Genomic DNA, 1153433 nt, shown 5'->3' with positions numbered 1-1153433 from the left:
GCAAGACGGCCATGCTCATGAAGTGCAGCAAAACAAAGAAAAAAAGAACAAAGACCCCAGTGCTCTTACAGGGTTTCCATGAAATACAAATAACTCATATACACAACCTACTGCACCCTTCCCCCACCGATAGCAATCTTGCCTGGACCATAACACTTAGGGTGGCGAGTTTTGAAAGCTGAGAAACATATAGGGCCTGATTACGACCTTGGCGGATGGGATACTCCACCACAAACATGACAGATATCCTGCCCGCTGTACTACAAGTTCCATTATATCCTATGGAACTTGTAAAACGGTGGGTGGGATATCCATCACGCTTGTGGCGGAGTTTCGCATCCGCTGTATTACACGTTCCATTATATTCGTCACGCTTGCGGCAGAGTATCCCATCTGCTGTATTTCGCGTTCCATTATATCCGTTGTGCTTGTGACGGAGTATCCCATCCGCTGTATTACTGTTCCATTATATCCGTCATGCTTGCGGCGGAGTATCCCATCTGCTGTATTACACATTCCATTATATCCGTCGTGCTTGCGGCGGAGTATCCCATCCACCGTATTACACGTTCCATTATATCCGTTGTGCTTGTGGCAGGGTATCCCATCCGCCATATTACGTGTTCCATTATATCCGTTGTGCTTGTGGCGGAGTATCCCATCCGCCGTATTACGCATTCCATTATATCCGTCGTGCTTGTGGCGGAGTTTCGCATCCGCTGTATTACACATTCCATTATATTCGTCACGCTTGTGGCAGAGTATCCCATCTGCCGTATTACGCATTCCATTATATCCGTTGTGCTTGTGGGGGAGTCTCCCATCCGCCGTATTACGTGTTCCATTATACCCGTCGTGCTTGTGGCAGAGTATCGCATCCGCCGTATAACATGTTCCATTATATCCGTCGTGCTTGTGGTGGAGTCTCCCATCCGCCGTATTACGCGTTCCATTATATCCGTCGTGCTGCCGTATTACGTGTTCCATTATATCCGTTGTGCTTGTGGCGGAGTATCCCATCCGCCGTATTATGCGTTCCATTATATCCGTCGTGCTTGTGGCGGAGTATCCCATCCGCCGTATTACGCGTTCCATTATATCCGTCGTGCTTGTGGCGGAGTTTCGCATCCGCTGTATTACACGTTCCATTATATCCGTTGTGCTTGTGGCAGAGTATCCCTTCCATTATATCCGTCGTGCTTGTGGCGGAGTATCGCATCCGCCGTATTACGCGTTCCATTATATCCGTCGTGCTTGTGGCGGAGTATCCCATCCGCCGTATTACGCGTTCCATTATATCCGTCGTGCTTGTGGCGAAGTATCCCATCCGCCGTATTACGCGTTCCATTATATCCGTCGTGCTTGTGGCGGAGTATCCCATCCGCCGTATTACGCGTTCCATTATATCCGTCGTGCTTGCGGGGGAGTCTCCCATCCGCCGTATTACGCGTTCCATTATATCCGTCGTGCTTGCGTCGGAGTCTCCCATCTGCCGTATTACGCGTTCCATTATATCCGTCGTGCTTGTGGCGGAGTATCCCATCCGCCGTATTACGCGTTCCATTATATCCGTCGTGCTTGTGGCGGAGTTTTGCATCCGCTGTATTACACGTTTCATTATATCCGTCGTGCTTGTGGCAGAGTATCCCATCCGCCGTATTACGCATTCCATTATATCCGTCGTACTTGTGGCGGAGTATCCCATCCGCCGTATTACGCGTTCCATTATATCCGTCGTGCTTGCGTCGGAGTTTCGCATCCGCTGTATTACACGTTCCATTATATCCGTCGTGCTTGTGGCAGAGTATCCCATTCGCCGTATTACGTGTTCCATTATATTCGTTGTGCTTGTGGCGGAGTATCCCATCCGCCGTATTACGTGTTCCATTATATCCGTCGTGCTTGTGGCGGTGTCTCCCATCCGCCGTATTACGCGTTCCATTATATCCGTCGTGCTTGTGGCGGAGTATCCCATCCGCCGTATTACGCGTTCCATTATATCCGTCGTGCTTGCGGGGGAGTCTCCCATCCGCCGTATTACGCGTTCCATTATATCCGTCGTGCTTGCGGGGGAGTCTCCCATCTGCCGTATAACGTGTTCCATTATATCCGTTGTGCTTGTGACAGAGTATCCCATCCGCCGTATTACGCATTCCATTATATCCTTGTGCTTGTGACAGAGTATCCCATCCGCCGTATTACGCATTCCATTATATCCTTGTGCTTGTGACAGAGTATCCCATCCGCCGTATTACGCATTCCATTATATCCTTGTGCTTGTGACAGAGTATCCCATCCGCCGTATTACGCATTCCATTATATCCTTGTGCTTGTGACAGAGTATCCCATCCGCCGTATTACGCATTCCATTATATCCTTGTGCTTGTGACAGAGTATCCCATCCGCCGTATTACGCGTTCCATTATATCCGTCGTGCTTGCGTCGGAGTCTCCCATCCGTTGAGGTCCTACTAGGGCCCATAGTGACACACGCATCTAAAAAATGGGCTCCAGGTGACATCACTGTAAATTTCCGAGGTGAGAGGAGGAGCTGCAGGGCTGCACCACTGCTCCTCTAGTCCTTGGGTCCCTAAAGTAGCAACGAACCAAACATCAACCTGGGGCTCAGGAAACAAATTCAGCATGGGCATTCGGTGGTCCATTTTTGTGCCCGAGGGTCACACAATTAGTGTTCTGCAACCACCTAGTTGTGCCTGGCTGGAGCCGCTCCTCCTCGCCCCGCTTCTTACGTCCTCTGAGGCTGTATTGCGCACTCCAGTATTATAGCCATAAAACTTGCCCTCCAAATTTCAGATCTTTTCAACCAGTCCGACGTGATGCAGAGCCGAGCTGTTGCCATAGCAATAAATATAAGATACCTTTCTCTCCTCATAGGTCCATTCTCCTCCGTTGGATCCTCCGCCCCCAGTAACACTGATGCAGGTGTAAGACACACCTGACCCTTGGTGATGCAGCTAAGAAACTGCTGCATCGCACGGAGCAGGGGCTCACCACGGGGCAGCTAAAAACACGTGTATAATCTCTGCCCCCCCCGCAGTGATTACATTTCCCATCAGAGCTTCGTTGAGTTTTCAGAGTAGCTGCCGGAAAAGCCTCCTCTGCCATCTCAGGCGACTCCTCCAGCCATGAGCCGTCTTTACCGAAACTAGTGCCCCTTCCTCATTCTGATGGACCAGGTCATCATTCTGGATATCTAGTGATGAGTTACACAAACCCCTACCCTACCCCTGCGCCTGATTGCTTCTATTACAGGTATCTCCCCCATAAGGGGCAATTCCCCTTTCCGAGGGTAAAGAAAATCTCGCACTTGCAAAAACCTAAGGAAGTGTTTCCGCGGCAGGTCCTGGTGTCCCTGCGATCCCGAGGATGCAAGTTGGGTGTGAACATGTGAGCTGCAGTCATGGCTGTCCCTCGCCGCCTCCGAGCATCCGTGAGAGAGCCTTGAGAGACGGGAGTGAGACCCTCCTATGGGCAACCCCCTTTCAGCTGCGCCCGAATCACAGACGCCGCCCAAAGAACCTTGAATCCTGTCTTTTTAAGATCGCGAGGTTCTATGTATCTCAACAAACATCCTTTGACCTCAGAACCGAGCATTATTCTGTACATTGAGGGAGACTCTGCGTAGTTACTCCCCTCCGTCTCTCCAGTACTTTATATTCTCATGTGCTGAAGAAAACATGCGTAATAATATAAAGTAAAATTGTACACGACCTTCCACCCCACGTTCTTGGGAGGGTCATATATTTGAGAGCCCTTCTGGGTTTGGTGTAGCCCCACAAGACGTTTCTACTGATTGGCTCTAACTTAGTCAACCAGCATTAAGTGAACTCTAATAGAGACGCGCCAGGGTCGCTGTGGCGGTCGGACAGCTGCCAATGCGGCGGTCCGAGCGCCATATTACAGCTGCTGCAGTAGTGTCGCGGTCAGACCACCAGCACTGCCAGGTCACAACTTCATGTCGGCCTGGCGGTGATGATGGTCCTAATCTGCCAGGGCAGGACTGCCCGCAGTGCTGCCCTAGAGATTACGAACCCCTTCTCTGCCAGTAATTTCAAGGTGGTAACATTGCCATGAAAAGGCTGGTGGAGATGGGCTGCTAGGGGGCACCAGGTGGGCCCCTGCATTGCCCATGCACTTTGCATGAGCAGTGCAGGGGCACACCTGGCCAGCCCCGTGCTCCGCCGACAGTGAACATTGCGACCGGTGCTGGTGCACTCTACACACGACATCATTGCCACAGGCTCTATTATGAGCTGGAGAAAATGCTGTATCGGCCATTCCCTGCTGGTCCAGCGGGCGAAAACTGAGTTTCCTCCCGCTGACCCAGCGGGAAACTCGTAATGGGCCAGGTGTGGAGGCTGCCACACTGGCGGAAACCTACCCGTCGGGACTTCGGCAGACGGGTATTTCTGTCCACCAAAGTCATAATAAGGCCCATAGTACTTAAGGCAAGATATTCATTTTTAATATGTTACAATGGCCAAGAAGAGAGAAATGTAAGTGATGAAATCCCTTTTCATTTTAGCCAACAACAGGCCATGGTTAGCTCCACTACTTGATCTAGCGCAGCAGTGATTCTAATCCCCAAGTATACCGCAGTGGATACTGCCTGCTTGTCCCTAAATGTGGTTTGGCCCGAGCAGATGACCTGAGTCTTATCCTCGTTTAGTTTATACCCAGAGTATGTCCCGAACAGCTTGGCCAGCCTTTCAATTTCATAGACAGCTACCCCTGGATCCGTTGTGACCATTGCCACATCATCGGCGGAGGCAAGTACCTTATAACCCTCACATTGTGATAAATTGGCTTGATAGCTGCACACTCCTCTCCTTCTCGGCATCTACCAGAATCAAGCCAAGTGGTATCTGGTGTACTTCTGCAAGATCGAACAGAGATAACTCTTCTAACATGGTGAACTGACCTTGTGCCGCAAATAAACCTGTGCTGCCTTTTGAATGCTAAGGGAGAAATAATGTTTGCCAACGAGTTTGCTAGAACCTTGGCATATATTTTCTGTCACAGTTCAGCAAAGATATTGGTCTATATGCCCTTTTTCTTAAAAAATACTATAGTGCCCGCTTCCCAGGAGGGTGGGGTCTGACCTTGTTGTGCCGCTAAGAGGGTTAATAACATGTTGTACCCCAATTCTGGGAAGAAAGCTCTAAAAAATCCCAGTGGAAGGGCATCAGGACCAGACACCTTTCCTGAGCCAAGGAGGTCATGGCTTCATATATTTCTTCCAATGAAATTTGGGATTCCAAGAGATCCCGCTCCTCCTGGCTCAGCCTACATGAGCCCTTCTAAGAACTTCTGCCTTCTCTGCGCCCTCCAGCTACTTGTTCTGAGTTATTAGAATATAGGTCCTCAGAAAAATCTCTAAAGACCTTCAATATCTCCATTGGATTTTCCAGTATACGCCCTCGGGAATCCTTCATAGCTTTTATATCCCTATCAAGACCTCTTTGCCTTGTTCGCTTTGCTAGCACTTTCCCAGTCGTCTCCCAAGATTCGTAACATTCAGGCCTGAACATCTGATATTTAACGGCTGCTGCTTTGCTAAGGTACTGATTAGCCTTAGCCTTTAGGACAGGTAACTCAGCCTGAATTGTACTGACCGCTCCCCCCTCACTATGATTTGCATTGGTTTCCCCTCGGCCACCGTGGGATCTCGATATACACCCCTGACCTCTGCTTCTGCAGATGCAAACTAAACTCAAGGTCCCCCCTCTGACCGCAGCTTCTAGTGCATCTCATTCCATCCCCGGCGCAGCTGTATTGCTGTTAATAACCAATAACAGTTTCAGCCAAGCCAGCCTGTGCTCTACATAAAGTGGCTCTGCTAGTACTTTTTGGTCAAATGTCCAGGCCTGGCGGGGCCTATCGGTACAACTAAGGATAGTGGATTGCGGTCAGATAAAATTCTGGGGAGAGTTCTATCTTGGCTTCAGCTGCTAACGCGGCAGAAGTAAAACAATAGTCAAGGCATGCCAGATTATTGTGTGGGGAGGAATAATATATAGCCGGGGCCCGGGGCTTTAAGCCTTTCCCAGACATCAATAAGAGCATGCTCCTTTGTTAACCTTCCTACGGCCCGGAAAACCTTCAGTTTACGTCCCTGATAGCTGTCAGCCCCCATTCACCTGTTGTTTGCCTCAAGGTGAATGTCGAAATCCGCAGACAGTACTAAGGGGAGTGGCCATGAGGCTAATTCCGGATTTAGAGCATCTAGTGATCGGCTAATCAAGGTTATAATTAGTGCAGGGAGTGACCCCGGCCGCGCCCAGGTTACCCTCCAGGATGACCCAGCGACCACCTTTGTCCACCAAGGAGGGCCTGGCCTGCAAATAGTACTCTGAGCCAGAACCGCTACACCCCGGGTTCTCACCGTCTGCTGCGTGCAAGATAAGAGTGTTAGCCGTGGCCCTTAAGAACTTCCCGTCTTCCCCAAGAGATGTGATCCTCTTGTATACAGGTCACGTCAGGCTGCATTGATTTTAAGCCCATCGCCACCTCCCTTCTCTTTCGGAAGTCATTCAGACCACAGATATTAATAGAGCATATTCGTACCTTATGCCTCATGAGTTGTTTTTGTGTGTTATGACCAAATGCTTTATGCTGAACACCTCACAGAATATCAGGACTGTACTGACTTACCCACACCCAATAAATTGACTGTTGTCCTTGCCCTGCAGTTGGCCTTTCTTGCCCCTTACCCCCCATCCCACACCCTCTCCCTTTCACTGTCCTCCAGCACCTCGACCCTGCCTCCAACACAGTCCAGTTTGTAGACGTCACAGGACCCATCTGGTCCCTTTCTCAATGGATTTGTGCTCCCCATTGGTCCCAGGGCCCCTTATTCTGAACATTTATTATGAACCAGTGAGCCTTAAGCCAAATGATACCCCATCCTCGTAAAGTACCACGTTCTGAAACAGTAGGCCAATATACCCTCCTAGGAAACCCAAAGACCTCACGGTTCAGCTAAGCGTATCTAAAGTCACTGCACATCCAAAAACTCCTTGGCCTCCACTTGAAAGGAAAGGTAGTGAGTCTGCCACTAATGACCACGTTCAGCTCAGCTGGGTTCATCAGGGAGACCTGGGCCCCTTTCTTCTGCAGTGGTGAAATTAATTGACAAAGTCAGTAGCTTGACAAAAATCTGGTCTGACAAAAATAATCACACCCTTTAGCAGAGCGTTTACGGTCCGGGCGAGCAAGATCATACAATCCCTTCCTTTAGAGAAAGTTTTTCCGGCAAATCTCTTTGCCCTGGGCTTTCTCTGTCTGCCTCCGGTGCAGGCTCAGTTTTGAAGGGGAATCTATGGGCCCTCTGGACTTCTCTTCCCCAGTCCCACTGAACGAGATCTGGGAAGGCTTCCTTCAAGAGATCTACCATGAATCTGCGAGGGTCTCCTCCTTCCACCCCTCGGGGAACCCTAGAACCCTAAGATTATTCCGCCGGCTTCCAGTGAGTGTCATCCACACGGGCTTTCCATAAATGCGGGTCTCCCTTTGTGCAGCGTCGTCGTGCTCCAGCGTTGAGATCCGCTCCGGGCCAGGGGTGGAGGGATAGTCCCAGGGAAGTCCTCAGGTGCCACACATGATTGTTCATCACTGGGTGAGCACAAGCGCAGGCTTTTTCTTTGACTCCTAATAGTGGCAGCCTTGCTACATTCTAACTGATTTTCTAAAGTAAGTTATATTGATGTTAAAAATATATACGTTGTTAATATTGTTTGCAAAAATGTTGTTGTAAAGAATATTGTTTTTTAGTTATGTTTCTGTAGTTTAGTATATGCTTTAATTGTATATGTTATAAATTGTTTGTATAATTATTGTTAATGTTTTTAATATAGTTTGTACATTTCTAGTTGTTTTTAAATTTCATTTAATTATTAATTGTCATTTTTAGTGTTGTAGCGGGTTCTGGGGTTCTTAGAGGTACAGGGTGGGAAGTACATTTATTAAAATTAATTAATAATTAATTAAAAAAAGAATTGATAATTAAATATTTAAATGTAAATAATTTATTTTTTAAGTTATGTTTTAGGTGCAGGTTGTGGGCTTTGTAGGGGGTAAAGGGTGGGAAGCTATATAATTATAATGAATGAATCATTTTTAATTAATATTAACTATATAATTGATAATTAATTATGTAAATTGTGTAAATAAAATATTTCCTAAATTGTATTTCAAGTGTGGGTTGTTTGGTTTGTAGGGGTAAAGGATGGGAAGTTGATTAAGATATAATTTATTGATAATTATTAATTTATTAATTATGTAATTTATAATTATGTTAATTGTGAAATTATCATACTTGTTAAGTAATATCTTAGTTGTGTTTATATAATTATTTTGAATTCATTTATTAGAAATTGTTTTTATTACTTAATATGTTAATTGCCATACCGCCGGCCCCTCCACTGTACCGCCAGGCTTTCGCCTGGCAAGCACCGCTGCCCTGGGGAGTATGAGTCCCCGACCGCCAGCCTGGCTACGGCGGTAAACACCACCATGGAAAGGCTGGCGGTAAGGAGGATATTATTGGCGGTAAATGCCGCCTACTGCCGTGCTGAAGACCGCCAACATACCGTGACCGCGGCGGTATACCGCTATGGGTATTATGACCCACACAGAGAAACCTGCCACTATACAGACACCCACACAATTCCGGCAGCCCAAAGGTCAGTGATAAACTGGCGGCACCAAAACCCATACCTTTACGCCAACAGAAGTACGCCCACAGTATCAGGACTCATTATTCACTGCAGCGGTCTTTCAACCGCGGTAAACCATTTGTGGTACACACCGCCGCTCTCAAAATACACACACACTAACAAAACTGCACCACATTGGACAATTCAAACTACACACACCTGACACACCCACAACACTATAAAACACACACCCACATTACCCACAACTCTTTCAATGAAAAAAGAAATTGCCACCTGAGAGAGAGAGAGACAAGCCAGGAGCACCCACTCAATCTGAGCCACAGAACACCATCACCCATACACCATCCACGCACCTCACAGCACACACCCCAACACAGCACCCCACACACGCTCACACATACCACTCACACCACATCCATGGCACCACAAAGACACTGCAGGTTTTCAGAGGAGGAGCTAAGGTTCATGGTGGAGGAAATCATCCGTGTAGAGCTACAGCTATTCAGATCACAGGTGCAGCAGACGTCCATTGCAAGGAAGATAGAGCTATGGCGGAGAGTCGTGGACAGGGTCAACGCCGTGGGACACCACCCAAGAACAAGGGATGAAATCAGGAAGAGGTGGAACGACCTACGGAGGAAGGTGCGTTCCATGGTAGCAAGACACCAGGGAGCTGTACAGAGGACTAGCTGTGCACCCCCACCTTCTCCTCCCACATCTAACAACATGGTAGGAGCAAGTCTTGATGATCATGCATCCTGAGGGCCTCACAGGAGTAGCAGGAGGACTGGACTCTGGTAAGTCAAATCTTTACTATTATATCCCCCACCCTACCTGCATGCCATCACAAACTCCTACCCCTACCCTCACCCCATCACTCCACCACCTCACATATATCCCACCTGCACAACCCACTCATCACAAAAAAACAAGCCCTGCAAGCCACACCAATGCCTGGACACCCATCACAGACCTGCATGGACACCCATCACTAAATCATGAACATTAGAGAGAATCACCCAGCCCACAAAATCACCACTCACACAAGGTAAAGCTGACAGGGCAATCACAACCATACAGGGAAACACATCCATGCACAAGATGGCACATGCAGATACAATAACACTGCATTTGCATCCCCACAGGACCCCCAATCAACGTCACCGGGGGGAGGTGCCACCAACATCCAGCCCCCCCCCAGAAGAGGCCCACAGTGATGACAGCAGCTCTGCACGCATGGATCACGATGACCAACCTGGCCCATCAGGGACCTCTGGACAGTTGGTTGCCCTGCCACAGTCCCATACCACCACAGAGCCTCCCCCTCAGGAAACACCACAGCACCCACCTAGCAGGCCCATCCCTCTGTCCCCAGGACATGTCAATCAGCAGTGTGTCCACCACTACAGGGACCCCAGGCAAACCCACAAACCCAAGACAATCAGGGACCTGGGGTCACTGGCAGTGGGCACACGGTTTAGGGGACAGAGGCACAGGACAACAGGGAAGCTGGGAGGACTGCTGTGTGACGGGGGAGGACAGGCCCAGGGAACCCACTCTCCACAAGGCACTTGCAGGGATCCTGGGAACATACCACCATTCCCAGGAGACATTGGGCCAGATACTGGCCAAGTTGCAGGAGACCCAGTGGCTGCAGGAGAGGCAGTACTTGGGGATCAGAAAGGACCTCAAACACATCCACACCACTCTGGTCACCATTGCAGGGGTGCTGGCTGACATGGCCAACACCATGAGGGAGGCAGTGGCACACCAAGGGGCCCCTGACACTAGCCGCACCGAAGAACAGCCCTCTACCTCCGCCGGCGCTAGTGGACAGGTGGGCCCCGCCAAAGGGACCAAAGGCCACCAGGACCCCACACCCTGTAGAAGGAGAACCACCCCGCAAACGGTCCCTGCGGTCCAGACAGAAGCCAGAGAAGATTGCCAAGACCCCCACTATGAAATAAGACTCTCCTGATTGTCACCCTTCTGTCCCACTATGTCACCCTGTCCACCTTGAACTGCCATTACTCCCCTTCCTATGCCCCATTGGACAATGCACCTGTGATACAAAGAGACTGGACTCTAACTGGACATTCCTCCACCATCACCCCAGCCCATTGCACATCCCCATTTACTTCTCAGCACTGAAATAAACACCCTTGGAACAAATACAAGTATGGAGTCTGTCAAATGATTGAAATACGTATTAGTTTAACAAGCTGTAAACATTTCAGATCATATGTACAGTGATATATACATTTGTATGACCAGTAGTGGGCAGCACTAAACACATCAAGAGCCAGAGTGGGCCACATAGATCTGAAAACAGAGATGCCAAAGGGTACAGTAAGTAGCCATAGACATAGGGAAATCAGGCTGCCAAGTCCAATGTCTAACACAAAACTGCAATGGAAAGTGAAGTTACAGTGTCTTACCTGTGTGTCACTGGAAGTACTGCTGTATGATATTACTTCTGCTGTCCACATCTTCTTCCTCTGCCTCCTCTTCCTCACTGTCCACAGGCTCCACCGCTGCCACAAGACCATCTCCAGGCTCATCTTCCTGCAGAAAAGGCACCTGGCATCTCAAGGCCAGGTTGTGCAACATGCAACATGCAACGATGATCTGGCACACCTTCTTGGGTGAGTAGTACAGGGCTCCACCTGTCAGATGGAGGCACCGGAACCTGGCCTTCGGGAGGCCAAAGATTCTTTCAGTGATCCTCCTTGTTCGCCCATGTGCCTCATTGTAACGTTCCTCTGCCCTTGTCCTGGCATTCCTCACTGGGGTCAGTAGCCATGAGAGGCTGGGGTAACCAGAGTCACCTGCAAAGATCGAGGGACAACTGTTAGACACACACTAACCCTTAGGGACAACACCATACCCAGACACCTACTTATACTGGGTGGGGACCTTGGGCTCACCTATTAGCCACAACCGGTGCCTCTGGAGTTGGCCCATCACATATGGGATGCTGCTATTCATCAAGATAAAGACATCATGCACAGAGCCAGGATACTTTGCATTGACATGGGAGATGTGCTGGTCCGCTAGACACACTATCTGCACATTCATAGAGTGAAAGCTCTTTCTATTCCTGAACACTTGTTCATTCCTCTGGGGGGGGGGGCACAAATGCTTCATGTGTACCATCAATGGAACCAATGATGTTGGGGATATGTCCCAGGGCATAGAAGTCAGCTTTCACTGTGGCCAAATCCTCCACCTGGGGGAATACAATGTAGCTGCGCATGTGTTTCAGCAGGACAGACAACACTATGGTCAGCACGTCTGAGAACATTGGCTGAGACATCCCTGATGCCATGGCCACTGTCGTTTGGAAGGAACCACTTGCCAGGAAATGTAGCACTGCCAGGACCTGCACTACAGGGGGGATACCTGTGGGCTGGCGGATAGGTGACATCAGGTCTGGCTCCAATTGGGCACAAAGTTCATAGATTGTGGCCCGATCAAGTCTGTAGGATAGGATAATGTGAATGTCCTCCATTGTTGCCAGGTCCACCAGGGGTCTGCACACGGGAGGATGTCTCCATCTCATATTCATCCTCAGGGTTGAAGTCTAGGGAGAAAAACGGTAAGCAGAGGGATATATTCACACATCTATTGAAATAATGATGCATTTCTTCCTTTACAGAAACAGTATGTGAATTCGAGAGCCAGTTGATGTGCCAATCACTGCTGTGACGCAGTTAGATGCCATGGCCTGTGCCCTCCTGAAATGGCGGCTGCTTGACCTGTGAGGAGAGACAAGTGGAAATGAGGTAATCCCGCTGGCGTTGTGCGCTGTTGTGGTCGGCGGTCGATGACCGCCGCGCAACTTCGTTTTGGTTAACATTGGGCCCTATGGGTTCCAGGAGCCAATGGTGATGTACATCGGCGGTGACGGTACGCACCACCGCGGCGTGACCGCCATTTTCTATCTGTTCACTCACTTGCTGCCTGACCTTCCACAGGAGAGGATCTATACTGCAAGTGCTGCTGTGACCTGTGTCTGGAAGCGACAATGGCTCAAGTGTCTGGGGAAAGGGCCCCTGACTTCGCTGCAGAGGAGTTGGAGAGACTGGTGGATGGGGTCCTACCCCAGCACACTTTACTCTATGGTCCTCCAGACAAACAGGTGAGTACACTGTGACCATGATGCGTGGGCCATGAATGTATGGAGTGCTGTGTGTGTCAGCCTCATGTAGGGGGTTCTGAGGGGTCCTGGGCAGAGTGTTGCATGTATAGTGGTCAATGTATGTGTGTAAGGGGATGGGAGGAATATGGTGGGCCATGAGTATGACGGTCCAGACGTGTAAATAATTTCCTTTTCTGCTGTCTTTTCCCTGCAGGTCAGCGCCCATCTGAATAAGGGTATTTGGCGTGCCATCACCAAGGAGGTGTGGACCCTGGGAGTCTTTGACAGGCGGAGCACCCACTACCGCAAAAGGTGGGAGGACCTGATCTTCTGGGCAAGGAAGACGGCGGAGGTCCAGCTGGGGCTGGCCCCACAATGAGGAAGGGGTGCCCGTCGTACCCTGACCCCCCTGATGTTCTGCATCCTGGCGGTGGCCTATCCGGAGTTGGATGGGCGCTTGAGGGCATCACAGCAGCCACAAGTGGGTGAGTACTGATTCTGATTCCTGAGTTTCCACGTGTTAAGGCTTTACCTGGGTGGGGGATGTGTGCTGTGGGTGCCCCTAGGCCAGGTGCGAACATGGCAGGGTAGGTCCCTTGTTGGGCAGGCTCTGAAGCACTCTACCCCAATAGTGTTAGTGGCCATCTACTACTGGGCAGGGTCCTGTGGGTTTCAGGTGTGCAGCTAATGGCGTTAGGCATTGTACCCCATGGGCTGCTGACTATCTTAGTAACTGGTAGTTTATATCCTAGTGCATAGGGCTGCTCCCTGTGTGTTGTGTACGCCAACTGTAGTGGTGTTGCTGGCATTGACCAAGTGTATCCTCTGTCTCCCCCCCCTTTTGTTTTGTCACCCTGTCCTTGTGTACATTAGCATCATCTGGCGGAGGAGTAGAAGCACCGGCGACGGAGGGAGCTGCATCCCACATGGGCCTGGAGGCCAAATCTACCGACGGTGAGAGGACACTGCAGACAGTGGCTCCTCCTCCGATGGAAGCTCCCTGGCGGTGGCGGACATCTCTGTGCCCACCGCAACAACAGGTACCGCTGCCACCCCTCGTACCAGCACCTCCCTCCCAGCAGCCCCTCAGCGTGTTTTCTGTGCCCGTTCACACAGGAGGGTGGGCATCTCCTTCACCCCAGGCACCTCAGGCCCTGCCCCAGTCAGCCCTGCTGCCCTCAGTGAGGAAGCTATTGACCTCCTGAGATCCCTCACTGTTGGGCAGTCAACCATTCTGAATGCCATCCAGGGTGTCGAGAGGCATTTGCAACAAACAAATGCATACCTGGAGGGCATTCACTCTGGCGTGGCGGCCCAACAGAGAGCATTTCAGGCTCTAGCCTCCGCACTGATGGCAGCCATTGTCCCTGTCTCCAGCCTCCCCCCTCCAACTTCCTCTACCCAGTCCCAATCCCCTCAACCCCAGCCTATCCCTAGCACACCTTCAGACCAGCAATCAGCCAAATCAACACACAGAAGTGGCTCAGGCAAACACAAGCACCACACTTCATCTCTCAGGCACTCACACAAGCACCATCCCCATGCAAACACACCAACATCCACTGCCTCCACCGTGTCTCCCTCCTCCTTCTCGTCCACCTCCCTCCCGCTAGCGTCTCAACTCACACCTTCATGCACTATATCCTCATCCACTACCTCCATCACCAGCACGCCTATCACTACACACTACACTGGCAGTCACTACCCCCACATCCATGCACACATCCCCTGTGTCTTCTCCCACTATGTCTGTGACCCCTCCTCCCAAAGTACACAAACGCAAGCACACACACACCCAACAGCCATCCACCTCACAACAGCATCCAGCTCATGCACCTGCACCCAAACACAGCAGACTGGCACCTCCTACAAGCACTCCCTCTTCCTCCACTCCCAAACCTTCACCCTCTTCCCGCCCCCAATGTCCCTAAGAAGCTTTTCCTAGCCAACATTGACCTGTTCCCTACCCCTCCCCCCGTCCTTCACCTCAGGCCAGGGTGGCCAGAACCCAGCCCAGCACCTCAGCCACCAAGTCCACGTCCGCTGTGGTTTCTGCAGCAGTCAGAGGCTCTAAGGAGGCACCCGTCATGCCAACCAGTGTGCCACCAACCCCTGCCAAGGATAAGAAGATTCCATTACCTGGAGAGGTCAAGAAGGGGACAGCATCCAGCAAGGAGAAGGAGCCACAACCACCCAGCAAGGCCACATCAAAGATTCCAGCTGGCAGACCCACCATCTGCCAGGGGCAGGAAGGGGCACAGAACACCAGCCAAGGCACTTCAGTCATCCAAGCCTGCAGGTGAAGGCCTGGTGGCTACCAGCACAACCGCCAGCACCGCCACCTGCACTGCAGCCAGCGCGGCCAACTGCACCGCCGCAAGCACCGACGCAAGCCCCACTGCAAGCACCACCACCTGCACCGCTGACAGTAGCACCACTGCCAGCAGCAGCAACCCTAGTGGGCAGCCGTGGGAGACTGCAGGAGAGGGGCTGGAGCCTCCCTCCACCACTGGCAGCACCTCCACCGGCACCAGCACTACCACCACTGTGCAGACATAGCCACCACCGGATGGACTTTACTCCTGCCTCTATGGACTATCATGCATCCAGGTCACTGCAGATCTCATGGCTCAGACACCCAGGTGAGGAACCGTAAACTGCCACACCCCAAGAGCTGCATCACTGGGAACACAGCCCCCTACAGAACCAGTGGAGAAATGCATGCACTCACCCTATCCTTGGCAGGATGAAACACACTGGGCACAAAGCCCCCTCCAGAACCAGTGGAGAAATGCATCCACTCACCCTATCCTTGGCAGGATGAAGCACACTGGGTACAAATCCCCCTCCAGAACTAGTGGAGATGCTATCTACTTGAGAGACTGTGGCCTTGCACTCCCCAGGAGATCGCACAGGGCATGGAGCCCCTTCCAGGAGCAGTGGTGTAGTACCATCTTCCGGCTGAGGTGCCCCCCCTTCCCCGTCCCCCTGAGGTGCCTGTGTGTTTTCGACCTGATGCCCCTGCGGTGTTCTCTCTATGTTGAGGCAGGAGTCAAGTGTGGGTTTGGCCTATGTGTTTTGGCCCAGTGGCCCACGGACATTTTGAGTGGACATTGTCCCCCCTTTTGTAAATATTGTATATTTTGTAAATACTGTTTTTGAACTCTAAACGTATTTATAACTATTTCTCATTTAACGCTAATTTGACTCCATTCCTTTTGTCTTCACGTTATTCCTGAGGGCTAGGGGTGTATATGTAATGTTGTTGCATGTGTTCGTGTATATGGTGTTAGGGGTGAGGGTGTTGCATGTGTGTGCCACTCTCTTTTTCCTCCCCCTCCCCTGTGTGCTAGGTGCAGTACTCACTGTGGTCGTCGTTGTGGGCGTTGGTACTCCTGGTATATGAGCAGGTACACCAGCATGAGAAAGACGTGCAGCTTGGGCTCCATGGCGTCCTGGTTCTTCCTTGAGTGTCGAGAGGTGAGTAGTTTCTCTTCAGAACACTGTTTCCCCTGTGCTTTTGATGGCGTTGGTACTGGCCCGAAAAAGGTGGCGGATAGGCCTCTTGTAATACAGTGGGTGGAACCTTGTCTTCCACCTGACTGTTGGCGGTTACCGCCGCGGTGTTTGTTGCTACTGGTTTCCGCCGTGGTCATGATTCCATTTTTTTTTACCGCCGGCCTGTTGGCAGTGTTACCGCCGCTTTACCACCGACCGCCAGGGTTGTAATGAGGGCCATAATTTTAAAATCTAGGACTTTATATTTTTGGGTATTTATTAGAGTTTTTAAAATTACTTATTTGTTTGAAGTGAATAACTCTCTCTCTACTGTTGCACACGCTGGTTCGGGAATAGTTACATTTCCCCCCTCCTGAGTCCAACGCTTTCCCTGCTGTTGCACCGACTGGAGTGGGAATAGTATATTTATTATTTTTAGAGTTTAATAGTTTTTTTAGTAATGTTTAAATATTTACTGTTATGTGTCTGTGTATTTAATTTTATATTTCTAATAATATGTATAACTTCATGTAATTTTTAACATATTTTAGTAAAACTTGTTTTTATTTCCTGTCCACTCTTTGCACATGACTGTAATAACTGAATTTTATTCTTTTTTTCCACACTCTGCCAGATGCAACAAAACCATCTCTAGAAGAAGCATCATATCGAGCAGACTTCTGGCAGTCCTCTTTCCCGACCCGGAAGTGACACATCCCTCTCTTTCACCTATAGATTGATACAACTTTTTGCGCCTGCTCACTTCAACTAGAGGACAAGTGCAGAACACAGCGCACATAGAAAGAGGAAAAAACAAGGAGAATAAATATATTTCTCGTCCTTGCACCACCCCTAGGAACGTGTCTGATTTTGACACACTCCCAAGTTTACATATTCATGTAAATCTGGGAATGCCTCAAAACCCATGGGTGCTGCATGGGAAAACTGACCGCAACGCCCATGGAATGCCCCCTGATGCAATGGAAGGCAACGTAGCGACTTGCGCTGCATTGCCTTACACCATATCGACAAGGCCATGAAAAGCCACGCAAAGTGGCTATGCGTCACCTTGTAGATATGGGTCTGCACAGCGTGCTACTGATGCATCACAAAATGTGACACACCGGCGGCGCAGGGGGCCTGTAAATGTGCCTCTTGGTGTAAATCATTTAACAGACATAAAACAACAAAATAGGAAAGTCACACAGCACAAAAGAAACACAACACCAATTTATATAAACAGAGTGTTTTTTTATGAGTTTTTAGATTGTAAGATGAGCAAAAAAAACGCCAGAGGGTTCTGGAGATATGACTTTGCAAAGATTTTATAACTTTTGATAATCACAAACGAGCACTGGTCAACAAAAAGTTTGGAACATTTTTGAAAGTTTTTAAATGTTAGTTTGGCTACTCCAGCTCAGCTTGGGTGACCAAATCCCAGAGGATAGAGGTCTGGGGGGCTAATGAGGTAGATTTGGACAGTTACCTAGCCATCAGAGCATCTTCCAGTGTAGTTCCAAGCTTTACAACATGACTGCCATAGACTATTATGGAGTGGTACTGATGTTGAGGATTCAGGATGAAAAGATGCGCAATGATACTCTGGTTGCTATGTGGTTGGTGGAAGTGCCTTTGTGGTGATTCCTTGGTCCATGGGATATGGAGGCAGACTTTGGCCACAGAGGTCCGGGTCACACAAACTCCTCTGAGACAGTAGATGGCTAGCTGATGCTAGACTACTGCCTCTGTACACAGCGCTTGGGGAATAGCCCTTTAGAGGAGGCTAGTGTACTTCTTGGGTGATCAATCCGGACTCTGACAGCACTCCCGGCTCTGGCTGACTCAGGTGCAATGTTTGGCCACTGAGGATCAATCTCTTGGGGCATGCAGTGGCAGTCATCAGTGATTCCTTTGATTCCTTCGATGTGGCTACCAGCTTGCCAGTGGACCTTTCCTCATGCCAGTAGCCACAGGCACAGTCCCAACTTTGCTAGCCCAAGATGCAGCAGCTGAAGTCCAGCAGACAGTGCAGCCTATCTTTGTGTGGCCAAGGGAGCAGCAGGGCAGTCCTTCTTAGGTCCTTGTTCCAGTTCTGGTGTGATCCATGGGTCAGGGTTCCAAGGGTGCCAAATCTATCCCAGGGAAGTGCCCGGAGGGGAGCATGTGGTCACTAGCCAAAGGGCTACCAGATCCCCTCCCTTGTGGTGACAGATTTACGTCAATGTGTGGCATCTGGCAATCCCAGAGTGCACTATTATAGCCACTCTCAAAATGTCTGAACCTTTTCTCGACTGTGAGGAGTTTGGTAGCCCACCCCAGAGGTGTGGCCACCTGGGGGCTACACACCTCCAGGAAAATTAGTTTGGGCACTGGTCTTCCTTCTCTGGCCCTCTTTCCAACCTGTCTACCTGAACAAAGAGCAGACCCTCAGGATTTTTATTGCCATTTGCTCACCAAAGTTTCTTCTTTGTAGCTTGCCTGTTGGGCCAACATCCTGAACGACTTCCTACAAGGGGGAAGTAATACCGCCCTCTGTAGCCAGCTACCATTGTTTCTTAGCCTGGGAGTTGTTCACACTTCTCCCCAGGAAGGCAGAAAGCTGTGACCAGGGACCATGTGAAGCCACTGGACAAACCGGGCTACAGAGTGGCATAAAGTTGGGTTTAATGCCATGATTAACTTGATACCTTGAAGTACCCCTTTTAATAGTCCTGTTAGCTGGGCTGAGGGTTAAGCCAGTAACTCTGTGTTAGCCAATGGGGCTACTAACTTATCCACAGCAAAACAAGAATTACATATACTGTTAAGGGAAGTGGGGCTTTGTCATTAGTTAAAGGGCAAAGTTGAACTGACAGTGAAAGCACTGCTCTTCCCGTCTGCAGTGGCGGCTGGGAGCCATTTTGTACGTTTTCCCTCATAGGGTGGCACAACCAGTGCTGCAGCCCTGGAGGGACACTCTGCCATGGACGCCCGGATACCCTGAGTACCAGATACATGGGACTTATAAGTAAGTCAGCTCTGCCAATTGGTTACAAATCAACATACACTTTGCAAGGAGTTAGAGCACTGGACTAAAGTCCAGATCTGTGTCTGGTGGTGGCAGACTGGTAAAAACTAGTCAGCACCCATGCCAGGGCTGGTAGTTTTTTCAAGGGGCACCTCTAAGCTGCCCTCAGGGTACAGGGTATAATAAATCCAACACTGGCATCAGGGTTTATTATTTTGAGTTGTTTGATACCAAACAATTCAGTATTCAGAGAGGCCATCATGTGGCGGTAAGCCCTGCCAGGAGGTGACTTACCTACAGTGCATGCTGTGTTAGGGGACAGGGCACCCTTGGTGAGAGCCATGTCCAGTTTGCAACTTTGGATTCACCTTGTCATGCACTTGCAATGGCAGTCTGCATGAGGCTGGTGTGGGGCATCTTAGAGTGGCACAATTGTTGCTGCAGCTCTGAGGGGCTCTCTCCAGTACCCATGCCCTAGGTACCATTTACAAGGGTGGCTGAAGGGCCATTACAGAGTACAGTTCTGGGGAAGAAGAGCTGGCCCTGCGAACCTGTTTAGCAGGGGTCCAGGGCACTTACAGTTTGAAACCACATAGCTTCCAGTCAAAAGGTGGGGGGCTACCATGCAAAACGAGTCCATTCCTCATGAGGATAGGCAGTGTTGGAGTATCTCGGGGGGAGGAGGTAAAGAGTTCTGGAGTGACTGTGGGGGTGGGGATTGAAGGAGTAACTGTGGGGGTGGAGATTGCAGGAGTAACTGTGAGAATGGAGAGTGCTGGAGTAACTATGAAAATGGAGATAACTGGAGTATCTGTGGGGTTGGAGAGTTCTAGAGTGTGACAATGGAGAGTGCTGGAGTAACTCTGGGAGTGGAGAGTTCTAGAGTAACTGTGAGAATGGAGAGTGCTTGAGTAGCTGTGAGAATGGAGATTACTGGAGTATCTGTGGGGGTGGAGAGTTTTAGAGTTACTCTGGGAATGGTGAGTGCTGGAGTAACTGGGGGTGGAGAGTTCTGGGGTAGGTGTGGGGGTGGAGCTTGCTGGAGTAACTGTGTGGGTAGAGATTTCTAGAGTAACTGTGAGAATGGAGTGTGCTGGAGTAACTGTGAGAATGGAGAGTGCTGGCGTAACTGTGAGAATGGAGTGTGCTAGAGTAACTGTGAGAATGCAGAGTGCTGGAGTAACTGTGAGAATGGAGAGTAACTGTGTAGATGAGAGTAACTGTGTGGGTGAAATGTGCTGGAATAACCATGAGAATGGAGAATGCTGGAGTAACTGTGGGGGTGGAGAGTGGTGGAGTAACTGTGGAGATGGAGAGTGCTAGAATAACTGTGAGAATGGAGAGTAACTGTGTAGATGAGAGTAACTGTGTGGGTGAAATGTGCTGGAATAACTGTGAGAATGGATAGTACTGGAGTGACTGTCAGGTGGACCATACTCAAGTAACAGTGAGAATGGAGAGTGCTGCAGTGCCTGCGAATGGAAAGTGCTGAAGTAACTGGTAGGAGAGGTTTCTAGAGTAACTGTGAGAATGGAGAGTGCTGGATTAATTGTGGTGGGAGAGATTTCTAGAGTAACTGGGGGTGGAGAGTTCTGGAATAAGTGTGGGGATGGAGCTTGCTGGATTAACTGTGGGGGTAGAGATTTCTAGAGTAACTGTGAGAACGGAGAGTGCTGGAGTAACTGGGGGTGGAGAGTTCTGGGGTAAATGTGGGGTTGGAGCTTGCTGGAGTAACTGTGGTGGGAGAGATTTCTAGAGTAACTGGGGGTGGAGAGTTCTGGAGTAAATGTGGGGGTGGAGCTTGCTGGATTAACTGTGGGGGTAGAGATTTCTAGAGTAACTGTGAGAACGGGGAGTGCTGGTGTACCGGTGGGGATGGAGGGTCCTGGAGTAACTGTGAGAATGGAGTATGCTTGAATAGCTGTGAGAATGGAGATTACTGGAGTAACTGTGGAGGTGGAGAGTTCTGGAATAACTGTGGGGGTGGAGTGTGCAAGTCCTGGGGTAACTGGCAGAATGGAGAATGGTGGATTAGCTATGAGAATTAAGAGTGCTGGAGTAACTGTGTGGGTGGAAAGTGCTGCAGTAACTGTAAGAATGGAGAGTACTGGAAAAACTTTGGAGGTGGAGAATACTGGAGTAGCTATGAGAAGGGAGAGAGCTGGAGTACCTGTGAGGACAAGCAGTGCTTGAGCAATTGTGGGGATGGACAGTGCTGGTGTAACTGTGGGGATGGAGAGTGCTTGAGTATCTCTAAGAATGGAGAGTGGTTGAGTATCTATGAGAATGGATAGTGCAGGAGCAACTGTGAGGGTGTAAAGTGCTGGAGTAACTGTGAGAATGGAGAATGCTTGTGTAGCTGTGAGGTTGGAGAGTGCCAGAGTAACTGTGAGAATGGAGTGTGCTGGAGTAACTGTGAGAATGGAGAGTAACTGTATAGATTAGAGTAAGTGTGGGTGAAATGTGCTGGAATAACTGTGAGAATGGATAGTACTGGAGTGAATGTCAGGTGGACCATATTCGAATAACAGGGAGAATAGAGAGTGCTGGATAAACTGAGAATGGCGAGTGCTGGAGTAACTGAGAATGGAGAGTGGTTGAGTATCTATGAGAATGGTAAATGATGCAGCTCAGTATGTAATGCAGCTCAGTGAATGATGCAGCTCAGAAAAGGTGCAGCTCAGTAAATGATGCAGCTCAGTGAAACATGCAGGTCAGTAATTGACGTAGGTCAGTAATTGATATAGCTCAGTAAATGATGCAGCTCAGTGAATGATGCAGCTCAGTAATTGATGGAGCTCAGTTATAGCTGCAGCTCTGTAAATGTTGCAGTTCTGTAAATGATGCAGTGCGCTTAATGATGCAGCTCAGTGAATGATGCAGCTCAGTAAATGATGCAGCTCTAGTGAATGATGCAGCTCAGTGAATGATGCAACTCTGTGAATGATGCAGCTCAGTGAATGATGCAGCTCAGTGAATATTGCAGCTCTAGTGAATGATGCAGTCCAGTAAATGATGCAGCTCAGTGAATGATGCGGCTCAGTGAATGATGCAGCTCAGTGAATGATGCAGCTCTAGTGAATGACGCAGTGCAGTAATGAGCTCAGTGAATGGTGCAGCTCAGTGAATGATGCAGCTCTAGTGAATGATGCAGTGCAGTAAACGTTGCAGCTCAGCGAATGATGCAGCTCTGTAAATGATGCAGCTCTGTGAATGATGCAGCTCATTAATTAATGGAGTTCAGTGAATGATGCAGCTCAGTGAATGATGCAGCTCTAGTGAATGATGCCGCTCAGTGAATGATGCAGCTCAGTGGAATGATGCAGCTCTAGTGAATGATGCAGTGCAGTAAATGATGCAGATCTGTGAATGATGCAGCTCTGTGAGTGATGCAGCTCTGTGAATGATGCAGATCAGTGAATGATGCAGCTCTAGTGAATGATGCAGTGCAGTAAATGATGCAGCTCAGTTAATGATGCAGCTCAGTGAATGATGCAGCTCAGTGAATGATGCAGCTCTAGTGAATGATGCAACTCTGTGAATGATGCAGCTCAGTGAATGATGCTGCTCAGTGAATATTGCAGCTCTAGTGAATGATGCAGTCCAGTAAATGATGCAGCTCAGTGAATGATGCGGCTCAGTGAATGATGCAGCTCAGTGAATGATGCAGCTCTAGTGAATGATGCAGTGCAGTAATGAGCTCAGTGAATGGTGCAGCTCAGTGAATGATGCAGCTCTAGTGAATGATGCAATGCAGTAAACGTTGCAGCTCAGCGAATGATGCAGCTCTGTAAATGATGCAGCTCTGTGAATGATGCAGCTCATTAATTAATGGAGTTCAGTGCAGTAATGAGCTCAGTGAATGATGCAGATCAGTGAATGATGCAGCTCTAGTGAATGATGCAGTGCAGTAAATGATGCAGCTCAGTTAATGATGCAGCTCAGTGAATGATGCAGTTCAGTGAATGATGCAGCTCTGTAAATGATGCAGCTCATTAATTAATGGAGCTCAGTAAATGATTCAGTTCAGTAAAATATACAGCTCAGTAAATGATTCAGTTCAGTAACATATACAGCTCAGTAAATGATTAAAATTGTTTTAATGTCCAAAATGTATTTCTTATGTTGGAGTTAAGAGTTCATGAGAAGTTGTTAGTTTATTTTCCCCCCAGAACCAGGGTTGAATCACTCCAGTGGGGAATGCTTCCAGAGACGTCCATTCACTGGAAAATTAATTTGTGTGGTCATATTCTGGGGTCATGTTTCCATGTGTAGTTCAGTGAGAAGTACTCCAGGTGCAGGCACGTCAGCACAAACTACAGTGAGAAATACTCCAGGTGCAGTCACATCTGCACAAACTCCTCCAGTGAGAAATACTCCAGGTGCAGTCACGTCAGCACAAACTCCTCCAGTGAGAAGTACTCCAGGTGCAGTCACTTCTGCATGAACTACTCAAGTGAGAAATACTTCACGTACAGTTACATCAGCACAAACTACAGTGAGAAATACTCCAGGTGCAGTCACATCAGCACAAACTCCTCCAGTGAGAAGTACTCCAGGTGCAGTCACTTCTGCATGAACTACTCAAGTGAGAAATACTTCACGTACAGTTACATCAGCACAAACTACAGTGAGAAATACCCCAGGTGCAGTCACATCTGCACAAACTCCTCCAGTGAGAAATACTCCAGGTGCAGTCACTTCTGCATGAACTACTCATGTGAGATGCACTCTAGCTGCAGTCACTTCTGCTTAAACTACTCAAGTGAGAAATACTTCAGGTGCAGTCACGTCAGTCCAAACTACTCCAGTGAGAAATACTTTAGTTGCAGTAAAGTCAGCATAAACTACTCCAGTGAGAAGTACTCCACAGGCAGTCACTTCTGCATAAACTACCTAAGTGAGAAATACTTCAGGTGCACTCACGTCAGCATAAACTACTTTAGTGAGAAATACTTCAAGTGCAGTCATGTCAGCATAAACTATTCTAGTGAGAAATACTTCAGGTGCAGTCACTTCATCATAAACTACTCCAGCTAGAACTACTTCAGGTACAGTCACTTCACCATAAACTACTCCAGTGAGAAATAAATCAGGTGCAGTCACGTCAGCATAAACTACTCCAGTGAGAAATACTTCAAGTGCAGTCACATCAGCATAAACTACTCCAGTGAGAAATACATCAAGTGCAGTCATGTCAGCATAAACTACTAAAGTGAGGAATACTTCAGGTGCAGTCACATCAGCATAACCTGTCCCAGTGAAAAATATTGCAGGTGTAGTCACTTCCGCATAAACTACTAGGTAAGAAGTGTTCTAGCTGCGGTCACTTCTGCATAAACTATCCCATTGAGAAATACTCCAGGTACAGTCACTTCTACATAAACTACTCCTGTGAGAAGTACCCCAGGTGCAGTCACATCAGTCTAATCTACTCTACTCCAGTGAGAAATACTGCAGGTTCAGTCACATCAGTCCAAACTTATCTAGAGAGAAATACTTCAGTTGCAGTAAAGTCGCATAAACTACTCCAGTGAGAAGTACTCCACAGGCAGTCACTTCAACATAAACTACCTAAGTGAGAAATACTTCAGGTGCACTCATGTCAGCATAAACTACTCCAGTGAGAAATACTTCAAGTGCAGTCATGTCAGCATAAACTACTCTAGTGAGAAATACTTCAGGTGCAGTCACTTCACCATAAACTACTCCATTGAGAAATACTTCAGGTACACTCACTTCACCATAAACTACCCCAGTGAGAAATAACTCAGGTGCAGTCACGTCAGCATAAACTACTCCAGTGAGAAATACATCAAGTGCAATCATGTCAGCATAAACTACTCTAGTGAGAAATACTTCGGGTGCAGTCACTTCACCATAAACTACTCCAGTGAGAAATAAATCAGGTGCAGTTACGTCAGCATAAACTACTACAGTGAGAAATACTTCAGGTGCAGTCACATCAGCATAACCTGTCCCAGTGAAAAATATTGCAGGTGTAGTCACTTCTGCATAAACTACTAGGTAAGAAGCGTTCTAGCTGCTGTCACTTCTGCATAAACTATCCCATTGAGAAATACTCCAGGTACAGTCACTTCTACATAAACTACTCCTGTGAGAAGTACCCCAGGTGCAGTCACATCAGTCTAATCTACTCTACTCCAGTGAGAAATACTGCAGGTTCAGTCACATCAGTCCAAACTTATCTAGAGAGAAATACTTCAGTTGCAGTAAAGTCAGCATAAACTACTCCAGTGAGAAGTACTCCACAGGCAGTCACTTCTCCATAAACTACCTAAGTGAGAAATACTTCAGGTGCACTCACGTCAGCATAAACTACTCCAGTGAGAAATACATCAAGTGCAGTCATGTCAGCATAAACTACTACAGTGAGAAATACTTCAGGTGCAGTCACATCAGCATAACCTGTCCCAGTGAAAAATATTGCAGGTGTAGTCACTTCCGCATAAACTACTAGGTAAGAAGTGTTCTAGCTGCGGTCACTTCTGCATAAACTACCCCACTGAGAAATACTCCAGGTGCAGTCACTTCTACATAAACTACTCCTGTGAGAAGTACCCCAGGTGCAGTCACATCAGTCTAATCTAATCTACTCCAGTGAGAAATACTGCAGGTTGTCACATCAGTCCAAACCTATCTGGAGAGAAATACTTCAGTTGCAGTAAAGTCAGCATAAACTACTCCAGTGAGAAGTACTCCACAGGCAGTCACTTCTCCATAAACTACCTAAGTGAGAAATACTTCAGGTGCACTCACGTCAGCATAAACTACTCCAGTGAGAAATACATCAAGTGCAGTCATGTCAGCATAAACTACTCTAGTGAGAAATACCTCAGGTGCAGTCACTTCATCATAAACTACTCCAGTGAGAAATACTTCAGGTACAGTCACTTAACCATAAACTACTCCAGTGAGAAATTAATCAGGCGCAGTCACGTCAGCATAAACTACTCCAGTGAGAAATACATCAAGTGCAATCATGTCAGCATAAACTACTCTAGTGAGAAATACTACAGGTGCAGTCACTTCATCATAAACTACTCCAGTGAGAAATAAATCAGGTGCAATTACGTCAGCATAAACTACTACAGTGAGAAATACTTCAGGTGCAGTCATATCAGCATAACCTGTCCCAGTGAAAAATATTGCAGGTGTAGTCACTTCTGCATAAACTACTAGGTAAGAAGTGTTCTATCTGCAGTCCCTGCTGCATAAACGACCCCAGTGAGAAATACTTCAGGTGCAGTCAGTTCTGCAAAAACTACCCAAGTGAGATGTACTCCAGGTGCAGTCACCTCTATATAAACTACTCCTGTGAGAAGCACCCCAGGTGCAGTCACATCAGTCTAACCTACTCCAGTGAGAAATACTTTAGGTTCAGTCACATCAACATAAAATACTCCAGTGAAAAATACTTCAGGTGCAGTCATGTCAGCATAAACTACTCCTGTGAGAAGTACTCCAGGTGCAGTCACGTCAGCATAAACCACTCCAGTGAGGAATACTACAAGGACAGTCATGTCAGCATAAACTATTTCAATGAGAAATACTGCAGGTGCAGTGATGTCAGCATAAACTACTCCAGTGAGAAATACTTCAGGTGCAGTCAAGTCAGCATAAACTACTCCAGTAAGAAATACTACCAATGCAGTCACGTCAGTATAAGCTACTCCAGTGAGAAGTACTCCAGGTGCAGTCACTTCCACATAAAATAAGCCAGTGAGAAATACTCCAGGTGCAGTCGCATCAGTCCACCTAACCCCAGTGAGAAATACTTCTGGTGCAGTCAGTTCTGCATAAACTACCCAAGTGAGAAGTACTCCAGGTCCAGTCACTTCTACATAAACTACTCCTGTGAGAAGTACCACAGGTGCAGTCACATCAGTCTAACCTACTCCAGTGAGAAATCCTTCAGGTACAGTCACGTCAGCATAAACTACTCCAGTGATAAATACTCCAGGTGCACTCACATCAGCATAAACTAGTCAGGTGAGAAATCCTTCAGGTGCAGTCACGTCAGCATAAACTACTCAGGTGCAAAGTGCTCTAGCTGCAGTCACTTCTGCATAAGCTACTCCAGTTAGAAATACTTCAGGTGCAGTCACATCAGTTCAAACTACTCTAGGGAGAAATACTTCAGTTGCAGTAAATTCAGCATAAACTATTCCAATGAGAAGTACTCCACATGCAGTCACTTCTCCATAAACTACCCCAGTGAGAAATACTTCAGGTGCACCCACATCAGCATAAACTACTCCAGTGAGAAATACTTTAGGTGCAGTCAAGTCAGCATAAACTACTCCAGTGAGAAATACTTCAAGTGCAGTCATGTCAGCATAAGCTACTCCAGTGAGAAATACTTTAGGTGCAGTCATGTCAGTATAAACTACTCCAGTGAGAAATACTTTAGGTGCAGTCAGTTCTGCATAAACTACTCCATTGAGAAATACTTCAAGTGCAGTCATGTCAGCATAAACTACTCCATTGAGGATTACTCCAAGTGCAGTCACAACAGAATAAACTGCTCCTTTACAAAGTACTCTGGGTGCAATCACATCAGCATAAACTACTCCAGTGAGAAACACTTCAGGTGCAGTCATGTCCGCATAACCTACTCCAACGAGGAGTACTCCTGGTGCAGTCCATTCCCTTGGTCCCACCCAACTCTAGTTCCTTCTCTTGGTCCCACTCTTGCTGTAGTTCATTCTCTTGGTCTCACTCCTTCTGTAGCTCATTCCCTTCGTCTCACTCCTGCTGTAGTTCATTCCCTTGGTCTCACTCCTAAAGTAGTTAATTTCCTTAATCTCAGTCCTGCTGTAGTTCATTCTCCTGGTCTCACTCCTAATGTAGTTCATTTCCTTGGTCTCAGTCCTGCTGTGGTTCATTGTTTTGGTCTCTGTCCTTCTGTAGTTCATTCACTTGGTCTCAACCCTGCTGTAGTTCATTCCCTTGGTTTCACTCCTTCTGTAGTTTATTTTCTTTGTCTCACTCCTTGTATAGTTCATTCACCTGGGCTCACTCCTGCTGTAGTTCATTGTGTTTGTCTCATCCCTGGTGTAGTCCATTCCCTCGGTTTTACTCCTGCAGTAGTTAATTCCCCTAGTCTCACTCCTCCTGTAGTTCATTCCCTGTCTCACTCCTGCTGTAGTTCATTCTCTCGGTCTCACGCGTGCTGTAGATCATTCTATTGGTTTCACCCCTGCTGTAGTTCATTCTCTTGGTCTCACTGCTGCTGTAGTTCATTCCCTTAATCTCAGTCCTTCAGTAGTTCATTTCCTTGGTCTCACTCCTGCTGTAGTTCATTCTCTTAGTTTCAGACCTGCTGTAGTTCATTCTCTTGGTCTCAGTCTTCATGTTGTTCATTGTTTTGGTCTCACTCCTGCTGTAGTTCATTCCTTTGGTCTCACTCCTGCTGTAGTTAATTCCCTGTCTCACTCCTGCTGTAGTTCATTCTCTTGGTCTCACTCCTTCTGTAGTTCATTCCTTTGGTCTCATTTCTGCTGCATGCTGCACTCCTGGTGTTTCTATATTAAGGACCTGAAAGAGCAGGACATCCTTCAGTTAACCCCAGGGGTGCACTCTAAGAGCAACACTGACACACAATAACACTGGACAGGTTGTGTCTACGTGTCTACCCCTAGGGGTGTCATGAGGCACTGGTGATCCCCCCCCAGCCCAGTGCAGGTGACCAGCTGACAGTGTAAGGGCCTGGCTGGGAGTCTGCACAACAATCACCTGGGTGTGACATGGGACACTTGTGACCCCTCCCTTCACCTCCACAGATCTCCCCTCCCCCACCACCCCACAGTGCAGGTGACCAGCTGATGATAGTGTCAGGGCTTGGCTGGTAGTGTGCAGAGCACTCACCTGAGGTGTGACCCCCAGACACAGGGGTGGGGTGCTGTGATAACAGCCTCTCACTACAGTTCACCATCACACACACCGGCCCTATCAGGCTCTACGATTAACCTCTCTTGCACAAGCGGAAGCAGTTGTAAGTAAGGTGTGAGCATCTGTGCAGGACTCCCATAGATGTGAGCACAGCTGGCAGCAGTGAGCATCTGAGGGGTCCTCACAGATGTGAGCACAGCTGGCAGCAGTGAGCATCTGAGAGAGTGAACATCTGAGAAGAGACCCACAGATGTGAGCACAGCTGGCAGCAGTGAGCATCTGTGCAGGACTCCCACAGATGTGAGCACAGCTGGCAGCAGTGAGCATCTGAGAAGAGACCCACAGTTGTGAGCACAGCTGGCAGCAGTGAGCATCTGAGAAGAGACCCTCAGATGTGAGCACAGCTGGCAGCAGTGCGCATCTGAGAGGACACCCACAGATGTGAGCACAGCTGGCAGCAGTGAGCATCTGTGCAGGACTCCCACAGATGTGAGCACAGCTGGCAGCAGTGAGCATCTGTGCAGGACTCCAACAGATGTGAGCACAGCTGGAAGCAGTGAGCATCCGAAAAGAGACCCACAGATGTGAGCACAGCTGGCAGCAGTGAGCATCTGAAAGGACACCGACTGATCCGGGGGGACGGCATACTATACTGCACTAGACTGAGAAGCTGATCCGTGAGGACGGTATACTATACTGCACTAGATTGAGAAACTGATCCGGGAGGACGGTATATTATACTGCACTAGATTGAGAAGCTGATCCGGGAGGACGGTATATTATACTGCACTAGATTGAGAAGCTGATCCAGGAGGATGGTATACTATACTGCACTAGATTGAGAAGCTAATCCGGGAGGACGGTATACTATACTGCACTAGATTGAGAAGCTGATCTGGGATTGAGAAGCTGATCCGGGAGGATGGTATACTATACTGCACTTGATTGAGGAGCTGATCCAGGAGGGTGGTATACTATACTGCACTAGATTGAGAAGCTGATCCGGGAGGACGGTATACTATACTGCACTAGATTGAGAAGCTGATCCGGGATTGAGAAGCTGATCGGGAGGACGGTAAACTATACTGCACTAGATTGAAAAGCTGATCTGGGAGGACGGTATACTATACTGCACTAGATTGAGAAGCTGATCCGGGAGGACGGTATACTATACTGCGAAGCTGATCCGGGAGGACGGTATACTATACTGCACTAGATTGAGGAGCTGATCCGGGAGGACGGTATACTATACTGCACGAGATTGAGAAAATGATCCGGGATTGAGAAGCTGATCCGGGAGGACAGTATACTATACTGCACTAGATTGAAAAACTGATCCAGGAGGATGGTATACTATACTGCACTAGATTGAGAAGCAGATGCAGGAGGACGGTCTACTATACTGCACGAGATTGAGAAGATGATCCGGGATTGAGAAGCTGATCCGGGAGGACGGTATATTATACTGCACTAGATTGAAAAGCTGATCCAGGAGGATGGTATAATATACTGCACTAGATTGAGAAGCAGATCCAGGAGGATGGTATACTATATTGAACTAGATTGAGAAGCTGATCCAGGGGGACGGTATACTATACTGCACTAGATTGAGAAACTGATCCGTGAGGATGGTACACTATACTGCACTAGATTGAGAAGCTGATCCGGGAGGACGGCATACTATACTGCACTAGATTGAGGAGCTGATCCAGGAGGACGGTACACTATACTGCACTAGATTGAGAAGCTGATCCGGGAGGACGGTATACTATACTGCACTAGATTGAGAAGCAGATGCAGGAGGACGGTATACTATACTGCACTAGATTGAAAAACTGATCCAGGAGGATGATATACTATATTGCACTAGATTGAGAAGCTGATCCAGGGGGACGGTATACTATACTGCACTAGATTGAGAAGCTGATCCAGGGGGACGGTATACTATACTGCACTAGATTGAGAAGCTGATCCGTGAGGATGGTACACTATACTGCACTAGATTGAGGAGCTGATCCAGGAGGACGGTACACTACACTGCACTAGATTGAAAAGCTGATCCGGGAGGACGGTATACTATAGTGCACGAGATTGAGAAGCTGATCTGGGAGGACAGTATACTATACTGCACGAGAGATTGAGAAGCTGATCCGGGAGCATGGTATACTATACTGCACTAGATTGAGAAACTGATCCAGGAGGACGGTATACTATACTGCACTAGATTGAGAAGCTGATCCAGGGGGACGGTATACTATACTGCACTAGATTGAGAAGCTGACCCGGGAGGATGGTACACTATACTGCACTAGATTGAGAAGCTGATCCGGGAGGACGGTATACTATGGTGCACTAGATTGAGAAGCTGATCCAGGAGGACGGTATACTATACTGCACTAGATTGAGAAGCTGATCCAGGAGGACGGTATACTATACTGCACTATATTGAGGAGCTGATCCAGGAAGATGGTATACTATACTGCACTAGATTGAGAAGTTGATCCAGGAGGACGGTATACTATACTGCACTAGATTGAGAAGCTGATCTGGGAGGACGGTATACTATACTGCACTAGATTGAGAAGCTGATCCGGGAGGACGGTATACTATACTGCACTAGATTGAGAAGCTGATCCGGGAGGATGATATACTATACTGCACTAGATTGAGAAGCTGATCCAGGAGGACGATATACTATACTGCACTAGATTGAGAAGCTGATCCGGGATTAAGAAGCTGATCCGGGAGGACGGTATACTATACTGCACTAGATTGAAAAGCTGGTCTGGGAGGACGGTACACTATACTGCACTAGATTGAGAAGCTGATCCAGGAGGACGGTATACTTTACTGCACTAGATTTAGAAGCTGATCCGGGAAGACGGTATACTATACTGCACGAGATTGAGAAGATGATCCGGGATTGAGAAGCTGAGCCGGGAGGACGGTATACTATACTGCACTTGATTGAAAAACTGATCCAGGAGGATGGTATACTATACTGCACTAGATTGAGAAGCAGATGCAGGAGGACGGTATACTATACTGCACTAGATTGAGAAGCTGATCCAGGGGGACGGTATACTATACTGCACTAGATTGAGAATCTGATCCGTGAGGATGGTACACTATACTGCACTAGATTGAGAAGCTGATCCGGGAGGATGGCATACTATACTGCACTAGATTGAGGAGCTGATCCAGGAGGACGGTATACTATACTGCACTAGATTGAAAAACTGATCCAGGAGGATGGTATACTATATTGCACTAGATTGAGAAGCTGATCCAGGGGGACGGTATACTATACTGCACTAGATTGAGAAGCTGATCCAGGGGGACGGTATACTATACTGCACTAGATTGAGAAGCTGATCCGTGAGGATGGTACACTATACTGCACTAGATTGAGGAGCTGATCCAGGAGGACGGTACACTATACTGCACTAGATTGAGAAGCTGATCCGGGAGGACGGTATACTATAGTGCACGAGATTGAGATGCTGATCTGGGAGGACAGTATACTATACTGCACGAGAGATTGAGAAGCTGATCCGGGAGCATGGTATACTATACTGCACTAGATTGAGAAACTGATCCAGGAGGACGGTATACTATACTGCACTAGATTGAGAAGCTGATCCAGGGGGACGGTATACTATACTGCACTAGATTGAGAAGCTGACCCGGGAGGATGGTACACTATAACGCACTAGATTGAGAAGCTGATCAGGGAGGACGGTATACTATGGTGCACTAGATTGAGAAGCTGATCCAGGAGGACGGTATACTATACTGCACTAGATTGAGAAGCTGATCTAGGAGGACGGTATACTATACTGCACTATATTGAGGAGCTGATCCAGGAAGATGGTATACTATACTGCACTAGATTGAGAAGTTGATCCAGGAGGACGGTATACTATACTGCACTAGATTGAGAAGCTGATCCGGGAGGACGGTATACTATACTGCACTAGATTGAGAAGCTGATCCGGGATTGAGAAGATGATCCGGGAGGATGGTATACTAAACTGCAATAGATTGAAAAACTGATCTGGGAGGACGGTATACTATACTGCACTAGATTGAGAAGCTGATCCGGGAGGACGGTATACTATACTGCACTAGATTGAGAAGCTGATCCGGGAGGATGGTATACTATACTGCACTAGATTGAGGAGCTGATCCGGGAGGATGATATACTATACTGCACTAGATTGAGAAGCTGATCCGGGATTGAGAAGCTGATCCGGGAGGACGGTATACTATACTACACTAGATTGAAAAGCTGGTCTGGGAGGACGGTACACTATACTGCACTAGATTGAGAAGCTGATCCAGGAGGACGGTATACTTTACTGCACTAGATTGAGAAGCTGATCCAGGGGGACGGTATACTATGCTGCACTAGATTGAGAAGCTGATCCGTGAGGATGGTACACTATACTGCACTAGATTGAGAAGCTGATCCGGGAGGATGGCATACTATACTGCACTAGATTGAGGAGCTGATCCAGGAGGACGGTACACTATACTGCACTAGATTGAGAAGCTGATCCGGGAGGACGGTATACTGTACAGCCCGAGATTGAGAAGCTGATCCGGGAGGACAGTATACTATACTGCACGAGAGATTGAGAAGCTGATCCGGGAGGATGGTATACTATACTGCACTAGATTGAGAAACTGATCCAGGAGGACGGTATACTATACTGCACTAGATTGAGAAGCTGATCCAAGGGGACGGTATACTATACTGCACTAGATTTAAAAGCTGATCCAGGAGGATGGTATACTATACTGCACTAGATTGAGAAGCTGATCCGGGAGGACAGTATACTATACTGCACTAGATTGAGAAGCTGATCCAGTGGGACGGTATACTATACTGCACTAGATTGAGGAGCTGATCCAGGAGGACGGTATACAATACTGCACCAGATTAAGAAGCTGATCCAGGGGGATGGTACACTATACTGCACTAGATTGAGAAGCTGATCCGGGAGGACGGTATACTATACTGCACTACATTGAGAAGCTGATCCAGGATTGAGAAGCTGATCCGGGAGGACGGTATACTATACTGCACTAGATTGAGGAGCTGATCCGGGAGGATGATATACTATACTGCACTAGATTGAGAAGCTGATCCAGGAGGACAATATACTATACTGCACTAGATTGAGAAACTGATCCGGGATTGAGAAGCTGATCCGGGAGGACGGTATACTATACTGCACTAGATTGAAAAGCTGGTCTGGGAGGACGGTACACTATACTGCACTAGATTGAGAAGCTGATCCAGGAGGACGGTATACTTTACTGCACTAGATTGAGAAGCTGATCCGGGAAGACGGTATACTATACTGCACGAGATTGAGAAGATGATCCGGGATTGAGAAGCTGAGCCGGGAGGACGGTATACTATACTGCACTAGATTGAAAAACGGATCCAGGAGGATGGTATACTATACTGCACTAGATTGAGAAGCAGATGCAGGAGGACGGTATACTATACTGCAATAGATTGAGAAGCTGATCCAGGGGCACGGTATACTATACTGCACTAGATTGAGAAGCTGATCCGTGAGGACGGTATACTATACTGCACTACATTGAGAAGCTGATCCAGGATTGAGAAACTGATCCGGGAGGACGGTATACTATACTGCACTAGATTGAAAAGCTGATCTGGGAGGACGGTATACTATACTGCACTAGATTGAGAAGCTGATCCAGGAGGACGGTATACTATACTGCACTAGATTGAGAAGCTGATCCGGGAGGACGGTATACTATACTGCACGAGATTGAGAAGATGATCCGGGATTGAGAAGCTGATACGGAGAGGACGGTATACTATACTGCACTAGATTGAAAAACTGATCCAGGAGGATGGTATACTATACTGCACTAGATTGAGAAGCAGATGCAGGAGGACGGTATACTATATTGAACTAGATTGAGAAGATGATCCAGGGGGACGGTATACTATACTGCACTAGATTGAGAAGCTGATCCATGAGGATGGTACACTATACTGCACTAGATTGAGAAGCTGATACGGGAGGACGGCATACTATACTGCACTAGATTGAGGAGCTGATCCAGGAGGACGGTACACTATACTGCACTAGATTGAGAAGCTGATCCGGGAGGACGGTATACTATAGTGCACAAGATTGAGAAGCTGATCTGGGAGGACAGTATACTATACTGCACAAGAGATTGAGAAGCTGATCCGGGAGGATGGTATACTATACTGCACTAGATTGAGAAACTGATCCAGGAGGACGGTATACTATACTGCACTAGATTGAGAAGCTGATCCAGGGGGACGGTATACTATACTGCACTAGATTGAGAAGCTGACCCGGGAGGATGGTACACTATCCTGCACTAGATTGAGAAGCTGATCCGGGAGGACGGTATACTATGCTGCACCAGATTGAAAAGCTGATCCAGGAGGAAGGTATACTATACTGCACTAGATTGAGAAGCTGATCCAGGAGGACGGTATACTATACTGCACTAGATTGAGGAGCTGATCCAGGAGGATGGTATACTATACTGCACTAGATTGAGAAGTTGATCTAGGAGGATGGTATACTATACTGCACAAGATTGAGAAGCTGATCCGGGAGGACGGTATACTATACTGCACTAGATTGAGAAGATGATCCAGGGGGACGGTATACTATACTGCACTAGATTGAGAAGCTGATCCGTGAGGATGGTACACTATACTGCAGTAGATTGAGAAGCTAATCCGGGAGGATGGCATACTATAATGCACTAGATTGAGGAGCTGATCCAGGAGGACGGTACACTATAGTGCACTAGATTGAGAAGCTGATCCGGGAGGACTGTATACTGTACAGTACGAGATTGAGAAGCTGATCCGGGAGGACAGTATACTATACTGCACGAGAGATTGAGAAGCTGATCCGGGAGGATGGTATACTATACTGCACTAGATTGAGAAACTGATCCAGGAGGACGGTATACTATACTGCACTAGATTGAGAAGCTGATCCATGGGGACGGTATACTATACTGCACTAGATTGAAAAGCTGATCCAGGAGGATGGTATACTGTACTGCACTAGATTGAGAAGCTGATCCGGGAGGACGGTATAGTATACTGCACTAGATTGAGAAGCTGATCCAGCGGGACGGTATACTATACTGCACTAGATTGAGGAGCTGATCCAGGAGGACGATATACAATACTGCACCAGATTAAGAAGCTGATTCAGGGGGATGGTACACTATACTGCACTAGATTGAGAAGCTGATCCGGGAGGACGGTATACTATACTGCACTACATTGAGAAGTTGATCCGGGATTGAGAAGCTGATCCGGGAGGACGGATACATATACTGCACTAGATTGAAAAGCTGATCTGGGAGGACTGTATACTATACTGCACTAGATTGAGAAGCTGACCCGGGAGGATGGTACACTATACTGCACTAGATTGAGAATCTGATCCGGGAGGACGGTATACTATGCTGCACTAGATTGAAAAGCTGATCCAGGAGGAAGGTATACTATACTGCACTAGATTGAGAAGCTGATCCAGGAGGACGGTATACTATACTGCACTAGATTGAGGAGCTGATCCAGGAGGATGGTATACTATACTGCACTAGATTGAGAAGTTGATCCAGGAGGACGGTATACTATACTGCACTAGATTGAAAAGCTGATCCGGGAGGACGGTATACTATACTGCACTAGATTGAGAAGATGATCCAGGGGGACGGTATACTATACTGCACTAGATTGAGAAGCTGATCCGTGAGGATGGTACACTATACTGCACTAGATTGAGAAGCTGATCCGGGAGGATGGCATACTATACTGCACTAGATTGAGGAGCTGATCCAGGAGGACGGTACACTATACTGCACTAGATTGAGAAGCTGATCCGGGAGGACGGTATACTGTACAGCACGAGATTGAGAAGCTGATCCGGGAGGACAGTATACTATACTGCACAAGAGATTGAGAAGCTGATCCGGGAGGATGGTATACTATACTGCACTAGATTGAGAAACTGATCCAGGAGGACGGTATACTATACTGCACTAGATTGAGAAGCTGATCCAAGGGGACGGTATACTATACTGCACTAGATTGAAAAGCTGATCCAGGAGGATGGTATACTGTACTGCACTAGATTGAGAAGCTGATCCGGGATTGAGAAGCTGATCCGGGAGGACGGTATGCTATACTGCACTAGATTGAAAAGCTGATTTGGGAGGACTGTATACTATACTGCACTAGATTGAGAAGCTGATCCAGCGGGACGGTATACTATACTGCACTAGATTGAGGAGCTGATCCAGGAGGACGGTATACAATACTGCACCAGATTAAGAAGCTGATCCAGGGGGATGGTACACTATACTGCACTAGATTGAGAAGCTGATCCGGGAGGACGGTATACTATACTGCACTACATTGAGAAGCTGATCCGGGATTGAGAAGCTGATCCGGGAGGACGGTATACTATACTGCACTAGATTGAAAAGCTGATTTGGGAGGACTGTATACTATACTGCACTAGATTGAGAAGCTGATCCAGGAGGACGGTATACTATACTGCACTAGATTGAGAAGCTGATCCGGGAGGACGGTATACTATACTGCACGAGATTGAGAAGATGATCCGGGATTGAGAAGCTGATCCGGGAGGACGGTATACTATACTGCACTAGATTGAAAAACTGATCCAGGAGGATGGTATACTATACTGCACTAGATTGAGAAGCAGATGCAGGAGGACGGTATACTATATTGAACTAGATTGAGAAGCTGATCCAGGGGGACGGTATACTATACTGCACTAGATTGAGAAGCTGATCCGTGAGGATGGTACACTAGACTGCACTAGATTGAGAAGCTGATCCGGGAGGACGGCATACTATACTGCACTAGATTGAGGAGCTGATCCAGGAGGACGGTACACTATACTGCACTAGATTGAGAAGCTGATCCGGGAGGACGGTATACTATAGTGCACGAGATTGAGAAGCTGATCTGGGAGGACAGTATACTATACTGCACGAGAGATTGAGAAGCTGATCCGGGAGGATGGTATACTATACTGCACTAGATTGAGAAACTGATCCAGGAGGACGGTATACTATACTGCACTAGATTGAGAAGCTGATCCAGGGGGACGGTATACTATACTGCACTAGATTGAGAAGCTGATCCGGGAGGACGGTATACTATACTGCACTACATTGAGAAGCTGATCCGGGATTGAGAAGCTGATCCGGGAGGACGGTATACTATACTGCACTACATTGAGAAGCTGATCCGGGATTGAGAAGCTGATCCGGGAGGACGGTATACTATACTGCACTAGATTGAGAAGCTGATCCAGGAGGACGGTATACTATACTGCACTAGATTGAGAAGCTGATCCGGGAGGACGGTATACTATACTGCACGAGATTGAGAAGATGATCCGGGATTGAGAAGCTGATCCGGGAGGACGGTATACTATACTGCACTAGATTGAAAAACTGATCCAGGAGGATGGTATACTATACTGCACTAGATTGAGAAGCAGATGCAGGAGGACGGTATACTATATTTAAATAGATTGAGAAGCTGATCCAGGGGGACGGTATACTATACTGCACTAGATTGAGAAGCTGATCCGGGAGGACGGCATACTATACTGCACTAGATTGAGGAGCTGATCCAGGAGGACGGTACACTATACTGCACTAGATTGAGAAGCTGATCCGGGAGGACGGTATACTATAGTGCACGAGATTGAGAAGCTGATCTGGGAGGACAGTATACTATACTGCACGAGAGATTGAGAAGCTGATCCGGGAGGATGGTATACTATACTGCACTAGATTGAGAAACTGATCCAGGAGGACGGTATACTATACTGCACTAGATTGAGAAGCTGATCCAGGGGGACGGTATACGATACTGCACTAGATTGAGAAACTGATCCAGGAAGACGGTATACTATACTGCACTAGATTGAGAAGCTGATCCAGGGGGACGGTATACTATACTGCACTAGATTGAGAAGCTGACCCGGGAGGATGGTACACTATACTGCACTAGATTGAGAAGCTGATCCGGGAGGACGGTATACTATGCTGCACTAGATTAAAATGCTGATCCAGGAGGAAGGTATACTATACTGCACTAGATTGAGAAGCTGATCCAGGAGGACGGTATACTATACTGCTCTAGATTGAGGAGCTGATCCAGGAGGATGGTATACTATACTGCACTAGATTGAGAAGTTGATCCAGGAGGACGGTATATTATACTGCACTAGATTGAGAAGCTGATCCGGGAGGACGGTATAGTATACTGCACTAGATTGAGAAGCTGATCCGGGATTGAGAAGATGATCCGGGAGGATGGTATACTAAACTGCACTAGATTGAAAAGCTGATCTGGGAGGACGGTATACTATCTGCACTAGATTGAGAAGCTGATCCGGGAGGACGGTATACTATACTGCACTAGATTTAGAAGCTGATCTGGGAGGATGGTATACTATACTGCACTAGATTGAGGAGCTGATCCGGGAGGATGATATACTATACTGCACTAGATTGAGAAGCTGATCCAGGAGGACGATATACTATACTGCACTAGATTGAAAAACTGATCCAGGAGGATGGTATACTATACTGCACTAGATTGAGAAGCAGATGCAGGAGGACGGTATACTATATTGAACTAGATTGAGAAGCTGATCCAGGGGGACGGTATACTATACTGCACTAGATTGAGAAGCTGATCCGTGAGGATGGTACACTATACTGCACTAGATTGAGAAGCTGATTCGGGAGGACGGCATACTATACTGCACTAGATTGAGGAGCTGATCCAGGAGGACGGTACACTATACTGCACTAGATTGAGAAGCTGATCCGGGAGGACGGTATACTATAGTGCACGAGATTGAGAAGCTGATCTGGGAGGACAGTATACTATACTGCACGAGAGATTGAGAAGCTGATCCGGGAGGATGGTATACTATACTGCACTAGATTGAGAAACTGATCCAGGAGGACGGTATACTATACTGCACTAGATTGAGAAGCTGATCCAGGGGGACGGTATACTATACTGCACTAGATTGAGAAGCTGACCCGGGAGGACGGTACACTATACTGCACTAGATTGAGAAGCTGATCCGGGAGGACGGTATACTATGCTGCACTAGATTAAAATGCTGATCCAGGAGGAAGGTATACTATACTGCACTAGATTGAGAAGCTGATCCAGGAGGACGGTATACTATACTGCTCTAGATTGAGGAGCTGATCCAGGAGGATGGTATACTATACTGCACTAGATTGAGAAATTGATTCAGGAGGACGGTATATTATACTGCACTAGATTGAGAAGCTGATCCGGGAGGACGTTATAGTATACTGCACTAGATTGAGAAGCTGATCCGGGATTGAGAAGATGATCCTGGAGGATGGTATACTAAAAAGCACTAGATTGAAAAGCTGATCTGGGAGGACGGTATACTATCTGCACTAGATTGAGAAGCTGATCCGGGAGGACGGTATACTATACTGCACTAGATTGAGGAGCTGATCCGGGAGGATGATATACTATACTGCACTAGATTGAGAAGCTGATCCAGGAGGACGATATACTATACTGCACTAGATTGAGAAGCTGATCCGGGATTGAGAAGCTGATCCGGGAGGACGGTATACTATACTGCACTAGATTGAAAAGCTGGTCTGGGAGGACGGTACACTATACTGCACTAGATTGAGAAGCTGATCCAGGAGGACGGTATACTTTACTGCACTAGATTGAGAAGCTGATCCGGGAAGACAGTATACTATACTGCACGAGATTGAGAAGATGATCCGGAATTGAGAAGTTGAGCTCGGAGGACGCTATACTATACTGCACTAGATTGAAAAACTGATCCAGGAGGATGGTATACTATACTGCACTAGATTGAGAAGCAGATGCAGGAAGACGGTGTACTATATTGCACTAGATTGAGAAGCTGATCCAGGGGGACGGTATACTATACTGCACTAGATTGAGAAGCTGATCCGTGAGGATTGTACACTATACTGCACTAGATTGAGAAGCTGATCCGGGAGGACGGCATACTATACTGCACTAGATTGAGGAGCTGATCCAGGAGGACGGTACACTATACTGCACTAGATTGAGAAGCTGATCCGGGAGGACGGTATACTGTACAGCACTAGATTGAGAAGCTGATCCGGGAGGACAGTGTACTATACTGCACGAGAGATTGAGAAGCTGATCCAAGGGGACGGTATACTATACTGCACTAGATTGAGAAACTGATCCAGGAGGACGGTATACTATACTGCACTAGATTGAGAAGCTGATCCAAGGGGACGGTATACTATACTGCACTAGATTGAGAAGCTGATCCGGGAGGACAGTATACTATACTACACTAGATTGAAAAGCTGATCCAGGAGGATGGTATACTATACTGCACTAGATTGAGAAGCTGATCCGGGAGGACGGTATATTATACTGCACTAGATTGAGAAGCTGATCCAGGAGGACGGTATACAATACTGCACCAGATTAAGAAGCTGATCCAGGGGGATGGTACACTATACTGCACTAGATTGAGAAGCTGATCCGGGAGGACGGTATACTATACTGCACGAGATTGAGAAGATGATCCGGGATTGAGAAGCTGATCCGGGAGGACGGTATACTATACTGCACTAGATTGAAAAACTGATCCAGGAGGATGGTATACTATACTGCACTAGATTGAGAAGCAGATGCAGGAGGACGGTGTACTATATTGCACTAGATTGAGAAGCTGATCCAGGGGGACGGTATACTATACTGCACTAGATTGAGAAGCTGATCCGTGAGGATGGTACACTATACTGCACTAGATTGAGAAGCTGATCCGGGAGGACGGCATACTATACTGCTTTAGATTGAGGAGCTGATCCAGGAGGACGGTACACTATACTGCACTAGACTGAGAAGCTGATCCGGGAGGACGGTATACTGTACAGCACGAGATTGAGAAGCTGATCGGGGAGGACAGTATACTATACTGCACGAGAGATTGAGAAGCTGATCCGGGAGGATGGTATACTGTACTGCACTAGATTGAGAAACTGATCCAGGAGGACGGTATACTATACTGCACTAGATTGAGAAGGTGATCCAGGGGGACGGTATACTATACTGCACTAGATTGAGAAGCTGATCCGGGAGGACGGTATACTATACTACACTAGATTGAAAAGCTGATCCAGGAGGATGATATACTATACTGCACTAGATTGAGAAGCTGATCCGGGAGGACGGTATACTATACTGCACTAGATTGAGAAGCTGATCCAGCGGGACGGTATACTATACTGCACTAGATTGAGGAGCTGATCCAGGAGGACGGTATACAATACTGCACCAGATTAAGAAACTGATCCAGGGGGATGGTACACTATACTGCACTAGATTGAGAAACTGATCCGGGAGGACGGTATACTATACTGCACTAGACTGAGCAGCTGATCCGTGAGGATGGTACACTATACTGCACTAGATTGAGAAGCTGATCCGGGAGGACGGTATACTATACTGCACTAGATTGAGAAGCTGATCCGTGAGGAAGGTACACTATACTGCACTAGATTGAGACGCTGATCCGGGGGACGGTATACTATACTGCACTAGATTGAGAAGCTAATCCGGGTGCACTGTATATTATACTGCACTAGATTGAGAAGCTGATCCGTGAGGATGGTACACTATACTGCACTAGATTGAGAAGCTGATCCAGGTGGATGGTATACTATACTGCACTACCTTGAGAAGCTGATCCAGGAGGATGGTATACTATACTGCACTAGATTGAGAAGGTGATCCAGGGGGACGGTATACTATACTGCACTAGATTGAGAAGCTGATCCATGAGGATGGTACACTATATTGCAGTAGATTGAGAAGCTGATCCGGGAGGACGGTATACTATACTGCACTAGATTGAGAAGCTGATCCGGGAGGACAGTATACTATACTGCACTAGATTGAGAAGCTGATCCGGGGGACAGTATACTATACTGCACTTGATTGAGAAGCTGAACTGTGAGGATGGTATGCTTTACTGCACTAGATTGAGAAGGTGATCCAGGAGGACGGTATACTATAGTGCACTAGATTGAGAAACTGATCCGGGAGGACGGTATACTATACTGCACCAGATTAAGAAGCTGATCCAGGGGAACGTGTACTATACTGCACTCGATTGCGAACCTGATCCATGAGGATGGTACACTATACTGCACTAGATTGAGAAGCTGATCCAGGAGACGGTATACTATACTGCACTAGATTGAGAAGCTGATCCGGGGGACGGTATACCATACTGCACTAGATTGAGAAGCTGATCCGGGGGCATTGTATATTATACTGCACTAGATTGAGAAGGAGATCCAGGAGGATGGTATACTATACTGTACTAGATTTCCAAGCTGTTCTGGGAGCACAGTATACTATACTGCACTAGATTGAGAAGCTGATCCAGGAGGACGGTATACTATACAGCACTAGATTGAGAAGGTGATCCAGGAGGACGGTATACTATACTGCACTAGATTGAGAAGGTGATCTGTGAGGATGGTACACTATACTGCACTAGATTGGGAAGCTGATCCGGGAGGACGGTATACTATACTTCACTAGATTGAGAATCTGATCCGTGAGGACGGTATACTATACTGCACTAGATTGAGAAGTTGATCCGGAGGCATTGTATACTATACTGCGCTCGATTGAGAAGCTGATCCGTGAGGATGATACACTACACTGCACTAGATTGAGAAGCTGATCCGGGGACGGTATATAGTACTGCACTAGATTGTGAAGCTGATCCGGGAGGAGGGTACACTATACTGCACTAGATTGTGAAGCTGATCCAGGAGGATGGTATACTATACAGCACTAGATTGAGAAGCTGATCCAGGAGGACAGTATGCTATACTGCACTAGATTAAGAAGCTGATCCGGGAGGACGGTATACTATACTGCACTAGATTGAGAAGCTGATCCAGGAGGATGGTATACTGTACTGCACTAGATTGAGAATCTGATCCGTGAGGACGGTATACTATACTGCACTAGATTGAGAAGCTGATCTGGGAGGATGGTATACTATACTGCACTAGATTGAGAAACTGATCCCGGAGGACGGTATACTATACTGCACTAGATTGAGGAGCTGATCCAGGAGGATGGTATACTATACTGCACTAGATTGAGAAGCTGATCCAGGAGGACGGTCTACTATACTGCACTAGATTGAGAAGCTGATCTGGGAGGACGGTATACTATACTGCACTAGATTGAGAAGCTGATCCGGGATTGAAAAGCTGATCCGGGAGGACGGTATACTATACTGCACTAAATTGAAAAGCTGATCCGGAAGGACGGTATACTATACTGCACTAGATTGAGAAGCTGATCCGGGAGGACGGTATACTATACTGCACTAGATTGAGAAGCTGATCCGGGAGGACGGTATACTATACTGCACTAGATTGAGGAGCTGATCCGGGGCGACGGTACCCTATATTGCACTAGATTGAGAAACTGATCTGGGAGGACAGTATACTATACTGCACTAGATTGAGGAACTGATCCAGGAGGACGGCATACCATACTGCACCAGATTAAGAAGCTGATCCAGGGGGACGTATACTATACTGCATTAGATTGAGAAGCTGATTCGTGAGGATGGTACACTACACTGCACTAGATTGAGAAGCTGATCGGGGGACGGTATACTATACTGCACTAGATTGTGAAGCTGATCCGGGAGGAGGGTACACTATACTGCACTAGATTGAGAAGCTGATCCAGGAGGACGGTATACTATACAGCACTAGATTGAGAAGCTGATCCAGGAGGACAGTATGCTATACTGCACTAGATTGTGAAGCTGGTCCAGGAGGATGGTATACTATACTGCACTAGATTGAGAAGCTGATCCGTGAGGACGGTATACTATACTGCACTAGATTGAGAAGCTGATCCGGGAGGATGGTATACTATACTGCACTAGATTGAGAAACTGATGCGGGAGGACAGTATACTATACTGCACTAGATTGAGGAGCTGATCCAGGAGGATGGTATACTATACTGCACTAGATTGAGAAACTGATCCAGGAGGACGGTATACTATACTGCACTAGATTGAGAAGCTGATCTGGGAGGACGGTATACTATACTGCACTAGATTGAGAAGCTGATCCGGGATTGAGAAGCTGATCCAGGAGGACGGTATACTATACTGCACTAAATTGAAAAGCTGATCCGGAAGGACAGTATACTATACTGCACTAGATTGAGAAGCTGATCCGGGAGGACGGTATACTAAACTGCACTAGATTGAGAAGCTGATCCGGGAGGACGGTATACTAAACTAAACTAGATTGAGAAGCTGATCCGGGAGGACGGTATACTATACTGCACTAGATTGAGGAGCTGATACAGGAGGATGGTATACTATACTGCACTAGATTGAGAAGTTGATTGAGGAGGACGGTATACTATACTGCACTAGATTGAGAAACTGATGCGGGAGGACGGTATACCATACTGCACTAGATTGAGAAGCTGATCCGGTATTGAGAAGCTGATCCGGGAGGACGTATACTATACTGCACTAGATTGAAAAGCTGATCTGGGAGGACGGTATACTATACTGCACTATATTGAGAAGCTGATCCGTGAGGACAGTATACTATACTGCACTAGATTGAGAAGCTGTTCCGGGAGGATGGTTTACTATACTGCACTAGATTGAGGAGCTGATCCAGGAGGATGGTATACTATACTGCACTAGATTGAGAAGCTGATCCAGAGGACGGTATACTATACTGCACTAGATTGAGAAGCTGATCCGGGAGGACGGTATACTATACTGCACTAGATTGAGAAGCTGATCCGGGATTGAGAAGCTGATCCGGGGGACGGTATACTATAATGCACTAGATTGAAAAGCTGATCTGGGAGGACGGTATACTATAGTGCACTAGATTGAGAAGCTGATCCAGGAGGACGGTATACTATACTGCACTAGATTGAGACGCTGATCCAGGAGGAGCGTATGCTATACTGCACGAGATTGAGAAGATGATCCGGGATTGAGAACTGATCCGTGAGGACGGTATACTATACTGCTCTAGACTGAAAAGCTGATCCAGGAGGACGGTATACTATACTGCACTAGATTGAGAAGCTGATCCAGGGGGACAGTATACTATACTGCACTAGATTGAGAAGCTGATCCGTGTGGATGGTACACTATACTGCACTAGATTGAGAAGCTGATCCGGTAGGACGGCATACTATACTGCAGTAGATTGAGGAGCTGATCCAAGACGATGGTACACTATACTGCACTAGATTGAGAAGCTGAACCGGGAGGACAGTATACTATACTGCACGTGATTGAGAAGCTGATCCGGGAGGACGGTATACTATACTGCACGAGAGATTGAGAAGCTGATCCGAGAGGATGATATACTATACTGCACTAGATTGAGAAACTGATCCAGGAGGACGGTATACTATACTGCACTAGATTGAGAAGCTGATCCGGGAGGACGGTATACTATAGTGCACGAGATTGAGATGCTGATCTGGGAGGACAGTATACTATACTGCACGAGAGATTGAGAAGCTGATCCGAGAGGATGATATACTATACTGCACTAGATTGAGAAACTGATCCAGGAGGACGGTATACTATACTGCACTAGATTGAGGAGCTGATCCAGGAGGATGGTATACTATACTGCACTAGATTGAGAAGTTGATCCAGGAGGACGGTATACTATACTGCACAAGATTGAGAAGCTGATCCGGGGGACGTTATACTATACTGCACTAGATTGAGAAGTTGATCCGGGGGCATTGTATACTATACTGCACTCGATTGAGAAGCTGATCCGTGAGGATGGTACACTACACTGCACTAGATTGAGAATCTGATTCGGGGACGGTATATAGTACTGCACTAGATTGTGAAGCTGATCCGGGAGGACGGTATACTATACTGCACTAAATTGAAAAGCTGATCCGGAAGGACGGTATACTATACTGCACTAGATTGAGAAGCTGATCCGGGAGGACGGTATACTATACTGCACTAGATTGAGAAGGTGATCCGGGATTGAAAAGCTGATCCGGGAGGACGGTATACTATACTGCACTAGATTGAGGAGCTGATCCAGGAGGATGGTATACTATACTGCACTAGATTGAGAAGCTGATCCAGGAGGACGGTCTACTATACTGCACTAGATTGAGAAGCTGATCTGGGAGGACGGTATACTATACTGCACTAGATTGAGAAGCTGATCCGGGATTGAAAAGCTGATCCGGGAGGACGGTATACTATACTGCACTAAATTGAAAAGCTGATCCGGAAGGACGGTATACTATACTGCACTAGATTGAGAAGCTGATCCGGGAGGACGGTATACTATACTGCACTAGATTGAGAAGCTGATCCGGAAGGACGGTATACTATATTGCACTAGATTGAGGAGCTGATCCGGGGCGACGGTACCCTATATTGCACTAGATTGAGAAACTGATCTGGGAGGACAGTATACTATACTGCACTAGATTGAGGAGCTGATCCAGGAGGACGGCATACCATACTGCACCAGATTAAGAAGCTGATCCAGGGGGACGTATACTATACTGCATTAGATTGAGAAGCTGATTCGTGAGGATGGTACACTACACTGCACTAGATTGAGAAGCTGATCGGGGACGGTATACTATACTGCACTAGATTGTGAAGCTGATCCGGGAGGAGGGTACACTATACTGCACTAGATTGAGAAGCTGATTCGTGAGGATGGTACACTACACTGCACTAGATTGAGAAGCTGATCGGGGGACGGTATACTATACTGCACTAGATTGTGAAGCTGATCCGGGAGGAGGGTACACTATACTGCACTAGATTGAGAAGCTGATCCAGGAGGACGGTATACTATACAGCACTAGATTGAGAAGCTGATCCAGGAGGACTGTATGGTATACTGCACTAGATTGTGAAGCTGGTCCTGGAGGATGGTATACTATACTGCACTAGATTGAGAAGCTGATCCGTGAGGACGGTATACTATACTGCACTAGATTGAGGAGCTGATCCAGGAGGATGGTATACTATACTGCACTAGATTGAGAAACTGATCCAGGAGGACGGTATACTATACTGCACTAGATTGAGAAGCTGATCCAGGAGGATGGTATACTATACAGCAGTAGATTGAGAAGCTGATCCAGGAGGACAGTATGCTATACTGCACTAGATTGTGAAGCTGGTCCAGGAGGACGGTATACTATACTGCACTAGATTGAGAAGCTGATCCGTGAGGACGGTACACTATACTGCACTAGATTGAGAAGCTGATCCGGGAGGATGGTATACTATACTGCACTAGATTGAGAATCTGATCCGTGAGGACGGTATACTATACTGCACTAGATTGAGGAGCTGATCCAGGAGGATGGTATACTATACTGCACTAGATTGAGAAACTGATCCAGGAGGACGGTATACTATACTGCACTAGATTGAGAAGCTGATCTGGGAGGACGGTATACTATACTGCACTAGATTGAGAAGCTGATCCGGGATTGAGAAGCTGATCCAGGAGGACGGTATACTATACTGCACTAAATTGAAAAGCTGATCCGGAAGGACGGTATACTATACTGCACTAGATTGAGAAACTGATCCGGGAGGACGGTATACTAAACTGCACTAGATTGAGAAGCTGATCCGGGAGGACGGTATACTATACTGCACTAGATTGAGGAGCTGATCCAGGAGGATGGTATACTATACTGCACTAGATTGAGAAGTTGATTGAGGAGGACGGTATACTATACTGCACTAGATTGAGAAGCTGATGCGGGAGGACGGTATACCATACTGCACTAGATTGAGAAGCTGATCCGGTATTGAGAAGCTGATCCGGGAGGACGTATACTATACTGCACTAGATTGAAAAGCTGATCTGGGAGGACGGTATACTATACTGCACTATATTGAGAAGCTGATCCGTGAGGACAGTATACTATACTGCACTAGATTGAGAAGCTGTTCCGGGAGGATGGTTTACTATACTGCACTAGATTGAGGAGCTGATCCAGGAGGATGGTATACTATACTGCACTAGATTGAGAAGCTGATCCAGAGGACGGTATACTATACTGCACTAGATTGAGAAGCTGATCCGGGAGGACGGTATACTATACTGCACTAGATTGAGAAGCTGATCCGGGATTGAGAAGCTGATCCGGGGGACGGTATTCTATAATGCACTAGATTGAAAAGCTGATCTGGGAGGACGGTATACTATAGTGCACTAGATTGAGAAGCTGATCCAGGAGGACGGTATACTATACTGCACTAGATTGAGACGCTGATCCAGGAGGAGCGTATGCTATACTGCACGAGATTGAGAAGATGATCCGGGATTGAGAACTGATCCGTGAGGACGGTATACTATACTGCTCTAGACTGAAAAGCTGATCCAGGAGGACGGTATACTATACTGCACTAGATTGAGAAGCTGATCCAGGGGGACAGTATACTATACTGCACTAGATTGAGAAGCTGATCCGTGTGGATGGTACACTATACTGCACTAGATTGAGAAGCTGATCCGGTAGGACGGCATACTATACTGCAGTAGATTGAGGAGCTGATCCAAGACGATGGTACACTATACTGCACTAGATTGAGAAGCTGAACCGGGAGGACAGTATACTATACTGCACGTGATTGAGAAGCTGATCCGGGAGGACGGTATACTATACTGCACGAGAGATTGAGAAGCTGATCCGAGAGGATGATATACTATACTGCACTAGATTGAGAAACTGATCCAGGAGGACGGTATACTATACTGCACTAGATTGAGAAGCTGATCCGGGAGGACGGTATACTATAGTGCACGAGATTGAGATGCTGATCTGGGAGGACAGTATACTATACTGCACGAGAGATTGAGAAGCTGATCCGAGAGGATGATATACTATACTGCACTAGATTGAGAAACTGATCCAGGAGGACGGTATACTATACTGCACTAGATTGAGGAGCTGATCCAGGAGGATGGTATACTATACTGCACTAGATTGAGAAGTTGATCCAGGAGGACGGTATACTATACTGCACAAGATTGAGAAGCTGATCCGGGGGACGTTATACTATACTGCACTAGATTGAGAAGTTGATCCGGGGGCATTGTATACTATACTGCACTCGATTGAGAAGCTGATCCGTGAGGATGGTACACTACACTGCACTAGATTGAGAATCTGATTCGGGGACGGTATATAGTACTGCACTAGATTGTGAAGCTGATCCGGGAGGACGGTATACTATACTGCACTAAATTGAAAACCTGATCCGGAAGGACGGTATACTATACTGCACTAGATTGAGAAGCTGATCCGGGAGGACGGTATACTATACTGCACTAGATTGAGAAGGTGATCCGGGATTGAAAAGCTGATCCGGGAGGACGGTATACTATACTGCACTAGATTGAGGAGCTGATCCAGGAGGATGGTATACTATACTGCACTAGATTGAGAAGCTGATCCAGGAGGACGGTCTACTATACTGCACTAGATTGAGAAGCTGATCTGGGAGGACGGTATACTATACTGCACTAGATTGAGAAGCTGATCCGGGATTGAAAAGCTGATCCGGGAGGACGGTATACTATACTGCACTAAATTGAAAAGCTGATCCGGAAGGACGGTATACTATACTGCACTAGATTGAGAAGCTGATCCGGGAGGACGGTATACTATACTGCACTAGATTGAGAAGCTGATCCGGAAGGACGGTATACTATATTGCACTAGATTGAGGAGCTGATCCGGGGCGACGGTACCCTATATTGCACTAGATTGAGAAACTGATCTGGGAGGACAGTATACTATACTGCACTAGATTGAGGAGCTGATCCAGGAGGACGGCATACCATACTGCACCAGATTAAGAAGCTGATCCAGGGGGACGTATACTATACTGCATTAGATTGAGAAGCTGATTCGTGAGGATGGTACACTACACTGCACTAGATTGAGAAGCTGATCGGGGACGGTATACTATACTGCACTAGATTGTGAAGCTGATCCGGGAGGAGGGTACACTATACTGCACTAGATTGAGAAGCTGATTCGTGAGGATGGTACACTACACTGCACTAGATTGAGAAGCTGATCGGGGGACGGTATACTATACTGCACTAGATTGTGAAGCTGATCCGGGAGGAGGGTACACTATACTGCACTAGATTGAGAAGCTGATCCAGGAGGACGGTATACTATACAGCACTAGATTGAGAAGCTGATCCAGGAGGACTGTATGGTATACTGCACTAGATTGTGAAGCTGGTCCTGGAGGATGGTATACTATACTGCACTAGATTGAGAAGCTGATCCGTGAGGACGGTATACTATACTGCACTAGATTGAGGAGCTGATCCAGGAGGATGGTATACTATACTGCACTAGATTGAGAAACTGATCCAGGAGGACGGTATACTATACTGCACTAGATTGAGAAGCTGATCCAGGAGGATGGTATACTATACAGCAGTAGATTGAGAAGCTGATCCAGGAGGACAGTATGCTATACTGCACTAGATTGTGAAGCTGGTCCAGGAGGACGGTATACTATACTGCACTAGATTGAGAAGCTGATCCGTGAGGACGGTACACTATACTGCACTAGATTGAGAAGCTGATCCGGGAGGATGGTATACTATACTGCACTAGATTGAGAATCTGATCCGTGAGGACGGTATACTATACTGCACTAGATTGAGGAGCTGATCCAGGAGGATGGTATACTATACTGCACTAGATTGAGAAACTGATCCAGGAGGACGGTATACTATACTGCACTAGATTGAGAAGCTGATCTGGGAGGACGGTATACTATACTGCACTAGATTGAGAAGCTGATCCGGGATTGAGAAGCTGATCCAGGAGGACGGTATACTATACTGCACTAAATTGAAAAGCTGATCCGGAAGGACGGTATACTATACTGCACTAGATTGAGAAACTGATCCGGGAGGACGGTATACTAAACTGCACTAGATTGAGAAGCTGATCCGGGAGGACGGTATACTATACTGCACTAGATTGAGGAGCTGATCCAGGAGGATGGTATACTATACTGCACTAGATTGAGAAGTTGATTGAGGAGGACGGTATACTATACTGCACTAGATTGAGAAGCTGATGCGGGAGGACGGTATACCATACTGCACTAGATTGAGAAGCTGATCCGGTATTGAGAAGCTGATCCGGGAGGACGTATACTATACTGCACTAGATTGAAAAGCTGATCTGGGAGGACGGTATACTATACTGCACTATATTGAGAAGCTGATCCGTGAGGACAGTATACTATACTGCACTAGATTGAGAAGCTGTTCCGGGAGGATGGTTTACTATACTGCACTAGATTGAGGAGCTGATCCAGGAGGATGGTATACTATACTGCACTAGATTGAGAAGCTGATCCAGAGGACGGTATACTATACTGCACTAGATTGAGAAGCTGATCCGGGAGGACGGTATACTATACTGCACTAGATTGAGAAGCTGATCCGGGATTGAGAAGCTGATCCGGGGGACGGTATACTATAATGCACTAGATTGAAATGCTGATCTGGGAGGACGGTATACTATAGTGCACTAGGTTGAGAAGCTGATCCAGGAGGATGGTATACTATACTGCACTAGATTGAGACGCTGATCCGGGAGGAGCGTATGCTATACTGCATGAGATTGAGAAGATGATCCGTGATTGAGAACTGATCCGGGAGGACGGTATACTATACTGCTCTAGACTGAAAAGCTGATCCATTAGGATGGTATACTATACTGCACTAGATTGAGAAGCAGATCCAGGAGGACGGTATACTATACTGCACTAGATTGAGAAGCTGATCCAGGGGGACAGTATACTATACTGCACTAGATTGAGAAGCTGATCCGTGTGGATGGTACACTATACTGCACTAGATTGAGAAGCTGATCCGGGAGAACGGCATACTATACTGCAGCAGATTGAGGAGCTGATCCAAGAGGATGGTACACTATACTGCACTAGATTGAGAAGCTGAACCGGGAGGACGGTATACTATACTGCACGTGATTGAGAAGCTGATCCGGGAGGACGGTATACTATACTGCACGAGAGATTGAGAAGCTGATCCGAGAGGATGATATACTATACTGCACTAGATTGAGAAACTGATCCAGGAGGACGGTATACTATACTGCACTAGATTGAGAAGCTGATCCAGGGGGACGGTATACCATACTGCACTAAATTGAGAAGCTGATCCGGGATTGAGAAGCTGATCCGGGAGGACGTATACTATACTGCACTAGATTGAAAAGCTGATCTGGGAGGACGGTATACTATACTGCACTAGATTGAGAAGCTGATCCGTGAGGACAGTATACTATACTGCACTAGATTGAGAAGCTGTTCCGGGAGGATGGTTTACTATACTGCACTAGATTGAGGAGCTGATCCGGGAGGATGGTATACTATACTGCACTAGATTGAGAAGCTGATCCAGGAGGACAGTATACTATACTGCACTAGATTGAGAAGCTGATCCGGGAGGACGGTATACTATACTGCACTAGATTTCGAAGCTGATCTGGGAGGACGGTATACTATACTGCACTAGATTGAGAAGCTGATCCATGAGGACGGTATACTATACAGCACTAGATTGAGAAGGTGATAATGGAGGACGGTATACTATACTGCACTAGATTGAGAAGGTGATCCGTGAGGATGGTACACTATACTGCACTAGATTGAGAAGCTGATCCGGGAGGACGGTATACTATACTTCACTAGATTGAGAAGCTGATCCGTGAGGACGGTATACTATACTGCACTAGATTGAGAAGCTGATCCGTGAGGATGGTACACTATACTGCACTAGATTGAGAAGCTGATCCGGGAGGACGGTATACTATACTGCACTAGATTGAGAAGCTGATCCGTGAGGATGGTACACTATACTGCACTAGATTGAGAAGCTGATCCGGGGGACGTTATACTATACTGCACTAGATTGAGAAGTTGATCCGGGGGCATTGCATACTATACTGCACTCGATTGAGAAGCTGATCCGTGAGGATGGTACAGTACACTGCACTAGATTGAGAAGCTGATTCGGGGACGGTATATAGTACTGCACTAGATTGTGAAGCTGATCCGGGAAGAGGGTACACTATACTGCACTAGATTGTGAAGCTGTTCCTGGTGGATGGTATACTATACAGCACTAGAATGAGAAGCTGATCCAGGAGGACAGTATGCTATACTGCACTAGATTAAGAAGCTGATCCGGGAGGACGGTATACTATACTGCACTAGATTGAGAAGCTGATCCAGGAGGATGGTATACTGTACTGCACTAGATTGAGAAGCTGATCCGTGAGGAGGGTATACTATACAGCACTAGATTGAGAAGCTGATCCGGGAGGATGGTATACTATACTGCACAAGATTGAGAAACTGATCCGGGAGGACGGTATACTATACTGCACTAGATTGAGGAGCTGATAAAGGAGGATGGTATACTATACTGCACTAGATTGAGAAGCTGATCCAGGAGGACGGTCTACTATACTGCACTAGATTGAGAAGCTGATCTGGGAGGACGGTATACTATACTGCACTAGATTGAGAAGCTGATCCGGGATTGAAAAGCTGATCCGGGAGGACGGTATACTATACTGCACTAAATTGAAAAGCTGATCCGGAAGGACGGTATACTATACTGCACTAGATTGAGAAGCTGATCCGGGAGGACGGTATACTATACTGCACTAGATTGAGAAGCAGATCGGGGGACGGTATACTATACTGCACTAGATTGTGAAGCTGATCCGGGAGGAGGGTACACTATACTGCACTAGATTAGGAAGCTGATCCAGGAGGACGTTATACTATACAGCACTAGATTGAGAAGCTGATCCAGGAGGACAGTATGCTATACTGCACTAGTTTGTGAAGCTGGTCCAGGAGGATGGTATACTATACTGCACTAGATTGAGGAGCTGATCCAGGAGGACGGTATACTATACTGCACTAGATTGAGAAGTTGATTGAGGAGGACGGAATACTATACTGCACTAGATTGAGAAGCTGATGCGGGAGGACGGTATACCATACTGCACTAGATTGAGAAACTGATCCGGGATTGAGAAGCTGATCCGGGAGGACGTATACTATACTGCACTAGATTGAAAAACTGATCTGGGAGGACGGTATACTATACTGCACTAGATTGAGAAGCTGATCCGTGAGGACAGTATACTATACTGCACTAGATTGAGAAGATGTTCCGGGAGGATGGTTTACTATACTGCACTAGATTGAGGAGCTGATCCGGGAGGATGGTATACTATACTGCACTAGATTGAGAAGCTGATCCGGGAGGACGGTATACTATACTGCACTAGATTGAGAAGCTGATCCGGGACTGAGAAGCTGATCCGGGGGACGGTATACTATACTGCACTAGATTGAGAAGCTGATCCAGGGGGGCGGTATACTATACTGCACTAGATTGAGAAGCTGATCCATGGGGATGGTACACTATAGTGCACTAGATTGAGAAGGTGATCCAGCGGGACGGTATACTATACTGCACTAGATTGAGAAGCTGATCCCTGAGGACGGTATACTATACTGTACTAGATTGAGAAGCTGATCCGGGAGGACGGTATACTATACTGCACTAGATTGAGAAGCTGATCCAGGAGGACAGTATACTATACTGCACTAGATTGAGAAGCTTATCCAGGAGGACGGTATACTATACTGCACTAGATTGAGAAGCTGAACCGGGAGGATGGTATGCTTTACTGCACTAGATTTCGAAGCTGATCTGGGAGGACGGTATACTATACTGCACTAGATTGAGAAGCTGATCCATGAGGACGGTATACTATACAGCACTAGATTGAGAAGGTGATCCAGGAGGACGGCATACTATACTGCACTAGATTGAGAAGGTGATCCGTGAGGATGGTACACTATACTGCACTAGATTGAGAAGCTGATCCTGGAGGACGGTATACTATACTTCACTAGATTGAGAAGCTGATCCGTGAGGACGGTATACAATACTGCACTAGATTGAGAAGCTGATCCGTGAGGATGGTACACTATACTGCACTAGATTGAGAAGCTGATCCGGGAGGATGGTACACTATACTGCACTAGATTGAGAAGCTGATCCGGGGGACGTTATACTATACTGCACTAGATTGAGAAGTTGATCCGGGGGCATTGTATACTATACTGCACTCGATTGAGAAGCTGATCCGTGAGGATGGTACACTACACTGCACTAGATTGAGAAGCTGATCCGGGGACAGTATATAGTACTGCACTAGATTGTGAAGCTGATCCAGGAGGAGGGTACACTATACTGCACTAGATTGTGAAGCTGATCCAGGAGGATGGTATACTATACAGCACTAGATTGAGAAGCTGATCCAGGAGGACAGTATGCTATACTGCTCTAGATTAAGAAGCTGATCCGGGAGGACGGTATACTATACTGCACTAGTTTGAGAAGCTGATCCAGGAGGATGGTATACTGTACTGCAGTAGATTGAGAAGCTGATCCGTGAGGACGGTATACTATACTACACTAAATTGAGAAGCTGATCCGGGAGGATGGTATACTATACTGCACTAGATTGAGAAACTGATCTGGGAGGACGGTATACTATACTGCACTAGATTGAGGAGCTGATCCAGGAGGACGGTCTACTATACTGCACTAGATTGAGAAGCTGATCTGAGAGGACGGTATACTATACTGCACTAGATTGAGAAGCTGATCCGGGATTGAAAAGCTGATCCGGGAGGACGGTATACTATACTGCACTAAATTGAAAAGCTGATCCGGAAGGACGGTATACTATACTGCACTAGATTGAGAAGCTGATCCGGGATGACGGTATACTATACTGCACTAGATTGAGAAGCTGATCCGGGAGGACGGTATACTATACTGCACTAGATTGAGGAGCTGATCCGGGGCGACGGTACCCTATATTGTACTAAATTGAGAAACTGATCTGGGAGGACAGTATACTATACTGCACTAGATTGAGGAGCTGATCCAGGAGGACGGCATACCATACTGCACCAGATTAAGAAGCTGATCCAGGGGGACGTATACTATACTGCATTAGATTGAGAAGCTGATTCGTGAGGATGGTACACTACACTGCACTAGATTGAGAAGCTGATCGGGGGACGGTATACTATACTGCACTAGATTGTGAAACTGATCCGGGAGGAGGGTACACTATACTGCACTAGATTGAGAAGCTGATCCAGGAGGACGGTATACTATACAGCACTAGATTGAGAAGCTGATCCAGGAGGACAGTATGCTATACTGCACTAGATTGTGAAGCTGGTCCAGGAGGATAGCATACTATACTGCACTAGATTGAGGAGCTGATCCAGGAGGATGGTATACTATACTGCACTAGATTGAGAAGTTGATTGAGGAGGACGGTATACTATACTGCACTAGATTAAGAAGCTGATGCGGGAGGACGGTATACCATACTGCACTAGATTGAGAAGCTGATCCGGGAGGACGTATACTATACTGCACTAGATTGAAAAGCTTATCCGGGAGGATGGTATACTATACTGCACTAGATTGAGAAGCTGATCCGGGATTGAGAAGCTGATCTGGGAGGACGGTATACTATACTGCACTAGATTGAGAAGCTGATCCGGGATTGAGAAGCTGATCCAGGAGGACGGTATACTATACTGCACTAAATTGAAAAGCTGATCCGGAAGGACGGTATACTATACTGCACTAGATTGAGAAGCTGATCCGGGAGGACGGTATACTAAACTGCACTAGATTGAGAAGCTGATCCGGAAGGACGGTATACTATACTGCACTAGATTGAGAAGCTGATCCGGGAGGACGGTATACTAAACTGCACTAGATTGAGAAGCTGATCCGGGAGGACGGTATACTATACTGCACTAGATTGAGGAGCTGATCCAGGAGGATGGTATACTAAACTGCACTAGATTGAGAAGTTGATTGAGGAGGACGGTATACCATACTGCACTAGATTGAGAAGCTGATCCGGTATTGAGAAGCTGATGCGGGAGGACGTATACTATACTGCACTAGATTGAAAAGCTGATCTGGGAGGAAGGTATACTATACTGCACTATATTGAGAAGCTGATCCGTGAGGACAGTATACTATACTGCACTAGATTGAGAAGCTGATCCGTGAGGACGGTATACAATACTGCACTAGATTGAGAAGCTGATCCGTGAGGATGGTACACTATACTGCACTAGATTGAGAAGCTGATCCGGGAGGGTGGTACACTATACTGCACTAGATTGAGAAGCTGATCCGGGGGACGTTATACTATACTGCACTAGATTGAGAAGTTGATCCGGGGGCATTGTATACTATACTGCACTCGATTGAGAAGCTGATCCGTGAGGATGGTACACTACACTGCACTAGATTGAGAAGCTGATCCGGGGACAGTATATAGTACTGCACTAGATTGTGAAGCTGATCCAGGAGGAGGGTACACTATACTGCACTAGATTGTGAAGCTGATCCAGGAGGATGGTATACTATACAGCACTAGATTGAGAAGCTGATCCAGGAGGACAGTATGCTATACTGCTCTAGATTAAGAAGCTGATCCGGGAGGACGGTATACTATACTGCACTAGTTTGAGAAGCTGATCCAGGAGGATGGTATACTGTACTGCAGTAGATTGAGAAGCTGATCCGTGAGGACGGTATACTATACTACACTAAATTGAGAAGCTGATCCGCGAGGATGGTATACTATACTGCACTAGATTGAGAAACTGATCTGGGAGGACGGTATACTATACTGCACTAGATTGAGGAGCTGATCCAGGAGGACGGTCTACTATACTGCACTAGATTGAGAAGCTGATCTGGGAGGACGGTATACTATACTGCACTAGATTGAGAAGCTGATCCGGGATTGAAAAGCTGATCCGGGAGGACGGTATACTATACTGCACTAAATTGAAAAGCTGATCCGGAAGGACGGTATACTATACTGCACTAGATTGAGAAGCTGATCCGGGATGACGGTATACTATACTGCACTAGATTGAGAAGCTGATCCGGGAGGACGGTATACTATACTGCACTAGATTGAGGAGCTGATCCGGGGCGACGGTACCCTATATTGTACTAAATTGAGAAACTGATCTGGGAGGACAGTATACTATACTGCACTAGATTGAGGAGCTGATCCAGGAGGACGGCATACCATACTGCACCAGATTAAGAAGCTGATCCAGGGGGACGTATACTATACTGCATTAGATTGAGAAGCTGATTCGTGAGGATGGTACACTACACTGCACTAGATTGAGAAGCTGATCGGGGGACGGTATACTATACTGCACTAGATTGTGAAACTGATCCGGGAGGAGGGTACACTATACTGCACTAGATTGAGAAGCTGATCCAGGAGGACGGTATACTATACAGCACTAGATTGAGAAGCTGATCCAGGAGGACAGTATGCTATACTGCACTAGATTGTGAAGCTGGTCCAGGAGGATAGCATACTATACTGCACTAGATTGAGGAGCTGATCCAGGAGGATGGTATACTATACTGCACTAGATTGAGAAGTTGATTGAGGAGGACGGTATACTATACTGCACTAGATTAAGAAGCTGATGCGGGAGGACGGTATACCATACTGCACTAGATTGAGAAGCTGATCCGGGAGGACGTATACTATACTGCACTAGATTGAAAAGCTTATCCGGGAGGATGGTATACTATACTGCACTAGATTGAGAAGCTGATCCGGGATTGAGAAGCTGATCTGGGAGGACGGTATACTATACTGCACTAGATTGAGAAGCTGATCCGGGATTGAGAAGCTGATCCAGGAGGACGGTATACTATACTGCACTAAATTGAAAAGCTGATCCGGAAGGACGGTATACTATACTGCACTAGATTGAGAAGCTGATCCGGGAGGACGGTATACTAAACTGCACTAGATTGAGAAGCTGATCCGGAAGGACGGTATACTATACTGCACTAGATTGAGAAGCTGATCCGGGAGGACGGTATACTAAACTGCACTAGATTGAGAAGCTGATCCGGGAGGACGGTATACTATACTGCACTAGATTGAGGAGCTGATCCAGGAGGATGGTATACTAAACTGCACTAGATTGAGAAGTTGATTGAGGAGGACGGTATACCATACTGCACTAGATTGAGAAGCTGATCCGGTATTGAGAAGCTGATGCGGGAGGACGTATACTATACTGCACTAGATTGAAAAGCTGATCTGGGAGGAAGGTATACTATACTGCACTAGATTGAGAAACTGATCCAGGAGGACGGTATACTATACTGCACTAGATTGAGAAGCTGATCCAGGGGGACGGTATACCATACTGCACTAGATTGAGAAGCTGATCCGGGATTGAGAAGCTGATCCGGGAGGACGTATACTATACTGCACTAGATTGAAAAGCTGATATGGGAGGACGGTATACTATACTGCACTAGATTGAGAAGCTGATCCGTGAGGACAGTATACTATACTGCACTAGATTGAGAAGCTGTTCCGGGAGGATGGTTTACTATACTGCACTAGATTGAGGAGCTGATCCGGGAGGATGGTATACTATACTGCACTAGATTGAGAAGCTGATCCAGGAGGATAGTATACTATACTGCACTAGATTGAGAAGCTGATCCGGGAGGACGGTATACTATACTGCACTAGATTGAGAAGCTGATCCGGGATTGAGAAGCTGATCCGGGGGACGGTATACTATACTGCACTAGATTGAGAAGCTGAACCGGGAGGATGGTATGCTTTACTGCACTAGATTTCGAAGCTGATCTGGGAGGACGGTATACTATACTGCACTAGATTGAGAAGCTGATCCATGACGACGGTATACTATACAGCAATAGATTGAGAAGCTGATCCATGAGGACGGTATACTATACAGCACTAGATTGAGAAGCTGATCCGTGAGGACGGTATACTATACTGCACTAGATTGAGAAGCTGATCCGTGAGGATGGTACACTATACTGCACTAGATTGAGAAGCTGATCCGGGAGGACGGTATACTATACTGCACTAGATTGAGAAGATGATCAGTGAGGATGGTACACTATACTGCACTAGATTGAGAAGCTGATCCAGGAGGACGGTATACTATACTGCACTAGATTGAGGAGCTGATCCAGGAGGATGGTATACTATACTGCACTAGATTGAGAAGTTGATCCAGGAGGACGGTATACTATACTGCACAAGATTGAGAAGCTGATCCGGGGGACGTTATACTATACTGCACTAGATTGAGAAGTTGATCCGGGGGCATTGTATACTATACTGCACTCGATTGAGAAGCTGATCCGTGAGGATGGTACACTACACTGCACTAGATTGAGAATCTGATTCGGGGACGGTATATAGTACTGCACTAGATTGTGAAGCTGATCCGGGAGGACGGTATACTATACTGCACTAAATTCAAAAGCTGATCCGGAAGGACGGTATACTATACTGCACTAGATTGAGAAGCTGATCCGGGAGGACGGTATACTATACTGCACTAGATTGAGAAGGTGATCCGGGATTGAAAAGCTGATCCGGGAGGACGGTATACTATACTGCACTAGATTGAGGAGCTGATCCAGGAGGATGGTATACTATACTGCACTAGATTGAGAAGCCGATCCAGGAGGACGGTCTACTATACTGCACTAGATTGAGAAGCTGATCTGGGAGGACGGTATACTATACTGCACTAGATTGAGAAGCTGATCCGGGATTGAAAAGCTGATCCGGGAGGACGGTATACTATACTGCACTAAATTGAAAAGCTGATCCGGAAGGACGGTATACTATACTGCACTAGATTGAGAAGCTGATCCGGGAGGACGGTATACTATACTGCACTAGATTGAGAAGCTGATCCGGAAGGACGGTATACTATATTGCACTAGATTGAGGAGCTGATCCGGGGCGACGGTACCCTATATTGCACTAGATTGAGAAACTGATCTGGGAGGACAGTATACTATACTGCACTAGATTGAGGAGCTGATCCAGGAGGACGGCATACCATACTGCACCAGATTAAGAAGCTGATCCAGGGGGACGTATACTATACTGCATTAGATTGAGAAGCTGATTCGTGAGGATGGTACACTACACTGCACTAGATTGAGAAGCTGATCGGGGACGGTATACTATACTGCACTAGATTGTGAAGCTGATCCGGGAGGAGGGTACACTATACTGCACTAGATTGAGAAGCTGATTCGTGAGGATGGTACACTACACTGCACTAGATTGAGAAGCTGATCGGGGGACGGTATACTATACTGCACTAGATTTTGAAGCTGATCCGGGAGGAGGGTACACTATACTGCACTAGATTGAGAAGCTGATCCAGGAGGACGGTATACTATACAGCACTAGATTGAGAAGCTGATCCAGGAGGACAGTATGGTATACTGCACTAGATTGTGAAGCTGGTCCTGGAGGATGGTATACTATACTGCACTAGATTGAGAAGCTGATCCGTGAGGACGGTATACTATACTGCACTAGATTGAGGAGCTGATCCAGGAGGATGGTATACTATACTGCACTAGATTGAGAAACTGATCCAGGAGGACGGTATACTATACTGCACTAGATTGAGAAGCTGATCCAGGAGGATGGTATACTATACAGCAGTAGATTGAGAAGCTGATCCAGGAGGACAGTATGCTATACTGCACTAGATTGTGAAGCTGGTCCAGGAGGACGGTATACTATACTGCACTAGATTGAGAAGCTGATCCGTGAGGACGGTACACTATACTGCACTAGATTGAGAAGCTGATCCGGGAGGATGGTATACTATACTGCACTAGATTGAGAATCTGATCCGTGAGGACGGTATACTATACTGCACTAGATTGAGGAGCTGATCCAGGAGGATGGTATACTATACTGCACTAGATTGAGAAACTGATCCAGGAGGACGGTATACTATACTGCACTAGATTGAGAAGCTGATCTGGGAGGACGGTATACTATACTGCACTAGATTGAGAAGCTGATCCGGGATTGAGAAGCTGATCCAGGAGGACGGTATACTATACTGCACTAAATTGAAAAGCTGATCCGGAAGGACGGTATACTATACTGCACTAGATTGAGAAACTGATCCGGGAGGACGGTATACTAAACTGCACTAGATTGAGAAGCTGATCCGGGAGGACGGTATACTATACTGCACTAGATTGAGGAGCTGATCCAGGAGGATGGTATACTATACTGCACTAGATTGAGAAGTTGATTGAGGAGGACGGTATACTATACTGCACTAGATTGAGAAGCTGATGCGGGAGGACGGTATACCATACTGCACTAGATTGAGAAGCTGATCCGGTATTGAGAAGCTGATCCGGGAGGACGTATACTATACTGCACTAGATTGAAAAGCTGATCTGGGAGGACGGTATACTATACTGCACTATATTGAGAAGCTGATCCGTGAGGACAGTATACTATACTGCACTAGATTGAGAAGCTGTTCCGGGAGGATGGTTTACTATACTGCACTAGATTGAGGAGCTGATCCAGGAGGATGGTATACTATACTGCACTAGATTGAGAAGCTGATCCAGAGGACGGTATACTATACTGCACTAGATTGAGAAGCTGATCCGGGAGGACGGTATACTATACTGCACTAGATTGAGAAGCTGATCCGGGATTGAGAAGCTGATCCGGGGGACGGTATACTATAATGCACTAGATTGAAATGCTGATCTGGGAGGACGGTATACTATAGTGCACTAGGTTGAGAAGCTGATCCAGGAGGATGGTATACTATACTGCACTAGATTGAGACGCTGATCCGGGAGGAGCGTATGCTATACTGCATGAGATTGAGAAGATGATCCGTGATTGAGAACTGATCCGGGAGGACGGTATACTATACTGCTCTAGACTGAAAAGCTGATCCATTAGGATGGTATACTATACTGCACTAGATTGAGAAGCAGATCCAGGAGGACGGTATACTATACTGCACTAGATTGAGAAGCTGATCCAGGGGGACAGTATACTATACTGCACTAGATTGAGAAGCTGATCCGTGTGGATGGTACACTATACTGCACTAGATTGAGAAGCTGATCCGGGAGAACAGCATACTATACTGCAGCAGATTGAGGAGCTGATCCAAGAGGATGGTACACTATACTGCACTAGATTGAGAAGCTGAACCGGGAGGACGGTATACTATACTGCACGTGATTGAGAAGCTGATCCGGGAGGACGGTATACTATACTGCACGAGAGATTGAGAAGCTGATCCGAGAGGATGATATACTATACTGCACTAGATTGAGAAACTGATCCAGGAGGACGGTATACTATACTGCACTAGATTGAGAAGCTGATCCAGGGGGACGGTATACCATACTGCACTAGATTGAGAAGCTGATCCGGGATTGAGAAGCTGATCCGGGAGGACGTATACTATACTGCACTAGATTGAAAAGCTGATCTGGGAGGACGGTATACTATACTGCACTAGATTGAGAAGCTGATCCGTGAGGACAGTATACTATACTGCACTAGATTGAGAAGCTGTTCCGGGAGGATGGTTTACTATACTGCACTAGATTGAGGAGCTGATCCGGGAGGATGGTATACTATACTGCACTAGATTGAGAAGCTGATCCAGGAGGACAGTATACTATACTGCACTAGATTGAGAAGCTGATCCGGGAGGACGGTATACTATACTGCACTAGATTTCGAAGCTGATCTGGGAGGACGGTATACTATACTGCACTAGATTGAGAAGCTGATCCATGAGGACGGTATACTATACAGCACTAGATTGAGAAGGTGATAATGGAGGACGGTATACTATACTGCACTAGATTGAGAAGGTGATCCGTGAGGATGGTACACTATACTGCACTAGATTGAGAAGCTGATCCGGGAGGACGGTATACTATACTTCACTAGATTGAGAAGCTGATCCGTGAGGACGGTATACTATACTGCACTAGATTGAGAAGCTGATCCGTGAGGATGGTACACTATACTGCACTAGATTGAGAAGCTGATCCGGGAGGACGGTATACTATACTGCACTAGATTGAGAAGCTGATCCGTGAGGATGGTACACTATACTGCACTAGATTGAGAAGCTGATCCGGGGGACGTTATACTATACTGCACTAGATTGAGAAGTTGATCCGGGGGCATTGCATACTATACTGCACTCGATTGAGAAGCTGATCCGTGAGGATGGTACAGTACACTGCACTAGATTGAGAAGCTGATTCGGGGACGGTATATAGTACTCCACTAGATTGTGAAGCTGATCCGGGAAGAGGGTACACTATACTGCACTAGATTGTGAAGCTGTTCCTGGTGGATGGTATACTATACAGCACTAGAATGAGAAGCTGATCCAGGAGGACAGTATGCTATACTGCACTAGATTAAGAAGCTGATCCGGGAGGACGGTATACTATACTGCACTAGATTGAGAAGCTGATCCAGGAGGATGGTATACTGTACTGCACTAGATTGAGAAGCTGATCCGTGAGGAGGGTATACTATACAGCACTAGATTGAGAAGCTGATCCGGGAGGATGGTATACTATACTGCACAAGATTGAGAAACTGATCCGGGAGGACGGTATACTATACTGCACTAGATTGAGGAGCTGATAAAGGAGGATGGTATACTATACTGCACTAGATTGAGAAGCTGATCCAGGAGGACGGTCTACTATACTGCACTAGATTGAGAAGCTGATCTGGGAGGACGGTATACTATACTGCACTAGATTGAGAAGCTGATCCGGGATTGAAAAGCTGATCCGGGAGGACGGTATACTATACTGCACTAAATTGAAAAGCTGATCCGGAAGGACGGTATACTATACTGCACTAGATTGAGAAGCTGATCCGGGAGGACGGTATACTATACTGCACTAGATTGAGAAGCAGATCGGGGGACGGTATACTATACTGCACTAGATTGTGAAGCTGATCCGGGAGGAGGGTACACTATACTGCACTAGATTAGGAAGCTGATCCAGGAGGACGTTATACTATACAGCACTAGATTGAGAAGCTGATCCAGGAGGACAGTATGCTATACTGCACTAGTTTGTGAAGCTGGTCCAGGAGGATGGTATACTATACTGCACTAGATTGAGGAGCTGATCCAGGAGGACGGTATACTATACTGCACTAGATTGAGAAGTTGATTGAGGAGGACGGAATACTATACTGCACTAGATTGAGAAGCTGATGCGGGAGGACGGTATACCATACTGCACTAGATTGAGAAACTAATCCGGGATTGAGAAGCTGATCCGGGAGGACGTATACTATACTGCACTAGATTGAAAAACTGATCTGGCAGGACGGTATACTATACTGCACTAGATTGAGAAGCTGATCCGTGAGGACAGTATACTATACTGCACTAGATTGAGAAGATGTTCCGGGAGGATGGTTTACTATACTGCACTAGATTGAGGAGCTGATCCGGGAGGATGGTATACTATACTGCACTAGATTGAGAAGCTGATCCGGGAGGACGGTATACTATACTGCACTAGATTGAGAAGCTGATCCGGGACTGAGAAGCTGATCCGGGGGACGGTATACTATACTGCACTAGATTGAAAAGCTGATCCAGGGGGACGGTATACTATACTGCACTAGATTGAGAAGCTGATCCGTGAGGATGGTACACCATACTGCACTAGATTGAGAAGCTGATCCGGGAGGACGGTATACTATACTGCACTAGATTGAAAAGCTGATCCAGGAGGACGGTATAATATACTGCACTAGATGGAGAAGCTGATCCAGGAGGACGGTATACTATACTGCACTAGATTGAGAAGCTGATCCAGGGGGGCGGTATACTATACTGCACTAGATTGAGAAGCTGATCCATGGGGATGGTACACTATAGTGCACTAGATTGAGAAGGTGATCCAGGGGGACGGTATACTATACTGCACTAGATTGAGAAGCTGATCCCTGAGGACGGTATACTATACTGTACTAGATTGAGAAGCTGATCCGGGAGGACGGTATACTATACTGCACTAGATTGAGAAGCTGATCCAGGAGGACAGTATACTATACTGCACTAGATTGAGAAGCTTATCCAGGAGGACGGTATACTATACTGCACTAGATTGAGAAGCTGAACCGGGAGGATGGTATGCTTTACTGCACTAGATTTCGAAGCTGATCTGGGAGGACGGTATACTATACTGCACTAGATTGAGAAGCTGATCCATGAGGACGGTATACTATACAGCACTAGATTGAGAAGGTGATCCAGGAGGACGGCATACTATACTGCACTAGATTGAGAAGGTGATCCGTGAGGATGGTACACTATACTGCACTAGATTGAGAAGCTGATCCTGGAGGACGGTATACTATACTTCACTAGATTGAGAAGCTGATCCGTGAGGACGGTATACAATACTGCACTAGATTGAGAAGCTGATCCGTGAGGATGGTACACTATACTGCACTAGATTGAGAAGCTGATCCGGGAGGATGGTACACTATACTGCACTAGATTGAGAAGCTGATCCGGGGGACGTTATACTATACTGCACTAGATTGAGAAGTTGATCCGGGGGCATTGTATACTATACTGCACTCGATTGAGAAGCTGATCCGTGAGGATGGTACACTACACTTCACTAGATTGAGTAGCTGATCCGGGGACAGTATATAGTACTGCACTAGATTGTGAAGCTGATCCAGGAGGAGGGTACACTATACTGCACTAGATTGTGAAGCTGATCCAGGAGGATGGTATACTATACAGCACTAGATTGAGAAGCTGATCCAGGAGGACAGTATGCTATACTGCTCTAGATTAAGAAGCTGATCCGGGAGGACGGTATACTATACTGCACTAGTTTGAGAAGCTGATCCAGGAGGATGGTATACTGTACTGCAGTAGATTGAGAAGCTGATCCGTGAGGACGGTATACTATACTACACTAAATTGAGAAGCTGATCCGGGAGGATGGTATACTATACTGCACTAGATTGAGAAACTGATCTGGGAGGACGGTATACTATACTGCACTAGATTGAGGAGCTGATCCAGGAGGACGGTCTACTATACTGCACTAGATTGAGAAGCTGATCTGGGAGGACGGTATACTATACTGCACTAGATTGAGAAGCTGATCCGGGATTGAAAAGCTGATCCGGGAGGACGGTATACTATACTGCACTAAATTGAAAAGCTGATCCGGAAGGACGGTATACTATACTGCACTAGATTGAGAAGCTGATCCGGGATGACGGTATACTATACTGCACTAGATTGAGAAGCTGATCCGGGAGGACGGTATACTATACTGCACTAGATTGAGGAGCTGATCCGGGGCGACGGTACCCTATATTGTACTAAATTGAGAAACTGATCTGGGAGGACAGTATACTATACTGCACTAGATTGAGGAGCTGATCCAGGAGGACGGCATACCATACTGCACCAGATTAAGAAGCTGATCCAGGGGGACGTATACTATACTGCATTAGATTGAGAAGCTGATTCGTGAGGATGGTACACTACACTGCACTAGATTGAGAAGCTGATCGGGGGACGGTATACTATACTGCACTAGATTGTGAAACTGATCCGGGAGGAGGGTACACTATACTGCACTAGATTGAGAAGCTGATCCAGGAGGACGGTATACTATACAGCACTAGATTGAGAAGCTGATCCAGGAGGACAGTATGCTATACTGCACTAGATTGTGAAGCTGGTCCAGGAGGATAGCATACTATACTGCACTAGATTGAGGAGCTGATCCAGGAGGATGGTATACTATACTGCACTAGATTGAGAAGTTGATTGAGGAGGACGGTATACTATACTGCACTAGATTAAGAAGCTGATGCGGGAGGACGGTATACCATACTGCACTAGATTGAGAAGCTGATCCGGGAGGACGTATACTATACTGCACTAGATTGAAAAGCTTATCCGGGAGGATGGTATACTATACTGCACTAGATTGAGAAGCTGATCCGGGATTGAGAAGCTGATCTGGGAGGACGGTATACTATACTGCACTAGATTGAGAAGCTGATCCGGGATTGAGAAGCTGATCCAGGAGGACGGTATACTATACTGCACTAAATTGAAAAGCTGATCCGGAAGGACGGTATACTATACTGCACTAGATTGAGAAGCTGATCAGGGAGGACGGTATACTAAACTGCACTAGATTGAGAAGCTGATCCGGAAGGACGGTATACTATACTGCACTAGATTGAGAAGCTGATCCGGGAGGACGGTATACTAAACTGCACTAGATTGAGAAGCTGATCCGGGAGGACGGTATACTATACTGCACTAGATTGAGGAGCTGATCCAGGAGGATGGTATACTAAACTGCACTAGATTGAGAAGTTGATTGAGGAGGACGGTATACCATACTGCACTAGATTGAGAAGCTGATCCGGTATTGAGAAGCTGATGCGGGAGGACGTATACTATACTGCACTAGATTGAAAAGCTGATCTGGGAGGAAGGTATACTATACTGCACTATATTGAGAAGCTGATCCGTGAGGACAGTATACTATACTGCACTAGATTGAGAAGCTGATCCGTGAGGACGGTATACAATACTGCACTAGATTGAGAAGCTGATCCGTGAGGATGGTACACTATACTGCACTAGATTGAGAAGCTGATCCGGGAGGGTGGTACACTATACTGCACTAGATTGAGAAGCTGATCCGGGGGACGTTATACTATACTGCACTAGATTGAGAAGTTGATCCGGGGGCATTGTATACTATACTGCACTCGATTGAGAAGCTGATCCGTGAGGATGGTACACTACACTGCACTAGATTGAGAAGCTGATCCGGGGACAGTATATAGTACTGCACTAGATTGTGAAGCTGATCCAGGAGGAGGGTACACTATACTGCACTAGATTGTGAAGCTGATCCAGGAGGATGGTATACTATACAGCACTAGATTGAGAAGCTGATCCAGGAGGACAGTATGCTATACTGCTCTAGATTAAGAAGCTGATCCGGGAGGACGGTATACTATACTGCACTAGTTTGAGAAGCTGATCCAGGAGGATGGTATACTGTACTGCAGTAGATTGAGAAGCTGATCCGTGAGGACGGTATACTATACTACACTAAATTGAGAAGCTGATCCGGGAGGATGGTATACTATACTGCACTAGATTGAGAAACTGATCTGGGAGGACGGTATACTATACTGCACTAGATTGAGGAGCTGATCCAGGAGGACGGTCTACTATACTGCACTAGATTGAGAAGCTGATCTGGGAGGACGGTATACTATACTGCACTAGATTGAGAAGCTGATCCGGGATTGAAAAGCTGATCCGGGAGGACGGTATACTATACTGCACTAAATTGAAAAGCTGATCCGGAAGGACGGTATACTATACTGCACTAGATTGAGAAGCTGATCCGGGATGACGGTATACTATACTGCACTAGATTGAGAAGCTGATCCGGGAGGACGGTATACTATACTGCACTAGATTGAGGAGCTGATCCGGGGCGACGGTACCCTATATTGTACTAAATTGAGAAACTGATCTGGGAGGACAGTATACTATACTGCACTAGATTGAGGAGCTGATCCAGGAGGACGGCATACCATACTGCACCAGATTAAGAAGCTGATCCAGGGGGACGTATACTATACTGCATTAGATTGAGAAGCTGATTCGTGAGGATGGTACACTACACTGCACTAGATTGAGAAGCTGATCGGGGGACGGTATACTATACTGCACTAGATTGTGAAACTGATCCGGGAGGAGGGTACACTATACTGCACTAGATTGAGAAGCTGATCCAGGAGGACGGTATACTATACAGCACTAGATTGAGAAGCTGATCCAGGAGGACAGTATGCTATACTGCACTAGATTGTGAAGCTGGTCCAGGAGGATAGCATACTATACTGCACTAGATTGAGGAGCTGATCCAGGAGGATGGTATACTATACTGCACTAGATTGAGAAGTTGATTGAGGAGGACGGTATACTATACTGCACTAGATTAAGAAGCTGATGCGGGAGGACGGTATACCATACTGCACTAGATTGAGAAGCTGATCCGGGAGGACGTATACTATACTGCACTAGATTGAAAAGCTTATCCGGGAGGATGGTATACTATACTGCACTAGATTGAGAAGCTGATCCGGGATTGAGAAGCTGATCTGGGAGGACGGTATACTATACTGCACTAGATTGAGAAACTGATCCGGGATTGAGAAGCTGATCCAGGAGGACGGTATACTATACTGCACTAAATTGAAAAGCTGATCCGGAAGGACGGTATACTATACTGCACTAGATTGAGAAGCTGATCCGGGAGGACGGTATACTAAACTGCACTAGATTGAGAAGCTGATCCGGAAGGACGGTATACTATACTGCACTAGATTGAGAAGCTGATCCGGGAGGACGGTATACTAAACTGCACTAGATTGAGAAGCTGATCCGGGAGGACGGTATACTATACTGCACTAGATTGAGGAGCTGATCCAGGAGGATGGTATACTAAACTGCACTAGATTGAGAAGTTGATTGAGGAGGACGGTATACCATACTGCACTAGATTGAGAAGCTGATCCGGTATTGAGAAGCTGATGCGGGAGGACGTATACTATACTGCACTAGATTGAAAAGCTGATCTGGGAGGAAGGTATACTATACTGCACTATATTGAGAAGCTGATCCGTGAGGACAGTATACTATACTGCACTAGATTGAGAAGCTGTTCCGGGAGGATGGTTTACTATACTGCACTAGATTGAGGAGCTGATCCAGGAGGATGGTATTCTATACTGCACTAGATTGAGAAGCTGATCCAGAGGACGGTATACTATACTGCACTAGATTGAGAAGCTGATGCGGGAGGACGGTATACCATACTGCACTAGATTGAGAAACTGATCCGGGATTGAGAAGCTGATCCGGGAGGACGTATACTATACTGCACTAGATTGAAAAGCTGATCTGGGAGGACGGTATACTATACTGAACTAGATTGAGAACTTGATCCGTGAGGACAGTATACTATACTGCACTAGATTGAGAAGATGTTCCGGGAGGATGGTTTACTATACTGCACTAGATTGAGGAGCTGATCCGGGAGGATGGTATACTATACTGCACTAGATTGAGAAGCTGATCCAGGAGGACGGTATACTATACTGCACTAGATTGAGAAGCTGATCCGGGAGGACGGTATACTATACTGCACTAGATTGAGAAGCTGATCCGGGATTGAGAAGCTGATCCGGGGGACGGTATACTATACTGCACTAGATTGAAAAGCTGATCCAGGGGGACGGTATACTATACTGCACTAGATTGAGAAGCTGATCCGTGAGGATGGTACACCATACTGCACTAGATTGAGAAGCTGATCCGGGAGGACGGTATACTATACTGCACTAGATTGAAAAGCTGATCCAGGAGGACGGTATACTATACTGCACTAGATGGAGAAGCTGATCCAGGAGGACGGTATACTATACTGCACTATTTTGAGAAGCTGATCCAGGGGGGCGGTATACTATACTGCACTAGATTGAGAAGCTGATCCATGGGGATGGTACACTATAGTGCACTAGATTGAGAAGGTGATCCAGGGGGACGGTATACTATACTGCACTAGATTGAGAAGCTGATCCGTGAGGATGGTATACTATACTGTACTAGATTGAGAAGCTGATCCGGGAGGACGGTATACTATACTGCACTAGATTGAGAAGCTGATCCAGGAGGACGGTATACTATACTGCACTAGATTGAGAAGCTTATCCAGGAGGACGGTATACTATACTGCACTAGATTGAGAAGCTGAACCGGGAGGATGGTATGCTTTACTGCACTAGATTTCGAAGCTGATCTGGGAGGACGGTATACTATACTGCACTAGATTGAGAAGCTGATCCATGAGGACGGTATACTATACAGCACTAAATTGAGAAGGTGATCCAGGAGGACGGTACACTATAACACACTAGATTGAGAAGGTGATCTGTGAGGATGGTACACTATACTGCACTAGATTGAAAAACTGATCTGGGAGGACGGTATACTATACTGCACTAGATTGAGAAGCTGATTCGTGAGGATGGTACACTACACTGCACTAGATTGAGAAGCTGATCGGGGGACGGTATACTATACTGCACTAGATTGTGAAACTGATCCGGGAGGAGGGTACACTATACTGCACTAGATTGAGAAGCTGATCCAGGAGGACGGTATACTATACAGCACTAGATTGAGAAGCTGATCCAGGAGGACAGTATGCTATACTGCACTAGATTGTGAAGCTGGTCCAGGAGGATAGCATACTATACTGCACTAGATTGAGGAGCTGATCCAGGAGGATGGTATACTATACTGCACTAGATTGAGAAGTTGATTGAGGAGGACGGTATACTATACTGCACTAGATTAAGAAGCTGATGCGGGAGGACGGTATACCATACTGCACTAGATTGAGAAGCTGATCCGGGAGGACGTATACTATACTGCACTAGATTGAAAAGCTTATCCGGGAGGATGGTATACTATACTGCACTAGATTGAGAAGCTGATCCGGGATTGAGAAGCTGATCTGGGAGGACGGTATACTATACTGCACTAGATTGAGAAACTGATCCGGGATTGAGAAGCTGATCCAGGAGGACGGTATACTATACTGCACTAAATTGAAAAGCTGATCCGGAAGGACGGTATACTATACTGCACTAGATTGAGAAGCTGATCCGGGAGGATGGTATACTAAACTGCACTAGATTGAGAAGCTGATCCGGAAGGACGGTATACTATACTGCACTAGATTGAGAAGCTGATCCGGGAGGACGGTATACTAAACTGCACTAGATTGAGAAGCTGATCCGGGAGGACGGTATACTATACTGCACTAGATTGAGGAGCTGATCCAGGAGGATGGTATACTAAACTGCACTAGATTGAGAAGTTGATTGAGGAGGACGGTATACCATACTGCACTAGATTGAGAAGCTGATCCGGTATTGAGAAGCTGATGCGGGAGGACGTATACTATACTGCACTAGATTGAAAAGCTGATCTGGGAGGAAGGTATACTATACTGCACTATATTGAGAAGCTGATCCGTGAGGACAGTATACTATACTGCACTAGATTGAGAAGCTGTTCCGGGAGGATGGTTTACTATACTGCACTAGATTGAGGAGCTGATCCAGGAGGATGGTATTCTATACTGCACTAGATTGAGAAGCTGATCCAGAGGACGGTATACTATACTGCACTAGATTGAGAAGCTGATGCGGGAGGACGGTATACCATACTGCACTAGATTGAGAAACTGATCCGGGATTGAGAAGCTGATCCAGGAGGACAGTATACTATACTGCACTAGATTGAGAAGCTGATCCGGGAGGACGGTATACTATACTGCACTAGATTGAGAAGCTGATCCGGGATTGAGAAGCTGATCCGGGGGACGGTATACTATACTGCACTAGATTGAAAAGCTGATCCAGGGGGACGGTATACTATACTGCACTAGATTGAGAAGCTGATCCATGAGGATGGTACACCATACTGCACTAGATTGAGAAGCTGATCCGGGAGGACGGTATACTATACTGCACTAGATTGAAAAGCTGATCCAGGAGGACGGTATACTATACTGCACTAGATGGAGAAGCTGATCCAGGAGGACGGTATACTATACTGCACTATTTTGAGAAGCTGATCCAGAGGGGCGGTATACTATACTGCACTAGATTGAGAAGCTGATCCATGGGGATGGTACACTATAGTGCACTAGATTGAGAAGGTGATCCAGGGGGACGGTATACTATACTGCACTAGATTGAGAAGCTGATCCGTGAGGATGGTATACTATACTGTACTAGATTGAGAAGCTGATACGGGAGGACGGTATACTATACTGCACTAGATTGAGAAGCTGATCCAGGAGGACGGTATACTATACTGCACTAGATTGAGAAGCTTATCCAGGAGGACGGTATACTATACTGCACTAGATTGAGAAGCTGAACCGGGAGGATGGTATGCTTTACAGCACTAGATTTCGAAGCTGATCTGGGAGGACGGTATACTATACTGCACTAGATTGAGAAGCTGATCCATGAGGACGGTATACTATACAGCACTAAATTGAGAAGGTGATCCAGGAGGACGGTACACTATAACACACTAGATTGAGAAGGTGATCCGTGAGGATGGTACACTATACTGCACTAGATTGAAAAACTGATCTGGGAGGACGGTATACTATACTGCACTAGATTGAGAAGCTGATCCGTGAGGACAGTATACTATACTGCACTAGATTGAGAAGATGTTCCGGGAGGATGGTTTACTATACTGCACTAGATTGAGGAGCTGATCCGGGAGGATGGTATACTATACTGCACTAGATTGAGAAGCTGATCCGGGAGGACGGTATACTATACTGCACTAGATTGAGAAGCTGATCCGGGACTGAGAAGCTGATCCGGGGGACGGTATACTATACTGCACTAGATTGAAAAGCTGATCCAGGGGGACGGTATACTATACTGCACTAGATTGAGAAGCTGATCCGTGAGGATGGTACACCATACTGCACTAGATTGAGAAGCTGATCCGGGAGGACGGTATACTATACTGCACTAGATTGAAAAGCTGATCCAGGAGGACGGTATAATATACTGCACTAGATGGAGAAGCTGATCCAGGAGGACGGTATACTATACTGCACTAGATTGAGAAGCTGATCCAGGGGGGCGGTATACTATACTGCACTAGATTGAGAAGCTGATCCATGGGGATGGTACACTATAGTGCACTAGATTGAGAAGGTGATCCAGGGGGACGGTATACTATACTGCACTAGATTGAGAAGCTGATCCCTGAGGACGGTATACTATACTGTACTAGATTGAGAAGCTGATCCGGGAGGACGGTATACTATACTGCACTAGATTGAGAAGCTGATCCAGGAGGACAGTATACTATACTGCACTAGATTGAGAAGCTTATCCAGGAGGACGGTATACTATACTGCACTAGATTGAGAAGCTGAACCGGGAGGATGGTATGCTTTACTGCACTAGATTTCGAAGCTGATCTGGGAGGACGGTATACTATACTGCACTAGATTGAGAAGCTGATCCATGAGGACGGTATACTATACAGCACTAGATTGAGAAGGTGATCCAGGAGGACGGCATACTATACTGCACTAGATTGAGAAGGTGATCCGTGAGGATGGTACACTATACTGCACTAGATTGAGAAGCTGATCCTGGAGGACGGTATACTATACTTCACTAGATTGAGAAGCTGATCCGTGAGGACGGTATACAATACTGCACTAGATTGAGAAGCTGATCCGTGAGGATGGTACACTATACTGCACTAGATTGAGAAGCTGATCCGGGAGGATGGTACACTATACTGCACTAGATTGAGAAGCTGATCCGGGGGACGTTATACTATACTGCACTAGATTGAGAAGTTGATCCGGGGGCATTGTATACTATACTGCACTCGATTGAGAAGCTGATCCGTGAGGATGGTACACTACACTGCACTAGATTGAGAAACTGATCCGGGGACAGTATATAGTACTGCACTAGATTGTGAAGCTGATCCAGGAGGAGGGTACACTATACTGCACTAGATTGTGAAGCTGATCCAGGAGGATGGTATACTATACAGCACTAGATTGAGAAGCTGATCCAGGAGGACAGTATGCTATACTGCTCTAGATTAAGAAGCTGATCCGGGAGGACGGTATACTATACTGCACTAGTTTGAGAAGCTGATCCAGGAGGATGGTATACTGTACTGCAGTAGATTGAGAAGCTGATCCGTGAGGACGGTATACTATACTACACTAAATTGAGAAGCTGATCCGGGAGGATGGTATACTATACTGCACTAGATTGAGAAACTGATCTGGGAGGACGGTATACTATACTGCACTAGATTGAGGAGCTGATCCAGGAGGACGGTCTACTATACTGCACTAGATTGAGAAGCTGATCTGGGAGGACGGTATACTATACTGCACTAGATTGAGAAGCTGATCCGGGATTGAAAAGCTGATCCGGGAGGACGGTATACTATACTGCACTAAATTGAAAAGCTGATCCGGAAGGACGGTATACTATACTGCACTAGATTGAGAAGCTGATCCGGGATGACGGTATACTATACTGCACTAGATTGAGAAGCTGATCCGGGAGGACGGTATACTATACTGCACTAGATTGAGGAGCTGATCCGGGGCGACGGTACCCTATATTGTACTAAATTGAGAAACTGATCTGGGAGGACAGTATACTATACTGCACTAGATTGAGGAGCTGATCCAGGAGGACGGCATACCATACTGCACCAGATTAAGAAGCTGATCCAGGGGGACGTATACTATACTGCATTAGATTGAGAAGCTGATTCGTGAGGATGGTACACTACACTGCACTAGATTGAGAAGCTGATCGGGGGACGGTATACTATACTGCACTAGATTGTGAAACTGATCCGGGAGGAGGGTACACTATACTGCACTAGATTGAGAAGCTGATCCAGGAGGACGGTATACTATACAGCACTAGATTGAGAAGCTGATCCAGGAGGACAGTATGCTATACTGCACTAGATTGTGAAGCTGGTCCAGGAGGATAGCATACTATACTGCACTAGATTGAGGAGCTGATCCAGGAGGATGGTATACTATACTGCACTAGATTGAGAAGTTGATTGAGGAGGACGGTATACTATACTGCACTAGATTAAGAAGCTGATGCGGGAGGACGGTATACCATACTGCACTAGATTGAGAAGCTGATCCGGGAGGACGGTATACTATACTGCACTAGATTGAGAAGCTGAACCGGGAGGATGGTATGCTTTACTGCACTAGATTTCGAAGCTGATCTGGGAGGACGGTATACTATACTGCACTAGATTGAGAAGCTGATCCATGAGGACGGTATACTATACAGCACTAGATTGAGAAGGTGATCCAGGAGGACGGCATACTATACTGCACTAGATTGAGAAGGTGATCCGTGAGGATGGTACACTATACTGCACTAGATTGAGAAGCTGATCCTGGAGGACGGTATACTATACTTCACTAGATTGAGAAGCTGATCCGTGAGGACGGTATACAATACTGCACTAGATTGAGAAGCTGATCCGTGAGGATGGTACACTATACTGCACTAGATTGAGAAGCTGATCCGGGAGGATGGTACACTATACTGCACTAGATTGAGAAGCTGATCCGGGGGACGTTATACTATACTGCACTAGATTGAGAAGTTGATCCGGGGGCATTGTATACTATACTGCACTCGATTGAGAAGCTGATCCGTGAGGATGGTACACTACACTGCACTAGATTGAGAAACTGATCCGGGGACAGTATATAGTACTGCACTAGATTGTGAAGCTGATCCAGGAGGAGGGTACACTATACTGCACTAGATTGTGAAGCTGATCCAGGAGGATGGTATACTATACAGCACTAGATTGAGAAGCTGATCCAGGAGGACAGTATGCTATACTGCTCTAGATTAAGAAGCTGATCCGGGAGGACGGTATACTATACTGCACTAGTTTGAGAAGCTGATCCAGGAGGATGGTATACTGTACTGCAGTAGATTGAGAAGCTGATCCGTGAGGACGGTATACTATACTACACTAAATTGAGAAGCTGATCCGGGAGGATGGTATACTATACTGCACTAGATTGAGAAACTGATCTGGGAGGACGGTATACTATACTGCACTAGATTGAGGAGCTGATCCAGGAGGACGGTCTACTATACTGCACTAGATTGAGAAGCTGATCTGGGAGGACGGTATACTATACTGCACTAGATTGAGAAGCTGATCCGGGATTGAAAAGCTGATCCGGGAGGACGGTATACTATACTGCACTAAATTGAAAAGCTGATCCGGAAGGACGGTATACTATACTGCACTAGATTGAGAAGCTGATCCGGGATGACGGTATACTATACTGCACTAGATTGAGAAGCTGATCCGGGAGGACGGTATACTATACTGCACTAGATTGAGGAGCTGATCCGGGGCGACGGTACCCTATATTGTACTAAATTGAGAAACTGATCTGGGAGGACAGTATACTATACTGCACTAGATTGAGGAGCTGATCCAGGAGGACGGCATACCATACTGCACCAGATTAAGAAGCTGATCCAGGGGGACGTATACTATACTGCATTAGATTGAGAAGCTGATTCGTGAGGATGGTACACTACACTGCACTAGATTGAGAAGCTGATCGGGGGACGGTATACTATACTGCACTAGATTGTGAAACTGATCCGGGAGGAGGGTACACTATACTGCACTAGATTGAGAAGCTGATCCAGGAGGACGGTATACTATACAGCACTAGATTGAGAAGCTGATCCAGGAGGACAGTATGCTATACTGCACTAGATTGTGAAGCTGGTCCAGGAGGATAGCATACTATACTGCACTAGATTGAGGAGCTGATCCAGGAGGATGGTATACTATACTGCACTAGATTGAGAAGTTGATTGAGGAGGACGGTATACTATACTGCACTAGATTAAGAAGCTGATGCGGGAGGACGGTATACCATACTGCACTAGATTGAGAAGCTGATCCGGGAGGACGTATACTATACTGCACTAGATTGAAAAGCTTATCCGGGAGGATGGTATACTATACTGCACTAGATTGAGAAGCTGATCTGGGATTGAGAAGCTGATCTGGGAGGACGGTATACTATACTGCACTAGATTGAGAAGCTGATCCGGGATTGAGAAGCTGATCCAGGAGGACGGTATACTATACTGCACTAAATTGAAAAGCTGATCCGGAAGGACGGTATACTATACTGCACTAGATTGAGAAGCTGATCCGGGAGGACGGTATACTAAACTGCACTAGATTGAGAAGCTGATCCGGAAGGACGGTATACTATACTGCACTAGATTGAGAAGCTGATCCGGGAGGACGGTATACTAAACTGCACTAGATTGAGAAGCTGATCCGGGAGGACGGTATACTATACTGCACTAGATTGAGGAGCTGATCCAGGAGGATGGTATACTAAACTGCACTAGATTGAGAAGTTGATTGAGGAGGACGGTATACCATACTGCACTAGATTGAGAAGCTGATCCGGTATTGAGAAGCTGATGCGGGAGGACGTATACTATACTGCACTAGATTGAAAAGCTGATCTGGGAGGAAGGTATACTATACTGCACTATATTGAGAAGCTGATCCGTGAGGACAGTATACTATACTGCACTAGATTGAGAAGCTGTTCCGGGAGGATGGTTTACTATACTGCACTAGATTGAGGAGCTGATCCAGGAGGATGGTATTCTATACTGCACTAGATTGAGAAGCTGATCCAGAGGACGGTATACTATACTGCACTAGATTGAGAAGCTGATGCGGGAGGACGGTATACCATACTGCACTAGATTGAGAAACTGATCCGGGATTGAGAAGCTGATCCGGGAGGACGTATACTATACTGCACTAGATTGAAAAGCTGATCTGGGAGGACGGTATACTGTACTGAACTAGATTGAGAACTTGATCCGTGAGGACAGTATACTATACTGCACTAGATTGAGAAGATGTTCCGGGAGGATGGTTTACTATACTGCACTAGATTGAGGAGCTGATCCGGGAGGATGGTATACTATACTGCACTAGATTGAGAAGCTGATCCAGGAGGACGGTATACTATACTGCACTAGATTGAGAAGCTGATCCGGGAGGACGGTATACTATACTGCACTAGATTGAGAAGCTGATCCGGGATTGAGAAGCTGATCCGGGGGACGGTATACTATACTGCACTAGATTGAAAAGCTGATCCAGGGGGACGGTATACTATACTGCACTAGATTGAGAAGCTGATCCGTGAGGATGGTACACCATACTGCACTAGATTGAGAAGCTGATCCGGGAGGACGGTATACTATACTGCACTAGATTGAAAAGCTGATCCAGGAGGACGGTATACTATACTGCACTAGATGGAGAAGCTGATCCAGGAGGACGGTATACTATACTGCACTATTTTGAGAAGCTGATCCAGGGGGGCGGTATACTATACTGCACTAGATTGAGAAGCTGATCCATGGGGATGGTACACTATAGTGCACTAGATTGAGAAGGTGATCCAGGGGGACGGTATACTATACTGCACTAGATTGAGAAGCTGATCCGTGAGGATGGTATACTATACTGTACTAGATTGAGAAGCTGATCCGGGAGGACGGTATACTATACTGCACTAGATTGAGAAGCTGATCCAGGAGGACGGTATACTATACTGCACTAGATTGAGAAGCTTATCCAGGAGGACGGTATACTATACTGCACTAGATTGAGAAGCTGAACCGGGAGGATGGTATGCTTTACTGCACTAGATTTCGAAGCTGATCTGGGAGGACGGTATACTATACTGCACTAGATTGAGAAGCTGATCCATGAGGACGGTATACTATACAGCACTAAATTGAGAAGGTGATCCAGGAGGACGGTACACTATAACACACTAGATTGAGAAGGTGATCCGTGAGGATGGTACACTATACTGCACTAGATTGAGAAGCTGATCCTGGAGGACGGTATACTATACTTCACTAGATTGAGAAGCTGATCCGTGAGGACGGTATACTATACTGCACTAGATTGAGAAGCTGATCCGTGAGGATGGTAAACTATACTGCACTAGATTGAGAAGCTGATCCGGGAGGACGGTATACTATACTGCACTAGATTGAGAAGCTGATCCGTGAGGATGGTACACTATACTGCACTAGATTGAGAAGCTGATCCGGGGGACGTTATACTATACTGCACTAGATTGAGAAGTTGATCCGGGGGCATTGTGTACTATACTGCACTCGATTGAGAAGCTGATCCGTGAGGATGGTACACTACACTGCACTAGATTGAGAAGCTGATCCGGGGACAGTATATAGTACTGCACTAGATTGTGAAGCTGATCCGGGAGGAGGGTACACTATTCTGCACTAGATTGTGAAGCTGATCCAGGAGGATGGTATACTATACAGCACTAGATTGAGAAGCTGATCCAGGAGGACAGTATGCTATACTGCACTAGATTAAGAAGCTGATCCGGGAGGACGGTATACTATACTGCACTAGATTGAGAAGCTGATCCAGGAGGATGGTATACTGTACTGCAGTAGATTGAGAAGCTGATCCATGAGGACGGTATACTATACTACACTAAATTGAGAAGCTGATCCGGGAGGATGGTATACTATACTGCACTAGATTGAGAAACTGATCCGGGAGGACGGTATACTATACTGCACTAGATTGAGGAGCTGATCCAGGAGGACGGTCTACTATCCTGCACTAGATTGAGAAGCTGATCTGGGAGGACGGTATACTATACTGCACTAGATTGAGAAGCTGATCCGGGATTGAAAAGCTGATCCGGGAGGACGGTATACTATACTGCACTAAATTGAAAAGCTGATCCGGAAGGACGGTATACTATACTGCACTAGATTGAGAAGCTGATCCGGGATGACGGTATACTATACTGCACTAGATTGAGAAGCTGATCCGGGAGGACGGTATACTATACTGCACTAGATTGAGGAGCTGATCCGGGGCGACGGTACCCTATATTGTACTAGATTGAGAAACTGATCTGGGAGGACAGTATACTATACTGTACTAGATTGAGGAGCTGATCCAGGAGGACGGCATACCATACTGCACCAGATTAAGAAGCTGATCCAGGGGGACGTACACTATACTGCATTAGATTGAGAAGCTGATTCGTGAGGATGGTACACTACACTGCACTAGATTGAGAAGCTGATCGGGGGACGGTATACTATACTGCACTAGATTGTGAAACTGATCCGGGAGGAGGGTACACTATACTGCACTAGATTGAGAAGCTGATCCAGGAGGACGGTATACTATACAGCACTAGATTGAGAAGCTGATCCAGGAGGACAGTATGCTATACTGCACTAGATTGTGAAGCTGGTCCAAGAGGATGGTATACTGTACTGCACTAGATTGAGAAGTTGATTGAGGAGGACGGTATACTATACTGCACTAGATTGAGAAGCTGATGCGGGAGGACGGTATACCATACTGCACTAGATTGAGAAGCTGATCCGGGAGGACGTATACTATACTGCACTAGATTGAAAAGCTGATCCGGGAGGATGGTATACTATACTGCACTAGATTGAGAAACTGATCCGGGAGGACGGTATACTATACTGCACTAGATTGAGGAGCTGATCCAGGAGGATGGTATACTATACTGCACTAGATTGAGAAACTGATCCAGATGGACGGTATACTATACTGCACTAGATTGAGAAGCTGATCTGGGAGGACGGTATACTATACTGCACTAGATTGAGAAGCTGATCCGGGATTGAGAAGCTGATCCAGGAGGACGGTATACTATACTGCACTAAATTGAAAAGCTGATCCGGAAGGACGGTATACTATACTGCACTAGATTGAGAAGCTGATCCGGGAGGACGGTATACTAAACTGCACTAGATTGAGAAGCTGATCCGGAAGAACGGTATACTATACTGCACTAGATTGAGAAGCTGATCCGGGAGGACGGTATACTAAACTGCACTAGATTGAGAAGCTGATCCGGGAGGACGGTATACTATACTGCACTAGATTGAGGAGCTGATCCAGGAGGATGGTATACTATACTGCACTAGATTGAGAAGTTGATTGAGGAGGACGGTATACCATACTGCACTAGATTGAGAAGCTGATCCGGTATTGAGAAGCTGATCCGGGAGGACGTATACTATACTGCACTAGATTGAAAAGCTGATCTGGGAGGACGGTATACTATACTGCACTATATTGAGAAGCTGATCCGTGAGGACAGTATACTATACTGCACTAGATTGAGAAGCTGTTCCGGGAGGATGGTTTACTATACTGCACTAGATTGAGGAGCTGATCCAGGAGGATGGTATTCTATACTGCACTAGATTGAGAAGCTGATCCAGAGGACGGTATACTATACTGCACTAGATTGAGAAGCTGATCCGGGAGGACGGTATACTATACTGCACTAGATTGAGAAACTGATCCGGGATTGAGAAGTTGATCCGGGGGACGGTATACCATAATGCACTAGATTGAAAAGCTGATCTGGGAGGACGGTATACTATACTGCACTAGATTGAGAAGCTGATCCAGGAGGACGGTATACTATACTGCACTAGATTGAGAAGCTGATCCGGGAGGAGCGTATGCTATACTGCACGAGATTGAGAAGATGATCCGGGATAGAGAACTGATCCGGGAGGACGGTATACAATACTGCTCTAGACTGAAAAGCTGATCCATTAGGATGGTATACTATACTGCACTAGATTGAGAAGCAGATCCAGGAGGACGGTATACTATACTGCACTAGATTGAGAAGCTGATCCAGGGGGACAGTATACTATACTGCACTAGATTGAGAAGCTGATCCGTGAGGATGGTACACTATACTGCACTAGATTGAGAAGCTGATCCGGGAGGACGGCATAGTATACTGCAGTAGATTGAGGAGCTGATCCAGGAGGATGGTACACTATACTGCACTAGATTGAGAAGCTGAACCGGGAGGACGGTATACTATACTGCACGTGATTGAGAAGCTGATCCGGGAGGACGGTATACTATACTGCAGGAGAGATTGAGAAACTGATCCGAGAGGATGATATACTATACTGCACTAGATTGAGAAACTGATCCAGGAGGACGGTATACTATACTGCACTAGATTGAGAAGCTGATCCAGGGGGACGGTATACTATACTGCACTAGATTGAGAAGCTGATCCGTGAGGATGGTACACCATACTGCACTAGATTGAGAAGCTGATCCGGGAGGACGGTATACTATACTGCACTGGATTGAAAAGCTGATCCAGGAGGATGGTATAGTATACTGCACTAGATTGAGAAGCTTATCCAGGAGGACGGTATACTATACTGCACGAGATTGAGAAGCTGATCCGTGAGGATGGTACACTATACTGCACTAGATTGAGAAGCTGAACCGGGAGGATGGTATGCTTTACTGCACTAGATTGAGAAGCTGATCCAGGAGGACGGTATACTATACTGCACTAGATTGAGAAGCTGATCCAGGGGGGCGGTATACTATACTGCACTAGATTGAGAAGCTGATCCATGGGGATGGTACACTATAGTGCACTAGATTGAGAAACTGATCCGGGAGGACGGTATACTATACTGCACTAGATTGAGGAGCTGATCCAGGAGGACGGTATACTATACTGCACTAGATTAAGAAGCTGATCCAGGGGGACGGCATACTATACTGCACCAGATTAAGAAGCTGATCCAGGGGGACGTATACTATACAGCACTCGATTGCGAAGCTGATCCATGAGGATGGTACACTATACTGCACTATATTGAGAAGCTGATCCGGCGGACGGTATACTATATGCACTAGATTGAGAAGCTGATCCGGGGGACGGTATACCATACTGCCCTAGATTGAGAAGCTGATCCGGGGGCATTGTATACTATACTGCACTAGATTGAGAAGGTGATCCAGGAGGATGGTATACTATACTGCACTAGATTGAGAAGATGATCCAGGAGGATGGTATACTATACTGTACTAGATTTCGAAGCTGATCTGGGAGCACGGTATACTATACTGCACTAGATTGCGAAGCTGATCCTGGAGGACGGTATACTATACTGCACTAGATTGAGAAGGTGATCAAGGGGGACGGTATACTATACTGCACTAGATTGAGAAGCTGATACGGGAGGACGGTATACTATACTGCACTAGATTGAGAAGCTGATCCGTGAGGATGGTACACTATACTGCACTAGAATGAGAAGCTGATCCGTGAGGACGGTATACTATACTGCACTAGATTGAGAAGCTGATCCGGGAGGACGGTATACTATACTGCACTAGATTGAGAAGCTGATCCGTGAGGATGGTACACTATACTGCACTAGATTGAGAAGCTGATCCGGGGGACGTTATACTATACTGCACTAGATTGAGAAGTTGATCCGGGGGCATTGTATACTATACTGCACTAGACTGAGAAGCTGATCCGGCAGGACGGTATACTATACTGCACTAGATTGAAAAGCTGATCCAGGAGGATGGTATACTATACTGCACTAGATTGAGAAGCTGATCCAGGAGGATGGTATACTATACTGCACTAGATTGAGAAGGTGATCCAGGGGGACGGTATACTATACTGCACTAGATTGAGAAGCTGATCCGGGAGGACGGTATACTATACTGCATTAGATTGAGAAGCTGATTCGTGAGGATGGTACACTACACTGCACTAGATTGAGAAGCTGATCGGGGACGGTATACTATACTGCACTAGATTGTGAAGCTGATCCGGGAGGAGGGTACACTATACTGCACTAGATTGAGAAGCTGATTCGTGAGGATGGTACACTACACTGCACTAGATTGAGAAGCTGATCGGGGGACGGTATACTATACTGCACTAGATTTTGAAGCTGATCCGGGAGGAGGGTACACTATACTGCACTAGATTGAGAAGCTGATCCAGGAGGACGGTATACTATACAGCACTAGATTGAGAAGCTGATCCAGGAGGACAGTATGGTATACTGCACTAGATTGTGAAGCTGGTCCTGGAGGATGGTATACTATACTGCACTAGATTGAGAAGCTGATCCGTGAGGACGGTATACTATACTGCACTAGATTGAGGAGCTGATCCAGGAGGATGGTATACTATACTGCACTAGATTGAGAAACTGATCCAGGAGGACGGTATACTATACTGCACTAGATTGAGAAGCTGATCCAGGAGGATGGTATACTATACAGCAGTAGATTGAGAAGCTGATCCAGGAGGACAGTATGCTATACTGCACTAGATTGTGAAGCTGGTCCAGGAGGACGGTATACTATACTGCACTAGATTGAGAAGCTGATCCGTGAGGACGGTACACTATACTGCACTAGATTGAGAAGCTGATCCGGGAGGATGGTATACTATACTGCACTAGATTGAGAATCTGATCCGTGAGGACGGTATACTATACTGCACTAGATTGAGGAGCTGATCCAGGAGGATGGTATACTATACTGCACTAGATTGAGAAACTGATCCAGGAGGACGGTATACTATACTGCACTAGATTGAGAAGCTGATCTGGGAGGACGGTATACTATACTGCACTAGATTGAGAAGCTGATCCGGGATTGAGAAGCTGATCCAGGAGGACGGTATACTATACTGCACTAAATTGAAAAGCTGATCCGGAAGGACGGTATACTATACTGCACTAGATTGAGAAACTGATCCGGGAGGACGGTATACTAAACTGCACTAGATTGAGAAGCTGATCCGGGAGGACGGTATACTATACTGCACTAGATTGAGGAGCTGATCCAGGAGGATGGTATACTATACTGCACTAGATTGAGAAGTTGATTGAGGAGGACGGTATACTATACTGCACTAGATTGAGAAGCTGATGCGGGAGGACGGTATACCATACTGCACTAGATTGAGAAGCTGATCCGGTATTGAGAAGCTGATCCGGGAGGACGTATACTATACTGCACTAGATTGAAAAGCTGATCTGGGAGGACGGTATACTATACTGCACTATATTGAGAAGCTGATCCGTGAGGACAGTATACTATACTGCACTAGATTGAGAAGCTGTTCCGGGAGGATGGTTTACTATACTGCACTAGATTGAGGAGCTGATCCAGGAGGATGGTATACTATACTGCACTAGATTGAGAAGCTGATCCAGAGGACGGTATACTATACTGCACTAGATTGAGAAGCTGATCCGGGAGGACGGTATACTATACTGCACTAGATTGAGAAGCTGATCCGGGATTGAGAAGCTGATCCGGGGGACGGTATACTATAATGCACTAGATTGAAATGCTGATCTGGGAGGACGGTATACTATAGTGCACTAGGTTGAGAAGCTGATCCAGGAGGATGGTATACTATACTGCACTAGATTGAGACGCTGATCCGGGAGGAGCGTATGCTATACTGCATGAGATTGAGAAGATGATCCGTGATTGAGAACTGATCCGGGAGGACGGTATACTATACTGCTCTAGACTGAAAAGCTGATCCATTAGGATGGTATACTATACTGCACTAGATTGAGAAGCAGATCCAGGAGGACGGTATACTATACTGCACTAGATTGAGAAGCTGATCCAGGGGGACAGTATACTATACTGCACTAGATTGAGAAGCTGATCCGTGTGGATGGTACACTATACTGCACTAGATTGAGAAGCTGATCCGGGAGAACGGCATACTATACTGCAGCAGATTGAGGAGCTGATCCAAGAGGATGGTACACTATACTGCACTAGATTGAGAAGCTGAACCGGGAGGACGGTATACTATACTGCACGTGATTGAGAAGCTGATCCGGGAGGACGGTATACTATACTGCACGAGAGATTGAGAAGCTGATCCGAGAGGATGATATACTATACTGCACTAGATTGAGAAACTGATCCAGGAGGACGGTATACTATACTGCACTAGATTGAGAAGCTGATCCAGGGGGACGGTATACCATACTGCACTAGATTGAGAAGCTGATCCGGGATTGAGAAGCTGATCCGGGAGGACGTATACTATACTGCACTAGATTGAAAAGCTGATCTGGGAGGACGGTATACTATACTGCACTAGATTGAGAAGCTGATCCGTGAGGACAGTATACTATACTGCACTAGATTGAGAAGCTGTTCCGGGAGGATGGTTTACTATACTGCACTAGATTGAGGAGCTGATCCGGGAGGATGGTATACTATACTGCACTAGATTGAGAAGCTGATCCAGGAGGACAGTATACTATACTGCACTAGATTGAGAAGCTGATCCGGGAGGACGGTATACTATACTGCACTAGATTTCGAAGCTGATCTGGGAGGACGGTATACTATACTGCACTAGATTGAGAAGCTGATCCATGAGGACGGTATACTATACAGCACTAGATTGAGAAGGTGATAATGGAGGACGGTATACTATACTGCACTAGATTGAGAAGGTGATCCGTGAGGATGGTACACTATACTGCACTAGATTGAGAAGCTGATCCGGGAGGACGGTATACTATACTTCACTAGATTGAGAAGCTGATCCGTGAGGACGGTATACTATACTGCACTAGATTGAGAAGCTGATCCGTGAGGATGGTACACTATACTGCACTAGATTGAGAAGCTGATCCGGGAGGACGGTATACTATACTGCACTAGATTGAGAAGCTGATCCGTGAGGATGGTACACTATACTGCACTAGATTGAGAAGCTGATCCGGGGGACGTTATACTATACTGCACTAGATTGAGAAGTTGATCCGGGGGCATTGCATACTATACTGCACTCGATTGAGAAGCTGATCCGTGAGGATGGTACAGTACACTGCACTAGATTGAGAAGCTGATTCGGGGACGGTATATAGTACTCCACTAGATTGTGAAGCTGATCCGGGAAGAGGGTACACTATACTGCACTAGATTGTGAAGCTGTTCCTGGTGGATGGTATACTATACAGCACTAGAATGAGAAGCTGATCCAGGAGGACAGTATGCTATACTGCACTAGATTAAGAAGCTGATCCGGGAGGACGGTATACTATACTGCACTAGATTGAGAAGCTGATCCAGGAGGATGGTATACTGTACTGCACTAGATTGAGAAGCTGATCCGTGAGGAGGGTATACTATACAGCACTAGATTGAGAAGCTGATCCGGGAGGATGGTATACTATACTGCACAAGATTGAGAAACTGATCCGGGAGGACGGTATACTATACTGCACTAGATTGAGGAGCTGATAAAGGAGGATGGTATACTATACTGCACTAGATTGAGAAGCTGATCCAGGAGGACGGTCTACTATACTGCACTAGATTGAGAAGCTGATCTGGGAGGACGGTATACTATACTGCACTAGATTGAGAAGCTGATCCGGGATTGAAAAGCTGATCCGGGAGGACGGTATACTATACTGCACTAAATTGAAAAGCTGATCCGGAAGGACGGTATACTATACTGCACTAGATTGAGAAGCTGATCCGGGAGGACGGTATACTATACTGCACTAGATTGAGAAGCAGATCGGGGGACGGTATACTATACTGCACTAGATTGTGAAGCTGATCCGGGAGGAGGGTACACTATACTGCACTAGATTAGGAAGCTGATCCAGGAGGACGTTATACTATACAGCACTAGATTGAGAAGCTGATCCAGGAGGACAGTATGCTATACTGCACTAGTTTGTGAAGCTGGTCCAGGAGGATGGTATACTATACTGCACTAGATTGAGGAGCTGATCCAGGAGGACGGTATACTATACTGCACTAGATTGAGAAGTTGATTGAGGAGGACGGAATACTATACTGCACTAGATTGAGAAGCTGATGCGGGAGGACGGTATACCATACTGCACTAGATTGAGAAACTAATCCGGGATTGAGAAGCTGATCCGGGAGGACGTATACTATACTGCACTAGATTGAAAAACTGATCTGGGAGGACGGTATACTATACTGCACTAGATTGAGAAGCTGATCCGTGAGGACAGTATACTATACTGCACTAGATTGAGAAGATGTTCCGGGAGGATGGTTTACTATACTGCACTAGATTGAGGAGCTGATCCGGGAGGATGGTATACTATACTGCACTAGATTGAGAAGCTGATCCGGGAGGACGGTATACTATACTGCACTAGATTGAGAAGCTGATCCGGGACTGAGAAGCTGATCCGGGGGACGGTATACTATACTGCACTAGATTGAAAAGCTGATCCAGGGGGACGGTATACTATACTGCACTAGATTGAGAAGCTGATCCGTGAGGATGGTACACCATACTGCACTAGATTGAGAAGCTGATCCGGGAGGACGGTATACTATACTGCACTAGATTGAAAAGCTGATCCAGGAGGACGGTATAATATACTGCACTAGATGGAGAAGCTGATCCAGGAGGACGGTATACTATACTGCACTAGATTGAGAAGCTGATCCAGGGGGGCGGTATACTATACTGCACTAGATTGAGAAGCTAATCCATGGGGATGGTACACTATAGTGCACTAGATTGAGAAGGTGATCCAGGGGGACGGTATACTATACTGCACTAGATTGAGAAGCTGATCCCTGAGGACGGTATACTATACTGTACTAGATTGAGAAGCTGATCCGGGAGGACGGTATACTATACTGCACTAGATTGAGAAGCTGATCCAGGAGGACAGTATACTATACTGCACTAGATTGAGAAGCTTATCCAGGAGGACGGTATACTATACTGCACTAGATTGAGAAGCTGAACCGGGAGGATGGTATGCTTTACTGCACTAGATTTCGAAGCTGATCTGGGAGGACGGTATACTATACTGCACTAGATTGAGAAGCTGATCCATGAGGACGGTATACTATACAGCACTAGATTGAGAAGGTGATCCAGGAGGACGGCATACTATACTGCACTAGATTGAGAAGGTGATCCGTGAGGATGGTACACTATACTGCACTAGATTGAGAAGCTGATCCTGGAGGACGGTATACTATACTTCACTAGATTGAGAAGCTGATCCGTGAGGACGGTATACAATACTGCACTAGATTGAGAAGCTGATCCGTGAGGATGGTACACTATACTGCACTAGATTGAGAAGCTGATCCGGGAGGATGGTACACTATACTGCACTAGATTGAGAAGCTGATCCGGGGGACGTTATACTATACTGCACTAGATTGAGAAGTTGATCCGGGGGCATTGTATACTATACTGCACTCGATTGAGAAGCTGATCCGTGAGGATGGTACACTACACTTCACTAGATTGAGTAGCTGATCCGGGGACAGTATATAGTACTGCACTAGATTGTGAAGCTGATCCAGGAGGAGGGTACACTATACTGCACTAGATTGTGAAGCTGATCCAGGAGGATGGTATACTATACAGCACTAGATTGAGAAGCTGATCCAGGAGGACAGTATGCTATACTGCTCTAGATTAAGAAGCTGATCCGGGAGGACGGTATACTATACTGCACTAGTTTGAGAAGCTGATCCAGGAGGATGGTATACTGTACTGCAGTAGATTGAGAAGCTGATCCGTGAGGACGGTATACTATACTACACTAAATTGAGAAGCTGATCCGGGAGGATGGTATACTATACTGCACTAGATTGAGAAACTGATCTGGGAGGACGGTATACTATACTGCACTAGATTGAGGAGCTGATCCAGGAGGACGGTCTACTATACTGCACTAGATTGAGAAGCTGATCTGGGAGGACGGTATACTATACTGCACTAGATTGAGAAGCTGATCCGGGATTGAAAAGCTGATCCGGGAGGACGGTATACTATACTGCACTAAATTGAAAAGCTGATCCGGAAGGACGGTATACTATACTGCACTAGATTGAGAAGCTGATCCGGGATGACGGTATACTATACTGCACTAGATTGAGAAGCTGATCCGGGAGGACGGTATACTATACTGCACTAGATTGAGGAGCTGATCCGGGGCGACGGTACCCTATATTGTACTAAATTGAGAAACTGATCTGGGAGGACAGTATACTATACTGCACTAGATTGAGGAGCTGATCCAGGAGGACGGCATACCATACTGCACCAGATTAAGAAGCTGATCCAGGGGGACGTATACTATACTGCATTAGATTGAGAAGCTGATTCGTGAGGATGGTACACTACACTGCACTAGATTGAGAAGCTGATCGGGGGACGGTATACTATACTGCACTAGATTGTGAAACTGATCCGGGAGGAGGGTACACTATACTGCACTAGATTGAGAAGCTGATCCAGGAGGACGGTATACTATACAGCACTAGATTGAGAAGCTGATCCAGGAGGACAGTATGCTATACTGCACTAGATTGTGAAGCTGGTCCAGGAGGATAGCATACTATACTGCACTAGATTGAGGAGCTGATCCAGGAGGATGGTATACTATACTGCACTAGATTGAGAAGTTGATTGAGGAGGACGGTATACTATACTGCACTAGATTAAGAAGCTGATGCGGGAGGACGGTATACCATACTGCACTAGATTGAGAAGCTGATCCGGGAGGACGTATACTATACTGCACTAGATTGAAAAGCTTATCCGGGAGGATGGTATACTATACTGCACTAGATTGAGAAGCTGATCCGGGATTGAGAAGCTGATCTGGGAGGACGGTATACTATACTGCACTAGATTGAGAAGCTGATCCGGGATTGAGAAGCTGATCCAGGAGGACGGTATACTATACTGCAGTAGATTGAGAAGCTGATCCAGGAGGATGGTATACTGTACTGCAGTAGATTGAGAAGCTGATCCGTGAGGACGGTATACTATACTACACTAAATTGAGAAGCTGATCCGGGAGGATGGTATACTATACTGCACTAGATTGAGAAACTGATCTGGGAGGACGGTATACTATACTGCACTAGATTGAGGAGCTGATCCAGGAGGACGGTCTACTATACTGCACTAGATTGAGAAGCTGATCTGGGAGGACGGTATACTATACTGCACTAGATTGAGAAGCTGATCCGGGATTGAAAAGCTGATCCGGGAGGACGGTATACTATACTGCACTAAATTGAAAAGCTGATCCGGAAGGACGGTATACTATACTGCACTAGATTGAGAAGCTGATCCGGGATGACGGTATACTATACTGCACTAGATTGAGAAGCTGATCCGGGAGGACGGTATACTATACTGCACTAGATTGAGGAGCTGATCCGGGGCGACGGTACCCTATATTGTACTAAATTGAGAAACTGATCTGGGAGGACAGTATACTATACTGCACTAGATTGAGGAGCTGATCCAGGAGGACGGCATACCATACTGCACCAGATTAAGAAGCTGATCCAGGGGGACGTATACTATACTGCATTAGATTGAGAAGCTGATTCGTGAGGATGGTACACTACACTGCACTAGATTGAGAAGCTGATCGGGGGACGGTATACTATACTGCACTAGATTGTGAAACTGATCCGGGAGGAGGGTACACTATACTGCACTAGATTGAGAAGCTGATCCAGGAGGACGGTATACTATACAGCACTAGATTGAGAAGCTGATCCAGGAGGACAGTATGCTATACTGCACTAGATTGTGAAGCTGGTCCAGGAGGATAGCATACTATACTGCACTAGATTGAGGAGCTGATCCAGGAGGATGGTATACTATACTGCACTAGATTGAGAAGTTGATTGAGGAGGACGGTATACTATACTGCACTAGATTAAGAAGCTGATGCGGGAGGACGGTATACCATACTGCACTAGATTGAGAAGCTGATCCGGGAGGACGTATACTATACTGCACTAGATTGAAAAGCTTATCCGGGAGGATGGTATACTATACTGCACTAGATTGAGAAGCTGATCCGGGATTGAGAAGCTGATCTGGGAGGACGGTATACTATACTGCACTAGATTGAGAAGCTGATCCGGGATTGAGAAGCTGATCCAGGAGGACGGTATACTATACTGCACTAAATTGAAAAGCTGATCCGGAAGGACGGTATACTATACTGCACTAGATTGAGAAGCTGATCAGGGAGGACGGTATACTAAACTGCACTAGATTGAGAAGCTGATCCGGAAGGACGGTATACTATACTGCACTAGATTGAGAAGCTGATCCGGGAGGACGGTATACTAAACTGCACTAGATTGAGAAGCTGATCCGGGAGGACGGTATACTATACTGCACTAGATTGAGGAGCTGATCCAGGAGGATGGTATACTAAACTGCACTAGATTGAGAAGTTGATTGAGGAGGACGGTATACCATACTGCACTAGATTGAGAAGCTGATCCGGTATTGAGAAGCTGATGCGGGAGGACGTATACTATACTGCACTAGATTGAAAAGCTGATCTGGGAGGAAGGTATACTATACTGCACTATATTGAGAAGCTGATCCGTGAGGACAGTATACTATACTGCACTAGATTGAGAAGCTGATCCGTGAGGACGGTATACAATACTGCACTAGATTGAGAAGCTGATCCGTGAGGATGGTACACTATACTGCACTAGATTGAGAAGCTGATCCGGGAGGGTGGTACACTATACTGCACTAGATTGAGAAGCTGATCCGGGGGACGTTATACTATACTGCACTAGATTGAGAAGTTGATCCGGGGGCATTGTATACTATACTGCACTCGATTGAGAAGCTGATCCGTGAGGATGGTACACTACACTGCACTAGATTGAGAAGCTGATCCGGGGACAGTATATAGTACTGCACTAGATTGTGAAGCTGATCCAGGAGGAGGGTACACTATACTGCACTAGATTGTGAAGCTGATCCAGGAGGATGGTATACTATACAGCACTAGATTGAGAAACTGATCCAGGAGGACAGTATGCTATACTGCTCTAGATTAAGAAGCTGATCCGGGAGGACGGTATACTATACTGCACTAGTTTGAGAAGCTGATCCAGGAGGATGGTATACTGTACTGCAGTAGATTGAGAAGCTGATCCGTGAGGACGGTATACTATACTACACTAAATTGAGAAGCTGATCCGGGAGGATGGTATACTATACTGCACTAGATTGAGAAACTGATCTGGGAGGACGGTATACTATACTGCACTAGATTGAGGAGCTGATCCAGGAGGACGGTCTACTATACTGCACTAGATTGAGAAGCTGATCTGGGAGGACGGTATACTATACTGCACTAGATTGAGAAGCTGATCCGGGATTGAAAAGCTGATCCGGGAGGACGGTATACTATACTGCACTAAATTGAAAAGCTGATCCGGAAGGACGGTATACTATACTGCACTAGATTGAGAAGCTGATCCGGGATGACGGTATACTATACTGCACTAGATTGAGAAGCTGATCCGGGAGGACGGTATACTATACTGCACTAGATTGAGGAGCTGATCCGGGGCGACGGTACCCTATATTGTACTAAATTGAGAAACTGATCTGGGAGGACAGTATACTATACTGCACTAGATTGAGGAGCTGATCCAGGAGGACGGCATACCATACTGCACCAGATTAAGAAGCTGATCCAGGGGGACGTATACTATACTGCATTAGATTGAGAAGCTGATTCGTGAGGATGGTACACTACACTGCACTAGATTGAGAAGCTGATCGAGGGACGGTATACTATACTGCACTAGATTGTGAAACTGATCCGGGAGGAGGGTACACTATACTGCACTAGATTGAGAAGCTGATCCAGGAGGACGGTATACTATACAGCACTAGATTGAGAAGCTGATCCAGGAGGACAGTATGCTATACTGCACTAGATTGTGAAGCTGGTCCAGGAGGATAGCATACTATACTGCACTAGATTGAGGAGCTGATCCAGGAGGATGGTATACTATACTGCACTAGATTGAGAAGTTGATTGAGGAGGACGGTATACTATACTGCACTAGATTAAGAAGCTGATGCGGGAGGACGGTATACCATACTGCACTAGATTGAGAAGCTGATCCGGGAGGACGTATACTATACTGCACTAGATTGAAAAGCTTATCCGGGAGGATGGTATACTATACTGCACTAGATTGAGAAGCTGATCCGGGATTGAGAAGCTGATCTGGGAGGACGGTATACTATACTGCACTAGATTGAGAAACTGATCCGGGATTGAGAAGCTGATCCAGGAGGACGGTATACTATACTGCACTAAATTGAAAAGCTGATCCGGAAGGACGGTATACTATACTGCACTAGATTGAGAAGCTGATCCGGGAGGACGGTATACTAAACTGCACTAGATTGAGAAGCTGATCCGGAAGGACGGTATACTATACTGCACTAGATTGAGAAGCTGATCCGGGAGGACGGTATACTAAACTGCACTAGATTGAGAAGCTGATCCGGGAGGACGGTATACTATACTGCACTAGATTGAGGAGCTGATCCAGGAGGATGGTATACTAAACTGCACTAGATTGAGAAGTTGATTGAGGAGGACGGTATACCATACTGCACTAGATTGAGAAGCTGATCCGGTATTGAGAAGCTGATGCGGGAGGACGTATACTATACTGCACTAGATTGAAAAGCTGATCTGGGAGGAAGGTATACTATACTGCACTATATTGAGAAGCTGATCCGTGAGGACAGTATACTATACTGCACTAGATTGAGAAGCTGTTCCGGGAGGATGGTTTACTATACTGCACTAGATTGAGGAGCTGATCCAGGAGGATGGTATTCTATACTGCACTAGATTGAGAAGCTGATCCAGAGGACGGTATACTATACTGCACTAGATTGAGAAGCTGATGCGGGAGGACGGTATACCATACTGCACTAGATTGAGAAACTGATCCGGGATTGAGAAGCTGATCCGGGAGGACGTATACTATACTGCACTAGATTGAAAAGCTGATCTGGGAGGACGGTATACTATACTGAACTAGATTGAGAACTTGATCCGTGAGGACAGTATACTATACTGCACTAGATTGAGAAGATGTTCCGGGAGGATGGTTTACTATACTGCACTAGATTGAGGAGCTGATCCGGGAGGATGGTATACTATACTGCACTAGATTGAGAAGCTGATCCAGGAGGACGGTATACTATACTGCACTAGATTGAGAAGCTGATCCGGGAGGACGGTATACTATACTGCACTAGATTGAGAAGCTGATCCGGGATTGAGAAGCTGATCCGGGGGACGGTATACTATACTGCACTAGATTGAAAAGCTGATCCAGGGGGACGGTATACTATACTGCACTAGATTGAGAAGCTGATCCGTGAGGATGGTACACCATACTGCACTAGATTGAGAAGCTGATCCGGGAGGACGGTATACTATACTGCACTAGATTGAAAAGCTGATCCAGGAGGACGGTATACTATACTGCACTAGATGGAGAAGCTGATCCAGGAGGACGGTATACTATACTGCACTATTTTGAGAAGCTGATCCAGGGGGGCGGTATACTATACTGCACTAGATTGAGAAGCTGATCCATGGGGATGGTACACTATAGTGCACTAGATTGAGAAGGTGATCCAGGGGGACGGTATACTATACTGCACTAGATTGAGAAGCTGATCCGTGAGGATGGTATACTATACTGTACTAGATTGAGAAGCTGATCCGGGAGGACGGTATACTATACTGCACTAGATTGAGAAGCTGATCCAGGAGGACGGTATACTATACTGCACTAGATTGAGAAGCTTATCCAGGAGGACGGTATACTATACTGCACTAGATTGAGAAGCTGAACCGGGAGGATGGTATGCTTTACTGCACTAGATTTCGAAGCTGATCTGGGAGGACGGTATACTATACTGCACTAGATTGAGAAGCTGATCCATGAGGACGGTATACTATACAGCACTAAATTGAGAAGGTGATCCAGGAGGACGGTACACTATAACACACTAGATTGAGAAGGTGATCTGTGAGGATGGTACACTATACTGCACTAGATTGAAAAACTGATCTGGGAGGACGGTATACTATACTGCACTAGATTGAGAAGCTGATTCGTGAGGATGGTACACTACACTGCACTAGATTGAGAAGCTGATCGGGGGACGGTATACTATACTGCACTAGATTGTGAAACTGATCCGGGAGGAGGGTACACTATACTGCACTAGATTGAGAAGCTGATCCAGGAGGACGGTATACTATACAGCACTAGATTGAGAAGCTGATCCAGGAGGACAGTATGCTATACTGCACTAGATTGTGAAGCTGGTCCAGGAGGATAGCATACTATACTGCACTAGATTGAGGAGCTGATCCAGGAGGATGGTATACTATACTGCACTAGATTGAGAAGTTGATTGAGGAGGACGGTATACTATACTGCACTAGATTAAGAAGCTGATGCGGGAGGACGGTATACCATACTGCACTAGATTGAGAAGCTGATCCGGGAGGACGTATACTATACTGCACTAGATTGAAAAGCTTATCCGGGAGGATGGTATACTATACTGCACTAGATTGAGAAGCTGATCCGGGATTGAGAAGCTGATCTGGGAGGACGGTATACTATACTGCACTAGATTGAGAAACTGATCCGGGATTGAGAAGCTGATCCAGGAGGACGGTATACTATACTGCACTAAATTGAAAAGCTGATCCGGAAGGACGGTATACTATACTGCACTAGATTGAGAAGCTGATCCGGGAGGATGGTATACTAAACTGCACTAGATTGAGAAGCTGATCCGGAAGGACGGTATACTATACTGCACTAGATTGAGAAGCTGATCCGGGAGGACGGTATACTAAACTGCACTAGATTGAGAAGCTGATCCGGGAGGACGGTATACTATACTGCACTAGATTGAGGAGCTGATCCAGGAGGATGGTATACTAAACTGCACTAGATTGAGAAGTTGATTGAGGAGGACGGTATACCATACTGCACTAGATTGAGAAGCTGATCCGGTATTGAGAAGCTGATGCGGGAGGACGTATACTATACTGCACTAGATTGAAAAGCTGATCTGGGAGGAAGGTATACTATACTGCACTATATTGAGAAGCTGATCCGTGAGGACAGTATACTATACTGCACTAGATTGAGAAGCTGTTCCGGGAGGATGGTTTACTATACTGCACTAGATTGAGGAGCTGATCCAGGAGGATGGTATTCTATACTGCACTAGATTGAGAAGCTGATCCAGAGGACGGTATACTATACTGCACTAGATTGAGAAGCTGATGCGGGAGGACGGTATACCATACTGCACTAGATTGAGAAACTGATCCGGGATTGAGAAGCTGATCCAGGAGGACGGTATACTATACTGCACTAGATTGAGAAGCTGATCCGGGAGGACGGTATACTATACTGCACTAGATTGAGAAGCTGATCCGGGATTGAGAAGCTGATCCGGGGGACGGTATACTATACTGCACTAGATTGAAAAGCTGATCCAGGGGGACGGTATACTATACTGCACTAGATTGAGAAGCTGATCCGTGAGGATGGTACACCATACTGCACTAGATTGAGAAGCTGATCCGGGAGGACGGTATACTATACTGCACTAGATTGAAAAGCTGATCCAGGAGGACGGTATACTATACTGCACTAGATGGAGAAGCTGATCCAGGAGGACGGTATACTATACTGCACTATTTTGAGAAGCTGATCCAGAGGGGCGGTATACTATACTGCACTAGATTGAGAAGCTGATCCATGGGGATGGTACACTATAGTGCACTAGATTGAGAAGGTGATCCAGGGGGACGGTATACTATACTGCACTAGATTGAGAAGCTGATCCGTGAGGATGGTATACTATACTGTACTAGATTGAGAAGCTGATACGGGAGGACGGTATACTATACTGCACTAGATTGAGAAGCTGATCCAGGAGGACGGTATACTATACTGCACTAGATTGAGAAGCTTATCCAGGAGGACGGTATACTATACTGCACTAGATTGAGAAGCTGAACCGGGAGGATGGTATGCTTTACAGCACTAGATTTCGAAGCTGATCTGGGAGGACGGTATACTATACTGCACTAGATTGAGAAGCTGATCCATGAGGACGGTATACTATACAGCACTAAATTGAGAAGGTGATCCAGGAGGACGGTACACTATAACACACTAGATTGAGAAGGTGATCCGTGAGGATGGTACACTATACTGCACTAGATTGAAAAACTGATCTGGGAGGACGGTATACTATACTGCACTAGATTGAGAAGCTGATCCGTGAGGACAGTATACTATACTGCACTAGATTGAGAAGATGTTCCGGGAGGATGGTTTACTATACTGCACTAGATTGAGGAGCTGATCCGGGAGGATGGTATACTATACTGCACTAGATTGAGAAGCTGATCCGGGAGGACGGTATACTATACTGCACTAGATTGAGAAGCTGATCCGGGACTGAGAAGCTGATCCGGGGGACGGTATACTATACTGCACTAGATTGAAAAGCTGATCCAGGGGGACGGTATACTATACTGCACTAGATTGAGAAGCTGATCCGTGAGGATGGTACACCATACTGCACTAGATTGAGAAGCTGATCCGGGAGGACGGTATACTATACTGCACTAGATTGAAAAGCTGATCCAGGAGGACGGTATAATATACTGCACTAGATGGAGAAGCTGATCCAGGAGGACGGTATACTATACTGCACTAGATTGAGAAGCTGATCCAGGGGGGCGGTATACTATACTGCACTAGATTGAGAAGCTGATCCATGGGGATGGTACACTATAGTGCACTAGATTGAGAAGGTGATCCAGGGGGACGGTATACTATACTGCACTAGATTGAGAAGCTGATCCCTGAGGACGGTATACTATACTGTACTAGATTGAGAAGCTGATCCGGGAGGACGGTATACTATACTGCACTAGATTGAGAAGCTGATCCAGGAGGACAGTATACTATACTGCACTAGATTGAGAAGCTTATCCAGGAGGACGGTATACTATACTGCACTAGATTGAGAAGCTGAACCGGGAGGATGGTATGCTTTACTGCACTAGATTTCGAAGCTGATCTGGGAGGACGGTATACTATACTGCACTAGATTGAGAAGCTGATCCATGAGGACGGTATACTATACAGCACTAGATTGAGAAGGTGATCCAGGAGGACGGCATACTATACTGCACTAGATTGAGAAGGTGATCCGTGAGGATGGTACACTATACTGCACTAGATTGAGAAGCTGATCCTGGAGGACGGTATACTATACTTCACTAGATTGAGAAGCTGATCCGTGAGGACGGTATACAATACTGCACTAGATTGAGAAGCTGATCCGTGAGGATGGTACACTATACTGCACTAGATTGAGAAGCTGATCCGGGAGGATGGTACACTATACTGCACTAGATTGAGAAGCTGATCCGGGGGACGTTATACTATACTGCACTAGATTGAGAAGTTGATCCGGGGGCATTGTATACTATACTGCACTCGATTGAGAAGCTGATCCGTGAGGATGGTACACTACACTGCACTAGATTGAGAAACTGATCCGGGGACAGTATATAGTACTGCACTAGATTGTGAAGCTGATCCAGGAGGAGGGTACACTATACTGCACTAGATTGTGAAGCTGATCCAGGAGGATGGTATACTATACAGCACTAGATTGAGAAGCTGATCCAGGAGGACAGTATGCTATACTGCTCTAGATTAAGAAGCTGATCCGGGAGGACGGTATACTATACTGCACTAGTTTGAGAAGCTGATCCAGGAGGATGGTATACTGTACTGCAGTAGATTGAGAAGCTGATCCGTGAGGACGGTATACTATACTACACTAAATTGAGAAGCTGATCCGGGAGGATGGTATACTATACTGCACTAGATTGAGAAACTGATCTGGGAGGACGGTATACTATACTGCACTAGATTGAGGAGCTGATCCAGGAGGACGGTCTACTATACTGCACTAGATTGAGAAGCTGATCTGGGAGGACGGTATACTATACTGCACTAGATTGAGAAGCTGATCCGGGATTGAAAAGCTGATCCGGGAGGACGGTATACTATACTGCACTAAATTGAAAAGCTGATCCGGAAGGACGGTATACTATACTGCACTAGATTGAGAAGCTGATCCGGGATGACGGTATACTATACTGCACTAGATTGAGAAGCTGATCCGGGAGGACGGTATACTATACTGCACTAGATTGAGGAGCTGATCCGGGGCGACGGTACCCTATATTGTACTAAATTGAGAAACTGATCTGGGAGGACAGTATACTATACTGCACTAGATTGAGGAGCTGATCCAGGAGGACGGCATACCATACTGCACCAGATTAAGAAGCTGATCCAGGGGGACGTATACTATACTGCATTAGATTGAGAAGCTGATTCGTGAGGATGGTACACTACACTGCACTAGATTGAGAAGCTGATCGGGGGACGGTATACTATACTGCACTAGATTGTGAAACTGATCCGGGAGGAGGGTACACTATACTGCACTAGATTGAGAAGCTGATCCAGGAGGACGGTATACTATACAGCACTAGATTGAGAAGCTGATCCAGGAGGACAGTATGCTATACTGCACTAGATTGTGAAGCTGGTCCAGGAGGATAGCATACTATACTGCACTAGATTGAGGAGCTGATCCAGGAGGATGGTATACTATACTGCACTAGATTGAGAAGTTGATTGAGGAGGACGGTATACTATACTGCACTAGATTAAGAAGCTGATGCGGGAGGACGGTATACCATACTGCACTAGATTGAGAAGCTGATCTGGGAGGACGTATACTATACTGCACTAGATTGAAAAGCTTATCCGGGAGGATGGTATACTATACTGCACTAGATTGAGAAGCTGATCTGGGATTGAGAAGCTGATCTGGGAGGACGGTATACTATACTGCACTAGATTGAGAAGCTGATCCGGGATTGAGAAGCTGATCCAGGAGGACGGTATACTATACTGCACTAAATTGAAAAGCTGATCCGGAAGGACGGTATACTATACTGCACTAGATTGAGAAGCTGATCCGGGAGGACGGTATACTAAACTGCACTAGATTGAGAAGCTGATCCGGAAGGACGGTATACTATACTGCACTAGATTGAGAAGCTGATCCGGGAGGACGGTATACTAAACTGCACTAGATTGAGAAGCTGATCCGGGAGGAAGGTATACTATACTGCACTAGATTGAGGAGCTGATCCAGGAGGATGGTATACTAAACTGCACTAGATTGAGAAGTTGATTGAGGAGGACGGTATACCATACTGCACTAGATTGAGAAGCTGATCCGGTATTGAGAAGCTGATGCGGGAGGACGTATACTATACTGCACTAGATTGAAAAGCTGATCTGGGAGGAAGGTATACTATACTGCACTATATTGAGAAGCTGATCCGTGAGGACAGTATACTATACTGCACTAGATTGAGAAGCTGTTCCGGGAGGATGGTTTACTATACTGCACTAGATTGAGGAGCTGATCCAGGAGGATGGTATTCTATACTGCACTAGATTGAGAAGCTGATCCAGAGGACGGTATACTATACTGCACTAGATTGAGAAGCTGATGCGGGAGGACGGTATACCATACTGCACTAGATTGAGAAACTGATCCGGGATTGAGAAGCTGATCCGGGAGGACGTATACTATACTGCACTAGATTGAAAAGCTGATCTGGGAGGACGGTATACTGTACTGAACTAGATTGAGAACTTGATCCGTGAGGACAGTATACTATACTGCACTAGATTGAGAAGATGTTCCGGGAGGATGGTTTACTATACTGCACTAGATTGAGGAGCTGATCCGGGAGGATGGTATACTATACTGCACTAGATTGAGAAGCTGATCCAGGAGGACGGTATACTATACTGCACTAGATTGAGAAGCTGATCCGGGAGGACGGTATACTATACTGCACTAGATTGAGAAGCTGATCCGGGATTGAGAAGCTGATCCGGGGGACGGTATACTATACTGCACTAGATTGAAAAGCTGATCCAGGGGGACGGTATACTATACTGCACTAGATTGAGAAGCTGATCCGTGAGGATGGTACACCATACTGCACTAGATTGAGAAGCTGATCCGGGAGGACGGTATACTATACTGCACTAGATTGAAAAGCTGATCCAGGAGGACGGTATACTATACTGCACTAGATGGAGAAGCTGATCCAGGAGGACGGTATACTATACTGCACTATTTTGAGAAGCTGATCCAGGGGGGCGGTATACTATACTGCACTAGATTGAGAAGCTGATCCATGGGGATGGTACACTATAGTGCACTAGATTGAGAAGGTGATCCAGGGGGACGGTATACTATACTGCACTAGATTGAGAAGCTGATCCGTGAGGATGGTATACTATACTGTACTAGATTGAGAAGCTGATCCGGGAGGACGGTATACTATACTGCACTAGATTGAGAAGCTGATCCAGGAGGACGGTATACTATACTGCACTAGATTGAGAAGCTTATCCAGGAGGACGGTATACTATACTGCACTAGATTGAGAAGCTGAACCGGGAGGATGGTATGCTTTACTGCACTAGATTTCGAAGCTGATCTGGGAGGACGGTATACTATACTGCACTAGATTGAGAAGCTGATCCATGAGGACGGTATACTATACAGCACTAAATTGAGAAGGTGATCCAGGAGGACGGTACACTATAACACACTAGATTGAGAAGGTGATCCGTGAGGATGGTACACTATACTGCACTAGATTGAGAAGCTGATCCTGGAGGACGGTATACTATACTTCACTAGATTGAGAAGCTGATCCGTGAGGACGGTATACTATACTGCACTAGATTGAGAAGCTGATCCGTGAGGATGGTAAACTATACTGCACTAGATTGAGAAGCTGATCCGGGAGGACGGTATACTATACTGCACTAGATTGAGAAGCTGATCCGTGAGGATGGTACACTATACTGCACTAGATTGAGAAGCTGATCCGGGGGACGTTATACTATACTGCACTAGATTGAGAAGTTGATCCGGGGGCATTGTGTACTATACTGCACTCGATTGAGAAGCTGATCCGTGAGGATGGTACACTACACTGCACTAGATTGAGAAGCTGATCCGGGGACAGTATATAGTACTGCACTAGATTGTGAAGCTGATCCGGGAGGAGGGTACACTATTCTGCACTAGATTGTGAAGCTGATCCAGGAGGATGGTATACTATACAGCACTAGATTGAGAAGCTGATCCAGGAGGACAGTATGCTATACTGCACTAGATTAAGAAGCTGATCCGGGAGGACGGTATACTATACTGCACTAGATTGAGAAGCTGATCCAGGAGGATGGTATACTGTACTGCAGTAGATTGAGAAGCTGATCCATGAGGACGGTATACTATACTACACTAAATTGAGAAGCTGATCCGGGAGGATGGTATACTATACTGCACTAGATTGAGAAACTGATCCGGGAGGACGGTATACTATACTGCACTAGATTGAGGAGCTGATCCAGGAGGACGGTCTACTATCCTGCACTAGATTGAGAAGCTGATCTGGGAGGACGGTATACTATACTGCACTAGATTGAGAAGCTGATCCGGGATTGAAAAGCTGATCCGGGAGGACGGTATACTATACTGCACTAAATTGAAAAGCTGATCCGGAAGGACGGTATACTATACTGCACTAGATTGAGAAGCTGATCCGGGATGACGGTATACTATACTGCACTAGATTGAGAAGCTGATCCGGGAGGACGGTATACTATACTGCACTAGATTGAGGAGCTGATCCGGGGCGACGGTACCCTATATTGTACTAGATTGAGAAACTGATCTGGGAGGACAGTATACTATACTGTACTAGATTGAGGAGCTGATCCAGGAGGACGGCATACCATACTGCACCAGATTAAGAAGCTGATCCAGGGGGACGTACACTATACTGCATTAGATTGAGAAGCTGATTCGTGAGGATGGTACACTACACTGCACTAGATTGAGAAGCTGATCGGGGGACGGTATACTATACTGCACTAGATTGTGAAACTGATCCGGGAGGAGGGTACACTATACTGCACTAGATTGAGAAGCTGATCCAGGAGGACGGTATACTATACAGCACTAGATTGAGAAGCTGATCCAGGAGGACAGTATGCTATACTGCACTAGATTGTGAAGCTGGTCCAAGAGGATGGTATACTGTACTGCACTAGATTGAGAAGTTGATTGAGGAGGACGGTATACTATACTGCACTAGATTGAGAAGCTGATGCGGGAGGACGGTATACCATACTGCACTAGATTGAGAAGCTGATCCGGGAGGACGTATACTATACTGCACTAGATTGAAAAGCTGATCCGGGAGGATGGTATACTATACTGCACTAGATTGAGAAACTGATCCGGGAGGACGGTATACTATACTGCACTAGATTGAGGAGCTGATCCAGGAGGATGGTATACTATACTGCACTAGATTGAGAAACTGATCCAGATGGACGGTATACTATACTGCACTAGATTGAGAAGCTGATCTGGGAGGACGGTATACTATACTGCACTAGATTGAGAAGCTGATCCGGGATTGAGAAGCTGATCCAGGAGGACGGTATACTATACTGCACTAAATTGAAAAGCTGATCCGGAAGGACGGTATACTATACTGCACTAAATTGAAAAGCTGATCCGGAAGGACGGTATACTATACTGCACTAGATTGAGAAGCTGATCCGGGAGGACGGTATACTAAACTGCACTAGATTGAGAAGCTGATCCGGGAGGACGGTATACTATACTGCACTAGATTGAGGAGCTGATCCAGGAGGATGGTATACTATACTGCACTAGATTGAGAAGTTGATTGAGGAGGACGGTATACCATACTGCACTAGATTGAGAAGCTGATCCGGTATTGAGAAGCTGATCCGGGAGGACGTATACTATACTGCACTAGATTGAAAAGCTGATCTGGGAGGACGGTATACTATACTGCACTATATTGAGAAGCTGATCCGTGAGGACAGTATACTATACTGCACTAGATTGAGAAGCTGTTCCGGGAGGATGGTTTACTATACTGCACTAGATTGAGGAGCTGATCCAGGAGGATGGTATTCTATACTGCACTAGATTGAGAAGCTGATCCAGAGGACGGTATACTATACTGCACTAGATTGAGAAGCTGATCCGGGAGGACGGTATACTATACTGCACTAGATTGAGAAACTGATCCGGGATTGAGAAGTTGATCCGGGGGACGGTATACCATAATGCACTAGATTGAAAAGCTGATCTGGGAGGACGGTATACTATACTGCACTAGATTGAGAAGCTGATCCAGGAGGACGGTATACTATACTGCACTAGATTGAGAAGCTGATCCGGGAGGAGCGTATGCTATACTGCACGAGATTGAGAAGATGATCCGGGATAGAGAACTGATCCGGGAGGACGGTATACTATACTGCTCTAGACTGAAAAGCTGATCCATTAGGATGGTATACTATACTGCACTAGATTGAGAAGCAGATCCAGGAGGACGGTATACTATACTGCACTAGATTGAGAAGCTGATCCAGGGGGACAGTATACTATACTGCACTAGATTGAGAAGCTGATCCGTGAGGATGGTACACTATACTGCACTAGATTGAGAAGCTGATCCGGGAGGACGGCATAGTATACTGCAGTAGATTGAGGAGCTGATCCAGGAGGATGGTACACTATACTGCACTAGATTGAGAAGCTGAACCGGGAGGACGGTATACTATACTGCACGTGATTGAGAAGCTGATCCGGGAGGACGGTATACTATACTGCACGAGAGATTGAGAAACTGATCCGAGAGGATGATATACTATACTGCACTAGATTGAGAAACTGATCCAGGAGGACGGTATACTATACTGCACTAGATTGAGAAGCTGATCCAGGGGGACGGTATACTATACTGCACTAGATTGAGAAGCTGATCCGTGAGGATGGTACACCATACTGCACTAGATTGAGAAGCTGATCCGGGAGGACGGTATACTATACTGCACTGGATTGAAAAGCTGATCCAGGAGGATGGTATAGTATACTGCACTAGATTGAGAAGCTTATCCAGGAGGACGGTATACTATACTGCACGAGATTGAGAAGCTGATCCGTGAGGATGGTACACTATACTGCACTAGATTGAGAAGCTGAACCGGGAGGATGGTATGCTTTACTGCACTAGATTGAGAAGCTGATCCAGGAGGACGGTATACTATACTGCACTAGATTGAGAAGCTGATCCAGGGGGGCGGTATACTATACTGCACTAGATTGAGAAGCTGATCCATGGGGATGGTACACTATAGTGCACTAGATTGAGAAACTGATCCGGGAGGACGGTATACTATACTGCACTAGATTGAGGAGCTGATCCAGGAGGACGGTATACTATACTGCACTAGATTAAGAAGCTGATCCAGGGGGACGGCATACTATACTGCACCAGATTAAGAAGCTGATCCAGGGGGACGTATACTATACAGCACTCGATTGCGAAGCTGATCCATGAGGATGGTACACTATACTGCACTATATTGAGAAGCTGATCCGGCGGACGGTATACTATATGCACTAGATTGAGAAGCTGATCCGGGGGACGGTATACCATACTGCCCTAGATTGAGAAGCTGATCCGGGGGCATTGTATACTATACTGCACTAGATTGAGAAGGTGATCCAGGAGGATGGTATACTATACTGCACTAGATTGAGAAGATGATCCAGGAGGATGGTATACTATACTGTACTAGATTTCGAAGCTGATCTGGGAGCACGGTATACTATACTGCACTAGATTGCGAAGCTGATCCTGGAGGACGGTATACTATACTGCACTAGATTGAGAAGGTGATCAAGGGGGACGGTATACTATACTGCACTAGATTGAGAAGCTGATACGGGAGGACGGTATACTATACTGCACTAGATTGAGAAGCTGATCCGTGAGGATGGTACACTATACTGCACTAGAATGAGAAGCTGATCCGTGAGGACGGTATACTATACTGCACTAGATTGAGAAGCTGATCCGGGAGGACGGTATACTATACTGCACTAGATTGAGAAGCTGATCCGTGAGGATGGTACACTATACTGCACTAGATTGAGAAGCTGATCCGGGGGACGTTATACTATACTGCACTAGATTGAGAAGTTGATCCGGGGGCATTGTATACTATACTGCACTAGACTGAGAAGCTGATCCGGCAGGACGGTATACTATACTGCACTAGATTGAAAAGCTGATCCAGGAGGATGGTATACTATACTGCACTAGATTGAGAAGCTGATCCAGGAGGATGGTATACTATACTGCACTAGATTGAGAAGGTGATCCAGGGGGACGGTATACTATACTGCACTAGATTGAGAAGCTGATCCGGGAGGACGGTATACTATACAGCACTAGATTGAGAAGCTGAACCGGGAGGATGGTATACTATACTGCACTAGATTGAGAAGCTGATCCGGGGGGACAGTATACTATATTGCACTAGATTGAGAAACTGATCTGGGAGGACGGTATACTATACTGCACTAGATTGAGGAGCAGATCCAGAAGGACGGTATACTACACTGCACTAGATTGAGGAGCTCATCCAGGAGGACGGCATACCATACTGCACCAGATTAAGAAGCTGACCCAGGGGGACGTATACTATACTGCACCAGATTGAGAAGCTGATTCGTGAGCATGGTACACTACACTGCACTAGATTGAGAAGCTGATCCGGGGAACGGTATACTATACTGCACTAGATTTTGAAGCTGATCAGGGAGGAGGGTACACTATACTGCACAAGATTGAGAAGCTGATCCAGGAGGACGGTATACTATACTGCACTAAATTGAGAAGCTGATCCAGGAGGACAGTATACTATACTGCACTAGATTAAGAAGCTGATCCGGGAGGACGGTATACTATACTGCACTAGATTGAGAAGCTGATCCAGGAGGACAGTATACTATACTGCACTAGATTAAGAAGCTGATCCGGGAGGACGGTATACTATACTGCACTAGATTGAGAAGCTGATCCAGGAGGACAGTATACTATACTGCACTAGATTAAGAAGCTGATCCGGGAGGACGGTATACTATACTGCACTAGATTGAGAAGCTGATCCAGGAGGATGGTATACTATACTGCACTAGATTGAGAAGCTGATCCGTGAGGACGGTATACTATACTGCACTAGATTGAGAAGCTGATCCGGGAGGATGGTATACTATACTGCACTAGATTGAGAAACTGATCAGGGAGGACGGTATACTATACTGCACTAGATTGAGGAGGTGATCCAGGAGGATGGTATACTATACTGCACTAGATGGAGAAGCTGATCCAGGAGGATGGTATACTATACTGCACTAGATTGAGAAGCTGGTCTGGGAAGACTGTATACTATACTGCACTAGATTGAGAAGCTGATCCGGGATTGAAAAGCTGATCCGGGAGGACGGTATACTATACTGCACTAAATTGAAAAGCTGATCCGGAAGGACGGTATACTATACTGCACTAGATTGAGAAGCTGATCTGGGATGACGGTATACTATACTGCACTAGATTGAGAAGCTGATCCGGGAGGACGGTATACTATACTGCACTAGATTGAGGAGCTGATCCGGGGCGACGGTACCCTATATTGTACTAGATTGAGAAACTGATCTGGGAGGACGGTATACTATACTGCACTAGATTGAAAAGCTGATCCGGAAGGACGGTATACTATATTGCACTAGACTGAGAAGCTGATCTGGGAGGATGGTATACTATACTGCACTAGATTGAGAAGCTGATCCGGGAGGACGGTATACTATACTGCACTAGATTGAGGAGCTGATCCAGGAGGATGGTATACTATACTGCACTAGATTGAGAAGTTGATCCAGGAGGACGGTATACTATACTGCACTAGATTGAGAAGCTGATCCGGGAGGACAGTATACTATACTGCACTAGATTGAGAAACTGATCCGGGATTGAGAAGCTGATCCGGGGCACGGTATACTATACTGCACTAGATTGAAAAACTGATCTGGGAGGATGGTATACTATACTGCACTAGATTGAGAAGCTGATCCAGGAGGACAGTATACTATACTGCACTAGACTGAGAAGCTGATCCGGGAGGACGGTATACTATACTGCACGAGATTGAGAAGATGATCCGGGACTGAGAACTGATCCGGGAGGACGGTATATTATACTGCACTAGATTGAAAAGCTGATCCAGGAGGATGGTGTACTATACTGCACTAGATTGAGAAGCAGATCCAGGAGGATGGTATACTATACTGCACTAGATTGAGAAGCTGATCCAGGGGGACAGTATACTATACTGCACTAGATTGAGAAGCTGATCTGTGAGGATGGTACACTATACTGCACTAGATTGAGAAGCTGATCCGTGAGGACGGCATACTATACTGCACTAGATTGAGGAGCTGATCCAGGAGGACGGTACACTATACTGCACTAGATTGAGAAGCTGATCTGGGAGGACAGTATACTATACTGTACTAGATTGGGGAGCTGATCCAGGAGGACGGTATACTATACTGCACTAGATTGAGGAGCTGATCCAGGAGGACGGCATACTATACTGCTCCAGATTAAGAATCTGATCCAGGGGGACGTATACTATACTGCACTAGATTGAGAATGTGATTCGTGAGGATGGTACACTATACTGCACTAGATTGAGAAGCTGATCCGGGAGGACGGTATACTATACTTCACTAGATTGAGGAGCTGATCCAGGAGGATGGTATACTATACTGCACTAGATTGAGAAGTTGATCCAGGAGGACGGTATACTATACTGCACTAGATTGAGAAGCTGATCCGGGAGGACAGTATACTATACTGCACTAGATTGAGAAACTGATCCGGGATTGAGAAGCTGATCCGGGGCACGGTATACTATACTGCACTAGATTGAAAAACTGATCTGGGAGGATGGTATACTATACTGCACTAGATTGAGAAGCTGATCCAGGAGGACAGTATACTATACTGCACTAGACTGAGAAGCTGATCCGGGAGGACGGTATACTATACTGCACGAGATTGAGAAGATGATCCGGGACTGAGAACTGATCCGGGAGGACGGTATATTATACTGCACTAGATTGAAAAGCTGATCCAGGAGGATGGTGTACTATACTGCACTAGATTGAGAAGCAGATCCAGGAGGATGGTATACTATACTGCACTAGATTGAGAAGCTGATCCAGGGGGACAGTATACTATACTGCACTAGATTGAGAAGCTGATCTGTGAGGATGGTACACTATACTGCACTAGATTGAGAAGCTGATCCGTGAGGACGGCATACTATACTGCACTAGATTGAGGAGCTGATCCAGGAGGACGGTACACTATACTGCACTAGATTGAGAAGCTGATCTGGGAGGACAGTATACTATACTGTACTAGATTGGGGAGCTGATCCAGGAGGACGGTATACTATACTGCACTAGATTGAGGAGCTGATCCAGGAGGACGGCATACTATACTGCTCCAGATTAAGAATCTGATCCAGGGGGACGTATACTATACTGCACTAGATTGAGAATGTGATTCGTGAGGATGGTACACTATACTGCACTAGATTGAGAAGCTGATCCGGGAGGACGGTATACTATACTTCACTAGATTGAGAAGCTGATCCGTGAGGACGGTATACTATACTGCACTAGATTGAGAAGCTGATCCATGAGGATGGTACACTATACTGTACTAGATTGAGAAGCTGATCCGGGAGGACGGTATACCATACTGCACTAGATTGAGAAGCTGATCCGGGGGACAGTATACTATACTGTACTATATTGAGAAGCTGATCCGGGGGCATTCTATTCTATAGTGCACTAGATTGAGGATCTGATCCAGGAGAACGGTATAACATACTGCACTAGATTGAGAAGGTGATCCAGGAGGATGGTGTACTATACTGCACTAGATTTCGAAGCTGATCTGGGAGGACAGTATACTTTACTGCACTAGATTGAGAAGCTGATCCGGGGGGATGGTATATTATACTGCACTAGATTGAGAAGCTGATCCGGGTGGACAGTATACTATACTGCACTAGACTGAGAAGCGGATCCTTGAGGATGGTATACTATACTGCACTAGATTGAGAAGCTGATCCGGGAGGGTGGTATACTATACTGCACTGGACTGAGGAGCTAATCCGGGAGGATGGTATACTATACTGCACTAGACTGAGAAGCGGATCCTTGAGGATGGTATACTATACTGCACTAGATTGAGAAGCTGATCCGGGAGGGTGGTATACTATACTGCACTGGACTGAGGAGCTAATCCGGGAGGATGGTATACTATACTGCACTAGACTGAGAAGCGGATCCGGGAGGATGGTATACTATACTGCACTGGACTGAGGAGCTGATCCGGGAGGATGGTACACTATACTGCACTAGATTGAGAAGCTGATCCGTGAGGATGGTATACTATACTGTACGAGATTGCGAAGCTGATCCGGGAGGATGGTATACTACACTGCACAAGATTGAGGAGCTGATCCGGGGGGATGGTACACTATACTGCACTAGATTGAGAAGCTGATCCGGGAGTATGGTATACTATACTGCACTAGATTGAGATGCTGACCGGGGGGACGGTATACTATACTGCACTAGAGTGAGAAGCTGATCCGGGAGTATGGTATACTATACTGCACTAGATTGAGAAGCTGACCGGGGGGACGGTATACTATACTGCACTAGATTGAGGAGCTGCTCTGGGGGGATGGTATACCATACTGCACTAGATTGAGAATCTGATCCAGGGGGACAGTATATTATACTGCACTAGATTGAGAAACTGATCCGTGAGGATGGTATACTATACTGCACTAGATTGTGAAGCTGAACCGGGGGGGATGGTATACTATACTGCACTAGATTGAGAAGCTGATCCGTGAGCATGGTACACTACACTGCACTAGATTGAGAAGCTGATCCGGGGAACGGTATACTATACTGCACTAGATTTTGAAGCTGATCAGGGAGGAGGGTACACTATACTGCACTAGATTGAGAAGCTGATCCGGGAGGACAGTATACTATACTGCACTAGATTGAGGAGCTGATCCAGGAGGACGGTATACTATACTGCACTAGATTGAGAAGCTGATCCGATGGGACGGTATACTATACTGCACTAGATTGAGAAGCTGATCCGGGAGGATGGTATACTATACTGCACTAGATTGAGGAGCTGATCCGGGAGGACTGTATACTATACTGCACTAGATTGAGAAGCTGATCTGGGAAGATGCTATACTATAGTGCACTAGATTGTGAAGCTGATCCGTGAGGATGGTACACTATACTGCACTAGATTGAGAAGCTGATCCGGGGGACGTTATACTATACTGCACTAGATTGAGAAGTTGATCCGGGGGCATTGTATACTATACTGCACTCGATTGAGAAGCTGATCCGTGAGGATGGTACACTACACTGCACTAGATTGAGAAGCTGATCCGGGGACAGTATATAGTACTGCACTAGATTGTGAAGCTGATCCGGGAGGAGGGTACACTATACTGCACTAGATTGTGAAGCTGATCCAGGAGGATGGTATACTATACAGCACTAGATTGAGAAGCTGATCCAGGAGGACAGTATGCTATACTGCACTAGATTAAGAAGCTGATCCGGGAGGACGGTATACTATACTGCAGTAGATTGAGAAGCTGATCCGTGAGGACGGTATACTATACTACACTAAATTGAGAAGCTGATCCGGGAGGATGGTATACTATACTGCACTAGATTGAGAAACTGATCCGGGAGGACGGTATACTATACTGCACTAGATTGAGGAGCTGATCCAGGAGGACGGTCTACTATCCTGCACTAGATTGAGAATCTGATCTGGGAGGACGGTATACTATACTGCACTAGATTGAGAAGCTGATCCGGGATTGAAAAACTGATCCGGGAGGACGGTATACTATACTGCACTAGATTGAGAAGCTGATCCGGGATGACGGTATACTATACTGCACTAGATTGAGAAGCTGATCCGGGAGGACGGTATACTATACTGCACTAGATTGAGAAGCTGATCCGGGAGGACGGTATACTATACTGCACTAGATTGAGGAGCTGATCCGGGGCGACGGTACCCTATATTGTACTAGATTGAGAAACTGATCTGGGAGGACAGTATACTATACTGCACTAGATTGAGGAGCTGATCCAGGAGGACGGCATACCATACTGCACCAGATTAAGAAGCTGATCCAGGGGGACGTATACTATGCTGCATTAGATTGAGAAGCTGATTCGTGAGGATGGTACACTACACTGCACTAGATTGAGAAGCTGATCGGGGGACGGTATACTATACTGCACTAGATTGTGAAACTGATCCGGGAGGAGGGTACACTATACTGCACTAGATTGAGAAGCTGATCCAGGAGGACGGTATACTATACAGCACTAGATTGAGAAGCTGATCCAGGAGGACAGTATGCTATACTGCACTAGATTGTGAAGCTGGTCCAAGAGGATGGTATACTGTACTGCACTAGATTGAGAAGTTGATTGAGGAGGACGGTATACTATACTGCATTAGATTGAGAAGCTGATGCGGGAGGACGGTATACCATACTGCACTAGATTGAGAAGCTGATCCGGGAGGACGTATACTATACTGCACTAGATTGAAAAGCTGATCCGGGAGGATGGTATACTATACTGCACTAGATTGAGAAACTGATCCGGGAGGACGGTATACTATACTGCACTAGATTGAGGAGCTGATCCAGGAGGATGGCATACTATACTGCACTAGATTGAGAAACTGATCCAGAAGGACGGTATACTATACTGCACTAGATTGAGAAGCTGATCTGGGAGGACGGTATACTATACTGCACTAGATTGAGAAGCTGATCCGGGATTGAGAAGCTGATCCAGGAGGACGGTATACTATACTGCACTAAATTGAAAAGCTGATCCGGAAGGACGGTATACTATACTGCACTAGATTGAGAAGCTGATCCAGGAGGACGGTATACTATACTGCACTAGATTGAGAAGCTTATCCAGGAGGACGGTATACTATACTGCACTAGATTGAGAAGCTGAACCGGGAGGATGGTATGCTTTACTGCACTAGATTTCGAAGCTGATCTGGGAGGACGGTATACTATACTGCACTAGATTGAGAAGCTGATCCATGAGGACGGTATACTATACAGCACTAAATTGAGAAGGTGATCCAGGAGGACGGTATACTATAACGCACTAGATTGAGAAGGTGATCCGTGAGGATGGTACACTATACTGCACTAGATTGAGAAGCTGATCCTGGAGGACGGTATACTATACTTCACTAGATTGAGAAGCTGATCCGTGAGGACGGTATACTATACTGCACTAGATTGAGAAGCTGATCCGTGAGGATGGTACACTATACTGCACTAGATTGAGAAGCTGATCCGGGAGGACGGTATACTATACTGCACTAGATTGAGAAGCTGATCCGTGAGGATGGTACACTATACTGCACTAGATTGAGAAGCTGATCCGGGGGACGTTATACTATACTGCACTAGATTGAGAAGTTGATCCGGGGGCATTGTATACTATACTGCACTCGATTGAGAAGCTGATCCGTGAGGATGGTACACTACACTGCACTAGATTGAGAAGCTGATCCGGGGACAGTATATAGTAATGCACTAGATTGTGAAGCTGATCCGGGAGGAGGGTACACTATACTGCACTAGATTGTGAAGCTGATCCAGGAGGATGGTATACTATACAGCACTAGATTGAGAAGCTGATCCAGGAGGACAGTATGCTATACTGCACTAGATTAAGAAGCTGATCCGGGAGGACGGTATACTATACTGCACTAGATTGAGAAGCTGATGCAGGAGGATGGTATACTGTACTGCAGTAGATTGAGAAGCTGATCCGTGAGGACGGTATACTATACTACACTAAATTGAGAAGCTGATCCGGGAGGATGGTATACTATACTGCACTAGATTGAGAAACTGATCCGGGAGGACGGTATACTATACTGCACTAGATTGAGGAGCTGATCCAGGAGGACGGTCTACTATCCTGCACTAGATTGAGAATCTGATCTGGGAGGACGGTATACTATACTGCACTAGATTGAGAAGCTGCTCCGGGATTGAAAAACTGATCCGGGAGGACGGTATACTATACTGCACTAGATTGAGAAGCTGATCCGGGATGACGGTATACTATACTGCACTAGATTGAGAAGCTGATCCGGGAGGACGGTATACTATACTGCACTAGATTGAGAAGCTGATCCGGGAGGACGGTATACTATACTGCACTAGATTGAGGAGCTGATCCGGGGCGACGGTACCCTATATTGTACTAGATTGAGAAACTGATCTGGGAGGACAGTATACTATACTGCACTAGATTGAGGAGCTGATCCAGGAGGACGGCATACCATACTGCACCAGATTAAGAAGCTGATCCAGGGGGACGTATACTATGCTGCATTAGATTGAGAAGCTGATTCGTGAGGATGGTACACTACACTGCACTAGATTGAGAAGCTGATCGGGGGACGGTATACTATACTGCACTAGATTGTGAAACTGATCCGGGAGGAGGGTACACTATACTGCACTAGATTGAGAAGCTGATCCAGGAGGACGGTATACTATACAGCACTAGATTGAGAAGCTGATCCAGGAGGACAGTATGCTATACTGCACTAGATTGTGAAGCTGGTCCAAGAGGATGGTATACTGTACTGCACTAGATTGAGAAGTTGATTGAGGAGGACGGTATACTATACTGCACTAGATTGAGAAGCTGATGCGGGAGGACGGTATACCATACTGCACTAGAATGAGAAGCTGATCCGGGAGGACGTATACTATACTGCACTAGATTGAAAAGCTGATCCGGGAGGATGGTATACTATACTGCACTAGATTGAGAAACTGATCCGGGAGGACGGTATACTATACTGCACTAGATTGAGGAGCTGATCCAGGAGGATGGCATACTATACTGCACTAGATTGAGAAACTGATCCAGAAGGACGGTATACTATACTGCACTAGATTGAGAAGCTGATCTGGGAGGACGGTATACTATACTGCACTAGATTGAGAAGCTGATCCGGGATTGAGAAGCTGATCCAGGAGGACGGTATACTATACTGCACTAAATTGAAAAGCTGATCCGGAAGGACGGTATACTATACTGCACTAGATTGAGAAGCTGATCCGGGAGGACGGTATACTAAACTGCACTAGATTGAGAAGCTGATCCGGGAGGACGGTATACTATACTGCACTAGATTGAGGAGCTGATCCAGGAGGACGGTATACTAAACTGCACTAGATTGAGAAGCTGATCCGGGAGGACGGTATACTATACTGCACTAGATTGAGGAGCTGATCCAGGAGGATGGTATACTATACTGCACTAGATTGAGAAGTTGATTGAGGAGGACGGTATACCATACTGCACTAGATTGAGAAGCTGATCCGGTATTGAGAAGCTGATCCGGGAGGACGTATACTATACTGCACTAGATTGAAAAGCTGATCTGGGAGGACGGTATACTATACTGCACTATATTGAGAAGCTGATCCGTGAGGACAGTATACTATACTGCACTAGATTGAGAAGCTGTTCCGGGAGGATGGTTTACTATACTGCACTAGATTGAGGAGCTGATCCAGGAGGATGGTATTCTATACTGCACTAGATTGAGAAGCTGATCCAGAGGACGGTATACTATACTGCACTAGATTGAGAAGCTGATCCGGGAGGTCGGTATACTATACTGCACTAGATTGAGAAGCTGATCCGGGATTGAGAAGTTGATCCGGGGGACGGTATACCATAATGCACTAGATTGAAAAGCTGATCTGGGAGGACGGTATACTATACTGCACTAGATTGAGAAGCTGATCCAGGAGGACGGTATACTATACTGCACTAGATTGAGAAGCTGATCCGGGAGGAGCGTATGCTATACTGCACGAGATTGAGAAGATGATCCGTGATAGAGAACTGATCCGGGAGGACGGTATACTATACTGCTCTAGACTGAAAAGCTGATCCATTAGGATGGTATACTATACTGCACTAGATTGAGAAGCAGATCCAGGAGGACGGTATACTATACTGCACTAGATTGAGAAGCTGATCCAGGGGGACAGTATACTATACTGCACTAGATTGAGAAGCTGATCCGTGAGGATGGTACACTATACTGCACTAGATTGAGAAGCTGATCCGGGAGGACGGCATAGTATACTGCAGTAGATTGAGGAGCTGATCCAGGAGGATGGTACACTATACTGCACTAGATTGAGAAGCTGAACCGGGAGGACGGTATACTATACTGCACGTGATTGAGAAGCTGATCCGGGAGGACGGTATACTATACTGCACGAGAGATTGAGAAACTGATCCGAGAGGATGATATACTATACTGCACTAGATTGAGAAACTGATCCAGGAGGACGGTATACTATACTGCACTAGATTGAGAAGCTGATCCAGGGGGACGGTATACTATACTGCACTAGATTGAGAAGCTGATCCGTGAGGATGGTACACCATACTGCACTAGATTGAGAAGCTGATCCGGGAGGACGGTATACTATACTGCACTGGATTGAAAAGCTGATCCAGGAGGATGGTATAGTATACTGCACTAGATTGAGAAGCTTATCCAGGAGGACGGTATACTATACTGCACGAGATTGAGAAGCTGATCCGTGAGGATGGTACACTATACTGCACTAGATTGAGAAGCTGAACCGGGAGGATGGTATGCTTTACTGCACTAGATTGAGAAGCTGATCCAGGAGGACGGTATACTATACTGCACTAGATTGAGAAGGTGATCCAGGGGGGCGGTATACTATACTGCACTAGATTGAGAAGCTGATCCATGGGGATGGTACACTATAGTGCAGTAGATTGAGAAACTGATCCGGGAGGACGGTATACTATACTGCACTAGATTGAGGAGCTGATCCAGGAGGACGGTATACTATACTGCACTAGATTAAGAAACTGATCCAGGGGGACGGCATACTATACTGCACCAGATTAAGAAGCTGATCCAGGGGGACGTATACTATACTGCACTCGATTGCGAAGCTGATCCATGAGGATGGTACACTATACTGCACTATATTGAGAAGCTGATCCGGCGGACGGTATACTATATGCACTAGATTGAGAAGCTGATCCGGGGGACGGTATACCATACTGCCCTAGATTGAGAAGCTGATCCGGGGGCATTGTATACTATACTGCACTAGATTGAGAAGGTGATCCAGGAGGATGGTATACTATACTGCACTAGATTGAGAAGATGATCCAGGAGGATGGTATACTATACTGTACTAGATTTCGAAGCTGATCTGGGAGCACGGTATACTATACTGCACTAGATTGCGAAGCTGATCCTGGAGGACGGTATACTATACTGCACTAGATTGAGAAGGTGATCAAGGGGGACGGTATACTATACTGCACTAGATTGAGAAGCTGATCCGTGAGGATGGTACACTATACTGCACTAGATTGAGAAGCTGATACGGGAGGACGGTATACTATACTGCACTAGATTGAGAAGCTGATCCGTGAGGATGGTACACTATACTGCACTAGAATGAGAAGCTGATCCATGAGGACGGTATACTATACTGCACTAGATTGAGAAGCTGATCCGGGAGGACGGTATACTATACTGCACTAGATTGAGAAGCTGATCCGTGAGGATGGTACACTATACTGCACTAGATTGAGAAGCTGATCCGGGGGACGTTATACTATACTGCACTAGATTGAGAAGTTGATCCGGGGGCATTGTATACTATACTGCACTAGACTGAGAAGCTGATCCGGCAGGACGGTATACTATACTGCACTAGATTGAAAAGCTGATCCAGGAGGATGGTATACTATACTGCACTAGATTGAGAAGCTGATCCAGGAGGATGGTATACTATACTGCACTAGATTGAGAAGGTGATCCAGGGGGACGGTATACTATACTGCACTAGATTGAGAAGCTGATCCGGGAGGACGGTATACTATACAGCACTAGATTGAGAAGCTGAACCGGGAGGATGGTATACTATACTGCACTAGATTGAGAAGCTGATCCGGGGGGACAGTATACTATATTGCACTAGATTGAGAAACTGATCTGGGAGGACGGTATACTATACTGCACTAGATTGAGGAGCAGATCCAGAAGGACGGTATACTACACTGCACTAGATTGAGGAGCTCATCCAGGAGGACGGCATACCATACTGCACCAGATTAAGAAGCTGACCCAGGGGGACGTATACTATACTGCACAAGATTGAGAAGCTGATTCGTGAGCATGGTACACTACACTGCACTAGATTGAGAAGCTGATCCGGGGAACGGTATACTATACTGCACTAGATTTTGAAGCTGATCAGGGAGGAGGGTACACTATACTGCACAAGATTGAGAAGCTGATCCGGGAGGACGGTATACTATACTGCACTAAATTGAGAAGCTGATCCAGGAGGACAGTATACTATACTGCACTAGATTAAGAAGCTGATCCGGGAGGACGGTATACTATACTGCACTAGATTGAGAAGCTGATCCAGGAGGACAGTATACTATACTGCACTAGATTAAGAAGATGATCCGGGAGGACGGTATACTATACTGCACTAGATTGAGAAGCTGATCCAGGAGGATGGTATACTATACTTGCACTAGATTGAGAAGCTGATCCGTGAGGACGGTATACTATACTGCACTAGATTGAGAAGCTGATCCGGGAGGATGGTATACTATACTGCACTAGATTGAGAAACTGATCAGGGAGGACGGTATACTATACTGCACTAGATTGAGGAGGTGATCCAGGAGGATGGTATACTATACTGCACTAGATGGAGAAGCTGATCCAGGAGGATGGTATACTATACTGCACTAGATTGAGAAGCAGGTCTGGGAAGACTGTATACTATACTGCACTAGATTTAGAAACTGATCCGGGATTGAGAAGCTGATCCGGGAGGACGGTATACTATACTGCACTAGATTGAAAAGCTGATCCGGAAGGACGGTATACTATATTGCACTAGACTGAGAAGCTGATCTGGGAGGATGGTATACTATACTGCACTAGATTGAGAAGCTGATCCGGGAGGACGGTATACTATACTGCACTAGATTGAGGAGCTGATCCAGGAGGATGGTATACTATACTGCACTAGATTGAGAAGTTGATCCAGGAGGACGGTATACTATACTGCACTAGATTGAGAAGCTGATCCGGGAGGACAGTATACTATACTGCACTAGATTGAGAAACTGATCCGGGATTGAGAAGCTGATCCGGGGCACGGTATACTATACTGCACTAGATTGAAAAACTGATCTGGGAGGATGGTATACTATACTGCACTAGATTGAGAAGCTGATCCAGGAGGACAGTATACTATACTGCACTAGACTGAGAAGCTGATCCGGGAGGACGGTATACTATACTGCACGAGATTGAGAAGATGATCCGGGACTGAGAACTGATCCGGGAGGACGGTATATTATACTGCACTAGATTGAAAAGCTGATCCAGGAGGATGGTATACTATACTGCACTAGATTGAGAAGCAGATCCAGGAGGATGGTATACTATACTGCACTAGATTGAGAAGCTGATCCAGGGGGACAGTATACTATACTGCACTAGATTGAGAAGCTGATCTGTGAGGATGGTACACTATACTGCACTAGATTGAGAAGCTGATCCGTGAGGACGGCATACTATACTGCACTAGATTGAGGAGCTGATCCAGGAGGACGGTACACTATACTGCACTAGATTGAGAAGCTGATCTGGGAGGACAGTATACTATACTGTACTAGATTGGGGAGCTGATCCAGGAGGACGGTATACTATACTGCACTAGATTGAGGAGCTGATCCAGGAGGACGGCATACTATACTGCTCCAGATTAAGAATCTGATCCAGGGGGACGTATACTATACTGCACTAGATTGAGAAGGTGATCCGTGAGGATGGTACACTATACTGCACTAGATTGAGAAGCTGATCCGGGAGGACGGTATACTATACTTCACTAGATTGAGAAGCTGATCCGTGAGGACGGTATACTATACTGCACTAGATTGAGAAGCTGATCCATGAGGATGGTACACTATACTGCACTAGATTGAGAAGCTGATCCGGGAGGACGGTATACCATACTGCACTAGATTGAGAAGCTGATCCGGGGGACAGTATACTATACTGTACTATATTGAGAAGCTGATCCGGGGGCATTCTATTCTATAGTGCACTAGATTGAGGATCTGATCCAGGAGAACGGTATAACATACTGCACTAGATTGAGAAGGTGATCCAGGAGGATGGTGTACTATACTGCACTAGATTTCGAAGCTGATCTGGGAGGACAGTATACTTTACTGCACTAGATTGAGAAGCTGATCCGGGGGGATGGTATATTATACTGCACTAGATTGAGAAGCTGATCCGGGTGGACAGTATACTATACTGCACTAGACTGAGAAGCGGATCCTTGAGGATGGTATACTATACTGCACTAGATTGAGAAGCTGATCCGGGAGGGTGGTATACTATACTGCACTGGACTGAGGAGCTAATCCGGGAGGATGGTATACTATACTGCACTAGACTGAGAAGCGGATCCTTGAGGATGGTATACTATACTGCACTAGATTGAGAAGCTGATCCGGGAGGGTGGTATACTATACTGCACTGGACTGAGGAGCTAATCCGGGAGGATGGTATACTATACTGCACTAGACTGAGAAGCGGATCCGGGAGGATGGTATACTATACTGCACTGGACTGAGGAGCTGATCCGGGAGGATGGTACACTATACTGCACTAGATTGAGAAGCTGATCCGTGAGGATGGTATACTATACTGTACGAGATTGCGAAGCTGATCCGGGAGGATGGTATACTACACTGCACAAGATTGAGGAGCTGATCCGGGGGGATGGTACACTATACTGCACTAGATTGAGAAGCTGATCCGGGAGTATGGTATACTATACTGCACTAGATTGAGATGCTGACCGGGGGGACGGTATACTATACTGCACTAGAGTGAGAAGCTGATCCGGGAGTATGGTATACTATACTGCACTAGATTGAGAAGCTGACCGGGGGGACGGTATACTATACTGCACTAGATTGAGGAGCTGCTCTGGGGGGATGGTATACCATACTGCACTAGATTGAGAATCTGATCCAGGGGGACAGTATATTATACTGCACTAGATTGAGAAACTGATCCGTGAGGATGGTATACTATACTGCACTAGATTGTGAAGCTGAACCGGGGGGGATGGTATACTATACTGCACTAGATTGAGAAGCTGATCCGTGAGCATGGTACACTACACTGCACTAGATTGAGAAGCTGATCCGGGGAACGGTATACTATACTGCACTAGATTTTGAAGCTGATCAGGGAGGAGGGTACACTATACTGCACTAGATTGAGAAGCTGATCCGGGAGGACAGTATACTATACTGCACTAGATTGAGGAGCTGATCCAGGAGGACGGTATACTATACTGCACTAGATTGAGAAGCTGATCCGATGGGACGGTATACTATACTGCACTAGATTGAGAAGCTGATCCGGGAGGATGGTATACTATACTGCACTAGATTGAGGAGCTGATCCGGGAGGACTGTATACTATACTGCACTAGATTGAGAAGCTGATCTGGGAAGATGCTATACTATAGTGCACTAGATTGTGAAGCTGAACCGGGGGGGATGGTATACTATTCTGCACTAGATTGAGAAGCTGATCCGGGAAGATCGTATACTATACTGCACTAGATTGAGAAGCTGACCGGGGGGACGGTATACTATACTGCACTAGATTGAGGAGCTGCTCTGGGGGGATGGTATACCATACTGCACTAGATTGAGAATCTGATCCAGGGGGACAGTATATTATACTGCACTAGATTGAGAAACTGATCCGTGAGGATGGTATACTATACTGCACTAGATTGTGAAGCTGAACCGGGGGGGATGGTATACTATACTGCACTAGATTGAGAAGCTGATCCGTGAGCATGGTACACTACACTGCACTAGATTGAGAAACTGATCCGGGGAGACGGTATACTATACTGCACTAGATTGAGGAGATGATCTGGGGGATGGTATACTATACAGCACTAGATTGAGAAGCTGATCCGGGAGGACAGTATACTATACTGCACTAGATTGAGGAGCTGATCCAGGAGGACGGTATACTATACTGCACTAGATTGAGAAGCTGATCCGGGAGGATGGTATACTATACTGCACTAGATTGAGGAGCTGATCCGGGAGGACTGTATACTATACTGCACTAGATTGAGAAGCTGATCTGGGAAGATGCTATACTATAGTGCACTAGATTGTGAAGCTGAACCGGGGGGGATGGTATACTATTCTGCACTAGATTGAGAAGCTGATCCGGGAAGATCGTATACTATACTGCACTAGATTGAGAAGCTGATCTGAGAGGATGGTATACTATACTGCACTAGTTTGAGAAGCTGATCCGGGGGTCGGTATACTATACTGCACTAGATTGAGAAGCTGATCTGGGAGGATGCTATACTATACTGCACTAGATTGTGAAGCTGAACCGGGGGGGATGGTATACTATACTGCACTAGATTGAGAAGCTGATCCGTGAGCATGGTACACTACACTGCACTAGATTGAGAAGCTGATCCGGGGAACGGTATACTATACTGCACTAGATTTTGAAGCTGATCAGGGAGGAGGGTACACTATACTGCACAAGATTGAGAAGCTGATCCAGGAGGACGGTATACTATACTGCACTAAATTGAGAAGCTGATCCAGGAGGACAGTATACTATACTGCACTAGATTAAGAAGCTGATCCGGGAGGACGGTATACTATACTGCACTAGATTGAGAAGCTGATCCAGGAGGACAGTATACTATACTGCACTAGATTAAGAAGCTGATCCGGGAGGACGGTATACTATACTGCACTAGATTGAGAAGCTGATCCAGGAGGATGGTATACTATACTGCACTAGATTGAGAAGCTGATCCGTGAGGACGGTATACTATACTGCACTAGATTGAGAAGCTGATCCGGGAGGATGGTATACTATACTGCACTAGATTGAGAAACTGATCAGGGAGGACGGTATACTATACTGCACTAGATTGAGGAGGTGATCCAGGAGGATGGTATACTATACTGCACTAGATGGAGAAGCTGATCCAGGAGGATGGTATACTATACTGCACTAGATTGAGAAGCTGGTCTGGGAAGACTGTATACTATACTGCACTAGATTTAGAAACTGATCCGGGATTGAGAAGCTGATCCGGGAGGACGGTATACTATACTGCACTAGATTGAAAAGCTGATCCGGAAGGACGGTATACTATATTGCACTAGACTGAGAAGCTGATCTGGGAGGATGGTATACTATACTGCACTAGATTGAGAAGCTGATCCGGGAGGACGGTATACTATACTGCACTAGATTGAGGAGCTGATCCAGGAGGATGGTATACTATACTGCACTAGATTGAGAAGTTGATCCAGGAGGACGGTATACTATACTGCACTAGATTGAGAAGCTGATCCGGGAGGACAGTATACTATACTGCACTAGATTGAGAAACTGATCCGGGATTGAGAAGCTGATCCGGGGCACGGTATACTATACTGCACTAGATTGAAAAACTGATCTGGGAGGATGGTATACTATACTGCACTAGATTGAGAAGCTGATCCAGGAGGACAGTATACTATACTGCACTAGACTGAGAAGCTGATCCGGGAGGACGGTATACTATACTGCACGAGATTGAGAAGATGATCCGGGACTGAGAACTGATCCGGGAGGACGGTATATTATACTGCACTAGATTGAAAAGCTGATCCAGGAGGATGGTATACTATACTGCACTAGATTGAGAAGCAGATCCAGGAGGATGGTATACTATACTGCACTAGATTGAGAAGCTGATCCAGGGGGACAGTATACTATACTGCACTAGATTGAGAAGCTGATCTGTGAGGATGGTACACTATACTGCACTAGATTGAGAAGCTGATCCGTGAGGACGGCATACTATACTGCACTAGATTGAGGAGCTGATCCAGGAGGACGGTACACTATACTGCACTAGATTGAGAAGCTGATCTGGGAGGACAGTATACTATACTGTACTAGATTGGGGAGCTGATCCAGGAGGACGGTATACTATACTGCACTAGATTGAGGAGCTGATCCAGGAGGACGGCATACTATACTGCTCCAGATTAAGAATCTGATCCAGGGGGACGTATACTATACTGCACTAGATTGAGAAGGTGATCCGTGAGGATGGTACACTATACTGCACTAGATTGAGAAGCTGATCCGGGAGGACGGTATACTATACTTCACTAGATTGAGAAGCTGATCCGTGAGGACGGTATACTATACTGCACTAGATTGAGAAGCTGATCCATGAGGATGGTACACTATACTGCACTAGATTGAGAAGCTGATCCGGGAGGACGGTATACCATACTGCACTAGATTGAGAAGCTGATCCGGGGGACAGTATACTATACTGTACTATATTGAGAAGCTGATCCGGGGGCATTCTATTCTATAGTGCACTAGATTGAGGATCTGATCCAGGAGAACGGTATAACATACTGCACTAGATTGAGAAGGTGATCCAGGAGGATGGTGTACTATACTGCACTAGATTTCGAAGCTGATCTGGGAGGACAGTATACTTTACTGCACTAGATTGAGAAGCTGATCCGGGGGGATGGTATATTATACTGCACTAGATTGAGAAGCTGATCCGGGTGGACAGTATACTATACTGCACTAGACTGAGAAGCGGATCCTTGAGGATGGTATACTATACTGCACTAGATTGAGAAGCTGATCCGGGAGGGTGGTATACTATACTGCACTGGACTGAGGAGCTAATCCGGGAGGATGGTATACTATACTGCACTAGACTGAGAAGCGGATCCTTGAGGATGGTATACTATACTGCACTAGATTGAGAAGCTGATCCGGGAGGGTGGTATACTATACTGCACTGGACTGAGGAGCTAATCCGGGAGGATGGTATACTATACTGCACTAGACTGAGAAGCGGATCCGGGAGGATGGTATACTATACTGCACTGGACTGAGGAGCTGATCCGGGAGGATGGTACACTATACTGCACTAGATTGAGAAGCTGATCCGTGAGGATGGTATACTATACTGTACGAGATTGCGAAGCTGATCCGGGAGGATGGTATACTACACTGCACAAGATTGAGGAGCTGATCCGGGGGGATGGTACACTATACTGCACTAGATTGAGAAGCTGATCCGGGAGTATGGTATACTATACTGCACTAGATTGAGATGCTGACCGGGGGGACGGTATACTATACTGCACTAGAGTGAGAAGCTGATCCGGGAGTATGGTATACTATACTGCACTAGATTGAGAAGCTGACCGGGGGGACGGTATACTATACTGCACTAGATTGAGGAGCTGCTCTGGGGGGATGGTATACCATACTGCACTAGATTGAGAATCTGATCCAGGGGGACAGTATATTATACTGCACTAGATTGAGAAACTGATCCGTGAGGATGGTATACTATACTGCACTAGATTGAGAAACTGATCCGGGGAGACGGTATACTATACTGCACTAGATTGAGGAGATGATCTGGGGGATGGTATACTATACAGCACTAGATTGAGAAGCTGATCCGGGAGGACAGTATACTATACTGCACTAGATTGAGGAGCTGATCCAGGAGGACGGTATACTATACTGCACTAGATTGAGAAGCTGATCCGGGAGGATGGTATACTATACTGCACTAGATTGAGGAGCTGATCCGGGAGGACTGTATACTATACTGCACTAGATTGAGAAGCTGATCTGGGAAGATGCTATACTATAGTGCACTAGATTGTGAAGCTGAACCGGGGGGGATGGTATACTATTCTGCACTAGATTGAGAAGCTGATCCGGGAAGATCGTATACTATACTGCACTAGATTGAGAAGCTGATCTGAGAGGATGGTATACTATACTGCACTAGTTTGAGAAGCTGATCCGGGGGTCGGTATACTATACTGCACTAGATTGAGAAGCTGATCTGGGAGGATGCTATACTATACTGCACTAGATTGTGAAGCTGAACCGGGGGGGATGGTATACTATACTGCACTAGATTGAGAAGCTGATCCGTGAGGATGGTATACTATACTGCATGAGATTGAGAAGCTGATCCAGGAGGACGGTATACTATACTGCACAAGATTGAGGAGCTGATCCGGGGGGATGGTATACTATACTGCACTAGATTGAGAAGCTGATCCGGGAGGATGGTATACTATACTGCACTAGATTGAGAAGCTGACCGGGGGGACGGTGTACTATACTGCACTAGATTGAGGAGCTGATCTGGGGGGATGGTATACTATACTGCACTAGATTGAGAAGTTGATCCAAGGGGACAGTATATTATACTGCACTAGATTGAGAAACTGATCCGTGAGGATGGTATACTATACTGCACTAGATTGAGAAACTGATCCGGGGAGACGGTATACTATACTGCACTAGATTGAGGAGATGATCTGGGGGATGGTATACTATACTGCACTAGATTGAGGAGCTGATCTGGGGGATGGTATACTATACTGCACTAGAATGAGTAGCTGATCCGGCAGGACGGTATACTATACTGCACTAGATTGAAAAGCTGATCCAGGAGGATGGTATACTATACTGCACTAGATTGAGAAGCTGATCCAGGAGGATGGTATACTATACTGCACTAGATTGAGAAGGTGATCCAGGGGGACAGTATACTATACTGCACTAGATTGAGAAGCTGATCCGGGAGGACGGTATACTATACAGCACTAGATTGAGAAGCTGAACCGGGAGGATGGTATACTATACTGCACTAGATTGAGAAGCTGATCCGGGGGGACAATATACTATATTGCACTAGATTGAGAAACTGATCTGGGAGGACGGTATACTATACTGCACTAGATTGAGGAGCAGATCCAGAAGGACGGTATACTACACTGCACTAGATTGAGGAGCTCATCCAGGAGGACGGCATACCATACTGCACCAGATTAAGAAGCTGACCCAGGGGGACGTATACTATACTGCACCAGATTGAGAAGCTGATTCGTGAGCATGGTACACTACACTGCACTAGATTGAGAAGCTGATCCGGGGAACGGTATACTATACTGCACTAGATTTTGAAGCTGATCAGGGAGGAGGGTACACTATACTGCACAAGATTGAGAAGCTGATCCAGGAGGACGGTATACTATACTGCACTAAATTGAGAAGCTGATCCAGGAGGACAGTATACTATACTGCACTAGATTAAGAAACTGATCCGGGAGGACGGTATACTATACTGCACTAGATTGAGAAGCTGATCCAGGAGGACGGTATACTATACTGCACTAGATTAAGAAGCTGATCCGGGAGGACGGTATACTATACTGCACTAGATTGAGAAGCTGATCCAGGAGGATGGTATACTATACTGCACTAGATTGAGAAGCTGATCCGTGAGGACGGTATACTATACTGCACTAGATTGAGAAGCTGATCCGGGAGGATGGTATACTATACTGCACTAGATTGAGAAACTGATCAGGGAGGACGGTATACTATACTGCACTAGATTGAGGAGGTGATCCAGGAGGATGGTATACTATACTGCACTAGATGGAGAAGCTGATCCAGGAGGATGGTATACTATACTGCACTAGATTGAGAAGCTGGTCTGGGAAGACTGTATAATATACTGCACTAGATTTAGAAACTGATCCGGGATTGAGAAGCTGATCCGGGAGGACGGTATACTATACTGCACTAGATTGAAAAGCTGATCCGGAAGGACGGTATACTATATTGCACTAGACTGAGAAGCTGATCTGGGAGGATGGTATACTATACTGCACTAGATTGAGAAGCTGATCCGGGAGGACGGTATACTATACTGCACTAGATTGAGGAGCTGATCCAGGAGGATGGTATACTATACTGCACTAGATTGAGAAGTTGATCCAGGAGGACGGTATACTATACTGCACTAGATTGAGAAGCTGATCCGGGAGGACAGTATACTATACTGCACTAGATTGAGAAACTGATCCGGGATTGAGAAGCTGATCCGGGGCACGGTATACTATACTGCACTAGATTGAAAAACTGATCTGGGAGGATGGTATACTATACTGCACTAGATTGAGAAGCTGATCCAGGAGGACAGTATACTATACTGCACTAGACTGAGAAGCTGATCCGGGAGGACGGTATACTATACTGCACGAGATTGAGAAGATGATCCGGGACTGAGAACTGATCCGGGAGGACGGTATATTATACTGCACTAGATTGAAAAGCTGATCCAGGAGGATGGTATACTATACTGCACTAGATTGAGAAGCAGATCCAGGAGGATGGTATACTATACTGCACTAGATTGAGAAGCTGATCCAGGGGGACAGTATACTATACTGCACTAGATTGAGAAACTGATCTGTGAGGATGGTACACTATACTGCACTAGATTGAGAAGCTGATCCGTGAGGACGGCATACTATACTGCACTAGATTGAGGAGCTGATCCAGGAGGACGGTACACTATACTGCACTAGATTGAGAAGCTGATCTGGGAGGACAGTATACTATACTGTACTAGATTGGGGAGCTGATCCAGGAGGACGGTATACTATACTGCACTAGATTGAGGAACTGATCCAGGAGGACGGCATACTATACTGCTCCAGATTAAGAATCTGATCCAGGGGGACGTATACTATACTGCACTAGATTGAGAAGGTGATCCGTGAGGATGGTACACTATACTGCACTAGATTGAGAAGCTGATCCGGGAGGACGGTATACTATACTTCACTAGATTGAGAAGCTGATCCGTGAGGACGGTATACTATACTGCACTAGATTGAGAAGCTGATCCATGAGGATGGTACACTATACTGCACTAGATTGAGAAGCTGATCCGGGAGGACGGTATACCATACTGCACTAGATTGAGAAGCTGATCCGGGGGACAGTATACTATACTGTACTATATTGAGAAGCTGATCCGGGGGCATTCTATTCTATAGTGCACTAGATTGAGGATCTGATCCAGGAGAACGGTATAACATACTGCACTAGATTGAGAAGGTGATCCAGGAGGATGGTGTACTATACTGCACTAGATTTCGAAGCTGATCTGGGAGGACAGTATACTTTACTGCACTAGATTGAGAAGCTGATCCGGGGGGATGGTATATTATACTGCACTAGATTGAGAAGCTGATCCGGGTGGACAGTATACTATACTGCACTAGACTGAGAAGCGGATCCTTGAGGATGGTATACTATACTGCACTAGATTGAGAAGCTGATCCGGGAGGGTGGTATACTATACTGCACTGGACTGAGGAGCTAATCCGGGAGGATGGTATACTATACTGCACTAGACTGAGAAGCGGATCCTTGAGGATGGTATACTATACTGCACTAGATTGAGAAGCTGATCCGGGAGGGTGGTATACTATACTGCACTGGACTGAGGAGCTAATCCGGGAGGATGGTATACTATACTGCACTAGACTGAGAAGCGGATCCGGGAGGATGGTATACTATACTGCACTGGACTGAGGAGCTGATCCGGGAGGATGGTACACTATACTGCACTAGATTGAGAAGCTGATCCGTGAGGATGGTATACTATACTGTACGAGATTGCGAAGCTGATCCAGGAGGATGGTATACTACACTGCACAAGATTGAGGAGCTGATCCGGGGGGATGGTACACTATACTGCACTAGATTGAGAAGCTGATCCGGGAGTATGGTATACTATACTGCACTAGATTGAGAAGCTGACCGGGGGGACGGTATACTATACTGCACTAGAGTGAGAAGCTGATCCGGGAGTATGGTATACTATACTGCACTAGATTGAGAAGCTGACCGGGGGGACGGTATACTATACTGCACTATATTGAGGAGCTGCTCTGGGGGGATGGTATACCATACTGCACTAGATTGAGAATCTGATCCAGGGGGACAGTATATTATACTGCACTAGATTGAGAAACTGATCCGTGAGGATGGTATACTATACTGCACTAGATTGAGAAACTGATCCGGGGAGACGGTATACTATACTGCACTAGATTGAGGAGATGATCTGGGGGATGGTATACTATACAGCACTAGATTGAGAAGCTGATCCGGGAGGACAGTATACTATACTGCACTAGATTGAGGAGCTGATCCAGGAGGACGGTACACTATACTGCACTAGATTGAGAAGCTGATCCGATGGGACGGTATACTATACTGCACTAGATTGAGAAGCTGATCCGGGAGGATGGTATACTATACTGCACTAGATTGAGGAGCTGATCCGGGAGGACTGTATACTATACTGCACTAGATTGAGAAGCTGATCTGGGAAGATGCTATACTATAGTGCACTAGATTGTGAAGCTGAACCGGGGGGGATGGTATACTATTCTGCACTAGATTGAGAAGCTGATCCGGGAAGATCGTATACTATACTGCACTAGATTGAGAAGCTGATCTGAGAGGATGGTATACTATACTGCACTAGTTTGAGAAGCTGATCCGGGGGTCGGTATACTATACTGCACTAGATTGAGAAGCTGATCTGGGAGGATGCTATACTATACTGCACTAGATTGTGAAGCTGAACCGGGGGGATGGTATACCATACTGCACTAGATTGAGAAGCTGATCCGTGAGGATGGTATACTATACTGCATGAGATTGAGAAGCTGATCCGGGAGGACGGTATACTATACTGCACAAGATTGAGGAGCTGATCCGGGGGGATGGTATACTATACTGCACTAGATTGAGAAGCTGATCCGGGAGGATGGTATACTATACTGCACTAGATTGAGAAGCTGACCGGGGGGACGGTGTACTATACTGCACTAGACTGAGGAGCTGATCTGGGGGGATGGTATACTATACTGCACTAGATTGAGAAGTTGATCCAAGGGGACAGTATATTATACTGCACTAGATTGAGAAACTGATCCGTGAGGATGGTATACTATACTGCACTAGATTGAGAAACTGATCCGGGGAGACGGTATACTATACTGCACTAGATTGAGGAGATGATCTGGGGGATGGTATACTATACTGCACTAGATTGAGGAGCTGATCTGGGGGATGGTATACTATACTGCACTAGAATGAGTAGCTGATCTGGGGGATGGTATACTATTCTGCACTAGATTGAGAAGCTGATCTGGGAAGATCGTATACTATACTGCACTAGTTTGATAAGCTGATCCGGGGGTCGGTTACTATACTGCACTAGATTGAGAAGCTGATCTGGGAGGATGCTATACTATACTGCACTAGATTGTGAAGCTGATCCGGGGGGGATTGTATACTATACTGCACTAGATTGAGAAGCTGATCCAGGGGGACGGTATACTATACTGCACGAAATTGAGGAGCTGATCCTGGGGGACGGTATACTACAAAGCCCGAAAGTATAAAGTAGGATTACTTTTAGCTCCATTGGGAGGCTCCCACATCCCAGTAAGTTAATTGAAGTGAAAGTGGCTCAAACTCTTCTTGTATATTATTGCCTCCCCTCCCCCTTCTTTTACCTTCTTGATTCCTATTTGCCATTAAATAGCCGGGTGGGCGGGTCAAGACAATATCTGGGGTGGAGCCGGGTAGCTCCCCCTGGGATAGGCATTACATGGGTGGAGTGTAGGCGTTCCCACACATCCACCCTTGTATTTTGACTAAAACCCAATTTTGAAAGAGTTGTCAACCGAGTTCAGCCACAATGGTGCACCTACCCAACTGAGGCACAAGAAGAAGAAATATATTTATTTCTATTTCCCCTCATTCCCTCTCCGTCCATATGTGTTGCATTCTGCAGCAGATATAGAAAGGTGATGCACCTCTAAGGAGTGTTTCACAACAATCATGCAGTAATGCAGGCATCCTTCTACCATGGTGCAAGGGGGCCTGCATTGGCCCTAGGCTGCACACAGTGCAGAAATGCTCCCTATGCTTGTAAATATGGAGCATTTATGCTCTAGCCTTTTCTCACAATGTTGCATAGAAAATTATTTTGCTGCTTTGAGTGAAATAATAGTAAATGGGCCCAATTCTGCCAGTTTGTGTCAGTTTTGTTGTACTTTGTACTGGCATAAAGAGTTTATTAATCTCACCCTGAATTTACAACAGCACCAGCCTGGGCGCTGCCAACACAGTATACCACCCCACAAATCAACACCCTCCTCCTGCACCACACCACAACTCAACACCCTATTCCTGCACCATCCCACAACTCAACAGCACTGCTCATGCACCTCAACCCAACACCCTCCTCCTGCACCACACCACAACTCAACACCCTTCTCCTGCATCACACCACAACTCAACAGCACTCCTCCTGCACCACCCCACAATTCAACAGCCCTTCACCTGCACCACACCACAACTCAACACCCTCCTCCTGCACCACCCCACAACTCAACAGCCCTCCTCCTGCACCACACCACAACTCAACAGCCCTCCTCCAGCACTCTTCCTGCACCACACCACAACTCAACACCCTCCTCCTGCACCACACCACAACTCAACACCCTCCTCCTGCACCACATCGCAACTCAACAGCACACCTCCTGCACTACACCACAACTCAACACCCTTCTCCTGCACACCTCACAACTCAACAGCCTTCCTCCTGCACCACCCCACAAGTCAACGCCCTCCCCCTGTACCACACCACAATTCAACACCCTCCTCCTGCACCACACCATAACTCAACAGCACTTCTCCTGCACCACACCTCAATGCCCTCCTCCGGCACCACACCACAACTCAACACCCTCTTCCTGCACCACACCACAACTCAACAGCACTCCCCCTCCACCACCCCACAATTCAACAGCCCTCCCCCGGTACCACACCACAACTCAACACCCTCCTCCTGGACCACCCTACAACTCAACAGCCCTCCTCCTGCACCATACCACAACTCAACAGCCCTCCTCCTGCACCACCCCACAACTCAACACCCTTCTTCTGCACCATACCACAACTCAACACCCTCCTCCTGCACCACCCCAAAAACTCAACATCCCTCCCCCTGCACCACACCACAACAGCCCTCCTCCTGCACAACCCCACAACTCAACACCGTCCCCCTGCACCACACCACAACTCAACACCCTCCTCCTGCACCACACCACAACTCAACAGCACTCCTCCTGCACCACACCTCAATGTCCTCCTCTTGCACAAGACCCACAACTCAACACCCTCCTCTTGCACAACCCCACAACTCAACAGCCCTCCTCCTGCACCACACCACAACTCAACAGCCCTCCTCCTGCACCGCACCACAACTCCACACCCTCCTCCTGCACCACACCACAACTCAACAGCCCTCCTCCTCCACCACACCACAAATCAACATTCTCCTCCTGCACCACACCAAAACTTAACACCCTCCTCCTGCACCAAACCACAAACCAAACTTCCTCCTCCTCCACCAAACCACAACTCAACACCCTCCTAGTGCACCACCCCACAACTCAACAGCACTCCCCCTGAAACACACCACGACTCAACAGCCCTCCTCCTGCAAAACCACACAACTCAACAGCCCTCCTCCTGCACCACCCCACAACTCAACACACTCCTCTTGCACCACCCCACAGCTCAACAGCCCTCCTCCTGCACCACCCCAAAAACTCAACATCCCTCCCCCTGCACCACACCACAACAGCCCTCCTCCTGCACAACCCCACAACTCAACACCGTCCCCCTGCACCACACCACAACTCAACACCCTCCTCCTGCACCACACCACAACTCAACAGCACTCCTCATGCACCACACCACAACTCAACACCCTCCTCCTGCACCACACCACAACTCAATAGCACTCCTCCTGCACCACAACTCAACAGCACTCATCCTGCACCACACCACAACTCAACAGCACTCCTCCTGCACCACCCCACAACTCAATAGCCCTCCTCTGCACCACACTACAACTCAATACCCTCCTCCTGCACCACAACACAACTCAACACCCTCCTCTTGCACTGAACCACAGCTCAATAGCCCTCCTCCTGCACCACACCACAACTCAACACTCTCCTCCTGCACCAAACCACCACCCAATACCCTAATCCTGCACCACCTTACAACTCAACAGCACTCCTCCTGCACCACACCACAACTCAACTGCACTCCTCCTGCACCACAGCTCAACAGCACTCCTCTTGCACCACCCCACAACTCAACACCCTCCTCCTGCACTACACCACAACTCAAAACCCTCCTCCTGCTCCAAGCCATAACTCAACACCCTCCTCCTGCACCACCCCCACAACTCAACAACACTCCTCCTGCACCACAACTCAACAGCACTCCTCCTGCACCACCCCATAACTCAACAGTCCTCCTCCTGCATCACACCACAACTCAACACCCTCCCCCTGCACCACACCACAACTCAACAGCCCTCCTCCTGCACCACAGCACAACTCAACATCCCTCCTGCACCACAACTCAACAGCCATCCTCCTGCACCACACCACAACCCAACATCCTTCCTGCACCACAACTCAATAGCCCTCCTTCTGCACCACCCCACAACTCAACACCCTCCTCCTGCACCAAACCACAACACAACACCCTCCTACTGCACCGCGCCACAACTCAACACCCTCCTCCTGCACCACACCACAACTCAATAGCACTCCTCCTGTACCACACCACAACTCAACAGCCCTCCTCCTCCACCACACCACAAATCAACATTCTCCTCCTGCACCACACCAAAACTTAACACCCTCCTCCTGCACCAAACCACAAACCAAACTTCCTCCTCCTCCACCAAACCACAACTCAACACCCTCCTAGTGCACCACCCCACAACTCAACAGCACTCCCCCTGAAACACACCACGACTCAACAGCCCTCCTCCTGCAAAACCACACAACTCAACAGCCCTCCTCCTGCACCACCCCACAACTCAACACACTCCTCTTGCACCACCCCACAGCTCAACAGCCCTCCTCCTGCACCACCCCAAAAACTCAACATCCCTCCCCCTGCACCACACCACAACAGCCCTCCTCCTGCACAACCCCACAACTCAACACCGTCCCCCTGCACCACACCACAACTCAACACCCTCCTCCTGCACCACACCACAACTCAACAGCACTCCTCATGCACCACACCACAACTCAACACCCTCCTCCTGCACCACACCACAACTCAATAGCACTCCTCCTGCACCACAACTCAACAGCACTCATCCTGCACCACACCACAACTCAACAGCACTCCTCCTGCACCACCCCACAACTCAATAGCCCTCCTCTGCACCACACTACAACTCAATACCCTCCTCCTGCACCACAACACAACTCAACACCCTCCTCTTGCACTGAACCACAGCTCAATAGCCCTCCTCCTGCACCACACCACAACTCAACACTCTCCTCCTGCACCAAACCACCACCCAATACCCTAATCCTGCACCACCTTACAACTCAACAGCACTCCTCCTGCACCACACCACAACTCAACTGCACTCCTCCTGCACCACAGCTCAACAGCACTCCTCTTGCACCACCCCACAACTCAACACCCTCCTCCTGCACTACACCAGAACTCAAAACCCTCCTCCTGCTCCAAGCCATAACTCAACACCCTCCTCCTGCACCACCCCCACAACTCAACAACACTCCTCCTGCACCACAACTCAACAGCACTCCTCCTGCACCACCCCATAACTCAACAGTCCTCCTCCTGCATCACACCACAACTCAACACCCTCCCCCTGCACCACACCACAACTCAACAGCCCTCCTCCTGCACCACAGCACAACTCAACATCCCTCCTGCACCACAACTCAACAGCCATCCTCCTGCACCACACCACAACCCAACATCCTTCCTGCACCACAACTCAATAGCCCTCCTTCTGCACCACCCCACAACTCAACACCCTCCTCCTGCACCAAACCACAACACAACACCCTCCTACTGCACCGCGCCACAACTCAACACCCTCCTCCTGCACCACACCACAACTCAATAGCACTCCTCCTGTACCACACCACAACTCAACACCCTCCTCCTGCACCACAACTCAACACCCTCCTCCTGAACCACCCCACAACTCAACATCCCTCCTGCACCACAACTCAACAGCCCTCCTCCTGTACCACACCACAACCCAACATCCCTCGTGCACCACAACTCAATAACCCTCCTCCTGCACCACCCCACAACTCAAAACCCTCCTCCTGCACCACACCACAACTCAACAGCCCTCTTCCTGCACCACACCACAACTCAATAGCCCTCCACTGCACCACCCCACAACTCAACACCCTCCCCCTGCATCAAACCCCAACTCAACACCCTCCTCCTGTAGCATCCTAAAACTCATCATCACTCCTCCTGCACCACACCACAACTCAACATTCTCCTCCAGCACCACACACAACTCAACAGCACTCCTCCTGCACCACACCAAAACTCAACACCCTCCTCCTGCACCAAACCACAAACCCAACACCCTCCTCCTGCACCAAACCATAACTCAACAACCTCCTCCTGCACCATCCCACAACTCAGCAGCACTCCTCCTGCACCACAATTCAACAGCATTCCTCCTGCGCCACCCCACAACTCAACACCCTCCTCCTGCAACACACCACAACTCAAAACCCTCCTCCTGCTCCAAACCACAACTCAACACCCTCCTCCTTCACCACCCCAAAAACTCAACAGCCCTCCCCCTGCACCACACCACAACAGCCCTCCTCCTGCACAACCCCACAACTCAACACCGTCCCCCTGCACCACACCACAACTCAACACCCTCCTCCTGCACCACACCACAACTCAACAGCACTCCTCCTGCACCACACCTCAATGCCCTCCTCTTGCACAACCCCACAACTCAACACCCTCCTCCTGCACCACCCCACAACTCAACAGCCCTCCTCCTGCACCACGCCACAACTGAACAGCAAACCTCCTGCACCACACCACAACTCAACACCCTCCTCCTGCACCACACCACAACTCAACAGCCCTCCTCCTCCACCACACCACAAATCAACATTCTCCTCCTGCACCACACCAAAACTCAACACCCTCCTCCTGCACCAAACCACAAACCAAACATCTTCCTCCTGCACCAAACCACAACTCAACACCCTCCTAGTGCACCACCCCACAACTCAACAGCACTCCCCCTGAAACACACCACGACTCAACAGCCCTCCTCCTGCACCACACCACAACTCAACACACTCCTCCTGCACCACCCCACAACTCAACAGCCCTCCTCCTGCACCACCCCACAACCCAACACCCTCCTCCTGCACCATCCCACAACCCAACACCCTCCTCCTGCACCACACCACAACACAACAGCACTCCTCCTGCACCACACCACAACTCAACACCCTCCTCCTGCACCACACCACAACTCAATAGCACTCCTCTTGCACCACAACTCAACAGCACTCCTCCTGCACCACACCACAACTCAACATTCTCCTCCAACACCACACCACAACTCAACAGCACTCCTCCTGCACCACACCAAAACTCAACACCCTCCTCCTGCACCATCCCACAACTCAGCAGCACTCCTCCTGCACCACAACTCAGCAGCATTCCTCCTGCACCACCCCACAACTCAACACCCTCCTCCTGCACCACACCACACCTCAACAGCCCTCCTCCTGCACCACACCACAACTCAACACCCTCCTCCTGCACCACACCACAACTCAACACTCTCCTCCTGCACCACACCACAACTCAACATCCCTCCTGCACCACAACTCAACACCCTTCTTCCTCCACCACACCACAACTCAATAGCCCTCCTCCTGCTCCACCCTACAACTCAACACCCTCCTCCTGCACCATACCACAACTCAACACCTTCCTCCTGCAGCATCCCAAACCTCAACAGCACTCCTCCTGCACCACACCACAACTCAACAGCACTCCTCCTGTACCACAGTTCAACAGCACTCCTCCTGTACCACCCCACAACTCAACACCCTCCTCCTGCACCACACCACACCTCAACACCCTCCTCCTGCACCACACCACAACTCAATAGCACTCCTCCTGTACCACACCACAACTCAACACCCTCCTCCTGCACCACAACTCATCACCCTCCTCCTGCACCACCCCACAACTCAACATCCCTCCTGCACCACAACTCAACAGCCCTCCTCCTGTACCACACCACAACCCAACATCCGTACTGCACCACAACTCAAAACCCTACTCCTGCACCACACGACAACTCAAAAGCCCTCTTCCTGCACCACACCACAACTCAATAGCCCTCCTCCTGCACCACCCCACAACTCAACACCCTCCTCCTGCACCAAACCCCAACTCAACACCCTCCTCCTGCAGCATCCTAAAACTCAACAGCACTCCTCCTGCACCACACCACAACTCGACATTCTCCTCCAGCACCACACCACAACTCAACAGCACTCCTCCTGCACCACACCAAAACTCAACACCCTCCTCCTGCACCAAACCACAAACCCAACACCCTCCTCCTGCACCAAACCACAACTCAACACCCTCCTCCTGCACCACCCCACAACTCAGCAGCACTCCTCCTGCACCACAACTCAACAGCATTCTTCCTGCACCAGCCCACAACTCAACACCCTCCTCCTGCACCACACCACACCTCAACAGCCCTCCTACTGCACCACACCACAACTCAACACCCTCCTCCTGCACCACACCACAACTCAACACTCTCCTCCTGCACCACACCACAACTCAACATCCCTCCTGCACCACAACTCAACAGCCTTCTTCCTGCACCACACCACAACTCAATAGCCTTCCCCCTGCACCACCCCACAACTCAACACCCTCCTCCTGCACCAAACCACAACTCAACACCCTCCTCCTGCAGCATCCCAAACCTCAACATCACTCCTCCTGCACCACACCACAACTCAACAGCACTCCTCCTGCACCACAGCTCAACAGCACTCCTCCTGCACCACCCCACAACTCAACACCCTCCTCCTGCACCAAACCAAAAACCCAACACCCTCCTCCTGCACCAAACCACAACTCAACACCCTCCTCCTGCACCACCCCACAACTCAACACCCTCCTCCTGCACCACACCACACCTCAACAGCCCTCCTCCTGCACCACACCACAACTCAACAGTCCTCCTCCTGCACCACACCACAACTCAACACCCTGCCCCTGCACCACACCACAACTCAACAGCCCTCCTCCTGCACCACAGCACAACTCAGTAGCCAACCTGCACCACAACTCAACAACACTCCTCCTGCACCACCCCACAACTCAACACCCACCTCCTGCACCACACCACACCTCAACAGCCCTCCTCCTGCACCACACCACAACTCAACACCCTCCTCCTGCACCACAACTCAACACTCTCCTCCTGCACCACACCACAACTCAACATCCCTCCTGCACCACAACTCAACACCCTTCTTCCTCCACCACACCACAACTCAATAGCCCTCCTCCTGCACCACCCCACAACTCAACACCCTCCTCCTGCACCAAACCACAACTCAACACCCTCCTCCTGCAGTATCCCAAACCTCAACATCACTCCTCCTGCACCACACCACAACTCAACAGCACTCCTCCTGCACCACAGCTCAACAGCACTCCTCCTGCACCACCCCACAACTCAACACCCTCCTCCTGCACCAAACCAAAAACCCAACACCCTCCTCCTGCACCAAACCACAACTCAACACCCTCCTCCTGCACCACCCCACAACTCAACACCCTCCTCCTGCACCACACCTCAACAGCCCTCCTCCTGCACCACACCACAACTCAACAGTCCTCCTCCTGCACCACACCACAACTCAACACCCTGCCCCTGCACCACACCACAACTCAACAGCCCTCCTCCTGCACCACAGCACAACTCAATAGCCAACCTGCACCACAACTCAACAACACTCCTCCTGCACCACCCCACAACTCAACACCCGCCTCCTGCACCACACCACACCTCAACAGCCCTCCTCCTGCACCACACCACACCTCAACAGCCCTCCTCCTGCACCACACCACAACTCAACAGTCCTCCTCCTGCACCACACCACAATTCAACACCCTGCCCCTGCACCACACCACAACTCAACAGCCCTCCTCCTGCACCACAGCACAACTCAATAGCCAACCTGCACCACAACTCAACAACACTCCTCCTTCACCACCCCACAACTCAACACCCGCCTCCTGCACCACACCACACCTCAACAGCCCTCCTCCTGCAACACACCACAACTCAACACCCTCCTCCTGCACCACACCACAACTCAACACCCTCCTCCTGCACCACACCACAGCTCAATAGCCCTCCTCCTGCGCCACAACACAACTCAACACTCTCCTCGTGCACCAAACCACAACTCAATAACCTCCTCCTGCACCACCCTAGAACTCAACAGCACTCCTCCTGCACCACATCACAACTCAACAGCACTCCTCCTGCACCACAGCTCAACCGCACTCCTCTTGCACCACCCCACAACTCAACACACTCCTCCTGCACCACACCACAACTCAACACCCTCCCCCTGCGCCACACCACAACTCAACAGCCCTCCTCCTGCACCACAGCACAACTCAATAGCCCTCCTGCACCACAACTCAACAACACTCCTCCTGCACCACCCCACAACTCAACACCCGCCTCCTGCACCACACCACACCTCAACAGCCCTCCTCCTGCAACACACCACAACTCAACACCCTCCTCCTGCACCAGACCACAACTCAACACCCTCCTCCTGCACCACACCACAGCTCAATAGCCCTCCTCCTGCGCCAAACCACAACTCAACACTCTCCTCGTGCACCAAACCACAACTCAATACCCTCCTCCTGCACCACCCTACAACTCAACAGCACTCCTCCTGCACCACACCACAACTCAACAGCACTCCTCCTGCACCACAGCTCAACAGCACTCCTCTTGCACCACCCCACAACTCAACACACTCCTCCTGCACCACACTACAACTCAACACCCTCCCCCTGCACCAAACCACAACTCAACACCCTCCTCCTGCACCACCCCCACAACTCAACAGCACTCCTCCTACACCACAACTCAACAGCACTCCTCCTGCACCACCCCACAACTCAACACCCTCCTCCTGCACCACACCACACCTCATCAGCCCTCCTCCTGCACCACACCACAACTCAACAGTCCTCCTCCTGCACCACACCACAACTCAACACCCTCCCCCTGCACCACACCACAACTCAACAGCCCTCCTCCTGCACCACAGCACAACTCAATAGCCCTCCTGCACCACAACTCAACAACACTCCTCCTGCACCACCCCACCACTCAACACCCGCCTCCTGCACCACACTACACCTCAACAGCCCTCCTCCTGCAACACACCACAACTCAACACCCTCCTCGTGCACCACACCACAACTCAACACCCTCCTCCTGCACCACACCACAGCTCAATAGCCCTCCTCCTGCGCCACACCACAACTCAACACTCTCCTCGTGCACCAAACCACAACTCAACACCCTCCTCCTGCACCACACCACAACTCAATAGCACTCCTCCTGCACCACACCACAACTCAACACCCTCCTCCTGCACCACAACTCAACAGCCCTCTTCCTGCACCACACCACAACTCAAAACCCTCCTCCTGCACCACACCAAAACTCAACAGCCCTCTTCCTGCACCACACCACAACTCAATAGCCCTCCTCCTGCACCACCCCACAACTCAACACCCTCCTCCTGCACCACAACACAACTCAACACCCTCCTCTTGCACTGAACCACAGCTCAATAGCCCTCCTCCTGCACCACATCACAACTCAACACTCTCCTCCTGCACCAAACCACCACCCAATACCCTCATCCTGCACCACCTTACAACTCAACAGCACTCCTCCTGCACCACACCACAACTCAACTGCACTCCTCCTGCACCACAGCTCAACAGCACTCCTCTTGCACCACCCCACAACTCAACACCCTCCTCCTGCACTACACCACAACTCAAAACCCTCCTCCTGCTCCAAGCCATAACTCAACACCCTCCTCCTGCACCACCCCCACAACTCAACAACACTCCTCCTGCACCACAACTCAACAGCACTCCTCCTGCACCACCCCATAACTCAACAGTCCTCCTCCTGCATCACACCACAACTCAACACCCTCCCCCTGCACCACACCACAACTCAACAGCCTTCCTCCTGCACCACAGCACAACTCAACATCCCTCCTGCACCACAACTCAACAGCCCTCCTCCTGCACCACACCACAACCCAACATCCTTCCTGCACCACAACTCAATAGCCCTCCTTCTGCACCACCCCACAACTCAACACCCTCCTCCTGCACCAAACCACAACACAACACCCTCCTACTGCACCGCGCCACAACTCAACACCCTCCTCCTGCACCACACCACAACTCAATAGCACTCCTCCTGTACCACACCACAACTCAACACCCTCCTCCTGCACCACAACTCAACACCCTCCTCCTGAACCACCCCACAACTCAACATCCCTCCTGCACCACAACTCAACAGCCCTCCTCCTGTACCACACCACAACCCAACATCCCTCGTGCACCACAACTCAATAACCCTCCTCCTGCACCACCCAACTCAAAACCCTCCTCCTGCACCACACCACAACTCAACAGCCCTCTTCCTGCACCACACCACAACTCAATAGCCCTCCTCTGCACCACCCCACAACTCAACATCCTCCTCCTGCATCAAACCCCAACTCAACACCCTCCTCCTGTAGCATCCTAAAACTCAACATCACTCCTCCTGCACCACACCACAACTCAACATTCTCCTCCAGCACCACACCACAACTCAACAGCACTCCTCCTGCACCACACCAAAACTCAACACCCTCCTCCTGCACCAAACCACAAACCCAACACCCTCCTCCTGCACCAAACCATAACTCAACACCCTCCTCCTGCACCATCCCACAACTCAGCAGCACATCTCCTGCACCACAATTCAACAGCATTCCTGCTAAGCCACCCCACAACTCAACACCCTCCTCCTGCAACACACCACAACTCAAAACCCTCCTCCTGCTCCAAACCACAACTCAACACCCTCCTCCTTCACCACCCCAAAAACTCAACAGCCCTCCCCCTGCACCACACCACAACAGCCCTCATCCTGCACAACCCCACAACTCAACACCGTCCCCCTGCACCACACCACAACTCAACACCCTCCTCCTGCACCACACCACAACTCAACAGCACTCCTCCTGCACCACACCTCAATGCCCTCCTCTTGCACAACCCCACAACTCAACACCCTCCTCCTGCACCACCCCACAACTCAACAGCCCTCCTCCTGCACCACACCACAACTGAACAGCAAACCTCCTGCACCACACCACAACTCAACACCCTCCTCCTGCACCACACCACAACTCAACAGCCCTCCTCCTCCACCACACCACAAATCAACATTCTCCTCCTGCACCACACCAAAACTCAACACCCTCCTCCTGCACCAAACCACAAACCAAACATCTTCCTCCTGCACCAAACCACAACTCAACACCCTCCTAGTGCACCACCCCACAACTCAACAGCACTCCCCCTGAAACACACCACGACTCAACAGCCCTCCTCCTGCAACACCACACAACTCAACAGCCCTCCTCCTGCACCACACCACAACTCAACACACTCCTCCTGCACCACCCCACAACTCAACAGCCCTCCTCCTGCACCACCCCACAACCCAACACCCTCCTCCTGCACCATCCCACAACCCAACACCCTCCTCCTGCACCACACCACAACTCAACAGCACTCCTCCTGCACCACACCACAACTCAACACCCTCCTCCTGCACCACACCACAACTCAATAGCACTCCTCTTGCACCACAACTCAACAGCACTCCTCCTGCACCACACCACAACTCAACATTCTACTCCAGCACCACACCACAACTCAACAGCACTCCTCCTGCACCACACCAAAACTCAACATCCTCCTCCTGCACCAAACCACAAACCCAACAACCTCCTCCTGCACCAAACCATAACTCAACACCCTCCTCCTGCACCATCCCACAACTCAGCAGCACTCCTCCTGCACCACAACTCAGCAGCATTCCTCCTGCACCACCCCACAACTCAACACCCTCCTCCTGCACCACACCACACCTCAACAGCCCTCCTCCTGCACCACACCACAACTCAACACCCTCCTCCTGCACCACACCACAACTCAACACTCTCCTCCTGCACCACACCACAACTCAACATCCCCCCTGCACCACAACTCAACACCCTTCTTCCTCCACCACACCACAACTCAATAGCCCTCCTCCTGCACCACCCCACAACTCAACACCCTCCTCCTGCACCAAACCACAACTCAACACCCTCCTCCTGCAGCATCCCAAACCTCAACAGCACTCCTCCTGCACCACACCACAACTCAACAGCACTCCTCCTGCACCACAGTTCAACAGCACTCCTCCTGCACCACCCCACAACTCAACACCCTCCTCCTGCACCACACCACACCTCAACACCCTCCTCCTGCACCACACCACAACTCAATAGCACTCCTCCTGTACCACACCACAACTCAACACCCTCCTCCTGCACCACAACTCAACACCCTCCTCCTGCACCACCCCACAACTCAACATCCCTCCTGCACCACAACTCAACAGCCCTCCTCCTGTACCACACCACAACCCAACATCCCTCCTGCACCACAACTCAAAACCCTCCTCCTGCACCACACGACAACTCAAAAGCCCTCTTCCTGCACCACACCACAACTCAATAGCCCTCCTCCTGCACCACCCCACAACTCAACACCCTCCTCCTGCACCAAACCCCAACTCAACACCCTCCTCCTGCAGCATCCTAAAACTCAACAGCACTCCTCCTGCACCACACCACAACTCGACATTCTCCTCCAGCACCACACCACAACTCAACAACACTCCTCCTGCACCACACCAAAACTCAACACCCTCCTCCTGCACCAAACCACAAACCCAACACCCTCCTCCTGCACCAAACCACAACTCAACACCATCCTCCTGCACCACCCCACAACTCAGCAGCACTCCTCCTGCACCACAACTCAACAGCATTCTTCCTGCACCACCCCACAACTCAACACCCTCCTCCTGCACCACACCACACCTCAACAGCCCTCCTCCTGCACCACACCACAACTCAACACCCTCCTCCTGCACCACATAACAACTCAACACTCTCCTCCTGCACCACACCACAACTCAACATCCCTCCTGCACCACAACTCAACAGCCTTCTTCCTCCACCACACCACAACTCAATAGCCTTCCCCCTGCACCACCCCACAACTCAACACCCTCCTCCTGCACCAAACCACAACTCAACACCCTCCTCCTGCAGCATCCCAAACCTCAACATCACTCCTCCTGCACCACACCACAACTCAACAGCACTCCTCCTGCACCACCCCACAACTAAACACCCTCCTCCTGCACCAAACCAAAAACCCAACACCCTCCTCCTGCACCAAACCACAACTCAACACCCTCCTCCTGCACCACCCCACAACTCAACACCCTCGTCCTGCACCACACCACACCTCAACAGCCCTCCTCCTGCACCACACCACAACTCAACAGTCCTCCTCCTGCACCACACCACAACTCAACACCCTGCCCCTGCACCACACCACAACTCAACAGCCCTCCTCCTGCACCACAGCACAACTCAATAGCCAACCTGCACCACAACTCAACAACACTCCTCCTGCACCACCCCACAACTCAACACCCACCTCCTGCACCACACCACACCTCAACAGCCCTCCTCCTGCACCACACCACAACTCAACACCCTCCTCCTGCACCACACCACAACTCAACACTCTCCTCCTGCACCACACCACAACTCAACATACCTCCTGCACCACAACTCAACACCCTTCTTCCTCCACCACACCACAACTCAATAGCCCTCCTCCTGCACCACCCCACAACTCAACACCCTCCTCCTGCACCAAACCACAACTCAACACCCTCCTCCTGCAGCATCCCAAACCTCAACATCACTCCTCCTGCACCACACCACAACTCAACAGCACTCCTCCTGCACCACAGCTCAACAGCACTCCTCCTGCACCACCCCACAACTCAACACCCTCCTCCTGCACCAAACCAAAAACCCAACACCCTCCTCCTGCACCAAACCACAACTCAACACCCTCCTCCTGCACCACCCCACAACTCAAAACCCTCCTCCTGCACCACACCACACCTCAACAGCCCTCCTCCTGCACCACACCACAACTCAACAGTCCTCCTCCTGCACCACACCACAACTCAACACCCTGCCCCTGCACCACACCACAACTCAACAGCCCTCCTCCTGCACCACAGCACAACTCAATAGCCAACCTGCACCACAACTCAACAACACTCCTCCTGCACCGCCCCACAACTCAACACCCGCCTCCTGCACCACACCACACCTCAACAGCCCTCCTCCTGCACCACACCACACCTCAACAGCCCTCCTCCTGCACCACACCACAACTCAACAGTCCTCCTCCTGCACCACACCACAACTCAACACCCTGCCCCTGCACCACACCACAACTCAACAGCCCTCCTCCTGCACCACAGCACAACTCAATAGCCAACCTGCACCACAACTCAACAACACTCCTCCTGCACCACCCCACAACTCAACACCCGCCTCCTGCACCACACCACACCTCAACAGCCCTCCTCCTGCAACACACCACAACTCAACACCCTCCTCCTGCACTACACCACAACTCAACACCCACCTCCTGCACCACACCACAGCTCAATAGCCCTCCTCCTGCGCCACACCACAACTCAACACTCTCCTCGTGCACCAAACCACAACTGAATAACCTCCTCCTGCACCACCCTACAACTCAACAGCACTCCTCCTGCACCACATCACAACTCAACAGCACTCCTCCTGCACCACAGCTCAACCGCACTCCTCTTGCACCACCCCACAACTCAACACACTCCTCCTGCACCACACCACAACTCAACACCCTACCCCCGCGCCACACCACAACTCAACAGCCCTCCTCCTGCACCACAGCACAACTCAATAGCCCTCCTGCACCACAACTCAACAACACTCCTCCTGCACCACCCCACAACTCAACACCCGCCTCCTGCACCACACCACACCTCAACAGCCCTCCTCCTGCAACACACCACAACTCAACACCCTCCTCCTGCACCACACCACAACTCAACACCCTCCTCCTGCACCACACCACAGCTCAATAGCCCTCCTCCTGCGCCAAACCACAACTCAACACTCTCCTCGTGCACCAAACCACAACTCAATACCCTCCTCCTGCACCACCCTACAACTCAACAGCACTCCTCCTGCACCACACCACAACTCAACAGCACTCCTCCTGCACCACAGCTCAACAGCACTCCTCTTGCACCACCCCACAACTCAACACACTCCTCCTGCACCACACTACAACTCAACACACTCCTCCTGCACCAAACCACAACTCAACACCCTCCTCCTGCACCACCCCCACAACTCAACAGCACTCCTCCTGCACCACAACTCAACAGCACTCCTCCTGCACCACCCCACAACTCAACACCCTCCTCCTGCACCACACCACACCTCATCAGCCCTCCTCCTGCACCACACCACAACTCAACAGTCCTCCTCCTGCACCACACCACAACTCAACACCCTCCCACTGCACCACACAACAACTCAACAGCCCTCCTCCTGCACCACAGCACAACTCAATAGCCCTCCTGCACCACAACTCAACAACACTCCTCCTGCACCACCCCACCACTCAACACCCGCCTCCTGCACCACACTACACCTCAACAGCCCTCCTCCTGCAACACACCACAACTCAACACCCTCCTCCTGCACAACACCACAACTCAACACCCTCCTCCTGCACCACACCACAGCTCAATAGCCCTCCTCCTGCGCCACACCACAACTCAACACTCTCCTCGTGCACCAAACCACAACTCAACACCCTCCTCCTGCACCACACCACAACTCAATAGCACTCCTCCTGTACCACACCACAACTCAACACCCTCCTCCTGCACCACAACTCAACACCCTCCTCCTGTACCACACCACAACTCAAAACCCTCCTCCTGCACCACACCAAAACTCAACAGCCCTCTTCCTGCACCACACCACAACTCAATAGCCCTCCTCCTGCACCACCCCACGACTCAACACCCTCCTCCTGCACCAAACCCCAACTCAACACACTCCTCCTGCAGCATCCTAAAACTCAACATCACTCCTCTTGCACCACACCACAACTCAACATTCTCCTCCAGCACCACACCACAACTCAACAGCACTCCTCCTGCACCACACCAAAACTCAACACCCTTTTCCTGCACCATCCCACAACTCAGCAGCACTCCTCCTGCACCACAACTCAACAGCATTCCTCCTGCACCACCCCACAACTCAACACCCTCCTCCTGCACCACACCACAACTCAACATTCTCCTCCAGCACCACACCACAACTCAACAGCCCTCCTCCTGTACCACACCACAACCCAACATCCCTCGTGCACCACAACTCAATAACCCTCCTCCTGCACCACCCCACAACTCAAAACCCTCCTCCTGCACCACACCAAAACTCAACAGCCCTCTTCCTGCACCACACCACAACTCAATAGCCCTCCTCCTGCACCACCCCACAACTCAACAACCTCCTCCTGCACCAAACCCCAACTCAACACACTCCTCCTGCAGCATCCTAAAACTCAACATCACTCCTCCTGCACCACACCACAACTCAACATTCTCCTCCTGCACCACACCAAAACTCAACACCCTCCTCCTGCACCATCCCACAACTCAGCAGCACTCCTCCTGCACCACAACTCAACAGCATTCCTCCTGCACCACCCCACAACTCAACACCCTCCTCCTGCACCACACCACACCTCAACAGCCCTCCTCCTGCACCACACCACAACTCAACACCCTCCTCCTGCACCACACAACAACTCAACACTCTCCTCCTGAACCACACCACAACTCAACATCCCTATTGCACCACAATTCAACACCCTTCTTCCTCCACCACACCACAACTAAATAGCCCTCCTGCTGCACCACCCCACAACTCAACACCCTCCTCCTGCACAAACCACAACTCAACACCCTCCTCCTGCAGCATCCCAAACCTCAACAGCACTCCTCCTGCACCAAACCACAACTCAACAGCACTCCTCCTGCACCACAGCTCAACAGCACTCCTCTTGCACCACCCCACAACTCAACACACTCCTCCTGCACCACACTACAACTCAACACCCTCCTCCTGCACCAAACCACAACTCAACACCCTCCTCCTGCACCACCCCCACAACTCAACAGCACTCCTCCTACACCACAACTCAACAGCACTCCTCCTGCACCACCCCACAACTCAACACCCTCCTCCTGCACCACACCACACCTCATCAGCCCTCCTCCTGCACCACACCACAACTCAACAGTCCTCCTCCTGCACCACACCACAACTCAACACCCTCCCCCTGCACCACACCACAAGTCAACAGCCCTCCTCCTGCACCACAGCACAACTCAATAGCCCTCCTGCACCACAACTCAACAACACTCCTCCTGCACCACCCCACCACTCAACACCCGCCTCCTGCACCACACTACATCTCAACAGCCCTCCTCCTGCAACACACCACAACTCAACACCCTCCTCGTGCACCACACCACAACTCAACACCCTCCTCCTGCACCACACCACAGCTCAATAGCCCTCCTCCTGCGCCACACCACAACTCAACACTCTCCTCGTGCACCAAACCACAACTCAACACCCTCCTCCTGCACCACACCACAACTCAATAGCATTCCTCCTGTACCACACCACAACTTAACACCCTCCTCCTGCACCACAACTCAACACCCTCCTCCTGTACCACACCACAACTCAAAACCCTCCTCCTGCACCACACCAAAATTCAACAGCCCTCTTCCTGCACCACACCACAACTCAATAGCCCTCCTCCTGCACCACCCCACAACTCAACACCCTCCTCCTGCACCACAACACAACTCAACACCCTCCTCTTGCACTGAACCACAGCTCAATAGCCCTCCTCCTGCACCACATCACAACTCAACACTCTCCTCCTGCACCAAACCACCACCCAATACCCTCATCCTGCACCACCTTACAACTCAACAGCACTCCTCCTGCACCACACCACAACTCAACTGCACTCCTCCTGCACCACAGCTCAACAGCACTCCTCTTGCACCACCCCACAACTCAACACCCTCCTCCTGCACTACACCACAACTCAAAACCCTCCTCCTGCTCCAAGCCATAACTCAACACCCTCCTCCTGCACCACCCCCACAACTCAACAACACTCCTCCTGCACCACAACTCAACAGCACTCCTCCTGCACCACCCCATAACTCAACAGTCCTCCTCCTGCATCACACCACAACTCAACACCCTCCCCCTGCACCACACCACAACTCAACAGCCTTCCTCCTGCACCACAGCACAACTCAACATCCCTCCTGCACCACAACTCAACAGCCCTCCTCCTGCACCACACCACAACCCAACATCCTTCCTGCACCACAACTCAATAGCCCTCCTTCTGCACCACCCCACAACTCAACACCCTCCTCCTGCACCAAACCACAACACAACACCCTCCTACTACACCGCGCCACAACTCAACACCCTCCTCCTGCACCACACCACAACTCAATAGCACTCCTCCTGTACCACACCACAACTCAACACCCTCCTCCTGCACCACAACTCAACACCCTCCTCCTGAACCACCCCACAACTCAACATCCCTCCTGCACCACAACTCAACAGCCCTCCTCCTGTACCACACCACAACCCAACATCCCTCGTGCACCACAACTCAATAACCCTCCTCCTGCAGCATCCTAAAACTCAACATCACTCCTCTTGCACCACACCACAACTCAACATTCTCCTCCAGCACCACACCACAACTCAACAGCACTCCTCCTGCACCACACCAAAACTCAACACCCTTTTCCTGCACCATCCCACAACTCAGCAGCACTCCTCCTGCACCACAACTCAACAGCATTCCTCCTGCACCACCCCACAACTCAACACCCTCCTCCTGCACCACACCACAACTCAACATTCTCCTCCAGCACCACACCACAACTCAACAGCCCTCCTCCTGTACCACACCACAACCCAACATCCCTCGTGCACCACAACTCAATAACCCTCCTCCTGCACCACCCCACAACTCAAAACCCTCCTCCTGCACCACACCAAAACTCAACAGCCCTCTTCCTGCACCACACCACAACTCAATAGCCCTCCTCCTGCACCACCCCACAACTCAACAACCTCCTCCTGCACCAAACCCCAACTCAACACACTCCTCCTGCAGCATCCTAAAACTCAACATCACTCCTCCTGCACCACACCACAACTCAACATTCTCCTCCTGCACCACACCAAAACTCAACACCCTCCTCCTGCACCATCCCACAACTCAGCAGCACTCCTCCTGCACCACAACTCAACAGCATTCCTCCTGCACCACCCCACAACTCAACACCCTCCTCCTGCACCACACCACACCTCAACAGCCCTCCTCCTGCACCACACCACAACTCAACACCCTCCTCCTGCACCACACAACAACTCAACACTCTCCTCCTGAACCACACCACAACTCAACATCCCTATTGCACCACAATTCAACACCCTTCTTCCTCCACCACACCACAACTAAATAGCCCTCCTGCTGCACCACCCCACAACTCAACACCCTCCTCCTGCACAAACCACAACTCAACACCCTCCTCCTGCAGCATCCCAAACCTCAACAGCACTCCTCCTGCACCAAACCACAACTCAACAGCACTCCTCCTGCACCACAGCTCAACAGCACTCCTCTTGCACCACCCCACAACTCAACACACTCCTCCTGCACCACACTACAACTCAACACCCTCCTCCTGCACCAAACCACAACTCAACACCCTCCTCCTGCACCACCCCCACAACTCAACAGCACTCCTCCTACACCACAACTCAACAGCACTCCTCCTGCACCACCCCACAACTCAACACCCTCCTCCTGCACCACACCACACCTCATCAGCCCTCCTCCTGCACCACAGCACAACTCAATAGCCCTCCTGCACCACAACTCAACAACACTCCTCCTGCACCACCCCACCACTCAACACCCGCCTCCTGCACCACACTACATCTCAACAGCCCTCCTCCTGCAACACACCACAACTCAACACCCTCCTCGTGCACCACACCACAACTCAACACCCTCCTCCTGCACCACACCACAGCTCAATAGCCCTCCTCCTGCGCCACACCACAACTCAACACTCTCCTCGTGCACCAAACCACAACTCAACACCCTCCTCCTGCACCACACCACAACTCAATAGCATTCCTCCTGTACCACACCACAACTTAACACCCTCCTCCTGCACCACAACTCAACACCCTCCTCCTGTACCACACCACAACTCAAAACCCTCCTCCTGCACCACACCAAAATTCAACAGCCCTCTTCCTGCACCACACCACAACTCAATAGCCCTCCTCCTGCACCACCCCACAACTCAACACCCTCCTCCTGCACCACAACACAACTCAACACCCTCCTCTTGCACTGAACCACAGCTCAATAGCCCTCCTCCTGCACCACATCACAACTCAACACTCTCCTCCTGCACCAAACCACCACCCAATACCCTCATCCTGCACCACCTTACAACTCAACAGCACTCCTCCTGCACCACACCACAACTCAACTGCACTCCTCCTGCACCACAGCTCAACAGCACTCCTCTTGCACCACCCCACAACTCAACACCCTCCTCCTGCACTACACCACAACTCAAAACCCTCCTCCTGCTCCAAGCCATAACTCAACACCCTCCTCCTGCACCACCCCCACAACTCAACAACACTCCTCCTGCACCACAACTCAACAGCACTCCTCCTGCACCACCCCATAACTCAACAGTCCTCCTCCTGCATCACACCACAACTCAACACCCTCCCCCTGCACCACACCACAACTCAACAGCCTTCCTCCTGCACCACAGCACAACTCAACATCCCTCCTGCACCACAACTCAACAGCCCTCCTCCTGCACCACACCACAACCCAACATCCTTCCTGCACCACAACTCAATAGCCCTCCTTCTGCACCACCCCACAACTCAACACCCTCCTCCTGCACCAAACCACAACACAACACCCTCCTACTACACCGCGCCACAACTCAACACCCTCCTCCTGCACCACACCACAACTCAATAGCACTCCTCCTGTACCACACCACAACTCAACACCCTCCTCCTGCACCACAACTCAACACCCTCCTCCTGAACCACCCCACAACTCAACATCCCTCCTGCACCACAACTCAACAGCCCTCCTCCTGTACCACACCACAACCCAACATCCCTCGTGCACCACAACTCAATAACCCTCCTCCTGCACCACCCAACTCAAAACCCTCCTCCTGCACCACACCACAACTCAACAGCCCTCTTCCTGCACCACACCACAACTCAATAGCCCTCCTCTGCACCACCCCACAACTCAACACCCTCCTCCTGCATCAAACCCCAACTCAACACCCTCCTCCTGTAGCATCCTAAAACTCAACATCACTCCTCCTGCACCACACCACAACTCAACATTCTCCTCCAGCACCACACCACAACTCAACAGCACTCCTCCTGCACCACACCAAAACTCAACACCCTCCTCCTGCACCAAACCACAAACCCAACACCCTCCTCCTGCACCAAACCATAACTCAACACCCTCCTCCTGCACCATCCCACAACTCAGCAGCACATCTCCTGCACCACAATTCAACAGCATTCCTCCTAAGCCACCCCACAACTCAACACCCTCCTCCTGCAACACACCACAACTCAAAACCCTCCTCCTGCTCCAAACCACAACTCAACACCCTCCTCCTTCACCACCCCAAAAACTCAACAGCCCTCCCCCTGCACCACACCACAACAGCCCTCCTCCTGCACAACCCCACAACTCAACACCGTCCCCCTGCACCACACCACAACTCAACACCCTCCTCCTGCACCACACCACAACTCAACAGCACTCCTCCTGCACCACACCTCAATGCCCTCCTCTTGCACAACCCCACAACTCAACACCCTCCTCCTGCACCACCCCACAACTCAACAGCCCTCCTCCTGCACCACACCACAACTGAACAGCAAACCTCCTGCACCACACCACAACTCAACACCCTCCTCCTGCACCACACCACAACTCAACAGCCCTCCTCCTCCACCACACCACAAATCAACATTCTCCTCCTGCACCACACCAAAACTCAACACCCTCCTCCTGCACCAAACCACAAACCAAACATCTTCCTCCTGCACCAAACCACAACTCAACACCCTCCTAGTGCACCACCCCACAACTCAACAGCACTCCCCCTGAAACACACCACGACTCAACAGCCCTCCTCCTGCAACACCACACAACTCAACAGCCCTCCTCCTGCACCACACCACAACTCAACACACTCCTCCTGCACCACCCCACAACTCAACAGCCCTCCTCCTGCACCACCCCACAACCCAACACCCTCCTCCTGCACCATCCCACAACCCAACACCCTCCTCCTGCACCACACCACAACTCAACAGCACTCCTCCTGCACCACACCACAACTCAACACCCTCCTCCTGCACCACACCACAACTCAATAGCACTCCTCTTGCACCACAACTCAACAGCACTCCTCCTGCACCACACCACAACTCAACATTCTACTCCAGCACCACACCACAACTCAACAGCACTCCTCCTGCACCACACCAAAACTCAACATCCTCCTCCTGCACCAAACCACAAACCCAACAACCTCCTCCTGCACCAAACCATAACTCAACACCCTCCTCCTGCACCATCCCACAACTCAGCAGCACTCCTCCTGCACCACAACTCAGCAGCATTCCTCCAGCACCACCCCACAACTCAACACCCTCCTCCTGCACCACACCACACCTCAACAGCCCTCCTCCTGCACCACACCACAACTCAACACCCTCCTCCTGCACCACACCACAACTCAACACTCTCCTCCTGCACCACACCACAACTCAACATCCCTCCTGCACCACAACTCAACACCCTTCTTCCTCCACCACACCACAACTCAATAGCCCTCCTCCTGCACCACCCCACAACTCAACACCCTCCTCCTGCACCAAACCACAACTCAACACCCTCCTCCTGCAGCATCCCAAACCTCAACAGCACTCCTCCTGCACCACACCACAACTCAACAGCACTCCTCCTGCACCACAGTTCAAGAGCACTCCTCCTGCACCACCCCACAACTCAACACCCTCCTCCTGCACCACACCACACCTCAACACCCTCCTCCTGCACCACACCACAACTCAATAGCACTCCTCCTGTACCACACCACAACTCAACACCCTCCTCCTGCACCACAACTCAACACCCTCCTCCTGCACCACCCCACAACTCAACATCCCTCCTGCACCACAACTCAACAGCCCTCCTCCTGTACCACACCACAACCCAACATCCCTCCTGCACCACAACTCAAAACCCTCCTCCTGCACCACACGACAACTCAAAAGCCCTCTTCCTGCAACACACCACAACTCAATAGCCCTCCTCCTGCACCACCCCACAACTCAACACCCTCCTCCTGCACCAAACCCCAACTCAACACCCTCCTCCTGCAGCATCCTAAAACTCAACAGCACTCCTCCTGCACCACACCACAACTTGACATTCTCCTCCAGCACCACACCACAACTCAACAGCACTCCTCCTGCACCACACCAAAACTCAACACCCTCCTCCTGCACCACAACTCAACACCCTCCTCCTGAACCACCCCACAACTCAACATCCCTCCTGCACCACAACTCAACAGCCCTCCTCCTGTACCACACCACAACCCAACATCCCTCGTGCACCACAACTCAATAACCCTCCTCCTGCACCACCCAACTCAAAACCCTCCTCCTGCACCACAACTCAACAGCCCTCTTCCTGCACCACACCACAACTCAATAGCCCTCCTCTGCACCACCCCACAACTCAACACCCTCCTCCTGCATCAAACCCCAACTCAACACCCTCCTCCTGTAGCATCCTAAAACTCAACATCACTCCTCCTGCACCACACCACAACTCAACATTCTCCTCCAGCACCACACCACAACTCAACAGCACTCCTCCTGCACCACACCAAAACTCAACACCCTCCTCCTGCACCAAACCACAAACCCAACACCCTCCTCCTGCACCAAACCATAACTCAACACCCTCCTCCTGCACCATCCCACAACTCAGCAGCACATCTCCTGCACCACAATTCAACAGCATTCCTCCTGCGCCACCCCACAACTCAACACCCTCCAACTGCAACACACCACAACTCAAAACCCTCCTCCTGCTCCAAACCACAACTCAACACCCTCCTCCTTCACCACCCCAAAAACTCAACAGCCCTCCCCCTGCACCACACCACAACAGCCCTCCTCCTGCACAACCCCACAACTCAACACCGTCCCCCTGCACCACACCACAACTCAACACCCTCCTCCTGCACCACACCACAACTCAACACCCTCCTCCTGCACCACCCCCACAACTCAACAGCACTCCTCCTACACCACAACTCAACAGCACTCCTCCTGCACCACCCCACAACTCAACACCCTCCTCCTGCACCACACCACACCTCATCAGCCCTCCTCCTGCACCACAGCACAACTCAATAGCCCTCCTGCACCACAACTCAACAACACTCCTCCTGCACCACCCCACCACTCAACACCCGCCTCCTGCACCACACTACATCTCAACAGCCCTCCTCCTGCAACACACCACAACTCAACACCCTCCTCGTGCACCACACCACAACTCAACACCCTCCTCCTGCACCACACCACAGCTCAATAGCCCTCCTCCTGCGCCACACCACAACTCAACACTCTCCTCGTGCACCAAACCACAACTCAACACCCTCCTCCTGCACCACACCACAACTCAATAGCATTCCTCCTGTACCACACCACAACTTAACACCCTCCTCCTGCACCACAACTCAACACCCTCCTCCTGTACCACACCACAACTCAAAACCCTCCTCCTGCACCACACCAAAATTCAACAGCCCTCTTCCTGCACCACACCACAACTCAATAGCCCTCCTCCTGCACCACCCCACAACTCAACACCCTCCTCCTGCACCACAACACAACTCAACACCCTCCTCTTGCACTGAACCACAGCTCAATAGCCCTCCTCCTGCACCACATCACAACTCAACACTCTCCTCCTGCACCAAACCACCACCCAATACCCTCATCCTGCACCACCTTACAACTCAACAGCACTCCTCCTGCACCACACCACAACTCAACTGCACTCCTCCTGCACCACAGCTCAACAGCACTCCTCTTGCACCACCCCACAACTCAACACCCTCCTCCTGCACTACACCACAACTCAAAACCCTCCTCCTGCTCCAAGCCATAACTCAACACCCTCCTCCTGCACCACCCCCACAACTCAACAACACTCCTCCTGCACCACAACTCAACAGCACTCCTCCTGCACCACCCCATAACTCAACAGTCCTCCTCCTGCATCACACCACAACTCAACACCCTCCCCCTGCACCACACCACAACTCAACAGCCTTCCTCCTGCACCACAGCACAACTCAACATCCCTCCTGCACCACAACTCAACAGCCCTCCTCCTGCACCACACCACAACCCAACATCCTTCCTGCACCACAACTCAATAGCCCTCCTTCTGCACCACCCCACAACTCAACACCCTCCTCCTGCACCAAACCACAACACAACACCCTCCTACTACACCGCGCCACAACTCAACACCCTCCTCCTGCACCACACCACAACTCAATAGCACTCCTCCTGTACCACACCACAACTCAACACCCTCCTCCTGCACCACAACTCAACACCCTCCTCCTGAACCACCCCACAACTCAACATCCCTCCTGCACCACAACTCAACAGCCCTCCTCCTGTACCACACCACAACCCAACATCCCTCGTGCACCACAACTCAATAACCCTCCTCCTGCAGCATCCTAAAACTCAACATCACTCCTCTTGCACCACACCACAACTCAACATTCTCCTCCAGCACCACACCACAACTCAACAGCACTCCTCCTGCACCACACCAAAACTCAACACCCTTTTCCTGCACCATCCCACAACTCAGCAGCACTCCTCCTGCACCACAACTCAACAGCATTCCTCCTGCACCACCCCACAACTCAACACCCTCCTCCTGCACCACACCACAACTCAACATTCTCCTCCAGCACCACACCACAACTCAACAGCCCTCCTCCTGTACCACACCACAACCGAACATCCCTCGTGCACCACAACTCAATAACCCTCCTCCTGCACCACCCCACAACTCAAAACCCTCCTCCTGCACCACACCAAAACTCAACAGCCCTCTTCCTGCACCACACCACAACTCAATAGCCCTCCTCCTGCACCACCCCACAACTCAACAACCTCCTCCTGCACCAAACCCCAACTCAACACACTCCTCCTGCAGCATCCTAAAACTCAACATCACTCCTCCTGCACCACACCACAACTCAACATTCTCCTCCTGCACCACACCAAAACTCAACACCCTCCTCCTGCACCATCCCACAACTCAGCAGCACTCCTCCTGCACCACAACTCAACAGCATTCCTCCTGCACCACCCCACAACTCAACACCCTCCTCCTGCACCACACCACACCTCAACAGCCCTCCTCCTGCACCACACCACAACTCAACACCCTCCTCCTGCACCACACAACAACTCAACACTCTCCTCCTGAACCACACCACAACTCAACATCCCTATTGCACCACAATTCAACACCCTTCTTCCTCCACCACACCACAACTAAATAGCCCTCCTGCTGCACCACCCCACAACTCAACACCCTCCTCCTGCACAAACCACAACTCAACACCCTCCTCCTGCAGCATCCCAAACCTCAACAGCACTCCTCCTGCACCAAACCACAACTCAACAGCACTCCTCCTGCACCACAGCTCAACAGCACTCCTCTTGCACCACCCCACAACTCAACACACTCCTCCTGCACCACACTACAACTCAACACCCTCCTCCTGCACCAAACCACAACTCAACACCCTCCTCCTGCACCACCCCCACAACTCAACAGCACTCCTCCTACACCACAACTCAACAGCACTCCTCCTGCACCACCCCACAACTCAACACCCTCCTCCTGCACCACACCACACCTCATCAGCCCTCCTCCTGCACCACAGCACAACTCAATAGCCCTCCTGCACCACAACTCAACAACACTCCTCCTGCACCACCCCACCACTCAACACCCGCCTCCTGCACCACACTACATCTCAACAGCCCTCCTCCTGCAACACACCACAACTCAACACCCTCCTCGTGCACCACACCACAACTCAACACCCTCCTCCTGCACCACACCACAGCTCAATAGCCCTCCTCCTGCGCCACACCACAACTCAACACTCTCCTCGTGCACCAAACCACAACTCAACACCCTCCTCCTGCACCACACCACAACTCAATAGCATTCCTCCTGTACCACACCACAACTTAACACCCTCCTCCTGCACCACAACTCAACACCCTCCTCCTGTACCACACCACAACTCAAAACCCTCCTCCTGCACCACACCAAAATTCAACAGCCCTCTTCCTGCACCACACCACAACTCAATAGCCCTCCTCCTGCACCACCCCACAACTCAACACCCTCCTCCTGCACCACAACACAACTCAACACCCTCCTCTTGCACTGAACCACAGCTCAATAGCCCTCCTCCTGCACCACATCACAACTCAACACTCTCCTCCTGCACCAAACCACCACCCAATACCCTCATCCTGCACCACCTTACAACTCAACAGCACTCCTCCTGCACCACACCACAACTCAACTGCACTCCTCCTGCACCACAGCTCAACAGCACTCCTCTTGCACCACCCCACAACTCAACACCCTCCTCCTGCACTACACCACAACTCAAAACCCTCCTCCTGCTCCAAGCCATAACTCAACACCCTCCTCCTGCACCACCCCCACAACTCAACAACACTCCTCCTGCACCACAACTCAACAGCACTCCTCCTGCACCACCCCATAACTCAACAGTCCTCCTCCTGCATCACACCACAACTCAACACCCTCCCCCTGCACCACACCACAACTCAACAGCCTTCCTCCTGCACCACAGCACAACTCAACATCCCTCCTGCACCACAACTCAACAGCCCTCCTCCTGCACCACACCACAACCCAACATCCTTCCTGCACCACAACTCAATAGCCCTCCTTCTGCACCACCCCACAACTCAACACCCTCCTCCTGCACCAAACCACAACACAACACCCTCCTACTACACCGCGCCACAACTCAACACCCTCCTCCTGCACCACACCACAACTCAATAGCACTCCTCCTGTACCACACCACAACTCAACACCCTCCTCCTGCACCACAACTCAACACCCTCCTCCTGAACCACCCCACAACTCAACATCCCTCCTGCACCACAACTCAACAGCCCTCCTCCTGTACCACACCACAACCCAACATCCCTCGTGCACCACAACTCAATAACCCTCCTCCTGCACCACCCAACTCAAAACCCTCCTCCTGCACCACACCACAACTCAACAGCCCTCTTCCTGCACCACACCACAACTCAATAGCCCTCCTCTGCACCACCCCACAACTCAACACCCTCCTCCTGCATCAAACCCCAACTCAACACCCTCCTCCTGTAGCATCCTAAAACTCAACATCACTCCTCCTGCACCACACCACAACTCAACATTCTCCTCCAGCACCACACCACAACTCAACAGCACTCCTCCTGCACCACACCAAAACTCAACACCCTCCTCCTGCACCAAACCACAAACCCAACACCCTCCTCCTGCACCAAACCATAACTCAACACCCTCCTCCTGCACCATCCCACAACTCAGCAGCACATCTCCTGCACCACAATTCAACAGCATTCCTCCTAAGCCACCCCACAACTCAACACCCTCCTCCTGCAACACACCACAACTCAAAACCCTCCTCCTGCTCCAAACCACAACTCAACACCCTCCTCCTTCACCACCCCAAAAACTCAACAGCCCTCCCCCTGCACCACACCACAACAGCCCTCCTCCTGCACAACCCCACAACTCAACACCGTCCCCCTGCACCACACCACAACTCAACACCCTCCTCCTGCACCACACCACAACTCAACAGCACTCCTCCTGCACCACACCTCAATGCCCTCCTCTTGCACAACCCCACAACTCAACACCCTCCTCCTGCACCACCCCACAACTCAACAGCCCTCCTCCTGCACCACACCACAACTGAACAGCAAACCTCCTGCACCACACCACAACTCAACACCCTCCTCCTGCACCACACCACAACTCAACAGCCCTCCTCCTCCACCACACCACAAATCAACATTCTCCTCCTGCACCACACCAAAACTCAACACCCTCCTCCTGCACCAAACCACAAACCAAACATCTTCCTCCTGCACCAAACCACAACTCAACACCCTCCTAGTGCACCACCCCACAACTCAACAGCACTCCCCCTGAAACACACCACGACTCAACAGCCCTCCTCCTGCAACACCACACAACTCAACAGCCCTCCTCCTGCACCACACCACAACTCAACACACTCCTCCTGCACCACCCCACAACTCAACAGCCCTCCTCCTGCACCACCCCACAACCCAACACCCTCCTCCTGCACCATCCCACAACCCAACACCCTCCTCCTGCACCACACCACAACTCAACAGCACTCCTCCTGCACCACACCACAACTCAACACCCTCCTCCTGCACCACACCACAACTCAATAGCACTCCTCTTGCACCACAACTCAACAGCACTCCTCCTGCACCACACCACAACTCAACATTCTACTCCAGCACCACACCACAACTCAACAGCACTCCTCCTGCACCACACCAAAACTCAACATCCTCCTCCTGCACCAAACCACAAACCCAACAACCTCCTCCTGCACCAAACCATAACTCAACACCCTCCTCCTGCACCATCCCACAACTCAGCAGCACTCCTCCTGCACCACAACTCAGCAGCATTCCTCCAGCACCACCCCACAACTCAACACCCTCCTCCTGCACCACACCACACCTCAACAGCCCTCCTCCTGCACCACACCACAACTCAACACCCTCCTCCTGCACCACACCACAACTCAACACTCTCCTCCTGCACCACACCACAACTCAACATCCCTCCTGCACCACAACTCAACACCCTTCTTCCTCCACCACACCACAACTCAATAGCCCTCCTCCTGCACCACCCCACAACTCAACACCCTCCTCCTGCACCAAACCACAACTCAACACCCTCCTCCTGCAGCATCCCAAACCTCAACAGCACTCCTCCTGCACCACACCACAACTCAACAGCACTCCTCCTGCACCACAGTTCAAGAGCACTCCTCCTGCACCACCCCACAACTCAACACCCTCCTCCTGCACCACACCACACCTCAACACCCTCCTCCTGCACCACACCACAACTCAATAGCACTCCTCCTGTACCACACCACAACTCAACACCCTCCTCCTGCACCACAACTCAACACCCTCCTCCTGCACCACCCCACAACTCAACATCCCTCCTGCACCACAACTCAACAGCCCTCCTCCTGTACCACACCACAACCCAACATCCCTCCTGCACCACAACTCAAAACCCTCCTCCTGCACCACACGACAACTCAAAAGCCCTCTTCCTGCAACACACCACAACTCAATAGCCCTCCTCCTGCACCACCCCACAACTCAACACCCTCCTCCTGCACCAAACCCCAACTCAACACCCTCCTCCTGCAGCATCCTAAAACTCAACAGCACTCCTCCTGCACCACACCACAACTTGACATTCTCCTCCAGCACCACACCACAACTCAACAGCACTCCTCCTGCACCACACCAAAACTCAACACCCTCCTCCTGCACCACAACTCAACACCCTCCTCCTGAACCACCCCACAACTCAACATCCCTCCTGCACCACAACTCAACAGCCCTCCTCCTGTACCACACCACAACCCAACATCCCTCGTGCACCACAACTCAATAACCCTCCTCCTGCACCACCCAACTCAAAACCCTCCTCCTGCACCACAACTCAACAGCCCTCTTCCTGCACCACACCACAACTCAATAGCCCTCCTCTGCACCACCCCACAACTCAACACCCTCCTCCTGCATCAAACCCCAACTCAACACCCTCCTCCTGTAGCATCCTAAAACTCAACATCACTCCTCCTGCACCACACCACAACTCAACATTCTCCTCCAGCACCACACCACAACTCAACAGCACTCCTCCTGCACCACACCAAAACTCAACACCCTCCTCCTGCACCAAACCACAAACCCAACACCCTCCTCCTGCACCAAACCATAACTCAACACCCTCCTCCTGCACCATCCCACAACTCAGCAGCACATCTCCTGCACCACAATTCAACAGCATTCCTCCTGCGCCACCCCACAACTCAACACCCTCCAACTGCAACACACCACAACTCAAAACCCTCCTCCTGCTCCAAACCACAACTCAACACCCTCCTCCTTCACCACCCCAAAAACTCAACAGCCCTCCCCCTGCACCACACCACAACAGCCCTCCTCCTGCACAACCCCACAACTCAACACCGTCCCCCTGCACCACACCACAACTCAACACCCTCCTCCTGCACCACACCACAACTCAACACCCTCCTCCTGCACCACCCCCACAACTCAACAGCACTCCTCCTACACCACAACTCAACAGCACTCCTCCTGCACCACCCCACAACTCAACACCCTCCTCCTGCACCACACCACACCTCATCAGCCCTCCTCCTGCACCACAGCACAACTCAATAGCCCTCCTGCACCACAACTCAACAACACTCCTCCTGCACCACCCCACCACTCAACACCCGCCTCCTGCACCACACTACATCTCAACAGCCCTCCTCCTGCAACACACCACAACTCAACACCCTCCTCGTGCACCACACCACAACTCAACACCCTCCTCCTGCACCACACCACAGCTCAATAGCCCTCCTCCTGCGCCACACCACAACTCAACACTCTCCTCGTGCACCAAACCACAACTCAACACCCTCCTCCTGCACCACACCACAACTCAATAGCATTCCTCCTGTACCACACCACAACTTAACACCCTCCTCCTGCACCACAACTCAACACCCTCCTCCTGTACCACACCACAACTCAAAACCCTCCTCCTGCACCACACCAAAATTCAACAGCCCTCTTCCTGCACCACACCACAACTCAATAGCCCTCCTCCTGCACCACCCCACAACTCAACACCCTCCTCCTGCACCACAACACAACTCAACACCCTCCTCTTGCACTGAACCACAGCTCAATAGCCCTCCTCCTGCACCACATCACAACTCAACACTCTCCTCCTGCACCAAACCACCACCCAATACCCTCATCCTGCACCACCTTACAACTCAACAGCACTCCTCCTGCACCACACCACAACTCAACTGCACTCCTCCTGCACCACAGCTCAACAGCACTCCTCTTGCACCACCCCACAACTCAACACCCTCCTCCTGCACTACACCACAACTCAAAACCCTCCTCCTGCTCCAAGCCATAACTCAACACCCTCCTCCTGCACCACCCCCACAACTCAACAACACTCCTCCTGCACCACAACTCAACAGCACTCCTCCTGCACCACCCCATAACTCAACAGTCCTCCTCCTGCATCACACCACAACTCAACACCCTCCCCCTGCACCACACCACAACTCAACAGCCTTCCTCCTGCACCACAGCACAACTCAACATCCCTCCTGCACCACAACTCAACAGCCCTCCTCCTGCACCACACCACAACCCAACATCCTTCCTGCACCACAACTCAATAGCCCTCCTTCTGCACCACCCCACAACTCAACACCCTCCTCCTGCACCAAACCACAACACAACACCCTCCTACTACACCGCGCCACAACTCAACACCCTCCTCCTGCACCACACCACAACTCAATAGCACTCCTCCTGTACCACACCACAACTCAACACCCTCCTCCTGCACCACAACTCAACACCCTCCTCCTGAACCACCCCACAACTCAACATCCCTCCTGCACCACAACTCAACAGCCCTCCTCCTGTACCACACCACAACCCAACATCCCTCGTGCACCACAACTCAATAACCCTCCTCCTGCACCACCCAACTCAAAACCCTCCTCCTGCACCACACCACAACTCAACCGCCCTCTTCCTGCACCACACCACAACTCAATAGCCCTCCTCTGCACCACCCCACAACTCAACACCCTCCTCCTGCATCAAACCCCAACTCAACACCCTCCTCCTGTAGCATCCTAAAACTCAACATCACTCCTCCTGCACCACACCACAACTCAACATTCTCCTCCAGCACCACACCACAACTCAACAGCACTCCTCCTGCACCACACCAAAACTCAACACCCTCCTCCTGCACCAAACCACAAACCCAACACCCTCCTCCTGCACCAAACCATAACTCAACACCCTCCTCCTGCACCATCCCACAACTCAGCAGCACATCTCCTGCACCACAATTCAACAGCATTCCTCCTAAGCCACCCCACAACTCAACACCCTCCTCCTGCAACACACCACAACTCAAAACCCTCCTCCTGCTCCAAACCACAACTCAACACCCTCCTCCTTCACCACCCCAAAAACTCAACAGCCCTCCCCCTGCACCACACCACAACAGCCCTCCTCCTGCACAACCCCACAACTCAACACCGTCCCCCTGCACCACACCACAACTCAACCCCCTCCTCCTGCACCACACCACAACTCAACAGCACTCCTCCTGCACCACACCTCAATGCCCTCCTCTTGCACAACCCCACAACTCAACACCCTCCTCCTGCACCACCCCACAACTCAACAGCCCTCCTCCTGCACCACACCACAACTGAACAGCAAACCTCCTGCACCACACCACAACTCAACACCCTCCTCCTGCACCACACCACAACTCAACAGCCCTCCTCCTCCACCACACCACAAATCAACATTCTCCTCCTGCACCACACCAAAACTCAACACCCTCCTCCTGCACCAAACCACAAACCAAACATCTTCCTCCTGCACCAAACCACAACTCAACACCCTCCTAGTGCACCACCCCACAACTCAACAGCACTCCCCCTGAAACACACCACGACTCAACAGCCCTCCTCCTGCAACACCACACAACTCAACAGCCCTCCTCCTGCACCACACCACAACTCAACACACTCCTCCTGCACCACCCCACAACTCAACAGCCCTCCTCCTGCACCACCCCACAACCCAACACCCTCCTCCTGCACCATCCCACAACCCAACACCCTCCTCCTGCACCACACCACAACTCAACAGCACTCCTCCTGCACCACACCACAACTCAACACCCTCCTCCTGCACCACACCACAACTCAATAGCACTCCTCTTGCACCACAACTCAACAGCACTCCTCCTGCACCACACCACAACTCAACATTCTACTCCAGCACCACACCACAACTCAACAGCACTCCTCCTGCACCACACCAAAACTCAACATCCTCCTCCTGCACCAAACCACAAACCCAACAACCTCCTCCTGCACCAAACCATAACTCAACACCCTCCTCCTGCACCATCCCACAACTCAGCAGCACTCCTCCTGCACCACAACTCAGCAGCATTCCTCCAGCACCACCCCACAACTCAACACCCTCCTCCTGCACCACACCACACCTCAACAGCCCTCCTCCTGCACCACACCACAACTCAACACCCTCCTCCTGCACCACACCACAACTCAACACTCTCCTCCTGCACCACAACTCAACAGCCCTCCTCCTGCACCACACCACAACTCAACACCCTCCTCCTGCACCACACCACAACTCAACATCCCTCCTGCACCACAACTCAACAGCCCTCCTCCTGCACCACACCACAACCCAACATCCTTCCTGCACCACAACTCAATAGCCCTCCTTCTGCACCACCCCACAACTCAACACCCTCCTCCTGCACCAAACCACAACACAACACCCTCCTACTACACCGCGCCACAACTCAACACCCTCCTCCTGCACCACACCACAACTCAATAGCACTCCTCCTGTACCACACCACAACTCAACACCCTCCTCCTGCACCACAACTCAACACCCTCCTCCTGAACCACCCCACAACTCAACATCCCTCCTGCACCACAACTCAACAGCCCTCCTCCTGTACCACACCACAACCCAACATCCCTCGTGCACCACAACTCAATAACCCTCCTCCTGCACCACCCAACTCAAAACCCTCCTCCTGCACCACACCACAACTCAACCGCCCTCTTCCTGCACCACACCACAACTCAATAGCCCTCCTCTGCACCACCCCACAACTCAACACCCTCCTCCTGCATCAAACCCCAACTCAACACCCTCCTCCTGTAGCATCCTAAAACTCAACATCACTCCTCCTGCACCACACCACAACTCAACATTCTCCTCCAGCACCACACCACAACTCAACAGCACTCCTCCTGCACCACACCAAAACTCAACACCCTCCTCCTGCACCAAACCACAAACCCAACACCCTCCTCCTGCACCAAACCATAACTCAACACCCTCCTCCTGCACCATCCCACAACTCAGCAGCACATCTCCTGCACCACAATTCAACAGCATTCCTCCTAAGCCACCCCACAACTCAACACCCTCCTCCTGCAACACACCACAACTCAAAACCCTCCTCCTGCTCCAAACCACAACTCAACACCCTCCTCCTTCACCACCCCAAAAACTCAACAGCCCTCCCCCTGCACCACACCACAACAGCCCTCCTCCTGCACAACCCCACAACTCAACACCGTCCCCCTGCACCACACCACAACTCAACCCCCTCCTCCTGCACCACACCACAACTCAACAGCACTCCTCCTGCACCACACCTCAATGCCCTCCTCTTGCACAACCCCACAACTCAACACCCTCCTCCTGCACCACCCCACAACTCAACAGCCCTCCTCCTGCACCACACCACAACTGAACAGCAAACCTCCTGCACCACACCACAACTCAACACCCTCCTCCTGCACCACACCACAACTCAACAGCCCTCCTCCTCCACCACACCACAAATCAACATTCTCCTCCTGCACCACACCAAAACTCAACACCCTCCTCCTGCACCAAACCACAAACCAAACATCTTCCTCCTGCACCAAACCACAACTCAACACCCTCCTAGTGCACCACCCCACAACTCAACAGCACTCCCCCTGAAACACACCACGACTCAACAGCCCTCCTCCTGCAACACCACACAACTCAACAGCCCTCCTCCTGCACCACACCACAACTCAACACACTCCTCCTGCACCACCCCACAACTCAACAGCCCTCCTCCTGCACCACCCCACAACCCAACACCCTCCTCCTGCACCATCCCACAACCCAACACCCTCCTCCTGCACCACACCACAACTCAACAGCACTCCTCCTGCACCACACCACAACTCAACACCCTCCTCCTGCACCACACCACAACTCAATAGCACTCCTCTTGCACCACAACTCAACAGCACTCCTCCTGCACCACACCACAACTCAACATTCTACTCCAGCACCACACCACAACTCAACAGCACTCCTCCTGCACCACACCAAAACTCAACATCCTCCTCCTGCACCAAACCACAAACCCAACAACCTCCTCCTGCACCAAACCATAACTCAACACCCTCCTCCTGCACCATCCCACAACTCAGCAGCACTCCTCCTGCACCACAACTCAGCAGCATTCCTCCAGCACCACCCCACAACTCAACACCCTCCTCCTGCACCACACCACACCTCAACAGCCCTCCTCCTGCACCACACCACAACTCAACACCCTCCTCCTGCACCACACCACAACTCAACACTCTCCTCCTGCACCACACCACAACTCAACATCCCTCCTGCACCACAACTCAACACCCTTCTTCCTCCACCACACCACAACTCAATAGCCCTCCTCCTGCACCACCCCACAACTCAACACCCTCCTCCTGCACCAAACCACAACTCAACACCCTCCTCCTGCAGCATCCCAAACCTCAACAGCACTCCTCCTGCACCACACCACAACTCAACAGCACTCCTCCTGCACCACAGTTCAAGAGCACTCCTCCTGCACCACCCCACAACTCAACACCCTCCTCCTGCACCACACCACACCTCAACACCCTCCTCCTGCACCACACCACAACTCAATAGCACTCCTCCTGTACCACACCACAACTCAACACCCTCCTCCTGCACCACAACTCAACACCCTCCTCCTGCACCACCCCACAACTCAACATCCCTCCTGCACCACAACTCAACAGCCCTCCTCCTGTACCACACCACAACCCAACATCCCTCCTGCACCACAACTCAAAACCCTCCTCCTGCACCACACGACAACTCAAAAGCCCTCTTCCTGCAACACACCACAACTCAATAGCCCTCCTCCTGCACCACCCCACAACTCAACACCCTCCTCCTGCACCAAACCCCAACTCAACACCCTCCTCCTGCAGCATCCTAAAACTCAACAGCACTCCTCCTGCACCACACCACAACTTGACATTCTCCTCCAGCACCACACCACAACTCAACAGCACTCCTCCTGCACCACACCAAAACTCAACACCCTCCTCCTGCACCACAACTCAACACCCTCCTCCTGAACCACCCCACAACTCAACATCCCTCCTGCACCACAACTCAACAGCCCTCCTCCTGTACCACACCACAACCCAACATCCCTCGTGCACCACAACTCAATAACCCTCCTCCTGCACCACCCAACTCAAAACCCTCCTCCTGCACCACAACTCAACAGCCCTCTTCCTGCACCACTCCACAACTCAATAGCCCTCCTCTGCACCACCCCACAACTCAACACCCTCCTCCTGCATCAAACCCCAACTCAACACCCTCCTCCTGTAGCATCCTAAAACTCAACATCACTCCTCCTGCACCACACCACAACTCAACATTCTCCTCCAGCACCACACCACAACTCAACAGCACTCCTCCTGCACCACACCAAAACTCAACACCCTCCTCCTGCACCAAACCACAAACCCAACACCCTCCTCCTGCACCAAACCATAACTCAACACCCTCCTCCTGCACCATCCCACAACTCAGCAGCACATCTCCTGCACCACAATTCAACAGCATTCCTCCTGCGCCACCCCACAACTCAACACCCTCCAACTGCAACACACCACAACTCAAAACCCTCCTCCTGCTCCAAACCACAACTCAACACCCTCCTCCTTCACCACCCCAAAAACTCAACAGCCCTCCCCCTGCACCACACCACAACAGCCCTCCTCCTGCACAACCCCACAACTCAACACCGTCCCCCTGCACCACACCACAACTCAACACCCTCCTCCTGCACCACACCACAACTCAACAGCACTCCTCCTGCACCACACCTCAATGCCCTCCTCTTGCACAACCCCACAACTCAACACCCTCCTCCTGCACCACCCCACAACTCAACAGCCCTCCTCCTGCACCACACCACAACTGAACAGCAAACCTCCTGCACCACACCACAACTCAACACCCTCCTCCTGCACCACACCACAACTCAACAGCCCTCATCCTCCACCACACCACAAATCAACATTCTCCTCCTGCACCACACCAAAACTCAACACCCTCCTCCTGCACCAAACCACAAACCAAACATCTTCCTCCTGCACCAAACCACAACTCAACACCCTCCTAGTGCACCACCCCACAACTCAACAGCACTCCCCCTGAAACACACCACGACTCAACAGCCCTCCTCCTGCAACACCACACAATTCAACAGCCCTCCTCCTGCACCACACCACAACTCAACACACTCCTCCTGCACCACCCCACAACTCAACAGCCCTCCTCCTGCATCACCCCACAACCCAACACCCTCCTCCTGCACCATCCCACAACTCAACACCCTCCTCCTGCACCACACCACAACTCAACAGCACTCCTCCTGCACCACACCACAACTCAACACCCTCCTCCTGCACCACACCACAACTCAATAGCACTCCTCTTGCACCACAACTCAACAGCACTCCTCCTGCACCACACCAAAACTCAACATTCTACTCCAGCACCACACCACAACTCAACAGCACTCCTCCTGCACCACACCAAAACTCAACATCCTCCTCCTGCACCAAACCACAAACCCAACAACCTCCTCCTGCACCAAACCAAAACTCAACACCCACCTCCTGCACCATCCCACAACTCAGCAGCATTCCTCCTGCACCACAACTCAGCAGCATTCCTCCTGCACCACCCCACAACTCAACACCCTCCTCCTGCACCACACCACACCTCAACAGCCCTCCTCCTGCACCACACCACAACTCAACACCCTCCTCCTGCACCACACCACAACTCAACACTCTCCTCCTGCACCACACCACAACTCAACATCCCTCCTGCACCACAACTCAACACCCTTCTTCCTCCACCACACCACAACTCAATAGCCCTCCTCCTGGACCACCCCACAACTCAACACCCTCCCCCTGCACCAAACCACAACTCAACACCCTCCTCCTGCAGCATCCCAAACCTCAACAGCACTCCTCCTGCACCACACCACAACTCAACAGCACTCCTCCTGCACCACAGTTCAACAGCACTTCTCCTGCACCACCCCACAACTCAACACCCTCCTCCTGCACCACACCACACCTCAACACCCTGCTCCTGCACCACACCACAACTCAATAGCACTCCTCCTGTACCACACCACAACTCAACACCCTCCTCCTGCACCACAACTCAACACCCTCCTCCTGCACCACCCCACAACTCAACATCCCTCCTGCACCACAACTCAACAGCCTTCCTCCTGTACCACACCACAACCCAACATCCCTCCTGCACCACAACTCAAAACCCTCCTCCTGCACCACACGACAACTCAAAAGCCCTCTTCCTGCACCACACCACAACTCAATAGCCCTCCTCCTGCACCACCCCACAACTCAACACCCTCCTCCTGCACCAAACCCCAACTCAACACCCTCCTCCTGCAGCATCCTAAAACTCAACAGCACTCCTCCTGCACCACACCACAACTCGACATTCTCCTCCAGCACCACACCACAACTCAACAGCACTCCTCCTGCACCACACCAAAACTCAACACCCTCCTCCTGCACCAAACCACAAACCCAACACCCTCCTCCTGCACCAAACCACAACTCAACACCCTCCTCCTGCACCACCCCACAACTCAGCAGCACTCCTCCTGCACCACAACTCAACAGCATTCTTCCTGCACCACCCCACAACTCAACACCCTCCTCCTGCACCACACCACACCTCAACAGCCCTCCTCCTGCACCACACCACAACTCAACACCCTCCTCCTGCACCACACCACAACTCAACACTCTCCTCCTGCACCACACCACAACTCAACATCCCTCCTGCACCACAACTCAACAGCCTTCTTCCTCCACCACACCACAACTCAATAGCCTTCCCCCTGCACCACCCCACAACTCAACACCCTCCTCCTGCACCAAACCACAACTCAACACCCTCCTCCTGCAGCATCCCAAACCTCAACATCACTCCTCCTGCACCACACCACAACTCAACAGCACTCCTCCTGCACCACCCCACAACTCAACACCCTCCTCCTGCACCAAACCAAAAACCAACACCCTCCTCCTGCACCAAACCACAACTCAACACCCTCCTCCTGCACCACCCCACAACTCAACACCCTCCTCCTGCACCACACCACACCTCAACAGCCCTCCTCCTGCACCACACCACAACTCAACAGTCCTCCTCCTGCACCACACCACAACTCAACACCCTGCCCCTGCACCACACCACAACTCAACAGCCCTCCTCCTGCACCACAGCACAACTCAATAGCCAACCTGCACCACAACTCAACAACACTCCTCCTGCACCACCCCACAACTCAACACCCACCTCCTGCACGACACCACACCTCAACAGCCCTCCTCCTGCACCACACCACAACTCAACACCCTCCTCCTGCACCACACCACAACTCAACACTCTCCTCCTGCACCACACCACAACTCAACATCCCTCCTGCACCACAACTCAACACCCTTCTTCCTCCACCACACCACAACTCAATAGCCCTCCTCCTGCACCACCCCACAACTCAACACCCTCCTCCTGCACCAAACCACAACTCAACACCCTCCTCCTGCAGCATCCCAAACCTCAACATCACTCCTCCTGCACCACACCACAACTCAACAGCACTCCTCCTGCACCACAGCTCAACAGCACTCCTCCTGCACCACCCCACAACTCAACACCCTCCTCCTGCACCAAACCAAAAACCCAACACCCTCCTCCTGCACCAAACCACAACTCAACACCCTCCTCCTGCACCACCCCACAACTCAAAACCCTCCTCCTGCACCACACCACACCTCAACAGCCCTCCTCCTGCACCACACCACAACTCAACAGTCCTCCTCCTGCACCACACCACAACTCAACACCCTGCCCCTGCACCACACCACAACTCAACAGCCCTCCTCCTGCACCACAGCACAACTCAATAGCCAACCTGCACCACAACTCAACAACACTCCTCCTGCACCACCCCACAACTCAACACCCGCCTCCTGCACCACACCACACCTCAACAGCCCTCCTCCTGCACCACACCACACCTCAACAGCCCTCCTCCAGCACCACACCACAACTCAACAGTCCTCCTCCTGCACCACACCACAACTCAACACCCTGCCCCTGCACCACACCACAACTCAACAGCCCTCCTCCTGCACCACAGCACAACTCAATAGCCAACCTGCACCACAACTCAACAACACTCCTCCTGCACCACCCCACAACTCAACACCCGCCTCCTGCACCACACCACACCTCAACAGCCCTCCTCCTGCAACACACCACAACTCAACACCCTCCTCCTGCACCACACCACAACTCAACACCCACCTCCTGCACCACACCACAGCTCAATAGCCCTCCTCCTGCGCCACACCACAACTCAACACTCTCCTCGTGCACCAAACCACAACTGAATAACCTCCTCCTGCACCACCCTACAACTCAACAGCACTCCTCCTGCACCACATCACAACTCAACAGCACTCCTCCTGCACCACAGCTCAACCGCACTCCTCTTGCACCACCCCACAACTCAACACACTCCTCCTGCACCACACCACAACTCAACACCCTCCCCCTGCGCCACACCACAACTCAACAGCCCTCCTCCTGCACCACAGCACAACTCAATAGCCCTCCTGCACCACAACTCAACAACACTCCTCCTGCACCACCCCACAACTCAACACCCGCCTCCTGCACCACACCACACCTCAACAGCCCTCCTCCTGCAACACACCACAACTCAACACCCTCCTCCTGCACCACACCACAACTCAACACCCTCCTCCTGCACCACACCACAGCTCAATAGCCCTCCTCCTGCGCCAAACCACAACTCAACACTCTCCTCGTGCACCAAACCACAACTCAATACCCTCCTCCTGCACCACCCTACAACTCAACAGCACTCCTCCTGCACCACACCACAACTCAACAGCACTCCTCCTGCACCACAGCTCAACAGCACTCCTCTTGCACCACCCCACAACTCAACACACTCCTCCTGCACCACACTACAACTCAACACACTCCTCCTGCACCAAACCACAACTCAACACCCTCCTCCTGCACCACCCCCACAACTCAACAGCACTCCTCCTGCACCACAACTCAACAGCACTCCTCCTGCACCACCCCACAACTCAACACCCTCCTCCTGCACCACACCACACCTCATCAGCCCTCCTCCTGCACCACACCACAACTCAACAGTCCTCCTCCTGCACCACACCACAACTCAACACCCTCCCACTGCACCACACAACAACTCAACAGCCCTCCTCCTGCACCACAGCACAACTCAATAGCCCTCCTGCACCACAACTCAACAACACTCCTCCTGCACCACCCCACCACTCAACACCCGCCTCCTGCACCACACTACACCTCAACAGCCCTCCTCCTGCAACACACCACAACTCAACACCCTCCTCCTGCACCACACCACAACTCAACACCCTCCTCCTGCACCACACCACAGCTCAATAGCCCTCCTCCTGCGCCACACCACAACTCAACACTCTCCTCGTGCACCAAACCACAACTCAACACCCTCCTCCTGCACCACACCACAACTCAATAGCACTCCTCCTGTACCACACCACAACTCAACACCCTCCTCCTGCACCACAACTCAACACCCTCCTCCTGTACCACACCACAACTCAAAACCCTCCTCCTGCACCACACCAAAACTCAACAGCCCTCTTCCTGCACCACACCACAACTCAATAGCCCTCCTCCTGCACCACCCCACGACTCAACACCCTCCTCCTGCACCAAACCCCAACTCAACACACTCCTCCTGCAGCATCCTAAAACTCAACAACACTCCTCTTGCACCACACCACAACTCAACATTCTCCTCCAGCACCACACCACAACTCAACAGCACTCCTCCTGCACCACACCAAAACTCAACACCCTTTTCCTGCACCATCCCACAACTCAGCAGCACTCCTCCTGCACCACAACTCAACAGCATTCCTCCTGCACCACCCCACAACTCAACACCCTCCTCCTGCACCACACCACAACTCAACATTCTCCTCCAGCACCACACCACAACTCAACAGCCCTCCTCCTGTACCACACCACAACCCAACATCCCTCGTGCACCACAACTCAATAACCCTCCTCCTGCACCACCCCACAACTCAAAACCCTCATCCTGCACCACACCAAAACTCAACAGCCCTCTTCCTGCACCACACCACAACTCAATAGCCCTCCTCCTGCACCACCCCACAACTCAACAACCTCCTCCTGCACCAAACCCCAACTCAACACACTCCTCCTGCAGCATCCTAAAACTCAACATCACTCCTCCTGCACCACACCACAACTCAACATTCTCCTCCAGCACCACACCACAACTCAACAGCACTCCTCCTGCACCACACCAAAACTCAACACCCTCCTCCTGCACCATCCCACAACTCAGCAGCACTCCTCCTGCAACACAACTCAACAGCATTACTCCTGCACCACCCCACAACTCAACACCCTCCTCCTGCACCACACCACACCTCAACAGCCCTCCTCCTGCACCACACCACAACTCAACACCCTCCTCCTGCACCACACAACAACTCAACACTCTCCTCCTGAACCACACCACAACTCAACATCCCTATTGCACCACAATTCAACACCCTTCTTCCTCCACCACACCACAACTAAATAGCCCTCCTCCTGCACCACCCCACAACTCAACACCCTCCTCCTGCACAAACCACAACTCAACACCCTCCTCCTGCAGCATCCCAAACCTCAACAGCACTCCTCCTGCACCACACCACAACTCAACAGCACTCCTCCTGCACCACAGTTCAACAGCACTCCTCCTGCACCACCCCACAACTCAACACCCTCCTCCTGCACCACACCACACCTCAACACCCTCCTCCTGCACCACACCACAACTCAATAGCACTCCTCCTGTACCACACCACAACTCAACACCCTCCTCCTGCACCACAACTCAACACCCTCCTCCTGCACCACCCCACAACTCAACATCCCTCCTGCACCACAACTCAACAGCCCTCCTCCTGTACCACACCACAACCCAACATCCCTCCTGCACCACAACTCAAAACCCTCCTCCTGCACCACACAACAACTCAAAAGCCCTCTTCCTGCACCACACCACAACTCAATAGCCCTCCTCCTGCACCACCCCACAACTCAACACCCTCCTCCTGCACCAAACCCCAACTCAACACCCTCCTCCTGCAGCATCCTAAAACTCAACAGCACTCCTCCTGCACCACACCACAACTCAACATTCTCCTCCAGCACCACACCACAACTCAACAGCACTCCTCCTGCACCACACCAAAACTCAACACCCTCCTCCTGCACCAAACCACAAACCCAACACCCTCCTCCTGCACCAAACCACAACTCAACACCCTCCTCCTGCACCACCCCACAACTCAGCAGCACTCCTCCTGCACCACAACTCAACAGCATTCTTCCTGCACCACCCCACAACTCAACACCCTCCTCCTGCACCACACCACACCTCAACAGCCCTCCTCCTGCACCACACCACAACTCAACACCCTCCTCCTGCACCACACCACAACTCAACACTCTCCTCCTGCACCACACCACAACTCAACATCCCTCCTGCACCACAACTCAACAGCCTTCTTCCTGCACCACACCACAACTCAATAGCCTTCCCCCTGCACCACCCCACAACTCAACACCCTCCTCCTGCACCAAACCACAACTCAACACCCTCCTCCTGCAGCATCCCAAACCTCAACATCACTCCTCCTGCACCACACCACAACTCAACAGCACTCCTCCTGCACCACAGCTCAACAGCACTCCTCCTGCACCACCCCACAACTCAACACCCTCCTCCTGCACCAAACCAAAAACCCAACACCCTCCTCCTGCACCAAACCACAACTCAACACCCTCCTCCTGCACCACCCCACAACTCAACACCCTCCTCCTGCACCACACCACACCTCAACAGCCCTCCTCCTGCACCACACCACAACTCAACAGTCCTCCTCCTGCACCACACCACAACTCAAAACCCTCCTCCTGCTCCAAACCATAACTCAACATCCTCCTCCTGCACCACCCCCACAACTCAACAGCACTCCTCCTGCACCACAACTCAACAGCACTCCTCCTGCACCACCCCATAACTCAACAGTCCTCCTCCTGCACCACACCACAACTCAACACCCTCCCCCTGCACCACACCACAACTCAACAGCCCTCCTCCTGCACCACAGCACAACTCAACATCCCTCCTGCACCACAACTCAACAGCCCTCCTCCTGCACCACACCACAACCCAACATCCTTCCTGCACCACAAGTCAATAGCCTTCCTTCTGCACCACCCCACAACTCAACACCCTCCTCCTGCACCAAACCACAACCCAACATCCTCCCACTGCACCGCACCACAACTCAACACCCTCCTCCTGCACCACACCACAACTCAATAGCACTCCTCCTGTACCACACCACAACTCAACAGCCCTCCTCCTGTACCACACCACAACCCAACATCCCTCGTGCACCACAACTCAATAACCCTCCTCCTGCACCACCCCACAACTCAAAACCCTCCTCCTGCACCACACCACAACTCAACAGCCCTCTTCCTGCACCACACCACAACTCAATAGCCCTCCTCTTGCACCACCCCACAACTCAACACCCTCCTCCTGCATCAAACCCCTACTCAACACCCTCCTCCTGTAGCATCCTAAAACTCAACATCACTCCTCCTGCACCACAGCACAACTCAACATTCTCCTCCAGCACCACACCACAACTCAACAGCACTCCTCCTGCACCACACCAAAACTCAACACCCTCTTCCTGCACCAAACCACAAACCCAACACCCTCCTCCTGCACCAAACCATAACTCAACACCCTCCTCCTGCACCATCCCACAAATCAGCAGCACTCCTCCTGCACCACAATTGAACAGCATTCCTCCTGCGCCACCCCACAAATCAACACCCTCCTCCTGCACCACACCACAACTCAAAACCCTCCTCCTGCTCCAAACCACAACTCAACACCCTCCTCCTTCACCACCCCAAAAACTCAACAGCCCTCCCCCTGCACCACACCACAACAGCCCTCCTCCTGCACAACCCCACAACTCAACACCGTCCCCCTGCACCACACCACAACTCAACACCCTCCTCCTGCACCACACCACAACTCAACAGCACTCCTCCTGCACCACACCTCAATGCCCTCCTCTTGCACAACCCCACAACTCAACACCCTCCTCCTGCACCACCCCACAATTCAACAGCCCTCCTCCTGCACCACACCACAACTGAACAGCAAACCTCCTGCACCACACCACAACTCAACACCCTCCTCCTGCACCACACCACAACTCAACAGCCCTCCTCCTCCACCACACCACAAATCAACATTCTCCTCCTGCACCACACCAAAACTCAACACCCTCCTCCTGCACCAAACCACAAACCAAACATCTTCCTCCTGCACCAAACCACAACTCAACACCCTCCTAGTGCACCACCCCACAACTCACCAGCACTCCCCCTGAAACACACCACGACTCAACAACCCTCCTCCTGCAACACCACACAACTCAACAGCCCTCCTCCTGCACCACACCACAACTCAACACCCTCCTCCTGCACCACACCACAACTCAACAGCACTCCTCCTGCACCACACCACAACTCAACACCCTCCTCCTGCACCACACCACAACTCAATAGCACTCCTCTTCCACCACAACTCAACAGCACTCCTCCTGCACCACACCACAACTCAACAGCACTCGTCCTCACCACCCCACAACTCAATAGCCCTCCTCCTGCACCACACTACAACTCAATACCCTCCTCCTGCACCACAACACAACTCAACACCCTCCTCTTGCACTGAACCACAGCTCAATAGCCCTCCTCCTGCACCACACCACAACTCAACACTCTCCTCCTGCACCAAACCACCATCCAATACCCTCCTCCTGCACCACCTTACAACTCAACAGCACTCCTCCTGCACCACACCACAACTCAACTGCACTCCTCCTGCACCACAGCTCAACAGCACTCCTCTTGCACCACCCCACAACTCAACACCCTCCTCCTGCACCACACCACAACTCAAAACCCTCCTCCTGCTCTAAACCATAACTCAACACCCTCCTCCTGCACCACCCCCACAACTCAACAGCACTCCTCCTGCACCACAACTCAACAGCACTCCTCCTGCACCACCCCATAACTCAACAGTCCTCCTCCTGCACCACACCACAACTCAACACCCTCCCCCTGCACCACACCACAACTCAACAGCCATCCTCCTGCACCACAGCACAACTCAACATCCCTCCTGCACCACAACTCAACAGCCCTCCTCCTGCACCACACCACAACCCAACATCCTTCCTGCACCACAACTCAATAGCCCTTCTTCTGCACCACCCCACAACTCAACACCCTCCTCCTGCACCAAACCACAACCCAACACCCTCCTACTGCACCGCACCACAACTCAACACCCTCCTCCTGCACCACACCACAACTCAATAGCACTTCTCCTGCAACACACCACAACTCAACACCCTCCTCCTGCACCACACCACAACTCAACACCCTCCTCCTGCACCACACCACAGCTCAATAGCCCTCCTCCTGCGCCACACCACAACTCAACACTCTCCTCGTGCACCAAACCACAACTCAACACCCTCCTCCTGCACCACACCACAACTCAATAGCACTCCTCCTGTACCACACCACAACTCAACACCCTCCTCCTGCACCACAACTCAACACCCTCCTCCTGTACCACACCACAACTCAAAACCCTCCTCCTGCACCACACCAAAACTCAACAGCCCTCTTCCTGCACCACACCACAACTCAATAGCCCTCCTCCTGCACCACAACTCAACAGCATTACTCCTGCACCACCCCACAACTCAACACCCTCCTCCTGCACCACACCACAACTCAACATTCTCCTCCAGCACCACACCACAACTCAACAGCCCTCCTCCTGTACCACACCACAACCCAACATCCCTCGTGCACCACAACTCAATAACCCTCCTCCTGCACCACCCCACAACTCAAAACCCTCATCCTGCACCACACCAAAACTCAACAGCCCTCTTCCTGCACCACACCACAACTAAATAGCCCTCCTCCTGCACCACCCCACAACTCAACACCCTCCTCCTGCACAAACCACAACTCAACACCCTCCTCCTGCAGCATCCCAAACCTCAACAGCACTCCTCCTGCACCACACCACAACTCAACAGCACTCCTCCTGCACCACAGTTCAACAGCACTCCTTCTGCACCACCCCACAACTCAACACCCTCCTCCTGCACCACACCACACCTCAACACCCTCCTCCTGCACCACACCACAACTCAATAGCACTCCTCCTGTACCACACCACAACTCAACACCCTCCTCCTGCACCACAACTCAACACCCTCCTCCTGCACCACCCCACAACTCAACATCCCTCCTGCACCACAACTCAACAGCCCTCCTCCTGTACCACACCACAACCCAACATCCCTCCTGCACCACAACTCAAAACCCTCCTCCTGCACCACACAACAACTCAAAAGCCCTCTTCCTGCACCACACCAAAACTCAACACCCTCCTCCTGCACCAAACCACAAACCCAACACCCTCCTCCTGCACCAAACCACAACTCAACACCCTCCTCCTGCACCACCCCACAACTCAGCAGCACTCCTCCTGCACCACAACTCAACAGCATTCTTCCTGCACCACCCCACAACTCAACACCCTCCTCCTGCACCACACCACACCTCAACAGCCCTCCTCCTGCACCACACCACAACTCAACACCCTCCTCCTGCACCACACCACAACTCAACACTCTCCTCCTGCACCACACCACAACTCAACATCCCTCCTGCACCACAACTCAACAGCCTTCTTCCTGCACCACACCACAACTCAATAGCCTTCCCCCTGCACCACCCCACAACTCAACACCCTCCTCCTGCACCAAACCACAACTCAACACCCTCCTCCTGCAGCATCCCAAACCTCAACATCACTCCTCCTGCACCACACCACAACTCAACAGCACTCCTCCTGCACCACAGCTCAACAGCACTCCTCCTGCACCACCCCACAACTCAACACCCTCCTCCTGCACCAAACCAAAAACCCAACACCCTCCTCCTGCACCAAACCACAACTCAACACCCTCCTCCTGCACCACCCCACAACTCAACACCCTCCTCCTGCACCACACCACACCTCAACAGCCCTCCTCCTGCACCACACCACAACTCAACAGTCCTCCTCCTGCACCACACCACAACTCAAAACCCTCCTCCTGCTCCAAACCATAACTCAACATCCTCCTCCTGCACCACCCCCACAACTCAACAGCACTCCTCCTGCACCACAACTCAACAGCACTCCTCCTGCACCACCCCATAACTCAACAGTCCTCCTCCTGCACCACACCACAACTCAACACCCTCCCCCTGCACCACACCACAACTCAACAGCCCTCCTCCTGCACCACAGCACAACTCAACATCCCTCCTGCACCACAACTCAACAGCCCTCCTCCTGCACCACACCACAACCCAACATCCTTCCTGCACCACAAGTCAATAGCCTTCCTTCTGCACCACCCCACAACTCAACACCCTCCTCCTGCACCAAACCACAACCCAACATCCTCCCACTGCACCGCACCACAACTCAACACCCTCCTCCTGCACCACACCACAACTCAATAGCACTCCTCCTGTACCACACCACAACTCAACAGCCCTCCTCCTGTACCACACCACAACCCAACATCCCTCGTGCACCACAACTCAATAACCCTCCTCCTGCACCACCCCACAACTCAAAACCCTCCTCCTGCACCACACCACAACTCAACAGCCCTCTTCCTGCACCACACCACAACTCAATAGCCCTCCTCTTGCACCACCCCACAACTCAACACCCTCCTCCTGCATCAAACCCCTACTCAACACCCTCCTCCTGTAGCATCCTAAAACTCAACATCACTCCTCCTGCACCACAGCACAACTCAACATTCTCCTCCAGCACCACACCACAACTCAACAGCACTCCTCCTGCACCACACCAAAACTCAACACCCTCTTCCTGCACCAAACCACAAACCCAACACCCTCCTCCTGCACCAAACCATAACTCAACACCCTCCTCCTGCACCATCCCACAAATCAGCAGCACTCCTCCTGCACCACAATTGAACAGCATTCCTCCTGCGCCACCCCACAAATCAACACCCTCCTCCTGCACCACACCACAACTCAAAACCCTCCTCCTGCTCCAAACCACAACTCAACACCCTCCTCCTTCACCACCCCAAAAACTCAACAGCCCTCCCCCTGCACCACACCACAACAGCCCTCCTCCTGCACAACCCCACAACTCAACACCGTCCCCCTGCACCACACCACAACTCAACACCCTCCTCCTGCACCACACCACAACTCAACAGCACTCCTCCTGCACCACACCTCAATGCCCTCCTCTTGCACAACCCCACAACTCAACACCCTCCTCCTGCACCACCCCACAATTCAACAGCCCTCCTCCTGCACCACACCACAACTGAACAGCAAACCTCCTGCACCACACCACAACTCAACACCCTCCTCCTGCACCACACCACAACTCAACAGCCCTCCTCCTCCACCACACCACAAATCAACATTCTCCTCCTGCACCACACCAAAACTCAACACCCTCCTCCTGCACCAAACCACAAACCAAACATCTTCCTCCTGCACCAAACCACAACTCAACACCCTCCTAGTGCACCACCCCACAACTCACCAGCACTCCCCCTGAAACACACCACGACTCAACAACCCTCCTCCTGCAACACCACACAACTCAACAGCCCTCCTCCTGCACCACACCACAACTCAACACCCTCCTCCTGCACCACACCACAACTCAACAGCACTCCTCCTGCACCACACCACAACTCAACACCCTCCTCCTGCACCACACCACAACTCAATAGCACTCCTCTTCCACCACAACTCAACAGCACTCCTCCTGCACCACACCACAACTCAACAGCACTCGTCCTCACCACCCCACAACTCAATAGCCCTCCTCCTGCACCACACTACAACTCAATACCCTCCTCCTGCACCACAACACAACTCAACACCCTCCTCTTGCACTGAACCACAGCTCAATAGCCCTCCTCCTGCACCACACCACAACTCAACACTCTCCTCCTGCACCAAACCACCATCCAATACCCTCCTCCTGCACCACCTTACAACTCAACAGCACTCCTCCTGCACCACACCACAACTCAACTGCACTCCTCCTGCACCACAGCTCAACAGCACTCCTCTTGCACCACCCCACAACTCAACACCCTCCTCCTGCACCACACCACAACTCAAAACCCTCCTCCTGCTCTAAACCATAACTCAACACCCTCCTCCTGCACCACCCCCACAACTCAACAGCACTCCTCCTGCACCACAACTCAACAGCACTCCTCCTGCACCACCCCATAACTCAACAGTCCTCCTCCTGCACCACACCACAACTCAACACCCTCCCCCTGCACCACACCACAACTCAACAGCCATCCTCCTGCACCACAGCACAACTCAACATCCCTCCTGCACCACAACTCAACAGCCCTCCTCCTGCACCACACCACAACCCAACATCCTTCCTGCACCACAACTCAATAGCCCTTCTTCTGCACCACCCCACAACTCAACACCCTCCTCCTGCACCAAACCACAACCCAACACCCTCCTACTGCACCGCACCACAACTCAACACCCTCCTCCTGCACCACACCACAACTCAATAGCACTTCTCCTGCAACACACCACAACTCAACACCCTCCTCCTGCACCACACCACAACTCAACACCCTCCTCCTGCACCACACCACAGCTCAATAGCCCTCCTCCTGCGCCACACCACAACTCAACACTCTCCTCGTGCACCAAACCACAACTCAACACCCTCCTCCTGCACCACACCACAACTCAATAGCACTCCTCCTGTACCACACCACAACTCAACACCCTCCTCCTGCACCACAACTCAACACCCTCCTCCTGTACCACACCACAACTCAAAACCCTCCTCCTGCACCACACCAAAACTCAACAGCCCTCTTCCTGCACCACACCACAACTCAATAGCCCTCCTCCTGCACCACAACTCAACAGCATTACTCCTGCACCACCCCACAACTCAACACCCTCCTCCTGCACCACACCACAACTCAACATTCTCCTCCAGCACCACACCACAACTCAACAGCCCTCCTCCTGTACCACACCACAACCCAACATCCCTCGTGCACCACAACTCAATAACCCTCCTCCTGCACCACCCCACAACTCAAAACCCTCATCCTGCACCACACCAAAACTCAACAGCCCTCTTCCTGCACCACACCACAACTAAATAGCCCTCCTCCTGCACCACCCCACAACTCAACACCCTCCTCCTGCACAAACCACAACTCAACACCCTCCTCCTGCAGCATCCCAAACCTCAACAGCACTCCTCCTGCACCACACCACAACTCAACAGCACTCCTCCTGCACCACAGTTCAACAGCACTCCTTCTGCACCACCCCACAACTCAACACCCTCCTCCTGCACCACACCACACCTCAACACCCTCCTCCTGCACCACACCACAACTCAATAGCACTCCTCCTGTACCACACCACAACTCAACACCCTCCTCCTGCACCACAACTCAACACCCTCCTCCTGCACCACCCCACAACTCAACATCCCTCCTGCACCACAACTCAACAGCCCTCCTCCTGTACCACACCACAACCCAACATCCCTCCTGCACCACAACTCAAAACCCTCCTCCTGCACCACACAACAACTCAAAAGCCCTCTTCCTGCACCACACCACAACTCAATAGCCCTCCTCCTGCACCACCCCACAACTCAACACCCTCCTCCTGCACCAAACCCCAACTCAACACCCTCCTCCTGCAGCATCCTAAAACTCAACAGCACTCCTCCTGCACCACACCACAACTCAACATTCTCCTCCAGCACCACACCACAACTCAACAGCACTCCTCCTGCACCACACCAAAACTCAACACCCTCCTCCTGCACCAAACCACAAACCCAACACCCTCCTCCTGCACCAAACCACAACTCAACACCCTCCTCCTGCACCACCCCACAACTCAGCAGCACTCCTCCTGCACCACAACTCAACAGCATTCTTCCTGCACCACCCCACAACTCAACACCCTCCTCCTGCACCACACCACACCTCAACAGCCCTCCTCCTGCACCACACCACAACTCAACACCCTCCTCCTGCACCACACCACAACTCAACACTCTCCTCCTGCACCACACCACAACTCAACATCCCTCCTGCACCACAACTCAACAGCCTTCTTCCTGCACCACACCACAACTCAATAGCCTTCCCCCTGCACCACCCCACAACTCAACACCCTCCTCCTGCACCAAACCACAACTCAACACCCTCCTCCTGCAGCATCCCAAACCTCAACATCACTCCTCCTGCACCACACCACAACTCAACAGCACTCCTCCTGCACCACAGCTCAACAGCACTCCTCCTGCACCACCCCACAACTCAACACCCTCCTCCTGCACCAAACCAAAAACCCAACACCCTCCTCCTGCACCAAACCACAACTCAACACCCTCCTCCTGCACCACCCCACAACTCAACACCCTCCTCCTGCACCACACCACACCTCAACAGCCCTCCTCCTGCACCACACCACAACTCAACAGTCCTCCTCCTGCACCACACCACAACTCAAAACCCTCCTCCTGCTCCAAACCATAACTCAACATCCTCCTCCTGCACCACCCCCACAACTCAACAGCACTCCTCCTGCACCACAACTCAACAGCACTCCTCCTGCACCACCCCATAACTCAACAGTCCTCCTCCTGCACCACACCACAACTCAACACCCTCCCCCTGCACCACACCACAACTCAACAGCCCTCCTCCTGCACCACAGCACAACTCAACATCCCTCCTGCACCACAACTCAACAGCCCTCCTCCTGCACCACACCACAACCCAACATCCTTCCTGCACCACAAGTCAATAGCCTTCCTTCTGCACCACCCCACAACTCAACACCCTCCTCCTGCACCAAACCACAACCCAACATCCTCCTACTGCACCGCACCACAACTCAACACCCTCCTCCTGCACCACACCACAACTCAATAGCACTCCTCCTGTACCACACCACAACTCAATAGCCCTCCTCCTGTACCACACCACAACCCAACATCCCTCGTGCACCACAACTCAATAACCCTCCTCCTGCACCACCCCACAACTCAAAACCCTCCTCCTGCACCACACCACAACTCAACAGCCCTCTTCCTGCACCACACCACAACTCAATAGCCCTCCTCCTGCACCACCCCACAACTCAACACCCTCCTCCTGCATCAAACCCCTACTCAACACCCTCCTCCTGTAGCATCCTAAAACTCAACATCACTCCTCCTGCACCACAGCACAACTCAACAGCACTCCTCCTGCACCACACCAAAACTCAACACCCTCCTCCTGCACCAAACCACAAACCCAACACCCTCCTCCTGCACCAAACCACAACTCAACATCCTCCTCCTGCACCACCCCACAACTCAGCAGCACTCCTCCTGCACCACAACTCAACAGCATTCTTCCTGCACCACCCCACAACTCAACACCCTCCTCCTGCACCACACCACACCTCAACAGCCCTCCTCCTGCACCACACCACAACTCAACACCCTCCTCCTGCACCACACCACAACTCAACACTCTCCTCCTGCACCACACCACAACTCAACATCCCTCCTGCACCACAACTCAACAGCCTTCTTCCTGCACCACACCACAACTCAATAGCCTTCCCCCTGCACCACCCCACAACTCAACACCCTCCTCCTGCACCAAACCACAACTCAACACCCTCCTCCTGCAGCATCCCAAACCTCAACATCACTCCTCCTGCACCACACCACAACTCAACAGCACTCCTCCTGCACCACAGCTCAACAGCACTCCTCCTGCACCACCCCACAACTCAACACCCTCCTCCTGCACCAAACCAAAAACCCAACACCCTCCTCCTGCACCAAACCACAACTCAACACCCTCCTCCTGCACCACCCCACAACTCAACACCCTCCTCCTGCACCACACCACACCTCAACAGCCCTCCTCCTGCACCACACCACAACTCAACAGTCCTCCTCCTGCACCACACCACAACTCAAAACCCTCCTCCTGCTCCAAACCATAACTCAACATCCTCCTCCTGCACCACCCCCACAACTCAACAGCACTCCTCCTGCACCACAACTCAACAGCACTCCTCCTGCACCACCCCATAACTCAACAGCCCTCCTCCTGCACCACACCACAACTCAACACCCTCCCCCTGCACCACACCACAACTCAACAGCCCTCCTCCTGCACCACAGCACAACTCAACATCCCTCCTGCACCACAACTCAACAGCCCTTCTCCTGCACCACACCACAACCCAACATCCTTCCTGCACCACAAGTCAATAGCCTTCCTTCTGCACCACCCCACAACTCAACACCCTCCTCCTGCACCAAACCACAACCCAACATCCTCCTACTGCACCGCACCACAACTCAACACCCTCCTCCTGCACCACACCACAACTCAATAGCACTCCTCCTGTACCACACCACAACTCAACAGCCCTCCTCCTGTACCACACCACAACCCAACATCCCTCGTGCACCACAACTCAATAACCCTCCTCCTGCACCACCCCACAACTCAAAACCCTCCTCCTGCACCACACCACAACTCAACAGCCCTCTTCCTGCACCACACCACAACTCAATAGCCCTCCTCCTGCACCACCCCACAACTCAACACCCTCCTCCTGCATCAAACCCCTACTCAACACCCTCCTCCTGTAGCATCCTAAAACTCAACATCACTCCTCCTGCACCACAGCACAACTCAACATTCTCCTCCAGCACCACACCACAACTCAACAGCACTCCTCCTGCAACACACCAAAACTCAACACCCTCTTCCTGCACCAAACCACAAACCCAACACCCTCCTCCTGCACCAAACCATAACTCAACACCCTCCTCCTGCACCATCCCACAAATCAGCAGCACTCCTCCTGCACCACAATTGAACAGCATTCCTCCTGCGCCACCCCACAAATCAACACCCTCCTCCTGCACCACACCACAACTCAAAACCCTCCTCCTGCTCCAAACCACAACTCAACACCCTCCTCCTTCACCACCCCAAAAACTCAACAGCCCTCCCCCTGCACCACACCACAACAGCCCTCCTCCTGCACAACCCCACAACTCAACACCGTCCCCCTGCACCACACCACAACTCAACACCCTCCTCCTGCACCACACCACAACTCAACAGCACTCCTCCTGCACCACACCTCAATGCCCTCCTCTTGCACAACCCCACAACTCAACACCCTCCTCCTGCACCACCCCACAATTCAACAGCCCTCCTCCTGCACCACACCACAACTGAACAGCAAACCTCCTGCACCACACCACAACTCAACACCCTCCTCCTGCACCACACCACAACTCAACAGCCCTCCTCCTCCACCACACCACAAATCAACATTCTCCTCCTGCACCACACCAAAACTCAACACCCTCCTCCTGCACCAAACCACAAACCAAACATCTTCCTCCTGCACCAAACCACAACTCAACACCCTCCTAGTGCACCACCCCACAACTCACCAGCACTCCCCCTGAAACACACCACGACTCAACAACCCTCCTCCTGCAACACCACACAACTCAACAGCCCTCCTCCTGCACCACACCACAACTCAACACCCTCCTCCTGCACCACACCACAACTCAACAGCACTCCTCCTGCACCACACCACAACTCAACACCCTCCTCCTGCACCACACCACAACTCAATAGCACTCCTCTTCCACCACAACTCAACAGCACTCCTCCTGCACCACACCACAACTCAACAGCACTCGTCCTCACCACCCCACAACTCAATAGCCCTCCTCCTGCACCACACTACAACTCAATACCCTCCTCCTGCACCACAACACAACTCAACACCCTCCTCTTGCACTGAACCACAGCTCAATAGCCCTCCTCCTGCACCACACCACAACTCAACACTCTCCTCCTGCACCAAACCACCATCCAATACCCTCCTCCTGCACCACCTTACAACTCAACAGCACTCCTCCTGCACCACACCACAACTCAACTGCACTCCTCCTGCACCACAGCTCAACAGCACTCCTCTTGCACCACCCCACAACTCCACACCCTCCTCCTGCACCACACCACAACTCAAAACCCTCCTCCTGCTCCAAACCATAACTCAACACCCTCCTCCTGCACCACCCCCACAACTCAACAGCACTCCTCCTGCACCACAACTCAACAGCACTCCTCCTGCACCACCCCATAACTCAACAGTCCTCCTCCTGCACCACACCACAACTCAACACCCTCCCCCTGCACCACACCACAACTCAACAGCCATCCTCCTGCACCACAGCACAACTCAACATCCCTCCTGCACCACAACTCAACAGCCCTCCTCCTGCACCACACCACAACCCAACATCCTTCCTGCACCACAACTCAATAGCCCTTCTTCTGCACCACCCCACAACTCAACACCCTCCTCCTGCACCAAACCACAACCCAACACCCTCCTACTGCACCGCACCACAACTCAACACCCTCCTCCTGCACCACACCACAACTCAATAGCACTTCTCCTGCAACACACCACAACTCAACACCCTCCTCCTGCACCACACCACAACTCAACACCCTCCTCCTGCACCACACCACAGCTCAATAGCCCTCCTCCTGCGCCACACCACAACTCAACACTCTCCTCGTGCACCAAACCACAACTCAACACCCTCCTCCTGCACCACACCACAACTCAATAGCACTCCTCCTGTACCACACCACAACTCAATACCCTCCTCCTGCACCACAACTCAACACCCTCCTCCTGTACCACACCACAACTCAAAACCCTCCTCCTGCACCACACCAAAACTCAACAGCCCTCTTCCTGCACCACACCACAACTCAATAGCCCTCCTCCTGCACCACCCCACGACTCAACACCCTCCTCCTCCACCAAACCCCAACTCAACACACTCCTCCTGCAGCATCCTAAAACTCAACATCACTCCTCTTGCACCACACCACAACTCAACATTCTCCTCCAGCACCACACCACAACTCAACAGCACTCCTCCTGCACCACACCAAAACTCAACACCCTTTTCCTGCACCATCCCACAACTCAGCAGCACTCCTCCTGCACCACAACTCAACAGCATTCCTCCTGCACCACCCCACAACTCAACACCCTCCTCCTGCACCACACCACAACTCAACATTCTCCTCCAGCACCACACCACAACTCAACAGCCCTCCTCCTGTACCACACCACAACCCAACATCCCTCGTGCACCACAACTCAATAACCCTCCTCCTGCACCACCCCACAACTCAAAACCCTCATCCTGCACCACACCAAAACTCAACAGCCCTCTTCCTGCACCACACCACAACTCAATAGCCCTCCTCCTGCACCACCCCACAACTCAACAACCTCCTCCTGCACCAAACCCCAACTCAACACACTCCTCCTGCAGCATCCTAAAACTCAACATCACTCCTCCTGCACCACACCACAACTCAACATTCTCCTCCAGCACCACACCACAACTCAACAGCACTCCTCCTGCACCACACCAAAACTCAACACCCTCCTCCTGCACCATCCCACAACTCAGCAGCACTCCTCCTGCAACACAACTCAACAGCATTACTCCTGCACCACCCCACAACTCAACACCCTCCTCCTGCACCACACCACACCTCAACAGCCCTCCTCCTGCACCACACCACAACTCAACACCCTCCTCCTGCACCACACAACAACTCAACACTCTCCTCCTGAACCACACCACAACTCAACATCCCTATTGCACCACAATTCAACACCCTTCTTCCTCCACCACACCACAACTAAATAGCCCTCCTCCTGCACCACCCCACAACTCAACACCCTCCTCCTGCACAAACCACAACTCAACACCCTCCTCCTGCAGCATCCCAAACCTCAACAGCACTCCTCCTGCACCACACCACAACTCAACAGCACTCCTCCTGCACCACAGTTCAACAGCACTCCTCCTGCACCACCCCACAACTCAACACCCTCCTCCTGCACCACACCACACCTCAACACCCTCCTCCTGCACCACACCACAACTCAATAGCACTCCTCCTGTACCACACCACAACTCAACACCCTCCTCCTGCACCACAACTCAACACCCTCCTCCTGCACCACCCCACAACTCAACATCCCTCCTGCACCACAACTCAACAGCCCTCCTCCTGTACCACACCACAACCCAACATCCCTCCTGCACCACAACTCAAAACCCTCCTCCTGCACCACACAACAACTCAAAAGCCCTCTTCCTGCACCACACCACAACTCAATAGCCCTCCTCCTGCACCACCCCACAACTCAACACCCTCCTCCTGCACCAAACCCCAACTCAACACCCTCCTCCTGCAGCATCCTAAAACTCAACAGCACTCCTCCTGCACCACACCACAACTCAACATTCTCCTCCAGCACCACACCACAACTCAACAGCACTCCTCCTGCACCACACCAAAACTCAACACCCTCCTCCTGCACCAAACCACAAACCCAACACCCTCCTCCTGCACCAAACCACAACTCAACACCCTCCTCCTGCACCACCCCACAACTCAGCAGCACTCCTCCTGCACCACAACTCAACAGCATTCTTCCTGCACCACCCCACAACTCAACACCCTCCTCCTGCACCACACCACACCTCAACAGCCCTCCTCCTGCACCACACCACAACTCAACACCCTCCTCCTGCACCACACCACAACTCAACACTCTCCTCCTGCACCACACCACAACTCAACATCCCTCCTCACCACAACTCAACAGCCTTCTTCCTGCACCACACCACAACTCAATAGCCTTCCCCCTGCACCACCCCACAACTCAACACCCTCCTCCTGCACCAAACCACAACTCAACACCCTCCTCCTGCAGCATCCCAAACCTCAACATCACTCCTCCTGCACCACACCACAACTCAACAGCACTCCTCCTGCACCACAGCTCAACAGCACTCCTCCTGCACCACCCCACAACTCAACACCCTCCTCCTGCACCAAACCAAAAACCCAACACCCTCCTCCTGCACCAAACCACAACTCAACACCCTCCTCCTGCACCACCCCACAACTCAACACCCTCCTCCTGCACCACACCACACCTCAACAGCCCTCCTCCTGCACCACACCACAACTCAACAGTCCTCCTCCTGCACCACACCACAACTCAAAACCCTCCTCCTGCTCCAAACCATAACTCAACATCCTCCTCCTGCACCACCCCCACAACTCAACAGCACTCCTCCTGCACCACAACTCAACAGCACTCCTCCTGCACCACCCCATAACTCAACAGTCCTCCTCCTGCACCACACCACAACTCAACACCCTCCCCCTGCACCACACCACAACTCAACAGCCCTCCTCCTGCACCACAGCACAACTCAACATCCCTCCTGCACCACAACTCAACAGCCCTCCTCCTGCACCACACCACAACCCAACATCCTTCCTGCACCACAAGTCAATAGCCTTCCTTCTGCACCACCCCACAACTCAACACCCTCCTCCTGCACCAAACCACAACCCAACATCCTCCTACTGCACCGCACCACAACTCAACACCCTCCTCCTGCACCACACCACAACTCAATAGCACTCCTCCTGTACCACACCACAACTCAACAGCCCTCCTCCTGTACCACACCACAACCCAACATCCCTCGTGCACCACAACTCAATAACCCTCCTCCTGCACCACACCACAACTCAAAACCCTCCTCCTGCACCACACCACAACTCAACAGCCCTCTTCCTGCACCACACCACAACTCAATAGCCCTCCTCCTGCACCACCCCACAACTCAACACCCTCCTCCTGCATCAAACCCCTACTCAACACCCTCCTCCTGTAGCATCCTAAAACTCAACATCACTCCTCCTGCACCACAGCACAACTCAACATTCTCCTCCAGCACCACACCACAACTCAACAGCACTCCTCCTGCACCACACCAAAACTCAACACCCTCTTCCTGCACCAAACCACAAACCCAACACCCTCCTCCTGCACCAAACCATAACTCAACACCCTCCTCCTGCACCATCCCACAAATCAGCAGCACTCCTCCTGCACCACAATTGAACAGCATTCCTCCTGCGCCACCCCACAAATCAACACCCTCCTCCTGCACCACACCACAACTCAAAACCCTCCTCCTGCTCCAAACCACAACTCAACACCCTCCTCCTTCACCACCCCAAAAACTCAACAGCCCTCCCCCTGCACCACACCACAACAGCCCTCCTGCACAACCCCACAACTCAACACCGTCCCCCTGCACCACACCACAACTCAACACCCTCCTCCTGCACCACACCACAACTCAACAGCACTCCTCCTGCACCACACCTCAATGCCCTCCTCTTGCACAACCCCACAACTCAACACCCTCCTCCTGCACCACCCCACAATTCAACAGCCCTCCTCCTGCACCACACCACAACTGAACAGCAAACCTCCTGCACCACACCACAACTCAACACCCTCCTCCTGCACCACACCACAACTCAACAGCCCTCCTCCTCCACCACACCACAAATCAACATTCTCCTCCTGCACCACACCAAAACTCAACACCCTCCTCCTGCACCAAACCACAAACCAAACATCTTCCTCCTGCACCAAACCACAACTCAACACCCTCCTAGTGCACCACCCCACAACTCACCAGCACTCCCCCTGAAACACACCACGACTCAACAACCCTCCTCCTGCAACACCACACAACTCAACAGCCCTCCTCCTGCACCACACCACAACTCAACACCCTCCTCCTGCACCACACCACAACTCAACAGCACTCCTCCTGCACCACACCACAACTCAACACCCTCCTCCTGCACCACACCACAACTCAATAGCACTCCTCTTCCACCACAACTCAACAGCACTCCTCCTGCACCACACCACAACTCAACAGCACTCGTCCTCACCACCCCACAACTCAATAGCCCTCCTCCTGCACCACACTACAACTCAATACCCTCCTCCTGCACCACAACACAACTCAACACCCTCCTCTTGCACTGAACCACAGCTCAATAGCCCTCCTCCTGCACCACACCACAACTCAACACTCTCCTCCTGCACCAAACCACCATCCAATACCCTCCTCCTGCACCACCTTACAACTCAACAGCACTCCTCCTGCACCACACCACAACTCAACTGCACTCCTCCTGCACCACAGCTCAACAGCACTCCTCTTGCACCACCCCACAACTCAACACCCTCCTCCTGCACCACACCACAACTCAAAACCCTCCTCCTGCTCCAAACCATAACTCAACACCCTCCTCCTGCACCACCCCCACAACTCAACAGCACTCCTCCTGCACCACAACTCAACAGCACTCCTCCTGCACCACCCCATAACTCAACAGTCCTCCTCCTGCACCACACCACAACTCAACACCCTCCCCCTGCACCACACCACAACTCAACAGCCATCCTCCTGCACCACAGCACAACTCAACATCCCTCCTGCACCACAACTCAACAGCCCTCCTCCTGCACCACACCACAACCCAACATCCTTCCTGCACCACAACTCAATATCCCTTCTTCTGCACCACCCCACAACTCAACACCCTCCTCCTGCACCAAACCACAACCCAACACCCTCCTACTGCACCGCACCACAACTCAACACCCTCCTCCTGCACCACACCACAACTCAATAGCACTTCTCCTGTACCACACCACAACTCAACACCCTCCTCCTGCACCACAACTCAACACCCTCCTCCTGAACCACCCCACAACTCAACATCCCTCCTGCACCACAACTCAACAGCCCTCCTCCTGTACCACACCACAACCCAACATCCCTCGTGCACCACAACTCAATAACCCTCCTCCTGCACCACCCCACAACTCAAAACCCTCCTCCTGCACCACACCACAACTCAACAGCCCTCTTCCTGCACCACACCACAACTCAATAGCCCTCCTCCTCCACCACCCCACAACTCAACACCCTCCTCCTGCATCAAACCCCAACTCAACACCCTCCTCCTGCAGCATCCTAAAACTCAACATCACTCCTCCTGCACCACACCACAACTCAACATTCTCCTCCAGCACCACACCACAACTCAACAGCACTCCTCCTGCACCACACCAAAACTCAACACCCTCCTCCTGCACCAAACCACAAACCCAACACCCTCCTCCTGCACCAAACCATAACTCAACACCCTCCTCCTGCACCATCCCACAACTCAGCAGCACTCCTCCTGCACCACAATTCAACAGCATTCCTCCTGCACCACTCCACAACTCAACACCCTCCTCCTGCACCACACCACATCTCAAAACCCTCCTCCTGCTCCAAACCACAACTCAACACCCTCCTCTTTCACCACCCCAAAAACTCAACAGCCCTCCCCCTGCACCACACCACAACAGCCCTCCTCCTGCACAACCCCACAACTCAACACCGTCCCCCTGCACCACACCACAACTCAACACCCTCCTCCTGCAACACACCACTCCTCCTGCACCACACCTCAATGCCCTCCTCTTGCACAACCCCACAACTCAACACCCTCCTCCTGCACCACCCCACAACTCAACAGCCCTCCTCCTCCACCACACCACAACTGAAGACCCTCCTAATGCACCACACCACAACTCAACACCCTCCTCCTGCACCACCCCACAACTCAACAGCCCTCCTCCTCCACCACACCACAAATCAACATTCTCCTCCTGCACGACACCAAAACTCAACACCCTCCTCCTGCACCAAACCACAAACCAAACATCTTCCCCCTGCACCAATCCACAACTCAACACCCTCCTAGTGCACCACCCCACAACTCAACAGCACTCCCCCTGAAACACACCACGACTCAACAGCCCTCCTCCTGCAACACCACACAACTCAACAGCCCTCCTCCTGCACCACACCACAACTCAACACATTCCTCCTGCACCACCGCACAACTCAACAGCCCTCCTCCTGCACCACCCCACAACCCAACACCCTCCTCCTGCACCACCCCACAACCCAACACCCTCCTCCTGCACCACACCACAACTCAACAGCACTCCTCCTGCACCACACCACAACTCAACACCCTCCTCCTGCACCACACCACAACTCAATAGCACTCCTGCACCACACCACAACTCAACAGCACTTCTCCTGCACCACCCCACAACTCAATAGCCCTCCTCCTGCACCAGACTACAACTCAATACCCTCCTCCTGCACCACAACACAACTCAACACCCTCCTCTTGCACTGAACCACAGCTCAATAGCCCTCCTCCTGCACCACACCACAACTCAACACTCTCCTCCTTCACCAAACCACCACCCAATACCCTCCTCCTGCACCACCTTACAACTCAACAGCACTCCTCCTGCACCACACCACAACTTAACTGCACTCCTCCTGCACCACAGCTCAACAGCACTCCTCTTGCACCACCCCACAACTCAACACCCTCCTCCTGCACCACACCACAACTCAAAACCCTCCTCCTGCTCCAAACCATAACTCAACACCCTCCTCCTGCACCACCCCCACAACTCAACAGCACTCCTCCTGCACCACAACTCAACAGCACTCCTCCTGCACCACCCCATAACTCAACAGTCTTCTTCCTGCACCACACCACAACTCAACACCCTCCCCCTGCACCACACCACAACTCAACAGCCCTCCTCCTGCACCACAGCACAACTCATCATCCCTCCTGCACCACAACTCAACAGCCATCCTCCTGCACCACACTACAAGCCAACATCCTTCCTGCACCACAACTCAATAGCCCTCCTTCTGCACCACCCCACAACTCAACACCCTCCTCCTGCACCAAACCACAACCCAACACCCTCCTACTGCACCGCACCACAACTCAACACCCTCCTCCTGCACCACACCACAACTCAATAGCACTCCTCCTGTCCCACACCACAACTCAACACCCTCCTCCTGCACCATCCCACAACTCAGCAGCACTCCTCCTGCAACACAACTCAACAGCATTACTCCTGCACCACCCCACAACTCAACACCCTCCTCCTGCACCACACCACACCTCAACAGCCCTCCTCCTGCACCACACCACAACTCAACACCCTCCTCCTGCACCACACAACAACTCAACACTCTCCTCCTGAACCACACCACAACTCAACATCCCTATTGCACCACAATTCAACACCCTTCTTCCTCCACCACACCACAACTAAATAGCCCTCCTCCTGCACCACCCCACAACTCAACACCCTCCTCCTGCACAAACCACAACTCAACACCCTCCTCCTGCAGCATCCCAAACCTCAACAGCACTCCTCCTGCACCACACCACAACTCAACAGCACTCCTCCTGCACCACAGTTCAACAGCACTCCTCCTGCACCACCCCACAACTCAACACCCTCCTCCTGCACCACACCACACCTCAACACCCTCCTCCTGCACCACACCACAACTCAATAGCACTCCTCCTGTACCACACCACAACTCAACACCCTCCTCCTGCACCACAACTCAACACCCTCCTCCTGCACCACCCCACAACTCAACATCCCTCCTGCACCACAACTCAACAGCCCTCCTCCTGTACCACACCACAACCCAACATCCCTCCTGCACCACAACTCAAAACCCTCCTCCTGCACCACACAACAACTCAAAAGCCCTCTTCCTGCACCACACCACAACTCAATAGCCCTCCTCCTGCACCACCCCACAACTCAACACCCTCCTCCTGCACCAAACCCCAACTCAACACCCTCCTCCTGCAGCATCCTAAAACTCAACAGCACTCCTCCTGCACCACACCACAACTCAACATTCTCCTCCAGCACCACACCACAACTCAACAGCACTCCTCCTGCACCACACCAAAACTCAACACCCTCCTCCTGCACCAAACCACAAACCCAACACCCTCCTCCTGCACCAAACCACAACTCAACACCCTCCTCCTGCACCACCCCACAACTCAGCAGCACTCCTCCTGCACCACAACTCAACAGCATTCTTCCTGCACCACCCCACAACTCAACACCCTCCTCCTGCACCACACCACACCTCAACAGCCCTCCTCCTGCACCACACCACAACTCAACACCCTCCTCCTGCACCACACCACAACTCAACACTCTCCTCCTGCACCACACCACAACTCAACATCCCTCCTGCACCACAACTCAACAGCCTTCTTCCTGCACCACACCACAACTCAATAGCCTTCCCCCTGCACCACCCCACAACTCAACACCCTCCTCCTGCACCAAACCACAACTCAACACCCTCCTCCTGCAGCATCCCAAACCTCAACATCACTCCTCCTGCACCACACCACAACTCAACAGCACTCCTCCTGCACCACAGCTCAACAGCACTCCTCCTGCACCACCCCACAACTCAACACCCTCCTCCTGCACCAAACCAAAAACCCAACACCCTCCTCCTGCACCAAACCACAACTCAACACCCTCCTCCTGCACCACCCCACAACTCAACACCCTCCTCCTGCACCACACCACACCTCAACAGCCCTCCTCCTGCACCACACCACAACTCAACAGTCCTCCTCCTGCACCACACCACAACTCAAAACCCTCCTCCTGCTCCAAACCATAACTCAACATCCTCCTCCTGCACCACCCCCACAACTCAACAGCACTCCTCCTGCACCACAACTCAACAGCACTCCTCCTGCACCACCCCATAACTCAACAGTCCTCCTCCTGCACCACACCACAACTCAACACCCTCCCCCTGCACCACACCACAACTCAACAGCCCTCCTCCTGCACCACAGCACAACTCAACATCCCTCCTGCACCACAACTCAACAGCCCTCCTCCTGCACCACACCACAACCCAACATCCTTCCTGCACCACAAGTCAATAGCCTTCCTTCTGCACCACCCCACAACTCAACACCCTCCTCCTGCACCAAACCACAACCCAACATCCTCCTACTGCACCGCACCACAACTCAACACCCTCCTCCTGCACCACACCACAACTCAATAGCACTCCTCCTGTACCACACCACAACTCAACAGCCCTCCTCCTGTACCACACCACAACCCAACATCCCTCGTGCACCACAACTCAATAACCCTCCTCCTGCACCACCCCACAACTCAAAACCCTCCTCCTGCACCACACCACAACTCAACAGCCCTCTTCCTGCACCACACCACAACTCAATAGCCCTCCTCCTGCACCACCCCACAACTCAACACCCTCCTCCTGCATCAAACCCCTACTCAACACCCTCCTCCTGTAGCATCCTAAAACTCAACATCACTCCTCCTGCACCACAGCACAACTCAACATTCTCCTCCAGCACCACACCACAACTCAACAGCACTCCTCCTGCACCACACCAAAACTCAACACCCTCTTCCTGCACCAAACCACAAACCCAACACCCTCCTCCTGCACCAAACCATAACTCAACACCCTCCTCCTGCACCATCCCACAAATCAGCAGCACTCCTCCTGCACCACAATTGAACAGCATTCCTTCTGCGCCACCCCACAAATCAACACCCTCCTCCTGCACCACACCACAACTCAAAACCCTCCTCCTGCTCCAAACCACAACTCAACACCCTCCTCCTTCACCACCCCAAAAACTCAACAGCCCTCCCCCTGCACCACACCACAACAGCCCTCCTCCTGCACAACCCCACAACTCAACACCGTCCCCCTGCACCACACCACAACTCAACACCCTCCTCCTGCACCACACCACAACTCAACAGCACTCCTCCTGCACCACACATCAATGCCCTCCTCTTGCACAACCCCACAACTCAACACTCTCCTCCTGCACCACCCCACAATTCAACAGCCCTCCTCCTGCACCACACCACAACTGAACAGCAAACCTCCTGCACCACACCACAACTCAACACCCTCCTCCTGCACCACACCACAACTCAACAGCCCTCCTCCTCCACCACACCACAAATCAACATTCTCCTCCTGCACCACACCAAAACTCAACACCCTCCTCCTGCACCAAACCACAAACCAAACATCTTCCTCCTGCACCAAACCACAACTCAACACCCTCCTAGTGCACCACCCCACAACTCACCAGCACTCCTCCTGAAACACACCACGACTCAACAACCCTCCTCCTGCAACACCACACAACTCAACAGCCCTCCTCCTGCACCACACCACAACTCAACACCCTCCTCCTGCACCACACCACAACTCAACAGCACTCCTCCTGCACCACACCACAACTCAACACCCTCCTCCTGCACCACACCACAACTCAATAGCACTCCTCTTCCACCACAACTCAACAGCACTCCTCCTGCACCACACCACAACTCAACAGCACTCGTCCTCACCACCCCACAACTCAATAGCCCTCCTCCTGCACCACACTACAACTCAATACCCTCCTCCTGCACCACAACACAACTCAACACCCTCCTCTTGCACTGAACCACAGCTCAATAGCCCTCCTCCTGCACCACACCACAACTCAACACTCTCCTCCTGCACCAAACCACCATCCAATACCCTCCTCCTGCACCACCTTACAACTCAACAGCACTCCTCCTGCACCACACCACAACTCAACTGCACTCCTCCTGCACCACAGCTCAACAGCACTCCTCTTGCACCACCCCACAACTCAACACCCTCCTCCTGCACCACACCACAACTCAAAACCCTCCTCCTGCTCCAAACCATAACTCAACACCCTCCTCCTGCACCACCCCCACAACTCAACAGCACTCCTCCTGCACCACAACTCAACAGCACTCCTCCTGCACCACCCCATAACTCAACAGTCCTCCTCCTGCACCACACCACAACTCAACACCCTCCCCCTGCACCACACCACAACTCAACAGCCATCCTCCTGCACCACAGCACAACTCAACATCCCTCCTGCACCACAACTCAACAGCCCTCCTCCTGCACCACACCACAACCCAACATCCTTCCTGCACCACAACTCAATAGCCCTTCTTCTGCACCACCCCACAACTCAACACCCTCCTCCTGCACCAAACCACAACCCAACACCCTCCTACTGCACCGCACCACAACTCAACACCCTCCTCCTGCACCACACCACAACTCAATAGCACTTCTCCTGTACCACACCACAACTCAACACCCTCCTCCTGCACCACAACTCAACACCCTCCTCCTGAACCACCCCACAACTCAACATCCCTCCTGCACCACAACTCAACAGCCCTCCTCCTGTACCACACCACAACCCAACATCCCTCGTGCACCACAACTCAATAACCCTCCTCCTGCACCACCCCACAACTCAAAACCCTCCTCCTGCACCACACCACAACTCAACAGCCCTCTTCCTGCACCACACCACAACTCAATAGCCCTCCTCCTCCACCACCCCACAACTCAACACCCTCCTCCTGCATCAAACCCCAACTCAACACCCTCCTCCTGCAGCATCCTAAAACTCAACATCACTCCTCCTGCACCACACCACAACTCAACATTCTCCTCCAGCACCACACCACAACTCAACAGCACTCCTCCTGCACCACACCAAAACTCAACACCCTCCTCCTGCACCAAACCACAAACCCAACACCCTCCTCCTGCACCAAACCATAACTCAACACCCTCCTCCTGCACCATCCCACAACTCAGCAGCACTCCTCCTGCACCACAATTCAACAGCATTCCTCCTGCACCACTCCACAACTCAACACCCTCCTCCTGCACCACACCACATCTCAAAACCCTCCTCCTGCTCCAAACCACAACTCAACACCCTCCTCTTTCACCACCCCAAAAACTCAACAGCCCTCCCCCTGCACCACACCACAACAGCCCTCCTCCTGCACAACCCCACAACTCAACACCGTCCCCCTGCACCACACCACAACTCAACACCCTCCTCCTGCAACACACCACTCCTCCTGCACCACACCTCAATGCCCTCCTCTTGCACAACCCCACAACTCAACACCCTCCTCCTGCACCACCCCACAACTCAACAGCCCTCCTCCTCCACCACACCACAACTGAAGACCCTCCTAATGCACCACACCACAACTCAACACCCTCCTCCTGCACCACCCCACAACTCAACAGCCCTCCTCCTCCACCACACCACAAATCAACATTCTCCTCCTGCACGACACCAAAACTCAACACCCTCCTCCTGCACCAAACCACAAACCAAACATCTTCCCCCTGCACCAATCCACAACTCAACACCCTCCTAGTGCACCACCCCACAACTCAACAGCACTCCCCCTGAAACACACCACGACTCAACAGCCCTCCTCCTGCAACACCACACAACTCAACAGCCCTCCTCCTGCACCACACCACAACTCAACACATTCCTCCTGCACCACCGCACAACTCAACAGCCCTCCTCCTGCACCACCCCACAACCCAACACCCTCCTCCTGCACCACCCCACAACCCAACACCCTCCTCCTGCACCACACCACAACTCAACAGCACTCCTCCTGCACCACACCACAACTCAACACCCTCCTCCTGCACCACACCACAACTCAATAGCACTCCTGCACCACACCACAACTCAACAGCACTTCTCCTGCACCACCCCACAACTCAATAGCCCTCCTCCTGCACCAGACTACAACTCAATACCCTCCTCCTGCACCACAACACAACTCAACACCCTCCTCTTGCACTGAACCACAGCTCAATAGCCCTCCTCCTGCACCACACCACAACTCAACACTCTCCTCCTTCACCAAACCACCACCCAATACCCTCCTCCTGCACCACCTTACAACTCAACAGCACTCCTCCTGCACCACACCACAACTTAACTGCACTCCTCCTGCACCACAGCTCAACAGCACTCCTCTTGCACCACCCCACAACTCAACACCCTCCTCCTGCACCACACCACAACTCAAAACCCTCCTCCTGCTCCAAACCATAACTCAACACCCTCCTCCTGCACCACCCCCACAACTCAACAGCACTCCTCCTGCACCACAACTCAACAGCACTCCTCCTGCACCACCCCATAACTCAACAGTCTTCTTCCTGCACCACACCACAACTCAACACCCTCCCCCTGCACCACACCACAACTCAACAGCCCTCCTCCTGCACCACAGCACAACTCATCATCCCTCCTGCACCACAACTCAACAGCCATCCTCCTGCACCACACTACAAGCCAACATCCTTCCTGCACCACAACTCAATAGCCCTCCTTCTGCACCACCCCACAACTCAACACCCTCCTCCTGCACCAAACCACAACCCAACACCCTCCTACTGCACCGCACCACAACTCAACACCCTCCTCCTGCACCACACCACAACTCAATAGCACTCCTCCTGTCCCACACCACAACTCAACACCCTCCTCCTGCACCATCCCACAACTCAGCAGCACTCCTCCTGCAACACAACTCAACAGCATTACTCCTGCACCACCCCACAACTCAACACCCTCCTCCTGCACCACACCACACCTCAACAGCCCTCCTCCTGCACCACACCACAACTCAACACCCTCCTCCTGCACCACACAACAACTCAACACTCTCCTCCTGAACCACACCACAACTCAACATCCCTATTGCACCACAATTCAACACCCTTCTTCCTCCACCACACCACAACTAAATAGCCCTCCTCCTGCACCACCCCACAACTCAACACCCTCCTCCTGCACAAACCACAACTCAACACCCTCCTCCTGCAGCATCCCAAACCTCAACAGCACTCCTCCTGCACCACACCACAACTCAACAGCACTCCTCCTGCACCACAGTTCAACAGCACTCCTCCTGCACCACCCCACAACTCAACACCCTCCTCCTGCACCACACCACACCTCAACACCCTCCTCCTGCACCACACCACAACTCAATAGCACTCCTCCTGTACCACACCACAACTCAACACCCTCCTCCTGCACCACAACTCAACACCCTCCTCCTGCACCACCCCACAACTCAACATCCCTCCTGCACCACAACTCAACAGCCCTCCTCCTGTACCACACCACAACCCAACATCCCTCCTGCACCACAACTCAAAACCCTCCTCCTGCACCACACAACAACTCAAAAGCCCTCTTCCTGCACCACACCACAACTCAATAGCCCTCCTCCTGCACCACCCCACAACTCAACACCCTCCTCCTGCACCAAACCCCAACTCAACACCCTCCTCCTGCAGCATCCTAAAACTCAACAGCACTCCTCCTGCACCACACCACAACTCAACATTCTCCTCCAGCACCACACCACAACTCAACAGCACTCCTCCTGCACCACACCAAAACTCAACACCCTCCTCCTGCACCAAACCACAAACCCAACACCCTCCTCCTGCACCAAACCACAACTCAACACCCTCCTCCTGCACCACCCCACAACTCAGCAGCACTCCTCCTGCACCACAACTCAACAGCATTCTTCCTGCACCACCCCACAACTCAACACCCTCCTCCTGCACCACACCACACCTCAACAGCCCTCCTCCTGCACCACACCACAACTCAACACCCTCCTCCTGCACCACACCACAACTCAACACTCTCCTCCTGCACCACACCACAACTCAACATCCCTCCTGCACCACAACTCAACAGCCTTCTTCCTGCACCACACCACAACTCAATAGCCTTCCCCCTGCACCACCCCACAACTCAACACCCTCCTCCTGCACCAAACCACAACTCAACACCCTCCTCCTGCAGCATCCCAAACCTCAACATCACTCCTCCTGCACCACACCACAACTCAACAGCACTCCTCCTGCACCACAGCTCAACAGCACTCCTCCTGCACCACCCCACAACTCAACACCCTCCTCCTGCACCAAACCAAAAACCCAACACCCTCCTCCTGCACCAAACCACAACTCAACACCCTCCTCCTGCACCACCCCACAACTCAACACCCTCCTCCTGCACCACACCACACCTCAACAGCCCTCCTCCTGCACCACACCACAACTCAACAGTCCTCCTCCTGCACCACACCACAACTCAAAACCCTCCTCCTGCTCCAAACCATAACTCAACATCCTCCTCCTGCACCACCCCCACAACTCAACAGCACTCCTCCTGCACCACAACTCAACAGCACTCCTCCTGCACCACCCCATAACTCAACAGTCCTCCTCCTGCACCACACCACAACTCAACACCCTCCCCCTGCACCACACCACAACTCAACAGCCCTCCTCCTGCACCACAGCACAACTCAACATCCCTCCTGCACCACAACTCAACAGCCCTCCTCCTGCACCACACCACAACCCAACATCCTTCCTGCACCACAAGTCAATAGCCTTCCTTCTGCACCACCCCACAACTCAACACCCTCCTCCTGCACCAAACCACAACCCAACATCCTCCTACTGCACCGCACCACAACTCAACACCCTCCTCCTGCACCACACCACAACTCAATAGCACTCCTCCTGTACCACACCACAACTCAACAGCCCTCCTCCTGTACCACACCACAACCCAACATCCCTCGTGCACCACAACTCAATAACCCTCCTCCTGCACCACCCCACAACTCAAAACCCTCCTCCTGCACCACACCACAACTCAACAGCCCTCTTCCTGCACCACACCACAACTCAATAGCCCTCCTCCTGCACCACCCCACAACTCAACACCCTCCTCCTGCATCAAACCCCTACTCAACACCCTCCTCCTGTAGCATCCTAAAACTCAACATCACTCCTCCTGCACCACAGCACAACTCAACATTCTCCTCCAGCACCACACCACAACTCAACAGCACTCCTCCTGCACCACACCAAAACTCAACACCCTCTTCCTGCACCAAACCACAAACCCAACACCCTCCTCCTGCACCAAACCATAACTCAACACCCTCCTCCTGCACCATCCCACAAATCAGCAGCACTCCTCCTGCACCACAATTGAACAGCATTCCTTCTGCGCCACCCCACAAATCAACACCCTCCTCCTGCACCACACCACAACTCAAAACCCTCCTCCTGCTCCAAACCACAACTCAACACCCTCCTCCTTCACCACCCCAAAAACTCAACAGCCCTCCCCCTGCACCACACCACAACAGCCCTCCTCCTGCACAACCCCACAACTCAACACCGTCCCCCTGCACCACACCACAACTCAACACCCTCCTCCTGCACCACACCACAACTCAACAGCACTCCTCCTGCACCACACCTCAATGCCCTCCTCTTGCACAACCCCACAACTCAACACTCTCCTCCTGCACCACCCCACAATTCAACAGCCCTCCTCCTGCACCACACCACAACTGAACAGCAAACCTCCTGCACCACACCACAACTCAACACCCTCCTCCTGCACCACACCACAACTCAACAGCCCTCCTCCTCCACCACACCACAAATCAACATTCTCCTCCTGCACCACACCAAAACTCAACACCCTCCTCCTGCACCAAACCACAAACCAAACATCTTCCTCCTGCACCAAACCACAACTCAACACCCTCCTAGTGCACCACCCCACAACTCACCAGCACTCCCCCTGAAACACACCACGACTCAACAACCCTCCTCCTGCAACACCACACAACTCAACAGCCCTCCTCCTGCACCACACCACAACTCAACACCCTCCTCCTGCACCACACCACAACTCAACAGCACTCCTCCTGCACCACACCACAACTCAACACCCTCCTCCTGCACCACACCACAACTCAATAGCACTCCTCTTCCACCACAACTCAACAGCACTCCTCCTGCACCACACCACAACTCAACAGCACTCGTCCTCACCACCCCACAACTCAATAGCCCTCCTCCTGCACCACACTACAACTCAATACCCTCCTCCTGCACCACAACACAACTCAACACCCTCCTCTTGCACTGAACCACAGCTCAATAGCCCTCCTCCTGCACCACACCACAACTCAACACTCTCCTCCTGCACCAAACCACCATCCAATACCCTCCTCCTGCACCACCTTACAACTCAACAGCACTCCTCCTGCACCACACCACAACTCAACTGCACTCCTCCTGCACCACAGCTCAACAGCACTCCTCTTGCACCACCCCACAACTCAACACCCTCCTCCTGCACCACACCACAACTCAAAACCCTCCTCCTGCTCCAAACCATAACTCAACACCCTCCTCCTGCACCACCCCCACAACTCAACAGCACTCCTCCTGCACCACAACTCAACAGCACTCCTCCTGCACCACCCCATAACTCAACAGTCCTCCTCCTGCACCACACCACAACTCAACACCCTCCCCCTGCACCACACCACAACTCAACAGCCATCCTCCTGCACCACAGCACAACTCAACATCCCTCCTGCACCACAACTCAACAGCCCTCCTCCTGCACCACACCACAACCCAACATCCTTCCTGCACCACAACTCAATAGCCCTTCTTCTGCACCACCCCACAACTCAACACCCTCCTCCTGCACCAAACCACAACCCAACACCCTCCTACTGCACCGCACCACAACTCAACACCCTCCTCCTGCACCACACCACAACTCAATAGCACTTCTCCTGTACCACACCACAACTCAACACCCTCCTCCTGCACCACAACTCAACACCCTCCTCCTGAACCACCCCACAACTCAACATCCCTCCTGCACCACAACTCAACAGCCCTCCTCCTGTACCACACCACAACCCAACATCCCTCGTGCACCACAACTCAATAACCCTCCTCCTGCACCACCCCACAACTCAAAACCCTCCTCCTGCACCACACCACAACTCAACAGCCCTCTTCCTGCACCACACCACAACTCAATAGCCCTCCTCCTCCACCACCCCACAACTCAACACCCTCCTCCTGCATCAAACCCCAACTCAACACCCTCCTCCTGCAGCATCCTAAAACTCAACATCACTCCTCCTGCACCACACCACAACTCAACATTCTCCTCCAGCACCACACCACAACTCAACAGCACTCCTCCTGCACCACACCAAAACTCAACACCCTCCTCCTGCACCAAACCACAAACCCAACACCCTCCTCCTGCACCAAACCATAACTCAACACCCTCCTCCTGCACCATCCCACAACTCAGCAGCACTCCTCCTGCACCACAATTCAACAGCATTCCTCCTGCACCACTCCACAACTCAACACCCTCCTCCTGCACCACACCACATCTCAAAACCCTCCTCCTGCTCCAAACCACAACTCAACACCCTCCTCTTTCACCACCCCAAAAACTCAACAGCCCTCCCCCTGCACCACACCACAACAGCCCTCCTCCTGCACAACCCCACAACTCAACACCGTCCCCCTGCACCACACCACAACTCAACACCCTCCTCCTGCAACACACCACTCCTCCTGCACCACACCTCAATGCCCTCCTCTTGCACAACCCCACAACTCAACACCCTCCTCCTGCACCACCCCACAACTCAACAGCCCTCCTCCTCCACCACACCACAACTGAAGACCCTCCTAATGCACCACACCACAACTCAACACCCTCCTCCTGCACCACCCCACAACTCAACAGCCCTCCTCCTCCACCACACCACAAATCAACATTCTCCTCCTGCACGACACCAAAACTCAACACCCTCCTCCTGCACCAAACCACAAACCAAACATCTTCCCCCTGCACCAATCCACAACTCAACACCCTCCTAGTGCACCACCCCACAACTCAACAGCACTCCCCCTGAAACACACCACGACTCAACAGCCCTCCTCCTGCAACACCACACAACTCAAAAGCCCTCCTCCTGCACCACACCACAACTCAACACATTCCTCCTGCACCACCGCACAACTCAACAGCCCTCCTCCTGCACCACCCCACAACCCAACACCCTCCTCCTGCACCACCCCACAACCCAACACCCTCCTCCTGCACCACACCACAACTCAACAGCACTCCTCCTGCACCACACCACAACTCAACACCCTCCTCCTGCACCACACCACAACTCAATAGCACTCCTGCACCACACCACAACTCAACAGCACTTCTCCTGCACCACCCCACAACTCAATAGCCCTCCTCCTGCACCAGACTACAACTCAATACCCTCCTCCTGCACCACAACACAACTCAACACCCTCCTCTTGCACTGAACCACAGCTCAATAGCCCTCCTCCTGCACCACACCACAACTCAACACTCTCCTCCTTCACCAAACCACCACCCAATACCCTCCTCCTGCACCACCTTACAACTCAACAGCACTCCTCCTGCACCACACCACAACTTAACTGCACTCCTCCTGCACCACAGCTCAACAGCACTCCTCTTGCACCACCCCACAACTCAACACCCTCCTCCTGCACCACACCACAACTCAAAACCCTCCTCCTGCTCCAAACCATAACTCAACACCCTCCTCCTGCACCACCCCCACAACTCAACAGCACTCCTCCTGCACCACAACTCAACAGCACTCCTCCTGCACCACCCCATAACTCAACAGTCTTCTTCCTGCACCACACCACAACTCAACACCCTCCCCCTGCACCACACCACAACTCAACAGCCCTCCTCCTGCACCACAGCACAACTCATCATCCCTCCTGCACCACAACTCAACAGCCATCCTCCTGCACCACACTACAAGCCAACATCCTTCCTGCACCACAACTCAATAGCCCTCCTTCTGCACCACCCCACAACTCAACACCCTCCTCCTGCACCAAACCACAACCCAACACCCTCCTACTGCACCGCACCACAACTCAACACCCTCCTCCTGCACCACACCACAACTCAATAGCACTCCTCCTGTCCCACACCACAACTCAACACCCTCCTCCTGCACCACAACTCAACACCCTCCTCCTGAACCACCCCACAACTCAACATCCCTCTTGCACCACAACTCAACAGCCCTCCTCCTGTACCACACCACAACCCAACATCCCTTGTGCACCACAACTCAATAACCCTCCTCCTGCACCACCCCACAACTCAACAGCCCTCTTCCTGCACCACACCACAACTCAATAGCTCTCCTCCTGCACCACCCCACAACTCAACACCCTCCTCCTGCACCAAACCCCAACTCAACATCCTCCTCCTGCAGCATCCTAAAACTCAACATCACTCCTCCTGCACCACACCACAACTCAACATTCTCCTCCAGCACCACACCACAACTCAACAGCACTCCTCCTGCACCACACCAAAACTCAACACCCTCCTCCTGCACCAAACCACAAACCCAACAACCTCCTCCTGCACCAAACCATAACTCAACACCCTCCTCCTGCACCATCCCACACCTCAGCAGCACTCCTCCTGCACCACAACTCAACAGCATTCCTCCTGCACCCCCCCACAACTCAACACCCTCCTCCTGCACCCCACCACACCTCAACAGCCCTCCTCCTGCACCACACCACAACTCAACACCCTCCTCCTGCACCCCACCACAACTCAACACTCTCCTCCTGCACCACACCACAACTCAACATCCCTCCTGCACCACAACTCAACAACCTTCTTCCTCCACCACACCACAACTCAATAGCCCTCCTCCTGCACCACCCCACAACTCAACACCCTCCTCCTGCACCAAACCACAACTCAACACCCTCCTCCTGCAGCATCCCAAACCTCAACAGCACTCCTCCTGCACCACACCACAACTCAACAGCACTCCTCCTGCACCACAGCTCAACAGCACTCCTCCTGCACCACCCCACAACTCAACACCCTCCTCCTGCACCACACCACACCTCAACACCCTCCTCCTGCACCACACCACAACTCAATAGCACTCCTCCTGTACCACACCACAACTCAACACCCTCCTCCTGCACCACAACTCAACACCCTCCTCCTGCACCACCCCACAACTCAACATCCCTCCTGCACCACAACTTAACAGCCCTCCTCCTGTACCACACCACAACCCAACATCCCTCCTGCACCACAACTCAAAACCTTCCTCCTGCACCACACGACAACTCAAAAGCCCTCTTCCTGCACCACACCACAACTCAATAGCCCTCCTCCTGCACCACCCCACAACTCAACACCCTCCTCCTGCACCAAACCCCAACTCAACACCCTCCTCCTGCAGCATCCTAAAACTCAACAGCACTCCTCCTGCACCACACCACAACTCGACATTCTCCTCCAGAACCACACCACATCTCAACAGCACTCCTCCTGCACCACACCAAAACTCAACACCCTCCTCCTGCACCAAACCACAAACCCAACACCCTCCTCCTGTACCAAACCACAACTCAACACCCTCCTCCTGCACCACCCCACAACTCAGCAGCACTCCTCCTGCACCACAACTCAACAGCATTCCTCCTGCACAACCCCACAACTCAACACCCTCCTCCTGCACCACACCACACCTCAACAGCCCTCCTCCTGCACCACACCACAACTCAACACCCTCCTCCTGCACCACACCACAACTCAACACTCTCCTCCTGCACCACACCACAACTCAACATCCCTCCTGCACCACAACTCAACAGCCTTCTTCCTGCACCACACCACAACTCAATAGCCTTCTCCCTGCACCACCCCACAACTCAACACCCTCCTCCTGCACCAAACCACAACTCAACACCCTCCTCCTGCACCATCCCAAACCTCAACATCACTCCTCCTGCACCACACCACAACTCAACAGCACTCCTCCTGCACCACAGCTCAACAGCACTCCTCCTGCACCACCCCACAACTCAACACCCTCCTGCATCAAACCAAAAACCCAACACCCTCCTCCTGCACCAAACCACATCTCAACACCCTCCTCCTGCACCACACCACAACTCAACACCCTCCTCCTGCACCACACCACACCTAAACAGCCCTCCTCCTGCACAACACCACAACTCAACACCCTCCTCCTGCACCACACCACACCTCAACAGCCCTCCTCCTGCACCACACCACAACTCAACAGTCCTCCTCCTGCACCAAACCACAACTCAACACCCTCCTCCTGCACCATCCCAAACCTCAACATCACTCCTCCTGCACCACACCACAACTCAACAGCACTCCTCCTGCACCACAGCTCAACAGCACTCCTCCTGCACCACCCCACAACTCAACACCCTCCTGCATCAAACCAAAAACCCAACACCCTCCTCCTGCACCAAACCACATCTCAACACCCTCCTCCTGCACCACACCACAACTCAACACCCTCCTCCTGCACCACACCACACCTAAACAGCCCTCCTCCTGCACAACACCACAACTCAACACCCTCCTCCTGCACCACACCACACCTCAACAGCCCTCCTCCTGCACCACACCACAACTCAACAGTCCTCCTCCTGCACCACACCACAACTCAACACCCTGCCCCTGCACCACACCACAACTCAACAGCCCTCCTCCTGCACCACAGCACAACTCAATAGCCAACCTGCACCACAACTCAACAACACTCCTCCTGCACCACCCCACAACTCAACACCCGCCTCCTGCACCACACCACACCTCAACAGCCCTCCTCCTGCAACACACCACAACTCAACACCCTCCTCCTGCACCACAACACAACTCAACACCCTCCTCCTGCACCACACCACAGCTCAATAGCCCTCCTCCTGCGCCACACCACAACTCAACACTCTCCTCGTGCACCAAACCACAACTCAATAACCTCCTCCTGCACCACCCTACAACTCAACAGCACTCCTCCTGCACCACATCACAACTCAACAGCACTCCTCCTGCACCACGCCACACCACAACTCAACACTCTCCTCCTGCACCAAACCACCACCCAATACCCTCCTCCTGCACCACCTTACAACTCAACTGCACTCCTCCTGCACCACACCACAACTCAACTGCACTCCTCCTGCACCACAGCTCAACAGCACTCCTCTTGCACCACCCCACAACTTTACACCCTCCTCCTGCACCACCCCCACAACTCAACAGCACTCCTCCTGCACCACAACTCAACAGCACTCCTCCTGCACCACCCCATAACTCAAAAGTCCTCCTCCTGCACCACACCACAACTCAACACCCTCCCCCTGCACCACACCACAACTCAACAGCCCTCCTCCTGCACCACAGCACAACTCAACATCCCTCCTGCACCACAACTCAACAGCCCTCCTCCTGCACCACACCACAACCCAACATCCTTCCTGCACCACAACTCAATAGCCCTCCTTCTGCACAACCCCACAACTCAACACCCTCCTCCTGCATCAAACCACAACCCAACACCCTCCTACTGCACCGCACCACAACTCAACACCCTCCTCCTGCACCACACCACAACTCAATAGCACTCCTCCTGTACCACGCCACAACTCAACACCCTACTCCTGCACCACAACTCAACACCCTCCTCCTGAACCACCCCACAACTCAACATCCCTCCTGCACCACAACTCAACAGCCCTCCTCCTGTACCACACCACAACCCAACATCCCTCGTGGACCACAACTCAATAACCCTCCTCCTGCACCACCCCACAACTCAACAGCCCTCTTCCTGCACCACACCACAACTCAATAGCCCTCCTCCTGCACCACCCCACAACTCAACACCCTCCTCCTGCACCAAACCCCAACTCAACATCCTCCTCCTGCAGCATCCTAAAACTCAACATCACTCCTCCTGCACCACACCACAACTCAACATTCTCCTCCAGCATCACACCGCAACTCAACAGCACTCCTCCTGCACCACACCAAAACTGAACATCCTCCTCCTGCACCAAACCACAAACCCAACAACCTCCTCCTGCACCAAACCATAACTCAACACCCTCCTCCTGCACCATCCCACAACTCAGCAGCCCTCCTCCTGCACCACAACTCAACAGCATTCCTCCTGCACCACCCCACAACTCAACACCCTCCTCCTGCACCACACCACACCTCAACAGCCCTCCTCCTGCACCACACCACAACTCAACACCCTCCTCCTGCACCACACCACAACTCAACACTCTCCTCCTGCACCACACCACAACTCAACATCCCTCCTGCACCACAACTGAACACCCTTCTTCGTCCACCACACCACAACTCAATAGCCCTCCTCCTGCACCACCCCACAACTCAACACCCTCCTCCTGCACCAAACCACAACTCAACACCCTCCTCCTGCAGAATCCCAAACCTCAACAGCACTCTTCCTGCACCACACCACAACTCAACAGCACTCCTCCTGCACCACAGCTCAACAGCACTCCTCCTGCACCACCCCACAACTCAACACCCTCCTCCTGCACCACACCACACCTCAACACCCTCCTCCTGCACCACACCACAACTCAATAGCACTCCTCCTGTACCACACCACAACTCAACACCCTCCTCCTGCACCACAACTCAACACCCTCCTCCTGCACCACCCCACAATTCAACATCCCTCCTGCACCACAACTCAACAGCCCTCCTCCTGTACCACACCACAACCCAACTTCCCTCCTGCACCACAACTCAAAACCCTCCTCCTGCACCACACGACAACTCAAAAGCCCTCTTCCTGCACCACACCACAACTCAATAGCCCTCATCCTGCACCACCCCACAACTCAACACCCTCCTCCTGCACCAAACCCCAACTCAACACCCTCCTCCTGCAACATCCTAAAACTCAACAGCACTCCTCCTGCACCACACCACAACTCGACATTCTCCTCCAGAACCACACCACAACTCAACAGCACTCCTCCTGCACCACACCAAAACTCAACACCCTCCTCCTGCACCAAACCACAAACCCAACACCCTCCTCCTGCATCAAACCACAACTCAACACCCTCCTCCTGCACCACCCCACAACTCAGCAGCACTCCTCCTGCACCACAACTCAACAGCATTCTTCCTGCACCACCCCACAACTCAACACCCTCCTCCTGCACCACACCACACCTCAACAGCCCTCCTCCTGCACCACACCACAACTCAACACCCTCCTCCTGCACCACACCAAAACTCAACACTCTCCTCCTGTATCACACCACAACTCAACATCCCTCCTGCACCACAACTCAACAGCCTTCTTCCTGCACCACACCACAACTCAATAGCCTTCCCCCTGCACCACCCCACAACTCAACACCCTCCTCCTGCACCAAACCACAACTCAACACCCTCCTCCTGCAGCATCCCAAACCTCAACATCACTCCTCCTGCACCACACCACAACTCAACAGCACTCCTCCTGCCCCACAGCTCAACAGCACTCCTCCTGCACCACCCCACAACTCAACACCCTCCTCCTGCACCAAACCAAAAACCCAACACCCTCCTCCTGCACCAAACCACAACTCAACACCCTCCTCCTGCACCACCCCACAACTCAACACCCTCCTCCTGCACCACACCACACCTCAACAGCCCTCCTCCTGCACCACACCACAACTCAACAGTCCTCCTCCTGCACCACACCACAACTCAACACCCTGCACCACACCACAACTCAACAGCCCTCCTCCTGCACCACAGCACAACTCAATAGCCAACCCGCACCACAACTCAACAACACTCCTCCTGCACCACCCCACAACTCAACACCCGCCTCCTGCACCACACCACACCTCAACAGCCCTCCTCCTGCAACACACCACAACTCAACACCCTCCTCCTGCACCACAACACAACTCAACACCCTCCTCCTGCACCATACTACAGCTCAATAGCCCGCCTCCTGCGCCACACCACAACTCAACACTCTCCTCGTGCACCAAACCACAACTCAATAACCTAATCCTGCACCACCCTACAACTCAACAGCACTCCTCCTGCACCACATCACAACTCAACAGCACTCCTCCTGCATCACAGCTCAACCGCACTCCTCTTGCACCACCCCACAACTCAACACACTCCTCCTGCACCACACCACAACTCAACACCCTCCCCCTGCGCCACACCACAACTCAACAGCCCTCCTCCTCCACCACACCACAAATCAACATTCTCCTCCTGCACCACACCAAAACTCAACACCCTCCTCCTGCACCAAACCACAAACCAAACATCTTCCTCCTGCACCAAACCACAACTCAACACCCTCCTAGTGCACCACCCCACAACTCAACAGCACTCCCCCTGAAACACACCACGACTCAACAGCCCTCCTCCTGCAACACCACACAACTCAACAGCCCTCCTCCTGCACCACACCACAACTCAACACCCTCCTCCTGCACCACACCACAACTCAACAGCACTCCTCCTGCACCACACCACAACTCAACACCCTCCTCCTGCACCACACCACAACTCAATAGCACTCCTCTTGCACCACAACTCAACAGCACTCCTCCTGCACCACACCACAACTCAACAGCACTCCTCCTGCACCACCCCACAACTCAATAGCCCTCCTCCTGCACCACACTACAACTCAATACCCTCCTCCTGCACCACAACACAACTCAACACCCTCCTCTTGCACTGAACCACAGCTCAATAGCCCTCCTCCTGCACCACACCACAACTCAACACTCTCCTCCTGCACCAAACCACCACCCAATACCCTCCTCCTGCACCACCTTACAACTCAACAGCACTCCTCCTGCACCACACCACAACTCAACTGCACTCCTCCTGCACCACAGCTCAACAGCACTCCTCTTGCACCACCCCACAACTCAACACCCTCCTCCTGCACCACACCACAACTCAAAACCCTCCTCCTGCTCCAAACCATAACTCAACACCCTCCCCCTGCGCCACACCACAACTCAACAGCCCTTCTCCTCCACCACACCACAAATCAACATTCTCCTCCTGCACCACACCAAAACTCAACACCCTCCTCCTGCACCAAACCACAAACCAAACATCTTCCTCCTGCACCAAACCACAACTCAACACCCTCCTAGTGCACCACCCCACAACTCAACAGCACTCCCCCTGAAACACACCACGACTCAACAGCCCTCCTCGTGCAACACCACACAACTCAACATCCCTCCTCCTGCACCACACCACAACTCAACACCCTCCTCCTGCACCACACCACAACTCAACAGCACTCCTCCTGCACCACACCACAACTCAACACCCTCCTCCTGCACCACACCACAACTCAATAGCACTCCTCTTGCACCACAACTCAACAGCACTCCTCCTGCACCACACTACAACTCAACAGCACTCCTCCTGCACCACCCCACAACTCAATAGCCCTCCTCCTGCACCACACTACAACTCAATACCCTCCTGCTGCACCACAACACAACTCAACACCTTCCTCTTGCACTGAACCACAGCTCAATAGCCCTCCTCCTGCACCACACCACAACTCAACACTCTCCTCCTGCACCAAACCACCACCCAATACCCTCCTCCTGCACCACCTTACAACTCAACAGCACTCCTCCTGCACCACACCACAACTCAACTGCACTCCTCCTGCACCACAGCTCAACAGCACTCCTCTTGCACCACCCCACAACTCAACACCCTCCTCCTGCACCACACCACAACTCAAAACCCTCCTCCTGCTCCAAACCATAACTCAACACCCTCCTCCTGCACCACCCCCACAACTCAACAGCACTCCTCCTGCACCACAACTCAACAGCACTCCTCCTGCACCACCCCATAACTCAACAGTCCTCCACCTGCACCACACCACAACTCAACACCCTCCCCCTGCACCACACCACAACTCAACAGCCCTCCTCCTGCACCACAGCACAACTCAACATCCCTCCTGCACCACAACTCAACAGCCCTCCTCCTGCACCACACCACAACCCAACATCCTTCCTGCACCACAACTCAATAGCCCTTCTTCTGCACCACCCCACAACTCAACACCCTCCTCCTGCACCAAACCACAACCCAACAGCACTCCTCCTGCACCAAACCACAACCCAACAGCACTCCTCCTGCACCACACCACAACTCAACAGCACTCCTCCTGCACCACACCAAAACTCAACACCCTCCTCCTGCACCAAACCACAAACCCAACACCCTCCTCCTGCACCAAACCATAACTCAACACCCTCCTCCTGCACCATCCCACAACTCAGCAGCACTCCTCCTGCACCACAATTCAACAGCATTCCTCCTGCACCACTCCACAACTCAACACCCTCCTCCTGCACCACACCACATCTCAAAACCCTCCTCCTGCTCCAAACCACAACTCAACACCCTCCTCCTTCACCACCCCAAAAACTCAACAGCCCTCCCCCTGCACCACACCACAACAGCCCTCCTCCTGCACAACCCCACAACTCAACACCGTCCCCCTGCACCACACCACAACTCAACACCCTCCTCCTGCAACACACCACAACTCAACAGCACTCCTCCTGCACCACACCTCAATGCCCTCCTCTTGCACAACCCCACAACTCAACACCCTCCTCCTGCACCACCCCACAACTCAACAGCCCTCCTCCTCCACCACACCACAACTGAACAGCCCTCCTAATGCACCACACCACAACTCAACACCCTCCTCCTGCACCACCCCACAACTCAACAGCCCTCCTCCTCCACCACACCACAAATCAACATTCTCCTCCTGCACGACACCAAAACTCAACACCCTCCTCCTGCACCAAACCACAAACCAAACATCTTCCTCCTGCACCAAACCACAACTCAACACCCTCCTCCTGCAGAATCCCAAACCTCAACAGCACTCTTCCTGCACCACACCACAACTCAACAGCACTCCTCCTGCACCACAGCTCAACAGCACTCCTCCTGCACCACCCCACAACTCAACACCCTCCTCCTGCACCACACCACACCTCAACACCCTCCTCCTGCACCACACCACAACTCAATAGCACTCCTCCTGTACCACACCACAACTCAACACCCTCCTCCTGCACCACAACTCAACACCCTCCTCCTGCACCACCCCACAACTCAACATCCCTCCTGCACCACAACTCAACAGCCCTCCTCCTGTACCACACCACAACCCAACTTCCCTCCTGCACCACAACTCAAAACCCTCCTCCTGCACCACACGACAACTCAAAAGCCCTCTTCCTGCACCACACCACAACTCAATAGCCCTCATCCTGCACCACCCCACAACTCAACACCCTCCTTCTGCACCAAACCCCAACTCAACACCCTCCTCCTGCAACATCCTAAAACTCAACAGCACTCCTCCTGCACCACACCACAACTCGACATTCTCCTCCAGAACCACACCACAACTCAACAGCACTCCTCCTGCACCACACCAAAACTCAACACCCTCCTCCTGCACCAAACCACAAACCCAACACCCTCCTCCTGCATCAAACCACAACTCAACACCCTCCTCCTGCACCACCCCACAACTCAGCAGCACTCCTCCTGCACCACAACTCAACAGCATTCTTCCTGCACCACCCCACAACTCAACACCGTACTCCTGCACCACACCACACCTCAACAGCCCTCCTCCTGCACCACACCACAACTCAACACCCTCCTCCTGCACCACACCAAAACTCAACACTCTCCTCCTGTACCACACCACAACTCAACATCCCTCCTGCACCACAACTCAACAGCCTTCTTCCTGCACCACACCACAACTCAATAGCCTTCCCCCTGCACCACCCCACAACTCAACACCCTCCTCCTGCACCAAACCACAACTCAACACCCTCCTCCTGCAGCATCCCAAACCTCAACATCACTCCTCCTGCACCACACCAAAACTCAACAGCACTCCTCCTGCACCACAGCTCAACAGCACTCCTCCTGCACCACCCCACAACTCAACACCCTCCTCCTGCACCAAACCAAAAACCCAACACCCTCCTCCTGCACCAAACCACAACTCAACACCCTCCTCCTGCACCACCCCACAACTCAACACCCTCCTCCTGCACCACACCACACCTCAACAGCCCTCCTCCTGCACCACACCACAACTCAACAGTCCTCCTCCTGCACCACACCACAACTCAACACCCTGCCCCTGCACCACACCACAACTCAACAGCCCTCCTCCTGCACCACAGCACAACTCAATAGCCAACCTGCACCACAACTCAACAACACTCCTCCTGCACCACCCCACAACTCAACACCCGCCTCCTGCACCACACCACACCTCAACAGCCCTCCTCCTGCAACACACAACAACTCAACACCCTCCTCCTGCACCACAACACAACTCAACACCCTCCTCCTGCACCATACTACAGCTCAATAGCCCTCCTCCTGCGCCACACCACAACTCAACACTCTCCTCGTGCACCAAACCACAACTCAATAACCTCCTCCTGCACCACCCTACAACTCAACAGCACTCCTCCTGCACCACATCACAACTCAACAGCACTCCTCCTGCACCACAGCTCAACCGCACTCCTCTTGCACCACCCCACAACTCAACACACTCCTCCTGCACCACACCACAACTCAACACCCTCCCCCTGCGCCACACCACAACTCAACAGCCCTCCTCCTCCACCACACCACAAATCAACATTCTCCTCCTGCACCACACCAAAACTCAACACCCTCCTCCTGCACCAAACCACAAACCAAACATCTTCCTCCTGCACCAAACCACAACTCAACACCCTCCTAGTGCACCACCCCACAACTCAACAGCACTCCCCCTGAAAAACACCACGACTCAACAGCCCTCCTCCTGCAACACCACACAACTCAACAGCCCTCCTCCTGCACCACACCACAACTCAACACCCTCCTCCTGCACCACACCACAACTCAACAGCACTCCTCCTGCGCCACACCACAACTCAACACCCTCCTCCTGCACCACACCACAACTCAATAGCACTCCTCTTGCACCACAACTCAACAGCACTCCTCCTGCACCACACCACAATTCAACAGCACTCCTCCTGCACCACCCCACAACTCAATAGCCCTCCTCCTGCACCACACTACAACTCAATACCCTCCTGCTGCACCACAACACAACTCAACACCCTCCTCTTGCACTGAACCACAGCTCAATAGCCCTCCTCCTGCACCACACCACAACTCAACACTCTCCTCCTGCACCAAACCACCACCCAATACACTCCTCCTGCACCACCTTACAACTCAACAGCACTCCTCCTGCACCACACCACAACTCAACTGCACTCCTCCTGCACCACAGCTCAACAGCACTCCTCTTGCACCACCCCACAACTCAACACCCTCCTCCTGCACCACACCACAACTCAAAACCCTCCTCCTGCTCCAAACCATAACTCAACACCCTCCTCCTGCACCACCCCCACAACTCAACAGCACTCCTCCTGCACCACAACTCAACAGCACTCCTCCTGCACCACCCCATAACTCAACAGTCCTCCTCCTGCACCACACCACAACTCAACACCCTCCCCCTGCACCACACCACAACTCAACAGCCCTCCTCCTGCACCACAGCACAACTCAACATCCCTCCTGCACCACAACTCAACAGCCCTCCTCCTGCACCACACCACAAACCAACATCCTTCCTGCACCACAACTCAATAGCCCTTCTTCTGCACCACCCCATAACTCAACACCCTCCTCCTGCACCAAACCACAACCCAACACCCTCCTACTGCACCGCACCACAACTCAACACCCTCCTCCTGCACCACACCACAACTCAATAGCACTTCTCCTGTACCACACCACAACTCAACACCCTCCTCCTGCACCACAACTCAACACCCTCCTCCTGAACCACCGCACAACTCAACATCCCTCCTGCACCACAACTCAACAGCCCTCCTCCTGTACCACACCACAACCCAACATCCCTCGTGCACCACAACTCAATAACCCTCCTCCTGCACCACCCCACAACTCAAAACCCTCCTCCTACACCACACCACAACTCAACAGCCCTCTTCCTGCACCACAGCACAACTCAATAGCCCTCCTCCTCCACCACCCCACAACTCAACACTCTCCTCCTGCATCAAACCCCAACTCAACACCCTCCTCCTGCAGCATCCTAAAACTCAACATCACTCCTCCTGCACCACACCACAACTCAACATTCTCCTCCAGCACCACACCACAACTCAACAGCACTCCTCCTGCACCACACCAAAACTCAACACCCTCCTCCTGCACCAAACCACAAACCCAACACCCTCCTCCTGCACCAAACCATAACTCAACACCCTCCTCCTGCACCATCCCACAACTCAGCAGCACTCCTCCTGCACCACAATTCAACAGCATTCCTCCTGCACCACTCCACAACTCAACACCCTCCTCCTGCACCACACCACATCTCAAAACCCTCCTCCTGCTCCAAACCACAACTCAACACCCTCCTCCTTCACCACCCCAAAAACTCAACAGCCCTCCCCCTGCACCACACCACAACAGCCCTCCTCCTGCACAACCCCACAACTCAACACCGTCCCCCTGCACCACACCACAACTCAACACCCTCTTCCTGCACCACACCACAACTCAACAGCACTCCTCCTGCACCACACCTCAATGCCCTCCTCTTGCACAACCCCACAACTCAACACCCTCCTCCTGCACCACCCCACAACTCAACAGCCCTCCTCCTCCACCACACCACAACTGAACAGCCCTCCTAATGCTCCACACCACAACTCAACACCCTCCTCCTGCACCACCCCACAACTCAACAGCCCTCCTCCTCCACCACACCACAAATCAACATTCTCCTCCTGCACGACACCAAAACTCAACACCCTCCTCCTGCACCAAACCACAAACCAAACATCTTCCTCCTGCACCAAACCACAACTCAACACCCTCCTAGTGCACCACCCCACAACTCAACAGCACTACCCCTGAAACACACCACGACTCAACAGCCCTCCTCCTGCAACAACACACAACTCAACAGCCCTCCTCCTGCACCACACCACAACTCAACACACTCCTCCTGCACCACCGCACAACTCAACAGCCCTCCTCCTGCACCACCCCACAACCCAACACCCTCCTCCTGCACCACCCCACAACCCAACACCCTCCTCCTGCACCACACCACAACTCAACAGCACTCCTCCTGCACCACACCACAACTCAACACCCTCCTCCTGCACCACACCACAACTCAATAGCACTCCTGCACCACACCACAACTCAACAGCACTCCTCCTGCACCACCCCACAACTCAACACCCTCCTCCTGCACCACACCACAACTCAATAGCACTTCTCCTGTACCACACCACAACTCAACACCCTCCTCCTGCACCACAACTCAACACCCTCCTCCTGAACCACCGCACAACTCAACATCCCTCCTGCACCACAACTCAACAGCCCTCCTCCTGTACCACACCACAACCCAACATCCCTCGTGCACCACAACTCAATAACCCTCCTCCTGCACCACCCCACAACTCAAAACCCTCCTCCTACACCACACCACAACTCAACAGCCCTCTTCCTGCACCACACCACAACTCAATAGCCCTCCTCCTCCACCACCCCACAACTCAACACTCTCCTCCTGCATCAAACCCCAACTCAACACCCTCCTCCTGCAGCATCCTAAAACTCAACATCACTCCTCCTGCACCACACCACAACTCAACATTCTCCTCCAGCACCACACCACAACTCAACAGCACTCCTCCTGCACCACACCAAAACTCAACACCCTCCTCCTGCACCAAACCACAAACCCAACACCCTCCTCCTGCACCAAACCATAACTCAACACCCTCCTCCTGCACCATCCCACAACTCAGCAGCACTCCTCCTGCACCACAATTCAACAGCATTCCTCCTGCACCACTCCACAACTCAACACCCTCCTCCTGCACCACACCACATCTCAAAACCCTCCTCCTGCTCCAAACCACAACTCAACACCCTCCTCCTTCACCACCCCAAAAACTCAACAGCCCTCCCCCTGCACCACACCACAACAGCCCTCCTCCTGCACAACCCCACAACTCAACACCGTCCCCCTGCACCACACCACAACTCAACACCCTCCTCCTGCACCACACCACAACTCAACAGCACTCCTCCTGCACCACACCTCAATGCCCTCCTCTTGCACAACCCCACAACTCAACACCCTCCTCCTGCACCACCCCACAACTCAACAGCCCTCCTCCTCCACCACACCACAACTGAACAGCCCTCCTAATGCTCCACACCACAACTCAACACCCTCCTCCTGCACCACCCCACAACTCAACAGCCCTCCTCCTCCACCACACCACAAATCAACATTCTCCTCCTGCACGACACCAAAACTCAACACCCTCCTCCTGCACCAAACCACAAACCAAACATCTTCCTCCTGCACCAAACCACAACTCAACACCCTCCTAGTGCACCACCCCACAACTCAACAGCACTACCCCTGAAACACACCACGACTCAACAGCCCTCCTCCTGCAACACCACACAACTCAACAGCCCTCCTCCTGCACCACACCACAACTCAACACACTCCTCCTGCACCACCGCACAACTCAACAGCCCTCCTCCTGCACCACCCCACAACCCAACACCCTCCTCCTGCACCACCCCACAACCCAACACCCTCCTCCTGCACCACACCACAACTCAACAGCACTCCTCCTGCACCACACCACAACTCAACACCCTCCTCCTGCACCACACCACAACTCAATAGCACTCCTGCACCACACCACAACTCAACAGCACTCCTCCTGCACCACCCCACAACTCAACACCCTCCTCCTGCACCACACCACAACTCAATAGCACTTCTCCTGTACCACACCACAACTCAACACCCTCCTCCTGCACCACAACTCAACACCCTCCTCCTGAACCACCGCACAACTCAACATCCCTCCTGCACCACAACTCAACAGCCCTCCTCCTGTACCACACCACAACCCAACATCCCTCGTGCACCACAACTCAATAACCCTCCTCCTGCACCACCCCACAACTCAAAACCCTCCTCCTACACCACACCACAACTCAACAGCCCTCTTCCTGCACCACACCACAACTCAATAGCCCTCCTCCTCCACCACCCCACAACTCAACACTCTCCTCCTGCATCAAACCCCAACTCAACACCCTCCTCCTGCAGCATCCTAAAACTCAACATCACTCCTCCTGCACCACACCACAACTCAACATTCTCCTCCAGCACCACACCACAACTCAACAGCACTCCTCCTGCACCACACCAAAACTCAACACCCTCCTCCTGCACCAAACCACAAACCCAACACCCTCCTCCTGCACCAAACCATAACTCAACACCCTCCTCCTGCACCATCCCACAACTCAGCAGCACTCCTCCTGCACCACAATTCAACAGCATTCCTCCTGCACCACTCCACAACTCAACACCCTCCTCCTGCACCACACCACATCTCAAAACCCTCCTCCTGCTCCAAACCACAACTCAACACCCTCCTCCTTCACCACCCCAAAAACTCAACAGCCCTCCCCCTGCACCACACCACAACAGCCCTCCTCCTGCACAACCCCACAACTCAACACCGTCCCCCTGCACCACACCACAACTCAACACCCTCCTCCTGCACCACACCACAACTCAACAGCACTCCTCCTGCACCACACCTCAATGCCCTCCTCTTGCACAACCCCACAACTCAACACCCTCCTCCTGCACCACCCCACAACTCAACAGCCCTCCTCCTCCACCACACCACAACTGAACAGCCCTCCTAATGCTCCACACCACAACTCAACACCCTCCTCCTGCACCACCCCACAACTCAACAGCCCTCCTCCTCCACCACACCACAAATCAACATTCTCCTCCTGCACGACACCAAAACTCAACACCCTCCTCCTGCACCAAACCACAAACCAAACATCTTCCTCCTGCACCAAACCACAACTCAACACCCTCCTAGTGCACCACCCCACAACTCAACAGCACTACCCCTGAAACACACCACGACTCAACAGCCCTCCTCCTGCAACACCACACAACTCAACAGCCCTCCTCCTGCACCACACCACAACTCAACACACTCCTCCTGCACCACCGCACAACTCAACAGCCCTCCTCCTGCACCACCCCACAACCCAACACCCTCCTCCTGCACCACACCACAACTCAACAGCACTCCTCCTGCACCACACCACAACTCAACACCCTCCTCCTGCACCACACCACAACTCAATAGCACTCCTGCACCACACCACAACTCAACAGCACTCCTCCTGCACCACCCCACAACTCAATAGCCCTCCTCCTGCACCACACTACAACTCAATACCCTCCTCCTGCACCACAACACAACTCAACACCCTCCTCTTGCACTGAACCACAGCTCAATAGCCCTCCTCCTGCACCACACCACAACTCAACACTCTCCTCCTTCACCAAACCACCACCCAATACCCTCCTCCTGCACCATCCCACAACTCAGCAGCACTCCTCCTGCACCACAATTCAACAGCATTCCTCCTGCACCACTCCACAACTCAACACCCTCCTCCTGCACCACACCACATCTCAAAACCCTCCTCCTGCTCCAAACCACAACTCAACACCCTCCTCCTTCACCACCCCAAAAACTCAACAGCCCTCCCCCTGCACCACACCACAACAGCCCTCCTCCTGCACAACCCCACAACTCAACACCGTCCCCCTGCACCACACCACAACTCAACACCCTCCTCCTGCACCACACCACAACTCAACAGCACTCCTCCTGCACCACACCTCAATGCCCTCCTCTTGCAAAACCCCACAACTCAACACCCTCCTCCTGCACCACCCCACAACTCAACAGCCCTCCTCCTCCACCACACCACAACTGAACAGCCCTCCTAATGCACCACACCACAACTCAACACCCTCCTCCTGCACCACCCCACAACTCAACAGCCCTCCTCCTCCACCACACCACAAATCAACATTCTCCTCCTGCACGACACCAAAACTCAACACCCTCCTCCTGCACCAAACCACAAACCAAACATCTTCCTCCTGCACCAAACCACAACTCAACACCCTCCTAGTGCACCACCCCACAACTCAACAGCACTACCCCTGAAACACACCACGACTCAACAGCCCTCCTCCTGCAACACCACACAACTCAACAGCCCTCCTCCTGCACCACACCACAACTCAACACACTCCTCCTGCACCACCGCACAACTCAACAGCCCTCCTCCTGCACCACCCCACAACCCAACACCCTCCTCCTGCACCACCCCACAACCCAACACCCTCCTCCTGCACCACACCACAACTCAACAGCACTCCTCCTGCACCACACCACAACTCAACACCCTCCTCCTGCACCACACCACAACTCAATAGCACTCCTGCACCACACCACAACTCAACAGCACTCCTCCTGCACCACCCCACAACTCAATAGCCCTCCTCCTGCACCACACTACAACTCAATACCCTCCTCCTGCACCACAACACAACTCAACACCCTCCTCTTGCACTGAACCACAGCTCAATAGCCCTCCTCCTGCACCACACCACAACTCAACACTCTCCTCCTTCACCAAACCACCACCCAATACCCTCCTCCTGCACCACCTTACAACTCAACAGCACTCCTCCTGCACCACACCACAACTTAACTGCACTCCTACTGCACCACAGCTCAACAGCACTCCTCTTGCACCACCCCACAACTCAACACCCTCCTCCTGCACCACACCACAACTCAAAACCCTCCTCCTGCTCCAAACCATAACTCAACACCCTCCTCCTGCACCACCCCCAAAACTCAACAGCACTCCTCCTGCACCACAACTCAACAGCACTCCTCCTGCACCACCCCATAACTCAACAGTCTTCTTCCTGCACCACACCACAACTCAACACCCTCCCCCTGCACCACACCACAACTCAACAGCCCTCCTCCTGCACCACAGCACAACTCATCATCCCTCCTGCACCACAACTCAACAGCCCTCCTCCTGCACCACACTACAAGCCAACATCCTTCCTGCACCACAACTCAATAGCCCTCCTTCTGCACCACCCCACAACTCAACACCCTCCTCCTGCACCAAACCACAACCCAACACCCTCCTACTGCACCGCACCACAACTCAACACCCTCCTCCTGCACCACACCACAACTCAATAGCACTCCTCCTGTACCACACCACAACTCAACACCCTCCTCCTGCACCACAACTCAACACCCTCCTCCTGAACCACCCCACATCTCAACATCCCTCCTGCACCACAACTCAACAGCCCTCCTCCTGTACCACACCACAACCCAACATCCCTCGTGCACCACAACTCAATAACCCTCCTCCTGCACCACCCCACAACTCAACAGCCCTCTTCCTGCACCACACCACAACTCAATAGCCCTCCTCCTGCACCACCCCACAACCCAACACCCTCCTCCTGCACCACACCACAACTCAACAGTACTCCTCCTGCACCACACCACAACTCAACACCCTCCTCCTGCACCACACCACAACTCAATAGCACTCCTGCACCACACCACAACTCAACAGCACTCCTCCTGCACCACCCCACAACTCAATAGCCCTCCTCCTGCACCACACTACAACTCAATACCCTCCTCCTGCACCACAACACAACTCAACACCCTCCTCTTGCACTGAACCACAGCTCAATAGCCCTCCTCCTGCACCACACCACAACTCAACACTCTCCTCCTTCACCAAACCACCACCCAATACCCTCCTCCTGCACCATCCCACAACTCAGCAGCACTCCTCCTGCACCACAATTCAACAGCATTCCTCCTGCACCACTCCACAACTCAACACCCTCTTCCTGCACCACACCACATCTCAAAACCCTCCTCCTGCTCCAAACCACAACTCAACACCCTCCTCCTTCACCACCCCAAAAACTCAACAGCCCTCCCCCTGCACCACACCACAACAGCCCTCCTCCTGCACAACCCCACAACTCAACACCGTCCCCCTGCACCACACCACAACTCAACACCCTCCTCCTGCACCACACCACAACTCAACAGCACTCCTCCTGCACCACACCTCAATGCCCTCCTCTTGCACAACCCCACAACTCAACACCCTCCTCCTGCACCACCCCACAACTCAACAGCCCTCCTCCTCCACCACACCACAACTGAACAGCCCTCCTAATGCACCACACCACAACTCAACACCCTCCTCCTGCACCACCCCACAACTCAACAGCCCTCCTCCTCCACCACACCACAAATCAACATTCTCCTCCTGCACGACACCAAAACTCAACACCCTCCTCCTGCACCAAACCACAAACCAAACATCTTCCTCCTGCACCAAACCACAACTCAACACCCTCCTAGTGCACCACCCCACAACTCAACAGCACTACCCCTGAAACACACCACGACTCAACAGCCCTCCTCCTGCAACACCACACAACTCAACAGCCCTCCTCCTGCACCACACCACAACTCAACACACTCCTCCTGCACCACTGCACAACTCAACAGCCCTCCTCCTGCACCACCCCACAACCCAACACCCTCCTCCTGCACCACCCCACAACCCAACACCCTCCTCCTGCACCACACCACAACTCAACAGCACTCCTCCTGCACCACACCACAACTCAACACCCTCCTCCTGCACCACACCACAACTCAATAGCACTCCTGCACCACACCACAACTCAACAGCACTCCTCCTGCACCACCCCACAACTCAATAGCCCTCCTCCTGCACCACACTACAACTCAATACCCTCCTCCTGCACCACAACACAACTCAACACCCTCCTCTTGCACTGAACCACAGCTCAATAGCCCTCCTCCTGCACCACACCACAACTCAACACTCTCCTCCTTCACCAAACCACCACCCAATACCCTCCTCCTGCACCACCTTACAACTCAACAGCACTCCTCCTGCACCACACCACAACTTAACTGCACTCCTCCTGCACCACAGCTCAACAGCACTCCTCTTGCACCACCCCACAGCTCAACACCCTCCTCCTGCACCACACCACAACTCAAAACCCTCCTCCTGCTCCAAACCATAACTTAACACCCTCCTCCCGCACCACCCCCACAACTCAACAGCACTCCTCCTGCACCACAACTCAACAGCACTCCTCCTGCACCACCCCATAACTCAACAGTCTTCTTCCTGCACCACACCACAACTCAACACCCTCCCCCTGCACCACACCACAACTCAACAGCCCTCCTCCTGCACCACAGCACAACTCATCATCCCTCCTGCACCACAACTCAACAGCCCTCCTCCTGCACCACACTACAAGCCAACATCCTTCCTGCACCACAACTCAATAGCCCTCCTTCTGCACCACCCCACAACTCAACACCCTCCTCCTGCACCAAACCACAACCCAACACCCTCCTACTGCACCGCACCACAACTCAACACCCTCCTCCTGCACCACACCACAACTCAATAGCACTCCTCCTGTACCACACCACAACTCAACACCCTCCTCCTGCACCACAACTCAACACCCTCCTCCTGAACCACCCCACATCTCAACATCCCTCCTGCACCACAACTCAACAGCTCTCCTCCTGTACCACACCACAACCCAACATCCCTCGTGCACCACAACTCAATAACCCTCCTCCTGCACCACCCCACAACTCAACAGCCCTCTTCCTGCACCACACCACAACTCAATAGCCCTCCTCCTGCACCACCCCACAACCCAACACCCTCCTCCTGCACCACACCACAACTCAACAGCTCTCCTCCTGCACCACACCACAACTCAACACCCTCCTCCTGCACCACACCACAACTCAATAGCACTCCTGCACCACACCACAACTCAACAGCACTCCTCCTGCACCACCCCACAACTCAATAGCCCTCCTCCTGCACCACACTACAACTCAATACCCTCCTCCTGCACCACAACACAACTCAACACCCTCCTCTTGCACTGAACCACAGCTCAATAGCCCTCCTCCTGCACCACACCACAACTCAACACTCTCCTCCTTCACCAAACCACCACCCAATACCCTCCTCCTGCACCATCCCACAACTCAGCAGCACTCCTCCTGCACCACAATTCAACAGCATTCCTCCTGCACCACTCCACAACTCAACACCCTCCTCCTGCACCACACCACATCTCAAAACCCTCCTCCTGCTCCAAACCACAACTCAACACCCTCCTCCTTCACCACCCCAAAAACTCAACAGCCCTCCCCCTGCACCACACCACAACAGCCCTCCTCCTGCACAACCCCACAACTCAACACCGTCCCCCTGCACCACACCACAACTCAACACCCTCCTCCTGCACCACAACTCAACAGCACTCCTCCTGCACCACACCTCAATGCCCTCCTCTTGCACAACCCCACAACTCAACACCCTCCTCCTGCACCACCCCACAACTCAACAGCCCTCCTCCTCCACCACACCACAACTGAACAGCCCTCCTAATGCACCACACCACAACTCAACACCCTCCTCCTGCACCACCCCACAACTCAACAGCCCTCCTCCTCCACCACACCACAAATCAACATTCTCCTCCTGCACGACACCAAAACTCAACACCCTCCTCCTGCACCAAACCACAAACCAAACATCTTCCTCCTGCACCAAACCACAACTCAACACCCTCCTAGTGCACCACCCCACAACTCAACAGCACTACCCCTGAAACACCCCACAACCCAACACCCTCCTCCTGCACCACACCACAACTCAACAGCACTCCTCCTGCACCACACCACAACTCAACACCCTCCTCCTGCACCACACCACAACTCAATAGCACTCCTGCACCACACCACAACTCAACAGCACTCCTCCTGCACCACCCCACAACTCAATAGCCCTCCTCCTGCACCACACTACAACTCAATACCCTCCTCCTGCACCACAACACAACTCAACACCCTCCTCTTGCACTGAACCACAGCTCAATAGCCCTCCTCCTGCACCACACCACAACTCAACACTCTCCTCCTTCTCCAAACCACCACCCAATACCCTCCTCCTGCACCACCTTACAACTCAACAGCACTCCTCCTGCACCACACCACAACTTAACTGCACTCCTCCTGCACCACAGCTCAACAGCAATCCTCTTGCACCACCCCACAACTCAACACCATCCTCCTGCACCACACCACAACTCAAAACCCTCCTCCTGCTCCAAACCATAACTCAACACCCTCCTCCTGCACCACCCCCACAACTCAACAGCACTCCTCCTGCACAACAACTCAACAGCACTCCTCCTGCACCACCCCATAACTCAACAGTCTTCTTCCTGCACCACACCACAACTCAACACCCTCCCCCTGCACCACACCACAACTCAACAGCCCTCCTCCTGCACCACAGCACAACTCATCATCCCTCCTGCACCACAACTCAACAGCCCTCCTCCTGCACCACACTACAAGCCAACATCCTTCCTGCACCACAACTCAATAGCCCTCCTTCTGCACCACCCCACAACTCAACACCCTCCTCCTGCACCAAACCACAACCCAACACCCTCCTACTGCACCGCACCACAACTCAACACCCTCCTCCTGCACAACACCACAACTGAATAGCACTCCTCCTGTACCACACCACAACTCAACACCCTCCTCCTGCACCACAACTCAACACCCTCCTCCTGAACCACCCCACAACTCAACATCCCTCCTGCACCACAACTCAACAGCCCTCCTCCTGTACCACACCACAACCCAACATCCCTCGTGCACAACAACTCAATAACCCTCCTCCTGCACCACCCCACAACTCAGCAGCACTCCTCCTGCACCACAACTCAACAGCATTCCTCCTGCACCCCCCCACAAATCAACACCCTCCTCCTGCACCACACCACACCTCAACAGCCCTCCTCCTGCACCACACCACAACTCAACACCCTCCTCCTGCACCCCACCCCACCACAACTCAACACTCTCCTCCTGCACCACACCACAACTCAACATCCCTCCTGCACCACAACTCAACAACCTTCTTCCTCCACCACACCACAACTCAATAGCCCTCCTCCTGCACCACCCCACAACTCAACACCCTCCTCCTGCACCAAACCACAACTCAACACCCTCCTCCTGCAGCATCCCAAACCTCAACAGCACTCCTCCTGCACCACACTACAACTCAACAGCACTCCTCCTGCACCACAGCTCAACAGCACTCCTACTGCACCACCCCACAACTCAACACCCTCCTCCTGCACCACACCACACCTCAACACCCTCCTCCTGCACCACACCACAACTCAATAGCACTCCTCCTGTACCACACCACAACTCAACACCCTCCTCCTGCACCACAACTCAACACCCTCCTCCTGCACCACCCCACAACTCAACATCCCTCCTGCACCACAACTTAACAGCCCTCCTCCTGTACCACACCACAACCCAACATCCCTCCTGCACCACAACTCAAAACCTTCCTCCTGCACCACACGACAACTAAAAAGCCCTCTTCCTGCACCACACCACAACTCAATAGCCCTCCTCCTGCACCACCCCACAACTCAACACCCTCCTCCTGCACCAAACCCCAACTCAACACCCTCCTCCTGCAGCATCCTAAAACTCAACAGCACTCCTCCTGCACCACACCACAACTTGACATTCTCCTCCAGAACCACACCACAACTCAACAGCACTCCTCCTGCACCACACCAAAACTCAACACCCTCCTCCTGCACCAAACCACAAACCCAACACCCTCCTCCTGTACCAAACCACAACTCAACACCCTCCTCCTGCACCACCCCACAACTCAGCAGCACTCCTCCTGCACCACAAACCAACAGCATTCCTCCTGCACAACTCCACAACTCAACATCCTCCTCCTGCACCACACCACACCTCAACAGCCCTCCTCCTGCACCACACCACAACTCAACACCCTCCTCCTGCACCACACCACAACTCAACACTCTCCTCCTGCACCACACCACAACTCAACATCCCTCCTGCACCACAACTCAACAGCCTTCCTCCTGCACCACACCACAACTCAATGGCCTTCTCCCTGCACCACCCCACAACTCAACACCCTCCTCCTGCACCAAACCACAACTCAACACCCTCCTCCTGCAGCATCCCAAACCTCAACATCACTCCTCCTGCACCACACCACAACTCAACAGCACTCCTCCTGCACCACAGCTCAACAGCACTCCTCCTGCACCACCCCACAACTCAACACCCTCCTCCTGCATCAAACCAAAAACCCAACACCCTCCTCCTGCACCAAACCACATCTCAACACCCTCCTCCTGCACCACACCACAACTCAACACCCTCCTCCTGCACCACACCACACCTAAACAGCCCTCCTCCTGCACCACACCACAACTCAACACCCTCCTCCTGCACCACACCACACCTCAAAAGCCCTCCTCCTGCACCACACCACAACTCAACAGTCCTCCTCCTGCACCACACCACAACTCAACACCCTGCCCCTGCACGACACCACAACTCAACAGCCCTCCTCCTGCACCACAGCACAACTCAATAGCCAACCTGCACCACAACTCAACAACACTCCTCCTGCACCACCCCACAACTCAACACCCGCCTCCTGCACCACACCACACCTCAACAGCCCTCCTCCTGCAACACACCACAACTCAACACCCTCCTCCTGCACCACACCACAACTCAACACCCTCCTCCTGCACCACACCACAGCTCAATAGCCCTCCTCCTGCGCCACACCACAACTCAACACTCTCCTCGTGCACCAAACCACAACTCAATAACCTCCTCCTGCACCACCCTACAACTCAACAGCACTCCTCCTGCACCACATCACAACTCAACAGCACTCCTCCTGCACCACACCACACCACAACTCAACACTCTCCTCCTGCACCAAACCACCACCCAATACCCTCCTCCTGCACCACCTTACAACTCAACGGCACTCCTCCTGCACCACACCACAACTCAACTGCACTCCTCCTGCACCACAGCTCAACAGCACTCCTCTTGCACCACCCCACAACTTTACACCCTCCTCCTGCACCACCCCCACAACTCAACAGCACTCCTCCTGCACCACAACTCAACAGCACTCCTCCTGCACCACCCCATAACTCAACAGTCCTCCTCCTGCACCACACCACAACTCAACACCCTCCCCCTGCACCACACCACAACTCAACAGCCCTCCTCCTGCACCACAGCACAACTCAACATCCCTCCTGCACCACAACTCAACAGCCCTCCTCCTGCACCACACCACAACCCAACATCCTTCCTGCACCACAACTCAATAGCCCTCCTTCTGCACCACCCCACAACTCAACACCCTCCTCCTGCACCAAACCACAACCCAACACCCTCCTACTGCACCGCACCACAACTCAACACCCTCCTCCTGCACCACACCACAACTCAATAGCACTCCTCCTGTACCACGCCACAACTCAACACCCTCCTCCTGCACCACAACGCAACACCCTCCTCCTGAACCACCCCACAACTCAACATCCCTCCTGCACCACAACTCAACAGCCCTCCTCCTGTACCACACCACAACCCAACATCCCTCGTGGACCACAACTCAATAACCCTCCTCCTGCACCACCCCACAACTCAACAGCCCTCTTCCTGCACCACACCACAACTCAATAGCCCTCCTCCTGCACCACCCCACAACTCAACACCCTCCTCCTGCACCAAACCCCAACTCAACATCCTCCTCCTGCAGCATCCTAAAACTCAACATCACTCCTCCTGCACCACACCACAACTCAACATTCTCCTCCAGCATCACACCACAACTCAACAGCACTCCTCCTGCACCACACCAAACCTCAACACCCTCCTCCTGCACCAAACCACAAACCCAACACCCTCCTCCTGCACCAAACCACAACTCAACACCCTCCTCCTTGCACCACCCCACAACTCAGCAGCACTCCTTCTGCACCACAACTCAACAGCATTCCTCCTGCACAACCCCACAACTCAACACCCTCCTCCTGCACCACACCACACCTCAACAGCCCTCCTCCTGCACCACACCACAACTCAACACCCTCCTCCTGCACCACACCACAACTCAACACTCTCCTCCTGCACCACACCACTACTCAACATCCCTCCTGCACCACAACTCAACAGCCTTCTTCCTGCACCACACCACAACTCAATAGCCTTCCCCCTGCACTACCCCACAACTCAACACCCTCCTCCTGCACCAAACCACAACTCAACACCCTCCTCCTGCAGCATCCCAAACATCAACATCACTCCTCCTGCACCACACCACAACTCAACAGCACTCCTCTTGCACCACAGCTCAACACCACTCCTCCTGCACCACCCCACAACTCAACACCCTCCTCCTGCAGCAAACCAAAAACCCAACACCCTCCTCCTGCACAAAACCACAACTCAACACCCTCCTCCTGCACCACCCCACAACTCAACACCCTCCTCCTGCACCACACCACACCACACCTCAACAGCCCTCCTCCTGCACCACACCACAACTCAACAGTCCTCATCCTGCACCACACCACAACTCAACACCCTCCCCCTGCACCACACCACAACTCAACAGCCCTCCTCCTGCACCACAGCACAACTCAATAGCCAACCTGCACCACAACTCAACAACACTCCTCCTGCACCACCCCACAACTCAACACCCGCCCCCTGCACCACACCACAACTCAACAGCCCTCCTCCTGCACCACAGCACAACTCAATAGCCAACCTGCACCACAACTCAACAACACTCCTCCTGCACCACCCCACAACTCAACACCCGCCTCCTGCACCACACCACACCTCAACAGCCCTCCTCCTGCAACACACCACAACTCAACACCCTCCTCCTGCACCACACCACAACTCAACACCCTCCTCCTGCACCACACCACAGCTCAATAGCCCTCCTCCTGCGCCACACCACAACTCAACACTCTCCTCGTGCACCAAACCACAACTCAATAACCTCCTCCTGCACCACCCACAACTCAACAGCACTCCTCCTGCACCACACCACAACTCAACAGCACTCCTCCTGTACCACAGCTCAACAGCACTCCTCTTCCACCACCCCACAACTGAACACACTCCTCCTGCACCACACTACAACTCAACACCCTCCTCCTGCACCAAACCACAACTCAACACCCTCCTCCTGCAACACCCCCACAACTCAACAGCACTACTCCTGCACGACAACTCAATAGCACTCCTCCTGCACCACCCCACAACTCAACACCCTCCTCCTGCACCACGCCACACCTCAACAGCCCTCCTCCTGCACCACACCACAACTCAACAGTCCTCCTCCTGCACCACACCACAACTCAACACCCTCCCACTGCACCACACCACAACTCAACAGCCCTCCTCCTGCACCACAGCACAACTCAATAGCCCTCCTGCACCACAACTCAACAACACTCCTCCTGCAGCACCCCACAACTCAACACCCGCCTCCTGCACCACACTACACCTCAACAGCCCTCCTCCTGCAACACACCACAACTCAACACCCTCCTCCTGCACCACACGACAACTCAACAGCCCTCTTCCTGTACCACACCACAACTCAATAGCCCTCCTCCTGCACCACCCCACAACTCAACACCCTCCTCCTGCACCAAACCCCAACTCGACACCCTCCTCCTGCAGCATCCTAAAACTCAACAGCACTCCTCCTGCACCACACCACAACTCGACATTCTCCTCCAGCACCACACCACAACTCAACACCACTCCTCCTGCACCACACCAAAACTCAACACCCTCCTCCTGCACCAAACCACAATCCCAACACCCTCCTCCTGCACCAAACCACAACTCAACACCCTCCTCCTGCACCACCCCACAACTCAGCAGCACTCCTCCTGCACCACAACTCAACAGCATTCCTCCTGCACAACCCCACAACTCAACAACCTCCTCCTGCACCACACCACACCTCAACAGCCCTCCTCCTGCACCACACCACAACTCAACACCCTCCTCCTGCACCACACCACAACTCAACACTCTCCTCCTGCACCACACCACTACTCAACATCCCTCCTGCACCACAACTCAACAGCCTTCTTCCTGCACCACACCACAACTCAATAGCCTTCCCCCTGCACCACCCCACAACTCAACACCCTCCTCCTGCAGCAAACCACAACTCAACACCCTCCTCCTGCAGCATCCCAAACATCAACATCACTCCTCCTGCACCACACCACAACTCAACAGCACTCCTCTTGCACCAGAGCTCAACAGCACTCCTCCTGCACCACCCCACAACTCAACACCCTCCTCCTGCACCAAACCAAAAACCCAACACCCTCCTCCTGCACAAAACCACAACTCAACACCCTCCTCCTGCACCACCCCACAACTCAACACCCTCCTCCTGCACCACACCACAACTCAACAGCCCTCCTCCTGCACCACACCACAACTCAACAGTCCTCCTCCTGCACCACACCACAACTCAACACCCTCCCCCTGCACCACACCACAACTCAACAGCCCTCCTCCTGCACCACAGCACAACTCAATAGCCAACCTGCACCACAACTCAACAACACTCCTCCTGCACCACCCCACAACTCAACACCCGCCCCCTGCACCACACCACAACTCAACAGCCCTCCTGCACCACAGCACAACTCAATAGCCAACCTGCACCACAACTCAACAACACTCCTCCTGCACCACCCCACAACTCAACACCCGCCTCCTGCACCACACCACACCTCAACAGCCCTCCTCCTGCAACACACCACAACTCAACACCCTCCTCCTGCACCACACCACAACTCAACACCCTCGTCCTGCACCACACCACAGCTCAATAGCCCTCCTCCTGCGCCACACCACAACTCAACACTCTCCTTGTGCACCAAACCACAACTCAATAACCTCCTCCTGCACCACCCACAACTCAACAGCACTCCTCCTGCACCACACCACAACTCAACAGCACTCCTCCTGCACCACAGCTCAACAGCACTCCTCTTCCACCACCCCACAACTCAACACACTCCTCCTGCACCACACTACAACTCAACACCCTCCTCTTGCACCAAACCACAACTCAACACCCTCCTCCTGCAACACCCCAACAACTCAACAGCACTACTCCTGCACCACAACTCAATAGCACTCCTCCTGCACCACCCCACAACTCAACACCCTCCTACTGCACCACGCCACACCTCAACAGCCCTCCTCCTGCACCACACCACAACTCAACAGTCCTCCTCCTGCACCACACCACAACTCAACACCCTCCCCCTGCACCACACCACAACTCAACAGCCCTCCTCCTGCACCACAGCACAACTCAATAGCCCTCCTGCACCACAACTCAACAACACTCCTCCTGCAGCACCCCACAACTCAACACCCGCCTCCTGCACCACACTACACCTCAACAGCCCTCCTCCTGCAACACACCACAACTCAACACCCTCCTCCTGCACCACACCACAACTCAACACCCTCCTGCACCACACCACAGCTCAATAGCCCTCCTCCTGTGCCACACCACAACTCAACACCCTCCTCCTGCACCACACCACAACTCAACACCCTCCTCCTGCACCACACCACAGCTCAATAGCCCTCCTCCTGCGCCACACCACAACTCAACACTCTCCTCATGCACAAAACCACAACTCAATAACCTCCTCCTGCATCACCCTATAACTCAACAGCACTCCTCCTGCACCACACCACAACTCAACAGCACTCCTCCTGCACCACAGCTCAACAGCACTCCTCTTCCACCACCCCACAACTCAACACACTCCTCCTGCACCACACTACAACTCAACACCCTCCTCCTGCACCAAACCACAACTCAACACCCTCCTCCTGCACCACCCCACAACTCAACACCCTCCTCCTGCACCACGCCACACCTCAACAGCCCTCCTCCTGCACCACACCACAACTCAACAGTCCTCCTCCTGCACCACACCACAACTCAACACCCTCCCGCTGCACCACACCACAACTCAACAGCCCTCCTCCTGCACCACCTCACAACTCAATAGCCCTCCTGCACCACAACTCAACAACACTGCTCCTGCACTACCCCACAACTCAACACCCGCCTCCTGCACCACACTACACCTCAACAGCCCTCCTCCTGCAACACACCACAACTCAACACCCTCCTCCTGCACCACACCACAACTCAACACCCTCCTCCTGCACCACACCACAGCTCAATAGCCCTCCTCCTGCGCCACACCACAACTCAACACTCTCCTCGTGCACCAAACCACAACTCAATATCCTCCTCCTGCACCACCCTACAACTCAACAGCACTCCTCCTGCACCACACCACAACTCAACAGCACTCCTCCTGCACCACAGCTCAACAGCACTCCTCTTGCACCACCCCACAACTCAACACACTCCTCCTGCACCACACTACAACTCAACACCCTCCTCCTGCACCAAACCACAACTCAACAGCACTCCTCCTGCACCACCCCACAACTCAACAGCCCTCCTCCTGCACCACACCACAGATCAACACCATCCTCACCCTCCTCCTGCACCATACCACAACTCAACACCCTCCTCCTGCACCACAACTCAATAGCCCTCCTTCTGAACCACCCCACAACTCAACACCCTCCTTCTGCACCACCCACAACTAAAAATCCTCCTCCTGCATCAAACCACAACCCAACACCCTCCTACTGCACGGCACTACAACTCAACAACACTCCTCCTGTACCACACCACAACTCAACAGCACTCCTCCTGCACCACACCAAAACTCAACACCCTCCTCCTGCACCAAACCACAAACCCAACAACCTCCTCCTGCCCCAAACCATAACTCAACACCCTCCTCCTGCACCATCCCACAACTCAGCAGCACTCCTCCTGCACCACAACTCAACAGCATTCCTCCTGCACCACCCCACAACTCAACACCCTCCTCCTGCACCACACCACACCTCAACAGCCCTCCTCCGGCACCACACCACAACTCAACACCCTCCTCCTGCAGCATCCCAAACATCAACATCACTCCTCCTGCACCACACCACAACTCAACAGCACTCCTCTTGCACCACAGCTCAACAGCACTCCTCCTGCACCACCCCACAACTCAATACCCTCCTCCTGCACCAAACCAAAAACCCAACACCCTCCTCCTGCACAAAACCACAACTCAACACCCTCCTCCTGCACCACCCCACAACTCAACACCCTCCTCCTGCACCACACCACACCTCAACAGCCCTCCTCCTGCACCACACCACAACTCAACAGTCCTCCTCCTGCACCACACCACAACTCAACACCCTCCCCCTGCACCACACCACAACTCAACAGCCCTCCTCCTGCACCACAGCACAACTCAATAGCCAACCTGCACCACAACTCAACAACACTCCTCCTGCACCACTCCACAACTCAACACCCGCCCCCTGCACCACACCACAACTCAACAGCCCTCCTGCACCACAGCACAACTCAATAGCCAACCTGCACCACAACTCAACAACACTCCTCCTGCACCACCCCACAACTCAACACCCGCCTCCTGCACCACACCACACCTCAACAGCCCTCCTCCTGCAACACACCACAACTCAACACCCTCCTCCTGCACCACACCACAACTCAACACCCTCCTCCTGCACCACACCACAGCTCAATAGCCCTCCTCCTGCGCCACACCACAACTCAATAACCTCCTCCTGCACCACCCACAACTCAATAACCTCCTCCTGCACCACCCACAACTCAACAGCACTCCTCCTGCACCACACCACAACTCAACAGCACTCCTCCTGCACCACAGCTCAACAGCACTCCTCTTCCACCACCCCACAACTCAACACACTCCTCCTGCACCACACTACAACTCAACACCCTCCTCCTGCACCAAACCACAACTCAACACCCTCCTCCTGCAACACCCCAACAACTCAACAGCACTACTCCTGCACCACAACTCAATAGCACTCCTCCTGCACCACCCCACAACTCAACACCCTCCTCCTGCACCACGCCACACCTCAACAGCCCTCCTCCTGCACCACACCACAACTCAACAGTCCTCCTCCTGCACCACACCACAACTCAACACCCTCCCCCTGCACCACACCACAACTCAACAGCCCTCCTCCTGCACCACAGCACAACTCAATAGCCCTCCTGCACCACAACTCAACAACACTCCTCCTGCAGCACCCCACAACTCAACACCCGCCTCCTGCCCCACACTACACCTCAACAGCCCTCCTCCTGCAACACACCACAACTCAACACCCTCCTCCTGCACCACACCACAACTCAACACCCTCCTCCTGCACCACACCACAGCTCAATAGCCCTCCTCCTGCGCCACACCAAAACTCAACACCCTCCTCCTGCACCACACCGCAACTCAACACCCTCCTCCTGCACCACACCACAGCTCAATAGCCCTCCTCCTGCGCCACACCACAACTCAACACTCTCCTCATGCACAAAACCACAACTCAATAACCTCCTCCTGCACCACCCTATAACTCAACAGCACTCCTCCTGCACCACACCACAACTCAACAGCACTCCTCCTGCACCACAGCTCAACAGCACTCCTCTTCCACCACCCCACAACTCAACACACTCCTCCTGCACCACACTACAACTCAACACCCTCCTCCTGCACCAAACCACAACTCAACACCCTCCTCCTGCACCACCCCACAACTCAACACCCTCCTCCTGCACCACGCCACACCTCAACAGCCCTCCTCCTGCACCACACCACAACTCAACAGTCCTCCTCCTGCACCACACCACAACTCAACACCCTCCCGCTGCACCACACCACAACTCAACAGCCCTCCTCCTGCACCACCTCACAACTCAATAGCCCTCCTGCACCACAACTCAACAACACTGCTCCTGCACCACCCCACAACTCAACACCCGCCTCCTGCACCAAACTACACCTCAACAGCCCTCCTCCTGCAACACACCACAACTCAACACCCTCCTCCTGCACCACACCACAACTCAACACCCTCCTCCTGCACCACACCACAGCTCAATAGCCCTCCTCCTGCGCCACACCACAACTCAACACTCTCCTCGTGCACCAAACCACAACTCAATATCCTCCTCCTCCACCACCCTACAACTCAACAGCACTCCTCCTGCACCACACCACAACTCAACAGTACTCCTCCTGCACCACAGCTCAACAGCACTCCTCTTGCACCACCCCACAACTCAACACACTCCTCCTGCACCACACTACAACTCAACACCCTCCTCCTGCACCAAACCACAACTCAACAGCACTCCTCCTGCACCACCCCACAACTCAACAGCCCTCCTCCTGCACCACACCACAGATCAACACCATCCTCACCCTCCTCCTGCACCATACCACAACTCAACACCCTCCTCCTGCACCACAACTCAATAGCCCTCCTTCTGCACCACCCCACAACTCAACACCCTCCTTCTGCACCACCCACAACTCAAAATCCTCCTCCTGCATCAAACCACAACCCAACACCCTCCTACTGCACGACACTACAACTCAACAACACTCCTCCTGTACCACACCACAACTCAACAGCACTCCTCCTGCACCACACCAAAACTCAACACCCTCCTCCTGCACCAAACCACAAACCCAACAACCTCCTCCTGCCCCAAACCATAACTCAACACCCTCCTCCTGCACCATCCCACAACTCAGCAGCACTCCTCCTGCACCACAACTCAACAGCATTCCTCCTGCACCACCCCACAACTCAACACCCTCCTCCTGCACCACACCACACCTCAACAGCCCTCCTCCGGCACCACACCACAACTCAACACCCTCCTCCTGCACCACACCACAACTCAACACTCTCCTCCTGCACCAAACCACAACTCAACATCCCTCCTGCACCACAACTCAACACCCTTCTTCCTCCACCACACCACAACTCAATAGCCCTCCTCCTGCCCCACCCCACAACTCAACACCCTCCTCCTGCACCAAACCACAACTCAACACCCTCCTCCTGCAGCATCCCAAACCTCAACAGCACTCCTCCTGCACCACACCACAACTCAACAGCACTCCTCCTGCACCACAGCTCAACAGCACTCCTCCTGCACCACCCCCCAACTCAACACCCTCCTCCTGCACCACACCACACCTCAACACCCTCCTCCTGCACCACACCACAACTCAATAGCACTCCTCCTGTACCACACCACAACTCAACACCCTCCTCCTGCACCACCCCACAACTCAACATCCCTCCTGCACCACAACTCAACAGCCCTCCTCCTGTACCCCACCACAACCCAACATCCCTCATGCACCACAACTCAAAACCCTCCTCCTGCACCACACGACAACTCAAAAGCCCTCTTCCTGCACCACACCACAACTCAATAGCCCTCCTCCAGCACCACCCCACAACTCAACACCCTCCTCCTGCACCAAACCCCAACTCAACACCCTCCTCCTGCAGCATCCTAAAACTCAACAGCACTCCTCCTGCACCACACCACAACTCGACATTCTCCTCCAGCACCACACCACAACTCAACAGCACTCCTCCTGCACCACACCAAAACTCAATACCCTCCTTCTGCACCAAACCACAAACCCAACACCCTCCTCCTGCACCAAACCACAACTCAACACCCTCCTCCTGCACCACCCCACAACTCAGCAGCACTCCTCCTGCACCACAACTCAACAGCATTCTTCCTGCACCACCCCACAACGCAACACCCTCCTCCTGCACCACACCACACCTCAACAGCCCTCCTCCTGCACCACACCACAACTCAACACCCTCCTCCTGCACCACACCACAACTCAAGACTCTCCTCCTGCACCACACCACAACTCAACATCCCTCCTGCACCACAACTCAACAGCCTTCTTCCTGCACCACACCACAACTCAATAGCCTTCCCCCTGCACCACCCCACAATTCAACACCCTCCTCATGCACCAAACCGCAACTCAACACCCTCCTCCAGCAGCATCCCAAACCTCAACATCACTCATCCTGCACCACACCACAACTCAACAGCACCCCTCCTGCACCACAGCTCAACAGCACTCCTCCTGCACCACCCCACAACTCAACACCCTCCTCCTGCACCAAACCAAAAACCCAACACCCTCCTCCTGCACCAAACCACAACTCAACACCCCCCTCCTGCACCACCCCACAACTCAACACCCTCCTCCTGCGCCACACCACACGTCAACAGCCCTCCTCCTGCACAACACCACAACTCAACAGTCCTCCTCCTGCACCACACCACAACTCAACACCCTGCCCCTGCACCACTCCACAACTCAACAGCCCTCCTCCTGCACCACACCACAACTCAATAGCCAACCTGCACCACAACTCAACAACACTCCTCCTGCACCACCCCACAACTCAACACCCGCCTCCTGCACCACACCACACCTCAACAGCCCTCCTCCTGCAATACACCACAACTCAACACCCTCCTCCTGCACCACACCACAACTCAACACCCTCCTCCTGCACCACACCACAGCTCAATAGCCCTCCTCCTGCGCCACACCACAACTCAACACTCTCCTCGTGCACCAAACCACAACTCAATAACCTCCTCCTGCACCACCCTACAACTCAACAGCACTCCTCCTGCACCACATCACAACTCAACAGCACTCCTCCTGCACCACAGCTCAAAAGCACTCCTCTTGCACCACCCCACAACTCAACACACTCCTCCTTCACCACACCACAACTCAACACCCTCCCCCTGCGCCACACCACAACTCAACAGCCCTCCTCCTGCACCACAGCACAACTCAATAGCCCTCCTGCACCACAACTCAACAAAACTCCTCCTGCACCACCCCACAACTCAACACCTGCCTCCTGCACCACACCACACCTCAACAGCCCTCCTCCTGCAACACACCACAACTCAACACCCTCCTCCTGCACCACACCACAACTCAACACCCTCCTCCTGCACCACACCACAGCTCAATAGCCCTCCTCCTGCGCCAAACCACAACTCAACACTCTCCTCGTGCACCAAACCACAACTCAATACCCTCTCCTGCACCACCCTACAACTCAACAGCACTCCTCCTGCACCACACCACAACTCAACAGCACTCCTCCTGCACCACAGCTCAACAGCACTCCTCTTGCACCACCCCACAACTCAACACACTCCTCCTGCACCACACTACAACTCAACACCCTCCTCCTGCACCAAACCACAACTCCACACCCTCCTCCTGCACCACCCCCACAACTCAACAGCACTCCTCCTGCACCACAACTCAACAGCACTCCTCCTGCACCACCCCACAACTCAACACCCTCCTCCTGCACCACACCACACCTCATCAGCCCTCCTCCTGCACCACACCACAACTCAACAGTCCTCCCCCTGCACCACACCACAACTCAACAGCACTCCTCCTGCACCACACCACAACTCAACAGCACTCCTCCTGCACCACAGCTCAACAGCACTCCTCCTGCACCACCCCCCAACTCAACACCTTCCTCCTGCACCACACCACACCTCAACACCCTCCTCCTGCACCACACCACAACTCAATAGCACTCCTCCTGTACCACACCACAACTCAACACCCTCCTCCTGCACCACAACTCAACACCCTCCTCCTGCACCACCCCACAACTCAACATCCCTCCTGCACCACAACTCAACAGCCCTCCTCCTGTACCCCACCACAACCCAACATCCCTCATGCACCACAACTCAAAACCCTCCTCCTGCACCACACGACAACTCAAAAGCCCTCTTCCTGCACCACACCACAACTCAATAGCCCTCCTCCTGCACCACCCCACAACTCAACACCCTCCTCCTGCACCAAACCCCAACTCAAGACGCTCCTCCTGCAGCATCCTAAAACTCAACAGCACTCCTCCTGCACCACACCACAACTCGACATTCTCCTCCAGCACCACACCACAACTCAACAGCACTCCTCCTGCACCACAACTCAACAGCATTCTTCCTGCACCACCCCACAACTCAACACCCTCCTCCTGCACCACACCACACCTCAACAGCCCTCCTCCTGCACCACACCACAACTCAACACCCTCCTCCTGCACCACACCACAACTCAACACTCTCCTCCTGCACCACACCACAACTCAACATCCCTCCTGCACCACAACTCAACAGCCTTCTTCCTGCACCACACCACAACTCAATAGCCTTCCCCCTGCACCACCCCACAACTCAACACCCTCCTCCTGCACCAAACCGCAACTCAATACCCTCCTCCTGCACCAAACCACAAACCCAACACCCTCCTCCTGCACCAAACCACAACTCAACACCCTCCTCCTGCACCACCCCACAACTCAGCAGCACTCCTCGTGCACCACAACTCAACAGCATTCTTCCTGCACCACCCCACAACTCAACACCCTCCTCCTGCACCACACCACACCTCAACAGCCCTCCTCCTGCACCACACCACAACTCAACACCCTCCTCCTGCACCACACCACAACTCAACACTCTCCTCCTGCACCACACCACAACTCAACATCCCTCCTGCACCACAACTCAACAGCCTTCTTCCTGCACCACACCACAACTCAATAGCCTTCCCCCTGCACCACCCCACAACTCAACACCCTCCTCCTGCACCAAACCGCAACTCAACACCCTCCTCCTGCAGCATCCCAAACCTCAACATCACTCATCCTGCACCACACCACAACTCAACAGCACCCCTCCTGCACCACAGCTCAACAGCACTCCTCCTGCACCACCCCACAACTCAACACCCTCCTCCTGCACCAAACCAAAAACCCAACACCCTCCTCCTGCACCAAACCACAACTCAACACCCTCCTCCTGCACCACCCCACAACTCAACACCCTCCTCCTGCGCCACACCACACGTCAACAGCCCTCCTCCTGCACAACACCACAACTCAACAGTCCTCCTCCTGCACCACACCAAAACTCAACACCCTGCCCCTGCACCACACCACAACTCAACAGCCCTCCTCCTGCACCACAGCACAACTCAATAGCCAACCTGCACCACAACTCAACAACACTCCTCCTGCACCACCCCACAACTCAACACCCGCCTCCTGCACCACACCACACCTCAACAGCCCTCCTCCTGCAACACACCACAACTCAACACCCTCCTCCTGCACCACACCACAACTCAACACCCTCCTCCTGCACCACACCACAGCTCAATAGCCCTCCTCCTGCGCCACACCACAACTCAACACTCTCCTCGTGCACCAAACCACAACTCAATAACCTCCTCCTGCACCACCCTACAACTCAACAGCACTCCTCCTGCACCACATCACAACTCAACAGCACTCCTCCTGCACCACAGCTCAACAGCACTCCTCTTGCACCACCCCACTACTCAACACACTCCTCCTGCACCACACCACAACTCAACACCCTCCCCCTGCGCCACACCACAACTCAACAGCCCTCCTCCTGCACCACAGCACAACTCAATAGCCCTCCTGCACCACAACTCAACAAAACTCCTCCTGCACCACCCCACAACTCAACACTGCCTCCTGCACCACACCACACCTCAACAGCCCGCCTCCTGCAACACACCACAACTCAACACCCTCCTCCTGCACCACACCACAACTCAACACCCTCCTCCTGCACCACACCACAGCTCAATAGCCCTCCTCCTGCGCCAAACCACAACTCAACACTCTCCTCGTGCACCAAACCACAATTCAATACCCTCTCCTGCACCACCCTACAACTCAACAGCACTCCTCCTGCACCACACCACAACTCAACAGCACTCCTTCTGCACCACAGCTCAACAGCACTCCTCTTGCACCACCCCACAACTCAACACACTCCTCCTGCACCACACTACAACTCAACACCCTCCTCCTGCACCAAACCACAACTCAACACCCTCCTCCTGCACCACCCCCACAACTCAACAGCACTCCTCCTGCACCACAACTCAACAGCACTCCTCCTGCACCACCCCACAACTCAACACCCTCCTCCTGCACCACACCACACCTCATCAGCCCTCCTCCTGCACCACACCACAACTCAACAGTCCTCCTCCTACACCACACCACAACTCAACACCCTCCCCCTGCACCACACCACAACTCAATAGCCCTCCTCCTGCACCACAGCACAACTTAATAGCCCTCCTGCACCACAACTCAACAATACTCCTCCTGCACCACCCCACAATTCAACACCCGCCTCCTGCACCACACTACACCTCAACAGCCCTCCTCCTGCAACACACCACAACTCAACACCCTCCTCCTGCACCACACCACAACTCAACACCCTCCTCCTGCACCACACCACAGCTCAATAGCCCTCCTCCTGTGCCACACCACAACTCAACACTCTCCTCGTGCACCAAACCACAACTCAACACCCTCCTCCTGCACCACACCAAAACTCAATAGCACTCCTCCTGTACCACACCACAACTCAACACCCTCCTCCTGCACCACAACTCAACACCCTCCTCCTGAACCACCCTCCAACTCAACATCCCTCCTGCACCACAACTCAACAGCCCTCCTCCTGTACCACACCACAACCCAACATCCCACGTGCACCACAACTCAATAACCCTCCTCCTGCACCACCCCACAACTCAAAACCCTCCTCCTGCACCACACCACAACTCAACAGCCCTCTTCCTGCACCACACCACAACTCAATAGCCCTCCTCCTGCACCACCGCACAACTCAACACCTTCCTCCAGCACCAAACCCCAACTCAACACACTCCTCCTGCAGCATCCTAAAACTCAACATCACTCCTCCTGCACCACACCACAACTCAACATTCTCTTCCAGCACCACACCAAAACTCAACACCCTCCTCCTGCACCAAACCACAAACCCAACACCCTCCTCCTGCACCAAACCATAACTCAACACCCTCCTCCTGCACCATCCCACAACTCAGCAGCACTCCTCCTGCACCACAACTCAACAGCATTCCTCCTGCACCACCCCACAACTCAACACCCTCCTCCTGCACCACACCACACCTCAACAGCCCTCCTCCTGCACCACACCACAACTCAACACCCTCCTCCTGCACCACACCACAACTCAACACTCTCCTCCTGAACCACACCACAACTCAACATCCCTCCTGCTCCACAACTCAACACCCTTCTTCCTCCACCACACCACAACTAACTAGCCCTCCTCCTGCATCACCCCACAACTCAACACCCTCCTCCTGCACCAAACCACAACTCAACACCCTCCTCCTGCAGCATCCCAAACCTCAACAGCACTCCTCCTGCACCACACCACAACTCAACAGCACTCCTCCTGCACCACAGCTCAACAGCACTCCTCCTGCACCACCCCACAACTCAACACCCTCCTTCTGCACCACACCACACCTCAACACCCTCCTCCTGCACCACACCACAGCTCAACAGCACTCCTCCTGCACCACCCCACAACTCAACACCCTCCTTCTGCACCACACCACACCTCAACACCCTCCTCCTGCACCACACCACAACTCAACACCCTCCTCCTGCACCACAACTCAACACCCTCCTCCTGCACCACCCCACAACTCAACATCCCTCCTGCACCACAACTCAACAGCCCTCCTCCTGTACCACACCACAACCCAACATCCCTCCTGCACCACAACTCAAAACCCTCCTCCTGCACCACACGACAACTCAACAGCCCTCTTCCTGCACCACACCACAACTCAATAGCCCTCCTCGTGCACCACCCCACAACTCAACACCCTCCTCCTGCACCAAACCCCAACTCAACACCCTCCTCCTGCAGCATCCTAAAACTCAACAGCACTCCTCCTGCACCACACCACAACTCGACATTCTCCTCCAGCACCAAACCACAACTCAACAGCACTCCTCCTGCACCACACCAAAACTCAACACCCTCCTCCTGCACCAAACCACAAACCCAACACCCTCCTCCTGCACCAAACCATAACTCAACACCCTCCTCCTGCACCATCCCACAACTCAGCAGCACTCCTCCTGCACCACAACTCAACAGCATTCCTCCTGCACCACCCCACAACTCAACACCCTCCTCCTGCACCACACCACACCTCAACAGCCCTCCTCCTGCACCACACCACAACTCAACACCCTCCTCCTGCACCACACCACAACTCAACACTCTCCTCCTGAACCACACCACAACTCAACATCCCTCCTGCACCACAACTCAACACCCTTCTTCCTCCACCACACCACAACTAACTAGCCCTCCTCCTGCATCACCCCACAACTCAACACCCTCCTCCTACACCAAACCACAACTCAACACCCTCCTCCTGCAGCATCCCAAACCTCAACAGCACTCCTCCTGCACCACACCACAACTCAACAGCACTCCTCCTGCACCACAGCTCAACAGCACTCCTCCTGCACCCCCCCACAACTCAACACCCTCCTTCTGCACCACACCACACCTCAACACCCTCCTCCTGCACCACACCACAACTCAATAGCACTCCTCCTGTACAACACCACAACTCAACACCCTCCTCCTGCACCACAACTCAACACCCTCCTCCTGCACCACCCCACAACTCAACATCCCTCCTGCACCACAACTCAACAGCCCTCCTCCTGTACCACACCACAACCCAACATCCCTCCTGCACCACAACTCAAAACCCTCCTCTTGCACCACACGACAACTCAACAGCCCTCTTCCTGCACCACACCACAACTCAATAGCCCTTCTCCTGCACCACCCCACAACTCAACACCCTCCTCCTGCACCAAACCCCAACTCAACACCCTCCTCCTGCAGCATCCTAAAACTCAACAGCACTCCTCCTGCACCACACCACAACTCGACATTCTCCTCCAGCACCAAACCACAACTCAACAGCACTCCTCCTGCACCACACCAAAACTCAACACCCTCCTCCTGCACCAAACCACAAACCCAACACTCTCCTCCTGCACCAAACCACAACTCAACACCCTCCTCCTGCACCACCCCACAACTCAGCAGCACTCCTCCTGCACCACAACTCAACAGCATTCCTCCTGCACAACCCCACAACTCAACACCCTCCTCCTGCACCACACCACACCTCAACAGCCCTCCTCCTGCACCACACCACAACTCAACACCCTCCTCCTGCACCACACCACAACTCAACACTCTCCTCCTGCACCACACCACAACTCAACATCCCTCCTGCACCACGCCACACCTCAACAGCCCTCCTCCTGCACCACACCACAACTCAACAGTCCTCCTCCTGCACCACACCACAACTCAACACCCTCCCCCTGCACCACACCACAACTCAACAGCCCTCCTCCTGCACCATAGCACAACTCAATAGCCCTCCTGAACCACAACTCAACAACACTCCTCCTGCAACACCCCACAACTCAACACCCGCCTCCTGCACCACACTACACCTCAACAGCCCTCCTCCTGCAACACACCACAACTCAACACCCTCCTCCTGCACCACACCACAACTCAACACCCTCCTCCTGCACCACACCACAGCTCAATAGCCCTCCTCCTGCGCCACACCACAACTCAACACTCTCCTCATGCACCAAACCACAACTCAATACCCTCCTCCTGCACCACCCTACAACTCAACAGCACTCCTCCTGCACCACACCACAACTCAACAGCACTCCTCCTGCACCACAGCTCAACAGCACTCCTCTTGCACCACCCCACAACTCAACACACTCCTCCTGCACCACACTACAACTCAACACCCTCCTCCTGCACCAAACCACAACTCAACAGCACTCCTCCTGCACCACCCCACAACTCAACAGCCCTCCTCCTGCACCACACCACAGATCAACACCATCCTCACCCTCCTCCTGCACCATACCACAACTCAACACCCTCCTCCTGCACCACAACTAGCCCTCCTTCTGCACCACCCCACAACTCAACACCCTCCTTCTGCACCACCCACAACTCAACATCCTCCTCCTGCATCAAACCACAACCCAACACCCTCCTACTGCACCACACTACAACTCAACAACACTCCTCCTGTACCACACCACAACTCAACAGCACTCCTCCTGCACCACACCATAACTCAACACCCTCCTCCTGCACCAAACCACAAACCCAACAACCTCCTCCTGCACCAAACCATAACTCAACACCCTCCTCCTGCACCATCCCACAACTCAGCAGCACTCCTCCTGCACCACAACTCAACAGCATTCCTCCTGCACCACCCCACAACTCAACACCCTCCTCCTGCACCACACCACACCTCAAGAGCCCTCCTGCTGCACCACACCACAACTCAACACCCTCCTCCTGCACCACACCACAACTCAAAATCCCTCCTGCACCACAACTCAACACCCTTCTTCCTCCACCACACCACAACTCAATAGCCCTCCTCCTGCACCACCCCACAACTCAACACCCTCCTCCTGCACCAAACCACAACTCAACACCCTCCTCCTGCAGCATCCCAAACCTCAACAGCACTCCTCCTGCACCACACCACAACTCAACAGCACTCCTCCTGCACCACAGCTCAACAGCACTCCTCCTGCACCACCCCACAACTCAACACCCTCCTCCTGCACCACACCACACTTCAACACCCTCCTCCTGCACCACACCACAACTCAATAGCACTCCTCCTGTACCACACCACAACTCAACACCCTCCTCCTGCACCACAACTCAACACCCTCCTCCTGCACCACCCCACAACTCAACATCCCTCCTGCACCACAACTCAACAGCCCTCCTCCTGTACCACACCACAACCCAACATCCCTCATGCACCACAACTCAAAACCCTCCTCCTGCACCACACGACAACTCAAAAGCCCTCTTCCTGCACCACACCACAACTCAATAGCCCTCCTCCTGCACCACCCCACAACTCAACACCCTCCTCCTGCACCAAACCCCAACTCAACACCCTCCTCCTGCAGCATCCTAAAACTCAACAGCACTCCTCCTGCACCACACCACAACTCGACATTCTCCTCCAGCACCACACCACAACTCAACAGCACTCCTCCTGCACCACACCAAAACTCAACACCCTCCTCCTGCACCAAACCACAAACCCAACACCCTCCTCCTGCACCAAACCACAACTCAACACCCTCCTCCTGCACCACCCCACAACTCAGCAGCACTCCTCCTGCACCACAACTCAACAGCATTCTTCCTGCACCACGCCACAACTCAACACCCTCCTCCTGCACCACACCACACCTCAACAGCCCTCCTCCTGCACCACAACACAACTCAACACCCTCCTCCTGCACCACACCACAACTCAACACTCTCCTCCTGCACCACACCACAACTCAACATCCCTCCTGCACCACATTTCAACAGCCTTCTTCCTGCACCACACCACAACTCAATAGCCTTCCCCCTGCACCACCCCACAACTCAACACACCCTCCTCCTGCACCAAACCACAACTCAACACCCTCCTCCTGCAGCATCCCAAACCTCAACATCACTCCTCCTGCACCACACCCCAACTCAACAGCACTCCTCCTGCACCACAGCTCAACAGCACTCCTCCTGCACCACCCCACAACTCAACACCCTCCTCCTGCACCAAACCAAAAACCCAACACCCTCCTCCTGCACCAAACCACAACTCAACACCGTCCTCCTGCACCACCCCACAACTCAACACCCTCCTCCTGCACCACACCACACCTCAACAGCCCTCCTCCTGCACCACACCACAACTCAACAGTCCTCCTCCTGCACCACACCACAACTCAACACCCTGCCCCTGCACCACACCACAACTCAACAGCCCTCCTCCTGCACCACAGCACAACTCAATAGCCAACCTGCACCACAACTCAACAACACTCCTCCTGCACCACCCCACAACTCAACACCCGCCTCCTGCACCACACCACACCTCAACAGCCCTCCTCCTGCAAAACACCACAACTCAACACCCTCCTCCTGCACCACACCACAACTCAACACCCTCCTCCTGCACCAAACCACAACTCAACAGTCCTCCTACCGCACCACACCACAACTCAACACCCTGCCCCTGCACCACACCACAACTCAACAGCCCTCCTCCTGCACCACAGCACAACTCAATAGCCAACCTGCACCACAACTCAACAACACTCCTCCTGCACCACCCCACAACTCAACACCCGCCTCATGCACCACACCACACCTCAACAGCCCTCGTCCTGCAACACACCACAACTCAACACCCTCCTCCTGCACCACACCACAACTCAACACCCTCCTCCTGCACCACACCACAGCTCAATAGCCCTCCTCCTGCGCCACACCACAACTCAACACTCTCCTCGTGCACCAAACCACAACTCAATAACCTCCTCCTGCACCACCCTACAACTCAACAGCACTCCTCCTGCACCACATCACAACTCAACAGCACTCCTCCTGCACCACAGCTCAACAGCACTCCTCTTGCACCACCCCACAACTCAACACACTCCTCCTGCACCACACCACAACTCAACACCCTCCCCCTGCGCCACACCAAAACTCAACAGCCCTCCTCCTGCACCACAGCACAACTCAATAGCCCTCCTGCACCACAACTCAACAACACTTCTCCTGCACCACCCCACAACTCAACACCCGCCTCCTGCACCACACCACACCTCAAAAGCCCTCCTCCTGCAACACACCACAACTCAACACCCTCCTCCTGCACCACACCACAACTCAACACCCTCCGCCTGCACCACACCACAGCTCAATAGCCCTCCTCCTGCGCCAAACCACAACTCAACACTCTCCTCGTGCACCAAACCACAACTCAATACCCTCTCCTGCACCACCCTACAACTCAACAGCACTCCTCCTGCACCACACCACAACTCAACAGCACTCCTCCTGCACCACAGCTCAACAGCACTCCTCTTGCACCACCCCACAACTCAACACACTCCGCCTGCACCACACTACAACTCAACACCCTCCTCCTGCACCAAACCACAACTCAACACCCTCCTCCTGCACCACCCCCACAACTCAACAGCACTCCTCCTGCACCACCCCTCAACTCAACACCCTCCTCCTGCACCACACCACAACTCAACAGCCCTCCTCCTGCACCACAGCACAACTCAATAGCCCTCCTGCACCACAACTCAACAACACTCCTCCTGCACCACCCCACAACTCAACACCCACCTCCTGCACAACACTACACCTCAACAGCCCTCCTCCTGCAACACACCACAACTCAACACCCTCCTCCTGCACCACACCACAACTCAACACCCTCCTCCTGCACCACACCATAGCTCAATAGCCCTCCTCCTGCGCCACACCACAACTCAACACTCTCCTCGTGCACCAAACCACAACTCAACACCCTCCTCCTGCACCACAACTCAACACCCTCCTCCTGAAGCACCCCACAACTCAACATCCCTCCTGCACCACAACTCAACAGCCCTCCTCCTGTACCACACCACAACCCAACATCTCTCGTGCACCACAACTCAATAACCCTCCTCCTGCACCACCCCACAACTCAAAACCCTCCTCATGCACCACACCACAACTCAACAGCCCTCTTCCTGCACCACACCACAACTCAATAGCCCTCCTCCTGCACCACCCCACAACTCAACACCCTCCTCCTGCACCAAACCCCAACTCAACACACTCCTCCTGCAGCATCCTAAAACTCAACATCACTCCTCCTGCACCACACCACAACTCAACATTCTCCTCCAGCACCACACCAAAACTCAACACCCTCCTCCTGCACCAAACCACAAACCCAACACCCTCCTCCTGCACCAAACCATAACTCAACACCCTCCTCCTGCACCACAGCACAACTCAATAGCCCTCCTGCACCACAACTCAACAACACTTCTCCTGCACCACCCCACAACTCAACACTCGCCTCCTGCACCACACAACACCTCAAAAGCCCTCCTCCTGCAACACACCACAACTCAACACCCTCCTCCTGCACCACACCACAACTCAACACTCTCCTCGTGCACCAAACCACAACTCAATACCCTCTCCTGCACCACCCTACAACTCAACAGCACTCCTCCTGCACCACACCACAACTCAACAGCACTCCTCCTGCACCACAGCTCAACAGCACTCCTCTTGCACCACCCCACAACTCAACACACTCCTCCTGCACCACACTACAACTCAACACCCTCCTCCTGCACCAAACCACAACTCAACACCCTCCTCCTGCACCACCCCCACAACTCAACAGCACTCCTCCTGCACCACCCCTCAACTCAACACCCTCCTCCTGCACCACACCACAACTCAACAGCCCTCCTCCTGCACCACAGCACAACTCAATAGCCCTCCTGCACCACAACTCAACAACACTCCTCCTGCACCACCCCACAACTCAACACCCGCCTCCTGCACAACACTACACCTCAACAGCCCTCCTCCTGCAACACACCACAACTCAACACCCTCCTCCTGCACCACACCACAACTCAACACCCTCCTCCTGCACCACACCATAGCTCAATAGCCCTCCTCCTGCGCCACACCACAACTCAACACTCTCCTCGTGCACCAAACCACAACTCAACACCCTCCTCCTGCACCACACCAAAACTCAATAGCACTCCTCCTGTACCACACCACAACTCAACACCCTCCTCCTGCACCACAACTCAACACCCTCCTCCTGAAGCACCCCACAACTCAACATCCCTCCTGCACCACAACTCAACAGCCCTCCTCCTGTACCAAACCACAACCCAACATCTCTCGTGCACCACAACTCAATAACCCTCCTCCTGCACCACCCCACAACTCAAAACCCTCCTCCTGCACCACACCACAACTCAACAGCCCTCTTCCTGCACCACACCACAACTCAATAGCCCTCCTCCTGCACCACCCCACAACTCAACACCCTCCTCCTGCACCAAACCCCAACTCAACACACTCCTCCTGCAGCATCCTAAAACTCAACATCACTCCTCCTGCACCACACCACAACTCAACATTCTCCTCCAGCACCACACCAAAACTCAACACCCTCCTCCTGCACCAAACCACAAACCCAACACCCTCCTCCTGCACCAAACCATAACTCAACACCCTCCTCCTGCACCATCCCACAACTCAGCAGCACTCCTCCTACACCACAACTCAACAGCATTCCTCCTGCACCACCCCACAACTCAACACCCTCCTCCTGCACCACACCACACCTCAACAGCCCTCCTCCTGCACCACACCACAACTCAACACCCTCCTCCTGCACCACACCACAACTCAACACTCTCCTCCTGAACCACACCACAACTCAACATCCCTCCTGCACCACAACTCAACACCCTTCTTCCTCCACCACACCACAACTAAATAGCCCTCCTCCTGCACCACCCCACAACTCAACACCCTCCTCCTGCACCAAACCACAACTCAACACCCTCCTCCTGCAGCATCCCAAACCTCAACAGCACTCCTCCTGCACCACACCACAACTCAACAGCACTCCTCCTGCACCACAGCTCAACAGCACTCCTCCTGCACCACCCCACAACTCAACACCCTCCTCCTGCACCACACCACACCTCAAGACCCTCCTCCTGCACCACACCACAACTCAATATCACTCCTCCTGTACCACACCACAACTCAACACCCTCCTCCTGCACCACAACTCAACACCCTCCTCCTGCACCACCCCACAACTCAACATCCCTCCTGCACCACAACTCAACAGCCCTCCTCCTCTACCCCACCACAACCCAACATCCCTCCTGCACAACTCAAAACCCTCCTCCTGCACCACACGACAACTCAACAGCCCTCTTCCTGCACCACACACAACTCAATAGCCCTCCTCCTGCACCACCCCACAACTCAACACCCTCCTCCTGCACCAAACCCCAACTCAACACCCTCCTCCTGCAGCATCCTAAAACTCAACAGCACTCCTCCTGCACCACACCACAACTCGACATTCTCCTCCAGCACCAAACCACAACTCAACAGCACTCCTCCTGCACCACACCAAAACTCAACACCCTCCTCCTGCACCAAACCACAAACCCAACACCCTCCTCCTGCACCAAACCACAACTCAACACCCTCCTCCTGCACCACCCCACAACTCAGCAGCACTCCTCCTGCACCACAACTCAACAGCATTCCTCCTGCACAACCCCACAACTCAACACCCTCCTCCTGCACCACACCACACCTCAACAGCCCTCCTCCTGCACCACACCACAACTCAACACCCTCCTCCTGCACCACACCACAACTCAACACTCTCCTCCTGCACCACACCACAACTCAACATCCCTCCTGCACCACAACTCAACAGCCTTCTTCCTGCACCACACCACAACTCAATAGCCTTCCCCCTGCACCACCCCACAACTCAACACAATCCTCCTGCACCAAACCACAACTCAACACCCTCCTCCTGCAGCATCCCAAACATCAACATAACTCCTCCTGTACCACACCACAACTCAACAGCACTCCTCCTACACCACAGCTCAACAGCACTCCTCCTGCACCACCCCACAACTCAACACCCTCCTCCTGCACCAAACCAAAAACCCAAAACTCTCCTCCTGCACCAAACCACAACTCAACACCCTCCTCCTGCACCACCCCACAACTCAACACCCTCCTCCTGCACCACACCACACCTCAACAGCCCTCCTCCTGCACCACACCACAACTCACCAGTCCTCCTCCTGCACCACACCACAACTCACCAGTCCTCCTCCTGCACCACACCACAACTCAACACCCTCCCCCTGCACCACACCACAACTCAACAGCCCTCCTCCTGCACCACAGCACAACTCAATAGCCAACCTGCACCACAACTCAACAACACTCCTCCTGCTCCACCCCACAACTCAACACCCTCCCCCTGCACCATACCACAACTCAACAGCCCTCCTCCTGCCCACAGCACAACTCAATAGCCAACCTGCACCACAACTCAACAACACTCCTCCTGCACCACCCCACAACTCAACACCCGCCTCCTGCACTACACCACACCTCAACAGCCCTCCTCCTGCAACACACCACAACTCAACACCCTCCTCCTGCACCACACCACAACTCAACACCCTCCTCCTGCACCACACCACAGCTCAATAGCCCTCCTCCTGCGCCACACCACAACTCAACACTCTCCTTGTGCACCAAACCACAACTCAATAACCTCCTCCTGCACCACCCTACAACTCAACAGCACTCCTCCTGCACCACACCACAACTCAACAGCACTCCTCCTGCACCACAGCTCAACAGCACTCCTCTTCCACCACCCCACAACTCAACACACTCCTCCTGCACCACACTACAACTCAACACCCTCCTCCTGCACCAAACCACAACTCAACACCCTCCTCCTCCACCACCCCCACAACTCAACAGCACTACTCCTGCACCACAACTCAACAGCACTCCTCCTGCACCACCCCACAACTCAACACCCTTCTCTTGCACCACGCTACACCGCAACAGCCCTCCTCCTGCACCACACCACAACTCAACAGTCCTCCTCCTGCACCACACCGCAACTCAACACCCTCCCCCTGCACCACACCTCAACTCAACAGCCCTCCTCCTGCACCACAGCACAACTCAATAGCCCTACTGCACCACAACTCAACAACACTCCTCCTGCACCACCCCACAACTCAACACCCTCCTCCTGCAACACACCACAACTCAACACCCTCCTCCTGCACCACACCACAACTCAACACCCTCCTCCTGCACCACAACACAGCTCAATAGCCCTCCTCCTGCGCCACACCACAACTCAACACTCTCCTCGTGCACCAAACCACAACTCAATACCCTCCTCCTGCACCACCCTACAACTCAAAAGCACTCCTCCTGCACCACACCACAACTCAACAGCACTCCTCCTGCACCACAGCTCAACAGCACTCCTCTTGCACCACCCCACAATTCAACACACTCCTCCTGCACCACACTACAACTCAACACCCTCCTCCTGCACCAAACCACAACTCAACAGCACTCCTCCAGCACCACCCCAGAACTCAACAGCCCTCCTCCTGCACCACACCACAGCTCAACACCATTCTCACCCTCCTCCTGCACCATACCACAACTCAACACCCTCCTCCTGCACCACAACTCAATAGCCCTCCTTCTGCACCACCCCACAACTCAACACCCTCCTTCTGCACCACCCCACAACTCAACATCCTCCTCCTGCATCAAACCACAGCCCAACACCCTCCTACTGCACCACACTACAACTCAACAACACTCCTCCTGTACCACACCACAACTCAACAGCACTCCTCCTGCACCAACCCATAACTCAACATCCCTCCTGCACCACAACTCAACAGCCCTCCTTCTGCACTACACCACAACCCAACATCCCTCTTGCACCACAACTCAATAGCCCTCCTCCTGCACCACACCACAACCCAACATCCCTCCTTCACCACAACTCAATAACCCTCCTCCTGCACCACCCCACAACTCAAAACAGTCCTCGTGCACCACACCACAACTCAACAGCCCTCTTCCTGCACCACACCACAACTCAATAGCCCTCCTCCTGCACCACCCCACAACTCAACACCCTCCTCCTGCACCAAACCACAACTCAACACCCTCCTCCTGCAGCATCCCAAAACACTACAGCAATCCTCCTGCACCACACCACAACTCAATAGCCCTCCTCCTGCACCACCCCACAACTCAACACCCTCCTCCTGCACCAAACCACAACTGAACACCCTCCTCCTGCAGCATCCCAAAACTCAACAGCACTCCTCCTGCACCACACCACAACTCAACAGCACTCCTCCTGCACCACAGCTCAACAGCAGTCCTCCTGCACCACCCCACAACTCAACACCCTCCTCCTGCACCACATAACAACTCAACGCCCTCCTCCTGCACCAAACCACAACTCAACACCCTCCTCCTGCACCACCCCACAACTCAGCAGCACTCCTCCTGCAACACAACTCAACAGCACTCCTCCTGCACCACCCAACAAATCAACACCCTCCTCCTGCACAGCATCACACCTCAAAAGCCCTCCTCCTGCACCACACAACTAAACACCCTCCTCCTGCACCACACCACAACTCAACACTCTCCTCCTGCACCACACCACAACTCAACATCCCTACTGCACCACAACTCAATAGCCCTCCTTCTGCACCACACCACAGCTCAACAGCACTCCTCTTGCACCACCCCACAATTCAACACACTCCTCCTGCACCACACTACAACTCAACACCCTCCTCCTGCACCAAACCACAACTCAACAGCACTCCTCCAGCACCACCCCAGAACTCAACAGCCCTCCTCCTGCACCACACCACAGCTCAACACCATTCTCGTCCTCCTCCTGCACCATACCACAACTCAACACCCTCCTCCTGCACCACAACTCAATAGCCCTCCTTCTGCACCACCCCACAACTCAACACCCTCCTTCTGCACCACCCCACAACTCAACATCCTCCTCCTGCATCAAACCACAGCCCAACACCCTCCTACTGCACCACACTACAACTCAACAACACTCCTCCTGTACCACACCACAACTCAACAGCACTCCTCCTGCACCAACCCATAACTCAACATCCCTCCTGCACCACAACTCAACAGCCCTCCTTCTGCACTACACCACAACCCAACATCCCTCTTGCACCACAACTCAATAGCCCTCCTCCTGCACCACACCACAACCCAACATCCCTCCTTCACCACAACTCAATAACCCTCCTCCTGCACCACCCCACAACTCAAAACAGTCCTCGTGCACCACACCACAACTCAACAGCCCTCTTCCTGCACCACACCACAACTCAATAGCCCTCCTCCTGCACCACCCCACAACTCAACACCCTCCTCCTGCACCAAACCACAACTCAACACCCTCCTCCTGCAGCATCCCAAAACACTACAGCAATCCTCCTGCACCACACCACAACTCAATAGCCCTCCTCCTGCACCACCCCACAACTCAACACCCTCCTCCTGCACCAAACCACAACTGAACACCCTCCTCCTGCAGCATCCCAAAACTCAACAGCACTCCTCCTGCACCACACCACAACTCAACAGCACTCCTCCTGCACCACAGCTCAACAGCACTCCTCCTGCACCACCCCACAACTCAACACCCTCCTCCTGCACCACATAACAACTCAACGCCCTCCTCCTGCACCAAACCACAACTCAACACCCTCCTCCTGCACCACCCCACAACTCAGCAGCACTCCTCCTGCAACACAACTCAACAGCACTCCTCCTGCACCACCCAACAAATCAACACCCTCCTCCTGCACAGCATCACACCTCAAAAGCCCTCCTCCTGCACCACACAACTAAACACCCTCCTCCTGCACCACACCACAACTCAACACTCTCCTCCTGCACCACACCACAACTCAACATCCCTACTGCACCACAACTCAATAGCCCTCCTTCTGCACCACACCACAGCTCAACAGCACTCCTCTTGCACCACCCCACAATTCAACACACTCCTCCTGCACCACACTACAACTCAACACCCTCCTCCTGCACCAAACCACAACTCAACAGCACTCCTCCAGCACCACCCCAGAACTCAACAGCCCTCCTCCTGCACCACACCACAGCTCAACACCATTCTCACCCTCCTCCTGCACCATACCACAACTCAACACCCTCCTCCTGCACCACAACTCAATAGCCCTCCTTCTGCACCACCCCACAACTCAACACCCTCCTTCTGCACCACCCCACAACTCAACATCCTCCTCCTGCATCAAACCACAGCCTAACACCCTCCTACTGTACCACACTACAACTCAACAACACTCCTCCTGTACCACACCACAACTCAACAGCACTCCTCCTGCACCAACCCATAACTCAACATCCCTCCTGCACCACAACTCAACAGCCCTCCTTCTGCACTACACCACAACCCAACATCCCTCTTGCACCACAACTCAATAGCCCTCCTCCTGCACCACACCACAACCCAACATCCCTCCTGCACCACAACTCAATAACCCTCCTCCTGCACCACCCCACAACTCAAAACAGTCCTCGTGCACCACACCACAACTCAACAGCCCTCTTCCTGCACCACACCACAACTCAATAGCCCTCCTCCTGCACCACCCCACAACTCAACACCCTCCTCCTGCACCAAACCACAACTCAACACCCTCCTCCTGCAGCATCCCAAAACACTACAGCAATCCTCCTGCACCACACCACAACTCAATAGCCCTCCTCCTGCACCACCCCACAACTCAACACCCTCCTCCTGCACCAAACCACAACTGAAACCCTCCTCCTGCAGCATCCCAAAACTCAACAGCACTCCTCCTGCACCACACCACAACTCAACAGCACTCCTCCTGCACCACAGCTCAACAGCACTCCTCCTGCACCACCCCACAACTCAACACCCTTCTCCTGCACCACATAACAACTCAACGCCCTCCTCCTGCACCAAACCACAACTCAACACCCTCCTCCTGCACTACCCCACAACTCAGCAGCACTCCTCCTGCAACACAACTCAACAGCACTCCTCCTGCACCACCCAACAAATCAACACCCTCCTCCTGCACAGCATCACACCTCAAAAGCCCTCCTCCTGCACCACACCACAACTCAACAGTCCTCCTCCTGCACCACACCACAACTCAACACCCTCCCCCTGCACCACACCACAACTCAACAGCCCTCCTCCTGCACCACAGCACAACTCAATAGCCCTCCTGCACCACAACTCAACAACACTCCTCCTACACCACCCCACAACTCAACACCCGCCTCCTGCACCACACCACACCTGAACAGCCCTCCTCCTGCAACACACCACAACTCAACACCCTCCTCCTGCACCACACCACAACTCAACACCCTCCTCCTGCACCACACCACATCTCAATAGCCCTCCTCCTGTGCCACATCACAACTCAACACTCTCCTTGTGCACCAAACCACAACTCAATACCCTCCTCCTGCACCACCCTACAACTCAACAGCACTCCTCCTGCACCACACCACAACTCAACAGCACTCCTCCTGCACCACAGCTCAACAGCACTCCTCTTGCACCACCCCACAACTCAACACACTCCTCCTGTACCACACTACAACTCAACACCCTCCTCCTGCACCAAACCACAACTCAACAGCACTCCTCCTGCACCACCCCACAACTCAACAGCCCTCCTCCTGCACCACACCACAGCTCAACACCATTCTCACCCTCCTCCTGCACCATACCACAACTCAACACCCTCCTCCTGCACCACAACTCAATAGCCCTCCTTCTGCACCACCCCACAACTCAACACCCTCCTTCTGCACCACCCCACAACTCAACATCCTCCTCCTGCATCAAACCACAGCCTAACACCCTCCTACTGTACCACACTACAACTCAACAACACTCCTCCTGTACCACACCACAACTCAACAGCACTCCTCCTGCACCAACCCATAACTCAACATCCCTCCTGCACCACAACTCAACAGCCCTCCTTCTGCACTACACCACAACCCAACATCCCTCTTGCACCACAACTCAATAGCCCTCCTCCTGCACCACACCACAACCCAACATCCCTCCTGCACCACAACTCAATAACCCTCCTCCTGCACCACCCCACAACTCAAAACAGTCCTCGTGCACCACACCACAACTCAACAGCCCTCTTCCTGCACCACACCACAACTCAATAGCCCTCCTCCTGCACCACCCCACAACTCAACACCCTCCTCCTGCACCAAACCACAACTCAACACCCTCCTCCTGCAGCATCCCAAAACACTACAGCAATCCTCCTGCACCACACCACAACTCAATAGCCCTCCTCCTGCACCACCCCACAACTCAACACCCTCCTCCTGCACCAAACCACAACTGAACACCCTCCTCCTGCAGCATCCCAAAACTCAACAGCACTCCTCCTGCACCACACCACAACTCAACAGCACTCCTCTTGCACCACAGCTCAACAGCACTCCTCCTGCACCACCCCACAACTCAACACCCTCCTCCTGCACCACATAACAACTCAACGCCCTCCTCCTGCACCAAACCACAACTCAACACCCTCCTCCTGCACTACCCCACAACTCAGCAGCACTCCTCCTGCAACACAACTCAACAGCACTCCTCCTGCACCACCCAACAAATCAACACCCTCCTCCTGCACAGCATCACACCTCAAAAGCCCTCCTCCTGCACCACACCACAACTCAACAGTCCTCCTCCTGCACCACACCACAACTCAACACCCTCCCCCTGCACCACACCACAACTCAACAGCCCTCCTCCTGCACCACAGCACAACTCAATAGCCCTCCTGCACCACAACTCAACAACACTCCTCCTACACCACCCCACAACTCAACACCCGCCTCCTGCACCACACCACACCTGAACAGCCCTCCTCCTGCAACACACCACAACTCAACACCCTCCTCCTGCACCACACCACAACTCAACACCCTCCTCCTGCACCACACCACATCTCAATAGCCCTCCTCCTGTGCCACATCACAACTCAACACTCTCCTTGTGCACCAAACCACAACTCAATACCCTCCTCCTGCACCACCCTACAACTCAACAGCACTCCTCCTGCACCACACCACAACTCAACAGCACTCCTCCTGCACCACAGCTCAACAGCACTCCTCTTGCACCACCCCACAACTCAACACACTCCTCCTGTACCACACTACAACTCAACACCCTCCTCCTGCACCAAACCACAACTCAACAGCACTCCTCCTGCACCACCCCACAACTCAACAGCCCTCCTCCTGCACCACACCACAACTCAACACCATCATCACCCTCCTCCTGCACCACACCACAACTCAACACCCTCTTCCTGCACCACAACTCAATAGCCCTCCTTCTGCACCACCCCACAACTCAACACCCTCCTTCTGCACCACCCCACAACTCAACATCCTCCTCCTGCACCACACTACAACTCAACAACACTCCTCCTGTACCACACCACAACTCAACAGCACTCCTCCTGCACCACAGCTCAACAGCACTCCTCCTACACCACCCCATAAGTCAACATCCCTCCTGCACCACAACTCAACAGCCGTCCTTCTGCACTACACCACAACCCAACATCCCTCTTGCACCACAACTCAATAGCCCTCCTCCTGCACCACACCACAACCCAACATCCCTCCTGCACCACAACTCAATAACCCTCCTCCTGCACCACCCCACAACTCAACACCCTCCTCCTGCACCACACCACAACTCAACACCCTCCTCCTGCACCACACCACAACTCAACAGCCCTCCGCCTGCACCACACCATAACTCAATAGCCCTCCTCCTGCACCAAACCACAACTCATCACCCTCCTCCTCCACCACCCCACAACTCAACAGCACTCCTCCTGTATCACAACTCAACAGCACTCCTCCTGCACCACCCCACAACTAAACACCCTCCTCCTGTACCACACCACAACTCAACAGCCCACCTCCTGCACCACACAACAACTCAACACCCTCCTCCTGCCCCTCACCACAATTCAACACCCTCCTCCTGCACCACACCACAACTCAACATCCCTCCAGCACCACAACTCAATAGCCCTCCTTCTGCACCACACCACAACTCAACACCCTCCTTCTGCACCACCCCACAACTCAACACCCTCCTCCTGCACCACCCCACAACTCAACATCCCTACTGCACCACAACTCAACAGCCCTCCTCCTGTACCACACCACAACCCAACATCCCTCCTGCACCACAACTCAAAACCCTCCTCCTGCACCACACGACAACTCAACAGCCCTCTTCCTGCACCACACCACAACTCAATAGCCCTCCTCCTGCACCACCCCACAACTCAACACCCTCCTCCTGCACCAAACCCCAACTCAACACCCTCCTCCTGCAGCATCCTAAAACTCAACAGCACTCCTCCTGCACCACACCACAACTCGACATTCTCCTCCAGCACCACACCACAACTCAACAGCACTCCTCCTGCACCACACCAAAACTCAACACCCTCCTCCTGCACCAAACCACAAACCCAACACCCTCCTCCTGCACCAAACCACAACTCAACACCCTCCTCCTGCACCACCCCACAACTCAGCAGCACTCCTCCTGCACCACAACTCAACAGCATTCCTCCTGCACCACCCCACAACTCAACACCCTCCTCCTGCACCACACCACACCTCAACAGCCCTCTTCCTGCACCACACCACAACTCAACACTCCTCCTGCACCAAACCACAACTCAACACCCTCCTCCTGCACCACCCCACAACTCAACACCCTCCTCCTGCACCACACCACACCTCAACAGCCCTCCTCCTGCACCACACCACAACTCAACAGTCCTCCTCCTGCACCACAACTCAACACCCTCCCCCTGCACCACACCACAACTCAACAGCCCTCCTCCTGCACCACAGCACAACTCAATAGCCCTCCTGCACCACCCCACAACTCAACACCCGCCTCCTGCACCACACCACACCTCAACAACCCTCCTCCTGCAACACATCACAACTCAACACCCTCCTCCTGCCCCACACCACAACTCAACACCCTCCTCCTGCACCACATCACAGCTCAATAACCCTCCTCCTGCGCCACACCACAACTCAACACTCTCCTCGTGCACCAAACCACAACTCAATACCCTCCTTCTGCACCACCCTACAACTCAACAGCACTCCTCCTGCACCACACCACAACTCAACAGCACTCCTCCTGCACCACAGCTCAACAGCACTCCTCTTGCACCATCCCACAACTCAACACACTCCTCCTGCACCACACTACAACTCAACACCCTCCTCCTGCACCAAACCACACCTCAACACCCTCCTCCTCCACCACCCCCACAACTCAACAGCATTACTCCTGCACCACAACTCAACAGCACTCCTCCTGCACCTCCCCACAACTCAACACCCTCCTCCTGCACCACACCACACCTCAACAGCCCTCCTCCTGCACCACACCACAACTCAACAGTCCTCCTCCTGCACCACACCACAACTCAACACCCTCCCCCTGCACCACACAACAACTCAAAAGCCCTCCTCCTGCACCACAGCACAACTCAATAGCCCTCCTGCACCACAACTCAACAACACTCCTCCTACACCACCCCACAACTCAACACCCGCCTCCTGCACCACACCACACCTGAACAGCCCTCCTCCTGCAACACACCACAGCTCAACACCCTCCTCCTGCACCACACCACAACTCAACACCCTCCTCCTGCACCACACCACAGCTCAATAGCCCTCCTCCTGCGCCACATCACAAATCAACGCTCTCCTCGTGCACCAAACCACAACTCAATACCCTCCTCCTGCACCACCCTACAACTCAACAGCACTCCTCCTGCACCACACCACAACTCAACAGCACTCCTCCTGCACCACAGCTCAACAGCACTCCTCTTGCACCACCCCACAACTCAACACACTCCTCCTGCACCACATACAACTCAACACCCTCCTCCTGCACCAAACCACAACTCAACAGCACTCCTCCTGCACCAGCCCACAACTCAACAGCCCTCCTCCTGCACCACACCACAACTCAACACCCTCCTCCTGCACCACAACTCAATAGCCCTCCTTCTGCACCACCCCACAACTCAACACCCTCCTTCTGCACCACCCCACAACTCAACATCCTCCTCCTGCATCAAACCACAACCCAACAACCTCCTACTGCACCACACTACAACTCAACAGCACTCCTCCTGCACCACCCCCACAACTCAACAGCACTACTCCTGCACCACAACTCAACAGCACTCCTCCTGCACCACCCCACAACTCAACACCCTCCTCCTGCACCACACCACACCTCAACAGCCCTCCTCCTGCACCACACCACAACTCAACAGTCCTCCTCCTGCACCACATCACAACTCAACACCCTCCCCCTGCACCACACCACAACTCAACAGCCCTCCTCCTGCACCACAGCACAACTCAATAGCCCTCCTGCACCACAACTCAACAACACTCCTCCTGCACCACCCCACAACTCAACACCCGCCTCCTGCACCACACCACACCTCAACAGGACCTCCTCCTGCAACACACCACAACTCAACACCCTCCTCCTGCACCACACCACAACTCAACACCCTCCTCCTGCACCACACCACAGCTCAATAGCCCTCCTCCTGCGCCACACCACAACTCAACACTCTCCTCGTGCACCAAACCACAACTCAATACCATCCTCCTGCACCACCCTACAACTCAACAGAACTCCTCCTGCACCACACCACAACTCAACAGCACTCCTCCTGCACCACAGCTCAACAGCACTCCTCTTGCACCACCCCACAATTCAACACACTCCTCCTGCACCACACTACAACTCAACACCCTCCTCCTGCGCCAAACCACAACTCAACAGCACTCCTCCTGCACCACCACACAACTCAACAGCCCTCCTCCTGCACCACACCACAACTCAACACCATCCTCACCCTCCTCCTGTACCACACCACAACTCAACACCCTCCTCCTGCACCACAACTCAATAGCCCTCCTTCTGCACCACCCCACAACTCAACACCCTCCTTCTGCACCACCCCACAACTCAACATCCTCCTCCTGCATCAAACCACAACCCAACACCCTCCTCCTGAACCACACTACAACTCAACAACACTCCTCCTGTACCACACCACAACTCAACAGCACTCCTCCTGCACCACAGCTCAACAGCACTCCTCCTACACCACCCCATAAGTCAACATCCCTCCTGCACCACAACTCAACAGCCCTCCTTCTGCACTACACCACAACCCAACATCCCTCTTACCCCACAACTCAATAGCCCTCCTCCTGCACCACACCACAACCCAACATCCCTCCTGCACCACAACTCAATAACCCTCCTCCTGCACCACCCCACAACTCAAAACCCTCCCCGTGCACCACACCACAACTCAACAGCCCTCTTCCTGACCCACACCACAACTCAAAAGACCTCCTCCTGCACCACCCCACACCTCAACACCCTCCTCCTGCACCAAACCACAACTCAACACCCTCCTCCTGCAGCATCCCAAAACTCAACAGCACTCCTCCTGCACCACACCACAACTCAATAGCCCTCCTCCTGCAGCACCCCACAACTCAACACCCTCCTCCTGCAGCAAACCACAACTCAACACCCTCCTCCTGCAGCATCCCAAAACTCAACAGCACTCCTCCTGCACCACACCACAACTCAACAGCACTCCTCCTGCACCACAGCTCAACAGCACTCCTCCCGCACCACCCCACAACTCAACACCCTCCTCCTGCACCACACAACAACTCAACGCCCTCCTCCTGCACCGAACCACAACTCAACACCCTCCTCCTGCACCACCCCACAACTCAGCAGCACTCCTCCTGCAACACAACTCAACAGCACTCCTCCTGCACCACCCAACAAATCAACACCCTCCTCCTGCACCACACCACACCTCAACAGCCCTCCTCCTGCACCACACAACTCAACACCCTCCTCCTGCACCACACCACAACTCAACACTCTCCTCCTGCACCACACCACAACTCAACATCCCTCCTGCACCATAACTCAATTGCCCTCCTCTGCACCTCACCACAACTCAACATCCCTCCTGCACCACAACTCAACAGCCCTCCTCCTGCACCACACCACAACCAAACATCCCTCCTGCACCACAACTCAATAGCCCTCCTTCTGCACCACACCACAACTCAACACCCTCCTTCTGCACCACCCCACAACTCAACACCCTCCTCCTGCACCAAAACACAACTCAATAGCACCCCTCCTGCACCACACCACAACTCAACACCCTCCTCCTGCACCATAACTGAACACCATCCTCCTGCACCACACCACAACTCAACGCCCTCCTCCTGCACCACCCCACAAGTCAACATCCCTCCTGCACCACAACTCAACAGCCCTCCTTCTGCACTACAACACAACCCAACATCCCGCCTGCACAACAACTAAATAGCCCTCCTCCTGCACCACACCAAAACCCAACATCCCTCCTGCACCACAACTCAATAGCCCTCCTGCTGCACCACCTCACAACTCAGCACTCTCCACCTGCACTACACCACAACTCAACACCCTCCTCCTGCACCACACCACAACTCAATAGCACTCCTAATGCACCACACCACAACTTAACGCCCTCCTCCTGCACCACACCACAACTCAACACCCTCCTCCTGTACCACCCCACAACTCAACAGCCCTCCTCCTGCACCACACCACAGCTCAACACACTCCTCCTGCACCACACCACAACTCACACCCCCTCCTGCACCACACCACAACTCAACAGCCCTCCTCCTGCACCACAACTCAGCACCCTCCTCCACCACACCACAACTCAACACCCTCCTCCTGCACCACACCACAACTCAACACCCTCCTCCTGCACCACACCACAACTCAACAGCCCCCCGCCTGCACCACACCATAACTCAATAGCCCTCCTCCTGCACCAAACCACAACTCAACAGCCTCCTCCTCCACCACCCCACAACTCAACAGCACTCCTCCTGTATCACAACTCAACAGCACTCCTCCTGCACCACCCCACAACTAAACACCCTCCTCCTGTACCACACCACAACTCAACAGCCCACCTCCTGCACCACACAACAACTCAACACCCTCCTCCTGCCCCTCACCACAATTCAACACCCTCCTCCTGCACCAAACCACAACTCAACATCCCTCCAGCACCACAACTCAATAGCCCTCCTTCTGCACCACACCACAACTCAACACCCTCCTTCTGCACCACCCCACAACTCAACACCCTCCTCCTACACCAAACCACAACTCAACACCCTCCTCCTGCACCACACCACAACCCAACACCCTCCTACTGAACCACACCACAACTCAATAGCACTCCTCCTGCACCACACCACAACTCAACACCCTCCTGCTGCACAGCACCACAACCAAACACCCGCCTACTGCACCACACCATAACTCAACAGTCCTCCTTCTGCACCAAACCACAACCCCACATCCCTCCTGCAGCACAACTCAATAGCCCTCCTCCTGCACCACACCACAACCCAACATCCCTCCTGTACCACAACTCAATAGCCCTCCTCCTGCACCACCCCACAACTCAACACCCTCCTCCTGCACTAATCACAACTCAACACCCTCCCCCTGCACTACATCACAACTCAGCACCCTCCTCCTGCACCACACCGCAACTCAACAGCCCTCCTCCTGCACCACACCACAACTCAACACCCTCCTCCTGCACCTAACCACAACTCAACACCGTCCTCCCGCACCACCCCACAACTCAACAGCACTCCTCGTGCACCACACCACAACTCAACAGCACTCCTCCTGCAGCACAGCTCAACAGCACTCCTCCTGCACCACCCCACAACTCATCACCATCCTCCTGCACCACACCACAACTCAACACCCTCCTCCTGCACCAAACCACAACTCAACACCCTCCTCCTGCACCACCCCACAAATCAGCAGCACTCCTCTTGCACCACAACTCAACAGCACTCCTCCTGCACCACCCCACCCCACAACTCAACATCCTCATCTTGCACCACACCACAACGCAACAGCCCTTCTCCTGCACCACACCACAACTCAACACCATCCTCCTGCACCACCCCACAACTCATCACCATCCTCCTGCACCACACCACAACTCAACACCCTCCTCCTGCACCAAACCACAACTCAACACCCTCCTCCTGCACCACCCCACAAATCAGCAGCACTCCTCTTGCACCACAACTCAACAGCACTCCTCCTGCACCACCCCACCCCACCCCACAACTCAACATCCTCATCTTGCACCACACCACAAAGCAACAGCCCTTCTCCTGCACCACACCACAACTCAACATCCCTCCTGCACCACAACTCAACAGCCCTCTTTTGCACCACACCACAACCCAACATCCCTCCTGCACCACAACTCTATAGCCCTTTTCCTGCACCACAACACAACCCAACATCCCTCCTGCACCACAACTCAATAGCCCTCCTGCTGCCCCACCCCACAACTCAATAGCCCTCCTGCACCACGACTCAACAACACTCCTCCTGCACTACCCCACAAATCAACACCCACCTCCTGCACCACACCACACCTCAACAGCCCTCCTCCTGCAACACACCACAACTCAACACCCTCCTCCTGCACCACACCACAACTCAACATGCTCCTCCTGCACCACACCACAGCTCAATAGCCCTCCTCCTGCGCCACACCACAACTCAACACTCTCCTCTTGCACCAAACCACAACTCAATACCCTCCTCCTGCACCACCCTACAACTCAACAGCACTCCTCCTGCACCACACCACAACTCAACAGCACTCCTCCTGCACCACAGCTCAACAGCACTCCTCTTGCACCACCCCACAACTCAACACACTCCTCCTGCACCACACTACAACGCAACACCCTCCTCCTGCACCAAACCACAACTTAACACCCTCCTCCTGCACCGCCCCCACAACTCAACAGCACTCCTCCTGCACCACAACTCAACAGCACTCCTCCTGCACCACCCCACAACTCAACAGCCCTCCTCCTGCACCACACCACAACTCAACACCATCCTCACCCTCCTCCTGCACCACACCACAACTCAACACCCTCCTCCAGCACCACAACTCAATAGCCCTCCTTCTGCACCACCCCACAACTCAACACCCTTCTTCTGCACCACCCCACAACTCAACATCCTCCTCCTGCACCACACCACAACTCAACACCCTCCTCCTGCACCATAACTGAACACCATCCTCCTGCACCACACCACAACTCAACGCCCTCCTCCTGCACCACCCCACAAGTCAACATCCCTCCTGCACCACAACTCAACAGCCCTCCTTCTGCACTACAACACAACCCAACATCCCGCCTGCACAACAACTAAATAGCCCTCCTCCTGCACCACACCAAAACCCAACATCCCTCCTGCACCACAACTCAATAGCCCTCCTGCTGCACCACCTCACAACTCAGCACTCTCCACCTGCACTACACCACAACTCAACACCCTCCTCCTGCACCACACCACAACTCAATAGCACTCCTAATGCACCACACCACAACTTAACACCCTCCTCCTGCACCACACCACAACTCAACACCCTCCTCCTGTACCACCCCACAACTCAACAGCCCTCCTCCTGCACCACACCACAGCTCAACACACTCCTCCTGCACCACACCACAACTCACACCCCCTCCTGCACCACACCACAACTCAACAGCCCTCCTCCTGCACCACAACTCAGCACCCTCCTCCACCACACCACAACTCAACACCCTCCTCCTGCACCACACCACAACTCAACAGCCCCCCGCCTGCACCACACCATAACTCAATAGCCCTCCTCCTGCACCAAACCACAACTCAACAGCCTCCTCCTCCACCACCCCACAACTCAACAGCACTCCTCCTGTATCACAACTCAACAGCACTCCTCCTGCACCACCCCACAACTAAACACCCTCCTCCTGTACCACACCACAACTCAACAGCCCACCTCCTGCACCACACAACAACTCAACACCCTCCTCCTGCCCCTCACCACAATTCAACACCCTCCTCCTGCACCAAACCACAACTCAACATCCCTCCAGCACCACAACTCAATAGCCCTCCTTCTGCACCACACCACAACTCAACACCCTCCTTCTGCACCACCCCACAACTCAACACCCTCCTCCTACACCAAACCACAACTCAACACCCTCCTCCTGCACCACACCACAACCCAACACCCTCCTACTGAACCACACCACAACTCAATAGCACTCCTCCTGCACCACACCACAACTCAACACCCTCCTGCTGCACAGCACCACAACCAAACACCCGCCTACTGCACCACACCATAACTCAACAGTCCTCCTTCTGCACCAAACCACAACCCCACATCCCTCCTGCAGCACAACTCAATAGCCCTCCTCCTGCACCACACCACAACCCAACATCCCTCCTGTACCACAACTCAATAGCCCTCCTCCTGCACCACCCCACAACTCAACACCCTCCTCCTGCACTAATCACAACTCAACACCCTCCCCCTGCACTACATCACAACTCAGCACCCTCCTCCTGCACCACACCGCAACTCAACAGCCCTCCTCCTGCACCACACCACAACTCAACACCCTCCTCCTGCACCTAACCACAACTCAACACCGTCCTCCCGCACCACCCCACAACTCAACAGCACTCCTCGTGCACCACACCACAACTCAACAGCACTCCTCCTGCAGCACAGCTCAACAGCACTCCTCCTGCACCACCCCACAACTCATCACCATCCTCCTGCACCACACCACAACTCAACACCCTCCTCCTGCACCAAACCACAACTCAACACCCTCCTCCTGCACCACCCCACAAATCAGCAGCACTCCTCTTGCACCACAACTCAACAGCACTCCTCCTGCACCACCCCACCCCACAACTCAACATCCTCATCTTGCACCACACCACAACGCAACAGCCCTTCTCCTGCACCACACCACAACTCAACACCATCCTCCTGCACCACCCCACAACTCATCACCATCCTCCTGCACCACACCACAACTCAACACCCTCCTCCTGCACCAAACCACAACTCAACACCCTCCTCCTGCACCACCCCACAAATCAGCAGCACTCCTCTTGCACCACAACTCAACAGCACTCCTCCTGCACCACCCCACCCCACCCCACAACTCAACATCCTCATCTTGCACCACACCACAAAGCAACAGCCCTTCTCCTGCACCACACCACAACTCAACATCCCTCCTGCACCACAACTCAACAGCCCTCTTTTGCACCACACCACAACCCAACATCCCTCCTGCACCACAACTCTATAGCCCTTTTCCTGCACCACAACACAACCCAACATCCCTCCTGCACCACAACTCAATAGCCCTCCTGCTGCCCCACCCCACAACTCAATAGCCCTCCTGCACCACGACTCAACAACACTCCTCCTGCACTACCCCACAAATCAACACCCACCTCCTGCACCACACCACACCTCAACAGCCCTCCTCCTGCAACACACCACAACTCAACACCCTCCTCCTGCACCACACCACAACTCAACATGCTCCTCCTGCACCACACCACAGCTCAATAGCCCTCCTCCTGCGCCACACCACAACTCAACACTCTCCTCTTGCACCAAACCACAACTCAATACCCTCCTCCTGCACCACCCTACAACTCAACAGCACTCCTCCTGCACCACACCACAACTCAACAGCACTCCTCCTGCACCACAGCTCAACAGCACTCCTCTTGCACCACCCCACAACTCAACACACTCCTCATGCACCACACTACAACGCAACACCCTCCTCCTGCACCAAACCACAACTTAACACCCTCCTCCTGCACCGCCCCCACAACTCAACAGCACTCCTCCTGCACCACAACTCAACAGCACTCCTCCTGCACCACCCCACAACTCAACAGCCCTCCTCCTGCACCACACCACAACTCAACACCATCCTCACCCTCCTCCTGCACCACACCACAACTCAACACCCTCCTCCAGCACCACAACTCAATAGCCCTCCTTCTGCACCACCCCACAACTCAACACCCTCCTTCTGCACCACCCCACAACTCAACATCCTCCTCCTGCACCAAACCACAACCCAACACCCTCCTACTGCACCACACTACAACTCAACAACACTCCTCCTGTACCACACCACAACTCAACAGCACTCCTCCTGCACCACAGCTCAACAGCACTCCTCCTGCACCACCCCATAACTCAACATCCCTCCTGCACCACAACTCAACAGCCCTCCTTCTGCACTACACCACAACCCAACATCCCTCTTGCACCACAACCCAATAGCCCTCCTCCTGCACCACACCACAACCCAACATCCCTCCTGCACCACAACTCAAAAACCCTCCTCCTGCACCACCCCACAACTCAAATCCCACCTCGTGCACCACACCACAACTCAACAAACCTCTTCCTGCACCACACCACAACTCAATAGCCCTTCTCCTGCACGACCCCACAACTCAACACCCTCCTCCTGCACCAAACCACAACTCAACACCCTCCTCCTGCAGCATCCCAAAACTCAACAGCACTCCTCCTGCACCACACCACAACTCAACAGCACTCCTCCTGCACCACAGCTCAACAGCACTCCTCCTGCACCACCCATCAAATCAACACCCTCCTCCTGCACCACACTACACCTCAACAGCCCTCCTCCTGCACCACACCACAACTCAACACCCTCCTGCTGCACCACACCACAACTCAACACTCTCCTCCTGCATCACACCACAACTCAACATCCCTCCTGCACCATAACTCAATAGCCCTCCTTCTGCACCTCACCACAACTCAACATCCCTCCTGCACCACAACTCAACAGCCTTCCTCCTGCACCACACCACAACCCAACATCCCCCCTGCACCACAACTCAATAGCCCTCCTTCTGCACCACACCACAACTTAACACCCTCCTTCTGCACCACCCCACAACTCAACACCCTCCTCCTGCACCAAAACACAACTCAATAGCACCCCTCCTGCACTACACCACAACTCAACACCCTCCTCCTGCACCATAACTGAACACCCTCCTCCTGCACCACACCACAACTCAACACCCTCCTCCTGCACCACCCCACAACTCAACATCCCACCTGCACCACAACTCAACAGCCCTCCTTCTACACCACACCAAAACCCAACATCCCTCCTGCACAACAACTCAATAGCCCTCCTCCTGCACCACACCACAACCCAACATCCCTCCTGCACCACAACTCAATAGCCCTCCTGCTGCACCACCCCACAACTCAGCACCCTCCTCCTGCACTACACCACAACTCAACACCCTCCTCTTGCACCACACCACAACTCAATAGCACTCCTAATGCACCACACCACATCTTAACGCCCTCCTCCTGCACCACACCACAACTCAACACCCTCCTCCTGCACCACCCCACAACTCAACAGCCCTCCTCCTGCACCACACCAAAACTCAACACACTCCTCCTGCACCACACCACAACTCAACACCCCCCTCCTGCACCACACCACATCTCAACAGCCGTCCTCCTGCACCACAACTCAGCACCCTCCTCCACCACACCACAACTCAACACCCTCCTCCTGCACCACACCACAACTCAACACCCTCCTCCTGCACCACACCACAACTCAACAGCCCTCTGCCTGCACCACACCATAACTCAATAGCCCTCCTCCTGCACCAAACCACAACTCAACACCCTCCTCCTGCACCACCCCAGAACTGAAAAGCACTCCTCCTGTATCACAACTCAAAAGCACTCCTCCTGCACTACCCCACAACTAAACACCCTCCTCCTGCACCACACCACAACTCAACAGCCCAACTCCTGCACCACACAACAACTCAACACCCTCCTCCTGCCCCTCACCACAATTCAACACCCTCCTCCTGCACCACACCACAACTCAACATCCCTCCAGCACCACAACTCAACAGCCCTCCTTCTGCACCACACCACAACTCAACACCCTCCTTTTGCACCACCCCACAACTTAACACCCTCCTCCTGCACCAAACCACAACTCAACACCCTCCTCCTGCACCACATCACAACCCAACACCCTCCTACTGCACCACAGCACAACTCAATAGCACTCCTTCTGCACCACACCACAACTAAACACCCTCCTCCTGCACAGCACCACAACTCAATAGCACTCCTCCTGCACAACACCACAACTCAACACCCTCCTCCTGCAAAGCACCACAACCCAACACCCTGCTACTGCACCACGCCACAACTCAACAGCCCTCCTTCTGCACCACAACACAACCCCACATCCCTCCTGCAGCACAACTCAATAGCCCTCCTCCTACACCACACCACAACCCAACATCCCTCCTGTACCACAACTCAATAGCCCTCCTCCTGCACCACCCCACAACTCAACACCCTCCTCCTGCACTAATCACAACTCAACACCCTCCCCTGCACTACATCACAACTCAGCACCCTCCTCCTGCACCACACCGCAACTCAACCGCCCTCCTCCTGCACCACACCACAACTAAACACCCTCCTCCTGACCCAAACCACAACTCAACACTTCCTCCCGCACCACCCCACAACTCAACAGCACTCCTCGTGCACCACACCACAAGTCAGCAGCACCCCTCTTGCACCACCACTCAACAGCACTCCTCCTGCACCACCCCACAACTCAACATCCTCATCTTGCACCACACCACAACTCAACAGCCCTCCTCCTGCACCACACCACAACTCTACACCATCCTCCTGCACCACACCACAACTCAACACCCTCCTCCTGCACCACTCCACACTCAACATCCCTCCTGCACACAACTCAACAGCCCTCTTCTGCACCACACCACAACCCAACATCCCTCCTGCACCACAACTCTATAACCCTTCACCTGCACCACACCACAACCTAACATCCCTCCTGCACCACAACTCAATAGCCCTCCTGCTGCACCACCCCACAACTCAGCACCCTCCTCCTTCACTACACCACAACCCAACACCCTCCTCCTGCACCACATCACAACTCAATAGCACTCCTGCTGCACCACAACTCAACACCCTCCTCCTGCACCACACAACTCAACTTCCCCCTCCTGCACCACACCACAACTCAACATCCTTCTCCTGCACCACATCACAACTTAACAGCCCTCCTCCTGCACCACCCCACCACTCAACACCCTCCTCCTGCACTACATCACAACTCAACACCCTCCTCCTGCACCACACCACAACTCAACAGCCCTCTTCCTGCACCACACCACAACTCAATAACCCTCCTCCTGCACCACCCCACAACTCAACACCCACCTCCTGCAGCAAACCACAACTCAACACCCTCCTCCCGCACCACCCCAAAATTCAACAGCACTCCTCCTGCACCACACCACAACTCAACAGCACTCCTCCTGCAGCATAGCTCAACAGCACTCCTCCTGCACCACCCCACAACTCAACACCCTCCTCCTGCACCACACCACAATTCACCACCCTCCTCCAGCACCAAACCACAACTCAACACCCTCATCCTGCCCCACCCCAAAAATCAGCAGCACTCCTCCTGCACCACAACTCAACAGCACTCCTCCTGCACCACCCCACAACTGAACACCCTCATCTTCCACCACACCACAACTCAACAGCCCTCCTCCTGCACCACACTACAGCTCAACACCCTCCTCCTGCACCACACCACAACTCAACATCACTCCTGCACCACAACTCAATAGACCTCCTTCTGCACCACACCACAAATCAACATACCTACTGCACCACAACTCAACAGCCCTCCTCCTGCACTACACCACAACCCAACATCCCTCCTGCACCACAACTCAATGGCCCTCCTTCTGCACCACCCCACAACTCAACACCCTCATTCTGCACCACCCCACAACTCAACACCCTCCTCCTGCACCAAACCACAACTCACCACCCTCCTCCTGCACCACACCACAACTCAACACCCTTCTCCTGTACCACACCACAACTCAATAGCACTCCTCCTGCACCACACCACAACTCAACACCCCCCTCCTGCACCACACCACAACTCAACAACCTCCTCCTGCACCACCCCACAATTCAGCATCCCTCCTGCACCACAACTCAACAGCCCTCGTTCTGCACCACACCACAACCAAACATCCCCCCTGCACCACAACTGAATGGCCCTCCTCCTGCACCACACCACAACCCAATATCCCTCCTGCACCACAACTCAATAGCCCTCCTGCTGCACCACCCCACAACTCAACACCCTCCTCCTGCACTACACCACAACTCAACACCCTCCTACTGCACAACACCGCAACTCTATAGCACTCCTCCTGCACCACACCACAACTCAACACCCTCCTCCTGCACCACCACACAGCTCAACAACACTTCTCCTTTACCACACCACAACTCAACACCCTCCTCCTGCACCACACCACAACGCAATAGCACTCCTCCTCACCACACCACAACTCAACACCCTCCTCCTGCACAACACAACTCAACACCCTCCTCCTGCAACACCCCACAACTCAACAGCCCTCCTCCTGCACCATGCCACAACTCAACACCCTCCACCTGCACCACACCACAACTCAACAGCCCTCCTCCTGCACCACACCACAACTCAACAGCACTCCCCCTGCACCACACCACAACTCAACAGCCCTCCTCCTGCACCACACCACAACTCAACAGCCCTCCCCCTGCACCACACCACAACTCAACAGCCCTCCTCCTGCACCACACCACAACTCAACACCCTCCTCCTGCACCAACCCACAGCTCAACAGCCCTCCTCCTGCACCGCACCACAACTCAACACCCTCCTCCTTCACAACACCAAAACTCAACAGCCCTCTTCCTGCACCGCCCCACAACTCAACAGCCCTCCCCTGCACCACACCAGAACTCAACACCCTCCTACTGCACCACACCTCTTCTCAACACCCTCCTCCTGCACCACCCTACAGCTCAACAGCCCTCCTCCTGCACCACACCACAACTCAACACTCTCCTCCTGCACAACACCCCAACTCAACACCCTCCTCCTGCACCACACCACAACTCAACACCCTCCTCCTGCACCACACCACAACTCAACATCCCTCCTGCACGACAATTCAACAGCCCTCCTCCTGCACCACACCACAACCCAACATCCCTCCTGCACCACAACTCAACAGCCCACCTTCTGTACCGCAACTCAACAGCCCTTCTTCTGCACCACACCACAACTCAAAGGCCCTCCTCCTGCACCACACTACAACTCAACAGCACTCCTCCTGCACCGCCCCACAACTCAACAGCCGTCCCCTGCACCACACCACAACTCAACACCCTCCTCCTGCACCACACCACAACTCAACAGCACTCCTCCGGCACCACCAGCACAACTCAACAGCACTCCTCCTGCACCACACCACATCTCAACATCCCTTCTGCACTACAACTAAATACCCCTTGTCCTCCACCACACAACACTTTAATCACACTCCTGCACAACACAGCAACTCAACATCACTTCACCTGCACGCAACTCAACAGCTATTCTCCTTGCACATATTACATCTCAACAGCACTCCTCCTGCACCACACCACAACTCAACACCCCTCTTCCTGCACCACAACTCAGCAGCACTCCTCCTTCACCACACCACAACTCAACAGCCCTCTTCCTACACCACACAACTCAACAGCACTCCTCCTGCACCACCCCACAACTCAACACCCTCCTCCTGCACTGCATCACAACTCAACACCCTCCTCCTCCACCACACCACAACTCAACAGCCCTCCTCCTGCACCACACCACAACTCAATAACCCTCCTCCTGCACCACCCCACAACTCAACAACCACCTCCTGCACCAAACCACAACTCAACACCCTCCTCCCGCACCACCCCAAAACTCAACAGTACTCCTCCTGCACCACACCACAACTCAACAGCACTCCTCCTGCAGCACAGCTCAACAGCACTCCTCCTGCACCACCCCACAACTCAACACCCTCCTCCTGCACCACACCACAATTCACCACCCTCCTCCAGCACCAAACCACAACTCAACACCCTCATCCTGCCCCACCCCACAAATCAGCATCACTCCTCCTGCACCACAACTCAACAGCACTCCTCCTGCACCACCCCACAACTCAACACCCTCATCTTGCACCACACCACAACTCAACAGCCCTCCTCCTGCACCACACCACAACTCAACACCCTCCTCCTGCACCACACCACAACTCAACACCCTCCTCCTGCACCACACCACAACTCAACATCACTCCTGCACCACAACTCAATAGACCTCCTTCTGCACCACACCACAAATCAACATTCCTCCTGCACCACAACTCAACAGCCCTCCTCCTGCACTACACCACAACCCAACATCCCTCCTGCACCACAACTTAATAGCCCTCCTTCTGCACCACCCAACTCAATACCCTCATTCTGTACCACCCCACAACTCAACACCCTCCTCCTGCACCAAACCACAACTCACCACCCTCCTCCTGCACCACACCACAACTCAACACCCTTCTCCTGCACCACACTACAACTCAATAGCACTCCTCCTGCACCACACCACAACTCAACACCCCCCTCCTGCACCACACCACAACTCAACAACCTCCTCCTGCACCACCCCACAATTCAGCATCCCTCCTGCACCACAACTCAACAGCCCTCGTTCTGCACCACACCACAACCAAATATCCCTCCTGCACCACAACTGAATGGCCCTCCTCCTGCACCACACCACAACCCAACATCCCTCCTGCACCACAACTCAATAGCCCTCCTGCTGCACCACCCCACAACTCAACACTCTCCTCCTGCACTACACCACAACTCAACACCCTCCTCCTGCACCACACCACAACTCAATAGCACTCCTCCTGCACCACACCACAACTCAACACCCTCCTCCTGCTCCACCACACAGCTCAACAACACTCCTCCTGCACCACCCCACAACTCAACACCCACCTCCTGCACCAAACCACAACTCAACACCCTCCTCCCGCACCACCCCAAAACTCAACAGCACTCCTCCTGCACCACACCACAACTCAACAGCACTCCTCCTGCAGCACAGCTCAACAGCACTACTCCTGCACCACCCCACAACTCAACACCCTCCTCCTGCACCCCACCACAATTCACCACCCTCCTCCAGCACCAAACCACAACTCAACACCCTCATCCTGCCCCACCCCACAAATCAGCATCACTCCTCCTGCACCACAACTCAACAGCACTCCTCCTGCACCAACCCACAACTCAACACCCTCATCTTGCACCACACCACAACTCAACAGCCCTCTTCCTGCACCACACCACAACTCAACACCCTCCTCCTGCACCACACCACAACTCAACACCCTCCTCCTGCACCACACCACAACTCAACATCACTCCTGCACCACAACTCAATAGACCTCCTTCTGCACCACACCACAAATCAACATTCCTCCTGCACCACAACTCAACAGCCCTCCTCCTGCACTACACCACAACCCAACATCCCTCCTGCACCACAACTTAATAGCCCTCCTTCTGCACCACCCCACAACTCAACACCCTCATTCTGCACCACCCCACAACTCAACACCCTCCTCCTGCACCAAACCACAACTCACCACCCTCCTCCTGCACCACACCACAACTCAACACCCTTCTCCTGCACCACACTACAACTCAATAGCACTCCTCCTGCACCACACCACAACTCAACACCCCCCTCCTGCACCACACCACAACTCAACAACCTCCTCCTGCACCACCCCACAATTCAGCATCCCTCTTGCACCACAACTCAACAGCCCTCGTTCTGCACCACACCACAACCAAACATCCCTCCTGCACCACAACTGAATGGCCCTCCTCCTGCACCACACCACAACCCAACATCCCTCCTGCACCACAACTCAATAGCCCTCCTGCTGCACCACCCCACAACTCAACACTCTCCTCCTGCACCACACCACAACTCAACACCCTCCTCCTGCACCACACCACAACTCAATAGCACTCCTCCTGCACCACACCACAACTCAACACCCTCCTCCTGCACCACCACACAGCTCAACAACACTCCTCCTGCACCACCCCACAACTCAACACCCACCTCCTGCACCAAACCACAACTCAACACCCTCCTCCCGCACCACCCCAAAACTCAACAGCACTCCTCCTGCACCACACCACAACTCAACAGCACTCCTCCTGCTGCACAGCTCAACAGCACTCCTCCTGCACCACCCCACAACTCAACACCCTCCTCCTGCACCACACCACAATTCACCACCCTCCTCCAGCACCAAACCACAACTCAACACCCTCATCCTGCCCCACCCCACAAATCAGCATCACTCCTCCTGCACCACAACTCAACAGCACTCCTCCTGCACCACCTCACAACTCAACACCCTCATCTTGCACCACACCACAACTCAACAGCCCTCCTCCTGCACCACACCACAACTCAACACCCTCCTCCTGCACCACACACCAACTCAACATCACTCCTGCACCACAACTCAATAGACCTCCTTCTGCACCACACCACAAATCAACATTCCTCCTGCACCACAACTCAACAGCCCTCCTCCTGCACTACACCACAACCCAACATCCCTCCTGCACCACAACTTTATAGCCCTCCTTCTGCACCACCCCACAACTCAACACCCTCATTCTGCACCACCCCACAACTCAACACCCTCCTCCTGCACCAAACCACAACTCACCACCCTCCTCCTGCACCACACCACAACTCAACACCCTTCTCCTGCACCACACTACAACTCAATAGCACTCCTCCTGCACCACACCACAACTCAACACCCCCCTCCTGCACCACACCACAACTCGACAACCTCCTCCTGCACCACCCCACAATTCAGCATCCCTCCTGCACCACAACTCAACAGCCCTCGTTCTGCACCATACCACAACCAAACATCCCTCCTGCACCACAACTGAATGGCCCTCCTCCTGCACCACACCACAACCCAACATCCCTCCTGCACCACAACTCAATAGCTCTCCTGCTGCACCACCCCACAACTCAACACTCTCCTCCTGCACTACACTACAACTCAACACCCTCCTACTGCACCACACCACAACTCAACACCCTCCTCCTGCACCACCACACAGCTCAACAACACTCCTCCTGTACCACACCACAACTCAACACCCTCCTCCTGCACCACAGCACAACACAATAGCACTCCTCCTGCACCACACCACAACTCAACACCCTCCTCCTGCACAACACAACTCAACACCCTCCTCCTGCACCACCCCACAACTCAACAGCCCTCCTCCTGCACCATGCCACAACTCAACACCCTCCTCCTGCACCACACCACAACTCAACAGCCCTCCTCCTGCACCACACCACAACTCAACAGCCCTCCCCCTGCACCATGACACAACTCAACACCCTCCTCCTGCACCACACCACAACTCAACAGCCCTCCTCCTGCACCACACCACAACTCAACACCCTCCTCCTGCACCACACCACAACTCAATAGCACTCCTCCTGCACCACACCACAACTCAACACCCTCCTCCTGCACCACCACACAGCTCAACAACACTCCTCCTGCACCACCCCACAACTCAACACCCACCTCCTGCACCAAACCACAACTCAACACCCTCCTCCCGCACCACCCCAAAACTCAACAGCACTCCTCCTGCACCACACCACAACTCAACAGCACTCCTCCTGCTGCACAGCTCAACAGCACTCCTCCTGCACCACCCCACAACTCAACACCCTCCTCCTGCACCACACCACAATTCACCACCCTCCTCCAGCACCAAACCACAACTCAACACCCTCATCCTGCCCCACCCCACAAATCAGCATTACTCCTCCTGCACCACAACTCAACAGCACTCCTCCTGCACCACCTCACAACTCAACACCCTCATCTTGCACCACACCACAACTCACAGCCCTCCTCCTGCACCACACCACAACTCAACACCCTCCTCCTGCACCACACCACAACTCAACACCCTCCTCCTGCACCACACACCAACTCAACATCACTCCTGCACCACAACTCAATAGACCTCCTTCTGCACCACACCACAAATCAACATTCCTCCTGCACCACAACTCAACAGCCCTCCTCCTGCACTACACCACAACCCAACATCCCTCCTGCACCACAACTTTATAGCCCTCCTTCTGCACCACCCCACAACTCAACACCCTCATTCTGCACCACCCCACAACTCAACACCCTCCTCCTGCACCAAACCACAACTCACCACCCTCCTCCTGCACCACACCACAACTCAACACCCTTCTCCTGCACCACACTACAACTCAATAGCACTCCTCCTGCACCACACCACAACTCAACACCCCCCTCCTGCACCACACCACAACTCGACAACCTCCTCCTGCACCACCCCACAATTCAGCATCCCTCCTGCACCACAACTCAACAGCCCTCGTTCTGCACCATACCACAACCAAACATCCCTCCTGCACCACAACTGAATGGCCCTCCTCCTGCACCACACCACAACCCAACATCCCTCCTGCACCACAACTCAATAGCCCTCCTGCTGCACCACCCCACAACTCAACACTCTCCTCCTGCACTACACTACAACTCAACACCCTCCTACTGCACCACACCACAAATCAACACCCTCCTCCTGCACCACCACACAGCTCAACAACACTCCTCCTGTACCACACCACAACTCAACACCCTCCTCCTGCACCACAGCACAACGCAATAGCACTCCTCCTGCACCACACCACAACTCAACACCCTCCTCCTGCACAACACAACTCAACACCCTCCTCCTGCACCACCCCACAACTCAACAGCCCTCCTCCTGCACCATGCCACAACTCAACACCCTCCTCCTGCACCACACCACAACTCAACAGCCCTCCTCCTGCACCACACCACAACTCAACAGCCCTCCCCCTGCACCATGACACAACTCAACACCCTCCTCCTGCACCACACCACAACTCAACAGCCCTCCTCCTGCACCACACCACAACTCAACACCCTCCTACTCCACCACACCTCTTCTCAACACCCTCCTCCTGCACCACCCCACAGCTCAACAGCCCTCCCCCTGCACCACACCACAACTCAACAGCCCTCCTCCTGCACCACACCACAACTCAACAGCCCTCCCCCTGCACCACACCACAACTCAACAGCCCTCCTCCTGCACCACACCACAACTCAACACCCTCCTCCTGCACCAACCCACAGCTCAACAGCCCTCCTCCTGCACCGCACCACAACTCAACACCCTCCTCCTTCACAACACCACAACTCAACAGCCCTCCTCCTGCACCGCCCCACAACTCAACAGCCCTCCCCTGCACCACACCAGATCTCAACACCCTCCCACTCCACCACACCTCTTCTCAACACCCTCCTCCTGCACCACCCCACAGCTCAACAGCTCTCCTCCTGCACCACACCACAACTCAACACTCTCCTCCTGCACAACACCCCAACTCAACACCCTCCTCCTGCACCACACCACAACTCAACACCCTCCTCCTGCACCACACCACAACTCAACATCCCTCCTGCATGACAATTCAACAGCCCTCCTCCTGCACCACACCACAACCCAACATCCCTCCTGCACCACAACTCAACAGCCCACCTTCTGCACCACAACTCAACAGCCCTTCTTCTGCACCACACCACAACTCAAAGGCCCTCCTCCTGCACCACACTACAACTCAACAGCACTCCTCCTGCACCGCCCCACAACTCAACAGCCCTCCCCTGCACCACACCACAACTCAACACCCTCCTCCTGCACCACAACTCAACAGCACTCCTCCGGCACCACCAGCACAACTCAATAGCACTCCTCCTGCACCACACTACAACTCAAAATCCCTTCTGCACTACAACTAAATACCCCTTGTCCTCCACCACACAACACCTTAATCACACTCCTGCACAACACAGCAACTCAACATCACTTCACCTGCACGCAACTCACCAGCTATTCTCCTTGCACATATTACAACTCAACACCCTCCTCCTCCACCACACCACAACTCAACAGCCCTCCTCCTGCACCACACCACAACTCAATAACCCTCCTCCTGCACCACCCCACAACTCAACACCCACCTCCTGCACCAAACCACAACACCCTCCTCCCGCACCACCCCAAAACTCAACAGCACTCCTCCTGCACCACACCACAACTCAACAGCACTCCTCCTGCTACACAGCTCAACACCACTCCTCCTGCACCAACCCACAACTCAACACCATCCTCCTGCACCACACCACAATTCACCACCATCCTCCAGCACCAAACCACAACTCAACACCCTCATCCTGACCCACCCCACAAATCAGCAAGCATCACTCCTCCTGCACCACAACTCAACAGCACTCCTCCTGCACCACCCCACAACTCAACACCCTCATCTTGCACCACACCACAACTCAACAGCCCTCCTCCTGCACCACACCACAACTCAACACCCTCCTCCTGCACCACACCACAACTCAACACCCTCCTCCTGCACCCCACCACAACTCAACATCACTCCTGCACCACAACTCAATAGACCTCCTTCTGCACCACACCACAAATCAACATTCCTCCTGCACCACAACTCAACAGCCCTCCTCCTGCACTACACCACAACCCAACATCCCTCCTGCACCACAACTCAATAGCCCTCCTTCTGCACCACCCCACAACTCAACACCCTCCTCCTGCACCAAACCACAACTCACCACCCTCCTCCTGCACCACACCACAACTCAACACCCTTCTCCTGCACCACACCACAACTCAATAGCACTCCTCCTGCACCACACCACAACTCAACACCCCCCTCCTGCACCACACCACAACTCAACAACCTCCTCCTGCACCACCCCACAATTCAGCATCCCTCCTGCACCACAACTCAACAGCCCTCGTTCTGCACCACACCACAACCAAACATCCCTCCTGCACCACAACTGAATGGCCCTCCTCCTGCACCACACCACAATGCAACATCCCTCCTGCACCACAACTCAATAGCCCTCCTGCTGCACCACCCCACAACTCAACACCCTCCTCCTGCACTACACCACAACTCAACACCCTCCTCCTGCACCACACCACAACTCAATAGCACTCCTCCTGCACCACACCACAACTCAACACCCTCCTCCTGCACCACCACACAGCTCAACAACACTCCTCCTGTACCACACCACAACTCAACACCCTCCTCCTGCACCACAGCACAACGCAATAGTACTCCTCCTGCACCACACCACAACTCAACACCCTCCTCCTGCACAACACAACTCAACACCCTCCTCCTGCACCACCCCACAACTCAACAGCCCTCCTCCTGCACCATGCCACAACTCAACACCCTCCTCCTGCACCACACCACAACTCAACAGCCCTCCTCCTGCACCACACCACAACTCAACAGCCCTCCCCCTGCACCACACCACAACTCAACAGCCCTCCTCCTGCACCATACCACAACTCAACAGCCCTCCCCCTGCACCACCCCACAACTCAACAGCCCTCCTCCTGCACCACACCACAACTCAACACCCTACTCCTGCACCAACCCACAGCTCAACAGCCCTCCTTCTGCACCGCACCACAACTCAACACCCTCCTCCTGCACAACACCACAACTCAACAGCCCTCCTCCTGCACCGCCCCACAACTCAACAGCCCTCCCCTGCACCACACCACAACTCAACACCCTCCTACTGCACCACACCTCTTCTCAACACCCTCCTCCTGCACCACCCCACAGCTCAACAGCCCTCCTCCTGCACCACACCACAACTCAACACTCTCCTCCTGCACAATACCCCAACTCAACACCCTCCTCCTGCACCACACCACAACTCAACATCCCTCCTGCACGACAATTCAACAGCCCTCCTCCTGCACCACACCACAACCCAACATCCCTCCTGCACCACAACTCAACAGCCCACCTTCTGCACCACAACTCAACAGCCCTTCTTCTGCACCACACCACAACTCAAAGGCCCTCCAACTGCACCACACTACAACTCAACAGCACTCGTCCTGCACCGCCCCACAACTCAACGGCACTCCCCTGCACCACACCACAGCTCAACACCCTCCTCCTGCACCACACCACAACTCAACAGCACTCCTCCGGCACCACCAGCACAATTCAACAGCACTCCTCCTGCACCACACCACAACTCAACATCCCTTCTGCACTACAACTAAATACCCCTTGTCCTCCACCACACAACACCTTTATCACACTCCTGCACAACACAGCAACTCAACATCACTTCACCTGCACGCAACTCAACAGCTATTCTCCTTGCACATATTACATCTCAACAGCACTCCTCCTGCACCACACCACAACTCAACACCACTCTTCCTGCACCACAACTCAACAGCACTCCTCCTTCACCACACCACAACTCAACAGCCCTCTTCCTGCACCACACCACAACTCAACAGCACTCCTCCAGCACCAAACCACAACCCAACATGCTCCTGCACCACAACTCATTAGCCCTCCTTCTGCACCACACCACAACTCAATAGCACTCTTCCTTCACCACACCACAACTCAACAGCCCTCCTTCTGCACCACCCTAACAACTCAACAGCTCTCCTCCTGCACCACACTACAACTCAACAGCACTCCTCCTGCACCACACCACAACTCAACACCCTCCTCCTGCAGCACAGTACACCACAAGTCAGCAGCCCTCCTTCTGCACCACACCACAACTCAACAGCCCTCTTTCCGCACCACACAACTCAAAAGCCCTCCTCCTTACCTATGCCACAGCTCAACAGCAGTCCTCCTGCACTGCACCACACCACAGATCAACTGCACTCCTGCACCCCAACTCACTAGCCCTCGTCCTCCTCCACACAACATCTTAACCACACAACACAGCAAATCAACAGCACTTCACGTGCACAACAAATCAACAGCCATTCTATTGCACCACACCAAATCTTAACAGCACTCCTTCTGCACCACACCACAACTGACCAGCACTCCTCCTGCGCCACACCACAACTCAACACCCCTTTTTCTGCACCACAACTCAACAGCACTCCTCCTTCACCACACCACAACTCAACACCCCACTTCCTGCACCACGACTCAACAGCACTCCTACTGCACTACACCACAACCCAAGAGCACTCCTCCTGCCCTGCACCACAACTCAACAGCACTCTTTATTCACCACACCACAACTCAACAGAACTCCTCCTTCACCACACCACAACTCAACACCCCTCTTCCTGCAACACAACTCAATAGCACTCCTCCTTCACCACACCACAACTCAACACCCCTCTTCCTGCACCACAACTCAATAACACTCCTCCTTCACAACACCACAACTCAGCACCCCTCTTCCTGCACCACAACTCAACAGCACTCCTACTGCACTACATCAGAACTCAAGAGCACTCCTCCTGCACCACACCACAACTCAACACCACTCCTCCTGCACCACACCACAACTCAAAAGCCCTCTTCCTGCACCACAACTCAACACCACTCCTCCTTCACCACACCACAACTCAACACCCCTCTTCCTGCACCACAACTCAACAGCACTCCTCCTTTACCACACCACACCCGAACAGCATTGCTCCTGCGCCTCTCCACAACTCAACACCCCTCTTCCTGCATCACCCCACAACTCAACACCCTCCTCCTGCAACACACCACAACTCAACACCCTCCTCATGCATCACCCCACAACTCAACAGCCCTCCTCCTGCACCACCCCACAACTCAACCACACTCCTCCTGCACCACCCCACAAGTCAACAGAACTCCTCCTGCACCACACCAGAACTCTACAGCCCTCCTTCTCCACCACACCACAACTCACCAGCACTCCTCCTGCACCACACCACAACTCAACAACACTCCTACTGCACCACCCCACAACTCAACAGCCCTCTTCCTGCACCACAACTCAACAGCTCTCCTCCTTCATAACACCACAACTCAACACCCCTCTTCCTGCACCACAATTCATCAGCACTCCTACTGCACTACACCACAACCCAAGAGCACTCCTCCTGCCCTGCCCCACAACTCAACAGCACTCTTTCTTCACCACACCACAACTCAACAGCACTCCTCCTGCACCACACCACAACTCAACAGCCCTCTTCCTGCACCACAACTCAACAGCACTCCTGCTGCACTACACCACAAACCAAGAGCACTCCTCCTGCCCTGCACCACAACTCAACGGCACTCTTTCTTCACCACACCACAACTCAACACCACTCCTCCTACACCACACCACAAGTCACCAGCACTCCTCCTGCACCACACCAGAACTCAACAGCCCTCCTTCTCCACCACACCACAACTCAACAGCACTCCTCCTGCACCAGACCACAACTCAACAACACTCCTACTGCACCACCCCACAACTCAACAGCCCTCTTCCTGCACCACAACTCAACAGCACTCCTCCTTCACAACACCACAACTCAACACCCCTCTTCCTGCACCACAACTCAGCAGCACTCCTACTGTACTAAACCACAACCCAAGAGCACTCCTCCTGCCCTGCACCACAACTCAACAGCACTCTTTCTTCACCACACCACAACTCAACAACACTCCTCCTGCACCACCCGACAACTCAACAGCCCTCTTCCTGCACCACGACTCAACAGCACACCTACTGCACCACACAACTCAAAAGGACTCCTCCTTACCCATACCACAGCTCAACAGCAGTCCTCCTGCCCCACAGTACACCACAAGTCAACAGCCTGCCTTCTGCACCACACCACAACTCAACCACACTCCGCCTGCACCACCCCACAAGTCAATAGCCCTCTTCCTGCACCACAACTCAACAGCACTCCTCCTTCACCACACCACAACTCAACACCCCTCTTCCTGCACTACAACTCAACAGCACTCCTACTGCACTACACCACAACCCAAGAGCACTCCTCCTGCCCTGCACCACAACTCAACAGCACTCATTCTTCACCACACCACAACTCAACAGCACACCTCCTGCACCACACCACAACTCAACAGCCCTCTTCCTGCACCACAACTCAACAGCACTCCTGCTGCACTACACCACAACCCAAGAGCACTCCTCATGCCCTGCACCACAACTCAACAGCACTCTTTTTTCACCACAACTCAACACCACTCCTCCTGCACCACACCACAAGTCAACAGCACTCCTCCTGCACCACACCATAACTCAACAGCCCTCCTTCTGCACCACACCACAACTCAACACCACTCCTCCTGCACCACACCACAACTCAACAACCCTCTTCCTGCACCACAACTCAACAGCACTCCTACTGAACCACACAACTCAAAAGCCCTCCTCCTTACCCATACCGCAGTTCAACAGCCCTCCTCCTGCACCACACCACACCACAAATCAACAGCACTCCTGCACCCCAACTCACTATCCCTCGTCCTCCTCCACACAACATCTTAACCACACAACACAGCAACTCAACAGCACTTCACCTGCACCACAACTCAACACCCCTCTTTCTGCACCACAACTCAACAGCACTCCTCCTTCACCACACCACAACTCAACACCCCTCTTCCTGCACCACGACTCAACAGCACTCCTACTGCACTACAGCACAACCCAAGAGCACTCCTCCTGCCCTGCACTACAACTCAACAGCACTCTTTATTCACCACACCACAACTCAACAGAACTCCTCCTTCACCACACCACAACTCAACACCCCTCTTCCTGCACCACAACTCAATAGCACTCCTCCTTCACCACACCACAACTCAACACCCCTCTTCCTGCACCACACCTCAATAACACTCCTCCTTCACAACACCACAACTCAGCACCCCTCTTCCTGCAGCACAACTCAACAGCACTCCTACTGCACTACATCAGAACTCAAGAGCACTCCTCCTGCACCACACCACAACTCAACACCACTCTTTCTTCACCACACCACAACTCAACACCACTCCTCCTGCACCACACCACAACTCAAAAGCCCTCTTCCTGCACCACAACTCAACACCACTCCTCCTTCACCACACCACAACTCAACACCCCTCTTCCTGCACCACAACTCAACAGCACTCCTCCTTTACCACACCACACCCGAACAGCATTGCTCCTGCGCCTCTCCACAACTCAACACCCCTCTTCCTGCACCACACCACAACTCAACACCCTCCTCCTGCACCACCCCACAACTCAACAGCCCTCCTCCTGCACCACACCACAACTCAACACCCTCCTCCTGCATCACCCCACAACTCAACACCCTCCTCCTGCAACACACCACAACTCAACACCCTCCTCATGCATCACCCCACAACTCAACAGCCCTCCTCCTGCACCACCCCACAACTCAACCACACTCCTCCTGCACCACCCCACAAGTCAACAGAACTCCTCCTGCACCACACCAGAACTCAACAGCCCTCCTTCTCCACCACACCACAACTCACCAGCACTCCTCCTGCACCACACCACAACTCAACAACACTCCTACTGCACCACCCCACAACTCAACAGCCCTCTTCCTGCACCACAACTCAACAGCTCTCCTCCTTCATAACACCACAACTCAACACCCCTCTTCCTGCACCACAATTCAGCAGCACTCCTACTGCACTACACCACAACCCAAGAGCACTCCTCCTGCCCTGCCCCACAACTCAACAGCACTCTTTCTTCACCACACCACAACTCAACAGCACTCCTCCTGCACCACACCACAACTCAACAGCCCTCTTCCTGCACCACAACTCAACAGCACTCCTGCTGCACTACACCACAAACCAAGAGAACTCCTCCTGCCCTGCACCACAACTCAACGGCACTCTTTCTTCACCACACCACAACTCAACACCACTCCTCCTACACCACACCACAAGTCACCAGCACTCCTCCTGCACCACACCAGAACTCAACAGCCCTCCTTCTCCACCACACCACAACTCAACAGCACTCCTCCTGCACCAGACCACAACTCAACAACACTCCTACTGCACCACCCCACAACTCAACAGCCCTCTTCCTGCACCACAACTCAACAGCACTCCTCCTTCACAACACCACAACTCAACACCCCTCTTCCTGCACCACAACTCAGCAGCACTCCTACTGTACTACACCACAACCCAAGAGCACTCCTCCTGCCCTGCACCACAACTCAACAGCACTCTTTCTTCACCACACCACAACTCAACAACACTCCTCCTGCACCACCCGACAACTCAACAGCCCTCTTCCTGCACCACGACTCAACAGCACACCTACTGCACCACACAACTCAAAAGCCCTCCTCCTTACCCATACCACAGCTCAACAGCAGTCCTCCTGCCCCACAGTACACCACAAGTCAACAGCCTGCCTTCTGCACCACACCACAACTCAACCACACTCCGCCTGCACCACCCCACAAGTCAATAGCCCTCTTCCTGCACCACAACTCAACAGCACTCCTCCTTCACCACACCACAACTCAACACCCCTCTTCCTGCACTACAACTCAACAGCACTCCTACTGCACTACACCACAACCCAAGAGCACTCCTCCTGCCCTGCACCACAACTCAACAGCACTCATTCTTCACCACACCACAACTCAACAGCACTCCTCCTGCACCACACCACAACTCAACAGCCCTCTTCCTGCACCACAACTCAACAGCACTCCTGCTGCACTACACCACAACCCAAGAGCACTCCTCATGCCCTGCACCACAACTCAACAGCACTCTTTTTTCACCACAACTCAACACCACTCCTCCTGCACCACACCACAAGTCAACAGCACTCCTCCTGCACCACACCATAACTCAACAGCCCTCCTTCTGCACCACACCACAACTCAACAGCACTCCTCCTGCACCACACCACAACTCAACAACACTCCTCCTGCACCACCCCACAACTCAACAGCCCTCTTCCTGCACCACAACTCAACAGCACTCCTACTGAACCACACAACTCAAAAGCCCTCCTCCTTACCCATACCACAGCTCAACAGCCCTCCTCCTGCACCACACCACACCACAAATCAACAGCACTCCTGCACCCCAACTCACTATCCCTCGTCCTCCTCCACACAACATCTTAACCACACAACACAGCAACTCAACAGCACTTCATCTGCACCACAAATCAACAGCCATTCTCTTGCACCACACTCCAACTCAACAGCACACCTTCTGCACCACACCACACCTCAACACCCTCCTCCTGCACCACACCACAACTCAACAGCCCTCCTCTTGCACCACCCCACAACTCAACAGCCCTCCTCCTGTACCACCCACAACTCAACAAAACTCCTCCTGCACCACACCACAAGTCAACAGCCCTCTTCCTGCGCCACACCACAACTCAACAGCACTCCTCCTGCACCACACAACTCAACACCCTCCTCCTTACCCATACCAAAGTTCAACAGCCCTCCTCCTGCACCACACTACACCACAAATCAACAACACTCCTGCACCCCAACTCACTATCCCTCGTCCTCCTCCACACATCTTAACCACACAACACAGCAACTCAACAGCACTTCGCCAGCACCACAAATCAACAGCCAATTCTTGCACCACACTCCAACTCAACAGCACTCCTTCTGCACCACACCACAACTCAACACCCTCCTCCTGCACCACACCACAACTCAACAGCCCTCCTCCTGCACCAAACCACAAACTAACATCCCTCCTGCACCACAACTCAACAGCCCTCCTCCTGCACCACACTACACCACAAAGCAACTGCACTCCTGCACTCCAACTCACTTTCCCTCGTCCTCCTCCACACATCTTAATCACACAACACAGCAACTAAACAGCACTCCTCCTGCACCACACAACTCAAAAGCCATCCTCCTTACCCATACCACAGCTCAACAGCACTTCACCTGCACCACAAATCAACAGCCATTCTCTTGCACCACACTCCAACTCAACACCACAACACAACAGCACTCCTCTTTGCCCTTGCCAGAGCTCAATAGCCATCTTCTGGCAGGAGCATAGATTCAGGGGGAGGGTGTTTGGGGTGTGACACACCCAATATTAGTGCTCTCTTGACTTGGTACTTGGGTCTGGGGGCCCTGAGTCGGGTTTGGTATCTCTGTGTCGTTTTTTCTCATCATGCCTCAAAAATAAAACACAAAGCAGTGACCTGTGATTTAAATGGGAGAGGGAGAGAAACAGAGAGATCCATCTTGTGGCAGAATTTCAAAATGTGAAACCAGATCAATATCAGATTCCCGGCTTCTCCATATTGTGTGGTCCTAGACACATATTTTATTCCAGTGACCCTCTTTTTTCTTTACTATCACATATTCTGAGAAAAGGCCTCTTTTTGACATGGTTAGCCCCCACTTTTTGCCTGATGTTTGATGTAGCCTAGAAGTTGCTCGTGCCCAGGGTCCCCACTAGCCTGGTTCCCCTTGCCAGAGCTCTTTGCCTAAAACTGTTGTGATGCATTGGCACAATTGGATACACCCTTAGCTACCACTATAAGTCCTGGGTAAATGGGTGCTTAGGTACCCAGGGCATGGGGTACTTTGGGAAGGCGCGTGAGGGAAGCATCACTGATTGTGCCACCCTCCAGGGCCATGCATCCAGATGCACCCAGCACTGCCATTGAAGGCTGAGTCTTCTGATGCACACCTAAAACAAAACCTCGACATGGCACACTGTCTATGTGCCCTGTTCACCATACACTACATTTACTATGGGTAAGTCACTCCTCTGGCAGGCCTTACAGCTCTAGGGGAGGGTGTTCTATATTACATGTGAGGGCATAGCTGCATGAGCAGTATGCCCCCACTGTGTCCTTGCCAAACCTGGGACACAGTGAGTGAACAGAGCAGCCATTTTGATACATGTGCTGGACGCTGGTCAGCACGAGTTTCCCAGTCACATGATGGCTACTCTGAACCCTGGGTTGTTTGGTATCAAACAACTCAGAATGATAAATCCAAAATGGTGGCAGTATTGGATTTATCCCTAAATGTACCCAGGGGTCACTTTCGTGGTGCCCCCTGCAAAAGCTAACTACCCTTGCATGGTTGCTGACTGGTTCTATCCAGCCTGCCACCTCCAGACACCTAATCTACAAACCTTGGGGGAGAGCCCTGTCTATCTGGTTTTGTAGAACAAAGCCCTTCCTGGGTGGAGGTGCTATCACCCCCTCCCTCAGGAATGTGCACTGCCCTGACAGTGAGCTTAAAAGTGCTTACCGCCTTTGAAACTCAACCCCAGGCCTGCTGCTAGCAGCAGATGGTCAGCCTCTTTGCAAAGCCCCACTTTTGGCAGAAGCAAAGGCGTGAAACCACACAAAGAGTAGAGGGAGTGGCCTCATCCGGCATGCACTACCCCTAAGGTGTTGCCTGAGAGGTGGACACTCCATTTCATTTTCCTCCATCTTAGATGGAAGGAAAATAGCCAATCAGGGATAGGGAAGTGGCCCTCCCCACAGAAAGTGGTCACTATAGTCGGTGTAGCCACCTAAAGGTAACTGTCCCAATGGACACTATTCAGTATTTAGTGGGAATCCCTAGACCGAGAAATCAGATTTAAAGGACACAAAGAAGAACTACGGCACAATAACTGTAGACCTGCTGCACAAAGAAAAGAAGCCAAACCCTGCTGCTGCACCCAGGACCAGACAATCACAGCTGAGGAGCTGCTCGACAACTGGACTGACCTCAAGAAACCCAGAGGACCTCCAGGCTTTACCAATCGCCCGAGAACACCCTCCAGAGTGTAGGTACCACTCTGCAACAAAGAGAAACCAGCAACCCATGAGGGTCACTTCACTGACTTGCCGCTAACTCCCAAAGCAACAACACACCAAGGCCCACAAGGAAAAACCCTGCAAAGTTGCCAAGTTTGGTGGCACTGCGCCCTCCAGTGGCTGAACCGTATCACTACCCTAGGTACTGGTCAGCTGACGTCAGACACCAGGAAAGCAGCCTGCTCAGAGCTGAAAAAGGACCAGAAGGAAGCAAGAGTCAAGGGACTTCAGGAATACCCAGGGCCTCTCACCAGAGTGCCCCCGTTGTCCCGCAAGTGACCCTTGAAGTGACTTACCTCCAGATCCCAAGGGCATCTTTGCGCACAACTCCTGGCTCACCAATCCGCTCTGTACCCGGCCACCCTGTGCCCTGCAGCGAAGAACTTGCTGTACCTTAGCGGTCACTTACCCCATGCGACCTCGATACTCGAAGGGGACCCCAAGGAACCACCTCTAAACTTAACTCCACAGACCTTTTCCAAGTGGTCCACCACAGTGGCCTGCACTAGCTCCAGAGACTTTACCCCGCTGCTCCCGCCGGAACTGGGAGCTGCCCAAACTTCTCTAGCTGGCCCACTGTGTCCACGAATGACCTCAACAAACCTGCAAAAGAAGGACTTGGTAAAGCAACTGTGTGACTTTATATAAATCTTTAAAGGTGACTTTCTATTGATTCCTATGGTGCGTAATTACACACAGAAAGACTATTTTCTTTAAACTTCAAAAATCCATATCTCCAAAAGTACTTCACCAATTTTGATAATCTTGGTCTTAAATATTTTATTTAGAAATCTGAAGTATTTTTGTAAATTGGTCCTGAGTTATTACTTTGAGTGTGTGTCTTGCTTTATTGATACTGTGAGTACAACAAATGCTTTGCAGTTCTCCAAGATTGGCCTAACTGCTCGACCAAGCTACCACTAAAATGGGGCATTAGGTGATCTAGTTTTTGCCTCTGGAAACCAATGTGTGGTTGCCCGGACTCCCTGCACAGTGTGCCTGGCATTGCACACTACATAGAGGGCCAGCCTCCTACAGTGGTGATAGCACCTCCACTCGGGGAGGGCTTCATTCTACGTCCCAGAGAACAAGATCTCTCACTCCAGGGGCTCAGAATGTTGTCTGACAGTGGGAGCCCGGTTGGGACCGGCCAGCAATCATGCCAGGGTAGATAGCGTTTGCAGGGGGCACCTCTAAGGTGATCCCTGGGTACATTTAGGAATAAATCCAACACCGGTACTAGTTTGGATTTATCATTCTAATTTGCTGGATACCAAATAACCCAGGTTTCAGAGTGGCCATCATGTATCTGTGAAACTTGTACTGACCAGTGCCCATTACCTGCATTTAAAATGGCTGCTCTGTTCACTCACTATGTCCCAGGTGTAGCAACAGTGGGGGCATATTTCTCATGCAGCTATGCCCTCACATATAATACGGTGCACCCTGCCTTAGGGCTAGAAGGCTTGCCGAGGGGTGACTTTTCGATATTAAATGCAGTGGACAGGGCACACAGGCTGTGTGCCACATTGAGTTTGCATTTTAGGATTGCACCAGGACACTTTGCCTGCAATGCAGTGCTGGGTGCATCTGGATGAATGGCCCTATACGGTGGCACAATCAGTGCTGCTGCCCTCAGGGGCCTGCCCTCATTACCCCATGCTCTGGGTACCTAGAGATATGGCTCTCTCTCCAGGGGTCCAGAATCCCGTCTGGTGGTGGCAGGCTGGTTGGGACCGGCCAGCAACCATGCTAGGCTAGTTAACTTTTGCAGGGGGCACCTCTAAGGTGACCGCTGGGTACATTTAGGAATAAATCCAATACTGGCAGCAGTTTGGATTTATCATTCTGAGTTGTTTGATACCAAACAACCCAGGGTTCCGAGTCTCCATCATGTAGCTGTGTAACTCATGTTTGACCAGTGTCCAGCACATACATTAAAATGGCTGCTCTGTTCACTCACTATGTCCCACGTTTGGCAATTACACAGTAGGGGCATATTGCTCATGCACCCTGCCTTAGGGCTTAAAGGTCTGTCAGAGGGGTGACTTAACTATATTGCATGCACTGTATAGTGGACAGGAAACACATACTGTGTGCCATGTCGAATTTGCATTTTGGGATTGCACCAGGACTCCCAGTCTGTGATGGCAGTGCGGGGTGCATCTGGATGCATGTCCCTTGAAGGTGGCACAATATATGTGCTGCTGCCCTCAGGGGCTTACTCATAGTACTACATGCCCTGCGTACATAGGTACCCACTTACTAGGGACTTATAGTGTCAGCTAAAGATGTTGCCAATTGTATCAATACATTTGCACTTCTTAGGGAAAGAACACTGGCACTGGTAACCTGGTTAGCAGGATCCCAGTGCACTCCAGTCCAAGCTGCATCCAGAAATCAGGCAACAAGTGTGTGTTTATGTGTGGTGGGTGGGGGGGGGTTACTGCAAAAAAGTGCCTGTTTCCCACACAACTCTCCCCCAGCCCACAGGCCAGGAGACTCAGCCAATATCTGGGAGAGGTTTCCTAGCCTGTCAGGCAAGGAAGAGAAGGGAAACAGGCTGGTTAGTTGCAGGGCCTACTCTGCCTCCCATCCTACTGTCCAGATCATTCCTTCTGGGGAACTGGCCCACCTCAACAGCTATAGGACCTAATCTGAAAAGTTTTATACCTGTACTTCCAGTGTCTGCACTTTTTCCTTCTGTCTTGGGCCCAGAGGTGTCCACCTCTGCTATCCCTATCTTAGCCATGGCAATCCCCAGCTTACCCAAAGAGGCTAGCCATAACTGGAGTAACCCCATCATGACCAACAGGGTCAGGGGGCCCAACTTACTAATTGTTATGGGGTCAGACCACCATGCCAAGGACATTGAAGCCATAAAGGCCAACACCCACCAGAGGCCACTGACAGCTGTCAGTGCCCAGAACCACACCTTTAGCTCTTCACCAACAGGGAAAGAGGCTAAGTTACAGGCTTTGTTGGGTTCATGGTGCCTGTCTGCTGTAAGGGAGTGGGGGGTCTCTACATCCTGCAGAGTACACTCTCCTTCCACTCTCTTTTCTGCCAGCTGAGGAGCTACCACCTCAGGCTGAGCAGGTAACTGACTAGGCAGGCTTTCTTAGGGGTCAAGCTGGGCTTCACCAGTTCCAACAGTTGAGTTCTTCCCTGATGGAATAGAAACCCCTTAGCTCTCTGGCGCCCTAGTTAAAGGCTGCCCACATTTCCTTTTCTTTTGCTTTTTCTTTTTCTTCTGGGGCCTACTTGCACTCGCTGCAGGGGCAGCACCTCCAGAATCCTTGAGAGAGGCTTGGCACTGGACCAGTTCCTCTTTTGGCCTCTGACCAATCTCTGGGTGGTCATTTCCAAGGAGACAGTCAAGGGGGAGGTCTGTACTGACTACCACCCTTCTCCAGCTAAGGGACCCGTCATTCTCTATAGGCACTACAGCTACTGGCCTATCAGTGACTTTCACTGGGATAACCCTTACCCTGGCAGTCTCTCCTGGGATGTACTGGTTTGAGAGCACCAGCCTGCCATGCACAATTGTGTGACTGGCACAGGTGTCTCTCAGGGCAGTATATGGGATTCCATTCACCAGTAGGTGGTGGACGTGTCTACTTCCCTCTGGAATCTTCAACTCACCTGTGGTGCCCACTTTCCAGTTAAAGGCTATGAGGACCTCCTCATCTGAGGAGTCATCCCCAATGGCTACACTGGCTACCCATGGGGGTTTACTAGTGGGTGTGTATTGGGACAGGAAGTGTCCTTGGTGTGGTGCCCTGTCTTCTGACAGCTGTGGCACCATGCCTTAGTGACGTCCCAGTTTTTACCCTGGTATTCACCTTTGTCTTGTGAGGTGTCTTTGGGCTCACCCTCCTGGTCAGATTTTTGGGGGCCTAAGGACTCCTTTTCTTTATTTCTAGGGTGCTCCATCTTTTTCTCTTGGGGGCTTCCCTGACTCTTTCTTTTGGTCACTCTCTCTAGTTCTAGTTTTGGACACCCTAGTTCTCACCTACTGATCAGCCTTCCTCCTAAACTCTTGGGGACAGACTGGCCCCAAATCTGCTAGGTACTGGTGCAACTTGTCCTGGACACAATTACTCAAAAGGTGTTCTTTCATCATTAAATTGTACAGCCCTTGATAATCATGCACCTTATTGCCTGCTAACGAACCACCTAGCATCTGTACTAGGAAGTCCACAAATTCTACCAAGGACTGACTGTGGGATTTTTGAGCCCCTCTGAATTTTATGCGGTATTCCTCAGTGGTAAATCCAAAGCCCTCAATCAGGGTACCCTTCATGAGGTCACAGGATTTAGCATCTGGTTCACTCAGTGTCAGGAGCATATTGCCGCACTTTCCTGAGAATAATTCCCATAATAGAGTGATCCAGTGATTCTTTTGGACAACCTCCCATTGCAGGCTCTCTCAAAGGAAATGAGCCATTTCTGGATATCAGCTCCTTCTTGGTGGGGGTGGGAGGGCACTCCTTTTGGGAGTCTTAGGTTGAAATATTTCTCTTCCACGCTATTTATTAGTATGCTGCCACCAGAGATGAGTCCTGGGCCCAACTCTAATCTCTGTTGCTCTGTTTCCAAAAGCTGCTTCTGTAAGGCCAGTCTCCTGGTCAGCCTGGCAATGTCCAGGTCTGTTTCTGTGGGTGCTCTACTGCTGGAGTGAGGGGAGCTACCCTCATCTCTTCTGTCCACAGCTTCTTCATCCACTACAGAAGCATCATCATCTATTTCATCTGGGGGGATTATCTCTTTCATGCTGAGCCACCAGAAATCTGTCTGTTTTGGGGCTTTTTCCAGTATGAATTTTGTACAGTCTGCAGTCTCTCCTGAATTGGTCATAGCTATAGGCCTTATAAGGTTCCAGGTCGAGCTCCTGGTTCTGGATCTCTGCATCTGACATTTTTACTTTACTAAAGTTGAGACCTTTTTAAGAATTTGGAATCCCCTTTTTGGGTAGGCCAACTAAAGTGAGGACTTTTAAACCGTTTGCTATTGCTATAGGGACCTAACCAGGGCCCTAACAATTATTTGAAAAATGTGTAATTTTTTTTAGCTAATTAAAAAACAAAAACAATTAAGCTAAAGGCAATTTGGAGAGTTATCTGTGTGCTCACAAATTTGACAAAGTGGTATCAGCAAATGCAAAGTCTTTGTCCCATCGCTGATCCACCAAATGTAGGAGGCTGGCCCTCCATGTAGTGTGCAAAGCTAGACACACTACGCAGGGGGTCCGGGCAACCACACGTTGGTTCACAGGGGTAAAAACTAGACCACCCAATGTTCTAAGTTTTATGGTAGCTTGGTTGAGCAGTTAGGCCAATCTTGGAGAAGTGCAAAGCATTTGTTGTACTCACAGTATCAATCATGCAACACACACACACTCAAAGGTATAACTCACGACCAATTTATAAAAATACTTCAGATTGTTATGTAATTTTTAAGACCAAGATAATCAAAATTGGTTGAGTACTTTTCGAGATATGAATTTTTGAAGTTTATTAAAAATAGTATTTTTGTGCGGAATTGCACACCATAGGAATCAATGGTGGATAATCTTTAAAAATACACATAAAATCATACAGTTAGTTTACCAAGTTCTTCTTTTGTAGGTTGGTCGAGGTCATCAGTGGGCACACTGTGTGAGCTGGAGAAGTTCAGGTGGCTCCCAGTTCTGGCGGGAGCAGCAAGGAAAGGCCTCTGGAGCTGGTGTAGAGACGCTGTGAGGGACCACTTGCAAAAACACTGAACAGGTAACTTTAAAGGTGAATCCTGGGGGTCCCCTTGGAGTGTTGAGATCGCAAGGGGTGGGGGACCCTTAGAGCACAGTTGGTTCTTTGGTGCAGGGCACGGGGCAGCCGGGTGCAGAGCGAATCGGTGAGCCAGGGGCTGTGCACAAGGATGCCCTCAGAAGCAGGAGGTAGGTCAGTTTGAACAGGACAATGGGGGCACTCTGATGAGAGGTCTAGGTTGTTTCTGAAATACCTTGACTGAGGCTTCCTCATGATCCTTTTTCAGTCCTGGGTGGACTGTTTTTCTTGGTGTCCAAAGTCAGGTGACCACTGCCCAGGGTATTGGTACAATTCAGCCGCTAGAGGGTGCACTGCCACCAAACCTAGCACCCTGGCAGGGGTTGTCCTCCTGGTCATCAGTGTGAAGTTTAGTCTGGTTGCAGTGTCTGGCTCTGGAGTTAGCATCCAGTCAGTGAAGTGGACCTCTATGGCTTGTTGATTCTTTGAGGTTTTAGAGTGGTAAGTCCACTCTGCAGGGAGTTCTCTGGTGATTGGCAAAACCTGGAGGTCCTCTGAGGTTCTTTTGAGTTTTTCAGTTGTCCAGCAGCTCCTCAGTGCAGATTGTCGGTCATGGGTGCAGCAGGCAAGGTTTTGTGCCTTTTCTTGGTGCAGCACGTCCATAGTTCTTGTGCCTTTGGATCTGCTTGTTGCTGGTCTTCTTCTGTCCGTCTAATCTGATTTCTTGGTCTAGGGATTTCCACTAAATCCTGTATTTAGTGGGTGTTTTAGGGAGAACCTGCTAGTGACCAATGGGTCATCTGCCTTAGGGTGGCTATGCCCACTAAGTGACACTTCCTGTGGGAAGAGGTCACTTCCCTACACCTGATTGGCTATTTTCCTTCAATCCAAGATGGAGGAAAATGAAATGGAGAGGTCACTTCACATGCAACACCTTAGGGGTGGTTCAGACTTGGTGGGGCCACTCCTCCTGTCCTTTATTTGGTTTTCCCGCCATTGCTCCTACCAAAAGTGGGGGCTTGCAACAGGGGTGGCCATCTGCTGCTAACAGCAGGACCGAAGGTCGAGCTTCAAGATCGGTAGTCCTTTGAAGCTCACAAGCAGGGCAGTGCACATTCCTGGGGGAGGGGGTGTTAGCACCTACACCCAGGGAGGGCTTTGTTCTGAATCCCGTACGGCAGGAGCTCTCACCCCAGGGGTTCAGACTTGTGTCTGAAAGTGGCAGGCTGGTTGGAAGAGGCCAGCAACCATGCCAGGATAGTTAGCTTTTGCAGAGGGCACTTCTAGGTGACCCCTGGGTACATTTTATAATTAATCCAACAATGGTACCACTTTGGATTTATCATTCTGAGTTGTTTGATACCAAACAATGCAGGGTTCAGCGTGGCAATCATGTAGCTGTGAAACATGTACTAACCAGTGTCCAGCACATGTATTAAGATGCCTGCTCCGTTTACTCACTATGATCCAGGTTTGACAAGGACACAGTGGGGCACATTGCACATGCAGTTATGCCGTCACATACAGTATAGTGCACCCTGCCTTAGGGCTAGAACGCCTGCCAGAGGGGTGGCTTACCTATACTGCATACAATGTATAGTGGACAGGGCACACAGGCTGTGTGCCATGTCGTGTTTGTATTTTAGGTTTGCACCAGGATACTCAGCCTCCAATGGCAGTGCTGGGTGCATCTGGGAGCAGGGCCCTAGAAGGTGGCACAATCAGTGCTGCTGCCCTCAGGGTCGTAGCCATAGTACCCATGCCCTGGGTACCTAAGTACCTTTTACTAGGGACCTATAGTAGCAGCTAAAGGTGTTTCCAATTTCCTTTGCAATTTGTAGGGAAAGAACACTGGCACTGGGAACCTCGTTAGCAGGATACCAGTGCACTCCAGTCCGAGTTGCATTCAGAAACCAGGTTAAAAAGTGTATGGGGTACTACAAGGTGCCAGTTTCCAACATGACCACGGTACGCGTATATACACCCGAGTATTTCCTAACAGGAACAGAGCCTGTAGGCTCAGGATAACCACGGTGAACGAGCACCGTCGGTGGCTGTAGCCAAATTGTCATCTGCATTAGCAGGCCAGTGCATGTGCCAGGGCATGCTGCCCAGGAACTGTTGAGCACCCATGTGTGTTCGTACTACCCATTAGTAATACGGGAAGCTGAGGCTTGCGGAGTCCGGTTGCACTGCTGGGTTGCAGGGAGCAGCCTCATACTGTTTGTTATCATTAAACTCAGGATGACAAACCAGCCCCATTGTTAATGGTTGTTTTGTCATCACTGGCCAAGAAGTGTCACTTCGGGGAAGTAGGCATTCCTAGGTTGTGGCTGGTTCTGGTGCCCCATAAATTAAGGTTCATTCCATCAATCCCGGGGGAACAGCACATCTGCACATTCCCCAGGTGACCACTATAAAACTCAAGCATCCAGAATGACAGATCCCTGCCATTTGGGACCTGGTCAGATAAATGGAGGCAGAGGTTGTGACACTTGTCCTCCCAGAGCCAGAGCCTGGCACCATAAAGATACAGATCTGCATTCAAAGAACCAACAGCAGACAGGGATGAAATTTAGGGGAGACATCCGTGGTTCAAAGGAAAACCCTTTGATCCACCTCTGACTTCAAAGCATTTACCAAGTAGAGTAGGGGTACTCAATGTGTGCAACTGAGAGTACTACCTGCGGGTACAGAGGACCAGTGTGGCTGGACCATGTCAGCGCACTGTCAGAGGAGTCTCGGTTCCCAGGAGGATAACTGTCCATGGAGGAGATCTGTGCACCCTTCCAGAATAGAGACTGGCCTGAGGCTGATTGCCTGCTGCTGTGTGGCATCCTGAGAGTGACTCTCCAAGGGCAGGTTGGTTTGCCCCTGTTTTTGGAGGAGGTCTCAGGACCATCAAAGAACTCCGGTGGGGGATTCCATCATAATCGGTAATATCTATAGAGTGGTGACTTTTGTTGCGCGTACACTGTGCCGGATTCCACCTGGCAGGAGAAGTGTGCGTGCGGCCTAAGGAATAAGTCTGGAGACCGGGTGCATCATGTGCAGGGTACCAGAGTCCTACATACACGACTAGTGTGTAGCCCTTCAAAGTGAGGCCCACGAGACAGCTTGTGAAGTGAACGGATCGCTATTGTGGGACCCTGCTGAGTCTTTGCGGACGTTGAGTGGGAAGCATTAAACTCGTGTGAACCCTTGGCTTCACGCTCATTGTGTGCTGTGCCGTTCATAGGGTGCGACCCTCAGAGGTGTGGGTACAACCAGAGGAGTACTGTACTTGACTTAGTGCTGCACGACAGAACTTGCGTCTAGTGTGTTTGTCCAGAGCGAGAGTCCAGTACTGCTAAGGTCATAGCGTACTGGATGGAGTACCTCGATCCAGAGGGGTACGGAAACAAGGAGTTGTTTGGAGAAACCTTGTGCCATCAGGGAACCCCAAGTCATTGTGTTCTCTTTTTGCAGGGCACGGCACTGAGTACTTTCTACATTGGATGGAATCTGTTTAGGGGGCCATTGGAAGTTCCCAATCACCAGTGTGTCACCAGTCCAGAGGTATGGTCCTGGTAACTTGTGTACAATCTGAGCTGTCTAGGGCCTATTGAGACAACACGCCCTAACAGCACCCCTCCATTCCCGAGGTGCTGAACTTGGTTACTATTCTGTAGCTTTGGACTGTACGGCGGGGCTGGGGCTCTCCGAGCCTGTCGGCTGCTCCCCGCGACCCTCACCATGTGTTTTGCAGACCTCTGAGTGAAACTCCTATTCGGAGCCCGAATGTCCTCGCCTTGTTGGTCTGCTGCCCCTTGTTTTTCTTGCCCCCCCACCTTAACCCTGACACCTGGGGACTGGTGGCCTGGTCGGGAGTGACTAGGTGCCCGGGAGAAAAGCTCCATACTCAGGGGGTGAGGTGGAGTAGATTGCTGGGTTGCAGGTGGAGGGCAGATTGGGACGCACAGTGATGAAGACAGATGGGCATCCACTTGCTAGTTATCAGGGCACCGCACAGGGTGCCGGAAGCGAGTGCGTATGAGAGTGTGTGCGTGCGCACCAGTGCCAACTGATACCCGGCCTGGGCAAAGGGTGGATGTGAGGGAGTGAGTCCGAGTGAGAATGAGTGAGTGCTGGGGCAGCACCGTGGTGTTGCTGGGTACTCGGGTTCTGCCGGGGAGGTCTTGCGGTTGATACAGCATTTTCCTAGCGAGGCCGGGGCCGGGGTCTGGGTGGGCAGCGTGCGTACTGTGGTAGACATCTTTGCTGCTACTGCCAGCCCCTGGCCACACCCTGAATTACGCGTGTTAAGATGATTGTGGGAGATGCGAGGGTGGGTCTAATGCTGACAGCGGGTGGGCACCTTACGTGGAGACGGGGAGGGAATGGGCATTTTCTCCAATGTAAATACAGTGATTGATGTTTAACGCACATTGCAATCAAACTGCACTGATCATGTGTGTGTGTTGAATACAAGTTTTCCATATAACTACAACTTGTGTGAAGTCTCTTTTTGGGGTCCTTCAGTCGGGGTGTTGTGGGAACGTGCTGTGCTGGTGCTTTACACATTCCCCTCCCCCACCGCACCCACGGACAGGAGTAGCGCCCTCCGCCTGGATGAGCCCACAGGACCGACCTGCCGCCAACATGACCCTTTTACCCTGTCCACTGCCCATGTTCTGCCTCCCTGCCCTGCACACGGCCTCTCCTGTCCTTTGTTGTGGCACTTTAACCCTGTGCTCTGCCTCTCCTGCCCTGCACACTGCCCCTCCTGTCCTGCGCACTGCCCCTCCTGCCCTGCACACTGCCCCTCCTGCCCTGCACACTGCCCCGCCTGTCCTGAGCACTGCCCGCCTGTCCTGCGCACTGCCCCTCCTGCCCTGCACACTGCCCCTCCTGCCCTGCACACTGCTCCTCCTGCCCTGCACACTGCCCCTCCTGCCCTGCACACTGCCCCTCCTGCCCTGCACACTGCCCCTCCTGTCCTGCGCACTGCCCCTCCTGTCCTGCGCACTGTCCCTCCTGCCCTGCACACTGCCCCTCCTGCCCTGCACACTGCCCCTCCTGTCCTGCGCACTGCCCCTCCTGCCCTGCACACTGCCCCTCCTGCCCTGCACACTGCCCCGCCTGTCCTGAGCACTGCCCGCCTGTCCTGCGCACTGCCCCTCCTGCCCTGCGCACTGCCCCTCCTGCCCTGCACACTGCTCCTCCTGCCCTGCACACTGCCCCTCCTGCCCTGCACACTGCCCCGCCTGTCCTGAGCACTGCCCCTCCTGCCCTGCACACTGCCCCTCCTGCCCTGCACACTGCCCCTCCTGTCCCCTCCTGCCCTGCACACTGCCCCTCCTGCCCTGCACACTGCCCCTCCTGTCCTGTACACTGTCCCTCCTGCCCTGCACACTGCCCCTCCTGCCCTGAACACTGCCCCTCCTGTCCTGTACACTGCCCCTCCTGTCCCCTCCTGCCCTGCACACTGCCCCTCCTGTCCTGCACACTGCCCCTCCTGCCCTGCACACTGCCCCTCCTGTCCTGTACACTGCCCCTCCTGCGCACTGCCCCTCCTGCCCTGCGCACTGCCCCTCCTGTCCTGCACACTGCCCCTCCTGCCCTGCACACTGCCCCTCCTGCCCTGCGCACTGCCCCTCCTGTCCTGCACACTGCCCCACCTGTCATGTGCACTGCCCCTCCTGCCCTGCACACTGCCCCTCCTGCCCTGCACACTGCCCCTCCTGTCCTGTGCACTGCCCCTCCTGCCCTGCACACTGCCCCTCCTGTGCATTGCCCCTCCTGTCATGTGCACTGCCCCTCCTGTCCTGTGCACTGCCCCTCCTGCCCTGCACACGCCCCCTCCTGTCCTGCGCACTGCCCCTCCTGCACTGCATACTGCCCCACCTGTCCTGTGCACTGCCCCTCCTGCCCTGCACACTGCCCCTCCTGTCCTGCGCACTGCCCCTCCTGCCCTGCACATTACCCCACCTGTCCTGTGCACTGCCCCTCCTGTCCTGTGCACTGCCCCTCCTGCCCTGCACACTGCCTCGCCTGTCCTGTGCACTGCCCCTCCTGCCCTGCGCACTGCCCCTCCTGTCCTGTGCACTGCCCCTCCTGCCCTGCACACTGCCCCTCCTGTCCTGTGCACTGCCCCTCCTGCCCTGCACACTGCCCCTCCGGTCCTGTGCACTGCCCCTCCTGCCCTGCGCACTGCCTCTCCTGCCCTGCGCACTGCCCCTCCTGTCCTGCACACTGCCCCACCTGTCATGTGCACTGCCCCTCCTGCCCTGGACACTACCCCTCCTGTCCTGTGCACTGCCCCGCCTGTCCTGTGCACTGCCCCTCCTGCCCTGCACACTGCCCCTCCTGTCCTATGCACTGCCCCACCTGCCCTGCACACTGCCCCACCTGTCATGTGCACTGCCCCTCCTGTCCTGCGCACTGCCCCTCCTGTCCTGCGCATTGCCCCTCCTGCCCTGCACACTGCCCCACCTGTCCTGTGCACTGCCCCTCCTGCCCTGCACACTGCCCCTCCTGTCCTGTGCACTGCCCCTCCTGCCCTGCACACTGCCCCTCCTGTCCTGCGCACTGCCCCTCCTGCCCTGCACACTGCCCCTCCTTTCCTGTGCACTGCCCCGCCTGCCCTGCACACTGCCCCTCCTGTCCTGTGCACTGCCCCCCTGGATGCCCCTCGCCCTCCACTCACCATTCGCCTTTGCGGAGTCAACAGACGGCATCCTGTGCCCCTCTGGGTCGGTGCCCCCTGCGCCTGGCACCCTTCCACTCTTCCCTCCTCGCCCTGCACACTGCCCCTCTTGCCCTCTGCTCCGCCCCTCCTGCCCTGCACACTGCCCCTCCTGCCCTGTGCTCTGCCCTCCTGCCCTGTGCTCTGGCTCTCTTACCCTGTCCTCTGCCCTCCTGCCCCGGGCACTGCCCCCCTGAACGCCCCTCACACTCCACTCACCGTTCACAATCTAACGGTGACCCCGACCAGGAGCGCCAGGATGCCCATGGTGACGGCGGCGAGGATGGCTGGCACCAGGATATAGGAGAATGCAGAGGCGGCCGACGTGGGCACCGGGGCCCCACCTGCTGCGGGTCCGGTGCCAGGGGGCAGGGGAGACCCCGGGGCGGTGGGTCCTGGCTCTGCGCTGGGGCTGGAGGTGGCTCTCTCCTCGCCCTGCCCTGGCACCATCCCTCCATCCTTGCCTGTAGGTGCCAGTGTCGTGCCAGGGGGCAGGGGAGACCCCGGGGCGGTGCCAGGCACTGACTCTGGTTCGTCCCCGGGGGAGAGGCCGCCTGTGGTGTCCACAGGCGCCTCATCAAAGCAGGTGAAGGCACCCTCGAGTTCGCAACAGACCCGGCCTTTACAGGGTGTCCCTTGGCATTCATCCGTGTGGACGCAGTCCAGTCTGTCCGTCGGCTCGTAGCCAGCAGGGTAGGGACAGATGGGGTGCACCCCTAGGGGGGACACCCACTGGTAGCCCCCCGCCTGCCCTCGACAGGCCACGGTCACATTTTGGTGGCCGCTGTGGCACAGGGCCATGGCCTCGGTGCCCGGAGGGCTGAAGACTGCAGACCTGGTCGGCAGAAAGGGCTGAGGGTAGACCAGTTGGGCATGAGACAGGTCCAGTGACGAGCAGACCCCCTGGTGCTGGTGCCTACAGATGTAGGGGTGACGTTTGCTGCAGGAGTACTCCTTCCAGTGCCAGTCCGTGCCCCCCTTGGGCCTCTGCAGGGCCACGCACCTGGCACTGGTGCAGGTGGGCTCGGGGCTGCCACCCCAGAGGTCCACCTCCGAGGCCTCGTCCCCAGGTGCCCACTGGAAGCCCCTGAGGGGCTTGTCCTGTACCACACACTGCGCAGGGGGCTTGGACAGTCCGATCCAGACCATGTCCAGGCCCGGGGGGGCCTCCTCCAGCAGGGTGAGGATGTCCCGTCGCTCCCCCTCGTCCCTCATGGGGGTCAGGCGCCCCTGGGGGGCACAGGTGGCATCTCGGTGCCCACGGGCCTCGGAGTGCAGGCTGTAGCAGAGGCCTCGTCCCGAGCACAGGGTGGCCACCGGGTCCTGGCCGGAGACCACCAGGGAGGCCACATGCAGCAGCAGGCAGGAGAGCCCCCGGCCGCCCATGGTGCTGGCTGTACACTGCCCTCTCTACTGCCCCCTCACAGAGGCCCCCAGACCGGAGACTCCCGGGGCCACTCCCTGCCCCTTCCTCAGGAAGCCTGCCCAAGAGGTGCCGTCATCCTGGGCAGGAAGTGACCGGTCCGGCCTGATTGTGCGCGGGGCTCTGGGTGTACACAGCAGGCATCCTCCCTTCCAGTGCCAGCTACTCACACTGCCTATAAGTGCCAGCTACTCACACTGTACTATAAGTGTCAGCTACTCACACTGCCTATAAGTGCCAGCTACTCAAACTGCCCTATAAGTGCCGGCTACTCACACTGCCCTATAAGTGCCAGCTACTCAAACTGCCTATAAGTGCCAGCTACTCATACTGACTATAAGTGCCAGCTACTCACACTGCCTATAAGTGCCAGCTACTCACACTGCCTATAAGTGTCAGCTACTCACACTGCCTATAAGTGCCAGCTACTCAAACTGCCTATAAGTGCCAGCTACTCACACTGCCCTATAAGTGCGAGCTACTCACACTGTACTATAAGTGTCAGCTACTCACACTGCCCTATGAGTGCCAGCTACTCAAACTGCACTATAAGTACCAGCTACTCAAACTGCCTATAAGTGCCAGCTACTCACACTGCCCTATAAGTGCCGGCTACTCACACTGCCCTATAAGTGCCGGCTACTCACACTGCCCTATAAGTGTCGGCTACTCACACTGCACTATAAATGTCAGCTACTCACACTGCCCTATAAGTACCAGCTTCTCAAACTGCCTATAAGTGCCAGCTACTCACACTGCCCTATAAGTGCCGGCTACTCACACCGCCTATAAGTGCTAGCTACTCACACCGCCTATAAGTGCCAGCTACTCACACTGCCCTATAAGTGTCAGCTACTCACACTGCACTATAAATGTCAGCTACTCACACTGCCCTATAAGTACCAGCTACTCAAACTGCCTATAAGTGCCAGCTACTCACACTGCCCTATAAGTGCCAGCTACTCACACTGCCTATAAGTGCCGGCTACTCAAACTGCCTATAAGTGCCAGCTACTCACACTGCCCTATAAGTGCCAGCTACTCACATCGCCTATAAGTGCCGGCTACTTACACCGCCTATGAGTGCCGGCTTCTCACACTGCCCTATAAATGCCGGCTACTCACACTGCACTATAAATGTCAGCTACTCACACTGCCCTATAAGTACCAGCTACTCAAACTGCCTATAAGTGCCAGCTACTCACACTGCCCTACAAGTACCAGCTACTCACACTGCCCTATAAGTGCCAGCTACTCACACTGCCTATAAGTGTCAGCTACTCACACTGCCCACCAAAGCCAGCTACTCACACTGTCTATAAGCGCCAGCTACTCACGCTGCCCACTAATGCCAGCTACTCACACTGCCTATAAGCGCCAGCTACTCACGCTGCCCACCAATGCCAGCTACTCACACTGCGTATAAGCGCAAGCTACTCACGCTGCCCACTAATGCCAGCTACTCACACTGCCTATAAGCGCCAGCTACTCACACTGCCCACCAATGCCAGCTACTCACACTGCCTATAAGTACCAGCTACTCACACTGCCCTTTAAGTACCAGCTACTCACACACTGCCCACCAATGCCAGCTACTCGCACTGCCTATAAGTACCAGCTATTCGCACTGCCCTTTAAGTACCAGCTACTCACACTGTCCTATAAGTACCAGCTACTCACACTGCCCTGTAAGTGCCAGCTACTCACACTGCCTATCAGTGCCGGCTGTTCACACTGCCTATAAGTGCCAGCTACTCACACTCCCTTCCAATGTCAGATACTCACACTGCCCACCAATGCCAGCTACTCACACTGCCCTATAAGTGCCAGCTACTCACACTGCCTATAAGTGCCAGCTACTCACACTGCCCTATAAGTGCCAGCTACTCACAGTGCCTATAAGAGCCAGCTACTCACACTTCCTATAAGTGCCAGCTACTCACACTACCTATCAGTTCCAGCTACTCACACTGCCTATCAGTGCCATCTGCCCACACTGCTTATAAGTGCCGGCTACTCACACTGCCTATCAGGCCAGCTACTCACACTGCCTATAAGTGCCAGCTACTCACACTGCCCTATAAGTGTCAGCTACTCACACTGCTTATCAGTACAAGCTACTCACACTGCCCACCCATGCCAGCTACTCACACTGCCTATAAGTGCCGACTTCTCATACTGCCTATCAGTGCCATCTACTCACACTGCCCACCAATGCCATCTACTCACACTGCCCTATCAGTACCAGCTGCTCACACTGCCCACCAATGCCAGCTACTCACACTGCCTATAACCGCCAGCTACTCACACTGCCTATAAGTGCCAGCTACTCACAGTGCCCTATAAGTACCAGCTACTCACACTACCCTATAAGTGCCGGCTACTCACACTGCCCTATAAGTGCCAGCTACTCACACTGCCCTATGAGTGCCAGCTACTCACACTGCCCTATAAGTACCAGCTACTCACACTACCCTATAAGTGCCGGCTACTCACACTGCCCTATAAGTGGCAGCTACTCACACTGCCCTATAAGTGCCAGCTACTCACACTGCCCTATAAGTACCAGCTACTCACACTACCCTATAATTACCAGCTACTCGCACTGCCCTTTAAGTACCAGCTACTCACACTGCCTATAAGTGCCAGCTACTCACACTGCCCTATAGGTACCAGGTACTCACACTACCCTATAAGTGCTGGCTACTCACACTTCCTATAAGCGCCAGCTACTCACACCGCCTATAAGTGCCAGCTACTCACACTGCCCTATAAGTACCAGCTACTCACACTACCCTATAAGTGCCGGCTACTCACACTTCCTATATGGGCCAGCTACTAACACTGCCTATAAGTTCCAGCTACTCACACTGCCCACCAATGCCAGCTACTCACACTGCCCTATAAGTGCCAGCTACTCACACTCCCTATAAGTGCCAGCTACTCACAGTGCCAATAAGTGCCGCCTACTCACACTGCCTAAAAATGCCGGCTACTCACACTGCCCACCAATGCCAGCTACTCACACTGGCTATAAGTGCCGGCTACTCACAGTGCCCTATAAGTACCAGCTACTCACACTGCCCTATAAGTGCCAGCTACTCACACTCCCTTCCAATGTCAGATACTCACACTGCCCACCAATGCCAGCTACTCACACTGCCCTATAAGTTCCAGCTACTCACACTGCCCTATAAGTGCCAGCTACTCACACTCCCTATAAGTTCCAGCTACTCACACTGCCCTATAAGTGCCAGCTACTCACACTGCCCTATAAGTGCCAGCTACTCAGACTCCCTATAAGTGCCAGCTACTCAAAGTGCCTATAAGTGCCGCCTACTCACACTGCCTAAAAGTGCCAGCTACTCACCCTGCCCACCAATGCCAGCTACTCACACTTCCTATCAGTGCCAGCTACTCGCACTGCCTATAAGTGCCGGCTACTCACACCACCTATAAGTGCCAGCTACTCATACTGACTATAAGTGCTGGCTACTCACATTGCCTATAAGTACCAGCTACTCACACTACCTATAAGTGCTAGCTACTCATACTGACTATAAGTGCCGGCTACTCCCAATGCCTATAAGTACCAGCTACTCACACTGCCTATCAGTGCCGGCTACTCACACTGCCTATAAGTGCTGACTGCTCACAGTGCCCTCAGTATCAGAATCTTGCATTATACATCAGAGCAGCTGTAGGAGGGTGGCCTGGCTTGTAGTGGGTACCAGAGGTACTTACACCTTGTGCCAGGTCCAGTTATCCTTATTAGTGTAGAAGAGGTGTTTCTAGCAGCTTAGGCTGATAAAAGGTAGCTATGGCAAAGCAGCTTAGGCTGAACTAGGAGACATGCAAAGCTCGTAAGATACCACTTGTATCATATGTACAATATCATAAGAAAACACAATACACAGAGATACTAAAAATAAAGGTACTTTTTTTATGACAATATGCCAAAAGTATCTCAGTGAGTACCCTCAGTAAGGGGATAAAATATATATCCACAAGTTATATGTACACAAACCAAAATTAGGTAAGTAATAGCAAGAAAAGTAATGCAAACAGTGTAGAATCACAATAGGTTGCAATAGAAGCACATAGGTATAGGGGCAACACAAACCATATACTCCAAAAGTGGAATGCGAATCACAAATGGACCCCGAACCTATGTGAGCTTGTAGAGGGTCGGTGGGACTGTAAGAAAACAGTGAGGGTTAGAGAAATACCCCACCCCAAGACCCTGAAAGGTAGGTGTAAAGTGCACCTACTACCCTCAGAGAGCACAGAAGTCATGATAGGGGGATTCTGCAGGAAGAACAAACACCAGCAATGCAACAACAGTGGATTTCTGGACCTGAGTACCTGTAAGACAAGGGGACCAAGTCCAAGAGTCGTGACAGTGTCGAGAGTGGGCAGGAGCCCAGGAAATGCCAGCTGAAGGTGCAAGGATGCTGCCACTGTTTGGAAGAAGCTTGGAGTTCTGCAAGAAGGAAACAGACTAGGAACTTCTCCTTTGGAAGACGGATGTCCCACGTCGCGATGAAGCTTACAGAGGTGTTCCTACGCAGAAAGACCGCCAACAAGCCTTGCTAGCTGCAAGGGTCACGGTAGAGGTTTTTGGGTGCTGCTGTGGCCCAGGAGGGACCAGGATGTCGCCACTTGGAGGAGGAGACAGAGGGGGTACCCAGCAACTCACAAGCACTCACAGAAGCAGGCAGCACCCGCAGAAGTACCCTAACAGGCACATAGAAGAAGAGTGAACCGGAGTCCACACAAAGTCACAAAAGGGACTCCCACGACGCCGGAAGCCAACTCAGAAGGTTGTGCACTGCAGGAAGGAGTGCCGGGGACTCAGGCTTGGCTGTGCATGAAGGAAATCCTGGAAGAGTGCACAGGAGCCAGAGCAGCTGCAAATCACGCAGTACACAGCTTTGCAGTCTAGCGTGGGGAGGCAAGGACTTATCTCCACCAAACTTGGACTGAGGAGTCACTGGACTGTGGGAGTCACTTGGGCAGAGTTGCTGTGTTCCAGGGACCACTCTCGTCAGGATGAGACGGGACCCAGAGGACCAGTGTTACAGTCTTTAGGTGCCTGCGTTACCAGGGGGAAGATTCCATCGACCCACAGGAGATTTCTTCGGAGCTTCTGGAGCAGGGTGAAGGCAGGCTACCCCCAGAGCATGTACCACCTGGAAACAGTCGAGAAAGCCGGCAGGATTAGGCGCTACAATGTTGCTGGTAGTCGTCTGGCTACTTTGTTGCAGTTTTGCAGGCGTCCTGAGCAGTCAGCGGTCGATCCGTTGGTAGAAGGTGAAGAGGGAGATGCAGAGGAACTCTCATGGGCTCTTGCATTCGTTATCTAAAGAATTCCCCAAAGCAGAGGCCCTAAATAGCCAGAAAAGGAGGTTTGGCTACTACGGAAGGAGGATTGGCTACCAAGAGAGGTAAGAGCCTATCAGAAGGAGCCTCTGACGTCACCTGCTGGCACTGGCCACTCCGAGCAGTCCAGTGTGCCCCCAACACCTCTGTTTCCAAGATGGCAGAGGTCTGGGACACACTGGAGGAGCTCTGGGCACCTCCCCTGGGAGGTGCAGGTCAGGGGAGTGGTCACTCCCCTTTCCTTTGTCCAGTTTCGACCAGAGCAGGGCTGGGGGATCCCTCCCTGAACCGGTGTAGACTGGCTTATGCAGAGATGGGCTCCATCTGTGCCCATCAAAGCATTTCCAGGGGCTGGAGGAGGCTACTCCACCCCAGCCCTTCACACCTATTTCCAAAGGGAGAGGGTGTAACACCCTCTCTCAGAGGAAATCCTTTGTTCTTCCTTCCTGGGTCAGGGCTGCCTGGACCCCAGGAGGGCAGAAACCTGTCTGAAGGGTTGGCAGCAGCAGCAGTTGCAGTGGAGACCCCGGAAAGGCAGTTTGGCAGTACCCGGGTTCTGTGCTAGAGACCCGGGGATCATGGAATTGTCCCCCCAATACCAGAATGGTATTGGGGGGACAATTCCATGATCTTAGACATGTTACATGGCCACATTTGGAGTTACCATTGTGGCGCTACACATAGGTAGTGACCTATGTATAGTGCACGCGTGTAATGGTGTCCCGCACTCACAAAGTCTGGGGAATTTGCCCTGAACGATGTGGGGGCACCTTGGCTAGTGCCAGGGTGCCCACACACTAAGTAACTTTGCACCCAACCTTCACTAGGTGAAGGTTAGACATATAGGTGACTTATAAGTTACCTAAGTGCAGTGGTAAATGGCTGTGAAATAACGTGGACGTTATTTCACGCAGGCTGCACTGGGAGGCCTGTGTAAGAATTGTCAGAGCTCCCTATGGGTGGCAAAAGAAATGCTGCAGCCCATAGGGATCTCCTGGAACCCCAATACCCTGGGTACCTCAGTACCATATACTAGGGAATTATATGGGTGTACCAGTATGCCAATGTAAATTGGTAAATTTAGTCACTAGCCTGTTAGTGACAAATTTGGAAAGCAGAGAGAGCATAACCACTGAGGTTCTGGTTAGCAGAGCCTCAGTGAGACAGTTAGGCATCACACTAGAAACACAAACAGGGCACATACTTATGAGCACTGGTGCCCTGCCTGGCAGGGTCCCAGTGACACATAGACTAAAACAACATATATACAGTGAAATATGGGGGTAACATGCCAGGCAAGATGGTACTTTCCTACAGCAGCCTTAGACTTTTCCTTGTTTCTGTGGGCAGTTGGCCTTGTGTTTCAGGGTCTTGCTGAGTTTGCAGAGGTGCCACCCTTGGTGTCCATCTTCTGTCCCACGTGGCAGCTTCCCAGGGTATTGGGTCCTTCCCAGGCGTTGTCCTGCAGGGGCCACAAGTGCAGGTCACCTCACAGGGGGCGGAGCCTGTGTCACTGGCGTGACAGTAGAGGCTGGTGAGAATTCTAAGGCTGTCACTTAAACTGTGAAATGGGGAGGGGCTTTCTCTGGGTGGGGGGAGAGGACAGGATGCTCCTGGGGGCGCAGAGTGGGGGATTGTCAGCAATTTCATAAATGTCTCTGAGAATCAAGTGTTCTACTAAAGTACTTTGAAAATGTGCTTGTAAATGGTCTCATTGCCAGACTTATTGTGTAAGTTTTCAGACAACTATGCTTGTAGGTCACATGACTACGGAAACATCGAGGACCAAAATATCGAGGAGGTTAATGTTTGAACTGTAACATTAAGGAAGGATTGGCAAAAAACAGCAACAAAGGAGACTCAGGCCTGATGTAGCGCCCGGCAGACGGGTTACTCCAGCACAACGGTGACTGATATTCCGCCCCCCAGGATTGAATCCCATTACATTCTACGGGGTTTATATTTCGGCCGACGGGATATTCTTCACCATTGTGGCCGAGTAACCCTCTCCGCCAAGATCTAAATCTTGTCGCTTCCTATGAAATGTGCAACTCTTTCCCAATATTTTACAGTTCATGGTATTTGAGAAATTAAAATGTGCAACTGAAAACCAGCGTTACCCAGTGCTTAATTTGTAAAAAAAGAAGAGTGGGGCTCAAGGATTTCCTCAGAGGCTCGCAGCTGGCGCTATCGAAGGTTGGGTTTCCAATGCCGAGGGTACCTAGTCTTGAACCCTCCTCAGGTCTCTTTCATCCACCACCAGACACTTCCTGCCCTTTGATCTCACTCTGCAGCTTGTTTTGATCCCGGCTTCATTTCTTTGTCACTGTTTTTCCATCTTTCTCTTCCTCTTTATTTCCTATTTTAGTTATTTGTAATCTCTCTTGCTCTGGGTGAAAGTTTGACGGGTAAAAATAAGCGCTGGTGGCCCCACCTGCAACCACCGGCTCAAATTAAGCACAGGTTTGTGATGAACAGCGTCTGTGCCTTTTCAGAACCAGTGTTAGGCAGGGGTCCTGGCAGGTTAGTGAAAGGGGATAAATGTACAACTATCTTGAAATGTACAAACATTTTACCAGGGGCCGCAAAGCATGGTCTGTGGTGTGACCAGGGGCCACACTGATGCCAGCAGGGTGGCGGTCATGGGGCCGGGATGTGAGGGGGTCTGTAAGGTGGGCGTAGGTGAAGCAAAACCTGTACATCTAGTGGCTCAAGTGCACAACGTGAAACAGAAAACCTGAGCTCAAGCCCGGCTTCCCCACTTCTCCAAAGTCTATGAGTAGGAAAGTGCCCCTGCTGGCATGGTCACCCCTACTATCTGCCTAGTGTTGATGACAACTTTGATTGGAAGTGTGCTGCAACCCTGCTAACCAGGCCCCAGCACCAGTGTTCTTTCCTTAAACTGTACCTTTGCTTCCACAATCGGCACAGCCCTGGCACTCAGATACGTCCCTTGTAACTGGTACCCCTGGTACCAAGGGCCCTGATGCCAGGGAAGGTCTCTATGGGCTGCAGCATGACTTATGCCACCCAGGAGACCCCTCACCCAGTACATGCACACTGCCTCACAGCTTGTGTGTGTTGGTGGGGCGAAAAAGACTAAGTTGACATAACACTCCCCTCAGAGTGCCATGCCAACCTCACACTGCCTGTGGCATAGGTAAGTCACCCCTCTAGCAGGCCTTACAGCCCTAAGGCAGGGTGCATTATACCACAGGTGAGGGCATAGCTGCATGAGCACTATGCCCCTACAGTGTCAAAGTAAATTTTTAGACATTTTAAGGGTAGCCATACTAAGTAAATGGTCTGTGAGTTGGTCACTACGAACTCCACAGCACCATAATGGCCTCACTGAAGTCTGAGAAGTTTGGTATCAAACTTCTCAGCACAATAAACCCACACTGACGCCAGTGTGGGATTTATTGAAAAATGCACCCAGAGTGCATCTTAGAGATGCCCCCTGTATGTTAGCCCAACTGCTAGTGCGAGGCTGACTGATCTGTGCCAGCCTGTCACTTCCAGACGAGTTTGTGGCCACATGGGGAGAGTGCCTGTATCCCTCTGTGGTCAGAAACAAAGCCTGCTGTGGGTGGAGGTGCTTCACACCTCTCCCTGCAGGAACTGTAACACCTGGCGGTGAGCCTCAAAGGCTCAGTCCTGGTGTTACAATGCCCCAGAGCACTCCAGCCCCCCAGACGAGCCCCCACTTTTGGCGGCAAGTCCAGAGGGATAATGAGAAAAACAAGGAGGAGTCACCCCCTCAGCTAGGACCACCCCTAAGGTGCCCAGAGCTGAAGTGACCCCCTCCTTGAGAAATCCTCCATCTTGCTTTGGAGGATTAAAACCAATAGGGATAGGGATGTGCTCCCCTCCCCAGAAGGAGTGGGCACAAGGAGGGTGTAACCACCCTCAGGGACAGTAGCCATTGGCTACTGTCCTCTGACCCTAACACACCCCTAAAGTTAGTATTTAGGGGTGACCCTGAACCCAACTCATCAGATTCCTGACAACCTCAAGAAAGAAGAAGGACTGCTGAGCTGAAAAACCTGCAGAGTAGAAAAGAGACAACAACTGACTCGGCCAGAGCCCTACCAGCCCGTCTCCTACTTCGAAAAGCTGCAAGAAAAGAAGTAACGCGTCCTGCAGGACCACCGACCCCCGAAAATCCTCCAGGAGACTGCCTGCATCACTGAGGACCAAGAAACTCCCATGAACAGCAGACCTATCCAAAAATAAGACCATAAAACCAACTTTAAAGGGACTCCCACCACACTCCAGAAGCGTGAGTCCAACTACTCTGCACCCGACGCCCCTGGCCCCTGTCCAGAGAAACCAACTATCCAGAGAGGACCCGCAGGCGACTCTGACGACGTGTCCACCCTGGGCTGACCTCTCTGCACCCCCATGGCGATGCCTGCAGAGGAAATCCCGAGGACCCCCTGACGCGACTGCCCAGGACGAAGATGTCCGTCGCCTGGAAAAGCACTGCACCAGCAGCCCCAGGCCCGAGAGAAATCGACCACTGGTGCAGCAATGACCTGCAGACAGCCCTCGCCTTTGCCCAGTCAGTGGCTTGCCTGAGAGGCCCGCCTGTGCCCGGCCTGCAGTGCCTAAGTGACCCCCAGGTCCATCCATAGAGTTCTTTTGAGTACTCGGTGCTCTGTTTGCACACTGCACCCGGCCGCCCCGTGCCGCTGAGGGTGTGGTTTTTGTGCCTATTTGGGGCCCCTCCAGTACTCCTCTAAACCCCTCTGGTCTGCCCTCCGACAATACGGGTATTTACCTGCAAGAAGACCGGAACCGGAGTACCCCCTGTCTCCAGGGGCCTACGTTATTTTGGCTCCTGTTTTGACCTCTGCACCTAACCGGCCTTAATGACTGGGACAGGACAAGTACCAGAGAGAGTAACAAAGATTACAGATAAGTAATGGGGCCGTTACCTCTAGGTCCTGGTCCTTGTCCCAGCCGCTACCTGTGAAGGAGGAGCTATCCGGGCCTATAAAGCGCCTCGACTACTTACTGGTAATGAGTGGGACAGGACAAGTAGCAGTGAGAGAAACAAAGATTACAGGTAAGTAATGGGGCCGTTACCTCTAGGCCCTGGTCCTCGTCCCAGCTGCTGTCTGTGAAGGAGGAGCTATCCGGGGCTATAAAGCTCCTCGACTACTTACAGGTAATGAGTGGGACAGGACAAGTACCAGTGAGAGTAACAAAGATTACAGATAAGTAATGGGGCCGGCACCTCTAGGTCCTGGTCCTCGTCCCAGCCGCTACCTGTGAAAGAGGAGCTATCCAAGGCCATAAAGCGCCTCGAGTACTTACAGGTAATGAGTGGGACAGGACAAGTAGGAGGGAGAGTAACAAAGATTACAGATAAGTAATGGGGCCGTTACCTCTAGGCCCTGGTCCTCGTACCAGCCGCTACCTGTGAAGAAGGAGCTATCTGAGGCCATAAAGCGCCTCGAGTACTTACAGGTAATGAGTGGGACAGGACAAGTAGCAGTGAGAGTAACAAAGATTACAGATAAGTAATGGGGCCGTTACCTCTAGGCCCTGGTCCTCGTCCCAGCCGCTACCTGTGAAGGAGGAGCTATCCGGGGGCATAAAGCTCCTCGACTACTTACTGGTAATGAGTGGGACAGGACAACTACCAGGGAGAGTAACAAAGATTACAGATAAGTAATGGGGACGTTACCTCTAGGCCCTGGTCCTCGTCCCAGCCGCTACCTGTGAAGGAGGAGCTATCCGGGGCTATAAAGCTCCTCGACTACTTACTGGTAATGAGTGGGACAAGACACGTAGCAGTGAGAGTAACAAAGATTACAGATAAGTAATGGGGACGTTACCTCTAGGTCCTGGTCCTCGTCCCAGCTGCTACCTGTGAAGGAGGAGCTATCTGAGGCTATAAAACTCCTCGAGTACTTACTGGTAATGAGTGGGACAGGACAAGTACCAGAGAGAGTAACAAAGATTACAGATAAGTAATGGGGCCGTTGCCTCTAGGTCCTGGTCCGCGTCCCAGCCGCTACCTGTGAAGGAGGAGCTATCCGGGGGCATAAAGCTCCTCGACTACTTACTGGTAATGAGTGGGACAGGACAACTACCAGTGAGAGTAACAAAGATTACAGATAAGTAATGGGGACGTTACCTCTAGGCCCTGGTCCTCGTCCCAGCCGCTACCTGTGAAGGAGGAGCTATCCGGGGCTATAAAGCTCCTCGACTACTTACTGGTAATGAGTGGGACAGGACACGTAGCAGTGAGAGTAACAAAGATTACAGATAAGTAATGGGGACGTTACCTCTAAGTCCTGGTCCTCGTCCCAGCTGCTACCTGTGAAGGAGGAGCTATCTGAGGCTATAAAACTCCTCGAGTACTTACTGGTAATGAGTGGGACAGGACAAGTACCAGAGAGAGTAACAAAGATTACAGATAAGTAATGGGGACGTTGCCTCTAGGTCCTGGTCCTCGTCCCAGCCGCTACCTGTGAAGGAGGAGCTATCCGGGGCTATAAAGCACCTTGACTACTTACTGGTAAAGAGTGGGACATGACAAGTAGCAGTGAGAGTAACAAAGATTACAGATAAGTAATGGGGCCGTTACCTCTAGGTCGTGGTCCTCGTCCCAGCCGCTACCTGTGAAGGAGGAGCTATCCGAGGCCATAAAGCGCCTCGAGTACTTACTGGTAATGAGTGGGACAGGACAAGTAGCAGTGAGAGTAACAAAGATTACAGATAAGTAATGGGGCCGTTGCCTCTAGGTCCTGGTCCTCGTCCCAGCCGCTACCTGTGAAGGAGGAGCTATCCGGGGCTATAAAGTGCCTCGACTACTTACTGGTAATGAGTGGGACATGACAAGTAGCAGTGAGAGTAACAAAGATTACAGATAAGTAATGGGGCCGTTACCTCTAGGTCCTGGTCCTCGTCCCAGCCGCTACCTGTGAAGGAGGAGCTATCCGGGGCTATAAAGCTCCTCGACTACTTACTGGTAATGAGTGGGACATGACAAGTAACAGAGAGAGTAACAAAGATTACAGATAAGTAATGGGGCCGTTACCTCTAGGGCCTGGTCCTCGTCCTAGCCGCTACCTGTGAAGGAGGAGCTATCCGAGGCCATAAAGCGCCTTGAGTACTTACTGGTAATGAGTGGGACAGGACAAGTAGCAGTGAGAGTAACAAAGATTACAGGTAAGTAATGGGGCCGTTACCTCTAGGTCCTGTCCTCGTCCCAGCCGCTACCTGTGAAGGAGGAGCTATCTGGGGCTATAAAGCGCCTCGACTACTTACTGGTAATGAGTGGGACATGACAAGTAGCAGTGAGAGTAACAAAGATTACAGATAAGTAATGGGGCCGTTACCTCTAGGTCCTGGTCCTCGTCCCAGCCGCTACCTGTGAAGGAGGAGCTATCCGGGGCTATAAAGCTCCTCGACTACTTACTGGTAATGAGTGGGACATGACAAGTAACAGAGAGAGTAACAAAGATTACAGATAAGTAATGGGGCCGTTACCTCTAGGGCCTGGTCCTCGTCCTAGCCGCTACCTGTGAAGGAGGAGCTATCCGAGGCCATAAAGCGCCTTGAGTACTTACTGGTAATGAGTGGGACATGACAAGTACCAGAGAGAGTAACAAAGATTACAGATAAGTAATGGGGCCGGCACCTCTAGGTCCTGGTCCTCGTCCCAGCCGCTACCTGTGAAAGAGGAGCTATCCAAGGCCATAAAGCGCCTTGACTTATTACTGGTAATGAGTGGGACAGGACAAGTACGAGTCAGAGTAACAAAGATTACAGATAAGTAATGGGGCTGTTACCTCTAGGTCCTGGTCCTCATCCTAGCCGCTACCTGTGAAGGAGGAGCTATCCGGGGCTATAAAGCGCCTCGACTACTTACAGGTATTGAGTGGGACAGGACACGTAGCAGTGAGAGTAACAAAGATTACAGATAAGTAATGGGGACGTTACCTCTAGGTCCTGGTCCTCGTCCTAGCCACTACCTGTGAAGGAGGAGCTATTCGGGGCCATAAAGCTCCTCGACTACTTACAGGTATTGAGTGGGCCAGGACAAGTACCAGTGAGAGTAACAAAGATTACAGATAAGTACTGGGGCCGTTACCTCTAGGCCCTGGTCCTCGTCCCAGCCGCTACCTGTGAAGGAGGAGCTATCGGGGGCATAAAGCTCCTCGAGTACTTACAGGTATTGAGTGGGGCAGGACAAGTACCAGTGAGAGTAACAAAGATTACAGATAAGTACTGGGGCCGTTACCTCTAGGTCCTGGTCCCCGTCCCAGCCGCTACCTGTGAGACGCACCCAAGTCGTCAGTGACACTAAACGAGACGCAGCCCGTCCCGTGATCCTGCGCACAAGGTCAGCACAACTCAAAGAGTAAAGGAAAGTGACTCAAAGAATCTACACATGGAACCAACAACAACCAACCTACACTCTACAGAGAGACAAAGCTACCAAGAACCGAGGGTAGGGCAGTGAGTAACTGAACCAGCAGAACATACAACAGGGCACAATACAAAGCGTCCACTAAGGAGTCCACCACTTAGAGTCCCTCACAGTCCTGCTATAAAACACCTCCTGCCCACTTCTCTTGCGAATAAACTCTTGGAAGTCCAGACAAGAGTCCGCTACACCTCTTGCAGTCAGTGTAGGAGGCCGGCCCTCTATCTAGTGTGAAAAACCAGGCACACTGCAGGGGTCCGGGCAACCACACGTTGGTTTACAGAGGTAAAAACCAGATCACCTAATGCTTTAATTTCTGGGGTATCTTGGTCGAGCAGTTAGGCCAATCAAGGAGCTGTGCTAAGTATTTGTTGTACTCACAATCAAGCGACTCACACACTCAAAGGACTAACTCAAGACCAAATTACAAACATACTTCAGATTTTTTAATACCAACATCATCAAAATCATGTAAGTACTTTTTAAGTTATGAAATTTCAAACATCTCAGTTCTGTGCGTAATTACGCACCATAGGAGTCAATAGAGAAATACTTTAAAAATTCAGAAAAAATCAGGCAAAGCATTTACCTATGTCTGCTTTTGCAGGTATGTCGAGGCTGTCGGTGGGCGCACTGTGCCAGCTGGAGAAGTTCAGGAGGCCCCCAGTTCCGGCGGAGCAGCTGCAGAATATTGTTGGAGCTCGTGCCAGGCCACTGCGGGGGACCACTTGGAAAAGCATTGCACAGGTGGACTTAAAGGTAAGCCCATGTGTCCCCTTGGAGTGTCGAAGGTCGCAAGGGGTGGGGGACCCTTAGTGCACAGCAGGTTCTTTGGTGCAGTGCACAGGTCGGCCAGGTGCAAAACAAATCAGTGAGCCAGGAGCTGTGCGCAAAGGTGCCTTTGGAAGCAGGAGGTTGGTCACATTGAGGGTCACTTGCATCTCAGCAGGGGCACTCTGGTGGAAGGCCTTTGTGTTTTCTGAAGTCCCTTGATTGGGCTTCCTCCCAGTCATTTCTCAGTCTGGACTGGATTGTCTTTCTGGGTGTCTGATGTGAGGTGACCAGTACCTGGGACTATTGCATGGTTTGGCCACTTGAGATTGCAGGGCCACCAAACTTTGCATACTTGCAGGGTTTGTCTTCACAGTCCGTTGGGTGGAGATTAGTCTGGCTGCGGCGTCCGGTTCCTTGGTCAGCAGCCGGTCAGTGAAGTAGAATTCACTGGTCTTCTTGTCTTTGTTGCAGGAGAGTGATGCTTTCAGTATGGATGGAGATCTTCGGTGATTTTCAAAAGTGTGGAGGTCCTCTGGGGGTTTGTAGAATCAGTCCAATGTCCAAGCAGCCCCTCAGTGGCAATTGTCGAGTCCTTGGTGGAGAAGTCAGGGTTTGGCACCTTTAATTTGTGCAGCAGGAGTTCCGTTCTCGAGCCTTTGGTCTCCTTAGTTGTTGGTCTTCTTTTGTCCTTGGAATCTGAATCTCTGGTCTAGGTATGCCCACTAAATACTGTATTTAGTGGGCGTTTAGGGGAGTACCTAGTAGTGACCAATGGGTCATCTACCTTAGTGGGGCTACACCCACTAAGTGACCACTTCCTGTGGGCATAGGTCACTTCCTTACACCTGATTGGCTATTATCCTTCCATGCAGGTTGGAGGAAAATGAAATGAAGGGGTCACCTCGCATGCAACACCTTAGGGTAACTTTGCACACTACATAGAGAGCCAGCCTCCTACATAGCCTCTCTGTCTTTAATGAAATGAAGATTCTTTTGGTATAACATTTGGAGAATTGCTATTTCATTACAAGACCGGAGGCTACCATTTTTCATATTGGTCGCCCTCCAGCACAACATTAGACATATGTTCAATCGGTTTACAGTAATGATTGCAAAGGTATAGCAATGAGACCATTCAGTGGCTCTTAGGATAGCCTCCAGTTTGAGGCCTTCCCAAAAGCACTGACTAGCCATAGCTCCCCTCATAGAGTGAGCTTGAAACTTCTGTAAGTCAGTGCCAGCAGTTGCGTAGTCCATTTTACCCACCTTACAATAGTCACACAGGTACCCGCTTTAAAGTGCTACACAAACGAAATCGGAAGTTAGTCAGTGCTGTCAGGACAGATCTCGCTCACTCTGGAATCATATTCCTTCATGCAACTCATAACACACAGTTTTTTTTCAAGAATCAAACTTGGGGTAAAATATAGTATGGGACATTGTTTTTGTTGTCCTTGTGATCTCCAAAGTTACCCCAAAGGTATCATATACTCTGTTACTTACCTCCAAAGCTTTGACGTCTGAGACTCGACGGCAAGATATTAAACAAAGCAAGGAGGCTAATTTCATTGAGAGCTTTTTGAGGCCTAAGTATCTATTACTAGGCGAATGTGAAAACATACTGAGAACTAAGTTTACATACCATAGAGTTTGTACCTAGGTCTAGATGGTCTCCTCAGTCTGATGCTCTTTAGTACGCTACAGGTCATAACATGTTTTCCTACGCTCCTGCCATTGACTAGATTGTGTCCGGCAGAAATCGCAGATCTGTAACAGTTTAACGTTCTATAGCTTAGACCTCTATCAAACCTTTCTACTAAAGGAGCCTCCACAGGATCCAAGTGCCTTTGCAAGCACCTACGAATCCACTTTCTCCATATCCCTTTGTACCTTTAATGGGTTCCTGGAGCCCAAGACTCCTTGAGGAGTTCCTCAGCTCTTCCCGAAAGGCCTGAAAATGTCTAGCTCTCCTGACATTCTCCAAGCAAGAAGGTTCAAAGTCCCTGTTAGAATCAGAGGATATTCCTCTCCATCTGCGTCCTTTAACGGACCTTCCACAGCGGGAAGAAAAAAGGGAACTTTGCAAGCTAACTCCAAGGTCATTGGAAACCATGCCTGAGATGCCCAAAAGGGAGTAATTAGGACAAGTGAGCATTTCTCCTGCCTCGCCTTCTGAAGAACCCTCTGAATCCATGCGAAAGGTAGGAATGTGTAGGTGTTGGTCCCATTCCAGGTTTGTGGGAATGAGTTCACTAGTAGAGCACCCGGGTCTGGCATCCAACTGAAGTACTTCTTCAGATGAGAGGTGAGCTGGCTCGCAAAGAGGTCCAAATCCAAAGGATCCAAAATCTGCTGCCACTTCCTGAAATAGGTTTAGTTCAATTTCCAGTCCCTGAAGTCCGTCAAGAACAGTGAATTCCAATCCACAAAGACATGTGCCTTGCCAGTCAAATACTCTGCTTCCACGCTGATCTTGTGCTCCAAGCAAAACATTCAGAACTTCTTGGCCAAGTTTGATAGGTCTTGGGATCTTGTTCCCCGTAATTGACTTATGTAAGGTACAGCAGAAACATTGTCCGTCTTCAACGAAACCTCTCTGCCTTGCAAACAGTCTTTGAAACTCATAAGGGCATGTAGAGCTGCAGTCAACTCCAAATAATTTATGTAATGTAATACCTCTGCTATGACCACAATACCCCAGTATCTAGTGCACCCAGGTGTGCACCCAACCGTCTAGGCTCGCACCCGACTCCAGAATGTATTCTGCAATGCACCCAAAGATCGTTCTGCCATTCCAAGCATCAAGTTCTCCAACTAGCAATTCAATTCCAACTTCGCTTCCTGATCTAGAGCTACCTTGTCTCCACAGCACAATCCTTCCGGAAGCGCTTTCAATGTTACCCTCTGTGAAGAGATATAGGGGGTTATTCCAACTTTGGAGGAAGTGGTAATCCGTCCCAAAAGTGACGGTAAAGTGACGGATATACCACCAGCCGTATTACAAGTCCATTATATCCTATGGAACTCGTAATACGGCTGGTGGTAAATCCGTCACATTTGGGACAGATTACCACCTCCTCCAAAGTTGGAATAACCCCCATAGTGTTCGGGCCTGAATGGAAGAGGATAGAAGGCCTCAAAGTCTGGGTAGTTCTCTAAGAGTTAAAGATTCCGATTACAGGGCAAACCATAACTCCTTCTGAATTTTGGTAATTTTCATTATGAGCAAGAGCAGAAGAGTTCACTGTAAAACCTAAAACCTCGAGGGATCTGGAGGGGGGGAGAATGCATTTCTCCTTGTTTATTACGAAGCCCAAAGCTTCCAGAAGGGACATCAGCATATGTAAATCCTTCACAACCTGTGACTGACATTGGGACATGATAAGGTTATCGTCCAAGTAGAAAATCCTAAGCACGACTCTCTCTGAAGAAGGAAGCTACAGCTCTCATCACCTTAGTAAAACACCATGGTGCCGATGAAAGGCCAAAGGGGAGGGCCCGGAGTTGGTAAAGTCGACCCCGGCAGGTGAATTGAAGAAAGCACTCATGTTCTTTGGCCATCGGAATGGTACAGTAGGCATCCATCAGGTCCAAGTTTACCGACCAGTGCTTTTCTAGCAACATATCCCTTAAGAGATGGATTCCTTCCATCTCGAAATGTCTGTATAAAAGGACTCTGTTTATCTCTGTTAGATGTATCAGGGGCCTTCACCCTTTGTCCTTCTTCTCCAGCAGGAACAGTGCACTTACAATACTCTGTGCTGAGAGGGAATTTCTAGAATAGCACTCTATGCAACATGCATTTTACCTCTTCTTCTACCACCTTTTGCTGATCTATTGTCAAACTTAGCTCTCTTGGGGGAACCTTTTGGAATGGTTTCCTTATGAAATCTATCTTGAAACCTTTGAGGGTCTCTAATAACCAAAGATCTTGAGTAATTGCTTCTCAGATCTGGAAAAGAATCTGAGGTGACCTCCCACTCTTCCCAGGGAAGAAGAACTTAAAGTTATTGTTGGACTCACCCTGGTAACTAGTTGAGCTTTGTCCTCGAGACCTTCTCCCCCTTGTACTATGGGAACGTCCTCTTTGGAGGTAGAAGGCTGTGGTTCCGACTTGTCCTTTTCCAAAGCCTCTATTTTTTAAATGAGACTTCTGGAAGCCTCGGACGGCAGAAAGTGCCCATCTGTCGGCCTGCTCAGAAACACCCGGACTGAAAACTTTGCACATGTTAGATTGCACCTTATCAAGGGCAGTAAATGTAGCTACATACACGCCCAGGGTTTTAATCATGTCTTCCCAAAGAGGAGACCTTTGGGATTCTCAGATGGTTCCTTCTCTGCAAGGTCTTCAAGTTTAGGGTTACTCTTCATAAGAACCACTCTACGCCTCTCTGCACTGAGCGGATAGATTAATGGTCAATGCAAGGGGTAAGTAGCCTAGAATTCACCGGAAATCAAATAGCTAAAGTAATTCTATGTGTACAAACAATGTAACATCAATAGTAATGTATTGCATTATATATTCCTTTAAACATGTTATTCCAGATATGAGGCGTATATTTCGTAAAACATGTTATTCTGAACATAAAGTTTGTATTTGTCTAAGTAGGTGCTCCTAGTGAAAGGTGATAAAAAGTGCAGGTAAGTGAAGGTGATATATACAGTATGTACAAAGAGTGGTTTTAAGAAAATTATGGACTTCTAGTGGCTCCATCAGTCCGGGAAGCCCTGAAGTTCCATAAGATTTATTTATATTTATATATTCCACACTCAAAGATATGTCGACGTTTCGACCCAGTTGTAGAGACAAATCAAGAGGGTCATCATCAGGACAGTGAAATTCAAGTCGGTAGCACCTATGGGTAGTGTAAATATCTAGGTTACTAAAGGTCTGATTATTCTGAGTAAAAACTTAATTAAGGCAGGGATTAAACACTCACCTAAACTCCAGTGTAAAAAAACACTCTGGTGGTCAGGGACATCTTCCTGGTAGGAAAATGGCAATAATTGTGGTTATCCGTTTATATGGTAGTTGTATAGAATGTAATTGTATATTAGTCAGTAAACACTTACAAGTAATGGAAAGTGTCCCAAGGTCTAATAATTGTCCAGAGGCTGGTTTTGCAACTTCCAGGTCTAGGAACCAGAGAGCGCCGATCACAAATGAAATCCAGGGCTCAAGTTAACTAAAAAACAATGGTGGTGCGCACAAATCAGTATATTGTGGGTATTTATCAAAAGGCGAAGATAAAACTAAAAATGAAACACTTACTAGACAGATTTATCTGATGGTATATAATCAGCAAGCCAGGGACGGCCATCAGGGGACCCACGGCTGCGGCACGATGGATCACAAATGAAATCCAGGGCTCTAGTTATCTAAAAAACAATGTGGTGTGCACTAATCAATATTGTGGGTGTTTATCAAAAGGAGAAGATAAAACTAAATTTAATGATAAAGGGGGTGTGAAACACTTACTAGTCAGATTTATCTGATGTTATATAGTCAGCAAGCCAGGGCAGGGCGTCAGGGGACTCCTGGCTGCGTGCACGATGGATCGTGTATCGTTAGAAATGGAGCCGCACGTAATACGAACGGGCCGGCTTAAGAGTGCTTCGCTCCCATTTTGGTGCGAGCATTCCAGTCAGGGGTTGGGCTAGGAAACAACCAATCACCTTACAGAGTATTTTGTTGTGGAGCGGCGATGTAGCGGCTGCCAGCCGGAGGACTGGGAAGGGAAGGTTCCCCTTCTGGTCCGCGGTCTCTGTGTGCGTAAGCATAGACAACGGGGTCTGAATGGCTCCTGTGTTGTCGATGCATGATAAGAAAAATATCGCACGGGACACTGTAAAGTGTCTGTCTGTACGATTGAAGGAATTGTTTGCTGTTTCATGGATGATCGTAATGATGAAAAGCAATCACATCCATTCTAGCGTGGATGCATTTATGATATAAAATGTCAAATCACGTAGTGGTCATTGATAAGACAGGCACAGATCAATTACTGGGGTGATGTTTGAGCCCAATACAATTATGAGTTTAGGACGCGCAGGGGCCCAGATCCCGATGCACAGTGTGGGGTGATAGACTCAGATCTTTAGCACTATATGATTGGTCCTTCAAAGTTTGGCAAGACAAACTTTATGGCAAGTGGATTACCTATTGTGTATCGGCCTTTTCAAGGGCGCCCACACGGGTCAGGGGCGGGAGCAACTGGAAAAGGACTGGGTGGGCAGAGAGGCGCCTGCTGGGATTTTAACAAGGAGTATGCACCAGGGGTATTGCAAGTCCTGGCATGAATGTTTCAAACATCCTCTTGTCAATGGCTACGGGCGGGGGGACAATCCAGTAATTCCTCAAGGCATTGGCAGCAGCAAAAGAGGCCCACCGGCAGACAGCAGTATAGTCAAACCTTCGGATTTAGGGATGGCGGGGGGCACAAGGGTCTTGGGGCAAAAGCTTGTATGACCATTAAGCTAGATAGTTTGAATTTTTGGCTGGCACGCTATGATCACAAAGAGGATGCCAGGTTGTTGGGGGAGGGGTTCATGTAGGATTTCCGCCTGGGGTGTCAGGGCCAAAGGAGGCACGGTTGGACAAGTAATCTTAAATCAGTCTGTGCCTTCAAACACATAGTGAAAGAAAAACGCCTGAAAGAGATATAGAAGGGAGAGTGGACGGACCATTTGAAGATTGGCCCAGAGTAGAGTTAATTGTGTCACCCATAGGAGTGGTTCTGAAGAAAGAAAAAGGTCAGTTCAGGCAGATTCAACACCTGTCATGGCCAGAGGACGGACAGAGCCAGGACCAGGATGCCACTGTAGGAGGCTGTCCCCCTATGTAGTGTGCAAAGCTAGGCACGCAGTGCAGGGGGTCCGGGCAACCACAAATTGGTTTACAGGAGTAAAATCATCTAGGGGCACATGTACGTACCATTTTTCCTGTTGCAAACGGCACGATTCGCAGAATCAGACCATTTGCGACAGGAAAAAAACATTTTTGTATGTATAGAGCCTAGTTTGTGATTCTGTAATCTATTTACCGAATCGCAAAATAGGTTTGCGAGTCACAATTAGGAAGGGGCATTCCGTGAATGCGGTCGCAAAACAATTGCAGTTAGCACCAGTTTCAAACTGGTGCTAACCCATTCGCAAATGGGAAGGTTCCCCTTTGTGAATGTCAGCAAAAAATTGAAAAGAAAACTTTTCATTTTTGTTTATGAAATGCATCTTGTTTTCCTTTAAGGAAAACGGGTTGCATTAAAAAAAAAAAAAGCTTTATTTAAAAGCAGTCACAGACATGGTGGTCTGCTGTCTCCAGCAGGCCACCATCCCAGTGAGGGTGGCCATTCCCACTGGGGTCGCAAATTGCGACCTACCTCATGAATATTCATGAGGTAGGTCATTTGCGCCCCATTACGAATCGCAAACAGTGTAAAGCACACTGATGTACATCCGGTTTTGCGACTCGCAAATTGCAAGTCACAAAACCGGATCTTTGTACATGTGGCCCCCAGTGCTCTAATTTGTAAGGTATCTTGGTCGAGCAGTCAGGCCAATCTTGGAGAAGTGCAAAGCATGTGTTGTACTCACAGTATCAATAAAGCAAGACACACACTCAAAGGAATAACTCAAGACCAATTTATGGAAATACTCCAGATTTTTATGTAAATTTTAAGACAAAGATCATCAGAATTGGGTAAGTACTTTTCGATATATGAGTTTTTGAAAACGAATAAAAATATCTACGCACCATAAGAATCAATGGAGGTTCACCGTAAAAACACATATAAAATCATACAGCTGGTTTACCAAGTTGTTCTTTTTCAGGTTGGTCGAGGTTGCTGGTGGGACTCATGGGGGCTGCTGGAGAAGTTCAGGCGGCTCCCGGTTCCTGCAGGAGCAGCGTGAGAAAGTCTCTGGAGCTGACGCAGGGCCAATGTGAGTGACCACTTGCAAACAGCACTGCAGGGTAAATTCAAAGATGAATCCTTGGGGTCCCCTTGGAGTGTGGAGGTCACAAGAGGTGGGGGACTCTTAGGGCAGAGCAGGTTCTTCAGTGCAGAACACAGGGCGGCCGGGTGCAGAGAGAATTGGTGAGCCAGGAACTGTGTGCCAGTATGCCCTCAGGAGCAAGAGGTAAGTTGGTTCAAGGGTCGTTTGCAGGACAACGGGGGCATTCTGGTGGGAGGTCCAGGTTGTTCCTCAAGTCACTCGACTGGGTCTTCCTCCTTGTCCTATTGCAGCCTGTTTTCCTTAGTATCCAGTGATAGCTGATCAATGTTATGTTATGTTATGTTACAATGGTTTATATAGCGCCTAACTGCCCAGCGGCCTCGTAGCGCTTGTACTGCCATGGCGGTGACATACTGTTTATGTTTATACAGGAGATCTAAAAAAAATTAAATAGCCAAGTCTTCAGATCCTTCCTAAACGACATCTCTTGAGGGTTTGCTCTCATTTTGAGAGGGAGATTATTCCAAAGCAAAGCACCTTGGTATGCTAGTGATCTTCCTCCCCATCTGGCTTTCCTCGCTATTGGGACTATGGCCAGATTAGCTGAGGAGGATCTAAGTGGCCTGGCTGGAATATAGACCTGTGCCAATGTTTTCAGCATTTCAGGCCCATTATCAAATATGGATCTATGAATGTGACAAAGGGTCTTGAACTGGATCCTTTCTGCTACAGGGAGCCAGTGTAGAGAAGCGATTCCTGTCCGTATCGAGTGCTGTCTAGGAATGTTTAGCAGCAGACGAGCCGCTGCATTTTGTACCCTTTGTAATCTTTGAATCACATATCTCGGTGAACCTATAAACAAGGCATTGCCATAGTCAATCCGAGAGCCTATCAGTACCTGAATAACCATTCTTCTGGCTGAAAACGGTAAAATAGTTAAAACCTTCCTCAAGTTCCTTAGCAGAGCAAATGCAGTTCCTGCTATTCTATTCGCATGTTGGGCCATTAGGAGGAGAGGGTCCAACCATACCCCTAAGCTTTTAATAAGACATTTAGGGGGCGGGAGGGTAGGCACCCCTCTCAGTAGGCTGGAATTGATTAAGGGCATTTTATTTCCAAAAAACATAACTTCAGTTTTGTCGTCGTTGAGCTTTAATTTACTTTCAGACATCCAGGACGCAACTGCTTTCAGACAAAGACCTAGTGCTGTGCCCATGTCTGGGTGGGCATTGGAAAAGGAGACTATCAGTTGCGTATCGTCTGCATATGATACCAGGTTCAATCCGAATGGTTCAACTATTCCTGCTAGTGGCCGCATATAGACGTTAAAAAGTAATGGACTTAGAGCCGAACCCTGAGGAACACCACAACTACTGAAGGTGCTCTTGGAGATATACTCTCTCTCGAGTACCTGAAAGGACCTCCCATGTAAAAATGAGTAAATCCATTCTAGTGCGACTCCGGCAATTCCACATCCTCGCAGTCTGTTTATGAGGATGTTTAGGTCAACTGTATCGAATGCCGCACTCAGGTCAAGGAGGATAATAGCGGTTTCAATACCTTTATCCATCCTCTTCCTTGCTTCTTCTGTGATGGCAATCAGTGCGGTTTCTGTGCCATGTTTAGGTCTAAAACCCATCTGGGTAGGATGTATAAGTTTATTTTCTTCCAGAAGCGTAGATAACTGAGAAAGTACGTGCTTCTCTGCAAGTTTGGCAATTAGAGGCAGTAATGAGATTGGTCTATAGTTGCTCAGTGTCTTAGGATTTAGATTAGTTTTTTTAAAGAGTGGCTTGACAACGGCCTGTTTCCAGTGATCAGGTACAGTGCCGGCACTTAGTGAGGTGTTAATACGTTTCGTGATTATTGGACCTAAAACTGATATTCCCAAGGATAAGATCTGGGGAGGGGCAGGATCTAGTGGGGAGCCCGATTTCGTTGAGCTCAGTAAATTAATAACTCTGTCCAAACTAATGGGTGTAAAGTTTGTGAGGAGAGTTGCCTCCCCGACCTCTTGGTTCATCATCCCCTGATCTTTACTAGGGAAGTTAGGGAAGGCTAGATAAATGTTCTGGATTTTACTTAGAAAGAAACTAGCCAGATCTTCTACATGTTGTTGTGGAGAGTCTCTAGTTTCTGCTTCCTCCCTTGGATGAATAAGATCTTTTAGGGCATTAAATATCTCCTTGGGTGAATTAGCTGCTGCTTCAATTTTTCCTGAGTAATAAGTCGCCTGAGTTTTTTTAATTTCTAAATGATATTCTCGAATCATATTCTTGTAGTCCCTTTTCATGGATTCATCTTGGGTGCATCTCCATATCCTCTCTTGCTTCCTACACTCTCTTTTCTTCTCGAGTAGGCGTGCATTATACCATGGAGCCGACTTCTTTCGATGGATGTTTTTAGACGAGGAGAGAGGTATAGTCTCCTCTAGGCTATCCTCTATCCATTTATTAACAGAGTGCGAAAATTCTGTTATATTGTTTATATTTATACTTCCTGGTCTATTTTTCTCCAGTGCGTTAATGAACTCTGTAGTTTTTAATTTATGCCATTTCCTTCTGCGAGGGAGTGCCCCGGGTATTGGCACGGTTTGACCACTGGGAGGTGCAGTGCCACCAAGCTTGGCACACTGGCAGGGTTTGTCCTTGCAGTGGTCTGGATGAAGTTTGGTCCAGCTGTGATGTCCGGTTCCGGAGTTAGTGGCTGGTCAGTGAAGTGACCCTTACCGGCTTGTTGGTTCTCCTTTGGTTTGGGAGTGGTACCTACACTCTGGAGGGAGTTCTCGGATGATTGGTGAAGCCTGGAGATCCAATGGGGTTTTTGTAGAGTTGTCCAGTTGTCCAGCAGCTCCTTAGCATGATTGTTGGGTCCTGGGTGCAGCAGGCAGGGTTTGGCACCTTTTCTTTTGTGTAGCAGATCCACAGTCCTCATGCTTTAGTTATTCTTGTGATGTTTTTCTTTTTGTCCATTGAATCTAATTTCCTGGTCTAGGGATGCCCACTAAATAATATATTTAGCAGGCGTTTTAGGAGGAACCTGATTGTGACCAATGTGTCATCTACCTTAAGGTTGCTACACCCAATAAATGACCACTTCCTGTGGGCAGAGGTCACATCCCTACACCTGATTGGCTATTTTCCTTCCATCGAAGATGGAGGAAAATGAACTGGAGTGACCACCTCGCAGGCAACACCTTTAGGGGCCACTCCTTCTACCCTTTGCGTGGTTTCCCACTGTTGCTCCTGCCAAAAGTGGGGGTTTGCAATGGGGGTGGCCATCTGCTGCTAGCAGCAGGCCTGGGGGTCGGGTTTGAAAGGAGGTAAGCCCTTTGAAGCTCACCACCAGGGCTGTGCACATTCCTGAGGGAGGGGGTGTTAGGCATCTCCACCCAGGAAGGGCATTGTTCTACAATCCAGAGAGACAGATCTCTACCCCAAGGTTGTAGATTGGATGTCTGGAGGCAGCAGGCTAGATAGAACCAGTCAGTAACCATGCCAGGATAGTTAGCTTTTGCAGGGGGCACCTCCCTGAGTACATTTTATAATGAATCCACCACTGGCACCAGTGGGGATGTTTGATACCAAACACCTGAGGGTTCAGAGTGGCCATCATGTTGCTGTGAAACTCATACTGACCTGTGTCCAGCACATGGATATTACAATGGCTGCTCTGTTCACTCACCATACCCCAGGTTTGGCAAAGACACAGTGGGGGCATATGGCTCATGCAGCTATGCCCTCACATATACAGTAGTGCACCCTGCCTTAGGATCTGAAACGCCTGCTAGAGGGGTGACGTACCTATATGATATGCACTGTGGAGTGAACAGGGCACACAGGCATTGTGCCATGTCGAGTTATTACTTTAGGTTTGCATCAGGACACCCATTTACTAGGGACTTCTAGTGGTAGCTAAGGGTGTATCCAATTGTGCCAATGCATTACAATAGTTTTAGGGAAAGAGCTCTGGCCCAGGGAACCTGGTTAGCAGGGGCCCTGGGCACTACCAACTTCTAGGCTACATAATATACCAGGCAAAAAGTGGGGGCTAACCACGTCACAAAGAGGCCTTTTCTCACAGCCACAGGAGCTATAATTAGTAAGCTAAGGAGTATGTACCAGGTGGAAAGCTACGGAGTAGTTTAGTTAGTTTAGTTTTAAGGATTTATAAAGCGCGTAGTTACCCTAAGGCATCCCAGCGCTAACCAGACATGACCAGTGTTGGCAACAGGAGGAATTCAGAGAGTTATCTACAGAAAAGAATGGTTTTGAGTTTTTTTCTAAAAAGCTGCTCTGAGGGTTCAAAACGAAGTTCAGAGGGGAGATCGTTCCAGAGACCAGCGGCCTTGGTGGAAAAGGAATTGGCCCCCCAGGCTCTCTTAGACCGCAAGATGGTCACATGTCGGGAGGAAGAGGACCTCAGACTTCGCGAGGGGGCATAAAGATATAGCCGCTTTCTAAAGAACATCCGACCCTTATCTTGAAGGGCTCTGTGAACAATGCATAAGGCTTTGAAATGGGTACGCTGCTTAATGAGGAGCCAGTGAAGTGTTGCAAGAGCAGGCTTAGCGGATAAATGTCTGGGAAGATTGATGAGAAGCCTGGCAGCTGCATTCTGGACTATCTGCAGCTTTTTTATGACATGACAGGCCGGGGCGCTAAGAAACAGTGAGTTCCCATAGTCCAGACGGGAAAGGATCAGAGTTTGAACGAGGATTCTTCTAGCCGTAGGGGGAAGAAGATTAAAGATTTTCCTAAGGACTCTTAAAATACCAAAGCATGTAGAGGAGACTTTTTTTGCTTGATAATCCATGGTCAGGCGAGAATCCAGCCAAAAACCAAGGCTTTTTACCTGGTCCTTGGGCGGAGGAAGATTATTGAAAGCCTCTGAGTGCAATGAGAGGGGGGAGGCTGGGGGGGGGCATTGCCCAGTACAATGACTTCTGACTTTCCATTATTTAATTTAAGCTTAGACTGGATCATCCAGCTTCCAATGTCTTTCATACAGCACGAAAGGGTTGGCCGCCGACGAGTCCCCAAAACTAGATAGTGATACCACCAGTTGAGTATCGTCGGCATAGGTGACCAAAGATAGATTGTAGGGAGCGATCACATTAGCCAGCGGGGATAGATAAACATTAAAAAGGGTTGGGCTCAGGGAGGAGCCCTGAGGAACTCCACAGGTCAATGGAAAGATATCAGAAAAGTAGGCTCGATCCAGAACTTGAAAAGATCTACCTTTGACAAAAGCGGACAGCCAGGATAATGCTAAGCCTCCTATCCCTAATTGAGAGAGCCTACAGCAAAGAAGGTTATGATCCACCGTATCAAAAGCTGCGCTAAGATCAAGTAAAATCACGGCTACATGAGCCCCTTGGTCCAGAAGTTGCCGGGCTGACTCCGTCACTGTGAGGAGGGCTTACTCCGTGCTATGATGGGCTCTGAAGCCCATTTGAGTGGGGTGGAGAAGTTCGTGGCTCTCTAGGTAGCTGGTTAATTGGTAGTTAACATGTTTCTCCAAGATTTTTGTTGAAATGGGGAGGAGAGCAATGGGTCTGTAATTTTCCAGCAGAGATGGGTCCAATTTCGGCTTTTTTAAAAGAGGCTTAATAATGGCATGCTTAAAAAGTGGAGGAAGAGAACCTGAGGATAGGGAATGATTCAGTATTTTTGTAAGGGGAGGGGCAATAATATCTGAAACCCGCGAGAGAATGGAAGGAGGGGCGGGTTCTAGGGGGAGCCTGATTTAATTTGAAGAAGAAGATTGGTAGTAGCAGTATCCGTGAGAGGTGCAAAGGCAGTTAATATACTTCCGGAGAGGGAGGGATCCATCGTTTGATCCTCTGATGTCTCTGGGGAAGGAGAAGAGAACCCAGAGAATATCTTAATGACTTTGTCATTGAAGTGGGATGCCAAGAGGATACTGTGTTCAATGGAGGGCTCTGTGGGAGGGGTGGGCATAGGGGTTAAGGTTAATTCTTTAGAAATCTGAAAAATTTCCTTTTGTGAGCAGGAGGAGTTTTCTATTTTTTGTCCCGTAGTTTGAGGACTGGGCGGCTTTAATATTTTGGTGGTAGAGTCTGATAGATTGCCTATATATTTCACTATCAGTGGGACTGTAGTTCTTTCTCCAAGATCTTTCTAACTTTTTGCACTTTTTTCTTAGTTCTAATAGAAGAGGGGAAAACCAAGGTTTAGCCTTATGGGAGGGCTTGTTAGATCTTGTTTTGATGGGCAGAATAGCATCCAAAGAGGAGGAGATCCACTCATTAAATAAGTCTGCTGAGGTGGAGGGGCTGCTGACCCCAAAGGAGGTCTGGAGAGCAGCGCACCACTCCCTAAGAGCCAATTTTGACCAAGTACGGCCAGAGGTTAAGGAGGTGGACTGCACGTCTAGCGTGACCTTATAAGGGAAAGAGAAAGATAAAAGGCAATGATCTGTCCAGGTTAGAGGCAAGGACAGCAGAGTAGTAAGAACAGGGAGATTACTGAATAAGAGGTCCAGAGTATGGCCTTTGGTGTGAGTAGGTCCTATTGCGTGTTGAGTTAAATCAAGCGCAGAGAGAGACGCAAGTAGGCACCTGGCGTGCGGACAATTTTCGTTATCAAGGTGGATGTTGAAATCCCCAAGAATAGTAAAATTAGGGGATTTACAGATAAGACTAGCTGCGGCTTCCGGCAAGGAATCTAAAAAGCGAGTGCAGGGCCCTGGGGATCGGTAAAGAAGCATACCAGAAAAGGTAAAAGTGGGGGAAAGATAGAGAGAGAAAATTAAGCTTTCACAGTCCAAGATATCAGAGGGATAAGTGATACACCGAAAGGTATTTTTGTAGATAATGGCTATACCACCACCTCTTCCATGGGGTCGATCTACATGCACCATAGAGTAAGTGGGGGGTAGAGAGTTGCAGACATCTACTGCTGAGTCATTGCCTAACCAGGTTTCAGTGAGAAACAGGGCATCGGGGAGAGATCTTCTATGAGGGTATAGATGTGAAGGGAATGCGCAGGTAAAGAGCGACAATTGAGGAGTAATATTTTGCTCAATTGTGGAGGGGGGGAAACGGAGGGTAGGACAGCCTTGGAGGAACTAGGCCAGGCTGGGCAAAAAGGAGAAGCATAGAACCCAGGGGGTACTGAGAGGGATAGGCCAGATCCTACCCCTTTAAGTGCGTAAAGCTGTAAGGGAGAGTAGACTAACCTGTCTGCAGTAGAAAGGGCAGCATTTCTGGGCTCTGGGTGCTTCAGGGTGCGGACGGGCGCAGACGGGCTTGCCTTTGGCGCGCCTTCGGCGCGCCAGCGGCGTGCCCGCTGTGCGCGTCCGCTGCGCGGCCGGCGTCCTTCTGCCATTAAATGAGCCGGGGGAGCCGAACGAGGCTCAAGGGCCTAGAAACAACTAGACCGCTAACAAAAATGGTGGTCTAGTTGGTCACAACCAGGAAGTAGGGAAGTAAGAAGAAATGAGCAACCGGAGACCACTGAACACGGGCCCCTGAGGTTGCTATGAACAGAAAAACCAAATTATGCCCCCAAGACACAAACGAAGACAGGAATGTGCCCCCAATGCAGGTAAATCAAAAAATACAAATGTTTGTTTTTTCCTTTCCCTTATAGTTAATTTTTAACGAAGGAATTGCCCCAGAAAAGAGTAAAAGCCGAAACTATGGCCTTCAAAAGTTAAAAATGCCTAAAACAGTTAAAAATGCCTAATAACAGTTAAAAAAAACATTTGTTTCATAAAATTAAATAAAAAGCTTACACGATCATATCTGGTGCCCAGCCGGCGTCCTTCTGGCATTAAATGAGCCGGGGGAGCCGAACGAGGCTCAAGGGCCTAGAAACAACTAGACCGCTAACAAAAATGGCGGTCTAGTTGGTCACAACCAGGAAGTAGGGAAGTAAGAAAAAATGAGCAACCGGAGACCACTGAACACGGGCCCCCAAGGTTGCTATGAACAGAAAAACCAAATTATGCCCCCAAGACACAAACGAAGACAGGAATGTGCCCCCAATGCAGGTAAATCAAAAAATACAAATGTTTGTTTTTTCCTTTCCCTTATAGTTAATTTTTAACGAAGGAATTGCCCCAGAAAAGAGTGAAAACCGAAACTATGGCCTTCAAAAGTTAAAAACGCCTAAAACAGTTAAAAATGCCTAATAACAGTTAAAAAAAACATTTGTTTCATAAAATTAAATAAAAAGCTTACACGATCATATCTGGTGCCCAGCCGGCGTCCTTCTGGCATTAAATGAGCCGGGGGAGCCGAACGAGGCTCAAGGGCCTAGAAACAACTAGACCGCTAACAAAAATGGCGGTCTGGTTGGTCACAACCAGGAAGTAGGGAAGTAAGAAGAAATGAGCAACCGGAGACCACTGAACACGGGCCCCGAGGTTGCTATGAACAGAAAAACCAAATTATGCCCCCAAGACACAAACGAAGACAGGAATGTGCCCCCAATGCAGGTAAATCAAAAAATACAAATGTTTGTTTTTTCCTTTCCCTTATAGTTAATTTTTAACGAAGGAATTGCCCCAGAAAAGAGTGAAAGCCGAAACTATGGCCTTCAAAAGTAAAAAATGCCTAAAACAGTTAAAAATGCCTAATAACAGTTAAAAAAAACCATTTGTTTCATAAAATTAAATAAAAAGCTTACACGATCATATCTGGTGCCCAGCCGGCGTCCTTCTGGCATTAAATGAGCCGGGGGAGCCGAACGAGGCTCAAGGGCCTAGAAACAACTAGACCGCTAACAAAAATGGCGGTCTAGTTGGTCACAACCAGGAAGTAGGGAAGTAAGAAGAAATGAGCAACCGGAGACTACTGAACACGGGCCCCCGAGGTTGCTATGAACAGAAAAACCAAATTATGCCCCCAAGACACAAACGAAGACAGGAATGTGCCCCCAATGCAGATAAATCAAAAAATACAAATGTTTGTTTTTTCCTTTCCCTTATAGTTAATTTTTAACGAAGGAATTGCCCCAGAAAAGAGTGAAAGCCAAAACTATGGCCTTCAAAAGTTAAAAATGCCTAAAACAGTTAAAAATGCCTAATAACAGTTAAAAAAAACATTTGTTTCATAAAATTTAATAAAAAGCTTACACGATCATATCTGGTGCCCAGCCGGCGTCCTTCTGGCATTAAATGAGCCGGGGGAGCCGAACGAGGCTCAAGGGCCTAGAAACAACTAGACCGCTAACAAAAATGGCGGTCTAGTTGGTCACAACCAGGAAGTAGGGAAGTAAGAAGAAATGAGCAACCGGAGACCACTGAACACGGGCCCCCGAGGTTGCTATGAACAGAAAAACCAAATTATGCCCCCAAGACACAGGTTAGGTGCAAAGTTACTTAGTGTGAGGGCACCCTGGCACTAGCCAAGGTGCCCCCACATTGTTCAGGGCAATTTCCCCAGACTTTGTGAGTGCGGGGGCACCATTACACGCGTACACTACACATAGGTCAATACCTATATGTAGCGTCACCATGGTAACTCCGAACATGGCCATGTAACATGTCTAGGATCATGGAATTGTCACCTCAATACCATTCTGGTATTTGGGGGGACAATTCCATTCATCCCTGGGGCTCCAGCATGGACCCTGGGTACTGCCAAACTAGCTTTCTGGGGTTTTCTCTGCAGCTACCACTGCTGCCAACCCTCAGACAGGTTTCTGCCCCCCTGGGGCCTGGGCAGCCCTGGCCCAGGAAGGCAGAACAAAGGATTTCCTCTGAGAGAGGGTCTTACACCCTCTCCCTTTGGAAATAGGTGTGAATGGCCTGAGAGGAGTAGCCTCTCCTGGCCTCTGGAAATGCTTTGAAGGGCACAGATGGTGCCCTCCTTGCATAAGCCAGTCTACACAGGTTCAGGGATCCCCCCAGCCCTGCTCTGGTGCGAAACTGGACAAAGGAAAGGGGAGTGACCACTCCCCTGACCAGCACCTCCCAGGGGAGGTGCCCAGAGCTCCTCCAGTGTGTCCCTGACCTCTGCCATCTTGGATTCAGAGGTTTGAGGGCACAATGGACTGCTCTGAGTGGCCAGTGCCAGCAGGTGATGTCAGAGGCCCCTCCTGGTAGGTGCTTACCTTTCTCTGTAGCCAATCCTCCTCTGAGGGCTATTCAGAGTCACTCCTGTGGGTATCTCACCAGATAACGAATGTAAGAGCTCACCAGAGTTCCTCTGCACTTCCCTCTTCGACTTCTGCCAAGGATCGACCGCTGACTGCTCCAGGACGCCTGCAAAACCGCAAAAAGTAGCAAGAAGACTACCAGCAACATTCTAGCACCTCATCCTGCCGGCTTTCTCGACTGTTTCCTGGTGGTGCATGCTCTGAGGGCTATCTGTCTTCACCCTGCACTGGAAGCCAAGAAGAAATCTCCTGTGGGTCGACGGAATGTTCCCCCTGCTAACACAGGCACCAAACTTCTGCATCACCGGTCCTCTGGGTCCCCTCTCATCCTGACGAGCGTGGTCCCTAGAACCCAGGAGCTGGATCCAAGTGTCCCCAACAGTCCAGTGGCCCTTCTGTCCAAATTTGGTGGAGGTAAGTCCTTGCCTCCCCACGCCAGACAGTAATCCTGTGTACTGCGTGAACTGCAGCTGCTAGTGGTTCTGTGTACTTTTGCAAGACTTCCTTCATGCAGAACCTTGCCCAGGTCCCCAGCACTCCGTCCTGCATTACCCAACTCGCTGAGTTGGACTCTGACTTCGTGGGACTCCCTTTTGTTGTGCTGAGTTGACCGTCATGCTCAGATCTTCTGAACGCCTGTTCAGGTGCTTCTGCGGGTGCTGCCTGCTTCTGCATGGGCTCTCCGTGTTGCTGAGCGCGCCCTCTGTCTCCTCCTCCAAGGGGCGACAGCCTGGTCATTCCTGGGCCCTGGCAGCGCCCAAAAACCTCTACCGCGACCCTTGCAGCTAGCAAGGCTTGTTTGCGATATTTCTGCGTGGGAACACTTCTGCAACCTTCATCGCAACGTGGGACATCTTCCATCCAAAGGAGAAGTTCCTAGTCCTCTTCATTGTTGCAGAATTCCAAGCTTCTTCCATCCGGAGGCAGCTTCCTTGCACCTTCATCCGGGGTTTTCTGGGCTCCTGCTCCCCCCTGGACACTATCGCGACTCTTGGACTTGGTTCCCTTGCCTTGCAGGTCCTCAGGTCCAGGAACCCGTCTTCAGTGCTTTGCTGGTGTTTGTGGTTCTTGCAGAATCCCCTATCACGACTATTGTGCTCTTTTGGGGTAGTAGGTGTACTTTACTCCTACTTTTCAGGGTCTTGTGGTGGGGTATCTTGGACACCCTGACTGTTTTCTTACAGTCCCAGCGACCCTCTACAAGTTCCCATAGGTCTGGGGTCTATTCGTGATTCGCATTCCACTTTTGGAGTATATGGTTTGTGTTGCCCCTAGACCTATGTTTGCCTTTTGCAACCTATTGTAATTCTACACTGTTTGCATTACTTTTCTGACTCTTACTTACCTGTTTTGGGTTTGTGTACATATAACTGGTGTATATTACTTACCTTCTAACTGAGGGTACTCACTGAGATACTTGTGGCATATTGTCATAAAAATAAAGTACCTTTATTTTTAGTAACTCTGAGTATTGTGTTTTCTTATGATATTGTGCATATGATATAACCCCTTCGCTGCCAGGCCTTTTCCCCCTACTGAGCCGAGCCTTTGTTTGGCTATTTGGGGCAGTTCGCGCTTAGGCCCTCATAACCTTTTGTTCACATAAGCTACCCATGCCAAATTTGCATCCTTTTTTTTCCAACATCCTAGGGATTCTAGAGGTACCCAGACTTTGTGGGTTCCCCTGTAGGAGACCAAGAAATTAGCCAAAATACAGTGACATTTTTTTTTTTTTTTAAATGGGAAAAAAAGGCTGGAGAAGGTTTTTTCCCTGAAAATGGCATCAACATAAGGGTTTGCGGTGGCAAGATCACCATCTTCCCAGCTTTCAGGAACAGGCAGACTTGAATTGGAAAACCCAATTTTTCAATACAATTTTGACATTTTACTGGGACATACCCCATTTTTACAATTTTTTGTGCTTTCAGCCTCCTTCCAGTTAGTGACCGAAATGGGTGAGAAATCAATGCTGGATCCCAGAAAGCTAAACATTTCTGAAAAGTAGACAAAATTCTGAATTCAGCAAGGGGTCATTTGTGTACATCCTACAAGAGTTTCCTACAGAAAATAACAGCTGAAATAAAAAAAGTTTGAAATTGAGGTGAAAAAAACAGCCATTTTTCTCCACGTTTTACTCTGTAACTTTTTCCTGCAATGTCAGGTTTTTTAAAGCAATATACCGTTACGTCAGCTGGACTCTTCTGGTTGCAGGGATATATAGGGCTTGTAGGTTCATCAAGAACTGTAGGTACCCAGAGCCAATAAATGAGCTGCACCTTGCAATGGGTTTTTATTCAATACCGGGCATACAGCAATTCATTTGCTGAAATATAAAAAGTGAAAAATAGGTATCAAGAAAACCTTTGTATTTCCAAAATGGCCACAAGATAAGGTGTTGAGAAGCAGTGGTTATTTGCACATCTCTGAATTCCGGGGTGCCCATACTAGCATGTGAATTACAGGGCATTTCTCAAATAGACGTCTTTTTTACATACTGCCTTACATTTGGAAGGAAAAAATGTAGAGAAAGACAAGGGGCAATAACACTTGTTTTGCTATTCTGTGTTCCCCCAAGTCTCCTGATAAAAATGGTACCTCACTTGTATGGGTAGGCCTAGCGCCCACGAAAGGAAATGGCTCAAAACACCACCTGGACACATCACATTTTTTCACAGAGGTGTTTTTTGCAAAGTGCCTACCCGTGGATTTTGGCCTCTAGCTCAGCCGGCACCTGGGGAAACCTAGCAAACCAGCGCATTTATGAAAACTAGACACCTAGGGGAATCCAAGATGGGGTGACTTGTGGGGCTCTGACCAGGTTCTGTTACCCAGAATCCTTTGCAAACCTCAAAATTTGGCCAAAAAAACACTTTTTCCTCTAGTTTCAGTGACAGAAAGCTCTGGAATGTGAGAGGAGCCACAAATGTCCTTCCACCCAGCGTTCCCCCAAGTCTCCCGATAAAAATGATACCTCACTTGTGTGGGTAGGCCTAGCAAAGTGCCTACCTGTGGATTTTTCCCCCGAACCCCCCTGGGGAGCGACCCTTGCCTACGGGGTCGCTCCCCCTGCGTGACATTGGTGCAAAAAAAAAGATCCCCGGTGCCTAGTTGTTTCTGCCCCCCTTGGGGACAGATTGACCTAAAATCGGACGATTTGCCCCCAAGGGGGGCAGAAATGGTCTAAATACAATTTGCCCCCCCAGGGGAGCGACCCTTGCCTAATGGGTCGCTCACCATCTCTAAAAAAACAAACAAACAAAAAAAAAACACAATTTTTTTTTGCCCTGGCACCTAGATGTTTCTGCCCCCCCTGGGGGCATATCGGCCTAATGGCAGAAAAGGCCTAAAATAAATTTGCCCCCCCCCGGGGAGCGACCCTTGCCTACGGGGTCGCGACCCTTGCGTGACGTTGGCGCAAAAAAAATGATCCCTGGTGCCTAGTGGTTTCTACCTCCCTTGGGGGCAGATTGACCCAAAATCCGCCGATCTGCCCCCAAGGGGGGCAGAAATGGTCTAAATACAATTTGCCCCCGAGGGGAGCGACCCTTGCCTAATGGGTCGCTCCCCATCTCTAAAAAAGCGAACAAACAAAACAAAAAAACACACAAAAAAAATTGCCCTGGCGCCTAGAGGTTTCTGCCCCCCCTGGGGGCAGAAATGGCCTAAAATAAATTTACCCCCACCCCCCCACCTCCCCCGGGAGCGACCCTTGCCTATGGGGTCGCTCCCCTTGCGTGACGTTGGCGCAAAAAAAAAGATCCCCGGTGCCTAGTGGTTTCTGCCCCCCTTGGAGGCAGATTGACCTAAAATCGGCCGATCTGCCCCCAAAGGGGGCAGAAAGGGCCTAAATACAATTTGCCCCTCCAGGGGAGCGACCCTTGCCTAAGGGGTTGCTCCCCATCTGTAAAACAACAACAACAACAAAAATCCCCGGTGCCTAGTGGTTTCTGCCCCCCTTGGTGGCAGATCAGCCTAATTAAAATAGGCTGATCTGCCGCCCGGGGGGGGGGGGCAGAAATGGGCTAAAATAAATTTGCCCCCCAGGGGAACGACCCTTGCCTAAGGGGTCGCTCCCCTTGAGTGAAATTCGCAAAAAAAAAAAACTCCCTGGTGTCTAGTGGTTTCTGTCCCCCTTGGGGGCAGATTGGCCTCATAAAAATAGACCAATCTGCCCCCAAGGGGGGCAGAAATGGCCTAAATATAATTTTCCCCCTATGGGAGCGACCCTTGCCTAAGGGGTCGCTCCCCACCTCAAAAATACAAAACAAAACAAAAAGATTAAAAAAATGCTCCCTGGTGCCTAGAGGTTTCTGCTCCCCCTGGGGGCAGATCGGCCTAATTATAGGTTGCTTGCAATCCAGCTGCTAAAACGCTGAGAGAGACTTCAAAGGGAAGGAAATAACTTTCCTTCCCTTTGAAGTCTCTCGGCCTCCTCCATGTGATCGGAAGAGAAATGCTTTTGCAGGCCTTGTGACAATCAGCGCGCGATCGCGCGCTGACTTCATGGGGGGGATGAGGGGGTCGTGGTGGAAGGGGAAGGGCTTCCCCTTCCATCTCTGCCTTGGGGGGGTGGGAGGGAACCCCACAGAGGGAGCGCTAGCGCTCCCTCTGGGCTCTGTGCCCAGGACGTAACCATGACGTCCTGGGCACAGAAGGGGATGAGTGGTATAGTAGGAGCTTTGCATGTCTCCTAGTTCAGCCTAAGCTGCTTTGCCATAGCTACCTTCTATCAGCCTAAGCTGCTAGAAACACCTCTATTCTACTAATAAGGGATAACTGGACCTGGCACAGGGTGTAAGTACCACAGGGTACCCACTATAAGCCAGGCCAACCTCCTACAGGAACCATGCTGAAATATTGCATGCAAAGACACATTTGGCAAGTCTCAAGGCATATCTGACTGCACATAACTTATATAGATTTCAAACACAATGATTTGCATGGTGTGCTCCCTGACACATTCCATTGCTCACCACAAGCACATCTGCTGATCATCAAAGTTAAACCATCTCATCTTGTTTGTACTGAGAGTGTCAGTTATTCACGCCTGGGCTAAACACTAACTTCCCTCTGGGCCATATATGCTCAGTTGAGTACAAAGGTCAGCAAGTTATTTCTTGGACTAGTTTGTGTTCTTTGTACCAAAAGTCATGGCCCTCACACTGTGACTATCACATATACAGAAACTCCGGTTTCAGCACATTTTACTGGTGAGTCTATTTCTGCCTCATGCATATTTTTTCTACAAGATGGGCTCTGTTTGCAAGATGGATATACTGTACACATTTCTATTTCCACATTGCCCCCTCTTGTCAATTGATTGACATCTATTTGATGCTGGTGATCTTGTGGCTGTCCCCAACTGTCCTTAAGCCTAATTTTTGTTCTAACCAAAATAATTTGTACTCTGCCCATGTTTGCCATCTGTCTCCGGCAGCACTGTAGTATTAGTTGGAAGCTATAGCAACATAGCAGTAGTACTATTATGATGGGCAGGAGGGCTTTAAATAACCCTGACATCCAGGATGGTAACCAAAAGGACCAGCCTGAAAACCATTCCGTAGGCTTGGTTTGTTCCGTTGCCATGTTTTCTCTCAGAGTGTGCAAAGCTAGCACTGCTTTGGATAGGGTACCGTTGTCTTCATAATTTCCTGGAATGAACATACAGCAGGAGGAGCCAATCTTGGCACACACTCCTCCTTCCATGGCCGTTAGAAAGTCCAGTACAACACGATGCTGCATCACCATTATTCTCATGGACCTTGATTCTTCTCTGAGAGCATTAAAACCATCATCTGTGCCATTCACTATTGACACAAGTTCATATCTCGTTTGCTGCAGCCATCTGGCATTAGCAACTGCTTGGAACACTGCAATCGGTCCTTCTGGGGACATACTCGCTCCTCAAACCTCACCTTCAGAGAATAGTAGAAACTCTTCTGTGGTATTAATGAGCTAACAAAACATGTCTTATTTGAGTGTTCCCTGATAGTAGTGTGTAAACTTCTATACCAATTGTTCCTCATCCATAATGGGTGTAGTGAGTGGTCAGTAAGTTCTCTCTTTTGCTTCGGTGAGCGGGCAGATATATGCCTATAATCCCTAGGTGCTTGTGGTGTTACAATTGCATTGTTACCTAGCAGATCCTTATCTCGTAAGGAGGGGATCAGCAACTCTTTGTTCCTATCTGGTAGATCCTCATCTTGTAAGGAGGGGATCAGCAACTCTTTGTTACTACCTGGCAGACACTTATCGCGTAAAGAGGGGGTCAGCAATATCTGAAAATGACTACCTAGCGGGCTCTCACCCTTTATGAGTGTGAGAGACAGTATCAGAAACAGAAACAATAAGCAACAAAGAATAACTGCAGTCCAACATCTGCTCAGTCTCTTAGTCCCCCCTCTCCTTACTCCTGAGGAGAAAGGCTGTGGTATTGGGACAGTCGTACATCTGATTAGTGAATCCAGTGCTTCAGTTTCTCGATCTTTACTGCTGTTTGTGTTACTTGAATCACTTTGTAGGGTCTAAGAAAATGTGAATCCTTCCAGTGGCGCACAAAGTTCTTCACGAAGACCTGGCATCCGGGATAGATGGTCTTCTGTGGTATCACTGGTGAGGCGGTGGAGCTCGCTTGTTGCAGCTGAACCTGCTTTGAGAAAACTTGCACAGCACCTGTTAACGCACTTATAAATGTTGACATCTCTTGCAATACTAAATCAATTGTTTTTTGTGCATCAGTATTTTTTCTATGGGGCACCTAGCCCATAGGCATTAACCTGCCTGTGACTATTTGATGGAGTGTCAAATGATGGTCTAAAGAGGGAGCATTCTTTAGGGCAAATAGAACTAAGGGCAAACAATAAATCCAATTTGCATTCAAGATGGTGGATAATTTACGTATTTTACCCTTCAGAGCACCATCAAGGCGCTCAACAATTCCATTACTTTGTGGGTGATAGGCTGATACTAAAGAGTGTTGTATGCCTAATAATTTAGTCATGTGCTCAAATATTTTGTTGGTGAAACGTTTCCCATTATCAGAGTGAATCCCTTTTGGAATTCCCCGTCTTGGGGTAACTTCTTTAACTAAACATTTGGCTGCACTTTTTGCATCTTGGCTGTGGCAAGGTCCTGCCTCAATCCATCTAGGGAATGGACAGACGACTACAATCAAATATCTCATGTTTTGGCATCAGTGAATCATGTCCACATAATTTATGTGTAACTATTGAAAAGGGCCTTTGGGATTTGGAATGGAGGATGATGGTGTAATTGGTGGTCTTGTAGTACCATACTGTTTGCAAATGAGACATTGTTGTAAAAATATATCTATTAACTTAGGAAGATCTGGAACAAACCAGTCTGCTGAAAGTATATCCAATAATTCTTTCTTCGGTAGATGTGATGGCAAATGTATTTGAGTCAGTGCTAAGTGCAACAACCTCTGTGGCATCACTAGCTTTCCTTTGTCTGTATATCGATACAGAAAATCACTTGAAACCATACATCCTCTATTTTCCCAAACTTCTTTCTCTTCCATAAGAGCTGTTTCCTGTATGTCCTGTAAATGATGTGCTGCTAATGCGAGATAACATACGTCAGTATTTTCAAAGTGCCCGTCTGTCACAGTACATATTCTAGAGGACATCTGTCCTGCTTTTGTAGCTGCATTGTCTGCTATGTCATTACTTTGGGAAATGGTATCTAACCCATTAGTATGTGCTTGACATTTCACTATTGCTTTTGTCCCCCCACCCTCCACCCCCTCTTTCTTTACTTCTGAAATCATTTCCTGTATGAGGAGATCATGTATTTCTGGCGTACCGTCGCTTTTCTTGAAACCCTGTCTCTTCCATTTGCTGAGACCTGAGTGTACAGTGGAAGTGACATGTGCCGAATCCGAATAAACAGTAACATTATGTGGAGGCACTATCTGTAAGGCCTGTATCAGAGCTTTCAGTTTTGTAGCTTGTGCTGAACAATGGGATGGCAGCGGTATATACTGTAATACTGAATACATAACATTCGGTGGAACTCCTGTTTCTTCTACTGCTGCGCCTGTGTGCCTTTTCCCTGTTTGCTGATCTATTAGGGACGAGCCATCAATATATGACATTCTGCTGTGTGGTAAAGGTAATTCTAAAGCGTATATTTCTGTTTCTTCTTGATGTGTTGCACAGTCGTGTTCAACTTCTGTCAATGGTTCCACTAGAAATTTAGCTGGGTTTACTGTGTGAACATGGACAATTTTAATAACGGCATTAGAAAGTATTACTTCATATCCAGATGGTCTCTGTAGTTAACGTACTTTTTGCTTTTTGCAGAACCGCAAAAGGGGCATGCTCTACGTATAGTGTTGTGGGACTCCCTGCTGTCATCATAGATGCATTTTCTACCCCAAACGCCGCAGCAGCAAGTCCTTGTTCACTTGGAAACTGTCCTTTCATCATCTAATTGTCCACTGAAATAGGCTATGGGTTTATGGCCCATAGGATACTTTTGTGTTAGTTGTTATTACTGCTGTCATGGTTTCTCCATTAGTATGGGAGAACAGAAAAAACTCTTTGTTATAATCCGGTGTTGCTAACACTGGGGCGGTGGCTATGCAGTTCTTTAATTCTTGGAATAGTTGCTGCAATGGTGTTGTCCAGTGCAGTGTCATGGTCCATGAAGGTGTGCCCTTGATCATACGGTACAAGGGTGCAGTCTTAGAGCTGTAATCAAAATTCCACTGTCTCACAAAGTTGCATAATCCTAAAAATGTTTGTAATGCCTTCACTGTCTGGTGTAGTGGTTGATTTCTTACAGCTTCACTCTGTCTTGAGTAATGCAATGACCCTCAGCAGACACTACCTGTCCTAGGTATTGTACTTGCTGTTGAGCAATCTGCAATTTCTGCTTTTCAACTTTGTAACCTTTGTATGCTAACAGTATAAGTAATTCCACAGTGTCCTCTTCACACTGTGCCTTAGTGTCACTGCAAATCAGCAAATCATCCACATATTGTAACACTGCACTTTCACTGTGAAAATTAATCAGATCATTCCTCAAAGCTCTGTTAAAAACTGAGGGTGATTCACAATACCCTTTAGGCAAACGAGAATACAAATATTGAATTCCAGGGAATGTAAATGCTGTCAAATAATGACTCTTGCTGTAAAGGTACACCAAAAAATGCATTCTTTAAATCAATCACTGTAAAACAATTTGCTGTGTTTGGGATGTTGGTTAATATTACTGAGGTATCTGGTACTACAGGAAACTCTTGCACTACAATAGCATTCAAGGGGTGAAAATCCTGTACCATCCTCCAATTATTTCCCTGCGATTTGCACACTGGAAAAATCGGGGTGTTGCATGATGAGAACAAGGGGAATAAAACTCCCTGCTTCAATAAGGCTTGTATGGTAATTGCTATTCCTTCATTTGCTTCACGTGAAATAGGGTGCTGTTTAACTCTAGGCAATTGTGCATTTTCCTTTAGTGTCATCTTAAAAGGTTCAGCGCTCGGTATTAATCCAATATCATTTGATCATTTGAATCTTGTGACCATAGCTGTGGAGGTACCCGCGCAAGTAACTGACCAGGTTCCCCTGTTGTTTTCCTGGATATCCATGGTGGGCACAATTCTACTCTTATGTCAGTCCCTGCTGCTCTTGAGTCATAATCCTAGTACCCGCTACTTTTTCTTCTAGTAGGTCTTTATCTGAAATATCAGAAACCTTAACTCCTGGAATTGTGAATATCACTGTTGCCCACATATTTCGCTTGTGGTCTTCTGCTTCTAGAATCCAAAATCTTTTTGTTAACCTGATACTGTTGAGGGATAGCACTGATATTTCTTCTGTCTCATGGTCTGGAAATTCTGGTCTAAACTGCAATTTAGGTGGTGTCTCTATCCACTTGCCCTGCCAGGCTGGTTCAGTCATTATGAATGTCATTATGCCTTTCTGCAGCAGGGTTATATTTAGGGGTACACCTCTCATTTGTACTTTTGTATTGACTGGGGTGGTTTGTAAGACCATACACATTGATGGTATCCCTGGTGTGGAGCAAATCATTGTCTCATCATCATTGAATGTAATGGACATGTTCAGTTTGTGTAACAAATCTCTTCCCAATAAATGTGTAGGAGCTTGGGGTGCGCATAGCAAAGACTCTGAAACTACAGACTCTCCTACCTGGACTGGAATCTCACAGGTGCATGGTGCTGCCGTTACTTCACCTGAGAACCCTTGTGCTGCCATTGTTTTATTGACAGTGGTAAACATCCATGTCTAATGCACGATTTAGTTGCCGCTGTATCAATCAAGAATATATATTTTCTTCCCAATATAGTAATGGATGCTATAGGCTCTTGTTTGTAATTCAGTGTTTCTGCTGTCACAGGGCACATCAGGGTCTGAGGTACAGACCGTCATGATGTGAAGAATGGATTAGTCCCTGCTTGAAAAATTGTGCCCCTCTCATCATTGGCTGCGGTACAGGTTGTGTTTGCTGTGGTGTCTGGTGAATATACTGTGGTGCTGAGCCATTTGTGGTGCACTGTACACAAAACCTTGTGGCTGTTGCTGGTACTGTTACACAGGAGAAAAATTCCCTGCAGGGGAAAAATGTCTTCCTTGTCCCAGTTGTGCCTTTCTAAAGTGACATCTGTTATTAAGTGCCCTTTCCTGCTGCAATGTTAACATGTCATATTTGTTTTGTTTCCTCTACGTCTGCCTCTGCCTCCCCACTGTTGCTGCTGTTGCTGGAATCCTTGCATCTCTTGCTGGGGAGGTGACCCGTGGGACCTTGATCCCACTGCTGTTGTGACTCTATCTGTGGTGATTGCGCTGTAGGTTGAACTGGAGGTGCTTGAGTGACTACATTTGCTCCTATTGTGCTCTCTTTCTTTGCGTTTTTCTAACATTTTTGACTAGCCAATTTGGCTGTGACAAAAGTTCCTTTTTATAGGATGGTGCAGTGTTATGCCCTTTATTTCGGCCCGAGGTTTACTATCCGTTGCCACTACTGTAGCTACACAACAGGTGCTTCTAAATGCTTTACACTAGTTCCTTTGCTTGAGCCCTGCTGCTCGAAGCCGCAGAGACCCGGGGCTGAGCTGGAGGTTTCACAAATGAGCTGACTGGATCCAGGGTGATTATGTGAGTGAGGTACATGGTAAGGTCGCACAGCAATGGCATATAAACACCACATTCCTCACAAACAGCAACGGCACAGAGATAATGACACTGAGGCACTGAGGCAAGAGCACCGCCATGGATGCATTGAAACAGGAACACGAGGCTATTGATGCAGAAGCTGCAATACTAGCACGGGCACCGGAAAGTGCAGCGCTGCCACTGGGGCACAGCCTTAGACACAGAGACACTGGGACTGGGGCACAGCCTCAGATACAGAGACACTGGGACTGGGGCACAGACGCAGAGGCACTGGGACTGGGGCACAGCCTCAGATACAGAGGCACTGGCACTGGGGCACAGCCTCAGACGCAGAGGCACTGGCACTGGGGCACAGCCTCAGATACAGAGGCACTGGCACTGGGGCACAGCCTCAGACACAGAGGCACTGGCACTGGGGCACAGCCTCAGACACAGAGGCACTGGCACTGGGGCACAGCCTCAGACACAGAGACACTGGGACTGGGGCACAGCCTCAGACACAGAGGCACTGGGACTGGGGCACAGCCTCAGACACAGAGACACTGGGACTGGGGCACAGCCTCAGACACAGAGGCACTGGGACTGGGGCACAGCCTCAGACACAGAGGCACTGCCACTGGGGCACAGCCTCAGATACAGAGGCACTGGCACTGGGGCACAGCCTCAGACACAGAGACACTGCCACTGGGGCACAGCCTCAGATACAGAGACACTGGCACTGGGGCACAGCCTCAGATACAGAGACACTGGCACTGGGGCACAGCCTTAGACACAAAGGCACTGGCACTGGGGCACAGCCTCAGATACAGAGGCACTGGCACTGGGGCACAGCCTCAGATACAGAGACACTGGCACTGGGGCACAGACTTTTATGCAGAGACACTGGCACTGGGGCAAGTCAACCTATTGGGACATTAAACTGGGACATTGACACAGACTTTGAGAGGGGCATGCTGCCAGGCACTGAGGTGGGGATGCTGCCAGGCACTGAGATGGGCATTCTGCGGGGCACTGAGGGGGGGATGCTGCTACTGGAACACAGACACTGAGGTGAGCACGGGGCTGCTGGGACACTAGCACTGAGGTGGGCATGCTCCTCGACATTGAGGTGGCTGTGCTGCTACTCAGACAATGGCACAGGCACTAATGTGGGCATGCTGCCAGACAATGAGATGGGCATTCTGCCAGGCACTGAGATGGGCATGCTGCCAGACACTGAGATGGGCATGCTGCCAGGCACTGAGATGGTAATGCTGCCAGACACTGAGATGGGCATGGTGCCAGGCACTGAGATGGTAATGCTGCCAGACACTGAGATGGGCATGCTGCCAGGCACTGAGATGGGCATGCTGCCAGACACTGAGATGGGCATGCTGCCAGGCACTGAGATGGCAATGCTGCCAGGCACTGAGATTGGCATGCTGCCAGACAATGAGATGAGCATGCTGCCAGACACTGAGATGAGCATGCTGCCAGACACTCAGATGGGCATGCTGCCAGGCACTGAGATGGTAATGCTGCCAGAAACTGAGATGGGCATTGTAAAGAAATGGCTCCCTGTTGCAGTTACCCCCCACTTTTTGCCTGATACTGATGCTGACTTGACTGAGAAGTGTGCTGGGACCCTGCTAATCAGGCCCCAGCACCAGTGTTCTTTCACCTAAAATGTACCATTGTCTCCACAATTGGCACAACCCTGGCATCCAGGTAAGTCCCTTGTAACTGGTACCCCTGGTACCAAGGGCCCTGATGCCAGGGAAGGTCTCTAAGGGCTGAAGCATATCTTATGCCACCCTGGGGACCCCTCACTCAGCACAGACACACTGCTTGCCAGCTTGTGTGTGCTGATGAGAACAAAACGAGTAAGTCGACATGGCACTCCCCTCAGGGTGCCATGCCAACCTCACACTGCCTATGCAGTATAGATAAGTCACCCCTCTAGTAGGCCTTACAGCCCTAAGGCAGGGTGCACTATACCATAGGTGAGGGCATATGTGCATGAGCACTATGCCCCTACAGTGTCTAAGCAAAACCTTAGACATTGTAAGTGCAGGGTAGCCATAAGAGTATATGGGCTGGGAGTCTGTCAAAAACGAACTCCACAGCTCCATAATGGCTACACTGAATACTGGGAAGTTTAGTATCAAACTTCTCAGAATAATAAACCCACACTGATGCCAGTGTTGGATTTATAATAAAATGCACACAGAGGGCATCTTAGAGATACCCCCTGTATTTTACCCAATTGTTCAGTGCAGGACTGACTGGTCTGTGCCAGCCTGCTGCTGAGAGACGAGTGTCTGACCTCATGCGGTGAGAGCCTTTGTGCTCTCTGAGGACAGAAACAAAGCCTGCTCTGGGTGGAGGTGCTTCACACCTCCCCCCTGCAGGAACTGTAACACCTAGCAGTGAGCTTCAAAGGCTCAAGCTTCGTGTTACAATGCCCCAGGGCACTCCAGCTAGTGGAGATGCCCGCCCCCTGGACACAGCCCCCACTTTTGGCGGCAAGTCCAGGAGAAATAATGAGAATAACAAGGAGGAGTCACTGGCCAGTCAGGACAGCCCCTAAGGTGTCCTGAGCTGAGGTGACTCTGACTTTTAGAAATCCTCCATCTTGTAGAAGGAGGATTCCCCCAATAGGATTAGGGATGTGACCCCCTCCCCTTGGGAGGAGGCACAAAGAGGGTGTACCCACCCTCAGGGCTAGTAGCCATTGGCTACTAACCCCCCAGACCTAAACACGCCCTTAAATTTAGTATTTAAGGGCTCCCCTGAACCTAAGAATTTAGATTCCTGAAACTACAAGAAGAAGAAGACTGCCGAGCTGAAAAACCCCTGCAGAGGAAGAACAGAAGACACCAACTGCTTTGGCCCCAGTCCTACCGGCCTGTCTCCTGACTTCCAAAGAACCCTGCTCCAGCGACGCTTTCCAAGGGACCAGCGACCTCTGAATCCTCTGAGGACTGCCCTGCTTCAAGAAAGACAAGAAACTCCCGAGGACAGCGGCACTGCTCCAAAAGAACTGCAACTTTGTTTCAAGGAGCAGACTTAAAGACCCCTGCAACTCCCCGCAAGAAGCGTGAGACTTGCAACACTGCACCCGGCGACCCCGACTCGACTGGTGGAGAACCAACACCTCAGAGAGGACCCTCCGGCGACTCCGAGACCGTGAGTAACCAAAGTTGTCCCCCCTGAGCCCCCACAGCGACGCCTGCAGAGGGAATCCCGAGGCTCCCCCTGACCGCGACTGCCTGAACTCCATTTCCCGACGGCTGGAAAAGACCCTGCACCCGCAGCCCCCAGCACCTAAAGGAACGGAACTCCTGTGCAGGAGTGACCCCCAGGAGGCCCTCTCCCTTGCCCAGGTGGTGGCTACCCCGAGGAGCCCCCCCCTGGCCTGCCTGCACCGCTGAAGAGATCCCTTGATCTCTCATTGATTTACATTGAAAACCCGACGCTTGTTTCTACACCGCACCCGGCCGCCCCAGTGCCGCTGAGGGTGTACTTTTTTGTGTGAACTTGTGTCCCCCCCGGTGCCCTACAAAACCCCCCTGGTCTGCCCTCCGAAGACGCGGGTACTTACCTGCTGGCAGACCGGAACCGGGACACCCCCTTCTCTCCATTGAAGCCTATGCGTTTTGGGCACCTCTTTGACCTCTGCACCTGACCGGCCCTGAGCTGCTGGTGTGGTAACTTTGGGGTTGCTCTGAACCCCCAACGGTGGGCTACCTTGGACCCAAACCTGAGACTTGTAAGTGATTTACTTACCTGGCAAAACTAACAAAAACTTACCTCCCCCAGGAACTGTGAAAATTGCAGTGTCCACTTTTAAAACAGCTTATTGTGTTTTATGTAAAAAGTATACATGCTAATGTAATGATTTAAAGTTCCTGAAGTACTTACCTGCAATACCTTTCAAATGAGATATTACATGTAGAATTTGAACCTGTGGTTCTTAAAATAAACTAAGAAAAGATATTTTTCTATAACAAAACCTATTGGCTGGATTTGTCTCTGAGTGTGTGTTACTCATTTATTGCCTGTGTGTATGTACAACAAATGCTTAACACTACTCCTTTGATAAGCCTACTGCTCGACCACACTACCACAAAATAGAGCATTAGTATTATCTCTTTTTGCCACTATCTTACCTCTAAGGGGAACCCTTGGACTCTGTGCATGCTATTCCTTACTTTGAAATAGCACATACAGAGCCAACTTCCTACATTGGTGGATCAGCGGTGGGGTACAAGACTTTGCATTTGCTGGACTACTCAGCCAATACCTGATCACACGACAAATTCCAAAAATTGTCATTAGAAATTGTTTTTGCAATTTGAACTATTTTTCTAAATTCTTAAAAGTCCTGCTAGGGCCTTGTGTTAGTCCCTGTTTAGCATTTCCTTTTAGAGTTTAAAAGTTTCGTAAAAGTTTGAATTAGAACCTAGAACTAGTTTTAGATTCTTAAAAAGTATTCCAACTTTTCGAAGCATAATGTCTAGTGCAGAGATGAATGTGGTGGAACTCGACAGCACACCTTACCTCCATCTTAAGATGAGGGAGCTAAGGTCACTCTGTACACTAAAGAAAATAGTAATGGGCCCCAGACCTTCCAAACTACAGCTCCAGGAGCTTTTGGCAGAGTTTGAAAGAGCCAACCCCTCTGAGGATGGCAACACAGAGGATGATTATAGTGACTTGGAGGGTGATTCCCCCCTACCAGTCCTATCTAGGGAAGACAGGGCCTCTCAAGCCCTGACTCCACAAATCATAGTCAGAGATGCTGGTTCCCTCACAGGAGGGACCAACCTCTCTGAAATCACTGAGGATAACTCCAGTGAAGAGGACATCCAGTTAGCCAGGATGGCCAAAAGATTGGCTTTGGAAAAACAGATCCTAGCCATAGAAAGGGAAAGACAAGAGATGGGCCTAGGACCCATCAATGGTGGCAGCAACATAAATAGGGTCAGAGATTCTCCTGACATGTTGAAAATCCCTAAAGGGATTGTAACTAAATATGAAGATGGTGATGACATCACCAAATGGTTCACAGCTTTTGAGAGGGCTTGTGTAACCAGAAAAGTGAACAAATCTCACTGGGGTGCTCTCCTTTGGGAAATGTTCACTGGAAAGTGTAGGGATAGACTCCTCACACTCTCTGGAAAAGATGCAGAATCCTATGACCTCATGAAGGGTACCCTGATTGAGGGCTTTGGATTCTCCACTGAGGAGTACAGGATTAGGTTCAGGGGGGCTCAAAAATTCTCGAGCCAGACCTGGGTTGATTTTGTAGACTACTCAGTGAAAACGCTGGATGGTTGGGTAACTGGAAATGAAGTGCATGACTATGTTGGGCTTTATAATTTGTTTATGAAAGAACACATTTTAAGTAACTGCTTCAATGAAAAGTTGCATCAGTATCTGGTAGACCTAGGTCCAATTTCTCCCCAAGAATTAGGAAAGAAGGCAGACCATTGGGTCAAGACTAGGGTAACCAAAACTTCCACTGGGGGTGACCAAAAGAAAGGGGTTACAAAACCTCCTCAGGAGAAAGTGGGTGACACTAGAAATAAAGAAAAAGAGTCCTCTGTAGGCCCCCAAAAACCAGACCAGGTGGGGGGGTCCCAAGACATAACCCAAAACAAAGGTGGGTACCAGGGTAAGAACTGGGATGCCACTAAGGCATGGTGCCATAACTGTAAACAGACAGGGCACCACACCAAGGACACTTCTTGTCCCAAAAACAAACCCCCTAGCAAAATCCCAGGGGTGACCAGTGTAGCCATTGGGGATGACTCCTCAGATGAGGAGGTTTTCATAGCCTTCAACTGGAAAAAGGGCCCAACAGGTGAGTTGGAGATTCCAGAGGGAAGTAGACACTTCCACCACCTACTGGTGAATGGAATCCCAGCCACTGCCCTGAGAGACACTTGTGCCAGTCACACTATTGTGCATGACAGGCTGGTGTTCTCAAACCAGTACATCCCAGGTGAGATAGCCAGAGTAAGAGTTAGTCCAGACAGGGTCACTGATAGGCCTGTGGCTTTTGTGCCCATAGAAGTGGGTGGGACTTTTAGCTGGAGAAGGGTGGTAGTCAGTACAGACCTCCCCCTTGATTGTCTCCTTGGAAATGACTACCCAGAGGTTAGTCAGAGCCCAAGAGAGGCACTGGTCCAGTGCCAGTCCTCTCCCAAGGATTCTGGAGTTCCTGCCTCTGCAGTAAATGCAAGTAGGCCCCAGAAGAAAAAGAAAAGAAAACAGTGTAGGAAGGGTGGACAACCTTTAGCCAAGGTTCCAGCAAGCCAAGGAGATTCTGCTCCAGTAGGGGAGAACTCCAAAAGTGGCACTGGTAAAGTCCAACCTGACCCACAAGAAGTCCTGGCTAGTCAGGCAACTGTTCAGCCTGAGTGGGTGGCTCCTCAGCTAACAGAAGAAAGAGTGGAAGAAGGGTGTTTACTACAAGATGTGGTAACCCCCCACTCTAATACAGCAGACAGGCACCCTGAACCCAAAGAAGCCTGTAACTTAGCCCCTTCCCTTGTAGGTGAAGAGCTAAAGGTGTGGTTCTGGGCACTGACAGCTGTCAGTGGCCTCTGCTGGGTGTTAGCCTTTATGGCTGCACTATCCTTGGCATGGTGGTCAGACCCCATGCCAAATAGCAAGTTAGGCCCCCTGACCCTCTTGGTCATGGTGGGGTTACTCCAGCTCTGGGTAACCTCTTTGGGTAAGCTAGGGGTGACCCTGGCTAAGATAAGATTAGCAGAGGTGGATACCTCTAACCCCAAAATAGAGAGAATGGGTGAAGACATTAAAAGCACAGACAACAGGCAGTTCAGATTAGGTCCTATCATTGTGGAAGTGGGTCAGTTCCCCAGAGGGAATGACCTGGACAGGAGGATGTAAGGCAGAGTAGGCCCTGCAACAAACCAGCCTATTTCCTCTACTCTTCCTCGCCTGACAGACTAGGAAGACTCTCCCAGCTTTGGCTGAGTCTCCTGGCCTGTGGGCTGGGGGGGGCTTGTGTAAAGAAATGGCTCCCTGTTGCAGTTACCCCCCACTTTTTGCCTGATACTGATGCTGACTTGACTGAGAAGTGTGCTGGGACCCTGCTAACCAGGCCCCAGCACCAGTGTTCTTTCACCTAAAATGTGCTTTTGATTCCACAATTTGCACACCCTGGCATCCAGGTAAGTCCCTTGTAACTGGTACCCCTGGTACCAAGGGCCCTGATGCCAGGGAAGGTCTCTAAGGGCTGCAGCATATCTTATGCCACCCTGGGGACCCCTCACTCAGCACAGACACACTGCTTGCCAGCTTGTGTGTGCTGATGAGAACAAAACGAGTAAGTCGACATGGCACTCCCCTCAGGGTGCCATGCCAACCTCACACTGCCTATGCAGTATAGATAAGTCACCCCTCTAGTAGGCCTTACAGCCCTAAGGCAGGGTGCACTATACCATAGGTGAGGGCATATGTGCATGAGCACTATGCCCCTACAGTGTCTAAGCAAAACCTTAGACATTGTAAGTGCAGGGTAGCCATAAGAGTATATGGGCTGGGAGTCTGTCAAAAACGAACTCCACTGCTCCATAATGGCTACACTGAATACTGGGAAGTTTAGTATCAAACTTCTCAGAATAATAAACCCACACTGATGCCAGTGTTGGATTTATTAAAAAATGCACACAGAGGGCATCTTAGAGATACCCCCTGTATTTTACCCAATTGTTCAGTGCAGGACTGACTGGTCTGTGCCAGCCTGCTGCTGAGAGACGAGTGTCTGACCTCATGCGGTGAGAGCCTTTGTGCTCTCTGAGGACAGAAACAAAGCCTGCTCTGGGTGGAGGTGCTTCACACCTCCCCCCTGCAGGAACTGTAACACCTAGCAGTGAGCTTCAAAGGCTCAAGCTTCGTGTTACAATGCCCCAGGGCACTCCAGCTAGTGGAGATGCCCGCCCCCTGGACACAGCCCCCACTTTTGGCGGCAAGTCCAGGAGAAATAATGAGACTAACAAGGAGGAGTCACTGGCCAGTCAGGACAGCCCCTAAGGTGTCCTGAGCTGAGGTGACTCTGACTTTTAGAAATCCTCCATCTTGTAGAAGGAGGATTCCCCCAATAGGATTAGGGATGTGACCCCGTCCCCTTGGGAGGAGGCACAAAGAGGGTGTACCCACCCTCAGGGCTAGTAGCCATTGGCTACTAACCCCCCAGACCTAAACACGCCCTTAAATTTAGTATTTAAGTGCTCCCCTGAACCTAAGAATTTAGGTTCCTGAAACTACAAGAAGAAGAAGACTGCCGAGCTGAAAAACCCCTGCAGAGGAAGAACAGAAGACACCAACTGCTTTGGCCCCAGTCCTACCGGCCTGTCTCCTGCCTTCCAAAGAACCCTGCTCCAGCGACGCTTTCCAAGGGACCAGCGACCTCTGAATCCTCTGAGGACTGCCCTGCTTCAAGAAAGACAAGAAACTCCCGAGGACAGCGGCACTGCTCCAAAAGAACTGCAACTTTGTTTCAAGGAGCAGACTTAAAGACCCCTGCAACTCCCCGCAAGAAGCTTGAGACTTGCAACACTGCACCCGGCGACCCCGACTCTACTGGTGGAGAACCAACCCCTCAGGGAGGACCCTCCGGCGACTCCGAGACCGTGAGTAACCAAAGTTGTCCCCCCTGAGCCCCCACAGCGACGCCTGCAGAGGGAATCCCGAGGCTCCACCTGACCGCGACTGCCTGAACTCCATTTCCCGACGGCTGTAAAAGACCCTGCACCCGCAGCCCCCAGCACTTAAAGGAACGGAACTCCTGTGCAGGAGTGACCCCCAGGAGGCCCTCTCCCTTGCCCAGGTGGTGGCTACCCCGAGGAGCCCCCCCCCTGGCCTGCTTGCACCGCTGAAGAGATCCCTTGATCTCTCATTGATTTACATTGAAAACCCGACGCTTGTTTCTACACTGCACCCGGCCGCCCCAGTGCCGCTGAGGGTGTACTTTTTTGTGTGAACTTGTGTCCCCCCTGGTGCCCTACAAAACCCCCCTGGTCTGCCCTCCGAAGACGCGGGTACTTACCTGCTGGCAGACCGGAACCGGGGCACCCCCTTCTCTCCATTGAAGCCTATGCGTTTTGGGCACCTCTTTGACCTCTGCACCTGACCGGCCCTGAGCTGCTGGTGTGGTAACTTTGGGGTTGCTCTGAACCCCCAACGGTGGGCTACCTTGGACCCAAACCTGAGACTTGTAAGTGATTTACTTACCTGGCAAAACTAACAAAAACTTACCTCCCCCAGGAACTGTGAAAATTGCACTGTGTCCACTTTTAAAACAGCTTATTGTGTTTTATGTAAAAAGTATACATGCTAATGTAATGATTTAAAGTTCCTGAAGTACTTACCTGCAATACCTTTCAAATGAGATATTACATGTAGAATTTGAACCTGTGGTTCTTAAAATAAACTAAGAAAATATATTTTTCTATAACAAAACCTATTGGCTGGATTTGTCTCTGAGTGTGTGTTACTCATTTATTGCCTGTGTGTACGTACAACAAATGCTTAACACTACTCCTTTGATAAGCCTACTGCTCGACCACACTACCACAAAATAGAGCATTAGTATTATCTCTTTTTGCCACTATCTTACCTCTAAGGGGAACCCTTGGACTCTGTGCATGCTATTCCTTACTTTGAAATAGCACATACAGAGCCAACTTCCTACAGGCATGCTGCCAGACACTGAGATGGTAATGGTGCCAGACACTGAGCTAGGCATGCTGCCAGACACTGAGATGGTAATGCTGCCAGGCACTGAGATGGGCATGCTACCAGGCACTGAGGTGGTAATGGTGCCAGACACTGAGCTAGGCATGCTGCCAGACACTGAGATGGTAATGCTGCCAGGCACTGAGATGGGCATGCTACCAGGCACTGAGGTGGTAATGCTGCCAGGCACTGAGATGGTAATGCTGCCAGACACTGAGATGGGCATGCTGCCGGAAACTGAGATGGGCATGCTACCAGGCACTGAGATGGGCATGCTGACAGACACTGAGATGGAAATGGTGTCAGACACTGAGCTGGGTATGGTGCCAGGCACTGAGATGGGCATGCTACCAGGCACTGAGATGGTAATGGTGCCAGACACTGAGCTGGGCATGCTGCCAGGCACTGAGATGAGCATGCTGCCAGAAACTGAGATGGGCATGCTGCCAGGCACTGAGATGGGCATGCTACCAGGCACTGAGATGGTAATGGTGCCAGACACTGAGCTGGGCATGCTGCCAGGCACTGAGATGAGCATGCTGCCAGAAACTGAGTTGAGCATGCTGCAAGGCACAGAGATGGGCATGCTGCCAGGCACTGAGAAGGGCATGCTGCCAGACACTGAGATGGGCATGCTGCCAGAAACTGAGATGGGCATGCTGCCAGACACTGAGATGGGCATGCTGCCAGAAACTGAGATGGGCATGCTGCCAGGCACTGAGATGGGCATGATGCCAGGCACTGAGATGGTAATGCTGCCAGACACTGAGATGGGCATGCTGCCAGGCACTGAGATGAGCATGCTGCCAAAAACTGAGATGGGCATGCTGCCAGACACTGAGATGGTAATGCTGCCAGAAACTGAGATGGGCATGCTGCCAGGCACTGAGATGGGCATGCTGCCAGGCACTGAGATGGGCATGCTGCCAGACACTGAGATGGTAATGCTGCCAGGCACTGCGATGGGCATGCTGCCAGGCACTGAGATGGGCATGCTGCCAGACACTGAGATGGGCATGCTGCCAGAAACTGAGATGGGCATGCTGCCAGGCACTGAGATGGGCATGCTGCCAGGCACTGAGATGGGCATGCTGCCAGAAACTGAGATGGGCATGCTGCCAGGCACTGAGATGGGCATGCTGCTAGAAACTGAGATGGGCATGCTGCCAGACAATTAAGGAGGAGACGTTTGAACTTCCCCCACAGAAGGTCAGCAAAACACAGGTAGAGAGTCACTAGGGCCGCAGTTAGACACTAGACATCCAGCACAACCAGACAGTTCAATGTTACCAAATAGACCTGATTTCAGCACCTTCGGAACAGAGAGGGACCGTCAGGGCTGGGTGACGTGAGTAGCCCTCAACACTTCCAATTGCACATGACAAGTTACAAGGCCAGCACCTCCTGTACCAAGAGATGCCACGTCTGGGGTACGTAGACTCCAGTGACCACAGACAGTCACGATTGCATGTGAAAATTGCTCAGTGTTGTACCGCCACAAAAAGAAGGCACAACATCAGGGATCTGCTGAGCTGAGTCTCCCTGACCGTGCAATCATTCACAACCCAATTCCCAAGATGGTACCTCCTCGGACAGAGGCACGCGCCTGGTGTGTGATGACTTGAACCGCTCCAGACCCTCCCGAGCTCTCCTGCAAAAGGATATAAATTCCACACCCCTCTGGGAGGCACAACGTCTAGCACACGATGACTTGGGTCACATTAGACCATCGGTCACTCAGAACTTGGTTTCCATACCTGTCTGGAATGAGACGCACTGCCTGGTACTCAATGACTGTAGTAGCACCAGACTCCCCGATCACACACTTCGATGCAAGTTCAGTTGTGCCATACAAGGTCAAGCACAGCACACCTCAGGTTGCACCCCCACCACCGAGGGATCTAACCAATGAACAGGGCACCTCATGCAATGACCGTGAAGCAGAGGCTCACACAAGAGAAATGTGACACACTCGACAATAGCGGGCCCCACAGGGTCCTGTACTGGATGATCCTGTTCACACCAACAAGAAGTTTTGTGCACAGTGGTCCCCACGATGAAGGACCACTCAACTGAAGTGGAAGCAGTCCTTGGCGAGCTCCACACCATGCAATTCTGATCTCCAGACACAATACTTAACCACTCTAACGCCTCTGCTGCTGGGTAAAGACCAGTGTACGATGTAGACACAGCAGAGGGTACAGCTCTCCAGATATTACCGGTTGTCAATGTGAGTCCCTCTCAGGAGGTCTTTGATGTCCCTGAGACCTCTTCAGAGAACAGGGGGAAGCCAACCTGCCCTTGGGGAGTTGCCCTTCAGGATGCTACAGAGCACCAGACTATCAGCCCCAGGCCAGTGGTCCCATGTTGCTGTAAAGGTTACTCTGCCTTGCAGACACTGAGGACCCCTAGTTATACTAGATGGCTCCATTGATGTTGAAATGGTACTTGTCTCCCCTAACATTCCTCCGTGTGGGCTCTGTGGAGCTGGAATGCAGATCTTTATCTTTAGTGGGGCCGTGCCCTGGCCCTGAGAGGCCAAGTGTCAAAAACCACTCCCCCCCAATCCAACTATCCAGGACCCAGATGGCAGAGATCTGTTGTTCTGGAAGCCCATGTTTTATGGCAGTCACCTGGGGAATGCATAGATGTGCTCCCCCACCACAACCTTTAGAATGAAGCCTAATTTACAAGGCACCAGAACCAATTCAGCATCTAGAAATGCCCACTTCCTTGAGGTGGCATTTCTAGAGCACCAATAACAAAACCACCTTCACCATCTTGAGTCCAACAATACTAAACATAATGGGACTACTCCACCGCAATCCACTATTGCAGCCAGACTTAATAAGACTCATTCTCCCATGTTATCTTATGGGTAGAGCAGCTCTCACAGTTAGTGCGAATACACATGGGTGTTCAGCACTCCCTGGGCCACATATGCCCTGGTGCGCTCCCATGCCCACTGGGGGATATGGGCCACTTTCGTTAAGGAAAAGGAACACAAATGGGGAGAAAGTTCTTTTAAGAGTTCAAGCTTGAACAACCTACAGCCTTGTTAGGTGCTCCTGTTCAGCTGAGGAGGATCTACCCCAAGACCACGGACGTCTCAGTATGATGGCACTTAGGGTACCTGCTGTGTGTGAGACCGAGATACTCAGGATATTCGCAAATTAGTTCCAAAACACCATCGTTGGTGGCGCCATGTCGTATTTGTACTCTCGCTCTTAGGTGAGACTGCTGTTTAGGGATGACAGCACTTTTCTTTGTGGGCGACTAGGCTAATCCTACAACAAGTCGCAACTGTCGGCCCAACCCTCCCGGCTCACAAGCAGTACCTCACCAAAACCCAAACAGTAAAAGGTGATTTCTGGCAGCCTTTATGCATGGACTCTGGAGTGCGACATCTCAGGGGAGTCGTGGTGGAGCGGGGATTACCCCTTCCTCACGTTAATAATAAGTCAGTCACACACAGGCAATAAAGGAGATGCAGTAAAGTTTCAATAGGTTTTATTAACAAGACTGCAATGTACTGTAAAATGCATGAGCTGCAATGATTAGAATAATGAACAATGCAAGAAACACATGAGAGTTGTGAATACAAAGACCCCCCACCATCTTGCAATAAGCATGGAATTTAAAATACCCTAAAACCCTAGCATGGAAAACCTAATCTCCAAGCTGGCAAGAGCTAGGTGTATTAAACCTAATCTGCCAGTACCATGTCCATGAGAAGAGCCCCCCACCCTCGTTACCTTGGAATGAGGTCTCTAGATCAGACTCTGGGGGACATGAAGGCTGGGTCTGCATCAAGGCGACGTGTAGCATAGATAGCGTTGATGGAATCTGGTAGGAATCCCTCTGATAACCTTGTCTGTGTGAGATGTAGTTATACAGATCTTGTAGGACCCCTGATGTAGGTTTGTTCCTAAACAATAGATAAGGGACAGGCTTGGGGCGGCAATTATACAAACAATTCCCTCCAAAAGTACATTATTTTCATGTCACACATAAGTGGGAAAGGGATATGATGTGAATACCTACGTATCTCAGTTAACTTTGACGCTGATAGTGAAGCATTTCACTATCAACTAAGCAGCCATTTTGAAAGACATAATTAAATAAACAAGCTAAGACAGACCCATCTAAGTAGGGTAAAAGTCAGTAGGTGACGGGGCACAGGCCTGCAAGCCAGAGGGCTAAGCTAAACCCATGATTCCCTCTAAAACTAAATAGGATCCACTACACTGCCTTAAAAATTAGAAGATTAGGTGGTCTAGTTTTTACCCCTGTAAACCAACGTGTGGTTGCCTGGACCCCCTACACAGTGTGCCTAGCTCTACACACCACATAGAGGGCCAGCCTCCTACACCTGGCAGGTGGGGCAGGACTGACAAAAGTCCTTCACTTTTTGGAACATTCCTGGCCAATAAAAGTGGTTAACTAACATACTCCAAGTTTTATTTTGGCCCCGATGCCCAGCTAGGGAAATGTCATGGGCCAGAGTGAGGATAAATTCTCTGAACTGCTGGGGCACTACCATCCTCGTGTTTACATCAGGTTTGAGGTCTCTGGCCTCAGTGTACAGGAGCCCCTCCTCCCAATAGACCCTGTGGGTACCACTGACATTCCCAAACTCTCCCTGTGCAGCTTGCTGCCACAGGACTTCAAGAGTGGGGCAGGTCCTGTGCCCCTGGCACAGATCTTTCTGGGAGGGTCCCCTGGGCCCAAGGGTTCAGGGTGTTAAAGCCCAAGCTCGTCAGACTCAGTTCCCTCCAAGAAGGTTGATTCCTCTTCGTGGGAAGAGGTATCCTGGTCTGAGATCTGTTTTGAAGCTGGTCCCAGAGTCTTCTTGTCTTTTCTTTTGGGATGCTGGTCCACTATTTCAGGATTTAGCTCTCCTTCATAAAATCACACAGGTGAGTTGCCAGTCTCTTGTTTTGCAGGATGGTCGATGAGGTTGGTGGGCACACCGTGCCAGCTGCAGAGTCTCAAGCGGCTCCTGGTTCTGGCGGGAGCAGTGATGGGAAGTCCCTTGGCACAGGGCCATTTGGAGGGGCCACCTGGGAAAGGAGCTGGTTGGCAGATTTCAAGGTGGTGCCTTTGGGTCCCCTTGGAATGTTGAGATCGCAAAGGGTTAGGGACCCGGGGCACACAGCAGGTTCCAGGGCTCAGGGCAGCCGGATGCAGGGCAAGTTGGAGGGCTTGGATGCTGTGCGCAATGGGACCCTTTGGAGCTGGAGTAAGTCCTCTTCCAGGGGCCTTGCAGGTTGACTCGGGCACTCTAGTGGGAGATTCAGGGTGTCTCTGAAGTCTCTTGACTGGGGCTTCCTCCTGGTCCAGTTGCAGCTATGGGTGAGCTGTTTTTGGTTGTGTTCGATGTGCATTGTCCAGTACCTGGGGTATTGGCACAACTCGGCCACAGGAGAGTGCAGTACCACCAACATTGGCACACTTGTAGGTCTTATTTGGGCTGTCGTTGGTGTGTGGCCGTGTCTAGCTGTCACCTCCGGTTGCAGACATATTGTCCAGTCGGTGAAGTGACCCTCACCCATTTGCTTGTTCCGTGCAAGTTTCTTTGGTTTCTTGAGTGGTGCCTCCACTCAGAAGGGAGATTTAGGCTATTTGCAAAGCCTGGAGGTCCTCTGGGTCTTTTGAGGTCGGTCCAGTGGTCAGTTCCTCTGCAGCGGCGATTGTTGGGCTCTGGTGCAGCAAGCAGGGGACTTGGAGTCTCTTCTTGTGCAGCAGGTCCTCTGTTCTTGTCCTGTCGGGTTCTTTGGTGCTGTCTTCTTTTCTTCCTGATGAATCTGGTTTCTTGGTCTAGGGGAGCCCACTAAATACTGAATTTAGTGAGCATTTTAGAGTGAACCAGTTGGTGTCCAATGGGACACTTATCCTTGGGCGGCTACACCCAATACAGTGACCACTTCTTGGGGGAAGGGTCACTACCCTAAACCTCATTGGCTATTTTCCTGCCATCCAATATGAAGGAAAACTAAATAGAGGATCCCCTTCGCCTGCAAAGCCCCAGGGGTGGTGCATGCTCAGTGAGACCCCTCCTCCTACCCTTTATGTGGTTTCCCGCCTTTCCTCTTGCCAAAAATGGGGGTAGACAAGGGGGCAAGCTATCTCCTGCTAGCCCATTAGAAACACAGAGGGTAACCCATCAGTAGCCAAGATGACCTGGGTAAATTATGCAATATACACTACGGCGGTCCAAATGGAAATTTTCTTTACAAAAAAGATTTTTCAGTATGTCATTTAATTTTGTTTATAGTGTAATGAGATTGTATTGGCCGCATCTTGTCACATCTCCTCTCCCAACCTCCCTCCTCCCCTTTCTTTTATACCACTTCCTAACAAGCCTACCCTTCACCCCCTCCTCTCGCTGCCCAAATCATTAATGTGCCTATTGAGGGGATTGTGTTGGATGAAAGCAATGATTCAGGTTGGTGGAGAGAGGGTTCATAAAACAGAGCTCCCCTCCCGCCGACACTGGGTTAGGTTTGGGTAATGATTCAGGTTGGTGGAGAGAGGGCTCATAAAACAGAGCTCCCCTTCCGCCAACACTGGGTTAGGTTCGGGCTATGATTCAGGTTGGCGGAGAGAGGGTTCATAAAACAGAGCTCCCCTCCCGCCGACACTGGGTTAGGTTCGGGCAGTGATTCAGGTTGGTGGAGAGATGGTTCATAAAACAGAGCTCCCCTCCCGCCGACACTGGGTTAGGTTCAGCCTATGATTCAGGTTGGCGGAGAGAGGGTTCATAAAACAGAGCTCCCCCCGAGGACACTGGGTTAGGTTCGGGCTATGATTCAGGTTGGTGGTTAAAGGGTTCATAAAACAGAGCTCCCCTCCCGCCGACACTGGGTTAGGTTCGGGCAATGATGCAGGTTGGTGGAGAGAGGGTTCATAAAACAGAGCTCCCCTCCCGCCGACACTGGGTTAGGTTCGGGCAATGATTCAGGTTGGTGGAGAGAGGGTTCATAAAACAGAGCTCCCCTCCCGCCGACACTGGGTTTGGTTCGGGCCATGATTCAGGTTGGCGGAGAGAGGGTTCATAAAACAGAGCTCCCCTCCCGCCGACACTGGGTTTGGTTCGGGCCATGATTCAGGTTGGTGGAGAGAGGGTTCATAAAACAGAGCTCCCCTCCTGAGGACCCTGGGTTAGGTTTGGGCTATGATTCAGGTTGGTGGAGAGAGGGTTCATAAAACAGAGCTCCCCTCCCGAGGACACTGGGTTAGGTTCGGGCTATGATTCAGGTTGGTGGAGAGAGGGCTCATAAAACAGAGCTCCCCTCCCGAGGACACTGGGTTAGGTTCGGGCAATGATTCAGGTTGGTGGAGAGAGGGTTCATAAAACAGAGCTCCCCTCCCGGCGACACTGAGTTAGGTTCGGGCTATGATTCAGGTTGGTGGAGAGAGGGTTCATAAAACAGAGCTCCCCTCCCGAGGACACTGGGTTAGGTTCGGGCTATGATTCAGGTTGGTGGAGAGAGGGCTCATAAAACAGAGCTCCCCTCCCGAGGACACTGGGTTAGGTTCGGGCAATGATTCAGGTTGGTGGAGAGAGGGTTCATAAAACAGAGCTCCCCTCCCGAGGACACTGGGTTAGGTCGGCCTATGATTCAGGTTAGTGGAGAGAGGGCTCATAAAGAGAGACCTTTCCTAATAGGAAAGCGTGATTATGTCATGTTCCTGTTTAGGTAACGTCTTTGGCGTTATCTGAATGCGCCCAGGTGGGTGTTTTCAACTCTGAGCTGGAAGGGTCAGAAATGGCGTGAATTCTACAGCATGACGAGAGTTAGCGGATTCTTGTTTGTTGAGGTTCTTTCGAGTGTTTTAGGCATTTTGAAGGTCGCTGTTGTATAGGTTGAGTAGACCTTTGATTTAAACGATGAATTGCTTTACACATCAAAGTCTTGGGAAGCTTATGCAAACCCTTTGTGAGAAGATGTTCTGGGAGAAGGTTTTTCTTAATTTTCTCTCTCCACATATTGAGTCGAGCGATTTGTGAGAAGGTGGATTTACCACATGGCAATTCAGTGAAACAGAGATGTTTGCTTCGTATATGTAGACTAATAGCTTTTGTAATTTTAAAACAAGTGAATGGATTAGTATTTTATTTTAGTTTTCTGGGTTGAAGTATGATGATTATTTGGTGATTTGTTTCTTTTGATATTTGAATGTCCCTAAGGATCGGCTTATGGATGGATATGAGACCAAAAAACCTTTTGTAATTGATGATGATCTTTCCCTGAGAGGAAATAACGGGGACGTTGTATGAGGATTCTTCTTTTTGTAAGATGCCAATGGTGAGAGCTTTTTGATAAGGTGTTTACTTTATTGAGTGTTTGATCCGAATTGGGAATGGTGGCATTGCTTGCCGTTTGTTTTTCCAGGTATGAGATCACTTGATTTTCTAAGTGAAATAAACCGTTTGGTGAGCATTAATGATGATAACTTTATGTGAGTATGACGTCATTTCTATTATTATCATGCAGCATACGATATTGTGAAGAATAGGAGGTTAAGATCGGTACTCTCTCCCCTTTTTTTTTTATATTTTGATAGGTTGCCGCATAATGTGGTTTATGTCCTGATGAAGACCCGCAGTTCAGGCAGACAGTGGGCACTAGATATTTTGCCAGGTCGAAACGTCGACGACTTAGATTGAGCTTGGACTGTATTTTTGGGATCGACAAAGGGGCAATCGTGATATGGACACTTTACCCTATAAAATGTGTGATACATATTGTTGTAAAATGGTCAACTGACAGGCTCCTCTGAATATAATTTGTATAATAAATAAGAGGTGTCTTCTGAATTTTCTTTTCTTTTCTTTCTTTCACAAGCACTTTTTTCATACACCATATATTCTTGGGTGTTATGGGGCAGCAACATTTTTTATACATTTTCTTTTTATGAATAAATCGCATATATTTTCTTATGATTGGTTTAGGGATATTATTTGGAATTCTTCACATTGATGTATGCTGCATGGATATATTTTTATACTGAAATATCTTTTTTGTAAAGAAAATTTCCATTTGGACCACCGTAGTGTATATTGCATCTGCTGCTAGCAGCAGGCCTGCGGGCTCGAGTTTCAGGGGCTGTAGCCCTTTTAAGCTCACCGCCAGGAGAGTGCACATTCCTGAGGGAGGGGGTGTTAGCTCCTCCACCCAGGAAGGACATTGTTTTAGAAACCGGAGATGCAGGGCTTTCCCCCAAGGTTTGTAGATTGGGTGTCTGGACGTGGCAGGCTGGATGGAACCAGTCAGCAAACATGCCAGGATAGTTAGCTTTTGCAGGGGACACGTCTGAGGTGACCCCTGGGTACATTTTATAATAAATCCAGAACTGGTACCAGTTTGGATTTATCATTCTGAGTTGTTTGATACCAAACATTCCAGGGTTCAGAGTAGCCATCATGTAGCTGGGAAATTCGTATTGACCAGTGTCCAACACATGTATTAAAGTGGCCGCTCTGTTCACTCACTATGTCCCAGGTTTGGCAGGTACACAGTGGGGACATATTGCTCATGCAGCTATGCCCTCACATATAATATGGTGCACCCTGCCTTAGGGCTGAAAGGCCTACCAGAGGGGTGATTTACCCATAGCGTATGCAGTGTATGGTGGACAGGACACACAGGTAGTGTGCCATATCTAGTTTCTGATATAGGTTTCCACCAGGACTCTACACCTGCAATGGCAGTTCTGGATGCATCTGGATGCATGGCCCTAGAGGGTGGCACAATCAGTGCTGCTGCCCTCAGGGGCCTGCACTTAGTACCCGTTGCCCTAGGCACCTAAGTACCTTTTACTAGGTGTAGGAAGCTGCCTCTGTATATACAATCTCAAAGTGAGAGATAGTGTGCACAGAGTCCAGGGGTTCCCCAAGAGGCTTGGTAGAGGCAATTATAGATACTACTAATGTTCTATTTGTGGTAGTGTGGTCGAGCAGTAGGCTTATTAGTGTGTAGTGTTAAGCATTTGTTGTACACACACAGGCAATAAATGAGAACACACACTCAATGACTTAACTCCAGGCTCTAGGATTTTATATAGAAGAATATTATTTTCTTAATTTATTTTAGAACCACAAGATTCAAATTGCAGGTAAGTACATTAAATGTAAGGTACTTTGCATAGGAATAGATAGGACTTTGAATCAAAACAGTAATGTACACAGTTTGGCATAAAATGGCAATAAGCTATTTTAAAAGTGGACACTGCAAAATTCAACAGTTCCTGGGGGAGGTAAGTACAGTTAGGTCAATGTGGTAACTAAACCACTTACAAGTTCAGTCTCCGGGGCATAGCCAGCCCACTGTTGTGGGTTCAAGTCAACCCCAAACACCCAGCACCAGCAGCTCAGGGCCGGTCTGGTGCAGAGGTCAAAGAGGGACCCAAATAACATAGGTGCCTATGGAGACAGAGGGTGCTCCGGTTCGAGTCTGCTGGCAGGTAGGGGCCTGCGTCCTTGGGGAGCAGACCAGGGGAGTTTAGTAGAGCACTGGGGGGTCCAAAGTAGGCACACTAAGCACACCCTCAGCGGCATAGGGGTGGCCGGGTGCAGTGGGCAAACAAGGCGTTGGGTTTGTAATTGAAATCAATGGGGGGGGCCAGGGGTCACTCAGATGTTGCAGGCAGGGCACAGGGGGGGCTTCTCGGGCCAGCCATCGACTGGGCAAGGGTGAGGGCTGCTTGCTGGTCATTGCTGCACCAGTGGTTGGTTCTTCACAAGCCTGGGGGCTGTGGATGCAGTACTTTTTCCAGGCGTCAGGTTTCTTGATTCCTCGTGATTCCCTCTGCAGGTGTCGTCGTGGGGGTGCAGAGAGGTTAGCCCAGGGGGGACACGTCCTCAGAGTCGCCTGAGGATACTCTCTGGGTCGTTGGTTTCTCTAGAGACGGGCCAGGGGCGACGGGTGAAGAGTGGTGGGGACTCACGCTTCTGGAGTGAGAGTCCCTTTAAAGATGGTTTCTTTGTAGTTGCAGGGCAGTCCTCTGAGTCAGCAAAGGTCGCGGGCCCGCAGGATGCGTCGCAGGTGCAGGTTCTTTGAATCAGGAGACAGGCGATAGGGCTGGAGCCAAAGCAGTTGTCGTCTTCATTCTTCTCTGCAGGGTTTTCAGGCCAGCAGTCCTTCTTCTTTGTAGGTCATCAGGAATCTGATTTCCTGGGTTAAGGGTTGCCCCTAAATACTAAATTTAGTGGTGTGTTAGGGCTGGAGGGCAGTAGCCAATGGCTACACCCTCCTTGTGCTTCCTACCTTTGGGGAGGGGGCACATCCCTATTTCTATTGGGCTAAATCCTCCAAAAGAAGATGGAGGATTTTCTAAGGAGGGGGTCACTTCAGCTCTGGTCACCGTAGGGGTGGACCTGGTTGATGGGGTGACTACTCCTCCTTGTTTTTCTCAGTATCTCCCCGGACTTGCTGCCAAAAGTGTGGGCTGCGTCCGGGGGGCGGGCATCTCCACTAGCTGGATTGCCCTGGGGCATTGTAACACCAGGTTTGAGCCTTTGAGGCTCACCACCAGGTGTTACAGTTCCTGCAGGGGGAGGTGTGAAGCACCTCCACCCAGGACAGGCTTTGTTTCTGGCCACAGAGTGCACAAAGGCACTCACCCACTGTGGCCAGAAACTTGTCTGGAAGTGGCAGGCTGGCAGAGACCAGTCAGCCTAGCACTAGCAGTTGGGCTGGCATGCAGAGGGCATCTCTAAAATGCCCTCTGTGTGCCTTTCTCAATAAATCCCACACTGGCATCAGTGTGGATTTATTGTGCTGAGAAGTTTGATGCCAAACTTCCCAGTATAAAGTGTAGCCATTATGGAACTGTGGAGTTCATGTTTGACAAACTCCCAGACCATATACTCTATCTGGCTACCCTGCACTTACAATGTCTAAGAATTGGCTTGGACACTGTAGGGGCATAGTACTCGTGCAGCTATACCTCACCTGTGGTATAGTGCACCCTACCTTAGGGCTGTAAGGCCTGCTAGAGGGGTGACTTACCTATGCCACAGGCAGTGGGTTGTGGGCATGGCACTCCGAGGGGAGCGCCATGTCGACTCAGGCACTTTCTCACCACCAGCACACACAAGCTGTGAGGCAGTGTGCATGTGCTGAGTGAGGGGTCCCCTGGGTGGCATAATACATGCTGCAGCCCTTAGAGACCTTCCCTGGCCACAGGGCCCTTGGTACCAAGGGTACCTTTTACAAGGGACTTAACTGTGTGTGAGGGCTGTGCCAATTGTGGAGACAAAGGTACAGTTTTAGAGAAAGAACACTGGTGCTGGGGCCTGGTTAGCAGGGTCCCAGCACACTTTCAATCAAAGCTGGCATCAACAAAAGGCAAAACGTTAGGGGGTAATCATGCCAACAGTGGCAGTTTCCTACACTAGAGGCTTATAGTGGTAGCTAAAGGTGCTTCCAATTACCTTTGCAATTTTTAGGGAAAGAAAATTGGCACTGGGAACCTGTTTAGCAGGATCCCAGTGCACTCCAGTCCAAGTTGCATTCAGAAACCAGGCAAAATGTGTGTGTAGGGGGGTACTGCAACAAGGTGCCAGTTTTCCACACCAGGCCAGTGGCAAAGCAAGTGGGCATTTAAAGGCCCCCTTAATGCTACTACCTGTAGTTGGCGTTCCCTTTGAGAGTGTAGGGGTCGCCATTGTTGGCCCCATTGACCCTCAAACAGCATCAGGACACAGATACATACTAGTGGTAGTGGATCATACCACTAGGTATCCTGAAGCTATACCCCTTAGGACCATTACTGCACCTGCAGTTGCCAAAGCTCTCCTGGGTATCTTCAACAGGTTAGGGTTCCCTAAGGAGGTAGTATCAGACAGGGATTCAAACTTCATGTCTCCATAGTTAAAACACATGTGGAAGGGATATGGGGTGACCTATAAGTTCACAACCCCATACCATCCTCAAATAAATGGGCTGATTGAAAGATTTAATAAGACCCTCAAAGGCATGATTGGAAGACTCCCTGAAAAATTCAGAAGTAGGTGGAATGTCCTGCTTCCTTGCCTGATGTTTGCCTACAGGGAAGTGCCACAAAAGGCAGTAGGTTTCTCCTCATTTGAACTTTTGTTTGGGCACCCTGTTAGGGGACCACTACGTCGTGTTAGGGAAGGCTGGGAGAAGCTTCTGAAAGCCCAATTAAGATATTGTAGACTATGTGCTTGGCCTACGTTCAGAATGGCAGAGTACATGCAGAAAGCCAGCAAAAATCTTCAGGGCGGCTATGAGCTACAAAAGCTCTGGTATGACCAGAAAGCTGCTATGATGGAGTTCCAGCCAGGGCAGAAAGTTTGGGTGTTGGAGCCTGTTGACCCAAGAGCCCTCCAGGACTAATGGTCTGGGCTCTATCCCATACTTGAAAGAAAAGGGAAGGTCACTTATCTAGTTGACCTAGTTAGTTGCTGTAGGAGGCTGGCCTGGTTTGTAGTGGGTACTAAAGGTACTTACACTTTATACCAGGTCCAGTTATCCCTTATCAGTGAAATGTAGTCAGTGTCTAGAAGCCAGGCTGTCTAGAGGTAGCTGTAGGCAGAACAGCCAAGGCTGAACTAGGAGACATGCAAAGCTCTTGCAATACCACTGTAGTCACACAGTACTTACACACAAGAAAGACAATACTCAGTGTTACCAAAAATAAAGGTACTTTATTTTAGTGACACAATGCCAAATATATCTTAGAGGCTAGACTCCCTTGAGAGGTAAGTTTTATACACAAAATATACACTAGTAACCAAAATCAGGTAAGTAAACAGTCATAAAATAATGCAAATAGTGAAAATCACCATAGGTTACATTGAGCCTAGGGGGAACACAAGCCATATACTAAAATAGTGGAATGCGAATGTCGGTTTCCCATCTAGGCAAGAGTAGTGTTTAGAGGGGCGCTGGGAGTGTAAGAAAACACCAAAGGTAAGTAAAGTACCCCACCCCAGAGCCCACGAAAGCGGACGTTAAGTACAGCAAGTTTCCTCAGAATACACTAGAAGTCGTGATAAAGAATAATGTGAAAACCAAGGAAGACTGCAAGACACCAATGATGGATTCCTGGACCTGAAGACCTGCGGAGAGAGGAGACCAAGAACAGCTGAAGAGTCCAGGAAGAACAGGAGCCCCTGCTAACCCGGATGAAGGTGCAAGAGTGAAACCTCCGGTTGGAAGGAAAAGTCAGCGATACACCAAAGAAGACAGCTGCAGGGTCCTGCTTGGTGCAAGAGATGTCCCACGTCAAGTAGATGAATGCAGGCTGGTTTTTGTTGTTGGATTCCGCCAATAAGCTTTGGCTCACGCAGGAGACGCGTTTGACAGGAAAAGGCGCTGCCCAGGCCAAGGAGGGACCTGGAGGTCTCAACTTGGACTGAGGAGACAGAGGGGACTCACAGCACTTCAGAGAGCCCTTAGAAGACCAGACAGCACCCACAGGAGTCCCAGGACATGGGGACAAAGGAGTTGCAAATCTCGGTAGTCGCAGCACTACACAAAGGGATCCCACGCCGCCGGAGAACAACCCAGGGAGCTGAGCGTCACAGGATAGATTGCTGGGGACCTGGGCTAGGCTGTGCACGAAGGATTCCTTAGAGAGGTGCACAGAAGCCCTAGGAGCTGCAAAATGTGGTGCACAGGAGTACTGTCTGGCACGTGGAGACAAGCCTTTACCTCTACCAAATTTGGACAGCTGGACCTTTGGACAGTCAGGGTCACTTCGGTCCACCACCTGTGTTCCAGGATCCATGCTCATCATCAGGAGGGGGGACCCAGGGTACCGGTCGTCGCTGCAGAGAGCTGCCTGCTGAAGCAGGGAAGTGACTCCGTCACTCCACAGGAGATTCCTTCAATTCTTCTGGTGCAGGATGAAGACAGGCAGACCTCAGAGCATGCACAACCTGGAAACTGTTGCAGTTTCTGGCAGGAGCTGGAGTTACCGAGTTGCAGTAGTCTTCTTGGATACTTTGTTGCAAGTTGTAGAATTCCTGAAGCAGTTCTGTGGTCAATCCGACGGTAGAAGTTGAAGCAAAGGATGCAGAGGAGTCCTGTTGGAGTCTTGCAATCCGATTCTGAGGAAACACCCAGAGGAGAGACCCTAAATAGCCCTGGGAGGGGGATTGGTCACCTAACCATGTAAGCACCTATCAGGAGGGAACTCTGACGTCACCTGCTGGCACTGGCCATTCAGATGCTCCCAGAGTTCCCTGACCATTCTGAAAACAAGATGGCAGAACCCAGGGACACTCTGGAGGAGCTCTGAGCACCACCCCTGGGGTGGTGATGGACAGGGGAGGGGTCACGTCCCTTTTCTTTGTCCAGCTTTGCGCTAGAACAGGGACTGGGGGTCCCTGAACCGGTGTAGACTGGATTATGCAAGGAGGGCATCATCTGTGCTCTTCAAAGCATTTCCAGAAGCTCTGGGAAGATACCCCTCCCAAACCTGTAACTCCTTTTTCCAAAGGGAGAGGGTGTAACACCCCTCTCCTAAAGGACATGCATTGTTCTGCCTTCCTGGGATTGAGCTGCTCAAGCCCCAAGAGGGCAGAAGCCTGACTGTGAGGTGGTAGCAGCTGGGGCTGCAGTGAAAACCTCAGAAGGCTGGTATGGCAGTACTGGGGATTCATGGTGGAGCCCCCAGGGAGCATGGAATTGGACCACCAGTACCAGAATCAATATTGGGGTACAATTCCCAGTTCTTAGACACCTTACATGGCCATATTCGGGGTTATCCTTGTGAAGCTACATATATGTTTTGACCAATATGTAGTGCACGCTTATAATGGAGACCCCGCAGTCACGAAGTCTGGGAAAATGGGCCTGGACAACGTGGGGGCACCTCTGCCAGTGCAGGGATGCCCTCACACACAGGTACTATGCACCTAACCTTCAGGGTCTGAAGGTTAGACATATAGGTGACTTATAAGTGACCTGGTGCAGTGAAAACGGCTGTGGAATAGTGCTTACACTATTTCACACAGGCTGCACTGGCAGTCCTGAAGAAGAGTTTGGATGAGCTCCTTATGGGTGCCAAAGAAATGCTGCAGCCCATAAGGATCTCCTAGAACCCCAATGCCCTGGGTACCTAGGAATCATATACTAGGGACTTATAGGGGAGATCCAGTATGCCAATTTGGAGTGGAATACTGGGTTACCAGTATGCAGGTACAAATTTGGAACCAGGGAGAGCATAAGCACTGGAGTTCTGGTTAGCAGGACTCCAGTGACACAGTCCAGCATACTGACAAAACAGTAAAACATACAGACATGTAGGCCACAAACTATGAGCACTGGGTCCTGGCTAGCAGGATCCCAGTGTCACAGTAAAAACACACTGACAAACACTGACAAACAGGCAAAAATGGGGGTAACCATGCTAGAAAGAGGCTACTTTCTCACAGTTGCAAAAACCCAAAAGGAATTATACATGTCAACCGCCTAAAACCCTTCTATGACAGAGGTGATGTGACCATGTCCATGGTTACAGATGAGCGACAGGAAGATGAGAGTGAGCCTCTCCCTCATCTCCTGTCCAGAAACCCACAAGATGGTTCGGTGGATGGAGTGGTCTTATCAGACATCCTCACAGCACAACAGCCGACTGCTTGCAGGCAAGTCATCAACCAGTTTGCTGGATTATTCTCTCTGACCCCAGGAAAAACAATCTGGTGTACCCATGATGTGGACACTGCTGACAGCCTGCCTGCAAAAAACCAAGATATATAGACTGTCAGATAATGTCAGAGAGATTATTCAAACAGAAGTTAAAAAGATGCTGGATTTGGGTGTCATTGAACCATCAGAGAGCCCCTGGGACAGCCCAGTAGTTTTAGTCACCAGACCTCACTCCAAAGGAGAGGCAAGGGAAATTAGGTTGTGTGTGGATTACAGGGGCCTCAACTCTGTGACAAAAACTGATGCACACCCAATTCCATGAGTTGATGAGCATGGACAGACTAGGGACAGCCAAATATCTGAGTACCTTTGATTTGACACCTGGGTACTAGGAGATTGGTCTGACCCCAAGAGCAAAAGTGAGGTCTGCATTTTGTGCTCCTAGTGGACATTATCAGTTCATTGCTATGTCCTTTGGACTAAAGAATGCACCTGTCATATTCCAGTCCTTGCTGGACTGGTAACTTTTAGCACAGCTTACTTAGATGACGTAGCCGTCTACAGTTCGACCTGGCAGGATCACCTTATCCAACTGAGGAAGGTCCTTGAGGCCCTGAAGAAGGCAGGCCTCACTATCAAGGCCAGTAAGTGCTAGATAGGGCAGGGAAACATTGTGTCCCTGGGCCACCTGGTTGGTGGAGGCCAAGTACAACCTCTGCAGCCCAAGATTCAGACCATTCTGGCTTGGGAAGCCCCCACAACTCAGAGCATTCCTTAGCTTGATTGTGTAGAATTGGAGATTTGTGAAGGATTTTGGCACTATAGTTGCCCCCCTCACAGAACTAACATCCAAGAAAATGCAGAAAAAGGTTAACTGGACAGCGAGTTGTCAAAGGGCCTTTGACACTCTGAAGAATGCAATGTCCTCTGCTCCAGTTCTACATGCACCAGACTACTCAAGGGAATTCATAGTCCAGACAGATGCTTCTGCAACGGGGATAGGAGCGGTCCTTTCCCAGAAAAATGATGATGGACATGACCAGACAGTTGCTGTTATAAGATAGAAAGTACTCCATAGGGAACAAAATCGGAGTGCCATACAGGGCGAAACCTTTGCTGTGGGTTGGGCCTTGAAGAAGTTGAGGCCATACCTGTTTGGCTCTCACTTCATAGTTCAGACTGACCACAGGCCTCTCAGATGGATACAACAAGTGCAGGGTGAAAACCCCAAACTACTTAGGTGGTCCATCTCCCTACGGGGAATGAACTTTCAAGTGGAACGCAGACCTGGGAGTGCCCATGCCAATGTAGCTGGCCTCTCCAGGTTCTTCCTTTTGGATGATGAAGACTCACCAGGGAGAGGGTAGTCTCATCCTCTTTCATTGGGGGAGGGGGTAGTGTGAAGAAGGTTCTTTTTTTGCATGATTAGCCCCCACTTTTTGCCTGATGTTGATGTAACCTAGAAATTGTAGTGCCCAGGACCCCTGCTAACCTGGTTCCCTGGGTCAGAGCTCTTTCCCTAAAAGTGTTGCGATGCATTGGCACAATTGGATACACCTTAAGGTATCACTATAAGTACGTAGTAAAAGGTGCTTAGGTACCCAGGGCATGGGATAGTATGAGTAGGCTCCTGAGGGCAGCAGCACTGATCGTGCCTCCCTCTAGGGCCATGCACCCAGATGTCCCCAGCACTGCCATTGCAGGCTGTGTGTCCTGGTGCATGCCTAAAACACAAACCTGACATGTCACACTGTCTGTGTGCCCTGTCCACCATACACTGCATTTACTACGGGTAAGACACCCCCCTGGCAGGCCATCCAGCCCTAAGGCAGGGTGCGCCATATTATATGTGAGGGCATAGCCTGGGATATAGCGAGTGAACAGAGCAGGCAATTTAATACATGTGCTGGACACTGGTCAGTACGAGTTTCCCAGCTACATGATGGCCACTATGAGCCCTGGGTTGTTTGGTATAAAACAACTCAGAATGATAAATCCAAACTGGTACCAGTACCGGATTTATTACTAGATGTACCCAGAGGTCACCTTAGAGGTGCCCCCTGAAAAAGTGAACTCCACTGGCATGGTTGTTGACTGGTCCTATCCAGCCTGCCACTGCCAGACATCCAATCTACAACCTTGGGAAGGAAGATTCTCTCCCTGGGTTGCAGAACAAAGCCCTTCCTGGGTGGAGGTGCCAACACCGCTTCCCTCGGGAATGTGCACAACCCTGACGTGAAATTCAAAGGGCTTACCGCCTTTGAAACTGGACCCCCAGGACTGCTGCTAGCAGCAAATGGCTTCCCCCTTTGCAAACCCCCACTTTTGGCTGGAGCAACATTTTCAGTTTTGTGAAACACACCTTCACACTGATTGGTTGGTAACAGCCAATCAGAGTTATGAGAGAGAGCTGCATTCTATTTCACTGAAAAGCATCCTTCTCATTGCACATGCTGGGTGAAGTGAAGACAGAGGAGAGGAAATGCAACTGTGGGTTTGTTTCCAGGGAATTCAAGGCTGCACAACATTCCATTTTATTCAACTTAGTGTTTTCTGTTTACACAGGCCATGTGCCAGCAGCACAGCTGTCTCCAGGCCAGATCTCAGCAGCGCAGCTGTCTCCAGCCCAGATCTCAGCAGCGCAGCTGTCTCCAGCCCAGATCTCAGCAGCGCAGCTGTCTCCAGGCCAGATCTCAGCAGCGCAGCTGTCTCCAGCCCAGATCTCAGCAGCACAGCTGTCTCCAGCCCAGATCTCAGCAGCGCAGTGGTCTCCAGCCCGGGTCACAGCAGCAAAAGGGTCTCCCTCCTCAGCAACACAGGGCTCTCGCCCTCACCTCCACCCCCCTGCTCCTACACACCCCTCCTCAGATATCCTGACGCAGACAATCAGGTGTGTTCAGATACTTTAATTTCACTTTAGTTTGCATTTTTTAGTTTATTTTACATTGAACTGCGTCTTCTTCCCTGGGGCGGTGGTGGCGGAGGGGGGATAAGGAGTGAGATGGGGGTGGGGGTGGGGGTGAGGAGTGAGGTGGGGCGGTGGGGGGTGAGGAGCGGGTGGAGAAATGAGGTGGGCAGTGGCGGGTGAGGGGTGAGGTGGGGTGGACGGGGGTGAGGTGGGGCAGTGGGGGGTGAGGAGTGAGGTGGGGCTGTGGGGGTGAGGAGTGAGGTGGGGCTGGGTTAGGAGAGAGGTGGGGCAGTGGGGGTGAGGAGTGAGGTATGGGCGGTGGGGAGTGAGGTGAGGTGGGGCAGTGGGGGGTGAGGAGTGAGGTGGGGCTGTGGGGGTGAGGAGTGAGGTGGGGCTGGGTGAGGACAGAGGTGGGGCAGTGGGGGTGAGGAGTGAGGTATGAGCGGTGGGGAGTGAGGTGAGGTGGGGCAGTGGGGGGAGGAGTGAGGCGGGGCAGTAGGGGGTGAGGTGGGGTGGTGGGGGAAGATAGGGGCGGTGGGGGGTGGGGAGTGAGGTGGGGATGTGGGGAGTGAGGGGTGAGGTGGGGCGGAGGGGGTGAGGAGTGAGGTGGGCAGTGGCGGGTGAGGGGTGAGGTGGGGCGGTGGCGAGTGAGGAGTGAGGTGGGGTGGAGGGGGGTGAGGTGGGGGGTGAGGAGTAAGGTGGGGCAGTGGGGGGTGAGGAGTGAGGTGGGGCTGTGGGGGTGAGAAGTGAGGTGGGGCTGGGTGAGGAGAGAGGTGGGGCAGTGGGGGTGAGGAGTGAGGTATGGGCGGTGGGGAGTGAGGTGAGGTGGGGCAGTGGGGGGTGAGGAGTGAGGTGGGGCTGTGGGGGTGAGGAATGAGGGGGGCTGGGTGAGGAGAGAGGTGGGGCAGTGGGGGTGAGGAGTGAGGTATGAGCGGTGGGGAGTGAAGTGAGGTGGGGCACTAGGGGGGAGGAGTGAGGCAGGGCAGTAGGGGGTGAGGTGGGGTGGTGGGGGAGATAGGGGTGGTGGGGGCAGTGGGGAGTGAGGTGGGGATGTGGGGAGTGAGGGGTGAGGTCGGGCGGAGGGGGTGAGGAGTGAGGTGGGCAGTGGCGGGTGAGGGGTGAGGTGGGGCGGTGGCGAGTGAGGAGTGAGGTGGGGCGGAGGGGGGTGAGGTGGGGCAGTGGGGTTGAGGAGTAAGGTGGGGCTGTGGGGGTGAGGAGTGAGGTGCGGCTGGGTAAGGAGAGAGGTGGGGCAGTGGGGGTGAGGAGTGAGATATGGGCGGTGGGGAGTGAGGTGAGGTGGGGCAGTGGGGTGTGAGGAGTGAGGCGGGGCAGTAGGGGGGTGAGGACTGAGATGCGGGCGGGGTGAGGAGTGAGATGGGGTGGTGGGGGTGAGATAGGGGCGGTGGAGGGTGAGGAGTGAGGTGGAGGCTGTAGAGGAGAGGATGAGCGCAGGATCAGAGGAGGGAGAGGGTAGAGGGTAGAGGGGCAGGTGGGGAGGGGAGGGAAGGGGCTGGGGTGCGGTGGGGGTGAGGAGTGAGGTGGGGCAGTGGGGGGGCTGAGGAGTGAGATGGGAAGGTGGGGAGTGAGGGGTGAAGTGGGGGTGAGGTGTGAGGTAGGGTGGTAGGGAGTGAGGGGTGAGGTGGGGCGGAAGGGGGTGAGGAGTGAGATGGGAAGGTGGGGAGTGAGGGGTGAGGTGGGGGCGGTGGGGAGTGAGGGGTGAGGTAGGGATGGTGGGGAGTGAGGGGTGAGGTGTGAGGTAGGGGGGTGGGGAGTGAGGGGTGAGGTAGGGGTAAGGGGGTGAGGAGTGAGGTGGGGCGGTGGCGAGTGAGGGGTGAGGTGGGGCTGTGGGGGGGTGAGGAGTGAGGTGGGGCAGTGGGGGGTTGAGGAGTGAGATGGGAAGGTGGGGAGTGAGGGGTGAGGTGGGGTGAGGTAAGAGGTAGGGGCGGTGGCGAGTGAGGTGGGGTTGTGGGGGGTGAGATGGGGCAGTGGGGGGGTGAGGTAGGGGCTGTAGAGGAGAGGGTCAGGGTAGGTTCAGAGGAGGGAGAGGGTAGAGGGGCAGGTGGGGCAGGTGGGGAGGGGAGGGAATGGTCTGGGGTGCGGTGGGGGGTGAGGAGTGAGGTGGGACTGTGGGGGGGTAAGGAGTGAGATGGGAAGGTGGGGAGTGAGCGGTGAGGTGGGGGTGAGGTGTGAGGTGGGGCGATGGCGAGTGAGTGGTGAGATGGGGCGGTGGGGGGTGAGGTGGGGGCGTAGAGGAGAGGGTCAGGGTAGGTTCAGAGGAGGGAGAGGGTAGAGGGGCAGGTGGGGAGGGGAGGGAAGGGGCTGGGGTGCGGTGGGGGGGTGAGGAGTGAGGTGGGGCTGTGGGGGTGAGGAGTGAGGTGGGGCAGTGGGGGGGTGAGGAGTGAGATGGGAAGGTGGGGAGTGAGGGGTGTGGTGGGGTGAGGTGTGAGGTGGGGCGGTGGCGAGTGAGGGGTGAGGTGGGGCTGTGGGGGGTGAGGACTGAGGTGGGGCTGTGGTGGGGTTAGGAGTGAGGTGGGGCAGTGGGGGGTTCAGGAGTGAGATGGGACGGTGGGGAGTGAGGGGTGAGGTGGGGTGAGGTAAGAGGTAGGGGCGGTGGCGAGTGAGGGGTGAGGTGGGGCGGTGGGGGGTGAGATCGGGCGGTGGGGGTGAGGTGGGGGCTGTAGAGGAGAGGGTCAGGGTAGGTTCAGAGGAGGGAGAGGGTAGAGGGGCAGGTGGGGAGGGGAGGGAAGGGGCTTGGGTTCAGTGGGGTGTGAGGAGTGAGGTGGGGCTGTGGGGTGAGGAGTGAGGTGGGGCAGTGGGGGGGTGAGGAGTGAGATGGGAAGGTGGGGGGTGAGGGGTGTGGTGGGGGTGAGGTGTGAGGTGGGGCGGTGGCGAGTGAGGGGCTGTAGAGGAGAGGGTCAGGGTAGGTTCAGAGGAGGGAGAGGGTAGAGGGGCAGGTGGGGAGGGGAGGGGCTGAGGTGGGGGGTAGTGGACTGTAGGAGGGAGGGGGAGGGGAGGTGGGGCTGGGGAAGAGACAGGAGGGGGAGGGGGACCGGGGTGGGCGAGGTAGGAGTAAAGGAGGCTGAGGAGAGGCAGGAGGGGGGGGCAGCAGGTGGGGCAGGAGCCGACGAGGGGGAGGGGCGGGGGCACAAGGACGCCTGAGGGGAGGATGGATAGGAGGGAGACGGGGGCTGAGTACAGGAGGGACTGAGAGAAGGGCAGGTGGAGGAGGGAGGGTGAGAGGTGGAGAGCCTAGGGGAGGGGAGAAGAGGGCCTGGGCCTGGGAGGGGAAAGTGGAGTGCGTGGGAGAGGAGAAGGGGGGGTGACGGGTGGGAGAGGGGGGCGGGGTGAAGGGCGGCAGAGGGAGAGGGGGAGAAGGGTGGCAGAGGGAGAGGGGAAGGGGGTGAAGGGTGGGAGAGGGGTGAAGGGCGGCAGAGGGAGAGTGGATGACGGTGGGAGAGGGAGAAGGGAAGGGGGTTGAAGGGTGGGTGAGGGAGAGGGGGTGAAGGGTGGCAGAGGGAGAGGGGAAAGGGTGAAGGGTGGCAGAGGGAGAGGGGAAGGGGGGTGAAGGGTGGCAGAGGGAGAGGGGAAGGGGGGTGAAGGGTGGGAGAGGGGGTGAAGGGCGGCAGAGGGAGAGTGGGTGACGGTGGGAGAGGGAGAAGGGAAGGGGGTTGAAGGGTGGGTGAGGGAGAGGGGGTGAAGGGTGGCAGAGGGAGAGGGGAAGGGGGTGAAGGGTGGCAGAGGGAGAGGGGAAGGGGGGTGAAGAGGGGTGAAGGGGGGCAGAGGGAGAGGGGTAGGGGGGTGAAGGGTGGGAGAGGGGGTGAACGGCTCTGCTCAAGATGCGACAGAGGCGGCGGTGGGGTACAGAGCCTGGCAAAGGGGCATCTCAGCAACAGCAAAGCGGAGCGCAGGGACACCTTCAGCCTGGCACTGGGACACCCTCTGCCTGGCACCCCCTCAGCCTGTCAGTGGGACACCCTGGCACTGGGACACCCTCTGCCTGGCACTGGGACACCCTCAGTCTGGCACTCCCTGAGCCTTGCACTGGGACAACCTTGGCACTTGGACACACTCTGCTTAGCACTGGGAAACCCTCAGCATGGCACACCCTTAGCCCTGCACAGGGACACCTTGGGCACAGGACACCCTCCTCCTGGCACTGGGACACACTCACCCTAGCACTCCCTCAGCCTGGCACTGGGACACCCTCACCCTAGCACACCCTCAGCCTGGCACTGGGACACCCTCACCCTGGCACACCCTCAGCCTTGCGCAGGGACTGTCTGGCACTGGGACACCCTCTGCCTGGCACTGGGACACCCTCAGTATGGCACTCCCTGAGCCTTGCACTGGGACAACCTTGGCACTTGGACACACTCTGCCTATCACTGGGAAACCCTCAGCATGGCACACCCTTAGCTCTGCACAGGGACACATTGGGCACAGGACACCCTCATCCTGGCACTGGGACACCCTCACCCTGGCACTGGAACACACTCACCCTAGCACTCCCTCAGCCTGGCACTGGGACACCCTCATCCTAGCACACCCTCAGCCTGGCACTGGGACACCCTCACCCTGGCACCTCTCAGTGTGACACAGGACACCCTCAGCCTGGCACTAGGACACCCTCACCCTGGCACACCCTCAGCCTTGCGCAGGGACTGTCTGGCACTGGGACACCCTCTGTCTGACACTGGGACACTCTCAGCCTGGCACACCCTCACCCTGGGACACCCTGGCTCTGGGACACCCTCTGCCTGGCATTGGGACACCCTCACCCTGGCACTCCCTCAGCCTGACCTGGCACACCCTCACCCTGGCACTCCCTCAGCCTGGCCCTGGGACACACTGTGCCTGGCACTGGGACACCCTCACCCTGGCACTCCCTCAGCCTGACCATGGCACACCCTCAGCTTGGCACTGGGACACACTCACCCTAGCACACCCTCAGCCTTGCGCAGGGACACCCTCACTCTGACACTCCCTCAACATGACACTGGGACACCCTCACCCTGGCACTCCCTCAGCCTGGCACTGGGACACCCTCACCCTGGCACACCCTCAGCCCTGCACAGGGACACCCTGGGCACGGGACAGCCTCAGTCTGGCCCACGTTCAGCCTGGCACTGGGATACTCTGGCACTGGGATACCCTCAGCTTTGCACAGGGACACTTTAGCAATGAGACACCCTCAGCCTGGCACTGGGACACCCTCACCCTGGCACACCCTCAGCCCTGCACAGGGACACCCTGGGCACGGGACAGCCTCAGTCTGGCCCACGTTCAGCCTGGCACTGGGATACCCTCAGCTTTGCACAGGGACACTTTAGCAATGAGACACCCTCAGCCTGGCACTGGGACACCATCAGCCTGGCATAACCTAAGCCTTGCACAGGGACACTCTGGCACTGGCACAACCTCAACCTGGCAGTAGCACACCATATTGCAGTGACACCCTCAGTCTTGCACAGGGTCACCTTGGCACAGATCCACCTAGGCAATGGGTAACTATAGCACAGAGACACCCTCACACTGGGACATCCTCGGCCTGGCACAGAGACAACCTGGTGCAAGGATACCCTGGCATCGGGGCACCCTCGGCTTGGCACTGAAACAACCTGGCGCAGGGACACTCCCACCCCTGCACAGGGATAATCTAGCAATGGGACACCCTTAGCCTGGCACAGGAACACTTTGGCACTGGGACATCTTCAGCCTGGCACTGACACAACATGTATACGGGAGGCCCTCACCCTGACACCCTCAGAACTGGGAAACCATAGCGCATGGACACCGGGGCAATGGGGCACCCTCAGCCTGGCACTGAGACAACCTGGCACACCCTTGGATATGGACACTCTTAGCCTGGCACTAAGACACCCTGGTGCATTCACAGGGATGGTCGGGCGCTTTCCCATTAACCCTGGGGCAGTGGCAATCGGACACGAGGACACCGAGGCCCAGCAACAGCCCGTGGCAGGGGCACCGGAGGGGCAGCTCTCCCAAAACACTGCACGGTGGCAGTATGACACATGTTCAGCCTGCTCTAGACTCATATACACCTGCAGCATGGCACAGGGGCAGCTGAGAGTGACCTGTCCTGCAGCCTGACAAAGGGGAGGTTTGCATGTGCCCTCTGTTACTGCACCCTGACAAACCTATAGTCGGGCATAAGGGCAGCTTTTCCCTCTCCTTTTGCAGCCTGGCCCATGGAGAACCAGGGGGTGTGTTCTCTCCTCTTTCAGCCTGGCACAGGGATAGCCGGGGGGTGCCCCCTCCTCTTGCAGCCTGGCACAGGGACAGCCAGGGGTGTGCTCTCTCTCCTCTTGCAGCCTGGCACAGGGATAGCCGGGAGGGTGCCCTCTCCTCTTGCAGCCTGGCATAGTGACAGCTAGGGATGTGCCCTCTCATCTTGCAGCCTGGCACATGGAAAGCTCGGAGCACAGACCCCAGCAGCCTGGTGCGTGAGTAGCTTGGGCGCGCCCGCTCTTTCTGCAGCATGGCACACGGGTACTTTGGCACATAAAGGCATGGCACAAACTCTCCTCCTTCTGTAGGCTTGACTAGAGACCATCTACTTCTGCAGCCTGGCACCAGACGAGCTGGGAGATATTCTGGACAGGAGGGGCAGGATAGCTGGGCAGGGTGCAGCTCCCCTCACCCTCCATTGCTGGCACCAGACCAGCTCTGCTTGACGCACACGAGTATCTAGGCGGGATCTCTCTGTGGAGGGCAAAGGGGCAGCTGGGATGGGGCCCGTTCGCTTGCAGCTTGGCATGGGGACCAGGGGATGGGGTCCTTTCTGGGGAAGGCACTGGTGCAGCTCCCTTGGGTGCTTCTTGGAGTGGGCACTGCTGTCACAGAGGAGGACTTCTTATGTAGGTGGCATAGATTGGTGTTGGTGTCTGGAGAAGGCACTCGGAGAGTCTGAGGTCCTCTTTGGAAGGCACAGAGGGTGAGCTGGGGAGAGGACCTCTCTGGGGAAGGGGAGGGCTGGGCACACAGTGAGCGGCTGGAGAGCTTCTAAGATAAACCACAGTGCAGTGGGGGCCCAGTGATGCCTGGGGAGTCCCTGGGGGTGCACAGGGATAGCTTGGTTCACACCACTCTGGAGGGTGCGCAGGGATAGCTGGGTGGGGACCTCCCTCAGGGGCTCACAGCAATTGCTGAAGGGGGGGTCTCTTTAGAGGGGAGCAGGTGCCCTTAGCACGTCTACAATAACTCTTTGGTGAGCATAGTAATACTGTGCCTCCAGGTATAGCCACCCCCACTCCGAATGGGAAACAAGTACAACTGAGGCAAGATGAACAACAAGAAACAGGGAAGAAGAACGCGCAGATACCTGATGTCAGATGTCGGTGAAGGCCACCTGTATGAAAGAGGAAGGCCCTCATCGAAGAGGCCCAACCTCAATGAGGAGATCCAACCTCATCGAAGAGGCCCAACCTCATTCAGGAGGTCCAACCTTATCGAAGAGGCCCAACCTCATTCAGGAGTTCCAACCTCATCGAAGAGGTCCAACCTCATTGAGGAGCCCCAATCTCATCGAAGAAGCCCATTCTCATTGAGGAGTTCCAAACTCATGGAAGAGGTCCATGCTCATAGAAGAGGTCCAGCCTCATCTTTGAGGCTTATCCTCATCAAAGAAGTTCCTCATTGAGGAGATCAGTCTGCATCTTGGAGTTCCATCCTCATCAAAGAAGATCCTCATTGAGGAGATCAGTCTGCATCCTAGAGGTCCATCCTCATCAATGACGTTTGTCATCATTTAGAAGATCGCTCTGCCTTCTACATGGTTCGTTCTCATCAAAGTGCACAGTCCTTGTCCAGGAGGTCGATCCTTTGCAAAGAGAACCATAGAGTTCAAAGAGGACCATTCTCATCGAAGAAGATCATCCTTATTGAGGAGGTCCAGCCTCATCGAAGAGGCCAAGCCTCATATTTAGTGCTTATCCTCATCAAAGAAGATCCTCGTTGAGGAGACCAATCTTCTCCCATTAGGCATCTTTTCAACCAGGAGTTGCAGCCTCATTAAAAGGTACATTGTTCATCAAGAAAGTGAATCCTCATTGAAGAGCTCTATCTCCTTTAGCATGCCCAAGACACCGGCTGAGGAGGGGGTCCTTGCAGCTCTTCCTTTGTCCTCTGGCATCAGAGGGTGGTGACTCTTGAGGTGCAGGTGCCATTGCGGTACGCACTCTCTGACTCCAGCGTGTCCGGCTGGAAGTCCTCCACGCTGTAGGCCCTGCTCTTCAGGGCAGTGGCATAGTAGTCAATGGGCTCCTCCATGGCATTCTCCATCCAGCCGAGGCACAAGATCCGCTGGAAGGATCGCTTGAAGTTGTCCGACAGGAACCCATAGAGGATGGGGTTGGCGCAGCTGTTGGCGTAGCCTAAAATGACTGATAGTTGGCTTAGGGTAGCATCCTCCAGCTCCACAAAGATGTTCACCAACTGGACCACGTAGAACGGCATCCAGCAGACCACGAAGACCATGACCACAGTCATGACCATGAGCGTAATCTTGCGCTCCGACCTCTTCCGCTGCTCCCACCCTGCCTTGAGCGCCACCACCCTGATCTTGAAGATTATGAGGACGTAGCACATGCAGATGGCTATGACTGGGAAGAGGAAGCCCATCAAGAAGGTGTAGACCACAAAGACCACCAGCCACCTATGCGATGGCTCAGGCATCAGCATGTTGCAGGCCACCGTGCCATCACTGTTGACTGCCGTGCTGGAGAAGACAACAATGGGCATGATGATGATGAGGGACAGCAGCCAGACACCGGTGTTGATGACCTTGGCTACAGTGGGCCTGCGGTATCGTGCGGCCTTGATGGGGTGAACCACGGCGATATAGCGGTCAACGCTGAGCACCGTCAGGCAGTAGACGCTGGTGAACATGTTGATAGCGTCCACGCTCAGCACCAGCCGGCACAGCAGTGCTCCGAAGGGCCAGTGGTGCAGTAAGGTGGAGGTGACCAGGAACGGAACGCTGAGCATGAGCAGCTCATCGGCTATGGCTAAGTTGAGGATGTAGATGTTGGTGGCCGTCTTCATCTTGGCATATCGCAGAATCACATAGATAACCATGGAGTTGCCGCAGAGGCCAACCAGACACACCACAGAGTAGATGAAGGAGATGAGTATGGCACCCCCTGGGGAGTCACTCAGCGTGCCATTCTGTGAGGCATTGCCCCATGCCGGGTCCATCAGCCGGGGCGGGGTGGTGGTCTTGTTGGGGAGCATCTCTAGATGGCTTGTTCTAAGTGTGAGAAGTTCAGGAAATCACTGGGAATGCATTACATCAACCAAATCCAGAGTGGGTGAGCACTCATGAGTGATTCACTCTCACCAAGAGTCACAGGCAGGTGGCCACAGCCGGCAACCACAGACAAGTATCCAAAGGTGGATAGAGGCAAGTGGCTGTGGGAAGCAGCTTTATGTGGAAACTGGGTGGACAGCTTCAGGTGGATAACAGCAGGTGCATACCGGCAGGTATCTGAGAGAAATACAGAGATACACAGCTTCTAGCCTCTACATATAGGTGGTTACAGACGGAGCTCCGAATGGACAACACTCGGCAACTACATACTGCTGGTTACAGGCTGGTGGCTGTGGACAGACAGCTTCAGGTGGTTACAGGTGGCTGCGGAAAGAGAGCTTCAGGTGGTTACAGGTGGCTCCGGACAGACAGCTTCAGGTGGTTACAGGTGGCTCCGGACAGACAGCTTCAGGTGGTTACAGGTGGCTGCGGACAGAGAGCTTCAGGTGGTTACAGGTGGCTCCGGACAGACAGCTTCGGGTGGTTACAGGTGGCTGCGGACAGAGAGCTTCAGGTGGTTACAGGCTGGTGGCTGCGGACAGACAACTTCGGGTGGTTACAGGTGGCTGCGGACAGAGAGCTTCAGGTGGTTACAGGCAGGTGGCTGCGGACAGAGAGCTTCAGGTGGTTACAGGTGGCTGCGGACAGAGAGCTTCAGGTGGTTACAGGTGGCTGCGAGCAGACAGCTTCAGGTGGTTACAGGCTGGTGGCTGCGGACAGACAGCTTCAGGTGGTTACAGGTGGCTGCGAGCAGACAGCTTCAGGTGGTTACAGGTGGCTGCGGACAGACAGCTTCGGGTGGTTACAGGTGGCTGCGGACAGACAGCTTCAGGTGGTTACAGGTGGCTGCGAGCAGACAGCTTCAGGTGGTTACAGGTGGCTCCGGACAGACAGCTTCAGGTGGTTACAGGTGGCTGCGGACAGACAGTTTCAGGTGGTTACAGGTGGCTGCGAGCAGACAGCTTCAGGTGGTTACAGGTGGCTGCGGACAGACAGCTTCAGGTGGTTACAGGTGGCTGCGGACAGACAGCTTCAGGTGGTTACAGGTGGCTGCGAGCAGACAGCTTCAGGTGGTTACAGGTGGCTCCGGACAGACAGCTTCAGGTGGTTACAGGTGGCTGCGGACAGACAGTTTCAGGTGGTTACAGGTGGCTGCGGACAGACAGCTTCAGGTGGTTACAGGTGGCTGCGGACAGACAGCTTCGGGTGGTTACAGGTGGCTGCGGACAGACAGCTTCGGGTGGTTACAGGTGGCTGCGGACAGAGAGCTTCAGGTGGTTACAGGCTGGTGGCTGCGGACAGACAGCTTCGGGTGGTTACAGGTGGCTGCGGACAGAGAGCTTCAGGTGGGTCCAGGCAGCTCCAGGCAGGTGGGTCCAGGCAGCTCCGGGCAGGTGGGTCCAGGCAGCTCCGGGCAGGTGGGTCCAGGCAGCTCCAGGCACCTCTGGGCAGGTGGGTCCAGGCAGCTCCAGGCACCTCTGGGCAGGTGGGTCCAGGCACCTCTGGGCAGGTGGGTCCAGGCAGCTCTGGGCAGCTCCGGGCAGGTGGGTCCAGGCAGCTCCGGGCAGGTGGGTCCAGGCAGCTCCGGGCAGCTCCGGGCAGGTGGTTACAAGCAAGTGAACTTCTCTCTTGGGCTCTGGCGGGTGTTGAGAGCTGCAGGAATGTCTCCAGCGTCCTCCCTTTGGTGTCCGGGATCAGATGCTGCGGTCTCGCCCAGGGGAGTCAGTCATCCTCCTCTCTCTCTTGTCCCGCCCCTGGTCTCGGGGATGCGGCGAGGAGCGGTCTCTCTCCCCTGTCTCTCACCTGCTCCCCTGATGAGGGGCCTCTCCCCTTCCTCTCGCCTGCGGTCCCAGGCTCCAGGGGTCTCTCCACCTCTCTCCCAGGCTAGGGGTCTCTCCGGCTCTCTCCCAGGCTCCAGGGGTCTCTCCACCTCTCTCCCAGGCTCCGGGGTCTCTCCGCCTCTCTCCCAGGCTCCAGGGGTCTCTCCGCCTCTCTCCCAGGCTCCAGGGGTCTCTCCACCTCTCTCCCAGGCTCCGGGGTCTCTCCGCCTCTCTCCCAGGCTCCAGGGGTCTCTCCACCTCCTCGCTCAGGTCCAGGGGTCTCGCCACCTTTCTCCCAGGCTCCGGGGTCTCTCTCTCCCAGGCTCCAGGGGTCTCTCCACCTCTCTCCCAGGCTCCGGGGTCTCTCCGCCTCTCTCCCAGGCTCCAGGGGTCTCTCCTCCTCCTCGCTCAGGCTCCAGGGGTCTCGCCACCTCTCTCCCAGGCTTCGGGGTCTCTCCGCCTCTCTTCCAGGCTCCAGGGGTCTCTCCACCTCTCTCCCAGGCTCCGGGGTCTCTCCACCTCTCTCCTCCCAGGCTCCCGGGGTCTCTCCCCTTTCTCCCAGGCTCCGGGGTCTCTCCACCTCTCTCCTCCCAGGCTCCCGGGGTCTCTCCCCTTTCTCCCAGGCTCCGGGGTCTCTCCACCTCTCTCCCAGGCTCCGGGGTCTATCCGCCTCTCTCCCAGGCTCCAGGGGTCTCTCCACCTCCTCGCTCAGGCTACAGGGGTCTCTCCACCTCTCTCCCAGGCTCCGGGGTCTCTCCGCCTCTCTCCCAGGCTCCAGGGGTCTCTCCACCTCCTCGCTCAGGCTCCAGGGGTCTCGCCACCTCTCTCCCAGGCTTCGGGGTCTCCCCGCCTCTCTTCCAGGCTCCAGGGGTCTCTCCACCTCTCTCCCAGGCTCCGGGGTCTCTCCACCTCTCCTCTCTCCTCCCAGGCTCCAGGGGTCTCTCCACCTCTCTCCTCCCAGGCTCCAGGGGTCTCTCCGCCTCCTCTCTCAGGCTCCCGGGGTCTCTCCACCTCTCTTCTCCCAGGCTCATCAGGTCTCTCCACGTCTCTTCTCCCAGGCTCTCCGGCTCATCAATGGTCCAGCGGCGGCAACATCAATGCGGACTCGGCTGGGGGGTGGGGAGGGCTGAGGCGGCCGCTCCTCACCTCTGGAGGAGGAGGAGGATGAAGGGCACGGTGAGGGGGAGGAGGAGGCGAGGCTGCAGGGTGCATGGCTTCTCTGCTCTGTTTGTTGAATGATTCACAGCTCGCAGCTGTCAACAGAGGCGGAGCTGGAACATCAGTCGGAGGGGGGGGGGGGGGGCATCACTGACCGCGTCGCTCCCCAGTGGTCACTGCATCACTTACCCTGGTCCTCGCCGCATCACACACTGCATCACTCACCCTTGGCCTCGTTACGTCACTCACTGCATCACTCGACCTGGTCCTCGCTCCAACCCTCACTAGATCACTCCCCCTGGTCCTCGCTGCATCACTCACCCTTGGCCTCGCTTCATCACTCACTGCATCACTCACCCTTGGCCTCGTTGCATCACTCACTGCATCACTCGACCTGGTCCTCGCTGCATCACTCAATGCATCACTCACCATTGGCCTCGCTTCATCACTCACTGCATCACTCACCCTTGGCCTCGTTGCATTACTCACTGCATCACTCACCCTTGGCCTCGCTTCATCACTCACTGCATCACTCACCCTTGGCCTCGTTGCATCACTCACTGCATCATTCGACCTGGTCCTCGCTGCATCACCCACTGCATCACTCACCCTTGGCCTCGCTTCATCACTCACTGCATCACTCACCCTTGGCCTCGTTGCATTACTCACTGCATCACTCGCCTTGGTCCTCGCTTCAGCACTCACTGCATCACTCGCCCTGGCCCTCACTGCATCACACACTGCATCACTCACCCTGGCACACTGCATCTCTCACCCTGGTCCTAGCTGCATCACACACTGCATCACTCACCCTGGCACTCGCTACAACCCTCACTAGATCACTCCCCCTGGTCCTCGCTGCATCACTCACTGCATCACTCACCCTTGGCCTCGCTTCATCACTCACTGCATCACTCACCCTTGGCCTCGTTGCATCACTCACTGCATCACTCGCCATGGTCCTCACTGCATCACACACTGCATCACTCACCCTTGGCCTCGCTTCATCACTCACTGCATCACTCACCCTTGGCCTCATTGCATCACTCACTGCATCACTCGCCCTGGTCCTCGCTTCAGCACTCACTGCATCACTCACCCTTGGCCTCGTTGCATCACTCACTGCATCACTCACCCTGGTCCTCACTGCATCACACACTGCATCACTCACCCTGGCACACTGCATTTCTCACCCTGGTCCTAGCTGCATCACACACTGCATCACTCACCCTGGCACACTGCATAACTCACCCTGGTCCTCGCTGCATCACACACTGCATCACTCACCCTTGGCCTCGCTTCATCACTCACCCTGGTCCTCGCTGCATCACTCACTGCATCACTCGCCCTGGTCCTCGCTGCATCAAAACACTGCATCACTCGCCTTGGTTCTTGCTGCATCACACACTGCATCACTCACACTGGTCCTCGCTCCATCACTCACTGCATCACTCACCCTGGTTCTCGCTGCATCACACACTGCATCACTCGCCCTGGTCCTTGCTGCATCACTCACTGCATCACTCGCCCTGGTCCTCACTGCATCATACACTGCATCACTCACACTGGTCCTCGCTGTATCACTCACTGCATCACTTGCCCTGGTCCTCGCTGCATTACTCACTGCATCACTCGCCCAGGTCCTCGCTGCATCACACACTGATCACTCACTGCATCACTCGCCCTGGTCCTCACTGCATCACTCACGCATCACTCGCCCTAGTCCTTGCTGCATCACTCACTGCGTCACTCACCCTGGTCCTCGCTGCATCACTCACTGCATCACTCGTCCTGGTCCTCGTTCCATCACTAACTGCATCACTCACCCTGGCACACTGCATCACACACTACAGTCCTCGTTGCATCACACACAGCATCACCCAACCTGGTCCTCACTGTATCACTCACTACATCACTCACCCTGTCCTTGCTACATCACACACTGCATCACTCACCATGGTCCTCGCTCCACCACACACTGCATCACTCACCCTGGTCCTCGCTTCATCACTCACTACATCACTCGCCCTGGTCCTCACTGCATGACTCACTGCATGACTCACCCTGGTCCTCGCTCCATCAAACACTGCATCACTCCCCCTGACACACTGCATCACTCACCCTGGACCTCGCTCCATCACTCACTACATCACTCACCCTGGTCATGCTGCATCACTCACTGCATCACTCACCCTGGTCCTCCCTGCATCACACACTGCATCACTCGCCCTGGCCCTCGTTGCATCACACACTGCATCACTCACCCTGGTCCTCGCTGCATCATACACTGCATCACTCACACTGGTCACCCTGGTCCTCGCTGCATCACACACCGCATCACTCACCCTGGTCCTCGATCATCACACACTGCATCACTCACCCTGGTCCTCGCTCCATAACGCACTGCATCACTCACCCTGGCACACTGCATCACTCACCCTGGTCCTCGCTCCATAACACACTGCATCGCTCACCCTGGCACACTGCATCACTCACCCTGGTCCTAGCTGCATCACACACTGCATCACTCACCCTGGCACTCGCTACAACCCTCACTAGATCACTTCCCCTGGTCCTCGCTGCATCACTCACTGCATCACTCACCCTTGGCCTCGCTTCATCACTCACTGCATCACTCACCCTTGGCCTCGTTGCATCACTCACTGCATCACTCGCCCTGGTCCTCACTGCATCACACACTGCATCACTCACCCTTGGCCTTGCTTCATCACTCACTGCATCACTCACCCTTGGCCTCGTTGCATCACTCACTGCATCACTCGCCCTGGTCCTCGCTTCAGCACTCACTGCATCACTCACCCTTGGCCTCGTTGCATCACTCACTGCATCACTCGCCCTGGTCCTCACTGCATCACACACTGCATCACTCACCCTGGCACACTGCATTTCTCACCCTGGTCCTAGCTGCATCACACACTGCATCACTCACCCTGGCACACTGCATAACTCACCCTGGTCCTCGCTGCATCACACACTGCATCACTCACCCTTGGCCTTGCTTCATCACTCACCCTGGTGTGAGAAGGTAGCCTCTTTCTAGCCTTGTTACCCCCACTTTTGGCCTGTTTGTGAGTGTATGTCAGGGTGTTTGTCACTGTTTTCACTGTCTCACTGGGATCCTGATAGCCAGGCCTCAGTGCTCATAGTGAAAACACTATGTTTTCAGTATGGTTGTTATGTGTCACTGGGATCCTGCTGGTCAGGACCCCAGTGCTCATAGGTTTGTGGCCTATATGTATGTGTCACTGGGTCCCTGTCACACAGGGCCCCAGTGCTCATAGGTGTGCATGTATATGTTCCCTGTGTGGTGCCTAACTGTCTCACTGAGGCTCTGCTAACCAGAACCTCAGTGGTTATGCTCTCTCATTACTTTCAAATTGTCACTAACAGGCTAGTGACCAATTTTACCAATTTACATTGGCTTACTGGAACACCCTTATAATTCCCTAGTATATGGTACTGAGGTACCCAGGGTATTGGGGTTCCAGGAGATCCCTATGGGCTGCAGCATTTCTTTTGCCACCCATAGGGAGCTCTGACAATTCTTACACAGGCCTGCCACTGCAGCCTGAGTGAAATAACGTCCACGTTATTTCACAGCCATTTTACACTGCACTTAAGTAACTTATAAGTCACCTATATGTCTAACCTTTACCTGGTAAAGGTTAGGTGCAAAGTTACTTAGTGTGAGGGCACCCTGGCACTAGCCAAGGTGCCCCCACATTGTTCAGAGCCAATTCACTGAACTTTGTGAGTGCGGGGACACCATTACACGCGTGCACTACATATAGGTCACTACCTATATGTAGCTTCACCATGGTAACTCCGAATATGGCCATGTAACATGTCTATGATCATGGAATTGCCCCCTCTATGCCATCCTGGCATTGTTGGTACAATTCCATGATCCCAGTGGTCTGTAGCACAGACCCTGGTACTGCCAGACTGCCCTTCCTGGGGTTTCTCTGCAGCTGCTGCTGCTGCCAACCCCTCAGACAGGCAGCTGCCCTCCTGGGGTCCAGCCAGGCCTGGCCCAGGATGGCAGAACAAAGAACTTCCTCTGAGAGAGGGTGTGACACCCTCTCCCTTTGGAAAATGGTGTGAAGGCAGGGGAGGAGTAGCCTCCCCCAGCCTCTGGAAATGCTTTGTTGGGCACAGATGTGCCCAATTCTGCATAAGCCAGTCTACACCGGTTCAGGGACCCCTTAGCCCCTGCTCTGGCGCGAAACTGGACAAAGGAAAGGGGAGTGACCACTCCCCTGACCTGCACCTCCCCTGGGAGGTGTCCAGAGCTCCTCCAGTGTGCTCCAGACCTCTGCCATCTTGGAAACAGAGGTGCTGCTGGCACACTGGACTGCTCTGAGTGGCCAGTGCCACCAGGTGACGTCAGAGACTCCTGCTGATAGGCTCCTTCAGGTGTTAGTAGCCTTTCCTCTCTCCTAGGTAGCCAAACCCTCTTTTCTGGCTATTTAGGGTCTCTGTCTCTGGGGAAACTTTAGATAACGAATGCATGAGCTCAGCCGAGTTCCTCTGCATCTCCCTCTTCACCTTCTGATAAGGAATCGACCGCTGACCGCGCTGGAAGCCTGCAAACCTGCAACATAGTAGCAAAGACGACTACTGCAACTCTGTAACGCTGATCCTGCCGCCTTCTCGACTGTTTTCCTGCTTGTGCATGCTGTGGGGGTAGTCTGCCTCCTCTCTGCACCAGAAGCTCCGAAGAAATCTCCCGTGGGTCGACGGAATCTTCCCCCTGCAACCGCAGGCACCAAAAAGCTGCATTACGGTCCCTTGGGTCTCCTCTCAGCACGACGAGCGAGGTCCCTCGAATCCAGCGACACCGTCCAAGTGACCCCCACAGTCCAGTGACTCTTCAGCCCAAGTTTGGTGGAGGTAAGTCCTTGCCTCACCTCGCTGGGCTGCATTGCTGGGAACCGCGACTTTGCAAGCTACTCCAGCCCCTGTGCACTTCCGGCGGAAATCCTTCGTGCACAGCCAAGCCTGGGTCCACGGCACTCTAACCTGCATTGCACGACTTTCTAAGTTGGTCTCCGGCGACGTGGGACTCCTTTGTGCAACTTCGGCGAGCACCGTTTCACGCATCCTCGTAGTGCCTGTTTCTGGCACTTCTCCGGGTGCTACCTGCTTCAGTGAGGGCTCTTTGTCTTGCTCGACGTCCCCTCTCTCTGCAGGTCCAATTTGCGACCTCCTGGTCCCTCCTGGGCCCCAGCAGCGTCCAAAAACGCCAAACGCACGATTTGCGTGTAGCAAGGCTTGTTGGCGTCCATACGGCGGGAAAACACTTCTGCACAACTCTCCAAGGCGTGGGGGATCCATCCTCCAAAGGGGAAGTCTCTAGCCCTTGTCGTTCCTGCAGTATTCACAGTTCTTCAGTCTAGTAAGAGCTTCTTTGCACCAACCGCTGGCATTTCTTGGGCATCTGCCCATCTCCGAGTTGCTTGTGACTTTTGGACTTGGTCCCCTTGTTCCACAGGTACCCTCAGTCAGGAATCCATCGTTGTTGCATTGCTGATTTGTGTTTTCCTTGCATTTTCCCTCTAACACGACTATTTTGTCCTTAGGGGAACTTTAGTGCACTTTGCACTCACTTTTCAGGGTCTGGGGGAGGGTTATTTTTCTAACTCTAACTATTTTCTAATAGTCCCAGCGACCCTCTACAAGGTCACATAGGTTTGGGGTCCATTCGTGGTTCGCATTCCACTTTTGGAGTATATGGTTTGTGTTGCCCCTATCCCTATGTTTCCCCATTGCATCCTATTGTAACTATACATTGTTTGCACTGTTTTCTAAGACTATACTGCATATTTTTGCTATTGTGTATATATATCTTGTGTATATTTCCTATCCTCTCACTGAGGGTACACTCTAAGATACTTTGGCATATTGTCATAAAAATAAAGTACCTTTATTTTTAGTATAACTGTGTATTGTGTTTTCTTATGATATTGTGCATATGACACTAGGTGGTACTGTAGTAGCTTCACACGTCTCCTAGTTCAGCCTAAGCTGCTCTGCTAAGCTACCATTATCTATCAGCCTAAGCTGCTAGACACCCTATACACTAATAAGGGATAACTGGGCCTGGTGCAAGGTGCAAGTACCCCTTGGTACTCACTACAAGCCAGTCCAGCCTCCTACACCTGGTCCTCGCTGCATCACTCACTGCATCACTCGCCCTGGTCCTCACTGCATCAAAACACTGCATCACTCGCCTTGGTTCTTGCTGCATCACACACTGCATCACTCACACTGGTCCTCACTCCATCACTCACTGCATCACTCACCCTGGTCCTCGCTGCATCACACACTGCATCACTCACCCTGGTCCTTGCTGCATCCCTCACTGCATCACTCACACTGGTTCTCGCTGCATCACACACTGCATCACTCGCCCTGGTCCTTGCTGCATCACTCACTGCATCACTCGCCCTGGTCCTCACTGCATCATACACTGCATCACTCACACTGGTCCTCGCTGTATCACTCACTGCATCACTTGCCCTGGTCCTCGCTGCATTACTCACTGCATCACTCGCCCAGGTCCTCGCTGCATCACACACTGATCACTCACTGCATCACTCGCCCTGGTCCTCACTGCATCACTCACGCATCACTCGCCCTAGTCCTTGCTGCATCACTCACTGCGTCACTCACCCTGGTCCTCGCTGCATCACTCACTGCATCACTCGTCCTGGTCCTCATTCCATCACTAACTGCATCACTCACCCTGGCACACTGCATCATTCACCCTGGTCCTCGCTCCATCACACACTGCGTCACTCACCCTGGCACACTGCATCACACACTACAGTCCTCGTTGCATCACACACAGCATCACCCAACCTGGTCCTCACTGTATCACTCACTACATCACTCACCCTGTCCTTGCTACATCACACACTGCATCACTCACCGTGGTCCTCGCTCCACCACACACTGCATCACTCACCCTGGTCCTCGCTTCATCACTCACTACATCACTCGCCCTGGTCCTCACTGCATGACTCACTGCATGACTCACCCTGGTCCTCGCTCCATCACACACTGCATCACTCCCCCTGGCACACTGCATCACTCACCCTGGACCTCGCTCCATCACTCACTACATCACACACCCTGGTCATGCTGCATCACTCACTGCATCACTCACCCTGGTCCTCCCTGCATCACACACTGCATCACTCGCCCTGGCCCTCGTTGCATCACACACTGCATCACTCACCCTGGTCCTCGCTGCATCATACACTGCATCACTCACACTGGTCACCCTGGTCCTCGCTGCATCACACACTGCATCACTCACCCTGGTCCTCGATCATCACACACTGCATCACTCACCCTGGTCCTCGCTCCATAACACACTGCATCACTCACCCTGGCACACTGCATCACTCACCCTGGTCCTCGCTCCATCACTCACTGCATCACTCACCCTGGTCATGCTGCATCACTCACTGCATCACTCACCCTGGTCCTCGCTGCATCACACACTGCATCACTCGCCCTGGCCCTCGTTGCATCACACACTGCATCACTCACCCTGATCCTCGCTGCATCATACACTGCATCACTAACCCTGGTCACCCTGGTCCTCGCTGCATCACACACTGCATCACTCACCCTGGCCCTCGCTCCATCACACACTGCATCACTCACCCTGGTCCTCGCTCCATAACTCACTGCATCACTCACCCTTGGCCTCGTTGCATCACTCACTCCATCACTCTCCCTGGTCCTCGCTCCATCACACACTGTATCACTCACACTGGTCCTCACTGCATCACACACTACACTACCCATCCTAGTACTCACTGCATCACACACTGCATCACTCACCCCAGTCCTCACTGCATCACTCACTGCATCACTCACCCTAGTCCTAGCTGCAGCACTCACTGCAGCACTCACTGCATCACTCACCCCTGTCCTTGCTGCATTAATCACTGCAACACTCCTAGTACTCACTGCATCACATACTGCATCACTCACTGCATCACTTTCTGCGGTCCTTCCTGCACCAGACACTGCACCACTCACTGCATCACTCACTGCAACACTCCTAGTACTCACTGTATCACATACTGCATCTCTCACACCGTCCTCGCTGCACTACACACTGCACCACCCACCTTGGTCCTCGCTGCATCACTCATTGCAACACTCCTAATACTCACTGCATCACACTGTATCTCTCACCCCATCCTCAGTGCACCACACACAATAAATTGTATCTGAGTACCAAAAAGTCTTAGGTTACCAAGAGACAGACTATGGCCCTCATTACAACCTTGGTTGGACCGCCGGGCGGCCGCCAATGCAGCGGCACTCCTGCCGCGGCCATTATGAGATCCCCGCTGGGCCGGCGGGTGGAAACCTGGTTTCTGGCCGCCGGCCCAGCAGGGACCTCGGCCGCAACACAGGAGCCGGCTCCAAATGGAGCCGGCGGTGTTGTGGCTGTGTGACGGGTGCACTCACCCCGGCACACTGCATCACTCACCCTGGTCCTCGCTGCATCACACACTACAGTCCTCGTTGCATCACACACAGCATCACCCAACCTGGTCCTCACTGTATCACTCAGTACATCACTCACCCTGTCCTTGCTACATCACACACTGCATCACTCACCCTGGTCCTCGCTCCACCACACACTGCATCACTCACCCTGGTCCTCACTTCATCACTCACTACATCACTCACCCTGGTCCTCACTGCATGACTCACTGCATCACTCACCCTGGTCCTCGCTCCATCACACACTGCATCACTCACCCTGGCACACTGCATCACTCACCCTGGTCCTCGCTCCATCACTCACTGCATCACTCACCCTGGTCATGCTGCATCACTCACTGCATCACTCACCCTGGTCCTTGCTGCATCACACACTTCATCACTCGCCCTGGCCCTCGTTGCATCACACACTGCATCACTCGCCCTGGCCCTCGTTGCATCACACACTGCATCACTCACCCTGGTCACCCTGGTCCTCGCTGCATCACACACTGCATCACTCACCCTGGTCCTCGCTCCATCACACACTGCATCACTCACCCTGGTCCTCGCTCCATAACTCACTGCATCACTCACCCTTGGCCTCATTGCATCACTCACTGGATCACTCTCCCTGGTCCTCGCTCCATCACACACTGTATCACTCACACTGGTCCTCACTGCATCACACACTACACTACCCATCCTAGTACTCACTGGATCACACACTGCAGCACTCACCCCAGTCCTCACTGCATCACTCACCCTAGTCCTAGCTGCAACACTCACTGCAGCACTCACTGCATCACTCACCCTCTCCTTGCTGCATTAATCACTGCAACACTCCTAGTACTCACTGCATCACATACTGCATCACTCACTGCATCATTTTCTGCGGTCCTTGCTGCACCACACACTGCACCACTCACTGCATCATTCACTGCAACACTCCTAGTACTCACTGTATCACATACTGCATCTCTCACACCATCCTCGCTGCACTACACACTGCACCACCCACCTTGGTCCTCACTGCATCACTCATTGCAACACTCCTAATACTCACTGCATCACACTGTATCTCTCACCCCATCCTCAGTGCACCACACACAATAAATTGTATCTGAGTACCAAAAAGTCTTAGGTTACCAAGAGACAGACTAAGGCCCTCATTACAACCTGGGTTGGACCACCGGGCGGCCACCAATGCGGCGGCATTCCCGCCGCGGCCATTATGAGATCCCCGCTGGGCCGGCGGGTGGAAACCTGGTTTCCACCCGCCAGCTCAGCGGGGATCTCGGCCGCAACACAGGAGCTGTCTCCAAATGGAGCTGGCGGTGTTGCGGCTGTGCGACGGGTGCAGTTGCACCTGTCGCGCTTTTCACTGTCTGCTGTGCTGACAGTGAAAAGCTGCACGGGGCCATGGCAGGGGGCCCCTGCACTGCCCATGCCAGTGGCCCGCGGCCCCACAACTCCCCTTTCCGCCAGCCTTTTCATGGTGGTTCTTACCGTCATGAAAAGGCTGTCGGGAGGGGGACTCTTAATCCCTGGAGGATTACTTCCGCCGGGACAAAAGTGGCGGAAAACCGCCGGTCCCGGTGGTGCGACCGCGGCGCTTCCGCCGCGGTCGTAATCCCCCATGGAAGCACCGCCAGCCTGTTGGCGGTGCTTCCTGCAAAACAGCCCTGGCAGTCCAAGACCGCCAGTGTTGTAATGACCCTCTAAGACGTTTTGGTACTAAGATACAATTTATTCTTTATGGTAAGATGGTCCGATGCAGTATCCCGTCAGACAGTGCAGCACCAGTCTGACGTGGAGCATGGCCGATGATGATGCCTGAGGGCCATTGCTTCTGTAGAAGTGTATGCCGGCGTTGAGAGGTTACAATACCCTCCACCTTCTTAGAACTGTGCACTCATAGAACATATAGCACTTTTTATGATATATTGGGAGCGTGTGCACTGGGCCAGTTAATCTCCCAGTCCGCCTCTTTTATTGTACATACACTTCTAGGAAGTGGACATTTCCATGTTCTTAAAACTCTCTTTTGGTGCCTTTTAATTCAAACTACATTTCATTGGCGTCTGGGGAAAGCGCATCTGTGCATTCCCCAGTGACAGCCGTAAACGTTGGGCGCCCGGATCGACAGGCCCCTGCCAGGTGTGGGCCTGGCTGGATAGAATGGAGGGAGGGGTGTTGACACTTGGCCTCTCAGAGCCAGATCATGGCCCCTCTAAAGATACCACTCTGCATTCCATGGCCACATGGCAGACAGGACTGAAATTTAGGGGAGACATCTGTGGTTCAAAGGAGAACCTCATGAACCCTCACCCCTCCACTTCAAAGGCACACTTCAGTATATTTACAGGTACTACACTTCAGCAACTCAGAGCTACACTTGCAGGAACGTGAGATGGAGACAAAGGCCACGTGATGCATCCTGCCAGAGGAATCAGTTGTGCAGAAGGAGTATTTACTGCCCCCACTAAGGGACCACACAGCCTTCCAGCATTGTGGTGGCCTGGGCCATTCTGAAGTGTGCTCTCCAAGGGTACAACTGTGTGCCCCCTGTTAGCTTTTGGAGGTTTCAGAGACATCAAAGACCTTCCCTGAGGGACCTACACCTTCTACCGCTGTGATCTGAAGAGTGCCGAACTCGTAAATACTCGCATCACCGGCAGGACTTCATCAGGCAGCAGCAGTACAAGGGCTGAAGCAAGTATACCACCTGGAGACCGATTTCTGCCTCCTGCGGTGGCTTTAAAGTATTGCCCGCATTTCAAGGAATGTGTCCCTCCATTGTGGGATCATGACATGCGCAAGCGGCTGGTTTGTTGTGAGCGGATTCACTGGTGTCAAGTGCATTGCATTTCTCTATTTCTCTCATGCAACCCCTGACTGCATGCTCGTTGTGTGCGGTGTCCGTGTCATAGGTGATGACCCTCGGGTGTGCGTGTCTCAGGAGCAGTGCCATACCCTACCTTGTGCGGTCCTGCCAAACTTGCGTCTTTTGTGTGTGTAGACGGATCGTCTGGTGCGACTTAAGTCATCGCGCACCAGATGTTGTGCCTCATTCCAGAGAGCCACAAAATTGGAATCCCTTGTGTCCATGCTGAAGTATTGTCTGGTGCAAGCGGGAGTGTCTGGTGTGGCTCAAGTCATCACACATCGGACGTTGTGTCTCATTTGAGTCTACAGCATTGAGCACTTTGTATTTGTGATTGGAATCATCGGGGGTGACTCAAGTCGTCACAGATGTAGCGCTTCCATCCAGGGAGGCGCAGATTGGTATCTCCTAGTGTGCAACCAGTACCATCTGGGGCTTCGCAGGTCATTGCGCCCCAGACGTTGCACCTCCTCCCAGGGAGGTGCAGGATTTGATAACTAATGTGTTTTAGAGTGCCTGGCTCGGCTGGGCATCACTGTGACCAACCAGTGTCCCCCAAATACCTTCCCACTGTGCTTTGCAGACCTGTGCCCCCATGGGAAGGCATGGTGCGGAGACCTTTCAGTGAACTTCCAAAGTGGTGGCCAAACCTCCATTTATTGACTATTATCTGCTCCACTGGTATCTCTTTCTTTCCCCCCATACTGTCCCTGAGTGCCTGAACACATATGACTCTGACCGTGTGTGGCCTAGCACCTGGGGAAGGGCCTTTCGCACCCTCAGCTAGTGGGAGGTGGGATAAAAGAGCCAGCTGTAGGGTGGAGGAAGGGTTTGAGCACCAAGGGGAGGGTCTGTGAGCGAAGTGACAGCTAACCTGCCGGACATCAGTGCACTGCATTAGGGTGCTCAGAACGAGTGAATGCGAGTGCGCTATCTACAATCCTCCTAATATCCGTGGCACTGCTTGGCGGTGCGGAGGGAGTGTGTGGGAGGAATTGTGGGTTACACTGCACAACGGTGTTGCCAGACACATAAATTCTTACCAGAGACATTAGATTTTACTTGTGCGGCCCGGGCTGCTGAGCTAATTTAAAGTGCTGCATTGCTCTGTATGTACATATTGCTGCTACTGTGAACTGCGTGCACCCTAGGACTATGTATCATTGAGTTGGGTTAATCGCTAGGATGGGTCTTGTGCTGACAATGTTTGGCACCTCATGCGTGTGGTGGGAGGAAATGTATTATATTTCTCTCGTGTTCCTACTGTTAATGTCGTTTTACCACAGTTGGACCCAGTCATGATAGTGTTGTTTCAAATGGTGATTCCTGCCCAGAGTGACATGTTATTCATGCTGTGTTAATTATTACAAAACGTATTTACATACACCTCAAAAGACATCAGTGTGCTGGGTAATGACATTTCCACACATCATTGTTTGTGCGCTCTGTGGTTTTACCAGTAAAACATTATCTCTGTCTGAATGAAATGGTCGTTTCTATTGAAGGTGTGTTGTCTGCAACAGCAGTGCGCTACACGCCATGCGTACTCCACTTTACCCAACTCCACACTGAGCCACTGCGCTCTACTCTGCACCACGCCAATCGACGCCACTTCACTCAGCAGATCTCCACTCTACGACACTCTACTCTATGCCAGTAAACTCTACTACACACAGTTCTGTTATGCACCACTGTACTCTGCGCCACTGCACTCTACACCAATCCACTATTGGTACCACTCCACTCTACACCAGAGCACTCTATGCCAATCCACACTATGCTACTTGAATCTACTCTGCACTCTACGCAACTCTACTCCAGCACCACTCCACTCTACTCTGAAACAATCTACTCTACTCCACTACTTTCAGCATCAATGCCCTCGCTGATGCTGCACTCAGTGTCACTCCATTCTACTCTGCACTACTGCACTCTTCTCTGCACAATTGTACTTTATGCCAATGGACTCTCAACCACTTTACTAAAAACTAATGTGCTCTACGCCAATGTAGTCTAAGTCAATCTACTCTGCACCACTGTATTTTATACCACTTCACTCTCGGCCACTCTACTCCACTCTATGACACTCCACTCAGTGACACTCTGTGCTACTCCACTTTACTCTGTCACTCCACTCTACAGCAGTTTACACCACTCCATGCCACTTTACTTCACTCTATTGCATGACACACTACTCCAGTCTCTCCAGTCTCTCCACTCCACTGCTCCACTCTTTGCCACTCTATTCCATTCTGTGCTACTGCACTCTACTCTGTGTCATTCCACTCTACAACAGATTACTCCACTCTATGCCTCTACTCTGTCCTACACTAATCCACTCAATGCCACTCCACTCTACAATAATCTACTACACTCTGTGTCACTCTACTCTTCAGCAGTCTTCACTCTACACAACACCCTCTTCGACATCCACTCTGCTCTACACCACTCTGTGATACTCCATTCCACTCTCTGACACTGTACTCCACTCTGACACTCTACTCCACTCTATGCCCTTCCACTCTACAACATTATACTCCCTCCACAGCACTCCATGACACTCCACACCACTCCATGACACTCCACACCACTCCATGACACTCCACGCCACGCCACTCAACTTTACTCTATACCATTCTACGTCACTCCACACCACTCCACAACACTCTACACCACTCCATGCCACGCCATGACACTCCACGCCACGCCACTCAACTTTACTCTACACCATTCTACATCACTCCACACCACTCCACAATACTCTACGCCACTCCATGACACTCCACACCACTCCATGACACTCCACACCACTCCACTCCACGCCACTCAACTCTACTCTACACCAGTCCACGCCACCCGACACTCCACACCACTCTACGCCACTCCACTCCACTCCACTCAACTTCACTCTACACCATTCTACGTCACTCCACACCACTCCACAACACTCTACACCACTCCACGCCAATCCATGACACTCCACACCACTCCATGCCACTCCACGCCACGCAACTTTACTCTACACCACTCCACACCACTCCATGACACTCCACGCCACTCAACTTTACTCTACACCATTCTACGTCACTCCACACCACTCCACACCACTCCACACCACTCCATGACACTCCATGCCACGCCATGCCACTCAACTTTACTCTACACCATTCTATGTCACTCCACACCACTCCACAACACTCTACACCACTCCACTCCATGCCACTCCCCTCCACGCCACTCAACTTTACTCTACACCACTCTATGTCACTCCACACCACTCCACAACACTCTAAACAACTCCACGCCACTCCATGACACTCCACGCCACTCCATGACACTCCACACCACTCCATGCCACTCCACACCACTCAACTTTACTCTACACCACTCTACGTCACTCCACACCACTTCACAACACACTACACCACTCCACGCCAATCCATGACACTCCACAGCACTCCATGCCACGCAACTTTACTCTACACCATTCTACGTCACTCCACACCACCCCACAACACTCTACACCACTCCACGCCACACCATGACACTCCACACCACTCAATGCCACTGCACTCCACGCCACTCAACTTTACTCCACACCACTCTACGTCACTCCACACCACTCCACAACACTCTACACCACTCCACACCACTCCATGACACTCCACACAATTCCATGCCACTCTACGCCACTCAACTTTACTCTACACCATTCCACATCACTCCACACCACTCCACAACACTCTACACCACTCCAAGCCACTCCATGACACTCCACACCACTCAATGCCACTCCACGCCACTCAACTTTACTCTACACCACTCTACGTCACTCCACACCACGCCACTCCATGACACTCCACACCACTCCATGCCACTCCACGCCATGCCACTCATCTTTACTCTACACGATGCTACATCACTCTACACCACTCCACAACACTCTACACCACTCCACGCCACTCCATGACACTCCACACCACTCCACTCCATGCCACTCAAATTTACTCTACACCACTCCACGCCACTCCATGACACTCCACACCATTCCATGCCACTCCACTCCATGCCACTCAAATTTATTCTACACCACTCTACGTCGTTCTACACCACTCCACAACACTCTACACCACTCCATGCCACGCCATGACACTCCACACCACTCCATGCCACTCCACTCAACTTTACTCTACACCATTCTACGTCACTCCACACCAATCCACAACACTCTACACCACTCCATGCCATGACACTCCACACTACTCCATGCCACTTCACTTCACTCCACTCCACTCAACTTTACTCTACACCACTCCACGCCACTCCATGACACTCCACACCACTCCATGCCACTCCACTCAACTTTACTCTATACCACTCCATGCCACTCCATGACACTCCACACCACTCCATGCCACTCCACTCCACGCAACTTTACTCTACACCACTCTACGTCACTCCACACCAATCCACAACACTCTACACCACTCCATGCCACGCCATGATACTCCACACTACTCCATGGCACTCCACTCCACTCAACTTTACTCTACACCACTCCACGCCACTCCATGGCACTCCACACCACGCCACTCCACTCCATGCCACTCAACTTTATTCTACACCACTTTACGTCACTCCACACCACTCCACGCCACTCCATGACACTCCACACCACTCCACGCCACTCAACTTTACTCTACACCACTCTATGCCACTCCACACCACACCACTCCACAACACTCCACTGCATTCCACTTTGCGACACTCCACTCCATGCCGCTCTCCCTTACCCCACTAACTTTTAGCCATGCCGAACAGTAGCCAGGCTGGTGTGCAACATGGCTAAGACACATTGGCAAAGCCAATAGCTCTTGCATAGGCAAAACTAATTGGCTTTGCCAAAGCTTGTAACATCTTGCCTGACAGACAATGCACGTGATCTAGTTGGGAAAGGTCTGAGGTGAACTAACATTCGGGTTATATCTAGCCCAAAGTTTATTATTAGTTACCTTTATTGTCAGTCTAATCTGCTTGCTTCTTATTACATGGATTGCCTTACTTCTCCTTGTTTGCCCCACCCCATTCCCTTGGAGCATAGAATCTTTACCATCATTTTTATTGGCGGAAATATAAGCTTCTACTGCTTACTTCTGGAAATCATTTTTTTATAAGCATGCCATGGCGGTGCATGTGTTTTCCAACTCTCTCCCTTGTGTGTTTCTTACCAAGTCAAATACCAGGCTCTGCACCCGGTATTGCTCTCTTCCTTGTGTTCTGCTCTGTCTTATGTGCTTCTCGCCCAGTCCCCTTGTGCTCCATGATGTTCTCTGTCTCATGCACTTCTCCCCTGTCCCAGTGCTGCTCTCTCCCTTGTTTGCTTCTTACCAAGTCAAATACCAGCCCTCTGTACCCATGTTGTGTAGGAGGCTGGACTGGCTTGTAGTGAGTACCAAGGGGTACTTGCACCTTGCACCAGGCCCAGTTATCCCTTATTAGTGTATAGGGTGTCTAGCAGCTTAGGCTGATAGATAATGGTAGCTTAGCAGAGCAGCTTAGGCTGAACTAGGAGACGTGTGAAGCTACTACAGTACCACTTAGTGTCATATGCACAATATCATAAGAAAACACAATACACAGTTATACTAAAAATAAAGGTACTTTATTTTTATGACAATATGCCAAAGTATCTTAGAGTGTACCCTCAGTGAGACGATAGGAAATATACACAAGATATATATACACAATAGCAAAAATATGCAGTATAGTCTTAGAAAACAGTGCAAACAATGTATAGTTACAATAGGATGCAATGGGGAAACATAGGGATAGGGGCAACACAAACCATATACTCCAAAAGTGGAATGCGAACCACGAATGGACCCCAAACCTATGTGACCTTGTAGAGGGTCGCTGGGACTATTAGAAAATAGTGAGAGTTAGAAAAATAACCCTCCCCAAGACCCTGAAAAGTGAGTGCAAAGTGCACTAAAGTTCCCCTAAGGACAATGAAGTTGTGTTAGAGGAATAATGCAGGAAAGACACAAACCAGCAATGCAACAACTGTGGATTTCCAATCTAGGGTACCTGTGGAACAAGGGGACCAAGTCCAAAAGTCACAAGCAAGTCGGAGATGGGCAGATGCCCAGGAAATGCCAGCTGCGGGTGCAAAGAAGCTTCTACTGGACAGAAGAAGCTGAGGTTTCTGCAAGAACAAAAAGGGCTAGACACTTCCCCTTTGGTGGACGGATCCCTCTCGCCGTGGAGAGTCGTGCAGAAGTGTTTTCCCACCAAAAGAATGCCAACAAACCTTGCTAGCTGCAAATCGTGCGGTTAGCATTTTTGGACGCTGCTGAGGCCCAGGAGGGACCAGGAGGTCGCAAATTGGGCCAGCAGAGAGAGGCGACGTCGAGCAAGACAAGGAGCCTTCTCTGAAGCCAGTAGCACCCGGAGAAGTGCCAGAAACAGGCACTACGAGGATGCGTGAAACGGTGCTCGCTGAAGTTGCACAAAGGAGTCCCACGTCGCCGGAGACCAACTTAGAAAGTCGTGCAATGCAGGTTAGAGTGCCGTGGACCCAGGCTTGGCTGTGCACAAAGGATTTCCGCCGGAAGTGCACAGGGGCCGGAGTAGCTGCAAAGTCGCGGTTCCCAGCAATGCAGCCCAGCGAGGTGAGGCAAGGACTTACCTCCACCAAACTTGGACTGAAGAGTCACTGGACTGTGGGGGTCACTTGGACAGAGTTGCTGGATTCGAGGGACCTCGCTCGTCGTGCTGAGAGGAGACCCAAGGGACCGGTAATGCAGCTTTTTGGTGCCTGCAGTTGCAGGGGGAAGATTCCGTCGACCCACGGGAGATTTCTTCGGAGCTTCTGGTGCAGAGAGGAGGCAGACTACCCCCACAGCATGCACAAGCAGGAAAACAGTCGAGAAGGCGGCAGGATCAGCGTTACAGAGTTGCAGTAGTCGTCTTTGCTACTATGTTGCAGGTTTGCAGGCTTCCAGCGCGGTCCGCAGTCGATTCCTTGGCAGAAGGTGAAGAGAGAGATGCAGAGGAACTCGGATGAGCTCTTGCATTCGTTATCTAAAGTTTCCCCAGAGACAGAGACCCTAAATAGCCAGAAAAGAGGGTTTGGCTACCTAGGAGAGAGGATAGGCTAGCAACACCTGAAGGAGCCTATCACAAGGAGTCTCTGACGTCACCTGGTGGCACTGGCCACTCAGAGCAGTCCAGTGTGCCAGCAGCACCTCTGTTTCCAAGATGGCAGAGGTCTGGAGCACACTGGAGGAGCTCTGGACACCTCCCAGAGGAGGTGCAGGTCAGGGGAGTGGTCACTCCCCTTTCCTTTGTCCAGTTTCGCGCCAGAGCAGGGCTAAGGGGTCCCCTGAACCGGTGTAGACTGGCTTATGCAGAATTGGGCACATCTGTGCCCAAGAAAGCATTTCCAGAGGCTGGGGGAGGCTACTCCTCCCCTGCCTTCACACCATTTTCCAAAGGGAGAGGGTGTAACACCCTCTCTCAGAGGAAGTTCTTTGTTCTGCCATCCTGGGCCAGGCCTGGCTGGACCCCAGGAGGGCAGATGCCTGTCTGAGGGGTTGGCAGCAGCAGCAGCTGCAGTGAAACCCCAGGAAGGGCAGTTTGGCAGTACCAGGGTCTGTGCTACAGACCACTGGGATCATGGGATTGTGCCAACTATGCCAGGATGGCATAGAGGGGGCAATTCCATGATCATAGACATGTTACATGGCCATATTCGGAGTTACCATTGTGAAGCTACATATAGGTAGTGACCTATATGTAGTGCACGCGTGTAATGGTGTCCCCGCACTCACAAAGTTCAGGGAATTGTCTCTGAACAATGTGGGGGCACCTTGGCTAGTGCCAGGGTGCCCTCACACTAAGTAACTTTGCACCTAACCTTTACCAGGTAAAGGTTAGACATATAGGTGACTTATAAGTTACTTAAGTGCAGTGTAAAATGGCTGTGAAATAACGTGGACGTTATTTCACTCAGGCTGCAGTGGCAGGCCTGTGTAAGAATTGTCAGAGCTCCCCATGGGTGGCAAAAGAAATGCTGCAGCCCATAGGGATCTCCTGGAACCCCAATACCCTGGGTACCTCAGTACCAAATACTAGGGAATTATAAGGGTGTTCCAGTAAGCCAATGTAAATTGGTAAAATTGGTCACTAGCCTGTTAGTGACAATTTGAAATAAATGAGAGAGCATAACCACTGAGGTTCTGGTTAGCAGAGCCTCAGTGAGACAGTTAGGCACCACACAGGGAACACATACATATAGGCCACAAACCTATGAGCACTGGGGTCCTGACTAGCAGGGTCCCAGTGACACATAACAAACATACTGAAAACATATGGTTTTCACTATGAGCACTGGGCCCTGGCTGGCAGGATCCCAGTGAGACAGTGAAAACACCCTGACATACACTCACAAACAGGCCAAAAGTGGGGGTAACAAGGCTAGAAAGAGGCTACTTTCTCACATGTTGCTATCTTCCTTGTGTTCTTCTCTCTCTCATATGCTTCTCCCCAATCTCTCTGTGCTCTGTGTTGCTGTCTGTCTCATGCATGTCTCACCTGCCCCAGTGTTGCTCTATCCCTTATGTGCTTCTTACCAAGTCAAATACCAGCCCTCTGCACCCAGTATTGCTCTGTCCATTGTGTTCTGCTCTCCCTCTTTCTCATGTGTTTCTCCCCCCAATCTCAGTCTCATGCACTTCTTCCCTGTCCCAGTGTTGCTGTCTTCCTAGTGTTATGCTCTCTCTCTCTCATGTGCTTCTCCCCAATACCCCTGTGCTCCATGTTGCTCTCTATCTCATGCACTTCTCCTCCACCCAGTGTTGCTCTCTCCCTTGTGTGTTTCTTGCCTAGTCAAATACCAACCCTCTGCCCCCGTGTTGCTCTCTTCCTTGTGTTTTGCTTTCTCTCATGTGATTCTCCCCAGTCTCCATGTGCTACATGTTGCTCTCTGTCTCATGCACTTCTTCCCTGCCCCAGTGTTGCTCTCTTCCTTGTGTGCTTCTTACCAAGTCAATTACCAGCCCTCTGTATCTGTTTTCCTTCTTCCTTGTGTTCTGCTCTCTCTCTCATGTGCTTCTCCCCCAATTCCCCTGTGCTCCACGTTGCCCTCTGTCGTATGCACGTTGCTCTCTCCCTTGTGTGCTTCTTGCCAAGTCAAATACCAGCCCTCTGTATCTGTGTCCCTTCTTCTTTATGTTATGCTCTCTCATGTGCTTCTCCCACCGGTCTACCCTGTGCTCTATGTTGCTCTCTGTCTCATGCACTTCTCCCCTGCCCCAGTGTTGCTATCTCCATTGTATGCTTCTTACCAAGTCAAATACCAGCCCTCTGTATCCGTGTTCCTTCTTCTTTGTGTTCTGCTCTCTCATGTACTTCTCCCACCGACCCCCCCTGTGCTCCATGTTGCTCTCTGCCTCATGCACTTCTCCCCTGCCCCAGTGTTGCTCTCTCTCTCTCTTGTGTGCTCTGTTCCACCCCACACTCCATGTTGTTCTCACTATTGTGTGCTCCTCCATTGCCACAACCATGGTCCTTTTGTTTTGCACTTTAGCACTGGCAAACTGCGATGGCAATGCCAATAGGTCCAAAGTGTGATACCTGCAGGTTTTGCCAATGCTTGTTGAGAACTGTTGTTATTTCCAGTGCTGTGGTGAGTTTTTATGTTCAGGTGCTGAAGACGACCATGCCAGGTGTTGCTGTGGGATGAGGTTAAAGGTCAGATAGGCATGGACACATTAGTGCCTTGATGTCTTTGGGCATTTGTTGCGCTATATAAATCTACATAATTTCATTTTATTGTAAGAGTCATGACTGATGATGAGTCAGAGACTGTCTTAAGACTCCTGGCCCAGGATGGGGGTGCACAGGGGTCAGACAGGGTAAGATGGGGGCCTTCTGTGTGCAGCTGATCCTGCGTCTTCTCACTAGGTGTCAGACCAGGCTCACAAGGTGCACCGGACCAGCAGCTTCACAGAGGTACCAGGAAATGCAGTGTGAACATCAGGTGGCATTGCAAGGGAGGTTTGCACATCAAGAATTTGAGGACCGTGGTAGAGGAATGGTATGAGGGGGTCTTCTGCCCTGGTGATATTTCCTTTGTGAGGCAACAACCTAGTTGAGGAAGGGCCCAGGGATTTGGTTGATTTGCTGGTGACCAAAGTGTTATAGCTGGCTAAGCGCTTCATGGATGCAGTCATCATGCAGTCAAAGGACTCAGATACCCCCAGTCTGTCCCAGGCCCACGTCCCTCGGCAACGCAAATGAGGCACCAACAGAACTCACAGAGACTGGTGGGAATGTTTTTATTACAAGCAAGTAAATCACACTTAGATTAGGTACCAGTGACATTTCAAGAAGAAGAAGGCACCTGTGAGAGAAAAAGATTACCCAATAAACAATGCATTTCAATTGATGAATCATGACTGATGACCAACACCAGGGCCTTCAGCAATCCCAAAACGCCACTGAACCACATAAGTGTAACACCTGTATTGGTGAGGGGTGGCCCCGCCTCACTGTATCCATGTCCTCATCCCAGGGCACCACCCCCCAAACACCAAGCGGCCTGAGGGGCTGCGATTAGGTGGTCAGGAGGTGCAGCCTCATGCCCACCCCAGGTGAGCCATGAGCCCTAACCCCAAAACTGGTGTGTACATCCTCAGGTTGGCTCAGGACTGCTGGACTCTACCCTTGGTATTGTTCTGGGAAATCCGTATCGGACGACCCACCTGCTGACTGGAGTGAAATTAGGTTTAGAGATCTCGTGCCCCAAGAAGTAAAGATTGAAGGCTGGCACGTCGCCGGAAGGGGCCCAACAAACTGTGGCTCCAGGACCTAAACGCTGCACCAGCCTTTGGGGGAGGCCCCCTGTTTGCATATGGTGCCAAGTCAGACGTGGTGTGTAGGGGGAGGATTCCATGGTTGGGGGGGTGCTGATGGTAGGTGGCTCATGCTGATCCATAGGGTGGTGGGGGATGCTGGTGGTAGATGGATCATGGTGGTCCTTGGGGGAGGATGCTGGTGGTAGGTGGATCATTCTGCTCCATGGGTTTGGGGGGGATGCTGATGGCAGGTAGATCATGGTGGTCCATGGGGGGGGGGTGCTGATGGCAGGTAGATCATGGTGGTCCATGAGGGGTGGGGGGGATGCTGATGGTAGGTGGATCATGGTGGTCCATGTTTGGGGGTGGTGCTGGTGGTAGGTGGATCATGCTGGTCCATGGTTGGGGGGGTGCTGATGGTAGGTTGATCATGGGGGCCCATGGTTGGAGGTGGTGCTGATGGTAGGTTGATCATGCTGGTCCATGGTTGGGGGGATGCTGATGGTAGGTGGATCATGGTGGTCCATGGTTAGGGGTGGTACTGGTGGTAGGTGGATCATGCTGGTCCATGGGGGGTGCTGGTGGTAGGTAGATCATGCTGGTCCACTGGAACCAGTAGCCCCCCCCCAGCTCCTTGAGACCCTAACGGGTCAGTAGTGCGCTTTATAAATCTCTTGATTGATTGATGGGGGGGTGCTGGTGGTAGGTGGATCATGGTGGTCCATGGTTGGGGGGGGTGCTGATGGTAGGTTGATCATGGTGGTCCATGGTTGGTGGTGGTGCTGATGGTAGGTTGATCATGGTGGTCCATGGTTGGGGGTGGTGCTGATGGTAGATGGATCATGCTGGTCCATGGTTGGGGGGGTGCTGATGGTAGGTTGATCATGGTGGTCCATGGTTGGGGGCGGGGCTGGTGGTAGGTGGATCATGGTGGTCCATGGTTAGGGGTTGTGCTCATGGTAGATGGATCATGCTGGTCCATAGTTGGGGGGGGGGTGCTGATGGTAGGTGGATCATGGTGGTCCATGAGGGTGCGATGCCGATGGCAGGTAGATCATGCTGGCCCGTGGCCAGGTGACATCACGGTTTGCAGGGACACTTCAGTCCCCTCTTTGCATCTCATAGTGATTAAGGTACAGACAACAACAGTCTCATGTGGACCTCAATGGGGGTGCGTGAAACACTTTCTCAGTCCTGTGGCCACCAATCGTGCATGTTGGGGTGCCCTGGGTAGGGTTGCTCTGAGGTGAACTGGCCTCCTGCACAATTCAGGGGAGCAAGTATTCACCTAGAAGTGGTAATCCTTTCTCTGCTCTGGGGGTTGCTTAGAGCGCCCAGGGGGGGCAGTGGTGCCAGGTGTATCATGGCGAAGGGCAAGCCATGAGTTCACAGAATGTTCTTTGATAGACAGGGCGGTATAGGGGTTGGAGGTGCAGACTGTGCTTGCAAGAAGAGAATTCAGTTAATAACCTTACAAATAGGAGTGTTACCATTCCATTATATCCTATGGAGAGCGGTAGTACCACAGGTGGGATATCCCTCAGGTTTTGAGTGGAGTATTCCCTCCACGAGGCTCTAGATTGGGCCCTCTGTTTCTGTAATAAATAGGGCCTCAGGTTTGATATCCAAACAGCAAGACTCCTTGGAAGGGTTGGTTGGTTTTTGGGTAAAAGGGTCTGTCTGAGGAAGAGACAGCCAAGTGCCAGGGAGGAGGTACATCTCACCAAAGATACAGCTGCTTGGAGGGGAGAAGGGACATCTCACCCAGACACAGCTGCATAGAGCGGAGAAGGGATATATCACTCAGACACAGCTGCATGGAGGGCAGAAGGGAAATCTCACCCACACACAGCTGTTTGGAGAGGAGAAGGGACATCCCACCCAGACACAGATGCATGGAGAGGAGAAGGGACATCTCATCCAGATACAACTGCGTGAGGGGAGAAGGGACACCTCACCCAGACACAGCTGCATGGGGGGGAGAAGGGACATCTCACCCAGACAGCTGCATGGAGGAGAGACGGCACGTCTCACCCAGACACAGCTGCATGGAGGGGAGAAGGGACATCTCACCCAGACACAGGTGCATGGAGGGGAGAAGGGACACCTCACCCAGACACAGGTGCATGGAGAGGAGAAGGGACACCTCACCCAGAAACAGAACCCAGGGTATTGGCGTAACTCAGCAACTAGAGGGTGCAGGGCCACCAAACTTGGAACACTTGTAGGTCACATCTGGGCAGTTGCCGGTGTGTTGCCAGGTCTGGCTACAACGTCCGGTTGCGGAGGTATCTGCCGTTTGGTGAAGTGACCCTCCCCAGTTTGTTGGTTCATGCTTCTCCACTCAGAAGAGAGATCTGGGATGATTCTTGAAGTCTGGAGGTCCCCTGTGTTTCTTAGAGTCTGTCCAGTGTCCAGCTCCTCCGCAGAGGCGATTTTCAGGTCCTGGGTGCAGCAGGCAGGGTTTGGCGCCTTTTCTTGTGCAGCAGGTTCTCAGTTCTCTTGCTGTGGTCTTCTTTTGGTGCTGGTCTTCTTTGTCTTTTCCAGTCTGCTTTCTTGGTCTAGGGGAGACCACTAAATACTGAATTTAGTGGGCGTTTAAGGGACAACCTGGTAGTGTCTAATGGGACACCTACCCTTGGGTAGCTACACCCACTACAGTGACCACTTCCTGTGGGCAGGGTCACTTCCCTAAACCCTATTGGCTATTTTCCTGCCTTCCAACATGGAAGGGTCCAGTTCGCTTGCAAGCCCTTAGGGAGCGGTGCATGTCAAGTGAAGCCACTCCTCTTACCCTTTGTGTGTTTTCCCGCCTTTGCTCCCTCAAAGAGTGGGGGTTTCCAAAGGGGGAGGCTATATGCTGCTAGCAGCAGGCCTAAAGGTTGATTTTCGAGGGCGGTAGCCCTTTGAAGCTCACTGTCATGGCAGTGCACTTTCCTGAGCGAGGGGGTGTTAGCTCCTCCACCCAGGAAGGGCTTTGTTTCACAAACCACAGAGACAGGGCTCATGCAATTATGCCCTCACATATAGTATGGTGCACCCTGCCTTAGTGCTGTAAGGCCTGCTAGAGGGTTGACTTACCCATAACATGTGCTGTGTAGGGTGGACAGGGCACACAGGCTGTGTGCCATGTCGAGTGTGTATTTTAGGTTTGCACCAGGACACTCAGCCTGCTATCGCGGGCTGGGTGCATCTGGATGCATGGTTCTAGAGGGTGGCACAGTCAGTGCTGCTTCCGTCAGGGGCTTACCCATAGTACCCGATGCCATACTAGGGACTTATAGTGTTAGCTAAAGGGGTATCCAATTACTTTTACCATGTTTTAGGGAAAGAACACTGACACCGGGAACCTGGTTAGCAGGATCCCTGTGCACTCCAGTCCAAGTTGCATCCAGAAACCAGGCAAAAAGTGGGGGGTGGGGGGTACTGCAACAAGGAGCCAGTTTCTCACACACCCATGGTGGAACACTAGAGACGGGCACCCCTGGAGGGACACTGGAGACGGGTAACCCTGGGGGGATGCTGGAGATGGGCACCTGGAGGGACACTGGAGACGGGCAACCCTGGGGGGACGCTGGAGAAGCGCACCCATGTAGGGACATTGGAGACGGGCACCCCTGGGAGGACTATGGAGACAGGCACCCCTGGGGGGACACTACAGACGGGCACCCCTGGAGGGACACTGGAGATGGGCAACCCTGGGGGGACGCTGGAGAAGCGCACCCATGGAGGGACACTGGAGACGGGCACACCTGGGAGGAGTATGGAGACGTGCACCCCTGGGGGGCAATGGAGACGTGCACTCCTGGGGGGCACTGGAGAGGGGCACCCCTGGGGGGACACTTGAGACAGACATTCCTGGGGGAACGGTCACCGTGGAGGGAAACTGGAGATGGGCACCCCTGGAGGGACACTGGAGACGGGCACCCCTGGAGGGACACTGGAGACGGGCAACTCTGGGGGGACACTGGAGATGGGCACACCTGGGGGGACACTGGAGAAGGGCACCCATGGAGGGACACTGGAGACGGGCACCCCAGGGGGGACTATGGAGAAATGCACGCCTGGGGGGACACTGGAGACGTGCACCCCTGGGGGGGCACTGGAGATGGGTACCCCTGGGGAGACATTTGAGATGGGTACCCATGGAGGGACACTGGAGATGGGCACCCCTGGAGGCACACCAGAGATGGACACCCATGGGGGGACACTGAAGACGGGCACCCCTGGAGGAACACTTGAGACGGACATTCCTGGGGGGACGATCACCCCAGGAGGGACACTGGAGATGGGCAAACCTGGAGGGACACTGGAGATGGGCACCCCTGGAGGGACACTGGAGACGGGCATCCCTGGAGGAACACTGGAGACGGGCACCCCTGGAGGGACACTGGAGACGGGCACCCCTGGAGGGACACTGGAGATGGGCACCCCTGGAAGGACACTGGAGACGGGCACCCTTGGAGGAACACTGGAGACGGGCACCCCTGGAGGGACACTGGAGATGGGACCCCCTGGAGGGACACTGGCGATGGGCCCCCCTGGAGGGACACTGGAGACGGGCATTCCTGGGGGGGGACGGTGACCCCTGGAAGGACACTGGCACCCCTGGAAGGACACTGGAGACGGGCACCCCTGGAGGGACACTGAAGATGGGCACCCCTGGAGAGACCCTGGAGACGGACATTCCTGGGGGAACAGTCACCCCTGGAAGGACACTGGAGACAGGAACCCCTGGAAGGACACTGGAGACGGGCACCCCTGGAGGGACACTGGAGACAGGCACCCCTGGAAGGACACTGGAGAGGGGCACCCCTGGAGGGACACTGGAGATGGGCACCCCTGGAGGGACACTGGAGACGGACAGTCCTGGGGGACGGTCACCCCTGGAAGGACACTGGAGATGGGGTTGCAGAACAAGGAGGCCTGACAGCTCTTCAAAGTCACTTTCTCTTAAATAAAGCGCCAAGAAGCCTGGAATCCTCTTGCCACAAAAGCTCGGCAAGAAGCGCCAAGAGCTGCCCGTCTCTTCCCACCTCACTTCATGCCAAGGAGCCAACAGGGCACATGGGTGAGACTCTGCTGGCTTTGCACCCCTCGCTGCTAGAGAGCGTCCCAGACCCAGGCCATGACTGTACCCACCAAAGGGCTCTGAACGCAACCGAAAACAGAACCAGTCATCACAAAAACCTGCTCTTGCAATTCCTTATTCCCAAACATAAGGTACCTGTTACAACCCAACAACCCGCACCTTTCTCATCATTTTATGTTCTCAGTCGGCAAAGCCAGCCAAGCTGCCTGAGTAGCTGCCCCAATCCTGAAAGAATGTGTCCCTGCAGCCCTCTCAGGGAGTAAGGACAATGCCTTTCCTGAAACATCCAACAAACTACAGGTGGTCAGCCTGGAACCAGCAGCAAGGCCAGAAACCTCCTCGAGGATAGACCAGCCAACTCCAGATCCTCCTCCCAATCTGCCGCGGGGCAAACATCACTGCTCTTCAGCTGGTGTAGAAGCAACCACCACGCTCTGCCTCTCAACAGCCATGCCAGGCATGTCGCGCCGCGTGGTGCGGCGCGAGCCGAATGTTCGGCACAAGCCGGGCGTTCGGCTGGGGCCGCACAGCGCGTTTCTTAAACGCGGCGCGCCCCCAGCCTTTCATGCACTTTTCGAGGCCCACGCATTGCATGGGGCCTCGCTCTGTCGTTTTCCACCGCCTTGCTGGGGTCTCCTGACCCTTCTTACCTGTTCTTCTTTCTTCTTTCTTGTCCTCTTTCTTTTCTTCTTTCTGGGGTCTTTTTGTTGTACTTTTTTTATGTCTTCTTCCCTTCCCAGGTTACCTTTCTCTTCCCAGCATTCATTGTTCCCTATTCTCTATGGTTTCTATTCTGTTTTGTTCTATGTACCTCTCCCTGTCTAATATGGTGTCCTTTTACTTCCTGTGGGTCACTTCCTGTCTTTTGGTATATAAGGGCTGTGTTTTCTTCATTTCCTTGCGCTGCAACACTTTCTGCTCAGATAGTGTCTTCGCTCCTGATTTCCTCGCCTTTTTGGTTCTGGATTTCATCGCTCTGTGTTTCCTGAATTTTGTTCTTTTTGATTCCTGCTTTTTGTTCTTGTTTTTCAGGAGTCCTCCTGTTTAGAGGTTTTTTTCCCCTTTTGTTCTAAGGGTTTTTTTCCCTCTGGCGCTATTTTCTGAAGGCCACGGTCTGTTCTTGGCGTCTCCATCACCTACAGCACCGTGGCTACCAGAAAGAGTCGCCCCTTTTTGGGCCAAAGCCGAACATCGAAGATCCACGCCACTAGATCTGCAAATTCCAGGCGCAAGCAGCACGTGAGTCGTGACAGATTGCAGCGCCAAACCATTCCGACGTCCTCAAACACCATGGATAATACAGTGGCGGCTGCTGCAGATTCTGAGCAATCTCTTTTGACCACGATTCAGCAACAAGTTCAGGAATTGCAACAACTACGCAATGAAAATGCTGCGTTACGACAGGCTTTGGCTCTCCGCACTAGTGATGTTCCGACTATCTCCGCTTCTACCCCTCGTTTCTCCGGCGAACCAACCAAGCTTCGTGAGTTCCTGGATGCATTAACGGTGTACTTCGCCTTCCGACCAACCCAATTCTCCCACGACAGGACCAAGGTGGGTTATCTCATCAGTGCCTTATCCGGTCCAGCCTTGGCCTGGGCAACCCCGATGGTGTCATCCAATGACCCAGTTTTGTCGGACTATTCCACCTTTGTGAGTCGCTTCAAACAAATGTTCAGTCGACCTGGATTGGAAGCCTCTGCAGAAGAAGCCTTATGCGACATTCACCAAGGCTCACAAGATGTTCTGCAATATATAACCCGTTTTCGTCAGCTAGCAGCAGAGACCACTTGGGTGGAACGTACTCTGGTAACGTTATTTCGCAGAGGACTCAAAGAAGAAATAAAGGATGAACTAGTACATTCTACCAGAGTGGAAGATCTTCGTGGCCTGATGGATCAAGCACTGTCCATCGAATATCGTCTTCAGGAACGGAGATCGGAGAAGAGAAGGAGTAGAGGGTTCTCCCAGCCAAGTACCTCACGAGCTGGTCTGCAGCGTTCTGAGGAACCTCGCCCTCCTGCTAGAGACGTCGAAGGGGAACCCATGCAGGTAGATACTACCCGAGGTCCGCTCTCCGCCAGCGAGCGAGAAGACAGACGCAAGAAAGGGTTGTGCCTGTACTGTGGTTCTGCTGGTCACATAATTCGAAACTGTCCTGTACGTCCGCCCAGGCCATCGGGAAACGCCACTTCCCGTCCTCTGTAAGAAGGGAGGGGACGGGATCAACAGCTATACCTTCCATCAGCTCCTTTAATGACAATACAACCTCCTTGTTCATTTTTCCTGTCTTGTTGCAACTTCCTGACGGTCGTCAAGAAGAGACTATGGCATTACTAGATTGTGGTGCTAGTGGAATATACATGGACCAGACGTGGGCTGCTACTCACCAAGTTCCTACACAATCTAAAGAAGTTCCCGAACAGGTGCACACCGTGGATGGATCCTTATTATCCTCTGGTCCAGTGGACACCACTACCCTGATGTTAAGTTTACAGATCGGAAACCATCAAGAACACATCTCTTTTGATCTTATCACGTCCCCCAACCATACCATTATTCTTGGAATTCCGTGGTTCATCAGACATAATCCATATGTGAACTGGGTAACCCGGACAGTTTCCTTGTCTTCACAATTTTGTCATGAAAACTGTTTTGCTTCCGACAAGTATTGGTCACCGAAAAGATCTATAGTCACTGAAAGTATTACTGGTTCTTCCATTAATACAGTCCAAGGAGTCCCTGAACACTATTTGGAGTTTCAAGATGTGTTCCAAAAACCATCCAAACCTGTGTTACCTCCACATCGAGACTACGATTGTGCTATTCCCTTAGAACCTGGCACAATCGTTCCTTTTGGGAGGATGTATTCCCTCACGGAACCTGAAAAAGAAGTTCTAAAAGAATATCTGGATGACAATGTCCAGAGTGGTCTTATAGTTCCCTCATCTTCTCCGGCCGGGGCTCCTCTCTTTTTTGTACCCAAGAAGACAAAGGATCTTCGTCCTTGCCTGGACTTTCGAGGTCTGAATAAGATAACCATTAAAGACCGTTATCCTTTGCCTCTCATCAGGGACATTCTAGAAGCAGTTAGAGGGGCTCAACGTTTTACTAAACTTGATCTGCGAGGAGCCTATCACCTTTTACGCATAAAAGAAGGAGATGAGTGGAAGACAGCTTTCAGGACCCCATTTGGTCACTTTGAATACAGAGTTATGCCGTTTGGTCTCACTAATGCCCCCGCAATCTTCCAGAGATTTATGGATTCTGTGTTTTCTGACCTTCTGAACCAGACAGTGGTCATTTACCTAGATGATATTCTGATTTATTCCAGAGATCCTGAACTCCATTCGTCCCATGTGAAACAAGTCCTTCAAAGACTCCGGGCACATCAACTATTTTGCAAACCAGAAAAATGTGAGTTCGACAAGACGGAGGTTAAATACCTGGGTTATCATTTAAGTTCCACCGGCATAGCTATGGACCAAGAAAAAGTACAAGCGATTCTAGACTGGCCTTCTCCTTCTTCTATTAAAGAAACACAATGTTTTTTAGGATTAGCAAACTTTTATCGGCAGTTTATATTGGACTTTGCAAAACAAACTAGCCACATAACACATACCTTAAAGAAGGAGAATTTAACGAAAGGGTTTATCTGGACTGAGGCGGCTGAAACAGCCTTTCAAGGTTTAAAGAAAGCTTTCACAAAAGCTCCCATCTTACGGCATCCAGATACCAACAAACAATTTATTGTTGTCACCGACGCTTCTGAAAGAGCCATCGGAGCTGTCTTACTCCAACAACAAGAGGATGATGGTCTTGAACATCCTGTTTTCTATTTGTCTCATATCCTCTCTACAGCAGAACAACATTACTCTGTACTTGAAAGGGAATTATTGGCTTTGAAAACAGCCTGCCTAGAGTGGAGACAGTTTCTGATGGGTTCCAAAGAGCCTTTTGAGGTTAGAACAGACCACCGTAACCTACAATGTTTACGAAATTTTGTGTGCCAGAATAGTCGCCAGGCTCGTTGGGCCTTTTTCTTCAGTCAGTATGATTTTTACGTCACCTATATTCCTGGATCTCAAAACATTCTGGCTGATGCTCTGTCTCGTCGTTATCCAGATTGTACTCCTGTGAGAAGGTAGCCTCTTTCTAGCCTTGTTACCCCCACTTTTGGCCTGTTTGTGAGTGTATGTCAGGGTGTTTGTCACTGTTTTCACTGTCTCACTGGGATCCTGATAGCCAGGCCTCAGTGCTCATAGTGAAAACACCATGTTTTCAGTATGGTTGTTATGTGTCACTGGGATCCTGCTAGTCAGGACCCCAGTGCTCATAGGTTTGTGGCCTATATGTATGTGTCACTGGGACCCTGTCACACAGGGCCCCAGTGCCCATAGGGGTGCATGTATATGTTCCCTGTGTGGTGCCTAACTGTCTCACTGAGGCTCTGCTAACCAGAACCTCAGTGGTTATGCTCTCTCATTACTTTCAAATTGTCACTAACAGGCTAGTGACCAATTTTACCAATTTACATTGGCTTACTGGAACACCCTTATAATCCCCTAGTATATGGTACTGAGGTACCCAGGGTATTGGGGTTCCAGGAGATCCCTATGGGCTGCAGCATTTCTTTTGCCACCCATAGGGAGCTCTGACAATTCTTACACAGGCCTGCCACTGCAGCCTGAGTGAAATAACGTCCACGTTATTTCACAGCCATTTTACACTGCACTTAAGTAACTTATAAGTCACCTATATGTCTAACCTTTACCTGGTAAAGGTTAGGTGCAAAGTTACTTAGTGTGAGGGCACCCTGGCACTAGCCAAGGTGCCCCCACATTGTTCAGAGCCAATTCACTGAACTTTGTGAGTGCGGGGACACCATTACACGCGTGCACTACATATAGGTCACTACCTATATGTAGCTTCACCATGGTAACTCCGAATATGGCCATGTAACATGTCTATGATCATGGAATTGCCCCCTCTATGCCATCCTGGCATTGTTGGTACAATTCCATGATCCCAGTGGTCTGTAGCACAGACCCTGGTACTGCCAGACTGCCCTTCCTGGGGTTTCTCTGCAGCTGCTGCTGCTGCCAACCCCTCAGACAGGCATCTGCCCTCCTGGGGTCCAGCCAGGCCTGGCCCAGGATGGCAGAACAAAGAACTTCCTCTGAGAGAGGGTGTGACACCCTCTCCCTTTGGAAAATGGTGTGAAGGCAGGGGAGGAGTAGCCTCCCCCAGCCTCTGGAAATGCTTTGTTGGGCACAGAGGTGCCCAATTCTGCATAAGCCAGTCTACACCGGTTCAGGGACCCCTTAGCCCCTGCTCTGGCGCGAAACTGGACAAAGGAAAGGGGAGTGACCACTCCCCTGACCTGCACCTCCCCTGGGAGGTGTCCAGAGCTCCTCCAGTGTGCTCCAGACCTCTGCCATCTTGGAAACAGAGGTGCTGCTGGCACACTGGACTGCTCTGAGTGGCCAGTGCCACCAGGTGACGTCAGAGACTCCTTGTGATAGGCTCCTTCAGGTGTTAGTAGCCTTTCCTCTCTCCTAGGTAGCCAAACCCTTTTTTCTGGCTATTTAGGGTCTCTGTCTCTGGGGAAACTTTAGATAACGAATGCATGAGCTCAGCCGAGTTCCTCTGCATCTCCCTCTTCACCTTCTGATAAGGAATCGACCGCTGACCGCGCTGGAAACCTGCAAACCTGCAACATAGTAGCAAAGACGACTACTGCAACTCTGTAACGCTGATCCTGCCGCCTTCTCGACTGTTTTCCTGCTTGTGCATGCTGTGGGGGTAGTCTGCCTCCTCTCTGCACCAGAAGATCCGAAGAAATCTCCCGTGGGTCGACGGAATCTTCCCCCTGCAACCGCAGGCACCAAAAAGCTGCATCTCCGGTCCCTTGGGTCTCCTCTCAGCACGACGAGCGAGGTCCCTCGAATCCAGCGACACCGTCCAAGTGACCCCCACAGTCCAGTGACTCTTCAGCCCAAGTTTGGTGGAGGTAAGTCCTTGCCTCACCTCGCTGGGCTGCATTGCTGGGAACCGCGACTTTGCAAGCTTCTCCGGCCCCTGTGCACTTCCGGCGGAAATCCTGTGTGCACAGCCAAGCCTGGGTCCACGGCACTCTACCCTGCATTGCACGACTTTCTAAGTTGGTCTCCGGCGACGTGGGACTCCTTTGTGCAACTTCGGCGAGCACCGTTTCACGCATCCCCGTAGTGCCTGTTTCTGGCACTTCTCCGGGGGCTACCTGCTTCAGTGAGGGCTCTTTGTCTTGCTCGACGTCCCCTCTCTCTGCAGGTCCAATTTGCGACCTCCTGGTCCCTCCTGGGCCCCAGCAGCGTCCAAAAACGCCAAACGCACGATTTGCGTGTAGCAAGGCTTGTTGGCGTCCATCCGGCGGGAAAACACTTCTGCACGACTCTCCAAGGCGTGGGGGATCCATCCTCCAAAGGGGAAGTCTCTAGCCCTTGTCGTTCCTGCAGTATCCACAGTTCTTCAGCCTAGTAAGAGCTTCTTTGCACCAACCGCTGGCATTTCTTGGGCATCTGCCCATCTCCGAGCTGCTTGTGACTTTTGGACTTGGTCCCCTTGTTCCACAGGTACCTTCAGACAGGAATCCATCGTTGTTGCATTGCTGATTTGTGTTTTCCTTGCATTCTCCCTCTAACACGACTATTTTGTCCTTAGGGGAACTTTGGTGCACTTTGCACTCACTTTTCAGGGTCTTGGGGAGGGTTATTTTTCTAACTCTCACTATTGTCTAGTAGTCCCAGCGACCCTCTACAAGGTCACATAGGTTTGGGGTCCATTCGTGGTTCGCATTCCACTTCTGGAGTATATGGTTTGTGTTGCCCCTCTCCCTATGTTTCCCCATTGCATCCTATTGTAACTATACATTGTTTGCACTGTTTTCTAAGACTATACTGCATATTTTTGCTATTGTGTATATATATCTTGTGTATATTTCCTATCCTCTCACTGAGGGTACACTCTAAGATACTTTGGCATATTGTCATAAAAATAAAGTACCTTTATTTTTAGTATAACTGTGTATTGTGTTTTCTTATGATATTGTGCATATGACACTAAGTGGTACTGTAGTAGCTTCACACGTCTCCTAGTTCAGCCTGAGCTGCTTTGCTAAGCTACCATTATCTATCAGCCTAAGCTGCTAGACACCCTATACACTAATAAGGGATAACTGGGCCTGGTGCAAGGTGCAAGTACCCCTTGGTACTCACTACAAGCCAGTCCAGCCTCCTACAACTCCTTCCCCATCTCAGTATCTACTGGAACCTAGTAAGATCATTGGAGTGGCTCAATCTTTTCTGGAGGAAGTACAACTGGAATACACCAAACTATCGGACCACGAAGTAGAGAACCTAAGACCTTTGTTGAATAAGAGACAAGGATTCCATTATTATCAGAACTTGATACTCCTCCCTACTGACAGAGTGAAAGAAAAAGCATTACAAATGTGCCATGATTCACCGGTGGCTGGTCATAGAGGCATCAAGGCCACACAAGAACTTCTCTCACGGTTTTTCTGGTGGCCTACCTGGAAGCAGGATGTTGAAAGATATGTTCAGGCTTGTCCTATTTGTGCTCAAGTCAAGATTCCCCGTACCAGACCTGCAGGATTGCTACAGCCCTTGCCTGTTCCGCCAGCTCCATGGCACACCATCTCTACCGATTTCATGTGTTCGCTCCCACCTTCAGCAGGAAACCGGGTTATCATGGTCACTGTGGATTCCTTTACTAAGATGGCTCATTTCACTGCCCTAAAAAGGCTGCCTACATCTCAAGAACTAAGCCAGATATTTATTGATCATATCTTCCTCCTTCATGGACTTCCACATACCATTATATCTGATAGAGGACCCCAGTACATTTCCAGGTTTTGGAGGTATTTCTGTAAGACACTCAATATCAACAGAGCCCTGTCATCGGGGTTCCATCCACAGACCAATGGACAGACCGAGCGTCTGAACCAAGGACTAGAGCAATACCTTCGCTGTTTTTGCAATTCAACCCAAAGCAACTGGAACACTTATCTCCCTATTGCTGAATTTTCCTACAATAATACTGTCCACAGTGCTTCCAAGGTCACTCCTTTTTTCTGCTCTTATGGTTTTCATCCTACCTCCTTTCCTACTTCTCCTCAATCCACCTCTCCTTTGCTCGCTATTACTCACCTCTCCAAACGACTTTTACAGATCCATAGACTAATTCGATCCAATCTGTTACAAACCAAAAGATATATGAAGAAGGCTGCAGACAAGAAACGTTGAACCACTCCAGACTATCACCCGCAAGATAAAGTCTGGCTCTCATCCAAATTCCTACCCTCACGTCTTTCTCTGAACAAGTTCACACCTCGTTACTACGGACCTTTCCGTATTCTTCAGCTGATCAATCCTGTCACTGTCCGTCTTCGCTTACCTCATACTTGGAAGATTCATCCCGTCTTTCATGTTTCCCAGCTCAAACCTTACGTACCTGACCCTTTCTCTCGTCAGTTTCCTTGTCCTCCTCCTGTGTTGGTGAACGATGTTCCTGAATATGAGGTACAGGAAATCTGTGACTCTCGTCTATTTCACAGACGGCTTCAATATCTGATTCATTGGAAGGGTTATCCTCTCAGTGAATGCTCTTGGGAAGATGCATCTTCTGTTCACGCTCCTCTCCTGATTCAACGCTTTCACCGTTTATTTCCTCTCAAACCTGGGCCTTCGGGAGGGGGACCTACTGTCGCGCCGCGTGGTGCGGCGCGAGCCGAATGTTCGGCACAAGCTGGGCGTTCGGCTGGGGCCGCACAGCGCGTTTCTAAAACGCAGCGCGCCCCCAGCCTTTCATGCACTTTTCGAGGCCCCAGGCATTGCATGGGGCCTCGCTCTGTCGTTTTCCACCGCCTTGCTGGGGTCTCCTGACCCCTCTTACCTGTTCTTCTTTCTTCTTTCTTGTCCTCTTTCTTTTCTTCTTTCTGGGGTCTTTTTGTTGTACTTTTTTTATGTCTTCTTCCCTTCCCAGGTTACCTTTCTCTTCCCAGCATTCATTGTTCCCTATTCTCTATGGTTTCTATTCTGTTTTGTTCTATGTACCTCTCCCTGTCTAATATGGTGTCCTTTTACTTCCTGTGGGTCACTTCCTGTCTTTTGGTATATAAGGGCTGTGTTTTCTTCATTTCCTTGCGCTGCAACACTTTCTGCTCAGATAGTGTCTTCGCTCCTGATTTCCTCGCCTTTTTGGTTCTGGATTTCATCGCTCTGTGTTTCCTGAATTTTGTTCTTTTTGATTCCTGCTTTTTGTTCTTGTTTTTCAGGAGTCCTCCTGTTTAGAGGTTTTTTTCCCCTTTTGTTCTAAGGGTTTTTTTCCCTCTGGCGCTATTTTCTGAAGGCCACGGTCTGTTCTTGGCGTCTCCATCACCTACAGCACCGTGGCTACCAGAAAGAGTCGCCCCTTTTTTTTTGCCAAAGCCGAACATCGAAGATCCACACCACTAGATCTGCAAATTCCAGGCGCAAGCAGCACGTGAGTCGTGACAAGGCAAGCCGAACCCCAGATCACCAGCAGCGCCTGAAAACCAAACCAACCATGGTCCCAAACCATCTCAACCTCTGAAAGGTGTATCGTCACTCAAGTAAAGTTCTCCAAAAATGATTCCAAACTCTCACGGCCAAAGTCATCTGAACTCTGCAGTAAAACAGCCCCAAATATGGCAAAAACTAATCTTCAAGCTTTTCGGCCAGTCCTGACCACTCTGCAAGCAAAACTGAGGTGGCTCAACATCCTTTGTACATTATGCAATACAACTGTCTGCCATCAAACCCTTGTCCAGCAGCACAACCTCCTGTGCTCATAGGCTTACATCTCTTATCGCCATCTCACAGTCTGAACTTCAGTCTCTAGAAAAATCAGTGCTGTGCTTGGTCCTTCCATCTTTTCTGGGGCCAAAGGGACCCCAAATTCCTCTTTCAGTTGTTGGAAAGTCGCCAAAACCCTCAAAAAGTCATCAGACTCTTTTTTGCCCACAAACAAGAAATCCTCGAGGTAGCGCAACACCAAAGTCTAATGAGCGCTAACCAACAAATCCCTTAACATAAAAGTGCTAAACAATTCAAACAATGAGAGGAAATCGTGCAGTCCATAAGCAGTACCCTGTCCCTATGCGTAGCTCTCAGTGAAATTGCATGTCCCTAATGTCACACTTTGTCCATTCAGCCCCTCCCCCACCCTCTCACTAGCTTAATGGTGTCATCAGTGCTGGCATGCTGCTCAGTGGCATCTTCAAATGAGGAAACTCTCAGATTCGTGAAGCTACGCAAAGCCACTTTTCGTGGCTCCAAAAATCTGGAGTAACGCAATGCAGTGCAAATTGCTGTGTCGCGATACTCTGCTTAGGAAGTCATTCCATTGGCATTGCGTGGGTGTTCCCGTGCAACTCCCATGTTTTTTTATGCATTTCCTGATTTAGAAGACCTTGAAAACCTAGAAACGCTGCAAAGAGATACACCTCCCCAGGAGAGGCATAAAGAGGAGAAATATCTTATTTCTCCTCATTACTCGCTCTTTCTATGTGTGCTGCATCCTGCAGCACGCATAGACAGAGGAGTACGCCTATCAGGGTTGTTGTCCCTTCCTGCACAAAAATAATCCTGCATGCAACGCAAGCACCCTTGCACCTTTGCCTGTGTTGGTGCTAGCCAGTCCATTGTGTGCCAGCGCAGAGACAAAGGCCCTCATTATAACATTGGTGGAAAATCCTGCTTATCACCACGCCAACTGCCGCCAACCTACCGCCTCCGACTCGGACATCCGCTCACCATATTATGACACACACCCCAATCCGTCACTATTCAGCCACAGACACAAATCCACCACACCAAAGGTCAGTGATAAACTGGCGGTATCCAAACCCACACCGTTACGCCAACAGAACTAAGCCCACCACATTAAGACCCACCAATCACCACGGCGGACATTCAATGGCGGTAAATCATTGGAGGTACATACCACTGCGCTCAAAATACACAAACGCAAACAAAACAACACCACATTGGTCAATTCAAACTACACACACCTGACACCCATACACACCCACACACCCACACCACTATAAAACACACACCCACAGTACCCACAACCCTTTACGACTACAAACCATTGGTACGAGACAGACACCACAACCACAGACCAGACCAGAGCCACACACCACCATCACCTATACACCACCCACGCACCTTACATCACACACCCCAACATATCACCCTACACACCCTCACCCACACTACTCACACAACACCCATGGCACCACAGAGATACCCCCTATTCTCAGAGGAGGAGCTAAGGGTCATGGTGGAGGAAATCATCCAGGTAGAGCCACAGCTATTTGGAGCACAGGTGCAGCAGAAATCCATTGCTAGGAAGATGGAGCTATGGCAGAGGATCGTGCACAGGGTCAACGCCGTGGGAGAGCACCCAAGAACCAGGGATGACATCAGGAAGACCTACGGGGGAAGGTATGTTCCATTGCAGTAAGACACCAACTCGCTGTATAGACGACTGGAGGTGGACCCCCACCTCCTCCGCACAACTCACAGCATGGGAGGAGCAAGTCTTGGCAATACTGCATCCTGAGAGCCTGGCAGGAGTAGCAGGAGGACTGGACTCTGGTAAGCCAACTCTATACTACTACTACCTCCCTACCTGCATGCCATCACATACCCTCACCCTCACTCCCATCACTCCACCACCTCCCACACACCCCACCATCACATATCACTCATCGCAATGCCAAGCCCTGCATGCACCACCAATGCTTGCACGCCACTGACATCCCTGCATGGACACCTATAGCTAAAGCATGCACACTGGAGGGAAACAGCTAGCCCACCAAATAACAACTCACACAAAGGCAAAGCTGCCAGGGCAATAACAACCATAGAGGGCAACCCACCCATGCACAATATGTCACATACAGAAACAATAACACTGCATTTACATCCCCACAGGTATCCCAGCCAATGTCACCAGAGAAGAGGTGCCAGCAACATCCCGTCCCCACACAGAAGAGGCCCACAGTGATGACAGCAGCTCTGGTCGCCTGGATCTGGATGAACAACCTGGCCCATCAGGGACCTCTGGACAGTCGGTTAGCCAACCACAATCACACACCACCACAGAGCCTCCCCCCCCAAGAAACACCACCACAGCACCCACCCAGTGTACCCATACCTCTGTCCCCAGGACATGTCAATCTGCAGTGTGTCCACCACTACATGGACCCCAGGGCACACCTCACCCCCAAAACAATCAGGGACCTGGGGTCAGTGGCAGCGGGCACATGGTTCAGGGGTTAGAGGCACAGGACAACAGGGAAGCTGGGAGGACTGCTGTGCACCAGGGGGATGGCAAGCCCAGGGAACTTACTCTCCATGAGGCACTCACCGAGATCCTGGGAGCATACCAACATTCCCAGGACCCGATGGGCCATATCCTGGCCAAAGTGCAGAAGAACAGGCGGCTGCAGGAGGGACAGTACCAGGGGATCAGGGATGACTTGGAGGCCATTAACACCACCCTGGTCTCCATTGCAGGGGTGCTGGCAGACATGGCCAACAGTATGAGGGAGGCAGTCTCACACCAGCGGGCCCTGACACTAGCCAGACATCTGAACAGCCCTCCACTTCCGCTGCTGCTAGTGGCCAGGAGGCCCCGCCACAGGACCAACAGGCCACCAGCACCCCTCCCCCTGCAGAAGGTGAAGCACCCCGAAAACATTCCCTGTGATCCAGACAGGAGCCAGAGACTATTGCCAAGACCCCCGCCAGGAAATAAGACCCTCCTGATTGTCACCCTTGTGTCCCACTCTGTCACCCTATCCACTGTGAACTGCCATTGCTCCCCTTCCTATGCCCCCTTGGACAATGCACCTGTACTACAAACAGACTGGAACAATACCCTGGACTGTCCTCCATCATCACCCCAGTGCAATGCACTTGCCCCTCTTCTTCTTAGCACTACAATAAACACCCTTGGAAAAAATACAGTATGGAGTATGTCAAATGTTTTAAGTATGTATTTGTTTAGAAAGGTTTAAACATTGCAATTCAAATGTACAGTAATGTTCACACTGGAAAGACCTGTAGTTGGCTGCAGTGACAACACTAGGAGCGATAGTGGGGCACCAACAACTGAAAAATGAGTTACCAAAGGGTACAGTGAGTGGGCATAGAAGTGGGACATAACAGCATGCCAGTGACAAAGATAAACAAGAAAATGTCAATGAAAGATGAAGTAACAATGTCCTACCTGTGTGTCATTGGATGTATTGTCTGATCACTGCAGTTCTGTTGTCCTCATCTTCATCCTCTGCCTCCTCATCCTCACTGTCCACAGGGTCCACTGCTGCCACATGGCCATCTCCAGCCTCCTCCTCCTGCAGAAAGGGCACATGGCATCTCAAGGCAAGGTTGTGCAACACACAGCATGCCACGATTATCTGGCAGACCTTCTTGGGTGAGTAGCACAGGAATTCACCTGTTAGATGGAGGCACCGAAACCTCGACCTTCAGGAGGTCAAAGGTACATTCTATTATACTTCTTGTACGCCCACGTGCCTCATTGTAATGTTCTTCTGCCCTTGTCCTGGGATTCCTCACAGGGGTCAGTAGCCATGAGGGGTTGGGGTAACCTGAGTCACCTGCAAATATGGAGGGACAACATTTAGCCACACACTATGCCATATGGCCCACACCATACCCATATACCAACATCCACTGGGTGGGAACCAGGGCTTACCTATTAGCCACACCCTGTGCCTCTGTAGTTGGCCTATCACATTTGGGATGCTGCTATTCCTCAGGATAAAGGCATCATGCACAGACCCAGGACACTGTACATTGACGTGGGAGATGTACTGGTCCGCCAGGCACACCATCTGGACATTCATGGAGTGAAAACTCTTTCGATTTCTGAACACCTGTTCATTTTACCGGGGGGACAAATGCTATATGTGTTCCATCAATTGCCCCAATTGTGTTGGGGATATGTCCCATTGCATAGAAGTCAGCCTTCACTGTGGCCAAATCCTCCACCTGGGGGAAAACAATGTAGCTGCACATGTGTTTAATCAGGGCAGACAACATTCTGGTAAGCACTATTGAGAACATTGGCTGTGACATTCATGCTGCCAAGCCAACTGTCACTTGGAAAGAACCAGTTGCCAAGAAATGGAGCACTGATAGAACTTGCACAAGAGGGGGGATCCAAGTGGGGTGACGGATAGCAGATATCAGGTCAGGCTCCAGTTGGACAGATAGCTCCGTGATTGTGGCCCTGTCAAGTCTGGAGGGGAGGATAATGTGCCTGTCCTCCATTGTTGCCAAGTCCATCAGGGGTCTGTACCCGGGGGTATATCTCCATCTCCTATTCATCCGCAGCGGTAGCAATCTATGGGGCAAAGGAGTGAGGAGCCGGTCACAAACTGAACATTGTAGCCACAACAGTGCAATGCATGATGTTCATTTGAAATGTATAAGTGCCATTTGCCCTGTATGTCCAATTGTGAACTGTGACACAGTTATAATCCAAGGCTTGCCCCCCCCCCTAAAATGGCGTCCGCCTGTCCTGTGTGGAGGGACAGGTGGAAGTGAGGTAATTCCACTGACATGCATAGTTGCGGGAGACGGTCGGGAACCGCCGTGCAACACATCGTTGGATAATATTGGCCCCTATGGGGTACAGTGGCCAATGGTGATGTACGCTGGTGGTGACAGTACGCACCGCCACGGACGTCACCGCCATTTTCTATCTGTTCTCTCACTTGCTACCTGACCTTCAACAAGAGAGGATCTACACTGCATGTGCTGCTGTGACCTGTGTCTGGAACCTACCATGGCCCCTGTGACTGGGGAAAGGGCCCCTGCCTTCACCTCAGCGGAGTTGGAGCGCCTGGTGGATGGAGTCCTACCCCAGTACGGACTGCTGTATGGGCCTCCAGACCAACAGGTGAGTACACTGTGAGCACGATGCACGGGGCATGACTGCATGGAGTGGTGTGTGTGAAGGCCTCGTGTAGGGGTGGGGTTGGTGGACGTCCCCTGGGCGGCGTGCAGCTTGTGTGCTGGGACCTGTGTGTGCAGATGGCGATGTGAAGGGGTCTGGTGGGCCATAAGTGTAACAGGCAGGAAGGTCTGACAAATACCTTTCCCTGTGTGTATTTCTCTTCAGGTCAGCGTCCATCAAAAGAAGGGTATATGGCATGCCATCGCCAAGGGCGTGTGGACCCTGGGGGGTCTATGGCAGGCGGAGCACCTACTGTCAGAAACGGTAGGAGGAACTGAGACGCTGGGCATGGAAAACCGCAGAGGCCCAGCTTGGGATGGCCTCCCAACGGGGAAGGGGTGCCTGTCAAACCCTGACCCCCCCTGATGGCCCGCATACTGGTGGTGGCCTATCCGGAGCTGGATGGGCACTTGAGGACATCACAGCAGCCACAAGGGGGTGAGTACAGTGCCCATCATTACAACTTACGCATGGTAGGGTGGTATCCGGGTGGGGGATGTGTGTCTGTGGGTTCCCCTAGGCCAGGTCTGACATTGCGGAGTAGGTCCCATGTTGGGCAGGGTTCTGATGTAATATTCCTCTTACCTAGCTTGTAGGCGTCCACTACTGGGCAGGGCTGTGTGGGTCCCAAGTATGCTGCAGTTGGCAGTATGTATCCCTCCCCATGCCCTGGTGGCTATCATTATTTCTGGTAGTGAATTGCACAGTGCGTAGATCTGTTCCCTGTGTGTGAGGGTGGTATGCACGCCAACGGTGGTGTATTTGCAGTCATTGACCCAGGGTATCCTTTGTCTCTCCCCCCTTTCTTGTTTTGTCATCCTGTCCTTATGTGCATTAGCATCATCTAGTGGAAAAGCAGAGGCACCAGCAACGGAGGGAGCTGCATCCCACAGGGCCCAGGAGGCAGAGTCCACTGACAGTGAGGGCACCAGTGGGATGGAGGGCATGGGGAGCACCACGGCGGAGACAGTTCGGACACAGATACCTCCTCCGATGGAAGCTCCCTGGTGGTGGCGGACACTTCTGTGACCATCCCAGCTCCAGGTACAGCTGCCACCCCCATACCAGCACCGCCCTCACAGCAGCCCCTCATCGAGTTGCCCGTGCCCGCTCACCAAGGAGGGTGGGAATCTCCTTCTCCCCAGCCACCTCAGGCCCTGCCCAGTGAGCCCTGCTGCCCTGAGTGAGGAGGCTATTGACCTCCTGCGATCCATCTCTGTTGGGCAGTCAAACATTGTGAATGCCATCCAGGGGCGGGCAGCCCAAATGCAACAGACAAATGCATTCCTGGAGGGCATTCACACTGGCTTGGCGGCCCAAAAGAGATCAATCCAGGCTCTGGCCTCCTCTCTGATGGGAGCCATTGTCCTTGTTTCCACCCTCCCCCTCCAACTTTCTTCTCCCAATCCCATTCCCCTCAACCCCAACCCATCTCAAGCACACAGGCACACGAGCATTCACACAAGACAACACACAAGAGTGGACATGGCACACACAAGCACAAAACTTCATCTCACAGGCAGTCACACAAACACCCTCCAGATGCAGACATACCAACATCCACTGCCTCCACTGTGGCCCCTTCTCCTTGTCCTCCTCCTCCCTCCCAGTTGCATCTACACTCACACCTGCATGCACTACATCCTCATCCACTACCACCAGCACACCTAACAATACACACCTCTCACTGGCAGACACCACCACAACAGCCATACACACATCCCCTTGGTCCTCTCCCACTGTGTCTGTCTCCCCCACCCCCTAGGTACACAAAAGCAAGCACTCAGACACCCAACAGCCATCCACCTTACAACAGCATCCAGCCCATGCACCTGCACCCAAACACAGCAGACAGACACATCCTATGACCACTCCCTCCTCCTCCACTCCCAGACCTTCTCCCTCTTCCCGCCCCAATGTCCCTAAGAAGCTTTCCTAGCCAACATTGACCTATTCCCTACCCCCCCCCCCCCCGTCCTTCACCTCGGTCCAGGGTGGCTAAAACCCAGGCAAGCACCACAGCCACCCAGTCCATGTGCCCAGTAGTGTCCACACCCACTTGTGGTGGTAAAGGATCCAGGGCACCAGGCATCCTCAAGGAAAGGGTACCTCCCCCAAGTGATGCCTGGAATGGCAAGAGTCCCTCCCCAGCTGCTGCCCTGAAAGGCAAGGAGCTTGCCCCAAGTGCTGCCCTGAAGGGCAAGGTGCCATCTCCAGCTGCTGCCAGGAAGGGCAAGGGGCCTGCACCAGCAGGCAGGAAGGACAAAGGGCCTGTGCTGGGACTCAGTCGGAGCCCCCAACAACAACCCTGGTTGTGCAGCCATTTGAGGCTGCAGGGGATGGGCAGGAGCTTCCCCCCACAACCACCACCAGCACCAGCAGCACCACCACCACCAGCAGTGGGCAGCCGTCCGAGGCTGCAGGGGATGGGCTGGAGCCTCCCCCCAACACCACCAGCAGCACCACCACTTCCACCACAGAGCAGTTGTTACTGCTGGCAGACGGTCTGTAGACCTGTCTCCATGGGCTGTTGTTCGGCCTGACCGCTGCAAATCCTGTAGGTATGACACCCAGCTGAGAGACTGTGACCGTGCACTCCCCAGGATCAGAAACACAGGGCACGATTCTCCCTCCAGAGCCAGTGGGTATGGCACCCACTCACCCCATCCTCAACAGGATCAGAGGCACAGGTGTAGGAGGCTGGACTGGCTTGTAGTGAGTACCAAGGGGTACTTGCACCTTGCACCAGGCCCAGTTATCCCTTATTAGTGTATAGGGTGTCTAGCAGCTTAGGCTGATAGATAATGGTAGCTTAGCAGAGCAGCTTAGGCTGAACTAGGAGACGTGTGAAGCTACTACAGTACCACTTAGTGTCATATGCACAATATCATAAGAAAACACAATACACAGTTATACTAAAAATAAAGGTACTTTATTTTTATGACAATATGCCAAAGTATCTTAGAGTGTACCCTCAGTGAGAGGATAGGAAATATACACAAGATATATATACACAATAGCAAAAATATGCAGTATAGTCTTAGAAAACAGTGCAAACAATGTATAGTTACAATAGGATGCAATGGGGAAACATAGGGATAGGGGCAACACAAACCATATACTCCAAAAGTGGAATGCGAACCACGAATGGACCCCAAACCTATGTGACCTTGTAGAGGGTCGCTGGGACTATTAGAAAATAGTGAGAGTTAGAAAAATAACCCTCCCCAAGACCCTGAAAAGTGAGTGCAAAGTGCACCAAAGTTCCCCTAAGGACAAAATAGTCGTGTTAGAGGGAAAATGCAAGGAAAACACAAATCAGCAATGCAACAACGATGGATTCCTGACTGAGGGTACCTGTGGAACAAGGGGACCAAGTCCAAAAGTCACAAGCAACTCGGAGATGGGCAGATGCCCAAGAAATGCCAGCGGTTGGTGCAAAGAAGCTCTTACTAGGCTGAAGAACTGTGAATACTGCAGGAACGACAAGGGTTAGAGACTTCCCCTTTGGAGGATGGAGCCCCCACGCCTTGGAGAGTCGTGCAGAAGTGTTTTCCCGCCGGATGGACGCCAACAAGCCTTGCTACACGCAAATCGTGCGTTTGGCGTTTTTGGACGCTGCTGGGGCCCAGGAGGGACCAGGAGGTCGCAAATTGGACCTGCAGAGAGAGGGGACGTCGAGCAAGACAAAAAGCCCTCACTGAAGCAGGTAGCACCCGGAGAAGTGCCAGAAACAGGCACTACGAGGATGCGTGAAACGGTGCTCGCCGAAGTTGCACAAAGGAGTCCCACGTCGCCGGAGACCAACTTAGAAAGTCGTGCAATGCAGGTTAGAGTGCCGTGGACCCAGGCTTGGCTGTGCACGAAGGATTTCCGCCGGAAGTGCACAGGGGCCGGAGTAGCTTGCAAAGTCGCGATTCCCAGCAATGCAGCCCAGCGAGGTGAGGCAAGGACTTACCTCCACCAAACTTGGGCTGAAGAGTCACTGGACTGTGGGGGTCACTTGGACGGTGTCGCTGGATTCGAGGGACCTCGCTCGTCGTGCTGAGAGGAGACCCAAGGGACCGGAGATGCAGCTTTTTGGTGCCTGCGGTTGCAGGGGGAAGATTCCGTCGACCCACGGGAGATTTCTTCGGAGCTTCTGGTGCAGAGAGGAGGCAGACTACCCCCACAGCATGCACAAGCAGGAAAACAGTCGAGAAGGCGGCAGGATCAGCGTTACAGAGTTGCAGTAGTCGTCTTTGCTACTATGTTGCAGGTTTGCAGGCTTCCAGCGCGGTCAGCGGTCGATTCCTTATCAGAAGGTGAAGAGGGAGATGCAGAGGAACTCGGCTGAGCTCATGCATTCGTTATCTAGAGTTTCCCCAGAGACAGAGACCCTAAATAGCCAGAAAAGAGGGTTTGGCTACCTAGGAGAGAGGATAGGCTACTAACACCTGAAGGAGCCTATCAGCAGGAGTCTCTGACGTCACCTGGTGGCACTGGCCACTCAGAGCAGTCCAGTGTGCCAGCAGCACCTCTGTTTCCAAGATGGCAGAGGTCTGGAGCACACTGGAGGAGCTCTGGACACCTCCCAGGGGAGGTGCAGGTCAGGGGAGTGGTCACTCCCCTTTCCTTTGTCCAGTTTCGCGCCAGAGCAGGGGCTAAGGGGTCCCTGAACCGGTGTAGACTGGCTTATGCAGAATTGGGCACCTCTGTGCCCAACAAAGCATTTCCAGAGGCTGGGGGAGGCTACTCCTCCCCTGCCTTCACACCATTTTCCAAAGGGAGAGGGTGTCACACCCTCTCTCAGAGGAAGTTCTTTGTTCTGCCATCCTGGGCCAGGCCTGGCTGGACCCCAGGAGGGCAGATGCCTGTCTGAGGGGTTGGCAGCAGCAGCAGCTGCAGTGAAACCCCAGGAAGGGCAGTTTGGCAGTACCAGGGTCTGTGCTACAGACCACTGGGATCATGGGATTGTGCCAACTATGCCAGGATGGCATAGAGGGGGCAATTCCATGATCATAGACATGTTACATGGCCATATTCGGAGTTACCATTGTGAAGCTACATATAGGTAGTGACCTATATGTAGTGCACGCGTGTAATGGTGTCCCCGCACTCACAAAGTTCAGGGAATTGGCTCTGAACAATGTGGGGGCACCTTGGCTAGTGCCAGGGTGCCCTCACACTAAGTAACTTTGCACCTAACATTTACCAGGTAAAGGTTAGACATATAGGTGACTTATAAGTTACTTAAGTGCAGTGTAAAATGGCTGTGAAATAACGTGGACGTTATTTCACTCAGGCTGCAGTGGCAGGCCTGTGTAAGAATTGTCAGAGCTCCCTATGGGTGGCAAAAGAAATGCTGCAGCCCATAGGGATCTCCTGGAACCCCAATACCCTGGGTACCTCAGTACCATATACTAGGGAATTATAAGGGTGTTCCAGTAAGCCAATGTAAATTGGTAAAAATGGTCACTAGCCTGTTAGTGACAATTTGAAAGTAATGAGAGAGCATAACCACTGAGGTTCTGGTTAGCAGAGCCTCAGTGAGACAGTTAGGCACCACACAGGGAACATATACATGCACACCTATGAGCACTGGGGCCCTGTGTGACAGGGTCCCAGTGACACATACATATAGGCCACAAACCTATGAGCACTGGGGTCCTGACCAGCAGGACCCCAGTGACACATAACAAACATACTGAAAACCTAGTGTTTTCACTATGAGCACTGAGGCCTGGCTATCAGGATCCCAGTGAGACAGTGAAAACAGTGACAAACACCCTGACATACACTCACAAACAGGCCAAAAGTGGGGGTAACAAGGCTAGAAAGAGGCTACCTTCTCACACAACCCCCCCCCAAACGAAGGACAATAAGGCTAACCTTGGCCAGTTGAGACTTTATTGTCTAAGTGGTGATAAGTAGAGAGTAGCTCTGCAATAGACTGGTTACTCCCTTTATCATCCACTATATGGTTACTTCCCTGTGGGGATGTAAACCACCCTGTTTGAAGTTTTTTAGCTAAGCAACAATGTGAAGATGTATTTTCAGAGTTTCTATCAGTAAGTTTTAGTTTAGAGCAGTGGGAATTGTCCACTGAACCTATTTGTAGTGATGGAAATGCCAGACAGGGATGCTGTCTCAGAAAAGCCATAGCTGGGCAAAAACTTTGTCCATCTGGCTGGAAGAGAGAACAGGGATGCTGTTTCTCTTGAGTTGGAGCAGGGCAGGGATGCTGTCCTATCAGCTCCACACTAGGGCAGGGATGCTGTCCTAAGTGTTGTGAGGCAGTGCAGAGTTTCTGCACTAAAGGTTCTCTGGGAGGGTTGGAGGGATGCTCCATGTTAACTAAAATGGTGCTCTTTTTCTCACCAATGTTAGTTATCCCACAGAGAGGTACTTCCACCTCAGGGAGTCCAGCTTTGCCAGCTGATGATTCCCTTGGAACAGGTGCCACCCCAGGAGAGGTTTCTCCCACCACAGGAATAGTATCCTGAATGGTAGGGTGGTTAGGGGATACTGTGATACCCTTTTTACCTGTTGATGGAGAGGGATCCTGAGTTTTCAGGCCTTCTCTCCTTTGCTTTTTCATTTCACTTGAAATGAGAGGGAACAATTCCTCAGGGATGCCCAGCATGGCTGCATGGGCATAAAACTCTACATCAGCCCAACCTGAGGCCTCTAGGTCATTACCTAAGAGACAGTCTACAGGTAAGCTAGGTGATACCACCACCTGCTTAGGGCCAGTAACTCCACCCCAACTAAACTGAATTATAGCTAAGGGAAGAAACTTAGTGGAGTTATGGACATCAATAATCTTATACTGTTGTCCAATGATGTGTTGTTCAGGAGGCACTAGGTTTTCAGTCACCAAAGTGAAACTGGCACCTGTGTCCCTGTAGGCCAAGGCCTCAACACCATTTATTGAAACTGTCTGCCTGTACTTATCCATTGTAAGGGGACAAGCAGCCAGTGTGGCAAGGCCAATGCCACTAGGTGTGACAGAAACTGTCTTGGGACTGATTACATCAGTTTCCACTATGGACCCATAAGTGAACCCAACTACACCCTTTGCTTGACTGTTGCCAGCAGTCCCACCACTAGTACCACTACTGCTAGGGGCACTAGAGCTTGATGTATTAGTGGTGGTAGGCTCAGGGGGTTTACCTGGACAGGACTTATCCCCTGGCCTATGGCCTCTATTTTTACACACAAAGCACCAAGGCTTTTTAATGTGTGCAGGTTGGGAAGAAGAGGAAGAATTTGTTTTATCCCCACCCTCTAAAGAGTGTTTAAGATTTGAAGTGGGATCTTTGGTTTTACCCTTATCCCCATGCTTATCTTGAGATTTTTCACCATCTTTCTTCTTATTGCCATCTTTGTCACCCCCTGTATGAACTTTTCTGTTCACCCTTGTTCTGACCCATTTGTCTGCCTTCTTTCCCAATTCTTGGGGAGAGGTCAGATCAGAGTCTACCAGGTACTGGTGCAACAAATCAGACACACAATTATTAAGTATATGCTCTCTCAGGATTGTGTTATACAGGCTTTCATAATCAGTAACTTTACTGCCATGTAACCACCCCTCCAAGGCCTTCACTGCCTGGTCAATGAAATCAACCCAGTCTTGTGAAGACTCCTTTTTGGTCTCTCTGAACTTTATCCTGTACTGTTCAGTGGTTAAGCCATAACCATCCAGGAGTGCATCCTTAAGAACTGTAAAATTATTGGCATCACTTTCTTTCACAGTAAGGAGTCTATCCCTACCCTTTCCACTAAATGATAGCCATAGGATAGCAGCCCACTGCTTTTGAGGGACATCCTGTACAGCACAGGCCCTCTCAAGTGCAGCAAACCACTTGTTAATGTCATCCCCCTCCTTATAAGGGGGAACTATCTTGTGCAGATTCCTGGAATCATGCTCTTTTGCAGGATGACTATGGGGAATACTGCTGCTGCCACCATGGGTATCTAAACCCAACTTCTGTCTTTCCCTCTCTATTTCTAAAGACTGTCTATCCAAATCCAGCTGTTGCTTCTTGAGCTTCAGTCTGGTTTGTTCCACTCTCAATCTATTGAGCTCCCTTTCTAACAATCTGTCATCAGGGTGGGTGGGAGGGACATTTCTAGATACAGAGGTATGATGGGAATGAACAGAAGGAGACCTGTCCCTTACAGAGGGCACCCTAACAGCTTGGCTAGCAGTATAATGTGAGAGCACATCATCAGTATGATGTGATTCAACCTCTGTACCAACTATGCTAGACTGTCTAGTAATGGGCAGGCTGAGAAGTTTCTTTCCTGAACCTTTTCCTGGGGGAGTCCCTGGATCAGATTGAGAACCATTAGCTACTTTTTCTACAGATTGGGCACTTATGGCCTTATCCTGTACTCTAAGCATATTAATTAACAGTTCTAAGGAAGGATTCTTCCCTACACTCAAACCTCTCTCTATGCAGAGACTCCTTGCTCCTTTCCAGCTAAGGTGATCATATGCAAGTTTGGACAGTTCAACTTTTTGGCCTGTGCCAGACATTTTTAGAGAGAGTTAAAGTGATAGACAAAGAGAAAAAAAAGTTTTCAGAACTTTTTGGAAAGACAGAAAAAAAACTTTTTAAACTTTGAAGAACTTTTTGAAAGTTTAGAAGTACTTTTCAGCACTTAGAAAAGAGTGAAAAGAGGAAATGCAAAACTTTTTGGCTATGTGTATATACACTGACCTTGTTTTGTATATTTTTCTCTTATGAAAAGTACAATGACAAGAGTGGTAAGTAGTCTCAAGCACTTATCCCACCACTGCACAACCAATGTAGGAGGCTGGACTGGCTTGTAGTGAGTACCAAGGGGTACTTGCACCTTGCACCAGGCCCAGTTATCCCTTATTAGTGTATAGGGTGTCTAGCAGCTTAGGCTGATAGATAATGGTAGCTTAGCAGAGCAGCTTAGGCTGAACTAGGAGACGTGTGAAGCTACTACAGTACCACTTAGTGTCATATGCACAATATCATAAGAAAACACAATACACAGTTATACTAAAAATAAAGGTACTTTATTTTTATGACAATATGCCAAAGTATCTTAGAGTGTACCCTCAGTGAGAGGATAGGAAATATACACAAGATATATATACACAATAGCAAAAATATGCAGTATAGTCTTAGAAAACAGTGCAAACAATGTATAGTTACAATAGGATGCAATGGGGAAACATAGGGATAGGGGCAACACAAACCATATACTCCAAAAGTGGAATGCGAACCACGAATGGACCCCAAACCTATGTGACCTTGTAGAGGGTCGCTGGGACTATTAGAAAATAGTGAGAGTTAGAAAAATAACCCTCCCCAAGACCCTGAAAAGTGAGTGCAAAGTGCACCAAAGTTCCCCTAAGGACAAAATAGTCGTGTTAGAGGGAAAATGCAAGGAAAACACAAATCAGCAATGCAACAACGATGGATTCCTGACTGAGGGTACCTGTGGAACAAGGGGACCAAGTCCAAAAGTCACAAGCAACTCGGAGATGGGCAGATGCCCAAGAAATGCCAGCGGTTGGTGCAAAGAAGCTCTTACTAGGCTGAAGAACTGTGAATACTGCAGGAACGACAAGGGTTAGAGACTTCCCCTTTGGAGGATGGAGCCCCCACGCCTTGGAGAGTCGTGCAGAAGTGTTTTCCCGCCGGATGGACGCCAACAAGCCTTGCTACACGCAAATCGTGCGTTTGGCGTTTTTGGACGCTGCTGGGGCCCAGGAGGGACCAGGAGGTCGCAAATTGGACCTGCAGAGAGAGGGGACGTCGAGCAAGACAAAGAGCCCTCACTGAAGCAGGTAGCACCCGGAGAAGTGCCAGAAACAGGCACTACGAGGATGCGTGAAACGGTGCTCGCCGAAGTTGCACAAAGGAGTCCCACGTCGCCGGAGACCAACTTAGAAAGTCGTGCAATGCAGGTTAGAGTGCCGTGGACCCAGGCTTGGCTGTGCACGAAGGATTTCCGCCGGAAGTGCACAGGGGCCGGAGTAGCTTGCAAAGTCGCGATTCCCAGCAATGCAGCCCAGCGAGGTGAGGCAAGGACTTACCTCCACCAAACTTGGGCTGAAGAGTCACTGGACTGTGGGGGTCACTTGGACGGTGTCGCTGGATTCGAGGGACCTCGCTCGTCGTGCTGAGAGGAGACCCAAGGGACCGGAGATGCAGCTTTTTGGTGCCTGCGGTTGCAGGGGGAAGATTCCGTCGACCCACGGGAGATTTCTTCGGAGCTTCTGGTGCAGAGAGGAGGCAGACTACCCCCACAGCATGCACAAGCAGGAAAACAGTCGAGAAGGCGGCAGGATCAGCGTTACAGAGTTGCAGTAGTCGTCTTTGCTACTATGTTGCAGGTTTGCAGGCTTCCAGCGCGGTCAGCGGTCGATTCCTTATCAGAAGGTGAAGAGGGAGATGCAGAGGAACTCGGCTGAGCTCATGCATTCGTTATCTAGAGTTTCCCCAGAGACAGAGACCCTAAATAGCCAGAAAAGAGGGTTTGGCTACCTAGGAGAGAGGATAGGCTACTAACACCTGAAGGAGCCTATCAGCAGGAGTCTCTGACGTCACCTGGTGGCACTGGCCACTCAGAGCAGTCCAGTGTGCCAGCAGCACCTCTGTTTCCAAGATGGCAGAGGTCTGGAGCACACTGGAGGAGCTCTGGACACCTCCCAGGGGAGGTGCAGGTCAGGGGAGTGGTCACTCCCCTTTCCTTTGTCCAGTTTCGCGCCAGAGCAGGGGCTAAGGGGTCCCTGAACCGGTGTAGACTGGCTTATGCAGAATTGGGCACCTCTGTGCCCAACAAAGCATTTCCAGAGGCTGGGGGAGGCTACTCCTCCCCTGCCTTCACACCATTTTCCAAAGGGAGAGGGTGTCACACCCTCTCTCAGAGGAAGTTCTTTGTTCTGCCATCCTGGGCCAGGCCTGGCTGGACCCCAGGAGGGCAGATGCCTGTCTGAGGGGTTGGCAGCAGCAGCAGCTGCAGTGAAACCCCAGGAAGGGCAGTTTGGCAGTACCAGGGTCTGTGCTACAGACCACTGGGATCATGGGATTGTGCCAACTATGCCAGGATGGCATAGAGGGGGCAATTCCATGATCATAGACATGTTACATGGCCATATTCGGAGTTACCATTGTGAAGCTACATATAGGTAGTGACCTATATGTAGTGCACGCGTGTAATGGTGTCCCCGCACTCACAAAGTTCAGGGAATTGGCTCTGAACAATGTGGGGGCACCTTGGCTAGTGCCAGGGTGCCCTCACACTAAGTAACTTTGCACCTAACATTTACCAGGTAAAGGTTAGACATATAGGTGACTTATAAGTTACTTAAGTGCAGTGTAAAATGGCTGTGAAATAACGTGGACGTTATTTCACTCAGGCTGCAGTGGCAGGCCTGTGTAAGAATTGTCAGAGCTCCCTATGGGTGGCAAAAGAAATGCTGCAGCCCATAGGGATCTCCTGGAACCCCAATACCCTGGGTACCTCAGTACCATATACTAGGGAATTATAAGGGTGTTCCAGTAAGCCAATGTAAATTGGTAAAAATGGTCACTAGCCTGTTAGTGACAATTTGAAAGTAATGAGAGAGCATAACCACTGAGGTTCTGGTTAGCAGAGCCTCAGTGAGACAGTTAGGCACCACACAGGGAACATATACATGCACACCTATGAGCACTGGGGCCCTGTGTGACAGGGTCCCAGTGACACATACATATAGGCCACAAACCTATGAGCACTGGGGTCCTGACCAGCAGGACCCCAGTGACACATAACAAACATACTGAAAACCTAGTGTTTTCACTATGAGCACTGAGGCCTGGCTATCAGGATCCCAGTGAGACAGTGAAAACAGTGACAAACACCCTGACATACACTCACAAACAGGCCAAAAGTGGGGGTAACAAGGCTAGAAAGAGGCTACCTTCTCACAACAGGGCACAATGCCCCCTCCAGAACCAGTGGGTATGGCACCCACTCACCCCTTCCTCAACAGGATCAGAAGCACAGGGCATGTTGCCCCCTCTAGAGCATGTGGGCAAGTCACCCACTTGAGAGACTGTGGCCTTGCACTTTCCAGGACAGCGCACAGAGCATGTAGCCCCCTCTAGGATCAGTGGTGTTGTAACATCTTCCGGCTGAGGTGCCCCCCGTTCCCCGTCCCCCTCAGGTGCCTGCCTATTTTCCAACTGATGCCCCTGCAGTGTTCTCTCTTTGTTGGTGCAGGAGACAAGTGGGGCCTTGGACTTTGGCCTGTGGCCTACGCACATTGAGGACTGGGCAGTGTCCCTTGAACTGTGCATATGTATATATTTTTAGTTTGAATGATCGTATTTTTTACTGTATTTATATTATTACACTCACTTTCATCTATTCGTGTTGTCCTTGCATTATTCCTGAGGGTTACGGGGTAAATATGTTTTATTACTGCATCTGCTTGTGTGTATGGTGTTGGGGTGGGGGTGTTGGCTGTGTGTGTCACTCACTTTTTCCTCCCCCCTCCCCTGTGTGCGGCTGTACTCACCGTGGTCGTCTTCGCCGTTGTTGGTGTTCGTGGTGGAGCAGGATGTAAAATATCATGGGGAAGATTTTCAGCTCGGGCTCCATGGCGTCGTGGTTCTTTCCTGTCTCCAATGGTGAGTCCTTTCCCTTCTGTGCAATGTTTCTGCCAGGCTTTTGCTGTCATTGGTACCGCCCCTGAAAAGGTGGCGGTTTCAAGGGTCTTAATATGGTTGGCAGAACATTGACTTCTGCCCAGCTACAGCCGTGGTGCCTGTTGTTTCCGCCCTGGCAGTCGGTGTGGTAAAGTGGCTGTCTATCTGAGTTCTCACCACCATGGTCATAATTTGGCAGTAGTCACCGGCAGCCTGTTGGCGGTATTACCGCCACTTTATCCCCCACTGCCAGGCTTGTAATGAGGGCCCAAGTCAGGGATGCCCTGTATGCCTTAAATAGGGCACATTCCTGCCCTTTCCCTGTCACGCACTGCGGCGCAGAAGGGCGACTTTGCCATAAATATGTCCCTAAGAGTCTGACAGCAGGAACATGCTGAGCTCAGCGATCTAAGCCTCTTGTGAGATCCCACAGCTGAGCTAAGACTTCAGTCACTGTGAAGCCCTAGTTAGCCCAGATATCAAAATACAGCAATAAACGTTTTATTGTTCTGAAATGTTAGCTGAATGTGAAGGTGGTTTTGGGTACCACTTCTCAAGAAAGGATGCCTTCCTCAGTGCAGACGGTGCATGGCCTTCCTCCAGCTGCAGCCCAGGGAGGGGGTTTCTCTGCTGTGAGTTGCCTTGCAGGAGCTGCACTAAAACACAGGAACAGTTTCACAAGGAGGCTAATTTAGCTAATAATTTTTTTTTCCTGTTGTTTAAATGTTTTGATGCTGCTTTAAATTGTAGGAAAATGTTCATGATTCTGAGTGTTTGATCTTGTAGTAATTGTTTTTTGTCAGATATAATTGATGCCGTCTTATCTTTTATGGCTTTAAGTAACCGAATAAAAGATTTAGTGAGGATGATATTCAATTAACCACGAATGAGGACAGCAGACCAGCTCTTTGGAGGCCGGAAATGAAGAAACATCTGGTTCTCAGCAATCATTCACAGCATTACAGGGGGCGCAGGACGTGAGGCAGACAAAGGGGGTGTCAGGAGGCCACTCCGGGAAACCCTGCTGATGTGTGAGTCAGAGAAGCTGCACTGCAGGACGCCCAGGGTGCCAGGCAGAATAGAGGAGGTGCAGAGATGCCACCCTAGGCTACCTACTGATGTATGAGTCAGAGGAGCTGCACTGCAGGAAGGCCATTGTGCCTAGTTTTTACGCTACATAGAGGGCCAGCCTTCTACAGCTAGGACCACTCCTAACCCCAATTCTGAGGCATCTGTGTGGACAATATACTGCCCAGGGTAATCTGGAGCTTGTAAGACTGGGGCAGAGCACATAGCGTCCTTCAGAGAGTCAAAGACCCTTTGACAACTCACTGTCCAGTCAATCTTTTTGGGCATTTTCTTAGAGGTTAACTCTGTCAGGGGGCAACTATGGTGCAATAATCATTCACAAACCTCCTATAATACCCAGTCAAGCCAAGGATGCCCTGACCTGTGTCTGGGTTGTGGGAGCTTCCCAAGCCAGAATGGTCTGAATCTTGGGTTGGAGGGGTTGAACTTGTCCTCCACCAACCAGGTGGCCCAAGTAAACAACCTTACCTTGCCTTATCAGGCATTTACTGGCATTGATAATGAGGCCTGCCTTCTGCAGGGCCTCAAAAACCTTCCCTAGGTGGATCAAGTGATCCTGCCATGTGGAGCTGTAGACAGCTATGTCATCTAGGTAAGCTGCAATAAAGGATTCCAGACCAGCAGGGTCATGGTTCACAAACCTTTGGAAGGTGGCAGGTGCATTCTTTAATCCAAAGGGCATAGCAGTGAACTGATAATCCCCACTAGGAGTGGAGTTTGCTGACCTCTCTTTTGCTCCTGGGGTTACGCCAATCTGCCAGTACCCTGATGTTAACACAAAGGTACCCAGATATGTGTCTGTCACTAGGCTGGCAATGAGCGCATCAGCTCTTGGGACTGAGGCCCATATTTATACTTTTTTAGTGCCGCGTTTGTGTCATTTTCTGATGCAAAAGCAGCGCAAACTTTCAAAATACAACTGTATTTAGCAGGTTTGCGCTGATTTTGCGTCAAAGAACGACGCAAATGCGGCGCTAAAAAAGTATAAATATGGGCCGGAGTGTGCATCAGTTTTGTTACAGAATTGAGGACCCTATAATCCACACAAAACCCCATCTCCTTTCTCTCTCCTTTTCACTCTCCTTTTCAGTACAATTTGGGGACTAAAACTACTGGGCTAGCCCAGGACTCTCTGAGGGTTCAATGACACCCAAATCCAACATCTTTTTGACTTCAGCTTGTATGCTCTCCCTGACGTGGTCTGACTGTCTGTAAATTTTGTTTTTTGGCAGGCAATCTGGGTCAGAGAAAATAACTCAGCATACTGGTTGATGACTTGCCTGCAATCAGTCTGCTGTTGTTCTGTGAGGGTGTCTGATAAGACCACTCCATCCCCAGAACCATCTTGCGGGTTACTGGAGAGAAGATCATGGAGAGCTTCACTCTCTTCTTCCTGTCCCTCATGTGTGACCATCAGCTCTATCATAATAGAGCTTTAGGCAGTTGACATGGATGGTTCTTTTTAGGGTTTTTGCAACTGCCTTAGTTCACCAAATAGGTGACTTCCTATTTCTTTTCAAGAATGGGATAGGGCCCAAACCATTTGTAATGGAAAGCCCTTGGAGCAACAGATTCCAACACCCAAACTTTCGGCCCTGGTTTGAACTCAACTATAGCAGCTTTCTGTTCATACCAGAGCTTTTGCAGCTCCTGGCTGGCCTGAAGATTTTGACTGCATTTTCCATGTACTCTGCCACCCTTGAACGTAGGCCAAGTACATAGTCCATAATGTCTTGCTTGGGCTCTCTGAGAGGTTTCTCCCAGCCTTCTTTTACAAGACTTAGGGCCTGATTCCGGCCGGGGTCGGCGGGAGCACCGCCAACAGGCTGGCGGTGCTCCCCAGGGTATTCTGACGGCGGCGGTTCAGCCGCGGCCAGAAAGGGAAAACCGGCGGTCTCCCGCCAGTTTTCCGCTGCCCTGTAGAATCCTCCATGGCGGCGCAGCTTGCTGCGCCGCCATGGGGATTCTGACCCCCATACCGCCATCCTGTTCCTGGCGGCTTCGGCCGCCAGGAACAGGATGGCGGTATGGGGTGTCGTGGGGCCCCTGGGGGCCCCTGCAGTGCCCATGCCAATGGCATGGGCACTGCAGGGGCCACCGTAAGAGGGCCCCACCCTGAATTTCAGTGTCTGCTTAGCAGACACTGAAATTCGCGACGGGTGCTACTGCACCCGTCGCACATCCTCCACTCCGCCGGCTCCATTCGGAGCCGGCATCCTCATGGAGGGGTGTTTCCCACTGGGCTGGCGGGCGGCCTTTTGGCGGTCGCCCGCCAGCCCAGTGGGAAACCCAGAATACCCACGGCGGTCTTTTGACCGCGCAGCGGTATTCTGGCGGTTCCCTCCAGGCGGGCGGCTCCCGCCGCCCGCCGGGGTCAGAATGACCCCCTTAGCGGTCCCCTAACAGGATGCCCAAACAAAAGTTCAAACGGAGAGAATCCTACTTCCTTTTGTGGCACTTCCCTGTAGGCAAAAAGCAGACATGGAAGTAAGACATCCCATCTCCTTCTGAGTTTTTCAGGGAGTCCTCCAATCATGCCTTTTAGGATCTAGTTAAACCTTTCAAACAACCCTTTTGTTTGAGGATGGTATGGGGTAGTGAACTTATGTCACACAACATTCCTTCCACATGTGTTTTAAGTATGCAGACATGAAGTTTGAACCTCTGTCCTATACTACCTCCTTAGGGAACCCTACTATTGTAAAATATGCAGGAGGGCTTTTGCAACTGCAGGAGCAGTAATGTTCCTAAGGGGCATAGCATCAGGATATCTAGTCTCATGATCCACTACCACTAGGATATATCTGTGTCCTGATGCTGTTTGGGGGTCAAGAGGGCCAACAATATCAACCCATACCCTCTCCCCCAATATCAATCCCAACCACATGTAATAGCATTTAGGGGCCCTTTAAGTGTCCTCCTGCCTTGCCACTGGCTTGGCAGGTAGTGCAGGACTGACAAATGTAGTTTACTTTTTGAGACATTCAGGGTCAGTAGAAGTGGTTAACCAACCTACTCTAAGTTTTGTTTGGCCCAAATGCCCAGCTATAGGAATGTCATGGGCTAGAGTGAGGAGAAACTCTCTGAACTGTTGAGGTACTGCCACCTTCCTGGTTGCACCAGGCTTGAGGTCTCTGGCATCTTACCAATAAACCTCAAGACTTCTAGAGTGGGACAGGTTCTATGCCACTGACACATATCCTCCTTAAAGGGTCCCCCTGGGCCCAAGAGCTCTGGGTAGTAAGGCCCAAGCTCTGCTGGCTTAGTTCCCTCTGGGAATGGCAAGTCATCTTCCTGGGAAGAGGGGTTCTGACTTGTGATCTGTTGGGAAGTTGGTTCCCCAGTCTTCCTGCCCTTTTTCTTGGGAGTCTGGTTCACTATTTCAGGATCCAGCTCTCCTTTTTATTTCTGAAGATTACTCCATGCCCTAGTCTTCACACAGGCCCTTTCCGGGATCCCAAGCATTGCTGCATAGGTCTTCAGTTCTACTTCAGCCCAGCAAGAATGCTCCAGATCATTTCCAAGCAGTCACTCTACTGGGATGGATGAGGCCACAACCACATCTTTCAGCCCTACTACCCCCCCCCCCCAATAAAGAGTTACCATAGCCATGGGATGGAACTTTCGGCCTGATTCTAACTTTGGAGGACAGTGTTAAACCGTCCCAAAAGTGGCGGATATACCACCTACCGTATTACGAGTCCATTATATCCTATGGAACTCGTAATACGGTAGGTGGTATATCCGCCACTTTTGGGACGGTTTAACACCGTCCTCCAAAGTTAGAATCAGGCCCTTTGTCTCATTGTAAGCATTGGTGCTAGGATAAGGCTTCCCTACCAGGAACTGATTTGAGTGGACCAAGTGCTGAGTTACCATGGTAACACTAGCCCCTGTGCCCCTCAGTGCTTCCTCTTTCTCCCCAGGTAGACCTAATCTAAGAGGGCCATGGTAAACAATGCCAGAGGGGACCAGGAGCAAATAAACAACGGAGGAACAGGACAAGGAAAAACACCACTAGGGGTACTGGGACCAGGATGAGAAGGATGAAGGAGATGTGGAACAGAAGCATCTGGACCAAGGGGACAAGGACCGAAGGAACAGAAGCACCAGAGGTAGAAGTAACAGAAGGCGCTGGACCAAGGGGATAAGGACTGAAGGAACAGAAGGACCAGAGGTAGAAGTAACAGAAGGCGCTGGACCAAGGGGACAAGGCCCGAAGGAACAGAAGGAACAGAGGTAGAAGTAATAGAAGGTGCTAGACCATAATGACAAGGAGGGCTATAAGGGCCTGTGCACACCAACCAGGACCAGAGGAACAAGGACAGCCAGGGCTAGGAGCAGCAGACCCAAGTAGACAGACCAAAGAGGACCAGTACGAGGACACCAATGGAGAAGATGGACCAGAGACTGGAGGGCCAGGAGCACAGACATCAGATCAAGGAGGACCAGGGGACCAGAAGCAAAAGGACCAGGAAGACCACAACTAGAACTACCAGGGCTACCAGGACCTTGAGGCACTAGATCAGAATGGCCAGAGGTTTATGAAGGACAAGAAAGTCTAGGTTCAGTGGGACCAGGATCAGAAGGTCCAAGAGTGTCCTAATCAGGGGGATCCTAAACCTGAGTGACAAGAACTACATGAACAAGGGTGACCCCCAAAATGAGAACTAGGAGGATCAGCGGCAGAGGGTTGAGGAAGACCAGATCCAGTAGGACAATTACTAGGAGGACCATGATGGAGGGCCCTTGGCCATATGGACAAGAACAAGGTAGAATAGGTAAACCAGGAGGACTAAAAGGAGGCAGAGGGGTCGGGGACTAGGAAAGCTAGGCAAACCAAGGCCAGTGGAACTAGCACCAGAAGACCTGATATATGAGGGTCAGATTAAGGGGTAGCAGAGTTAAGACCAAACATCTCTAGACCTAGGTGACCAGGATCAGAAGAATTAGGTGCATGCAAATGAGAGACTAGATAAACCAGGGAGGCAGGACCAGGAGGACTGATGGACAAGAATTAGGGTGAAGATGATGAAAAGGTCCCGGACCGGAAGCCTGTGAAACAGGAGAACCAGGACCCAAAGGACTAGGAGCAGGAGTACATGGGACTCATGACTAGTCAAACCAGGAAGTACAGGGCCAGAAAGTTCATAGACGAGCATGAACCAGAGGTGAAAAGAACATCAGAACTAGGAAAGAATAGGATGATCTCTGACAGGACAAATGATTGCAGAGACGTCCAGGCAAAGAGCAGGGAGACGGGGCCAGGAGGATCAAGACCAGATTGAAGCAGACTATGAAAATAAAGATCTGATGGGCAATGGACAGTATGTCTGTGAAGCAAAGATAAGCAGGACAGAGATTAGGAAGAACAAGGGGGTCAGTACCAAGGGCACCCAGAAGACCAGAGCAAGAGGACCAGGTAAAGTAAAAGGATCATGACCAGGAAGACCAGAAACAGGGCTCAGAGGGTCATGAAGATCAGGACCTGGGTGGACCAGGGCTCGGATTATCTAGTGGGGTAGAGCAATTATTACCAGTAGCAGGACCGGGGTGAGGAGGATCTGTGGTAAGAAGGCACCCAGCATCTGGAAGACCACGTGGAATGGGCAGTGGTGGGACTGAGGACCAGGGTCAGAGGACTGGAGCAACGAAAACCTGGATCCAGATCACCCAAATCAATGGCTGAGGTACCAGTAGGACTAAACGGACAAGGAACAGATCTATGAGCATAAGGAAACCCCAAAACAGGAGGACAAAGTCTAAGAGCTCAAGGACATGAGCAGCAAGATGGACCAGATTCTATGAGGTTGGTGGTGAGAACAAGGACAAGATGACTAGGAACAAGAGGGCCAAAAAGGAACAGGGGCAGATGGGCCAAGACTGGGAGAACCAGGAAGGGCCATGACGGCTGAAAGTTTATAATAATAAGCACAATAGGACAAAAAGGACCAGGATGAACAGGACCATGGAGACTGGCTAAGATAGGAGGTGGGTCAGGTCTAGAGGAACTAGGTCTAGGAGAACCTAAACTATATGGAACAGGACCCAGAGGATCGTGGACAATGGGCACAGAACCTATAGAAGGACAAGGACTATGAGAAACAAGAATAGCAGGACCTTGACCAGGCGTGCCAGGTAGCTAAGACCAGAGACGCAGACAGGACCTGAAGGAAAGGCTCTAAGATGACCAGGAAACAAAGGGCTAAGGGGATGAAGAAGATCAGGATACAGAGAATCAGGACCTTGAGCACCAGGAGGACCAGGGTGAGGAAGAAAGAGAGGACCAGGAGGATCATGACCAGGGACATCAGGATGATCACAGCCCAGAGGTCCAGGCTACACACCTAGGAAAAGGATGGCCACAAAGATGAGCAACAGGATAGTCGGGCCCATCGAGGAGTGCATTCTTAAGTGCTTGATAACTGTCTGCACCTTCCTCCATGAAGGTGAGGAGTAGGTTGTCCCTGCCTTTGTCAGAGAAGCGGAGCCACAAGAATACTGCCCACTGCCTTTGAGGGACCCTCTGAACGTTACAGGCCCTCTCCAAGGCGGTGAACCACTTGTGGATATAATCCCCAATCTAGCAAGGTGGGACAGTTTTACTTAGGTTTCTGGAGTCATAGGAGCCCTCTCTGACCCTGGTGTCCCTTAAGTTGTTGCTGCCACCATGGGGTTTGAGCCCCAAATTCTGCCTTTCCCTTTCCACTGCCAAGACATCCCTATCTAGGGCTAACATTTGCTGCTGCAGCCTCAGTCTGGCTTTCTCTAGCCTCAGTTTGTTGAACTCCCTGTCTAGGGATTCCTCTTCTGAGCTAGAGTGGTTGGTCTCATCAGGTACTGCTGAGATCTCTCTGTGCAGGCAGATGAGCAGGAACTAACCCTCCTCCTAAAGACCCTTTGCACTAACCCCCGGGAGTAAAAGGGGGTCTACTGGTGTGCCCCCCCCACTTTACACTGCCATGACTAGTGTGTTCCCCAGTTTCTTCCTGACTCTCCCCAGTGAAGTCTAGATCTACCCTATCTAAGACTGGGGGATCAGTCTCTTCCTCCTGCTCTTCCTGGCCAGCTGTGTTCTGACTATCAGCCTGGAGGAGCAATCCTAGGAGTAGAGATTTGTTGGGATTTCTCCGCCTTCAGCTTCCTGGAAGCACACATCTCCCTCAACTCCTGAAAGGTGCAGACCTCATCCTGTTATTCTAAGGTCTGAGCTGTGTCTCCTGCTGTAGACATGTTACCTAGAGTAGTGTGGGTGCACCTACCTCCTCTAAGGCGCTAGACTCCCTCTCCTTAGTTTTCTGGAAGCACACATCTCCCTCAACTCTTGGAAAGTGCAGCTCTCATACTGTTGTATGGATATTTTAGCCATGTTTTAGACATGTTGTCTTAAGATAACTAGGCCTGCTGTTGTGCACTTTAACCCTGTTACATTTTATTCAGCATTGCTTTATTTTCCCAGCAATAGCCACATTTGCGGTGCTGTTTTATTTTATTTACCTCATTGTACTTTCGCCTAGGAAAGCATTACGTTCTTAGTAGGACATTTATTTCACTTTGAGCTTTCTCCAAGGCTACAGTCAGATAGGGTTGCCGACAAACGTGGTATGCTGTGTCTCCAACATTCACAGAAAACACACACTCAGACGTGGGGACTATTTCTTAGAATATCTGCTGTTTTATTATAAAAACACCTCTTTGTCCAGACACATTAGAGGGAGATTCCAGCCAGATGACCACAACTGCATGCTGATTGCTGATCGCTTCGCTGCAGCTACCTGCCTAGACGGCCGGACCCCTGATCCACATGGGGATGACCACAGGCTTCTTCCTCCAGGTATGAGGGATGGTGTACCCCCAGGGGGAGCCCAAAGGGCAGATTAGGCTTATTACGTTATGCTCAGACATAGTTCAGATAGGAGGAACATACACATCACTCCTAGTGACAATATGGTAGGACTATTCTCGTGTTTTACTCTGTTAGTTACCTGTTTGCTTTTATTGTATTTCATCATCCTAGTTATTGCAAACATTCCTTTTTATCTAAGATGCAGTTACTTCAATAAATCCTTATTGAACTATATTTTGCCTCTGTTGTCTTTGCTTGTATGAGACTTATGGTAACTGAGAGAAAGGGATAGGATCTGATCGACCACGATTCCCCTGAGGAGTCTTCTTGTCATGCGCCCGGTTGCCACAATCATCTCGGCCCGAGGTGAGGCGCTGCTAGTTAGCCGGGGTACCCGGATTAAGCCGGCAGGCATCATGCTGTGTGGAATTCTACTCAGTAGCCACAATCCATGTGATTCTCTTTCCCAAATCCAGTAGCCTCATTAGCATGATGAGTCCTACGCAAGCAGAGTCTGGGGCCTCAGCTGTGTTTTCCACTGAAGACATTGTCCCTGGAGTAGTGTGCGTGCACCTACTTTCTCTAAGTAACTATACTTTCTAATAGGTTAGAGAAAGGGCTATGCCAGACCTCCAACTTACATAAACTAGAAGTCTAGTGATCCTAACTACCAAGCATAGTGTAACCTATAGACTAGTGGTGGACTTTCCTGTGGAAAGTTACCAGTGACAGAGTGGTAAGGCAATTGCAGGTGTCTTATACCACCGCTGCACCCGCAGTGTAGGAAGCTGGTCTGGTGTGTGGTGGACACCTATGGTGTTGGCACCTTATAGCAGGTCCAGGTAACCCTTAGTAGTAAGTGTTACAGTGTCTAGGAAGCCAGGGCTCTCCAGTGGTAGCTGTGGTGAGCAGCCAAGACTTATCCAGGAGGAGTGTGAAGCACTTGCAATCCCACAGTAGTCACACAGTAACTTACCACACATGAAAGGAACCACATAGTGTTACAAAACTAAAGGCACTTTATTATAGTAGTAGTACAAAGACTTTATTCGACTTTCAACAAGTCATAAAAGTAACAATAATTTACATTTTAATATACAATATACAATAAATAAATACAATAAATAGGCTAAAATCTTAATGGTTTACAATAATAAAAGGTCTAAAATAGTTCAGGTTATATTGCTACCCCCATGTGCTTTCTTGTGCTTAGTACGGAGCATAAAAAATTGGCCAAGGTTCCACACATCTCTATGGATGATAGAACCTGGAGGCTTGCGTACGCAGTACGACACTGAGGGAGGTTGATTATCCTTAAGAGAGGGGCTACTAGGCGCTTTCTTTGCTTGGCATACAGTTTGCAAAATAAAACCACATGGATTGTGGTTTGTAGTGACTTTGCGTCACAGGGGCAGGCCTTCAAGGTGGTGCTCCAATCATTCATGGTTGGGAAGGTTACTAGTCGATGGAATGTATCCAGCCTCAGTCTGGTGAGCACAAAACGATGGCGGGGGTTTATCACGTTCATCAGGTAAGGCTGGATAGCCTCCGTTGACAGGATTTTTTGATTCAGCCTCCCATCGTAAGTCTTCTAAATATTTTAATGCCAAAGCGCTCAGGTCCTTCCTAGAGATTGTTTCCAGAAGAGCTGGATTTGTGTAAAAAGCTTTATTGCCCATGTTTAAAAAAAAAGTCATAATGTATTTTAGCCAAGGCACCCTTGTTGCGTATGTAGATTCCATACAGTCGGTCAAAATGGCCTTATTTAGTTCAGTATGTTCCGAGGTCCAGATTTTGTGCCATAACAGTAAGGGTTGAATCTTTATCAAATCGGTAATAAAAGGGGATCCCAGTTCTGAATGGATTATGTAAGATGATGTACCTTTTGGCACCTTTATTATAGTAACACTGAACTAGAATACTATAGGTAATCTCCCCTCTGTGGAGGTAAGTACACAAAAAATATAAACAGGTAAGTACTAGAAATTGGCATAAAAATATTAGAAATAGCAAGGGTTCTATAGGGGGGTCAAAACATATACTAAAATAATGGAATGCGAGAATGGGTCCCCCACCAGAGGTTATGGAATAGTCAGCCAATGGCTGGGAGAGTATGGAACCCCAAGAGGTGAGTATCTAGAAGACCCCCCGCGACCAGGTGGGCAGAGGTAAGATACCTGGTCATCCCATAGGCTAACATGTAGACTTAGAATTGGAACAATGCAAGAACAGGACCGGGCTGGTGGAACCCAACAGTGGATTCCAGATGAAGAGGCCCTTTGGAAGAAGGGGACAGAGTCGAGTCCACGCAGAAGTGTCAAGGCGGGGCAGGAGGCAATGCCCACCCTTCTGTGGGTGAAGATCCGGGACGACGGTGATGGGTGAACTCCGGCTGCGGAGTCCAGGAGCTGCAGAGGAGTCCCTGAAGTCACCTAGGAGCTGTACCTTGACGGTCGCCAGATTGCAGATAGGTCAGTGGTCAGGAGGATCACCAACAAGCACAAGCAAATGCAAGTTGGAGCGGAAGAAGATTTGCAGGGCTGAAGAGGACCAGCAAGGTCCCAGAGACTCGACCCTTGGAGGGGAGTCTGGGCTGACCCTCAGAAGACAGGAGAGCCAGCAGAAGCAGTTGGACCCCGCGAGCAGCCCACTGGCAGCAGGCACAGCAAGTTGCAGAGGCCCAGACAGCACACATGAGAGGAGTCCCACATCACTGGAGCAGCAGAAAGGAGCCTGTCCTTCCAGAGGTAGGGTGCTAGGGGCCGGGGCTACTCAGAGCTTGAAGAACCCTTGGAGCAGGAGTCAGCAAGCCTTGGTTGCTGCAACAGTGGCGGTGCACAGGGATTCTGTCCTGGAGGAAGAAGCAAGGGCTCGCTGTCTCCCAAGTTGGACAGAAGGCAAAGAGGGCCCAGAGGACCCATCAGAACCACCACCTGTATTGGAGAATCTTCCCAGGTCCAGAGGGCAGCAGATCTCAGCAGCCAGACATCGTTGCCTTAGGTGCCTTTAGATGCAGGGGACTAACTCCTTCACTCCAGGGGAGATTCCTTCTTGCTTCTTTGGTGCAGCTTAAGTCTTGCCAACCCCAGAGGATGCACAGCCATGTAAATGTTGAAAAGTGCTGACAGGAGCAGCGGAATCAATGTTGCAGGGCAAGGTCATCTTGGTGTTGCAGTCTTGTTCGGTTCCTGTGAAGTCCAGCAGGGATTCTGGTGGCAAGGAGCAGAAGAGGGCATTGCAGAGGAGTCCTGGTGGAGTCTTGCATGCCAAATCAGGGGAACAACCCTCAAAGGAGTCCCTAAAAAGGGGCTTGGTCACTTTGCAAGGTGACCACCTATTAGAGAGGGTCACTGATGTCACCTGCCTAACCTGACCCCTCAGATGCTCTGAGCGGCCTCTGCCCATCTTGGTTTCAGGATGGAAGAATCAAGTGGCCACCTGGAGGAGTTCTGGACACTAGCCCGGGGGTGGTGATGGACAGGGGAGTGGTCACTCCCCTTTCCTTTGTGTAGTTTCATGTCAAAGCTGGGACCAGAGGTCCCTGGACAGGTGCAAAGCAGATTATGCAAGGAGGGCACCAAATATGCCCTTCAAAGCAAGCCAGTGGCATAGGGAGGCTACCCCTACTTAGCCTTATAACACCTATTTCCAAGGGAGAGGAGGTTGCACCCTTCTTCCACAGGAAATCATTTGTTCTACCTTCCCCTGCTTGAGCTGGTCAAGCAGCAGGAGGGCAGAATCCTGTCCGAGGGGCTGCAGCAGCGTGGGCTGCTCGCAGACCCTGGAAGACTGGTAGAGGCAATACTGAGGGGTCCTCTAAGGAGCCCCCAGAGTGCATGGAATCATGCCACCAATAATAGCATCAGTACTGGGGTATGATTCTGACATGTTTGATACCAAACATGCAGAGGTTCAGAGTTATTGTTATGCAGGTGGACCATAGGTAGTGACCTACGACCAGTACATAGCTAAAATGGCGTCCCCGCACTCACAAAGTCTAGGGAATTGGAACTGGAGCTCATAGGGGCACCTCTGCTCGTGCAGGGGTGCCCGCACACACAGGCACCTGCACCATGCCCTTAGGGCTGGAAGAGCCTTCCATAAGGGTGACTTACAGTGATCTGCAGTGAAAGGGCGCATGCACCTTTTCACACAGACTGCAATGGCAGGCCTGCAGACACAGTTTGCATGGGCTCCCATGGGTGGCATAATACATGTTGCAGCCCATGGGGGACTCCTGGGTACCTAAGTACCATATACTAGGGATTTACAGGGGTATACCAGTATGCCACAGTATGGGTGTAAAGGGAGCCAAGGCAACCAAATTTGGAGGCGAGAGCACAATCGCTGGGGTCCTGGTTATCAGGGTCCCAATGAAAACAATCTAAGCACTGTCAACAGGCAAAAAGTGGGGGTAACCATGCCAGAAAGAGTGACTTTCCTACAAGGTACATGGTGAGTTTGTGCAGCAGCACCAGGACACGTAGCAGGAAGACCAGGGCCAAGAGTATCAAGAACAGATCCAGGAAGAAAAGATGTAGACCAATAGGACTGGGGCCAAAATAAGCAAATAATTATCAGTATCGAGAATCCCTGGAGGACCATGACCACAGCATGGAGGGCTAAAGGGATCAGCACCAGTGGGACCAGTAGGATCAGGAACATCCCTAGGAGTGCCAATGGGACCATAATCATAGGACCAGGGCCAGGAATTGGGAGGTAGCAGGACCAGGGAGAGGAAGATCAGAAGAACCAGAACAGTCAGAGCCAGGAAGCCGAAGGGGACTGGACCTGGATGTCCAGGAGGACCTAGACCAAACTTATGAATCTCAGAAGGACCCAAACAAAGAGAACAAGGACCAAGATGACCCAGACCTTTGGGCGCAGGGCCACGGACCACGAGGACAATGCGCAGGGCCAGGAGGATAAGGATGATCAAAGGCAGAAAGACAAGAGCTCAGACGGCCAGGACACAAGAGGCCAGGAGACTGAGGGGGCTAGCAGGACCAGAAACTGATGTACTGGGAATGAAATGAGCAGGGTGATGAGGATCCGGAGGGCCAGGATAAATGAACGAGGGTCAAGAGGATCAAGAAAGAAAAGAAAGAGCTGGGAGGAGTGGTCCTGAAAGGAGCCGGATGGCCATAAGACACAGATTCAAGAGGATTAGACACACAAAGACCCAAACGTGGAGGATCAGAAACTAAAGGATCAAGTCTAGTGGGCACAGAACCAGAGAGAGAACCCAGACTGTGGGGACCAAGAATAGGAAGAGCACTGCTAAGGACTGAGAGTGAGGAAGACTAGGAGAAGAAGACCTGAAGAATCGAGAGTAGATGGCCAGGCAACCAGAGCCGACAGGACAAGAGTTAAGAGGGCCAGGACAATGAGGACCAGTGGGACCACAACCAAAGACAAAAGAAATCTCAATTCACAGAGGCCCAGAGAAGCAGGACCTGACTTACCAGGACCAGCAGGACCAGGGTGAGGAGGAAAAAGGTGGACAAGGAAGGCCCGGATGACAGAAGCCATGATGACCGGCTGGGTGCCTGGGAACGGTGAAGAAAAGGATGACCTGAACACGAAGAATCAGGATGAATTGGAGAAGTTCATCCAAGATGACCAAGAGCAGGAAAACCACGGCCAAGAGTATCATGAATTGTTGGAGGAGGACCCAGAGAACCAGACAGGTCAAGAGTGGACTAGGGCCTTCAGGAACAGGGACCAGGTGGGAGAGGACTCTGTGGACAGGAAGGATCCCTATAAAAAGGATCAGCAAAAGGACTAGAACAGGGGTCAGAACAAAGGGCCCAGGACCTTAAGCTCCAACAGAGCAGAAGGACTAGGAACTAGGGTATTAGGACCAAGCTAGCGAGGATCAGGGGAACCAGTGGAACCAGAGGCATGAGGACCAATGGGGCCAGATCTGGGCCGAAATTACCAATCCCAGCCCAAGGTGACGTAATAAGGAAGACCAGGATCAGTGGAGATAGCACCAGGTGGACCACAAGGGACAAGGCCAAAGAGAATCAGGATGGCCCAAACTAGGAAGACTCGGATTACCAACCCGAGGAGAACCAGGACAACAGGGCTAGGTGGAGAATGACCCAACAGGATCAGGCTAATGATCAGTAACACCAGGACTAGGAGGCCCCAGAAGGGCTAATACAAGGATGAGCCAGGAGCAGGGCCAGGAAGACCACATTCAGGAAGGACTACAACCAAGACCCCCAGATTCAAGAAACCAAGGTGATCATAACTAGTTAGACCACAGCCAGGATGAGAATCAGAAGAACCAAAACAGCCCAGAAAAGGAGGAGTTGGAACAAGGCTAAGAAGCGGGCCAACGCCTAAAAGCACAGAAGGACCTGGAAGTGAAGGAAGACCCGAAGCATAACAACACCTATGTCACTCTAGGTCACATGTACTAGGATATCCCTTTCGTAATTGGTTCTTATTCATGTTTTTAATGCTGCCAGCTCCTAGAAACCCCACCTCTTCAGACCATGTATAGAACTGGGAAGTATTTGCTGAAAAATCAGAGCATGCAAAGTGAATTAAAAATCCGGGACTGTTCCTCACTGACCTTTGAGTGTAGAAGGTGTGGTCTGATGCTGGCACTGTAGTCCGAGGTGGATCCGAGGGATAGGGACTGAAACTGGACAGAGGAGTTTAAAGGTGGATGGGTGAAAATGAGTCGGGTCTGTGAAGGATGAAAGAAAGGGTTTGAGAAATTCAGATGGCTGATGTCCGGATAAATGGTTAATGGCTACCAAAGGGGTCAAAGGGACATGTCAAGCAGCAGAGGCGAGCTCAGGATCATAAGACTCTGATGAGCAGACGAGGGGGTGGTGGAGGCTCTAGATTGTCTTCCATTGCCCAAGGAGGGATTTTGTGCGCCCCCCAGATCTTTGCGCTGAAAATCGACATGTGGCTGTGAGATGGGTAAGGGGCAGATTTATTAAGAAGTCACTCAAAGCAAGGCAGCAAGACAACTAGCTGCGCTGGTTACATAACGCAGAGCAGAAATCTGCCATCTCTGCTAAGATACGACGCATTTCTGCTCTCACCTTGTGCTGGCACCCTGTGTTGTGCTCAGTGCCAACGCAGCCACCCTTGCACCACGGCACCTTCCTGCACAGAAACAATCCTTTCAGCCATTTTCCTCTTCCTGTAACAAAGAGCAATAGAGATATTACTCAGTGTTGCACACCAGTGGGAAGGCGCACCATTTTGGCGCAATCCCAGGTTTACTCACCGTAGTAAATCCAGGATTACATCGACATCCATGGCCAGATGCCTGGGAATGGCCGTGCTCCATCCCATGGAGCCTCTTCCCAACCCAGAGTAATGCGGGCAGCATTTGCACTGCCTAGTCTTACTCTGAATTTACTAAGCCACGCAGAGCCACGCAAGGTGGCTTTTTGTGGCTTGGTAAAGCCCATTTACGGGCTGACATTGCCTTTCGTTGCCTTGTGTGACCCAAGGGCAACACAAGTCCACAGTTAACCTGCCCGTTGTGTCTAGCAGTAAGCCTTCTTGTGCGATGAGAGTCTTTGTGCACAAACCAGTGGGATGCACTTTGCATGAGATGATGGAGAGTACATACGCATTCTGTGAGGTCCTCTTCAACAAAGGGCCGCTGGTTAGTACTTCCTGAGTCACAGCACAGAGTAGATAGTAGAAGTAAGGGGTAGGTCAGTTTTTACTCTTGTTACAGGTCCAAGGTTTCTAAGCAGGGCTGCCCTTTTGGCTGTGTCTGATGGCCGCTGCCGAAAGGCCGATGACAAACAAGTGCTGAGATCTCACGCTTTATTGTGTCCTTGTCTCGGATACTTCTGCTTGGAGCCAGCACTATTGCTGTGCCTGTGGGAGCCGTCACCTCGCTCAAAGGCTGTGTCTGAGCCAGTGCCAGAAAATGATATTTGAAAGAGAACCCCCCCTCCCAAATCAGTTCTGCAACCTCAATAGTGGATCTACATCCCTTGTCAGTGGAACTGTGAAATGATCGATCAGTTACTCGCAAGAACGGAGGGATCAAAATGTCTCTGTTTATTCAGTGTCTTATTTCTTACAATATTTGTAACAAAGTCAATAGAAGAAAGTTAATAAATAAAACTCTTTGTGAGTTTTTTTCTTCTGCATCTTTGATGCCTGTATGTCTGCCTCTGATGTATTGTCGCATTCCTTTACTGGTGAATTCTCGACAGAATACTTCATCTGATGGCCGACAATGTACGTGAAGGGCCTCCCAAGTCACTGTGTCTTGGCCCATGATGTAATGGAGTGACATTCTGTGCCGTGTGCCGAGATAATTTGAAAACATTCAAACATTTGGAAACTTTCGAGCTACAAGTTAGGACCTGCATCTACACCAGTTTTAGCACTAAGAGCCTCATGTCGCAAAATCACAAGGTTTGTGACCACAAAAGTACTTATAAAAATGTACAAAACCCTTCTTATGAGCTGGGAATTTCTTTAGACTAGAAAATGGAAATAGGAGGGTAATGAAAGGGGGGGTTCCTGCCTCCCCTTTCCAATTCAGAAATAAATGTATTGATAGTTTCTGACTGCAATTGCTGTTGCAAAGTGTTGATGAGCTACTGACCCCCCATGTTGGGGTGGTAACTAATTTGCAAAAGGACAGAGCTCCCCTTCATACAGGATGTTGGCAGCCTCCGTGAGGGCGAAGGTTTCAAAACACTTCCAGCCAATCAGTGCAGAACCTCTAATATTTAGACAGCTACTGGGTAAATAGTGACACTTTTCTGCTATTTGCAAGCCTGCCAGCCAAACAGTGCACAATATCTACTATTCAGTCAGCAGCTGGGTAAATATTAAAGTTTTCCTTTTATTTGCATAGCTGCCGGATGAACAGTGCAGAATCTCTACTATTTAACCAGCTGGTGAGTAAAGAGTGACGTTTTTCTGCTATTTGCACAGCCACCAGCTGAACAGTTCAGAATCTCTCCTGTTTATCCAGTAGCCAGGTCAATGTTGATGTTTTTCTGCTATTTGCACGGGTGCCGGCAAAACAGTGCAGAATCTCCACTACTTAGCCAGTGGTCAGGTAAATAATTACGTTTTTCTGCTATTTGCAAGTCCGCCAGCCGATCTGTCTAGAATCTCTACTACTTATCCAGCAGCCTGGTAAATAGTGAAGTTTTTCTGCTATTTGCACGGTGCTAGCCAAATACTGTAAAATCTCTACTATCTCGTCCATGGTCAGGAAAATAATGAAGTTTTTCTGTTACGTGCATGGCCGCTGGCCACACTGTGCAGAATTGCTACTTTTCACCCGGGGGCAGGTAAATAGTGAAGTTTTTCTGCAATTTGCATGGTCTTTGGCAAAACAGTGCAGAATCTCTATTATTTCGCGGGAGGCTGAATAAATAGTGACACTTCTCTGATATTTTCAAGGTCGCCGGCAAAATAGTAATTCATTTCTACTATTTAGCCAGCAGCTGAGTAAATGGCAAACAAAAATTACTATTTACCCAGTGACCAGGTGAATAAGGAGCATGATTGGAGCTGGATGAAAAATTATTTTAGTCCAACTGCAAAGCTGCCAAAATCCGCTCAATTGTTGCACTAGAGAAGGTGGATTTGGGGCCAAAACACTTAAATTGGCCAATGTTCAGGCTGTCCACGGTACCCTGGACCACAAGAACGCAGTCCAGGGAAGCGTGAGTTACCCTCGGGTATCCTGGCTGGATGCCCACAGCAGAATAGCTGCGACGTTTACACTTTGCTTATGTGTGACATTTCCATGGGTGGAGTGTGCTCACGCGTGACAGTTTGTTGCATCCGTGTACATTAGTGTGTCCTACCCGGCCGCAGCGGCTCACTTACTGTAGAAACAGATGTACACCCGCCTACCTCAACCTGAAAAGCAAACATTAAAAAGGATCATTTCTCCCATTTAAATCAGTTGAAAACCAAGGGAAATGTTTGTGTTTTTGTTGTTATTTTAATTTTAAAATATTTTCAAAAACAAATTTTTACATTTTCTAGACTTAAATGTTATTCAAACTTTGAAAGAAAGTTTTTATTTAGAACACTTAATTATGTTTATTAAAGATTTTGATTATAAGATATAATAATGATGTGTGTGTGTTTTTTAAATTAACATTATTTAAATTCATTGTATATATTTTTAGAAATTGTATCTAGTACTTTAGAAATTGTTAAAATATGTTGTAACTTTTTTGCATTTTTGTTCAGCATTCATAATTTATTTCAAACATGTTTAAATGTAATTAAATTAATATTGGCTAGGTATTTTAATTAAAGCCTACGTATAAATGCACTTCTCCACCCAATACCCCAGAACCCTTAAATCTCATCCCTAAATTTTGTTTTGCATATTTAAGCATATATGTTTTTGAATTGTATTTGTTATAAATTAAATAATATTAATAGTACCCAGATATTTGAATTAATACCTGAGTATTAAAACACTTCCTCACCCACTACCCCTAGATCCCTTACATTATGTCCCAAAACATTATCGACATAAATGTAATATATCTAAATGTTATCTTTAAACATTCGAATATAAATTATTAGTTATTAATGCCCAAACATTTTAATATATACCCAAGTATTACTGCAGTTCCTTAACCACTACCACTAGATCCAAGACATCCTGACCCTTAAAAAGGATCTCTATTTGTAAGACAAATATAAAATTAACATTTAAAATGTATAAATGTATAGGACATTTATTAAGTTCAAAATATAACTCAAAACAGCGGGTTCTTTGGAGCTATGGGAGGGGGGTCTGCAGCATGTAACAGAAGTGGGTTGCTAGGAGTGCTGCAGCCATGTAATAGAAGTGGGTTGCTAGGAGTGCTGCAGCCATGTAATAAAAGTGGGTTTGTCGGAGTGCTGCAGCCATGTAATAGAAGTGGGTTTGTAGGAGGGCTGCAGCCATGTGATAGAAGTGGGTTGGTAGGAGGGCTGCAGCCATGTAATAGAAGTGGGTTTCTAAGAGTGCTGCAGCCATGTAATAGAAGTGGGTTTGTAGGAGGGCTGCAGCCATGTAATAGAAGTAGGTTGGTAGGAGGGCTGCAGCCTTGTAGTAGAAGTGAGTTTCTAGGAGGGCTGCAGCCATGTAATAGAAGTGGGTTTGTAGGAGTGCTGCAGCCTTGTAATAGAAGTGAGTGTCTAGGAGTGCTGCAGCCTTGTAATAGAAGTAGGTTGGTAGGAGGGCTGCAGCCTTGTAATAGAAGTGGGTTGCTAGGAGGGCTGCAGCCTTGTAATAGACGTGGGTTGCTAGGAGTGCTGCAGCCATGTAATAGAAGTGGGTTTCTAGGAGTGCTGCAGCCTTGTAATAGAAGTGGGTTTCTAGGAGAGCTGCAGCCATGTAATAGATGCGGGTTGCTAGGAGTGCTGCAGCCTTGTAATAGAAGTGGGTTGGTAGGAGTGCTGCAGCCATGTAATAGAAGTGGGTTTGTAGGAGTGCTGCAGCCATGTAATAGAAGTGGGTTTGTAGGAGTGCTGCAGCCTTGTAATAGAAGTGGGTTTGTAGGAGTGCTGCAGCCATGTAATAGAAGTGGGTTTGTAGGACTGCTGCAGCCATGTGATAGAAGTGGGTTTGTAGGAGTGCTGCAGCCATGTAATAGAAGTGGGTTTGTAGGGGGGCTGCAGCCTTGTAATAGAAGTGGGTTGGTAGGGGGGCTGCAGCCATGTAATAGAAGTGGGTTGGTAGAAGGGCTGCAGCCATGTAATAGAAGTGGGTTGCTAGGAGTGCTGCAGCCTTGTAATAGAAGTGGGTTGCTAGGAGCGCTGCAGGCTGATATGTAACCATGCATCTACAGACACACAGACCCCCTTGCATGGAATTACAGTCTCGCCCCCAGGCGGGGTCTGCTCCAAAGACAGCTCTGTGGCTCACGGGCTCTGCGGGGCTCATTCACCCTTCATCCTGCTGTGCTGCGAGAATGAGGTCAGAGTTCACCCCGGCCGGGAGACCCCTTGTCACGGGTGTAATGAGAGGGCCGGGGTGACCCCGAGGCTTCACACCGCTGTGGTAAATGTGCTGCTCAACATGGGGAGACCTGTTCATTTCTGCAAGAAGTGTTGGGGCGACGGGCACTCATGAAAAACCGGGAATGTCCCGGCGAATCCGGGGCGTCTGGTCACCCTTGTCTCACTCCGCTTTCACCCGCCTCCCTCCTGTCTCCATCTGTCTCCCTCCTTCTCTCTCCCTCCTTCAGTCTCCCTCTCTCCCTCCTCCTGTCTCCCTCCTGTCTCACTCTCTCCCTCCTCCTGTCTCCATGTCTCCCTCCTCTCTCCCTTCTGTCTCTCTCTTTCTCCCTTCTGTCTCCATCTCTCCCTCCTCCTGTCTCCATCTCTCCCTTGTCTCCTTGTCTCCTTCTCTCCCTCCCCTGTCTCCCTCCTTCAGTCTCCCTCTCTTCCTTCTGCCTCCCTCTCTCCCTCCTCCTGTCTCCATCTCTCCCTCCTCTCTCCCTTCTGTCTCTCTCTCTCTCTTTTGTCTCCATCTCTCCCTCCTCCTGTCTCCATCTCTCTCTTGTCTCCTTCTCTCCCTCCTCCTGTCTGCCTCCTTCAGTCTCCTTCTCTTCCTTCTGCCTCCCTCTCTCCCTACTCCTGTCTCCATCTCTCCCTCCTCTCTCCCTCCTGTCTCTCTCTCTCTTTTGTCTCCATCTCTCCCTCCTCCTGTCTCCATCCCTCCCTCCTCTCTCCCTTCTGTCTCCATCTCTCCCTCCTGTCTCCCTCCTTCAGCCTCCCTCCTCCTCTTTCCCTCGTGTCTCCATCTCTCCCTCCTCCTCTCTCCCTCCTCCTGTCTCCATCTCTCCCTCCTCTCTCCCTTCTGTCTCCATCTCTCCCTCCTTCTGTCTCCATCTCTCCTTCCTCCTCTCTCCCACCTCATGTCTCCACCTCTCCCTCTGTTTCCTCTCCTTCACCTCCCATCCCCCCCCCCGACCCCCCCCCCCCCCCACCCCCGTGTCTCACTCCTTCCCTCACGTCGGTCTCTCTTGTCGGCGTCGCCTCATTGCCTCGTGTTGTGGTCCCCTCTCATGGAAGGGAAGCTTGTCATGTAGTTGTATAGCGCCCTGATGCCCTTGTGACGGGGCCCAGGATCAATGGATGCGCGGGGGAGGATGGAGCGCCGGGATCCTGGACGGGCTGTGGGCTCTTTCGCTGCCAGCCCCGGCCCCTCCAGCGCCCAGAAGCCGCCAGACGCTATCTGTAGGGCCCGGGCTGTCAGCGGCCAGTGTTTGTTTTCTTCTATTAGACGTCTCTTCATCTCATTCTTCGTGACAGACACACACAGTCACACAGACAGACACACACAGACAGACACACAGACACATAGACACACACACGGATACAGAGACTCCGACAGACACACACACACAGAGAGACACACAGACATACACCCACGCACGCACTCTGTGTCTCTCTCGCTCTCTCTCTCTCACAAACACACACACGCACAGTTTCTCTCTCACAAACGCTCACACACTTTCTCCTACACTCTCGCTCAGACACACACACTCCAACTTTCTCACACAAACACACACTCACACACTCACACACACAGACTTCTCACATACACACTCTCCGTCACACATACACTTCTTACACACTCTGCCTCTCTCTCTCACACACACACTCTCTCACACACACTTCTCTCACACTGTCTCTCACATAGACACGTCTCACACTGTTTCTCACACACACTTTTGATACACTCCCCCCTCCCTCACACACACTCTCATACATACACTTTTCACACACTCCGTCTCTTACATAGACACGTCTCTCACGCTTTCTATCCCTCACACACACACACCTCTTATACACTCCCCGTCTCTCCCTCGCACACACTCACACTTCTGTCACACTCCGTCTCTTACATACACGCGTCTCTCTCTCTCTCACACACACATACACACACAGACCTCTTATACACTCCCCGTCTCTCCCTCGCACACACTCACACTTCTGTCACACTCTCTCTTACATACACGCGTCTCTCACTCTCTCTCTCTCACACACATACACACACAGACCTCTTATACACTCCCCGTCTCTCTCATACACACACACACACACACACAGACCTCTTATACACTCCCCCTCTCTCTCTCATACACACACACACACACAGACCTCTTATACACTCCCCCTCTCTCCCTCGCACACACTCACACTTCTGTCACACTCTGTCTCTTACATACACGCGTCTCTCTCTCTCTCACACACACATACACACACAGACCTCTTATACACTCCCCGTCTCTCTCTCATACACACACACACACACACACACACACACACAGACCTCTTATACACTCCCCGTCTCTCTCATACACACACACACACACACACAGACCTCTTATACACTCCCCCTCTCTCTCTCACACACAGAGACACGTCTCACACTCTCTCTCACACACCTACACCCACACAGACACACACCTCTTCTACCCTCCCCGTCTCTCCCTCAGTCACACCCGCTCTCCCCCAGTAGCCCCCTCCCCCACAGTTTGCTCACCCCCTGTCCAATGTGACAGTCTGACAGGTTCCAGCTGCGCCTCGTTGTCATGTTGTGTGCTCTGTGTAGAGTTCATGACTTTGCCTCCGAGGAGAGCTTCGGGGCCCCCCTTGTTGTGCTGAGAGGGACTCATGCCTCCATCCCAAGGCCCCGGCCATGGTGTCTGTGAAGGCTGCACATCCTGTGCCCCCTTCACCAGAGGAGCCTTCTGGTCACCTGTGTCACTGGCTGTGTGCCGGAGGCTGTGGGCTGACACCATGTTAGAGTAATGTCTGCTCTGAGAGTACTGATGCTCTGAGAGTACTGATGCTCTGAGGCTACTGAAGAGATGGTCCTGGAGTGACCTGATGGTGTCTTCAGGGGTTGTTGGTTGTGACAATGTGTGGTTCATACCAAGAGAGTCCGGGTGTCCTAAACTCCAAGCTTTATGTGGCTTCCTGCTTCCTCTCTGACGCAGGGGCACGTCTAGCCCGTGACGTCATGAGTGATGCAATATGTGAGGTCATGAACTGTGCATGGGGAGGGCACAAGCTCTAGTTAGTGCAGTGAACTGTATCTGGTGACGTCTGTGGCTTTTTTTTAGTTCAGAGCATGAATGCGTCATTGACAAATTCACCTATGACCTTACTTTAACATTTGTTTTTCTTCAGTTCATTTCCTGGATTTTTTTAACATAAATATGTTATTACTGTACAGTAAACCCCCCCCCTGCTGCGGACAGCCACAGGGGGGGTGGTTGTCCAATGGGTCTTATGTTTTATAAGGGGGGAGAGGCACTTGCCCCCCTTCCCCAAGCCTAATTAAGCCCACGAGGCCCTGGAGAGCCAAGGGCCTTATTGATTTTTTAAGGTAGGGGGGGGCACAAATTAGCCCTCCAAGAGCCTTATTATGTCCCACCCCCACCCCCCCACCCCCCCCCCCACCTCAGGCCTTTTTTAAGAAACTGGAGGGGAGGCGCATATGTAATGAAGAAGAGGATCCAGAGAACAATTCGTAGGTTCTTTATTAAGAGTATCCCATCCACAGATCAGTGAAACGCCTCCAATATCAAGCTCTCCTCCAGTCCAACCACCCTCTACAGCAATCCAACTCAGAACGTCCACTCCTAAACACTCTAATGTGATGTCAAAGAGACTTCAGCCCAACCCCTAGCATTCTTCCTGGTCTACAATCCAACAATCTACCACACACCTTCCCTCTTAAGAAATGAAAAATAACATTAAATTAAGGCAAAACTCAGAATAAATGCAATAAATAGGAACTTTTCTTTGAAACTACCACCCGATTGAGATTCCACACTCTCCCATCTCTGATCTTCACAGCATTTCTAAACAGAGTTATGACTTCAAATGGACCCATAAATCTGCTTCCATCTTTACGTAAGATTGGTTGCTTAATTAAAACTTTGTCCCCCACTTTCACATCAATTTCACACGTGTTCTTCTTATCATCATAATGTTCCTTTCTCCTCTGAACACACAGTCATTCTTTCCCCAACCTACCCAACCTGGTGCTAATAAAGTATTGGCTCTGCATCCTCTAAACAATTCAAAAGGAACCTCACCAGTGGTAGTGTGGGGAGAAACCCTATATGCATGCAGAAAACTCTTAAGACCTTCCTTCCAATTCCTGTTAGCAGCAACCCCCAATTGTATGCACTCCTTAATACATCTGTTAAATCTCTCGACCATACCATTTCCTTCAGGATGACATAGAGAACATTTGTTATGTCTAATTCCTCTTTCTTTAAGGTAAGATTCCATTCCCCTTGACACAAACAGTGGATCATTGTCCGTCACAATAGCATTAGAATAACCTTCACGATTGAACATTTCAAGTATTTTTCTTGTTTCCATACTGCAGCCGATGCATAATTCAGCCCATCTAGAAAATTGATCGACTAACACCAAAATATAGTTACATCCACCCTTCACATGTATGGGTCCAACGACGTCGAGAGCCACAACCTCCCATGGTTTATGCAACACTTCTCTAACTTCCATAGGTGGTACTCTAGTCCTATATATTTTGTCACTATTGCAACAATCCAAACAATCTCTAATCCTTCTTTCAATCATAAGGTCCATGCCTGGCCACCAGTAATTTAGACGGATTCTGGCTTTGGTTTTGCCCATTCCCTGATGCCCTTCATGCCATAAATCCATTATCTTCTCCCTCAATCTGGAAGGAACTACTAATCTTGTACCTTGCACACCACCATCTACAGATAACTCCTCTTTCACTTTTACAAACCCTTCTAATTCCCTCTCACGTTTGACATCCACACTCCATCCCTCACTGACTTTTTTGCATACTCGTTGCAATACATCATCCTCTACATCCGCCTTCACCCATTCCTCTCGACTTACAATTCCTTCTGTTATAGCACACACACTTATTTCACTTTCCAAACTCTTTTCCAAACACACTTCCGTCTCTGTACTAAGTCTAGATAAACAGTCAGCCAATCTATTATCAGACCCCGGAACATAAAGTACTTTGAATGCAAAATCCTTTAGACCAGTGGTTCCCAACCTGTGGTCCGGGGACCCCTGGGGGTCCGCGACGCCTTCTCAGGGGGTCCACGACTGCTTAAAAAATTAAAAAATATTAACAAATATTGACAAATTCGGTCCCCAGCTTCCAGTAATGACTCAGGTGGGAGTCCCCAGATTCCAATGATGATTCAGAGGGGGTCCCTGGGTTCCATTATAATTAAAGTGGGGGTCCACAGAAATCAAAAGGTTGGGAACCACTGCTGTAGACCAACAACCCACCTACTGATTCTACTGGAAATAGTATCAAGACCTTTACTCATGAATACTTCCACCAAAGGTTTATGATCAGTGAAGACCAAAAATTATTTTCCCCACAGAAAATTCCTTAACTTGTGAACAGCCCAAAACAAACTCAAACCTTCTTTCTCAATCATGGAATAATTGATTACCCCTCCACGCAACGTTCTGGAACAATAAACTATAGGTTTGAGAACACTCTCATCTGTTTCTTGCAACAAAACAGCACCTAAACCTTTCATACTAGCATCCGTCATAATGACACATTGTTTATCCGGATCAAATGACTTCAAACTTTCAGCACCTGACACATCCCTTTTTATACGCTCAAACTCTTCCTTACATTCTTCATTCCAGACAAATTCACAACCCTTCTTAAGCAACTTCCGCATGTGCACTGTCTTTGAGGCCAAATTCGGTAAAAACTTGACACTGAATTCTACCATTCCAAGAAATGACAACAGTTCCTCTTTTTTTTCTGGATTGCATAGATTTAAGATTTTCGTTACTAGACTTTCTTTCGGACACACTCCTTTGGACGTTATTTTGTGACCCAGATACTCAACTTCAGTCCTGCAGAAAGAACATTTTTTAAGTTTCAAAGTTAAACCATGCTCCCTCAAAATGGTAAGAACCCTCCTGACTCTCATCTCATGTTCTGCCTCTGTTCGTCCATGAATTAGAATTTCATCTTGGAAGCATTTTACCCCCGGCTCCGAACCAAACAAGTTGTACATTAACACGTTGAAATACTGCAGCCGCAGACACCAAACCAAAAGGCATCCTCTTATATCTGAAGGTCCCAAAAGGCGTGATAAAAGTCGTGTAGTCTCTAGAATCATGATCTAGCATGACTTGATGGTAAGCAGACGTTAGATCCAACTTGCTGTAGAACTTTGACCCATGCAGCAACGTGACCATCTCTGTGATGTTTGGCAGAGGGAATTGATCACTGACAACGCACCTGTTTAAATTTCTTAAATCCACACACAACCTGATTTCTCCTGTTTGTTTGCGTGTGACCACAATAGGCGAAACCCACTCAGATGATTCCACCGGTTCAATTATGTCTTCATTACACAATCTCCGTATTTCTCTTTCAACATCGTCCTTCATCGAGATGGGGATTTGACGTACCTTTGCCACCACTGGCACTGATCCTTCTTTAATTTTTATACGATGAACATATTTTTTCAGGCAACCCAAATTGTCACTGAATACCTCACTGAACTCTTTGACAAAACCAGGTGGCTCTTCCACATCACTAGCCTCGATAGAAACTGCAGAAACTTTTTGACATTGTGCAACGAACTCTTCTTTAATCATAACTGGCGTGGAAGAATTAGGATCTAGAATAACGTTTAGATCCCTTTGATGTGGCCAGCTAAAAACACTATGGCCCTGATTCTCACCCTGGCGGTAATTACCGCCAGGGCGGAGGTCGGCGGTAGCACCGCCAACAGGCTGGCGGTGCTCCGCCAGGCATTCTGACCGCGGCGGTACAGCCGCGGCCAGAAGCGGAAAGCCGGCGGGGTACCGCCGACTTTCCGCTGCCCGTCTGAATCCTCCATGGCGGCGGAGCGCGCTCCGCCGCCATGGGGATTCAGACACCCCCTACCGCCATCCTGTTCATGGCGGCTCTCCCGCCATGAACAGGATGGCGGTAGGGGGTGCCGGGGGGGCCCCTGGGGGCCCCTGCAGTGCCCATGCCAATGGCATGGGCACTGCAGGGGCCCCCGTAAGAGGGCCCCGCAAAGTATTTCAGTGTCTGCTTTGCAGACACTGAAATACGCGACGGGTGCAACTGCACCCGTCGCACCTTCCCACTCCGCCGGCTCAATTCTGAGCCGGCATCCTAGTGGGAAGGTTGATTTGCCCTGGGCTGGCGGGCGGCCTTTTGGCGGCCGCCCGCCAGCCCAGGGCAAATGTCAGAATCACCGCCGCGGTCTTTCGACCGCGGTGCGGTGTTCTGACGGCGGTACCTTGGCGGACGGCCTCCGCCGTCCGCCAAGGTCAGAATGACCGCCTATCTCCTTTAACAGGAACATAAATCTTCCCAAATACAGTGTTCGTTTTAAATGTGATTTCCGATTCGAAATATCCTCTCAAGTCTATGCTCTGACCACCGTAGGTACCATGAATGAAGTCCGGTTCTTTCAAATCAACTTTATGGCTAAGATGTTCATCAAAGAATTCACTTGATACTAAAGTTAACCACGCACCTGAGTCAAATAAGACTTCACTATTGACTCCTAAGATGGTAACCCTATCCTTTGGGTAATTTCTTTTTTTTAACATTGGAGGAGACGGACAGTACACAATCCTCAACCACCCTCACAGACGTTTGACTTTTAGATGATTTACAGCACTTAGCAAAATGATCCTTTTTGTTACAAAGTCTACAGGTTACATTGATGGCTGGGCATTTCTTATAGGAAGCGTAATGCCCATTGTTGCTGCAGCGAAAACACCTTGCATCTTTGAATTTGGACCATTGATCTTGAGTGATTCTTTCATCTCTTTTGTCACAATCACTTTCTTTCTTTACATTTTCTTTTCTTACAGTAACCTTATTTACCGATAGGTTTCTTCCTCTTTCCAATTCTTCAACACACGCTAAGGTATGTTTCACACTTTTAGTCAACATGACAACTTCATGCAAAGGTGGGTCATCCTTACTCCACAATTCCTGTCTCACTTTATCACTCAAACATCTCAGCATAAACTGGTCTCTGATGCGCTCATCGATCGTGCTTCTAAATTTACACGTAGAAGCTAATTTCCTTAAAGTTGTGATATATTCTTCAACAGTTTCCCCTGGTTTTTGTTCTCTCATCCCAAAATGGTACCGCTCCAAAATGGTGCTAGCCTTGGGCAGGAAATGCAGATCTAACTTTTTTTAACATATTTCAAATTCGTTTAAATCTGTGCCTTCATCCCCTGGATCTGGTAATGTCTCAAAAATTTCTCGTCCTTCACAACCTAAACAGTGCATGAGTAGTGCTGTTTTTCTTTCATTGGAGAGGTTGGTGCCACATATTCTAGAATAATGAAGAAACGTATTTTTCCATTTGGACCACTTGATGGGTGGTTCCCATGGTACAGTAAGGAAAAACGGAGGAGGTGAAATGTTCTGCATACTGTGTATGTTCAATTAAACTTCTGTATATTTGAAAAATTGTGCTTCAAATGGGGAACTGTAAAATGTTCAGTATGTGAAGTAATACAAATTTCACTGTAGTAGCTTCTCTATGTCGTTGTGTAAACAGTAAACTTTAAGGTTGATTTCTGTAGAAAAAGTTCCTCATTTCAATTTAAAAAAAAAATATTATTCTTTTTGCAGCATTGGAGAGTTGGAGAACGAGCGGACAGAACAGCCGGGGAAAATTCACCTTGATTAGAGGTGAGACGGTAAGTGAGCTTTTATTATCCTCTTATTTATTTTTTTAATTATTATTATTTTTTTTTTTTGCACGCCTTGGGACACGCGATCACTTATTTTGTTTCAAAATGCCAAGACATGGGATCCTCGTTAAAATGCGCACGCAGGGCACGCGATAATGAAGACACCAGACGAGACACCAATACGCACGCAGAGACACGCGATGGGATACTTGACTCACGGCATCTCTCACACGTATAGTTCAGTCCTCCGGGCAGGGCACGCGAATATGAAGACACCAGGCGAGACACCAGTGTGCGCGCAGAGACACGCAATGAGATACTTGACTCGCGGCGTCTCTCACGCGTATAGTTCAATCCTTCGGGCAGAGTCTGCACGCGCAAAGGCACGCGTCAATTTCAAACATAAACCAGGTGCCGCGTGGAAATGACAAGAAAATCTCCGAAGGAGATTCTTAATGGAAAAAATTATTGTTACAAAGCTCACCAGCAGAAAGAATAGTTTTTGATAGAAGAAAAAGCAGGTCTGTAGTTTCAAGCTTTACGAAGTAAGGCACAGTTAGGTACACAGGAAAGAGTTGATCTTCAAGGGAACACAAAATCTAGTAGAAACCTCTCTGTGTTCCTGTGTTAGGATACTCCAAGGGGTCACCTTTGTCACCAATTGTAATGAAGAAGAGGACCCAGAGAAAAATTTGTAGGTTCTTTATTAAGAGTATCCCATCCACAGATCAGTGAAACGCCTCCAATATCGAGCTCTCCTCAGTCCAACCACCCTCTACAGCAATCCAACTCAGAACTTCCACTCCTAAACACTCTAATGTGATGTCAAAGAGACTTCAGCCCAACCCCTCGCATTCTTCCTGGTCTACAATCCAACACTCAATCTACCACAACATAGCCCCCTCCCCAAGACTTATTATGCTGTGGGACCCCATTCCCCAGGGCCATTATCAAGCCTTATTGCATTTTGGGGACCCCATTCCCCAGGGCCATTATCAAGCCTTATTGTATTCTGGGGACACCATTCCCAAGGGCCATTATCAAGCCTTATTGGATTCTGGGGACCCCATTGCCCAGCTCCCTTTTAGTTACTTAAAGGGGAGGGGGCCCTGCACCCCCTCCCTGTGTCTTGTTAGGCCCCTGAGACCCCATTCCCCAGGGTCATTATCAAGCCTTATTGGATTCTGAGGACTCCATTCCCCAGGTCTGTAGGAAAGTACCATCTTGCCTGGCATGTTACCCCCATATTTCACTGTATATATGTTGTTTTAGTTGTATGTGTCACTGGAACCCTGCCAGCCAGGGCCCCAGTGCTCATAAGTGTGCCTGTATGTGTTCCCTGCGTGATGACTAACTGTCTCACTGAGGCTCTGCTAACCAGAACCTCAGTGGTTATGCTCTCTCTTTGCTTTCCAAATTGTCACTAACAGACTAGTGACCAATTTCACCAATTCACATTGGCATACTGGAACACCCTTATAATTCCCTAGTATATGGTACTGCGCTACCCAGGGTATTGGGGTTCCAGGAGATCCCTATGGGCTGCAGTATTTCTTTTGCCACCCATAGGGAGCTCTGAAAATTCTTACACAGGCCTGCCACTGCAGCCTGAGTGAAATAACGTCCACGTTATTTCACAGCCATTTTACACTGCACTTAAGTAACTTATAAGTCACCTATATGTCTAACCTTTACCTGGTAAAGGTTAGGTGCAAAGTTACTTAGTGTGTGGGCACCCTGGCACTAGCCAAGGTGCCCCCACATTGTTCAGGGCAAATTCCCCGGACTTTATGAGTGCGGGGACACCATTACACGCGTGCACTATACATAGGTCACTACCTATGTATAGCGTCACAATGGTAACTCCGAACATGGACATGTAACATGTCTAAGATCATGGAATTGTCACCCCAATGCCATTCTGGCATTGGGGAGACAATTCCATGATCCCCCGAGTCTCTAGCACAGACCTGGGTACTGCCAAACTACCTTTCCCGGGATTTCACTGCAGCTGCTGCTGCTGCCAACCCCTCAGACAGGTTTCTGCCCTCCTGGGGTCAAGCCAGGCTTGGCCCAGGAAGGCAGAACAAAGGACTTCCTCAGAGAGAGGGTGTTACACCCTCTCCCTTTGAAAAAAGGTGTCAGGGCTGGGGAGGAGGAGCCTCCCCCAGTCTCTGGAAATGCTTTGATGGGCACAGATGGTGCCCATCTCTGCATAAGCCAGTCTACACCGGTTCAGGGATCCCCCAGCCCTGCTCTGGCGCGAAACTGGACAAAGAAAAGGGGAGTGACCACTCCCCTGACCTGCACCTCCCAGGTGAGGTGCCCAGAGCTCCTCCAGTGTGCTCCAGACCTCTGCCATCTTGGAAACAGAGGTGTTGCTGGCACACTGGACTGCTCTGAGTGGCCAGGGCCAGCAGGTGACGTCAGAGACTCCTTCTGATAGGCTCTTACCTGTGTTGCTAGCCTATCCTCCTTCCTAGGTAGCCAAACCTCCTTTTCTGGCTATTTAGGGTCTCTGCTTTGGGGAATTCTTTAGATAACGAATGCAAGAGCTCATCAGAGTTCCTCTGCATCTCTCTCTTCACCTTCTGCCAAGGAATCGACCGCTGACTGCTCTGGACGCCTGCAAAACCGCAACAAAGTAGCAAAGACGACTACTGCAACCTTGTATTGCTGATCCAGCCGCCTTCTCGACTGTTTTCCTGGTGGTGCATGCTGTGGGGGTAGTCTGCCTCCTCTCTGCACTAGAAGCTCCGAAAAATCTCCAGTGGGTCGACGGAATCTTCCCCCTGCAACCGCAGGCAACAAAAGACTGCATCACCGGTCCTCTGGGTCCCCTCTCAGCACGACGAGCGTGGTCCCTGGAACTCAGCAACTCTGTCCAAGTGACTCCCACAGTCCAGTGACTCTTCAGTCCAAGTTTGGTGGAGGTAAGTCCTTGCCTCCCCACGCCAGGCGGGGCGATATTTCAATCTGTCTCCTGTCCGGGAATCACACAGATCTGCACCATCCATAGGTCCCAGCACTGCGGGCAAATTCATGAAAAGTGGTTCATCATGCCATGAAGCGCCACCTTTCTTGCACCCCACTGCGCCCCCCTAACGCCACCATGTGTGCGCCACATGATACAGTGTACCATCGCGCACGTTAGGGAACTAGCTTCATTCATTTTGATGCTAGTTCGGTGCTTTGCAGGATTAGCGCCGAAAATATTGATGCTAATCCTGCAAAGTAACAGGATGCCCCTTGAAAATAATGGGAGCCTCATTTTAACGCCTGCCTAAGGTAGGCGCTATAATTGACACTAGAAACACGTTGACATTTTTCTGGGCCTCCTAATGCCAGAATGCCCCCCTTGCATACATTATGCCTGGCGCAGGCCTGATGTAGCACAAGGGGTTACAAAGTGGCCCAATGTGTGCATGTCACCACTTTGTACATATAGCGCTGTGTTTTTGCCAACCTAGCGCCGCATCAGCGTAAAAAAAGTGATGCTAATGTGGCACAGATGGCGCTAGGGCCCTCTTAAATCTGGCACTGTAGTTGCACTTACACAGGCTTCAGCACTGGATTTGCACTGTCCATTGGTTTCGGCACTGGATTTGCACTGTCCATTGGTTTCGGCACTGGATTTGCACTGTCTATAGGTTTCGACACTGGAGATGCACTGTCCATAGGTTTCGGCACTGGAGATGCACTGTGCATAGGTTTCGGCACTGGATATGCACTGTCCATAGGTTCCAGCACTGGATTTGCACCGTCCATAGGTTCCAGCACTGGACTTGCACCAGCAGTCTGCTTCCACTGAGCCTGTGTATCCAGGATGATATTGGTGACAAGGCCAGTGAAAGCGAAGTGCACAACACGTACATCGGTCACAAGTGCACCAGACACAACTGGGAGTTAAGAAGTGAGCCAGGTGTGGCTTTCCCCAACACATGGACTGGTCACACGTGCACCTGACACAAAGCCTGTACTACTCGCACATGCATCAGTCGCAGTGCATCAACCAGTCACACGTGCACCAGACACAACCTTGAGCAAAGATGTGATCCAGGTGTGACTTTCCCCAATGTGTTGACCGGTCCCACATTCACCAGACCCAATGCCTGGACCACTCACATGTGCCCCAGTCACAGCACATGGACCAGTCACATGTGCATCAGACACAACCGTGAGCGAAGATGTGAGCCAGGTGTGACTTTCCCCAACACGTGGACCGGTCACACTTGCATCAGACACAATGCCTGGACCAGACACATATATGTACCAGACACAACGTGTGGACCAGTCACATGTGCACCAGACACAAAGCATTGACCAGTCACACGTGCACCAGGCACAATGCCTAGACCAGTTACACGTGCACCAGACACAACGCCTGGACCAGCCACACATGCACCAGAAACAACATGTGGACTGGTCACCCGTGAACCAGACACAACGCCTGGACACATGCACCAGACACAACTGTTAGTGAAGATGTGTGCCAGGTGTTATTTTCCTCAATGAATGGACCAATCACAGGTGCACCAGTCATGGCGCATGGACCAGTCGCACATGCACCAGACACAATGCGTGGACCAGTCACGGATGCGCCAGACACAACGCGTTGACCAGTCACAGGTGCACCAGACCCAACGAGTGGACCAGGCACAGGAGCAACCAGACACAACATGTGGACCAGTACCAGGGGCAACAGACACAACACCTGGACCAGTCACACGTGCACCAGACACAACGTGTGGACCACTCACACATACACCAGGCACAATGGCCCTCATTATGACAATCTCACTTACTGCCACACTGACGGCCGCCAACTTACCACTGCCGTGGCGGGTATCCGTTCACCATATTATGACACACATACACCAATCCGTCAGTATTCAGCCACATACAAAAATCCGCCACACCAAAGGTCAGTGATAAACTGGCAGTATCAAAACCCACACCGTTACGCCAACAAAACTACACCCACCACATTATGACCCACGAATCACCACAGCGGACATTCAACGGCGGTAAACCATTGGCGGTACATACCCCCGCGCTCACAATGGACACCCACATACAAAACAACACCACATTGGACAATTTTAACAAAACACACCTGACACCCATACACATACCACACCCACACCACTATAAAACACCCACCCACATTACCCACAACCCTTTACGAACAACAATTACTGCCAGGAGATTGACACCAAGACCACTGACACAACTAGAGCCACACACTATTCACACCTATACATCACTCACGCACTACACATCGCACACCCCAACACATCACCCAACACACGCTCACCAAGACAACTCACAGAACACCCATGGCACCCCAAAGTCACCCTGTTTCACAAAGGAGGAGCTAAGGGTCATGGTGGAGGAAATTGTCAGGGTAGAACCGCAGCTATTTGGATCACTGGTGCAGTAGATATCCATTGCTAGGAAGATAGAGCTATGGCGGAGAATCGTGGACAGGGTCAACGCTGTGGGACAGCACCCAAGAACTAGGAAAGACATCAGGAAGAGGTGCAACGACCTACGGGGGAAGGTACGTTCCATTGCAGCAAGACACCAACTCGCTGTACAGAGGACTGGTGGTGGGCCCCCACCTCCTCCCCACAACTCACAGCATGGGAGGAGCAAGTCTTGGCAATACTGCATTCTGAGGGCCTCGCAGGAGTAGCAGGAGGACTGGACTCTGGTAAGTCAACTCTTAACTATTATATCCCCCACCCGACCTGCATGCCATCAAAAACTCCCACCCCTACCCTCACCCCCATCACTCCACTACTTCCCACACACCCCACCATCACATCTCACTCATCCCAATGCCAAGCCCTGCATGCCATACCAATGCATGGACGCCCCTCACAGCCCTGATCTCCATAGCAGGGGTGCTGGCAGACATGGACAATGTTATGAGGGAGGCAGAATCACAACAGCGGGCCCATGCCACTAGCCAGTCATCTGAACAGTCCTCATCTCCGCTGCCGCTAGTGGACAGGAGGTCCTGCCACAAGACTCACAGGCCACCAGCACCCCTCCCCCTGCAGAACGAGAACCACCCCGCAAACATTCCTTGCGATCCAGACAGAAGCCAGAGACACTTGCCAAGACCCCACCTAGAAATAAGAATCTCCTGATTGTCCCCCTTGTGTCCCCCTCAGTCACCCTGTCCACCTTGAACTGCCATTGCTCCCCTTCCTACGTCCCCTTGGACAATGCATCTGTGATACAAAGAGACTGGAGCAATACCCTGGACTTTCCTCCATCATCACCCCAGCCCATTGCACTTGCCCCCTATATGTTAGCACTTCAATAAACACCCTTTGAAAAAAAACAATTTTGGAGTATGTCATGTATATCAAATATGTATTCATTGTAACAGGTACAAACATTGCAAATCAACTAAATATAGAATGAGCATAGATTAATGACCTGTAGTTGGCTGCAGTGATCACACCAGGAGTGTATGTCAGGTCACCAAGATCTTCAAAATGAATTGCCAGCGGGAACAGTAAGTGGGCATAGAAGTTGAAAATATCAGCATGCTATTGTCACACAAATGTCATTGAAATGTGAAGTAACCCTGTCCTACCTGTGTGTCACTGGAAGTATTGCCTGATCACAGATGTTCTGTTGCCCTCATCCTCATCATTTGCCTCCTCATCCTCACTGTCCACAGGGTCCACTGCTGGCACACGGGCAACTTCAGCCTCCTCCTCCTCCTGCAGGAATGGGACATGGCGTCTGAGGGCCAGGTAATGCAACATACAGCATGCCACCACTATCTGGCAGACCTTCATGGGTGAGTGGCAAAGGTGACTGTCAGATGGAGGCACCTTAACCTGGCCTTCAGGAGGCCAAAGGTCCTTTCAATTATCCTTCTGGTTCGCCCATGGGCCTCATTATAACGTGCTTCTGCCCTTGTCCTGGCATTCCTCACAGGGGTCAGCAGCCATGATAGGTTGGGGTAACCAGAGTCACCTGAAATATTGAGGGACAACATTTAGCCACACACTATCCCATATTGCCCACACCCTAACCATACTCCAACATCTACTGGGTGGGAACAAGGGCTCACCTATTAGCCACACCCTGTGCCTCTGTAGTTGGACCATCACATTTGGGATGCTGCTATTGCTCAGGACAAAGGCATCATGCACCGACCCTGGATACTTAGCATTGACGGGAGAGACGGACTGGTCCGCCAAGCACACCATCTGAACATTCCTAGAGTGGAAACTCTTACGGTTCCTGAACACCTGCTCATTCTGCCGGGGGAGGGGGACAAATGCAAATGCAATATGTGTTCCATCAATTGCCCCAATTATGTTGGGGATATGTCCCATTGCATAAAACTCGGCCTTCACTGTGGCCAAATCCTCAACCTGGGGGAAAACACTGTAGCTGCACATGTGTTTTACCAGGGCACACAACACTCTTGTCAGTACGATTGAGAACATTGGCTGTGACATTCCTGCTGCCAAGCCCACTGTCACTTGGAAAGAACCAGTTGCCAGGAAATGGAGAACTGATAGCACGTGCACAAGAGGGGGGATCCCAGTGGGGTGACGGATAGCAGATATCAGGTCAGGCTCCAACTGGGCACACAGCTCTGTGATTGTGGCCCTGTCTAATCTATTAGGTGCCTGTCCTCCAGTGTCGCCAAGTCCACCAGGGGTCTGTAAATGCGGGTATGTCTCCATCTCCTATTCATCCGCTGCAGTTGGAATCTAAGGGACAAAAGAGTGAGGAGCCTGTCACAAACTGAACATCGTGGCCACAACAGTAGTTTGCAATCTGAAATGGGTCATTGTGATTTGTCCAGAATGTGCTAAAATCTCTTGTCATGCAGCATTATTCCAGGGCCTACCCCCCCACCCTGAAATGGCGTCCGCCTATCCTGTGTGGAGGGACAGGTGGAAGTGAGGTAATTCCGCTGACGTTGTGCGCCGTTGTGGGAGGCGACTCCTCATTGGCTAACATTGGGCCCTATGGATTACAGTGGCCACTGGTGATCTACGCCGGCGGTGACTGTATGCACAGCTGCAGACGTGACCGCCATTTTCTATCTGATTCCTCACTTGTTACCTGACCTTCCATAGGAGAGGACTTACACTGCATGTGCTGCTGTGACCTTTGTCTGGAACCTACCATGGCCCGTGTGACCGGGGAAAGGGCCCCAGCCTTCACTTCGGAGGAGTTGGAGCAACTGGTGGATGGGGTCCTACCCCAGTACGGACTGCTGTCTGGGCCTCCAGACCAACAGGTGAGTACACTGTGAGCACGATGCATGTGGCATGAATGCATGAAGTTGTGTGTGTGATGGCCTTGTGTAAGGGGGGGGTGGATGTCCTCTTGGTGGCGTACAGGTTGTGTGCTGGGCCATGTGTGTGTAAATGTGATGTGAAGGAGTATGGTGGGCCATATGTGTAACAGGCAGGACTGTTTGTCTAATATTATTTTCCTGTGTGTATTGCCTCTGCAGGTCAGCGCCCATCAAAAGAAGGGTATATGGCGTGCCATCGCCAAGGAGGTGGGGACCCCGGGTGTCGAGACGGAGCAACTCATCTGAAAAGCAAGATGTCTGCAGGGGCAATGGTATGTCCCCCGACCTCCTGAAACACCTCTCCTGGTGGACACAGAAACCTCCGGCAGGTGTCCCTAAAGGAAAGGGGGAGCAGGAGAGAAAGAGACAAAACACTGCCACGTCTTGCCAGTCCAGCCAGGCACCCTCTATCTTCGGGGGGCAGATCGTTGTTGACAGAGTGATAGTAGAGTTAATGCACTCAACTTCTTTGAAACTGAATCTCTCTTTCTCATATGGGCACAGGAGCGGTAGAAGAACACCGGGATGCTCCAGCACTTTTCTTGGATAATAATAACTGTTGGCCCGATTACTAACACTGCATTACCAAAAACCCAAACTGAGTACCATGACAATGAGTACAGCAACACTAGGGCTGGCTTCACAGAGATTCACTGTTGCACACTACAATTAGAACTGTGGTTGCACTTATCATGCACAAGAAAGACAAACACGGGCATTAATTATATCACATATAACTTTCCTGCATGCATAGGTTAAACTAAAAGGAGCAAAAACAATCCAAGAAATACAAATGTCCACTCTGGGTTCAAACAGTTAGGGGGCACAGTTTGGTTTGGTTTAACTGTGTGTGTGTGAAAAACCCTTCAAAAAGCAAATTACTCAAACCTGAAACACAGGCATGAATGACACAATTTAAATCCAAGAGTTATGCTATTAGAGAAAGAAAAGTCACGTAAATGCTCTTTTAAAATTGCACTTTCACTTTTTGTAGTACTTGAGCTCAAGCAGATTTCCTGAAGCACATTTAGGCAAGTAACTACAATAATAATGTAAAATGTTCAGAAATGCATTTGTCTCTTCAAACTAAGCACTCCAAAATACGAGGTCTGAAATACACCAGCTGTTCTAGGAAAGCGCAATGCTCAAAGAACAAACTCCCTGGAGAATACTAGTCACTTAGCTGCAGTCTTTTCCAGAGTGCTGGAGGAATGACGGGTGTCAGCTGGTACAGGAACGAAGAAAAGAATTGCCTCAAAAGTCCTGAATACGAGGATGAAAGCAGGAGCTGAACTGCCAAGTCAGATGCTGAGATCAGGAAGCAAAACAAAGCCAAGCAGGGTGCCATGCTTCACTCTGCTATTTATAGTCAATCAGGAAAGCAGGTGAGTTTCCACATGTGGATGAGTCACCACACCCAAGTAGAAGCACATGTCTACACCTGCTCACATTAGCAAACAAGCATTGGTAAAGCAAGCATTGATAAAAACCAATTGTGTAAAACAGCACATTATGTTTACTTAGAAACATGAAGGTTTAACCAAGAACAGAGATATGATTTAACCCTAATCCCTGGGGATGCTGACAGATAACGCAGGAGGCAACTTGGGGATTTCTAACACTGGGGGTCTATGGCAGGCGGAGCACCCACTGTCGGAGGACCTGAGAGGCTGGGCACGGAAGACGGCAGGGGCCCAGCTGAGGATGGCCTCCCAATGAGGAAGGGGTGCCCATCGGACCCTGATTCCCCTGATGGCCCGCATACTGGCGTGGTCTATCCTGAGCTGGATGGGTGCTTGAGGGCATCACTGCAGCCACAAGGGGGTGAGTACAGTGCCCATCATTACAACTTACTCATGGTAGGGTGGTATCTGGGTGGCAGATGTGTGTCAGTGGGTGCCCCTAGGCCAGGCCTGACATGGCAGCATAGGTCCCCTGGTGGCTAGGAGGCAGAAGGGCAAATTTATCTACGTTGCTCGTAGGTATCCACTACTGGTCAGGGCTGCGTGGGTCCCAGGTGTGCTGCATTTGGCGGTGTGTGCTCCTCCCCATGCCTTGGAGGCTAACTATTTCTTTGGTAGTGCGATGTATTTTGCGTAGGCCTGTTCCCTGTGTGTGAATGTGCTGTGTACGCCAACGGTGGTGTTGGTGCAGCCATTAACCCAGTGTATCCTTTGTCTCTTCCCCCCCTTTTTTGTTTTGTCATCCTGTCCTTATGTGCATTAGCATCGTCTGGTGGAGGAGCAGAGGCACCGGAGACGGAGGGAGCTGCACCCCACAGGACCCTGGAGGCAGAGCCACCGACGGTGAGGGCACCAGTGAGATGGAGGGCGAGGGGAGCACCATGGCGGAGACTGGAGGGGACAATACAGACTCTGATACCCCCTTTCGATGGGACCAGACACAACTCGTGGACCAGTCACAGGTGCACCAGACACAATGCGTGGACCAGTCACAGGTGCACCAGACACAACAAGTGGACCAGTCACAGGTGTACCAGACACAACGCGTGGACCAGACGCAGGTGCACCAGACACAACGCTTGAACCACTCACAGGTGCACCAGGCACAACGTGTGGACCATTCACAGGTGCATTAGAAACCATGCCTGGACCAGACAGAGGTGCACCAGACACAACGTGTGGAACAAGACATAACACGTGGACCAGACACAGGTGCACCAGACACAACACCTGGACCAGTCACCGGTGCACCAGATACAATGCGTGGACTGGTCATAGGTGCACCAGACACAACACCTGGCCCAGCCACACGTGCACCAGACATAACACGTGGACCAGTCACAGGTGCACCAGACACAACGCCTGGACCAGTCACCAGTGCACTAGATACAATGTGTGGACCAGGCACAGGTGCACCAGCAACAACACCTGGACCAGTCACATGTGCACCAGACACTTCAACTGGACTAGTCACAGGTGCACCAGACACAATGTGTGGACCAGTCACAGGTGCACCAGATAAAACGCCTGGACCAGACACAACGCGTGGACCAGTTCCAGGTGCACGAGCAGACACAACGCGTGGACCAGTCACAGGTGCACCAGACACAACACGTGGAACAGTCACAGGTGCACCAGATACAATGCCTGGACCAGACACAACACGTGGACCTGTCACAGGTGCACCAGACACATCGCGTGGACCAGTCACAGGTGCATCAGACACAATGCGTGGACCAGTCACAGGTGCACCAGACACAGCGCGTGGGCCAGTTACAATACAGACTCTGATACCCCCTTTCGATGAGACCAGACACAACTCATGGACCAGTCACAGGTGCACCAGACACAATGCGTGGACCAGTCACAGGTGCACCAGACACAACAAGTGGACCAGTCACAGGTGCACCAGACACAACGCGTGGACCAGTCACATGTGCACAGATACAATGCCTGGACCAGACACAATGCGTGGACCAGTCGCAGATGCACCAGGCACAACGTGTGGACCAGTCACAGGTGCACCAGACACAACGCGTGGAGCAGTCACAGGTGCACCAGGTACAATGCCTGGAGCAGATCCAACACGTGGAGCAGTCACAGGTGCACCAGACACAACGCGTGGAGCAGTCACAGGTGCACCAGACACAACGGCTGGACCAGTCACAGGTGCACCAGACACAATGCGTGGACCAGTCACAGGTGCACCAGAGACAATGTGTGGACCAGTCACAGGTATACCAGACACAACGCGTGGCCCATTCACTGGTGCACCAGATAGAATGCCTGGACCAGACACAACACGTGGACCTGTCACAGGTGCACCAGACACAATGCGTGGACCAGTCACAGGTGCACCAGACACAATGCGTGGACCAGTCACAGGTGCACCAGATACAATGCCTGGAGCAGATACAACGCGTGGACCAGTCACAGGTGCACCAGACACAACACGTGGAGCAGTCACAGGTGCACCAGACACAATGGCTGGACCAGTCACAGGTGCACCAGACACAACGCGTGGACCAGTCACAGGTGCACCAGACACAACGCGTGGAGCAGTCACAGGTGCACCAGGCACAACGTGTTGAACAGTCACAGGTGCACCAGATACAATGCCTGGACCAGACACAACACGTGGACCAGTCACAGGTGCACCAGACACATCGTGTGGACCAGTCACAGGTGCACCAGAGACAATGCGTGGACCAGTCACAGGTGCACCAGACACAACACCTGGACCAGTCACCAGTGCACTAGATATAATGCGTGGACCAGTCACAGGTGCACCAGTGACAACACCTGGACCAGTCACATGTGCACCAGACACTTCAACTGGACTAGTCACAGGTACACCAGACACAATGTGTGGACCAGTCACAGGTGCACCAGATAAAACGCCTAGACCAGACACAACGCGTGGACCAGTTCCAGGTGCACGAGCAGACACAATGCATGGACCAGTCAAAGGTGCACCAGACACCATGCCTGGACCAGTCACAGGCGCACCAGACACAATGCATGGACCAGTCACAGGTGCACCAGACACAGCGCGTGGGCCAGTTACTGGTGCACCAGACACAACGCGTGGACCAGTCACAGGTGCACCAGACACAACGCGTGGACCAGTCGCATGTGCACAGATACAACGCCTGGACCAGACACAATGCGTGGACCAGTCGCAGGTGCACCAGGCACAACGTGTGGACCAGTCACAGGTGCACCAGACACAACGCGTGGAGCAGTCACAGGTGCACCAAGTACAATGCCTGGAGCAGATACAACGCGTGGAGCAGTCACAGGTGCACCAGACACAACGCGTGGAGCAGTCACAGGTGCACCAGACACAACGGCTGGACCAGTCACAGGTGCACCAGACACAATGCGTGGACCAGTCACAGGTGCACCAGAGACAATGTGTGGACCAGTCACAGGTATACCAGACACAACGCGTGGCCTATTCACTGGTGCACCAGATAGAATGCCTGGACCAGACACAACGCGTAGACCAGTCACAGGTGCACCAGATACAATGCCTGGAGCAGATACAACGCGTGGACCAGTCACAGGTGCACCAGACACAACACGTGGAGCAGTCACAGGTGCACCAGACACAACGGCTGGACCAGTCACAGGTGCACCAGACACAACGCGTGGACCAGTCACAGGTGCACCAGACACAACGCGTGGACCAGTCACAGGTATACCAGACACAACGCGTGGCCTATTCACTAGTGCACCAGATAGAATGCCTGGACCAGACACAACGCGTAGACCAGTCACAGGTGCACCAGATACAATGCCTGGAGCAGATACAACGCGTGGACCAGTCACAGGTGCACCAGACACAACACGTGGAGCAGTCACAGGTGCACCAGACACAACGGCTGGACCAGTCACAGGTGCACCAGACACAACGCGTGGACCAGTCACAGGTGCACCAGACACAACGCGTGGATCAGTCACATGTGCACCAGGCACAACATGTTGAACAGTCACAGGTGCACCAGATACAATGCCTGGACCAGACACAACACGTGGACCTGTCACAGGTGCACCAGACACATCGCGTGGACCAGTCGCAGGTGCACCAGAGACAATGCGTGGACCAGTCACAGGTGCACCAGACACAACGCCTGGACCACTCACCAGTGCACTAGATACAATGCGTGGACCAGTCACAGGTGCACCAGCGACAACACCTGGACCAGTCACATGTGCACCAGACACTTCAACTGGACTAGTCACAGGTACACCAGACACAATGTGTGGACCAGTCACAGGTGCACCAGATAAAACGCCTGGACCAGACACAACGCGTGGACCAGTTCCAGGTGCACGAGCAGACACAATGCGTGGACCAGTCAAAGGTGCACCAGACACCATGCCTGGACCAGTCACAGGTGCACCAGACACAATGCGTGGACCAGTCACAGGTGCACCAGACACAACGCGTGGACCAGTCACATGTGCACAGATACAACGCCTGGACCAGACACAATGCGTGGACCAGTCGCAGGTGCACCAGGCACAACGTGTGGACCAGTCACAGGTGCACAAGACACAACGGCTGGACCGGTCACAGGTGCACCAGACACAATGTGTGGACCAGTCACAGGTGCACCAGAGACAATGTGTGGACCAGTCACAGGTATACCAGACACAACACGTGGCCCATTCACTGGTGCACCAGATAGAATGCGTGGACCAGTCACAGGTGCACCATGCACAACGTGTGGACCAGTCACAGGTGCACCAGGCAGAATGCGTGGACCAGTCACTGGTGCACCAGACACAACGTGTGGACCAGTCACAGGTGCACCAGGCACAACATGTGGACCAGTCACAGGTGCTTGTGCGGACCAGTCACAGGTGCACCAGACACAAGGCGTGGAGCAGTCACAGGTGCACCAGAGGGTAGGTGCCCTCCATGGTGCCTGCTGTGGTTTACAACAGTCCCACCCTTATATCTGCATATAAGCGGTCTTGATGTGGGTGCGGGTGGTTCTTGGGGGCATCTGTGATGCCCACCCCCCGCACTCAGGAGCAGGTCCAGACCCTTGGCAGCCAGACACTTCCTGTTGTTACTGCTCGGCTCAGACAAGCCCCCCTTCTGTTGTTGAATAGCGCTTTGCACACTCTGTTAGCACCAGGACATTGGGCGCTATCTCTTCTCAGCGCCCTGGCAATGTTTGTTTTTCTCTTGATAAAAGGTTCTTTCTGTTCCCGCTCGAGTTTCCTGGTTTGATTTGACTCCTGGTTCTTTAGACGGCTCTTTATTTACACTGTTTCTCATCTTTGATAACGTCTCACGTGTCCTCGCCCAGCACTTGCTGTTGCCCAGGCTTCGGTGGTTTCTAGGCGCTGAATATATTTATAGCTGTGTTTTTTGCCTCTCCAGTGACGCACTTTTGGGTCTTCACTGCCCTGGGGTAACCCCCAATCTCCCCTCCGCCGGTTAATTGCCACTTGGTGAGGGAGAGGGAAAGGTCCAGTTTGTAAGCTTTCATTACACACTGTTTGTGTTAAGTGCACAATCTATTTCCATTAAAAAAAAACACTAGTAAGGACGCCTCGGAGGGGGGTCGGGCTGTGTAAGGCTCAGCAGTGAGGATGCCTTGGAGGGAGGGTGGGGTGTGTAAGGCTCAGCAGTGAGAACATCTCGGAGGGGGGTCGGGCCGTGTAAGGATCTGCAGTAAGGACGCCTCAGGGGGGTCGGACTGTGTAAGGCTCAGCAGTAAGAATGCCTCGGAGTGAGGGAGACTTACACAGCCCAACACCCCCTCCATGGCGTCCTCACTGCTGAGTCTTACAGAGCCCGACCCACCCTCCGAGGTCTCCTTACTTCTGAGCCATGCACAGCCCACTCTCCCTCCGAGGCGTCCTTACTGCTGATCCTTACACGGCCCGAACCACTCCGAGACGTTCTCACTGCTGAGCCTTACACAGCGCAATCTCCTTCCGAGGCATCTTTACTGCTGAACCTTACACAGTCCTTGAAGCAATGGCAACCCCACAATAGGTCTCTGCATGGGCCAACAGGGCAATAAACTTCCCAAAATAGGGCAGAGCTGTGCACCCTGATTCAATTTAGTACATTTAAGACACATGTCCATTCCCCCCAACAGGCACCACCAACGATGCCACCCTGACGGAAAGGCCAAGGAGTGCCAGCGCAGCACGCGGAGACAGAGGCCCCACTCAGCAGACTGGAGAGGGATGTATGGAAAGTGAGGAATACCCTGGCCCGTCACACAGTCCTGGACTGTCACCCTCCGGCAACCTCACCCAGGACACCACTGACAGCCCTACCACCCAGCCACCAACATCAGCTCTGGCCAAGCGACCCCACACCAGTGTCTCCAGGCCACAGACTGGTGGAACACAAGTACAGAGGCCAGAGTCTCCACCTACTAACAGGCAGGATGACGATGGCCCCAGTACAAGTGGCACCGCCAGACCTGTGCAGGGGACACATGCACAGGGGGCTAGGCCCAGTGGGAGGGCATCAGTGGCCCGGGAGGTGTAGCCCAAGAGGTGATCTCTGAGGTCCTGGGAGCATACCACCATACCCAGGACAGGATGGGCCAGATCCTGGCCACCCTGGAGCAGAGTCAAAGGCTGCAGATAGCCCAACATCAAGAGACCATGGAGCAGTGGAAACAGCTGAATGCCACCATGGCCACCATTGCAGGGGTACTGCAGCACCACAACCCAACCAAGCCTGAGACCCCCACAAACCTGGAAGCCCCTACCACTACCCAGGACACAGACCTGCCCTCTACATCTGCAGCAGCAACTGGACTGGTGGCACTGGCAGAGGACACACAAGAGACCAGCACCCCTACCCATGCAGCCCAGCACCAGACCCTCAAACGGTCCCTCAGACCCAGATATGGCACAGGAACACCTGCCAAGACCAAGGCCCCACCAAGAAGTGACTCTGACATGGACTGTCTCCCAAGTGTGCCACTGTGCCACCATCCTCAACCGCCAATAGCAACATAACAACTTGCAACGGACATATGGACCAATACCCACTGCCACCAATCACTGAGCCCATGTACCTGGTATGGACATCCAGCATTAGCCCACTCCATATCTCTGTAAAGCGCACCAATGCATTAAGGGCACCAAATAAAACACATGTACACCAATTCGTATGTCCCCTGTCATAATGATGAATCAATTGTAAATGAGAATGCATTTACCAGTCAATTCCATTATCAGAGCTTTATTGCAGGAATGGCACCCCACGCACAACATTGTGTGGAGTAAACAGAAATGTACACCATGTTTGTCTCAATGACACATGCCACCTTAATATTCAGGTAACAGTGTCAATGACTACAGACCCCACATCCCCATAGTGAATACGTCAGACAGACATTATGCATTTCAGACAACAGCATCAGTGAACAGTACCTCACAGTCACTGGAAGTATAGTTGGATCAGCAGGTTCCTGGAGTGGACATCTTCCCCCTCTTCAGCCTCACCATCACTCTCATCCCCTCTCAGAGGAAGCTGGTCTGATGTACAGAACTCTCCTCCTCTAGTAGGGAGATAGCTCTCCTCACAGCCACGTTGTGCAGCATGCAGCAGGCCACCATTATTCTACACACCTTCTCAGGGCCATAGCACACGGGATCCCCCGGAGAGATGGAGGCACCGGAATCTTGCCTTCAGGGGACCTATAGCGCGCTCTATCACCCTCCTATTACGTATATGGGCCTCGTTATAATTCCTCTCTGCATCTGTCCTAGGATTCCTCACAGGTGTCAGGAGCCACTGCAAGTTGGGGTACCCAGAATCACCTGCAGAAGTGGGTGAAACAGGACTGTAACAAACTGCTGTTACTTGCATACAGCCTGGCTGTCAGCTATGTACTGATCCAGCGTCATACACACTCACCTATGAGCCAACCTCTGTCCCCTTGGAGTTGTTCCATCATGTGTGGCACACTGCTGTTTCTCAGGACAAATGAATCATGGGCTGATCCTGGAAACATGGTATTCACATGTGATATGTACTAGTCTGCAGTACACACCAATTGTATGTTCATTGAGTGGAAGTTCTTCCTGTTCCTGTACACCTCTTCACTTACTCTTGGGGGGGATGAGAGCTATGTGGGTGCCATCGATGGCACCTATCACATGGGGAATGTTGGCAAAGGCATAAAGGTCAGACTTGGTGGCAGGGACTTCAGCCCTTTGGGGAAACTGGACATATGTCTGCAGGTGTTGGACGAATGCATCCAGGAATCTGGACAGGATGAGGCTCAACATTGGCTGTGAGAACCCTGCGCCCACGGTCACCTGAAATGAGCCCGTGGCCAGGAAACGGAGCACAGAGATCACTTACACTTCAGTAGGGATGGCATGCTGATTCCGATTAGCCGGTCTCAGTGCTGGATCCAGTAAAGCACAAAGCTCATGGATTGTTGTACGATTGAGTCCGTAGGTGACAATGATATGACGTTTCACTATGGTCTCCAAATCAACAAGAGGTCTGTACACAGATGGGGCCCTCCCTCGCCACATGGGTCTGTACCTAGAGGAAGTGGAGAACACATGTGAGGGACACACATTCATCTGCACAACATGTTGTGTATGAATAACTGCTGTACAATATGTAGGTTACACACAAGCAATGTGTGATGTACAACTATAGGGACATGTATGAAGTAATATGTCTGGACTGTTGTGGGGAGAAAAGAGTCATGTGTGCATGGGACTAAGGGCTGGGGTCCATAGGGCCTGCATGGGGGCTATGACTAGGAAATTTGCAGCGTTGTGCTAGCAAAATGGCAGCCCCCTGCCATCCATATATGTAGCAGTGGAACTGACCTCATTCCGCTGGCTGTTGTTTGTTGGCGTACGTGCACCCATTCATTGGTTAACATGGTTGTCAATGGGGAACCTGGGCCTATCATCATCGCTGCCGGCGGTGACGGTGCACACGGCCGCGGAGCGTAAGCCATGTCGTCACCCCAGGTTCACTTGACTCCCAGATCCCGTGCATGGAAGTACTTAGCGTGCTGCTGTGCCCTGACTCTGGTTACTCAAATGGCACGAGTCACAGGGGAACAGGCCCAGGCCTTCACCACAGAGGAGCAGGAGAAGCTGGTGGATGGGGTCCTACCCTTGTATGCCAAGTTATATGCGAGACGAGAGGAGCAGGTGAGTAGGTGGATGACGTGCATGAATGTATGTGATGGTGGTGAATGCCTGTATGCATGTGTGGTCGGTATGCACCTGCACAGGTGTAGAATGTGTGGCAACTACTGCGAGTGAGGTGGTGAAATGATGTTGTGAAGTGTCTGTTCCGTAGGGGACGTATAGTCAGCGGTATCACATGGCCATTTTCTGACCTCTGTTTTTCCTTTCTGTGTGTCCCCTACAGGTCAGCACCCATCAGAAGAGGGCACTCTGGCAGGCCATCGCCAGGTAGGTGCAGACCCTGGGGGTGTACAACGGGCGGAGCACCCACTGCAGGAAGTGGTGGGAGGACCTGCGGCGCTGGGCGAGGAAGACCTGCGAGGCCCAGCTGGGGAAGACCTCCCAATGAGGGAGGGGTGCCCGTCGAGCCCTGACCCCACCTTATGCGCCACATTCTGGCGGTGGCATATCCAGACTTGAATGGGCACTTGAAGGCTGCACAGCATCCACAAGGGGGTGAGTACCATCACCATTTCATGCCTCCTTGATGGATGTCTGAGGGTGCTGTAGGATGTATGCTGTCTAGTGCCAGGTACCCTGACAGGTGCCTGCCAGCAGTCCTGCCCCCATGGGCACTGAGAAGATTAGGGGCAGGTCTGCAGTTCATCAGGTCCTTGTGTCATGTGGGAGATGGTTGTATGCTAGGGTTGTGGCCACTAGTCAGGGGCATAGGCCTGACTATAGCTGTAGGTGCAGCATGTTGGTGTGTAAGCTGGGTAGGAGTGTGAGTGAACCAAATTTTTACATCCATTCAGGTATTTACAGATATCTCTCATGTTTTGTCTCCCCGCCCCTGTTCTCTTGTGTTGTCTATGTGCATCAGCATCATCAAGCGAGGGAGCTGAGGCACCGGCGAGTGGGGATGCAGTGGTCCACGGTTCCAAGGAGGCAGAGTCTACCGACACCAAGGGGACCAGTGGGTGGGAGGGCGAAGGGAGTACCACAGGGGAGGCTACTACCACAGGAGGTAGTGACTCCAATACCTCCTCCGATGGGGGCTCCCTGGCAGAGGCCGACCCTAGGGCCACACCACTACAGTAACATCTTCTGCCACCACCCATACCATCACCGCCCTCCATTCTGCTCCCCACCGAGTTGGCCGTGCCCACTCACCCAGAAGGGTGGGTGTCTCCTTCGCCCCAGGCACCTCATCACCTGCCCCAGTCAGCCCTGCTACCCTCACAGAGGAGGCTATTGACCTCCTGAGAACCATCTCTGTAGGGCAGACACCCATCGTCAATGCCATCCAGGGTCTGGCATCAGAGGTGCAGCAGACCAATGCCTATCTGGATGGCATTCACGGTGCCGTGTCTGGCCTACAGAGATCTTTTCAGGCTCTGGCCTCTTCTTTGACGGCAGCCAGTGTCCCTGGTCTTTCCGTCCACCCTCCCAGCACCTCCACCCCTTCCAGCACCCCACTCCCATCACCTATCCCAAGCACACGTTCAGACAGCCATGTACACACCTCAACACAGAAGAAGCACACTGCAAAACACAAGCACCACACTTCCCACCACAGGCATGCACACAGCCAAAATACAAAGGCACACACACCAACATCCACTTCCCCCAGTGTGTCCACCTCTCCCGCCTACCTGTCTGTCAACTCTACATGCACACTCACAGACACTGCACCCATTCACTGTTTCTGGCCCCATTCTTGCAGTCACCACATCATCAGACATCCAGTCATGCACCCCAGACACCACACCTGCACTCACCAAAACAACATTGACTGACATACGCAGCACACTCACCAGACCTGCAAACACACAGACAACATCCATTTACAATGGCAGCCTGTCTTGTCCCACTGTGTCCACCCCCCCTCTCTCAAGACACTCAAATGTTCCCAGACACCCACTCAACACACATCCACCACACCTCACCATACTGTACAGGCCCCTGTCCACGTCACATACACCTACACCTGTCACAACCACTCCCTCCATCTCCACTCCCACACGTTCCTCCAGGTCCAACCCAAGTGCCCCTAAAAAATATTTTCCTGTCCTGTGTTGACCTGTTCGAACCCACTGGCCCACCCCGTCTCTTCCCTAAATGTGCCCATCTCCTTGCCCTGTCCCCTCCTCCCACATCACAGCCTACCCTGTCCGCCCTTCACATTCCCGGGCCCCTTCCCCAGTGAGCAAGAAGCCCCATGCTGGCCCTGGTCCATCTGCCACCCCTGGTCCAAGCCCGCTCCCCGACCTTCCGAGGGCAAACCCAAACCCCCTCCACCTCCCAAACGTAAGCCCAAGCCCCCCCTCCCAGACATAAGACCCACCCCCACCGCCCCCTGCCCCTGAGATGCCTGGCAGCCCCATTGATGTCCCTTTGTGGTGAAGTACCATGTGCACAAGTGGGAGTAAAGTTCAGGCCATTTGGGCCCTTCTGCGTTTCACAGTTGGACCGGCCAATGGCCTTATTTGGACATTGACTTTTCAATAATTATTAAAGTTTGAGTGCCCAGTGTTGCTGTTGGCACACTCTAGAGATGTGGTTCATTGTTTCATTGTGGGGGTGTGGTGTGCACACGTGTGTACTTTGAGCAGGTTGTATTGGCCTTGTGTTGGGTGAGTACCTCTTGTTCTGGTGTGTATGACTTGTGATGGTGTGAGGGGTTGGGAGGTACCTTGCAGGGTGGGTGGGGTGGGTCAGTGTGCCCTTTTTTCCCTTGTTTGTTAGGTTGCGGTACTGTCGTCGTCGGTCACGGTCGTGAAGGTATATGGCAAGGAGCAGCACTGGAATGATTTCCAACTCTCTCTCGATGTCTGCTTCAGCGTGTTGTGTGTGCCTCCGGTGAGTGTTTCCTCACTGACGGCGGTCTTGTGCTTCATTATTTGTTGGGCGGGTGGGGCCATACCGTCAGCCTGTGGGCGGCTTCTTCCGTCGATGTCGGCACTTCTTTGCTGGCGGCGAGTAGTTTTCACGCTGGCTGTTTCTCATGTGCTTCATTATTTGGCGGTCCGGACCGCCAGCCTGTTAGCGGTAGTTACCGCCACCACCGGCGGTGCGGTCTTTGCTGCCAGGTTCATAATGACCACCAAAGTTTCTAGCCAAAGGGTTCAAAGGTTACTAAAAATACAGCAACACGTGGTGTGCTGTGGAAGGTCCTTTACCACAGTTGACTGCTTACCTTTGCGTTGTTTGTTGCTTAATTATTAAAGTTTGAGTGCCCAGTGTTGCTGTTGTACACCCGGCGTCTTCGGTATAAAGCTCACTGATGCTTAAGTGTGTTGTACACCGGGTGTCTTCAGTATAAAGCTCACTGATGCTTAAGTGTGTTGTACACCCGGTGTCTTCAGTATAAAGCTCACTGATGCTTAAGTGTGCTGTACACCGGGTGCCTTCGGTATAAAGCTCACTGATGCTTATGTGTGTTGTACACCGGGTGCCTTCAGTATAAAGCTCACTGATGCTTTAGTGTCCTGTACACCCGGTGTCTTCGGTATAAAGCTCACTGATGCTTAAGTGTGTTGTACACCGGAGTCTTCGGTATAAAGCTCACTGATGCTTAAGTGTGTTGTACACCCGGTGTCTTCAGTATAAAGCTCACTGATGCTTTAGTGTGTTGTACACCCGGTGTCTTCAGTATAAAGCTCACTGATGCTTAAGTGTGTTGTACACCCGGAGTCTTCGGTATAAAGCTCACTGATGCTTAAGTGTGTTGTACACCGGAGTCTTCAGTATAAAGCTCACTGATGCTTAAGTGTGTTGTACACCGGTGTCTTCAGTATAAAGCTCACTGATGCTTAAGTGTGCTGTACACCCGGTGTCTTCAGTATAAAGCTCACTGATGCTTTAGTGTGTTGTACACCGGTGCCTTCAGTATAAAGCTCACTGATGCTTAAGTGTGTTGTACACCCGGTGTCTTCAGTATAAAGCTCACTGATGCTTAAGTGTGTTGTACACGAGGTGTCTTCAGTATAAAGCTCACTGATGCTTAAGTGTGTTGTACACCAGGTGCCTTCGGTATAAAGCTCACTGATGGTTAAGTGTGTTGTACACCCGGTGTCTTCAGTATAAAGCTCACCGATGCTTAAGTGTGTTGTACACGAGGTGTCTTCAGTATAAAGCTCACTAATGCTTAAGCTCACTGATGCTTAAGTGTGCTGTACACCGGGTGTCTTCGGTATAAAGCTCACTGATGCTTAAGTGTGCTGTACACCCGGGTGTCTTCGGTATAAAGCTCACTGATGCTTAAGTGTGCTGTACACCCGGGTGTCTTCGGTATAAAGCTCACTGATGCTTAAGTGTGTTGTACACCCGGTGCCTTCGGTATAAAGCTCACTGATGCTTAAGTGTGTTGTACACCCGGGTGTCTTCGGTATAAAGCTCACTGATGCTTAAGTGTGTTGTACACCCGGTGCCTTCGGTATAAAGCTCACTGATGCTTAAGTGTGTTGTACACCCGGGTGTCTTCGGTATAAAGCTCACTGATGCTTAAGTGTGTTGTACACCCGGTGTCTTCGGTATAAAGCTCACTGATGCTTAAGTGTGTTGTACACCCGGTGTCTTCGGTATAAAGCTCACTGATGCTTAAGTGTGCTGTACACCGGTGTCTTCGGTATAAAGCTCACTGATGCTTAAGTGTGTTGTACACCCGGTGTCTTATACACCCGGTGTCTTCGGTATAAAGCTCACTGATGCTTAACTGTGTTGTACACTCGGTGTCTTCGGTATAAAGCTCACTGATGCTTAAGTGTGTTGTACACCCGGTGTCTTCGGTATGAAGCTCACTGATGCTTAAGTGTGTTGTACACCCGGTGTCTTCGGTATAAAGCTCACTGATGCTTAAGTGTGTTGTACACCGGGTGTCTTCGGTATAAAGCTCACTGATGCTTAAGTGTGTTGTACACCGGAGTCTTCGGTATAAAGCTCACTGATGCTTAAGTGTGTTGTACACCCGGTGTCTTCGGTATAAAGCTCACTGATGCTTTAGTGTGTTGTACACCCGGTGTCTTCGGTATAAAGCTCACTGATGCTTAAGTGTGCTGTACACCCGGTGTCTTCGGTATAAAGCTCACTGATGCTTAAGTGTGTTGTACACCGGTGTCTTCGGTATAAAGCTCACTGATGCTTAAGTGTGTTGTACACCCGGAGTCTTCGGTATAAAGCTCACTGATGCTTAAGTGTGTTGTACACAGGTGTCTTCGGTATAAAGCTCACTGATGCTTAAGTGTGTTGTACACCGGGTGTCTTCGGTATAAAGCTCACTGATGCTTAAGTGTGTTGTACACCGGTGTCTTCAGTATAAAGCTCACTGATGCTTAAGTGTGTTGTACACCGGGTGTCTTCAGTATAAAGCTCACTGATGCTTAAGTGTGTTGTACACCGGTGTCTTCAGTATAAAGCTCACTGATGCTTAAGTGTGTTGTACACCCAGTGCCTTCAGTATAAAGCTCACTGATGCTTAAGTGTGTTGTACACCGGGTGTCTTCAGTATAAAGCTCACTGATGCTTCAGTGTGTTGTACACCGGTGCCTTCAGTATAAAGCTCACTGATGCTTCAGTGTGTTGTACACCCGGGTGTCTTCAGTATAAAGCTCACTGATACTTAAGTGTGTTGTACACCTGGTGTCTTCAGTATAAAGCTCACTGATGCTTAAGTGTGTTGTACACCGGTGTCTTCGGTATAAAGCTCACTGATGCTTAAGTGTGCTGTACACCGGGTGCCTTCGGTATAAAGCTCACTGATGCTTAAGTGTGCTGTACACCGGGTGCCTTCGGTATAAAGCTCACTGATGCTTAAGTGTGTTGTACACCGGGTGTCTTCAGTATAAAGCTCACTGATGCTTAAGTGTGTTGTACACCGGTGTCTTCAGTATAAAGCTCACTGATGCTTAAGTGTGTTGTACACCCAGTGTGAGAAGGTAGCCTCTTTCTAGCCTTGTTACCCCCACTTTTGGCCTGTTTGTGAGTGTATGTCAGAGTGTTTGTCACTGTTTTCACTGTCTCACTGGGATCCTGATAGCCAGGCCTCAGTGCTCATAGTGAAAACACTATGTTTTCAGTATGTTTGTTATGTGTCACTGGGATCCTGCTGGTCAGGACCCCAGTGCTCATAAGTTTGTGGCCTATATGTATGCGTCACTGGGACCCTGTCACACAGGGCCCCAGTGCTCATAGGTGTGCATGTATATGTTCCCTGTGTGGTGCCTAACTGTCTCACTGAGGCTCTGCTAACCAGAACCTCAGTGGTTATGCTCTCTCATTACTTTCAAATTGTCACTGACAGGCTAGTGACCATTTTTACCAATTTACATTGGCTTACTGGAACACCCTTATAATTCCCTAGTATATGGTACTGAGGTACCCAGGGTATTGGGGTTCCAGGAGATCCCTATGGGCTGCAGCATTTCTTTTGCCACCCATAGGGAGCTCTGACAATTCTTACACAGGCCTGCCACTGCAGCCTGAGTGAAATAACGTCCACGTTATTTCACAGCCATTTTACACTGCACTTAAGTAACTTATAAGTCACCTATATGTCTAACCTTTACCTGGTAAAGGTTAGGTGCAAAGTTACTTAGTGTGAGGGCACCCTGGCACTAGCCAAGGTGCCCCCACATTGTTCAGAGCCAATTCACTGAACTTTGTGAGTGCGGGGACACCATTACACGCGTGCACTACATATAGGTCACTACCTATATGTAGCTTCACAATGGTAACTCCGAATATGGCCATGTAACATGTCTATGATCATGGAATTGCCCCCTCTATGCCATCCTGGCATTTTTGGTACAATTCCATGATCCCAGTGGTCTGTAGCACAGACCCTGGTACTGCCAGACTGCCCTTCCTGGGGTTTCACTGCAGCTGCTGCTGCTGCCAACCCCTCAGACAGGCAGCTGCCCTCCCGGGGTCCAGCCAGGCCTGGCCCAGGATGGCAGAACAAAGAACTTCCTCTGAGAGAGGGTGTGACACCCTCTCCCTTTGGAAAATGGTGTGAAGGCAGGGGAGGAGTAGCCTCCCCCAGCCTCTGGAAATGCTTTGTTGGGCACAGATGTGCCCAATTCTGCATAAGCCAGTCTACACCGGTTCAGGGACCCCTTAGCCCCTGCTCTGGCGCGAAACTGGACAAAGGAAAGGGGAGTGACCACTCCCCTGACCTGCACCTCCCCTGGGAGGTGTCCAGAGCTCCTCCAGTGTGCTCCAGACCTCTGCCATCTTGGAAACAGAGGTGCTGCTGGCACACTGGACTGCTCTGAGTGGCCAGTGCCACCAGGTGACGTCAGAGACTCCTTGTGATAGGCTCCTTCAGGTGTTAGTAGCCTTTCCTCTCTCCTAGGTAGCCAAACCCTCTTTTCTGGCTATTTAGGGTCTCTGTCTCTGGGGAAACTTTAGATAACGAATGCATGAGCTCAGCCGAGTTCCTCTGCATCTCCCTCTTCACCTTCTGATAAGGAATCGACCGCTGACCGCGCTGGAAGCCTGCAAACCTGCAACATAGTAGCAAAGACGACTACTGCAACTCTGTAACGCTGATCCTGCCGCCTTCTCGACTGTTTTCCTGCTTGTGCATGCTGTGGGGGTAGTCTGCCTCCTCTCTGCACCAGAAGCTCCGAAGAAATCTCCCGTGGGTCGACGGAATCTTCCCCCTGCAACCGCAGGCACCAAAAAGCTGCATTTCCGGTCCCTTGGGTCTCCTCTCAGCACGACGAGCGAGGTCCCTCGAATCCAGCGACACCGTCCAAGTGACCCCCACAGTCCAGTGACTCTTCAGCCCAAGTTTGGTGGAGGTAAGTCCTTGCCTCACCTCGCTGGGCTGCATTGCTGGGAACCGCGACTTTGCAAGCTACTCCGGCCCCTGTGCACTTCCGGCGGAAATCCTTCATGCACAGCCAAGCCTGGGTCCACGGCACTCTAACCTGCATTGCACGACTTTCTAAGTTGGTCTCCGGCGACGTGGGACTCCTTTGTGCAACTTCGGCGAGCACCGTTTCACGCATCCTCGTTGTGCCTGTTTCTGGCACTTCTCCGGGTGCTACCTGCTTCAGTGAGGGCTCTTTGTCTTGGTCGACGTCCCCTCTCTCTGCAGGTCCAATTTGCGACCTTCTGGTCCCTCCTGGGCCCCAGCAGCGTCCAAAAACGCCAAACGCACGATTTGCGTGTAGCAAGGCTTGTTGGCGTCCATCCGGCGGGAAAACACTTCTGCACGACTCTCCAAGGCGTGGGGGATCCATCCTCCAAAGGGGAAGTCTCTAGCCCTTGTCGTTCCTGCAGTATTCACAGTTCTTCAGCCTAGTAAGAGCTTCTTTGCACCAACCGCTGGCATTTCTTGGGCATCTGCCCATCTCCGAGCTGCTTGTGACTTTTGGACTTGGTCCCCTTGTTCCACAGGTACCCTCAGTCAGGAATCCATCGTTGTTGCATTGCTGATTTGTGTTTTCCTTGCATTCTCCCTCTAACACGACTATTTTGTCCTTAGGGGAACTTTGGTGCACTTTGCACTCACTTTTCAGGGTCTTGGGGAGGGTTATTTTGCTAACTCTCACTATTTTCTAATAGTCCCAGCGACCCTCTACAAGGTCACATAGGTTTGGGGTCCATTCGTGGTTCGCATTCCACTTCTGGAGTATATGGTTTGTGTTGCCCCTATCCCTATGTTTCCCCATTGCATCCTATTGTAACTATACATTGTTTGCACTGTTTTCTAAGACTATACTGCATATTTTTGCTATTGTGTATATATATCTTGTGTATATTTCCTATCCTCTCACTGAGGGTACACTCTAAGATACTTTGGCATATTGTCATAAAAATAAAGTACCTTTATTTTTAGTATAACTGTGTATTGTGTTTTCTTATGATATTGTGCATATGACACTAAGTGGTACTGTAGTAGCTTCACACGTCTCCTAGTTCAGCCTAAGCTGCTCTGCTAAGCTACCATTATCTATCAGCCTAAGCTGCTAGACACCCTATACACTAATAAGGGATAACTGGGCCTGGTGCAAGGTGCAAGTACCCCTTGGTACTCACTACAAGCCAGTCCAGCCTCCTACATTGGTTGTGCAGCGGTGGGATAAGTGCTTGAGACTACTTACCACTCTTGTCATTGTACTTTTCATAAGAGAAAAATATACAAAACAAGGTCAGTGTATATACACATAGCCAAAAAGTTTTGCATTTCCTCTTTTCACTCTTTTCTAAGTGCTGAAAAGTACTTCTAAACTTTCAAAAAGTTCTTAAAAATTTAAAAAGTTTTTTCTGTCTTTCCAAAAAGTTCTGAAAACTTTTTTCTCTTTGTCTATCACTTTAACTCTCTCTAAAAATGTCTGGCACAGGCCAAAAAGTTGAACTGTCCAAACTTGCATATGATCACCTTAGCTGGAAAGGAGCAAGGAGTCTCTGCATAGAGAGAGGTTTGAGTGTAGGGAAGAATCCTTCCTTAGAACTGTTGATTAATATGCTTAGAGTACAGGATAAGGCCATAAGTGCCCAATCTGTAGAAAAAGTAGCTAATGGTTCTCAATCTGATCCAGGGACTCCTCCAGGAAAAGGTTCAGGAAAGAAACTTCTCAGCCTGCCCATTACTAGACAGTCTAGCATAGTTGGTACAGAGGTTGAATCACATCATACTGATGATGTGCTCTCACATTATGCTGGTAGCCAAGCTGTTAGGGTGCCCTTGGTAAGGGACAGGTCTCCTTCTGTTAATTCCCATCATACCTCTGTATCTAGAAATGTCCCTCCCACCCACCCTGATGACAGATTGTTAGAAAGGGAGCTCAATAGATTGAGAGTGGAGCAAACCAGACTGAAGCTCAAGAAGCAACAGCTGGATTTGGATAGACAGTCTTTAGAAATAGAGAGGGAAAGACAGAAGATGGGTTTAGATACCCATGGTGGCAGCAGCAGTATTCCCCATAGTCATCCTGCAAAAGAGCATGATTCCAGGAATCTGCATAAGATAGTTCCCCCTTACAAGGAGGGGGATGACATTAACAAGTGGTTTGCTGCACTTGAGAGGTCCTGTGTTGTACAGGATGTCCCTCAAAAGCAGTGGGCTGCTATCCTATGACTATCATTTACTGGAAAAGGTAGGGATAGGCTCCTTACTGTAAAAGAAAATGATGCTAACAATTTCCAAGTTCTTAAGAATGCACTCCTGGATGGTTATGGCTTAACCACTGAACAGTACAGGATAAAGTTCAGAGATACCAAAAAGGAGTCTTCACAAGACTGGGTTGATTTCATTGACCAGGCAGTGAAGGCCTTGGAGGGGTGGTTACATGGCAGTAAAGTTACTGATTATGACAGCCTGTATAACTTGATCCTGAGAGAGCATATTCTTAAAAATTGTGTGTCAGATTTGTTGCACCAGTACTTGGTGGACTCTGATCTGACCTCTCCCCAAGAATTGGGAAAGAAGGCAGACAAATGGGTCAGAACAAGGGTGAACAGAAAAGTTCATACAGGGGGTGACAAAGATGGCAATAAGAAGAAAGATGGTGAAAAATCTCAAGATAAGCATGGGGATAAGGGTAAAACCAAAGATCCCACTTCAAATCTTAAACACTCTTCAGAGGGTGGGGATAAAACAAATTCTTCCTCTTCTTCCCAACCTGCACACATTAAAAAGCCTTGGTGCTTTGTGTGTAAAAACAGAGGCCATAGGCCAGGGGATAAGTCCTGTCCAGGTAAACCCCCTGAGCCTACCACCACTAATACATCAAGCTCTAGTGCCCCTAGCAGTAGTGGTACTAGTGGTGGGACTGCTGGCAACAGTCAAGCAAAGGGTGTAGTTGGGTTCACTTATGGGTCCATAGTGGAAACTGATGTAATCAGTCCCAAGACAGTTCCTGTCACACCTAGTGGCATTGGCCTTGCCACACTGGCTGCTTGTCCCCTTACAATGGATAAGTACAGGCAGACAGTTTCAATAAATGGTGTTGAGGCCTTGGCCTACAGGGACACAGGTGCCAGTTTCACTTTGGTGACTGAAAACCTAGTGCATCCTGATCAACACATCATTGGACAACAGTATAAGATTATTGATGTCCATAACTCCACTAAGTTTCTTCCCTTAGCTATAATTCAGTTTAGTTGGGGTGGAGTTACTGGCCCTAAGCAGGTGGTGGTATCACCTAGCTTACCTGTAGACTGTCTCTTAGGTAATGACCTAGAGGCCTCAGGTTGGGCTGATGTAGAGTTTTATGCCCATGCAGCCATGCTGGGCATCCCTGAGGAATTGTTCCCTCTCATTTCAAATGAAATGAAAAAGCAAAGGAGAGAAGGCCTGAAAACTCAGGATCCCTCTCCATCAACAGGTAAAAAGGGTATCACAGTATCCCCTAACCACCCTACCATTCAGGATACTATTCCTGTGGTGGGAGAAACCTCTCCTGGGGTGGCACCTGTTCCAAGGGAATCATCAGCTGGAAAAGCTGGACTCCCTGAGGTGGAAGTACCTCTCTGTGGGATAACTAACATTGGTGAGAAAAACAGCACCATTTTAGTTAACATGGAGCATCCCTCCAACCCTCCCAGAGAAACTTTAGTGCAGAAACCCTGCACTACCTCACAACACTTAGGACAGCATCCCTGCCCTAGTGTGGAGCTCATAGGACAGCATCCCTGCCCTGCTCCAACTCAAGAGAAACAGCATCCCTGTTCTCTCTTCCAGCCAAATGGACAAAGTTTTTGCCCAGCTATGGCTTTTCTGAGACAGCATCCCTGTCTGGCATTTCCATCATTACAAATAGGTTCAGTGGATAATTCCCACTGCTCTAAACTAAAACTTACTGATAGAAACTCTGAAAATACATCTTCACATTGTTGGTTAGCTAAAAAACTTCAAACAGGGTGGTTTACATCCCCACAGGGAAGTAACCATATAGTGGATGATAAAGGGAGTAACCAGTCTATTGCAGAGCTACTCTCTACTTATCACCACTTAGACAATAAAGTCTCAACTGGCCAAGGTTAGCCTTATTGTCCTTCGTTTGGGGGGGGGGTTGTGTGAGAAGGTAGCCTCTTTCTAGCCTTGTTACCCCCACTTTTGGCCTGTTTGTGAGTGTATGTCAGAGTGTTTGTCACTGTTTTCACTGTCTCACTGGGATCCTGATAGCCAGGCCTCAGTGCTCATAGTGAAAACACTATGTTTTCAGTATGTTTGTTATGTGTCACTGGGATCCTGCTGGTCAGGACCCCAGTGCTCATAAGTTTGTGGCCTATATGTATGCGTCACTGGGACCCTGTCACACAGGGCCCCAGTGCTCATAGGTGTGCATGTATATGTTCCCTGTGTGGTGCCTAACTGTCTCACTGAGGCTCTGCTAACCAGAACCTCAGTGGTTATGCTCTCTCATTACTTTCAAATTGTCACTGACAGGCTAGTGACCATTTTTACCAATTTACATTGGCTTACTGGAACACCCTTATAATTCCCTAGTATATGGTACTGAGGTACCCAGGGTATTGGGGTTCCAGGAGATCCCTATGGGCTGCAGCATTTCTTTTGCCACCCATAGGGAGCTCTGACAATTCTTACACAGGCCTGCCACTGCAGCCTGAGTGAAATAACGTCCACGTTATTTCACAGCCATTTTACACTGCACTTAAGTAACTTATAAGTCACCTATATGTCTAACCTTTACCTGGTAAAGGTTAGGTGCAAAGTTACTTAGTGTGAGGGCACCCTGGCACTAGCCAAGGTGCCCCCACATTGTTCAGAGCCAATTCACTGAACTTTGTGAGTGCGGGGACACCATTACACGCGTGCACTACATATAGGTCACTACCTATATGTAGCTTCACAATGGTAACTCCGAATATGGCCATGTAACATGTCTATGATCATGGAATTGCCCCCTCTATGCCATCCTGGCATTTTTGGTACAATTCCATGATCCCAGTGGTCTGTAGCACAGACCCTGGTACTGCCAGACTGCCCTTCCTGGGGTTTCACTGCAGCTGCTGCTGCTGCCAACCCCTCAGACAGGCAGCTGCCCTCCTGGGGTCCAGCCAGGCCTGGCCCAGGATGGCAGAACAAAGAACTTCCTCTGAGAGAGGGTGTGACACCCTCTCCCTTTGGAAAATGGTGTGAAGGCAGGGGAGGAGTAGCCTCCCCCAGCCTCTGGAAATGCTTTGTTGGGCAAAGATGTGCCCAATTCTACATAAGCCAGTCTACACCGGTTCAGGGACCCCTTAGCCCCTGCTCTGGCGCGAAACTGGACAAAGGAAAGGGGAGTGACCACTCCCCTGACCTGCACCTCCCCTGGGAGGTGTCCAGAGCTCCTCCAGTGTGCTCCAGACCTCTGCCATCTTGGAAACAGAGGTGCTGCTGGCACACTGGACTGCTCTGAGTGGCCAGTGCCACCAGGTGACGTCAGAGACTCCTTGTGATAGGCTCCTTCAGGTGTTAGTAGCCTTTCCTCTCTCCTAGGTAGCCAAACCCTCTTTTCTGGCTATTTAGGGTCTCTGTCTCTGGGGAAACTTTAGATAACGAATGCATGAGCTCAGCCGAGTTCCTCTGCATCTCCCTCTTCACCTTCTGATAAGGAATCGACCGCTGACCGCGCTGGAAGCCTGCAAACCTGCAACATAGTAGCAAAGACGACTACTGCAACTCTGTAACGCTGATCCTGCCGCCTTCTCGACTGTTTTCCTGCTTGTGCATGCTGTGAGGGTAGTCTGCCTCCTCCCTGCACCAGAAGCTCCGAAGAAATCTCCCGTGGGTCGACGGAATCTTCCCCCTGCAACCGCAGGCACCAAAAAGCTGCATTTCCGGTCCCTTGGGTCTCCTCTCAGCACGACGAGCGAGGTCCCTCGAATCCAGCGACACCGTCCAAGAGACCCCCACAGTCCAGTGACTCTTCAGCCCAAGTTTGGTGGAGGTAAGTCCTTGCCTCACCTCGCTGGGCTGCATTGCTGGGAACCGCGACTTTGCAAGCTACTCCGGCCCCTGTGCACTTCCGGCGGAAATCCTTCGTGCACAGCCCAGCCTGGGTCCACGGCACTCTAACCTGCATTGCACAACTTTCTAAGTTGGTCTCCGGCGACGTGGGACTCCTTTGTGCAACTTCGGCGAGCACCGTTTCACGCATTCTCGTAGTGCCTGTTTCTGGCACTTCTCCGGGTGCTACCTGCTTCAGTGAGGGCTCGTTGTCTTGCTCGACGTCCCCTCTCTCTGCAGGTCCAATTTGCGACCTTCTGGTCCCTCCTGGGCCCCAGCAGCGTCCAAAAACGCCAAACGCACGATTTGCGTGTAGCAAGGCTTGTTGGCGTCCATCTGGTGGGAAAACACTTCTGCACGACTCTCCAAGGCGTGGGGGATCCATCCTCCAAAGGGGAAGTCTCTAGCCCTTGTCGTTCCTGCAGTATTCACAGTTCTTCAGCCTAGTAAGAGCTTCTTTGCACCAACCGCTGGCATTTCTTGGGCATCTGCCCATCTCCGAGCTGCTTGTGACTTTTGGACTTGGTCCCCTTGTTCCACAGGTACCCTCAGTCAGGAATCCATCGTTGTTGCATTGCTGATTTGTGTTTTCCTTGCATTCTCCCTCTAACACGACTATTTTGTCCTTAGGGGAACTTTGGTGCACTTTGCACTCACTTTTCAGGGTCTTGGGGAGGGTTATTTTGCTAACTCTCACTATTTTCTAATAGTCCCAGCGACCCTCTACAAGGTCACATAGGTTTGGGGTCCATTTGTGGTTCGCATTCCACTTTTGGAGTATATGGTTTGTGTTGCCCCTATCCCTATGTGTCCCCATTGCATCCTATTGTAACTATACATTGTTTGCACTGTTTTCTATTGCTATTACTGCATATTTTGCTATTGTGTATATATATCTTGTGTGTATTTTCTATCCTCATACTGAGGGTACACTCTAAGATACTTTGGCATATTGTCATAAAAATAAAGTACCTTTATTTTTAGTATAACTGTGTATTGTGTTTTCTCATGATATTGTGCATATGACACTAAGTGGTACTGTAGTAGCTTCACACGTCTCCTAGTTCAGCCTAAGCTGCTCTGCTAAGCTACCATTATCTTTCAGCCTAAGCTGCTAGACACCCTATACACTAATAAGGGATAACTGGGCCTGGTGCAAGGTGCAAGTACCCCTTGGTACTCACTACAAGCCAGTCCAGCCTCCTACACCCAGTGTCTTCGGTATAAAGCTCACTGATGCTTAAGTGTGTTGTACACCCGGTGCCTTCGGTATAAAGCTCACTGATGCTTAAGTGTGTTGTACACCGGGTGCCTTCGGTATAAAGCTCACTGATGCTTTACTGTGCTGTACACCCGGTGTCTTCGGTATAAAGCTCACTGATGCTTAAGTGTGTTGTACACCCGGTGCCTTCGGTATAAAGCTCACTGATGCTTAAGTGTGTTGTACACCGGGTGCCTTCAGTATAAAGCTCACTGATGCTTTAGTGTGCTGTACACCCGGTGTCTTCGGTATAAAGCTCACTGATGCTTAAGTGTGTTGTACACCGGAGTCTTCGGTATAAAGCTCACTGATGCTTAAGTGTGTTGTACACCCGGTGTCTTCAGTATAAAGCTCACTGATGCTTTAGTGTGTTGTACACCCGGTGTCTTCGGTATAAAGCTCACTGATGCTTAAGTGTGTTGTACACCCGGTGTCTTCGGTATAAAGCTCACTGATACTTAAGTGTGTTGTACACCGGTGTCTTCGGTATAAAGCTCACTGATGCTTAAGTGTGTTGTACACCCGGTGCCTTCGGTATAAAGCTCACTGATGCTTAAGTGTGTTGTACACCGGGTGCCTTCAGTATAAAGCTCACTGATGCTTTAGTGTGCTGTACACCCGGTGTCTTCGGTATAAAGCTCACTGATGCTTAAGTGTGTTGTACACCGGAGTCTTCGGTATAAAGCTCACTGATGCTTAAGTGTGTTGTACACCCGGTGTCTTCAGTATAAAGCTCACTGATGCTTTAGTGTGTTGTACACCCGGTGTCTTCAGTATAAAGCTCACTGATGCTTAAGTGTGTTGTACACCCGGTGTCTTCAGTATAAAGCTCACTGATACTTAAGTGTGTTGTACACCGGTGTCTTCGGTATAAAGCTCACTGATGCTTAAGTGTGTTGTACACCGGTGTCTTCGGTATAAAGCTCACTGATGCTTAAGTGTGTTGTACACCGGTGTCTTCAGTATAAAGCTCACTGATGCTTAAGTGTGTTGTACACCGGTGTCTTCAGTATAAAGCTCACTGATGCTTAAGTGTGTTGTGCACCCGGTGTCTTCGGTATAAAGCTCACTGATGCTTAAGTGTGTTGTACACCGGTGTCTTCAGTATAAAGCTCACTGATGCTTAAGTGTGTTGTGCACCCAGTGCCTTCGGTATAAAGCTCACTGATGCTTAAGTGTGTTGTACACCGGGTGTCTGCAGTATAAAGCTCACTGATGCTTAAGTGTGTTGTACACCCAGTGCCTTCGGTATAAAGCTCACTGATGCTTAAGTGTGCTGTACACCTGCTGTCTTCAGTATAAAGCTCACTGATGCTTAAGTGTGTTGTACACCCGGTGCCTTCAGTATAAAGCTCACTGATGCTTAAGTGTGTTGTACACCCGGTGTCTTCCGTATAAAGCTCACTGATGCTTAAGTGTGTTGTACACCCGGTGTCTTCAGTATAAAGCTCACTGATGCTTAAGTGTGCTGTACACCCGGTGTCTTCAGTATAAAGCTCACTGATGCTTAAGTGTGTTGTACACCGGGTGTCTTCAGTATAAAGCTCACTGATGCTTAAGTGTGTTGTACACCGGGTGTCTGCAGTATAAAGCTCACTGATGCTTAAGTGTGTTGTACACCCAGTGCCTTCGGTATAAAGCTCACTGATGCTTAAGTGTGCTGTACACCTGGTGTCTTCAGTATAAAGCTCACTGATGCTTAAGTGTGCTGTACACCCGGTGCCTTCAGTATAAAGCTCACTGATGCTTAAGTGTGTTCTACACCCGGTGTCTTCCGTATAAAGCTCACTGATGCTTAAGTGTGTTGTACACCCGGTGTCTTCGGTATAAAGCTCACTGATGCTTAAGTGTGCTGTACACCCGGTGTCTTCGGTATAAAGCTCACTGATGCTTAAGTGTGTTGTACACCGGGTGTCTTCAGTATAAAGCTCACTGATGCTTAAGTGTGTTGTACACCGGTGTCTTCGGTATAAAGCTCACTGATGCTTAAGTGTGCTGTACACCCAGTGCCTTCGGTATAAAGCTCACTGATGCTTAAGTGTGTTGTACACCCGGTGCCTTCGGTATAAAGCTCACTGATGCTTAAGTGTGCTGTACACCCGGTGTTTTCGGTATAAAGCTCACTGATGCTTAAGTGTGTTGTACACCCGGTGTCTTCGGTATAAAGCTCACTGATGCTTAAGTGTGTTGTACACCCGGTGTCTTCGGTATAAAGCTCACTGATGCTTAAGTGTGTTGTACACCCGGTGTCTTCGGTATAAAGCTCACTGATGCTTAAGTGTGTTGTACACCGGTGTCTTCAGTATAAAGCTCACTGATGCTTAAGTGTGTTGTACACCCGGTGTCTGCACTATAAAGCTCACTGATGCTTAAGTGTGTTGTACACTCGGTGTCTTCGGTATAAAGCTCACTGATGCTTCAGTGTGTTGTACACTCGGTGTCTTTGGTATAAAGCTCACTGATGCTTAAGTGTGTTGTACACCGGTGTCTTCAGTATAAAGCTCACTGATGCTTAAGTGTGTTGTACACCCGGTGTCTGCACTATAAAGCTCACTGATGCTTAAGTGTGTTGTACACTCGGTGTCTTCGGTATAAAGCTCACTGATGCTTCAGTGTGTTGTACACCGGTGCCTTCGGTATAAAGCTCACTGATGCTTAAGTGTGTTGTACACCCGGTGTCTTCGGTATAAAGCTCACTGATGCTTAAGTGTGTTGTACACCGGTGCCTTCGGTATAAAGCTCACTGATGCTTAAGTGTGTTGTACACCCGGTGTCTTCGGTATAAAGCTCACTGATGCTTAAGTGTGTTGTACACCCGGTGCCTTCGGTATAAAGCTCACTGATGCTTAAGTGTGTTGTACACCCGGTGCCTTCGATATAAAGCTCACTGATGCTTAAGTGTGTTGTACACCCGGTGCCTTCGGTATAAAGCTCACTGATGCTTAAGTGTGTTGTACACCCGGTGCCTTCGGTATAAAGCTCACTGATGCTTAAGTGTGTTGTACACCCGGTGTCTTCGGTATAAAGCTCACTGATGCTTAAGTGTGTTGTACACCCGGGGCCTCATTATGACCCTGGCGGGCGGCGGAGGCCGCCCGCCAGGATCCCGCCCTCCAAATTACCGCGCCGCGGTCAAAAGACCGCGGCGGGTATTACGAGTTTTCCCCTGGGCTGGCGGGCGGTTCCAGTAAAACCGCCCGCCAGCCCAGGGGAAAACGACCTTCCCACGAGGATGCCGGCTCGTAATCGAGCCGGCGGAGTGGGAAGGTGCGACGGGTGCAGTGTCACCCGTCGCGTATTTCAGTGTCTGCAAGGCAGACATTGAAATACTTTTCGGGGCCCTCTTACGGGGGCCCCTGCCGTGCCCATGCCATTGGCATGGGCACGGCAGGGGCCCCCAGGGGCCCCGCGACCCCCCCTACCGCCATCCTGTTCATGGCGGCTTTCCCGCCATGAACTGGATGGCGGTAGGGGGGGTCAGAATCCTCATGGCTGCGGAGCGCGCTCCGCAGCCATGGAGGATTCCAAAGAGCAGCGGAAAGTCAGCGGGAGACCGCTGACTTTCCGCTTCTGACCGCGGCTGAACCGCCGCGGTCAGAATGCTCATTGGAGCACCGCCAGCCTGTTGGCGGTGCTCCCGTGGTCGGTGGCCCTGGCGGCCACCGGCCGCCAGGGTCAGAATGACCCTCCCGGTGTCTTCGGTATAAAGCTCACTGATGCTTAAGTGTGTTGTACACCGGTGTCTTCGGTATAAAGCTCACTGATGCTTAAGTGTGCTGTACACCCGGTGTCTTCGGTATAAAGCTCACTGATGCTTAAGTGTGTTGTACACCGGTGTCTTCGGTATAAAGCTCACTGATGCTTAAGTGTGCTGTACACCCGGTGTCTTCGGTATAAAGCTCACTGATGCTTAAGTGTGTTGTACACCGGTGTCTTCGGTATAAAGCTCACTGATGCTTAAGTGTGCTGTACACCCGGTGTCTTCGGTATAAAGCTCACTGATGCTTAAGTGTGTTGTACACCGGTGTCTTCGGTATAAAGCTCACTGATGCTTAAGTGTGCTGTACACCCGGTGACTTCGGTATAAAGCTCACTGATACTTAAGTGTGCTGTACACCCGGTGTCTTCGGTATAAAGCTCACTGATGCTTAAGTGTGCTGTACACTCGGTGTCTTCAGAATAAAGCTCACTGATGCTTAAGTGTGCTGTACACCGGTGTCTTCGGTATAAAGCTCACTGATGCTTAAGTGTGCTGTACACCCAGTGCCTTCGGTATAAAGCTCACTGATGCTTAAGTGTGCTGTACACCGGGTGTCTTCGGTATAAAGCTCACTGATGCTTAAGTGTGCTGTACACCCAGTGCCTTCGGTATAAAGCTCACTGATGCTTAAGTGTGTTGTACACCGGGTGTCTTCGGTATAAAGCTCACTGATGCTTAAGTGTGTTGTACACCGGGTGTCTTCGGTATAAAGCTCACTGATGCTTAAGTGTGTTGTACACCAGGTGTCTTCGGTATAAAGCTCACTGATGCTTAAGTGTGTTGTACACCCGGTGTCTTCGGTATATAAAGCTCACTGATGCTTAAGTGTGTTGTACACCCGGTTTCTTCAGTATAAAGCTCACTGATGCTTAAGTGTGTTGTACACCGGTGTCTTCGGTATAGAGCTCACTGATGCTTAAGTGTGTTGTACACCCGGGTGTCTTCAGTATAAAGCTCACTGATGCTTAAGTGTGTTGTAGACCCGGTGCCTTCGGTATAAAGCTCACTGATGCTTAAGTGTGTTGTACACAGGTGTCTTCAGTATAAAGCTCGCCGATGCTTAAGTGTGTTGTACACCCGGTGTCTTCGGTATAAAGCTCACTGATGCTTAAGTGTGTTGTACACAGGTGTCTTCAGTATAAAGCTCGCCGATGCTTAAGTGTGTTGTACACCCGGTGCCTTCGGTATAAAGCTCACTGATGCTTTAGTGTGTTGTACACAGGTGTCTTCAGTATAAAGCTCACTGATGCTTCAGTGTGCTGTACACAGGTGTCTTCAGTATAAAGCTCACCGATGCTTAAGTGTCTTGTACACTCGGTGTCTTCAGTATAAAGCTCACCGATGCTTAAGTGTGTGTACACCCGGTGTCTTCGGTATAAAGCTCACTGATGCTTAAGTGTGTTGTACACTTGGTGTCTTCGGTATAAAGCTCACTGATGCTTAAGTGTGTTGTACACAGGTGTCTTCAGTATAAAGCTCACTGATGCTTAAGTGTGTTGTACACCCGGTGCCTTCGGTATAAAGCTCACCGATGCTTAAGTGTCTTGTACACTCAGTGTCTTCGGTATAAAGCTCACCGATGCTTAAGTGTGTTGTACACCGGGTGTCTTCGGTATAAAGCTCACCGATGCTTAAGTGTGTTGTACACCGGGTGTCTTCGGTATAAAGCTCACCGATGCTTAAGTGTGTGTACACCCGGTGTCTTCAGTATAAAGCTCACTGATGCTTCAGTGTGCTGTACACCCGGTGTCTTCAGTATAAAGCTCACTGATGCTTAAGTGTGTTGTACACCCGGTGTCTTCAGTATAAAGCTCACTGATGCTTAAGTGTGTTGTACACCGGGTGTCTTCGGTATAAAGCTCACTGATGCTTAAGTGTGTTGTACACTCGGTGTCTTCGGTATAAAGCTCACTGATGCTTCAGTGTGCTGTACACCCGGTGCCTTCAGTATAAAGCGCACTGATGCTTCAGTGAGCTGCACTTCCGGTTCAGGTACTTCCGGTGCTTTGCCCAGTGGCCTCAGTTACTTCATGTGAATGATCCTCAGGGCTGACGGGGTTTACGCAGATGAATAAACATATCCTGGTCCAGGCTGTTATCTGGGCGCTGGCGTCCAGCTGGGTAAACAGCGCCTAGATACCGGCCTGGGCTGCTGATTTGCTGGGCCGAGGCCCTCAGTGCCAGAATCATTAACTAGCGCCTACCGGGCTCACAAAGAGCGGAGGGAGGCGCCTGGAGGCGGAGTCAGGGTGCGCAGCGCTTCCTGGGCTGCAGATAGGGTTTGCAAGGGCAGCTCAGGGACCCCTCCGCGGGGTATTTACTTTCCACCCCGGGGTATTATTGTCCGATGATCTCTGCTGCTCGTGAATGAGTATATTGTATCTGTGAGCAGATCAGCTCCGGGGTGGTGTAGCGCCTCGCCGGTGGCCAACTCCAGGAGGCGCTGTCTGCCTTACCCCGCCCTATAGTCTGAGGCCCGGTCATGTATCCCAAGTGTGCAGCCCCGGAGAACCGAGAGCACCCCACCACGTGAGGGGAGGAGCGCGGCTCTCAGGGACCTTTGTCTGACTTCTGGGACAGAGAGAGAACCCCTGCTCCCCACAGATGCCACCCACAGGGTTCCCTGAGAGCCAGTGTGCAGCCCCGGGGGGCAGAGATCACCCCCGGGGAGGGAGGAGGACGGCTCTCAGGTGCCCCTGTCTGACTCCTGGGACAGGGAACAACCCCTGCTCCCCACAAATGCCACCTGCTGAGGGAGGCCAGCTTGGTCCACAGGGTTCCCTGAGAGCCAGTGTGCAGCCCCGGGGAGGAGAGAGCACACCCGGGGATGGAGGAGGACAGGACGCCTCTCAGGTACCTTTGTCTGACTTCTGGGACAGTAAGAGAACCCGTGCTCCCTACCGATGACACCTACTCAAGGAAGCCAGGCTAGTCCGCAGGGCTCCCTGAGAGACAGTGTACAGCCCCGGGGGGGCAGAGATCACCCCCGGGGAGGGAGGAGGACGGCTCTCAGGTACCTTTGTCTGACTTCTGGGACAGGAAGAGAGGCCCTGCTATGGGCGCCCCAATGCTGGGAGCTGATAGGAGGAGCAGGTGATTGTGGGGCCCACACGTAACATACACTTACAGATGGATACAAAGTGACCAACGGAGATGTCTGTCGCCTCGGGGGTCCGAGTGACATTGGGGGTCACTTGAGCTTTCACACTAGATGTCACCCGGAGCCTCCTGGTGAATCCCCCTTCCACCCCTCCCCATCTATAATTCTATACGTAGGGTGCAGGGATTCTGCTGACGTCACCCGCAGGCAGCTGGAGCTTCCGGGGTCCTGCCAGGTCTGAGGGTGTCTGGGCCTCTCTCCTTCCTAGAGGTGGGGCAGAGGTTTGTGTGCTGCAGAGACAAGCAGCGTCCGAAGTGAGGTCTGTAGGAGCGTTCATGCAGGAACTGCACGTGAAGTGAGGTCTGTTGGAGTGTTCATGCAGGAACTGCACGTGAAGTGCAGCACGGGAAGAGGTAGAGCAAGCTTCACACATACAGATGTGCAGCACGGGCAGCCGCAGTCAAGCGTCATACACGCAGATGTGCAGTGTAGGAGGCTGGACTGGCTTGTAGTGAGTACCAAGGGGTACTTGCACCTTGCACCAGGCCCAGTTATCCCTTATTAGTGTATAGGGTGTCTAGCAGTATAGGCTGATAGATAATGGTAGCTTAGCAGAGCAGCTTAGGCTGAACTAGGAGACGTGTGAAGCTACTACAGTACCACTTAGTGTCATATGCACAATATCATAAGAAAACACAATACACAGTTATACTAAAAATAAAGGTACTTTATTTTTATGACAATATGCCAAAGTATCTCAGTGAGTACCCTCAGTATGAGGATAGCAAATATACACAAGATATATATACACAATACCAAAAATATGCAGTAATAGTATTAGAAAACAGTGCAAACAATGTATAGTTACAATAGGATGCAATGGGGACACATAGGGATAGGGGCAACACAAACCATATACTCTAGAAGTGGAATGCGAACCACGAATGGACCCCAAACCTATGTGAGCTCGTAGAGGGTCGCTGGGACTGTAAGAAAACAGTGAGGGTTAGAAAAATAGCCCTCCCCAAGACCCTGAAAAGTGGATGCAAAGTGCACCTAAGTTCCCCAGAGAGCACAGAAGTCGTGATAGGGGAATTCTGCAAGGAAGACCAGCACCAGCAATGCAACAACGATGGATTTCTGGACGAGAGTACCTGTGGAACAAGGGGACCAAGTCCAAGAGTCACGATCAAGTCGGGAGTGGGCAGATGCCCAGGAAATGCCAGCTGTGGGTGCAAAGAAGCTGCCACTGGATGGTAGAAGCTGTGGATTCTGCAAGAACGACAAGGGATAGAAACTTCCCCTTTGGAGGATGGATGTCCCACGTCGTGAAGAGTCGTGCAGAGGTGTTTCCGTGCAGAAAGACCGCAAACAAGCCTTGCTAGCTGCAAGGGTCGCGGTTAGGGATTTTGGATGCTGCTGTGGCCCAGGAGGGACCAGGATATCGCCAATTGCGTGAGGAGACAGAGGGGGCGTCCAGCAAGACAAAGAGCCCACTCAGAAGCAAGCAGCACCCGCAGAAGTGCCAGAACAGGCACTACGAAGTGGAGTAAACCGGAGCTCACCCGAAGTCACGAAAGAGGGTCCCACGACGCCGGAGGACAACTCAGGAGGTCGTGCACTGCAGGTTAGAGTGCCAGGGACCCAGGCTTGGCTGTGCACAAAGGAAATCCTGGAAGAGTGCACAGGAGCCGGAGTAGCTGCAAAACACGCGGTTCCTAGCAATGCAGTCTAGCGTGGGGAAGCAAGGACTTACCTCCACCAAACTTGGACTGAAGAGTCACTGGACTGTGGGAGTCACTTGGACAGAGTTGCTGAGTTCAAGGAACCTCGCTCGTCGTGCTGAGAGGAGACCCAGAGGACCGGTGATGCAGTTCTTTGGTGCCTGCGGTTGCAGGGGGAAGATTCTGTCGACCCACGGGAGATTTCTTCAGAGCTTTTAGTGCAGAGAGGAGGCAGACTACCCCCACAGCATGCACCACCAGGAAAACAGTCGAGAAGGCGGCAGGATCAGCGTTACAAGGTCGCAGCAGTCGTCTTTGCTACTTTGTTGCAGTTTTGCAGGCTTCCAGCGCAGTCAGCAGCCGATTCCTTGGCAGAAGGTGAAGAGAGAGATGCAGAGGAACTCTGATAAGCTCTTGCATTCGTTATCTAAGGATTCCCCAAAGCAGAGACCCTAAATAGCCAGAAAAGGAAGTTTGGCTACTTAGGAGAGAGGATAGGCTAGCAACACCTGGAAGAGCCTATCAGAAGGAGGTCTCTGACGTCACCTGCTGGCACTGGCCACTCAGAGCAGTCCAGTGTGCCAGCAGCACCTCTGTTTCCAAGATGGCAGAGGTCTGGGACACACTGGAGGAGCTCTGGGCACCTCCCCTGGGAGGTAATGGTCAGGGGAGTGGTCACTACCCTTTCCTTTGTCCAGTTTCGCGCCAGAGCAGGGCTGAGGGATCCCTGAACCGGTGTAGACTGGCTTATGCAGAGATGGGCACCATCTGTGCCCATCAAAGCATTTCCAGAGGCTGGGGGAGGCTACTCCTCCCCAGCCCTTCACACCTATTTCCAAAGGGAGAGGGTGTAACCAGTGGCGTAGCGTAGGGGGGTGCGGGGGGGGCGGCCGCACCGGGCGCAACATCTGGGGGGGGGCGCGCTCGCACTCGCGAGTGCTAAAATCCACGGGTTAGGGGGCGCAAATGACTTGCCTTGCCCCGGGTGCTGACAACCCACGCTACGCCACTGGGTGTAACACCCTCTCTCAGAGGAAATCCTTTATTCTGGCTTCCTGGACCAGGGCTGCCTGGACCCCAGGAGGGCAGAAACCTGTCTGAGGGGTTGGCAGCAGCAGCAGCTGCAGTGGAAACCCCGGAAAGGCAGTTTGGCAGCACCCGGGTTCTGTGCTAGAGATCCGGGGGACTGGCAGTCCTAGGTACCGGCAGTGATCGCCAGCTCCCTCCCCCTCCCCAATGAATGAGGACTGTGTATCAGTCACTTCTGGCCGGGTGAGTAAAGAGAGAGATCACCCAACTGCTTCCCTAGTTGGATCAATACCTGAACCTGACTCTCGGGCATTGGCCGATCAATGGAACCCGAGATGAAAAAATCAATCTGTCCCTTGCACTGTTGAATTAATCACACCAAAAGCTGCCCAATAATGCAAACTAATTGGAAGTAATTAACAGTGAAGAGAAAGTTGTGCTGATGAGTGGGAGCCTGGTTAGAGGGAAGGCTCACATCGGGGTGGGCGACTTCCCATTATCACTTCCCAGGAGACTATGCACCTGAGTGAGTACCTGGGAGCAGACGGAGTCTATCCAGTGGGGTCACTAGTCACACTGTGAGTACTAATCCCCTCATCATCTTCAGGCAGAGGCCTTGGCTGCTCTTACTGCAAGCACTGACAGTCAAGCTCAGAAAACCACTGACTGCTCTCCAAATGGAAAGACAGAGCCTTACATAGTTTTTTTGGCAGTTTTTTATAGCGCAAACTCGACCTGAAGATATTGGAGCGCTTTACATGAGCACCAGTTAAATTATACGAGGACTCAATCAGTTTTGGTAGCACGGGGACATTAAGGGCCTGGCAGACAGGATACTCTATCGCAAACATAATGGATATCCCGCCCGCCAATATCACGATCTCCAGATTATATTAAGGGATTGTAGTAAGGCAGACGGGCCGCCCGCCGTATCACGATCTCCAGAGGATATTATGGGATCGGAATATGGCAGACGGGATATCCATCATCACAAACACAGTAGATATCCCGCCCGCCGTATCATGATCTCCATATGATATTATGGGATCATAGTAGGGCAGACGGGCCGCCCGCCGTATCACGATCTCCAGAGCATATTATGGGATCATAGTACGGCAGACGGGATATCCATCATCACAAACATAATGGATATCCCGTTCGCCGCATTACAATGTCCAGAGGATATTATGGGATCGTAGTACAGCTGATGGGCTATCCATCTCGCCATACTACAATCTCCAGAGGATATTATGGGATCATAGTACGGTGGACGGGATATCTGTCATCACAAACATAATGGTTATCCCATCCGCCGTATCACGATCTCCAGAGGAGATTATGGGATCGTAGTACGGCGGATGGGCAATCCATCCCGCCATATTACGATCTCCAGAGGATATTATGGGATTGTAGTACAGCGGACGGGCCGCCCGCAGTATCACGATCTCCAGAGGATATTATGGGATTGTAGTACGGCGGACGACATATCCGTCATCACAAACATAATGGATATCCCGTCCGCCGTATTACGATCTCCAGAGGATATTATGGGAATGTAGTACGGAGGACGGGATATCCGTCATCACAAACATAATGGATATCCCGTCCGCCGTATTCCGTTCTCCAGAGGATATTATGGGATCGTAGTACAGCAGACGGTCTATCCATCCCGCCGTACTACGATCTCCAGAGGATATTATGGGATCGTAGTACGGCGGACGGGATATCCATAATCACAAACATAATGGATATCCCGTCTGGCGTATTACGATCTCCAGAGCATAATATGGGATCGTAGTAGGGCGGACAGGATATCCATCATCACAAACATAATGGATATCAATCCCGCCGTATTACAATCTCCAGAGGATGTTATGGGATCGTAGTACGGCGGACGGGATATCCATAATCACAAACATAATGGATATCCCGTTCAGCGTATTACCATCTCCAGAGGATATTATGGGATCGTAGTACGGCAGACGGGCTATCCATCCCACCATATTACGATCTCCAGAGGATATTATGGGATCGTAGTAGGGTGGACGGGATATCCATCATCATAAACATAATGGATATCCCGTCTGCCATATCACGATCTCCAGAGGATATTATGAGATCGTAGTACAGAGGACGGGATATCCGTCACGTTTGTAATAGAATATTCCCTTCCCTCAAGACATAAATCAGGCCCTAAGTGATTTGTCCAGAATCACAGGATGTTGAGCCGATGCCCAGAATCAGACCTGGATCCCCAACACCTAAATCGGCAGCTCCCCCGTTACACTACGTGTGGTACGTTTTACTCATGAAACTAGGATATTTAACACCTGATCTCAGATGTATCACTTCACCTAAATATGCTGGAAATAACCCGGGCATGGACCACAACACCATGACATCTCCATGGGAAGGGCTTTCTCTTGTCCGGCCTTCAGAATCGCTGCCACCCCAGATGTGAGCTGGTGGGCCGGGTGCAAACAGTGAAATCAGCAGATATGCTTTTAATTCCAGCATCTCATTTGGTCAAATTGTATGCTTTTGACAGTCACATTTCAAACCTATTCGCTGCTATTTCTGAACATACTCATTTGCTACCATTTGGTGGGTTTGGGGATATTTATAATCAATATAGAAACTGCTAATAAGTGTATTTTTTAAACCACTGCCTGGACATTACATGTGGGAAGGAAAGAGTGCCCCGTCTCCTGGTATAGTCACCAAAATGCAATGGGCAGCAAGTAGCAGTGTGCATAGTCTCTGCTACTTGACAAAATTTTGATCCTGGGCAAATCATGCTCTGCCTGTTCCTCTGTCCACTAATCTGATAATATGAAATGGCATTTAACCATTGCACTGAAATATGTGGGGCAAACACAGAAATGCAATTAGAAAGCAAGCTGCGTGGAACCCTTATAGAGTTAAGATTGTGCAGTCCCTAGGACCAGATCACTACAGTCAGATCAGTTTTACCTGGCCCGTGGTGTCCGGGTGCAGAGCTGTCCTGGCTGTCCGTGATGCTGAACAGGACTCCCTGTTTTTACCATACACAGGGTGCTATAACAACAGGGGTGCAAAAACCTGGCTGTGAGGTTGTGGCGGACATCTATCACAAGTGCTGGGCAGTGCTGTCCTGTTCCAGCATTAAGTTAAGGGATTAGTAACCTGGCTAGTAACCAACAAGCCTTGGTATCGGTAAGCACAGCAAAATGCTTTGGAGATGTCTGGAGGTCCGGGAGAGTGTGGTAGCTACCTGTAACATCATTGTAGGCCAGACTATAACTCCCACAGTGCAATTCACGAACTGCATCCAGTCGATCCCCTGGGGCGCCCGATGGCCAGTGATTCTTTGGTTCCAGAGTGACATTTTACCTGCAGTTTGCAGGGGACTAGTGCGGTTAATCCTAGGGAGACTAAGCATGCTTCTGGCTTCGACAGGGGTCCCTCTGGTTGGAAGTGATGAGTTTCAGCCAAGGCCGAGGGTTGTTTGCACAATTCCCAGTCTGTTGCCTCAGGGAGAATGCATCCTTCTTTTGCCCTGGTGCAGTGGGCAGAGTCTGCTTGTCGGTGATGCAGAGCTCCTCTTTGTCCATCGATCTGAGGTTCTGGGGTCCAGGGTGTCCCTTGTATCTTGGATTGAGGGGGGTTAGGTGTGTGGAGACTAGTGGCCAATGGGCATCTAACTCCTACAGCTAATCCGCCCCTAAGGTGACCACATTCGGTGGGAAAGGTCAACTTTAGCTACTCAGAACCCTCTATTTTGCCACTTCTAAGATGGCAGAATTCAAATTTTAATGCACAGACCAGGCTGTTCAACCTAGAGATATGGTCCATCTGCTGTGGGTGCACGGATGTGCACAGACTTGCATTGCTAATTTTCACCGGACCACGAGCAAATATGCCTGGGGGAGGGAGGGGCTGCTTTCTCGCTGGAGGACAGCACAGATGTCTATCAGGGGTGGTGAAGCCTGTGAAGCCGACTGCCCTGATGAATCTTTTCACTAGTCTGGCCGGGGGCAGTGGGTGTGACCTTCCTGCCTTCGCCTTTGCTCTTGACCCCTGGGAGGACTTAGGCTGCCTGGCAGGAGGTCAGAAACCTGTCTTGGAGGCAGCGAAAGCGGGAAAACGCCTGGGCTGACCAGCCAGAGCACAAAGAAGGGTGGCAATAGGTGGGCGACCTCTGGTGTGCCATCTGGGTACATGCCAGTCATCCCTTGACACCAGGTACATGTTGGGGGAGAGAATGCACATTGTGTGACATCAAACTCAACAAATCTAGGCGGTACCATAATGGAACTTACAAGCCAGGTGTGCCAGGGCTTAAGTCCCATGTAATCCTACGGACTGGCCTGCACTTATAGACACTATAGAGACACATGAGTTTATGCTTATATGCCTGTACCTTAATTATAATGCACCCTGCCTCCTGGGCTGCAGAGGCCTTCTTTAGGGGTGTCTGGCATATATGTAAGTCAGTGCCTGGGACTGTGCCACTCATGGTGAGGGACTAGTCGAACTCGAGCAGTTTGCACCACTCTGGCAGCCTGTAAAGGCAGACCTGCCATCAGTAGTTTGTCTGGGTCACCTAGGGTGGTACAATCTCATGGTGCAATCCAGAGGACCCCTTTACCACCTATGCCCTGGGTACCATCTATTAGGGGCTTACAAGGGGGTAACGTTTTGCCAATCAGGAATTTACCATGTTGACAATTATTTTAGGGAAAGAACACATACACTGGCGCCTGATTAGCAGCTCTGAGTGCACTATCAGGGTCCTAAAACCAGCATCCAGGGCTCCAAACAGAGGCAAAAAGTAGGGGGGTATCTGCAAAGGGCCCAGTTTGTTGTACACCATTCCCAAGCCAACACGCCCAGGAGACTCAGTCCAACTCTGGGAGAATCTTCCTGGCCTGCCAGGTGTGGAAGAACGTAAAGAAAACTGGCTGTAGTATAGCGGGGCCTACTGGGAGTTACATCATTCTGTCTAGGTCACTGCCTCTGGGCAGTGGACCCATCTCAACAGTAACAGGACCCATTGTAAGGGGAACTTTCCCTGCAGCTGTGTCTTTTTCTTCCTCCCCTTTTTTTGGGTGGTGAGGTGCCCACCTGTACTAACCCTCTCCTTGCTGGGGCCACTCCTAGCGTACCCACAGAGGTCTCTCAACACTTGAGTAACCCCACCATAACCAGCAGTCAGGGCGCCCAACTTGCCTTTGGTCATGGGGTCTGCCTCAAAGGCCAAATGTGGTGTTACCATGAAGGCCCACTCCCAGCAGAGGCTCCTGACAGCTGCCAGCACTCGGAACTACACCCTAAGCTCTCCACTGGCAGGTGGGTGAGCCACCTTAGGGGCAACTGTGGGTTTTGGGAACCCCTCATACTCTCTGGGGGGGGGGGCTACCAAATCCTGAGGCAGACACCCTTGTTCCACACTCCTTTCTATCAGTGCAAGGGGCGCACTGCTGCTTGACAGTTGCCTGACTGTTCAGGACTTCCTTGGGGGAGGTGAAGCCTCACCCTTGCCCACCTTGGGCCTCTCTCCTATTGGTGCCACAACAACCTCTGGGAGGTCACTGCCTAGGATACGATGTAAGGGGAGGTCAGAACTGACAACCACCTTACACCAGCTAAGGGCACCCTCCCTCACTAGGGGCACTGTGCGACAGGTCTCTCTCTGACCTGCCCAGGGATCACCCTTACCTTTCTTGTTTCTCCTAGCACAAACTGATCTGGGGACACCACCCTGTCAACCTCTATGGTGTGACTCGCACATGTATCTCTTAGGCCAATGGCAGGGGCCCCATTCACCTAAATGAGGGGAAAGTGCCCCCTACCACCCTCGGGGATCACTAGCTCACCACCTGGACCTCTGTCCCAGTTAAAAGCTAAGAGGACCTCCTCGCCTGAGGATTGCTCACTTAGGGCTATACTGGCCAGCCCAGTGCTAACCACATTTTTAGGGCAGGCTGCACCCCTCGGAAACAACCTGACGACTGACCGTTAAAACACAGCCCGGTGTCTACGCCCTGGGTCACCCCGCCTCTGCCTGTCGGAGCTGGGTTGGGTCTTGCTCTACTGCTTTCTGTGGTTGTGGGATCCTGAGTGAGTCTCGTGGGCTTAGAACCTCCCTCCTTTACTTTTTGTGAGCCTAATCCCCCTTTCTTAGAGTCACCCCAGAGCCTTTTTGGGTGCTCTTGCCCTCACCCACTTATCAGCTTTCTTAGCCAACTCTGGGACTAGAAAGTGATGAAGCCACTAGATACTGGTGTAACTTGTCTGCGGTACGGTTTGTCAAAATGTGCTCTTTCATAATTACATTATAAAGCCCATTATATGTGCCAATCCTGTTGCCATTTATCCAGCCCTCCAGTGCTTTGACTGAGCAGTCCACCCAGGTCTGGTTCTGACCTTTCTGGGTGTCCTTAATCTTCAGTCTGTACTCCTCTGTGCTGAGTCCAAACCCGTCTATGAGTGTCTCCTTCATATGTTTGTAGGACTCAGTCACTTCCTCATGGAGGGTCAGAAGTCCATCTCTGCCTTTAACTGGGAATAACTCCCCGGTGTTGATGTCCTAACCTCCTCATTCTGCAGGTCCTCTCAAGGCTGCAAACTATTTGTCAATGTCATCGCCATCACTAAACTTGGGGACAATCCTCTGGGGATCTTTGGGTCAAATGACTCATCCTTCTCTCTTGGTTTCTGCTTGCTGACACCTTCTTTGGGCCTTTGGGACATATTCATAGGCCCCTAGCGCCACCGTGCGTCACATTAACGTCATTTATTTTTACGTTAATGCGTACCAACGAGGCTGAAATCCCTGTCCGTATTTACAGAGTGGCGCAATGCATGCTTTATGCCACCCTGTAACCTTTGCGCTACATTTTGCTTGCGCCAGGCATAATGTATGCAAAGGGGGCGTTTCCCCGTTAGAGGAGCTGGAAAATTGTGTAAGGAAATCTATGAGATTTCCTTACGCCATTTTTAACGGCACTTTTAAGGCCTGCTCAAGAGCAGGCGTTGTAAGGGGGCTTCCATTCTTTAGAATGGGCCCCTGTGTACTCCTGCAGAGTACATCAATAGCGTCATGAGAAATTACACTATTGCCCCCTACCTTGCGCCATGGTGCGCCAAATTTTAAATACGGCGCACACATGGTGGTGATAGGGGGGTGATACTCAGTCAGTGCACTTCCCATAAATCTGCCCATTTGTCCCCTCCAAGGAGACGTAAGCTTGTCCTCAAGGGCCCTAGCCACCCTACCGATGGGGGGCACTAGAGTGACGTCTGTCACTTCCCACTGGTGAGGGGGTCTGGGGACGGATTGAGAGCAATGACCCTCATCCTTCGCCCCATAGTTTTCTGGGGCGAGAGCATCTTCCTCCCCCTCCACAGGATCACCGTCAGAGGAAGAAGCTTCCTTCCCTGCCCTCTCTTCTTCAGAGAGCCGAGGGCCTTTTCCAGGTCGTTCTTTTGAAGCGCTACAGCCACTGCCTCCAGCTTTGCACAGAGTTCTCAGGTCTCAATCCTGAGGGCTGGCAGGATGGATGAGCCAAGGCTCCTGGCATCAATTGTGCTTTCTAACCTAAGAGATCTGGATAAAACTTTTAAGAAAAAGTCCTAACTCACTAGCCCTATTTAAATGTCTACTGGAATGGGGGTCTAACCAGGGCCCTTCGAAGCCAGTAAAAAAAAATGATTTAAAAAAATCCCAAAATCAATTTTTTATGCTATAGTCAATTTAGTGGATTTCTCTTACAAAATACACTTATCACCAAGTGTTACTGTGAAACACAAGTTCAAGATCCCACAGCTGAAAGATCTACGTAGGAAAGTTGAGTGTGTGGTGTAGGGGTCAGTCCTCATCGTGTAATACTCTCACGATACCCCAGAGATGTTCCTTGAATCCACACTAGTAAATCCTTAGCTCGGCCCAGGCAGTGTGGCAATGAGCAGTCAGGCTTTACCTAGAGGAACATGTGCTAAGCATTTCACAGCACAAACATGGAACTGACACAGCTCGAGAGAAATCCAACACCAATTTATAAAAACAGAGCTTACTTTATCTCATTTTAGGCACCAAAACATTTGAAATTGAATCAGTATAACTGGAGTTATAGATTTTAGAAGCAATATTGAATTACAGCAGAACTGGCATTTAAACCTGACATTGAAGTCTGTGGGAGAAATATCACCTGTTGCAAAAATGCACTTAGAAAGCGAGCTGCGTGGAAGCCTTGCAGGGTTAGGGTTGTGCAGTCCCTAGGACCAGATCACAACAGCCAGCGCCGCTTTACCTTGCCCGTGGTGTCCAGGTGTACAGTTGTCCTGGCTGTCCGTGGTGCTGAATGGAACGCGCGTTGAAGTTAATGGCAGGGAGCCACTGGTAACAAATGACCACCTGGATGTCGTGCTGCGGGAACCCTTGCACGGTTAAGGTTGTGCGGGTCCTGCGACTAGACCACAACAGTCAGTTCACTTCTACCTGATCTATGGGGCCCGAGTGCACAGTGGTCTTGGCTGCCGTGGTTCTAAGCGGGACTCGCACAGGTGCTGATTTTACTATCCATACTCCGCTGCGACAAAGGGGATGCAAAAGCTCGAATGTGGTGTCGTTGCGGATGTCGTTCACAAGCGCTGGGCACTGCTTTCCCGTTGCAGCGTTGAGTTAAGGGGTCAGTCACCTGGCTGGTGACCAACAAGCCTTGGTAATAGTAAGCACAGCAAAATGCTTTGGAATTGTCTGGAGGTCCGGGGGAGTGTGATAGCTACCTGTAACGTAATGGAAGGCCGGACTACGACTTCCACAATGCACTTCACCAACAGGATCCAGTCGATCCCTCGGCCAGCCCGATGGCCAGCGATTCTTTGGTTCCAGAGCGTCTTCTTACCTGCAGTTTGTAGGGGACTGGTGCCACTAATCCAAGGCAGATTGAGGGTGCTTCTGGTTTCCACAGGGGTCCTTCTGGTCAGGAGTGCTGAGTTTCAGCCAAAGACGAGTGTCATTCATGCACTTCCCAGTCTGTTGCCGCAGGGTCAGAGTATCCCTCTTTTGCTTTGGTGCAGTGGGCAGATTCCGGTTGTCAGTGACGCAGAGCTCCTCTTTGACCTCCTTTGAAGTTAGTCCATCAAATCTGAGGCTCTGGTGTCAGTGGTGTCCCTTAAATCTTGGATTTAGGGGGCATAGGGGTGTGGATGCTAATGCTCAAAGGGCAGCTTGCTGCTACAGCTAATCCACCCCTGAGGTGACCACATCCAGCGGGACTGGTTACCTTTAGCTACCCAGAACCCTGAAACACTCACTGCATGAAAATATATGTGTTACAATGTTTTGTAATCTACATGTACATAATGAGTACGGGTCACATTATTGTATGCTAATCATGTGCGAGGCTCCAGGCAGGGTAACCTGCCCTACCTGGAGAAGGGTGGCAGTGGACCAGGGAGGAGTCTGGGGCTCAAGCAGGCTGGACAGTTCCAGTAATCCCTACCAAAGCTTGCCAAGAGATGGATTTTTTCTGGAAGGCCCAGTCTCTGCAGACCAGGGCTACAGGCAGCGGGGAAGGGTCCCCTTCCCTTCATGGGAATGGTGGTGTCAGACCGGGAGGAGCCTGGGGCTCCTGCAGGCTGAACAGCTTCCATAATCACCCCGCCTTTCTCCTGGGAGACCCTTTCCACACAGAGCGGGCGCCAACGAGTGGGCTGCACCTCCTAACCTGCCCAGGGAAGGGTGGTACCCCACCTGTAAGGGATGGCCAGATTTCAAAACATCACGCAGTTAGCTTGTTGGTTTGGAAGTCACATGTTGGCTAAAACATCACCAGTGACATTCGATCTCAAGAACCATCACCAGTGACATTCCATCTCAAGAACCATTACCAGTGACGTTTCATTCTCAAGAACCATTACTAGTGGCGTTCCATCTCAAGAACCATCACCAGTGACGTTCCATCTCAAGAACCATGACCAGTGACGTTCCATCTCAAGAACCATCACCAGTGACGTTCTATCTCAAGAACCATCACCAGTGACGTTCCATCTCAAGAACCATCACCAGTGACGTTCCATCTCAAGAACCATCACCAGTGGCGTTCCATCTCAAGAACCATCACCAGTGGCGTTCCATCTCAAGAACCATTACCAGTGACGTTCCATCTCAAGAACCATCACCAGTGACGTTCCATCTCAAGAACCATCACCAGTGGCGTTCCATCTCAAAAACCATCACCAGTGGCGTTCCATCTCAAGAACCATCACCAGTGACGTTCTATCTCAACAACCATCACCAGTGACGTTCCATCTCAAAAACCATCACCAGTGGCGTTCCACCTCAAGAACCATCACCAGTGACGTTCCATCTCAAGAACCATCACCAGTGACGTTCCATCTCAAGAACCATCACCTGTGGCGTTCCATCTTAAGAACCATCACCAGTGGCGTTCCATCTCAAGAACCATCAACGAAACCATCACCAGTGACGTTCCATCTCAAGAACCATCACTAGTGACGTTCCATCTCAAGAACCATCTCCAGTGACGTTCCATCTCAAGAACCATCACTAGTGACGTTCCATCTCAAGAACCATCACCAGTGGCGTTCCACCTCAAGAACCATCACCAGTGACGTTCCATCTCAAGAACCATCACCAGTGGCGTTCCATCTCAAGAACCATCACTAGTGACGTTCCATCTCAAGAACCATCACTAGTGACGTTCCATCTTAAGAACCATCACCAGTGGCGTTCCATCTCAAGAACCATCAACGAAACCATCACCAGTGACGTTCCATCTCAAGAACCATCACCAGTGACGTTCCATCTCAAGAACCATCACTAGTGGCGTTCCATCTCAAGAACCATCACTAGTGGCGTTCTATCTCAACAACCATCACCAGTGACGTTCCATCTCAAGAACCATCACCAGTGGCCTTCCACCTCAAGAACCATCACCACTGTTTTATTCTCAAAGCAAGTCATGTATTGGCCTTCCAACACAATGAACCACGTCAGCAGTCAAGCAGGCCTCATTTACATTGGGTACAGCCCTTGTTACAGCATGGCGGCAGTTTAAAGAGTTCTGATGGTGTGCAGCCAATTACACTAAGAACATTGTTAGAAGCGTGGTGCGCTCCCTAGAGGAGCTCTGGAGATACCCTGTGCTACTGATGCACTCCTGTCTGAGCCGAGCTGTGCAGATACAGTGCAGTGACACTACCTGTCTGAGCCGAGCTGTGCAGATACAGTGCAGTGACTAACTTCCTGTCTGAGCCAAGCTGTGCAGATACAGTGCAGTGACTCACTTCCTGTCTGAGCCGAGCTGTGCAGATACAGTGCAGTGACTCACTTCCTGTCTGAGCCGAGCTGTGCAGATACAGTACAGTGACTCACTTCCTGTCTGAACCGAGCTGTGCAGATACAGTGACTGACTTCCTGTCTGAACCGAGCTGTGCAGATACAGTGCAGTTATTCACTTCCTGTCTGAACTGAACCGAGCTGTGCAGATACAGTGCAGTGACTGACTTCCTGTCTGAACCGAGCTGTGCAGATATAGTGCAGTGACTGACTTCCTGTCTGAACCGAGCTGTGCAGATACAGTGACTGACTTCCTGTCTGAACCGAGCTGTGCAGATACAGTGACTGACTTCCTGTCTGAACCGAGCTGTGCAGATACAGTGCAGGGATTCACTTCATGTCTGAGCCGAGCTGTGCAGATACAGTGCAGTGACTCACTTCCTGTCTGAACTGAACCGAGCTGTGCAGATACGGTGCAGTGACTGACTTCCTGTCTGAACCGAGCTGTGCAGATACAGTGACTGACTTCCTGCCTGAACCGAGCTGTGTAGATACAGTGCAGGGATTCACTTCCTGGTAGAATCGAGCTGTGTAGATACAGTGCAGTGACTCACTTCCCGGTTGAGCCGAGCTGTGCAGATATAGTGCAGTGACACACTTCCTGTCTGAGCCGAGCTGTGCAGATACAGTGCAGTGACTCACTTCCTGTCTGAGCCGAGCTGTGCAGATACAGTGCAGTGACTCACTTCCTGTCTGAGCCGAGCTGTGCAGATACAGTGCAGTGACTGACTTCCTGTCTGAACCGAGCTGTGCAGATACAGTGACTGACTTCCTGTCTGAACCGAGCTGTGCAGATACAGTGCAGTGATTCACTTCCTGTCTGAACTGAACCGAGCTGTGCCGATACAGTGCAGTGACTGACTTCCTGTCTGAACCGAGCTGTGCAAATGCAGTGACTGACTTCCTGTCTGAACCGAGCTGTGCAGATACAGTGACTGACTTCCTGTCTGAACCGAGCTGTGCAGATACAGTGCATGGATTCACTTCATGTCTGAGCCGAGCTGTGCAGATACAGTGCAGTGACTGACTTCCTGTCTGAACCGAGCTGTGCAGATACAGTGACTGACTTCCTGCCTGAACCGAGCTGTGTAGATACAGTGCAGGGATTCACTTCCTGGTAGAATCGAGCTGTGTAGATACAGTGCAGTGACTCACTTCCCGGTTGAGCCGAGCTGTGCAGATACAGTGCAGTGACTCACTTCCTGTCTGAGCCGAGCTGTGCAGATACAGTGCAGGGGCACACTTCTAGGTTGAGCCGAGCTGTGCAGATACAGTGCAGTGACTCACTTCCATGTTGAGCCGAGCTGTGCAGATACAGTGCAGTGACTCACTTCCCGGTTGAGCCGAGCTGTGCAGATACAGTGCAGGGACACACTTCCCGCTTGAGCCGAGCTGTGCAGATACAGTGCAGGGACACACTTCCCGCTTGAGCCGAGCTGTGCAGATACAGTGCAGTGACACACTTCCCGCTTGAGCCGATCTGTACAGATACAGTGCAGTGACACACTTCCCGCTTGAGCCGAGCTGTGCAGATACAGTGCAGTGACACACTTCCTGGTTGAGCCAAAGCTGTGCAGATACAGTGCAGTGACTCACTTCCCGGTTGAGCCGAGCTGTGCAGATACAGTGCAGTGACACACTTCTAGGTTGAGCCGAGCTGTGCAGATACAGTGCAGTGACTCACTTCCCGGTTGAGCCGAGCTGTGCAGATACAGTGCAGTGACACACTTCTAGGTTGAGCCGAGCTGTGCAGATACAGTGCAGTGACTCACTTCCCGGTTGAGCCGAGCTGTGCAGATACAGTGCAGTGACACACTTCCCACTTGAGCCGAGCTGTGCAGATACAGTGCAGTGACTCACTTCCCGGTTGAGCCGAGCTGTGCAGATACAGTGCAGTGACACACTTCCTGGTTGAGCCGAAGCTGTGCAGATACAGTGCAGTGACACACTTCCCGGTTGAGCCGAGCTGTGCAGATACAGTGCAGTGACAATTTTCCTGGTTGAGCCGAGCTGTGCAGATACAGTGCAGTGACTCACTTCCCGGTTGAGCCGAGCTGTGCAGATACAGTGCAGTGACACACTTCCCGGTTGAGCCGAGCTGTGCAGATACAGTGCAGTGACACACTTCCAGGTTGAGCCGAGCTGTGCAGATACAGTGCAGTGACTCACTTCCCGGTTGAGCCGAGCTGTGCAGATACAGTGCAGTGACACACTTCCTGGTTGAGCCAAAGCTGTGCAGATACAGTGCAGTGACACACTTCCTGGTTGAGCCAAAGCTGTGCAGATACAGTGCAGTGACTCACTTCCCGGTTGAGCCGAGCTGTGCAGATACAGTGCAGTGAGACACTTCCCGCTTGAGCCGAGCTGTGCAGACACACCGCTCCACCGATACTCTTCCTGTCTGAGTCCAGCTGAGGAGATTCTTTGCTTTAGCATTATTATTTTTTACACTTCACATAGTTTCAGCTCATTCCTTCTACCCGCATCAAGCCGTAAATTAACCACAATACTACACAACTCTCATTTCTGATAATCGGGTTTATTTCGGATCAAATTCAGTTCCATAGTTTATTGAATTTGTTCCAAACCCACACTATTATATACCAACAATGTCTCTTGTAAACCTGAAGTTTCAGCCATCTGTCCTAGGTCAGTGGTTCCCAATCTTTTGACTTACGTGGACCCCCACTTTATCATTACTGGAACCTGGGGACCCCACCTGAATCATTATTGGAAGCTGGGAACCCCACACGAGTCTGGATCCGGGAGTCCTGGACTAAAACTGTCAATGATTTGAACCACAAAATAATACACAAAAAATAGAGTGTTACACTAAACACATACACAAATGATAACACATTTTATTTAATTTGCAAACAAATAAAATAGAAAAAATAAAAAATATATTTTATCAACAGGAAGGTTGGAGCTTTTCTAAATTCAATTGAAGCCACACATCGTCCGGACTATATTCTGTTTGCTGCAGCTGTGCTTCTCCCACAAGTCAATCTGAGGGCACTTGTTTAAGTTTTAGCCTCCAAAATCAAAGTCCTTGTCATTTACTGTAGGTGTTGAAATTCTCATTGTGCATTTAGCTTCTTTATTTATAAACTCTATATTAATCTGTGAATATTAGTTAATTTTTAAAGCAGTTGCGGACCCCCTGAGGAGGCTTCGCAGACCCCTAGGCGTCCCCGGTCCACAAGTTGGGAACCACTGTCCTAGGTCATGACATCATTATCAGTAATGCTACATTTTCAGGCCCAGATCTATGGGCTTTGTCATGCAGTGCAGCAAGCCACCTTGCATCACAGGGAAAGGGCAGGATTGTGGCGCTGTGTTACATTACTCTAGACTAGTGAAGGACACAGGGACACGCAAGGTGGCTTGACGTGGATTCATAAATCTCACCTAAGGTTTGCGTAGCTCTTGCCCCACGTTGCGTGGTGCGTGAGTGACAAACCAGGACATAAATATGGCGCTCAGTGTCGTGTGATCAGTGCACAGAGACTCTCTACGTAGGGTATAGTGTCTCCACTGTCCCGGCTTTCAGATATCTAAAAATTAGGACTTTGGGCAGACACAGGAGTTTCTGCCTGTAGTGCTGTTCTGAAGTGTGCAGTTTGATATCACACTGGTGGCACATTCACCCTGGCAAACCGGGTGAAAAGCATCTTAAAAATGACAGTGAATTCAGGGAAATCAGTGCAGAAACATGCATTTTCACTCAAATTCTCCATTCCTTGGAGGAGAGGTGACTGTGGGGTAATTTAGCATCCTGTAACTGCTGGCCCCCATGGAGCTGGTAATTTCAGGTACTAAGTTACCAATGTTCCTGCACTGTGCACGGAGAGTGCCCTCAAGAAGCTGCCACCTTCTTAGGAGGAAAAGTAAGAACCCTCCTTGCTGGATAAAGACTCCAAAGAATCAAAGAAAACCAGGAATCAGGAATCCAACCCTGGAATTCCTCTGGAGCGAAGAGTCAGGATCAGCGAATGGAGGGAAAAAAGCAAAGGAACATGATTTTGTTGTGATGCACCTTCCAAAGAGACGGAAGCCTTTACAGCAAAGAACCAGGAAAGGAAAATGAGATCAACCATCACATGACAGCAGCCATGATGGACTGGGAACATCAGGAAGAAACCAAGGAAAACAGCCATGATGGAAAAGGAAAAGAAAAGCGGATGGAAAGCTGAACTGGGCTAGCTGTGGCGAACCCTCGGCAGGTGACCGCCATTTTGGAGAAGGTGGAGGAGCAGCTGCTGGTGTACAAGGGACGGCAGCCCCAGAGGAGTGAGCCTCACCGGCCTCAGACGCAGGCTTCTTGCTGCGTTTCCTGTGGCCCAGGATCTTCGGGACCACCACGGGACCACGAGTCTCGGGCGCCCAGATGGCCGGGCCGCCGCAGTCACAACATCTGAGGGGGACGTTGTCCGCACGCCGAGGAGGCTCTCTTCCTTATGAGTCTAAGATGAGAGCTGGAGCTCCCGGTCCAGAGTGCAGCTCCTAGGTGAGGCACATCAAGGAGTCAAGGAACTGCTGCTGTGTATGAACCCAAGCCACAGGCCAGGCTGAAAGGTGAATGGTGCAAGGATGCCTTGAATCCACCGTTCTCTGAAGGATTATTGGGCATTGGTCGAGGCTGCTGCCTCTTCTGACCCGTTACCAGGGAAGGTGAGAAGTGCTTTTGTCTATGAAGCTTCCCAGCAAATGTTCACAAATGAGGACTCTTGCTGTACTGAGAACCTGACACCCTCACCCCCCAGAAGTAGGTACCCCAGGTAGGCTTCTGCCCAGAATCTTACATCAGCTCTTACTTCATCACAACTTAGCCCTGGTTCTGGGGGGAGGAACCTTCAGCCAAAGCCCTGAGAGCCTTCTACAGACAATCATTCGAAGCGCTAGACGTCAGGGTGCTAACAAATGCCAGACTGAGACGTGCTCATCACATCACTCCCCACGCGTCTTCACACAGTTCAAAGCCTGGTGCCTGGTGCCTGGTCCATGAGGCGCTACACCACTGTACGTCACAATATCTCTCCAAGACCTCCTCCTGTCCCCCTTTCAGGAGCCTGACATCAGCAGATCAGAACTGCCTTACCTCTGGGCCAGTCACACCCCATACAGCGACTCGCTGACATACTGCTCTATGGGGAGGCACCTTCCCTAGGGGAAAACAAGCATTGGCAAAGCTATATGTCTAGCCTGTCCAATGCTCGTGCCAAACTTTGCCAAGTTTTGCAAAGCATTGATTATAAAAGTAAAAGAAAAAACATTTTAAAATGCTGAAGGAAACGTAAACAAATACCTTTAGGTATCGCAAAACGCCTCATAAAGTCTAATGTTTCAATCTTTATAAATGGCATGGTTCATTGCTCAAAGGCTTTTCACTCTAAACCAGATTTAAAGACAATAAAGTAGTGTCTAAATGTAAATCGAAATACTTGCCATAACCTCATCTACTTCCACAGGATTTAGCCATTTGGTCCTCTGTGTATCCTAAGAAACAGATTTATGGACCTCTAGTAGAAGAGTCATGCTAAGTACACCTTCTGCCTCAGACATCAACTCACTCTATGACTGCAGCAGATGGCCCTTCCTCCAGCGCCGTGAACATCTTTGTGGGCGAACGCTTATGGTTCAATGGAATATGTGCCGTGCAGGAGATTATAAAAAAATAACCCCTAAAGTCTACTCTTCAGCCATATCTTAGCAAAATTGACCTTCTGCTGTGCTTCTAGAGACAGGTGGGGAGGGATAGGGTGCAGAAAAGTGAGTAGAGGGGATATTTGAGGGGGAGAAACAGTACATTAGGGAGACAGCTGGGAAACACATACACTTTAATAGAGTGATGAATCAAAAAAAAAAAATACAAGTCAGGCAATCAAAATGATTGTAAAGAGGCTATGCTCTAGGGGAGAGTGAAACAGAAGAAGAGGAAGGCAAGCTATCCAATAAGAAGCAATCAAAGGAGGCTGACAGTAAAGCCAACCAATGGCAAGCAGTGGGTGGGCTCCAAGCCCCTGTAAATTCACAATAGGTCTTGCGCTGTCTGGTAGACACTGGCTACTCTACCCTTCTGGCATTGCCCCGCGGCGATGCTGGCAACAGTGGGCTGCTTTTAGAACTGGATGGGCTGGCATGACCCCACCAAGAAAGCTCCCATGGCCACAGTCTACTTCAACACGCCCCCATCCCCCACTGCGTGCCTGGGCTGATTTCGATTTCCAGTTTGAGCACGTGATCTTCCTGTCTCTACATCAAAGATTCCTGATAGATTCCTAAAGTACGTCAGAGGCCTGGAGACCCCCGCTTCTGCGCGTGTCCCCTGCTGCGCAAAACCAGTTCTCCTTGTGACGCAGGCGTCCTTGCACCGAGACGGAGGAGTGCCTGTGTTGGCGCTAGGACGCCTGAAGGGTGCCTCGGAGCCAGAGAGCAGAAGTGCGCCATATCTTAGTACGTAAGTTGCGTTCCTACCCTCTCCCTTTCATGCAGCACCGTAAGATGCCTCCCTGCGCCGGGTTCACGAAGGTTTGGTGAACCTGACCTTCAGTGGCCAAGAGTGCAGCGATGCCACCTTCATTAAGGAGCCACGGATCAGCGACGAGGCGTGTACTCCTTGGCCACCGTGCGCCATAACCTTTCAATGAACCACTCATCAGCAGCATCTGGGGGACTGGAAGAGGGAGATGTCAGGGAATTAGAGGCAGGCCAGATGGCCCTGTCTGATCTTGTCCAGGGTTAATTTTATAATCACCCTTTGCCAAGAGCTAAGAATAGGAAACAGATGTGCAGTAAGGAGGTCTGGAGCAGGCCCTTGAGGTCAGCTTGGTCTGGCTGCAGCATCCACTTCCGGTGCCTGACCCTGGCCAGCCTTGGGAGCGATGGTGCTCAATGCTCCGTGCATGCTGAGGCGCATAGAAGCAGATGGAGTGCTGTGGAGGCGCTTGGACCCAGCTGCAGCTGGCACTGGAGATGGGCGCCTGGCAGCCCCAAGAAGCCACCACCAAGGCAGAAGCATGTGGGGTAGACTAGAGGTGCTCTGTTTGCCCTTCTGCTCCACGTCTTGCCCATACCTGACCTCTCGACCAGCCTGGAAGCCTCCTACCACACAATACATGTAGAGACTCAGGAGGGGGGCGTAAAGAGGCAGACTTTGGGCAAAAATTCAAAATGGGTTAATGAAGGGCTGGGGAAGTCGTCAGAGTGAAGGGGAGACTCTAGAGTTGGAGGCCCCACACTCTAAAAGCCAGGGGTAGTAAGCGCTATATAAATACAATTACAGTTACAATTATCTGCATCAGCTTATCCCTCAGAAGTGTTTAAACCCCTCCAAGTCCCAATCACTGACCAGCAAAGGAGACCACACATGTTCTAGGACATGCCTGAAAGAACAGTGTTTCCCTCAGCGATGCTCAGAGGCTGCACTCTGGAACATGCCAAACCAAGAAGACCTTGTGTCATCCACGGCTGTACCCAGCCCTGGCTCCAGGGCCCCCTCCAAGGGGGGATTCTGCCCTCAAGCCTGACATCCCTTGAGCTGACCAGTGCTCGCAGGAAGACCCCTACTCTCCTCATGTCTGACCACTGGTCGCAGCAAGACCCCTACTCTCCTCATGTCTGACCACTGGTCGCAGCAAGACCCCTACTCTCCTCATGTCTGATCAGTGCTCGCAGGAAGACCCCTACTCTCCTTATGTCTGAGCAGTGCTCGCAGCAAGACCCCTACTCGCCTCATGTCTGACCACTGGTCGCAGCAAGACCCGTCTGACCAGTGGTCACAGTAAGAAAGCTACTCTCCTCATGTCTGACCAGTGGTTGCAGCCAGACCCCTACTCTCCTCATGTCTGACCACTGGTTGCAGCCAGACCCCTACTCTCCTCATGTCTGACCGGTGCTTGAGGGGAAGACCCCTACTCTCCTCATATCTGAGAAGTGCTCGCAGCAAGACCCCTACTCGCCTCATGTCTGACCAGTGGTTGCAGCCAGACCCCTACTCTCCTCATGTCTGACCGGTGCTTGAGGGGAAGACCCCTACTCTCCTCATGTCTGAGCAGTGCTCGCAGCAAGACCCCTGCTCTCATGTCTTACTAGTGGTTTCACCAAGACCCCCTACCGTCCTCGTGTCTGACCAGCAGTTGCTGTAACACCCCTACTCTCCATGTCTGACCAGTGTTGGAGGCTGGCCCTCTATGTAGTGTGCAAAACCAAGTAAACATGTGCAGAGGGTTCGAACAACCACATGTTAGTTTTCAGGGATAGAAATCACAGCGTCTAATGCTCTAATTTGTAAGGTAGCTGATCGAGCAGCTAGGCTAATCCAGAAGATGTGCTAGGTATTTGCTGTACTCACAAATCCAATCATGCACCACACACACTCAATGAATAATTCGAGACCAGATCTTATAAAAATACTTCAGACTTTTATATAATTTTTAAGACCAAAATCTTTAGAATAGGTTAAGTGCTTTTCTTGTTATGACTTTTTAAAGTTTTAGCAAAGTTAGTCTTTCTGTGCGTAATTACGCACCATAGGAATCAATAGGCAGTCACTTTTAAAAATGCATTAAAAGTCGTACGGTTGAGTTACCAGTCTCTTCTTTTGCAGGATGGTTGCAGAGGTTGGGGGCATCTTGTGCCAGCTGGAGTGCTTCGGGCAGCTCGCGGTTTCGGCAGGAGCAGCGTTGGCAAAGTTCTTGGCACAGGCACAGGGCCACCAGGATGGGGCACTTGGAAAAGGAGCTGGTTTGCAAATTCAAAGTGGTGCCTGGGGGTCCCCTTTGGCTGTTGAGGTCACAAGGGGTTGGGGACCCGGGGCACACAGCAGAACCCGTGATGCAAGGTCCAGGGTGGCCAGGTGCAGGGCATTTTGGAGGTCTTGGATGCTGTGTGCAACTGAGTCCTCTGGAGCAGGAGGTAAGTCTATTTGGGTTCGCTTGCAGGACAACGGGGGCACTCTGGTCAGAGGTCCGGGGTGTTCCTGGAGTCCCTTGACTGGGGCTTCCTCCTGATCCTTTGTTAGCTCTGGGGGAGCTGGTTTTCTCCTGGTCCGTCATCAGCTGACCAGTGTAGGAAAGTACCATCTTGCCTGGCATGTTACCCCCATTTTTCACTGTATATATGTTGTTTTAGTTGTATGTGTCACTGGGACCCTGGTAACCCAGGGCCCCAGTGCTCATAAGTGTGCCTGAATGTGTTACCTGTGTAGTGACTAACTGTCTCACTGAGGCTCTGCTAATCAGAACCTCAGTGGTTATGCTCTCTCATTTCTTTCCAAATTGTCACTGACAGGCTAGTGACCACTTTTACCAATTTACATTGGCTTACTGGAACACCCTTATAATTCCCTAGTATATGGTACTGAGGTACCCAGGGTATTGGGGTTCCAGGAGATCCCTATGGGCTGCAGCATTTCTTTTGCCACCCATAGGGAGCTCTGACAATTCTTACACAGGCCTGCCACTGCAGCCTGAGTGAAATAACGTCCACGTTATTTCACAGCCATTTTACACTGCACTTAAGTAACTTATAAGTCACCTATATGTCTAACCTTTACCTGGTAAAGGTTAGGTGCAAAGTTACTTAGTGTGAGGGCACCCTGGCACTAGCCAAGGTGCCCCCACATTGTTCAGAGCCAATTCACTGAACTTTGTGAGTGCGGGGACACCATTACACGCGTGCACTACATATAGGTCACTACCTATATGTAGCTTCACCATGGTAACTCCGAATATGGCCATGTAACATGTCTATGATCATGGAATTGCCCCCTCTATGCCATCCTGGCATTGTTGGTACAATTCCATGATCCCAGTGGTCTGTAGCACAGACCCTGGTACTGCCAGACTGCCCTTCCTGGGGTTTCACTGCAGCTGCTGCTGCTGCCAACCCCTCAGACAGGCAGCTGCCCTCCTGGGGTCCAGCCAGGCCTGGCCCAGGATGGCAGAACAAAGAACTTCCTCTGAGAGAGGGTGTGACACCCTCTCCCTTTGGAAAATGGTGTGAAGGCAGGGGAGGAGTAGCCTCCCCCAGCCTCTGGAAATGCTTTGTTGGGCACAGATGTGCCCAATTCTGCATAAGCCAGTCTACACCGGTTCAGGGACCCCTTAGCCCCTGCTCTGGCGCGAAACTGGACAAAGGAAAGGGGAGTGACCACTCCCCTGACCTGCACCTCCCCTGGGAGGTGCCCAGAGCTCCTCCAGTGTGCTCCAGACCTCTGCCATCTTGGAAACAGAGGTGCTGCTGGCACACTGGACTGCTCTGAGTGGCCAGTGCCACCAGGTGACGTCAGAGACTCCTGCTGATAGGCTCCTTCAGGTGTTAGTAGCCTTTCCTCTCTCCTAGGTAGCCAAACCCTCTTTTCTGGCTATTTAGGGTCTCTGTCTCTGGGGAAACTTCAGATAACGAATGCATGAGCTCAGCCGAGTTCCTCTGCATCTCTCTCTTCACCTTCTGATAAGGAATCGACCGCTGACCGCGCTGGAAGCCTGCAAACCTGCAACATAGTAGCAAAGACGACTACTGCAACTCTGTAACGCTGATCCTGCCGCCTTCTCGACTGTTTTCCTGCTTGTGCATGCTGTGGGGGTAGCCTGCCTCCTCTCTGCACCAGAAGCTCCGAAGAAATCTCCCGTGGGTCGACGGAATCTTCCCCCTGCAACCGCAGGCACCAAAAAGCTGCATCACCGGTCCCTTGGGTCTCCTCTCAGCATGACGAGCGAGGTCCCTCAACTCCAGCGACTCTGTCCAAGTGACCCCCACAGTCCAGTGACTCTTCAGCCCAAGTTTGGTGGAGGTAAGTCCTTGCCTCACCTCGCTGGGCTGCATTGCTGGGAACCGCGACTTTGCAGCTACTCCGGCCCCTGTGCACTTCCGGCGGAAATCCTTCGTGCACAGCCAAGCCTGGGTCCACGGCACTCTAACCTGCATTGCACGACTTTCTAAGTTGGTCTCCGGCGACGTGGGACTCCTTTGTGCAACTTCGGCGAGCACCGTTTCACGCATCCTCGTAGTGCCTGTTTCTGGCACTTCTCCGGGTGCTACCTGCTTCAGTGAGGGCTCTTTGTCTTGCTCGACGTCCCCTCTCTCTTCAGGTCCAATTTGCAACCTCCTGGTCCCTCCTGGGCCCCAGCAGCGTCCAAAAACGCCAAACGCACGATTTGCATCTAGCAAGGCTTGTTGGCGTCCTTCCGGCGGGAAAACACTTCTGCACGACTCTCCAAGGCGAGAGGGATCCGTCCACCAAAGGGGAAGTCTCTAGCCCTTTTCATTCCTGCAGAAACCTCAGCTTCTTCTGTCCAGTCGAAGCTTCTTTGCACCCGCAGCTGGCATTTCCTGGGCATCTGCCCATCTCCGACTTGCTTGTGACTTTTGGACTTGGTCCCCTTGTTCCACAGGTACCCCAGATTGGAAATCCACAGTTGTTGCATTGCTGGTTTGTGTCTTTCCTGCATTATTCCTCTAACACGACTCTTTTGTCCTTAGGGGAACTTTAGTGCACTTTGCACTCACTTTTCAGGGTCTTGAGGAGGGTTATTTTTCTAACTCTCACTATTTTCTAATAGTCCCAGCGACCCTCTACAAGGTCACATAGGTTTGGGGTCCATTCGTGGTTCGCATTCCACTTTTGGAGTACATGGTTTGTGTTGCCCCTATCCCTATGTTTCCCCATTGCATCCTATTGTAACTATACATTGTTTGCACTGTTTTCTAAGACTATACTGCATATTTTTGCTATTGTGTATATATATCTTGTGTATATTTCCTATCCTCTCACTGAGGGTACACTCTAAGATACTTTGGCATATTGTCATAAAAATAAAGTACCTTTATTTTTAGTATAACTGTGTATTGTGTTTTCTTATGATATTGTGCATATGACACTAAGTGGTACTGTAGTAGCTTCACACGTCTCCTAGTTCAGCCTAAGCTGCTCTGCTAAGCGACCATTATCTATCAGCCTAAGCTGCTAGACACCCTATACACTAATAAGGGACAACTGGGCCTGGTGCAAGGTGCAAGTACCCCTTGGTACTCACTACAAGCCAGTCCAGCCTCCTACAACCAGGACCTAGGGAATAGCTCTATCTCAGTTACCAGGTGTCGCAGCGCCACCAAACTCGGAATAGTTGGGGGTCACTTCCGGACTGTCGTCTGTGTTGTAGGGTCCAGCTGTGACTTCCGGTCATGGAGATATTGGCAATTCAGTGAAATGTCCTTCTCCGGTTTCTTTGCAGTTTGCTTGCTTTTCTGGAGTGATACCTTCACTCAGCAGGGAGATCTGGGGGAGATTCTTGAAGCCTGGAGGTCCCCCGGGTTTCTTGGGGTCAGTCCAGTGTTCAGCTCCTCCGCTGTCACCATTGTCGGGACTCTGGTGCAGCAAACAAGGGTCTTGGCGTCTCTTCTGGTGCAGCAGGTCCTGGCAGTTTCTCTGGTGCTGGTCTTTCCTTCTTCTTGGAATCCTTTTCAAATCTAAAATCTCGGTCTAGGGGAGCCCACTAAATACTGAATTTAGTGGACGTTTTAGGGGGAACCTGGTAGTGTCCAATGGGGCACTTACCCTTGGGTGGCTACACCCACTACAGTGACCACTTCCTGTGGGACGGGTCACTTCCCTAAACCTCATTGGCTGTTTCTCTCCATTCCAAGATGAAGAAATCTAAATTAGAGGGTCCACTTCGCATGCAAGCCCTTAGGGGTGGTGAATGTTCAGTGAGGTCACTCCTCCTACTCTTTGTCTGGTTTCCCACCTTTGCTTCCACCAAAAGTGGGGGTCTGCAAGGGGGGAATCCCTCTGCTAGTAGCAGCAGGCCTGGGGCTCGAGTTTCAGGGGCTGTAGCCCTTTGAAGCTCAACGCCAGGGTGTTGCACATTCCTGAGGGAGGGGGTGTTAGCTTCTCCACCCAGGAAGGGCATTGTCTTACAAACCAGAGAGCCAGGGCTCTCCCCCAGGTTTGTATATTGGCCGTCTGGAGTGGCAGCTGGATGGAACCAGCCAGCAACTCTGCCAGTTAGGGTTAGCTTTTGCAGGGGGCACCTCTAAGGTGGCCCCTGGGTACATTTAGGGTTAAATCCAATACTGGATTCAGTTTGTATTTAATATTCTGAGCTGTTTGATACCAAACAACCCAGGGTACAGACTGGCCATTATGTAGCTGGGGAACTTGTGTTTGACCAGTGCCCAGTACATACATTAAAGTGGCTGCTCTGTTCACTCACTATGTCCCAGGTTTGGCAAGGACACAGTGGAGGCATATTGGTCATGCAGCTATGCCCTCATATAGTATGGTGCACCCTGCCTTAGGGCTGGAAGGCCTGCCAGAGGGGCATCTTATCCATAACATATGCAGTGTATGGTGGACAGGGCACACAGAGAGTGTGTCATGTCGAGTTTATCTTTTAGGGTTGCCCCAGTACACTCAGCCTGCAATGGCAATGCTGGGTGCATCTGGTTGCCGGGCCCTTGGGGGTGGCACAACCAGTGCTGCTGCCCCCAGGGGTCTACTCTTTATATCTGGTGCCCTCTGTACAGGGGTACCCATTTACTAGGGACTTGCAGGGGTACTTGAGAGTATAACCAATTGTGTCAAGCATCACAACAGTTTTAGGGAAAGAGATCTGGCCCAGGGAACATGTTTGGCAGGGTCCCCGGGCACTACCAACTTCTAGAACACATCCACATCAGGCAAAAAGTGGGGGCTAACCATGCAAAAAGAGGCCTCCTCTCACAACCAGTGGTCTCAGTAAGACCCCTACTCCCCTCATGTCTGACCAGTGTGTAGGAAAGTACCATCTTTCTTGGCATGTTACCCATATTTTTACCTGTATGTCAGTGTTGGAAATGGCCCTTCTGCAGGGTTATCCCAGACTTTTTGCCTTCCTACTTCTCTTTTTCTGACCTCAATTTTGCTGGTTTTTAGACTCTGCGCACTTTACCACTGCTAACCAGTGCTAAAGTGCATATGCTCTCTCCCTTTAAACATGGTAACATTGGATCGTACCCAATTGGACTATTTAATTTACTTATAAGTCCCTAGTAATGTGCACTGTATGTGCCTAGGGCCTGTAGATTAAATGCTACTAGTGGGCCTGCAGCACTGGTTATGCCACCCACTTAAGTAGCCCCTTAACCTTGTCTCAGGCCTGCCATTGCAAGGCCTGTGTGTGCAGTTTCACTGTCACCTCGACTTGGCATTTAAAAGTACTTGCCAAGCCTCAAACCTCCCCTTTCTCCACATATAAGTCACCTCTAATCTGTGCCCTAGGTATCCCCTAGAGCAAGGTGCTGTGTGGGTGAAAGGCAGGACATGTACCTGTGTAGTTTACATGTCCTGGTAGTGTAAAACTCCTAAATTTGTTTTTACACTACTGTGAGGCCTGCTCCCTTCATAGGCTAACATTGGGGCTGCCCTCATACATTGTTGAGGTGGCAGCTGCTGATCTGAAAGGAGCAGGAGGGTCATATTTAGTATGGCCAGAATGGTAATACAAAATCCTGCTGACTGGTGAAGTCAGATTTAATACTACTATTCTAGAAATGCCACTTTTAGAAAGTGAGCATTTCTTTGCACTTAAATCTTTCTGTGCCTTACAATCCACGTCTGGCTAGGTTTAGTTGAGAGCTCCTTGTGCATTCACTCAGACACACCCCAAACACAGGGTACTCAGCCTTACTTGCATACATCTGCATTTTGAATGGGTCTTCCTGGGCTGGGAGGGTGGAGGGCCTGCTCTCACACAAAGGACTGCCACACCCCCTACTGGGACCCTGGCAGACACGATTGAACTGAAAGGGGACCTGGTGCACTTCTTAGCCACTCTTTGAAGTCTCCCCCACTTCAAAGGCACATTTGGGTATAAAACAGGGCCTCTGCCCTACCTAATCAGACACTTGCTGGAGAAGAAACCTGAACCAGAACCTGCATCCTGCCAAGAACTGCCTGGCTGCCTAAAGGACTCACCTGTCTGCTTTCTACAAAGGACTGCTGCCTTGCTGTTGCCCTGCTGCCTTGCTGAACTCTTGCCTTGCTGCTGACGTGCTCTCCAAGGGCTTGGATAGAGCTTGCCTCCTGTTCCCTGAAGTCTCAGGACCAAAAAGACTTCTCTTTTTCATTTGGATGCCTTGTGCGCTGAAAAAATCGACGCACAGCTTGCTCCGCGGTGAAAAATTCACTGCATGCCGATCCGGAAAGACGCCGCTCGACACGACGCCTGCGGTGCGAGCGGAACTTCGACGCACGGCCTCACCTGGACAACGCCGCCAGACTCCAGAAAGGAAATCGACACGACGCCTGCCATGAGGGAGAAGATTCCACGCACAGCCCGCCGGAACGACGTGAAGCCGGAAAACAAGCCTAGGAAAACAAGCCTAGGATTTCACGCACAGACCTCGGGACATCTGGTAATCCTGCGAACCACAGAAAGAGACTGTCCACGCTCCGGAAAACGACGCACGACTTCCCCGCGTGAAAAATAACTACACAAGTCTGTGTGTGCAGGGGAGAAATCGACGCACACACCATTTTTCCACGTATGTCTTCTTCTGCGGCCCTTTGCAGAGATTTTCCACTTTAAACCAGGTACTTTGTGCTTGAAAGAGACTTTGTTTGCTTTTTAAATACTTAAGACACTTTATATCACTTTTCAGTGATATCTCTACAATTTCACATTGCATCTTTATTCGTTTTGACCTGCAGTTATCCAGATACATATTATATATTTTTCTAAACACTGTGTGGTGTATTTTTGTGGTGCTATATTGTGTTATTTTATGATTTATTGTACAAATACTTTACATATTGCCTTCTAAGTTAAGCCTGCCTGCTCGTGCCAAGCTACCAGAGGGTGGGCACAGGATAATTTGGATTGTGTGTGACTTACCCTGACTAAAGTGAGGGTTCTTGCTTGGACAGAGGGTAACCTGACTGCCAACCAAAAACCCAATTTCTAACAGTCAGTATGTTTTTGCCCGTCTCACTGGGATCCTGCTAGTTAGGACCCCAGTGCTCATAGTTTATGGCCTAATGTGTGTGTTGTGTATAGTGTCTGACTGTGTCACTGAGGCTCTGTGTAGGAGGCTGGCCTGGTTTGTAGTGGGTACCAAGGGGTACTTACACTCTGCACCAGGTCCAGTTATCCCTTATTAGTGTATAGGGTGTCTAGCAGCTTAGGCTGATAGATAATGGTAGCTTAGCAGAGCAGCTTAGGCTGAACTAGGAGACGTGTGAAGCTACTACAGTACCACTTAGTGTCATATGCACAATATCATAAGAAAACACAATACACAGTTATACTAAAAATAAAGGTACTTTATTTTTATGACAATAAGCCAAAAGTATCTCAGTGAGTACCCTCAGTATGAGGATAGCAAATATACACAAGATATATGTACACAATACCAAAAATATGCAGTAATAGCAAAAGGAAGTAATGCAAGCAATGTATAGTCACAATAGATTGCAATGAGAGCACATAGGTATAGGGGCAACACAAACCATATACTCCAAAAGTGGAATGCGATCCACGAATGGACCCCAAACCTATGTGAGCTTGTAGAGGGTCGCTGGGACTGTAAGAAAACAGTGAGCGTTAGAAAAATAGCCCACCTCAAGACCCTGAAAAGTAGGTGTAAAGTGCACCTATATTCCCCAGAGAGCACAGAAGTTGTGATAGGGGAATTCTGCAAGGAAGACCAACACCAGCAATGCAACAAAGGTGGATTTCCGGACGAGAGTACCTGTGGAACAAGGGGACCAAGTCCAAGAGTGGCGACAAAGTTGAGATTGGGCAGATGCCCAGGAAATGCCAGCTGAGGATGCAAAGAAGCTGCCACCGGATGGTAGAAGCTGTGGATTCTGCAAGAACGAAGAGGGCTAAAAACTTCCCCTTTGGAGGATGAATGTCCCACGTCGTGAAGAAGCTTGCAGAGGCGTTCCCACGCAGAAAGACCGCAAACAAGCCTTGCTAGCTGCAAGGGTCACGGTTAGGGTTTTTGGTTGCTGCTGTGGCCCAGGAGGGACCAGGATGTCGCCAATTGCGTGAGGAGACAGAGGGGGCGCCCAGCAAGATAGGGAGCCCTCAGAGAAGCAGGCAGCACCCGCAGAAGTGCCGGAACAGGCACTACGAAGAAGAGTGAACCGAAGCTCACCCGAAGTCACAAAAGGAGATCCCACAACGCCGGAGGACGACTCAGGAGGTTGTGCACTGCAGGTTAGAGTGTCGGGGACCCAGGCTTGGCTGTGCACAAAGGAAATCCTGGAAGAGTGCACAGGAGCCGGAGCAACTGCAAATCATGCGGTACCCAGCAATGCAGTCTAGCGTGGGGAGGCAAGGACTTACCTCCACCAAACTTGGACTGAAGAGTCACTGGACTGTGGGAGTCACTTGGACAGAGTTGCTGAGTTCCAGGGACCACGCTCATCGTGCTGAGAGGGGACCCAGAGGACCAGTGATGCAGTTCTTTTGATGCCTGCGGTTGCAGGGGGAGGATTCCGTCATCCCACGGGAGATTTCTTCAAAGCTTCTAGTGCAGAGAGGAGGCAGACTACCCCCACAGCATGCACCACCAGGAAAACAGTCGAGAAGGCAGCAGGATCAGCGATACAAGGTTGCAGTAGTCGTCTTTGCTACTTTGTTGCGGTTTTGCAGGCGTCCTGAGCAGTCAGCAGTCGATTCCTTGGCAGAAGGTGAAGAGAGAGATGCAGAGGAACTCTGATGAGCTCTTGCATTCGTTATCTAAAGAATTCCCCAAAGCAGAGACCCTAAATAGCCAGAAAAGGAGGTTTGGCTACCTAGGAAGGAGGATAGGATAGCAACACAGGTAAGAGCCTATCAGAAGGGGTCTCTGACGTCACTTGCTGGCACTGGCCACTCAGAGCAGTCCAGTGTGCCAGCAGCACCTCTGTTTCCAAGATGGCAGAGGTCTGGAGCACACTGGAGGAGCCCTGGGAGGTGCAGGTCAGGGGAGTGGTCACTCCCCTTTCCTTTGTCCAGTTTCGCGCCAGAGCAGGGCTGGGGGATCCCTGAACCGGTGTAGACTGGCTTATGCAGAGATGGGCACCATCTGTGCCCTTCAAAGCGTTTCCAGAGGCTGGGGGAGGCTACTCCTCCCCAGCCCTGACACCTTTTTCCAAAGGGAGAGGGTGTAACACCCTCTCTCTGAGGAAGTCCTGTGTTCTGCCTTCCTGGGCCAAGCCTGGCTGGACCCCAGGAGGGCAGAAACCTGTCTGAGGGGTTGGCAGCAGCAGCAGCTGCAGTGAAATCCCGGGAAAGGCAGTTTGGCAGTGCCCGGGTCTGTGCTAGAGACTCGGGGGATCATGGAATTGTCTCCGCATTGGGATGACAATTCCATGATCTTAGACATGTTACATGGCCATGTTCGGAGTTACCATTGTGACGCTGTACATAGGTAGTGACCTATGTCCAGTGCACGCGTGTAATGGTGTCCCCACACTCACAAAGTCCGGGGAATTTGCCCTGAACGATGTGGGGGCACCTTGGCTAGTGCCAGGGTGCCCACACACTAAGTAACTTAGCACCCAAACTTTACCAGGTAAAGGTTAGACATATAGGTGACTTATATGTTACTTAAGTGCAGTGGTAAATGGCTGTGAAATAACGTGGACGTTATTTCACTCAGGCTGCAGTGGCAGGCCTGTGTAAGAATTGTCAGAGCTCCCTATGGGTGGCCAAAGAAATGCTGCAGCCCATAGGGATCTCCTGGAACCCCAATACCCTGGGTACCTCAGTACCATATACTAGGGAATTATAAGGGTGTTCCAGTATGCCAATGTGAATTGGTGAAATTGGTCACTAGCCTGTTAGTGACAATTTGGAAAGCAAAGAGAGAGCATAACCACTGAGGTTCTGGTTAGCAGAGCCTCAGTGAGACAGTTAGTCATCACACAGGGAACACATACAGGGCACACTTATGAGCACTGGGGCCCTGGCTGGCAGGGTCCCAGTGACACATACAACTAAAACAACATATATACAGTGAAATATGGGGGTAACATGGCAGGCAAGATGGTACTTTCCTACACTCTGCTAATCAGAACCTCAGTGCTTATGCTCTCTCTGCTTTTAAATTTGTCACTATAGGACAGTGACTTCATTTACTAATTTCAATTGGCACACTGAACCCCCCTTAGAAGCCTCTAGTATATGGTACCTAGGTACCCAGGACATTGGGGTTCCAGGAGATCCTTATGGGCTGCAGCATTTCTTTTGCCACCCATGAGGAGCTCAGACAAACCCTTTCACAGGACTGTCACTGCAGGCTGCATGAAATAGTGCACACACTATTTCATAGCCATTTTCACTGCACTTAAGTAACTTATAAGTCATCTATATGTCTAACCTTCACTTGCTGAAGGTTAGGTGCAAAGTTACTAAGTGTGAGGGCACCCTTGCACTAGCAAAGGTGCCCCCACATAGTTCAGGGCCATTTCCCCGGACTTTGTGAGTAAGGGGACACAATTACCCACGTGCACTACATAGAGTTCAATACCTATATGTAGCTTCGCAATGGTAACTCAGAGTATGGCCATGTAACATGTCCAAGATCATGGAATTGTCCCCCGCCCCCTTCCAAATAAGGTACTGGGGAGCCAATTCCATGCATCCTGGGGGCTCCACCATGGACCCCAAGTACTGCCAAACCAGCTCCCTGGGGTTTCTCTGCAGCTACAGCTGCTGCCACCTCACAGACAGGGTTCTGCCCTCCTGGGGTCTGAGCAGCCCGTCCCAGGGAGGCAGAACAAAGCATTTCCTTTGGGAGCAGGGTGTTACACTCTAACAGAAGTATTGCCTCTAATATATTTTTGGCCTTGTGTCACCCAAATAAACTACCTTTATCTTTGGTAACAGTGAGTATTCTTTACTTGTGTGTAAGTACTGTGTAACTATAAGTGGTATTGCAGGAGCTTTGCATGTCTCCTAGTTCAGCCTAAACTGCTCTGCTATAGCTACCTCTATCAGCCTAAGCTGCTAGAACACTACTACATTCACTAACAAGGGATAACTGGCCCTGGTGTAAGGTGTAAGGACCCAGGGTACCCACTACAAACCAGGCCAGCCTCCTACAATGACCTTCAAGAGAGCTTTGCTTTTGTTGGGGGTTTTCTCAGGATGTTCTTGTGGGTGGACTTGGCTTCCATGATGAGCGTTCTTCTTCTGCCCTGGACGGATTTCAGGGGGAGACCTTGGATCAGCTCCATCTGAAGTGATTTCCATTCCATTTGCAGCTGTTTAGAAGAGCTCTATCTGCCCAGGGAGTGTGTTTCTCTCCTGGAACCTAAGTGAAGAAGAGGCGATGGGGCAGTGAGCACCTCCCAGTAGGGAATCCAGGTTTCTGCAGTGCAGGTGCTGCGCCGACAATGTACATCAAACAGGTGTCTGAATAGAGTCCCTGCAATATGTATGTATATATGTATATATGTATATATGTAAAAGTCGGTCACTGCATTCAAAGACAAGGGGACCTCGGAAAGAGACACGAGCTGCACTCGTATGTTTTGAGGTGATTCTTACTGGGGAATGGTGAAGAGCGACGTCATGTGTAGCCTGAGACATTCTGCTCCCTAAAGTTTGATTCACCTCAATATCCTTGAGCCCGGCTGCCTCGTCCTCCATCCGTCTCCATACTGTGGGACTTTGCCAGGAGTCCCTCAGCAGGCAGGGGTTACTGGGCCAGTCTGTGGCAATCAGAGCTCTTTGCCACTAGCTTCCAACAGCTTAACCCCAAACCTGGGCACCACACACAGCTCCCTAGATCCTGACCCTCAGGGCAGCCAAGTCGAGCAGACCAAGGTGGGGTTAGAAATCGAGAACTCATAAACCAACCTCCATAAGTCAATCATAGAATGTCCAGCCAGTGCTTAATATTGTGATGATAAAAATACTTTACTTAATTCACAGACAAGACAGCTCTGAACATACATGGATTTGTAAACAACGGAAGAAGGAATGATGATACCTTTTAGCATTACTGTGGGATGTAGCGTGAGCTGCTCCCATGGGACATTTCACACCCCTCTCATCTGCACATCTTTGGGGTCCCTTCCCATCCACGGTGCTACTTCTGGTAGGGTGAGATGGGAACCCTCATGAAGCGACCAGCTAATGCTGGGGTTTGGTGTCCGGGCTGTTCCCACCCACTGTGTCACTTCTGGTAGGGTGAGATGGTCTCTTCCCATCCACGGTGCCACTTCTGGTAGGGTGAGAAGGTCTCTTCCCATCCAAGGTGCCACTTCTGGTAGGGTGAGAAGGTCTCTTCCCATCCAAGGTGCCACTTCTGGTAGGGTGAGAAGGTCTCTTCCCATCCAAGGTGCCACTTCTGGTAGGGTGAGAAGGTCTCTTCCCATCCAAGGTGCCACTTCTGGTAGGGTGAGAAGGTCTCTTCCCATCCAAGGTGTCACTTCTGGTAGGGTGAGATGGTCTCTTCCCTTGCAAGGTGCCACTTCTGGTAGGGTGAGAGGGTCTCTTCCCATCCACGGTGTCACTTCTGGTAGGGTGAGTGGGTCTCTTCCCATCCACGGTGTCACTTCTGGTAGGGTGAGATGGTCTCTTCCCATCCACTGTGTCACTTCTGGTAGGGTGAGATGGTCTCTTCCCTTCCAAGGTGCCACTTCTGGTAGGGTGAGAAGGTCTCTTCCCATCCACGGTGTCACTTCTGGTAGGGTGAGATGGTCTCTTCCTATCCACGGTGTCACTTCTGGTAGGGTGAGATGGTCTCTTCCCATCCAAGGTGCCACTTCTGGTAGGGTGAGATGGTCTCTTCCCTTGCAAGGTGCCACTTCTGGTAGGGTGAGAGGGTCTCTTCCCATCCACGGTGTCACTTCTGGTAGGGTGAGATGGTCTCTTCCTATCCACGGTGCCACTTCTGGTAGGGTGAGAAGGTCTCTTCCCATCCAAGGTGCCACTTCTGGTAGGGTGAGAAGGTCTCTTCCCATCCAAGGTGCCACTTCTGGTAGGGTGAGAAGGTCTCTTCCCATCCACGGTGCCACTTCTGGTAGGGTGAGATGGGAACCCTCATTAAGCAACTAGCTAATGCTGGGGTTTGGTGTCCAGGCTGCTTCCAGCTTCTGGTGTTGTGGCTCATTCCTCCCTTCCCCAGGCTCTCCAGAGGGGCCCAATATTTTCTCGTTATCAGTTCGTGCTTGGCACTGGCCACACGCTGTCGTGCAGTTGTCCCAGCATCTAGCGAGCAGCCACCTTGCTCCAGCTTGCCTACCTGGTGGTATCTGCGGAGAGTTCAGGGGAGTGAAGGCAGCATTGGGGGCACAGGGTGTGGTGGAGTTCCCATGCTCAGTGGATCTTGTGGGGAAAGAATCTCCCACGGACACAGAGACAAAACCCATCACCCAAACAGCGGTGAGCATTAGGTCCTGATGTTGGCCTCTCCCGTGCTGAGCTCACCTTGGCACTTTGGCCTCTTTTATGAAGATCTCAGACTTCAATCCACCTCCATGAAGTGCCCCATGGTGCATGGACATTGTAGCAGAAGTGTGCAGACTTCAGTTCCAGTCTCCTCCCTGTCCACGGAGGGTGTGCGGCCAGGTCATGCTGGACCAGCACAAAGGGGTGCAAACTCCTCCCCAGTGCACAGCAGGTGTCGTGGGCGTGTCCTGTCTGCTGTTTCATGACCCACTTCAGACATCTCCCTCGCACGTGGACAACACTGATATCCCTCCTGAGCAGCCGGTCTGGTCTCGCCCTCAAAGTCCAGGCAGCCCCCCCGGCAGTCGGAAGCCACATCTCCAGGCTTTTGGTTCTAAACCTGGCAAGGGGCGTTGGCTGCGGACACTCCAACTCTGGAACAGAGAGTTCCTCGTTGTGAGGAGACTGGAAGCTTCTGCCCGTCTTTACACTAAACTTGCAGACAGTATTGTGTATCCCACCAGTCAGCTCTGAGACCCTCTGGGTCATAGCAGAGTCCACGCAAAGTCTTCATCACAGGGGGCGAGCAGGATGGGGGGGCTCCTTTCACGAACAACCCACAAGAAGTGTCCAAAGGCAACGGAGTGGACATGCTCAACTACCAGCTAGGATGTGGGACAGGGAAGGGCAGTGGAAACCACCAGCTCCCAAGGGACCCTCCGACTCCTCCCACAGGACCCCCGGTGTCCCACGGGGCCCTCCGACTCCTCCCACGGGACCCCCGGTGTCCCACGGGAACAGCCGAGAGTTCACATCTCCTCTCTGGGCTCTCCCTCCACCCAGAGAGGGACAAATGAAAGAGGGGTGTAGGGGAGAACCAGGGACAGACTGATGGAAACACTGAGCGCAGAAGAGAGAGATCACGAGTGGGCAGGGATTACCACAGCGTCTGAGATGTGATTTTCAATCAGGAGAGCCCCAGGGCAGGAGAGGACAGAGGGCAGAGGGCAGCACACAGACCACACAAGAGAGCAGGCCGAGACGACAGGGGTAATGTACAGAATATAAAGAGACCAAGAGGCAAATGAGCCACAAACCCAAAACGTGAAGATTTAGAGCACAACAGCTTCCAACAGGGAACAATGCAGAGAAGCTGAGAGGGCAGACAAGGAGAGCACAGAGGCCATGAGAAGGAGGGCAGAGAACACAGGAGGTAAATGAGGGCTTGAACTGTGGAGAGCAAATTGGCAGCAGAGTGCGTGAGAGCTGACCAAGAACAAACTGCAGAGAGAGCACAGAGAGGAAGGCATGAGATAGAGAACAGAGTGCGTGAGAGCTGATTAAGAACAAACTGGAGAGAGAGCACACAGAGGAAGGCGTGACGTAGAGAAGAGAGTGCGTGAGAGCTGACCAAGAACAAACTGCAGAGAGAGCACAGAACCAGGTGCAGAGAGAGCACAGAGAGGAAGGGAAGGCGTGAGGTACAGGACAGAGTGCGTGAGAGCTGACCAAGAACCAAGTGCAGAGAGGACACAGAGGAAGGCGTGAGGTACAGGACAGAGTGCGTGAGAGCTGACCAAGAACCAGGTGCAGAGAGAGCACACAGAGGAAGGCGTGAGATAGAGAACAGAGTGTGTGAGAGCTGACCAAGAACAAACTACAGAGGGAGCACAGAGAGGAAGGGAAGGCGTGAGGTACAGGACAGAGTGCGTGAGAGCTGACCAAGAACCAGGTGCAGAGAGAGCACAGAGAGGAAGGCGTGAGGTACAGGACAGAGTGCGTGAGAGCTGACCAAGAACAAACTACAGAGAGAGCACAGAGAGAAGGCGTGAGGTACAGGACAGAGTGCGTGAGAGCTGACCAAGAACCAGGTGCAGAGAGAGCACACAGAGGAAGGCGTGAGGTACAGGACAGAGTGCGTGAGAGCTGACCAAGAACCAGGTGCAGAGAGAGCACACAGAGGAAGGCGTGAGATAGAGAACAGAGTGCGTGAGAGCTGACCAAGAACAAACTACAGAGAGAGCACAGAGAGAAGGCGTGAGGTACAGGACAGAGTGCGTGAGAGCTGACCAAGAACCAGGTGCAGAGAGAGCAGAGAGAGGAAGGGAAGGCGTGAGGTACAGGACAGAGTGCGTGAGAGCTGACCAAGAACCAGGTGCAGAGAGAGCACACAGAGGAAGGCGTGAGGTACAGGACAGAGTGCGTGAGAGCTGACCAAGAACCAGGTGCAGAGAGAGCAGAGAGAGGAAGGCGTGAGGTACAGGACAGAGTGCGTGAGAGCTGACCAAGAACCAGGTGCAGAGAGGACACAGAGGAAGGCGTGAGGTACAGGACAGAGTGCGTGAGAGCTGACCAAGAACCAGGTGCAGAGAGAGCACACAGAGGAAGGCGTGAGATAGAGAACAGAGTGCGTGAGAGCTGACCAAGAACAAACTACAGAGAGAGCACAGAGAGAAGGCGTGAGGTACAGGACAGAGTGCGTGAGAGCTGACCAAGAACCAAGTGCAGAGAGGACACAGAGGAAGGCGTGAGGTACAGGACAGAGTGCGTGAGAGCTGACCAAGAACCAAGTGCAGAGAGGACACAGAGGAAGGCGTGAGGTAGAGAACAGAGTGCGTGAGAGCTGACCAAGAACCAGGTGCAGAGAGAGCACAGAGAGAAGGCGTGAGGTACAGGACAGAGTGCGTGAGAGCTGACCAAGAACCAGGTGCAGAGAGAGCACAGAGAGAAGGCGTGAGGTACAGGACAGAGTGCGTGAGAGCTGACCAAGAACCAGGTGCAGAGAGAGCACAGAGAGAAGGCGTGAGGTACAGGACAGAGTGCGTGAGAGCTGACCAAGAACCAGGTGCAGAGAGGACACAGAGGAAGGCGTCAGATAGAGAACAGATCTGAGAGAAGAGGGAGCAGATAAAGTGCATGAGAGAGAAAATAGAGCTTACTAAATATGTCAGACAGAAAAAAGATTGTTGGAGAGCTGATGAAGAACAAAGTGCATGGAGGGGCCTTGGAAATATGCAGAGGAAGACGGTAAAGAGAGAACAAAGTGGGATTAAGTGTTGGATTGAGAACAAAGTACATGATGAGGCATCAAGAACATGCAGAGAGAACAGTGTAGGATTAAGTGGGGGATCGAGAACAAAGTGTGTGATGAGGCATAAAGAACATAGGATGACTGCAGAGAGAGAACAGAGTGTGGAATTAAGTGTTGGATCGAGAATAAAGTGTGTGATGAGGCATCGAGAACATGCAGAGAGAGAACAGTTTAGGATCGAGAACAAAGTGTGTGATGAGGCATCGAGAACATGCAGAGAGAGAACAGTTTAGGATCGAGAACAAAGTGTGTGATGAGGCATAAAGAACATAGGATGACTGCAGAGAGAGAACAGAGTGTGGAATTAAGTGTTGGATCGAGAACAAAGTGTGTGATGAGGCATCGAGAACATGCAGAGAGAGAACAGTTTGGGATCGAGAACAAAGTGTGTGATGAGGCATAAAGAACATACAAAGAAAGACGGCAGAGAAAGACGAGAGTGTGGGATTAAGTGTGAGATCGATAACAAAGTGTGTGACAAGGTATCGAGAACATGCAGAGAGAGAACAGTGTGGGACCAAGGACAAATTGTGTGATGAGGCATCGAGAACATACAAAGGAAGACGGCAGAGAGAGACCAGATTGTGGGACTGAGTGTGGGATCGAGAACAAAGTTTGTGATGAGGCATGGAGAACATACCGCGGAAGATGGTAGAGAGAACACAGATAGAGAGTTGACAGAAACCTTAAAGTTCAAGACAATGCACAGCGAATATACAAGGCAGGAGGACAGCTAGAGAAGACAGAGGGTGGCATGACTAGAGGGGGCCCTCCAGAATAAAGGCATGGGGTACTCGTCTATGGGCAGGCTGTGCTTGTTCGTGGGCACTGCTAATATCCAGCATTGTGTGCTTTTTGTGGAAGACAAACAACATATATTTGCAATAACACTGACACATCTGGAGTGCGAAGTGAGTCAGTCTGAGCCCTCTGGCCAAGGTGTGAGCTGATGTAGGGTTTCTGGAGTGGCTTACCATAGAACACATACCATGGAGCAGGAGCGAACTGACACATATCCTTAGCTATTAGGAGCTGACAGAGTTCTCCTGGACTACAGAGAGGGCAGACATAATACCATTACAGTAAGGAGTGAATGGCAATGCCCTCTGGAGTACTAAGTGAGCTCGAGTGCCCTTACTGGTGAGAGGTGGCCTGAAGAGGTGCTTCTGGAGTATGGAGTAGGTGGACGTAGAGCTTCTGCACCAAGCCGAGGTAGGGCCCCTGGAGTACAGATGAGCTATGGTGGCCTTTCTAGAGAGCAGACTGAGCTTGGGTACCCCTGCTGGAGTGAGGAGTGAGCTGAAGAAGTGCTTCTGGAGTAAGCTGATGTGGCCCCTGTTCAGTGAGCTGAGCTGGGACCCTCTTGAGTACAAATGAACTGTGGTGATCCTTCTGGAAAGGAGTGAGCTAAGGTGGCCCCTCTGGCGTATGCATGAGATACTTCTGGAGAATGAAGTGAGCTGAGCTCTTCTGTGCGCAATGAGCCACGGTGGCTACTCTGACACAGAGTAAGCCAAGGGGACCCCTCTGGAGTACGGATGAGCTGTGGTGGTCCTTCTGGAGAGGCGTGAGCTAAGGAGGCTCCTCTGGAGCACAGATGGAGCTAAGGTGGTCCCTCTGGAGTATGCATGAGATGTTGTGACCCTCCTGGAGAGTGGAGTGAGCGGAGGTCCTCTTCTTGTGTGCGGAATGAGCCAAGGTGGGCATTCTGGTGCATGGAGTGAGCCGAGGTGACACCTCTGGAGTACAGAGGAGCTGTGGTTGTCCTTCTGGAGAGAAGTGAGCTTAGGAGGCTTCTCTGGAGCATGGAGTGAGCTAAGGTGGCCCCTCTGAAGTACCCATGAGCTGTGGTGACCCTTCTGGAGCGTGTTGAGGTGTCCGTCCTGTGTGTGGAATGGGCCAAGGTGGCCACTCTGGCACACTGAGCTGTGGTGGTCTTTCTGGTGAGGAGTGAGCCGAGGAGACCCCACCGGAGTAGGGATGAACTGTGGTGATCCCTCTGGTGCATGGAGTGAGCCGAGGCGGCCACTCTAGAGCAGTAAATTGACAGAGTGCCACTTCACTTCCTGTTACAAGATTCCTGTAGCGTCACAGCTCGCTTATAATCTAGAAGAGCTTCATCCCGGAGCCCAAGTCTGAGGCGAATGTCAGCTCTCAGCTTGTACATGAAGGCGTCGTCAACCTGAAGGGACAGAGCTGAAGAGAGAAGACACAAGACAAGCGTTAATGAAGAGTGAATGCTGGAGAGGCCACCAGTCACAGCACAAACATGTGTACTCCACAAGGAAACAGAACAGTGACTGCCCCCTCTCAAAGGCAAGCCGAATAGGGTAGCAGCCAAAGAGACAACAAGCCCATCATTGTCATTAACACACAGAGCAGTCGGGGAAGCAACATCACACCTCCATCACTCCACTCGTAACTAAGGAAATGTCTCTTTTTGTATGGTCACCCCTAAGTTTTTGTACTGATGTTGCTGGTTTTTCGACTCTGACCAGACCCCAATGCCAATGCTAACCAGACCTCGATGCCAATGCTAACCAGACCTTGATGCCAATGCTAACCAGACCTCGATGCCAGTGCCCTGACCCTTAAACTGATATGTCAAATTGGCTTTTACCCAATTAGCTGAGCCAGCCTACCCGTAACTCCATAGTAAATGGTACCCAGGGCAAATCATTTAGAGGGTCTCCTCAGGGATTGCAGCACTGGTTGTGCCACCCTGGATGGGAAATGTGTAAAGCGAGACTCGCAGCCTGCCATTTGCAGGCTGGACATGCAGTTTAACTGCTGGCCCGACTTTGCGATTTAAAGCAATGGCAAAGCCAGACTTCTCCCTGGGGTATGTAAAAGTCACATCTACGGCAAGCTTACTGACTCCTAAGGCAGAGCGCAACATGTCTACTATGTCCCAGGTTTGGCAGGGTCACAGTGTGGATATATTGCTCATGCAGCTATGCCCTCACATAGAAAATGGAGCACCCTGCCTTAGGGCTGTAAGGCCTGCCAGGGGGGTGTCTTACCCATAGTAAATGCGGTGTAGGTTGGACAGGGCACACAGAGAGTGTGCCATGTTGAATTTGTATTTTAGGTTTGCACCAGAACACTCGGTCTGCTATGGCTGTGCTGGGTGCATCTGGATGCATGGCCCTTGAGGGTGGTACAGTCAGTGCTGCTGCCCTCAGGGGCCTACCCTCTAGTACCCCATGCCCCGGGCACCTAGGTACCTTTTACTAGGGACTTATAGTGGTAGCTAAAGGTGTATCCAGTTACCTCTACAATGTTTTAGGGAACGAACACTGGCACTGGGACCCTGGTTAGCAGGATCCCAGTGCACTCCAGTCCAAGTTGCATCCAGAAACCAGGCAAAAAGTGTGAGTGGGGGGAGGGGGTACTGCAACAAGGAGCCATTCTCTCACAGGCAGAACATGCAACTTTACATGTTTTGACAGTGAAAACACAAAGCTGTTTTTACTGTGGATAATCTTGGTCACTCAACTGGCGAGTGCAGAGCTACACGGTGACCTTCAGCTGTGCTAACTCTGGAATGGTGCGACCAAAGCCAGTCATCCAAGGTATCAAACAACTCCTTACATTAAACCGGACTTGATTGTCAGGTCGAAATTAATGTAACAAGTTGCAGTGCCAAACGTTTGCAAAGTTGGCACTTTGTTGCCTTCAGTCCCCTGTGCCCATAGTGGCTGCCCAATGGGTCTTGTAGTTGGGACAACTTTCTGCCCTTCTGGGGAGACGTGCTACAGACTCCCAGGAAAGGATACAATAGAGGCCTGCTCTGGAATGAGGTGTCCCCTCCCCCTGCAGGAAGCTACACAGGTGTTGGCACAAAAGGTGAGCTTCAAATGGCAAGCCGCCTTTGAAGGGCAAATGGGTAACACTTGGGAGAGGGGCTGCTCCACTGTTCAGGAGGACAGGCTGGCACTTGGGAAAGGAGTGGGAAAACTAGCTGCCAAACCATTTTTTCAGGGGTACATAGGGCACTTGTTAGCCACACCTCTGGGTTGGGCTAAGGAGCAGCACACACCGGGAGAGGGCTCCTGCCATGCTGGAAGTGGGCAGAATGGTGCATCCTGGGATGCCCAGATCCCACACTTTGCAACAAGTGGTCATGAGGTGGGAGTGAACCTGGTAGCCCATTGACTAACAACCAAATCCTGCCCTGGGGGTATTTTCTGAGCTTAAGTAGGGCACCACAAACTCAGATCTCAACTGGACTGGAAACAGAACCAAATAAGGACTGCGCTGCTACACTGGTGAACCAGGAAAGAGAGGCTGCACCAGCTGAACCTGGTGGCTAGTAGAGAGAGAGACTGTACCTGCTGTGTCCTGCTCGAGGAGAGGCCCTCTCCAACGCCCAGCCACAGGCGAGACTCTCAAGGGTCAGTGAACTGGCCTCCTGTTCACAGCACAGGGACACAACCGCTGAGACACTTTCTGGGGCACGTTGGCAGCCCAAAGTCTTCTACCCACTACCAACTGCCACCGCCCAGGTCAAGGGATCAGGACACAAAGTTGCACCTGAGTCTGCTGAGCCCTGGAGAGTCATCAAAGTGCAGCTGGGACTCACAGAGGATGGGTTATCGACTCAGGAAGATTTGACCTGTGACGACGATAAAGGGAGACCGGTAGTGTAGGGACAATTGGCTTTCTGCCAGCATCAAGAGCACTTCAAGGGACGTCAACTGTATGATCACGACCGCCTCACCCATTTGTGCACCAGGGAGTTCTCGCAGCAAGACCCCCATCGACTGCATTGCATCCATAGCATCCTTTGAGCATCTGCATCCCATGTGCAGGCATAGAGAAGCGGAGGCTACTGTACTGTATGCAACCGGCATGGGTTTTATAGCACCAAGGTACCTGTCAGGTGAATGTTGCACTTTAATAAATGTCTGTTACTCACTATTTACTTTATCTCCAGCATCTTTCATCCCTTGCATCAGGACCACTTCCATAGGAAGGTCCTGCAAAAGATAAAAGTGCTTGGAACTGACTGAAGACCGCTTCTCCGGATAAGGCAACTGTTTCTGAGGACATGGCTGGTCCCCAACTGGCTCCCTACTCGAGCTGGTCTTCTAAAGTGACTTTAAATGACCACATTCCAACTAGCCCAGACTTTTTGGTGAAAAGATTTTAAGTGTCAAATGTGTTGAATTTGCCAATGTTTATTCACAGTTGAGTCAAATAACCAGATTTACAATACTATTTCTCTGGATCTTTTTAAATCTTTTTTGTTGTGTCTAAAAATACATAAAAGACAGTCTATTTTTATAAAGTGGTGTCAGATCTCTTTGGTGTCTTATCCATTTCTCCTCCAATTGTTTAGGTGCTGTTTATATTCTTTACACTTGTTTTTTTGTGTAAGCCTCGCTGCTCAGAGCCACGGCTACCCACGGCTGAGCTGAAGGTTTGGCTAAGGATGACTAAGGGGTTGGTAAGTGTATTATATGGTGAAGTCGCAATAACCAGACCACCTCCACCAGACCCTTCAGGTGAGGTAGCAATAAACAGACCCACCATGTGATGTAACAATAACCAGACCACCTCCACCAGACATTCAGGTGAGGTAACAATAACCAGACCACCTCCACCAGACCCTTCAGGTGGGGTAACAATAGCCAGACCACCTCCACCAGACCCTTCAGGTCAGGTAACAATAACCAGGCCACGTCCATCACACGCTTCAGGTCAGGTAACAATAACCAGACCACCTCCACCAGACCCTTCAGGTGGGGTAAAAATAACCAGACCACGTCCACCACACGCTTCAGGTCAGGTAACAATAACCAGACCACCTCCACCAGACCCTTCAGGTCAGGTAACAAACAGACCACCTCCACCTCATGCTTCACATGAGGAAGCAACAACCATACCACCTCCATCAGACATTTCAGGTGAGATAACAATAACCAGACCACCCCATCATAAACTTCCGATGAGGTAACAATAACCAAACCACCTCCACTAGACCCTTCAGGTGAGGTAACAATAACCAGACCACCTCCACCAGACCCTTCAGGTCAGGTAACAATAACCAGACCACCTCCAGCACACGCTTCAGGTCAGGTAACAATAACCAGAACACCTCCACCAGACCTTTCAGGTGAGGTAACAATAACGAGACCACCTCCACCAGACCCTTTAGGTCAGGTAACAATAAACAGACCACGTCCACCACACGCTTCAGGTCAGGTAACAATAAGCAGACCACCTCCACCAGACCCTTCAGGTGGGGTAACAATAACTAGACCACCTCCACCAGACCCTTCAGGTCAGGTAACAATAACCAGACCACCTCCATCACACGCTTCAGGTCAGGTAACAATAACCAGACCACCTCCACCACACGCTTCAGGTCAGGTAACAATAACCAGACCACCTCCACCAGACGTTCAGGTGAGGTAACAATAACCAGACCACCTCCATCAGACGCTTCAGGTCAGGTAACAAGCAGACCACCTCCACCTCACGTTTCACATGAAGTAGCAATAACCAGACCACCTCCATCAGATGCTTCAGGTCAGATAACAAGCAGACCACCTCCATCTCACGCTTCACATGCGGTAGCAACAACCATACCACCTCTATCAGACGTTTCAGGTGAGGTAACAATAACCAGACCACCTCCACTAGACCCTTCAGGTAAGATAACAATAACCAGATGTAGGAAGTTGGCTCTGTATGCACTATTTCAAAGTAAGGAATAGTATGCACAGAGTCCAAGGGTTCCCCTTAGAGGTAAGATAGTGGCAAAAAGAGATAATACTAATGCTCTAGTTTGTGGTAGTGTGGTCGAGCAGTAGGCTTATCAAAGGAGTAGTGTTAAGTATTTGTTGTACATACACAAGCAATAAATGAGGAACACACACTCAAAGACAATTCCAGGCCAATAGGTTTTTGTATAGAAAAATATATTTTCTTAGTTTATTTTAAGAACCACAGGTTCAAATGTTACATGTAATACTTTAAATGAAAGGTATTGCAGGTAGGTACTTTAGGAACTTTGAATAATCAAAATAGCATACACAGTTTTCATATAAATCACATATAGCTATTTTAAAACTAGACAGTGCAATTTTCACAGTTCCTAGGGGGAGTAAGAGTTAGTTAGTTCTTGCAGGTAAGTAAACCACCTACAGGGTTCAAGTTTGGGTCCAAGGTAGCCCACCGTTGGGGGTTCAGAGCAACCCCAAAGTTACCACACCAGCAGCTCAGGGCCGGTCAGGTGCAGAGGTCAAAGTGCTGCCCAAAACGCATAGGCTTCAATAGAGAAGAGGGTGCCCCGGTTCTAGTCTGCCAGCAGGTAAGTACCAGCGTCTTCAGAGGGCAGACCAGGGGGGTTTAGAAGGGCACCGGGGGGGACACAAGTCAGCACAGAAAGTACAACCTCAGCAGCACGTGGGCGGCCGGGTGCAGTGTGCAAACAAGCGTCGGGTTAGCAATAGAAATCAATGGGAGACCAAGGGGTCTCTTCAGCGATGCAGGCAGGCAAGGGGGGGGCTCCTCGGGGTAGCCACCACCTGGGCAAGGGAGAGGGCCACCTGGGGGTTGCTCCTGCACTGGAGGTTGGATCCTTCAGGTCCTGGGGGCTGCGGGTGCAGTGTCTTTACCAGGCGTTGGGTCTTTGAAGCAGGCAGTCGCAGTCAGGGGGAGCCTCGGGATTCCCTCTGCAGGCGTCGCTGTGGGGGCTCAGGGGGGTCAACTCTGGCTAGTCACGGTCTCGTAGTCGCCGGGGAGTCCTCCCTGTGGTGTTTGTTCTCCACAAGTCGAGCCGGGGGCGTCGGGTGTAGAGTGCAAAGTCTCACGCTTCCGGCGGGAAACGTTTGTTGTTTCAAAGTTGCTTCTTTGTTGCAAAGTTGCAGTCTTTGGGGAACAGAGCCGCTGTCCTCGGGAGTTCTTGGATCTTCTAGATGCAGGGTAGTCCTCTGAGGCTTCAGAGGTTGCTGGACCCTGGGAACGTGTCGCTGGAGCAGTGTCTTTAGAAGTGGGGAGACAGGCCGGTAGAGCTGGGGCCAAAGCAGTTTGTGTCTCCGTCTTCTCTGCAGGTTTTCAGTTCAGCAGTCCTCTTCTTCTTAGGTTGCAGGAATCTGAGTTCCTTGGTTCTGGGGAGCCCCTAAATACTGAATTTAGGGGTGTGTTTAGGTCTGGGAGGGCGGTAGCCAATGGCTAATGTCCTTGAGGGTGGCTACTCCCTCTTTGTGCCTCCTCCCTGAGGGGAGGGGGCACATCCCTAATCCTTTTGGGGGAATCCTCCATCTGCAAGATGGAGGATTTCTAAAAGTCAGAGTCACCTCAGCTCAGGACACCTTAGGGGCTGTCCTGACTGGCCAGTGACTCCTCCTTGTTTTTCTCATTATCTCTCCTGGACTTGCCGCCAAAAGTGGGGGCTGTGTCCAGGGTACGGGCATCTCCACTAGCTGAAGTGCCCTGGGGCATTGTAACACGAAGCCTGAGCCTTTGAGGCTCACTGCTAGGTGTTACAGTTCCTGCTGGGGGGAGGTGTGAAGCACCTCCACCCAGAGCAGGCTTTTGTTTCTGTCCTCAGCGAGCACAAAGGCCCTCATCACATGGGGTCAGAAACTCGTCTCTCAGCAGCAGGCTGGGACAGACCAGTCAGTCCTGCACTGAACAATTGGGTAAAATACAGGGGGCATCTCTAAGATACCCTCTGTGTGCATTTTTTAATAAATCCAACACTGGCATCAGTGTGGGTTTATTATTCTGAGAAGTTTGATACCAAACTTCCCAGTATTCAGTGTAGCCATTATGGAGCTGTGGAGTTCGTTTTTGACAGACTCCCAGACCATATATTCTTATGGCTACCCTGCACTTACAATGTCTAAGGTTTTGCTTAGACACTGTAGGGGCATAGTGTTCATGCAGCTATGCCCTCACCTGTGGTATAGTGCACCCTGCATTAGGGCTGTAAGGCCTGCTAGAGGGGTGACGTATCTATTCCACAGGCAGTGTGAGGTTGGCATGGCACCCTGAGGGGAGTGCCATGTCGACAGTCATTTTCTCCCCACCAGCACACACAAGCTGGCAAGCAGTGTGTCTGTGCTGAGTGAGGGGTCCCTAGGGTGGCATAAGACATGCTGCAGCCCTTAGAGACCTTCCCTGGCATCAGGACCCTTGGTACCAGGGGTACCAGTTACAAGGGACTTACCTGGGTGCCAGGGTTGTGCCAATTGTGGAGGCAAAGGTACAGGTTAGGGAAAGAACACTGGTGCTGGGGCCTGGTTAGCAGGGTCCCAGCACACTTCTCAGTCAAGTCAGCATCAGTATAAGACCACCTCCACCGGACCCTTCAGGTGGGGTAACAATAACCAGACCACCTCCACCAGACCCTTCAGGTCAGGTAACAATAACCAGACCGCCTCCATCACTCGCTTCAGGTCAGGTAACAATAACCAGACCACCTCCACCAGACATTCAGGTCAGGTAACAATAACCAGACCACCTCCACCAGACCCTTCAAGTGAGGTAACAATAACCAGACCATCTCCATCAGATGCTTCAGGTCAGGTAACAAGCAGACTACCTCCACCTCACGCTTCACATGAAGTAGCAATAACCAGACCACCTCCATCAGACGCTTAAGGTCAGATAACAAGCAGACCACCTCCACCTCACGCTTCACATGCGGTAGCAACAACCATACCACCTCTATCAGACGTTTCAGGTGAGGTAACAATAACCAGACCACCTCCACTAGACCCTTCAGGTGGGGTAACAATAACCAGACCACCTCCACCAGACCCTTCAGGTGAGTTAACAATAACCAGACCCACCATGTGATGTAACAATAACCAGACCACCTCCACCAGACCCTTCAGGTGAGCTAACAATAACCAGACCACCTCCACCAGACCCTTCAGGTGAGTTAACAATAACCAGACTCACCATGTGATGTAACAATAACCAGACCACCTCCACCAGACCCTTCAGGTGAGCTAACAATAACCAGACCACCTCCACCAGACCCTTCAGGTCAGGTAACAATAACCAGACCACCTCCACGAGACCCTTCATGTGAGGTAACAATAACCAGACCACCTCCACCAGACCCTTCAGGTGGGGTAACAATAACCAGACCACCTCCACCAGACCCTTCAGGTGAGTTAACAATAACCAGACCCACCATGTGATGTAACAATAACCAGACCACCTCCACCAGACCCTTGAGGTGAGCTAACAATAACCAGACCACCTCCACCAGACCCTTCAGGTCAGTTAACAATAACCAGACCACCTCCATCACACGCTTCAGGTCAGGTAACAATAACCAGACCACCTCCACGAGACCCTTCAGGTGAGGTAACAATAACCAGACCACCTCCACCAGACCCTTCAGGTGAGGTAACAATAACCAGACCACCTCCGTCAGACGCTTCAGGTCAGGTAACAATAACCAGACCACCTCCACCAGACCGTTCAGGTGAGGTAACAATAACCAGACCACCTCCGTCAGACGCTTCAGGTCAGGTAACAATAACCAGACCACCTCTACCACACGCTTCACATGAAGTAGCAGCAAGCACACCACCTCCATCAGACACTTCAGGTGAGCAACAATCACCAGACCACCTCCATCATAAACTTCTGCTGAGGTAACAATAACCAGACCACCTTCATCACATGCTTCAGGTGAGGTAACAATAACCAGACCACCTCCACCAGACCCTTCAGGTGAGGTAACAATAACCAGACCACCTCCACCAGACCCTTCAGGTGAGGTAACAATAACCAGACCACCTCCACCAGACCCTTCAGGTGGGGTAACAATAACCAGACCACCTCCACCAAACCCTTCAGGTCAGGTAACAATAACCAGACCACCTTCACGAGACCCTTCATGTGAGGTAACAATAACCATACCACCTCCATCACACGCTTCAGGTCAGGTAACAATAACCAGACCACCTCCACCAGACCTTTCAGGTGAGGTAACAATAACAATAACAAGACCACCTCTACCACACGCTTCAGGTCAGGTAACAATAACCAGACCACGTCCACCACACGCTTCAGGTGAGGTAACAATAACCAGACCACCTCCACCACACGCTTCAGGTCAGGTAACAATAACCAGACCACCTCCACCAGACCCCTCAGGTGAGGTAACAATAACCAGACCACCTCCGTCAGACGCTTCAGGTCAGGTAACAAACAGACCACCTCCACCTCACGCTTCACATGAAGTAGCAATAACCAGACCACCTCCACCAGACCCTTCAAGTAAGGTAGCAATAACCAGACCACCTCCACCAGACCCTTCAAGTGAGGTAACAATAACCAGACCACCTCTGTCACACGCTTCAGGTCAGGTAACAGTAACCAGACCACCTCCACCTCATGCTTCACATGAAGTAGCAATAACCAGACCACCTCCATCAGACGCTTACGGTCAGATAACAAGCAGACCACCTCCACCTCACGCTTCACATGCGGTAGCAACAACCATACCACCTCCATCAGACATTTCAGGTGAGGTAACAATAACCAGACCACCTCCATCATAAACTTCCGGTGAGGTCTCTTCCTGAAGCCTGTCAGCGAGGGTGATGTTCGGAGATGGAGGGCGTTCCATGACTGGGCGGAGAGGGGGTAGAAGGAGTGGCCTCGGCAGAGGCTCCGGCGGGTACACGATGTATGTGGAAGTGGCAGGGAGGCGGAACAGAGGTTTCTGGGTGGTTGATGGAAGTTCAGCCGGTGGTTCATGTATGTTGCTTCTTGGTCGGGGAGGGCTTTCTAAGCGTGAGTAGTTTGAATACTTGTTTAGATTCGCTCCGCTAGGATGCAGTGGGTAGGTCGGGCTCCTGCATTGTAGAACCCGGGATTGGCCTGCATGCTGATCATCTTCTCTATTCGCTCTACTGAAGTTGTTAAACTTCCCTTTTCACCTCTCTTAAACGAGACCCGTGCACCTCTGTCCACTGAGCCCTAAAGACTTTTCCCATTCTACCGGAGCTGGGTGGAGTAAGGAGGACTCCCCATAAGAGGAAAGATCTATATGTTCACTCAACGTACATGGAATCACACATTATATTAGGACAAAAGAAGCGCTCTCTCAGCTGGCCTCCAGAGAAGCGGACATCGCCCTGCTCCAAGAGACTCTCCTATCTGATTTGGAGTTTGACAAACTACAGCGAGATTGGGTGGGCACCGTCATCCCGCCCACTGGCTGTGACAACCCTCACCTTGGCCAACCGATACACTCCAGGGAAGATGGAGTGACAATTCTCATCTATACACGCCACGTGGTGGAAATCCCGTGGGTGTGGAAAGATCCACAGGGTTGTATGTTTTTGCCAAAGTGAAAAACAAGATATCACCCTCATCACGGGGTCGAAATATGCCTGACTGGGTCTAACCAGGACTTCCTCCTTTCCCGCTCCCCGCTACTCGCCGAGTGTGACCTGTGTGCATTAAAACATCTGTTAAAACCTCCTTAAATTGAAGTTAGGGCTTCTGTGAAGCTCAAGATTGGTCCAAAACTCAAGTCAGTAAAGTAGTTTTAACCTCTTGTGTAAGTAAAATGAAATGAATAGTTCTGCTGCTGAGAGAATCACGAGGCCAAGGATAATGCTCTCCTAGCAGCCAGAACCGGTGTAGGGGATGATAGATGTACATCAGGAGAAGGGTCCGGGCTGCTAGAGTCTTGTAGGTCCTGCAGAACATCGTCTTGAGGATATTCTGCATCACAGAGATGCTCTCCTTTGGAAAACGAGGGCTCTGACCTTCCATAAAGCACAGTTTAAGCGAGAGATCTTCTTAATCAGGTAGTGGACCAGCCACAGGCATCGGCGACTCCAGGGGACTCTATGGAGAATACGGGAAGAGGTAGCCGTGCTGCGCGCACTGAGCACCGGCTGCGCGCACTGAGCACCGGCTGCGCGCCCTGAGCACCGGCTGCGCGCCCTGAGCACCGGCTGCGCGCACTGAGCACCGGCTGCGGCTGCGTGCACTGAGCACCGGCCGCGCGCACTGAGCACCGGCCGCGCGCCCTGAGCACCGGCCGCGCGCCCTGAGCACCGGCTGCGCGCACTGAGCACCGCGCGCGCACTGCGCGCACTGAGCACCGGCCGCGCGCCCTGAGCACCGGCCGCGCGCACTGAGCACCGGCTGCGCGCACTGAGCACCGGCGCGCGCACTGAGCACCGGCCGCGCGCCCTGAGCACCGGCCGCGCGCCCTGAGCACCGGCCGCGCGCACTGAGCACCGGCTGCGCGCACTGAGCACCGGCTGCGGCTGCGCGCACTGAGCACCGGCGCGCGCACTGAGCACCGGCTGCGGCTGCGTGCACTGAGCACCGGCCGCGCGCACTGAGCACCGGCTGCGGCTGCGTGCACTGAGCACCGGCCGCGCGCACTGAGCACCGGCTGCGTGCACTGAGCACCGGCTGCGGCTGCGCGCACTGAGCACCGGCTGCGTGCACTGAGCACCGGCTGCGCGCCCTGAGCACCGGCCGCGCGCCCTGAGCACCGGCCGCGCGCCCTGAGCACCGGCTGCGGCTGCGTGCCCTGAGCACCGGCTGCGCGCACTGAGCACCGGCCGCGCGCACTGAGCACCGGCCGCGCGCACTGAGCACCGGCCGCGCGCACTGAGCACCGGCTGCGGCTGCGTGCACTGAGCACCGGCTGCGGCTGCGCGCACTGAGCACCGGCCGCGCGCACTGAGCACCGGCCGCGCGCACTGAGCACCGGCCGCGCGCACTGAGCACCGGCCGCGCGCACTGAGCACCGGCTGCGGCTGCGTGCACTGAGCACCGGCTGCGTGCACTGAGCACCGGCCGCGCGCACTGAGCACCGGCTGCGGCTGCGCGCACTGAGCACCGGCTGCGGCTGCGCGCACTGAGCACCGGCTGCGGCTGCGCGCACTGAGCACCGGCTGCGGCTGCGCGCACTGAGCACCGGCTGCGCGCACTGAGCACCGGCTGCGCGCACTGAGCACCGGCTGCGCGCACTGAGCACCGGCCGCGCGCACTGAGCACCGGCTGCGGCTGCGTGCACTGAGCACCGGCTGCGCGCACTGAGCACCGGCTGCGTGCACTGAGCACCGGCTGCGGCTGCGCGCACTGAGCACCGGCTGCGCGCACTGAGCACCGGCTGCGGCTGCGTGCTCTGAGCACCGGCTGCGCGCACTGAGCACCGGCTGCGCGCACTGAGCACCGGCTGCGGCTGCGCGCACTGAGCACCGGCTGCGCGCACTGAGCACCGGCTGCGCGCACTGAGCACCGGCTGCGGCTGCGCGCACTGAGCACCGGCCGCGCGCCCTGAGCACCGGCCGCGCGCCCTGAGCACCGGCCGCGCGCACTGAGCACCGGCCGCGCGCACTGAGCACCGGCTGCGCGCACTGAGCACCGGCTGCGCTGAAACATCAGTGCGAACGGCACCATCAGTACTTGAGTGGCCGCCATCTGATGACGGAAGCTCGTGGCCGCTCGCATTGGAAAAATCTCCCCAGATGCCCAGATGCCCAGATGCCCAGATGCCCTCCTGGCCACTGGAACTCGTACTCCGGGTCGTCAAACCTTGTGCCCATCTGCCAGGTTCCCGCTTTGGAGCCACGTGGGAGAGACACACCCGTCACACGGCAACTGGGGGAACTCAGTGCTACAAGCACAAACTCCCGCCGAGCCCCACCTCGGGGGACCCCGAGTGCACAGGCTCGCATCCCCACCCCGGGATCATCGGTCTCTGAGCCCCACAGTGTCCCCCTCCGGGCTGCTCCTGGAGGCGCGTCCATCAAGAGAGTAGCTCCCAGAAGCCTGCTAACACTGCAGAGTGCTACACCGCGTGCACGAGACAGAACCCCTGGGGACCGGGGGGTTCGGCCACAGGCACCCCCCTTCCTCTGGAAGTCTCCCACTCCTTCACGCTCCCCTGGGGGGACCAGGGTGGCGCAGACCCCCCGGGTGCTATCAGGGGGCAGGCGCCCCTTGAGCAGGGACAGATGAAGGATTCTGGGGCCCGGGGCCCCTGCTCGGACGCCCTTGAATTTATCATCCAGTTTCAGCTCTTTCACGCCCTCTTTGGCCAGGTCACAGGTCACAGGTCACAGGTCACGGACACACTCCTATGTGTTAACATCTAATATTCAGAGATAGTGACGTGTGTTTTGGATATTGTAAATAATCTGTGTAGCCCCTTCTTTCTCAGTGTAAGGTCCTCTTTTCATAAGAAGAAACTTTCATGTTTGGATGCTGCGGGAAACACACACATGTCTGCAAAATGTCTGTACTAGACTCACAAATCACCCGAATTAAAAATAAATGAAAGGAAAACGGTATTTAAAATAATCTGATTAAGAGTTATTCAAGGTCATCAGTGCAGGACTCTGCAGAAGAGAGCTGGGTATATAGGGGGCCCCTAGAAGGCTGGGGTCCGGGCCCGGGGCCAGAGCTGGGTCTATCAGGGGCCCCTGCAAAGGCCGGGACCGGAGCTGGGTCTATCAGGGGCCCCAGGAAAGGTCGGGGCCAGAGCTGGGTCTATCAGGGGCCCCTGAAAGTTTGGAGCCCGGGGCCAAAGCTTATTCTCTCAGGAGCCACTAGAAGGCTGGGGCCCGGGCCCAGGGCCAGAGCTGGGTCTATCAGGGGCCCCAGGAAAGGTCGGGGCCAGAGCTGGGTCTATCAGGGGCCCCTGCAAAGGCCGGGACCGGAGCTGGGTCTACCGTGGCCCCTGGAAGGCTGGGGCCGGGGGCCCGAGGCCAGAGCCCTCTTTGCCCAAGCCCTCAAACGTCTGCACATGACACCAGCCCTGGGAGGTTCGCAGTGGCCCCTGGATCCACACACAGGCTCCATTCAGGCACTGGGGGCCACTGCCCACTACTCTACAGGGGGCCTACGAGCCCCCGAGGTTAATGCTCAAGAAAAAAACCTTTAAAGGATCCAGATACCCTCAAGGGTGATTTTATAAATAAAACGAACGAACGAATGAATGAATGAATGAATTCGGGTGCAAAGCGTTGCAACCACCTCCGGCTCGGATCCGAACTCCCCCGTCCAGTCCGGAAACCCCCTGAAAACCGACCTCTTGGGAGGTCTTTACTTCGGCCCAACATCTCAAGAGAGGCTGCACTAGGGTCACTCCCCGACCCCCCGGCCTCGAACTCTCCCGTTCAGCGCCGTGAAGCCGCCTCTCCCACCCGCAGCGCTCTATAAATACATTTCACATGTCTATGAACTGAGGCCCTCGCTCAGCCCACAGATCGATGCTCCTGGAGGCAGAGGACAGACCTCTTCACACCCCTCTTCCGCAGCGGACACGCCGGACAGACTGACATTCCTGCCTCACAGCCAGGCGGATAATAGTAATTAATACATGGCAGGGAGACGAGGGATATCGATTAACAGAAATATTCGGATGCGCAGCATCTGGGCCAGAGATGGAGGCGACCAACATCCTAGATGCCTCAGCTCAAGATCACACAGGACAGGCGCGGGTGCCTCAGCCCTCCACCTTTCACCTCCCTGGCTGGAGCTCACGGTGAGACAGGACAGGCCCAGAGGCCTCAGCCCTCCACCTTTCACCTCCCTGGGGCTGGAGCTCACAGTGAGACAGGACAGGCCCAGATGCCTCAGCCCTCCATCTTTCACCTCCCCGGGCTGGAGCTCACGGTGAGACAGGACAGGCCCAGAGGCCTCAGCCCTCCATCTTTCACCTCCCTGGCTGGAGCTCACGGTGAGACAGGACAGGCCCAGAGGCCTCAGCCCTCCATCTTTCACCTCCCTGGCTGGAGCTCACGGTGAGACAGGACAGGCCCAGGTGCCTCAGCCCTCCACCTTTCACATCCCTGGCTGGAGCTCACGGTGAGACAGGACAGGCCCAGGGGCCTCAGCCCTCCACCTTTCACCTCCATGGGGCTGGAGCTCACAGTGAGACAGGACAGGCCCAGAGGCCTCAGCCCTCCATCTTTCACACCCCTGGGACTGGAGCTCACAGTGAGACAGGACAGGCCCAGAGGCCTCAGCCCTCCATCTTTCACCTCCCTGGGGCTGGAGCTCACAGTGAGACAGGACAGGCCCAGGTGCCTCAGCCCTCCATCTTTCACCTCCCTGGCTGGAGCTCACAGTGAGACAGGACAGGCCCAGATGCCTCAGCCCTCCATCTTTCACCTCCCTGGGGATGGAGCTCACAGTGAGACAGGACAGGCCCAGGGGCCTCAGCCCTCCATCTTTCACCTCCCCGGGGCTGGAGCTCACAGTGAGACAGGACAGGCCCAGGTGCCTCAGCCCTCCATGTTTCACACCCCTGGGACTGGAGCTCACAGTGAGACAGGACAGGCCCAGGTGCCTCAGCCCTCCATCTTTCACACCCCTGGGACTGGAGCTCACAGTGAGACAGGACAGGCGCGGATGCCTCAGCCCTCCACCTTTCACCTCCCTGGCTGGAGCTCACGGTGAGACAGGACAGGCCCAGGGGCCTCAGCCCTCCATCTTTCACCTCCCTGGGGCTGGAGCTCACGGTGAGACAGGACAGGCCCAGAGGCCTCAGCCCTCCATCTTTCACCTCCCTGGGGCTGGAGCTCACAGTGAGACAGGACAGGCCCAGGTGCCTCAGCCCTCCATCTTTCACCTCCCTGGCTGGAGCTCACAGTGAGACAGGACAGGCCCAGGTGCCTCAGCCCTCCATCTTTCACCTCCCTGGGACTGGAGCTCACAGTGAGACAGGACAGGCCCAGGTGCCTCAGCCCTCCATCTTTCACCTCCCTTGGGATGGAGCTCACAGTGAGAAAGGACAGGCCCAGAGGCCTCAGCCCTCCATCTTTCACCCCCCCCTGGCTGGAGCTCACAGTGAAACAGGACAGGCCCAGACCCCTCAGCCCTCCATCTTTCACCTCCCTGGCTGGAGCTCACAGTGAGACAGGACAGGCCCAGGTGCCTCAGCCCTCCATCTTTCACCTCCCTGGGACTGGAGCTCACAGTGAGACAGGACAGGCCCAGACGCCTCAGCCCTCCATCGTTCACCTCCCAGGCTGGAGCTCACAGTGAGACAGGACAGGCCCAGACGCCTCAGCCCTCCATCTTTCACCTCCCTGGGCCTGGAGCTCACAGTGAGACAGGACAGGCCCAGACGCCTCAGCCCTCCATCTTTCACCTCCCTGGGCCTGGAGCTCACAGTGAGACAGGACAGGCCCAGATGCCTCAGCCCCCCCATCTTTTAACTCCCTGGCTGGAGCTCACAGTGAGACAGGACAGGCCCAGACCCCTCAGCCCTCCATCTTTCACCTCCCTGGGGCTGGAGCTCATAGTGAGACAGGACAGGTCCAGAGGCCTCATCCCTCCATCTTCCACCCCTCCTGGGGCTGGAGCTCATGGTGAGACAGGACAGGCCCAGGTGCCTCAACCCTCCATCTTTCACCTCCCTGGGGCTGGAGCTCACAGTGAAACAGGAAAGGCCCAGAGGCCTCAGCCCTCCATCTTTCACCCCCCCTGGGTGGAGCTCACAGTGAGACAGGACAGGCCCAGGTGCCTCACCCCTCCATCTTTCACCTCCCTGGGGCTGGAGCTCACAGTGAGACAGGACAGGCCCAGACGCCTCAGCCCTCCATCTTTAACCTTCCTGGCTGGAGCTCACAGTGAGACAGGACAGGCCCAGAGGCCTCAGGCCTCCATCTTTAACCTCCCCGCCTGGAGCTCACAGTGATACAGGACAGGCCCAGGTGCCTCAGCCCTCCATCTTTCACCTCCCTGGGGCTGGAGCTCACAGTGAGACAGGACAGGCCCAGATGCCTCAGCCCTCCATCTTTCACCTCCCTGGTGCTGGACCTCCCAGTGAGACAGGACAGGCCGACAGGACAGGCCCAGAGGCCTCAGCCCTCCATCTTTCACCTCCCTGGGGCTGGAGCTCACAGTGAGACAGGACAGGCCCAGATGCCTCACCCCTCCATCTTTAACCTCCCCGGCTGGAGCTCACAGTGATACTGGACGGGCCCAGAGGCCTCAGCCCTCCATCTTTCACCTCCCTGGGGCTGGAGCTCACAGTCAGACAGGAGAGGCCCAGAGGCCTCAGCCCTCCATCTTTCACCTCCCTGGGGCTGGAGCTCACAGTGAAACAGGACAGCCCCAGAGGCCTCAGCCCTCCATCTTTCACCTCCCCGGGGCTGGAGCTCACAGTGAGACAGGACAGGCCCAGAGGCCTCAGCCCTCCATCTTTCACCTCCCCGGGGCTGGAGCTCACAGTGAGACAGGACAGGCCCAGAGGCCTCAGCCCTCCATCTTTCACCTCCCCGGGGCTGGAGCTCACAGTGAGACAGGACAGGCCCAGAGGCCTCAGCCCTCCATCTTTCACCTCCCTGGGGCTGGAGCTCACAGTGAGACAGGACAGGCCCAGAGGCCTCAGCCCTCCATCTTTCACCTCCCTGGGGCTGGAGCTCACAGTGAGACAGGACAGGCCCAGAGGCCTCAGCCCTCCATCTTTCACCTCCCTGGCTGGAGCTCACAGTGAGACAGGACAGGCCCAGGTGCCTCAGCCCTCCATCTTTCACCTCCCTGGCTGGAGCTCACAGTGAGACAGGACAGGCCCAGAGGCCTCAGCCCTCCATCTTTCACCTCCCTGGGGGTGGACCTCACAGTGAGACAGGACAGGCCCAGAGGCCTCAGCCCTCCATCTTTCACCTCCCTGGCTGGAGCTCACAGTGAGACAGGACAGGCCCAGAGGCCTCAGCCCTCCATCTTTCACCTCCCTGGGGGTGGACCTCACAGTGAGACAGGACAGGCCCAGAGGCCTCAGCCCTCCATCTTTCACACCCCTGGGGCTGGAGCTCACAGTGAGACAGGACAGGCCCAGAGGCCTCAGCCCTCCATCTTTAACCTCCCTGGGGATGGAGCTCACAGTGAGACAGGACAGGCCCACGTGCCTCAGCCCTCCATCTTTCACCTCCCTGGGGCTGGAGCTCACAGTGAGACAGGACAGGCCCATATGCCTCAGCCCTCCATCTTTCACCTCCCTGGGGCTGGACCTCACAGTGAGACAGGACAGGCCCAGACGCCTCAGCCCTCCATCTTTAACCTCCCTGGCTGGAGCTCACAGTGAGACAGGACAGGCCCAGGTGCCTCAGCCCTCCATCTTTCACCTCCCTGGGGCTGGAGCTCACAGTGAGACAGGACAGGCCCATATGCCTCAGCCCTCCATCTTTCACCTCCCTGGGGCTGGAGCTCACAGTGAGACAGGACAGGCCCAGACGCCTCAGCCCTCCATCTTTCACCTCCTTGGGGCTGGAGCTCACAGTGAGACAGGACAGGCCCAGATGCCTCAGCCCTCCATCTTTAACCTCCCCGGCTGGAGCTCACAGTGAGACAGGACAGGCCCAGAGGCCTCACCCCTCCATCTTTAACCTCCCCGGCTGGAGCTCACAGTGATACAGGACAGGCCCAGAGGCCTCTGCCCTCCATCTTTCACCTCCCTGGGACTGGAGCTCACAGTGAGGCTGGACAGGCCCAGATGCCTCAGCCCTCCATCTTTCACCTCCCTGGCTGGAGCTCACAGTGAGACAGGAGAGGCCCAGATGCCTCAGCCCTCCATCTTTCACCTCCCTGGCTGGAGCTCACAGTGAGACAGGACAGGCCCAGAAGCCTCAGCCCTGCATCTTTCACCTCCCTGGGGCTGGAGCTCACAGTGAGACTGGACAGGCCCAGATGCCTCAGCCCTCCATCTTTCACCTCCCTGGGGATGGAGCTCACAGTGAGACAGGACAGGCCCAGAGGCCTCAGCCCTACATCTTTAACCTTTCTGGCTGGAGCTCACAGTGAGACAGGACAGGACAGGCCCAGATGCCTCAGCCCTCCATCTTTCACCTCCCTGGGGATTAAGCTCACAGTGAGACAGGACAGGCCCAGATGCCTCAGCCCTCCATCTTTCACCTCCCTGGGGCTGGACCTCACAGTGAGACACGACAGGCCCAGAGGCCTCAGCCCTCCATCTTTCACCTCTCTGGCTGGAGCTCACAGTGAGACTGGACAGGCCCAGATGCCTCAGCCCTCCATCTTTCACCTCCCTGGGGATAGAACTCACAGTGAGACAGGACCGGCCCAGATGCCTCAGCCCTCCATCTTTCACCTCCCTGGGGCTGGAGCTCACAGTGAGACAGGACAGGCCCAGGTGCCTCAGCCCTCCATGTTTCACCTCCCTGGGGCTGGAGCTCACAGTGAGAATGGACAGGCCCAGATGCCTCAGCCCTCCATCTTTCACCTCCCTGGGGCTGGAGCTCACAGTGAGACAGGACAGGCCCAGACGCCTCAGCCCTCCATCTTTCACCTCTCTGGGAGTGGAGCTCACAGTGAGACAGGACAGGTCCAGAGGCCTCAGCCCTTCGTCTTTCACCTCCCTGGATGGAGCTCAAGATCACACAGGACAGGCCCAGAGGCCTCAGTCCTCCATCTTTCACCTCCCTTGCTGGAGCTCACAGTGAGACAGGACAGGCCCAGAGGCCTCAGCCCTCCATCTTTCACCTCCCTGGCTGGAGCTCACAGTGAGACAGGACAGGCCCAGAGGCCTCAGCCCTCCATCTTTCACCTCCCTTGCTGGAGCTCACAGTGAGACAGGACAGGCCCAGAGGCCTCAGCCCTCCATCTTTCACCTCCCTGGCTGGAGCTCACAGTGAGACAGGACAGGCCCAGGTGCCTCAGCCCTCCATCTTTCACCTCCCTGGCTGGAGCTCACAGTGAGACAGGACAGGCCCAGAGGCCTCAGCCCTCCATCTTTCACCTCCCTGGGGGTGGACCTCACAGTGAGACAGGACAGGCCCAGAGGCCTCACCCCTCCATCTTTCACCTCCCTGGCTGGAGCTCACAGTGAGACAGGACAGGCCCAGAGGCCTCAGCCCTCCATCTTTCACCTCCCTGGGGATGGAGCTCACAGTGAGACAGGACAGGCCCAGGTGCCTCAGCCCTCCATCTTTCACCTCCCTGGGGCTGGAGCTCACAGTGAGACAGGACAGGCCCAGACGCCTCAGCCCTCCATCTGTAACCTCCCTGGCTGGAGCTCACAGTGAGACAGGACAGGCCCAGGTGCCTCAGCCCTCCATCTTTCACCTCCCTGGGGCTGGAGCTCACAGTGAGACAGGACAGGCCCATATGCCTCAGCCCTCCATCTTTCACCTCCCTGGGGCTGGAGCTCACAGGGAGACAGGACAGGCCCAGACGCCTCAGCCCTCCATCTTTCACCTCCTTGGGGCTGGAGCTCACAGTGAGACAGGACAGGCCCAGATGCCTCAGCCCTCCATCTTTAACCTCCCCGGCTGGAGCTCACAGTGAGACAGGACAGGCCCAGAGGCCTCACCCCTCCATCTTTAACCTCCCCGGCTGGAGCTCACAGTGATACAGGACAGGCCCAGAGGCCTCAGCCCTCCATCTTTCACCTCCCTGGGAATGGAGCTCACAGTGAGGCTGGACAGGCCCAGATGCCTCAGCCCTCCATCTTTCACCTCCCTGGCTGGAGCTCACAGTGAGACATGACAGGCCCAGATGCCTCAGCCCTCCATCTTTCACCTCCCTGGCTGGAGCTCACAGTGAGACAGGACAGGCCCAGAAGCCTCAGCCCTGCATCTTTCACCTCCCTGGGGCTGGAGCTCACAGTGAGACTGGACAGGCCCAGATGCCTCAGCCCTCCATCTTTCACCTCCCTGGGGATGGAGCTCACAGTGAGACAGGACAGGCCCAGAGGCCTCAGCCCTACATCTTTAACCTTTCTGGCTGGAGCTCACAGTGAGACAGGACAGGACAGGCCCAGATGCCTCAGCCCTCCATCTTTCACCTCCCTGGGGATTAAGCTCACAGTGAGACAGGACAGGCCCAGATGCCTCAGCCCTCCATCTTTCACCTCCCTGGGGCTGGACCTCACAGTGAGACACGACACGCCCAGAGGCCTCAGTCCTCCATCTTTCACCTCTCTGGCTGGAGCTCACAGTGAGACTGGACAGGCCCAGATGCCTCAGCCCTCCATCTTTCACCTCCCTGGGGATAGAACTCACAGTGAGACAGGACCGGCCCAGATGCCTCAGCCCTCCATCTTTCACCTCCCTGGGGCTGGAGCTCACAGTGAGACAGGACAGGCCCAGGTGCCTCAGCCCTCCATCTTTCACCTCCCTGGGGCTGGAGCTCACAGTGAGAATGGACAGGCCCAGATGCCTCAGCCCTCCATCTTTCACCTCCCTGGGGCTGGAGCTCACAGTGAGACAGGACAGGCCCAGACGCCTCAGCCCTCCATCTTTCACCTCTCTGGGACTGGAGCTCACAGTGAGACAGGACAGGTCCAGAGGCCTCAGCCCTTCGTCTTTCACCTCCCTGGATGGAGCTCAAGATCACACAGGACAGGCCCAGAGGCCTCAGTCCTCCATCTTTCACCTCTCTGGGACTGGAGCTCACAGTGAGACAGGACAGGCCCAGAGGCCTCAGCCCTCCATCTTTCACCTCCCTGGATGGAGCTCACAATGAGACAGGACAGACCCAGATGCCTCAGCCCTCCATCTTTCACCCCCCCTGGGTGGAGCTCACAGTGAGACAGGACAGGCCCAGGTGTCTCAGCCCTCCATCTTTCACCTCCCTGGGGCTGGAGCTCACAGTGAGACAGGACAGGCCCAGGTGCCTCAGCCCTCCATCTTTCACCTCCCCGGGGCTGGAGCTCACAGTGAGACAGGACAGGCCCAGACCCCTCAGCCCTCCATCTTTCACCTCCCTGGCTGGAGCTCACAGTGAGACAGGACAGGCCCAGATGCCTCAGCCCTCCATCTTCCACCTCCCCGGGGCTGGAGCTCACAGTGAGACAGGACAGGCCCAGGTGCCTCAGCCCTCCATCTTTCACCCCCCTTGGGTGGAGCTCACAGTGAGACAGGACAGGCCCAGATGCGTCAGCCCTCCATCTTTCACCTCGCTGGGGCTGGAGCTCACAGTGAGACAGGACAGGCCCAGATGCCTCAGCCCTCCATCTTTCACCTCTCTGGCTGGAGCTCACAGTGAGACAGGACAGGCCCAGAGGCCTCAGCCCTCCATATTTAACCTCCCTGGCTGGAGCTCACAGTGAGACAGGACAGGCCCAGGTGCCTCAGGCCTCCATCTTTCTCCTCCCCTGGGTGGAGCTCACAGTGAGACAGGACAGGCCCAGATGCCTCAGCCCTCCATCTTTCTCCTCCCCTGGGTGGAGCTCACAGTGAGACAGGACAGGCCCAGATGCCTCAGCCCTCCATCTTTAACCTCCCTGGCTGGAGCTCTCAGTGAGACAGGACAGGCCCAGATGTCTCAGCCCTCCATCTTTCACCTCCCTGGCTGGAGCTCACAGTGAGACAGGACAGGCCCAGAAGCCTCAGCCCTGCATCTTTCACCTCCCTGGGGCTGGAGCTCACAGTGAGACTGGACAGGCCCAGATGCCTCAGCCCTCCATCTTTCACCTCCCTGGGGATGGAGCTCACAGTGAGACAGGACAGGCCCAGAGGCCTCAGCCCTACATCTTTAACCTTTCTGGCTGGAGCTCACAGTGAGACAGGACAGGACAGGCCCAGATGCCTCAGCCCTCCATCTTTCACCTCCCTGGGGCTGGACCTCACAGTGAGACACGACAGGCCCAGATGCCTCAGCCCTCCATCGTTCACCTCCCAGGCTGGAGCTCACAGTGAGACAGGACAGGCCCAGATGTCTGAGCCCTCCATCTTTCACTTCCCTGGGGCTGGAGCTCACAATGAGACAGGACAGGCCCAGGTGCCTCAGCCCTCCATCTTTCACCTCCCTGGCTGGAGCTCACAATGAGACAGGACAGGCCCAGTGGCCTCAGCCCTCCATCTTTAACCTCCCTGGCTGGAGCTCACAGTGAGACAGGACAGGCCCAGATGCCTCATCCCTCCATCTTTCACCTCCCTGGGGCTGGAGCTCACTGTGAGACAGGACAGGCCCAGAGGCCTCAGCCCTCCATCTTTCACCTCCCTGGGACTGGAGCTCACAGTGAGACAGGACAGGCCCAGGTGCCTCAGCCCTCCATCTATCACACCCCCTGGATGGAGCTCACAATGAGACAGGACAGGCCCAGAGGCCTCAGCCCTCCATCTTTCACCTCCCTGGGGATGGAGCTCACAGTGAGACAGGACAGGCCCAGGTGCCTCAGCCCTCCACCTTTCACCTCCCAGGCTGGAGCTCACAGTGAGACAGGACAGGCCCAGATGTCTGAGCCCTCCATCTTTCACCCCCCCCTGGATGGAGCTCACAATGAGACAGGACAGGCCCAGAGGCCTCAGCCCTCCATCTTTAACCTCCCTGGCTGGAGCTCACAATGAGACAGGACAGGCCCAGAGGCCTCAGCCCTCCATCTTTCACACACCCCTGGGGCAGCAGCTGTAGGCTCACTGCACTCCCCTTTCCTTGGAGGACATCCTCCACTCTACCTCACTGCACAGACCATGCTCTGCTCTTCTCTGCATTAGACATAGGCACGTCCTTCCCACCAGAGGACACACACTGCTTCCTCGTGCATGACATGACACACTGCACTGCAGTCTGAGGACATACTTCACACACTAGCACAACAGAAAAGTATTCACTTACTCATGCACTGACTGCTTCACTGAGTCACTCGCTTAGTTCCTCATTCAGTCAATCACTTGTTCTATGTAAACTCAGCTCCACCAATCAATTACACAGTCTACTGTCCACACATTTGGAGACTCATTAATATCTTCACCTCCTCCCCCTGTTACCCAGATGCTCTGTGATTCACTGTCATTCACTTTCTCAGATATTATCTTACTCAGTCACTCGGATACACCTTCGCCTACTCACACAGTCACTCATCCAGTCATTCAGAGATATGCATGCTCATTCACTCTACTTACTGATGCTGTCCCCTTTATGTGTCTGACTTACACACTCCTCACTCACAGCCACTCGGTCGCACCAGGGCAGTGCCCGTAACTCACCCTTGCTGATGTACTTGTCTATCAGCTGGCACTGCTGGGGTGCTCTGTGCAGTCTACCACACATCATCTGACTCACAGCCTCATACACTCACTCACTCATTCATACACTCACTCATATACACACTTACACTCACACATTCACTCATTTACTCACTCACTCACACAGCCTACTGGCTGCCCCTGGGCAGTACCCGTAACTCACCCTTGCTGATGTACTCCTCTGCCAGCTGGCACTGCTGGGGTGCCCTGTGCAGTATACCACACATCATCTGACTCACAGCCTCATACACTCACTTACTCATTTACACACTTAGGGGGTCATTCTGACCCCGGCGGGCGGCGGGAGCCACCCGCCTGGAGGGAGCCGCCAAATGGCCGCTCCGCGGTCGAAAGACCGCGGAGGCCATTCTGGCTTTCCCGCTGGGCTGGCGGGCGACCGCCAGAAGGCCGCCCGCCAGCCCAGCGGGAAACCCCTCCCCACGAGGAAGCCGGCTCCGAATGGAGCCGGCGGAGTGGGTATGTGCGACGGGTGCAGTGGCACCCGTCGCGTATTTCAGTGTCTGCACAGCAGACACTGAAATACAAAGTGGGGCCCTCTTACGGGGGCCCCTGCAGTGCCCATGCCATTGGCATGGGCACTGCAGGGGCCCCCAGGGGCCCCACAACACCCCTCACCGCCATCCTGTTCCTGGCGGTCGGAGCCGCCAGGAACAGGATGGCGGTGAGGGGGTCGGAATCCCCCATGGCGGCGCAGCAAGCTGCGCCGCCATGGGGGATTCCCAGGGCAGCGGAAAACCGGCGGGAGACCGCCGGTTTTCCTTGTCTGACCGCGGCCAAACCGCCGCGGTCAGAATGCCCTGCGGGGCACCGCCAGCCTGTTGGCGGTGCTCCCGCATCCCCGGCCCCGGCGGTCCCTGACCGCCGGGGTCGGAATGACCCCCTTACTCATTTACACACTTATAGTCACACATTCACTCATTTACTCACTCACTCACACAGCCTACTGGCTGCCTCTGGGCCGTGCCCGTAACTCACCCTTGCTGATGTACTCCTCTGCCAGCTGGTGCTGCTGGAAGGTGCTGTACAGTCTAGCACACTTCACCTGGCTCACAGCCTCATGCACTCACACACTGACTCATTCACACACTCACTCATTCACACACACTTACACACTCACTCATCATCATCATTCATTACTTTATTCGGTACAAAAAGACCATAAAAGTCATCCAATAAATACAGCATACAAATTTCTTAGTCATAAAATTACTAAAAAGTGTTATTAATACATTTTCCGAATACCATGAGCAGCATATATAAAATTGAACACAGCCTGAATTATATCCACATTTCCCAGGTTATGTAAATATAAATAAGCAAGCTGGCTAGTTCTAATACTTTTAAATAAAAATAGCGGACGTAAAAACCTTTTTCTCGGAACAACATATAAAGTGCAAAAGAGCATAAAATGCAATGTACTCTGAGGTGTCTTTCCATCACAGCGACAAGCAGGAAGGTTCTTACACCAGGTTCCACATGATGGGAATGCTACCAGGTAATGTAATGTATTTAAACGTAGCCTCGTGAGTAAAAACCTTTATCGCTCGTGATTAATAATAGTCCGATATAACTTTTGTTGGAATTGTTGTGTCTCGTTCCTCACCAGTAATCTACTTGCGCCCCAGGCTGGCTCCATGTCCTGGCTTTTCTGCCAATACATGTCTTTAACCTTTTTAATGTCCTGTCTTGTTAAAGTATCCAGTTTAAGAAAAAATTCTCCTAGTCCTAAAGATAGAAGGGAGAGATGAACGTGTCTAAGCCAAGGTATATCCAGAGATCGTGATAAAAGGAGACAGTCCTGTATCACCTTTCTGCATAGGGACGCTTCTGGCTTAGTCCAAATTTTTAACCACAATAGTACGAGTTGAAGCTTTATATAGCTAGATATGTATCTCAAACCTACTTCTTTATGACAGAACGTTACTGGTGTAGATTGGGGGACTGCTAGTAGCCTTCTTAAAAATTTATTTTCTACAATCTGGAGGCCTGAGCATTCTGCATACCCCCAAACCCCGGCTGCAAATGTCGCAATAGAAAGACATTTGGAGGAAAAAACAGTCATCATTTCTTTAACAGGTTTGTGTCGGAGTCTTTTCACAAACCTGAAAACTGCTTCTATGGCTTTTTGAAATTGTATTGAACGTATGTTTACTAAAAATTTCCAATTAAAACACGTCAATGGGGACCCCCAGATACGTAAAATGTGGGACCTTGAGTATCTCATGCCCATCTAGAGCAAAATTTTTCGTTTTTGCTAATTTGGGTCCGGTCTTCATCACAAATGACTTAGTTCTATTAATTTTAAGACCAAGGTTCCCCATAAAAGTATTAAAAGCATTCAATAAAATCTGGAGGCCATTTGCTGTCCTTGATATGAGTACAGCATCGTCCGCATACAAAAGTACAGGAATTGGGGAGTTATTGATGACTGGGGAGTCCTTCCCCGATTCACAGAGAAATTTCTCTAACCCATTTATATATAAAAGAAAAAGAAAAGGGGCCAGCACGCAGCCCTGTCTGACCCCCTTTAATGAGGGAAACTTCCCTGTACTGAGTAAAAGGATTGTCTTTGTCCACACCCATATTCAACATGACCATCCACAGTTTCTCCCTGTTAACTGTGTCAAAAGCACAGGACAGATCCATGAATGCTAAGTGTATGCACCCCCTTTTGACTTTGGTATATTTCTGGACTATGAGGGTCAAGTTAAGAGTTTGTTCTACTGTGCCCACACCGGGCCGGAAGCCAAATTGGATTTCTGAAAGGGAGTGAGATTCGATCGCCCAATTTTCTAACTTATTTAGGATCACTCGGCCTAGGATTTTAACTGAGCTATCCAATAAAGAAATTGGGCGATAGCACAAAGGATCTGCCCTGTCCCCCTTCTTGAAAATCTGGACAATGATCGCCTCTTTCCAAGTATCTACTAAAGGGCCCGTCACAGCCGATCTCAGGACATTAGTAAGCAGTGGCCCCAGAAATCTGGACAATGATCGCCTCTTTCCAAGTATCTACTAAAGGGCCCGTCACAGCCGATCTCAGGACATTGGGAAGCAGTGGCCCCAGAAATCTGGACAATGATCGCCTCTTTCCAAGTATCTACTAAAGGGCCTGTCACAGCCGATCTCAGGACATTAGTGAGCAGTGGCCCCAGAAATCTGGACAATGATCGCCTCTTTCCAGGTATCTACTAAAGGGCCCGTCACAGCCGATCTCAGGACATTAGTAAGCAGTGGCCCCAGAAATCTGGACAATGATCGCCTCTTTTCAGGTATCTACTAAAGGGCCCGTCACAGCCGATCTCAGGACATTAGTAAGCAGTGGCCCCAGAAATCTGGACAATGATCGCCTCTTTCCAGGTATCTACTAAAGGGCCCGTCACAGCCGATCTCAGGACATTAGTAAGCAGTGGCCCCAGAAATCTGGACAATGATCGCCTCTTTCCAAGTATCTACTAAAGGGCCCGTCACAGCCGATCTCAGGACATTAGTAAGCAGTGGCCCCCAGAAATCTGGACAATGATCGCCTCTTTCCAAGTATCTACTAAAGGGCCCGTCACAGCCGATCTCAGGACATTAGTAAGCAGTGGCCCCCAGAAATCTGGACAATGATCGCCTCTTTCCAAGTATCTACTAAAGGGCCCGTCACAGCCGATCTCAGGACATTAGTAAGCAGTGGCCCGAGAAATCTGGACAATGATCGCCTCTTTCCAAGTATCTACTAAAGGGCCTGTTACAGCCGATCTCAGGACATTAGTAAGCAGTGGCCCCAGAAATCTGGACAATGATCGCCTCTTTCCAAGTATCTACTAAAGGGCCTGTCACAGCCGATCTCAGGACATTAGTAAGCAGTGGCCCCAGAAATCTGGACAATGATCGCCTCTTTCCAAGTATCTACTAAAGGGCCTGTCACAGCCGATCTCAGGACATTAGTAAGCAGTGGCCCCAGAAATCTGGACAATGATCGCCTCTTTCCAAGTATCTACTAAAGGGCCCGTCACAGCCGATCTCAGGACATTAGTAAGCAGTGGCCCCCAGAAATCTGGACAATGATCGCCTCTTTCCAAGTATCTACTAAAGGGCCCGCCACAGCCGATCTCAGGACATTAGTAAGCAGTGGCCCCCAGAAATCTGGACAATGATTGCCTCTTTCCAAGTATCTACTAAAGGGCCCGTCACAGCCGATCTCAGGACATTAGTAAGCAGTGGCCCCAGAAATCTGGACAATGATCGCCTCTTTCCAAGTATCTACTAAAGGGCCCGTCACAGCCGATCTCAGGACATTAGTAAGCAGTGGCCCCAGAAATCTGGACAATGATCGCCTCTTTCCAAGTACCTACTACAGGGCCCGTCACAGCCGATCTCAGGACATTAGTAAGCAGTGGCCCCAGAAATCTGGACAATGATCGCCTCTTTCCAAGTACCTACTACAGGACCCGTCACAGCCGATCTCAGGACATTAGTAAGCAGTGGCCCCAGAAATCTGGACAATGATCGCCTCTTTCCAAGTATCTACTAAAGGACTTGTCACAGCCGATCTCAGGACATTGGGAAGCAGTGGCCCCAGAAATCTGGACAATGATCGCCTCTTTCCAAGTATCTACTAAAGGGCCTGTTACAGCCGATCTCAGGACATTAGTAAGCAGTGGCCCCAGAAATCTGGACAATGATCGCCTCTTTCCAAGTATCTACTAAAGGGCCCGTCACAGCCGATCTCAGGACATTAGTAAGCAGTGGCCCCAGAAATCTGGACAATGATCGCCTCTTTCCAAGTATCTACTAAAGGGCCCGTCACAGCCGATCTCAGGACATTAGTAAGCAGTGGCCCCAGAAATCTGGACAATGATCGCCTCTTTCCAAGTATCTACTAAAGGGCCCGTCACAGCCGATCTCAGGACATTAGTAAGCAGTGGCCCCAGAAATCTGGACAATGATCGCCTCTTTCCAAGTACCTACTAAAGGGCCCGTCACAGCCGATCTCAAGACATTGGGAAGCAGTGGCCCCCAGAAATCGGGACAATGATCGCCTCTTTCCAGGTACCTACTAAAGGGCCCGTCACAGCCGATCTCAGGACATTAGTAAGCAGTGGCCCCAGAAATCTGGACAATGATCGCCTCTTTCCAAGTATCTACTAAAGGGCCTGTCACAGCCGATCTCAGGACATTAGTTAGCAGTGGCCCCAGAAATCTGGACAATGATCGCCTCTTTCCAAGTATCTACTAAAGGGCCCGTCACAACCGATCTCAGGACATTGGGAAGCAGTGGCCCCAGAAATCTGGACAATGATCGCCTCTTTCCAAGTATCTACTAAAGGGCCCGTCACAGCCGATCTCAGGACATTGGTAAGCAGTGGCCCCAGAAATCTGGACAATGATCGCCTCTTTCCAAGTATCTACTAAAGGGCCCGTCACAGCCGATCTCAGGACATTGGTAAGCAGTGGCCCCAGAAATCTGGACAATGATCGCCTCTTTCCAAGTATCTACTAAAGGGCCCGTCACAGCCGATCTCAGGACATTAGTAAGCAGTGGCCCCAGAAATCTGGACAATGATCGCCTCTTTCCAAGTATCTACTAAAGGGCCCGTCACAGCCGATCTCAGGACATTAGTAAGCAGTGGCCCCAGAAATCTGGACAATGATCGCCTCTTTCCAAGTATCTACTACAGGGCCCGTCACAGCCGATCTCAGGACATTAGTAAGCAGTGGCCCCAGAAATCTGGACAATGATCGCCTCTTTCCAAGTATCTACTAAAGGGCCCGTCACAGCCGATCTCAGGACATTAGTAAGCAGTGGCCCCAGAAATCTGGACAATGATCGCCTCTTTCCAAGTATCTACTACAGGGCCCGTCACAGCCGATCTCAGGACATTAGTAAGCAGTGGCCCCAGAAATCTGGACAATGATCGCCTCTTTCCAGGTACCTACTACAGGGCCCGTCACAGCCGATCTCAGGACATTAGTAAGCAGTGGCCCCAGAAATCTGGACAATGATCGCCTCTTTCCAAGTATCTACTAAAGGGCCCGTCACAGCCGATCTCAGGACATTAGTAAGCAGTGGCCCCCAGAAATCTGGACAATGATCGCCTCTTTCCAAGTATCTACTAAAGGGCCCGTCACAGCCGATCTCAGGACATTAGTAAGCAGTGGCCCCCAGAAATCTGGACAATGATCGCCTCTTTCCAAGTACCTACTAAAGGGCCCGTCACAGCCGATCTCAGGACATTAGTAAGCAGTGGCCCCAGAAATCTGGACAATGATCGCCTCTTTCCAAGTATCTACTAAAGGGCCCGTCACAGCCGATCTCAGGACATTAGTAAGCAGTGGCCCCCAGAAATCTGGACAATGATCGCCTCTTTCCAAGTATCTACTAAAGGGCCCGTCACAGCCGATCTCAGGACATTAGTAAGCAGTGGCCCCAGAAATCTGGACAATGATCGCCTCTTTCCAAGTATCTACTACAGGGCCTGTCACAGCCGATCTCAGGACATTAGTAAGCAGTGGCCCCAGAAATCTGGACAATGATCGCCTCTTTCCAAGTATCTACTACAGGGCCTGTCACAGCCGATCTCAGGACATTGGGAAGCAGTGGCCCCAGAAATCTGGACAATGATCGCCTCTTTCCAAGTATCTACTACAGGGCCCGTCACAGCCGATCTCAGGACATTGGGAAGCAGTGGCCCCAGAAATCTGGACAATGATCGCCTCTTTCCAAGTATCTACTAAAGGGCCCGTCACAGCCGATCTCAGGACATTAGTAAGCAGTGGCCCCAGAAATCTGGACAATGATCGCCTCTTTCCAAGTATCTACTAAAGGGCCCGTCACAGCCGATCTCAGGACATTAGTAAGCAGTGGCCCCAGAAATCTGGACAATGATCGCCTCTTTCCAAGTATCTACTACAGGGCCCGTCACAGCCGATCTCAGGACATTAGTAAGCAGTGGCCCCAGAAATCTGGACAATGATCGCCTCTTTTCAGGTATCTACTAAAGGGCCCGTCACAGCCGATCTCAGGACATTGGGAAGCAGTGGCCCCAGAAATCTGGACAATGATCGCCTCTTTCCAAGTATCTACTACAGGGCCTGTCACAGCCGATCTCAGGACATTGGGAAGCAGTGGCCCCAGAAATCTGGACAATGATCGCCTCTTTCCAAGTATCTACTACAGGGCCTGTCACAGCCGATCTCAGGACATTAGTAAGCAGTGGCCCCAGAAATCTGGACAATGATCGCCTCTTTCCAGGTATCTACTAAAGGGCCTGTCACAGCCGATCTCAGGACATTAGTAAGCAGTGGCCCCAGAAATCTGGACAATGATCGCCTCTTTCCAAGTATCTACTAAAGGGCCTGTCACAGCCGATCTCAGGACATTAGTAAGCAGTGGCCCCCAGAAATCTGGACAATGATCGCCTCTTTCCAAGTATCTACTAAAGGGCCCGTCACAGCCGATCTCAGGACATTAGTAAGCAGTGGCCCCCAGAAATCTGGACAATGATCGCCTCTTTCCAGGTATCTACTAAAGGGCCTGTCGCAGCCGATCTCAGGACATTAGTAAGCAGTGGCCCCAGAAATCTGGACAATGATCGCCTCTCTCCAAGTATCTACTAAAGGGCCTGTCACAGCCGATCTCAGGACATTAGTAAGCAGTGGCCCCAGAAATCTGGACAATGATCGCCTCTCTCCAAGTATCTACTAAAGGGTCCGTCACAGCCGATCTCAGGACATTAGTAAGCAGTGGCCCCAGAAATCTGGACAATGATCGCCTCTTTCCAAGTATCTACTACAGGGCCTGTCACAGCCGATCTCAGGACATTAGTAAGCAGTGGCCCCAGAAATCTGGACAATGATCGCCTCTTTCCAGGTATCTACTAAAGGGCCCGTCACAGCCGATCTCAGGACATTAGTAAGCAGTGGCCTCAGAAATCTGTACAATGATCGCCTCTTTCCAAGTATCTACTAAAGGGCCTGTCACAGCCGATCTCAGGACATTAGTAAGCAGTGGCCCCAGAAATCTGGACAATGATCGCCTCTTTCCAGGTACCTACTACAGGGCCCGTCACAGCCGATCTCAGGACATTAGTAAGCAGTGGCCCCAGAAATCTGGACAATGATCGCCTCTTTCCAGGTACCTACTACAGGGCCCGTCACAGCCGATCTCAGGACATTAGTAAGCAGTGGCCCCAGAAATCTGGACAATGATCGCCTCTTTCCAAGTATCTACTAAAGGGCCCGTCACAGCCGATCTCAGGACATTAGTAAGCAGTGGCCCCAGAAATCTGGACAATGATCGCCTCTTTCCAAGTATCTACTAAAGGGCCTGTTACAGCCGATCTCAGGACATTGGGAAGCAGTGGCCCCAGAAATCTGGACAATGATCGCCTCTTTCCAAGTATCTACTACAGGGCCTGTCACAGCCGATCTCAGGACATTGGGAAGCAGTGGCCCCAGAAATCTGGACAATGATCGCCTCTTTCCAAGTATCTACTACAGGGCCTGTGACAGCCGATCTCAGGACATTAGTAAGCAGTGGCCCCAGAAATCTGGACAATGATCGCCTCTTTCCAAGTATCTACTAAAGGGCCCGTCACAGCCGATCTCAGGACATTAGTAAGCAGTGGCCCCAGAAATCAGGAAGCGTTTTATATAAATCAGCAGGGATTTTGTCTGGGCCAGGAGCTTTCTCAGAAGGGCAATCTTGAATGGCTTGTTTAACATCATCCCATGCTTATAATATTGCTGAAAGCCAGACTACACTGATTGTTTCCTATTAACTTCAAACAATTTGGCTTTTCTAGTTGAACATTTGTCTCTATAGCAAAAGTTTTTTTGAAATAATCCACCCACGTTTTGGCTGGAATGACAGTATCCATGGACATCTCATGTTTGTCATTCAGCAGTGAAGAGTTAACCACACGCCAGAATGCAATTGTATCTTTAATTTTGCTTGCTTCCATCAATTCCTCCCACGCAGACTCACTTAATTCGGCTTTCCTCTTGGCAAGTGCTTCCTTATAATTTTTCCTGGCAATTTTGACTGCTTGTCGATCTTGGGGAGATGCACTAGTTATTTTCTTTAGATTACTTAAAGATGTGGTACATGTGTGGTTAAACCATCTTGGGCCATATACCTTATTAGTGCCAGAGGGCTGTAGTTTCTCAGCCATATACTTTGTCAGAGAGGAAAATGCACGGACAATTTAATGGGGGGCCCTATCTTCATCCAAGGATGTCATAACATCTGACCGTTTATTCAACATTAAGGGGGTTATTACAACTTTGGAGGAGGTGTTAATCCGTCCCAAAAGTGACGGTAAAGTGACGGATATACCACCAGCCGTATTACGAGTTTCATAGGATATAATGGACTCGTAATACGGCTGGTGGTATATCCGTCACTTTACAGTCACTTTTGGGACGGATTAACACCTCCTCCAAAGTTGTAATAACCCCCTAAGTCTTTAAAGAAGCTATTGCTATCTATCTTTCCCCATTTAATTGTGAGTCCTTTTTGGGTTGAAAACTTCATAACAGGGCGTTGCTTCCCTCTTCTTGAGTCACTCGTCAAGTCCAAATTAATCGCAATAGATAAGGGGTTGTGATCGCTGATGCAGGTCGGGGTCACCCTAAATTGCCCTGCAAAGGAGGATAATTCTCTAGAATAGATAATATAATCAATAGTAGTATGAGTGTCTCCCCTTATAAATGTTGGTACCCCTCTAATAGCTGGTATGGGGAAAAGTAGAGAATTAGCTGTTATCAAAGAGTTAAGAGCATTCCCATATGGAGAGTGTTTAAAATGCTGAGTGGGGTTATCATTTTCATCCAAGAGTCCGCAGCAGTCCAAATACTCTGGCTCACACAAGTGGGCATTAAAGTCGCCGACCCAGATTATTCTTAGGTCCTTTCTACTAATGGTTGTTGCCTTATATATTAACGTCTCCAAGCTGCCAACCACACTTGTGTCAGAATTATCAAAGGTATTATTATAATAATTAATCAGTAATATGTCAAATGGCTCTGCTAATTTCAGAAATAAAGCCAGAAAAAAAGGGGATGTGCCCACAACACGTGCTTCCATCCCCCGACCTTTACAGATAGAAAAGTAGCAAGGCCACCCTTAGCCCTACCTGCAGAGGCCTTAATTGCAGGGACACTATGGGGGTCATTCCGACCCCGGCAGGCGGCGGGCGCCGCCCGCCGGGTGCAAACCGCCCAAAGACCGCACCACGGTCAAATGACCGCGGGGGTCATTTCAACTTTCCCGCTGGGCCGGCGGGCGATCTCCAAAAGATCGCCCGCCAGCCCAGCGGGAAAGCCCCTGCAAAGAGGAAGCCGGCTCCGAATGGAGCCGGCGGATTTGCAGGGGTGCGACGAGTGCAGTGGCACCCGTCGCGATTTTCACTGTCTGCTAAGCAGACAGTGAAAATCTTTGTGGGGCCCTGTTAGGGGGCCCCTGCACTGCCCATGCCAGTGGCATGGGCAGTGCAGGGGCCCCCAGGGGCCCCACGACACCCGTTCCCGCCAGCCTCTTCCTGGCGGTACAGGCTGGCGGGATGGGGGTCGGAATCCCCATGCAGCGCCGCCATGGAGGATTCCCTGGGCCAGGGGAAAACCGGCGGGAAACCGCCTGTTCCCCTTTTCTGACCGCGGCTTTACCGCCGCGGTCAGAATGGCCTGGGAAGCACCGCCAGCCTGTTGGTGGTGCTTCCTCTGCCCTCCACCCTGACGGTTTGAAACCGCCAGGGTCGAAATGAGGGCCTATATGTGGTGTAGCCATTAATATGCGGGGATTCTTCGAGCCAGGTCTCCTGGCAGCAGATAAAAAGATTTTCCGTCACTCATTTTAACCAGTCAGGGTTTCCAATTTTTTATTTCAAGCCTGCAACATTCCAGGAAATAATCCCTAAGGCTAACACTCACTCATTCACACACTTACACACTCACTCATTCACACACTCACTCACAGCCCACTGCCTGCCCCCGGGCCGTGCCATAACTCACCCTTGCTGATGTCCTCCTCTGCCAGCTGGTACTGCTGGAGGGCGCTGTACAGTCTAGCACACATCATCTGACTCACAGCCTCATGCAGTCACTCACTCACTCATTCACACACTCACTCAGTCACACACTCATTCACTAACTCACTTAAACACTCATTCACACACTCATTCACACACTTACACACTCACTCACTCACAGCCTACTGTCTGCCCCCGGGCCATGCCGCAACTCACCCTTGCTGATGTCCCGCTCTGCCAGCTGGTGCTGCTGGAGGGCGCTGTACAGGGTGGCCCGGTTGAAGTAGACGGTGGCCGAGAAGGGACTTTGCCTGATCACCCACTCGAAGTCCTGCATGGCCTCGGGCAGGTTGCACAGCAGCACGTTAGTGATGGCGCGATTCAGGGCCGCCGACTCGTTGCTGGGATCCAGCCCCAGGGCCTTCGAGTAGTAATCTCTGGCCTGGAAAAGTCAAGCAGCACATCAGGGAAGGAAAGAGGTGGCAAGGCAAGAAATTAGAGCCAGAGCCGAGCCACTGCCAAGTTAGAGCCAGGACACAGCCGAGCTGGAACTGAGGCAGAGCTGAACCAGAGACAGGGCAGAGCTGAGCTGGAACGAAAGCAGAGCCAGCCCACAGCCGACCCAGAGCCTGGAAACAGCCGACCCAGAGCCAGGCCACAGCCGACCCAGAGCCAGTCCACAGCCGACCCAGAGCCAGGCCACAGCCGACCCAGACTACAGCTGAACCAGAGCCAGGCCACAGCCGACCCAGAGCCAGGATACAGCCGACCCATAGCCAGGCCACAGCCGACCCAGAGCCAGGCCACAGCTGAGCCAGAGCCAGGCTGACCCAGAGCCAGGCCACAGCCGACCCAGAGCCAGGCCACAGCCGACCCAGAGCCAGGCCACAGACGACCTAGACTACAGCTGAACCAGAGCCAGGCCACAGCTGACCCACAGCCGACCCAGAGCCAGGCCACAGCCGACCCAGAGCCAGGCCACAGCCGACCCAGAGCCAGGCCACAGCCGACCCAGAGCCAGGCCACAGCCGACCCAGAGCCAGGCCACAGCCGACCCAGAGCCAGGCCACAGACGACCCAGAGCCAGGACACAGACGACCCAGAGCCAGGACACAGCCGACACAGAAATGATTCCCTGCTGAGACAGAACCACCATAGAGGACGGTTACAGCAGGGTGAGAGCCGACCCACAACCAGGTCAGAGCTGAGTTGGGACAGAACAAAGACATGGTGCAGTCAGAGAAGAGTCAGAACCAGGCCAGAATGATAACTTGTGAGTTACAGTGGTTTTTGGTTTTTAATCATTCGTTTTTACCTCATTCCAGCAACTAACTATAACATCACCTTAACCTTTGTTTTTTTTCCAGTGAATTTGTAGGTTTTTTTTAAATGTAAGCTAGGATCTTATTACCACACCTCACTATAAGTCACTTTAACCATTTGTTTTTCAGTGAATTTCTGTTTTCTGTTTTTTTTTTTTAAATGTTAGGGACGATCATATTACAATACTTGAATTTCAAGTTTTTTTTTTTAACTTACTCGTCAACACCTCCACTGCGCTCAGCGAAAGCAATTGGGAAGACAATCATAGGAAAACAGCGCTCACAGTTAGTCATCACATCAAGATTGAACACAAAATTCAAGCACGGTGCTCCTGGCAAGAGGATCTTCCTCTCTCCTCTAGTGTTTCCAAAGGAAACCAAATAGTGAAAAACAAATGTCAGGGCACTCATGAATCAAAACTAAATCCTTCATATATGTTTATAGTCCAAGCTTGTCGTTTCGTGCAAATAGTATCAAATTATCAGTCGGACCGGGATTTGTGAGAAAAATCACTCAACATAATCTTGAGATACGAAGTCCATCAAAGCTATAATTGCCGTCCTTGGAACCAAAATCTTTAATAAAAAAAAACAGCCAACACGTGTTTCGTCCTATGAGATAATCACTCTCAAAGACTTCATCAGGGCTTCCATACAGTTCCATACAAAAGCTAGTAAATCATTTAATCAACGTGATACAGAGGCGCCGTGTGTTGATATGAACGCAGCCCTCTGACTTTGTGATTTATTTATCAATAGTTGCTCTACACGCCACAGTGTTTTCAGTATTCAAAAAACTTTGTTATGGACTATTAAGGATACCCAGATTAATTTTGATGAGTTGGATCTACTAGCTTTTGTATGGAACTGTATGGAAGCCCTAATGAAGTCTTTGAGAGTTATTATCTCATAGGACGAAACACGTGTTGGCTGTTTTGTTTTTAATAAACATTTTGGTTCCAAGGACGGCTATTATAGCTTTGATGGACTTCGTATCTCAAGATTATGTTCAGTGATTTTTCTCATGAATCCCGGTCCGACTGATTATTTGATACTATTTGCACGAAACGACAAGCTTGGACTATAAACATATATGAAAGATTTAGTTTTGATTCATGAGTGCCCTGACATTTGTTTTCCACTGTGCTCAGCCTTTGGCCATTCTCAGCAGATGGTTGGCCCTCCTCCTTCTGGCGGCCAATCCTCCACAGCCTGCCCTGCGCGGTCAGCTCCAGTGGTGCTGAGTGTGGGGCTGCCATCAATGTTAACTCAGTTAGGTCATTGTGATTGTGAAAAATCAAAGCGTCACACTAAGAACGTGTGTAGACCATGAGCCAGGCCAATTCAGGAGGAGATTGGGAAGGGTCTGATGTGTAGATGGTGGTATATTCTGGAGCCCATTGTCACAAATATATTATTATAGTGCTGCGTAATGGTGTCATTTACAGGCAGCACAGTTTCCATAGAAATGGCCACTAAAGTAGCACATGCAGTTCTACTGATAAAAATATACACCGCACAGAAGTTTACATGTGGAATTTGGGTTTCTGTGAATATTAATAATTTGCGTTTCACCAAGTAAACTGTCTTGAATTAATTTGATCCTATTGAAATCTTCTTTTTGGATCACACTTCACAATTACAAAAAATGTGCTTCATTTGTGTCATACTAACTGCTTGAAGTATTTGTGAACTTAATTGACACATACTGAGATGCTGATGTGTGCTAAAAGACCCACCGTCTCTCCTTTCACACTCCCTGTACCCCAGCACGATTGTCACAAAAGTAACTTAACAAAAGGTCTGGGGGTTAAACGGAACCATATGGTTTTGTAATACGGTGTATTCTGAAGTTTGTATCACCCACCCTCCCCAACAACTGATCTGCAGTGGGTACAGCAAGCACTAAGGACTCGCTCAAAGCTCTGCCCCAGGCTTAGAACACAAACATAGTTTGACACAGAAATCATTACACGGTTCAAAGTTGCAAATCAATTTGACTATAATCTTCACAAGGCTTTAAGGGAAAAGGTGCAACCTTGCAAAGATTAGAGAATACTTCTGCCCAGTCACAATTAAGTGAAAATGTGCATTTTTCTGACAATCTAGGTAACTAATCCTTATATAAGAGTAACAAGTTTTGCATATGTTATATGTTGCAGAAACAGTACGTGTTCCTTTTCTTCACAATTCAAATGTACATAAATGAGCTGCAAATCAAAAACAAGCAAAAGCTAATGTAGGTTTGCATTTTCCAGTGCGTCTGAGTTCAATTAGAGTTAAAATATCTGCCAACCCGCAGAAAGCTGTAGGCGAAGGTAAACTGTGAAAGTTTTCAGCGTACACACAAAGGAATTGGGGGCGTCATGGATGTTTTCAGGCAAAAAAAGCTTCACACACCCCTAGTAATGACTAACAAAACCTCACTGCTAATACACAAACACATTATAAAATATGTGGGCCTTTATTTACACATCACCTATCCAGGGCCCTTTTAGAAGGACCTACAATGAAACCTAGAATGTCCCCTAGTGTAAGAGATCTGCTGGCAATCAGTTTTTAAAGCACTTAGATGCAGCACACTATAGCCGTCTATGGCCACCCTTATTCCACTTGGAATGAACCCGAATCCTACAGAGGATCTCAGGGATTTGGAACCCTGTAAGGGTTATTCAGAGCTGGGCTCAAGCAGGATCCATCCACTAGGGTGGCTGATCAACATTCTTCGACAATACAGTGCCACAAAGTGGCTGCTTCTGCCATGCAAGGCACTGCTTTACTACTGGGATGCCTTGCGGCATTTCCACAAATGTCCGTGATAAGTCCCCCGACGCTGGAGATAGTGTCACGTCAGCCATGACTTGGCTCTCAGGTGGGGAGCACTGGCCGTCGGGGCTAAAGAAGGAGAACTCGCGCCTTGGGGACCCCAACGCTGTAGATGGTGTCTCATCGGCCAGGACCAGGCTCTGAGGCAGGCAGCACTTGCCCCTGGGATTACAGAAGGAGAACCTGCACCTTGGTGGCCCCGACCCTGGAGATTGTGTCTCGTCGGTCAGTACCAGGCTCTGAGGCTGGCAGCACTGGCCACCGTTGCAACAGAAGGAGAACCTGCACCTTGGTGGCCCCGATGGTAGAGATGGTGTCTCGTTGGCCAGGCCCAGGTCCTGAGGCGGGCAGCTCTGGCCGCTGGGCCTACAAAAGGAGAACCTGCACCTTGGAGGCCTAACACTGGAGATGGTGTATGTTCGGCCAGGAAAAGGTTCTGAGGTGGGTAGCACTGGCCACCGGGGCTACAGAAGGAGAACACGCACCTTGGTGGCCCCGACGCTGGAGATGGTGTCTCGTTGGCCAGGACCAGGCTCTGACCTGGGCAGCACTGGCCCCTGGAGCTACAGAAGGAGAACCTGCACCTTAGTGTCCTCAATGCTGTAGATGGTGTCTTGTCAGCCAGGACCAGGCTCTGAGGTGGGTGGCACTAGCTGCCAGGGCTACAAAAGGAGAACGTGCACCATTGAGGCCCCAACACTGGAGATGGTGTCTCTTTGGCCAGGACCAGGCTCTGAGACAGGCAGCACTGGCCACCGGGGCTACAGAATGAGAACCTGAACCTTGGTGGCCCCGAACCTGGAGATGGTGTCTCGTTGGCCAGGCCCAGGTTCTGAGGCAGGCAGCAAATGGCCGCTGGGCCTACAGAAGGAGAACCTGCACCTTGATGGCACCAATGCTGGAGATGGTGTCTCGTCAGCCAGGAACAGGCGTGGCCCTGGGCAGCACTGGCCGCCAGGGCTACAGAAGGGGTATCTGTCCATTATTGGGTGACATTGCATATTCGCCACCACAATATCTGGATCTTGTTTTTTCTCAAAGACAGGTTCCAGTCAAGAACTTGCACGATAGACAGGACTTCTAAATATGTTTCTTCACTGGACAACCCTACCCGCAAGGGGAGAACACAACATGTTGTGTCGGGAAGCCTTAGACAATGCTGGATTAGGGAAAAGGGTTATTGTTTCCTAACAGTATTATTCCACAGAGCCCAAAAGTACCTAAGAACATGAACAGCCCAATTTCAACCCTGTTGTGTTGAGAATAAACAAATTATTAGGACCATTGAGTCAGTATGTGGACTTCTTCAGACCATTTGTCAATAGAATGACAACACGAGAGAGACGCCACAACTGTCACACAAAAGAGAGACTTTTACAAAAGAATTTCTAATCACAAATGATGTTGAAGCTTTATACAGTAATATTGACCAAGAACATTCTCTGCAAATTCCAAGAGCTATGTTAGATCTGAGCATTAATAAGGAATCTGTTCCCAGAGACTTCATAGTGAAGTATGCGAGACGGACTCTCAGTGAAAATGTGTTCTGTTTAGAGACACGTTCTTTATGCAGTAGAAGGGCACCAGTGTGGAAGCCACCTTTGCACGAGTGACAGCAATCTTTACACGGACCTTTGCAGATAAATATCTGTATGATAGAAGGAACCCATACAGGCCCTCTATTATGGAAGGGGCCAACAAACGGCAATCTTTTCATCTGGAGAGGATCAATGATTTGCTGCCTTTACAAACTGGCGACATGGACAGGAGAGAAATGTAAAATTCACCACGATTGTTGGTTATGAACAGATCCAGTTGTTGGAATCAATATTTGAAAACAATGAGAGACTGCAGACAAATGTTTTTTAGAAAAATATCTGATGCATAACTTCAGTATGGCAGGATCATAGAATCTTGAAAGACAACTTACCCTGCACTAAATTCCTCCACGTTAAGTGAAACTTTTCAAACTAAAATGTTAAAGATTAGATTACAGATGCAAGCTTATGCTAAAACCATCACACGGAGGAGCTTGAAAAGGCCTATATATCAAGGTAGATAAAATATATTAGAAACCAGAGGGAAAAAAAACCATAAAGACCACATAGTGTTAGTTGTTAATTACAGTCATGTTAGCAATGACTTAAAATATCATACAAATAAAAACTGGGACTTCTTGAATGAGGGTTCTCCATGAAAAGATTGCAAAATCTATTATTTGCTTCTATAAAGGGTATCTCTAAGACAAAGAACAAATGTATGCAAGAGAAAAGGAAACCGAACAAACCATGACATAGGTTTGAGCTTTGTCAGCGCTGAGGCCATAACAGTTATGGAAAACTGTGGAGAGTTTAAATACACAACTAGGACATCAAAATGTATGTATGGTAACCTCAAGAGCAAATAAAATGATCATATGATGTGTAGACTAGAAATCATTGTATATTGGCTATTATGCCACAAGGGTTATCCCAAAAATCCTACCGCTACAGAAAACTCATCCAAAGACATTTTGTGGTGAAAGGCAGAGAGGGAAGTGCCAATGCTGTGATTCCAGATATCAAACTGGAACAAAGCTCTATGGAATTGTTGGTCAGACATGTAAAAGTGAATATGTGGCTCAATGGCAGCTAGTTTACCATAAATTCCTTTCTACTTGCAATGTTTTCAGAGAGATGGCAAATTCAAAAGGAATGGACCATTGTGAAACTGTTCCTCACCACGAACGTGTGGAAAAGATAGAGGAATGTTTTAACAAACAAGGAAACCCCTTTGAAATGACTGAGCTTGTGCGAATACACAACTTTGTGACTAAACAATAAGTGAATAACAATATAAAGACATAGATCGAAACTATAGGCAGAACTGAAGCAGGAGAGATTTGCATTGAAAGAGAAAACGCTGTTTGACATAATCACTAAAGCTTAACTTCCACACTTTAATTACCATAGTAAGTTTTTTCCAAACAGCCGCTACAAAACAGCTAACAAAAAACAACTTTTGCAAGCACAGAGAGAGATGGATGTGGCAAAAGAAAGGGGTGAATTTATCGAGGACATTCTGTCGCATGATCTTCTTCCAACAAACACATTATTTGATGGAGATGCTGCAACCAAACCAGTGAAGCACAAACTCGTACAAGAGCTCGAAACAAAAACTTTCACCTGAAGAATTTCAATTTGAAAAGGTGTCCGCATTGAAAACTGCTGTTGTTGTGGACTATATGTCACAATTCGAATAGTTAAGATTTCATCTGTGCAAAACTTCGGAGAGGTCGTTCAGACTGTTCTACAGATATAGGTCAGTGTGCACCTTGCAAGAACTGCACATTGCCGTTGACAGTTATCTTGAACCATCTGTCAAAGAATGTGATAGAATCAGACGAATGTCTACAAGTGGAACAACTGACCTTCCGTGCATCAAAAATTCACACCTATATCTGTGCAACTTGATGAATTTGGTCATCAACATCAAACAAGATGAACTTGGAGATGTTAACTCACTAAAACATTGCTGATGCTTTGGTGAACACTGAATTTCCAATTATTGCCAGGGGAATGAATGATTGTCAAGGAGGAGTTGGTGTCTGCAGAGATATATTCAAAAAGTACGGGCCATATTGTTCAAGAGCTTAACAGCAAATTGAAGGAAGCTGACCTTCGTGTTGTGCCACAAGTTGAGTCGGCTTTTCGAAATGGTTTCAATTGAGTCACTGTACTGTCAAATGACACAGATGTTACTATAATGCTACTTAGATTTGTTGCAATGTTCATAAGTCAAGGATAGTCAGAGTTATGGATACGTTATGGAACAGGTGAGTAAAGACACTTAAACACACTTCATATTCTGTACAAGAAACATGAACCAGAGATGCCCAGTGTTCTTATCAAAAGCAAAAAGACCAGATGATGCAAGGAATGCTGAACAATGCAATTATGCACCCCTAGTCACAAAGATCGGGGTTTAATGTATCGTTTTTTTGCTCACCATTCCACCCCAGTTTGAACCCAGCCATATGCAAATCAGTCTTGACCCTGTTCCCCAGGTGAACAGTCCAGCCCGAAGTGCCAGGCCAGGTCTTCTCTGGACTGCAAATAAGCATCCTGGGACCGGTTTCGGGTATCACCCTTCATCAGCCAGGCTAGCTTGAATCCAGTGGTGCAGTGAGCATGGGACCCATGTCTGGACATACCCTTCCCATTTGGGGCGACAAAAGCAAAAAGAACAGATGATGGACGGAATGCTGAAAAATGTAAACATTCATGTGAGAAAGTAGCATCTTTCTAGCATGGTTACCCCCACTTTTGGCCTGTTTGTGAGTGTGTGTCAGTGTGTTTTTACTGTGTCACTGGGATCCTGCTAGCCAGGGCCCAGTGCTCATAGTTTGTGGCCTAATGTATGTGTTGTCAGTAGTGCTTGACTGTGTCACTGAGGCTCTGAGAACCAGAACCTCAGTGGTCATGCTATCTCTGCTATTAAATTTGTCACTGTAGGCCAGTGACTTCATTTACCAATTTCAATTAGCACACTGGACCCCCCTTATGAGTCCCTAGTATATGGTACATAGGTACCCATGGCATTGGAGTTCCAGGAGATCCATATGGGCTGCAGCATTTCTTTTGCCACCCATAGGGAGCTCTGACAATTCTTACACAGGCCTGCCACCGCAGCCTGAGTGAAATAACGTCCACGTTATTTCACAGCCATTTTACACTGCACTTAAGTAACTTATAAGTCACCTATATATATAACCTTCACTTGCTGAAGGTTAGGTGCAAAGTTACTAAGTATGAGGGCACCCTGGCACTAGCAAAGGTTCCCCCACATAGTTCAGGGCCATTTCCCCAGAATTGTCCCCCCATTCCAAATCTGGTATTGGGGAGCAAATTCCATGCATCCCAGGGGCTCCGCCATGGACCCCCCTGTACTGCCAAACCAGCTCCCTGAGGCTTGCACTGCAGCTACAGCTGCTGCCACCTCACAGGCAGGGTTCTGCCCTCCTGGGGTCTGGGCAGCCCAGTCCCAGGAAGGCAGAACAAAGCATTTTGTCTGAGAGAGGGTGTTACACACTCTTCCTTTGGAAATAGGTGTTAAAGGCTGTGGAAGGGTAGCCTCTCCTGGCCTCTGGAAATACTTTGAATGGCACAGATTGTGCTCTCCTTACATAAGCCAGTCTACACCGGTTTAGGGAACCCCCAGTCCCTGCTCTGGAGCGAAACTGGACAACGGAAAGGGGAGTGACCATTCCCCTGTCCATCACCAACCCAGCGGTGGTGCCCAGAGGTCCTCCAATGTGTCTCAGACCTCTGCCATCTAGGATCCAGAAGTGTGGGGGCACTCTGGAGGCCTCTGAGTGGCCAGTACCAGCAGGTGACGTCCGAGAACCCTCCTGATAGGTGCATACCCGACTAGGTAGCCAATCCTCCTCTGAGGGCTATTTAGGGTCTCTCTAGTGGGCTTTTCCTGAGATTACAACTTGCAAGAATCCAGCAGGACTCCTCTGCACTTCTCTCTTCAACTTCTGCCAAGGATCGACCGCTGACTGCTGCAGGATGCCTGCAAAACTGCAACAAAGTAGCTAGAAGACTACCAGCGGCATTGTAGCGCCTAATCCTGCCGGCTTTCTCAACTGTTTCCTGGTGGTGCATGCTCTGGGGGATGCCTGCATTCAGCCTGGAAGCCACGAAGAAATCTCCTGTGGGTCGACGGAATCTTCCCCCTGCTCCAGCAGGCACCAAACTTCAGCGTCACCGGTACTCTGGGACCCCTCTCATCCTGACGAGCGTGGCCCCTGGAACACAGGTGGTGGACCCAAGTGACCCAGACTGTCCAGTGGTCCAACTGTCCAAATTTGGAGGAGGAAAGTCCTTGCCTACCCTCCCCAGACAGTAATCCTGTGCATTGTGTTATCTGCAGCTACAAGGGCTTCTTTGACATTTCCATGAAATCCTGCATGCACAGCCGAGCCTAGATCCCCGGCACTCCGTCCTGCTATGCTCAGCTCCCCGAGTTGACCTCCGGTGTCGTGGGATCTCTCTTTGCAGTGACGAGACGACCGCCGTGTTCAGTCTTCTTGAACTCGTGTTCAGGGACTTCTGCGGGTGCTTCCCGCTTTCCAGAGGGCTCTCTACGTTGCTGAGGGCCCCCTCTGTCTCCTCACCTGAGTGGCGACATCCTGGTCCTTCCTGGGCCCGGGCAGCACCCTTTTTCTCCAAACGCGACTCTTGCAGGTTGCAAGGCTTGTTTGCGGTATTTTGCCAAGAAAACAACCCTGCATCCTCCAGCACGCTGTGGGACATCTGCACAACGCAGAACCTCCTACCTCCTTTCGTTGTTGCAAAACCTGCAGCTTCTTCCAACCTGAGGCAGACATTTTGCACCTTCATCTGGGGTTTAGTGGGCTCCTGTCCCCCGTGGACACTTTAGCAACTCTTGGACTTAGTCCCCTTCCTTTGCAAGTCCTCAGGTCCAGAAATCAGTCTTCAGTGCTTTTCACTCAGTTGTGGTCTTTGCAGAATCTCCTATCACGACTTTAGTGTGTTTCTAGGGAGGTAGGGTAACTTTACTCCTACTTTTCAGGGTCTTTGGGTGTGTTATCTTGGACACCCTTAGTGTTTTCTTACACTCCCAGCGACCCTCTACACACTACACTAGGCCTGGGGTCCATTTGTGGTTCGCATTCCTCTTTTGGAGTATATGGTTTGTGTTGCCCCTAGGCCTATTGTCTCCTATAACATTCTATTGTATTCTACAGTGTTTGCACTGTATATTTTGTGTATTTTACTTACCTCCTAAGGGAGTATATCCTCTGGGATATTTTTGGCACATTGTCATAAAAATAAAGTACCTTTATTTTTAGTAACTCTGTGTATTGTGTTTTCTTATGATATAGTGCTAAGTGATATAAGTGGTATAGTAGGAGCTTTGCATGTCTCCTAGTTCAGCCTAAGCTGATTTGCCATAGCTACCTTCTATCAGCCTAAGCTGCTAGAAACACCTGGCACAAGGTGTAGTACCATGAGGTAAACATTATAAGCCAGGCCAGCCTCCTACACCATCTTTCCCTCCCCATCTTTCCCTCCCCATCTTTCCCTCCCCATCTTTCCCTCCCCATCTTTCCCTCCCCATCTTTCCCTCCCCATCTTTCCCTCCCCATCTTTCCCTCCCCATCTTCCTCTTCCTCTCCCCATCTTCCTCTCCCCAGCTTTCTCTTTCCAGCTTGCTTTTTTCCTTCTTGATTTCATTATCCTCCTCCTTTTCTTTCGTTAGTCCATATTCCATACGTTGGTTGCTTCCTATTCTTTCACTTCTTTTCCCGTTTTATCCCTTTAGCCTTTTCTAGATTTCACTTGATCTTGTTTCACTTCCTCTTTCCTTCGTTTTATATTCTCTTCCTTTTCTTTCATCCTTTCCCTTGTATACACGTGTCTACGCATGTTTGCTTCTTTCTTCTTCACTTCTTTCTTTCATCCTTTTTTGTCTACTGTTGTTTTACCTTCATTTTTTCATCCTTTTCCTTTCATCTTATATTCCTTTGATCCTTTCTTTTTGCCTTTCACCCTTCTTTCTTTCATCTTCAGTGCTTCCATCCTTGCTAATCCTTTTTCAGCATTTGTTTAATCCTTTCTTACTTTATTTCCTCATTTCTTTGAGCCCTTTCTGCTTTCTTCCTGCATTTCATCCTTTCTTTAGTCTTTACTTCTCTCACCTGTTTTCCTTTCTTTCACCCTTCCTTTCATTTACACTTTGTAATCACCGCTTCCTTTACTGCTTAATCCTTTCACACTTTCTCTCATCTTTCCTTCCTTTCCCCTTTATACGTTTTGCTATTTTTCACATTTCCTTAATTCTTCCATTCATTCTTTAATTCAGTATTTCATCTGTTGATCCTTTCCTTTAATTGCTTCTTTCTCTTACATTCCTTTGTCCCATTGGACAAGTTACTTACCTTCGGTAATGCCTTACCTGGTAGGGACAACATCTAGTTGCAGATTTCTTACCTTAGAATAGATACCCAAGAAATACCATCCCTGAGGGTGGGTCTGCGAGCTAAGATCACACCAGAAAGTCCTGCAGGACCGAACGGGCAAAGTGCCCATCCCTGCGGACGTGACTGTGCAGGCAGCAGTGTTTGGTGAAGGTGTGCAAGGATGCCCACGTTGCTGCCTGACAGATGTCCAGGACCGGAGCTCTGCGTGCTAATGCAGTGGTCGCAGCTTTAGCTCTGGTAGAGTGAGTACGTAAACCTTCAGGGCTTTGCTTCCGAGCCAGTATATAGCACATTTTAATGCAGAGTACGACCCATATGGAGATGGTCCTCTTCTGCACCGTCTGACCTTTCTTCGCACCCACCTAACCAACAAAGAGCTGATCATCCACCCAGAACTCTTTGGTACGATCAAGGTGGAACACAAACACTTTTTTGGGTCCAGGCGGTGGAGCCTTTCCTCTTCCTTAGAATGATGCAAAGGGGCGTTAAAAGTAGGGAGGGTGATGGATTGGCCTACGTGAAAGGGCGTGACCACTTTCGGCAGAAAGGAGGTCCTAGTGCAAAGCACCACCTTGTAAGGATAGATGGAATGGTAGAGCGGGTCAGATGACAACGCCTGCAGCTCAGTCACCCTATGGGCAGATGTGATGGCCACAAGGAAGGCAGTTTTCAAACTGAAAAGCCTAAGAGGACAAGCGCACATCAGGAATGTCAAACCAAACTCAAGTCCCCTTGGGGCGTAATGAACGGGGATGGAGGAATTGTGTGAGTAAGGCCTTTAAGGAACCTATTTACAATAGGAGATTTAAACAAAGAAGGTTGAAAGGCAACCTTAACAAAGCAGAGACTGCAGACAAATAATCTGTGAGAGTGCCCACGGCAGAGCCCTGCTGGGCCGACAAAAGTATCAACACTAGATCCTCAGAGAGATGGGGTAGAAAGGGGGACCAGTGACTTATCTGTGCACCATGGCACAAATTTCTTGCAACAACAGGCATATTCCGTTTGGGTGGAGGGACACCTGGCTGCCAAGATTATATTACAGACTTCGGTCGGAAGGTCGCAGGCTGTCAACTGTCGCTGCTCAATTTCCAAGCAAAGGGGCAGAGCCTGGACAGGTTTGGGTCGAGAACCCTCCCCTGCTACTGCGACAGAAGATCCTCCCGAACGGGCAGTCTGATCGAGGACCATGCTCAATAGCTCTGGAAACCAGATTCTTCATACCCAGTCTGGAGCCACGTGGATTACTATGGTAGTTCTTGATCTTCTGAGAATTCTGGGCAGAAGTGGAATGGGTAGAAAGGCGTACAGGAGGCCTAAGTTCCACTCAAGACGAAAGGCGTCGCCAAGTGACTGATGCCTTAGAAATGCCAACACACAATACTGCTGACATTGCACGTTCTCTGCAAAGGTGTACAGATATAACCAAGGCTCTCCACACTGCTGAAAGAGACCTTGTGCCACCTCTGGATGGAGACACTATTCGTGATCAACTAAGCATTGTCAGCTGAGTTTGAACGCTCTGGTGTTTAGAGAGCCAGCCAGATGTTGAACTACCAGGCAAATGCCCTGTTCCAGCCATGTCTTGAAAAAGGGTCTACAACCCAACTCCACCCCACCCGTTGCAGCACCACATGGCAGTGGTGTTGTCTATGAACAGCCTCAGAGTCATTCTCAGCGCAATTCAGGAAAGAGGCTGAAACATCAGTATCATAGTCTGAGTATCCTGGACTTGATAAGCTCGAAACTGCACTGTGTCCAGAACAGCTCCGATGAAAGGGAGCATCTGACAGGGAGTCAGGTGTGACTTTGGCACATTTATAGTGAACCCCAGCAAATGAAGTAGGTCCGCTGTAGTCTGGAGGTGGGAGACAACAGTATGGGGCAAGTGTGCCTTCAACAGCCAGCCATCAAGTTGGGGAAGACTGAAAACCCTGATCTGCGCAGATGAGCTGCGACCACCACTATCACCTTGGTGAACACCCGAGGGGTGCTGGTAAGGCCAAAGGGAAGCACGGTGAACTTACAGTGCTCATGGCCTACCGTAGACTTCAAGTAATGTCTGTGGGCAGGCAGGACAGGAAAGTGGAAGTAACCGTCCTGCAAGTTCAACGCTACCATCCAGTCTCCTGGGTCCGGCGCAGATGGACCCAGAGTAAGCATTTTGAACTTCTTCTTGAGGAAGAGATTGAGGCATCAAAGGTCTAGGGTAGGGTGGGGGTCCTTGTCCTTTTTGGGTACCAGAAAGTAGCAGGAATATAAACCACAAGCACAGGGACCCTGTAAGAAGCTGGTCTGGTGTGTGGTGGATACCAAATGTACCTACACCTTATACCAGGTCCATGTATCCCCTCTTAGTGAAGTGTAGGCAGTGTCTAGAAGCCAGGGCTCTCTAGAGGTAGCTGTGGATGAGCAGCCGAGGCTGAACTAGGAGACATGCAAAGCTCATGCAATGCCACTGTTGTCACACAGCACTTACACACATGAAAGACAATACTCAGTTGTACAAAAATAAAGGTACTTCATTTTTGGCACAGATTATCATAAATCACTAGACAGGTGACCCACCCTTCGGAGGTAAGTAATACACTAAATATATACACTAGCAATCAGAAATAGAGACAGAAAGGGTTAGACAACAGTGCAAATAGCAAAAACCATTAGTGACACTGGGGGAGCACAAACCATATACTAAAAAAACTGAATGCAAACAAGGTACCCCCACCTAGGTAAGTTAAATGTGTAGAGGGGAGCTCCCATACTTGAAAACTACAGAGGTAAGTCACACAGTACCCCCCCTCCTCCCCCCAGCGACCATGAATGCAGGAGTAAAACACTGGATTTTCCCCAAACCACCCAAAAGGAGGAAATGAAGAAACCCAGACAAGACTGCAAGAAAATCAGCGGTGGATTCCTGAAGAAAGAAGTTCTGTGGAGAGAGGGGACCAAGTCCAAGAGTCACAGTGGAGTCCAGGAGGAGTAGAGGCTACGGCCCACCCAGCTGTGGATGCAGGAGTTGGTCGACGGTGATGAAGAACAGGTCAGCACTGCAGCCCTGAAGCCGGAGAAGAGTTCCTGATGGATGCAGATGAAGTCCCATGCTGGAAGGAAGATTGCAGATGGGTGTCAGTGCAGGAATTCAACCAACAAGCCTTGGCAAAGGCAACCTTGTGGTTAGTGGAAGAGAGGTGCTGCCAGGGACCAGCAAGGCCCATGAGGACTCATCCCAGGAGGGGGAGTCACAGGAGATCCTCAGCAATGCATAGAGTCCACAGGAGCAGAGGCAGCACCCACAGGAGTCCCACAGGATGGAGACACAGGAGTCGCAGAAGAAGCCCTTGCAGCACTACAAAAAAGGAACCCACACCGCAGGAGAACCATGCAGGAGGCTGGGATTTGCAGGAAAGAGTGCTTTGGCAGCTGCAAGAGACGCAGTGCATGGGGGTACTGTCCTGCATGGGAAGGCAAAGGCTTACCTCCAACAAAGTTGGACAGCTGGCAGAGAGGACCAAGAGGAGTACTCCGGACCACCACCACTGATGCAGGATCCATGCAGCTCAGCAGGAGAGGGGATCCACACAGCTGGTTGTCGCTTGTTGTAGGAGCCTGCGGTTGCAGGGAAGTGACTACTTCACTCCAAGGGAGATTCCTTCTTCTTCTTTTTCAGGATGAAGAGTTGCAGTCTTCTGAGGATGCACGATGAGGAAACTGTTGCAAAGCTGGCAGGAACTCTGGATACAATGTTGCTGAAGAGACTTCCTCGTGGATCTGCAGCTTGTAGGTTCCTGGAGGGTCCAGTCACGGTTCCCGAGGCCAGAAGCTGAAGTAAAGGTTGCAGAGGAGTCCTGCTGGAATCTTGCAACCCGAAACTGAGGATCCACTCAAGAGAGAGATCCTAAATAGCCCTGAAAGGGGGATTGGTCACCTAACCAGGTAAGCTCTTATCAAGAGGGGGCTCTGACGTCACCTGCCTGGCCACTCAGATGCTCTCAGAGTTTCCTGCCAACCTTGGAATCAAGATGGCAGAACGCAGGGACCCGCTGGAAGAGCTCCGGGCACCATCCCTGGGGTGGTGATGGACAGGGGAGTGGTCACTCCCCTTTCCATTGTCCAGTTTCGCGCCAGAGCAGGGACTTGGGGTCTCTGAACCGGTGTGGACTGGTTTATGCATGGAGGGCACCAAATGTGCCCTTCAAAGCAAACCCTCTAGTGTGACTCAGGGTCTTTAGTGTGCAATCAGGGCCACTAGTGGACTAGGGCACCTGGTGTGCTGTCAGGACCACTAGTGTGCCGTCAAGGCCTCAAATGTGATTTCAGGTCCTCAGTGTGACTAAGGTGCTTAGTGTGCCGTTAGGCTCTCCGGTGTGCCATCAGGCTCTCTAGTGGACTAGGGCACCCGGTGTGCCGTCAGGACCGCTAGTGTGCCGTTGGGGCACCTGGTGTGCCGCAAGAGTCTCTAGTGTGATTCAGGGTGCCCAGTGTGCCGTCAGGGCCTCTAATGTGATTTTAGGTCCTCAGTGTGACTAGGGTGCTTAGTGTGCTGTTAGGCTCTCAGGTGTGCCATAAGGCTCTGTAGTGTGTGACCTGGGCACCCGGCGTGCTGTCAGGACCGCCAGAGTGCCCTCAGGGCATCAAGTTTCACACAGGGCCTCTAGTACGACTAGGGCACCTGGTGTGCCGTCAGGACTGCTAGTGTGCCATCAGGGCACCCGGTGTGCCGTAAGGGCCTCTAGTATGAATCAGAGCATCCGGTGTGCTGTAAAGGCCTTTAGTGTGACTCAGGGTGCCTGGTGTGCTGTAAGGGCCTCTAGTGTGACTCAGGGCACCCGGTGTGCAGTAAGGGCCTCTAAAGTGATTTCAGGTCCTCAGTGTGACTAGGGTGCTTAGTGTGCCGTTAGGCTCTCCGGTGTGCCATCAGGCTCTCTAGTGTGACTAGGGCACCTGGTATGCTTTCAGGACCGCTAGTGTGCCGTCAAGGCCTCTAGTTTCACTCAGCGCCTCTAGTGTGACTCAGGGCCTCTAGTACAACTATGGCACCCGATGTGCCGTCAGGACGGCTAGTGTGCCATCAGAGCACCCGGTGTGCCGTAAGGGCCTCTTGTGTGACTCAGGGCACCTGGTGTGCTGTAAGGGCCTCTAGTGTGACTCAGGGCACCTGGTGTGCCGTAAGGGCCTCTAGTGTGACTCAGCGTGCCTGGTGAGCTGTGAGGGCCTCTAGTATGGCTCAGGGCACCCGGTGTGCTGTAAGGGCCTCTAGTGTGACTCAGGGTGCCTGCTGTGCTGTAAGGGCCTCTAGTGTGACTAAGGGCATCTGGTGTGCAGTAAGGGCTTCTAGTGTGACTCAGGGCACCCGGTGTGCCGTAAGGACCTCTAGTGTGACTCAGGATGCCGGATGTGCTGTAAGGGCCTCTAGTGTGACTCAGGGCACCTGGTGTGCTGTCAGGGCCTCTAAAGGGATTTCAGGTCCTCAGTGTGACTAGGGTGCTTAGTGTGCCGTTAGGCTCTCTGGTGTGCCATCAGGCTCTGTAGTGTGACTCAGCCCCCCCACACACACACACAGGGTGCCATCAGGCTCTGTAGTGTGACTCAGCCCCCTCCGCCCCCCCCCCCCCCCAAAGGGTGCCATCAGGCTCTGTAGTGTGACTCAGCCCCCTCCAAAGGGTGCCATCAGGCTCTGTAGTGTGACTATGGCACCTAGTGTGTTCCCTAGACATGCCACAGACTCAGCGCTCAGGAAGGCTCGCAGTCTGAGATTCACGGTGGGACTTACCTGTGAGAGCTGTCTGTTGTGCAGGTAGACGTTGGCTGCATTGAAATAGGCGAGTGCATAAAGCGGGTTGACTGCCACAGCCGCCTGGTAGTCCTTCATGGCGCTGGAAAGTTTTCCGAGGAAGTGGTGGATGGCACCACGGTTGGTCAAAAGCTCAGCGGTTTTGGTCAGCTGCAAAAGAATCAGGAAACACCTTCACACACAAGCAAGGCACTTACAGTTTAAAACATTCTCATCCCCCACGAGTTGGTCTGAATCCCACCTGGAGAGGACCAAACTACCTCAGAGGCGCGGCTGTTGTGGGTCAGATCTCAAGAGTGCAGTGTAGTGGGAGGAGATGGGTCGGTCTGTGAGCCTGGTATCTGTCCGATTGCAAAAATAAAATGTCCTCTAGGATATGTCAGATGCCTTGTGCATGGTAACTCTCCAAGTGGACGAGTGCAGTGTCTCTTAAGAGAAGTCTGATCTGTAGTGAGTTTGGTGTCTGTTAAAGTGCACTAGTGCAGAATCTGATCTGTTGTACGTGTGGGGTCTGTCCAAGCTTGTGAGTGCAGTGTATCTTAACATGAGTCAGATCTGTTGTACGTTCGGTGTCTGTCCAAGTGCACGAGTGCAGTGTCTCTTAAGATGAGCCAGATCTGTTGTGCGTGCGGGGTCTGTCCAAGCGTGTGAGTGCACTGTCTTTTAACTTGAGTCAGATCTGTTGTACGTGCGGTGTCTGTCCAAGTGCACAAGTGGAGTGTCTTTTAACAGAAGTCAGAGCTGTTGTACGTTCGGTATCTGTCCAAGTGCACGAGAGCAGTGTCTCTTAACTTGAGTCAGATTTGTTGTATGTGTGGTGTCTGTCTAAGTGCACAAGTGCAGTGTCTGTTAAGATGAGTTTGATCTGTTATAGGTGCGGTGTCTGTCCAAGTGCACTAGTGCAGTGTCTCTTAAGATGAGTCAGATCTGTTGAACGTGCGGTGTCTGTCCAAGCGTGTGAGTGCACTGTCTTTTAACATGAGTCTGATCTGTTGTACGTGCGGTGTCTGTCCAAGTGCACAAGTGCAGTGTCTCTTAACTTGAGTCACATCTGTTGTACGTGTGGTGTCTGTCCAAGTGCACAAGTGCAGTGTCTCTTAATTTGCGTCAGATCTGTTGTACGTGTGGTGTCTGTCCAAGTGCAGTGTCTCTTAACTTGAGTCAGATCTGTTGTGAGTGTGGTGTCTCTAAGTGCACGAGTGCAGAATCTGATCTGTTGTACGTGTGGGGTCTGTCCAAGCTTGTGAGTGCAGTGTCTCTTAACATGAGTTACATCTGCTGTATGTTCGGTGTCTGTCCAAGTGCACGTGTGCAGTGTCTCTCAACATGAGTCAGTGGTGAGTGTGGTGTCTGTTAAAGTGCACGAGGGCAGAATCTGATCTGTTGCATGTGCGGTGTCTGTCCAACTGAATGAGTGCAGTGTCTCTTAGGATGAGTTTGATCTGTTGTAGGTGCGGTGTCTGTCCAAGTGCACCAGTGCAGTGTCTCTTAACATGGGTCAGATCTGTTGTACGTGCGGTGCCTGTCCAAGTGCACAAGTGGAGTGTCTCTTAACAAAAGTCAGAGCTGTTGTACGTTCGGTATCTGTCCAAGTGCACGAGTGCAGTGTCTCTTAACTTGAGTCAGATTTGTTGTATGTGTGGTGTCTGTCTAAGTGCACAAGTGCAGTGTCTGTTAAGATGAGTTTGATCTGTTATAGGTGCGGTGTCTGTCCAAGTGCACTTGTGCAGTGTCTCTTAAGATGAGTCAGATCTGTTGAACGTGCGGTGTCTGTCCAAGTGCATGAGTCCAGTGTCTCTTAACAGGAGTCAGATCTGTTGTGAGTGTGGTGTCTGTTAAAGTGCACAAGTGCAGAATCTGATCTGTTGTATGTGCGGTGTCTGTCCAACTGCATGAGTGCAGTGTCTCTTAAGATGAGTTTGATCTGTTGTAGGTGCGGTGTCTGTCCAAGTGCACGAGTGCAGTGTCTCTTAACATGAGTCAGATCTGTTGTACGTTTGGTGTCTGTCCAAGTGCACGAGTGCAGTGTCTCTTAAGATGAGGCAGATCTGTTGTGCGTGTGGGGTCTGCCCAAGCGTGTGAGTGCAGTGTCTTAACATGAATCAGATCTGTTGTAGGTGCGGTGTCTGTCCAAGTGCACAAGTGCAGTGTCTCTTAACATGAGTGAGAGCTGTTGTACGTTCGGTGTCTGTCCAAGTGCACGAGTGCAGTGTCTCTTAACTTGAGTCAGATCTGTTGTACGTGCGGTGTCTGTCCAAGTGCACGAGTGCATTGTCCCTTAAGATGAGTCAGATCTCTTGTACGTTCGGTGTCTGTCCAAGTGTACGAGTGCCATGTCTCTTAACATGAGTCAGAGCTGTTGTACGTTCGGTGTCTGTCCAAGTGCACAAGTGCAGTGTCTCTTAACAGAAGTCAGAGCTGTTGTACGTTCGGTATCTGTCCAAGTGCACGAGTGCAGTGTCTCTTAACTTGAGTCAGATCTGTTGTACGTGCGGTGCCTGTCCAAGTGCACGAGTGCATTGTCTCTTAACTTGAGTCAGATCTCTTGTACGTTTGGTGTCTGTCCAAGTGTATGAGTGCCATGTCTCTTAACATGAGTGAGAGCTGTTGTACGTTCAGTGTCTGTCCAAGTGCATGAGTGCAGTGTCTCTTAAGATGAGTCAGATCTCTTGTACGTTCGGTGTCTGTCCAAGTGCACAAGTGCAGTGTCTCAACTTGAGTCTGATTTGTTGTATGTGTGGTGTCTAAGTGCACAAGTGCAGTGTCTGTTAAGATGAGTTTGATCTGTTGTAGGTGCGGTGTCTGTCCAAGTGCACTAGTGCAGTGTCTCTTAAGATGAGTCAGATCTGTTGTGCGTTCGGTGTCTGTCCAAGTGCACGAGTGCAGTGTCTCAACTTGAGTCTGATTTGTTGTATGTGTGGTGTCTAAGTGCACAAGTGCAGTGTCTGTTAAGATGAGTTTGATCTGTTGTAGGTGCGGTGTCTGTCCAAGTGCACTAGTGCAGTGTCTCTTAAGATGAGTCAGATCTGTTGTGCGTTCGGTGTCTGTCCAAGTGCACGAGTGCAGTGTCTCAACTTGAGTCTGATTTGTTGTATGTGTGGTGTCTAAGTGCACAAGTGCAGTGTCTGTTAAGATGAGTTTGATCTGTTGTAGGTGCGGTGTCTGTCCAAGTGCACTAGTGCAGTGTCTCTTAAGATGAGTCAGATCTGTTGTGCGTTCGGTGTCTGTCAAAGTGCACGAGTGCAGTGTCTCTTAAGATGAGTGTGATCTGTTGTGCGTGCAGTGTCTGTCCAAGTGCACTAGTGCAGTGTCTCTTAAGACGAGTCAGATCTGTTGTGTGTGCGGTGTCTGTCCAAGTGCACGAGTGCAGTGTCTCTTAACTTGAGTCAGATCTGTTGTATGTGCGGTGTCTGTCCAAGTGCACGAGTGCAGTGTCGCTTAAGATGAGTGTGATCTGTTGTGCGTGCAGTGTGTGTCCAAATGCACGAGTGCAGTGTCTCTTAAGATGAGTCAGATCTGTTGTACGTGCGGTGTCTGTCCAAGTGCACGAGTGCAGTTTCTCATAACTAGAGTCAGATCTGTTGTACGTGAGGTGTCTGTCCAAGAGCACAAGTGCAGTGTCTTTTAAGATGCGTCAGATCTGTTGTCCGTGCGGTGTCTGTCCAAGTGCACGAGTGCAGTGTCTCTTAACATGAGTCAGAGCTGTTGTACGTGCAGTGTCTGTCCAAGTGCATGCGTGCAGTGTCTCTTAACATGAGTCAGATCTTTTGTACGTACAGTGTCTGTCCAAGTGCACGAGTGCAGTGTCTCTTCGAGTTCACATAGCTTTATTCGGTTACTTTCAACCATAAAAGCAAAAACAACATTCAAATACAAAAAAGTTTTTGATAAAAGGGAGAAAATAAAATAAAATAACACATGTTCAGCCTTAAAACACATAAAATTACTTTCCTTCAAAATGCACTTAACCCCCTAATACCTATCATTCGAATTAGACATGGGGCTTTATTTCAGTCTTAGGTGCATGGTTAAAAATTATCAGCTAAAACATTTTAAAAAATGTATTCCTCATCATCATTTTTTTCCAGGAGACGGATACGTATATGCCAAGAAGCTGTGATGTACTTGCTAACCGCACAAGATAGGGGGGAGGAAGTATCCCTCATCATGATCCTTAAGGCAGCCATACAATGTCTCATCCCCATATTTCTGCACACGGGTCGTAACCACTTCCGTCGCGCAATCATATATGCGGGGCATATAAACATAAAATGTAAAATAGATTCTGAAGTATGATTACAACTAGGACAAAGATCAGATCTTGGAGTCAAGCTCCAAGTACTGCCGTAAGATTTAAGAGGCAGGCAACCATATCTGAACTGAATATACAGACTCTTACTTAGTGGGTCAAGAATTGTATCCATAAATGGTTCAAGATACGGATACCATTTAAAGTCAAAAAATTGTAAAGTCAATCTGCCATGTGTTGAGCACAGCAGATAGTTTTCCCTGACATACGTCCAGTAAACAGTTTTCAAATGGTTCTTCTGATCCTTCCTTATACTGTCAGGATGGCTCCAAAACTCTAAGAGACCCAATCTATGGAACCATTTTGAGATGTGATTAAACCAAGGAATGGTAAGTACATTAGGTCTGTCTAGGATGTCTTGAATAGACTCCTTATATGTGGATAGCTCAGGGGTAGTCCATACGCGGACCCAGAAAAGCAATGGCCGTAGGGCAATTACATCTGAGATGCATGAAAGACCAAGGTCCCAGAACATTAGCAGCAGTGGAGTATTACGAGGACAAGCCAAAGTTGACCTTACAAAGTTGTTTTCCCCCACTGAGAGCTTGCCAGTGTTCGAGGACCCCCAGATTTCTGCCCCATAGACCGCAGCACTCTGTGCCTTTGCTCTGTAGATTTTAATGGTTGGGGTAACCACTCTCTCAGAGGTAGTCTTGTGGAAACGTAGAATAGCCACAGATCTATGGGCCAGAAGAGCTAAACCTTTATCGATTTGGGCCCCCCAATGCAGATTATTGCTAATTCTCACCCCCAGATAGTCTATGGAGCATACCTTGCCAAGGGGGGTACCATTATAAATAAATGGAATATCTCTTGGCAGGGCCACATCTCAGGGTCATAAGTTTAGTTTTGCTATGATTAAGCTCAAGTCCAAAATCACCACAAAACGAACTAAACTTATCCACAAGTACCTGAAGGCCCATAGGAGTTCCAGAGATCAGGAGGGAATCGTCGGCAAATAGCAAAATCGAATTTTATGGTTATTCAGAGATGGAGCGTTATTTTGGCAGTTGGTAACGACTTGCACCACCTCGTTAATAAACAGTGTAAATAGCGTTGGGGCAAGAACGCAGCCCTGGCGCACTCCTCTCCTAATATCTATTTTGTCGGTGATTTCCCCCTGATTACCCCATCTAAGTCGTGCAAATGTTTTTTCGTGTAACCTTTGAATTAAATGCACTAGGTTTCCTGGGATACCGATTTTGTTTAACACTCCCCACAATTTCTCTCTTGGAACAAGATCGAACACAGATCTTAAATCTACAAAAGCAACGTAGAGTTTTTGCTTGGATAGGGTGATGTACTTCCAAAATAGTAATGACAGCCTAAAGACTTGGTCCATGGTGTTAGTTTTAGGCCGAAAACCGGCCTTTAAAGGGGATAAGATTTGATTATCTTGAATCCAATCGGTAAGCCTATCTAAGACTTGCTTAGCAAAGAACTTTTGAAGGATATCAATAAGGCTGATCGGTCAATAATTTGCAGGTGAACCTACATCACCCTTTTTATGAATCGGGATTATTTCTGCACCGCGCCAAGAATCGGGAATAGGGCTACCAGCTGCTATGGCATTAGACAATACGTTTATGCAGTGGCGTAGCGTGGGGGGTGCAGGGGGGGGCGGCCGCACCGGGCGCAACATCTGGGGGGGGACTCGAGTGCTAAAATCCACGGGTTAGGGGGCGCAAATTACTTGGCTTGCCCCGGGTGCTGACAACCCACGCTACGCCACTGAGTTTATGTACCATGCCCATATCTTAGGTTCAGATTTAAACAGGTCCCCTGGAATCTTATCGGGACTAGGAGCTTTCGCTGGCCTCAGAGAGTTAATTGCAGCTGTTGTTTTGGCCAATGTAAAAACAATACTCTCAGTTGCAGACTTGGTAACAGCCCGACAATCATCATGTCCAGGGACCTCCGGAGCTTGTGGTACAGGCAGGGCATACATTTCAGAAAAATAAGACACCCATCTTTCAGACTGGATGTACATAATAATAACATCATTACCCCCTTTCGAGCTGGAGGCTAACATCTTGATATTTGACTGCTTCAAGCAGCTTCTGCCAAATCTCATTATCCCAATCTTTTTGTTGCTTGTTTCAGGGCCTTAACATAGCTACGTCGGGCATCTTTGATAACCTCTTGGGTGGAGTTTTTTTACAGCCTCGTTTAGGTTAGATCTTGCTCGCACACAGTCCTTATTATACCACTCCCTACGAGGGATGTCAACAGGTCTCGGTTTAGAAGGAATTTCCCTATAGAAAATACCCTGTAGGGAATCAACCATTTTGTTGTGGATAGCCATAATGGGAATATCAGGGGCCTCTTGTGTCTCGTAATCTGCGAAAAGTTTTAAAAATGATGAATACATTTCCCATATCAAGTACGGGTTGGATTCAACCTTCGGCCAGCAGACCCGAGAACGTCTATGATTCAGGCAGGGGAGTGGGACATTAGTGATCGTTGTATGCTGGACTCTTACAAATGCATAGTTGGTCAGTACAAGGCACAGAGGATTATGATCACTATCAGGGCGAGGTAATATTTCCATGTCCAGTGAACTTGACCATAGCCTAATGTCCACCAGAATATAATCAATAGTACTAAAGGAGAGCCCTCGCTTGAAGGTGATGGCTCGCTCTGGATCAGATTTAGTGCGGCCGTTACATTCTCTCAGGCCACGTTTCAGACAAAGGGAAGACAACTGAGATGCAACAAGGGAAGCAGACAAGGACGCCGTTTCCTTGGATTGGGGAATACCCCAATGTTCGTCCTCCTCAGTAGTCAGGTTACTGATGGTATTGTCCAACACAAAAGAACAATTGAAGTCACCTGCTATGATCAGAAAAATCTGAAGAGTCCAAAAGCTCTATATAATCCGTCAGCTGGGTGAGAACAGTTGATTCTGACCCACGGGGAACGGATCTTGCATAAATATTCAGAACTATCAACCTAAATCCAGGTCGGAATGTGAGTTGCACACCGAGCAAATCGTAGGAATTAAACTTTATCATAGAGTGGTCACATGCTAGCTTATTATTCAACAAAATCATTAACCCTCCTATCCGTCTTCCAAAACCACCAAAGGCAGGTTGGGCAGCAGAAAAATAGGTTGTAAAGCCTTGTATGGATATCTGTTCTGCAGTCCAAGTTTCCTGAAAAAGACAGATATCTTGTTTATTAACAAAGCTTATCCATTCCGAATCACCCAACTTTGACTTAATTCCTGCAACATTCCAAGATATAACATTGATTTTGGGAGGCGTAGATATTAACTTAGTTCTCAATAGGGAGGCAGTGGTTGGAATCCCTATAGGTTGACGCTCATCGATTGATATTTTAGGAGGTTCTGTGCAGGGAGCAATCAGTCAGTCCAATTCAGAGAGTGAGGGGGAAAGATTCTCAGGTTTAGATGGTAGAGAGTTCTCAGAAGAAGATGTCTCTTAACATGAGTCAGATCTGTTGTACGTGCGGTGTCTGTCCAAGTGCACGAGTGCAGTGTCTCTTAAATTGAGTCAGATCTGTTGTGCGTGCGGTGTCTGTCCAAGTGCACGAGTGCAGTGTTTCTTAAGATGAGTCTGTTGTGGATTGCGGCCAAGTGCCCGACTAGGATAAGTTAGATTTTCCTGAGCCTCCTTCTAGTGAAGAAACCTACATCTATTGGGACAGGAAAATCCCCTGCATGGTGATGGACGTGCACCCCTGCCCTAAGTGCCCCCGATGCACAGCTTTCTGGACCCCTGATAATGATTTTCGGTCATGTGCAGACATGGATCATGTGTGTGCGTGCCATCACCTAGGCCTGTCTCATGGTAAGGGGTGCACCAGGCGCTACCCCCGCGATGGCTCTTGGAGACAGGTGACACAGGGACACACATGCCTGTTTTGTTTCACAGTGATTTGTAGTGTAAACAGGGCTTTTATTTGTATCACATTAGGGGTTCCTGCTGCTCCACGCATGTGAAGTTCTGTGGCTGGGTACTTAACTCATGCTTGGCCTGCATGAGGCCTGTGCGATACATGCATGTGCATGCTGGGATGTGTGTGCTCTGTGTATGGTACATAACACGGTGGGAAGACCTCAAGAGGGTGAGGACCCTCACCTTCAGGAGACCAGAGCCTTTGAAGAAGCCCCAGTCCTAAGATTGCTGGCTACCATCATTGGGGTAAGACTGTTCCAGGGGCCCGGACTGCTGGGGACCTGCAGAAACTTAACTCCTCAATGCTGCTAGCTTGACTGGTAAAACGAGACACATACTTTGTTGCTCGGGGACTGCTGTGGGCGGCACCTGGGAGTCACCTTTAGTATAGAGCAGACAATAACCAATCCCATTAGAAGGGACAGAGGGACTCAGGATTCTGCCGGGACGGCACACTGAACTTAAAAGGATGTGAGGATTTTGACGTGTGTTGATTTAATAGTTTGTACAATCACATTAAAATATTCTGGTTTTCACCAAATGCAAGTATTTGCCGGGACAGTCATCTTATTGCCATTCCTGTGTGTAATTTGAGCCTTGAGCCTGTGAATGCCACACATCGACCCGCCTCTGGAAGGGCCCTAGACTGCTGGGCCTGTGCTACCACTGAGAGCCAAGTGCTGAAGGACACCGGTCCAGTTACAAAGCAGTCGCAGTGCTCGGCCCTGGGACATCTGGAGTAAAAGGCCTCACCCAGCTTGCTTGGGCCCAGTAGCTCCCGCTTGCCTCAGTGGCCTTCTGAAAGGGGTTCTGACATCATGCCACTGTTCTAAGCGATGTTCTGGGTCACTGCTGCTGAGACACGCGTCTCCCCCCAAGAAGATAACATGGACAGGGTCTCTCGGAGGGTCCGACTCCCAGCAGTTGGCTCACAGTAGGTTCTCATCCAGACGTGCCCTCGTGTGGCACCCGTTCCAGTTCATCAGGTGCCCTGTAGATCACACTCGGCCAAGCTATAGGAGATCCTAGAGCGCCCCACACATTGTATGGACTGTTAGACTTGGCACAGTTGCCATGGTTTTAACCAACTTCTAGCCTTCCATCCTCCTGTTTTTGCTGACTTTAGCACTTTGCAGCAGACTCTCCCACTGCAGACCAGTGCCAACGTGCTGGTGCTCTCTCCCTGCCTCATGACGGAACTGGATCACACCCAACTGGCACATTTGATTTACATGTACGTCCCTAGTAAAGTGGTACTACCTGTGCCCACGGCCTGTAACTTGAATGCTACTAGTGGGCCTGCAGCACTGGTTGGGCCACCAACTAAGTAGCCCTATAAACATGTCCCAGGTCCGCCACTGCAGCTTGTGTGTGCAGTTTTAAACTGGCATTTCGACCTGGCCAGATAAGCTTTTTGCCCGGGATAAAGCTTCCTTTTTAATACATATAAGTCACACAAAGGTAGGCCCAGAGGGCAGGGTGCAGTGTATTTAAACAGTTCAACACGTACTTTAATGTTTTACAAGTCCTGGTACTGAAAAACTCTTAATTTTGTGTTCCACTACTGCAAGGCCCGTCTCTCCCATGCAATAACATTGGGTTAACTCATTACATTTAATAAGAGATAGCTTTCGATTAGGAGCTGTTAGACCTGGCATCATTGGGGTGGTCTCCCGTAACATTCTGCCCTCTGACTTCCTGTGTTTTGACCTATTTTTGCTGTCTTTAAGGATCTGTGCAGTTTACCACTGCTGACCAGTGCTAAAGCACAGGTGTTCTGTTCTTTAAAACATGGTAACATTGGCTTATCCACAAATGACATATTTGATTTACTGGTAAGTCCCTAGTAAAGTGCACTATATTTGCCCAGGGCCTCTAAATCAAATGCTACCAGTAGGCCTGCAGCACTGGTTGTGCTACCCACAGAAGTAGCCCTGTAAACATGGCTCAGACCTGCCCCTGCAGTGGCTGTGTGTGCAGTTTTAAACTGCTAATTCGACCTCCAGGCCCAAACCTTCCTTTTTACTACACATCAGTCACCCCTAAGATAGGTCCTAGGTAGCCCCAAGGGCAGGGTGCAGTGTATGTAAAATGTTGGGCATGTGCTTTCAAGTCTAACCTGTCCAGGTAGTGAAAACTGCTAAACTTATTTTAAGTCTAACTTCCAAATGGGATGAGATAGAAATATGAGTTTAGAGCCTGTGGACTCACAATTTAAAATTACAACTTACGGTGAAGTCTGATTTTAAGTTGTAAGTCTGCACATGCTACTTTTAGAAAGTTGGCATTTTCTTACTGTAACCATTCTGTGCCTCTGCCTGCCCCTGAATACACGTCTGGGGTAGATGAAGCTGGGCTTGGGGCATTCTCACTAGGCAGTCATACAGAAGGGGGGCTTGGGTGTGGCGTTAGCATATTAATAGGCTGATAGGTCTTCCTGAGCTAGGTGGGAGGGTGGAGCTTGCACTTACTTCTGAACAGGGCTGTGCCTCTCCTCACCAAAGGGCTGTAAACCCCCTGCATAGTGTCTGGTTTGTGAGATGGCAATGAAGGAGCCCTGGGGACTTCAAAGGAAGGTCAGGAAGATTCCCCAACCTTGCAGAACCTGGGCTCCAGAGTATACAAGCTGGACCACAAACCCCACCAAGTTAGTTCACTTCAGGGTGCTGGGAGACTCTGGCGCTACGTGGAACTGTGCTGCCAGGAGGGACTGCCGCGGAGCTTCTGCTTTGCTGTGTTGGCCTGCTGCACTCCGCTCGTGTACCAGGAGGCACTGCCCTGTTCTCTTGTACCCCGTGTGTTGGCCTGCTACCTGCTTTCTCAGGTGCCAAGACGGGTGAATCCTCCTCCCGCTGCCAACGGTAATCTTCCCACGGCCGACTAGGATTCACCTCAACTAAGTGACGAAGCGCACTCAAAGGAAACCACTGGATCCCCCAGTGACAGCTACCTCAGACTGCCAGGTGTCATTCTGCCCAAGATCAACAAAGCGCCGTAATGAAAGCCAAGAAAACCACTGCATCGCCCAGTGACTGCTGCCTTGGGCCGACGGGGGTTTCCAGCTCATCTAGAACCTGGGAGTGCCACAGCGTGCACCGAGCTTTCCCTCACCTGCTTGGGGCTCTCCGTGGGCCGCGCTCTCTCCCCCCTCCAGGCCTGTGTCTCACGGGCAGTCCGCTCACATCGCCGGATTATTTGTTCTACCAGCCAATTGGAGGCTTCCTACCACCTGGGAACAGCGACTGCCACCCCCAGCCATCGAGGCGAGGTGCCTCCCCCTACCAGATGGACGCCGAGGGCACCGGGAGAGACCACCTAAAAGGAGCACCGGGTCCTCTGGTCTGCTCCATGGAAGCCCCTGAGAACAAAGTTGCGACCAACCCTTATCACCGTGGCTTCGACTACCACACTTCTTCAGAAAGAATCATCCGTGGGACTCAGCAGCAAGCCTGTTTCTCGGGGGAACGCAGCCCCACCGTGAGCTGTAACTCCTGCACCGTACTATCCTTACTGGGAGAGACGCATTCCCCCGGGTTCCGTGGCCACATTTAAACCCACAGGACACACTATCCCTCGCCTTTGAACGGAACGTAGGCACTACAGAGAACCTAAGCACTCCTTTAGTACCGTGGGGAGTCTTTCCAGCAGGTATTTATTGAACTCAATTTTCCTAATTTGATCTAACAAGTGTAGCTCCTGATTGCCTTATTGGATTATTGTCATTTTTGGTCGTGTTCAGTTCAGTAAAATGCTCTATAATTTTTTTAACCCAGTGTTGAGTTCTTCTTCTGTGGTGTCCTTCATTGAGTTAGAGTAATTAAGTGTTGCACAAGTACTTTACGCATTGCCTTCTAAGTAAAGCCTGCCTGCTCTGTGCCAAGCTACCAGAGGGTGAGCACAGGTTAATTTACAGTGTGTATTTCTGACTAGGATTGTGGTCCCTACTTGGACAGGGCACGTACCCTGCGAACTACAGACCCCATTTCCTACAGAAGTAGGTAGGAATTTGGAGTTTGGTGTCCAAAGAATTGCAAGAGAAACCCCTCTTTAATGGTAAAGTCGAAGGTTAGTTCACAATTCTGAAAATGCCACTTTTAGAAAGTTTGCATTTTTCATCCTATCCATTTGGTGCCCGCAGCCTGTTTCCTGGGGCACATGGCTCAGCACAGGTGTTGGCACCGTGGGCCATCTGTCTCGATGAGGGGGAGGAGCTGTCACCCTCCACACTTGCACCACAGAGGTTCTGCCTGAGCAGAATCACAAAGGGTTTGACACTAGTCTATTGGGACCACAGATAATCTGGGGCCAGGGCAGGAAGGCAGGAAATACCATGCACATCTAGGAGTGAAAACCTCCAGAACCTTCTTTTACTTAAAGGGAGCACCAGGTATAAAAACTGGACCCTTAGACCCAACTCCTCAGTACACTCCTGGACCAGTGGAAGACTCAGAAGGACTTATGTGCTGCCCTGCTGCCTGAGTGAAGGACTGGACCTGCATATTGGACCCAGGACCACTACAGTATCTCCAAGGGCCAGTTGGCTGGCCTCCTGATCAGAGCCCCAAGAAGAGAAAAGGCTTCAACCTCCTTGAACCCAGCACCTGGACTCTGCCTGCTGTGAGTCCTGCCCCTCCCCTTTAGGTGGTCCCACCCCAGTTTTGGAACCTTGGAAAAGGGCCTGAAAGTGATCTAACAAGCCAACTGTGGCCCGGTGGGCAGAACTTCCACAGCGCAACGCATCTCCTTGCAGCTCTGCTTCGGAACTGCGAATGCACCAAACATCCCCGACGCAGGACTTCACACTGCAGCCCGCAATCTCTCCGGAATTGCTGCTGTGCAATGCATCCTCAACACAAGCCACTAGTCAAATGCATCCTTGATGATGACGCAGCACTCCCCATTGTAGCCACGCAGCTTCCTCGGAAACGCCAAAGCGCAACGCATCTTCGACGTAGGACTTCACATCATAAGCCCCTTGTCAATTACATCCTTGACGATGATGCAGGATCTCATATTGCAGACTTGCAGCTCCTCAGAAACCATTCTTTAATGCACAATCTTGCAACTCCCTCCAACTAGAATTTAAGGCTCTTTGTTCAGCAGGCCTAACCTGCTCCCTGTATCTGGCTGCGCTCCTTCATGGTCGACCTAAACTGGTGACTTTGTCCTGGTACGTCGCTACCAGATAGCTAGAGTTGGCACTCTGTGCTTCTAGGAACTGTTTTTAACTAAAACTTTGGAACTGCATATCTCAGGTTCTACTGATTGGATTTGTGTTGTTTGGATCCCAAATAATTTATTAAAGTTTCCTCTATTCTGTTAAATTGATACAGGATTTTTCTTGTGTTGAATTCTTACTTTCTTACTGGTTGGATTTGTGCATAAATACTTTACACATTGCCTCTAAGTTACGCCTGAGTGCTTTGTCCCAAGTTACCAGAGGGCTGCGCACAGGTTGATTTGAGGTTTGCTTGTGCTTCACCATGACAAGACTGTGGTTCCTGCTTGAGTAGGGTTTCACCCTCCCCCCCAACCAGTAACCCAGTTTCGAACACAGATCCACCCATGATAAGGACCCACATGGTCTTGTGAGTGGATCCCATAGAACACACCATCAATAAAAGATCTGCTGAGACAAGACAGGCACTGAGTACAAGATCTCTGGCAGTCATATTCACTCAAAGTCACAAGGATAGGGGCACATGAAGTCCATGGAGTGAATTCTAGTTTACTTATGTTGGACCTTTAGTCATGGACACATTAGTTTGCACAGATGCATAAATCAGAACATGAGATTGAACCTGAAGATATTGCCCCCCCACCAAACTTACGCCCTCTCCCCTCCAGGAAGTCATGGGAAGGTCACTCACCTTCAGTGCTGCAGTGATGTCTTGAAGAGCAGCAAACGTGTCTCCCATCTGAAGGCTGAGGATGGCCCGTCCCTCAAAGGCCAAGTGACACTTGGCGTCGATGTCCAGGGCCACAGTGAACTGGTTCCAGGCTTTCTGAAACTTCCCCAGGCTCTAGATGTGGAGACACAGCAGTGTCAGTACCGCAGGCAGTGACCACATGACCAGCAAGGCTTCACCCAGACACAGCCAGACTGTGCACACAGCAAGACTGACACAGCCAGACTGTGCACACGGCAAGACGTCACCCAGACACTGCCAGACTGTGCACACAGCAGGACTTCACCGGACACAGCCAGACTGTGCACACAGCAAGATTTCACCCAGACACAGCCAGACTGAGCACACAGCAAAACTTCACCCACACAGCCAGACTGCATACAGCAAGACTTCACCCAGACACAGCCATACTGTGCAGACAGCAAGGCTTCATCCAGACACAGCCAGACTGAGCACAAAGCAAGACTTCACCGAGGCACAGCCAGACTGTGCACACAGCAAGGCTTCATTCAGACACAACCAGACTGTGCACACAGCAAGATTTCACCCAGACACAGCCATACTGTGCACACAGCAAGGCTTCACACGACACAGCCAGACTGTGCACACAGCAAGACTTCACCGGACACAGCCAGACTGTGCACACAGCAAGACTTCACAGGACACAGCCAGACTGTGCACACAGCAAGACTTCACCCAGACACAGCCATACTGTGCACACAGCAAGGCTTCACCCAGACACAGCCATACTGTGCAGACAGCAAGGCTTCACCCAGACACAGCCAGACTGTGCACACAGCAAGGCTTCACCCAGACACATCCGGACTGTGCACACAGCAAGGCTTCACCCAGACACAGCCAGACTGAGCACACAGCAAGGCTTCACACGACACAGCCAGACTGTGCACACAGCAAGACTTCACCGGACACAGCCAGACTGTGCACACAGCAAGACTTCATCCAGACAGAGCCAGACTGTGCACACAGTAAGATTTCACCCAGACACAGCCCTACTGTGCACACAGCAAGGTGTCACCCAGACACAGCCATACTGTGCACATAGCAAGATCTCACTCAGACACAGTCCTACTGTGCACACAGCAAGATGTCACCCAGACACAGCCAGAGTGAACACACAGCAGGACTTCACACAGACAACGCCAGACTCTGCACACAGCAAGATTTCAACGAGACACAGCCAGACTGTGTACACAGCAAGATTTCACCCAGACACAGCCAGACTGTGCACACAGCAAGACTTCACCAGACACAGCCAGACTGATCACAAATCAACACTTCACCCACACAGCCAGACTGTACACACAGCAAGACTTCACCCAGACAGCCAACTGTGCACACAGCAAGGCTTCACCCAGACACAGCCAGACTGAGCACACAGCAAGACTTCATTCAGACACAGCCTGACTGAGCACAAAGCAAGACTTCATTCAGAAACTGCCACACTGTGCACACAGCAACATCTCACCCAGACACAGCCAGACTGTGCACACAGCAAGGCATCACCCAGACACAGGCAGACTGTGCACACAGCAAGACTTCACCCAGACACAGCCAGACTGAGCACACAGCAAGACTTCATTCAGACACAGCCAGACTGAGCACAAAGCAAGACTTCATTCAGACACAGCCAGACGGAGCACAAAGCAAGACTTCATTCAGACACAGCCAGACTGAGCACAAAGCAAGACTTCATTCAGACACAGCCACACTGTGCACACAGCAACATCTCACCCAGACACAGCCAGACTGTGCACACAGCAAGACTTCACCCAGACACAGCCAGACTGAGCACAAAGCAAGACTTCATTCAGACACAGCCAGACTGAGCACAAAGCAAGACTTCATTCAGAAACTGCAACACTGTGCACACAGCAACATCTCACCCAGACACAGCCAGACTGTGCACACAGCAAGACTTCACCAGACACAGGCAGACTGTGCACACAGCAAGACTTCACCCAGACACAGCCAGACTGAGCACACATCAAGACTTCACCCAGACACAGCCAGACTGAGCACAAAGCAAGACTTCATTCAGACACAGCCAGACTGAGCACAAAGCAAGACTTCATTCAGAAACTGCAACACTGTGCACACAGCAACATCTCACCCAGACACAGCCAGACTGTGCACACAGCAAGGCGTCTCCCAGAAACAGCCAGACTGTGCACACAGCAAGACTTCACCAGACACAACCAGACTGTACACACAGCAAGACTTCACCAGACACAGCCAGACTGTGCACACAGCAAGACTTCATCCAGACACAGCCCTACTGTGCACACAGCAAGACTTCACCCAGACACAGCCCTACTGTGCACACAGCAAGGTGTCACGCAGACACAGCCATACTGTACACATAGCAAGATCTCACCCAGACACAGCCCTACTGTGCACACAGCAAGACGTCACCCAGACACAGCCAGAGTGAACACACAGCAGGACTTCACACAGACAACGCCAGACTCTGCACACAGCAAGATTTCACCCAGACACAGCCAGACTGTGTACACAGCAAGATTTCACCCAGACACAGCCAGACTGTGCACACAGCAAGACTTCATCAGACACAGCCAGACTGTGCACACAGCAAGACTTCACCCAGACACAGCCAGACTGTGCACACAGCAAGCCTTCACCCAGACACAGCCTGACTGTGCACACAGCAAGCCTTCACCCAGACACAGCCAGACTGAGCACACAGCAAGACTTCACCCCAGACACAGCCAGACTGAGCACAAAGCAAGACTTCATTCAGACACAGCCAGATTGAGCACAAAGAAAGACTTCATTCAGAAACCGCCACACTGTGCACACAGCAACATCTCACCGAGACACAGCCAGACTGTGCACACAGCAAGGCATCACCCAGACACAGCCAGACTGTGCACACAGCAAGACTTCAACCAGACACAGCCAGACTGAGCACACAGCAAGACTTCACCCAGACACAGCCAGACTGAGCACACAGCAAAGCAAGCCTTCACCCAGACACAGCCAGACTGAGCACACAGCAAGACTTCACCCAGACACAGCCAGACTGAGCACAAAGCAAGACTTCATTCAGACACAGCCAGACTGAGCACAAAACAAGACTTCATTCAGACACAGCCAGACTGAGCACAAAGCAAGACTTCATTCAGACACAGCCAGACTGAGCACAAAGCAAGACTTCATTCAGAAACTGCCACACTGTGCACACAGCAAGCCTTCACCCAGACACAGCCAGACTGAGCACACAGCAAGACTTCACACAAACACAGCCAGACTGAGCACACAGCAAGACTTCATTCAGACACAGCCAGACTGAGCACAAAGCAAGACTTCATTCAGAAACTGCCACACTGTGCACACAGCAACATCTCACCCAGACACAGCCAGACTGTGCACACAGCAAGGCTTCACCCAGACACAGCCAGATTGTGCACACAGCAAGACTTCACCCAGACACAGCCAGACTGTGCACACAGCCAGACTGTGCACACAGCAAGACTTCACCCAGACACAGCCAGACTGAGCACACAGCAAGACTTCACCCAGACACAGCCAGACTGAGCACAAAGCAAGACTTCATTCAGACACAGCCAGACTGAGCACAAAGCAAGACTTCATTCAGAAACTGCAACACTGTGCACACCTCAACATCTCACCCAGACACAGCCAAACTGTGCACACAGCAAGGCGTCTCCCAGACACAGCCAGACTGTGCACACAGCAAGACTTCACCAGACACAGCCAGACTGTACACACAGCAAGACTTCACCAGACACAGCCAGACTGTGCACACAGCAAGACTTCATCCAGACAGAGCCAGACTGTGCACACAGCAAGACTTCACCCAGACACAGCACTACTGTGCACACAGCAAGGTGTCACCCAGACACAGCCCTACTGTGCACATAGCAAGATCTCACCCAGACACAGCCCTACTGTGCACACAGCAAGACGTCACCCAGACATAGCCAGAGTGAACACACAGCAGGACTTCACACAGACAACGCCAGACTCTGCACACAGCAAGATTTCACCCAGACACAGCCAGACTGTGTACACAGCAAGATTTCATCCAGACACAGCCAGACTGTGCACACAGCAAGACTTCATCAGACAAAGCCAGACTGTGCACACAGCAAGACTTCACCCAGACACAGCCAGACTGTGCACACAGCAAGCCTTCACCCAGACACAGCCAGACTGTGCACACAGCAAGCCTTCACCCAGACACAGCCAGACTGAGCACACAGCAAGACTTCACCCCAGACACAGCCAGACTGAGCACAAAGCAAGACTTCATTCAGACACAGCCAGACTGAGCACAAAGCAAGACTTTATTCAGAAACCGCCACACTGTGCACACAGCAACATCTCACCCAGACACAGCCAGACTTTGCACACAGCAAGGCGTCACCCAGACACAGCCAGACTGTGCACACAGCAAGGTGTCACCCAGACACAGCCAGACTGTGCACACAGCAAGACTTCAACCAGACACAGCCAGACTGAGCACACAGCAAGACTTCACCCAGACACAGCCAGACTGAGCACACAGCAAGCCTTCACCCAGGCACAGCCAGACTGAGCACACAGCAAGACTTCACCCAGACACAGCCAGACTGAGCACAAAGCAAGACTTCATTCAGACACAGCCAGACTGATCACAAAGCAAGACTTCATTCAGACACAGACAGACTGAGCACAAAGCAAGACTTCATTCAGAAACTGCCACACTGTGAACACAGCAACATCTCACCCAGACACAGCCAGACTGTGCACACAGCAAGGCTTCACCCAGACACAGCCAGATTGTGCACACAGCAAGACTTCACCCAGACACAGCCAGACTGTGCACACAGCAAGACTTCACCCAGACACAGCCAGACTGAGAACACAGCAAGACTTCACCCAGACACAGCCAGACTGAGCACAAAGCAAGACTTCATTCAGACACAGCCAGACTGAGCACAAAGCAAGACTTCATTCAGAACCTGCAACACTGTGCACACAGCAACATCTCACCCAGACACAGCCAGACTGTGCACACAGCAAGTCGTCTCCCAGACACAGCCAGACTATGCACACAGCAAGACTTCACCAGACACAGGCAGACTGTGCACACAGCAAGACTTCACCAGACACAGCCAGACTGTGCACACAGCAAGACTTCACCCAGACACAGCCCTACTGTGCACACAGCAAGGTGTCACCCAGACACAGCCCTACTGTGCACATAGCAAGATCTCACCCAGACACAGCCCTACTGTGCACACAGCAAGACGTCACCCAGACACAGCCAGAGTGAACACACAGCAAGACTTCATTCAGACACAGCCAGACTGAGCACACAGCAAGACTTCACCCCAGACACAGCCAGACTGAGCACAAAGCAAGACTTCATTCAGACACAGCCAGACTGTGCACACAGCAAGACTTCACCCAGACACAGCCAGACTGAGCACAAAGCAAGACTTCATTCAGACACAGCCAGACTGAGCACACAGCAAGACTTCACCCCAGACACAGCCAGACTGAGCACAAAGCAAGACTTCATTCAGACACAGCCAGACTGAGCACAAAGCAAGACTTCATTCAGAAACCGCCACACTGTGCACACAGCAACATCTCACCCAGACACAGCCAGACTGTGCACACAGCAAGGCGTCACCCAGACACAGCCAGACTGAGCACACAGCAAGACTTCACCCAGACACAGCCAGACTGAGCACAAAGCAAGACTTCACCCAGACACAGCCAGACTGAGCACAAAGCAATACTTCATTCAGACACAGCCAGACTGTGCACACAGCAAGACTTCAACCAGACACAGCCAGACTGAGCACACAGCAAGACTTCACCCAGACACAGCCAGACTGAGCACAAAGCAAGACTTCATTCAGACACAGCCAGACTGAGCACACAGCAAGACTTCACCCAGACACAGCCAGACTGAGCACAAAGCAAGACTTCATTCAGACTCAGCCAGACTGAGCACAAAGCAAGACTTCATTCAGACACAGCCAGACTGTGCACACAGCAAGACTTCAACCAGACACAGCCAGACTGAGCACACAGCAAGACTTCACCCAGACACAGCCAGACTGAGCACAAAGCAAGACTTCATTCAGACACAGCCAGACTGAGCACAAAGCAAGACTTCATTCAGACACAGCCAGACTGAGCACAAAGCAAGACTTCATTCAGAAACTGCAACACTGTGCACACAGCAACATCTCACCCAGACACAGCCAGACTGTGCACACAGCAAGACTTCACCAGACACAGCCAGACTGTACACACAGCAAGACTTCACCAGACACAGCCATACTGTGCACACAGCAAGACTTCATCCAGACAGAGCCAGACTGTGCACACAGCAAGACTTCACCCAGACACAGCCCTACTGTGCACACAGCAAGGTGTCACCCAGACACAGCCATACTGTGCACATAGCAAGATCTCACCCAGACACAGCCCTACTGTGCACACAGCAAGACGTCACCCAGACACAGCCAGAGTGAACACACAGCAGGACTTCACACAGACAACGCCAGACTCTGCACACAGCAAGATTTCACCCAGACACAGCCAGACTGTGTACACAGCAAGATTTCACCCAGACACAGCCAGACTGTGCACACAGCAAGCCTTCACCCAGACACAGCCAGACTGTGCACACAGCAAGCCTTCACCCAGACACAGCCAGACTGAGCACACAGCAAGACTTCACCCCAGACACAGCCAGACTGAGCACAATGCAAGACTTCATTCAGACACAGCCAGACTGAGCACAAAGCAAGACTTCATTCAGAAACCGCCACACTGTGCACACAGCAACATCTCACCGAGACACAGCCAGACTGTGCACACAGCAAGGCGTCACCCAGACACAGCCAGACTGTGCACACAGCAAGACTTCAACCAGACACAGTCAGACTGAGCACACAGCAAGACTTCACCCAGACACAGCCAGACTGAGCACACAGCAAGCCTTCACCCAGACACAGCCAGACTGAGCACACAGCAAGACTTCACCCAGACACAGCCAGACTGAGCACAAAGCAAGACTTCATTCAGACACAGCCAGACTGAGCACAAAGCAAGACTTCATTCAGAAACTGCCAGACTGTGCACACAGCAACATCTCACCCAGACACAGCCAGACTGTGCACACAGCAAGCCTTCACCCAGACACAGCCAGACTGAGCACACAGCAAGACTTCATTCAGACACAGCCAGACTGAGCACAAAGCAAGACTTCATTCAGACACAGCCAGACTGAGCACAAAGCAAGACTTCATTCAGAAACTGCCACACTGTGCACACAGCAACATCTCACCCAGACACAGCCAGACTGTGCACACAGCCAGACTGTGCACACAGCAAGACTTCACCCAGACACAGCCAGACTGAGCACAAAGCAAGACTTCACCCAGACACAGCCAGACTGAGCACAAAGCAAGACTTCATTCAGAAACTGCCTCACTGTGCACACAGCAACATCTCACCCAGACACAGCCAGACTGTGCACACAGCAAGGCTTCACCCAGACACAGCCAGATTGTGCACACAGCAAGACTTCACCCAGACACAGGCAGACTGTGCACACAGCAAGACTTCACCCAGACACAGCCAGACTGAGCACACATCAACACTTCACCCAGACACAGCCAGACTGAGCACAAAGCAAGACTTCATTCAGACACAGCCAGACTGAGCACAAAGCAAGACTTCATTCAGAAACTGCAACACTGTGCACACAGCAACATCTCACCCAGACACAGCCAGACTGTGCACACAGCAAGGCGTCTCCCAGACACAGCCAGACTGTGCACACAGCAAGACTTCACCAGACACAGCCAGACTGTACACACAGCAAGACTTCACCAGACACAGCCAGACTGTGCACACAGCAAGACTTCATCCAGACAGAGCCAGACTGTGCACACAGCAAGACTTCACCCAGACACAGCCCTACTGTGCACACAGCAAGGTGTCACCCAGACACAGCCCTACTGTGCACATAGCAAGATCTCACCCAGACACAGCCCTACTGTGCACACAGCAAGACGTCACCCAGACATATCCAGAGTGAACACACAGCAGGACTTCACACAGACAACGCCAGACTCTGCACACAGCAAGATTTCACCCAGACACAGCCAGACTGTGTACACAGCAAGATTTCACCCAGACACAGCCCGACTGTGCACACAGCAAGACTTCATCAGACACAGCCAGACTGTGCACACAGCAAGACTTCACCCAGACACAGCCAGACTGTGCACACAGCAAGCCTTCACCCAGACACAGCCAGACTGTGCACACAGCAAGCCTTCACCCAGACACAGCCAGACTGAGCACACAGCAAGACTTCACCCCAGACACAGCCAGACTGAGCACAAAGCAAGACTTCATTCAGACACAGCCAGACTGAGCACAAAGAAAGACTTCATTCAGAAACCGCCACACTGTGCACACAGCAACATCTCACCGAGACACAGCCAGACTGTGCACACAGCAAGGCGTCACCCAGACACAGCCAGACTGTGCACACAGCAAGACTTCACCCAGACACAGCCAGACTGAGCACACAGCAAGCCTTCACCCAGACACAGCCAGACTGAGCACACAGCAAGACTTCACACAAACACAGCCAGACTGAGCACAAAGCAAGACTTCATTCAGACACAGCCAGACTGAGCACAAAGCAAGACTTCATTCAGACACAGCCAGACTGAGCACAAAGCAAGACTTCATTCAAAAACTGCCACACTGTGCACACAGCAAGCCTTCACCCAGACACAGCCAGACTGAGCACACAGCAAGACTTCACACAAACACAGCCAGACTGAGCACAAAGCAAGACTTCATTCAGACACAGCCAGACTGAGCACAAAGCAAGACTTCATTCAGAAACTGCCACACTGTGCACACAGCAAGACTTCATCAGACACAGCCAGACTGTGCACACAGCAAGCCTTCACCCAGACACAGCCAGACTGTGCACACAGCAAGGCTTCACCCAGACACAGCCAGATTGTGCAAACCGCAAGACTTCACCCAGACACAGCCAGACTGTGCACACAGCAAGACTTCACCCAGACACAGCCAGACTGTGCACACAGCAAGACTTCACCCAGACACAGCCAGACTGAGCACACAGCAAGACTTCACCCAGACACAGCCAGACTGAGCACAAAGCAAGACTTCATTCAGACACAGCCAGACTGAGCACAAAGCAAGACTTCATTCAGAAACTGCAACACTGTGCACACAGCAACATCTCACCCAGACACAGCCAGACTGTGCACACAGCAAGGCGTCTCCCAGACACAGCCAGACTGTGCACACAGCAAGACTTCACCAGACACAGCCAGACTGTACACACAGCAAGACTTCACCAGACACAGCCAGACTGTGCACACAGCAAGACTTCATCCAGACAGAGCCAGACTGTGCACACAGCAAGACTTCACCCAGACACAGCCCTACTGTGCACACAGCAAGGTGTCACCCAGACACAGCCCTACTGTGCACATAGCAAGATCTCACCCAGACACAGCCCTACTGTGCACACAGCAAGACGTCACCCAGACATATCCAGAGTGAACACACAGCAGGACTTCACACAGACAACGCCAGACTCTGCACACAGCAAGATTTCACCCAGACACAGCCAGACTGTGTACACAGCAAGATTTCATCCAGACACAGCCAGACTGTGCACACAGCAAGACTTCATCAGACAAAGCCAGACTGTGCACACAGCAAGACTTCACCCAGACACAGCCAGACTGTGCACACAGCAAGCCTTCACCCAGACACAGCCAGACTGTGCACACAGCAAGCCTTCACCCAGACACAGCCAGACTGTGCACACAGCAAGCCTTCACCCAGACACAGCAAGCCTTCACCCACACACAGCCAGACTGAGCACACAGCAAGACTTCACCCCAGACACAGCCAGACTGAGCACAAAGCAAGACTTCATTCAGACACAGCCAGACTGAGCACAAAGCAAGACTTCATTCAGAAACCGCCACACTGTGCACACAGCAACATCTCACCCAGACACAGCCAGACTTTGCACACAGCAAGGCGTCACCCAGACACAGCCAGACTGTGCACACAGCAAGGTGTCACCCAGACACAGCCAGACTGTGCACACAGCAAGACTTCAACCAGACACAGCCAGACTGAGCACACAGCAAGACTTCACCCAGACACAGCCAGACTGAGCACAAAGCAAGACTTCATTCAGACACAGCCAGACTGATCACAAAGCAAGACTTCATTCAGACACAGCCAGACTGAGCACAAAGCAAGACTTCATTCAGAAACTGCCACACTGTGAACACAGCAACATCTCACCCAGACACAGCCAGACTGTGCACACAGCCAGGCTTCACCCAGACACAGCCAGATTGTGCACACAGCAAGACTTCACCCAGACACAGCCAGACTGTGCACACAGCAAGACTTCACCCAGACACAGCCAGACTGAGAACACAGCAAGACTTCACCCAGACACAGCCAGACTGAGCACAAAGCAAGACTTCATTCAGACACAGCCAGACTGAGCACAAAGCAAGACTTCATTCAGAACCTGCAACACTGTGCACACAGCAACATCTCACCCAGACACAGCCAGACTGTGCACACAGCAAGGCGTCTCCCAGACACAGCCAGACTGTGCACACAGCAAGACTTCACCAGACACAGCCAGACTGTGCACACAGCAAGACTTCACCAGACACAGCCAGACTGTGCACACAGCAAGACTTCATCCAGACACAGCCAGACTGTGCACACAGCAAGACTTCACCCAGACACAGCCCTACTGTGCACACAGCAAGGTGTCACCCAGATACAGCCCTACTGTGCACATAGCAAGATCTCACCCAGACACAGCCCTACTGTGCACACAGCAAGACGTCACCCAGACACAGCCAGAGTGAACACACAGCAGGACTTCACACAGACAACGCCAGACTCTGCACACAGCAAGATTTCACCCAGACACAGCCAGACTGTGTACACAGCAAGATTTCACCCAGACACAGCCCGACTGTGCACACAGCAAGACTTCACCCAGACACAGCCAGACTGAGCACAAAGCAAGACTTCATTCAGACACAGCCAGACTGAGCACACAGCAAGACTTCACCCCAGACACAGCCAGACTGAGCACAAAGCAAGACTTCATTCAGACACAGCCAGACTGAGCACAAAGCAAGACTTCACCCCAGACACAGCCAGACTGTGCACACAGCAACATCTCACCCAGACACAGCCAGACTGTGCACACAGCAAGGCGTCACCCAGACACAGCCAGACTGTGCACACAGCAAGACTTCAACCAGACACAGCCAGACTGAGCACACAGCAAGACTTCACCCAGACACAGCCGGACTGAGCACAAAGCAAGACTTCATTCAGAAACTGCAACACTGTGCACACAGCAACATCTCACCCAGACACAGCCAGACTGTGCACACAGCAAGACTTCACCAGACACAGCCAGACTGTACACACAGCAAGACTTCACCAGACACAGCCATACTGTGCACACAGCAAGACTTCATCCAGACAGAGCCAGACTGTGCACACAGCAAGACTTCACCCAGACACAGCCCTACTGTGCACACAGCAAGGTGTCACCCAGACACAGCCATACTGTGCACATAACAAGATCTCACCCAGACACAGCCCTACTGTGCACACAGCAAGACGTCACCCAGACACAGCCAGAGTGAACACACAGCAGGACTTCACACAGTAAACGCCAGACTCTGCACACAGCAAGATTTCACCCAGACACAGCCAGACTGTGTACACAGCAAGATTTCACCCAGACACAGCCAGACTGTGCACACAGCAAGACTTCATCAGACACAGCCAGACTGTTCACACAGCAAGACTTCACCCAGACACAGCCAGACTGTGCACACAGCAAGCCTTCACCCAGACACAGCCAGACTGTGTACACAGCAAGCCTTCACCCAGACACAGCCAGACTGTGCACACAGCAAGCCTTCACCCAGACACAGCCAGACTGAGCACACAGCAAGACTTCACCCCAGACACAGCCAGACTGAGCACAACGCAAGACTTCATTCAGACACAGCCAGACTGAGCACAAAGCAAGACTTCATTCAGAAACCGCCACACTGTGCACACAGCAACATCTCACCGAGACACAGCCACACTGTGCACACAGCAAGGCGTCACCCAGACACAGCCAGACTGTGCACAAAGCAAGACTTCAACCAGACACAGCCAGACTGAGCACACAGCAACATCTCACCCAGACACAGCCAGACTGTGCACACAGCAAGACTTCACCAGACACAGCCAGACTGTACACACAGCAAGACTTCACCCAGACACAGCCAGACTGAGCACAAAGCAAGACTTCATTCAGACACAGCCAGACTGAGCACAAAGCAAGACTTCATTCAGACACAGCCAGACTGAGCACAAAGCAAGACTTCATTCAGACACAGCCAGACTGAGCACAAAGCAAGACTTCATTCAGAAACTGCAACACTGTGCACACAGCAACATCTCACCCAGACACAGCCAGACTGTGCACACAGCAAGACTTCACCAGACACAGCCAGACTGTACACACAGCAAGACTTCACCAGACGCAGCCATACTGTGCACACAGCAAGACTTCATCCAGACAGAGCCAGACTGTGCACACAGCAAGGTGTCACCCAGACACAGCCCTAATGTGCACACAGCAAGGTGTCACCCAGACACAGCCATACTGTGCACATAGCAAGATCTCACCCAGACACAGCCCTACTGTGCACACAGCAAGACGTCACCCAGACACAGCCAGAGAAAACACACAGCAGGACTTCACACAGACAACGCCAGACTCTGCACACAGCAAGATTTCACCCAGACACAGCCAGACTGTGTACACAGCAAGATTTCACCCAGACACAGCCAGACTGAGAACACAGCAAGACTTCACCCAGACACAGCCAGACTGAGCACAAAGCAAGACTTCACCCAGACACAGCCAGACTGTGTACACAGCAAGATTTCACCCAGACACAGCCAGACTGTGTACACAGCAAGATTTCACCCAGACACAGCCAGACTGAGAACACAGCAAGACTTCACCCAGACACAGCCAGATTGTGCACACAGCAAGACTTCACCCAGACACAGCCAGACTGTGCACACAGCAAGACTTCACCCAGACACAGCCAGACTGAGAACACAGCAAGACTTCACCCAGACACAGCCAGACTGAGCACAAAGCAAGACTTCATTCAGACACAGCCAGACTGAGCACAAAGCAAGACTTCATTCAGAAACTGCAACACTGCACACAGCAACATCTCACCCAGACACAGCCAGACTGTGCACACAGGAAGGCGTCTCCCAGACACAGCCAGACTGTGCACACAGCAAGACTTCACCAGACACAGCCAGACTGTACACACAGCAAGACTTCACCCAGACACAGCCAGACTGTGTACACAGCAAGATTTCACCCAGACACAGCCCGACTGTGCACACAGCAAGACTTCATCAGACACAGCCAGACTGTGCACACAGCAAGCCTTCACCCAGACACAGCCAGACTGTGCACACAGCAAGCCTTCACCCAGACACAGCCAGACTGTGCACACAGCAAGCCTTCACCCAGACACAGCCAGACTGAGCACACAGCAAGACTTCACCCCAGACACAGCCAGACTGAGCACAAAGCAAGACTTCATTCAGACACACCCAGACTGAGCACAAAGAAGACTTCATTCAGAAACCGCCACACTGTGCACACAGCAACATCTCACCCAGACACAGCCAGACTGTGCACACAGCAAGGCGTCACCCAGACACAGCCAGACTGTGCACACAGCAAGACTTCAACCAGACACAGCCAGACTGAGCACACAGCAAGACTTCACCCAGACACAGCCAGACTGAGCACAAAGCAAGACTTCATTCAGACACAGCCAGACTGAGCACAAAGCAAGACTTCATTCAGACACAGCCAGACTGAGCACAAAGCAAGACTTCATTCAGAAACTGCAACACTGTGCACACAGCAACATCTCACCCAGACACAGCCAGACTGTGCACACAGTAAGACTTCACCAGACACAGCCAGACTGTACACACAGCAAGACTTCACCAGACACAGCCATACTGTGCACACAGCAAGACTTCATCCAGACAGAGCCAGACTGTGCACACAGCAAGACTTCACCCAGACACAGCCTACTGTGCACACAGCAAGACGTCACCCAGACACAGCCAGAGTGAACACACAGCAGGACTTCACCCAGACACAGCCAGATTGTGCACACAGCAAGACTTCACCCAGACACAGGCAGACTGTGCACACAGCAAGACTTCACCCAGACACAGCCAGACTGAGCACACATCAACACTTCACCCAGACACAGCCAGACTGAGCACAAAGCAAGACTTCATTCAGACACAGCCAGACTGAGCACAAAGCAAGACTTCATTCAGAAACTGCAACACTGTGCACACAGCAACATCTCACCCAGACACAGCCAGACTGTACACACAGCAAGACTTCACCAGACACAGCCAGACTGTGCACACAGCAAGACTTCATCCAGACAGAGCCAGACTGTGCACACAGCAAGACTTCACCCAGACACAGCCCTACTGTGCACACAGCAAGGTGTCACCCAGACACAGCCCTACTGTGCACATAGCAAGATCTCACCCAGACACAGCCCTACTGTGCACACAGCAAGACGTCACCCAGACATATCCAGAGTGAACACACAGCAGGACTTCACACAGACAACGCCAGACTCTGCACACAGCAAGATTTCACCCAGACACAGCCAGACTGTGTACACAGCAAGATTTCACCCAGACACAGCCCGACTGTGCCCACAGCAAGACTTCATCAGACACAGCCAGACTGTGCACACAGCAAGACTTCACCCAGACACAGCCAGACTGTGCACACAGCAAGCCTTCACCCAGACACAGCCAGACTGTGCACACAGCAAGCCTTCACCCAGACACAGCCAGACTGAGCACACAGCAAGACTTCACCCCAGACACAGCCAGACTGAGCACAAAGAAAGACTTCATTCAGAAACCGCCACACTGTGCACACAGCAACATCTCACCGAGACACAGCCAGACTGTGCACACAGCAAGGCGTCACCCAGACACAGCCAGACTGTGCACACAGCAAGACTTCAACCAGACACAGCCAGACTGAGCACACAGCAAGACTTCACCCAGACACAGCCAGACTGAGCACACAGCAAGCCTTCACCCAGACACAGCCAGACTGAGCACACAGCAAGACTTCACACAAACACAGCCAGACTGAGCACAAAGCAAGACTTCATTCAGACACAGCCAGACTAAGCACAAAGCAAGACTTCATTCAGACACAGCCAGACTGAGCACAAAGCAAGACTTCATTCAGAAACTGCCACACTGTGCACACAGCAAGCCTTCACCCAGACACAGCCAGACTGAGCACACAGCAAGACTTCACACAAACACAGCCAGACTGAGCACAAAGCAAGACTTCATTCAGACACAGCCAGACTGAGCACAAAGCAAGACTTCATTCAGAAACTGCCACACTGTGCACACAGCAACATCTCACCCAGACACAGCCAGACTGTGCACACAGCAAGGCTTCACCCAGACACAGCCAGACTGTGCACACAGCAAGACTTCACCCAGACACAGCCAGACTGTGCACACAGCAAGACTTCACCCAGACACAGCCAGACTGTGCACACAGCAAGACTTCACCCAGACACAGCCAGACTGAGCACACAGCAAGACTTCACCCAGACACAGCCAGACTGAGCACAAAGCAAGACTTCATTCAGACACAGCCAGACTGAGCACAAAGCAAGACTTCATTCAGAAACTGCAACACTGTGCACACAGCAACATCTCACCCAGACACAGCCAGACTGTGCACACAGCAAGGCGTCTCCCAGACACAGCCAGACTGTGCACACAGCAAGACTTCACCAGACACAGCCAGACTGTACACACAGCAAGACTTCACCAGACACAGCCAGACTGTGCACACAGCAAGACTTCATCCAGACAGAGCCAGACTGTGCACACAGCAAGACTTCACCCAGACACAGCCCTACTGTGCACACAGCAAGGTGTCACCCAGACACAGCCCTACTGTGCACATAGCAAGATCTCACCCAGACACAGCCCTACTGTGCACACAGCAAGACGTCACCCAGACATATCCAGAGTGAACACACAGCAGGACTTCACACAGACAACGCCAGACTCTGCACACAGCAAGATTTCACCCAGACACAGCCAGACTGTGTACACAGCAAGATTTCATCCAGACACAGCCAGACTGTGCACACAGCAAGACTTCATCAGACAAAGCCAGACTGTGCACACAGCAAGACTTCACCCAGACACAGCCAGACTGTGCACACAGCAAGCCTTCACCCAGACACAGCCAGACTGTGCACACAGCAAGCCTTCACCCAGACACAGCAAGCCTTCACCCACACACAGCCAGACTGAGCACACAGCAAGACTTCACCCCAGACACAGCCAGACTGAGCACAAAGCAAGACTTCATTCAGACACAGCCAGACTGAGCACAAAGCAAGACTTCATTCAGAAACCGCCACACTGTGCACACAGCAACATCTCACCCAGACACAGCCAGACTTTGCACACAGCAAGGCGTCACCCAGACACAGCCAGACTGTGCACACAGCAAGGTGTCACCCAGACACAGCCAGACTGTGCACACAGCAAGACTTCAACCAGACACAGCCAGACTGAGCACACAGCAAGACTTCACCCAGACACAGCCAGACTGAGCACACAGCAAGCCTTCACCTAGGCACAGCCAGACTGAGCACACAGCAAGACTTCACCCAGACACAGCCAGACTGAGCACAAAGCAAGACTTCATTCAGACACAGCCAGACTGATCACAAAGCAAGACTTCATTCAGACACAGCCAGACTGAGCACAAAGCAAGACTTCATTCAGAAACTGCCACACTGTGAACACAGCAACATCTCACCCAGACACAGCCAGACTGTGCACACAGCCAGGCTTCACCCAGACACAGCCAGATTGTGCACACAGCAAGACTTCACCCAGACACAGCCAGACTGTGCACACAGCAAGACTTCACCCAGACACAGCCAGACTGAGAACACAGCAAGACTTCACCCAGACACAGCCAGACTGAGCACAAAGCAAGACTTCATTCAGACACAGCCAGACTGAGCACAAAGCAAGACTTCATTCAGAACCTGCAACACTGTGCACACAGCAACATCTCACCCAGACACAGCCAGACTGTGCACACAGCAAGGCGTCTCCCAGACACAGCCAGACTGTGCACACAGCAAGACTTCACCAGACACAGCCAGACTGTGCACACAGCAAGACTTCACCAGACACAGCCAGACTGTGCACACAGCAAGACTTCATCCAGACACAGCCAGACTGTGCACACAGCAAGACTTCACCCAGACACAGCCCTACTGTGCACACAGCAAGGTGTCACCCAGATACAGCCCTACTGTGCACATAGCAAGATCTCACCCAGACACAGCCCTACTGTGCACACAGCAAGACGTCACCCAGACACAGCCAGAGTGAACACACATCAGGACTTCACACAGACAACGCCAGACTCTGCACACAGCAAGATTTCACCCAGACACAGCCAGACTGTGTACACAGCAAGATTTCACCCAGACACAGCCCGACTGTGCACACAGCAAGACTTCACCCAGACACAGCCAGACTGAGCACAAAGCAAGACTTCATTCAGACACAGCCAGACTGAGCACACAGCAAGACTTCACCCCAAACACAGCCAGACTGAGCACAAAGCAAGACTTCATTCAGACACAGCCAGACTGAGCACAAAGCAAGACTTCACCCCAGACACAGCCAGACTGTGCACACAGCAACATCTCACCCAGACACAGCCAGACTGTGCACACAGCAAGGCGTCACCCAGACACAGCCAGACTGTGCACACAGCAAGACTTCAACCAGACACAGCCAGACTAAGCACACAGCAAGACTTCACCCAGACACAGCCGGACTGAGCACAAAGCAAGACTTCATTCAGAAACTGCAACACTGTGCACACAGCAACATCTCACCCAGACACAGCCAGACTGTGCACACAGCAAGACTTCACCAGACACAGCCAGACTGTACACACAGCAAGACTTCACCAGACACAGCCATACTGTGCACACAGCAAGACTTCATCCAGACAGAGCCAGACTGTGCACACAGCAAGACTTCACCCAGACACAGCCCTACTGTGCACACAGCAAGGTGTCACCCAGACACAGCCATACTGTGCACATAACAAGATCTCACCCAGACACAGCCCTACTGTGCACACAGCAAGACGTCACCCAGACACAGCCAGAGTGAACACACAGCAGGACTTCACACAGTAAACGCCAGACTCTGCACACAGCAAGATTTCACCCAGACACAGCCAGACTGTGTACACAGCAAGATTTCACCCAGACACAGCCAGACTGTGCACACAGCAAGACTTCATCAGACACAGCCAGACTGTTCACACAGCAAGACTTCACCCAGACACAGCCAGACTGTGCACACAGCAAGCCTTCACCCAGACACAGCCAGACTGTGCACACAGCAAGCCTTCACCCAGACACAGCCAGACTGTGCACACAGCAAGCCTTCACCCAGACACAGCCAGACTGAGCACACAGCAAGACTTCACCCCAGACACAGCCAGACTGAGCACAATGCAAGACTTCATTCAGACACAGCCAGACTGAGCACAAAGCAAGACTTCATTCAGAAACCGCCACACTGTGCACACAGCAACATCTCACCGAGACACAGCCACACTGTGCACACAGCAAGGCGTCACCCAGACACAGCCAGACTGTGCACAAAGCAAGACTTCAACCAGACACAGCCAGACTGAGCACACAGCAACATCTCACCCAGACACAGCCAGACTGTGCACACAGCAAGACTTCACCAGACACAGCCAGACTGTACACACAGCAAGACTTCACCCAGACACAGCCAGACTGAGCACAAAGCAAGACTTCATTCAGACACAGCCAGACTGAGCACAAAGCAAGACTTCATTCAGACACAACCAGACTGAGCACAAAGCAAGACTTCATTCAGACACAGCCAGACTGAGCACAAAGCAAGACTTCATTCAGAAACTGCAACACTGTGCACACAGCAACATCTCACCCAGACACAGCCAGACTGTGCACACAGCAAGACTTCACCAGACACAGCCAGACTGTACACACAGCAAGACTTCATCCAGACAGAGCCAGACTGTGCACACAGCAAGACGTCACCCAGACACAGCCCTACTGTGCACACAGCAAGGTGTCACCCAGACACAGCCCTACTGTGCACATAGCAAGATCTCACCCAGACACAGCCCTACTGTGCACACAACAAGACGTCACCCAGACATAGCCAGAGTGAACACACAGCAGGACTTCACACAGACAACGCCAGACTCTGCACACAGCAAGATTTCACCCAGACACAGCCAGACTGTGTACACAGCAAGATTTCATCCAGACACAGCCAGACTGTGCACACAGCAAGACTTCATCAGACAAAGCCAGACTGTACACACAGCAAGACTTCACCCAGACACAGCCAGACTGTGCACACAGCAAGCCTTCACCCAGACACAGCCAGACTGAGCACAAAGCAAGACTTCATTCAGACACAGCCAGACTGAGCACACAGCAAGACTTCACCCCAGACACAGCCAGACTGAGCACAAAGCAAGACTTCATTAAGACACAGCCAGACTGAGCACAAAGCAAGACTTCATTCAGAAACCGCCACACTGTGCACACAGCAACATCTCACCCAGACACAGCCAGACTGTGCGCACAGCAAGGCGTCACCCAGACACAGCCAGACTGTGCACACAGCAAGACTTCAACCAGACACAGCCAGACTGAGCACACAGCAAGACTTCAACCAGACACAGCCAGACTGAGCACACAGCAAGACTTCACCCAGACACAGCCGGACTGAGCACAAAGCAAGACTTCATTCAGACACAGCCAGACTGAGCACAAAGCAAGACTTCATTCAGAAACTGCAACACTGTGCACACAGCAACATCTCACCCAGACACAGCCAGACTGTGCACACAGCAAGACTTCACCAGACACAGCCAGACTGTACACACAGCAAGACTTCACCAGACACAGCCATACTGTGCACACAGCAAGACTTCATCCAGACAGAGCCAGACTGTGCACACAGCAAGATCTCACCCAGACACAGCCCTACTGTGCACACAGCAAGGTGTCACCCAGACACAGCCATACTGTGCACATAGCAAGATCTCACCCAGACACAGCCCTACTGTGCACACAGCAAGACGTCACCCAGACACAGCCAGAGTGAACACAAAGCAGGACTTCACACAGACAACGCCAGACTCTGCACACAGCAAGATTTCACCCAGACACAGCCAGACTGTGTACACAGCAAGATTTCACCCAGACACAGCCAGACTGTGCACACAGCAAGACTTCATCAGACACAGCCAGACTGTTCACACAGCAAGACTTCACCCAGACACAGCCAGACTGTGCACACAGCAAGCCTTCACCCAGACACAGCCAGACTGTGTACACAGCAAGCCTTCACCCAGACACAGCCAGACTGTGCACACAGCAAGCCTTCACCCAGACACAGCCAGACTGAGCACACAGCAAGACTTCACCCCAGACACAGCCAGACTGAGCACAACGCAAGACTTCATTCAGACACAGCCAGACTGAGCACAAAGCAAGACTTCATTCAGAAACCGCCACACTGTGCACACAGCAACATCTCACCGAGACACAGCCACACTGTGCACACAGCAAGGCGTCACCCAGACACAGCCAGACTGTGCACAAAGCAAGACTTCAACCAGACACAGCCAGACTGAGCACACAGCAACATCTCACCCAGACACAGCCAGACTGTGCACACAGCAAGACTTCACCAGACACAGCCAGACTGTACACACAGCAAGACTTCACCCAGACACAGCCAGACTGAGCACAAAGCAAGACTTCATTCAGACACAGCCAGACTGAGCACAAAGCAAGACTTCATTCAGACACAGCCAGACTGAGCACAAAGCAAGACTTCATTCAGACACAGCCAGACTGAGCACAAAGCAAGACTTCATTCAGAAACTGCAACACTGTGCACACAGCAACATCTCACCCAGACACAGCCAGACTGTGCACACAGCAAGACTTCACCAGACACAGCCAGACTGTACACACAGCAAGACTTCACCAGACGCAGCCATACTGTGCACACAGCAAGACTTCATCCAGACAGAGCCAGACTGTGCACACAGCAAGACTTCACCCAGACACAGCCCTAATGTGCACACAGCAAGGTGTCACCCAGACACAGCCATACTGTGCACATAGCAAGATCTCACCCAGACACAGCCCTACTGTGCACACAGCAAGACGTCACCCAGACACAGCCAGAGAAAACACACAGCAGGACTTCACACAGACAACGCCAGACTCTGCACACAGCAAGATTTCACCCAGACACAGCCAGACTGTGTACACAGCAAGATTTCACCCAGACACAGCCAGACTGAGAACACAGCAAGACTTCACCCAGACACAGCCAGACTGAGCACAAAGCAAGACTTCACCCAGACACAGCCAGACTGTGTACACAGCAAGATTTCACCCAGACACAGCCAGACTGAGAACACAGCAAGACTTCACCCAGACACAGCCAGATTGTGCACACAGCAAGACTTCACCCAGACACAGCCAGACTGTGCACACAGCAAGACTTCACCCAGACACAGCCAGACTGAGAACACAGCAAGACTTCACCCAGACACAGCCAGACTGAGCACAAAGCAAGACTTCATTCAGACACAGCCAGACTGAGCACAAAGCAAGACTTCATTCAGAAACTGCAACACTGCACACAGCAACATCTCACCCAGACACAGCCAGACTGTGCACACAGGAAGGCGTCTCCCAGACACAGCCAGACTGTGCACACAGCAAGACTTCACCAGACACAGCCAGACTGTACACACAGCAAGACTTCACCCAGACACAGCCAGACTGTGTACACAGCAAGATTTCACCCAGACACAGCCCGACTGTGCACACAGCAAGACTTCATCAGACACAGCCAGACTGTGCACACAGCAAGCCTTCACCCAGACACAGCCAGACTGTGCACACAGCAAGCCTTCACCCAGACACAGCCAGACTGTGCACACAGCAAGCCTTCACCCAGACACAGCCAGACTGAGCACACAGCAAGACTTCACCCCAGACACAGCCAGACTGAGCACAAAGCAAGACTTCATTCAGACACACCCAGACTGAGCACAAAGAAGACTTCATTCAGAAACCGCCACACTGTGCACACAGCAACATCTCACCCAGACACAGCCAGACTGTGCACACAGCAAGGCGTCACCCAGACACAGCCAGACTGTGCACACAGCAAGACTTCAACCAGACACAGCCAGACTGAGCACACAGCAAGACTTCACCCAGACACAGCCAGACTGAGCACAAAGCAAGACTTCATTCAGACACAGCCAGACTGAGCACAAAGCAAGACTTCATTCAGACACAGCCAGACTGAGCACAAAGCAAGACTTCATTCAGAAACTGCAACACTGTGCACACAGCAACATCTCACCCAGACACAGCCAGACTGTGCACACAGTAAGACTTCACCAGACACAGCCAGACTGTACACACAGCAAGACTTCACCAGACACAGCCATACTGTGCACACAGCAAGACTTCATCCAGACAGAGCCAGACTGTGCACACAGCAAGACTTCACCCAGACACAGCCTACTGTGCACACAGCAAGACGTCACCCAGACACAGCCAGAGTGAACACACAGCAGGACTTCACACAGACAACGCCAGACTCTGCACACAGCAAGCTTTCACCCAGACACAGCCAGACTGTGTACACAGCAAGATTTCACCCAGACACAGCCAGACTGTGCACACAGCAAGACTTCACCAGACACAGCCAGACTGAGCACAAATCAACACTTCACCCACACAGCCAGACTGTACACACAGCAAGACTTCACCCAGACAGCCAACTGTGCACACAGCAAGGCTTCACCCGGACACAGCCAGACTGAGCACACAGCAAGACTTCATTCAGACACAGCCAGACTGAGCACAAAGTAAGACTTCATTCAGACACAGCCAGACTGAGCACAAAGCAAGACTTCATTCAGAAACTGCCACACTGTGCACACAGCAACATCTCACCCAGACACAGCCAGACTGTGCACACAGCAAGGCGTCACCCAGACACAGCCAGACTGTGCACACAGCAAGACTTCACCCAGACACAGCCAGACTGTGCACACAGCAAGACTTCACCCAGACACAGCCAGACTGTGCACACAGCAAGCCTTCACCCAGACACAGCCAGACTGAGCACACAGCAAGACTTCAGCCAGACACAGCCAGACTGAGCACAAAGCAAGACTTCATTCAGACACAGCCAGACTGAGCACAAAGCAAGACTTCATTCAGAAACTGCCACGCTGTGCACACAGCAACATCTCACCCAGACACAGCCAGACTGTGCACACAAGCAAGGCGTCACCCACACACAGCCAGACTGTGCACACAGCAAGACTTCACCCAGACACAGCCAGAATTCACCCAGACACAGCCAGACTGAGCACACAGCAAGACTTCACCCAGACACAGCCAGACTGAGCACAAAGCAAGACTTCATTCAGACACAGCCAGACTGAGCACAAAGCAAGATTTCATTCAGAAACTGCCACACTGTGCACACAGCAACATATCATCCAGACACAGCCAGACTGTGCACACAGCAAGGCATCACCCAGACACAGACAGACTGTGCACACAGCAAGACTTCACCCAGACACAGCCAGACTGTGCACACAGGAAGCCTTCACCCAGACACAGCCAGACTGAGCACACAGCAAGACTTCACCCAGACACAGCCAGACTGAGCACAAATCAACACTTCACCCACACAGCCAGACTGTACACACAGCAAGACTTCACCCAGACAGCCAACTGTGCACACAGCAAGGCTTCACCTGGACACAGCCAGACTGAGCACACAGCAAGACTTCATTCAGACACAGCCAGACTGAGCCCAAAGCAAGACTTCATTCAGACACAGCCAGACTGAGCACAAAGCAAGACTTCACCCAGACACAGCCAGACTGAGCACAAAGCAAGACTTCATTCAGACACAGCCAGACGGAGCACAAAGCAAGACTTCATTCAGAAACTGCCACACTGTGCACACAGCAACATCTCACCCAGACACAGCCAGACTGTGCACACAGCAAGGCGTCACCCAGACACAGCCAGACTGAGCACAAAGCAAGACTTCACCCAGACACAGCCAGACTGAGCACAAAGCAAGACTTCATTCAGACACAGCCAGACTGAGCACAAAGCAAGACTTCATTCAGACACAGCCAGACTGAGCACAAAGCAAGACTTCATTCAGAAACTGCCACACTGTGCACACAGCAACATCTCACCCAGACACAGCCAGACTGTGCACACAGCAACATCTCACCCAGACACAGCCAGACTGTGCACACAGCAAGACTTCACCCAGACACAGCCAGACTTCACCCAGACACAGCCAGACTGAGCACACAGCAAGACTTCACCCAGACACAGCCAGACTGAGCACAAAGCAAGACTTCATTCAGACACAACCAGACTGAGCACAAAGCAAGACTTCATTCAGACACAGCCACACTGTGCACACAGCAACATCTCACCCAGACACAGCAAGGCGTCTCCCAGACACAGCCAGACTGTGCACACAGCAAGACTTCACCGGATGCAGCCAGACTGAGCACACAGCAAGGCTTCACACGACACAGCCAGACTGATCACACAGCAAGACTTCATTCAGACACAACCAGACTGTGCACACAGAAAGACTTCACCGGACACAGTCAGACTGTGCACACAGCAAGACTTCACTGGACACAGCCAGACTGAGCACAGAGCAAGGCTTCACTTGACACAGCCCTACTGAGCACACAGCAAGACTTCACCCAGACACAGTCAGACTGTACACACAGCAACATCTCACCCAGACACAGCCAGAGTGTGCACACAGCAAGGCTTTACCCAGACACAGCCAGATTGTCCACACAGCAAGAGTTCGTCAGACACACCAGACTGAGGACACAGCAAGGCTTCACCTGACACAGCGAGACTGAGCACACAGCCAGACTTCACCCAGACACAGCCAGACTGTACACACAGCAACATCTCACCCAGACACAGCCAGAGTGTGGAAAGCAAGACTTCACCCAGACACAGCCAGACTGTGCAACAGCTGGACTTCACCCAGCCACAGCCAGACTGTACACACAGCAAAACCTCACCCAGACACAGCCAGACTGTGCACACAGCAAGACGTCACCCAGACACAGCCAGACTGTGCACACAGCAGGACTTCACCCAGACACAGCCAGACTGTACACACAGCAAAACTTCACCCAGACACAGCCAGACTGTGCACACAGCAAGACTTCACCCAGACACAGCCAGACTGTACACACAGCAACATCTCACCCAGACACAGCCAGAGTGTGCACACAGCAAGGCTTTACCCAGACACAGCCAGATTGTCCACACAGCAAGAGTTGGTCAGACACACCAGACTGAGGACACAGCAAGGCTTCACCTGACACAGCGAGACTGAGCACACAGCCAGACTTCACTCAGACACAGCCAGACTGTACACACAGCAACATCTCACCCAGACACAGCCAGAGTGTGCAAAGCAAGACTTCACCCAGACACAGCCAGACTGTGCACACAGCAGGACTTCACCCAGCCACAGTAAGACTGTACACACAGCAAAACATCACCCAGACACAGCCAGACTGTGCACACAGCAAGACTTCACCCAGCCACAGCCAGATTGTACACACAGCAAGACTTCACCCAGACACAGCCAGACTGTGCACACAGCAAGACTTCACCAAGACACAGCTAGACTGAGCACACAGCAAGGCTTCACACAGCCACTGCCATACTGTACACACAGCAAGACTTCACCCAGACACAGCCACACTGTGCACACAGCAAGACTTCACCGGACACAGCCAGACTGTGCACAGAGCAAGACTTCACCCAGACACAGCCACACTGTGCACACAGCAAGACTTCACCGGACACAGCCAGACTGTGCACAACGCAAGACTTCATTCAGACACAGCCAGACTGAGCACAAAGCAAGACTTCATTAAGACACAGCCAGACTGAGCACAAAGCAAGACTTCACCCAGACACAGCCGGACTGAGCACAAAGCAAGACTTCATTCAGAAACTGCAACACTGTGCACACAGCAAGACTTCACCGGACACAGCCAGACTGTGCACAACGCAAGACTTCATTCAGACACAGCCAGACTGAGCACAAAGCAAGGCTTCACCTGACACAGCGAGACTGAGCACATAGCCAGACTTCACCCAGACACAGCCAGACTGTGCACACAGCAGGACTTCACCCAGACACAGCCAGACTGTACACACAGCACATCTCACCCAGACACAGCCAGAGTGTGCACACAGCAAGGCTTTACCCAGACACAGCCAGATTGTCCACACAGCAAGAGTTCGTCAGACACACCAGACTGAGGACACAGCAAGGCTTCACCTGACACAGCGAGACTGAGCACACAGCCAGACTTCACTCAGACACAGCCAGACTGTACACAGAGCAACATCTCACCCAGACACAGCCAGAGTGTGCAAAGCAAGACTTCACCCAGACACAGCCAGACTGTGCACACAGCAGGACTTCACCCAGCCACAGTAAGACTGTACACACAGCAAAACATCACCCAGACACAGCCAGACTGTGCACACAGCAAGACTTCACCCAGACACAGCCAGACTGTGCACACAGCAAGACTTCACCCAGACACAGCTAGACTGAGCACACAGCAAGGCTTCACACAGCCACTGCCATACTGTACACACAGCACGACTTCACCCAGACACAGCCACACTGTGCACACAGCAAGACTTCACCGGACACAGCCAGACTGTGCACAGAGCAAGACTTCACCCAGACACAGCCAGACTGTGCACACAGTAAGACTTCACCCAGACACAGCCAGACTGAGCACAAAGCAAGACTTCATTCAGAAACTGCCACACTGTGCACACAGCAATATATCATCCAGACACAGCCAGACTGTGCACACAGCAAGGCATCACCCAGACACAGACAGACTGTGCACACAGCAAGACTTCACCCAGACACAGCCAGACTGTGCACACAGCAAGCCTTCACCCAGACACAGCCAGACTGAGCACACAGCAAGACTTCCCCCAGACACAGCCAGACTGAGCACAAATCAACACTTCACCCACACAGCCAGACTGTACACACAGCAAGACTTCACCCAGACAGCCAACTGTGCACACAGCAAGGCTTCACCCGGACACAGCCAGACTGAGCACACAGCAAGACTTCATTCAGACACAGCCAGACTGAGCACAAAGCAAGACTTCATTCAGACACAGCCAGATTGAGCACAAAGCAAGACTTCATTCAGACACAGCCAGACTGAGCACAAAGCAAGACTTCACCCAGACACAGCCAGACTGAGCACAAAGCAAGACTTCATTCAGACACAGCCAGACGGAGCACAAAGCAAGACTTCATTCAGAAACTGCCACACTGTGCACACAGCAACATCTCACCCAGACACAGCCAGACTGTGCACAAAGCAAGCCGTCACCCAGACACAGCCAGACTGAGCACAAAGCAAGACTTCACCCAGACACAGCCAGACTGTTCACACAGCTGGACTTCACCCAGCCACAGCCAGACTGTTCACACAGCAAAACTTCACCCAGACACAGCCAGACTGTGCACACAGCAAGACGTCACCCAGACACAGCCAGACTGTGCACACAGCAGGACTTCACCCAGACACAGCCAGACTGTACACACAGCAAAACTTCACCCAGACACAGCCAGACTGTGCACAAAGCAAGACTTCACCCAGACACAGCCAGATTGTCCACACAGCAAGAGTTCGTCAGACACACCAGACTGAGGACACAGCAAGGCTTCACCTGACACAGCGAGACTGAGCACACAGCCAGACTTCACTCTGACACAGCCAGACTGTACACACAGCAACATCTCACCCAGACACAGCCAGAGTGTGCAAAGCAAGACTTCACCCAGCCACAGCCAGATTGTACACACAGCAACATCTCACCCAGACACAGCCAGAGTGTGCAAAGCAAGACTTCACCCAGACACAGACAGACTGTGCACACAGCAGGACTTCACCCAGCCACAGTAAGACTGTACACACAGCAACATCTCACCCAGACACAGCCAGAATGTGCACACAGCAAGGCTTTACCCAGACACAGCCAGATTGTCCACACAGCAAGAGTTCGTCAGACACACCAGACTGAGGACACAGCAAGGCTTCACCTGACACAGCGAGACTGAGCACACAGCCAGACTTCACTCTGACACAGCCAGACTGTACACACAGCAACATCTCACCCAGACACAGCCAGAGTGTGCAAAGCAAGACTTCACCCAGCCACAGCCAGATTGTACACACAGCAAGACTTCACCCAGACACAGCCAGACTGTGCACAAAGCAAGACTTCACCCAGACACAGCCAGACTGTTCACACAGCTGGACTTCACCCAGCCACAGCCAGACTGTACACACAGCAAAACATCACCCAGACACAGCCAGACTGTGCACACAGCAAGACTTCATTCAGACACAGCCAGACTGTACACACAGCAAGACTTCACCCAGACACAGCCAGACTGTACACACAGCTGGACTTCACCCAGCCACAGCCAGACTGTACACACAGCAAAACATAACCCAGACACAGCCAGACTGTGCACACAGCAAGACTTCACCCAGACACAGCCACTCTGTGCACACAGCAAGACTTCACTCAGACACAGCCAGAGTGTGCAAAGCAAGACTTCACCCAGATATAGCCAGACTGTGCACACAGCAGGACTTCACCCAGCCACAGCCAGACTGTACACACAGCAAAACATCACCCAGACACAGCCAGACTGTGCACACAGCAAGACTTCACCCAGCCACAGCCAGATTGTACACACAGCAAGACTTCACCCAGACACAGCCAGATTGTACACACAGCAAGACTTCACCCAGACACAGACAGACTGTGCACACAGCAAGACTTCACCCAGCCACAGCTAGACTGAGCACACAGCAAGGCTTCACCCAGCCACTGCCATACTGTACACACAGCAAGACTTCACCCAGACACAGCCAGACTCTGCACACAGCAAGACTTCACCGGACACAGCCAGACTGTGCACAGAGCAAGACTTCACCCAGACACAGCCAGACTGTGCACACAGTAAGACTTCACCCAGACACAGCCAGACTGTGCACAGAGCAAGACTTCACCCAGCCACAGCTAGACTGTACACACCGCAAGACTTCACCCAGACACAGCCAGACTGAGCACACAGCAAGACTTCACCCAGACACAGCCAGACTGTACACACAGCAATACTTCACCCAGTCACAGCCAGACTGTACACACAGCAAGACTTCACCCAGCCACAGCTAGACTGTACACACCGCAAGTCTTCATCCAGACACAGCCAGACTGAGCACACAGCAACATCTCACCCAGACACAGCCAGAGTTGTGCACACAGCAAGAGTTCGTCAGACACACCAGACTGAGGACACAGCAAGGCTTCACCTGACACAGCGAGACTGAGCACATAGCCAGACTTCACTCAGACACAGCCAGACTGTACACACAGCAACATCTCACCCCAGACACAGCCAGAGTGTGCACACAAGGCTTCACTCATACACAGCCACTCTGTGCACACAGCAAGACTTCACTCAGACACAGCCAGAGTGTGCAAAGCAAGACTTCACCCAGACACAGCCAGACTGTGCACAGAGCAGGACTTCACCCAGCCACAGCCAGACTGTACACACAGCAAAACTTCACCCAGACACAGCCAGACTGTGCACAGAGCAAGACGTCACCCAGACACAGCCAGACTGTGCACACAGCAAAACGTCACCCAGCCACAGCCAGACTGTACACACAGCAAGACTTCACCCAGACACAGCCAGACTGTACACACAGCAAGACTTCACCCAGACACAGCCAGACTGTACACGCAGCAAGACTTCACCCAGACACAGCCAGACTGTACACACAGCAAGACTTCACCCAGACACAGCCAGTCTGTGCACACAGCAAGACTTCATCCGGACAAAGCCAGACTGTGCATACAGCAAGACTTCACCCAGACACAGCCAGACTGTGCACACAGCAAGACTTCACAGGACACAGCCAGACTGCACACAGCAAGACTTCACAAGACACAGCCAGACTGCACACAGCAAGACTTCACCCAGACACAGCCAGACTGTGCATACAGCAAGACTTCACCCAGACACAGCCAGACTGTACACACAGCAAGACTTCACCCAGACACAGCCAGACTGTACACACAGCAAGACTTCACAATCAGATTGTGCACGCAGCCAACAAGACTTCACCCAGACACAACCAGACTCTGCACGCCGGCAGCAGGACATCACCCAGGCGTTTAGTTTAGATTTTTAAGGGCTGCCAGGGAGTGCCTACAAACTCCCTCTCTAAATTAGTGTTTTTAGGGGCGTTGTGGAGTCCCTACTAGCTCCATGTTACTTTAGAGCTTTCAAGGGGTTTAGCCGAGTCCCCTCAAGCTTCATCTTTAATTTAAAGTTTTTAGGGGCATTGTGGAGTTTCTACAAGCTGTTTCTTTGATTTACAGTTTCTAAGGGGTGTTACTGAGTCCCTACAAGCTCCAGCTTTAATTTAAAGCTTTTAAGGGGTGTCACTGAGTCCCTACTCGCTCTTTAATTTTGAGCATTTAGGGTTGTCACAGAGTCCCTACACCATCTTTAATTTAGAGTGTCTAAGGGGTGTCACTGAGTCCCCTAAATATCCATCTTTAGAGTTTTAGGGGTGTCATGGAGTCCCTACAAGCACCATCTTTAATTTAGAGCTTTTTAGGGGTGTCACTGAGTCCTACCCCATCTTTAATTTACAGTTTTTAGGGGTGTCACTGAGTCCCTACCCCATCTTTAATTTACAGTTTTTAGGGGTGTCACTGAGTCCCTACCCCATCTTTAATTTACAGTTTTTAGGGGTGTCACTGAGTCCCTACCCAATCTTTAATTTACAATTTTTAGGGGTGTCACTGAGTCCCTACCCCATCTTTAATTTAGAGTTTTTAGGGGTGTCACTGAGTCCCTACCCCATCTTTAATTTAGAGCTTTTGAGGGGTGTCACTGAGTCCCTACCCCATCTTTAATTTAGAGCTTTTAAGGGGTGTGGTTGAGTCACCTAAAGATCCATCTTTAGAGTTTTAGGGGTGTCATGGAGTCCCTACAAGCTCCATCTTTAATTTAGAACTTTTGAGGGGTGTCACTGAGTCCCCACCCCATCTTTAATTTAGAGCTTTTAAGGGGTGTCACTGAGTCCCTACCCCATCTTTAATTTAGAGCTTTTGAGGGGTGTCACTGAGTCCCCTCAAGCTCCATCTTTAATTTACAGTTTTTTGGGGTGTCACAGAGTCCCCTCAAGCTCCATCTTTAATTTAGAGCTTTTGAGAGGTGTCACTGAGTCCCTACCCCATCTTTAATTTAGAGCTTTTAATGGGTGTTACTGACTCCCTACCCCATCTTTAATTTACTGTTTTTTGGTGTGTCACAGAGTCCCCTCAAGCTCCAACTTTAATTTAGAGCTTTTAGGGGCCTCATGGAGACCCTACCTCATCTTTAATTTAGAGCTTTCGAGGGGTGTCACTGAGTCCCTACCCCATCTTTAATTTAGAGCTTTTGAGGGGTGTCACTGAGTCCCTACCCCATCTTTAATTTACTGTTTTTTGGTGTGTCACAGAGTCCCCTCAAGCTCCAACTTTAATTTAGAGCTTTTAGGGGCCTCATGGAGTCCCTACCTCATCTTTAATTTAGAGCTTTCGAGGGGTGTCACTGAGTCCCTACCCCATCTTTAATTTAGAGTGTTTAAGGGGCGTCACTGAGTCCCCTCAAACTCCATCTTTAATTTAGAGTTTTAGGGGTGTCACAGAGGCCCTACAAGCTCTTCCTTTAATGTAGAGTTTATAAGGGGTGTCATGGAGTCCTGCCAAGCTCCCCCGTAATTTAAGGTTTTTAAGGGGTGTCGTGGTAGACCATGTCAGAGGCGGGTGAGGCCTCGAGCAGTATTAAGCAGCAGGTTTCACTGCTTTCTAAGGCCAGTTTGTACAGAGTCTGGGGCGGAATCTTGCTCAGACTCCGTAGAAGGAAGAGCCCCATATGCAGCTCAGACTGGAGATCGCCACTCTTGATTCAGCAGAGACACAGGGCCTGGATAACGGAGGAATATTGTAAATGATTCCCGTTTGGACTAATATGTCAATTTAACTCATGAGGATATCAGGAAGAACTGCTTTGCTGTTATTGACGAATGTTGGACAAGTCTGTAGGGATCACACCCTAGTGAACACACAATGTAGGGATCACAGTGAACACACTGTAGGAATCATACCCTAGTGAACATACTTGGTAGGGATCACACCCTTGTGAACATACACGGTAGGGATCACACCCTAGTGAACACACACTATAATGATCACTTCTTAATGAAAATACACTGTAGGAATCATACCTTAGGGGGACACACTGTAGGGATCACATCCTAGTGAACACACACTGTAGGGATGACATCCTAGTGAACACACAAGGTAGGGATCCCATCCTAGTGAACACACACTGTAGGGATCACATCCTAGTGAACACACACTGTAGGGATCACAGTGAACACACACTGTAGGAATCATACCCTAGTGAACATACTTGGTAGGGATCACACCCTTGTGAACATACACGGTAGGGATCACACCCTAGTGAACACACACTATAATGATCACTTCTTAATGAAAATACACTGTAGGAATCATACCTTAGGGGGACACACTGTAGGGATCACATCCTAGTGAACACACACTGTAGGGATGACTTCCTAGTGAACACACAAGGTAGGGATCCCATCCTAGTGAACACACACTGTAGGGATCACATCCTAGTGAACAAACACTGTAGGGATCACATCCTAGTGAATACACAATATAGGGATCACATCCTAGTGAACATACAATGTGAGGATCACAGTGAACACACACTGCCGTGATCACATCCTCATGAACACACACTGAAGGGATCACATCCTACAAAACACATACTGTAGGGATCACATCCTACAAAACACATACTGTAGGGAACACACTCTAGTGAACACACACTGTAGGGATCACATCCTAGTGAACACATACTGTATGGATCACATCCTAGTGAACACACACTGTAGGAATCATACCCTAGTGAACACACACTGTAAGAATCATACCCTAGTGAACATACATAGTAGGACTCACACCCTAGTGAACACACACTATAATGATCACTTCCTAATGATAAGACACTGTAGGGATCACACCCTAATGAAGACAGAATGTAGGGATCCTAACCTAGTGAACCCACATTGTAGGGATCACATCTTAGTGAACACAGAGTAGGGATCACATTCTAGTGAACACACACTGTAGGGATCACACTCTAGTGAACACACACTGTAGGGATCACACTCTAGTGAACGCACACTGTAGGGATCACATCCTAGTGAACACACTGTATGGATCACACCGTTGTGAACAAACAGTGTAAGGATCACATCCTAGTGAACACACAATGTAGGGATCACATCCTAGTGAACATACAAAGTGGAGATCATAGTGAACACACACTGTAGGGATCACATCCTAGTGAACACCGAGTGTAGGGATCACATCCTAGTGAACACACAGTGTAGGGATCACATCCTACTGAACACATATTGTAGGTATCAAACCCTAGTGAACACACACTATAGGGATCATATCCTAGTGAACACACTGTAGGGATCACACCATGGTGAACACACACAGTAGGGATCACATCCTAGCGAACACACAGTACAGGGATCACATCCTAGTGAACACACAGTACAGGGATCACATCCTAGTGAACACATACTAGTGTAAGTAAGCCCTCGAGTACACACATTGTTGGATGCCAGCGTTAAACACACACACTGTTGGGATCACATCTTTGTGGACAAGCATTTTTGGGATCATGCATCTGTTGACATGCAGTGCTGTATCACATCCTTCCGGACATGAGCTTCTGGGATCCTGCCCCTGTTGACTCTTGGGCCCAATTTACAAAGGGCCTCTACAATTGTGGCAGAGACCCGCAGTTGTGGTGGGACTTCTGTACTGCATATTCCCATTGCGGAGGTCCCGCCACGAGTGCAAGCCCCATCACGAGTGTGGGCCACCTCACCACGACTGTGGGGCCTCCGCCACAAGTTCAGAGGCCCTTTGTGAATCAGGATTCCCCAGTGTGGGATCACACCCTTGGGGAGACGCAATGTGGGGATCATGCTTCCATTGACACGCAGTGATGGATCACACACTTGTGGGCACGCACTATGGGGATCATGCAATGTTGGATCACACCCTTCTAGAGATGCACTATTGGGATCATGCCGTGTGGACATGGACATCTTTCGATCACACTCTCGTGGAAACAAGTACTCTACACTCTCACACTCATGGGTTTGGGCCCACTGTACACACACCCTGTAGTCATAGAATCTCATACAGTGAGGAGTGGTTTATTTACCTGTAGATTATAGCCCAGGCTGATGCGAGCTTTCAGGCACTTAGGGTTGAGGTGTAGTGCTGTCAGGAAGTCTCTCTGGGCCTGTTTCGTGGCTTCCATGTGCCCGTATTCCATGTATGAATTTCCTCGCCCAACATAAGCATCTGCAGAAACAGGCTCTAGCTTCAGCACCAGGTCAAAGACACCCACGGCTTCTGTGAACTGTCTGAGTCTAGGAACAGAGATTTCAGAAGAAAAAGTGAGTGCAGAGTACACAGTCCAGTATCAGCCTATACATTCAGTGTACACTCAGAGTCCACCGCTGTGTTGCACATACTCCAGTGTACACCTAGAGGACACTCCACCGAGGTGCACACTCGGAGGACCCACCACCATGGTGAACAAACTCCAGTGCACACCTAGAGGATCCACCACCATGGTGCACACACCCCAGTGTACACTCAGAGGTCCCACCACCACAGGCCACACACTCCACTGCACACTCAGAAGATCCATCACTGTGGTGCAGACACCCCAGTGCACACATAGCAGACCCACCACTGTGGTGCGCACAACCAGAGTACCCACCACAATGGTGTATAAAATCCAGTGCACACCCAGAGGACCCAACACGATGTTGCAAGCACCACAATGCACATCGAGAAGATCCACCACTGTGGTGCACACTGTCAGAGGTGCCTCTACCATGGGGCATACACTCAGAGGACCTACCACTATGGTGCACACACTCATTCCCTCTGCCCGTGCGCTGCACATTCAGCTTCTCTATAGACCCCTTACATTTTATACTCACAGTGCACAATTTCAGCAGGTGCCTTTCCCTCCACTGTTTGACTCTTATGTTGCTGGTTTACCAGGGATCAATTCTGTCCCCTGTGCTTCCTCATTTGTAGATGGCCCCTTTTGCCCAGCTGATCCAGACATGCTGGTCTGATCTGTACAGGTATGCAGATGGCACCCAAATAGTTTTAAAAATTCAGTAACAATTTGGAGGCTGCAGCTGCTCACCTGCAACACCAGCAACGGATGAATGGATGAATATGAGTCATCTCAAACTGAATGGATGCAAGATGGAGGATCTGTGCCCTGTCCAGTCGTCTCCATTCTTAAAGCTCCCTTGCTCACATCCTTAATTTAGACTTCAGCCAAGTCAACCTTCTACCATGAAGAACTCAAAGGTGAAGTTTGACTCTGATCTGACCCAGGCTGCACAGCTGAACACACTCCAGAGGCCTCTAGGTTTGCTCTTCTTTCCTCACACAGTGATGATCCTGTACATCCTTCACCCATCTCGCTTGCATTATTGCAATGCTCTGCACCTGATGCAGAAAGTAATCCATCCTTACGTCACACGGGTGTCCTTTGGCAAGGAGCAAGAGGCCACATGTTACATGCTTTTTCCACCTTCACTGGTTGCCTGTAAAGGGACGTGTGCTTTTCAAATTTCTTTGCCTGCTGTATAGAGCTATATACCCCCTAGGCAATCCTTTTTGAGTATTCACTTAATTTTCTATCTACATCAACAAAAAACAAGCTCAAGAGACTTGTCTCCGCTGGTGGTTCCACATTTCATTGCTTTTCCATTGCTGCAGCTCGCCAATGGACTAATCTGCCCCGAAAAAGGAACAGAATCTTCTGAGGTTCAGGAAGGCTTTTAAAACTATGCTGCTTCCGTCTATACCATGATGGTCAACATTTCCATCTAGTATTGCATTTTGTCCTTATTATTCACATGTATGATTTGTTACAGCGCCAGGATACCTCTGTTTGGGTTGACAGTACAGTGCTTCACAACGTGCATTTATACAAATTGGTAATACACATATTTCTCCTCTGCCCATACAGTGCATTCTCTTTCATGCTACTTGGAGTCCTTATAGGCTCCTTCTATGCATGCAATGCAGACTCCGTCCCTTCGCCCGGAAGGTCAATGACGCCTGACCGTGTGGTGCAGAAACTCATACTTCACCCTACAACAGTTCCTTCAGCCAGAGGTTGCCCACAAACACCAGGACCCACAGTCTCTTCCTCTGGTCGGCAACGCCTGACCACCTGGTGTAGAAACTCATACCTCCTCCTGTTAATGTTCCCTCAGCCCAAGGTGGCCCACAGGCACCAGGACGCTCACTCTCTTCCTCTGATCAAGAATGCCTGTCCTCCTACCTCACCCTACAACAGTTCCCTCGACCCAAAGTGGCCCACAGATGCCAGGACCCTCACTCTCTTCCTCTGATCAAGAATGCCTGACCCCCTACCTCACCCTACAACAGTTCCCTCAGCCCGAGGTGGCCCACAGACGCCAGGACCCTCACGCTCTTCCTCTGGTCAATTACACCTGACTGCCTGGTGCAGAAACTCATACCTCGCCCTACAACAGTTCCTTCAGTCCGAGCCTGCCCACAGACACCAGGACCCACAGTCTCTTCCTCTGGTCAACAACGCCTGACTGCCTGGTGCAGAAACTCACACCTCCTCCTGTTATAGTTCCCTTAGTCCAAGGTGGCCCACAGGCACCAGGACGCTCACTCTCTTCCTCTGATCAAGAATGCCTGACCTCCTACCTCACCCTACAACAGTTCCCTCGACCCAAAGTGGCCCACAGATGCCAGGACCCTCACTCTCTTCCTCTGATCAACAATGCCTGACCTCCTACCTCGCCCTGTATTAGTTCCCTTAGTCCGAGGTGGCCTAGAGACTCTTGGGCCCCAGGACTCTCACTCTTTTCCTCTGGTCAACAACACCTGACCGCCTGGTGCAGAAACTCATACCTCGCCCTGCAACAGTTCCTTCAGCCCGTGGTGACCCAGACACCAAGACCCACAGTCTCTACCTCTGGTCAACAACACCTGACCGCCTGGTGCAGAAACTCCTGCCTACCCTACAGCAGTTCCCTCAGTCCTAGGTGCCCCACATGTACTTGGGCACAAGGATCCTGGAGTTAGGTGTGAGTGGAAGCAGGATGCTCACAACAATGAAAAAGACAAGCTTACAGAGAAAATCCCAAAGGAACAAGACAGACTAGGTCTACCTTTCCTTGAAGGCCAGAAGAACTCCACTAGCCCTGGGAGGGCTCTATTATACTAGCTTTGAAAGATTTCACAAGCTATTTGTGTAGGAAAATGCCCTTTTTGTATGATCACCCCCATATTTGTTTTACTGATGCTGTTTTTTAGATTATGCACACTATGACCCTGCTAACCAGGCCCCAGTGCATGTGCCCTGACCCCTAGGACTTGTTGAATTGGTTAAAAGCCCTAAGTGGCACATTTAACTTAATGATATGTCCTAGTATGTGGTACCCAGTGTACCCAGGGGATGTAAGTTAAATGTCACTAGTGGACTGCAGCACCTATTGTGCCACCGCTGAAGTCCTTAAGTCAGCCCTGTGTAGCTTTTAAAGTACGAATTCGACCCGGCAAAATAAACATTCTGCCAGAGCTAAAACTACTTTTAATACTTATAAGTCACCTACAAGACAGACTCTAAAAACCCATAGGGCAGGGTGCACTGTATTTAAAAAGTAGGACATGTGTACTTCAGTTTTACAGAAAAGAAACTCCAAAGTCACTTTTGCACTGTGGCAAAACTGGCTCTCCCATAGGGAAGCACGAGGCTACAGTCCTACACCTTGTGATGCATAACTTCAGTTTGGGATTAGCTAGAACCATGACCCATGGACTCCAGTTAATAGTAATTTAAAATCTAATCTGAAACAAAGTGTGATTTCCAATTACTATTTTGGATATAGAAAGCTGGCATGTTCCTGAACAGTGTTCAGTGTCATCCCGCCGTTAATGGCCCTCGTGTGGTGAGGTGTGTATTGTTCCCAGACAGGCACGAAAGGCTTGGGTTTGGAATAGGATTTTCCACCTGACGGGATGGCCCTCAGTGCTGCGATCAGGAACTTAGTTAAACTTCAAAGGGTGCCTACCCTGTCACAAGCAGATGTAACTCACACCTAGGCCGGCACCTTCATTGTCCTGGTAGCCAACTAGGCACCAATCCCAGTGGGGAAGGGGCTGCTCCCGAACTGGTTTGAGCAACCCCAAGGAAGGGAGCCCTTTATACTAGTCACACCTCTGGGTGGGACTGGGGAGTTCTACACAAAGCAAGAACGGTTCTGCCATATTGGTTTTAGGTAGAGGGACACTGTGGGATACTTTACAGTAAATCACACAGGAAGCATGATGAAAGCACCACTGGGAACTTTTATCCCACGGGTTGGAAGTGGCCAGGAGATTCCACCACCCACGAGCTGGCACTGGTCATAAAGTGGCACCTTCTGCACCCTCTTCAGAACACCTGTGGAAGACAGAAGAAGGAATGAACTTGCTGTTGAACCTGTGGAGAGAACCCCCAGTGGCTGGACCTGTCCCACTTGTATCCACAACAGAAGAGTGGACTCTAAAGGCTAGTTGGCTAGCCTCCTCTACAGATCCACTAACATGAAAGCTGCAAGAAGCCCAAGGCTCTGCTGAATTTTGCTGACTAGTTCCACCTGGATTTGCCATGGATCCTATTGGTGGCTTCTGAGAGACTGAGTCGTAACCCCCAAGTAGTGCCTAAAACGCCCTGGATCCGTATCTGGTGTTAGAATGTACTGTTTTCCCATTATAATGGCAAGTCTAGATACTTAGAAACCTTTTCTGAACTTTCTGCAAAAAGAACCGGAGGCCACCACCAGACCATCGCTGAGCTGCTGCCACCAGCCTGGAACTGCCGGTCGACTCAACTTGCTGGTTTGCCCACCTGAAAGGGTCTGGACTTCAAGAATAGCTTCTTAGTCCGATTTCATGAGGACCAAAGCTATGCAGCACCCAGACAATAAAGACACCATCTAGGGCCCGGAATTCGGCCGCTTCGAGTGATCCTCCCATCAAGAGCCTCAAACATCTTTCTGGAAGGGAGGCTCCCATTGAGGTCCTGCACTTCAGCTGGCTGCTGTCACCGAGCATCTCTTTGGATTCAGCTTGCATCCCAACCCACCTGGAACCTCATCAACGAGGACTTTTCTCCAGGAAAATGACTAAGTCGGAGATAAACTTTCCACTGGGACGAACTTGATCCCTTGCTCCATCTCGTTCGGCTTTAACTTAGATAAACTTTCCGCTGGGAAGAACCTGATCCCTTGCTCCATCGTGTTCGGCTTTAACGTTTGGCTCCGACCTGGTTTAGCACAACCAGATCCCCACGGTTGGCACTTTATGCTTTTTGACTCTAGAAACATCTACAACTTTGAAAATTTATATTTCCAGTTCCCCACATCAGAATTTTGCCTTTTGTTATTTAGTTAGTCATTACATGTTTTATAAATTATTTTTATTGTGTTGTGTTTTCTACTTTTAACTGTTTTGGTACTGATTAAAGCTTCAACCATTTCTCCTAAGCTATGTCCGTCTGCTCTGTGCTACAGCTGCCAAGGGTTGAGCTCAGGGTACAATTGTTGAGCCCTTGTAAGGAGTAGTGCCATTACTACCTGACGAGGACTACTATCCACTCCAACTAATAATTCACTTTTTTACACCTGTGCTTCTGTATTTTGTGAGTAAATGTAATTCCAGGACTCACTGGTCTTTCGGATTCAGCATTACAAATGTGTTATTAAAAAGGTTGGGATTCATCACCCATGCTAGATGGCATCCGTCATCTTAGAGGCCTCCCTTACCAGCACCAGGTTGGTACACGGTGAGCCCTTCGGAGCTTCTGAGGAGAGGTACTTTGCGAAAAGGAAACCTAAAATTGTATCAAGACAAGGAATCCAGAGGTACTTTATCATATGATTAAGCCTTTCTCATACAAGATTAAAAACAAAAAGAAAGAAGTGGAGCATCTGGCAAGTATTATGGTCCTTCTTCACTGCTTTGTATTGGTCAACATGTTTCAGTCCCCGGCGGTGTACTATCATATCTCTGGGCTTTCTTCAGGACCTAACAACCCTTCTAGAACCATCATCCCTAAACGGTTCCTACTGAGTGTGAAGATAGATGGGCTGTGGCCGCTCTGTAATCACTGGGCATGCTCTGATGGAGACGAAAGATAGGAACATACATTCATTCCGACTAAAAAAATCACCACCCCACATGTGAAGTAACTGCACCGCAAATTGTGTCACTCTGTGTTGTCTAATGCTCACCTAACGTGCTGTATAACATTCCTACTGGTGATTGAAGGAGAGAACATCTGGGCTTACCCTGTGCCATAAGCTGCAGGCACTGTAGGAAAAGGTTTTGTGAATATCCAGTGATTCTTGCACATGGTAGATCTGCAGAAGCTAGAAAGGTGCCTTGGGGCCTGTGCTGCGACTCTCCCACTAAGAGGGGACTGTTCTTCACACATGGTACTTAATAGCGCCTGAACCCCACCTAGAGAACTATTATTGGACCAGTAGACTGCCCGTGTGACCAAAGCATGCATATAGCTTGTCAGAGAGCCTAACATCCATTAGATTGTTGAACACAGACACTGGACATCCAGACGGCGACGATGAAACTCCGTTCCACTTGAAGGATTTAGGAAGAAAGAAAACAACATAGCAGCTCCTACTGTAAACAACAGTATTGCTCCTCATCTGTAAGACATCAGAAGTGCCGTAGACCTGTCTTCTTCCACGAACAGCCTGCGAGCTCATGGGAAGATTATGAGAAGCCCTGTAATCATTTCCGTTCACTGTGAGTCATCAGACAAGTCATGATGAAGTGGACATGTGATGGAACTTCAAGATGTCCAAGAGGTATGTCCTCAAACTGTAAATAACTATCTGTGTGTTCACCAGAGCACACACAAACACTTTAATTTAGATTTCACCGAGGCTGAAGCCTGGGCAACCTACTTTCTGCATTCAGGAGGTGTGTCTGGATGGGCAAACTCTCAGTGCCTAAGAGCCGGGCCAACAAGCTAACAAATGCTGAGTTGTGATGTGAAAACTGTCCTGCTCGCTTGGAGAGCATAGCCTAGTGATTGTTGAAGAGCACTTGAGGACTGCACAAGAGATGCACTGGGGATCTCCCGTGAGAGTGAAAAACTCCCTTGCAATCTTGCTGCTGACTTTCGGACGTAAGCTTTCGGACGTAAACTAGAAAGGGTAGAAATAACTACCCTGGTCACCTGTGGTTGCCAATGTCTGCTTGGGAAGAACTTCACTTTGTAATGTGTCTTGTGGCAAATAAGTTTAGGTCTGGAGAATTATCCATGGCACAACGACAGGCTCTCATTTGTAGCATGCACCCCTTGACATGTCCAAAGTATTTCCATTTCTTGCCTATCCTTAACATGTTTTCTCTCAGAGTGTTATGTTGTGAGGGTTTGCCCAATTCCAAAGCCTTTGAGCCTCCTTCAGATACGATGGGACACTGTATTGCCCCAGCCTACTGGTGAGAGTATAGATGTACTGTTGCATGGCCTTTGGTCCTTGACCCTTCAAAGCCACTGTGAGCCTCTCCGCACACTGCTGTGGGCGCAAAACGGCACGACAGCTGGTGGTCAGGTCGGGAAGGCGTGTTGCCTGTAAGACTGGAATCTTGCAAAGCCTTTGACCCCTGCCATGCCCAGCCCCCTGCACCACCTGCTGGATGTCCACAAATAAGACCCCACACCACAAGATAATGCAGGGGTGCATCACTGTGCGATTCCATCTACGGCCGAGGAAGTCTCATCACCAGAGGGATAGCAACCATCAAAAGCTGGATGCAGCAGAATCGCCTGGAATAGTCTCCAGGGAGATCGGAGGATGGCAACAAACATGTCAACGTAGGCTTAACCATAGGCCGGGCCAGCGGATCAACTCTGTCAAGACTGGATCGAAGACATTGTTTGGCGTCCTCAGATCCATCACAAATACTTCTGCAAAACGCCCTTTCTTATGGCTCGGTAGAAGGGGCCCCCTGTCTGTTCCATTGCCCAGAAAGCAAGGGAGTAAGCACACTAAGAGGCATGTGCTGCGCATGAACGAAGAGCCAAGCGCCTCAATCAGAACAATTTATTTCCCACCGGCTCAATTCACTGAGCGTCACTGTCAGATGGGGAGGGAAGAAAAGAGTATTCATTCATTCTTGCAAATGCAGGGCCCTGCAGCTTCAGTCCAAGGCCCTCAGGTAATGGATGAGAGGACACAGACTCTGGACAGGCTATAGCCGGGTGAAGATGGTGAGCAGCTGGGAGTGGGAAGCCTGAGGTGAGGGAAGCTTAAACCAAGCAGACGTCACATGGTCTAGGAGAGCTTTACTAAAATACAACAAGGGTTCTTATGTGGCTATGTTTGGCTTAACCTCTGCAACTGGCAGTGGTAAAACAAGGCCCTCCGCCGCCCTGCAGTGGACCACCTCAAAAGGAAAAAAAGGCCTCCAGAGAAATGGCAGGAAAATCTCAGAAAAACCCTCTGAAGTCATTGCAGTTCTGGAGAACCAAATAGATGCCTTTACCAAAGTCTATCTGGGAGGGGAGCGTGTCTGCCTCATTATTGACCCTTTGTAGAAAAAAGTCCTTAACAGAAGCCCAAACAAGGCTCGGGCCCACAAGCAGACAAATCCCAGCTTTCCTGTGCATTCACCGGTATCCAAAAACATTCCATCACCAGACAACTCCAAAAATGAAGCTAGAACTGTTGTTGTGGATGACGCTGACATCGGCATTAATATTGAAGCAATTGTCAAGGACGTCAGTAGCACGGAATGGGGTGACGAGCTTGGAGCAGCAACATCAACAGAGGCTACTACAAGTGACACAATTTGAGATCTAACAGGTGATTTGGAGCCCAAAGCCACAGGACAAACCATTGCCAGAAATCCCTAGGAGAAAGCAGCAACTTGGGCGGAGCAGCGATAACAGTCGATCAAAACGAGGAAGATGTTGGTTTGCTAACTGGTACCAACTTCTAAAGCAGGCTAAAATCTATTGAGAAATAATCTGTTTGGAGGATGTGAATCCCATTCAATATGGACCATAATTTACGAAAAGACGTGTTTCAGTTTTGGTCTTTGACAAAATCGAGGTCAAGGTTGAGGAATGGACCTACTGATCAGAAGATCTGTCCCACGAGCAGAAATGACATAGAAAGGAAATAGAGCCCTATGTTCAGTATATCTTAAACTTGATGTGGAAAGACTTCTTCTGGAATTAACATACCCCTCTGCACCTAGATCGAGAACAGGATCTACAGAGATGCCAACCCCATAGCTCATTGTGGCATCTAAGCGTAATAAAGTACCCTCCTGGTCCTCAGTGGCAGGCAAATGCATCAAGTCATACTCTAAGCAGATCGTGAGGCATGTGCAGAAGCTAAACTCCAAGGGCAGGGTGCACAGAGAATGCCTGGGAGTGAAAGAAACATCATTCATGAAACAGTGACCTTTTCTTGTAGGAAACATTTTTCCTAATGGTGTTGCAAAGACTGCTTTGAAAAATAACTTTCAAAGGAGGGGAAGTCCGTGTCCATCTCAATGGATTCAGAACAAAAAGGAACTGGGTCCAGAGGGCCATATACAGCTCCAGACCACATTCAAGGAGGTACTGGGGCCTAGGTGGAGTTGAGGTCCCACCTATCTGCGCACAAGGGCTATTTTAGCATTTCTGGATCCAGTCTAGCGCCAGAAGCAGATTCATGAGCCGAGGAAGGATCGTCCGCGGTGACAGTGAGAACACATCCTATAGCACCTAATCCTGTTGGACAGCATTTGTTCCTAAATGTAAAGAATCAGCCAGACTCTGCAAGGGTTATTTACTGACGGCCAGTCACAGTCATGAAGGGTAACTCTTGCCTGACAACCGGGGATGTCCTGGGTAGGCTGGGGCTGTCCTGATAACTTCTGGGGATATAGGCAGGCACTCCTACTAAGGGAAGAAGGAGGCCCAGCTTTCACCAGCACTTTGCTGTGTTAGGTGACGTTATAGTGGTATTTTGTAGTGTCACATCCTCCTAATTGACAACTTGTGTCCACGCACACTATGCAAGACCTCTGAAGAATGTGAAGTATAGAAGACCTCGGAAATATGCTTACACGCCAAGGGATTGGACTTCTTATGAGCTCAAGGTCATAAACAGCCGAGCTAACACGTGTTTGAAAGAATCAGAGGAGGGATGGGCTGAAAAAAACAGAAAAAATACTGGGTTTTATTTTGTAAGTCTAATTATATCAGGTATGACATCAGTTGGAGTCTCATGAAGGCAAAGAGTGAAGCCACATGAGCTAAGCCTGTGCTTTCATGCCCAAAGCAGATAAGATAATGCAAAGTCAGGCTCAGTGGCAGAAAAATATAGCGGCCCGTTACAAGTCGCCGGTTAATCCCAAAGGGCCACCAATAATGAGCCTCATAGTCGTGTAAGGCATCTTTGCATGCAACACAAGTGCTGGGAAGGCCAGACCCACATTAATGCATCTAATAACAGATGCAACAAGTTGGGGGACCCACCCATTGCACACACGTGGTCTTGATTGTTGCTCAAAGAGAGATTTTGGTCAGCAGTGGAGTGTGAACATCTCAGAACTGTCTTGGTACCTAAGAAGGTGCAGCTGTAACTTTATGTAATTCAGTGCCACAGCCGTCTGACCCGAGTCCTCTCTACGTTTTACAAATGAAATTCTGGGGTATCAGATAACTGCAGAGCATCCTCATTGCAGATTGTTGTAGGAAGATTGCTCTGTATGCACTATTTCAAAGTAAGGAAAAGTATGCACAGAGTCCAAGGGTTCCCCTTAGAGGTAAGATAGTGGCAAAAAGAGATAATTCTAATGCTCTATTTTGTGGTAGTGTGGTCGAGCAGTAGGCTTATCAGAGGAGTAGTGCTAAGCATTTGTTGCACATACACAAGCAATAATTGAGGAACACACACTCAGAGACAATTCCAGGCCAATAGGTTTTTGTATAGAAAAATATATTTTATTAGTTTATTTTAAGAACCACAGTTTCAAGATTTACATGTAATACTTCAAATGAAAGGTATTGAAGGTAGGTACTTTAGGAACTTTGAATTAGCAAAATAGCATATATAGTTTTCACATAAATCACATATAGCTATTTTAAACTAGACAGTGCAATTTTCAACAGTTCCTGGGGGAGGTAAGTGTTTGTTAGTTTTTGCAGGTAAGTAACCCACCTACGGGGTTCAAGTTTGGGTCCAAGGTAGCCCACCGTTGGGGGTTCAGAGCAACCCCAAAGTTACCACACCAGCGGCTCAGGGCCGGTCAGGTGCAGATGTCAAAGTGGTGCCCAAAACGCATAGGCTTCAATGGAGAAGGGGGTGCCCCGGTTCCAGTCTGCCAGCAGGTAAGTACCCGCGTCTTTGGAGGGAAGACGAGGGGGGTTTTGTAGGGCACCGGGGGGGACACAAGTCCACACAGAAAGTACACCCTCAGCGGCACGGGGCGGCCAGGTGCAGTGTGCAAACAAGCGTCGGGTTTTCAATAGAAAGCAATGGGGGTCTCTTCAGCGGTGCAGGCAGGCAAGGGGGGGGCTCCTCGGGGGAGCCACCACCTGGGCAAGGGAGAGGGCCACCTGTGGGTCGCTCCTGCACTGGAGGTCGGATCCTTCAGGTCCTGGGGGCTGCGGGTGCAGTGTCCTTACCAGGCGTCGGGTTCTTAGAAGCAGGCCGTCGCTGTCAGGGGGAGCCTCGGGATTCCCTCTGCAGGTGTCGATGTGGGGACTCAGGGGGGTCAACTCTGGCTACTCACGGTCTCGTAGTCGCCGGAGAGTCCTCCCTGTGGTGTTTGTTCTCCACAAGTCGAGCCGAGGGCGTCGGGTGCAGAGTGCAAAGTCTCACGCTTCCGGCGGGAAACGTGTGTTGTTTCAAAGTTGTTTCTTTGTTGCAAAGTTGCAGTCTTTGGTGAACAGAGCCGCTGTCCTCAGGAGTTCTTGGTCCTTCTAGATGCAGGGCAGTCCTCTGAGGCTTCAGAGGTCGCTGGTCCCTGTGGAAAGTGTTGCTGGAGCAGTGTCTTTAGAAGTGGGGAGACAGGCCGGTAGAGCTGGGGCCAAAGAAGTTGGTGTCTCCGTCTTCTCTGCAGGGTTTTTCAGCTTAGCAGTCGTCTTCTTATTAGGTTGCAGGAATCTGAGTTCCTAGGTTCTGGGGAGCCCCTAAATACAGAATTTAGGGGGTGTGTTTAGGTCTGGGGGGTTAGTAGCCAATGGCTACTAGCCCTGAGGGTGGCTACACCCTCTTCGTGCCTCCTCCCTGAGGGGAGGGGGGCACATTCCTATCCCTATTGGGGGAATCCTCCATCTGCAAGATGGAGGATTTCTAAAAGTCAGAGTCACCTCAGCTCAGGATGCCTTAGGGGCTGTCCTGACTGGCCAGTGACTCCTCCTTGTTTTTCTCATTATCTCCTCCGGCCTTGCCGCCAAAAGTGGGGCCGTGGCCGGAGGGGGCGGGCAACTCCACTAGCTGGAGTGCCCTGGGGTGCTGTAACAAAGGGGGTGAGCCTTTGAGGCTCACCGCCAGGTGTTACAGTTCCTGCAGGGGGAGGTGTGAAGCACCTCCACCCAGTACAGGCTTTGTTACTAGCCACAGAGTGACAAAGGCACTCTCCCCAAGTGGCCAGCAACATGTCTGGAGTGTGGCAAGCTGCAAAAAACAGTCAGCCTAAACGGGTAGTCGGTTAAGCTTTCAGGGGGCACCTCTAAGGTGCCCTCTGGGGTGTAAGTTACAATAAAAGGTACACTGGTATCAGTGTGCATTTATTGTGCTGAGAAGTTTGATACTAAACTTCACAGTTTTCAGTGTAGCCATTATGGTGCTGTGGAGTTCGTGCATGACAGACTCCCAGACCATATACTCTTATGGCTACCCTGCACTTACAATGTCTAAGGTTTTGCTTAGACACTGTAGGGGCATAGTGCTCATGCACCTGTGCCCTCACCTATGGTATAGTGCACCCTGCCTTAGGGCTGTAAGGCCTGCTAGAGGGGTGACTTATCTATACTTCATAGGCAGTGTGAGATTGGCATGGCACCCTGAGGGGAGTGCCATGTCGACTTAGTCATTTTGTCCTCACTAGCACACACAAGCTGGCAAGCAGTGTGTCTGTGCTGAGTGAGGGGTCCCCAGGGTGGCATAAGACATGCTGCATCCCTTAGAGACCTTCCCTGGCATCAGGGCCCTTGGTACCAGGGGTACCAGTTACAAGGGACTTACCTGGATGCCAGGGTGTGCCAATTGTGGAGGCAAAGGTACAGGTTAGGGAAAGAACACTGGTGCTGGGGCCTGGTTAGCAAGCCTCAGCACACTTTCAATTCAAAACATAGCATCAGCAAAGGCAAAAGGTCAGGGGGTAACCATGCCAAGGAGGCATTTCCTTACAATTGTCCACTGAAGATATCAACCATGCGATGTTAGGAATCCATACACAGAGAATCAGAATACTTCCTGTGCTTCATGGAGTCCATACGACAGAGATTAAAAACACAAATTTGTACCTGTGGTGACAAAGGCCGAGCACAAGGAGAATGCGGACATCTGATGGATTTTTCTCTATTGCTCTCTTGAAGTCCTGTTAGAGAAAAAGAAAGGATTTTGGGAAAAGGTAACTATTCTAAAGTCCACCACACGCAGTACTTATCTTTTAACTCCAGACTTTATTTCATCTCCACTGTTCAGCCTTCATACAGTTTTCTTGATCCCCTCTCCTCCGGCTCCTCAGCTTCTCTCCTCTTTCCACGGGGAGGAGGGATATACCACTCTCAGCCTTATGATGTACTAATACGTAATAATGAATTATAACTAATAAATGCTAAACTAATATAACTGCTAAAATGACTTACTCTATAAAAAGTAATATTACACTACTAGCAATTAATAAACAGAGCTAATACACAAACTACCTTACAACAGTAACCATGGAACAGTAAGTGAGTCAACTTTATAAATGTTCAGAAACGCCCCTCCACAGCCCGGGCGGACACTGACGTCGTCTAAGTGACCATCCAGAGGTACGTGCAGTCACTAACTTCTTGTCCACATCCCTGGCGGATGTGGACAGCTAGCAAAGATCTCGCCACAGTCATAGCTGGTAATCTACTTCCAGAGAAGGCACCCACAGACACGTCTGACTGGTACCTGCCGGAAAAGACACCTTCACATTTACTGCAAGTTACTAACTGCCAAGAAATGACGGTCTGTGAATGTCTGTCGCTGCTGAGATGTGGTAGCGACTGGTTACTGAACCATGAGAAAACACCCACTGGGTAAATTCTATCAGTCTCTAACTGCTAGGAAAATTCTATGTACAGTAATGACCAGCTCTATTTCACAATCACTGTCAGTCACTGCCATGGGCCCCCTCTGGTGTCTACAGCCCTTCACTACCCAAAGGGAGACACCTCTTAATAGCCGCTGTCATAACATGACACGATGACAGCATGCACAGTCAACGGCTGCATGGAAGAACAAGTTACTTACCTTCAGTAGCCATTTATCTGGTAAAGACATATTCTAGTTGCAGATTCCTTACCGTAGAATTTCCCCAGGCGTTAGACTGGATCTGGAGATTTTTTTTCGATGGGTATTGAACATGAGAATCTACAGAACTACCTGTTGCAAACCAATTATTACTGGTTGCTAGTGTTCGCCAATGGCACCGTGCAATGCTGCAGATCACATGTTGAACATGGACTGAAAAAGCAGCACCTCAATCCTTAAAGGAGTGACTTGCGAACAGAAGATTATTTCTGGAAGAAAGTTGTATCTACAGTCTACTTGACTTGTGCTTCTTGTCGGCCACGAATGTCCACAAACTAACGCTTAGTGAACGTGTGGATAGACACCCAAGTAGAAACCTTCAATCCAGCTGCTAACGGGACACTGATCAGGAACACCGATGTCATTACTTTATTACAAGTGCAATGTGCCCCAGGGATGGCATGTAGTGTGTGTAGGACTCTGGCAAAACAAATGTGAATCTGGTAATCGGCCTAGAGGTCTTGCCCCTGAGTTGGGGTTGCTAAGATGTGATTTTTCAGAAGTAATAAAAGGCTGTACGAGTATGGTCCACAGAGCACATGAAGGCTTTTTGGTCATCGAAAGTTTAAATCCTTTTTCCTCCAGCAATGCTCAGTCAGGTAAAAAGGAAGATCAATTCATCCACTGGTTCACATGGAATGTGAAGAGGACTTTTGGCTAGAAATCAGGTGTGTGCATAGTAGGACTCTGACTTTAAGTACCTGCATAAAGCGTTCTTTGAATATCAAAATCTAAAGCTCACTTCATTTCTGGAGATAGCCAGAAGAAAACCTACCTTCCAGGTGAGGAACTGTAGCGACCCGATTGGAGCGACTCAAAAGATGCCCCATGAGTCTTGTGGGTGGATAAGCCTAGGAAGTGTGCTGTGACTCTGCTCTCTTTCACCCCCTCCCAGAGAGGAATGTGCCTTGTTCTCAAATAGGTGAGGCCGGGCAAAGGGCATGCCTATGAGGGATGATTGGATATCAGCTAAACAAAAGGTTGACCACTGCCAGGCGTGGCGGCGAATGGCAACAGTGGTGCGCCTGATAGAATCGCTGGTATCCAAGTACAACTAATTGTGAACTTGGTGCATTATGTGTCAGAACCAGTCGGAAATCTTCCAAGTTACCTACGCAGACTTGAACCACCAAATCCCAAGAGCAGGGAATGGAGGCCCAGCAGGCAACTGGAATTTACGAACCGAGGGCCAAACTTGTGGAAGAAAATATGGAACAAAATATCCGCTTCCCAAAGATATTCACTCATTTGGACTCCCTGTCGGGGGAGTACTGGGTAAAGTATTCAGGTGTGTCCGACTTGTAGATTCCTGCACCACCAACCTTTGAGGGGAGGGGTGCTGCGACAAAAATGCAGGGTTGCCTGGTGCATAGTGATGGAGTCTTGCAATTTGGCAATTGACTGAGGAGTCAGAGAAAGGTTCGGTCCAGCCCCCTAAAAAGTATCTAAATATTTCATTGAAGTATAGGAGGGTCTCAGTAGACCCAGCTGTGGCTCATCCATCAAGACATTTTTTTTTTACCTCTACCGTGGAAAGTTTGACCTTGGGCTCCCCTATTCATGGCCACTGCGAAAGATCACTCTCCTCAGTGGCAGGGCCTGCGGTGAGAGAAGTCCCGCCTTAGGGGAATTGTCAAGGCCACTGGCCTTTTGAAGGTCATAATGACAATTTCCTGTGTGGTGTGGTTGCGCTATTACATCACTTGCATCACAAAGGTTGTCCGAATCCGTACCAGATAAGGAATGCAGCGTGTGTGGTCCTTCTTGTGAGGTGGTAAGTCAAGCAGGGAAGGTTGTGCTTCAAAGAAATTAAGCACAGCTCCAGATCACATCCAAGGAGGAACTGGGGCCTAGGTGGAGCTCAGGTCCCACCTATCTGTGCACAAGGGCTATTTTAGCATTTCTGGATCCAGTCTAGCGCCAAAAGCAGATTCATGAGCCGAGGAAGGATTGTCAGTGGTGACGGTGATAACACATCCTATAGCACCTAATCCTGTTGGATAGCATTTGTTCCTAAATGTCAAGAATCTCGAGTTGTGCTGGGACAATTTGCAGGATGGGCTCTGACATAGACTGACTTCCGGATAGTGATTCCCTGACACCTCTTCAGGAGTATGAGGGTGAAGGAAGGTGCCATGTTTTTTCTTCAACTTACCCAAAGAATTGGAGCACAATGACTGACCACGGAAAGGACTAGTACGCCTTTGGACTGTGAACAGCACCGGGAGTGACCCTTCGACTGGAACCAGCTTGCAGCAGAATCTTCCAGTGCTTGGCAACAGAGTTTCACCTCAGAGTCTGTTTGAATCTTCAGGTTCATCGGCACGCTGTCACTGTGGGCCTTAGAGCCAGGCCCCACCCTAGCTACTACTTGTAAACATAATCAGGCTCTGTCAAAGATATTGGTTAGTGACAGTCCTTAAAACCTGTAATTTTGGGAGGTGACACTGCCCTTGCATACAGGAAAAATGTTGTCGTAAACTGTCTCAAAGAGAAAAGAGGTAACTCTAGATCCGCGCCTGATAGTGCCAAAAGAAAGAAAATTACGGAGTGGCATATATAGGCTCCGCATGTCATTTAGGGGGCGTAATGGAGTCAGTGCGCAGCCGTGTGGCACCACCTACAGGCATGCAGAAATACTACTGATCTACCCAGATACAGTCTGACGCCTGGGGAATGTTCAAAAGGTGAAGAATCAGCGATTAGAAGTCTCTATCAGAAGTTTTATTTTACACAACAAACCTGCTCCCTCCCTCCCACAGGATAGGTCTCTATGCCCACTCATTAATTGCCTGAAGTGCCACCCAGTGCCCCATGCTTGTTGACTAATTCCCAGAGAATGGGCTGCCACTCTTTCTGCAAGCCCTTTACTACTTAAAGAGCTCCTTCACATCTCACACCTGCTCACTGACTCGCAGAGAATGTACGGCTGCACCCACTGATAGTCATTACCTGCCTAGAAGCACATGTGATATCCAGGGGCAGTCACCCATTCATTGTTTGGCCTTTAATGCCTGTTTGGGCCCCACCATGCCCTTCCACATGCATGCCCACAATGCCGCTGTAGTGTGGGCCTATGTGGTGGCCTTTTCTGCCCCCTCTCTGCGGTGAGATAGAGGACCATGTGCCTCCCAGCCACACACTGAGAATGGACCTGTGACGTGCCGGTGCCAGAAGCACCTCAGTACCTGCAGTGCGCTGGCGTAGTCCTTCAGCTCCAGGTAGAGGACGCCACGGTTGGTCAGCGCCTTGATGTCTGTTTCCTTGCATGGACCCAGAAGCAGCACAGTGCTGTAATCTGCCAATGCCTACAAGAAAAGGAAAGGCAGGCTTTGAACACAAGCATTGCATACGTGTGATGAGAGCTCTCTCGCAGGGATGAGCTCTAATCTCAAATACAACAGACACAAGTCACAAGGTGTTAGTAGCGAGGCCTCTTGATGCCTAAAAAGAGGCTTCCTGCAAGGCACCTGGATCAACTCCTTCAAACACCCACTGGGAATAGACTAGCCATACACCATCCAAATAAATGCCAAGCTGCTGCCTTGCCAAACTTTGCATCAACTTTTTTGCCCCGACATCCCATTTTCAACTAACAATGAATGTGAAAGTATGGAAGAACATTTTAGGAGTGCAGAAGGGCGCTGTTTGATAAACAATAAACAGGTTAGGATGGCAGAGTCGGTGCAACATCTCGGCTTTGTCAAGAAATGCGGGTACTGGGAGCCCGACTGCTTTGAATATTTGGGGGTTCGTATATACCACAGGGATGCCTATTTACAAGGAGGTAACCTAGATAAACATGTGTCCAGAATCTGATGATCACTGCCTTTTCAGACGGGGCTGCCACTGGCCCCACTGGGTGGCCATTAAGATGAATATTTGCACAAGCTTCTTTATTATTTTATGACTCTCCCTCGGACCCTTCCACAATCATTTTCAGATCTACAGTCTGCCCTGTCAGGCCTGATCTGGGCTCAGCAGAGACAGATACCTCTCTACTGAAAAGGTGGGGCGCGTCTGATTGATGCTGGGGGATGGGGTCCCCAACCTATAGATCTTACCTGGCTGCACAGTTGGTGTGGATGTCAACATGGCTGGAGGTTGACTGACCCTGAACAAATTGATCTTGTGAACATCACAGGGGAGACTGACTTGTTCTGAACAGTGGTCGCTACAGGCAGCAGAGCCAGTCTCCACCTGCCTTCTTATTATGGTTAGGTTTTCTTGCCACAAATTCACCTGTCGATTGGGCCCTATTGTTCCCTACTCCACTGTGGGAAGTTGGCTCTGTATATACTATTTCAAAGTAAGAAATAGTGTGCACAGAGTCCAAGGGTTCCCCTTAGAGGTAAGATAGTGGCAAAAGTAGATAATTCTAATGCTCTATTTTGTGGTAGTGTGGTCGAGCAGTAGGCTTATCAGAGGGTAGTGTTAAGCATTTGTTGTACACACACAGGCAATAAATGAAGAACACACACTCAAAGACTTACTCCAGGCCAATAGGTTTTATATAGAAAAATATATTTTCTTAGTTTATTTTAAGAACCACAGGTTCAAGATTTACATCAGACACTTTAAATGTAAGGTACTTCACTTAGATACTTTAGGAACTTTGAATGAAAACAATATCATGTACAGTCTTTGTAAAATTGGCAATAAGCTATTTTCAAAGTGGCACAGTGCAAAAATCAACAGTTCCTGAGGAAGTAAGTAAAGGTTAGATTAGGAGGTAAGTAAAACACTTACAAGTCTCAGTCCTGGGGCATAGGCAGCCCACCGTTGGGGGTTCAAGGCAACCCCAAAGTTACCACACCAGCAGCTCAGGGCCGGTCAGGTGCAGAGGTCAAAGAGGTGCCCAAAACACATAGGTGCCTATGGAGAACAGGGGTGCTCCGGTTCCAGGCTGCCAGCAGGTAAGTACCTGCATCCTCGGGGGGCAGACCAGGGGGGTTTTGCAGAGCACTGGAGGGGACACAAGTAGGCACACAAAGCACACCCTTAGCGGCACAGGGGCGACCGGGTGCAGAGTGCAAAGCAGGTGTCGGGTTTTGTGTAGGTTTCAATGGAGGGACCCGGGGGTCACTCTGGCAGTGCAGGCAGCCACAGAGGGGGGGCTTCTCGGGGCAGCCACCACCTGGGCAAGGCAGAGGGTCGCCTGGGGGTCACTCCTGCGTCGAAGTTCGGTTCCTTCAGGTCCTGAGGGCTGCGGGTGCAGTGTTGGTTCCAGGCGTCGGGTCCCTTGTTACAGGCAGTAGCGGTCAGGGGGAGCCTCTGGATTCTCTCTGCAGGCGTCGCTGTGGGGCCCAGGGGGTCGTCTCTGGTTACTCACAGGCTCACAGTCACCTGGGAGTTCTCCCTGAGGTGTTGGTTTTCTGCAGGTCGAGCCGGGGGCGTCTGGTACAGGAAACGTGAAGTCCTTGGAAGTTGCTTCTTTGTTGCAAAGAAGTAGCTGGTTTTGAACAGGGCCACTGTTCACAGGAGTTTATTGGTCCTGTAGTCCAGGGCAGTCCTCTGAAGCTTCAGAGATTGCTGGTCCCTGTCGGATGCGTCGCTGGAGCAGGTTTTCGAAGTTGGAGACAGGCCGGTAGGGCTGGGGCCAAAGCAGTTGTCGTCTTCCTCCTTCTCTGCAGGCTTGTAGGTCAGCAGTCCTTCTTCTTTCTTCAGGTTGTAGGACTCTGATTTCCTGGGATCTGGGGAGCCCCCAAATACAGAATTTAGGGGTGTGTTTAGGTCTGGGAGGGCAGTAGCCAATGGCTATTGTCCTTGAGGGTGGTTACACCCTCTTTGTGCCTCCTCCCAGTGGGGAGGGGGCACATCCCTAATCCTATTGGGGGAATCCTCCAAACCTAAGATGGAGGATTTCTAAAGGCAGGGGGTCACCTCCGCTCAGGGCACCTTAGGGGCGGTCCTGACTGGTGGGTAGTGACTCCTTGTTTTTCTCATTATCTCCTCCAGCCTTGCCCCCAAAAGTGGGGGCAGTGGCCGGAGGGGTGGGCATCTCCACTAGCTGGGATGCCCTGGGGCGCTGTAACAAAAGGGGTGAGCTTTTGAAGCTCACCGCCAGGTGTTACAGTTTCTGCAGGGGGAGGTGAGAAGCACATCCACCCAGTATATGCTTTGTTACTGTCCACAGAGTGACAAAGGCACTCTCCCCATGTGGCCAGCAACATGTCTGGTGTGTTGCAGGCTGGCAGAAACTGGCCAGCCTACACTAGAAGTCGGGTAGGTATTCAGGGGGCATCTCTAAGATGCCCTCTGGGTGTATGTTACAATAAATTGCACTGGCATCAGTGTGCATTTATTGTGCGGAGAAGTTGGATACAAAACTTCCCAGTTTTCAGTGTAGCCATTATGGTGCTGTGGAGTTCGTGTTTGACAAACTCCCAGACCATATACTCGTATGGCTACCCTGCACTTACAATGTCTAAGGTTTTGCTTAGACACTGTAGGGGCATAGTGCTCATGCACATATGCCCTCACCTGCGGTATAGTGCCCCCTGCCTTAGGGCTGTAAGGCCTGCTAGAGGGGTGACGTATCTATGCCACAGGCAGTGTGAGGTTGCCATGGCACTCTGATGGGAGTGCCATGTCGACTTAGTCTTTTTCTCTCCACCAGCACACACAAGCTGTGAGGCAGTGTGCATGTGCTGAGTGAGGGGTTCCTAGGGTGGCATAAGACATGCTGCAGCCCTTAGAGACCTTCCCTGGCATCAGGGCCCTTGGTACCAGGGGTACCAGTTACAAGGGACTTACCTGAGTGCCAGGGTTGTGCCAATTGTGGAGACAAAGGTACAGTTTAGGTAAAGAACACTGGTGCTGGGGCCTGGTTATCAGGGTCCCAGCACACTTTCAAATCATAACTTGGCATCAGCAAAGGCAAAAGGTCAGGGGGTAACCATGCCAAGGAGGCATTTCCTTACATCCACTGACTAACTTGTGGGTTTTGCCTAATTAGCATCTGTAGCCACCTGACATGCCACACAGGAGTGTTCGAGGAGTGATATTATGCTCCTGGGTGATATCTAGGACACAGACAAACCTCTCCAGATTCCAACATCGTCAGAACGCACTGGTCTTAATCTGGGCAACGTCTTACGTGTAAGGCTGCGGCAGCTGCAGGTCACCTGGTCACCCGGGAAGCAGGCGGCAATGAACCACCAGGTCCGCTGTCTTGGATACCCTACTGATGCACAGAGTACAGTGCAAGGGCGTGACTTGCATGTGTAGGACACTAGCCCCCATCTCCTTCCCCTCTTTATCCATCTGGGAGGTGCAACTGAGAGAAGACATACAGGTCTATGAGTGGGAGCGGATCTTATAATACACTGAAGTGGTTAACAGGAACGCTGCTTCACGTATAGACAGCTTACAATTTACAGCACACTTACCACATGGCTAAAATATACCCCGAACATGAAGCGTTATCCTTGCTGTTGCGGTCTTCATAAGTACAATGCAAGCGATGTGGCATATTATGCTATTAGCACAGATTCTATGTGGAGATTGCATTGGGATTAGGCCTCTGCACCGACCCGATTAGATGGTTTTCCACACAGCGGGGAGGAGTTGTACGCAGTGAGGTGCACATGCGCATAATGACAGGAAGTCGATTAATAATAAGAGATCTGCAGGTAGCGCACATGCTTCCGGTGAGGAGGGCGAGTGCATCTGAATCCACAGTGCTACGAACAGATGCTTACGGTAACAGTTTCCGGTCGAGCACGTTTTGCTGTAGATACACATGCTCTGCATAGACTGTAAAGCCGTACTTCCCTTCAGGCGGTGGCAACAGCAGAGGGCCATGGTCTGTCTAACCTAGAGCCGGTGGGGGGTTGGATGGTGGGACTGCCATAATCATAATCCACTGCTCTAAACTCCTCTGCTCTACCACAAAGGTGCAGAGCATTGAACACACAGAGAGTCTGGTTTTTTTCTTGCTTAAATTACTGACAATTTATCTCCCTCAGGTGCACTAGTTTACCGCCCTTGAAATCATCCTCAGAATCTATAGATGTTTTAGCTAATGTGCTGGCTCTAATTTTACCATTTTGTGAGATTTTATTGTACATATGGAGGACTCTAATTACAGTCTGGCCATAGGTTTATCTGACGCGGTGGCTAATCTTAATTTAGTGCAAACAGTAAAAGGTCCGACACATAAAGGAGGTCATTCATTGGACCTTATGTGTGCCAACTACCCCCTGCTCACTACGGGGCATAGTCTCCACTCCGTGTGGACCGATCATTTCTCGGTACCGTTTCAGTTGTACTATGCTGTAGTTCGCTCAGGTACCAGGTCAGAAGCGAGTTGTTAGACCTCAGCACTTTATTTCTACTTCTGACTCTAATCTTTTTGACATGTGCTCACAAATTGATGTCTCTACGTCTAGGGAAATCGACAAAGCTGTCAATTGTTTTATTTGTCTGTGCTGCAAAGCCTTGATAATCTGGCACCTCCAAGGAAAGTCAAAAGGAAGAGAGGTGGGCCCTCCGTGGCATGGATTACCCTAATTCTGCATGAGGACAGACGCAGGAGCAAACAGCTTGAGAGAAAATGTTGGCGCAACTACGGTTTAGGAGGATCTTCAAAACGGAACGGAAGCAATACCCTAAAAATATCAAAAATGTAATCTATTCGGGAAGTACATTTCTCTGCGGATAAAGCATCTACAACTATTTTCATGATTTAAAAATGATTCTTGAATCCTTGGGTGAACAAACAGACTTGTTCTGCCTCGCCATCCTTGTGGACAATCTATCATTGTTTTTTCACAATAAAATCATTAAAATGTATGCTGTGTTGCAGAAGGAATCAGTTATGCCCCAACAATGGTGAAACCCCCCCACTAGCTTCATTAGAGAGTATTGCCTTGGCACTCTGATAAAATCAGCTCCTCCATCGCTGTCCTCCTCAGTTTTGGGCTCGGGCAGTGGCTCCAATCAACCTGCAGATTAAGTCCCTGTTTAATTTGTCCCTGGGACAAGGCACAGTGCCTGCTGCATGGAAAAAGACAATTGGTGGTGCCACCTTTGAAGAACCCCAATGCTGATTCGTCCCTTCTAAACAACTAGAGGCCTATTTAACTTCTTCCCATCCAGGGGAAAATGTTGGAAACATTGGTTAATGCTCAGATTACCAGCTGCACGGAAAGAAATAATATTCTTCACCCTTCTCAGTAAGACTTTTGTTCCAGTGTGAGCACAGAGGCAGCGGTCCTGAAGGTAACTGAGTTTCTAAGATGCTGCCCTGACTTAGAGAAAAAAACAATGGTCATTTTGTTAAATTTGTCCACCGCATCTGATACGGTGTCCCATAAAATACTCTTACAAAGGGCTGAGGAGGCTGGCACTGTAGATAAAGCTTTGAATTGGCTCAGCTCTCATCTCTCTAGAAGACAGCAAGTGGTGTTTCTCTCACCCTATATCTCCCAGTACAGGGAGATGCATTGTGGGGCCCCTCAGGGCTCGGACTTAAGCCCCGCATTGTTTAACATCTGTATGCCCCCCTCCTTGCTTCCATTTCATCAGGTTTAGGATTTAATAGTCTCTCTTATGCAGCCAATTCTCAGTTTATCTTATATTTTCAACAGCTGGATGACACTATGGGCGACAATTTTCCAGGCTGCCTCTCTGCCGTTGCCAGCTGAATACATAGCAGCTGTTAAAAGCTAAGAAAAACACCAAACTAATTTAGAATAATAGACTAAATTTAATAAATTATTTGACATTAAACCAACAAAAATCTAATCAGTAGAACCAGAGTTATATATTTTTGTAAAGGTTGACATTCTAATTTGCGTCTAAAAGGAAAAAGTGACAAACATGGACATCTGCTCGCGCTAGACCGGGGCAAACTCAAAAGTTAAGGCCGACCACGATGGAGCGCGGTTTGGATACACAAAGTGGATTGGGCCCGGTCAGTGTTTACCTTCAGACACAGTAATATTTTTAAGAAAAAGCCATCTGGCTGGACACAGAAAGGCATGCCAGGGAGTGTGGCGCCACAATGTCAATGTTTAAATGGCGGTCTGCAAGGGATCTCTTTGTACAATCCTGTCAGAGCGAGTAGACAGCGGGTTGGGATAGTATGTGCTTACCATGGCAATATTGGGCCAATTTATATTTTGTTTATACTGTGATATGTAACGCACCAGGAGAGCTCACTTCCTCCTCTGACCTTCTCTCATGAGTACATCCATGAACACACGAAGAAGACCTCTGCACGGCTCCCATTTTAGGTAAAGAGCTTCCAACATATTATCTCCTATTAACTTGGTGCTAACAAGTGTGGGGTCCATAAAACCACTTATTCTAGGACTATTGTGGCTCAAAAACGCTATAATTATACATTACAAATGAGGTAACTGAGCACAAAATCAATGAAGAATTGCCTCAAGCAGAAAAACTGGTAGTAATTCCTAGTAGATAAATGTGGTAAGAACTGCGGTAATATGTTACCAAAAGTAATTGCACATTTATATGCAGAAGAATGTAAATCAGGGATAACAGAGCACTTCCTGACTGCTGTAACATCACCACTTTAGGTTATCACGCCGTGGTCTCCACTGTCTACCGGCCTCCTCAGTTGTCTGCACTTGGGTAAAAGTTGAGTTAGCAAAAACATTACAGTCCACGACAAGTGAGACGACTCTGGGTCCGATGGAGAGTTTGGCCAAGTGTAAAGACCATAAATCAACCGTCATCTGACCACATCAAACTTTGGGGTTCAGCTGCTCAGTTTAGAGATGAGGGACCGTGCCCCCGCCTGCCAAAGGGCCACTAGATCACAGTGACAGGCACCCCACCCTGCTGTGGGTGGGGAGACCATCACTCATTTTCTCTGCTCATGTCTGTCATGCACAGGTGAGAAATATGTCAAATGGCACTCATGCATATGGAGAAAGCTCCCTGTGCTAAGGGGCCCATTTTTTTCTTGTACTGAGATAAACTTCCTTTTGGGAGTTTGTTCTGTCAAAATCAAAATATTTATTGAGCGGGTGCTTCAAACATGGTAGCCGATCTGCAACGTGCAGTGGTTTGAAGAATACAGAGGCGGAGATGTCTGTTACGTTCACCTTTGTGGGCCCATGATCCGTCCACTAGGGTCGACGTGACCTCTCTACTTTGTTTCAGGTTGTCACATGAACCCCTTGACCAGTGGGAAATAAGCACTAGTACAAGCCCCCCAAACACCACGTCCAGCCGCAGACCACAAGGAACAACACAACGCATCCCATCCAGAAGGAGGGAGCACCGGGCGTGTGCATAACCTGAAGACAGGGACAGCAGACTCTGCTAGGAGAAGGGGGTCCTATGAGTGGGCTCTTTGGAGAGGGGGGGGTGGTTTAAAACATTTAACACTCCATGGTGTGTAAGGGAGGCACTTCTTACCTGTCCGCAGGGTGCAGAAACATCTGAACAACTGAGGGAGCAGGTGGTGGTGGTATGGGCAGCTCCCACGTCAAACCACAGATAACATCAATCAATCAACCAATCAAGATTTATAAAGCGCGGTTAATCACCCGATGGGGTGTCCAGATCCGGAGGCTCATTCCAACAGCCAGGTCTTGAGGGCCATTCGGAATTCCGGAAGTGCAGTGATGGTCCGGAGGTGCGCGGGGAGGCTGTTCCAGGTTTTTGCTGCAATGTGAGAGAAGTAGTGTCCTTCACTTCTTCTTCAATAGATGCAGGAGCATGGGCAAGTGAAAGGGAGGGAGAGCGTAGTTTTCCCGATGGTTGGTGGAGGTTCAGGTGGTGGTTAATGTCCCCGGGTCCTTGGTTGCGTAGACCCTTGTATGTGTGGGTCAGCAGCTTGAATTGGCATCTCTTCTTTACGAAGAGCCAGTGAAGTTGGCTGAGGTGGGGTGTGATGTGGGTTTGTTGGGGAAGTCCAAGGATGAGTCTGGCTGCGGCGTTCTATATGGCCTGTAGTAGGTGTGCGGTGATTCGAACATAGAGGGTGGTGCCGAAGTCCAGTCAGCTGGTGATTAAGGCCTGTGTCACGGTGCGTCTTGTGTGCAGGGGTAGCCACTTGAAGATCTTATGTAGCATGTGCAGTGCGCAGAGTGGGGAAGCAGGGAAGTTGATCTGTGATTTCATGGTGAGCTTGTTGTCTATGATGATTCCTAGGTTTCTGGCATGGTTGAAGGGAGTGAGTGTGGGTCCTAGGTCTGATGGCCACCAGGAGTCATCCCATGTATTGCTGTTGTTGCCGAAGATCAGTATCTCTGTCTTGTCTGTGTTTAACTTGAGGTGATTGTTCTTCATCCAGTCAGCAATGTTTGTGGAAGTTGGTGGTGGAGGAGTCATCGGTGAGTGAGAGGATGAGTTGGGTGTTGTCTGCGTAGCAAATTATGTTGAGACCGTGGGGTCTGACGATGTTGGCCAGTGGGGTCAATATACGTTGAAGAGCATGGGACTAAGGGATATGCACTGATGGACACTACAGGTGAGCTTTTTAAGTTTGAAGGTGAAAGGTGGATCTTCTGGGTTCTTCCAGTGAGGAAGGAGATGATCCATTTGAGCATGCCCCCTTGAATACAGACGGTGTGCGGCCTTTCTATCAGTGCTGTGATTGCTGCGGAAGCCGGATTGGGAGGTGTTGAGTATATTTTTCTGCTCCAGTTGTGTCATGAGTTGCTTGTTGATTATTTTTTCCGGTACCTTCAATGAGAATGGGAGCAGGGAGATTGGCCGGTAGTTTTTGGGTTTGCTGGGGTAGGCGGAGGGTTTTTGGAGTAGTGGTCTGACTTCAGCATGTTTCCAGGCATCTGGAAATGTGTGGTGGAGATAGAAGTGTTACGCAGTGTGGTGAGCTCCTGGCTGATCCTCTGGTTTCCAAGGTTGAAGATGTGGTGCGGCACGTGTCTGTGGGAGCTCCAGAGTGGATGTAGGTGATGTCCTAGGTGGAGAGGATATTCCAGGTGGTCAGTGTGTGATTCGTGTCAGTTACAGTAGTGGTGTATCTGTTGAAGAAGTCCGTAGGTGTGGGTTGGGGTTCAAAGTTTCTGTATATGTTTGAGATCCTGTTGTGGAAGAAGGTGGCAAGGTTGTCACACAGCTCCTGTGAGGGTGTGATGTTGTTTTCGCTCACAGCCGGGTTGTAGAATTTCTTAACAAAGTTGAAAAGTTTCTTGGTGTCGGCGCTGGTTTTGATGCGTGCTGCAAGGGCTGTCTTCCTTATTGCCCTCAGCAGGCGGTGGTAGAGGCAGTGGCGGTGGATGAGAGTATGGAACTCATCACCTACAAGACCTCGAGACCAACAGCACTATTCATATCTTGACCTTTTTTCTTCATTCGCTTGTGTCTTGAGTGCCTGCCAACCTTTTCTCTTAAAAAAAAAAAAAAAAAAAAAAAACACCAATATTAGAACATTCTCAGTGCAGGCACCATCTCTACGCCTGGAGGGAATCAAGGATCTTCTTCCATTTGACCTGATAACGTCCCACTGTTTGTCACTTTGCTTAATTACCTCAGTGAGGCACCAGCGAGAGTGACACTGTCTGGTAGGAAAATGGGCTGCTGTGCTCGGGTCCCTCATTCAAGTTTCTGTGCCACAATTGTCCAGACCCCGGGATACTATATGGAACTAGTTCCACACTGACAATGTCATTCAAATTCTCTTTTCTTTTTGCTGAGTCCTCCAAAAGTAAGCAAAAGATCTTTTGGGTGCATAGATTTTGATTGGCGTGTCGATGATTAACTCCCATGTGATGCTTAGGGTCACACTATGACCTTCTGGGCACTCACAGAAGAAGGGGTAAAAGTGAAGATGGTGCAGGAGGGCCACTGGGTTCACTACATCCGCTAAGACGGGTGAGGGGCCCCTTCCATCAAAGTACAGCCTTCTTCTGTCTACATGAGAGACAGGATTGCACTGAAGAAACAAAAACAGGGGCACTGACAGGCCAGCACCATAAACGCCACCACTACAGGGATAAAGAAGATACATAGTTCCATTGCCCTCTCTAGATTTGGGGTTGATCTGAAATGTGGGGTTCCACAGGTCTGCCATATATGTCCATGAACCAGATGGGAGTGGCATTGGGGACAGGGCAGGGAGGGTTCAGGAAGCAAGCTCTGCTGTTTACCCAGGGAATCCAGGTGTTCTTTCCTTGAAATCACAATGTGATGCTAATGCGAGCAGACAGTGGCTTCAGATGCTGCGTTTGAGCCTTTTATAAGAGTGATGCCGAGAACGCCGGTCATGCTGGTAAGACCACCCTCACTGATCTGGTGAGCAGATGCTTCACCGGGTACCTAGAGAGATGCCTGGTGCTGCGGTGGCGCGTATCAGGTACAATGATATAGAGGACACAGAACTGACACTGTGGACATCAAAGACAGCACAGGCCTTGAATGCTCGCGGCTATGCAGTGACGTCAAGAAACTGGGTCAGGAGATTACCTTCAGCATCTAAAGAATGTTTCACTGTGTGAAATCCAGAAAACAAGCTTTCTTGAGAGACTCTTGACACAGCAAGCATCACATGTGTGATCTGCTGCTCAGCCTCGCGTTACGGAAAGCCTGATAGTGAAGGGACTCTTGTGTCCAGAAGGGGAACAGAAGTTTGTGGAGAATGAATATTTAGGATTTACAGCACGATTATGATGTGGGTGCACCTCCACAAGCAGAACCTGAAAGGGTTCTCACTTAATATCAGGATCCTTCCGATAATCTATAGTGGCTTTGTTTTTATTGTACCAAAGAATCATTCTCCTTGCTAGTCGGTTCCAACTCCTTCTGCTGACAAAACTTCCATCTGGCTCTCTTCTCACAGGTCTCTGCAGCTTTGCACTTTATCATCTACAAATTGAGTGATTTGTGACATGTGTGAAGCAGGTATCCAGTATCCTGGCTGTCTCTGGGAGTCCAGTATAAATAGCAGAATGATATCTGAAGGAAAGTCCCTCTTTTTGGCATGGTCACTCCCACTTTTTGCTTGATGTCAGTCTGCTTAGACTGTTTTCACTGGTACCCTGCTAACCAGGACCCCAGTGATTGTGATCTCCCCCCCCAAATTTAGTTGCTCTGGTACTTGTTGCACCCCACAATTGGCATACTGGTGTAACCCGAGAAGTCCCTTTTATATAGTGCCTAGGTACCCAGGGCGTTGGTACACCAGGGGTCCCCCATGGGCTTCAGCATGTATTACGCCACCCATGGGAGCCCATGCAAAGGGTTCTGCAGGCCTGCCATTGCAGCCTGCGTGAAAAGGTGCATGCACCCTTTCACTACAGGTCACTGCACCAGGTCACTGTAAGTCACCCCCATAGTAGGCCCTCTCAGCCCAAAGGGCATGGTGCAGGTGCCTGTGTGTGAGGGCACCCCTGCATGACCAGAGGTGCCCCTACAAACTCCAGATCCAATTCCCTGGACTTTGTAAGTGCGGAGAAGACATTTTAGCTATGTACTGGCCACTGGTCAATACCTGTGGTCTAGCTACATCATGGTAACTCCGAACCTGGGCATGTTTGGTATTCTCTTCATCCAGAATCCGCCCTTTGGTTCCACTGGTCCTGTCCTGCTTCTGCAATCTCCAACCGCAACATCCCCATGTTAGCCTATGGGAAAACCAGGCAACTTACCTCTCTGCACCCGGTCGCTGGGGATCATCCAGGTACTTACCTTTTGGGGTTCCACTCTCTCCCAGTGATTGTCTAACTACTCCATACAGTCTGGTGGGGGACACCCTTTCACATTCCATTTTTTAGTACATGGTTTGGCCCCCCTATAGGGCCCTTGCTAATTTATGTTTGTCCTGAGTACTTACCTGTGTATATCTTGTGTGTTCACACCTGCAGTGGGAGGTATTCCAATGGTATGCTAGTTTGGTGTGCCTATAATAAAGTACCTTCCTTTTTGTAACACTGTGTGGTTCTTTCATGTGTGTAAGTGCTGTGTGACTACAGTGGTATTGCATGAGATTTGTATGTCTCCTAGATAAGCCTTGGCTGCTCACCACAGCTACCACCAGAGAGCCCTGGCTTCTAGGCACTGCCTACACCTCACTAATAGGGGTTTTCCTGGACCCAGTATAAGGTGTAACACCATCGGCGTCCACCACACTCTGGGCACGCCTCCTACAGTTTCAATCCATGATTGCCTTCTAATTTTGAAGACAGGCTGCAGACAGCCATGTTGGTCAGAAAGCATCATGGTTTCAACCAGCAGTATCCAAAAATACCAAAACCCTTATGTGTACTAAGGGGGCTCCGTGGGGGTGACCCCGGCATTTGGATGGACAGAGATAGTTTAAAAGAATAGTACCTGGGAGTACATTATGCACATTCTCTGATCCCTTCTTCCCCTCCCCAAACTTGTAACGGCCTCACCTGCCTGAGCATCAATACCCTCAACCAGCAAACTTCCCACAACAGAGGCAATGATGCTCTCAGGTTGGTGAATGAATGTGCTAAGGACCTACCTTCTCATAAGACTTGGTCTCGTGGTGACACACAGCTCTGTTGTAGAAGGCCAGTGAGCAGGATGGGTCCATCCGAGCAGCTTTTGTCAGGTCTTCTATGGCTAGCTTGTATGCCTGCAAGAAAATACAGCAAGAAAATACAGCATACAGCAGTAAATCACAGACCACAAATAGAACAGTATCCTCTGAACAAAAGACAGCTTCCAGCAGTAAATCACACGCCACAAGTGGAACAGCCTGCAGTGAAGATACTACATGTGCTAGCAGTAAATCAGACCACAAGTGGAACAGTCTATCTAAAGAAATACAGCATTCAGCAGTAAATCACAGACCACAAGTGTAACAGTCTCCTCTGAACAAATGACAGCTTCCAGCAGGAAATCACAGACAGCAAATGGAACAGTCCCATATGAAATAATGCCATTTCCAGCAGCAAATCACTGACAAGAAAAGGAAAAGCCTCTGCTGAAGAGATACAGCTTTCAGCAGTAAACCAACACCAGTAATAGAACAGCCTGCTGTGGAGAAATGCAAGTTCCAGCAGTATCACAGCCCAAAAATGCACTATCCTCATCTGAGGAGGATTTACTTCCAGGAGTAAATCATGATCCAGCCTCCTCTGAGGACCCATCAATAACCGCGTTTTAATGAAGTGTAATGGCTGCTGGGGGTCTCACTAGGTGCACAATCCCCAAAATAATGTACTCGAAAACCATCTGCAGACACTCATTGAAAGAACTTTTTAAGAGTGACCAATACCAGCAACACGCTCCTCGGTGTGACTTACAGAATACTGTGACCCTCCGTTCCCCTCTCTCCTTCCACTCACTGAGAGTGCTGCACACATTATGGAAAGGTCTGGGATTTCTGATTTCGGCTCCATAGCAAAGACACTTTCAACCCAATCCTGGGGTGCAACCTACAACCATCTTACCTCTCACCGCACTGATAGGACCAACCATGCTCTGATCACCTTCAGCACTTTCATACCATCAACCTCTGTCAGCTCCTCGACACACCTCACTGGAGTCTAATCCTACAATGCAACCTAGACGCGACCATCTTACCTCTCATCCCACTGATAGGACCAACCATGCTCTGATAACCTTCAACACTTTCATACCATCCGTCAGCCCCTCGACACACCTCACTGGGATCCAATCCTCAAGCTACATCTTCTCACGGACCCTCTGTAGCAGCTTTCCAAACAACCCAGTCCTTAACACACCGGGTCCAGATCCATAAATAAAACTATACAAGGAACCACTGAAAGTCTACCAGAGATTCATACCTCTGTGACATGCCTCAAGGCATCTGTGGAGCACAAGTGAGCCGATGCACTTGAAAAGCAGGGCGAGGAGGTCAGAACCCAAAATGTCACAGCCCAGCAGTTCACTCAACCAATCCCACCAGCGATGCTGCCAAAATGCTCCTTAGGATCATAGTCTCACGTGCCAGACCCTCCAACGGTACGCCAGCTTACTGGAGATCTCATTCATGCCATAATACACCTAAATATCTGCAGGACGTGAGGAGGTGCCTGGTCCTTCCATTCTTTCAACAAGGGTTACAATTACTAAAAACCCTTTATTAGGTTATGTTAATTGTATTTATACAGCATTCCCAATCAACGCTTCAGGCGCTACAGAGAACATAAGCAATGCAATTCAGCAGCTAAATACAATATGAAATCAAGTTATGAGACTTAAAAACCAATCCCTGAAAAGAGATATGCCTCTTGCCATTCCTGCGTGTCCTATTGGCTGAAAGTCCATGTCCCTAACTGTTTGCTTCAATTAACAAAATGGTTTCTGCAGGAGGAGCACAGGGGAGTATTTCACACCTTGGCGGCTGTCAGGACAAGGCGCAGCTCCACAAGTTACCATCTCAGCCCTGGGTACATGGAGCTGGCTGAGAGAAGCTCAGAGTGAGACTAACTTTATGCCAAATACCTTTAGAGGCCACAAAAGGAGGTGTCATAGAATGCATGGCTCTGTAGGTGACTGCAGTGACCTGGAGGAATATTCTGCCGCTCACTGGGAGCAGGAGGTAGCTTCCTTAGGTGCAGTGGAGTTGGGGCCTGCAGGGCCACTGAACCCTGATTATTGCAGTGTTTTCTAAATCAGCAAACAAGGAACTTACTTTTCTCTCTTGCACAACGCCCATGACACTGGCAATGGTCACAGCAGGGAATCCCTGAAAGCAGACGTGCAGCAGCGTTTGTAACTGCTTGGAGGCTATAAAGTGATTTTCTCAGGAGCAACTGAATAGACTGAGTTGCCACAGTGCAGTTGAGATTGGATGAACCATTCAAGACCTGTGTGTTGCTGTGGGGCTCAATGAAAGGTGTGACATGTTTAATAATCAGTGTTTGTAGGAAAAAGTTATTAGATATTTTGGATACTTGTGTGCCCAGTTCCCATCCATGTGCACTCCCAGGTTGTGGTCTACTGAAGCAGGGGTGGGAGGTGGAATGTCCTCAGGCGGCCAAGTCTTCCACAATGGATTTTATGTACGGGAATTTGCTGACATCCAGCAGACTCAGAGAGCTCACTAGAGATGGGGAAGATGTCTGTCCATCGCACAGGTGCAGATTGTGGGAGTCCGAAGAAGAACTGTGTGTCACCTGCGTTCGCACAACCCCTGACCCTGGCTGAAGATACAGCATCAGCCCGGCCTTGTGTGTGGGGTACACCGTAGCAGGGACAGTATAAATACCTCTTCCAAATAGTACAGATATTGTGGGGCTCAGAACTGGTGGATTCACGTTTGCTAGAAATGAATGCATCGATCTCACTCCAGCAGTGCTTCGTTTGAGCCGGCGGTGCCCGGTGCTCAGCACCAGCACTTATGCCACACGGTGGCACAGTTTATCTTCTTTAGAGATGAGCACAACAGGTGACTTAAATTCAATCCACACTACAAATGAACAATACCTGCCGCCCATGCCAGCTTCATTGCCTCGAGGGGCCTGTGGCAGTCTAAATGAACCCAGCGGTAGGCATGTGATGGTCAGTGGTTGGGGTGCTGTCATTGGCACCACCACAGGGGCACCGGGTGACACAAGCTGCGGTGGCCGCTTGATAAGGGCCTGCACTTATCTGTTAAAACAAATGAAGCTCCACCCTCCAGCTTTAAGGAGCACTTCCAGGACCAGTGAGCCGAGCGGCAGTGACCTGCACCCCCATCGAAGAGACACCATGAGTGAGAAGGGCAAAGAGAATGGCAGTGCAATCCTGGAGTCTGGAGAGTTATGTTATGTGCACTGTACAGTGCACGACCACGGGGAGGGTGTCCTGGTGAGGAAGCTGGAGAAACCTGGGCCGAGCCCCGACCGAGCCTAGGTGATGAGCCTTGAGGAAGTCAAGAACTGAGAAGGAGGTCCTGGTGTGCAGGACAGGCCGCTGCATGCTGCAGAAGCGACGTTGGAGAAGGCACAAAGCCGGATCTGGTTCTGCGAGTGCAGTGTGTGCAAGTAGGAGGCCAGCTGAGGGGAGAGATCTGGTAGGTTTGTGGAAGTTTAAGCGTTGTAGCGGTGCGTGGGGCTACGGTGTCAACAGTGTGTGTATACTGTGTCATGGATGTATGGTAAAGCGTGGTTTCGCCCTCCTTCTGCCTACGATTCACAGACCCTTCAATATGTTCTCATTTAGAATGAGAGGCCCACCTGTGCCCAGTACTTCAGAGGTAGAAGCCCCCGCCTCACCTACTATTCACACACCCTTCAGTACGTTCTCATTTAGGATAAGGGACTCACCTGTGCCCAGTACTTCAGAGGTAGAAGCCCCCGCCTCACCTACTATTCACAAACCCTTCAGTATGTTCTCATTTAGGATGAGACTCTCCTGTGCTCTGTACTTCAGAGGTAGGAGTCCCCGCCTCACCTACTATTCACAAACCCTTCAGTATGTTCTCATTTAGGATGAGACTCTCCTGTGCTCTGTACTTCAGAGGTAGGAGTCCCCGCCTCACCTGCTATTCACACACCCTTCAGTACGTTCTCATTCAGGATAAGAGGCTCACCAGTGCTCTGTACTTCAGAGGTAGAAGCCCCCGCCTCACCTGCTATTCACACACCCTTCAGTACGTTCTCATTTAGGATGAGAGACTCTCCTGTGCTCTGTACTTCAGAGGTAGAAGACCCCGCCTCACCTACTATTCACACACCCTTCAGTACGTTCTCATTTAGGATAAGAGGCTCACCTGTGCTCTGTACTTCAGAGGTAGGAGCCCCCGCCTCACCTGCTGTTCACACACCCTTCAGTATGTTCTCATTTAGGATGAGACTCTCCTGTGCTCTGTACTTCAGAGGTAGGAGCCCCCGCCTCACCTGCTGTTCACACACCCTTCAGTACGTTCTCATTTAGGATAAGGGACTCACCTGTGCTCTGTACTTCAGAGGTAGGAGCCCCCGCCTCACCTGCTGTTCACACACCCTTCAGTGCGTTCTCATTTAGGATGAGACTCTCCTGTGCTCTGTACTTCAGAGGTAGGAGCCCCCGCCTCACCTGCTATTCACACACCTTTTAGTACGTTCTCATTTAGGATGAGGGACTCACCTGCACTTCAAAGATTGGCGCTCACTCTGCCTTCTACTCACAGGCCCTTCAGTACACTCACTATCATACAGTCTCAGACAAGGACTCACCTTCGCGTAGTATTTCAGGGCTCCGCGGTACAGATAAGCTCTCACACTGGAAGGCTCTAATTTGATGGCTTCGTTGCAGTTCAGAATTGCCTTTGTGTACCTCTCCTTGAACCCATAGAAGGCGGCACGGCTCAGATACACCTGCTCAGAGCAGAAATGAGATGGAAAGAGCATAGGTGAACATGAATGCACTTACAGCGCTTCTCAGAGGCGGAACACGTAAGCACTGTTGCATCACATACACAATGCGTCATCTCTGTATCCCAAATCATAGCAGCACTTTTACTTTCCAAGCATTTCAACAAAAGCATTTTAAAAATAATACCAATCAAGCATGGGCAATGCCAGTCTGTGCCCTTGGCATTATTTGAACTCACTACTCCAGCCCAAAACTGCAGCAGCCAGCTTCGCAGAAGTGCTGCACGTGGCTGCCACGGACTCATGGCACTTGTGCGGCACACTAGTACCTGCACTGGGGCTCCAGGGCACTCAGACTACACTATGGTTGTGCATTTTCACCCTGAGAGAGACACCGAATGTAGGTGTGTTCTGATCGCTTGCTGGAGAGATAGGACTTTGGTAACTAACATGCATGTGCCAGAACAAGACTTACTCTGTGACATCAATCAAATGGTGCCCCATGTACATGGCAAACATTTTGAAAATGTCTACTGAATTAATGAACATCCTGAATAGACAACTGATAAGAAGAAGGAATATCTGGAGGTGATCAACAGCCCCTTGTTAGCATAAAGGACCAAGGAGACCGGGTGCCCCCTGTCTGTGACTACAGAAAGTACAAATAGCTCCAAGTTTTGTTAAACTTCACTGAAAAGCACCTTTAAAGGTAGCTCGCCCCTCCTTGATCAATCAAGTGACATGCGGTGAAAGCTTTTTTTACCCACTGAGATATCATAACTCCCTGATCCAGATGACTCACAGAAGAAAAACATTCTTAATTCTTTACAGTCTCCCAAAAATGTCCCTGAAACCGGCAGCATAAACTACAGTCTATTATCGGACGAGCTGAGACGCTGTCAGGGGGGCTCAGAGTGTTGCTTTAGAGACTCAGGATGGAGCAAGCAGGAGCTACTGGGCTTAGCCGAGGAGGTTGAGGCCTTTACTCCCAATGTCCCACCTACTAGGGGTCCTGAGCCAATGGGTCGGGTACCCCTTCAGCAAATGACTCAGTAGTAGAGCGAGTCGAACAGTTCAAGGCTTCTCGAGGGGAGGTAGGTACAGGCTCACAACTCTATATCCATCAATCTCAGAAATAAATGATTATCCACTCAAATATTTTATTTTAGGATAAAATGAGTATTTCTATACGACCACGGCATACACAAACAATATTCACAGCCCGCGGAGGTCAGGGCTCTAGTGTTCAGTAGGCAGATCCCTGAACCACACGTCCCTCTCACAGCGGAAGTGATTATTAGCCATTCACCCAAACGCCATTCAGATTAGGCCCCACTAGCAGTTCAAGTCTCGCGACTCCAAATCCAGCAAAAGTCAAAAGTGTACAAACGCCCTGGGGCGGCTCCTCCGCTAGGGCTGGGTAGCGTCCTGCCCCCCCACCCCCCGCAAGCAGCAGCAGCTGCCAAACGTCTGCAGTACAATGATAATAAACTATGTTTATTATCGGTGTATTGTAGAAGGGGCGGGCCGACAAGCACAGAGGGGGAGAGCTCAACACTCGCCCTCAGTGCGCATCTGTGTGTGGCTGGCCGTCTCAGGCCGGCCAAACATACATGCGCACTAAGCTCTGTCCAGCCCACCACCGCAGTGCCGGGTTGGAGGGAGAGAGCATGCAGACGCTCCCATTCTGCCAGGTAGCGCCCTGGCTGGGTGCTCTGACCAATCGGAACGCTGCTGTCATCCTGCCAGCAGCATGACAGCAGCGTTCAGATTCGCCGCACGGGAGGCGGGGAGCATGTGCCTGTGGTGAAGGAAAGAGGAGCTGCACGTTGGTGGCGGCGGATTCAGGTAAGCTTTTTTTGTTTTATTATTAATTTTTCTCCACCCCACCCCGCCCGCCACGCACTCCGAGACGCTCTTGCCAACACCTGAAGTGATATGTAGCACCACAAGTTTCACAGGGCCTTCCGGCCTCGTGATCAATCATACCTGCTCCAGCAAGGCTGCCATGACCGAAGTCTTGGCAGGGAGCGCAGGAGCTGCTATTGGTGAGCAGGACTCATGGCCCTGCAGGAGCAGCACCTGAGTGTCCACAGCGCTATGTTCGGTGACACAGTAAGCCCTTCTGATCCTTCCTAGGGGTGGGTGTGGTCTGGTTCCGATTCTCAATCGGTTTACTATGATGGCCTCTCCTCACAACGATGACTCAAACCAGGCAGCAGTCCTTTTTCTTTCCAGTTTCGCCACCTGGCATAGAAGGTCACCGACCTTACCCTACACAAGAGCGGTGGCCTGATTGGCACAGCAGTAATCTTTTCGGCATACAGGCTTGCAAACTTTTCTCCACACACGAGGTACAGCCCTATCAGCATTGCAGTAATCTTCACAGTGGCCCTTCTGACCGACAGAGTTGCTGTCTTCACTCCACACACGGGCTATGGCCTGATCAGCACAACAGTAATGTTTATGGCGGTCCCTTCGCCAACTTCACTTTGCACAGGGGCTACGGCCCAATCTACACAGCAGTGATGCTAGTCACAGCTAACTTCAAGGTGGCCCCCTTCGGCATACGGGGTTACCACTTTGAACCTGCACACAGGTGACGACCTGATTGGTGCAGCAGCTGTATCCTCAGATATTGTACATGTATGCAATCACCAGGATTCCGTACTGGACTTTGCACACTCTTCATCACAGGGGACACTGGTCTTGGCAAGAAGGCCGGCACTCTTTGCTCCACGGTCCATGGGCAGGTGATCTTGAATTTCCCTGGGTGATGTCCCCTCACTCACACCTTGGCCTCCAGTTCTGGTCAGAGGCAGGAGTCTTGCAATGCTTGTACTCCATGTAGAGCCCAAATGTCTGCTTAACAGGTGTCAATTTTGGGGTCCCAAGCTTCCCTTCTTATAGTCCCTTTTCAGGCCCCAAATATGATGTAGAGTCCAAGTCTGGAGTTTCTGTTGTGTGTCTGCTTCTTTCAAAGTGCCCACTCCGCTGCCCTTTCTTCCTTCACAGCAGGAGCGACTCTAAATCTGACGCCCCCACAACACAGGCCATGGGAGTGACTAGATGGTCACACTTGGATAGCAGCCACAGAGAGATGTGCATCAAAAGGTTACCCCAGAGCCTCAGCCTCACTCTTTATAATTCTCTTATCTGCCCCACCTCCCTACTGAGATGTGCCCAGGTCCCTTTCCATTGAGCTCTCCCTGAATCAAAGAGCACCCTTGGAAGTGTGCTGAAGAGCCTGACTCTCTCTCTTTCTTCAGTGTGTCCCACCCAACTCCACAAATCGGTTTGGGAACTCCTCTCCCTCCTCGTGCTCCTCAGGTCAGCCCTGGGTCTCCCAAAATGGAACAGAGAGTCTTCCAAGTAGTGACCCATTCGCAGGCGTATACACACCAGCATATGCCTGCAGGACACACGCATTGCACAGCGATACATGTTAACTTGACGTAGGACATGGGTGAGCTAAGCAAAGAGCAGCGGAACTTTACATGAGTGAGTCTGCAGGCCTCACTCCAGTGACAGAGGTTAAAAGGACCTGTTCACTTCTACTGATCACCTCAGAGTATTCTGCCACCACCGCACTCCTCCTGCTTAACTCCTTGTAAAGGCCGTAGCCTTTCAGCACTATGAGCGCTTTGGGCACCCCTCTCAATCCAACAAGACCGCTATCCGTGAGACAGGCCTATTCCGTTGCACACATGCATGATCAATGTTCACTCACAACAAACAAAAATCAGCAGCAAGGATCCAGACATCCATTTCAGCTGGGGCCTAAGGAGAGGGGCACACATCCGTAGTCATGCGAGAGCCTCTTCCTTCTCAACAAGCATCATAGAGCCAGGGGCCACCTTCACAACACTGGAGAGGCCCACAATGAAGAACAGTTAGGACCTGTGACTGGAGCACCTAGTAACAACCACAGCATAGCCCATGAGTCTATGGGCTTAGAAGTCATGCCTGAAACACAGAGTGAAGTATACTCCATCAGAGCTCATTGGAGCACCTGGAACAGCCACAGCATAACTCAAGAGCCAAAGGGCCCAGAAGTTACGTCTCAGACTCAGAGTGAAGCATTCTCCAATCGAGCACCACAGAGCAAATCAAGACCTGTACCTGGAGGACTTGGAGCAGTCAAGACCTGTACCTGGAGGACTTGGAGCAGTCAAGACCTGTACCTGGAGGGCATGGAGCAGTCAAGACCTGTACCTGGAGGGCATGGAGCAGTCAAGACCTGTACCTGGAGGGCATGGAGCAGTCAAGACCTGTACCTGGAGGGCTTGGAGCAATCAAGACCTGTACCTGGAGGGCATGGAGCAGTCAAGACCTGTACCTGGAGGGTATGGAGCAGTCAAGACCTGTACCTGGAGGGCATGGAGCAGTCAGGACCTGTACCAGGAGGGCATGGAGCAGTCAGGACCTGTACCAGGAGGGCATGGAGCAGTCAGGACCTGTACCTGGAGGGCATGGAGCAGTCAAGACCTGTACCTGGAGGGAATGGAGCAGTCAAGACCTGTACCTGGAGGGAATGGAGCAGTCAAGACCTGTACCTGGAGGGAATGGAGCAGTCAAGACCTGTACCTGGAGGGAATGGAGCAGTCAAGACCTGTACCTGGAGGGCATGGAGCAGTCACAGCATAACTCAAGAGTCAAAGTGTTTAGAAAGTCACTGCAGATACCCAGGGAAAGCATCATCAGCACAAAACCCACCTCCCACCTCACCTTGAGAGCAGTCAACACCAGTACCAGTGAAGACCTTTACCTGGAATAGCTTGGGGTTAATGGCCAGGGCACGGTTGAAATCCTGGACGCTCTTGGCTTGGTTCAGGCGCATCCTGCACAAGCCTCGCTGGTAAAAAGCAGCAGTGTGGCCTGGATCAGCCTTGATTGCAGTGCTGAAGGCATCGAGAGCCTGAGGGAAGTCACAGGTTTAAGAAAACAAAGAATGGTGAACAACTGGAGCAACAAACACAGAAAATACAATACACTTCCTCTTCCCTATACTTCCAAAATTCCATAGGCACCTTCTGTACAAACAGTCCCCGTACCGGATGCTGCCATATCTTCATAGATGCCTCTGTTCTCCATACCACATGCTGCTGTACCTTCCTAGACACCTCACTTCTCCATACCACATGATGTACCTTCATAGCCGCCTCAGTTCTCCATACCACATGCTGCTGTACCCTCATAGACACCTCACTTCTCCATACCACATGCTGCTGTACCTTCATAGACGCCTCAGTTCTACATACCACATGCTGTACCTTCATCGCCACCTCAGTTCTCCATACCACATGCTGCTGTACCTTCATAGACACCTCACTCCTCCATACCACATGCTCCTGTACCTTCAGAGACAGCTCACGTCTCCATACCTCATGCTAACGTACCTTCATAGACCTCACTTCTCCATACCACATGCTGTACCTTCATATACACCTCACTTCTCCATACCACATGGTGCTGTACCTTCATAGACAGCTCACTTCTCCATACCTCATGCTGCCGTACCTTCATAGACACCTCACTTCTCCACACCTCCTGCTGCCGTACCTTCATAGACACCTTACTTCTCCATACCACATGCTGCTGTACCTTCCTAGACACCTCACTTCTCCATACCACATGATGTACCTTCATAGCCGCTTCAGTTCTCCATACCACATGCTGCTGTACCCTCATAGACACCTCACTTCTCCATACCACATGCTGCTGTACCTTCATAGACGCCTCAGTTCTACATACCACATGCTGTACCTTCATAGCCACCTCAGTTCTCCATACCACATGCTGCTGTACCTTCATAGACACCTCACTTCTCCATACCACATGCTGCTGTACCTTCAGAGACAGCTCACGTCTCCATACCTCATGCTAACGTACCTTCATATACACCTCACTTCTCCATACCACATGGTGCTGTACCTTCATAGACAGCTCACTTCTCCATACCTCATGCTGCCGTACCTTCATAGACACCTCACTTCTCCACACCTCCTGCTGCCGTACCTTCATAGACACCTTACTTCTCCATACCACATGCTGCTGTACCTTCAGACACCTCACTTCTCCATAACACATGCTGCTGTACCTTCATACACCTCACTTCTCCATACCTCATGCTGCTGTACCTTCATAGACAGCTCACTTCTCCATACCACATGCTGTACCTTCATAGACAGCTCACTTCTCCATACCATATGCTGTACCTTCATAGACACCTCACTTCTCCATACCACATGCTGCTATACCTTCATAGACACCTCACTTCTCTATACCACATGTTGTACCTTCATAGACACCTCACTCCCCCATACCACATGCTGCTGTGCCTTCATAGACACCTCACTTCTCCATACCACATGCTGCTGTACCTTCATAGACAGCTCACTTCTCCATACCTCATGCTGCCGTACCTTCATAGACATCTCACTTCTCCATACCACATGCTGCTGCACCTTCATAGACACCTCACTTCTCCATACCACATGCTGCTGTACGTTCATAGACAGCTCACTTCTCCATACCTCATGCTGCCGTACCTTCGTAGACACCTCACTTCTCCATACCACATGCTGCTGCACCTTCGTAGACACCTCACTTCTCCATACCACATGCTGCTGTACCTTCGTAGACACCTCACGTCTCCATACCTCATGCTGCTGTACCTTCATAGACATCTCACTTCTCTATACCACATGCTGTACCTTCATAGACAGTTCACTTCTCCATATCACATGCTGTACCTTCATAGACACCTCACTTCTCGATGCCACATGCTGCTGTACCTTCATAGACACCTCACTTCTCCATACCGTATGCTGCTGTACCTTTACAGATGCCTCCATTCACCACACCACCTACATAGGCATCTCTATTCTCCATACCCCATGCTTCTGTACCTTCATAAACCATGGCATTCTCCATACTTCATGTCTACACCACTGTCTATGTGACATGCTGCCTGCTGTACCTTCATAAGAACAAATTACTTACCTTCAGTAACATACTTTCTGGTAGAGATTCCAACCACAGATTCCTCACCGGTCAGCTTCCTTGCAAATGTCCTTGACTGGCACACTGAGCTCCAGCGCAGTGATAGGGGCCTACACTCTAGTGGAATGAGCATGCAAGCCTTCTAGGGGCTGCTTCTTGGCTGGCCCAAGAGCAGACATTAATGCACAATCCACACTGAGATGGTCCTCTTTTGCACTGGTTTGCCTTTAAACCAACAGAAAGCTGGTCATCCTCTCAGTAGTCCCTCGTTTTGTCCTGCCTGTTTATGGTCATAGCAATAAAGTTGTTCCTCCTTCACGGAGTAATAATGCTGTGCATGGAACGTCGGCAAGGTGATGGATTGCTCTATGTGAAAAGGCATGACCACTTTGGGAAGAAATTCCGTTTTTGTCCACAGGACTAATTTGTCAGAGAAGAAAGATGTATATTGGGGGGGGAGGGGGGGGGCGGCAACAGACTATGGAGATGTTATGAAGATGAGATGTTATGAAGATGAGATGTTATGAAGATGACAAATATTGTTCTGATAGTAAGAAGGTGAAGAAGGCAACTGTGCATGGGTTTGAGGATAGGAAAGTACCAAAATAAGGTCCCACTGCAGCATGACAAATGGAGTTGACAGGAACATATGCACCAGCCCCTTTAGAAAACACATCACAACAGGTGACTTGAAGTGGGATGGCTGGTCAGGTAAAACTAAGAATGCCGACGGGCCGATATGTAACCTGTAACTCTTGCCACAGCCAGTCCTTGGTGGGCCAAGGAAACACAAAACAGAACACCCATGCAGGAGTTGTACGCTTTGGGGAAAGTACCAGACAACAGACTTCTCCAAGCGTCCTGCATACATCGATTTCTTTGATGGATACCTGGCTGCTAAGATAGCAGCAACCACTCTGGGAGGAAGATCAAAAGCCATCAACTGTCGCTGCTCAATCTACATGCATGGATGTGTAAAGTATGAAGATTCAGTGTAAGACTCGACCCTGCCGCTGCCACAGGAATTTCTCTCTAAGGGAAAGCCAGATTGAAGGACTTATGTTCATAGACAGAAGTTCCAGGTACCACACTTTCCTCACATAGACTGGGTCCTCTAGTATTACTTGGGCCCAGTCTTTCTTAGTCTTCTCGAGTACTCTGGGCAGGAGAGTGAGGGGCGGCAATGCGTACAGGAATCCTGACCCCCACTGGTGAAAGGCATCTCTGAGGGAGCTCTCTCTTGGGAACCCCAATGAGCAGACGTTTCGACATTGCACGTTCTCTGTGGTACCAAATAGATTGGGCCAGGGTTCTCCCCATTGCTGGAAGATGCCCTGTACCCCCTCCAAGTATAACCACCATTGATGATCCCCTAAACATCGGCTGAGCTATCTTGTCCTAGTGTTTCAAGATCCTGCCAGGTGCTGGGTGATCAGGGAGATGCCCAGGGCATTCAGCCACTTCCAGAGGCTCAGAGCCTCCTGACACAGAACCCACAACCCCGTACCGCGCTGATTGCTGCAATACCACATGCCAGTTGTGCTGTCCGTGAGCACCTGCACCTGTTCCCCTTTGATGGTTGGACTAATGCTTTCAGTGGCAAGGGAATCGCTCATATTTCCAGCAAGTTGATCTGGAACCATCCTCCGCAGGAGACCAGAGTCCTTTGAGCTTCATGTCTCCCAGATGACCACACCAACCCAGCAACAAAGTGCTATTCCTAAACTCTGCAGATGAGCTGCGACTACGACCATCCCCTTTGTGTACAACAAAGATACACTGGTAAGGCCAAAGGGGAGTTCAGAGAACTGAGGGTGCGTGCTGCCTACCTGCAATCGCAGGTGTTGCTTGTGGGACTTCAGGACAGGGATATGGAAGTTGGTGTTCTGCAAGTCCAGCGCTACGATCCTGTATCCTGGACCGAGAGCAGCTAGAACAAGGGCCAGGTTGAGCATTTTGAACTTTTCCTTCTGGAGGAAAAATTTCAGAGGCTAAAGGTCTAAAATGGGACAAAGGCCTTTGTTTTTTTTGGCGCTAGAAAATAACAGGCGTGACAAATAGTTCCAGTCTTTGATGCTGGTTCCCTCTCTATTGCTCCCTTGGTCAAGGGAGCGTGACCTTCTCCACGGAGTATGGACAGTGGTCCCCTGGGAGGTACTGCAGGACAGGTGGGATGTCTGGGGGACAGGAAGTGAAGGGTAAGGAATATCTGTGTTCCACGATCTGGAGCAAACGTTGGTCTGACGTGAAGCTCCACCGTCTGGGACCTGTAACCCAGGGATTGTGTGCCACCAGGGATACTTACAGCGGTTTTGTAGCAGATGAAGGGAAGGGGGGCAGAGGCTGGGGCAGTGCACTGCCCCTGGGGTCTAAATGCTATTGACTAGCGTCTTGGCCTCACCCTTGGAAGGGATGGGAGGCCTGTTGCTGCTGAGGCCTTGTAGGAGGCTGGACTGGCTTGTAGTGAGTACCAAGGGGTACTTGCACCTTGCACCAGGCCAGTTATCCCTTATTAGTGTATAGGGTGTCTAGCAGCTTAGGCTGATAGATAATGGTAGCTTAGCAGAGCAGCTTAGGCTGAACTAGGAGACGTGTGAAGCTACTACAGTACCACTTAGTGTCATATGCACAATATCATAAGAAAACACAATACACAGTTATACTAAAAATAAAGGTACTTTATTTTTATGACAATATGCCAAAGTATCTTAGAGTGTACCCTCAGTGAGAGGATAGGAAATATACACAAGATATATATACACAATAGCAAAAATATGCAGTATAGTCTTAGAAAACAGTGCAAACAATGTATAGTTACAATAGGATGCAATGGGGACACATAGGGATAGGGGCAACACAAACCATATACTCCAAAAGTGGAATGCGAACCACGAATGGACCCCAAACCTATGTGACCTTGTAGAGGGTCGCTGGGACTATTAGAAAATAGTGAGAGTTAGACAAATAAACCCTCCCCAAGACCCTGAAAAGTGAGTGCAAAGTGCACTAAAGTTCCCCTAAGGACAAAGAAGTCGTGTTAGAGGAATAATGCAGGAAAGACACAAACAAACAATGCAACAACGATGGATTGCCAATCTAGGGTGGAACAAGGGGACCAAGTCCAAAAGTCACAAGCAAGTAGGAGATGGGCATATGCCCAGGAAATGCCAGCTGTGGGTGCAAAGAAGCTTCTACTGGACAGAAGAAGCAGAGGTTTCTGCAGGAACGAAAAGGGCTAGAGACTTCCCCTTTGGTGGACGGATCCCTCTCGCCGTGGAGAGTCGTGCAGAAGTGTTTTCCCGCCGAAAGAACGCCAACAAGCCTTGCTAGCTGCAAATCGTGCGGTTAGCGTTTTTGGACGCTGCTGTGGCCCAGGAGAGACCAGGAGGTCGCAAATTGGACCAGGAGGTAGAGGGGACGTCGAGCAAGACAAGGAGCCCTCTTAGCAGCAGGTAGCACCCGGAGAAGTGCCAGAAACAGGCACTACGAGGATGCGTGAAACAGTGCTCACCCGAAGTTACACAAAGGAGTCCCACGTCGCCGGAGAACAACTTAGGAGGTCGTGCAATGCAGGTTAGAGTGCCGTGGACCCAGGCTGGACTGTGCACAAAGGATTTCCGCCGGAAGTGCACGGAGGCCAGAGTAGCTGCAAAAGTCGCGGTTCCCAGCAATGCAGTCTAGAGAGGTGAGGCAAGGACTTACCTCCACCAAACTTGGACTGAAGAGTCACTGGACTGTGGGGGCCACTTGGACAGAGTTGCTGGATTCGAGGGACCTCGCTCGTCGTGCTGAGAGGAGACCCAAGGGACCGGTAATGCAGCTTTTTGGTGCCTGCGGTTGCAGGGGGAAGATTCCATCGACCCACGGGAGATTTCTTCGGAGCTTCTAGTGCAGAGAGGAGGCAGACTACCCCCACAGCATGCACCACCAGGAAAACAGTCGAGAAGGCGGCAGGATCAGCGTTACAGAGTTGCAGTAGTCGTCTTTGCTACTTTATTGCAGTGTTGCAGGCTTCCAGCGCGGTCAGCAGTCGATTCCTTGGCAGAAGGTGAAGAGAGAGATGCAGAGGAACTCGGATGAGCTCTTGCATTCGTTATCTAAAGTTTCCCCAGAGACAGAGACCCTAAATAGCCAGAAAAGAGGGTTTGGCTACCTAGGAGAGAGGATAGGCTAGCAACATCTGAAGGAGCCTATCAGAAGGAGTCTCTGACGTCACCTGGTGGCACTGGCCACTCAGAGCAGTCCAGTGTGCCAGCAGCACCTCTGTTTCCAAGATGGCAGAGGTCTGGAGCACACTGGAGGAGCTCTGGACACCTCCCAGGGGAGGTGCAGGTCAGGGGAGTGGTCACTCCCCTTTCCTCTGTCCAGTTTCGCGCCAGAGCAGGGCTAAGGGGTCCCCTGAACCGGTGTAGACTGGCTTATGCAGAATTGGGCACATCTGTGCCCAAGAAAGCATTTCCAGAGGCTGGGGGAGGCTACTCCTCCCCTGCCTTCACACCATTTTCCAAAGGGAGAGGGTGTAACCCCCTCTCTCAGAGGAAGTCCTTTGTTCTGCCATCCTGGGCCAGGCCTGGCTGGACCCCAGGAGGGCAGATGCCTGTCTGAGGGGTTGGCAGCAGCAGCAGCTGCAGTGAAACCCCAGGAAGGGCAGTTTGGCAGTACCAGGGTCTGTGCTACAGACCACTGGGATCATGGGATTGTGCCAACTATGCCAGGATGGCATAGAGGGGGCAATTCCATGACCATAGACATGTTACATGGCCATATTCAGAATTACCATTGTGAAGCTACATATAGGTAGTGACCTATATGTAGTGCACACGTGTAATGGTGTCCCCGCACTCACAAAGTCCGGGGAATTGGCCCTGAACAATGTGGGGGCACCTTGGCTAGTGCCAGGGTGCCTTCACACTAAGTAACTTTGCACCTAACCTTTACCAGGTAAAGGTGAGACATATAGGTGACTTATAAGTTACTTAAGTGCAGTGTAAAATGGCTGTGAAATAACGTGGACGTTATTTCACTCAGGCTGCAGTGGCAGGCCTGTGTAAGAATTGTCAGAGCTCCCTATGGGTGACAAAAGAAATGCTGCAGCACATAGGGATCTCCTGGAACCCCAATACCCTGGGTACCTCAGTACCATATACTAGGGAATTACAAGGGTGTTCCAGTAAGCCAATGTAAATTGGTAAAATTGGTCACTAGCCTGTTAGTGACAATTTGAAAGAAATGAGAGAGCATAACCACTGAGGTTCTGGTTAGCAGAGCCTCAGTGAGACAGTTAGGCACCACACAGGGAACACATACATATAGGCCACAACCTTATGAGCACTGGGGTCCTGACTAGCAGGGTCCCAGTGACACATAACAAACATACTGAAAACACAGGGTTTTCACTATGAGCACTGGGCCCTGGCTAGCAGGATCCCAGTGAGACAGTGAAAACACCCTGACATACACTCACAAACAGGCCAAAAGTGGGGGTAACAAGGCTAGAAAGAGGCTACTTTCTCACACAACCCCCCCCCCCCCCCCAAACGAAGGACAATAAGGCTAACCTTAGCCAGTTAAGACTTTATTGTCTAAGTGGTGATAAGTAGAGAGTAGCTCTGCAATAGACTGGTTACTCCCTTTATCATCCACTATATGGTTACTTCCCTGTGGGGATGTAAACCACCCTGTTTGAAGTTTTTTAGCTAAGCAACAATGTGAAGATGTATTTTCAGAGTTTCTATCAGTAAGTTTTAGTTTAGAGCAGTGGGAATTGTCAACTGAACCTATTTGTAGTGATGGGAATGCCAGACAGGGATGCTGTCTCAGAAAAGCCATAGCTGGGCAAAAACTTTGTCCATATGGCTGGAAGAGAGAACAGGGATGCTGTTTCTCTTGAGTTGGAGCAGGGCAGGGATGCTGTCCTATGAGCTCCAGACTAGGGCAGGGATGCTGTCCTAAGTGTTGTGAGGCAGTGCAGGGTTTCTGCACTAAAGTTTCTCTGGGAGGGTTGGAGGGATGCTCCATGTTAACTAAAATGGTGCTCTTTTTCTCACCAATGTTAGTTATCCCACAGAGAGGTACTTCTACCTCAGGGAGTACAGTTTTGCCAACTGATGATTCCCTTGGAACAGGTGCCACCCCAGGAGAGGTTTCTCCCACCACAGGAATGGTATCCTGAATGGTAGGGTGGTTAGGGGATACTGTGATACCCTTTTTACCTGTTGATGGAGAGGGATCCTGAGTTTTCAGGCCTTCTCTCCTTTGCTTTTTCATTTCAGTAAAAATGAGAGGGAACAATTCCTCAGGGATGCCCAGCAAGGCTGCATGGGCATAAAACTCTACATCAGCCCAACCTGAGGCCTCTAGGTCATTACCTAAGAGACAGTCTACAGGTAAGCTAGGTGATACCACCACCTGCTTAGGGCCAGTAACTCCACCCCAACTAAACTGAATTATAGCTAAGGGAAGAAACTTAGTGGAGTTATGGACATCAATAATCTTATACTGTTGTCCAATGATGTGTTGATCAGGGTGCACTAGGTTTTCAGTCACCAAAGTGATACTGGCACCTGTGTCCCTGTAGGCCAAGGCCTCAACACCATTTATTGAAACTGTCTGCCTGTACTTATCCATTGTAAGGGGACAAGCAGCCAGTGTGGCAAGGCCAATGCCACTAGGTGTGACAGAAACTGTCTTGGGACTGACTACCCCAGTTTCTATGATGGACTGTAGGAAAGTACCATCTTGCCTGGCATGTTACCCCCATTTTTCACTGTATATATGTTGTTTTAGTTGTATGTGTCACTGGGACCCTGGTAACCCAGGGCCACAGTGCTCATAAGTGTGCCTGTATGTGTTACCTGTGTAGTGACTAACTGTCTCACTGAGGCTCTGCTAATCAGAACCTCAGTGGTTATGCTCTCTCATTTCTTTCCAAATTGTCACTGACAGGCTAGTGACCATTTTTACCAATTTACATTGGCTTACTGGAACACCCTTATAATCCCCTAGTATATGGTACTGAGGTACCCAGGGTATTGGGGTTCCAGGAGATCCCTATGGGCTGCAGCATTTCTTTTGCCACCCATAGGGAGCTCTGACAATTCTTACACAGGCCTGCCACTGCAGCCTGAGTGAAATAACGTCCACGTTATTTCACAGCCATTTTACACTGCACTTAAGTAACTTATAAGTCACCTATATGTCTAACCTTTACCTGGTAAAGGTTAGGTGCAAAGTTACTTAGTGTGAGGGCACCCTGGCACTAGCCAAGGTGCCCCCACATTGTTCAGAGCCAATTCACTGAACTTTGTGAGTACGGGGACACCATTACACGCGTGCACTACATATAGGTCACTACCTATATGTAGCTTCACCATGGTAACTCCGAATATGGCCATGTAACATGTCTATGATCATGGAATTGCCCCCTCTATGCCATCCTGGCATTGTTGGTACAATTCCATAATCCCAGTGGTCTGTAGCACAGACCCTGGTACTGCCAGACTGCCCTTCCTGGGGTTTCTCTGCAGCTGCTGCTGCTGCCAACCCCTCAGACAGGCATCTGCCCTCCTGGGGTCCAGCCAGGCCTGGCCCAGGATGGCAGAACAAAGAACTTCCTCTGAGAGAGGGTGTGACACCCTCTCCCTTTGGAAAATGGTGTGAAGGCAGGGGAGGAGTAGCCTCCCCCAGCCTCTGGAAATGCTTTGTTGGGCACAGAGGTGCCCAATTCTGCATAAGCCAGTCTACACCGGTTCAGGGACCCCTTAGCCCCTGCTCTGGCGCGAAACTGGACAAAGGAAAGGGGAGTGACCACTCCCCTGACCTGCACCTCCCCTGGGAGGTGTCCAGAGCTCCTCCAGTGTGCTCCAGACCTCTGCCATCTTGGAAACAGAGGTGCTGCTGGCACACTGGACTGCTCTGAGTGGCCAGTGCCACCAGGTGACGTCAGAGACTCCTTGTGATAGGCTCCTTCAGGTGTTAGTAGCCTTTCCTCTCTCCTAGGTAGCCAAACCCTCTTTTCTGGCTATTTAGGGTCTCTGTCTCTGGGGAAACTTTAGATAACGAATGCATGAGCTCAGCCGAGTTCCTCTGCATCTCCCTCTTCACCTTCTGATAAGGAATCGACCGCTGACCGCGCTGGAAGCCTGCAAACCTGCAACATAGTAGCAAAGACGACTACTGCAACTCTGTAACGCTGATCCTGCCGCCTTCTCGACTGTTTTCCTGCTTGTGCATGCTGTGGGGGTAGTCTGCCTCCTCTCTGCACCAGAAGCTCCGAAGAAATCTCCCGTGGGTCGACGGAATCTTCCCCCTGCAACCGCAGGCACCAAAAAGCTGCATCTCCGGTCCCTTGGGTCTCCTCTCAGCACGACGAGCGAGGTCCCTCGAATCCAGCGATACCGTCCAAGTGACCCCCACAGTCCAGTGACTCTTCAGCCCAAGTTTGGTGGAGGTAAGTCCTTGCCTCACCTCGCTGGGCTGCATTGCTGGGAACCGCGACTTTGCAAGCTACTCCGGCCCCTGTGCACTTCCGGCGGAAATCCTTCGTGCACAGCCAAGCCTGGGTCCACGGCACTCTAACCTGTATTGCACGACTTTCTAAGTTGGTCTCCGGCGACGTGGGACTCCTTTGTGCAACTTCGGCGAGCACCGTTTCACGCATCCTCGTAGTGCCTGTTTCTGGCACTTCTCCGGGTGCTACCTGCTTCAGTGAGGGCTCTTTGTCTTGCTCGACGTCCCCTCTCTCTGCAGGTCCAATTTGCGACCTTCTGGTCCCTCCTGGGCCCCAGCAGCGTCCAAAAACGCCAAACGCACGATTTGCGTGTAGCAAGGCTTGTTGGCGTCCATCCGGCGGGAAAACACTTCTGCACGACTCTCCAAGGCGTGGGGGATCCATCCTCCAAAGGGGAAGTCTCTAGCCCTTGTCGTTCCTGCAGTATTCACAGTTCTTCAGCCTAGAAAGAGCTTCTTTGCACCAACCGCTGGCATTTCTTGGGCATCTGCCCACCTCCGAGCTGCTTGTGACTTTTGGACTTGGTCCCCTTGTTCCACAGGTACCCTCAGTCAGGAATCCATCGTTGTTGCATTGCTGATTTGTGTTTTCCTTGCATTTTCCCTCTAACACGACTATTTTGTCCTTAGGGGAACTTTGGTGCACTTTGCACTCACTTTTCAGGGTCTTGGGGAGGGTTATTTTTTCTAACTCTCACTATTTTCTAATAGTCCCAGCGACCCTCTACAAGGTCACATAGGTTTGGGGTCCATTCGTGGTTCACATTCCACTTTTGGAGTATATGGTTTGTGTTGCCCCTATCCCTATGTTTCCCCATTGCATCCTATTGTAACTATACATTGTTTGCACTGTTTTCTAAGACTATACTGCATATTTTTGCTATTGTGTATATATATCTTGTGTATATTTCCTATCCTCTCACTGAGGGTACACTCTAAGATACTTTTGCATATTGTCATAAAAATAAAGTACCTTTATTTTTAGTATAACTGTGTATTGTGTTTTCTTATGATATTGTGCATATGACACTAAGTGGTACTGTAGTAGCTTCACACGTCTCCTAGTTCAGCCTGAGCTGCTCTGCTAAGCTACCATTATCTATCAGCCTAAGCTGCTAGACACCCTATACACTAATAAGGGATAACTGGGCCTGGTGCAAGGTGCAAGTACCCCTTGGTACTCACTACAAGCCAGTCCAGCCTCCTACATTGGTTGTGCAGTGGTGGGATAAGTGCTTTGAGACTACTTACCACTCTTGTCATTGTACTTTTCATAAGAGAAAAATATACAAAACAAGGTCAGTGTATATACACATAGCCAAAAAGTTTTGCATTTCCTCTTTTCACTCTTTTCTAAGTGCTGAAAAGTACTTCTAAACTTTCAAAAAGTTCTTAAAAGTTTAAAAAGTTTTTTCTGTCTTTCCAAAAAGTTCTGAAAACTTTTTTCTCTTTGTCTATCACTTTAACTCTCTCTAAAAATGTCTGGCACAGGCCAAAAAGTTGAACTGTCCAAACTTGCATATGATCACCTTAGCTGGAAAGGAGCAAGGAGTCTCTGCATAGAGAGAGGTTTGAGTGTAGGGAAGAATCCTTCTTTAGAACTGTTAATTAATATGCTTAGAGTACAGGATAAGGCCATAAGTGACCAATCTGTAGAAAAAGTAGCTAATGGTTCTCAATCTGATCCAGGGACTCCCCCAGGAAAAGGTTCAGGAAAGAAACTTCTCAGCCTGCCCATTACTAGACAGTCTAGCATAGTTGGTACAGAGGTTGAATCACATCATACTGATGATGTGCTCTCACATTATACTGGTAGCCAAGCTGTTAGGGTGCCCTCTGTAAGGGACAGGTCTCCTTCTGTTCATTCCCATCATACCTCTGTATCTAGAAATGTCCCTCCCACCCACCCTGATGACAGATTGTTGGAAAGGGAGCTCAATAGATTGAGAGTGGAGCAAACCAGACTGAAGCTCAAGAAGCAACAGCTGGATTTGGATAGACAGTCTTTAGAAATAGAGAGGGAAAGACAGAAAATGGGTTTAGATACCCATGGTGGCAGCAGCAGTATTCCCCATAGTCATCCTGCAAAAGAGCATGATTCCAGGAATCTGCATAAGATAGTTCCCCCTTACAAGGAGGGGGATGACATTAACAAGTGGTTTGCTGCACTTGAGAGGGCCTGTGCTGTACAGGATGTCCCTCAAAGGCAGTGGGCTGCTATCCTATGGCTATCATTTACTGGAAAAGGTAGGGATAGGCTCCTTACTGTAAAAGAAAATGATGCTAACAATTTCCAAGTTCTTAAGAATGCACTCCTGGATGGTTATGGCTTAACCACTGAACAGTACAGGATCAAGTTCAGAGATACCAAAAAGGAGTCTTCACAAGACTGGGTTGATTTCATTGACCAGGCAGTGAAGGCCTTGGAGGGGTGGTTACATGGCAGTAAAGTTACTGATTATGACAGCCTGTATAACTTAATCCTGAGAGAGCATATTCTTAATAAGTGTGTGTCTGATTTGTTGCACCAGTACTTGGTGGACTCTGATCTGACCTCTCCCCAAGAATTGGGAAAGAAGGCAGACAAATGGGTCAGAACAAGAGTGAACAGAAAAGTTCATACAGGGGGTGACAAAGATGGCAACAAAAAGAAGGATGGTAAGTCTTCTGACAAGGGTGGGGCCAAATCTAAAAATGAGTCTTCATCAGGCCCACAAAAACACTCTGGTGGGGGTGGTGGGCCCAAACCCTCCTTTAATCAGAACAAGGAAAAGAAACCATGGTGCTATTTATGTAAGATAAAAGGCCATTGGACAACAGATCCCAGTTGTCCAAAGAAAGGCACCACAGCTCCTACCACTACAACCCCTACTGCTACACCTAGTGTCCCTACTAATAGCAGTGGTGGTGGGAGCAAACCTACTAATAGCCAATCCAAGGGAGTAGCTGGGCTCACTTTTGGTAATTTAGTTGGGGTTGGTCTGATTAGGGAGACCACAGAGGCTACTTTAGTCTCTGAAGGGGCTATTGACTTAGCCACTTTGGTTGCTTGCCCCCATAACTTGGAGAAGTACAAGCAACTAACCCTAATAAATGGTGTTGAGGTCCAGGCCTACAGGGACACAGGTGCCAGTGTCACAATGGTGATTGAGAAACTGGTGCACCCTGAACAACACATACTTGGACACCAGTACCAAGTAACCGATGCTCACAACATAACACAAAGCCACCCCATGGCTGTTGTAAATCTCAACTGGGGGGGGGTATCTGGTCCAAAGAAAGTTGTGGTAGCTTCAGATTTACCTGTAGACTGTCTATTAGGGAACGATTTGGAGACATCAGCTTGGTCAGATGTGGAGTTGGAGGCCCATGCAGCAATGCTGGGCATCCCAGGGCATATTTTTGCTTTGACAAGGGCTCAGGCCAAAAAGCAAAAAGGACAGGGAAGCTTGGATCCTGGAACAATGGACCAAGTGCTCCCTAAAGCTAGGGCTAGTAGAAGCAAACCACTTCCTACTATCCCTCCCTCTACAGTGGATTCTACTTCTGAGGAAGAAGAATTCCCTCCCTGTGCAGAACCTACACCAGAGGAGCTGGAAGCAGACACTGCTGAGCTTTTGGGTGAAGGGGGGCCTGCCAGAGAGGAGCTGAGTGTGGCACAGCAAACCTGTCCCACATTAGAGGGTCTCAGACAGCAAGCTGTCAAACAGGCTAATGGGGATGTCAGTGACTCACACAGAGTTTACTGGGAGGACAACCTCTTGTACACTGAGCAAAGGGATCCTAAACCTGGAGCTGCCAGGAGATTAGTGATTCCTCAGGAGTACAGAAAGTTCCTCCTAACACTGGCACATGACATTCCCTTAGCTGGGCACCTGGGTCAAATGAAAACTTGGGACAGATTGGTACCACTGTTTCATTGGCCTAGGATGTCTGAGGACACAAAAGAATTTTGTAAGTCCTGTGAAACCTGTCAAGCCAGTGGCAAGACAGGTGGCACTCCAAAGGCACCCCTTATCCCACTGCCTGTGGTTGGGGTTCCCTTTGAAAGGGTAGGGGTTGACATAGTTGGCCCCCTTGACCCTCCTACTGCTTCAGGCAATAGGTTTATCTTGGTGGTAGTGGACCATGCCACAAGATATCCTGAAGCTATTCCTTTAAGGACCACTACAGCTCCTGCAGTGGCAAAGGCCCTCCTGGGAATATTTTCCAGGGTGGGCTTCCCAAAGGAAGTAGTATCAGACAGAGGAAGCAATTTCATGTCTGCATACTTAAAGGCCATGTGGAAGGAGTGTGGTGTAACTTACAAGTTCACAACACCCTATCATCCACAAACAAATGGACTGGTGGAGAGATTTAATAAAACTCTCAAAGGCATGATTATGGGACTCCCTGAAAAACTCCGCAGGAGATGGGATATCCTTCTACCATGCCTCCTTTTTGCCTACAGGGAGGTACCCCAGAAAGGAGTGGGCTTCAGCCCCTTTGAACTTCTTTTTGGACACCCTGTTAGGGGTCCACTCACACTTGTAAAGGAGGGTTGGGAACAACCTTTAAAAGCTCCTAAGCAAGATATTGTGGATTATGTACTTGGCCTCAGATCAAGGATGGCTGAGTACATGAAAAAGGCCAGTAAAAACCTTCAGGCCAGCCAAGAGCTCCAGAAGCAATGGCATGATCAGAAGGCTGTCTTGGTTCAGTACCAACCAGGGCAGAAAGTGTGGGTCTTGGAGCCTGTGGCCCCAAGAGCACTCCAAGATAAATGGAGTGGTCCACACACAATTGTTGAAAAGAAGGGTGAAGTCACCTACTTGGTTGACTTAGGCACTGCCAGGAGTCCCCTTAGGGTGCTCCATGTCAACCGCCTAAAACCCTACTATGACAGGGCTGATCTCACCCTGCTCATGGCAACAGATGAGGGACAGGAAGAAGACAGTGATCCTCTACCTGATCTCTTCTCTTCCACAGAACAAGATGCTCTTGTGGAAGGGGTAGTTTTGGCTGATTGTCTTACTGCTGAGCAGAAAGATAATTGCATAAATCTCCTAGGACAATTTTCAGAACTCTTCTCCATTGTGCCAGGCACCACTTCTTGGTGTGAGCACACTATAGATACTGGAGACAGTTTACCTGTCAAAAGTAAGATCTATAGGCAGCCTGACCATGTCAGGGACTGCATAAAGCAAGAAGTTCAGAAGATGTTGGAACTAGGAGTGGTTGAGCACTCTGACAGTCCATGGGCTTCTCCTGTGGTACTGGTACCAAAACCCAATTCTAAAGATGGAAAGAAGGAAATGAGGTTTTGTGTAGACTATAGAGGTCTCAACTTGGTAACCAAAACAGATGCTCACCCTATACCCAGGGCAGATGAGCTAATAGATACACTGGCATCTGCCAAGTATCTAAGCACTTTTGATTTGACTGCAGGGTATTGGCAGATCAAAATGTCAGAAGATGCTAAACCTAAAACTGCATTTTCAACCATTGGAGGACATTACCAGTTTACTGTAATGCCTTTTGGTTTGAAAAATGCACCTGCCACTTTTCAGAGGTTGGTGAACACAGTCCTGCAAGGGCTGGAAGCTTTCAGTGCAGCATATTTGGATGATATAGCTGTCTTTAGCTCCAGCTGGGATGATCACCTGGTCCACCTATGGAAAGTTTTGGAGGCCCTGCAAAAGGCAGGCCTCACTATCAAGGCTTCAAAGTGCCAGATAGGGCAGGGTAAGGTGGTTTATCTGGGACACCTTGTTGGTGGGGAACAGATTGCACCACTTCAGGGGAAAATCCAAACTATTATTGATTGGGTTCCCCCTACCACTCAGACTCAGGTGAGAGCCTTCCTAGGCCTCACTGGGTATTACAGGAGGTTCATTAAGAACTATGGCTCCATTGCAGCCCCTCTTAATGACCTCACATCCAAGAAAATGCCTAAAAAGGTATTATGGACAGCAAACTGTCAGAAAGCTTTTGAGGAGCTGAAGCAGGCCATGTGCTCTGCACCTGTCCTGAAAAGCCCTTGTTACTCTAAAAAATTCTATGTCCAGACTGATGCATCTGAATTAGGAGTAGGGGCAGTCCTATCACAACTTAATTCTGAGGGCCAGGATCAACCTATTGCTTTTATTAGTAGAAGGTTGACCCCTAGAGAAAAGCGTTGGTCTGCCATTGAGAGGGAGGCCTTTGCTGTGGTCTGGGCTCTGAAGAAGTTGAGGCCATACCTGTTTGGCACTCACTTCATTGTTCAGACAGACCACAAACCTCTACTTTGGCTAAAACAAATGAAAGGTGAAAATCCTAAATTGTTGAGGTGGTCCATATCCCTACAGGGAATGGACTATACAGTGGAACATAGACCTGGGAGTAGCCACTCCAATGCAGATGGACTCTCCAGATATTTCCACTTAGACAATGAAGACTCATCAGGTAATGGCTAGTCTTATTGTCCTTCGTTTGGGGGGGGGTTGTGTAGGAAAGTACCATCTTGCCTGGCATGTTACCCCCATTTTTCACTGTATATATGTTGTTTTAGTTGTATGTGTCACTGGGACCCTGGTAACCCAGGGCCCCAGTGCTCATAAGTGTGCCTGTATGTGTTACCTGTGTAGTGACTAACTGTCTCACTGAGGCTCTGCTAATCAGAACCTCAGTGGTTATGCTCTCTCATTTCTTTCCAAATTGTCACTGACAGGCTAGTGACCATTTTTACCAATTTACATTGGCTTACTGGAACACCCTTATAATCCCCTAGTATATGGTACTGAGGTACCCAGGGTATTGGGGTTCCAGGAGATCCCTATGGGCTGCAGCATTTCTTTTGCCACCCATAGGGAGCTCTGACAATTCTTACACAGGCCTGCCACTGCAGCCTGAGTGAAATAACGTCCACGTTATTTCACAGCCATTTTACACTGCACTTAAGTAACTTATAAGTCACCTATATGTCTAACCTTTACCTGGTAAAGGTTAGGTGCAAAGTTACTTAGTGTGAGGGCACCCTGGCACTAGCCAAGGTGCCCCCACATTGTTCAGAGCCAATTCACTGAACTTTGTGAGTACGGGGACACCATTACACGCGTGCACTACATATAGGTCACTACCTATATGTAGCTTCACCATGGTAACTCCGAATATGGCCATGTAACATGTCTATGATCATGGAATTGCCCCCTCTATGCCATCCTGGCATTGTTGGTACAATTCCATAATCCCAGTGGTCTGTAGCACAGACCCTGGTACTGCCAGACTGCCCTTCCTGGGGTTTCTCTGCAGCTGCTGCTGCTGCCAACCCCTCAGACAGGCATCTGCCCTCCTGGGGTCCAGCCAGGCCTGGCCCAGGATGGCAGAACAAAGAACTTCCTCTGAGAGAGGGTGTGACACCCTCTCCCTTTGGAAAATGGTGTGAAGGCAGGGGAGGAGTAGCCTCCCCCAGCCTCTGGAAATGCTTTGTTGGGCACAGAGGTGCCCAATTCTGCATAAGCCAGTCTACACCGGTTCAGGGACCCCTTAGCCCCTGCTCTGGCGCGAAACTGGACAAAGGAAAGGGGAGTGACCACTCCCCTGACCTGCACCTCCCCTGGGAGGTGTCCAGAGCTCCTCCAGTGTGCTCCAGACCTCTGCCATCTTGGAAACAGAGGTGCTGCTGGCACACTGGACTGCTCTGAGTGGCCAGTGCCACCAGGTGACGTCAGAGACTCCTTGTGATAGGCTCCTTCAGGTGTTAGTAGCCTTTCCTCTCTCCTAGGTAGCCAAACCCTCTTTTCTGGCTATTTAGGGTCTCTGTCTCTGGGGAAACTTTAGATAACGAATGCATGAGCTCAGCCGAGTTCCTCTGCATCTCCCTCTTCACCTTCTGATAAGGAATCGACCGCTGACCGCGCTGGAAGCCTGCAAACCTGCAACATAGTAGCAAAGACGACTACTGCAACTCTGTAACGCTGATCCTGCCGCCTTCTCGACTGTTTTCCTGCTTGTGCATGCTGTGGGGGTAGTCTGCCTCCTCTCTGCACCAGAAGCTCCGAAGAAATCTCCCGTGGGTCGACGGAATCTTCCCCCTGCAACCGCAGGCACCAAAAAGCTGCATCTCCGGTCCCTTGGGTCTCCTCTCAGCACGACGAGCGAGGTCCCTCAAATCCAGCGATACCGTCCAAGTGACCCCCACAGTCCAGTGACTCTTCAGCCCAAGTTTGGTGGAGGTAAGTCCTTGCCTCACCTCGCTGGGCTGCATTGCTGGGAACCGCGACTTTGCAAGCTACTCCGGCCCCTGTGCACTTCCGGCGGAAATCCTTCGTGCACAGCCAAGCCTGGGTCCACGGCACTCTAACCTGTATTGCACGACTTTCTAAGTTGGTCTCCGGCGACGTGGGACTCCTTTGTGCAACTTCGGCGAGCACCGTTTCACGCATCCTCGTAGTGCCTGTTTCTGGCACTTCTCCGGGTGCTACCTGCTTCAGTGAGGGCTCTTTGTCTTGCTCGACGTCCCCTCTCTCTGCAGGTCCAATTTGCGACCTTCTGGTCCCTCCTGGGCCCCAGCAGCGTCCAAAAACGCCAAACGCACGATTTGCGTGTAGCAAGGCTTGTTGGCGTCCATCCGGCGGGAAAACACTTCTGCACGACTCTCCAAGGCGTGGGGGATCCATCCTCCAAAGGGGAAGTCTCTAGCCCTTGTCGTTCCTGCAGTATTCACAGTTCTTCAGCCTAGAAAGAGCTTCTTTGCACCAACCGCTGGCATTTCTTGGGCATCTGCCCACCTCCGAGCTGCTTGTGACTTTTGGACTTGGTCCCCTTGTTCCACAGGTACCCTCAGTCAGGAATCCATCGTTGTTGCATTGCTGATTTGTGTTTTCCTTGCATTTTCCCTCTAACACGACTATTTTGTCCTTAGGGGAACTTTGGTGCACTTTGCACTCACTTTTCAGGGTCTTGGGGAGGGTTATTTTTCTAACTCTCACTATTTTCTAATAGTCCCAGCGACCCTCTACAAGGTCACATAGGTTTGGGGTCCATTCGTGGTTCACATTCCACTTTTGGAGTATATGGTTTGTGTTGCCCCTATCCCTATGTTTCCCCATTGCATCCTATTGTAACTATACATTGTTTGCACTGTTTTCTAAGACTATACTGCATATTTTTGCTATTGTGTATATATATCTTGTGTATATTTCCTATCCTCTCACTGAGGGTACACTCTAAGATACTTTGGCATATTGTCATAAAAATAAAGTACCTTTATTTTTAGTATAACTGTGTATTGTGTTTTCTTATGATATTGTGCATATGACACTAAGTGGTACTGTAGTAGCTTCACACGTCTCCTAGTTCAGCCTGAGCTGCTCTGCTAAGCTACCATTATCTATCAGCCTAAGCTGCTAGACACCCTATACACTAATAAGGGATAACTGGGCCTGGTGCAAGGTGCAAGTACCCCTTGGTACTCACTACAAGCCAGTCCAGCCTCCTACATGGACCCATAAGTGAACCCAACTACACCCTTAACTTGACTGTTGCCAGCAGTCCCACCACTAGTACCACTACTGCTAGGGGCACTAGAGCTTGATGTATTAGTGGTGGTAGGCTCAGGGGGTTTACCTGGACAGGACTTATCCCCTGGCCTATGGCCTCTATTTTTACACACAAAGCACCAAGGCTTTTTAAATTGTGTAGGTTGAGAAGAAGAGGAAGAATTTGTTTTATCCCCACCCCCTGAAGAGTGTTTAAGATTTGAAGTGGGATCTTTGGTTTTACCCTTATCCCCATGCTTATCTTGAGATTTTTCACCATCTTTCTTCTTATTGCCATCTTTGTCACCCCCTGTATGAACTTTTCTGTTCACCCTTGTTCTGACCCATTTGTCTGCCTTCTTTCCCAATTCTTGGGGAGAGGTCAGATCAGAGTCCACCAAGTACTGGTGCAACAAATCAGACACACAATTATTAAGAATATGCTCTCTCAGGATCAAGTTATACAGGCTTTCAAAATCAGTAACTTTACTGCCATGTAACCACCCCTCCAAGGCCTTCACTGAATGGTCAATGAAATCAACCCAGTCTTGTGAAGACTCCTTTTTGGTCTCTCTGAACTTTATCCTGTATTGTTCAGTGGTTAAGCCATAACCATCCAGGAGTGCATTCTTAAGAACTGTAAAATTATTGGCATCACTTTCTTTCACAGTAAGGAGCCTATCCCTACCTTTTCCACTAAATGATAGCCATAGGATAGCAGCCCACTGCCTTTGAGGGACATCCTGTACAACACAGGCCCTCTCAAGTGCAGCAAACCACTTGTTGTAGGAGGCTGGACTGGCTTGTAGTGAGTACCAAGGGGTACTTGCACCTTGCACCAGGCCCAGTTATCCCTTATTAGTGTATAGGGTGTCTAGCAGCTTAGGCTGATAGATAATGGTAGCTTAGCAGAGCAGCTCAGGCTGAACTAGGAGACGTGTGAAGCTACTACAGTACCACTTAGTGTCATATGCACAATATCATAAGAAAACACAATACACAGTTATACTAAAAATAAAGGTACTTTATTTTTATGACAATATGCCAAAGTATCTTAGAGTGTACCCTCAGTGAGAGGATAGGAAATATACACAAGATATATATACACAATAGCAAAAATATGCAGTATAGTCTTAGAAAACAGTGCAAACAATGTATAGTTACAATAGGATGCAATGGGGAAACATAGGGATAGGGGCAACACAAACCATATACTCCAAAAGTGGAATGCGAACCACGAATGGACCCCAAACCTATGTGACCTTGTAGAGGGTCGCTGGGACTATTACAAAATAGTGAGAGTTAGAAAAATAACCCTCCCCAAGACCCTGGAAAGTGAGTGCAAAGTGCACTAAAGTTCCCCTAAGGACAAAGAAGTTGTGTTAGAGGAATAATGCAGGGAAGACACAAACCAGCAATGCAACAACTGTGGATTTCCAATCTAGGGTACCTGTTGAACAAGGGGACCAAGTCCAAAAGTCACAAGCAAGTCGGAGATGGGCAGATGCCCAGGAAATGCCAGCTGCGGGTGCAAAGAAGCTTCTACTGGACAGAAGAAGCTGAGGTTTCTGCAGGTACGAAAAGGGCTAGAGACTTCCCCTTTGGTGGACGGATCCCTCTCGCCGTGGAGAGTCGTGCAGAAGTGTTTTCCCGCCGAAAGAACGCCAACAAGCCTTGCTAGCTGCAAATCGTGCGGTTAGCGTTTTTGGACGCTGCTGAGGCCCAGGAGGGACCAGGAGGTCGCAAATTGGACCAGCAGAGAGAGGGGACGTAGAGCAAGACAAGGAGCCCTCTCTGAAGCAGGTAGCACCCGGAGAAGTGCCAGAAACAGGAACTACGAGGATGCGTGAAACGGTGCTCACCCGAAGTCGCACAAAGGAGTCCCACGTCGCCGGAGACCAACTTAGAAAGTCGTGCAATGCAGGTTAGAGTGCCGTGGACCCAGGCTTGGCTGTGCACAAAGGATTTCCGCCGGAAGTGCACAGGGGCCGGAGTAGCTGCAAAAGTCGCGGTTCCCAGCAATGCAGCCCAGTGAGGTGAGGCAAGGACTTACCTCCACCAAACTTGGACTGAAGAGTCACTGGACTGTGGGGGTCACTTGGACAGAGTCGCTGGATTCGAGGGACCTCGCTCGTCGTGCTGAGAGGAGACCCAAGGGACCGGTAATGCAGCTTTTTGGTGCCTGCGGTTGCAGGGGGAAGATTCCGTCGACCCACGGGAGATTTCTTCGGAGCTTCTGGTGCAGAGAGGAGGCAGACTACCCCCACAGCATGCACAAGCAGGAAAACAGTCGAGAAGGCAGCAGGATCAGCGTTACAGAGTTGCAGTAGTCGTCTTTGCTACTATGTTGCAGGTTTGCAGGCTTCCAGCGCGGTCAGCAGTCGATTCCTTGGCAGAAGGTGAAGAGAGAGATGCAGAGGAACTCGGATGAGCTCTTGCATTCGTTATCTAAAGTTTCCCCAGAGACAGAGACCCTAAATAGCCAGAAAAGAGGGTTTGGCTACCTAGGAGAGAGGATAGGCTACTAACACCTGAAGGAGCCTATCAGAAGGAGTCCCTGACGTCACCTGGTGGCACTGGCCACTCAGAGCAGTCCAGTGTGCCAGCAGCACCTCTGTTTCCAAGATGGCAGAGGTCTGGAGCACACTGGAGGAGCTCTGGACACCTCCCAGGGGAGGTGCAGGTCAGGGGAGTGGTCACTCCCCTTTCCTTTGTCCAGTTTTGCTCCAGAGCAGGGCTAAGGGGTCCCCTGAACCGGTGTAGACTGGCTTATGCAGAATTGGGCACATCTGTGCCCAACAAAGCATTTCCAGAGGCTGGGGGAGGCTACTCCTCCCCTGCCTTCACACCATTTTCCAAAGGGAGAGGGTGTCACACCCTCTCTCAGAGGAAGTTCTTTGTTCTGCCATCCTGGGCCAGGCCTGGCTGGACCCCAGGAGGGCAGATGCCTGTCTGAGGGGTTGGCAGCAGCAGCAGCTGCAGTGAAACCCCAGGAAGGGCAGTTTGGCAGTACCAGGGTCTGTGCTACAGACCACTGGGATCATGGGATTGTGCCAACTATGCCAGGATGGCATAGAGGGGGCAATTCCATGATCATAGACATGTTACATGGCCATATTCGGAGTTACCATTGTGAAGCTACATATAGGTAGTGACCTATATGTAGTGCACGCGTGTAATGGTGTCCCCGCACTCACAAAGTTGAGGGAATTGGCTCTGAACAATGTGGGGGCACCTTGGCTAGTGCCAGGGTGCCCTCACACTAAGTAACTTTGCACCTAACCTTTACCAGGTAAAGGTTAGACATATAGGTGACTTATAAGTTACTTAAGTGCAGTGTAAAATGGCTGTGAAATAACGTGGACGTTATTTCACTCAGGCTGCAGTGGCAGGCCTGTGTAAGAATTGTCAGAGCTCCCTATGGGTGGCAAAAGAAATGCTGCAGCCCATAGGGATCTCCTGGAACCCCAATACCCTGGGTACCTCAGTACCATATACTAGGGAATTATAAGGGTGTTCCAGTAAGCCAATGTAAATTGACAAAAATGGTCACTAGCCTGTTAGTGACAATTTGGAAAGAAATGAGAGAGCATAACCACTGAGGTTCTGATTAGCAGAGCCTCAGTGAGACAGTTAGGCACCACACAGGGAACACATACATATAGGCCACAAACTTATGAGCACTGGGGTCCTGACTAGCAGGGTCCCAGTGACACATAACAAACATACTGAAAACACAGGGTTTTCACTATGAGCACTGGGCCCTGGCTAGCAGGATCCCAGTGAGACAGTGAAAACACCCTGACATACACTCACAAACAGGCCTAAAGTGGGGGTAACAAGGCTAGAAAGAGGCTACTTTCTCACACAACCCCCCCCCCCCCAAACGAAGGACAATAAGGCTAACCTTGGCCAGTTGAGACTTTATTGTCTAAGTGGTGATAAGTAGAGAGTAGCTCTGCAATAGACTGGTTACTCCCTTTATCATCCACTATATGGTTACTTCCCTGTGGGGATGTAAACCACCCTGTTTGAAGTTTTTTTAACTAAGCAACAATGTGAAGATGTATTTTCAGAGTTTCTATCAGTAAGTTTTAGTTTAGAGCAGTGGGAATTGTCCACTGAACCTATTTGTAGTGATGGAAATGCCAGACAGGGATGCTGTCTCTGAAAAGCCATAGCTGGGCAAAAACTTTGTCCATATGGCTGGAAGAGAGAACAGGGATGCTGTTTCTCTTGAGTTGGAGCAGGGCAGGGATGCTGTCCTATGAGCTCCACACTAGGGCAGGGATGCTGTCCTAAGTGTTGTGAGGCAGTGCAGGGTTTCTGCACTAAAGTTTCTCTGGGAGGGTTGGAGGGATGCTCCATGTTAACTAAAATGGTGCTCTTGTTCTCACCAATGTTAGTTATCCCACAGAGAGGTACTTCTACCTCAGGGAGTCCAGCTTTGCAAGCTGATGATTCCCTTGGAACAGGTGCCACCCCAGGAGAGGTTTCTCCCACCACAGGAATGGTATCCTGAATGGTAGGGTGGTTAGGGGATACTGTGATACCCTTATTACCTGTTGATGGAGAGGGATCCTGAGTTTTCAGGCCTTCTCTCCTTTGCTTTTTCATTTCACTTGAAATGAGAGGGAACAATTCCTCAGGGATGCCCAGCATGGCTGCATGGGCATAAAACTCTACATCAGCCCAACCTGAGGCCTCTAGGTCATTACCTAAGAGACAGTCTACAGGTAAGCTAGGTGATACCACCACCTGCTTAGGGCCAGTAACTCCACCCCAACTAAACTGAATTATAGCTAAGGGAAGAAACTTAGTGGAGTTATGGACATCAATAATCTTATACTGTTGTCCAATGATGTGTTGATCAGAGTGCACTAGGTTTTCAGTCACCAAAGTGATACTGCCACCTGTGTCCCTGTAGGCCAAGGCCTCAACACCATTTATTGAAACTGTCTGCCTGTACTTATCCATTGTAAGGGGACAAGCAGCCAGTGTGGCAAGGCCAATGCCACTAGGTGTGACAGAAACTGTCTTGGGACTGACTACCCCAGTTTCTATGATGGACCCATAAGTGAACCCAACTACACCCTTTGCTTGACTGTTGCCAGCAGTCCCACCACTAGTACCACTACTGCTAGGGGCACTAGAGCTTGATGTATTAGTGGTGGTAGGCTCAGGGGGTTTACCTGGACAGGACTTATCCCCTGGCCTATGGCCTCTGTTTTTACACACAAAGCACCAAGGCTTTTTAATGTGTGCAGGTTGGGAAGAAGAGGAAGAATTTGTTTTATCCCCACCCTCTGAAGAGTGTTTAAGATTTGAAGTGGGATCTTTGGTTTTACCCTTATCCCCATGCTTATCTTGAGATTTTTCACCATCTTTCTTCTTATTGCCATCTTTGTCACCCCCTGTATGAACTTTTCTGTTCACCCTTGTTCTGACCCATTTGTCTGCCTTCTTTCCCAATTCTTGGGGAGAGGTCAGATCAGAGTCTACCAGGTACTGGTGCAACAAATCATACACACAATTATTAAGTATATGCTCTCTCAGGATTGTGTTATACAGGCTTTCATAATCAGTAACGTTACTGCCATGTAACCACCCCTCCAAGGCCTTCACTGAATGGTCAATGAAATCAACCCAGTCTTGTGAAGACTCCTTTTTGGTCTCTCTGAACTTTATCCTGTATTGTTCAGTGGTTAAGCCATAACCATCCAGGAGTGCATTCTTAAGAACTGTAAAATTATTGGCATCACTTTCTTTCACAGTAAGGAGTCTATCCCTACCTTTTCCACTAAATGATAGCCATAGGATAGCAGCCCACTGCCTTTGAGGGACATCCTGTACAACACAGGCCCTCTCAAGTGCAGCAAACCACTTGTTAATGTCATCCCCCTCCTTATAAGGGGGAACTATCTTATGCAGATTCCTGGAATCATGCCCTTTTGCAGGATGACTATGGGGAATACTGCTGCTGCCACCATGGATTTCTAAACCCAGTTTCTGTCTCTCCTTCTCTACTTCTAAGGTCTGTCTATCCAAATCCAGCTGTTGCTTCTTGAGCTTCAGTCTGGTTTGTTCCACTCTCAATCTATTGAGCTCCCTTTCTAACAATCTGTCATCAGGGTGGTTGGGAGGGACATGCCTTGAAACAGAAGTATGGTGAGAATGGACAGAAGGAGACCTGTCCCTTACAGAGGGCACCCCAACAGCTTGGCTAACAGAAACATCAGTACCACTGTGGTGTGAATAAATGCTTCTGCTATGATGTGAGACAACACTATTTGTATGGTGTGGCTCTCCATCATTACCAACTATGCTAGACTGTCTAGTAATGGGCAGGCTAGGGAGTTTCTTTCCTGAATCTTTACCTGGGGGAGTCCCTGGATCAGATTGGGAACCATTAGCTACTTTTTCAACAGATGGGGCACTTCTTGCCTTATCTTGTTCTCTAAGCATGTTAAGTAACAATTCCAAGGAAGGATTCTTCCCTACACTCAAACCTCTCTCTATGCAGAGACTCTTTGCTCCTTTCCAGCTAAGGTGATCATTTGCAAGTTTGGACAGATCAACATTTTGGCCTGTGCCAGACATTTTTAGAGAGAGTTAAAGTGATAGAAAAAGAGAAAAAAGTTTGTCAGAGCTTTTAGAAAGACAGAGAAAAAAACTTTTTAGAACTTTTTAGAAAGTTTAGAAGTACTTTTCAGCACTTAGAAAAGAGTGAAAAGAGGAAATGCAAAACTTTTTGGCTATGTGTATATACACTGAATTTGTTTTGTATATTTTTCTCTTATGAAAAGTACAATGACAAGAGTGGTAAGTAGTCTCAAAGCACTTATCCCACCACTGCACAAGCAATGTAGGAGGCTGGACTGGCTTGTAGTGAGTACCAAGGGGTACTTGCACCTTGCACCAGGCCCAGTTATCCCTTATTAGTGTATAGGGTGTCTAGCAGCTTAGGCTGATAGATAATGGTAGCTTAGCAGAGCAGCTTAGGCTGAACTAGGAGACGTGTGAAGCTACTACAGTACCACTTAGTGTCATATGCACAATATCATAAGAAAACACAATACACAGTTATACTAAAAATAAAGGTACTTTATTTTTATGACAATATGCCAAAGTATCTTAGAGTGTACCCTCAGTGAGAGGATAGGAAATATACACAAGATATATATACACAATAGCAAAAATATGCAGTATAGTCTTAGAAAACAGTGCAAACAATGTATAGTTACAATAGGATGCAATGGGGACACATAGGGATAGGGGCAACACAAACCATATACTCCAAAAGTGGAATGCGAACCACGAATGGACCCCAAACCTATGTGACCTTGTAGAGGGTCGCTGGGACTATTAGAAAATAGTGAGAGTTAGAAAAATAACCCTCCCCAAGACCCTGAAAAGTGAGTGCAAAGTGCACTAAAGTTCCCCTAAGGACAAAGAAGTTGTGTAAGAGGAATAATGCAGGAAAGACACAAACCAACAATGCAACAACGATGGATTTCCAATCTTGGGTACCTGTGGAACAAGGGGACCAAGTCCAAAAGTCACAAGCAAGTCGGAGATGGGCATATGCCCAGGAAATGCCAGCTGTGGGTGCAAAGAAGCTTCTACTGGACAGAAGAAGCAGAGGTTTCTGCAGGAACGAAAAGGGCTAGAGACTTCCCCTTTGGTGGACGGATCCCTCTCGCCGTGGAGAGTCGTGCAGAAGTGTTTTCCCGCCGAAAGAACGCCAACAAGCCTTGCTAGCTGCAAATCGTGCGGTTAGCGTTTTTGGACGCTGCTGTGGCCCAGGAGGGACCAGGAGGTCGCAAATTGGACCAGGAGGTAGAGGGGACATCGAGCAAGACAAGGAGCCCTCTTAGCAGCAGGTAGCACCCGGAGAAGTGCCAGAAACAGGCACTACGAGGATGCGTGAAACGGTGCTCACCCGAAGTTACACAAAGGAGTCCCACGTCGCCGGAGAACAACTTAGGAGGTCGTGCAATGCAGTTTAGAGTGCCGTGGACCCAGGCTGCACTGTGCACAAAGGATTTCCGCCGGAAGTGCACGGAGGCCAGAGTAGCTGCAAAAGTCGCGGTTCCCAGCAATGCAGTCTAGCGAGGTGAGGCAAGGACTTACCTCCACCAAACTTGGACTGAAGAGTCACTGGACTGTGGGGGCCACTTGGACAGAGTTGCTGGATTCGAGGGACCTCGCTCGTCGTGCTGAGAAGAGACCCAAGGGACCGGTAAAGCAGCTTTTTGGTGCCTGCGGTTGCAGGGGGAAGATTCCGTCGACCCACAGGAGATTTCTTCGGAGCTTCTAGTGCAGAGAGGAGGCAGACTACCCCCACAGCATGCACCACCAGGAAAACAGTCGAGAAGGCGGCAGGATCAGCGTTACAGAGTTGCAGTAGTCGTCTTTGCTACTTTGTTGCAGTGTTGCAGGCTTCCAGCGCGGTCAGCAGTCGATTCCTTGGCAGAAGGTGAAGAGAGAGATCCAGAGGAACTCGGATGAGCTCTTGCATTCGTTATCTAAAGTTTCCCCAGAGACAGAGACCCTAAATAGCCAGAAAAGAGGGTTTGGCTACCTAGGAGAGAGGATAGGCTAGCAACACCTGAAGGAGCCTATCAGAAGGATTCTCTGACGTCACATGGTGGCACTGGCCACTCAGAGCAGTCCAGTGTGCCAGCAGCACCTCTGTTTCCAAGATGGCAGAGGTCTGGAGCACACTGGAGGAGCTCTGGACACCTCCCAGGGGAGGTGCAGGTCAGGGGAGTGGTCACTCCCCTTTCCTTTGTCCAGTTTCGCGCCAGAGCAGGGCTAAGGGGTCCCCTGAACCGGTGTAGACTGGCTTATGCAGAATTGGGCACATCTGTGCCCAAGAAAGCATTTCCAGAGGCTGGGGGAGGCTACTCCTCCCCTGCCTTCACACCATTTTCCAAAGGGAGAGGGTGTAACCCCCTCTCTCAGAGGAAGTCCTTTGTTCTGCCATCCTGGGCCAGGCCTGGCTGGACCCCAGGAGGGCAGATGCCTGTCTGAGGGGTTGGCAGCAGCTGCAGTGAAACCCCAGGAAGGGCAGTTTGGCAGTACCAGGGTCTGTGCTACAGACCACTGGGATCATGGGATTGTGCCAACTATGCCAGGATGGCATAGAAGGGGCAATTCCATGATCATAGACATGTTACATGGCCATATTCGGAGTTACCATTGTGAAGCTACATATAGGTAGTGACCTATATGTAGTGCACGTGTGTAATGGTGTCCCCGCACTCACAAAGTCCGGGGAATTGGCCCTGAACAATGTGGGGGCACCTTGGCTAGTGCCAGGGTGCCTTCACACTAAGTAACTTTGCACCTAACCTTTACCAGGTAAAGGTTAGACATATAGGTGACTTATAAGTTACTTAAGTGCAGTGTAAAATGGCTGTGAAATAACGTGGACGTTATTTTACTCAGGCTGCAGTGGCAGGCCTGTGTAAGAATTGTCAGAGCTCCCTATGGGTGGCAAAAGAAATGCTGCAGCCCATAGGGATCTCCTGGAACCCCAATACCCTGGGTACCTCAGTACCATATACTAGGGAATTATAAGGGTGTTCCAGTAAGCCAATGTAAATTGGTAAAATTGGTCACTAGCCTGTTAGTGACAATTTGAAAGAAATGAGAGAGCATAACCACTGAGGTTCTGGTTAGCAGAGCCTCAGTGAGACAGTTAGGCACCACACAAGGAACACATACATATAGGCCACAAACTTATCAGCACTGGGGTCCTGACTAGCAGGGTCCCAATGACACATAACAAACATACTGAAAACATAGGGTTTTCACTATGAGCACTGGGCCCTGGCTAGCAGGATCCCAGTGAGACAGTGAAAACACCCTGACATACACTCACAAACAGGCCAAAAGTGGGGGTAACAAGGCTAGAAAGAGGCTACTTTCTCACAGGCCTGTATTGGTGTTGCCTATTCAGGTATCCCCTACCGAGGCCTGGAGGGGGGCTGTTATTGGGGGGACCTGAAGTACAGGTTGACCTAGCACTAGAGGGTCCTCGGTGGCTAGGCTATCTTTAAATTTCTGGAGTGCTGAATCAGCCTTTGAACAATCAAATGGCGCGACCATAAGAGACTGCTGGATGTCCAATGAATAGCTCAACAAGCGAATGCTAGTGTGGCTTCTAAGAACCACAATGCTCCCACAGTGTGTCCAGACCAGAATGCAGCATTTCTGCCATCGAGGATCAGAAGTTGGAGGGTTTGTGTGACATACTCTGGGACGGCTGGGATGACATCTGCCACCTTGTCCATCAAGGTGTGCGGATACATCCCCAGGCTTACACTGAGAGTCAGTCTTCAGAAGTTTGTCTATTCTTTTGAATTCCCTGTTAGGTGGGGTGGTAGGGAATGGGTTTGGGCTGAGGTGGCGTGACGATGCCAGACTCTTCGGGGTACGGTGCTGAGCTAAGAAATCTGGGCTCCTGGGGGCGGGCCTGTGCCAGTTGCCATCTGTCTGCTCACTCACCTCGGGGGAGGTGGGATCCTGGTCTCACCTAGGTGCCCACCAGTACATTGGTGAGGGGAGTACCGGCCGCTGGGTGGGCGCTGTAGTGTGGAGGGCGTCTGTCAGGACGTTGGTTGTGGGGTCCTCCAGGGGCAGTGGTAAATCAAGTACTTCCGCTGCCCTGCTGACCACACTTGCAAAGCGGCCTATGCTTCGGTGGCCACAGGGTTCGGAGGTTTGAGGAAGTGTCCAAACGTGTTGGGCTCTTCGTACATGCCATCATCGTCCTCATTCTCACAGCCCAGTTCCGGGTCTGAGAACCTGTAGTGACCTTGTTCACGGAGTTGTTGATCTTCTGAATCTCATAGAACTATCGGATCTGGATCTGGCGTCGATGGCACTGGTGCAATGCCAAGGCTCGGGCATGCGGTGCTGGTCTCGGCACCAGGCACATTGATGGGTGGACCTCAGATGCAGGTCAAGTGGGACGGTCGGCATCAGGACAGATCCGCTCTCTGATAATCTGACGCCTTGAAGCCTTGGGGCCTGGAGGTCCTCCAGTGGGGCCCAGTGGGTGGGGCCTGGAGGTCCTTCAGCGGGTCTTCCCGTGGGCCTCGACGTCCTCCAGTGGGTCCCAGTGGTGCCTCGAGGTCCTCCAGTGGCTCCCAGTGGGTCCTCCAGTGGGGCCCAGTGGGTGGGTCCTGGAGGTCTCCAGCGGGTCCCAGTGGGTGGGGCCTGGAGGTCCTCCAGTGGGGCCCAGTGGGTGGGGCCTGGAGGTCCTCCAGTGGGTCCCAGTGGGTGGGGCCTGGAGGTCCTCCAGTGGGTGGGGCCTGGAGGTCCTCCAGTGGGGCCCAGTGGGTGGGGCCTGGAGGTCCTCCAGTGGGGCCCAGTGGGGCCCAGTGGGTGGGGCCTGGAGGTCCTCCAGTGGGGCCCAGTGGGTGGGGCCTGGAGGTCCTCCAGTGGGGCATCCAGTAGGTCTCCTCTAGTGGGTCCCAGTGGGTCCCCGTGGGATTGGTGTGTACCCAGAACAGCAGCTCCATCCTTCAGACACGGCGTTTCATCTGCGGCGGCTGTGCGCTGAGGCAGGAGGTCGCAGAATCAATCTGGGGGTGCGCTCCGAGGTCGAGGGGTACCCAGGGCATCATGCGACTCTCAGTGGCGACCCCTGCTTGGACCTCTGGTGCGAATGACCAGATTTACCTGAACTCCTGGATCTCAATGTGAAAGGGTCTCAGGACTGGCTCCTGGAGGAGAGCGCATCTGCACTCAGTCTCCAGGTCGCTTCTGGGACTTCTTCTGCAGCTCGGACTTTCAATCCGAGTTTGTGGGGCTGTCGGCGATACCTGCCATTTTGGGGACGTATCTGCAGACTGTAGATAGCTTTAAGAAGGTCTGTCGGAGGTACAGTTGCATGTACTAAGCACTATACTCGTGATGTTTGAGAGGTACACTTGTATGCACTAAGCACTATACTCGTGATGTTTGAGGGGTACAGAACACTTGCATGCACTAAGCACTATACTCGTGATGTTTGAGAGGTACAGTTGCATGCACTAAGCACTATACTCGTGATGTTTGAGAGGTACACTTGTATGCACTAAGCACTATACTCGTGATGTTTGAGGGGTACAGAACACTTGCATGCACTAAGCACTATACTCGTGATGTTTGAGAGGTACAGTTGCATGCACTAAGCACTATACTCGTGATGTTTGAGAGGTACACTTGTATGCACTAAGCACTATACTCGTGATGTTTGAGAGGTACACTTGTATGCACTAAGCACTATACTTGTGATGTTTGAGAGGTACACTTGTATGCACTAAGCACTATACTCGTGATGTTTGAGAGGTACAGTACACTTGTATGCACTAAGCACTATACTCGTGATGTTTGAAAGGTACAGTACACTTGTATGCACTAAGCACTATACTCGTGATGTTTGAGAGGTACAATTGCATACACTAAGCACTATACTCGTGATGTTTGAGAGGTACAATTGCATGCACTAAGCACTATACTCGTGATGTTTGAGGGGTACAGAACACTTGTATACACTAAGCACTATACTCGTGATGTTTGAGAGGTACAATTGCATGCACTAAGCACTATACTCGTGATGTTTGAGAGGTACAATTGCATGCACTAAGCACTATACTCGTGATGTTTGAGGGGTATAGTTGCATGCACTAAGCACTATACTCGTGATGTTTAAGAAGTACAGTTGCCTGCTCTAGGTGCTACACTCCTGATCTTTACAGGCAGAGTTGCCTGCACTAGGCACTACACTCACGATTGGTACAGGCAGTGTCGCATGCACTAGGCACTACACTCATGATCTCTACAGGCAGAGTGGCATGCACTAGGCACTACACTCACGATCTCTACAGGCAGAGTTGCTGCACTAACTAAACATACAAACAGTTAAACACGCTCTGTGACAGACCTTCAGCAGGTTCACCTGGTCCATGTAGCAGAGGCCCAGGAGGTAGAAGATCTCGGCTGACTCTCGGGTCAGCTTTGGCCTGGTCTCCGGGGGGTGCAGCAGAGACAACGCCTGCTTGAAGCTGTTCACGGCCTCCTGCAATTCAGAGAGAGGAAGATTCAACAAGCACTGCATGTCAAGCAATCACAGAGCCTCATCGGAGGCCAGAACCGCAGGACCAAGGCGCTAGACCGTGCAGGTCCTGGTTCATGTGCTGACTAGATGTAAGCATGCCCGTACTTGTGGGGTGATCACAACATATCGATATCGGTGCCTCACGCTGACTGGGGGTCATCAGCTGACAGCCGGGGCCAAGCTGTTGGTCCCACAGAGGAGATGTTGGACATTTGAGGCACATTATGTTGGTTCTGTGCTCTTCTCTAACCCTGACATGGTGAAGAGCCTACGCAGGGGCGTCGTCAGCCCCCGCCCCCTGCACACCTTCAGCGGGGGTGATGTAGACAAAGCTTCTTCAGTCTGCGGCTCTCTACAAATGATTAAAAGAAAGCATAAAGAACGGGAAAGTCAGAATGGGTGTGAAGCCAGTCAGAGTGACAGAGGCCCAGAGGGTGAGAGGAAGAACGAGTGCGCAGAGGCATAGCTTCAAGTGTGCAGCAGGTGCAGTGGCACCAGGGCCAAGAGGCCTGAGGGGCCCACTGAACCCTGTTTATTGCTTTATTTTATCATTCACGCAAGAGCTGGGGGATCACTTCCTTTCTTGAAGGTTGGGCCCGAGCAAGTGCCGACTTTGCCCATTCCTTTAAAGGACTCTGCAGCCAAAGCCGAGTCAGTGCTCTGCGACATCCCAGAGACTCAAAACAAGCTCAGAGCCTTCACGAGGCGACCACGATGGAAAATAAAGCAAAATAAAACAGGTCTCTCATCACTTGGAAGTGTTTCAATATAGTTCATTACTTTATCACTGCACTGTCATTTATTTACAAATAAAGTATCTATACATGAATTTAGAAACATTTATTGTAATTGTAATAGTATTTATATAGTGCCTACTACCCCTGACGAGGCGTCAAAGCGCTTTTCGGCGAGTAGCACGCTACTCTGGAACCCATCAAGAATTAGTGATGGATTAGTATCGGTAAATAATGAGTACAGTTTTAGTATTATTATGAGTTCATTTAAGCCGCGGATATGAGAGTTTGTTAGTTAGATTGACTGGAGTAATGGAGGGGTGGAGGAGGAAAGAAATCCAGAAGTGTTAATTGGGAGTATATCCTTCATTTACTCAACCTAAAGGCTTGGGATGAGTAAAGGGGGATGGACGAGGGAAGCGTCTGTGGAAGGGTTAGGGAGAGCATAGTAGCAGGGTGAGATAAATGAGGGAGAATTTAGTAGGGTTGTGTGGGAGGTCACGGTAGTAGAGTGAGGTTTGGGGAGTTAGATGTGGAAGCGGAGGGAAGAGCTTAGGCAGAGATATTTAGGAGGTGAAAGTAGTAGAATGGATTTGGGATGAGTCAGAGTGAGAATGGAGGATATTTTGATAGAGACATGACATATGATGATGAGTAAATAAGTGTGATAAGATGAGAGCAGGAATTCATAGATATCTAGTATAACAACCCACCCAGGAGCCATGCAATGATCCACGAACATGCCAAGCACAGAAACAACATATACACATACATACATATATATATATATATATATATATACACACACACACATACACATGAATACACACACATATGCACACATATATGTACATACAATACATAATTAGAACCATGGGTAAATATACTTAGTCAAACAGGTTTAAAGAGTGTGTGTGTGTATTTTATTGTTAAGACATAGTAGCGATACATATTTTCTAAAGAAACTATACATAACTAAAAATATACACATAATCAGAAAAATATTTATCAACATATGCATATGCAATCCATAGTTGTATGAATATGGTGGTTATGAAGGAAAGAGCCAACTCTTGAGTAGTTTTCTGAAGAGAAGAAAGTTATCTGTGGCTCTTATAGTTGGGGGTAATGAATTCCATATTTTGGCTGCTTGAACGGAGAAGGATGTACCACCTATAGTCTTTTTCTTGTAAGGTGGTGTTCTAAGGCGGGGTGCCAATCTTGAGCGGAGGTTTCTTTGTTGGATGTATTTGGTTATTTTGTTTCTGATAAAAAGTCATGTTCCATGTATATCTTTGTGTGTGATACAAAGCAGCTTGAAAGTGCATCTTCTGGCAACGGGTAGCCAGTGTAGTGCTCTCAAGGCAGGGGAGATGTGGGCTTGCGGCTTTACATGTAATAGTAGCCTGGCTGCGGAGTTCTGGATACGCTGTAGTTTTTTCATAATAGATAGAGATGATCCATGGTAGAGGCCATTGGCGTAATCCACTTTGGATGGTACAGGTGAGACAGTAGCTTGCACCTTGTGTGGAAATCCGAGGTGGGGGAAGGTGCGTCGTAAAGTCTCTAAGGTGATGAAGCTTGTGCGTGCTAATTTGTCTACTTGGGCATTCATAGTTAACTTGGAATCCATGGTGATTCCTAGGTTTTTAACTTCTTTGGATAATTGAGGAGGTGGTCCAAGATCATTAGGCCAGATGCACAGAGGGTCATAACTTTTCCAGTCACCACATATGAGTATTTCTGCTTTGGAGGTATTTAGTTTGAGATGGCTCCAGGTCATCCACTGATCAACGGCTCTGAGGCAACTGAAGATTTGTGAGTTTTCAATGTTTTTGGGGTCTTCTAATGTAAGTAGTATTTGTGTGTCATCTGCATAGTTGTAGCATGTGAGATGGAAATCATTGATCAGTTCTGGTAAAGATATCATGTAGATGTTGAAAAGCAAAGGTGAGATGATTGATCCTTGGGGGACCCCTGCTTTTGTGAGGTGGGGTTTGGATGAGAAGGGCGGTGAGTAGATGATATTAGTTCTTTTTTGAAGATAGGAAGTAATCCAGTCGAGAGCAGTCCCTTGTATGCCGGCTTCGTGGAGTCTTTGAATTAGGGTGTTATGGTCAACCGTATCAAAGGCAGCTGAGAGGTCCAAGAGAAGTAGTGCAGCAACTCCATTGCGGTCGACTGTGTTTTTAAGATCATCCCAGATTGCTATGAGTGCCGATTCAGTGCCTCTTCCTGGGCGGAATCCAGTTTGGAAGTCTGAAAGTATAGAATTGTCTTCAATGAATTGTGACATCTGGACGAATGCTGCTCTTTCTATCAGTTTTCCCAGGAAAGGTCCATTTGTGAATGGTCTGTAGTTGTTGGGGTCTTGCGGGTCTAGGTTTGTTTTCTTTAATAACGGTCGTATGTATGCCTTTTTCAGGTCTACAGGAAAAGTTCCTGTAGTTAAAGAGTTGTTGATGATTCTTCTTGCAGGTGTGGCAGCAGAAGTAGACAGAAGAATGTTCTTGAAGATTTATGGTGGACAAGGGACCGAAAGGCAACCGGAAGGCCTGCTTGCATTGACCAAATCCATAATTTCACCTTGGGATATTTGTTGGAAGGACTGTAGAGGCTGGGTTGGTTTATTCTTAGAGGGTATTTTAGGAAAGGGGTTGGTGCTGATGGTTTTCTTCTGTTTTAAATAGGAGTCCAATGTGTCTGCCTTGGTTGTGTAGTGAGTTGCCAATTTGTTTGTGAAATCTTGAGTAGTGGGATGACTTCCTTCCATGCATGTAGGTTTTCGAAATTCATTGAGAATTTTATAAAATTCATTGGTTGTAGAGTTAGCATTTTGAATTCTGTCTGAGTAGTACCTTTTTTTTTTAGCTTTTTTGATTGATGATTTGTATATTCTGTTAAGTTTGTGTAGCTGCAATTTGTCTTGACTGTTTGTTTTGAGCCAGGTCCGCTGCAACTTTCTGATTTGTTGCTTTATCTTTTTAAGTTCTGTGTTTCTCCAAGGTGTTGGTTTTCTTTTGTCGTGTTTAGTTTTTCTGAGTGGTATTAGGGTATCAAAAGCTTCCTGTAGCCACTCATAACGTTTTGGCACAGAATTCATTGTATCTAGATCTGGGTTGGCTGTTAGTTGTGTTTTTAAGTCATTCAAATTGATTGTGCTCCATGGTCGATAGGTGCATGTATGTAAGTAGTTGTGGGGTGTGTTGATTTGTGGAGTTGTATGTCGGAAAGTTATCAAATGGTGGTCTGACCAAGTGATTGGTGTGATACTATGAACGGTAACTAGTTCAGGCTTAGTAAAAATTACATCTAGGATGTGTCCAGCGATGTGTGTGTGATTGTGTACAATCTGATGTAGGTTCAATGCGACTAGGCCAGCGGTGATAGGTTTTGGATGGGGCATATTGGATTTGTCAAACCAAATGTTTAGATCCCCAAGAATGCATAGGTTGGAGTATAGTGTAATAAGGTTTGAGACTGTGGGGGTTATTCTAACTTTGGAGGAGGTGTTAATCCATCCCAAAAGTGACGGTAAAGTGACGGATTTACCACCAGCCGTATTACGAGTCCATTATATCCTATGGAACTCGTAATACGGCTGGTGGTATATCCGTCACTTTACCGTCACTTTTGGGACGGATTAACACTCCTCCAAAGTTAGAATAACCCCCTGTGTCTAGAAAAGAATCTCAGAATGTGGAGTTGTTAGGTGGAGGTCTGTAAAGGAGGAGAAAGTTACAGGAGGAAGTTGGAGTAGGGTGGCATCTGGTGAGGAGGGCTTCACAACCTTGTATGGAGATGTTGTCTGTTTTTCTGAGGTGTATTGCCTGTTTGAATAGGCAGCTAGTCCACCTAGTCCACCTCTTCTCTTGTCTATACAGTTTTGTGTGATGGTTTGATAGCCCGGGGGAAGGGCTTCGTGCAACACTGGGGCCATGTCATCTCCCAACCAGGATTCCGTTATGAATAGTCAATCAATCAATCAATCAGTAAATTTCTAAAGCGCGCTACGTTCCCGTTAGGGTTTCAAGGCGCTGAGGGGTGTGAGGGGGGTGTGGCTGCTATTGGTCAAAGAGCCAGGTCTTGAGGAGTCTCCTGAAGGTGAGGAGGTCCTGGGTCTGGCGCAGGGGGGTCGGGAGGGAGTTCCAGGTCTTGGCGGCGAGGTAGGAGAAGGATCTGCCGCCGGAGGTCTTGCGTTGGACTCGGGAAACGATGGCGAGGGAGAGGTTGGCAGAGCGGAGTTGGCGGGAGGGGACGTAGAAGTTGAGTCTTTGGTTCAGGTAGGCGGGTCTGGCGTTGTGGAGTGCTTTGTGCGCGTGGGTAAGGAGTTTAAAGGTGATCTTTTGTCCACGGGGAGCCAGTGGAGGTCCTTCAGGTGGTGGGAGATGTGGCATCGGCGGGGTACGTCGAGGATCAAGTGGGCGGAGGCGTTCTGGATGCGTTGGAGTCGTTGGATGTCTTTTGCTGGGATGCCTGTGTAGAGTGCGTTGCCGTAGTCAAGTCTGCTGCTGACGAGGGCCTGGGTCACTGTTTTTCTGGTTTCCGTCGGGATCCACTTGTAGATTCTACGAAGCATGCAGAGGGTGTTGAAGCAGGAGGAGGAGACTGCGTTGACCTGCTTGGACATGGTGAGAGCGGGGTCGAGGATGAAGCCGAGGTTGCGTGCGTGGTTGGCTGGTGTAGGGGGGGGGGGGGGGTCCCAGTGTGGTGGGCCACCAGAAGTCGTCCCAGGCCGAGAGGGTGCGTCCGAGGATGAGGACCTCCGTCTTGTCGGAGTTTAATTTCAGGCGGCTGTTTCTCATCCACTCGGCAATTAATTTCAATCCCTCATGGAGGTTGGCTTTGGCGGTGTGTGGCTCTTTGGTGAGGGAGAGGATGAGCTGGGTGTCGTCGGCGTAGGAGAGAATGCTGAGGTTGTGCTGACGGGCCAGTTGTGCGAGGGGTGCCATGTAGACGTTAAACAGCGTCGGGCTTAGTGAGGAGCATTGGGGGACGCCGCAGATGAGGTTAGTGGCTTCGGAGCGGAAGGGTGAGAGTCGAATTCTCTGGGTTCTGCGGGGGAGGAAAGATGAGATCCAGTTGAGGGCTTTGTCTTGTATTCCGGCTTCGTGGAGGCGTGTTAGTAGGGTGCGGTGGCAGACCGTATCGAAGGCAGCGGAGAGGTCCAGGAGGATGAGGGCTGAAGTTTTGCCGTTGTCCATTTGCTGTCTGATGTCATCTGTGGCGGTGAGGAGCACAGTCTCGGTGCTGTGATTGCGTCTGAAGCCGGATTGGGAGGGGTCCAGGATGGAGTTGTCCTCGAGGTAGTGGGTGAGCTGGGCGTTGACGATCTTCTCGATGACCTTCGCTGGGAAGGGGAGGAGGGAGATCGGACGGAAGTTTTTGAGGTCGTTGAGGTCAGCCTTGGGTTTCTTGAGGAGGGCTTGGATATCGGCGTGTTTCCAGCTGTCCGGGAAAGTCGCGGTGTTGAAGGATAGGTTGATGATCTTTCGAAGTTGGGGGGCGATGGTGGAGTCGGCTTTGTTGTAGATGTGATGTGGGCAGGGGTCTGAGGGGGATCCTGAATGGATGGAGTTCATGATATTTCGAGTTTCGGCGTCATCTACGTGGTTCCAGGTGGTAAGGCGGTCGGCGTCGGGGGAGTTGTCGGGGGTGGGGTCTGGCGGAGGTGTAGTGTTAAGGCTGTCGTGGATGGCGGCGATCTTCTGGTAGAAGAAGGTGGACAGTGTGTCGCAGAGTTTCTGGGATGGTGGAACGTCGTTGACGTTGGCGCTGGGGTTTGAGAGCTCCTTCACGATGCAGAAGAGCTCCTTGCTGTTGTGTGCGTTGTTATTTAGGCGTTCTGTGAAGTGGGAGCGTTTGGCGAGTCGGATTAGTTGGTGGTGCTTGCGGGTGGCTTCCTTGTGTTTTGACAGGCTGTCATGTGTGCGTTCGAGAAGCCATTTCTTCTTAAGTTTCTGGCAGGTGTGTTTGGAAGTGATGAGTTAGTCTGTGAACCAGGCTGCTTTTTTCTTTTCTTGGTTGACGGTGGGCCTCTTGAGTGGAGCGAGGGTGTTGGCGCAGTTGAGGATCCACTGTTGGGGGTTGATGGCGGCGGTGTCCGGGTCGGTGGGGTCGGTAGGCGGGTTCTGGGCGAGGGTGCTGGTTAGTTGGTCTTCGGTGACTTTGCTCCAGCGGCAGTGAGGAGGTAGTGGGGTGCGGTGGTGCTCGGTGTGTTTTTTGAATGTGAAGTGGACGCAGTGGTGGTCGGTCCAGTGGAGTTCGGTGGTGTGGTTGAAGGAGATGTGGTTGCTAGCAGTGAAGACTGGATCGAGCGTGTGGCCGGCGATGTGGGTGGGTGTGTTGACCAGTTGTCTGAGTCCGAGGTTGGAGATGTTGGTGGTCAGGGATGCGGTGTTGTCATCGTTGTTGTTCTCCAGGTGGAAGTTGAAGTCTCCAAGGAGGATGTAGTCCGTAGAGGCGAGGGCGTGGGTGCTTGTGAGGTCGGCAATGGTGTCACTGAAGGGGGCTCTTGGTCCTGGTGGTCGGTAGATGAGGGTTCCTCTGAGGGTTGTGTTGGGGTCCGTGTGGATCCGGAAATGAAGGTGTTCAGCTGTCCTGAGGGTGTCGTCCGTGTGGGTGTGGATCTTGAGGGTGGATTTGTGGACGATGGCTATTCCTCCTCCGATTCAGTTGGTGCGATCTCTTCTGGTGATCTTGTAGCCGTCAGGGATGGCGATGGCGATGTCTGGGGCCGAGGAGTCGTTCCACCAGGTTCCGGTCAGGAAGGCTACGTCTGGGGCGGTGGTGTCGAGCAGGTCCCAGAGCTCGATGGCGTGCTTTCGTGTGGAGCGTGTGTTGAGGAGAATGCAGTGGAGGTGGTTGGTGTTGGTTGTTGCAGGCTTCCTTGTTCTGTTGCAGGTGAAGTTGCAGGCGCGGCAGGAGAAGGGTCCTTTGGTGTGCTTCGGTGTGGCCTGGAAGCAGGCTGAGGAGGAGCCGGGGTTGAGGGCGGTGAGTTTGCTGGCCGAGTAGCAAAGTCTAGTGGTGCGGGGGACGTGCGGACCAGGGGGGGGGGGGGAGGGGGGGGTGGCGCAGGGCGCAGTCCAGGCGCAGACGGGCTTGCCTCTGGCACGCCTCCGGCGCGGACGCACAGCGCCAGCCATTAAGAAGGGAGGGGGGAGGGAGGAGCAGCTGGGAGGCAGGAGGGAGCGGCGAATGGGGGCACGAGGGGGGCGGGCCGCCGGGAGGCAGCGGCAGGGGAAAGTGGCAAAGGGGAGCACCCAAGGGGCGAAAACAAGCGGAGAAAGCACAAAAAGTGAAAAAAGGCACAAGGCAATGACAAGATACACAGTACAGTCACAAATACACTAAACGGCACAACACAAGCAGAATACAGCAATTAAAAATGGCACAAATTGGGGCAGAAGCACTGGGAAGCAAGGCGCAGAAAGCAGAATACAGTTAAAGGATACGGCGAAAACGGCACAATGCACACAAGTCTAGCGACGCTTACCAGAAGCCCACTAGACACCAGGGGTGAGGCGCAGGAGGAGGCCTGCGGGTGGAGGAGGGCCTCGAACATGCTAGCAGCAGCGTGGGCGGGGGTCAGGGACACGGAGACAGCAGGGTGGTGCTGCGGACGTGGGGGGCGAGCTCCAGACCAAAAACAGGTCAGAGGTCGCTCAAAGTCAGTTTGTGTGTCTGTGAGCAGGTCGTAGATGTGGTGCTTGTTTTTTGAGAGTGATCAAGCATTTATGAGCTGGCAGTTTAGAAAAGGTGTGTTAGTGGTAGTGTTGTTTTGTTTAGGAGAAGGGTAAGTAGTATAATGTGAGCTTGAAGCAGGAGTGTTGCTAGTTGTGATAACTGCGTGAGGCTCACCATAGTCTTATTTTTCAACATAGTGTTCCCCTTCCAGTAGGTTAAGGATGCATTTTGTTGGGTCTGTGTGTGTGTGTGTGTGGGTGGTGGACTTGGTGGCTGAGAGAGGCATGAAGAGTGTACTGTTTTTTGTAGGGTAGCCTTATTATGTAATAGACAAGGGGATGCGAGGTTGCTATGAGTGGCATGTTTTTTATTTTGTTTGTGTCTGTTTAGTGTGGATGGAGTATAGGTTAGGGGTGGTGGAGGAGCATGTGGATCATGATGTAAGGCTCTAAATTGTGCAATGGATGAGAGGCGGATGAATGAAAGTTGCTGGGTTGGGGTGCTTGTGGTAGGTGTTTTTGTGAAGAGTGAGAAAGTAGGGGTGGAGATAGGACGGGACTTGTATTCTTTGTGTAGTCCTAAGGGTGGGAGTGGGTGTGACGATAAGTATAATGAAAGTTTGTGTTGATTTGATGTGCTGATGTGTGTGGTCTGTATTGTTTTTGTGGAATAGTGAGAGGGGATATTGATGTAGTTGTTTTTGGTGAGGGATTTGTATGTGAGTTAGTGCTGGTGAGTGGAATTAGAGTGTTAGATGGGGTGTTGATGTGTTTTGGAGATAAATGTGCAAGGTGTGTAAGAGGCGATGGATGTGCGTCAGGGGAGTTAGTGTTAGTTGTGATGACTGGAAGAGGTAATATGTGTGGTGGAGTGAAGTGTGGGGATTGTATGGTTGTGCATAATTGGTGAAGAGAGGGGAAGGGTGTTTGTAGATGGTGTGTTGGAAGGCTGGGTTTAGGCATTGTTATGATGAAAGGTGGTGTGTGTGGAGCAAACAGAGATTAGTGTTGTTGGTTAGTACGAACAGGGAGTGTGTATCTGGAAGGCTGAGAGAAATGTATACTGTGGGTTTGTGTTGTGTGGGAGATGGCAGGTTGTGTTAGTGGGATGGAAAAAGTAGTGTTTGCTGTGAGAATGAAGGTGTTTGACAGTTGTAGTTGTGGAGGATATGTGTATGTGTTGTATAAGGGGTATTGTGTTGGGTGATGGGACATTGCAAGCTGTCTGCCATCAGTTTGTGATGCATGAGTTGGATGTCTTTGCAGATAATGTGTTTCCATGTTGATGGATGTGTAGAGACCGTAATCATTCCTGGTCAATTGAGAATTGGAAAAAGAACAATTGATGGACGGAATGTAGACCAAATCAAACATTCACCCCCAGTCACAGATCTGGGTTTAATCCATCAGTTTTTTTGCTCACCATGCCATTCCAGTTTGGACCCAGCCATATGCAAATCAGCCTTGACCCTGTTCCTCACGGGAACAGTCCAGCCCGAACTGCCAGGCCAGGTCCTCCCTGGACCAAAAACAAGCATCCCGGGACCGGTTTCGGGGTATCACCCCTCTTCAGCCAGGCTAGCTTGAATCTGGTGGCATAGTGAACACGGGACCCACGTCTGGGCATACCCTTCCCACTTGGGGCGACAAATGCAAAAAGAATAGTTGATGGACGGAATGTAGACCAAATCAAACATTCACCCCCAGTCACAGATCTGGGTTTAATCCATCAGTTTTATTTTTTTTGTTCTGTTGTTTTTGCATTTGTCGCCCCAAGTGGGAAGGGTATGCCCAGACATGGGTCCCGTGCTTGCTATGCCACCAGATTCAAGCTAGCCTGGCTAATGAAGGGTGATACCCTGAAACCGGTCCCAGGGTGCTTGTTTCTGGTCCAGGGAGAACTTGGCCTGGCAGTTCGGGCTGGACTGTTCCCATGGGGAACAGGGTCAAGACTGATTTGCATATGGCTGGGTATGAGCTGGAATGGCATGGCAAGCAAAAAAACTGATGGATTAAACCCAGATCTGTGACTGGGGTGAATGTTTGATTTGTTCAGCATTCCGTCCATCTTCTGTTGTTTTTGCAATTGAGAATTGGGCAGCATTTCTGGCCCTAGGCCATAGTCCCTACGTGTCCCGAACAGGCCCAAACAAGCAACTGCCCTTAACCTCGACGCCCGGGCTGAGTTCTACGCTTAAGTAGCCCGACTGGCCAATAGAAACTTGGTCCTAACCCTAACCAATCAGATTTGTACCCCTGATTCAAACAACTAATAGAAGACCCAGCCCTAATCACCATTCATACCCCTAATTCTGACCACTAATCACAGCCCCAGCCCTAGAACCAGCAACCAATGGAAAGACCAGCTCCCAACAACCTATCACAACAACATATGCAACAACCAATAGGAACTTATATAAGGAGCAAGTTAACTGAAGTCCAGTCCCTGTGGCCAGGGAGGAGGCAGCTGCTGCTCTATTCAGAATCTCCTTGGATACAGCCAGGCTGAATCCACACTTCCAAGCTAGCAGAGTCTACTTTCCAGGTAAGGGAGAGCTTGTTTTAAAAAACAAACACTGGAATACTGCTGGTCGCGCGCTCAGAAAAGTGGCTTTTTTAAAGGCAAAAAACAGGGGGAGCAGACAGTTTCTAAACACAATTTAAATCACAGAAACAGATTAAACAGTCTTCTAAAAACACACTCTGCAAGATGTATGTAACCTTTTTACTTAGAAAAGAGGGGGTGGGGCCTGGGGGGTAACTAAGTCATGTGCCACAAACTAGCATGGTAATTCACACAGTCACTGCAAAAACGAAATTAAAAAAAATCACCACTTTAAAAGGCCAAGCTGTCTGAAACACAGAGAGTCCACAGTAAAACCGGCAGAGGTAGCAGAAATAAACACTTTTGAACAAATAATACTATTTACCCAGACAAATCTGTCCCTTCCCTTCTGACACAGATGCTGAGTGAACGCACTGAACCAAACATTAGGGGTCCTTGACATCAGGGCCAGTGTTATTGCTATAGGTGGAGTAACAACACAGGCTATTCACTGTTAAAGGATAGGTGGAGGGCTTGTATGGGGCCATCTTCAAATGAATTATGTGCAGGTCACTGAGGTAATTCAGATACAACAAAGTAAAGTCATTTGACTAAAATCACACCATTAAGTCAAGTGGGCAAGCCAGGATTCCAGCTCACACATAGTGCAATTAAACCTCTGACTACCTGTCCTGTGTAACACCAGAGGGTGTTGTATGCAGAGGTCTGCCAGGTCTAACACGGGTAACAATGTCAAACCAATTTGTAAATAAAAGCTGCCAAGCGTCAGGTGAGTCCACTGCTGTGCAGCGCATAAGCTCCAGATGAGATTGCCGCAGGGGAGTAATGCAGACCCCTGGAGCACCTGCAGTGTGGGGGGGGTTGGAGGGCAACCGTTCATGGGGCCCAACCCTCCAGTAAGCCCCCATTCAGCCCGTGTCAATGAATGCCTTTCAGCTACGGAAGACCCAGGGGCCCTTCATCACATTCTGCAGGGGGGGGGGTCATAACAAGGGTTAGTTTAAGCACAGATTACAATGGTCCGTAGTTTTACTGGCGCCATCAGAACTTCCAAAGCACTTGCAAAGCTAATAGGTCTTCTCCATGCGAGAGCTATTGGCTTTACCAGTGTGTTTTATCCATGCTGTACACCAGGTGGCTACTGTTCAGAATGGCTAAAAGTTAAAGGCGTGCAGTGGAGTGTCAGAGTGGCGTACCATAGAGTAGAGTACTGTAGAGTGTCCGAGCAAAGAGTCATAGAGTGGAGTGGCATGCAGTAGCGTACCATAGAGTAGAGAGCTGTAGAGTGAAGTGTCGTAGAACGGAGTAAAAGAGAGAGCCATAGAGAGGAGTGGTGTAGAGCGTCCAAGTGAAGGGTCATAGGGTGGAGGAGAATGGAGTGATGTACAGTGGCACAGAGTGTCAGAGTGGCGTACCATAGAGTAGAGAGCTGTAGAGTGGAGCAGAGAGCTGTAGAGTGAAGTGTCGTAGAACGGAGTAAAGGAGAGAGCCATGGAGAGGAGTGGTGTAGAGTGTCCGAGTGAAGGGTCATAGAGTGGAGTAGAATGGAGTGACGTACAGTGGCATAGAGTGGCGTACCATAGAGTAGAGTGGTGTAGAGTGTCAGAGTGAAGGGTCATAGAGTGGAGTGGCATACAGTGGCATAGAGTGGAGTACCATAGAGTAGAGAGTTTTAGAGTGAAGTGTCGTAGAACAGAGTAAAGGATAGAGCCATGGAGAGGAGCGGTGTAGAGTGTCCGAGTGAAGGGTCATAGGGTGGAGTACAATGGAGTGGCATACAGTGGCACAGAGTGGCGTACCATAGAGTAGAGTGCTGTAGAGTGGAGCAGAGAGCTGTAGAGTGAAGTGTCGTAGAACGGAGTAAAAGAGCCATAGAGAGGAGTGGTGTAGAGTGTCCGAGTGAAGGGTCATAGAGTGGAGTGGCATAAAGTGGAATAGAGTGGCGTTCCACAGAGTAGAGAGCTGTAGAGTGGAGCAGAGAGCTGTAGAGTGAAGTGTCGTAGAATGGAGTAAAGGAGAGAGCCATGGAGAGGAGTGGTGTAGAGTGTCCGAGTGAAGGGTCAGAGTGGAGTAGAGTGGAGTGGCGTACAGTGGAATAGAGTGACATACCATAGAGTAGAGAGCTGTAGAGTGGAGCAGAGAGCTGTAGAGTGAAGTGTCGCAGAACGGAGTAAAGGAGAGAGCCATGGAGAGGAGTGGTGTAGAGTGTCCGAGTGAAGGGTCGTAGAGTAGAATGGAGTGACGTACAGTGGCATACCATAGATTAGAGTGCTGTAGAGTGTCCGAGTGAAGGGTCGTAGAGTAGAATGGAGTGACGTACAGTGGCATACCATAGATTAGAGTGCTGTAGAGTGTCCGAGTGATGGGTCATAGAGTGGAGTGGCATAGAGTGGCGTACCATAGAGTAGAGAGCTGTAGAGTGGAGCAGAGAGCTGTAGAGTGAAGTGTTGTAGAACGGAGTAAAGGAGAGAGCCATAGAGAGGAGTGGTGTAGAGTGTCCGAGTGAAGGGTCATAGAGTGGCGTACAGTGGCATAGAGTGGCATAGAGTGTCAGAGTGTCACAGAGTGGCGTACCATAGAGTAGAGTGCTGTAGAGTGGAGCAGAGAGCTGTAGAGTGAAGTGTCGTAGAACGGAGTAAAGGAGAGAGCCATGGAAAGGAGTGGTGTAGAGTGTTCGAGTGAAGGGTCATAGAGTGGAGTAGAGTGGAGTGGCGTACAGTGGCATAGAGTGGCGTACCATAGAGTAGAGAGCTGTAGAGTGGAGCAGAGAGCTGTAGAGTGAAGTGTCGTAGAATGGAGTAAAGGAGAGAGCCATGGAGAGGAGTGGTGTAGAGTGTCCAAGTGAAGGGTCATAGGGTGGAGTAGAATGGAGTGACGTACAGTGGCATAGAGTGGCATACCATAGAGTAGAGTGCTGTAGAGTGTCTGAGTGAAGGGTCATAGAGTGGAGTGGCATACAGTGGCATAGAGTGGCGTACCATAGAGTAGAGAGCTGTAGAGTGAAGTGTAGAACGGAGTAAAAGAGAGAGCCATAGAGAGAAGTGGTGTAGAGTGTTCGAGTGAAGGGTCATAGAGTGGAGTAGAGTGGAGTGGCGTACAGTGGCATGGAGTGGCGTACCATAGAGTAGAGAGCTGTAGAGTGGAGCAGAGAGCTGTAGAGTGAAGTGTCGTAGAACGGAGTAAAGGAGAGAGCCATGGAGAGGAGTGGTGTAGAGTGTCCGAGTGAAGGGTCATAGAGTGGAGTGGCATAAAGTGGCATAGAGTGGCGTACCACAGAGTAGAGAGCTGTAGAGTGGAGCAGAGAGCTGTAGAGTGAAGTGTCGTAGAACGGAGTAAAGGAGAGGAGTGGTGTAGAGTGTCCGAGTGAAGGGTCATAGGGTGGAGTACAATAGAGTGACGTACAGTGGCATAGAGTGGAATTGAGTGGCATACCATAGAGTACAGAGCTGTAGAGTGTCCGAGTGAAGGGTCATAGAGTGGAGTGGCATACAGTGGCATAGAGTGGCGTACCATAGAGTAGAGAGCTGTAGAGTGAAGTGTAGAACGGAGTAAAAGAGAGAGCCATAGAGAGGAGTGGTGTAGAGTGTCTGAGTGAAGGGTCATAGAGTGGTGTACAGTGGCATGGAGTGGCGTACCATAGAGTAGAGAGCTGTAGAGTAGAGCAGAGAGCTGTAGAGTGAAGTGTCGTAGAACGGAGTAAAGGAGAGAGCCATGGAGAGGAGTGGTGTAGAGTGTCCGAGTGAAGGGTCATAGGGTGGAGTACAATAGAGTGACGTACAGTGGCATAGAGTGGCGTACCATAGAGTAGAGAGCTGTAGAGTGCCCGAGTGAAGGGTCAGAGAGTGGAGTAGCATACAGTGGCATAGAGTGGCGTACCATAGAGTAGAGAGCTGTAGAGTGAAGTGTAGAACGGAGTAAAAGAGAGAGCCATAGAGAGGAGTGGTGTAGAGTGTCAGAGTGAAGAGTCATAGGGTGGAGTAGAATGGAGTGACGTACAGTGGCATAGAGTGGAGTGCTGTAGTGTGTCCGAGTGAAGGGTCATAGAGTGGAGTGGCATAGAGTCGCATAGAGTGGCGTACCATAGAGTAGAGAGCTGTAGAGTGAAGTGTCGTAGAACGGAGTAAAAGAGAGAGCCATAGAGAGGAGTGGTGTGGAGTGTCCGAGTGTAGAGTCATAGGGTGGAGTAGAATGGAGTGACGTACAGTGGCAAAGAGTGGAATAGAGTGGCGTACCATAGAGTAGAGAGCTGTGGAGTGGAACAGAGAGCTGTAGAGTGAAGTGTCGCAGAACGGAGTAAAGGAGAGAGCCGTAGAGAGGAGTGGTGTAGAGTGTCCGAGTGAAGGGTCATAGAGTGGAGTAGAATGGAGTGACTTACAGTGGCACAGAGTGGCATAGAGTGGCGTACCATAGAGTAGAGAGCTGTAGAGTGTCCGAGTGAAGGGTCAGAGTGGAGTGGCATACAGTGGCATAGAGTGGCGTACCATAGAGTAGAGAGCTGTAGAGTGAAGTGTCGTAGAATGAAGTAAAAGAGAGAGCCATAGAGAGGAGTGGTGTAGAGTGTCCGAGTGAAGGGTCATAGGGTGGAGTAGAATGGAGTGACGCAGTGGCATAGAGTGGTGTACCATAGAGTAGAGAGCTGTAGAGTGGAGTAGAGAGCTGTAGAGTGAAGTGTCGTAGAACGGAGTAAAGGAGAGAGCCAAGGAGAGGAGTGGTGTAGAGTGTCCGAGTGAAGGGTCATAGAGTGGAGTAGAATGGAGTGACGTACATTGGCATAGAGTGGCGTACCATAGTGTAGAGTGCTGCAGAGTGTCCGAGTGAAGGGTCATAGAGTGGAGTGGCATACAGTGGCGTACCGTAGAGAGCTGCAGAGTGAAGTGTCGTAGAACGGAGTAAAAGAGAGAGCCATGGAGAGGAGTGGTGTAGAGTGTCCGAGTGAAGGGTCATAGAGTGGCGTACAGTGGCATAGAGTGTCAGAGTGTCACAGAGTGGCGTACTATAGAGTAGGGTGCTGTAGAGTAGAGCAGAGAGCTGTAGAGTGAAGTGTCGTAGAACGGTGTAAAAGAGAGAGCCATGGAGAGGAGTGGTGTAGAGTGTCCGAGTGAAGGGTCATAGAGTGGCATATAGTGGCATAGAGTGCGTACCATAGAGTAGAGAGCTGTAGAGTGGAGCAGAGAGCTGTAGAGTGAAGTGTTGTAGAACGGAGTAAAGTAGAGAGCCATGGAGAGGAGTTGTGTAGAGTGTCCGAGTGAAGGGTCAAAGGGTGGAGTAGAATGGAGTGACGTACAGTGGCATAGAGTAGCGTACCATAGAGTAGAGAGCTGCAGAGTGGAGCAGAGAGCTGTACTTACAGGTCAGGGTCTGTCACCTCTCTCTGACCCTATACTTACAGGTCAGGGTCCGTCACCTCTCTCTCAGATCCTATACTTACAGGCAAGGGTCTGTCCCTTCTCTCTCAGATCCTATACTTACAGGCCAGGGTCTGTCCCTTCTCTCTCAGACCCTATACTTACAGGCCAGGGTCTGTCACCTCTCTCAGATCCTATACTTACAGGCCAGGGTCTGCCCCTTCTCTCTCAGATCCTATACTTACAGGCCAGGTTCTGTCACCTCTCTCAGATCCTATACTTACAGGTCAGGGTCTGTCACCTCTCTCTCAGATCCTATACTTACAGGTCAGGGACTGTCACCTCTCTCAGACCCTATACTTACAGGTCAGGGTCTGTCACCTCCCTCTCAGACCCTATACTTACAGGTCAGGGTCTGTCCCCTCTCTCTCAGACCCTATATTTACAGGCCAGGGTCTGTCACCTCTCTCAGATCCTATACTTACAGGTCAGGGTCTGTCACCTCTCTCTCAGACCCTATACTTACAGGCCAGGGTATGTCCCCTCTCTCTCAGATCCTATACTTACAGGCCAGGGTCTGTCACCTCTCTCAGACCCTATACTTACAGGCCAGGGTCTGTCCCCTCTCTCTCAGACCCTATACTTACAGGTCAGGGTCTGTCCCCTCTCTCTCAGACCCTATACTTACAGGCCAGGGTCTGTCCCCTCTCTCTCAGACCCTGTACTTGCAGGCCAGGGTCTGTCACCTCTCTCTCAGACCCTATACTTACAGGTCAGGGTCTGTCACCTATCTCTCAGACCCTATACTTACAGGTCAGGGTCTGTCACTTCTCTCTCAGACCCTATACTTACAGGCCAGGGTCTGTCACCTCTCTCAGACCCTATACTTACAGGTCAGGGTCTGTCACCTCCCTCTCAGACCCTATACTTACAGGTCAGGGTTTGTCCCCTCTCTCTCAGACCCTATATTTACAGGCCAGGGTCTGTCCCCTCTCTCTCAGATCCTATACTTACAGGTCAGGGTCTGTCACCTCTCTCAGACCCTATACTTACAGGTCAGGGTCTGTCCCCTCTCTCTCAGACCCTATACTTACAGGTCAGGGTCTGTCCCCTCTCTCAGACCCTATACCTACAGGTCAGGGTCTGTCACCTCTCTCAGACCCTATACTTACAGGTCAGGGTCTGTCACCTCTCTCAGACCCTATACTTACAGGTCAGGGTCTGTCCCCTCTCTCTCAGACCCTATACTTACAGGCCAGGGTCTGTCACCTCTCTCTCAGACCCTATACTTACAGGTCAGGGTCTGTCCCCTCTCTCTCAGACCCTATACTTACAGGTCAGGGTCTGTCACCTCTCTCAGACCCTATACTTACAGGCCAGGGTCTGTCCCCTCTCTCTCAGACCCTATACTTACAGGCCAGGGTCTGTCACCTCTCTCAGACCCTATACTTACAGGTCAGGGTCTATCACCTCTCTCTCAGACCCTATACTTACAGGCCAGGGTCTGTCACCTCTCTCTCAGACCCTATACTTACAGGTCAGGGTCTGTCCCCTCTCTCTCAGACCCTATACTTACAGGTCTGGGTCTGTCACCTCTCTCAGATCCTATACTTACAGGTCAGGGTCTGTCACCTCTCTCAGACACTATACTTACAGGTCAGGGTCTGTCCCCTCTCTCTCAGACCCTATACTTACAGGTCAGGGTCTGTCACCTCTCTCAGATCCTATACTTACAGGTCAGGGTCTGTCACCTCTCTCAGACCCTATACTTACAGGCCAGGGTCTGTCACCTCTCTCAGACCCTATACTTACAGGTCAGGGCCTGTCACCTCTCTCAGATCCTATACTTACAGGTCAGGGTCTGTCACCTCTCTCAGACCCTATACTTACAGGCCAGGGTCTGTCCCCTCTCTCTCAGACCCTATACTGACAGGCCAGGGTCTGTCCCCTCTCTCTCAGATCCTATACTTACAGGTAAGGGTCTGTCCCCTCTCTCTCAGACCCTATACTGACAGGCCAGGGTCCGTCACCTCTCTCAGACCCTATACTTACAGGTCAGAATGTGTCACTTCTCTCAGACCCTATACTTACAGGTCACGTCTGTCACCTCTCCCTGACCCAGCATAGTCAGGTCAGAGCCGGTCATCTCTCTAGCTGACGCAGAACTGACAGCTTAAGGTCTGTGGTCTCTTTCTCTGACCCCACAATGACAGGTCAGGGTGTGTCACCCTCTTCCTAATCCCCTAGTGACAGCTCACAGTTTGACATATGGACTTCCCAGGAGGGAGGCTTCAAAGCTGTTTCTCACCTTTGCTTTCTTGGCCTTCATCTGTATTTTTCCCAGAAGAATAAACATGGACAATGTTGGCTGCCCCTTCAATGCGACAGACAGAAGCTCAATGGCTTTGGTGTAGTCCTGATGGAACGCCTGTACGAGAGCCCGTTGGACCGGGGAGGTACCTGTAACACAAGGACGATTAGAACTTTGGAGTATGCCATTGTATGTTCTTACTTGCATTTCCTTCAGGCTTGGAGGTGCCAGGATTGCTTCACACACTGCCATCATGCCTTCGGGAGGGGTGAAGGGGGGGCACACTACACTGATTTCTGCATATGTAAATTCTTCCATCTGTGTGCACCGGTCATGACACCCACCATCTAGAGATTCACTCTCCTAATCTCTTCTGCATCACAGTTGCTTTACACCAAAAATGTAGACATTCATTGTCCTGAGCTCAAACTCTGCTCCAGTCACAGCAGTTCACACTATAACAATCCCCCTCCACAGTACCCGTCTCGCTGTGGAGCACACTGTAAGAGCCCTTTAGTGATGCTCTTCTAATGCACCTCTGTAAGTAGTGACAGTATCGCACGACTCACTGAGGAGCACACTGTAAGAGGCCCTCTAGTGATACTCTTCTAATGCACCTCTGCACTTAGTGACAGTATCGCTCGTCGACAGGGTCTTCTGCACGACTCACTGAGGAGCACATTGTAAGAGGCCATCTAGTGATGCTCTTCTAATGCACCTCTGTACGTAGTGACAGTATCGCACGACTCACTGAGGAGCACACTGTAAGAGGCCCTCTAGTGATGCTCTTCTAATGCATCTCTGTACTTAGTGACAGTATCGCACAACTCACTGAGGAGCACACTGTAAGAGGCCCTCTAGTGATGCTCTTCTAAAGCACCTCTGTACTTAGCGACAGTATCGCACGTCGACAGGGTCTTCTGCACGACTCACTGAGGCGCACACTGTAAGAGGCCCTCTAGTGATGCTCTTCTAATGCACCTCTGTACTTAGTGACAGTATCGCACGTCGACAGGGTCTTCTGCACGACTCACTGAGGAGCACACTGTAAGAGGCGCTGTAGTGATGCTCTCCTAATGCATCTCTGTACTTAGTGACAGTATCGCACGTCGACAGGGTCTTCTGCACGACTCACTGAGGAGCACACTGTAAGAGGCCATCTAGTGATGCTCTTCTAATGCACCTCTGTACGTAGTGACAGTATCGCACGACTCACTGAGGAGCACACTGTAAGAGGCCCTCTAGTGATGCTCTTCTAAAGCACCTCTGTACTTAGTGACAGTATTGCACGTCGACAGGGTGTTCTGCACGACTCACTGAGGAGCACGCTGTAAGAGGCCCTCTAGTGATGCTCTTCTAATGCACCTCTGTACTTAGTGACAGTATCGCACGTCGACAGGGCCTTCTGCACGACTCACTGTGGAGCACACTGTAAGAGGCCCTCTATTGATGCTCTCCTAATGCACCTCTGTACTTAGTGACAGTATCGCACGACTCACTGAGGAGCACACTGTAAGAGGCCCTCTAGTGATGCTCTCCTAATGCACCTCTGTACTTAGTGACAGTATCGCACGTCGACAGGGTCTTCTGCACGACTCACTGAGGAGCACACTGTAAGAGGTGCTGTAGTGATGCTCTCCTAATGCACCTCTGTACTTAGTGACAGTATCGCACGTCGACAGGGTCTTCTGCACGACTCACTGTGGAGCACACTGTAAGAGGCCCTCTAGTGATGCTCTTCTAATGCACCCCTGTACTTAGTGACAGTATCACACGTCGACAGGGTCTTCTGCACGACTCACTGAGGAGCACGCTGTAAGAGGCGCTGTAGTGATGCTCTCCTAATGCACCTCTGTACTTAGTGACAGTATCGCACGACTCACTGAGGAGCACACTGTAAGAGGACCTCTAGTGATGCTCTTCTAAAGCACCTCTGTACTTAGTGACAGTATTGCACGTCGACAGGGTCTTCTGCATGACTCACTGAGGAGCACACTGTAAGAGGCCCTCTAGTGATGCTCTTCTAATGCACCTCTGTGCTTAGTGACAGTATCACACGACTCACTGAGGAGCACACTGCAAGAAGCCCTCTAGAGATGCTCTTCAAATGCACCTCAGTACTTAGTGACAGTATCGCACGTCGACAGGGTCTTCTGCACGACTCACTGTGGAGCACACTGTAGGAGGCGCTGTAGTGATACTCTCCTAATGCACCTCTGTACTTAGTGACAGTATCGCACGTCGACAGGGTCTTCTGCACGACTCACTGTGGAGTAAACTGTAAGAGACGCTCTAGTGATGCTCTCCTAATGCACCTCTGTACTTAGTGACAGTATCGCACGACTCACTGAGGAGCACACTGTAAGAGGCCCTCTAGTGATGCTCTTCTAATGCACCTCTGTACTTAGTGACAGTATCGCACGTCGACAGGGTCTTCTGCACGACTCACTGTGGAGCACACTGTAAGAGGCGCTGTAGTGATGCTCTTCTAATGCACCTCTGTACTTAGTGACAGTATCGCACGTTGACAGGGTCTTCTGCACGACTCACTGTGGAGCACGCTGTAAGAGGCCCTCTAGTGATGCTCTTTTAATGCACCTCTGTACTTAGTGACAGTATCGCACGTCGACAGGGCCTTCTGCACGACTCACTGTGGAGCACACTGTAAGAGGCCCTCTATTGATGCTCTCCTAATGCACCTCTGTACTTAGTGACAGTATCGCACGACTCACTGAGGAGCACACTGTAAGAGGCCCTCTAGTGATGCTCTTCTAATGCACCTCTGTACTTAATGACAGTATCGCACAACTCACTGAGGAGCACACTGTAAGAGGCCCTCTAGTGATGCTCTTCTAATGCACCTCTGTACTTAGTGACAGTATTGCACGTCGACAGGATCTTCTGCACGACTCACTGAGGCGCACGCTGTAAGAGACCCTCTAGTGATGCATTAGAAAATGCACCTCTGTGCTTAGTGACAGTATCGCACGTCGACAGGGTCTTCTGCACGACTCACTGTGGAGCACACTGTAAGAGGCGCTGTAGTGATGCTCTCCTAATGCACCTCTGTACTTAGTGAGAGTATCGCACGACTCACTGTGGAGCACACTGTAAGAGGCCCTCTAGTGATGCTCTCCTAATGCACCTCTGTACTTAGTGACAGTATCGCACGACTCACTGTGGGGCACACTGTAAGAGGCCCTCTAGTGATGCTCTTCTAAAGCACCTCTGTACTTAGTGACAGTATTGCACGTTGACAGGATCTTCTGCACGACTCACTGAGGCGCACGCTGTAAGAGGCCCTCTAGTGATGCTCTTCTAATGCACCTCTGTACTTAGTGACAGTATCGCACGACTCACTGAGGAGCACACTGTAAGAGGCCCTCTAGTGATGCTCTTCTAATGCACCTCTGTACTTAGTGACAGTATCGCACGACTCACTGAGGAGCACACTGTAAGAAGCCCTCTAGTGATGCTCTTCTAATGCACCTCTGTACTTAGTGACAGTATCGCACAACTCACTGAGGAGCACACTGTAAGAGGCCCTCTAGTGATGCTCTTCTAATGCACCTCTGTACTTAGTGACAGTATCGCACGTCGACAGGGTCTTCTGCACGACTCACTGTGGAGCACACTGTAAGAGGCCCTCTATTGATGCTCTTCTAATGCACCTCTGTACTTAGTGACAGTATCGCACGACTCACTGAGGAGCACACTGTAAGAGGCCCTCTAGTGATGCTCTTCTAATGCACCTCTGTACTTAGTGACAGTATCGCACGTCGACAGGGTCTTCTGCACGACTCACTGTGGAGCACACTGTAAGAGGCCCTCTATTGATGCTCTTCTAATGCACCTCTGTACTTAGTGACAGTATCGCACGACTCACTGAGGAGCACACTGTAAGAGGCCCTCTAGTGATGCTCTTCTAATGCACCTCTGTACTTAGTGACAGTATCGCACGTCGACAGGGTCTTCTGCACGATCACTGAGGAGCACACTGTAAGAGGTGCTGTAGTGATGCTCTCCTAATGCACCTCTGTACTTAGTGACAGTATTGCACGTCGACAGGATCTTCTGCACGACTCACTGAGGCGCACACTGTAAGAGGCCCTCTAGTGATGCTCTTCTAATGCACCTCTGTACTTAGTGACAGTATCGCACGTCGACAGGGTTTTCTGCACGACTCACTGTGGAGCACACTGTAAGAGGCGCTGTAGTGATGCTCTCCTAATGCACCTCTGTACTTAGTGACAGTATTGCACGACTCACTGAGGAGCACACTGTAAGAGGCCCTCTAGTGATGCTCTTCTAATGCACCTCTGTACTTAGTGACAGTATCGCACGTTGACAGGGTCTTCTGCACGACTCACTGTGGAGCACGCTGTAAGAGGCCCTCTAGTGATGCTCTTCTAATGCACCTCTGTACTTAGTGACAGTATCGCACGACTCACTGAGGAGCACACTGTAAGAGGCCCTCTAGTGATGCTCTTCTAATGCACCTCTGTACTTAGTGACAGTATTGCATGTCAACAGGGTGTTCTGCACGACTCACTGAGGAGCACGCTGTAAGAGGCCCTCTAGTGATGCTCTTCTAATGCACCTCTGTGCTTAGTGACAGTATCGCACGTCGACAGGGCCTTCTGCACGACTCACTGTGGAGCACACTGTAAGAGGCCCTCTAGTGATGCTCTTCTAATGCATCTCTGTACTTAGTGACAGTATCGCACGACTCACTGAGGAGCACACTGTAAGAGGCCCTCTAGTGATGCTTTTCTAATGCACCTCTGTACTTAGTGACAGTATTGCATGTCAACAGGGTGTTCTGCACAACTCTGTTTCTCTGTCACAATACTACACAAACTAAGATTCTTGTCCTGCGTTACTCCGTATGTCCTTGTCGCAGTACCACACACTATAAGGTGCTCTCACTTATGTACGTCTGTTTTTAGTACCAGTGCCCTACGGTCTAAGAATACTCATCCGCATGACTCATTATGTCTCATTGACCATTTCCTGGCTTCTTTATCATGATTTTTTCTACAAATGTTCACACTGAATTACTCCCTGTATTTTAGTTACAGACTCTCAGGATCCCCTCTTTATCATTAGGCACCATGTCTTAGGGGCTTTTTTCGGTCAGGGAGGGTGGTCCACAGAACAAGTTGTGGTAGCCTCACTGCCCACCCCCAGCAGACTGTCCCCCTCACTTTAAGTTGACCACTTCAGCTCCAGCACTTTGATCTAAAATAAATGGCCCACTTTGGATAACGTTTTTATGGTTTTGTTTCTTTCCACAAAGAAGACTCCCTAAAAGGGAGTGTATTTAACAAAAGCTAAATTCCTTCTTTTTCTTGACCGAAGAAGAACCAAGCTAAACAGGCTTGATGATCTGATACATCTACAACCCCGACCCTACTGCAGATAGGTGCCGAGCGCAAGCAACAAACATCTCCGAGCGTTCTGTACAGACAGATTCTGTGGATGGATTCCTAGTTGCCAAGATGACACCAACCACTTCCGGAGGAAGATGAAAAGCCTTCAGCTGTCCAAGCATGAAAGTGTGAACTGTGGAGGATCGGGAGAAGACTCAGCGCTGCTGCTAAACAGATGATCTTCTCAAAGAGGCAGACAAATAGGAGGACAATCGTCATGGCCAATGTCAAGGGTACCACACTCTCCTTGCCTAGACCTGGACCGCTCTCTCCTGATCCTCCTTCAGTGCTCTCAGCAGGGGATTGGGAGTCGGGGTGGGGGTCTGCTGCCAGTACAATCATGGTTGACCAGCCACATCTGCGAACCTTCAACATCTGGATGGAGTCTGATAGGTGACCTTGTTTCTAAGCACACTGAGACTTCAGATCCCACTGCAGAACCCACATGTGCCACATGGCGTGGTGTACAAGCAGGATACAGGAGGCCAAGAGGCCTCAGAGCCACTCTCACTACGACCCACGTCAAGGGTCGGAGCATCGGGATCACAGAGTGAACATCCTGGACGCATTGGTGGTGGGATGGACCAGAAAATCACAGCATCCAGAATGGATCTAAAGAAGGGGAGCCGCTTTGGGAAAGAGACTGCGCAGCCTGCCGATATCTGGATACCTGGGGAATCAGAGCTCCTATGCAGGGACAATACAAAGCAAAGCTAAGGCGCACAGGGCCTGATTCACAAGGCTAAACTTACACTTTTGTGTAAGTTCACAATTGTTTGCTATTCACAAAGGTATTTTACTAGTGGTATCTAAGACTGCAGAGTGTCCGCACATAAAAAGATAGGGCAGTCCTACTTTTATGTTTACTTTGGTTAATCAGACCCACAATGTTTGCCCAAACAAGTGAAGGTCTGGTGATCAACGGGAGAAAATCAAACTTCGAACGAAAAAAGAGACAACATTTTGTGGGAGCCAATATAATGTCAGCAACTCTGCTTATTTTCAGTCTTTTTATTAAAACAAAAAACAACTGTCAAGACACTAAAATCATTTAAAAGCTCCAGCCTGGCCGAGGCCGCACTGGTGAACGAAGATGTGGTTGAATGCCAAACTCCAATCCTCAATCATTTAATCTGATTGCAAAGCTCCTTGTGACTTCTAAATCTACCCGAAGACTGTGAGCAAAAGACAGAGCACCTTACAGTGTTAAGAAGATATCTTCTTCCTGTGCAAGAAAAGTAAAATGAAACCCGCTGGGAATGCACCCATTTCAGTTTCTGATTTGTCTACTCAGAATACCTAAGTTTTACATCAAGCAATGTTGAGACACATAAGAAGGCAGATGAACCCCCTTTTTGTGTGTCATGGATCATTAAAGAATTCATGAAAGGGGAGTCCAGGTTATTCCTGCTTGGGAGCTGAATAATGCTAGAAGCCTGAAAGAGGCCACGTAATGAGTCTTAATGAGGCAATGTAACAGTACCTTCCCTATGAGACTGCACCTTTACTGATGGTGATACCCACAAGAAGAGCTGGAGAAGTTAAGACACTCTCCGGCAAAATAATCTTAGCTATGACTTTCAAAAAACCTTATTTCTCTTTCTACAAACCCCAGGTTAATTCTGAAAGTTCCCACTTCTTTTCATCTGAATCCAATGATTTGTTCACCTTCATTCTTTCCAAACCCTGTACCAGCAGGAGATGCTTAGCTCTCTCTTAACATTAAAAGATGCCTTTGTTCTACCTTCAGAAAGCTAAATGTTTTTCACTCAGGCCAACTGTTTGTGGCATAGGAACCCCCCAGTAAGGGTAACCCCATAACAAAGCAGACTTTGGCCAGATATACTGTGTCTAGTGGCTACGGACTGCTGAACTGCCCCCCACTGGGTATGTGTGACCCCCCGGGAAGGCCAGGGAGGCTACGGGACTGCTGAACTGCCCCCCACTGGGTATGTGTGACCCCCCCGGGAAGGCCGGGGAGGCTACGGGACTGCTGAACTGCCCCCCACTGGGTATGTGTGACCCCCCGGGAAGGCCGGGGAGGCTACGGGACTGCTGAACTGCCCCCCACTGGGTATGTGTGACCCCCCGGGAAGGCCAGGAAGGCTACGGGACTGCTGAACTGCCCCCCACTGGGTATGTTTGACCTCCCTCCGCTGGGAGTGTGGCTGCCAGAGCGGCTCCATTTGTTGGAGAGTCTCTTAAGGTCATTTGTGAGGCCGTAATGAGGAGGACGGCAAATGCGATCTCTAGATATTACGGATCCATGTTGAAGCCAAGAAAGAGCTGTCAGTAAGAAGCGGATTCCCTAAAGTGAGCCCCATTTCCCACCTTCCTCTCTATCATGCGATACCGCTATGTTAATCTTGATACACGCATGTGAATCTATGAAAGATCCAATGCTGGGGAAGACTGGATCCAGCAGCCTGCAGCTCACACACCACACTCCACTCCCCACGCATCTTGTTTCTTAGTCACAGAATTACACACTGTACCTTGGTCCATTTCGGCAGCGTAGCGAATACAGAAGCTGGCCAGATCATACTGCTTCATCTCGAAGAGGTAGAGTCCCCTAGAATCAAATAGAGGCAGGATGCGGGGTTTATCTCTAGCACACACAGCACTGCCACAACAAACTGACTTATGACAAGCACTCTTTGACTTTTGTGTATACACAAGCATAAGACAATCTGGTCACAACGAGGCATGTGGTGACCACCACAAGCAGGCTTAATAAATAACAATGCTGAAAATGTATGATTTACATATAGTTGAAATACAAAAGACATTTAAGTCTTTCAAATTTTAAACATTTAGAAAAATATTATTTCTTATTTTAGCTTTTCAGTTTTTTCTTCTATGAAGCCTATAAATTGGTTTAACTTTTAACATGAAAACATTGGAGATTTATTTCCTCCTCTTTATGGATGTTGTTGTTTGTACTCTTAGAAACAAGTCCTTTTATTTCACCACTGTGAATTTTGGGGGACGATGGCCAAGTTACTTACCTTCGTAACGCATTATCTGGTAGAGACTCTATCTAGCTGCACATTCCCTACCTTTAGAATTTCCTGGCGTCAGCTTGTAATCCGGAATTTTTGCTGAGCAGTACCCTGCATGCACCGTCAGGTGGCATCGTTCAGATCCGCATGGCGACGTCATTGGAGCCATCTGTGACATCACGGTCCCTATAAAGGCACCACCCAGCACACGTATGTCAGTTCTTTTCCTTCCGTGCCGGTTAACCGTGGATCTGGAATCGAGCCACCCTCTGACTTTTTTCACAGGCTTTAGGAAAGTACCATCTTGCCAGGCACGTAACCCCCATTTTTACTTGTGTGTCAGCTTGTTTTTGCCTGTCTCACTATGATCCTGCTAGCCAGGACCCCAGTGCTCATAGTTTGTGGCCTAAATGTGCTCCCTGTGTGGTGTCTAACTGTGTCACTGAGGCTTTGCTAACCAGAACCTCAGTGGTTATGCTCTCTCTGCTTTTAAAATTGTCACTGCAGGCTAGTGACCATTTTCACCAATTCTGATTGGCACACTGGAACACCCATATAATTCTCTAGTATATAGTACCTTGGTACCCAGCGTATTGGGGTTCCAGGAGATCCCTGTGGGCTGCAGCATTTCTTTTGCCACCCATAGGGCGCTCAGACAATTCTTACACAGGACTGCCACGGCAGCCTGAGTGGAATAACGTCCACGTTATTTCACAGCCATTTACCACTGCACTTAAGTAACTTATAAGTCACCTATATGTCTAACCTTCACTTAGTGAAGGTTAGGTGCAGAGTTAATAAGTGTGAGGGCACCCTGGCACTAGCCAAGGTGCCCCAAAATTGTTCAGGGCAATTTCCCCAGACTCTGTGAGTGCGGGGACACCATTACACGCGTGCACTACATAAAGGTCAATACCTATATGTAGCTTCACAATGGTAACTCTGAACATGGCCATGTAACATGTCTAAGATCATGGAATTGTCCCCCCCATGCCAAATCTGGTATTGGGGTGCCAATCCCATGCATCCCAGGGGCTCCAGCATGGACCCCGGGTACTGCCAAACTAGCTCTGGGGTCTCCACTGCAGCTACCGCTGCTGCCAACCCACAGACAGGCTTCTGCCCTCCTGCGGTCTGGGCAGCCCAGTCCCAGGAAGGCAGAACAAAGGATTTCCTCAGAGAGGTTGTTACACCCTCTCCTTTTGGAAATAGGTGTTAAGGGCCTGAGAGGAGTAGCCTCTCCAGGCCTCTGAGAATGCTATGAAGGGCACAGATGGTGCCCTCCTTGAATAAACCAGTCTACACCGGTTCAGGGATCCCCCCAGCCCTGCTCTGGCACGAAACTGGACAAAGGAAAGGGGAGTGATCACTCCCCTGTCCATCACCACCCCAGGGGTGGTGCCCGGAGCTCCCCCACTGTGTCCCAGACCTCTGCCATCTTGAATGCAGAGGTGTGAGGGCACAATGGAGACCTCTGAGTGGCCAGTGCCAGCACGTGATGTCAGACGCCTCCTAATAGGTGCTTACCTTTCTCTGTAGCCACTCCTCCTCGGAGGGCTATTTAGGGCCTCTAATCTGGGCTTCTCTTCAGATAACGAATGTAAGAGCTCACCAGTGTTCCTCTGCATCTCCCACTTCGACTTCTGCCAAGGATCGACCGCTGACTGCTCCATGACGCCTGCAAAACCGCAACAAAGTAGCAAGAAGACTACCAGCAACATTGTAGCACCTAATCCTGCCGGCTTTCCAGACTGTTTCCTGGTGGTGCATGCTCTGAGGGCTGTCTGCCTTCACCCTGAACTGGAAGCCAATAAGAAATCTCCAGAGGGTGGATGGAATCTTCCCCCTGCTAACGCAGGCACCAAACTTCTGCATCACCGGTCCTCTGGGTCCCCTCTCAACCTCACAAGCATGGTCCCTGGAACACAGGAGCTGGGTCCAAGTGTCTTCGACAGTCCAGTGGCCCTTCTGTCCAAATTTGGTGGGGGTAAGTCCTTGCCTCCCCACGCCAGACAGTAACCCTGTGTACTGAGTGAACTGCGGCTGCTCGGGCTTCTGTGCACTTTTGCAAGGAATCCTTGGTGCACAGCCTAGCCCAGGTCCCCAGCACTCCGTCCTGCATTGCTCAACTCGCTGAGTTGACCACTGGCTTCGTAGGACCCTCCTTTGTAGCGTTGAGATGACCGCCGTGCTTAGATTTCTTGAACGCCTGTTCAAGTGCTTCTGCTGGTGCTGCCTGCTTCTGCGTGGGCTCTCTGTGCTGCTGAGCGCTCCCTTTGTCTCCTCCTCCAGGAGGCGACCCCCTGGTTCTTCCTGGGCCCGGGCAGCACCCATTTTCTTCAACTGCCACCTTTGCAGCTAGCAAGGCTTGTTGAGGTCTTTCTGCGTGGAAACAACTCTGCATCCTCCAGCACGCCGTGGGACATCTTCTGTGCAAAGGAGAAGTTCCTGGCATCTTCCATTGCTGCAGAATCTTCAGCTTCTTCCACCCAGAGGCAGCCATTTTGTACCTTCATCCGGGGTTTAGTGGGCTCCTACCCCCCCGGACACTTTCGTGACTCTTGGACTTGGTCCCCTTCCTTTACAGGTCCTCAGGTCCAGGAATCCGTCTTCAGTGCTTTGCAGTCAGTTGTTGTCTTTGCAGAATCTCCTATCACGACTTTAGTGTGTTTTTGGGGAAGTAGGGTAACTTTACTCCTACTTTTCAGGGTCTTGGGGTCGGGGTATCTTGGACACCCTTGGTGTTTTCTTACACTCCCAGCCCCCTCTACACACTACACTAGGCCTGGGGTCCATTTGTGGTTCGCATTCCACTTTCTTAGTATATGGTTTGTGTTGCCCCTAGGCCTATTGCATTCTATTGTATTTTACAGTGTTTGCACTACTTTCCTAACTGTTTACTTACCTGATTTTGGTTTGTGTGTATATTTTGTGTATTTTACTTTCCTCCTAAAGGAGTATATCCTTTAAGATATTTCTGACACATTGTCACTAAAATAAAGTACCTTTATTTTTAGTATATCTGTGTATTGTTTTTTCTTATGATATTGTGCATATGACACCAGTGGTATAGTAGGAACTTTGCATGTCTGCTAGTTCAGCCTAAGCTGCTTTGCCATAGCTACCTTCTATCAGTCTAAGCTACTAGAAACACCTCTTCTACACTAATAAGGGACACCTGGACCTGGCACAAGGTGTAAGTACCCTTGGTACCCACTATAAGCCAGGCCAGCCTCCTACTCGGGCCTTTTCCAACCTTTTTCTTGAGCCTTTTGAAGTCTGTGCAGGATGGCATTGAGTAAGACGGGAGTCGAGGCCTGTGGCGCCTGGCACCGTGCCATGTCAGTGACAGACCTCCAACAGGCATGTCTCTGGTGTCTAGACCAAGACGTGTTCAGATGACTTGATCGCAGGGAACTCGCAAGAATAATATCCTGTGAAAAACTAGAGCAGTAGCTACTCAGGCCCCTTTAACGCTAAGCACTACAGGGGTGTGTATCTCTGTCTTACAACCTCCTGCAGGGTCAGAGACCAGAGTCCGCGAGGATACAAGGGCGGTGAAGGGCATTTCTCGTGATGTCCTAGACCAGTGGGATCAGTGGCAGGTTTGCATCCAGAGTGACCCATAAGTTAAGTTGACCTATCTTTCAAAACTTCATCATTTGCCAAAGACCATCAGATTCATTGGCAAATCTGATGTGTATTTGTGAGTCATGTCACAGGCACATGTAGTGTTCTGTATCGTTTTCAATGTATGTGATCTCAACTGAAAGTAACAAGCTAATAATTAAACTAACTGTACCATGTCTGGTCCTCACATGTCTTGTAGAGTTTGGGGCCTGCTTTTCAGCTTGTCAGTCCAGATGAGGATGAGAGACTGACAGAGTGAGGGGGGTATGGACTCTGTCCTCTGAGTGCACTAGGTGGCCCCTTAATGGCAGGACCTTAGGAGTTAGAGGGGGGAGACTGACAGAGTGAGGGGGGGTATGGACTCTGTCCTCTGAGTGCACTAGGTGGCCCCTCAATGGCAGGACCTTACAACTGAGAGAGGAGAGAGAGGGGGGAGACTGACAGAGTGAGGGGGGTATGGACTCTGTCCTCTGAGTGCACTAGGTGGCCTCTCGATGGCAGGACCTTAGGAGAGAGAGGGGGGAGACTGACAGAGTGAGGGGGGGTATGGACTCTGTCCTCTGAGTGCACTAGGTGGCCCCTCAATGGCAGGACCTTACAACTGAGAGAGGAGAGAGAGGGGGGAGACTGACAGAGTGAGGGGGGTATGGACTCTGTCCTCTGAGTGCACTAGGTGGCCCCTCGATGGCAGGACCTTAGGAGAGAGAGGGGGGAGACTGACAGAGTGAGGGGGGTATGGACTCTGTCCTCTGAGTGCACTAGGTGGCCCCTCGATGGCAGGACCTTAGGAGAGAGAGAGGGGAGAGACTGACGGAAGGAGGGGGGTTGGAGGGGAGTATGGACTCTTGAGGTGGCCCCTCAATGGCAGGACCTTAGAACTGAGAGGGGAAACACAGGGGAGAACTAAACAGGACAAGGACAGGGAGGAAGATGAGGGCAGAGAGAGGGAAGATGAGATTGTGTGTGACAAAGAGGCAGAAAACAGAGGTCAAAAGACAGAGAGAGAAGTGAAAGAGTCATATGGGGAAAAGGAAAGCAAGAGAGAGAGGGTAAAAAATAAAAGGAGAAAGGGAGGGAAAGAGTGAGAGAAATGTGAGAGACAGACGGACATGGAAGGGAGAGTAAACACTCTGATGGTGTCAGATGATCTATGTAGGAAGTCATAGAAAGATGCAAACTAATCGATTTGTCTTAGGGAAGGGAGCAACAAACAGACTGAACTACGGCTCCCTAGCCCTTTACATACCGTGTGATGTACAGCTGGAGGGCATCTGGCTGCAGGTGAATGGCTCGTGTTATATCTTTTAATGCTTTTGATAACTCATGGATCTGAAAATCAGACACAAAAGGACAGGATCAACCACACGTTCATATCCAAAACTAATTAACAAATGGCACAAGGAGGAGGAGACATGCACAGGCATAGGTAACCATGGCAACACCCATCTATCATGTGCTGCCTATATTTAAATCAAATATGACAAGTACAGAAACAAAATTATTGATGCGCGAAGGAGTATAACAGACAGATATGGATAGAACACTGAACATCTGGACACAAACCTCCTCATAGATGGTGGAGCTGGGACAGACAAACACACTTAGAGGCTGGGAGTCCAGAACACGTATCTACTCTCATAGATAGTGGAGCTGGGACAGACAGCCACAAACAAAGGCTGGGAGTCCAGGACACGTACCTACTCTCACAAATGGTGCAGCTGGGACAGACAGACAGACAGACTCAAAGGCTGGGAGTCCAGGACACGTACCTATTCTCATAGATAGTGCAGCTGGGACAGACAGACCGACTCAAAGGCTGGGAGTCCAGGACACGTACCTACTCTCACAGATGGTGCAGCTGGGGCAGACAGACAGACTCAAAGGCTGGGAGTCCAGGACACGTACCTACTCTCACAGATGGTGCAGCTGGGGCAGACAGACAGACTCAAAGGCTGGGAGTCCAGGACACGTACCTACTCTCACAGATGGTGCAGCTGGGACAGACAGACAGACAGACTCAAAGGCTGGGTTTCCAGGACACGTACCTACTCTCACAGATGGTGCAGCTGGGGCAGACACACATCCTCCAAGGCTGGCAGTCTAGGAGATGTACTTACTCTCATGGATGGTGCTGCTGGGTGTAGGAGGCTGGCCCTCTATGTAGTGTGCAAAGCGAGGCGCACTGTGCAGGGGGTCCAGGCAACCACATGTTGGTTTGAAGCGGTACAAACTAGACCACCTAATGCTCAAATTTTTATGGTAGCTTGGTTGAGCAGTTAGGCTAATCTTGGAAAAGTGCAAAGCATTTGTTGTACTCACAGTATCAATGAATCGAGGCACACACTCAAAAGAATAACCCAGATTTTATACAATTTTTAAGACCAAGATCATCACAATTGGGTAAGTACTTTTTAAGTTATGATTTTTAAAGTTTTTAATAAAGTTAGTCTTCCTGTGGGTAATTACGCACCATGGGACTCGATAGAAGAATACTTTGAAAATTCACAGTAAACCAGGCAATGTGTTTACCAATGTCTCCTTTTGCAGGTAGGTCGAGTTCACTGTTGGGTACCTTGGACCAGCTGGAGAAGGTTGGGTGACTCCTGGTTCCGGCCGTAGCTGATGGAGCTGGTGCCAGGCCACTGCGGGGGACCACTTGGAAAAGCACTGCACACATGGGCTTAAAGGTAAGCCCAGGGGGTCCCCTTGGGGTGTTGAGGTCACAAGGGTTTTAGGACCCTTAGGGCACAGCTGGATCTCCAGGGCAGGCCACAGGGCAGCCGGGTGCAGAGCGAATTGGTGAGCCAGGAGCTGTGCACAAAGGTGCCCTTGGAAGCAGGAGGTAGGTTACTTTGATGGCTGCTTGCAGGTCAGCAGAGGAACTCTGGTTGGTGGTCCAGACGGTTCCTGAAGTCCCTCAACTGGGGGTTCCTCCTGGTCCTTTTTCAGTCCGGAATGGACTGTCCTTTTGGGTATCCCAAGTCAGGTGACCAGTACCTGGGACTGTTGCACGGTCTGGCCACTGGAGGTTGAAGTGCCACCAAACTTGGCAGACTGGTAGGTTTTGTCCTCACAATCCGATGGGTGAGGTTTGGTCCAACTGCGGCGTCCGGTTCCACGGTCAGCAGCCCATCAGTGAAGTGGCCTTTACTGGGTCTTTGGTTCCTAGGGGTTGTAGAGTGATTCCTTTACTCTGGAGGGAGATCTTTGGTGATTTTTGAAGAGTAGAGTTCCTCTGGGGGTTTGCAGAGTTCATCCGATGTCCAAGCAATCCCTCAGTGGTGAATGTCGAGTCCTGGGTGCAGCAGGCAGGGTTTGGCACCTTTTCTTGGTGCAGCAGGACTTAAGTTCTCGAGCCCTGGGTCTTCTTTGTTTCTGGTCTTCCTTTGTCCGTGGAATCTGATTTCTTAATCTAGGGAGGCCCACTAAATATTGCATTTAAAGGACATTTTAGGGGGGAACGTAGTAGTGACCAATGGGTCATCCGCCTTAGGGTGGGTACACCCACTAAGTGACCTCTTCCTGTGGTCAGAAGTCACTTCCCTAGACCTGATTGGCTATTTTACTTCCATTCAAGATGGAGGAAAATGAAATGGAGGAGTTACCTCGCATGCAACACCTTAGGAGTGGTCCAAGCCAAGACTGGCCACTCCTCTAGTCCTTTGTCTGGTTTCCCGCCGTTGCTCCCGTCAAAAGTGGAGATTTGCAACAGGGGAAGCCATCTGCTGCTAGCAGCAGGCCTGCGGGTCGAGTTTCAAGGGCGGTAAGCCATTTGAAGATCGCTAGCAGGGCAGTGCAGATTCCTGAGGGAGGGGGTGTTAGAAACTCCAACCAGGAAGGGCTTTGTTCTTGATCCCAAAGAGCAGGATCTCTCACCCTAGGGATTCAGACTCTTGTTAGGTGGTGTCAAGCTGGATGTGACCGGCTAGCAACCATGTCAGGGTAGTTAGCTTTTGTAGGGGGCACCTCCAAGGTGACCCCTGGGTACATTTGGCAATAAATCCAAGGCTGGCACCAGCTTGGATTAAACATTCTGAGTTGTTTGATACCAAACAACACAGGGTTCAGAGTGGCCATCATGTAGCTGTTAACTCGTATTGACCAGTGTCCAACACATGTATTAAAATGGCTGCTCTGTTCACTCACTATGTCCCAGGTTTGGAAAGGACACAGTGGGGGCATACTGCTCATGCAGCTATGCCCTCACATAGAGTGTGGTGCACCCTGCCTTAGGGCTGGAAGGCCAACTACCCGTAGTGCATGCAGTGTATGGTGGACATGGCACACAGGCAGTGTGCTATGTTGAGTTTGTCTTTTAGGATTGCATCAGGACACTCAGCCTGCAATGGCAGTGCTGGGTGCATCTGAATATTTGGTGCTACAGGGTGGCACAATCAGTGCTGCTGCCCTCAGGGACCTATCCTTAGTGCCCCATGCCCTGGGTACCTAAGTACCATTTACTAGGGACTTGTAGTGCAGCTAAGAGTGTCTCCAATTGTGCCAATGCATCACAACAGTTTTGGGGAAAGAGATCTGGCCCAGGGAACCTGGTTAGCAGCAGCCCTGAGTACCAACTACTTTGAGGCCACATCATTTACCAGGCAAAACGTGGCGGGCTAACTGGGTCAAAAGAGGCACTTTCTCAATCTGGGGCAGACAGAATCAAACTCAAAGGCTGGGAGTCCAGGACATATAGGTACTATTATAGATGGTGCAGCTGGGACAGACAGACATATTCGATGGCTGGGAGTCTCAGAGATGTAATGTAGGAAGCTGGCTCTATATATACTATATCAAAATGAGATATAGTGTGCACAGAGTCCAGGGGTCCAACAGATGGTGAAGTAGCCAATACTAATGCTCTCTTTTGTGGTAGTGTGGTTGAGCAGTTAGGCTTATCAGAGGGTTGTGCAAAGCATTTTTTGTACACACACAGGCAATAAAGTGAAGTTCACAGTCAATGACTCCAGGCCAATGGTTTTTATATTTAAAAAAATATATTTTGTTACTTTATTTCTAGAACCACAAGATTCAAGTTGCAGGTAAGTACATTTGCAAGTAAGTATCTGGCATATGTATATATACACCTTTGTTTCACTTTGGCCATTTAAATAGTTTTCAAGTAAATAGCAATGATCTGTTTTAAAAGTTGACAGCAATTTTCAGAAACAGTTCTAGGGGGGAAGAAAAGTTAGCACAGTTTTGAGGTAAGTACAAGACTTACAGCTTCAGTCTCCGGGGGTTACAATGTCCACAGCTTGGGGTTCAAGTTAACTCCAAACACCCACCATCAGCAACACGGGGCCGGCCATGTGCAGAGGTCAAAGTTGAGGTTGGTTTAACATGGGGTTCTATGGAGACTAGGGGCACTTAGAATCAGGCCTGCTTGTAGGTAAGCACCCGCGTATTTCAGAAGGCAGACCTGGGGGGCTTATAGGAGCACTGGGGGGCCACAGGTCATCACCAAACACATACCCTCAGCGGCGCAGGGACCGCCGGGTGCAGACACAGCATCGGGCTCCCAATGCTTTCCTACAGGGAGATCCTGGAGGCCACAAAGATGCCGTAGGTGAAGTCCAGGGGGTCGGTTCTGGGAAACCAAAGGCTGGACAAGAAGAGGGTCCGCCTGCTGGACATTGCTACACTGAAGGTCGGATTCCCAAAGGCCAAGGGGCTGTGGGTGCAGGGGTACCTTTTGGCGTCAAGTATCTTTGTCCGGTTCCGTCGTGGTCAGGGTGGGTCCTCCGGATTCAGGCTGCAGGCATTGTCGTGGTGGACAGGAGGGATCAACCCAGGGTGGGCACTTGCTCAGAATTGCCTGAGGTCCAGCTCTTGTTGATTGGGTCACCTGGACATGGCGGGGGCGTCAGGTGCAGAGTGGACAGAACTCGTGGATCCGGGGAGGTTCAGGAGTCCTTGGATGGAGTTTCTTCTTGGACAAGCCCACTGTCCACGGGTGTTCTTGGTCCTCTGGAGGCTTTACACAGGTTGCTGGTCCCGCAGGATGCTTTTCTTTCTTTCTGTAGAGCTTTTGAAGCTGGAGACAGGCCGGAAGGGCTGGGGCTAAGTCAGTTTGTGTCTTCAGTCTTCTCTGCTAGGGGTCAGCTTAGCAGTCCTTCTTCTTTCTTCTTGTGAGGTCATCAGAAATCTGGTGAGCTGGGTTCGGGGGGGAGGGCTTAAATCCTGGATTTAGGGGCCTTACAGGGGTCAGGGAGCAGTAGCCAATGACTACTGTCCCTGAGGGTGGCTACACCCTTCTTGTGTTCACTCCCTTTGGGGAGTGGGACACAGACCTAAACCTATTGGTCCCTGTCCTCCAAACTAAAACGGAGGATTTTGCAAGTAGGGAGTCACCTCAGCTCATGCAGTGGCCTCTATGTGCATTTTGCAATAACTCCAATACTGGCATTAGTGGGGGTCTATTGTGCTGAGATGTTTGACACCAAATTTCCCAGCATTCAGAGTAGCCATTATGGTGCTGTGGAGTTCATAATGACAAACTCCGAGACCATATACTCTTATGGCTACCCTGCACTTACAATGTCTAAGAATGGACTTAGACACTGTAGGGGCATATTGCTCATGCAGCTATTCCCTCACCTGTGGCATAATGCACCCTGCCTTAGGGCTGTAATGCCTGCTAGAGGGTTGACTTACCTATGCCACAGGTAGTGGGTTGTAGGCATGGCACTCTGAGGGGAGTGCCATGTCGACTTAGTCTTTTTCTCCCCACCAGCACACACAAGCTGGCAAGCAGTGTGTCTGTGCTGAGTGAGGGGTCCCCAGGGTGGCATAAGACATGCTGCAGTCCTTAGAGAGCATCCCTGGCTACAGGGCCCTTGGTACCAGGGGTACCATTTACAATGGTCTTATCTGTGTGCCAGGGCTGTGCCAATTGTGGGAACAATGGTACAGTTTTTGGGAAAGAACACTGGTGGTGGGGCCTAGTTAGCAGGATCCTAGCAAACTCTCAGTCAAGTTGGCATTACTATTAGGCACAAAGTGGGGTTAACGATGCCCACAAGGGCACTTTCCTACACATGAGTACTCTCATAGATGGTGCAGCTGGGACAGACTGACACGAGGCTCGGAGTCTAGGAGACGTACCAACTCTCATAGATGGTGCAGCTGGGACAGGCAGACACGAGGCTCGGAGTCTAGGAGACGTACCAACTCTCATAGATGGTGCAGCTGGGACAGGCAGACACGAGGCTCGGAGTCTAGGAGACGTACCAACTCTCATAGATGGTGCAGCTGGGACAGACCGACACGAGGCTCGGAGTCTAGGAGACGTACCAACTCTCATAGATGGTGCAGCTGGGACAGACAGACAGGAGGCTCGGAGTCTAGGAGACGTACCAACTCTCATAGATGGTGCAGCTGGGACAGACAGACAGGAGGCTCGGAGTCTAGGAGACGTACCAACTCTCATAGATGGTGAAGCTGGGACAGACAGACAGGAGGCTCGGAGTCTAGGAGACGTACCAACTCTCATAGATGGTGCAGCTGGGACAGACAGACAGGAGGCTCGGAGTCTAGGAGACGTACCAACTCTCATAGATGGTGCAGCTGGGACAGGCAGACACGAGGCTCGGAGTCTAGGAGACGTACCAACTCTCATAGATGGTGCAGCTGGGACAGACAGACACGAGGCTCGGCGTCTAGGAGACGTACCAACTCTCATAGATGGTGCAGCTGGGACAGACAGACACGAGGCTCGGAGTCTAGGAGACGTACCAACTCTCATAGATGGTGCAGCTGGGACAGACAGACAGGAGGCTCGGAGTCTAGGAGACGTAGCAACTCTCATTGCTGATGCAGTACATAGTTGTGGTGTCATCTGTTAGCTTTAACACTTCACACTCCTTCTCATCAAGAGGAAAGAACTTGAGGCCCAATCTCAGAGCCCGGAGCTCTGAAATACTATGTGACGTTTAGATTCAAACAGAGGCCATTTCCCTCTGACATGCAGCCACTGACCCGATCTGCGAAGAATCCATTGAGAGCATTGCTTCAGGCTTGGGCCGGTCAATGACACACTCTTCACCAAGTCTCCTGGCATCACCAAGTGAGCGACCCTTTCATTCATTTTCTAGTAGATTTTCTTCTATTGCACTTGTTTCATTTTTGGTACCACTGAGCGTTCAACCCAGTTTGGTCTCATCCATAGGTGGCGCCCAGGAGCCAAGCGGGGGCTGACGATGTGCATCCTAAAACCATCTTCAACTTCCTGACAGAGCAACAGTGAATACTGCTGAGTACTGAATTATCAGTAGCATAGAGATGACAGCAGTAATGTATGATGAGCACTGAGTCAAGAGTCAAGTAGAAAGAGCAGAAGAGAGAACTGGGGAGCAGTGAATTACGAGTACTGCACAGATGCCAGCAATAAGGCCTGGGCAGCAGTGAGAGCAGTGAGTTACGAGTACTGTACAGATGCTAGCAGTAAGGTCTGGGGAGCAGTGAGAGCAGTGAGTTACGAGTACTGTACAGATGCCAGCAGTAGGGTCTGGCAGCAGTGTGAGCAGTGAGTAACGAGTACTGTACAGATGCCAGCAGTGAGGTCTGGGGAGCAGTGAGTTACGAGTACTGTACAGATGCTAGCAGTGAGGTCTGGCAGCAGTGAGAGCAGTGAGTTATGAGTACTGTACAGATGCTAGCAGTGAGGTCTGGCAGCAGTGAGAGCAGTGAGTTATGAGTACTGTACAGATACCAGCAGTGAGGTCTGGCAGCAGTGAGAGCAGAGAGTTACGAGTGCTGTACAGATGCCAGCAGTAGGGTCTGGGCAGCAGTGAGAGCAGTGAGTAACGAGTACTGTACAGATGCCAGCAGTCAGGTCTGGGGGGCAGTGAGAGCAGTGAGTTACGAGTACTGTACAGATGCCAGCAGTGAGGTCTGGGCAGCAGTGAGAGCAGTGAGTAACGAGTACTGTACAGATGCCAGCAGTGAGGTCTGGGGAGCAGTGAGAGCAGTGAGTTATGAGTACTGTACAGATCCCAGCAGTGAGGTCTGGGCAGCAGTGAGAGCAGTGAGTTACGAGTGCTGTACAGATGCTAGCAGTAAGGTCTGGGGAGCAGTGAGAGCAGTGAGTTACGAGTACTGTACAGATGCCAGCAGTGAGGTCTGGGGGGCAGTGAGAGCAGTGAGTTACGAGTACTGTACAGATGCCAGCAGTGAGGTCTGGGCAGCAGTGAGAGCAGTGAGTAACGAGTACTGTACAGATGCCAGCAGTGAGGTCTGGGGAGCAGTGAGAGCAGTGAGTTATGAGTACTGTACAGATCCCAGCAGTGAGGTCTGGGCAGCAGTGAGAGCAGTGAGTTACGAGTGCTGTACAGATGCTAGCAGTAAGGTCTGGGGAGCAGTGAGAGCAGTGAGTCACGAGTACTGTACAGATGCCAGCAGTAGGGTCTGGCAGCAGTGAGAGCAGTGAGTAACGAGTACTGTACAGATGCCAGCAGTGAGGTCTGGGGGGCAGTGAGAGCAGTGAGTTATGAGTACTGTACAGACGCCAGCAGTGAGGTCTGGGGGGCAGTGAGAGCAGTGAGTTACGAGTACTGTACAGATGCCAGCAGTGAGGTCTGGGGAGCAGTGTGAGCAGTGAGTAACGAGTACTGTACAGATTCCAGCAGTGAGGTCTGGCAGCAGTGAGAGCAGTGAGTTATGAGTACTGTAAAGATGCTAGCAGTGAGGTCTGGCAGCAGTGAGAGCAGTGAGTCACGAGTACTGTACAGATGCCGGCAGTGAGGTCTGGGGAGCAGTGAGTTACGAGTACTGTACAGATCCCAGCAGTGAGGTCTGTGCAGCAGTGAGAGCAGTGAGTCACGAGTACTGTACAGACGCCAGCAGTAGGGTCTGGGGAGCAGTGAGTTACGAGTACTGTACAGATGCCAGCAGTGAGGTCTGGGCAGCAGTGAGAGCAGTGAGTTACGAGTACTGTACAGATGCCAGCAGTGAGGTCTGGGCAGCAGTGAGAGCAGTGAGTTATGAGTACTGTACAGATCCCAGCAGTGAGGTCTGGGCAGCAGTGAGAGCAGTGAGTTACGAGTACTGTACAGATCCCAGCAGTGAGGTCTGTGCAGCAGTGAGAGCAGTGAGTCACGAGTACTGTACAGACGCCAGCAGTAGGGTCTGGGGAGCAGTGACTTACGAGTACTGTACAGATGCCAGCAGTGAGGTCTGGGCAGCAGTGAGAGCAGTGAGTTACGAGTACTGTACAGATGCCAGCAGTGAGGTCTGGGCAGAAGTGAGAGCAGTGAGTTACGAGTACTGTACAGATCCCAGCAGTGAGGTCTGGGCAGCAGTGAGAGCAGTGAGTTACGAGTACTGTACAGATGCCAGCAGTAGGGTCTGGGGAGCAGTGAGAGCAGTGAGTTACGAGTACTGTACAGAAGCCAGCAGTGAGGTCTAGGCAGCAGTGAGAGCAGTCAGTCACGAGTACTGTACAGATCCCAGCAGTGAGGTCTGGGCAGCAGTGAGAGCAGTGAGTTACGAGTACTGTAGAGATGCCAGCAGTGAGGTCTGGGGGGCAGTGAGAGCAGTGAGTTACGAGTACTGTAGAGATGCCAGCAGTGAGGTCTGGGGGGCAGTGAGAGCAGTGAGTTACGAGTACTTTACAGACGCCAGCAGTGAGGTCTGGGCAGCAGTGAGAGCAGTGAGTAACGAGTACTGTACAGATGCCAGCAGTGAGGTATGGGAGCAGTGAGTTACGAGTACTGTACAGATGCCAGCAGTGAGGTCTGGGCAGCAGTGAGAGCAGTGAGTCACGAGTACTGTACAGATGCCAGCAGTAGGGTCTGGGCAGCAGTGAGAGCAGTGAGTTACGAGTACTGTACAGATCCCAGCAGTGAGGTCTGGGCAGCAGTGAGAGCAGTGAGTTACGAGTACTGTACAGATGCCAGCAGTAGGGTCTGGGGAGCAGTGAGAGCAGTGAGTTACGAGTACTGTACAGATGCCAGCAGTGAGGTCTGGGCAGCAGTGAGAGCAGTGAGTTACGAGTACTATACAGATACCAGCAGTGAGGTCTGGGGAGCAGTGAGAGCAGTGAGTCACGAGTACTGTACAGATGCCAGCAGTGAGGTCTGGGGAGCAGTGAGAGCAGTGAGTCACGAGTACTGTACAGATGCCAGCAGTAGGGTCTGGGCAGCAGTGAGAGCAGTGAGTAACGAGTACTGTACAGATGCCAGCAGTAGGGTCTGGGCAGCAGTGAGAGCAGTGAGTAACGAGTACTGTACAGATGCCAGCAGTGAGGTCTGGGCAGCAGTGAGAGCAGTGAGTTACGAGTACTGTACAGATGCCAGCAGTAGGGTCTGGGGAGCAGTGAGTTACAAGTACTGTACAGAAGCCAGCAGTGAGGTCTGGGGAGCAGTGAGAGCAGTGAGTTACGAGTACTGTACAGATGCCAGCAGTAGGGTCTGGCAGCAGTGAGAGCAGTGAGTTACGAGTACTGTACAGATGCCAGCAGTTAGGTCTGGGGACCAGTGAGAGCAGTGAGTTACGAGTACTGTACAGATCCCAGCAGTGAGGTCTGGGGAGCAGTGAGAGCAGTGAGTCACGAGTACTGTACAGATGCCAGCAGTAGGGTCTGGGCAGCAGTGAGAGCAGTGAGTCACGAGTACTGTACAGATGCCAGCAGTAGGGTTTGGCAGCAGTGAGAGCAGTGAGTCACGAGTACTGTACAGATCCCAGCAGTGAGGTCTGGGGAGCAGTGAGAGCAGTGAGTTACGAGTACTGTACAGATCCCAGCAGTGAGGTCTGGGCAGCAGTGAGAGCAGTGAGTTACGAGTACTGTACAGATCCCAGCAGTGAGGTCTGGGCAGCAGTGAGAGCAGTGAGTCACGAGTACTGTACAGATGCCAGCAGTAGGGTCTGGGCAGCAGTGAGAGCAGTGAGTAACGAGTACTGTACAGATCCCAGCAGTGAGGTCTGGGCAGCAGTGAGAGCAGTGAGTTACGAGTACTGTACAGAAGCCAGCAGTAGGGTCTGGGCAGCAGTGAGAGCAGTGAGTTACGAGTACAGTACAGATCCCAGCAGTGAGGTCTGGGGAGCAGTGAGTTACGAGTACTGTAGAGATGCTAGCAGTGAGGTCTGGGGAGCAGTGAGAGCAGTGAGTAACGAGTACTGTACAGATGCCAGCAGTGAGGTCTGGGGAGCAGTGAGAGCAGTGAGTTACGAGTACTGTACAGATCCCAGCAGTGAGGTCTGGGCAGCAGTGTGAGCAGTGAGTTACGAGTACTGTACAGATCCCAGCAGTGAGGTCTGGGCAGCAGTGAGAGCAGTGAGTTACGAGTACTGTAGAGATGCTAGCAGTAAGGTCTGGGGGGCAGTGAGTTACGAGTACTGTACAGATCCCAGCAGTGAGGTCTGGGGAGCAGTGAGAGCAGTGAGTCACGAGTACTGTACAGATGCCAGCAGTAGGGTCTGGGCAGCAGTGAGAGCAGTGAGTCACGAGTACTGTACAGATGCCAGCAGTAGGGTTTGGCAGCAGTGAGAGCAGTGAGTCACGAGTACTGTACAGATCCCAGCAGTGAGGTCTGGGGAGCAGTGAGAGCAGTGAGTTACGAGTACTGTACAGATCCCAGCAGTGAGGTCTGGGCAGCAGTGAGAGCAGTGAGTTACGAGTACTGTACAGATCCCAGCAGTGAGGTCTGGGCAGCAGTGAGAGCAGTGAGTCACGAGTACTGTACAGATGCCAGCAGTAGGGTCTGGGCAGCAGTGAGAGCAGTGAGTAACGAGTACTGTACAGATCCCAGCAGTGAGGTCTGGGGGGCAGTGAGAGCAGTGAGTTACGAGTACTGTACAGATGCCAGCAGTAGGGTCTGGGCAGCAGTGAGAGCAGTGAGTTACGAGTACTGTACAGATGCCAGCAGTAGGGTCTGGGCAGCAGTGAGAGCAGTGAGTAACGAGTACTGTACAGATGCCAGCAGTGAGGTCTGGGCAGCAGTGAGAGCAGTGAGTTACGAGTACTGTACAGAAGCCAGCAGTAGGGTCTGGGCAGCAGTGAGAGCAGTGAGTTACGAGTACTGTACAGATCCCAGCAGTGAGGTCTGGGGAGCAGTGAGAGCAGTGAGTTACGAGTACTGTAGAGATGCTAGCAGTGAGGTCTGGGGAGCAGTGAGAGCAGTGAGTAACGAGTACTGTACAGATGCCAGCAGTGAGGTCTGGGGAGCAGTGAGAGCAGTGAGTTACGAGTACTGTACAGATCCCAGCAGTGAGGTCTGGGCAGCAGTGTGAGCAGTGAGTTACGAGTACTGTACAGATCCCAGCAGTGAGGTCTGGGCAGCAGTGAGAGCAGTGAGTTACGAGTACTGTAGAAATGCTAGCAGTAAGGTCTGGGGGGCAGTGAGAGCAGTGAGTTACGAGTACTGTACAGATGCCAGCAGTGAGGTCTGGGCAGCAGTGAGAGCAGTGAGTTACGAGTACTGTACAGATGCCAGCAGTAGGGTCTGGGCAGCAGTGAGAGCAGTAAGTTACGAGTACCGTACAGATGCCAGCAGTAGGGTCTGGGCAGCAGTGAGAGCAGTGAGTAACGAGTACTGTACAGATGCCAGCACAGCAGTGAGGTCTGGGGAGCAGTGAGTTACGAGTACTGTACAGATGCTAGCAGTGAGGTCTGGCAGCAGTGAGAGCAGTGAGTTATGAGTACTGTACAGATGCTAGCAGTGAGGTCTGGCAGCAGTGAGAGCAGTGAGTTATGAGTACTGTACAGATGCTAGCAGTGAGGTCTGGCAGCAGTGAGAGCAGTGAGTTACGAGTACTGTACAGATGCCAGCAGTGAGGTCTGGGGGCAGTGAGAGCAGTGAGTTACGAGTACTGTACAGATGCCAGCAGTAGGGTCTGGGGAGCAGTGAGTTACGAGTACTGTACAGATGCCAGCAGTAGGGTCTGGGGGGCAGTGAGAGCAGTGAGTTACGAGTACTGTACAGATCCCAGCAGTGAGGTCTGGGGAACAGTGAGAGCAGTGAGTTACGAGTACTGTAGAGATGCCAGCAGTGAGGTCTGGGGGGCAGTGAGAGCAGTGAGTTACGAGTACTGTACAGACGCCAGCAGTGAGGTCTGGGGGGCAGTGAGAGCAGTGAGTCACGAGTACTGTACAGATCCCAGCAGTGAGGTCTGGGGAGCAGTGAGAGCAGTGAGTTACGAGTACTGTAGAGATGCCAGCAGTGAGGTCTGGGGGGCAGTGAGAGCAGTGAGTTACGAGTACTGTACAGACGCCAGCAGTAGGGTCTGGGCAGCAGTGAGAGCAGTGAGTCACGAGTACTGTACAGAAGCCAGCTGTAGGGTCTGGGCAGCAGTGAGAGCAGTGAGTTACGAGTACTTTACAGATGCCAGCAGTGAGGTCTGGGGAGCAGTGAGAGCAGTGAGTTACGAGTACTGTACAGATCCCAGCAGTGAGGTCTGGGCAGCAGTGAGAGCAGTGAGTAACGAGTACTGTACAGATGCCAGCAGTGAGGTATGGGAGCAGTGAGTTACAAGTACTGTATAGATGCCAGCAGTAGGGTCTGGGCAGCAGTGAGAGCAGTGAGTTACGAGTACTGTACAGAAGCCAGCAGTGAGGTCTGGGCAGCAGTGATAGCAGTGAGTAACGAGTACTGTACAGATGCCAGCAGTAGGGTCTGGGGAGCAGTGAGTTACGAGTACTGTACAGAAGCCAGCAGTGAGGTCTGGGAGCAGTGAGAGCAGTGAGTTATGAGTACTGTACAGATCCCAGCAGTGAGGTCTGGGCAGCAGTGAGAGCAGTGAGTCACGAGTACTGTGCAGAAGCCAGCAGTGAGGTCTGGGAGCAGTGAGAGCAGTGAGTTATGAGTACTGTACAGATCCCAGCAGTGAGGTCTGGGCAGCAGTGTGAGCAGTGAGTCACAAGTACTGTACAGATGCCAGCAGTGAGGTCTGGGGAGCAGTGAGTTACGAGTACTGTACAGATCCCAGCAGTGAGGTCTGGGGAGCAGTGAGAGCAGTGAGTCACGAGTACTGTACAGATCCCAGCAGTGAGGTCTGGGCAGCAGTGAGAGCAGTCAGTCACGAGTACTGTACAGATCCCAGCAGTGAGGTCTGGGCAGCAGTGAGTTACGAGTACTGTACAGATCCCAGCAGTAGGGTCTGGGCAGCAGTGAGAGCTGTGAGTTACGAGTACTGTACAGATCCCAGCAGTGAGGTCTGGGCAGCAGTGAGAGCAGTGAGTTACGAGTACTGTACAGATGCCAGCAGTGAGGTCTGGGGGGCAGTGAGAGCAGTGAGTTACGAGTACTGTACAGATGCCAGCAGTAGGGTCTGGGGAGCAGTGAGTTACGAGTACTGTACAGATGCCAGCAGTAGGGTCTGGGGGGCAGTGAGAGCAGTGAGTTACGAGTACTGTACAGATGCCAGCAGTGAGGTCTGGGCAGCAGTGAGAGCAGTGAGTTACGAGTACTGTACAGATGCCAGCAGTGAGGTCTGCGGGGCAGTGAGAGCAGTGAGTTACGAGTACTGTACAGATGCCAGCAGTAGGGTCTGGGGAGCAGTGAGTTACGAGTACTGTACAGATGCCAGCAGTAGGGTCTGGGGAGCAGTGAGAGCAGTGAGTTACGAGTACTGTACAGAAGCCAGCAGTGAGGTCTAGGCAGCAGTGAGAGCAGTCAGTCACGAGTACTGTACAGATCCCAGCAGTGAGGTCTGGGCAGCAGTGAGAGCAGTGAGTTACGAGTACTGTAGAGATGCCAGCAGTGAGGTCTGGGGGGCAGTGAGAGTAGTGAGTTACGAGTACTGTAGAGTAGCCAGCAGTGAGGTCTGGGGGGCAGTGAGAGCAGTGAGTTACGAGTACTTTACAGACGCCAGCAGTGAGGTCTGGGGGGCAGTGAGAGCAGTGAGTTACGAGTACTGTACAGATGCCAGCAGTGAGGTCTGGGCAGCAGTGAGAGCAGTGAGTTACGAGTACTGTACAGATGCCAGCAGTGAGGTCTGGGCAGCAGTGAGAGCAGTGAGTCACGAGTACTGTACAGATGCCAGCAGTAGGGTCTGGGCAGCAGTGAGAGCAGTGAGTTACGAGTACTGTACAGATCCCAGCAGTGAGGTGTGGGCAGCAGTGAGAGCAGTGAGTTACGAGTACTGTACAGATGCCAGCAGTAGGGTCTGGGGAGCAGTGAGAGCAGTGAGTTACGAGTACTGTACAGATGCCAGCAGTGAGGTCTGGGCAGCAGTGAGAGCAGTGAGTTACGAGTACTATACAGATACCAGCAGTGAGGTCTGGGGAGCAGTGAGAGCAGTGAGTCACGAGTACTGTACAGATGCCAGCAGTGAGGTCTGGGGAGCAGTGAGAGCAGTGAGTCACGAGTACTGTACAGATGCCAGCAGTAGGGTCTGGGCAGCAGTGAGAGCAGTGAGTAACGAGTACTGTACAGATGCCAGCAGTAGGGTCTGGGCAGCAGTGAGAGCAGTGAGTAACGAGTACTGTACAGATGCCAGTAGTGAGGTCTGGGCAGCAGTGAGAGCAGTGAGTTACGAGTACTGTACAGATGCCAGCAGTAGGGTCTGGGGAGCAGTGAGTTACAAGTACTGTACAGAAGCCAGCAGTGAGGTCTGGGGAGCAGTGAGAGCAGTGAGTTACGAGTACTGTACAGATGCCAGCAGTAGGGTCTGGCAGCAGTGAGAGCAGTGAGTTACGAGTACTGTACAGATGCCAGCAGTTAGGTCTGGGGAGCAGTGAGAGCAGTGAGTTACGAGTACTGTACAGATCCCAGCAGTGAGGTCTGGGGAGCAGTGAGAGCAGTGAGTCACGAGTACTGTACAGATGCCAGCAGTAGGGTCTGGGCAGCAGTGAGAGCAGTGAGTCACGAGTACTGTACAGATGCCAGCAGTAGGGTTTGGCAGCAGTGAGAGCAGTGAGTCAGGAGTACTGTACAGATCCCAGCAGTGAGGTCTGGGGAGCAGTGAGAGCAGTGAGTTACGAGTACTGTACAGATCCCAGCAGTGAGGTCTGGGCAGCAGTGAGAGCAGTGAGTTACGAGTACTGTACAGATCCCAGCAGTGAGGTCTGGGCAGCAGTGAGAGCAGTGAGTCACGAGTACTGTACAGATGCCAGCAGTAGGGTCTGGGCAGCAGTGAGAGCAGTGAGTAACGAGTACTGTACAGATCCCAGCAGTGAGGTCTGGGCAGCAGTGAGAGCAGTGAGTTACGAGTACTGTACAGAAGCCAGCAGTAGGGTCTGGGCAGCAGTGAGAGCAGTGAGTTACGAGTACTGTACAGATCCCAGCAGTGAGGTCTGGGGAGCAGTGAGTTACGAGTACTGTAGAGATGCTAGCAGTGAGGTCTGGGGAGCAGTGAGAGCAGTGAGTAACGAGTACTGTACAGATGCCAGCAGTGAGGTCTGGGGAGCAGTGAGAGCAGTGAGTTACGAGTACTGTACAGATCCCAGCAGTGAGGTCTGGGCAGCAGTGTGAGCAGTGAGTTACGAGTACTGTACAGATCCCAGCAGTGAGAGCAGTGAGTTACGAGTACTGTAGAGATGCTAGCAGTAAGGTCTGGGGGGCAGTGAGAGCAGTGAGTTACGAGTACTGTACAGATCCCAGCAGTGAGGTCTGGGGAGCAGTGAGAGCAGTGAGTCACGAGTACTGTACAGATGCCAGCAGTAGGGTCTGGGCAGCAGTGAGAGCAGTGAGTCACGAGTACTGTACAGATGCCAGCAGTAGGGTTTGGCAGCAGTGAGAGCAGTGAGTCACGAGTACTGTACAGATCCCAGCAGTGAGGTCTGGGGAGCAGTGAGTTACGAGTACTGTACAGATCCCAGCAGTGAGGTCTGGGCAGCAGTCAGAGCAGTGAGTTACGAGTACTGTACAGATCCCAGCAGTGAGGTCTGGGCAGCAGTGAGAGCAGTGAGTCACGAGTACTGTACAGATGCCAGCAGTAGGGTCTGGGCAGCAGTGAGAGCAGTGAGTAACGAGTACTGTACAGATCCCAGCAGTGAGGTCTGGGGGGCAGTGAGAGCAGTGAGTTACGAGTACTGTACAGATGCCAGCAGTAGGGTCTGGGCAGCAGTGAGAGCAGTGAGTTACGAGTACTGTACAGATGCCAGCAGTAGGGTCTGGGCAGCAGTGAGAGCAGTGAGTAACGAGTACTGTACAGATGCCAGCAGTGAGGTCTGGGCAGCAGTGAGAGCAGTGAGTTACGAGTACTGTACAGAAGCCAGCAGTAGGGTCTGGGCAGCAGTGAGAGCAGTGAGTTACGAGTACTGTACAGATCCCAGCAGTGAGGTCTGGGGAGCAGTGAGAGCAGTGAGTTACGAGTACTGTAGAGATGCTAGCAGTGAGGTCTGGGGAGCAGTGAGAGCAGTGAGTAACGAGTACTGTACAGATGCCAGCAGTGAGGTCTGGGGAGCAGTGAGAGCAGTGAGTTACGAGTACTGTACAGATCCCAGCAGTGAGGTCTGGGCAGCAGTGTGAGCAGTGAGTTACGAGTACTGTACAGATCCCAGCAGTGAGGTCTGGGCAGCAGTGAGAGCAGTGAGTTACGAGTACTGTAGAAATGCTAGCAGTAAGGTCTGGGGGGCAGTGAGAGCAGTGAGTTACGAGTACTGTACAGATGCCAGCAGTGAGGTCTGGGCAGCAGTGAGAGCAGTGAGTTACGAGTACTGTACAGATGCCAGCAGTAGGGTCTGGGCAGCAGTTAGAGCAGTAAGTTACGAGTACTGTACAGATGCCAGCAGTAGGGTCTGGGCAGCAGTGAGAGCAGTGAGTAACGAGTACTGTACAGATGCCAGCACAGCAGTGAGGTCTGGGGAGCAGTGAGTTACGAGTACTGTACAGATGCTAGCAGTGAGGTCTGGCAGCAGTGAGAGCAGTGAGTTATGAGTACTGTACAGATGCTAGCAGTGAGGTCTGGCAGCAGTGAGAGCAGTGAGTTATGAGTACTGTACAGATGCTAGCAGTGAGGTCTGGCAGCAGTGAGAGCAGTGAGTTACGAGTACTGTACAGATGCCAGCAGTGAGGTCTGGGGGGCAGTGAGAGCAGTGAGTTAGGAGTACTGTACAGATGCCAGCAGTAGGGTCTGGGGAGCAGTGAGTTACGAGTACTGTACAGATGCCAGCAGTAGGGTCTGGGGGGCAGTGAGAGCAGTGAGTTACGAGTACTGTACAGATCCCAGCAGTGAGGTCTGGGGAACAGTGAGAGCAGTGAGTTACGAGTACTGTAGAGATGCCAGCAGTGAGGTCTGGGGGGCAGTGAGAGCAGTGAGTTACGAGTACTGTACAGACGCCAGCAGTGAGGTCTGGGGGGCAGTGAGAGCAGTGAGTCACGAGTACTGTACAGATCCCAGCAGTGAGGTCTGGGGAGCAGTGAGAGCAGTGAGTTACGAGTACTGTAGAGATGCCAGCAGTGAGGTCTGGGGGGCAGTGAGAGCAGTGAGTTACGAGTACTGTACAGACGCCAGCAGTAGGGTCTGGGCAGCAGTGAGAGCAGTGAGTCACGAGTACTGTACAGAAGCCAGCTGTAGGGTCTGGGCAGCAGTGAGAGCAGTGAGTTACGAGTACTTTACAGATGCCAGCAGTGAGGTCTGGGGAGCAGTAAGAGCAGTGAGTTACGAGTACTGTACAGATCCCAGCAGTGAGGTCTGGGCAGCAGTGAGAGCAGTGAGTAACGAGTACTGTACAGATGCCAGCAGTGAGGTATGGGAGCAGTGAGTTACAAGTACTGTACAGATGCCAGCAGTAGGGTCTGGGCAGCAGTGAGAGCAGTGAGTTACGAGTACTGTACAGAAGCCAGCAGTGAGGTCTGGGCAGCAGTGAGAGCAGTGAGTAACGAGTACTGTACAGATGCCAGCAGTAGGGTCTGGGGAGCAGTGAGTTACGAGTACTGTACAGAAGCCAGCAGTGAGGTCTGGGAGCAGTGAGAGCAGTGAGTTATGAGTACTGTACAGATCCCAGCAGTGAGGTCTGGGCAGCAGTGAGAGCAGTGAGTCACGAGTACTGTACAGAAGCCAGCAGTGAGGTCTGGGAGCAGTGAGAGCAGTGAGTTATGAGTACTGTACAGATCCCAGCAGTGAGGTCTGGGCAGCAGTGTGAGCAGTGAGTCACGAGTACTGTACAGATGCCAGCAGTGAGGTCTGGGGAGCAGTGAGTTACGAGTACTGTACAGATCCCAGCAGTGAGGTCTGGGGAGCAGTGAGAGCAGTGAGTCACGAGTACTGTACAGATCCCAGCAGTGAGGTCTGGGCAGCAGTGAGAGCAGTCAGTCACGAGTACTGTACAGATCCCAGCAGTGAGGTCTGGGCAGCAGTGAGTTACGAGTACTGTACAGATCCCAGCAGTAGGGTCTGGGCAGCAGTGAGAGCTGTGAGTTACGAGTACTGTACAGATCCCAGCAGTGAGGTCTGGGCAGCAGTGAGAGCAGTGAGTCACGAGTACTGTACAAATGCCAGCAGTGAGGTCTGGGGGGCAGTGAGTTGAGACTACAGGACATAAGCAGTGAGTTTTGAGAACAAGAGCAACGAGTACGTGAGACAGCCGCGCAGTGTTTGAGGAGGCTGGGGTAGTAAAGGCAGGAGGTACCTTATGGTAAGTCTGCGCCCTGCACAGGTACGCGCGGGTGCTGGTGGGATCCACCTGGATGGCCGTGGAGAAGTGACGAATAGCCTTGTAGTAGTTGTCTTGGTGCAGAAAGCAGATGAGGCCTATGTTCACATAGGCCAAGGCCATCGTCCTAGAATCAGAAGAGGGAGAGGTAAACTTGCTTAAAATACTCATCACGAGCATAAAGCCCTTGCATCCCACCAACATGTCACAGCCACCAACCTCTTCCTCTGCTTCACCAACTCTGACACATTTTATCAAAAACACCCAACACAACCATTGTTTCTTGCACTCACTCCAGCCCCTCTCATTCACACCTGAACTACCCAGCCCATTATTCTCTTCCTCCACCACCCTCAAACTCCACCTCGTACCACATCCATACTGCTCCGACTCATGTATCCACCCAACCATCTCTGTCTCTGCCTGCTCATACTCCTCCCAGCAGATCACACCCCACCACACCTACCCTTAACCCACCACCCACGCTTTATCCACCCACTCCAGTCATTCCTCTTTGTGCCTCACTTACAACTGTGGTCCCTATGCCTATATAATGCACAAACCATAATCTCTCTTCACACACTGCACTCCCCTTCACTGCATCAACGAATGGTCCCTCTGCACCCCACGCCCCATTACACCCCCTCTTACTGAAGCTACCCCAACTCAAAGATTTCTCCCTAACTCTTCCTGATGGCACTGCACCCCATAATACCATACTGCATTCAAGCCACCCCAACTTAAGGTCTCTCACAAGCAATTTCTGATCCGACGCCACCACATTACAGACCTGTTTCTCGATCCCTCCCTCTCTCTGGTAGCTCCTGTTCAACCGCTCACCACATCTAGTTGGTCTGAGGCAGCAGAAACCGTAAACACTTCATCCTCACCATGAACCCATTGCACATGCACGTGTACGAGTGTCCACACAGGCAGTAATGGGAAGATGCCCTAGGCCACCCTTCTCCAACCTAGTGTGGATCTCTCTGTGAATGCCCGGGCGGAGAACAACCGGTGCCCTCGGCTAGGACAGTACCCTAGGCTCGGTATCTCACCTGTCCAGCTCAAGCACGCTCTCAAAGTCACAGATGGCCTCGTCCCACAAACGCAGATCGGCGTAAAGAATCCCACGGTGGAGGAACGAGTTGAGATTCTCAAAGCCGTCGTTAATCAGGACTGAAAGACAGAAGGACATGAAAACTGAATATGGGGCTCTGAGCAGAGAGGAAAGCAGTTGGCACATCATCACATGGGGCAGATCTTAAGCTCAAAGTGCAAAGATAAAAGTTAGGTGCCTGCCTGCTGTCGTCCCAGAAGTACAATGTTGCGGCCTTTTCCTACACAGGATGCACTGCCTTGCCCTCTAGCTAGGGTCACATATTACTAATGCCCAGGTATACATACCCACGTTGCCCAAGGAAGAGGAAGGCACTGCTCGGGCTGCAGGTGACTTTCCAAGAGGGAGTCAGAATATTTAATGCCCAGAAGGTTTAGGTCATTGTGCGTTGTCTAAAGACATCTATAAGCTGAAGACTACACAAGCAAATGACAAAATACACAAGAGTATAAGGTAATCACAAGTAGGAGAAGTGCTGGGCACATCCTCCGACCTTGAGGTACTTCAAGTCTGAGAACTGAAAGGACAGCGGCAGCCAGTAGGTCCGCACTGGGAGGACTGGAGGAGTGGACCGCACGAGATGCAATGGACCTCATACTGAACCGGCTTATAAATACTTGGGATGCCCCAGCTGGCAAATACAATTTAAAGAGACTTTAATCTTGAGCAATTCCTGAGATCTTCGTTCCTATTTTTATGAATTATTGGGGCTTTTCTGATCTTACCCCAAGAGTAGGATTTGGGGATTGAGAACAAGGAGCAAGAGGCTCAGTTTTGAGAGGGGGATGAACCTGGCCTGGTCCATCCTAATGCACTAACAACCTTGCCTTGAGCACCGCCTCCACTGCGATTACTTGCCCTGCAGACCCTTGTGTTCACCTGCAAGCGGGAAAGCCACTGACTAAGCCCAGCACTCTGGCTTTTGTTTTATGGCATAAAGCATTAGTGTGTTTGGTGCACTCCTTCCTCAGTGAAATATTCAGATGGCTTTGGCACTTTATGTTTGTATATAGTGCAATCACAGTGTCAGAGCAAAGAGAGTGATGACGACTCCGGTGAGTCTGATCCCGAAGCAGGCAGGAAGTAGACTGTTTCATACATAAACAAGCCCGTCCCCAGTACTACATTGCGGCTCCTACTGTAGAACTGGCTGCCTGACATGGCTGAACACAGAGTAAGAAGAAGGCCTCATGGGCTTACGTTAGAGAGTCCCGGGGCTCCCAGATCCCATGGTGCGTTGTACTGGCAGTTGTCTCAGTGTCCGTTTTTTGACGAGTTTGTTGGGATGAATCCTAACTAAACTCCTGTAAACTAAGCATAGCCAGGGAGGTTGTTTTTAACATTCATGAAGATGCCTTCGAGGGAGGGCCGTGACTAGTACTATCACATGTTTTTCACTGTTCACCATAAACCTTAGAAGACACTGGCAATCTTACAACGTCTTCTCCCTACCGGCTCATGGTCATACAATGCAAGAAAGAGTCAAAACACTCTCTTTTAGTGACTATAATAACAAGCTCACAAAAGAACATTATTTGGAAGGATTTCTCAGAGCAGCATGACCTACACCAGAGTCAGCTCTCTTATCGCAATCAGGACAGTGGTGTCTTGTGAAAGCGTGGGCAGACCTCCACATGGCTGCTTCGCAGATATCCGTTTAGCCGGGCGGTAGAAGCTACTGGTGGAATGAGCCTGGGGGTTGCCTGGCAGCGGTTTATAACTAGCTGTTAGCAAATAAAAACACACAAAACAATCCAATGCACAACTGGTCGTCCACAGGAGGCAGGACCTGTGTGTTTATAGGATTATAGGTGAGAAACAATTGCTTATATTTAGGGAATTACTTGATGTTCTCTAAATAAAAGTGTGGCACAACCCTGACATCCAGTTATTGTAAAGAAGTTCAGCTAAAGAGTGATTGCTTGGTTGATATGAAATGTTAAAACTATATTCACAAGGAAAGATGAATGAGTTCTCAAAACTACCCTATTAGAATGAAAAATAGTGCAGGGCCCTGTTGCTGAAAGGGCCTGAATTACACTAAAACCATTTGTAGAAGTAATAGCAACTAAAAAGGCTGACTTAAATGACACATCCTGCAATAAAGCTTTGCAAGTAGGCTCAGATGGAGGGGCCATGAGTTTTGACAGTACCAAACTGAGGGGGTCATTCTGAGCCTGGCGGTCAGTGACCGCCAGGGTCACCGACCACGGGAGCACCGCCAACAGGCTGGCGGTGCTCCGTCGAGCATTCTGACCGCGGCGGTTCAGCCGCGGTCAGAAACGGAAAGTCGGCGGTCTCCCGCCGACTTTCCGCTGCTCGGGAGAATCCTCTACGGCGGCGGAGCGCGCTCTGCCGCCATGGGTATTCTGACACCCCCTACCGCCATCCTGTTCCTGGCGGGTCTCCCGCCAGGAACAGGATGGGGGTAGGGGGTGCCGCGGGGCCCCTGGGGGCCCCTGCAGTGCCCATGCCAATGGCATGGGCACTGCAGGGGCCCCCGTAAGAGGGCCCCACTGTGTATTTCAGTGTCTGCAATGCAGACACTGAAATACGCGACGGGTGCAAACTGCACCCGTCGCACATACCCACTCCGCCGGCTCCATTCGGAGCCGGCTTCCTCGTGGGGAGGGGTTTCCCACTGGGCTGGCGGGCGGCCTTCTGGCGGTTCCCGCGAGGCAGGCGGCTACCGCCGCCCGCCTCACTCGGAATCAGGCCCTGAGTTCCCAAAGAGGTGAAGGAGGTCTTGCAGGAAGAATAAAAACTTTCATTAGGCTTTCCATAAAGACTTCATTCACAGGAACCTTGGAAAAGGACACCTTATGAGAATCTTTTCTGTAAGCTATGATAGCAGAGAAGGATAAGTTACTTACCTGTAAATCCTAGTTCTCTTCCAGGGGTATCCTCATCAAAGTCATAAACATTGAATATTCCCGCCCTTGTGCGGGGACCCCGGAGCATATATAAAATATATACACATTATACATGTGTAACAAACAGTCATGCAGGCTATCATGTTAAAAACAGGCTAAAATGCTTTATTTCTATGAAGTTTTTTTTTTTTTTTTTTTTTAAATACTACAATAGAGCATAAATAAGTAGCCAAGCTCCTAAAACTAGGCTTGGGGAAGTAAGCAGTAGCAAACTCTAGTGAAAAAATAGAGAAAACTGCATTGAAAAACAATGAAGCATTCTTAGCCAATAGGCTGCATGTAGGTTAACACAGGAGAACCATAAAAACTTTGGCACTGTGCCTTTAAGACCCTGAGCACCTCCAGTATCCCACCATGCCTCAGGGGTGAAGGAAAGGTGACAGTTGGTTCACAGTTAGGTCAGTTCTTTTTACGGTGACAATTTGTATAATTGAATCAAAATACTGTCTGTCCTGCACTTCCAGTAGACGTGTGTCCGGGGAGGAGGGTGGGTTGTTTATGACTTTGATGAGGATACCCCTGGAAGAGAACTAGGATTTACAGGTAAGTAACTTATCCTTCTCTTCCAGGGGATCCTCATCAATAGTCATAAACATTGAATAGATTAGCAAGCCCATCCCTAAACCCAGCGGACTGTCCGATAGAAGTGCAGGAATAGACATGTCTTACGCAAATAAATTCCTTAGAGAGGCCTGCCCCACTTGGGCATCCGCTCTTGCATCTGAGTCTAAACAATAATGTCTTGTAAAAGTATGGACAGACTTCCATGTAGCAGCCTTACAAATCTCAGATATAGGAACATTGTTAAGGAGAGCAGCAGTAGCCGCTTTTCCCCTTGTGGAATGCGCTCTAGGCCGCGCTATCAATTGTCTATTAGCTAGCTGGTAAGTATTAACAATACAAGAGACTATCCATCTTGATATTGTTCGCTTAGATGCTGCTTCTCCTGTCCTTAAATGACCATAGTTCACAAACAAGCGGTTAGAGTGTCTAATTGATTTTGTCTTGTCCAGATAAAATTTCAGCACTCTTTTCAAGTCTAATGAGTGCAATGCTTTCTCAGCCGGAGTTTCCGGATTGGGAAAGAACGTCGGTAAAGTTATGGTCTGATTAATATGGAATTCTGACACCACCTTCGGAAGGAAAGATGGGTGAGTTCGTAGAACTACTCTATTGTCATGAAAAACCGTGTACGGTTCTTTTGCAGACAAGGCCTGGATCTCACTGACCCTCCTCGCTGAAGTAATGGCCACCAGAAAAGCCGTTTTCCACGTAAGGTGTTGTAAGGAGGCCTTATGGATAGGCTCGAAAGGAGGGCCCATAAGTTTTGCTAGGACTATGTTCAGTTCCCACGGAGGAGAAGGCCTCCGAATTGGCGGAAAAACTTTCTTCAAACCTTCTAAGAAATCCTTGACTACAGGTTTCGTAAAGAAGGATTCCTGAGAAGGTGACTTGCGATAGGCAGTAATAGCAGACAAATGTACCTTAATAGATGATACCTGCAGACCGGATTTCGCTAGGTGAAGCAAATAGGACAGTATGACGTCCTCCTGCGCCCGTATGGGATTATGGCCTTGCTGACAGCACCATATGTAGAATCTCTTCCACTTAAAAGCGTAGGAACGCCGCGTGGAAGGCCGTTTGGACTCTTTCAAGATGTTCATGCACTCCTGCGAGAGTCCTAGGTGCCCATACTGCAGGAATTCAGGAGCCATGCTGTTAAGCTCAGAGAGGGTAGGTTGGGATGCAGAATCCTGCCCTCCATTCTGCTCAGAAGATCCGGTCTGCACGGCAGCCTCCTGTGAGGTTTTTCCGACAGGTTGAGGAGATCCGTGTACCAGAATTGTCGAGGCCATTGTGGCGCTATAAGAATCATTCTGGTCCTGGATCCGTAAAGTTTGCTGATCACTGCCGGAATGAGGGGAATCGGAGGAAAAGCGTAAAGAAATGTCCCTGACCAGTCGATCAACAGGGCATTCCCTCGAGATCCTGGACGGTAGAACCTGGATGCGAAGTCTGGGCATTTCCTGTTTACATCGTCTGCGAAGAGGTCCAGTTGAGGCCGACCCCATTGCGCGAAGATGTATTCTGCGACTTCGTCGTGCAGGACCCAATTGTGAACGTCCTCCAGGTGTCTGCTTAGAAAGTCTGCTTCTACGTTCTGCTGACCTGGCAGGTGAACTGCTGTGATTGACATTCCTCTGGCCAGGAGCCAATGCCATATCGCTTGGGACTCTCGTGAAAGGGGTAGGGATCTCGTTCCCCCTTGTTTGTTCAAGTAATACATCGTGGTTGTATTGTCCGTCTGTATCAATAGAGTTTTCCCCTGAATTAGCGGTGTGAAAGACTTGAGAGCCAGATGGACCGCTCTGAGTTCTAGCAGATTGATGTGGTACTGCTTCTCCTTGTCTGACCACAGACCCTGCGCTTGAAAAGGACCCAGATGAGCCCCCCATCCCTGAAGAGACGCATCCGTTACCAGAGTGTCGGATGGAAGTACCTGGTGAAACGGAGCGCCCACTGACAGGTGAGGTCTGTGCATCCACCATCTCAATGACTGCAGTGCTACCTCCGGTAGCCGCATTGTGTCTTCCCAGCGACCTGTTCTTTGGCTCCAATTGGCCTCCAATGCCTCTTGGAGGGGTCTCATGTGGAGTCTGGCATTTGGGACAATAAAGATGCAAGATGCCATGGAGCCCAGTAGTGATGTCACCTGACGTGCCGTAGGTGCGCTGGCTCTCAACAGGTCCTGGCACTTCATGTTTATTGAGGACAGTCGTTCCTCCGAAGGATACACTTTTTGTAGTTCTGTGTTTATGATAGCTCCTAGGTAGTGAAGACTCTGCGTTGGAGTCAAGGTTGACTTCTGGTAATTGACCTGAAGACCTAGAGCTTCGCAAACTCCTAGTACAATGTCCCGATGGCTTCTCGCCTGCTCCGGAGAAGAAGCCTTTAGTAGCCAGTCGTCTAGGTATGGATATATGTATATCCTTTGTCTTCGTAGATGCGCCACCACCACTGCCATACATTTCGAGAAAACTCTTGGAGCAGACTTCAGGCCAAAGGGTAGAACCCTGAACTGGTAATGCTGTAACGCTACTCGAAAGCGCAGGAATTTTCGATGCTTTGGAGCTATTGGGATGTGGAAATACGCATCCTGCAGGTCGATGGAGCACATCCAGTCTCCCTGATGCAGTTGAGGGAAAATTTGGTGAAGCGCTAGCATTCTGAACTTCTGCTTTCTTATGTATTTGTTCAGCAGTCTTAGATCCAGGATTGGCCTGAAAACGCCCTCTTGATCCTTCTTTGCTACTAGAAAGTAACGGGAGTAGACCCCCTTTCCTCTGTGGGCAGGTGGAACCCTTTCTATGGCATTCTTTCTTAGGAGGGCGAGAGCCTCCTTGCGTAGCAAGGTGAGATGAGCCGGATTGTGTTTGGTTGGTGGCAAGTGTGGTGGAGGCTGCTTGAAAAGGAGAGAATAGCCATGTTCGACAATATTGAGCACCCATTTGTCTCTTGTGATAGAGTGCCACTCGTGAAGATGAACAATAATACTTCCCCCCACCGGAGTGGTGTACAGTGTCGAGGGAAGCGAGACTTCATTGCTTAGTGGGTGCTTTTGGAGTGGACTGTTGAGGTCTACTTGACCCTCGCTCCCTTGTGTTTCTTCGCTGAAACAGAGGGCGTCCCTGTCGTTGCTGAGACCTTTGCGACCAATGAGGGGTTTGAACCCTCTGTTGGAAAGGGCGTCTATCGTACGGTCTGTACCTCCGCCTGAAATCTTTCCTTCTTTCGAGGCCTACCGCCTTCATGGTATCCACCTCGGTCTTCATGCGGGCCATCTCTTCGTCTGCATGGGCAACGAATAGAGAATTCCCGGCAAATGGGAGATTCAGGATACGTTGTTGTGCCTCCTGTTTCAAGCCAGTGAGCCTCAGCCAGGAAGATCTCCTCGCACAGATACCATGTGCGTACCCATGAGCCGCCAAATCCGCCCCATCCGCTGCTGCGCTGATAACTTGGTTAGATACCAGGCATCCTTCCTGTAGAATCTCTTGGAAATCTTGCCTGTCTTCTCTGGGCAGTTTTTCTGTAAATCTACTGAGGGAATCCCACAGAGAACGATCGTACCTGCCCAGGAGCGCAGACGCACTAGAGACCTTCATTGCTGAAGCCGCTGTCCCGCACATCTTTCTTCCCAGAGAGTCTAAATGCCTGCTCTCTTTATCCGGGGGTACCGTGGATGAAGATGCCACCGAGTGGGTCTTTCGGGCGGCAGCTATGATCACGGAGTCTGGTGGCGGATCCTTCCTAAGGAATAAAGGGTCTTGCTCTGGAGCCTTGTACTTTTTAAGAATCCGAGCCGGGGCAGACTTAAGCGAGGCTGGGGCCAGAAAAGTGTCCATGGTCGGCTGCCACAAACCAGGCACTAGAGGCAGCAACTTTTTCGACGCTGATCTCTGTTGTAGCGTCTCAAAGATGATTGATGAGGAGGTAGACGGTTCTGGAACCTCTATATTGAGTTTCTGCGCTCCTCTTAGCAACACCTCGTTGAAAGTGGTTATGTCATCCACTGGAGAGACTCTAGCAGGTGGTGAATCTGTAAGAGTAGGTGAGTAACGCCCGACAGAAGAACCTGATGAAGACCAAGAGGGTGATCTTCTTGAGCGCTGCTGCGGGACGCTGTAGCCGAGCGCCTAGGCCTCGCGGTCGGCTGTCGAGGAGCTGAACGAGCCCGTTCTGCCCCGGCTGTCGGCGATGGCGTTCTTGGCGGGGAGGCAGTGGGTGAATACATTCGCGAATATTGCGAATCTGGGGAGGCCGCTGGTCTGTTGAGGCTCTCCAGCCATCTCGGAGATAGGTTGATGGGCGAGACATGCCCAGGAGATGCTCTTGACCGAGAAGAGTCGCTCGGTATGGAGACCACTGGAGACTGAGCCTTGTCTGGCGAGGGGCGATGTTCTGCTCCCTGTTGGACCGGTAAAACCTGCGTCGACGTCGATGGCTGTTTCGACGTCGAAGGACGCCCAGTCGGTTGGTCCTGCCTCGACGTTGATTGCCTCGACGTTGAGTGCCTTGACGTCGAACGGCGTTCCTTGGACCTCGACCTGCTCGCCGTCGTGTGCCTCGACGTGGAGCGATGGGAGGTTGACGGCGGATGTTTCTCGTGCCGTCGTGGAGATCTCGACGTCGTGTGTCCTGACGTCGGGGGGCGCACAGCCTTTGGCGGCGACCGGGCATGCCGGCGGTGGCTCGACGTCGATCGGCGGGCTGCCGTCGACGGAGACCTGCCCCTGCTCTGATGTTCCCTCGACGCCGTTCCCTTCGACGTCGGGTGCGTCGCCGTCGACGGCGATCTATGCCGGTGGGACGGTGGTAGCGACGACGTCGACGGTGAACAAACAGGTATTTTCCTACCTGTCGACGTCGACCGGGCCATTCTCTCCTGAGAATGGCGTTCTGGATGCCTGGGGAGTGAGGAGGACGATGTTCTTTTCCTCTCCTGAAGCCCATGAAGTCGGATCTTCTCTCTGTCTTTCAGAGTCCTCCTAGACATGTTCTTACAGTACTTACAAGTGTCAGGGCAGTGACTCTGAGGCAGGCATACTATGCACAGAGAGTGGGGATCTGACTGGGCCTTCTTCTTCCCACAAGCAGGGCATTTGACAAAAAGAGAAGGCATTTTTCTGTCAGAAAAAACCTTCCTAGCTCAGACAAAGATGTTACTTGTCGAGTGAAAAGTGAAAAAACGCTTTTTTAAATAATTTCTCTGAGGAAAACTCAGAAAAACTGAGAGCTCAATGCTCCAGGATCCTCTCAGAAGAAGCCGGAAAAAAGAACTGACCTAACTGTGAACCAACTGTCACCTTTCCTTCACCCCTGAGGCATGGTGGGATACTGGAGGTGCTCAGGGTCTTAAAGGCACAGTGCCAAAGTTTTTATGGTTCTCCTGTGTTAACCTACATGCAGCCTATTGGCTAAGAATGCTTCATTGTTTTTCAATGCAGTTTTCTCTATTTTTTCACTAGAGTTTGCTACTGCTTACTTCCCCAAGCCTAGTTTTAGGAGCTTGGCTACTTATTTATGCTCTATTGTAGTATTTAAAAAAAAAAAAAAAAAAAAAACTTCATAGAAATAAAGCATTTTAGCCTGTTTTTAACATGATAGCCTGCATGACTGTTTGTTACACATGTATAATGTGTATATATTTTATATATGCTCCGGGGTCCCCGCACAAGGGCGGGAATATTCAATGTTTATGACTTTGATGAGGATCCCCTGGAAGAGAATGGACGTTTACGGAGGAGAATTGAAACTTGGCTTGGCAGAAGAGCATAGGCAAATCCCTGGCCAGTTCATCTGCAGTGCTTTGCCCAGGGACTGGGGGAGTCTGGATGTGAAGTTTGAGCATTTTGCTTTTCCTGCGGTGGCAAACAGGTCTATAAGTGGAAAACCCCAGCGGTGGAGGTAGAAGAGTAGGATTTGGAGACTGAGTGTCCACTCATGGACTTGTTGGGGCATCCTGCTGAGCAGGTCTGCGCAATCATCGCGCACGTGGGTACGTGCTCAATGAGGAGATGGACATGGGGTGTATTATCCAGCGGCAAATGTCCTAGGCAAGAGCGGACAACTTCAGGGAGTCTTTACCACCCTACGACTGTCAGCAAAACCTGGCAATTATGTTGTCCTAACTATTATCACCTTGTGTTGGATACATATGAGGGGAGGAACGCTTTGAGGACTAGCTGGATGGCTAGCAACTCTGGGTGGTTGATGAGGAGACCCTATTGGCCAGGCGACCACAATCTTTGTACGGTTTGGACAGTTAACTCCTGTAAATACACCCCCAGCCAGTCAGAAAGGCGTCCGTTGTAATGGTCATCTGTGGCACTGTCGATCAACACTAGACCTTCCTAATGACCCCCTGCTTGTGACCAATGGCTGTGAGGCTTTCCTGCAACGGGCACATGTGTAACCTGCCATGTGGAATTATAGCAATGCAAGAGGCGCACAACTTGTCTGACCGCTACCTGGCGATGGGCAGAAGTACAGGAAGCAGCATCTGCAATGCTCGAACACTTGCTCCCCTGAGGAATGCTTTCCCGGTAAGAGAACTGAGTATGGATCTGAGAAGGGGTTGTATCCGTAGGAGATGGAGGTGGGGCTTGGCGGCATTGATGGTAGAGCCTAAGGTGTGAGAAGATGTATGGGAGCCTCGGTGTGCGCTAGGCCCTGCTGCTGCATTGATCAGCCAATCATCCAGGTAAAGGGATATGTTGATGCCGCTCTTTCTGAGGTGAGGGACTACCACGGCAGGACACTTTGTGAACACCCTGGGAGCAGTGGTTACTCCGAAGGGCAGCACTTTGAACTGACAATGCTGACAACTTGCCACAAACAGGAGGAACCATCAATGAGAAGGTTGGTTGGGGATGTGTAAGTAGATGTCCTTCAGGTCGAGGGCGATCATGAAGTCGTCGTGTTGTAGGAGAGGGCTGACATCCTAACAGCATTACATGTGAAAGTGTCCGGACACGATGTACGTATTGAGGGGCCTGAGGTCAAGTACAGGCAGAAGGAGTTGTCCACTTTTGGAATGAGGAATAATAGGAAGCATACCCCTTTGCCCGAGTGTTGAGGGGGCACGGATTCTATGGTCCCTTTGGTGAGTAGTGCACGCATAGCCTCTTGGAGCCAACAATTATATTCCAGGGTTAGTTTGTGTGTGGGGGGATGTGTGCTGGTGTTTGGATGAGTTCTAGACAGTATCCCTCTGTTACGATATCTAGAACCCACCTATCCAAAGTGTTTTCTGCCGATTAGGCAGCGGTGCTAAGTGGTCGTGGAGAAAAGGGTAACTGAGTCACTGTTTAGCAGATATGGCCCCCTTCGGGCCTGCGCCTTACCCCCTACCAGTGATACCCTTGAACCCTCCACGGTAGTAATCCGGAGAGGATATTTGCTGTTGTTGCTGTCTGGGGAAGGAGGTAAATGCTTCAGGAGTGGTGGCTTTGGCTCTGCCACAAAACTGGGTGCAGTGAAAGGTGCTATGAGCCGCAGGGTCTGCAAGGCACCCATGGTTTTGGCCGTTGCAGCATCCTTTTTAATCTTTTCCAGCATCTGGTCACCTTGCAGACCGAACTGATGCTCGTCATTGAAGGGCAATTTGATTAGATACTGCTGAACCTCTGGTTTAAAACCGGAAACATGTAGCCAGGCTGGGCAGAAGGATACTGGTATTGATGACTCGAGCTGCGGTGTGTGCTGCGTTCAAGGTGCGCCTAGGGTTGGTACTGGAGATAATTTTCCCTTCTGCTCCCAGCTCCTGACCTCTCTTCTTGTGCTCGTTCGGGAGCCGTTGCAACAAATCCTCTATCTCATCCCAGGGGGTAAGGTCAAGCAAGAGAGCAGCCCTACCGAGCTAGCGATACATCAGTGTGCCGCAGACTGGGCTGCTATCCTCTCCCCGCTGCATCAAGTTTCTTACTCTTCTGGTGCAGCCGGGTCCCTCGTGCCCTGTGAGTTTGCAGGCCTCCACGCAGTTCGCTCCCCTCGAGAATCAGGTGGCTGCTATCCCCGGATGTAAGGAGAGTCAGAGGGGGGAGCTGTGAATTTCTTGTCCAGGTTAGGCACAATGACATGCGCCGTAACTGGCTCCTTAAAGACGTCAGTGGTCGGTTTGAGCATCCCTTTAGCCATCGGAAGGTACTGCATGGATCTTTGCGTGGAAGATAGTATCTCCAAGAGGAAGTCATCCTACTCCGGCATCTCAACTTAAGCAGCTGCTCTTTGCAGCACTTCATGAAAGTATCATCAGGAGGGGACGCTTAGCCAGATATACGCCTGGGTCTGTGTCACCAGGGGGATCAACAGCATCATCATCCCATGGATCACCATGGGGCTGAGTGTTGTAAGGTGCATCATAGGGGTCAAAGGGATACCTAGGGCTATAGCACCACAAATCATAAAGCAAGAGAACTCTTAGGGCCCACTGGTAGTAGCAGGGGGGTTAGGCGTGGATGTGGTGAAGAGGGCCGGAGAGGAGGAGAGGAAGGGCGAGGTGGAGGGGGAGGTGGTACAGGAGGTGGAGGGGATGTGCTCTTATCGCGGCATCGAGGCTTCTTAGGCGCCGGGCCCAAGGGTAGATTAATGGCCTCCTCAAAAGTAATTTCATCTTTGAAGTGAAGGAGGTGTTTGCATGAAAAACAGGCTTAGCCAGGATTCACCCAATCCCAGACTGAATATGGATTTGCTGCTCTTGGCGCCACTGTCGGATAGGTTGCTCCTGATCCTGAGTCAGAGGATGCTGCTCTGGATGTCGGCTTTCTTGGAGCCAAGTGAGACTCCTAAAGCTTGGATGCTGAGATCGGCTTCAAGGAAGGTTATGAAGCCGAACAGTTTGCTGAGCTTGAAGGGTCTGCTGTGGTGCTGTGCCTTGATTCCAAACCATGCACTTCCATTGGCTCCAACTCGGTATCGCTGTGCAGGCCATAGCTGTGTCGCAGTGGCAGTGGCAGACTCAAGGTCTCATTCCTGGCCTGTGAGCTGTGTGCTCGACCCTCTGGGGGATGATGCTCGGCCTCTGAGTGGTGTTGAGGGATGGGAGGCGGGGCAACAGTACTCACTGCAGCTGTTTTGGTAGAAGGGCGTGGGTGGGTGGAGACTTATCGACAAGTCAGGCCGAGTCCTATTACCGCTTTGATAGCTGATTGCTGCCCCCGAAGACTCTGGCTGCTGCTTGGCCTCAATCTCCTGCTCTTCAAACAGGCGAGGGACGTCTTCATTACGGGTGCATTCTCTGGTGTCAAGAAATGGAACGAAGCCTGAACGTGCCACGCTCCATAAGGGGTGTTGAAAAGATTGAATGCAGAAACAAAAGAGAGACGACTCGAACATAAGGAGCCACTATAGATACAGTGTTTCTTCAATCGATAAGATACAGGAAACCGAAAGGGTCCGGCGAGAACACCACACTGCAAAGACCTGACCTCAAAGGAACACATTATAACCAAAAGATGGAGAAAAAACAATCTAACAATAGAGCCAGTGCTCATGTGCATTACCAACCATGTGATTATACCACGACTTGAAAGCCTTCTTTGAAGAAAAACACCTTGCACACGTCCGAGTCCAACACTAGATGGCAGTTGTATGCACATACCACAAACCACACATTTCTTCATGCTGTCAGCTGGTAAATAATCCTCTTCTGGAAAAAACTCACCCTACTAGAGGTAAGGCAGCTACCACAGCACGGCTCAGAAATGTCCCAATAACAGATATTTGTAAAGCTGGCACATGGACATCAGTTCATACATTCTGAAGACACTATTGTCTAGACTTACAAACACAAGCTGATGATAGAAGTGGCTAAGAAAGCCAGAGATACCTTTTTTTCAAATAGTTAGCATTCACTATCACAGAGTTTCTATGGATTACTGCTTGATTTTTCTAAAGCCTAACAGACACCTTTTACAAGGTTGTTTCTCTATTCTGGCGTTTATGACTGCCAATCGAAGAATCTACGATCACAGGGTGCAGAAGAAAATGTTACTTGTAGTCCTAGTTTTGCGTCCCAGGATTCTTTATTCAGCTCGGAAATTATCCACCTGTCTCACCATCTGGATCCAGTTGAGCGTTAAAATAACATTGAACATACTCTCACCATAAAAAGTAAATGGGATTGAGAGGCAACTGCCAGGACAATGCGACATGAGTCAGAGAGCTTCTGGAAACGTAAAGAGACAGGACTCATTTTCAACTTTCAATGTAAGCCTATCGACTGCACTCTGTTCTATATCCTGGGCAGGGTTTAGACCTCTGCGTACCTCACGAGATGCAATGCAGGCCTGAAGTGAGTTCTCAGGAGTACGGCAGTCCACATGCCAGAAACCATCCTGCCTTAGATAGGCTTCCAAAGGACACATTGACTTTGCACCTGTGGTTTTCATCCTATAGACAGATATCTCAAACTGGAGTGCTTGGGAGTTTGCACACCCAGCTGGGAATTATTCTAGCTTTTATGAGTATCAATGAATATCCTATGATGCGGACATCAGTTTTCACATCACAGAGTCTGAAAATTCTGCTGAACCTAAAATAAACAAAGGTGTTGCTGCAGGCATTACGTCCTGAGTACCTGAGATGCTGAAGTCTTGCAGTGCCCTCCGGGGGTGCATCTTGCGCAATAAGCAGCCCCTGTAGTAGAAGGCCAGCCAGTTCATGGGATCCAGGTGAACGGCAGCAGAGAAGTCCTCGACAGCGTCCACATAGCGTGATTGCTTCATGCAGGCCCTGCCCCTGTAGATCCTGTTGAAGGAAAGAAGACCAGCATCACAGGCGGGGTTGAATATCACTCCTATGCTGAGGTTCTATGTTGACACCTTTACTGACTCACACGAGGGGTCCTCTTAGGAATGCCTAGCACAGGAAGTCACTTCTGTGACTTTCACCCGAGTGCCCCGATGGCCTCTGTCGTAAGAGAATGGATGCACTAGATACCATTAGTTACACGAGGGCTAGAGAACAGCAACAATCTATCAAAGTTTAAAAATGACACCCTGTCTGCAACATAAGTTGTACCATCTTCAATGCAACAGGGAGCTGACCAGGTTGCTGACCTGAACACTGACTACCTAAGCTGAGGAAGACCACTGCCAGATGTTGTATGGTCATTGACCGGTTGCTGCTTTCTGAGCCATGGTGTACCAAGGAGTTTAGAGCTGGGAAGCCCTTGTGAAGGAGTCAGTTGAGTGCGAATTACTAAGGTTCCAGAATCAGAGAAGAGATCTCCAGAAGAACCCAACCAGGATCAGGTAAGCTAAACTCGGCACATCAAAATTAAATAAAGCAGTCATTGAAAGAACAAATTTAGACATCCATAAAAAAGAAAGGCATTGTCCTCACATTTGGAAACGTAACAACTGAAGTACAAAGAGATGTGGCCCAGCTGCTCGAGCTGCTAATTTGGAACCTGGGGATCCAGTTTTTTTCCTGGGCCCCACGTCTAGTTCCAGCTCAGTGAGATTCTAGACTGATCACTTATTCTCCCTGTGCTTAACCTCATTTAAAATGTATGTCTGTAATCCCCACTTGATGCATACGATCTACCACCATCTACCAACCCCTCATGTAATGTATGCCATCTACAATCATCTACCAACCCCTCATCCAATGTACACCATCTATCATCATATCCCAACTCCTTATCTAATGTACATTGTCTAACTCAGCTCCCAACCCCTCATCTAATGTACACAATCATCTCCCAAACTCCCATCTAATATACACGATCATCTCCCAACCCCTCAATCTAATGTACACGATCATCTCCCGACCCCTCGTCTAATGTACACGACCTACCATCACCTCTAACCCTCTTGTCTAATGTACACAATCTACCAGCATCTCCCAGCCCCTCATCGACTGTACACAATCATCTCCCAACCCCTCATCGAATGTACACAATCATCTCCCAAACCCTCATCGAATGTACATGATCATCTCCCAACCCCTCATCGAATGTACACGATCATCTCCCTACCCCTCATCTAATGTACACAATCTACCATCATCTCTCAACCCCTCATCTAATGTGCACGATCATCTAACCAACCCGTCATCTAATGTGCACGATCATCTCCCAACCCCTCATCTAATGCGCAGGATCTACCATCATCTCCCAACCCCTCATCTAATGTGCAGGATCTACCATCATCTCCCAACCCCTCATCTAATGTACACAATCATCTCCCAAGCTCTCATCTAGTATACACAATCATCTCCCAAACCCTCATCTAATGTGCACGATCATCTCCCAACCCCTCATCTAATGTGCACGATCTACCATCATCCCCCTACCCCTCATATAATGTGCACGATCTACCATCATCCCCCTACCCCTCATCTAATGTGCACGATCATCTCCCAACCCCTCATCTAATGTGCACGATCATCTCCCAACCCCTCATCTAATGTGCACGATCATCTCCCAACCCCTCATCTAATGTGCACGATCTACCATCATCCCCCTACCCCTCATCTAATGTGCACGATCATCTCCCAACCCCTCATCTAATGTGCAGGATCTACCATCATCTCCCAACCCCTCATCTAATGTACACAATCATCTCCCAAGCTCTCATCTAGTATACACAATCATCTCCCAACCCCTCATCTAATGTGCACGATCATCTTCCAACCCCTCATCTAATGTGCACGATCTACCATCATCCCCCTACCCCTCATCTAATGTGCACGATCATCTCCCAACCCCTCATCTAATGTGCACGATCATCTCCCAACCCCTCATCTAATGTGCACGATCATCTCCCAACCCCTCATCTAATGTGCACGATCTACCATCATCCCCCTACCCCTCATCTAATGTGCACGATCATCTCCCAATCCCTCATCTCATGTGCAGGATCTACCATCATCCCCCTACCCCTCATCTAATATACACGATCATCTCCCTGCCCCTCATCTAATGTGCACGATCATCTCCCAACCCCTCATTTAATGTACTGCTCTCTGCTGCTTTACAGCTAGGTTTGTGCTATGTGAATATCAAAATCTACATAAGAAACATTTCAAATTGCAAATCAAAGAAAAAAATCAACTGAGAGATAAGAAAAATATGAGACCCTGAAAACTAAGAACATCTTTTGTCTAGATTCTCTCGATTGACTTATGGAAGCAAAAACTGAAAAGGTGCCAGTGGACGGGACTCAAGAGAGAGATTAAAGGGAAAAACAATCTGAATACCGGCACAACTAACAGAAAATACTGCAGACTCGCGACTTAGTGGAAGGATCCATCTTGGGAGCCACTATTACCGATAAGTAACTGACATGCCTGGTCCACAGTGACCGGTGCCACAGGTAGGTAACTGACAGGCTGGCTCAGAGTGACCACTTTTAGACGTAGCCCACTGACATCTATACTCCTGGAGAACGGATGGGCAATCTTAGGCTCTTTTCCAACTCCATCCTCCCTCCTCCCCACCGTAGCTGCGCAGAGACCTTGCTTGTGCGTCGTTGGGGTTCTGCTTAAGAAGTGCACTGAAGTCCAAGATTGCGGCATTCCAGTTGGCATTCTCAAACTGGTGCAGTCCGTGCTTCATCATAGCCTCTGTCCTTTGAGGTTTGTAGAGGAAACTCTGTGAATTGAAAGGTGTAAGGGTTACTAGTTCACTCAGAAGATAATGCTAGAGGGTCTCACTCATTGCGCGTGGTAAAGCATGAAACAACACATCCAATGGAAAAGAGTCTGATTCCACAGGGCACAGAAAGTGTCCAGTTTAATAGGGGGAGTGTCAGACCACACTGGGGGGGGGGGACAGGGCAGAGAGGGTTGCTTGGGCCAGCACCCCGTTGGTTGGCAGCACTTGCTTCTCGTATCCTGGGGCCCTTCCTACCATGGCTCTGTGAACTGGGCCAACTACACTCTTGCACCCTTGGCTCTCAGGGAGCCGAGGGCGAGCAGTCAAAGGCTTCTCAAAGGCTCAGAACTCAACAGTCAAGCAACAGACGCAATAACTGTAGCAAGGTGGCAGTATTATGTGGTATGACTGGGGTCTTACCATGTAATACTAGCACGTTACCCAGTAGTGCCTCTCGGGTTCACAGCAGTAAACCTTAGCTTAGTCCTGGTAGTGTGGCAAAGAGCAGTCAGGCTACTCAGAGGAACAGGTGCAAAGCATTTCCCAGCATGAACTTGGACGATAAGTAAATGACACGACTCGAAGGAAATCTGACACCAATTTAGAAAGATAAAGCAGATTTTTATATACATTTAGACATCAAAACAAACTTTTTAAGTTACACACAACCGGAGTTATAAATTTTGAAGCTTTGGAAAATGGGTTTTTTACTGTTTAAATCGCTCCCATTGAAGTCAACTGAAATATGCGGGTTAGGTATATAATCCCATGGGGGTGTATAATTTCACTGGGGAGAGTCTAGTGTATGATTTAATGGAGGCGGGGGTACATGTGATCAGAGGAAGAGGTTAGACACAGACAGGAACGTCACAAGGGTTTACAGGGAGGAAGAGAACACGAGATTACAGTGACAAGTGGAATCGTGCCCTCAAATAGACAGGAGTTAATGCTCAGACATGTACAGGGCTCATGCTCCAAGAGTAAAGGCCTATAATTTCACTGATGAGGAAGGATTATAATGCCACAAAGACAGACAATGGTTATTCTCGCAAGGAAAGAAAAAGAGTTTAGAACACATAGAGACAGAGATGAGAGCTGGGAGAGCTCTTTAGACACGGAGATTAGAGGGCCTTGCGGCTGCCTTTCAAAATATAAACGTACAGGACAGCGCCAAAAGGTGACGGCCAACCGTTTAAAGTTCTGCAAAGTTATGAAGGGGAGGCTCTACGGGCTGATGCAGAACACAGGTAGATGAAGCTGGGTCATGGCAAAGGGGTGGAAACCACCTTGGCATTGCCATCTATGTCAAGAATTTTACACACAGAGGCCGGGAAGCATGTGTGGCACGGTGGCTAGATGGGTATTAGTGCAGCAGGAAGCCCCTTCCGTAGCCACGAAAGAAGCAAAAGACAGATTGAGGGCAAAGGGGGGGGGGCTGCCACGAGGCCCAAGGAGATGGCTGTAGCCCAAAAGTCTTTAAAGCACTCTAGCGCCGAATCTGCCTTGTCTCCAAAGAGACAGATGCCATCAAAGGGCATGTTCAAAAGGGAAGCTTGGATGTCCCCCAAAAAGTCAGCCATCCCAAGCAAGGCGTAGCGCCTCAGGGCCATTGTCATGGAAACCACTCTGCCAAGCGAGTTGGTCGTGTCAAGTCTGCAACGAATTGTGAACATTGCTGCACCCTTCCCGTCAGTAGCAGCCTCAGAGAGTACAGCCCAGGCCTCCTCTGAAACCTGTGGCAGCACGTGTGCAACCGTGTCCCACTGAGTGTGGGAATAATGCTCCAAAAGGCATGCAGTGTTCACGGGCTGCAGCGCCAGGTTGGCAGAAGAAAATATCTTCCTCCTAAGTAAGTCCAGCCTCTGGGATTCCCTATCCGAGGAGCGGTAGGGAAAGTGCCTTCAGAAGTTGAAGTTTGGACTACCAAGCTCTCAGAGGTATAGTGCTGCATGAGGAAGGATGGGTCCCCAGGTGTGGGGCGATGGCGGTGGGCAATCGTCCTATTCACAGGAGCCCCTGTGCAGGGTTTGGACCAGATACCCAAAAGGAGGTCTGTGAGGGCGTCACTGAACAGAAGGAGGGGTTTGGATGTGGAGACTCCCGGTTGCATCATCTCTGTCAAGAGATTAGTCTTGACTGCCACAAAGGGTAGCTGAAGGTCTAGGACTTCTGCCGCCCTCTCAATCACCATTGTGTAGGAAGCTCCCTCCTCCGTAGCCACAGTTGGGGGAGAAAGCACACCAGTATCTGGAGAGGTATCCAGTCCACTGGCTTCACCCTGAACCTCATGCCAGTCCATTTCTTCCTCAAAGGGTTAGTATTCTAAAGGATCCAGCAACCCCTCCCAGTCTTCCACGAGGGCTAGCCCAATGGAATAGGGCTCAGGCTCTGATCTCGGAGGTAAAGCTCCTGCTGGCATCAGAGACAGGGATGGCAATGAAGTTGGCGATGCTGGTGGGTGCCAAGAGCACTGGCACTGGCACCCGAAAAGGTCAAGATGGTACAACTGGTGCAGGTCTGCATCCAAGACTGGATCCTTGGGGGCCCATCAGTGTCAGGGCCAAGTCATCGGCACAGAACCCAATGGGGCCCCCTTCGACCCTGTGAGGCCTGAAGGAGCGTCAGCCGGGCCAGACTGTCTAAAAATGAGGCACATGGCCTGACAGAACTCCTTAAGTTGGGCAGGTGTCACTCTAGCTCCTGGAAAGTCGGGGAGGTGCGGAGTCGGCCCAGGCTCTGAGGAACAAGGCCTTGAACATCAACGCTCCCTCCTCACATCTGCCAACGGACAAGGAAAAGTTAAAGACCGCTTTTTACTTCTTACTCTTATTCTTGTGCCTCGACTTACTTGATAGTCCCGAGGACTTGGATTGGGACAAAGATGACTTCAGGTTCTGCGACCGGTCCCTGGACTTTCTCCTTGACCAGGACCTCGACCTGCGCAGTTGCATGCAGGGCCGCCCTCAACTTTAGGGACCGCTTCCTCAAAGGCTTCAGATGCATGGCCAGCCAATCGGAGCATAACACCACAGACAGACAAGGAGCGGACCGTCATCAACATCAGCCAATAGCAGGCTCCACAGGATTCAAAATCAGTCTTACGTGACAATATCTCAACACACCAGGAGTCAAAACCTCAAAAATCGTTGCCAAAAAGTCGAAAAAGCCCAGGCAAAAACTGATTGAGGGGTATCTCTTCTCTCAGATCAGCACTGGCTGGCACTGAAAGACAAAAAACTGATACCAGCATGCCTGGGTGGCACCTAGAAAGGGACTGTAATGTCAATTCCGGTATTGATGACGGCGACAACAGACGCAGAGCCTATCGATGACAGCTACCGGCATGCAGGGGTATTGCTCACTAAAAATCTTCCCCATCCAGTCAGGGGAGAATTCAAAGGTAAGGAATCAAAGGTGTGGAATCTGCAGCTAGAAGTCTCTATCAGATATATGATGCCGACAGCAGGGGGTTAATCAAGATAGGGTGGGGCGCCACCTGCGTGTGTTATTGTCCGTGGCCCAATGAGCTTGCTCCGGTGCTCATTTGTTTGACAGCCTCAGTAGTGTGTGATGCCATCAGGAAGGGGTAATTTAGGGTTGAAGGAACAGAAGCCCAACCTGAGCAGGAGTATGTACTGAGGTTCATTATTACCTATACCAACGTAACTATTGTGAGCATCAATAAGGGGGGAGCCCACGTGTATGTCTGTGGGCAGCGTGTTCTGAGAGTCACACTTATTTGGCCTGGTGTGAGTGACACCACCATGGGGGGGACCACCTATTCGTTTAAGAGCATAATGAGCGTGGTATTAGTTGGGCGTATGTGCTCGGCAGTGATATATGCCACCATCTGTAAGGGGGGAATCTCACCTGTGCGTCTGTGGGTAGAGGTGCACTTTGATGGTCACATTTATCTGGCCTCCTGTGTTACGTGCCACCATCAGGAAGGTGGAAGCCCACCTGCATGTTTGTGGGTAGAAGGAGCACTTTGTGCACTACACCACCATCAGGAAGAGGAGTGGGGAGCCACGTGCATCTATGGGTGGAAGGCACACATTCTCATGGTCATACCTACTTATCCTGCTGTGATACACCCCTCCCTTAGGATGGTGGGGCAGCTGTGCCTAGTTGTCTAGGAGTAGAACGAGCATTCTCTCACATTATTACTTATGTGTATCATTATGATATACACCACCATCAAGAGGGGAGAGCTAAAGTGTCTGCAAATGGAAGGAAGAAGCAAGCTTTCAGGGTCATACTCATCTGCCCTGCTGTCATGTATGCCACCATCAGGAAGGGGAGGGGGTGCCTGTGCACCTATGGACAAAAGAAACTCTGAGGGTAACCATTATCTGCCCAGTTATGACGCCGCACCATGGAGAAAGGGGTGGGACTCTACCTGTGCGTCAATGGCTAGAAGGAGCACACTCTGAAGGTCATACTTATCTGCCAAGCTGTGATGTATGCCACAATTAGGAACAGTAGGAGCCCACCTGCGCATAGTCGTCCATGGCCAGAATGAGTTCGCCCCTGCGCTCGTACATCTCGGCGCGGCTGTAATATATATCACCGTCCTCCGGTCGGCACTTGAGGGCTTGAGAGTAGTTGATGATGGCCAGTGTGATGTCCCCTTGGCTCTTGCAGACTTCTGCTTTGGACAGATAGGCGTCTGAAACCCAGAAAAGGTAAAAATGAGACTTTGACGCTACTGGTCTCCCTCTTGGATCACTTAGATAAGTGGTACAAAGTCAATAACAAGGTCTGCAAATGCAAGTCTCACACCTGAAATGTTACTGACGTAAGGGAACAATGCCAGATATTACAGTGACTCCTAGGCAGGGCTGAGAGTGCTCCTGACGTGACGTAGCTCAGCGGAAATGGACTACTGAGGTCTGATCAGGATTACAAACCTTATGCAATTTAAATATATATGCAATGAGTGTAACTCAACTTTCTCCTCCTGGTCAGAGGCGGGAGTATTACTGAAGTAACACAGAACAAGGATTAGGAAAACAAGACCTGGTCTAACACGGACTCCTGTTGTCCTGAGGTGGGAGTACTGCTGAAGTAACATGTAACTGGGCTGAGAAAACAAGACCTATTCTAACACTGTTTCCTGCTGATTAGAGGTAGGAGTACTGCTGAAGTAACAGAGAACAAGGGCTGAGAAAACAATACCTGGTCCAACACTGACTACTGGTGCCCTGAGGTTGGAGTACTGCTGGGGTAACACAGAACCAGGGCTGAGAAAACAAGACCTGGTCTAATGCTGACTCCTCTTGATTAGAGGTGGAAGTACTGCTGAAGTAACACGGATCAAGGACTAGGAAAACAAGACCTGGTCTAACACGGACCCCTGTTGTCCTGAGGTGGGAGTACTGGTGAAGTAAAACACAGAACAAGGGCTGAGAAAACAAGATCCGGACTAACACTAATTCCTGATGTCCTGAGGTGGAAGTACTTCTGAAGTAAAACACAGACCAAGGGCTGAGAAAACAAGACCTGGTCTAATGCTGATTCCTCCTAGTTAGAGGTGGGAGTATTGCTGAAGTAACACAGAACAAGAGCTTGGAAAACACAAACTGGTCAAACAATGACTCCTCCTGTGAGAGGTGGGAATACTACTGAAGTAACTAAACAAGCGCTGAGAAAACAAGATCCAGACTAACACTGACTCCTGGTGTTCTGAGGAGGGAGTACTGCTGAAGTAATGTAGAACAGGGGCTGAGAAAACCAGACCTGGTCTAACAAAGACTCCTACTTTCCTGAGGTGGGAGTATTGCTGAAGTAACACAGAACAAGGACTCAGAAAACAAGATCTGGTCTAACACTGACTCCTGCTGGCCTGAGGTGGGAGTACTGCTGACGTAACAAAGAACAAGGTCTGGGAAATCAGGACCTCTTCTAACACTGACTACTGGTGTCCTGAGGTTGGAGAACTGCTGGGGTAACACAGACCAAGGGCTGAGAAAACAAGACCTGGTCTAATGCTGACTCCTCCTGGTTAGAGGTGGACGTACTGCTTGTAGGAGGCTGGACTGGCTTGTAGTGAGTACCAAGGGGTACTTGCACCTTGCACCAGGCCCAGTTATCCCTTATTAGTGTATAGGGTGTCTAGCAGCTTAGGCTGATAGATAATGGTAGCTTAGCAGAGCAGCTTAGGCTGAACTAGGAGACGTGTGAAGCTACTACAGTACCACTTAGTGTAATATGCACAATATCATAAGAAAACACAATACACAGTTATACTAAAAATAAAGGTACTTTATTTTTATGGCAATATGCCAAAGTATCTTAGAGTGTACCCTCAGTGAGAGGATAGGAAATATACACAAGATATATATACACAATAGCAAAAATATGCAGTATAGTCTTAGAAAACAGTGCAAACAATGTATAGTTACAATAGGATGCAATGGGGAAACATAGGGATAGGGGCAACACAAACCATATACTCCAAAAGTGGAATGCGAACCACGAATGGACCCCAAACCTATGTGACCTTGTAGAGGGTCGCTGGGACTATTAGAAAATAGTGAGAGTTAGAAAAATAACCCTCCCCAAGACCCTGAAAAGTGAGTGCAAAGTGCACTAAAGTTCCCCTAAGGACAAAGAAGTCGTGTTAGAGGAATAATGCAGGAAAGACACAAACCAACAATGCAACAACTGTGGATTTCCAATCTAGGGTACCTGTGGAACAAGGGGACCAAGTCCGAAAGTCACAAGCAAGTCGGAGATGAGCAGATGCCCAGGAAATGCCAGCTGCGGGTGCAAAGAAGCTTCTACTGGACAGAAGAAGCTGAGGTTTCTGCAGGAACGAAAAGGGCTAGAGACTTCCCCTTTGGTGGACGGATCCCTCTCACCGTGGAGAGTCGTGCAGAAGTGTTTTACCACCGAAAGAACGCCAACAAGCCTTGCTAGCTGCAAATCGTGCGGTTAGCGTTTTTGGACGCTGCTGTGGCCCTGGAGGGACCAGGAGGTCGCAAATTGGACCAGGAGAGAGAGGGGACGTCGAGCAAGACAAGGAGCCCTCTTAGCAGTAGGGAGCACCCGGAGAAGTGCCAGAAACAGGCACTACGAGGATGCGTGAAACGGTGCTCACCCGAAGTTACACAAAGGAGTCCCACGTCGCCGAAGACCAACTTAGAAAGTCGTGCAATGCAGGTGAGAGTGCCGTGGACCCAGGCTTGGCTGTGCACAAAGGATTTCCGCCGGAAGTGCACAGGGGCCGGAGTAGCTGCAAAAGTCGCGGTTCCCAGCAATGCAGTCTAGCGAGGTGAGGCAAGGACTTACCTCCACCAAACTTGGACTGAAGAGTCACTGGACTGTGGGGGTCACTTGGACAGAGTTGCTGGATTCGAGGGACCTCGCTCGTCGTGCTGAGAGGAGACCCAAGGGACCGGTAATGCAGCTTTTTGGTGCCTGCGGTTGAAGGGGGAAGATTCCGTCGACCCACGGGAGATTTCTTCGGAGCTTCTAGTGCAGAGAGGAGGCAGACTACCCTCACAGCATGCACCACCAGGAAAACAGTCGAGAAGGCGGCAGGATCAGCGTTACAGAGTTGCAGTAGTCGTCTTTGCTACTATGTTGCAGTTTTGCAGGCTTCCAGCGCGGTCAGCAGTCGATTCCTTGGTAGAAGGTGAAGAGAGAGATGCAGAGGAACTCGGCTGAGTCTTGCATTCGTTATCTAAAGTTTCTGACGTCACCTGGTGGCACTGGCCACTCAGAGCAGTCCAGTGTGCCAGCAGCACCTCTGTTTCCAAGATGGCAGAGGTCTGGAGCACACTGGAGGAGCTCTGGACACCTCCCAGGGGATGTGCAGGTCAGAGGAGTGGTCACTCCCCTTTCCTTTGTCCAGTTTCGCGCCAGAGCAGGGCTAAGGGGTCCCCTGAACCGGTGTAGACTGGCTTATGCAGAATTGGGCACATCTGTGCCCAAGAAAGCATTTCCAGAGGCTGGGGGAGGCTACTCCTCCCCTGCCTTCACACCATTTTCCAAAGGGAGAGGGTGTAACACCCTCTCTCAGAGGAAGTCCTTTGTTCTGCCATCCTGGGCCAGGCCTGGCTGGACCCCAGGAGGGCAGATGCCTGTCTGAGGGGTTGGCAGCAGCAGCAGCTGCAGTGAAACCCCAGGAAGGGCAGTTTGGCAGTACCAGGGTCTGTGCTACAGACCACTGGGATCATGGGATTGTGCCAACTATGCCAGGATGGCATAGAGGGGGCAATTCCATGATCATAGACATGTTACATGGCCATATTCGGAGTTACCATTGTGAAGCTACATATAGGTAGTGACCTATATGTAGTGCACGCGTGTAATGGTGTCCCCGCACTCACAAAGTCAGGGAAATTGGCCCTGAACAATGTGGGGGCACCTTGGCTAGTGCCAGGGTGCCCTCACACTAAGTAACTTTGCACCTAACCTTTACCAGGTAAAGGTTAGACATATAGGTGACTTATAAGTTACTTAAGTGCAGTGTAAAATGGCTGTGAAATAACGTGGACGTTATTTCACTCAGGCTGCAGTGGCAGGCCTGTGTAAGAATTGTCAGAGCTCCCTATGGGTGGCAAAAGAAATGCTGCAGCCCATAGGGATCTCCTGGAACCCCAATACCCTGGGTACCTCAGTACCATATACTAGGGAATTATAAGGGTGTTCCAGTGAGCCAATGTAAATTGGTAAAATTAGTCACTAGCCTGTTAGTGACAATTTGGAAAGAAATGAGAGAGCATAACCACTGAGGTTCTGATTAGCAGAGCCTCAGTGAGACAGTTAGTCACTACACAGGTAACACATTCAGGCACACTTATGAGCACTGGGGCCCTGGGTTACCAGGGTCCCAGTGACACATACAACTAAAACAACATATATACAGTGAAAAATGGGGGTAACATGCCAGGCAAGATGGTACTTTCCTACACAACCCCCCCCCCCCCCCCCAAACGAAGGACAATAAGACTAGCCATGACCTGATGAGTCTTCATTGTCTAAGTGGAAATATCTGGAGAGTCCATCTGCATTGGAGTGGCTACTCCCAGGTCTATGTTCCACTGTATAGTCCATTCCCTGTAGGGATATGGACCACCTCAACAATTTAGGATTTTCACCTTTCATTTGTTTTAGCCAAAGTAGAGGTTTGTGGTCTGTCTGAACAATGAAGTGAGTGCCAAACAGGTATGGCCTCAACTTCTTCAGAGCCCAGACCACAGCAAAGGCCTCCCTCTCAATGGCAGACCAACGCTTTTCTCTAGGGGTCAACCTCCTACTAATAAAAGCAACAGGTTAATCCTGGCCCTCAGAATTAAGTTGTGATAGGACTGCCCCTACTCCTAATTCAGATGCATCAGTTTGGACATAGAATTTTTTAGAGTAACAAGGGCTTTTCAGGACAGGTGCAGAGCACATGGCCTGCTTCAGCTCCTCAAAAGCTTTCTGACAGTTTGCTGTCCATAATACCTTTTTAGGCATTTTCTTGGATGTGAGGTCATTAAGAGGGGCTGCAATGGAGCCATAGTTCTTAATGAACCTCCTGTGATACCCAGTGAGGCCTAGGAAGGCTCTCACCTGAGTCTGAGTGGTAGGGGGAACCCCATCAATAATTGTTTGGATTTTCCCCTGAAGTGGTGCAATCTGTTCCCCACCAACAAGGTGTCCCAGATAAACCACCTTACCCTGCCCTATCTGGCACTTTGAAGCGTTGATAGTGAGGCCTGCCTTTTGCAGGGCCTCCAAAACTTTCCATAGGTGGACCAGGTGATCATCCCAGCTGGAGCTAAAGACAGCTATATCGTCCAAATATGCTGCACTGAAAGCCTCCAGCCCTTGCAGGACTGTGTTCACCAACCTCTGAAAAGTGGCAGGTGCATTTTTCAATCCAAAAGGCATTACAGTGAACTGGTAATGGCCTCCAATGGTTGAAAATGCAGTTTTAGGTTTAGCATCTTCTGACAATTTGATCTGCCAATACCCTGCAGTCAAATCAAAAGTGCTTAGATACTTGGCAGATGCCAGTGTATCTATGAGCTCATCTGCCCTGGGTATAGAGTGAGCATCAGTTTTGGTTACCAGGTTGAGACCTCTATAGTCTACACAAAACCGCATTTCCTTCTTTCCATCTTTGGAATGGGGTTTTGGTACAAGTACCACAGGAGAAGCCCATGGACTTTCAGAGTGCTCAACCACTCCTAGTTCTAACATTTTCTGCACCTCTTGCTTTATGCAGTCCCTGACATGGTCAGGCTGCCTATAGATCTTACTTTTGACAGGTAAACTGTCTCCAGTATCTATAGTGTGCTCACACCAAGAAGTGGTACCTGGCACAGTAGAGAAGAGTTCAGAGAATTGATCTAGGAGATTTATGCAATGGTCTTTCTGCTCAGCAGTAAGACAATCAGCCAAAACTACACCTTCCACAAGAGCATCTTGCTCTGTGGAAGAGAAGAGATCAGGTAGAGGATCACTGTCTTCTTCCTGTCCCTCATCAGTTGCCATGAGCAGGGTGAGATCAGCCCTGTCATAGTAGGGTTTCAGGCGATTGACATGGAGCACCCTAAGGGGACTCCTGGCAGTGCCTAAGTCAACTAAATAGGTGACTTCTCCCTTTTTTTCAACAATTGTGTGGGGACCACTCCATTTATCTTGGAGTGCTCTTGGGGCCACAGGCTCCAAGACTGACACTTTCTGCCCTGGTTGGTACTGAACCAAAACAGCCTTCTGATCATGCCATTGCTTCTGGAGCTCTTGGCTGGCCTGAAGGTTTTTGCTGGCCTTTTTCATGTACTCAGCCATCCTTGATCTGAGGCCAAGTACATAGTCCACAATATCTTGCTTAGGAGCTTTTAAAGGTTGTTCCCAACCCTCCTTTACAAGTGTGAGTGGACCCCTAACAGGGTGTCCAAAAAGAAGTTCAAAGGGGCTGAAGCCCACTCCTTTCTGGGGTACCTCCCTGTAGGCAAAAAGGAGGCATGGTAGAAGGATATCCCATCTCCTGCGGAGTTTTTCAGGGAGGCCCATAATCATGCCTTTGAGAGTTTTATTAAATCTCTCTACCAGTCCATTTGTTTGTGGATGATAGGGTGTAGTGAACTTATAAGTCACACCACACTCCTTCCACATGGCCTTTAAGTATGCAGACATGAAATTGCTTCCTCTGTCTGATACTACTTCCTTTGGGAAGCCCACCCTGGAAAATATTCCCAGGAGGGCATTTGCCACTGCAGGTGCTGTAGTGGTCCTTAAAGGAATAGCTTCAGGGTATCTTGTGGCATGGTCCACTACCACCAAGATAAACCTATTGCCTGAAGCAGTAGGAGGGTCAAGGGGGCCAACTATGTCAACCCCTACCCTTTCAAAGGGAACCCCAACCACAGGCAGTGGGATAAGGGGTGCCTTTGGGGGGCCACCTGTCTTGCCACTGGCTTGACAGGTTTCACAGGACTTACAAAATTCCTTTGTGTCCTCAGACATCCTAGGCCAATGAAACAAGGGAACAAGTCTGTCCCAAGTTTTCATTTGTCCCAAGGTGTCCAGCTAGGGGAATGTCGTGAGCAAGAGTTAGGAGGAACTTTCTGTACTCCTGAGGGATCACTAATCTCCTGGCAGCTCCAGGTTTAGGATCCCTTGCCTCAGTGTACAAGAGATTGTCCTCCCAGTAAACTCTGTGAGAGTCACTAACATCCCCATTAGCCTGTTTGACAGCTTGCTGTCTCAGACCCTCTAATGTGGGACAGGATTGCTGTGTCACACTCAGCTCCTCCCTGGCAGGCCCCCCTTTACCCAAAAGCTCAGCAGTGTCTGCTTCAAGCTCCTCTGGTGTAGGTTCTGCACAGGGAGGGAATTCTTCTTCCTCAGAAGTTGAATCCACTGTAGAGGGAGGGATAGTAGGAAGTGGCTTGCTTCTACTAGCCCTAGCTTTAGGAAGCACTTGGTCCATTGTTCCAGGATCCAAGCTTCCCTGTCCTTTTTGCTTTTTGGCCTGAGCCCTTGTCAAAGCAAAAATATGCCCTGGGATGCCCAGCATTGCTGCATGGGCCTCCAACTCCACATCTGACCAAGCTGATGTCTCCAAATCATTTCCTAGTAGACAGTCTACAGGTAAATCTGTGGCTACCACAACTTTCTTTGGACCAGTAACCCCCCCCCCCCAGTTGAGATTAACAACAGCCATGGGGTGGCTAAGTGTGTTGTTGTGAGCATCGGTTACTTGGTACTGGTGACCAAGTAGGTGTTGTTCAGGGTGGACCAGTTTCTCTATGACCATAGTCACACTGGCACCAGTGTCCCTGTAGGCCTGAACCTCAACACCATTTATTAGGGGTAGTTGCTTGTACTTATCCATATTAAGGGGACAAGCAACTAAGGTGGCTAAATCAATAGCCCCCTCAGAGACTAACACAGCCTCTGTGGCCTCCCTAACAAGGCCAACCCCAACTAAGTTACCAATAGTGAGCCCAGCTACTCCCTTGGATTGGCTATTAGTAGGTTTGCTCCCACCACCACTGCTATTAGTAGGGACACTAGGTGTAGCAGTAGGGGTTGTAGTGGTAGGAGGCTTGGTGCTTTTCTTTGGACAACTGGGATCTGTTGTCCAATGGCCTTTTACTTTACATAAATAGCACCATGGTTTCTTTTCTTTGTTTTGATTAAAGGAGGATTTGGGCCCACCACCCCCATCAGAGTGTTTTTGTGGGCCTGATGAAGACTCATTTTTAGATTTGTCCCCACCCTTGTCAGAAGACTTACCATCCTTCTTTTTGTTGCCATCTTTGTCACCCCCTGTATGAACTTTTCTGTTCACCCTTGTTCTGACCCATTTGTCTGCCTTCTTTCCCAATTCTTGGGGAGAGGTCAGATCAGAGTCCACCAAGTACTGGTGCAACAAATCAGACACACAATTATTAAGAATATGCTCTCTCAGGATCAAGTTATACAGGCTGTCATAATCAGTAACTTTACTGCCATGTAACCACCCCTCCAAGGCCTTCACTGAATGGTCAATGAAATCAACCCAGTCTGGTGAAGACTCCTTTTTGGTCTCTCTGAACTTTATCCTGTACTGTTCAGTGGTTAAGCCAAAACCATCCAGGAGTGCATTCTTAATAACTGTAAAATTATTGGCATCACTTTCTTTCACAGTAAGGAGCCTATCCCTACCTTTTCCACTAAATGATAGCCATAGGATAGCAGCCCACTGCCTTTGAGGGACATCCTGTACCACACAGGCCCTCTCAAGTGCAGCAAACCACTTGTTAATGTCATCCCCCTCCTTATAAGGGGGAACTATCTTATGCAGATTCCTGGAATCATGCTCTTTTGCAGGATGACTATGGGGAATACTGCTGCTGCCACCATGGGTTTCTAAACCCAGTTTCTGTCTCTCCTTCTCTACTTCTAAAGTCTGTCTATCCAAATCCAGCTGTTGCTTCTTGAGCTTCAGTCTGGTTTGTTCCACTCTCAATCTATTGAGCTCCCTTTCTAACAATCTGTCATCAGGGTGGGTGGTAGGGACATGCCTTGAAAAAGAAGTATGGTGAGAATGGACAGAAGGAGACCTGTCCCTTACAGAGGGCACCCTAACAGCTTGGCTGACAGTGTAATGTGAGAGCACATCATCTGTATGATGTGACTCCACCTCAGTACCAACTATGCTAGACTGTCTTGTAATGGGAAGGCTGAGAAGTTTCTTTCCTGAACCTTTACCTGGGGGAGTCCCTGGATCAGATTGGGAACCATTAGCTACTTTTTCAACAGATATAGGGCACTTTTAGCCTTATCTTGTTCTCTAAGCATGTTAAGTAACAATTCCAAGGAAGGATTCTTCCCTACACTCAAACCTCTTTCTACACAGAGACTCCTTGCTCCTTTCCAGCTAAGGTGGTCATATGCAAGTTTGGACAGATCAACATTTTGGCCTGTGCCAGACATTTTTAGAAAGAGTTAAAGTGATAGAAAAAGGATAAAAAAGTTTTCAGAACTTTTAGAAAGACAGAAAAAAACTTTTTAAACTTTTTAGAACTTTTTAGAAAGTTAGAAGTACTTTTCAGCACTTAGAAAAGAGTGAAAAGAGGAAATGCAAAACTTTTTGGCTATGTGTATATACACTGAACTTGTTTTGTATATTTTTCTCTTATGAAAAGTACAATGACAAGAGTGGTAAGTAGTCTCAAAGCACTTATCCCACCGCTGCACAACCAATGTAGGAGGCTGGACTGGCTTGTAGTGAGTACCAAGGGGTACTTGCACCTTGCACCAGGCCCAGTTATCCCTTATTAGTGTATAGGGTGTCTAGCAGCTTAGGCTGATAGATAATGGTAGCTTAGCAGAGCAGCTTAGGCTGAACTAGGAGACGTGTGAAGCTACTACAGTACCACTTAGTGTCATATGCACAATATCATAAGAAAACACAATACACAGTTATACTAAAAATAAAGGTACTTTATTTTTATGACAATATGCCAAAGTATCTTAGAGTGTACCCTCAGTGAGAGGATAGGAAATATACACAAGATATATATACACAATAGCAAAAATATGCAGTATAATCTTAGAAAACAGTGCAAACAATGTATAGTTACAATAGGATGCAATGGGGACACATAGGGTTAGGGGCAACACAAACCATATACTCCAAAAGTGGAATGCGAACCACGAATGGACCCCAAACCTATGTGACCTTGTGGAGGGTCGCTGGGACTATTAGAAAATAGTGAGAGTTAGAAAAATAACCCTCCCCAAGACCCTGAAAAGTGAGTGCAAAGTGCACTAAAGTTTCCCTAAGGACAAAGAAGTCGTGTTAGAGGAATAATGCAGGAAAGACACAAACCAACAATGCAACAACGATGGATTTCCAATCTAGGGTACCTGTGGAACAAGGGGACCAGGTCCAAAAGTCACAAGCAAGTCGGAGATGGGCATATGCCCAGGAAATGCCAGCTGTGGGTGCAAAGAAGCTTCTACTGGACAGAAGAAGCAGAGGTTTCTGCAGGAACGCAAAGGGCTAGAGACTTCCCCTTTGGTGGACGGATCCCTCTCGCCGTGGAGAGTCGTGCAGAAGTGTTTTCCCGCCGAAAGAACGCCAACAAGCCTTGCTAGCTGCAAATCGTGTGGTTAGCGTTTTTGGATGCTGCTGTGGCCCAGGAGGGACCAGGAGGTCGCAAATTGGACCAGGAGGTAGAGGGGACATCGAGCAAGACAAGGAGCCCTCTTAGCAGTAGGGAGCACCCGGAGAAGTGCCAGAAACAGGCACTACGAGGATGCATGAAACGGTGCTCACCCGAAGTTACACAAAGGAGTCCCACGTCGCCGGAGACCAACTTAGAAAGTCGTGCAATGCAGGTGAGAGTGCCGTGGACGCAGGCTTGGCTGTGCACAAAGGATTTCCGCCGGAAGTGCACAGGGGCCGGAGTAACTGCAAAAGTCGTGGTTCCCAGCAATGCAGTCTAGCGAGGTGAGGCAAGGACTTACCTCCACCAAACTTGGACTGAAGAGTCACTGGACTGTGGGGGTCACTTGGACAGAGTTGCTGGATTCGAGGGACCTCGCTCGTCGTGCTGAGAGGAGACCCAAGGGACCGGTAATGCAGCTTTTTGGTGCCTGCGGTTGCAGGGGGAAGATTCCGTCGACCCACGGGAGATTTCTTCGGAGCTTCTAGTGCAGAGAGGAGGCATACTACCCCCACAGCATGCACCACCAGGAAAACAGTCGAGAAGGCGGCAGGATCAGCGTTACAGAGTTGCAGTAGTCGTCTTTGCTACTATGTTGCAGTTTTGCAGGCTTCCAGCGCGGTCAGCAGTCGATTCCTTGGTAGAAGGTGAAGAGAGAGATGCAGAGGAACTCGGCTGAGCTCTTGCATTCGTTATCTAAAGTTTCCCCAGAGACAGAGACCCTAAATAGCCAGAAAAGAGGGTTTGGCTACCTAGGAGAGAGGATAGGCTAGCAACACCTGAAGGAGCCTATCAGAAGGAGTCTCTGACGTCACCTGGTGGCACTGGCCACTCAGAGCAGTCCAGTGTGCCAGCAGCACCTCTGTTTCCAAGATGGCAGAGGTCTGGAGCACACTGGAGGAGCTCTGGACACCTCCCAGGGGAGGTGCAGGTCAGGGGAGTGGTCACTCCCCTTTCCTTTGTCCAGTTTCGCGCCAGAGCAGGGCTAAGGGGTCCCCTGAACCGGTGTAGACTGGCTTATGCAGAATTGGGCACATCTGTGCCCAAGAAAGCATTTCCAGAGGCTGGGGGAGGCTACTCCTCCCCTGCCTTCACACCATTTTCCAAAGGGAGAGGGTGTAACACCCTCTCTCAGAGGAAGTCCTTTGTTCTGCCATCCTGGGCCAGGCCTGGCTGGACCCCAGGAGGGCAGATGCCTGTCTGAGGGGTTGGCAGCAGCAGCAGCTGCAGTGAAACCCCAGGAAGGGCAGTTTGGCAGTACCAGGGTCTGTGCTACAGACCACTGGGATCATGGGATTGTGCCAACTATGCCAGGATGGCATAGAGGGGGCAATTCCATGATCATAGACATGTTACATGGCCATATTCGGAGTTACCATTGTGAAGCTACATATAGGTAGTGACCTATATGTAGTGCACGCGTGTAATGGTGTCCCAGGTTAGTCTAAGGTTAGACATATAGGTGACTTATAAGTTACTTAAGTGCAGTGTAAAATGGCTGTGAAATAACGTGGACGTTATTTCACTCAGGCTGCAGTGGCAGGCCTGTGTAAGAATTGTCAGAGCTCCCTATGGGTGGCAAAGGAAATGCTGCAGCCCATAGGGATCTCCTGGAACCCCAATACCCTGGGTACCTCAGTACCATATACTAGGGAATTATAAGGGTGTTCCAGTGAGCCAATGTAAATTGGTAAAATTGGTCACTAGCCTGTTAGTGACAATTTGGAAAGAAATGAGAGAGCATAACCACTGAGGTTCTGATTAGCAGAGCCTCAGTGAGACAGTTAGTCACTAAACAGGTAACACATTCAGGCACACTTATGAGCACTGGGGCCCTGTGTTACCAGGGTCCCAGTGACACATACAACTAAAACAACATATATACAGTGAAAAATGGGGGTAACATGCCAGGCAAGATGGTACTTTCCTACACTGCTGAAGTAACACAGAACAAGGACTAGGAAAACAAGACCTGGTCAAACACGGACCCCTGTTGTCCTGAGGTGGGAGTACTGGTGAAGTAAAACACAGAACAGCGGGCTGAGAAAACAAGATCCGCACTAACAATAACTCCTGGTGTCCTGAGGTGGAAGTACTTCTGAAGTAACATGGAATTGGGCTGAGAAAACAAGACCTATTCTAACACGGTTTCCTACTGATTAGAGGTGGAGTACTGCTGAAATAACAGAGAACAAGGGCTGAGAAAACAAGACCTGGTCCAACAATGACTACTGGTGTCCTGAGGTTGGAGTACTGCTGGGGTAACACAGACCAAGGGCTGAGAAATCAGGACCTCTTCTAACACTAACTCCTGGTGTCCTGAGAAGGGAGTACTGCTGAAGTAACATAGAACAAGGACTAGGAAAACAAGACCTGGTCTAACACAGACTCCTGTTGTCCTGAGGTGGGAGTACTACTGTAGTAAAACACAGAACAAGGGCTGAGAAAACAAGATCCAGACTAACACTAACTCCTGGTGTCCTGAGGCGGGAGTACTGCTGAAGTATATAGAATTGGGCTGAGAAAGCAATACCTATTCTAACACTGACTCCTGCTGATTAGACGTGGAGTACTGCTGAAGTAACAGAAAACAAGGGCTGAGAAAACAAGACCTTGTCCAACACTGACTACTGGTGTCCTGAGGTTGGAGTACTGCTGTCGTGACACAGACCAAGGGCTGAGAAAACAAGACCTGGTCTAATGATGACTCCTCTTGGTTAGAGGTGGGAGTACTGCTGAACTAACACAGAACGAGGGCTGAGAAAAGAAGATCCAGACTAACACGGACTCCTGGTGTCCTGAGGTCTGAGTACTGCTGAAATAACACAGAAAAAGGTCTCAGGAAACAAGATCTGGTCTAACAGTGAATCCTGCTGTCCTGAGGAGGGAGTACTGCTGACGTAACACAGAACAATAGCCAGGAAAACAAGACCTATTCTAACTTTGACACCTGCTGTCCTGAGGTGGGAGTGTTTCTGAAGTAACACAGAACAGGGGCTGAGAAAAGAAGATCCAGACTAACAGTGACTCCTGGTGTCCTGAGGAGAGAGTACTGCTGAAGTAACACAGAACAAGGTCTCAGAAAACAAGATCTGGTCTAACAGTGAATCATGCTGTACTGAGGCAGGAGTACTGCTGAAGTAACACATAACAATGGCCGAGAAAACAAGACCTGGTCTAACACGGACTACTGCTGCCATGAGGTGGGAGTACTGCTGAAATAACACAGAACAAGGTTTCAGAAAACAAGATCTGGACTAACACAGAATCCGGCTGTCCTGAGGTGTGAGTACTGCTGAAGTAACAGAACAATGGCTGGGAAAACAAGACCTATTCTAACTCTGACACCTGCTGTCCTGAGGTGGGAGTACTGCTTAAGTAACAGAACAAGAGCTGGGAAAACACAAGCTGGTCAAACAATGACTCCTCCTTTGAGAGGTGGGAATACTGCTGAAGTAACAGAACAAGGGCTGAGAAAACAAGATCCAGACTAACACTGACTCCTGGTGTTCTGAGGAGGGAGTACTGCTGAAGTAATGCAGAACAGGGGCTAAGAAAACAAGACCTGGTCTAACAAAGACTCCTACTTTCCTGAGGTGGGAGTATTGCTGAAGTAACACAGAACAAGGACTCTGAAAACAAGATCTGGTCTAACACTGACTCCTGCTGGCCTGAGGTGGGAGTAATGCTGAAGTAACAAAGAACAAGGTCTGGGAAATCAGGACCTACTCTAACACTGACTACTGGTGTCCTGAGGTTGGAGAACTGCTGGGGTAACACAGACCAAGGGCTGAGAAAACAAGACCTGGTCTAATGCTGACTCCTCCTGGTTAGAGGTGGAAGTACTGCTGAAGTAACACAGAACAAGGACTAGGAAAACAAGACCTGGTCTAACACGGACCCCTGTTGTCCTGAGGTGGGAGTACTGGTGAAGTAAAACACAGAACAAGGGCTGAGAAAACAAGATCCGGACTAACACTAACTCCTGGTGTCCTGAGGTGGAAGTACGTCTGAAGTTACATGGAATTGGGCTGAGAAAGCAAGATCTATTCTAACACTGACTCCTGCTGATCAGAGGTGGGAGTACTGCTGACGTAACAGAGAACAAGGGCTGAGGAAGCAAGACCTGGTCCAGCACTGAGTACTGGTGCCCTGAGGTTGGAGTACTGCTAACGTAACACAGACCAAGGGCTGACAAAACAAGACCTTGTCTAATGCTGATTCTTTCTAGTTAGAGGTGGGAGTATTGCTGAAGTAACACAGAACAAGAGCTGAGAAAAGAAGATCCAGACTAACACTAACTCCTGGTGTCCTGAGGAGGGAGTACTGCTGAAGTAACATAGAACAAGGACTAGGAAAACAAGACATGGTCTAACACAGACTCCTGTTGTCCTGAGGTGGGAGTACTGCTGAAGTAAAACACAAAACAAGGGCTGAGAAAACAAGATCCAGACTAACACTAACTCCTGGTGTCCTGAGGCGGGAGTACTGATGAAGTAAAACACAGACCAAGGACTGAGAAAACAAGACCTGGTCTAATGCTGTCTCCTCCTAGTTAGAGGTGGGAGTATTGCTGAAGTAACACAGAACAAGGGCTGAGAAAACAGGACCTCTTCTAACACTGACTTCTGTTGTCCTGAGAAGGGAGTACTGCTGAAGTAACACAGAACAAGGGATGGGAAAATAAGACCTGGTCTAACAATGGCTCCTGTTGGTTAGAGTTGTGAGTACTGCTGAAGTAACAAAGAACAAGGGTTGAGAAAACAAGACCCATTATAATACTGACTCCTGCTGGTTAGAGGTGGGAGTAGTGCTAAAGTAACAGAGAGTAGTGCTGAAGCAACAAAGAATAAGGGCTGAGTAAACATGATCTTTTCTAACACTTACTCCTGCTGTTCTGAGGTGGGAGTACTGTTGAAGTAACACAGAACAAGGACTAGGAAGTCAAGACCTGGTCTAACACTAACTCCTGCTGGTCAGAGGCAGGAGTACTGCTGAAGAAACAAAAAGCAAGGGCGGTGAGTGGTATTGTGGCAGCACTACCGCCAACAGGCTGGCAGTACATACTGCCACATTATGAGAAAAGCAGGTTGGCTGCAGCCAACCTGCCACTTCTCCACTCAGACTGCCATGGCGGTATGCCCTACCGGTGACAGGGAATTCCTTCCCCGTCACTTGTAGGAGGATCACCTACCCCCCCTCCCAAACACTCCCCAGACGCCCCCCTGTAGGAGGCTGGCCTGGCTTGTGGTGGGTACCAAAGGTACTTACACCTTGTGCCAGGTCCAGTTATCCCTTATTAGTAGAATAGAGGTGTTTCTAGCAGCTTAGGCTGATAGAAGGTAGCTATGGCAAAGCAGCTTAGGCTGAACTAGGAGACATGCAGAGCTCCTACTATACCACTGGTGTCATATGCACAATATCATAAGAAAACACAATACACAGATATACTAAAAATAAAGGTACTTTATTTTAGTGACAATATGCCAAAAGTATCTCAGAGGATATAGTAAATAATATACACAAAATATACACACAAACCAAAATCAGGTAAGTAAACAGTTAGAAAAGTAGTGCAAACACTGTAGAACACAATAGAATGCAGTAGGAGAAAATAGGCCTAGGGGCAACACAAACCATATACTCCAAAAATGGAATGCGAACCACAAATGGACCCCAGGCCTAGTGTAGTGTGTAGAGGGTCGCTGGGAGTATAAGAAAACACTAAAGGTGTCCAAGATACCCCACCCCAAGACCCTGAAAAGTAGGAGTAAAGTTACCCTACTACCCCAGAAAGACAGTAAAGTCGAGCTAGGGGAGTCTGCAAGAACAACAACTGACTGCAAAGCACTGAAGACGGATTCCTGGACCTGAGGACCTGCAAAGGAAGGGGACCAAGTCCAAGAGTCACGCAAGTGTCCGGGGGGGGGCAGTAGGCCACTAAACCCCGGATGAAGATGCAAAAGGGCTGCCTCCGGGTGGAAGAAGCCGAAGATTCTGCAACGACAGAAGGTGCCAGGAACTTCTCCTTTGGTCAGAAGATGTCCCACGATGTGCTGGAGAATGCAGAGTTGTCTCTAAGCAGAAAGACCGCAAACTAGCCTTGCTAGCTGCAAGAGTAGCAGTTGAGCATTTTGGGTGCTGCCAGGTCCCAGGAAGGACCAGGAGGTCGCCCCTTGGAGGAGGAGACAGAGGGGGCGCTCAGCAACATGGAGAGCCCACGCAGAAGCAGGCAGCACCTGTAGAAACACCTGAACAGGCGTTCAGAAGATCTGAGCACGACGGTCCACTCAGCACAACAAAAGAGGGTCCCATGAAGGCGGAGTCCAACTCAGCCAGTTGGGCAATGCAGGACGGAGTGCTGGGGACATGGGCGAGGCTGTGCACAAAGGAAGTCTTGCAAAAGTGCACAGAAGCCCTAGCAGCTGCAGTTCACGCAGTACACAGGATTACTGTCTGGCGTGGGGAGGCAAGGACTTACCTCCACCAAATTTGGACAGAAGGGCCACTGGACTGTCGGGGACATTTGGATCCAGCTCCTGTGTTCCAGGGACCACTCTCGTCAGGATGAGAGGGGACCCAGAGGACCGGTGATGCAGAAATTTGGTGCCTGCGTTGGCAGGGGGAAGATTCCGTCGACCCATGGGAGATTTCTTCTTGGCCTCCAGTGCAGGGTGAAGGCAGACAGCCCTCAAAGCATGCACCACCAGGAAACAGTTGAGAAAGCCGGCAGAATGAGGCGCTACAATGTTGCTGGTAGTCTTCTTGCTACTTTGTTGCGGTTTTACAGGCGTCCTGGACCAGTAAGAGGTCGATCCTTGGCAGAAGTCGAAGAGGGAAGTGCAGAGGAACTCTGGTGAGCTCTTGCATTCGTTATGTCAAGAGAAGCCAACAGGAGAGTCCCTAAATAGCCCTCAGAGGAGGATTGGCCACCTAGAGAGGTAAGCACCTATCAGGAGGGGTCTCTGACGTCACCTGCTGGCACTGGCCACTCAGAGACCTCCACTGTGCCCTCACACCTCTGCATCCAAGACGGCAGAGGTCTGGGACACACTGGAGGAGCTCTGGGCACCTCCCCTGGGAGAAGCTGGTCAGGGGAGTGGTCACTCCCATTTCGTTTGTCCAGTTTCGCGCCAGAGAAGGGCTGGGGGGATCCCTGAACCGGTGTAGACTGGCTTATGCAGAGATGGGCACCATCTGTGCCCTTCAAAGCATTTCCAGGGGCCAGGAGAGGCTACTCCTCCCAGGCCCTTCACACCTATTTCCAAAGGGAGAGGTTGTAACACCCTCTCTCAGAGGAAATCCTTTTGTTCTGCCTTCCTGGGACTGGGCTGCCCAGGCCCTAGGGGGGCAGAAACCTGTCTGAGGGTTGGCAGCAGCGGTAGCTGCAAAGAAAATCCCGGAAACTTAGTTTGGCAGTAACCGGGCTCTATGCTGGAGACCTGGGGATGCATGGAATTGTCACCCCAATACCAGAATGGTATTGGGGTGACAATTCCATGATCCTAGACATGTTACATGGCCATGTTCGGAGTTACCATGGTGACGCTACATATAGGTATTGACCTATATGTAGTGCATGCGTGTAATGGTGTCACAAAGTCTGGGGAAATTGCCCTGAACAATGTGGTGGCACCTTGTCTAGTGCCAGGGTGCCCACACACTAAGTAACTTTGCACCTAACCTTCACTAAGTGAGGGTTAGACATATAGGTGACTTATAAGTAACTTAAGTGCAGTGTAAAATGGCTGTGAAATAACATGGACGTTAATTCACTCAGGCTGCAGTGGCAGGCCTGTGTAAGAATTGTCTGAGCTTCCTATGGGTGGCAAAAGAAAAACTGCAGCCCATAGGGATCTCCTGGAACCCCAATACCCTGGGTACCTAGGTACCATATACTAGGGACTTATAAGGGGGTCCAGTATGCCAATTGAAATTGGTAAATGTAGTCACTGGCCTACAGTGACAAATTTAAAAGCAGAGAGAGCGTAAGAAATTATGTTCTGGTTAGCAGAGCCTCAGTGATACAGTTAGGCACCACACAGGGAACACATACAGGGCACACCTTTTGAGCACTGGGGTCCTGGCTAGCAGTGACAAACCCTTACACAACTGCCATTGCAGCCTGTGTGAAATAGTGCATACACTATTTCACAGCCATTTTCACTGCACTTAAGTAACTCATAAGTCACCTATATGTCTAACTTTCACTTGGTGAAGGTTAGGTGCAATGTTACTAAGTGTGAGGGCACCCTTGCACTAGCAAAGGTGCCCCCACATAGTTCAAGACCATTTCCCCAGACTTTGTGATCGCAGGGACGCCATTACACGTGTGCACTACACATAGGTCAATACCTATATGTAGCTTCACAATAGTAACTCTGAATATGGCCATATAACATGTCCAAGATAATGGAATTGTCCCCCCATTACAAATCTGGTATTGGGGAGCCAATTCGATGCATCCTGAGGGCTCCACCATAGACCCCAAGTACTGCCAAACCAGCTCTCTGAGGCTTGCACTGCAGCTACAGCTACAGCTGCTGCCACCTCACAGATAGGGTTCTGCCCTCCTGGGGTCTGGGCAGCCCAGTCCCAGGAAAGCAGAACAAAGCATTTCCTCTGAGAGCAGGGTGTTACTCCCTCTCCCTTTGGAAATTGGTGCTACACGCCTTGGAGGGGTAGCCTCCCCCAGCCTCTGGAAATGCTTTGAAGGGCACAGATGGTGCCCACCTTGCATAAACCAGTCTACACAGGTTCAGGGACCCCTTCTCCCCTGCTCTGGCTGGAAACTGGACAAAGGAAAGGGGAGTGACCACTCCCCTGTCCATAACCAGGGACTCTTCTTTTGCACCCTCTTCTGGGTTGGCAGGGGCTCCTGTCCTTCCTGGAACTTTTTTCGACTTCTGTACTTGGTCCCCTTCCTTTGCAGGTCTTCAGGTCCAATAATCGAGCAGCTGTTCTTTGCAGACTTGGTTGGTTGCTGCAAAATCCCAAAAACGAGGTGTAGTGTGTCCTAAGGAAACTTGCAGTACTTTACTCCTGCTTTTCTGGGCTCTGGGGTGGGGTAATTTACTTAGATGTACTGTATTCTTACTCTCCCAGCGATTCTGCACACACTACACTTGTCTAGGGGGGAATTCGTGATTCGCATTGCACTTTTTAGTATATGGTTTGTGTTGCCCCTAGACCTATTTTCTCTCATTGCATTCTATAGGATTTCCTACTGTTTGCCTTGTTCTATGACTATTTACTTGCCTAATTTTGGTGTCTAGTGTATATATTGTGTATAATACTTACCTCCAGAAGGAGTATTGTCTCTAAGATATTTCTGGTACTGTGTCAGCCAAATAAATACCTTTATTTTTGTTAACACTGAGTATTGTCTTTACTTGTGTGTAAGTACTGTGTAACTGTAAGTGGTAGTGCATGAGCTTTGCATGTCTCCTAGTTCAGCCTAAGCTGCTCTGCTATAGCTACCTCTATCAGCCTACGCTGCTAGAAACACCTCTTCTACACTAATAAGGGATAACTGGACCTGGTACAGAGTGTAAGTACCCCTTGGTACCCACTACAAACCAGGCCAGCCTCCTACCTGTACCCAGTGAAGGACTCACCTGCGTGACTTTTATTGTATTTCAGGATAAAGTTCAGGTCGTCCAAGGCGTCAGTGTTCCGTTCCTGTAGACGATATATCAAGTGTCTCTGCCAATAAGCATCAAGCAGGAGTGGCTCCTTGGTGATGGCCTGCAAGAAGGAGACAGGGTGAGGATGGGGACACCTGTAGGGGGCTGGCCCTCCATGTAGTGTGCAAACCGAGGCACACTGTGCAGGGGGTCCACACATGGACACAAGTACTCAAAAGGTGTTCTTTCATCATTAAACTGTACAGCCCTTCTTAATCATGTACCTTGTTGCCTTCTAACCAACCACCTAGCACTTTTAATGAGAAGTCCACAAACTCTACCCAGGCCTGATGCTGGGAATTTTGAGTCCCCTTGAATTTATGCGGTATTCCTCAGTGGTAAATCCAAAGCCCTCAATCAGGGTACCCTTCATGAGGTCACAGGATTTAGCATCTGGTTTAGTCAGTTTCAGTAGCCCATCCCTACACTGTAAACCAGCGGGTGGTTGCCTGAACCCCCTACAGTGTGCCTAGTTCTGCACGCTACATAGAGGGCCGGCCTCCTACATTTGGTGGATAAGCGGTGAGATAAAGTCTATGAATTTGCTGATACCACTTTGTCAATTTTGTGAGCACATGGATAACTTGCCAAATTGCCTTTTGTTAATTATTTTAGATTTTTTTTTATCAGGTCCAGGGCACCATACATTGGTTTACAGGGGTAAAAACTAGATCACCTAATGCTCTAATTTTTTAGGACGCTTGGTCGAACAGTTAGGCCAATCTTGGAGAAGTGCAAAGCATTTGTTGCACTCACAGTATCAATCATGCAACTCACACATTTGAAGGAATAACTCGAGACCAATGTATAAACATACTTCAGATTTTTATGTAATTTTTAAGACCAAGATTATCAAAATTGGTTAAGTACTTTTTCAGATATGGATTCTTGAAGTTTAATAAAAAATAGTCTTGTGTGCGTAATTACGCACCATAGGAATCAATTGAAAGTCACCTTTAAAATTACATATATAATCGTACAGTTGAGTTACCAAGTTCTTTTGCAGATTGGTTGACGTCATCGGTGGGCACACTGTGGCAGTTGGTGAAGTTCAGGCGGTTCCCAGTTCCGGCAGGAGCAGCGGTGAAAGGTCTCTGGAGCTGGTGCAGGGCCACTGGGAGGGACCACTTGAGAAAGCAATGCACAGGTAAGTTTAGAGGTGGTTCCTTGAAGCCCCCTTGGAGTGTCGCGATCGCAAGGGGTGGGGGACACTAGGGGCACAGCAGGTTCTTCGTTGCAGGGCACAGGGCAGCTGGGTGCAGAGCGAATCAGTGAGCCAAGAGCTGTGCTCAAAGATGCCCTTTGGAGCTGGAGGTAAGTTGGTTCAAGGTTCGTTTGCAGGACAACGGGGGCACTCTTGTGGGAAGTCCAGGTTGTTCCTGAAGTTTCTCGACTGGGGCTTCCTCCTGGTCTTTTTTCAGCCCTGGGCGAGCTGGTTTTCCTGATGTCCGATGTCAGCTGACCAATACCCAGGGTATTGGCATGGTTCCACCACTGGAGGGTGCAGTGCCACCAAACATGGCAAACTTGCAGGGTTTGTCCTCGTGGTCATTGGTGTGCCATCGGGTCCAGCTGTGACTTCCGGTTCTGGGGTTAGCGGCTGGTCAGTGAAGTGACCCTCACTGGGTTGCTGGTTTCTTCTTGTTACAAAGTGGCACCTCCACTCTGGAGGGGGCTCTTGGGCGATTTTCAAAGCCTGGAGGTCTTCTGGTGTTTTCGTTAGAGTTTTTCCAGTGTCCAGCAGTTCCTCAGAAGCGATTATCAGGTCCTGGGTTTAGCTGGCAGACTTTGGTGCCTTTTCTTTGTTGCAGTAGGTCCACAGTTCTTGTGCTTTGGATCTTCTTTGTGCTGGACTTCTTTTGTCCATCAAATCTGAATTCTTGCTCTAAGGATGCCCAATAAATACTTTGTTTAGTTGGCATTTTAGGGGGAATCTGGTAGTGACCAATAGGTCATCTACCTTAGGGTGGCTACACCCACTAAGTGACCACTTCCTGTGGGGAGGGGTCACTTCCCTGTAACTTATTGGCTATTTTCCTTCCATCTAAGATGGAGGAAAATGAAATGGAGGGTCCACATCGCAGGCATGGAGCCCAGCTCCGTGTCCATGGTCCATGGACTGAGCATGGATAACACCTCTGCAGTGTCCCTCAGGACAGCCTGGCTCTCTGACCATGGTCTGTGAGCGTGAGACAGGCAGGGAGGAAGAATGGATAACACCTCAGGAGAGTTGTTCTCACAAGAGCTTGGGTCCCAGACCAGCAGACAGGCAGGGAGTGGGCATGGCTAACACCTCTGCGGTGCCCTTCAGGAGAGCCCAGGTCCATGACCATGTTCTGTGAGCAGCAACCAAATAAGAGTTGTAGGAGGCTGTCTCTATATAGTGTACAAAAAAAATGTGCACTGTGCAAGGTGTCCAATCAATACCACCTTGGTAATCAGAGGTAATAAATAGACTACCTAATGCTCTAGATTTAGTGGTAGCTTGATCGAGCGGTTAGGCTAACCTCAGAGATGTGCCAAGCAATTGTTGTATTCACAGTATCAATAAATGTGGACACACACTCAAAATAATAACTCGAGACCAATTTACAAAAATACTTGAGATTTTTATAACATTTTTAAGACCAAGATGATCAAAATAAGGTAATTACTTTTTAAGTTATGACTTTTCAAAGTTTAGCAAAAAATAGTATTTTTGTGCGTAATTACGCACCATAGGAATCAATGAGAGAACATTTTTAAAATGCATATAAAATCAGGCAATGTTCTCACAAGTGTCCCCTTCTGTTTTTAGGTTGAGGTGGACGAGATGTCCTGAGGGCCAGATGGAGAAGTTGTGTGTCTCATGGTTCTAGCGGAAGCAGCAGCTGAAAATACTGGCGCTGGTGCAGAACGGAGAAGGGGGATCATTTGGACCCACACTGCACAGGAGGACTTAAAGATAAGTGTGGTGGGTCCACTTGGAATGTAGAGGTGGCAAGGGGCTGGGGACCCCTAGATCACAGATGGTTTTCTGATGAAGAGGCCAGGGAGGCCAGGTGCAGTGCAGATAGGTCAGGCAAGGGTGGTGCGCCCTGGGGTCCTTGGAGCAAGGTGCAGGTCACTTTGAGGGTGGATTGCAGGTCAGCAGGGCCACTCTGGGGGGTGGAGGGGGTGGGGGTGGTCCTTGGGTGTCCTGAAGTCCCTCAACTGCAGCTTGCTTCTGGTCCTCGGAGACTCTAAAGTGAACTTTTCTTCTGTGTGTCTGACTTTGGGTATCAACTATCCCAGGCTATAGCACGTCTCGGCCACTGAAGGTCGCAGTGACACAAAACTTGGCACACTGGCAGGGTTGTTTGACCTCTAGGTCTGTCGGGTGAAATTTGTGCTGGCTGCTGTGTCTGGTTCATTGGTCAGTGGCAGGTCAGTGGACTGGACTTCACTGTTTTTTGCCTGCTGGGTGCAGGGAGCGATGCCTTCACTCTGGAAAGAGGTTATTGGCAATTTTTAGAAAGTTGGAGGACCTCTGGCTTCTCTTAGAGTCCATCCGATGTCCAGTCAACCCCTCAGCTGCAACTGTCATATCCTGGATGCACCAGGCAGCGTTTGGGACCTTTTTCTTCGTGCAGTAGCCTTGGATCTTCTTTGTCACAGGTATTCTTGTGTCCATCAAATCTGATCTGTAGGCCACAGGGATGCCCACTAAATACTGCATTTAGTGGGCGTTTAGGAGAGTACCTGGTCAATGGACCACATACCTTAAGGTGGCTACACCCACTATATCACCACTTTGTGTGGGAAGAGGTCACACCCCTAACCGTGACAGGTTATTTTCCTGCCATCCAAGATGGAGGAAGAAGAAGTGGAGCGGTCACTTCCTCTGCCACACCTGGGGGTGGTGCAGGCTGGGGGGTGGCCACTACTCCTACTCTGGCTGCATTTTCCTGCTGGTTTTCCTACTCAAAGTGGGAAAGACTGTTTGGCAGACATCTGCTGCTAGCACCAGAGTCAGAGGTCAGATTTCAAAGGCAGTAAAGCCTTTGAAGCTGACCGCTGGGCCTGGGTGCATGCCTGGGGGAGGAGGTGTGACATTTCAACCCAGGAAAGGATTTGTGTTCTGGCTCCTGAGAGCAGATGCTCTCACCCCAGGACTCCAGATCTGTGTCTGGTGGTGGCAGGCTGGTAAAAATAGTCTGCAACCATGCCAGGGCTGGTAGGTTTGCAGGGGGTACCTCTCAGGTGCCCTCTGGTATATGTTATAATAAATCCAACACTGGCATCAGGGTGGGTTTACTATTCTGAGTTGTTTCATACCAAACAACCCAGTATTCAGAGAGTCCATCATGTAGCTGGGGAATACATAATGACCAGTATCCAGCACATGTATTTGCTATGGCTTCCCTGCACACTTACTATGTCTTAAGGTTTTGTAAAGACACAATAGGGTCATATTTGCTCATGCAAACATTCCTCTCACATGCATTATAGTGCAACCCTAGGGCTGTAAGAGCTGCCAGAGAGGTGACTCACCTATAATACATGCAGTGTTAGTGGACAGGGCACGCATGGTGAGTGTCATGTCGAGTTTGCAACTTTTAAATACACCTTGTCATGCACTTGCACTGGCAGTCTGCATGAGGCTGGTGTGGAGCGTCTCAGTGTCGCACAATTGTTGCTGCAGCTCCGGGGGCCCTCTACAGTACCCATGCCCTAGGTACCAGGGGTACCATTTACTAGGGACTTACGAGGGTGGCTGAAGTGACAATGCATAGTGCATTTTTGGAGAAAGAGTTCTGGCCCTGGGAACCTGTTTAGCAGGGGCCCAGGGAACTTACAGTTTGAAACCACATCACTTTACAGGCAAAAAGTGGGGGGCTACAATGTCAGAAGAGGCCCTTTCTAACACTATTTCCTCCCACAGGAGATGAACCAACCCTTCCCCTTCATCCTCTAAGTGAAAGAACATGGAAAGGCCATCTGCATTGGCATGGGTAGTACCAGGTCTGTGTTCCACTTTAAAGTCCATTTCCTGTAGAGATACCGACCATCTAAGCTGTTTGGGGTTTTCAGTCTCATCTGCTGAAGCCACCTGAGAGGCATGTGGTTGGTTTGAACTATGAAGTGAGAGCCAAACAACATTGGCCTCAGCTTCTTCAAGGCCCCAACCACAGCAATGGCTTCCCTCTCTATGGCACACCATTTTTGCTTCCTATGGAGTTGTCTTCTGCTTATGAAAGCAGCAGGCTGGTCATGTCTTTCTTCATTTGTCTGGACTAGGACTGCTCCTATCCCAAATAAGTCTGGACAATAAACTGCCTGGAGTAATCGGGAGCTTTCAGGACTGGGGCAGAGCACATAGCGTCCTTCAGCGTGTCAAAAAACTTTTGACAACTCACTGTCCAGTTGATCTTTCTGGGCATTTTCTTGGAAGTAAGTTCTATGGGGGGGGGGCTGTAGTGCGATAATCCTTCACACACCTCCTATAGTATTCGGTCAAGCCAAGGAACGCCCTGACTTCTGTCTGGGTAGTTGAAGCTTCCCAAGCCAGAATTGTTTGGATCTTGGGCTCCAGGGGTTGTAATTGGCCTCCACATACCAGGTGGCAAAAGTACACAACTTTTCCCTGGCCTATCTGGCACTTACTGGCTTTGATGGTGAGGCCTGCGCCTTTTGCAGGGCCTGAAGGACCTTTCCAAGGTGGATCAGGTGATCCTGGAAGGAGGACCTGTAGACAACAATATCATCTAGATATGCTGCACTAAAGGATGCCAGCCCAGTCAGGACTTGGTTCATCAACCTCTGGAAGATGGCAGAGGCATTCCTTATTAGGGCATGACAGTAAAATGATAGTGCCCACTTCGGATCGAGAATGCTGATCTCTTTTGCTCCAGGGGTCAGGTCAATCTGCCAGGACCGAGATGTAAGAACAAAGGTATTTGGCTGCCCCTAATCTGTCTATGAGCTCATCTGCTCTTGGAATTTAGGTATGCATTTGTTTTTGTGACTGAGTTGAGGCCCCGTAGCCCACATAAAACCTAATTTCCTTTTTCGCTCCCTTGGAGTGAGGTTTGGGGACTAAAATTACTGGGCTAGCCCAGGGACTCTCAGAGGGTTCAATGACACCCAAATTCAGCATCCTTTTGACTTCCATGTCTGACATGGTCTGACTGCCTATAGATTTTGTTTTTGACAGGCAGGCTGTCAACAGTGTCCACATCATGGGTACACCAGTTTGTCTTTCCAGGGGTCAAAGAGAATGTTCAGCATACTGCTTGAGGACTTGCCTGCAATCACCCTGCTGTTGGCCTGCGAGGGTGTCTGAAAAGACCATTCCATCCACAGAACCATCTTGTGGATTGCTGGAGAGGAGATCAGGGAGAGAGTCACTGTCATCCTCTGGTCCCGCATCTGTAACCATGAGCATGGTAACATTACCTCTGTCAAAATAAGGCTTCAGGCGGTTGACATGTATAATCCTTTTGGGATTCTTGCATCTGCCAACGTCAACCAGGTAGGGGACTGTGGGAAACTGGCACCATGCTGCAATACCCACCCCTCACACACACACTTTTTGCCTAGTTTTAGGATGCAGCTTGGACTGAAGCCACTGGGATCCTGCTAACCAGGTCCCCAGTGATAGTGTTCTTTCCCTAAAATTGCAAAGGTATTGATACAATTGGCAGCACCTTCAGCTGCCACTATAGGTCCCTTGTAAATGGTACTTAGGTACCCAGGGGGCATGGGATACTAAGGGTAGGCCCCTGAGGGCAGCAGCACATATTGTACCACCCTGAAGGGCCATGCATCTAGATGCACATAGCAATGCCATTGCAGACTGAGTGTCCTGGTGCAATCCCAAAATGCAAAGTCGACAAGGAACACAGCCTGTGTGCCCTTTCCACTATACATTTCATGCACTATAGTTAAGTCACCCCTCTGGCAGGCCTTCTAGCCCTAAGTCAGGGTGCACTATACTGTATTTGAGGGCATACAAATGCAAGAGCAACATGCTCCTTTTGTGTCCTTGCCAAACCTGGGATATAGTAAGTGAACAGAAGAACGAGTTACTTACCTTTGGTAACGACTTTTCTGGTGGATACATTAGCTACCTGTGGATTCCTCACCTAATGAATACTCCCATGGCGCCAGCATTCGACGGAAATCGTCTTCCTAGTCTCTGCACGTCGACGAGGACGTCACTCTAGCCCACGCGACGCCGTCTGACGTCATACAGGCAATAAGAGGTCCTCGCCGACGTGCCAACGTCAGTACCAAAAGTTTTTACGTGCATGAGAACAACAACCCAATGCAATGAAAGAGCAAGGCAACATCCCATAACATTGTAAAATACACAACATTGCAATAAAATGGCTGTAGATTTAATATAACTCTTTTTGTTATTTTTTTTTTAAACCAACAAATATATGCAAATCATGTATATACACAAAGATATATTCATATATATATACATATAAATATATACAAGTATCCATATATACAACATCTATTGCAATCTTGAAGACCAAGAGGAGCGCACTCAAGGATTACTTGGTAAGACCAGAAAGGCAACGGGGAGGCGGGTGGGACCGTGAGGAATCCACAGGTAGCTAATGTATCCACCAGAAAAGTCATTACCGAAGGTAAGTAACTCATTCTTCTGATGGATACAACTACCTGTGGATTCCTCACCTAATGAATAGAGTCCCAAAGCAGTACCACTCCCGGTGGTGGGTGCCGAAATGGTCAAACCAAGAAATCCTGCAGCACTGACCGTGCAAAATGGCCGTCCCTTCTGACCTCAGAGTCCAAACAGTAATGTTTCGCAAAAGTGTGAACGGACGACCAAGTTGCGGCCTTGCAGATGTCGACCACAGGAACACCCCTGGCCAAGGCCGAAGTGGCCGACTTAGCTCTGGTGGAATGAGCTCTAATGCCATCAGGAGGATCCTTCTTTGCCAAAGAGTAACAGATTTTAATGCAAAGAACAACCCACCTGGAGAGTGTTCTCTTGTGGACTGCCTTTCCTCTCCTCTTGCCCACGTATCCGATGAACAGCTGATTCTCCAGCCTGAAGTCCTTCGTTCTATCAATGTAGAAGCTTAACGCCCTCTTTGGGTCCAATCGATGTAGTCTCTCTTCCTCCTTTGAAGGATGAGGCGGAGAATAGAACGTGGACAAAGCAATTGTCTGGGCCAAATGGAAGGGTGAAACAACCTTCGGGAGGAAAGCAGCCTTGGTCCTCAACACCACCTTATCCCCATAAAAAGTTGTATAAGGGGGTTTTACCGATAAGGCCTGCAACTCACTCACTCTCCTTGCAGATGTTATAGCCACCAGGAAGACTGTTTTAACAACCAAATACCTTAAGGGGCAAGAATGCATAGGCTCAAAACGGGACCCCATAAAGAAAGTGAGGACCAAGGACAAATCCCATTGAGGCATAACGAATGGTTTTGGAGGATATTTATTTAGAAGACCTTTCAGGAATCTGAGAACAATAGGGGATTTAAATAAGGATGGTTGATCTGGAAGACAAATGAAGGCTGACAAAGCCGACAAATAACCCTTAATGGTAGCCACTGCACAACCCTTCTGCGCTAAAGACAGAGCAAAAGACAAAACGTCCGACAGATCAATGATCAGATGTAAGGGATCAATCTGTCTCTCCCCACACCACATAACAAATTTAGACCAGCTATTAGCGTAGATAGATTTAGTGGAGTGTCGCCTGCCCGCTAATATAACATCCACTACATCAGGCAGGAGAGAGAAGGAACTCAGGTTGCCCCGTTCAATCTCCAGGCATGTAGGTGTAGGCTCTGGAGGTTGGGGTGTAAAACCTGCCCCTGCGACTGCGAGAGGAGGTCTGCCCTGAGAGGGAGACGGAGCGGAGGGCACAGTGAGAGTTGGAGAAGGTCGGAGTACCACACCCTCCTTGGCCAATCCGGAGCTATTAAGATGACTTGGGCCCGGTCTTGGCGAATCTTCCTCAACACTCGAGGAATCAAGGGTATGGGGGGAAACGCGTAAAGCAACTGGTCGCACCAGGTTATCAGAAACGCGTCCCCCAATGCTCCCTGCACCGGATACTGGAGGCTGCAGAATAACGGACAATGCGCGTTCTCCCGAGTGGCAAACAGATCTATCCAAGGAAACCCCCACATCTGGAAGATTAAACGGACTTGATCTGGATGGAGACGCCACTCGTGGTCGGCCGAGAATTGGCGACTGCGACTGTCCGCACGTACATTCAAGACCCCGGCCAAATGATTTGCTACCAAGCAAATCTGATGGTCCTTTGCCCCGGACCATAGTCGAAGAGCTTCTCTGCAGAGAAGGTACGACCCTACTCCTCCCTGTTTGTTTATGTACCACATCGTGGTAGTATTGTCCGTCAGGACCTGTACCGACTGACCACGAAGGGAAGGGAGGAAGGCCTTGAGAGCCAGACGTACAGCCCGTAACTCTAACAGATTGATATGAAACATCTGTTCCTCTGGAGACCAAAGTCCTTTGATCTCCAGATCCCCCAGATGAGCTCCCCACCCTAGAGTGGAAGCATCCGTTATGACCGTGGCCACTGGTGGCAACTGCGCGAACGGCTTTCCTTGTGAAAGATTGTTGCTCGCAATCCACCACTTCAAGTCCACAGCAGCATCTCTGGAGATCTTGACCGCACCTTCTAGATCTCCCTTGTGTTGAGACCACTGCCTTCGGAGGCACCACTGAAGAGCCCTCATGTGCCAGCGAGCATGCGTGACCAACAGTATGCAGGAGGCAAACAGACCGAGCAGACGAAGGACCTTGAGGACTGGAACTACCGCTCCATTTCGAAACATTGGAACCAATTCCTGAATATCTTGAACCCGCTGAGGCGGAGGAAAGGCTCGATTCAATGTTGTATTCAGTACTGCCCCTATGAACAGGAGGCGCTGAGAGGGCTCCAGGTGAGATTTGGGCACATTCACCGAAAAGCCCAGGTCGAACAACAACTGAGTTGTTGACTGCAGATGATACGACACAAGCTCCGGGGACTTGGCTTTGATCAACCAGTCGTCCAAGTAAGGGAATACTGCTATCCCCTTCCTTCTGAGCTCTGCCGCAACCACTGACATCACCTTCGTGAAGACTCGAGGTTCTGAAGTAAGACCAAACGGAAGGACCGCAAACTGATAGTGCTGCGACCCTACCACAAACCGGAGATACTTCCTGTGTGACTTGAGTATCGGAATATGAAAATAAGCATCCTGCAATTCGACAGACACCATCCAATCTTCTTTGTTCAACGCCAAAAGCACCTGTGCTAGGGTCAGCATCTTGAACTTTTCCTGATTGAGGAACCAATTCAAGATCCTCAGATCCAGGATCGGTCTCAACCGACCATCTTTCTTGGGAATCAGGAAGTACCTTGAGTAACAACCTCGACCCCTTTCCTGCTCTGGAACCAACTCCACCGCGCCCTTTGAAAGGAGGACTTGAACCTCCTGTTCTAGCAACAGGAGGTGTTCTTCTGAACAATAAGATGGGCGGGGTGGGAGGGGGGGGCGGAAACTCCCGAAAGGGAAGGGTGTAGCCTTTTTCCACAATACTGATAACCCAAGTGTCCGTTGTAATAGTCTCCCACTTATGGAGAAAATGCCGTAATCTTCCCCCTACAGGAGAGGAGTGAGTGGGAAATGGTGGAAGCCTAAGGCTGCTTTCCCTGCTGCACCCCTCCAGAGGACGAGGAAGAGGCAGAGTGCTGTTGGGAGGCTCCTCTGGTGCGGGCCCTACCTCTCCCTCTAAATGATCTATAGGGGTGAGAAGAGGCGGGTTGCTGGAACCTCCCCCGAAAGGAAGAGGAGGAAGAGCCACGCCCAAATCCACGAAACCTCCTGAAAAACCTGGAAGAGGCAGAGGAAGAAGGAGCTTGCAGCCCTAACGATTTGGCTGTGGCCCTGCTCTCTTTAAATCGCTCCAAGGCCGAATCTGCCTTTGCTCCAAACAGTTTGTCCCCATCAAACGGGAGGTCTAATAGGGTCGACTGTACGTCCGCAGAAAACCCTGAATTACGGAGCCAGGCCTGTCTCCTTGCCACCACAGCCGTGCCCATCGCCCTAGCCACCGAGTCGGTCGTGTCCAGCCCAGACTGGATAATCTGGGTTGCGGCAGCCTGGGCGTCTGAGACAACATCCAAGAGTCCCTGGGGAAGCTCCGTAAAAGAAGATGAAATATCATCCATAAGAGCATGGATATATCTCCCCAGAATGCAAGTTGCGTTGGTGGCCTTCAACGCCAAACTGCAAGAAGAAAATATTTTCTTGGATTGCGCATCCAGTTTTTTGGAGTCCCTGTCTCCTGGTACCGTCGGGAAAGATCCAGGCACTGATTTTGATGAACAGGAGGCTTGCACCACCGAGCTCTCCGGCGTAGGGTGTCTTGAAAGAAAACCAGGGTCAGATGGTGCAGCCCGATATCTTCTGGCCACAGCCCTATGAACTGCCGAGGAAGATACAGGCTTCTTTCACACCTCCAACACCGGATCAAGCAAAGCCTCATTAAACGGCAAGAGAGGCTCCGCTGCAGCAGAGGCCGGATGCAGCACCTCCGTCAATAAATTCTGCTTCGCCTCTGCCACCGGCAAAGGCAGGTCCAGAAAGTTAGCCGCCTTCCTCACCACCGCGTGAAAGGTAGCAGCCTCCTCCGTATACTCCCCTGGAGATGAAAGGTCCCACTCAGGGGAAGTATCCAGCCCACTGGCCGTATCCAGACCATGCAGTTCATCACCAGAGTCCTCAACCTCTCCTTCCTCCAGGACTCGCTGGTACTCCTGCTCTTCCAAAAGACGGAGAGCACACCTCCTTGAATGTAGTCTCTGCTCAATACGCGGAGTCGACATGGCCTCTGCCGAAGTCGAAGATCGTCGCCGATCTCCAGAAGCATCCGACGCCGCATCCGGCGCCACAGGCAGCTTCGGCGCCGATGAAGGAGCAGGACAAAGAGATCTTGGAGCCGATGGACCCACCGGAGTCACAGGACGAAATCCCGACGTCGACGGGATGGAAACCTCCGGAGCCAATCCCTCTGAAGCCACTGGAGCGGCCACCGGCGCCGAGCCCACATTCCCAAAAGGGAGAAAGGGCATAAAGGGTGCCGGCCGAAGAGGCGCAGGATCACCCAATGAAAAGGCCAAAGGCCCCGAAGGACCAGCCGGAGCACCTCCTGGAGCCATCTGTTGAAAGATGGTATACATCACATTCAGAAATGCGGTACTATCGGCTCCAGGGGCGGGAAAAGCCGGATACTGAGGTGCCTGGATCGAAGGCGACCCCAACGCCGGCCTCGACGTCCGCGACGCCGGAGACATCACAAGAGGCTGCATCACCTCAACCACAGACGCTTGTCCAGGCGAAGTCGGTGACGCCGGAGAGGGCAACGGCGTCGATGGATGCGGCGTGACCGTGGGACTGACCTCCCAAGTCCTCCGACGCCGAGCCGAAGGCGACCTCGAACGAGTCTCCTTGCTGGAATGACGCCGTGAATCTCTACGGCGCCGGGAGTCTCGATGACGCCGATGAGACCTTGGCGAGGAAGACTTTTTGTGATGTTTTTCCTTTCTCTTCGACTTCGCCATGAATAGTTTAGCCTCACGTTCTTTGAGGGCCTTCGGATTCATGTGCTGACATGAATCGCAAGTCACGACGTCGTGGTCGGAGCTCAAACACCAGAGACAGTCGGAGTGAGGATCTGTAACGGACATCTTGCCCCCACAATCTCGACAGGGCTTGAAACCCGACTTTCTCTGAGACATTGTTACCGCAGAGAAGAACTACGCAGCAGAAAACACACTGTAACTACTAAAGTAACAGTAGCTCCCTCGAAGATAACCGTTTCGAATGCACGGAAAAAAGGGAACTGACGTTGGCACGTCGGCGAGGACCTCTTATTGCCTGTATGACGTCAGACGGCGTCGCGTGGGCTAGAGTGACGTCCTCGTCGACGTGCAGAGACTAGGAAGAAGATTTCCGTCGAATGCTGGCGCCATGGGAGTATTCATTAGGTGAGGAATCCACAGGTAGTTGTATCCATCAGAACAGCCATTTTAAATGCATGTGCTGGACACTGGTCAGTATGGGCTTCACAGCTACATGATGGCCATTCTGAACCCTGGGTTAGAATAACAAAACAAAACTCGTACCAGTATTGGATTTTTACAAAATGTACCCAGGGGTCACCTTAGAGGTGCCCACTGCAAAAGCTAACTACCCTGGCATGGTTGCTGGCCAGTCCCAACCACCCTGGCCACCACCAGACAGAATACTGGACCCCCTGGGGAGAGAGCCATTGCCCTCTGGGGCCAGAGTACAGCGCCCTTCCTGGGCAGAGGTGCTACCCTCTCCTCCTCCCCTCCCAGGAATGTGCACTGTCCTAACTAAGAGCTTCAAAGGGCTTACTGCCCTTTAAACTCGATCCCCAGATGCCCTCCCCGTTGCAAACCCCAAAGACGCCAAACCCAGTGCTGCACCCAGGACTTGACAATCGTCATTGAGAGATTGCTTGGACACTAGAAGGACTCTAGAAATCCCCAGAGGACCTCCATTCTTCACAAATCAAACAACACCTCCCTCCAGAGTGAAGGCATCACTCTCACTCTGCAACCAGAAGGAACCAACAAGCCACTGAGGACCACTTCACTGACCAGCTGTTGACTGCCAAACCAGGCGCTGCAGCCAGACCAAACTCCACCCAACAGACTGAGGACAAACACAAGTGTGTCATGTTTGGTGGCACTGCGCCCTCCAGCAGCCGAAATGTACCAATTCCCTGGGTAGTGGTCACTACACGTCGGACACCAAGAAGGACAGTCCACTCAGGACTGCGAAAGAACCAGAAGGAAACCCCAGTCGAGGGAATTCAGAAAACACCAGGACCTTCCACCAGAATGCCCCTGCTGACCTGCAAGCGACCTACCGCCTTTGAGGGACATCCTTGTGTACAGCTCACTGATTCGCTGTGCACCCACCCGCCCTGTACCCTGCACTGAAGATCCAGCTGTGCACTAAGTGTCCCTCAACCCTTGCGACCTCGACACTCCAAGGGGACCCCCCGGACTTATCTCTCAGTCCACCTGTACAGTGTTTTTCCAAGTGGTCCCCCGCAGTGGCCTTGCACCAGCTCCAGAGACATTTTTCCTGCTGCTCCCACTGGAATGGGGAGCTGCCCGAACTTCTGCAGCTGGCACATAGTGCTCACCAACGACCTCGACGTACCTGCAAAAGGAGAACTTTGTAAACGCACTAGCTGATTTTATATCTATTTTTAAAGGTTATCCTTCATTGATTCCTATGGTGCCTAATTACAAACAAAAAGACTATGGCCCTCATTACGACCCTGGCGGATGGGGAAGAAGTGGCGGTAATACCGCAAAAAGGCCGGCGGAAAAAAAATTGAATAATGGAATTATGACCATGGCGGTTACCGCCATGGTCAACCGCCACTTCTCTACTCCGACCGCCAGGGCGTGACGACCACAGGGCTGGAGACTTCGGTCTCCAGCCCGGCGGCTGTCACCAGACCGCTGGCGGTATCATGACCCTGCATACCGTCATGGATGTCGTGTGGTTTGGAACCGCCACAAAATCCATGAATTCCTTCCCTGGCACTGATAGGGGTCTCCCCCGCCCCCCTCCTCCACCCCTGAGCCCTCCCCCCACACCCCTGACCCCCCTACCACCCCTGAAAGGTAGTAGTACCCCACTCCCCACACACCCCCTACATCGACACACACCCCCTTCACACACAGACACCACCACCACACATACTTACAAACATTCCAGCAGACACACACAGTCGTACACGCATACATACATACAGACAGACAGACAGACATGCACACATTTCCAAACACATAACACCCCCCGCATGCATATACGCACTCACACCCCCATTCACGCACACACCACACAACACGCCTCCACCCCCTCCCCTAACGGACGATCACCTTACCTGTTCTGGTGATCCTCCGGGAAGGAACGGGATCCATGGGGGCTGCTCTGCCGCCAGCAGCCCATCACCAGAACACCGCCACACCGAATGATGGGACGTGATTCAGTGGGTGGTGTTCTGATGACGGGGCGGTGGAGGTGGAGCAGCCTCCACTTCCCTGCCGACCGCCAGAATGGCTGCTGGCGGCTCTCCGTCCGAAAAAGGACAGCGGGCTGCCAGCAGTCATAATACGCTGCGCGGAAAACCACCTGCACTGGCAGTCTTCAGCGCGGCAGTACCTCGGCAGTCTTTCAAAAAGACCATAAAGGTCGAAATAAGGGCCTATTTCTATTAAAGTTCAAAAATTAAATATGTAAAAAGTACTTACCCGATTTTGATGATCTTAGTCTTACATTTTTTATAAAAATTGGAAGTATTTTTGTTAATTGGTCTCGAGTTTTACTCGTTAGTGTGTGCCGTGCTTTATTGATGCTGTGTGTACAACAAATGCTTTGACCTTCTCCAAGATTAGCCTAAAAGCTTGACCAAGCTACCACAAACATTAGAGCATTAGGTGGTCTAGTTTTCCCCCCGGTAAACCAATGTGTGGTTGCCCAGACCCTCTGCACAGTGTGCATGGTTTGGCACACTACATAGACGGCCAGCCTCCTACAGAGACCTCCCCTTTTCTTTCAAGTTTGGGGTAGGGCCCAGACAACATGTATTGGAGGGACCTAGGAGCCACAGGCTCTAAAACCCACATCTCTGTTCTGGTTGGGACTCCACCAGTGCAGCTTTTTGGTCATGCCAGTGCTTTTGAAGCTCCTGGGTAGCCTGAAGATTTTCACGTGCTTTCTCTATGTACTCAGTCATCCTTGAACGTACGCCAAACACATAGTCCACAATGTCCTGTTTAGGTTCTTTTATAGGCCTCTCCCAGTCTTCCCTCACAAGACATAATGTACCCCTAAGAGGATGCTAGACAAAAGTTCAGAGGGAGAAAACCTTACTCCCTTTTGTGGCACTTTCGTGTAGGCAAAGAGCAGACATGGAAGTAAGACATCCAATCTCCTTCTGAGTTTTTCAGGGAGCCCTCCAATCATGCCTTTCAATGTCTGATTGAATCTTTCAAACAGTCCATTGGTCTGTGGATAGTATGAGGTATTGAACCTATAAGTAACTCTACATTCCTGCCACATGTGTTTTAAGTATGCAGACATGAAGTTTGAACCCCTGCCTGATACTACCTCCTTAGGAATGCTAAACCTGGTAAAAATACCCAGGAGGGTGTTGGCCACTGCAGGGGCAGTGATGGTCCTAAGTGGAATGGCTTCAGGGTACCTAGTGGCATTATTCACTACCACTAAAATGTACCTGTTTCCTGAAGCTGTTTGAGGGACAAGGGGGCCAACAATGTCAACCCCTACCCTTTTGAAGGGCACCGCAACCACAGGTAGTGGGAATAAGGGGACCTTCAGGTGGTCTACTGCCTTACCACTGGCTTAGTAGGTGACGCTGGACTGACAAAAGTCCTTCACCTTCTGGGACAACCAAAGACAGTAAAAGTAATTAACTAGTCTGCTCCAGGTTTTATTTTGGCCCAGATGCCCAGCTAGTGGAATGTCATGGGCTAGAGAGAGAAGAAACTATGTATTACTGGGGCACTACCATTCTCCTGGTTTCAGTAGGCTTGAGGTCTCTGGCCTCAGTAAACAGGAACCCATCCTTCCAATAAACCCTGTGGATACCACTGACAGTATCCTTTTCTTCCTGTGCAGGTTGCTGCCTCAGGCTTTCAAGAGTGGGACAGATTTGTTGTCCTTGGCACAGATCCTCCCTACAGGGTCCCCCTGGACCCAAGAGCTCTGGGTGGTAAGACCAAGATCTTTAGGTTCAGTTCCCTCTGGGGTTACCAAGTTCTCTTCCTGGGAAGAAGGGTTCTGACTTGTGGTCTGTTTAGAAGCTGGTCCCCCCAGTCTTTGCACCTTTTCTCTTGGAGAGTTGGTCCACTCTTTCAGGATCCAGCACGTCTTTTTCACACTGGAGTTTGCCCAGTGCCCTTGTTTTGACACAACCCCATTCTGGGATGCCAAGCATTGCTGCTCAGTTCTACTTCAGCCCAGGGAGATTGCTCCAAATCATTTCCAAGCAGACAGTGTACAGGGATGGATGAGGCCCCAGCCACCTCTTTTTGTCCAACTACACCCCCCACTCAAAAGATACCATAGCCATCAGGTGGATCTTTGTGACTTTCCCTCAGTGACTAGTGTTGTCTCAGTAGGATCACTGACCTGGTCAGTCCACAACTGTGATTCCATCTGGAGATTAGCACCAGCATTTACTGCAGGTGGCTTGAGTCCTTCTTTTTTCACAGCTAGAGTCTCCAGTTTGGTGCCCTCTATTCTTGCAGTCACGGCACCAAGCCTTGTTGCGATCAAGGTTCCTATCTTTGTACCCATCCTTAGGCTGCGAGAAGTCTCTGGGCCCACCCTCCTGAACAGATTTTTGGGGGCCTGATGAAGACTCTTTGCTTTTATTTTGGTTCCCATCTTTCCCTTGGTGGTGGTGGGGGGTGCGGGGGGGGGGTTTGACCTCTTTCTTTTGGGCACCCTTGTTTTGACCCAGTGGTCTATCTTCCTCCCCAGTTCTTGAGGGGAAAGTTAACCTAGCTCTACCAGAAATGGTTGTAGTTTCTCACTGTAACAATTACTCAATAGATGCTCTGAATAAATTGTAAATCCCATCATAATCTTGTACCTCTTTATCTTCTAACCAACCACTCAGCATTTTTACTGGAAAGTCCACAAAGTCTATCCAGGAGTGACTCTGTTTTATTTTTATTTTTTAAAGTCTCTCTTCAGTTGTGAATCCAAAGCCCTTAATCAGGGTACCCTTCATGAGGTCATAGGATGTGGCTTCTGCCTCATTTAATGTCAGGAGCCTATCCCTGCATTTACCTGAGAACAGTTCCCACATTAAAGTGCCCCAATTTTCCCTTGCCACTCTCCTGCCTTTACAGGCACTTTCAAAGGCAGAAAACCACTTAATGATATCATCACCTTTAGTGTAAGGGGGAGACTCCTTTTGGGAGTTTTAGGTTGAAAGAGCCCTCTTTCCCTATTTATTTGTATGCTGCACCAGAGATCAGTCCAAAGCCAAACTCTCTTTTGTTAACTTCTAATTCTAAGAATTGTGCCTCTAAGGCCAACCTTTTGGACTGTCTGTCCAGGTTCAGGTCCTCCTCTGATGGAGGGAGGCGGGCTGACTACTCCCTCTCTCTCGTCAGTGTTAGCTTCTTGCTCAGAAGTTCCTCTTCTTTATTTCCTCTGGGGTGGTCTTTGTCATACTATGCCACAAGTTGTCTAATCTTTTCTGTGGTAGGACTCATCCCAGTGGGAATACTGTAAGTCTAGCAGAGAGTCCTTAGGTGTTTATGGTTCTATTCTAGGTAAGGGGTTGTAGGAAAGTGCCAACTTTCTAGCATAGTTACCCCCACTGTTTGCCTGATATCAGTGTGTTTAGACTGCAGTTCACTGGGATTCTGCTAACCAGGACCCCAGTATGAAAAAAAGTTACTTACCTGTAACTATAGTTCTCCAGTATTGGAATCTTTTATAGACTCACATGCTTGAATCATTCCCTGTCGTCAAGATAGGAGTCCCCGGTACCTTAGAAAAGACACTGTCGCTACAGACATAATAGCTATATCATTAAAACGCTACATTTTAGTAATCTATCCGAGTCCTTATGCAAAAAAGGACCAAACTTGAGCCTCAGCGAATCAGAGTGCCCCACCCTCTAGAAACCACCTGAGAGCTCCAGCACCTCAGATTGTTTAAGCACTACTGCACATTTTAAAGGTTGAAGAAAAGAAATTGAAGGTGAGCTTCGCCCGGGAGGAGGGTGGGTCGCATGTGGATCAATGAAAGATTCCAATACTGGAGAACTACAGTTACAGGTAAGGAACTTATTTTTTTACTCCAGTATTGGAACTTTCATAGATTCATATGCTTGAATCAGACTTTAAAGCAGTATTCAGAGCACACTGCATTGACTCTACATCATTCAAATTATTGAGAGATCACCGAGCTATCCTTAATAACATGAAAGCATTACATTCTATAAAGATAATGTCATCTATCTGAATACATATTTATACACTATGAAAGGCATATGCGAAAGAAACATGTAAAGATCAAACCATGCAATCTGCGTAGCAGAAAAGAAGGATGGACGGAGGCAATGTGAGCTCACCGTTACTGGAACAGATGTCGCAGGACTGCCTGACCAACCACCATATCTCCCTCCGGGATGGCATCCAGACAGTAGTACTTCGTAAACGTGAAAGTAGTCTTCCAGGTGGCTGCTCTGCAAATGTCCTGCAGGGGAACACCTGCAAACCGTGCCATGGATGCTGAGACAGATCTCAGAGTGTGCCCTTACCGAAGAATGTAAAGGCTTACCCAGCAGCTTGATGGCAAAAGTTTATAGCAGCTACTATCCACCTGGCTATACTACGCTTGGAAAGGGCCGGTCCCTTCCTAGGGGCACTATACGTGATGAATGTAGGAGGCTGGACTGGCTTGTAGTGAGTACCAAGGGGTACTTGCACCTTGCACCAGGCCCAGTTATCCCTTATTAGTGTATAGGGTGTCTAGCAGCTTAGGCTGATAGATAATGGTAGCTTAGCAAAGCAGCTCAGGCTGAACTAGGAGACGTGTGAAGCTACTACAGTACCACTTAGTGTCATATGCACAATATCATAAGAAAACACAATACACAGTTATACTAAAAATAAAGGTACTTTATTTTTATGACAATATGCCAAAGTATCTTAGAGTGTACCCTCAGTGAGAGGATAGGAAATATACACAAGATATATATACACAATAGCAAAAATATGCAGTATAGTCTTAGAAAACAGTGCAAACAATGTATAGTTACAATAGGATGCAATGGGGAAACATAGGGATAGGGGCAACACAAACCATATACTCCAAAAGTGGAATGCGAACCACGAATGGACCCCAAACCTATGTGACCTTGTAGAGGGTCGCTGGGACTATTAGAAAATAGTGAGAGTTAGAAAAATAACCCTCCCCAAGACCCTGAAAAGTGAGTGCAAAGTGCACCAAAGTTTCCCTAAGGACAAAATAGTCGTGTTAGAGGGAAAATGCAAGGAAAACACAAATCAGCAATGCAACAACGATGGATTCCTGACTGAGGGTACCTGTGGAACAAGGGGACCAAGTCCAAAAGTCACAAGCAACTCGGAGATGGGCAGATGCCCAAGAAATGCCAGCGGTTGGTGCAAAGAAGCTCTTACTAGGCTGAAGAACTGTGAATACTGCAGGAACGACAAGGGCTAGAGACTTCCCCTTTGGAGGATGGATCCCCCACGCCTTGGAGAGTCGTGCAGAAGTGTTTTCCCGCCGGAGGGACGCCAACAAGCCTTGCTACACGCAAATCGTGCGTTTGGCGTTTTTGGACGCTGCTGGGGCCCAGGAGGGACCAGGAGGTCGCAAATTGGACCTGCAGAGAGAGGGGACGTCGAGCAAGACAAAGAGCCCTCACTGAAGCAGGTAGCACCCGGAGAAGTGCCAGAAACAGGCACTACGAGGATGCGTGAAACGGTGCTCGCCGAAGTTGCACAAAGGAGTCCCACGTCGCCGGAGACCAACTTAGAAAGTCGTGCAATGCAGGTTAGAGTGCCGTGGACCCAGGCTTGGCTGTGCACAAAGGATTTCCGCCGGAAGTGCACAGTGGCCGGAGTAGCTTGCAAAGTCGCGGTTCCCAGCAATGCAGCCCAGCGAGGTGAGGCAAGGACTTACCTCCACCAAACTTGGGCTGAAGAGTCACTGGACTGTGGGGGTCACTTGGACGGTGTCGCTGGATTCGAGGGACCTCGCTCGTCGTGCTGAGAGGAGACCCAAGGGACCGGTAATGCAGCTTTTTGGTGCCTGCGGTTGCAGGGGGAAGATTCCGTCGACCCACGGGAGATTTCTTCGGAGCTTCTGGTGCAGAGAGGAGGCAGACTACCCCCACAGCATGCACAAGCAGGAAAACAGTCGAGAAGGCGGCAGGATCAGCGTTACAGAGTTGCAGTAGTCGTCTTTGCTACTATGTTGCAGGTTTGCAGGCTTCCAGCGCGGTCAGCGGTCGATTCCTTATCAGAAGGTGAAGAGGGAGATGCAGAGGAACTCGGCTGAGCTCATGCATTCGTTATCTAAAGTTTCCCCAGAGACAGAGACCCTAAATAGCCAGAAAAGAGGGTTTGGCTACCTAGGAGAGAGGAAAGGCTACTAACACCTGAAGGAGCCTATCACAAGGAGTCTCTGACGTCACCTGGTGGCACTGGCCACTCAGAGCAGTCCAGTGTGCCAGCAGCACCTCTGTTTCCAGGATGGCAGAGGTCTGGAGCACACTGGAGGAGCTCTGGACACCTCCCAGGGGAGGTGCAGGTCAGGGGAGTGGTCACTCCCCTTTCCTTTGTCCAGTTTCGCGCCAGAGCAGGGGCTAAGGGGTCCCTGAACCGGTGTAGACTGGCTTATGCAGAATTGGGCACATCTGTGCCCAACAAAGCATTTCCAGAGGCTGGGGGAGGCTACTCCTCCCCTGCCTTCACACCATTTTCCAAAGGGAGAGGGTGTCACACCCTCTCTCAGAGGAAGTTCTTTGTTCTGCCATCCTGGGCCAGGCCTGGCTGGACCCCAGGAGGGCAGCTGCCTGTCGGAGGGGTTGGCAGCAGCAGCTGCAGTGAAACCCCAGGAAGGGCAGTCTGGCAGTGCCAGGGTCTGTGCTACAGACCACTGGGATCATGGGATTGTGCCAACTATGCCAGGATGGCATAGAGGGGGCAATTCCATGATCATAGACATGTTACATGGCCATATTCGGAGTTACCATGGTGAAGCTACATATAGGTAGTGACCTATATGTAGTGCACGCGTGTAATGGTGTCCCCGCACTCACAAAGTTCAGTGAATTGGCTCTGAACAATGTGGGGGCACCTTGGCTAGTGCCAGGGTGCCCTCACACTAAGTAACTTTGCACCTAACCTTTACCAGGTAAAGGTTAGACATATAGGTGACTTATAAGTTACTTAAGTGCAGTGTAAAATGGCTGTGAAATAACGTGGACGTTATTTCACTCAGGCTGCAGTGGCAGGCCTGTGTAAGAATTGTCAGAGCTCCCTATGGGTGGCAAAAGAAATGCTGCAGCCCATAGGGATCTCCTGGAACCCCAATACCCTGGGTACCTCAGTACCATATACTAGGGAATTATAAGGGTGTTCCAGTAAGCCAATGTAAATTGGTAAAAATGGTCACTAGCCTGTCAGTGACAATTTGAAAGTAATGAGAGAGCATAACCACTGAGGTTCTGGTTAGCAGAGCCTCAGTGAGACAGTTAGTCACTACACAGGTAACACATTCAGGCACACTTATAAGCACTGGGGCCCTGGGTTACCAGGGTCCCAGTGACACATACAACTAAAACAACATATATACAGTGAAAAATGGGGGTAACATGCCAGGCAAGATGGTACTTTCCTACAATGAATAATTGAGTAGTCTTTTTGAAATGCTTGGTTCTTTCCAAGTAATATTTTAGGTTTCTTTTGATGTCCAACGTGTGCAGAGCTCTTTCCGCTGGAGATGTTGGGTTCAGAAAGAAAGATTTCAAAACCCACGATTCATTAATATGAAAGTCTGATGTCACCTTTGGAACAAACTTGGGGTTCGTACGAAGTATCACTCTTTCTTGTTTAAATTGAAGGAAAGGCTCTTGATGGGTTAATGCCTGGATCTCCCTGACCCGTCTAGAAGAAGTAATGGCTAGCAAAAGAGCTACTTTACACGATAAGTGCTTTAAATCCGCTCTCTGTATCAGTTCAAATGTGTGTTTCATAAGCTGAGAGAGAACCGTGTTGAGTTGCCAAGATGGTGGAGGAGGCCTTACTGGTGGAAAAACTTGAAAGAGTCCTTTGAGGAATTCTTTGACCAGTCTAGAAGGCCACAGAGATGGTGATGTCAGCAAACGTCTGAAGCGTGATATAGCCGCCAAGTGCACCCTGAGGGATGCATGCGCCAAGCCGTGGACGCCAGATGGAGGAGATAGGGCAATATTCGCTCCGCCGGTGATAGCAGCGGATCAATCTGCTCCTTCTGACATCACAAACAAAATCTTTTCCATTTTAAACAGTATGATTTGTTGGTGCTATCCGCTCTGGCTTTTGCAGGAATATCCCGACATTGGGGGTGAATATTTAAATGGTCAAACTCATTGTGTTCAGGAGCCAGGACGATAATTTGAGTGATCTGAGGCCCAGATGTAAAACCTGACCCTCGTTCCTTGTCAAGAGCTGTGGTGAAACGTTCAGTGGAATGTGGTCTGCCTCCGAGAGCAGGAGTTCCGAGAACCAATGTTGGCGGGGCCAAATCGGAGGTATCAGGATGAGCCTGCAATGCTCTCTTTTGATCTTTTCAAATACTCTTGAGATTAGGGGAATGGGTGGAAAAGCGTAGGCAAATATTCCGCACCATGCCAACGAAAACACATTCACCCAAGAGCCCGGATGGTGAACCCAACTTGCATAAAAGCGGCATTTGGTGTTCTGCGGAGTTGCAAAGAGATTCTGTTTGGGTTTCCCCCACCTCCTGAAGACCTGGTCAAGCACCTCCTGGTTCAGCTCCCATTTGTGACAGGAGGACGTCAGTCTGCTGAGAGCGTCTGCTGTCTTGTTCTGCCTTCCTGGTAGATGTTCCGCTCGTAGACTGATGCCATTCCGAATGGCCCAATTCCAAATAGTCTGCGATTCCCGAGATAGGAGAAGAGAGATTTTGTTCCCCCTTGGTTGTTTAAATATTGCATTGCTGCAGTATTGTCTGTTCTTATGAGAACCGCTGAGTGTTTTATTCTCGGGAGGAAAGCCTGCAGGGCCAGGGAAACCGCTCTCAACTCCAAGAAATTGATGTGATATTTTCGGAAGGAGTTGCTCCACTTTCCGCTGATCTGAAGGTGACCGTCTGTCACCACACCCTTCGAACACGCATCCACAACGCCGGGATCCGTGGTAAGGCCCTCGACTGGATCTCTTCTTTCCTCTCCGGCAGAACCCAGAGAGTCCGCCTTCCGCCCTACCTGTCCGAATCCTCCAAAACCATCTGTGGCGTCCCACAGGGTTCCTCCCTTAGCCCAACACTCTTCAACGTTTACATGGCTCCTCTCGCCAATATCGCACAAGCCCACCACATCAACATAGTATCCTACGCAGACGACACCCAGCTGATCATCTCCCTCACGAAAGACCCCACAACCGCAAGAAACAACCTCCTCAATGGACTTCACGCCATCGCCAACTGGATGGAATCAAGCCTCCTCAAGCTAAACACAGACAAAACAGAGATCCTCATCCTCGGCAGCAACCCGTCTGCCTGGAACGACTCCTGGTGGCCTACCTCCCTCGGAGCCGCCCCCACCCCCACCACCCAAGTACGGAACCTAGGAATCATCCTGGACTCAGCATGACGCAGCAGGTCAACGCAGTCTCCTCTTCCTGCTACAACACCCTCCACATACTCCTGCAAGATCTTCAAGTGGATTCCCATCGAAACCAGAAAGACAGTCACCCACGCCCTAGTCAGCAGCCAACTGGACTTCGGCAACACACTCTATGCAGGAACAACGGCCAGACTACAAAAGAAAATGCAACGTATCCAAAACACCTCCGCCCGATTCATCCTCAACGTCCCACGGCGCAACCACATCTCTGCCCACCTCAGAGACCTACACTGGCTACCCGTATCGAAGAGGATTACCTTCAAACTACTCACCCACGCACACAAAGCCCTCCACAACACAGGTTCGGCCTACCTTAACGACAAACTCACCTTCCACACCCATGTCCGACAGCTCCGCTCCGCCAGCCTCGCCCTCGCCTCCGTCTCCCGCATTCGCCGCTGGAGGAAGATCCCTCTCTCACCTTGCCTCCAAGACTTGGAACTCCCTACCACTCCATCTACACCAGACCCAGGACCTCCTGTCTTTCAGGAAACGCCTCATGACATGGCTATTCGACCAGTAGCTACCCCCCACAGCGCCTTGAGACCCTGACGGGTGAGTAGCGCGCTTTATAAATTACCTGATTGATTGATTGAAGATACGCTCCCTACCCCTCTAGGGAGGCATCTGTGGTGATGACTAACGGAGGGCGAGGGGGTAGGAAAGGAAGACCGACTGCGGATGTTTAACCGGTCTTTCCACCAGTGGACGCTTGAACCGTCCAAGGAGTTACTGTGATTAAATCGTTGAATGAGCCCTCTCTCTGTATCCACTGAATATATAGTTCCTCCTGCAGGGGACGCATTCTCAGTCGACAAAAGGGGACTAACTGTATGCAAGAAGACATCATCCCCAGAAGTGATTTGTAGGTGTGCACAGAAAGAGACTTTTTTGTTTGTACTCTGTTAGACAAATGAGTCTCGCTGGCCTCTCCATTGAAGGAAAAACCCTGTCTCTGATGGTGTCGATATTTGCCCCTAAAAAGGTCATCACTCTTGTTGGCAATATGTTCGACTTATTACGATTCAGAGTGAGGCCCAGCTTGTCGAATAATGCTATACAATCCCTTGTTGAGTTGTGAGCTCAGATGACTGCGCTTTTTATAGCCAATCATCTAAGTAGGGAAAGATTTGCAGTTTTTTCTTTCTCAAGGAAGCCGCTACTGGAGCTAGGCACTTTGTAAAGATTCTGGGGGCGGACTTTAGGCCAAATGGAAGAATCCTGAATTGGAAATGGCTGGCGGCTACTGTGAAATGCAGATATTTCTGTGGGCAGGTGAAATCGGAATATGAAAGTAGGCGTCCTGCAGATCCAGGGACATCATATAATCTCTGTGATTCATGAGGAGAAGAATGTTTTGTAATGTGACCATGTGAAAGGTTTGACATTTGAGGTATTTGTTTAGGTCCCTGAGATCGAGAATGGGACGCCAAGATTCCAAGTCTTTGCACACCAGAAAGAAAAAGGAGTGAAAACCTCTGCCTTTTTCTGAAGAAGGAACCCTCTCTATCGCTCCCTTCCTGAGCATGGTCACGACCTCCGGCCGGAGTTGTTTTAGATACTTCTGAAAGAAGGTATGAGGAGGACAAGAAGGTGGGCGTTGAATGAACTTTAAAGTATGGCTAAATCGAACAATCTTTAAAACCCACTGGTCCGATGTTATTTGTTCCCACTTCCGATAGAAGTGTGATATCCTTCCCCCTATCTTCTAGATTTGTGGTATGGTTGTAGCCGGAGCATAGAACATGTCATTGACGTCTGATCGCCTCTTTGCTCTGACGCGTTCAACCCCTGGGAGGGGGTCTAGAACAGGACACCTGAGGTGGTTGCCTTTGGGAGTATTGAGGTCGGAACTGCTGTGTCAAATAGGAGGGGTAACGAAAGCTCTGGTAAACCCCTCAATATGACGAAACTCCACCACCTCTGGAGGCACGAAAGGGCATTTTCTTAAATTGAAGGGTTCCTAAGGACCTTGCAGTGTTTGTATCTTGTAGGGCCTCATCGACATGCTTGCCGAAAAGAGACTTACCATTAAAAGGGAGGTCCAATACCTTATTCTGAACCTCTAGACGAAAGGAAGTCGCCCTAAGCAGCCCTGACGCCGCAGCACTTCCCCACCAGCTAGTTGCCGAAAAGCTGTGGTTGCTATATCCATGGCGCAGTCTATTACCTCAGCCGAGGTGCGCTCTCCCTCCAAGAGGATGTTCTTTATCTCCACCTTAGAGTCTTCCGAAAGGTGGTCTAGATACGGGGCAATAGCGGCCCACAGCTGTCTGTCATACCTCCCCAGGATTGCCAATGAATTTGCTGCTCTATCAGACCCGACATGGAAGAGGAACGCTTTCCAATGTTGTCCAGCCTTCTCCCTTCCTTGTCTGGAGGAGCTGAAATTGGCGTCGATGGATTTTTTGAACCCTTCTGGGCTGTCTGGGTTATGACCGAGTTTGGCTTCGGGTGACTGACTAGACACGATGAGGCGTCTTCTGAGGCCTTATAGTTTTTGTCCAATCTAGGCAAGACAGCCGTCACCGTAGCTGGATTTCTCATCATCTTGAGACCTTCTTCCCAGATGTAGCCTACTATGGGTATCGAGCGGACACTTTTCTGATAAGGCTCCTTGACGTCATTTAAAAAAACAATCCATCTGCTTAGATGGCATGGGCAATGCAAATCTCTTTGCTGCTCTCTCAAGCAGAATATGGACACTCCCAATATCACCTGGGGGAGAATCCACCGGCATAGGCGATGGAGAAGAGGGTGTCGGCAATATATAGTTGTCCCAATCCGAGTTCGCATCCTGCAACTCTTCTTCTCTCTCCTCATCCGAGGAGTCAGTAGCCTGCATGAAAGACCTTTGCGGGGTACTTCTGGCCGATCTAGGAGATAACCTAGGCTGTGGCACCGGAGTGGAAGGCATCGAGGGAGGACCTTGCTGGTCACCAAAACTCTGCAACTCCATATTCATCTCCTGCTTGCATTTGCAAGTGTTTGTTGGTGAGCTGGCTGGTCACTGACCCTCCTGCAATCTGGTGACCATTGAGGGACAGCTCATAGGTGACTCCTCGGACCATCTGCAGCTTCTGGACCCCGCAAGCTGGACTTCTTCCTCCGCTGACTTGCAGAAACCGCACCTCTAGAAGGGAGGCAGTGCCACCTGCACCACCTGGGTACCCCCAAGAGTGCTGGACTCTGTCCCCTTCCTTTGCAGGTCCTCCATGTCGGAATCCGTCCCTGGGTTCCGCCGGCCGGGTTTATGGGTCGTGAAAGCAGCTGGACAATCCGAGGCTCCACTGACTTCAGAGAGGGTCCTTTCTCTCCTTTGCATCTGGGTCCCCATGTGTATGAACTCTAACCTCTGGGCACACCTGAGTGGGGACACTCTCCAACCTTCCTCTTGTCTGCTGGTTTCCTTGGGGTCTACTGGGAAGGGTCCTGAATCCCATCAATTCCAACCACTACTCCCTGTGTTAGTCTATGGGACGACTGGGTGGGTAACTACTGAGCACCTGGACGCTGGGGGCACTTACTCTATGTACCTCTGGTGTTTTTATCTTCCCCCAGCTCCTAGCTAACTACAGTACTTACCTTGGTTAGATTCACTGTTTCGCATTCCACTTTTTTAGTATATGTATTGCCCCCTGCCCCATATAGCTCTGTATATGTTATTCTATTTCTATTTGTTATTTTATGTGTTAATTTTGTGTAGATATCTCCAAAGGGAGATATACCAATGCTAGTCTAGTAGTAGTGCTGTAGTAAAGTATCCTTTATTTTTGCAACACTTGTGTGGTTCTTTCTTGTGAGTGAGCTACTGTCTGACTATTGTGGTATTGCAAGTGCTTTTCATTCCTCCAGGATAAGCTTCAGCTGCTCACCCTAGCTACCCCTAGAGAGCTTTTGCTATCTGGACACCTATTCACTATCACCAAGGGTTGCCTGGACTCAGTATATGGTGACACACAACAGGCGTACGCCATAAATGGAGCCAGCCTCCTACATTGGTGGCAGCGGTGGGATAAGACCCTTGCATTGCTTTACCACTTGGTCAGCACTGACTTTCCATAAGAAAGATCACTACTAACTATTGGCTACACCCTACACCAATAACTTCAGAAAACGTCTAAACTTTTTCCTGGGTCGTCAGGGGTCTAGCATAGCTCTTTCTTCAAGCCATTTAAAAGTTAAGAATCCTAGAGTAGGTAGGTGCACCACATACACTACTCTAACACCATGGCTTTAGTTAAGGTAGCTGGCGAGACTCAGGAGTCTAGGTATGTAGGTCTTAGGTTCAAGGAGCTTAAGGCCCTGTGTACAGCTAGAAAGCTTAAGACAGTTAGAAACCCTAACAAATCTATTCTCTTAGATTTACGTATTCAGGATGACTTACAGAATCCTAATAGAGAGAGAGAATTAGATGGGGAGGGTGAATCCCAGTGTTGGAAAGGGAGGTACTAGGTACTTCCTCTGACATCATTGGGCAGAACCAAGAGTATGCTGGAGAACTCCTTGATCCGGCAGGAAGCTGTGCTGGTAGCACAAGGGAGGGTCTTAGTAGTAGCCCCCCTTTTTTCCCCTGGGTTAGTAAAATGGGGATCCAGGAGGAGTACCTCATCCTCAGTTTCCCTTGCCTCAGCATCTGCTGTTGGCACCATCCAGCCTAGTTCATATGAGGGAACTGTAGGTTTTAAACTAAAATCTTAAAAACATTTTTTTAAGAACAATACACTTACATACACACTAGCAGAGATCCTGACCTACGTGTACAAAGTGAATAGTAGTAACTCGTAAATTCTATTTTACTCTGATCTGAGTGGTAGAGACAGGTAGACCGACACCTCCGTGTAAATCTACACTCAGAAATGGTGAGCAGCAAGCAGAGTAGTGTTACACCCAAAAGGGAGCAGTGAACATATACTTGAGTAAATATACACGTGTGAGTGGGTCCACAGGGTTTGAACAAGGAAAGATCCTCTGCAGTAGTACTCGTTAATGGACTCGGCCCCGGAGGAGGCAAGATTTAACAGCTGCTTCCCTTGGCAACAAGGCACTCCCCAAGGGTTGGTGATTGAACTTGGCCTACCCTAGTATACCTTTAGCAGAAAGATGCTCCACCCCAGGGTGTGTCACACTTGTTTCAGTCTGAGAGGCAGAGCTATCACTCTCTGGTACTGTGACCACAGGATCAGAACTGACCAGACACTCTGGTATAAGATCATAAACAGGCTTTCTACAGAGTGGTCAGGATACAGTCAGGCCAAATGGAATTTGTCAATAAACTACCACCAAAGTACCCTAAAGATACATGGGGTACAATAGCCTACACTAATGCTGAGAAGGTGAACGGATGATGCAAAGCTTGTGTGGCAGACATTGCGTGGGACTTAGAAACAGCATTCCTGTATCCAGTCCTTAGGAAGTTTAAACTCCTGCAAGCTGGCAATCAGAGGCATGGAAAGTACAATAATGGAGCCTCTCTATGAATACTCTGTGCCGTCACCTTTAAACAAATGGCCTGATTTAGAGTTTGGCGGATGGGGTCACTTTGTCACAAACATGACGGATATTACAATCCCATTGTATCCTATTGTAAATCAGGCACAACGTGACAAAGCCAACAGTGCAAAGGCAGCTGAAGCGCCACCACTGGACGGACCGAATAACCATGAACCTGACAAACACATGCAGTTCAGATTCACTTCACATAAGAGCCCCGTTGGCTATGGTCATTATGGCCATTATTAAGACATATGCGCAGATGTGCTGTATGCATTCTATGTCTTACCGTTCCCAGATCCTTTAAGGCTTTCCGCAGTTTTCCAAGTCTCCTGTACAATGCACCACGTCTACAGAAGTGGAAGACAGAGGTTTCTCCATGTTGCTCGATCAGCTCCGTCAGACGATGGACTTCAGCTTCTACATCCTGGACTGTTGCCGTTGTATCATCCAGCAGGACCGGAGTCACCGAGCTTACGAGCCGGCGAGGCACTCCTGGCTCTGCCTTCACTGGCTGAGGTTCACTAGGTTTGCCAACCTGGACCTCCGGTTCCTTCGCCATGCTTGGGGGTCTGCTGCTAGAGAAAACTTCATCAAACCAAGTGTTCCAGATATCCCGAACCCATTCTCGCTCTCCAGTGGCTGTAACACCTCCATGCGCCTCTGTAAATTTGTCAAAGCCTAATTCCAGTGGAAGGCTGGCCTTTCGTTCATGTCGCCTGCTGGCAAAAGCAGAAGAACGAAGGCTGGCATGGATGTCAAGTCTCTGAAGTGACACTGAGCTGTGGAAGAAAATAAAACAAGCTGACTAAGTCATACTGCGTCTTAGTTCCAGTGTAAAAATAGAGTATATATATCTATCCTAAAACATGCAAGGCACTACATCTCCCTCACTGTTAAATGAAAACTTACAATGTGTCACAAAGTATGTACAAATACACATATATAAAGAAACATGTACAACTATATCGCCTCAATCAGTCTTTGTGGTGCTTTGATCATTTGACCCGATCTACTTAATGGAAGTTGGAAGCTGGCATTTTCAGGGTCAGGGATTGCAAAAGTTCGTAAGCGGTCAGCAGCAGTCACTGAGTTTTCAAAGTTGGCCTTTCTTTCACTATTTGGAGTTGCCCACTGATAAAACTCAAGCCTGAAGTGAGAAGAGTCTCTGGCAACACAGTAACCAGGGTGCTGGGCAGCCACCAGGTGTCCCTCGGTAGACAACACTTGGAAAGGTTTAGCATCATAGAGAGCATCAGATTTTCTTTTGCATAACTGTTGGGCGAACACCAAATCTCCTCTTGTAAATGAGATGTCTTTTGAATGTCGCCTTTTGTCGGCATAAGCTTTCATTTTCGGCTTGTTAACCGAGTCCCTTGTACGAATCATATTTTCACTTTTGTCTCTTTTGATGGTCCGTTGAGGTAACTTGGTTGTCATTGCTCTCTGGGACCTCAAAGTCGTAGGGCTTTCACTTCTGGTCTAGTGAGGTGTCGAGTGATAAACTCGCAGAGCAGATTTCAATACTGTTTTCAAATTGAGCTTCTCAAGAGGTGCAAGCTGTAATGCTTCCTTTAGGGTGCTCATAAAATGATCAACAAGTCCAGTGGCCTGCAGCCACAAAGGCATACTCTTTTGATGTTCGGATGCTCCAAGAACTCTTTGAATTCTTTACTATTAAAGCGTGGGCCATTATCAGACTTCACTATGGCTGGGATGCCCCATGCCGCGAAGATGCCATCAGGCTTTTCAGTGACTCATTTGAGAGTCGTGGATGAGAGATCTTCAACCAAAGGAAAACGTGAGTATTCATCTACGATCACCAGTAGATGATGTCCAATATCAAGAAGACCAAACAGATCGGTCCCATGAATGCTTAGGGAGTTCTGGCATGTTCAGAGTATGTTGAGTAACGTTGGTCGAAAGGCAGGTGCATATATGACAGGCCTTGAGTTCCTTTCCAACTCTTTCATCTAAGTATGGAAACCAAACACTCTCAGAGAGCTCTCTTTGTGACAATGATACCACAATGTCCTTCGTGAGCCACTTCAATCACTTTCTGTTGCAGACTCTCCAGAATCAGGTTTCTTGACCCTCGCCTTGTAACTATTAGAGTTATGAACAATTCAACTTTGACATTTTTGTATTTTTGATATTCACCATCATTATGGAGAGGTTGAATATGCTTATTCTACGACTGATTTGTAATTATGTCCGTTATCTTCAGCAGTTATCTGGGCTAACGATACAGCAGCTGGTGTACTTGACTTAACAAGTAAATTAATGTAGGCCTCAGCAGTCTTGGATGGAGTACCGTGACCTTGCATGGGCACTCTAGAAGTATTCAATCAATCAATCAATCAAAGAAATTTGTAGAGCGCTACTCACCCGAGGGTCTCAGGGGGGGGGGGGGGAGAGAAACAGCAGCGGGAGGGTCACTGGTCGAACAGCCAAGTCTTGCGGTTCTTTCTGAAGACCAGTAGGTCTTTGGTTTTGCGAAGGTCGATGGGGAGGGCGTTCCAGGTTTTGGGGGCGAGGTAGGATAAGGACCTGCCTCCTGTGGTGGTGCGTTGGATGCGGGGGACTGTGGCTAGGGCGAGGTCGGCTGATCGGAGGTTGAGTGTGGAAGTTTACTCTTTCATTGAGGTAGGTTGGGCCGGTTTTGTGAATGGATTTGTGTGCGTGGATGAGGATCTTGAATGTGATTCTCTTGTCTAGATCCTCATCCACGCACACAAATCTTGACTTAACAAGTAAATTAATGTAGGCCTCAGCCGTCTTGGATGGAGTACCGTGACCTTGCATGGGCACTCTAGAAGCAGTCAGCAGGATTCTGATCCTATCCTGGACAATGCACAATTGTATAATCATACTCTTGTAGTCGGAGCCCTCATCGTTCAAAGCCAGGAGGCATTTTGGCTCTTGGATTTCTAAAGATGGTCAGCAAAGCTTGCCAGTGTAAAAGGCTTTCGCACAAGAATACATGAAAATGTTTACAAGCTCACACTACAGGCAAACTTACTTTCTCAGGCTGTGAGTAAGCATGTTCTGTTTGGGGCAAACTTCTACTAGCACAGACCTCAATATGCCATTCAGCCTTTGGGCGCCCACTATGTTGTGCTAGGATAGAGCCTAATCCGACAGGACTAGCATCAACCACAACCTCTATATGAAGCTGTGGATTGAAGTATGCCCTTTCAGTAGCATTCTCAATGGCATGTTTGATTCACTTACACATTTTCACAGATTCTTCTGACCACTGAAAAGAGATATTTTTCTTTGTCTACACCATGTAGTGGAGCACTAACAGTGGCAAAGTCTTGAATAGTAACTGGCAATGGTAAGAAAAGAACGTACGATTGAAACATCTTGTTGGGGATCAGCATTTGACAGAGCTTGTACTTTTGCAGGATCAGGGGTCATACATCAATCAGAAAAGATATGGCAAAAGAATTTCAGTTTTGTCTTGTTGAACTCAAACTTGTCTGCATTTAAAGAAAAACTTGCATAACTGAGTAATTGATATACATGTGTGAGAGTTCTAGCATGCTCCCTTTGTGTAGCTCGGAAAATGCATATGTCATCACTATAGTTGAATGCATTCACAACCGACTGTATGATACGTTGAAAGATGCCTTGGGAAAAGTTCTGCAGCTGATGACAAATCAAAACTAAGGCTCTCATTACAACTTCAGCGGTCTTTGCCAAAGACTGACGAAGCTGCGGGCGCTAGTGTACCGCCAGTGGTGGAGGTATATCTGGCTCCCTATTTTGACTTTTCCGCTGGCCCAGTGGAAAAGTCACATCAACATTGCAGCCGGCTCGTAATAGAGCCAGCGGCAATGTTGATGTGCAGCGGGTGCAGTAGCACCCATCGTGCATTTCAAAATGCGCAATGGGGCTGTGCCTGGGGGCCCCTGCACTGCCCATGCCAAGTGCATGGGCAGTGTAGGGGACCCCAGGGGCACCCAGAGTCCCCCTTACTGCCAGCCTTTCCATGGCGGTGTTTACCGCCGTGGCCAGGCTGGCGGTCGGGGACTCATAATCCATGCATGCACCTCTGCCCTGGGGATTATGACCGCCAGGCAGAAGCCTGGCAGTATGTTGGAGGGGCCGGTGGTATGGCCGTGGCTATTGCGCCACAGTCATAATAGCGGACGGAACACTGCCAGCCTGTTGGCGGTGTTACTGCCAGCTTACCACCGGCCGCCAGGGTCGTAAGGAGGCCCTAAGTCCCTTGTATCTAAATAAGCCAACATCTGTAGAAAAGGTTGTAATGTGCTTGCAGCTTTCTTCAAGTTACCACTGATGATAACCTTTACTTAAATCAAGTAGAGAAAAGACCTTGGCACCATTCAAATGCGATATGTCAGCAATGTGTGGCCCTGGATGTCATTCTCGTTCCTTTGCTTTGTTTGCCTGACGGATGTCAACGCAGGTGTGTGCAACTCCTTCACTGTCCTTTTTAGACACTACTACAATGGGAGAAACCCATAGTGTTGGACCAGTGGAATGCTCAATAAAGTAAAGCTTCAAGTGCTTTTTCAACAGCTTCTTGTAAATGAAAAGCAATTTGTCCATGTCTCTGAGCAACAGGCTGGACATTCTCTTTAATATTCAGTTTTACTTTCATAATATTTATCTTTCCTAAACCATGAAACAATGAAGGAAATTGACTCACTATTTCATGACGAGCATTCACGTTGTAAATCACAGAAATCAGTCAAATATAAGCAGCCGTGTTGAAACTGAGCAAATAGACACTTGACACTGTACCCTGAAGCACATGAATCCATTCTTGTACCTTTGTTTTTTTGTGCTTCACTGTCGCTACAAATGAACCTTCACTCTTTATGGGCGTCGATGCAGCCCAAGAATACACTTTGGTCTTCGAAGTCATAAGCCGTGCTAATGGAGACAGTTCCTTGTATTTCCCTTCAGGAATTATATTTATTAATGCACCACTGTTGAAAATTAAAGGGATCGAACAACCATTTATTTTTAATGTAATCTTTGGACAGTGCTTGTATGACTTGTAGCTTTGGCATGTCAACTTTTCTTTGCTGACATTTTTCTTCACATACAACCAGTCCGACATGTTTACGTTTTTTGAGGTAAACAATGACATGGCACAATCACTTTCTTCTCCTTCACTTACTATTTAGGTGGAAGACGTGTTTGACGATGATTTAGATAATAATCGACTTTGTTAAATATCTATTCGCCTCAACTGATGTCCTAGCTTGACCTTGTATGTGTGCATCGAACATTGCTTCTGGAATGTTCTGGTGATGATCTTTGGGCTGTGATGCACGTACTTTTTCCTTTGCTTTCCACACCGGCACAAAATAGTTCTGTTTCCCACTGCCTTTACATATCTGGCCAATGGTGGGACACTTTCCTTTGCGTGGAAATAAAAATCCACTTCTAAAACACAACTTTATTTCATATGTAGACATCACTTTGTTTTCTTCAGTCTTTTGCTTTGGATTACTTTTTGCACTCATGACTTACTCACTCTGGGCACCTCCGGCCTTCCATGTCAGCAGCTGTCAGCAGCTTGCCTCTCAGCATGTTCTTCAGCTCTGGCAGCATCAATATTAGCTCCGGACTAATGGCCTCATTATGAGTTTAGCAGTCCCACCGCAGGACCGCCAAACTTGCAAGGAGGATGCCACTGCCATGTAGGTGGCTCCCCCCCGCCCTATTACAGTGTTCCAGCCGGTCTGACTGGTGGGAACATTGCAATAGACCGCTCCCGCCGGTCAGACCGGCAGGAACAGTGCTACGAGAGAGCACCATCGGAATGCGCACTTGGAATGTGCGCTGTCCGCAAGGCAGACAGTGCACATTCCGATGGTGCTGGGCCAGGCATGGGCAGTGCTGGGGGCCTTCCTGTGGCCCCCAACACACCCTCACCGCCAGCCTTTGTATGTCGACAAAACCGCCATGGAAAGGTTGGTGGTGAGGGGAGTTCTAATCAGCCAGGTGGCGCTGAGTTCAGTGCCACCCTGGCTGAGTACAACTCTGACCACCGTCATGCCGTCGGGAGCCAGGTTTTAATTGGGCCATCTGACCGCCCGGAGTGCGGCGGTCCAACCGTCAATTAGCACTCCACACTCGTAACGAGGCCTTAAGAGTTTCTCTCAGCATTCGTCATCTTAATAAATTGGACAAGCATCCATCAATAACTCTAGAACACATGGCTTCTTCATCATCAGATTCACTGAACTTACGGAGTTTGGTGAGTGGATCGAGTCTTTCCAAAAATTCATCGTTTCACCAACTCTTTGATGTTCTTGACTGAAAACTTATTGTTCATAGTCACCTTTTGAACTTGAGATTCAACACATTTTTAATCTGAAGTTATGAGACTGCTTTGTCGGTTCTTGGCATTTTCTTTATGGCTTCTTTCACACCATCAACAGCAAGATTTTTGAGATATTTGATAATCTTCCTGTTATCAGTCTCTTGAACTGCATCAATTAAATCTTCAAACGCCTCTATACAGGGAGCCCACCCAGTGCCAACATTTTACTTTTTGGCAGTAATGAGCGTGAGGGCCTTTAACAACCAGTATAGCCATCGGCAGCTGGCTATAAGGCTATTAGAACATTCCACCCACTAAGAGTAGAATGTTCTAAGCTTGTACCAGCCATGGTAAGCTGGAGCTCCCAACATTCAATGTTATAATGTGTAGTTAAGGGTCAGATGCACTTTCCTTTGAAAATACATTTCTTGATTTGCTAGCAGTGTTTCACTCTGAGGAAGCATCTGAGTAAAATATGGAAAAAAAATACATTTAGTCAGCCAAAGTTCACCATGCAACTTTCCATGCATTAAGTTAAAGGGAGGACCAAAAAGATGTAGGTTTCCATTTTAGCTCCCATTACTTGAACTACTCGTGCCTCCCGGAAAACAATGCTGAATCGAATAACACCAGCTCGCTGTGAAAGCAGGTTTTCACTCAAAAAATGCGTTTTTATTGATTGGGTGAAATATGTTCAGTAGTATTTGAGATATACGCATTGAAAAAAAATACCAAATGAGCTTTGAAGGGTTCACACATTTGTAGATCTTTGCCATTTAAAATCAGGACTATGAAAATTGCGAATCCTGTTAAACACATTTCAATTTATTGATCTAATATGACTGACTGATAAAGAGTATTTGTTACATTTTATGCCATCTTGAAAATTGCGTCTTTTGTGTGTATATACAAATTCAACAGCACTTCGAGGGGGGCAACCACCATGACAAGTGGTCACCGCCAGAATGGTGCGTAGGGGGAACTCAGAGGCAAGGAAAATGGCAATTAAAACTTGAAAAAAAATCAAGTTGGGCAGAGTAAAATTATCATTTTCAAGAAAGTCAGGATTACGCATCAGTTGTTTTATCCGTCTGGAATGGGAACTATTTTGTGTATAAATCTGCAGTTTTCATGAAAATCATGATTTTATTTTCTTTTACACAAATATTTGCAAAAAAAATGTAAATTTAAAAAATGAAATATATATATATATATATAGGAAAGAACCCCCCACTGAGTACTTGTGCAGCAAAGGGTAGTGTATGGTTCGGTCAATCCCCGTGGCCACCAGCAGCGTGTCCTGGTGGAAGAGAGGTGGCCTGAAGGAAGAGACAGGAAGGGTAGGGGATTGGCATGAACGCCAATTGACCAAAAGCCGGGAAGTAACGGAAGTGACAGCACATGCCATTCGATCTATACATTCACTCACACGCAGATGCTTACATAGAAAAACACAATCAACACACACACGCACACACACACACACACACACACACTCCCACATAGACTTACTCTCACCTGCACATAACATACATTTAAAAGCATGTTTGCCTACCTCAGCTGCCAGGGATGGTCATATTCTAGCTATTTGTACTCCATTTATATTACACTAATAGTGAATAATACAATATTATTCACTATTAGTGTAATAAAAAAGTGATAAAAAAAAGAAGGAGATTGGAGCCCCAACCGATATCCATAAGAACGAGGTTCCCCCCTGTGTTTCTGGCACTCATTTTGCCATCTCCGAGACCAGGGGTAGGAAATGTAGTGTTGCAAGGGGCAAGCCACTGGGTCGCAGCTGCGGTCACTGGCGACTCCTAAATGATGTCCATGGGAATAGCTCTTGGAAACTGATTGGATGGCTCTGTGATCCATCGTGATAGCTCCCAAATGGTAGAGAATGGTGGACCCTTTACTAGTGGAATATGGTGCTGTTGGTGTGGGGAGCCACAAGGGGTTTGAAGCAGCACAGCCAGCAGAGGGAGCACAGATTGCATCTGCTGCGGCTCCTGTTGGCTTTGTCCCTAGATCCACCCTGTCACGCCAGGAGCAGTAAAATTGTTAGAATAACTGGACAAGCTTGGCGTGATGTTTCAGACTGTACAGCCCTGAAGTAGCCATGAATGTTTCAATAAGGTTGATGGAACTGCCAGGCTGGGGAGACTAAAATGGGTGTGAGACAAAGCGCTTGTTTTTGGAGTGCTACAGACAGCCTTGGGCCTTCTATCCACATAGCTCCTCATGACAAACACCAGGTTGTGAGTGTGGCTTGAACGCTGAGAGTGAACCGCGTGAAATCCCTCCAAGGCTATTGGTGCAGTATGACAGCTCTATCCATGGGTAGGGCAACAGCGACCCCAGAATCCAGGCTCCACTACACAAATTGTTTAAAATAATCTAATGCAACAGTGAAGAGGTCAAAAACAGTTTCTTCATACAGTCCAACAAGGTGATCACTGTACATTTCACCAGTTCCCATGACACATTATCATATCAGACCAGGAGACAGGCGGCATCCACTGCTTAGAGGGCAGATCCACATATTTAAACTTCTCTTCCTTACTATATGGAGACGCCACAGGGAAGGCATTGGGGTTCTCTATTGAGGAAGACATTTCAGCAACCAGATTCTCGAGCAAAGGTGATCGGACAAAAGTGAGGTTCCCTGAGAGCAGGCTGGCGACACCTGGTATCTGTCTGTGGACGGATGGGCCTGAGAAGGGGTCCGAAGGGTGTCACTGAATGAGAGCCGAGGCTCCTCGCAGGAGGGGGATAGGGCAGGATCTCAGTCAAGATGTTAGACTTCAGCTCTACAGAGACCAAATTCAGATCCAAGACTTCACTTACTATCCGTGCTGCATGGTAAATGAGAAGATGTCATCTGTAGCAGGGTCACCTTCTGGTGAAGTACATAGGGCGGCATCGGTTCAGTTCATGGGCAGCGAACGATGGACATGGTTTAAAGTTGTTCAGTTGCTGGAATTAAGGCTCTGTAACCTACATTGCAGAAATAGCAGGAGATAAAGACCACCTCACCCTGGTGTCATCTTAGCCCTCATCTCTTCCACTTCCCATCTCACTCCCTTCGTAGCCCCTGTCCAGCCTGTGGTGCTGCTGACTGCCACAACAAGGCCAGCTTGTCCCTCGTCTACCCTGCAGCCTTCCCTCTTCAGAGAAGGGCGGACCAAAGGCCGTCCTCATCTCAGCACTTCAGTAACGCTGCAGGGCCACTTACTCACCTCACCAAGAGCGAGCATCTTAAAACAACCTTCAAACAGAGTGTCGTGTAGCTCACTGATGTCAACAAGTGCTCAGCTTTTTATATGAAGGCAGCAGCGAGTTTACAGAAGCCCCGATAAACAGGCCACATATTAGTTTTATTACAGGGAGAAAAGAGGATATTTTTGTTGGGTCACATTTTCCTAACACAGATTTTTCACCAGACGTTCTTCTGTCTTTTTATTAACTTATTCTCATATGTTCTTCCCTCCACAATTGCTGTGTTTGCTCCAGAAGGCCAGTGTTTCCTGTTTGGAACCAGGCATCTAATTTTTGCAGCCATCCTTGTTTTTTGTCTTTTTTCTCTGGACGCTTCTCTTATTTCAAGGTCTCTCCATGAAGTTTTCTGAGAGTCACAGAGTCCTTTTAAAATGACCATCTCAGAGGACCAAGTTGCACCAGGGAAATGGAGACTGTCCAGGTCACTATGGAGGGAATGACCACGGTTAGTTCAAGAGTCTCTCGTGACGGGGATTTGAATCTGTGGAAGACTTATCCCAACATTTAGTAGTGACCAATTGTTGACTGGATTTATTACCTACTTTATGTATTAATAAACACAACAGAGCATTTTGGCAAGAAACCCTGTGTATGGCACGAATACGAGCTACATAGGACATTAATGCAGCTCTGGGTGCAGAGAGATGGCAGCTGGACGTGGTGGGTGAGGACCGATGAGATAATACAGGACAGTACAAACCTCATCACATATATAAATGACAGAGCATTGTGCAGACATGGTAATTAGGCCATTTCGTGTAAGAAGAGGTGTTCCTTGAGAGCAGGTTGAGATGATGCAAAACCATTTCAGCCGGGAGAGTGGCCTTGGTCACTGAAAGTAACTCAGCCTAGGTGTTGCACAAGGAGATGCAGCTATGATATTTAGTTGGTTGAGAGTAGGGTGCCAGTGACATATATATATATTGATTCGGGATATCAGCGAGTTAGTCCGGAAGAAGCAATGCTTTGCTTTGGAGTTCCATTTTGCATGCATTTAGCATCAATGAGCCAGCAGCCATCCATTGGAAGGTGTTTATGTAGTTCTGTGCCAGAATATGAACAGTGAAAGCAAGAATCAGGAGAAACATTAGGATGTCATTTGCACTGAGAATTACAGGGACGGCTTCAGGAAGCAATGATTTCACCAGGACATGAGGTGTAGCGTGAGAAGGGGGCAGGACTAAAGATTGTGGACACAGATGAAGCAGCATAGAGCACTCAGTGAACGGGTAGCAGTTATATTATTATTGAAGATGGGTGTTACACTTTGCCAGGCTGCCTTTAAAAAAGCCAGAAGCTGGGGTGGCACATCGGCAGTGCAGTGGCCAGCCTGTTGGAGTTTAAATGTTGTATAAAACGTTTAACAGACAGTCGCCTTGGGAGAGCCAGTGGTCTGGCATCTCGACCCTCAAGCGCACTTCCTGAAGGCATCGAGGTACAGAAATTAGATAAATGGGTCTTACCTGGTTAAGGTTCTGGGCGGCTGCCTCAAACGTTCGTACACCTCTTTTAACTTCTCTGGATTTAGCACCTTCTTGGATCGTTTGCACTTCTTCTTTGGTGGATACACAATGAACTTTTTCCCAGACTTTCGGGCTTCGTCTGCCAGCGACACCCTCCTGGCAGAGGTTGATATGCTGGTGGGGGCCTGCATCTGCTGTTCTTCCGTCTTCTCTGGCAGGGTGGAAGTTCCTGGTTCCTCCTCGGATTCAGCCGGTGGGAGAGGGCTTTGATCAGTATTGGAGAGGCCCTGTGGCTCAGACAGCTGCTCCTTCAGAAGCTTCAGCTCTTTCATGCAGGTTTGAAAATCATTTGGCAAATTGACCATACATTCTTTGGAATCGGGAAACAGCAGGGCTGAGGCAGAGCGTTTCAGCAAGCAGGCCTGTGGACGAGAAACGTTACAGTAAGAGCATCTGCTGTTTACCTGAAACTGTATATGTCCAGAAGCCTCAAAGCTCCAGATAGTTTATACCGGCTAGCTCTCAGGGTTTGTACTACAAAAAAACCCATAGAAGATGAATGATGATTCCCTTGTGTGAGAGTCTACTGCAGATACCACAAGGGAGCCTGGAGGTGTTTTTGCTTTTTAGTTTATGAGTCTTTCTCCCTGTCTTGTTTTTGCTTACATCTTTTTCTCTGTGTATTCAGAGGTTCTACCCCTAAACAAAATCACATTCTTGGTTCTTTTGGCCCTTCTTCGAGTTATGTTATATTATGTAATGCCAATTTAATGAGATATTGTGAACAAATCACCCTGGAAAGGGTATCTTGGCGTTGGGCTCTTTTGCTCCAACTCTGATGTTTCCACATTCCTTTTAACTGTCAAAATGTGTTGTGCTGCTTCTCAGATTCTTGTCTGTTTTCCCCTCTCTTAATAACTGGAATCAAAAGAGACATAAAACAATCTACTGAAGGCAGAGACTAACAGCGAGGAGAGGGGTTACCTTCATCTTGTCGCTGCATGAAGTCGTCTCCGACACTGTCAGGTTAGGCAGGGAGGTGGATCGTCTTGATGGGCTCCTCACCTGTGGAGGAATGAGGAAACATCTTCTCATGAGGTACAAACAACTCCTAGGTTTCAGGAAACAACAGCCAATGACCCGCGGTGGTGACCAGAGCATGCCCTGATGGTACCTTTTAATCTGGGTCGTGCTGTCGCCAAGAGGAGGAGAACGAGGCTCTGGGAAGAGCTGGCTGGACACAGAGGGCCTGATTTAGAGTTTGGCAGGTGGGATACTCTGTCACAAACGTGACGGGTACCCTGTCCGCCATATTACGATTCCATTGTAGCTATGGGAATCGGAATACGGCGGACGGGATATTTGTCATGTTCCTGACGGAGTAACCCATCCGCCAAACTCGAAATCAGACCCTGTATGTCGTACAAAGCGAGTGAGGGCTCCTCTGAGGGAAGAGTAACTGGCAAATACTGTTCCAGTGCGCCCTGTAGAATGAGGCCAACTTCTTCCAGGGCTAAAACTAGTAAATAAAGCCCAATTTAAAGGTGTTAGTCGGAAGCAACTTCCCTCGGTAGAAAGTTAGGTGACAACAGAATGTCCCTCCCCATCCAAACCCCAGACAGCACACCTTTAAAAGCAACTTTCACTATTTGAAAACCATTTGTAAACATTAACAAAGCCAACATGTCTGGCTTTGGTAACTCATTATTTGTTTATTTTAGTAAACATATGTAATATGCACAATAATGGCAAACGTTTAAAATATACATAAAAATTAAAGGAGTGCCCCAGTCACCTGCACAAAGACGCAGCAGGCTGATTCCAGGGGTTCGGTTGCGCAAAACCAGAGGTAGGACAAGGATTAGCGATGCCCGCTGGATGTTGCTGGTCCATCTGTCAGATTCCCCAAGGTGTGGTGGCTGTGGGTGTAGGGGTACCTTAAGGCATGCGGAATCTTGTGGGATCCGGTCGTGGTCAGGGGGGGTCCTCCGGATTTAGGCTGCAGGCGTCATCGTGTTGGCCACATGGGGTCAACCCAAGTTGGACTCCAGACTGGAATCGCCTGGGGACCTTCTCTGGACCAGTGGGCCACCTGGACACGGGGCGTCGGGTGCTGAGTGGGCAGGACTCATGGATCCGGGAAGGCTCTGGAGTCCTTTGTTGTATGTTTCTTCTGGAAAGGGCCGCTGTCCTCGGAAGATCTTGGTCCTCTGATGGGCAGGCAGTCCTCTGGGGGTTTGGAGAGGTCACTGGTCCTGCATGATGCATCACCTTTTTATTTAGCAGGAGTCTTGAAGCTGCAGACAGGCAATTATGGCTGGGGCCAAGTATCTTGTCGTCTGGAGTCTTCACTGCTCAGGGGTTGGCTCTCCAGTCCTTCATCTTTCTTCTCTTCTTGAGGTCACCAGGAACCTGGGGTGTAAGGTTGAGGGATGCCCCTAAATACTATATTTATGAGCATTATCTGAGGCCGGCTACACCGTTCTTGTGCCCCCTATCCCTATTGGCTACTATTAAAGACCAAGTGTAGGAGGCTGGACTGGTTTGTAGTGAGTACCAAGGGGTACTTGCACCTTGCACCAGGCCCAGTTATCCCTTATTAGTGTATAGGGTGTCTAGCAGCATAGGCTGATAGATAATGGTAGCTTAGCAGAGCAGCTTAGGCTGAACTAGGAGACGAGTGAAGCTCCTACAGTACCACTTAGTGTCATATGCACAATATCATAAGAAAACACAATACACAGTTATACTAAAAATAAAGGTACTTTATTTTTATGACAATATGCCAAAGTATCTTAGAGTGTACCCTCAGTGAGAGGATAGGAAATATACACAAGATATATGTACACAATACCAAAAATATGCAGTATAGTCTTAGAAAACAGTGAAAACAATGTATAGTTACAATAGGATGAAATGGGGACACATAGGGATAGGGGCAACACAAACCATATACTCCAAAAGTGGAATGCGAACCACGAATGGACCCCAAACCTATGTGACCTTGTAGAGGGTCGCTGGGACTATTAGAAAATAGTGAGGGTTAGAAAAATAGCCCACCCCAAGACCCTGAAAAGTGAGTGCAAAGTGCACTAAAGTTCCCCCCAAGGGCAAAGAAGTCGTGATAGAGGAATAATGCAGGAAAGACACAAACCAACAATGCAACAACAATGGATTTCCAGTCGAGGGTACCTGTGGAACAAGGGGACCAAGTCCAAAAGTCACAAGCAAGTCGGAGATGGGCAGATGCCCATGAAATGCCAGCTGTGGGTGCAAAGAAGCTTCTACTGGACAGAAGAAGCTGAGGTTTCTGCAGGAACGAAAAGGGCTAGAGACTTCCCCTTTGGTGGACGGATCCCTCTCGCCGTGGAGAGTCGTGCAGAAGTGTTTTCCCGCCGAAAGAACGCCAACAAGCCTTGCTAGCTGCAAATCGTGCGGTTAGCGTTTTTGGATGCTGCTGTGGCCCAGGAGGGACCAGGAGGTCGCAAATTGGACCAGGAGGTAGAGGGGACGTCGAGCAAGACAAGGAGCCCTCTTAGCAGCAGGTAGCACCCGGAGAAGTGCCAAAAACAGGCAATACGAGGATGCGTGAAACGGTGCTCACCCGAAGTTGCACAAAGGAGTCCCACGTCGCCGGAGACCAACTTAGAAAGTTGTGCAATGCAGGTGAGAGTGCCGTGGACCCAGGCTTGGCTGTGCACAAAGGATTTCCGCCGGAAGTGCACAGGGGCCGGAGTAGCTGCAAAAGTCGCGGTTCCTAGCAATGCAGTCTAGCGTGGGGAGGCAAGGACTTACCTCCACCAAACTTGGACTGAAGAGTCACTGGACTGTGGGGGTCACTTGGACACAGTTGCTGGATTCGAGGGACCTCGCTCGTCGTGCGGAGAGGAGACCCAAGGGACCGGTGATGCAGTTCTTTGGTGCCTGCGGTTGCAGGGGGCGATTCCGTCGACCCACGGGAGATTTCTTCGGAGCTTCTAGTGCAGAGAGGAGGCAGACTACCCCCACAGCATGCACCACCAGGAAAACAGTCGAGAAGGCGGCAGGATCAGCGTTACAGAGTTGCAGTAGTCATCTTTGCTATTATGTTGCAGTTTTGCAGGCTTCCAGCGTGGTCAGCAGTCGATTCCTTGGCAGAAGGTAAAGAGAGAGATGCAGAGGAACTCGGATGAGCTCTTGCATTCGTTATCTAAAGTTTCCCCAGAGACAGAGACCCTAAATAGCCAGAAAAGAGGGTTTGGCTACCTAGGAGAGAGGATAGGCTAGCAACACCTGAAGGAGCCTATCAGAAGGAGTCTCTGACGTCACCGGGTGGCACTGGCCACTCAGAGCAGTCCAGTGTGCCAGCAGCACCTCTGTTTCCAAGATGGCAGAGGTCTGGAGCACACTGGAGGAGCTCTGGACACCTCCCAGGGGAGGTGCAGGTCAGGGGAGTGGTCACTCCCCTTTCCTTTGTCCAGTATCGCGCCACAGCAGGGCTAAGGGGTCCCCTGAACCGGTGTAGACTGGCTTATGCAGAATTGGGCACATCTGTGCCCAAGAAAGCATTTCCAGAGGCTGGGGGAGGCTACTCCTCCCCTGCCTTCACACCATTTTCCAAAGGGAGAGGGTGTAACACCCTCTCTCAGAGGAAGTCCTTTGTTCTGCCATCCTGGGCCAGGCCTGGCTGGACCCCAGGAGGGCAGATGCCTGTCTGAGGGGTTGGCAGCAGCAGCAGCTGCAGTGAAACCCCAGGAAGGGCAGTTTGGCAGTACCAGGGTCTGTGCTACAGACCACTGGGATAATGGGATTGTGCCAACTATGCCAGGATGGTATAGAGGGGGCAATTCCATGATCATAGACATGTTACATGGCCATATTCGGAGTTACCATTGTGAAGCTACATATAGGTAGTGACCTATATGTAGTGCACGCGTGTAATGGTGTCCCCGCACTCACAAAGTCCGGGGAATTGGCCCTGAACAATGTGGGGGCACCTTGGCTAGTGCCAGGGTGCCCTCACACTAAGTAACTTTGCACCTAACCTTTACCAGGTAAAGGTTAGACATATAGGTGACTTATAAGTTACTTAAGTGCAGTGTAAAATGGCTGTGAAATAACGTGGACGTTATTTCACTCAGGCTGCAGTGGCAGGCCTGTGTAAGAATTGTCAGAGCTCCCTATGGGTGGCAAAAGAAATGCTGCAGCCCATAGGGATCTCCTGGAATCCCAATACCCTGGGTACCTCAGTACCATATACTAGGGAATTATAAGGGTGTTCCAGTAAGCCAATGTAAATTGGTAAAATTGGTCACTAGCCTGTTAGTGACAATTTGAAAGAAATGAGAGAGCATAACCACTGAGGTTCTGATTAGCAGAGCCTCAGTGAGACAGTTAGTCACTACACAGGTAACACATTCAGGCACACTTATGAGCACTGGGGCCCTGGGTGACAGGGTCCCAGTGACACATACAACTAAAACAACATATATACAGTGAAAAATGGGGGTAACATGCCAGGCAATAAATGACATTTTGTAGTATGTGTAGGAAAGTACCATCTTGCCTGGCATGTTACCCCCATATTTCACTGTATATATGTTGTTTTAGTCTATGTGTCACTGGGACCCTGCCAGGCAGGGCCCCATTGCTCATAAGTATGTGCCCTGTATGTGTTCCCTGTGTGATGCCTAACTGTCTCACTGAGGCTCTGCTAACCAGAACCTCAGTGGTTATGCTCTCTCTGCTTTCCAAATTTGTCACTAACAGGCTAGTGACTAAATTTACCAATTCACATTGACATACTGGTACACCCATATAATTCCCTAGTATATGGTACTGAGGGTATTGGGGTTCCAGGAGATCCCTATGGGCTGCAGCATTTCTTTTGCCACCCATAGGGAGCTCTGACAATTCTTACACAGGCCTGTGAGTGCAGCCTGAGTGAAATAACGTCCACGTTATTTCACAGCCATTTACCACTGCACTTAAGTAACTTATAAGTCACCTATATGTCTAACCTTCACCTGGTGAAGGTTGGGTGCAAAGTTACTTAGTGTGTGGGCACCCTGGCACTAGCCAAGGTGCCCCCACATCGTTCAGGGCAAATTCCCCGGACTTTGTGAGTGCGGGGACACCATTACACGTGTGCACTGTACATAGGTCACTACCTATGTACAGCGTCACAATGGTACCTCCGAACATGGCCATGTAACACGTCTAAGATCATGGAATTGTCACCCCCAATGCCATTCTGGCATTGGGGGGGGGGACAATTCCATGATCCCCCGGGTCTCTAGCACAGCACCCGGGTACTGCCAAACTGCCTTTCCGGGGTCTCCACTGCAGCTGCTGCCAACCCCTCAGACAGGTTTCTGCCCTCCTGGGGTCCAGGCAGCCCTGGCCCAGGAAGGCAGAACAAAGGATTTCCTCTGAGAGAGGGTGTAACACCCTCTCCCTTTGGAAATAGGTGTGAAGGCTGGGGAGGAGTAGCCTCCCCCAGCCTCTGGAAATGCTTTGATGGGCACAGATGGTGCCCATCTCTGCATAAGCTACACCGGTTCAGGGATCCCCCAGCCCTGCTCTGGCGCGAAACTGGACAAAGGAAAGGGGAGTGACCACTCCCCTGACCTGCACCTCCCAGTGGAGGTGCCCAGAGCTCCTCCAGTGTGTCCCAGACCTCTGCCATCTTGGAAGCAGAGGTGTCTGTGGCACACTGGACTGCTCTGAGTGGCCAGTGCCGGCAGGTGACGTCAGAGGCTCCTTCTGATAGGCTCTTACCTCTCTTGGTAGCCAATCCTCCTTCCTAGGTAGCCAAACCTCCTTTTCTGGCTATTTAGGGTCTCTGCTTTGGGAATCTCACCAGATAACGAATGCAAGAGCTCATCAGAGTTCCTCTGCATCTCCCTCTTCACCTTCTGTCAAAGGATCGACCGATGACGGCTCAGGAAGCCTGCAAAACCGCAACAAAGTAGCAAGACGACTACTAGCAACCTTGTATTGCTTCATCCTGCCGGCTTTCTCGACTGTTTCCAGGTGGTGTATGCTCTGGGGGTAGCCTTCCTCCTCTCTGCACCAGGAGCTCTGAAGAAATCTCCCGTGGGTCGACGGAATCTTCCCCCTGCAACCGCAGGCAACAAAAGACTGCATCACCGGTCCTCTGGGTCCCCTCTCAGCACGACGAGCGTGGTCCCTGGAACTCAGCAACTCTGCCCAAGTGACTCCCACAGGCCAGTGACTCTTCAGCCCAAGTCTGGTGGAGGTAAGTCCTTGCCTCCCCACGCTAGACTGCATTGCTGGGTACCGCGTGATTTGCAGCTGCTCCGGCTCCTGTGCACTCTTCCAGGATTCCCTTCATGCACAGCCAAGCCTGGGTTCCCGACACTCTAACCTGCAGTGCACAACCTTCTGAGTTGTCCTCTGGCGTCGTGGGAGTCCCTTTTGTGACTTCGGGTGGACTCCGGTTCACTTTTCTTCTAAGTGCCTGTTCAGGTACTTCTGCGGGTGCTGCCTGCTTCTGTGAGGGCTCCCTACGTTGCTGGGCGCCCCCTCTGTCTCGTCATCCAAGTGGCGACATCCTGGTCCCTCCTGGGCCAGGGCAGCACCCAAAAACCCTAACCGCGACCCTTGCAGCTAGCAAGGCTTGTTTGCGGTCTTTCTGCGTGGGAACACCTCTGCAAGCTTCTTCACGACGTGGGATATCCATCCTCCAAAGGGGAAGTTCCTAGTCCTCTTCTTTCTTGCAGAACTCCAAGCTTCTTCCAACCGGTGGCAGCTTCCTTGCACCCTCAGCTGGCATTTCCTGGGCTCCTGCCCACTCTCGACACTGTCGCGACTATTGGACTTGGTCACCTTGTCTTACAGGTACTCAGGTCCGGAAATCCACTGTTGTTGCATTGCTGGTGTTTGTTCTTCCTGCAAAATTCCCCTATCACGACTGCTGTGCTCTCTGGGGGTAGAAGGTGCACTTTACACCTATCTTTCAGGGTCTTGGGGTGGGCTATTTTTCTAACCCTCACTGTTTTCTTACAGTCCCAGCGACCCTCTATAAGCTCACATAGGTTTGGAGTCCATTCGTGATTCGCATTCCACTTTTGGAGTATATGGTTTGTGTTTCCCCTATACCTATGTGCTCCTATTGCTATCTACTGTAACTTTACATTGCTTGCATTACTTCCTTTTGCTATTACCCGCATAATTTTGGTTTGTGTGCATATATCTTGTGTATGTAACTTATCCTCATACAGAGGGTACTCACTGAGATACTTTTGGCATATTGTCATAAAAATAAAGTACCTTTATTTTTAGTACTTCTGTGTATTGTGTTTTCTTATGATATTGCGCATATGACACCAGTGGTATAGTAGGAGCTTTACATGTCTCCTAGTTCAGCCTAAGCTGCTTTGCCATAGCTACCTTCTACCAGCCTAAGCTGCTAGAAACACCTCTTCTACACTAATAAGGGATAACTGGACCTGGCACAAGGTCTAAGTACCTCTGGTACCCACTACAAGCCAGGCCAGCCTCCTACAGTATGTGATCAGTGCTACACGAGTACCACTCCCATACTACAACATTCTATTCACAAACCCCGGTGCTGAGACCCCCATCCTGCTGTTTTTCCACAAAGAGCGTCTTTCAGGATACACCAGCCGCCAAGGTGAAAGCAACCCTTCTCCCCCTTTCCCTCACACGACTTACTTAAGTCCCGGAGTAAATAAGCAGAAGACTGCTACAGACTACAAGAGGACGTTTTACTCCATCATGGGACATGCCCTGGACCAGAATGGCTTTCACAGAGGGCAGAAGCTTGCTGATGATATAGAATGGGGGTCTGCACACCTGTGTTTTTCACCATGTGAGAGGGAAGGAATAATTAAAACTTACTCAGGTATCTTACATTCCCCTACGCACATTTTAACCTGGCCCTCCTCTTTGCCTTTAGCTACACTATTCTCTCCTCATCAAAAATAGCTCCATGTGGGGGGGGGAGGGTTCACGATGTGGAACTGGATGCTGCCACGGTGAAGAGGTGTCCAATAATAAACTATGTCACTTCAATGCATGTAGATCCTCGCCCTTTTTAGAGGAGACCCTTAATATTGGATTAGCCAGTCTTTTGGTGTCAGTCCCTTAAAAATACATGGTTCCCAGTGAATCTGTTGCACCATTTCTGGTATTGCGACGTTAACAGGGGATAAATGAAACCGCAGCTAAAAACCTGCAAGCTACATGAAGCCATGCAGGTTAGTGATCTTACACTGCAGCACAGAGAGCCCCATCATTTGGTCCATCAATTCTCACTTCTCTTCTATCAGACCTAAGAGCATCATTTGATGCTCTATGATCCACATTGGTACTCCTAGGTCCTATGAGACTTCAGCTCACCTCCAAAGCTCTGTAATCCCCATCAGTTCTCCTAAGAACTACGAGACCTCAGCTCATATCCAAAGCTCTGTGATCTCCTTTGGTTCTCCTAGGGTCTACGAGACCTCAGATCATCTCCAAAGCAATATGATCCCCCATTAGTTCTCCTAGGAACTACGAGACTTCAGCTCACCTCCAAAGCTCTGTGACCCCACCAGTTCACCTATAAACTACGAGACCTCAGCTCACCTCCAAAGCTCTGTGATCTCCTTTGGTTCTCCTACGGTCTATGAGACCTCAGATCATCTCAAAAGCTATGTGATTCCCCATTAGTTCTCCTAGGATCAACAAGACTTCAGCTCACCTCCAAAGCTCTGTGATCCCCACCGGTTCACCTATGAACTACGAGACCTCAGCTTACCTCCAAAGCTCTGTGATCCCCACCGGTTCACCTATGAACTACGAGACCTCAGCTTACCTCCAAAGCTCTGTGATCCCCACCGGTTCACCTATGAACTACGAGACCTCAGCTTACCTCCAAAGCTCTGTGATCCCCACCGGTTCACCTATGAACTACGAGACCTCAGCTTACCTCTGAAGCTCTGTGATCTCCATCGGTTCTCCTAGGGTCTAAGAGACCTCAGATCATCTCTCAATGCTCTGTGATCCCCTTCTATTTTCCTAGGGTATATGAGACCTCAGATCCTCTCTGAAAGCTCTGTGATCCCCATCACTTTCCCTGGGGTCTATGAGACTTCAGCTCATCTCTCAAAGTTCTGTGATCCCTTCTGTTCTCCAGGGTGTATGAGACTTCAGATCATCTCTCAGGGCTCTGTGCTACCCTTCGGTTCTGCTGGGGTCTAGGAGATCTCATAGGATCTCTCAAAGCTCTGAGATCCCCTTTGGTTCCGCTGGAGTCTATGAGACCTCAGATCATCTCTCAAAGCTCAGTGCTCCCCTTCGGTTCCGCTGGGGTCAATGTGACCTCAGATCATCTCTCAAAGCTCAGTGCTCCCCTTCGGTTCCGCTGGGGTCTATGTGACCTCAGATCATCTCTCAAAGCTCTGTGCTCCCCTTCGGTTCTGCTGCGGTCGATGAGATCTTAGATCATCTCAAAGCTCTGATTCCCTTCGGTTCCACTGGGGTCTATGAGACCTCAAATCATCTCACAAAGCTCTGTGATTCCCTTCGGTTCCACTGGGGTCTATGTGACCTCATATCATCTCACAAAGCCCTGTGCTCCCCTTCGGTTCCGCTGGGGTCTATGAGACCTCATATCATCTCTCAAAGCTCTGTGCTCCCCTTCGGTTCTCCTATAGCCTATGAGACTTCAGCTCATCTCTCAAAGTTCTGTGATCCCTTCTGTTCTCCAGGGTGTATGAGACTTCAGATCATCTCTCAAGGCGCTGTGCTCCCCTTCGGTTCCGCTGGGGTCTATGTGACCTCAGATCATCTCTCAAAGCTCTATGATCCCCTTCGGTTCCACTGCAGTCTATGAGACCTCCTTTCATCTCTCAAAGCTCTGTGCTCCCCTTCGGTTCTGCTGGGGTCGATGAGATCTTAGATCATCTCTCAAACCTCTGTGATTCCCTTCGGTTCCACTGGGGTCTATGAGACCTCATATCATTTCACAAAGCTCTGTGATTCCCTTCGGTTCTGCTGGGGTCGATGAGATCTTAGATCATCTCTCAAACCTCTGTGATTCCCTTCGGTTCCGCTGGGGTCTATGAGACCTCATTTCATCTCTCAATGCTCTGTGATCCCCTTCGGTTCCACTGGGGTCTATGAGACCTCATATCGTCTCACAAAGCTCTGTGCTCCCCTTCGGTTCTGCTGGGGTCGATGAGATCTTAGATCATCTCTCAAAGCTCTGTGATTCCCTTTGGTTCCACTGGGGTCTATGTGACCTCATATCATCTCACAAAGCCCTGTGCTCCCCTTCGGTTCCGCTGGGGTCTATGAGACCTCATTTCATCTCTCAATGCTCTGTGATCCCCTTCGGTTCCACTGGGGTCTATGAGACCTCATATCATCTCACAAAGCTCTGTGCTCCCCTTCGGTTCCGCTGGGGTCTATGAGACCTCATTTCATCTCTCAATGCTCTGTGATCCCCTTCGGTTCCGCTGGGGTCTATGTGACCTCAGATCATCTCTCAAAGCTCTATGATGCCCTTCGGTTCCACTGCAGTCTACGAGACCTCATTTCATCTCTCAAAGCTCTGTGCTCCCCTTCGGTTCTGCGGGGGTCGATGAGATCTTAGATCATCTCTCAAACCTCTGTAATTCCCTTCGGTTCCACTGGGGTCTATGTGACCTCATATCATCTCACAAAGCCATGTGCTCCTTTTCGGTTCCGCTGGGGTCTATGAGACCTCATTTCATCTCTCAATGCTCTGTGATCCCCTTCGGTTCCACTGGGGTCTATGAGACCTCATATCATCTCACAAAGCTCTGTGCTCCCCTTCGGTTCCGCTGGGGTCTATGAGACCTCATTTTATCTCTCAATGCTCTGTGATCCCCTTCGGTTCCACTGGGGTCTATGAGACCTCATATCATCTCACAAAGCTCTGTACTCCCCTTTGGTTCCACTGGGGTCTATGAGACCTCATTTAATCTCTCAATGCTCTGTGATCCCCTTCGGTTCCACTGGGGTCTATGTGACCTCATATCATTTCACAAAGCCCTGTGCTCCCCTTGGGTTCCGCTGGGGTCTATGAGACCTCATTTCATCTCTCAATGCTCTGTGATCCCCTTCGGTTCCACTGGGGTCTATGAGACCTCATATCGTCTCACAAAGCTCTGTGCTCCCCTTCGGTTCTGCTGGGGTCGATGAGATCTTAGATCATCTCTCAAAGCTCTGTGATTCCCTTTGGTTCCACTGGGGTCTATGTGACCTCATATCATCTCACAAAGCCCTGTGCTCCCCTTCGGTTCCGCTGGGGTCTATGAGACCTCATTTCATCTCTCAATGCTCTGTGATCCCCTTCGGTTCCACTGGGGTCTATGAGACCTCATATCATCTCACAAAGCTCTGTGCTCCCCTTCGGTTCCGCTGGGGTCTATGAGACCTCATTTCATCTCTCAATGCTCTGTGATCCCCTTCGGTTCCGCTGGGGTCTATGTGACCTCAGATCATCTCTCAAAGCTCTATGATGCCCTTCGGTTCCACTGCAGTCTACGAGACCTCATTTCATCTCTCAAAGCTCTGTGCTCCCCTTCGGTTCTGCGGGGGTCGATGAGATCTTAGATCATCTCTCAAACCTCTGTAATTCCCTTCGGTTCCACTGGGGTCTATGTGACCTCATATCATCTCACAAAGCCATGTGCTCCTTTTCGGTTCCGCTGGGGTCTATGAGACCTCATTTCATCTCTCAATGCTCTGTGATCCCCTTCGGTTCCACTGGGGTCTATGAGACCTCATATCATCTCACAAAGCTCTGTGCTCCCCTTCGGTTCCGCTGGGGTCTATGAGACCTCATTTTATCTCTCAATGCTCTGTGATCCCCTTCGGTTCCACTGGGGTCTATGAGACCTCATATCATCTCACAAAGCTCTGTACTCCCCTTTGGTTCCACTGGGGTCTATGAGACCTCATTTAATCTCTCAATGCTCTGTGATCCCCTTCGGTTCCACTGGGGTCTATGAGACCTCATATCATCTCACAAAGCTCTGTTCTCCCCTTCGGTTCTGCTGGGGTCGATGAGATCTTAGATCATCTCTCAAAGCTCTGTGATTCCCTTCGGTTCCACTGGGGTCTATGTGACCTCATATCATCTCACAAAGCCCTGTGCTCCCCTTCGGTTCCGTTGGGGTCTATGAGACCTCATTTCATTTCTACATGCTCTGTGATCCCCTTCGGTTCCACTGGGGTCTATGAGACCTCATATCATCTCACAAAGCTCTGTGTCCCCTTCGGTTCTGCTGGTGTTGATGAGATCTTAGATCATCTCTCAAAGCTCTGTGATTCCCTTCGGTTCCACTGGGGTCTATGTGACCTCATATCATTTCACAAAGCCCTGTGCTCCCCTTGGGTTCCGCTGGGGTCTATGAGACCTCATTTCATCTCTCAACGCTATGTGATCCCCATCAGGTCTTCTGGTGTCTATGAGGCCTCAGATCATCTCCCAAAGCATTGTGATCTCCATCTCTTCCACTAAGATCTATGAAACCTGGGATAACCTCTCTGTCAGCCCCATTATTGCTAACTGTTCTCTGTGATACCTCGGATCACCTTAAAGCTTTGAGTTCTCTAACCTCCATCTGCTCTATGTTCCTTCACACCATGTAACATAACTGGGTCATGTCTGAAGTTCTGCCTCACCCTGTATCCTTTACAAGATGTGTCAAATATATGTGATCTGGGTGTGTGCCCTGTGTCCCCTCTGTGGGACTTCAGATCAACTCTCAATGCTCTGCACATGCCCTGAGGTGCACAGGACTTCATTAGTAAGGGAAACAAGCATTTATCATTCCTCTTTTCCTCTGTATTTGTTTTGTCCTTGTCCTTTGTTATCTCTTTCCAGACTCACTTAAACAAAAAGCCAATGACAAAGTTCCACCCAGTCTTTGTTGAGTGACACTGAATACATTCAGCCAAAGCTTCATCAATCTGCTGCTCACCGATCACTTACAGAATGATAATCAGTCACCCAGTCATCCATGTGCTAACACCAGAGTAAGGACCGTCTTAAAAGTTCACATTTATAGCCAATAATGCATAGAAACAGAACTTTATATTCACAAATAAGGGACTGATGGATTATTAGATACAAGGCATGGTTGGAATAAAAAGCCTAAGCAAAGGTGAGATCAAACAAAAAATGTTCAGTTCTCAATACTAAAGAACTGTTGGAGTTCTCTGTTTTACACCACAAGGATTCTACTGTCCAGAACATCATTACACTCACCAAGAAGCTGTCAGTCACATCAAGCTCATCTTCCGAGACTTCATCCTCCAGTACCTCGGGGAGCAATTCATCACCTGCGATGTCCTCAGGTAGGGAGCTCTGCCAGGAGACACACACAGACTGTGATAATCCACTCATGTGCAGAGTCTCCTCTACATTACGAAGGTGATTACTCCATCCACAATCTTCCAGAGATCAGGAAAACCCAGTCACTGAATGAGCTTTGTTCACTCAGACCTGCTCCACAGGAAGGAGCATTCCACTCATGCACTCTTGTACCACTGCCCTTTGTACCCAGAGAGAAGGGTGAGATCCCCTAACAGTCAAATGCACATCTCACCACCAGAGGGAGGGGTGCGGCTCCACTAACAGTCTCATACACCTCTCCCCACCAGAGGGAGGGGGAGGCTCCACTAACAGTCTTACACACATCTCACCACCAGAGGGAGTTGCAGCTTCACTAACAGTCTCATACACCTCTCACCACCAGAGGGAGGCTCCACTAACAGTCTTACACACATCTCACTACCAGAGGGAGTCGCGGCTTCACTAACAGTCTCATACACCGCTCACCACCAGAGGGAGGGGTGCGGCTCCACTAACAGTCTCATACACCTCTCACCACCAGAGGGAGGGGTGCGGCTCCACTAACAGTCTCATACACCTCTCACCACCAGAGGGGGGGGGCGGCTCCACTAACAGTCTCATACACCTCTCACCACCAGAGGGAGGGGGAGGCTCCACTAACAGTCTCATACACATCTCACCACCAGAGGGAGCGGTGGGGCTCCACTAACAGTCTCATACACATCTCACCACCAGAGGGAGCGGTGGGGCTCCACTAACAGTCTCATACACATCTCACCACCAGAGGGAGCGGTGGGGCTCCACTAACAGTCTCATACACCTCTCACCACCAGAGGGGGGGGGGCGGCTCCACTAACAGTCTCATACACATCTCACCACCAGAGGGAGCGGTGGGGCTCCACTAACAGTCTCATACACCTCTCACCACCAGAGGGAGGGGGAGGCTCCACTAACAGTCTTATACACCTCTCACTACCAGAGGGAGTCGCGGCTTCACTAACAGTCTCATACACCTCTCACCACCAGAGGGAGGGGGAGGCTCCACTAACAGTCTCATACACCTCTCACCACCAGAGGGAGGGGTGCGGCTCCACTAACAGTCTCATACACCTCTCACCACCAGAGGGAGGGGAAGGCTCCACTAACAGTCTCATACACCTCTCACCACCAGAGGGAGGCTCCACTAACAGTCTCATACACCTCTCACCACCAGAGGGAGGGGTGAGGCTCCACTAACAGTCTCATACACCTCTCACCACCAGAGGGAGGGGGAGGCTCCCCTAACAGTCTCATACACCTCTCACCACCAGAGGCGGGGGGGGGGGCCGCTCCACTAACAGTCTCATACACCTCTCACCACCAGAGGGAGCGGTGGGGCTCCACTAACAGTCTCATACACCTCTCACCAACAGAGGGAGGGGTGCGGCTCCACTAACAGTCTCATACACCTCTCACCACCAGAGGGAGTCGCAGCTTCACTAACAGACTCATACACATCTCACCACCAGAGGGAGGGGTGAGGCTCCACTAACAGTCTCATACACCTCTCACCACCAGAGGGGGGTGAGGCTCCACTAACCGTCTCATACACCTCTCACCAACAGAGGGAGGGGTGCGGCTCCACTAACAGTCTCATACACCTCTCACCACCAGAGGGGGGGGGCGGCTCCACTAACAGTCTCATACACCTCTCACCAACAGAGGGAGGGTGAGGCTCCACTAACAGTCTCATACACCTCTCACCACCAGAGGGGGGGGGCGGCTCCACTAACAGTCTCATACACCTCTCACCACCAGAGGGAGCGGTGGGGCTCCACTAACAGTCTCATACACCTCTCACCAACAGAGGGAGGGGGAGGCTCCACTAACAGTCTTACACACATCTCACCACCAGAGGGAGTCGCAGCTTCACTAACAGTCTCATACACCTCTCACCACCAGAGGGAGGGGAAGGCTTCACTAACAGACTCATACACATCTCACCACCAGAGGGAGGGGTGCGGCTCCACTAACAGTCTCATACACCTCTCACCACCAGAGGGAGGGGTGCGGCTCCACTAACAGTCTCATACACCTCTCACCACCAGAGGGAGCGGTGGGGCTCCACTAACAGACTCATACACCTCTCACCACCAGAGGGAGGGGTGCGGCTCCACTAACAGTCTCATACACCTCTCACCAGCAGAGGGAGGGGGAGGCTCCACTAACAGTCTTACACACATCTCACTACCAGAGGGAGTTGCGGCTTCACTAACAGTCTCATATACCTCTCACCACCAGAGGGAGGGGGAGGCTCCACTAACAGTCTTACACACATCTCACTACCAGAGGGAGTTGCGGCTTCACTAACAGTCTCATATACCTCTCACCACCAGAGGGAGGGGGAGGCTCCACTAACAGTCTTACACACATCTCACTACCAGAGGGAGTTGCAGCTTCACTAACAGTCTCATATACCTCTCACCACCAGAGGGAGGGGGAGGCTCCACTAACAGTCTTACACACATCTCACTACCAGAGGGAGTTGCGGCTTCACTAACAGTCTCATACACATCTCACCAGAGGGGGGGGGAGGATCCACTAACAGTCTCATACACCTCTCACCACCAGAGGGAGGGGCACAGCTCCACTAACAGTCTCATACACATCTCATCAGAGGGAGGGGTGTGGTTCCACTAACAGTCTTACACACATCTCACCAACAGAGGGAGTCGCAGCTTCACTAACAGTCTCATACACCTCTCACCACCAGAGGGAGGGGTGCGGCTCCACTAACAGTCTCATACACCTCTCACCACCAGAGGGAGGGTGAGGCTCCACTAACAGTCTCATACACCTCTCACCACCAGAGGGAGGGTGAGGCTCCACTAACAGACTCATACACAACTCACCAGAGGGAGGGATGAGGTTCCACAAATGGTCTCATACACATCTCGTCACAGGGGGCAGACACACACACAAAGACACGCAAAGACACACACACACGAGGATGCTACTGATAAAAACTGGCACAATCACTTACCCTGAAACTGTCAGCAGTCTACAGGTGATTGTCCCCCAGGATGACATGAGAACACACAACTTTTACACACACCCGAAGCTTTCCACGGCCTCCAGTCAAAACTAGTTTACAGAACAGTACGGTCATTGAAATGTCATGAGAAAGAAAATGTTACTTACCTGTAACATGGGTTCTCAGCACTGGTACCTTTCCTAGACCCGCATGGTTAAATGAAGGTTAGCAGAGCTCTGAAGAGCGAGGCAAAGCCCAGAAACAGAACTCCCAGAGCCCTGCTCATCCCACACCACTTCCTGACACTGCAGGAATGCTTTGAGAAGTTGGCGAATTCTGGTCTTCATGTTGCTGCCTTACAGAGCTCCATCAGCAAGACTCCTGCAGGGAGAGTGATCTGTTCATGGACCTGTGGACCAGAAGTCATACATGACACAATCCATCTGGAAATTGTGTGTTTTATTACCGGCTGCGCCCTTCTCAAAGGGCCATAAATCAGGAAAATTTGGTTCACAAAATAAAGTCCTTCGTAGGTGAAACTTATGACACCTTCTAAGCCCTAGGGAGAGGAGAGCTCTCTCTGCCGCTGTGACTGGGCTTTGAAGAAATGCCATTGTCTCCTTAATTCTGAACCTAGGACTTGTAGCCAAAGTTATATTGTTGTTGAAAAATCATAAGGAAGCCTTCTTACAAAAGTGCACCTGTAATTCTCTGACTCTTCCGAACAATGTTAGGCTAAGAAGAAAGGTGTATTCCCAGAAAGATGCTGTACCATACACCTATACATTGCTTTAAAGGGTGGCCTCCTTGGAATCATAACAGAGTTGAAATCCCTTGATGGAGAGAGCCTTACCCTTGGGGGAAAGGACCCGAATAAACTCTTCATGAATTCTTAGACCAGTCTCGAGGCGTATGGCGAAGGCTTGTCTGACCATCTGATGCACCAAAGTAGTGCTGCCAGGTGGGTTGACCGTAGCTTAGAAGATGTAATACAAAGTGGGAAGGATACATTTCTTGCAGCTTTCATTTCTCCTTCTTTGCCCACAGGACAAAAGACCTCCAATTCTTGACGGTGCCCTCCCTGCTCTGAGTATTTGCTTGCATGGATGGACATGTCCTACACCTCCATGTACCATTGCTGATTTGGCTGAGCTGGAGCCACCAGAATCACTCTCACTCTCACTCTCAATCTCTTGCTCTCTCTCTCTCTCTCTCTCTCTCTCATGCAAAGAACCCTGGGAATAAGAGGGATTTTAGGAAATGTTTCAATGACATTTCAGACACAGCTCTTTGCAAACACCTTGCCTTGAGAACAGGGGACATTTGGAGCTTTGGTCTGTGGAAAACATGTCCCGCTGGGTCTTTCCCCATTCATGGAGTATCACTGCAGTTGACTGCTGTCTCATTCCCTTTTGTGGTTGTCCAGATTATTCCTGCTGAGAAGAGCTGTCAGTTCCTTCCGTGGGTCTGCTAGGTGTTTTGCTGTCAGGACCATGTTGTGCTCGAGACCCCAAAGCTCCCTGAAATACCAGAAGACGCCTTGTTTCCCTCCGTTTGTGAATATAGTAAACAGTGGTTGTTTGTTTCTATCATGTCTTCTCAATTTCATACTTTTGGAACAAACATCTTTGACTGTTCTGAGGTCAAGCAGATTTTCATGAAGAGTTGGCTCCTCTTTACATCCACAGACCACTTGACGTGGAGACTGTCTCATAGAAATATAATGCCTGTGACTGAACTCTGAAAGGAATATCTGAAGTTGATGGTCAGCGCAAGGTTGTTTCTTAGTGTCTCCACTGACTCCGTTGGGATTCTAAACGCTTCCTGTTGCATAGCTGCTCTGATTAACCAATCATCTAGATGAAGGAAGACCACACAACCCTTCTTCAAAGATTTCATCCACTGGTGCCATGGCTTGGGTGATAACTCAGGCGCAGACTTCAACCCAAGTGGTAATGCACTCACATGGAAATGGCGGGACGCCACCATGAGAAAAAGGAGCAATCCTGTCCTTTGTATACAGTGAAATGTTGAAATAGGCGCCTTCCAGATCCCAAGGAGGCAGGAAGATTGGCTTCCTGGTAAACTGCAGCATTATCTGAAGTGTGACCTTTCTGAAGGTGCCCTTAGTCCAGCACCGCTGCCAGCACCCATCCTCTGAGGCTGGCACCTCCAGCACCCCTCCCTGAGGCTGGCACATCCAGCACCGCTGCCAGGAAACCTCCAGCATCCCTCCTCTGAGGCTGGCACCTCCAGCACCGCTGGCAGGAAACATCCAGCACCGCTGCCAACACCCCTCCTCTGAGGCTGGCACCGCCAGCACCGCTGCCAGCACCCCTTCCCTGAGGCTGGCACCTCCAACACCGCAGCCAGCACCCCTCCTCTGAGGCGGACACCTCCAGCACCGCTGCCAGCATCCCTCCTCTGAGGCTGGCACCTCCAGCACTGCTGCCAGCAACCCTTCTCTGAGGCTGGCACCTCCAGCACTGCTGCCAGCAACCCTTCTCTGAGGCTGGCACCTCCAGTACCACTGCCAGCAACCCCAACACCCCTCCTCTGAGGCTGGCACCTCCAGCACCGCGGCCAGCAACCCTCCTCTGAGGCTGGCAACTCCAGCACCGCTGCCAGCACCCCTCCTCTGAGGCTGGCAACTCCAGCACCGCAGCCAGCACCCCTCGTGTGAGGCTGGCACCTCCAGCACCGCTGCCAGCACCCCTTCTCTGAGGCTGGCACCTCCAGCAGCCAGCACCCCTCCTCCGAGGCTGGCACCTCCAGCACCGCTGCCACCACCCCTCATCTGAGGCTGGCACCTCCAGCACCGCTGCCAGCAAACCTCCAGCACTGCTGCCAGTACCCCTCCTCTGAGGCTGGCACCTCCAGTACCACTCCCAGCACCCCTCCCTGAGGCTGGCACCTCCAGCACCGCTGCCATCACCCCTCCTCTGAGGCGGACACATCCAGCACTGCTGCCAGCATCGCTCCTCTGAGGCTGGCACATCCAGCACCCCTCCCTGAGGCTGGCACCTCCAGCACCGCTCCCCTCCTCTGAGGCTGGCACCTCCAGCACTGCTGCCAGCAACCCTTCCCTGAGGCTGGCACCTCCAGCAGCCAGCACCCCTCCTCTGAGGCTGGCACCTCCAGCACTGCTCCCACCACCCCTCTCATGAGGCTGGCACCTCCAGCACCGCTGCCAGCACCCCTTCCCTGAGGCTGGCACCTCCTCCACAGCACGATTCCTTCAACGCCTGATAATCGCCACATCCAGTTTTTTAAACTGTTTGGGTTTCTCCTCCTGTCAATGACGAGATTATGGTTTCTCCAGGTACTCTGGAACTTGTCCATTAATCTACATTTATGACCCATCTGTGCGGATGTTAGCTTCTGCCAGTTCTGTAACAATTAACTTATGCCACCCTCCGACAGATGCAAGATGGAGGGAGAGATCCTGGTCAAGTGAGGCTTCTCTTTGAATTGTGGTTACTCCTACATCTATGGCCTCGTTTGCTGGTCTGGCAATGTCGATGCCTTTGCTGATGTGAGAAAGGCGAATGAAATCCCAAAATCCTGTATTGCCTTTTGTAATGAAATTTGGATCCCTGGTGGAAACATCTTTGAATCTAGCACCTGTTGAAGCGCTAGGTTTGATGGTCTGACACTTCTGCAGTGAAAGTAATGATTTTGTGCCTCCCCATCTGTCCGGATCGTTTGTAAGATCTAGATCCCGTCTGCTCATTCTGGCCATCAGGTATGTAGGCAGTACTTATCAGCAAACCGTAACCCCTCATGAGCGTGGCTCTCCCTGGTGGGCCTAAACCACATACAGAATATCCAACAGTATCAATTAAAGCAGCTGAGGCCCACTCACCCTCAAACTAAATTGCTTCAAAATTACTTTTGCTTGTATTTGTCTTCCAATGAAAGCTAACCAACAAATGAGGCGTTGTCACACCACTGAACCTCATCCATCCTTATCCAGCGAGGACTCACCGGGCTCTGCAGGATCTTGCAACCTGTCAATCAGCCTTAGCTTGGTTACGGGCAAGGGCCAGAGCAGCTTCAGCTGCTTTGTGTTCTTTTTCTATCAGTGATCAAGTCACTGCTGCAGCTGCTGGGGAGTTCATCAATGCCAGACCTTGTCCCAAACATGAGCAAGGATGGGAAATGCTGTCAACCCCAATGAGAGGTCTCTGTGATGTAAACAAAGAAAACAAGACTTCTTCACAGACTGAAATGCTGCCATCAGTGATGGAATGTATCCAATTCATCAGAGAAAAATCCCTAGGAAGGATCACTAGGAAGGATCCCTAGGAAAGATCCCTAGGAAGGTTCCCTAGGAAGGATCCTTAGTCTTGTGTCATCAAGAGTGACAAATTGGTCCCACCCTGAGTCATTGTCAGGGACAATTGTACTGAGGCCGGCAGCATCATCAGTGTTGTCATCCTGAGCTATCATCACTTCCGGGTTATGGTCCTTCATCACCGCTATCAATACGCCCTGAAGCCCATCAGCAGGCGCAGCACTGTACAGAAGTGGAATAACCAGAGACTTGCCACACATTACTGGACAACCGAGAGCACTTTAATTTAGTTCATCTTTGCAAGTCCCAAATCATCTCTACAATCTGAACGCTTAGTTACATCGCCCAAAGACACTCAGATAAGGGATGATAATAAAAATGTACATCCCAACAGATCTCTCCACTTTTCTCTCCCTCCAGACAAGCGAGCTCATGACCACAACCGTACACAAAATGGTTGAGGAATGATTCGAGCATGTGAATCTATGAAAGATCCAAAGCTGGAAAAATGTCAACATCTACTGCTCACAAGACACAAACACACATAAAACTATAATGCAGTTCGCACACAAGGGGCTAAAAACCAAGGTATAGGTCTGGTCTGTGCCACTCACCGTATACTTCTGAAACAGTACATCCTCTATGGCAGACAGAGGCGCTGAAAACTTTGGAGGAGCTGGAGTCCAAAACATTTTCGTACTTTCGCTGTAGAGGCCAACCTGGGGGTCCATAAACAGGATACGCATTGTAACTTTTTTTTTTTTCCTTCTTTTTAATTGAGAAGTGCAAGGTAATCAACTATTTCATTATTGAAAAAACAAGAAATCCAGTAATTGTGTTCATGACTAATGCTTTCAAGCAATTTACTAAAGTGCTAAACAGTTCTTAGCAATACACCCTCACAGTGCAAAGTACACATAGCATGCTTTACAGCAAGTAAACACAGGAATTTCATTTGTCGCTACCCCTAACATATGAATCACAAAAGTGCTAAGTGGTGCAATGCAAACATAAAGGGCAACATGCTTGATGGAGTGCATAAAAGTGCTGAAGCATGGCCATAGCTTAGCAAGTAGGTGGAGCTGCCTATTCACACACATACACAATCTCCTAACACTTACTATAGTTTGTATACAAACTGATTAAAAGCCTTCCAGAATGCCTACAATTTTGTTAAAGTATTGTTTTTTAGAAAACATAAATACTTAAACAGTCTTATCACAGTCATGTCATTTTAATGCACCAGTGTGCAACAGTAGGTATACCAATAAAGATAACATTTTGAACACATTTCAGAATATGCAAAGAGTACCAACGATGCTTCAGGTTGGAGATTAGTCACCAGCATCTTACTCAAGCACTGAAAAATATTATTCTAAATCAGACAATGCTGGACAAGTAAACTACGTAAGTACCTAATTTTGTATAATAAAACGTTAACATCTTTCTGAATCATCAAAAGGTTATTTATTCTGAAAAACGAAATTGTCCTCAAGATCTAATATCCTTTGTTCCATTTCCTGCAGTCTTGTCGATCTCTGAGCCAAGAGCTCCTCTATCTAAACAATTTCTGATGGAGGGAGGAAATGTCTTGAGTCCTTTTCATAACCCTCTCCTCTCTGAGGATGCTCTCAGGTAAATGATGAGGGTCTCTATCTGCATCGCCCCCACCGACCCATCCTGGGGTAGCTGAGCTGGTGCAGAGAGAGCTGCAGCTCGCGGAGGCAAAGGATCCCAGCGAGAAGCGACTCGAGAGCAGGACCTCCCTCTCTGTAACATGTGTAGTCCCTTCTGAGGCCGGACTGGTCTTGCTTCTAGTCTCACTGCTTCTGACTTCTGCTTGGACCAGAGCTGTAATTAGAGCCTCAGAGCCTGACCTGCCTTGTAGTGGAGATTGCCTTCTTTCTCTCTTATGCACATTCTGCGTGGTCCATCGCCGGAGCCACAGCTATGTTGCCGGGGGCAGGCAGCGCATGCGCGGAGCCCGGCTCCTGCAGAGGGACATCTTTAGGTGAAGATTCCCACTCTGTGTTGAATGAACTACAACTCCCCTCCTGTTCCACAGTCAGGTTAGATCTTCAGAAGGATGCCTTTGGTGCTGCTGCTTTCATAACACAGGACTTTTGTGGTTTTTGTGACTGAAGTTTTCCTTTTGGAAAGCTGGGGCGAGAGATGAGTCACCATTGCGAGGGGACCCCTGTGGAAGCTGTGACCTCGAGTCTGGTCCCTCTCACTGGCCACACATACTCTAACTCCCTGAGAGCAGCCACGCCAGGCTCTGTGTGCTTTCCACGGGAGGGAGAGGACGGGGGGATTCACATCTGACATCGGGCAGGCTGGACTGTGCCCTTGGTGGAAAGTGGTCCTGAACTCTTTTCAGCTCAGTAAGAGGGCACTGCAGGATTTACAAAGGGGCTGGATCTTTCCTGAAGGGGCAAAAGGAGGTGGGAGGCATGGCTCCTATGCTTCCCAATCATTTTTAAGCCACAGATGTCTATTTAATTCTCTTCATATTTAGATGGCTGAGACTCACACATTGAAAGTTACTGATCTCAAATCCATTCAGCAAAACCAAACACTGCAAGACTTTAAATGTGTTTTGTGTGACAGGTTCATCTTCAAACGCTTTAAAACATTACATAAAACAGAAGACACCTACCGATAAATAAATTACATTCGGGTGTAGACTGTTAAAGACAAATGAAGGTAAATGCATAGACGCTAAGTGCACCTACCTCGTACTAAGCAAAGCTTCGAGAAAGTTCAATCAACGGAGTAATAGGCACTGCTTAAATGATTGGGACTTTACAGATACCGAGTCCCATAATTTGTATTTCTGGGTTCCATATAGACACCCTTCGCTCTCCTGCAGGTGCATCCCTGGCGATGACACTCTCACTAGAAGGCAAGGGGCCGAGGGCTCAGTTACTAGGAAGGGGCTTGTGACAGGTGTTTGCCTCTCATTACTTATCCAGCTGTCTCACCCCAGGCAGCTTCCTATGGATTGTTACCGGCGCCTTCATGTCTTCAGGGCGCTACCTTCAGCAGAGCTGGAGGGGGGTTTCACATTTTCACTCAAGGCTTCTTTTTAATCAAGAATGTCTAACTGACATAAGTAGGAGGCCACGTTTAAAATACTGTCTTTAACAGGAATGCCTTTCTCACGCATCATTAACCACGCAATGCATTTACCAAGCAGTGCCTTTACCACACATCTTTACAATGGAAGGTACGTATATTTAAGGAATGTTTCTGTTTATTTAAATGTATATACAAGCACATAAACACAAACATATATATATATACATATATGTATATATATATATATATATATACATATATATATATATATATATATATATATATGACAGTCAAAATTGGGAGCACCCTGTCTTCCATTCCAGCATTTGTGACCCCAAGGCATCATGGTAAATGCAGTCATTAGCACAAATTTGAATAGAGTTTTGAAAGTTTTTCACCATAAGTTGGTGCGGCGAGTGCCGTATCTTCGCACACAGGCACCATGATGCCTTGGGGTCACTAATGCTGGAATGGAAGACAGGGTGCTCCCCATTTTGACTGTTGTAATTAAGGCTCCCGTGAGCCTCTGAGCTGACGAGCTCGGGTGAAGCACCTGTGCGCCTTCTTGAGTGGTACTTAAACCTGTGAATACTTTCAAGGCGGCATTTCAAGCAACCCCGCCAGCTACACGTTGCTCTTCGCTGATGACGGCCAAATAGCCAGAAACACGTGTCCGAAGATACGGCACTCGCCGCACCAACTTATGGTGAAAAACTTTCAAAACTCTATTCAAATTCGTGCTAATGACTGCATTTACCATGATGCCTTGGGGTCACAAATGCTGGAATGGAAGACAGGGTGCTCCCCATTTTGACATATATATATATATATATATATATATATTTATGGTATAGGTATATGAGCACTAATGATATATGCGTAGTAAAGGTGTATGCGCGATAAAGGTGTATGCGCGGTAAAGGTGTATGCGGGGTAAAGGTGTATGCGGGGTAAAGGTGTATGCGGGGTAAAGGTGTATGCGGGGTAAAGGTGTATGCAGGGTAAAGGTGTATGCAGGGTAAAGGTGTATGCAGGGTAAAGGTGTATGCAGGGTAAAGGTGTATGCAGGGTAAAGGTGTATGCAGGGTAAAGGTGTATGCGGGGTAGAGCTATATGCGTGGTGAAGGTATATGCGTGGTAAAGGTATATGCGTGGTAAAGGTATATGCGTAGTAAAAGTATATGAGCGGTAAGAACGAGTTACTTACCTTCGGTAACGACTTTTCTGGTGGATACATTAGCTACCTGTGGATTCCTCACCTCATGAATACTCCCATGGCGCCAGCATTCGACGGAAATCTTCTTACTAGTCTCTGCACGTCGACGAGGACGTCACTGTCTCGCACGCGACGCCGTCTGACGTCATACAGGCAATAAGAGGTCCTCGACGACGTGCAGACGTCAGTACCAATCATTTTTTACGTGCATGAGAACAACCAGGCAGTGCAATGAAAGAGCAAGGCAACATCCATTATATTGTAAAATACACCACATTGTATGAATAACTGTAAATCTTTTTATGTACACATATATATATATATATAAAACTCTCTCTTTTAAAATATATACACACACCAAGTATATACATAAAGATATATACACATATACACATATATATATACAAATATATTATATATATACATCTATTGCACCCTCAAGGACCAAGAGGAGCGCACTCAAGGATTACTTGGCAAGACCATAAAGGCAACGGGGAGGCGGGTGGGACCGTGAGGAATCCACAGGTAGCTAATGTATCCACCAGAAAAGTCGTTACCGAAGGTAAGTAACTCGTTCTTCTGATGGATACAACTACCTGTGGATTCCTCACCTCATGAATAGAGTCCCAAAGCAGTACCACGCCCGACGGTGGGTGCCTAAATGGTCAAACCAAGAAATCCTGCAGCACTGACCGTGCAAAATGGCCGTCCCTTCTAACCTCAGAATCTAAACAGTAATGTTTTGCAAAAGTGTGAAGGGACGACCAAGTTGCGGCCTTGCAGATGTCGACCACAGGAACACCTCTGGCCAAGGCCGAAGTGGCCGACTTAGCTCTGGTGGAATGAGCTCTAATGCCCTCAGGAGGATCCTTCTTTGCCAAAGAGTAACATATTTTAATGCAAAGAACAACCCACCTGGATAGTGTTCTCTTGTGGACTGCCTTTCCTCTCCTCTTGCCCACGTATCCAATAAACAGCTGATCCTCCAGCCTGAAATCCCTTGTTCTATCGATAAAGAAGCTCAACGCTCTCTTTGGGTCCAGACGGTGCAGTCTTTCTTCCTCTTTGGAAGGATGAGGCGGAGGATAGAACGTGGACAAAGTAATTGCCTGAGCCAAATGGAAGGGTGAAACAACCTTCGGGAGGAAAGCAGCCTTGGTCCTCAACACCACCTTATCCCCATAAAAAGTTGTATAAGGGGGTTTTACTGATAAGGCCTGCAACTCACTCACTCTCCTTGCTGATGTTATAGCTATCAGGAAGACTGTTTTTAAAACCAAATACCTCAAGGGGCAAGAATGCATAGGTTCAAAAGGGGACCCCATAAGGAAAGTCAGGACTAAGGACAAATCCCATTGCGGCATAACGAATGGCTTTGGAGGATATTGATTTAGAAGACCTTTCAAGAATCTGATAACAATAGGGGATTTAAATAAAGATGGTTGGTCTGGAAGACATATGAAGGCTGACAAGGCCGATAAATAACCTTTAATGGTAGCCACTGCACAACCTTTTTGCGCCAGAGATAGAGCAAAAGACAAAATGTCCGATAGATGAGCATGTAAGGGATCAATCTGCCTCTCTCCACACCACGCAACAAATTTAGACCACCTATTAGCGTAGATAGATTTAGTGGAGTGTCGCCTGGCCGCTAATATAACATCCACTACCTCAGGCGGGAGAGAGAAGGAACTCAGGTTGCCCCGTTCAATCTCCAGGCATGTAGGTGCAGACTCTGGAGGTTGGGGTGTAGAACCTGCCCCTGCGACTGTGAGAGGAGGTCTGCCCTGAAAGGGAGACGGAGCGGCGGGCACGTTGAGAGTTGGAGAAGGTCGGAGTACCACACCCTCCTTGGCCAATCCGGAGCTATTAAGATTACTAGAGCCCGGTCTTGGCGAATCTTCCTCAATACTCGAGGAATCAAGGGTATGGGAGGAAACGCGTAAAGCAACTGGCCGCACCAGGTCATTTGAAACGCATCCCTCAACGCTTCCTGCATCGGATACTGAAGGCTGCAGAACAACGGACAATGCGCGTTCTCTCGAGTGGCGAACAGATCTACCCGAGGAAACCCCCACTTCTGGAAGATTAAACGGACTTGATCTGGATGGAGACGCCACTCGTGGTCTGCCGAGAAGTGGCGACTGAGACTGTCCGCACGCACGTTCAAAACTCCGGCCAGATGGTTTGCTATCAAGCAAATCCGATGGTCCTTTGCCCAGGACCATAGTCGAAGAGCTTCTCTGCAGAGAAGGTACGACCCCACTCCTCCCTGCTTGTTTATGTACCACATCGTGGTAGTATTGTCCGTTAGGACCTGTACCGACTGACCACGAAGGGAAGGGAGGAAGGCCTTGAGAGCCAGACGTACAGCCCGTAACTCTAACAGATTGATGTGAAACATCTGTTCCTCTGGAGACCAAAGACCTTTGATCTCCAGATCCCCCAGATGAGCTCCCCACCCTAGAGTGGAAGCATCCGTTATGACTGTTGTCACTGGTGGCGACTGCTGGAACGGCTTTCCTTGTGAAAGATTGTTGCTTGCAATCCACCACTTCAAATCCACAGCAGCATCTCTGGAGATCTTGACAGTACCCTCTAGATCCCCTCTGTGTTGAGACCACTGCCTTCGGAGGCACCACTGAAGAGCCCTCATGTGCCAGCGAGCATGCGTGACCAACAGAATGCAGGAGGCAAAAAGACCGAGCAGACGAAGGACCTTGAGGACTGGAACTACCGCTCCATTTCGAAACATTGGAACCAAATCCTGAATATCTTGAATCCGCTGAGGCGGAGGAAAGGCCCGACCCAATGTTGTATCCAGTACTGCCCCTATGAACAGGAGGCGCTGAGAGGGCTCCAGGTGAGATTTGGGCTCGTTCACCGAAAAGCCCAGGTCGAACAACAACTGGGTTGTTGACTGCAGATGACGCAACACAAGCTCCGGGGACTTGGCTTTGATTAACCAATCGTCCAAGTAAGGGAATACTGCTATCCCCTTCCTTCTGAGCTCTGCCGCAACCACCGACATCACCTTCGTGAAGACTCGAGGTGCTGAAGTAAGACCAAACGGAAGGACCGCAAACTGGTAGTGTTGCGATCCCACCACAAACCGGAGATACTTCCTGTGTGACTTGAGTATCGGGATATGAAAGTAAGCATCCTGCAAGTCGACAGACACCATCCAGTCTTCCATGTTCAACGCCAAAAGCACCTGTGCTAGGGTCAGCATCTTGAACTTTTCCTGCTTGAGGAACCAATTCAAGATCCTCAGGTCCAGAATTGGTCTCAAACGACCATCCTTCTTGGGAATCAGGAAATACCTTGAGTAAACTCCTTGACCCCTTTCCTGCTCCGGGACCAACTCCACCGCGCCCTTTAAAAGGAGGACTTCTACCTCCTGTTCTAGCAACAGGAGGTGTTCTTGTGAACAATACGAAGGGCGGGGCGGGATGAGGGGCGGAAACTCCCGAAAGGGAAGGGTGTAGCCTTTTCCCACAACACTGAGAACCCAAGTGTCCGACGTAACAGTCTCCCATTTGGTGAGAAAATGCTGTAATCTTCCCCCTACAGGAGAGGAGTGAGTGGGAAATGGTGGAAGCCTAAGGCTGCTTCCCCTGCTGCACCCCGCCAGAGGATGAGGAAGAGGCAGAGTGCTGCTGAGAAGCTCCCCTGGTGCGGACCCTGCCCCTCCCCCTAAAAGATCTATAGGGATGGGAAGAGGCAGGTTGCTGATATCTTCCCCGAAAGGAAGAGGAGGAAGAGCCACGCCCAAATCCACGAAACCTCCTGAAGAATCTGGAAGAGGCCGTGGAAGAAGGAGCTTGGAGTCCCAGCGACTTAGCCGTGGCCCTGCTCTCCTTAAACCGTTCCAAGGCCGAATCAGCCTTAGCCCCAAACAGTTTGTCCCCATCAAACGGGAGATCCAACAATGTGGACTGTACATCTGCCGAAAAGCCCGAGTTACGGAGCCAGGCCTGTCTCCTTTCCACCACAGTTGTGCCCATTGCTCTGGCTACCGAGTCGGTGGTATCCAGTCCCGTCTGGATAATTTGGGTCGCAGCAGCCTGAGCATCAGAGACAAGATCCAAAAGACCCTGGGGAAGCTCTGTAAACGAAGAGGAGATGTCATCCATCAGAGCATGAATATACCTCCCCAGGATACAGGTTGCATTGGTGGCTTTTAAAGCCAGACTGCAGGACGAAAAAATCTTCTTCGACTGCGCCTCCAGCTTTTTTGAATCTCTGTCCCCCGGCACCGTCGGAAAAGAACCAGGCGCTGACTTGGACGAACAGGAGGCCTGCACAACCAAGCTCTCCGGCGTAGGGTGCCTAGATAGGAAACCAGGATCAGTTGGAGCCGTCCGATACCTCCTGGCCACGGCTCTGTGAACTGCTGGGGAAGATGCCGGCTTCTTCCACACCTCTAAAACCGGATCCAGCAGAGCGTCATTAAAAGGTAATAGAGGCTCCGCCGCAGCTGAGGCCGGATGCAACACCTCTGTCAAAAGGTTTTGTTTCCCCTCCACCACCGGCAAAGGCAGGTCCAAAAAACTAGCTGCCTTCCGTACCACTGTATGAAAGGAAGCAGCTTCCTCGGTATATTCCCCCGGGGACGAAAGGTCCCACTCAGGGGAAGTGTCCAGCCCACTGGCCGACTCCAGTCCACGCAGCCCATCACCCGAGTCCTCTAGCTCTCCTTCCTCTAGGGCTCGTTGGTACTCCTGCTCCTCTAGTACCCGGAGAGCACGCCTCCTTGAATGCAGTCGTTGCTCAATCCGCGGAGTCGACAATACCTCCGCCGAAGTCGGAGATCGGCGCCGATCTTCCGAAGCCACCGACGCCGCATCCGGCGCCACAGGTAACTTCGGCGCCGACTGAAGAGCAGATGAAACGGATGGACCCACCGGAGTCACAGGCCGAAATCTCGACGTCGACGGGATGGAAATCCCTGGGGCCAATCCCTCCGAAGCCATCGGAGCGGCCACCGGCGCCGACACTGGCGCCGAGCCCACGTTCCCAAACGGGAGAAAGGGCATAAAGGGTGCCGGCCGAAGAGGCGCAGGATCACCCAAAGAAAAGGCCAAAGGCCCAGCCGGAGCACCCCCTGGAGCCATCTGTTGGAAGATGGCATACATCGCATTCAAGAATGCGGAACTATCGGCTCCAGGGGTGGGAAAAGCCGGATACTGGGGTGCCTGACTCGGAGGCGACCCCGACGCCGGCCTCGGCGTCTGCGCCGGAGAAAACACCTGAGGCTCCAATACCTCAATCACCGACGCCTGTCCAGGCGAAGTTGGAGACGTCGGAGAGAGCAACGGCGTCGAAGGATGCGGCGTCACCGTGGGGCTGACCTCCCATGTCCTCCGGCGCCGATCCGGAGACCTGGAACGAGCCTCCCTTGAATGACGCCGAGATTCTCTACGGCGCCGGGAGTCTCGATGACGCCGATGTCTTGGAGAAGACTTTTTCTTGTGATGCTTCTCCTTTGACTTGGCCATAAACAGCTTCGCCTCGCGTTCTTTAATGGCCTTCGGATTCATGTGCTGACACGAATCACAAGTCGAGACGTCGTGGTCGGAGCTCAAACACCAAAGGCAATCGGAATGAGGATCCGTCACCGACATCTTGCCTCCACACTCACGACAAGGCTTAAATCCAGACTTTCTCTGCGACATTATTTCCACAGAGAAAGAGTACGCAGCAAGATATACACTGTAACCGCAAGAGTAACAGTTGCTCCCTCGAAGATAACCGTTTCGAATGCACGGAAAAAAGGGAACTGACGTCTGCACGTCGTCGAGGACCTCTTATTGCCTGTATGACGTCAGACGGCGTCGCGTGCGAGACAGTGACGTCCTCGTCGACGTGCAGAGACTAGTAAGAAGATTTCCGTCGAATGCTGGCGCCATGGGAGTATTCATGAGGTGAGGAATCCACAGGTAGTTGTATCCATCAGAAAGGAATGGGTTATAAAGGTATGAGTGGTAAAGGCATGGGTGGTAAAGGCAAGGGTGGTAAAGGCAAGGGTGGTAAAGCTGTATGGGTGGTAAAGGCATAGGTTGTAAAGTAATGGGTGGTAAAGGTATATGCATGGTAAAGACATGGGTTGTAAAAGCATGGGTTATAAAGGTATGAGTGGTAAAGGCATGGGTGGTAAAGGCATATGAGTGGTAAAGGCATATGGGTGGTAAAGGCATATGGGTGGTAAAGGCATATGGGTGGTAAAGGCATATGTGTGGAAAAGGCATATGTGTGGAAAAGGCATATGTGTGGAAAAGGCATATGTGTGGTAAAGGCATGGGTGGAAAAGGCATGGGTGGAAAAGGCATATGTGTGGTGAAGGCATATGCGTGGTAAAGGCATAGGTGATAAAGGCATAGGTGATAAAGGCATGGGTGGGAAAGGTAGATGTGTGGTAAAGGCATGGGTGGGAAAGGCATGGCAGGTTAAGACATGGGTGGTAAAGGTATATGTGTGGTAAAGGTATATGTGTGGTAAAGGCATGGGTGGTAAAGGCATGGCAGGTTAAGACATGGGTGGTAAAGGTATATGTGTGGTAAAGGCATGTGTGGTAAAGGCATGTGTGGTAAAGGCATGTGTGGTAAAGGCATGTGTGGTAAAGGCATGGGTGGTAAAGGCATGGGTGGTAAAGGCAGATGCGTGGTAAAGGTAGATGCGTGGTAAAGGTAGATGCGTGGTAAAGGTAGATGCGTGGTAAAGGTAGATGCGTGGTAAAGGTAGATGCGCGGTAAAGGCATAGGTGGGAAAGGTAGGTGCGTGGTAAAGGCATGGATGGTAAAGGCATATGCGTGGTAAAGGCAGATGCGTGGTAAAGGCAGATGGGTGGTAAAGGCAGATGGGTGGTAAAGGCAGATGGGTGGTAAAGGCAGATGGGTGGGAAAGGCATGGGTGGGAAGGTAGGTGGGTGGTAAAGGCATGGGTGGGAAAGGTAGGTGTGTGGTAAAGGCATGGGTGGTAAAGGCATATGGGTGGGAAAGGCATGGGTGGTAAGGGCATGGGTGGTAAGGTAGATGCGTGGTAAAGGCATGGGTGGTAAAGGGATATGTGTGGTAAAGGGATATGCGTGGTAAAGGCATGGGTGGTAAAGGCATGGGTGGTAAAGGTATATGTGTGGTAAAGGCATGGGAGGTAAAGGTATATGCGTGGTAAAGGTATATGGGTGGTAAAGGTATATGGGTGGTAAAGGTATGGGTGGTAAAGGCATGGTCGGTAAAGGTATATGCGTGGTAAAGGCATGGGTGGTGAAGGCATGCGTGGTAAAGGGATATGCGTGGTAAAGGCATGGGTGGTAAAGGCATGCGTGGTAAAGGGATATGCGTGGTAAAGGCATGGGTGGTGAAGGCATGGGTCATACAGCTATATCTGTGGGTCTAGTGCCACCTACAGACGTCTGCGTCAAGTGACCTGGGAGAAAGTCCAGACCTTGGCATTGGTGAACCATTGATGGAAAGCCGCAGCCTTGAAGCCCGCTCCAGCCCACCTGAGAGAAGTGAACATGTAACTGAGCCCCTGAACCTAGGGCAGTTCATCAGACGGAGGGCTCAGTCAAGACAGAGCGACGGGGAGCACCCCTGAGGCTGCACAGTAACCCCTGTTTTGTACCTCAGTCCCCTCTCCTAACTATGAAGGGGTGGATTACCAGAAAGGTGGAAACATGCTGCTACTGCAGAAGGGGATGTTTCTCAGATGCCGCGGTGGTAACCACATCCATGATGAAGGTTATTACTAACACACACTGCACTCAGCACACACATGAAGCTGTGGGTTGTGGCCACAGGCGGTATGCGCATTCAACCAGACATGCCCAGGGTCCACGAACTGCTGTACCAGAGCTAGTTTAAGGTCTGTCTAGGATGTGTGCCTGTGGTCTGCTTGCTGACATGTTAAGATGGACACACCGAGTGGGGCGTGTGCCTTGAGTGTACGTTAGATGAATGAGAAGCTGCGTGTGCTATTGGCCACGAGTTACACCTAGACACAGGTCACCACATCCTTACTTACAGCCCATACTGCCTGGTGGGTGGACACTCAAGGATGTCCCACTGCTCCAGACTTCCTCTCAGAAGGCACATCCTACAGTCTCTGTAGCTACATAAGTCCAGCAGATTGGCCTTTCCATTTCATGTGAAGCAGGTACTGGGCAAGTTCTCAGGTGACTGAAAATGGCAAATAAACTTTCCTGAACTTTACAGCCAGGGCTGAGAAGAATGTGCAGTAGTTGTAAGATGAGGGTGGAGAGGGGCTCACATGGTCTTAGATCACGTCTTCTCTTCTCAGAGTGTGGATCTGAGCAGAAGAGGGAACGTCTGGTGATATCACAAGCACACATTACATGTCAAGGCCTTCCTCACCTTTCCTCCGACAAGCTCCAAGCGGGGGCCCTCCACGTAGTACTCTGCCACTCTCTGCCACTCCTCCAGACTATCATGGGTTCGAGGGGGGAGCACCACCACACTGTCCTTTCCATGGGGGTCCAACAGCGCAGAGACAGCAAGTCCTTCCTGGAAAACGCTGCATCCACAAACACATTAGAGAAAAAACGTGTTTCAGGGTTAGTCTGGTCTATCATATGGGTGTAGAAATTAAGTCAAAAACACATCACATCTCCTCCTGAGCAGCATTTCTACAGGTGCACCACAAATCTATTGAATCAATAAAGTTTTACAAGAGCTGTAGAAGTCACTAGTGGTGACAGAGCTCCAGCGCGCTTGCAAAGTGACGTGACTTGTCCAAGAACACATAGAGTGTCAGCAAAGTAGAAAACAAGGCTTACCATTAGCTACGGTTCTCCAGCGTCTTTTATAGATACACCTGTTTGAATCATTCCCTGGTATTTGGCTGAAAATGTCTGTAATCAGTGGGTTATACACTCAAACCAGCACTGGCCCAGCGGCGGACTGTGTGAGTCGATTCACCTCATAAAATGACCAGAATGTCAGAGTTTATTCTCCCCCAAGAGGCTCCATGGCACAGTCTGTCCAGGCAGGTAACATAACAGAGAGCGTCAGAAGGGGAGGAGGGACTGCCGTGTGGATCTACGAGAGATACCAATGCAGAAGTCTGTGGGTACAGGTAAGTAACTCGCCCCTTCTCTAGTCCTGGGTCTTTCATACATGCACATGCTTGAGTCATGAATAGAAAAGCAGAGATTGGTGGGAAGAAGGTCACCTGAGCAGACAATACCATATAGTACTGCCTGTCCAGCCACTGTTTGCGACCTGGACCTGGACCTGGACCTGGACCTGGACCTGGCCCGGACTCAGCAGCAAGAGGGTAAATCTTCTCTACAGAAGAAACTGCTGCCATAGGCACACTGGGGCTTATATGCAAAGGGAATTTACATTCAGGGCCAAATTTATCTTTTTTTAACACCAGCTAGGGTTTCTCTAAAGGATTCCTAGCAGGTGTAAACCCATTTGCAGCTCAGAAGACTTCTGCAAGTAGATCAATGTGACATTATTTGATATTAAAAGTGCAGCTGCCAGAGGTGTGCTGAGGGCGCCAGATGCTGGCAGGAATGATACCAGTGCGGATCCTCCGATGCTGAACACAGTATGACCATGTAATGTTGGGAGTATCTGGTACACGCACTATTTGCCACCAAACAATTTCCAGACTTTCTTTGGAAAGGTTGAGCTGTTCACAGATCAGATGTTCAGTTATCGGGGGTCCACGCCCAGAGACTGACGTGATTCCCACTCACTGCACGAAAGGCCGAGACCACTCATCATTTGTGCATTAAATACGAACAAGGCACTCTTCAGTGTTCTCCTTACGCAACTCCTGTGCACTTGCTGAGACCAATGGAGGTGGGCGAGCCGGACAAATTACAGGAAGAGCCGAGCCAGGGGTCTCTCATGGCTGTAAGGGCCCAAGAACAAGCGAGCACCCACAGCATGACATACAATGGGGAGGAACTCGGAGAAGGTGCTGGAGGGAAGGTCCACCTTCCTTGCTGGGTATGATGTCAGTGCTGTCCTCACTCTGGAGAAGAATGAACGGACAGTGCTGCAGAGCTCAGTGCACCCGCTGCCTGTCATCCACAACCTGGACCTCCCCCATCCCATCCTCCATCCCTCGATCATCCTTCCAGCAGCTGTGAACGTCCTGGTGATGGTGGCTCCCCAATGAAGGGGCGGGCTTCTTGCACTCTCTCTAAGGGCCAGATGTAGCAAAGCTTTAGCGAGTCGCAAACGGCGAAAATCGCCGTTTGCGAGTCGCTAAAGCCACTTTGAGATGTAGAAATGCATTTTGCGAGTCGGAACCTACTCGCAAAATGCATTTCCGAGTCGCAAATAGGAAGGGGTGTTCCCTTCCTATTTGTGAGTCGCAATGCGATGTAATTCCATTTGCGACCGCGAATGCGGTCGCAAATGGACTTGCAGTTACCATCCACTTGAAGTGGATGGTAACCCAGTCGCAAACGGGAAGGGGTCCCCACGGGACCCTTTCCCCTTTGTGTCTGGCATAAAAAAATATTTTTCAGAGCAGGCAGTGGTCCAATGGACCACTACCTGCCCTGAAAAATACCGAAACTAAAGGTTTCGGTTTATTTTTCAAAGTGCAGCTCGTTTTCCTTTAAGGAAAACGGGTTGCACTTTGAAAAAAAAAAACTGCTTTATTTAAAAGCAGTCACGGACATGGTGGTCTGCTGTGTCCAGCAGGCCTCCATCCCCATGAATGCCCCTACTCGCAATGGGGGTCGCAAATTGCGACCCACCTCATTAATATTAATGAGGTGGGTCTTTGCGACCCCATAGCGACTCGCAGATGGTGTCTGAGACACCGTTCTGCATCCTAAATTGCGAGTTGCAATCTGCCTTCTTGCTACATCTGGCCCTTAGTTTCCTGCTGAGCCAAGTGCTCTACAAAGCCAGGATTTCTTTAGTCTGCAAGTTCTTTTACGGAAAATCTAATTGACCTGTTGAGGTCGATCACTGATAACTTTCACACTGTCCAGACCTGAAAGGGTGGGGATCCAGGGAGGACCCTGGCATTGACACTGGATTCCACAGGTGGCCAGCTTGAGAAAAGAAAAATACTGCTCATTTGTTCATGTTTCAAGAGTCTGCAAGGGCCGGGGTGGTACACTTAAAGAGAACTTCATATAAAGTCATCTGTATGTATTTGTAACATGACGTTTCTGTTTTTCTTTACTGTACTTTTCAGTCCGAGATCATTATGGCAGCTCTGGAGAAGGTTTAAAGTGATTTCTCCTTATGTTTTCTGTTCAAAGTATGTACTGATTAAGGGGAGGAAATATCAGCTGCTTGGTCCTGTCCCTTAAGCTCTGGAGCGCTTTAGATGAGCATCAGTCGCATCACACAAGGTCACATTCATGTTTCGTTGGCACGGCAACTTGCCCTAAACCACAGAATGTTGATCCGACGCAGAGACTTACCCTTGTTCCAAAGTCATCAGCTCAGACCACAGGGCCACATTCCCCTCCCCAGTCGCCTCAGTGTTTTTAGACTTTTAACACAACAATGGTTTTCACAGCCTGTAAAAAGGAACACAGTTTTAAAACGTAATAAGTCACTTATCCATAGGTCCAGTTCTCGAGCAATGGTATCTCTCATAGATTCACAAGCTTGAATCCTCCTCCGTCGTCAGACTGGGAACCCCTGGTCGCATTGCAAGCAGCAGTGGACATATAACCATTCATTTCCCTAGCATTCAATAAAACTTTCCTCAACCTCTCCACATCATTATAAATCATCCAAACTCGAGCCAACCAGAACCAACCTCACCAAGCTGTTCCCTTCACTGATGCTTCCAACTGTCAGATTTCCGGAACCTTTAGTTTCCCCATTTTTATAGAAAGCGTAATAGACGGGGAGATGGGTGGGCAGAATGTGAATCTATGAAAGATGCCGATGCTGGAGAACCGGAGTGACAGGTAAGTAACATATGTCCTTCTCCAGCATTGGATCTTTCATAGATTCACATGCTTGAACCAGACTAAGATGCAGCATCATCATTCAGAACGTGGAGGCGGGAATTAGGCTACCGCATGCTAACAGACTCCTGAGAGCTGCTGGAACCATTGCAGCCCCCTTAGTTACTCGCAGCTCTACACAGTAATGCTTAGCAAGTGTGTGTCGCTCTCCAGGTTCTAGTTTTAAAAATATCCAACAAAGATACTCCTGCAAAAAAAGCTATTGTCGTACCCACTGCCATTGTGGAATGCACACTGGATCTCCGTGTCAGTGGCCTATTCATCACCAGACACACCCCAATCCATCATCCGAGTGTCTGCATAGATGCTGCACTTTCTACACTTCCCAACCCATAGGCAACACATAATTGATCCATGTTCGAATCTCCCTAGTTGCATGTAAATCAAACTTTGGACATCTATAAATGTCCAACGAATGTAGCGCCTTCTCAGCTGGCACTGGTGGCTTTGCAAAAACGTTGGTAACTTATTTTTTTGCCTAAGGTGAAACATAGTTGGCACTTTTGAAACAAACTTCGGATGTGCCATCATAGTCACTTTTTCATTTGCAAAAAGCAGATACGGTTCTCTGTACCATAAGGATTGCATCTCTCGAGCTCTTCTTGCCGAAGTTATCGCCAATAAAAATTCGGTCTTTGTCGTCAAATGTTTAAGTGCTGCTTTATGAACTGGCTCAAACGGCGCCTTCACCGAGGCTGCCAAGTCAGTATTTCATTCCCACTCCGGCGCCACCTTGTGTACTGGTGGAAATAACCCTTTCATAAATTCTTTTATCACTCCCTGAACATACAAACATCTTATTGGGAGTCCTGAGAAATCTTGAAGTTGCTGCAAGGAGCACTTTTACTGACCCAAAGGACGGAGCGGATTCCGCCAAGTGTAGCAGATATGGTAAAAGTTCACGTGGCTCCTTACACATTACAACCAGCCCTTTTTCACATGCCCACTGCACAAACCGTTGCCATGTCATATCCTACAGTTTGGCCATTGATTTGGCTCACGTTTTATTTAAACCCCTCTACTGTCCTCCACAATTCTCAAATTCCAAGTCCTGATGAGGCATCTGGTGAAGCCACTGCGGTTTGTGGTGAGGTTCCTGTGTAACTGAGCATCTGGCTTGAACTTCACTGCCTTTCTACAGATGACTCCAAGAGGTTTGCATACCAGTGCTGACATGGCCACGCGGGCGCTACTCAAATCACCATGCAACTCTCTCCTGATCTGCGAGGGAACGCTTAAACAAACATCCCTCTCTGATTTATCAAACATGCCTTGCCTTGTGTCCCTGGGCAAAGCCATCTCCGGCAAACTTTCTTGCATTTGCAAGTCTGATCCGTTGCCAACATATCCCATTCTGGCTTTCCCCTCCTTCGAAGTTTCCTGCCTCATTGACGCGAGTCTATTCCCCACTCTTGAGCATCCACATAACATCTGCTCCATTGGTCTTCCTGTTCTTTGTCCACTCCTGGAACGCGCTCTGCAATCAACCAGACTTCATTGGCAATTGCCCATCGCCATATCTTCTTCGCTTCTCTCGAAAGGATCAACAATCCTGTTCCTCCTTGATTCCATATGTAATACGTTATGGTCGTATTGTCCGTGCTTATCGTAACCGGACAGATCTTTACTAAATGTTGAGAGGTTTTTAATGCTGCCCCTACTGCCTTTAGTCCCATAACTTTACGTCTACCTTTTCTTCTCCTGTTATAAGTGTCACCTGCTTCTTTAGCTTCCTGCCTCTATCTTGTGATGGGAATCCCAACCCTTAAGATGTTCTCAATCTCGCTCCAAGAAACCTCGAATCCCTGCGTGGCTCCATATTTGATTTCCTTCTATGTATTGCAAGACTGTAAGAGCATTTCCTTCATAAGTCTGGTATCTCTCTGGGCTATAGTAACATGCTTGCTTTTACAAGCCAATCGTCCAAGTATGGATACACCACACCGCTCTTTCGCCGTATAAACGCCGCTATTGGAGCCATGCATTTGGTGAAGACTCACGGAGCTGAGCTCAGACTCAAAGGCAGGGCTTTGAATTGATAGTGCTGACCTGCCACCACAAAACGGAGATATTTTCAGTGTTTCTTGTGAATGGGTAGATTGAAATATGCATCCTCCAAGTCTATCAAGTCTACTAAACTTAGAAAATCTCGCTTTCTTATGAACAGAAATATATCCTGGAATGTGATCATGAGGAAACTCTGCTTGTTCATAATTGTGTTCAGTGCCCGTCAATCCAATATTTGACTCCATTCTCCAGATTTTTCAAAATGAGAAAGGATCTCGAATAGAATCCCTCATACATTTCCTCCAGCGGAGCCCTTCCGATAGCTCTTTTCTTCAGTAATTTTGCTTTCTCTGCCTTTCGCTCTCTTAAATGTCTGTCTGTTTCTCTCTTTTATTGGTGGGACTCATGATGTGGTTTCTCTACAAGCTCCAGAACATGACTTTGTCCTACAATATCCGATACCCATCTGCCTGTTATCTGCTGCCAACCTTTAAACAAAAACTGTATTCTTGCTCTGAGTGGCAGCTGAGTGTTGGAGGCACTGCTTCTCAGGAAGTCATGATGGTCCTCCTGTGGCCTTACATTCTAAAGGCTGACTTCCATTTCAGATTCATCCTTCCCTTGTCCTCTGACTCTGCTGCTTTGCCTGCTGTCCACACGAGCTCTACTGGCCATTTGATGCATATTGTCTGTAAAGTCGAAAAAACGTCCCTTGCTGCCCCGGACCTTGGCAAAAGAATTGTCTCTTGAATCCTCTGTATGGCTGCCTATTGTGCAGCATACCCAGCGAACGTGCTGCTCGAAGGGCCTTATCCGGTTTCTTTCCAAAAACACTGCAGCCATCAAATAGCATGTCAATCACTATCACTCATGCCTGGACCTCCGGCCTAAATGACGTGCTCTTCCACCAGCCATACCTCTGCATGACAGTCGCATTTCCAAACTGCCTACATGCGCACATTGAGGCATCCATTGCTGTCAGACGTGTCTCTCGATGGCGCCTTTGCGTTCTCGGTATCCTCCAAGGAATGGCACCAGTCACTCTATGATACTTTCCTACACCCGAGAGTCCAGGGGTCCATCTGTCCAAATTTGGTGGAGGTAAGTCCTTGCCTCCCCGCGCCAGACAGTAATCCTGTGTACTGCGTGAACTGCAGCTGCTAGGGCTTCTGTGCACTTTTGCAAGACTTCCTTTGTGCACAGCCTAGCCCAGGTCCCCAGCATTCTGTCCTGCATTGCCCAGCTTGCTGAGTTGACCTCTGACTTCAAAGAACCCTCTTTTGTTGTGCTGAGACGACCGCTGTGCTCAGATTTCCTGAATGCCTGTTCAGGTACTTCTGCGGGTGCTGCCTGCTTCTGCGTGGGCTCTCTGTGTGGCTGAGCGCCCCCTCTGACTCCTCTTCCAAGGGGCGACCTCCTGGTCCTTCCTGGGCCCTGGCAGCACCCAAAACCTTCAACCGCGACTCTTGCAGCTAGCAAGGCTTGTTTGCGGTCTTTCTGCGTGGAACTCTGCATCCTCCAGCACGCCGTGGGACATCTTCTGACCAAAGGAGAAGTTCCTGGCACTTTCGGTTGTTGCAGAATCTTTGGCTTCTTCCACCCAGAGGCAGCCCTTTTGCACCTTCATCCGGGGTTTAGTGGGCTCCTGCCCCCCCTGGACAATTGCGTGGCTCTTGGACTTGGTACCCTTCCTTTGCAGGTCCTCAGGTACAGGAATCCATCTTCAGTGCTTTGCAGTCAGTTGTTGCCTTTGCAGAATCCCATATCTCGACTTTACTGTCTTTCTGGGGTAGTAGGGTAACTTTACTCCTACTTTTCAGGGTCTTGGGGTGGGGTATCTTGGACACCCTTAGTGTTGTCTTACACTCCCAGCGACCCTCTACACACTACACTAGGCCTGGGGTCCATTTGTAGTTCGCATTCCACTTTTGGAGTATATGTTTTGTGTTGCCCCTAGGCCTATTTTCTCCTATTGCATTCTATTGTGTTCTACAGTGTTTGCACTACCAGATTTTGGTTTGTGTGTATTTTTTGTGTATTTTACTTACCCCCTAAGGGAGTATATCCTCTGAGATACGTTTGGCATATAGTCACTAAAATAAAGTACCTTTATTTTTAGTAACTGTGAGTAGTGTGTTTCTTATGATATAGTGCTATATGATATAAGTGGTATAGTAGGAGCTTTGCATGTCTCCTAGTTCAGCCTAAGCTGCTCTGCTATAGCTACCTCTATCAGCCTAAGCTGCTAGAACACTACTAATCTACTAATAAGGGATAACTGGACCTGGCACAAGGTGTAAGTACCACAAGGTACCCACTATAAGCCAGGCCAGCCTCCTACACGGGGTTACTTGGAACCAGCTCCTGTGTTATAGGGACCACGCTCGTCAGGATGAGAGGGGACCCAGAGGACCAGTGATGCAGAAGTTTGGTGCCTGCGTTAGCAGGGGGAAGATTCCGTCGACCCACAGGAGATTTCTTCTCGGCTTCCAGTGCAGGGTGAAGGCAGACAGCCCTCAGAGCATGCACCACCAGGAAACAGTCGAGAAAGCCGTCAGGATGAGGGCTACAATGTTGCTGGTAGTCGTCTTGCTACTTTGTTGCGTTTTTTCAGGCGTCCTGGAGCAGTCAGCGGTCGATCCTTGGCAGAAGTCGAAGAGGGAAGTGCTGAGGAACTCTGGTGAGCTCTTGCATTCGTTATCTCACAAGAAACCCACAGGAGAGACCCTAAATAGCCCTCAGAGGAGGATTGGCTACAGAGAGAGGTAAGCACCTATCAGGAGGGGTCTCTGACGTCACCTGCTGGCACTGGCCACTCAGAGCTGTCCATTGTGCCCTCACACCTCTGCATCCAAGATGGCAGAGGTCTGGAGCACACTGGAGGAGCTCTGGGTACCTCCCCTGGGAGGTGCAGGTCAGGGGAGTGGTCACTCCCCTTTCCTTTGTCAAGTTTCGCGCCAGAGCAGGGCTGGGGGATCCCTGAATCGGTGTTGACTGGTTTATGCAAGGAGGGCCCCATCTTTGCCCTTCACAGCATTTCCAGAGGCTAGGAGAGGCTACTCCTCCCCATCCCTTAACACCTATTTCCAAAGGGAGAGGGTGTAACACCCTCTCTCAGAGGAAATCCTTTGTTCTGCCTTCCTGGGACTGGGCTGCCCAAGCCCCAGGGGGGCAGAAACCTGTCTGAGGGTTGGCAGCAGCAGCAGCTGCAGTGAAACCCCAGAGAGCTAGGAGTATTAGGATGGCTTCTCACACGAGATGCGCCCGAGAACTGGGATTACTGCTGCGGACAGTGAAGCTGACTTGGACCCCAGTATACCCTGCCATGACACCGTTTGCCCCTCTACTCACCTAGACTCCCGATATGGGATATACCGCAGTTGCAATATCTCACTCACATATATAACTTTAATCCCTGGAGGAAGAGGGGACTTACATGCCTGGGTGACCTCTATGTAGAGGGCCAGCTGCGTACTTTTTCAAATTTAAGTGATACCTATAGCTCAGATGCAGGGCAGATCCTGGCTTATGCAGGAATACAGGCAGTGTTGGGGAACATCTGGCGATTGGGCCCTACAGAGCCCACAATACATCAAGGGATGCATTACATTCTTACAAGAGGCTTGGACAGGAGGGGGATCTACAATCTCTATATAGCACTTAGGGAGACACAGGGTGCATCACATGCCCACTAGATGGGACACTTGCTTGGGCAATGCGGTGACAGAACAGCAATGGAAGATGGCATTGGAAAGGGTGCGTTGCGTTTCCAGGAATGCTAGATTGAAATATACCCAATTTAATTACGTTCACCAAACTTACCCAACGCTCCCTTCGTCTACATGGTATGTTCCCTGGGAACCCCCCACCTCCTTTCCAAGGTGCAACCATGACAATGATGCCTTTATACATATGACACAGGAATGCCCAGTGTTGCACAGTGCATGGACACAGGTGGTGCGTCACGTGTCGCATATTATAGATGTATGCCTTCCACTAGACCCACTCTTCTGTCTCTTGGGAATAGCTAAGAGAACCGCACAGACTAAACACTACCTAAGATTTGCGGATCTTACACTCGTATTAGTTAGGTGACTTATTGCTATGTCCTGGAAAGCAACCCAACCCCCAAGTGTGGAGAGCTGGCTGGGGGAGTGTCACGCTGCGCTGTGGCAGAGGCTACGCCATTGTAACATGATCAACAGTCAGGGGGCAGAAATGGAACTACGACACCCTGGGACACCTACATGGTAAAACTGACTGATAAAATAGTACCCCGAGAGGGGGAGGAGCCGAGCCCAGCTGGTTCGGCCAAGACGGCAGCGTAAAACGTAATTGTATAACATACCGCCCAGTGGTAGCAGTGCGCACCATTTAAAGTCATGGCCTGGCTACTGCTACTTACCATGCCATCCAAAAGCCTTCTGCGTCTTCAGTCCCCAGGATCCTTGATGGGTAAGATGGACACTGTGCCCAATATGATTGTTGGACAGGTCATCATCATCAGCTTTATTCGATCAATGACCATAAAAGCACATAAAAACTGAGATAATAAATAATACCTGGGTAAGATGGACACTGTGCCCAATATGATTGTTGGACAGGTATTTTGTGCACGGGTTGGAGGCCGCTGATGTCCAGTTGCTTGCCTCCACCCTCCGGCCTCGGTGATCTATGATATACTATTTTTCTTTTTATACTGTAACCCCTCTTGAAAAAGACTGCAGTGCGTTTAGAGATATTGCTGCCGGCTATGTACTTGACATTGTTGAAACTTAATAAAAATATATTGGAAAAAAAATACATATATTTGATTTACTATTAAGTCCCTAGTAAAGTACACTAGCGGTGCCCAGGGCCTGTAAATCAAATGGTACTAGTGGGCCTGCAGCACTGGTTGTGCCACCCACATTACTAGCCCTGTAAACATGGCTCAGGCCTGCCACTGCAGTGTCTGTGTTTGCAGTTTTAAGCTGCCAAATCGATCTGGCAAGTGTACCCACTTGTCAGGCCCGAACCTTCCCCTATTGTACATGTAAGGCACCCCTAAGGTAGCTCCATAGGCAGGGTTCAGTACATGTTACTTGTGGGACATGTGCTTATGTGTTTTACATGTCTTAACAATGAAATACTGCTAAATTCATTTTTTACTGTTGCAAGGCCTATCTTTCTCATAGGTTAACATGGGGGCTGCCTTTAAAAATCCTTAAAGAGTAGTTTCCCTTTCAGAGCAGGTAGACATATGGAGTTGGGGGTCTTTGAACTCACAATTTAAAACTACATCTGTTAGTGAAGTTGGTTTTTAGATTGCTAGTTTAAAAAAAGGTACTTTTAGAAAGTAGGCATTTTCTTGCTTTAACCATTCTGTGACTCTGCCTGCTTGTGGATTCCCTGTCTGGGTCAGTTTGACAGTTGGGCTGTTTGTGAATCTCCCCTAGACAGTGACACAAAGGGAGCTGGAGAGTAGCCTGCATATCCTGATGTGCCAACAGGGCTATAGTGGAAGGAGGAGTGGTCACTTACACCTGAATAGGCTGTGTCTGCCCTCACACAATGCAGTCTCCAACCCCCTGGTGTGTGTCTAGGGCCTGGCCTGAGCAAGGTAGGATCTTGTGAACAACAGAGACCTTCCTTTGAAGTGTGCCCACTTCAAAGGCAGAAAAGGATATAAGTAATGGACCCAAAACCCCAGACTTTAGATCACTTAAGGAAGCAAGAGGAATCTCTGCCAAGGAGAAGAGCTGAGGAGAAGTGCTGCCCCTGCCTGTGACTGTGCTTTGTTCGGCTATCCTGCAGTTGTACCTTCACAGAAACCATGGCAGTAGGCAATATCAGTGCCAGGGAATACCTTCCCTGGCACTGATAGGGGTCTCCCCTGCCCTCCTTACCAGAGTCCTCCCCACCCTCCCCCTTCCGACCCCCCAACATACACACACGTACACGCACAGACAGGCACGCATACACACACGCATACCCACATTCACCCACGCATGCATACATCCATGCACACACACATCCACACACACATCCACACACACTGACATACATACAAGCACACATCATAACATACACACACACTCACATTTATTCATGCGCACACGCATTACACACGCCCCACAACTGCATGCATGCACACAGACACAAACACAACACCCCCACCCCTCTCCCCTGTTGGAGCATCCAACTTACCTGCTAGCAGGGGGTCCTCCGGCAGGAGACGGCACACGGTGCTGCTGCCAGCAGCAGCATACGCCAGCAGAACACCGCCAGACCGTATCATAGGTCATGATACGCTCTGCAGCGTTCTACTGGAGTGGCACTGGCAGCAGCGACACCTTACCACCTTCCGCCACCATGACCATAGCCAGAATTCTGCCAGCCTTCTGGCAGAATTCCGGCTACGGTACTAATATAGCAGACGGTAGGTAGCCATGGCGACGGTCTTTTGATGGTCGTCGCTGTGGCGGTAGGCGGCATTTACCACCTATGTCATAATGGGGGCCAAATTATTTTGAAAACTCATATCTTGACTTGTGTATGTTGGATTTTTGTCGTTTTGGTCGTGTTTGATTTGATAAATATAACCTATTTTTCTAAACTGGTGTGGTGTCCATTTGATGGTGTTTTCACTGTATTAGTGTGTGTGTTGGTACAAATACTTTACACATTGCTTCTGGGATAAGCATTCCTGCTCGTGCCAAGCTACCAAGGGGGTGGGTGGGGGTTAACCAGGTGTGTTTCTCCTTTGCCCTGACTAGAGTGAGGGTCCTTGCTTGGACAGAGTGCAAACTGACTGCCAACCAGAGATCCCATTTCTAACCATTCCACTGCCCCATTTTCATATCCTTCAATGAACCATTCGATGTAGTGGGTGTGACTAATGTTTGCTTCTTTTCAAACATGAACTTGCTGCTTGACGACGATAAATCCCTCGTCCGTGGCAGTTTTTAGTCAATGGCACCTCCTTTGTCAACGGCACTTCCTTCACCGATAGCATTTCACCCGTTGCTGATGTCTCCCTGGCCAATGATTTATCATATGTCAACGTTAACACCTTTGTCGAAGTCTCTTTCAAGGATGGCGAGCCGAACCTTGGTCCCCTCTATCAGTAATCTGCTGGTCAACGACCAACCTCTCTCACCGCCTGGTGACTTCTGAGCCTTTTCTACAGCCAATTACTTTTGTCTCTTCAGCATGTTCTCATCACCTTTATTCCCTGACGCTTTAGTATCTGACACGGACGCTGCCTTAGATTTTTTTTAAATGTTACCTCCTCTCCTACAGGATCTCCACTTTCTGCCTTGTACTTCTTGTGTATCCCACCAGAGGGCATTTGAGCAGATGTCTGACTTTTAACAGCAGAATCAGAGGGTCCTTTAGTCTGCTTTTTTATCCTTCTCAATTTAGTTTTCCTAAAAGGCACGATACAATCGCCTCTCTCATTCTTTCAATGTCTTTGTTGAAAAATTCCTGCACATACCTCAATCTGCTGGCTTGTGCTCATGGTGCAAGCAGTATAAGCACTTCGGAAGTGGATCCTACACATAAATCTTCTTCTTTCCACATGATTTACAACATCACACTCCACATTTCCACAGCGACATTGCCACAGTGCCAGACTCCACATTTCTACAGCCACAGAACCCAGAACCACAGCGCCACACTGCGCACCCCTACAGCCACAGAAGCACGGAGCCACACTCCAAACCCAGTAGCCACAGCACCACACTTCAAACCTTTGACACCCTCATTTGGCCCCTAAGCACCAGTGTCTTATCAACAGCACCAAATAATCCAGTACCGTCCCTTTCCGACACAGCACCAGATAATCTGCCACCATCCCAGTTGTCCTCAACACAACATGCTCCAGTGTCATTCCCTTCCTTCTCCGCAAGCAGTTTATAATCCACTCCAATCCCTTCCCACCACCGGCACCACATATTCCAGTGTCATTCATTTCCTCCTCAGCATGCAACACAAGCTACTACCATCCCTTTCCTACACCCGGTATAATCCAATTCCATTCCTTTTGTCCTCAGCAACACATAATCCCCACCACACGTTTCCTCCTCAACACCACATCATCTACCACCATCCCTTTCCTCCTCAGCACAACATAATCCCCATCACACCTTTCCTCCTCAACACCACATTATCTACTGTCATCCCTTTAGTTCCGTGCACCACATAATCAGTCACCTTCCCTCTCCTTTTTAGCACCACATAATCTGCTACCGCCACTCTCTTCCTCAACACCACATAATCCAGTACCATCCCTTTACTCCTCAACACTAAATATTCCGGTACTATCTCTTTCCTCCTCAGCACCACATAATCCGGTACCATCCCATTCCTCCTCTGCACCACACATTCTGGTACCATCCAACTCCTCCTCAGCACCACACATTCTGGTATCATCCCATTCCTCCTCCGCACCACGCATTCTGGTATCATCCCATTCCTCCTCCGCACCAAACATTCTGGTATTATCCCATTCCTCCTCTGCACCACACATTCTAGTATCATCCCATTGCTCCTCTGCACCACACATTCTGTATCATCCCATTCCTCCTCAGCACCACACATTCTGGTATCATCCCATTCCTCCTCAGCACCACACATTCTGGTATCATCCCACTCCTCCCCTGCACCACACATTCTAGTATCATCCCATTCCTCCTCAGCACCACACATTCTGGTACCAACGCTTCCCCCCCTCTGCAACACATATTCTGGTGTCACCCCATTCCTCCTCTGCACCACACATTCTGGTATCACCCCATTCCACCTCTGCACCACACATTCTGGTATCATCCCATTCCTCCTCAGCACCACACATTCTGGTATCACCCCATTCCTCCTCAGCACCACATATTCTGGTATCATCCCATTCCTCCTCTGCACCACACATTCTGGTACCAACGCTCCCCCCCTCAGCACCACACATTCTGGTATCATCCCATTCCTCCTCAGCACCACACATTCTGGTATCATCCCACTCCTCCTCAGCACCACACATTCTGGTACGAACGCTTTCCCCCCTCAGCACCACACATTCTGTTATCATCCCATTCCTCCTCTGCAACACACATTCTGGTATCATCCCATTCCTCCTCAGCACCACACATTCTGGTATCATCCCATTCCTCCTCCGCACCACACATTCTGGTATCATCCCACTCCTCCTCCGCACCACACATTCTGGTATCATCCCACTCCTCCTCTTCACCACACATTCTAGTATCATCCCATTCCTCCTCAGCACCACATATTCTGGTATCATCCCATTCCTCCTCTGCACCACACATTCTGGTACCAACGCTTCCCCCCTCAGCACCACACATTCTGGTATCATCCCATTCCTCCTCAGCACCACACATTCTGGTTTCATTCAACTCCTCCTCTGCACCACACATTCTGGTATCATCCCATTCCTCCTCAGCACCACACATTCTGGTATCACCCCATTCCTCCTCAGCACCAGAAATTCTGGTATCATCCCATTCCTCCTCTGCACCACACATTCTGGTGCCAACACTTCCCCCCTCAGCACCACACATTCTGGTATCACCCCATTCCTCCTCAGCACCACACATTCTGGTAATTCCCACTCCTCCTCAGCACCACACATTCTGGTACCAACGCTTTCCCCCCTCAGCACCACACATTCTGGTATCATCCCATTCCTCCTCAGCACCACACATTCTGGTATCATCCCACTCCTCCTCTGCAATACACATTCTGGTATCATCCCATTCCTCCTCAGCACCACACATTCTGGTATCATCCCATTCCTCCTCAGCACCACACATTCTGGTATCATCCCACTCCTCCTCTGCACCACATATTCTGGTATCATCCCATTCCTCCTCAGCACCACACATTCTGGTATCATCCCATTCCTCCTCAGCACCACACATTCTGGTAATATCCCACTCCTCCTCAGCACCACACATTCTGGTACCAACGCTTTCCCCCCTCAGCACCACACATTCTGGTATCATCCCATTCCTCCTCTGCAACACACATTCTGGTATCATCCCATTCCTCCTCAGCACCACACATTCTGGTATCATCCCATTCCTCCTCTGCACCACACATTCTGGTATCATCCCATTCCTCCTCAGCACCACACATTCTGGTATCATCTTATTCCTCCTCCGCACCACACATTCTGGTATCATCCCATTCCTCCTCAGCACCACACATTCTGGTAACATCCCACTCCTCCTCAGCACCACACATTCTGGTACCAACACTTTCCCCCCTCAGCACCACACATTCTGGTATCATCCCATTCCTCCTCAGCACCACACATTCTGATATCATCCCACTCCTCCTCTGCACCACACATTCTGGTATCATCCCACTCCTCCTCAGCACCACACATTCTGGTATCATCCCATTCCTCCTCTGCACCACACATTCTGGTACCAACGCTTTCCCCCCTCTGCAACACACATTCTGGTGTCACCCCATTCCTCCTCTGCACCACACATTCTGGTGTCACCCCATTCCTCCTCTGAACCACACATTCTGGTATCATCCCATTCCTCCTCAGCACCACACATTCTGGTATTATCCCACTCCTCCTCAGCACCACACATTCTGGTACCAACGCTTTCCCCCCTCAGCACCACACATTCTGGTATCATCCCATTCCTCCTCAACACCACACATTCTAGTATCATCCCACTCCTCCTCTGCACCAAACATTCTGGTATCATCCCACTCCTCCTCTGCACCACACATTCTGGTACCAACGCTTTCCCCCCTCTGCAACACACATTCTGGTGTCACCCCATTCCTCCTCTGCACCACACATTCTGGTGTCACCCCATTCCTCCTCTGCACCACACATTCTGGTACCAACGCTTTCCCCCCTCTGCAACACACATTCTGGTGTCACCCCATTCCTCCTCTGCACCACACATTCTGGTGTCACCCCATTCCTCCTCTGCACCACACATTCTGGTATCATCCCATTCCTCCTCATCACCACACATTCTGGTACCATCCCATTCCTCCTCAGCACCACACATTCTGGTATCATCCCATTCCTCCTCAGCACCACACATTCTGGTATCATCCCATTCCTCCTCAGCACCACACATTCTGGTATAACCCCATTCCTCCTCAGCACCAGATATTCTAGTATCATGCCATTCCGCCACTGCACCACACATTCTGGTACCAACGCTTCCCCCCTCAGCACCACACATTCTGGTATCATCCCATTCCTCCTCAGCACCACACATTCTTGTATCATACCATTCCTCCTCTGCACCACACAATCTGGTATCATCCCATTCCTCCTCAGAACCACACATTCTGGTATCATCCCACTCCTCCTCAGCACCACACATTCTGGTACCAACGCTTTCCCCCCTCAGCACCACACATTCTGGTATCATCCCATTCCTCCTCAGCACCACACAGTCTGGTATCATCCCACTCCTCCTCTGCACCACACATTCTGGTATCATCCCACTCCTACTCAGCACCACACATTCTGGTACCAACGCTTTCCCCCCTCAGCACCACACATTCTGGTATCATCCCATTCCTCCTCAGCACCACACATTCTGGTATCATCCCACTCCTACTTTGCACCACACATTCTGGTATCATCCCATTCCTCCTCTGCACCACACATTCTGGTACGAACGCTTTCCCCCCTCAGCACCACACATTCTGGTATCATTCCATTCCTCCTCCGCACCACACATTCTGGTACCATCCCATTCCTCCTCAGCACCACACATTCTGGTATCATCCCATTCCTCCTCAGCACCACACATTCTGGTATCATCCCAATCATCCTCTGCACCACACATTCTGGTATCATCCCATTCCTCCTCAGCACCACACATTCTGGTATCACCCCATTCCTCCTCAGCACCAGATATTCTGGTATCATCCCATTCCTCCTCTGCACCACACATTCTGGTACCAACGCTCCCCCCCTCAGCACCACACATTCTGGTATCATCCCATTCCTCCTCAGCACCACACATTCTGGTAATATCCCACGCCTCCTCAGCACCACACATTCTGGTACCAACGCTTTCCCCCCTCAGCACCACACAGTCTGGTATCATCCCATTCCTCCTCTGCAACACACATTCTGGTATCATCCCATTCCTCCTCAGCACCACACATTCTGGTATCATCCCATTCCTCCTCTGCACCACACATTCTGGTATCATCCCATTCCTCCTCAGCACCACACATTCTGGTATCATCCCACTCCTCCTCAGCACCACACATTCTGGTACCAACGCTTTCCCCCCTCAGCACCACACATTCTGGTATCATCCCATTCCTCCTCAACACCACACATTCTGGTATCATCCCACTCCTCGCCTGCACCAAACATTCTGGTATCATCCCACTACTCCTCTGCACCAAACATTCTGGTATCATCCTACTCCTCCTCAGCACCACACATCCTGGTATCATCCCATTCCTCCTCTGCACCACACATTCTGGTACCAACGCTTTCGCCCCTCTGCAACACACATTCTGGTGTCACCCCAATCCTCCTCTGCACCACACATTCTGGTGTCACCCCATTCCTCCTCTGCACCACACATTCTGGTATCACCCCATTGCTGCTCTGCACCACACATTCTGGTATCATCCCATTCCTCCTCATCACCACACATTCTGGTATCATCCCATTCCTCCTCAGCACCACACATTCTGGTATCATCCATTCCTCCTCATCACCACACATTCTGCTATCATCCCATTCCTCCTCAGCACCACACATTCTGGTATCATCCATTCCTTCTCAGCACCACACATTCTGGTATCATCCCATTCCTCCTCAGCACCAGATATTCTGGTATCATCCCATTCCTCCTCTGCACCACACATTCTGGTACCAACGCTTTCCCCCCTCAGCACCGCACATTCTGGTATCATCCCATTCCTCCTCTGCAACACACATTCTGGTATCATCCCATTCCTCCTCAGCACCACACATTCTGGTATCATCCCATTCCTCCTCTGCACCACACATTCTGGTATCATCCCATTCCTCCTCAGCACCACACATTCTGGTATCATCCCACTCCTCCCCAGCACCACACATTCTGGTACCAACGCTTTCCCCCCTCAGCACCACACATTCTGGTACCAACGCTCCCCCCCTCAGCACCACACATTCTGGTATCATCCCATTCCTCCTCAGCACCACACATTCTGGTAATATCCCACGCCTCCTCAGCACCACACATTCTGGTACCAACGCTTTCCCCCCTCAGCACCACACATTCTGGTATCATCCCATTCCTCCTCTGCAACACACATTCTGGTATCATCCCATTCCTCCTCAGCACCACACATTCTGGTATCATCCCATTCCTCCTCTGCACCACACATTCTGGTATCATCCCATTCCTCCTCAGCACCACACATTCTGGTATCATCCCACTCCTCCTCAGCACCACACATTCTGGTACCAACGCTTTCCCCCCTCAGCACCACACATTCTGGTATCATCCCATTCCTCCTCAGCACCACACATTCTGGTATCATCCCACTCCTCCTCTGCACCAAACATTCTGGTATCATCCCACTCCTCCTCTGCACCAAACATTCTGGTATCATCCCACTCCTCCTCAGCACCACACATCCTGGTATCATCCCATTCCTCCTCTGCACCACACATTCTGGTACCAACGCTTTCGCCCCTCTGCAACACACATTCTGGTGTCACCCCAAACCTCCTCTGCACCACACATTCTGGTGTCACCCCATTCCTCCTCTGCACCACACATTCTGGTATCACCCCATTGCTGCTCTGCACCACACATTCTGGTATCATCCCATTCCTCCTCATCACCACACATTCTGGTATCATCCCATTCCTCCTCAGCACCACACATTCTGGTATCATCCATTCCTCCTCATCACCACACATTCTGGTATCATCCCATTCCTCCTCAGCACCACTCATTCTGGTATCATCCATTCCTCCTCATCACCACACATTCTGGTATCATCCCATTCCTCCTCAGCACCAGATATTCTGGTATCATCCCATTCCTCCTCTGCACCACACATTCTGGTACCAACGCTTTCCCCCCTCAGCACTGCACATTCTGGTATCATCCCATTCCTCCTCTGCAACACACATTCTGGTATCATCCCATTCCTCCTCAGCACCACACATTCTGGTATCATCCCATTCCTCCTCTGCACCACACATTCTGGTATCATCCCACTCCTCCTCTGCACCACACATTCTGGTATCATCCCATTCCTCCTCAGCACCACACATTCTGGTATCATCCCACTCATCCTCTGCACCACACATTCTGGTATCATCCCATTCCTCCTCAGCACCATACATTCTGGTATCACCCCATTCCTCCTCAGCACCACATATTCTGGTATCATCCCACTCCTCCTCTGCACCACACATTCTGGTATCATCCCATTCCTGCTCAGCACCACACATTCTGGTATCATCCCATTCCTCCTCAGCACCACACATTCTGGTAGTATCCCACTCCTCCTCAGCACCACACATTCTGGTACCAACGCTTTCCCCCCTCAGCACCACACATTCTGGTATCATTCCATTCCTCCTCAGCACCACACATTCTGGTACCATCCCATTCCTCCTCAGCACCACACATTCTGGTATCATCCCATTCCTGCTCAGCACCACACATTCTGGTATCATCCCACTCATCCTCTGCACCACACATTGTGGTATCATCCCATTCCTTCTCAGCACCACACATTCTGGTATCACCCCATTCCAACTCAGCACCACATATTCTGGTATCATCCCATTCCTCCTCTGCACCACACATTCTGGTATCATCCTATTCCTCCTCAGCACCACACATTCTGGTATCATCCCACTCCTCCTCAGCACCACACATTCTGGTACGAACGCTTTCCCCCCTCAGCACCACACATTCTGGTATCATCCCATTCTTCCTCTGCAACACAGATTCTGGTATCATCCCATTCCTCCTCAGCACCACACATTCTGGTATCATCCCATTCCTCCTCAGCACCACACATTCTGGTATCATCCCATTCCTCCTCCGCACCACACATTCTGGTATCATCCCACTCCTCCTCTGCACCACACATTCTGGTATCATCCCATTCCTCCTCAGCACCACACATTCTGGTATCACCCCATTCCTCCTCAGCACCACATATTCTGGTATCATCCCATTCGTCCTCTGCACCACACATTCTGGTACCAACGCTTCCCCCCTCAGCACCACACATTCTGGTATCATCCCATTCCTCCTCAGCACCACGCATTCTGGTATCATCCCACTCCTCCTCAGCACCACACATTCTGGTACGAACGCTTTCCCCCCTCAGCACCACACATTCTGGTATCATCCCATTCCTCCTCTGCAACACACATTCTGGTATCATCCCATTCCTCCTCAGCACCACACATTCTGGTATCATCCCACTCCTCCTCTGCACCACACATTCTGGTATCATCCCATTCCTCCTCAGCACCACACATTCTGGTATCATCCCATTCCTCCTCAGCACCACACATTGTGGTATCATCCCATTCCTCCTCCGCACCACACATTCTGGTATCACCCCATTCCTCCTCCGCACCACACACTCTGGTATTATCCCATTCCTCCTCTGCACCACACATTGTGGTATCACCCCATTCCTCCTCAGCACCACATATTCTGGTATCATCCCATTCCTCCTCAGCACCACATATTCGGGTATCATCCCATTCCTCCTCAGCACCACACATTCTGGTATCATCCCATTCCTCCTCTGCACCACACATTCTGTATCATCCCATTCCTCCTCAGCAGCACACATTCTAGTATCATCCCATTCCTCCTCGGCACCACACGTTCTGGTATCATCCCATTCCTCCTCAGCACCACACATTCTGTTATCATCCCATTCCTCCTCAGCAGCACACGTTCTGGTATCATCCCATTCCTCCTCAGCACCACACATTCTGGTACCATCCCATTCCTCCTCAGCACCACACATTCTCGTACCATCCCATTCCTCCTCAGCACCACACATTCTGGTACCATCCCATTCCTCCTCAGCACCACACATTCTGGTATCATCCCATTCCTCCACCGCACCACACACTCTGGTATTATCCCATTCCTCCTCTGCACCACACATTCTGGTATCACCCCATTCCTCCTCAGCACCACATATTCTGGTATCATCCCATTCCTCCTCAGCACCACACATTCTGGTACCATCCCATTCCTCCTCAGCACCACACAGTCTGGTATCATCCCATTCCTCCTCTGCACCACACATTCTGGTATCATCCCGTTACTCCTCTGCACCACACATTCTGGTACCAACGCTTTCCCCCCTCTGCAACACACATTCTGGTGTCACCCCATTCCTCCTCTGCACCACACATTCTGGTGTCACCCCATTCCTCCTCTGCACCACACATTGTGGTATCACCCCATTCCTCCTCTGCACCACACATTCTGGTATCATCCCATTCCTCCTCAGCACCAGATATTCTGGTATCATCCCATTCCTCCTCAGCACCACACATTCTGGTACCAACACTTCCCCCCTCAGCACCACACATTCTGGTATCATCCCATTCCTCCTCAGCACCACACATTCTGGTAATATCAAACTCCTCCTCAGCACCACACATTCTGGTACCAACGTTTTCCCCCCCTCAGCACCACACATTCTGGTATCATCCTATTCCTCCTCTGCACCACACATTCTGCTATCATCCCATTCCTCTTCAGCACCACACATTCTGGTATCATCCCACTCATCCTCTGCACCACACATTCTGGTATCATCGCACTCCTCCTCTGCACCACACATTCTGGTATCATCCCACTCCTCCTCAGCACCACACATTCTGGTACCAACGCTTTCCCTCCTCAGCACCACACATACTGGTATCATCCCATTCCTCCTCAGCACCACACATTCTGGTATCATCCCACTCCTCCTCTGCACCACACATTGTGATATCATCCCATACCTCCTCTGCACCACACATTCTGGTATCATCCCACTCATCCTCTGCACCACACATTCTGGTATCATCCCATTCCTCCTCAGCACCACACATTCTGGTATCACCCCATTCCTCCTCAGCACTACATATTCTGGTATCATCCCATTCCTCCTCTGCACCACACATTGTGGTACCAACGCTTCCACCCTCAGCACCACACATTCTGGTATCATCCCATTCCTCCTCTGCACCACACATTCTGGTATCATCCCATTCCTCCTCTGCACCACACATTCTGGTATCATCCCATTCCTCCTCAGCACCACACATTCTGGTTTCATCCCACTCCTCCTCTGCACCACACATTCTGGTATCATCCCATTCCTCCTCAGCACCACACATTCTGGTATCACCCCATTCCTCCTCAGCACCAGAAATTCTGGTATCATCCCATTCCTCCTCTGCACCACACATTCTGGTATCATCCCATTCCTCCTCAGCACCACACATTCTGGTATCATCCCATTCCTCCTCTGCACCACACATTCTGCTATCATCCCATTCCTCTTCAGCACCACACATTCTGGTATCATCCCACTCATCCTCTGCACCACACATTCTGGTATCATCGCACTCCTCCTCTGCACCACACATTCTGGTATCATCCCACTCCTCCTCAGCACCACACATTCTGGTACCAACGCTTTCCCTCCTCAGCACCACACATACTGGTATCATCCCATTCCTCCTCAGCACCACACATTCTGGTATCATCCCACTCCTCCTCTGCACCACACATTGTGATATCATCCCATTCCTCCTCTGCACCACACATTCTGGTAATATCCCACTCCTCCTCAGCACCACACATTCTGGTATCAACGCTTTCCCCCCTCAGCACACACATTCTGGTATCATCCCATTCCTCCTCAGCACCACACATTCTGGTATCATCCCACTCCTCCTCTGCACCACACATTCTGGTATCATCCCATTCCTCCTCAGCACCACACATTCTGGTATCATCCCATTCCTCCTCAGCACCACACATTCTGGTATCATCCCACTCCTCCTCTGCACCACACATTCTGGTATCATCCCATTCCTCCTCAGCACCACACATTCTGGTATCATCCCATTCCTCCTCAGCACCACACATTCTGGTAATATCCCACTCCTCCTCAGCACCACACATTCTGGTACCAACGCTTCCCCCCCCTCAGCACCACACATTCTGGTATCATCCCATTCCTCCTCTGCAACACACATTCTGGTATCATCCCATTCCTCCTCAGCACCACACATTCTGGTATCATCCCATTCCTCCTCTGCACCACACATTCTGGTATCATCCCATTCCTCCTCTGCACCACACATTCTGGTATCATCCCATTCCTCCTCAGCACTACACATTCTGGTATGATCCCACTCCTCATCAGCACCACACATTCTGGTACCAACGCTTTCCCCCCTCAGCACCACACATTCTGGTATCACCCCATTCCTCCTCACCACCACACATTCTGGTACGAACGCTTTCCCCCCTCAGCACCACACATTCTGGTATCATTCCATTCCTCCTCAGCACCACACATTCTGGTACACTCCCATTCCTCCTCAGCACCACACATTCTGGTATCATCCCATTCCTCCTCAGCACCACACATTCTGGTATCATCCCACTCATCCTCTGAACCACACATTCTGGTATCATCCCATTCCTCCTCAGCACCACACATTCTGGTATCATCCCACTCCTCCTCAGCACCACACATTCTGGTATCATCCCATTCCTCCTCAGCACCACACATTCTGGTAATATCCCACTCCTCCTCAGCACCACACATTCTGGTATCATCCCATTCCTCCTCAGCACCACACATTCTGGTATCATCTCATTCCTCCTCTGCACCACACATTCTGGTATCATCCCATTAGTCCTCAGCACCACACATTCTGGTATCATCCCACTCCTCCTCAGCACCACACATTCTGGTACCAACGCTTTCCCCCCTCAGCACCACACATTCTGGTATCATCCCATTCCTCCTCTGCAACACACATTCTGGTATCATCCCATTCCTCCTCAGCACCACACATTCTGGTATCATCTCATTCCTCCTCTGCACCACACATTCTGGTATCATCCCATTAGTCCTCAGCACCACACATTCTGGTATCATCCCACTCCTCCTCAGCACCACACATTCTGGTACCAACGCTTTCCCCCCTCAGCCCAACACATTCTGGTATCATCCCATTCCTCCTCAGCACCACACATTCTGGTATCATCCCACTCCTCTGCACCACACATTCTGGTATCATCCCACTCCTCCTCAGCACCACACATTCTGGTATCATCCCATTCCTCCTCTGCACCACACATTCTGGTACCAACGCTTTCCCCCCTCTGCAACACACATTCTGGTGTCACCCCATTCCTCATCTCCACCACACATTCTGGTATCACCCCATTCCTCCTCTGCACCACACATTCTGTTATCATCTCATTCCTCCTCATCACCACGCATTCTGGTATCATCCCATTCCTCTTCAGCACCACACATTCTGGTATCATCCCATTCCTCCTCATCACCACACATTCTGGTATCATCCCATTCCTCCTCAGCACCACACATTCTGGTATCATCCCACTCCTCCTCAGCACCACACATTCTGGTATCATCCCATTCCTCCTCAGCACCACACATTCTGGTACCAACGCTTCCCCCCTCAGCACCACACATTCTGGTATCATCCCATTCCTCCTCTGCACCACACATTCTGGTATCATCCCACTCCTCCTCAGCACCACACATTCTGGTACCAACGCTTTCCCCCCTCAGCACCACACATTCTGGTATCATCCCATTGCTCCTCAGCACCACACATTCTGGTATCATCCCAATCCTCCTCTGCACCACACATTCTGGTACCAACGCTTCCCCCCTCAGCACCACACATTCTGGTATCATCCCATTCCTCCTTAGCACCACACATTCTGGTATCATCCCATTCCTCCTCAGCACCACACATTCTGGTATCATCCCACTCCTCTGCACCATACATTCTGGTATCATCCCACTCCTCCTCAGCACCACACATTCTGGTATCATCCCATTCCTCCTCTGCACCACACATTCTGGTACCAACGCTTCCCCCCCTCTGCAACACACATTCTGGTGTCACCCCATTCCTCCTCTGCACCACACATTCTGGTATCACCCCATTCCTCCTCTGCTCCAACCATTCTGGTATCATCCCATTCCTCCTCATCACCACCCATTCTGGTATCATCCCATTCCTCCTCAGCACCACACATTCTGGTATCATCCCATTCCTCCTCATCACCACATATTCTGGTATCATCCCATTCCTCCTCAGCACCACACATTCTGGTATCATCCCACTCCTCCTCAGCACCACACATTCTGGTATCACCCCATTCCTCCTTAGCACCAGATATTCTGGTATCATCCCATTTCTCCTCTGCACCACACATTCTGGTACCAACGCTCCCCCCCCCTCAGCACCACACATTCTGGTAGCATCCCATTCCTCCTCAGCACCACACATTCTGGTACCAACGCTTTCCCCCCTCAGCACCACACATTCTGGTATCATCCCATTCCTCCTCTGCACCACACATTCTGGTATCATCCCACTCCTCCTCAGCACCACACATTCTGGTATCACCCCATTGCTCCTCTGCACCACACATTCTGGTATCATCCATTCCTCCTCAGCACCACACATTCTGGTATCACCCCATTCCTCCTCAGCACCAGATATTCTGGTATCATCCCATTCCTCCTCTGCACCACACATTCTGGTACCAACTCTTCCCCCCCTCAGCACCAGACATTCTGCTATCATCCCATTCCTCCTCAGCACCACACATTCTGGTAATATCCCACTCCTCCTCAGCACCACACATTCTGGTACCAACGCTTCCCCCCCTCAGCACCACACATTCTGGTATCATCCCATTCCTCCTCTGCAACACACATTCTGGTATCATCCCATTCCTCCTCAGCACCACACATTCTGGTATCATCCCATTCCTCCTCTGCACCACACATTCTGGTATCATCCCATTCCTCCTCTGCACCACACATTCTGGTATCATCCCATTCCTCCTCAGCACTACACATTCTGGTATGATCCCACTCCTCCTCAGCACCACACATTCTGGTACCAACGCTTTACCCCCTCAGCACCACACATTCTGGTATCATCCCATTCCTCCTCTGCACCACACATTCTGGTACCATCCCATTCCTCCTCAGCACCACACATTCTGGTATCATCCCATTCCTCCTCCGCACCACACATTCTGGTATCATCCCATTCCTCCTCCGCACTACACACTCTGGTATTATCCCATTCCTCCTCTGCACCACACATTCTGGTATCATCCCATTCCTCCTCTGCACCACACATTCTGTATCATCCCATTTCTCCTCAGCACCACACATTCTGTATCATCCCATTCCTCCTCAGCAGCACACATTCTGGTATGATCCCATTCCTCCTCGGCACCACACGTTCTGGTATCATCCCATTCCTCCTCAGCACCACACATTCTGGTATCATCCCATTCCTCCTCAGCACCGCACATTCTGGTACCATCCCATTCCTCCTCAGCACCACACATTCAGGTATCATCCCATTCCTCCTCAGCACCACACATTCTGGCACCAACGCTTTCCCCCCTCTGCAACACACATTCTGGTGTCACCCCATTCCTCCTCTTCACCACACATTCTGGTGTCACCCCATTCCTCCTCTGCACCACACATTCTGGTATCACCCCATTCCGCCTCAGCACCAGATATTCTGGTATCATCCCATTCCTCCTCAGCACCACACATTCTGGTACCAACACTTCCCCCCTCAGCACCACACATTCTGATATCATCCCATTCCTCCTCAGCACCACACATTCTGGTAATATCCCACTCCTCCTCAGCACCACACATTCTGGTACCAACGCTTTCCCCCCTCAGCACCACACATTCTGGTATCATCCCATTCCTCCTGTGCAACACACATTCTGGTATCATCCCATTCCTCCTCAGCACCACACATTCTGGTATCATCCCACTCCTCTGCACCACACATTCTGGTATCATCCCACTCCTCCTCAGCACCACACATTCTGGTAATATCCCATTCCTCCTCAGCACCACACATTCTGGTATCATCCCACTCCTCTGCACCACACATTCTGGTATCATCCCATTCCTCCTCTGCACCACACATTCTGGTATCATCCCACTCCTCCTCAGCACCACACATTCTGGTACCAACGCTTTCCCCCCTCAGCACCACACATTCTGTATCATCCGATTCCTCCTCAGCACCACACATTCTGGTATCATCCCACTCCTCCTCTGCACCACACATTCTGGTATCATCCCACTCCTCCTCAGCACCACACATTCTGGTACCAACGCTTTCCCCCCTCAGCACCACACATTCTGGTATCATCCCATTCCTCCTCAGCACCACACATTCTGGTAATATCCCACTCCTCCTCAGCACCACACATTCTGGTACGAACGCTTTCCCCCCTCAGCACCACACATTCTGGTATCATTCCTCCTCAGCACCACACATTCTGGTACCATCCCATTCCTACTCAGCACCACACATTCTGGTATCATCCCATTCCTCCTCAGCACCAGACATTCTGGTATCATCCCACTCCTCCTCAGCACCACACATTCTGGTATCACCCCATTCCTCCCCAGCACTACATATTCTGGTATCATCCCATTCCTCCTTTGCACCACACATTCTGGTACCAACGCTTCCCCCCTCAGCACCACGCATTCTGGTATCATCCCATTCCTCCTCTGCACCACACATTCTGGTATCATCCCATTCCTCCTCTGCACCACACATTCTGGTATCATCCCACTCCTCCTCAGCACCACACATTCTGGTACCAACACTTTCCCCCCTCAGCACCACACATTCTGGTATCATCCCATTCCTCCTCAGCACCACACATTCTGGTACCAATGCTTCCCCCCTCAGCACCACACATTCTGGTATCATCCCATTCCTCCTCTGCACCACACATTCTGGTATCATCCCACTCCTCCTCAGCACCACACATTCTGGTACCAACGCTTTCCCCCCTCAGCACCACACATTCTGGTATCATCCCATTGCTCCTCAGCACCACACATTCTGGTATCATCCCACTACTCCTCTGCACCACACATTCTGGTACCAACGCTTCCCCCCTCAGCACCACACATTCTGGTATCATCCCATTCCTCCTCAGCACCACACATTCTGGTATCATCCCACTCCTCCTCTGCACCACACATTCTGGTATCATCCCATTCCTCCTCTGCACCACACATTCTGGTACCAATGCTTTCCCCCTCAGCACCACACATTCTGGTATCATCCCATTCCTCCTCTGCACCACACATTCTGGTATCATCCCACTCCTCTACAGCACCATACATTCTGGTACCAACGCTTTACCCCCCTCAGCACCACACATTCTGGTATCATCCCATTCCTCCTCTGCACCACACTTTCTGGTACCATCCCACTCCTCCTCAGCACCACACATTCTGGTACCATCCCATTCCTCCTCTGCACCACACATTCTGGTATCACCCTATTCCTCCTCAGCACCACACATTCTGGTACCATCCCATTCCTCCTCAGCACCACACATTCTGGTATCATCCTAATACTCTTCAGCACCACACATTCTGGTACCAACGCTTCCCCCCCCCCAGCACCACACATTCTGGTATCATCCCATTCCTCCTCAGCACCACACATTCTGGTATCATCCCATTCCTCCTCTGCGCTACGTATTCTGGTACCAACGCTTTTCCCCCTCAGCACCATGTATTCTGGTGCCATCCCTTTTCCTTCTTGGCAAACATTATCATAGCCCCAGTAGCACCCAAAGCCTGCTGATCCTGTACACTCCTAATTGCATGGGCCGTTCCCCCGTAGTTGCCAGGTAAGGCCACATTCATGTTATAACACTTGGAAGTCTCTGCACAGAGTGGCGCTCCCGGGAATGTTGATTTATGATAAATGTACAGTGCTGTGCACAAATGCACTTTATGGCAACCAACAAACAGAAATTCTGGGAAAAGACTGTATCCTACCGGGAGGTTTCACAGGTGTCTGAAGGAGAAGGACCGTCTGAGGAGCACCTTTCATCTTGCTGTAGTGCCTGGAGTGCTGTCTCCACGTGCACACCAGGCCTTATCCGATCAATGGTGTGATGCACTCTGGAAGCGAGTTGGAGGGATAAGGGCAGGACATGACTGGGAGCAGATGTGCAGAAGTGGTGAATAGTGCCATGGCCAGACTCTCTGGAAGGAAACAGAAGAAACACAACCATCAGTGCTCATGTTGAAGGGTGTGTGTGTGTGTGTGTGTGTGGGTGTGTGTGTGTGTGTGTGTGTGTGTGTACAGCTGGAGGGATAACAGCAGCACATGCCTGGGAGCAGATGTGCAGAAGCAGTGACTCCAGACTCTGGAAGAAAACAGAAGAAACACAACCACAGAATTCACGTTGGTGTGTGTGTGTGTGTGTGTATACAGGTTGAGGGATAAGGGGAGCACATGGCTGGGAACAGATGTGCAGAAGGGGTGAATGGTGCCATGGCCAGACTCTCTGGAAGAAAACAGAACAAACACAACCATCAGTGCTCACGTTGAAGGGTGTGTGTGTGTGTGTGTGTGTGTGTGTGTGTTGTGCACGTGTGATTGTTCAGGTTAGCATGAGTACAGGCAAATGTGTCTAAGCGTATGTGTGTGTGCGTGTATGCAGGTGTGTCTATGTAGAGGTTAATCAGTGTATGACCAAGCGAAGGTCTGTGTGAGTGTACAGGTGAAGGGGAGTATGCATGAGCATGTGAACGTCTGTATGTGCATGTTAAAGTGTGGTTATGCGTGTACGTAGGAAGGTATGTTTTTACAAGTGAAAGTGTGCATGTGTGTACACAGGAGAAAGCATGTCTGTCAGCGTCTACACAGATGAAGGTGTATTTGTGTGTGTGCATAGCTCAAACTCTTTGTGTGGAATGTGTGTGTTGTGAATGATATGTATGTGTTCGTGTAAGTTAAAGTGTATGTGTGTGTATACAGGTGAAATTGTGTCAATGAGCATGTGCTTGTAATTCTGAAGGTGTTTTGTGTGTGAATGCATGTGTTGTAAAGGAGAGTTTACGTGTGTGTCTGAGACACAGAGTGTGTGTGCCGTGAATGCTGCGGATGGTGCCAAACTGTGGATAATTGTGAACTGAAGCAGAGATAACCATTAATATACGAAACTAACAATACATTTTTAGAATGAAGAGCAGGCAAAATTAGCAAAGTCCATAGAGATGTGTAGTGTTCTTTGTGGTATGAACTACAAAAGTCTTTAATGCATGTAGCATTCAGCAGCCTCTTGACCCCTTTCTTTATCAAAGGGCCGTCCTCAGGACCAGGAATCAGTTCATACTGGACTGAATGGAAAAAGAGTATGACCTCAAAGCAACTCTACAGTGCACTTAACTCTTTAGGCCAGCCCTCAGGAATGAGGAAAGAGGGTACCAATGAACCCCCACACACTCCCCTGCAGGGAGGTGGAGTAACTCACAGCAGCAAGTGCCTCTGCACGTTAAGTGCACACACCGACATTAGCAGACCTGTGATAGTCTTCAGGATTCACGCTGTGTTAATAGTGAGGATAGTGAGACGGAACAGTGTGACCTGTGATGATACAGTGTGATGTGTGAGAGTACTGAGTTACTGCTGCCACAGATGCAGTGTGATCTGTGAGAGTGGAGTTACTGCTGGTACCGATACAGTGTGATCTGTGAGGGTACAGAGTAACTGCTGATACAGTGTGATCTGTGAGAGTATAGTTACTGCTGATACAGACACAGTGTGATCTGTGAGGGTACAGAGTAACTGCTGCTACAGATGCAGTGTGATCTGTGAGAGTACAGGGTTACTGCTGATATATATACTGTGTGATCTGTGAGAGTACAGCGTTATTGCTGCTACAGATACAGTGTGATCTGTGAGAGTATAGGGTTACTGCTGATACAGACACAGTGTGATCTGTGAGAGTACAGAGTAACTGCTGCTACAGATGCAGTGTGATCTGTGAGAGTAGAGTTACTGCTGGTACAGATACAGTGTGATCTGTGAGAGTACAGGGTTACTGCTGATATATATACTGTGTGATCTGTGAGAGTACAGCGATATTGCTGCTACAGATACAGTGTGATCTGTGAGAGTACAGGGTTACTGCTGATACAGACAGTGTGATCTGTGAGAGTACAGAGTAACTGCTGCTACAGATGCAGTGTGATCTGTGAGAGTAGAGTTACTGCTGGTACAGATACAGTGTGATCTGTGAGAGTACAGGGTTACTGCTGATATATATACTGTGTGATCTGTGAGAGTACAGCGTTATTGCTGCTACAGATACAGTGTGATCTGTGAGAGTACAGGGTTACTGCTGATACAGATACAGTGTGATCTTTGAGGGTACAGAGTAACTGCTGCTACAGATGCAGTGGGATCTGTGAGAGTAGAGTTACTGCTGGTACCGATACAGTATGATCTGTGAGAGTAGAGTTACTGCTGGTACAGATACAGTGTGATCTGTGAGAGTACAGGGTTACTGCTGATACAGATACAGTGTGATCTGTGAGAGTACAGGGTTATTGCTGCTACAGATACAGTGTGATCTGTGAGAGTACAGGGTTACTGCTGATACAGATACAGTGTGATCTGTGAGGGTACAGAGTAACTGCTGCTACAGATGCAGTGTGATCTGTGAGAGTAGAGTTACTGCTGGTACCGATACAGTGTGATCTGTGAGGGTACAGAGTAACTGCTGCTACAGATACAGTGTGATCTGTGAGGGTACAGAGTAACTGCTGCTACAGATGCAGTGTGATCTGTGAGGGTACAGAGTAACTGCTGCTACAGATGCAGTGTGATTTGTGAGAGTAGAGTTACTGCTGGTACAGATACAGTGTGATCTGTGAGAGTACAGGGTTACTGCTGATATATATACTGTGTGATCTGTGAGAGTACAGCGTTATTGCTGATACAGACACAGTGTGATCTGTGAGAGTACAGAGTAACTTCTGCAACAGATACAGTGTGATCTGTGAGGGTACAGAGTTACTGCTGATACGTTGCCATCTGTGAAAGTATTGAGTTACTGCTGCTACAGATGCAGTGTGATCTGTGAGAGTACAGACTTTCTGCTGATACCTATACAGAGTGATCTGTGAGAGTAGAGTTACTGCTGATACAGATTGATCTGTGAGAGTACAGACTTACTGCTGATACCTATACAGAGTGATCTGTGAGAGTAGACTTACTGCTGATACAGATACATTGTGATCTGTGAGATTACAGCATTTCTGCCGATACCCATACAGTGTGATCTGCAAGAGTAGAGAGTTACTTCTGCCACAGATACAGTGCCATCTGTGAGAGTACAGAGTTACTGCTGATACTGATACAGTGTAATCTGTGAGAGTACTGAGTTACTGCTGCCACAGATACTGTGTGATCTGTGAAAATACAGAGTTACTGCTCATACAGTGTGATCTGTAAGAGTACAGCGTTTCTGCTGATACCTATACAGTGTGATCTGAGGGTACAGTTACTGCTGATACTGACACAGTGTGATCTGTGAGAATACATGGTTACTGCTGATACCTATACTGTGTGATCTGTGAGCGTACAGAGTTACGGCTGATATAAATACAGTGTGATCTGTGAGGGTACAGGGTTACTTCTGACACAGATATAGTGTGATCTGCGAGAGTAGAGTTACTTCTGCCACAGATACAGTGTGATCTGGAAAAGTACAGAGTTACTGCTGATAAAGTGTGATCTGTGAGAGTACATAGTTATGGCTGATATAGATACAGTGTGATCTGTGAGAGTACGGTTACTGCTGCCACGGATACAGTGTGACCTGTGACTGTACAGTGTGATCTGTGATTATTAAGTGTGATCTGTAATTGTCCCTCATGCTTCACAATTGTTCAGTTCATCCCACCCTCATAACCCAAGCAGATCTTGTAAAGACTCACTTGTTCCGTGGGATCCAGGTGGCCAGCAGAGCTGGTGGAGACTGACCCAGGATACACTTCGACACGGAGGCTCGTGGCACTTTGGTGATTGTTTGGGCTGTTCCTTTTACATGCAATATGTCTGAGTATGTGACCTGTAAAACAAGAATTTGTGAAATCAGTGAGGAAAATGTTACTTATTCTGTAAGCATCTGCTTGTGGCATGAAGTGCTCTAGATTCACCCGCCCTGCATACTCCTGCCATCTTCTCTTGGGCACGGATGATTGCAAGTTGTTTTTCTTCAAAGAAGTCATTTGTGTTGCAAGATGTGCTATTACTCCTCACTTATTGCGGAATGTCCATAAGCACTGACTCCATGTTATATTGATCTCGGAACAGCTGCTGAGAGTGTGTACGGCTTATCTCATGAGTGCAGCGTGGTGCACAGTGCGCAGAGTTATCTAGTTAACAATAGAGAAAAGATCTGTAGTTAATACAGGCTTTGGCGGGGGGGCTGGAAGCATTTGAATCTACAGCACTACATGCTGAGGACCGATGCTTATACGGTGAGTAACATATTCTGCTTATATTATGTGTGGCTTTAGATGCACATACTCCGTACAGATTGAAGAGTCGCACCCTTGTAAAGCGGTGGAACGGGAACAAAGGGCCCGATTTAGATGGGATACTTCATCACATACATGACAGATATCCTGTCCACCCGATTACAAGGGCCATACAATATAATGCACTTACAATACACTGGACAGGATATCCAGCACATTTGTGACAGAGTATTCCATCCGCCAAACACTAAATCAAGCCCAAAGTCCTTAAGACTGTCCGGCCAGCCATAGGACGTTGGTGGACCAGGATGTCCTTATAACAGTGTTTGGTAAACATGCGGGTGGGGGACTAGGTGGCCGTGTATCACAATGGCTTAGAAAGACATTGTGGACCCGTTTGTACAGGTGGAGTGCACCCTTCGTGGTAGAGGTAGAAGATCTGGATGCACTTGACTGTCCACTTAGTAAACCAGTCTCAGAGAAGCTATGGGCTTTGAAAGGGTTAATGAAGGCGGCAACAAACCAGTTAGACTTACGAAAGGGGTTGCTCCTGTAGATGTAATAAGAGCGCTCTTGTGACATCTAGGAGATGAGTTGGGCTGCAAAAAGAAGAACGGGTCCTCTATAGTTTGGTCAAGGTTGAAGGGCGAGACCACCATGAGTATAAGTTTTGGATTGGTTCTCAGAACAATTCTAACTTTGTGAACCTGAGTGGAGGGTTCTTGTAAGTGAGTGCTTGAGGTTCACTAATGTATCTGAGGGAAGTAATGGCTCCAAGGAAAGCAACTGTCCAGGAAAAGACCTAGAGGGGTATGGGTGTGAAGGTTCAAAGGTTGATCCCATGAGCAGGACATATGACCCACTTGAGACCCTCAACGAAAGCCAAGGTAACTAGAATTCTAAAAAGGGAAGTATATTTCCTGGTCTACATATAGGCCGCACCACCAGCTAACTAGGCGAGCCCTGACTTCTGCAGATGTAACAGGTAGCAGATGATGTCCTGGACCTTAGGCTTAAAAGGGTGTAAATGTTTGAAGATGACGTACAGAACAAATCTTTTCCACTTTGAAGCACACATAACAGTGAGGTGGGACCTCACATTTTGCATAAAATTGTTGCACATTCTTGGGAAAGGTTAAAGTAGCCAAAATCGAAGACCTGTGGTGCAAGATTGCAAGGTTGAGCTGCCTGTGATCGAGTCTGATGTGGCTTGACTCTTTATGAGAATATCCAACCTCAGTCAGTACTTCTTGTGGGGGCTGTTGAACATCTCCAGGAGCAGCAAGCACCAGGGTTGTCTGGCTCAGGGAGGAGCCACCTGGTTGAGTGTCAATGACATTTATCTCGTCTTCCTCACCATGTCGTGGAGGAGTTGGAAGAGGCAGGAAAGCAAAGGTGAAGATCCTTGATCAATTCATCCATAGTGCATTGCCCAGGGACTGTGGTTAGTGATGCTAGTGTGACGGTACAGTGTGATCTGTGATGATACAGTCTGTTGTGTGACGGTATAAGGTTACTGTTGATGCAGACACCATGTGATATGTAACAGTATAGAGTTACTACTGATACAGATACTGTATATGTGGGTTCCTTGAGGCGAAGTTTGGGCATTTTGCTTTTTCGAGGGTGGCGAACAGGTCTATTTGCAAGGTACCAGAGTGTTGGAAGTATCTTTGTAAGACTCACAGGTGGAGTTCCCACTCATGGATATGTTGAAGTGTGTTGCTGACCAGGTCTGCTAAGTTTTTGTGCACCCTGGGGAGGTGTTCTGCTACGAAGTGTATGTCATGGTGTATCCCACTATACCAAACCGCCTGTGCTAGCCCAGAAGGCGGCTTTCAGGGCTGGCTGTGTGATTAGTAGCTCCAGGCAGCTGATGTCACGGACCATGCCCTGCCAGGGCAACACTCCTTGATACATCATGTCGTCGGGCTTCACCCGCTAGCCTGTGAAAGAGGCGTCGTTGGTGATGGTCATTTGTAAAATGGGGTCTGTCAAAGACATACAAGTTACTTACCTTCGGTAACAAAATGAAAAAATCTCCGGATCCAGTCTGACGCCTGGGGGAAAATTCTAAGGTAAGGAATCTGCAACTAGAAGTCTCTCTCAGATCTGCTGGGTAACAAGTCGTTGCTGCTCCACCAGTGCTGAGAGCAGTGAAAGCTGGCCTTTGTCAACGCTAGATCTTCTTCTGCTTGTGACCACTGTTGCGCAAGGCAATCTCGTCGAAGGTGCATATGAAGTCTGGTTGACTGTGAGCTGATGATTGAGCTGAAGAAAAGCCAGCAGCTGCTGGAATGTCAGGACTCTGCTGGTTTGGGTAGACTTTACCCATGAGCAGGAAGGGTTGGGTCGGTTGAAGTTGTAAGTGGAACATGGTGGTATTTATGGTGAATCCGCGGCTGTGAAGCAGGGCGACAGCTGCCTGGGGGTGGGTGAGGAGCTACTGACTGCCTTCGCTCATGGTCACCCAGTTGTCAAGGTAGGGGAGGACACCAGGGCCCCCTCCTTTCCAGGTGGGTGGCCACCACTGCGAGGCACTTCATGAACGCTGATGAAGCCATAGTAACCCTAAAAAGAAGTACTTTGAATTGGTAGTGATGTACAATTAGAACAAAACAAACAAACCGCTGAAGGGAAGGGACACTGTGTATGTGAGAGTAGGCATCTTTGAGGTCGAGCACCATTATGTAATCACTTTGTCATAGCAGAGGAGAACATCCAGCATGGTATTCATGTGGAAATGCTCTATAAGGATGAATATTTTGAGGTCTAAGACAGGCCTGAGTGAGCCATCCTTCTTGAAGAAGAGAAAGTTCAGATGGGGACCCTCTCTATTGCACTTTTCAAGGAAGCAACTGGATGCCATCCTCGCAGAGCTGGTCTCTGCACTAGTAATGGCCCCAAAGAAATCTACCATCCACTATTTACTCCCTCCTTAGCCTGTAGTCCTCTGGCAGGTGTTTGACCAATTCCTGCATTTCCTCCCACTGGAACGTATCGTATCTGGAGAAGAGACCGCCAGAACTCTGTCTGCCAGCGAGTGACTGCTGCGACTGCTATACTTGTGCCCACATCAGTCTTCTTGCTTTCTTTATCAGGCAGTGGGACATGGCCTGCAGCTTAGGCAGAGACCCTTCCACAGACTGTAGGGACCACCAAGGAGACAGGGGGAACTGGGCTTCTGGTGTAGATTGGGTCGCTAGGTAAGGGTTTATATTTTTCTTGGCCCTTGACCGGCTCCTTAAAACTGTCAGATTTGAGCATCAGCAGGAGCTGCACAGTCCGCTCTGATTGGAACAGCATTTCCAGAAGGAAGTCCTCTTCCACTTGTTTGACATGCACAACAACCCCGTAAAAAGCTGCAGCCCTCTTTATCACCTCGCAATAGGAAGTGTCATTGTACTGGGGGCGGGCGGGCCCTGATTATGTAATGGGCTAAGTTGGGGTCGCCCGGTGAGTCACAGTTATAATCATCCCAGGGGTTGGCCATAGGTCTAAGGCTGATCATTTCGATCAACAGGATCTGGGTAGGGAAAGGTGCCCGAGGACCCGGCAGGTGGAGCTAGTGGAGGCAGCACAGTGGTGTAATCATTGTGGTGGAGATGAAGTTGGTGGAAGGAGTGGAGGGGAAGAGAAGGGACATAAGCGTTTGAGCTGGTGCCCCTGTACCTGTGTTGCTATAGCGCTGGTTTGGAAAGGACCTCTAAAAACAGTTCTCCTTCAAAGACAAGGCATCTTTTGCAAGGCTGATGGCTTCAGCAGAGGTGTTTTGCTAAAACCTTCCCAGTGACATGTCGAACAGATGCTTGGAGTGAGTCTTGCAGTCGGTTGGCATACTTACTACCCAGAGCATGGTGTTCGCACAAGGGCTGCTGGTCATTGGTGCCAGCCCGGTACCCTCCTCCTTGTTGTCAGAGGCGCTCACAGAAGTGGTCTCTGGAGTGGGCAATGCCTGAGCTGCCAGGACGGACGGACCAGCCTCAGCAGCTTCGTCAGCACTGAAGGGGTCTTCTGCTCCGAAGAGGTCTAGGGTCTCAGCGGATGACTGTTGGTGAATCTTGCAATGTGTCCAAAACATTTCCCTTGGGTGCCTGGGAGTCTTCTTCCAGTGGAAGGTGAAGCAGGACTTGCAGGATGCATCATCGTGGTCAGGAGAAAGACACACGCTACAGATGCTGTGATAATCCTATCATGGGTATTTAGATTTGTACTGTGGCCACTGTTGAAATGTTATCTATTCTGTAACCCCTTTCAGGTCTGCATGCTCTGGAGCAGATGTCCAAACAACGATGTATGGTCCCAGAAAGATGTAGAAAAGCCCTCGTCATCCAGGACGTTGAGATATTGTCATCAGTCCTATACGAGTGTCTATTGACAAAGCACAAGGAAAGGTAACCAAAGAACGAGCTGGGTCTTCTGACCCCTTGGTGTCGAAATGTGACGCTGAAAAACATACTGATAGCATGTAGAACTCAGAGTTCTTTCTGTGTACATGTGAAACGAAGGACGCTGATAATAGAAAAAACAATCTAACATGGAATCAGTGCCCATGGGCATCCACCACTAAGGGAGGAACCACAGCACATCTTAGGACTAAAAAGAGTTATTTGAAGAAAAACAACTCAAAAACGTTTGAGGCCAACAGTAGATGGCAGGAGTATGCAGAGCCACACAAGCTAAGAACATGACTTTAGGGACCACCTGCAACATGAGCCATCTTTGTTTATGGAATGCTGGCATGGCTTGAGAAGCACATAAATAAAGGGAGTTATTGAAAACATTCCAGGAAACAAAACAGACCAGAAGGACACTCGACACAAAAACAGTGACGGGTAAACAAAACTAGTAAAGCTTGGCATGCAAAGGCATCCGAATAAGGTGGAAGCCCTTAGCCTACGAGAAAGGCAGCTAGAAGCCCCTGCAATGTGGAGGCAGAAACCAGACCCCTAATGGCACATTTTGCACACTACAGGCACATGCAAGGAGTAACTGTACCTGGATCTGCGGCTGTCAGGATGCATCAGACGTAACTAGCACCAACAAGAAGGAACCCCAGGCAGATGTTGATCATGTACATACATGAATAGCCCTGAACCATTACAGGGGTGTACAGGGCGTGAGACATGGCACCTAAAACATATGAAGCTTGAAGTCACTTGTGAGCCAGGGGTTCATCAGCAGAAAATGAGGAGACCTCAATGGTGCAACTCCTGGGTGAATGTTGTATTTGGAACCACTGCTGCTAAAAGGTCTATCTCAGAACAAGTCCTTTTATACAGTGCAACACCCAACCCCTGTGGAGAGCTCATCGGATGAAGTATGTTATAAAGCAGTCTCCACTGCCCCCAGGGAGCGCCCACCCAATCGGAGGGGCTTATTTACAAGCACCCTGCGCCGCGGGTGTATCACTTTTTATACAGGAAGAAGTGGTAGACCAGTGGTGCAAGGGGCTTGTAAATAAGCCGCTAATTCTAGAAGCATCTAGGCTAGAGTTTACCACTTTGAGTAAAAAGGTGGTTCAACAATCTGATATGAAAATAAAGTACTGGTATGAGTTTTAACCTACGAAGAAGAGCAAAGTTCATTAATGGTAAAGAAAATGTTAGTGAAAAATTAAAATTCGACTAGTAGAGGTGTATCAATTTGACATATTTTGCACTTTACAAAGTTGCAAAGATTTCAAACTTAACACATCATCTCATGACACAAAAGACAGCAGCAAAAGAGGCTTTGCAGCAGAATTCTCTTACTGCAAATAGGTGCTTGTAGCAGTTTTTTCCAAATAAAACTTATTTAAACTATGTTTATTTCAGTCTCCCTATCATCTTCCACAAAATGGTCCCCACAGCAGACAGCCTCTACATGTCCAATTCGGAGATGTTGGAAATAGAAAGAATTATAAGACTAAATATTTTGTAAAAATAAATGAAAGGGGAGAAGTAAGGGGATAAAAATAAGGGTTGTGTTAGGTCTTTTTTCTATATCTACTGTGACTGAGAAAGGAAAGAAGATGTGAAAGGGAATGGCAGGAGGGGACAGCCACAGAAGATGGAATGAAAAGAGGACAAGGTAAGTGCACAAAACAGAGGGGCGAGAAGAGGTGGAAGGGATCTGGTTGGCACAAACAAAAACAGGGAGTGAGCGGGGCAAGAGCCTTACTGGTGTCAGAGAGGGTGGGGAATGGAGGGGTGTAATCGGTGGGAGATGAAAGCAGAAAGTAAGGAGGGTGCAGGAGGGCCAGTTTGTCATTACACTGAACATGCTTTTTGGGGAAAGGTTGAAAACCTTCCTTCTTGCTTCCTTTTCAGCTGCACTGACAGCCCTTTGCTGGCATGAACGAAGGAAACGTTACTTGACACACTGCTTCACCATCAAAGACGCCTTCACTGAAACTGAACTTTCCCATACTGCTTGTAGATTTCACAGCACTTTTACTAAGAAAAACCCCATTTGTCTTTTGTTTTTAATCCAATGCTTTATCTAGAGGCATGTTCCCTTCGCATTTCTCTTTTAACCTGAGGCCCTTAACCTTGAAAAGAAGAGTTTGGGGGCTGCAGGTAAGCTAACTAGAGAGGAAACCTTCAGCATCATTCATAATATAAGCCAGTGAGGCTGACGCTTTATTTCATCGCTGTAGGAAATCGACTTTCCGCGTGGGTCTCCTATGTTTTAGTTCAAGATTGCGAGGCAGCACAAGCTGTCTTGTTGTGAAAGACATATTGTGGGCTGACCAAAAACTTACTTGGGTTTGCAGCCTGCCCATTGCTTCCCACTAGTTAGTTTTACTGCCAATTTTATTTGCTTGCTTTCTATTGGATGGCTTTCCTTGTGACAGCAAGTCAATCTTTTGTTTGTCTCTCCTGCGTAGCATAGGCCTCTTCACCATCTCTTTCACTGGCTCAGTTCTATGCTTCCTTTAGCTGCGTTTTATTTAAGCACTCCATGAGAGTGCATGTGTTTTTCAGCTTCCTTCCTCGTGATTTTCTTCCCTCTCCTCCACATTGCTTTTTCTTGCTCCTTTGTTTCTCTTTCCTCATAGGCACTTACGTCGCTCTCTATCAATCAATCAATCAATCAGTCAATCAAACAGGATTTGTGAAACGCGACTAATGACCCTCCCACACTCCACATTGCTCTCTTTCGCCAGCGTGTTGCTCTAATTGCCCTGCGTTCTCTGCCATGTGTTGCTTCTCTCCCTAGTCCGGGAGAACAGAAATATATGCTTTCAGCCTGTTCTCCATTGACACCCAAGATGAAGTCACCAAAAGAGTTTAGGTGGGACCAGCCTTGGAATTGCGTAGTGTAGTGAAATATGTGTTTTTGACCACTGACTTTGTGTTGCACCACTTTGCATTTGGATTAGCTGTCTATTGTTCACCAGTTGCAGACTACATTTTGTATTCAGTTTAGCTGCCTATTGACTTTATCGTAGCATTAGACACTGCCATGTTTTATCAGCTCATACTTTTCCACATTGTAAACTGTGCTTGTTTTCGTGCTTTTTCTCACCAAGGCCTTTGGTTGATAAGGATGAACTCAGATGAAAGGGAATGGCCTTGTTTTGATTTGACACCTTGGGAGTGTGGCCAAACCCCAACGTGTTATTTTCAAAACAGACATAAACTAGCCAGCATATTTGAATTACGAAATGAGGGATTTTTTTTCCAGAAAGCTCCTTTTGGATTTTTAAGATATAAAAAGAACCAGTGAGAGAGTGAGTGTCCTCAATCAGGATTCTTGACGTTGGATAACTGATATCTGTCCAGTGAGGGTGGAAATCTCTTTCTCGCAGTCCAACAGGGTCATTGTCTTGCTGGCATGAGAAAGATGAAGAGCTTGGCAGGCCCTACGGTGATGAATTTTTACTTCATTATTTGCTTTGCAGTATAATATAATATAAATACATATATTTGCTGTGTACATTGCAGTGAAGAATCATTTTAGTATATTTTCCTTTCATTGCTGTGACTATTTTTAAACATGTGCTTTCAACATGCTAATCTCCTTTTAGGAACCTCGTGGTGAAATAATAATAAATGTCTTCTTTGAACTGAGAAGTGCATTCCAGAGATTTTCGTCAGCTTGGTCATTAGTGAAAGCAAAATATATGGCAAGAAATCAGTGTATGTGCCCTTAACGAGGGCAGCACACTTTTTGAACACTACTAATATAACCTTTTAAAAGCTCTGACATGACCACTCAGCAGGGCTCCTGCCGTAATAGAGAGACTGTTGTAGAGTGTGGTGAATCACAATAAGGGCATCTCTCTCCTCTGCCAGGTGTTGATCAGGGCAAAGCCACAACCCTGATCCTACTTGACCTGTCGGTGGCTTTTGATACAGTCTCACATAATCGGTTGATCAGGAATCTCCATCATATTGTTCTTCATTCTAAAGCCTAACAGTGGCTTTAATCGTTCTTAAAGACTAGAACTCACACAGCCCAGCTGAGCACGATCGGATCAGATCCTATCTATCCCAATGCGGAGTCCCTCAGGCTCTTCCCTGAGTCTGACTCTTTTGAACCCAAATGTTTCCTTCCTAGCAGAAATTGTAAGGAAATGGGGCTTTAAGATCTGCTTATACGGGGATGATACTCAGTTGGTTATCTCCAAGGGGAGAAAACAAGAACAACTCAAAGCAATCTGATCAACTGCCTCTCAGAAGTTGAAGATTGGATAACAGAGCATTGCCTTAAACTTAACACTGAGAAAGCAGACATCCTACTATTCGGTGGTGCCCATCAAATATGGGATTCATCCTGGTGGCATACTTCTCTGGGAGAAGCACCAATTCCCAAGAAATCGACAAAAAGTTTTGTAGTCATCATTTATAACTCACTCTCAATGCAGGAACAAGTTACTGGCACCATCCGAGAATGCTATGGCACCCTTAACCTACTGAAACTGCTGTTCTGGTGGCTACCGGTTGACTGGCGTAAAATGATAGTTCAGGCATTGATAACCAGCAGACTGGATTATGGTAATGCCCTGCATGTGGGCATGGAGGACTATCCTTTTACTAGAGTCCAGGTAATCCAGAACGTGCCTCCCAAGCTGATCTGTAATACGGACAGATACAGCTCAGCTTGAGCCTGACTGGCTGCCAGTAAGGAAAGTAGCCAACTTTAAGCTTCCTTGTCATACACACAGCTCACTATGTGATACCGGGCCTGAAATTCTTCAAAACAACATGGAATTTTACATACGCAATCTGAGATCACAAAAGCTGACGCTCACCAAGGAAAAGAGATAATAATAAAGTTACCACAAGTGGCCGCTCTTTTTTCTTATCTGGAGCGGCCCATTGGAATGCCCTTCCTTTACACCCTCGTCTAACCGAGAACCACCCATGGTTCCCGGTCATATGACGGCTGAACGTCTGACGAGGAGGAAAAACTTGGCTTTTTAAAGGTTAAGTCACTCCTAGCAGTTTAGTCTTAAATTCCGGTAAGTCGTCACAATGGAAAATACTGGGAGCTTCCTAAGCGTCGCGATATCCCTTAGGGGATGAGTGTCGCACTAAATACAAACTATTAAAACACAAAAGGAGAGCACTGGGAGTGTTGCTAACCCACACCACCTCCCAAGAGAAATCTATATAATCACTAAAGGTGTGGGGTAGTAGAGGCTGAGGGTAGGATTGAGTCAGTGTTCCCTCAGTAGGCGGTGTCAGTTAGGTTGCCTTAGGCTCTAAAACGGGGAAGGCATAGTTGGAAAGTGTCCCAGCAAAGGGGTGCTATGTTGTCCTACAGGGAGAGAGGGGAGTTCCCTTACGGACTAGGTGGTCTCACACACATAATAGTGTCTTGCTTCATCATTTGACCACCTAGCCCCACCCAAGTAAGATGATACTACTTGGGCGCACTCGACCTCTTGGTTAAAGGAACCAGAGGAAGTGCTGAAATTAGACTGACTGGATAATTACAGAGATCCAGAGGGGGTGAAAATAAAATTACCAAGCATGTCACCAGTTGCTACTACTAGTTTTAATGGGGGTGCATGTTGGTAAGGCTAAGAACAGGGGGGGAGGCTCATTCGAGGATAATGTCTCTTAGAGTCTAAAAAGAAATACGTATGACCAACATGTTTCTGCCCTCACTAGGTGCTGGTAGGTCACGGGCATTCGTCAGGGTCGGAGCACAAGCAGTAAGTGAAGTGCTCAAAGTGAATAATGAATGGCCTACCTGAACAAGTAGTTCACGGTGTGGTAGGTCTATAATAGCTGATAGATAAACCACAAATTAATAAGGGTGAAAAAAGTGACACACCACTGCACACAACACAGCAACAAGTGACAGTGTATGGAAAAATTCACTCACACACACATGCATTAGTGACTTACCCCGGAGTCGGGGGCGGATTGCCTCTGGTCTGGCTAGTGCCGGGGGGGGTTTCCCTTGTAGTCACACTCTGAGGAGATTGATGGTTTAACGGGGGGAGAAAAGGAATAAAGCGAAGACAAACAGAACAACAAGAGAGAAGGAGGCAAAAGGAGGGAAAAAGGAGAAGAAAGAAGGAACAAAAGAGAAGACAAAAGAAAAAGAAAAAAGGAGAAAAGAGAAGAAACAATAAAAAAAGAAAAGAGAGACAGGGGGAGGAAAGGGAGAAAGGAAAAAGGGGGAGAAAGGAAAAAGGGGGAGAAAGAAAAGGAGACAAAACTTGGGAAAAGTAAAGAAAGGGAAAAAGACATAAGATGAAAAGGGGTGGGGAGAAAGAGAAGAAGAAGAGAAAGAGGAGAACAAAAGGAGAGCCAGGGCGAGAAGGAAATGAAGGCCACTGGAGAGAGGAAGTCAAAGGGGCTGTTGGCCAGAGAGGGAGAAATCCAAAGGGCCAAGGAGGCCCAAACTTACCACTCCAAAGGGAATACCGAGGGGGGTACCTACATGCCGGAGCCAGGCCGCTCTGGTACTGAATGGAGGGCTGGCCTGGTACTTATGGTGGACACAGGCAATCGGTGCAAGGCTGGGGGCGGCAGACAATCAACGTAGGAAATGTAAAACAGGTGTGCCTGGCGTCATTGTACGGCAAGCGTCCCGAGTTGTGGGAAGCTTCAGGAACACCTGTTCACCGGGCGCGCCCTCTGAGGGGGTTGCGCCGGGCCGGGCACCTAGAGTGAACGTGTTGGGCCCGGTGGGGCGCGACCAGCCGCGGGACCCATGGGAAATGGAGTCCCGCGGGGTGGGGCCACGCCTGAAGTGAGTGTAGCTCCGGGAGGCGCTCCACCCACGTCGCAACTGGCGTACGTGGAGGAGCGCCCAACGATGACGTGCCGCGGCTAGTGCTATGGACCGCGGGACTCTGGGAAAGAGAGTCCCGCGGAATGAGCCCGGCGAAGGGGTGGGAACAAAAGGGGAAAAGCTAAGCGGCGGAAAAAGGAGAAAAAGGGAGGAGGGGGGGGGGGGGGAAAGGGTTGAATACAAGAAAAGGGCGGGGATGATGAGGGAAAAAAGGGAAAAAGGGAAAAGGAAGCAACGAGGGGGAGGCTTAGTAGTATATAAGAAAAACTAAAGAAGAAAGCAAAGAGATGAAAGGGGGGGAGGGGAGGGGGGGGGGTTGTGCCATGAGGGGGGGAAAGGGAATTTGTTAAGAAAACATATATGGGAGACGAGGTAAAGGAAAGAAGGGGTGGGGGATTATGTGAGAAGATAGGGGGAGGGAAGGAGGGTCAAACAGCAAGGAGGGGGGAGAGAGAGGAGAATGCTAGAGGAGATGAGAAAAGTATAGAGTGATGAAGGAAGACAAGGAAAGAAAAGGAACAGATAAGGTGTAGGAGCGAGGGAAAGGAAAAAAGGGGAATAAAAAAGACAATAGCTCACATATCAGGGGAGTAAAGATAGTGATGGCTTCTCAGGTCAACAGGATTGTTGAGTTGAACCAAAGACACTAAGATGCTAGATGGTGATTACCATAGCAGGGCATTTCAAGGCACAGGGAATAAAGGAATCGTTAAGGATGTTATCTGATGCAGGTTCTATGCTTGGTGGGGATTATGCGGAGTCTATCTTAGAAGGGAGAAAAACACTGGTGTCCGGTCGTCAGCCTAAAGCTGACCACTGGATAGTGTCATTCAATCCTGTGGTATCAGTTCGCAGCCTCTATATCCATCTCTGTTCATATAGTAGGAGTTTCTGTTTGACGTTGGTTGCTGTAGGTTTTAGTTGGTCCAATACCACCCACTGCATGTGATCAGGATGGTGATTATTGGTAATGTAGTGCTCTGTGAGTCTCGTGGCATCTCTTTTGCAACGGATGGTACTCCTATGCTCGCACATGCGTGTTCCCACTCTTCTTGTTGTCATCCCAATGTATTTATGGTCACAGGGGCATGTGATCATGTACACAACATTTTTGCTGTTGCAGTTCGTTAGTTGTCTAAGTTTCCAAGGTGTTCGTAGTCCCAAGTCTAATGTGAGTTTTTTTTTGGTAAAGGCACAAACACTGCAGCTGCCGCATGGGAAGTGTCCCTTGGGAGGAGGGAGGTCCCAGAGGGTCTTTTGTCTGCTTGTGGTGGGGATCACCCGTGGGCGGGTATGTACGATCATATCCCGGATGCTTTTTGCCTTTCTGTAGGCATTCATTGGGACCTGAAAGGGGAGACCCCCAGAGGTGAGGATTTTCCAGTCCTCGTTTATTATTTTTTTGATCATATTGGACGCTGGGTTGAAAGTAGTCACACAGATCAATGGGTCTCCCTTGTTGATTCTACTGCTAGAATGCAGTAGCATTTCCCTGGGGCTAACGCGGGCACGCTTGTTGGCTCTCCTCAGTAGGTGATCCGGGTATCCTCTTGCTCGGAGTTTGTCGGTGAGTTGTTGTGCATATCTTTTGTAGTCCGTTAATTCAGTACAATTCCGCCGAAGGGGGAGAAACTGGCCCACTGGGAGGTTCTCCCTTAGAGAGCGTGGGTGGAAGCTCTGAAACTGAAGGAGAGTGTTTCGGTCAGTAGGTTTGTAATATACTTCAGTTACAAGGGAGCCGTTCCTTTCGGTTATTAATAGGTCGAGAAAGGAGACCGCCGGGTCGCCCAGAGTGGCTGTGAATTTCAGGAAGGGGTTCAGGGTGTTTAACCAAGTGATAAAAGTGGTTGCTTCTTCCCTTGTGCCTCTCCAGATGATCAGGATATCATCAATGTATCTTTTCCATAACCTGATATGGTTGACATACGGGTTGTCTTCAGTGTGGACCATTTCTTTCTCGAAATGGTCCATATACAAGCATGCCAGGCTTGGTGCGAAAGTACTCCCCATCGAGGTACCCTGGATCTGTAGGAAGAAGTTTTTGTCGAACTCAAAGAAATTTCTGGTAAGGGCCAGATGGGCTAGATCCAGGATAAATTCTGGTGGGGTGATGTAGTTCCAGACACCCCTGTTTGGTAGGTCATTGACCACTTCTAAGGTTGCCTCCTGTGGAATATTGGTATATAGTGATTCCACATCCAGGGTCATGAGATGTTCTTTTTCTTTGTCAAATTCAAGAGTGATTAGTAACGCAAGCACATCTGTAGTGTCTTTGAGGTACGTAGGAATCTGCTTTACAAATGGTTGGAGGAACCAGTCACAGAATTGGGACAATGGTTCCAGGATGGAGCAAATCCCGGAGACTATTGGTCTTCCCGGGGGTGGATGTTTATTTTTATGGATTTTGGGCAGGATATAGAAGTACGGAGTTTTAGGGTCGGGTTGAGTGAGGAAGGAGGCCTCATGTTTGGTAATCCAACCGTTATTCATACCCTTATCAATCAGAAAGGTGATCTCTTCCTTGACATCTTCTGTTGGATCCTTCAATAGTCTCTTATAGTGATGGTCATTGTTTAATAGGCGTAGGCATTCCGCATTGTACATCGCAGTGGGCATTATCACTATAGCCCCGCCTTTGTCAGCAGGTTTGATAGTGATGGAGGAGTCATTGCTGAGTTGTGGAGGGCTGTGAGTTCTTCGGTGCTAATATTGTGGAAGATCTCCCTCAGTGTATTCTGTAAATCATCGATTTTCCTGCTTACTGATTTTTCAAATGCCAAGACTTCGGGTGGCATTAAGTGAGAGGTGGGGGTGAACTTAGATTTGGGACGTAGCCCAGTGTTCTTTTCTCGTTCAGTGTTGGATTCGGGGTTCTGGAGAAAGAAGGTTCTCAGCCTGATCTTACGAAATAACTCGGCTAACTCTATCCTTAGTTTAAAGACGTCAAGTTTAGGGGTAGGGACGAAGCCCAGACCTTTCTCTAAAGCTTGCAGCTCATTATTATTTAATGCTTTTGAGCTTAAATTAACAACGGTGGTGGACCCCTTACTTATGTTCTGCTTATGCTGGGGGATTCGTCGTCTGTTGGTCCTTCCTTTAGATTCCAACTGACTCCCTTTTTCCTTCCCCTTCTCCGTCCGGGGCCTCTCCCAAAAAAAGGAACATTGGGGTAGGTCCAGGTCTTCTGTGGCTGGGGATACAGTGGGGCTTGGAATTGGTTGGGTGGCCCATAGGGAGAGGGCCAGGACCAGGGAGGCATGTTGAGCAGCGGGGGCGGAGGGCCTGTAAATGGGGCAGGCCAATTGTTCCATGCTTTCCCCCTCCTGCTGCGCCTTAGCCATGTTGGTTGTATCCGGCTGGTGTCGGAATCAGAGCTGGAATAGCCCCCGGAAGATGTGTCGGAGGGTAGAGAGGGTTGGGCTGTAAAGTCTTCCTTTGAGTAAGGATGTACTTTCTCTAGGGAGAACCTATCCAGGTCTTTCTGTCACTCAGAGTGTGACTACAAGGGAAACCCCCCCCCCCGGCACTAGCCAGACCAGAGGCAATCCGCCCCCGACTCCGGGGTAAGTCACTAATGCATGTGTGTGTGAGTGAATTTTTCCATACACTGTCACTTGTTGCTGTGTTGTGTGCAGTGGTTTGCCACTTTTTCACCCCTATTAATTTGTGGTTTATCTATCAGCTATTATAGACCTACCACACCGTGAACTACTTGTTCAGGTAGGCCATTCATTATTCACTTTGAGCACTTCACTTACTGCTTGTGCTCCGACCCTGACGAATGCCCCTGACCTACCAGCACCTAGTGAGGGCAGAAACATGTTGGTCATACGTATTTCTTTTTAGACTCTAAGAGACATTATCCTCGAATGAGCCTCCCCCCCTGTTCTTAGCCTTACCAACATGCACCCCCATTAAAACTAGTAGTAGCAACTGGTGACATGCTTGGTAATTTTATTTCCACCCCATCTGGATCCCTGTAATTATCCAGCCAGTCTGATTTCAGCACTCCCTCTGGTTCCTTTAACCAAGAGGTTGAGTGCGCCCAAGTAGTATCATCTTACTTGGGTGGGGCTAGGTGGTCAAATGATGAAGCAAGACACTATTATGTGTGTGAGACCACCTAGTCCGTAAGGGAACTCCCCTCTCCCCCTGCAGGACAACATAGCACCCCTTTGCTGGGACACTTTCCAACTATGCCTTCCCCGTTTTAGAGCATAAGGTGACCTAACTGACACCGCCTACTGAGGGAACACTGACTCAATCCTACCCTCAGCCTCTACTACCCCACACCTTTAGTGATTATATGCACTAAATACAAACAACAAATAAATAAATGTAGTATCTGTTGGAGTTTGAGACAGAAAAATGTTGCATTTGAGACAGACATACTTCTCCTGGTACTCAACTGCTTGTGAGGCTCTGACACAGGCTCCCTGAAGGGGAGGAGGGGCTGCGTGTGGCCATTGAGCCTAGACTCATCAGGTCCCAAAGGACAAGGCACACGGGCTCCCTGGAGAGGAGGAGGGGCTGGGTGTGGCCAATGAGCCCAGACTCATCAGGTCCCAAAGGACAAGGCACACGGGCTCCCTGGAGGGGAGGATAGGCTGCGTGTGGCCACTGAGCCCAGACTCATCAGGTCCCAAAGGACAAGGCACATGGGCTACCTGGAGGGGAGGAGGAGCAGCATGTGGCCATTGAGCCCAGACTCATCAGGTCCCAAAGGACAAGGCACACAGGCTCCCTGGATGGGAGGACAGGCTGCGTGTGGCCACTGAGCCTAGACTCATCAGGTCCCAAAGGACAAGGCACACGGGCTCCCTGAAGGGGAGGATAGGCTGCGTGTGGCCACTGAGCCCAGACTCATCAGGTCCCAAAGGACAAGGCACACAGGCTGCGTGTGGTCACTGAGCCCAGACTCACCAGGTCTCAAAGGACAAGGCACACGGGCTCCCTGAAGGGGAGGATAGGCTGCGTATGGCCACTGAGCCCAGACTCAGCTCCCAAAGGACAAGGCACACAGGCTCCCTAGAGAGGAGGACAGGCTGCGTGTGGTCACTGAGCCCAGACTCACCAGGTCTCAAAGGACAAGGCACACGGGCTCCCTGAAGGGGAGAAAGGGCTGCATGTGGCCACTGAGCCCAGACTCATCGGCTCCCAATGGACAAGGCACACAGGCTACCTGGAGGGGAGGAAGGGCTGCGTGCAGCCACTGAGGCCAGACTCACCAGGTCTCAAAGGACAAGGCGAACGGGCTCCCTGGAGGGGAGGAGGAGCTGCATGTGGCCACTGAGCCCTGACTCACCAGGTCCCAAAGGACAAGGCACATGGGCTCCCTGAAGGGGAGGAAGGGCTGCGTGTGGCCACTGAGCCCAGACTCACCAGGTCCCAAAGGACAAGGCACATGGGCTCCCTGAAGGGGAGAGGCTGTGCGTGGTCACCGTGTGGCCATTGAGCCCAGACTCATCAGGTCCCAAAGGACAAGGTACATGGGCTCCCTGAAGGGGAGGGGCTGCGTGTCACCACTGAGAACAGGCTCACCAGGTCCCAAAGGACAAGGCACATGGGCTCCCTGGAGGGGAGGAAAGGCTGCGTGTGGCCACTAAGGGCTGATTGTGGCCACTGAGCCCAGACTCACCAGGTCCCAAAGGACAAGGCACACAGGCTCCCTGAAGGGGAGGGGCTGTGTGTGGCCACTAAGCCCAGACTCACCAGGTCCCAAAGGACAAGGCGCAAGGGCTCCCTGGAGGGGAGAAGGGGCTGCGTGTGGCCACTGAGCCCAGACTCATCAGGTCCCAAAGGACAAGGCGCATGGGCTCCCTGGAGGGGAGGAAGGGCTGCGTGTGGCCACTGAGCCCAGACTCACCAGGTCCCAAAGGACAAGGCACACAAGCTCCCTGAAGGGGAGGGGCTGCGTGTCGCCACTGAGAACAGGCTCACCAGGTCCCAAAGGACAAGGCACACAGGCTACCTGGAGGGGAGGAGGGGCTGCGTGTGGCCACTGAGCCCAGACTCATCAGGTCCCAAAGGGCAAGGCACATAGGCTCCCTGAAGGGGAGGAGGGGCTGTGTATGGCCAATGAGCCCAGACTCCGCTCCCAAAGGACAAGGCACACGGGCTCCCTGGAGGGGAGGAGGAGCTGCATGTGGCCATTGAGCCCAGACTCATTAGGTCCCAAGGACAAGGCGCACGGGCTCCCTGGAGGGGAGGAAGGGCTGCGTGTGGCCATTGAGCCCAGACTCATCAGGTCCCAAAGGAGAAGGCACATGGGCTCCCTGAAGGGGAGGAGGGGCTGCGTGTGGCCAGAGAGCCCAGACTCACCAGGTCCCAAATGACAAGGCACACGGGCTCCCTGGAGGTGAGGAGGGGCTGCGTGTGGCCACTGAGCCCTGATTCATCAGGTCCCAAAGGACAAGGCACATGGGCTCCCTGAAGGGGAGGAAGGGCAGTGTGTGGCCACTGAGCCCAGACTCATCAGGCCCCAAAGAACAAGGCGCACGGCTCCCTGGAGGGGAGGAAGGGCTGCGTGTGGCCACTGAGCCCAGACTCATCAGGTCCCAAAGGACAAGGCACACGGGCTCCCTGAAAGGGAGGAGAGGCGGCATAGGGCCACTGTTCCCCCAGACTCAGCTCCCAAAGGACGAGGCACACAAGCACCCTGGAGGGGAGGAAGGGCTGCATGTGGCCACTGAGCCCAGACTCACCAGGTCCCAAAGGACAAGGCACACGGGCTCCCTGGAGGGGAGGAGGGGCTGTGTGTGGCCACTGAGCCCAGACTCATCGGGTCCCAAAGGACACGGTATAAATGGAAGTCTGAGGAGAAAAGACTCACAGGGACATCTTAAGGCCACCTTGGGGGTTCCTTTGAATCTATTACCCATTTTCAGTAAATTCACACCCTCATGATGCCAAATAATATTGAACTATACTTTAAACTTTCAGAAACAGGAGCAGATAAAAACAGCCAGACGCTGAATCTGCCTGGTCTCTGACAGCGACATAGTATTAAAAGAAAGTTTGAACAAGCATTGACAAAGCCATTTTGTTTTGCATTGAGATACAGAGTTTTTTGAGTTGCAACAATAACATTTTATGTGGAACTTATGGTCTGGTTACCATGTTCCTCCCATTTCCAGGTTAACTTGGAGGATGTTTAGTGGACGTGCGTCATGTCCTCTGTTAGACCACACTTTTATCACATGGGTCAATTGGGGGCTGCTGAGCCCCAATCTGAGGCTTTATGTCATTTGTCTCTGATGTTCCAGGACCTGTCCTGCTGTGGCTCTGCAAACTTGGCCAAGGACAACCCCTTCAGCATTGGACTCTTGGAGGCAGTGATGGTGAGCATTCACCGGCATCTCATGGTGGGAGTGCTCGAGATCTGCACTCAACAATCACACAGCACAGAAACTGACTGAGCAACCCAGTGTTTTACTTTTAAAAAAGAAATTTCTTTATTACATGCCAAAACTAAACACTACCCAGGTAATAATGAGCAGGCACAGCTTAGTGAGCTGGGTGCTGGGCTATATGTGTCTCGATCTGCTATCCTATGCCTACCATCCACCCCCGAGGTAGCCTCTCTCCTATAGTCTAGGCACTCCTCACCTCATGGCAGACATTTCATGGTGAGGAAGGACACGGAAAATTGCCGGCCTTGCCTTAAAATGTCTCTGCAGGTTTGCATGGCTCAGGACTTGGAAGCAGACAGACAGCTGAAGCGCGGGGAACGATGACACCCCAACCAAGCCTCATCTCTTTTGTTCTACAAAAGGGTCAGTGTCGGCTGATCCCCGGTTACCTCATCTGCACCATCCAAAATCAGCCAAGGATCTTCCTTGCAAAACAGACCAATTGAAACTGGTTTCACACTGGACTTGGTGAGGATTCATTTTTGGAACTGGAAAGTGAGTGACAAAACAAAGTTTCACTCCCTGTGAACTGGTACCCGGAAAGGGGACTCTCCGAAGGAAGGAGACAACTCTGGTGTCAACAGCAAAGACTCTACTGGTCGCTGAAGAGAAGAGGAGAGGGACAGGCTTGGGCTGGTTGGGAATGTCTGCCATGGAGTCGAAAGAGAGTGTCAACCCCACAGGAACTCTTTGAAGTCTGGAACCTCTGTAATGTGTCAGCCTGCACAAGGCGACTGACCCTCATCATGCCCCTCCAGCCTTGAGGGAAGGTTCGAGGCAGTCTAGAGCTGGGAGTCGTGCTGTGTGACTAGAGGGAGAGAAAGACACCAATGGCCACATGAGTACTGCACAAGAACTGGGACTGTCGGTGCAGACTGGCGAAGCCATGAGGAATGGAACTGTCACTTTAAGAAGATACACCTTTTGAGGGGATATTTTTTTAAAATATTTTTTATTTGATTTATATAAATTGCTCTGCCAGCTTTACGAGGGGTTTCTGAATAAAAGGACTGTGCTAGCACTGCTAACCCTTAACACACACTTCCTGAAGTCGCCTTCTGTCTTGGTCCTGTGGTATTGAGGGGTGCAGGAGGCTGTCTTAGAGAACAAGAGTTTATCTGGCTATGAGCCACTGGTACATGGTAGTGGGAAAATTTTCCCTATGGGGTGTTTATGAATTCACTGTAGATGCTCAGGGAGAAATAGAATAAGAAGTGTCTTTTCCTTTTTCCATCATAGAATCATCACTGACGTTTCACTGTACCATCGTCCATTATTGAAAAAGCCCTGCGCTGAGTGATCTCCTCATAAGTTGTTGTGTCTTGTATATAGCGTTCTGTGGACGCCCTCAAGGATATCTGATCAAAGTGTTCATCCATCTACTTCAAAGTCCCCTAGGCGCGGGCTCCAATAACACACTGTGCCTTCTGCCGCAAGCTCTTCCTCAGTGAGCTCTTACTCTGCGAGCTCTTACTCAGGGTGCACTTTCTCTGCAAGCTCTTACTCTGTGAACTCTTACTCAGTGAGCATGGTCTCCGCGAGCTCTTACTCTGCGAGCTCTTACTCTGCGAGCTCTTACTCCGCGAGCTCTTACTCAGGGTGCACTTTCTCCACAAGCTCTTACTCTCTGGACTCTTACTCAGTGAGCATTGTCTCCGCAAGCTCTTCCTCTGCGAGCTCTTACTCAGAAAGGTCTTACTCTGCGAGCTCTTACTCTGCGAGCTCTTACTCAGTGAGCTCTTACTCTGTGAGCTCTTACTCCGTGAGCTCTTACTCCGTGAGCTCTTACTCCGTGAGCTCTTCCTCTGTGAGCTCTAACTCTGGAAGCTCTTTCTCAGTGAGCTCTCATTCCGCAAGTGCTCACTCCATGACCTCTTACTCCGCAAGCGCTTTTGCTTAGTGATGTCTTCCTCTGTGAGCTCTTATTCTGTGAGTTCATACTCCGCAAGCTCTTACCCTACGAGCTCTCATGCCATTAGCACTTATTCTGTGAGCTCGCACTCCGCGAGCTCTTACACAACGAGCTGGGACTAATCTGGGAGAACCCGATGTCCATAAGGTTGCACGCCCTGGAATCCCCAACCGCACACCTCTAGGTGGAACATGACTTCAGGCGATGACTAGAACCCTGTTCAGTGCAGGGGTGTTATCGGCTCCTTCAAGGTCTTTGCAACTGAGCCAGAGGTAGACCTTGGCCTCAGCAATAACATATGAACTAGCATCCTGCATCCTTCCCTGCGCCCACCGTCCATCCTGGGGGAACGTGTAAACAGACTCTTGGCGGTGCACATCAGAGGATCACACTGTCACTATATACCTTCATTAGCCCTCGATTATCTTCTGACTTTCTTACCAATGCATGGCAGCATCACTGATGATAGCAGCCCCTGGCCTGTGCCCTGCTGTTCTAGAATCTCTCTTCACTTTGATAGTGAATGATATTCTTGTGCTGCTGAGATCATTATGTCACTAAACTTCGAGCCCAATGTTTAACGAGCACCTGAACTACTGCAGCGTTTGTGTCACCGTATTGTGCGCTCCTTCAAAGCTGCATAAAAACTTCAGGTCCTCCTAATCGGAGTCTGCTCCATTATTGTGTTCGGTTTGGGTTTGTCCTGAGACAGTGTTCCTCAGTTTTACAAAGAAGGGAGTCTGCTCCAGGAGGCAGCTCTGTGATGGTACTCATGGCACTAAGATGCAGGGCTGCAAGTGATGTGATGTGTAACTGAAGAGAGGAACATCATGCCATGAACCAGATTCAGTTTGACTATCACACCATTGTCATAAGGCACTTCCTTGTGTTGCCAGCGCCTACACTCACAGCATGACACAACTGTAAGTGATGTGCAGAACTCGGCTGTGCTCCGCCTCACAAAGGCAGCAATGTGTTTCCTCTCCTTTGGTTCCTGCACAAGTCTTGTCATGAGCTGGTCATGCCTGAAGACTCCAGTGGTTTCTCTTCCCACACTGCAGCAGATGTTCTCTTCAAAGCAGACCAGCATGTCGGGGATCCTTTCTGAATGCAAACCATACCGCTCTGGTGGCAGAATCACCCACCAAACATCAGCCTCCAGCCCTCAAAATGCATCAACGAGTGTGGTTTCTCATCACAGAGAAAGGTTAATCTACACTCCAACACATATATCCATCCACACGTCTGCATTTACCCATCCACCAACCCATCAAGTTTAGTGTTGTCATCCATCTACTCATGGTCACCAAGGTACTAACCTCTTCATCTATCCTCACACATGCATTCATTTATCCACTTTACAGAGATATTACATGCTCTCTACAAAACAGAGACATCCACAGACACAAATACACGCACCGCTACACAGTCACCCATCGATCCATGCACATTCATTCAGCACCAATACACCCCCCTATCTACTTATGTATCTACATAAACTCCCTCCCCAAATGGTGCCTCTCACAGTAAAGTGTCCGTTCATCCACATAAGCATCCATGCATTCATTCGGCCACCAGTGCATGCTTCTGCGCCTACATGGTATCTGCCTGACTGCACATGCACCTCCAGGTATGTCCATTTATGTGTTTTGGGGTGAACATTCCCCTTCACAACTGGTTGAAATGCCTGCACCTCAACATGATATGAGGACTCAAAGTCTGTGATGAGCATCTACTCAAGGAGCTTCACCCAAGACCCATCCATCTGGGTCCAGTTCTCATTTGCAGAATACATTCCCATTACGACCCTGGCGGTCAGCGGTAATTTGGGCTGGCGGTACCTTTTCCCAAATTATGACATTGGCGGTTTGGCTCAGGCCAAACCACCAATGTACCACTCTGTCCGCCAGGGTGGTAACGGCCGCTGGGCTGGAGACTTCGGTCTCCAGTCCAGCGGCCTTCACAATCCCACCCTCGGAATTATGACCCCGCCTACCGCCATGGTCTACGTGGCAAGCGTACCGCCACGAAAACCATGGCAGTAGGCACTATCAGTGTCAGGGAATTCCTTCCCTTGCACTGAAAGGGTCTCCCCTGCCCTCTCCCCAGAGTTCTCCCCCACCCTTCCCCTCCCTCTCCTGCCCCCTGCACATTTACACACCCACATGCGCACACATACACGCATACCCACATCCACCCACGCATGCACACATACACACCCACAACACACACCAACATACAATGTCGCACACACGCATTCACAACACACAACATACACGTACACTCAGATTCAGTCATTCACGCATGCATTAACGTGACTCACACCCGCATGAATGCATACAAAAACAGACACACACTCCCCACATACACAACACCCCCACCCCCCTCTCCTGTCGGAGAACCCGGCTTACCTGCTTACTACCATCCGCCGCCATGACCACAGACGGTATTCCATCAGCCTTCTGGCGGAATTCAGTCTACGGTCATAATGCGGGTGGGCGGCTGGTAGCCACGGCGACGGTATGTTGGCAGCCATCACCGTGACGGTAGGCGGCAGTTACCGCCAAAGTCGTAATGAGGACCAGAGTTCTAAAGAGGGAAAGTGAGAGTCCGAGAGCATGAGAAATGAGATAACGTTTACTTCTGGCCTTCCTCTTACCAACATGGCTGAGAACTTGACTCCATAGCCCCCAAAATACCGGACAGGAGGCGCAAGAATGAGGCCAGGGCGTTCAACCAAAAAGACTGCAGAGAACTCCCTGGCCAAGAACTGCAGGTCTGTGAGGAGAAGTATCTAGGGGATGATATTTTGAAAAGGTCATCCAAGGGGTAATAGTCACCTTTGCTGCTTTTGTGCCTAAACAAGTCTTTCGAAGCAGATCCCAAGTCATCATTTCCAGGTACAGGGACTGGAAATATCCAGGTTGTAAAGTGCAAGACAGAGAGATATGAGGAATAAAAGAGCATGCTGATATCAGCATCACTCTGCGTTCAGAGAGGACCTAGTACACATCCCTCGTAGAGACCTTCAATTTTTCCAATCCTTGCAGCAGATGTAGCAGCAACTAGGAAGGCTGTTGTATGTGGTCATAAGATGGCATGGTTCCAAAGTATTGTGCTTTGGGGAGACAAGGACCAAAATGTTTTTTTCATCTTCATACATTATTTGAGGGTAGACCCTGCACGCTGGGAAGCTTTCCCAGAACTATCCATGTAGCATTAGTCTGCACACTTTGTGTAATCCTTGGGGTTTCATGTTGGAAAATAAATAAACATGTCTCACTGGGCACCTGTCAAATCACAGTTTCAAACAGATGAGTTCCACAAACAAGTTACATGCACCTCTCACCAAAGTGCACTGAGAATAAGTGCAACCAACATGTTGCGACCCACACGCTGCCCCCTTGGTGGTCCATCGCCCTATGAACAAGACAATGGGGGTGATTCTAACCCTGGCGGTCGGTGTTAAAGCGGCGGCCAACCCGCCAACAGGCTGGCGGTAAAAAATATGGAATTCTGACCCTGGCGGGAACCGCCAACACAGACAGCCACTTTAACACTCCGCCCGCCACGGCGGTACAAACAAACAGCGCGGCGGTCACCGCCAACAGCCAGGCGGCAGACAATGTACCGCCCACCCTATCACAACTCACCAATCCGCCACCTTTTCCGGGGCGGGAGCACCGCCGATAAAAACACGGCGGAAACAGACTACGAACGGGAAAACGCTCACCACTACGCACTCCAGGAGGAAGGAGGACAGCATGGAACCCGAATTAAACATCCTACCTGCTCTCGTCTACCTTCTCATCTACCACGAGTACGAAGTCCGGCGCAGACGACAACGGTGAGTACTGCACCTACGACACACGGGAGGGGGGAGGACGAAAGGTTACGGGCACACACATATGCGACCCCCCCCCCCCCCCAACTATGTACACACCAATGCAGAGCAACAAGTCACAGTGACACCACCCAAACACCCCAGAAAAATGCTAGGACATAATCAAATTTGGAATAAATATTTATGTACCAAAAAGGTCCTGAAAAATATCGTACAACCATGAAAGATATTCACAAGAAAACAAATGACATACACATCAGTGTATAACTGAAGTAACAAGTCCTGCACATCCTACGAATTCATCATGTCCGTGGGCCAAAGTTTTGAGAAACAAGGGCAAAGCCCACACAGGAGACCTGAGTCCTTTGGAGAGAACACTGCAGGGGCATCAGATGTAAAAACTACAGGCACCTCAGGGGAAAGGGAAGGGGGGGGCACCACAGCCACATGAGTCCACGACGCCAGATCCACGAGGAGCCACCATGCCCACTGTACCATCCTGGGGAGTGCAAAGCCACAGTCTCTCAATGTCTCTATAGTGGGTGGGCTGCCCACTGGACCATCCTGGGGAGTGCAAAGCCACAGTCTCTCAATGTCTCTACAGTGGGTGGGCTGCCCACTGGACCATCCTGGGGAATGCAAAGCCACAGTCCATCAGGTGGATGACAGTCTCCACTGGTCAAGGAGGAGGCATGGTGGGCACAGTGAACCATAAACAGTGATTGAGACGGCGGTGCCCAGCGGAGCGGTGCTTGAGAAGAAGGGCCCAGCGGAGCGGTGCTTGAGATGAAGGGCCCAGCGGAGCGGTGCTTGAGAAGAAGGGCCCAGCGGAGCGGTGCTTGAGACGGCGGGGCCCAGCGGAGCGGTGCTTGAGAAGAAGGGCCCAGCGGAGCGGTGCTTGAGAAGAAGGGCCCAGCGGAGCGGTGCTTGAGAAGAAGGGCCCAGCGGAGCGGTGCTTGAGAAGAAGGGCCCAGCGGAGCGGTGCTTGAGAGGAAGGGCCCAGCGGAGCGGTGCTTGAGAGGAAGGGCCCAGCGGAGCGGTGCTTGAGAGGAAGGGCCCAGCGGAGCGGTGCTTGAGAGGAAGGGCCCAGCGGAGCGGTGCTTGAGAGGAAGGGCCCAGCGGAGAGGTGGAGAGACAGCGGTGCCCAGCGGAGCGGTGCTTGAGATGAAGGGCCCAGCGGAGCGGTGTTTGAGACGGCGGTGCCCAGCGGAGCGGTGCTTGAGAAGAAGGGCCCAGCGGAGCGGTGCTTGAGAAGAAGGGCCCAGCGGAGAGGTGGAGAGACAGCGGGGTCCAGCGGAGCGGTGCTTGAGACGGCGGGGCCCAGCGGAGCGGTGCTTGAGAAGAAGGGCCCAGAGGAGCGGTGCTTGAGAAGAAGGGCCCAGCGGAGCGGTGCTTGAGATGAAGGGCCCAGCGGAGCGGTGCTTGAGAAGAAGGTCCCAGCGGAGCGGTGCTTGACAGGAAGGGCCCAGCGGAGAGGTGGAGAGACAGCGGGGTCCAGCGGAGCGGTGCTTGAGAAGAAGGGCCCAGCGGAGCGGTGCTTGAGAGGAAGGGCCCAGCGGAGCGGTGCTTGAGACGGCGGGGCCCTGTTCAGCGGTGCTCTTCTGCACCGCGGGCCCTGTTCAGCGGTGCCTATCTTCACGGCGGGCCCTGTTCAGCGGTGCTCTTCTGCACGGCGGGGCCCTGTTCAGCGGTGCTCTTCTGCACGGCGGGCCCTGTTCAGCGGTGCCTATCTTCACGGCGGGCCCTGTTCAGCGGTGCCTATCTTCACGGCGGGCCCTGTTCAGCGGTGCTCTTCTCCACGGCGGGCCCTGTTCAGCGGTGCTCTTCTGCACCGCGGGCCCTGTTCAGCGGTGCCTATCTTCACGGCGGGCCCTGTTCAGCGGTGCCTATCTTCACGGAGGGCCCTGTTCAGCGGTGCTCTTCTCCACGGCGGGGCCCTGTTCAGCGGTGCTCTTCTCCACGGCGGGGCCCTGTTCAGCGGTGCTCTTCTCCACGGCGGGGCCCTGTTCAGCGGTGCTCTTCTGCACGGCGGACCCTGTTCAGCGGTGCTCTTCTCCACGGCGGGCCCTGTTCAGCGGTGCTCTTCTCCACGGCGGGCCCTGTTCAGCGGTGCTCTTCTCCACAGCGGGCCCTGTTCAGCGGTGCTCTTCTGCACGGCGGGCCCTGTTCAGCGGTGCTCTTCTGCACGGCGGGCCCTGTTCAGCGGTGCTCTTCTGCACGGCGGGCCCTGTTCAGCGGTGCTCTTCTGCACGGCGGGCCCTGTTCAGCGGTGCTCTTCTGCACGGCGGGGCCCTGTTCAGCGGTGCCTTTCTCCATGGCGGGCCCTGTTCAGCGGTGCTCATCCAGCAGGTCAAGGGAGCCAGACCTGGCCTGGACTCCCTGCTCAGTCGCCCTCGGACCGTGACGTTTCTGGACCCTTCGGGACGGACTCCTGGCCTCCTTAGTGTCCTCCTTCCCAGCTGGGATGTGGCATGTGGGGTCCCCCTTCTCCGCGCTCCTGCTGCCCTTCCGCTCCTTTGATGGGGCTCTCGGGCCCTTGCCTCCCCTAGATGGTGTGGCTGGTGAAGTGGCCGCACATTGCTCCTTGGGGGCAGCCCTGTCGGTCCTCGCACTGCGGCCCTTGTTTTTGCGGGTCCTCTTGCCGGGGGGGGGGGGCTGGACGTGTCCTTGCTGCTGATCGATGTGTCACTGCTGGCAAAGGGTGGGTTCCAGAACCCATGCACAACAGTGACACCCGAAGCTGGGCTGGTGGTGGCTGCGGTGCTCTTGGGACTCTTTGAAAATGGATGGGGGAGCTCATCGGGGGGAAAGAGGTCAAGGTTAGCCATGAAAAGTTTTTTAGGGCCAAGGTAAAGGGTAGGAGAAGTGGAGATGGAAATGGAGGTAGAGGAGGTGGTTGTAGGAGAGTCAGGTGTGCTGTCATTGGGTGAAGGTGCTGGTGCTGTAGGCTGTCGTGAGGTGGATGGCTGTTGGGTGGGTGGCTGCCTGCGTTTGTGTGTCTTGGAAGAGGGGGTGACAGACACAGTGGGAGAGGACACAGGGGACGTGTAAATGGCAGTGGGGGTGGTGACTGCACGAGTGTGGACTGTACTGGAGGGTGAGGTGGTGATGGAAGCACTGGCTGATGTTGGGGTGCATGCAGGTGTGAGTGTAGACGTCACAGGGAGGGAGGAGGGAGACGAGGAGGAGGGGGACACAGGGGTGGCAGTGGCTGTTGGCATGTCTGCATCTGGGTGTTGCTTGGGTGAGTGTTTGTGGGATCTGTGGTGCTTGTGTTTGGATGAGCTGCTCTTGGGTGTTGAGGTGTGTGCAGGCTGGTCTGATGGTGTGGATGGGATAGGCTGAGGAACAGGAGACAGAGAAAGGCTGGAGGCAGTAAGAAGAGGGAGGCTGGAAACAGGGACAATGGCTGCCGTCAGTGCTGAGGCCAGAGCAGTGAACGCTCGTTGATGGGCAGCCTGACCCGAATGAATGCCCTCCAGGTACGCATTGCTCTGTTGCACCTCCCTTTGCACACCCTGGATGGCATTCAAAAGGGTCGTCTGCCCAACAATGAGCGTCCTTACCAGGTCAATGAGCTTCGCACTGAGGGCAGCAGGGGCAACAGGGGCTGAGGTGCCTGGGGCGAAGGAGACGCGCGCCTTCCTGGGCGAACGGGCACGGAGCGAAGACTGAGGGGCTGCTGGGAGGGCGGGGCTGGTGCGCTGGGTGGCGGCTGTACCTGTAGAGGCGGGGGGCACGGATGTTGCCGCCACCGCTAGGGAGCTCCCATCCGAGGACGTGTCGCTTTCGCTGCTCTCACCAGCGGTCCCCGTCGTGGTGCTCCCCTCGCCCTCCGGATCACTGGTGCCCTCGGTGTCTGTTCCTGGGCCCACCGGGGCCTTGTGTCCTGCAGTTCCCTCGTGCTCCGATGCCAAATCTCCTCCGCCTGATGATGCTAATGCACACATGCACAAGAAGATGAAGAGAAAGGGTGGGGGGAGAAAAAAGAAGACCAGGTTGAGTGCATGCAATGTCAACACCGTTGGCGGAGAGGACAGACACAGGAGCCTAATGCACTAAGCCGCGCATTCGGGGTACACTACTCAGTACTACTGACTAGGACAACAGGCCAAGAGACGTCAAACGCGCACATGGGAGATGCTGGACCTTCAATGGCTGTACTTGTCACCCTACAGAGGTGGGGGCCGGGGGCACAGGGCCATGCCTAAGGGAGAGGACTACACTACAGAAAGCGCCCTGGCCTAATGTCACCCACAGCCCTCCTCCCCCACCCAGACGCCTCCACTGCGCAGAAAGATAGGAGAATGTGCTGATACTCACCCCCTTGTGTATGCTGTGATATCTTAAAGCGCCCATCTAATTCTGGGTAGGCAGTGTTTCTGCGGTCTTCCTTGTTCCGCGGCGGATGTCCTCCCACCTCTTGCGGCAGTGGGTGCCCCGTCTGTTGTGGACCCCCAAGTTCCGGACTTCCTTGGCGATGGCACGCCAAATCTCGATCTTCTGATGGGCGCTGACCTATTTGACATGTACAGGGTGGAAAGGAGGAAATCATCAATGACCTGCATGTTAGATGTAATTGGGCCCCCCCCCACCAACTTTGCCATATGGCACATGCTCTCATCTGTCGGGCGTTGCACTCCTCATTCGCCCCCCACCCCACCAACTTACATCCACCCCAATCCACACAGGCATAGCCCATTCCATGTGCACCCGGTGTACTCACTTGTTGGTCTGGAGGACCGTAGAGTAGCGCATACTGGGGGAGGACCCCATCCACGAGCTTCTCCAACTCTTCAGACGTGAAGGCAGGGGCCCTTTCCCCAGTCGCATCAGCCATTGTATCTTCCAGACCGAGGTCACAGCAGCACTTGCAGTATAGGTCCTCTCCTGTGGATGATCAGGTCTCGAGTGATTAAGCAGATAGAAAATGGCGGTCACGCCCGCGGCGGTGCGTACCGCAACCGCCGGCGCACTTCGTCATTGGCACCTGAAACCCATAGGCTTCAATGTTAACCAATGCGGCTTTGCGCTGCGGTCTTCGACCGCCTACCGCCACGGTGTGCCCCGCCAGCGCATTGACCTCACATCCCATTGTCCCACTTCACAGGTCAGGCAGCCGCCATTTCAAGGGCCTACATGGCTTAATTTTGACTGCGACACACAGGCCTAGGCCTTGCATTGCCACACATACACGCCTTTCAACCCATTGCCATTCTTTAACTGTGCAAGCTGTCTGTACGTACCTGTGGTTTGCCTGACTCTGTGCTCCATGTTGTCCTTCCTAGGCACCGTCCGCTGGGACTTGCGATGAGAAGGAGGAATCCTCGCGTGTACCAACCGCTGGTGGACCTGTCGACAATGGAAGAACGCCATATAATACTTCGATACAGACTTGACCGTGCCACTATCCATGAACTGTGTGCCCAGCTGGAGCCAGCCCTGATGTCCCCCATCCGCCAACCCACAGGGATTCCCCCTCTGGTGCAGGTTTTGTCAGTCCTCCATTTTTTGGCAAGTGGGTCATTCCAGACCACAGTGGCCATGTCATCTGGAATGTCTCAGCCTATGTTTTCTAAGATTTTGAGCAGAGTGTTGTCTGCCCTGATGAAACTCATGCGGAGCTACATCATTTTCCCAGAGGAGGGTGACTTGCCTACAGTGAAGGGTGATTTATATGCTCTTGGACATATCCCCAACATCATTGGTGCCATTGATGGGACCCATGTGGCTTTGGTACCCCCAAAAGACGATGAGCAGGTGTACCGAAACAGAAAAAGTTATCATTCGATGAATGTCCAGGTGGTCTGTTTGGCTGACCAGTACATCTCCCATGTAAATGCCAAGTTCCCAGGGTCAGTGCATGACGCGTATGTGATGCGAAATAGCAGCATCCCCTATGTGATGGAGCAGCTACAGAGACAACGTGTGTGGCTAATAGGTGACTCTGGTTACCCCAACCTGCCTTGGCTACTGACCCCAGTAAGGAATCCCCGTACCAGGGCAGAGGAACGGTACAATGAGGCCCATGGGCGAACTAGGAGGATCATCGAAAGGACCTTTGGCCTCCTGAAGGCCAGGTTTAGGTGCCTGCATATGACTGGGGGATCCCTGATGTACTCACCAAAGAAGGTGTGCCACATCATCGTGGCCTGCTGTATGCTTCACAATCTGGCATTGCGACGTCAGGTTCCTTTCCTGCAGGAGGATGGTGCAGATGGTGGTGTTGAAGCAGCTGTGGAGCCTGCGGAGAGTGAAGAGGAGGAAGACTCCGAGGATGACACAGACAACAGGGACAGAGTAATAGAACAGTATTTCCAGTAGCACACAGGAAATAATCACCCATGCCATTTTACATTTCCTGAAAGCCTCCTGCATCTCAACTTTGTCGGTTTCCCCCCAGACCTATAAACATGATGTTTGATTTTCCCTTCCCTTTTCTGTGCTGTATGAGCCACTGCGTGACCTCGGCTTGGTTGGCCCATGGACTAATGCTAAGTTACCTCGGTATGTGTAATTCACAATGTTAATTATACGTAATTGATATGTAATGTGTCATACATTTGTAAATAAGACAGGCTGAGTCCTGATTGATTTCAGTGCAATGTGTGATTTATTATTAGGGCATAGATATTGGTACATGATAGTGAAACAGTGATGGGTGGGGGTGGAGTAATGTCCATGGCGGAGTCCAGTTCTCAGTCTCACAGGTGCATTGTCCATATGCCTGTGGCAGGATGGAGCAGGGGCAGTTCAAGGTTGGACAGGGTGGCAATGTGGAACAGTGGGAGGACTTCAGGGGGTATGTGATGCTGGCGGGGGACTTGACATCCTACTCTGTCGTTTTTTTTAATCTCAGGCTCCTTTTGCGGGGCGGTTGTTGTTCAGCAGGAGGTGGGGTTCTGGTGGGCTGTCGTTGTGGTGGGGCCTCCTGTCCACTAGCGCCGGCGGAGGTGGTAGGCTGTTCCTGTTCCTGGCTAGTGACAGGGGCCCTGTGTGATGCCACATGGTCCCGAAACGTGTCCTCTATACGGTTCAGGGCCTGGACTATGCTCCCCATAGCGGTTGAGATGTTGCTGAGTTGGTCGCTGAACCCCATGTAGCGTTGCTCCTGCTGTGCCTGGATCTCCTGGAACCTGGCCAGTACCGTCGCCATCGTCTCTTGTGAGTGGTGGTAGGCTGCCATGATGGTGGTGAGGGCCTCTTGGAGAGTGGGTTCCCTGGGCCTCTCCTCCCCCCCTGTCGCACAGCATCCCTCCGAGTTGCCCTGTTTCCCTGGGCCTCTGTCCCCTGGACGGTGTGCCCACTCCCACTGCCCCCAGGTCCCTGTTGTTGTTGGGTTGGTGGGTTACCCTGGGGGCCCTGTAGTGGTAGACACACCGCTGCTTGACCTGTCCTAGAGACAGAGGCATGGGCCCGCTGGGTGGGAGCTGTGCTGTTGTTCCCAGAGGGGGTTGGGTCTGCAGTGGCCTGTGTCTGGGTGAGGGGAACCGACTGCCCAGAGGTCCCCGATGGTCCGGGCTGGTCGTCAGGTTCCAGGTCGACAGAGCTGCTGTCATCACTAGGGGCCTGTTCCGGGGGTGGCATGGACATTTCTGGTCCCTCCTGACCGGTGTGTTGTCGTTCGGGTCCTGCATGGGGTAAGAGGGTATGGTTATTGTTTCTGTGTGTGCATTAGCTTGCGTTTTATGGGTGCCCTTGTCCCCCAGTGCTGGCATTCCCTTGGGGGAGGTGTTGTGAGGGTGTTTTGTGGGGGGGGTGATAGGTATGTGCAGTGGTCATGCTTAGGTGATGGGTGTCCATAGTTTGGGGGTGGCATGCAGGGGTTGGTGTTGGGTGGGTTGTGCTGGGGAGACATTCTCAGGGAGGATGTGTGCTGGGGGGTTGGGGGTGAGGGTGGGGGTTAGCATGCTGGGGGGGGGGGGGGGGTGAAGTGGTTGGCCTTGTACTTACCAGAGTCCATTCCTCCGTGTACTCCAGCGAGGCCATCGGGATGCAGGATGTTGAGTACCTCTTGCTCCCATGTTGTGAATTTGGGTGGAGTGGGTGGGGGTCCCCCGCCAGTCTTCTGCACTGCGATGTTGTGTCGCGAGACCATCGAGCGCACCTTCCCCCGTAGGTCGTTCCATCGTTTGCGGATGTCCTCTTGATTTCTGGGATGCTGTCCCACCGCGTTGACCCTGTCCACGATCCGCTGCCAGAGCTCCGCCTTCCTTGCTATGGTGGTGTGCTGGACCTGTGAGCCGAAGAGCTGGGGTTCCACTCTTATGATCTCCTCCACCATGACCCGGAGTTCTTGGTCCGAAAAGCGTGGGTGCCTTTGTGGTGCCATGGGGTGGTGTGTATGAGGTGTGGGGTGGTGTATGTGTGATGTGTGTGTTGGTGTGTGGTGCTTTGTGCTTCTATGTGGTGTGTGTGATGTTGCGGTGTGCCTCTGTGTGTCTGGCTATCTATTCTCTGATGTGTCTCTCTCTCTCCTTCGTCTCTGGTTTTTGTTGGTAGGGGTTTGTGGGTGATGTGGGTGTGTGTTTTATATGGTATTGGATGTGTGGGAGTGGTGTGTGTATGTGTTTCAGGTGTGTGCCTTTCAAATTGTCCAATGTGGTAGGGGTTTGTAAAGGTGTGTGTATTTTGACCGCGGCGGTGTGTACCGCCAATGGAATACCGCGGTTTAATGACCGCCGCGTGGATTTGCGGGTCATAATGGGATGGGCGTATTTCTGTTGGCGTGGCGGTGGAGGTTTGGTCTTCTCCAGTTTACCGCTGGCCGCTGATGTGGCGGGCTGCAGTGGAGGGCGGATTTTCGGAGGTTTTGCAGTTGTGGGTCAGAATGTCCGTGGCGGCTGGCCGCGGCGGTATTGTGGCGGCCTTCTGACCGGCGGTAAGCGGCTTTTACCGCCGAGGTCAGAATGACCCCCAATATGAGCAATAACTCCAAATGCATGAATCCAGAGTCACTCCTCCAGGTCTGTGCCAGGGAAAAGCTCTTCAAACCTTCTTGTGCCATCTAACTCCACCTATGATCCCAATCTAGCATCTTTTAATCAGCTCACAAGGGTTGGTGACATACGATGTGGCTTATGTTGTACAAACGTTTTCCATCAGTCACAAATTTTGTTAACCTCTTGTACAAGCTGGCGGAGGGAGTAGGTACTGAGGCATTGCAACATATGCTGGAAGCAAACACAACCAAATAATCTGGAATCAGATGAGAGAATCGGGTTCAAGAGGTCTGAGCTTTTTCTCCAGACAGTGGTCAACTGATTGTATACAGGCAAAAGTCAAGAACACATGCAGTGTGGATTTCAGAAGCCGTGGACATTTGCTACCATTGGGGCTGCTCGGACCTTGGGAGAAGAGTCTCAAAGATAAAGGATGTTTCATACAAACAGACAGATGATTCGATGTCCACTTCTCAAGGCACCCTTTTGGTAACCTCATGAAAGGAGACCACATCATCCACAGGGAAAACTCTGCACGTTGGCAAGCCTGGACATCTTACAGAAAGCTTGTTCATGTTGTCGTAGTTGGACTCTTGCTCTAGGCAAGACTGCTGGTTTAGGAATGACACCACTTTTATTTGTAGGCGACTATGCCAGTCCTACAACAAGTCGCAACTGTCGTCCCAACCCTCCCGGCTCACAAACAATACCTCACCAAAACCCAAACAGTAAAAGGTGATTTGTGGCAGCCTTTACACGTGGACTCAAGAATGTGACATATAAGGGGAGTCGTGGTTAAACCTAGATTACCCTTTTCTCACATGAGCATGTTTCGTTCATACACACAGGCAAAGAAGGAGATGCAGTAAAGTTTTCATTAGGTATTTTTAACAAGTCTGCAATCTACTGTAAAATGCATGGGCTGCAATTATTAGGGTAATGAACAATGCAAGAAACAGAATTGTAAAAATTTGATTTGTGAATATAAAGACCCCCACCATCTTGCAATAACATGAGATGTGAAATAAGCCCTAATATCCTAGCATGATGAATCTAATCTCTAATCTAAAGAGAGCTAGGTGAGTTAAACCTAATCTGCCAATACCATGTCAATGAGAAGGGCCCCCCACCCCTCGTTACCCTGGAATGACGTCTCTAGATCAGACTCCGTGGGGACATGAAGGCTGGGTCTGCATCAAGGCAACATGTAGCACAGACAGCGTTGATGGCATCTGGTAAGAATCCCTCTAATAACTATGTCTACGTGAGATGCATTTATACAAATCTTGTGGGGCACCTGACGCAGGTATGTTCCCAAACAATAGATAAGAAGGCATGCTTGGGGCGGCAACTGTATAAACAACTCCCTCCAAAATACATTATGTTCCTGTCACACGTAAGTGGGAACGTACATAATGTGAAAACCTACGTGTATCACTTGTCTTTGATGCTGATAGTGACACCTTCACAGAGTGACACTGAATGTGAAATCAAAGCATCTTCATAACTAGAAACATAGCAGCCACCTTGGAAGAAATAATTAAATAAATGCGCTAAAACAGAGCAAGCTAAGTAGGTTAAAAGTCAATAGGTGAAGGGGCACAGGTCTGCATGTCAGAAGGCTTAGCTATCTCTTGATTCCCAATAAAACCAAATAGAATCCACCACGATGGCTGATCCTGATGACCCATCTTGGAGGGGTATGAGATCTGACACTGTGGGTCCTGTCTGAGCTTCTCTCTCTAGAGCATCAAGAAAGATGTTCCCTTTTTCTCCTTTCAGTATGCTTCTAAGGAAATGATGGAGGGGACATTTGAGGATTAGTATCCACAAGAGATAAAGATGATAGCGCAGATGGACCCTCTTGACTTCTAGGCAGTTGTCCTCCAATAATGGCACAGGAGGGATCTCCTCTGTAGATGAGTCCGGGGAAGAGGGAAGTTGGTTTCTGGCCTCTCAGCACCACAGCGTTGACAGGAGCGTCCCTCGCAGCACTGGTGGTCTTTAAAGCTGAGGCTATCTCGCTGAGAAAGAACCTCTAGACACAGAGAAACTGCAGAAAATCATGATATTAGCAGTTTCAACACTGAATGCCACAATGACAACATTCTTGACGTTCAGTGCCTTGATGTTGCATGGCTGGACATTGTATGCTTCAACGTTGACTGAAAATAGTAACCACTATGTCGAGGGGGTCCCGAAAAGGAAATCAGTGCTGGTCACTCCAGGGGCTGACGAAGAGGTTGAAACCTCCTTTTCTGCTCTGGAGCTGGTGGACTGGGAGAGAGAATGGCCAACTTCCACCTACTTCACCCTGAGGTAGACTCCCTCTCTTTTGGCCTTTCAAAACAGATCTACACTTCGGGGAGTGAGAATACGGGGGGCAGATGATACAAACATTGTGCTCATGCTTCCAGGAGTTATCATCTGATGGAGGACACTTATCAGTGACGCACAGAAGTGAACAAATTGAAGAAGAAACACTTCATGTAAATTGACAGAAGAAATAGCATTTATTGCAAGAAAATACAGGAGTCCAAAGGAAATGACAAAGGATGCTGAACAAAGCACAAAAAACTGCACAAAGGTTTTAAGGCAAAAAACAGCCCCAGAAAGGTGACAGTATCTGGGGCTCCTTCTCTGGTGACCTGGAAAAATAAGCTGCCTCGCTGCCCTTGCATTGTATGACGGAAAGGCTGGAGGCCACTGGAGCTCCTGAGCATTGCGCTGTCTGTTGGGTGCACTGTTGTGCTAAGCATACGAGAGGCTATGTTGTCCGTTTGTTAAGGAGTTTTAAAAAGGTTACAGATAGGACTCTCTGTCCAAGGAATTGGTGTTACCTTCTTCCAACTTGTAATGTGGGAAAGAAACAAATGGCGGGTTTTGTTAGTCATCCACTCCTGTCCGAATAGATCAGGCTGCGGATTCAAGGAGTGTTTTTCCACTGTGTGGGTCTCGAGGAGGTTCTAATGCTCTTTGCTTTAAACCACTTTCACTATCAGCACTGACTGTGAGCACCTACAGAGGCTGATGGAAAGGAAAGGTGACCGGCTTGAACTCTTACAGGGATCCTTCTCTATGTAATTGAATTTCACTATGGGACACAGGATGGACGACTAATGACCTAGCCAGGCAGATGTATTTTTTGGGAGGTTTTTCAGATGAGACACCTGAAAGTCACCAGGAAACTAACCTCTGATCACTAGGATCTGGGACCCTTGCCCTAGGTCTGCCCCCTTGACTGCTGACGGACAGGTAGCACTGCCAAGTTTGAACACGGACACGTGGTGGACCAACAAACAGTGGCGTGGGCAGCTAGGGTGAAAGCCGCTCCAGGCTCAGAGAAGCCAACCATGCACCCACACACTTCTCTTCCGATTCCAGTACTCAGGAGATGATGGCTTCGCTGTGTGTCCTCTCGAGGAAGATGCCAGTGTGTCGTGTTTACCTAGCACATTGCTAGCAATAGTTTGGTTGCAAAGTGCTGTTGCTTCCGATTCAAAACACATCCATGTCTGGTATGTGGAGCCCATGCTTGGGACAAAGTAATGTTCAGAGAGTTTGCGGAAATTCTCCAGTTGTGTTGCTGTGAGTTTCCAAAGCATAATACGGTGGCTTTGTGTGGATGATGAAATGTGGCAAGGCTGTGGGGCGTCTGTGTCAGATCAAATTCTAATCTGCTATTTGTGTGCATCTTGCAAGCGCACAACAGCTTCGCAGGGTGTCTACGCACTATTTCATGCCCTTACAATTGTGTCATTGTAATATTGTGTCACTTCTACATCAAGACTCTCAGTGGATTGTGGTTCCAATAGGGCTACTCTTCCTAAGAAGAGCTGAGGGAAGCGTCTCAGACCCCCCCATGCCTTCCCTTCTTGGTTGGTCACCAGATCTTACCTGCAGTGGTGACCTTGAGATGTCCTCGGAGGTTTGGCCGCTTATTCCATCCACAGGAGTACATGACACTGACTGGTGTGAGGCAGGACTTCCTGTCGGAACTTTCATCTGCGACAAACCATACTGAGGCTCCACTGGTGTGATGGGTACCACTTCTGGAACTGGCTCAAATCCTGGCTCTGTCACTGATCCCAAGGCTCGCGGTGGCCCCGGCTCAGGCAGAGATCCCGGTGCATGATCTGATGTCAAGTCAACAAGTTCCTCGGGGATCTGCAAGTAGGAAATTACTCAGTCAGTCTGTGAAACAAATCTCTATTTGGCCAGAGCCATAAAAGCACAGCAAAATAATAAAATACCATGCAACTAAACATCTCAGCACTAATAACTATGTAACAGTATAGAACAATTTAACTCAAAATACAATGTTTTAAAAATAATTTTCACAGGCACCTTGGAAACAAGACCTTCTTTGATAGCACTGAGAACCAAGACCAGTATCATTTCAACAATAAAAAGGGATTAAAAAGATAGAAGTGTGAGTTAAAAATCATCCATTAAATTGTATTCTAATGGGATTCATATATTTTCCTAATGTGAAAGGCTGATTTTCTCAAATGTAATGAGGCATAGCAGATTTCTGGGGATCCTGGAGACTGCAGGAATATTAGCCCTTCCTTATAATGTCTCAGGTTTGATTTTCACAGTATCGGAGCCAAACAGGAGCGTCTCGGCCCTGCATACAGACTGCAGAACAAGCCACAGTGACTAGTGCACTGCACTGAGGGCAGTAGAGCCTCTTTGCAGGTCTCCGACAAGGGAGAAGGAGACAAAGTGCAATGTGTGCAGACTAAAAAGAGTTAACCAGTAACAATGTGTGGGTTCGTGCTCCACCCTAAATCAGGCTCCAGACTGCGAGTTGTTGATACTCGGGCATATTCAACACAGTCAGTAACTGGTTTGTTGCTTAACTTTTGGGCAAATCTAAAAATGGCCTCAATGCTGCTACTAAAGGTCTAGAGTCTTAACGTTTAAAGTGATGTCCAGCTACGTGATTGATTAAAAAGAATCCCTAGGTAACTCAAATTCTTCACCTTTACTAAATTATAATCCCCCATTTTAAAATGCTTGGACTTAGAACTTGGGCGACCACAAGTAATTCTATAGGATTGTGAGTAATTTCAGCAGCGACCTGCTCAAGGAGGAATTCTCTTCAGAAAAGTGACCAAGTCTCTTTCTGTGTGAGGACATCAAGACTTTTACTGTGAAACCACTTGATGTATCTGACCAGGGTTCCATCGTGGTTGCCCTCAAATTGCACGTAGGTCCCGGTCTACCGCTTCCAGCGACTAACATTGGCACTTTGTGCTTTTTGGCACTATATTTATCTAAGCCATTTATAAAAATCATATCTGCGGGTACCCTTATTCGATTTTTCTAATTTGGGTGTCATTTTCTTTCTTGAATTTTACTCTATTTTTGCTACAAGAATTTACCAGGGGGCCTCGCTGAGGTTAGTTTAGTAACTTTGGTCCTGATTTAGATATTGGCTGACGCATAATCCGTCCCTATGGTGATGGATATTCTGTCCGCCGACATCTGAATCCCATTATGTCCTGTGGGATTTAAATTTCAGTGGATGGGATATCCGTCATCGTTGTGACAGAGTAACCCGTCCGCCAATATCCAATCAAGCCCTTTGTGGGTTCATCTTGACAAGATTTGTGAATATTCTGGGAGGTGGTTAGTTCCCACCACAACTATTAATCCCATTTCCTACGAATAACTTCAATCTGACGCGCAGCGGCGTGTAAGTGGCATCTTGAACCTCGTACACAGCAGCATCCTAGCCACGCCAGGGTCTTTTCAGTACCTCCTTCCAGTCTCAATCCACACTTACCATAACAGGCAATGGGAGTCCAGGTTCCTGCAACACGTCCTCAGGCACATCATTCTGCAAGACCTCAAGTACATGTTCCTTTTCTACCTCTTGCTTCTGAAAAAATAAAATAATTTGTGAGTCAAATACAGACCCTCACAGAGCGAGCAGTCAGTGGAACGCTGCTGGAGGAGATGAGAACCAGGACCAGTGTTCTTTCTAATTATTTTTGTCTTTCTGAGGCAGTGACCGGTTTGTGTGCACAACTGAAGGATACTAGCAAAAATTATACTACTTTCTAGTGAGCCTAGAAGGGCCAAACATTTAAAAATTAAAGAGCTAATCAAAAGCGCCATTGCTTCCTAAATTATCTAACAAGCATTGGCAATGCGAAAAGGTCTGGCTTTAATGTGTTGCACCCTGCAGACCACTCAACCTGCATCTACCCAGTCAACTCTCATCCTGAACTCACAAAACACACTGAAAACTTACACCCAGGCAAAACACTCACTCCACACTCACACAGCACGCCACTCACTCTAAACGTACAAAGACACACCCTTTACCGCACACTCACACACATATACACTGCTCACCCTACCTTCAGGCACTTTGCTTAGCCCACATTCAGATGCACTAAAGAAAATCACTAAGGGGGTCATTATGACCCTGGCGGCAATTACACCGCCAGGGTCATGGTGGCTGTCGAACCGCCACGTTCGTGGCGATCCGACAGCCACATAATGACAGTGGCAGAGCCGCCACAGTCCTACTGCTGACACCACCAGGCTGCCGCCAGCCTGCAGCCTGGCGGTCCCGGCGGTTGTAATCCACCAGGGTAGCCCTGCAAGCAGGGCCGCCCACCAATGTAATAATGAAGCACATTATTCACTGTACACAAAGAGGCACCCCGCTCATTCTACACTCACAGACCCATGACTCACCATGCACTAACACAGGCACTCCGCACATTCTACACTCACAGGCACATGATTCACCACACATTCACACAGGCACTCCGCTTATTCTACACTCACAGACACGACTCACCATACACCCACACAGGCACTCCGCTCATTCTACACTCACAGACACAACTCACCATACACCCACACAGGCACTCCGCTCATTCTACACTCACAGACACATCACTCACCATACACTCACACAGCCACTCCGCTCATTCTACACTCACAGCACATGACTCACCATACACTCACACAGCCACTCCACTCATTCCACACTCACAGACACATGACTCACCATACACCCACACAGGCTCACCAGCCATTCTACACTCTCAGACACATGACTCACCATACACTCACACAGGCACTCCGCTCATTCTACACTCACAGACACATGACTCACCATACACCCACACAGGCTCACCAGCCATTCTACACTCACAAACACATGACTCACCATACACTCACACGGGAACACCAGCCATTCTACACTCACAGACACATCAATCACCATACACTCACACAGGCACTCCGCTCATTCTACACTCACAGGCACATGACTCACCATACACACACACACACAGGTACTCCGCTCATTCTACACTCACAGACACATGACTCCCCAGACACTCACACAGGAACACCGCTCATTCTACACTCACAGACACCTGATTCACCATACACTCACACAGGCACTCCGCTCATTCTACACTCACAGCACATGACTCACCATACACTCACACAGCCACTCCGCCCATTCTACACTCACAGACACATGACTCACCATACACAGGCACTCCGTTCATTCTACACCACTGTACCCTATGCCGTTTGCGGGAGTGGGTGCGGGGCCTATGGCGGTGGGCCACCAGGAGTCGTCACATATGGTTTTGTTGGGGCCGAAGAGGATGATCTCGGTTTTATTGGAGTTAAGCTTGAGGTGGTTAGTTGTTATCCAGTTGGCGGTGTCGAGGAGAGCAGCATGTAGGTTGGTTTTGGCGGTGGTGGGGGTGAGGGAGAGGATGAGTTGGGTGTCATCTGCATAGGAGAGGATAGTGATTCCGTGTGATCGGAGGATGTTGGCTGGGATCATGTAAATGTTGAAGAGTCTGGGGCTGAGGGAGGACCCTTGGGGGACTCTGCAGATGATCTTGGTAGTGGTGGAGTGGAAAGGTGGAAGGGGGACTCTCTGGGTCCGGTCAGTAAGGAAGGAGGTGAGCCAGTCTAGGGCTTTGTGGCAAATTCCTATGTTGTGGAGGCGTGTGCGGAGTGTGTGGTGGCAGACAGTGTCAAAGGCTGCGGAGAGGTCGAGGAGGATGAGTGCGACGGTCTTGCCTTTGTCAACTTTGGTCCTAATATCGTCAGTGCATGCGATGAGGGCGGTTTCCGTGCTGTGGTTCTTGCGTAACCCTGATTGTGAGGGGTCAAGAGTGTTCTTTTCTTCGAGGAAGTGGGATAGGCGGGAGTTGACTAGTTTCTCGGCGACCTTGGCGGGGAAAGGGAGGAGGGAGATGGGGCGATAGTTGGAGAGGATCTCCGGTTCGGCTTTGTTTTTTTTTTTAGGAGAGCGGTGATTTCTACGTGCTTCCAGGGGTCTGGGTAGGTGGCGGAGCCGAAGGAGGAGTTGATTATGTCGCGGAGTATGGGGGCGATGGTTGGGCTGGAGTATGGTAGATGAGATGTGGACAAGGGTCAGAGGGGGATCCGGAGTGGATGGAGTTCATGGTTTTTTCAGTTTCTTTGTGTGTGTGGTGGGGGCCCAGGTGGTGAGTGTGGTGGGGGGGGTCATGAGTGGGGGTTGAGTTGAGGGAGTGAGGGGTGTGTGTGTGGTGGGTGTGTGTGTGGTATTAAGCTGTTGTGGATGTCCAGGATTTTGTGGTGGAAGTGGTTGGAGAGGGCGTCACATAGGGACTGTGTGTGTGAGGGGTCTATGTTGCTGGCTTTGGGTTTAGCTAGTTCTTTAATGATGGTGAAGAGTTCTTTGCTGTTTTGAGAGTTGTTGTCAAGGCGTGTCTTGTAGTGATCTCTTTTGGCGGTGCGTATGAGTTGGTGATGGGTGCGAATGGTGGCTTTGAGGGTGTAGAAGTTGGTTGTAGAGAATTCTTGTCGCCATATTTTCTCCGCTTGGTGGCATTTGCGTTTGGAGTCATGGAGTTCAGGGGTGAACCACGGGGTGTTCTTGATGTCGCGGGTGGCGATATGTTTTCTGAGGGGGCTAGTGTGTCTGCGCAGGTAGTGATCCATTTCGAGAGGTTGTGTGCTCCTGTGTTGGGGTGGTCGGTGTGGGGGGGGGGGGGGGAGGGGTTTGTGAGCCAGTTGGGAGTTCAGGCGTTCTGTGGGGATCTTGTCCCACATGCAGTAGGGTGTGGTGTGTTGATGGTGGCGTGTGGGGGGTTTGGTGAAGGAGAAGTGGACGCAGTGGTGGTCAGTCCAGAGGAGTTCGGTGGTATGGGTGTAGACTATGGGGGTCATTCCGACCCTGGCGGTCATGGACCGCGAGGGCCGGGGACGGAGGAAGCACCGCCAACAGGCTGCCGGTGCTTCAGGGGCAATTCTGACCGCGGCGGTAAAGCCGCGGTCAGAAAAGGGAAACCGGTGGTTTCCCGCCGGTATTCCCCTGCCCCAGGGAATCCTCCACGGCGGCGCTGCAAGCAGCGCCGCCATGGGGATTCCGACCCCCTTCCCGCCAGCCTGTTCCTGCCGGTTTACACCGCCAGGAAGAGGCTGGCGGGAACGGGTGTCGTTGGGCCCCTGGGGGCCCCTGCAGTGCCCATGCCACTGGCATGGGCCCTGCAGGGGCCCCATAACAGGGCCCCATTAAGATTTTCAGTGTCTGCAAAGCAGACACTGAAAATCGCGACGGGTGCCACTGCACCCGTCGCACACCAGCAACTCCGCCGGCTCCATTCGGAGCCGGCTTCATCGTTGCTGGGGCTTTCCCGCTGGGCGGGCGGGCGGCCTTTTGGCGGGAAAGTCATAATTACTTTTGCCCAGCGGGAAAGTCAAAATGACCGCCGCGGTCATTTGACCGCGGTACGGTCTTATGGCGGTCTCCGCCCGCCGGGGTCGGAATGACCCCCTATGTGTTGGCTTTAGGTGAAAATTGCGTCAAGCGTGTGTCCTGCTGAGTGGGTGCGTGCGGTGACCAGTTTTGTTAGTCCGAGGTAGGTGAGGTTGTCTATGAGGGAGGTAGAGTTGTGGTCTTGTAGGTTCTCCAAGTGAAAGTTGAAATCACTGAGGGGGATGTAGTCTGTGGAGGTGAGGGCGTGCGAGCTGATGGTGTCGGCGATGGTGTCGCAGAAGGCGGGACGTGGTCCTGGTGGTCTGTAGATTAGTGTACCTCTGAGGATGGAGTTGTTGTTAATGTAGATTAGGAAGTGCATGTGTTCTGTGTTGTCGATAGTGTCTTGGGAGCTGGTGGTGACTTTGATGGTGTCCCTGTGTAGAATGTCGATGCCACCACCTGGCCTGTTGAGGCGGTCTTTGCATAGAAGTTTGTATCCCTTGGGGGTAGCGATGGCTATGTCGGGTTCCGAGGAGGGGTTGGTCCAGGTTTCCGTGAGGAATGCGATGTCAGGTGAGTGTGATGAGGTCCCAGAGTTCTATGGCATGTTGGTGAAGGGAGCGGGTGTTGAGGAGCAGGCAGTTGAGGTGGTTGTGGTGGGTGGTGTTGCTGTGGCGCATGAGGGTGTTGTTGCGGGGTGTGTTCTGGTTGTGGGATGGTGTGCGGCGGGTCTGGTTGGTGGGGGTGGGGGTGGGGGCAGAGCAGGTGTGTATGGTGTTGGGGGTGTTGTGTTTGTTGTAGGGGGTCTCTATGGTTGGTGTGTGGTGTGAGGGATGAGGAGCAGGAGAAATGACAGGTGAGGCAGGTGAAAGGGCCGTGTGTGTGTGGCTGGAAAGGGTGCAGGTGGGACGAGGGCCTGGGTTGAGTGAGTGGAGGGTGAGGGGGGAGTAGGTTTGTCTGAGAAGGCCAGGGGGACTTAAATGAGCTCTTGCAAACGGTTAAAGCTGTCTACAACCTGACCCAAAGAATTGCACCGCAGCAAGCAGCAGGTTCAGTGGGGACCGAGCAGGCTCCCTCGAGCGCCAAAGGGTAAAGATCCAAAGCCATAAATAACAATAAATAGTTGTAGGAGGCTGGCCTGGCTTATAGTGGGTACCAAGGGGTACTTACACTCTGTGCCAGGTCCAGTTATTCCTTATTAGTGTAGAAGAGGTGTTTCTAGCAGCTTAGGCTGATATAAGGTAGCTATAGCAGAGCAGCTTAGGCTGAACTAGGAGACATGCAAAGCTCCTACTATACCACTGGTGTCATATGCACAATATCATAAGAAAACACAATACACAGGTATACTAAAAATAAAAGGTACTTTATTTTTATGACAATATGCCAAAAGTATCTCAGTGAGTACCCTCAGTAGGAGGATGCCAAATATACACAAGATATAAGTACACAATACCAAAAATATGCAGTAATAGCAAAAGGAAGTAATGCAAGCAGTGTAAAGTTACAATAGATTGCAATAGGAGCACATAGGTATAGGGGCAACACAAACCATATACTCCAAAAAAGGAATGCGAACCGCGAATGGACCCCAAACCTATGTGAGCTTATAGAGGGTCGCTGGGACTGTAAGAAAACAGTGAGGGTTAGAAAAATAGCCCAGCCCAAGACCCAGAAAAGTAGGTGTAAAGTGCACCTATAACCCCCAGAGAGCACAGAAGACGTGATAGGGGGATTCTGCAAGGAAGACCAACACCAGCAAAGCAACAACAGTGGATTTCCGGACCCGAGTACCTGTGAAACAAGGGGACCAAGTCCAAGAGTTGCGACAATGTCGAGAGTGGGCAGATGCCCAGGAAATGCCAGCTGAGGGTGCAAAGAAGCTGCCACCGGATGGTAGAAGCTGTGGATTCTGCAAGAACGAAGAGGACTAGGAACTTCCCCTTGGAGGATGGATGTCCCACGTCGTGAAGAAGCTTGCAGAGGTGTTCCCATGCAGAAAGACCGCAAACAAGCCTTGCTAGCTGCAAGGGTCGCGGTTAGGGTTTTTGGATGCTGCTGTGGCCCAGGAGGGACCAGGATGTCGCCACTTGGATGAGGAGACAGAGGGGGCGCCCAGCAAGTCAGGGAGCCCTCACAGAAGCAGGCAGCACCCGCAGAAGTACCGGATCAGGCACTTGGAAGAGGAGTGAAAGGAGTCCACCCGAAGACACAAAAGGGAGTACCACGACGCCGGAGGACAACTCAGAAGGTTGTGCACTGCAGGTTAGAGTGTCGGGGACCCAGGCTTGGCTGTGCACGAAGGAAATCCTGGAAGAGTGCACAGGAGCCGGAGAAGCTGCAAATCACGCGGTACCCAGCAATGCAGTCTAGCGTGGGGAGGCAAGGACTTACCTCCACCAAACTTGGACTGAAGAGTCACTGGACTGTGGGAGTCACTTGGACAGAGTTGCTGAGTTCCAGGGACCACGCTCGTCGTGCTGAGAGGGGACCCAGAGGACCGGTGATGCAGTCTTTTGTTGCCTGCGGTTGCAGGGGGAAGATTCCGTCGACCCACGGGAGATTTCTTCAGAGCTCCTGGTGCAAGAAGGAGGCAGGCTACCCCCAGAGCATGCACCACCAGGAAACAGTAGAGAAAGCTGGCAGGATCAAGTGATACAAGGTTGCAGTAGTCATCTTTGCTACTTTGTTGCGGTTTTTGCAGGTGTCCTGAGCAGTCAGCGGTCGATCCTTTGGCAGAAGGTGAAGAGGGAGATGCAGAGGAACTCTGGTGAGCTCTTGCATTCGGTATCTGAAGAATTCCCCAAAGCAGAGACCCTAAATAGCCAGAAAAGGAGGTTTGGCTACCTAGGAAGGAGGATAGGCTAGTAAGAAAGGTAAGAGCCTATCAGAAAGAGTCTCTGACGTCACCTGATGGCACTGGCCACTCAGAGCAGTCCAGTGTGGTAGCAACACCTCTGTTTCCAAGATAGTAGAGGTCTGGGGCACACTGGAGGAGCTCTGGGCACCTCCCCTGGGAGGTGCAGGTCAGGGGAGTGGTCACTCCCCTTTCCTTTGTCCAGTTTCGCGCCAGAGCAGGTGCTGGGGGATCCCTGAACTGGTGTAGACTTGCTTATGCAGAGATGGGCAGCATCTGTGCCCATCAAAGCATTTCCAGAGGCTGGGGGAGGCTACTCCTCCCCAGCCTTCACACCTATTTCCAAAGGGAGAGGGTGAAACACCCTCTCTCAGAGGAAATCCTTTGTTCTGCCGTCCTGGGCCAGGGCTGCCTGGACCCCAGGGGGGCAGAAACCTGTCTGAGGGGTTGGCAGCAGCAGCAGCTGCAGTGCAAACCCTGAAAAGGCAGTTTGGCAGTACCCGGGTTCTGTGCTACAGACCCGGGGGATCATGGAATTGTCTCCCCAATGCCAGAATGGCATTGGGGTGACAATTCCATGATCTTACAAATACACAAAAGGAGAGCACTGGGAGTGTTGCTAGCCCACACCGCCTCCCTAAAGAAATCTATATAATCACTAAAGGTGTGGGGTAGTAGGGAACCGAAAGTAAGACTGGGTCAGTCTTAAATCGGTGTTGGTTAGGTGGCTTTGGATCCTAACGCGGGGGAATCATTGTTGGAGAATATCCAGACAGGGGGGGTGCTGTGTAGTCCCACAGGGGAAGGGGGAGTCTCCCTTACGGACTAGGTGGTCTCACACACATAATAGTGTCATGCTTCATCATATGACCACCTAGCCCCACCCAAGCAAGATGATACTGCTTGGGCGGACTCAACCTCTTGGTTAAAAGAACCGGAGGGAGTACTGAAATTAAACTTACTGGATAGTTACTTAGATCCAGCTGAGGTGAGTAATAAAATTACCAAGCATGTCACTGATAGTTGCTGCTAGTTTTAATATAGGTGCATGCTGGTAAGACTAAAAGCAAGGGGAAAAGGCTCGTTGGAGAGTAATGTCTCCTGGAGTCTAAAATAAAAAATGGATGACCAACATGTTTCTGCCCTCACTAGGTGCTGGTAGGTCAGGGGCATTCATCAGGGTCGGAGCACACGCAATAAGTGGGGTGCTCAAAGTGGATAATGAATGGCCTACCTGAACGGGTAGTTCACGGTGGGGTAGGTCTGTGATAGAAGATAGATAAACCACAATTATTCAGAACATATTTAGAGTGAGAAAAACCGTGGCAAACCACTGCAAAGCACACAGCACAAGGTGAAAATATGTAAAAATAATGAAAAAGGCAATCACACACGCATGCAGATGTGACTTACCAAGGGGTAGGGGGCGATTTGCCTCTGGTCTGGCTAATGCCGGGGAGGGGTTTTCCCTTTTAGTCACACTCTGAGGAGATTAGGCGTTTAAGTAGGGAAGAATGGGGAGAAGAAGATAAAAAATGTGTAGAGAAAGGGCAGAACATAAGGGCGCAAGGAAGACCTGGATAGGGAAGTAAGGAAAGACAGGGAAAGCAAAAACAGGGACATAGGGAAGGGAGAAGGGGAAAAAAGAGGGGGGGGGGCAGGGTTGGCGGTTGGTGACAGAGAAAGGAAGAAAGAAAAAAGGAAAGAAGGAGAAAAGAAGAAAATGAGGGAAAAAGGACACAGAGAGAAGAGAAGAAGGAGAAAAACTGGAAAAAAGGAAAAAAAGGGGGGGGGAAGGAACAGGGTAGGAGCTAGGCAGAATGAGGGAAAGAAGGGTGAAAGAAAATATCCAAGGGGCCAGGGAGGCCAACACTTACCACTCCAAAGGGAATACCATGGGGGGTACCTACATGCCGGAGCCAGGCCGCTCTGGTACTGACTGAAGGGTGATCTGCAATATTATGTCGATCAACAACCAATAGGCGAGAGGCTGGGGGCCTGGGGGCGGGGTCCGGAGTAGGGATTGTCAGGTGTATCGGGCGTGTTGCCTAGAAGACTCCCGGTGCTCGACGAGTAGTTCTGCCACGCCCATAGACCGGCCGCACCATGTTGGTCATCCATTTTTTATTTTAGACTCCAGGAGACATTACTCTCCAACGAGCCTTTTCCCCTTGCTTTTAGTCTTACCAGCATGCACCTATATTAAAACTAGCAGCAACTATCAGTGACATGCTTGGTAATTTTATTAATCACCTCAGCTGGATCTAAGTAACTATCCAGTAAGTTTAATTTCAGTACTCCCTCCGGTTCTTTTAACCAAGAGGTTGAGTCCGCCCAAGCAGTATCATCTTGCTTGGGTGGGGCTAGGTGGTCATATGATGAAGCATGACACTATTATGTGTGTGAGACCACCTAGTCCGTAAGGGAGACTCCCCCTTCCCCTGTGGGACTACACAGCACCCCCCCTGTCTGGATATTCTCCAACAAGGATTCCCCCGCGTTAGGATCCAAAGCCACCTAACCAACACCGATTTAAGACTGACCCAGTCTTACTTTCGGTTCCCTACTACCCCACACCTTTAGTGATTATATATATATATAATTCCATGATCTTAGACATGTTACATGGGCATGTTCGGAGTTACCATTGTGACGCTATACATAGGTAGTGACCTATGTATAGTGCACGCGTGTAATGGTGCCCCCGCACTCACAAAGTCTGGGGAATTTGCCCTGAACGATGTGGGTGCACCTTGGCTAGTGCCAGGGTGCCCACACACTAAGTAACTTTGCACCCAACCTTCACCAGGTGAAGGTTAGACATATAGGTGACTTATAAGTTACTTAAGTGCAGTGGTAAATGGCTGTGAAATAACGTGGACGTTATTTTACTCAGGCTGCACTGGCAGGCCTGTGTAAGAATTGTCTGATCTCCCTATGGGTGGCAAAATAAATGCTGCAGCCCATAGGGATCTCCTGGAACCCCAATACCCTGGGTACCTCAGTACCATATACTAGGGAATTATAAGGGTGTTCCAGTATGCCAATGTGAATTGGTAAAATTGGTCACTAGCCTGTTAGTGAAACTTTTTTAAAGCAGAGAGAGCATAACCACTGAGGTTCTGGTTAGCAGAGCCTCAGTGAGACAGTTAGGCATCACACAGGGAACACATACATATAGGCCACAAACTTATGAGCACTGGGGTCCCAGTAACATAACAAACATACTGACAACACAGGGTTTTCACTATGAGCACTAGGCCCTGGCTAGCAGGATCCCAGTGAGAAAGTGAAAACACCCTGACATACTCACAAACAGGCCAAAAGTGGGGGTAACAAGGCTAGAAAGAGGCTACTTTCTCACAATAGTGACAGAGAGAAACGTTTTCAAAGGGAAGAGAAGAACACAGACACAAAGAAGTATTTGCTTCTATTAACAAGTGTGCAGAATAAGTTACTTACCTTGGGTAACACTCTTTCTGATGGATACTGTATCTTACTGCAGATTCCTCATCTTTAGAAGAACAAGTTACTTACCTTCGTTAACACATTATCTGGTGAAGACTATCTAGCTTCAGATTCCTCACCTTTGATTTTACCAGACGTCAGGCTGGATCCCAAAAAACTTTTTGCAGAGCAATACCCTTTGCGCATGCCGTAGAGTGGCTTCTTTCGGCTCCATGTGGCATTGTTGGCATCACTTGCCCGGATGTGACGTAGCAGCCACCTATATAGGTGCGACACATGCGCGCGAGCGTCAGTTACTTTTACCATACCATTCCATGCCAGAAGCGCAGAACCATGACAAGAACTGGTGCAATGTGTGTCACAACTAGAGCACTGAAAAAGGGATCACGCTAACCCTATTAACAAGTTTGCAGAGCAGGGAGGCATGGATTGGTGTAAGGAATCTGCAGCTGGAAATAGCATCTACTAGATAATGCGTTACAGAAAGTAAGTAACTTGTTCATCTGATAGAGACTTCTAGCTGCTTTACCTTTTATTAGACACCTAAGCCATATACTGCTGGCGGTGGGCTGCAGAGAACATTTCAGACTACAAAGTCCTGCAGAACAGAATAGCCGAAATGCCCGTCCCTGCAAACCTGGCTGTCCTGGCAGTAGTATTTGGCAAAAGTGTGCGTAAAAAAAAACCAAAAAAACATTTATAAAGCGTGCTACTCACCCGTGAGGGTCTCAAGGCGCTAGGGGGAGGGGGTTACTGCTGCTCGAAGAGCCAGGTCTTGAGTTGCCTCCGGAAAGCGAGGTGGTCCTGGGTGGTCCTGAGGTTGGTGGGGAGGGAATTCCATGTCTTGGCCGCCAGGTAGGAGAAGGATTTCCCACCTGCCGTGGTGCGGCGGATGCGGGGGACGGCGGCGAGTGCGAGGTTGGCGGAGCGAAGTTGTCGGGTGGGCGTGTAGAAACTGAGGCGACGGTTGAGGTATTCGGGTCCCTTGTTGTGGAGGGCTTTGTGTGCGTGGGTGAGGAGCCGGAAGGTGATCCTTTTGTTGACGGGAAGCCAGTGCAGGTGTCTCAGGTGGGCGGAGATGTGGCTGTAGCGGGGTATGTCGAGGATGAGGCGGGCGGAGGCGTTTTGTATTCGCTGCAGACGTTTCTGGAGTTTAGTGGTGGTTCCTGCGTATAGCGTGTTTCCGTAGTCCAGGCGGCTCGTGACGAGGGCGTGGGTCACAGTCTTTCTGGTGTTGACGGGGATCCAACAGAAGATCTTTCGGAGCATGCGGAGGGTGAGGAAGCAGGAAGATGATACGGCGTTGACTTGTTTGGTCATGGTGAGAAGTGGGTCCAGGATGAAACCGAGCTGGAGTGCGTGGTCTGAGGGGGTTGGTGCGGTGCCAAGGGCCATGGGCCACCAGGAGTTGTCCCAGGCGGAAGGGGTGTTTCCGAGGATGAGGACTTCCGTTTTGTCTGAGTTCAGTTTCAGACGGCTGAGTTTCATCCATTCTGCGACGTCTTTCATTCCATCTTGCAGGTTGGTCTTGGCGCTGGTGGGGTCCTTGGTAAGGGAGAGTATCAGATGAGTGTCGTCCGCGTAGGAGGTGATGTTGTGTTTGCGTACGATGTCGGCGAGGGGGCTCATGTAGACATTGAAGAGAGTCGGGCTGAGCGAGGAGCCTTGTGGGACGCTGCAGATGATTTCGGTGGGGTCTGAGCGGAACGGTGGGAGGTAGACTCTTTGGGAGCGGTTGGAGAGGAAAGAGGTGATCCAGTCCAGGGCCTGTCCTTGGATGCCGGTTGAGCGGAGGTGGGATATGAGGGTTCGGTGGCAGACGGTGTCGAAGGCAGCCGAGAGGTCGAGGAGGATGAGGGCGACTGTTTCTCCGCTGCCCATCAGAGTTCTGATGTCGTCTGTGACTGAGATGAGGGCGGTTTCTGTGCTGTGATTGGCTCGGAATCCGGACTGAGAGGGGTCGAGTGGGTTGTTGTCTTCAAGGAAGTTGGTAAGTTGCTTGTTGACGGTCTTCTCTATGACTTTGGCAGGGAAGGGGAGGAGCGAGATGGGGCGGAAGTTCTTCAGGTCGCTGGGGTCAGCCGTAGGTTTCTTCAGTAGGGCGTTGACTTCTGCGTGTTTCCAGCTCTCGGGGAAGGTGGCAGAAGCAAACGAGCTGTTGATGATGGTCTGGAGATGCGGGGCAATGATGTCGTCAGCTTTGTTGAAGATGAAGTGTGGGCAGGGGTCCGAGGGGGCACCGGAGTGGATGGAGTTCATGGTAGCTTTGGTCTCTTCCGTGCTGATGTAAGTCCAGGCGTTGAGGGTGATAGCTGGGGTTGTAGGTTCAGTGGTGGTTGGCTGGGTCTGGTGTCCGAAGCTGTCATGTAGGTCAGTGATCTTACGATGGAAGAAGGTGGCGAGGGAGTTGCAGAGGTCGTGTGAGGGCGTGATGGCGTTGGCGTTAGGATTGGAGAGCTAACGCTCCAATGTTGAAGAGTTCTTTGCTGTTGTGAGTGTTCTTGTCCAGTCTGTCTGTGAAGGAAGTTCTTTTGGTGGCGCGGATCAGTTGGTGGTGTTCGCGGGTGGCGTTTTTGAGGGCAGACATGTTTTCTGCGGTGTGGTCCTTGCGCCAGGCTTTCTCGAGGGTGCAGCAGGTTTTTTTAGATTCCTTGAGGGTGTCTGTGAACCAAAGAGGTTTCCTGGTGTTGGTCTGTCTTGGGAGGTGTCTGAGGGGTGCGAGGTTGTCCGCGCAGTTGGTGATCCAATGCGTGAGGCTGAGGGCTGCGTCGTTGGGGTCGGTGGAGAAGGTGGGTTGGTTGTCGCTGAGAGTGGAGAGAAGCTGTTCCGTGGGGATTTTGTTCCAATGTCTGCGTGGGATGGGTTGTGTGCGGAGGTGGAGAGTCTCGCGTCGGAAGGTGAAGTGGACACATCTGTGGTCGGTCCAGTGTATTACGGAGGAGTGGGTGAAGGATACGTGGTTGCTGGCGGAGAAGATGGGGTCGAGCGTGTGTCCGGCGATGTGGGTGGGGGTGTTCACCAGTTGCTTGAGACCGAGGTGGCGAGGTTGTCGAGCAGGGCGGTGGTGTTGGGGTCGTTGTTCTGTTCCAGGTGGAAGTTGAGGTCACCGAGGAGGATGTAGTCCGGCGAGGCAAGGGCGTGCGGGGAGATGAAGTCAGTGATGGATTCGCTGAAGAGGGCGCGTGGTCCAGGGGGTCTGTAGATGAGAGTTCCTCTGAGGCTGGTCCTGGGGTCGGTGTGGATCTGGAAGTGCAGGTGTTCGGCGGCAAGGGGGGTGTCTTCGGTGGAGGTGGTGCCGTTGATGGAGTCCTTGAAGAAGATGGCGATTCCTCCACCGACTTGGTTGGTGCGGTCTCTCCTGGAGATCTTGTAGCCGTCGGGGATGGCTATGGCGATGTCGGCGGCCGAAGAGGCGTTCATCCAGGTCTCAGTGATGAAGGCGACGTCCGGTGCGGTAGAGTCCAGGAGGTCCCATAGTTCAATGGCGTGCTTGTGGACGGAGCATGCGTTGATCAGGATGCATTTGAGGTGGTTGTTGGCACGTGGGCTGGCGGGCAGGGTGGTTTCGCGGTGGAAGGTGAGTTTGCAGGTGAGGCATGCGAAGGGTCCATGGGTGCGTTTAGGGTTGGCTTGGAAGCAGGTTCTGGAGCGCCCCAGGTTGAGGGCGTGGAGGGTGTTGGGGTCGTAGCGGTGCTGTGGGGTTTGGGAGTGCTGGGGGCCAGGGGTTGTGGCACTGGGCGCACTCCAGGCGCGGACAGGCGCAGAAGGGCTTGCCTTCGGCACGCCAGCGGCGCGGCCAAGCAGCGGCTGCCATAAGAGGGAGGAGGGGGAGAGTAGGGGGAGAGGAGGGGTCAGCTGGGGGCAGGGGGTGGGGGTGACGAATGGGAGCAGGGGGGGCGGGCCGAGCAGGAGGTGGCGGCAGGAAAGCAGAGGGTGGGGGGGTCAGGTAGAGGGGAGGGGAGAAAAGATAGGGGAGGGGGGATTACAGAGGACGAGGGGAGTCAGGAAGAACAGAAGAGGAGGAGAGAGAAGAGTCAAGAGAGAGGAGAGAAGAGTCAAGGAAGAAGAGAGAAGAGTCAAGAGAGAAGAGTGAAGAAGAAGAGTCCAGAAAAGAGGAGAGAAGAGTCAAGAGAGAAGAGAGAAGAGTCAAGAGAGAAGAGTGAAGAAGAAGAGTCCAGAAGAAGAGGAGAGAAGAGTCAAGAGAGAAGAGAGAAGAGTGAAGAAGAAAAGTCCAGAAGAAGAGGAGAGAAGAGTCAAGAGAGAAGAGAGAGGAGTCAAGAAGAAGAGTCAGGCAGAAGAGGAGAGACCAGAGAAGCAGAGGAGGGAAACGTCCAGAAGATGAGGAGAGGCCACAGAGGAAGAAAAAGGAACACGCAGAGAAAAGTACAGAAGAGGAGAAGAACACGCAGGTCGGGGTGCAGAGGAGAAAAGAAGAACACAGATGAAGAGCAAAGCAGGAAGAGAACCAGGTGAGGAAGAGGAGAAAAGAAGAAGAACACAGATGAAGAAAGAAGAAAGAACACGCAGGTCGGGGTGCAGAGGAGAAAAGAAGAACACAGATGAAGAGCAAAGCAGGAAGAGAACGAGGTGAGGAAGAGGAGAAAAGAAGAAGAACACAGATGAAGAAAGAAGAAAGAACACGCATGTCGGGATGCAGAGGAGAAAAGAAGAACACAGATGAAGAGCAAAGCAGGAAGAGGAGCGGGGCCGAGGAAGAGTAGAACACGCAGCAAGTGGGCTGCAGAAGAGGAGCAGAGAGCGAAGGGAAATGGACAGCAGAGGTGCGGAGAGAGGATGGAGGAGAGAGCAGAAGGCAGAAGACAGAGGTACAGGGAAAGAGAGGTGAGTAGTGCGGGGCTGGGCGAGGGGAGTACTTACTGTTTTAGCAGGTCTTGCTGGGAGGTGTCAGGAGCCTGGGCTGGTGGAGCTGCAGCAGCAGGGGGAGCGACCTACCCTCGGTAGATGCCCAAATTGCTGCTTGGCAGATGTCCAGGACGGGAACTCCGTGTACCAATGCCATGCTCATAGCTTTTCCCCTGGTGGAATGGGCCCTATCTCCCTCGGGAGGCTGCTTCCTAGCCAAGGCGTAGCCGATTTTAATACAGAGAACGACCCAGTGCAAAATGGTCCACTTCTGTACTGCCCATCCCTTCCTTTGATCCCACCTACCCCACAAAGAGTTTGTTGTCCACCCGGAACTCTTTTGTGCTGTCAAGGTAGAATGATAACGCTCTTTTTGGGTGCAGATGGTGGAGTCACTCCTCATCCTTAGAGGGATCTGGGGGAGTAAAGGCGGTGGGCAAGGTGATGTTTCTGACCCAGGTGAAATGAGGTCACCACCTTCGGTGTCCCCAGAGAGGAACGTCATATTATCGTCACCTACAGACTCAATCGTACAACAATCCAGGACCTATGTGCTTTACTGGGTCCTGTACTGAGACCGGCTAATCGGAATCAGCATGCCATCCCTACTGAAGTGCAAGTGCTCTCTGTACTCCATTTTTTGGCTACAGGCTCATTTCAGGTGACAGTGGGCATGGGTGCAGGGGTCTCACAGCCAATGATGTTCATCATGTTGAAATGCCTGGATGTATTCGTCCAACACCTGCAGACACATGTCCAGTTCCCCCCAAGGGCTGAATTTACTGTCATCAAATCTGGATTTTGTGCCTTTGCTAACATCCCCCATGTGATAGGTGCCATTGATGGAACCCACATAGCTCTCATACCCCCAAACGTGAATGAACACTTGTACAGGAACAGAAAGAACTTCCACTCAATGAACATACAATTGGTTTGTACTGCTGACCAGTACATCTCACATGTCAATGCCAGGTTCCCAGGCTCAGTCCATGATTTATTTGTCCTGAGAACCAGCAGTGTATCACACTTGATGGGACAACTACAAGGGGACAGAGGATGGATAATAGGTGAGTGTGTATGACAATGGTTCTGTACATAGGTGACAGCCACCCAATATGTGAAGTCATTTTCTTAAGGTCCTGTTTCACCCACTTTTGCAGGTGATTCTGGCTCCTGACACCAGTGAGGAATCCCAGGACAGATGCAGAGAGGAATTATAGTGAGGCCCATGGATGTACTAGGAGGGTGATTGAGCGCACTATGGGTCTCCTGAAGGCTAGATTTTGTTGCCTCCATGGCACCCCCTAAGCACTCCCGCTTCACAGATAGGGAGCTAAGGACCATGGTGGATGAAATACTCAGGGTCGAGCCACAACTATTCAGGTCACAAGTGCAGCAGACACCCATCTTCAGGAAGTCGATTCTCAACAAGGTCAACGCAGTGGGAAACCATACACGAGAGGACATCCACAAGAGATGGAACGGGAAGGTGAGGTCTATGGCATCTAGGCACATCGCCGTACAAAAAACTGGTGGAGGACCCTCACCTACACCCCGTCTACACCAACTGGGAGGAGAAGGTACTGGCTATCCTGCACCCGGCGGGCCTCACTGGACTCACTGGAGGACTGGACTCGGGTAAGTCAATTACAATTTCTTCACATCCACCAGCAGTTCTTGCTTCGTTATGATCTATGAGCTCATACACTGGAAGCATCCCAGATTCCTACCCCTGGAAAGGCTGGAGGACCTGCCTCTCAGTGACAGGGAAGAGATCCTATGCCTTTCTGGATACATCAAGAACACACCACAAGAAAGCAAATTAACAATGTAACTAAGGAAGGTACAACAACAACAAAAAAACACATGAAAGTAAAATCGATCCACTTAGAACAACCGAGAATATGTGATCAAGAATACCAAATGAAAAAGTGATAAAAGAAGAACAAAAGAAAGAGAGAGACAAAAAATCAAGAAAAGATGAAGAAAAAACATGAGACTGAAAAAAATGAAAAACAAAACAAAAAAAGAAATAAGGAAAAATGGAGAAAAAACTAGAAGGCAAAAGAAACAAAGTGACCAAAGAGAAAACAGAAAGAAAGCAATAAGCAAATAGCACAGTAATTGAATGAGAAAACTAAGGAAAAAATAACCAAACAACGGAAAGAGAAACGCAATCCCAGCAGCAGGGTTTGTAGGTCCACTCACCTCTCCGACTGTACTTTGGTTTTGGTCCAGGATGCTCTCCATCAGCTCTCTGATCAGGAGGTCAGAAGCAGATGGAGCCGGTGTCTGGCTTGGGGAGCGAAGGGAGGCAATGATTTCATCCACAGACCTGGCTTTGGCCCTTACTGGCAATACCGGTCTGGAGAGATGGCGCTCTTGTCCACTCAGTTGAACACAACTGTCCCAAGTGTGAGATAGACCTTCTTTTGCTTGATCTAGCACCGGCTGCATTAGAGAGGAAGGCCGCCCCTCCATCCCCCTGAGCTGAACCTGAAGAACACACAGTCCAGTTGAGTCTGGTGCCTGTGGACTCGGTCTCAAAGAGGAAGGCCACGGCTCCATCCCAGTGAGCTGACCGTGATGGCTCAGAACCTGAAGAACACCCAGGCCAGTTGAGTCTGGTGCCTGTGGACTCGGTCTAGAAGGGGGAGGCTGCTCCTCTGGATCACTGAGCTGAACATGGCTGATCCTAGTCCGAGGATGGTCTGGTTCTGCTGTGCCTGGCTTCATTGCAGACAGTTCTGGTACAGATGGAACAGAAACTCTCAGTGGCTGTTTCTGTCCTGTGGCTGGAGCAGGCAGCACTTTGCCCTTCATGGTAGACTTTATCCTCCTTCTCTTTCTCGTAGGTTTCCTCAAGGTATCGCTCTCAGAGTCGGTGGAGCTGCTCTCATCACTTTCAGAGGCACTGCTGGAGTCCTCTTCCATCTTCTGCCACTTCTCCTTGACTTTTGGACCCTGGTGGGAAACTTTACGTCTTGCCACAGGAACTGTCTTTTTTGTCTCCAAGGTGCGTGATGGCTTCTGAGATGACGGCTGGGCCGGGGAGGGAGGTCTGTAAGATCTTGGCTTCGCAGGAGGCTCTGGTCGAGAACAGACAGAGATCCCCTTGATGGTACCTGCCAGAGATGTGATTGAGGGCTTCTTTTCTCGTTTACAGACAGGCGAGGTTTCCTTTGGTAACTTCTCTCTTCCTAAGTCCTTCACTGGCTTCCGCTCAGTTCTATCACTGGCCTCCCTTTTAAAGGGTAGAGAGGCCTGGCTTGGAACTCTTCCATCAATGGCCTTATTCTCCCCACCATGAGAATATTCCTGACCCTCCAGCCACTTGGAAAGAACGTCAAAAGCTTTCTGGGTAGTGGTTAAGTTGGCTTCCTCAGATGGTGCCTCTGGGGCCATTGAACTGTCAGCAAGATGAGGACGGAGGCGAAGTGCATAGTTGAGGGGTCGCTCTTCTGCCTGGGGAGGTGGGTGGGGAGCATCAGGACACATGTCATTAAATGCTGCAAGATCTTTCTGGAACTGCTGTTGGACACGCTGCAGCTGGGCCCGCATTCTTTCTTCTTCCAGATGACTGTTTCCAAAACGTAATGGGTTCTGTCTGGCAGCCATCTCTGAACCTCTGCAAGAAAAAACAAACTCCATTGAGTATCAGTGCAAGGAACAGGGACGCAAGAATGAATGGGAGTGAATGGAGCTGCAGTTTTTAGAGCATCAAGGTATGAAATAGTGGTTCATGGATTATTGGTGTATGGCACATTAATGCAAATAGGTATCGGTGTGGAGATCATCAGTGCAAGGGCTATCGGAGTAGGGAGTCTCAGAGCACTGAGTCACAGAACATGGACATCAGAACATGGACTCTCAGAGGATGAACTCTCAGAGCACGGACTCTCAGAGGTACGGAGTCCCACAGCAGAGTCCCAGAGGCACGGACTCTCGGAGGGCACAGAGTCTCGGAGGGCACAGAGTCTCGGAGGGCACAGACTCTCAGAGGGCACAGACTCTCAGAGGGCACAGACTCTCAGAGGGCACAGACTCTCAGAGGGCACAGACTCTCAGAGGGCACAGACTATCAGAGCATGAAGTCTCAGAAGATAGATAGATCTTTCAGTCTGTTGGCATGCAGCTTTCCTTCAGCCATAATTACGTGCAAAGGAGAAAGTCCACTGGGCTTGATGACTATTCCTGCATTGTGAATTTCATATACACTGCAATCTCTGATGATAATTGTGACCTTCACTGGTTCGCTAGAGCCCATCAAAAGGTGTCTTCGTTCAGTACAAGCCACCTTCAAGCACAGAGTAATTCTTTCAGTCTCTCACAAACATAAGACAAGTAAATGGAGAACTGTTCTTGCGCACCACAGCTTTGTTAATGTGACAGCACTGCCCCTGCAGCTCCGTCAGAGGCACCTGCTTCCAGGATGCATTGCTTGAAGGTATGAGGATGACATATAATTGGTGCTTCAGTAATTATCATCGTTTTGAGTATTTTAAATGCCCTTTCAACTCCATTCAAATTGTCATTCTTCAGAACATGAATGACGATACCGGTTATCTCTGCAACGTTTTATTAAATTGATAATGAACATTTTGCAAATCAAAGCCTTGAGTCTCTTTTACATTAGTATGCAAAAAACATTCCCAAATGGATGATACTTTCTCAGGATTCATGGAAAGGCCAGAAGAATTCAATCTAAGTCCAAGATATAGAATGTCTTTCTTCTGGAACTCACATGTTTTAGTCTTCCAAGACAATTGATGTTGATTGTGAATCTTCAACCAAGGAATTGCAAAATTGTGGCATAATTAGGAGGGCAATAATGGAAAAGATAACACTTTGACATGGCCTTCGGAAGAGGTTCTCTGTGACTGACCAGCAGATAATGGTGAACCGTCAACAGACTGAATTGCTTCAGAATTATTTTGAGTTTTCTTACCAAAACTATTTCTTCTGGTCCAGTCCTTATTGATAAACATACTACAGAGGTTCCACCAGCCAACAAAGCAGATGAATTGACAATCTTTCCTTTATCTTGGTTATAGTTGAAAAGATAATAGAGCTTATTCATACACGTTCCAATGTAAGGGAGCAGGTGTTCTGGCTTCTTGTCTGGAGAGGACTGAATTCCACTGCTCCTTGTGCAGGGCTGATAGGATTGATTCATGAGTCCAGTGTCATCACTGCAGACCGCCTGGGATTGCTCCAGCTCTTCTTCTCACTGTCAGTCAGAGGACCCCTTCCTGCTCCTCGTGCAGGGCTGATAGGACTGATTCACGAGTCCAGTGTCACCACTGCAGACCGCCCGGGATTGCTCCAGCTCTTCTTCTCACTGTCAGTCAGAGGATCCCTTCCTGCTCCTCGTGCAGGGCTGATAGGACTGATTAACGAGTCCAGCTCTTTTTCTCACTTTCAGTCAGAGGACCCTTCCTGCTCCTCGTGCAGGGCTGATAGGACTGATTCACGAGTCCAGTGTCACCACTGCAGACTGCCCGGGATTGCTCCAGCTCTTCTTCTCACTGTCAGTCAGAGGACCCCTTCTTGCTCCTCGTGCAGGGCTGATCGGACTGATTCACGAGTCCAGTGTCACCACTGCAGACCGCCCGGGATTGCTCCAGCTCTTCTTCTCACTGTCACTCAGAGGACCCTTCCTGCTCCTCGTGCAGGGCTGATAGGACTGATTCACAAGTCCAGTGTCACCACTGCAGACCGCCCGGGATTGCTCCAGCTCTTCTTCTCACTGTCACTCAGAGGACCCTTCCTGCTCCTCGTGCAGGGCTGATAGGACTGATTCACGACTCCAGTGTCACCACTGCAGACTGCCTGGGATTGCTCCAGCTCTTCTTCTCACTGTCACTCAGAGGACCCCTTCCTGCTCCTCGTGCAGGGCTGATCAAACTGATTCACGAGTCCAGTGTCACCACTGCAGACCGCCCGGGATTGCTCCAGCTCTTCTTCTCACTGTCAGTCAGAGGACCCTTGCTGCTCCTTGTGCAGCGCTGATAGGACTGATTCACGAGTCCAGCTCTTCTTCTCACTGTCAGTCAGAGGACCTCTTCCTGCTCCTCGTGCAAGGCTGAGAGGACTGATTCACGAGTCCAGTGTCACCACTGCAGACTGCCTGGGATTGCTCCAGCTCATCTTCTCACTGTCAGTCAGAGGACCCTTCCTGCTCCTCGTGCAGGGCTGATAGGACTGATTCACGAGTCACGAGTCCAGCTCTTCTTCTCACTGTCACTCAGAGGACCCCTTCCTGCTCCTCGTGCAAGGCTTATAGGACTGATTCACGAGTCCAGTGTCACCACTGCAGACCGCCCGGGATTGCTCCAGCTCTTCTTCTCACTGTCAGTCAGAGGACCCTTCCTGCTCCTCGTGCAGGGCTGATAGGACTGATTCACGAGTCCAGTGTCACCACTGCAGACCGCCCGGGATTGCTCCAGCTCTTCTTCTCACTGTCACTCAGCGGACCCTTCCTGCTCCTCGTGCAGGGCTGATAGGACTGATTAATGAGTCCAGTGTCACCACTGCAGACCGCCCGGGATTGTTCTCACTGTCAGTCAGAGGACCCTTCCTGCACCTCGTGCAGGGCTGATAGGACTGATTCACGAGTCCAGTGTCACCACTGCAGACCGCCCGGGATTGCTCCAGCTCTTCTTCTCACTTTCAGTCAAAGGACCCCTTCCTGCTCCTTGTGCAGGGCTGATCGGACTGATTCACGAGTCCAGTGTCACCACTGCAGACTGCCCGGGATTGCTCCAGCTCTTCTTCTCACTGTCACTCAGAGGACCCCTTCCTGCTCCTCGTGCAGGGCTGATAGGACTGATTCACGAGTCCAGTGTCACCACTGCAGACCGCCCGGGATTGCTCCAGCTCTTCTTCTCACTGTCACTCAGAGGACCCTTCCTGCTCCTCGTGCAGGGCTGATAGGACTGATTAACGAGTCCAGTGTCACCACTGCAGACCGCCCGGGATTGTTCTCACTGTCAGTCAGAGGACCCTTCCTGCACCTCGTGCAGGGCTGATCGGACTGATTCACGAGTCCAGTGTCACCACTGCAGACCGCCCGGGATTGCTCCAGCTCTTCTTCTCACTGTCAGTCAAAGGACCCCTTCCTGCTCCTTGTGCAGGGCTGATCGGACTGATTCACGAGTCCAGTGTCACCACTGCAGACCGCCCAGGATTGCTCCAGCTCTTCTTCTCACTGTCAGTCAGAGGACCCTTCCTGCTCCTACTTGCAGAGGCTCTTCTTGGAACAATTGGTCCAAGATGACCCTGTTGATAAGACAATAAAATCTTAGTGAGATTAGAATTACTTCTTCAAATCACCTGTCTTTTCTTCCATTTCTCTGGTGATCTATGTTCAGTTAACAATACCAAATCAGTGAATTCAGAGCATTAAGTAGTGCATTTTGACTGAACCACTGTGTTTGGGCTGTTCTCTTTCAAACCGCGTCAAAATGGGTCATCTGAGTTCTTTCAACCTAGGTAGTTTGAGCTGTTAATTCACAACCATGAGAAATTTACATCAAAACCCCCATAGCAATTTGTTGAAAGTCACACAATGCTTCTGCTCCAGAGTACTACAATCAGGACACCCAAACATCTTCTTAAAGTCTAGGAAGAAGGCATCTCAGGATTGCAAACATGCATCAGAAATAGTTTCCAAAGGAGTGGCCCATGCCAAACGAAAAGCAGAAAGACATCCAATGAGGTAGCCTACTTTGAAGTGAACTTGACTAAACTTTGCAGGGCAAAAAAACGAAATGTACTTTAAGGGAACGTGGAAAGAGTGTAACTATTAAATTCACAGACAAAAAAACAGGGGCACTTGAAGGAACTACTGGGATACCCAACGACCGCACTAGAGTCTGCCGTAGCACCAAGTTCTCAGTAAACATATAAAGCAACTCTTGGGCAATATCTTGATGAAAGGTCCATACTGTTAGAAAACGTAGGAGGATGCAATTGTTGCAATCTGGCAAGACCTGGACGATTGAACAGTCTGTCGAGTCACCTTCTAGACTGCATGAAGAAGGCCGATCCCTACCAGTGGGCAATAGCGCCGCCCTTCATGGAATGTGTCAAGCATCTTGTTCAACGGGTCCCAAACCAGGGGAGAGGATCCTCACTGGCAATCTTATGAATCTTGACTGAAGATGGTGATGAGAAATGAAGAGAACAGCAAAGACCCCACGTCTGCAGGTGCAGGAAAGAGAAAGAGCCAGGTGAGTTTCTTTAAAAAAATATAGTAGCATTTCCAGATGCGAGGAACAAAACTAAGGGACAAATATAGAAGGAAGGAAATGAAGAATGCAACAAAAAATAATGGAAGAAACGTGTGGGTATGCATCCGTCACTCAGAACCACCTCCTTGTATATGGTTTTAACAGGAGCTGACATCAGAGGAAAGACATTGCTTTATCCAGGTTTGGCACTTTAGAGAAGCTCCAGCCGACAGACTATCATGTTGGAAAGGGCTTGTTATAAGGCTGGGCCACACTCTCACTCTGGCAATCATGCTGTGCGCTTGGTAAGTAAGCAGAGAAGAAAAGAAGAAGACCAAGTCTGACATATTTCACCCAGCATGCATTGCAACATCAGCGAAGTGCCGGAGCGTGGGTGCTCAGCAATGTGCTGAGTGCAACATTTGAGAACATGTCATCTGAAAACACAATCAGTTCTTCTGCGGAGGAACACTGTGCCACCCAAATGCAGGAGATATATGAGAAGCTATGGAGACCCATAACACAAGGTTAGTGTCCTTCCAATTACATCAGGGTACCTGTGACCATCCAGGAGTAAGGGCCTGATTACAACTTTGGAGGACGGTGTTAAACCGTCCCAAAAGTGGTGGATATACCACCTACCGTATTACGAGTCCATTATATCCTATGGAACTCGTAATACGGCGGGTGGTATATCCGTCACTTTTGGGACGGTTTAACACCGTCCTCCAAAGTTGTAATCAGGCCCTAAGTATCCTTCCCAAGCCAAGATGGCAGAGAGTAGTAACTCCAGGTTAAGTCCTATTCTAACCGGAACTCTTTGCCTGGTAGCTGTGAGTGGTGCTGGATTTCTCCACTGTCGTGCTGTTCCACAGCCAGCTCCCCCGTTGTATGCACTTTTATTATTTATGTCTTTACCTCTGGTTCCCGTCTGTGGCCACCAGCTTGTCTTCCTGCAACTACGCTCCAGCAACCTGCGGCTAGCACTCCGCTTCCACAGACCTGGCATGCTCTTCTATATCACCCAGGTCTGCCGGAGGAGTTTACGCATGCAGTGGGTACTCCTCACCTGCAGCCTAGAGTGGAGAGAGCTACAAATAGGAATTGGGCATTCCTCCTACCTAGTCCTTGCGGTGCCACACCATGGGTGTGGACGAATACAGAGCGAGTGGTGGTACCCCCCAAAGTCTGGAGGGCACTACTGTGTTTTTCCTCTTCTGCCCTTCTTCACTGTTTGCGGCAGAATTGTATTTGCTGTCCATGTTTACAATGACATACTTGTACTTAGGTTCATAGGGAGGCACAGTGTTGGCATTCATGTTACGGACTCCTGACAGTTTGCTGGGCCACACAGTGAATCCCAGCGTAGATTACTTTGCGACTCCTGTATAACACAATGAATGCTTACAAAAAGAAAAGAAAAAAAATGCAAGAGCCATACTAAATATTTGTCAGGCAGACTCAACTAGTTGTAAAGCTGAGCTAATCCTTCTGTGCTGACTCGTGGTTAACCCTTCCTGACAAATATACTGGCGACCCCAAAGCTTCCTCTACTTTTTTTAGCACATCATCAATTACATGTTATGAGTTGATCATCACTCTTTAGCAGGAATCCTGCCAAGGTTTCGTTAACCCCGTTCTATTTTATGAAGGATGCCTTGACGTGGGCTGTGCCCTTCATTCTTACAAATAACCCTTGCCTTATTCAATTCAAGACATTCCTAAATACATTTTTTCAGCAGTGATTGAGAGCTGGTAAACAAAACATGAAGCTTGTGTGGCTTTTCTCCTTGGAGACAGTGGCATAAATTGCCCAGTTCCAGCAATTATCACCATAAACCTACTGGACTGACGAAGTGGCTGTCACCGTTTTCTACTACAGTTCACGTGATGCACGATGAAGGATGTGTTATCTATTTTGCTAACCATCCCGCTACTACAGTGCAGTTAATCAACTTAACGCTGCATATTGATGAACAATTAATGGGATGAAAGAGAGAAACAAAAGTGTGTTCCATAAGACCTGCAATCGCGTACAGGCTGACCACGATCTTACTACAGTGCTTCAGCAGTTGAAGAGGCGATGCAAATTGGATCAGAAAGAACGAAACTAATGAGGGGAGAGAGCAAACAGTTGGGCAGTCTGGTTGATTTGTAAGACATTGTCCACAGCCGTCAGAAAACTCCGTAGCTGTTCTTTGAGTAGCAGGACTGCGTGCAGCTACTTCATGTAAAGCTCATTTTTTCATGGACATGATCCTTTCCTTACAAACAAGTCAATTAAATGTTACAGCGTTAGTGGACCCTGGAGCCACTGGTTTTTCATGGATTACTCTTGAGCATTAAAATGGATACATCATTACCAAGGAAAAGGCAGGATGCATCAAGGAGATTGCTGGAAAAGAGTTCACCTTCAGGGATATGACAAAGGGGACTAAACCTTTAGGCATGGTGTCTTTCACTGTCCATTACAAAGCAGATGATTTTTCTGTCAATGGGTCACGTACCTTTTCCATCATACTGAGAACTACCTGGTCACAAAGACGTAACATGCAGTAGACTGTTCTCAATGAACTATCCATTTAGCCCCACAGCACTGTCAAGAAACTAGAAAGGAAGTGGAGTCATCGGTTTCACCATCTTACCAGGGAAATATACGATGAATGAGGATGTCTTCAGTGAAACGTGCTGATCAATTGCTTCCGCACGGACCATATGACTGTGCAATCGACTTAGTACATGGAGCTACCATACACCATGGTTTGATACACGCATTTACACAAGAAGAACTAAAGAAGAACATTAAAGACAATCTAGCTAGAGTCATTATCATTCTAATTTAGTTTCATTCACCACAGGGATTAACTGAAGACAGCATTTAATGGGAAATGTGGCCATTATGAATGCTTGGTGATACAATTTGGAGTTTGTAGTGCCCCTGCTGCTTTCCATGATTTTGTCAGTGATATTTTAAGAGACCTATTGGATCAGTATGTAGTAGCCTACTCCGATGGGACTTTGATCTTCTCCAATAACTTGCAGACACAGACAGCATGTCAGAGAAATTGTAATATGTTAATGACTAAACAGAGTGTATGCCAAGCTATGTACATGTGAATTGCATGTTCCAGTAGCAACTTTCCTATGATACACTATCCCTGCTCAAGGAATCAGTATGGATCAAGCAAAGTGCAAAGCAGTTCTTCCGTAGCTAGTAAACATAACTATTAAAGACATCCAATGATTTTCAGGATTTGCCAACTTCTATCACCAGTTCATATGTTCCTTCTCCACTTTAATTTCTCCCATTCCTCAACCGACAGAGAAGGGGTGCCTTTCGATTGGGAAACTAAACAGGAACAAGCATTTATAACCCTTAAACGTTCCTTCACCACAACACCATTTATGAGACAGCCTAACATCAATCTGCCTCTCATAGATGAAACAGATGCAGCATCTGCAGGTACTGGAGGCATCTTCACCCACAGAGGTGAAATTACTGAGGCGTTACATGCAGTTTAATATTACTCAACAACCGTATAAGAAACTGAAAGAGATTACACTATCATTTACAGAGCGTTAGTAACTAGCAAAGACACATTTAGCTATTGGCACCCAAACTTGAAGGACACAGACTTGAAGTAGTAATAAGAACAGATGATAACAAACCGTGGTTTCTTAAAATCTCTGAGGTGTGAAAACCATTGTTAAGCACGCTGGATATCATGTTTCACCGTTCCAAGTAAAAACAGCGCATGCCAAGGAATAGTGCCACCACAGAAGAACCCGAATATCCTCTCATTCTCTGAGCAATTCAGCGAGGGGCTCCATCACCTGACACTTCTGGATGACTAAGGATAGACATTGCATTGAGTGATAAAACAAGTCGGATGCAACAAAAACCTACATGAGAAAAATGCAGAATGGGCTAATATTTCAAGAGGACAGACTACAAGTTCCAACAATGAAGCTTTGAAATGTGTTGTTACAATGGCATCGTGGTACTCCAACGGTTAGTCACCTGGGAGTCCGATGCACAGCAGAGCTGCTAACCAATCAATATGTATCTACTTGTAACACCTGTCCAATAGCCAAGAGACTCCCATGATTTAATCTAAAAAACAACATCTCACAGAGACACTGTGACAGACCTCCAAATAGCAAAACCAACTTATAAAACGTTTACAGAAGTTCATCACTCTCATGCTCCTTGTTAACAACAGTGAGATGATTTATGGTTCTCCACACGGTCCCCTCATGCGCCACGATATCATGGAATTTTCAAGCCCCATTCTGTAGGGTTCCTTTCCCAATTCAAAGGGAGTTTATCTGACAAATGTACGGCTGCAGCTACCCACCATCCGATACATGTACGGCTACAGCCACCCACCATCCGATACATGTACGGCTACAGCCACCCACCATCCGATACATGTACGGCTGCAGCCACCCACCATCCGATACATGTACGGCTGCAGCCACCCACCATCCGATACATGTACGGCTGCAGCCACCCACCATCCGATACATGTACGGCTGCAGCCACCCACCATCCGATATACGTACGGCTGCAGCCACCCACCATCCGATACATGTACGGATACAGCCACCCACCATCCGATACATGTACGGCTACAGCTACCCACCATCCGATACATGTACGGCTACAGCCACCCACCATCCGATACATGTACGGCTGCAGCCACCCACCATCCGATACATGTACGGCTGCAGCCACCCACCATCCGATACATGTACGGCTGCAGCCACCCACCATCCGATACATGTACGGCTGCAGCCACCCACCATCCGATATACATACGGCTGCAGCCACCCACCATCCTAATACATGTACGGATACAGCCACCCACCATCCGATACATGTACGGATACAGCCACCCACCATCCGATACATGTACGGATACAGCCACCCACCATCCACCATCCGATACATGTACGGCTGCAGCCACCCACCATCCGATATACGTACGGTTGCAGCCACCCACCATCCGATATACGTACGGTTGCAGCCACCCACCATCCGATACATGTACGGCTGCAGCCACCCACCATCCGATACATGTACGGCTGCAGCCACCCACCATCCGATACATGTACGGCTGCAGCCACCCACCATCCGATACATGTACGGCTGCAGCCACCCACCATCCGATATATGTGCGGCTGCAGCCACCCACCATCCGATACATGTGCGGCTGCAGCCACCCACCACCCACCATCCGATACATGTACGTCTGCAGCCACTCACCATCCGATATATGTACGGCTACAGCCACCCACCATCCGATACATGTACGGCTGCAGCCACCCACCATCCAATATATGTACGGCTGCAGCTACCCACCATCCAATACATGTACGGCTGCAGCCACCCACCATCCGATACATGTACGGCTGCAGCCACCCACCATCCGATATATGTACGGCTGCAGCTACCCACCATCCGATATATATACGGCTGCAGCTACCCACCATCCGATACATGTACGGCTGCAGCCACCCGCCATCCGATACATGTACGGCTACAGCCACCCACCATTCGATACATGTACGGCTACAGCCACCCACCATCCGATACATGTACGGCTGCAGCTACCCACCATCCGATACATGTAAGGCTACAGCCACCCACCATCCGATACATGTACGGCTGCAGCCACCCACCATCCGATACATGTACGGCTGCAGCCACCCACCATCCGATACATGTACGGCTGCAGCCACCCACCATCCGATACATGTACGGCTGCAGCCACCCACCATCCGATACATGTACGGCTGCAGCCACCCACCATCCGATACATGTACGGCTGCAGCCACCCACCATCCGATACATGTACGGCTGCAGCTACCCACCATCCGATACATGTACGGCTGCAGCCACCCACCATCCGATACATGTACGGCTACAGCCACCCACCATCCGATATATGTACGGCTGCAGCTACCCACCATCCGATATATGTACGGCTGCAGCTACCCACCATCCGATACATGTACGGCTGCAGCCACCCACCATCCGATACATGTACGGCTACAGCCACCCACCATCCGATACATGTACGGCTGCAGCCACCCACCATCCGATACATGTACGGCTACAGCCACCCACCATCTGATATATGTACAGCTACAGCCACCCACCATTCAATATATGTACAGCTGCAGCCACCCACCATTCGATATATGTACGGCTGCAGCCACCCACCATCCGATACATGTACGGCTACAGCCACCCACCATCCGATACATGTAAGGCTGCAGCCACCCACCATCCAATACATGTACGGCTGCAGCTACCCACCATCCGATATATGTACAGCTGCAGCCACCCACCATCCGATACATGTACGGCTACAGCCACCCACCATCTGATATATGTACGGCTACAGCCACCCACCATCTGATATATGTACAGCTACAGCCACCCACCATCCGATATATGTACAGCTGCAGCCACCCACCATCCGATACATGTACGGCTACAGCCACCCACCATCCGATACATGTAAGGCTGCAGCCACCCACCATCCGATACATGTAAGGCTGCAGCCACCCACCATCCGATACATGTACGGCTGCAGCTACCCACCATCCGATATATGTACAGCTGCAGCCACCCACCATCCGATACATGTACGGCTACAGCCACCCACCATCCGATACATGTAAGGCTGCAGCCACCCACCATCCGATACATGTACGGCTGCAGCCACCCACCATCCGATATATGTACGGCTGCAGCCACCCACCATCCGATACATGTACGGCTACAGCCAACCACCATCCACCATCTGATATATGTACGGCTGCAGCCACCCACCATCCGATACATGTACGGCTACAGCCACCCACCATCCGATACATGTACGGCTACAGCCACCCACCATCCGATATATGTACGGCTGCAGCTACCCACCATCCGATACATGTACGGCTGCAGCCACCCACCATCCGATACATGTACGGCTACAGCCACCCACCATCCGATATATGTACGGCTGCAGCTACCCACCATCCGATATATGTACGGCTGCAGCTACCCACCATCCGATATATGTACGGCTGCAGCTACCCACCATCCAACACATGTACGGCTGCAGCCACCCACCATCCGATACATGTACGGCTACAGCCACCCACCATCCGATACATGTACGGCTGCAGCCACCCACCATCCGATACATGTACGGCTGCAGCCACCCACCATCCGATACATGTATGGCTGCAGCTACCCACCATCCGATACATGTAAGGCTGCAGCCACCCACCATCCGATACATGTACGGCTACAGCCACCCACCATCTGATATATGTACAGCTACAGCCACCCACCATTCGATATATGTACAGCTGCAGCCACCCACCATCCGATACATGTACGGCTACAGCCACCCACCATCCGATACATGTAAGGCTGAAGCCACCCACCATCCGATACATGTACGGCTGCAGCTACCCACCATCCGATATATGTACAGCTGCAGCCACCCACCATCCGATACATGTACGGCTACAGCCACCCACCATCCGATACATGTAAGGCTGCAGCCACCCACCATCCGATACATGTACGGCTGCAGCCACCCACCATCCGATATATGTACGGCTGCAGCCACCCACCATCCGATACATGTACTGCTACAGCCACCCACCATCCACCATCTGATATATGTACGGCTGCAGCCACCCACCATCCGATACATGTACGGCTACAGCCACCCACCATCCACCATCTGATTTATGTACGGCTGCAGCCACCCACCATCCGATATATGTACGGCTACAGCCACCCACCATCCGATACATGTACGGCTACAGCCACCCACCATCCGATACATGTACGGCTGCAGCCACCCACCATCCGATACATGTACGGCTGCAGTCACCCACCATCCGATACATGTACGGCTGCAGTCACCCACCATCCGATATATGTGCGGCTGCATCCACCCACCATCCGATATATGTACGGCTGCAGCCACCCACCATCCGATATATGTGCGGCTGCAGCCACCCACCATCCACCATCTGATATATGTACGGCTGCAGCCACCCACCATCCGATATATGCACGGCTGCAGCCACCCACCATCCACCATTCGATATATGTGCTGTGGCTACCCACCATCCGATATATGTACGGCTACAGCCACCCACCATCCGATACATGTACGGCTACAGCCACCCACCATCTGATATATGTACGGCTACAGCCACCCACCATCCGATATATGTACGGCTACAGCCACCCACCATCCGATATATGTACGGCTACAGCCACCCACCATCCGATACATGTACGGCTGCAGCCACCCACCATCCACCATCCGATACATGTACAGCTGCAGCTACCCAGCAATTGACATATTCACTATATATTTTTATTTTTCCTTTTTAAGACCCATATCCAAAAGTCCATTTTGCACGACGACTCCTATGTATTTTGCACGACTTTTCCTACGCCTCCCATAGTCCAAGGGGAAGGTCCAGAATATGAAGTGAAAGCAGTCCTTGACTCAAGGACAACCACAGTCTGCTACGGTATCTCACTGACTGGAAGAATCAATGGTCAGCTGGCTGTTCCTAACCTGCACCATTTGTAAAGGCTCCATAGCTGGTCAAAAGATTCCACCTCGTCTCCCTACTGCGGTGCGGTGAATGTCTAGAGAGGGGGAATAACATTAGGATTTTATATAAGTGTCAATTTCCTAATCATCAGAGGAACATGGTGTCACCAGAAGGATGAGATATATGAGAAGGAATAGAGACTATAGAGAATAGCAGCATCACACCACAGACCTTTAAACGTGCCGGTAGTGGGACTGGCGGTATCCTCCAATGTCCGTGGGTGGGTAGAGAGTGTGGCGGTATCCTCCAATGTCCGTGGATGGGTAGAGTGTGGCGGTATCCTCCAATGTCTGTGGATGGGTAGATGAGTGGCGGTATCCTCCAATGTTCGTGGATGGGTAGAGAGAGTGGTGGTATCCTCCAATGTCCGTGGATGGGTAGAGAGAGTGACGGTATCCTCCAATGTCTGTGGATGGGTAGAGAGAGTGCCGGTATCCTCTGAAGTCTGCAGGGCCGCTCCAGTGTGCTCCCTTCCCTACTCTTCGTCCCTGTCTTATGCATAGTGCCTGTTTACAAGTAAGTACTCGTACTCTGGCTCATCATAGTGCAAGTTTACAAGTAAGTACTCGTACTCTGGCTCATCATAGTTCCAGTTTACAAGTAAGTACAAGTAAGTACTTGTACTCTGGCTCATCATAGTGCCTGTTGACATGTAAGTACTCATACTCTGGATCATGATAGTGCCTGTTTAGAAGTAAGTACTTGCACTCTGGCTCATCATAGTGCCTGTTTACAAGTAAGTACTTGTACTCTGGCTCATCATAGTGTCCGTTTACAAGTAAGTACTCGTACTCTGGCTCATCATAGTGTCTGTTTACAAGTAAGTACTCGTACTCTGGCTCAAGGCGCGGCATGGGGTTAGCTTAAGAATCCAGATTACAGACTCCTGACAAGATATTACTTTCTAAGTGACATATCAGGCCCCAGAGTGGATAATAATCCTTTGTAGGTATGTATGGCCTCAATGTAGTTTCGACATCAGTATGTAGGTATCAATTGATGCTACAGATATGAGCCTTTAGACAGCCTTATCCAAAGATACAGATGTCAGGCCCTACAGGACTTAGGTACCTGAATCAGTGTAAACGTCAACCTGCGAAGGAGCGACTGCAGCTCTGGGGCGGGTATCAGTCAGATATGAAGGTACTCACCCTTCTGTATTCATCAGTCTACGGTGAGTAAATGTAAATGTAAATTAGCACTTGTATAGCGCACTACTCACCCGTTAGGGTCTCAAGGCGCTGTACTCATACCGCTATGGAACCCCTCCTGGCTTTTCCCTGTGAGGTGCCCACTCCTGAGCACCCCCAGGGTGAAGCCAGGCATCCAAGCACTGTTGGGGCCGTTGTGGAGATTAAGCAAGCTATTGCCCAGAGTTGCAGAGTGGGACCCATGAGTTAGATTAGGCACCGAGGCGAGAATTATCTGGTCAAGGGGAATTTGAGCCCAAGACCTGCCAAAGCGGGACTTGAACCCTGGTCTTGAGCCAGATCTCTGCTTCAGGGTCTGCCGCTCTAACCATTGAGCCACACTTCTCCACCAGTGGTGTGGTCACAGCTATAAATACTGGAACTAGGGGTAGATATTCCACCTGCATGTGGGCATCCAGAAAGGACTCCGAACATGGCCATGTAACATGTCTAAGATCAGGGAATTGTCACCCCAATACCATTCTGGTATTGGGGGGACAATTCCACGATCCCCCGGGTCTCTAGCACAGAACCTGGGTACTGCCAAACTGCTTTTCCGGGGTCTCCACTGCAGCTGCTGCTGCCAACCCCTCAGACAGGTTTCTGCCCTCCTGGGGTCCAGGCAGCCCTGGCCCAGGAAGGCAGAACAAAGGATTTCCTCTGAGAGAGGGTGTTACACCCTCTCCCTTTGGAAATAGGTGTGAAGGGCTGGGGAGGAGTAGCCTGGCGTGAAACTGGACAAAGGAAAGGGGAGTGACCACTCCCCTGACCAGTACCTCCCAGGGGAGGTGCCCAGAGCTCCTCCAGTGTGTCCCAGACCTCTGCCATCTTGGAAACAGAGGTGTTGGGGGCACACTGGACTGCTCTGAGTGGCCAGTGTCAGCAGGTGACGTCAGAGGCTCTTTCTGATAGGCTCTTACCTCTCTTGGTAGCCAATCCTCCTAACTTGGTAGCCAAACCTCCTTTTCTGGCTATTTAGGGTCTCTGCTTTGGGGAATTCTTCAGATAACGAATGCAAGAGCTCACCAGAGTTCCTCTGCATCTCCCTCTTCACCTTCTACGAAGGATCGACCGCTGACTGCTCCAGGACGCCTGCAAAACTGCAACAAAGTAGCAAGACGACTACCAGCAACATTGTAGCGCCTAATCCTGCCGGCTTTCTCGACTTTTTCCAGGTGGTGCATGCTCTGGGGGTAGCCTGCCATCACCCTGCACCAGAAGCTCCGAAGAAATCTCCTGTGGGTCGACGTAATCTTCCCCCTGCTAACGCAGGCACCAAAAGACTGCATCACTGGTCCTCTGGGTCCCCTCTCATCCTGACAAGCGTGGTCCCTGGAACACAGCAACTCTGTCTAAGTGACTCCCACAGTCCAGTGACTCTTCAGTCCAACTTTAGTGGAGGTAAGTCCTTGCCTCCCAACGCTAGACTGCAAAGCTGTGTACCGTGTGATTTGCAGCTGCTCCGGCTCCTGTGCACTCTTCCAGGATTTCCTTTGTGCACAGCCTAGCCTGGGTCCCCAGCACTCTGTCCTGCAGTGCACAACCTTCTGAGTTGTCCTCCGACGCTGTGGGACCCTTCTTTGTAACTTTGTGTGGACTCCGGTTCATTCTTCTTCCAAGTGCATGTTGGGGTACTTCTGCGGGTGCTGCCTGCTTCTGTGAGGGCTCTCTGAGTTGCTGAGCGCCCCCTCTGTGTCCTCCTCTAAGGGGGCGACATCCTGGTCCTTCCTGGTCCTCAGCAGCACCCAAAAACCTCTACCGCGACCCTTGCAACTAGCAAGGCTTGTTTGCGGTATTGCTCTACAAGCTTCATCGCAACGTGGGACATCTGTCTTCCAAAGGAGAAGTTCCTAGTCCTCTTTCTTGCAGAACTCAAAGCTTCTTCCAACCGGAGGCAGCTTCCTTGCATCTTCATCCGGGGTTTCCTGGGCTCCTGCCCACCCTGGACACTGTCGCGACTATTGGACTTGGTCCCCTTGTCTTACAGGTCCTCAGGTCCGGAAATCCGTTGTCAGTGCACTGCTGGTGTTTGTTCTTCCTGCAGAATTCCCCTATCACGACTATTGTGCTCTCTGGGGGTAGTAGGTGCACTTTACTCCTACGTTTCAGGGTCTTGGGGTGGGGTATTTTGGTAACCCTCACTGTTTTCTTACAGTCCCAGCGACCCTCTACAAGCTCACATAGGTCTGGGGTCCAATCGTGATTCGCATTCCACTTTTGGAGTATATGTGTTGCCCCTATACCTATGTGCTCCTATTGCAATCTATTGTAATTCTACACTGTTTGCATTACTTTTCTTGCTCTTACTTACCTAATTTTGGCTTGTGTACATATAACTTGTGTACATTACTTACCTTCTTACTGAGGGTACTCACTGAGATACTTTTGGCATATTGTCATAAAAATAAAGTACCTTTATTTTTAGTAACTGTGTATTGTGTTTTCTTATGATATTGTGCATATGACACCAGTGGTATAGTAGGAGCTTTACATGTCTCCTAGTTCAGCCTAAGCTGCTTTGCCATAGCTACCTTCTATCAGTCTAAGCTGCTAGAAACACCTCTTCTACACTAATAAGGGATAACTGGACCTGGCACAACGTTTAAGTACCTTTGGTACCCACTACAAGCCAGGCCAGCCTCCTACAATGGCCCCAGCAGTCAGTGACAAATGTGTGACCCTGATGCACCCTCCAAGCCCCCAGTGATGAGTGGAGCATGAAAGGCCACTTGTCAGACCCCGTTTGGGGTGGGGGGCACAGGACAGACAGGGGCTACTGGGTGTAAACTATGATGAATGGGGCTGTTTGACAAATGGGTCGTGGGGTCTGTATTACTATTGGCCTGCAAACTGAGTTAAGTACAACCCTTATCATACTTGCCTCTCTGAGAGCACGCAGTTGCAGGTTTCTCATGAAGATAGAACTCAACAGCCAACTAACAGACACATTGAAGTAATGTCTAGCCCAGGGCTCACCTTTTATGGGTAAAAAAATACCTTAATCTCTCATCAGGACTGTTTGACCTGGCATCCTTGGAGTGGTTCTCCACCTAACTTTTTGCCTTCAGTCCTCCTGTGTTGTGGACTTCGTTTTTGCTGGCTTAAGGACTCTACACACTTTACCACGGCTAACCAGTGCTAAAGTGCTTGTACTATCTCCCTCAAATATGGTAGAATTGGCTTATACCCTATTGGCACATTTAATTTACCTGTAAGTCTCTAGTAAAGTGGTACTAAATGTGCCCATGACCTGAAAATTATGCTACTAGTGGGACTGCCGCAGTGATTGCGCCACCCACTTAAGTAGCCCTTTAAACATGTCTCAAGCCTGGTTTTTGTGTATTTCTCCCAAGCAGTGAGAGAAACAGAAGCTAGGTGTTGGCAGAGTGGGCCACTCCGAGTTAACGAGAGGGAGGAGTTGCCACCTACCACACTTGCACATCTGTACTGCCATTTGTTAAATTTTGTTTTGACCAATGACTTTGTGTTTCACCACTGCGCATATTAGTTGCTCAATGTTCACCAGTAGCACATGGTATGTTTTGTTCAGTTGAGCCGCCTATGGGCTTTGACATGGCATTAGCCATTACTTTCTGTATTCAGTTTAGCCGCCTATGGGCTTTGACATTGCATTAGTCATTACATTCTGTATTCTGCCTATTGGCTTTGACATTGCATTAGCCATTACTTTCTGTATTCAGTTTAGCCGCCTATGGGCTTTGACATTGCATTAGTCATTACATTCTGTATTCTGCCTATTGGCTTTGACATGCTGTATCCAGTCTAGCCGCCTATTGGCTTTGACATTGCATGCCTATTGACTTTGACATGATGTATTCAGTTTAGCTGCCTATTGACTTTGACATGCTATTAGATATTCTGCCTATTGGCTTTGACATGATATTATATATTGCATTTTATATTCAGCTTAACTGCCTATTGGCTTTGACATGATATTATACATTGTATTTTGTATTCAGCTTAACTGCCTATTGGCTTTGACATGATATTATACATTACACTTTGTATTCAGCTCCGCTGCCTATTGGCTTTGACATGATATTATACATTGCATTTTATATTCAGCTCAGCTGCCTATGGGCTTTGACATGATATTATACATTGCATTTGATATTTAGGTTAGCTGCCTATTGCCTTTAACATGACATTGCATTTGATACTTAGGTTAGCTGCCTATTGCCTTTAACGTGGAGTTAGATCTTGCAGTTGAGAATCCAAGCTGTATTTTTCCAAGCTGTGTTTTTGCACCAGAGAACCAAGATGTTTTTCTCACAGTAGACTAGACATGATAAGAGAGGGTACATGGGTGTTGTTTTTTCTTCGCTTGAGCTTGGGAACAGGAGTAGTCTTGGAGACCTGGCCAGTCTCCAAAAGGCTTGCTCAGTTTCCCAGGTCTGAGAGGAGGGGGCACACCTTTGTAACGAATGTAACAGGCTGCAGAGAGTCAGATTCGAATCTGCCGGACCTCGTGCTGGAGCTTGGCGCCAGCTGCCAGCAATCCCGTGTGGGTAGATGAATCTCTTTCTCGCGGCTGACAGGGGTCATCAGCTTGCAGACCTTAGAAAGATGAAGCTGTAGATAGTTCCCACACGGTGAAGTATTTGTTTTGCTTTGCATTCAATATCTTATAAATATAACCTGCTGTGTATATTGCAAACTGATATATTTTGTTTGATTAACGCGGACTTGAAAGCTACTAATTCGTCATACATAAATATTGTGGTTGGGGAAGAATTAACAACAATAAAAGTCTTCATTGACCTCAAAAGTGCATTTCTGTTGTGTTATGTTAGTGCTTAGAAATTAGATAAGAGGAAAGCACTACAACATCACAAAGGCTCTGCCTGGGCACTCTCAAAAAGGGTTTGACACAGGTCTATTGTGGCCCCAGACAAGCTTGGGACAGGACAGGGAGGAAGGGGATGCCTGACATCTCAGGGGTGGAAACCTCAAGAAGCTTCCTCTTCTTCACAACGGGCACCAGGTATAAACGTTGGGCCTCAGAGCAGAACTAATTAGTTTACGTCTGGACCTGTGCCCTCAGCCAGGAAGAAGGACTGCTGTGCTGCTGAAAGGACAGCCATTCTGTTGGACTGCTGCTCTGAAGGACTGCTGACCTGCTGCCCTCTTGCCTGGCCCCCTGAGTAGAGTCACAGGACAGAAGGCTCCAACAACCTTCAACCCAGCACCTAGACTCTGCTATTTGTGATCCCTACCCTACCAAGTGGTGGCACACCAGTCTTGGACCCTTTTAGGTGAGCCAGAAGGTGTTCTACCATTTCATCTGTGGTTTCAGCAAAACCATCACATCTCTGCTGCACAGAGCCACCCCAAGCAGAACCGATGCATCGCCTTTGCTGCATGGATTTCCCCGAAGCAAGGACTTTGCTTTGCCACCTGCAGCCACCCAAGAACTGCCACTGTGTAACACATCCTTGAAGAAGCAGGACACCTCATTGCAAGACCCACATCATCCTCGGAATTGACCAGTGCGCAACACATCTCGATGCAGGACTTTGCATCTCAGCTCCTAGGTATCGCCACTGTGCAACGCATCCTCAACACTCCACAACCAGAATTTAAGGTATTCTTGTTCAGCGGGCCTACCTGGGTCCCTGAAGCCAGCCCGCATTCCATCGCAGTTGGCCTGAACTTTTGACTCTATTCTGGTCTAGCACAACTGGATTTCCACAGCTGGCGCTTTGTGCTATTACACTTAAATCTTTAAAACGGCATACCTCCTGTTCTACTGATTGGATTTTTGTAATTTTGGTATTGTTTCATTTAATACAATTTACTCCATTTTCCTAAATTAGCATGGGATTTTTCCTGTGTTTTGTTTTTACTTTATTACTGTTGCTGCAGACAAGCTTTACACTTTGGCTCTAAGTTAAGCCTGGCTGCACTATGCCAGGCTATCAGAGAGTTACTCGTGACTTCACCCTGACAAGGACTGTGATTCCTGCTCGAGTAGGGTTTCACCCCACTTCAACAGTACCCAATTTCTTACAAGTACTAACTACAACACTCCAATAGGTATGTTATACAGGGTTGTCATAAGTTACCTTCTAACAGTGAGGCACTACACCCCTTCCCTTCCCAGAACCTGTTCTCCCTCAAGTTATGGTTGAGATGCTGCTATTACCATCCCCAATAAACTATGGGCCTAGGTAGGGCTAAGACTCAGGTGTAGATGGCTCAAATGTTATCGCTGGTTGGGGAGCAACTCAGTTCAATTTCTTTTTCCTTCCTTCTAGACATAGGATTTATTTTTCCTTTCTGGTCAGCAGCAGAAGCATCAGTCTCTTGAGCCCACGGCAGTCTGCAGGACAAAACTGGAATACACACTCTGGTACAGTTGAAAAATAGCTCATTCATGAACTGAGCAGTTTGTGGGGAGTTGCTTAATGTGCAGGTCGCCCTTTGCTCATCAGCTTTCTGGGGGTTCCTCATGCTAGGAGCACAATGGCCGCCTTATCCCAGCCAGCCTCTCCTCCTTTAGGGTCAGACACACTTCTTTCCTCTCTCAACAGACAGGAAGGTCCTCCAGCAGGAAGTGCTGACTTCAGGTTTTGGCCCTCAACCCTGTGAGACTGTCAGTCGGACACCAGTCCTTGTTGTACAGCGGCTGTTCATATAACCCCTTGATCAAGAAAAGCTTGGGATGAGAACAAAGTGGGGTAGATTGGATGCTAGTTTTACGTATATTTTTTTAAATATGGGGTGTGAATCCAGTGTCAAAACCCTCAGAACTAGTTTAGGCTGGTCCTGTTCCAAATACCAATCCATACTGCTCCCCAGGCACAGCCTTTGTACAAAGCAGTGGGTGCGCAGCAGGTACCAACGGGCCTGGCTCCAACTAGGAGGATCCAACACTTGGGCACAATGAAGTGTTGGTTCTCTGCGCCTGGTTTTCATGAGCTTTTGTGAATCACTTATCTGAGATTAACAAAGAGAAGACTCAGCTGAGAAACTTCCTCAGTTTGAACAACAGAGTTTTCTCTTTCCCCTCTCACCCCTACAGTCTGCCGCAGGGCAGCGCTCAGGAAGACTAACCAGCAGTTCTTTGCTAAAAGGGACCTTTTGTATTTCTGTAGCCAACCTTGTGTGCATTATCCTAACTTCAATGTCTTAATAAACCAGGGGCCTTTAAAATGGATCCCAATGACCCCCAGTAGTCAGACCCACACAACAGAGTACTACTATTAAATGTGACACTGCACACACACTGCACAGACATGCATTCAACATGCATACAGAGCGTCAGCACAAGATCCTGAGTTTTACTTCACAACGGAACTTTGCATGAGAGGGGTTAGTAGAGCATGCTCTCGCTGGAACCTAAAAGAGGTTGGGTCATACTATAGATTTAAATACTTGCTGACACCACTGCTCTATGGAATACACTGAGGGCATGGAAGTAGTCCACTGCCTACTATGAAGGGACAATCGGGTGCTGCCAGTGAGGGAGTACGAGTCCCATAGACATCACAGGCTCAGGAAGGAGAAGGGCCGGGATCAATCACACATGTGTGCGAACTCTGTGCTGCAAAGCGTGCACATCTCTCCCGCAGCAATGCACAATCGGCTGCTGCCGTTGAGGGACTACGAGTTCCATAGACATCGCAGGCCCAGAAGGAGGACGTGTGCAAGGTGCGCCCGGGCCAAGGGCGGGCCCGTCTGCACCCGTCAGCGCCTGCACCGAGCCACTTAACTTTTGTCTGTCTTTTGACTCCAACTATGGGTAAGCGCAAATCTTCAAGTAACCCTGACTTTGTGAAAGCTAAGGTCCCAATTAACTGTGCACCTATTATTTCGTACTTGACATCCGGTGTGGGAGCCCTGTCAGAAGAGATACAGAGTGCGGAAGAAAGACTGGGTTTGGGGCCGATAATGTCTCGCCTGACACATCTGTTCAGAACGTGAGGAGGGAAGCAGGGTGGGCAAGCAATCAAAGTCATCTCACTCGCTGAGCCTGCTCTTAGTGAGCTTTCCCCAAGAATAGTACTTGTTACAGGAAACATCCATTCTGGACACCCTCTTTCTCACAAGAGGACTATTTTGCCCAAAAAGAGAAAGAAAATGGTCCCAAACCTGTGGGCCCTGCCTCTATGCCAAACAATAAATTGGCTTGTCACCTGAACACAGGAAAAGGGTCATCTTGAGTTATTGATAACTTGGCGGACAATTTAGTGGACTCAATTTCAGTTACAGATCTAGATAAGCAACTTCATCTATTTATTGAACTCTTGGTTTTAGCCTCATGAGAAGGTTATGGGGTCACTACGTAACAACTTAGGGGGGATGATGGGAAAGCTCTCTTTACTAGAATCCTCAATCACGGAGCTAAAGGTTTCTTTAAAAGAAATCAAAAATAGGCCCCCACTCTCATTGCTTAGTGATTCCCGAGCCAGATATAACACTCTCTGTGTTTGCAATAGGCCCTCACATGGCATAACCGCCCGACAATCTTCCGTAGAGACTATAAGGGACATTAACAACGAGAAGAACTTTGCCCAAAACTCTAAAAGGCTTCCTAGCCCCTTCCTTAAATTCAGATGCTAAAGGACCTCCTACAGTCCAGAAGTCATTGTCTGATGAGACCCTCATTTGTTTCGCCCTCTATAAGGACTATACTTAGGCCCCCTATAGTCGCCATTCTGGGAGGGGTTCCCCCTGTTGAGAGATGGTATTTTGGAATCTATCCCAGAGCTTATCAGTAAATCTAAACATTGGTGTAATAGCTTGTTGGGCCCAGCATCACAGGCATCAGCTCATATCAACATGGCTAGATGGGTGGGTGGGCCCTGCTAAGAAAACTGAAGATGGGGGCTGTATTGTCATTAATTTCTATCAACCCAGTGTAGCAGGAAAGCTGTTCTATTCAGGACCTAATTGCCACTCCAGGGGCATCAGATCCTTATCGCTTGGGTTTTTTTTTATCCCCCAGGAAAACGGTTCACCCAGGCCACATTAGTTTTGCTGTCAGAGAGCCTTTAGGGAGGGAGCCTGGGGGTCAGGAGGCCTCAATTACAACAACTAACAGACTTCTTCCACTGAGTCTCCTTGATTTGAACGATTGACTAACCCCAGCCCATACTCCACCACCTTACGCTATGGTTTGTGACGCTTCCGAGAAGCTACTTGTTCTGACATCCAGTAACTCAGTGTCTAACCCAGTCAATCAGTTGAACATTCTTTGTAGGAATATAGCCAATTTAAACAATAAGTGAGAAGAGGAAAGATGGCTCAACATCCAAATCTCAGATTTTAATCTTGTCCAAGTCAGGGATGATAGGAGTGGGGATATCATCCTCATGTTTATTGGCAAAGGTCTCAATACCAGCATCAATTATATATGTATTTCTGTTATTTGGATCAGTTTGTTCTATCTAGTATTGAGTAGTTCCATTTTAGTGACCACACCCCGCTAATTCTTACTGTGGCATGGGGAAAGGGGAGGCGGATGATCTGGTAGTGGGCCCAAGAAACCTTGACATCTCACCGCAGAATCAGACTCGTAGACTGCAATGGAGTAAGGTGGTGCCTCGCACATTTTTAAGGAATTGTCTAATGTATATTGAGATGATCTCACCGCTTGTCAGGATAGTTTCACTAATGAGCAAGACGTTTTAAATGTCTTTTATAGGATCTGTCACAAGGTTGTCATCAGCCTCTCGTGACCCACTGGTAAAGTTAAAGACAAGAGGGAGAGGTGGTTTGACCACAAGTGTACAGTGGCCCATCTAACTTTATTAAAAGCCTTAAAAAGCATTCCCCAGGATAAGGCCTATATAACAGAATGTATGAAATCTTACAAACAAACCCTAGAAGCCTGGTAAAAAAGACATAAAAACTGTACCTGGAATGAGTTGTTAAAGACGGATGTATTGAGAAACAGTGCCAGGTTCTGGGAGATTAGCAATCAACCTTTTTTGGGGGGGCATCAAAGAGTGCCATTCATTGTACCGGTCCATCTGATACATGGGTAACACACTTTCAGAACATTTATGATAACCCAATCACAGTGAATTCCCCCTGCTGTTTCAACCTTTGCTTGTGGCTACTCTGAGCTGGTTTTTACTGAAGAAGACATTTTGAGGCTATTTTAGCTGTGCCAAATAATACCGCACCCGGCCCCGACGGTGTCTACATTGATCTATATAAATCCAATCTAGCACTGTGGTCCAAAATTTTAACCCACCGTTTCAATGCAGCCTGTAAGATCGGTTTACCCCCTAACTGGACTTGGTGTGAGAAAGGGCATCTTTTTGTATGGTTAGCCCCCACTTCTTGCCTGGAAAACGATGTGGTTTCAAGCTATAAATGCCCTGGGCCCCTGCTAAACAGGTTCCCAGGGCCAGATCTCTTTTCCCAAAACTGTACCATGTATTGGCACTTCAGCCACCCTTGTAAGTACCCAGTAAATGGCACCTCTAGTACCTAGGGCATGGGTATTGGAGAGGGCGGCCCTGCAGAGCTGCAGTACCAATTTGCCATTCTAAGAAGTCCCACATCAGCCTCATGCAGACTGCCATTGCAAGAGCATGACCAGATGCATTTAAAAACTGTAAAATTGACATGGCACTCAGCAAGAGTGCCCTGTCCACTAACACTGCATGCACTATGGGTAAGTCACCCCCTGGCAGTCCTTACAGCCCTAAGGCACTATGCAGTATAATGCATGTGTGTAGGAGGCTGGCCTGGTTTGTAGTGGGTACCTATGGTACTTACACCTTATACCAGGTCCAGTTATCCCTTATTAGTGAAATGTAGCAAGTGTCTAGAAGCCAGGCTCTCCAGAGGTAGCTGTAGCTGAACAGCCAAGGCTTATCTAGGATACATGCAAAGCTCTTGCAATACCACTGTAGTCACACAGTACTTATACACATGAAAGGAAATACTCAGTGTTACAAAAATAAAGGTGCTTTATTTTGGTGACACACTTGCCAAAAATACCATAGAGATTATACTCCCTTAGGGGGTAAATATTATACACCATTTATAAACTAGTAACCAAAACAGGTAAATAAACAGTTAGAAAACAGTGTAAATGGTGAAAATCGCAGTAGTTAGAAATGAGCCTGGTGAACACAAACCATATACTAAAAAAGTGGAATGTGAATGTTGGTTTGCCACCTAGGCAAGTGTGGTGTGTAGAAGGGCGCTGGGAGTGTAAGAAAACACCAAAGGTAAGTAATAGAACCCACCCCAGAGCTCAGGAAAGCAGGAGTAAAGCACAGTAACTTTTCTAGAACACACAAGAAAACGAAAAAGAAGATAATGCAAGAACCAGAAGAGACTGCAAGACACCAACAGGGGATTCCTGGACCTGAAAACCTGTGGAAGAAGGGGACCAAGTCCAAGAAGCACTAAAGAGTCCAGGAAGAACAGGAGCTCCTGCTAACCCGGATGAAGGTGCAAAAGAAGAACCACCGGTGGAGAACAGTCAGACTGCACCCAAGAAGACAAATGCGGGTTTCTCGTTGGTGCAGATGATGTCCCACGCCAGATGGATGATTGCACTCTGGTTTGTGTCGATGGATTCTGCCAACAAGCCTTGGTTAACGCAAAGCTTGCAGTTAGCGAAAAATGGCGCTGCCGGGGACCAGAAAAGAAGAGGTTGATTCTACTCAGGAGGGGAAGTCAGAGGGGGCTCCCAGTAGTTCAGAGAGCCCACAGAAGACCAGGCAGAATGCACCTGAGTCCCACAGCATGGCTCAAAAAAGATGCTAAAGGAGGCCCATGCAGCACGACACAAAGGGATCCCACGCCGCCGGAGAACCACTCAGGAAGCTGTACGTCGCAGGAAGGAGTGCTGGGGGCCGGAGCTACATGGTGCACAAAGAACTTCGTAGGAGGATGCCAACAAGCTTTGCAACTGCAAAACACGCGATGCATCAGAGTACTATCTTGCGTGGGAAGGCAAACTCTTACCTCCACCAACGTTGGACAGGACCACTTAAGTCCACCACCCGTGATGCTGGATCCACGCACTTCACCTGGAGAGCCACCGGTCGTTGCTGCAGTGAGGTGCATGCTGAATCAGGGAAGTGATTCCTTCACTCCATGGTAGATTCCTTCGTTCTTCTGGTGCAGGCTGAAGACAGGCTGTCCTCGGAGGATGCACGACCTGGAAACAGTTGCAGTTGCTGGCAGGAGCTGAAGATACAATGTTGCAGAAGTCGTCTTTGCTTCTTTGTTGCAGTTTGTAGAGTGCCTAGAGGGTCCAGATGCAGTTTCTTCAGTAAGAAGGGGAAGTAAAGGATGCAGAGGAGTCCTGATGCAGTCTTGTAATCCAAATCTGACGAACCACCCAAGAGAGACCCTAAATAGCCCTGAAAAGGGGATTGGTCAGATACATAGGTAAGCACTGATCAGGGGAGGTCTCTGATGTCAACTGCTGGCGCTGGCCACTCAGATGCTTCCAGAGTGCCCTGCCAACTTGGAATCCAAGATGGCAAAACCGAGAGACACTCTGGAGAAGCTTTGGGCACCACCCGTGGGGTGAACAGGGTAGTGGTCACCCCCCCCACCTTGCCTTTGCCCAGTTTCACGCCACAACAGGGACCCGGGGTCCCTGAACCGGTGTAGACTGGATTATGCAAGGAGGGCATCATCTGTGTTCTCTAAAGCATTTCCAGAGGCCTGGAGAGGCTACTCCTCTCAGGCCCATACCTCTTTCCAGAGGGAAAGGGTGTAACACCCCTCTCCCAAAGGAAATCCTTTGTTCTGCCTTCCTGGGCTCGAGCTGCCTCAGAAACAGGGGGGCAGAAACCTGTCTGTGAGGTGTCAGCAGCTGGGGCTGCCTGGAAAAACTCAAAAGGCTGTAGTGGCTCTAAGGAGCATGGGGTATTGATACCAAACGTAGGTAGTGACTTATGTCCAGTGCACGCATAAAATGGGGCCTCGCACTCACGGGGTCTGGGAAAATGGTCCGGGACCACGTAGGGGCACCTATGCTAGACTTTTGCATTTCACTATTTTAGTATATGGTTTGTGTTGCCCCTAGGCCCATTGAAATCTATTATGTTTTTCACTGTTTGCACTATTCTAGGACTGTTTAGTTACCTGATTTTGGTTCCTAGTGTATATATTGTGTAGAATACCTCCAACCCAGATGAAGGGAGTATTGCCTCTAAGATATTTTTGGCCTTGTGTCACTAAAATAAAGTACCTTCAATTTTGGTAACACATGAGTATTGTCTTTTATTGTGTATAAGTACTGTGTGACTGCAGTGATATTTCAAGAGCTTTACATCTCCTAGTTCAGCCTAAGCTGCTCTACTACAGCTACCCCTAGACAGCTGAAGCTGCTAGACATTGCCTACATTTCACTGATAAGGGATAACTGGACCTGGTATAAGGTGTAAGTATGTTAGGTACCCACTACAAACCAGGCCAGCCTCCTACAGATATAATCATGTTGGGTCTCTTGCTCTTAAATAAAGTTTCACAGGGGTGTCAGAGAAGGCTGTATACTGGCCTCACTTCTATTTACATTATTCATTAACAACTTGGGCCCAACTTTAAGCTTTGCCTGGAATGACATTCCCTGTGTGGGTATTCAGTTAATATTGGGCTGCTGTATGCAGATGACACTGTGCTACTAGTGAGGACTGCCACAGGATTCCAAAGACTACTTAACTCTTTTATCGATTTTATGACGTCATTGGATTTGAATACCATTTTTATAAAAATCTTATATAATGTGAATGGGTGTGATAAGCAGAAAGCAGAAAACACACTATGGGGAAGGTAGTGAAAAAACTAGGGTGACCACCTTCACATAGCGGGTAGTCCTGGTTGATGACAAGGGTACTTGGACACCACAATGAAGAGCAAAAAACGAAAGGCTCTGTCAAGGCGGTAGCAGCAGTTATGGATTTTGCTAAAAGGCTTGGGGACAAACTAGTTCAGGCTTTGTTGGAAGTTTATGTAGCAAAATGTATTCCTATCAGTTCTTATGGGTCTGGTATTTGGGGACTTAAGGATTTGAGTGATCTCCAAATAGTGGAGGACACATTTTAGAGAAACATCCATTGCTAAACATTGCTTAGGCATGGAGAGGGCCAATGATATTCCCTTGCTCCGCCATAAAAAGTCTTAAGTGGAGAAGGTTGGGTGTCCTGAGCTATTGATGGATGTAAATGGGCTCTCCAAAAGTGATTTGTTTTGGGTGGAAAAAATACATTATTTGTCTATTGTTTGTGCAGAGATAGAAGCAAGGGATCTTCTTAAACCTGTGTTATGGTTAAACAGACTTGGAAAAACTGGTTTATCTATAGAGTCTTATTTAATTGTTGTTACAACTCCCTACCATTGCTTTCATTTACAAGATTGTGAGTGGATTTACTTTACTGTTCAGTGCGGAACCTCAAGGCTGGTATAAGGTAGTGTTGTGGTAAGTGTTCTGTCCAGGCCACGCTGCACTCCGTGTTGCTGCTCACTATTGCTCTATTCACCAGCTTTTCATAGTGCTGTTATTAAAAGACAGAGGTGTTTTACAAGCAGCAGCGGCTCTAATTGATCTCCACGGGTCGCCCTGTCCCTCGGTGCTTCAGAGCAGCGGATCTGCAGTCGCTGCCGGTAGAGTGGGGAACGGGCATGCGGCGTGCATCGCTGGAGCACTGGGCCTGTGGGTGCGTGTTTGCTGCGGAGGGCGTCGCCCTGTGCCTCGGATGCGCGGTCGCTGCCGGTAGAGTGGGGAACGGGCATGCGGCGTGCATCGCTGGAGCACTGGGCCTGTGGGTGCGTGTTTGCTGCGGAGGGCGTCGCCCTGTGCCTCGGATGCGCGGTCGCTGCCGGTAGAGTGGGGAACGGGCATGCGGCGTGCATCGCTGGAGCACTGGGCCTGTGGGTGCGTGTTTGCTGCGGAGGGCGTCGCCCTGTGCCTCGGATGCGCGGTCGCTGCCGGTAGAGTGGGGAACGGGCATGCGGCGTGCATCGCTGGAGCACTGGGCCTGTGGGTGCGTGTTTGCTGCGGAGGGCGTCGCCCTGTGCCTCGGATGCGCGGTCGCTGCCGGTAGAGTGGGGAACGGGCATGCGGCGTGCATCGCTGGAGCACTGGGCCTGTGGGTGCGTGTTTGCTGCGGAGGGCGTCGCCCTGTGCCTCGGATGCGCGGTCGCTGCCGGTAGAGTGGGGACAGGCACGCGGCGTGGATCACCGGAGCGCTGGTTTCATTTAGCGCAGGGGTCTTCCCCCCTAGGGGGCCTCAGGCGGTCGGGAGGCGCCAGGCTCCGGCCACAGGAAGCACTGCGCAGACAGCAGGCCTCGCTTTAAGCAGGGGCGTCACTGCATCGCTAAAAAGGTACCCGCGCTTAACTGCAATGTTCAGATAGGTCTAGACATAGTTAAACATTGCCATCTTTATAAAATAATTCTGAAAAATTCTGCGGGGGGGCCAATGATTTTTATTCTGGAAATGGGGGTCGCGGCACTGAAAAGTTTTGACACCACTGTAATTAGCCCCCGGGACCCGCCGTGCAGCCGAGCCACGGGGGGCCCCATCGGCCGTGCGTGTGCTCCCCTCCCCGTCCCCGCAGCTCACCGTCCGGGCTCCGCCGCCCCTGCGAGGGATCCGCGCCGCTCTCTCCGGCCAGCGCTTCCGGAGCGTCCGTCTCCTGGCAACGGAGGCCGCGTGCGCTCCACACCCGCCTCGTCTCCAGGCAACCGAGGCCGCGTGCGCGCCACATCCGCCTCGTCTCCAGGCAACCGAGGCCGCGTGCGCTCCACATCCGCCTCGTCTCCCGGCGGCAACCGAGGCCGCGTGCGCGCCACATCCGCCTCGTCTCCAGGCAACCGAGGCCGCGTGCGCGCCACATCCGCCTCGTCTCCAGGCAACCGAGGCCGCGTGCGCTCCACATCCGCCTCGTCTCCAGGCAACCGAGGCCGCGTGCGCTCCACATCCGCCTCGTCTCCCGGCAACACACGTCACGTGCGCTCAACACCCGCCTCCTCAGCAGGCAACCGAGGCCGCGTGCTCCGCGCATCCGCCTCGTCTCCAGGCAACAGGCGTCACGTGACCTCCACATCCGCCTCAGTACCCAGGCAACCGAGCACGCTATTCGAATCAAGCCCAACCTCCTGTAAAAAAGAACCCAAATGAGCGAGCGCGCGGGAACGACGTCACTTGTCAGATGGCTGCTTCTGGTGCAGTGAGCCAGGTTCCAGGCTGCATATGAGGGGGTTGTAAATGCAGAGTTTTGCATATGATGCAGGTAGTCTCAAGGGGCCGTCTCTCCCCAGCTTATGCATTTCTGAAGCAGCAAGGCCTCAGAGGTGCAAGTCTGTATTTAGGTGCTGGGTCTCATGAAGAGGGCCTTGTACCACTCCATTCTAGACATGATCAGTCAATCAATCAATCACAATATTTATAGAGCGCACTACGTACCCGTTGGGGTTTCAAGGCGCTGAGGGGGGTGGGGAGTGGTTGCTGCTACTGGTCAAAGAGGCAGGTCTTGAGGAGTCTACTGAAGGCAAGAAGGTCCTGGGTCTGGCACAGGGGGGTCGGGATGGAGTTCCAGGTCTTGGCGGCGAGATAGAAGAAGGATCTGCCACCGGAGGTCTTGCGTTGGAAGTGGGGGACGATGGTGAGGGCGAGCTTGGCGGAGCGGAGTTGGCGGGAGGGGACGTACAAGTTGAGTCTGTTGTTCAGGTAGGCGGGTCCGGCGTTGTGGAGTGCCTTGTGTGCGTGTATGAGGAGTTTGAAGATGATCCTCTGTCGTACGTGAGTTAACGTACGAGACGTGTGGGGACAGTGCTTGGTCCTTCCTCTATGTCGGATCGCCTACTGACGTCACGGCCAATCCGGATCGAGGATGGTCGTGACGTCGGGGGGCGGCGCGAGGGGGTAAAGAGCGGAGCGCGAAGACGCGACCGGGTCGTGTTCTTGCCGGCTCCTCGTGGGCCTTATTGTTTGTGGCATGAAGAATAAAGAATGATTCAAACGCAACGCGGCTGCTTCGCATCCTTCATTCTTGCCACTACAAATGGCGACGAGGTTCACAACTTCTGACAAGGCCCACGAGTATAGCCTACCATGCCTGATGTCTCCTGATGCTAGCAGGGCGCGCTGATATGTCCTCGCCGATGACCACGTGCACTGCCCCGGTGAGCTGATGCTGGGGAGCTCCAGGCGATTGATTTTGACGACCCCTGCCACGTGGGGACCAGACAGTAGGCCCGAGCCCCGGGTTTCCTGTCCACGAGTGTACACCTCATTGGAAGTGGCCGGTGTACTGGTGGTTTCCGTCTATCCGGCGTCCTGGGGGTCCTTCCGTGCCGCCTAGGAGCCATTCAATAGTTGCTGCTGCACCTGCATCACGTGATCTCCCCGGGTGTGGTGCCCGCTTTCTGGCTATGTCACAGACCGGTCATATTTGCGTGCCTCCTCTCTTCCTGGACTCTCCCGGTAAGCCGTGCATGAAATGGAAGGGATGGCTGCGCGCATTCGAGAATTATATCGTCTCCATTGATGGTAAAGGGTACAGCCCCGAGCGGAAAAAGTCACTGCTATTCGGACTGTTGGGGAAAGCTGGCCAGGTGGTTTTTGATAGTTTGCCGGTTTATGTGAATCCCCCCGGAGCTACAGCTCCTCTGAGTGAATACCAGGAGGCCGTTAAGCGGCTTGAGCTGCAGTATGCTGAGGAGTGTAACATCATGGTGGGGCGCCATAAATTCGCACTGCGGAAACAGGAGGAAGGAGAGACTATCGAAGAGTGTATTGCATGCCTACGAGTTTTGGCCCAAGATTGTGAATTCGCGGAGATGACTGATACGTACATAAGAGACCAGGTGGTGTTCTACTGCCATTCAAAGAAGGTGCAGGAACGTTTGCTTTCATGCAGGAACCCTTCACTGAAGGAAGTGATGGCCATCGCAAAGGCAGTGGAACGCTCCATGGTGTCTTCTAAGGAGCTGGCGAGCACTAGTCAGGCTTCAAATGTGTTCTATGTGCAGGACAGACATAAACATGCGCCCAAGACTCCAGACAGGGCGGCGAGCGATAGAGGGGGAGGCAGGAGGCCGCTCGCTTGTTTTAGATGTGGGTCAAGGGACCACTTAGCGGACAGCAGGACCTGCCCTGCCTTGTACAAAAGCTGTTCTAAATGCAGGAAGATGGGCCACTTTGCGGCAGTATGTAAAGCCAAGAAATACAATACGGGCATGAAAGTGAGCTCGGTGAGCGAGAGCGACATGGATGCGGATGCGGACATCGTGTTGTCCATTGATGATGAGGACGGTAGAGTGAAGGGGCCCATTGGCTCCGTCATGATTGGTGCGGTAGAATTGCCATTTACGGCTGATTCTGGTTCCCCCCTTACCCTGATCTCTGATAGGACATTTGAATTGAAATGGCAGGATGTACGACTGCATGAGACGGATGTGAATCCAAAGGCCTTCGGGGAACATGACATAGTGATGAGAGGGTACTTCTGGGACTCCCTCACCTTTCGAGGGCGCACGGTGAGAACAAAGATATATGTGGCTGAAAAAGGGAGGAGCCTTGTGGGGTGGAAGGACCTGGCGAAGCTGGGTGTGATGCTAGTCCCTGGGGCAGATGATCCCATAGTTCTGAGGGATGATTGGATCAATTACGTGCAGCCTGAGGATTTGCATGAAGGATTGGCTGAAGTTCTCGAGGAATTTGATTCCGTTTTTGAAAACAAAGTAGGGTGTGTAAGAGGATTTGTGCATGCCATACGGTTGAAAGAGGGTGCCATACCAATTAAGCACAAGGTCAGAACGATCCCTCTTTCTGTAAAGGGGGAGCTGAAGGCTGTTCTCGATAGGCTGAAAATGGAAGGAGTAATAGAGGAAGCAGGTGCATCAGAGTGGGTGTCCGCAATCGTGGTGTCCAAGAAGAAGAGGACAGGGGACATTCGGTTGTGTGTAGACCTGCGATCCTTAAACAGAAATATCCTGGTGAACTGCCACCCTCTGCCCAACATTCGGGAGATATTGTCTTCCACATCAGGATCGAGGTTTTTCACCCTGATAGACCTGAAGTCCGCATACCACCAGGTGTGTCTCACGGAGGACTCCAAGGAATTGACCACCTTCATTACCCCGTTTGGAGCATACAGATACGTCCGTCTTCCGTTCGGCCTTGCATCGGCCTCGGGCGTCTTCCAAAAGCTGATGGACCTTCTTTTCTGCGATATGAAAGGGGTCGAAGCCTTCCAGGACGACATTCTGATACACACGGAAGATGAGGAGGGGCACCTGGAACTGCTAGGCAGAGTGCTGGAGGTGCTACAAAAAAGGGGGATGACGGTCTCCAAGGACAAATGCAAGTTCATGGAAGGGAAGATAGAGTACTTAGGGCACGTGCTTACTCCAAATGGCATTGCGCCTAAAGATGATTTGGTGAGGGCCATACGAGATGCTCCTTGCCCAGGAGACAAAGACGCCTTGCGATCGTTCCTGGGACTTAGTGAATACTATTCCAAGTTCATGCAAGGATACGCGACCACCGTGGAGCCTCTAAGGAAACTGCTACGGAAGAACGAAAAATACACCTGGACGCAGGAACAAAGCGCTGCCTTTGAATCCGTCAAGCAGGCAATAGCTGCGGCTCCAATATTACAGCCGTACAACAAGGATCTCCGGAACGTAATCACGGTTGACGCCAGTGCCAAGGGTATCGGTGCAGTGTTTTGCCAATTCCAAGGGAAGAAAGAGAACACAGTCGCATTCATATCCCGGTCATTGAACGAAGCAGAGAAACACTATAGCACCATCGAGCGGGAGACGCTCGCGTGCGTCTGGGCCGTGGAGAAACTGAGGAACTATCTGTGGGGCAGGGAGTTCGAACTGGTCACCGACCACAAACCCTTGATATACATGATGGACGGTGAAGGACGCGGCAATGGCAAAGCCAGCTCGAGGCTCCTACGTTTACTGTCCAAGTTGCAAGAATATCACTTCATCATCAGACACATCAAGGGTGGCCTCAACTGCAGGGCGGATTGCCTATCGCGCATACCGGTCACGGGTGAGGAGGACGGTTCCCTGGATGACACGGAATGCGTTGTGGCAATGGTTGACGCAACAGCCATGTGCGTGGGATCCATATCGGAGGAAGAGTGGTTGATGGCTCAGGAGAAGGACACGACTATTCGAAAGGTAATGGACCATATGACGGCTCATTGGCCCCCGGTCCGGAACTTGCACGGAGCACTCAGGAGTTTTCAACAGGTCAGCTCTGAACTCGCCATTGAGGGCGGTTTTGTGAAGAGACACGAGCTATTTGTACCTCCGGAAAGTTTGAGACACAAGCTAATCAGTATTGCCCATAAGGGTCACCCGGGCAGTACCGCTACAAAAAATCTTCTCAAGCAGTACTACTGGTGGCCAGGGATGTGCAGCGACGTCAGCAGCTTCATAGATCGGTGCAGACCGTGCTTAAGGGCCGACAAGCACTGGAAGACGGCAAAAGGGGAGCTGCAATTGGTGGACATTCCTGCTGGTCCATGGAACAAGATTGCCATTGATTTCGCGGGCCCATTTACCCTGCTACCAGACGATTGTAGACATCTCATCGTCCTTACAGATTACTTCTCCAAATGGATTCACTACAAGTTCGTCAGGGAAGTCACCACTGAACGAGTGATCAAGACGTTGACGAAAATTTTCGCGATTGAGGGGCAGCCGAAGATCATGGTGTCTGACAATGGCACCCAGCTAGTGTCCAGGCAGATGACGGATTTTCTGTCCAGGTTAGGGATTAAGCAGGAGAAGACCCCGCTGTACAGCCCGAAGAGCAATGGGCAGGTTGAGCGGATGAATAGGTTCCTCAAAGAGGGCGTGCAACAGGCAGTCGCCTCTAACATGGATGTGAAAACGTTTCTGGCGGACAAGGTGCACACTTTTCATAACACGCCCAGTGAAGTTACGGGACACACTCCGTTCTACTTGATGAGAGGGAGAAGATGCATGAGTGAACTTACCCCCAAATTCAATAAGTGGTATGACATGAGGGAGGAAATCGAGGTGGCGTCTGATGAGAGTTTGAGAGTCAAAGGAAGAATAATGGCTAAACAGGAAAGTAACAAGCGGTATGCTGACATTGTGAACAGAGCCAAAACTAAAAATATAGTGCAGGGGGATTGGGTATTGGTGAAGAAACCTAACAAGGTGATGAAAGGAGAGTCTGTGTTTCAAACCCCTGTACGTGTGCAAGGGGTGACAAGAGGGGCAGTCTGTTTGGAAGGAGGGGGATGGCGAAGCAAGGACGACATCGTCAGGCTCAAGGCTGGTCAAGAGGAAATCATCATGAGAGGTAGTCGTGTGTGTGGGGCCGAGAGCACGGACGATGTGGATGAGTGGCAAAGTCACGAAGCCAGGGGTGTAGTCACTGGTGATGAGGAGTGTGTGAATACGCCCCCCAGGCGAGGACGAATCGGACATGGAAGTACAGAGCGATGTGAGAAAGCATGGCGCGGCTTGGTGGATGCCGAAGGTCAGAATGGTAGCAGGCCCGAATCAGCGAAGAGCGACTGTCGCAACGTAGTGAGTTCAGGCTTAGAAGATGCATGGGCCGTCAAGGAGTGTTCGCCCCAGTATATTACTCCGAGCAGGCCAACGCGACACATACGAGCTCCTAAGAGGTTCGAAGATTTTGTTATGAGATGAAGTCCAGAAGTTATTCTTGTTCTGTTAAAGGGGGAGATGTCGTACGTGAGTTAACGTACGAGACGTGTGGGGACAGTGCTTGGTCCTTCCTCTATGTCGGATCGCCTCCTGACGTCACGGCCAATCCGGATCGAGGATGGTCGTGACGTCGGGGGGCGGCGCGAGGGGGGAAAGAGCGGAGCGCGAAGACGCGACCGGGTCGTGTTCTTGCCGGCTCCTCGTGGGCCTTATTGTTTGTGGCATGAAGAATAAAGAATGATTCAAACGCAACGCGGCTGCTTCGCATCCTTCATTCTTGCCACTACATCCTCTTGTCCATGGGGAGCCAGTGTAGGTCTTTTAGGTGGTGGTAGATGGGGCATCGGCGGGGTACGTTGAGGATCAGTCGGGTGGAGGCGTTTTGGATGCGTTGTAGGCGTCGGAGGTCTTTTGCTGGGATGCCTGTGTAGAGTGCGTTGCCGTAGTCTAGTCTACTGCTGACGAGGGCCTGGGTCACCGTTTTTCTGGTGTCCGTCGGGATCCATTTGTAGATTCTACGGAGCATGCAGAGGGTGTTGTAGCAGGAGGAGGACACAGCGCTGACCTGCTTCGACATGGCGAGGGCGGAGTCGAGGACGAAGCCCAGGTTGCATGCGTGGTTGGTTGTTGTTGGAGGGGGGTCCAGCGCGGTGGGCCACCAGGAGTTGTCCCAGGCCGAAGGGGTGCGTCCGAGGATGAGGACCTCTGTCTTGTCGGAATTCAACTTCAGGCGGCTTTTTCTCATCCATTCGGCGATGGACTGCAGTCCCTCTTAGAGGTTGGTTTTGGCGGTGAGTGGGTCTTTGGTGAGGGAGAGGATGAGCTGGGTGTCGTCGGCGTAGGAGAGAATTTTGAGGTTGTGCTGATGGGCCAGTTGTGCGAGGGGGGCCATGTAGATATTGAACAGCGTCGGGCTTAGGGAGGAGCCTTGGGGTACGCCGCAGATGATGTTTGTGGCTTCGGAGCGGAAGGGAGGGAGTCGGACTCTCTGGGTTCTGCCGGAGAGGAAGGAGGAGATCCAGTTGAGGGCTTTCTCTTGTATGCCGGCTTCATGGAGGCGTGTTAGTAGGGTGTGGTGGCAAACCGTGTTGAATGCTGCGGAGAGGTCCAGGAGGATGAGGGCCGATGTTTCGCCGTTGTCCATTTGCTGTCTGATGTCGTCTGTGGCGGCGAGGAGAGCAGTCTCGTTGCTGTGGTTGCGTCTGAAACCGGACTGGGAGGGGTCCAGGATGGAGTTGTCCTCAAGGTGGTGGGTGAGCTGAGCGTTGACGATCTTCTCGATGACCTTCGCTGGGAAGGGGAGGAGGGAGATTGGGTGGAAGTTTTTGAGGTCGTTGGGGTCTGCCTTGGGTTTTTTGAGTTTTCAGTGCTGCAGCCAAGAGATTTACACATGTTCTGCAAGAAAATGCCTGATGTTCCCTGTTGTGCGAAGAGACATGTAGCACACTTATCAATAGGTGTGTGTGTGTGTGTCTGTGTGTCAAGGCTAACTTTGGAGTACAGAACTACAACTAGAGATTTCACTATTTGCACTGCTTTGGAGGGTTAGTATCCAGTGTAGGAAAGTACCATCGTGCCTGGCATGTTACCCCCATATTTCACTGTATATATGTTGTTTTAGTGTATGTGTCACTGGGACCCTGCCAGACAGGGCCCCAGTGCTCACAAGTGTGCCCTGTATGTGTTCCCTGTGTGATGACTAACTGTCTCACTGAGGCTCTGCTAACCAGAACCTCAGTGGTTATGCTCTCTCTGCTTTCTAAATTGTCACTAAGAGACTAGTGACCAATTTCACCAATTCACATTGGCATACTGGAACACCCTTATAATTCCCTAGTATATCTTTTTGAGGTACCCAGGGTATTGGGGTTCCAGGAGATCCCTATGGTCTGCAGCATTTCTTTTGCCACCCATAGGGAGCTCAGACAATTCTTACACAGGCCTGCCACTGCAGCCTAAGTGAAATAACGTCCACGTTATTTCACAGCCATTTACCACTGCACTTAAGTAACTTATAAGTCACTTATATGTCTAACCTTTACCTAGTAAAGGTTGGGTGCTAAGTTACTTAGTGTGTGGGCACCCTGGCACTAACCAAGGTGCCCCCACATCGTTCAGGGCAAATTCCCCGGACTTTGTGAGTGCGGGGACACCATAACACGTGTGCACTGTACATAGGTCACTACCTATGTACAGCGTCACAATGGTAACTCCGAACATGGCCATGTAACATGTCTAAGATCATGGAATTGTCACCCCAATGCAGCATTGGGGAGACAATTCCATGATCCCCCGAGTCTCTAGCACAGACCCGGGTACTGCCAAACTACCTTTCCCGGGGTTTCACTGCAGCTGCTGCTGCTGCCAACCCCTCAGACAGGTTTCTGCCCTCCTGGGGTCCAGCCAGGCTTGGCCCAGGAAGGCAAAACAAAGGACTTCCTCAGAGAGAGGGTGTTACACCCTCTCCCTTTGGAAAAAGGTGTCAGGGCTGGGGAGGAGTAGCCTTCCCCAGCCTCTGGAAATGCTTTGATGGGCACAGATGGCGCCCATCTCTGCATAAGCCAGTCTACACTGGTTCAGGGATCCCCCAGCCCTGCTCTGGCGCAAAACTGGACAAAGAAAAGGGGAGTGACCACTCCCCTGACCTGCACGTCCCCTGGGAGGTGCCCAGAGCTCCTCCAGTGTGCTCCAGACCTCTGCCATCTTGGAAACAGAGGTGGTGCTGGCACACTGGACTGCTCTGAGTGGCCAGTGCCAGCAGGTGACGTCAGAGACTCCTTCTGATAGGCTCTTACCTGTGTTGCTAGCCTATCCTCCTTCCTAAGTAGCCAAACCTCCTTTTCTGGCTATTTAGGGTCTCTGCTTTGGGGAATTCTTTAGATAACAAATGCAAGAGCTCATCAGAGTTCCTCTGCATCTCTCTCTTCACCTTCTGCCAAGGAATCGACCGCTGACTGCTCTGGACGCCTGCAAAACCGCAACAAAGTAGCAAAGACGACTACTGCAACCTTGTATCGCTGATCCGGCCGCCTTCTCGACTGTTTTCCTGGTGGTGCATGCTGTGGGGGTAGTCTGCCTCCTCTCTGCACTAGAAGCTAAGAAGAAATCTCCCGTGGGTCGACGGAATCTTCCCCCTGCAACCGCAGGCACCAAGGAACTGCATCACCGGTACCCTGGGTCTCGTCTCAGCACGACGAGCGTGGTTCCTGGAACTCAGCAACTCTGTCCAAGTGACTCCCACAGTCCAGTGACTCTTCAGTCCAAGTTTGGTGGAGGTAAGTCCTTGCCTCCCCACGCTAGACTGCATTGCTGGGTACCGGGTGATTTGCAGCTGCTCCGGCTCCTGTGCACTCTTCCAGGATTTCCTTTGTGCACAGCCAAGCCTGGGTCCCCGACACTCTAACCTGCAGTGCACAACCTCCTGAGTTGTCCTCCGGCGTCGTGGGATCTTCTTTTGTGACTTCGGGTGAGCTCCGGTTCACCCTTCTTCGTAGTGCCTGTTCCGGCACTTCTGCAGGTGCTGCCTGCTTCTGAGAGGGCTCCTTGTCTTGCTGGGCGCCCCCTCTGTCTCCTCACGCAATTGGCGACATCCTGGTCCCTCCTGGGCCACAGCAGCATCCAAAAACCCTAACTGTGACCCTTGCAGCTAGCAAGGCTTGTTTGCGGTCTGTCTGCGTGGGAACACCTCTGCAAGCTTCTTCACGATGTGGGACATCCATCCTCCAAAGGGGAAGTTCCTAGTCCTCTTCGTTCTTGCAGAATCCACAGCTTCTACCATCCGGTGGCAGCTTCTTTGCATCCTAAGCTGGCATTTCCTGGGCATCTGCCCAATCTCGACTTTGTCGCGACACTTGGACTTGGTCCCCTTGTTCCACAGGTACTCTCGTCCGGAAATCCACCTTTGTTGCATTGCTGGTGCTGTTCTTCCTTGCAGAATTCCCCTATCACGACTTCTGTGTTCTTTGGGGAACTTAGGTGCACTTTACACCTACTTTTCAGGGTCTTGGGGTGGGCTATTTTTCTAACCCTCACTGTTTTCTTACAGTCCCAGCGACCCTCTACAAGCTCACATTTGGGGTCCATTTGTGGTTCGCATTCCACTTTTGGAGTATATGGTTTGTGTTGCCCCTATACCTATGTGCTCTCATTGCAATCTATTGTGACTGTACATTGCTTGCATTGCTTTCTATTGCTATTACTGCATATATTTGGTATTGTGTACATATATCTTGTGTATATTTGCTATCCTCATACTGAGGGTACTCACTGAGATACTTTTGGCATATTGTCATAAAAATAAAGTACCTTTATTTTTAGTATATCTGTGTATTGTGTTTTCTTATGATATTGTGCATATGACACCAGTGGTATAGTAGGAGCTTTGCATGTCTCCTAGTTCAGCCTAAGCTGCTCTGCTAAGCTACCTTTTCTTTCAGCCTAAGCTGCTAGAACACCTCTTCTACACTAATAAGGGATAACTGGACCTGGTACAGAGTGTAAGTACCCCTTGGTACCCACTACAAACCAGGCCAGCCTCCTACATCCAGTGTCTCATAATTGATGACGTCAGGAGACCTGGTTCAAGATTCTGTTGTTGGGCTCATACTCTTGAGAGCCTGATGTGTTGCTGATCAATTGATGACCTGAAGACGAAGACTGACTTTGTTGCAGATCCATTCTGTGGATAGGTAGCTATGACAATGTGACTGATTAACTTGTGCCTTTCCTTCTAGGTACCAACTGCGCTGTTTTATAGTTTTTCTTTCTAGCTAGATGGTTTTTCAAATTCACGTTTTCTAAATTGTTTTAGCATGACATGCCAATGCTAATCTGGGTTAGGTAGGCTTCATATGGGAGACGTTTGACAATGACAAATGACTGACGGACTGTTTTGCTGAACTTTGCTATTAATGCCATAGCATTCATCTTTATTGGCTTAGGTTAAAGCATTTAAGCATATGTTTCCTCAAGTTTCAATTGGTTTATGACTTTGATCTAAATCTGTGTGAAATTAAATAAAGTTTGATTCAACTTGATGACTTAGGCCCTCATTACAACCCTGGCGGTCAAAGACTGCCAGGGTTGTTTTGGCGATTGTACCGCCAACAGGCTGGCGGTGCAAATCGCCATATTACCGCCGCGGTCGCACCGCCGGGACCGGCGGTTTCCTGCCATTGTTGTCCCGGTGGTTATAATCCGCCAGGGCAGCGCTGCCCTGGGGATTATGACTCCCCTTCCCACCAGCCTGTTCATGGCAGTAGAGACCGCCATGGAAAGGCTGGTGGGAAGGGGAGTCGTGGGGCCCCTGGGGGCTCCTGCACTGCCCATGCACTTGGCATGGGCAGTGCAGGGGCCCACAGGCACAGCCCCACCCTGCTCTCAGCAGACAGTGAAAAGCACGACGGGTGCAGCTGCACCCATCGCACGGCCGCAACACAGCCGGCTCCATTAGGAGCCGGCTGCAATGGCCAACGGGGATGTTGAAATGCGGCCGGTGGGTTTGTGGCCGCATAGGTGGCTGCTTGGCGGTTCAACCTTGGCAGGCGGCCTCCGCCACCCGCCAAGGTTGTAATGAGGGCCTAAGTCGTAGTTTGAGCAAAAGTACTGTATATACTCTTGGTTATAGAATCTTGCTAGTAGCAAACTACAGCTTATTCTGTATGTTAAAGGAAGACTATGGTACGTAACCCCTTCCTCTACTGATGAAGGACTTTGCGTACGCACAAGACAATTCCTCGCACCCATTGTCTCAACATATTCACTCAACAATCAATGGAAAACTTTAGAAGAAAGCTGTCCTTGAGCATTAGTATAATCATGCAAGTATTTCTCATCTAACTTAAACCTCTCCAAAGCTGTTAATGTAGTAGTTTCAGGAGCAAATGTAATAGTAGCCTTTTTCATATCATGAACAGACATTCCCACAATCATTATTATAAATATTATTCCACACATAACTGCCAATCAAACACTCATGTATCTACAGCGCCTAATATTTCTATCTTGATTATTGAGCTCAGCCATGATCTGTAAAGAATCAGAAAGCAGAAGTAACTCTTAGATAAAGTGCAACGAAAAATCAAAATGAAGAAAAAGTTATCTTTTCACAGTTCAGTTTCACATCCAGGAAACCTCTTCCTTTGTCAAAATCAATTAGTAGTTGTCACTTCTGGTTTTCATTTGTCATATAAGGTTATCAATGTCTCTTTTGGTTTTATTTCAACAGTCTCATTCTTAAGTTTCTCAGATTAGCTCAGCAATTCAGCTTCTCAATCACCTTCAGGTTACATCAAAATACTGACTTGGAACTTCTCTATCAAAAAGACATAAACTCGTGTTGCCATTCATTGCTATGCCATTCAGGACCTGCGTATTGTCGACTTGCTATTCTCTTTCTTTTCAACTTTCGGCCACCACTTAGTTCTCCTTCACCTAAATCTTCCTTTCTCATAGTGTCCACTTCTTCCTCTATTGTTTCATTTATGACCAATTCCTTCTTCTTCCCTAACTGCGATTCTAGCCAATTGTCTCCTTTTCTTGTTCCTTCTTCAATATTCATCACAAAATTGGACTCTTCTCTTTCTCGATGGTGTTTTCTCTTGATGGACCTGCAACGGGCTCAGGAGGAGTCGAATCACCTTGATTTTGATCCGTCTCAACTCTTTCCCCCTCTTGGTCTGGCACTTGCTCTGTCTGTTTTTCAGCACTGTCTGCTTTTGGGAGAACCTCTGCTGAATTAAACTCTCCTGCTCTATCCGTCGAGATTGGTTCTCCTGCACCCTCCTGTAATTCTTCACTCTCGTCTCTTACAGGGGTAATGGAACCATCTTCCACAAGCTCAGGTTCAACTTCAGGCTCTATTGGCTCCTTTTCTGGCTCAGGTGCGGCGACCTGTTTCCCTGTTGTTGGTGCTCTCAACAATGCTTTTTCGTGACCTGGTGGACATACTACTCTCCTTGTGTGGCTCGCGTGTATCCAGTTTGGGAGTCCTGCACATTTCACAGCTGTCATAGATGTTAGCACCACCTGGTAAGGACCCCTCCAAAGTGGTTCCAAACAAGTCTTGCGAACATGTTTTTTGACAACGACCCAGTCTCCGGCTCTCAGATTGTGACCTGGATCATGGATGGGTGGCAGGGTGGTGGCCTGCACCTGCTGAGAGAAAGAGCTAACCACATCAGCCAGACCCTTGCAGTAGTCCAACACCATTTCATCTGTAATATTGACAAGTGCAGTGGCTGTAACTGCTGATAATCTCATTGCTCTGCCCATGAGGATTTCCTGGGGTGACAGCCCTGTCTTCCTGTCAGGTGTGTTTCTCATTGACATCAACACCAAAGGCAATGCATCTAGCCATTTTAGATTCGTAGCTGCACACATCTTTACTATTCTTGATTTCAAGGTAACATTCATCTGTTCCACTAGTCCTGATGCTTCAGGGCGATAGCTACAATGCAACTTTTGCTCGATGTTTAGTGCTGCACATAAGAGTTTAATCACCTGGTTATTGAAGTGAGTTTCCTTATCTGATTCTAAAGAGATCGGAAACCCGAAATGTGGTATCAACTCCCTAAGCAACAACTTTGCTACTGTGAGACTGTCATTTCTCCTTGTGGGGTATGCTTCAATCCAGTGACTAAAGACACACACAATCACCAACACATACTTCAAACCTCCACACACAGGCATTTCGATGAAATCCAGTTGCATTCTGCTTAATGGACCTGCTCTTCCAATGTGGCTCAAATTCACCACTGTCCCTTTTCCCTCGTTTAGTTGCTGACAAACTATACAGCGATGACATACTGCCTCTGCTGCTTGCCTGAATTTAGGATTAAACCAGTCAATCTTGAACAATCTAACCATGGCATCAATTCCAATATGTGCCTGTCCATGGTAGTAACGGGCCATTTGCGACAATAAACTATTGGGCTATCTGACCCTCCTCATAAATCCCAATTTCATCAGGTCTATGGACACATTTTAACTTAACCCAGAGTCGTTTCTCTTCTTTGTCAACATTATCCTGCAATGTTGTCAACTCGTCCAAAGTATCAATCACCTTTAATGCAGAACTTGTGCAAGTACTGTATTCTTCGGGCATTAATTCCCACTTGTCTTTAAATGATATACAGTTCAATGCGCAAAACCTTGCGACTTGATCCGCATATCCATTTCCCAATGAGATGTAATCCTGTGCCTTTTGATGTGCACTGCATTTCACCACGACATTTTGTTCAGGTAACTGTATTGCATACAACAACTCCTTTATCTTGTCGCCATTTCTTAATGGTGTAACAGTAGAAGTCAAGAAACCTCTTTGCGACCACAATTGACCAAAATCATGAACAATTGCAAATCCATATTGGCTGTCTGTATAGATTGTGACTCTCTATCTCGCAGAAACATAGCACGCTCTAGTAAGAGCTACCAATTCTGCCACTTGTGCAGAATATACACCTCGAAGCCAGGAAGCTTCTAATGTACCTATAATTGTGCATACAGCATATCCTGCTCTCCATGTCCCTGTACCATCTCTGAGACATGAACCATCAACAAAAACAATTTGGTAATTTTCTTCCAATCGAGTATCTCGGATGTCAGGCCTTGGTTTTGTGCACAGTTCAGTTATCTCAAGACAATCATGCTCGATGTCTTCCTCTTTTTCAATTTCAACGGTATCACTTGGAAGTAATGTTGCCAGGTTCAGTACTGTACATCTTTTTAATGTTAAATTTGGAGCTCCCAATATGCTCGTCTCATACCTTGTCAGTCTTGCACCCGTCAAATACTGTGTTTTTGTCCTTGTCAGTAAGATTTCAACAGAGTGTGGTACCATTACCGTCAAAGGGTATCCCATCACTACTCCCTCACATTGAGAAAGACTTTGACCAACTGCGGCTACTGCACGCAGACAACCTGGTAATGCTGCTGCAACTGGGTCCAAGGTAGCTGAAAAATAGGCTACTGGGCGATAAGCACCTCCATGGACCTGTGTCAAGACAGACAAAGAACAAGCATCACATTCATGACAAAACAATGTGAAAGGCTTTGTGTAATCAGGCATTCCAAACGCTGGAGTTCTGCACAAACTCTCTCTCAACTCAGTGAATGCTTTCATCTGATCTTCATCTAATGTGATGGGGTTTGTAACTTCCTTATGTGTCAGCTGTTGCAACAGTTTAGCGATCTCAGCAAAATTTAGAATCCACTGATGACAATACCCTACCATTCCCAGAAACATTCTAGCATCTCTATGTGAAGTCGGAGGACTTTTCTGCAGAATCATTGTAATCCTTTCTCTGGAGATTCTCCTTGACTCTTTCTCAATCTGGTGTCCCAAGTATTTCACTGACTTCTGACAATACTGTATTTCAAAGGTGACACCTTATGTCTGAATTTTCTCGGATGATTGAACAGGGCAATCGAGTCATACTTGCACTCTTCCCTTGTCCTGGATGCAATCAGCAAATCATCAATGTACTGCACTAGAGTCGATTGGTACGGTAATTCCAATGACTCCAAATTCTTTTTCAGGATCTGATTAGATAGAGACAGTGACTCCGTATACCCTTGTGGAAGTCTGCACCAGCTGTAGACTCTGTATAAGAATTTGAAACTAAAAAGAAACTGACTATCCTCATGAAGAGGCACAGAAAAGAAAGCTTGTGACAAGTCAACCACTGTGAACCACTCAGCATCACATGGGATCTGAAACAGTATCACTGCTGGATTTGGCACCACTGGACAACACTTGACCACCATGTTGTTCACTTTTCGTAAATCCTGCACAATGCGCACTTTTCCACACGGCTTTTTTAAGCCCATTATTGGTGAATTACATGGACTGCTCATCACTTCTTTCAAAACTCCTTGTTTTAGAAAATCTCCAATTATCTGCGTTACTTTCATCAGGACATCTTATGCCATGTTATACTGTGGAAGCTGAGGAAATACTACGTTCGGCTTCAAAGTGATCTTAAGCGGTTCCATTCCCTTAATCAAACCCACTTCTTTACCTGTTAGGTCCCACACATTTTCCTGTACTGTTCCCTGTAGGTCCGCATGCAATTCTTTCACAGTAAACATTGGGAAAAACTTGATCAATGGGTATTCCTCATTGACATTGTTATTTATGGTCTCAGATGTCTGTTCTTCCTCATCATCACTATTAGTCTGAACCTCTATTCCAGTAGTCCAACAACTAATGGAGCATTTTGTTCTTACACATTAAGGGCCAGATGTAGGAAAATTGCAAATTGCGACTTGCAATTTGCGAGTCCTTCCGACTCGCAAATTGCAAGTCGCAATTTGCAATGCAGAATGGTGTCTCAGACACCGTCTGCGAGTCGGTATGGGGTCGCAGAGACCCACCTCATTAATATTAATGAGGTGGGTCGCAAATTGCGGCCCCATACCGACTATAGGCACTCGCAAACATGGAGGCCTGCTGTAGTCAGCAGACCTCCATGTTCGTGACTGCTTTTAAATAAAGCAGTTTTTTTGTTTTTAAGTGTAGCCCGTTTTCCTTAAAGGAAAACGAGCTGCACTTTAAAAAAAAAACGAAACCTTTAGTTTCGGTATTTTTTCAGGGTAGGAGGTGGTCCTTTGGACCACTACCTGCCCTGAAAAAATAGTTTTGGGTCCATTCACAAAGGGGAAGGGGTCCCATGGGGACCCCTTCCAATTTGCGAGTGGGTTACCATCCACTTCAAGTGGATGGTAACTGCGACACCATTTGCGACCGCATATGCGGTCGCAAATGGTATTGCATACCACTCCGAATCGCAAATAGGAAGGGAACACCCCTTCCTATTTGCGATTCTGAAATGCATTTTGCGAGTCGGTCCCGACTCGCAATATGCATTTCTGAATAGGAAAATGCTACTTGCGAGTCGCAAACGGCAATTTTTGCCGTTTGCGACTCGCAAATGCTTTCCTACATCTGGCCCTAAGTCCCTTCCCAGTAGAGATACTGGACTTGAGTCACAGACTACAAACCTGTGCAGTCCCTGAAAGTTACCAATTTCAACCTGTACCGGATCTGTGATTGGATTTGTCAACTGTCTGTTTTCTACTCCCACAACCTGAACTGTTCTGCCTGAAGGAGGTAAGTTCGGAACTTCTGCACTTCTCACTGTAGAGTGAGTAGCTCCTGTGTCCACCAAGAATGAGACTTTGTAACCCATCACCTTTCCCTTCACAACAGGTCCTCTCTGATCTACTTCTAAGGACGCTGCAAGCATACACGGTCCTTCATCTGAACTGTCACTCATCTATTCATCGTTTATTTCATTCTCACTATGAAATGGGAATTGGTGCACTGTGTCATTACTTCTGTCTTGTCTCTGATCTGTGACCTGTTGAGTAAGCATCATCTGTTGCTGTTCCATCCGGGCTCGAGGTATCTGCATTTGCTGTCTAGGTACCATAGGAACTTGCTGCTGTATTGGTTGCAACTGTGTCAATTGTGCACGCGGCACTTGCACCTGCTGCATGGGTTGGAAATTCTGCACTTGATTTTGAACATTTGGATTAAATCCTCTCATTATAGGGACTTTCACAGTTTGAAATGTATTGACATCGCCACTTTGCTGAACAGCACCATCCTACACCATCAACGGGCACTCCCGCTTCCAGTGTCCCACGTCTCCGCACAAATGACACGGTTACATCTTTTTCATCCCCTGCATATCATTCTGGACCACTACAGTACTCAAATCCGGACCACAAGTCATTTTGACTCCACGACCCCTACCTCTCATCTGAGGTTGGAACATGACAGTTCCCTGCTGCTGCGGCATCTGTTGCACCAAAGCTCCTTGCACTCCTGTTTGAGCTGCCTTTATTTGCATCACCATTGCTTTCTCCTTCAGCTTTTCCAGCTTCAATTCAATCTCATCACTACAGTATTTTGCATACTCCAACACCTCATCAATCGGCTTCACTTGCCAACAAATCAAATGACTCTTAATCATCTGTCCTATTTCTGGTCTCAATCCTTCGACAAATCTGAACACAAAGTGCAACATGTCTTTCGGCTCAATTGCTTCCTTGCCACTGTACTCCTTGAATGCTTTCAATAATCTCTCATAATAGGTATGTATCGACTCTTTAGTTTCTTGCACTGTCCTGTCAATTCTCTGCCAGTCAATATTTTTGGGAGAAATTCTCGTCTTCAGGAACTCAATCACTTTATAATAATGTTTCATCACTTCAGGTGATGGTGCGCCTATAACTCTATCCCTTTCTGGTTCACTCGCCGGCCAATCCAAAGTATTCAAGTCTTCCCAGACACATTTAGAAAGCTTCACAAATCCATCTGTTTGCTGGTACCACTCAACTGGTTTCTCTTTCAGTTTTGGGTAATCATTTGTGAAGGACAGCATATAACTCCTGTACCATGGGACATGAATAAATTGCCCTCCTGGAATTTCCCTCAACGGTAAAATCTTTACTGGTTCCTTTTCTTTCTGAACACCTTCAGACCCTTCTTGTGAATCTCGTTTCCGTTTATCCTTCTTCTTTGCCCATCAACCTTCCCACTTCTCCAATGCTCCCCAAACCTGAGCACTCTGCAATAATTCTTTCAGATGAGCCTTCATTCCTGCTGACCTCATGTGCTCGAAATCCTTTGCCTCGAAACCTAACCTGTATCTCCTTTTCAAATGTTTGATTTTCTCAATCTCTATGTCATGTTTGTCTGCCAGCTCTGCCAATTTCTGGTGTATCTTGCTCACCTCCTTTATAATCCTCGGACACAACTACCTCAACTCTTCCTCTGTGTAGGATTCCAACCTGTTCACTCCCATTGTTCCCTCAACTAGCTCAGTTATTTCTGTAGCTAATCTTACACAATTTATCTGCTCTTCAACCTTGGATGTATTTCGAGGAGTATTCAAACTATCCAACCATTCACTCAATTGGCTGTGCTGTTAATCCCTGTAATGAGATGTTACATCTTGCAATGGTACCTGTTTTACCACAGCACCTGGAGTCTGCGGTATCAGAAGCTTCAAGCTCTGACTCGCACTCGGGCCATTTACCGCATCTGGAAGCGCAACAAGTGGACTAAGGTCCATTGAAGGTCTAGATCAGTGATCTCCAAACTTTTTAATGCCTCGCCCCCCCAGTTGAAAAATAAAAATAATTGCCCCCCCACCAGAAATTTTCACAAATATATTTTATAAAGATGCCAATGTTTAAATATGTCTAAATGTATTTAAACATTGCAGTTAAGTACTGTTAACTTTTTAAACATGCAATAACATGTCTCTGCTTAAAATAAAACACTGTTATCTGTGTAATGCTTCTTTTGACCAGAGACTGTTGCCTTCCTTGGGATCACTTGAGGCCCCCGTTGGGCCCCCCAGTTTGAAGACCCCTGGTCTAGGTCCATCAAAGGTCTGACCCACAGATGATATCACCTGCACATGATCACTCATTCCTCTTCTCACCAAGCTCTGTGACATTTCACCCTGTTCTCCTACAATTGATTTCTTCTGTGCAAACAATGGTACCGCTGGACCAACAGTAATCAGTAGCGATATTGCATCTGGTGCTGCTCTGACACTCGCATTTTGTGGAAGAGCTACTCCCATAGTCTGATTCATCACTGGAGTCATATCTGACTGTGTCCCTGTCATTGGTGTAAACTTCGGTAAACCCTGTGGCTGTGCCTGAGGCAACAACATTGGAGTCGGTTCCGCCTGAACTAACATTGGCGTCGGAAGCACTTGATCCGATGACACCACTAAGTTGGAAGCCGTTTCAAGAACTGGTACACCTGAATAAATTCTCTGTATCAATGGTGGGTGCATCTGCGCTTGGACCACCGAAGTAGTCACTGCATTAGGAGTACTCTGCACTACCCCTTGTAGCTGTCTACTGTCTGGCTGCACTGGTCGCACTGTCCCCAATGCTTGTGCTGGAGCAGTTGGGGCAGAACTAGTACTTTGACCCCCTTCATGCGTCGCATATGGCAGAGGTCGATCCCTCAACAACTGTGTAATAAGATCCTCAACATCTGAACCTTCATCGTCTACATAGGGCTTTTTCTTTTTCTTTGTCCCTGTACTTTCATCACTTTTAGCAGTATCTTCTTTTTCGGACTCATCTTCTTCTGTAATTGCAGGAAATAATTTAATTCCCTGTAGTGTCCCGTTCTCCACCTTTTCTGTTCCCAATCCCACCTTGCTTCTGCCAAGGACTTTTCTACCTTTCTTATTCTCCTCTGAAATTTAATTTCTTGTTGCTGTTTGGCTACCAACTCCCAAACCGCTAAAGCCTCAAAATGTGCTGGCCTCAGTAATGGCTTTGTCTCATATATTGTCATTCGCAATTCATCCAAAACTCTCAAATTAAACGTTCCTTTCTCTGGAAAAGCTAAAGCTCCCAATTTCTCTGTCATCTTACACCACTGCTTCAACCAAAGACATGATGCCATAGTAGTAGTGGCAATAGTAGTGGGAATATCAGCCTGCCACTGACAATATCCAATACAAAACTGTCAATTTAAAGTGTAATTACAGTGTCTTACCTGTGAGTCGTTGGATTTACTGTCGTATGATTGCTGTTCTGTTGTCCTCATCCTCATCCTCTGCTTCCTCATCTTCACTGTCCACAGGGTCCACTGCTGCCACACGGCCATCTCCAGCCTCCTCCTCCTGCAGAAAAGGCACATGGCGACTTAAGGCAAGGTTGTGCAACACGCAGCATCCGTCTTGGGTGAGTAGCACAGGGAACCACCTGTTAGATGGAGTCAACGAAACCTGGCCTTTAGGAGCCAAATGTCCTTTCTATTATTCTTCTTGTTCACCCATGTGGCTCATTGTAACGTTCCTCTGTCCTTGTCCTGGGATTCCTCACATGGGCTCAGTAGCCAAGAGAGGATGGGGTAACCAGAGTCACCTGCAAATATCAAAGGACAACTGTTAGACACACACTAACCCATAGGGCCCACACCATGCCCATACACCAACATCCACTGGGTGGGAACCAGGACTCACCTATTAGCCACAACCGGTGCCTCTGGAGTTGAGCCATCTCATATGGGATGCTGCTATTCCTCAGGATAAAGGCATCATGGACAGACACAGGACACTTTGCATTGACATGGGAGACGTACTGGTCCGCCAGGCACACTATCTGCACATTCATGGAGTGAAAGCTTTTTCGATTTCTGAACACCTGTTCATTTCTCCGGGGGGGGGACAAACGCAATATGTGTTCCATCAATTGCCCCAATAATGTTGGGGATATGTCCCATTGCATAGAAGTCAGCTTTCACCATGGCCAAATCCTCCACCTGGGGGAAAACGATGTAGCTGCGCATGTGTTTGATCAGGGCAGACAACACTCTTGTCAGCAATATTCAGAACATTGGCTGTGACATTCCTGCTGCCAAGCCCACTGTCACTTGGAAGGAGCCACTTGCCAGGAAATGGAGCACAGATAGGACTTGCACAAGAGAGGGGATCCCGGTGGGCTGACAGATAGCAGATATCAGGTCAGGTTCCAATTGGGTACACAGGTCTGTGACTGTGGCCCAGTCAAGTCTATAGGTGAGGATAGTGTGCCTGTCTTCCATTGTTGCCAAGACCACCAGGGGCCTGTACAAGGGGGGATGTCTCCATCTCCGATTCATCCGCAGCAGTTGCAGTCTAGGAGGCAACACTACACTGCATTGCATGTTGTGACTGTAACACAAGATTGTTGTATAGGCACAAATGGTGCTTATGTGTACTGTGACGCAGTTAGGTGCCATGGCCTGCTCTCCCACCTGAAATGGCATCCACCTGTCCCGTATGGAGTGACGTGGAAATGAGGTAATTCTGCTGACACTGTGCGCCGTTGCGGGAGGCGGTAGAAAACCGCCATGCAACTCCTCATTTGATCCCATTGGGCCCCATGGGTTACAGTGGCAAATGGTGATGTACGCTGGCGGTGACGGTACGCACCTCCGCGGACGTGACCGCCATTTTCTATCTGTTTACCCACTTGCTACCTGACCTTCAACAGGAGAGGACCTACACTGCATGTGCTGCTGTGACCTCGGTCTGGAACCAACCATGGATCGTGTCAGTGGGGAAAGGGCCCCAGCCTTCACCGTTGCGGAGTTGGAGAGACTGGTGGATGGGGTCCTACCCCAGTACGGACTGCTGTATGGGCCTCCAGACCAACAGGTGAGTACACTGTGAGCACGATGCATGGGGCATGAATGCATGGAGTGCTGTGTGAGGGCCTCGTGTAAGGGGGGGTTGGGAGAAGGGTCCTGGGCAGCGTGCTGCATGTATGGTGGGCAATGCCTGGGAGTAAGGGGATGGGAGGGCTATGGTGGGACGTGAGGCTAACAGGCCGGACGGTCTGACTGATAACTTTTTTCTATGTGTATTTCTCTGCAGGTCAGCGCCCATCAGAAAAAGGGTATATGTGGTGCCATCGCCAAGGACACGCAGACCCTGGGGGTCTATGGCAGGTGGAGCACCCACTGTCGGAAATGGTGGGAGGACCTGAGACGCTGGGCAAGGAAGATGGCGGAGGCCCAGCTGGGGATGGCCTCCTAACGAGGCAGGGGTGCCCGTCGAACCCTTACCCCGCTGATGACCCGCATACTGAAGGTGGCCTGTCTGGAGCTGGATGGGCACTTGAGGGCATCACAGCAGCCACAAGGGGGTGAGTACATTTTCCAAATAAACTACATGCATGTGGTGGGGTGGTCTCCAGGTGGGGGATGTGGGCCTGTGGGTGCCCCTAGGCCAGGCTGGACATTGCAGGGTAGGTCCCATGTTGGGCAGAGTATGATGTGAACCACCTCCAACCAAGCTAGTAGGTATCCACTGCTGGGCAGGGGTCTGTGGGTCTCTGGTATGCTGTTAGTGGTGTTAGGTATTACTGTCCATGGGCTGGTGACTAGCATTGTGACTGGTAGTGCATTGCCTATTGAGTAGGGCTGTTCCCTGTGTGTGTGTCGTGTACTCCAACGGTGGTGTTGGAGCAGCCATTGACCAGTGTATCCTTTGTCTCTTCCCCCACCCTTTTTGTTTTGTCACCCTGTCCTTCTGTGCATTAGCATCATCTGGCGAGGAGCTGAGGCACCGGCAACTGAGGGAGCTGCATCCCACAGGGCCCAGGAGGCCGAATCCACCAACGGTGAGGGCACCAGTGGAAGGGAGGGCGAGGGGAGCACCACGGCAGAGACAGGAGTGGACAGTTCAGACAGTGATACCTCCTCCGATGGAAGCTCCCTGGTGGTGGCGGACACCTCTGTGGCCACCCCAACTACAGGTACAACTGCCACCCTGTACCAGCTCCGCACTCCCAGCAGCCCCTCAGCGAGTTTCCTGTGCCCGCTCACCCAGGAGGGTGGGCATCTCCTTCGCCACAGGTACCTCAGGCCCTGCCCCAGTTAGCCCTGCTGCCCTGAGTGAGGAGGCTATTGACCTGCAATCCATCTCTGTTAGGCAGTCAACCATTGTGAATGCCATCCAGGGGCTGGCAGTCCATTTGCAACAAACAAATGCATGCCTGACATTCACTCTGGCATGGAGGCCCAACATAGATCAATCCAGGCTCTGGCCTCCTCTCTGATGGCAGCCATTGTCCCTGTTTCTAGCCTCCCCCTCCAACTTCCTCTACCCAGTCCCATTCCCCTCAACCCCACCCCATCCCAAGCACACAGGCAGACCAGCATGCACCCGAGACAACACACAGGAGTGGTTCAGGCAAACACAAACACCACACATCATCCCACAGGCACTCTCACAAACACCATCCAGATTTAGACATACCAACATCCACTGCCTCTACTGTGTCCCCCTCCTCCTCGTACTCCACCTCCCACCTGCATGCACTACATCCTCATCCACTACCCCCATCACCACCACACCTATCACTACACACCCCTCACTGGCAGTCACCACCCCCACTTCCATGCACACATCCCCTGTGTCCTCTCCCACTGTGTCTGTACCCCCTCCTCCCAAAATACACAAACGCAAGCACTCAGACACCCAACAGACATCCACCTCACAACAGCATCCAGTCCATGCACCTTCACCCAAACTCAGCAGACAGACACCTCCTTCAACCACTCCCTCTTCCTCCACTCCCAGACCTTCTCCCTCTTCCCGCCCCAGTGTCCCTAAGAAGCTTTTCCTCTCCACCGTTGACCTCTTCACTACCTCTTCTTCCGTCCTTCACGTCGGGCCAGGGTGGTCAGAACCCAGGCGAGCACCTCAGCCACCCAGTCCACGGCCACAGTAGTGTCGACAGCTACTGCAGGTGGGAGAGGATCCCAGCAACCAGCCAGCAGTACTGGAAGTGTGACTGCACTAGGTGCATCAAGGAATGGCAAGGAGGCACCACCAGCTGCGAAAGGGAAGGCCAAGGATGCACCACCAGCTGCAAAAGTGAAGGGAAAGGGGCCAGCTCCTGCAGGCAGGAAGGACAGGAGGCCTGGTGCTTGGACTCATTCGGAGCCCCCACCACCAACCATGGCGGTTCAGCCATCCGAGGCTGCAGGGGAAGGGCTGGAACCTCCCCCCTCACTGCCAGCCCCACCACCAGCACCACTGCCAGCAGAGGCAGCCCCAGTGGGCAGCTGTCCGAGGCTGCAGGGGATGGTCTGGAGCCTCCCCCCCACCAATGCCAGCACCACCACCCGCACCACTGCCAGCCCCAACACCAGACCCACCACTGCCACCACTGAGCAGCTGTCACCTCCGGCAGCCAGTGTGTAGCCCTGCCTCCGTGGGCTGTAGTGCATCCTGGCCCCTACTTATTCCGTAGGTGTGACACCCAGGTGAGAGACTGTGACCTTGCACTCCCCAAGATCTGCATCACAGGGCACAAAGCCCCCTCCAGAACCAGTGGAAGAAGCCATCCACTCACCCCCTCCTTGCCAGGATGAAGCACACTGGGCACAAGGCCCCCTCCAGAACCAGTGGAAGAAGCCACCCACTCACCCCATCCTTGCCAGGATGAACCAAACTGGGCACAAGGCCCCCTCCAGAACCAGTGGAAGAAGCCATCCACTCACCCCATCCTTCCTAGAATGAAGCACACTGGGCACTATGCCCCCTCCAGAACCAGTGGAGAAGCCATCCACTAGAGAGACTTTGGCCTTGCACTTCCCAGGACCAAGCAGTGGGCAATCCACCCACTTGAGAGACTGTGGCCTTGCACTCCCCAGGACTAAGCAGTGGGAAAACCACCCACTTGAGAGACTGTGGCCTTGCACTCCCCAGGACATCGCACAGGGCATGTAGCCCCCTCCAGGACCAGTGACGTTGTACCATCTTCCGGCTGAGGTGCCCCCCCCATTCCCCACCCCCCCTGAGGTTCCTGTGTATTTTCGACCTGCTGCCCCTGCAGTGTTCTCTCCGTGTTGTTGTAGGAGTGAGGTGGGGCCTTGGCCTATGTGTAGTGGCCCTGTGGCCCACGGGCATTGAAGACTGGGCAGTGTCCCTCCATTTGTAAATATGTATATACGTTTGTATTTTGATACACTTATTCATGTTATTTTATCGTATTACACTCACTTTCTTCCAATTATTTTGTCCTTGCATTATTCCTGAGGGGTAGGGGTTGAATGTAGGGAAGTAACCTTTTTCTAGCATGGTTACCCCCACTTTTGGCCTGGTTGTGAGTGTTTGTCAGTGTGTTTTTACTGTGTCACTGGGATCCTACTAGCCAGGGCCACAGTGCTCATAGATAAAAACCTATATGTTAGTGTGTTTTGCCTGTCTCACTGGGATCCTGCTAGCCAGGACCCCAGTGCTCATAGTTTGTGGCCTAATGTGTATGCCTGTATAGTGCTTGACTGTGTCACTGAGGCTCTGCTAATCAGAACCTCAGTGCTCATGCTCTCTCTGCTGTAAAAATTTTCACTGTAGGCCAGTGCCTACATTTACCAATTTCAATTGGCACACTGGACCCCCCTTATAAGTCCCTAGTATATGGTACCTAGGTACCCAGGGCATTGGGGTTCCAGAAGATCCATATGGGCTACAGCATTTCTTTTGCCACCCACAGGGAGCTCAGACAATTCTTACACAGGCCTGCCACTGCAGCCTCAGTGAAATAACGCACATGTTATTTCACAGCCATTTTACACTGCACTTAAGTAACTTATAACTCACCTATATGTCTAACCCTCACTTGCTGAAGGTTAGGTGCAAAGTTACTAAGTGTGAGGGCACCCTTGCACTAGCAAAGGTTCCCCCACATAGTTCAGGGCCATTTCCTCGGACTTGTGAGTGCGGGGACACCATTACACGTGTGTACTACATATAGATCAATACCTATATGTTGCTTCACAATGGTAACTCCGAATATGGCCATGTAACAAATCTAAGATCATGGAATTGTCCCCCCATTCCAAATCTGGTATTGGGGAGCCAATTCCATGCATCCTGAGGGCTCCACCATAGACCACCAGTACAGCCAAACCAGCTCTCTGAGGCTTGCACTGCAGCTACAGCTGCTGCCACCTCACAGACAGGGTTCTGCCCCTCTGGGGTCAGGGCAGCCCAGTCCCAGGAAAGCAGAACCAAGCATTTCCTCTGAGAGCAGGGTGTTACACCCTTTGGAAATAGGTGTTACAGGCTGGGGAGGGGTAGCCTCCCCCAGCCTCTGGGAATGCTTTGAAGGGCACAGATGGTGCCCTCCTTGCATAAACCAGTCCACACCTGTTAGGGACACTTTCTCCCCTGCTCTGGTGCGAAACTGGACAAAGGAAAGGGGAGTGACCTCTCCCCTGTCCATCACCACCCCAGGGGCGGCGCCCAGAGCTCCTCCAGTGTGTCCCAGACTTCAGCCATCTTGCTTTGCAAGGTGTGGGGGCACTCTGGAGGGTTCTGAGTAGCCAGTGTCAGCAGGTGACGTTAGAGACCCCTCCTGATAGGTCCATACCTGATAAGGTAGCCAATCCCCTTCTCAGGGCTCTTTAGGGTGCCTCCTGTGGGTTCTCTTCAGATTCTGCTTGCAAGTGTCCTTCAGGAATCCTCTGCAACAACTTCAGCATCTTCTGACCTTAGATCAACTGCAGCCTGCTCCAAGAAACGCTGTAACTGCAACAGAGTGTCTACAAGAGACACTTTTCTTCAGCAACCTCAGCTCCAAGTCAGCAACTGCAACAGTTTTCACAGTTTGCACAGTCTGGGGACGCCCTGTCTTCATCCTGCACCAGAAGGACCAAAGAAATCACCAGTGGAGTGATGGAGTCACTCCCCTGCTCCAAGCAGGAACCTTCCAAGGCGACAACAGGTATCCTGGGACTCCTCTCACAGCAACGAGCGTGCTCCTAAGGACACAGAGGGTGGACATCATTAACATAGAATGTCCTGAGGTCCTGCTGACGCAATTTGGAGGAGGTAAAACGTTGACTTCTCCGAGATCGACGGTACCCTTGTGTTTTGGGTCTTCTTCGCCTCCTGAGGTCTCTGTGCACTCTTTGCAAAATTCCGTCGTACACAGCCTGGCCCAGGTCCCCAGCACTCCACCCTGTGACGCTCAACTCGCTGAGTTGTTCTCCAGCGGCGTGGGACCTTCTTTTGTTGTGCTGCATCAACTGCGTTTTGCACCTCCTTTGAACCCATATCCTGCGGCTTCTGGGGGTGCTGGCTGGCATCCTGAGGGCTCTCTAAAATGCTGAGAGCCCCCTCTTCCTCCCTACACAGAGTTGAGGCCCCCAGGTCCCTCCTAGGTCCATCCAGTGCCATTTTGATGAAAAACAGGCTTTTGCCGTAGACAAGGCTTGCTGGTGCCTTCCAACACGAAATCTCATCTGCAACGATCTTCATGCCATGGGACATCTTTTGCATCATGCAGGAACCCACTGGCATCTTCCTAGGGTGCATTTCTGCAGTCTTCAACTAACCGGGGACTCTTCTTTTGCACCCTCTTCTGGGTTGGCAGGGGCTCAACAAATGGTGAATTCCTGGACCTGAAGACCTGCAAAAGAAGGGGACCAAGACCAGAAGTCGAAAGAAGTTCCAGGAAGGACAGGAGCCCCTGCCAACCCAGAAGAGGGTGCAAAAGAAGAGTCCCCGGTTGGACGAAGACTGCAGGAATGCACCCTAGGAAGATGCCAGCGGGTTTCTGCATGATGCAAAGGATGTTCCACGACGTGAAGATGGATGCAGATGTGATTTCGTGTTGGAAGTCCCCAACAAGCCTTGATTAGGACAATGTTGCGTTTTGCATCAAAATGGTGCTGGCTGGACCCAGGAGGGACCTGGGGCCCTCAACTCTGTGTGAGGAGGACGAGGGGGCTCTGAACACTATAGAGAGCCCTCAGGATGCCAAACAGCACCCTCAGGAGTCCCAGGTCACGGGGACAAAGGAAGTGTAAAACGCGGTTGGTGCAGCACTACAGAAGAAGGTCCCAAGCCGCCGGAGATCAAGTCAGCGAGTTGAGCGACGCAATATAGAGTGCTGGGGCCCTGGGCCAGGCTGTGCACAAAGGAATTTTGCAAATAGTGCAGACAGGCCTCAGGAGGTGAAGAAGACGTGGTGCACAGGGGTACTCTCGCTCTCGGGGAAGGCAAGGTATTACCTTCTTCAAATTGCATCAGCAGGACCTCAGGACAGACTGTGTTGCTGGGGGTCCACCCTCTGTGTTCCAAGGAGTAAGCTCGTTGTGTGAGAGGAGTCCAAGAGAATCAATCGTCGACTTAGAAGGTGCCTGCGTGAGCAGGGGAGTGACTCCGTCACCCCACAGGAGATTTCTTCGTCCTTCTGGTGCAGGGTGAAGACAGGGAGTCCTCAGAGCGTGTACACCATGGAAACTGTTGCAGTTGCTGGCTGGAGCTGAAGTTGCAGAAGAAAAGTATCCCTTGTGGATACTTTGTTGCTTTTACAGCGGTTCCTGGAACAGGCTGCGGTAGATCCGAGGCCAAAGGATGAAGTAGTAGTTGCAGAGGATTCCTGCTGTAGAATCCCAAGAAAACCCACAGGAGAGACCCTAAATAGCCCAGAGAGGGGGATTGGCTACCTTATCAGGTAAGGACCTATCAGGAGGGGTCTCTGACGTCACCGGTTGGCACTGGCCACTCAGAGCCCTCCAGAGTGCCCCCACACCATTAAAAGCAAGATGGCTGAAGTCTGGGACAAATTGGAGGAGCTCTGGGCGCCACCCCTAGGGTGGTGATGGATAGAGTAGTGGTAACTCCCCTTTCCTTTGTCCAGTTTCGTGCCAGAGCAGGTGACAAGGGGTCCCTGAACCGGTATAGACTGGCTTATGCAAGGAGGGCACCATCTGTGCCCTTCAAAGCACTTCCAGAGGCTGCGGGAGGCTACCCCTCCCCAGCCTGTAACACCTATTTCCAAAGGGAGAGGGTGTAACACCCTGCTCCCAAAGTAAATGCTTTGTTCTGCCTTCCTGGGACTGAGCTGCTCAGACCCCAGAAGGGCAGAACCCTGTCTGTGAGGTGGCAGCAGCTGTAGCTGCAGTGCAAGCCTCAGAGAGCTGGTTTGGCAGTACTGGGGGTCCATGGTGGAGCCCCCAGGATGCATGGAACTGGCTCTCCAATACCAAATTTGGAATGGGGGGACCATTCCATGATCTTAGATTTGTTACATGGCCATATTCGGGGTTACCATTGTGAAGCTACATATAGGTATTGACCTATATGTAGTGCACACGTGTAATGGCGTCCCTGCAAACAAAGTCCAGGGAAATGGCCCTGAACTATGTGGGGGCACCTTTGCTAGTGCAAGGGTGCCCTCACACTTAGTAACTTTGCACCAACCTTCAGCAAGTGAAGGTTAGACATATAGGTGACTTAAAAGTTACTTAAATGCAGTGGAGATGGCTGTGAAATAGTGTGTGCACTATTTCATGCAGGCTGCAATGGCAGGCCTGTGATAGGGTTTGTGTGAGCTCCTTATGGGTGGCAAAAGAACTGGAATCCCAATGCCCTGGGTACCTAGGCACCATACACTAGGGACTTATAAGGGGGGGGGGGTCCAGTGTGCCAATTGAAATTAGTAAATTAAGTCACTAGCCTACAGCAACAAATTTAAAAGCAGAGAGAGCATAAGTACTGAGGTTCTGATTAGCAGAGCCTCAGTGACACAGTTAAGCACTATACAGACACACACATTAGGCCATAAACTATGAGCACTGGGGTCCTGACCAGCAGGATCCCAGTCAGACAGGAAAAAACACACTAACATATAGGTTTTTATCTATGAGCACTGGGGTCCTGGCTAGCAGGAACCCAGTGACACAGTAAAAACACACTGGCACACACTCACAAACAGGCCAAAAGTGGGGGTAACTATGCTAGAAAGAGGCTACTTTCTCACAGGCGGCACCTCAGCTGAAGTGGGGAACTTGCCCACTGGTTCTGGAGGGGGCTCCTTGCCCATTTCACTTTGCTGAGGAGTGCAAGGTCACAGCCTCTGAGGTGGGGAATTTGCCCACTGGTTCTGGAGAGGGCTCCATGCCCATTTCCTATGCTGGAGAGTGCAAGGTCACAGTCTCTGAAGTGGGGAACGTGCCCACTGGTTCTGGAGGGGGCTCCCTGCCCATTTCACTTTGCTGGGGAGTGCAAGGTTACAGTCTCTGAGGTGGGGTACTTGCCCACTGGTTCTGGAGGGGGATCCTTGTACAACAGTCTCTGGGGGGTGACCTACATCCCCTCTACTGGAGGTGAGAGCTGCTGTGTCCCAGCTGGAGGTGAGGGCTCCTTGCCCACTGCTGTTGGAGGGGAAACCCTGCCAGCCTCTGCTGGAGGTGATGGCTGCTGTGTCCCAGCTGGAGGTGAGCGCTGCTGTGTCCCAGCTGGAGGCGAAGACTCCTTGCCCACTGCTTTTGGAGGGGAAAGCCTGCCAGCTTCCCTCTTTTGGGTGGTGGAGTGGGATCCTTCCCTCTCTTGGGTGGTGGAGTGGGATCCTTTCCTCTCTTTGGTGGTGGAGTGGGATCCTTCCCTCTCTTGGGTGGTGAAGTGGGATCCTTCACTGTTTTGCCTCCACGACTAGGAGGTGCCTCCACTATCCCCGTGGACTGTTTGGCTGAGGTGCTGTGCTAGGTCGTTGGGACCCTGCTCTTATAGGTAGGACGGGGGGAGGGAAGAGGTCAAATAGGGCAAGGAAAAGCTTCTTAGGGATGGTGGGGTGGGATGAGGGAGGAGGGATGGGAGTGGAGGTTGAGGGAGTGGTTGTTGGAGGTGTATGTCTGATGGACTTGGGTGCAGGTGCATGGGGAGTGTGCTGATGTGAGGTAGATGGCTGTCGGGCATCTGTGTGCATGCGTTTGTGTCCCTTAGGAGTTTGAGGGGGCAGACATGGTGGGAGAGGACACAGGGGACACGTGGCTGGATGTCCTGGAGGTGTCTGCAAGTGGGGTGTGTATGCTGCTTGGTGTGGTGATGGTGGTGGTGGCTGTTGATGTAGTGCATGCAGGTGTGAGTGCGGATGTGACTGTGAGGGAAGAGGAGGAGGAGAAGGAGGGGGAGACAGTGGAGGCAGTGGATGTTCTTGTGTGTGCAACTGTCTGTTCTTGTGTGAGTGCTTGTGGCCTGAAGTGTGCTGCCTGTGTTTGTCTGTGCCACTCTTGTGTGATGGTTTGTGTGTATGCTTGTTGGTATGTGTTCAGGGGACGGGTTGGGGTTGAGGACATTGGGACTGGGAAGTGATGGTTGGAGGGGGTACGATAGGAACAGAGACAATGGCTGCCATCACAGAGGAGGCCAGAGCCTGGAACGATCTCTATTAGGCCGCCAATACACTGTGAATGCCCTCCAGGAATTCATTGCATTGCTGCATCTGGGATGCCAACCCCTGGTTGGCATTCACAATGGTTGACTGCCCTACAGAGATGGATCTCAGGAGGTCAATAGCCTCCTCACTGATAGCAGCAGGGCTGACAGGGGCAGGGCCTGAGGTGCCTGGGGCGAAGGAGATGCCCACCCTCCTGGGTGAGCGGGCACGGACAACTCGGTAAGGGGCTACTGGGAGGGCGGTGCTGGTACGGGGGTGGCGGCTGTACCTGTATCTCGGGTGGTCCCAGAGGTGTCCACCACCACCAGGAAGCTTCCATCGGAGGAGGTATCAGAGTCAGTGTTGTCACCTCCTGTCTCCACTGTGGTGCTTCCCTCGACCTCCGTCCCACTGGTCCCCTCGGTGTCGGTGGACTCCTCGGTCCTGTGGGATTCAGCTCCCTCTGTCGCCGGTGCCTCTGCTCCTCTGCCAGATGATGCTAATGCACACATGGACAGGATGACAGTAGAAAAAAGGGGGGATAGAAAGGAAGCACTGGGTCAATTGCAGCACCACCACCACAGATGGCATACGCATTACCATCACACACAGGGATCAGGATTGAGCACTGTGTATAACACTGGCATTACATTGGCTAGGGACCACAGCAAGATGTGAGCAAGCCGCCGCCAACTGCACCCTTCCTGGGACTCACTAATCCCTGTCTGACATGGAATGCAACCTAGCTAGGTTACCAGATTTTGCAATACAAGCATTACCCTTGAGCTGGATCATGCTGCGATCTCCGACTTGGCATTAAGGGCACCCACTAACTGACACCCACCACTGGGTTTGCATGCCACCTACCAATCATAGTTGTAACGCACACTGTACTCACCCCCTTGTGGCTGCTGTGATGCCCTCAAGAGCCCATCCAGCTCTGTGTAGGCCACCGTTCGTATGCGGGCCATCAGGGGGGTCAGGTTCCCACAGGCACCCCACCCTCATTGGGAGGCCATCCCCAGCTGGGCCTCCGCGGTGTTCCGGGCCCAGCATCTTAGGTACTCCCACCTCGTCCTACAGTGGCTGCTCCACCTGCTGTAGACCCCCAGGGTCCACACGTCCTTGGTGATGGCACGCCACAATCCCTTCTTCTGATGGGCGCTGACCTGCAGAGGAAATACAGACAGGAGGACACTGTTACACATACAATCCAGCCTGTCACGCATATCCCCTTCCATGCCCATTGGCATACACATTACCCAGTGCCCACCATGTACATTACTACCAGACATATGACCCCCCAAAATGACACAATGCTTGCACACACATCTCCATGTAACCTTGTCACATGCCTTGTGCCCAAGGTGTACTCACCTGTTGGTCTGGAGGCCTATACAGCTGCTCATACTGGGGTAGGACCCCATCCACCAAATGCTCCAACTCCTCTGAAGTGAAGGCAGGGGCCCTTTCCCTGGCCACTCAGGCCATGGTAGGTTCCAGACACTGGTCACAGCAGCACACGCACTGTAGGTGTTGTCCTGTGGAAAGTCAGGAATCAAGTGAGGTTATAGAGAGAAAATGGCAGGCACGTCCAGGGTGGTGTACACCGTCACCACCGCCGATGATCCCCATGGGCCACTGTACTCCATAGATCCCCATTTTATCCAATGAGGAATTGCACCGCGGTGCAAGACTGCCTTCCGCCATGACGCGCTACGCCGGCGGAGTTACCTTACTTCCACCTGTCCCTACATACAGGACAGTAGGTCGACATTTTATGGCGGTGGACAATATTCAGATAATCGAGAACTGCATCATTTCCATATTTTGCACATACACTGCCATTGCCAATGTCCCATCACGTTACTGCTCTGTGTACACTGAGGTGGTGGTTCCATTGTTCAAATTGTGACAGCCTACTCACTCTTGTGTCCCTTAGATACCTACCACTGTGGAGAAATCAGAGGACGAGACAAGCCCCTGTGTACAGACCCCTTGTCGACTTGGCTACACTGGAGGAGAGGCATATAATACTCACCTGTAGACTGGACAGGGCCACAATCACAGAGCTGTGTGCTCAATTAGAGCCTGATCTGATGTCACCCATCCGTCATCCCACTGGGTTCCCCCCTCTAGTGCAGGTTCTATCAGTGCTCCATTTCCTGACAACTGGCTCTTTCCAAGTGACAGTGGGCTTGGCAGCTGGAATGTCAAAGCCAATGTTCTCAATCATGCTGGCAAGGGTTGTGTCTGCCCTGGTGAAACACATGTGCAGCTACATTGCTTTCCCCAAGGTGGAAGATTTGGCCACTGTGAAGGCTGGATTCTATGCAATGGGACATATAAGCAACATTATTGGGGCAACTGATGGCACACATGTAGCGTTTGTCCCCCCTGCCAGAATGAACAGGTGTTCAGGAATCAGAAGAGTTTCCACTCACTCAATGTGCAAATGGTGTGCCTGGTGGACCAGTACATCTCCCACGTCACTGCCAAGTATCCTGGGTTGATGCATGATGCCTTCATCCTGAGGAATAGCAGCATCCCAAATGTGATGGCACAACTACAGAGGCACAGGATGTGGCTAATTGGTGAGGCTGAGTCCCACCCAATATATGTCAGTGTATGCCTTCTGGTGTTGACCCCATGCCATTGTGTAAAGCTAAATATTGTCGCTCAATACTTGCAGGTGACTCAGGCTACCCAAAGATATTGTGGCTCCAGACCCCTGTGAGGAATGCCAGGACAGGGGCTGAGAACAGTTATAATGATGCACATGGGCGAAATAGGAGAATAATCAAAAGGACCTTCGGCCTCCTGAAGGCCAGGTTCAGTTGCCTCCATCTGACAGGTGGATCCCTGCGCTACTCACCGAGACGGTCTGCCAGATAGTAGTGGCATGCTGCATGTTGAAACAACCTGGCCCTCGGACGGCATGTACCTTTTCTGCAGGAGGAGGAGACTGGAGATGCCCCTGTGGCAGCAGTGGACCCTGAGGACAGTGAGGATGAGGAGGCAGAGGTTGAGGATGTGGACAACAGAACATCAGTTATACATCAGTACTTCCAATGACACACAGGTGAGACAGTGGAACTGACCATTACTCCGACTATTGATGTGTTCTGTGTGGCTGTAGCAGGATGGCATTTGCTTCCTTTGCATCTCTACTTACTGTCACCTATGGCTTCTCATTTTGCAGATGTTGATGATACGACAACAGTGTCCTGATGTGTTTACTGCAGAAAGCTACAGGTCATTATTTCAATGCTCTCACAGTGTTCAGGTCATTTGCACTAGATGTAACTGTTTCCATTCCATCAATGCACATTTTCATCACATAAAACACTATCACTCAGGTTGTGTTCAAAGGTGTTTATTATAGTGCAAATAATTGATGGACAAGTACAATGGAATAGAATGGGGTGCTGGTAGAGGAAAGTCCAGGGTATTGTTCCAGTCTGTTTGTAGCACAGGTGCAGTGTCCAAGGGGCCATAGGAAGGGGAACAAAGGCAGTTCAAAGTGGACAAGGTGACAGGGTGGGACACAAGAGGGACAATCAGGAGAGTCTTGTTTCTTGACAGGGGACTTGGTCTTGGCAAGTGTCTTTGGCTTCAGTCTGGGTCGTAGGGAACATTTGCGGGGTGGTTCACCTTCTGCAGGGGAGGGGTGCTGGTGGCATGTGGGTCCTGTGGCAGGTCCTCATGCCCACTAGCTGCAGTGGAAGTGGAGGGCTGGTCAGTAGGCTGGCTAGTGGCAGGGTCCTGCTGGTGTGCTGTCCATTCCCTCATGATGTTGGCCATGTCTGCCAGCACCCCTGCTATGGAGACCATAGTGGTGTTGAGAGCCTGCATGTACTCCCTGATCTCCTGATGGTGTTCCTCCTGCAGCCGCTTGTTCTCCTGCACGTTGGCCGGAATCTGGCCCAGTGTATCCTAGGATTGTTGGTATGCTCCCAGGATCTCGGTGAGTGCCTCCTAGAGAGTCGATTCCCTGGGCCTGTCCTCCACCTGGTGCACAGCGGTCCTCCCAGTGTCCCTGTTCCCCTAGGCCTCTGTCCCCTGAACGGTGTGCCCACTGCCACTGACCCCAGGTCCCTGATTGTCTTGGGGGTGAGGTGTGGGCTGGGGTCCCTGTACAGATGGGCACACTGCTGATTGACATGTCCTGGGAACAGAGGTGTGGGAACATTGGGTGTATGCTGTGGTGTTGGATACTGATGGGGGAGGCTCTGTGGTGGACCAGGGTGGCCGACTAGTTTGTGGTCCCTGATGGGCCAGGTAGTTCAGCCAGATCCAGAAGTCCAGAATTACTGTCATTACTGGGGGCATCTTCTGTTGGGGGACTGGATGGTCGTGCCACCTCCTCTCCGCTGAGATTGGCTGGGGCACCTGTGGGGATGTGAGTGATGTATTATGCTTCATGCCTGTGACATATTGTACATCCCTGACATCCCCTCAATTGTTGCTGTTGTCCTGCCACCTTTTGCTTGTGTATGGCGATGTATTGTGGGATTCTTAGTTTCCCTATGCTGTGCACACTTTTTTGATGGGTGTCCATGCAGGGCTGGGAGCGGTGTCCATGCATTGGTGTGGCATGCAGGGCTTGGCATTGGGGTTAGTGAGATGTGCAGGTGCAGTGTGTGGGTTGGAATGGAGTGATGGGAATGAGAGTGTGAGTGTGAGATGGCATGCAGGTATGGGGGGTGATCAGTAGTAAATGTTGACTTATCAGTGTCCAGTCCTCTGTCTACTCCAGCGAGTCCCTCAGGATGCAGTAATGCTAAGACTTGCTCCTCCTATGCTGTGAGCTGTGGGGGAGGAGGTGGGGGTCCACCACCAGTCCTCTGTATGGCGAGCTGGTGTCTTGCTGCCACGGAAAGTACCTTACCCCGAAGGTCGTTCCTGATGTCGTCCCTTGTTCTGGGGTGCTGTCCCACGGCGTTCACCCTGTCCACGATCCTCCACCATAGCTCCATCTTCCTGGCAATGGATATCTGCTGTTTCTGTGCTCCAAACAGCTGTGGCTCTACCCTGACTATTTCCTCGACCATGACGCGCAATTCCTCATCTGTGAAACGGGTGCCATAGTTGAGACGTGGGTGTTGTGTGGTGTGTGTTGTGCAGAGGGTGTAAAAGTGATGTGGTGGGGTGTGGGATGTGGGGTACGTGATGGATGGATGGTTGTTTGTGGTGTGTGTGTATTTGTCTCAGTGGTCTTTGTTTAAGTTTTGTGGCGCTTATTGGTATTCATAAAGGGTGGTGTGTGATGTGGGTTTGTGTTTTATAGTGCTGTGGGTGGGTGGGTGATTGTGTGTATCAGTGTCAGGTGTGTGATTTTCGTTTTGGCCAATGTTGTGTTGTTTTGTATTTGGGTGGCATTCTGAGCACGCCAGTGCATACCGCCAATGGTTTACCGCCATTGAATGTCCGCCATGGTGATTCGTGGGTCATGATGTGGTGGGCATTGTTTTGTTGGTGTAATGGTATGGGTGTTGGTACTGCCACTTTAGCACGGACCTTTGGGCTGGCGGATTTGTATATGTGCCTGTATTCTGTCAGATTGGTGTGTGTGTGTCATAATTTGGCGAATGGATATTCACCACCGCTGCAGTAGGTTGGCAGCCATCACCACGGTGGTAAGTGGCATTTACTGCCAGCGTCCTAATGAGGGCCATAATCTTCTGGACTTCAGTCCAATCAATGTATATTTCAACCTATGAATGTACAACAGGAGGCTATTATGCTCTGTGATTACTGTGAAAACTAAGATTTTTGACCGTGTTTGCATCACAAAAGTGACACTAATAGATGCAAAAATTTTTTTAATCAATTTACTTGCCAACACAGAACTTGTTTTGCACTGGAAAATCACCTAAAAGTAACATGAAGCTGTGTATTGCACTACCTTGCATTATTAACGCCAAGGGAGCGTTCCATGGGTGGTGCATGGGCGTTCCGTTGCAAACAACCATGGTATTTGACACAAAACCCTATTTACTATGAAATGAAAAAGTGTTTTGCCTCAAAATATAGCACCTGTTCCAACTAGGTGCTATTATGGAGAAATGTTTTTATTTCTCCTTTCTTTTCCAACTTTGCATGTGTGCTGCACTGTGCAACATCCAGACAAAGTGGGAACAATATTAAAGTTAGTCTAAGCATATGTAGAAAGTTGGCTCTGTATATAGTATCTCAAAGTAAGAGATAGTGTGCACAGAGTCTAAGGGTTCCCCTTAGAGGTAAGATAGTGGCAACATTTGATAATTCTAATGCTCTATTTTGTGGTAGTGTGGTCGAGCAGTAGGCTTATCAGAGGGTAATGTTAAGCATTTGTTGTACACACACAGGCAATAAATGAGGAACACACACTCAAAGACTTAACTCCAGGCCAATAGTTTTTATATAGAAAAATATATTTTCTTAATTTATTTTTAGAACCACAAGTTCTAGATTTGAAGTAAATACATAAAATGCAGGGTACTCCACACAGGTAAGTTAGGAACTTTGAATTAGAGCAATAACATATACAGTTTTTGTTAAAATGGCAATAAGCTATTTTAAAAGTAGACAGTGCAAAATTCAACAGTTCCTGGGGGAGGTAAGTATTGGTTAGATTGTGAGGTAAGTAAGACACTTACAAGTCTCAGTTCCTGGGCATAGGCAGCCCACAGTTGGGGGTTCAAGGCAACCCCAAAGTTACCACACCACCAGCTCAGGGCCGGTCAGGTGCAGAGGTCAAAGAGGTGCCCAAAACAGATAGGCGCCTATGGAGAACAGGGGGTGCTCCGGTTCCAGTTTGCCAGCAGGTAAGTACATGCGTCCTCGGGGGCAGACTAGGGGGGTTTTGTAGAGCACTGGGGGGACATAAGTAGGCACACAAAACACACCCTCAGTGGCACAGGGGCGGCCGGGTGCAGTGTGCAAAGCAGGCGTCGGGTTTCGTATTGGATTTAATGGAGGGGCACTGGGGTCACTCTAGCGGTGCAGGCAGGGCACAGGGGGGCTTCTCAGGCCAGCCTCCTCCTGGGCTGGGCAGAGGGTCACTCCTGCACTGAGGTTCGGTTTCTTCAGGTCCTGGGGGCTGCTGGTGCAGTGCTTGGTCCAGACATCGGGTCCCTTGTTACAGGCAGTCGCGGTTGTGGGAGGCTGGCCTGGCTTATAGTGGGTACCCTGTGGTACTTACACCCTGTGCCAGGTCCAGTTATCCCTTATTAGTAGAAGAGAGGTGTTTCTAGCAGCTTAGGCTGATAGAAGGTAGCTATGGCAAAGCAGCTTAGGCTGAACTAGGAGACATGCAAAGCTCCTACTATACCACTTATATCATATGCACAATATCATAAGAAAACACAATACTCAGAGTTACTACAAATAAAGGTACTTTATTTTAGTGGCAATATGCCAAAAGTACCTCAGAGGATACCTTCACTTAGGAGGTAATTAATATACACAAATTATATGTACACAACCCCAAAACAGGTAAGTAACAGTAAGAAAAGTAGTGCAAACAATGTAGAATCACAATAGGATGCAATAGGTGAACATAGGCCTAGGGGCAACACAAACCATATACTCCAAAAGTGGAATGCGAATCATGAATGGACCCCCGACCTATGGGAGATTGTAGAGGGTCGCTGGGACTGTAAGAAAACAGTAAAGGTGTCCAAGAAACCCCACCCCAAGACCCTGAAAAGTAGGAGTAAAGTTACCCTACTATCCCAGAAAGCCAGAATAGTGGTAATAAGGGATTCTGCAAGAACCACAAGCACCAGCAAAACACTGAAGATGGATTCCTGGACCTGAGGACTTGTAAAGGAAGGGGACCAAGTACAAGAGTCACGCAAGTGTCCAAGGGGGGCAGGAGCCCACTAAACCCCGGAGGAAGGTGCAAAGGGGCTGCCTCTGGGTGGAAGAAGCCAAAGATTCTGCAACAACGAAAAGGGCTAGGAACTTCTCATTTGGTTGAAGATGTCCCACTGCGTGCTGGAGGATGCAGAAGTGTTTCCAGGCAGAAATACCGCAAACAAGCCTTGCTAGCTGCAAGAGTCACGGTTGAGGATTTTGGGTGCTGCTGGGGACCAGGAAGGACCAGGATGTCGCCCCTTGGAGGAGGAGACAGAGATGGTACTCAGCAACTCAGAGAGCCCCGCAGAAGCAGGCAGCACCCGCAGAAGTACCAGAGTAGGCACTTAGAAGATCTGAAGACAGCTGTTGACTCAGAGTCACAAAGGAGGGTCCCACGACGTCGGATTTCAACTCAGAGCGTTGGGCAATGCAGGACAGCGTGCTGGGGACCCAGGCTAGGCTGTGCACAAAGGAAGTCCTAGAAAAGTACACAGAAGCCGGAGCAGCTGCAAATCACGCAGTACACAGGTTTACTGTCTGGCATGGGGAGGCAAGGACTTACCTCCACCAAATTTGGACAGATGGACCACTGGCCTGTGGGAGACACTTGGACCCAGCTCCTGTGTTCCAGGGACCACGCTCGTCAGGATGAGAGGGGACCCAGAGGACCAGTGATGAAGATGTTTGGTGCCTGCGTTAGCAGGGGGAAGATTCCGTTGACCCACGGGAGATTTCTTCTTGGCTTCCAGTGCAGGGTGAAGGCAGACAGCCCTCAGAGCATGCACCACCAGGAAACAGTCGAGAAAGCCGGCAGGATGAGGCGCTACAAGGTTGCTGATTGTTGTCTTGCTACTTTGTTGCAGTTTTGCAGGCATCCTGGAGCAGTCAGCGGCCGATCCTTGGCAGAAGTCAAAGAGGGAAGGGCAGAGGAAGTCTTGCGAGCTCTTACATTCATTATCTGAGGAATAGCCCAGAGGAGAGACCCTAAATAGCCAAAAAAGGAGGTTTGGCTACTAAGAAAGGAGGCTTGGCTACTGAAAGAGGTAAGCACCTATCAGGAGGGGTCTCTGACGTCACCTGCTGGCACTGGCCACTCAGAACAGTCCATTGTGCCCCAACACCTCTGAATCCAAGATGGCGGAGGTCTGGGACATACTGGAGGAGCTCTTCTGGGGTGCCCCTAAATACTAAATTTAGGGGTGTGTTTAGGTCTGGGAGGGCAGTAGCCAATGGCTACTATCCTGGAGGGTGGCTACACCCTCTTTGTGCCTCCTCCCTGAGGGGAGGGGGGCACATCCTTAATCTTATTGGTGGAATCCTCCAAAACTAAGATGGAGGATTTCTAAAGGCAGCGGTCACCTCAGCTCAGGGCACCTTAGGGGCTGTCCGGACTGGTGGGTGACTCCTCCTTGTTTTCCTAATTATCTCCTCCAGCCTTGCTGCCAAAAGTTGGGGCAGTGGCCGGAGGGGCGGGCATCTCCACTAGCTGAGATGTCCTGTGGCGCTGTAACAAAGGGGATGAGCCTTTGAGGCTCACCGCCAGGTGTTACAGTTCCTGCAGGGGGAGGTGAGAAGCACATCCACCCAGGACATGCTTTGTTCCTGGCCACAGAGTCACAAAGGCACTCTCCCCATGTGGCCAGCAACTCGTCTGGTTGTGGCAGGCTGGCAGAAACTGGTCAGCCCCACACTAGAAGTCAGATTGGTATTCAGGGGGCATCTCTAAGATGCCCTCTGGGTACATGTTACAATAAATTCCACACTGGCATCAGTGTGCATTTATTGTGCTGAGAAGTTCGATACCAAACTTACCAGATTTCAGTGTAGCCATTATGGAACTGCGGCACTTGTGTTTGACAAACTCTCAAACAAATATACTCTTATGGCTACCCTGCACTTACTATGTCTAAGGTTTTGCTTACACACTGTAGGGCATAGTGTTCATGCACATATGCCCTCACCTGTGGTATAGTGCACCCTGCCTTAGGGCTGTAAGGCCTGCTAGAGGGGTGACTTATCTATACTTCATAGGCAGTGTGAGGTTGACAAGGCACTCTGAAGGGAGTGCCATATTGACATAGTCATTTTCTCCCCACCAGCACACACAAGCTGTGAGGCAGTGCGCGTGTGCTGAGTGACGGGTCCCCAGGGTGGCATAAGACATCTCTTAGAGACCTTCCCTTAGAGACCTTCCCTGGCATCAGGGCCCTTGGTACCAGGGGTACCAGTTACAAGGGACTTACCTGAGTGTCAGGGCTGTGCCAGTTGTGGAAGCAAAGGTACAGTTTGGGAAAGAACACTGGTGCTGGGGCCTGGTTAGCAGGCCTCAGCACACTTTCAATCAAAACTTAGGATCAGCAAAGGCAAAAAGTCAGGGGGTAACCATGCCAAGGAGGCATTTCCTTACAGCATAGTATTTTGCACTGGAAGGCTATCCTTCCAGCTCAAAACCAATGCTAATGTCACATAGACACCCTTGCACTATGGCACAAAGATGTGTGCATGGTGCACAGCAGCGAAGTTCTGGGCCAGTGCTAGGGACAGTAGAAAGCCACACTCCTGTAAATGTGGCACTCTCCTGCTCTCTCCTTCCCACTCAGCGCAATGCAGCACTGCATGACAAAACCCATCTGAATAGAAATCTTAACAGGTGCCTCGAGGTTAGTGTTAAATAATCCAATTGAACCAGTCGGGGCACCTAAGGCACTACCTAGAGGCCAGTCCTTTGCAGACTTACACCCTAAAAAGCACATGGTACCTCCTTTATCCCAGGGGTCAGTAATCATGAGTGCTTTGGGGCACAGTAGAGAGTGGGGTGGCAGGATCGAAGAAATGGCTAAAAAAAAACACAATATTCACTAACTGTTTTTGTATTTTTTTTCACCTTCAGGTAATTAAGTAAAAAACGAATGAATGTTAAACTAATCGGTGGCAAATGTACTCTTTTGCACTGTGAAACCTCTGCTGGATAATGTGATCACTGCAGATGTCTGTGCATGACCAGAGAGTCACAGCAGTGGGGAACAGTGACTGGTGTATTGATGGTGCTACGAGGGCCCAACCTATGGCAAAAAGCGCTAGTATTAAGTACCCACTCTACGCATAGAAGCATTTCTAAAAAGGACTGCAGAACTCACCTGGCAACTGACAAAAGGCCTCTTTTTGACATGGTTACCCCCACGTTTTGCCTGATGTAGCCTAGAAGTTGGTAGTGCCCAGGGCCCCTGCTAACCAGGTTCCCTGGGCCAGAGCTCTTTCCCTAAAACTGTTGTGATGCATTGTCACAGTTGGAGACACCTGTTGGCTGCCATCATAAGCCCCTAGTAAATGGTACTTAGGTACCCAGAGCATGGGGTACTATGGGTAGGCCCCTGAGGGAAGCATCACTGATTGTGCCACCCTCTAGGGCCATACATCAAGAGGCACCCAGCACTGCCACAGCCTCCCTCTTTGCAAACCCTCACTTTTTGGTGGAGCAAAGGTGGGAAACCACACAAAGGGTAGGAGGAGGGGCCCCACCTGGCATGCACCACCCCTAAGGAGTTGCCTGCGAGGTGGACACTCCATTTCATTTTCCTCCATCTTTGATGGAAGGAAAATAGCCAATTAGCTTTAGGGTAGTGACCCTTCCCACAGGAAGTGGTCACTGTAGTGGGTGGAGCCACCCAAAAGTAAGTGTCCCACTGCACACTACCAGGTTCCTCTAAAACACCCACTAAATTCAGTATTTAGTGGGCATCCTTGGACCAAGAAATCAGATTTGAAAGGACAAAGAATACCAATCCAAAGAAGAACCAAGGCACAAGAACTGTGGACCTGTTGCACAAGAAAAAGGCGCCAAGCCCTGCCTGCTGCACCCAGGACCTGACAATCGCCGCTACGGAGGAGCTGGACACTGGACTGACCTCAAGAAACCCAAAGGACCTTGAGGCTTCACCAACTGCCTAAGATCTCCTTCCAGAGTGGAGTACCATTCTGCAACAAACCAAGAACCAAAAGCCCAATGAGGGTCACTTCACTGACTGGCCGATACCTCCCAAACAGGAAGTCGCAGCCAGACCTGACAACACAACGAGCACCAGGACAAACCCCCAAAGTGTGCCCAGTTTAGTGGACTGCGCCCTCCAGTGGCAGGACCGTCTCAATACCCTGGGTACAGGTCAGTGAACATCTAACTCCAAGCAAACCAGCGCCCCCAGAGCTGAAACCAGACAAGGTCGAAGCCCCAGTCGAGGGACTTGAGCACTCTGGACCTCCCACCAGAGTGCCCCCGATGACCTGCAAGCGACCTTGAAAGTGACTTACCTCTGGACCTGAAAGGCACCTTGGCGCACAGCATTGGATCAACAACTTGCCCTGCACCCGGTCACCCAGCGCCCTGCAATGAGGAATCAGCTGTGTCCTAAAGGTCCCTCACCCCTTGCGACTTGCCCCAAGGGGACCCCCAGGCACCACTTTTAAAGCTGCAAGAACAGACCTTTTCCAAGTGTTCCCCCTCAGTGGCACTGCCCCAGCTCCTAGAGACTTTCCGGCACTGCTCCTGAACTTCTCCAGCTGGCACAGTGTGCCCATGGACAACATCGACCAACCTGCAAAAGCAGACCTTGGTAAACCAACTGTATGATTTTATATGCATGTTTTAAATTGACTGCCTACTGATTCCTCTGGTGCGTAACTACGCACAGAAAGACTACATTTATCAAAACTTCAAAAATCCATATCTTAAAAAGTACTTAATCAATTTTGGTAATCTTGGTCTTAAAAATTATATAAAAATCTGAAGTATTTTTATAAATTGGTCTTGAGTTATACCTTTGAGTGTGTGTGTGTTGCATGATTGATACTGTGAGTACAACAAATGCTTTGCACTTCTCCAACATTAGCCTAACTGCTCGACCAAGCCACTTAAAAAATTAGAGCATTAGGTGGTCTAGTTTTTACCCCTGTAAACCAATGTGTGGTTGCCCAGACCCCCTGCGCAGTGCACCTCGCTTTGCACACTACATAGAGGGCCCGCCTCCTACACAGAGGAGACACCTTAGCACCTTAGGTTGGGAGCCAGAGAGATGGCAGCAAGTGGGGGAGGAAGGGGACAAGATAGAAGCCCATGTTTTTAACAAGGGCCAGAGAAAACATTCCACTTCTCAAGACAGTAGTGATCATTATTGAAGCAGGTGCAGCATACATGGGGTCCAGGGTTCTTAGGGACGTTGCGGATCACAAATATGACTGTCTTTCTAAAACAAACAAAAAAAGGGTCTGGGGGGTCATTTTCCTTGATAGCACTAGGGCAGTAAGGGGATAGGGTTTTGAAAAGGGAGGCAATGTGGCCTAACAGCCATCTTTGGGACCGGGTTCAAGTCCCGGACTCAGTTCAACATTCTGTGATTCTGTGAAAATGACTTAATCTCTCCTGACCTTGTGCAATGCAACTGGTGCTGCTGTAGAGTGTTCCAGTGCCCTTGGGCCAGGCCCAGGCATAATTTTAATTACGCAGGACTAATCAAAGCAATTTTGGTAATTCTGCGTTAGCCTTTGACGGGGAATTAGAGATAATAATGCAGTTATGTCTGCTCGTGTAATTAAGAGTAATTTGATAGGAAAACAATCCCACCACGAGAGCATGTTTAGTGGCTGCTCACACTCACTATTTGGGTTCTGATGCATTTAGCACTATTTTTTAGCACAAAATGCATTCTCGCCTCCATTTTGGATGCAAGAATGCATTTTTCAATAAGAAAATGGCACAAGATCCCAAGAGTAAGTTGGTGGGAAATTCTATGCCAACAGCACATTTAGTGCTATTTCTCAGCACAAAATTGATTCTCGTAACCATTTGGGCATTTAACTATAAGAAAGTAGCACTAAATACCAGGCTAAGTTGGGGGAAATCCTACTGCAACAGCACATTTATGCATTCCCACACCAATTTTGGATGCTAGGAGACATTTTTCCGTTAGGACATAGGGGGTCATTACAACATTGGCGGTAAAAGCCGCTTACCGCCGTGCAGAAGACCGCCAATACACCGCCGCGGCTGCGGAATTCTGCCACAGCTATTATGAGCCACATCTCGGAATCCGCCGAAATTCAGTCACCCACACAAGTCCGCCACACCAAAGGTCAGTGTTAAACTGGCGAAAACAAAACCTCCACCTCCACGCCAACAGAAACACGCCCATGCTATTATGACCCACGAATCCACGCAGCGGTCTTTCAACCGCGGTATTCCATTGGCGGTACACACCGCCACGCTCAAAATACACACACACATCTCCAAAACACCACCACATTGGACAATTCCAAATACACACACCTGATACACATACAAACAACACTCCCACACACCCAACACAATATAAAACACACACCCACATCACCAACAAACCCCTACGACCCAAAAATAGAGACGAAGGCCAGAGAGAGAGCACAGAATAGACAATCCCACCACATAGAGGCACACAACACCATCACCCACACAACATCCACGCACAAAACACCACATACCACTACACATCACCACACACATCAACACTCACACCGCCCCACACATCACACACACACCACCCCATCTCACGCCAAAGACACCCCCGCTTTTCCGAGGAGGAGCTCTGTGTCATGGTGGAGGAAATCCTACGGGTAGAGCCACAGCTATTTGTCTCACAGGTGCAGCACACATCCATAGCCAGGAAGATGGAGCTATGGCGCAGAATAGTCGACAGGGTCAATGCTGTGGGACCACATCCAAGAAATCGGGAGGACATCAGGAAGAGGTGGAACGACCTACGGGGGAAGGTGCGTTCAGCGGTCTCTAGGCACAACATCGCGGTTCAGCAGACTGGCGGCGGACCCCCACCTCCTCCCCCACAACTAACAACATGGGAGGAGCAAGTCTTGACCATCATGCATCCGGAGGGCCTCGGAGGAGTCGGTGGAGGAATGGACACTGGTAAGTCTAATCTTAACTATCATATCCCCCACCAAACCTGCATTCTATCACACACCCCCACCCTCGTCCCCTCCCCTATCACCCAAACTCCTCACTAAGGTACTAAGAACACAAACCACACATCCCAACAACAAGCCCTGCATGACACAACTAAGCATGGAGACCCATCACGAAAGCATGCTCACTGCACATACCCAGAACAACCCCTAACCATCATCACACAAGCCCCCACACAGGAATGCTTGCACTGGGGTACACGCACACCCACCCATTGCACACCATGACATACACACATGCAATAATCATGCTCTTATGCCCCTGCAGGATCACGAAGGATCGTCACCACACCGGAGGGTCCAGACAACTCCACTCCACCCACAGAAGAGGCCCACAGTGACAATAGCAGCTCTACCCTACTGGATCCAGATGACCAGCCCGGACCATCGTGGGCCTCGGGACAGTCGGTTCCCCTTGCACAGGCACAGCCCAACACTGACCTTCCACCCTCTGGTAACACCAGCACAGCACCCACCCAGCGGGCCCAAACCTCCGTACCCAGGACAGGTCAATCAGCTGTGTGTCCACCACTACAGGGAACCCAGGAGAACCCACCACCCCAACAACAACAGGGACCTGGGGGCAGTGGTAGTGGGCACATGGTCCAGGGGACGGAGGCACAGGAACACAGGGGAACTGGGAGGGCTGCTGTGCGACAGGGGGCGGACAGGCCAAGGGAACCCACTCTCTACGAGGCCCTCTCCTCCATCATGGGAGCATACCACCACTCCCAGGAGACGATGGCGACGGTCCTGGTCAAGTTTCAGGAGACCCAGCGCCTGCAGGAGGACCAGTATTAGGGGTTCAGGGAGGAGCTCAGGGCCATCAGCTCCACCCTGGGCACCATCGTAGGGGTGCTGAAGGACATACAGCAGACCATGAGGGACACAGTGGCACTCCAAGGGGCCCCTGACACTAGCCAGGACGATGAACTGCCCACCACCTCCGCCGGCGCTAGTGGACAGGACGCCCCGCCACAGGACTATCACACCAGTACCACACCCCCTGCAGACGGACAACCACCACCCAAGCGGTCCCTGAGATCCAGGAACAGGCCAGAGCAAGATGGCAAGACCCCCGCCAGGAAATGAGACCACCCTGATTGTCCTCCCACTGTCCCACTTTGTTACCCTGTCCATACTTAAACTGCCCCAGCTCCACTTCCTATGCCCAGATGGGCAGTGCACCTGTGAGACTAATAGACTGGACTCTGCCATGGACATTCCTCCACCATCACCCATAACCATTTTACAACCCCCCTCCATTTTTGACCACTTAAATAAACACCCTTGAACCACAAAACTATATTGAGTCAGTCTGTGATTTGGTAAAATGTATTATCAATGAGTGTCAAAATGCGTTTCTAGTTGTAAAGCCAACATACCTATGCCACACATCACAAGTCCTTGAAGGATGCATGCAGATGACACACGTTGGTAAGCACACCTGTGAAACCATAATGTAAAGGAACAACTCAATTACCAAAAAATGCTATGAAATTATACACAGGATAGAGGAAGACGTGTGACAGTGAATGTAATGGTAAAAATTAAAATGTTCTCACCTGTGTGTCACTGGAAATATTGCTGTATGATTAACTCCCTGTTGTCGTTGTCTTCTTCCTCAGCTTCCTCCTCATCACTGTCCACAGGCTCCACAGGCTCCACAGCAGCCACAACACCGTCATCTAGACCATCCTCCTGCAGAAAAGGCACCTGGCGTCGCAAAGCAAGATTGTGAAGCATCGAGCAGGCGATGATGATCTGGCACACCTTCTTCGGTGAGTAGAATAGGGAACCACCTGTCATATGGAGGCACCTGAACCTGGCCTTCAGGAGGCCGAAGGTCCGTTCGATCACCCTCCTAGTCCGCCCATGGGCCTCATTGTAGCGTTCCCCTGCCCTGGTCCTCGGATTCCTCACTGGGGTCAATAGCCAGGACAGGTTGGGGTAACCAGAGTCTCCTAGTAGCCACACACGGTGCCTCTGGAGTTGACCCATCATATCAGGGATGCTGCTAATCCGCAGGATGTAGGCGTCATGCACTGAGCCAGGGAACATAGCATTAACCTGGGAGATGTACTGGTCTGCCAAACAGACCATCTGTACATTCATGGAATGATAATTCTTCCGGTTCCTGTACACTTGTTCACTCCTGTGGGGGGGGACCAGAGCTACATGGGTGCCATCAATAGCACCTATGATGTTGGGGATATGTCCAAGGGCATAGAGGTCACCTTTCACTGTAGCCAAATCTTCCACCTCAGGGAAAATTATGTATCTCCTTACGTGTTTCAGCAGGGCAGACAACACTCTGGACAGCACGGAGGAAAACATGGGCTGGGACATCCCTGATGCCATGGCTACTGTTGTCTGAAAAGATCCACTTGCAAGGAAATGGAGCACTGACAGCACCTGCACGTCAGGGGGGATTCCAGTGGGATGGCGGATTGGTGACATCAGGTCTGGCTCCAACTGGGTACATAGTTCCTGGATAGTGGCACGGTCAAACCTGTAGGTGACGATTACATGTCGTTCCTCCATTGTCAACAGGTCCACCAGCGGTCGGTACACCGGAGGATTCCGCCATCTTCTCAATTGTCCCAAATGACTGTGCCTAAGAAGGACAACAGCGACCACAGAGTCAACTTTTTTCCAGGTATGTACCCACAGTTACACAGAACACGACACCAAACACAAAAACCTTCCTGTATGTGTGTTGAGTGTAGGCCTAGCTATGTGTGACGCAGAAGTAAATGAAGCCATGTGGGCCCCTGAAATGGCGGCTGCCTGACCTCTAAACTGGGACAATGGGATTGTGGGGTAACTGCGTTGCCGTTGCACACCGTCGCGGTAGGCGGTCGTAGACAGCGGCGCAATGCTGCATTGGTTAACATTGGACCCTATGGGTCCCAGGAGCCAATGAGGAAGTGCACTGGCGGTGATGATACGCACCGCCGCAGACGTCACCGCCGCGGACGTCACCGCCATTTTCTATCAATTCAATCACTAGATACCTGATCTTCGACAGGAGAGGACCTACACTGCAAGTGCTGCTGTGACCTCGGTCTGGAAGCGACGATGGCTGCTGCGTCTGGGGAAAGGGCCCCTGCCTTCACTGCTCAGGAGTTGGAGAAACTAGTAGACGGGGTCCTCACCCAGTACACGCTACTCTACGGTCCTCCAGACCAACAGGTTAGTACACAGGGAGCAAGTTGTATGGGCTAGGCCTGGGTGGAGAGGGCTGGTTGTAAGAGGGAAGGGGCCAGAGTTCAGGGAACATTAATGCATGTGAATGAATGTGCCACATGGCTAGGGTAGGGAGGGGGGCCACGCACATTGACGGTGCGGTTGTTAATGACTTCTCTTCTTCCCTTGTGCATGTCATGTAGGTCAGCGCCCACCAGAAGAAGGGCATTTAACGTGCCATCGCCAAGGACGTCCGGACCCTGGGGGTCCACCAGAGACGGGGCACCCACTGCCGTAAAAGGAGGGAGGACATTCGCCTCTGGAGCAGGAAGACGGCGAAGGCTCAGCTGGGGATGGCCTCCCAACGTGGGAGGGGTGCCCGTCGCACCATGACCCCCCTGATGTTCCGGATCCTGGCGGTGGCCTACCCTGAGTTGGATGGGCGCTTGAGGGCATCACAGCAGACACAAGGGGGTGAGTACACTCTCATTCTGCTGACTTTGTGCCCAGTGGAGGGGTCTGGGTGGGGGAGGAGGCCTGTGGGTGTACCTAGGCCAGGCAGAAATACGTAGGCTAGGCCCCTCCGTAATGCAGGCCATGTGGCATTCTACCCCACCGCAGTAGAGTGCCAAGTACAGATATACATGCCCCTGTGGCATCCATGTGTGCAGAAGTCCATCATAGTCATGTAGGCCAGATCCCAGGAATTGCATCTGTAGAGGCCAAGAGCACGGCGTAGTGCAGGGGGCTGCTGTGTCTGTATTGTCCACCAATGGTAGCGGTATGCCATGCACTCAACCTGTCTTTCTTCTGTCTCCCCCCCCCCTTTTTGTGCTCTCCCTGTTCTTTTGTGCATCAGCATCATCAGGTGGAGGTACAGTGGCACTGGAGCACGAGGGAGCTGCATCCCACATGGCCATGGAGGGCCACACCACAGACTCAGAATGCACCAGTGGGACGGAGGGCGAGGGGAGCTTCACGTCGGCCACTGGATCACCAACCAGCGACACAGACTCGTCCGCCGATGGGAGCTCCCTTGTGGTGGCGGCACCATCTGTGCGCCCCACTTCTACAGGTACAACCGCCACCTCCCCTACCAGCACCGCCCTCCCAGCAGCCCCTCAGCGTTCGCCCCGTGCCCGCTCACCCAGGAGGGTGGGCATCACCTTCGCCCCAGGCACCTCAGGCCCTGCCCCAGTCACCCCTGCTGCCCTCAGTGAGGAGGCCATGGTCCTCCTCAGGTCACTCACTGTTGGGCAGTCTACCATTGTGAATGCCATCCAGGGTGTAGAAAGGGAGTAGCAACACAGTAATGCATTCCTGGAGGGCATTCATTCTGGTCAGGCTGTCCTTCAGCGAACCCTGCAATCTCTGGCCTCAGCACTGATGGCAGCCATTGTCCCTGTCTCTAGCCTCCCCCCTCCAACCTCCTCCACCCAGACCCAATCCCCTGTACCCCAGCCTATCCCAAGCACACCATCAGACCAGCATGCACACACCTCAACACACAAAAGTAGCTCAGGCAAACATAAGCACCACACAACCCACAGGCACACACACAAGCATCACCCACATGCAGACACAGCAACATCCACTGCCTCCACTGTGTCCCCCTCCTCGTCGTCTGCCTCCTCCCTCCCAGTCTCGTCTACACTCTCACCTGCATGCACTACATCTACAGGCACCAGGACTCGCACCAGAACACCCAGCACCACACCCCGCTCACCTGCACTCACCACCTCCACTCCCATTTACACGTCCCCTGTGTCCACTCCCAGTGTGTCTGTGACGCCCCCTCCCAAATTACACAAACGTGGGCACACACACACCCAACATCCATCCACCTCACGACAGCCTCCAGTACCTGCACCTGCACCCGAAACACCTAAAGTGACACCTCCTACAACCACCTCCTCTTCCTCCACTCCCAGACCTCCTACAACTACCCATTCCAGTGTTCGTCAGAAACTGTCCCTCTGCAAAGTTGACCTTTTTGCCCCCACCCCCCCCCTCCAATTCATCAGTCCCATCGTAGCGCCTCAGCCAAAAAGCCTCCAGTACCAGTGGTGCCTGTTCAAGGTGTGTGGAGTGCACCGGCCACCAGGGCAGGCAGTGTGACACGGAGCCAAGGCACTGCCAGTCCACCCCCTGTAAAGGCTCTGAAGTTGGAAAGTGGCCGACGGGACCGTGTGAAGACTCCTGGAGGCAAAACAACTCACAGGGGTCCCAGGGGGATTGCAGAGTCAGCTGTGACTCCTCCAAAGGTGGGGAAGGCCCAGAAGAAGTCTGCACAGCCTGGTGTGAGCATCTCGGCGGAGAAGGGCGGCATCCTTCACGGCGGCCGGGACGCCACCGCCAGCACCGTCGTCACTGGTCAGGAGACCACCGCCAGAGTCATTGCCCAGGAGGGCCCAAGTATCGTCACTGGTCAGGAGACCACCGCCAGAGTCAGTGCCCAGGAGGGCCCAAGTACCGTCACTGGTCAGGAGACCACCGCCACCGCCAGAGTCATTGCCCAGGAGGGCCCAAGTATCGTCACTGGTCAGGAGACCACCGCCACCGCCGGAGTCAGTGCCCAGGAGGGCCCAAGTATCGTCACTGGTCAGGAGACCACCGCCAGTGTCACAGCCCAGGAGGGCACAAGTATTGTCACTGGTCCAGAGACCACCGCCAGGGTCACAGCTCAGAAGGGCCCAAGTATCATCACTGGTCAGGAGACCACCGCCACCGCTGGAGTCAGTGCCCAGGAGGGCCCAAGTATCGTCACTGGTCAGGAGACCTCCGCCGGAGTCAGTGCCCAGGAGGGCCCAAGTATCGTCACTGGTCAGGAGACCACCGCCACCACCGGAGTCAGTGCCCAGGAGGGCCCAAGTATAGTCACTGGTCAGGAGACCACCGCCAAAGTCATTGCCCAGGAGGGCCCCGGCAGCCACAGCCCCGCTGGGCAATGAGGGAGCGTCATGCCACACACCAATGCCCAGTCCAGAGCCCGCCATGGCAAAGCACCGCTGAACAGTCCAGAGACCGCCATGGCAAAGCACCGCTGAACAGTCCAGAGACCGCCATGGCAAAGCACTGCTGAACAGGGCAAAGACCGCCATGGCAAAGCACCGCTGAACAGTCCAGAACCGCCATGGCAATGCACCGCTGAACAGGGCAAAGACCGCCATGGAAAAGCACCGCTGAACAGGGCAAAGACCGCCATGGCAAAGCACCGCTGAACAGGGCAAAGACCGCCATGGCAAAGCACCGCTGAACAGTCCAGAGACCGCCATGGCAAAGCACCGCTGAACAGTCCAGAGACCGTCATGGCAAAGCACAGCTGAACAGGGCATGCACAGCTGAAGAAGGAAAAGACCGCCACATCAAGCATCGTTATCCCATGTGCAGCTGGGACAGTGACAGGACAGGAACTGTCACGGGGAGACTAATCCAGTCTGGGCACCAGTCCCCCTCCAGAACCAGTGGTGGCTGGTATCTACTTGAGAGACTGTGGCTTTGCATTCCCCATGATGGTCCAGTGGGCAACCCACCCACTGTAGAGACTTGAGAGACTGTGGCTTTGCACTCCCCAGGATGGAACAGTGGGCAACCCACCCACTGTAGAGACTTGAGAGACTGTGGCTTTGCACTCCCCAGGATGGCACAGTGGGCAAACCACCCACTGTAGAGACTTGAGAGACTGTGGCTTTGCACTCCCCAGGATGGCACAGTGGGCAAACCACCCACTGTAGTGACTTGAGAGACTGTGGCTTTGCACTCCCCAGGATACAACAATGGGCATGGAGCCCCGTCGTGGATCTGGTTTTGCACTCATCCGGCTGAGGTGCCCCCCCTTCCCTTCCCCCTGAGGTGCCTGTTGTATTTCTCTCTGATGCGTCGGCAGTGTTCTCTCCGTTTGTGAACAGGTATCTTGTGTGGACCTCGCCCATGCATTTTTGGACTAGTGGTGCACGGACATTGATATGTGCTTATCTGCACTACTTCTCGTAACGTATATACTTTTGAATGATTTTATAATATATCTGTATATATTTGAGACATGTATATTGAAACATTACAATGTTTGAACTGATTTCATTTTGTCTTTGCATTCTTCCGCGGGGGTGGTGGGTTGTTACTGTGGTGTTTGTGAATGCATTGGTGTGTGTGTTGTAATATGCGAGGGTGCGGGTGGGGGTGTTGCGTGTGTGTCCCCCTGACTTTTGCCTCCCCTATGTCGTAGGTGCAGTACTCACCGTTGTCTTCGCCGGCGTTGCTCTTCGTAGATGAGTAGGAATACAAGGGCTGGTAGGATTTGTAATTCCGGATCCATGGAGTCCTCCTTCCTCGTGGGATGTGTTCAGGTGAGCTTTTTCCCATTGCAGAAACTGTTTCCGCCGTGTTTTTATCCACGGTGAATCCGCCCCGGAAAAGGTGGCGGATTGGCGGGTTGTGATACTATGGGCGGTACATTGTCTTCCGCCTGTCTGTTGGCGGTGTCCACTGCGCTGCTTGTTTGTACCGCCGTGGCGGTCGGAGTGTTAAAGTGGCTGTCTATGTTGGCGGTTTCCGCCACGGTCATAATTCCCTTTTTTTGTCCGCCGGCCTGTTTGCGGTATTACCGCAGCTTTAACACCGTCCGCCAGGGTTGTAATGACCACCATAGTGCTAAACGCAGAATTACTCTTCTCGCATAATTATGCATAGTATCGCAAAATCTTTAGGTAACTCTGCGTTATTCCGCTACACTGAATTATGCAGGTTACGCCCACCTGCTGAGTCTGTGCTACATAAAAGTCCTAATAAAAAGGACAGAGAGCCTGTTTCAAGATTGGAGTGATAATGAGGCGTGGTGGGGACGGGGGTGAAGGAGGCAGAGGGCAGACTGCTACTGCTGGCCGCAGTTATCATTAGTGCAGTAGATGCAATTGCATGAGGGCCAGGATTGTGAGGGGCCCTACACCCCCAAAGAGATGGAGAGCGCAGTTCCTTCATTATTTTCTGTTTTTGTTTAACTGTAAGTCTCATGTTTATTGAGAAGTAAGAACTATAGAAAAGTATTCTGGACATTATATTATAAGCTCAGTCCACTCTCAGACCTGTACCCCCCGCTCCCCTAATCCCTGCCGTGGAGTTTTGGAGGGGCCCTGACTTCAAAACAATTTGCCCTGGGAAGAAAGTCATAAGGCCTCTGCTTTATCCTAAAATGGAACTAAACAGTGTAACACCACGATTTTCCCACTGGGTGGCGCCACACCCAAAGAAAACAAATGTACTCGTTGTCTGCTTATGTCTTGAGCAACACAACTCAGGCCTCCAGCCGTTCTTTTCCCAAGCTAAGCCCCCAGGCCAGCCCTCCAGCCCTATCGACACCAGGATGTTGAGACCTGGTCCCAGCATTGTCAACCGGAGTCAGTGTGGCCTCCCTTTTTATAGCGCCAAACAGGACGTGAGGAAATCCGGAATTAAAGTGGCTATTTTGGTTTGGGATTTAATACTGGGGAGAAATGTTCACGATTACGCTGAATAAAATGTATATGTTCACATTCCACAGTAGTTTCATAATTTAAATAATAACACCGTCTCTGAGGGAGTTTGAAAACTTAGGGATGCTGAGTGCAGAGACTCCTGAATACAATGAGAATCTGCGCACAGGAAGTAGTCTCCCCATGATCCCTGCGCAGCTCTTCCAAGCTCAGCATATGGGGGGATGTGACGAGATAGCAGCAGAATGTGCCAGGAAGGGAACACAAGGGTGTGCGGCCGCACTCCGCGCTAGGGAGCGGGGAGGACAGTGCCATATTTCTGTAAATACGACTCTCTGCGGCTCCCTCCTCACGCAACGCAGCACATATTGTTTCGTTGTTGCACTGCGCTGCGCGACAGTTTAGTAAATTTGGGCCTAAATGCCATGGCAAACCCATCCGAATGTAAATCTTAACAGGTGTCTCGAACTTAGACTTAAACAATCCAATTGAACCAGTCGGGGCACCTAACGCACTACCTAGAGGCCGGTGATTGAAGACTCACTCCCTAAAGTGTGCACGGTACCCTTTATCCCCAGGGGCTTCAAACAGTGGGTCGTGCCCCTGGGAGGGGGGGTCGTGCCCTTGGGAGGGTGATCAGTAGGGGGTATTCAAACAGTGGTTCGTGCCCTTGGGAGGGGGGGTCGCTGACTGTATTCCCAGTGGTTTTTCCAACAGTGGGTCATGCTCCCGGGAGTGGGGTCGGTGGCTGTATTCCCAGGGGTCTTCAAACAGTGGGTCATGCCCCTGGGAGGTGGGATCGTGCCCCTGGGAGGGGGGGACTGTCGTGACTGTATTCCCGGGGGGACGCAAATGCCTCTGAAGGACTTGTAACTGAAGATGTCCTGGAATATTTACCTGGTTTATTTGCTGCCTTTCCAAGCTGGCTTTATTTATATGCAAAGGTCGAAGGGCATTAAATGTATGGAACTGTACCCTGCGTGCCCGGCGGCACTGCCAGTGAGTGGGTGGCAGGGGAAAGATGTGGTAAAAAAGAATAAAATATTGAACAACTATTGTGCTATTTCTTTCACCTTCAGGTAACTGCATATGAAAAAAAAGTGCCCACACCTCAAGCAAAAAACGAAATGCAAGTTAGACTAGTGGGTGCAAAAAGTACTGTTTTATATTCTGAGACTCAGCTGGATAATGTGATCACTGCGGGTGTCTGTGCAGGGACTGAGAGCATGTGGAGACCCAACCCCCTCCCTGACAGGCAAGTGTATGCAATGCCTCAAACAACTCCAGCAAACAGCTGAAGGTGACCCCTGGAGGGCAGAACCCAGAGAGAGGCACCTCTTCTAAAGACACTGTAAATATATTGAATTCATTTACACAGCCGGGGGCTTTCAAGGCCCGGATTCCTGCCTCCCACGAGCTATGTGATTCTCCCACCTCATCCTTTCACAATAAGATCATTAAAGTTTATAGGACCTTGGAAACAAGACAGGTCCCCCTATCCAGGCGCAGACAGCGGCCGTTCTGCACCAGAAGAGTCTTGTAGGTGGGGACGCTTGTGAAGGTTACCGGACAGCAGGGCTGTCCCTTGATCTCACAGTAAAGCCTGGTCTCCAGATGTTCCCTGTCCAGCCTGCGCGCTCTCTGCCTTCCCCTCATCACCCCCAGCCTAGGACTCTCGTTACCATCTCCCTGGACTCGGCTGAGGCAGCCAGGAGCTGAGAGGTGCCCATGAGCTCCCGGTGCTGAAGAGACCCTCAGCAGTCCCTGCTGGTGGTCCAGCGGCTGGCCAGGTCTGCTGCCCCCTCCTGTCCCTGCTGGTGGTCCAGCGGCTGCCAGGTCTGCTGCCCTCTCCTGTCCCTGCTGGTGGTCCAGCGGCTGGCCAGGTCTGCTGCCCCCTCCTGTCCCTGCTGGTGGTCCAGCGGCTGGCCAGGTCTGCTGCCCCCTCCTGTCCCTGCTGGTGGTCCAGCGGCTGCCAGGTCTGCTGCCCTCTCCTGTCCCTGCTGGTGGTCCAGCGGCTGCAAGGTCTGCTGCCCTCTCCTGTCCCTGCTGGTGGTCCAGCGGCTGCCAGGTCTGCTGCCCTCTCCTGTCCCTGCTGGTGGTCCAGCGGCTGCAAGGTCTGCTGCCCCCTCCTGTCCCTGCTGGTGGTCCAGCGGCTGCCAGGTCTGCTGCCCTCTCCTGTCCCTGCTGGTGGTCCAGCGGCTGCAAGGTCTGCTGCCCTCTCCTGTCCCTGCTGGTGGTCCAGCAGCTGCCAGGTCTGCTGCCCCCTCCTGTCCCTGCACGGGAAACATTACCCAGCAGCCAACCTCCACAGGAGAGAACAACATACTGGATACAGCACGGTCTGGGCTTAGGGCTGCACACAGCATGAAAGCGCCTTCCTAGCTGATGCCAGTAAAGCTAGCTTGGACATGGTACATCCATTGGTATCAATCCTGTGAGACCTCCCTGCAGCCTTTGAGACGGTGTCACATTCCATCCGAATACAACAGCTGCAGGGATTGGCATCCAGTGCCAGACCTTAGCCTGGCACAATGATTTTCTGACATACAGAACCCGGGTGGTTCCTCTCCTTCCATATAAATCTCAGGTAACCCCTGCAGGGTGCCCCAGGGGTGACCCCTAAACCCCACTCTCTTTAGCATCTACGTGGATCAGAGTGTTAGAGAATATGGCTTAGAGATTCTATCATGTGCCAACAACACCCAGTTGGCAGTCTCTGTGGGCAATAATCACGACGCAATGCAGGACCTTGCAAAGCTCTGCAACCCAGATTTAAGGTTCTCTGCTCAGCAGGCATAAATTAGTCCCTACGGGACTCATTTACAAGGTCTTAGCAGCAAACTGTGCCACTGTAGTGTCAATTTTTTTGGCACTCCAGTGGCGCAGTGTGCCGGCCCATATTTACAAGGCCGTTCAAAGCCCCTTGCGTGGCTTTTCATGACCTTGTAAATATAGGTACCCCTTTCACGCATAACACTGCATGAAAGGGGTGTTCCATGGGTGCTGCAAGTTGAGCATGACAAAATATATGTTGGTTGTTACCAGGGCCTATGCGGGAATCCTTTGCATGCTCAGGAAGATCTTTACCTGGATGCCTTTGCATCATAGGAAGATATTTATCAAGGATTCATAACAAGCGGCCTCACGCATGGGAACGCCTTACTGGTGGCAATGAATGTGGCACTGCTGTCCTGGCTGCAGGGTGTGCAGAATGCAGCTGCTAGGTTCGTATGTTTCCTATCCCCAAGGTACACAGCATATCCAGTCTTGAAATATGAAATCTTTGCATAGACCTATTGTAGGAAAGTCCCCTCTTTCTGGCATGGTTACCCCCACTTTTTGCCTGCTATCAGTATGCTTTGACTGTTTTCACTGGGATACTGCTAACCAGGACCCCAGTGATTGTGTTCTCTCCCACTAAATTTGGTTGCTTAGGACTTTGCACATCCCACAATAGGCATACTGGTGCTCCCATGTAAGTCCCTAGTATATGGTACTTAGGTACCCAGTGCATTGGGGCACCAGGAGTTCTCCATGGGCTGCAGCATGTATTATGCCACCCATGGGAGCCCATGCAAAATGTGTTTGCAGGCCTGCCATTGCGGCCTGTGTGAAAAGAGGCATGCACCCTTTCACTACAGGTCACTGCACCAGGTCACTGAGTCACCCCTGTAGCAGGCCCTCCTAGCCCAGAGAGCAGGGTGCAAGTATGTTACCTTATCTTGTGAGGGTGTTATTTGTGGGATAGGGTGGCGCTCTAGACTATGAGGCGAATATAATTTCAGAACAGTTAATGATACGTGCACTCTAAGAGGACCACACCCCTGATCCCCAACTGTGTGGTCAACCAAACAGCTACAATGGGAAAACAAACAAGAGGCACAGTGGAAGGACTCATACTTAAACAGTGCGGCCATCTTGCAAGGAGTATCATATTAAATAAATTGTAACAGAGCGCTCATATTATTAACAGCGCAATCACCTTGCGCAGTATTTGTATCAACAATGATCCACATATCAATCCTACACTGGTCCGCCAAACTACTGACGGGGTGGTTGCCGCCATGCTCGTGACCTCCCCGCTGGCCCCATTAAGACTTTTCCGCTGGGCTGACCGGTGGAAACCAAGGTTTTCGCTGGTTAGCCCAGTGGGAAAATGGTGGCAGCATTGTTGCCTGTTCATAATAGAGCCAGAGGCAATGCTGCCGCATTCAGGGGGCACCAGCACCCTCGAAATGCGCACAGTGCACAAGTTAAGCTGACCCTCTGCACCTATTCTCTACCAGCCTTTTCATGGCAGCTGTACCGCCATGAAAAGGCTGGCAGAGCACAAGGTTGTAATCAGCAGGGCAGCGCTGTGCTCATCGCCGCCCTGCTGATTGCAACCTGCTGTCAGCCCATCGGGATCAAAGATCCCGGCGGGGACGGCGGTATTTTGGCACGTCTGCCCGCCAACCTTGTAATGTGGTGGTCAGACTGCCGCAACGGCGGCGATCCAACCCCACTGCGGCATTAGCGGTCCTCTGACTGACAATGTAGTAATCAGGCCCTTAGTGCCTTTTCTTAGTGAAAAGTGCTTCCTGGTGCCCAATGTGGAAGTGATGGGGGCATCTTGCGATAAGAAAACAGCAGTAAATGCCAGGGGTAAGTGGGGTGGAATCCTCCCTGTGGAGCACATTTAGATGACCCAAGAGGCTGCTCGCACTTGCTTTTTCTGTTCTGTTGCATTTGGAACTATTTCTTAGTGGAAAATGCATTCTTACACCTATTTTGGAAACCGGGGGGCTTTTTGCATGAAGAAATAGTGCTAAATGCAGAATTACTCTCCTGGTGTACTCTCGCAGAATTTTTAGGTAATTGCACATGATTAGGCTGCACTGAATTACATAAGTTATGCCCTTAGCTGAGAATGTGCTACATAAACATCCAAATAAAAAGAACCGAGAATCTGTTTCAAGAGTCATCAGGCATGGAGGGGGTAGAGGGGATGAAAGGGACATAGGAGACAGATTTCTACTCCTGACCTCGGGCATTATTAGTGCGTTAGATGTAGTTGCATTAAGGGCCTGGATTGAGAGGGCCCCCCACCCCCAAGTGCTGGGTAGCACAGTGTTTTGGTCAATTTGTGTTTTTGCTCGATGAATTTGCCCTACTGCAAGTCTCACAATTATTGTGGAGTAAGAACTATAGAAAAAGTATTTTTGACATTATCTCATAAGCTCTGCCACCCTCAGGCCTGCACCTCCCGCTCCCCTAATCCTTGCCATAGAGTTCTGGAGGGGCCCTGACTTCAAAACAATATGCCTTGGGAACTCCGAGCAAGAACATTTTAAGACCTCTCTGCTTTCTCCTAGCGCTGGAACTAAACAGTGCAGTACCATAATTTATCCACTGGATGGCGGTACACCCAAAGAAACCAAGTGTATTCGTTGTCTGCTTATGTATTGATTAACACAACTCAGGCCTCTTGCCATGTTTTTGAATTTTTTCAAGCTAAGCCACCCAGGTCAGGCCAGCCCTTTAACCCTAGGGAGTCAGACCAGCCCTTTCACCCAAGGGAGTAAGGCCAACCCTTTCACTCTCGGGAGTCAGGCCAGCCCTTTAAACCTAGGGAGTCAGGCCAGCCCTTTAACCCTAAGGAGTCAGGCCAGCCCTTTAACCCCCAGGGAGTCAGGCCAGCTCTTTAACCCTACGGAGTCAGGCCAGCCCTTTAACCCTAGGGAGTCAGGCCAGCCCTTTAACCCTAGGGAGTCAGGCCAGCTCTTTAACCCTAAGGAGTCAGGCCAGCCCTTTAACCCCCAGGGAGTCAGGCCAGCTCTTTAACCCTACGGAGTCAGGCCAGCCCTTTAACCCCCAGGGAGACAGACCAGCCCTTTAACCCTAGGGAGTCAGACCAGTTCTTTAACCCCTAGGGAGTCAGGCCAGCCCTTTAACCCTACAGAGTCAGGCCAGACCTTTAGCCCTAGGGAGTCAGGCCAGACCTTTAGCCCTAGGGAGTCAGGCCAGTCCTTTAACCCTAGCGAGTCAGGCCAGCCCTTTAACCCTATGGAGTCTGGCCAACCCTTTAACCCTAGGGAGTCAGGCCAACCCTTTAACCGTAGCAAGTCAGGCCAGCCCTTCAACCCTAGCAAGTCAGGCCAGACCTTTAACCCTATGGAGTCAGGATAGCCCTTTAACCCTAGCGAGTCAGGCCAGCCCTTTCATCCTAGGGAATCAGGCCAACCCTTTAACCCTAGCAAGTCAGGCCAGCCCTTTAACCATACAGAGTCTGGCCAGCTCTTTAACCCTACGGAGTCAGGTCAGCCCTTTAACCTTATGGAGGCAGGCCAGACCTTTAACCCTAGCGAGTCAGGTCAACCCTTTAACCCTAGGGAGTCAGGCCAGCCCTTTAACCCTAGAGGCACCAGGATGTTGAGACCTGGTCCCACAGTGCAGTTTGAAAGAACGCCTACTTGCCCTCTCCTCTCAAAAGAAGGTCTGGTTGAAGTCAGGTGACCGCTGCAGGCAATGTCTTTTGTTTAGGGTGTTACCCCCCACACACACAAATGTATTTTCTGATAAATAGTTGGGTACAGGTGCTTTCAGTCTGGTATTGTGAGATGTCAGTCGGATTTCAGCCGGAACATATCTTTTATATAGTGCAGCCTGGTTGTCGGAAAATCTGAGGCTCACAAACACCGCCCCTCCACACACCCTGCCTCCCCCCCTCACCACCCCCACACACACAAGCTTACAAACCAAGTCATGCCAGGGTCACCAGGGATCCTGGATCTGCCGGGACAGTCCCGGTTTTTCACCAGCCCCCACCCCCTCCAGATTTTGGGAAATTTAGCTCATGGCCTCGTTTTTAAAGAGGGGCAACTGAGGAGAGTGTGAGGGGCGTTTCTATGTTTTCCAAACCAGGGACACTTAGCAGCTCTTAGAAGAAGGCACTTTAACTAACAGGTGTGATACTGGCTTTAAAATCACATTTCATGTATTGTATTTATTTTCTTAGCGCCTCCTCTGTTCCATGCTGATGAGGGCTGTCATTCTCTGAGCTTGGTTGATGTAAAATTGTAGTCCTTCCTCTATGTTTGCAAAATGTCCCAGATTTTGGTTTTAGAAATCTGGTAACTACACCCTGATGGTAAAGTCAGCCTCCCCCTCCAGGTACATGATTGGACTTTGGCAATGGCCTCGTTATGAGTGTCCAGACCTAAAATTCCTGCACCTAGTGACAGTACATGTCATGTCCTGGCCACCAGCATGGAGTCCCCTATGTCCCAGGCACCATGCCCTGCTGCTTAAAGATATGGGAGGCATGTGAACTCCCAGCTCTGTTCCTCCCTGCACTGCTGGTGGTCAGGGACACCTCAGGCCCAGGCTGGGTGGCATGTGAACTCCCAGCTCTGTTCCCACCTGCAGTGCTGGTGGAAGGGGGTCAGGGGCACCTGAGGCCCAGGCTGGGTGGCATGTGACCTTCCGCCTCTTTTCCCCTCTGCAGCGGGGGGTCAGGGGCATCCAAGGCCAAGGGCAACATGTGGCCAGTCCAGAGGACACATTTTAATCATGGGTGGGGCGCCTCCCTCCTCGCCCCAGTATCATAAATAAATGCTGCATCCCGCCAGCGGTGACGTCTTGTTTACAGCTGGGAGTGAATAACACCCCGTGGGAGTGTTTCTCTAACCTCATGCCAATGAAACGCACTTTTAGATAAATGTAAAATCCAGAAGTGGCAACGCCTCTCTCGCGCCTCACAGGTCTAGGCCTTCGATCTGCGCATGCGCTGAGCTCCTGCCTTCTGATGACGCGTTGCCGCCCCTGAACTCTGGGACCCATTTATGAAAACTTTTGTAAGTTCATTCAATGCAGTGTTTAGATACAAATTCAGTGCTCTTCTGCCTTACACGCACCTTTACACCATGAAGGCCAGCACGATTTATTTCTGTGAATTAATCTGTTTCATCTAGTTTTGTATATTCGGGTTCTTTTATGCAATCGCGTCCCTTTTTCTTCTTAAATCACACTGGGGGCCTCATTTACGGGGACCGTGGCCCTGCGCCACTGGGAAAGGGCAGACACGGCGCATTTCTGTCCTCTCCCCCTCCGCTGGTGCGCAAATTGCTACCTCGCATCTAAGCCCGGTGCAAGGGTGCCTGCGTTGCGGGGATTATTGTTTTTGTGCAGGAAGGGACACCGTCCTGCACAGAAACAGTCACAAGAGGTGTTTCCCTCTTTCCATGTGTGCTGCAGAGTGGAGTACACATGCACAGATGAAAAATTGGGAAAATAAAGATATTTCTCCCCGTTGCAGCACTCTTACGCCACCCCTGATGCGGCATAAGAATCTGACGCATTCCCAGACTTGTGAATCTGATAGTGCGTCACAGTCCTTCAGGTTCCATGGGTGCTGCCTGGGAGCACCCCAAGCTACACCCTTGGAATGCTGCTTTCATGCAGTGTTATGCATGAAAGGGGTCCATGTTTCCAAGGCCATGAAAAGTCAGGTAAGGTGGCTTTGCGTGGCCTTGTAAACATGGGCCAGCGCACAATATGACGCTCCAGGGGCGCAGCGCGCCGCTAGGACCTCGGAAACGAGGCCCCTAATTTCCTCGAATCACTCACGGTAATGTCGTCAAGAAACATCTTTGGACATTATGGGCCTCATTTACGATGAAATGGCGCAGCGCGTGCTGCAAACAATTTCGCTGCGCCGAGCTGCGTCATTTCCAAAACACAGGGATGCGCTGTATTTACCAGAATAAGGTGCATCCCCGTGTTTCCCCTGTGCTGGCGGGAAATCAGCTGCCTAGTGCCAACACGGCCCCCTTGCGCCATGGTGCAATGATGGCTGCGTCGCTGGGGAGATTGAGAAATGAGCCCCAATGGATTTTAATAACTGCCACGTCATAAAATAATGCAGTCTTTGGAATTAAATTTAAATATCGAAGAGACGGAAACAAAAAACTTTTTTTTTTGTAACAAAAAAAGCTTCTTCTCATATGTCTGCGGCTCGTGTGTTGTGGACTCAGCTAGGTGCTCAAACTCAGCTTCAGAATTTTGTAACCCGACAACTTCTACACAAAAGTAGCTTTATTGAACTTGGTTCTTTTCTACCCACAGCGAAGGGGTATTTCTAGTTGTGATTTCAGGTAGAAAACGTTGTCCACAAACCCGGCTCTGATGGCTTCTGTCTGCAGGTGACAGAGTCAAGAATCCCTTTGAAACACAGAGCTGAAGACTCTCCTTGCTGAGCCCCCGGCTCCTCCATGGCCTGTGTGACACTGACACCTGGTGGCCATTAACAGCACAGCAGGCAGGGAGCTGGACTCCCTCCCATCTTCAACACACAGGCTGCAGCTCAGATCACAGACGTCTGAAGGCATGGCCAATGTGGGCTCTGGCCCCGGGCCCCAGCCTTCCAGGAGCCCCTGACACTGCCAGCTCTGACCCTGGGCCCTAGGCTTTCAGGGGCCCCTGATAGACCCAGCCCTGACCCCAGGCCCCAGGCTTCCAGGGTCCCCTGATAGACCCAGCTCTGGCACCGGGTCCCAGCCTTTCAGGGGCCTCTGATAGTTCCAGCTCTGTCCTGGGCCCCAGCGTTGCATGGGGTCCCTCATAGACCCGGCTCTGGTCCTGGGACCCAGCCTTCCAGGGGCCCCCGATAGAGCCAGCTCTGGCCCCGTTCTCTAGTCTTGTAGGGGTCCCTTATAGAGCCAGCTCTGGCCCAGGCCCCAGCCTTTCAGGGGCCCCCATACTGCCCGCTTTGTTCCCCACAAAGTCCTTCCTTCTCTGGTGACTGAAAATCATTCTTACAGACAGATTGTTTTAAATACCATTTTCTTTCCTGTTTAATACCAGTGATGTGTGGGAGCCTATCACACACATTGTTGCTTGTTTTTCAACCCCATCCAACCTCCATAAAAAAATCCTTTTAAATCAAAACAGGAGCTCCCGTATGACAAGTGGCAGTCAATCACAAAGATTATATGCAGTAATATTAGTGACCCGCTGCTGCATTACAATATTGAAAAAATAAATCAGTGTCCGTGAATATTAGACTGAAACCCACTCGGAATGTGTACCCGTGTGTCTGTGGCTGTCAGTGACCTGGTCCAAGAGGGCACGAAAGAGTTGGAATTGGATCATAAATTCAAAGCTGTTCCGAACAAGGGCACCCAAAATACACAGGGGCACAGGACCCCTAAAATCCTTAAGATGTCCTTGGGTGTTTCAGGTGTGACTCTCCACCAAATAAATGCATTTTTAGCTTAGTAGTTGTGTCTGGAGGCCGCGTGTTGTGTCTGCGTCCAGGAAAAAGAGACAAACCAGTGACTGTTAGTGTAAAATGAGAGTGAGAGCGTCAGAGATACACATCTGATGGCTACATTTAAACATGTGAAACCAGCACCTGTGATCCGAAGCAAACATGTTATTTCACAGATGCTCCTTCATCTCTGTTATGACGTATAAGCTGACTTTGTTAGACTTCAGTTCAGGATTTGTGCTGTAAAAGCACCTGTCATGTTGGAGTCGAGAGACTATAATGTTGCTCCACCTATAATATTAATCTAGGACATTTTAGGGTTCACATTGCTACTGAGCTCCCTCTTTCTCACTAATAGCATTTGCATTGGAGTCCGAGCCACTAATGTTTCTAAGTTCATGTTTGAAAACTTTTAATAAATGTCTGACTATGCAGTGATATAATCTGATATACTAAGGTGAAGCGCTTCTGCATGTTAAAGGAATATGTTTTTATAAATTTTGAAGAGACTGTGTCATATTTTTACATAATGTTTATTTGCACAATGTCCATGCGAAACCTCTTCATGGCTTGGCTTGTTCTTTCACTCTTAAAGCCAAGCTAAGCTTGCCTTGGCTCCGGCTCAACCTATTAATATGGAGCAAACTCACCTCAATTTGCAACTTCGGCTTAGTACATGTGACTGAGTCATAAAATCATATGTAAAAGGGGAGGACTAGAATCGTGGAGCCCTGCCTATGTTCTGGGGTTCCTACTTTGGTAACAGGACTGCATGTTTGGCACAGCAGCACTGCAGAGTGTGGGAGACTGAGTGCAACCCACACCTTCAGGTGTCGGCCTAACTCCTGGCAAGCTGGCAGTGCCTCACCCAAACCTCTGAACCCACCGGGTAAAAGGTGATAAGGCAGCCTCAACATAACACTCCGACTCCCCAGGGAAGTTGTGCAAAACAGATTGTATGCCTTTCTCTCAGTTACTCATGCATGCCGAAGCGAGACACAAAAGATGCAAGATAAGGTTTTAAAAATGTATTTTTACAATTGCAATCTAGCATATAAAGAGTAAGCTGCGATAATTATGCAAATGAAACAAAGCAGGGTAATCAGCATTAGGATCAGGGTAAAGAAGATGAACAATGCAACCAGGATGTATGTGGTTCCAGATGTTCTAATGGTTCTAGAGATCCCTAGCTAACCTGTGTCCATCTCTGAGAGCACAGTGGCTGCAACCCTCTGCCTGGTCCGATCCAAGGAATTAGCCCTAGCCCCATACCTGGATAGGATATCAGGAATCAGTCTGTCATGTAGATGGCAATCCTCTCAGGACGCTGACACATCAGTGCCAGCCGAGCTGCGTATCACACAGCATGTGCCCCAGGATCGTCGTGGCCGGAATGCCCTCTTCCCTCCTTGGGTCAGTGTGCTGTTTATATAATAACCCGTGCACATTCGAACCGCAGCTCCGATGTAACGCTTGTCTTGGAGATAGAAGCGGGGTCCCGCACTGGCAACACTAGTTAGCATATTGTGTACCTCGCTCCACAACCCTGGACAGAAAGTACTGATTACATATGCCATGCCGAGGCTTAGCTAAACGAGCAGCCTGTCCCTTGCTTTCCTAGAATAAAAGCAAACTGATTAAATGTGTAAAGGCCGTCACTAAAGAGCAGCCTTGCTAACAGTAATAAAATGTGAATAAACCATGAACTGTAAAACTAAGCTAAAACAGGGGTGAATGACCGGGTCCCAAAAGGGTCCTCCTGACACCTACATGAATGTCTGACAGCTCTACAATCAGGGCACCTCATAGCGGAGGCAAGGATGAGCGTGTGCAGAGAAAATCTATTTAAAATAAGTGATCCCAGGGCAGGGGCCTTAGGCCGTTGTGTGAGTTTGCAGGGAGAACAACCATGCCAAGGTGGGACGGGCAGGGGCCTAGCTTCAGGGGTGGGTGTTTGTAGTGTGCACCCCCAAATGCATTCATTTATTCCTTGGGAGCTGGGTGTGGGGACCTAAGACGTATTTGCTCTGTCTGGGTCAATTGTTCATGTGGTTCTCATTTCACTACGAGCTTTTAACTTGTACTTTTTTTAAGTGGAAACTAAATATAAATAGCGGCTGGTTTAGCCATGAATGAGTACATGAATGAATGAGTAAATCTGCACCCAAAGAAGTGCTCCTTGAATGGGCGCCACTTTACTACATTTTGGAAATCACAAGCATTGCCAGTAGGAGGCTTGGAACACTGTTTCCTGGCACACTGCTGGCAATGAAACACCCAGGAGGTGTTGGGATGAATACTTGCAAACAGTCTAACCAGCGGGCATCGCTCGGGGGAGCATTCCAACCCATCGTTTTCATCCACTGTGTCACTCTAGACAGAGGCCCATCTAATGCAAATCAGTGCTGACCCTGTTGCTCATGGAAACAGTCCACCCCGAACCTTGGTCACCTCACTCCTCCACGCTGCAGCCCACAGCTTTTATAGTTAGTACATCTGAGAGTCACCCCCGAACCACACTGACTAAGCCATGCCCCTGATTGCCAGACATTTCCTTGCTTTCATACTGAGCAGTCCCTATGTTAGACTGTTATTAGATTGCATATTTGGATTTTTCCTCTCTTCCTTCACAGGCCGACTTCATGTCAGTCCTCGTGTTGGTTTTACATTGAGACTTTTTATTTGACAAATGACCATTATTGATACTGATTTAAATTGAAAGATCAACTGCCTTTTACCTTCTGAATGATTCTTATTTTTAAATAATCTTTTCTGGTTTAGACTTTGATTCTTGTCCTGCATGGGTGTTCCTGAATGGATTTTCCTTCATTTGCCTACAGCCCTCGCTCTTTGGTACTCACATGGCCCGATCCATCCATTCGGCTCCATTATTAGTACAAAGCGCTGACATGACAAACACAATACGTCTGGTATTGACGGCCTCGCAGACTACTAGTCTGATTACTATTAATTCCAAGATTATTAACGCTACCAGAGAACCAGGGATGTGGCCCTTACTGCGCCCACAATGAAGTAATAGAAGCAAATGCCAACAGAAATCTTAACACCACCTGCACCAGAATCTGCCATTACAGCATCTACAGCAAAAGTACAGTATGTGGCGCCTTATACAACAATAACTTGGAATACTATTATGCAATGTGAGAATCAAGTTTTTGTAATACATCATCGACTTCCAAAATTAGTCCAACACGCACATTATTTTTGGCAATGTATGAAGACCCGATGTGCCGTTACAGCACACATTCTGCCCCAAGGTGTGCAACATTTGACAGGTAAGAATTAAGGGCCTGATTACGACCTTGGTGGATGGGATCCACCGTCAGGAACGTGACGGATATCCCGCCCGCCATTTTACAAGTTCAATAGGATATAATGGAACTTGTAATATGACGAACGGGATATCTGTCATGTTTGTGACTGAGGCCCGTATTTATACTCCGTTTGCGCCGAATTAGCGTCGTTTTTTTCGACGCAAATTCGGCGCAAAACTAACGCCATATTTATACTTTGGCGTTAGACGCGTCTAGCGCCAAAGTATGGGCAAATAGCGTCATTTTTTGGCGTGAACGCCTTCCTTGCGTTAATGAGATGCAAGGAAGGCGTTCCCGTCTAAAAAAATGACGGCGACGCAAATGCGTCGTATTTATACTCCCGGGCAAAAGTCACGCCCGGGAGGTGGCGGGTCAAAAAACCCCGCATTTGCGCCACTATTTAACGCCTGGGTCAGGGTAGGCGTTAAGGGGCCTGTGGGCTCAAAATGAGCCCACAGGTGCCCTCCCCTGCCCCCAGGGACCCCCCCTGCCACCCCTGCCCACCCCAGGAGGACACCCAAGGATGGAGGGACCCACCCCAGGGACATTCAGGTAAGTTCAGGTAAGTATAATTTTTTATATTTTTTAAATTTTTTTGGGTGGCATAGGGGGGCCTTATTTGTGCCCCCCTACATGCCACTATGCCCAATGACCATGCCCAGGGGACATAAGTCCCCTGGGCATGGCCATTGGGCAAGGGGGCATGACTCCTGTCTTTACTAAGACAGGAGTCATTTAAATGGCGTCTGGGCGTCGAAAATAATGGCGCAAATCGGGTTGAGGCGATTTTTTTGCCTCAACCTGACTTGCCCCATTTTAAGACGCCCTAACGCCATTTTCCCCATACGCCGGCGCTGCCTGGTCTACGTGGTTTTTTTCCACGCACACCAGGCAGCGCCGGTCTGCTAGCGCCGGCTAACGCCTTTCCATAAATACGGCGCCCGCATGGCGCTTTAGAATGGCGTTAGACGGCGCTAAATGTTTTGACGCTAAACTGCGTTAGCGCAGTTTAGCGTCAAAAAGTATAAATATGGGCCTGAGTATCCCATCCGCCAAAGTCGTAATCAGGCCAAAGAAAAATACTTTGGAGACTATACTTCCTTAGGAGGTAAGTAAATTACACAATATATACACTAGTAACCAAAAACAGGTAAGTGAATAGTCAGGAAATAGTGCAAACAGTGAAAATCACAATAGGTTGCAATGGGCGTAGGGGGAACACAAACCATATACTATAATAGTGGAATGCGAAAGTCAGTTTCCCACCTAGGCAAGTGTCATCTGTAGGGGGGCGCTGGGAGTGTAAGAAAACACCAAAGGTAAGTAATAGAATCCACCCCAGAGCCCAGGAAAGCAGAAGTAAATCACAGTACGTTCCCTAAAACACACTAGAAGATGTGATAGACGATAATGCAAGAACCAGAAAAGACTGCAAGTCACCAACAATGGATTCCTGGACCTGAAGACCTGTGGAAGAAGGGGACCAAGTCCAAGAAGCACTGAAGAGTCCTGGGAGAACAAGTGCCCCTGCTAACCTGGATGAAGGTGAAAAAGAAGAACCACCGGTGAAAAGACAAAGTCAGAATTTCACCAAAGAAGAGACTTGTGGATTCCTGGTTGGTGCAGAAGATGCCCCACGTCGGATGGATGGATGCAGTCTGGTTTGCGTTGCTGGATTCCACAACAAGCCTAGGCACACGCAAAACTCGTGGTTAGCAGAAAATGGCACTGCCCGGGACCAGGAGGGACCTGGTGGCCCATACCCAGGAGGTGGAGACAGAGGGGGCTCTCAGCAACCCAGAAAGCCCTCAGAGGACCAGGCGGCATGCACAGGAGTCCTACAGTACGGGGACAAGGAAGGTGCAAATGGAGGCCCATGCAGCATGACACAAAGGATTCCCATGCCACTGGAGAACCTCTCAGGATGGAGTACTGGGACCTAGCCTATGCTGTGCATGAAGAACTTCTTGGAAGGTTGCACACAAGCCTTAGCAACTGCAAGTCACGCGGTGCATGGGGGTACTGTGTTGCGTGGGGAGGCAAGCTCTTACCTCCACCAAATTTGGACAGCTGGACGTTGGGACTGTCGGAGTTACTTTAGTCCACCACCTGTGTCGCTGGATCCACACCTGCCATCTGGAGAGGGGACCCAAGCCACCGGTCATCATTGAAGAGAGGTGCCTGCTGAAGCAGGGAAGGGACTCCGTCACTCCACTGGAGATTCCTTTGGTTTTTCTGGTGCAGGCTGAAGACAGGTAGTCCTCGGAGGATGCACAACCTGGAAACTGTTGCAGTTGCTGGCAGGAGCTAAAGATACAATGTTGCAGAAGTCCTCTTAGCATCTCTGTTGCAGTTTTTTAGAGTTCTTGTAGCAGTCAGCAGTTGATCAGTCAGTAGAAGATGAAGTACAGGTTACAGAGGATTCCTGCTGGAGCCTTGCAATCCGAATCTGAAGAAACACCTAGAGGAGAGACTCTAAATAGTCCTGAGAGGGGGATTGGTCACCTAACGAGGTAAGCACCTATCAGGAGGGGTCTCTGATGTCACCTGCTGGCACTGGCCACTTAGATGCTCCCAGAGTTCCTTAACCATCCTGAAAACAGGATGGCAGAACCCAAGGACACTCTGGAGGAGCTCTGGGCACCACCCCTGGGGTGGTGATGGACAGTCACTCCCCTTTCCTTTGTCCAATTTCATGCCAGAGCAGGGACTGGGGGTCCCTGAACTGGTGTAGACTGGATTATGCAAGGAGGCATCTGTGCCGTTCAAAGCATTTCCAGAGGCTCTGGGAAGATGCCCCTCCCATGCCTGTAACACCTATTTCCAATGGGAGAGGGTGTAACGCCCCTCTCCTAAAGGAAATGCATTGTTCTGCCTTCCTGTGATTGAGCTGCTCAAGCCCCAGGAGGTCAGAAGCCTGTCTGTGAGGTGGAGGCAGCTGGGGCTGCAGTGGAAACCTCAGAAGGCTGGTATGGCAGTACTGGGGGTCCACTGTGGAGCCCCCAGAGTGCATGAGATTGTGCAACCAATACTGGAATCAGTATTGGGGTACAATTCTTAGTTTTCAGACATGTTACTTGGCCATATTTTCAGTTACCATTGTGAAGCTGTGCATAGGTATTGACCTATGGACAGTGCACACTTAAAATGGTGTCCCTGCACTCACAAAGTCTGGGAAAATGGGCCTGGACAACGAGGGGGCACCTCTGCTAGAGCAGGGGTGCCCTCACACACAGATACTTTGAACCCAGCCTTCAGGGTGGAAGACCTGATATATATGTGACTTATAAGTGACCTGGTTCAGTGAAAATGGTTGTGAAAGAGTGCCCGCACCATTTTACGCAGGCTGCAATGGCAGTCCTGTAGAAGCCTTTGTATGGGCTTCTTATGGGTGGCAAAAGAAATGCTGCAGCCCATAAGGGTCCCCTGGAACCCCAATGCCCTAGCTACCTATGTACCATATACTAGGGACTTATAAGGTGGGTCCAGTATGTCAATTTAGATTGAAATACTGAGTCACTAACAAATTTAGAAACAGGGAGAACATGAGTACTGGAGTTCTGAATAGCAGGACTCAAGTGACAATTTAGGAAACAGTGAAACACTCTGACAAGCAGGCCATAAACCATAAGCACTGGGGTCCTGACTAGCAGGAGCCCAGTGACACAGCCAAAAACACACTGACATCAGGCAGAAATTGTGGGTAACACGCCAAAAAGAGAGTACTTTCCTACACCCCCGCAAAAGAGGGACAATAAGGCTACCCTTGCCCAGATGAGACTTCATTGTCTAAGTGGAAATATCTGGAGAGTCCATCTGCATTGGAGTGGTTACTCCCAGGTCTATGTTCCACTGTAAAGTCCATTCCCTGTAGGGAGATGAGCCAACTCGACAGTTTAGGGTTTTCTCCTTTCATCTGTTTTAACCATTAGAGAGGTTTGTGGTCTGTCTGAACTACGAAGTGAGTCCCAAACAAGTACGGTCTTAGCTTCTTTAGTACCCAGACCACAGCAAAGGCCTCCCTCTCTATGGCAGACCAACGCTTTTCTCTAGGGGTCAACCTCCTGCTGATAAAAGCAACAGGTTGATCCTGCTCCTCTGAATTGAGTTGTGATAGAACTGCCCCAACCCCTACCTCAGATCTTCTGTCTGGACAATTAACTTCTTTGAATAGTTTGGGCTTTTCAGGACGGGTGCAGTACACATAGCCTGCTTAAGCTCCTCAAACACGTTTTGTCAGCTAGCTGTCCATAATACCTTCTTGGGCATTTTCTTTGAAGTTAGGTCATTAAGAGGGACAACAATGGAGCCATAGTTCTTAATGAAACTCCTGTAATACCCAGTGAGAGCAAGAAAGGCTCTGACCTGGGTCTGAGTAGTAGGGGGAGACAAGTCTAAAATAGTCTGGATCGTCCCCTGCAGTGGTGCAATCTGTTCTCCACCTACCAGGTGTCCCAGATAAATCACCTTCCCCTGCCCTATCTGGCATTTTGAAGCCTTGATAGTGAGGCCTGCTTTTTGCAGGGCCTCCAAAACTTTCAACAGGTGGACCAAGTGGTCATCCCAGGTGGGCAGAACCCTGTCTGTGAGGTGGCAGCAGCTGTAGCTGCAGTGCAAGCCTCAGAGATTTGTTTTGACAGTACTGGGGGTCCTTTGTGGAGCTCCCAGGATGCATGGAATTGGCTCCCCAATACCAGATTTGGAATGGGGGGACAATTCTATGATATTAGACATGTTACATGGCCATATTCGGAGTTACCATTGTGAAGCTACATATAGGTATTGACCTATATGTAGTGCACGCGTGTAATGGTGTCCCCGTACTCACAAAGTCCGGGGAAATGGCCCTGAACTATGTGGGGGCACCTTTGCTAGTTCAAGGGTGCCCTCACACTTAGTAACTTTGCACCTAACCTTCAGCAAGTGAAGGTTAGACATATAGGTGACTTATAAGTTACTTAAGTGCAGTGAAAATGGCTGTGAAATAACGTGTGCGTTATTTCACGCATGCTGCAGTGGCAGTCCTGTGTAAGGGTTTGTCTGTGCTCCCTATGGGTGGCAAAAGAAATGCTGCAGGCCATATAGATCTCCTGGAACTCCAATGACCTGGGTACCTAGATTCCATATACTAGGGACTTATAAGGGGGGTCCAGTGTGCCAATTGAAATTGGTAAATGAAGTCACTGGCCTACAGTGACAAATTTAAAAGCAGAGAGAGCATAAGCACTGAGGTTCTGATTAGCAAAGCCTCAGTGACACAGTTAATCACTACACAGACACACACATTAGGCCATAAACTATGAGCACTGGGGTCCTGACCAGCAGGATCCCAGTGAGACAGGCAAAAACATACTGACATACAGGTAAAAATGGGGGTAACATGCCAAGGAAGATGGTACTTTCCTACAACCAGCCTTCTAAAGCCTTCACTGAACAGTCCACAAATTCTATCCAATCTTGTGAAGACTCGTTTCTGGTTTCTCTGAACTTAATCCTATATTGTTCAGTGGTTAAGCCAAAATATGTCCAAGAGTGCTGTCTTCAAAACATTGTAATTATCTGAATCATCTTCTCCGACAGTAAGGAGTCTTTCGCTCCCCTTGCCAGAGAAGGACAACCACAGAATAGCAGCCCACTCCATCTGATGGACCCTTTGAACTTTACAGGCCCTCTCAAGTGCAGCAGACCACTTGTAGATGTCACCCCCCCCTTTGTGCAAATTTCTAGAGAGAAATGTGTTCTCCCTAACACCATAGCTCCTGAATCTGCTATTGCTGTTGCCACCATGAGGAACTAACCCCCAACCCCGTCTTTCCTTTCTACAGCTAGGGCTTCCCTATCTAAGGCCAACTGTTGCTGTTGCAGCCTCAGCCTGGCCTCCTCCAACCTCAGCTTTCTGAGTTGCCTATCTAGGGAGTTGTCCTCAGGGTTGGATGTGTGGGACACTTCTGAGACTGAAGTGACATGCGAGTGAGCAGAGGCAGATTTTTCCCTGGCTTGTGTAACCCTAGTAACCTGGCCTCTAGGTGTGAAGGGAGCTCTACCTGTGTGTGCCCCTTCCCACTGCCAGCTACACTAGATGGTTTACCGGCGGAAGATCATGGGAAGGCCCATCCCCTGCATCCTCAGGATCCTCTCCTAATTCTACCTGGTTAGAATCCCCCTCTACCTCCTCTACCTGGTGACCAGACTGTTCTTGGTCATCCTGGAGAAGGAGATTTAAAAATAAAATGTTGTTAGGGTTCTTCCCAATCCCTAGATTTCTCTCTAAGTAAAGGCCCCTCAAATGTTTAAAGTTTAGGTTCTCATAAATGTTTTTGACAACCTCAGAGGTGGCCTCAGAGGAAGACATAGTGATAGAAAAGTTAGAGTAAAGTGAAAGGAAAGAAAATACCTACTTAATCTAACTTTTAGAATTTTAGAATGCAAGTGCAACTACTAGAGATACTTATGAATAGCCCCAAGTATAGAGTACACTTTCTTATGGAAAGCACCAGTGACAGATTGAAAAGGCAATTGCAAGTACTTATCCCACCGCTGTCACCAATGTAGGAGGATGGCCTGGTTTGTAGTGGGGCACCTAAGGTACTTACACCTTATATCAGGTCCAGTTATCCCTTATTAGTGAAATGCAGTCAGTGTCTAGGAGCCAGGCTGTCCAGAGGTAGCTGAAGGCAGAGCAGCCAAGGCTTATCCAGGAGACATGCAAAGCTCTTGCAATACCACTGTAGTCACACAGTATTCACACACATGAAAGACAATACTCAGTGTTATAAAAATAAAGGTACTTTATTTTAGTGACATAATGCCAAGAATACATTAGAGACTATACTCCCTTAGAAGGTAAGTATTATACACAATATATACACTATTAACTAAAAGCAGGTACGTAAATAGTCAGAAAATAGTGCAAACAGTGAAAATCACAATAGGTTGCAATGGGCCTAGGGGGAACACAAACCATATACTAAAATAGTGGAATGCGAAAGTCGGTTTCCCACCTAGCCAAGTGTAGTGTGTAGAGGGGTGCTGGGAGTGTAAGAAAACACCAAAGGTAAGTAAAATACCTCACCCCAGAGTCCAGGAAAGTGGGAGTAAAACACAGCACGTTTCCTTAAATATACTAGAAGTTGTGATAGAAGATGATGCCAGAGCCAGAAGAGATTGCAAGACACCAATGATGGATTCTTGGACCTGAAAACCTCTGGAAGAAGAGGACCAAGTCCAAGAAGCATTGAAGAGTCCAAGGAGAACTAGAGCCCCTGCTAACCCGGAGGAAGGTGGAAAAGAAGATCCACCGGTGAGAAGACAAAGTCAGTATTGCACCAAAGAATACAGATGCGGGTTCCTGGTTGGTGCATAAGATGTCCCACGCCGGATGGAATGAATGCAGTCTGGTTTGCGTAGCTGGATTCCTCCAACAAGCCTTGGCACATGCAAAGGTTGCGATTAGCGGGCAATTGCACTGCCCAGGATAAGGCAGGACCTAGTGGCTTCTACTCAGTAGGGGAAGCTGGAGGGGGCTCTCAGCAACTCAGAGAGCCCCCAGAAGACCGGGCAGCACGCACAGGAGTCCCACAGCAATGGGAAAAAGAAGGTGCAAATGGAGGCCCACGCAGCACAACACAAAGGATTCCCACGCCGCTGAAGAACCACTCAGGAAGCTGTGCGTCACAGGATGGAGTGCTGGGGGCCTAAGCTGTGCTGTGCACAAACAGCTTCTTGGAAGGTCGCACACAAGCCTTAGCAACTACAACTCACGCTGCACACGGGGGTACTGTCTTGAGTGGGGAGAGAAGCTCTTACCTCCATCAAAGTTGGTCAGATGGACGTTGAGACTGTTGGAGTCACTTTAGTCCACCACCCATGTTGCTGGATCCACGCCTGTCGTCTGGGGTGGGGACCCAAGCCACCATTCATCACTGCAGAGAGGTGCATGCTGAAGCAGGGAAGTGACTCTGTCACTCCACTGGAGAATCCTTCGGTTCTTCTGGTGCAGACTGAAGATAGTCAGTCCTCGGAGGATGCACAACCTGGAAACTGTTGCAGTTACTGGCAGGAGCTGAAGATACAATGTTGCAGAAGTCGTCTTAGCTTCTTTGTTGCAGTTTTGTAGAGTTCCTGTAGCAGTCAGCGGTTAATCAGTTGGTAGAAAATGAAGTAAAGGATGCAGAGGATTCATGCTGGAGTCTTGCAATCCGAATCTGAAGAAATACCCAGAGGAGATACCCTAAATAGCCCTGAGAAGGGGATTGGTCACCTAACCAGGTAAGCACCTATCAGGAGGGGTTTCTGACGTCACCTGCTGGCCCTGGCCACTCAGATGCTCCCAGAGTTCCCTGCCCATCCTGAAACAAAATGGCAAAACTGGTGATGGACAGGGGAGTGGTCACTTCCCTTTCCTTTGTCCAGTTTCGCCCCGGAGCAGGGGACAAGGGGTCCCTGAACCCGTGTAGACTGGTTTATGCAAGGAGGGCACCACATGTGCCCTTCAAAGCATTTCCAGAGGCTGGGGGAGGCTACCCCTCCCCAGCCTGTAACACCTATTTCCAAAGGGAGAGGGTGTAATACCCCTCTCCCAAAGGAAATGCTTTGTTCTGCCTTCCTGGGATTGAGCTGCTCAAGCCCCAGGAGGGCAGAAGCCTGTCTGTGAGGTGGCAGCTGGGGCTGCCTGGAAAACCTCAGAAGGCTGGTATGGCAGTACTGGGGTCCACTCTGGAGCCCCCAGAGTGCATGGATTTTTGCAACCAATACTGGAATCAGTATTGGGGTACAATTCCCAGTTATTGAACATGTTACTTGGCCATATTCGGAGTTACCAATGTGAAGCTGTGTATACGTATTGACCTGTGTGCAGTGCACACTTAAAATTGCGTCCTAGCACTCAGGAAGTCAGGGGAAATGGGCCTGGACGCCGTGGGGGCACCTCTGCTAGTGCAGGGGTGCGCTCACACACAGGTACTTTGCACCCAGCCTTCAGGGCTGGAAGACCTGATATATAGGTGACTTATAAGTGACCTGTGCAGTGTAAATGACAGTGAAAGGGTGCATACACTATTTCACACAGGCTGCAATGGCAGTCCTGTAGAAGTCTTTGTATGGGCTCCTTATGGGTGGCAAAATAAATGCTGCAGCCCATAAGGTTCCCCTGGAACCCCAATGTCCTGGTTACCTATGTACCATATACTAGAGGCTTATAAGGGGGGGGCAGTATGTCAATTTAGAGTGACATTCTGAGTCACTAATATGCAGTGAAAAAATTAGGATCAGGGAGAGCATGAGCACTGGCGTTCTGACATCAGGCAGAAATAAGAGGTAACATGCCAAAAGGAGGATACTTTGCTACAATGTCTGTGAGAGAGTACGTGTAGATGTGAGTGTGTTTGTATGTGAGAGTGTGTGTATGTGAGAGAGTATGTGTATATGCGAGAGTGTGTGTATGTGAGAGTATGTGTAGATGTGAGTGTGTCTATGTGTATGTGAGAGCATATGTGTAGATGTGAGAGTGTGTATGTGAGTGTGTGTAGATGTGAAGGTGTGTGTATGTAAGTGTGTGTATGTGAGAGCGTATGTGTAGATGTGAGAGTGTGTATGTGAGACTGTGTAGATGTGAGAGTGTGTGTATGTGAGAGTATGTGTAGATGTGAGTGTGTGTATGTGTATGTGAGAGCATATGTGTAGATGTGAGTGTGTGTATGTGAGTGTGTGTAGATGTGAATGTGTGTGTATGTGAGAGCGTGTATGTGAGTGTGTGTATGTGAGAGCGTATGTGTAGATGTGAGAGTGTGTGTATTTGAGAGAATATGTGTAGATGTGAGAGTGTGTGTATGTGAGAGGATGTGTAGATGTGAGTGTGTGTAAGTGTATGTGAGAGCATATGTGTAGATGTGAGAGTGTGTATATGTGAGAGAGTATGTGTAGATGTGAGTGTGTGTGTGTATGTGAGAATGTTGATGTGAGAGAGAGTGTATGGATGTGAATGTGTGTATGTCAGTGTGGCGGGGTCTTTTTCCCGAGTCGAGGGAATATTGGAAGAAGGTGACAGACGCAGCACTTAAGGGGGTAGTATGTTTATTTTCTTGCGCGTTTGGGATTTATAGCACTAACTTGTCCGCCAAACTGTTATACTCCAAGTCCAAAATAAAATAATTCCCTTTTCTTTTCAGGGCTCTTTGGTGTTCTTGGGACGGCCTGGTACGGTTCGGAGGGAGAGGTCTTGTTCACCCGGTATTCATGGCCCAGGATTTCCCAAACAAAGAAGGAAAAAGGAACAGGTAAGTGGGGCAAATTATTTATACACGGTTTAATAAGGGTTAGTAAGGAGTGAAAGGGGGGGGTTCTGTGGAGGTGGAGGAATGTGGGGTTACTTTTCTTTTCGTGACTTCCTTTTGTTGTGTCCTCTCTGTGACCCCCTTACTCTTTTGTTCACTGGTCTGGGTACGGAGGGTGTGGTTATTCTTTATTTACCGGTATTCCTACTCAGATGGGCTCCCCTTCCTTACAGGACCTCAGCCCTCCCTCCTTAGCCCCCTTAAACCCAGCCAACCACCCAGAACCCCAGCCCCAGTCCCGGTACGCTCGTACCTGACTTGGCCACGCCCCTCCAGGGACGTGGCCGGCTTGCAGGGGATCTCCCGACTTCGCCTCGGCAGGGGCGGGAGGCGCCCAAGGCTTTCCGCTCTCCTCGCGTTGATCCTCGTCTACGGCGGGGCTTCCTTTCCCTCTCGGCGATCCGTGGCGTTCCTCTCTCCGGCTCTGCTTGACGTCGGCTTCTCTTTCTCGGTCGCGCGCCGCTTGTCTCTCGTTGGCTGTTCTTGTCTGACGGATGACGTTGGACGTCATCACGTCAGGAATCCCTCGGGTGCCCCCGGGGTATCCCTTGGCGATCGTTTTCTTCGACGGGGAAGCGGCGTCTGGAGGCGCCCGGTTACACATCCCCTCACATGAATGGGGCTGATCGAGCCCCACCAGATCCGGAAAGCGGGACAAATAGTCAGCCTGACCCATAAGGTCACCAGGGAGGTGGCAAACCTGGAAGGAGAAAGGTTGGAGTTCGATGAACCATCTCAATATACGATTGTTGGTATTCTTGTATCTTGAGAGCCACGTAAGGGGTGCATGGTCCGTATACAGTAGGAAAGGTCTGCCCAAAAGATAGTATTGGAGACTTTCGATAGCCCACTTAATGGCAAGACATTCGCGCTCTATAATTGGGTATTTTTGCTCCCTGGGAAATAGCTTACGGCTAATAAAGACGACGGGATGGTTCACTCCATCTTCATCCTTTTGAAAGAGAACGGCCCGACCCCCACATCGGAGGCATCCGTTTGGAGATGAAAGGGTTTGTCAAACTCAGGACATTTCAATATCGGTTGAGTGGTGAGATACCTTTGCAAGGTATGATAACTATGAAGTTGAGTCGGGTCTAGTTGTGGGATGTTGTTGGGCTGTCCTTTTCTTAAAAGATTGGTTAGGGGGGCCGCCAAACTGGAATAGTGGGGAATGAACCTTCGATAGTACCCCACTAGACCTAAAAAGGAACGAATTCCCTTCTTCGTGGTGGGAGCATTGGTGTGTAGGATGGCTTTGATTTTATTCTTTTGGGGTCGAAGTATACCGTTGCTAATGTGATAACCCAGGTAGGAGATCTCCCTAAAAGCCAGTCGGCTCTTTGCGGGGTTGGCTGTCAGTCCAGCCCTCCCTAAAGCCGAGAAGATGTGATCTATGTGGGTCACATGGTCTTCCCAGGTCTCACTGAAAATAACGATGTCATCCAGATAGGCCGCCGCGTATCTGGTATGAGGTCGTAATATGGTATCCATGAGACGTTGGAAGGTGGCGGGGGCGCCATGCAACCCGAAAGGGAGAACCTTAAAGTGATACAATCCGGAGGGAGTAGCGAAAGCCGTCTTTTCTTTGTCTTCGGGACCCAACGGGATCTGCCAATATCCCTTGGTCAAGTCAAGGGTAGACATGTATTTTGCTTTCCCCAATCTTTCTAAGAGCTCATCTATCCTTGGAAGGGGATAGGTGTCAAATTGTGATATGGAATTGACCTGTCTAAAGTCAATACAGAAACGTATAGACCCATCAGGTTTGGGCACCAATACCACGGGCGAACACCAGGGGCTGTGGGAAGGTTCTACGATGTCTAGATCTAACATCTTCTCGATTTCGTTTTCTACGAGGGTTTTCCTAGCTTCAGGGATACGATAAGGCTTTAGTCGCACGGTCTTCCCAGGTGGTGTGAGGATGTGATGATGTACCAATCGTGTCCTACCGGGTATCGAGGAGAACACCCGAACGTGTTTATCGAAGAGATTCTTCAACTGTCTATTTTGTTGAATCGAGATCTCTGTATTAATGAGAGGAATCTCCCTCTCGCCAGGGGGATCAGTGGGACACCACTCTATCTCTAGTTCCTTAACGGTATTAATTAGGCAGCCGTGCCTTGGGTCGTTCGGTGGTTCTTCCCATCTTTTTAATAAGTTAACATGGAAGATCTGGGACCTAGGGGGGGTATCGTTAAGCTGAATTTTATAAGTTACGGGAGTTACTAGTCCTGTTACGGTGTAGGGTCCCTGCCATTTGGCCAACAATTTGTTATCGGAACTGGGAAGAAGAACTAGCACTTTATCTCCTAGGGAAAAGGACCTCAATTGGGTATTCCGATCATAATTCCTTTTCTGCTTGTCTTGGGCCCTCTCCATGTGTTCCCTTACGCTTTACCCATACTGTATGCAGTTGGGTTTTTAACTCATGTGTGTATTTTAGAATGTTTTTTTCCCCGTCTTCTTCTTCCCACATCTCAGCGGCCATGTCTAGTAGGGTCCGTGGTTGTCGCCCAAACAACAGTTCAAACGGACTATGGCCCATAGAGGCTTGTTCGTGTGTCCTGATTGCGTATAATACTAAGGGGAGTTTCCTATCCCAGTCCTTACCTGTCTCCGAGATAGCTTTCTTTAGTAGTGTTTTGAGGGTACGGTTGTATCTCTCCACTAAACCATCGGTTTGTGGATGATAGACCGACGTCCGTAACTGTTTGATCCCCAATAGCTGACATATTTGTGTCATCAGGTTGGACATAAATTGGGTCCCTTGGTCCGTTAGGACTTCTCGAGGAAACCCAATTCGGGAAAAGAACCCTATCATGGCGTGTGCAACACTCTTGGTGTTAATACTAGAGAGGGGAATAGCCTCAGGGTATCTTGTGGCGTAATCCACTAATACCAATATATAACGATAGCCTCTCGACGAGGGTAGAAGAGGGCCAACGAGGCCCATCCCTATTCTGGAGAAGGGCACATCAATGATGGGGAGGGGTTGTAAAGGGGCTTTTCTCCGTGAGCCTGGGTCAATCAATTGGCATTTTGGACATTGTTGACAGAACTTCCTAATCTGGGAAAATACCCCTGGCCAGTAAAATTTTCTCAACAAATACTCCTCGGTTTTCTCCCTCCCATAGTGTCCACCCCCCGGCTGACTGTGTGCTAAGTGTAGAACTTGTTGTCTATAAGGTTCTGGAACTATCAACTGTTTCTTTTCGTCTTGGTCTTTGTATGTGACTCAGTATAATAGGTCCTTAACTACGGTGAACGAGGGACCCTTATCCTGAGGTTTCCGTGGCCGTGCACTTTTCCATGCATGAATCAGACTGGGGTCTTCTCTTTGAGAAGTCCGGAAGCTGGGAAGGGCAGTGAGGGCGAGGACCTTTGTAATTACCCGGGGCGTGCTGGAGAGGTCTTGAGTATAGGCTTTCTTCATTATTCTTTTCTCCTTCCGGGAGAGTTTAGGTCGTACCCTCGGAGGTGATAGAGGCACACTGGAGAAAGGAGCATCTTTCCACCAGTTGTTAGTTTCTTCGAGCTGTCTGAGGCTGTCTAGGAGTTGTGGGAATTCCGAAAAGTCAGTTCCTATAATAGCTTCTTCAACCAGTTGCTCTACTAAACCCATTCTTATGGGTATTTCTTTTCCTCCCCAGGTGAGGGTTGTCCAGATTAGGGGATATTCTCTGGTTTCTCCATGGATACAACAGATTGATACCGTGAGTCCCGAAGTACAGTCATGGGCGTCGAACAACCCGGCCCGGGCCACAGATTGGCTACAACCTGAATCGATGAGGGCCACTGTGCTTTTCCCATTGATAACCAGTCTCTTTTTATAAGGGGTGTCTCTTCTCCCTGTATAAAAGACTCTTCCCCTAGTAAACCCTATTTCCATGGGTTCCGGTTTTTCTGTTTTCAGGGGGCAACCTCGAGCTATGTGACCCCATTCCCCGCAACTGAAACACTGAGGTTGTTGTATATAGGGCCTATCCAGTCCCCGGGTTTTCCCTATGTCCTCATTGATTCTTCGTCCCCCTGTCGAGGATGTTCCCGAACCCAGACGCAGGGGACTAGGTGTTGACCGAGGGGGGGTTACTTTGAACTCAAGGGAGCGATGAAAGGCGCAGGCCAACTCGATGGTAGCATTGGTATCTGGGTTTGGATGTTGTTTGATCCAGTTGCGCGTGGACGGAGGCAGCGCGTCCATGTATTGCTCTAAGAGCACGATCTCAATAATGTCTTCCCGATTTGTCCCTATGGGGCCCAACCATTTGAGACCCAGATCTTTGATCCTAAAATATAGGGCCCGGGGATTTTCGTTGGGTCCCCACTTGGCTTTCCTAAACCGGACGCGATAATGTTCAGAATCAAAACCCACCCGTTCTAAGATGCTCTTTTTAATATCCTTATAGGGGGTTATTCCACCGGGGTTTACCGCTTGATAGGCGGCTTGGAGAGTCCCCGTCAATAAGGGGGCGATATATTGGCCCCATCGTTCCTGAGGCCAAGTAGCGGAAGTAGCAACTCGTTCAAAATTGGTGAAAAAGGCATCGGGGTCTTCACCTTCTTGATATCGTTGTAAGACCGAACTGGGCACATTCGGGTGTACGCGGGTAGCAGCGATGGTATCTGTGAGATTCTTAATGGCGGTTTCATGAACCAACTGGTTGTTGGCCATTATGGTGGCCTGACTCTTAAGGGCATTTTGTAGTGCCTCTCTTTCCAATTTGGCCTCTTTTTGTTGCTCTTCCCACACTAATTGCAGGTGTCTTTGTCCGGAGGCCAACTGTTGCATCATATCGGATATGGTACACTTCTCCTCCATGGTTGGGAAGTCTCGGTCGCCTCTTCCAATATCCCACTTCTGACACCACTGTGGCGGGGTCTTTTTCCCGAGTCAAGGGAATATTGGAAGAAGGTGACAGACGCAGCACTTAAGGGGGTAGTATGTTTATTTTCTTGCGCGTTTGGGATTTATAGCACTAACTTGTCCGCCAAACTGTTATACTCCAAGTCCAAAATAAAATAATTCCCTTTTCTTTTCAGGGCTCTTTGGTGTTCTTGGGACGTCCTGGTCCGGTTCGGAGGGAGAGGTCTTGTTCACCCGGTATTCATGGCCCAGGATTTCCCAAACAAAGAAGGAAAAAGGAACAGGTAAGTGGGGCAAATTATTTATACACGGTTTAATAAGGGTTAGTAAGGAGTGAAAGTGGGGGGGTTCTGTGGAGGTGGAGGAATGTGGGGTTACTTTTCTTTTCGTGACTTCCTTTTGTTGTGTCCTCTCTGTGACCCCCTTACTCTTTTGTTCACTGGTCTGGGTACGGAGGGTGTGGTTATTCTTTATTTACCGGTATTCCTACTCAGATGGGCTCCCCTTCCTTACAGGACCTCAGCCCTCCCTCCTTAGCCCCCTTAAACCCAGCCAACCACCCAGAACCCCAGCCCCAGTCCCGGTACGCTCGTACCTGACTTGGCCACGCCCCTCCAGGGACGTGGCCGGCTTGCAGGGGATCTCCCGACTTCGCCTCGGCAGGGGCGGGAGGCGCCCAAGGCTTTCCGCTCTCCTCGCGTTGATCCTCGTCTACGGCTGGGCTTCCTTTCCCTCTCGGCGATCCGTGGCGTTCCTCTCTCCGGCTCTGCTTGACGTCGGCTTCTCTTTCTCGGTCGCGCGCCGCTTGTCTCTCGTCGGCTGTTCTTGTCTGACGGATGACGTTGGACGTCATCACGTCAGGAATCCCTCGGGTGCCCCCGGGGTATCCCTTGGCGATCGTTTTCTTCGACGGGGAAGCGGCGTCCGGAGGCGCCCGGTTACAGTCAGTGTCTGTATGTGAGAGTGTGTGTATGTGAGAGCAACTAACAGTGACTAAGGTCATATTATACACTATTCGTGAAATAAAGAGTGACGTAAAATCTGCTGAACTATGGCCCTCTCTGGTAGCTGAGGTAGGTAAACATGCTTTTAAATGTATTTTGTGTGCGTGCTTGCAGGTGAGAGCGTGTGTATGTGAGAGAGTGTGTGTAGATGTGAGTATGTGTGTGTATGTGAGTTTGGGTAGATGTGTGTGTGTGTATGTGAGAATATGTGTGTGTGTGAGAGAGTGTTTGTAGATGTGAATGTGTGTTTGTGTGTGTATGTGAGAGTGAGTGTGTGTAGATGTGAGTATGTGAGAGTTTTGTCAGGTGTGTGTGAGAGTCTGTGTGTCTATGAGAGTGTGTGTGTAGATGTGAATGTGTGTATATGTGTGAGTGAAAATAAAGGACAAACGCCCTGTGATGTCCCTTCCGCTGGCCCTTGCGTGTTCCATGCCAGTGAGATGTTGCATTGTTTTTGAGATAACATCAGTCTGGTAAACAGTGAGGACTGCCTCTACGCCAGAATGAAATGAACAAGAATCCCTTTTCCTAAGATTTATTATCATGAAATGTAAATACAATGTTAGAGCCTGCTGGCAGCTAAGGGATGTCCTGGCACTGCAGAATAAAGATTGGGGATCTGCTAAATCAAATATTGTTTCAGAACAGATTTAGTAAATAGAGTTTGTGATGAGACGGATTTCACTAGTTCATTGTTGAGCTCACATAGATTTATTGAGGTACAGCTGTACAGATGACTGACTTCCAAGTATCCCCCAGCTTTCAAATAAAATAAAATAAAATGCAAAAAATGTATAAAGCGCGCTACTCACCCATGAGGGTCTCAAGGTGCTGGGGGGTGGGGGGTGCTGCAGTTTTACTGTTCGAAGAGCCATGTCTTGAGGAGCTTTTGGAAAGAAATGAGGTCCTGGGTCTTGGGGAGGGAGTTCCAGGTTTTGGGGGCGAGGTGGTAGAAGGATCTGCCTCCTGAGGTGGTGCGTTGAATGCGAGGAACTGTGGCGAGGTCGGCGGAGCAGAGGTGGTGGGTGGGAATGTGGAAGTTCACTCTTTCGTTGAGGTAGGCTGGTCCAGTGTTGTGGAGGGATTTGTGTGCATGGATGAGGACTTTGAAGATGACCCTTTTGTCGATAGGAAGCCAGTGGAGGGATCTGAGGTGGGCAGAGATGTGTTCATGGTGTGGGAGGTTCAGGATGAGGTGTGAGGCTGCGTTTTGGATCCTCTGGAGTTTCTGCTGAAGCTTGACTGTGGTGCCGGCATAGAGAGCGTTTCCGTAGTCTAGTCTGCTGCTGATGAGTGCCTGGGTGACTGTCTTTCTAGTTTCTATGGGTATCCATTTGAAGGGTTTTCGTGGTATGTGGAGGGTGTTGAAGCAGGAGGAGGTGATCGAGTTGATTTGCTGGGTCATGGAGAGAAGAATCTAATATGACTCCGAGGTTGTGTGCGTGGGTGGCAGGTGTTGGAGGAGGTCCTAGGGTGGTGGGCCACCAGGAGTCGCCCCATATTGATTTGTTGGGGCCGCAAGATGATGATTTTGGTCTTGCTGGAGTTTAGTTCAAGGTGGCTTGCCGTCATCAAGTTGGCGGTGTCTAGGAGTCTAGGCGTGGAGGTTTGTCTTGGCGGTGTTGGTGTTCCTGGTGAGGGAGATGACGAGCTGGGTGTCGTCTGCGTAGGATATGATGGTGATTCCATGTGGGTGAAGGATGTTGGCGAGCGGGGCCATGTAAATGTTGAACAGGGTGAGGCTGAGGGAGGACCCTTGGGGAACTCTGCAGATGATCTTGGTTGCTGGAGATTGGAAGGGAGGGAGGCGGACTCTCTGGGTCCTTTCGGCGAGGAAGGAGGTGAGTCAGTCCAGGGCCTTGTGTTGGATTCCTCCTTTGTAGAGGTGTGTGCGGAGTATTTGGTGGCAGACAGTGTTGAAGGCTGTGGAGAGGTCCAGGAGGACGAGTGCAACGGTCTCCGCTTTGTCAACTCTGGTTCTGATGTCGTCGGTGCAGGCGATGTGGGCGGTCTCGGTGCTGTGGTTCTTACGGAACCCAGACTGGGAGGTGTTGAGTGCGTTGTTTTCCTCTAGGAAGTGAGACAGGCGGGCGTTCACTAACTTCTCAGCAACCTAGGCGGGGAAGGGGAGAAGGGAGATAGGGCGGTAGTTCATGAGGTCATCAGGGTTTCCTTTGGGTTTTTTCAGGAGAGCGGTTACTTCTGCGTGCTTCCATGAATCAGGGAAAGTGGCGGCGTTGAAGGAGCTGTTGATGGTTGGGCTGGCCTTGTTGAAAATGCGGCGAGGGCAGGGTTCCGATGAGGGAGCCTGAGTGGATGGAGTTCATTGTTGCTTCGGTTTCTTCATCGCTGGTGGGGGCCCAGGTGTGTGGTATGTTGAGGAGGGGAGGTGTGTTGTTGTTGCCGGTGTTGGATGTGGTGGGTGCTGGTGGCGTGAAGCTTTGTAACCGGAAGTGTTCCAGGATGACGTGTCATCACGTGACACTCCATGTCACCAGTGTCTCAAGCAGCCTTAGAGGAGCATGAGGTAATATGAGGGAACTGAGGCATGTTACAAGAACACAGCAATGCAGGGAGTGCGTGAAGTGCCTGCAGGACGCAGGACAGGCGTGACATAGCTCTGGAGCAAGACCTCAGAAAGCCCAACACGTGCAGGAGCCTTTCTTCAAGTGCCACAACTGGAGGCAAATCTTCCTTTCCTTCCCACTATTCAGAGCCCCCAGAGATGGTGAGTTTGTCTGGGGGTTTCCTATGATGACACAGGAGACAGAATCCACTCACTTGAGCAAATCTTTATCCTTCAACAACGAGTCGTGGCAGCCACTCAGCCTGGCACCACTCAAGTACTGCAAAGTCTAAAACAGGGGTCTCCAACGTTTTCTGTAGTGAGAGCTACTCCTGATCAGTGAAAATCATTGTGAGCTACCGAAGGCTAAACAACTCCCGCACTGTAACAGGCGCCCGCGCCCAGCTTCATAGACTTAAAGCCTAATGTCAATACAGCCAAATACCATGGCTGTGAGCAAAATAATTTGACCTGGGGCACTATGCCATCTCTGCCATGTGTGCCAGTGTGAGCTAGTCTGTGGGGTGTATGAACTTGTGTGCATATGAATGGGATACATGTGTGTGGGTGACTGAGAGCCTGTGTCATATGTACTTGTGGCACAGGACATACCTTTTGCCATATGTGTAGGAAAGTACCATCTTGCCTGGCATGTTACCCCCATTTTTCACTGTATATATGTTGTTTTAGTTGTATGTGTCACTGGGACCCTGGTAACCCAGGGCCCCAGTGCTCATAAGTGTGCCTGAATGTGTTACCTGTGTAGTGACTAACTGTCTCACTGAGGCTCTGCTAATCAGAACCTCAGTGGTTATGCTCTCTCATTTCTTTCCAAATTGTCACTAACAGGCTAGTGACCATTTTTACCAATTTACATTGGCTTACTGGAACACCCTTATAATTCCCTGGTATATGGTACTGAGGTACCCAGGGTATTGGGGTTCCAGGAGATCCCTATGGGCTGCAGCATTTCTTTTGCCACCCATAGGGAGCTCTGACAAATCTTACACAGGCCTGCCACTGCAGCCTGAGTGAAATAACGTCCACGTTATTTCACAGCCATTTTACACTGCACTTAAGTAACTTATAAGTCACCTATATGTCTAACCTTTACCTGGTAAAGGTTAGGTGAAAAGTTACTTAGTGTGAGGGCACCCTGGCACTAGCCAAGGTGCCCCCACATTGTTCAGAGCCAATTCCCTGAACTTTGTGAGTGCGGGGACACCATTACACGCGTGCACTACATATAGGTCACTACCTATATGTAGCTTCACAATGGTAACTCCGAATATGGCCATGTAACATGTCTATGATCATGGAATTGCCCCCTCTATGCCATCCTGGCATAGTTGGCACAATCCCATGATCCCAGTGGTCTGTAGCACAGACCCTGGTACTGCCAAACTGCCCTTCCTGGGGTTTCACTGCAGCTGCTGCTGCTGCCAACCCCTCAGACAGGCATCTGCCCTCCGGGGGTCCAGCCAGGCCTGGCCCAGGATGGCAGAACAAAGAACTTCCTCTGAGAGAGGGTGTGACACCCTCTCCCTTTGGAAAATGGTGTGAAGGCAGGGGAGGAGTAGCCTCCCCCAGCCTCTGGAAATGCTTTGTTGGGCACAGAGGTGCCCAATTCTGCATAAGCCAGTCTACACCGGTTCAGGGGACCCCTTAGCCCTGCTCTGGCGCGAAACTGGACAAAGGAAAGGGGAGTGACCACTCCCCTGACCTGCACCTCCCCTGGGAGGTGTCCAGAGCTCCTCCAGTGTGCTCCAGACCTCTGCCATCTTGGAAACAGAGGTGCTGCTGGCACACTGAACTGCTCTGAGTGGCCAGTGCCACCAGGTGACGTCAGAGACTCCTTGTGATAGGCTCCTTCAGGTGTTGCTAGCCTATCCTCTCTCCTAGGTAGCCAAACCCTCTTTTCTGGCTATTTAGGGTCTCTGTCTCTGGGGAAACTTTAGATAACGAATGCAAGAGCTCATCAGAGTTCCTCTGCATCTCTCTCTTCACCTTCTGCCAAGGAATCGACTGCTGACCGCGCTGGAAGCCTGCAACACTGCAACAAAGTAGCAAAGACGACTACTGCAACTCTGTAACGCTGATCCTGCCGCCTTCTCGACTGTTTTCCTGGTGGTGCATGCTGTGGGGGTAGTCTGCCTCCTCTCTGCACTAGAAGCTCCGAAGAAATCTCCCGTGGGTCGACGGAATCTTCCCCCTGCAACCGCAGGCACCAAAAAGCTGCATTACCGGTCCCTTGGGTCTTCTCTCAGCACGACGAGCGAGGTCCCTTGAATCCAGCAACTCTGTCCAAGTGACTCCCACAGTCCAGTGACTCTTCAGTCCAAGTTTGGTGGAGGTAAGTCCTTGCCTCCCCATGCCAGACTGCATTGTTGGTAACCGCAACTTTTGCAACTTCTCCGGCCCCTGTGCACTTCCGGTGGAAATCCTTTGTGCACAGCCAAGCCTGGGTCCACGGCACTCTAACCTGCATTGCACGACTTTCTAAGTTGGTCTCCGGCGACGTGGGACTCCTTTGTGTAACTTCGGGTGAGCACCGTTTCATGCATCCTCGTAGTGCCTGTTTCTGGCACTTCTCCGGATGCTACCTGCTGCTGAGAGGGCTCCTTGTCTTGCTCGACGTCCCCTCTCTCTCCTGGTCCAATTTGCGACCTCCTGGTCCCTCCAGGGCCACAGCAGCGTCCAAAAACGCTAACCGCACAATTTGCAGCTAGCAAGGCTTTTTGGCATTCTTTCGGCGGGAAAACACTTCTTCACGACTCTCCACGGCGAGAGGGATCCGTCCACCAAAGGGAAAGTCTCTAGCCCTTTTCGTTCCTGCAGAAACCTCAGCTTCTTCTGTCCAGTAGAAGCTTCTTTGCACCCGCAGCTGGCATTTCCTGGGCATATGCCCATCTCCGACTTGCTTGTGACTTTTGGACTTGGTCCCCTTGTTCCACAGGTACCCTAGATTGGAAATCCACAGTTGTTGCATTGTTGGTTTGTGTCTTTCCTGCATTATTCCTCTAACACGACTTCTTTGTCCTTAGGGGAACTTTAGTGCACTTTGCACTCAGTTTTCAGGGTCTTGGGGAGGTTTATTTTTCTAACTCTCACTATTTTCTAATAGTCCCAGCGACCCTCTACAAGGTCACATAGGTTTGGGGTCCATTCGTGGTTCGCATTCCACTTTTCGAGCATATGGTTTGTGTTGCCCCTATCCCTATGTTTCCCCATTGCATCCTATTGTAACTATACATTGTTTGCACTGTTTTCTAAGACTATACTGCATATTTTTGCTATTGTGTATATAGATCTTGTGTATATTTCCTATCCTCTCACTGAGGGTACACTCTAAGTTACTTTGGCATATTGTCATAAAAATAAAGTACCTTTATTTTTTAGTATAACTGTGTATTGTGTTTTCTTATGATATTGTGCATATGACACTAAGGGGTACTGTAGTAGCTTCACACGTCTCCTAGTTCAGCCTAAGCTGCTCTGCTAAGCTACCATTATCTATCAACCTAAGCTGCTAGACACCCTATACACTAATAAGGGATAACTGGGCCTGGTGCAAGGTGCAAGTACCCCTTGGTACTCACTACTAGCCAGTCCAGCCTCCTACATTGGTTGTGCAGCGGTGGGATAAGTGCTTTGAGACTACTTACCACTCTTGTCATTGTACTTTTCATAAGAGAAAAATATACAAAACAAGGACAGTGTATATACACATAGCCAAAAAGTTTTGCATTTCCTATTTTGACTCTTTTCAAAGTGCTGAAAAGTACTTCTAAACTTTCAAAAAGTTCTTAAAAGTTTAAAAAGTTTTTTTTCTGTCTTTCTAAAAAGTTCTGAAAACTTTTTTCTCTTTTTCTATCACTTTAACTCTCTCTAAAAAATGTCTGGCACAGGCCAAAATGTTGATCTGTCCAAACTTGCATATGACCACCTTAGCTGGAAAGGAGCAAGGAGTCTCTGTGTAGAGAGAGGTTTGAGTGTAGGGAAGAATCCTTCTTTGGAATTATTGCTTAACATGCTTAGAGAACAAGATAAGGCCATAGGGGCCACATCTGTTGAAAAAGTAGCAAATGGTTCCCAATCTGATCCAGGGACTCCCCCAGGAAAAGATTCAGGAAAGAAACTTCCTAGCCTGCCCATTACTAGACAATCTAGCATAGTTGGTAATGATGGAGAGCCTCACCATAGAAATAGTGTTGTCTCACATCATAGCAAAAGCATTTATTCTCACCATACTGGTAGTAATGTTTCTGTTAACCAAGCTGTTAGGGCGGCTTCTGTAAGGGACAGGTCTCCTTCTGTTCATTCTTCTGTGTCTAAGAATGTCCCTCCCACCAACCCTGATGACAGAATGTTAGAGAGGGAACACCATAAGTTGAGAGTGGAACAAACCAGACTGAAGCTTAAAAAGCAACAGCTGGATTTGGATAGACAGTCTTTTGAACTAGAGAAAGAAAGACAGAAGTTGGGTTTAGATACCCATGGTGGCAGCAGCAGTATTCCCCATAGTCATCCTGCAAAAGAGCATGATTCCAGGAATCTGCATAAGATAGTTCCCCCTTATAAGGAGGGGGATGACATTAACAAGTGGTTTGATGCACTTGAGAGGGCCTGTGTTGTACAGGATGTCCCTCAAAGGCAGTGGGCTGCTATCCTATGGCTATCATTTAGTGGAAAAGGTAGGGATAGGCTCCTTACTGTGAAAGAAAATGATGCTAATAATTTCCAAGTTCTTAAGAATGCACTCCTGGATGGTTATGGCTTAACCACTGAACAGTACAGGATAAAGTTCAGAGAGACCAAAAAGGAGTCTTCACAAGACTGGGTTGATTTCATTGACCATTCAGTGAAGGCCTTGGAGGGGTGGTTACATGGCAGTAAAGTTACTGATTATGACAGCCTGTATAACTTGATCCTGAGAGAGCATATTCTTAATAATTGTGTGTCTGATTTGTTGCACCAGTACTTGGTGGACTCTGATCTGACCTCTCCCCAAGAATTGGGAAAGAAGGCAGACAAATGGGTCAGAACAAGGGTGAACAGAAAAGTTCATACAGGGGGTGACAAAGATGGCAACAAAAAGAAGGATGGTAAGTCTTCTGACAAGGGTGGGGACAAATCTAAAATAAGTCTTCATCAAGCCCACAAAAACACTCTGGTGGGGGTGGTGGGCCCAAATCCTCTTTTAATCAGAACAAGGAAAAGAAACCATGGTGCTATTTATGTAAAATAAAAGGCCATTGGACAACAGATCCCAGTTGTCCAAAGAAAAGCACCAATGCTCCTACCACTACAACCCCTACTGCTACCCCTAGTGTCCCTACTAATAGCAGTGGTGGTGGGAGCAAACCTACTAATAGCCAATCCAAGGGAGTAGCTGGGCTCACTATTGGTAACTTAGTTGGGGTTGGCCTTGTTAGGGAGGCCACAGAGGCTGTGTTAGTCTCTGAGGGGGCTATTGATTTAGCCACCTTAGTTGCTTGTCCCCTTAATATGGATAAGTACAAGCAGCTACCACTAATAAATGGTGTTGAGGTTCAGGCCTACAGGGACACTGGTGCCGGTGTGACTATGGTCATAGAGAAACTGGTCCACCCTGAACAACACCTACTTGGTCACCAGTACCAAGTAACCGATGCTCACAACAACACACTTAGCCACCCCATGGCTGTTGTTAATCTCAACTGGGGGGGGTTACTGGTCCAAAGAAAGTTGTGGTAGCTTCAGATTTACCTGTAGACTGTCTATTAGGGAATGATTTGGAGACATCAGCTTGGTCAGATGTGGAGTTGGAGGCCCATGCAGCAATGCTGGGCATCCCAGGGCATATTTTTGCTTTGACAAGGGCTCAGGCCAAAAAGCAAAAAGGACAGGGAAGCTTGGATCCTGGAACAATGGACCAAGTGCTCCCTAAAGCTAGGGCTAGTAGAAGCAAACCACTTCCTACTATCCCTCCCTCTACAGTGGATTCTAGTTCTGAGGAAGAAGAATTCCCTCCCTGTGCAGAACCTACACCAGAGGAGCTGGAAGCAGACACAGCTGAGCTTTTGGGTGAAGGGGGGCCTGCCAGAGAGGAGCTGAGTGTGGCACAGCAAACCTGTCCCACATTAGAGGGTCTCAGACAGCAAGCTGTCAAACAGGCTAATGGGGATGTCAGTGACTCTCACAGAGTTTACTGGGAGGACAACCTCTTGTACACTGTGTAGGAAAGTACCATCTTGCCTGGCATGTTACCCCCATTTTTCACTGTATATATGTTGTTTTAGTTGTATGTGTCACTGGGACCCTGGTAACCCAGGGCCCCAGTGCTCATAAGTGTGCCTGAATGTGTTACCTGTGTAGTGACTAACTGTCTCACTGAGGCTCTGCTAATCAGAACCTCAGTGGTTATGCTCTCTCATTTCTTTCCAAATTGTCACTGACAGGCTAGTGACCATTTTTACCAATTTACATTGGCTTACTGGAACACCCTTATAATTCCCTAGTATATGGTACTGAGGTACCCAGGGTATTGGGGTTCCAGGAGATCCCTATGGGCTGCAGCATTTCTTTTGCCACCCATAGGGAGCTCAGACAATTCTTACACAGGCCTGCCACTGCAGCCTGAGTGAAATAACGTCCACGTTATTTCACAGCCATTTTACACTGCACTTAAGTAACTTATAAGTCACCTATATGTCTAACCTTTACCTGGTAAAGGTTAGGTGCAAAGTTACTTAGTGTGAGGGCACCCTGGCACTAGCCAAGGTGCCCCCACATTGTTCAGAGCCAATTCACTGAACTTTGTGAGTACGGGGACACCATTACACGCGTGCACTACATATAGGTCACTACCTATATGTAGCTTCACCATGGTAACTCCGAATATGGCCATGTAACATGTCTATGATCATGGAATTGCCCCCTCTATGCCATCCTGGCATTGTTGGTACAATTCCATGATCCCAGTGGTCTGTAGCACAGACCCTGGTACTGCCAGACTGCCCTTCCTGGGGTTTCTCTGCAGCTGCTGCTGCTGCCAACCCCTCAGACAGGCAGCTGCCCTCCTGGGGTCCAGCCAGGCCTGGCCCAGGATGGCAGAACAAAGAACTTCCTCTGAGAGAGGGTGTGACACCCTCTCCCTTTGGAAAATGGTGTGAAGGCAGGGGAGGAGTAGCCTCCCCCAGCCTCTGGAAATGCTTTGTTGGGCACAGATGTGCCCAATTCTGCATAAGCCAGTCTACACCGGTTCAGGGACCCCTTAGCCCCTGCTCTGGCGCGAAACTGGACAAAGGAAAGGGGAGTGACCACTCCCCTGACCTGCACCTCCCCTGGGAGGTGTCCAGAGCTCCTCCAGTGTGCTCCAGACCTCTGCCATCTTGGAAACAGAGGTGCTGCTGGCACACTGGACTGCTCTGAGTGGCCAGTGCCACCAGGTGACGTCAGAGACTCCTGCTGATAGGCTCCTTCAGGTGTTAGTAGCCTTTCCTCTCTCCTAGGTAGCCAAACCCTCTTTTCTGGCTATTTAGGGTCTCTGTCTCTGGGGAAACTTTAGATAACGAATGCATGAGCTCAGCCGAGTTCCTCTGCATCTCCCTCTTCACCTTCTGATAAGGAATCGACCGCTGACCGCGCTGGAAGCCTGCAAACCTGCAACATAGTAGCAAAGACGACTACTGCAACTCTGTAACGCTGATCCTGCCGCCTTCTCGACTGTTTTCCTGCTTGTGCATGCTGTGGGGGTAGTCTGCCTCCTCTCTGCACCAGAAGCTCCGAAGAAATCTCCCGTGGGTCGACGGAATCTTCCCCCTGCAACCGCAGGCACCAAAAAGCTGCATTGCTGGGAACCGCGACTTTGCAAGCTACTCCGGCCCCTGTGCACTTCCGGCGGAAATCCTTCGTGCACAGCCAAGCCTGGGACCACGGCACTCTAACCTGCATTGCACGACTTTCTAAGTTGGTCTCCGGCGACGTGGGACTCCTTTGTGCAACTTCGGCGAGCACCGTTTCACGCATCCTCGTAGTGCCTGTTTCTGGCACTTCTCCGGGTGCTACCTGCTTCAGTGAGGGCTCTTTGTCTTGCTCGACGTCCCCTCTCTCTGCAGGTCCAATTTGCGACCTCCTGGTCCCTCCTGGGCCCCAGCAGCGTCCAAAAACGCCAAACGCACGATTTGCGTGTAGCAAGGCTTGTTGGTGTCCATCCGGCGAGAAAACACTTCTGCACGACTCTCCAAGGCGTCTCTAGCCCTTGTCGTTCCTGCAGTATTCACAGTTCTTCAGCCTAGTAAGAGCTTCTTTGCACCAACCGCTGGCATTTCTTGGGCATCTGCCCATCTCCGAGCTGCTTGTGACTTTTGGACTTGGTCCCCTTGTTCCACAGGTACCCTCAGTCAGGATTTCATCGTTGTTGCATTGCTGATTTGTGTTTTCCTTGCATTTTCCCTCTAACACGACTATTTTGTCCTTAGGGGAACTTTAGTGCACTTTGCACTCACTTTTCAGGGTCTTGGGGAGGGTTATTTTTCTAACTCTCACTATTTTCTAATAGTCCCAGCGACCCTCTACAAGGTCACATAGGTTTGGGGTCCATTCGTGGTTCGCATTCCACTTCTGGAGTATATGGTTTGTGTTGCCCCTATCCCTATGTTTCCCCATTGCATCCTATTGTAACTATACATTGTTTGCACTGTTTTCTAAGACTATACTGCATATTTTTGCTATTGTGTATATAGATCTTGTGTATATTTCCTATCCTCTCACTGAGGGTACACTCTAAGATACTTTGGCATATTGTCATAAAAATAAAGTACCTTTATTTTTAGTATAACTGTGTATTGTGTTTTCTTATGATATTGTGCATATGACACTAAGTGGTACTGTAGTAGCTTCACACGTCTCCTAGTTCAGCCTAAGCTGCTCTGCTAAGCTACCATTATCTATCAGCCTAAGCTGCTAGACACCCTATACACTAATAAGGGATAACTGGGCCTGGTGCAAGGTGCAAGCACCCCTTGGTACTCACTACAAGCCAGTCCAGCCTCCTACACACTGAGCATAGGGATCCTAAACCTGGAGCTGCCAGGAGATTAGTGATTCCTCAGGAGTACAGAAAGTTCCTCCTAACACTGGCACATGACATTCCCCTAGCTGGGCATCTAGGACAAATTAAAACTTGGGACAGGCTTGTTCCCCTGTTTCATTGGCCTAGAATGTCTGAGGACACAAAGGAATTTTGTAAGTCCTGTGAAACCTGTCAAGCCAGTGGCAAGACAGGTGGCACCCCAAAGGCACCCCTTATTCCACTGCCTGTGGTTGGGGTTCCCTTTGAAAGGGTAGGGGTTGACATAGTTGGCCCCCTTGACCCTCCTACTGCTTCAGGCAATAGGTTTATCTTGGTGGTAGTGGACCATGCCACAAGATATCCTGAAGCTATTCCTTTAAGGACCACTACAGCACCTGCAGTGGCAAAGGCCCTCCTGGTAATATTTTCCAGGGTGGGCTTCCCAAAGGAAGTAGTATCAGACAGGGGAAGCAATTTCATGTCTGCATACTTAAAGGCCATGTGGAAGGAGTGTGGTGTAACATACAAGTTCACAACACCCTATCATCCACAAACAAATGGACTGGTGGAGAGATTTAATAAAACTCTCAAAGGCATGATTATGGGTCTCCCTGAAAAACTCCGCAGGAGATGGGATATCCTTCTACCATGCCTCCTTTTTGCCTACAGGGAGGTACCCCAGAAAGGAGTGGGCTTCAGCCCCTTTGAACTTCTTTTTGGACACCCTGTTAGGGGTCCACTCACACTTGTAAAGGAGGGTTGGGAACAACCTTTAAAAGCTCCTAAGCAGGATATTGTGGATTATGTACTTGGCCTCAGATCAAGGATGGCTGAGTACATGAAAAAGGCCAGTAAAAACCTTCAGGCCAGCCAAGAGCTCCAGAAGCAATGGCATGATCAGAAGGCTGTTTTGGTTCAGTACCAACCAGGGCAGAAAGTGTGGGTCTTGGAGCCTGTGGCCCCGAGAGCACTCCAAGATAAATGGAGTGGACCCCACACAATTGTTGAAAACAAGGGAGAAGTCACCTATTTAGTTGACTTAGGCACTGCCAGGAGTCCCCTTAGGGTGCTCCATGTCAACCGCCTGAAACCCTACTATGACAGGGCTGATCTCACCCTGCTCATGGCAACTGATGAGGGACAGGAAGAAGACAGTGATCCTCTACCTGATCTCTTCTCTTCCACAGAACAAGATGCTCTTGTGGAAGGTGTAGTTTTGGCTGATTGTCTTACTGCTGAGCAGAAAGACAATTGCATAAACCTCCTAGATCAATTCTCTGAACTCTTCTCTACTGTGCCAGGTACCACTTCTTGGTGTGAGCACACTATAGATACTGGAGACAGTTTACCTGTCAAAAGTAAGATCTATAGGCAGCCTGACCATGTCAGGGACTGCATAAAGCAAGAGGTCCAGAAGATGTTAGAACTAGGAGTAGTTGAGCACTCTGACAGTCCATGGGCTTCTCCTGTGGTACTGGTACCAAAACCCCATTCCAAAGATGGAAAGAAGGAAATGCGGTTTTGTGTAGACTATAGAGGTCTCAACTTAGTAACCAAAACTGATGCTCACCCTATACCCAGGGCAGATGAGCTCATAGATACACTGGCATCTGCCAAGTATCTAAGCACTTTTGACTTGACTGCAGGGTATTGGCAGATCAAATTGTCAGAAGATGCTAAACCTAAGACTGCATTTTCAACCATTGGAGGACATTACCAGTTTACTGTAATGCATTTTGGTTTGAAAACTGCACCTGCCACTTTTCAGAGGTTGGTGAACACAGTCCTGCAACGGCTGGAAGCTTTCAGTGCAGCATATTTGGACGATATAGCTGTCTTTAGCTCCAGCAGGGATGATCACCTGGTCCACCTATGGAAAGTTTTGGAGGCCCTGCAAAAGGCAGGCCTCACTATCAAGGCTTCAAAGTGCCAGATAGGGCAGGGTAAGGTGGTTTATCTGGGACACCTTGTTGGTGGGGAACAGATTGCACCACTACAGGGGAAAATCCAAACAATTATTGATTGGGTTCCCCCTACTACACAGACTCAGGTGAGAGCCTTCCTAGGCCTCACTGGGTATTACAGGAGGTTCATTAAGAACTATGGCTCCATTGCAGACCCTCTTAATGACCTCACATCCAAGAAAATGCCTAAAAAGGTATTATGGACAGCAAACTGTCAGAAAGCTTTTGAGGAGCTGAAGCAGGCCATGTGCTCTGCACCTGTCCTGAAAATCCCTTGTTACTCTAAAAAATTCTATGTCCAAACTGATGCATCTGAATTAGGAGTAGGGGCACTCCTATCACAACTTAATTCTGAGGACCAGGATCAACCTGTTGCTTTTATTAGTAGGAGGTTGACCCCTAGAGAAAAGCGTTGGTCTGCCATTGAGAGGGAGGCCTTTGCTGTGGTCTGGGCTCTGAAGAAGTTGAGGCCATACCTGTTTGGCACTCACTTCATTGTTCAGACAGACCACAAACCTCTACTTTGGCTAAAGCAAATGAAAGGTCAAAATCCTAAATTGTTGAGGTGGTCCATATCCCTACAGGGAATGGACTATACAGTGGAACATAGACCTGGGAGTAGCCACTCCAATGCAGATGGACTCTCCAGATATTTCCACTTAGACAATGAAGACTCATCAGGTCATGGCTAGTCTTATTGTCCTTCGTTTGGGGGGGGGGGGGTTGTGTAGGAAAGTACCATCTTGCCTGGCATGTTACCCCCATTTTTCACTGTATATATGTTGTTTTAGTTGTATGTGTCACTGGGACCCTGGTAACCCAGGGCCCCAGTGCTCATAAGTGTGCCTGAATGTGTTACCTGTGTAGTGACTAACTGTCTCACTGAGGCTCTGCTAATCAGAACCTCAGTGGTTATGCTCTCTCATTTCTTTCCAAATTGTCACTAACAGGCTAGTGACCATTTTTACCAATTTACATTGGCTTACTGGAACACCCTTATAATTCCCTAGTATATGGTACTAAGGTACCCAGGGTATTGGGGTTCCAGGAGATCCTTATGGGCTGCAGCACTTCTTTTGCCACCAATAGGGAGCTCTGACAATTCTTACACAGGCCTGCCACTGCAGCCTGAGTGAAATAACGTCCACGTTATTTCACAGCCATTTTACACTGCACTTAAGTAACTTATAAGTCACCTATATGTCTAACCTTTACCTGGTAAAGGTTAGGTGCAAAGTTACTTAGTGTGAGGGCACCCTGGCACTAGCCAAGGTGCCCCCACATTGTTCAGAGCCAATTCCCTGAACTTTGTGAGTGCAGGGACACCATTACACGCGTGCACTACATATAGGTCACTACCTATATGTAGCTTCACAATGGTAACTCCGAATATGGCCATGTAACATGTCTATGATCATGGAATTGCCCCCTCTATGCCATCCTGGCATAGTTGGCACAATCCCATGATCCCAGTGGTCTGTAGCACAGACCCTGGTACTGCCAAACTGCCCTTCCTGGGGTTTCACTGCAGCTGCTGCTGCTGCCAACCCCTCAGACAGGCATCTGCCCTCCTGGGGTCCAGCCAGACCTGGCCCAGGATGGCAGAACAAAGAACTTCCTCTGAGAGAGGGTGTGACACCCTCTCCCTTCGGAAAATGGTGTGAAGGCAGGGGAGGAGTAGCCTCCCCCAGCCTCTGGAAATGCTTTGTTGGGCACAGAGGTGCCCAATTCTGCATAAGCCAGTCTACACCGGTTCAGGGGACCCCTTAGCCCTGCTCTGGCGCGAAACTGAACAAAGGAAAGGGGAGTGACCACTCCCCTGACCTGCACCTCCCCTGGGAGGTGTCCAGAGCTCCTCCAGTGTGCTCCAGACCTCTGCCATCTTGGAAACAGAGGTGCTGCTGGCACACTGAACTGCTCTGAGTGGCCAGTGCCACCAGGTGACGTCAGAGACTCCTTGTGATAGGCTCCTTCAGGTGTTGCTAGCCTATCCTCTCTCCTAGGTAGCCAAACCCTCTTTTCTGGCTATTTAGGGTCTCTGTCTCTGGGGAAACTTTAGATAACGAATGCAAGAGCTCATCAGAGTTCCTCTGCATCTCTCTCTTCACCTTCTGCCAAGGAATCGACTGCTGACCGCGCTGGAAGCCTGCAACACTGCAACAAAGTAGCAAAGACGACTACTGCAACTCTGTAACGCTGATCCTGCCGCCTTCTCGACTGTTTTCCTGGTGGTGCATGCTGTGGGGGTAGTCTGCCTCCTCTCTGCACTAGAAGCTCCGAAGAAATCTCCCGTGGGTCGACGGAATCTTCCCCCTGCAACCGCAGGCACCAAAAAGCTGCATTACCGGTCCCTTGGGTCTCCTCTCAGCACAACGAGCGAGGTCCCTTGAATCCAGCAACTCTGTCCAAGTGACTCCCACAGTCCAGTGACTCTTCAGTCCAAGTTTGGTGGAGGTAAGTCCTTGCCTCCCCACGCCAGACTGCATTGTTGGTAACCGCGACTTTTGCAACTTCTCCGGCCCCTGTGCACTTCCGGCGGAAATCCTTTGTGCACAGCCAAGCCTGGGTCCACGGCACTCTAACCTGCATTGCACGACTTTCTAAGTTGGTCTCCGGCGACGTGGGACTCCTTTGTGTAACTTCGGGTGAGCACTGTTTCACGCATCCTCGTAGTGCCTGTTTCTGGCACTTCTCTGGATGCTACCTGCTGCTGAGAGGGCTTCTTGTCTTGCTCGATGTCCCCTCTCTCTCCTGGTCCAATTTGCGACCTCCTGGTCCCTCCAGGGCCACAGCAGCATCCAAAAACGCTAACCGCACGATTTGCAGCTAGCAAGGCTTGTTGGCCTTCTTTCGGCGGGAAAACACTTCTGCACGACTCTCCACGGCAAGAGGGATCCTTCCACCAAAGGGGAAGTCTCTAGCCCTTTTCGTTCCTGCAGAAACCTCAGCTTCTTCTGTCCAGTAGAAGCTTCTTTGCACCCGCAGCTGGCATTTCCTGGGCATATGCCCATCTCCGACTTGCTTGTGACTTTTGGACTTGGTCCCCTTGTTCCACAGGTACCCTAGATTGGAAATCCACAGTTGTTGCATTGTTGGTTTGTGTCTTTCCTGCATTATTCCTCTAACACGACTTCTTTGTCCTTAGGGGAACTTTAGTGCACTTTGCACTCACTTTTCAGGGTCTTGGGGAGGGTTATTTTTCTAACTCTCACTATTTTCTAATAGTCCCAGCGACCCTCTACAAGGTCACATAGGTTTGGGGTCCATTCGTGGTTCGCATTCCACTTTTGGAGTATATGGTTTGTGTTGCCCCTATCCCTATGTTTCCCCATTGCATCCTATTGTAACTATACATTGTTTGCACTGTTTTCTAAGACTATACTGCATATTTTTGCTATTGTGTATATATATCTTGTGTATATTTCCTATCCTCTCACTGAGGGTACACTCTAAGATACTTTGGCATATTGTCATAAAAATAAAGTACCTTTATTTTTTAGTATAACTGTGTATTGTGTTTTCTTATGATATTGTGCATATGACACTAAGTGGTACTGTAGTAGCTTCACACGTCTCCTAGTTCAGCCTAAGCTGCTCTGCTAAGCTACCATTATCTATCAGCCTAAGCTGCTAGACACCCTATACACTAATAAGGGATAACTGGGCCTGGTGCAAGGTGCAAGTACCCCTTGGTACTCACTACAAGCCAGTCCAGCCTCCTACAATATGTGACTCCGTTACATGTATAACATAAAGATACATACATTTTTTAAACGGAAGAAATGTAAACTGCAAAAATATCCATAATGTGGAACTTTGTTCTGCACTTTAAATTTCTCCCATTTAAAAAACGACTGTCTTTTTCAGATGGAGATATACACAGCGTCTGCTGCGTGTAAATGCAACACTTTGAGAATGAGAAAATGAAAAGTTAACCTAATTATAAGGTAACTTTTCATTTTAATTTACTCCATTTTGAAAGCATTGAGAAACATCACTTTGTTCTAACCTCTAACATTGAGATGACAGGGACTTCTATTTAGTGTTAAATACCTCAGTTCTTCACCTCGGTGCCCGAGCCGCAGCCTGGGTCCTAACTCTGACTCCAGCACTGCTCATTATCAAGCCTTGCCATCTGCAACCTGGTGATGATAATGCAACATAAACACAGCCTTCCTCTGACTTTAAAAGGTGAATGTGACCCTGTGCTTATTTAAAAACGGACTCAGGGCCATAAGCTACTCTAAAGGGGTCTGGGAGCCAGTGTTAGTTCAGGATCCACTGGTTGGAGACACCTGGTCTAAAATCAACATTGTCGGGTGGGAGACAGACCCCACACAACACTAATTCTGCATTCTGACCTGATTATGGAAGAAACCAAGGGCCATATGTACGGACACTTTTTCCCATAGACACAGAATGGGTAAAAACCTTTGCTACATCTGGCCCCAAGCGCAGCCCAAAACGAGATATAACACATCTCCTTTCTTACAAATAAAACAATGACACCCTAATGACCCTTCAAGGTACACCCAGAAATACTCACCCCATCACAAGAGATCATCCCAATAACAGCACAGTGACACAGAAACTAACACAGAATTAAGACCCAGTACAAAGACATAATTCCAAGAAGAAAAACACATGTAACCCTGGCAGAGGGACAAAGTCCGACTGATATCTGCCTTAACAGAACGTCACCTGAACTTCCAACAAAGTCACCTCTCCAAAAAAGCTCTGCATCCAGAGATGCCTACGACCTTCTAACATCTAGAAGTACATTTGTTGTACTCAAGTCTCCACTCAGCACCCCCTCTCATTCAACATTTTCCAGTGTGTTTCAGCCAGGCAGTGCATAATGTGAGCTGGTGGTTTCCAACGGGGGGCACCAGCACTTATTTTTGGGGGCCGGCACTTATTTTTTGCATCAGGCATTTACTGCAAACAAATGCACACATGGGAAAGATGGAGGAAATAAATACGGAAAAGTGTCACAAAGGGAGAAAGCATAAAGCTGCAAGAGTGAGCTGTAGGGGTGGAGAGTGGCTATAAATAGAGTAAAGAGGCCCAAGGTGACTTTAGGATTACACCGTTTTAGTATTCTGTGCTCACACATTTAATAACAGCAGCTGTGTGTTTCAAAGGAGAGCTTTGGGCACCAGCACATTTTTATTTACAAATTAAGCACTAGATCCAGGCATGGACCTACCTAACAATTCAGAGTCAGAAGTTAATACCCAACTGCTACACCTTGTACCTTCCTCCACTTCCTTTCAACTCACGCCACCTTTCTGATAAAGAGCAACTCACCTCAAATACCCGCACCAATCATTCTCAATCTGGATTCAATTACCACACAGAGTGTAGCCTTAATGAACCTTTGCATTTAGAAAGACCTGCAATTACTACAGCCCCTGCTTCTCCTCCAATCAATCTCCCTTTGAATCATTCTCTCACCACTCACACTCCCTTTCAATTCACCTTTACCCTCAGGTCGACAACACTGCAACCATCTAGGGTTCAATATTGTTCCTCATTGTCTCTCATCAACTCAAAGGGACTTTTCACTGAAGAACCAACAACAGGTGTGTGATGAGCCTACAACATATGTTTCAACATTTCTTCAAGACTGAGACCCAATCTCAACACTTATTTCATGTTCACTTTTATCATCCTATTCACTCTCTCCACCGGTCCATTTTCATAAGATTGTAAAGACTGGTATGAATATGTTTGATCTCATACCTGCCAAGAAAAGTCTTAATTTTGTCTGATGTAAGCTGTGAACCATTATTAATAAACTGATAGCCCGGCATACCTCCCCTACTAAAGATCTCTTTCGACATCTTCACAGTTGACTAAGTGGCAATGTTTCTCAAAAATACTATTTATATCCATTTAGCATATGTATCCACACAAACAGAAAGGTATTTATGATAGTCAAGAAGAAAGTTGAATATCCAATAAAATCAAGAGAAATGTTCTCCCAGGGTATGTCCTTGTCTATGATATGTTGTTCTTCATCAAGTGTTCCTAACCAAATTCCTAATCGCTTCATTGCCTCTACACACACTCCACACATTGTGGCCCATTTACTGTCCAGCAATAACTCTCTTTTAATTTCCCTCAAGTTAACAGGTGCCCCTCATGAACCGGTGTTATGAGTTTTGATCTCAAAACCACAGGAGGAACAAACTACTCACCTCTCATTACAACTAAGGGCCAGATGTAGCAAACATTTTGCATGGTGCAAACTGCGAAAATCGCAATTTGCGCCATGCAAAATGCCATTTGCGATGCTCATTCACATACCGACTCGCAAATTGTGAATGCGACTCGCAAATAGGAAGGGGTGTCCCCTTTCTATTTGCGACTCGCATCGCTATGCTAAATTGCTTTGTGACCGCGAATGTGCTCGCAAAGCAATTCGCAGTTACCACCAGTGTCACACTGGTGGAAACGCATTCGCTAAAGGGAAGGGGTCCCCATGGGACCCCTTCCCCTTTGTGAATGTTGCCAAAAAGGGTTTTCCAGAGCAGGTAGTGGTCCAATGGACCACTGCCTACTCTGAAAAACCGAAACCAAATGGTTTAGTTATTTTTTTTATTTTGCAACTCGTTTTCCTTTAAGGAAAATGGGCTGCAAAATAAAAAAAAAAACTGCTTTATTTAAAAAGCAGTGACAGACATGGAGGTCTGCTGACTTCAACAGGCCACCATCCCTGTGAGTGCAGGGACTCGCTATGGGGTCGCAAAATGCGACCCACCTCATTAATATTCATGAGGTGGGTCTTTGCGACCCCATAGCGACTCGCAGTCGGTGTCTGAGACACCGTACTGCATCCGATTTTGCGAATTGGAAATTGCGAGTCGCACCGACTCGCAATTTCCGATTCGCAAAATCGGAAATTGCTACATCTGGCCCTAAGTTACTAAATTGAGAAAATTCACTTAGCACATTGAGATAAGGAATAATTCCATGTTAAGAGATGTTATACCCCGGGTATTCCACTTCCCTTTCCAAATATCTGCATTTTGTTTTCTCAAGGGTGAGACAACAAGTAGCAAAGTGTCTCAACATTTGTTGCAAGATGTTGTTATGTTGCTTGATAGTCTCTAGACTAAGATATCACATTGAAAAAAATATTACACTTATGAGGCAAGACAAAGCTTTAGTAAATAACCTCTGAAAGACGCTGGCCCCAGATGACAACCCAAAAGGCAACCAGGTAAAGTGGTAAATTCCTTAAGTTGTGACAAAAGCTGTCATTGCTTTTGATTCTTGATGAAACCTTATCTAGTGGTAACCACTTCTCAAATCCAACTTGGAGACATCATTTCCATGCAAGAACAACAAAGCAATCTCATTTTTCTTAAGTAATGGAAGACAGTCTGCACTTAAGTTCTCGTTGAGACTGCGAAGTTCCACGCAAAACCTCAAATTCCTATCTGCTTTCTTTGTGATCACTAGTGGTGCTGCTTTCACTGTCTCTTTGGTCACACCTGTTTGCATGTGTTTTAACATGTCGTTGCCATCCCCTCTAATGGCCAGTGGTACTTTCCTAGCAAGATGCTTCATTGGCACAGCTCTGTTCTGTAACTTTATTTTGTGATTTTAGCATCATGCAGCTCAAAGCTTATCTTCAAAGACCAAAGACCATGGCAAACTTCTTCAAAATGTCATTGCGTCCTTCATGTTGAAACACCAGAACCTGTCCTGATGTCTTTGGATTGATAAATATTTCTAATTCAAAGTGATGCATCCATTCCAATATCAGTAGTCCATCTCTGGCAAGTTATGTTTGGCGATTCAAAATTTTTATTTGTGCCCACATATATCCCAGCACATAAATTGTGGGTCCCGGGTAACCTTTGGAATTTATGTTTTTGTTTCAATTTAACCTCAGGCAATGTGGACCAAAGAAAGACCCATCAGACTCATCCAGGGCGAATTGAATCAGAGTTCACCCTCAGCTTTACATCTTGACCTCTGATTTTCAATAGAGCTGATGGCCTATATTTTCTTCCCTCAACATCACTGTTGCTCAAGAACACAGACCTTGGGTTGACCACCTTCCATGCTTTTTTGAACTATGGACACTTTGTTTTTTCCTAAATTTCTCGAGAAGTGTCTCCCTTTCCCACAGTTTCAATAGTACTTTCCAACTGCTAAGCAATTCCTTGAGTCTCCAGAATGAGACACACTTCCACATTTATTCCTCATCTTAATCTCAGTCTAACTCCAGTAATTGCTGTTTTGAAAAGATTTGATGTTGGAGTTCCCAGAAAGGTTTATGTCACTCTATTCCTTTCCCACTGCATTTGTACCCTTATCTTTATTACTGGCCTCTGTGTCCTGCACAGAGAGACTGATATACATTATTCTGCCTTCTTTTAAGCATTTTCTGAGCCCTCAACTATCTTGCCAATGGCAATTACATCTCTTGATGATGGATTGCTGGCAGCCCCTAAGTATCCCTCTATCGTTATAATTGCAGATAGCAGTATTAGCAGCCGTTTAATAATTTGTCTCTCATGTTACCAAATTTGCCCTTCACTACTAGTTCGCTTAATCTGACAACAAAGTCAACAATAGTCTCTGTTAGTTTTTGTGGTTGACTATAACATTTTTGCCAATACATTGCAACGCTGATATTGTAAATCAGTTTGTGTCTGTAAACTCATAAGTGGCTCTTTATAAACATCTTGTACAATATTTAGTTGATTATCTAATGGAAGGTGTTTGAAAAGGAGCTGACCCTCCTTTCTCAATGTGCATAAAAGTAGTGTTTTTTCTGTTTGAAACCTCTGTGACATGAAGTGCTTCCAAACAATTGGTAAATATGTCCTTCCAGTCTTCCTATTGTATGGGTGGAGGGCCTGGTAAAGGTACAAAACTTGTAGGTGCGGTTACTGCCCCCGAGGACTCCATTTTGTGGGTGGAGTATGGTGGATACAGTTAATACTCAGCACAGTTATTACTGGCTTCTCTACCTGTTTTTGTTTCTTTTGCTTCCCACTAGGTGGCGCTGATGTGACATATAAGGACTTGAAGCACTCTACAGGCGGGTGACGTCAGTGTCATGTGACCATGGAAGCCACAGAGGCAGGGATGTGATAGGGAGTAGGTGGCAGCTTCAGTAATGTTTGGTGTGTTTTTTGGTCTTTACTTGTGGTGTGGTTTATTGTGCTTAGGGGTAGATTCATAACAAATATTCGGGTGACTACATTTCTCCCCTTAACTTCTACTGAGGAAGAAGCAATTTGGATTGGGAGAGAGCCAAAATATAGCCATTTTTTACTTCACAAATCAGGATTCTCCTGTCTGAATTGGGTCTATTGGCACATATGGGATATGTGTGCAGGGTCACACATGCGGTGTTTGAGGGGAGTAGGAGGTTGCGGGTGCAAGCAGCTGCTGGTACTGCCTGCTTAACGGATTAAATAGAAGTTCCTGTAGCGCTTGAGGGTGGCAGACTAAGGGGGTTGTAATAGTCGATGGTAGGATTGGCAGCAGTTTTTCTCAAGCGATGTTACTGGGTTAAGAGTGCGTATATAAACAATATATGATTGTAAAGAAAGGCCTCTTTTTGTATTGATCACTGCCAAATTTTCTGACTGATGCTGATGGTTTTTCGACTCTGGAGGTGCACTGAGCCCTGCCAAACAGGCCTCAGTTCCAGTCTCTGGCCCTTAAAAAGGCATTCGTTTAACTGGCTCACCCACAACTGGGATAAGTTTACTTACTTATAAGTCCCTAGTATCTTGCACAAGGGGTACTGTAAATTAAGTGCCTCTCATGGATTGCAGCACTTATGGTACCACCGCGTGTTTAACGCAAACCATGACTCCCAGCCTGTCTCTGCAGTCGGGCAGAGTGGTTTTTAAATTAATTCGACTTTGCTATTTAAACCAACGACAAAGGCCAGACTTTGTTTTTTAATTTCTAAGTCACCCCTAAGGGAGGCCTTCTAAGCCCTAAAGGCAGGGTGCATTATATTAAAATGATGGGCATGTGTTTTGTTAATGTTACATGCCCTGACAGTAAAAACTTTACGTTGTGTTTACTGCGGGAAGCCTAGTAGCGCCATTGGCAAACACAGAGTTAGATGCTAGCATCTCACCAGTTCTAACTTCCCAACAGGACTACTGCACACGATACTTCAAGGTATCAAACAAATTGTTACATTAAACCTGACTTGTTGCTCAAGTCAGGTTTAATGTAACATTTGTACAAATAAGAACTTTAGAAAGTTTCCACTTTGTTGCCCAAAGTTTCCTGTTTATGGTCCATTCAAGCTGCTGTCCTCGAGACAGCCATCTGCCCTCCTCTGGAGAGGTGAGAACAACTCTCAGGAAAAGGAACAGAGGAGCTGTCGAGGGAAGAGGTGCGACCTCCTCCTGGCAGGATGGCCAGAGTACTTGAGTGCACAAAAGGAGAGCTTGAAAGGGAAGCCGCCTTTGAAGGGTAAATGGCGCTCACACATGAGAGGACACTCTTATGTTTTAGCAGAAAGTCTGGAATCTTGAGGAAGAAGGCACTGTTAAATTGTTGTTTGAATTAGCTTTAACCTTAAAAACAAGAGACAAGAGGTGTCTGGTGAAACAGGCCATGGTTTGTTTAATTAAACATTACAGCTGAGATCAGTTACAGCACCAGGGTCTGATGACTGTCTCTCATAAAACATTGAAATGATCCACATTTTATACACTTCTCTGGGAGCAATAAATCCATAAACATTCTTCCTCTAATGAAATCTGCGAACATTTGACAAAGAGTCATAGATGCAATTTCCAGATAGGGAGTGCAGTCGGGCCTCAACCTGTCGTGGGCACTATGGCGGTCATTATGAACATGGCGGGAACGATCGCCGACCGCAGTGGCGGCGGTGAACAGAATTCCGCCGCCGGCGGCGAATGGAAACCCGCCATGTAAGGATCGAAAAACCCAACCCTGCCAAAAATTCCCAGACCACCACTCCCCGCCAGGACCCTGTCGGCGGGAATCGCGGCCCACCCCACCCCTCCACCGCCAAGCACAACCACATCCCGCCCTCCAAATAATGATGCACCAATCACCTCGGCGGACAGTGGAGGCCGGACGACCATTGGCGGCTGTGACCGCCACGGGCGGCAAGTGGGCCCAACAGCAACCAGTGTACACATTGGCTAGGCTTAGCACCCACACACCTGACACACATCCAGAACACCATAAAACACCCCCAGACACACCCCACAATCCCTTGCAACGAAACCAGGACCAGAAGACGGAGAGCACCAGAGCCAGACAGAGAACGCCAGCAGACAGGACACGCGTAGCAACCCACACAGGAGCACCCAAACCCCATCCCCAGTCCAGACGCCATCCACCACCCTCACCATGTCCCCCCCAAAAATCCACGCTTCACCGAAAGGGAGCTGAGGACCATGGTGGACGAGATCCTAAAAGTGGAGCCACAAATATTCGGATCCGAGGTGCAGTACACACCCATCGCCCAGAAAATGGAGCTGTGGCAGACCATTGTGAACAGGGTGAATGCAGTGGGACACCATCCACGCACCATGGATGACATCTGCAAGAGATGGAACGACCTGCGGGGAAAGGTCCGGGCCATGGCATCCAGGCACCACATCACAGTGCAGAAGACTGGGGGAGGACCGCCACCCACACCACCCGACTACACCGACTGGGAGGAGAAGGTACTTGCCATCCTGCACCCAGAGGGACTCACTGGACTCACTGCAGGAATGGACTCAGGTAAGTGATCTACAATTACCCCATATACACCATACCTGTAATGCATGCACCACCCCACCCCACCCACACCCACCTAGACCTTATGGAGAAGTGTGGCTCAATGGTTAGAGCGGCAGACCCTGATGCAGAAATCTAGCCCGGGACCAGCGTTCAATTCCCGCCTCGGCGGGTCTTGGGCTCAATTTCCTCTGACCTGATAATTCTCGCATTGGTGCCTAATCTAATTCATGGGTCCCACTCTGTAACTCTGGGCAATAGCTTGCTTAATCTCCACAACGGCCCCAACAGCGCTGGGATGCCTGGCTTCACCTTGGAGGTTGCCCAGGAGTGGGCACCTCACAGGGAAAAGCCAGGAGGGGTTCCACAGCGGTATGCGTACAGCGCCTTGAGACCCTAACGGGTGAGTAGTGCGCTATACAAGTACGAAGTTTACAGTTTTCCAGACCCACACCCCACGCAGCCATTACCCACCACATCCACCACCCTGCATCACCCACATCTCACTGCCAGGCCCACATCACTCCCGCTGTGCACAGCCACTCACCCCTGCACGTACCCACAATGGAATAATAACCCCCACCACAATGTAACCCCACCACTGCCACTGAATGCAATCTCCACGTCACAAAGGCACCCTGGAAGGCCACTGAAAGGCACACCAGCACAAAATTGCACAGTTCTGAACACCTCAAACCCTCATGCATATGTAACATACATTTCTATGTCCCCCAACAGGCACCACCACCCATGCAACCCTAATGGAGGGGACAAGGAGTGCCACAGCACTCCAGGGAGACAGAGGCACATCACAGGACACTGGTGAAGGATCTCTGGACACCGAGGAGCAGGCAGGCCCTTCACACAGCCCTGGAAGCTCACCATGCAGCAGCCCCACCCAGGAAACCACTGTCACCCCTAACACCCAGTCAAGACCAGCAGGCCAGGGGAGGCGCACCCACACCAGTGAATCCAGGGCACAGACAGGTGGAACACAGCTACGGAGGCCAGTCTCCCCCTCCCCCCAACATGCAGGAAGACGAGGGCCCCAGTACAAGTGGCATGTCAAGACCTGCGCAGGGGACACAGGCAGAGGGGGCCAGGGCAAGGTCAAGTGCCCCAGTGGATCAGGGGGTAGGGCACTGGATAGATGCAGCAGCCCAGGACGTCATTGCAGAGGTATTGGGGGCATACCAACATACCCAAGACAGGTTGGCACAGATTGTGTCCACCCTGGAGCAAAGTCAGAGGATGCAGCTGGAACAACACCAACAGGCCATGGAGCAGTGGAAAGAACACAATGCCACAATGGCCACCATTGCTGGAGCTCTGCTGCTGTTGGTAAACAAACACTCAGACACCCACACCGGACAAGAGGCCCCCACAACAGCCCTGGACAACCAGCAACTGATGACCCAAGCAGCTGAAACAGCACAGGAAATACCCTCCCAGGAATCACATGGCCCAACCATGCCACCCCAAGAAGCTCCACAGCAGGCGCCCAAACGTAGTCTGAGGCCAATATATGGCACTGGAAACCCAGCTAAGAACAAGACCCCCTCCAACAATTGACACTGCTACTACTGCCAAGCAACCATCCCACCCATTCACCAACTGCACTTAGCTGAGGGCTAAATAAAGTACTAAACTACCAATAGGACCCACCTATGACATCAAACAGGCCTGCCACCAAGTCGGTTTTGAGGACACCCAACCATTACGACTTCCATCACTGTACATAGCACATTTCACTGTATTCCACCAATAAACAACATATCTCACCTGTAACACTGTCCCCTGTCTTCAATGTTGAACAAAGTGGAGTATGGATGCAACTGGCAGGAAACAACTTTATTGTCAATTTGGGCTTGGTGGTAGCACTGTGTGTTTAAAATTAGTCAATGAGGGAATGCATATATTATCTGTCTGTACCATGCTGAAGAGGTCCATGTCTTGCCTATCATGACCAGTTACCCCTATATGACATGGCATACTTACAGTATCAGTCACTAACCCCAATTACAGGCTTAAGTCCCACACAGTTATTGGAAGTAGAGTTGTATCAGTTGGTTCCTGGAATTGACATCTTCCCCTTCCTCATCCTCACCATCACTCTCGTCACCTCTCTGAGGTAGCTGATCAGGACCCATAGCACCCTCCACCTCCAAGAGGGGGATATAATGTCTCACTGCCACGTTGTGCAGCATGCAGCAGGCCACCACTATCCTACACACCTTATCAGGCCCATAGGCCA

General features: G+C 50.6%; 3 protein-coding genes across 3 annotated transcripts; all 3 read right to left on the bottom strand.

Moving 5' to 3' along the window:
• Positions 1 to 319064: 319064 nt before the first annotated feature.
• CLEC14A (C-type lectin domain containing 14A) lies at positions 319065 to 320243 on the bottom strand. Its single transcript, XM_069207718.1, has one exon. The coding sequence runs from the start codon at positions 320226 to 320228 to the stop codon at positions 319065 to 319067; it is 1164 nt and encodes a 387-aa protein (XP_069063819.1). The 5' UTR covers positions 320229 to 320243.
• A 76996-nt stretch (positions 320244 to 397239) lies between these two features.
• SSTR1 (somatostatin receptor 1) lies at positions 397240 to 403371 on the bottom strand. The gene has a single exon (XM_069209148.1). The coding sequence runs from the start codon at positions 402660 to 402662 to the stop codon at positions 401562 to 401564; it is 1101 nt and encodes a 366-aa protein (XP_069065249.1). The 5' UTR covers positions 402663 to 403371; the 3' UTR covers positions 397240 to 401561.
• A 163158-nt stretch (positions 403372 to 566529) lies between these two features.
• TTC6 (tetratricopeptide repeat domain 6) lies at positions 566530 to 1042156 on the bottom strand. The gene is made up of 33 exons (XM_069207716.1): positions 1041980 to 1042156; positions 1040737 to 1041098; positions 1009297 to 1010716; positions 991950 to 992045; positions 990053 to 990322; positions 952259 to 952392; positions 948305 to 948514; positions 918546 to 918705; positions 906488 to 906592; positions 898477 to 898575; positions 885210 to 885290; positions 884226 to 884647; positions 873460 to 873952; positions 843102 to 843231; positions 822817 to 822992; positions 818184 to 818320; positions 815300 to 815469; positions 801165 to 801285; positions 800086 to 800236; positions 780820 to 780902; positions 775437 to 775513; positions 767507 to 767658; positions 748695 to 748829; positions 715510 to 715659; positions 710604 to 710744; positions 705956 to 706069; positions 692715 to 692834; positions 688485 to 688558; positions 675084 to 675294; positions 640137 to 640289; positions 626017 to 626187; positions 608325 to 608550; positions 566530 to 573313 (listed from the first exon to the last, which is right to left on the bottom strand). Exons 1-33 carry the CDS (start codon positions 1042154 to 1042156, stop codon positions 573177 to 573179), a joined length of 6858 nt encoding a protein of 2285 aa, XP_069063817.1. The 3' UTR covers positions 566530 to 573176.
• Positions 1042157 to 1153433: the final 111277 nt, after the last annotated feature.

Source organism: Pleurodeles waltl, chromosome 9 (genome assembly GCF_031143425.1).
Source record: "Pleurodeles waltl isolate 20211129_DDA chromosome 9, aPleWal1.hap1.20221129, whole genome shotgun sequence".
Taxonomy (NCBI): Eukaryota; Metazoa; Chordata; class Amphibia; order Caudata; family Salamandridae; genus Pleurodeles; species Pleurodeles waltl.
The sequence above is the reverse complement of the archived record's forward strand: the minus strand, read 5'-3'. Positions and strand labels throughout refer to the sequence as shown.

Coding starts and splice junctions, on each gene's coding strand:
- CLEC14A (XM_069207718.1), bottom strand. CDS start 320,228: ATGGGCGGCCGGGGGCTCTCCTGCCTGCTGCTGCATGTGGCCTCCCTG.
- SSTR1 (XM_069209148.1), bottom strand. CDS start 402,662: ATGCTCCCCAACAAGACCACCACCCCGCCCCGGCTGATGGACCCGGCA.
- TTC6 (XM_069207716.1), bottom strand. CDS start 1,042,156: ATGCGAAGCAGCCGCGTTGCGTTTGAATCATTCTTTATTCTTCATGCC. Junction 990,323..991,949: donor GACTCCCATTGCCTGTTATG/GTAAGTGTGGAT, acceptor TCCTACTTGCAG/ATCCCCGAGGAACTTGTTGA. Junction 675,295..688,484: donor CTCGGCCTTTGTCACCACAG/GTACAAATTTGT, acceptor CTCTGTTCCTAG/ACTCAGACAGTTCACAGAAG.